The 1,153,433-nt window shown below is 38.5% G+C and overlaps 2 protein-coding genes, 1 long non-coding RNA gene and 2 pseudogenes across 4 annotated transcripts; 2 read left to right on the top strand and 3 right to left on the bottom strand.

Annotated features, from left to right (window-relative positions):
- Window positions 1–103,665: 103,665 nt before the first annotated feature.
- Window positions 103,666–110,226, bottom strand: TMEM200C (transmembrane protein 200C). 2 transcript variants are annotated; one of them, XM_043975974.1, is made up of 3 exons: window positions 110,087–110,226; window positions 109,789–109,865; window positions 103,666–107,320 (listed from the first exon to the last, which is right to left on the bottom strand). In XM_043975974.1, exon 3 carries the CDS (start codon window positions 107,242–107,244, stop codon window positions 105,241–105,243), a length of 2,004 nt encoding a protein of 667 aa, XP_043831909.1. In that variant the 5' UTR covers window positions 107,245–107,320; window positions 109,789–109,865; window positions 110,087–110,226; the 3' UTR covers window positions 103,666–105,240. The 2 variants fall into 2 exon arrangements, with proteins under 2 accessions (XP_043831909.1, XP_043831907.1); XM_043975972.1 differs by lacking the exon at window positions 109,789–109,865 and having other exon boundaries at window positions 110,087–110,225.
- Window positions 110,227–110,747: 521 nt separating this feature from the next.
- On the top strand, window positions 110,748–111,671 carry LOC122734855. Its single transcript, XR_006354083.1, has 3 exons — window positions 110,748–110,961; window positions 111,349–111,420; window positions 111,531–111,671. It is a non-coding gene; the product is annotated as an uncharacterized LOC122734855 (long non-coding RNA).
- A 96,587-nt stretch (window positions 111,672–208,258) lies between these two features.
- Window positions 208,259–744,748, bottom strand: L3MBTL4 (L3MBTL histone methyl-lysine binding protein 4). Its single transcript, XM_043991609.1, has 19 exons — window positions 744,639–744,748; window positions 618,785–618,864; window positions 618,182–618,284; window positions 608,516–608,570; window positions 572,998–573,089; window positions 555,838–555,942; window positions 553,597–553,732; window positions 551,366–551,457; window positions 546,202–546,356; window positions 545,040–545,116; window positions 539,761–539,846; window positions 530,187–530,297; window positions 490,966–491,080; window positions 451,239–451,341; window positions 398,291–398,464; window positions 372,643–372,713; window positions 233,086–233,255; window positions 210,469–210,531; window positions 208,259–208,498 (listed from the first exon to the last, which is right to left on the bottom strand). The coding sequence occupies exons 3-19, from the start codon at window positions 618,251–618,253 to the stop codon at window positions 208,331–208,333; spliced, it is 1,845 nt and encodes a 614-aa protein (XP_043847544.1). The 5' UTR covers window positions 618,254–618,284; window positions 618,785–618,864; window positions 744,639–744,748; the 3' UTR covers window positions 208,259–208,330.
- On the bottom strand, window positions 619,615–621,027 carry LOC122747577 (annotated as a pseudogene).
- Window positions 744,749–857,416: 112,668 nt separating the features above from the next.
- LOC122737245 lies at window positions 857,417–858,488 on the top strand (annotated as a pseudogene).
- Window positions 858,489–1,153,433: the final 294,945 nt, after the last annotated feature.

Genomic DNA, 1,153,433 nt, shown 5'->3' with positions numbered 1-1,153,433 from the left:
TTTTTGCCTTAGAGGATTTGTTGTTGTTGCTCAGTCATATTCAGTTGTGTCCTACTCTTTTTGACCCCCTTCTGAGGCTAGATTTGAACTCAAGTCTTCCTGACTCCAGGCCTGGAACTCTTTCTACTATACCACCCAGTTGCCAAAACAAAATAGGTATGCCTAGGTTGTTGTTCAGTCATGTCTGTCTTTTCATGAGCCCATTTGCTGTTTTCTTGGTAAGGATACTGGAATAGTTTACCATTTCCTTCCCTGGCTCATTTTACAGATGAAGAACAAAGGCAAACAGGGTTAAGCCCAGAGTCACACAGTTAGTAAGTGCCTGAGGCCAGATTTGAACTCAAGAAGATGAGTCTTCCTGACTACAGGCCTGACATGCTATCCACTGTGCCACCTAGTAGCTTATATATGTATATAATTGTAAAGAAGAAGCAAGGATCACAGCATTAGAGATTAGAGATGATTGGAGGTCCTCTAATTCTAATTCCTATAATTGTTGGCTAGGTGGTACAGTGGATAGTGTTGAAACAAGGAAGACCTGCGTTTGAATTCTGCCTTAGCCACTAGCTGTGTGAGTTTGGGCAAGTCACTTAGCCTGTATTTGAATATTTCTTTCAATTATATGTAAAAAAACATTTTAATATATATTTGTTTAATTTTTAATTTCAAATTCTCTCCCTTTCTCCTTCCTTCCCTGCCCTCCTTCCTGATACTGCAAGTAATTTGATATAGGTTATACACATGCAAAACACATTTATTTTTAACCTCTGTTTGTCTCAGTTTCCTCATCTATAGAACGGGGATAATAATAGCACCTACCTCCCAGGGTCATTGTGAGGATCAAATAAGATAACATATGTAAAACACCTGCAAGCTAAAGTTTTTGCTTTAAGAAACCCCATTAAATGCTAGCCATCTAGCTCAACCCCTCATTTTTATAGATGAGGAAGATGAGACCCAAAGGGGCTAAGAGACTAGGCCCAAGGTCGTACAAGAGCAAGGGGCAGAGCTGAGATGAAGACTCAAACCCCTCCCCTTCAAGTTCAACATTATATGATCTAGACACAGGCTCATAGATATTGAACAGGAAGGGGCCTCAGAGGCCATCATTCTCATTTTATGGATGAGGAAACTGAGGCTCAGGGAAGTTAAATAACTTCCCCAAGGTCATGATGTAACAAAGTAGAATTTTAACTCAAGTCCCCTGCCTCTGAAGCCAGAGTATTTTCCACCATACCATCAGTAAATAGTCAAGGGACAAGTGGGCCTTCAAAGTCACCAGATTTCATTGTTACATACTCTTGATAAAACCCATCCTGGGGAGGGGGTGGGGAGAAATATTGCTGTGTATGACTATAGACATTCCTTCCCAAACTGCAAAGGAGAAACACCTCTACATTGGCCCCCAACGCCCTTTGGCAAGCATGCAGAATGCTCTTCCTCCCCCCACCCCCGCTCCCCCCTAACTTCAAGGTACTTAGCTAATGGAATCTTTTAGCCAGTGAGGCTTTCCCCTCTTGTGAGAATGTCTGCATGATGTACTATTGGTTGGAGAAATACCAAGCAATGCCACTGCAGGAGGTACAATTTCCAGACAAGAACAATTGCATCCTTTACTCTGTTGCTCTAGGGAGTCCAATGGCTTCAGAGGAGGCCCTTCCAATTACTCTGCAGTTGTCAAGTCCCTCTAGGAGTGGGATTTATTTTGCAATTGATTAACATGCCAATGTATGACCTAGATCCATAGGGACAATAGAGGTAGAGTGGAGTTTCTTGATTCTCCCAATGGCAGAAAGGGCATTTTTGGGAACGCATTGGTAGTTCCATTCAGTATGACATTGCTCTTGAATTGAAAGCAATAGGTTGTTCTTCTCTCTCTCTCCCTCTCTCCCTCTCTCCCTCCCTCTCTCTCTCTCTCTCTCTCTCTCTTTGGCTAAACCCCAGTTCTGTGAGATCACATTTCAGTGATAAGATAAAACAGTGATTCATCATAACAGGAAAGCACAGACTCTGAAGGTCTCCATCTCCTTACCCACTGGAAGATGTCTCTGCTCTCAGGCCCTCTCTCCTGATTGGTGAGTCCCTACACTGGACCATCATTTCATGAGTCATTTAGGTCATGCCCATTTCACTTCTGGCTCTGCTCCTCACTCTTAGGACTTTTCTATCTCCTCACTATCACCCTTTCCTCTAATTTCCCCCATTCCACTGCCCTGCTCGTCAGTTCCTTTTATATTATCTTTCCCCATTCAAATATAAGTTTCTTGAGGATAGACACTCTTCTTTGTTCATATTTGTATTCCTAATATATAGCACAGTACCTGAAATATACAGTAAGTGCTCAATAAATGCTTTATCTATCAAGTCAATGATCGCTAAGTACTCCAGAATGACCACATCCTAATGTTGTCAAGTCCAAAGTCATGGACTACCTTTTTCTAATAGCCAATGAAATGGCTTATCAATGGTCATAATATTGTAGAAACTGAACATTCCCAAGTAGGTTTGAATGGCTTTTTCCTGTAGAGTAGTATGGGAAAACCCCACTGTATCTACAATTTATAATGCATTGAATGGATCCCATTGGTAGAGAGATTACCACCAGCACTGATAGTGAAACTAGAAGCTTTGTTTTCACATTTTTTTGTCTACTTAGATATCTGATGTGTTCAAACAATGTAAGACTTCCTGGCATCTTTCTGTTGATCTATGTCTGTATATCCCATGATCAGGATTACTTTTAAATATGTACCACTCATGAGATCCTAGAAATAGGGTCTCCATGAATGAATGAAAAAGCATTTATGAAGTACTCTCTATGTACCAGGTACTATGTAAAACACTGGAAATCGAGAAACAAGCAAGACAGTTCCTGCCCTCAGTGATGTTATATTCTAATAGAGGAAGACAACACAACAGCAGTAGAGATGGGAGAGACAGGAGTACACGTCACATTTGGAAATAGCCTGGAAGTGTGTGGCAACTTTAGCTCTTCAGGAAAGAGGAGACAAAGACATTAAGCATTGGAAAGTTCCAGGTTTAGAGAGTATCTTAATGGACAAAACTAAGCTTGGGGTTACCTAGATGGAGAATTATTTGGAAAGTTTGTGGCCACCTAGGTTTTCTTTTATGTTATACCTTGTACTCATATTTTATATAATAATTTCCCCTTGTAAAAAAATACACCCTTAAAATACATTCTTATGGTCTAGAGTTTGTAGTTGCAAGGAATACAAGGGAAAGATGAATCAGAAGCTAGGATTAGATGTTCAGTTATTATGGCAGAAGCAAGGGGAGCTAAGTAGGCTTTAGGACCAAGTAGGTCCTGGTGTCTTTAGTTGATATAGGTGAAAGCTGAGGAAGTTGAAAAAGACAAAAAGTAATGGTCACTTGTATTGGTTTTGGGAAGGAGCAGGGATCTAACTAAAGTAGGTGAGAATCATTAGAGATGGGATTTGAACCCTGGTCTTCTGACTTCAGGACCGATGCTTTCTCCACTACTGCCTCCCTATCAGTAATCACTCAAATTCATCATATGTCTTAGGTGAAAGCATGGACGGTAAGGGATCATGTCATGACATGCCATCATTCTTGTCAGATTTTCTCTGACCATTTCTCTTCTATGCTCCAAAAAATTCTCAGTGATTTCCTATTGGATCCATAATAAAATACAAACTCTTTCCCCCGCCACGGAAAGCCATCCACAATCTGCTTCCAATCCCAGTTCATTCATCTTCACTTTTCCTAAGTCCCTAACATCCCAGTTGTTTTTCTACACTTGATATGCCATCTCTCCTCTCCATGCATTTGTTCATGATGTCCTCCTTGCAGTTAGGTGGTATAGTGGATAGAACACTGAGACTGGAGTCAGGAAGACCTGACTTCAAATCCTGCCTCAGATACTTACTGGCTGTGTGACCCTAGACTTGTCATTTAACCTCCACCTGCCTCAGTTTACTTAACTGTAAAATAGAACTCCAAGTGGGACAAAGCAAGAACTCACAAGGAATAAGAACCATGTTCTACAATAGTTCCCCCTGGCACAAGAATGTAACAAGGAATCACAGACAAGTACATGGAGTAAAAGTAAAGAGGAAGGGCATTTTGAGCAATGGGGTCAAAGGTGGGAAGCATTTCATTTATTAAAAAGATAAGACTAATAAAAGGGGGGATAAAAATAACACCTACCTCCCAGGGTTGTTGTGAGGATCAATTGAAACAATAGTTGTGAAGTGCTAAGCACAGTTCCTGGCTCATAAAAGGCACTTTAATAAGTGTTTATTTCCTTCCTTCCTTCCTTCCTTCCTTCCTTCCTTCCTTCCTTCCTTCCTTCCTTCCTTCCTTCCTTCCTTCCTTCCTTCCTTCCTTCCTGTGCTTAGAATGCATTCCTTCTTCATCTCTACCTTTCAGAATCCTTCTCTTTCCTCAAGGCTTAGCTCAGATGCCAACATCTCCACATAGCATTCTTTGATCTATCTTCTCCCACCTCAAATAGTCATCAACCATTTTTTTTTTTGGCTCTCTCCTTTGCCCCTCACTCTCTACTTTGTAATATACTCATTCGTGTTCATGTGACTTTCCCAAACCCCTGAGTTCAGATTGCTTGAAGTCAGAGACTTTGATTTCTATCTTTGAACCTCCAGCACCTACCATAGTGCTTTGCACATAGTAATTCTTGTTGGATATGAATATATTTGAGGCCCACAGTTTGTCGAGAACATATGACACTCCTGTTAGGAATCTTTTATCCTATTTGCTTGAAGGGGTATTTCAGTTTCTCTTGATGCTCTTGTCACATTAATTCTAGTTAGTTAGCTGAGTAAATCACAAAATCCAGTGCTGGAAAGGACCTCAGGAGGCATCTAGTCCAATCCGTTACTGAAGTAATATTTTTCTTACCTCTAATGTTTTTTCATCTGTAAAAATGGAAGCAGGTGAATTGGATGGTTTCTAACATTCCCTCTGGTGCCACATCTCTGTGACACTGATATTCTATGATCCCTCTCTAACATCCCAGATTGAGTAGACAGTCAGCTTCCACTTGATGAGGAACTCTCTACCTACCATGATTTCCCATTCAGCTTTTGGACAGCTCTGACACCAACTCTTCAAAGCAGCCATTTCAAAACAAGGAGAAAGCTCACAGTCCAGTGTAGACACTTTATTCAGCTATTTACCAGAATACTTGAGATGGGGCTTGCATGACTTATCTGAATCCAACAAAATTCCATTCTTTTTGTCATACAGAGTATTTATTGTGTTGGTTATTTGTAAACAGGCATGATCCAAGCAGGCCTTCAGAATGACTGACTTGATTGCTCTGAACTACTCTGGACAAAAGCTTTATTCAAAATAAAATATTGGGGCCTTTTTACGGAAACTCCAAGTGGGACAAAACAAGAACTCATAAGGAATAAGGACCATATTCTATAACAGCTTTCCCTGGTACAAAGAATGTAACAAGGAATAATCACAGGCAGGTGCAAGGACTAAAAGTATAAAGGAAGAACTTGAGTAATGGTGACAAAAGGGGGAAGCACTTCTATTACTAAAAAGATCTGATAATAGGTTTAAAGGTGGGAAGATGAGTAAAAGAGAGGAAATAAATACTATCATAGCTGTACATGATATTATGAGCTATAACTGTGGTGAGACAATCAGGACTTTGTCCCAGGAAGTAAATAGCACTTGCAGTTCTTCAGAAACGTAGAAATAACTGAGTTTAGCTCTGAGAAAGAATGATTATTTAATATAGAAAACTATCAGGAAAAGAGTGCATGCCATCACTTTCCTTTCCCTTCATTCCCTTCTCCCCATTCCCCTCCTCCCCTAGGTTTAGAAGCAGTAGCCTTCCCAGCAAGAGCATTGGAGTGTTCCCAGGGTCTCTGCCCATAGAGTTTAACTCATCCTCTTCCCCACCACAGCAAAGGACATTTTGTCTTAGAATATTTAGGATGCTGTTTCAGCAGAAAATCATGTGGCAACTGAGATTATAGGGCAAACATTGCAGATAAGCATTATGATAATGAGTAAAGGAAATTGAAGCTTGGAACTCGGTCTTAAATGATCAGAGTTCAATCACAGCAAGATTTCTGGTTCCAATACTGTATGACCCAGACAAATCACTTCTCTGTGCCTCAGTTTCCCCACCTCTAAGTTGGAGAGAATAATACATGATGTTGCACTACCTATGACACAAGTTAAAAGGTAAGCACTATAGAAATATGGCTCATGGATATTACAATGAAAGCCTCTTAAAGAGTTCACAGATGGAGATAGCTTCCATATTTCAGAGTGATAATTTTAGGTTCAAAAGCTTTTCTTCCCCTCCTCTAAAAATAAAAAGCAAAAATGTTAAAGGTTATTTCTACTAGCCTCCAATTCTAATTCCAACTCCCCCAACATCCTACCTCTTCTTTACCTGGAATCATGCACTGGGGAAGTTGGAAGGGAAGATTATTTAGGAGCTTGAGGCAGTCAGGTGGGACAGTGGATAGAATATTAGAGTCAGACCTGAGTTCAAATCTAGCTTCAGATACTTAGTAGTTAGATGACACTGGGCAAGTCATTTAAGCTCTACCTACCTTATTTTCTTCAACTGTAACATGGAGACAATAACTTCACCTACCTTCCAGGATTGTTGTAAGGATCAAATGTAATAATATTTGTAAAATGCATTATTCAGTATCCAGCACATAGTAAGCTCTTTATGAAATGCTTCCCCACCTCTCCCTCTTCCACATGTGATTAAGACAGATCCCAAGGTTTAACATTACCAGCTTAATTTAACAAAACCTTTTAACTTCTCTGAATTTCCTATTCATTTGTGTAATAGGAGAGTCTGCCCATACCATTTTAAGGTATTTGAATTCTAGAGGGAATAGTAGTTGTAGAGTTATTTAATCTTAGAAGATCACAGTTATAAATTGCATCCTGCCCTCCTCCTCCTCTTCTGCATAGTTCTTCATTTTGAAGGTTTTTTTTTATGTAGTAGGTGTTTGACACATATCATTGCAACCTAATCCTAAAAGTATAGTTGTATTTGATGCCTTTTGGAAGGGTGGGGTGGTTGGTGCAAAATTTAATCTAATGGATGAATGTATTAAATCTCAAGAGGTCAGTTCAATATTCTTTAAAGAGAACTGGCCTCTAGCCTAAGTGAAAATGCTTAGCCATCCTTGAGTGAGGAAGGCTTGTACTGGAAATGTTGTAATGTTATGTGATTATTCCAGGATGTCCTATTTATTGCTGCTCACTCATCTGCCATATCCATTGTAATGTTTTAAACAAATTTTGCATCTTGGGTAATGGAAAAGGCTATGTGTGGGGAATTTAAATTTAATTTTCTTGATTGAATAGAGTAGTTAATGGCTTAATCCTGAGCCCTGTTCACTAAATTGAATGGCACAAGGCCATCCAAATTTATGGAAAAGACCTCTGGGTTTGGAAGAACACTGAGTTTTTGACCTGAAGGAGTAATTGAAGACTTTAGTTTCATAGGTGACTTGAATGAGAATTGGAGAAGATTTAGTCAAAGTTTCATCAGTGAGATATAGTGGCTAGAATGTTAGACTTGAAGTCAAGAATAACTTGATTCAATTCCTCCCTCTGAGACTTACTAATTGTGCAACTCTGGGAAAGTCACATAATTTCTATAACTTTCAAGCAATGTCCTTAAATATCTATAAAGCCATAGGTGGGTTGTGATCTGCTTCAGTGGGAGTTCCTCACATGGACAAAATTCCAGAATCTTCCTTCACATATTCAACTGAGAATGTTGGAATGCGGAGGCCAATGGATTTATGAACCTTTGAAAGCATGCAAACAAGTCTCCTCACTTCTGATGCAGTATTCTCAGTCTTTTATTTGCTACTTTGGAAAAAAAATGGCAGTCATGGATCTCTAAGCTAGCTTTCAGCTTTTAGAATTCTAATGTTTTCCTTTTAAAAATGAAAAAAAAAACCTGACAGTCAGACTTTGAATAATTTTCCCAAGGACACAAGGAGTTAGTGTCAGAGCCAGGGACTAGAATTGCCACTCTTGTTTTTTCTACCTTACTAGACCACACTGGTGGAGTTTGGATCTCATGAGAATTTTCATTTCCAACCTTGAATCTGAGCAGTCTTAATATCCCCCTTGCTCATCCCAATCGTCCAACTGGTATTGTCCAAACAAGGCAAGGACATGATATGAAAAATACTAGTTACAACGGACTTTTGGTTAAGATGACAGCCTAAAGAAGGGGGGGGGGGCGGGCTAAGCTGCCTTGTTTTCACATACATACTTTAGCAAAAACCTAAAAATAGCATGAGACTGAATAATGGTCAAGAAATCCAAAGAGACACTGTAATAAGTGACGTAATCCAGCCCAGAATTATGCAAAAAGTCATTCAGAAGCCCATAGGTAATGAGAAAAAGGGACCCATTAAAAGTGAGCATCAACACTGACAAACAAAAAGAAAGCCTCCCAATATGGGCCAGAGATAGTTCAAGGTCATCTGAATTATGTCACACTCTATGTGAATAAGAACAGAGGACTCAGAAGGAAACCTTCTTTGGAAACTGGGAAACATCTGGAATATCAAGGATCAGTTTGGGAAAGTAGAGCTCAGACTGGGACATGCCAGGGCTAGGGGCACTAGAAGTCTAAGGCAATATAACTTGAGATGCCATAGAAGACCCTAAAGATCCAACATTTTGAACCTCAAAGATACAGGGTGTACCAAAATATACCAGCCCTCTGAGCACAGATACATCCCAGGGTTTAGAGGTCAATTCAGGAATCTAGGTGACTCCTAGTGACCAATCATGGTAACCCACCCAACCAAAAAGTGCAGGATGGGTATGGAATCTGTATCTGGCACAAAGTCCTAATTCAGAAATGAAGCCTGGAGATATGCAAAAATGGAATATATTGGCCACACTAAAGAATTATTATAGACTCAGAGACATTAAAATATCCATTCCAAAAGAAGTAACTTCACAACACCTGTAGACACTCAAGAGAGAAAAAAAAGTTGAGTCAAATTTTCTATTCAACTCAGGTCTTTTCATCAAGAATTCCTGAAAGTCCTCTCTTTCATTGAATTACCATTTTTCCCTTGAAAGATTATAATCAGTTTTGCTGGGTAGGTGATTCCTGGTTGTAATCCCAGTTCCTTTGCCCTCTGGAATATCATATTCCATACCCTCCGGTCCTTTAATGTAGAAGCTGCTAGATCTTGTATTATCCTGACTGTGGCTCCACCATACTTGAATTGTTTCTTTATGGCTACTTGCAATATTTTCTCCTTGACCTGGGAGTTCTAGAATTTGACTATAATATTCCTGCAGGTTTTCATCTTGGAATCCCTTTTGGGAGGTGATCAGTGGATTCTTCAATTTCTATTTTACCTTCTGCTTCTAGAATATCAGGGTAATTTTCCCTGACAATTTCTTGGAAGATAATATCTAAGCTCTTCTTTTGATCATGGCTCTCAGGTAGTCCAATAATTTTCAAATGATCTCTCCTGGATCTATTTTCCAGGTCAGATATTTTTCCAAGGATATATTTCACATTGCCCTCTATTTTTTCATTCTTTTGGTTTTGCTTTATTCTGTCTTGATTTCTCATAAAGTTATTAGCTTCTATTTGCTCGATCCTAATTCTCAAGCAATTATTTTCTTAAGAGAGCTTTTGTATCTCCTTTCCCATTTGGCTTATCAAACTGTTGACTTTTTTTCATGACCCTCCTGCATCACTCTCATTTCTCTTTCCATTTTTTCCTCTGCCTCTCTTACCTTATCTTCAAAGTCCTTTTTGAGCACTTCCATGACCTGAGACCAATTCACATTTTTTTTGGAAGCTTTGACTTTGGTATCTTCTTCTGAGGATGTATTTTGATCTTTCTTGTCACCAAAGAAATTTTCTAAGGTCTGCATTTTTTTCCTGTCTTCTCATTTTTGTAAGCCTATTTCTTGACTTTTAACTCCTTCTTAAAGTGGGGCACTGCTTCCAGGGTACACTGTTCCAAGCTTCAGGGGGTCCCAGGTGGTACGATTTAAGGAGAGGCATGTTCTATAATCCCCTGGCCTGTGCTCTGGTTTGTGAGTAACCACAGGCCTGCTCGCTCTTTAACCCAGGAACAGAATTCTGTTTCACTGTGGTTGCAAGTTTGTGCATGCCTGTGCCCCTCCCCAACTTGGGCCCACCACTCAAGGCTGCTTTCTGGTTCTGAGCATGAGCAACACAACAAAGTTCTTCCTTGGCACCAGCAGAGACCCCTGTAATCTCCACTTGGCCAACCACTCAACCCCCTCACTGGTCCATGAGCTGAGTTCTAGAAGTAGCTGCTGCCTCAACTGATTCCAAAGTTCCAGAAGCCTGATTCTCTGGGGCTGGGGCTGGGTCTGCATGGCGCAGCCCAGATCTGCACTCCACTCTTACCCCAGTACAATAGACCATTCCTGCTGACCTTCTAAGACATCTTTGGCTGGAAAATGATCTCACCCCACCATTTTGTGGGTTCTGCTGCTCCAGGAATTGTCTTATGGTGTTATATGAAGGGATTTAGAGGGATTTGAGGGAGAGCTCTGAGGAGTCACTGCCTTTCTTCCACCATCTTGGCTTCACCCAGGAAGTGGAAATACACCAAAGTGAACAGGGAAACATACAGTGACAGGAAGTAGAGGAAGAGAGTTAGGAAGGACAATAATATGGAGAAAGCAATAGTAATATAAGAAAACAAATTTAAACTGCAGAGAGTGGATCCTGATGGAAGAAAAAAGAGTAAGAACTATCAGAATATGGATAAAAGGAAAAGAGTAGAGGTAATGAAACTAAAAATAGCTACAATTCTGATAGTTGCATTGAACATATTTTGCATTCAACACTAGCTTCTTCCTTATAGAGTAGAAAGCAGGGAGCAAAGAAAGGAAAAGAATGAGAAGAAATGACAAATTAAAATGCCCAATTAACCATCAATGAAAAATGTGAAGTTTGAACTCACCCATAAAATAAAAAAGGCTAACAGAATAAATTAGCAAAATCCAACATTTTGTTGTTTATAAGAAATACTCTTCAAGCATAAATATTCACATAGTTGAAATAAGGAAATAAAGCAAAATTTATTATACTTCAAATGAATTTTAAAAAGCATGGCTAGAAATCATGATTCTAGACAGGCAATGGTAAAAATAAACATGGTTAAAATAAAGAAATTGCATTATGCTGAAAGGCATCCTAAGCAATGAAATAACACATGCATACTTAATATACATGTGCTAAATGCAATTGCACCTAAATACTTTTTTTAAAAATTAAATTACAGTGGGAAATAACAACATTATAATACATGTGGGACCTCAATGTGCACTTTTTGACACCAGATAAATATATCAATAAATAGACTAAGGAATTGAATAAAATTTTAAACATAATAGATATTCTAGATCATTTGCAATAACTAAATAGGAATAGAAGAGAATATACATGACCTTTAGATATGTGTTGTACCTTTCCAAAAATCAAGCAACATAAATTGAAAGTAATTTCATTGAAGTTATATTATCAAATCATTGAAGCTAAAACTAAAAAGGAAAAAGAGATGGGAAATAAGTCTGTGATTTTATTGGTACAGGGAAAAAAAGAAGCATTAATACAGTATCTACTAAGTGCCAAGCACCATGATAACATCTAATTTGATCTTTCCAACAACCCTGGGGAAATAGGTGCTGTTATTATCTCCATTTTACAGTTGAAGAAACCTGAGGCAAAGAGAGGTTAAGTGACTTGCCCAGGGTCACAAAGCAAGTGGCTGAAGTTATATTTGAACTCAGGTCTTCCTGACTCCAGGGCTAGTACTCTATTGACTGTGCCACCTAGCTTCCAGGTGAGGGGACTCCATTTATTAATCCAGGTTATTACTTTCTCTGTAACTTATATCCTTAGTTACCCAGAGCACTTAGAGTTTCTACCTCATATCCAGCATATTGACAAAGATGACAGAAGAAAATGACAGTTTCTGGAGATGTTGGAGGACAGGAACAGTTATATGATTGGTAGGTCTGTAAATACGTCAAGTAATTTGGAGCTTTACCTAAAAATTCACTAAACCACGTATACACTTTGAGCCAATAATATCACTGCTGGGCACATACATGGATGAAATTTTAAAAAGAAAAAAAATGTATCAATCTTTTTATAGTAGCACTTGTTGAAGCAAAGACCTAGAAATGAAGAGAAAGTCCAAAAATTAAGGTATAAGAATACAATGGTATATTATTGCACTGTAAGAAATTATTAAAGGGACAATTTCAGAGAAACATTAGAAGATGTAAATGAACTGACACAGTAAGAAAGCAGAACCTAGAGAACAATTTATATAATAAACAGCAGCATTGTCAAGGAAAACATTCATCTCTATCTCTCCGTAAATTTGCAAACAGGACAGATCCTAAGCAACATTCTGAAGTAGCTGGAATTGTTTTTTCTTTCCATAGCCTCTATTATTTCTTCTTCTCCTCCTCCTCCTTCTCCTTCTTCTCCTCCTTCTTCTCCTTCTCCTTCTCCTCCTGCTCTTCCTCCTCTTCCTCCTTCTCCTCTGACGGTTAAGTGACTTGTCCAGGGTCACACAGCTAGTAAGTGTCAAGTCTCTGAGGCCAGATTTGAACTCAGGTCCTCCTGAATACAAAGCCACTGCTCTATCCACTGTGCCATCTAGCTGCCCCTTACACCCGCTTCTTTTAAAAGTTGGCCCCTTCTATACTGCTCTCCACAGCACCCCACTGATGTTTCCCCACCCAGAATCAGGCATTAATCTGAGTTCTGGAATCCACATTCATAGTTTCCCTACACTCTAATTTGTCCTGGATCCAGTGATATAGTCTTGTTGTTTTAGCTTTCCAAGATGTAAATGAACAAAGTTGATAAACTAATGTGTAAACCTGTTAATAGGTGCTAGATATTATATAGGGCTAGTTCTTGACTCTCCTGTCCATGGTATTATGACTACATTATAGAAGTGGCCTTCTGGAGACAAATTCTTCAGTTTTGTTGTCCAACATTCATGGTAAAGATTGCACATCAGGCTGAAGGAGACAGTGGCTTCAGACTGGTCTACAATATAAACTTTTAGGTCAGGTAAGACCATACATCACATCCTATAGGTAAGCACGTTTTCTGTCTCTCCAATGTTGTGGATACTTATGCATTCCAAAGAAGGTTCTCTGACCAGAATCATCACTAATTGCATCAGGAGGTCAAAACAGACACTCTCATCCTATCAGTGGCAATAACAGTAACTGGTACCACAATAGGCAGCCTGGAGTTAAAAGTTCTTTATTGATCGGAGCCTGGAAGATTGCTTGTTGAATATATTTTAGTGGGAATTCTTTAAGTAGAGATGGCTAGGACCAGATGAATGCTGAGTTCCCTTCCAAATCTCCAATACTGTGATTCTGCAAGTAGTGGAGAGAATAGCAGCTTTTAGAGTTAAAGGGCATGGGTTTAATCCTAATTAGGCCATTTACCCCTTTATTACCTGAGAAAAGTAATTTACATTCTCTGTTCCTCAGTTGCCTCATCTGCAAAATGAAGAAATTGGATTGAATGATTTCAAGAGTCTCTTATCTCTCTAGATATTATGATGCTGTTTTGAGTAGGCTACTGCTCATAATACTGCCCTTCTCCACATCTACTCACAAGTTCACTCTTTGGACAACTGGCTTACTTTTTGGTTCTCTGTCTCTCTGTCTCTCTCTCTCTCTCTCTCTCTCTCTCTCTCTCTCTGTCTCTCTCTCTCTCTCTCTCTCTCTCTCTGTTTCTCTGTCTCTCTGTCTCTCTCTCTTTCTCTCTCAGCAGATTAATCCCTTTTGACTGCCTTCCTTCCTTAATAGGATTTTTGTGTCTATTCTACCTCCAATTGTGTAAATCACTGCCTCTATGATCTGTCCAGCACTGAGGAATTAGGCCATTGGCTCAAGGCATAGTTGCCTTGTCAGTGGTGACTGGGGGTGGACAGATGGCTCAGGGTTTCTTCCTGGGGCCTTGATAGTCCTTTTGCAATAGAAAGACAGGTAGGTTAATTTTATAGGAGAATATTTAATTGCAGACAAATTTCCATGACGATGCCAGTCTTTCCATGTTTTGCCTGAGACAGCAGATCCTACCTAACTCTTGATATTTAGACTGAGACTAAGAAGTAACTCACGTTCACTTCACTCTGACAGGATTATTAGTTCACATTTATGTAGCACTTTGTTCACAACAACCTTGAAAGGTAGGTATTGCAAATATTAACCTCATTTTTTTAAAACAGGAAACTGAAGCACAGAGATCACATAATTTGTCCAGAGGCACTCAGTTGTATGTGTCCAGATTAGAACTCAGACTCAGGATCTTGGCATTGGAATTCATATATAAACAAAAAACCCACTCTACAGTCTCACAAGTAGTCCCCCAACTTCTGCTTGGAGTTCTCCAGGGAGGAGACCACTAATTCCTAAAGATGCTCATTCCACTCTTGAAATCACTTTCATTATGGGAAGTTGTATTCCTTACATTTATACTATAGATGCCTCTCTTGAAACTTCTACCCATTACTCCTAGTTCTGGTCTCTGGGTTCAAACTGAAAGAGATGATTTTTTTTTCACTTTCAAATGCTTAAAGAGTGTCATCATATCCCTTCAGCCAAACCTTCTCTAGAATAAACACCTTCTATTTCTTTGACTAGTCCTTATATAGCATGATCTCAAGGCTCTTCACTATGCTGATTGCCATCCTCTGGATGCTCTATAGCTAACAGTATTATTCCTAAAATATGGAGCCCAGAACTAAACAGAACACATTCCAATTGTTATCTGACCAGGGCAGAGCAACAGAATCGTTAGTCCCTGTTTTCTGAACACTAGTTGTTTATCACTGTATCACAGGATCACTTCAGCTTTTTAGGTTTCCTTATCCATTTCTACTATGTATATTTCATGTTGCTGTTCAAGTTGTTTTCAGTTGTGTCTAACTCTTTGTGATCCCATTTGTAGTTTTCTTGGCAAAGATACTAGAGTTATTTGTCATTTCCTTCTCCAGATCATTTTCTAGATAAGAAAACTGAGGCAAGCAAGGTTAACAGATTTGCTCAGGGTCACATAGCTAGTAAGTGTCTGAGGCAGATTTGAACTCCCTAAAATAAATTGTTCCTGTCTCCTAGCCCTGAATTCTCTCCACAGAGCCACCTAACGTCCCTATGTATGTATATGCATAGTTATCTGGATGTTGTTCCCCCATTACAATGTGAAATCCTTGAAGACAAGGACAGTGGTTTTGCCTTTCTTCTTATCCCCAGCACTTAGCAAAGGGGGTGGTATATAGTAAGTGATTAATAAGTGCTTGGTAACTGAGATAGGTATTTCTGATTAATTCCTTGTATAAACTATTGACTCCCAGAACTCACAATGCACTAAACCAACTCCACCCACTCAACCCCCCTCTCCAACCTTAGGATGAATTCAGGTCTACTGATACCAGCAACAATGCTCTTCCTATCCCACCGCACGCCTCTCGAAGGTTTACAGCATATGATGCTGTAAAAATTAACCAAACTTGATTATAATTGTCATTGGTTATTCCACTTCAGGAATTGTCTTGAGTTGCTAAGTGAAAAGGTTGAGTGAATCTGACCACATAGGTCATTTTTCTATACCAAACAGCTTCACCTTCTTCAGGTTATTAAAAACCTGACTCAAAATAACACTTCTAAATTTCTTGCCTTCTTATTCTCCATGTGCCAGGAGTTCTAGGGAGTGAGTAATTAATGCAACTGGCTAAAGATTGACCATGGAACCATACTGTTTTGATTGCTTAAACCTCACAAGATGTCTTGGGGTTTAAGGCCCAGATTTTTTTTTTTTGGTGGGACAATAAGGGTTAAGTGACTTGCCCAGGGTCACACAGCTAATGTCGTGTCTGAGGATGGATTTGAACTCAGGTCCTCCTGAATCCAAGGCCAGTGCTTTATCCACTGCGCCACCTAGCTGCCCCGCATGGAACCATACTGAATTGTCTGAGAAAATGATTTCATCCACTGCTTTCAGTTTTTTTTGAAGACCCATCAGTTTCACTATATCAAATTTGTAATTGGAAAATGGCAAGAGATTAATTATGGAAATGGTGTTCAATTTTTGTAGTCAATTAGCAGGCAACTGCACAAAGACCCCATTAATAATTTCATTGTACTGTAAACATTGCTCTAAGCCTTAATTTTGTATATTTAGACTTTTAAAGAGAATTTGATTAACATTGTCTTTCAAATGAATTTGACATTCAAGGAGAGGATAGATTTACTTTGGATTTTACATTAATGTTTATCAAATTATTATTGATTTTCTATCCAAGACCAATCTAGGCAATATGGTGTCCCTTAGAAGATTCCTCCAAGGTACTTATCATTAAATTCAGGTTTTATGGTATCAGGAATAGTCATAGCTCTTTCACAGTCTATGGCCCCTCTTACAAAGACCTTTCCTTAGAATCCATACAAGCTGTCTTTAAATCCCAAAGATTTGTTTATGTCCTCCACTGGGGGCTTTGCCACTTTTTTTTGACTCATCTGTCTAATATTAGAAAAGGGAGACTTAATATGAGATCTCATCATTGGATGCAGGTAGGGTTAGAATTTTTTGCAAAGCTGTCAGAATGTCCTTTTCTGCCCTTCTAATGTCTTTCCCTCCCTCCCATAGATGTTCTCTCCTCTCCCTGTCCCTTTCAATACCCACGACCTGGCTTTGTAGGGGAGGCAGGGCAGTATGCTCCAGGATCACAAAGGGAACAGCTACTGGCCCCTACCCCTAAGAACAACACCATTTACTCTTCTACACTGTCCTCTTGAATCCAGCCTATGAAATATAAGAGAAGCTGGAGCACTGCCAGAGTAAGCAAACTCAAACTGAATTATATAGTACTGCTATTTCAGAGAGAACTTTAATAAGAGAGCTTCAAGAGCAGGGGCCAGGTAGAACCACTCCACTTGTGCAAGTGATACAACAATTGTGGTTTGGTACTCCAGAACATTCAGCCATTTTGTCTTTTTGTGTGAGCTACTGATCACCAGTCCTCTGGGAGGAGCAACCAAGAGCATGAGTGATCTGTGTCCCTGGCATTTTCTGTATGGGTCTTTACCTGTTTATCCATGCTTTAAATATGCTGGTCCACATTATTCATCACCTGTTAAATACTTAGATGTAAAATACAGGGCAAAAATGTTAGGTTAAATTTGTTATTACTCCCAGCCCCTGCTTCAGGGGATTGAGGAGATGGAGTGTCCTTTTTCTACCTTTCTAATAGTAGTCCCTGCCCCTATGTCTAGGCATCAAGTGTTCTCTTTCTGATTCTTTTGGGGCCCAGGGCCACCTTACTTTATTTTTTCTTCATGGTGCCTCATATTGAGACCTTTCCTCTTTTCCTTTCTCTATCAAAAGTTACCATCCAAATGCTCCTCTCCCATCCCCTCAGGGCTTATTTGTGTGTGGGGGGGGCAATTGGGGTTAAGTGACTTGCCCAGGGCCACACAGCTAGTAAGTGTTAAGTGTCTGAGGTCGGATTTGAACTCAGATCCTCCTGACTCCAGGGCTGGTGTTCTATCCACTGTGTCACCTAGCTGCCCCTCTCAGGGCTTATTTTTCAAGGTGATAACTAGTTAATCTGGTTTGTTGCATTTAACCAGAGACCTTTTGGAGATACTATGAAGCAACCCAATGGCGATAGTCCAGATGAGCATTTCAAACCAGTGAGAGAGAGGTTTAATAGGCAGGAAAGCTTGTCTTTGGGCCACCTCTAAATCATTCCATCTATAGCTGCTTACTCTACCCATGTGCATGGTGGACTCTACACTTTCTTGAATGTAGGACTCCTGTCTCATTTATCCTTGTATCTCCCCCTAGCACAGTCGGTGATTAATGCTTGTGGAAAGAATTAATCACAGAACACACGGTCATGGATCTAGAGCAAAAAGAGACTTTAGAGGTCATCTAGTTCAACCTACTCAACACTGCTGCTAAATTCATCTTCCTAAAATTTACATAAGCAGAGCTAGATGACCACACTCATAACTTCCTACCTGAACTATTACAATGGTCTTCTCCCCAATCTTTCAGCTTCTGCGCTGTTCTATCGGCCCACAGATCTTCCTACTCACTGTTGCCAAAATAATCTTCCTAAAATGCAGCTCATTTTTACTAATTCCTCTTAAATCTATGGTCATTAGAGAATCTGAAGGTATTTATGTCCAAAGTCCATAGTCTGGCATTCAGTACCCTTCTTGATCTGGCCCCAACGTAATTTTCCAATTTTATTTCCCAGTTCTCCCCTTCACAAATCCTATGCAGTGCCCAACCTAGAGTGTTTGTCATTCCTGAAATATCATCTTTGCCTCTGTGACTTTTTACTTAAAACATTCCCTTTGACTTAAACACCCTTCCTGCCATCTCTAATCCTATCAGTTCCTGAAGGACTAGCTCAAATGCCACCTCTTCCAGGAAAGCTTCTCTATCACTCCCATCTGCAATTAATCTTTCTTCTGAAACCGGCACTTCATACCTCTTTTATTGCACATCTATATTCTACCTGTTATTACGGTTATCTGTGTTCGTGTGTTATCTCCCCCCTTCTAGAATGTAAGCTCCGTGAGGGCAGAAACCAGGTCTTATTCACCCTGGTCTTCTCAGTTGTATCTTGCAGATAGAAAATACTCGGTCAATCATGTAGAATAGGCTTGAATTGAATAGACTTGTAGAATAGACTTGAATTGACAATGTATGGTATAATGTGTGAATGAAACAAAACATGTCTTTCTTTTCACGTGTGACATTGTAGATTCTGGACAAAATTGAAGATGTGCAGGAGTTCATTTACAGTAAGGAGCCCGAACTGCTGAAAGCTCTGATCCCTGTCCAGACCATGCATATCACCATTATTGTAGCTCATCTCAGGACTGAGCAAGATGTGCAAAAGTAAGAAGCTGTTAGCTTGTCTACAGAGTTGATTTTATTCATATGGTGTTTATTTCTTTCCCGAATCTCACTCCATTTAAATAAGATATTTAAAGAAATGTTTTTACATATAACACAAATATCCTTTCCCACTCTTAAAAATGTCATTTAGTATTTGTAATTTGCTAGATTTTTAGCATTAGAATATGTATAAAACACATATGGACCTTTGGTAGGGTGCTGGACACTGTACTTAATTGAGCTAATGGGAAAGATCTTTAAATAAAGGGCAACAAGAATTTATTAAGCACCTACTGTTTTCCAGGCACCGTACTAAGCTCTTTACAAATATCTTATCTGATCCTCACAATAACCCTGGGAGGTAAATGCAATTATTATCCCCATTTTTTAATAGCTGAAAAAACTGAAAGTGACAGAGGTTAAATAGCTTGCCCAGAGTCATCTAGCTGGTCAGTGCCTGGAGCTGCATTTGAACCTGGTTTTTCCTGCCTTCAGATTCAGCATTCTATCCACTGTGTCTACTAGCCACCTCTTTAAATATACAAATCCAAGTTAAAGTGAATCTGTCATCCAGGTTACCATGTAATACAAAACAGTATTAATGAGATAATGACTTAGGAAGTTTCTGTATAGAAAGTACAAAATCAAATATTTTGACCAAAGTAATCTCCTTAATAAGCCCATCTGCACATAAGTTTTGAAAGATAAATGTGGGTGGCTATTACATTAGGATAAAAGTGATTAATTCAGTGATCCAAGTTTCTTGAGGTGAAGAAGCTGGGGGAATAACGGAGAACAGGACATTTAATCTTGGGTATTTAGCACAAACACAAGGTTTCCATGATCATCAGTCTAGTTTATAAAGAGCTTCCCTAGTGGGATTTGCATGCTATTTGGATGGGCATGCCTATCCCTCATTCACTGCTGTTAGCCAATCAGGTTAGAAGCACAGAAAGCCTAGGGGGCAGGAGATAAAAACAAAAGGCAAACCAGCTTGGCAGTCTTAACATGATGGAATCTTCTATTTTTAGTTTGGGAATGGGGGTTGGAGGGAGGGAATTAAAGGTACTTAGTAAATTGGGTGATGGCTGAAATTGAATGCTTTGGGCATTAGTGACCACAGAGTCATCCATTTCACTGTTTTCTTTAAAACCTTTTGGGGGTCATTATGTAGGAATATTCTTAGATGCCCCTTACACAGAGATCTGGGGAATTAAATTAATTTTCCTCACAAGTGCCCAGAGCTTCATATTGCTTTACATCTATATAGCATTTCATTTCATTTCCAACAGCCATGTGATATAGGTAATGCCAGCATTCTTGTCCCCATTTCATAGATTAGAACACTGAAAGTTAGGGACAATAAGTTAATTTCCCAGAGTCCCACAATTAATAAGTGAGGGAGCAAAGATTTAACTTAATTTGTCATGACCAGACTAAAGAATGAGAAGAGGATTTCAAGCTACAGTCCCCATCTGGCTGGAAAGAGGCAACATGTGGCAGTAGAATGAGAGCTAAACTTTAAGTGAAAGGATATGAGTTTTAATCCTAGCTTTCCCTAGACCATGGGCAAGTCACTTACCCCATCTGGGCCACCGTTTTCTTATTTGTAAAATAAGGAGGTTAGAATCAAAGATTTCCACGACCCCCCGCCCCCTTCAACATTTAGATTCAGCCTTACAGGGACTACAAGAGATTTTGACGTTGTTTCTCAGATGGGTTCAACTCTTCATGACCCCATTTGGGGTTTTCCTTGACAAAGGTTTGCCATCTCTCCATTTTACAGATAAAGGGACTGGGGAAAGCACAGTTAAAATACCTTCCCAGGGTCACACAGCTAGTAACTGTCTGAGGCCAGATTTGAATTCACATCTTCCTGACTCCAGGCCTGATGCTCTATCCACTGCACCACCTAGTTGTTCTCTAGAAGAAACAACACTACATTAATTCTGACTAGCCCCTTAAGAATAAATTCAGAAAGCCTTTCTTTACCTTGGGATGCCTTACCCATCCCCCATCCTATAGTTGTTGTTGTAGTTGTTGTTATTGTTGTTGTTAATGATGATGATGTTTGTCCTTCATTCTTTTTTTTTTTTGTGGGGCAATGGGGGTTAAGTGACTTGCCCAAGGTCACACAGCTAGTAAGTGTCAAGTGTCTGGAGCCGGATTTGAACTCAGGAACTCCTGAATCCAGGGCCGGTGCTCTATCCACTGCGCCACCTAGCTGCCCCTGTCCTTCATTCTTGAAGAGGATGTGACATTGGGGGTGATGTCATGACTTTCAGTGAATTGGATTTAAGTGAGGAAGGGTTGTGCAAGGTCACCAACCTCACTCTCTCCTCCAGAGCCATTTGGGTCCAGTGGCAAGATATATATCAGAATGACTGGAGATGGCCCAAGATGTTTAAGGTGATTGGGATTGCCCAGGGTGACACAGCTAGTAAGTGTCTGAGGTGAAATTTGAACTCAGATCCTCTTGACTCCAGGGCCATCACTGTATCCACTGGTATATCAGTGATACTGATGGACCAAGTCTAAATTACCTGAGTACTCAGGTAATTGCATATAGTTATAATTATATATATATACACATATATGTGTGTGTGTGTGTGTGTGTGTGTGTACATTGCATGTAACAAAAACAGATATTTGGAGCTCAAGTGAGAAGTTCCAAGAAGCAACCAAACCTGAACTGAGATATTACCTCATTCAAACCAATATTCTTGACCAGAATTTAGTTCACAAAGAGATATAATGGAGTGAGAAGGGAATGATGGAAATTGCAAGCAACACAAAAGCTCTTTATTTGCCCAAGGATCCTCTGGGTCCTACATCCTTATTTTCCAAGTCTCTCTCCTTATTATAAGACTAATGGGTCTCAACTGGTACTCACAGAACCCAAGTCTTCTTAGTCTTAAGGCAGTGTTTTTTCCCACTGCCCCACCTCTCATGAGCAGGATAAGAATGACTTCTTCAAGGTTCCAACCATTCTGCTTACCAACTTGCACTGTAATGTTTCAGCAACTTAGAGTATGCTTATTGAAAGTTGCATGGGATGAGAAATCCATCACCTCTGCACCCAAACCAGGTTGGGAGTAGAGATGAGCTTCTCCCAACTTAGTCAGGATGGTGTTTGGGTGACAAGGTACAATCAATCACAAGGCTCTTTGTCAATAAGACTCATCAGAGCTTCACAGACATATTATCTGGTAAGCCAATATTACAGGGCAACTAAGAGGCTCAGAGGATAGAATGCTAGTCCTGGAGTCAGGAACACTCATCTACCTGAGTTCAAATCTGGCCTCAGATACTTACTGGTTGTGTGACCCTTGGCAAGTCACTTAACCCTGTTTGCCTCGGTTTCTTCATCTGGAAAATGAGCTGGAAAAAGAAAGAGCATACCAATCCAGTATCTTTGCCAAGAAACACAAAGAGTGAGACACAACTGAAAATGGATTAACCACCAAAAAGCCAGAATTTACCTCCATTCTATGACGAAGCATTAGACTGGGATTTTAGTGGAGGACTGGAGACATTTGAGAGCTGAGTTGTTTTAAGTTTATATACCATAGTCTCTAGTTTTGTCTTATTTCCCTTTTCATGTCTTTGTTATTAAGTAGGAAAAATACAGTTTGATGGGTTACCTTGCAGGAAAAAAAAAAAAAACAAACTATGGCAATGATAACCACTTCCACCCGAAATAATCAATATTAGCGTCTAATACATTTGATAAATGTTATCAAGTCACTATTATCCCATTTTCACAGTCACTTAGAAGTGTCACAGTGGATAGAGCACAGGCCTGGAGTTAGGAACACCTAAGTTCAAATTCTACTTCAGACACTAGTTATGTGACACTAGGTAAGTCAATTAGACCTCTGTCTGCCTCAATTTCCTCACCTGTGAAATGGGTGTCATAATAACAGCCACCTCCCAGGGTCATTATGAGTATCAAATGAGATCATATTTTAAAGTGCTTAAAGCACAGTGCCTGGCACAGAGTTGGCACTTAATAAATGTCCGTCCCCTCCACCTTCCTAAATAAACTGTGGGCTGATCTGGATTAGATCACTTAAAGAGTTAAACTTTTCAGGCAAGGCAAACAGTGACGACCTATGTTTTTTGTTGTTTTTTTTTTTTTTTTTTAGTTCTGAGATGTCCAAATCTTTGCAGGACCCATTATGGAAGATAAATGGGAAGCACTTTCCATTTATCTGTCCTTGGTTTCCAGGGAGTAAACTTTAAATCAAATTTTTAGCTTTGTGTCATGGCAGTGGGGAGTGTGAATGCCTTTCAGGTGGAATGAGAAGTTATGATTAAAGTCTGTGAAGGGCTGAGAACAGATATGTGGCAAAATGTTTTTGTCAAGAGCAGTCTTTGGAATGTAGAGTGGGCACCATGAGCCAAGCAGAGACTGAAACAGGAAATAGGACAAGTTTAGGCAATGAATGGAGACGTGTTGGGTAAAAGAACTACCCACTAATGGGTTTGTAGAGGCCAGACCTTTTCTGCCTTGTGAGTAGCAGAGAAGGGCAGTCACTGGAGCTGGATTTCAGAGTTCTTTTCATCTGTCAACTAGAAAATAACAGATCTCAACCTGGGGACTTTCATGCTTAGGGCAGTTCTCTGCACCTGTGTTCTCACCCTCTGCCTCCTTTACTACGATTAGTATTTGGATCTTGTAAATACTGTGGGACAAAATCTGGAGCTACCTTCTACTCCTCCAAGGTGGTAGAAGACAGGGCCTTGGACAGGCCCTCAGTCAGATATCCAAGACTCAGATACTGACTAGCTATATGACTGAGAAAGTAACTTCAACACTCTGTGCCTCAATTTCCTCACTGGCAAAATAGAAGAATTAGACTTGATGTTCTTCAAGGTCTCTTCCAACTCTGAAGTCTATGACCCCACAATCCAGTGCAGAGAAGGTTCCATGAAAATAAAGAACATGTTAACAGCAGAAAAATGTTGAGCTAACTAGGCTTTGTCTTAAAAAGACTGAGATACTTAACTGAGCAAACCCTATAGTATTTAGGCAAAATTACCTTCCCTCATTTAGCAAACCTGAAATGAGTGACCCTTCCAGCTCAACTATATACTCCTGAACTTTACTGAAAAGGAGATCTTTGGGCTAACATTCCCTCATCCAGGTCCTAACATAATCATGAAAAAGCGAATGCTTCCTAGGGCCTAATTATGCTAATGCCCCAAACACTTTAATTGGAAACACCCCCAAGTCCATTCCTATACCATCTATTGCCTTTGGGCATGTATATCTAAGGAGATGTGATTTGTGAAAGTGCAATGAACTGAGTAAAATTTAATATGCTTCTACCCTGTTGATGCCTATCCCAAGGGTTTTCATTCCTGCCATGTGTGCCAGGTATCTTAATTTGGAATATTTTAAATTCATCTTTGTTTCCAAAGACATGAGTCAAAAGTCTTAGTTCTGGGAAAGGGATGTGCATTGACTTCGATACAGCCAAATGCAGAGTCACACTCACTTTATAAGGAAAGTCATCTGGAGAACAGAAAAAAAAAAAACAGCTATTAAAAGAGAAATGGGTGTGGAGAGAAGGAGGGAAAGGAGTGAATGTAAAGAAGAGCTTATCATCCAGATTGCCAATATCAATCAATCACTCATCAGGTCACTTTGCCTGTCCTCCGTGGCCAAAGTTCAGATTCCCGACAGGATTATAATTCACATGGCCTTGGTGGGCACATATCAATTTCCTCCACATTCGGGGCTATAACCAGGCTAAAGCATTTGGAGGCCTTTGCTATTTGGAAGCACCTAAGCCTCAACTGGAAGTTTCTACCTATGCTGAAATTAATTTTTTTTTTAATCTGTCATTTCACTATTTCTGTTACCTCTTACCACAGGATCAGTCCTAGGGCAGAGACCTCACTCCCTGCCCCTAGATATATGAGGAACCTTTATGGAAATATCTCATTGGACCACCACTAATTGTTGCTATATTTCTGAAAAGAGACCACCCATAGGTCCCAGGTCTCAGCTTAAACATGGAGGGAAATGATAAAACCGAGGCAAGGCAGTTCGGGATGTGGGGTGGGGTTAGGGAGAGAAAAACTGCCTTTAGAGTCACAAAGCTAATTAAGTACTTATGTCAGCTTACATAGATTCAATTCTAAGAATCATAGCACCGTGGAATGTTAAATCTGGAAGGTTCCTGGGAGAGCATCTAATCCAATCCCCTCATTTTATAGGTGAAGAAACTGAGGCTCTGCCCAAGCAGCATAGCCAAAGTAACAGATTCTGAATCCAAGCTCAAGTCTCCCGACTCCCCAGTTCTATGCTTTTTCATTAGGAAATTGTCATACAGCTTTGTTCCATCCAGGACCACAGAAACCTGTCACACAATTTCTCTGAAATATTATTAAACCAACAACAACTATAGGTCAGTGCCATAAATGCATATTCCAGAGAGGCGCCCTTTTGCCTCTCTTAATTGAAAATAAGCCTCTCTCTTGAAGAGGAATTGTTTTCTTTTTGTTAGCCCTCTGGCTGCTTAAGAGAATTACATTTATGCTGAGGGAGTATAGTGAACCAGGCAATATAATGAAAAGTCAAAGTCTCTTTTCAGGGCCTCTTCAACCCTTCTCTGGCTGCCTACTGTCTTGCTGTCTTTCCTGGCCTAGCTGGCCGGTGGCTCCACGTCTGGACCATCACATTTCTGGCAAGACTTAACTATCATGTGTCTTCTTCCCTCAGAGCCCTGATGGGTGACTGACTAGGTCATCTGATAGACAAATCCAGGTAACTTTGCTTTTCTGCGAAGCCCCCAGTGCTTAGCACAGTGTCTGATACAAAGTAAATGTTTAATAAATACTTGTTGACTGACTGACTGACTATAACTTTGGGCTAAGACTGTTAACAGGGGCTCATTACCGTGGATAAGATTTGAGGCACCATGGCAGACCGTAGGGAGAGATTTCACGAGGCTGACTGAAATTTCCAGAGACTCCGATATTGGCAGATGGGCAGCTGCCTACTCTGACTAATCACGGGGCCGGCCTTGGTGATGCTATCTGTCAAATGAAGTTATAAAAAGTTTATCCAAAATCAGGGTGGGGGGAAAGGTTGATTTCAAATCCCATCTCCCATACCTTCATTAGCATAGTTTTTGATTTCTCAAAAGAATTAGTAAGAGAGCCTTTGATGTATCAAATATTAAGTCTTTGATGTTTTACATAGTATGTGCCTAGAGGGATTAATTCTGATTAGAAAAGTCTAGTGCATGGTCTATCTGGGTGCCATTGACTACTTGTGCATTTTTATATTAATATGCTAATAGAAACTGACATCCGGGTTATGGAGACATACCATGTGAATGCTGTGGTACTGCAACATGCCCCAACCATCTCGGACCAATTAACCAGAATTTTACTAAAGGAATACGAGAGGGGAAGGACTGAAAGGGGGAGACTTCCCAATATAGGAATTGAAAAATGACTTTTTTTCTCAGTTCACAGGACTTCGGTAATCTACCATATTCTACTATTTAAAAAAAAAAAAAGACAGTAATATAAGACCCCCCTCAATGACTAGTGGTTCTCTCTCTCTTGTGTGTTCTTTTGACAGGGCCATTTCAGCTCTGGAACAGAGCAAAGTTCACGTGGTAGAGCTTTTGGAAGGCAAACGTCTTAATATGACATTTCATGGGATTGGCCAGTTTAGCAATCAAGTGATATACGTGAAAATGTCTGGAGAGCAGGAGCAGCAACTACTGGGCAGAATTGCAGGTTAAGTACCTAACTGTGTGTAGAGTAAAATCAGTCATGGTTGTTGGTCTGAAATGTTAGGTTTATTGAAATCGTTTTTGACATTTTATGCCCGTCTAGACCTTTTATTCTGAAAATGAAAGAAAAAAATGTACTCTTGAAAGGGAAAAACATCCATTTTTGTCCATCAATCATATTAAGGAAATATTATTTGGAGACACTTGTGCTTATGAGCTCCTAGGCTTTATTTCCTTCAATCTCTTTTAACCTCTAGGCTTCTTTTTCTCCATTTTGGATGACTCTTGTTGGGGAAGAAATACTTTGCACAGTGCCTGGCACATAGTAGGTGTTTAATGAGTGCTTATTGACTTGATTCAAAGGGAGAAAACCAAAGAAATCTAACAGAGGGGGAAGATCTGGGATGATTTTCAGTCAGCAAAGGCCTTCTGATCAACAGGACTGCCTATGGCCTCACAGTTAGATGGGAGGATCATCATCATTATTCCCCAGTGATTTAGCTTTTACCCACCCAGGGCCATAGTCTATTTTGAGAATGAGTAATTAAGCAATGATTTGGGGTATAAGTCTTTTGCATGAGCGTTGATTCCAGAAATTTAACCCCGTCATCACCATTATTCAGGCCTCTAACCAAGCACGAGCTCTCTTTTTAAGCACTACTCTTATGTTTGGGGGGCTGTGAAGAAATGGCAGTATTGATTTGGGCCTTCAAGAGAAGTGTCAGTAAGGCCCCACTTCCTCCTTCCCAGATAGTTCAAGCATTGCATGGCACTGAGGAAGAGGGCCTCTATATAGCTTCCCACCCCCCGCAGGATGTGTCTGCTCTTGCCTCTCTGTTTAGCTGCTCACCGTCATAGTGTGAGTCAGGCCCCACATTTGTTTCTGCAAAATGAGTTTTCAGAGCTGCTTTCCAGGACTTTCCCTCTATCCATTTTCAATTTTTTTTTTTACTTTGAGGACAATGGCTCCTTTGAAAAAGCAGCTCTGTCTTGTAGTTTTTTGTTTTTTTGTAGGGCAGTGAGAGTTAAGTGACTTGCCCAGGGTCACAAGCTAGTGTCAAGTGTCTGAGGCTGAATTTGAACTCAGGTCCTCCTGAATCCAAGGCCAGTGCTTTATCCACTGCGTCACCTAGCTGCCCCTCTGTCTTTTAGTTTTAATTGTCTTTCTTTTCTTCACTATGCAAACCAAAGTCTTTTTCTCAGAGTAGGGGAATATGCACAACCCCCTACAGGCCTGCAGCCTGGTACCTCAGAACATGTTTTCCCAGAGTGACCAAGATGGCTCCCTTCTACTCCTGTGCCTTTCCATAACCTTTGCAAAGTGCTTGTTAAAATAGATCAGCGAGGGGCAGCTAGGTGGCACAGTGGATAGAGCACCGGCCCTGAAGTCAGGAGTACCTGAGTTCAAATCCAGCCTCAGACACTTAACACTTACTAGCTGTATGACCCTAGGCAAGTCACTTAACCCCAATTGCCTCAAAAAAATAGAATAAAATAAAATAAATAGATCAGTGAGGCCTTTGCCAAAATATCCAAGTATTTCCCTCAACTTGGTCCATTTGGATTTTTTGGTCAAAATTGACTGCTTTAAAATGATGAATTTTTTTACCATATGTGGAGATTTATAATGAAGTTGTCTCCTGTCATGATAGCCCTCTTGTCTGTATATCCCTTAGAATAGGACAAAAGTAACAATCCCACTGTATGTGAGACCCTTGAGAGGAGGCTCAGAGACAAATAAAGAAATTACTTTTCTTCCCAAGCTGAACTAGGATAGAAACAGTTACTGGAGTGGAAGACATATTCACTCCATATGTTACTAAGCTAGCATGAAGAATAAAGGAGAAAATGTTGACCGCAGGGCCAATGCTATACCAGGGCGTCATGGGCAAATGGTCAGTGGCTGGTATGATTACCTCTACCTTATCAGAAGGAAAAGGAGCAGCAGCTATTCCCCCACTTCAAACTCTGCCTAGTGCCCTAGCATGCAAGGAATTTGCCCAGTTCATTTGGTGAAGGTTGTCCACCTGTTCAAGATCCCTAGATCCCAGTTATGGCTTTAACATTCAGTGCCTATGTGACCTCAGCCAAGGGGACTTCACCCCTCCACCAGATCTTGATGTAGTTTTCCACATTAAAAATATTGAACAAGAGTGAATGTGACATAGAAAGCATTTTGAAGTGCTTTGGGAGAAAAATATTAAAGGCATTTTATTTTTCATTATTTTTTATTATAAAATGCCTTTGTATAAAATGGGTTGCTTTTCAAACTCCTGTTGTTGGAGCTCATTTATCACTTTATGCTGTAAGTCAAGACAATACCGATTTATGAAGCTTCCTACTATGTGCTGACATTTTCCCTGTACTTAGCTTCATTTTTTCAGAAACTCAGAAAAAGGTTCTTTAGGGTCACAAACCAGCTAAGTCATTTCCTGATTGTGAATTAGGCATCTTTTGAAGAAGGATCAACTATTTGGGCCCCGAAGGTCTCTGATATTCCAGTGACTAATGACTAATGCATTAGGTCCTTGAAAGGGTTAATGCCACTGGGAAATGGGCTTTCATTTACAGTCAGTAAGTACGTGAGTCATTACAGCACTCTGCCCACTTTCATCATCCTAAAATTAAGAAGAGTCACCATGATTTATTTCTCAAGGGGATGTATTTATTTAAAAAAATTTTTAAAAAGTCAGGCTCTGGGCCTGTGTGAGCAGATATCACCAAGTAAAGCTAGGTCTACATACAATTAAAGTGAAGCAGGTGATTGCTCTCTATTTGTGAACTGGATTATCCAGCCATAGCAATGCTGTTGAGCAGGGAATAAGGCAAAAAATAATTGTCACATCTGGATCTTGGCCAAAATATTGAGCCATGGCCACCCATCCCTTTTATAGGCAAGGCATCAGGGAATGAATTCCTGTAATATCTCTACCTTGAACTTGAACTGTGAGCACACCACCAGTAAGATGTCTGTCTCATTGACAGCAGGCAAGGGCTTGCTTGGTTTAAAGGGTTTAATTTAATATCTTGTGGGAAGAGGGCTGGCCTTGATTGCATTTAATGGGTCTTGAATAAGTAGAGACCTCATCGATTTGCCTGTGTTACTTCAAAACTGCCTGAAAGACAATGGCACATTTACACAGGTGTATTTTGTTTCCCATTATCTCATTCCTCCCAACATATAGGGTTTTCGCATAATAGTTTTATTCCCTGTAATATTTTTATTTCATTTATTGTCTGGAATCTCAAAGATCTGGCACCTTAAACAGTCCTTAGGACAAAAGATCTTCCTTCCATGTCCGAAATACTTTAAGGGGAAAAAGGAAATTCGCCCTTTGTCACAAGGTCACTTTTTTTTATCTTTTTTTTTTTTTGAGGCAATTGGGGTTAAGTGACTTGCCCAGAGTAACACAGCTAGTAAGTGTTAAGTGTCTGAGGCCAAATTTGAACTCAGGTCCTCCTGACTCCAGGGCCAGTGCTCTATCCACTGCGCCACCTAGCTGTAAATTAGTCTTCAGGTGTTCACTCTTTCTTTCTCACATACACATGTCTATGTATCTATTCATATCACTTGTCTATATAGGTAAATATGGTCTTCACAATAATAGCTCAGGTGATGTGGTAGTGGATAGAAGGGGTAATGGGGTAGTAGGTAGAAGGCCTGCCTCACAATCAGAGAGATTTGGGTCCATGTCCTAACTCTAATACATATCAGTTATGTGACATTGGACAGGTCAATTAACTAAAGGTTACAGAATAATACAATTGACAATCCAAATTTGATTGCAATTTCCTCACTGGAATATCTTTGAACCAATGAAATTACAGGTTGATTCCTCTTCCCAACCTCATTCTCTTCTCCCTAAGAAACGTCTCACATTTAGATAGTGCTTAAAAGTTTGTAAACAATTTTACATATAGTATCATCTTTGGTTCTCAAAATAATTTGGTGACTAATGCTATTGTTTAGCTCCATTTTGCAGATTATTAAACTGAAGTTCTGAAAGATTAAGTGAATTGCCTATGGTCACACAGCTAATAAATGTTTAAAAATAGGATTCTAAATCAACTCCTTTTGACTAATAGGTGTAACATTTTGTGTTTCAGGGTTGTTAAGGGAGGAATCATACCTTCAGACTTCAAACTATATTATGAAATAATAGTCATCAAAAACCATTTGGAATTGGGAAAAAATAGAGAAGCGCATCAATGGAGCAGAGTAGACAAGGGAGAGTCAGACATAATGGGATATATATATATATATATAATATTCCTATTTATGATATAGAATATATTCTATTTCTATGTGTAATATAATATAAATGATAATTCTATAAATCAGAAAACATAAATTACTTAGAAAAGGATTCCTAGTTGATAAGAACTGTTGGAAAAACTAGAAAGTAGTCTGATAGAAATTAGATTTAGACCAACACCTTGTGCCATGTTTCATAATAAATTCAAAATGGATACATCACCTGAATATAAAAGCTCACTCCATTAAAATAAAATAGAATCAGATCATATGCCTCTCACAGTGGGGAAGAGATGTATTTTAATCAAACAAAACATAGATACAATCATAAAAGACTAAATAGATCTTTTTGATTATACAAAATGGAAAAACTATACACAAAGTTAATGCATCTAATATAAGAGAGCAAGCAATTAAATGGGAAAAAAATAATTGAATCAAATTTCTCAGAGAAGGATTTGGTATCTAAGTTATAAGACAGCAGATAATACAAGACCTAAAGCCATTCCCCAATGGATTAGTGGTCAAAGAATATGAACAATGACAACAGTTCTCAAAAGAAAAATTGCCAACTATGAGCAACCATATGAAAGATGCTCCAAATCACCAATAATAAGAAAAAAGCAGATCAGACTTAGTTAGAAAGAAACTTGGAGATAATCAATACTATGCCTTGCCCACCAGATCACCCACTGCTTTTACCCTGCTAACAAGTCTTCTGCTTGCTTTCCCTAGGAAACCTGCAGTGAAGAGGAATTTATTACCCATTCATTCCATATTTGGGCAATTCTTATTTTAAGAAGTTTCTTCTTGTATTGATGCCAAAGTATTCTTTCCTATAGCTTCTAACCATTGTTTCAATTTCTTTATGGATTCAAACAGAGTATACCTAATTCTTCTTCTGAATGACAACCCATAGTCTTTTCCTCTTTGTTGCCCTCCCTTGATAAGCCAAACAATCCTTGTTTTCTCATTCAAGTCCTATATGGCATAGCTCTGAATCCCCTTCATCATCCCAATGATCTTCCACTAGCTATGATCCTTTTTGGCAATTTTCCCCTCACAAACATCGGATCCAGAACTAATATTGATGCTTCACATCTTCCCTGAACAGTACGGAATACCATAGGCCTTTCTGGAATGTTGTCGGTTGTTGTTCAGTCATTTTTTAGTTGTATCTAACTCTTCATGACCCCACTTGGGGTTTTATTGACAAAGATACTGGAGTGGTTTGCCATTTCCTTCTCTAGTTCATTTTACAGATGAAGAAACTGAGGCAAACAGGATTAAGTGACTTGCACAGGGTCATACAGCTAGTGACAGAGACTAGATTTGAACTCAGGAAGATGAGTCTACTCCACCTATCTGTCTCTATCCAGAATATCTAACAATGATAATTATAACTATTAACTAGCATTTACATAGCACTACTATGTACCAGGAACTATGCTAAGTGCTTTGGAAATATGATCTCATTTGATCCTCACAACAATCTTAGGAGGTAGGTGCTATTACCCCTGTTTTACAGATGAGGAAACTGAGGCAAAAAGAAGTTAAGTGACTTGTCAAAGGTCACATAGCTAGGGAGTGTCTGAGGTCAGATTTTAATTCAGATCTTACTGACTCCAGGCCAAGCCCTCTTTCTACGATGCCACCTGCCTGTCTAACATCTCTCATATTCTAGATGTTATATTTCTATTTATGTAACCTCAGATTGAAATAGCATTTTTGATAGTTAAGTAACACTGTTGAGCTTATGGATAACTAAGCCTTGGGGCGGGGTCTTTTTCACACAATTTGCTATCTACATCCCCCTCAATCCTCAACTTACACAGTTCCATTTTCAAACCTAAATATAAGATTTTGTGCTTCTCCTCATTAAATTTCATATTGTTAGATTTGGCCCATTCTTACAGTGTGAAATACTTTGGGATTGCAGTTTTGCCATCTAGTGTATTATTGATCCCAGCTGTGGCACTGATTATATATGAAAAGGACAGCTGAATTAAAGGTGGCACTCATTATATATGAATAGGACAGCTGAATTAAAGGTGACTATCTCTAATGCAGGGCAACATTCCTGACTTAAAGCTATCCACATCCAGAAACCTTAAGTTTCAAGATATTGCACCCACCAAGTAGCCAATGTGGCAAAACATGTGTTGTCCTCCTTAGTAATCTGCACCTTCCTAGAAAAATAGGAATATTCTTTTGATGCTCAATGTGGCTTTCAGAACTCATAATACAGTTCAAACAATTTGTTTCTTTCCAATTAAATAACAGAATCATAAGATAAGGAAACCGAGGTCCAGAAATGTTGCATAGGTTGTCCGAGATGACAAATGAAATAAGTAACAGAACCAGGATTTGAATTCGGGTTCTGTGACATTGAATCAAGTTCTATTTCCACCATGCCACAATGCCTCTCACAACTTAAGCTCTATAGTGTAGGTAGATCCACTATCCTTCTTGTTTTGGCCAAAGACCAAGTGGAGGTGTAACTTATGGCTCTATTATATCACACAGAGTGCACTAATCTGTAGAGTAAGTGTGTATTGTGGGGTTTTCTTCCATGCAGATGTCAAAACAAGGAAACTAGGTGGCACAGTGGATAGTGCTGATCCTGGAATCAAGAAGACTAATCTTTTTTTTTTCCAGGTCAATGGGGGTTAAGTGACTTGCCCAGGGTCACACAGCTAGTAAGTGTCAAGTGTCTGAAGCCGGATTTGAACTCAGGTACTCCTGAATCCAGGGCCGGTGCTTTATCCACTGTGCTATCTAGCCGCCCCCAAGAAGACTAATCTTGATGAGTTCCAATCCAGTTTCAGACATGTACCAGCTTTGTGACCCTGGGCAAGTCACTTTACCCTGTTTGTTTCAGTTCCTTCATCTGTAAAATGAGCTGGAGAAGGAAATGGCAAACCACTGCAGTATCTTTGCCAAGAAAACTCCAGAGGGACCACAAAAAGTCAGACATGATCAAACAACAACAGATGTAAGAATATAGCAAAACTTAAGGGAAGAAGCTTCATTCCTCTTTGTACCAAGAGGACCTATGATTGTCTAAGCATTCAGTCAATAAACATTGATTAAATGCCCCTCCCACCCACTGTGGGTCAGGCATTGTTCTAAACAGTGGAAATACAAGGACAATAGAGTCTCTGCTCAAAGAGAGTTATCTGAAAGAATCCAGCTTCTAGAAAGGAGCATTAGGCCCATAGATTTAGAATAGGAAAGGACTCTAGATGTCATCTAGCCCCACACATCCTTCCCCCATTTTGTAGATGGAGACACTGAGGACCAGAGACATGAAGTGATTTGTCCAAAGTCACAGAGGAAGTCTAGAGACAGTATGTTGATAACTAACTCTTTCCACTGTTGATTATTCTAGAAAACAAAATGTCATTCGACATACAGGTCGCTATCTTCTCCTGTCAGTTTTTAACCAAGTTCTGCTGGATTACCAAGACTTCAGTCATCCAAAACTCTATTAATCTTTCTTCCATATAAGAATGTAACTGTTTCTACTTTCCAATCACTCTCACTAGCTCATTTTCCCCGGCTAAGGCCAAGAGAATACAGATCTTTGCTTCAGGCATTTTCCCTCAGTGCTCCATAATGCTCTGACTAATAGAGCCTATGAGTTCTATTTGAAACCTTCATACCCCTTGCAGGGAAAGGAGTAAGAGGCAAAGGAATGCTGAATGGTAAGGTAGGCCTTTGGTGAGATTGTGCAATAGGTGGAGTATGTCTATAGCCCCCTTCTGCTGCTTTTATCCACATTCCCTCCTAGGAACCCTATGCCTCTCCCTGTAGACCTAAGGCCCATGGGCCGTAATCCTCTCCTCTGGGTCCTCCTGACGCTCATCAAAACTTGTCCCCTCCTGTGCCACATGTTTTCAGGGATGTAACCCTTATACACTGGGAAATTAGCTTGTAGCTTATTTTACAGATGAGGGAGTCCCATTGCCCTTCCCAAGGTTACTATGCAATGGTGACTGGTGACTTGAATAAGATAAACTCATCCAAAGTGTTACCCTTCCTAAATGCCATGATCTTTGATGCAAAGAAAATTCCAAATGCTAAATTAAGTCCCATAAGTAGGAATGATACCATTCATATATGATTCCTTTGTTGTCAAAACCAATGGCCTTTTCACAATTCTCCTTTTATTTTATTTTATTTATTTATTTTTTGCGGGGCAATGAGGGTTAAGTGAGCTAGGGTCACAGAGCTAGTAGGTGTCAAGTGTCTGAGGTCATATTTGAACTCAGGTCCTCCTGAATCCAGGGCCAGTGCTTTATCTACTGTGCCACCTAGCTGCCCCCTGAGTTTTGTTTTGTTTTTTTAATAATAAACATTTTTATTATTCACAATTCTTATCCTCTCTGCAGCCTAGGGCACCATTCCTCAGTCTCTCCTCCTTGATACTCTCTTCCTTCTAGGCTTTTTGGACACCACTCTCTCCCACTTCTCCTCTTACCTATCCAACCACTCCTATGTCTCCTTTGCTGGATCATCCTCCAGATCACACCCGCTAACCTATAGGTGTCCCTCAGGGCTCTGTCCTAGGCTCTCTTCTCTTTTTCCTTTATACTACTTCACTTGGTGATCTCATCAATCAAATCCCATGGAACTGGATGACTACCCTGACAATTCTCAAATCTACCTATCCTGTCCTAACCTCTCTGCTGACCTCCAGTTTCCCATCTCCAACTACCTTTAAGGCATCTCAAGCTGTATTCCAGTAGACATTTTAAATTCAGTATGTTCAAAAATGAACTCATCATCTTTCTTCCTAAACCTTATCACCACTGAGGGCGATGTTGCCCTCATTGCCCCCTCCCAGCTCCTCAGCTTGCAACCTAGGAGTCCTCCTGGACTTCTCACTGCCCAAATCCAATCTGTTGCCAAGGCCTATCTATCTTACCTTTGCATTATCTCTCAAATATACCCCCCTTCTCTCCTCAGACACTGCTACCCCTCTGGTGCAGGCCCTCATCACCTCACACCTTGATTATTGCAATAGCTGCTGATGGGTCTCAAGTCTCTCCCCACTGCAATCTTGACTTCATTCTGTCACTAAAGTGATTTTCCTAAAGTGCATATCCCATCATGTCACCTTCCACAACTCAAATCCCAATGGCTCTCTACTGCCTCTAGCATCAGATATAAAACACTATCATTCAAAAGCCTTTCATGATCTAACTCCATCTGCTTTCTAGACTTCTTACACCTTACTTCCCGACACCAGCCTCCTAGCTGTTCCACAAACTGGACGCTCCATCTCTTGACTCAACATTTTCTCTGGTTCTTTCCCAATGCCAAGAATGGAATATTCTCCCTCTTCTGTTCTAATTACTGACCTCCTTGGATTCCTTTAAGTTCCAATTATAGTCTCCCCTCCTACAGGAAGTCTTCCCATCTCTTGACTCAACATTTTCTCTGGTTCTTTCCCAATGCCAAGAATGGAATATTCTCCCTCTTCTGTTCTAATTACTGACCTCCTTGGATTCCTTTAAGTTCCAATTATAGTCTCCCCTCCTACAGGAAGTCTTCCCTAAGCCTTTTTGATTCTAGTGCTTTCCCTCTTTTAATTATTTCCTATTTATGCAACATACAGCTCATTTGTATGTATTTGTTTGCATGTTGTCTCCCCAGTTAGATTGTGAGCTCTTTAAGGGCAGGACCATCTTTTGCCTCTTTTTGTATCCTCAGTTTTGGTTTTGTTTTGGGATTTTTTTGTGGGGCAATGAGAGTTAAGTGACTTGCCCAGAGTCACACAGCTAGTGTCAAGTGTCTAAGGTCAGGTTTGAACTCAGGTCCTCCTGAATCCAAGGCCAGTGCTTTATCCACTGCGCCTCCTAGCTGCCGCTATCCCCAGTTGTTGTTTTTTTTAGCACAGTGCCTGGCGCACAGTTGGCACTTAATAGATGTTGATTGTTATAAACCTTATAGGTAATATATGTTATATACATTATGTGTAATAGGATCACAGGTTCAGATCTGGAAGAAACCTTAAAAAATCATGTCACCCAGGGTCCCTCTTTTATAGATAAAGAAACTGAGGCCCAGAAAGAGGAGGTGACCCACCCAAGCTTAGTGGAGTCAACAAATATTTATTAAGCTCCTTGTATTTGCCAGGCACTCTCCTAAGTGCTAGAGACACAAAGAAAGAAGAAAAATATAAGAATATATATAAGAATATATATAAGAAGTTCACAGTCTAACATGCTAAGAATCATGTACAGACAAGATAGATCTAAGAGGACTTGGAGATAATGGAAAAAGGGAAGGAATTAAGCATGAAGGGGGATCAGGAAAGGTAGGATTTTAGCTGGCACGTGAAAGAACCCAGGACAGTCTGTGACAGAAATGAGACTTAGGTAGTGATAGATCCACTCTTTGAGTTCAGGTGCTCCAATCCGTTTTTGCATATATATGTATATGTGCAATGTGTATGCCTGCATGTGTACACATGTGTATGCACATATTGGCATATACACTAATATCTATATAGAGATGCATGCGTGCATAGTCATAATATACATATATAGTATATATATATGTACATGTGCATACATGGCTACACAGAGCTATGTATACATATCTAAAACATGTATATTTTATGCCATATATTGTAGTGGGGAGGGCATCTTGATCTGTGATTTCATAAGTGTTTGAGACCTAGTCTGTAAACTCCTTCCACTGATGCAAATCAGTAATTTGCATATAGTTTCTACTCTTGAAGAGTTGTCTTTGGACATGAAGTTTTACCAACCAATCAATAAACATTAATTAAGCAACTACTATGTACCAGGCACTGTGCCAAGTGCTACAGATACAAAAAGAGGCAAAAGACAGTCCTTGCCCATAAGGAGCTTACAGTCTAATGGGAGATATATCTGATTGCTTACCATCTCAGGGAGGGGGGAGGGGAGGAAGAGAGGGAGGGATAGAATTTGGAACTCAAAACTTATAAAAAAATTTTTTATTGTTTTAATGTAATTGGGGGGAAATAGTATGTATTAGAAAAAAACAATCTAATGGGAGAGACAACATGCAAACAAATATATACAAAATAAGTTCTATATAGTATAAATTTGAAAGTAATCTGGAGGGAAGCCACTGGAGTTCATTGAGTAGAAGGATGACATGGTTGGACCTTTACTTTAGGAAAATCATTTTAGTGGCTGAATGGAGAATGGATTGGAGGGAAGAGATTTGAGGCAGGCAGGCCCAAATCACTCAGTCTGTGTGTTAGATCAAAGCTTCGTAAACTTCGGGTCACAACCCCATATAGGGTCACATCACTGAATGTGGGGGTTGCCAAAAATTTAGCAGCAGTAAAAGGTTATATACACCTATTTTATAGACCTATAAACCCAGGGTCACATAAAAATTTCTCACACGAAAAAGGGTCACTAGTAGAAAAATTTTAAGAAGCCCTGTGTTAAAGGCAGGCCTTGACCCCAGGTCTTTCTGAATCAAACATGGTGGTTTACTATTCCATTCTGCTTCTTGTATTTTTGTTGTTGTTAAGTCATTTTTCAGTGGTGTCTGACTCTTTGTGACCCCATTTGGAGTTTTCTTGGCAAAGATACTGGAGTGGTTTGCCATTTCCTCCCCCAGCTCATTTTGCAGATGAGGAAACTGAGGCAAACAGGATCAAGTGACTTGCCTAGGGTCACACAGATAGTGTCTGAGGTCATGTTTGAAGTCATGTCTTCTTGACTCCAGGCCTAGTGTTCTATCCACTGTACCACCCGGCTTCTTGTATACATTACAGATAATACTTATATATAATATAAATCTGTAGACTGATGGGCTAAGCTTCTAATAATGAGTCTCTCCCAACTCAGCTAGGCTCATCCTCAAATGACAAAACTAGAGTATTCATCACAAGGCACAAACTCAAAGTCTTTCTAGCTTTTTTAGTGCCCAATAGAACTTCTTAGTTGCTAACAGAGCCTTCAAGAACCCAGGGTCACCTCTGAACCACAAGAGAAATGAAAGGGAATAGGACTTTAAGGAAAGATGTGAGCTATTGACAGAAAGAATGTCATAATGGATAGTAAGCCTACTTCAGAGTCAGGAAGATCTAAGTTCAAGTCATAATTACATATTGGCTGTATGACCCTGGGCAAGCCACCTAATGTCTCAAGGCCCAGGGAATTCTCTAAACTCTTCAATGCCAAAGCAGAGGGAGTTTTTCCATTAGGTGTTCCCTATGCTGATGAAATCACAAGTCCTGACTGAGCCTCTCAAATGATTAATAGAATATTTTATATGAATAAAAATTTGGTCCCAGGCTATATCTACTAAGTTATTCTGTGATTTGGGAGCATAACCTTTCTCATATTTGGATTGGGTTTTGCTCCTGAAAAGGGTGTTCACTCTCTAACATTGTAGGGGCAAAAGGCAGGTCTCACTCCTACTCTGGGATGGAGGCAACAAGTAAGGGTGTACTAAAAAAAAACAACCCTTAGTCCTGGAGAAATTCTAATTCATCACCAGTCAGTTATTGTTGTTTTTGTTCATCCTTCATTCTCCAGGAGGACAGATGACATCAGGAGAGTTATGTCTTGACTTGCAAATGAAAGTGAGGCAGAGCTATGCAAAGTCATGAGGTCCAGTGGCATAGGTCAGGATGACTGGTGATGATGCAGTATGACACCTGAGCCTTTTGAAGCTAAGGTCTTTCCCAATCTTAGTTTTTATGAGCCAATATTCATTCAGTAATTAAAGTCTAGGTAAGAATTGAGGCAAAAGATGGTCTAATTTGCCTTCACAAGAGAATCAATCTAGAAAGGGAAGACCCTCAGTTTCTGGACTGAACAGAAACAATTGTTATTTACACTCACTCTGAACCATCAAAACTCAACCAATGAGCAAGGTTTAAAGGCAAAGTCCAGTAGCTCCATTTGAATCACAATGGGTTTTATCAAAGCCTGGTTTTCCAGAATGTAGTAGCAGGAACAGATAGTAGAAAATCATGGACAGGGAAGTTTAGTGGATTGTGAGGGAGACTGATCCTGGTAGCATTTGAATAGTGAGTGCCCCAAATCTCAGCAGCATCCAACAGTAATAGCACCAAGAAGGCGAGAGTATAGTAAACATCTCACAAAAATGAAATGAGATGAAGCCAGATTTTTTTTCTTTTTCTTTTTCTTTTTTTTTTTTGTGGGCTTGCTAGATTGTCAGCTTGGACACATGCTAGGATAAGCTGTCCCTCTGAGTGGAAACCCAGCCAAGCTGCTGAAATACTTGGAAAACTAGAATCTCTTTGCTTGGGGATCTTTAACAGTAGCAGATACACCCATCTGGCAGAAATAAGGGTAAACCAGCCTCAATGCAGGACAATAGATTTAATAGCCTCTTAATATTCTTTTGGGGTCTCTAATTTTATGGCCACTGGACTGAATATTTTTCCCTCAGAAGTGTGCTTGACTAATATGTCCAGTAGATATAAGTACTCTCAAAGTGCTGTCCAAATAAGTGCCACTATGAGAGGAACAGCAGTTACCCTCTCCTTATTTTCCCAGTATGCCTGAACTTTTATTTGCTCATCCTCTGAATCAGAGAATTGCACTATGGATGAGTCATTGGTCTCTGTGGGGCTGCCAGCTGCAATAGGGGTGGTTTGACTACATAGCAGGCATAAAGTGAACTGGCTATCAGACAATCAATGTGCTGGGGTGAATGTCTCTTTTCTTCCTTTTCAAACCAGGTAGAATCTTCTAGTCCATTTTCATAACCCCCAAGTGCTTGGGAATCTCTTACTTTTCATTCATTTGGTTCTTTCCTCTGGTTCTTAACATGCCCTCACTTTCTAAAACAAGTGTCTCTTCTTTCAAATGCTATTTTTTTCACCATTTAGGCTTTAAATAACTTCAGAGATTATGGAAATGGGAGAAAAGACAAATCTTAGAGACTATTCCCAACCCTCCTTGTGGACAGCTAAGTGGTGAAGTGGATAGAATGCTGAGCCTGGAATGAGGAAGACCTGAGTTTAAATCCAACCTCAGATACCTACTACTAGCACTTAACCCTGTTTGCCTCAGTTTCCTCATCTATAACATGAGAAGTAAAAGGAAATGGCAAACTACTCCAGTATCTTTGCCAAGAAAACCCCAAATGGGGTCACAAAGAGGGTCATGACTAGACAACAACCTCTTTGTGTTCCCAGGTCATATCCCAGCCCTCAAGAAACTGAGTCCCAGGGAGGTGATGTAGACTTGCCTGAGTTACAATGTCAACAGTGAATCAGGGACTAGAATTGGGGTCTTGGAATTCCCATGCCAGTGTTCTTTTTTCACCCGCCATACTTCCTCCTTGGGGAGCACGGTCAACTTGATGTCTAGCTGTTTTGGAGGGTTTTTTTCCAAGCATTTTGAAACAAAGGATAATAAAAATTTAATTGCAATAGGTGATAAATTACTAAATAAGGTCCACCTCTGTAGGTGAGGCTTAAATGCCTCACATTTCTATGTATCAGGTTACCACTTTTCTTCTGAATCAGAGGTACCTGTTAGACCCTTCCTGCTCAGTCAATCAACAAGTATTTTTTGATCACCCACTATAGGCCTATAGCTATGCTAGGCCTATAGCTTTTTTTTAAAGTGCTACATAATTGTGCTTTATTGTGATTTTCTTTTTTCCCCATTTATTTAGAATTTTTCCCAAATAACATGTAAAAACAATTTTTAACATCGATTTTTAAAACTTTGTGTTCCAAATTCTCTTCCTCACTCCTTCCCCACACCCCTTAAAAACTCAAGCAATTCAATATAAGTTATACATGTGTAATAATGGAAAACATTTCCATATTAGTCAGGTTGTGAAAGAAAACAAAAAAAAAACTTTAAAAGGAACTAAAAAAATATGCTTCAATCTGTATTCAGACACCATCAGTTCTTTCTCTGGAGATGGATTGCATTTTCATAAGTCCTTCAGAGTTGTCATGGATCATTGTATTTTTGAAAATAGCTAAGTCATTCACAGATGATCATCTTACAATATTGCTGTTACTTTGTATACAGTACATTTCCCTTTGCATCAACTCACGTAGGTCTTTCCAGGTTTTTCTGATAGCATCCTGCTCATCATTTCTTATGGCACAATAGCGTTCCATCATAATCTCATCCCACAATTTGTTCAGCCATTCCCCAATTGATGGGCATCTCCTTAATTTCATATTCAACTTTTTGTTTTTTATCTCTTTTTGGATACTGACTTAGTAGTGGTATTGCTAGGTCAGAGTATGCATGGTTTCATAGCCCTTTGGCCATAATTCCAAATTGCCTTACAAAGTGTCTGAACTAGTTAACAACTTCACCAAGAGTGCATTAATGTCTCATTTTCCCCATAACCCCTACATTTGTCATTTTCCTCTGTTGTCCTATTATCCAATCCAAGAGATATGAGATTGTACCCCAGAATTGTTGTCACCTGTATCTCTCCAATCAATAGTGAGTTAGAGAATGTTTTTCATATAGTTATAGGTAGCTTTGATTATTTCTTTTAGAACTTCATGTCTTTTGATCTTCTATAAATTGGGGAATGTCTCTTATTTTAACAAATTTGACTGGGGCTGGGGCTGCGCTAGGCTACACTCCTCTCTCACCCTGGTACCACAGACCTTTCCTGCTGACCTTCTAAGTTGTCTTTGGCTGGAAAATGATTTCACCCTGTCCTTTTGTGGGCTCTGCTACTCCAGGAATTATCTTATGGCATTATCTGAAGGTATTTGGAGGGGTCTTGGGGAGAGCTCAGGCAAGTCACTTCCTTTCCCCCACCATCTCCTCCACCCCTTAGGGCCTATAGCTTTAAGGTACAATCCTTTCATTCAGTAAGCTTAAAGACAATACCAACATTGGTCTAAAGCAGGCCCATAACACTCCCAAGTGTGTGGAACCAGATTAAAATGTATTGGGAAATATTTACCAAATAAATAAAAATCTAAAAGAACATAGATAGTGTTAATATGTTTTCTAAGTCAACATGTACATGCAGGCAGTGCTCCCCTTTGTCTTTGAGTTTGACACCCAAAACTCTAAAGAATCCTTCACTGGCTAAGGTCACTTTGTCCAACCAAAAGAACCTGGTCATTGGATGACAACCATGGCCATCTAAGGTCTTAGCACATTTATCTCTTAATGTTAGCATGTTCCTCTGTTCCATATGTGAAAAGGAGAAAATTACTCCTATAATTTATGTCATCACTAAATTTTCCATCTGTAGTTGCAAACCACTATGTAATCCAACCTTCTGCATTGAATCCAACTGAAGCAGAATCATGGTGGTAGGGACCAGGGGAGACCTTATGGACCACAGCTCCAACCCTATCCATATGCCAATTATATCATGGCACAATTCATGGATTCCATGTCATTCCCATCATCAGAACTCACCAACTTTCCAACAGTTAATTTTTTTTGATGAATACAAATGTTGTGCATTTCACGTTTCGAATTTTTATTTTGAATATGTGACAGCTGTGAAAACGTAAACTTTGGCTGCTTAATCAGTCACAACCATATGCTGCAACTAACGAGATATTTTGATAAAGACAATGATACAGTCCTTGCCCCCCTCCCTGAATGCCCCCAACAATAACTACAAATTGCTTGTTTATCAGAGGCTGTGGAAAGATCTTTTCAGGAAATGAACATAGACATCACAGGTACCAAAATCTTCAGACCCCATCTGACTTTCCTGAAGCTATCCAAAGCACCTGCCCTGAGGAGAAAGGTAATTAAATTGATTCAAACCTTTCTACAAAATATTATTTTTTCACCTTTCATGCTATTTTCCTTTTTTTAGGTATAAAAAAGATTTTTCAAGATATGTTGTTCTTGGTGTGTGTGTATATGTATTTGTAAATACACATATACACATATATGTATATGTGTATGAATATATAAGTATATGCGTGTGTTTAATTTTTTTGGGGGGGGGAGGAGATTGTCTCCTCTCACTCTAGTTAGAATTGTAAGAGTCACTCAAGGGCCTAAATCCACCCACTGCTGTTCTACTGGCAACCTGAGCTGATTCACACTTCCTTAGGCAGACAACCTAGTGCCCACCTCCCTTTACCCCTCCTCATGGGGCTTACAATATTCATGTAAAATTTACTGTAGACACTAAATCTGTTCTAGGCCTACTCAGAACTCCCCAATTCTAGGGATCCACCAACCTCAGTCTCCCCAGTAGCAAGGACTACAGGTGTGGATCATAACATCTGACTTATCCTTGATATATTGAAGATGATGTTCACTGAGCCATCAGCAACAGAACATGTTTTGAGCTGGTGTTCTAATAGTGGTAATGGAGTACCCTGAGTTGTCTACCATCTTAAACTCAATCCACATCATGACCTTATAATTATAGAAGCAGATGCTCAGGTTCTGAGATGAAGTTTGTGAAGAGAGTTGGTCTCAGCTAGAAATTAGCTGCTCCATGTGGGAAATGAACCTGTGACCCTGAAATTATTGATGTCATACCCAAACCAACAACACCAACAGGACCCTTTGCAGCAACTGGCAATATATTTAACATACTAACCTTGGGATGGCTTCTTCTTATAGAATGAAAGTGAAAATGTTTCACTTATGGGATCTTCAGATATGAGAGGCACAAAGCATGTCCTTAATGTGTGTGGCTACAGCCTACTGGGACCTAATGTGATTTTATATTTGCTTTTGTGGTGAAGATTTCCTGTTATATCAGGATTGTGAGATCATTTACTCCCATTATCAGATGGGGCTGGGGAAGCATTTATCTTGAAAGAGGGGGAAGGGAGTAAGAAAGAGGAGGGGGAGACTAATATCATGTTAGAATCCAGACTGCAGTTTCTTTTACAATTATAAATATTATATGAAGTGCTGATGTAACCTTTACTGCAGTATGACATGAGATTTGGCTGTTTTTATGACTTAAAGTAAGAAACAAGTCTCTGATTAGATTAATCTTCTCCCCAGCAGACTATTGTCCTTCACATTTGCAAGAACACTCTTTTATTTATTGGATCAATCTAATACAAACCCAACCGCCAAAATAACATCCATCCAAACCAGAAAATGTGGTGCAATAAGAAAATTCCCTTATATTCTTCAACCATAAATGCCTTTAATCTTGGATATTAGCTTAGCTAAACAATATACAAAATGCAAAGTGTTGAGGCCCATATACTCGGTGCTATTGTCTTTACATGAGGAATTAGATTTAAGGTCTGTTCATGTTGCATAGAAAGGAGAAAGTAATGGGATTTTAATGACTTAAGTAGTTTGTTGGGATTGCAGATAGCTGAATACAGTAAACTAAAAGGCAAATTTAGCTCTAAGGAACAGAATTAGACTTTTTTCTTTCTGTTTTCTATTCAGTAACATAATTATTCGTGAAACTTTTCAATTCAGTGATTTACAGGGAATTGATCTAAGTTGGGAGGTGGGGATTGGTATATCACTGTCACCCTTTTTTCTCTCCTGTTCTGTTGGTGAGCAGCTTTGAAGACTGCAATCAATCAAAGTGAATTAACTCTCTATTTGAGTGCTTACACCTACCTTTTAAAAATTAATATCTTTCAATGGCATTCATTTAGAAATTAAAGAATGCCAATTTGCTTTTTAATGACTCATAAAAGAACCACTCAATAGCTGGATTGTGAGGTTTAACCTTTAAAAAAAATTAGTAACATCTGTCAGGTGAAAATTAAAAAGTAAAGCATAAATAAGTAGGGCTGAAAATGAGAATGGCCCATTACTAAGAATCTAGGAGAGAGAGTCCATATACTACAGGAGATATGATGGAAAGGAAATAAGGTACCAAAATATTGTTCTAGCTATTATGATGCCATCTACTGGCTATAATTACATTTTTATACACTGAACCATCATTTCAATTCAGTATTAGGGAGGATATGTAATTCACCCACAGGTAAAGTTCTAATAGCTTGTTTCATTTTCAAGCCTGTATTCTTGGGGTTCCATGGTAAATATCAGTCTTTGGAAGGGCACAGCTGCATTCTCTACTTTAGCCCACATTTTAAAAACCTGCCATGAATATAAAGACTTTTCTTTAGATTTTATGTGTATTTGCAGGCCCAAACTGCTACTCACCAAAGACTCTGTGTGGTAGGTGGAGATGAGGGTTATTGCTTCAAAAAGTCCAATCCTTTCCAGATGTGCCACAGTGTATTGACATCTGGATATGGTTCCTTTGTGATTGTAGCTTAATACATTTTGCAAAAGCAGTCAGATTCCAGCTGCTCACCACATAGGATATGGGCAGTATGCCAAATGGCATGCTTCATATGCTATTGAGTAACATACAGACAGTCTCCATCTGCATTTCTGTGTTTAAGAATAATCAGAACTGGTGTCCAGCATAAATAGAACCCTCAGTGTTGAAACAGGATTCATTTCAGCAGAAGGGCCCTTTGAAGCAAAACTGTGTTAGTTGCTTGTGTAAGTAGTGGGGAAGGACATTATGGCTTAAAGTAATAAAAATAATAACAACAATAACAAGCCTTTGGATTTTATGATTGTGGGAAAATTGATGTCTATGGACAGTTACCCTAAAGTGTCAGAGCTAAAAATCTATCCTAAAGGTTTACTTTTAATTGGAATATTAGGTTAGCAGCCAATGTGGTTCTCTTAAGTTTGGCATAAGCAATATGCCAAAGCTTCCTGCTTCTTTTTCAAAACTAGAGTCCAACAAAGGAGCAGAAAACCAAAGTGGCCCCTGTCTCAAGATTACAGGGAGGGGACTCTGGTTAGCTGATTCACACCAGATTTCCTGCTTCAGGACTGTTAATATGTCCAAGGGTAGCCTTCTAGGACACAAGAAAATAAGGAGTCATTTCTTGTAAGTCAGGAAAATAGGTCCTAGTCAAACAGTCTAGCAAAGGGTATCTCTCATGTTGAAAAACAAAGGAAAGGATGCCTTTCAGTGGTGAGAGATCAGGTGGTAGTGAGGGTGAGAGTTTGCCACTTGGGAAAACACTGACAAGATAGCACTCGGAACCTATGTAAAGGCCATTTGATTACTTGTCATAACTGTTTTGCTTGTCCTTATGCGATATCCTCACAAATAGTATATAAAAATATAAGAATCAATCCTCTTCAAATTGAGAAGGAATAAGAGAGAGAGAAAACATGCTTCCATCCTAAAAAAATCCAGACTACCAAGTGTAAGCTGTGACATTGCATGGTTTTAATTAAAATAAACCAACTAAAAATAGATAGATAGATAAATATTTTGGAAGTAGCCTTTGCATTCTGTATCACAAAGGGGATATCTCAGACTTGGGAAAGTGACTATTCAGAGTGCAGGTAAAGCCAATTTTTAAAGTACTATATTTATTGACATAAAGACCAAGTTCCAACTCAGTCTTACTGCAGCTAATAACAAACTACTTTGGTGGTAATAACAAAACCTTGGATTTTATAACTTTCTTACAAAGCATTTTCATAGGATCAATGAGATTTTATATCTATATCTATATATGTATGTATATACACACCCACATTTATGCATACTATGTGTGTATATATATATATATGTATGCACATATGTATACACATATGACTATATATACAAGTGTATTATACATGTAGGTATATAAGTATACACACAAATATATGTGTGTGCATATATACATATATTCATATGACTATACACATACATGTAGATATATGTATATACTCATATACATATATACATATTCTCATTGACCCTATGAAAGTGCTTTGTAAGAAAGCTATAAAAACCAAGGTTTTGTTATAGCCACCAAAGTAGATTGTTATTAGCTGCAGTAAGTCTGAGTTGAAGTTTGGTATTTATGTCAATAAGTACAGTACTTTAAAATTTGGCTTTACCTATCTACACACACATGTGCGTGCGTGCCACCAATTCTCTGAGATAAGGAAGGATAGTGTTGTTAGGAATAGAAGGTTTCTATTATAGGGGGTTAGGGTCTTTGATTTTCCTCACCCATTGGGTATAAATTGATTGGCTTGGGCTGTCGTGGATCAACCAGGAGGTAAATTGGTTGCCTTGGACAATAGTGGATCACAGCCACCCTTTTGTGTTTGCCCATAGAAAGAACAATCAGTTGCAGAGTTCCAATGTTCTTCTATAAGTTAAAACTCTATTATTCCCCTTGTTCTACTGGTCTTCATTTAAATTCCAACCAAAGATCTCTAGCTGATAGTATTACTCTGCCTTATGAATTTAGACCTAGAAGAAACCTTAAAGGAGATCTAGTTCAACTGACTCATTTTATCGATGAGGAAACTGAGACACTAGATAGTTTAGTGACTTACACAAGGCCCTGCAAGTGGTAAGTGACAAAAGTAGATTTTGAACCTGTGCTTTCTGGTTCCAAATCTATTTTTCTTCCCACTACAGCATGGTTTAAGAGAGACTAGGACTTCCTAATGAAAAGGAAAAATTCATGATTCCTTATAATCATTACTACTTAGTCACTTTCAATCATACCAATGTAATTTCTCATCAACCTTGGCCTTACCTTCACAAAATAAGCTATAAATTCTCCTGAGAAAGCAAAGCATAGAACTGTTTACTACAATTAGAAAGCACCAGGTTCCTTTCTCCCCCTTCTGGAAAAGTACAAGAAGAGCAGATCGTGCCACACTGGGAGGCAGATGCTCTGTCACTGGACAGTCAGAACTTCCTGCAAAACCATGAGCTTTCCTTCAGTGATTGGGCCAGAGGAGAGTAACACAGTAAATTAATGATCAGCAGTCAAAGTTTTACAAGAAAAGAAGCCGCATACAATGGTCAACAATTTAAATGATCCAGATTTTTGTGATTTTTTTCCCTCTTCTGGATCACCTAGCAATTTTTACATTTTTGTTTTGGGTGAGCCTTTCCCAGTTAATCAAGACATTCCCAAAGCAGATTTCTAACTGCCTAGTATCCTGCATGTGATAAGAACCTATTTTCTCATTGAAAGGCTCTCTAGCATATTTCCTTTCATATAGTTTGACTGTAATATAATTTAGTTTCAGAATCACCAAGTACTAAATAATACCTTTGGATGTTATAACTGAGATTTCCTCTTTTCCCCTTTTCTCCTCAGTTGAATTCAGCAAACATTTAGTAAGCATCTACGATATCATTGTGCCTAGGTACTTGGATTACAAAGACAAAACTGATAGACAGTCTTTGCCCTTGTATTCTACTGGGGAGTGGGGACACAGGCACAGTGGAGAGGAAGAAAGGGGAATATGACATGTTCACAGATAGATCAATAAAAAGTAAGTGGAAAGCAAATTGAGAAGGGGTAGAGAGCGAATGTGTTCTCTTGACAATTCACCTGGTTTGAATCTAATTTCCAGAGGGCTGATTATGTTATGGCTCAATATATGCCAACTTCTAAGAACTTCATAAAGAGTTTTACTGTGCAGTTGGCCATTGTGTTTCATGGGGAGGAACTGTGGGAGTTTGCAGAAACAAAAAGGCACACACAACTGGACAGTGAATATATGATAGGGTTTATTTGACAGGTGACAAATTAATGGGAGGACACAAAATTGGGATAATGGACAATGACTTTTATCAGTTAATAAATGCAGAGCTTTCTGATATATCTCTCTACATTTATTAACTGATAAAAGTCATTAGCATGTCCCCTGGCTTCCACTAGCCCCAAATTAATCAATCAAGCAATATATTTTAAAAGGGAGATGCAATTTTATTTCTTATTTTAAATGGATGGACTTTATAACCCTTGGATTGGGGAACAGGACCATCCCTATATTTATAAAATAGCTATATATATATTTTTTTCCTTTACTGGATCTGTGATTTCACTAGCATAGGAATCTTCTGGAAAAGAATCCCTTCTGTCAAGTCAGATTGACATCTTTAATGCAAATTCTGTTCAGAGCAGCGCTCCTAAACATTTTTGTGTCTCTTCAACCTCTTTGGCAATTTGTGGAAGCTTTTGAACCCCTTTTCATGACTCTACATGAGAATTTACATTCTGTATAGAACATATAGTAGATAGATGGCTAGATGGATGGATGCATATATAACATCTATTATATATAGTATAAATCCAGGTGTTAGTAGACCTTATTCCAGTAAAATTCTACAGGCTGTGTTAATTTGTCCCTAAATTTTAAAAAATGAATCCCAAATTAAAGAGGTTATATAATCCTGTGAGGCCTATAATGGCTTTGACTCAAGACTCACAATTGATCCAGAAACTCAAGCTATCTTGAGATGTAGCTGGAAGGACCCCTGTAGCATCAGAGTTCCTAAACCCAGACAATGTTTGACAATGAAGTCTTAAAGGACAAGATGATGGCAAGTTTAGATGCCCTTTAGGGACAGGGTTGAGGAGGAACTAGCATTCAAACAACCCCATTCAGAATTAACATTCTCCCAACACCATGGAACACATTGATAATGAGTTTTAAGTCTATTGTTAATCTCTTCTAGTCATAGACCACCTAAATCCACCCAACCCCATTGTGGAATCTGCACAAACTCTCACCACTATGAAAGGTGCTCCCCTCTTCTCCTGACCTTGTTCAACGGGTATATCTTACTGTGTGGATAACAGCAGTTTGTGTGTATGCATAAATATATGTATATATTTCTGTTTGTGTATATTAGGACATCTCTTTCTCTAAACTCTACCATTCCCAAGTAAAGGGCTTATCTCCTGTCCTTTGGAATATTGTATAGTAGTAGTAGTAGTAGCAGTAGTAGGCTTCCACCAGTCACGGACGACCATGGATCGGTGCCTTGAAGAGCCACAGGCCACAGTGTGGCTGTGCAGTCCGATACGGGAGCCGAAGCTCCTGCTGCAACAAGGACATCAGAAAACTGCGCTCTCTGTTGCCCGTCGGTTCCTGTGTCTCATTCGTTTTTCTTCCTCCTGAGCTTGAAGCCCCATCTCAGCTGCACGCAAGCTGCTCCTGAGTACTGAACTCCATCGGGCATGGTCCTTGGCTATCTCCTCCCAGCTGCCGATGTCTATTCCCAGAGCCCTCAAGTCTCTCTTGCATACATCTCTGTAGCGAAGCTGGGGGTGTCCAGCCGGTCTTTGGCCTGAGGCTAACTCACCATAGAGTAGGTCTTTAGGAATGTACCCGTCTTGCATGCAGTGCACATAACCGAGCCAGCGCAGCTGTCTTTGTTTCAGTAGCGTGTAGATACATGGAAGTTGCGCACGTTAGAACACTTCTGTGTTGGTGATCCTATCTGACCAAGATATGCCAAGGATGCGCCAAAGGTAGCACATGTGGAAGCTGTTAAGCTTCTTCTCTTGCCTAGTATATGTAGTCCATGTTTCGCTGCCATACAGTAAGGTACTCAGGACGCATGCTCTATAGACAGCAAATTTGGTTCGTCTTGTCAGTTTACTGTTTGCCCAGACACACTTGGCAAGCTTAGCCATGGTTGAAGTAGCTTTCCCAATCCTCTGATTGGTCTCAGAATCAAGTATCAAATTGTCACTGACAATAGAGTCAAGATATGAGAATTGGCTTACAATATCCAACTGGTAACTACCGATGTGTATCAATGGAGGTGACATAGCACTCTGACACATGACTTTCATCTTGAGAGACTGCTCACACTTCGTCTGAACACAATCGAAGGCCCTGTGAACCTTATCAGCGTATATGTATACGCTCCAACATTAACAGCTTCACAACAGACCAAAGATGACTTCTACGATAAGTTGAAAGCAACGCTAGGAGCTATCCCCAGATATGAATTCATCATTCTTCTGGGTTATTTTAATGCAAGAGTTGGCTCTGACCATGTGTCCTGGCCAACATGCCTCGGGTCATATGGCATTGGAAAGATTAATGAAAATGGGCAAAGACTGTTGGAATTTTGCACTTAACACGATTTGTGTGTATACGACTCATTTTATAAGTCCAAGCCACAGCACAAAGTATCATAGAGACATCCTAGATCACAACATTGGCACCAATTGGACTTAATAATAACCAGGCGGTCTGTTCTCAAGTACATTCTTAACACGTGGTCATTCCACTGTGACACTGATCACTCATTAGTTTGTTGTAAAGTGCGGCTCTGGCCCAAAACATTGCATCACCTTAAACCAACAGGGTGATCTCATATTGACACTAGCAAAACCATGAATCTCAGCAAGGTGGATCAATTTTTGAGATCTCTCAAGAATGCATTGATTGTGTCTTCTTCTGCTACATCAGCTGCTGAAAAATGGAAACAGATACATGAGAGTGTCTACAGACTTGCTCTTGATGTCTTTGGGAAGAGGACCAGCAAAACGAATGACTGGTTTGAAGCCAAGTGCAGTGAAATGAATCCCACCATTGAGGCCAAGCGCAGTGCACTCATTGAATACAAACGCTCCCCGAATGAAAGTGCTCTTCAGAAACTACATGCTGCCAGAAGAAATGCTCAGCGAATCGCAAGGCGGTGTGTGAACAAATATTGGGTTGAATTCAGTGATGGAATACAGGTTGCTGCTAACATGGGAAACATCAGAGGAATATACAAAGGCATCAAGAAAGCTTGTGGACCAACTCAGAGCAAGACAGCTCCCCTCAAGGCCAGCACTGGAGAGTACATTATGGACAGAGTTAAGCAAATGGAAAGATGGGTAGAGCACTTTTCTGAGTTGTACACAGTCAGAAATTCTATCACAGAATCAGCTTTAAACATCATGGAGTCCTTCCCTGTACTACAGGAGTTGGACAATGTACCCACACTTGAGGAACTTGAGAATGCAATTAGCTCCCTAAGATGTGGAAAAGCTCCTGGTGTAGACGGTATCACAGCTGAATTGATAAAATGCTCTAAAAATGTCCTATTAAAGCCCCTGCATGAATTGTTGTGCCTGTGTTGGAAAGAAGGTGAAGTGCCACAGGATATGCATGATGCCTGTATAGTTACTCTTTATAAGAACAGTGGAGACAGGAGTGACTGTAACAACTACAGAGGAATTTCACTTCTCAGTGTCATTGGGAAGATGTTTGCCAAGGTCATCTTGCTAAGACTGTGTAAACTTGCCGACTGTGTTTACCCTGAATTGCAATGTGGCTTTTGAGCAGGGAGGTCAACTATCAACATGATTTTTTCACTTCACCAACTGCAAGAAAAGTGCAGAAAACAAAGAAAACCCCTCTTCATTGCCTTCATACACCTGACCAAAGCGTTTGATATGGTTAACAGAGAAGGTCTTTTTGAAATTCTCTCGAGAACTGATTGCCCTCCTAAACTCCATAGCCTCATTCGCTCCTTTCATTTCAACATGCAGGGTGCTGTACAGTTCAAAGGCAACACCTCTGAAGCATTCAGAATAAACAGCAGTGTCAAGCAAGGATGTGTGCTTGCTCCCACACTGTTCGGAATTTTCTTCTCCATGCTGTTGCGTCATGCTTTTGGTCCATCAACTGATGGCATCTATCTGCATTCCCGGTTGGATGGAGGCCTGTTCAATGTTTCACATCTGAGATCCATAACCAGAGTGAGAGGTAGCACCCTTAGAGACCTGCTTTTCGCTGATGATGCCACACTTGCCTGCCACTCAGAGCGTGAATTGTAGACCTTGATGGATTGCTTCTCCCAAGCTTGCACGGACTTTGGCCTAACCATAAATCTTAAAAAGATGGAATATTGTATAGTCCCTATTATTATGCTCAGCACTGAAGGGAGTTTGGAAAATTCCATTAATTCACTAATTGATTTTATTAGCTCCTCAGAATCCCAGAATGGGGTCAAGCCTCAAAATCCAATTCCTAGGGGGCAGCTGGGTGGCGCAGTGGATAAAGCACTGACCCTAGATTCAGGAGGACCTGAGTTCAAATCTGGCCTCAGACACTTGACACTTACTAGCTGTGTGACCCTGGGCAAGTCACTTAATCCTCATTGCCCTGCAAAAAAACAAAAAACAAAAACAATTCCTGGACAAGAATTTCCACTCGAAGATACATGATAGGTAGTCATCTAGCCTTTTCTTGAAGAGTTCCAGGAAAAGGGGAAACCTACTAGCTTCAGGGACAGCATGCTCCTTCTCCTTTGGCATGACTCCAATCATTAGAAAGTTGTTTCTTACATCAAAACTCAACTTGGCCCATTGTAACTTTCACCCAATCGCTGCTCCTGGTTCAACCTTTCATAGCCAAGGAGAACAAGTATAATCCTTCTTCCACCCAATAGCACTTAAAATACTTCTAGACAGCTTTCATGTTTTCCATAATTTTTCTCTAAGCTAAATGTCTGCAGTTCCTCATGATTTCAAAGCCCAACCTAGTTGCCCTCAGTCAGTGAATGACTAAATCAACAAACATTAAGTACTTACTCTGTGGTAGTCACTGTCCTAAGTTCTGAAAACCCAGCAGAAAAGGCAGTTCTTATTCTAACAGGGGAGACAATATTCCAACAACTGCATTCACAGAAAATACATACAGAATTATGAGACATGATTTCAGAGGGGAAGCACTAGCTGTGGGAAGAACTGGTCAAAGTCTCCTGCAGAAGATGGCATTTAAAGGAAGCCAGGCAACTAGGAGGTAGAGCTGAGTAGGGAGAGTGTTCCCTGCATGGGGAGCAGACAGTGAAAAGGTCATGGAGCCAGAGATCAACTACTGTGTGCAAGAAACAGCAAGTTGGCCAGTGTAGCTAGATCATACAGTGCATGGAGGGGAATAAGATGTGAGAGCAATGGGAAGCTAGGAAGCACCCAGGTTGTGAAGGGCTTTAAAAATCAAGTAGAGAATTTTATATTTGCTCTTGGAAGTAATGGGGAGACACTGGAGTTGAGTCAGGATAAGGTGGTAACATATTCACACTATATACTATACTGAGATTCTGTGAAGCTAATAAAATCAATTAGAGAATTAATGAAATTTACCAAACTCCTCACTGTGCTGAACATTATAATAGTGACTATACAACAGTCCAAAGGAGAGAAGATAAGTTCTTTCCTTGGGGACTCCGGAGTTTAGAGTAAGAGATGTACTAATATACACAAACAGAAATACATACATAGTTTCATAGAAAGTTTTGGCAGCTGAATGTAGGAGTGGGGAAAAAGGAGAGGCAGAAAGACCAATAAAAGGTTAATGTAACAGCACAGACAAAAGGACCTGTACCAACATAGTAGCTGTGTAAGTAGAGAAGAGGAAACATGTACAAGAGATGCTGTTGTAAAGATATAAATGACAAGATCTGACAACACTAGATTATTGAGTGAAGAGTCAAGGATGACCCAAAGGTTGTGAGCCTGAGTGAATGAGATAATCTTGGTGCCCCCATCACTGATAGGAAAATTGGGAATGGGGAGGATTTGGGAGAAAGAGAGTGCCATTTTTGACATGTTGAGTTTGAGGTGCATACATCCAATTTGAGATGCATAAAAGGCTGCTGGTGATGCAGGATTGGAGCTCAGGAGAGAAATTAGGACTGGGTGTATAGCTCTGAGGATCATCTAGAGACGGTAGTTAAACCTATGGTAGGTGATGCTAACTCCAAGAAAGATAGTATAGAGGGAGAAGATGAGGGCCCAGGACACACACAGTCAGCCACGGAGATAAGGAGTGCTTACAGGTGGAGGAGAACCAATGGAGAACAGTGTTACTAAAAACCAAGAGAGATGATATCCAGGAAGAGGAGGTGATTAGCTGTGATCAAAGACCACAGGTCAAAATGGTCGAGATCAAGAACAGGCAAATAAGAGATGATTGGTAACTTTGGAAAGAACAGTTTAAGCTAAATAAGGACCCTTGAAGCCAGATTTCAGAAGGTTTAGGAGAGGAAAGGAAGTAAAAGCAAGCTCTGTGGTTTGTGCAGATCTTAAACTTCTGTGTTTTCACTGTTTGACGAGCCTTTGCCCAGCAAAAGAAGGCTGAAAACCATGTTTGCGTGATTCAGGAAGCTGTTGCAACTGCTGCAGTCTCCCAAGTAGGTTGGTGCAGCAAGCAGGGGCAGGGGCAGCTGAGGGGCTGAAAGTGTCTGAGGCAGAGAGCCGCTTGAGCAGTCCTCAACTATTCTAGACAGCCTCTCCCTGTAGGTGTTTCTGAAGGGTAATTATCTTGCGCACTGAGCATCTGTTAAGTGTCAGTTTAAAAATGTAGCTCTCAAAATTGAAAACAAGGTTGCTTATGTGGTCTGATCACAGCAGGGTAGAGCAGGACACTGACCCCCTTTATCCTGAATACTATGCCTCTTTTAGTTTAGCCTAAGATCTCGTTAATTTTTTGGACTGTCATATCACACCACAGCCTCATATTGAGCTATCAGCCCACTAAAAACCTAGGTTTTTATTAGATAAATGGCTGTCTGGCCAAACTTACTTTATTTTCTACTAGTGAAGTGAAGTCTCAGCATATAAGCATAGGACTTCACATTTTGTCTCTATTCAAGTTATCACTGTGAACATACAATTTCTGTTGCTCCTGGGAGCACAGATGAGGACCAGAAACTACCCATAGAGAAAGAGTATTTGGAAGAATTGTGTGCCCACGTCTCTCCTGACCCTTGCCCGGAAGCCAAAACCACTGAATGTTGCCATTGTATCTCTTGCATAGCTGAAGATGACAAAAAACCCACTGAACATATAACCTCAAGTTACACGTTTTTATATTCAGCTAAACATTCTAGATTATCAAGGTCTTTCGGCATTCTCATTGTGTCATCTTAAAATCTGATAAGCATGACATACCTTGCTTTAATGTAAAATCATCAACAAAAATGTTGACCAGCACAATACCAAGGATAGATCTTTGGTTCACTTCAATGAGGACCTCCTTCAATGAAGACATCAATAATTAAATTGTCATGGGTCCAGCAATTCAATCAATTCTAGTTCTACTTATTAATAACTAATCCATATCTCCCCTTTCCTACAAGAATAATTACAACTACTGCATTACCCTGATCTGCTAGTATAATAAGACCGTCCAAAAAAGAAAATCTTCAGTCAAACATAACCTGTTTTCACTAAAGCTATGCTGGCTTTTTGTAAGCACCACTTCCTTTTCTAAATGTCCACTAACCAAGCCATGAATAATATGTTCTAGGATTTTGCCATGAACTCATCAAACTCAGTGGCCTATAGTTTACAGACTACATTCCCTCCCCCCTTTTTTAAACAAAATGGGATATTTGTCCTCCAGAAATCCTGTAGTAAGTGACCTCTTCGCTACCTTTCTTCAGAAATCACTGATAATGGCTCTGAAATCACATGTGCCAGTTTTCAGTACCTTAGCATGTATCTGATATGGGTCGATTCATTTGAACTTGCCAAGAGCAGCTAAATTCTCTCTTATTATCTCCCTCCTTTCCTTGGATATCAACTCCCCATTAACCATTGTGGATCGAAGCTTTCCTCTCCAAAGTTTCTCCTTTCTGGCAGAGAAAACTGAGTGTAAGTAGCTCTGCTTTCTTTGTTAACAGTTATCATCATCCCATCCATCCTGAGCGGTGGTCTTATCCCTTCTTTGATCTGCCTCTTTTTCCCAACATGACTTAAAAGAATTTTATTATTGTTCTCTCTTAGCTTGCTTTGCCAAACTCAATACATTCTGAACTTCAGCACTTCTGATGTTCTAAAAGGACTGTGACACTTGAGAATTTATCTTCTGTTATCTGCTCTTGCTTTTATCTTCTCAGTATGCCTTTTAAACTTTGACAAGTTGGTTAATAAGTTTACTTTTTGCTCACATGGGTTTCTTTAGCCTCCTTTTCTTTCTCATTGGAATTGTTTCTCTTTAGAACTTCTCATCCTTCTTGGATTGAATTCCCCTGCAAAATTGTATTTCGTGTCCCAAGTTATTTACCCTCATTCATTGGGATACCATGTACAAAATAACTAACCTCATCAGGCCTGGGCATCCTCCCAGCCCAGTACTTCTTTTGAACAACAGTGTTTCACTTTATGTGTGATAGTAATTGCTTTGTTTTGGCTGGGTGGGAGAGGGACAATTGGTTAATTATGATTTTTTTAAATGTAAGATTAAATATAATCTTTCTAATGTTATTTGTCTTCTGAAACAACAATGGGACAGTTAAAGTCATATACACTCAATTTACTTCCTAGAAATATAATGCTAATTGTCTTTCTGCTTTTAGGGTTTTAGAAAGATCTATTCCAAATTATATAAAGACTATGAAGACTGCCTGTTTGGGACTGAAGTCTTTAGTCAAATTGATCTTTGTTCCATGCATAAAAAGAAGCAAGAATCTGGATACTATCACTGTGAACATACAATTTCTGTTGCTCCTGGGAGCACAGATGAGGACCATAAACTACCCATAGAGAAAGAGTGTTTGGAAGAATTGTGTGCTCACATCTCTCCTGACCCTTGCCCGGAAGCCAAAACCACTGAATGTTGCCATTGTATCTCTTGCATAGCTGAAGATGACGAAAAACCCACTGAACATATAACCTCAACTGGGGCTCCGTGTGAGACAGCAGGCCATAAGACAGGTGTGTTAGCTTTAGATGAGATCCCTGTTATATAGATGGAAAGGTCTTGCTTTCAGCCAGTTCCTGAGATGTTGCCAGTACAGCCAGATGCCATGAAGAACATAGATGAGGGATCAGAAAAAGAAAAAAAGAAACGAAGCTGACAGATGGCAATTTGTAACGAGGTGAATCAACAGAAATTGTAGCTGATCAGCCTGCTTGCCCAGGATAAGGTAGAACTTGTTCCAATGCTCGGCTAAATACAGGGAAAGCCATAGTGCCAAGAGGTTCTGTAAACTAACCCACAGGGTGCCCCCTGGACTAGAAATTGAGTTGTGTCACTTCTTTTGAATGCCATCTGGAGAGCAAATGACTTTGTAAGCCACATCAGAAATCATTTGTAAATGAGGGAGCAAAAACAAAAGTGAAACCCATCCAGGAATGCGGAGGGTCTCAACCAAAAACCAAGGAAACCCAGATGAGAGAACACTGCTTTTGGCAACTTCAAAAGACAAAGCTGTCTAACTATCATCATCTATTAACTTCCTGTATATTTTTGTGGACTGATTTCATGTCATTTTTTTTTAATCCAGGGCTTATTTTCTGATTTTGGAACAGCTGAATTTAAATCTTTTGGAATTGTATTTTATTCCAACAATTGAAATATCTTATTTCAGGAAGCCTTGGGATGAGCTCCCCAAAGCTGAGTGCCTCTGACCATTTAAGAGGATGAAATGCTGCTATTGGTGTCTCAAAGTGCTGTAACTGCAATGAAAAGTATAATTCTTTAAATATTTGACTTGAGTTGTTGAGAGTAATTGTAATCTTTCTTGGGTAAGGAAGGTGTTCACCATTCCACTTGGAATAAAAATGCATTCAAAAATTAAGCTGTAAAGACTTTTTGTCATTTTTAATGCTGGTTTTTAATTTTTTTGTCTCTTTCTCAGCAAAGAAAATGAAAGAATATTGAAACCAGTAGATGGTGCTAGTGAATACCAACTGTCCCTGAGATTTAGCCAATGATGGAAATTATGGAAGGATAGACTTTCAGGCTAAAGATGGTGTGTGTGTGTGTGTGTGTGTGTGTGTGTGTGTGTGTGTGTGTGTGTGTGTGTGTTGAAATCTATTACAATTAAGAAGCAGGGAAATGGATTTTAGAGAGCATTAAAATCAGATCTCCAAAATATCCTCTTTTCTCTATCTTTTGAATATTGAACATTAGATTATATGCTGGTCTTTATGAACCTGGAGAATTAGTATCCCATTATCAATAAGTGCATTGGAGACCAAGTTTTCATTAAAGTATTTTTTTTTCAGAGATATTCCCATAAAACTTGCTTATCCATATTGGGAAGACAGCAGGTTAGTGGGATATTCATCAGGCACCGGTAGAGCACGGGTGGGCTGACAGCTTTGCGGTTCATGCAAATCTTTATTAAACTTATGTGTTTTCACTGTTTGACGAGCCTTTGCCTGGCAGGCGCTGAAGTAGGCTGAAAACCATGTTTGCACATTTCAGGAAGCCGACTCGTCCGCTGCAGTCGCCAAGTGGGTTATGCTGCGAGCAGGGGAGGGTGCTGCTTGGTGAGGTGGAGGAGTGTCTGAGACACAGCAGCCAGAACAGTCCTCAGCTATTCTAGACACAGCCTCTCCCTGTAGGTGTCTCTGAAGGATAATTACCTAGTGCACGCAGAATGGGAACAAAACGGGAAATTTTTGCCTTTGTACAAAAGTGCAAGAGATTGCCTTCGCTATTGGTGGGAGTCTGGAACTTTTTGCTTGAGCTCTAGCTTTGCTTATCCTGTGTAGTCTCTCAGTCGTTTTCTTTCCCCACCAGATGAGTTCTATATTAGATACAAGTAACTGTGGAACGATGATGGAGTGTTTAATAATTCATATCTGAGAGGGGTAAAAAATAGACAGGCACATCTTATTGTGATGAATACATCAAATTGATGATGTATCCTAACACCCAGTACACACTATAAAATTATTCTAGTACTAGGGGAAAAAAGAAAATGTGTGTTTTCCCACATCGGTGGCTTTGGAGAGAGCCAAAAGCAAACATGGGCCTCTGGGAGCCCCTTCCACCCTAGAGGGGATCGTGAATTTAGTAGCTTAAATTTAAGGTTTGAACTTGAATGGGGGAGGGGGGGGGGAAGTCAGGTCGGGGGAGCAGAGAGGCTCTTTTTCCTTTTTTATCTGAAACCAATGGGCACTCATTGGAACTTAAGCTAATGGAATGGAGAGATTTTCCCTGGGGAAAGTGAGCTTCAGTATGTAGCATCAGCTGTGAAGCAGAAGACTGTATCCTCAGTGGCATTTCAATGTGAAATGGTGGTTTTCAAAACAAGTTTGCATAATTCAGGCCCCCTATCCCCTTGGTGAAAATGTGCTGAGTCTGAAACTTGCTCTTTGAGGTTTTTGCAAGAGGAGATATGTCTCTTCAATCTCAGGATTACTAGAAAGAGTGTTGGCCTGGGAGTCTCAAGATCTGGGTTCCAGTCCCAGCCCTGCTGTTCTGTACCTTTGTGAATATAGGCAAGTCACCAGAATGTTCCTAAGCCTCAGTTTGTCTGTCTGTAAAATGAGCAGAATATTTTTAATGCTTAACTTTTAATGTTATAAATCATAAAACACTACATAAATGTGACACATAATTACTACAATCTCTATTCATTATCCCCAGCTGAGCCATTTTATATATTAACATATATTCATATATATATACATATATAGATATTTATATGTGTGTGCATATATGTATATGTTTGGTTAAAAAAACAGTCATTGATTCTGAAATGACAAACCTGGGGCACTGATTCTTTCCTGCATAGGTGAAATATCACAAAACTTGATTATCTATAAAGAGATGGTAGCTAAGATTTCTGTAGCAACTTTGAGGTTTAAAAAGTGCTATACACACACACACACACACACACACACACACACTGTTAGAGTGTTATCCCTTTGTTATATATGAGGAAACAAAGTCAGACCACAGGCACCCAGTCAATCAGTTACAAAGGGGGGAGTCTAGAATAGGTCTTCAGACTGGGAAGAATCTACTCCTGTTTATTCTTTTTTTCCCCCAGGGTAATGAGGGTTTAGTGACTTGCCCAAGGTCACACAGCCAGTAAGTGTCAAGTGTCTGAGACCAGATTTGTTGCTTTTGGGGGGGCAATGAGGGTTAAGTGACTTGCCCAGAGTCACACAGCTAGTGTCAAGTGTCTGAGGCGGGATTTGAACTCAGGTCCTCCTGAATCCAGGGCCGGTGCTTTATTCACTGTGTCACCTAGCTGCCCCCTGCTTATTTTTTTATATTTAGAGTCAGATGGGAACTCAGAAGGACTTCAGTGACCATCTTGTCCAAACCCCTTCACTCTCCCTTACCCGTTTACCCAACCAGTTGCCAAGTCTTGTTAATTCTAGTTTTAAAAACTAACAACAGCAGCAGCAGCAGCAGCAGCAGCAGCCAATCCAGGCAGGGTAGATAGGTGATACAGTGGATAGAGTGCTGGGCCTGGACTCAGGAAGACTCATCTTCTTAAGTGCAAATCCAGCCCCAGGCATTTACTAGCTGTGTGACCCTGAGCAAGTCACTTCACCCTGTTGGCCTCAGTTTCCTCATGGGTAAAATGAGCTAGAGAAGGAAATGTCAAACCACTACAAGTACCTAGGCTCTAGGGGTACATCTGGAGATACATCTCTCCTTCTTTACACTTCTCCAGCCACCAGTCTAGCTCAGGTCCTTATTGCCTCTCTGCTTAAACTCTAGCCTCCAGGCTTTCACCTCCTCCACACAAGATGTCAAAGTCATATTCCTAATACATGTGTCAGATAATGGCATCCCTCTGCTCAAGAAGGCCAAGCAGCTCTGAATTGCCCATAGGATCCAATACAAGCTCCCCTGTTTGCCATTTAAAGTCCTCTACAACTTGGCTTCAATCAACATTTCCAACTTTTTTTATTTGTTACTACCTTTCACTCTTTGGTCCAGACAAAGTAATTCTCCAACTGTTTCTTAGACTCCACTCCCGTCTCCTAACTCTGTGCAAATCCATCGACTGTTCCCCATCCCTGGAATGCCCTCGCTCCTTCCGTCTGCCTCTTAGAATCCCTAGTTTAACTCTCGGCTCCCACCTGAGGCCTTTCCCCATTTCCCCAGCTGCCAGTGCCCCCGTAAAATTAGTCTGTATTTACTTTGTGTAAATGTTGCGCATACTTACATTTGTTCACACTCTCTCACTTAATAAGGCAGACTCTAGGGTCTGGGAGGGCAAAAACTGTTTCAGTGTTTCTTTTGCATCCCTGACACTGTATCTGGAACATAGGGGCTTACCATGGACTTGTTGAAGGACTGATGGACCTCATCTGAACTTTGTATCTTCCCCAGCACCTAGTGCCCACCACCCAGTGGTGTCTAAATGGAATCAAACCAAAAATTAGTATAGGGGTACAACCTACTGTTTCCCTTCTCCTGTTAAAGCTGCAGGAGTAGAATATTAATCTTCCCTTCAATTGTTCTGAGGGCTGGGCAGCTAGGTGGCACAGTGGATAGAGCACCGGCCCTGGAGTCAGGAGTACCTGAGTTCAAATCCAGCCTCAGACACTTAACACTTACTAGCTGTGTGACCCTGGGCAAGTCACTTAACCCTCATTGCTCGCCCCCCCCCAAAAAAAAATTGTTCTGAGGGCCACATCTACAGTGAGCAAGAAAATAGGAGAAATGCCCTTTAAAAAAATTAAGTTAGCATTTTGCCTTCACCTACATATGTTAAAAGCATTATTCATATCCTGTGGGTTGTTTTTCCTGGGATTTTTTTTTTATTATTCCTTCTCTCCCATTCTCTTTATTTGATACAGACCCCTCTGTTAGAAAGGATGATGTACCAGAAATGAGGGAGATCCATAAGTGAAGAGATAAGAGGTGAATGAGCAGTTGGCCTTCTGAGGGCCTTTTCAAAGCTATTTTTTTTTTGATGCTATGTTATTATGATAGTAAGGCCCAGGAAGAGCTTGATTTCTGGTCACAAGATAGTGTTGTGTAATGGGCAGCGCACTGTGTTTAAGTGAAGAAGATCAGAGTTTGAATATTGCCTCAAATATTTACTATCTGAGTGACCCTGTTGCTTAACCCCTTTTAGCCTCGGTTACCTTACCTGTAAAACATGGATAATAATAACATCTCAGAATTTGGTTTTTTGTAAGTAAGCATCAAATAAAGGGCAGCTATGCAGTGCAGTGTTTAGGGTGTTGGGCCTGGAATCAAGAAGACTCATCTTCCTGAGTTCAAATCTAGCCTCAGATACTTACTAGCAGTGTGACCCTGGGATGGTCACTTAAATTAGCCTGTATTTACTAGGCAGAGTCTCAGTTTCCTCATCTGTAAAATGAGCGGGAGAAGAAAATGGCAAACGAATCCAGTATCTGCCAAGAAAGCTCCAAATGGGGTCATGTAGAGTCGGACGTGACTAAAATCAACCAAAAGCATTAAATGAGATAATATACGTATTGCACTTTGTGAGCCTTAAAGTGTTATATAATTGTTAACTATTATCATCAAGAGATATTTCTACTAAGTCATCTGTAGTAGGGTCCTAGCAGAGAAGTAAAGCCTGCTTCTCACCTCTGCTGATGGAATATAGAGTTCCCAGCCCACTTATTCTTCAGACTTCACTGACTCCCCCAGCAGCCTTTTCTCCATGTGAGTACCCCAATATCCCTGCTTTCCAATTCCCCTTTCTGTGTTGTCTTCCACAATTAAAATGTAAATTCCTTGAGAGGAGGGACTGTCTTTTTTCTTGAATTTCTATCCCTAGATTTAGCCCAGCTCCTGGCATGTAGCAAGTACTTAATAAGTTATTTTTGTATATCTATGTCATCTATATCTATATCTGATTTGGAGCCAGAAGGCACCATGGAAATGATTTGGTCCAAGCTCCTCCCTTTACATATGAGGAAAATAAGGCCCAGAGAAGGAAGTGATATTCCTTCAACCTAGGAATACTAGATAGAGGGGTTAAAGTAAAGAACTTTTTCCCTTTGCAGAACATTTACAGGGAGCCTCCTTTACTCCAGTTAGAATAAACTCCACCATCTCCAAGAAAAGAGCTGCCCCAGAAAGCCGTTGATGGGGCCATAGTTTAGGCATGGAAGTATTCTCTAACCACACCATTACCCATCATGGCCTAGTAGATGGAATAGCCTCAGAGTCTGGAATACCCATGTTTGAGTCCCACTTCTGACACATACAGGTCACACAGTGACCTCTCAGTGTCTTGGGCAACTCTCTGGAAGACCGGAAGACTTCAGAGTCTGCAGAGTAGGTGCTAATTTGCATTGATAGAAGGACTTGCACACTAGGAGTTATTTACATTAATGAAATCACAGGTCTAGTAAAAAAAAAATCTTTAAATTTTTTTTCCCACCACTTAAGTAAAAAAAGGCAAGGTATAATGGCAGGGGAGGCTTTCTGCCCTTAGGGATTCTGTTAAGTGATTAAACAGAATTGCTTACTCTGCCTAGATTTTCTTGTAGTTAGTCTCAACCTTCCCTAAATACCAGCCTGCTGAGTAATTATGATTGATAGACCAATTAATAGGGAGTCTTAGCATGTTCAGTCCCCAGGAGTTTCCTGGCTTGCATTTGGTGGGTAGGACTCCTTGCTCGAAGAGCTTCATTTCTTCCACCTCCTAACAGCTATTTGGCATGATAATAATCTTGGCTGAAAGGTGTTGCTGACACTATTCCTTCTTCAAAGAGACTGAAGGACCAGAATCTCACTGTATTCAGGAAGTGTCCCATTTTGTTGTCTCTGTCCTTTCCTGTTGCTAGGAATCTGTGAACTGCTGAGGACAGAGAGGAGAGTCACAATCCACTGACAATATTATTCCTTTCCATAGAAGATGCCCTTGTTGCCAAGGTAGAATGTGCTGCCTGTAAATAGGCCTGGAGAGGGTGGCAGACAGTAAAGCCATCTTAAAGGATCTGCAGGTACCAGTCCTTTCACTACTCATGACAGAAATTGAGGCTTAAAATACTTGTTTCTTATGAGAGAAGTGACTGGATTTTGCCAGCAAGGGCCAGTTTGTCTGATCAGCCTGTGCCAAATAACATATTTACAATATTTCCCTCACAGACTTGATTAGGGAGGACCAGATTTTCATTTGGATCAACACACAAAAGATAGGAAATGTCCCCTGATGGTGAATAATCATTTCAACACAAAGAGGAAATGGAGCAATTTACAGAAGTAGTGGCAGCAAATATGTAGACAGCCTTTAAAATCTGCTCTGTCTCCATTTCTTCCATCGGTTTTTGCCTTTCCTCTTCCAAAAGCCTTGAGTCTTATACTTCACTCTGCATGGAAAGGACACTGCACTAGGAGCATGGGCTGTGACAGTCATAGCCTGGGTGACACTGGCAAAGTAAATTTATCTCTCTCAGCCTTGATGCCAGCCTCTGGGAAATGGTGATGGGGTGGTGTAATTGATAAGGAGCTGGACATGAAGTCAGGAAAACCTGGGTTCAAGTCCTGCCTCTGGTACTAATTGTGTAACTGCTAGACCACTCCGAGCCTGTTTTCTCATTTTTAAAAATGAGAGGATTGAAGTCAATGCCCTTTAATGCCCCTTCCAGACTGAAATCTATAATCCCATGAGATCATAATACTTGGTCTACCTACTTTGTGGGGTTATTGGCAGGAAACCAATTTTTAAACTGAAGCACTATAAAAATTATCATCATTGACACCAGCATTGATAATAATACTTCAAGAAGCTCTAACTCTGGGGCAGCTAGGTGGCACAGTGGATAAAGCACCAGCCCTAGATTCAGGAGGACCTGAGTTTGAATTTGGCCTCAGACACTTTATACTTACTAGCTTGTGACTTTGGGCAAATCACTTAACCCTCATTGCCCTACAAAAATAAAATAAAATAAAATAAAAAGCTCTAACTTCAACTGTATGAATACTCCTGCACTGATACAGATAGCAACCCTTCTATAACTTAGGGGTTAATTTTTCCAAGTCACCGTAGCTGAAAAAATTGATTAAGAATTCACTTAATGAGCCTCTCCAAATTTAACTAGTCGGTTCTTCAGATGACAGTCATACAACTAGTCTATCACTGGGAATCATACTAAAGTCTTCCTATCTTGGCTTCCCTAAGGAGGGGTGGGGCTCAGAGAAAACATGAAAGATTTTAAATAAATGTTTTAAATAAAATCAATTTGTTATATTTTAGATTTTGTTATCATTTGTTGAGTTGTGTCTGTCTCTTCCTTACCGTATTTGGAGTTTTCTTGGCAAAAATACAAGAATGGTTTGCTATTTCCTTCTCCAGCTCATTTTACAGATGAGGAAACTGAGGAAATAGAGTTAAGTGACTTGCCCAATGTCACATAGCTAGAAAGTGTCTGAAGCCAGATTTTGAACTCAGAAAGAGTTCTGACTTATTCATTCATTCATTCATTCATTCATTCATTCATTCATTTGTTTGTTAATTTATTCATCCATTCATCCATTTATTCATTCACTCATTCATTCATTTGTTTATTTAGTTAGTTAGTTAGTTAGTTTTGCAGAGCAATGAGGGTTAAGTGACTTGCCCAGGCTCACATAGCTAGTAAGTATCAAAAGTGTCTGAGGCCAGATTTGAACTCAGATACTCCTGAATCCAGAGCCGGTGCTTTATCCACTGCACCTAGCTGCCCCTGACTCCAGGCCTGTCACTCTATCCATGGAGTCACCTCATAGATCTAAATAGAATGTGAACTCTGCAATACTCAAGGGTCATGGCAATGAGGCATAGTCTACTCTTAGGTAGTCTGAATAGCCTGGTGAGAGCAATGGGAGATACCGAAGCCTTTGAGAATAGCCCAAGCATGGGCAATGAACACTCCCTGAAGAAGTCCTGGGGCTGGTGACCTGAGGATGCCACCACCTGGTGGCCAAAATATGTAATATACTCCTTAGCCAGAGGTTGAATTAATACACAGCCTTCCTCTCTGTAGATTGCCACAAGCAAGGGAATGGGGTGGCTACAGCTTCTGTGTACATCTTCTCCATTTTGTTCATCACTGAAGGATTAGAGAATCATCAATTTAGAAGGGAACTTAGAGATCATCTTGTCCAACCCTTTCATTTTTTGTTTTGTTTTTGTTTTTGGAGGCAACTGGGGTTGTGACTTGCCATGGGTCACACAGCTAGGAAGTGTCTGAGGTTAAACTTGATTGAACTCAGATTTTCCCAACTCCATGTCCAACACGCTGTCCATGATGCCAGCCAGCTGCTTCTAATCAGGAAAGTAATGATAGCTCACTGTTCTTTAAAGTTAACAAAGTGGGGGGCATGAGTGTGTTTGTGTGTGTGTGTGTGTGTGTGTGAGTGTGTGTGTGTGTGATTGCACTTGACCCTCACAACAAGAAGACAGGTGCTATTATTATTCCCATTTTATAGATGAGGATATCGAGGTGGTAAACCTCCTGGGATTTGCATAGCTAATAAATATCTGAGGTAAGATCTAAACCCCAGTCTTTATGGTGCCAAATCTTACACCCCACCCACTCTGTTTTATTACCTCATCAGTATTTGTGTTTAGAGACAGAATTGTCCCTAGAGGACTGAGGACCATCAGGTGGATCTCCTGTAATATGTTTTATAGGTGATAACAAAAACAGCCTGAAACCTGGTGGCAAGGAGACTGCCATTTAATATAACTTTTTATCAATGTATCTGTTGTGATGCATAGATGCTGATTTATGGCAAGTCAGATGACTATGAAGTCCCACTTGGAGATAAGTGGAGCCAAGAGGACAATTTGAAAACTCTGACTGGGGCCTAACTACCTTGTCTTGGCTCTACCCTTATCTAAACAGAGGACATTCTAAACCTATCACATCCATATGTTTGCTTCTGTAAGGTGAACAAGTGCCAAAAATGCTATTTGAGTTGGGTCTATTTTTGTCTTTCTCCTTATGCGTCAGCAGAGTCCTGCTAACCCAGTAGGGAGATGGGGGGAAGTAAGCGGCTTATCCTGATGTACTGTATGAATTTGCAGGTTGATTAATAGGCTCATGGCAAATTTTTCTATAGGATCTGTATCCCTCAAGGTCAAAAGAACTTTAGATATATTGGCCCTAACCATAAAATAGCCAATGGCTCCCTGTCACCTCCAGGATCAAACCCAAAATATTCTGTTTGGCATTCAAAGCCCTTTATAACCTCTCCCCCTCTTACCCTTACAGGTTTTTTATACCTTACATCCCAATTAATACTCTTTGATTCAATGAGACTGGCCTCCTGGCAGTTTTATGATCAAGACATTCCATTCATCCACTCCAGACATTTTCTCTGACTGGTCCCCATACCTGGAATGCTCTTCTTCCTGCATTCTGCCTACTGATTTCCCTGGATTCCTTTAAGTCTCAGCTAAAACCCCATGTTTTATAGGAATGCCTTCCCTCTCTTACTTATTTCCTATTCATCCTGCATATATCTTGCTTTGTATGTATTTGTTTGCATGTTGTCTCTCCCATTAGATTATAATCTCTTTGAGGCTAGTATCTGTCTTTTGCCTCTTTTGTATATCCCCAGCACTTGACACAGTGCCTGCACAAAATAGGCACTTAATTAATGTTCATTGATTGAAAGAAGGAAGTAATAGGACAGAGTTCTATCCTGTTGCAGTAATGCTAAGGGACTAAGTAAATCCTTTTGTTATACTGGAATTTTGTTATATAAAATTTTATCTAAAATCAGTCATTTTCTGAGGCTTGAAAATATATTATTTTTAATTTGTAGAGAGTTTGACTGTACAACCAAAGCTTTGTTATCTAGCACAATGGGAGATAGGGGGGAGAGTGGCAATTAGTCTAATATTCTGATTAATTAGAAGTTAAATCATAGTGGTCTCCCCTTTCATTTATTCCCTTTCTTCCTTTCCCAAGACTAATCAAAGGATAATGAGAACCAGATACCCTGCGATTATTCATTCAACAAGGATTTATTGAAGATTTACTCTATTAATTATTTAATTGCTGTAGTAAGATTTAATAACTTAAAACTATACTAAGACTTTTGGGATATCTTATATGTCATCCCACTAAGGGGGTTACAAAAGAAATATAAAATATGATTCCCTTCCTCTCAGAGTTTCCCATCCAATTGGCCAGATAATATATCCTCCCACAAAACCATTAAGTAGTAAAATAGATTCTCATAAAATTAACTGCTCTCAGAGTACTATAGGTGGCTGCTCTATACTCAAGCCAAATTGGACTGCTTTCTAGCTCTTGAATATAACCAGTGTTTTCTGGCCTTCATGCCTTTGCTTATTCTATTCTCTGTACTTCTTTTTACCTGTTTAATCTCATATCCCCCTACTAGAATGTAAAATTCGTAAAGGTGGGGCACCTGTGTTATCTAAAATTTATATCTTCTTTTAGCACATAGTTCCTGAACATAATAGATACTTAACAAGTTTATTCAATTGAACAAGAGATTATTTCCCATTAATTCAGTGGGAAAAGACCTCCTAGAATATGTAGGATTAGAGTTGGGCCTTGGATAAATAGAGAGACCATTTTACGGAAGGAAAATGATGGGAATGAGGCCATAGGGAGAGGAATGGGCAGAATATGGTCCATGTAGAGTGAGAAAACTGGTCTAATAGTGTTGGGGTTCATAAGCCATGGAATGACTTGAAAAAACGAGTGTTTTAGATGCCTAAGTGGTCTCTGAATGGGGTTGTATGAGAAGAATCTAATGGTGGGCAGACCAGCCTGGACACTGTCGTTGAAATTGGGAGAAACTGAAATCGAGAGAGACTGACATGTGTATTGGGAAATCATGGCTAAAGGGGAAAGTTCTTTCTCTATCTGGGAAGGATAATGAATAAGTAAAGAAAGCTTCCAAGGTTAGAATGTCATATTACAGACTTAGAGCTGCAAGGGATTTAATAACCAAATACTCTTCTTTGAGGCCCAGTTCCTGTGGAAGGTCAGCCTCTGAAAGACATGGGTGATTGAATTAACCCTAACCCTCAGGGAACATTCTCTTGGCCTAGATCCCACCCAACTACCCAAGGAGGGGGCCTTACTTCTGTTTAAAGTATAAATAGAATTCATTCTAGGCAAGTTCTTACCCTGAAAAAAATGAGCTCCTGTCTTTGTAACCCTCCATTAAAGTTTAGGGTTCCTCAACATGAAGGAGAAAACCAACTAGAGTGATCTGTATGAAAATTAATTCCCCTATCCAGATTGCTGGACTTGGCTGAGTCTGATGATCAAGCCACCTTCTCGGCAGGAGGAGCTGAAGACTTCTAACCCACCTCCTCATTAAATGCCCACCAGTCGAGGTTGATTTTCACTTGTCTGGGGAGTTCCCTTTTACAAAGGTATGTAAGGGGGCAGCTAGGTGGCGCAGTGGATAAAGCACCGGCCCTGAATTCAGGAGTACCTGAGTTCAAATCCGGCCTCAGACACTTAACACTTACTAGCTGTGTGACCCTGGGCAAGTCACTTAACCCCAATTGCCTCACTAAAACAAAAAACAAAAACAAAGGTATGTAAGGCATTCAATGACTCCATCGTGGGTCTTGGGTTGCCTAGAGAAACCACAGATCATCAATTTATTGATTAGCTAGCCTAATTAATAAACTTATTATTAATTACCCAGAAACTGTCTCTCAGCACTTCTTATTCATTACAACTGAAACTACTGAACAACAACAACTACCACAAGAGGTAAGTGATTTGCCCAAGATTACATCTTAGAAAAGCACTAACATACAACAGAAGCTACTTGATATTCTAACATGAATTGTTAAACCCTAACAATTCTAAGATATAGATGGGGGGAGGGGAAGCTTTGTAGCAAAAACACCCCCAAAACTTTGTGAGTATGAAAAATGAACCTCTGGGACTTGAGATGCTTTTAAAAATAAGACAAGGCAACAATTATGCCTATAATGGTATCAAATCGTAGTGGGGATGGATTTGATTGATCAAATTGATCATGAGGCATCCCAAAGAATTACAAGACTCAGTGATTCTGTTTCCCAAGTTCTATTAAAAGACTGTGAGGCCACAGGGAGAATCACCCAAAGGAGATAGGTGTCTCCATTTGGGAGATGGAAAATGGTTATATTTATAGTGAGAAAAAGTAGGTTATCTCTTAATCTCCTCCTTAAGGAGGTACATGGGAGGGCTTATCCTAATTTGACTTCCTGAGGTTCTAAGATGTCCTCCAAGGTGGGTACCTTTCTCCCTAAGGGTGTGTTTTGGGGGTTTAAATGTCATAAGGTGAACCTAAGAACACATTTAGTCTTCTCTGAGCATATTAATAAAGACATGCTTAGACTTGTCAGACCCAGAGGCTCTCTCTGTTTATGATATCTCTTTACTTTAAGATCTGGTTTCTAGGTGTCCTGTCCCTAGTTACTGTCAAAGCTTCTGTTGATAGTATTGTTAGTAAGGACTTGAACCCTCAGGTTGATAAGAACACAAACCTTAGTTTCTCCATTAACCCTTTAAGGTACTATTGATAAGAACCCAAGTCTTAGGTAATCTGCTAGCCCCTTTTAGAGCTTGTTTCTTAGTTAGAGCTCAGATCTTAGGTTGTCTGTTAGCACTTTTTAGCCTCCTCCATCAGAATTAGCCATTAGTTTCCTTGAGAAGAGTGAGATTTTCATCACCAAAAATAGCATTTATAGGTGCTAAATAGCAATGAATCCATCAACAGGCATTTATTCATCCCCTAAAGCACTGGGGGATACAAAGGCAAAACGAAATCATTCCTGCTCTCAAGAAGCTTACATTCTATCCACAAGAAAACAAGTATGTGTGTTTATACAAAAAATATACATGATACTACAAATACAAAATATATACAAAAATTTTTTAAAGTACAGGGCAGGGGCAGCTAGGTGGCGCAGTGGATAGAGTGCTGGGCCTGGAGTCAGGAGTACCTGAGTTCAAATCCGGCCTCAGACACTTAATACTTACTAGCTGTGTGACCCTGGGCAAGTCACTTAACCCCAATTGCCTCACCAAAAAAAAAAAAAAAAAAAAGTACAGGGCAGATACAGAGTAATTTTAAGGGTACTAAGAGCTGGGGAATTCAGGAAAAGTCACATGGGAGATAGCCCTTGAGTTGAACTGAGATGGGAGGGAGGAAGGGAGAGAATTTCAGACATGAGGCACATCATGTGCAAGACCCATAGATGGGAGAGGAGATGTTGTGAAAGAGACAAACCAGCAAGTGATGGCTTGGTTAGTATATTGATTGTGTAAAAGGAATAAATGTGGGCTAAATCTAAAAAAGTAGGCTGGAAACTGGTTGTAAAGATCATTAAATGCCAAACAGAAGAGTTAGGGTTTAAACCTGAAGGTAATACAGCTCCACCAGTGGTTGGTGAGCAAGTGAACAATACCATCAGACCTGGGATTTGGCAATATCATTTTGACATCTAGGTTCCTTCACAACAGTTCTATGTAATGGATAACACAAATAGGGCTAACTCCATTTGGGGGGGGGGGCAGGGCAATGAGGGTTCATTGACTTGCCCAGGGTCACACAGCTGGTGTCAAGTGTCTGAGGTCAGATTTGAATTCAGGTCCTCCTGAATCCAAGGCCAGTGCTTTATCCAGGGCTAACTCCATTTTATTAAAAAGGATACATTGAGCTCTGATGTTCTAGAAGCAGAAGCTAAAATAGAAATTGAAAGAATCCACCGATCACCTCCTGAAAGATATCCCAAAAGGAAAACCTCCAGGAATATTATAGCCAAATTCCAGAACTCCCAGGTCAAGGAGAAAATACTGCAAGCAGCTAGAAAAAAGGAATTGAAATACTGTGGAGCTCCAATAAGGATAAAGCAAGATCTAGCAGCTTCTACATTAAAGGACCGAAGGGCATGGAATATGATATTCCAGAGGGCAAAGGAACTGGGACTTCAGCCAAAAATCATGTACCCAGCAAAATTGAGTATCATTTTTCAGAGGCAAAAATGGGATTTCAATGAGAAAGAGGTCTTTCCAGCATTTGTGATGAAAAGACCTGAACTGAATAGAAAATTTGACTTTCAAATACAAGATCCTAGAGAAGTACAAAAAGGTAAACAGGAAAAAGACTTCATGAGGGATATTAAAAGATCAAACTGTTTACATTTCTACATGGGAAGATAATACTTTGAAATCATAAGAACTATCTCAGTAAGAAATTCAGGGGCAGCTGTGTAGTGCAGTGGATGGAGTGCCGGCCTTGGACTCAGGAGAACCTGAGTTCGGGTGTGACCTCAGACACTTGACAATTAACAGCTGTGTGACCCTGGGCAGGTCGCTTGGCCCCAGTTGCCTCACCAAAAAACAAAACAAAACAAAACAAAAATTCTTCACGAGAAATTCACAGAAGACAGGGCTAAACCGAATATGAAGGGATTATATCTGTAAAGCATTTATGTTTTGTTCTTTGTGGGGCAGACAGGGAGGGGTGTCTTATGTTTGGGGCTGGATTTGAGCTTGGGGGGCCTCCTGGGTCCAGGGCTGGTGCTTTGTCCACTGTGCCACCTAGCTAATCCATGACGATGTCATTAAAATAGGGTTGAGGTGTAGGAGGCACAAACTGGGGGAGGGAGAAAGGGAGAGATGGTCTGGGGAGAGGTATTTCACATGAAGGAAACAAGAAGAAAGCTTATGGAGGAGAGTAGAATAGGGGGAAGGAACTGGGGAGTGAGTGAACCTTAATATCATCAGAATTAGCCCAAAGAAGGACTAACATACATATTCAAATAGGTATAGTAATATACTTTTGCCCTGGAGGGAGGGAGAAAAGGGGGGGGGAGAGAAGGGAAGGAGGAAAGGGCAGATTGGGGGAGAGAGCAGTAAAAAGCAAAACACTATCAAGGAAGATGAAGATGTTCTGCATGACTGCACCAGTATGACATGTTGAATTGCTTGATCTCATAGGGAGGGTTGAGGAGGGAGGGAGGAAGAAAAATTTAGAACACAGAATTAGCTCAGGGACCCTGATCTCATTGGAGTGGGCTCATGGAGGGAACAGCTTTCATACCCAATTGGGAGGAGCAGTCTATTTGACCCTGCAGGAAAATAGCAGGGGAAGAGGACAAAGAAGGAAGGGTGAAAAAAGAGAGTGCAGAGCGAGAGAGAGGATAGTCAGAAGTAAGGCACCTCTGAGGAGGAATAGGTAAAAAGAAGATAGAGTAAATGTCATGGGAAGGGAGTGGGATGGAAGGAAATAGTTATGATGATTGATTATAATGGCAAAACGTATGGTACCTACTTTGCTGGGCTTTTGTGAAGAAGATTCTCTGTCAAGCTTAAGGTTGATATAGAGGTTGTGATGAACAGGATGCTATGGGGAAAACCTGGAGAGACCTACATGAGCTGAAGCAGAGTGAAATGTACTGTATACAAAATAACAGCAATAGTGGGTGATGATCTGCTGGGAAGCATGTGGTTGTTTTCAGCAAGGCAATGATCCCATGTAACCCTCAGGGACTTATGAAGATTGCAGCCCATCTGCAGAGAAAGAACTGATAGTATCTGAAAACAGATGGAAACACATGTTAAAATTTTTTTTTTCATTTCCTCTTTGACAATTCCTTAATCTGAAGTTCTGGGTTTTTTGACTGTTTTCTCTCACAACTAGCTAATATGGGAATGTTTCCATGACTACTCATGTATAACTTGTTTTGAATTGATTGAGTTCTTGTGGGTAGGGGATGGAAATGGAGGGAGGAAGAGAAGTTGGAACACAAAGTTTTTTAAAAATTGATGTTAAAATTTTGTTTTTATATATATTTTGGAAAATAAAATTCTATTCAGATTTTTTTTAAAAAAAGGATACATTGAGTAAGTAGCAGAGCTTGAATGTGAACCCAGGTACTTTTGTCGATCAAAATGCATTAATCCATTGGATCTTGGAGATGATATTTTGGGAGCAGGTAAGGAGATTTCCCTGTGTCATTAAAGTAGTAATTTTTGTAAATAAAATAATTATTTAATGATTATTAGGATGGTTTCAGTAATAATTTTACATTTCATTCTAAGGTTCACAAGGTACAAACATCCCATTTGATTCTTACAACTCTTTGAGATAGGTACTACAGACATTATAATCCCTATTTTATAGATGGGGAAACTGAGGTATTAAGTGACTTACCCATGATTACCCAGCTTAAGTATTAGAGACCAGATTTGAAACCAGGTTTTCTCCTTACTCTAAGATCAACACTCTCTCCACTTTACCACAATGCTTCCTGGCCTAGGTGTGAAAGCAATGTATGTGAACACCAAGCTTGGCATTCAAAGACCATGGAATGAAAAATGAATTTAAAAGCATTTATTAAGTGCTTACTATATGACAAGTGCTCTGCTAACTGCTGGGGATACACATGGAAAACCTGCTCTTGAGGAGCTTATAGTCTAACGGAAGTTCAGCTGGAGGGCAGATGGTAAGACTGATGTGGGCTAGAATTTGGGGTCAAATTGATTGTCCCAAAAGAATTACAAGACTCAGTGACTCAGTTTCCCAAGTTGTATTGCAATACTGTGGGTGACCACAGGGAGAGAACCAGAATATTGGAAAGGTATCTCTCAAATAAGGAAAGGAAAGACAGTTATAGTTATAGTATGGATAAATTGATTATCAGTCTCATTATAATAGTCTCCACCTTGGGGAGGTACAAGGGAGGGCCTGTCCTATTCATTATAATATTCTCCACCTTGGTGTGTTTCAGGGGAGGGCTTATCCTAATTTGGAGTTCCTGGGGTCCTAAGCCAACCCCCAAGGCAGGTACCTTTTTCAGTGGAGGTGTGTTTTGGGGGTTTCCATGTCATAAGGTGAATCTGGGGACAAATTTGGCCTTTTCTGCGCATGTCTCTTTCTGATTCCCATGGCTAGTTTCACAATATAATCATTTTCATTAGAATTTCTATAGGTTGTCTTTTTCCTTTATTGTTATTTTGACCTGACCCATTCTGGTCCGTTATGGATGTTGATCACTATGGGTACGAGAACCTAACATAAGTTATCCATTAACTGGGATCTGACTCCCTTTTAGAGCTAATATCTGTATTAGAGCTTGGGTCTTAGGTTTTTCTATTAACCCTTTTTTGCCTCCTACATCATTTGGAAATCAAGGAGCTCGGACTTTCAGCATTTAATGTCAAATTAATGGGGGTAAAACCATTATTTTGAAAAACTTCCCACTCAAGCTAGCACAAGAAATTTTTGTAAGAAGTTGCTTGGTTAGAGAGAAGCATTTTTGCTGGCAGCTGGGATTATTGTTTATGAGAGTTTATGCCAAGATTCACTTTCTCACAGCAAAACAGGAGACAAATGGGGACCCTAAAACATCCTTCTGGTATGGCTGTGCATTGCTCTGTTTTAGGGTCCTAGAGATGGAAAGCACATCATATACATATATGTGTTTCTGTGTGTGTATACATGTATATTTATCTATATAAAATATATTTGCATTCATGGCTACCTGAGAATCTGCCTAATAGGGTAGGATCTTGGACATGAATGATGAAAAATGATAACAGTTTACATTTACATAGTGCTTTGACATGGCGGGGGGGCTGGCAATGAGGGTTAATCGACTTGCCTAGGGTCACACAGCTAGTAAGTGTCCAGTGTCCAAGTCCAGATTTGAACTTGGGTCCTCCTGAATCCAGGGCCAGTGCTTCATCCACTGTGCCACCTAGCTGCCCCCAGTGCTTTGACATTTGAAAAAATTATTTATATGTTACACCATTTGAACTAATCATAAAAGAAATAATGAACACATCGATGGAAATAATGTTGCCTTTGGATTAGAGAAAATGAAAAGAAAAAGTCACAATGCTAAAGGCCTCAGGATTTGTCTTTGTTTTCCTTTAAGACAAAGGCCTCTGCTTTCACACTGAAAAAGAAGGCTATAAGATGGACTGAGCCAAGAGGAAGAATTTTCACCTACAGGAGCACACATATCTATTTAGCAGTAGAGGGAGCAAGATGTAGGCAAATCTCAAGGCTCAGGACACAGAACACAAAAGCTTAAAAATATATGTGAGTTATCTAGAGTTGAAGCCATGCCAACATGTCCAGAACCAAACCCATTATCTTTCTTCCCAAACTCTCTCCTTGTCCTAGGTTCCCATTTACTGCTGAGGGTACCACCATCCACCCAATCTCTCATATATGTGATTCCCAGCTCCTCATTCAAACTCACGTCACATATCCAATCTGTTGCCAAGTCCCATCATTTCTACTTTCATTTCTTGTATATGTCCCCAGATCTCCTCTGATACCGCCACCACCCTGGTGTGTCTGAAATATTGCAGTAGTCTTCTCGTTGTCTCCCTGCCTCAAGTCTCTCCCTACTATAGTCCATCTTCCACTCAGCTGTCAAATATTTCTCCCTAAAGTGCAGTTCTAACCATGTAACCTCTCCTGTCCTTTCAATAAACAGGATCAAATATGAAATCCTCTATCTTTGAAAGACCTTCATCATCTGGCTCCTTCCTACCTTTCTAGTCTTCTCACATGTTATTCCCCTCCATGTACTCTCCAATCCATTGACATGGGCTTCTCTGCCTTGAACTACAGTCACATCTCACACACACACACACACATGTGCCTGGTCATTTTCACTCACTCTCCCCATGCCTGAAATTTTCTCCTTCTTTGCCTCCTGGTTTCTCTCCCATCAAATCTCAGCCAAAATCCCACCTTCTGCTTGAAATCTTTCCCAGTCCTTTTTAATCTTTGTACCTTCTCTCTGAGAGTATGTCCAGTTTCTCCAGGCTATATCTTGTTGGTAAATACCCTCAATTGCCTCTTTTCTTTTGTAAAATGAGCTAGAGAGGAAAATGGCAAACCACTCCAGTATTTTTGCCAAGAAAACCTCAAATGGGGTCATGAAGAGTCAGACACAATTGAAAAATGACTGAACAACAATAAATCATTTTGAAACCAAATTCTCAATTGGTTACCAGACATTTTGAATGATTCTACTTACTTCCTTATCAGAGATCTTTGCAAATCTCAGTAAGCCCTAGGCAAAGCTCAGTTATTTTACAAATAACCAGTATGCCACTGATGTTCAGTAAATATACTCAAGATGAGAGCTGAGCTCGACTGAGGACTGTCTGGGAAGTTTATCGATGGGCCTTTTCCATCAGCTTTACAATGTCAGAGCTGAGCTTGTGGCAGTCTATATGATCTGACAGTATCACATGCTATATAGAAGTGATGTCTGACAGACAATATGCTGTGGTAGAGATAGTTCTGGATTAGAAATTTGAAGCCTTGGTCCTTAGTTTCAGCTTCACTAAGTGTGTGACTTTGGACAAGTTACTTCACCTTCCACATCACAACTTTCCCTATCATGATTTTAAGCAGGGGGCAGCTAGGTGGTGCAGTGGATAAAGCACGGGCCCTGGATTCAGGAGTTCCTGAGTTCAAATCCAGCCTCAGACACTTGACACTTACTAGCTGTGTGACCCTGGGCAAGGCACTCAGCATAAGAAATTAAATGAGAATTTGGGGTGTGATCTTTAAAATCTAATGTGGGTCCTTACCTGCCCCACCCTAGTTTTTTTTTGGGGGGGGGGGAACTAGCTAAGATTTACTGATAAATTCAGCAAGAGTTAAGCCTCTTAGGTATTTATTAAAGTGTATCAGAAGTTAGTGAAGAGAGATAGGATAAAAGCATATATCTTAAAGAATGGAAAACCCTAGCTTAGATCTATTCCATATAGCCAGAGAGAAACCTTGTCTTTCCCTAGCAGCCCATGTGAAGTTCTGCCACCAAGCTGATGTCCTGGACAAAAAGAGGCCCTCTCTTTTTCTCTGTCTCCAGCCAAGCTGAAATCTCAGACGAAAAGAAACCGATCCAGCCAGCCACCCTCACCTTCCTACTTTCTGTCTCCCTCCCCAAAAGGGGAGGTCCTTCAAGCTGATTGGTTGAGGGTGGTCTGTTGATGTCGTAGTCCACAGCCTCTGAAAACCCCACTCAGGGCCAGCCAGGCAAGATCTGGATTTTATCTATCTTAAGTAGGTTCTCAGTCAATTTCTCAGTCTCACCCAATTCAATCAATTCCAAATCAATCTTCATGTGGGGCCTCTAGGCATTTGCCAAATCCCACTATTTTATCACAGGAGGAAGTTTTGCAAAAGCCTCAAATGACATTCAAAGGCTAACAGATGACACAGAAAAAGTTGAGAAACTCAGAAATGTACTATATATATAGATATGTATATATATATATGTGTGTGTATATATATGTATATATAGTATTATATAAGATAGACCCAAATTTTACAATAAGGTACTGTAAATACCCCATAAAAGAAAAGTGAAAAAATCAGACTTCTCTGGTTTGAAGGGAATTAAAAAAAAATTAAATGGATTTTCCAAATTGTGGGGGTACATGCCCCTAAACCCCATAATATGGAAGGGATAACTGTAGTTGTTTTGACTGTGCCTTTGTAGCCCCAGTCCCTTGATACATAGAAGTTTAATAAATGTTTTTGATTGATTGCCAACCTACTGGTATGTGTGACACCCTTATCTTATCTGCATTAGGTGGGTATTTTTACATATAACAGAATTCTTCTGAAAAATCTGTGATTTCATCAGATCAGGAACCTCTCTATGCCAAGGCAAATGGCAACCCATCAATGATTTAAATAAATCCTAGGGAATTGCCTGAGGCCCTTAGAGGATAAGTGACTTATCAAGGGTCACACATCAGGGACAGAATTTGAGTCTTCCTGACTCCAAGCCCAACATTTTATCCTCTATACCACTCTGTCTCTAAATATGTTTATTTGTTCCCAAATGATTTGTGTGTGTCTTACCAGTATGTATTTACAGAGTATGCAGTAAGGTAGACCGAGGAAGGAAATTGAGCATGCAGTGAAGTGGGCATGAGGAAGGAAATAATATGCACTCTCTGTCCCTTTTACAAACAAGAAGAATCATAGGATTTAGAACTGGAAGTAGTCTTCATATCTATCCTTTGGATTTAACAGTTGAGGAAACTGAGAGATTAAGTGACTTGTCCAATGTTGCCTTGCTAGTAAAAGAGTAGGAATTCAAATCTAGGTCCTCTGATTCCCAAACCAGTCTTCTTTCCATTATTCCTAGCTGTACTGTGAAACCCAAACAATAGGAGATCCCACAAACAAAAAACTGTCAACCAGCAAAATTTCAACAAGCAAAAATCAGATGGGTTGAAGAAGCAGGGCATTTCAGGCAGAGGGTAGAACATGAATCATGGTCAGTTGCTTCAGGTGTAACTTAATGATTTTAGAATTAGTACTCAGTTTTTATTTTCCCTAGGTTTTTGGCTGACCAAATTAACCCCTAATTGCCTCTGTAACTTTTAGCAGTTAAAATCGGGGTTGTCTAACAACCCAGAGCCTGCTTTTTGGATTGTAACTTATACATAGGTATGTTTAGCACTTCCAGATTCACTTACGTTTGACTCAGCTCATCCTCCTTATTTCCTTGTCTTTCTCACATCCTCAGTTTCCCCTAGGTTACCCATCTTTTCCATTTTAGTTTTGAACTCCCATGTGAACAACTGGCCAAAAACCTCAATACTGACTCATTGCTATTCCTCTGATTTAGTGATATGCTCCCCATTCATTATGTTCTGCTTCCCTAATGCATTTGGCTTCTGTTGACAACCCTTCTCAGACTACTTTGACTATTCTAAACCTTCTTATACCTTGTCAAGCCTCCTGTGCCACCTTTACCCTCTCAGCTAGGGACTTCACTTTATATGTCACTGAAAAAACTGAGGCTATTCACAAAAGGCTCTGTCTTCTCTCCTCCTAATCTCACATCATTCAAAAGTCTTCCTTCCACTATCTCCTCCTTCATATCTCTCTCATATGAAGAGGTAGTCCTTCTCTTTGCCAAGATAAATCCCTCTTTGTGTACCCCTGATCCCTTTCATCCCTTTCTATCTTGTCTTCTCCAGGAGATTGCCTTGTCTGCCATTTTGATTCTCTTAATAATCTTCTATTTCTCTGTATCTACTGGCTGGCCTCCCTTCCACCTACAAGCAAACCCAATGACTCCCCAATCTTAAAAACCTTCACTTGACCAAAATATGACTACTAGATATTGTCTTTCATCTCTCCTCTTAGTCCCAGCTAAACTCCTTGAGGGAACCCTCTACAATGAGTGCTTCCACTTTCTCTCCTCTCACTTCCTCCTAAACATTTGGCACTCTGTCTTCCAAACTCATCTTTTGACTGAAATTGTTCTCTCCAAAGTTACCAGCAATCACTTAATTGCCAAATCTAATGGCTTCTTTCCCCAATCCTTATCCTTCTTAACTTTTCTGCAGCCTTGAACACTGTTGATCACCCTCTTCTTCCAAATTTCTCTCTCTGGGTTTTCATGATGCTCTTCTCTCGTCATCTCCAATCTCTGTGACTACTCCTTTTCAGTTTCCTTTGCTGAATCTTCATTTAGGTCATGTACACCAATCATCTGTCTCTCACAAGGATCTATCCATGTCCCTCTTCTCTTCTTCCTTTATCCTAACTTGCTTTGTGATCTCATCACATACCATGGGTTCAATTATGTCTGCATATAATTCTCAGATCTATTTATCCAGTCCTAACTTCTTTCCTGAGCTCTAATCTCCTATCACCAACTGTCTATTGAACACCTCAAACTGGATGACCCATAGATATCTCAAACTCAACACATATAACAGAATTCAGCACCTTCACATACCTCTTCTCACGAATTTCCTCTTATGAATTTTTCACTAAATTTAATACTTTATTTTTCCCTAATTACATGTAAAAACAATTTTTAACATTTATTGTTTGAAATGTTTGAGTTCCAAATTCTCTCCTTCCCTTTCTTTCGCCTTCGGATTCATTGAGAAGGCAAGCTATTTGATATAGATTATACATGCACAGTCATGCAACATATATTTCTTTGTTAGCCATGTTGTGAAAGAAAACAAGAAAACAAGAAAAACAATGAAAATATGCTTCAATCTGCATTCAGACTCCATTTGTTCTTTCTTTGCAGGATAGCATTTTTCATCACAAGTCCTTTCAGAATTGTCTTGGTTCATTGTATTGTTGAGAATAGCTAAAGTGATTCACAGTTAATTATCATTCAATATTGCTATTCCTATATACAATGTTCTGATTCTGCTTATTTCACTTTGCATCAGTTCATGTAAATCTTTCCAGGTTTTTCTGAGAGCATCCTGCTGATATTTTCTTATGGCACAATATTATTCCATCACAATCACATTCAACAGTTTGTTCAGCCATTCCCCAATGGATGGACATCCCCTCAATTTCCAATTATTTACCACCATGAAAAGAGCTGCTATAAATACTTTAGTACATATAGGACTTTTTCCTTTTTATTTATCTCTCTGGAATATAGACTTAGTAGTGATATTGGTTGGTCAAAGGGTATGCATGGTTTTATAGTCCTTTGGACATAGTTCCAAATTGCTTTACAGAATGTTTGAATCAGAATCAGTCAACAGTGCATTAGCACCTCAATTTCCCCATATGCCCTCCAACATTTGTCATTTTCCTTTTTTTTTGTCATATTATCCAATCTGATACATGTGGAGTAGTAGCTAAGAGTTGTTTTAATTTGCATTTCTCTAAGCAATAGTGATTTAGAGCATTTTTTAATATGACTAGAGATAGTGTTGATTACTTCTTCTGAAAACTTCTTCTGAAAATTATTTCATATCTTTTGACCATTTGTCATTTGAGTAATGGCTCTTATTTACATAAATCTAAGTCAATTCTCAGTATAGTTGAGAAATAAGATCTTTACAGAGAAGCTTGCTATATATTTTTTCACAGTTATGATTACTATACATTTCCCTCCATCCTATTTTCCCTGTTTATCCTATTCTCTCTCTCCTTTTACCCTGTCCATTCTCAAGTGTTTTTCTTCTGGCTATTGCTTCCCCCAATCCACCTTCCCTTCTATTATCCTCACCCTCTTCTCTTATCCCTTTTTCTTCCTACTTTCCTATAGGATAAGATGGATTTCTATACCCAATTCAATGTGTACATTATTCCCTCTTTGAAACAATTCCAATGAGAATAAGGTTCACACACTCCCCACCTCCCCCATTTTCCCCTCCACTATAAAAGCTCTTTCACACCTCTTTTATGTCAAATAATTTACCCCATTCTATCACCTCTCCTTTTCCCCTTAGACCAATGCATTTCTCTTTCTCACCCATTAATTGTATTTTTAATATAATCATCCCATCATTTCAACTTACACCAATGCCTTCTGTCGATGTATACTTCTTCGAACTGCCTTAATAATGAGAAAGATTTTAGGAGTTACCAGTATCATCTTCCCATATAGGAATTAAACAGTTTAACTTTATTGACTTCCTTATGATTTCTCTCTCTGGTTTAGCTTTTTATGCTTCTGGTCTTTTCATCAGGGATACTTTAAAGTCCTCTATTTCATTGAATACCCATTTTTATCCCCTGAAGGATTGTAATCGGTTTTTCTGGGTAAGTGATTCCTGAGAATATCATAGTCCAAGCTATCAGATCCTTTAAGGTAGAAGCCACTAAATCTTGTGTTATACTGATTGTAGTTCCACAGCATTTGAATTATTCCTTTTTGGCTGCTTGAAATATTTTCTTCTTGACATGGGAGTTCTAGAATTTGGCTATAATATTCCTGGCACTTTTCATTTTGGGATCTCTTTTAGGAGGTGATTGGTAGATTCTTTCAATTCATATTTTACTCTCTGGTTCTAGAATATCAGAACAATTTTCCTTGATAATTTCTTGAGAGATAATGTTTAGGCACTTTTTTGATCATGGCTTTCAGATAATCCAATAATTCTTCAATTACCTCTTCTGGGTCTGTTTTCCAGGTCAGTTGTTTCTCCAATGAGATATTTCACACTTTCTTCTGTTTTTTCATCATTTTGATTTTGCTTTTTTGTTTCTTAATGTCTCATAAAGTCCACTTGCCCAGTTCTAATTTTTAAGGAATTATTTTCTTCAGTGAGCTTTTGTATTTCATTTTCCAGTTGGCCAATTCTACATTTTAAGGAGTTCTCTTCAGCGAATTTTTCATTTGGCCAATTCTGCTTTCCAAGATATTCTCTTCACTGGATTTTTGTCCCTCTTTTACCATTTGGCCTACTCTATTTTTAAGGGGCTGTTTTCTTCAGTATTTTTTTTGTGCCTCCTTTACCAAGTTGTTGACTCTTTTTTCATGATTTTCTTGCATTACTCTCATTTTTCTTCCCAATTTTCCCTCTAACTCTTCCACTTGATTTTTAAAATCCTTTTTGAGCTGTGCCATGGCCTGATACCAATTCATATTTTTTTGAGGCTCTGGATATAATAGTTTAGACTTTGTTGTCTTCTTCTGAGTTTGTGTTTTTAATCTTCCCTGTCACCATAGTAATTTTCCATAGTCAGGATCTTTTTCTTCTGTTTATTTATCTTTCTAGCCTATTTCTTTGTTTTGTTTTAGTAGTATTTAATTTTTTCCCCAATTAGAAGTCAAGACAATTTTTAGTATTCTTTTTTTTTAAATAAACATTTATTTAAAGTTCTGAGTTCCAAATCCTATCCCTCCTTCCCTCCCCTCTCCCTAAGGTGATAAGCAATCCTATATAAGTTATATATGTGTAATTATGTAAAACATTGCCATATTGGTAATTTCATATAAGAAAACTTTAATAAAAGAAAAACATGAAATAAAGAAAGTGAAAATGGCATATTTTAGTCTATGTTCAGTCAATATCAATTCTTTCTTTGGAAGTGGATAGTATGCTTCATCATTAGTCCTCTGGGATTGTTTTGGATAATAGTATTGTTGAGAATAGTTAAGTCATTCACAATCTTTCGTCAAACAATATTTTTGCCAATCATTTTCACAAGACTTTGATTTCCAAATTTTCCTCCCTCCCCCTTCACTCTTCTGAAAATGATAGGCAATTTGATAAAGGTTATACATATGCTATCATGTAAAACATATCTCCATATTAGGCACAGTTGTGAAAGAAGAAACAGATCAAAAGGGTGGAAAACACACAAAAAGGAATAAAGTTAAGTGAAAATATTTTGCTTCAGTCTGCATTCAGAGTCCAACAATTCTTTATCTGGCTGTGGATAACATTTTCCTTCATGAGTTCTTTGTACTAGTTTTAGATCATTCTATGACTGAGAAGAGCTGAGTCATTCATAATTGATCATCACACAATGTTGCTAATACTGTATACAGTGTTTTCCTGGTTCTGCTTACTTCAATTTGCATTAGTTCACACAAGTCTTTCCAGGTTTTTCTGAGAGCATACTGCTCATTATTTCTTATTGCACAAGAGTATTCCATTACATTCATATACTACAGCTTGTTCAACCATTCCCCAATTGGTGGGCGTCCCCTAAATTTCCATTATTTTGCCACCACAAAAAGGGCTGCTACAAATCTTCTTGTACATATAGGCCCTTTCCCTTTTTTATGATCCAATCTATTTCTTGACTTTTAACTCTATGCTTAAGTGGGGCTCTGCTTCTGGAGTGGAGAGGGCACTGCTATATAGCTGTTTTCAGAGATAATTCTGGGGAGCTGTAAATTTTCAGTTCTTCCAATGTGGAATGATCTAGGGAGAAGTGTGTTTACTACTTTCCTGGCATGTGTTCTGGCATGTGAATGACCACAAGCACTCTTTTCCAGTCTGGAACTGTCATTAGGATCCCAACTCCTCTGTGGCCACAAGCTCTGGTGTGCTAGTGCTCCTTCTTGCCCTAGGACTGAGACCCAGGACTACAACATAGATCCAAGTATGAGTGATGCAACAGAGTCCTTCCCCCAGTGCCAACAAAGAGAACACTATAATCTCCTTCTGACCCATTGTCTGATTCCCTTACTGGACTGAGAGGCCCAGAACCCAATACTGCTATCGCTTATTCAGACACCACCAATGCCTACCTGGTTTATTGGTGTGTGGTCAAGCACTGGACTGTGCTCCACTCTTGCCCCAGTGCAGCAGACCTTTCTGCTGCCTTTCTAAGTTGTCTTGAACTGGAAAACTGTTTCAATGCATCCTTTTGTGGGTTCTGTGGTTCCAGAATTTATTTTGAGGCATTACATCAAGTATTTTGGAGAGGCTTGGGTTGGGGGAGAGCTCAGGCAAGTCCCTGCCTTTTCTCTGCCATCTTGACTCTGCCCTCCTTTCTTATGAATTTTCCTGTTACTGCCATAGCACCACTTTCCTTCTAGTTCCCCAAGTTCACAACCTAGGGATTAAGTGACTTATCCAAGGTCACATAGCCAATATGAATCAGAAGAGGTTCATAGTCTCAGGTCTTCCAGACTCAAGAGACTGACACCCTACTAATGAACTACACCTTCCATACAGTAGTCACTTAATAAATGTTTATTCATTTGGTGTGGACCAAATTCCCTGCCCCTATTTAAAGTTGTTTGGTGTGGGGGTTTCCTCCCCAGGAGTAATGAGGGTTAAGTGACTTGCCCAGCGTCACACAGCTAGTAAGTGTCAAGTCTCTGAGACTGGATTTGAACTCAGGTCCTACTGAATCCAGGGCCAGTGCTTTATTCACTGCACCACCTAGCTGCCCCGGGTTGTTGTTTTTTTTTTTTTAGATAGATTTTCATTTCTTTTTTTTTTTTTTTTTGGTGAGGCAATTGGGGTTAAGTGACTTGCCCAGGGTCACACAGCTAGTAAGTATTAAGTGTCTGAGGCCAGATTTGAACTCAGGTACTCCTGACTCCAGGGCTGGTGCTCTATCCACTGCACCATCTAGCTGCCCCAGATTTTAATTTCTGATCTTTAGAACTAACCTTACGTAGAGACTGCCAGAGCCACAATGTCAACAGCTAAAGGCTTCAGCAAAGTCAAAAAGAAAGAATATTGAGAAAAGATTATTAGATCTGGTCATTAAGAGATCACTGGTAATTTTGGAGAAAGTAATTTCAGGTGAAAGATAAGGTTTGAAGACAGGCTGCAGAATGTTGGGGGGAAATGAAAAGAGAGGAAGCAGAGGCACCCATTTGGCATATAGCCTGGGCTTCTTCAAGGAGTTTAGTTCAGAAAAGGAGGAAAAATATATTACAATTACTAGTGAATATGGTCTGATCAAGTGAAAGTTTTTAAGGATCAAAGATCAACTGGTTGGAATCTGCAGGCAAAGGTCTTCAGTGCAACTGTTTGGAGGCATAGTGCATTGCTCAAAGGACAGAAAAGCTAAACATTTATCAAGCACCTACTATTTGCCAAGCACTGTGCTCATTGTTTGTCCTTTATTCCCAAACAGGACCATGAAATCGGGGAGGTGATGTCATGACTTGCACTAAATTGGATTTAAATGAGGGAAGGCTGTGCAAGGTCACTAACCTCACTCTCTGCTCCAGAGACATCTGTGTCCAATAACAAGATATATTATGTTATAGGGTAAATAAGTGGGAGTTCTTAGGAATTCCTCTTTAAAGAATTACACCCTCTTACACACAAAACCAATTAGAATAAAATAATAGTTTATTTAGGGTGCTAGGGAAAGGAAACCAAGAGAGAAATCCTTGGACTTCTTCTCATGGGGAGAAGGCATGGCACAGAGGCGTGGCTCTCTGAGATACCTATCTCCTCAAGCAGAAGACAGGGAAATCCTTTTATACTTTCTTTCTTTCTTTCTTTCTTTCTTTCTTTCTTTCTTTCTTTCTTTCTTTCTTTCTTTCTTTCTTTCTTTTGGGGGGGCAGGGCAATGAGGGTTAAGTGACTTGCCCAGGGTCACACAGCTAGTAAGTGTCAAGTGTCTGAGACCGGATTTGAACTCAAGGCCTCCTGAATCCATGGCCAGTGCTTTACGTACTGCTCCACCTAGCTGCCCCCTAACTTGGTAGGGAAATCCTTTTATAGAGGACTGATGGGGGTGATTATCTGACTGTGGAATGTTCTCCTATTGGGAGAGGATCATCCCCCACTGGTGGTAGCTGGGGAAGTTGGGTGAGGGGCAGCTCTGGATCTCTCAAGCCATCTCTGTCCTCCTTATGCCACAAAGGCAGCAGCCATACCTAATCTTATCTTCCTGAAGGGTGGGGGAGACTGGAATGAGGGGTGGGGGTCCTGGAGCTAACTCAGTCCCAATCCAGTGCCACTTATCTCTTTAGGTATGTCTGTCCTTTGGTTTAGTTTCTCAAGGAGAAGGTTCTTTTGATTTACTCCAGTAAACTTCTGAGGTACCCTGGGCCCATGACATATATCAAGATGAGTGGAGTTGGCAGTTTAAGGCAATAGGGGTTAAGTAATTTTTTCCATGGTCATACAGCTAGTAAGTTTCTGATTTGAACTCAGGTCCTCCCAACTTTAGGGCCAGTATTCTATCCACTGTGCCACCTACCCGCCCCCAGACACTGTGCTAAGAGCTTTACCAAATATCATCTTGTTTGATCCTCACAACTACCCTGGAAAATAGGTACTATCATGATCCTCATTTTTCAGATGAGGAAACTGAGGCAAACAAAGGTTAAATGACTTGCCAAAGATCATACAACTAGTAAGTATCTGAGACTGGGTTTGAACCCAGGTCTTCCCGACTCCAGGTCCAGGGTTCTATTCACTGAGCCACCTACATGCCTCCAACAGGAGTAACTGAATAAATATTTGTGCAATGGAAATGAGTTGTTTTCTTTAAATAATCTATTCTTTTGCTGCCATTGCTCAGAAACTGTAACCTTGGGACTACAATTCATAAATGATTGTATAGATGTCTCAAATGAGACTCATTTGTCTCAGACATTGTAGGAAGTAGCTTAATTAATATTCCTCAGGAATCTCTCACTTTCACATGATAATGCAAATGAATGAAAAGGTACTTATTAAGCACTTACTATTGCTAAACACTGAGTTACAGAATCCTGACTGTAGATGACCTCAAGGAACTTAAATTCATTATAATAGAAGTCAATACTCAGAGAGACATTTCTTACCATGTGAACTTCAGTTCCAATTTGGATCACATTTGCTTATTGTCTTTGTAATATCTGAAAGGAGGCCTCTTCTCCTTATCACACCTGTTTGTATTATCTGTCTTTTCCCATGATCTAAAGCTTCCATTAAAGACAAATCATCCTGTCCCATTTAGCCAGGTGGCTCTGTTTGATTTATTTTTAATTATTATATTTAATTGCCATTGACTTAATCACAGCTCAAAACTGGCATTTGTTCAGACAGAGATAGCATGGCCAGAGCACCTTTTCATTCACCTTACATTAAGAGAAACCCTGGAAAGCATTCACAGCAATATTAGCGACTTTGTCAAGAGACAGTCTGTAAGTTTAAGGATGTTTCCATTGTTTGGCATTCTTATAATTTGGGAATTCAAGAGGCTCCAGACACGGACTTAAATTGAATTGAAATTTTTCAGCTACATGTGTTTCCAGGAGATACCATCCAATTTATTATCTATTGGGTGGGAGGTGCATTTAAAAAGGGAGAAGTTTAGGAAATAAGTAATGACCACATTATTAGTAAAATTTTTAAATGACTTTTTCTCCTTTAGTACCTCAGAGTTGTTGATGTTGTTGTTTTAAATAGAAATGCATTTATTTTCTCCTAAAGTAGTCATAATGAATGGGGCTAATAAAATCTCAAGTATAAAGCTGAAATGAAATTAGGAATGTAAATGGGAAAAACTGTACAATCGAGGTCTCGAGACTCTAAGGCACTGGAGTCTTCTCCTGTGCTCCAAACAGTACTTTCCTGAGACGTGTGGTTACATAAACTCTGAAGGATTAGCATTTAGGTCACTGAATTAGCCTTTTCAATTCTCTTGCTTTTTTCAAGTGTTCTATTTGCCTTCCCGAAATGCCAGATTTACCAGGGAACTTTATCATCCTAACATTTTCAATTTTAAAGCTTCTTACCAATAAATATATCTTCATGGAGGATTTACTTAGTGATTCTGGCAATAACATCTGCAATAAATAATGTCTTTTGGATTTAATCTATAGGGGCACATTGGGATATTTTTTTTCCTTCAAAAATTTCACTTTAATTAAAGAAAAATTGGTTAAACTCTTTGTAGGCCTCTGTCAACATACCCAAGATAAAGTGGAGAATATAGACAAATATCTGAGTATTTAATGACTTTTCTTATAATTTAACTGGAGGGAACAGACAGGTTTGTGGAGAAAAGATTTTTGGCCCAATTTTTCCAGATAAGTAATTCAACTACCTTCCGGGCCACCACCAACATCACCCTCTTCTCTGCCACAATTCCCCACCCCTCCTGTAGATTAGGCTATTTTTTCTTTAAAAGGTATTAAGGGGGCAGCTAGGTAGAACAGCGGCTAAAGTATTGGCCCTGGATTCAGGAGGACCTGAGTTCAAATCTGGCCTCAGACACTTGACACTTACTAGCTGTGTGACCCTGGGCAAGTCACTAAACCCTCATTGCCCTGCCCCCCCCCCAAAAAAAAGGGTATCAAGATATTCCTGGAGACTTAGTTGGCTCAGGGGACTGAGGGGTCAGATTGTTGACATGTGATTCACTTCTTCATTGCCTGATTACAAAAGCAGCCTGGGTAAGGTGAAGGAGGTGGCTAGGTGGCTATGAGGAGGTATGGAGGTTTGGCCAATGGATCACTTTGGCCAACACTGAATCAACTCTAGGTATCCTCAATGCCTTGTTGAAATCCTTGTTAAATAGCCTTGTCCTGTTATGGCTAAGTAAATGCCTTTTTGTTAACAAGAGGATAACCTAAAGACTGTCTCATTTTCTTCCAAGGTCTAACATACTGAGGGAACTGGCCTGACTCAGGCCCAGCTAAGAACAGAGGTCAAAGAGACTAATTAACTTGGTTAAAGTCACATACAGAAGTAGTGGCAGAATCAAAACCAGAACCTTTATCTCCTGATATCCTTTCTAATGGACTTTCCACTCAGTGCCTTTTATAGTTCAGTTGGTTATCATCAGTAAATTTCTGAAATGCCTTGTTCAGTGGTCATAAGGCTGCCTCATTTCTCCTGTTTTACTTTATAAAAGACAGATTTCAATATCAAAGGAAGGTATGGGCCTCAAATTGCCTTTCTTTTTGATACAAAAAATGTGGAAAACAAAACAAGATCAGAATACTGATGAGGAAAGATGAGGTTGAGTCCTAATTTGAATTACGTTTCTGAGTATTGAAATCCGTGAACATATCTGTAAAATGGACCAGAGCCAGGAAAAATCATTCCTGAAATTCACCCTTCCAGTTTTTCCAATCTTTGGGTGTTACCACAGAATTATCAAGGAGGTGATTCATCCTTCTTTCCCTGTTCTAGTCCTCCTCAAGGGCCCCTCTGCATGATGTTGTTGTTCAGTCCTTTCAGTGGTATCCAACTCTTGGTGATTTCATTTGGGGTTTTCTTGGTAGAGATACTGTAGTGATTTGCTATTTCCTTCTCATTTTACAGATGAGGAAATTGAAGCAAACAGGGTTAAGTGACTTGCACAGGGTCACACAGCAACTAAGTGTCTGAAGCCAGATTTGAACTCATGAAGATGAGTCTTCTTGATTCCAAGCCCAGTGCTCTACGCACTGCATCACCTAGCTGCCCCTCTGGGGGTTGGTGTTACCACAGCATTATTAAACATGTTCCAACCTTCTTTTCATGTTCTAGTCCTCCTCACCTGCCCCTCTGCATGATATAGATGTTAGAAAATTGAAGTTAACACCTGAGTATTGTAGCAATCAAACATGTATTACGTACCTTTAGAGGCAAAGATCACACCCAGGCTCTTGGTGAAATACAAAGTTTTAAATTAGGCTTGGTCTTTGTTTTTGTTGGGAAATTTCTCAGTCTGTGTCCCTTGAGAGCCCAGGGATAATCATAGGACCAAAGAAAGACTATTGGTAAAATAAAGGGAGTAGCCGAGTTGAAAGGGAAAGCAATGTATTCACACGATAAGGAAGACTTTTTGCTTGGAAGCATCTTCTGCTTCCTAGGTCACAGACAGGGTATGGAGTCCACAAACAATCAGTAGCATTCTGTGGCAATTTAAGATAGATAAATTTTTTAAAAGATAGCAAAAAGATAGATAAAAAAAGAAATATCAGTAGAGCAAGAGACACTTATTCAAGGGAGAAAAGGGGTTAGGTTCTGGGAAGTATTTGGAACGCAGCAGACAAGATCTGTTGTCAGGATGAGAAAACAGGGTAGGCAAGAAGAGAAGGCAACTGAATACTTTTAAAACTTAAGGAAATCCATTTGATTTATGGTATCAGGCATGATGTAACCATTAAGTGGCATCTCTTATCTAAGGATAACACATAGTTTTTTCTCAGCTTTCCCATATCCTTGTATAATTTGTTGCATTTTATTTCCCCATCAGTGTGGCATTAATTTATTTACATTTTGTTTCTCCTATTGGAATGTAAGCTCCTAAACTCTTTTAGCCTTGCTTTGTTTCTCCAGTACTTAGCACAGTAACAGGCATGTGGCAAGGGCATAAAAAGTACTCACTGACACAGTCAAATAGAAAAATATGACGTACACAGATAACTACCATCTACCATATTATGTGATCAGCAATGAGGTGATTGTAAAACAAAGTGTTATTTGAAATCTGAGATCATTACCATGGAAAAAGGGGTTCGGAGACAATTTCATGGAAGAAGTGGCATTTAAATTGTTTGGGGTTTTGGGGGGGTATTTTTGTTTATTTGTTTGTTTTGCAGGCACAGGGGTTAAGTGACTTGCTCAGGGTCACACAGCTGGTGTCAAGTGTCTGAGGCCAAATTTGAACTCAAGTATTCCTGAATCCAGGGCCGGTGCTTTAACCACTGTGCCACCTAGCTGCCCCCTAAATTGGGTTTTAAAGGATGAGGAAGAATTTAACAGATGAACACATTTTCCAGAAGGCAAAAGGACAGAATATTTCTTTGGGTTGGGTGGAGAAAGGGGGAAATATGGAGGGGAAGGAGAGTAAAAGCGAAAAGGTGCCTAGTTTAACTATCCTATAGTATATATACAGAGGAAAGCTATATTAGATGAGATCAGATTACAAAGGTACTTGAACAATAAGCAAAAGAATTTTTAATTTATTTTGTAGGCAGTAGGAAGCCATGGAAGATTCTTGAGTAGAAGAGTGATGTGATTTGATTCATATGTAAGAAAGACTATTCTGGAAGTGGCATAAAAGATGGATTATGGGGTTGGAAGGAGAAACATGTAAATATGTAAAGTCTTTAAATAACTTTACTTCTCCTTTCTGACCAAAAGGTAGCTTAAATTTAATGAACATATATCACAAATTTTTGTTGTTTCAAGTGCTCTGAATTCCTCATTATGAAGGTAACCAGTGTTCTGTGACAACACTACACCACATGTGTACACAGTTAATGAAGGACATGTTGTGGGTGAACCACAATCTTAATACATACTTTGCTTCAACTTTTAAAAAATTTTACATTTCAAATGTGTTTCTGCACACATTAAAAGGAATTTTTAAAATCCAAACTGTCCACAAGTCAAATTTCTACCACGTTTTATATTTAGCACATTCTCTATTCCCATCTGGTGCAGATGGGATCTGGGAAAACATAAATATTTTGAGGTCAAAGTTTGGAATTTCTTGTTTTGTATGTATGTATATATGTATCTATGAGCTATATTAAGCTTTTAAACAGCCTATGTTGAACAATTCCAATGGATATGAAAAAGGATTTTGTGGCCAAACACTAAAAGGAGGTTATTAAAGACCTTCAGGTGTTGTAGGAGTGATTCCTGAACCAGATGAATAAAATCAGGTGACCTCTGAAGTCCTTTCCCCCTGAGATTCTATTAGTGTTGTGTCCATTTAACCTGAAGTGCAATTAAGCTACTCCACCACTAGGTGGAATTGTAAGTCACTGAAAGTGAATCAAGAATGTGAGCTAAGTTCTAGTTGGGACTGATTCCTTTTCTTTATATGCACAAGCCTACCCACCCAGGAATCAGAAGGTGTCCACAGTGGCAAAGTGTTACTGGATGATTATGACCTTCCACCAGGCGCCAATCTGATCCGAATTGCAATTTTGAAAGCAATCTATGCCAAGATTTGGTAGGAATGAAGAAATGCAGAACTACATTTTAGCATCCCCAAGGAAAACCCCAGCTAGAATCTTTCAATTGTACCCAGTTATATATGTAGGGAACACTGAGGCAAAAGAAGAAGGATCCTGCATGTGACCTTGACAGCACCTGCTTGCAATATTGCCAGTAATAATGCCACAGGATTTCTGCTGATATTTGTCACTGTTTCAGTGAATGCTCTAGCTGTCCATGGGCCAGTTCTTTGAAATGTTGGAAGATAGCTCAGATAAGAAGTTCCCCATCGATGTGTCCCTAGACTGGGAGAATGACTGAGAAAATTCTACTTTGGGGGTTATGGCCTCATCATAAAACACTGAGAGAAGCTCTAGCAAGTAGAGAGTGCTGTGTTAAACAATCTTGTCACAGGAAAACAATTTGAAGACTTGGGTTAATTATATGACTAATTCAGGCAAAACCACAGCAATCGCTAGAGCCCTCCTCCATTTAAGCAAAAGTATGTCATGGCTTGAAATGTCTAGATTAATCAGATTTATTTGCCATTTGCTAGCCATGTGACCCTTGGCCAAGTCATTTAACCACTATGAGCCTCAGTTTAGTGGTCTACAAAACAGGAATAATTATTATACACTAATATCTGCTTTACATATTCCATAGAGCTGTGGAACAAATGAGAGAATGTATGGGAAACAACTTTGTACATGTCACCTTAGAGTGGTGGTATATGACATAATGTTTGTAAAGTGCTTTGCAAACTAAGTATTATCAAAACACAGTTGTTGCTGTTATATCATTCTTCTCATCTTCGATGGCATTCAGACAGAGTCCTCGGAAATGTCTCTATTTTGCTATTATTCTTTTATATTTAATGTTCTGCAAGCTACTGAGCAAGTGAATAAAATGATTACTTTTTTAGTATCATAGGACCCCTGCCCCTCTCCCTATTCCCCCCCCCATGCTCAGTCAGCATTTTTGTCAAGTTCAAGGAAATTGGGCATATATGCATGTTGGAGAGGCCTTTGCCCACCAATCACTTCAGAGATATCCTCTGACTGCTTCCTATTGGCCATGATGGCTAAGGGATTAATATGAAGTGAGACTCTCTATGGGTATAAAAAGGGACGTGTGCATGAAATACATCCCTAAGAACTTTTCTTCCTGCTAGCCTTTAAGTTTAAGAATGGTTCTCGGGACAGCTAGGTGGCACAGTGGATAGAGCACTGGCCCTGGAGTCAGGAGGACCTGAGTTCAAATCCAGCCTCAGACACTTGACACTTACTAGCTGTGTGACCATGGGCAAGTCACTTAATCCCAATTGCCTCACCAAAAAACAAAACAAAACAAAAATGGTTCTCTAATTTGCAGATGGTCAGGTTGGGTGAGGGGAAGAGAAATGTCCTTTCCCCCAGTCGCCCATGAGAACTTCAATTTTCTAACATCTGTATCAGAGGGGCAGGTGAGGAGGATTGGAACATGGGAAAGAAGGATGGATCATGTTTAGTAATACTGTGGTATACCCAGAGGGACAGCTAGGTGGTGCAGTGGATAGAGCACTCCGCTTGGAATCAGGAAGACTCATCTTCAGGAGTTGAAATATGGCCTTTATTACTTAACATCCCCTTTAGTCCATGGAAATAAAACTGACTCTTCCAATCTAATTCATATTTGTATTCTGGGGATCTTTTTTACTTCTTTTTTACTAACTATTGAATCATTTCAGTTCTGTCTGACTCTTTTACTCTATTTTGGGTTTTCTTTGAAAAGATATTGGAGTGTTTTGCTATTTCCTTCTCTAGGTCATTTTACAGATGAGAACAGTAAGGCAAAGAGGGTTCAGTGACATGCCCAGGGTTACACAGCTAGTAAGTGTCCAAGGTCAGATTTGAATTCAGGTCCTCTTGATTCTAGGGCCAGCACTCTATACACTGTACCACCCAGGTTCCCTGGGACTAGTTTCTACTTAAACTAGAGCCAAAAATAGAATTGTTCCTCGAGAATCTGAGTTGGGTGGTACAATTGAATAATAATAATAATTACTATTATTTTTTTTTGCGGGGCGATGGGGGTTAAGTGACTTGCCCAGGGTCACACAGCTAGTAAGTGTCAAGTGTCTGAGGCCAGATTTGAACTCAGGTACTCCTGAATCCAGGGCCGGTGCCCTATCCACTACGCCACCTAGCTGCCCCAATCATTACTATTATTGTTGTTGTTATTGTTGTTATTCTCATAGGTCGCATTAATATACCTTTGTAAGATTTGCAAAGTACTTTACAATATTATCTCACTTGATCCTCACAAAACCTTGGAGGTAGGTGCTATTATTATCATCCCCGTTTTAAAGATGGAGAAACTAAGGCTGACAGACATTAGGTGTCTTACCTAGGGGTCACATAACTAGCAAATGTTTGTGGCAAGATTTGAACTCAGGTTTTTTTGACTCCAGGTCCAGTGCTCTATTTATTGTGCCACTCAGCTGCCTTTAGTTGGAGCACTGGGAAGACTAGTTACCCTACTAAGAAGATGAATAACCCCAAAGCAATGAAGCTAGGGCAAAGTAAGAGAGCAGCTAAAGAGCAAGGAGTGGTGAAGGTCTCTGGCTCCTTTGGCCTCAGGCTAGTGATACCTGGCTAACCACTGTACTGATGATCATCATTGTTGCCATTATCATTGTTCCTATTGTCATACAGTTATAATATATCGTTATCATGTCTCCTTTTCCCTAGTACACAGACTGAAGCTTCTTAAATTTCTCATTATACAGATAACTCTCAAATCAATACCAATATATTCTTTATACTAGTGAGATGCCTTAAATATTTCACAACAGATTATCATCAAATGAATTTGTTTTGTCAATAGCGCAATATTATTGTTGAATTTCTTCATCGTGTAAAAGTTTAGAGTAAATTCTTTACTAGTCATGTGTTGACTGAAAGATTTTTTTTCCAAATTAACAGAATTCACTGTTGTTTTTTAGTTTTAAAAAATCAATACCAAATGGTCTGCATTGAAAGAAAAACAATATAAGGATTTAAAAACATATAGGGATTTGGGGCATTGAGGTAGTAGGACTTTTGGCACCTGCTGTGTCATCCTTCCTTACCTAAGTTCTTTACCTGGAATACCCTGACCTTGTCACTTCTCACCTTTCTGCCAGGTTTCATTACTCTCCTTTGTTATTCATACATTTTATTTTCCTTTCTGTTCTTCAATCTTCCCTCTCGATTCATGGATTTGGGACACAAAATGGCAATTAGAAGTAGTAGCTTCAGTGATCATCACTTATTCTCAATCAACAACTGACATATTTGGGGCAGCTAGGTGGCGCAGTGGATAGAGCACTGGCCCTGGATACAGGAGGATCTGAGTTCAAATGCGGCTTTAGACACTTGACACTCACTAGCTGTGTGAGTCTCGACAAGGCACTTAACCCTTATTGCCCCGCCCCCCCCCCCAAAAAAAGAACAAACATATTTTTTAAAAAGAGATGCATAGGGGGCGGCTAGGTGGCCAGTGGATAAAGCACCGGCCCTGGATTCAGGAGTTCCTGAGTTCAAATCCGGCCTCAGACACTTGACACTTACTGGCTGTGTGACCCTGGGCAAGTCACTTAACCCCATTGCCCCATAAAAAAAAAAGAGATGCATAAGCATCCTGGCTAGTGTATGTCTATAGACTTTTTAACACTCCAAATATATACTTTAGTCTTTTGATCTGTAGTCTCTAGAAGAAGAAAGAAAATACCATCTTATCTTAACATGATGATAAATCATCATCAACAACAATGACAGAAATCATGATTCAAGACCATTACCAAGCAGGATGATGCCACAGGCTAAATTGCCATGGAGGAAGGAGATTAGAGGATTTGAAAGTATGACTAAGGATTTGTTCCCAGATGTTAGTTAAGCTTTCACACAATGTACACGAACAATTCCAATGAAAATGAAATAGATTCACTCTGCTTCACTGCTGTAACTAAGAGTGAGATGTTACACTCTCCATTCAAACCGACCTACAGTTATGTAATGCCCCCTGTAATGCGCAGAATTGTTTGTCTTTGCAGATGGGGACTATGCCTGGCCTCTTGGGAAATGGCTTAAACGGTCTATGGAGTACCATATGGTGATCAGGAATAAAGTCCTGCTACAAGCTCAAGTCCATAGAACCCACGTGATTTTTATATTCATTTCCTCTGATAGATGGATGAGAGCTGCAAATTTTAAAAGTCACTGGGCTTTTTTCGAAAGTGGCGTGCAACTGTTTTTAACTTGACCTATTAATATAGATTGGAACTTCAGCTGGAGTCAGTGGGATAGAACATGCTTCTTTCAAATATGTAAAACAGCTCTCCTCTCTCCTGCCCAAATACTCATTCAAGATTATTTTATTTAAAAGGAAAAAAAAATTAAACAAGTCTAGGAAAGACTTCCTGAGTTCTTCATCCAAAAAGACACTTACAAACTATAGACCAAATAAACCATGGCGCTGGGCTACAGCAAAGAACCTCTGAATCTGATCTGTTCTTCATCTATTTATCTGTTCTACATCTTAAAAAGCCAACAGGGGGGAAAAAAGCCTTACAAGAGAAGATTTGAATTACAAATTACTCAGCTTTAATATGCTCTTCACATTTTGACCAAATGAAAAAAGGAAAATGCTAATTCTCTTAGGATAGCATTAATACTTTTTAAAATGATAATCTGTAATTGGTGGGGGAAGGGGAGAGCAGATTAATTTTTTTTTGACTTGGCAATGAGGGTTAAGTTACTTGCCCAGGGTCACACAGCTAGTAAGTGGGTTTTCTTTTTAAGTAAACATCCCACTTGTCTGAAAAGGAGAAGAGTAGAAGAGTCCTTCATTTTGATGACTTAAATAAATTAAAATGGAACCCATTTTCACTTCCAGGAATGTCATTTACATTTTATCTGGTCCATTTCTGGGAGAATAAGGAACTGCACAATCTCAAGCTTGTTGTTAAATTGCTTTTCAGTCCTGTCTTGGTGACCCCATTTTCTTGGCAAAGATACTGGAGTTGTTTGCCATTGTCTTCTCCAGCTCATTTTACATATGAGGAAACTGAGGCAAACAGGGTTAAGTGACTCGCCCAGAGTCACACAGCTAGTAAGTGTCTGAGGACAAATTTGAACTCAAGAAGACAAGCCTCCAAGTTGGCCACTCTAGCCACTGTGCCACCTAGCTGCCTTTACTGATACAGTAAACCTCAGTAAATGGAACCTCAAACAATCAAATTGGAGTAAAAACTATTTGTAGAATAATTCATTGCAATGAAATACTATGCTGTGTTATAACACCTATCTATACCTGTCCCTGGTTATTTTTCCTCTATATAAATGCCTTACCAACATGAAGGGCTGATCATTTTATCTCTGTGACTGAAGAAGAAAATTAAAATCTAATTATGTCCCTCATATATCTAATTGCAAATACCTTGCGGCCCTGCAGCAAGTTTATAGTTGTCCCCATTAATTGAGCAATAAATATAACCTGCTAATAAGCTCCTTGAATTTTTGCCTTGAATTCAATTTTATTTAGCCCAAAATATGGGTACTTTGGGCACAGGAAAGATCCTATTTTTAAAAAATCTATATCAGCAGTGTGTACTATCTCAATGCTTATCAAGTATTGGTATAGATTTTTTTTAATTGAATCTCTGGTGCTATTTGCTGCAATGTAACCCATACTAAGTCTCCCAGGGGCATCACAAGGTAAAACTCTGTAGGCTTGAAGGCCGTAGGAAACTTGAGGTTTTCTACTTCAGAGCCCTCTAGAATTAAGCCTAGTGATAAGTTTGAGGACAGAATTTCTCTTACCACTCTAGCTTTTGACCTACAGTCACAAGTTCATTAGGGCAGCTAGGTGGTGCAGTGGATAGAGTCCTGGTCCTAGAATCAGGAAGACCTGAATTCAAATCTGGTCTCAGACATTTACTAGCTGTGTGACCCTGAGTGAATCATTTAACTCTGTTTGCCTCAGTTTCCTCTCTGGAAAATAAGATGGAGAAGAAAACAGCAAACCATTCTGGTGTCTCTGCCAAGAAAACCCCAGATGGAGTCACAAAAACTCCAGCACGGGTGAAATGACAGAACAATGCTACACCAGTTCATTGGATCATAGACTTAAAGCTGCAAAGGACCTCATTGATCATATAGCCCAATTCCCCCATAGTTTACAGTTGAGGAAACTGAGGCCAAAGAGATTTAAGTGCCTGGCTCAAGGTCACACACCAATCAGTGGCAGAGCCAGGATTTGAACCCAAGTCCTCTGACTCTAAATCTAGTATGCTTTCTATTGCAAGACACTTCCTCTGCTAACATGTCTCTCAGATATAGGCAAAGAAGTCATACAACAGGAAGTTAGGGCCCAGTGCTTTATTTCTTAGAGATGCTCATCTCAGCTTGCATCCATGCTCTGCCAACATGCTCCGCTAGGCCTATGTACCTTTAGGGAAGTGAGCAGCACATGCACAGCTGTTATGTTGACATATAGGAAAGGGCTATGCATTAGACAGTCTTGAAACAACCTACAAAAGGCTCCCCAGAGAAGGTTACTAAAAGCACAAATCCCCAACCCCTGAAGAGTAACGGTAAGCTTAACTTCAGCTTGGTAGTCAAGGAATTGCCCAGTCAAACAACTCAAGTGGAAATCAGATGATGGTTGATGCTTAGGTGGGCAAATAAGTAGTCATTCTCATATCATCCCAATGTGACCGTGTCTACACAGAACAGTGTGAGCTGGAATTTGGTAACATATGCATGCATACATGAGTGTATGTATGCATATACGTATGCATAGGTAGGTGTGCATTCATACATGAATGCATGCATGCGCACATGTATACGTACACAAATGTGTGTACATTTAAATGCATATACATGTGTGAATATATGTACACATGTGCATGTGTGTGTAAATAATCTGTGCAGATAGCCAACCTGGGGAATTCTAATGATGTTAAAGATATTAGATTTCCAAATTTAAATTTCTAAAATGTTCAGGGGGGAAATATCATTTCAACTTTTTCAGACATGGAACACACGATTAGTTCCAGGTTGTACAAGTTGTCTGTTGAATAGGAATTGAACCAAACCTTTTATTTAGTCTCTGAGAGTACTGTTCTATCTACTAGACTATGTTTTTCTTTAAAAGTGAGTCATCAGACTCTTTGGTGCCTAAATTATTCTAGGGGGAAAAAATACCAGTGCAAATTGAAGGTCTTTAGAAGTGAGTTAAACCAATTTGGATTGTTGAGATTTACCACAATATGTTGGTATCATTAGTGTTTGTAGCTCACTTTTGCTATAATGAACACAACCAAACAAATAACTGAGCAACCCCAAAGTGACTCCTTATCCTATATATGCCTGGTCTGGAATAATGTCAGCATCATTAAGGCCATTATTTAAAGAGATAGGGGCTAGACTTATGATTTCCTTGGAGTAGGAAGTTCCAGGAGGAGGAAACACCTTCTAGCAGTGCAGGCCAAACACCTTTGCTACAAATTATAGCCTTAGAATTGCCTAGAGCACCATCAAACAGCCAGTGGGTATCAGAGGCCCCACTCTTATAAGCCCTAGTCTTCCTGTCCTGGGCCACCAGGCTACCCACTATACTATGCTACCTCTCTCAATTATTCTTGTAATACAACCAAAGGAACACTTTCAAGGAATGATTCTCTCTTTTCAAGCCTGTAAAGCTTTACCTATATACAAAAAAAATATGTGTTTTTCTGAATTCATTTGCTGGGCAGAAGCAGGGGAAGGGAAACTGAATTCACTCAAACCACTTATTTTGGTCTATATGACAAGTATTCATTCAGTGCCTACTGTGTCTAAGGCAATGTATTGAGTGCAATGTGATTTTATAGAACGTTAGACCTGGAAACTCAGGCTTAACATTTACGTTTGTAAATGTGACGGAGATTGAGGCTGGTTAAAGCAAACTGACCAAGGGATCACTTCTCCAACCAGATATTCTGAGTGGCAGTACTTCCTTCTCTCCACTGTACCATATAGCTCTCACAGATATATCCCAAATTTTCCAGATGACCTAGAGAAAGCTATGAAACCACTCAGATTCCCAGGGAAGCTCACTTTGAGAGATATGACTTAGTTGTAAATTGGTTATATTGTATTTGGAAATTCCAAATACAATTAATTCCAAATGTTTTAATAAATAAAAACAACCAGATCACTAAATTACTTTCAGCCTTACCAGTTGACCCTATTATGATGTATAAAATCACAATGATAAGAATCAGAAAGTCTTGCAGCTGACATGTACTAGTTGTATGATACTGAATAAAAGTTATGGATAAGTTTCTGGTCTCCATCTGTGAAGGGAAGGGAGCTTCCATGCCAGGAGTGACCCATACTGAGATAAATACACAGGTCCACTCCCAGCCCTCAACCAAAACAAAGGTAGAATAGAAGCTCTTTGAGGGCGGGAACTATTTCCTATTTGTCTTTGGATCTGCACACAAAGCACAGTCCTGGTATATGATAGATGGACTTACTAAATGCTCTTTGAATGAAGTCACTTCTGCCTTCCCTACTCAGGTAACTTATCAAAATTATGATTTACAGTTGCCTATCTGCATTTAAACCCTTGGCATGATTAAATCACAAGGCAATACAAAAAAACAGAATAGTGATAAAGTGTATCCAAATCATGGCCTAAGAAAATAAAAACTAAATGATAAACCTAATAAAGGGGAAAAAAAGAAGTTTGTTTTTCTATGACAAAAATTGATGTTTAACTGGAACTTATGTCTTAATTATCGTTTTCCATGGTTAAGATGAGGGGAACTTCCAAATGGTCTCTATTGTCCACTATTTTGTTGTGTACTGTGAGAATAATTTTGGTAACCCCATTCAGTTTAATCAAAAGGTAACAAATATGGATAGAGGCCGCATGTCACAGAGAGAAAAGGACTTTCTGTAGCCCCATCCACCATGGATTCAAATACTGACTCTGAAGGTTACTGTGGGACCCTGGGCAAATAGTTTTTGCTCCTGGGCCTCAGTTTCTTAATCTGTAACATGAAACCTTTGGATTGGATGAACTTTTTTTTTTTCGGGACAATGAGGGTTAAGTGACTTGCCCAGGGTCACACAGCTAGTAAGTGCCAAGTGTCTGAGGCCAGATTTTAATTCAGGTCCTCCTGAATACAGGACGAGTACTTTATCCACTGTGCCACCTAGCTGCCCCCCTGAACTAGATGAACTTTGATGTCAAACCTATGATCCTAGGTTAAACTGATTTAGTACTATATTTCTAGAATCTTGGAAAACTAGATAACAATGATCAAAGCAAGATCAAGAAGACCTTTAGACTTCTTGTTCAGTTGTCTTACAGTCGTGTCTAAATCTTTGTGACACCATTTGGGGTTTTTGTGGCAAAGATCCTGGAATGGTTTGCTTCCTTTTCTCCAGTTCATTCTACAGATGAGGAAACTGAGGCAAATAGGGTTAAGTGACTTGCTCAGGGTCACACAGCTAGTGATCTTCTAAGATCAGATTAGAACTCAAGAAGATGAGTCTTCCTGACTCCAGGCCCAGGACCCTATCCACTGTGCCACCTAGCCGGCCTATCTGGACTACCAGAAGAGAATAATTAAGAAGTAAGTTCCAGTTAAGTAGCACTTTTTGTCATAGAAAAGCAAACTTTTCTTTTTTCCCCTATTAGATTTCACTTAATTTTAAATTTCTGAAACCATGATTTGACTGCATCGATATTATTTTTTTATACTGTCTTGTGAGTTAATCATTACAGATGGTTGTGTTTCACTAAGGTCCACTAATTCAAAGGCAAAATTAAGTAACTTTTGTTAACCCTCTTTTGTGTATAAACTTTTATTTAAGGTTGTTTAAGATTAATGTTATTGTCAATACATGTGTAATAATACTCAATAAATCATCTTGTACTTGATATCTTGAATGTAACAAATCCAATCAGACCCCAGCTTTGACCAAACCTCTCTCTCTACAGCATAACACTGTAGGGGGAAAATCAAATACTTTTTTTAATTTTTAATTTTTTTTAAGGGAGGAATGGGAAGGAAAGGGGAGAAGTTAAATGGGTGAGATTGGAGGGATGGGGGCAATGTTATTTTTCCTAATTGATTTTACTGAAGTGCTTGCTGATGCTTTTGGCCCTGAAAACATGTTAGCAAGATCAGTTTTGAGAGAACTGAGGAAAAAACCCTTGCTACTCTCGTGCAAGAAAGGAGGAAAGAACTTGTCATTTTCAAGTAACTTTTGACAAAACCAGGGGTGGAGTAAACAGGTTAGGCAACTGAGGGACTTAAAAGCTGAATAAAGTGCACAGTTGTTGTCAAAAATATATTAATTTGATCCTAAGAAAATTAGGAATATTACTAATTACTAGATTGCTGATGTTTTAATACATTTTGGTTTTCATGGAACATACAATCACAATCGGACATAGAGGATTGTTTGCATTTTTTTTTTAAAAATTGCTTGGAGCTATCTACAGAAATTCTGTGAACTCGATTCAAGGAAAACTGCCCTGCAGCTCTTTGGATTTGGACTAGTTCCCTCGGTTAAATCCACAGAGAAAAAGGGAAATGGAGATTCAATGACTCGAGTGGGTGGCTCCCTCTTTCTTTTGGTCTCTCTTCTTGTCTCTATAAAGCATTTTTTTTTTCCTAAAGGCCTGTATTTTCCAATTCTCCATCCTCCATCCCTATGGCATGAGACCGGGAGATCATGATGAGTTTCTCTTTTTTTGTAAACTGCCTCTGAACTGGCCGAGGTTGCTCGACTGTCTGTTGCTCTTTGCTGGTACCCTCCTGGGGGCTCTCCTCCCGGGTCGGGTCCTCCGCACAGTCCTGGGGTTTTCTGGCTGGTGTGTCAATGATAGACTCCAAGGAGGTGCCCGCCTCCTCCAGTGGGGTGTAGCCCTTATTGCTGCTGGATTGATCCGACTGGGAGCTCGGAGAGTCTCTCCTGGTCGCCTGCTCCAAGGCGGGGGGAGAGGCTCCCCGGGGAAAGGAGGTTGCGGCGGAGGCTTCCGCCAAAACGTCCACGTCCACGTCCACGTCCTTCGCGCTGGGGTTGGGTGAGGGGTCTGGGGATGCGGCTCTCCTGCAGTCGAGGAGACCGCTTGTGCTCTGGCGCCTCAAGGCCGAGTATTTGCCGGTCCTGGGCAGACGGCCGCCCTGCCCCCTGGCGGTAACCGTGAGCGCTGCAGCCGCCACTGCCGCGGCTTCCTCGTCCTCAGACTCTCTGGGTTCCCGGCGCCTGCGGCCACAGCGGCCGCCCCCCGCGCTCAGATCCGTCAAACTCAACTCAAACTCCCCCCGCGGGATCTCTTGGGAGCCCCTCTCTCCGGGAGGTCGCTGCCAACTGCAGCTGGCGCCCTCCCCGTCCCCGTCTCCGTCCCCGTCCCCGTCCCCAACCCGGTCTCGGTTCCCTTGCAAAGGCAGCAGGGCGAAGGCGCTGAGGGACGAGCCCACAATGGAGCTGGCTGTGCTCTGCCGCCCCCAGCTCTCCGGGGGGCTGCACGGCGGGGGGCTGCTGCTGCTGGCTGCCGCGGCAGCGGCGGCAGCGGCCACTGCGGCAGCGGCCGCGGCGGCTGCCCGTCGGCGACCCGCCAGGACCGAGCGCTCCCGATAGATGCTGTACACAGCCTCGGCCAGGCTGGGGGGCTCCCGCGGACAGCGCGGGGACGAAGCCAAGTCCGGCGGGGACAGGGAGCCCCGGGCTCCGCAGCCTCCACCAGCAGCCCCGCCTCCCAGCGCCGGGGGGTGCCAGGAGCCTTTGGCCAGCATAGCGGCCGCCCCGTAGGCATCTCCCGGGCTGCTGCCGCCGGGCTTGAGCTCCAGACCCCGGGACTGCACGTAGCTGATGAAACCATTAAGGGGGGATGCAGCTGGGGGGCCCGAGGTGGCGGCCGAAGAGGACGAGGCGGCCGCGGCCGCAGCCGCTGCAGCCGCCGCCAGGTCTTTGGCTCGGAGGCTGTGCACGTCGATGACCGTGGAATAGAGGTCCCGCAAGTTGATGATCTTGGTCTTCTTGTCTCGGTTTTCGTGGAGCACGGCGTTGGCGCAGATGAAGAGAAAGATGCCTATGCCCATGATGAGGGGCCCGAAGACTTTGAGCTTGTCAGAATGCAAGTAACCAGAGAAGAGTTGGAAGAGGAAACCTACCGAAGTGGACGAAGAGGAGGAGGAGGAGGAGGAGGAGGAGGAGGAGGGGGCGGCCGCCCGGGTGGGAGGCGTGCTCTTAGTTGCAAAGACGGAGCTCGAGTTGGATTCTGAGTTGGCTACACTGGGAGCCCCCAAGTGGTCCCTCGACGGGTATTTGTTGCTACTGTTGTTGCTGCTGGCTCTGGCACCGCTGCTAGCAGTGGCCAGGGCCCGATGGCCACTCCCCCCAGGGGACAGCTGCTTAGCGCCCTCCCGGTGGGTCCCGCTGGCTTTGGGCCAGTAGCCCACCACGGCCATGGCTATGCCTACTAGCAGTACCAGGATCCCGCAGAGGGCGATCAGGCCCGAGATAGAGCAGAGTTTCAACTTGCCCTTCACTACCACCACGTCGTTCTTGCGTTTCTTTTTGGCTTTCCTCTTACGCTTGGGGACCTGGCTTTGCGGGCGGAGGGGATCTTGCTTTCTGGCGGAGATCCTTAGGAGGCCCCCGGTGGCGATCATCGCGGGCCCCTGAACTGCGGGGCGGTTGCAGGGGGGAGGTGTGCGTACCGGGGGGAGCTAGCTTCTCCACCACTGCCTGCAGCAAAGAGAAAGACGGTCAAAGACCTCCAAGGTTGGAACTGTAACACTTGTTATTTTGCAAAAACCCTCTCTCCCCTTCCCCATACCCCCAGTCCACTTGACCTGGGAGTGATCTTAGAGGTGCAAATTAAATAGGAGGCATGTTTTGTATGGAGGCAAGTGGTGGTGGTATGGCATTGGGGGAGAGGTAATTGAAGGCACTAATATTAGAAAAGGATAAATCTATGTAGGAGAATCCACCACCAACTCCCATAGCCAAAGGTATCTCACTTAGAAATCCTGCCTTACTCCTTTCCAACAAATTAAGAGTAAGTTCCGCGTTTCCAAAACTTGCCAAGGACTTTGCCAGCATAAGCCCTTTATCAGGGATAGGGAGACACAGAAGCTCTGAGCCTTCCCAAGGACTTTCATCTGAAGGATCTGAGGAGCTTCGGAACCCTAAATGACTATGGGTATTGACTTAAAACCCCTGGAACAAGTGCAACGTTTGTTTCACTAATTCAAATGGTTGGAATTTAAAGTGGATATGCAGCAGAAATCATCAGGCCAAGAGTATTTACTTTAGATAGATAATTAGTTGCTGGGGAAACAGCAAGGTTTACTTAGTTGGTACATCCCTTTTAAAAGTTTGTCCCCCACTCATTTTATCTACAAAGAAAATCGAGCAGATTTTCCTCACAATCACCCCCCCTTCCTTTGCGATGAAACATCTGGACAGCTGCCTCATTTGGAATATGTAGTTTTAGGTAATGGGTTACGTAACTGAGCCCTTCCTTCTCTCTCTCTCCCCTCCCCGAAAAAGGAGGTACCTTGAAAATAAGTGTCAAGCTTTATTAGTGGATGAGAGTACTCATCTGGACTTAAGGGAAAAGATCCTTTTGTTGTGTAAGGAAAAAATGACAATCCTTTTTTTTTTTTAAATGTCATTAGAAACAGCTATTCATCCCCTTATTACTGTGCCATCAACATTCATGATCCCAGGATTCAAATGAGTGGGCGATTAGCTATGTAAGGAGCAGTCCACACAAGAATGATGGCTTGTGGAATCAGCCATACATATTGCTGATGGAGGATGTTTTTCTCATCTCTTCCCCTTACCTCATTTCCCAAGGTTCAGGGGGTCATTTATAGAAAAAGAACACAATAGAAATCAATAGTCCACTCCAGTATAATACTATACAAAGTTCGATTATTTACTTCAAAGTTAAGTTAAGTAACCACATAGATGCACGTTCGGGGTCATTGGTTCCTGGAAAATTGCACACCTGCTGGCCCTACAGAGTGAATAATTTGTTGTTCAATGTGCTGTAGGCATGTTTCCATATAAAATGGGGAAGCTAGAATGTAGGGTATTTTATGGAGCTGAGAAAGATAAGAACCACTGGTGGACCTTTTAGATTTTATCCTGTTTAAGAAATAATTCTTTATTTTGAAATGATTTAGTATGTTTTGTCAGAGTAGAATTTTGCTCTTGATGGGTTGATCAAGCAAAGAGCTTTTGCTCTTAATTCCCTCCATTATATCAATATCAAAACCATTCTTTCTCCAAAGGAAAGGAAAAGCTGGTGGTAATCAGACTTATAAAATGTTTGCAAATCAATGTCTCCTTGGTACTTAGTCAGTTTTCAATAAAAAGAAACCTGAGGTAGGTTACAGAGGGATTAGTAAGGGGACAGAAGACTAATCTTTAAGCCCTTTACAGTATTGTTTTAGAAAGGGAGAGGTCAGAATCGATCCATGAGTTAAAAAAAAAAAAAAAACAGGTTGCAGAACACTACTTAGCTTATTACAGGTACGTAGTTGTATAGTTTTGTAAGTATACCTATTATCTTCTTGTAACATATTGAGGACTCTTTAAGTAACCTCCAGAGGATCTTTAATGTAGTAACCAGGAGATTAATGGCTCTTTTAAGATTTGGGGAATCCGATTTTTTTTTTTAAGGAGCTACTTTAATTGGACGCTGAAGGATGTATTTCTAGGATGGAAGAGGGAGTAAACACATTTGGTTTACTAGAGGTTATCAGTGGGCAATAAGATATAGGAAGAAGGGATATGAATTTCTCTTCAAGAATATACCTCTTCAGCTCTGTGTTTGATGTATGAAGTGTAATAAAATAGATACCATGTAATTTATTTTATAAGCTCTGACAATTCTTTTAATTTTGTAGGATTTTTTTTTGTATTGCAGTTTTTGCTGCACGGAGTCGATTCTGAGATGGGGGAGGGTGCTGGTCGAGGAAAGGCAGAAGTGTCTAAAAATACAACTGCCTCCAAGTGAGACATTCAGCTTTTCCCCTCTTGATGGATTAGGTCCCACAATGTGCTCTATGACTCTCTAGAGCTTAAGATCTAGGAGATTCACGTCTTGCCCGAGATCCAACACAAGCCATCATCCATATTCTTAAATCTTTACTTAGCGTTAGTGAGAAGTGAACCTGCACCCCCCCCCCCATTACCCCTACCCTCTCCGAGCGCTCCTTTTAATTGAATCTTTCTTTATGTTGGAGTCACATGAGTGCAGCAGATGTTTTGTCCGCCTCTGGAAAGAAGCAAGAGAACCGAATCTCTCTTAAGCATTCCCCCCCCTCCCCCCCTTGGTAGACACAAGGGAACTGCCCTCCCCCCACGAAATGCCAGGGAAAGAAAGGGGTTGGGGTGGGGGGAGGATGGGGAGACGAGGGAGGCAAAGCTTTAGGGCTGAGAAGTGAACTACTTGTTCAAAATGGCAGCACTATAAGCCAGCACTAGAGTCTCACTCACCGAGGAGGACTGGGGGAGTCTAAGGTTGCAGGAAAGGGGCTCCGACGACGACACAAAGGAACCATGGAGAAACTTTTCAGCCCTAGTGGACAGTTGCGCGAAGATGCAGCCTCCCCGCATCCTTCATCTCTCCGCCGCTCAGAATCCCGGGACAGCCCGTCGGAGAGGTCGCCCCAATGATCTCAGACCCCCGCCGCCGAGCCTGTGGCAGGAGCCATGGCGAGGAGTTTCCAAGAAGTGTTATGCCCTCCCCATCCTTCATCCTTCCTCCCTTTCCCCCTTCTTCCTTCTCTTTCTCTTCTCTTCTCGCCTCCCGGCCCCCTCGTTCTCTCTCTTTGCTCCTCTGGGTCCCTGCCTTCGCGGGCGGGACGCGGGCGGTGGTCTCAGGTCTTTGCCTGCTCTTGTGTTTGTTGTCGCCGCCGCCGCCGCCGCCGCCGCTGCTGCGGGCTTGCGCCGCTCGGGCTCTGGCTCCGGGGAGTGGAGTTGAGCCCGCGGCGGCGGCGGCTGCTGCTGCTCCTCTCAATGGGGTTGGCTGCTGCTGCTGCTGCTGCTGCTGCTGCCGCTGCCGCCGCCGCCGCCGCTCTGCTGGCCGGACTCAGTGCTGTTGCTAAGATACCGGAGCCATGACACAGGGAAATTGCTGCAGGATGGCAATCATTACCCTTCCTAACTCTCCTCTTTAGGAGCGTACCCATCCCCCGCTCATTACTTCCCCCCTCCTCCTCCACCCCCTTGCAGCACCCTTCCTCCTCCCCTTCCACCCTTCCTCTTGTCTTCCTCAGTCCTGCTCCTCCTTCTCTTTCTCCTCCTCCTCCTACCCCACTTCCTTTTCTGCCAGCTGGCGGGTCCCTCCAGTCGACCCCTAGAGCAACAAGGTGAGGAAGAGGAGAAAAAGGGGAAGGAGAGAGCTTGACACCTCTAGTTCCCTGTCCAAGGTGGGGGCTAGGGTGGGGAGGGGAGGCACGAAGGAAGAAGGAGAATGGGGGGAAAGAGAGGGCGAATGGAAAGGGGATAAAACTGAATGGAGGGTGGCATCTTGGCATTGCCTACCCCAGCCTCCTAGCGTGGCAGAACCGCTTCCTTTCCTTGTTTGGGCGCTTTGCTCTTTTCCTACAAACTACCTGTCTGATCCGTAGGGCTGGAGAGGGTAAGAAGAAAGCCAAGGAAGACGTACCTAAGGGTCTCTGTCTGTCTCTGTCTCTGTCTCTGTCTCTTTCTCGGTTTCTCTCCCTTCCTTTCTCTATCTCTTTCTCTCCTTGTAGGATCGACCCTCTGATATACACACTTCCCCCCCGCCCCCTTTCCCAACTGTGTTTGAGCTGTGGATGAACACGGTAAGTTTTTCTTAAACAAACCCAAACCTCAGTCTCTGCAGAGCAGCAATCTTGTAGTTAAGCTTCTCTGCCTCACTCTGAATGGATGCCTCTTTCTGATGTTATCGCAGGGGTTCAGCGAAGCAGGGCATTATGACCCGCTTTTATCGAGAGTGCAGCGTCTCCCTCGGACACAGGCTGCTGTTCATCATAGCTTAGAACCGCCTCTGAGGAGTCTCTTGGGGAGTCCCTCCTCTTCTGACCAACGGAGTAATAATCATCAGATCACCATAAACCAAAACAAAGAAACAAAAAACCTCTTCAGTTTCCCACGATGGGGAGTTAGGGAAGGAGAAGATTCAAACTCATTATGTCACAAATGAGAGGCTTGTTTCCTAATTTGTGCCCTGTTCTGCAAGCGAGTACCAATAAAAGGGCAAAGAGATTCCAGAGTGGAATTTTCCCCCTCCCTCCACGAAGTGCTGAGAGAGTAAAAAATATTTCAATTATAAAATTAAGAAAATAAATTAAAGGGGGGGGGAAGGTACAGAGAAAGCAGCAAAGATGAAATTAAAGCGTTGTGTCCAAGATTTGCAAATCCATCTGAAATGTCATGTGCTTTGTTTGGGGCTCAATGGTAAAATACGTACAAGTGACTTTTCCCTGTAATATTGCGGACTTTACTCAAGAGATGCAAAGGGTAAGTTGAGGAATGGGGTAGAAAGGAAAAGGTGACATTTGTTATTGGTTTGGTGATGAGTGTGTGGAGGGGGAAGGAGAAGATGAGGAAGCACACAGTTCCTGAAGAGAGGCACCGCACCTGCCTTGTTGAAAGGTGGCCTCGGTCTTCTAGTCAAGCAGATTATGAAATTGGACTCTGATCAAATCGTGTTGTTTCCACCTCCTTCCCCCTCAGCCTCATCTATTGTGGTGCAGGTCGAGAGACTGCTAGGAACTGTGGCATAATAAAATGAAGTTTTAGGTGTCGTAATTGGATTGGTTTTCTTTAAAATAAAGAAATCACCCAGAGCAGCAGCTACTCCAGGGCTCATTGTCATTTCCTGCAGATTTGGGTCTTGGATTTTAGATTTCTCCAATTCCAGTCATGGCCTGGCAGTGCCTGGTACAAAGATTGGACCGGAATACTAACATACATTTCACAACTGGCTTTCTGAAGAACTCTGAACCACTCCTTTCATGGGTCTCTGTTTGCTCAGCTGTAAAAAGCAGAAAAGAATGCTTTACTTCATAAGGGTATTAGGTGGATTAAGTAGTTAATAGTTTCAGATTGCTGCATAAATGTCAGTTATCATCATTATAATGTGTTCATTTGAAATACATTTGAGAATTTGGGGGTGGGAGGGTGGAGAAGAATTCTGTGTGGACAACAAGCCTTGAAAAATAACTAAGAATTTCTTATGAAGATGACTGCAAACACAGTTAAGGCATTTTATTAAAATGCTGCTGTTTGGGACTTTTCCATTAAACCTGAGCATTGAGATGCTTCGTAATTTGTGTTGTTTTCAGTCCAGAAGTCAGAAGAAACCAAACATATAATATCTGTTTCCATCAGAGACCTTTTCCATATCAATAATGCAGCATCTGACCAGGCGTCCCCAGGACTCCAGAGTTGGAGGGAGATTTTTGAAGGACAATGGTACTCTCTCCCCTTTTCTGAAGCTCCTTTCCTCCTAGATTTCATCAGCCCAACAAACCATTACTTTAACAATGATTTCTTGGCTTTCTTGCAATGCCTATTGACCCGAAGATGAGTGGAGGGGCTAAGGCCGGTAGACTATTTTTCATTGCTATCTCCAAGATTCAGAGTTCAGCCCTACATTGGCCACGGAATTGAAAACAAATGTTAAAACTAGGGGAATAATGAAGCTCTTGGGACAAAAAAAAAATAATGGGAGAGTGGAAGGATCCCTGGCTTAGTTGAATTAAACTCTAACCTACAACCTCTCACTCCACTAATACTAGTTTTCTAAAAGAGAATATTTATTTAATTTGTTCATTTTTCATAATTTGTTCACAGCCCATTTACTGGGCCAATCCCCTCCCCCCATTCATTTCATTTGGCAACCTAGCAAAGTTTATATAAATAAAGTCTATATTAGCAGAGTTTATATAAATAAAGTCTTAGGTTTGCCTACTCATTATGCTAGAGCTATTCAGGAGGAGATATTAGTGACCTGACAAAGCTCTACTTTGCCCCCTCTGTGGGTAATAGTGGATTAAGACCTTCCTAGAACCTTCAGGGACCCAGATCCTGCCCTGTCTTCTCTTTCTATTTGGTTGAATCAGCTTTCAACAGGCTGGAAATGAAAAGTCCTAATTCCTAGAAAGTTACCAGAAATGTCCCATGAGGATTGAAGAAACTGGGTATATCTACTGCCCTGCTCTCTTATAATAATCTGCCTTCCTCCCTTATTTTCCACCTAGTCCTGAATCTTGTGATTTTTCAGAGGATCTCTGTTCCCCCTTAACCCTGACCTATCGTAGATTTTTGGTCTTCAGTTATCCCCCTCTCCTATATTTTAGGTAAGTGGACAAGTGGACTAAAGCTCCAAGCTGAGGTTAGACAACAGTCTTCACTCTGACTTCCAAACTTTGGTCTTGGAAGAACCTCATCCATAAAAGGGAATATTGTCTGCTGAAGAAGGGAGGGATCTAGGTGAATTCCTTCACTTTCAGGTATACCTAGGGACAAGGCTGGGGACTACTTTGGTTGACTCAGCTTGGTTGGTGGAAGTATTCAGTCAGAAAAGTAGAACTCATTTATTCTGATTACTGTCTCACTCCAAATTCCTCAATCAGTTTTGGTAAATTATTCTAGTCCCAAGATCATCTACTTCTAGTCTCCAGAAATTTCCTTTTTTCCCTCCATTAGTAACACTCTCCTCTCTCAAGCTATCAAGTTCTTTTCTTTCCCTCTTCTCTCTTCCTCTCTTGAACTTCCCCTTCCTACTGTTTACTGGGAAGTTTCAGATATTCAGACATGAACTTTTTCAACTCTTGTTCTCTGAGCTTTACCTCCTCAACTCTATTTCTTCTAGTGGCAATTAGGTTTTGCAATAGGTACAGCAGTAGACCTAGAGTCAGGAAGACCTTAGTTCAAATCCAGACTAACACTATTAGCCTACCTGTGTGACACTGGGCAAATCACTTAATCTGTTTGCCTCAGTTTCCTTAACTGTAAAATGGGGATAATTACAACTCCCAGGTAGTTGTGAGGATCAAATGGAATCACATTTGCAAAGTGCTTAGCACATAGCAAACATTAGATTAATCCTTATTATTCCTTTCCTCCTGCACCTCTTTTATAGTCCTTAACTGTACTATCCAGTCTCAAAAGAAATTGAATAGCACTTTCTGTATGCTCCATCCCATTTCCTACAATCCCATATGCCTTCATGAATTTGTTTAAGTCTCTCCCTTTTTTGAAAGCAAGGGATTTTCTCCTTCATCTTCAGTCTCCACCTTTCTGTGACTCCTTCCTCTCAGCCTGTGAAGATGCTCAAACAATCTCCTACCTTAAAAACGAAAAAACTTGCCTCAACCCTACTATGTCCTCTATCCTGAACCATTGATAAAGAAAGAAAGAAAGAAAAAAAGAGTAGTCTACATCCTCTGGCTTCACCTCCTCCTCATCCCCTTGCAACATCACTTCCTTACCCATCACTCTACTGAAAGAGCTCTCCAAGGTCACCAATGATTTTATTGCTTAATTCAATGATCTTTTTTTTCTCCCCCAACCCTCGTCCATTTCTCTTTAACATTTGACACTGTTGACTCTTCCTTCCTTCTGGCCTTTTTCATCTTCTGCCAGAACAACAAAAACAACAAACATATATTAAGCACTTATTCTGAGTCAGGCACAGTACTAAAGTGTTGGTTACTCAGCACTAATGTTTCTCCAACCTCTTTGATTGTTTCTTGTCTAATTCTTTTAATTTTTAATTTTTTTTTATTTTTGTGGGGTAGTTAGGGTTAAGTGACTTGCCCAAGGTCACACAGCTAGTAATTCTCTATCTCTTTTGTGTGCTTACCCTGTTCTCACTCCTTACGTTTCATTTAATGTTAAGCTAGCATAAATTTAAAGCTACAAGGGACCTTAGACATCATATTCTTTATGACACTCATTTTATAGATGAGGAAACTAAGACCCACATTAGGGACTTGCCCAGTGTCCCAAACCTATCAGGTATCAATAGTGCTGATTTCCTTTGTCTACATTCTCTTCTTTGGTAAGCCCATCCACTCCCATAGCTTCAATAATCACTTTTATTCAGATCATTCCTGACTATATAAATCATATGCAACGGTTCTCCAGAGTGACATTTCTAGATTTCAAATTATTTGCTAAATATGTCTCCCAGCACCTCAAGCACATGTTCAAAACTAAGTTTCTTGTCTTTAATCTAAAACATTCCCTTCCCCCTCACATCTTTATTTCAGTCCATTCAGTCAGTTTTTTCTGATGCTCCCAACTCTATTATCCCCTTTCCCCCATCCAGTTAACTATGAAGTCCAGTCATTTCTATCTCTGCAATATCCCATATGTTTTTGTCTTCCTTTTCATATCCATTGTAGCCACCCTGGTTTGGACTTTTATCTCTTCTAGGTGGTACAGTGGATAGAGTGATGGGCCTGTAGCCAGGAAGTTCTGAGCTCAGATCCAGCCTCAGACACTCACTAGTTGTGTGATCAGTTAACCTCTATTTACCTCACTTTCCTCAACTGTAAAATGAGGATCATAATAATTCTTAATGTCCAGGATTGTTTTGAGGATCAAATGAAATATGCAAAGTGCTTAGCACAGCACCTTGCACCTAGCAGGTACTTCATAATTTCTTGTTCCCCTTCCTTCTTTCCCTTCCCTTGTCGCCCAGACTATTGTCATTACCTCCTAACATATCTTCCTATTCTAATCTAGCCCTTCTTCAATCCATCCTTCACACCCCTGTGCAAGTAACATTCCTAATGTGCCACTCTGGTCTCATCTCTGCTCTTCTCAAAACCATTCAGTGGCTCTTCCCTGTGTACTAAGTAAAGTAGAGATGTCTGATGCTGACATTCAAAACCCTCCACAATTTGGCACCAACCTTCCTTTCCAGCCATAGCTTATACTACTTCCATTCACATAATTCAAATTTCAAGCCAAATTGCAAAGAACTGGAAAATAGGGGGGTACCCATCAACTAGGGAGTGCCTGAGCAAAATAAGGCATGGGAATGTAATGGAATCCTGTTGTACTAGAAGAAATGATGAAAAGGCTGTTTTTAGAGAAGCCTAGGAAAACTTTTATGAACTGATTCTGAGTGGTGAGCAGAATCAAATGAAGAAATTATAAATTAACAAAACACTGTAAAAACAGACGACTTTGAAAGACTAAGAACTCTGATCAATGTGATGCCTGGCCATGATTCCAAAGGACTGATGATGAAAAATGCTACCCCTCTCCTGACAAAGAGTTGATGGATTCAAGATACAAAATGAGACATTCATTTTTGGGACATGACCAGTGTGGGACTTTGTTTTGCTGGATAATGCATAGTCTTTTTCCTCCCCCACCAGGGGGAGAAGAAAGAGGGAGATCAAATTAATTCTTGTTTAAAAAAAATTTCAGCCCGAACTGACCAATTTGGACTCTCATTTTCATTCTATTCTATCATCCCTTAATCTCTATCTATTAAAGTCCTTCCCTTTAAGACCCAATTGGAGTAACACCTCCATGAAGCACTCCCTGAGCCATCTTCCATTTGAAAGTGATCTCTGTAGCCTTCCATATCTCAGTACACAACACGAAACTGTCTCCCTCTTATTTGTAAGCTATTTGTGCACATTTCTTATCCTCTTGCATTAGAAGGATTCAGAGTGCAAACAAGGCCTTGAAGGCAAGGGAGGGGAAGGCTCACCAGAGGAAAGGATTTGGAGAGTAATGGTCCTCTATCCACCAGCTACTTTTGTGTATTCATTATCCTAGAACTATTCCTAGTGTCAGTCACAGTGTAGATCACAGGCACGTAGTAGATCCTTAGTAATTGTTTAATTGAATTGCTTTTAGTCTATGCCTACCTACATGGTGCTAACCCATGGACTATTGAGACTGAATTGTCTGCTGTCTGTCAGTTGACACATAGGTATAGATATCACCCAAATAGCTCTTGAATTATAGGAAGAAAATGCTTTCCTTTCGCCAAAACTTCATTTATTTTGTAATGAATAATATATTACTTTTTGAAAGATTTCCTTGGGCATTGAATATAAACAGGCAGGAGACAAAGAGACTTGAGTTAAAATACCACTTACTAACTGGGTGACCTTGGCCAATTCACCTCTCTTCTGAGCCTCTTTTTCCTTATCTGTTAAAGTGAGGAAATTAGACTAGATTATCTTTAATATCTCTTCGACTTTAAAGTTCATGATCTTTTGAGAACGGTCTAGCAGAAATTTAATTACAGAAATGGCCCACAAAACCATGGAATGGAAAGTGTTATTGAAATTGGTTTATAAACTGAAAGTGCGATTTTCCCAAAGTTAAGATTAGAATGTGTATTTCCTTCTATTTCAGTCTTTATCTCTGTCTCCTCTTTTCTTTTCACTCCCCACACCCTCTTCCACCACCACCCCCAAACCTCTCCCTAAGTCACTTTCTAGATATCATCTTCTTTGGTCTCCACTTCCCAGGTTTATTTCTTTATATATGTAAGGGACAGAAAAAGTTGGTAACAAGAGAAAGGATAAAAACAGAGAAGGATATTGAAATTGTGTCAGATTTCATTTGGAAAGGGTAGAGAGTAGTAAAAGAAAACACTTCGCAAAACTTTGACCAAGGTAGCAGAGCTGTGGTTTTGTTATCTTTAGAGAGCCTTGGGGCTTCACATAGTTAGATGGTTGGCTATGTAGTCACTGCTTCTATTTTTCCCAATAGAATAGTACAATACTGAAGGGACATAGCTCCAACAGCATTCCCCAGGGTCCCATAAACAAACCTCTTAAAAGATAGAGCTCAGCATCTCTTTTAAGAGCCAGAGTTTTGAAACCAAGACTGTACTAAGAGAAGTGTTAGGGTCACAGAAAAGCCCATGTTCTCTAATCTTGGAGGAGTCAAAGAGCTTCAGCAGGGACCCTTTTACTATAAAGTTCAGTAAAAGAAAATGAGATAGAGGCTCAAGAGAATACTTAGAACTCAGATCTCAGAGAGTCCTGCTCTTTTTAGAATGGGTTTCTGCCTCTTTCCAAATTGAACTGCATCTGTAAGAGGGAGCTTTCTTTTCTGCCTTCAGACACACTCATTTTAAAAGATTTTTTTTTAAGCAACCTGGTCCTTAATTAGAGAACTACCAACTGTTATTTTCTTGATAAGTAGGGTTTTTAAATGCAATTTTCTTTTAGTCAGAATTCTCTTCTATTTTCTATGCATACTATCAAAGCCAGATTGTATGCCTTCCAAGACAATTGGCCAGGCTCTGATAGATGCAACATTCATAAATTAGGGATGGGTTGGTGTGCCTGAAAACAGAGCAAAGCTCGTGGTGGTGAATGCTGTGTAGGAACATCTCTCCATCATGAAAATAACAGCCAACAGCATCCCAGCCAATGTTGCCCCATGTTCCAAAAACATATCCAAGATTTCCCAGATTTGTGTCGTTGATGTTATTTCTCACAATTTACAAGCACTGCAAAGAGATGATTTGTCCCACTGAGAGCTAGTAGTAACTCCCATGTCTGATCTCATTTCAGAATTAATTGTGGTGTGGGCTGCTGCGAGGGCTCAGTTGGAAAGAGGAAACACAGAGACACAAAACAGGCTTTTCAAAGTGGAAAAAAAATACCATAAGATTTGAAGAGCATGAGGGCAACAGAAATGATGGTACTTCTGACTTGTTCAACAAATATCAACAGATCACTTGTCGTGTGCCCAGCACCATACTGATACCATACAGCTTCCAAAAGAATGATTACATTTGGGCTTCTTGAGGTCTTTACCTCTACTCACTGATATTTAGCTGTAATTACATGTAGAAGTTAATAGAAGGTGCACCGTGTATATGTGTTTAGTCATTTCTCAGTCATGTTTGACTCTTCGTGACCCCTTTTGGGTTGGGTTGGGTTTGGTTTTTTCAAAGATACTGGGGTAGTTTGCCATTTCCTTCTCCAAGTCATTTTACAGATGAGGAAACTGAGGCAAACAGGGTTAAGTGACTTGCCCAGGGTCACACAGCTAGTGAGTGTCTGAGGCCAGATTTTAACTTGGGAAGAGAAGCCTTCCTGACCCCAGGTCCATGCTTCATTCACTGAGCCACCCAGCTGCCCAGACCTAAAGAGAGACATATCTATAGCTATACATAGAAATATAAGAAAAGTAAAAAAGTGTTATAGTGAATCAGAGAAAGAAAAACTAACTATGATCTGTATTAATCTGAGCAGGTGGTTGTATGGAGGCCAGTCCCTTAAACGGCTCCCTATTGCCTAGCAAATAACGTAGATTTATTTGCTTGGCATTCAAGGACTTTCACAATCTAAACTTAGCCCAATGATATTTTTTCTGATGCTCAGTATACATCCTACAATTTCCCACCTGGGTTCATACTATTTAGAATACCCAATTAGAATGTAGGCACCTTGAGGGCAGAGAATGATTTATTTTTGTCTTTACACCCCCAGGATCTAGGTTATTGCCTTGTAAAGTAGGTTCCTGGTAAATATTTGGCTAAATTGAATTGATTTGAATTAAAATGCCCTCCCTCTTTTTCCTTGTCTCTCCACATTGCACCTCTTCCCCCCCCCACACAAAGATCCCCAATGAATTTACCTGTCCATAAAATCATAGACTATTAGAAATTAAAGGGACATTAGAGGTAGTCTTGTCTAATCCCCTCATTTTTAAATGAAGAAACAGAGACTAGGGACATCAAGTAGTTTGTCCAAGTCACACAAATAGTGAAAAACATATCTGGAATGAAAGTCTTGTTCTTCTGACTTCCTTAAAACCTATTCCAAATGCTACCTCCTCTGGGAAGCTTTATTTCCTACTCCCCACACCCACTGGTAGTGTGACTTTTCTTCTTTTGGACCTTACCCACCCCTTTGTACTTCCTTTATGTCCTTCTCATGTACTATTCTGTATTATAATTATTATCTCCCTTATAATAGAAGGTCCATAACCAGATTAGTATGAGTCAGGAGAGGAACGGTAAGGAGCCTGGCCAGACAGGCATAGAGCATCCTGGTTGCAGAGATATAGGAAATAAGGTTGGTTAGTTAAGATGAGATCAGTTTTTGGAGAGCCAAGGATATCATTTGCTCCATTGTTTTAGGTTTCTGGGCTTTGTGATTTATGTGTGTATGTGCATGTGTCCACGTATAGGTTCCTGGTTGTACACGTATTTGTGTCTGGTGTGTAAAAGAGATTATGTTTTTAAATGTATATTACAAATAACAATCCAGAAAATTAATTGGTATGTTTCCTATTTTAAAAATACAAAGTTTAGTGGACAGTTAACAATTATTAGATAAATATGGCAAGTAGAGATAGATAATTTAAAAATTAATCCTTAAATAGACTTTTTTTTTGAGTGGGGAAGGGAGTAGGGAAGGAGGCGGAATTCTCCATTTATTTACAGAGCTCAAGTTCACTAGATCATTCCTCTATTTTTGCTTTGTTTTTCTATATAGTTACATGGAAGCTACAAAGTATGAATTATCTATGAGTGACAGGAAAAAAATTTTACATCTTCCTGAAGCCCTTAATGAGGCCCTGGCTATCTGTAAGAACTGCCAGCCTCCAGAAGCTCTGGTCCTGTCTTATTTTTTTACACAGATCACTGTGCAGGTCCTTTTCATCCTCCTGAAGCAGTGGTGAATTGAAATATGTTCTAGTAGTTAGGTGGTACAGTGGATAGAGCGGTGAGCCTGAATTCAGGAAGACTTATCTTCTTGAGTTCAAATCTGGTCTCAGACACTTACTAGCTGTGTGACCCTGGACAAGTCACTTAACCCTATTTGCCTCAGTTTCCTCATTTGTAAAATGAGCTGGAGAAGGAAATGGCAACCCATTCTGGTATTTCTGCCAAGAAAATGCCAAATGGGGGGGCGGGTAGGTGGCATAGTGGATAAAGCACCAGCCTTGGATTAAGGAGGACCTGAGTTCAAATCTGGCCTCAGACACTTGACACTTACTATCTGTGTGACCTTGGGCAAGTCACTTAACCCTCATTGACCTGCAAAAAAAAATGCCAAATGGGGTAAAGAAGAGTTGGACTGAAAATGACTTAACAACATCATTCAGGTCCATGCCCATATCTCTGGGATGCCCCTAGTGCAGCTCTCTCATTTGGACTGTTAGGTAGTCTGTCATCTAGTCTACTGCATATGTCTTAGTAGCACCCATGGATGACTGCACATATTACTTGCTATGGAGGACTCAAATGGATCTAGATATGGAAGGGATATAATATGGAAGTGGTTTCCACAGTTTGTGTGGGTAACATATACATGGTGGTCTAACCAAAGTTTATTTTTTTCTTTTTCTTTCTTTTCTCTCTCTCTCTCTCTCTCTCTCTCTCTCTCTCTCTCTCTCTCTCTCTCTCTCTCTCTCTCTCTCTTTTGGTGGGGCAATGAGGGTTAAGTGACTTTGACTTGCCCAGGGTCACAAAGCTAGTAAGTGTCAAATGTCTGAGGTTGGATTTGAACTCAGGTCCTCCTGAATCCAGGGCTGGTGCTTTATCCACTGTGCCACCTAGCTACCCCCACCAAAGTTTCTAAGAATATAAGGCATAAGGGATCCTCCACATAGTTACATTTTTTATCTCAAGTTCTTCCTGGTTTGTAAGGGTGTGTGTGTGTGTGTGTGTGTGTGTGTGTGTGTGTGTGTGTGTGTGTGTTTTAGTGTCAGCCAGCCCATTGTTTGGGGAATGGCTATAGAGGCATGTGGATGTAAAGGGATATCATTATGCTATAAGAAAAGATGATCATGATGAATTCAGAGAAGTACAGGGAGATTTACATTAATTGATGCAATGAGAAGTAAGCAAAACCAGCAAAACAATAGACATAATTATGACGACATGGAAAATAAAAAGAACAACAACGAAACAATCAGAGCTTAATATTATGAAATTATAAAGGCCAACCTCGGACCCAATGAAGAGATACAATACGATGCTTTCCTCTTCCTCCATTCCTTTGCAGTGGCTGGGTCTATGAGTATAAAGTATTTCATATAAATTAGCCTTTTTTCAAATGTGTTGATCAGCCTGACTGAATTCTTTTCTTCCTCTTTTTCTTATTTAGAAAAAAAATGTTTTAAGGGATACCACTCTTGGAGGGAGGGAAGAAGGAGAAAGACATAAGGGGAAATCTTGATGATAGAAAAACAAAATATAGGGATAAAAATCTACATTAAAAATGTCAGCTGGAGTCCACAAAAATCTCAAAATGATACATTGGTATATATTTTGCTCTTTCTGTTCTTTGTGACTGGTCTTTGCTCTAACCTTTTGAGGTAGTGAACTCCTTCTCCCTCGAAGTGTTCAAGCAGATGTTAGATGTCTTATGCTTTCATTAAAGGGATCAACTAGATTACTTTGAGGGCCCTTTCAATTCCAAGATTCTAAGTCTCTCTACAAATATATAGTGCCAATGAATCACAAACTGCCTTCCCCAACTCATTATTCACACATAAACATGCTGATAAATCAATAAAGCATCCCTAAATGCTTTCATTTTTTGTCAGAAATCATTTTGATTTTGGCAATGAAACAAAGAGCATCTTAAATGGTCTGACAACATTTTGAGAAACTGCACAGTAGTGTGGAGGACCTTCATCCAAAACCTGTCATGGACACTTAATGGTTGTGTTCCCTGGGCAAGTTTTTCAGGGTCTAAATTTCCTCATCTGTGAAATGGGGTGGGGGTCGACCCCAAGGCCCCTTTCAACTCCAAATCTATACTCCTGTGAATGTGGACATGGGGAGGGCTGTATTTCTTTAAACTGCTCTTGAAGGGAGGAAAAGAAGTATAATGCTTCTCATTGCTTATTGAATTTCTATAAAGTCCAGTAATTGAAAATCTAAAGACATAGGAAGATGCCATTATAACAAACAAACAAAAAAATCCCCCACACACAACATGTCCCAGATGCTTCTTTCCTATTATGGAAGACAGCAGCACTTTCTTAGAGAGGCAAAGATACAATTATGAGGATCTTTTCTCCAGAAGTAGTGGAATATTTGGCCAAGTAGACAACCTGCATGGTGAGAAATACTGTGCTGTCCTTTGCCCATATAGAAAGGTGATGAATCGACATTCAGAAATATACTGATTTTGATTTCTAAAACATTTTATAGCCACTTTCACTGGAGATCTGTATTTGGCTAGGGAATGGGCTAAAGGAAAACCGCTGGACACTTAAGGCAAATCCCCTACCAGCTCAAAGTGTTCACTTTTGGAAAAGATGAGCCATGGTCTCTGATTTTCCTCCAAGGGCCTCAGAATCACTGATACCCTCAGGCTTTTGATGAGATCAATATTAATTCTCTGATAAAAATTAGACTTAATGGAAATGTGATGCCAATCAGTGGATAGCTCCAGGAGATCTTTTTTTCTCAAAAGAGATGATTTTCCTCATTTGCAGAGATAAATACATGTATGATTGAGATTGGAAAGCTAGCATCCAAGAGAGGAAGCTTAGAAAAAATGGTAATTGGCATGGTTGTTTTAAGATCATATTCACTTGTGTGTATACAGGTGTCTAAGGCCCCATTTGACTCATTTGAGAAGTGAAAGAGAGGTTTCATCCTAGGCTCCCAGGGCATAACTCAACAACAGAAGCATCTGCAGGGATGGCCTTGCTTATCAGAAGCTGGAGTCCAATGCCCTGCCAAGGCTCATGGGTGTATTTGACAGGGAGCCTGTGACTGCTCTGTGGCTTGGCAAATGAAATCAATTCTAAACCCTTAAAGACATAAAGCTTCATATGGCTTTATGAGTATAACAAGTACCCTCTACATCTTCCTTTTTTCTTGTCCTGATTAAATGAGTATGAGCAGAGAATTGCAATGTGACGTTGAGACCTTGAGAGGTCACCTATATCACAATGTCTGCAGGGAGAGTGGGACAGCTCCAGGAAGGTGTGACTCCCTCTCCTCCTCCTAGACCATGTCTTCAGCACATCAGCTAAAGTGGTACCCATCCCCTTCTATCCACTCATGGAGGTATTTACTTAGTTCGGGTTCTCATCACTGCTTGTGCACTTGTGTGACCTATTGCTACAGTCTCCCAAATGTTCTCTCTGATTCTAATCTTTCTGCTCTCTAGTTTGTCACCATGAAGCTTCCAAATTCATATTGCCATGATATAAGCTTGACCATGGCACACCATTTAAAAAGTTTTAATGGTCCCTTCTTGTTTCTTGTAGAAAATACAAACTTCTCAGCCTGGCATTCAAATCCTTCTAAAATATGATTCCCCCAGCTAGTTTCACATTACTTCCTTCCATTCACTCTATGTCATAGCCAAAGTGGTCCACTAATGTTTGAACTTGACATTCCACCTTCCTTTGCCTATTTCTTCCCTATTCCTAGAATGAACTCACTCACACCTGGGTTTTGTCTTAGAACTCCTGTCATCTTGCCCCAGTGTGGGTGCCCTATCCTCCTTTTCTTCTCATCTATATGTGCTGTCTTCTTCCATTAGAATGTAGACTCCTTGAGGTGAGGAACTATCTTGTTTCCTTATATTTGTGTCACTTGTGCCTGGCACATAAACTTACCTCCTACACAGAGTAGCACCTGGAGTAGGATAACTGGAACTTTGCACTAGGGCACCAAAATTTAGAAGGCACTTGAAGCACCATCGCAGAAGCTCACTTTCTCCTTCCCACAGCGGCTCTATCTCCAGACCCTAGAATCTCTTTAACCACACCTCTCTAGCAGGAGCCATTACTTCTACCACCCTTGATAAACCTCATAATATCCCAGAGAATGATGTCTCCTCCCAGGAGCTGTGCCCCAGATAAGCTTCTTATCTTCCTTTTGCTTTCCTCTCCCCTTTCCCCCAAGTCTATATATTCCTAGTCATGACTCTGCTCCTATGCAAAACCTTTCATTTAGCACCTCCCCCCAAAAGAAAGCAATTGTTGATCTTCCTTCTTCCTAAAATGATTTTGTGCATACATAATAAAATAAATATTATTTATAGTTTGATAAAATAAATTATATAATTATGTAGTATAATTTATTTATTCAGAATTTTATTTATAATGTATTCCCTAAAATAAAATTTAAAATTATACTTACATAAGAAAATAAACATTATTTATAATTTGAAAATATAAATTATATAATTATGTAGTATAGTTTAGCTATAATTTTATGATATAAATATTATTTAAATAAAATTTAAAATTGTACCTACATAATCAGATATGCATTATTTATAAAGTATATTTATTTACAATTTAATAATATAAAATATGTACTATATAATAAATAGTATAACTCATTTATTTATTATTTCTGTTTATAATATTAATATTATTTATAATATAATAAAATAAAAATTATTTGATACTTCCTAAAGTTATTTTGTACTTATCTATGAGTCAAACCCTGACAAAAATAGAATGTAAGATTCTTGAAGGCATAAACTGCTTAGTTTTTTGTTTTGGGGTGTTATTTTTAGGCAATGGGGGTTAAGTGACTTGCCCACGGTCACACAGCTAGTAAATGTCAAGTGTCTGAGGCCGGATTTGAACTCAGGTACTCCTGAATCCAGGGCTGGTGCTTTAACCACTGCGCCATATAGCTGCCTCAACTGCTTAGTTTTTATCTTTGGATCTATAGTACCTAACACAGGACCTTTCACATAATAAATGTAGTTACTTAATAAATATTTCCTAAAATGAGTTTATAGCTTAGGAAACCAAGGTCCAGAGGGTGAGTTGGATTTGTCTGTCCTTCAGTGAAAGGAAGTAGATAACTTATTGAAGTTCCTGGTAGTCCTATGTGCCCGTAACAGGGCACATTTGAGGTTAGAGAAATAGAGAAATTTTAATATTCAAAAGATTACCTGGTATTCTAACTTTCATATTATCATACAGATGAGTTCCTTCAAGTTCAAGACATAATCACAGCCAGAAAGCACAATCCAGGATGCACTGGGAAGGCACTGCACTTAGGGTTATTACATTCCAATGGTGGCTGCCTTGCTGTTTCCCGGCCCTGAGATTTTCAGAGCTAAGCATCTCTCTTTGTGAGGCATAACTACTGCATTTGCAACCTAAACTCATCCTGACCTATAAACTCCTATCTCATTTGTTGCTCACTCTCCCTTCTGGTCTCTTCTGGCAGTGCTGCTTTTCAGGTTTCCCTCTTGTTAATTACCTTGTTTCTGTGGCCTTTCCCCAAGAGGAGTTAGGAAGAACTTTTTCCAATCTGAGTTGCATTTTCTTTTCATGTCCGTCTTCTTCAGCCAGAAAAGCCTTTAGTGCAATTTATCCATCCTTTTAAGTGTCTGTGATACCTTTTAATTTAGTATTCCCATTAATGTGCTGTTTACTCCTTCTTCAAGATCATTAGGAACCTTGCAGTACCCTGGGGACCATAGTGGGAATTTCTCATCTAATCATGTGTATTTAAGATCTTACTGCATTTTGGGTTACTTTGCTGCTTACACCTCTCCTTTTGAATCTTTTTTCTCTAAGGTATAACCCTCTCTGCAAGCTTTTACTCTTCATAAGATTTCTGGAGAGCTCATTCATTCATCTATGCACTGAGTAGAGATTTATTGAGCAACTGTGGTTTGCAAGACACCATGCTAAGTATTAAGGAAGGTCACAAGGGCAACTAGGTGGTGCAGTGGATAAAGCCCCGGCCCTGGATTTACAAGGACCTGAATTCAAATTTTACCTCAGACACTTGATACTTACTAGTTGTGTGATCCTGGGCAAGTCACTTAACCTTCATTGCCCTGGAAAAAAAAAAGTGGAAGGTCCAAGGATATAGTTCCTGCCCTTAGGGAATTTACAATGCCAGGGTAAAATCAAAAGCACTTCCTGATCAAGAATGAGATCAGGACATCTGAGGTAGAGTTTTTAAAAATTAGAACCTAAAAATAATTGCAAATAGTGGTCCAGTACTCTACACTCTGAGTATACATGAACAGAATCCAATCTTCAGGACTATTCCTCCCAAACCACCCTTTCTTTAACTCATTTTGCCTCAAGTTTATTCTGGAAGGATCTCTGAATATTTCTGATAATTCACAGATGTGAGTAAAAGGGCCTCCCAATCCTATGCAAGTATTCAAGATAACAATGGAAACATTAAGGACAGGACAACCCTGATTCCACTCCACACAATATGCAAAACATATAAAAGACCTCAGAGCAGTCCATCAGCAAAATATAAAATATATCAAAGTGTTCATGATAGTCCATGAACAATAACTATAATTTATAATTTGCCTCCCTATCTGGTGAATTATAATTTCAGCCAGGGATTCTGCAGTCTTTTAACCCTGTAGCACAATGCTGTGGTTTGGATTTCCCTCAGAAAGGAAATGAAATAGGGGTTGCTAGACAGGCAATGGGCAGGCGAATGGTGTAGTGGATAGAACAGTGGCCTTGGAATCCAGGAGTTCAAATCTGGCCTCAGACACTTACTAGTTGCACACAGATCGTGGCTGAGGCTGAATTTAAACTCAGGTCCTCCTAACTCCAGGGCCTCTACTCTGTCCACTCTTCCACCTTGCTGCCCTCTATGTTACTTAATAAATGTGTACTAAATTAAATGGAAAGGTCATATTCCTTACTAAAGAAATAGCAAAATAATAGTTGAATAGTTTTGTGTTCTCCCAGAAAGAACGCTGAGCTTGGAAGGCCCAAATTCAAATCCAACCTCAGAAACTTACGAGCTATGTAAGTTTCCAGTGTGACCCTGGACAAGTCATTTAACTTCAGTTTTCTTAATTCTAAAATGGAAGTTATAACAGCACCTACCTCACAAGGCTGTTGTGAGAATAAAATGAGATATTAGCGAAGTTCTTAGCACAGTACCTAGCATATAGTAGGCACTATATAAATACTAGCTATTATTAGTATTATTCTGTCATCTACTATTTACTCTGAGCAATGGACTCATCCATTGATTTGTTAGATCTTTCCCTTACTCCAATATAACTTAAAAAAAATTTTTAAAAAGTAAAACTATTGGGGGCAGCTAGGTGGCACAGTGGATAAAGCACAGGCCCTGGATTCAGGAGGACCTGAGTTCAAATCCGAGTTCAGACACTTGACACTAGCTGTGTGACCCTGGGCAAGTCACTTAACCCTCATTGCCCCACCAAAAAAAAAAAAAAAGAAGAAGAAAAAAAACTATTTTTGTTGTCCTTAGCATTCATCTCTACTCTTTCTGTACCTTTGTACTCCAAACAATTGTTCTCATAGAATATCACCCTATTTATTCATGTTTCTATTCACATTTCTTTTCTTTCTTTTTTTTTTTTTTAGTGAGGCAATTGGGGTTGACTTGCCCAGGGTCACACAGCTAGTAAGTGTGTGTTAAGTGTCTGAGGCCGGATTTGAACTCGGGTACTCCTGACTCCAGGGCTGGTGCTCTATCCACTGCGCCACCTAGCTGCCCCTTCTATTCACATTTCAAAGGTACTTTCCTTACATCCCACCTAGGTCAGAGAAATGCTTGAAGATCATCTACTAAGTCAAAGAGTGCTCATGGTCCACCTTGGTAGAGACAATACTCATACCAAGGAAATCATGGATCTTTGAATTATTAATGTACCCATGAAGCACTGCACTGATCGGCAGTCTGGTATATTGGAAAGAGCACTGGACTAGAAGTCAGGCAAGACCTGTGTTCAAATTCTGTCTCTAGCTTGCTACTGTGGGACCATGTCATTAAACCTCTCTAAGCTTCAGTTTCCTTCTATGTAAAATGGAGGTGCTGATACTTATATTGCCGACCTCCGATGACAGTGAAGATCAAATGAGATAATGTACATAAAACACTGTTTTAAACCTTTGACTACTATCTGAGTGTCAGCTAGTCTAATTATAAATTCCAAAGATATACAAATAAATTGAATACAGGTGCCACTCTCTGGGATCTGATGATATAATGGAAAAAAGGAAAAGAGTAATTGTACAAAGATAGCAAAGAATCTTAGGAATCAGAAGGGTCTTCAGATGCTCTTTTATCCAATTCATATCTGATGACAAATCCCCTCTTCAACATCCCGGCCAAGTGGTTATCCAGCTTTTGCTCAAAGACCTCAAGTAAAGAGGAACTACAATGTCCCAAGATTGCCCATTCCACTTTTTGAATTCCTCTAGATGTGATAAAGTTTTTCCTTATATCAAGTCTTTATTTATCTCTTTGCAACTTCTAAAATTTCTCCTCCTTCTGAAGCAAAATAACTGTGGGTACCTCAAGGTGCTATCTTGGGATCCCTTCTCTTCTTATTCTATGCTCTCTCTTGGTGATTTCATCTGTTCCAATGATTATCATATCTATCCTGATGACTCCCCAAACTCTATATGCAACTCTGATCCCAACTGTGAGCTCCACTTCTATATCTGTTGTTCAGTTGTCCAGTCATGTCTGACTTTTCATGATCCTATGTACCACCAAGTCCTTCTATTCCCCGCTGTCTCTAGAAGTCTGTCCAAGTTCATGTTTGTTATTTCTTTGACACTGTCTATCCATCTCATCCTCCGTGATCCCCTTTTCCTTTTGCCTTTGATCTTTGTCAATATCAGGGTCTCCACCTATGGGACATTCTGAACTAGATTCCTGTAGGGGTCTCAAACTCAACATGTACAAAATAGAGTTCATTATCTCTCTCATAGACCTACCCTTCTTTCCAGATTAATTTTCATATTTGTGTCCAGGGCACCACCATCCTTACAGTCTTTCAGGTTTGAAATCTCAGTCATACCTAACTACCCTTGGCCTCATTTCACATGGCCAGTTGGTTCCCATTCTTGTTCATTCTTCTTCCAGAACATCTTTCATATCTGTCCACTTCTCTCTACATACATAATTATTCTACTACAAGCACTTGTGGCCTCTAATATGGACTATTTCAGTAGGCTCCTAATTACTCTCATTGTTTTAAGCTTCTATCCTCTCTAATCCCCCCCACAACTGTCAAATGATATTCCTAAAGTGTAGGTTTGAGAACTCCATTCTCCAACTCAGTAAACTCTAATAACTTAATGTGACTTCTAGCATCAAATGTAAATTCCTATTTGGCATTTAAAGACTTTCCCAATTTCTTTTCAAACTACCTTTCTAGTATTATACATTATTCCCCTTTATTCATTCTTTGTGTTATCCACTGCATTACCCAGTAACATGCTTACCTAGTGGTCCTGAACAGTGTATTTCCTTCTTAATGAAGATTAAGATTGCCTTAGCTTTCTCGGCTGCCATGAAGTCCACTAAAACCTCCAGTTCTTGTGCCAGGCTCTCTTCATATTGTGCTTTTAGAGTTGTTGAGGTTTTTAAGATCCCGCTGGAAGACTTTCTATTTATCCCTATCAAATTTCACCTTGTTAGATTCAGCCCAACATTCAAACCTGTGAAGATATTTTTGGATCCTGACTCTGCTATTCAAAGTATTGGCTATCTTTCCCAGCTTTGTCACTTGAAAATTTGATGAACACACCATCTTGCCATTGTCCAAGTCACTAATAAAGATGTTAAACAGCATAGACCCAACACAGATCCCTAGGAGTCTTCCACTAGAGACTTCCCAAGTTGATGCTGTACTGTTAATGACAACTCTATGAGTTGTCAGCCACTTCTGACTCTACCTGACTGTACTATTATCTCACATACACTGTCCACAAAAATGGCATTAAAACCTTTGTTAAATGTTTATGCTGAAATCTAGGTAAACTTATTGCTGTTCAGTTGTTTTCAGTCATGTCCAATTCATTATGACCCCATTTAGGGTTTTCTTGGCAAAGATACTGGAGTGATCTGCCATTTCCTTCTCCAGCTCATTTTACAGTCGAGAAAACTGAGGCAAACAGGATTAAGTGACTTCCCCAGGGTCACACAGCTAGTAAGTGTCTGAGGTCAGATTTGAACTCAGGAAGATAAGTCTTTCTGACTCCAATCCCAACACTCTATCCTCTAAACTTCCAGTTTAAAATCTCTGTCAAAAAAAGAAATGGTATCTGGCATGACTCATTCGTGAAAAAAATAAACTAGTTCTTTGTGCTCACCTCTTCCTTTTCTTGATGTTCACTAACCATCCCTTTAACAACACATCTAGCATTTTTCCAGGAATTGAGGGTAAGCTCATTGGCTTATAGTCTTCAGGTTCCATTATCTACCCTTTTTTGAATGTTGGGATATTTCTCCAGTCCTGAAGTACCTCTAATTTTCCAAAATCTTTCTTTTCAAAAAAACAGATTTTTGTTTATAACCATTATTTTTACCTGTATCCTCTCTTCCCTTCTTAGAGAGCCATCTGTAAGTACAAAGAATTTTTGGGAAAAAAAGAAAGAAAAGAAAAAGTAAAAAAAAAAAAACTTCAGCAAAACCAGTTAAAATATGACTTTATATCCAATGTATAACAAGACCTATCGACTCTCCTACCTCTATAAGAGACTGAAGGGTCTTCTCATATCCCTTCTGTCTGGCAAAGCTTGTTCTTTGTAAATTTTCAATATTAATTTTCAATAGTTTTGTGGTAATTGTTCTTCCCATTTGCATTGTTGTAATTATTGTGTATATTTGCTTTCTTGACTCTACTTACTTAATTTTGCATCAGCTCATATAAATATTTCCATCCTTCTCTATCTGTATCATCTTTATCATTTCTCACAGAATAGTAATATTACATAAATGTATGACAATTTGTTTATCCATTCCTAAATTTATGAGCATCTACTTTGGCTTACAATTTTTTTTTTTTTTGCGGGGCGATAGGGGTTAAGTGACTTGCCCAGGGTCACACAGTTAGTACGTGTCAAGGGTCTGAGGCCAGATTTGAACTCAGGTCCTCCTGAATCCAGGGCCGGTGCTTTATCCATTGCACCACCTAGCTGCCCCTGGTTTACAATTCTTGATCTGGCTATAACAACAACAAAAAAAGGCTGTTATAAATTTTTTTTGTGTACATAGATCCTTTCTTTGTGTTAATGATTTCCTTGGGATGTATGCCCAGCAATGAAATCTCTGAGTCAAACGGGATGGACACTTCAGCCACCTTATTTACATAATTCCAAATCGCTTTCTAGAATGGAGGTTCTAATTCACAGCTTCACTGCCAATGTATTCCTGTGTTTCTATTTTCACCACCCCAACAAAATTGACCGTCCCAATATTTTGTCATCTTTGCCTATTAGCTAGGCATAAGGCAGAAACCTCAGGTTTGTTTAAATTTTCATTTATTTTATGATGAATTATTTAGAGCATTCTTTCATAAGGTTGTTGATAGTTTGTAATTCCTTTGAGAATGATTTGTTTATATTTTTGACCACTTTTCCATTGGGCATTGGCTTTTGTTATTATCTATTTCTGTTGTTTAGACATCATCAATATCCATACCTTGTTTGACATATTTGAGCCAGGAGGTTCCAGGCACTGGAGATACAAGGAAAAGCACATTGAGTTTCTGCTCTCAAGAAACTCATGGTCTAATGGGAGAGACAATATAGAGACAATTATGTACAAATATGATACATACAGGCTACATTGGAGGTAGTCTCCAAAGGTACTAAGATTGGGAAAATCTGGGGAAAGCTTGAAGAAAGCCAAGGGAACCAGGTGGCAGAGATGAGAAAGGAGAAACAAAACTATTTTTTTCACACTCAATACATCCCTTATTATTCTTCCTGTTTAAATTTGATTGTACAATGGTATTTCAATTTCATGTGATCAAAATTATCTATTTTTGGCAATTGCCTCTAGCCTTTGTTTGGTAAAGAACACATCTCCTTCCCATTGCTCTGTAAAGAATATGCTCTGCTTCTCTTCTAATTTGTTTTTTAATGTTACGACTTTTAGTTTCAGTTCAAGTATACATTTAGACTGCATTGTGGACTATGGTATAACTGTTGATCTAAACTTAATTTCTGCCAGACTACTTTCTAGTTTTCCCAGTAGTTCTTATCAAATAGGGAATTATTTCCTAGGTGATTTATGTTTTCAGGTTGATGGAACGATGGGTTATTGAGTTTCCTTATTTATAATTGTCCTTTGTATTAGTCTGTCCTATTGATCTACTTTTCAATTTTTAACCAATAATAAATGATACAAATGTGTTAACAAATATCAAAGGTATAGAAATGCTATTTTTCCTTCATCCTTCCTTTTTATTGTTTCCCTTTATATTTTGGATCTTTTTCCTATCCAAATTAATTTTATTATTTTATCTACCTCTTATCTTTATCTACCTTTCATCTATCTCCAAAGTGTAACTTAACTTTGGCAGTATTCTCACTTATATTATAGTGGCTTAGCATCACCATGAATATTGACTATTTCTCTGGTGACTTAAATTGTTCTTTACATTTTATTTGGAATTAAATACACACACACACACACACACACACACATATATATATATATATATATATATATATATATATATATATACACTTGTGTGTATGCATGTAAGCATTCATGTGCTGTGGTGGATTGACTCCCAAATATTTTATGCTTTTCATAGTTATTTTGAATGAGATTTCCTACTCTTTTATTGCCTCATGGACTTTATAGTTGTCAATATATAGAAAAGTTGTTGATTTTTGTGGATTTATTCTGTAGTCTACAACTTTGCTGAAGCTATCATCTTAATTAGTTTCTTAGCTAAGTTCCTATGATTCTCTAAGTAAAATATCATGTCATTAGTGAATAGGTATAGGTTTGTCTCATCTCTGTCTATCCTTGTGCCTTTAATTTTTCTCTTCAGTATCATTGCTTTAGCTAGCATTTCTAGAACCAGATCAAATAAGGGTGAAAGTGAGCATCTTTGCTTTACTCCTGTATTTATTGTGAAAGCTTTTAGTATATCCCCAGTGTATAATGTTTTCTTTTTCTATCAAAAACATGTTTTTATGATTTTTTTAAAAATCCCTCTATTCCTGTAATTATTAGTATTTTCAGTATAAATGAGCATTGTACACCATAGGCTTTTTATGCATCTATAAGAGATAATGTGGTGGTTTGCAATGTTTTTATTTTTATTATGATGGAGTTGATTGCTTTCCTAATTGTGAAACATCCTTGTATCCCTGGTATGAATACTATTTGGTTATAACTAATAGCTTCTTTGATGTTCAGCAGGATTTTATTAAAATTTTTTTGAATTTCATATTCGTTAATGCTATTGATCTCTAGTCATCCTCCTGTGCTTTTATCTGCTTCTAGTTTAGGTATTAAGATTATATTTTTCGGGGCAGCTAGGTGGCGCAGTGGATAAAGCACCGGCCCTGGATTCAGGAGTTCCTGAGTTCAAATCTGGCGTCAGACACTTGACACTTACTAGCTGTGTGACCCTGGGCAAGTCACTTAACCCCATTGCCCCGTAAAAAAAAAAAAAAACAACAAAGATTATATTTTTCTCTTATAAGGAGTTTGATAGAGTGCTTTATTTATTACTTTTCAGAATAATTTATGTTGCATTTATATTAGTTGTTTTTTATAGGTTTAATAGTATTATCCTGTAAATCCATTGGGAAGAAGAGCTTTTTTCCCCCTCTAATCATTCTTTCATAACTAGTCCTCTTTTTATTTCTCAAATTGGATTTTTTCAGATCTCTATGTGGTATTATGTAAGTTGGGTGTTTTTATATTTTTAAAGGAAAATTTCCATTTTTTTATATTTTCAGGGTTTTTTGTCATCTAGCTATTTTTTCTAATAATTCTTTTTATTTCTTTTATTGACATCTCACCTTTTTACATTTGCTATTGTGTTGATATGATTTTCTATGCTCATTTTTATCAAGTGAGCTAAAGTTTATCAATTTTGTTAGTATTAAAAATAACTTGAAGTTGTATCTGTTTTATAGTTTTGTTTCAAATTTATCTATTCTCATCTAATTTTCAATTATCCCTTTTTTGCCTATTTTGAATGTGTGTTTGTTGAGTTTCTGATCTCCCATTACAGAATCTCTCTCTCTCTCTCTCTCTCTCTCTCTCTCTCTCTCTCTCTCTCTCTCTCTCTGTACTATATCTATATATATGTGTGTATACATATATATATGTGTGTAGTATATATATAGATGTATATGTATGTATTGTGTGTATATATATGCATATATGCAATGTGTATATGTATGTGTGTGTATCTGTGTAATATCAGAAGTCTTTGCAACAGGAGGGAAATTCTTGAGGTAGCCCCAAAGCACAAGATCATGGGCAGGTTAGCGTGCCCAGCTGGAGTTTGGAGGCTAGTGGAGAAGGGGAGCTGAGTAAGAGATTTATGAATTAGTGATCTCACCATTTTAAAAGTGATCTCCCCCCTCTAACAATCCTAAGATTGACATCTTGTTGGCATCTTGCTTTCTTGTCCTGTGGTTTTAGTTATAACTGCTCTACTTCTGGTATAAAAGTCCTCCTTTGCAGGAGTTTTTGAATGATAATAAGGACTGGAGAAAATGTCTAGTTCTCTAGCTTTATGGTCACATGACCTGGAAGTCTCTTCTATATAATCTTTCAAAAATCACTAATAGAGGGGGAAGCTAGGTGACACAGTGGATAAAAGCACCAGCCCTGGATTCAGGAGGACCTGAGTTCAAATCTGGCCTCAGACACTTGACCAGTACTAGCTATGTAACCCTGGGCGAGTCACTTAACCATCATTGCCCCACAAAAAAAAAAAATCACTGATGGTGGTTTATTAATCACATGGCCTGTCAATACCTTGGAGTTCATCTGGGTCTGTTGTCTCAAACTCATCAAGGGCAAGTAGGTACTCTTTTACCATCTCTCTCAATAACTTGGGTATCAAGAAGAGAATGTTGTAATAAACACTGGATTTGGAGTCATAGCACTTTAGTTTGAACCCAGACTTTGCCACTTAGTGACCCTGAGCAGGTCACACCAACTCTCTTTGTCTTCGTTTTTTCAGGTGTAAAATGAAGGGGTTGGACATGATGACCTGCAAGATTCCTTTCAGCTCTTAATATGTGATCCTATGAACTAGCCACTAGCCATTTTTATTCTATTCTTTCCAGTCCAAACACCAACCTCCTGGCCAGAGAAGACAGAAACAAAATAGAGTTGAACCATTCCACTTCTTCACTGTCACCCATTATTGTGCTCTCCACCCTGAGCAGCAATCCTGTCCTTTCTTTGATCTTCCTCTTTTTCCCAATATAGCTTAAAAAAATCTTTAACTTTCTCTACCAAGCTCAGCTCATTCGGAGCTTGAGCACTCCTGACACTCTTCTTAGAAGGCTGTGCCAAGTTTCATATTCATCCTCTGTTAACTGCCCTTACTCTCATTTTCTGTACATGTATTTTTAAAATTTAAGTTGGTCAGTGAGTTCTCTGTATATCTACATTGGTCTCATTAGAAAACTCCCTCCTTTCCTCTTCACTGGGAGTTTTTTCTTTGTGTCTTCAGAATTTCACTCTTCTGATCCTTCATGGGCTGATTTGCTTTGGAGAATTTTAATCCATGGAATCTCTACTTTCTCAGAACCCTTTGAAATCTTCTCTCCCCAAACCTAGGACACATGTCAGGCTGTCTGGATTTCTTTTCCTTTATTACAAGTCCCAAAATGGAGCAACCACTTCCTCCTTATCGTGCCTATCATTTCCATCTCAACATGTTTCTCTTTGTTAGTGAGCCTCGGATTTAGAATTGACATTCCCTTTGTTGATTACTCCATATTTTGAAAGATGAAATTATTATTAAAGCAAGTCAAGAAATGATTAGCTGCTCTGATTTTGGCAGAAGGAAAGTTCTTAAGGAGGCACAAATCATTCATTGAAAAAACCCAACCTCTGTCACTACAGCGTCATGCCCCCATGATGGTCTTGTAGTATATTTACTGAATTCTTCCTGTATTTCCTCTTTATGTCCCAGTCAGTCAGCCTGTCAATTAGCATTTATGAAGCACTTACTCCTACATCAGGAACTGCACTAAGTACTAGGAATATAGAGGAAGGTAAAAAACATTGTATCTGTTCTTAAGGATTTCATATTCTAATGGAGGAGACAACATGCAAACTAGTATGTATATACAAGATTTATACAGTATAGATAGAAGGCAATCTCAAAGGGAAGGCACTATTAGTGGAGAGGGACCAGCAAAGGCCTCTTCCAAAAGTTGAGATATGAACTGAGTCCTGAAGGAAACTGGGAGGCAGAGGCAAGGTGGGAGAGCATTTCAGGTATGGGAAACAGTGAGAAGGCATGGAGTTCGAAGACGGAATGCCGTGAGCAAAGGAGAGAACTAGGTCAGTGTCACTGGAGTGTAGAGGAGTAAAATATAAGACTGGAAAGGTAGGCAGGGACCAGGTTATAAGGGGGTTTAAGAGCCAAACAGAGGATTTTATGTTTTATCCTAGAGACAACAAAAGTGATAGGAGTTTATTGAGTAGGGGGAATGACGCTTTGACAACTAACTGAGTGGAAGATAGGCTGGAATGAGAAAAACCTTGAGGCAGGGAGATGAAACAGCAAGTTAATGCAGTCATCCAGGCATGATGTGATGAGGGCCTGCACCAGAATGGTGGCAGTGTCAGAGGACAGAAAGAGATTTGTATGAAAGTTATTGAGAAGATAGGAACTACAACATTTGTCAACAGATTGGATGTGGGGGGTGAGTGCAAGAAGGAAGTCAAAGATGACACCTAGGTTGAAATCCTGGCTAACTGGAAGAATGGCAGTGCCCTAAACAGCAATACAGAAACTGGGCAGAAAAAAAGGGATGGGAGCAAAGATAATGAGTTTTGGACATATTGAATTTTAAATATCTATGAGACATGAAGTTTGACATGTTCAATAGGCACTTGGCAATTTGAGAGTGGAAGTCAGAAGAGAAGTTAAGAGTTAGATAAATAGATCCAAGAATCATCTGCATAGAGGTAATATACTTTTAACCTTTTAAAATACATTTATTTACATTTACATGTATTTATAATCTAACCCTCCAACAGATGCCCCCAACTGAACAAAAAAAAGAAAGAAAAAGAAAATCTTCTTCATAAATATAGTTAAGCAAAACAAATTCCCTTAATGGGTTTGCCTGAAAATACATTTCTTTCTTTGCATTTTTAAGTTCATCGGGTTTTTTTGGCAGGAGTTGAGGAGAATATACTGTCTTCTTTCATTTTAATTTTATTTTTTAATTAACAGAAATCTATTTTCTTTCTTTCCCACACCCCGCTCCACTGGAAAAAAAACCAACAACACAAAACCTTCATAAAATATGCCTATTCAAGGAAAACAAATTCCCTTATTGGTTATGCGCAAATGTCTATGTCTCATTCTGCACCTTGAGTCCCTGACCTCTCTGTCAGGAGGTTGATAGCAGTCCTCTAGAATCATGGATGCTCATTGTGTTGATCAGCTTTTAAAAGTTGCTTGTTTTTAGTGTTGCTATTATATAAATTGTTCTCCTGGTCCTGATGATTTCATTCTTCATTAGTTTATATGTCTTCAAAATTATCCATTTTTATAGTCTTGATGTTATAGTATAAATTGCTCTTCTAGTTGTGTTCAGTTTATTCTGCATCAGTTCATACAAGTCTATCCATGTCTTTTTTTTTTGTAAGGCAATTGGGGTTAAGTGACTTGCCAGGGTCACACAGCTAGTAAGTGTCAAGTGTCTGAGGCTGGATTGAACTCAGGTCCTCCTGAATTCAGGGCCCTTGCTCTATCCACTGCACCACCTAGCTGCCCCCATCCATGTCTTTTTGAAATATTCTTTTTCCTCATTTTTTACAAAAATAATATTTCATTATATTCCTATGCCACAATTTGTTCAGCTATTACTCAGTTGATGGGCATTCCTTAGTTTCTTTCCAGTTTGTTATCATTGCAAAAAGAACTACAAATATTTTTGATATCTGTATCATTTGCTCTCTTTAGGGCATAGGCCTAGCAGTGATACAACTGGGTCAAAGAGCACACACTTATTAATAATTTTTTAAGTATAATTCCAAATTGCTTTTCAGAATGGTTGGACCCATTCACAGCTCCACCAAAAATTCACCAATGTGCCCATTATACCATAGGTCCTCCAATATTTGTAATCTTTTTTTTCATCTTTGCCAATCTGATAGCTGTGCAGTGAAATTTCAGGATTATTTTAATTTATATGTCTTTAAATATTTGTACTTTGGTGCATTTTTCATATACCCATAGATAGCCTAAGTTTCATCTCTTGATAACTGCCTATAATCCTTAAACCAGTTATCAAATTGGGAATGACTTTAATTATTATACATTTGACTCAGTTACTTCTATATCTTGGAAATGAGACCAAGGGAAGTAATGAGATCACCAAGTGAGATAATGTAAAAGGAGAAGATAATAGGTATCAGGATTATCTTTGGGGGGGGTGGCAATGAGGATTAAGTGACTTGCCCAGGGTCACACAGCTAATATTTGTCAAGTATCTGAGGCTGGATTTAAACTCAGGTCCTCCTGAATCCAGGACTAGTGCTTTATCCACTGAGCCGCCTAGCTGCGCCCCCCCCTCCCCCACCTGCCCCCTAGGATAGAGTCTTAAGGGATACCTATAGTTAGTAGTTGTGACTTGAAAGAAGATCCAGCAAAGGATAATGAGGAGTGGTCAGATAGGCAGAAGGAGAACCAAGAGAGAGCTTTTTGGATTTTTGTGACCCTCATGATTAATACAGATTCTGTTTCTGTCTTTATTTTTCTTCACCCAAATGCTCCCCATCAAGCTCCTTTCCTTATGATTTCTGAATTTTCTCAATGAATATATCTTCTCAACATATAATAATAATTCTTTTCAATTTAAAACCCTTTTGATAAAATAATAATTTAAGACCAAAGCCAATTATTTTGGCAAGTCATTTTTAAAAATTGATATAAAATATTTTTAAACTCTATATATTCCATTTTGCTGGATATCAAAGCAAATGTTCTTTTAATGTAAGCTATGTTAATAAGGTTTTTCCTAAGGCAGTTGGATAGACCCTTTGTAGGTCTAAAATTATAATTTCAACTAATAAATATAATTTCCTTTTATTCCTAAAAAAAAAAAATCCATTGTACTTAGATTTGCGAGGCTGCAGGTAAGTATATTCTTTTTTTTTTTTTTTAGTGAGGCAATTGGGGTTAAGTGACTTGCCCAGGGTCACACAGCTAGTAAGTGTTAAGTGTCTGACGCCGGATTTGAACTCAGGTACTCCTGACTCCAGGGCCAGTGTTTTTTCCACTGCGCCACCTAGCTGCCCCCAGGTAAGTATATTCTTACCAAAATCTTATATAAACTATGTTCTATCTCTTTTCAGGATCTTCACATTGCTATATTTCTAAGGCATGATTCCAAATAGGCCCCAAGATAAGGATAAAGGAGAGACCAAGGAAAGTTGTATGAGAAATTTTTGGAAAGAGAATTTTTATTTGACAGTATTCAAGGAGGAAGTGGCACTTTGAAGGCCTTGAAGGAAGGGAAGGATTTGTCAACAGGCAAACAGACTTCAATAGATAGAAAAACATATATTGGGAGGTGGGGGAGTGTTGGACCTGGAGGAAGGCTTCATTCCACGTATGGCCAATACTCTAAACAAAGATGCAGAGAAAGGAGAATGCAATAAGAGAGTAGGGGGTAGAGATTATTCGTTTGATTGGAAAAAACTGAATGCAAAGAGAAAATTCTGTAACTTGGAGTCAGATCAGGACGGAGCTTGAATGACAATGTTAGCGATTTTTTTTTTTAATGCAGTAAGTGAGGGAGAATGAAAGGGTTGGGATTTTTTAATCAGAATAGACAACTGGGAAGATTATTCTGGCAATATTGGCTCTAATGTCCATGTGGAAAGCCAAGGAAAGATGGGACCTTGGCAGACTAATAGACAAGAGATTTTGGAAGTGTGTGTGGGGAAGGTGGGGGGAGAGATGACCTTTAAGGAATTCTTAGGCCTTACATTTTCTACTCCGGCGGTAAGGACAATCCCTGCTTGGTGTAGATGTTTTCCAAGGCAATGATAATTATAGTTTCAGTTCAATCTACAAAGTGTTTTCATGCATATTAACCTTAATCCTCCTGATAAAGAAATTATTATCCTTAATTTATAGATGGGGAAGCCATACCTCAGAGAAGTTGAGGGCTTACCCAAGGCTCATACACCTGGTAAGTAAGGATAAAAGACATCAGTAACTAGTTTTTAAACTAAAATCCCTGACTCTACACCTAGAGATCTTTCCATTACACCGCATAGCTCAAGGCTTTGAGATAATTGGGTGGTGCAGTGGATAGAGCATTAGGCATGGCATTAAATATGTGGTCCTGGGCAAGTCACTTAACCTCTGTTTGGCTCAGTTTCCTCTTCTGTACAATGGGGGTAATAACCACACCTACCTCCCAGGGCTGTTGTGAGGATCTAATGAGATAATATCAGTAAAGTGTCCAACACATAGTAGGCACTTGATAAATGCTTGTTTCCTTCCTTCAAAGCTGTATCTTTGTTCTCTATTTCATGTCTAACATGCCATTATATGGATTTCAGGAGATATATTTGATTTTTAATGAATAATTCAGTACTCCTGAAAGGTGACAGATGGACAATGAAGATCTGTTTACCCACAGGAAATAGCGTACATGAATAATGACTTCTCACTTTTTTTCCATCAGGCCAGCCTTTGTCTTCTCAGTTGGCTGGAACAATCATTCCAGATAAAAAAATCTCTGCATTTTTCTGCTCCAGCTACTTTTAAAAGCCATTTCTCAATGTATCCCTAGAGTCAAAGTTTAATTTATCTTCTCTCAATATGCAAGTGGGGAAACCGAGGCAGGGCTAAGTGAAATACAGTATGTGTGGGAGGAGGCAATAAACCCTAAGACCTTAAATATGACCTTTTTTCCTCTCTGGAGGGAGACTGCCACATTGCTTCTGCACGTGCATTTTGCCAAAGTGATCATAGAAATAGTCATCAGCTAAAAACAATATGTTTAAGGTTCATTCTCTTTCCAGCACACTTACTAGGTGAGCCAATCTCAGAGCACTGGAAGCTAATCCTGAGAGAAGCCTCAGCAAAAAACAAACAATCAAACAACAACAACAAAAAAACCCAACCCCCTTCTGAATACCATTCTTTTAAGTAACACACATAAGCAGCTATACCATACTTCCTAAATCATCTGCCTGATTCAAAACCCTATTATTCCCCATACACATTCTCTCTCTCTCTCTCTCTCTCTCTCTCTCTCTCTCTCTCTCTCTCTCTCTCCCCCTTTCCCCCCTCTCTTCCCTCTTTTTCTGTCTTTCTTTCTTTCTCTCTTTGTCTCTCCCTCTCTGTCTCTGTCTCTGTCTCTCTCCTTTCCTCTCTCTTCCCTCTTTTTCTGTCTTTCTTTCTATTTCTTTCTCTCTTTGTCTCTTCCTCTCTGCCTCTCTGTCTCTCTCTGTCTCTCTGTCTCTTTCTGTCTCTCTGTCTGTCTGTCTCTGTCTCTGTCTCTGTCTCTGTCTCTCTCTCAGAGGATAGGGTAGCACTCAGTAAAATTTCAAAGTAAGTGAACCTTGCCTAGGAATTCAGAGTCCTTATGGCATCCCAAACACCCAACTTCTATCCCCTACCCAGGCTTTCTAGCCTACCCAGAAAGAATGCTACAGTGACCTACCATTTCCTTCTCTCCTCCTTAAAACTCCCATTGCCTCCCTGCTAGGAATCAGAAAAACAATCTGATTATATGGGAATCTGTTAGAAATTGTAGATGTGAGTTAATTTCAAACATTCTCTGCATAAGCATCATCTCCTTTTTATATCCAGGAAAGTCTTGAATGTTTCATGATCATGGTACTTTTTTATGCTTGATTATTTCCAAGTGTAGAGAGAAAGAAATGCTTCTTGCTATCTAAAATGCATCACAAAAACCAAAGTTTTGTTGTTGTTGTTCTTGTTGTTTTTCTAGTTGCTGTTGTCATTCTTTGTTTTTATTGCTGATAGATATGTATCACAAAGACAAAAATATGGGCTGGATGGGTAGAATACAATGACCTGTTTCTCTTTGGCTGGTTTTTATGTTTGCTTGGACTTGTTTACATACTAATCTGGGTAGGATTTGGGTATAAAGTAGACTTTGTAGCCCCAGCTTCCATACAACTTTTATGAGATTCCTTTGGCATAAGCTTCGGAAATGTTTTTGAGGATATGGGATACCCAAAAGAGTTTAAATGGCAGTTATAAGGAATTTCTAACTCCAAGTCAGATAGCAATCTGGGACAAAGGAACTTGATTCAACACCAGCTGCAAGAAATTTAAAGACTAGACTTACTCTTAGCTTAGGAGCACTCTGCTTGGTTTGTATTTGACTATCCTTCGCTTGATATACTGGCTCACAGTCTAAGCTATGACTAAAGGGCTGTCAGCCTAACACTATCAGAGAGAAACTTTCTAGTTATTCAATCTTAGAAGATCTAGTCATCGTACCTGAGTACATACAACAGAAATGGTCATCATGGGATCCTGAAGAGATATAGCCCAAGCAAAGAGAAGGTTCACAATCACAAGATAAGCAGAGATTCACAGAAGAAGTGATATGATACCCTTCCCAGCTGTGCTTCTGACTTCCCAGATGCAACACCTTCCCACCAGCCCCACACAGACTTTTCAGCTTCTTTTTGTGAATTGCCTCACTCCATTAATAATGTAAGCTCCCTGAGGTCAGGAATATGTTCTTTGCTTTGTTTTATCCCCAGCCCATTGCACAGAGCCCAGCATATGGTAAGCACTTAATAAATGCTTGTTGCCTGTCTGCCTGCCCAGCAGAGGGCAAAGACACAATGCCCAGCAGAGGCAATGTGCCCGAAACAGAGACAACAAAGCCAGGAGAACAGAGAGCAGAGATGAAACACCTAGCAAGGAATAGTAGAGAGCAATAATATGACATTACCGGGAAGATCAGTAGCCCTGCAGCACCAGACCATACTCATGGGTATCCTCTACTCATGGATTCTTCTCATATGCCCTGGTCAGTCAGGTTCCTGTTATGTGACTATCCATTTTCCCTATCCAAGTGTTCCTTATATACATGCCAGTCAAACATGTTCCTTATAAGGATGTCCTCTGGATGTGGTGTTAATTACATATATTCTCTGAATCTGTGCCCTTTTCCATGGTGATGAGGTAACGTGGGAGAATGTATCCCATCTGTACATGGGAGATGAGTGGTAATCATTCCTTTAGTCTTTATTTGCTATGCTGATTGATTAAATATCTTTTTTTTAAATGAATTTGTCCTCTGACTGGTTATTAAAGTAAACACATTGATGGGTATTCATGAGCTAGGGTTTTGAGGAGGGGGCTGACCCAAAGAGGGTCTCAAGTCTGTGACAGCTTCTGAGCTCACATGTGAGAGGGGGTCCTGGAGGGGATGCAAGATCTCCCTGATGTGGGTAGTTCCTCCAAAGGTATCCTTACCCACCCATATCTTTTTGTCCTATATGACTTTTGTTCATGTCCTCTCTTCTGTGATCTAAAACCATTGTTTTAAATATGGAACTACAAAAGTGGTTATATTTGTGTCTGGCAGCTTGCCAAACTGGTAAGCTATATGAGGGCAAGAACCAGTATCTTATCTAAAATTTGAATGTTCCCTTATGTTTTTCATATAGCGTGTCTTAATAAGTGTTTCTTTTAAAAAACAACTCTAGTAGTTTCTAGGTGCTAAGAAGCACTTACAGATAGATTTGGATGTTGTTTCTCTTAGGTCAAATTTACTTTTCCTACGATGGCCAAAAAATTCACTGTTCATTGCTTTGCTGCGCATTTTAGAACCTTCTGGCTACTGATTATCTTATATTTCTATAGCACCTTAGGGTTTTTAAAATACCATTTTCTTCATAACAACACTGTTTAATAGGTAGTAAAAGTATTGTCAACTCCATTTTATAGATTAAAAAACCTGAAGCTCAGACAGGTTAAGTTTCTTGACCAAGATCACAAAGATCACAGAGTTAATAAATGTCTCACATCCCAGTATTTATATATATATATATATATATATATATATAATTTTTTTTTGAGGGACAATGAGGGTTAAGTGACTTGCCCAGTGTCACACAGCTAGTGTCAAGTGCCTGAGGTCAGATTTGAACTCAGGTCCTCCTGAATCCAGGGCCAATGCTTTATCCACTGCGCCACCTAGCTGCCCCCCCCATCCAAGTATTTTAAATCTTAAACTAATACTCTTTCCATGACATCCTTAGCACCCTCTGCCCCTCTGAGGAGAACAGAATAAAGAATTATTCCTAAAGCCTCTATTTGAAAAAGGCTCCCAAACCAGCCAACTCTTCATTTCCCACCAGTTGAACTTCTTGAATTGTCCTCCACCATCCCCCTGCACATAGTACCTTCCCCCCTGCACCTCTGCTTTTCATCTTCTATTTGTGTGTCATCTTCTACCATTAGATTGTAAGCTCCTTGAGGGCATGGACGGTCTTTCTTTTTCTTATTTGTATCCCCTTCACTAGTAGGTGGCACATAGTTTAATAAATGTTTTTTTCTTTTTCTTTTTTCCAGGCAATGAGGGTTAAGTGACTTGTCCAGGGTCACACAGCTAGTAAGTGTCAAGTGTCTTGAGACTGGATTTGAACTCAGGTACTCCTGACTTCAGGGCTAGTGCTCTATCCACTGCTCCACCTAGCTGCCCCTTTAATAAATGTTTATTGACTGATTACACTGTTGTAAGATTTACTTTTCCTACTGTTATCTATTCATTCAAAAAACTTCTTATTATGTGCAAAACATTATGTTCGGCATTGGAGGCAATGCAAATATACTTGACATGGTCCTTGCCCTCATGGTGGGAAGGGTACTAAACACACATGTAAATATGAAATAACTATTCCTATAAATATTTACCTTTCATAATAGATTATAAAAGATGCATGAAAGAAATCCAAAGACTAAACAAGAAAAGACCATCACCCATTAATTAAGTGGAAGATGACCATACCCTCCAAGTCTTATGGCAAAAGCTTTGCCACTTTCCCATTTAGAAATTTTGGACTCCATTCATAACTAATCTCTATAAATACATTCTGTCATCTGACCTTAACCCTCCCTAAGGGTAGGTGCTTGTTTATTACATTGAATTAATCTTTAATTGGTAGAATTTCAGGCAATTAGGGGAGAGAGATTTCAGAATGGGGGCCTTCCCCTTAAACCTTAACACACTAAGCTTGTTTCAGTTCAGGGTGGGGGGCAGGGAGAAAGAAAGGAATACATTGTATGTGGCTCCCAACCTATTCACCCCAACAAAAGGAGGAGGCAAAGCAGGAAGGACTCGGTGTACTAGCTAAAGCTGAATATTACTCTGAGGCCCTTATGAAGACCCTTGGATCTTTAACCCGGAAAGATTCAAACATCCAAGCCTTTCCAGTTCTCTGAAAGTGCACTCCCAAGCCAGGTATCCTAGGAAGAGCTTCCTTCTCCTCCAACCCCAAATGACGGGATGATAGGTCTATCTAACCCTTGGTACCAGGAGCAGGCATAGGAGGGAAGGGTAACCATGGGGCTAACTTGGCTTCAAGTGGAACTCCAGTCTGACCTAATTACAGACTGGAACAGCTAGAGTTGAAGACTGAAGGCAGGAAGCTGGAGATTTTAGGATCAGAGCAGTGGCATTTTGGTCAGGATACCATGCTTCTGAAAAGAAATTTGGATTGTGTGAATAGAAAGGGGTAGGGAGGCACTCTCCTCCTCTCTCTCTCTCCTCTAAGAACAATCCCTTTCTTTAGTTGGTTCCAGAAATATTTAGTTTGGTGATATAAAAGCAATCCTAATTGTAGTCATTAACATGAACTACTTACCATTTATCCCTAAAAAACATCCTGCATAATAACTATGCTTTCATATTTTCACACTTTGATGGATCTGACATCTTATTGATGTGGGGCATCCTTCCAATGTCCTCTTGGTCTGTTTGACTCTAATCCATATTCTCCCATAAATCCTTTACATGGGGTCCATCCAAAGTTTTGGGGCCTATCCTCAGCATCTTTTTTCCAGACCTTTTAATTTTTTATTTTTTAAATCATAAAAGTATTTTATTATTTTCCAGTGACATGTAAAGATAGTTTTCAACATTTGTTTTCATAAGATTTTCAGTTCCAAATTTTTCTCTCTCCCTCCTTTCCCTCCCCCCTCCCCAAGACAGAAAGCAATCTGATATAGGTTATATATGTACAATCACATTACACATGTTTCTGCATTAGTCATGTTGTGAAAGAAGATTCAAAACAAAAGGAAAAACCCTCAAAAATAAAAAATAAAAACAAAAACAAAAGTAGAAACAGTATGATTCAATCTCTCAGCATCTCTTGATGTTGCTTGGATACCAGTAGAGCATTAGGGCTTTCCATCTTTTCTCACTCTTTTTTCACCTCTTTTCCTGTCCTGCATCTCTAATGACATCCTCTATGCTGTGTTGCTTGCAATTCATTAATAATAATTCTTTATTAATTTTAAAAATAATGTGTATTTGTTGCCCGTGTAGGGTATTGCAAGGGTGTACGAGTAAATGTTTAACAACCAGCTTCCCCTCCCATAAATGTAGTCATCACTCTTTTAAGATTAATATGCATCATTAATATTTTCTCCACTTTTTTTAGTCAAACAGAAACAAGGGCCACTAATCCATAATAAGGATCTCTATGGGCCACATATTGATAGTAGTTTTCAAATGTGATATTATATGTCTTATAGGTTTTGTATTTCAAAAATATTCTCAGTGGCGCAGTGGATAAAGCACTGGCCCTGGATTCAGAAGACCTAAGTTCAAATCCGGCCTCAGACACGACACTAGCTGTGTGATTCTGGGCAAGTCACTTAACCCCAATTACCTCACCAAAATGTGTGTGTGTGTGTGTGTGTGTGTGTGTGTGTGTGTGTATTCTCAATTATATTTTTAAGCTAATTCAGGCTGTGAGTGGTCTAGATAATCAACAAAACCACAAATCAAGCTTTGATTTGTAGCACTTGATGATTTCTGAAGTATAAATGCTCATGTTGGAAGAGTTGATTGGCTCTTACTAGCTGATGTGCACCCTATTCATCTGTGTCCACATGGTTCTGTCTAGGTGTTGCTCACAGGGAGGCATGCATATATAGATCTACGTATATATACATATACGTAGATCTATATCTATATGTATGTGTATATGTATATTTCTATATCTATATCCACATCTCTCTCTCTCTCTCTCTCTCTCTCTCTCTCTCTCTCTCTCTCTCTCTCTATCTATCTCTTTCTCTCTCTATCATCGATCTATATTCTTCTCTATTCACCCTTCTCCAAGGGAGACTTTCATTCCTGCCAGGAAGGGAAACAGGAGATTGAGGCTATGAGGCAGACCCTTAGAGAGAGGAACTGAGCTAGAATGATATCTATCCACCACTGGAAATATTCTTAGCCCGGGGATGGGGGGGGCGGGGGAGTAATTTTAAATTCAGATTGTGCTCCTGGTCACTATCCCTTAATGGAGAAGTGCCCCAAGGTATATATCCCAAGGCTTGACTCTCTAGCATAAAGACCACAAATCAAGAAAAGGAAATAAATCCATTAATCCAAGCTAATAGCAAGCAGAAATCAGAGCGCTTATACAAATGAAAATGTAACAGTTAATACACAGAGTGAATGAGTTCTCCCACTGGGTGTGAGGTATCTCAGTCCAACTAAAAGAGAATACTAGATCTTACCCACAGGGAAACTATATCAAGTTTCTAATGTGCTAAACTGGGGAGAGAGACATGATCAAGGCACCAGATCCCCTTCAATGTTCTCTTCTTTCCAGAGTCTCTATTTCCCTTTAGGGATGTCTCCTGAAACTGAAAGCCAGAAGACCAGAATCTCTTCTCTCCTAAGCTCTTCTTGTCAGGTCTGGAAGCAATCTCTACCAATGAGGAGAATCTGATTCAAACAGGTTTTGAGCCTCCGTTTACAATCAAATAGGCTTTGAGCTTCTGATTATAAATACAATGAAGCCTATTCATAACCATTAGTCATCTCTCCATTACAGTTTTTTTTTTTTTTTTTTTTTAGTGAGGCAATTGGGGTTAAGTGACTTGCCCAGGGTCACACAGCTAGTAAGTGTTAAGTGTCTGAGGCCAGATTTGAACTCAGGTAGTCCTGAATCCAGGGCCGGTGCTCTATCCGCTGCGCCACCTAGCTGCCCCTCTCCATTACATTTTAAATATCATCCTGATCAACTTGGTTATACGTTTTATTTTATTCCAGCACTAAACTCTGTTCACCTATGTTTGGTCTTTGTGGCTTGTTTCACATGTAGTTTGGTTGTTCACTTCAAACTTAAAAAAAACATCAGAGAGAATTCTGATCTTGACTCTTCAGCATCTGTTTCTGAAAAGGAGAGGGTCTTGAGATAGAATGGAATCTGTGGAAAGAAGCCCCTTCCTTTGAGTGATCAACATCATTGTTTCTGGTTGGAATTTTTGGTGGGTCAGTCTTTGACTTGCCTTTTTCATAGGCGAAGAAGCCCTGGACTTGGAGTAAGAAAATCTGGGTTCAAATCTCAGCTCTGTCTCTTAATGGTTATGTGATCTTGAGGAAATCATAGAGCAATAAAAATATACCACCTACCCTAATATAAGGGGTAGAAAGTTGCTGTGAGGAAAGAACTTTATAGACTTTGAAGGTTACATATATGTGAGTTATTATTATTATTATTCACAGAATATTCAAAAGTCCCTGAAAAGCAGAGAGAGACAGAGAGATGTCCACTAGATAATGGGCCCTAACTCTAAAAGTTGAAAAGATAGCTCTGGTCTTCAAAAATATTTCTTAAACATCTACTTTGTGCTAGGAATTGTGATGGGTGCTGTAAGCAAGGAAGGTTTTAAAAAATACAAAACCTGGTCCCTACTCATGAATGAATGAATGAAAAAGCATTTATTAATGTTTACTAGGTACCAAGGACTGGAGATACAAATAGAAAAGTATGTTCTAATAAGGAATACATATAGGAGATAGGTAGTCCTATTAATAGAACTGGAGCCAATCCAATTTAGTAAGCATTCATTAAGTATCTCCTGTGTGCAGAGTGTTGTTGTCAGTCATTTTACAGTTGCAACTCACTGTGACTCTTTTGAAGGTTTTCTTGGCAAAGATACTGTAGAGTCACTTACCATTTCCTTCTCCAGTTCATTTAACAAATGAGGAAACTGAGGCAAACAGGGTTAAGTGACTTGCCCAGGGTCACACAGCTAGTAAGTGTCTGAGGCCAGATCTTCCTGACTTCAGGCCTGGCACTCTATCCACTGTGCCCCCAAGTGCAGAGTACCATATCACTAAACCTAAAACTCTCTGGGAATAGGTTCTTATTTATTACATGGGATTAATCTTTAATTGGTAGGACTTTAGGTAGCTGAGGGGGAGAGATTTCTGGAGATGGGGCCTTCCCCTTAAATACTTAACCTTTTCTAGTCCTGGAGGGGTGGGGTGGTGGAGAGAAAAGTAAACACAGAATGTGACTCTCTTCCAGCAGGGGAAAGAGACAAAGCAGGGAGGAGGTGAGGGATTGGTGACACAGGATATTACTCTGAGGCCCCTATGAAGACCCCTGGATCTCTAACCCAGAAGGACTCAAACATGCAAACTTTCCTAATTCTCTGATGGGGATACTTCAAAGTCAAATATCCTGGGAAGAGCTCCTTCCTCCCCCAACCCCCAGATGACAAGTTTGCCTATCCCTTGGTACCAGGGGTAGAGACAGAGCTCTGGAATGGGCCCTGCAGCTGCGGCTGCTGTTGGCCAGAGGCCAACCCTGGCTATTGGCCCAACTCAGAGGAAGGCTGTGTTCTGGTTAGCACACCATGAGCTTCTCTTGTTCCAGTGCCACCAGCTGCGGAGGACAACCCTAAGAGAGAGGAATAGCTTGCTGTCTCTCCCCCAGTGGTCATCCTCATAATTACTGTACACTGCAGTTACCAGATTTCACATGGCAGCAAGATAGGCCATTTTCTCCCACTAACGAAATGGCTTTTCCTCTCCGTGGTGTTCTGACCCAAATACAGCAGCTAGTGAATTCTGGGGAAAAAAAAAAACAATGCAACAATGCAACACATACAGAAAGGCATTCAGGTGCTCTGGTTACAGAGCAATTAATTAAAGGACAATAATGAAAATGTTCCAGATAATACACATCAAGCAGCTCCTCATGATTCCTTTTGCATCCAGGATATAAAATCACAATTATCAGTTAATTTGTTTTTAATATGACCATACAGGATTAGGCAATTCTTTGGTAATTGAACAGCAGCTAAATGCCCAGGTGTTTTAAAATACTTTTTATTCAATTAACCAACTTTTAGAAGACGCAAGTTATGCAATCAGCTCAGATTTTTCACACACAGATGCACACCCTTAATCGCTGCAGTAATAATAATGACAATTACATTTATTTACACACAGCACTTTCTCCTCAACATCACTTCGAATGTGTTAATTGTCACCATTTTGCTGATGAAAAAACTGATCTCTGAGGGCTCTTCTTGAGTCCATGGTTCTATGATCACTAAGTGGTCTATCCACATGGCAGAGTAGAGAAAAGTGCTTGTCTTTTAGACAGGAAGACTTGGGTTCAAATCCTGACTCTGACATTTCCTAGCCAAGTGACCATGGGCAAGTCATCCTAACATCTCTGAATCTCAACTTCTTCATTTGCAAAATGAGATTAATACCAGTAGTATCTACTTCTTAAGACTGTTGTGTGACTGAGATGATTCAATGTATACAAAGTCTTTGCTGACATTAAGGACCTATATACATGTCAGTTAAAAATAACAAAAATAATAAATGATGTTCTTTGTTATTGATTTGTTTCAGTCGTGTCCAACTCTCCATGACCATTTTGAGGGCTGGGGGGATTCTTGGCAAAGATATTAGAGTGATTTGCTTTTTCCTTATCCAGCTCATTTTACAGATGAGGAAACTGAGGCAAACAGGATTCAGTGACTTGCACAGGGACACACAAAGTGTCTGAGACCAGAATCAAACTCAGGTCTTCCTGACTCTAGGCCCAACACTCTATCCACTACACCATTTAGCTGCCTTTAAATGATGTTCAGCAATGTTAAATGTCTTCCTATACCTCAAAGGTGGCAAAGGTAGATGCCCCCAACCCAAATCCTCTGGTTCTGAGTCTAGCAGCCTTTCTCTGATGTCTCTCTACTTTGGAATGAGGCATAAGCACAAATCTGTCAGATTTGTATTATATATCTTGTCATTGTATGCATTGTATTCATATAATTTGCCATTGTATGTTGGAAATCATATTTTAATCTCTGCTTTGTTCAGTATTGCTCTGTGTGTGTGTATAGACCACAATACTCATCATATGCATTTGCAGTTATTATCAGAGATGAGGGAGTCCTTACATGGTTCTTCAAAAATATTTCTTAAGCATCTACTTTGTGCTAGGAATCGTGATGGGTGCTGTAATCAAGGAAGATTTAAAAAAATACAAAACCCGGTCCCTACTCTTTTTTAAAAATTTTTTTCCTGATTCCTACTCTCAAGGAGTGTGTCATATATTTAATTTTAATAGCTATGCACAGAAAAATCATTGACAAAAGACTTTAGGGTTAGCATGGTAAAGTAAACCAAGGTCCTAGATTCAGGACCTGTCTCTGATGTTTTCTCCACAACCTCCCTTGGACCTCAGCTTTCTCATCTATGAAATGATGGCCTGGGAAATGCCTCTGAGGGATATTCCAGGGCTAGTCTTATGATCTTATGATTTATGATTTCATTGGTGCAAGTCTCCCTACCTTGATGTAGATTGAAAGTCCTCCATGCCTTAGTAGACAGTCATGAGTTGCTTTAGCAGTGTGTCTGTAATATATTTAGTCTATGCTTATACATACATATATGAAGTGTCCTTAAAGTCTTAATGCCATTTTGAAATTTAAATGTTAAATTAAAATAAATTAAAATTTACAATTAACATGGCACCAAGACTTTAAGGACACCCTGTATCTATTCTATAGTCTTGTTTGTTTGGGGATTTTTGGTGAAATGTAAGCTACCAGAAGGTTGGAATGAAATGCTTTCCAAGTGACATAATTGGAACAAAGCTCCACACCCATGGGCTGAGAAGGCATAAGTGATATTGGTGGTGATTGATGGCTCCCCAAGTAGAATCCTAAAGATACCTCTCTTAATTGCAACATTAACCCTAGATGACCTGGTGGAGGGGAACAGAGAAACTGGTTCCAGGCTCCAAGTGTGTGTGTGTGTGTGTGTGTGTGTGTGTGTGTGTATTCTGAGAAGGTGGGGCTTCCAGAAGCTTTATTATGAACAGGAGGGATGGTGGCAATCCCACACTGTGCCTATATTTTCTCCTGTATCACCCTGGTGTTCTGAGGTCAGATTTCCAGGTTTGTGGTCCTTCTGGGCCACAAAAATGTAGCTGCCAAGTCCCTTCTCCTTCACCCTTCGAAATTTCTAGCTCTCTTCAAGGTTCACCTCAGGGCTCCCTCCCATACCTGGTATAAGAAGCTAGCCTTCATCTCCATATGGCTTGCCAAAAAATTGTTTACGCTCTATATATATATATATATGTGTGTGTGTGTGTGTGTGTGTGTATATATATATATTTACTTACCTGTGTACATGTTTTATTCTACACACTCTCTCCCCTCTCTTTTCCACCTGCCACCTCCCTCTCTCCCCCCACCCCAGCTATAATTCTCCTTAGAGCAGAGATTGTTTTATTTTTGTCTTTGTCTTTCCAACACGCAATACAGTGTCTTGCACATAGGGGATGAAGATAGTGACTAGGCCTATAATTTTGTTGCCCTACAGAATTAGTAGATGGGAAAATCCTGCTTCCAATGTAGCTCAGCACGTTTTCTGCAGCTTGTGGTCTTAGAGAGATGTCAAGGGTACTGAGAGTTTAGTGAATTGCCCAGGATCACACAGCTGATATGTGTCAGAGGCAGGCCTTGAACCCAGATCTTCTTGGCTCTGATGCCTGCTTTCTCTCCACTACCCCATTATGTCTCTCGGTCACTCGTATTAGAGACTTTTTTTTTTGGTGAGGCAATTGGGGTTAAGTGATTTGCCCAGCTATTAAGTGTTAAGTGTCTGAGGCCAGATTTGAACTCAGGTCCTCCTGACTCCAGGGCCAGTGCTCTATCCACTGTGCCACCTAGCTGCCTCCATATTAGAGACTTAATAAATATTTGTTTTATTGAGTTCACAATAGTTCCTATGTGCTCCAGGAGGCAGTTAGGAGAGATACTCTCTCTCTTTTGACTCTTAGTTAACCCAGGACTCTTTTAGTCCCTGTGCCAGCTCCCACCCTCTGGAGGTTATTTCTGAAAAGGTCCTGAGGACCATGGGGCTCTCTCTGCAGGTGGACATTAAAATTACATGAGAAGACATTGGCTGCTCAGACAGAGGTCATCTTACAGTGAGATGTGGCTATAGTTAGTGATTTAATAAAAGGGGACATGGAGAAAGATAAAAAACACCAAAAAGAAGACAGCAACATTGTCCCTCTCACTTTTCTGTTTTTAGTTGGCTAACACTGACCCATAGGAGGAAAAACCCAAACTGGAAACTTTCCATCCAGAATGATGAGGCCCCTCACCAGCCCAGAGCAGGGATTTCTCTACTTCTTTTCACTCAAACTTTTCATTTCTTTCCACTATCAACTTCAGCTTGGACCTGATTTGGAACTCTTTCTTGTCCTTCTGTTCTCTTTAAAATCTGCTGTCCCTACCTTTGGTGATGTTTTTATATGACTTATACTTCCACTTCTCTTGAATTTCCTCCCTCTCATTTTCTCTCCCATCATGTTGGCTTGCTCAGCTCTTTTCTCTGTTGCCTTTCAGAGTTCTAGTGCTCTGGGTTCTGGCATCTGGATTGTCCAGCCTGTGTCCAGCCTCATGAACCTGAGGACCTCCTCTTTTTTTTAAGGATCCAGTGCAAAATACATCAACCCCAGCAGCTGGGGTGTCAGCTCATTTACTGAATGGCCCCTGAAGGGACCCGAACTAGTCAACAGGGCTCCCTAGTACCTGAATTTCTAGTAAGGAGTCGCTTCCACACTCTTATTGGTCTTTTCAAACACTAATCTTGAGGTAAGAAGAAATTGCTTGTGGTCTCACAATTAACATGGCACCAAGACTTTAAGGACACCCTGTATCTATTCTATAGTCTTGTTTGTTTGGGGATTTTTGGTGAAATGTAAGCTACCAGAAGGTTGGAATGAAATGCTTTCCAAATGACATAATTGGAACAAAGCTCCACACCCATGGGCTGAGAAGGCATAATAAAGCTTCTGGAAGCCCCACCTTCTCAGAATACACACACACACACACACACACACACTTGGAGCCTGGAACCAGTTTCTCTGTTCCCCTCCACCAGGTCATCTAGGGTTAATGTTGCAATTAAGAGAGGTATCTTTAGGATTCTACTTGGGGAGCCATCAATCACCACCAATATCACTTATGCCTTCTCAGCCCATGGGTGTGGAGCTTTATTATGAACTGGAGGGATGGTGGCAATCCGACACTGTGCCTATATTTTCTCCTGTATCACTAGGGTGATCATAGAGTGCTGGGTCTGGAGTCAGGCAGAGCAGAGTCAAAATTTTACCTCAGATACTTACTAGTTATATGACCCTAGCCAAGTTACTTAATCTCTGCTTGCCTCAGTTTCCTCAATTGTAAAATGGGGATAATAATAGCACCTACCTTCCAGGGTTGTTATGAGCATCAAATAAGATAATATTTATAAAAAAATCACTTAACACAGTGCTTACCACATAGTAGGTGCTATGTAAATGTTTATTCTCTTTTCTTCCCACCTTCTCACCTACTCTCTTGTCACTGCCTTCAATTCCTCCCATATAGAGAGATTTCTCTGTGCATTTTCTTGAGGGGAAGAGAAAAGCAAAAAAGAAGGCAGAATCACCCATCAGCATAGCATCCTCCCAGAGAGCAATGGTAATTAATTCATTTTCACTTAAGGGCAAAAGTCTCCCATCCACTTTAGATACTTTGGGATGTTTAACAAAATTAATAAAGCAGGACCATTTTCTCTCATGTTGCTCTTGAGTCCCTAGTGCATATCCAGATTTAGTAATCATTCACCTTACCTTGTATTCCAGGACCATTTGCTGTTCCCTTCTTTCACAACCCCCCAGTCCCAAATGATAAGGCATTCACATCAAAAGTAGTCATAGTAAAGGGAAAAGGACCCACATGTACAAAAATATTTATAGCTGTTCTTTATGTGGTGGCAAGGAATTGGAAGTTATGGGGATGTCCATCAATTGGGGAATGGCTGGACAAGTTGTGGTATGTGAATACAATGGAATACTATTGTGCTGTAAGAAACAATGAGCAAGAGGAGTTCAGAGAAACCTGGAGGGTCTTGCATGGGTAGATGATGAGTGAGATGAGCAGAACCAGAAGAACATTGTACACAGTATCATCAACATTGTGTGTTGATCTACTGTGATGGACTAGATTCTTCTCACCAATGCAATGGTACAGAAGAGTTCCAGGGGACTCATGATGGAAGAAGATCTCCAAATCCAGGAAAAAAAAAGAACTGTGGAGTATAGATGCTGATTGAACCATACTATTTCTTTTGGTTTTGGTGCTGTTGTTTTTCTATTTTGAGGTTTTTCCTCATTGCTCTGATTTTTCTCTTATAACATGACTAATACAGAAATATGTCTAATGTTATTATATATATACATATATGCACACACACACACATATATAACCTATATCAGTTTACCTGCTGTCTAGGGGAGGGGGGAGGGAGGGGAGGGAGGGAGAAAAATCTGAAATTGGAAAGCTTGTATAAACAAATGTTGAGAACTATCTTTACATGTAACTGGAAAAAAATACTTTTATCAGAAAAAAAAAGTATTCATAGTCCATCCAAAAAAAGAGAAAAAGACCTATTTGTACAAAAATATTTATAACAGCTCTTTGTCACGGCTAAGAATTGGAAATCAAAGGAATGTCCATCAGTTGGGGAATGGCTAAACAAGCTGTGGTATATGATTGTGATGGAATATTTTTGTACTATAAGAAATGACAAGCAGGATGATTTCAGAAAGGCCTAAAAAGACTCACATGAACTGATGCATTATGAAGTGAACAGAACCAGGAGAATGTTGTGCCCAGTGACAGCAATATTGTTTGAAGATCTGTGAATGACTGAACTATTCTTAGCAATTCAAGACAATTCCAAAGGACTAATGATGAAGCATACTCTCCACCTCCAAAGAAAGAACTGCTATTGATGGAACACAGACTGAAGCATGCTATTTTTCACTTTCTTTCATCTTTTTCCTTTTATTCAAGTCTTCTTATACAAAATGACTGATGTGGTAATGGTTTATATAATTGCGCATATATAACCTATACCTGTTTGCTTGCTACTTACAGGAGGGAGTATAGGAGGAAGAGGAAGAGGGAGAAAATTTGGAACTCAAAACTTTAAATAAAAATGTTTATTAGAAAAGAAGTCATAGTCAATCATATTTTTACCTAGAATAAGCCAGTTTTTTTAATACTATTTATTTGGTTTTTGGTTTGTTTGTTTGGGGTTTTTTGCGGGGCAATGGGAGTTAAGTGACTTACCCAGGGTCACACAGCTAGTAAGTGTCAAGTGTCTGAGGCCGGATTTGAACTCAGGTACTCCTGAATCCAGGGCCGGTGCTTTATCCACTGTACCACCTAGCTTCCCCTTAAATATTATTTAAGTAAGGAATATTGAACAAATTCAAAGAACAGAAAACCATTGGGATTCATATTTTCTATCTCAGGCAGATAGAACATGGGGAGAAGACTGAATGATGCCTATTCTCCCAGTGCCTTCAACTCTCCTGTTCTGCTCAAGGAAAGCAGAGGTGAATGTAGGACAGAGAAGGGCATCAAGACAGCCATTCTGACCCAATGTTTAGCTGTCTAGTTTCTAGACCAAGAGTTCTTCACGTGGGGTCCATTAACTAGTCAAAAATATTTAATAGTTTTATTTCAGTATTATTTGTTTCCTTTTCAATCATAAGTATTTTATTTTCTGCTTTTTAAACATTGTTCTGAGGAGAACTTGGGCTTTGCCAGACTGCTCGAGAAGCCATGACAAATAAAAGGTCTACAACCCCTCCTTTAGGTTCACATGCCACACCACCTGCTTGAGCTCATCTCTTGAATCATGTGCCCCACAGTAATATCAACACATCTAGTCTCAGTCTCTCTCCAGGATAGGAGAAAACAACGTGACTATATCTCCAAGAACCCAGCTTCCATCCACAAAGTCTCCTCATAGTTTGCTATACTTATCCACATAAACTAATTAAAATCTACCAGATGTCTACATAAAATTATTACTATCTTTATTTTGTATATGAATACTCAGATATAGAAACTGCTCATGTGATGTTTCCAAGGCAGTGGCGGCCAAAATGAGAATATCGGGTGGTTGGGACTAATATATCTGCAGCAGAAACATACCCAAGTCTCCTCTTGGGGGTCTCAAAGAAGGGAGATATTGACTTGAGCCCTTATAGGGACCTTTGGTCTTCTAAAGGTACTTGGGCCCTTAGTAGCAAGAGAGTCCAAGAAGAAAAGCCAATAGTCATTACATGTATAAAAAAGTTTTTAAAAAACCAAACACTGGCATAAAAATGGTTGGAGACAGAGATGGCAAACTACTCCAGTATCTTTGCCAAGAAAACCCCCGATTGGTATCATGAAGAATCAGACACAATTGAAAAGACTGAACAACGAGTAAAAATGGTAGGATAGAGGATATGGACCTTGTTATTTTACTGGTATAATGAACTCCCAGATAAGGAAATTCCCACTAGTAATGGAGGTTGGCAATTGCTCTGTAACTTATAGTCTTAAGAGTTTCCTGGGGGCATTGAAGGATTGCAGATTTGTACATTGTCATACAGCCAGTATGTGTACAATATGTATAATACAGGACTTGACCTGGCTCTTCAGGCTAGCTCTTTATCTATTGTTGCTGTTGAGTCATTTGAATCTTATTTGACTCTTCATGACCTCATTTGGGGTTTTCTTGACAAAGATACTAGAATGGTTTGCCATCTCCTTCTCCAGCCCTTTTTCGAGGTCTTCCAATAGTATAGTTTTGCTGTCTATATTTTCCTGTAACTCACTTAACTTCTCTAAGAATTTGGATGCTATTTTTTGCTTTTGCTTAGTCTGAGATAAGGATTGACAACCCCTGATTTTTTTTAACTTCAGCTGAAGCATAATATATTCTGCTCCAGCCTTGTACCTGTGCTCTTTGTATATCTTTCTGATTCAAATGTGTTTCTTGTAAACAACATATTGTAGGATTCTGGTTTTTAATTCACTCTACTATGTGCTTCCATTTTATGGGACAGTTCATCCCATTCACATTCACAGTTATGATTACTAACTGTGTATTTCCCTCCATCCTATTTTCCCCCTTGTTTATATTTTTCTCTCTCCTTTCACCCTATTCCTCCTCTCTAGTGTTTTGCTTCTGACCACCACATTCCTCAATTTGACCTCCCTTCTATCAGCCTCCCTCCCTTTTCTTTTCCCTTTCCCCTCCTACTTCTGCCCTCACTTCTATCAGAGTCCAGCTTTCTTTTTCCTTTCCCCTTCTATTAATCTATAGGGTAAGATAAATTTCTATGCCCAAATGGGTGTGTATGTTATTCCCTCTTTGAGTCAAATCCCATGAGAGTAAGGTTCAAACAATCCTCACCCCCCTCTCTTTCCCTCTACTGTAATAGGTCTTTTGTGCCTCTTCATGTGTTATAATTTACCCCATTCTGTCTCCCCTTTCCTCTTCTCCTAGTACAATCCCTTTTGTCAGCCCTTAAGGTTTTTATGTTATCAAATCAAAATCAACTCATACCCACACTCTCTGTTTATGTATATTCCTTCTATCTGCCCTAATAGAGATACATTTCTCAAGAATTACAAGTATCATCTTCCCATGTAGGAATTGTAAACCTTTTTACATGATTGAATAGCATGTCCCCTCCCCCTTTTTCCTCTTTTGTGCTGCACTTGAGTCTTGTCTTTAAAGATTGAATTTTCTTTTCAGTTCTGGTCTTTTCATCAATAAAGTTTTAAAATCCCCTATTTTATTGAATGCCCATCTTTCCCCCTGAAAGATTATGCTCAATTATGTTGGGTAGTTGATTCTTTGTTGCATTCCAAGCTCCTTTGCCTTCCAGAATATCATATTCTGATCTGTTAATGTTGAAGCTGCCAGGTCTTGTGTAATCCTGACTGGCTCCAGCCCATTTTACAGATGAGGAACTAAGGAGAACAGTGTTTGGTGATTTGCCCAGGGTCACACAGTAAGTAAATATCTGAGGCCAGATTTGAACTCATGTTCTTCTGACCCCAGGTCTGGTGGTCTTTCCACTGTGCCATGTAGCTGCCCAACTCCCCACCCCTACTTTAAAAAAAAATCTGTTGCTATCTCCATAAGGGATGAAATTGTGTACATTCTGACTATATCACAGTTCCTAGTGAAGTCATGGCCACTTTCCATAAAATCATCACTGATAGCCATGTTTTCCTCTAGCACTTCTTAAGTGACTGCAAAATTCTCCTTTAATCAACAGAAATAAAAATGAACTCAGAGTTGTAAAATCAGGGGCTTCGAGAAAGTTCTGATCAGACTTTACCAGCCAATTTAGGAGAGTGTTTATCATTCTCCAGAATTTCTATTTTGAGAGCAAATAGTCTTGTTTTAGCTAACAGACATAGCACAGTATAATACAACGTGTCAGGATAATGTAAGAAACTGAAACCCTGAATGTTAGATAAATATTTAGTGGTTTCTAATAAATAGTGGGGGGAAATCAAGCATTTGCTGAAATGTGATATAGGAGAGCAGAAACAAAAGGGGGAAAATCTAGTGACTTTTGAATTTCTGCCAGTGAGTTTATTCATTTATTCAAATGAAGTATGCTAAGCTCTGGGAATACAAAGGCAAACACGGAAACAGCAATACCCTCAAAAGGCTTACATTCTACTTGTATGCTGCAATATATAGTTTTTTTGTTTGGTTTGGTTTGGTTTGGTAAGGCAATTGGGGTTAAGTGACTTGCCCAAGGGTCACACAGCTAGTAAGTGTTATGTGTCTGAGGTTGCATTTGAACTCAGATCCTCCTGAATCCAGGGCCGGTACTCTATCCACTGCACCACCTAGCTGCCTCCTCTTCCTTTTTTTTTAATCAAGAAACTGAAATTTTGAGAGGTAAAATTATTTAACCTGGACTATTACAACAACTGCTTAATGGAAATCCCAATTTTCTTGTCTCTTCTCTTTCTAATCTGTCCTCCAAACAGCTTCTAAGGAATGGGAGCAATATAAAAGGGCATTTTTTTTTTTGCAGGGCAATTGGGGGTAAGTGACTTGCCCAGGGTCACACAGCTAGTAAGTATCAAGTATCTGAGGCTGAATTTGAACTCAGGTCCTCCTGAATCCAGGGCAGGTGCTTTATCCACTGTGCCACCTAACTGCCCCCAACTTATACTTTAAAAGCAAGTAGAAGAGAATATGTGGAAGAAAAGAACATTGATTCCTGAGGGTACAGAGGGTGGCAGAGGAAAGCAAGATAATTTGAAGAGAGAACACTAACTTCTGAGGTGGAAGAAAAAAGGAAAGAAAGGAAGGCTTCATGGAAGAGGTGAGATCTGAACGGAGCCTTGAAGGAAGCTAGCCATTGTAAATGGCTGAAGAGAAGGGGAGTCCATTCTAATCACAGATTACAGCCTAACAAAGGTAGGGAGATAGACACAGAATGCAAAGTTCGAGGAAGAACATGAAGGTCATTTTGGCTGCCATGTTCGTTCAATCATTTCAGTCGTGTCTGAAGCTTCATGGCCCCATTTGGGGTTTTCTTGGCAAAGATACTGGAGTGGTTTGCCCTTTCCTTCTCCAGCTCATTTTATAAATGAGGAAACTGAAACAAAGAGAGATCAGTGACTTTGCCCAGAGTCACACAGCTAGTCAGTTTCTGAGGGCAGATCTGAACTCAGGTCTTCACGACTCCAGGCTTGGCACTCTACCCACTTGTGATGCCTAGTCGCCCCTTGGCTGAAATGTAAAGAACATGAAAGGTGATAGGGAAAGGGACTGTGATTTCATTGATACAGTAGGGAATTCCTGGGTGAGGACACTCTGTCCACCAGTGCAGCCAAGATCACCTGGCTATTTGTCTATCAAAGGCAGCACACTGGTCTTCCTGCCTTCAAGGTCAGCTCTATCCAATAGGCCATGCTGAAATAAGATTGAAAGGGTAGGTAGGAGTCAGAGCTCATTGCTTAGGCTGAGGGTAACTTTTAACTGGGAAGCCGTGAATTTTTTTCTCCCTGTAACAGCTGTTTTTATTTGGTCGTTTTCCTCGAATACGGCTATTTTTAGTGCTGTATACCCATAACAGTACACAACTCATTATAGCTTTATACTCATTTTACCTGTGCTCATGTTTTGAAACAATAGGGCAAAGAAGTTTAAATTCTCTGCAGAGGATTTCCTGAGATGGTGCTGGAGAAAGACTCTGCAAACATCTGGGGAAAATCAGAAAGGGCTGTGCAGAGACAACCTTAGTCTGTAGAAAATAAATTATTTGAAAGTGCTGTGTGGGCCCCATCTCAAAGTTTCATAAAGCAGGAATGAAACACGGATCCATTCCTTGTATTTTCAAATTTGATGCTATTTATTCCATCCGACACATTTGATTTAAAGGAAGAAATTGGTTTCTGAAGTAATCTGGTTGAGGATTGTTCCCCAGGGCATCACCTGTAAGTACTGGAATTCAGAAATGGGTGGTGGGTTTCATTCCAGTCAGGAATTCCACAATAAGCTAGTTATGCATGTTCTTTCCTAAGCTGTTCCAATAGCTCAAGGCTTCAACTATTTCCAGGCCTCTTTTACCTCATTTCCCATACAGTGGAATATATTTTATAAATTTATACGTGTCATTTGCCCACAGTATTATGAAATGTTACACCAGGAATGTGTCAATCTCCAGCTAAAGAGAAAAGAAGGTTTCAGGTGTATGTACATGGGATCAGTGACTAAGTACCTGAAGAGAGCTCCACAGAGCAAACAAAGAAAGAGAGTTATGGAAGAGGCAGACATGCAATTATATCTTTTTTCCTCCATGCAGTGACTATGACACTTCCTGAAGTAAAAAATGATGATGAAACCAATCTCTGTAGCTCATATTCAAGGCCTAGTTATCAAAGGGGCCCAGCCATTTGGTACCAGGGAAGAGCCAACAGGGAAGTGGTTAGAGTCAGCAAACAGCAAGAATTCCAAGAGCCAAAGGTTGGTTCTGGGAGGTCTCATGTTCTAACCCTTCCCTGAAGGGTAGTGTCCACTGAAGGGATGAAATGGATCCATACGGCCCACATACTAATTGATGGCCAGGAATAATGTTTTCCGTGTAAGGAAGAAGCCTCTCTGTGAGGGTTTCATAATCTTCCTCTGGAGAGGAGTAAAGGGGCTATGGGTTATATAGAATTATCCTTTGATTCAAAAAAAATTATTAAGTCCCTACAGTCTGCCAACCAATATGCTAGGTTCTGGGGTTTCAAAGACGGAAATGAAACCATCCCTAATCCTCAAAGAGCTTCTATTTGACTAGGGAGATACAACCTGTACAAAGTATATTCAAAGTAATATGCATTACCCAGAACTTAGCATGGTCTCTGGGAGATAGTAGGCATTTAATAAATGTTTATTAATTGATTTAAAAATTATTTCAAGAGGGTAGTGAGTGCTAATTCCTGAAGGTGGAAGTAGGAAGCAGGAAAGGCAGCATGCAAGATATGGCACCTGAGCTATGCTTTGAGAAGAGCTAGGGATTCCAAGAGGTAGAAGTGAGGAAGGATTACTTTCCAGACAAGGGGCACCACTTATCTCAAGGTAGGGAAGGAAGGGAATAAGCATTTGTTAAGTGCCTACTATATACCAGGCACTGTGCTAAGCACTTTGCAAATATTATCTCATTGGATCCTCACAACAACCCTCTAAGATAGATAGATTCTTATTTACAGATGAAGAAACTGAGGCAGATTGAGATTAATTGATTTGCCCAGTCACACAGATGGTAAGAATCTGAGGTAGGAGGTTGTGTGAGTATAGAGAACTAGTTAGATTTAAGAGACATTATGGAAGTAGAATTGATAAAATGACATTTGTTTAGATATTTGGGTTGAGGGAGAAGGAAAGGGTAAGGGATTATCACAAAGTTATAAACCTGAGTTAATGGATTGGTAATAGAGCTGTTAACAGAAATAGGAAAGTTTGGAGGAAGGGTGGGTTTGGGAGGAAATACAAGTCCTGTTTCAGAAATATGGTATTTAAGATACATATGGGACATCCAGGTGGAGAAATCATGATGTTAAGAGGGAGGGGAAGAGAGAGAGAAGATCATCCTGAATTTTTGGAGGCAGAAGCCTTGAATTTAACTCCTGGCTTGGCCAACTAAAAATCTATGTGACCTTAAGGAAACTATGTACCCTGTCTAGGCCTCAATTTCCTCACTTGTAAAATGATAGCTAATGATCTACAAGGTCCTTTCCAGATCTAATATTCTATGAGGTTAGGATCCAATGGAAAACTAACCCAAAATGGTTAGAGTAGTCAGTGGAACATATGATTGTTTTTTTCAGGGACAGATTTACATTTGAACCGAAGGTCTGCACACCAGGTCTCAGCCTTTGATGCAGATAACTTGAATCAACAATTTTTAGCCATACAGTTTAGAGGTAAAATCACCAAAGTGTCAAAATCCTGGAATTGCAAACCCATAGAGCATTATTCTCCACGGGAGACTTCATCATCATTCAACCAGAGATGGGTAGACTTTGAATCCTAAATTTGTTTTAAAAGAGTTCATAATCACTTCATGGCATGTTATTTCTTATTGAGGAAAATAAAACCTGTTTGTTGGAGGGCGAAATGAGCCATTACCATCCATCGATATTGAAAATGAGGCTGTGTAACTGCTTTATTGAACATGACGGGGCTGGGGGGGAGGGGCGGGAAGAGAGGAAAAAATCTGAAAAGGAGCAAATAATTCACATCACTGGAGTATCTTTAACACACACATACAGGTTCCTAATAGCTCACATCCTATGATGCTTTAAGGTTTACAAAGTAATTTCCTCAAAACAACCCTTTGAGAGAAGTAGATAAAATTATTACACCCATTTTCTTTTTATGTTATCAAGAAACTGAGGTTTTGAGAGGTAAAGTGATTTAACCTGGACTATTACAACAACTGCTTAATGGAAACCCCAGTTCCTAGTCTCTTTTCTTTCTGATCTGTCCTCCAAACAGCTTCTTAAAAAATTCTTCCTAAACCATGAGACCATGTCACTGTTCTGCATATACTCTGCATTCCAGTGTAAGTGCTGTTGTTCAGTCCAACTCTTCATGACCCCATATGGGATTTTCTTGACAGAGATCCTGGAGTGGTTTGCCACTTCATTCTCCAGTTCAATTTACAGATGAAGAAACTGAGGCAAACAGGGTTAAGTGATTTGCCCAGGGTCACACAGGTAATAGGTATCTGAGGCCAGATTTGAACTCAAGAAGATGAGTCTTCCTGATTCCAAGTCCAGTGCTCCATCCACTGTGCCACCTAGCTGCCTCCATTATGGAATATTGCATGTGCTATCACACATGAGTCTATATATTGGTTGGTTTGGCTGAACTGCTTTATCCCCTCATTTTTTAATCTTCATTACAAGTGATGTCTCTCCATGGAGGTGGGATGAGGTGGGGGATATATAGAAAGAAATGTGATGCAATATTAAAGGGAATCAGTAATTTTTAAAAACAGAATATAAGTTCCTTGAAGACATGGACTGTTTTTGTTGTTGTTGTTGCTGTTTTCATTTTGTAACCCCCAGCACCTAACTCAGTGTTTTAGTAGGTCCCTAATAATAATTAGATTGTGCACTGTCACATAACTAGTAAGTATTAGAGATGAGATGTGAGCCAGGACTCCTAAATGAAAAGCTGGTATCATTTCTCTACATCATGCCCAGTAGCATCATGCCCATTGGCAGTAGATGCAGTGTGCCTCTGGACCCTGATAACTGTGTGATGGACTGATGAATATGTAAAATGATTAAATGTGGTTGTGCTTGCTTTAGTGAATCCAAGAAATATTTTATTTCCATCTGTTCACCTCCTTTTACAAATATGTGACAAGAAATGGGCCAAGTAGTTTAGAAAAAAGATCTTAACGTATCCTAGCATGACATTGAATCATAGCTGAATCCTTTGCTAAGTTATTGGCTCCTTTTGTTTCTTTCTCATTAGTCAGTCGGTAAGTCAACTGATTATTATATGATAAGTGGCCGGCAAGGTGTTGCAGTGGACAGAGTGCCAGGCCTAGATTCAGGAAGACTCATCTTCCTGAGTTCAAATCTTGCCTCATTTTCCTCATCTGTAAAATGAGCTGGAGAAGGAAATGGCAAACCACTCCAGTATCTCTACCAAGAAAATCTCAAATGGACTCACAGAGTCAGACACAACCGAAATGACTTAACAACAACATAGCCATGATAACACATCTCTTCCATTAAGAGAGGAAGGTACAGTCTCTCTCAACTCTTCTCTGGGATCAACCTTGGTCATTGTAATTAACCACTGTTGAATTTTGTTTTATTTTTCTTTCCCTTTAATTTAGTATCTTTTGCCAAAAAAAAACCCAAATGGGCTCCTGAAGAATCAGACACAACTGAAAATGACTGAAGGACAGCAAATATGAGAGGCACATAATAAATATGACCTTCTCTTAATTCTTCCTAGTAAAATAACACTGAGCAGAACTTCCATATTTGGCCAGCTAATATAATATGTAGTTACATGTAGGAACATTGAAAACATTCATTATAATCTGTCAAGAAAAAGCCAAATAGGGAAATCATGCTTTTATCAAGCTCCTTGTCCAGTGACATATAAACATTGTTATGAGGCTACTCAGCATAATGGTAAGAACATTAGTCTTGAAGTCAGACGATGAGGATGTCATTTGCTAGGAGTACAGCCATGGGCAAGTCTGAGTCTCAATTTTGTTTTGTTTTTAATCAATACAATGAGTACTCATTCTTGCACTGCCTATCTCAAGATCGTTGTGAGCAAGGTGCTTTTGTAATCCATAACATGCCACATACCCATGAATGATTACTACCAGTATTTTTTGAGGGGATGTAGGCCAGATGAAACCAGGAGACAGAAGTTGGAAGAAACAAACAAAACCTTTGATATACTGGTAAAGCAAAGTCTTAAAAAATTGAGTAATCAAGGATTTGAGAGAAATGCTTATGTTTTGTTTTGAAGAGAACTGCCTTAAAAACAGGACACAAGACAAAGGGGAAACAGGCACTTCTCTGAATGGAAGGTTATTAAATATAAAAATATTGAACATTTTCATAATGATCTGCATGAGAGTGAGCACAATGAAATCTACAGCACTGCAGATGGGTAGTGAAATGCCAAGCTGACAGGGATAAACTGAAGCGAGATCTCTCAAGGTCTTGTGAGTGGGCAGAAAATGGCAAATGAGCTTTAGCGTGGGCAAATGTAAGGTAATAGATTCCGAGAGGAATAATCCTAAAGTATACTTACAACAAATCTCTGTCCTATCCCAGGGAAGGGATCTTGGAGTCATGGAAATGGTTCCTTGCATTTATTACCTTCCTTCTATTTTTCAACGCAATTTCTTGTCTCTTTTGATCCCTAAAACAACAACCTCGTGAGGTAGGCAGGAAGTAATTATTCCTACCTCCCAGTGTTGTTGTGAGTCTCAAATGAGATAATAATTATAAAGCACTTAGCACAGTGCCTGGCTCATAGTAAATGCTATGTAAATGTAATCGTCATTATCATCATTCTTATTTTATGTTAAGTGACTTACTCAAGGCTAATTAACAGCAGTCAAAACTGGAACTCAGGTGTTTTGACTTTTCGCTCTTTCCACTATTTTCCACTGCCTCTCTGACATAAACTAGTATGTCAATGGTTGGTTCTATAGTCCCCTAGAATGCCATCCATCTTCAAGAAACATTCATTTTACTTTTTTTTTTAAAAAAACAAGTATCTATTTTCTCCCCCTGCTGCCTTCCTCCCATGGTGGGGTGGGGAGAAAGGACAAGAAAAAAAAAGAAAAGAAAAACCCTGTAACACATGTGCATAGTCAAGAAAAACAAATTTTCTTATTGGCCATGTCCAAAATTACTTGCCTTATTCTGCATCTTGAGTCCATCACCCCTCTGTCAGGAGACAGGTAATATTCATCATCCTTGGTTTTCTGAAATGTGGTTGGTCATTGCATTGATCAGAATCCTAAAGTCTTTCAAAGTTGTTGGTTTTAACAATGTTATTGTTAATATAGAAATTGTTCTTCTGGTGACGTTCACTTTACTCTGCATGGATTATTAGGCACTGAAGTTGCGGAGTAGGTAGAGTCATGAAAACCTGAGTTCAAATCCTGCTTCAGACACTTAGCAGCTTTGTGACCTCGTGCAGGTAACTGAGCTCCTCTCAGCCTTAACTTCCTCATCAGTAGCACTGGGATAATAATAGTGCCTACTTCATGGAGCAGGTTGAATGATCAAATGAGATAACTGTGTTTTGCAAACATGGCATTCATAGAGAAACAGTAGCTATTTGTTATTATTGTTCTTTTTTTTTGTTCGTTTGTTTTTGGGTTTTTTTGTTTTTTGGTGAGGCAATTGGGGTTAAGTGACTTGCCTAGGGTCACACAGCTAGTAAGTATAAAGTGTCTGAGGCTGAATTTGAACTCAGTTCCTTCTGAATCCAGGGCCGGTGCTCTATCCACTGAACCACCTAGCTGCCCCTTATTATTGTTCTTAGCATTATTTAGTGGTTTGCAGAAGGAATCCTTCATGTCCTGAGTTCATCACACCTTGAGTAATAATACATCCGAGTCGCAAAAACCTCTGGAAAGAGGGCATTGAAATGATCACGAAGATGGAAGGGCTTCTTCTATGTGGGCGGAATTTTAAAATGAGGACTTTTCCATCTGAAAATATGACAATGGTAAAGAGATACTCTCAAAGCTTATATAATCAGGAAGACTAAGAACAGAAGAGGAATGGACTTGTCTACCAAATCCCAGAATACATGAAATTAAGGGAGAACTTTAAATTTAAAGGAGGCTTTTAAAGTAATAACTCACATTTCTCTGGGGCTTTCAAGTTTACAAAGGACTTCCCCACCCCACCCCCTCCCCCACCCCGCCCCCAGTAGCCCTGTGAGGTTGGTAGGGAAAGTATCCATAAGCCTATTTTACAGATGAGAAGACTGACTCATGTTAAGTGGCTTGTTAATATGGGGTCATTAAGCTAGTAAATGTGAAAGGTAGGATTGGAATCTAAGTCTTCTGCCTCCAAGTCCAGGCTCTAGTGTACATGCGGAAAATTTCTGGAACCAGAGTCCCTGGATTGAAATTTAGGTTATCTGTTAATTTATGATATCTGTGAATCCTTGGAAAAGTCACTTAACTTCTTCAGAACTCAGAACTTTATCCACAAAATGACGTTGTTGCACTAAGTGACTTGTAAGGTCATCCCCAGCTCTAAAGGATGGCCTTATTATGTTCCTATAATCTTTCTACTAGTACACTCAACCTAGGAAATTTATTGCTCTAATGAATCTGTACCAGGTGATATAACTAGGTTCAAGAAGGATTTAGGTAATGTTAGATAGATACATCATAGGAAGCAGTGAATGGTAGTGGACAGAAAGATCCAGGAAGACCTGGATCCAAGTCCTGCATTAGGACCTGGTGGTGTGGCCTGAGGCTAATTGTTTTACCTTGCAGTGGCCCAGGCAACTCTTTAAGATTATAAATTGCAGAGTAGAGTCTAATCTTCATTGGTAAGAGGAAGTTCCTTACTAGGATCTTCCCCTAAAACAGATCAAACTTGCTACTAGCAAAATGAATAAAAACACAATTCAACATAGATAATGTTATTTTTTTGTTACCTATGTTGTTTCAATATTGCATATCTAGTCTGCTCAGTGGATAGAGTGCTGAGCCTAGAGTCAGGAAGACTCATCTTCCTGAGTTCAAATCTAGCCTTAGACACTTACTAGCTGAGTGACCCATAGCAGGTCACTTAACCCTGCTTGTCTCAGTTTCCTCATCTCTAAAATGAGCTGGAGAAGGAAATGGCAAACCACTCCAGTATCTTTGCATAGAAAATTCCACATAGGGGTCACAAAGAGTGAGACACAACTGAAAAAATGATTGAACAACAACAAGAAGAAAGTAAATATTTGAATGTAATACCTTTGCCCTAAACCATAAAATCACAAGTCTGGTAAAAAACAAATAAAGGGAAGTTGGGGGTATTTGAGGTGCAGTTATACAAATTATATAGGACAAGTAATAACTTTATGTAATTTCATTTTGTGATAGTAATGATAATGTAGGTATGCTTTTATTAAAACTAGGCAAATTTTAATCTCTGACTTTTACCAAAAAAGTCAGGTTGATTTGGTTTTTCCAACTTTTATTAGTTATTTTATTAGTTGAGTGTTAGGTTTCATGCCACGTATGTTTCATTGTTCTCTGTTGTTGTGTATTTAATTTTGTGGTTTTTTAGAATGGATTTATCAAGTCCAAGTTATAGCTCTTAAAGAGTACAGGTCAATGACTGTGAGAGATGTTGTAGCTGCTACCGGTATAGGGAAGTTAAATATTTCAAGGACCATTCAAGCCCATGATGAAACAGGAGCTGCCTCCTCCATGCACAAAAGAAGGTGCTATCAAAGTTGAAATCCAAGTACTAACAAATTACTGAGGCAAAATGGCTTGATTCATCCTCAGAAAAGAGGAAAAGAACTTCAGAGGGACCTGGCAACTGGAAGGACTTTATTATATCCCTCTACAGTATAGTAGAGGCTTCCTGAAGTTAGAAAAACAGCATGAAAACCAGTAACAATAAACAAACAAATAAAATCCTCCTAACTGTTGCTATGAAAAAAACAAAAACATTTGTACAGGTGAAATAATAAAGAAACTGCAGTACTGAAGATTGGAAAAATATAATTTTTAATCATGAAACTAATCTTCATTTAAGGCCAAATGAAAATTATTGTCAGAATAAGTCCAGGTGAACTTGTAAGATCTGGTCATATTCATTACACTGCAAAATGTTTGGGTAATTTTTACTTCCATGGGGGTATAGAAGTCTTGTATTCATTGAGGTAATAATGGGCTCTGATAAATATGTTGCTATACTGAGAAACAGAATTGTTCCAGAAGAACAGAAATCCTCGAATTGAAATGGAATATAACAATCTCACCTTGTACCATACTAAGTAGGACACAAAAAGTTAAGAATTGTATCCAAAAAGTGTAGATAAACATGTTTCTTTAGCCTGGGAATTCACCTGATTTCAACTCTTTTAAAAACCTATATGCTGGCCAGCTAGGTGGCGCAGTGGATAAAGCACTGGCCTTGGATTCAGGAGGACCTGAGTTCAAATCCAGCCTCAGACACTTGACACTTAACTAGCTGTGTGACCCTGGGCAAGTCACTTAACCCTCATTGCCCTGCAAAAAAAAAAAAAGGAAAAAAAAAAGCAATAAACAAAACAAAACAAAACAAACCTATGTGCTATAATCCAGGCTAGACTTGGACATGTTTGTCAAAGCAATGCTGAGTATCCAATGTGAAAAAAGTGTTATCATGAAGAATGAACTCAACACAAAACTGTGGTAAACAAATCACTGCAGCAAAAAGGCAGGCACATTGCATGTTAAAAGTTGCTTGAAGATGTGAAAAGTTGTAAGCTTTATTATAGCCAATAAATTGAATTTTACTTTGCCCCAAGTAATTTGCACGGCACTGTATCTATTGCTAATTCTTTAGTGATTGGAAATTGGGATGGAAATCATGCCTTCCCACAAAACATATATTGGCTCCACTGTTATGGAGAGAATCTTGAACTCTCAAGCACACTGGTGTGGCATATTTATGTTCCTGCATTGAATATTTTTTTCCTGAATTTCACAAGTCTGACTTTGCTGCTTCTGATCATTCTGAAAACCTAACAAATTTCTCCTCAAATCACTTTATATTAGACTCAGATGTACTCATGTTGTACTGTCCCAAAAAATGTAAGCTCCCTGAGGGTGAGGATTGTTGTATTTCTTTTGATTTTGTATTCTATAATACTTGGAACATAGTAGCTACTGAAAAAGTGTTTGTTAAGTTAAATTGGGGAGACTATTATATGGTCTACCTGAGGCATACTTATAATAAAAATTGATTCTTGAATTTAAAGTAACCCCTCCTTTCCCCCTAATTGATTTCTGGCATTTAAATCATACCCTCTCCATTCTACCTAGCATCTTTTGAGATCCCTAGGACTACCACTCCTCTTCAAGGTGTCTCCCTAAAAGGAGTTTCTGCCTCAGTGATTCAGAGCCTAAGAGCAGGGGCCAATTCTACAGTGGCAGGTAAAACTTTATGAGCCTTTGTTGATTTAGGTCCCTAGGAAACACTGGGCTATTTGTATCAGAGTAACTTCTTGGTCATATTTATGGTGGTCCTGAATTTTTTCAGGCTCTGCAAATAGGCTTATTTGTATACCTATACTAGGATTATTTCAAAACAGTCCATAAAAGAAACACAAATTAGTATTGCTGTATCTTAGGAGATGATAGGAACTATTCAAATAAGCAGAGTAAGACCTTGTATACAAATACAAAGTCACTGGAACCAGGAAAACAGCATCTAGAAAAAAGTATAAATGGAAAGAATGGGTGGGGGGGGGGGAGTCAAAACTGAATACTATGTCATTATTATAACCAAGATTGACCTTGAAAAAGAGAGAAGAGAAAAAACATCTCCCTCCCTTTTTTAGAGAAGTGGGGGATTATGAGTATGGAATGGTACACATTCTGTCAGTTTTAATTAATGTGTTGGTGAGTTTTGCTGAACTGTTTTAAAAAAAAAATTATTTGGCTCCTTGAGTGGAAGGATGTATCTATACATGATGGTAACAAAAGATATTTTTTTTTTTTGCAGGGCAATGGGGGTTAAGTGACTTTCCCAGGGTCACACAGCTAGTAAGTGTCAAGTGTCTGAGGCCGGATTTGAACTCAGGTCCTCCTGAATCCAGGGCCAGTGCTTTATCTACTGCGCCACCTAGCCGCCCCCCAAGACATTAATTTTTAAAGGAATGCAAAGGTGGAGTAAGAGGAAGTTTAGTGTAGTTAGTCATAAGAGCACTAATTTTAGAGTCAAATATAATAATAATATCTTGCATTTATATAGCACCTTAAGGTTTGCAAAGCACTTTACAAACATTATCTTTGCGGGGGGCTGGAGGGGAGTTTAATGCAATTGCGGTTAAGTGACTTGCACAGAGTCACACAGCTAATAAGTGTCTAAGGCTAGAATTGAACTCAGGTCCTCCTGCCTCCAGGGCCAGTGCTCTGTCCACTGCACCATCTAGCTGCCCCACAATTTTATTCTTTATCTTCACAATAACCCTAGAAGGTAGATGCTATTATTATCCTTATTTTACAGAGGATAAAACTGAGGCAGACAGAGGTTAAATAACTTGTCCAGGGTCACACAGCCAAGAAGTGTCTAAGGTCAAATTTGAACTCAGTTCTTTCTGGGTGCACATTCATGTGCCATCTAGTTGCCCACATTTGGGTTTGAGTCCTGACTGCCATTTAATAGCTATGTCTCTGGAGAAGTTACTTAACCTTTCTGAGCCTTAGGCTTTTCATCAGTAAAATGGGAATAATATTTCCTTTACCTATTTCACAAGATTATGAGGAAAATATATTGTAAACCTCAAAGTGCCACATAAAATGTGAATTCTTACTATGGGGTCCAAGAATCAGAAAAACCTTTAAAAGGCTTACATGGATTCAGATGTTTCTAATTTTCCCCATTCCACTGTAACTAAGAATGAAACTTTATAGGCCTTTATGACTCAGGACATGCCAGAGGTGGTCCAGGAAACCAAAATATGTTACAGGAATACAATACAAAATGGCTGTGTTTTTTGTGGTTACTGTTGGCTTCATTTTCTGTGTACCCTTTGCAATACTGAGAGATAGACAGTCAGAGAGAGACAGACAGAGAAAGAGAGATAGAGTTATAAAAAAGACAAAGAGGAACAGAGACAGAGGAAGAGAGAAGAGAAAGAGGGAGAGGGAGAGGGAAAGGGAGAGGGAGAGGGAGAGGGAGAGAGAGAGGGAGAGGGAGAGGGAGAGGGGGAGGGAGAGAGAGAGAGAGAGAGAGAGAGAGAGAGAGAGAGAGAGAGAGAGAGAGAGAGAGAGAGAGAGAGAGAGAGAGAGAATCTTCCACATTATTTGGCTTATGTTTTCCATAGAAGAAAAAGAAAGAATACTGCCATTCACTTCCTGACTTCTGTAACTGAGGAGGAAGAGACAGCTTTAATCATCCTCAGTACAACCAGCTTGGGGCAATGTCGTTCTTACTCCTGGAAGCAAGAGCTCTGACACCCCTAAATCTCATAGATTGAATAGCAACTCCAATAGCCTGACATGTATATGATGGTTCAAGGTTTGCAAAACTTTTAGACATACATTATCTCATTTGACTCTCACAAGCGCCTTATGAAGTAGGCACTATTATTAGTATTCCCATTTTATAGATGAGAAAATTAAGGTTCAGAAAGGATGACATGATTTGCCTAGGGTTAGACACAACTAACTAGATGTCTTCTTGACTCTAAGTCCAGCATGCTGGCCACAATGCCTCAACTGTCATTTCATATCTATGTTTACCTCCAAAGAATTTAATCTGATTCACAGTAAATAAAGCCAGGCTTATCAGTCTTACCCCTTATTCTCCCAAGTCCTATAGTAAAACCTCCAGGATATAAGTAGATTGTGAGAGGCTCGGGTTTGTTATAGTGATGTCTCTGAGGTCTTGCAAATATCCGTTGAATTGAATACCACACTCTTGTAATGGAGATGGAAAGAGAAACCAGGGATCCTAAATCCTAGATAGGGTTGGCCCCATAAATGTTTTCCAAAGCACTTTTTGTTTTTGGCAGGGAAATGGGGGTCAAGTGACTTGCCCAGGGTCACACAGCCAGTATGTGTCTAAGGCCGGATTTGAACTCAGGAATTCCTGAATCCAGGCCCAGTGCTTTATCCACTGCGCCACCTAGCCGCCCCTCCAAAGCACTTTTGATATGAAAATGCTTCCAAAAATATAGAAGCCAGGATCCCTCCTGGTCCTTTGCATCTTTAAGAAATGAAATCCAGAACAAACCAGAGAACAGCCCTTGCTTGATCCTTCAGGTGGCGGATAGTGGCGAGTCATTTTGTGCAGCATCTTTCATCTTTATTGGTGTCAATCAACTAGGAAAACTCTCATTGCAGTTTCTCACTATTATTGTTTAAGGTGTCTCAGATGACTTTGATGGGAAGCAGCAGCTCTGCAATAAAGGTTGTAGTCAGCAGCTTTGCAAAGTTCTTGGCTTGGCTTTTCAAGCTAACAACCTTCTCCTCCATCCTGGTGGCGGGGCTCAAAAATAGCCACCCAGCCCAACCGAGGCTAGCCAATATTACCAAGAAGCAAAACATTGGCCAGATGGGCTCATTCTTCTCAGAGGGACAAGACCTTTTGTCTCTGTGGCAGGTTTGCTGGCATTGGCTGCCAGTTTTTCCCTTCCTCCTCTCATGTTCCTAATCCTTTTTAAGGCTCCTATGCTCAGTGTAATTTGCATAGTCTGGCACAAATTAAGGAGTGGGATAAAGTAAATGGTGGGAGTAAGAAAGGTAAGGAATATTAAGGGGTTTAAGTGTGTTTCCTCAGCCTGAAAAAAAAAGACTTAGGAAGAAGTACTGTTAACCATATTGGGGGGCATTGCTTGGATGCTCTAGTCAGGTAAAAGGTCAATGGAATTCAATTGTGGAAGTGAGGGTTTGAAACTTGTTGCTTAGGGTAGGTAAGGCACAAGATCTCCCCATCTGCCCGAGGGGCCCTTTTGTGTGCCATCTGGCTAGGGTACAAGGGCCTGACTAACAAAAGAGAATGCAAGCTTCTTGAACATAGGGATTGTTTTATTTTTGCCTTTTTTATCCCCAGAGTCTTTCACAGTACTTTGTTGGCTAAGATATTCCTATTTTATTCTGGGGAGCCTTTGAAGATTCTTGAATATGTGGGTGTTATGGTTAGATCTGAGTTTTAGGAATATCAATTCGGTGGCTGAGTGGAAGATGGATTACAGAGAGGATAGACAGAAAGCAAGTAGGCTACTGCAGTTGTCTACTATTCATCTAGGTGTCCTCAGTTCCCTTGCAAGGATGATTCTAATGGTTTGCACAAAAAGGCCTGGTACCTGAGTCCATTTCCAATCAAAGAACTTTCCCTCTGGTGAGCCCCACTTTTACCAGGTAGCTCTGCGGTTCCTCTGACTGTAAATGCCCCTCTGGGCTTAAGACCCCTTTGATCTCCCATGCAGAAAAAGAGCTCAGGGTTGTTAAGGGGTCCAGCATTCCTTTGTCTTTGGTGAGCCTTACTCGCAGGGACATATATAGTAGCTCCAGAGCATCTTAGGGTTGAGTCTTTCCCAAGTTGGGGGGAAAAAATCAGGGTCATTTGAAAGTTGACCTTTTCCTTCCACATTTGCATGGTCCACATGACTGTCAAAGGGAAGGTCAAAGTTTCAGGTTTCTTTCTCTTCTGTACCTTATTGTTCTTTGGTTCCAACTCCTCCTTGGGCTCTTGAATCACAGTGTGGCATCCTTCTGAGAGTTACCGCCCCAATTCACACTCACAGTTTGGATCCCCAGAGCAATGACTCTCCAGGTCAAGGTATTTTGTGGTCTTCAGTGCTAAAATTATATCTCAGGAGCCCCAGCCAGTATGTTTCCCTTAATAGTTAGCCAGAGGACACAACTCAAGTGTGTTTAGTGAGATGTCATACTAAGGGCAGTAGCTATAAAACATTCTATCCATAAATCTGGGATACATTCTCCCACAAATAACATCTAGTGCAAGTGGAAAGATTGGATATACACATTGTCTGGACTAGTAGAGAGAAACATATGGGGGAATCACACATGCCCCCTACAGTGCAAGGCTCCAACACCCTTTCTCTTTTCACAGTTTCCTCATTCTATCAGGACAAAGATTTGAACCCAGGTCTTTCTTGATTTCAAATCTAGCATTCTTCTGACCATATCATGCTGACTCCACACTGTAATTCAACACTGACTATGAGAAATATGGAAACAAAGAGTTCTGGAACTAGAAAGGATCTTAGGGGGCAGCTAGGTGGTACAATGGATAAAGCACCAGCCCTGGATTCAGGAGGACCTGAGTTCAAATCTGGCCTCAGACACTTGACCTTTACTAGCTGGGTGACCCTGGGCAAGTCACTTAACCCTCATTCCCGCCCCCTAAAAAAAGAAAGGACCTTAACTGTTATTAGTGGCAGAGGCAGTTAGTCAGGAAGACCTGCGTTCAAATCCATCATCCATACTGTGTGACTCTGGGTAAGTCATATCACTTCTATTTGTAAAGCCCTTCACACAGTGGTTGACACTTAGTAGGTGCTTAATAAATGTTCATCTGTGAAATGAAGATAATAATATCACAGGGTTATTGTGAGGAAATAAATAAGACAATAATTGTAAAGCAGTTCGCAAACATTGAAGCATCATTTAAAGCCTAGCAATTGTTATTTTGAAATGGAATACAGTTCAAACTCAAGGGGTATAAAAAGATAAAGCAAAAATTGGGTATGTATGTCATATAAGGCAAAAGAACACTAGAGAGAAGGATTCTAGAACCTGTGGGCACAATCTGGTCATGGAACAAGGGTCACAAAAGGGTGGAACAGGGGAGCTACATGATGACACTTGAGTAGTCTTCACTAGAACATTGAAGTCTGATGAGTTTATTAGTTTGCAGCTTTACCATCATCCCACAGCTAAAACTGTGATCCCAACTTTTCACCCAAAGTCCCGGGCATTGACTACTATGTAGAATTTTATTCAATAAACATTTATTAAGCACCTACTATATTCAAGGTACTGTGCTAGGCAATGGGGACAAAAACAAAAACAAAAACAAAAAAAAAAAGAAAGAAAAGAAAACAGTCCCTTGCCCTCAAGGATCTTACAAAATGAGATTGTAGGATGCATGATATTAAAAAGAAAAATAAAGGCCAGCAATTTTAGACTCAACTGGTAAAGTCAGACCAAGCAGGATTTCTGTGTCAGTTTCAGGAGAATTCCATCATAAGGATACCTGCCAGTGTTATAAACCAAGCCGTGGCCTCTGGCCAATTATTCCCACAGAGAGCCCACAGCAGAAACTCATCATGAGCTTTGACTCACTAACAGCCTGCGGCCAAATGAAGCCCGCCTGGATGATGAGTGAGGATACCATATTGACAAAGTCAGGGGCAGGCGAGCAGATGGAGGCTCAACACAGCTCCAACAGTATCAGGCTTCAGACTCTACTGACAAGCGCTAAAACTGTCTACCAGGCTGCTTGGCCACACATCTCAGCCCTGCTGCTGATGGCATATTCTATTCTCAGAAGAGATGCCCAGGTGCCCTTTGCTTGCCATGTCTAATGTGGAATGGCAGGAGAAAGCCTGCAGGCAGGACAGTCTGCAGTGCAGGTTCAAAGTCAGACTCCAAGCAGCTCAGCCACGTTGGGCTTGTCACAGGGAGAGCAGAGATGACAATGAGGTGCCAGGGCAGTTGCTCCAGAGAACAACAAGGAGACACAATGGTTCATGAGGACTAAAGAACAAGACCTTTGAGTGGCTGATGCCCAGCTGGAGAAAATGAGATGATGTCTAAAAAATGACTTTGAAAAAAAACCTTGATTATTTTTCTTTCTGTTTTATAAAAAATCTATTTGTTGATACCTTTTGTCTGTAGTCTTTTCAGGAGACATTCCTTCCTCCCTGCAAATGAACCCTTCCTTGTGTGTGTGTGTGTGTGTGTGTGTGTGTGTGTGTGTGTGTGTGTGTGTGTATAATTTAAAGTTTAATTTTATTGATATAATTTGCTTTTGTGTCAGTTTATTTCCAATTATATTCCTCCCCCTCCTCCCAGCCATTTCATGTGTATGAGAGAGAGAGAGACAGAGAAAGAAAAAGACAGACAGATAAAGACAGAGAGAGACAGAGATAGAGAGACAAAGAGGGAGGGAGAGAAAGAGGGAAGGAGAGTGAAGAGGAAGGGAATAGGAGACAGAGGGAGAGGGGAATGGAGAGGGAAGAAAGGAGAAAAGAAGAGAGACAGAGACAGACAGACAGACAGAGAAAAAGAGAGAAAGAGACAGAGAGTGCAATTGCATTGTCAGTAAAACTAACCAAACTCATTAAGAACAAAGACAGTCACCTCTCACAGTGTATGCCCCGTGGCCTCCCAGCTCTTTTCTAAGGTGTTTCATTATCTGTTTTCTGGTACCAAGGGTGGTTACTATAATCACAAATAGCTCACCTTTCTTTTCTGTTCCTTTCATTTCCTTTATTGTCCACATTGAGTGTCCTGTTATCCTGGTTCTGCTTACTTCACCCTGCTTCAATTCCTATGAATATTTCCCTCTTTCTCTGAATTCCTCATATGCTGCACTTCTTTCTGTACAAGAACATTTCATTGCATTAACGCATTGCAATTTGCTTAGCAATTCCCAGCGCATCCATCCATCTTGTTTCCAGCCCTTGGCTACCACAAAGAGTGCTGCTATCAATATATTTGTTTATCTGGAGCTTTTCTTTCTGTCTTTGATCTTCTTGGGCTGGATGCCCAGTGGTGGGATGCTTGGGTCGAAGAACATGAACAGTTTTGTCACTTTTCTCATATAATTCTTTGACAGAAGTCTTGGCCAGGATGAATATTCAGAGGAGACTGACTTATTTTGAAATAAAACCATCCTATTTCCCCAAGACACCAAGGAAAATGGTTGCTAACAGTCCTTGATCACATACATAGTGGCAGGTGTGATCATTCAGAGCATACCAGCTCTGAGAAAGTACTTGAAAAAACAGATGTTGAATCAGTGAATAAATTAAAATGACCCGCTGACATATGAAGATGATGCACTATTACTAGGATATGAACCTTGAATTGTATTTTTTTCCTGCTCATGGCAGTGGATTTGAGTTCTAACACCTACCCTGGTTCCCTGTTCCACTTTTGACCAGTAATGATTATCTGAGAGTTGCCTGGTTGAATCTAGTGGATTAGGACTTTTAAACAGTTTTTCACTTTGCGGGGCTAACTGCCTTGGCAGGGGAATCCATGAACTTTAATGTACAAAATTACATCTTTATATTCACTTATCTCTAAATTGAAATTTCGCATTTCCTTCAGTTATGGATTTTTAAAATATATATTCTGAGAAGGGATCTGTAGGCTTCACCAGAATTCCCAAGGGGTCCTTCACACACACACACACACACACACACAAATAAATAATCCCTCCTCTAGCTGGTAAACTACTCTGTTTAGTATTTAAAATTCTTCACTTCCTGGGGCAGCTAGGTGGTGAAGTGGATAAAACACTGGCCCTGGATTCAGGAGGACCTGAGTTCAAATCCAACCTCAGACGCTTGACATTTACTAGCTGTGTGGCTCTGGGCAAGTCACTTAACCCTCATTGCCCCACCAAAAAAAAAAAAGCATAAAGTTCTTCACATCCTGATACCAACCTACCTTTCCAGTTTTGTTGTATATTTCTGCCCTTCACATAAACTGGGGTCCAGGAAAACTGATCTTGCTATTTCTTACAGATGACATTTCATCTCCCCTCTCCTGCATCATCCCACATTCCTGAAAGTCACTTCCTTCTTATTTTTTAGAAGAAAGGAAGCAGCCAGGTGGCACAGTGGATAGTATTCCAAGCCTGGAGTCAGGAAGACTATTTACCGCAGTTTCTAAATTGCCTCTGTAAAATGAAGCTTGAGAAGGAAATGGCAAACCATTCTAGTATCTCTCTCAAGAAAATCCCAGGGGCAGCTAGGTGGCGCAGTGGATGGAGAACTGGCCCTGGATTCAGGAGGACCTGAGTTCAAATCCGATCTCAGACACTTAACACTTACTAGCTGTGTGACCCTGGGCAAGTCACTTAAACCCAATTGCCTCACACCCCCTTCCCAAAAAAAAGAGAAAATCCCAGAAGGGGCCATTAAGAGATGGACGTGACTACTAAATGATTAAACAACAACAAAAGGGGGGGGAAAGCATTTATTGAGTTCCTACTGTGTGCCAGACCCTGTGCTAAGTATTTTTACAAGTATAATCTCATTTAATCCCCACAACAGAGGCTAGGGCTATCTTAATCCCCATTTCACAGTTGAGGAAACTGAGGTAGACAGAAGTTAAGTGACTTGCTCAGGGTCACTGCAGACACTGTACCAGCTGTACTAAGATTCTGCTAGGATTAGAACACTCATGTAAAAGGTATCCCCCAGCACTAGGACTAGGCTCTGGATCTTTAAAGTCCATGAGATACTTCTCTGGCCAAATGGGACAGGGATAGGGGGTGGGAAAAGGGAAAGAGAACAAGGACATGGCATTTTCCTTCTTCCCAAATGACTGCTCAGGGTTTTGACTGGAATACCCTCTTTTGGCCAGCTACTCCCTCCTCACTTGGCCAAGTCCCTCTGATAGGCCAAAGAGATTTCCTATCATGTTCAGTCCTTGTTTATACCTACTAAATAACTGTTATGTATTCTCATTTGATAAATGTATCTAGGCTAGCACTTTGATTTTTTTTATTTGATTGATATACTCAATCAGCCTTCACCTTTACTCTCCCTCACCCCTGCCCATTCCAGTTTTAATATTTGCTGTCCTCAACAAATCTATTGGAGTGTGTTTGGCAAAGTGCATGGTCCCAAATCCTAGATAGCTCTTTAGAGACTTAGAGAGGTTCTTCATTATTCTTTTTCAATGTTTGCCCCAGAGCTTTGCACTAAACAGTCACAGAAAAAGTTTGTGTGGCCTAGTTTGTAATCAACTCTGGAAATTAATATTCTTCCATTCTTCCAAATACATAGGGACACAATTTAACAAATAGCATTTTATAAAATTTTAATAAGTTAATAATTTCTATCTTGCTGGCTCCAAAAGGACCTTCCTCAACCCAAAACAATAAAGAAAAAAAGAAAAGGAACAGAAAATGAAGCCTTCTTCACGGGGTATGAGGTGTGTGTAGTAATCCTTGGCCTTTGAGCCTGCAGGCCCTTTCTTGCAGGGATGCAGGACCTATGGTCAAGTGAAAGTTACCCCTTCACTCTCAGGGGAGAAAGCAAACCGATATGATTTTTGGCGATTGTAAACCTGCTCTGGGGTTTGTTGGGGAGTTAGGAAACTTCACCCTTTCCCTCTTATATTAAATGCCCTCCCCCATCCTGTATGTATGTGTATATATATATGTGTGTGTGTGTGTGTGTGTGTATGTATGTATATATAGGTTTATAAGTATATTATAGGTATATGTAATATACAAATTCTGTGAGTACTCTACATATTTATGAATATGTATATACATATATACACATATACATATACATACTATATATGTATATATTTTCTCTTCCAATAAAAGGTTAGAAATTTGAGGGCATGGACACTTTCATTTTTGTCTTTGTGTACTCAGTACTCAACATAGGACCTGATACATAATAGATATTTAATAAATGGCTGTTCATTCATTGATTGATTAATAAATTTGTAAACATTTGTATACTTTGGGGCAGTTAGGTGGCACAGTGGATAGAGTGCAAGGCTGGAAGTCAGGAAGACTCAACTCTGTGTTCAAATCAGGCCTCAGATACTTACCAGTTGTGTGACCCTGGGCCAGTCATTTAACTCTGTCTGCTTCAGTTTCCTCATCTATAAAATAAGCTGGAAAAGAAAATGGCAAACCACGCCACTATCTTTGCCAAGAAAACCCCAAATGGGGCCACAAAGAAGTGGACACAACTGAAAATAGCTCAACAACAACAAGGTAGCATTGCCAGGTTACACTTTTCAATTCTATTTCTATGCAGTATCTTGAGCTACAAAATTTCATGATCCATAGAGAAGCCTCCGGAAGAGAAGGCAAAGATAAGTCAGTGCCACATTCTAGGAAGCTATCTACTCTTGAACCATCTCCCAGGAAGTCACTGTGCCTACTAGAAGCTCAACCAGAAAATAAAGATTTATTACTATTATTATTCCCCCTCCCCAAGCTATCCTTTCTTCCACAAAACTTCCATGTGTGCTACTTCCAGGAGCACAGACCCAGAAAGTGGTAACCCCATGCCCATCCCTTCCCAGTGAGGAGGCAGATGGCGGATGCGCTCTGTAGATGAACCGAGACTTGCACACTTTGGCGTTGTCCTGAAGGGACAAGGTGCCTTACATCAGGCATAGTTCTTGCTGCAATGCAGCAGCCAATGTTCTAGGCTAGAAGGAGAAAGAGAACTGGAGGCTGAGCAAATGAGTTCATCGTTCAGAAGGGGAATGAGTTGGTTGTATCCTTGCCAACTCTTGTCTTTTGATGGGAAGTGGGGGGAGTGAGAGAGTGAGGAGGAGGTGGGACTCATCCTACCTGGCTTGATCCCCTCCACAGTTGGCCTGCTTAGCTATAGCCTGCCAGGCTTGCAGTTCTTGTCAGTGAGGGGCCCTATTTCCCCTTCCATCTTCTTGTTTTAAAGGAGAGGATCGAGTCAGGACCAAGGTGTCTTTGTACTTATTCCACTGGTCCCTGCCCTCCTCTGCTCTCCTTGTGGGGATTTTGAAATGAGTTTTTATAGTGTGGAGGAGGGGGAGAGAAAAGTTGCTGTGCTCAGGTCTGCATTCACATAAAAGGAAAGGAAATGATTTTCTTTTATGTTTCAAGTCAAAAGCATAGAAGAAACTCAGAATGCAAGGTCCATACCTCAGCAATGGGTTTGTACAAGGAATTTCAACTTGAAAATAATCCTCATTATTTGCAAAATAACGTTTGTTAGGGTTAACTTCTTCCTTTCCAAGGCTTCGTAGTGGAGACCTCATTTGGATTACAATATTTAGAGTTAGGGGTATGGGGCAACTCATATGACCGAGACTGGGCATATGGGGTCATCAGGGCATCTGCTTCATTCTATTTCATTTTCAAAAACTTAAGCCAAGACAAATGACTTACCCAAGGTCACATAGCTAAAAAGCATCAGAGTCAAGATTCAAACCCAGATTCCTTATCCATCCTCCTCCATGCTGCTTTCTCCCTATATGATGTCTTTCCAAGGGAGAGTCATTGCTGAAAAAGAGAGTAAGGGTTTCATCAAAGATCAGCCTGTGTTGGCTCTCTCCATTGGGATTGTGCGGGGGCCTTTGGTCCTAAGAGAAAAATGATAGTGCAAAGGTGGGGTAAGGCTAGACTCATCTAATGATTTCTTGGCAGTGACATCAAACAAGTATTAACTTTGTAGTTCTAGATTAAGCACCATTGAATTCAAATTCGCCTCCATATTAGTTTAGACTGAATTATCCTTTGAGAGGCAGCACAGTGAAGTGGAGAGAGAACTAGCCTTACAGACAAGCAAACTTGCGTTCACTTACTGACTAGCTTTGGGACTTAGGCCAGTCTTTTATCCTGTCATTGCTTCCAGCAAACCTCTAAGACTATAAATTGAAGAGCAGTTGTCAATCTGATGAGTGGAGGAAAATTCTTTCCTGGGAGTTCCTTATACCAAGGAAACCAGAGATATGGTCTCCCCCCCCCCAAAAAAAAAGTTTGCCTGTTTTGTGTTGAACAAACACATTAAAGGAAGGAGAAAGTACCTACTACGTGACAGACACTGTGCTAATTGCATCACAAATATCATCTCTTGACACTGAGGTAACAGTGTTGGGCACATAGTAGGGATGGTCACAAGAGGTTGGTTCTGCTCTGGTTAACATAAAATCACTACTTCACATACAATAAGAGAAAGAAACCTAACACAGTTACCAATTGACTCAAATATTCAGTGAATCTATGCAGCAACATCAAGAAGTCAAGCAGTCAGCAAGTATAGTTTGAGTACTTGCTCTATACTGGTAGAACATAAGTTTTTTGAAGGAAGAGACTATTTTCATTTTTGTCTTTGCAGCTCCAGTGTAGAGCCCAACACAAAGCAAAAAGTTAATAAAGGATTACCAAACTGAATTGAACTGAATTCCTACTAATGTATTAACTGGATGTTAGAGGGGAGGAAGATATAGAAGAGATGTAAGATAGGATCTCTGCTTTAAAGAATTTATGGTCTAGATGGGAATCTAGAAGTATCTGGCAGGAACCAATGATAGAACAGTTAAATGGCAAAATACGTGATGGGGATGTATCAATGTAGTAGTTTTTGCTCAGGGCAAGAGGAAAAGGAAGAGAGGGAGGGAGACAGGGACAGGAGATCAGGAGAGTCAGAGAAGGATGCAGAGCAAAGAGCTCAAAATACAGGAATTTCTCATTCAAGGCATTTCCCATTGGCTCTCCAAATGGAGGGATTGGTTCAGGCTTTCACACTTGAAAACTGTCTTCTGTTTTGACTAATGCCTCATTATTACATTAAGGCTTTATTTTGAATACTCATTTTACAAACCACTTAAAAATAAAAGGAAAGTTCATTGGGCCCCTGGGAGCTCCCTTTTAGTTTGCAAAGCCCAGGTATCCTTATTCTGATTATTCGATTCTGCATGCAGAGAATAGCTTTCCAGGGTGTTTCCACATCATGTCACACGGATAGCACCTTTTATGATATTTGACATAGTTAGAGAGTGAATATATCTACAGCATCATTAACTTTTAGCAGAATTGGTCTGGAGGTCATGGTGATAACAGTCTATCTACTCCTTAACAGGCTATTCAGGGATAATGAGGAGACTTTATTTCAGAGTAAGTAGCTAGGGGGGCAAGAAGAGAAGGAGATAAAAGAAATTAAAGGAACATTAGCTACAAAAAGTGGATGAAAATGTCACAAAGCCAAAATTCTGGAGACAGGCTAAAGGAAATGAGATCTATTCTAAAGAAGAAAAGGCTGAGGAATAACTTCTTGAGTCCCTAAAATAGGTGTTTGTTGTTTCAACTAAGTCACTAAATAACTATCTACATGGAGTTGGGCATGGAAAAGGGCAGCTAGAGAGCAAAGTGGATAGAGCACCGGCTCCAGAGTCAGGAGGACCTGAGTTTGAATTTGGTCTCAGATACTTATGGGCAAGTCACTTAACCCTGTTTGCCTCAGTTTCCTCATCTGTAAAATGACCTGGGATCTTTGCCAAGAAAACCCCAAATGGGGTCAAGAGATTCAGACAAGACTGAAACTATTGAACAACAACATATGGATTTGGGCAAGTTGTCTTGCTTCTCTAGGCATAGATTCCTTAACTATAAAATAAAGCACTTATTTGTATGTTATTTGTACAAATACTTACGGTTTGTGAAAAGCTTTATCTGTAAGAGAAGTTCCTCAATGCTTTTCTATTTGAGCCTTGAATAACCTGAAATTGTGACTAAAAGCTTAATCCTACTCTCCCTAACATGGACTGAAAAAGCAAGGAAAGGCTGCAGAAGACAGCCACTGAGGGATGTTCATAAGAAGTCAGAGGGAGTAGGCAACATGGTAGCCACTATGGCATATGGAGGCAAAGGGGGCGGTAGGGGTGGGGGAGATGCCAGCTTTTGCCACTTTGTTACTGCTTCCATGCTAAGTGGGTTCAACCACGAATATACTGGAGGCTGAGATACAAAAGAAATTCCTGGAACCAGGGTTACCCCATCATTCAGTCAGTTAATGAGTATTTATTAAGTCTTCTTACATGTGTTAAGCACTGGGTATACAAAGAAAGGCAAAAACACAGTCCTTTGCTCTCAAGTATCTCACATTCTGTATGATTGCAATAGTCTGCTGGTGAATCTGCCTGCCTCAAGTCTCTCTTCACTCCAATCCATTCTCCATTCAGCCACTAAAATGATTTTCCTAAAACACAGGTCTGATCATGTCAAACACCCACTCTCCCCATATAAACTCCAGTGGCTCCCTATTGCCTCCAGGAGCAAATACAAAATGTTCTGTTTGGCGCTCAAAGTCCTTCATAACCTAGCCCCCTTCTCCCTTTCCACTCTTACTTACCTTACTCTCCAACAGATCCACTTTGGTCCAGTGATATTGGCCTCCTGGCTACTCATGATCAAGACATCTCAGTTCTCAGTTGTTACTCAGCATTTTCTCTGGCTGTCCTCCATTCCTGGAATGCTCTGCCTCCTCTACTTGAACCACTGAACTCCCTGGCTTCCTTTAAATCCCAACTAAAATGCCACCTTCTACAGGAAGCCTTCCCAAACCCCCTTTTTTTTTTTTTGGTGAGGCAGTTGGAGTTAAGTGACTTACTCAGGGTCACACAGCTAGTAAGTGTCAACAAGTTTCTGAGGCCGGATTTGAACTCAGGTCCTCCTGAATTCAGGGCCAGTGTTCTATCCACTGGGCCACCTAGCTGCCCCCCAACCCTTCTTAATGCCAGTGCTTTCACCCTCTCATTTTTCTATTTATCCTGTATATAGCTTGCATTGTGTGTGTGTGTGTATATGTGTGTGTGTGTGTGTGTGTATGCATGTTGTTGTCACCCTCATTAGACTGTAAACTCCTTGAGGACAGAGACTGTCTTTTGCCTCTTTGTATCCCCAGCACTTAGCACAGTGACTGGCACACAGTAGGCACTTAATAAATATTTATTGAATTGCACTGAAAATTCTAATGGTGGAGACCACATGCAAATTACTATGTACATACAAGATATATACAGAGTAGCTGGAAGGTAATATCAGAGGGAAGGTGTTAGCAGAACAGGGAAAGGTCTCTGGAAGAGGGTGGATTAGGATGGGAAGAGATGTAGTTATCCCTGTTTGGCAAGAGCTACAAAAGGGGAAGTTGCTTACTTCTCTATCTCTAACCTTGCTCTGGCTCTCCCTGAGCCTATTTGTGCCTATATTCCACATCTCTTTAAAGTGTCTGTTCCTATTCAGAATTTACTAAATGTTATCTCCCAAAAGCTTATTTCAGAAAGACAGAGAGGATATTGTCTTCCCACTTCCGTCTTTCTACTAGATGAAGGTTTGGAACAAACAAAGAAACTTTATTGTAGAATTCTATCTCCCTAGGCAGCTAGGTGGCACAGCAGATAAAGCGCTGGGCCTAGAGTCAGGAAGACCCATCTTTATAAGTTCAAATCTAGCCTCAGACACTTAGTAGCCCTGTGACTCTGGGCAAGTCACTTAACCTTGTTGGCTTCAGTTTCCTTATCTGTAAAATGAGCTGGAGAAGGAAATGGCAAAACACTCCAGGATCTTTGCTAAGAAAACCCCAAATAGGGTCACAAAGAAACAGACACAACTGAAAAAATGACTGCACAATGATATTTTATCTCTTCCACAAAAGCATAGAAAACATTAAATAAATCTGGACTGAAACCTAGATGCAAAATGGGCCAACATGCATTGGGGGAAGATTATAAAGTTGTTTATTGTTGTTGCTTGTCCTTTGTTTTTGAAGAGGACCAATGACATCATGGGTGATGTCTTGACTTATGAGTGAATTGGATTTAAGTGAGGCAGGGTTTCACAAAGTTCTCAACCTCATTCTCTCTTCCAGAGTCATCAAAGTCCAGTGGGAGGACAAAAGTCGGAACAAATGATGGATTTGTGATGATCTCTGTGTCTTTGATGTCTGACCCAAACTCTATGCACTCCCCAGCTGTCTCCATAACTGTTGGGGGCAAATTGTTCCAATCCACCCATTCTGCTTGGGGTAGACATTCCCCTAACTCACCAATGGACTCGTGGCCTGTCACTTACCCTCAATCTGGTTTAGCCTGAGATGGTTTACCAGGATGTGGCTGCTGGTCATGCTACAGCTTCTTGGAGCCACGGGTCAGAGTTGTTTAACAGGTGGACACCAAAGCGGGACGAGCAGCAGTGAAAAGGTCTGGACAAGGCCTCATACCACAGGTGCTAATCCTCCTGCAGCAAGCCATAAACCCCAGATTATAAAGTAGAAGTAGAAAGAAGGATATGTCTCTCTCTTTCTCCCTCTGTCTCTAACAGTGGCCTTGGACAAACACTTTCTGGGGAGGCTTAGAGACTGCTACTCACCCTATCCTGAGGGCTAGAGTGAGGGAACTCACTAATGGAAATATCACAACCATCAGGGTTCTTGAAGAGAGCAGTAGGGAAAGAGCAATTCTATTCACATGAGAGCGGGAGTCAGAGAGACGTTGTGTGCCACCTCCACTGTTTGACATTATTTAATTGGACTTCAAACATCCCTGGGAGGAGGTGGCACAGGTATTATCCCCCCCCCTTTTTTTTTTGCAGGGCAATGGGGGTTAAGTGACTTGCCCAGGGTCACACAGCTAGTTAAGTGTCAAGTGTCTGAGGCCGGATTTGAACTCAGGTCCTCCTGAATCCAGGGCCGGTGCTTTATCCACTGCGCCACCTAGCCGCCCCAGTATTGTCCCTTTTTGACATAGCGGTAGTAACCTTTCCATGGTCACAGAACTAGCAAATGTCAGACAGGATTTAAAAATCAGTTTCTCCTTTAGTATTCTTTCTACTATATCACACAGAGGGAATTGGACTAGATTGAGGGTTCCTGACATGGCTCTCTTGGGGTCTATGGTTAGATTTCAAGGGGTCAGTGAGCTTGGATGAGAAAAAAATTCATCTTTATTTCAATATAATTGTTTATTTGTTTTTTGTGATCCCGTGTATTTTATTTTATGCAATACAGTGGATAAAATGATGGGCCTGTCAGGAAGATTTGAGTTCAAATTTGGCCTCAGACACTTGCTGGCTATGTGAACCTGGGCAAGTCACTGAACCTGTTTGCCTCAGTTTCCTCAGCTGTAAAAGTGGGGATGATTATAGTACCCATCTTGTAAGCTAATTGTAAAGATCAAATAGGAAATGTTTGTATATAATATTAGCATAGAGCATGATACAAATAGGTGCTATATTGATACTTGCTTCCTCCCCAGCTCCTTCTTCTCTCATTTATGCTTTGACAAACATGATTATGAGAAGGGGTCTAACGTCTTCACCAGATTGCCAAAGGTCTCCATGACATACAAAAGGTTAAGAACTCCTAGAATAGATATTCTAACTCTCATATTTACAGGTAAGTGAGAGCATGATCTAGTAGGACAAGATGGGGATTAAGCCTCAGGATACTTGGGTTCTAGACTTGATTCTGTCAATTATTTGCTGAAGGACCTTTGGCAAGTCAACTGACCTCTTGGATGCTTGATTTTTCACATCTGCAAAATAAAACAGTTGAATAGATAAGGTACAACATCCTTCCTACTGCTAAATGTATAAGATATCAACTCTGGAAGTACAAGAGAAATCAATTAGTGGCTGACTGAAGAAGAGCTAAAAGATGATTAGTTTAACCTGCAGCATGAAGGATCTGATAAAAAAATACTATATTAACTGATGAGGGTTGATAAACATGCAAAGGGAGTATTGAGGGAGGTTGTGATTGAAAATAGTATAATCCAAGTGCTTACACTTGGATTGAAATATGAAACAATATATATTATATATAATATATTTGATTATATATAATAAATTTTATGTATTGTATAACATACAACACATTTTATAATATATATCTGTCATATATCTGTGGCTTACTGTCACATTTTTATACCTTACTTAGTTCTCTTCTTGATCTAGTCTTATGAATGCCTAACACTGTAATGATGGTCTGGCTTGAGTAAAGTGAGATCCAAAGGCCAAATAAGATTTCGGAAACTCCTAACTTTCACTAGCTTAGAAGTGGTGAGAAATTGAGTGCATAACTTTGACCTTACAAAAGGTTAACATCAACTGACCCTTTAATTTTTTTCTCCTGGGTGACTGAATATAGATAGACTGCTTGCCCGCCTGCACAAATCGCAAAATAATTTCCTGTCAACTGGAGACTCAAAAGAATGGCTTCAAGGTCACAAATAGATTCTACAAGAACCACTGGAGGAACAAATGAAATTGTTAAGTTGAAGAGACATCTGGGAAAAATTTTTTTTGAAAAATCGTGAATCTCCAAAGTAGCTCTCCTCCACATAGAGGCATGCCTTATGGACTTTTTAAATATAAGAGGAAGCATTTCAGGCAAAACTGCTTTCCCTGAAATTGTAAAATCTTTAATGTCGACTGGAATCTATCTATATCTTCAAAAGCCTTCAGATAGATCGATTCACTTCACTTCAATTCAGCAAACAATTATTAAGTGCCTACTACTTTCTCATTCTATTCTGCATCTACTGCTCTGTTTGATTTCAATTCCAGGGAATAAGATGCCCCCTCCCCCCACCTCTGCTCTGATTTTCTCTCTCCTTTTGTGTGTTGTCTCTACACCCTCCCCCCCCATTAGATTGTAAGCTCCTTGGAAGCAGTGATTTTCTTTCTTTTTATTAATTGTGTTCCTTGTACTTACCACAGTGCCTGACACATAGTAGGTGCTTAATAAATGTTTATTGGAAGTGTTAAGGACACAAAGATAAAAAACAGACAATTTTTTAAAAGTCACTATCCTCAAGGAGTTCCCATTCTTCTAGTTATTTTGACAGTGGATTTCAAGTAGTGGCTGTCAAAACATTTGGAAAAGAGGCCCCAGACATAGCAGTTAGTGATACTCATAGCTGTTATTTGTGGTGGAGTGGTGAGTAGAGTTGTCCAGTCAGTCAGATTTGTACTTTCCTCCCCATCCTATTATTGAATCATTGCCTAGGTATAAGTAGTCCTTCTCTGGTCTAGGATGTTCTATCAAGGGATATGTAATTCTGTCTCTATTTTTTTTTTTTTTTAGCCCTGAGCCCCATGCCAGAGATGATGTTCTGGCAAAACCCCTCATTGTCAGATCAAGGAAATACAGGATTACTGCCACTGGGTGGATAGTGGGTGCCAATGTTGGGGGTGGAGGAGGTTTTAGCAACACAGCATCTGTCCAGATAGTCCTTGTTCCCAGTAGGCCCAAATCACCAGTCCCCGTTTCTTTCTTTATTGTGGCTGCCTCTGCCCACATGTCTGTTCTCTTAACTCCATATGGTTTCTCAAGGTTCTGACTGTTTCTTCAGGGCCCTGGTTCCTGTTAGAGTTTCTCCTTTGCTTCTAATGAATGAAATGACTTGTTGAAGGTCATCTGGGAGTACAGCCGTCCAATTTTTGCTCTATGGTGTTGTTCCCTTTCTGATTCACTCAAGGTATTTGTTCATACTTACCTTTCCTTGTGGGCCCCACTTGATCCCTTTTCTGTTACTGGCTACCATGCTTCCTAGGACTCTCCTTTACATTTACAAATGGCTTAAATCTCATTTGGGCTACACAACAACTTTGTGAGACAAGGTGCTATAGGTATTATTATCCCCATTTTACAGATGAGAAAACTGAGGTTTACAGAATGTATGTTACCCACTTGTGGTCACATACCCAGTAAGTGTTAGGGGTAGGACTTCAATTCAAGTCTGTCCTGACTTCAGGTCTAATGTCCTTTGAAGTATACCACACTGTCTCTGAATAGAGGACACATGCTGGGTGTCAAAGCTCATTGATTCCTTAGTAAAGTCTGTTCCTCGCTCATTGACTGACTTTCAGGAGATTGGTTTCCACTGTTGCTCAGTTTTCTCATTTCTATATTAGAATAATAACCTTATATTATCCCCACTGGGGGATTAGGAAGAAGGCTGAGAGAATTAGTATTGGATAAATTTCTGAAGTTGTTAAGGTGGAAAGTTTATTTGAGCAGCAGAGTGAGATGAAAATATATGCACACTACAGATTCATAGGTATGCCTCATAAACATCAGCTTACCACTGAGCTAAAATGAATGCGCTTGGATGTAAAGCGTTGCAGAACAAAATATATTCCTGATGACAATTTTACCTAATCACATTAGAAGTATCTCTGATTACTCCTTCTTAATTGCTACTTACAGTCTGAAGAACTCTGATGGAAATTTCCAGGTAATAGTTTACATAATTTAAAAAATAAAAGTAATGTTCACCGTGTCATAAAAAATATTATGGCAACCAATCACCAACATGTGCCAAATACCCACTGGGTGCCCTGTTGGAGGGGCCATTGAGCCATGAACACACACACAACCACAAACACACATTTACAATTTGATAAGGACAAAAAACTATTAAGAACTCCTAAAAGCTTTTATTTACATTCCCAATGCTTAGCACAGTGACTGGCACATGGTAAGCACTAAATCAAAGACATGAAGTCCACAATACCCTTAGTGTGGCCTGAACCAGCTTAAAATGTAATTGGAAAATATTTAACAGGTTAAATAAATATACAGTAATACATAGATAACATTACATTTTTAAACTAAATTAATCTGTGTTCCATAGGGATCCTTCTGTAGAGATTAGTGGCTCCTGTTTCTATTTGAGTTTGATACAACTGCACTAAAAAATGCTCTGTCTCTGTCTCTTTCTCTCTGTCTCTGTCTCTCTGTCTGTCTCTCTCTTTCTCTGTCTCTCTGTCTCTAGTACAGATCATTGTTGTTGAACACATTCCTTTCTTATGACTTTCTTTTTCTGGATAAGGGGACGTTTATATCTGAAAACACTTTCATCAACAAAAGAAAGATGAGATCAATGATTTGGTCATACAGTTAAAAAACTAATAGAGCAACAAATCAACACCCCCACCCCCACCACTAAACACTAAAATAGAAATTCTAAAAGTCAAGTAAGAGATTGACAAAATCGAAAGCAAAAAAATAAAACATTAAATTGATAAATAAAAATAAAAAGAAACAAATAAATAAATGATAAAAGAATATAAAATACAAGTGAATTTTAGCAACACTTAAAGAACAATTAATTCTAACATTATATAAACTGTAAAAATGCCAAAAAAGAAAGGGATCCTATTAAATTTCTTCTGTAGTACAAATATAGATTTAATACCTAAAACAGTGAAAGACAAAAAAGAGGAAGAAAACTATAGACTACCCTAAATTTTGCAGTGGATAAAGCTCTGGATCTGTTGTCAAGAACACCTGAATTTAAATCTAACACTTACTAGCTATGTGACCCTGGGCAAGTCACTTGACCTCTGTTTGCTTCAGTTTCTTCAACTATAAAATAGAGATCATTATAGCACCTACCTCACAAGGTTGTTGTGAGGATCAAATAAGATAATATTTGTAAAGTGATTAGCACAGTATCTGGAATATAATAGGTACTTAATAAATATAACTTGTTCCCCACTCACCTGTGAATATTGATGTGGAAAATTTAAATAAAATAGCATCATTGGTAGCAAACTCAGATAGAACAGGGACCAATTATCCTTACCAAAGTATGCCTGCTGTCTACATATCAACTTAATTTTACGATGCAATATGATCTATTTTGTTGTATTTTTATTTATTTTGAGAAATATTTTCCATTTATGTTTTAATCTTGTCCAAGATCAATATAAATACAATACATAATATGTTTGCATCATATAATTAAGAAAAATATGAATCGCATTATTCAATACATGTAGGAAAAGATTTTGATAAAGTGTCTCATGTATTCATGTTAAAAACACTAAAAAACATAGGAATAAATGGACTTTTCCTGAATATGCTAAGTAGTGGCTATCTAAAACCAAAGGCTACCTTTATATTTAATGGGGATAAACTAGAGGCCTTTCCAATAAGATGAGATGTAAAGCAAGGATGTTCATTATTACCATATGCTTTTTAAAAATATAGTGCTGGAAATGATAATGAGAGCAAAAGGTATGGGGTAGTCAGAAAAGAAACAAAATTATTTTTTCAGGTGATTTGATGCTCTACTTAGAGAACCCTAAAGAGCCAAATAAAAAATAATTGAAACAATAACTTAATCAAAACAGCAGGATATAAAATCAATATAAACCATTAGAATTTCTGTATATATATATATATATATATATATATATATATACATATATACATACACACACACACACACACACATATATATATATATATATATATATATATATATATATATATTTGTGAGGCAATGGGGGTTAAGTGACTTGCCCAGGGTTACACAGCTAGTAAGTTATCAAGTGGGCCGGTGCTTTATCCACTATGTCACCTAGCTGCAGCAAATTTCTGCATATTTTCAACAAAACTAAAAAAGGAACAGACAAAAAGAGGTGTATTCAAAAGCCTTTAGAATGTATAAAATATTTGGAAGTTTACCTACCAAGGGAAGCATAAGAACTATATGAATTCAGCTACAAAAAATTGTTTAAAGAAATAAAGACAGACCTGAATAATTAGAGAGACATTAATTGCTCATCATTGGATTTTGCTAAAATTTTTTAAAAAGCAATACTATCTAATTTAATTTACTTCTATGGTGCTATACTAATCAAATTACCATAGGATTAATTTACAGAGCTAGAAAAATAATAATGATATTCACATGCAGGAGAAAAGGACACTAATATTAAGGGAAATAATTTTTAAAAGTGGAATGTAAGGAAGCTTAGCTATACTAGACCTCAAACTCATTACTCAAAAAGTAGTCATCATCAGAATTATTTGAAACTGGTAAAAGACTAAGGAAGTCAATCAGTGGAATAGGTTATTTGCACCTCATATAAAAGCAAATAAACATAGTAGTATGGTTTTGATAAACCCAAAGTAAGGAATGTGACACTGGAAATTAATATGGCAGAACTTAGATTTAGACCAACATCTCACATGATATACACAGATTAGTTTCCAAAAAATACATATATATGGCAGGGCACATCATAAAAGAGAGAAAGACAGAGAGAAAGGAGCAAGGAAGTATCTTTTACAACTATAGATAAGGGGCCAAACAAGGGATGCAGAAGATAAGTGGACAATTTTGATATGTAAGTTTTTTTAAAATAATGCAGTTAAAATTAGAGGGTAAAAGTTAACTAGAAAATAATATTTGCAGCAAATTTCTCTGAAAAGGATTTTTATGGAAAATTTATAAGTAAGTGATTCAAATATGTAAGAGCAAGAACCAATCTCCAATAGATAAATGATCTAAGGATATGAACAAGGATGTTCACAAAGAAAGAAAGCTATCAACAGACATATTAAAAATGTTTCAAACTACTAATAATTAGAGAAATGAAAATTAAAACAACACAGTTTATTTCTCACTCCCATCAGATTAGGAAAATGACCAAAAAATGACAATTGTTGAATGGGATACACAAAAACAAACACACCAATAATATGCGGTTGGTAGAGCTATGAACAAATGGAGAGTGAAGTGAGCAGAACATGGAGAAATAAAGCAAGGTCAACATGAAAGCAAATCTAAACAAGAAGAATTCAGAACACATTAAATACAGCCTTATAAGAGGGAAACTGAATGAGCATGAATGCACAAGGAATCCCACTGGGGACTTAGAGAAAGCACCTGGAAAATTGTTATACTTTGTACATTGAAATTTATTTAAATGTGGTTAGGCTGCAAGTTTGTTCGTTTGTTTCATATTGATGTTCAATGTTTTAAATAATGTTTTTAACTTAAAAAGAGTTCCTCCTCCTTCCTAGAAAAAAAAGGAAGAGCATTTAAAGCCAGATGTAGACAAGAACAGATTGCTGTAGTATAACCTGAGAGCACTGGTTATAAGGATTCTTAGTTGAATGGGAAAAAGAGACCACATTGCCAATAGTATATGTGAAGATGTGAGCTCATATTTTATGTGCACTGAAAGTCTTGGGGGCAGCTAGGTGGCACAGTGGATAAAGCACTGGTCCTGGATTCAGGCGGACCTGAGTTCAAATCCAGCTTCAGACACTTGACACTCACTAGCTGTGTGACCCTGGGCAAGTCACTTAACCCTCATTGCCTCACAAACAAACAACAAAAAAAAACCCCACCAACCAAACAAAAAAATAATAATGATGATGATAATAGCTAGCATTTTTATATAGTGCTTTGAGGTCTGCACAATGCTTTGCATGTTGACTCATTTAATCTTCACAGCAACCCTGTAAGATAGGTATAATTATTACAGTTAAGGAAACTGAGGCATATAGAGATTTGAGTGACTTGCACAAAGTGTCTGAAGTAGGATTTGAATTTGGGTTTTCCTGACTCCAAGTCTCATGCTCTATTCAATAGTTGCAGGAGAATAAGTACGTTCAGAAAGGGTAAGTAATTAGTCCACAGTCATATAGCTAATAAATGGTAGTATTGGGATTGGGACTTAAAAAATCCACATCTATTTCCATACCCTAAGGGTCCTGTCTGTTACGGAAATGAAACTCTAAGGTCTAAAACAGATGATGATGAGGACCATTGATACCAAGAAGACAAATACCATTCTTCTTGAAAGGGAAGTTCCTGGAAGTTCTTCAGAAGTAAGCTACATAAAATCAGACTTAGATGTTGCTAAAACATATATTGGAAAAGTGGAGAAATCCAATTGATTAGGGTCTCACCTCCAAAGCTCCACTGCCCATATTTTCCAAAATATGTGATCAGAACCCTGTTTGGTATGATATGAATAAAGATACTTCCAGATGGACTAGTATCTCTGATATCACAATGGGGAGGGAAAAAAATGAGCAAAACGCATTTACTCTTTGGAGGCAAACAAAGAGAACTAAGACATCAACATCAAATTATAAAACAATTCCAAAAAATATGGCTGCCCCACAGGGAGGATTCTGTCTAAACATATAGTTGCACAGCCTCAACATTAGCCATCTAATAGACACACGGATTTTCTCTGCTCCACTGAACAGACACCTGCATCCTTTGGTGCCAGTTAGTTATATGTGAAAACAAGCGTTTAGCTTATTCAGAAATAGCAGAGTTAATTTCAAAGTATTTCTCACCCATCAACTTCTGCAGTGAAGCTGAGCCAATACAGTCAAGAGTTCCTGGCATCTTCTCCTATAAAAAAAGCCTTTGAGGCCCCAGCAATTCACGACAAAATACACAGTCTTCCATCCCCATTCAAACAGTCCATCTGGGTATTTAAAAGAATTGCTATCTGCAGCAGCTCAATGATCACAGAAAATCCCTTTTAGGAACATCTGGGCTTAACCTGGGATTTTCAGCACTTTCTGTTCTTCATATATCACTTTCTCTTGGGGCCTAATTTCTGAAATCATAGGAACACAGTCTAATTTCAAATGGAAGGTAACAAAGAATTTAGCAAAAGGTTCTCTGTGGGCAAATAAAAGCCCATTGAAGTATGGTCCCATGATGCTGTTAGCCATTTGGATTTTTTTTTTTTTTGGTGGGGCAATGAGGATTAAGTGACTTGCCCAGGGTCACACAGCTAGTAAGTGTCAAGTGTCTGAAACTGGATTTGAACTCAGGTCCTGCTGATTCCAGGGCTGGTGCTTTATCCACTGCGCCACCTAGCTGCCCCCAATTTGGATTTTTTAAAAGACATGTCAAGATTTATTTTATACCTTTTAGAAGTTTACAGGTTAAGTTCTTCCTGCTCTCAGCTCTTCATAAAGCAGTGCTTTGTTCCTTTAACCATTATTTCTTGATCTTTTTATTCCATGAAAGTCATGAAGGATTTCTATCTGACTTGCAACTGAAACCTCCCATATATGTATGGTTACTCCCATTAAAACGTGAGCTCCTTGACAAGAAGGGGTCTGTGGTAGATGATGAAGAACCAGTGGACTTGGATTGGGAAAATATTTCATCTTTATTTCATAGTAATTGGTTTTGTTTGTAATCCTATGTATTTTGTTTTAGGCACTTAAGAAAATCATTCTGAGAAGGGAGCTATAAAGCTTGTGACCAAACTGCGGTGGAGCCTTTCAAACTTGAATTGGTTTGATCAGCCACAGTCAGAGACATTGTACGTTGACTTTGACATGATGGTGTCACTTTGGTCCTCTTCAGTTACAAAGGACAACAGTGGATCAGACTTCCAAAGGTTCTCAGTGATTAAAAAAAATGAATAAGAAATCCCCATATTCCTAAATTATAAGGAGTATCATAGTTGTTTTGGGGGGCACCTCTACCAGATGTGTGTTGGGAATACTGTGGTTCTGGTCTCTCTGCGGGCATCAGTGTAACATACGTATCATGAGAGTCAGAAGGGACCTCATAAGTCATCTAGAGCAAGCCACACTGAAGAGGAATCCTTTGTACACCATACAGACAAGTAATTATCTAGGTCCTACCTAAAGACCCCAGGGGATGGGGAATTCACTGATTTCTCAGGCAGTTTTCAGCTCTAAAGGTTTTCCCTACAGGGAGCCAAAATAGAAAGCCCTCAGCAACTTCCATGCACTGCTCCTAGTTTTTCCCCCTCTGGGGCAAAGAGAAATAAACCCAATCCCTTTTCCATGAGATAGCCTTTCAAATCTTGAAGAGAGCTATTCCCCCTCTCATCTTCACTTCTTCAGGACAAAAATCTTTAGTTCCTTTAACCCATCCCCACACGGTTTGGTTTCTCATCCCCTAACAATCTTAGTTCTCCTCTGGATGCACCCCAATCTGTTAATGCCCTTCCCAAAGTGAGCTGTCCCAAGTTCAACACAACAATCTAGGGGTGGTCCGACCGAGGCCAACTATGGCAGGATTCTCCCTTCCCTTCTACTGAAAATAAACTATACTTCTCCTAAGGCAGCCCAAGATTGCATTTATTTTTGGGAGGCTGCCATGGCACATTGTCGACTTATTTAGTTTGTAGGTCACTAGAAGCTCCAGAGGTTTTTCACAGGTTTTTCATTGTCTGTAGTCATATTGCTTTCCCCTCCTTCCATCCTGTACTCATGCAGTTAATTTTCTGAAACTATGTAGAGAAACTTAACATTTATCATTCTTAAAATTCACCTCATTAGATGTAGAAGATTGGTAATACAGTAGAGTGCTGGGCCTGGAGTAAAAAATATCTTAGTTCAAATCCTACCTCAGATACTTTTTAGCTGTGTGACCCTGGGCAAATCAGTTAACCTGTGCCTCAGTTTCCTCAACTGTGAAATGGGGATAAAAATAGTACCTACCTCCCAGGGTTATGGTGAAGATCATGTGAAATAATATTTGTAAAGCACTTATCACAGTGCCTGAAACATATTTTGCATTATTGTTCATTGTTATCATATAGCCCATTATTCTTACTTGTTGAGATATTTTTGGATTCTGTTATCCAAGTTGCTGACAATTCTTCCCAGTTTTGTGTCATTTCTGATTTGATAAATAATCCTTCTGTGGTTTCTTCCAAGTCATTGATCAAGATATTGAACTGAATAGGGCCAGGAACAAATCCTTGGGATATTCTACTAGTCATTGCCTGAGATACTGAACAGAACGGGGCCAAGAACAGATCCCTGGGATATTCCACTAGAGACTACATTCCCATTTGATAACAATTTATGAATCACTGCTCCTCAGGTCTGGTTCTATGAGCAGGTCTGAATCCATCCAACTCTACTATTCTCTAGCCCATCTCTATCTTGTTTACAAAGCATGGGGAGACTTGGGGTAGCTCAGACTTTCAGAATGTACGCTTCTTGAGAAAAGGGAATTTTATTCTTTCTCTTTGTAATCCCAGTGCTCAGCATAGTATGTAATGCATAGTGCTCAGCATATTGTAGGTCCTTAATAAATACTTAGTGGTTGACTAATTGGCTCATGTAAGTTCCAGTTTGCTTCTTTCACTACCAAATAATTATTGTCCCCATGGCTTCTTTATGCTTTATCACGATCCCTTAAGGAACCCTAACTTCCGGCTCTGTAAACATCATCACATAATTAAGATCAAATGGCTTTTTTGACTGTGATCATTTTGGATGTGAACATTATACATTGTGAGAATTAATACCCTCTGAAAATGAGTAATGGAACTTGATCCCAAATCAAAGCAGAAGACAATTTTATTAATAGTAGGAAAGCCAAGGTAATTCAGGGCTAGCCAGGGGAAGAGAAGAGATGGAAGGTAGGAAGGAAGCAGCAATTGTTTTTCAGTCGTTTCAGTTATGTTGGACTCTTTGTGACCCCATTTGAGATTTTCTTGGCAAAGATACTAGAGTAATTTGCCATTTCCTTCATTTTACAGATGAGTAAATTGAGGCATATAGAATTAAGTGACTTGCACAGGGTCACACAGCTAGTAAGTATCTGAGGCTGGATTTGAACTCAGAAATATGAGTCTACCTGACTCCAGGCCCAGCACTCTATACACTGCACCACCTAGCTATCTGCATATTAGAGAGGCAGCATGCATGCTAAATAGAGACCTAGCTTGGAGTAAGATTCTGTGAGGCAAAGGTTTTGCTATGTTGTTTAATCTGTATAAGGATTCAGGGACAGAGGAAATCTGTTGTTGTTCAGTTGTTTCAGTTGTGTCCAACTCTTAGTGACCCCATTTGGGATTTTCTTGGCAAAGATGCTGGGATGATTTGCCTTTGACTTCTCCAGCTCATTTTACAGATGAGGGAACTGAAGCAAACAGGGTTAAGTGACTTATCCAAGGTCACACAGTTAGTAAGTGTCTGAGGCCAGATTTGAACTCAGGAAGATGAGGCTTCCTGACTGCAGACCCGGCACTCTATCCACTGTGCCACCTAAGCTGCCCATTGCTCAGCAGGTCACTAGTCAAATTTGAAGATGAGAATGCAACCTAAGGTTGAATGATTTTGGTTCCTCTATTTTTCGGGCCCTCAAAATCTTCCTCCCATATTGCCACTGTTGTAAATATATTATAGTTTCAGTAGCCTAAAGAAACATGCTGCTAGAGTTATTGGTAAATTTGCAAATATTTAATCAGTGAGTCTTTTGGTATTTCAATTTTAACATCCAGTAATTAATTGCTTTCTATGGTAGCTCTTAAGCCATTTATTAGAGGTAGCCACGTGTTGTTCAGTCATGTCCAATTCTCTGTGACCCTGTGGACCATATCATGCCAATACTGTCCATAGGGTTTTCATGGAAAAGATACTGGAGTGGTTTACCATTTCCTTCTCCAGTTCATTTTACAGATGAGGAAACTGAGGCAAACAGGATTAAGGGACATGTCCAAGGTCATACAGCTGGTAGGTTTCTGAGGATAGATTTGAACTCAGGAAGATTCATCTTCCTGACTCAAGGCCCAGTGCTCTATTCACTGCATCACCTAGCTGCCTCAGAAGTAGCCCTGTCTGTGTCCAGTTTCAGCAGGTCAAAGAATACTGCTGGTGCTTAGAGATGCCACTAGGGGCTAGCATTCAAGGCTTAATATTTTATTCTTTGTTTCTTTAACTTCCCACTTTCTCCAAAAGTTAAGTGTACATATAGTATCATTCAATGATACCGTTGGGTGACTGTAGTCTCATATGTGGATTTAGCTCAACCAGGAATTTCCAGGTTCATTTGAAACTGTACCCAGCATGCTGAAGGTGCCAACCCATTATTCACAAAAGTATGTTAACATTGATTCTTGATTCCAGAGGCCCAAGGAAACATGTTACCCACTGGCAGAGTGGTGATAGACTCAATATACAAAATTATATATATATATATATATATATATATACATACATATATATACACACACATACATATACACATACATATACCCCCATATATATATATATATATATATATATATATATATATATATATATATATATATATATGAACACAGCCAATACAGGAATCTAGTTTTGCTTGACTATTACTTTCCTATTTTTAGAAGGGTTTTTGTTTTTCTTTTATTCAATAAGGGTAGAAGAGCTGGGGAAAGAAAGTTTATTAAATAAAAAATAAAATTTAATTAAAAAAGGAAAACAAGACAAAAACCAATGAGTTGATCTTCTTCTTTGCTACTCTATCATTTCTTTCATGTATGGAATACTTAAGGTTGTGGAGGGTCTTCCCTAGGTCTCCCACTGCATCTGGGGCCATTTCTAGTCATCCTGACTTGTCTTGCCACTGGACTCAGATGACTCTGGAGGAGCGAGTGATGACTGTACAGCCCTGACTCACTTAAATCCAATTCACTTGTAAGTCAAGGCATCACACTCCTGATGTCATTGGTCCTCTTTGAGAATGAAGGATGAATAACTCAAGGTTTTGGTTTCAAACCAAAAAAGGCAAGATGTGGTATAAGGAAATTAGCATCTTCAGTGTCTGAAGAATGGTCAGATTCCTTTTGTAAACTTTGCCAGATATACTAGGAGTCTAATCAAAGGAATGATAGATTAATTTAGGATTTCTGCCAGATGCTGATGGCCCTCAATACCCTGCCGCATTAATTATATTTCTCAGGGATTGGCAACATTTTCTTTCATAGGGGCTTTCTCCGTATGATTGTATAACTCTAACTGGATAGAATTAATGATTAGGAAAATTTTCCTTATAGCAAGTCAAATATCAGCATGCTATATCATTCTCCCTTCTAGCTTATAAGCTCCCTGAGGACAGTGACAGTCTAATTTATCTTTGGATTCCTCTCTACCAAGCACCTAGGATAGAGGTCTGCCTATCATAAATGCTGAATTGAATGGAACTTTGGAATCTTTTTGCACCATTGCTTAATCTTTGAAGTCTTTTCCCTTTACTCAAACCACATTCAAAGTGGGGTAGAATAGGGATAGGAAAGGAAAGGACCTATGATTTTGTTGGTATAGACAAAGTTCCTCTACTATTAGAGGTTGGTAACTTTGTAACTGATAGTATTAGTTGTCTGGTACATGGGAATATTAAGTGATTTGCCTGGGGTCACAACTTCGATGTGGAGGAGGTGGGAATTCTGTCTCTCACTGGTTCTTTCTCTCTCTCTGTCTCTGTATCTCTGTCTCTGTCTCTCTCTCTCTCACACAGACACACACACACAGAGCTGTGAAAAATGAAGATCAGATGATGGGACCTATGTATCACCAGGACCTGGAGATAGAAAGCTGATAGCTTTCCATGGGAAACTATTTATCCTTCCCTTGTTGACATGTGGCATCAGAAGAAAGAATGCAAACTAGAGGATAGTCTCTCTAGTATCTTTCTTGGAAGGCTAATTTTAAAGTATTATCAGTCATTTGCACTTTACTGGGAATAAATCTAAAATCTCTATTCCTCCCCCTTTCTTTTGAGATCAAGCTTTGTTCAGAGAAAGCATAAAGACTGATGCTTAAATTGGGATGATTGGGGATCCATTAAGGAGGAAGAAATGGGAGGCTGGGGGATAAAGGGAAGTTTTGCCTACTTCACAATTTCGTTCAGGGTGGATGACAATCTTCAATAAAAAGCACCCTAGCCTCTCAGGTTCATGTCATTTCCCAGGCTGAACTGGTTCTTTTCTAGGGGCTTTTATATCAACATCGATAATAAGGATATTAAGCCCAACTCAATGAGAGCCTGTTACTTTCCCCTGGAGGTTAGTCTCCTTCTGTTACTTTCCCCTGAAGGTTAGTCTCCTTCCTTCAAGTCTCTCTCCTTTTCAGTTCATCCTATACATAGATGAGAGATTGGTCTTCTTGGGATACACATCTAACAATGTCACTTCCTTGCTCAAGAATTTTCACAGGCTCCTTATTGCTTACAAGATAAAATTAAAATTCCTCAAAATAGAATTTAAAGCACATAATGATCTAGTTCAGTCTATCTTTTCAGACATATTTCACACTTTTCTTCATGAACTGTATATTCTCATCAAACACCTATCTACAGCTTTCTAACCTTGCTGTTCCATCTTTTGTTTCCCTATCTTTGCACAGATGACTCCAATGTGTGTGGAATTGATTTTTCCCCTCCACCATCTAGAATTTACTCCCCCCTCATCTCTGAACCTTAGAATCCTTAGCTTCCTTAAATCTTGTGCTCAGCTGTCACCTAACACAAACTTTTTCTCATCTCCCATTGTTATTACTCTCTCCCTTCTCAATGCCTTTCCTAAAAAATATTGATGCCTTTTGTTTTTATATCACACTCATTTTCAAATATATCCTTCTCTCCCCTATCCAGAGGATAATCCATTATAACAAAGACTTTAAAAGTCAGAGGCAAAAAACACTTGGCAAAACTGGTCTTACTCTTGGTTTTATGTATTTGCGTTAGATCCCTAAATATCTTGAATATCAGAACATTATCAGAGATATTTGATGTAATCATTTTCCCCAAACGAAAGGTTTATCTTAGCTACATTTATTTAGTTTGTATGATTTCATATAATCTCTGTTATCTTTTTTATTTTTGTGATCTTTTTATTTCATTTAGTTAGGAATTCTCCCCCTGGCCATTAGCTGTGAAATGTACCTGATGGTATTCTCTTTTAATTTTGAGTTTATTGTTATTATTCCCCTCCTGTAATTACTGAGTTTAGAGTTTATTGTATATGGTATAAGATGTTGATCCAAATGTAATTGCTGCCAACTTGCTTTCCAGTTTTCTTTATAATTCTTGTTAAACAAACAACAACAACAACAACAAAACTCATAAAATTATCTTGCACTTACTGAGATAAGCACAAATGTTGTATCTCCCCATGTAGAATGAGTAGAGAAGAGATAGGGTGGGTATCATAGGAGTAGAATTGATGACTTGGCAACTGATTGGTAAGAGTAAAGGCACACTTTCAGGGATACCACTTTTATCACCACTGGCACAGCCCTAGGTTCAATGAACAGCTGCCTATCTGGAGACCTGGACTGCTATTTAAGTGGGAATGGGGGAAGCCCTTCCAAGGACTGTCTTGGAGCCTACTAAGTAGACCTAAGGGACTTAAAATACTCAAACCATGGCCAATAAGAAGAGAGGCAGATTGAGTAAAACCTAACCCAAAACACAAGGGGTTGTTAGCAGGATATGGGGCACACAAAAAGTGTTCAATATATTACTGTCAAATTTAACTTAATTGAAGTGGTTGGTCTAGAACCAAAACAACTGTAATGCAAGACTCCATAGTCTATTTAACTTGTTGCATTTTATCTTTAAGTATCTTCTAAGTGCTTAATTTTTGTAATTGTTGTTGAATTACTTTTTATTGGTCCCTACTCTTCAAACCATATTAGAACTATGAATTTCCAAAGAAAATCTACTCCCAGATATGCAGCTCTCAAAGTGGGCTATATTTTTTGCTTTCTAATGCACAAGATGACACTGTGATTTTGTTTTGATGTCAAATGTAAGGGAAAGAGTTTCAAAGCTTAGATACAGCGTGTCATGTTAGTGAAGGCAAGGGGATATGACTATATCACGTATATCAATCTTTATTAGCATTTAAAATATATTAAAATATGAATATGGTAAAAGCAGGGGTTTCATTTACCCATAGAAAGATTTGGTAAAATCACAGAAATGGAAATTTACATCAACCAATAATATATTAAATTCTATCTAAATCAAAGACCCCAAGAAAACATAACAAATACATTTGCTTTAGAGATGATATTTTTCCTCAAGTAACTGGTATTGGTGACACTTCTATCCAAATAGATATAATATTAGAAAAACATAATGACTAGTTGCAAGTTGAGGGGTGATAGTAGAATTGTATCTTCTTTCCCCTGGTTGCTCTGTCATCTCCCTCCTGTAAATATGCCGAAATTACTAATGTGAGTACATTCTCCATTCCCTTGTGGATATGCCCATCAGAAAAGAAGTGCCAGTTCTGGAGGATCTCACGGGTTTTTGGCTTCAGTTATAATTACTTGTAGGAAAACATGAGCTTACAAAACACTTGAATCTGGGAGACAAATCTTTTCAAGTCTCCTCCTTCTGATCATTCTTTTATGATGATATAGCTCTAGCTTTAAAAAACACAATAGGCTTATCGTCCATTATTATAACACAGCTCTTGATTGCACAGATTCCATGTACAGCAGGACAAGTCCTGTCCCCTGAACGTGATAGATTACACAGAGCAGAAGTCTGACATAATGCAGTTCATCTATAAAGGCAGATTGTCAGCCAAAAGCAGCGTTATAAACAGATCCCAATGCTATAGCATTTAAAACACTAGGGGAATGGATGCTTGTCAGAGCCAGGCAGATGACTGTTTCATTTTAAAATGCCTAGGCCTGATTTTTATCACATTACACCATCACACTCCCCTTTTAAGGTCCTAAGAAGTCTTTAGAGAGCAACCAAGAAATGGTTACTTATACAAAAAAAGAGAATTAATGAATCATGAAAACATGTGCTTTTCTTTTTTTTTTTAAAAAGCATTCACACTTTCCTGAGTAAAGTACACAAAAATCTCACAAGACATCTTTTTAAAGCACCAGGTCTTTGTCTCTCCCCTCCGTGTATCTTTTGCAGACTCATTACAGTCCAGATGGCAAATCTGAGCCAAGCTCGGATGTTCTGGTGAAAACATTAACAGTGTATTTATGAACACTGTTTTTCTAATATTTCACCACTTGAGGGTTTTATGCCTGGGAGATGGGAAATGGCTTCTTTAATGGAATCTAGGGAAAGAATAAAAATATATGTATGTATGGATGTCTTTGGGCTGTCTAATATGACAAGATTTTGCCAAAGAATAACAATGTTGACGGATGTTTGTGCCTAAAACTTTCTGAATTCTCACACTTCATCACCAAAATCTTTTCAATGTATAAAACTTAGACACATAACATTTTTTTTCAGTATGGATATGACCAGGTAAACATGAAAAATCAAATTAACATATTCCAGATTTTATTGCTTGAATAACCTAAGTTCAAGGTGTCCAGAAGAGTGTGGTGCATCTATTCCCTGATGACTTTGCTAGAGGCAGAATCTGTTTCTCCGAGGTCCTGGGCATTCCTGAACATCAGGATGGAATTATAAATCTTCAATGCTGGGCCAAGTTTAATGCGCATCACTTTGACTATATCTGATTGTGTCAGAAGCAGGAAGGCTTTGCCATCAATCTGCTGCAAATCAAAACAAATAAATAAATAAGTAGAGAGATAAGGGGGGAGGGCGGGAGAGAGAGAGAGAGAGAGAGAGAGAGAGAGAGAGAGAGAGAGAGAGAGAGAGAGAGAGAGATAGATAGGAGGGAGGAGGGAGGGAGGAGAGGGAGAGAGAAAGGAGGGAAGGGAGGAAGAAGGAAGGAAGGGCCTTGTTTTTATTCTTCTCCAGGCTGTAATTCTGACTGTCTCAGATTTTCTCTACAATGCCATTGAGCCAGATGAAGACAGGGGTCTACTCTCCATTCCCCTACTTTCAGCTTCTTTTTATGTGCTGTCTTCTCCCAATAAGTATATAAGTTCTGTTCCCCCCTCCCCCCATTTATATTTCCAGTGCTTAGCACTGTCCTGGCACATAGTAGGCCCTTAATCATTTGCTTGTTGACTTGACCTTGCTTTACCCTTTTCTGGATTCACACCCATTTGTCCACAACAAAGAAAGGCATTATCACATACCGAACAGAAAAAAAATGGCTTTGGAGCCAAGAAAACAGGGATTATAGAATGTGTGACCAAAGTCATTTGACTTCTCAATGACCCAGGCAACTAAGACTACAAATTGTGGATGAGTTGCCGCTATCTACATAAGTGGAGGGAGCTTCCATAGCAGGAATTTCCTACCCTCGTGAAATCATAGGGCTGGACTGCCCAGCTCAATATCATCACCACCACCCACACTACCACTACCACCAACTCTTTTGAGGTCAAATATGTACAGGCTCAAACACTCACATAGGTCACTTAACCAGTCATGACCAGATTTAGGAGATATAGGGCTGTGAGAAATGGGTAGTTTTCTCCTCTCAATGTGGATATAACAAGTCGGTCATACTCCCCTGACCTGTTTGTAGGACAAAGTGAGACCTTTGTCTCACTTTGAGACAGATCCCCTCCTCCCCCTCAGGTTAGCAAGGTCACATGGTTCAAGGATCCCTGGTCTCAATTAGGTCCTCTCCAGAGTTCTGTCCATATAAGGAAGTATAAGGTCCACTCCTGAGTTATGCCCATACAAGGAAGAGGGGTGGGAATACTGCGTTCGATTAGCTAGTTTTTGTGCATACAAATTGTGAGGGAAAAATCCATCCTCTTCTCAATAATTCTCAGGAACTCAGCAGCGAGGTGACAAAGGCTTTATTTTCTTCTCATGAGAAGGAGGCACCCTAGTGTGAAGCTAGTAGGTGCCCAGAAAGGGGGCTCGAAGGCCCTGTTTTATACCCTAGTCCCTAACGTGAATGGACCTTCCCCTTTTTCATCACTGGTTGGGGTTACAATCTATGTGCAAAAACAAGCTAATCGGAACTCAGTATTCCCACCCCTCTTCCTTGTATGGGCATAACTCAGGAGTGGACCTTATACTTCCTTATATGGACAGAACTCTGGAGAGGACCTAATTGAGACCAGGGCTCCTTGAACCATGTGACCTTACTAACCTGAGGGGGAGGAGGGGATCTGAGACCTTTGTCCTACAAACAGGTCAGGGGGAGTATGACTGACTTGTTATATCCACATTGAGAGGAGACAATTACCCATTTCTCACAAGGGCCAAGAAGGATAATGATTTCTCTGAGCTAGTCAGTCAGAATTAATCTTCCCCATTTTTAATTTTATTTTTGGTGGTGATGGGGATTATTTGAAGATACCCTTAACAGTAGACCATTCATATGCTATTAAATCACAACAGAGGATGCACACTAATTGCACAACCCATGAGGTGAGGGTGGGAATTCCTTTGGCTGTTCAAATGGATCTGGACTAAAATTCAGCTAGTATCTTGGGGAAGGGGGACAAGGGGCCCTTGGAAATGCATGGGGCTATATATGATGGGGAAAAAGACAACAACAGAAATCAAAATAAATGCTTTTAAAATGACCAAGCTAGACCCTGAAAACAAGAGGTAGGGAGGTTATTAAAATACCTTTGCTGACATTTCTTACCTCTTTCTTGAAGTATCTGGAATGATCTTCACAGCCTGGAAGGCTTTGCACAAAATTTGCCACCTATGATACAAAATGAAAAACCTAATTAAAAAAAAATTTGCAGGACAATGAGGGTTAAGTGACTTGCCCTGGGTCACACAGCCAGTAAGTGTCAAGTGTCTGAGGTTAGATTTGAACTCAGGTCCTCCTGAATTCAGGGCCGGTGCTTTATCCACTGCACCACCTAGCTGCCCCCCAAAAACCTAATTTTAAACATGTGCATAGTAGGTGCTTCAAAGTTTAAATTTTATCTGTTCAAAGGTGTAAAGTACAGATGCTTAAGAGCTTGTCCTTTGTGCCACATAGGACCCTGACCCAATGCAATTATTTTATCTCCTGTACAAAGAAAGTAGACTTTACTTAAGATGTCAGGAGAATATTTTCATAAGGAAATGCATGAAAAACCCTGAGAGACAGAGTTTCTGGGTAATTTATAGTCAATTTCTTAATCAGGCTAACTGGCAATCAATAAACTGATGGTCAGAGGTTTCCCTAGGCAACCAAAGACACAAAGGGAGCCTCTGAATCACCTTAAATCCCTTCTGAAAGGGAACTCCCTGACAAGTGAAACTCAACCATATTTAATGAGGAGGTGGGGTAAAAGTCCTCAGCTCCTGCTGAGAATGGGGCTTGATTATGAGACTCAGCCAAATCCAGTATTCTGGAGAGGGGAATCCATCTCCATCCAGAGCACTCTGGTTGGCTTTCTCCTTCATGAGCTGGGTCACCCTAAACTCCGATGGAGGGGTACAAGAACAGACACTCTTTTCTCTAGGTTAAGAATTTGCCCAGACTGGATTCTGTTTACACTCTAAACAGAACTTAGATCTCCTGGTTGAGTGGCATCCCCTCCAAGACTGAATCGGGGTAATCTCAATCTGTTATGTCCTTCAGAAACAGACTTTACAGGAGCTAGGCCTTAATGAGGAAATTGAAGAAAAAAGCCTGGATCCCAATTTAATCATCAGTTATTAATATAATAGTAAAATAATAATTTATCTTAATAGGTAGAAACAGATTTTGGGGAATGTAGGCCCTGGCAGACTATAAGAATCAGTGACTCCTCTGGTGATCTGCCCAGTTCAAGTTATAATCTTCCTGAGTTTGATTCCTGAGAGCTGGATGTAAATCCTAGTCATGAGGGAGCATGCCCCTTAGGAGAAAAATAAATTTCAGTTTTAAGCAGGTTTTTTCTCCTAGAAAAATTAAACAGCAACAGAACTATAGTCTTTTTCTGCCCTCATCAAATGCCTGATAAATCTCCAGAAAGGGCTACTAGCCTTTCTTTCTTTTTTTTTAAATTTGCTACTAGCCTTTCTGTGGAAGTGCCTTGCACATAGTTGGTGCTTTTTGTTACTGAACTGAAACAAAACAAAACTTGGTAACTACTCACATTCCGCGTGTGTGTGTGTGTGTGTGTGTGTGTGTGTTTTAAGCCAAAGTTTTTCAGAGAATATTTATTAATACATGCAAATTTCTGTGTTAATGTCAGTGCACTTTTGGTGGAATATCTTCCAGAAACTTCTTATCCAGGAGGGTTACCCTATCCCTGGGCTTTTTCTCAGCTTGGAAGTGCCCTCTATCACGTGACCTGTTGGCTGGTTTCTCTGAGGTCATCCATCCATTTGAAAGAGGAGGCTCAGGCTGTCTTTATTCCTCTCCAAGTTATACTCTTGTCTCCCTACAGGACAGAACTATGTCTACAACATCCCCTTCACCCCCCCAAACTAGGCACCTTCTTCCTGACTCCACTTTTCAATTCCCTTTTCTGTATTATCTTCCCCTATTAGAACAAGTTCCTTGAGGCTGGGACTTGCTGCTTGTATTTGTATTCCTAGTGCCTAGCACAGCTCCTGGCCTACTGCAAGGGCTAAAAAATGCTGGGTGACTTGACTTGAAATCACTCATTCCCTCTTTAACTGCTCCCATTTAAATCTGGTCGAAGGTCACTAAAGACAGGACACATGTTCTCCAACAATCTTAGTTTGTTAGTTTCAGGAATCACAATCTTTCCCTGAAATTGATTGTCTTCTATTCAAAGAAGACTGATTAGGTCCAAGCGACTCAAAGGACTTTACACTAGGACCCTGTCATAATATTTTTCAAGGCTACAACACAACTGATGCCTTGGTGCAATATACTTTCACATTCTCCCATTTTCGTTGGGGGAACAAAATAATCTCAGGCATGAGCCATGCTTCTAGGATAACATTTTGCACTCGCTCTTTTCATTCTTCAGGCTGCATATAATCAGCAGCAAGATACATTATTCGAGTTGGTTCATTATAAATCTGGAGCTCTCTGCTTTTTACTTCAATACAGCAGATGCAGCGAAACAATGAAATAAAGAGAACTATTCCAGATGCTCAGGGAGCATATTATGTGTCATTTAGGGTGGAAGCATTGCCTAGCACGATTCACTTTCATTTTTATCCAACCCTATTCAGTTCAACAAACATTTATCTATTAGGCATCTAGTCCATTCAGGGGGACAGGCAGTGACAGCAAGGGCAGTAACTGGAGGAAACTCTGGGTTCCTCGGGAGGTTACTAGCTAAGTGACTATGGACAAGTCACTGTCCCAGGCAGCTCTCAATCTGTATGTTGTAAATATCAGTGGAGGGAACTAAGCAGCTCAGTGGATAGAGCACTGGGCCTGGAGTCAAGAAGACCAGAGTTCAGATCTGACTTCAGAAACTTACCAGCAGTGGCCTCATACAAGTCGCTTAATCTCTTTGCCTCAGTTTTCTAATTTGTAAGATGGGGATAATAATAGCACCTACCTCAGAGGGTTGTCCTGAGGCTCAAATAGATAATACTTATTAAGTACCTGGTACGTTGTAGGTACTCTTTAAATATTAGCTTTTATCATTATTATTTCTACAACAGGAGCTCCCTATAAGGATGAAATCACAGGTCCTAATCATCCCACTATTCCACCAAAAAACTAACCAACAAACTCATGGAAGCATTATTCAATAGTCCTAGCCCTTGAGGAATTTATACTGTAGTGATTCATAGAGGGGACATGATCTGATATTAGCTTGGTTTCAGGGCTACCTCACTGGAAGCTCTGGCTTTTTCAGTGTATACAAAAATCATTTTGATTCACCAACCACTCCTGATCTCTCTCTTTTTAAAAAAAATTTCACTGACATACACACAATTATAAGCTATAGGATCTACCAATCAAACTACCAAAGTGATAATTTGCAGAGTTAGACAAAATAACAACAAAATTAATTTGGAAGAATAAAAAATCTAGATTATCAAAAGAAATAATGAAAGAGTAATGGAGGGAGAATAGTACTTCAAGACCTCAAACAATATTATAAAGCAGTAATTGAAAAGGACCCATGATATCAGGAAGATGATGTCATAACTTGCAAGTGAATTGGATTTAAGTGAGGCAGGGCTATGCAGAGTCACTATCCTCACTCTCTCCTTGGGAGCCATGTGGATCCAGTGGCAAGATATACATCAGGACAACTGGAGATGGCCCAGTTCCAGTTGGGCAATGCTCCCTCCCCGCATCCCTCCTTTCTACCCTCCCTCCCTCCCTCCCTCCCTCCCTCCCTCCCTTCCTTCCTTCCTTCTTTCCTTCCTCTGTCAGTCCCTCCCTCTCTTCCTCCCTTTTCTCTCTATCCACATAAGAAATCATACCCTATCTGAAGGTGCTCTGCCCAAAAAACCCCATAAATGTTGATGGGTGAAACCTCACAAGAGGACATCTTGGGGTTTATTGGCTAGATTTTTTTTTAAAGGATCATGCCTTAAATCCAAATCATTCTGGCTCTCACTGATTGGCCAACAATAAATCCCAGCCCAAGCCTCACTTAGTCACTGTTTGGGATTCTGATGGCTCAGAGTGAATGGAAATAGCAATTGTTTCTTTTTTGGTTAGAGGGTTTTTCCCTCCCAGATTGTTGGGGGTTTGTTGTTGTTGTTTTTTTGTTTGTTTGTTTTTTTCAGCTAGGTAAAAGAAGTCATTCTTTGCTTCATTTCTCACTTAGACTTAATCACTGAATGGGTGTTGCCTCAGACAGACTGAGACCTGGTAAACCCCTTAGCTTAAAAAGGCCAAGGTCTCCTATTGCATCCTGGGCCATCTCTAGTCATCCTGATCTGTATCTTACCACTGCACCCAGATGGCTCCTGAGGAAAGAGTGAGGCTGGTGACTTTGCATAGCCCTGCCTGACTTAAATTCAATTCACTTGCAAGTCATGACATCATTGCCCTGATGTCATTGGTCAACATTGGACAAACCACAAAGCAGTAATCATCAAGACCATTTGGTATTATTTTTTTTAAGTATATCAATAGAACATACTAGACAAGGAAAAATAAAAAAAAATTGCACTCAATAGTTTAGTGTTTAATAAACGTCAAAACAAATTACCTAGGAGAGATATGCGACAAGAATTGCTGGTAAACCTGGAAAACAGTGTGGTAAAACACCATCTTACACCACATACATACAACCATCAACGGAAAATGTGATTTGAATATTAAAGATTCATACCTAAAAAAATCAGAAGATTACAATAGAAGATACTTTTCACAGTTATGGGCAGGGGATGAATTTTAAAGTAAACAAGGAATAAAACTGATCACAAATGACAAAATAGAACATTTTAATTACATGAAAACGAAAGGTTCTGCATGAACAAAATTAGTACAATTAGAATTAAAAAGGGAAATGATTAACTGGGGGAAAACTTTTATTAATTATCACTGATAAGGCTCTGATATCCATGATATTTAGGAAACTAACAGAAATACAGAATAACAAAAGTTGTTGCTATACATAAGTAGTTAAAGAATATGAACAAATGATTCTCAAAAGAGTTGCAAATTATTAACATATGTAAAAATGTTCCAAATTACTTGATAATAAGAGAAATGAAATTCAAAAGAAATCTGAGATTTTACCTCAGACTTAACAAATAGGCAAAGATAACGAAAGATGGCAAGAATCAACGAAGGAAAGGCTGTAGGAATATGGAGGCAACAATGCACTGTTGTGGAGCTGTGAATTGGTCAATCCTTCTGGATAATAATTTGGAATTATGTAAAGAACGTGACTAAAACATCCATATCCTTCGACCTAGAGATTCTACCAGAAGGCACACACCCTAAGCATGTCAACGACAAAAAGAAAGATCTCATATATGACAAAATATTTATAGCAGCATTTTCTGTAGTAGCAAAGAATGGAAAACAAAATAGATGTTCATCAACCAGAGAATGGCTAAACAAATTATGGTGCAAGACTATAGCGGAATGTGCTGTAAGAAATGATGAATATAATGAATACTGAAAAGCATGATAAGCCGTATGAACAGATGCAGAGCAAAGTAAGGCAAATACACACTGATTACAACAATGGGAAATGATCCTATTTACTGAGTATAATAAGAATTTTTTTCCCTTCCAGGTGAACAAGAAGCAAAGAATTGTCTTTTTGTAACCTATATTTCATCGATCAATGGGGCAGCCAGGTGGCACATTGGATATAATAACAGGCCGAAAGTCAGGAAGATTCATCTTCCTGAGTTCAAATCTGGTCTTAGACACTTACTAGCTATGTGAGCCTGGGCAAGTCACTTGATTCTGTTTGTCTCAGTTTACTCATCTGTAAAGTGAACCAGAGAAGGAAATGGCAAACCACTCTAGTATTTTTGTCAAGAAAATCCCAATTGGGGTCATGATGAGTCAGACCAACTGAAAGACTGAACGATGACAAAATTTAGCTCATCCATACCTCTTTCTTAGAACTACTGGCCTGTCCCTTGGATCCAGGCTGCAAAGGGATATTATTGGAAATCTAGATGTTCTCCAGGGTAAAGAAGAACCAGAAAATTAAAACAGTGCTGCCAAATTATAATGATCATGTTTGGCCCCAAAGGAAAAAAATACCCTTTTCTTGCATAAGATGGAAATTATGCATGTGGAACAATTGCCTATGATGTCAGACTTTTCTGATATGTTGTTAGTCTTGCTGAATTCTGACCTCCATCCCCACCTTTGTTTTTATTGTTATAATGGATGGCTCTCTGGGATGAGAAAATACTGGGAAATGTAGATTATATAAAAACAAGATGACAATAAAAATATTTAAAGAAAACATTTTTTTAAAGTAGCACCTTAGCTGGTTGGTTTTCTCAAGGCCACTTAACAGTCAGAGTGAGCTCCACAGAAGAATTTAGCACCTGTGTGCACACCTTGAGCTGCTCACTCACCCTGATATCTCTTCCCTATACTTAGTCAGACTCAGTTTTATACCCAGTATGAAAGCCTCAGAATATTTTGTTTTTAGAAATCATCAGTATGCTGATGTCTGCTTTGGTCAGCACTGACTCCACAAGTATAATTTTATCTTGAGTCCTTGAACCATTTTTAAAATGATCTTTAAAAAAAATACTGGATGAGGACAAAAACACCCCACAAATAGCCAGCCATCAAGCTGATAGGAAACAAAATGTTCTTGCCAGTATAGCATCATGGAAAGAGGGCTAGTCTCCCAAGGAAGAGTCCTGGTTATTTGCCACACTAATCAAGCTGTATGACCTTGGTACAATTTGACCTCTCTGGGTTTTGGTTTCCTCATTTGTAAATGAGTCAGAGTAGATGAACTCTAAGAGCCTAAGAATTTTACGTGTGATGTTCATTAAGAAAGAGATGAAAGCTTCACTGATTTACACCTGGAAGGGAAATTAGGGGCAAAAGGGTCCAAACCCTAATGTTATCTGTAAGGAAAAAGAGAACCAGACAGAGAAAACATGAGACAGAGTCAGAATTTGAACACAGGCCTTCTGACTTGACATCCTGCATTCTTTCTACTATGGCATACTAAGGTATTTGAAAAAGGGGCAGTTTACATATACACTGGCTGTATATATTATCTGCTGAATTCTTTCACTTATTAGCTAGTATAAACTGTGTTAGCTATGAAGACCAATTTTCTGTTAATTCTTTGGGTAAGGATATATTATGTTATGTTTATATATATATATATATATGTATATATATAGAGAGAGAGTCCCATGTTATGTCATCATATATCAATAAGAATTTATTAAAAATCTATGATATGCCAGGCATTGTCCTAATCACTTTAAAAATATTATGTAATTTGATCCTTACAATAACTCTGGGAGGGAGGTAATGTTATTATCCCCTTTTTATAGTTGTGAAGAAATTGAGGCTGATAGAAGTTAAATGACTTGCCCAGGGTCTCTATAGCTAGGAAGTGTCTCAGGCTAGATTTGATCTCAGGTCTTTCTGACTCCAGGCCCAGTGCTCTCATCCACCTATATTATGGATGACATAGTCGAACACTAAGGAAACTGATCCTATTTACTAAGTGAATAAGAATTTTTTTCTCTTTCAGGTGAACAAGAAACAATGAACTCTCTTTTTGTAATCCGTATTTAGCTTATCAATACTTCTTTCTTTGGACCTGTTGGGCTGCCCCTCGGGTCTAGGCTGCAAAGAGACGTGATTGAACATCTAGATGTTCTTCAAGCTAATGAATAAAATGAAATTTCTGAGGCAGAGTCCTCCTGGGGGATAGTGGATTGTACTTTCCCCAGGTGATCTTTATGGGTAGTGAATGATCCTATTGATATTTCGATATACATCATCTGTTCAGGAGAAGTGAGGGCCAAAGAAATAATTCTTCATCTCTGAGGAAAATTTTTTTACCAGCTGAGTTCTGGGTAAAGTGCCCAGCATTTTTGCCTATTTGTAAGAGAAATGATTTTGTATGGCAAAAGGGTATCCCTACTGGGAATTTGAAGACTTGAGTTCTGGTTCCAGATTTGTAGCCATAGAGTGACTTCCTATCCCTGAGACTCAGTTTCTTCCACTGTAAAAAAAAGGGCAATGGAAAAGACACTTTGTAAGGTCTGTTCCAGCTCTAACATTCTCTACTTATAGGAATTTCATCTTCAGAAAAGCAGAGAAGGAAGCAGTTCTGTTCCGCAGTAACGGTCCAGTGCTTTAAATTGCCTTTATTTGTCTGCATGTAGGTTTAATTCTTCTTTTCTAAGGCAGCAAAGGTTCAAAATTATGCTTTTTTTCTTGCTCCCTGAAACCAGGAATTCTTAATCATTATCATAGACGGGATAAATTGGAGATAATCAATGGAGGGAAGGCACCAGCATTAAGGAGGGTCCATAAAGTTTTTCTGTAGAAAGTGGGATTTTAGCTGAGATTTGAAGGCTCAGAAGCCAAGAGGCAGAGATGAGGAGGCAGAGAGTCCCAGGCTTTGGGGGACAGTCAGTGAAGATCCCTGGAGTCTGGAGATGGGTATCTTTTTGGAGGAATAGTAAGGAAACCAATGCCACTGGATCACGGAGTATATGGTGGGATGGTGAGTGTGAGAAGACTGGCAGGCACATGGGGTGGGGAACAGATTAGGAAAGTCTTTGAAGGCCCAACAGGAGATGATGGTAGAAATTAATAAAAAGCAATGTAGTGCACTGGAAAAGGCACTGGATCTAGGTTCAAATTCTGCCTGTTATTTACTACCTGCGTAACTTCAGACAAATTGCTACCCCTCTTTGGATCTGTTTTCTCAGGTCTAAAATGAGGGCTTTGGATTAGATGGCCTGTAAGGGCAGCGAGGTGGGGCAGTGGATAGAGCAGCAGGCCTGGAGTCAGGAAGACTCATCTTCCAGAATTCAAATCTGGCTTCAGACACTTGCTATCTGTGTGACTCTGGACAAGTCACTTAACCCTGTTTGCTTCAGTTTCCTCATCTGTAAAATGAGTTGGAGAAGGAAATGACAAACCACTCCAGTATCTCCGCCAAGAAAATCCCAAATGGGGTCATGAAGAATCAGATACAACTGAAAACAACTAAACAATGAGGTCCCTTCTATGTAAATCAAACTATAAAGAGACCTATTCGATGAATGCATACCAGTAGCACAGTAATCAAATTCTGTGGCCAATGATCAGCATATGTATCCATCTGGACCTGACATTTTCATGGCTTAACCACTGGATTTCCCAGCCCCTCCAAAAATAGCAGTCTGAATCCCAGCTGGGTCTATCTTCCATGTTTTGATGTCAATAGTTAAGTTCCATCAAATTTAACCATGAGGGATTCTTGATCAAAAACTTACACCAATATAGGACTTTTACATATAATAATATGAGGAGGAAGCATGGTCTCATGGAGAGAGGGCTGCTTTGGAAGTCAGTGGTCTTGGGATCGAATCAGCCAGAATGACCGTCATCACTGACTCAGGGAGATGTCCTTCTCTTGGAGGGTGGGTAGAATAGCTTCTCCTGGTCCTTACCCAGGAATGTGTTTTACAGTGTGGTTAAAGCCTGTCACTGCTTTGGGAGAACATTGAACATTAAGGATGACACAGCAATTTGGACAGTCAAAGCCTTACCTATCTAGGCCCTGAAAACTTACCTCACTCCTTTGCTTATAACCTACTTTTGTTGACATCCATCTCTGGATCTCATCAGGCCTGGTTTTCTCCAGTGGGCTCGCTATTTCCTCCAAATCCCTCCAAATGCCAATGTTCTCTGTTTTGCTGAGCCTGTTTGTAGTGTGCCCAACTGTACCACCTTACAGGACATTTGGGATCATGTTCCTAGCCTGTCTCATTTTTTTAAACAGCAGAGTTTGTCATTTGCCTGTTTTATCCCCCCAAGGTCCAACTGCAGAACGTTCCTATCAGCTTAGCGGTGCCCTGGATTCTTTGAACTGTGCTCCCCTGTGTAAAGCTTGCTTTGAAAATGACTGCCATCTTTTAGCGTTAATGAACATTTGGGGAGTGCTTGGCTGGGGATGGGGCAATTTATATACAGTGCTTTCAAAGTTTTTTTGAATATAGGAAATAAAATGACCTGTTCTTATGCCAAGAATGCTTACCGAGCCCTCTCTGCAGCAGCTGGTGAGAGAGATGCATACAGTCTGCCCATCCTATCCCTATCATGTATGTGTATGTGTACACACACACACACACACACTATATAGAAGGACAGTGTGTAGGTAAGTGTGTGTGTATGTATATATATATATATGGGCTCATACATGCCATCAATATGCTCTGTGAAATTCATTTCCTTGGAAAAAAATACATCCATGTGTAGAAACTATTCTAGGCTGAGGGGAAGAGAAAGACAAAGAGTTGGAAAAGATAGAGGCCTGAAGCAGAAACACTCTTGGAAAAGCGAAATAAAAAGAGTTCCATTACTTTCAATTAGAAGAGGAGGGAATTGAGGTACAATAACAGACTGATATCGTAGTAGACTCTTCTTTGAGAAAAGCATGCCCATATAAAGAAGAGCAAGGTAATATTATCTAGTAAATTATGTCAACCTAAGAAAGAAAGAAAAGTAAGCTTTTGAGGGTTAGAGGGAGAAGTGATAAAAAAACAGTTTGAGCGGGCTTTTGCTGGGGTTCTAGTAAAAGTAGGTAAAGGTTCAACCCTAGTTGCCACTGTGCTTGCTTAATAGGTTTATTAATGTTAACTTCTCTGCCCCTGCCTAAAATCTCCACCCAATTTTTGATCATGGGGGTCATATGAAGGTGAATGTGGATGGGAGAGGTAACATATCAAGGAGAATTTAGTTAGCACTCTTCTGGGAAGATGGTGAACCTGAGCCTAGCAACCTATAGTGGCTCAGGGGAGGGACTTATCATGGCAGGGCATAGGATAAATATAGGCTGAGCACTTTCAGCAATTGTACTCACCTACTGTCTTTTCTGTGGGTGCCCATCCTCGAGAGAGTACAATAAAAGCAAAAAGCTTATCAAGGTTGCCTCTGAAAGAACTGATTTTGAGCTATTTTTCACCCATTCCTTGCAATAACTCACAGAATTATTGGGAAGAGCAAAGGAGCTAGTGAAAACCAATTCCATTGAAAACTTTAAGGTGCTCTATCCAATCAACTCCTTTTATTATAAGCTGCTTAAAAGTGGGGGTTTTGTCTTGCTCATTTTTTGTGTGCCTTTTAGCTCTCATTGTGCTTTGCACACAGTAGAAACAAAAAATAAATACTTGTTGAATAATAAAAAAATATATACAGGCCCTGTCCACAGGGAGCTTACAATCTAGTAGTAATGTATATCAGTAGAGTTCAAAGGACAAATGAAACTCTGCTAGTGGAATAGTATTGCTCAACTCAATCACCCTCACCCTTTGTGAATGGAAAAAAGAGATGCCTGTTTTTTTCTAACCAAATGTGATTAAAAATAACCAAATTTGATTAGGACCAAATTTCTAACAATATGGAATAGGCCCTTCTCTGCAACTAGGCAAAAGGGAATGTCCTTTCATCATTTCATTTTCTTTGTCATCTGAATGGAATGGTACTTAACCCACAGGGTGCGGTTCATTTGGTACATTCTGTTGCAAGATTCTGCTCCATCACTTTCACTACTGAGGAAGCACAGAAGTCATTTTTCTTAATCCAGCCATCCTAGAACTGCTCTCTCAAATGACTTCTTTCCTGAACACCACTGTTAATCAGAACTCCATACCAGATTCAAGCTGTTTTAAAATTGTGAGCCGTGGAAATATCTCCTACACTTAACTTCCCTCTTCAACATCCCTTATTTGTATGTGTCCAACTCCATGCTAGGTGCAATTGTAGATATAAGACACAGTCCCAAATCTCAAGGAGATCAAAATCTAGATGGAGAGACAAGCTTAACATATGTGGAACCATTAGGTGCTAAACTATATGATGTTGATGTTCAGTTTTGGGTTTTTTTTTCAGTCACACGACATCCTTCATGACCCCATTTGGGGTTTTTGTGGCTAAGATACTGGAGTAGTTTGCCATTTCAGAGGAAACTGAGGGAAGCAGGGTCAAGAGACTTGCCAATGGTCACACAGCCAGGAAGTGTCTGAAGCTGGATTTGAACTCAGGAAGATTAGTCTTCCTGACTCTAGGTCTGGTACTCTATCCACTGTGCTACAAGCTATATGATATGAACTGCAAAAGATATTTGATTTAGCACTAAAAGGTCATCATCTAGTCCAGGCCTTTTATTTTACAGGTGAGGAAACTAAGACCAAGAAATGTATCTCCCAAGGTCACACAGGTCAGAGCTGGGACTTGAACCCAAGTTCTATATACCCTTTTAAATCTAAGCATTTTTCTCCCTTTTGTATGATGCTGCCTTCTAGTGGGGGAGCAGTTCACAGAAAGGAGAGATGAGCATGGGCTAGATTTATCTGGGAAGGCTTCAGAGAGCAGGAAGCATCTGAGCTGAAATCTGAAGGGCGAGCAGAATTTAGACTTGGTGGTTGGCAAATCTATTGTTCAACAAACATTCATTAAACACTCGTGATGGGAGCTCCACAGAAAGTTAGCAGAACTACACAAGTCTTAACTTTGTTTCTGTTTTCTCTACCTGAGAGCGTGATCTTTGGGCTTGGAAAAAAAGAACATCTAGGAAAAAAGAAAACTAGTGGGGAAAAAAAATCTCTCCTTTTTCTTGGCCCATATGATGGTAGCATGGGTATGTAAAGGGGGTTTTAAAAGATCCCCCTGGTTCGTTAAGCCCCATAAGGGCCACCAATGTGTAAGGGCCAGATTTAATATAGGAACAGGTAATTGGGAGGCTGGCTGCAATATTGGGACTCAGAAAACAACGGGGGACCTCTAGGTCCTGAGCCTCCCCTCTCTTCCACACTGCCCCCTCCCCAACTGTTTCTCCTGATGAGAAATGAGATTAAAAAGCCTCTTTTCAGAAAAAAACAACAACACAGGGTTTATTGTTGTGGAACAAATGTAGAAATAAGGACAAAGAAAAGTAGGAAAGACAACCTGTAAACTCGCCCACCGGACTCAGCTGTGTCCATGTTTAACTTTCTCTGTCTCCTGTGTGTCTGCATTTAACTCTCTCGCCTGCCACTGTGAACTCTTCTCTCTCTCTCCCTTCTTCTCAACTCCTTCCCCCCAGAATAAAAAACCCTTCTTTCACAGGAAACCCAGGCTGACCACCCACACACCCCAAGCTAATTCATTGGCACCCCTAGGGGCGGCGCAAGGCTGGCTGGGGCATGGGGTTTCCTTGTGTACCCCCGCTTGGCAGAGGCAGCTGGGACATGCCTGGGTTTTGGGTGCATACCCCTGCTGGGCAGAGGGAGCTATGTGGGGCGCACCCAGGGTGGAAGAAGTCGTGCAGGGCATGTCCGAGGCTTCCTAATTTTAGCCAAAGATGGAGTCCCCCAAATCGCAATCGATTCTTACATTCCCCCCTTTGCTTCGACAAGAAACACGGGGTGTTTCCTTGATGAAGCGGGTAACTGCTGTGGTCTTCCTATCTGGAGGAGCAATGCACTCAAAAGGGATTGTCATGGAAAAATTGGGTGTGGAAGCCAAACATACCAATCCTGCTATCAAGAAGTGTGTGAGATGTACAAAAATATTTATAGCTGCTCTTTTTGTGGTGGCAAGGAATTGGAAATTGAAGGGTTGCCCATTAATTGGGAAATGGCTGAACAAGATGTGGTATATGAATGTAATGGAATTCTATTGTGCTGTAAGAAACGATGAGCAGGAGGAGTTCAGAGAAACCTGGAAGGACTTGCATGAACTGATGATGAGTGAGATGAGCAGAACCAGGAGAACATTGTACACAGTATCATCAACATTGTGTGTTGATCCTCTGTGATGGACTAGATTCTTTTCAGCCATACAATGGTACAAGAAAGTTCCAAAGGACTCATGATGGAAAAGACTCTCCAAATCCAGAAAAAAAAAAAAAAAGGAACTGTGGAATATGGATGCTGATTGGTTCATACTATTTCTTTTGTTTTTGGTGGTGGTGTTTTTCTTTTTTGCTCTGATTCTTCTCATATAATGCGACTAATGCAGAAATGTGTTTGATGTTATTGTATATATATATATATATATATATATATAAAACCTATATCAGATTACCTGCTGTTTAGGAGGGGGGGGAGAAAAATTTAAAATGGGAAATTTTATATAAACAAATGTTGAAAACTCTCTATACATGTAACTGGAAAATAATAAAATATTTTTATTTAAAAAAAAAAAAGAAGTGTGTGAGAGTCTAGCTAATTAAGAATAGCCAAAAAAAAAAAAATCACTGCCTTTATTTCCATTGCTGGCTGGGAAATTATGAAATTCTGGTTGCTGGATTTGGTCAGAAAGGCCACACTGTTGGTGATATTCCTGGAATCTGCTTCAAGGTTGTAAAAAAGCCACAAATGTTTCTCTTCTGGTCTTGTACAAAGGCAAGAAGGAAAGACCAAGGTCACAATTGTATGATGCCTTTATTAAAGTAAAAAATATTCATGTAATAAAAGAGTTAACAAAACATTGAAACCCAACATAGGATAGGTGGTAAAGGAGTATCTAGCTCTTCCCAAAGTCTTCAAGTCGCTAAGCCAAGAAAAAGCACAGTCTTGAGTACTCCTGGAAGAACTTTGTGTATTGCCTTTGGTGACCTTTAGAAAACTAGACGGGAGAGATGCCACAGATCTGGAGATGGGCAGATAACCTGGTATTCAAAAAAGGGAAGAGATTGGAATTCATAGACAAGTCTGGGGAATCTGAATTCTGTGCTGGTCAACCCTATAGACTATATTATTAAAGAGCTGGTTTAGGGTATTGAATTAAGAAAGCTTTTTTAAACCCTAAGAGCCAAGATGACTTCATTCAGACTAAGTTGTGCCACAACAGCCTCCTTTTTTGGGGTCAGAGTTCAGCTAATTATGGGAATGCCATTAGACACAGAAAATCTGGGCATCAACAAAGTGTCTGACAAAATCTCTCATGTTGTCCTTGTCAACAAGGTGGGGAGATCTGGGTTAGAACAGATAGATGCTTTTTTTCAGAACCGGCTGAATTGCAAGACTCAAAGAATAATGAATCACAAATGGGTCAATATCAACTTGGAAGAAGTTCTCTAGTGGAATGTCCCCAGGAGATGTCATTAGTTCTGGTCTATTCAACTTTCAGCAAAAACTTGGGTAAAATCATAGATGGTGTTTATCAAATTTTCAGCTAACACAAAGTTGGGAAGGATTGTTAACATGTGGGTTGACAGAATCAGGACCCAAAAAGATCTTAACAGGCTGGAAAAATGAGCTGAAGTAAATTAAGAAGACTGATTTGAGATAAATGTAAAGCCTCTTTTTTTGTTTGTTTAAATGTTCCAGAATAAGCACAAGATTAGAGAGCTCTGACTACATGTTGGTAGCTGGTGGGGTTGGGAGGGTTAGCAGTCTCTAAACTCAATGTGCATCAATAGCAATAATGTGAATCAACTCAGACATCTGGGAGATCCATGATCTCACCAATGTGGACATTTCCTGTATAGATTACAATCAGCTGTAACTTCATATCTTAGGCATCTTTATCCATGATCTTCCACAAATCCTCCATAGTGGATCGGTAAAGCCTGTTGGAGACTTTCTTTTAAATATTTCAAGGATACTAATGCCACATTTGGGCTATGTTTTATCCCTTGCTCTAAAATTAGTCTACTTCTTCTTCTGCTCATACATTTTAAATGTATTTTTTAAAATGATAACTTTTCTCCACTTAATGCATGTGAGCCATTATTGTTGATTATATGCTGCAGACTACTTGCATCTACCATGTATTTCCATTGTATTTAGGGTCAACTGGAATTTTATTTTTTGACATCAGTGTTCCACGTATTTTCACTGGAAGAGTATTTGTATTAAGATGGCAGACTTCCTTAAAAGGAGGCAGCCTCAGATCAACAGAAATAATGTGCAATTTCTGAAACACAATCTACCTACTCTCCTCCTCCTATTCAATCTTGGGTTCAAGCTCAGGGTTTCTTTCTCGTATGGGCCTTTAGTTTCATTGGTATGGAGAATTCTAAGAAAACTTCTGCAATGTATACTCTTAGGATAGATACAAGCCATTTCCTAACTGATAAACAGTCAAAGTCTATGAACGGGCAGTTTTCAGATGAAGAAGTCAAAGCTATCTATAGTCATATGAAAAAATGCTTAGAGAAATGCAAATTAAAACAACTCTGATGTACTGTCTCACAACTATCAGAGTGGCCAATGACAGAAAAGGAAAATTATAAATGTTGGAGGAGATGTGGGAAAATTGGGACACTAATACACAGTTGGTGCAGTTGTGAACTAATCCAACCATTATGGAGAGCAGTTTGGAACCATGCCTAAAGGGCAATCAAACTGTGCATACTCTTTGATTCTGCAATACCACTACTAGGTCTGTATCCTAAAGAGATTTTTTTTTTAAAGGGAAAAGGACCTACTCTTACAAAAATATTTATAGCAGGGGGCAGCTAGGTGGCACAGTGGATAAAGCACCAGCCCTGGATTCAGGAGGACCTGAGTTCAAATCCAGCCTCAGACACTTGACACTAACTAGCTATGTGACACTGGGCAAGTCACTTAACCTTCACTGTCCCACACAAATTCAAACAAAAAAACAAACCAAAACAAATTTATAGCAGCTGTTTCTGTGGTGGCAAAGAGTTGGAAATTGAAGGGATGCCCATCAAATGGGGAATGGCCAAACAAGTTGTGGCATATGAATGTAAGGAATGCTATTGTGCTGTAACAAGTAATGAGCAGGAAGATTTCAGAAAAACATGGAATTAAATGAACTGATTTAAAGTGAAATGAACAGAACAAGAACACTGTGCACAGTAATAGCAACATTGTACAATGATCTACTACAAATGATTTAGCTATTCTCAGCAAAACAATGATCCAAGACAATTCCAAAGGACTGATGATAATAAAAGCTATTCACATCTAGAGAAAGAACCGATGGAGTCTGAGTGCCAATCTAAGCATACTATTTTCACTTTATATTTTGTCTGATTCTTCTTCTACAACATGACTAATATGGATATGTATTTTACATGACTGCATATATGTATATATATGTATATATATATATAAAACCCATATCAAATTGCTTACTGTCTTAAGGGAGGGAGAAAAAGAGGGAGAAATGGAGAAAATTTGGAACTTAAAATTAAAAAAAAGAATGTTAAAATTTATTTTTACATGTAATTAAATATTATTTTATGTTTGAAGATTTATAATCATACATGAAACTCATTAGTGTTCATGTTAGTAAGCTAAACTCTTTTGAAAAAAAATCAATAAAACAATCATATTACTATTCAACTAGTCGCTTATTTATTTATTTTGGTGGGGCAATGGGGGTTAAGTGACTTGCCCAGGGTCACACAGCTAGGAAGTATCAAGTGACTGAGATGGGATTTGAACTCAGGTCCTCCTGAATCCAGGGCCTGTGCTTTATCCACTGCACCACCTAGCTGCCCCATGTCACTTATTTTTTTTTTTATTTTTTTTTTTTTGCTGGGCAATGGGGGTTAAGTGACTTGCCCAGGGTCACACAGCTAGTAAGTCAAGTGTCTGAGGCCGGATTTGAACTCAGGTCCTCCTGAATCCAAGGCCAGTTCTTTATCCACTGCGCCACCTAGCCGCCCCCATGTCACTTATTTTTAATAGCAAAACCAATTCAAGATAGGGTATTATTAAGTGTCCCAGAGACTGTGCTAATCACCAGGAATACAAGCAAATGAAATGGTCTCTACCCTCAAGGTGTTTACATTCTAACTGAGGAAGACAATCCATAAGGTGGGAGGTCAAGGAACAATACCCTAAAGGGGTGAAGGCAGTTGGTAAACAGGTGAAATACAGAGTGAGGTTAGTTGGGAGTGCTGTGAGCACGGCTAGGGCCACTTAAGAAATGGTTGTTTCTATGAGGGAGCCTCAGTCAGAAGAACAGACCATCAGGTTAGAGTTTTCTCTAGGAGGGGAAATGACCAACTAGCAAGTAGAGAAATACAGAGAGTGAGCCAAATTGAGAAAGAAGATAGTGTGGCTCCTCAAGAAATTATGGTCTAAAGTAGGGAGTTACCAATCAGGAGAAAGGGCTCCAAGGAGGAAGAAAGCAAAGATCTGTGGTGATACAGATCATCTATTATTCAGATAGTTATTTTTAATTTACTATATTTTTATAAAACAATGCTTAAGAATGCAATTATCATCACTATTTTCTTAAGTCTCATACAGTATCTATAGCTGCCATTCTCGTCAGAAATTAAGAGAATTCTCCAGCTGAAAGCAACCATGAATATAATCTAGTTAAATCTTCACATTTTACAGATGAGGAAAACAAAGCCAGGCATATGAAATGAAGCGACTTGTCCAAGGTCATACAGCTAATTGGTAGCAGATCCTAGACTTGAAGCCAGGCCTTTTGATTCTGGGTCTAGGGGCAGCTAGGTGATGTATGAGATGGTGTTGGAATCAAGAACACCTGAGTGCAAATCCTGTCTCAGACACTTACTACTATATATCTCTGGGCAAGTCACTTAACTTCTGTTTACCTCAGTTTCCTCATCTGTAGAATGGGAAAAAAATAGCCCCTACCTTACAGAGTTACTGTGAGGACCAAATGAGATAACATATAAGGCATTCTGCAAACTTCTTTCTTCATCACTACCACCACCACTACTAATTCTACTACATCAAACAGTGGCATCTCTGATGGCTGAATACCAAGTTACTGTAATAGACCTGAAGCCACAGTGAGTTTCACAAACCTGGGAAAACAATACAAACCAAAACGAATAGTAACTTATAAATCAGGAATGGTCCAATAAATACTTAACTAACTTCCATGCTTACTGTTGTTCAGTCATGTCCAACTCTTTGTGATCTCATTTGGGGTTTTCTTGGCAAATACACTAGAGTGGCTTGCCAGCTTATTTTAGAGATGAGGAAACTAAGGCAAACTGGGTTATGTTACTTTCCCAGGGTCACCTAGTTAAGAACTGTCTGAGTCCAGATTTGAATTCAGGAAGATGTCTTTCTGATTCTAAGCCCAGTGTTCCTTCCAATGCACCGCCAAGTTGCCCCAACTTCTTTGCTAGATCTCATTATTTCAAATATAAAAGAAAAAGCAAAGGGGTGAACAGAAGAGTATGGATTTGATCAGTCTGGTCACACAGCAGACTTATAAAACACTGGACCAGGTGAAGCAAATATTCCCATTCTCAGGGGCCACTTGAGGATAAGTGTCTGAAGACACAATCAATTAAAATGTAAGGGACTTGGTAGCAGCTTTCCATGTCCCCTGTGCAATGACCTTAGTAAGTTCTCCAAGTTGTTTGGTGACTGATTAAGCGATTTGCTTCTACACTTTTCTTGCAATATTGGGTTATGCTCAGTAACAAGAAAAAAAAATACATTCTCTGATCTCCAAGGAGAAATACCAGGAGAATAAGAGACTATTTTCAGTAGAGTTCCCATACTGCTCAGAGGAAAATGAGGAGCAATGTTTTGTTTAACTGATCCTGATTAAACTCAGAATTTAAAGGCAAACTTACGTGAAGTGTTTATTTTCTGTTTTACACTTGGAGTTATCATTTTTTACCACAATATCTCTTGCATGTCTCCCTTTTTGGGGGGAATTCCCATCATGCTGCTCACTTCACTCCTTGCTTAATTTACCCTCTGTGGCCTGCTCTACCTTCCTACCAATGGCTTTGCCCTAGGGTGGTAACTCTCCTTCCCCTAAATCTTCATTTTTAGAACAGCTGGCTTCCTTTAAGATCCAGTTCAAATATTACCTCCTGCAGAAGGTTCCTCTCCTCACATCCAACCCACCTGTGTGTCTCCCTACTGTGCTAATGCCTTTACCTTTATGATTATTTAGCAAAGAAGATAGATGGCTGGCCCTAGAGTCAGAAAGTTCAAATCTGACCTCATACACAAAGAGTGTGACCCTGGGCAAATCAATGAAACCCTTTTTGCCTCAGTTTCCTCAACTGTAAAAGAGCAATACAAAATAGCAACTGCCTCCCAGGGCTGTTGTGACAATCAAATGAGATATTTGTAAAGCACTTAGCACAGTGTGTGGCACATAGTGGGTGCTAAATAAATGCTAGTTTCCTTACTTCTTATTCTATATGTATCTAGTTGGTGCATATATGCATAGTCTCTCCAGTTAGAAGGCCCTCCTTGAGTAAAAGGAAGGTTTTTGCTTTTTCTTTGAATCATCACTGTTTAATACAGCACATGATAACTTAAGCCAAATAACTGGCATTGCCACTTGGGAAAAGCTAATGCTAATGCATATTAGCAATAATCCTAAAGTTGGGCTTGATCTTTGGCAGTGCAGGATGTAAAAAGAACTCTGAATCTGTTGTCAGAGGAAGCCGACTGAAACCCTACCTCTGATATGATCACCTCCCCTAAGACTCTGTTACCTCTCTAAGCTTATGTCTCCTCTTCTGTATAATGAGAGGGTTGGATGGAGTGATCTCTGCAAATCCCTTTTAGTCCTAATCCCATAATTCTGCAAAGTCAAGGTGAATGAATTACTCTCTGGGAGAAAGGAATTCAGTTGAGAGGAAATGAATAAATTCCATTGGGGGTACCAAGTGGCCCTGGGCAAAAAGCTACTCTCAGAGAATAACATGTTTGCCTTGATCCAGGAAAAGAGTCACATGTGGTAGCAAACAAGGCTCTGAGAAAGGAAGAAAGTGAAAACCTGAAGTCCTCCTGTGTATTTTCATATTTGTGTTGGGAGGGAGCCTAGGGCAGGGGAAAGAATACTCTATTTGGAGCCAGAAAAGTGTTTTAAAATATAGGCTTCCAATACACTTATTAGCTGGGTGATAACAGGCAGGTCACTTAAGCTTGGAGATGCATAGAGAAGGAGAATGGTTTGGCAAATAGAGAATTGGCTTCAAAGTCAGAAAGATCTGTGTTCAAGTTACACTTCTGACACATAACTCTTGGTTGAATGACCCTGGATAAGTCATTTAACCTCAGAATGCTCCAGGTAACCCTTGAAGATGATAAGTTTCAGAGAAGGTGCTGTCTCGAAATGGTAGGAGTTTCCTCACCTTGGGACCCCTATAGAAGTCAAATCATGGTACTGCTAATCCACTACCAACCTCTTGGGTTCCTTTAAGAATTAAATCAGAAAATGTACAAGAAAGCAATTTGGAAACCATGAAATGACACAAAAAACAAGTTTTGATGTTGTTTCACAATTATACAGGAAGTTTTGAGTGCATGGTGATGCACTGTTGTGAAAGTTTTGGCTCTTATGATTAAATTATTCCAGCTGCAAGCAAAATAGAGAGGATTAAGATGAAGACAGGAAACTGAGGCAGAAGACCCCAAACAAACCAATTAACTTTAAATGGCTTTCATGATTTCTTCACAATCTTCACTTCCCTTTCCCTTTCAAACTTACATAATAACCTACGTGTCATCAGAGTATTTGTTCTGACAAATGGAGAGGGGGTGCAATTTTGATAGGATTTTCACAGATCTCTATCATACTCATAACTAAGGAAAACTTGGAAACTTCAGTGTCTTTCTCAATTAGCTTCCCCCAAAGGGCTTTCTATCCCCTGTAAGCACTCAGACTAACAAAAACATTGAACATTAAAAATATTTCATTCACACAAAAACAAATAAAGGAACTAGTACCTAAGGCAATAGACAATTATGAAAAGTTCTCAATCTCCAAAGGAGAGCTTCTAATTCCATCCCTGTGTGGTTTGGGGTTGTTGAGCTCTCCAGTCCCAAAGCTTCATTAACCACTAATGATTCATGTTTAATCTGGTGGGTAGAATCAATTCATGGATGCAAAATTACTTCTGCAGATTCTCTGAAGGAAGTACTCTGGTAGCTGCCTACATTTATTACCCCGGCTACATTTATTTATTTATTTATTGGGGGGGGGGGGAATAGGAGTTAAGTGACTTGCCCAGGGTCACACAGCTAGTAAGTGTCAAGTGTCTGAGGCCACATTTGAACTCAGGTCCTCCTGAATCCAGGGCCGGTGCTTTATCCACTGCACCACCTAGCTGCCCCTACATTTATTTTTCTGTGTTTGTTAGAGGCCCTTCCTGTTTTTGTGCCATGAATCAGACTGCATGCATGGGGATCACCATGGTTTTCTGACTCACCATGCCCTTAGAATAGGCCACCTACATTCATTTTGGTTCTCCCTGGTTGCCGATACATGTTGGACTTATGGTTGGCTAGGGTTGTTATCTCTGGATGGAAGCATCTAATTTAGTCCTCACCAGAAATATAAGTGGAGGTATTGTTGCTTGTCTAGAACCAAAATGGAAGTCCATGTACACAATTCCACAACTTTACAATAATAGACAACTTCGCCATTTTGAGGTAAGAACTTCAAATCTTAAGATGAGGTACTGGCATCTAGATCATGACTGGCACATGCCATAGGTTTCCGCTAGTCAGCCATCAGGAAAGGGATCTTACCTGACTTATCTTGGTTTATGTCTGATATACTCAGATCTTATAAAGCGACCATAGACTCCCTTTCACACTCAACCAAGGAATTAATGCATGTTTTAAAAAAATCTCATTTGGAGGAGAAGAAAACACATGCTTAGCAAAAATCATTTTATCAGGCAAAAAGGGTCACCAACAAGAAGGGCATTTAAATGTCATCCTTCCAATTTAGCCATTCTCCCTGCAAAAGCTGCAAAACAAAGAAAGGAAGGAGAGCTCTCACCTCATCAACAGTCCATTTGGCTACTTCGCTTGCCTCGATATCAGCCACACCTGGAAGAAGTTTGCAATGCTGTTCCCTGCAGAGGGGAAGGTCCCGGGAGGGGTGGATTGACATGGCAGACAGGAAGACTGACTGGTGGAGGGCCTGTTGTGTACTTTCAGTAGAGTATTCTGGGGGGGAAAAAAGTACAGCTATATGGAACCACTTTATTCAACCTAACTTAACAAATCTTAATAATACTAATAGCTAACGTTTACAATGTGCCAGGCATTGTGCTAAGTGCTTTACAATTATTATCTCATTTAATCTTCACAACAACCCTGGGAGGTAGGTGTTATTATTAGTCCTATTTTATAGATTAAAAAAAAAATAACTGAGGAATAAAGAAGTTCAGTGACTTGCCTGGGGTCACACAGTTAGAAAGTATCTAAGGCCAGATTTGAACTCAGGTTCTCTTGACTCTATGTCCAGAGTTCTATCCACTGAGCTACCCAGCTGACCACTGTCTACAGGGCTCACTGTGCTATGTGCAGTGGAAGATTAATGAAGTTTAGAAAAGCAAGGTCCACGCATTCCTGGAAGGTATCATTCAGGCCAAGTCTAATGTGATGAATGACCATTATATTTAATCATGTTATCATAATGAATAATAATAGTAATAACAATCCTCCAATAAGGCCCTTGGAAGTGATCCTGGACGTTCAGAAGCTATCATCACCTGTGTGTCACTGGAACACGGGCTCAAGCAGGAGCAAGGACAGGCCATGCATTGAAGTGACTGCATGTTGTTCTTTGGTCTATTTCATTAGGATCAGGCAGGGGCAACACTAGGACATCAGGAGAAGATTTTTTTAACTACAGCAACTCATTAAATGGTCTGTTCTGGTATGGATCCAAATTTGCAGGTCCTCTTCTCCAGCAGTGGTTAAAAAAATCCATATTTTTGTTCTCCTTAGCTTTCCTCTGATGTATGCTATAGTTCTGAGATCACAGACTCTCAGAAGACATTTATTTCAACCTTTACCTGCTGAATAATAATAATATTAACTAGCATTTATATAATACTTTAATCTTTGCAAAGTGCTTTACATTTATTAACACATTTGAACCTCACACAACACTTTGAGCCCTATCAGGCAGGGTCTTCCCTAGGGTCCCACAGCTAGTAAGTGAGAGGCAGGAAGTGAGGACCCCCAGTACTTTACTCTATACGCTGTATCATGTAGTTGACAAAAAGATCACCTAATTTTTGTTTAAAGAACTTCAGTGAGGGGGAATTGCCCTCTACCTTCTCCTGCCCATTCCATCTTTGGATAGTTCTATAGCCAGTCTACATTTCACTCTTCATAATCTCTGATCATTGCTCCTTGTTCCACCCTCCAAGCCCAAGTTACTGTTTGTCCTTTGTTTTATTTTTCTTTTTTTCCAGGGCAATGAGGGTTAAGTGACTTGCCCAGTGTCACACAGCTAGTAAGTGTCAAGTGTCTGAGGTCAGATTTGAACTCAGGTCCTCCTAAATCCAGAGCCGGTGCTTTATCCACTGCACCCCCCCAGCTGCCCCCTGTCCTTTGTTTTCAAAGAAGACCAGTGCATCACAGGGTTATGGCTTGACTCATGGGTGAATGGGATTTAAGTGAGGCAGAGTTTTATAATGTGGTCAGCCTCACTCTCTTTATTCCAGTCATGGAAGTCCAGTGGCAGGACAAAAGTCAAGATGACTGGCAATGACTTGGGATGCAACAGATGACCTTGGCATCATCCTCGTCTGACCAAGCTTTAAGGGCTTTACAGCATCTGCTTCAGCCACCTTGGAACAAATTGGAATAAATGGAACAAATTGTTCTCATTCGCCCATTTTGCCAGGGGAAGCTTGGGGTAGACACCGAAGGGTCTGAGGCCTATCAGTTACCCTCAGCCTGCTTTAGCCTGTCTGCCTAGATGTTTTAGTGGGGTGTGGCTGCTGCTCATGCTATAGCTTCTTGGAGCCATAGGTGAGGGTTGGGTGACAGGTGGACACCAAAGCTGCCTGAGCTGCTCTGAAAAGGGCTCGGCAAGCCCTCACACCAGAGATGCTCATCCTCCCTGAACACCCCATGCACCAAGGCCAAGTAGACCATAGCTGATCTCTCCTCCACATTATAACATTTCAAACACTTGGATATAGGAATGTCACCACTAAGTCTTGTCTTCTCTTCTCCAGACTAAATGTAATCCTCATATGGCACAATCTCAAAGCCCTTTATTAGCCTAACTGTCCTTTGAATACTATTAGATATCCTTTTTAAAATATGAGCTGAAAACATTTCTGTTTTCAAATACAGCATAACAAGAGCAGAGCATTGTGAGAACATCACCTTTCTAGTCCTGGATATCTGGGTATCTGAATGTAGTCTGTGGTTTCTTTCTTTTTTAAAGTTGTACTGTTGTGCACTGTTTTTACATTACTACATTGGCAGATTGCTCCCACTTTGTAAGAGGTTTCTTGTAACAAAGCAAATAGTTAAGTCAAACTAATAATACAGTGACCATCTGAAAGTGCATACATTTTATATCTGTAGCACTGCCCTACTTCCAGCTCTATGTTTTTGTTTTTTTTTTATGAACTTCTTTCTTCTTCCTCCATTCCCCATGATATGGGGGAAAAAGAATAGAAAATCTTTTTTTTGGTAACAAATAGGCAGAGACAAGAAAAACAAATTTCCTCAGTGGCTAAGTACAAAAATACAAATATACATACATATATAGGCATATACAAAATTTTGCACCTGAAATTCATCATCTCTCTGTCATGGAGAACATGTTTCATGCTCTGAAATGCTGAATCATGTCTTCTGGAATCATGAACAGTCACTGTACTGATCATAGTTCTTACGTTTTTACAATGTTATTAATACTACAAGTTGTACTCCTAGTTCTGCTTGTTTCATTCTTTATCATTTTATAAACATCCTCAAGATGATTCATTTCTATTGTTCTCCTGGTTCTGCTCACTTCAGTCTGCATCAGTTCATAATAGCCTTTTCATAGCTCTTTGAAATCACTTATTTCCTCATTCCTTATAGCACAATAATACTCCACATTCATTTAACACAACTTAGTCAGTCATTCCTCAACTGACAAAAATCCTCTTAGCTTCCATTTTCTTCTTGCCACCACAAAAAGAGCTGCAATATTTTTGTATGGATGGGGCCTTTTCTTCTTTCTTTAATCTCTCTGATATAGCCTAAAAGTGCATTAGTTTTCTAAACTATCTTATTGCATTGGTGATTCATAATGAGCTTGCAGTCTACTAAAACCCCTAGATCTTGTTTTCACATGAACTGCTGCCTGGCCAATCATCTTTATCATTGTACTTTTAAAAATTCACATGCAAGACTTTACGTATATTTCTCAAATTCCCCCTTATTAGAATTGGTCACACAATAAATGTTTAGGGATATTTCTTCTCTTTCCCATGTGTTATACTCTCCTAATACAGAACTCCCTTCTGCCCCTTTTTCTTTATTTTTACAGTGAAGTCCTTCTTTGAGTTTTGAAGGCAATGCTTTGTTACTAGAGTGAAGGAATTCCTCTTTCATAACATCATGGTGGCCTAATGTTGAAGTAATGAAAAAAATGACTGGCATTTATATAAAGCTTTAAGGTTTACAAATATGATTTCATTTGATCCTCACAACAGCACTGTGATATAGGTAGGGTAAATATTACTATAGTCATTTCAAAGATAAGAAAACTTAGGGAGATTAGACGGCTCCCAACTTTGCACAGTAAATGACAGAGTCAGAATTTAAGCCTACATCTTCTGATTTTAAGTTTTGTTTTCTCTTCAATGGACTATGCCACTTTCATACCATTACAAGTTCTCATACATATACAAATACAAAAATAATCATAACACAAAATAGCATGTGCATTAGAGAGGTTCCAAACAAAGTGCTATGTGAGAGGCATGGGGAAAGGAAAGCGTTATAGCATCATAGGCTATAGACCCAATAAGAACTTTTAAAGATCATCTAATCCAACCCTCCCACTTTCTAGAAGAGGAAACAGGCTAAAAGGATTAAGCATTCTGGTATAATATTAGAAACTCAGGTACACCAGGGGTTTTCAATGGATTAGGGAAGGGAATTGATGAGCAGCATTAACTAATTGTCAAGAAGGAAGATTGGTCTTATCATAGGGAAGTGCCATTCATTGATTGGCTGGAAATTCTACTTCTGAAGAGTTGGATCAGTAAAGATAGCTGGGTGTGAAGACGCTAAGCCGGGTAAATAGGATTAGAGACAGATGAGGAAAGAAGGTTGTACAAGTTTCATAAGGAAACCTTTTAAGAACTTTCTAAAATAGGGGATTTCCACCTGCAGGGAGGTTTGTGCATAGGCTAGTAGTTAATTATGAAGGGTCAGGAGAGTAAAGGTTAAATGATGGGAAATGAAGATGTCACAGAGGAAAAAATGTGAGGATATACTTATTTGTGCTTGGGAATCATGTTCAGTGTCATCTACAACCTGACAGATGACTAATGTTCAGTTGGGCATGGACTTTGTCACCTCATCCTGTCAGTGGGCTATAAAATAAATACTAAATGAAGCTGTGTAAAATGTTTGCATTATGAAGTATCCAAGTTATTATGAATTCTTGGGTCACCCTCCAAGAGGAGGTAGAACTAATAAAGTGATTTTTCCAAAGGCACATAGTAAATAGGAGAGTTGCAGTGGGATCAAAGGAAGTTTCATAAAGGAGTATGATTTATGTGTAGCTTTAAAGGATGAGTAAGAAATATGGTGTGTGTGTGAGCCAGAGAGAGAGAGAGACAGAGACAGAGACAGAGAGACAGAGTCAGAGAGGTAGAGATGGAGACAGGACAGACAGACAGTCATTCTACCATAGGAAATAATGTTAAAAGCATGGGAGGTAGGAAAGCATAGTGCAAGGATGGAAAGTAGCTACTCTTAGATGTAGTATTAAGTGTGTGGATAAAGTTATTAAGGCAGGTTAAGTCTATAGAATGGAAGGCTTTTAAAAATACTAAGCAGGGGCAGCTAGGTGGTGCAGTGGATAGAGTACCGGCCCTGGAGTCAGGAGTACCTGAGTTCAAATCCACTTAACACTTTCTATCTGTATGACCCTGGGCAAGTCACTTAACCCCAATTGCCTCATTAAAAAAAATACTAAGCAAAGTTAAAGCCAAGTTAACGTAAGTCAGTCAACAAGAATTGATTAAGTTCCTACTATGTGCCAGGTAAAGACAGTCCTTGCTAATGAGAGATAAAACATGTAAACAATTCTCTATAAACAAGATAAGTTAGAAATAATCAACAGAAGGAAGGCACTAGCATAAAGTGGATTGGGATAGGTTTCTTGCAAAAGGTAGGATTTTTAGCTGCTACTTGATCTTGTAGCAGTGTGAAGGATGGATGTAAAAGGAGGGTGGGTGGAAATGTAATAGTCCAGGTGGGTAGTAATAAGTGTTTATATTATTGTGACAGCTGGGGTAACAGAGAAGATGGAGCAGATAAAGTAAAGTTAACAAGTTAATAAGTGCTTACTATGTACATGTAAGCCATAACTTGGAGGAGCTTCTATTTTAATTGGGGCAGACAATACATAAAAGGGACCTGAAATGTGGGTGGGTGGGAGCATTACCTATACAGGAGCATGGTGGAAAAGTTCATTCAGTAAATGAAGGATGGATGGCCTGAACCACTCTTCAAAACTGAGGTTTTGGGCAGTTAGGTAGTGCAGTGGATAAAGCACTGGCCCTGAATTCAGGAGGACCTGAGTTCAAATCCCATCTCAGTCACTTGATACTTACTAGCTGTGTGACCCTGGGCAAGTCACTTAACCCCAATTGCCTCACCAAACACAAAAAACAAAAAACAAACAAACAAAAAAAACCCCTGAGGTTTCAAGAGGAACTCCCTAGTAGGAGAAGGGCGCTGCGTGAGTGGAGGAATCTTCCAGGGTAAGAAGACCACAGGGTAGAAGGGAAATTCAAGGGCTAGAAGGAAATTGAGTCATAAAGGCAAAGTCCAGAGAGACAGAAGCAAAGCTGGGAGAGGAATCTTTGGGAGAGTTTTTCCTTTTTTATATACCCTCTCCCACAAACATCTCAATCTCTACCCTCAGTTGGAATATTACTCCTATACTTACAGAAGTATATATTCTTTTTCCCTAATATAAACCTATGGACAGATACCTATACCTATATGTATATATACATAAATATATATATATTACATATATATATATATGCATGCACATGCACATATCTACATCTACATATACACGCATACCCACACAGCTTGCCTGGACTGCCCATTCAAACCCCATATGTATTATCTCTTCATGTCTATGGGAAAACTACACCTGGATGTTCCTCTGTAACAACATGTCAAAAACTGAGATGTGGGGATAGAAGGAATAGGACTAGATAAACCATGGATATGAGAGAAGAATGGGGAAGAGTCCCTTTCAAGATTTTGAAAACAGAAAACCTGCTCAGTAGTGGTGGCAATATTGACTGAAAGAGTGAGGCAGAAGAAAGAACAGGGTTGGGGATTAAGTTTAAGGGGAGAGGAGTTCAATTTCTGACCTGTTCAATTTGTTCCAGAGGGACATCTTAGCATAGCTGTCAAAATGTAGGCAGGGAGAGGTGTGTATCTGGGGTTTGGAAGGACAGCCCAGGCTAGAGATAATATAGGATTCAGCTGGATATTCTAGCTGTAAGAGTGGGTGAGATGTATATGAGAGAGGGTGAAGAGGAGAGACTCTCAGAAGATAATACTTCAATGCTCCTGGATCTGGCAGACAACCAAATCACCTGGAGATTACACGGGATACTGGCCAGTGGATGTGTTAGAACATCTGGATTTGTAGCTGCGGCTGGTATGTTTCCTCCCAGGGAGGACGCACTAAGCAAAGTTTCACTGATGGGAATTGTCAATCCAGTTCCTCAGATGGTACGTTTGATTTTTTGTGTAGTTTCATCTAAATCCCTTGTGAACCAAACAGCATCACAGGCAAAACAAGATCACTCTTCAGCTGAAAGTGCTCCCCCACTCCTCAAAGATGCCTAGAACACTTGGAGCCTCTCCTTAGCCCCCTATTTGTATTATACTTGTTTATGTATATGCTCTATCCCCCCCTCTCCTCCAATACTAGTGACAAGCTCTTGGAGGGCAGAGACTAGTCTTGGTTTATCTTTACATCCCCAGGGACAAGCACAAGCCCTTGTATATAGCAGAAGCTTATTAAATGTTTGTTGCATTGACGCAAAACAAGAGAGCTTGGTCCTGGAATAAGGTCGTGTCTGCTTTCACCTTGGATGCAGTGGTACCCCATGTACAGTGGCTTCCTATTACTGCCAGGATCAAATATAGTATCTACTTTTTGGTAATCAAAGCCCTTTATATCCCGGCTCCTCCCTGCATTTTTTGTTGTTGCTGTTGAGTTGTTCAGTCATGTCTGACTCTTCATTACCCCCATAGGCTATACTGTCCAAAGATACTGGAGTGGTTTGCCATTTGCCTCTCCAGTGGATTAAGGCAAGCAGAGGTTAATTAACTTGCCCAGGGTTATACAACTAGTAAGTGTCTAATGCTGGAAGTGTCAGGTCTTCCTGACTCTGGGTCCAGTGCTCTAACCACTGAGCCATGTAGCTTTCTCCAAGGCAGAGGTTAAATGACTTGTCCAGGAGCCCATAGCTAGTAAGTGTCTGAGGTTGCATTTGAACTCAGGTCTTTCTGACTTCAGGCTCAGTGTTCTCTATCCACTGAGCCATCTAACTGTCTCTAAGGCAATGGAGGTTAAGTGACTTGCCCAAAGTGACACAGCTATTAAGTGTCTGATTCTGGATTTGAACTCAGGTCTTTATGACTCCAAGCCTAGTGCTTGATCCACTGAGCCACCTAGTGACCTCCTCCTCCCTGCATGTCTAGGCTAACTGCACAATTCTATGATACACAACACTGACTTCCAGGCTGTTTCTTACACACAACACTTTCTCCTGACTCCATGCACATTCACTGGCCGTCTTTCACTCTGGAATATTCCTTCTCATCTCCACTTCATGGCTTCCTTGACTACTTTCAAGCTTCATTTAAAATCCCACCATTTCTGAGAAGTCTCTCTTGAAGTGCCACCCATCCCCCCTCCCCCTTCCTGTTAAGATTATCTCCAATTCATTATATATATATATGTATGTATGTATGTATGTATATATGTATATATTGTTTGTACAGTCATCTGCATGCTATCCCCCCCCCATTAGAATAGAAACACCATAAGAGCAGGGATTGTTTTCTGCCTCTCTTTATATCCCTGGCACTTAGAACATTGTCTGGCACAGTGCTTCACAAATGCTTATTGACTTGATTGGTTTTGCCGTGCAAAAACAGAAGTGGAAGTAAGGCACGGCACTGAGAGATAGGGGTTGTTCTTTTTGGACCAAAGGATTCCAGTTTATGACAAATCTAAGAGAAACTGCTGTATATGGTGACGACTGTTTACATGGAGAAGGCTGGACACTACCACTGCTCTGAAGACCTTTGCTTTGACCTGGTGAGCTTGATGTACTGTCCAAAGGGCACATTAGCTTTCTACCTTCAAACATTCAGTCTGGCTTTAAAGATCTTTGGATTTTACTCACGTTTCCTCCTATCTACTCCGAAGTCTAAGAGTCTGAGTTATATGGCGATGACTGAGTCAGATAGTGAGACCAGATAAAGGAAAAAAAAAAGATTATGCAGGTGCCAGGAAAACCGGTGTACTTATGCTAAAAAAGAATTATTTTAAGGTACTTTCATCATGCATTAGTAAAATTGTTGATGCTTTAAAGACTTTTAAGAGAAAGATGACAAAAGAAGTATTTTAAGCAATCTAAAAATCTACTTTTGCTAATGCAAATGACAAGTTAAGTAAGCAGTAACCACATAATTTAAAATCTATTAAAATGGTCTGTATTTTCCTAACTGGTCCTGAAAATATGAAGCATCTATTATGCAAATATTACACCCTTAAATTAATCACCATTTTTAGTTTATGAGCCTGACCCACAGTTTACATAACGCCTTCCATCGCCAATACCCATTAGTAATTAGAAAGGTTTGAAACTATAAATGAACCTGTCAATCACCCAGCCTCTCTATAAAGCACTCTAGGTACAGCATGGCCAAGATGTCTTAGGAATATTTACTAATGCTCCCTGTCTATGCAGATAACAAGACAGGAAAATTGCCGGCTGTACATGAATTCTCATGCTTCAGTTGCAGCAGCAGCAGCAAATTCATCTTTAAATGCTGATTTGTCCAACACTGACCTTTTTAGTATGTAAATAGGTTATATCTCTCGGTGTAGTTCAACTAACAGAATGTAAGGCTGCAGGTTCTGAAGGAAAACTTCTGATTTCCTTCCAAAAGCCAAGATGTTTACAGATGTGAGTGCTCACTAATGAAGTTGTCAGGTTGGGCCATGAGTATGTAGAAAAAAACTTATTTTCACCCTACCCCAGGTTCAACCTGCAAAAGAGTCTGTGGGGGGCCAGAGGAAGACAGGAACCACAGAGGGTTACAGCTAGGGAGATAGGAATTTAAGCCGTATACTATGAGAGATTAAGCCCAGGACAAAGCCCATCTTTAGCTTGGCAAGAAAGACAAAACAAAACAACATAGTTTGTCAATCAATTGCCTGTTCCTGCATAAGTAATAGGGCCTTTAAAAGGAAAATAAACATTTTTTTAAAAATTATATCTCCCTCCCTAACTTCCACAGACCCACTTTAGCCATGAATAGGTTTAAAATTCTTATGAATTTTAGAATCTATGATAACTGGATAAACTTCTACAGGCATGAAGTTATTCAGAATTCAATGTTATGAGAGTATGTAGAAGTGGTCACAGGCAGAGTACCTGGCAACTACCTGCATTTCAGTAACAGCCAGACCTTGCCCAATTATCATTAGATTCAGAAGAGTTATGAATACAAGGAAGGTTGATGGTACAGGTTAAAATGTATTAAAACAAAATTAAATAAAACGCTGTGTTCCCCAATGAACAGCTCTCCCAAGCCATGGTTTTCTTGAGAGCCAATGTACTGCTTTGGGTTATGGGGCATATATTCAGAAATATGTCCCTATCATCACCAATGGATGGAATTGGGTCTTTTCACATCAGTGTATGGTAAAGTACCCACTGATTTGGTTACCCAAGATTTCGGGAGAGGCACTTAAGGTAATCTTGGTGGTTAAAAAGGTCCTTTTTATAGTTTATAGTTCTTGCTTCACTCTATTTTTTGGCTGGCGTCCATATTATTTATGCCACGCTAATGTGTTGCTAAAGGGACAAGAAAGTCCCTTACTAAATCAAACTATTTGTTTGAAGGGAAGTATCATCTAGATTTCTCAAAGACTGAAAAAAAAAGCTTCCTAATCGTATGGGAGTACACAAGCTCTATGGTAAATAGACTATCAGCTGTTAGGACACTGCAGTGGGTGGTAGGGAGAAAGAAACACTACTAAAAGAAAAGAGGTTTTATTTGTTCAACTAAAAAGACATGACCTAGGGTTGGGGGTATGGGGTGTGGGAAAAGAGAAGGCCCAAATCAGTTCTATCTTAGAACAACATATTAAAAGCTCAATCGGGGTTTTTTTATCTTTTTTTTTTTTGGCCGGGGGGGGGGGGGGGGGAGTCAGGGCAATGAGGGTTAAGTGACTTGCCCAGGGTCACACAGCTAGTTAAGTGTCAAGTGTCTGAGGCTGGATTTGAACTCAGGTCCTCCTGAATCCAAGGCCAGTGCTTTATCCACTGTACCACCTAGCTGCCCCACTCAATCAGTTTTAATATCAGAAACTGAAAAGTTTGAAAGTTTTGTTTGTTGTACATGTGACATGGATATAGGCCACAGGTCCGGTTTATGGGAGCACAGTTTAATAGATTTAGTACTGGAAGGGATGTCAGAGACCAACGAATTCAATTTTTTTATTTACAGATGAGGAAACTGAGACCCAGCCTTATCATACATAATTAGGGAGAGAGGAACACACTTATTTCCATTGTGTTTACATTTTCTTGATGAAGGACCAGTACACTCTGCTCTGTACTCCAATTGTTGGTATTCCCTTTCAAGTACCACATGATCCAGTTAAATAGGCCTTTGATTGCCCTTCATAGGTGGCCCTCCATTTCTTATCTCTGCCTGATCACTTGCTGCATCCCCCCCACACCCCACCCCGGGGCCCCTTGGAATCTCTAGTTTTTTCAAGACTCACTTCATGAACCACCTCTTCCATGAAACATATCTTGAATGTCCCTAGTTGTTAATGTCCTTATACCCTCAAATCACCCTGTATCTGCTTTCTAGATACCTTGAGTTTGCCTGTATATGTTGTCTTCCCTCAAAGAATGGAATCTTTCTGAAGGCTAAGCCTGTTTTCACTCTTCTTTTTGGATTTCTAGGGCTCAGTATTGCCTTGGCACATTTCCTGTTGACTAATTGACTGACATTCTCTAGTTCACACAGAGAGCTGGGAAACTGATTTCCAAACTTGTTCTCTTTCCCTTACTGTACATTGCCTTTAGAGGGATGTGCATACCATTCTCGGGAAGCCAGTTACTGAGGCAAGAGTTTAAAACAACTTAAAAGCCTCTCGCTTAAACTATAAACTCTGTGAGGTTATGAACAAATTATGTCTTATGTGGTGCTCTGAGCTCCACACGACCTAGCACAATAAAAATAATATTGATAATAATACAGAGCTTTAAAGTCTACAAAGTACTCAAACATATGTGAGCTCATTTTTTAAAATCACAATAACTCTGTGGGTATTATTATTCTCATTTTGCAAATGGGGAAATTAAAGATCAGCACTTGCCCATGGTCACCCAACACACAAAGGGGCTGATCCAGTGGACAGAGTCATTGGACCTGAAGTCAGAAAGTGAGTTAAAATTTGCCCTCAGTTACTTCCTAGCTGTGTGACCCTGGGTAAATCACTTGATTTCTGTTTGCTTTAGTTTCCTGAAATGGAACAGCACCTGTATTTCAAGGTTGTTCTAAGGATCAAATGAGATATTTGTAAAATGCTTTGCAAAACTTAAAGTGTCATACCAATGTTAATTATTGTGATTATGATGACTAAGAAGTCAATGACTAAATGTAAGAGTTAGAACCTGAACTCATGTCTCTTTTTCTTTTTCTTTTTTTTTTTTGGTGAGGCAATTGGGGTTAAGTGACTTGCCTAGGGTCACACAGCTAGTAAGTGTTAAGTGTCTGAGGCCGGATTTGAACTCAGGTCCTCCTGAATCCAAGGCCAGTGCTCTATCCACGGTACCACCTAGCTGCCCCTGAACTCATGTCTCTTAATACACATCTAGCCCGCTTCCACTATACCATGAATGCATTCGGATCTCATTATAGATACCACTGTTGGACTGATAACAGAAGCACAGGTGCCGACATCCGGCTTTGGCTAGTGCTCTAGGCATCTAGTCTCACCAAACCGAGAGGCTTGGATTGAATGAAGCCCACCAAGGGACTGGAGAAGGCGTCATGTTGGAAATCCATCTCAGCCGTGTAATGAGAGGTAGAACGTTATGGAGAACACAATTAGGCACTTCACCCACGAGGTTACAGACCCTTCAGAAAACAGCCAAGAACAATTTAGTACTTTAGGAATACCTCTCCTTTTGAGAGGGCTGATTGTTTTAATTAACAAAAATGTTCTTTGGATTGGGGGAAAAATGATCAGGAAACATTTATTTAAGCCAGACTTTGCTTCTTTTACCAGCATATAGGATGACAAGGAATAAAGATAATTCTGTTTCTACACAGACTCCCTTCATGTCCCCCTCAAAAAAAATCCAGGCACAGAATTACATTGAATCAGTTGAATATCCTTTGAGAATTCATGTGGTTGGGAGGATTCTCCCCCAACACCATTTCCCTGACACTAGGAATTTCTTCATAGGCATCTTGCCTTTGTTTATTATAATTAAGTTTTTAATGATTTCTGTCAAGGGGCCCAGAGGCTTCCAGGCAGGGGGACCTATCAAGTTTCTGTTGCCAGCATGGCTAGGCCTTTGCAAAAACACATCACTTAAGGCCTTGGGACAGAGCTCCAAAAGAGTGTCTGGGCTGGTGAGAGTACAAAGAGCCATGGCCATATACCCCGCATCTCTAAAGAGACACTCTGAATGTTGTGGGGAGGGTGGGGAAGAGTTGTCTTCAAACACATTTTTAAGTCATTAACTTTCTTGCTGAGCCAATTACATGTTGAAATCTGTCTGTGGGTCCCTGATGAGAGTGAGAAATAATTAATCAAGCTTCAATTGCAAGTGAGGTTACAAAGGTGCTAAGGCAAAAAGTTGGCTCTCTTTAATGGTGAAAATAATATAACCTAGCTAAAGGGGGTCTCTTTTCAGCTGTAAACCAAAATTGTCAAAAAAAGAAAGAAAGAAAGAAAAGAAAAAAGAAGAAAAATTATCATAGGGAGCAGGGGAGCAAGTAAACCAACTAACCCTAAATCCTTCTCTTTGGATTTCTCTCCCTATTGCCCAGTTTCATTGTAAAGAAATTCCTTAAATATTCTTAAAAAACAAAACCAAACCTGACTGTTTCCTATGAGGCACTCTTGAAATCATATGGGTGATATGTCAAGGACTTCAAGTATTTTCAATCCCACCAAAAAAGAGATACATTTTGCAGCACAAATAACATTTCTTCCCTTCTGTTGCCTCCTTCGTCTCCTCTATAAGACAGGGAAATAATAGAAATGTGACCACAATGTCTCTCTCATCTGATCCTAACCATTCTCTCTTCTCACACATCTGCTATTTTACTTCAGGACCTTATTACTTCTCCCCTAGAATACTGCAATGGCCTCCTCACTAAAATCTCTCTTTACCCTGGTCTATCATCCATACAGCTGCCAAATGCACTTTCCTTAAAGTCCAATCCCACAGTCTCGCTCACTTACCCAATCAACTCCAGTGACTGCATATTGCCTTTAGGATAAAATGGAAACTCACTCTGTTTCACTTTAAAGACCTTAAAACCTGGCCTCCAACCTACCTTTCTAGCATCACTGGACTTTACTCCCCCACCGGCAGCCTGAAATCCAGCCAAATGGGCCTCTTCTGTTTCTCGCACACAAAACTTTCATTTCTGGTCTCCATGTCTTTGCACGGGTTGCCTTCTATTCTGGGAATGTACTCCTTCCTTCAAAGAATGCACTCCTTTTACCTCACAGAATCCCTCTTCTTCCTTCAAGATGCAGCCCAAACACCACACTCTCCATGAAGCCTTCTCCTGACAACTCCCACATTCCCCATGCTAGTACCCTCCTGTTTAGGATACCTTGAACTCAACAACTTCGCATTTATTTGTCAATACATTTCTTGTCTTAGAATGTCATCTTGTGAATAAGGATGGTTTCCATTTTTATATGGGTATTCCCATCACTTAGTAAAGTGTCTGGCGCCCATTAAGCACTTAATAAATGCTTGCTGATTGACTGATTGTTCATGGGGTTGTAGATTTAGAGGGGGAAGGGACCTTCATATCATGTAATCTACTCCTTTATTTTATAGATGAGACACTAAGGACTCAAGATAGAAAGTCACCACAATAAACTCCATCTTTGCCCATCTGGGGCTGTCTCTGCTACTACCATGGTTTCCACGCTTTCCAATTAAATTCACAGTTCTTTGGCTTCTTCCAATTCCTCCTGGTGCCCACCACCCTCCCGGTTCTTTTCCAATGCTTCTCTTCAAACAAAGAGGAAATGAGAAGCACAGGGGAGCTATCCAGGATGTTGGAGGAACTTTGTCTGCTTCCCTTTATGAGCCTGTTTTCTCTAGCTTGGAAATCTGAGCTCCTCCAGGGTAATAATTTATTTTTCTATGTTAAGTGCTCGGCACATCATGGACACTTCCTAAATGCCAAGTAATACCATTACCAAAATACAGTGCACCATTTGTTTGCTGTACTCACCCAACATCTATTTTCTCACATTTATTTTGCATTCATACATTTATATCTGCCGAGTGCTTTATAATCATCTCTATTAGTCATTCCTCACAACAAGCCTTTCTCCTCTTAGTCCCTTCTATTCAAATGTGGGAAATGAAAACACAGAGAAGCAGGAGATTTGTCCAAGTCTATCCTGTCAACTGGTACAAGGGGAAGAAAAAGAATGAGAAGAACTTTGCTTTGTTGGTTGATTGCTTGGCGCTGACTCTGTCTCAAGTCAAGTTCTGAGCTCTTTTATGCAGGGAGAAGACAGGTTACATGTGAGAAGCAGCCACATTCTGGTATATCTACCCTCCCTAGAAGTGCCAGGAGAGCTGTCAGGGATGAAAACTCACTGTTATTATTCCTGGGAAAGATATCCATGTAATAGCTCTTGTTTTCTAAATGTTGTCTCCCTGGGGAGGAAGCCCAGTGCCCACTCCATTTTATGTTTTGTTTTTGTTGTTGTTTTTTTTTTCCATTTGTGGGGGGCAATGAGGGTTAAGTGACTTGTCCAGGGTCACACGGCTAGTATGTTTCAAGTGTCTGTGGTCAGATTTGAACTCAGGCCCTCTTGAATCCAGGGCTTGTGCTTTATCCACTGTGCCACCTAGCTGCCCTGCCCACTCCATTTAAAATGACAAATGGGTCATGTGCTCAAACTGAGTTGAGCAGACTAGAATCAGAGCTAGTATAAGAACTCAAGCCATCAGAAGGTAAGCTCACTGAAGGCAGAGATCAGTTCATTTTTTTCTTTGTTTTCTCAGTGCCTGGAACATGTTGCTGTTTAGTGATTTCAGTTGAGTCCAACTCTCTGTGACCCCATTTGGGGTTTTCTTGGCAAAGATACTGGAGTGGTTTGCCATCTCCTTCTCTATTTTAAAGATAAGTAAACCAGGTTAAGTGACATGTCCTGGTCACATAGCTAGTAAGTGTCTAAAGCCAGATTTGAACTCAAGTGTTTCTGACTCCAGGCCCAGAACTCTTATCATTTGGCACCTAGATGCACTTAATACATTTGTGATGATTGACTCAAACAACAGAAATCTTCACCCGTGTCAAGCTCCATTAGGTAAAAGGGGAACATTTAAGTGCTCACTAGGTGCCAAGCACTTTACACATATGATGTCATTTAATCTTCACAGAGATAGATGCTATTATTATCTTCATTTTATAATTGAGGAAATTGAGGCAGAGAGAAGTTAAGTGATTTCTTCAGGGTCACATAGCTAGTAAGTGTCTGAGGTCAGAATTGAACCTGGGTCTTTTCTGACTCCTTGCTTTATCCATGGCACTACCTAGCTGTCTCTAGGAATGCTGTGATTTTAGAAGTCTGGTGAAAATGTCAAGGAATGAGCCAATAGGGAAAAACAAGGCCAGATGGCAACTAGTCATCTGACTGGTCCTTTCTCTCACTCTCCTTCATCAAGCCTCCTCTATCTGGGTTTACCTCAGAGCTCTGTCTGGGGTTCTTTCTTTTCTCTACGTGCCCTCAGTCATTTCTTCAGCTACTATGGATTTAACTCTCAACCCAATGCAACCCATCTATATCTTAGCCCTCTTCTCTCTCCTGAGTTCCAGTCCTCTATCCTCCAATTGTGGGGGCACCCAGGTGGTACGGTGGGTAGAGTTCCAGGTAGAGTCATGAAGATTCCTCTTCCTGAGTTCAAATCCAGTCCCAGACACTAACTAGCTGTGTGGCTGTGGGCAAGTCAGTTAACCTCAGTTAACCACTGGAGAAGGAAACGGTAACCACTCCAATATCTTTGTCAAGAAAACCCCAAGGACAGGATAGTCCACTAGCATCATGAAAAGTCAGACACGACTGAACAACAACCTATTTTATATTTACACATCTCTGCACTCTTCAGCCTACTTACACCCACAAAATATAAACTCCTTGAGGGAAGGTTCTATTTCAAGAGGCTGTGAAATCCCTATCCCTATCCCCTGTGCCTAGCATAGTATTTGGTACCCAGAACAATGTCAGGTCCTGGAGGCCAGGGACAGTTTCACCTTTTTCTGTGTCCTTGACTGAATAAAACTGGATTCTGTCTCCTAAGGCTCTGGCTTTACAAAGCACAATGTACCAGGCAGTACAAAGTTTTTTGCATATTTTTGAATTTCTAAGATTTCTAATGACATAGCAGACACCACTTGGAATCAGAACTCCTCTCTGCAAATTACCTCTCCTGAACCTACTTAATTCATGAATTACTAATAGAGCTTGATGAGTGGTTGTGGTAAGCTCCCTAACTGGAGCAAATGACTTAGTCACACAAATACTACCTCAGTTTTAGGATCAGATAGAAACTCCTCTTAAGCATTTTAAACTTCTTTATAACCTGGCCCCAACCCACATTTCCACCCACTCAAGTCCAGTCAAATCTGCCCTCTTACGGCTTTTTTTTTTTTAATCTCTTATCTCTCTGAGAAGGTGAAGACTATTCTCACAAAGCCTCACCTCCATCTTCACCTCCCAATTCCTTCCTCAAATCCCTTGCTTTTTTCAAGTATCTGCTCATATACCACCTTCTACAGGAAGTATTTTCTAACTCTTATCCACCAGTTACTAGTCCCTGCCATGCCTCCTTCCTCCCAGACTCCAATAGAATATAGAATATAACCTCCTTGAGGGCAGGTTTTGCTTCTCTTTTTGTTTTTGCATCCTGTGGGCCTAGCGCCAACCTGGCACATAGTAAATGCTTATTGACTGGCAAAAGCAGAGAGTGTCTATCTTGCATTCTTCACTGGAAGAGATCTGGGGTTGTTTTTGAACCCGAGAGTATCCACTTGGGAGTCAGACACTCCTTGTTAGAACTAGGCAGCAAGCAACAATCCACTCGAAATCAGTTATCAGCCTCCCAACCAAAGACTCGTGCACAACATAGTTTCGGTTCCCTAAAGAAGGATCGCCTTATGCTATTAAGAGCTGCTCCACACAGTAGGGGATGCCATTAATTACCCTTTTTTGATTGAATACTGCAACAGTCACCCAGCATGTCTCTTTCATGCTCTGCAAGGCTATTTCCTTTCATTTGCAAAGGTGACACTATAATTTAATGAATACTCACATCAACTTGACTAGAGTGAGCAAGAGTCCCTCTTCACAAAGATGTTTTTCCTCCAATGAATGAGCACTAGTCTTTCAGGAGGCAGATTGGAGCAACTTTAGATGAGAAAAGAAGGAAAACAGAAAGCAGAAACATCTGCTGCTCTGTATGAATCAGCAAGCCCCTGAACTTTGGAAGTGCCCTCTAATACCCCCTGCAAACCTAGTCAAAGAAAGCTGGGGCAAAGGGTGAGCACAGGAAACATCCCTCTTTTGCCAAAAACATGTGAGCTTTATGAGCCCAGGGCTGTGATCTGTGACTGGTGTGATTGGATTTAGGATTTTCTCATTATGAAAAGCTTATATATACAGGGTTTATTTGCTTTTCTTAAGAGTCCCCAGCACCAGTGCCTCGTTTGGAGTAAGCATTTAAAAAATACTTAATTGACTGATCACACCATCATTTAAATATATTAGGTAACAATAAATAAATAGCCTGTCAGACTTAGATGGGACAGCTGAAATGAAAATGGATGTAAGCCTCATTGTTAAATTGACAGATTAATGATGGCTAATAACAGGTAGCGTTTTAAAGTTTGCAAAGCACTTTACCTGTTACTCCATTTCACTTGATGAGCTCTTCGGCTCTGATACATTCAATTCTCAGATCTATTTGTCCAGCCCTAACTTGACCTCCAATCTCATATCTCCAGCTACCTTGAACTGGATGTGTTTTAATTGTTGCTAGGTTATTTTTCAGTGTCCAGCTCTCACTTCGTTGACCCCATTTGGTTTTTCTTGGCAGAGATCCTGGAGTGGTTTGCCATTTCCTTTTCCAGTTCATTTTCCAGATGAGGAAATTGAGGTAAACAGGGTTAAGTGACTTGCCCAGGGTCACATAGCTAGTAACTATATGAGACTAGATTTGACTGCATGAAGGTAAGTTTTCCTGATTACAATCCACTGTGCACCTAACTCAGATACCTCGTAGATGTCTTAAAATCAACATGTCCAAAATTGACTTCATTATTTCCCCTCCCTCCAATCCTTCCATTATTGTTGAGGGCAAGACCATCTTCAATCTGGGTGTCACCCTCAGTTCCTCACTTTCTCTCAAACCTATATCCAATCAGTTATCAAGTTCTGTAGTTCCTACATTACCACCTTTTGAATACTCCTTTTCTCCTCTGACTCTACCACCATACTGGTGCAGGCCCTCATTACTTCACTCCTGGACCACTACAATAGTCTGTTGGTTGGTTTCCTGGCCTCGTCTCTTTCCAATTCAGTCCATTCTCCACTCATGTCAGTCCTGTATTAAATAAGTTCAACTCCGGAATTATTACCTCCAGAATCAAAGATAAAATCCTGTGTGGCTTTTAAAGCCCTTCATAACCTGGCCGCTACCTACTACTTCAGTCTTCTCATACCTATCTTGCTTTATCAACTCTGAGACCCAATGACTGTCATCCTTGTTGTTCGTCACACAAAATCTCCCAATTCTAAGAATTTTCATTGGCTGTCTCCCAAGACTATCTCTCTCCTTCGTCATCTCTACCTCCTGGCTTCCTGTGAGTTTCAGCTAAAACCCCACCTTCTGCTTGTCAATTTTATTACCTTACCTCTAAGATTACCCCTAATTTATTTTGTATATATCTTGGTTGTACATATTTGTTTTCATGTCTTCTCCATGTTATTAGACTGTGAGCTCCTTGCTCACAGGCACTTCTTTTTGCCTTTCTTTGTATCCCCTGCTCTTAACACAATGCTTGCTACATAGTAGGTACTTAATAAATACTTGTTGATTGATTGACTAGCTCTGTATCCCTGGGCAACTCACTTAACCTCTTTCAATCTCAGTTTTATCATCAGTGAAGGGAGGTAATATAATAATACCATCTACCAACCAAATAAAAAGAAAGAAGAAAGGAAGGGAGAGAGAAAGAAAGAAAAACAAAGAAGAATGTGTTTTGACAGGATTAAAACTCAAGTCTTTCTAAGTCTAACACTTTATTTGCTGTAGCATTTAGCAACCTCTTTCAAATTAAAAAGTGAAAAATCTTTTGAGTTTTCATAAGTTCACGGGGTTTTTCCTCAGAGGAAGCATCTTGTAGTACAAAGCAAAAGTAGAAAGGTTTAAAGATGCCAAGTTTTCATCTCCTCACCATCATTAATCAGCTGTGTAAATTTGGATAAGTCACATAGGTCTCAACATCTGTTTTCTCCTCCATAAAATAAGGATAATACTTAGGTCTTCCAGTGCTCTATTCACTGCGCCACCTAGCTGCCTCCTATAAGCAACCCTGGAGACCATCTATTCTAATTCCCTTATTTTACAAGTGAGGAGCTATGATCCAGAGACTAAGTGCCTCATTTTACAGATGAGGGCACTGAGGCCCAGAAGGGAAGAGTGACATGCTAAAGGTCATGGAGGTAATAAGAAGCAAAATCAGCAACTGAACCGGTTCCTCTGACTCCAGATCCAGTGCTCTTCCTACTTTCCCACTTCGACCCAAATGAACTGGTCAGGCAATCAATCAATCAGCATTTATTAAGTGCTGTGTGCTAAGTGCTAAGTGCTAGGGATACAAAAAGAGACAAAAGACATACCTGCTCTCAAGGAGCTTACAATCTACTAGAGGCAGAATGGGAAATTTTGGGGTAGATATAGATGAATTCTCACTAGGAAAACACATGCTGCTAGAAGGGGATGGGGCCAAAATATTTTGTGGGTGGCAGATCTTTTTACTGATTTCCAAAAGTGAAATATTTGGAAATTAGGGAGAGGGAAAACTAAGTGAAGACTGAAACTTGGCGTAGGTAGGTAACGTCTGGGATCAGGGATTTCATTTAGATAAGACTTAACTATGCTTCTGGTTGCTTTCCTGAACCTCTGGACCTCCCAAAGATTTGTCCAATTTACCTTAGAATCATGTGCCCTGTGGTATTCTACCTGGAAGCCTGGATATTGTTGATTTCAAAACAAAACAAAGCAACTCTAAACTGCAGAAATGACAGCACTAGCAACAAACCCTGGCATCCCTCCTGGCAGGCAGTAGAAGGCATCTGCATCCACAGAGCTCCCAGCGCCAAGCTCAGCATCTGTGCTGCTTCTGGTGGCCCGGCTCTTCAGCTGATGAGGACGTGTACAAATGCTCATCTTTGGCATGGAGATCTGCCTCTTGCCTTGGCAAGGAGAGACAGCACAGAAGTCAACTCTGCAGAGGTGCCAGGGTAAGCCCTCTCCGAGGTGCTGACATTTTCACAGATATAAATTAAAAAACAGCTGGAGTTTTCAGGGCCTCCAGGAAACCAAGCATTGTGAGTGTCTTCTTTCCATGTCTCATAAATCACTGGCCCTCGTCCCCAGGATGATCTGGTTATATCAGACTATCCCAAATGGTTTCTCTGTTATGGTGGTTGTTTTGTATTTTAAAGTGGAGTTCAGTAAAAGAGAACCAAGGATATTCCAAGGATGCTTGGGAAGGAACATCTTCTTTGAGTCCCCATTCCTAGATGATGCTGTATTTCCTTATTTCTGAAACATAAGTCTGTACTAGGGGAGGTTCCTTCACAAATACTATGGCGCTTCTTCCTCTAGAACCTGCAAAATCCCAGGCTGACTCCTATTTACACATTGGCTGTTATTCCTAATTTGGGACCAATTCAATCAAGAAGCCAATAGAAGAGAGTTCCTCTGTTAGGGGTTACATAAATTTCAACTACTTCTCCTGCTTTTCAGTTAGAAAGGAAAATAAAAAGAACCCTACAAAGCCTCACTGTTAAAAAGATTTTAAGTGTACTGGCTCTTTTCTACCATTCTGTCCCTAACTCTAAAACTGTGGGGACAAACCAGGCTGCCAGGGCCCAGACCTGTTCAGGGACCCGTTCCCAGACTTAGCCACCCTGGCCAAGTTTCACTCTTCACTTAGCGGTCTCCTATGTTACCTCTCCCTGATTTCCAAATATTTCTCTTTTGGAAATCAGTAAAATCATGTGCCACCCACAGGATGTTTTGGCTTTGGTGACCCTTTTCAGTCACCCTTAAGTTGTTCCCCTGGTTTCACATGTTTGCTAATGAGAGGGAACCTGGTAGGCTATGCTCATTGTACATTATACAAGGAGAGAATTGAAACAAAAAGTTAGGTAAGTTTTTTTTTTTCCTGGTTCAATTTATCAGAGGACAAATTAATGCTCTACAGGATTTGTTCTTGAATTAGACAAATTTCCCTCGGAGACTCATGTCTCATAAACAAAACAACACTGAACCATACAAAAGGTAGCATGCTCAATGACTTATCTCTCCACTTAAAAGAGATATCCTATATTGTCTATATGCATAGGCAATATACATTTAATCTATTCTAATTCATCAGCTAGGGCAGCAGGTACAGTGGATAGAATGCCAGGCCGGGAGTCAGGAAGACTCATCTTCTTGAATTCAAATCTGGCCTCCGATGCTTATTAGCTATGTGACCCTGGGCAAATCACTTCACCCTCTTTGCCTCAGTTTCATCATCTATAAAATGAGCTGGAGAAGAAAATAGCAAGAAAACTCCAATGGGGTCATAAAAAGTCAGACATGACTGAAAACAACTGAACAACAACAATTCATCAACATTCTAGGAGATAGAGGCATTTCACTTTTTTTTTTTTTGCGGGGTTAAGTAACTTGCCCAGGGTCACACAGCTAGTAAGTGTCAAGTGTCTGAGGCTGGATTTGAACTCATGTCCTCCTGAATCCAGGGTCGGTGCTTTATCCACTGAGCCATCTAGCTGCCCCTGTCGCTTTTTTTCTCTTAGAGGAGAAAAATTTGAATTAAAAGAATTTTAGGAAGCCGATGCTATCTATACACACACACATACATAGATACATATGTACACATACATCCATAACAGACACCTAAAGAACTAGGTCAGCCAATTACTAGTTTTCATTTTTTTTAAAGAAATGATTTTAGCAGGTAGAAAGTAAAATAAGCCCCGAGCATAACTTATCCGACCTCGACTCTTGTTCAGGCCATGTACATTTTTTGTCCATACAACCTATGTAGGCCACCTTACCCTTTTCATATTTTTTTCTGACAAATTCCTTGATAGATTGCCTCCAGCACTGAATTGTCTTCAATTAGCCTGGTCAGGTTCTTGACACATTACAGAGAAGCTTCCTCTTTTAATCTTTTTTTTTTAATTTAAAGGTTTGCTGAACAGCTGATGTGGGCAGAGGCTACTCTGGGAGTATTTTTTGGTATGTTATTGATAAATAAAAAAATTAGTCTGAGATAGAGTATATGCTATGTAGAATTTACTTAAATTCTCTGTTAAATTCTACGGTGCTAGAGGGAGTTGGGGAGAGGCACAGTGAAGGTAAGGGTGATTGATACTGGGGCTTTTAAAAGAAAGAACTAATATTGTCTTTCACTTATTTTCATTCTTTTTTAAATTTGAGTCTTCTGCAAAATGACTAATATGGAAATGTTTTACATGACTGTACATGTATAACCTATATTTGATTGCTTACTGTCTCAGGGAGTAGGGAGACGAGAGAGGGAGAGAAGCATAGAATTTGGAACTCAAGACTTAAAAAAACCCAACAATATTAAAAATGTTTTAACATGTAATTGGGGGGAAATAAAATATTATATATTAAAATTATACAACTTTTAAAAAGTATAATCAAGGGATTGTGAAATGTCTAGAAGAAAGCCTACTGAAACTCATCAAAGCATGAGAAACTCAATCAAAGAAACAGTTACTGTCTCTGCCACTGATGTTCATGAGGTGGATATGTGGGTATGAAGAAATAAATGGGGTTATTGATCTAGGAGCTATTACTAGTTATCACATCATACAAACCTATCAAGGAAGGACAAGGATTTGGAGCCTGCAGATTTCAGGGCATCATTTATTGCATACCATGTTCTTAACCTTCAAGTAACTAGATCAAATCCAACCTATGAGAATTATAAGTAACTGCTGGAGACATCTGAGAAAAAGAAAACAATGGCATTCATCCATTTCTTAATAGATATCTGCTTGGATTTCCTGGAACAGAGGTCACAGTTTAAATGGAACACAGTTTCAATGCCCCTAGAACTGGACAGTAATGGAAAAGACAATCTTGAAATCAGAAAAGATCCCCCTTTAAAAAAATAAATAAAGGTCTTCCAAGCACTCTGTGACATGGAATCCTTTCAAAACCTCCACTTGAGAAAGAGGAACAGAGCACTGCTAGAGTAAATGAGAGCTGCTATAGGAAGAACTGCTTGAACTGCCTGAGAAAATAATGTGTTCAGGCCCAGTAACTCCTTGGAAAGGCCTATTCTTTAAAGGCAGCTAGGTGGCACAGTGGATAGAGCACCAGCCCTGGAGTCAGGAAGATCTGAGTTCAAATCGAGTATCAGACACTTCCTAGCTGTGTGACCCTGGGCAAATCACTTAACCTTGTTTGTCCCAGTTTCCTCATCTGTAAAATGAGCTGGAGAAGGAAATGGCAAACCACTCCGGTATCTCTGCCAAGCAAACCCCCTACGGGGTTTCAAAGAGTCAGATATGACTGAAACATTCTTGACTAGGGGAATTTTTGAAGGGGTACAACTAGAGAGGATTTATGCTTTAAAGATTATATTAGGAAGTCAGAAAAAAGGATGACTGTCAGCACACAATTCAAGACCTGAGGTGGTTCCATCAACATTTTTATTTCAATGTTTTTATTAATTATCAACAGAAAAAATACTTATGTGCATGCTTGCATGTATATGTGATAGATATGGAAGAGAACAAAACAGATGTCAGAAAATAAAAGCTGTTTTTGGAAAGAGATTCATTCAGATTGACTGTTGCCACAGACTCAAAAATCTTATTTCTTGTAATGCATATAGCTTGGAATCTTTCCAAAGTGTGTGGTGTTTTTTTTTTTTTAAACAAGCAATTTAAAAGAAAATACATTCATTTAGCTAAAAAAACCAATCAGGAGTGGCTTGTTTTCCAGGTCAATTGATGACTACAATCTCAAAAGACCTCATGTATCTTTACAGGAAAACAAAACAGAAACTACACACACAGAGACAGACAGACAGACAGACACACGCATACAAGCTGACCCTCATTTTCTCTGAATACAGGATTATAGGATCAAAGATTTAGAGTTGGAAGGGACCTCAGAAGCCATCTAGCCCAACACCTTAATTTTTGTTTTTTGTTTTGTGGGGCAATGAAGGTTAAGTGACTTGCCCAGGGTCACACAGCTAAGTAAGAGTCAAGTGTCTGAGGCCGCATTTGAACTCAGGTCCTCCTGAATTGAGGGCCGGTGCTTTATCCACTGTGCCGCTTAGCTACCTATTTTTTTTTTCCCCCAACACCTTAATTTTTATATATGAAAAAACTAAGGCCCATGAAGGTTAATCGACTTGTCCAAGGTCACAGAGGTAACAATCATCAGGGGTAGGATATGAACCCATATCCTCTGATCTCAGAACCAGTGCCCTTTTCTTCATATTTTCTTGCTTTAACTTTCTTTCTTGAGCTTAACATCTTCATGCTGAGTGCTTCTCTGCCTTAGTTCTACAAAGTGCCTTCTCTAAGAAGTATTTTATTTTAACATTTCAATAGTCCTGCCACATTGAACTGTTGAAAATGTCATGGAAATATATCAGACCTTTTTTGCTAGAATGCTTTAGAGAATCCAGGGATAAAGGATTTCAGGTCAGTATTTCTAAGATTAAATCCTTTTCCTCAATCCCATTACAGGCTAACTCTTCTTTTTATAATGTTTGCCTCAATTCCTCCCTTCATTGCAGAGAAAGGAGGCCTATGGGTATGGAATGCAGAATCCATACATATCAATGATGATTAATGCGCTGGTTGGCTTTGCTATACTATTCCTTGCCCTTCTGCCCATTTTCTTAGAAAGGATGGCTCACTAAGTGATGGATTTATTAAGAAGTAAATGTGATAACAGAAAACACAAATACAACTTTAAAATAAATAAAAAAGTAGCACATTTGCTCCTATAATCCATAGTTATGATGGTGAATAAGACTGCTTTATCTTCACGACTGTTTATGGCTAATCCTTTGCAGGAGTTGTTATTGTACCTCTGAAAACTGAAGATGGTGATTAATGTAAGTAAATTCAGGTAAAATACTGCAAAAATAATTATTCATGAGACTAGCAAGATTAACAAAACTTTTAAAATAAACTACCATTCAAAAACAATCAGAACTCTTTAGAAAAATTCTTGAATTCTATTCAGCTTCTGATTTGGAAGCTGACTAGGCAGACTATAGGGTTTTTTCTCCCCTTCAAATTACAATATATCATGTTATCAAAGATGGCTATTTCTGCTTGGTTCCCATTTCCCTTTTGGTGAGATAATTAACTGATATGCCAGACCAATTTGTATTCAAAGTACCTACTGAAGACTTATTTAATGTGATAATAGATTTTGGGAATCACCAAGTAGTGGCTTGAGTACCTTTTGGGGAAGATGTTTGCAGGGGGAAAAATGGTAGCAGTTTGCATATTTGCTATATAAAATAATGTCAGGGTTGATAAGGACCACAGAAACATCTTATTTCACCTGTCTCTTAGCAAGATTCCCCTCTATAATATCCCTGTAAAGGGGTAATATAGCCTCTTTTTAAAGATTTCCAGTTATGGAAAACTCAGTAGTTTTTGAGGCTGTCTACTTCATTTTTATTTAAAAAAAACTATTTTAATTTTTCCAATTACATGTAAAGACAATTTTCAATATTCATATTGAGTTATGGGGCAGCTAGGTGGCGCAGTGGATAGAGCACCAGCCCTGGATTCAGGAGGACCTGAGTTCAAATCTGAGCTCAGACACTTAACACTTAGTAGCTGTGTGACCCTGGGCAAGTCACTTAACCCCAATTGCCTCACAAAAAAACCCCCCCAAAAAACCCAATATAACAACAACAACAAAAATAAAACAGATGGAAAAAAAAGATTTTGAGTTCTGATTTTCTCCCTCTCCCCGCCCCAAGATGGCAAGCAATCTAATATAAGTTATATATGTGCAATCATGTAAAACATTTCTATATTAGTCATGTTGTAAAAGAAGATATAGACAAGAAACCCCTCAAAAAAACAAACTATGAAAAAAACCAAAGACTAGTATGCTTCAATCTGCATTCAGACACCATCAGTTATTTCTCTGGATGTGTCCACTTCATTTTTAGACAGTTTTAATGCTCAGAATTCTTCCTTCTATTGAGCTGGGATCTGCTTTTGCACTGTCATCTATTTTTCCTGGTTCTGTCCTCTGTGGCCAAGGTGACCAAGTCTAATATTTTTTCCACATGAGAGCCCTTTCAATATTGGAAGACATTGAACATATCCTCCCCTGAATGACTTCTCCAAGACAAATATCCATAGTTTGTTTAATTAATTAAAGTATCCAGTCCTTACTCAGCTTGGTCATCCTTCTTTGGATTCTCTCTAACTTATCAATGTCCATCCTGAAATGTGCCAGGAAGAAATGAACACAACATTCTAGATGTGGTCTGAGAAGAGTAGGTCAATTGCATCTCCTGTCACAAACATTATGTTTCTTAATGCCATCCAGGGCCACATTAGGGTTTTTGGTTGTTATGTTATATTGGTGACTCATACCAAGCTTACCACCAAGTCTTTTTTTGGATATACTGACATGGTCTAACTATGCTTCTCATTTTTCCTACTTGTGAAGTTGGCTTTTTCAACCCAAGCATAGGGTTTTACATCTCTATCTATTAAATTTCTGGACATCACTCTAGTCTGTTGAAATAATTTCGTATTCAGACTCTTGTTCATTGTACTAGCCAGTTCTCTTGGATTTTGATCATCTGTTGTCTTTCATTTCAAAGTGGATTGATGACATCACAAGGTGATGTCTTCACTCGAGCGTGAATTTGGATTTAAGTGAGGCAGAGTGGTACAAAGTTGTCAGTTTCACTCTCTCTTCCTGAGTCAGTGAAGTTCAGTAGCAGGACAAAAGTCAAGATGATTGGCAATGTCCCAGGATGCAGTGGACGGCCATGACATCTTCCATGTGTGAGCAAGTTCTAAGGGCTCCACAGTGCCTACTTCATGTGTCTTCATGGCTGTTGGAATAAATCATTCTCCTCCACCCATTCTGTCAGGGGAAGCCTTCACATGCTTGGGGTAGACACCCTTATAATTCACTGATGGCTGTGAAGCCTCTTGGTTTCCTCAGCCTGGCTTAGCCTGTTTGCCAAGAGATTTAACAGCATGTGGCCATTGCATATACTATAGTTTCTTAGATACATAGATGAGAGTTGGATAAAGGTGGACACCAAAGGTAAATGAGCAGCCAGTGCTAGTCCTTCCCTGCTTTCATCCAAGTCACTGATAAAAGTGTCAAATGTTATTGATCAACATTTTCTTCGTCAGTTTTATGTTCTAGGGTGCATAAAAACAGCTGCTTGGCCATGACTAACCTGGCCATCAAATTGTGTTTTCTTAGAAATTTTCATAATGAATTTTCAGTGATGCAGAAGCCTTTGTTGTCCCACTAGTCCTGAATACTATGAGAAAGGTAGAATAATTCAGAAAGAGGCTTTTACCCATCTTCCTACCTAACTATAACAGCATAGGCTATTTAAAGGTAGCTTGAATATTTGTTAAGCAAAAAGCTTTTACCCACTCGAAGTTCAAATGAGAGAGTGAGGCAAAAAGTAAGACGACAAAAGAGAGAACATTAGATTAATGAAATAGATTCCATGAAAAGGAAATAATATGAAATACTGTAGAAACAGGACAAGAAAAATCACATATGAACACTGGCCACACACAGCTCTAGCAGTGGAAAAACAAAATTTACATTTTATTATCTAAGATTTATACAACAGTACCCTAGGTACTAGGTGGGAAAAAATTTTATTTTTCTCTTCTTTATTTTTATTATATTTATTAATTAATAAGTATTGCAGTGTTTTGCTTATGGGTCAGTCCCCTCCTCCAAAAACTGTGATTCTCCCCACCCCCTTGTCTCTGCCTATCCTATTCCAAACCATCTTTCAAAGCTCAGCACAATCAATTAACAGTTATTTATTAAACACTGACCAGGTGCTAGGTGTCATGGCAGATATAGGAAAATATATATAAAATGATTCCTGACTTCATGGTACTGACATGTGAGTTGTAAAACACAAGAAATTAATCAGAGAACAAATAAGGCTTAAATTACATTAGAAGAATAAGAGAGTTAAAATCCAGGATGAGTCAAGTAAGGAAAAAGGTTGGGGCAACCTAGAATACCTTGGAAGAGGTATTGGGAAAATATGAGAAGGGAGGTTGACAATAATAATCACAAGAATATGAATAGTTAGCATTTACATAGTACTTTGTTTGCAAAAGCACTTAAAACATTATCTCATTCTGAACAATAAGCAAGAGAGAGGATAGGGTAGGTAGAGGAAAAAGCATGAGCAAAGGAATAGAAATGGGTATGAGTCTGAATGATTGGGAGACCCGTGTGATCAGAGTAGAAGATGTATGTTGAGAAGCAGTAGAAAAGGATGCATAAGTAGAGTGTAATTAAACTGGAGGAACTTTGAAAGCAAGGGTGTGCTAGGACCAAAGCTTAAACCCAACTGATTGTTAAATGTTCAGTGTGAGCATTTTCACTTTGAAAATCAGCAAACAGGGCTTGACTTCTATCTTAACTGTCTAGCCTTAAAAAAAAAAAAAAAAAAAAAACCTAAAAAACCTAGAAAAACCCCAAGTAATGGAGAAAATGTTAATAATGGGGATTGAACTTTAAAAAGTGTAACTTGCTCTTTGCTGGTTGTTAAACATATATTAGTACACTCTTGCTTTAAATACCATACTAAGATGTGGGGATTTGGTATAGTAGGCTGTACAAAGCCACAGGAGGTTTTTGAGAAGGTGAGTGGCATGATGAAAATGGCAGCTAAAGGATATTAATCTTTTAAGTATATAATAAATGATTTGGAGAAGGGAGGAAGATGATGGTAAGGTCTTCAGTCTGGGAGATTAGAAGACTGGTCTGCTGCGGATAGAAACAGGATAGCTGAGAAGGGGAGGCTGTTTGGGGAGGAAGAAGATGAATTTAGTTTTTTATTTGAGGCAACTGGGGGTTTGGTGACTTGCCCAGGGTCACACAGCCACTAAGTGTCTAACTGGAGAAGATGAGTTTTCCTGACTCTAGACCTGGTTTTCTATTCACTGTGCCACCTGGGTGCCCCTTTTGCAAAGCAACCTTGCTTAAATTCTAGAACCACAGAGTAATGCTATGGGCAAGTTAAGTATGCCAGCTTTCTTGGGGAATCAGGAAGGTTCAAAGATCTCACTAAGTGACAGTGAAGGTCATTTCTTCCGGGACAAGAATCACTTGGAGAGGTGCCTTCTGGCAATAGATTTTTCCTCATCTAAGTTACATGGTGACACATGAAAATGACCATAAGGCAGTCATCAGATCACATAACACACAGGAGAGTCATCTGAAGAAATTGTTTTTACAGCAATACAATGCAATGATGTGAACAGGACTGAATAAGCCTATTTAACATTAAAATATCCCTTCTATGCTACCCTTATCCACAATTATTTCATTCAATATGGCAGCTTTCCAAACCTTATCCTCTCTCTTCTGGCCCTCAATTGCACCCCAAACTCCCATATGACAGCAGATGATTTATATTCCCACTTCTCTTTGTCAAAACTTCTTGGCATCATTATCCACTCTCTCATCAAAGAAGTGCTTTTGCATCCCTACTCTTCACAGTCTACCCACACTCTTGATCCTATTCCCTCCCATTCTCTTAGAACCCTTCCCTCTGGGCATTTTCATTTCTTTCCCCTCTGCCTCCATCTTCCCACAAAACTTAGTCAGATCTCTTTCCCTTTCCCACCCAACACACACCTTGCCACACATAAGTTTCTAACCTATTTAGCTACTATTTTTTCTTTTAAAAGCTTTTTTTATTTTTCATTTTTATTAAAAGTGGTATTTAGCTACTCTCTCTCTCCTTCACAGATTTCTTGGGAAATGTATTTAAGCACAATGCCTCTAATCCTTCAACATCCACTCTCTTGATCCCTTGTAATCTGATTTCTGCCCCACCACTTGACTGAAATTGATCTCTCCAAGTTTGCCAACAGACTTCTCATCTTCACATTCAATGGCCTTTCCCCACCTGTTATCAGCTTTTGACACTGAGGACCACCACCTCCTACTGGTTATCTTTTCTTGGCTTCAGAAACTCTGCTCTCCTTATTCTCTTACTGTCTCATTAATTGTTCCCACTCTCTTCTCCTAACTTCTCATACTCTTCTTAGTTCCTGAACATGGTTGTTATACAATTTTCTATCTTTCCCCACTTTGTTCTTTATATAATTGCTCCCATTCACTCCCAAAGGCTTCAACTATCACCTCTAAGCAGTAATTTGACAATCTTTTTTCAACCATCTTCTCTTTTCTAAGTTCCAGTTCTGCATCTCCCAACAGGCACCTCCCACTCAACACATCCCAAACTAAGCTGATTATTTTTCCTCCTGAGCCTGTATCTCCTTCTGCTTTCATGATTTTTGTCACTGGTACCAACATGGCTTAGGATGCCATGACTGAAACCATGGTGTTATTGTTAACACTTTCCTCTCCCTCATCTTTCACATAATCAGTTACCAAATCCTATTGGTTCTCCTGAACATTTTTCTCTTTTCCATCACAATTTCCATTTCCATTGCTACCACCCTAGTATAGGTCGTCATTTATGACCTGCTGAGATTATTTCAGTAGCTTCCCAAGATATCTTCCAAATCTCTTTACCTTCTAATCAATATGTTATACCATTGTCAGATTTATCTTCCTTACATATTGATCTAAGCTCCTCTACTCAATAGTTAGTAGTTTGAGGTTTACAAGGTGCTTTACAACATCCGTTGTAAGTAGATGCTGTTATTATCTCCTGATAATGAAATTACTGAAAATACTCAAATTGAGGTTAAATGACTTTCCCAGAGTCATACAAGTAGGAAGAATCTGAGACTAAATTTGAACTCAGGTGTTCTTGCCTCTAGGCCCGGTGCTCTATCCACTGTACCAACTAGCTATTTCATGTCTTTCTACTACTAGCCTAATAAACAAAATTTAATTTCCATAGTTTATCATTTAAAGTCATATACAACTTGATAACACCCTACATTCAAACTTGACTTCTCATTATTGTCTTCTTTCCACATCTCTGAAAGGCAACGTGGTGTGGTGGATACACAGTCAGATTCAAAGTCAGAAGTCCTGGGTTCAAGTATTGCTTTTGACCCATGACAACTCTGTGACCTAGGGCAAATCCCTTAATACGTCGATGCCCACAAACATATCTCTAAAGGAGTTTCCACACTCTACCTAACCTAACACACTGATGAAAGCACAGGTCCAAACCAAGCCCCCAATCATTTTGTAGCAGTCAAACCAAACTCCTCTTTGCCCTATGCTTTTCACCTCTGAGTCTTTCCCCAAACTATTCTCTATTTCTAGAATGTCTACCCTCTCTCTGTCAATTCCTAGGTATTATTCAAAATAATTCAAGTTCATCCTTCTGCGCAACCCACCATCTGTAACCATATTCCCCCACGGACCTCACCTAGAAATTGGTTTTGTACTTTTGTCATGCACAATTATATTTTATGCTTTATAGTTATATTCACACAATACTTTATATGCACTACCTCATTTGATTCTCACAACAGTCCTGTGAAGCAGATACTTTGCAAACCTTTAAGTGCTGTATAAATGTGCTGCTTCTTCCTCTTCCATCTCTTCCTCTCTTTTCTCCTTTTTTTGTCCTTATCTTCTCCTTCCTTCTCCTCCCTCTTTTACTCTTCCATCATCTCCACCCCACCATTACTACTAGTATTGTTACTACAACTACTGCTGCTGCTATTACTATTACTGTTATTGCTACTACTGCTATTGCTACTACTTTACTACTATGATGATGACTACTACTACAATAATAAACAAGCAACCACATGTGGTAAGATTATTGGAATTTGGCTGACTGATTGGGATGAGCCACACCTGGCCTGCCCTGAGTGATGTGTGCTGCTGATGTCAGCAGGAGAAATCAATCTCCACAGGCAGTTATGAAGGACCTCCCCTTTTGGGGGAGGAAGAGTAAATGCTCTTTGAGGGGAGTGAAGTCTCTTCTGAAGTGACTTTCTTTTCTGGTGGTAAGAGCAGCAGGAGCAGATGAGTCCTTTGGGCCCTAGCCCGAAAAAGCTGTTTTTCCATTGAAGCTACAGACCCCAGGGGGTGAGTTAACATACGAACTCTGCTCTTTTGAATTAGCTGAACTGGAAGCAAGTTTGGGGATTGTATAGACTTAGGTCAGAGTTAGGAGGATTATCCGTATTTCTTTTTCCTATTCCCTTGTCTTTGATTTTATTAATTTCACCTTTGTTGTTGATTTCATTCCCATTAATAAAACCTGATTTGTTTGTGGAGAAGAGGCTGTTAGGCTCCTTTCTTATTGGTCTGGGAGAAGCTTTAGACCTAGAGGTCCCTCATTATTTCCGGGACCCCAATATAACAGTGAGCCACTCAATTAACTCTCCATATATTAAATTTGGCCCTCACACACAAAAAGGTTGGAAGTAGAAGATGAAAAATATGTAAACTTTCTCTTTTTTAAATTATAAAAATATTTTATTATTTTCCAGTAACATGTAGAGATAGTTTTCAACATTTGTTTTTATAAGATTTCTAGTTTCAAATTTTTTCCCTCCCTTCGCCCCTCCCCAAGACAGCAAGTAATCTGATATAGGTTATATATGTACGATAACATTAAACATAATTCTGCACTAGTCATGTTATAAGAGAAGAATCATAGCAAACAGGAAAAACCTCAAAAAAGAAAAACACCAGCACCAAAACAAAAAAAAATAGCATGGTTCCATCTGCATCCATATTTCACAGTTCCTTTTTTTTTTCTGGATTTGGAGAGCATTTTCTATCACGAGTCCTTTGGAACTATCTTGTATTGCTGAGAAGAATCAAGTCTATCACAGTTGATCAACACATAATGTTGATGATACTGTCTATAATGTTCTCCTGGTTCTGTTCATCTCAGTCATCATCAGTTCATGCAAGTCTTTCCAGGTTTCTCTGAAATCTGCCTGCTCATCGTTTCTTACAGAACAATAGAATTCCATTACGTTCATATACCACAACTTATTTAACAATTCCCCAATTGATGGGCAGCCCCTCACTTTCCAATTCCTTGCTACCACAAAAAGAGCAGCTATAAATATTTTTCTACATGTGGGTCCTTTTCCCTTTTTTATGATCTCTTTGGGGAAAAAAACCCAATAGTGGTATTGCTGGGTCAAAGGGTATGCACAGCTTTATAGCCCTTTGGGCATAGTTCCAAATTGCTCTCCAGAATGGAGCTGTGAACTGATCCAACCATTCTGGAGAGCAATTTGGAACTATGCCCAAAGGGCTATAAAGCTACATTAGTGTTCCAATTTTCCCACAGCTTCTCCAACATTTATTATTTTCCTTTTCTGTCATATTAGCCAATCTGATAGGTGTAAGGTGGTACCTCAGAGTTGTTTTAATTTGCATTTCTCTAATCAACAGTGATTTAGAGCATTTTTTCATATGGCAATAGATAGCTTTGATTTCTTCATCAGAAAACTGCCTGGTCATATCCTTTGACCATTTCTCAATTGGGGAATGACTTGGATTCTTATAAATTTGATTTAGTTCCCTGTATATTTTAGAAATAAGGCCTTTATCAGAAGTACTGGCCATAAAAATTGTTTCCCAGCTTTCTGCCTCCATTCTAATTTTGGATGCATTGCTTCTGTTTGTACAAAACATTTTTAATTTAATGTAATCAAAATCATCCATTTTGCATTTCATAACATTCTCTATCTCTTGTTTGGTCATAAACTTTCCTTCTTTGTTTCTCTTTCTTCCTTTCTTTTTTCTCTCTCTTTCCTTCTTTCCTTCCTATCTGAAAGACACTGTGCCAAGTAAGCTCTAGTTTTGTAAAGATAGAAAAAAGAAAATAATCTTTATCCTCGAGGAATTTACAATCTGACAACCATAATACCAGGCAGAGAGCTAAAAGTGTAAACAAGGGGTCCAAAGCACTTGAAGAAATGTGAGAAGTTAGCTTGGGGAGGAGGGGAGAAAGAGGCTAGAGATGTCATGGAGAAGAGGACACCTAAGCTAGGCTTAGAAAAAGGAGATACAAATAAGCAGTTTGGGAAAGAAGTCCATTTTAGCAATGTAGGATGCCATGAACAAAGGCACCAAGATAGGAGAAAGTAAGACAGAAATGGCAAATGACGACATAAGTCGTCTATGTAGTAGACATAGTAATGAGAAAAAATATGAAGAATTTATAAAGCTATATTAGAGTCAAATTGTAGGAGGTGTAGACTTCTAGGACAAGCTATTTATAATTTATTTGGTAGGCAATAGGGAACCACTATAAGGTTTTATAAAGGCAAATACCATTATACTGGTGCATTAGGAAGATTAAGTGGATGATGCTGTGAAGGCTGGGCTAGTAATGGGAAAAAAATGAAGATGTGAAGACCAATTTGGAGGCTATCACAATCATCTATCTTAGAGAAAGGGGTAATAGTGGGAATGAAAAAAAAGAGATGAATGGGAGAAAGATTATAGATGTTGAATTGATAGGATGTGGCAACTGATTGGACATGGGGAGAATGAATGAGAAGGAATGGTCAAATATGATTTCATGTTTGTAAGTCTGTGTAAGTAGTAGTATGATGGTGATATCAACATTAGAAAAGGGGGAAAAGAAGGTTCTGGAGGGTGGCTTTAGGTATGTTGATTTTTAGGTACCAGTGGCTCACCTAAAAGGTTATGTCCAGCAGCCAAGTGGAAATACGGAACTGGAGCTGTGGTGAGAGGTTGGGTCGAGATGTAGATGTAAGATCCATCTGAATAGATGTGATATCTGATGGCATAGTAAAGGGAAAGATCACCACTGAGTATATAGAGAGGGGATTATAGGACCATGGACACTGCCACCCTGGGGAAAGCTTTGAATCTGAGGTCTAAGGAGTATGATGAAATAGGAAAGGAGGCAGGGAAGGAGCAGTCAGAAAGGTAGGAAGATAACCTAGAGAGTGCATAGTCAGAGACATAAAAGGATGATCGAACATGGGAAAAAGGGGGTAGTCAATAGTATTAAATGCCAGAGGGAGAGAGGAAGGAGCATATAGACTGAAAAGAAAGGCCTACATTTTCATTCGGGCAGTGAGGTGGCACAGTAGATAGAATGCTGGGCCTGGAGTCAGGAAGCCTCATCTTCCTGAGTTCAAATCCAGCCTCAGACACTTCGTAGTTGTGTGACCCTGGGAAAGTCACTTAACCCTATCTGCCCCAGTTCCTGTTCTGTAAAATGAGCTGGAAAAGGAAATGGAAAACCTCTCCAGTATCTTTGCCAGGAAAAACCCCAAATGGGGCCACAGAGTCAGACATAACTGAAATGACTGAGTAGCAACAATTCTTATTTGGTGATAAGGATGTCATCAGTGACATTAGAAAATATAATGGGGATGAAGCAGATAGCAAGAGGGCTGAAAAGTAACTAAGTAAATAAGTAGGTAAGTGATGAAGTAGAGACAAAAAAATGGAGACTATTCTTTTTTACTATTTGGGAATGAAGGGGAAGGACAAGTAAACAGCTTGAGGGTATAAAGAGGTTCAAAGGAAGTTTGCTGTTGTGTTGTTTGTTTAAAAGAGAAGATGAGGGAGCAGAGCCAAGGTGGGGAGGAAAGGCAATAACCTCTCAAAGCTCCTGACACAATCACTCCAAAAAACTCCAAATAGTGCTATGGGACAATTCCTGGAGCAGCAGATCCCACAGGGGGATGGGCTGAGATATTTTCCAGTCAGAGACGACTTAGAAGATTGGCAGGAGGGGGCTGCTGTGCTGGGGTGGGAGCAGAGCACAACTGCACAGTCCCATCAACACAGATCCAGCCCCAGGCAGGTTGCGCCAGAAGAATTTACCCCCAGAGCCTCTGAATCTGCTTCAGTGTCTTCTGAAACTAACCTCATGGTCTGGTGAGAAGGTTGAGTGGCTGGCCAGGGAGAGATTGCAGGGGTCTCTGCTGGAGTGAAGGCAGAATTTGGTTGTTATACCCCAGCTGAGAACCAGGAAGCCTGGTGGGGGAGGGGTACAGGCTCACCAGAGCTACCAACCAAAGCAAACAAAATTTTGTTGCCTGGTTGAAATAGTAAGTAGACTTGAGGTTATTTATAGGCCAGAGCACAGGCCAGGGGAGTGAAGAACCTGGCCGTCCTTATATCATACCACCTTGGATCCCCTGAAGCTTGGGACAGTGCGTCCCAGAGGCAGTACCTCACTTTAAGAGGAAGTTAAAAGTCAGGAAATAGGGGGGGAAATGAGCAGACAAAGATGTGGGCCATGGAAAGTTTCTTTAGTGACAAGGAAGATCGAGGTACACCCTCAGAAGAGGATAGCAACATCCAAAGCTTCCAAGAAAAATGTGAATTGGTCTCAGGCCATGGAAGTGCTCAAAAAGGACTTTGAAGATAAAGTAAGAGAGGCAGAGGAAAAAGTAAGTGATGCAGGAAAGTCATGAAAAAAAGTCAACAGCTTGAAAAGCCAAATGGAAAAGCTCTCTGAAACAAATTGCCTAAGAATTAGGATTGAACAAATGGAAGCTAGTGACTTTATGAGAAACCAACACACAATAAAGCAAATCCAAATGAATAAAAAATAGAGGGCAATTTGAAATATCTTCTTGGAAAAACAGCTGCCTTGGAAAATAGACGCAGGAGAGATAATTTGAAAATTATTGGACTACTTGAAAACCATCATCAAAACAAGAGCTTATACATCATCTTCCAAGAGATTATCAGGGAAAATTGCCTTAATATTCTAGAAACAGAAGGTAAAACAGAAATTGAAAGAATCCACTAGGAATACTTATAGCCAAATTCCAGAGCTCCCAGGTCAAGGAGAAAATATTGCAAGCCGCCAGAAAGAAACAATTCAAGTACTGTGGAGCCATAGTCAGGATAGCACAAGATCTAGCAGCTCCTACATTAAAGGATCAGAGGGCATAGAATATGATATTTTGGAGGGCAAAGGAACTGAGATTACAGCCAAGAATGACCTATCCAGCAAAACTAAGTGTAATCTTCCAGGGGAAAAATAGGACTTCAATGAAAAAGAGGACTTTCAGGTATTCATGATGAAAAGACCTGAACTGAATAGAAAATCTGACTTTAAAATACAAGACCCTAGAGAAGCATAAAAAGGTAAATAGGAAAAAGATATCATGATGGATGTTAAAAGTTTAAACTGTTTATATTCCTAAATGGGAAGATGATATGTCTAACTCAAAAGAACTTTCTCAGTATTAGGGCAGATGGTAGGAATAAATGGGAATTGATTATGAAGAGATGATATCTGTAAAGCATTTGTTTTTGTTTATTTTTTTTTGTGGGGTGATCAGGGCTGAGTGGCATGCCTGAGGTTGTGGAATTGGTGAGTGTCTTGTGTCTGAGAATGGATTTGGGATCGGGTCCTCCTGGGTCTAGGGTGGGTGCTCTGTCCACTGTGTCACCTAGCTGCTCCATGATGACATCATTAGGGTAAAATTGAGGGGGGATAGGATTTCACTGAGGGAGGGGAAGGATAGATGTAGAATGGGGTGAAATCTCACATGGAAGAAGCAGGAAAAGGCTTATGGAGTGCTGGGAGAGATGGGAGAGGATTGAGACTTTGAAGATAAAGTAAGAGAGGCAGAAGAAAAAATGAGTGATGCAGGAAAGTCATAAAAAAAGTCAACAGCTTGAAAAGCCAAATGGAAAAGCTCTCTGAAAAAAATTGCCTAAGAATTAGGATTGAACAAATGGAAGCTAGTGACTTTATGAGAAACCAACACACAATAAAGCAAATCCAAATGAATTGGCTCAAAGGCCTTTCTCTCATCAGAGTTGGATCAAGGGGGGAACAATATACACACTCAACTGGGTGGACTAATCTATCCAATCCTGCAGGAAAGTAGGAGGGGAAGGGGATAAGGAGGGAGGGATGAAAGAAGGGAGGGCAGAATGGGGGAGAAGCAGTGAGAAGCAAAATATTTTTGAGGAGCTGTAGGGCAAAAGAAGATAGAAAATAGAGTAAATATCATGGGGAGGGAATAGGATGGAGGGAAACAGTTAACAATTGATTGATGATACTTGGATGAAGATGGGGACTGATTGAGGAAGATGATGGGGACTGATTGAGGAAGATGATGGGGACTGATTGAGGAAGATGATGGGGACTGATTGAGGAAGATGATGGGGACTGATTGAGGAAGATGATGGGGACTGATTGAGGAAGATGATGGGGACTGATTGAGGAAGATGATGGGGACTGATTGAGGAAGATGATGGGGACTGATTGAGGAAGATGATGGGGACTGATTGAGGAAGATGATGGGGACTGATTGAGGAAGATGATGGGGACTGATTGAGGAAGATGATGGGGACTGATTGAGGAAGATGATGGGGACTGATTGAGGAAGATGATGGGGACTGATTGAGGAAGATGATGGGGACTGATTGAGGAAGATGATGGGGACTGATTGAGGAAGATGATGGGGACTGATTGAGGAAGATGATGGGGACTGATTGAGGAAGATGATGGGGACTGATTGAGGAAGATGATGGGGACTGATTGAGGAAGATGATGGGGACTGATTGAGGAAGATGATGGGGACTGATTGAGGAAGATGATGGGGACTGATTGAGGAAGATGATGGGGACTGATTGAGGAAGATGATGGGGACTGATTGAGGAAGATGATGGGGACTGATTGAGGAAGATGATGGGGACTGATTGAGGAAGATGATGGGGACTGATTGAGGAAGATGATGGGGACTGATTGAGGAAGATGATGGGGACTGATTGAGGAAGATGATGGGGACTGATTGAGGAAGATGATGGGGACTGATTGAGGAAGATGATGGGGACTGATTGAGGAAGATGATGGGGACTGATTGAGGAAGATGATGGGGACTGATTGAGGAAGATGATGGGGACTGATTGAGGAAGATGATGGGGACTGATTGAGGAAGATGATGGGGACTGATTGAGGAAGATGATGGGGACTGATTGAGGAAGATGATGGGGACTGATTGAGGAAGATGATGGGGACTGATTGAGGAAGATGATGGGGACTGATTGAGGAAGATGATGGGGACTGATTGAGGAAGATGATGGGGACTGATTGAGGAAGATGATGGGGACTGATTGAGGAAGATGATGGGTATTGGTTGGTTGATGATGATGATGATGGGCAAAATATGTAGTGCTTACTTTGCTGGGCTATTGTAGAGAAAATTCTTTGTCAGGTATAAGGTACTATATAAATGTTATCTATTACTGTTGTTTTAAGAATAAACCTCATGGCTTTATTGTAAGGAAATCTCTCTTTAAAGCACTATATAAATGTAGTTTACTATAAAAAATAATGAGCAGGATGCAATCAGAAAAACCTAGAAAGACCTACATGAGCTGATGCAAAGTGAAATGTACTGTCTATAAAATAATAGCAATATTGTAAGATGATCTGTTGCGAATGACTGGGTTATTTTCAGCAATGCAATGATCCAAGAAAACTCTGAAGGTCTGATGAAAAATGTAATCCATCTACAGAGAGAGAACTGATGGTATCTGAATACAGATTGAAGCATAATTTTTTTGTTAGTTCCTTTATCTTAAGTTTTGTTTTTGTTTGTTTTCTTTCACAACCTGGTTAATGTGGAAATGTTTTGCATGACTACTCATATATAGCTTATATTGAATTGCTTTAGTTATTGGGGGGTAGGGTGGGGAGGGAGGGAAGAAGAGAATTTGGAACACAAAATTTTTAAAAACTGATGTCAAAATTTGTATTTTACATGTAATCTGGGAAAATAAAAATTCTAAATATTGAAAAAAGAGAAGAGACAAGTGTATTTGTAAGTATGCCATAGAAATAAAGACATTGAATATACTTGATAGAGAAAGAAGATGATCAGTGACTCAAGGAGACAAATGTGGAATGGGTATAAGGAAATAGAATGACATAGTGCTTCCTTTCTGATCCTAGGATAAAGAGGCTTCACAATGATGATGGAGAGGAAGGGGTATAGATGGAGGAAATGAACTACTTTGAATATTCTGAGGAAATACTCAAGACCCTCCTACTCCAAAAAAGAGAAACTGAATGTACTTAGGATCATAGATACAGAGCTGGAAGGTCTCAAAGGCAATTTAATCAATGATGAGGAACCTGACTCTCCCAAGGAGGGATTGGAACCCAGGTCCTCTGATTCTATAGCTAGTGTTCCTTCCTCTATACTAATACTCTTCCTGTGTGCTATTATCTTATGCCAATGCCATCTGAGGCTGAGACACAGGTCTAGAGATGATCACCTAGAGAGAATTTCCATAATAAAAATGAATTACCCACCAGTATGGAAGACTAGAAGCCTCAGAATAGTGACCACCTTGGGTTTTGGGATGCAAGAGGACTGGAATCCTCCTCTTCTTTTCTCACTTCCCAAGAAAAGAGGAAAGTTAGAGAAGAGATGTAGAGAAAAGAGGAGATGGGGCAGCTAGGTTGCACAGTGGATAGAGCACCGGCCCTGGAGTCAGGAGGACCTGAGTTCAATTTCGGCCTCAGACACTTAACACTTACTAGCTGTGTGACCCTGGGCATGTCACTTAACCCCAATTGCCTCACTAAAAAAAAAAAAAAAGAGAGAGAAAAGAGGAGATGACAGAGCAATATAAATAAGTAAGTTGTCTGTTTCAAAGAGGACTGATAACATCACAGAGTGATGTATTGTTTTAAGTGAGGCAGAGTTACACAAAGTTGTCAGTCTCTCTCTTCCAGAGTCAAAGTCCAGAGGCAGGACAAAAGTCTGAGCAGGTTCTAAGTCCTGCTTCATGTACCTTCATGGCCATAGGAACAAATTATTCTCCCCCACTCATTCCACAGTGGGAAGTCTTCACATGCTTGGGGTAGAAACCCTCATAATTCACTCATGGGTTTGAGGCCTCAGTTCCCACAACCTGGTTTAGCCTGGTTGCCAAGAGATTTAACAGGATGTGGCCATTGCATACACTATAGTTTCTTGGATCCACAGGTGAGAGTTGGGTGAAGGTGGTTACCAAAGGTGGATGAGCAGCCCTGAAAAGGCTCAGCAAGCCCTCATTGTAGAGGTGCTATTTCTCACTGAAGACCCCATAGACCCCCAAAATAGGCATCCACGGTAAGAAAGAAGTTTGCAAGAAGATGCTCTGAACATTTCCAAACTACCTCTTCATCCTGAAATGTAACATTTCAAGGAATTCTTCCTGGGTGTCAAATGGCAAATAAACATTTATTAAGTACATACTATATGCCAGGCACTGTGCTAAGCTGGAGATGCAAAGAGAGGCAAAAGACAGCCCTTGCTTTCAACAAGTTCACAGTCCACATGTTACCTGAAATGTATGATTTAGCACTAAGTGGATATTATAATGGGGAAAACATCATTTTGGTTCAGATTATTGGCATTTACTTTTATGTAGTGTCAGCCCTCAGTAATGCTGCACACATGAAATCTCAAAATCTCACTGGAGTTTCCACTTCTTTTCCAACACAAGTATGAAGTAATTTTGTAAGATTCAGTGAGGAGGGGCAGCTAGATGGCGCAGTGGATGGAGCACCGGCCCTGGAGTCAGGAGGACCTGAGTTCAAATCCGGCCTCAGACACTTAACACTTACTAGCTGTGTGACCCTGGGCAAGTCGCTTGACCCCAATTGCCACAATAAAAAAAAAAAAAAAAAAAAAAAAAAAAGATTCAGTGAGGAAACAGAGACCCACTGAGGTTAAATGACTTGCTTAAGTCACAAATGCAGCAGAAACAGAGCTGAGATGCATATTCCCATCTTCTGACTCTAAATTCAGTGTTTTTTTTGATGGCTGATAAGTAACATTTTAAATATATTTCCAGCTCTGCCCCTTACCTGATTCACATTCTGGGTGGTGAGAAGTGTTCAAAGCAAAGAAGTACCTAAAAGTAGGTTGGCTGATGGTGGGAAAGAGAACTTCTTAAATAGTTCCACATTAGCATATGATTTGGGGATTACTCAATTGACCTAATAAACTAGGCCATTCAGATGTATCCCATCAATATTTTCCCTGGCAAGAGACTGCCTGTGTGATTGACATTCAACTTCATATCAGCATTTAATTCCTTGCTTCTGAAAAATTGTAGGAAAATTCCCATTGTTAGATGTCCTTTTCTCGGATCTAGATACAAAGCATAGCCACTGTTTTTGTATTATATAATTATGTATAATTATATTAAAATATTAAACACTCTGTAGGCAATTAAAAAGTAATGTAATTCATTGGTTCAGAGTTGTTGCATGAATTAAGTGACTGTCAGAACCCTGATCAGGAAAATATGGCAGAATCTGCTAAGACAATGCACTGAAGTATTTTAATTTATCAAAGAATCAGATGCCTTTCAAAAGAAAAAAATCCTTAAAAAGCTTACACAACCTCAAGAGTTAGAAAGGAGTTCAGACATCCTTTAGTCCAAACTATATTTGAAATGGAATATCCTCAATGAGGAGTCCATCCGTCTAGCTATTTCCTGAGCAACTCTAGCGATGAGAGAATCCACTGCCCTTTGAGGCAAACCCATTTCACTTTTGGCAAGGTATGGGTCTGCCCAAGCCACCTCTCTGCTCAATAAAATCCATGAGGATTTGGCATTGAGTCCTTTACCACCTGGCTCCAATCTACCTTTCCAATTTTATTATGCATCTCCTCCCCTTCACATGATGCCAATGATGTCACAAAAGATTGGACATGACTGAACAACAATGGGATATATATTAATATATAATATTACACATAAATATATAAATAATATAGAACAACGGGGCATCCGATGTAATATGTATAATATATAACAATGGAATAGATACATATTGATATATGTAACATATTAATCATGCACACATGTATATGCATATGCAGCATGATGAACACATACATATACATACATAAGTACGGATGTACATACATACATACATACACATACATGCCAGCTAGGGCCTTCCCTCCCTTACTACCTCATATTTATTTGTATTTTTCTGTCTATCCTCATATATGCCCTTGTTCTCTCTTCTATTAGAATACAAGCTTCTTGGGAGTTGGAATTATTTTGCTTGTATTTTATCCCCAGTATCTAGCACATTGAAGGCCTGGAAAAAACAAAGTCTAGAGGGCAGCTAGGTGGCCCAGTGGATGAAGCACTGGCCCTGGATTCAGGAGGACCTGAGTTCAAATCTGGCCTCAGACACTTGACACTTACTAGCTGTGTGACCTTGTGCAAGTCACTTAACCCTCATTGCCCCATAAAAAACAAAACAAAACAAAACAAAAACACCCCCCATACCAAAGTTTATTGGCTGACTGATAAGGTAATAAATATATATTAAATGTCAAATGAGGGGACAGGCTGTACATGCTACAGGAGTAGAGAGGCAGAAGAGATCAATCCCTGTGGTCAGGAAAAATTCATAGTGGAGAGGGGATTTGAGATGTCTCATGCAAGATGGCTAAGATTCAGATACATGGAGAAGATGATACTCCCCTTCCTCTCCTATCACTATTCTAAATCCTCTGCACTTTTGTCTGTGACCTCTTCATTCATCTTGAAACTGCTCTCTCCAAAGATACCAATGATCTCACTCTTCATCCTCTGTTGTAGTCCTTCAGTCAGTCAATAAACATTTATTAAGCACCTACCATGTGCCAGGCAATGGGCTAAGCCCTGGATATAAAAAGAGGCAAAGGACAGTCTCTGCTCTCCAGAAGCTCACAATCTAATGGGGGAAACAACATACAAAGAACTATATAGAAATAAGATACATTAGGGATAGGGAACTAGATACATAGGGAAGGCACTAGAATTAAGGGGGGCGGGGAGAGGCTTCCTGTTACCTTCTTCTCCTGGCTAACCTCCTCTCTCTCTAGGTTTCTGTGATATCAATCCCTCCTTGTTCTCCTTCTGTCTCTCTGACCATTGCATCTCATTTTCTTCATTTTCTTACCATCCACACCCACTAAATGACAAGCAACTCCCAAATGTCTCTTCTTCACCTTCTTCCCTTTGTACTACTTTACTTGGTAATAGCATCATCTCCCATAGATTCAATTATCATCTCCATGGAGTTGATTCTCGCATCTATTTATCCAGCTCTCTTCACAACACCAACTGCCTATTAGACATCTCAAACTCAACATATCCAAAACCAGAACTCATTACCTTTCCCCTCAAACCCCTCCCCTCTCCCAAACTTCTTCATGACTATCTAAGGCACTAGTATCCCACCAGTCACCTGGGCTTGCAATTTCAGCGTCATCCTTATCTTCTCACTTGCATTCACCTTGCACATCCAACATGATGCCAACTCTTTTTGTTTCTACCTTTACAATATTTCTTTTACACTCTCCCATTTCTCTTCTCTACAACCACCATCCTTATGCAGGCCCCCATTACCCCATACCCCGGCTACTGTAATAACACACCACTTGGGGGTCCCTGATGCAAGACTCCCTCCACTCCAGTCCATCTTCCAATCAGCTACCAACGTGGTCTTCCTAAAGCAAACATCTGATCACATCATGCGGCTACTCAATAACTTCCAACGGTTCCCTCTTATGTCTGGGATCAAATAGAAAATATTCTGTTTGGTTTTTAAAACCCTTCACAACCTGGTACCCCCCTAGTTTCCCAGTTTTCTTAAACTTTACTCCCCTCCACTAGATGACTCAGTAACACTGGCCTTTTTGCTATTCCTTGCGCAAGATAGCCTGTCTCCTGACTTCTCCTGCATCTTTTCATTGTCTTCCGTTCTTTCTATGTTTCTCCTTGCTCACCCCTGCCTCCTGGCTTTCCTAAAGTCTCACCTTTCTATATATAAGATGCCTTTCATGATTCTCCTTAATGTTAGTGCCTTCCTTGTGCGATTACCTCTAAATTATCTTATACACATCTTGTTTCTACAGAGTTACTTGCACATCATCTCCCCATCAGAATGAGAGCAAGGACTAATTCCTCTCACCCCCTCCATTCTTTATCTCCCCAGAGTTTAGCACAGTGCCTGGCACATAGTATAGATGTTTCTTGTTGAGCTTAATGATGATGATGAAAATACAAGTTGGGTTCATGAGACAATGGTTCCCAAATTAGTATCATTAGAGCAGAGGATTCCTTCAGGGGAAGAAATGATTGGAAATATAATTTGGGCCCATGAATGGGAGAAAGAATAGTATTATCTTTCTATCATTGTGTTGGCAATAGGGAGAATGACATCATCAAGGTGTTTTTTTGGAAAGATTAATCTAATAGGTGTGTGGGATACATGGCAAGGGACAAACACTGTTTTTGTCCCTGGTACTGACTTTCTTTTTATTTATTTTTGGAGTCAATCAGAATTACATGATTTGCCTAGGATCACACAGCTAGTAAATGTCAGGCCAAATTTGAACTCCTACTTTCTTTTTTAAAAATTAAGCTCATACTACTGAAGCAATGAAGAAAGGTTACTTGTAGAGGTACTCTATCAATTCCCCGTTACAGCTAAGGACACAAGATAATGGGAAACAGGGCACGCTTGAAATTTCTGATCTTGCTTAGGTGCTAAGGTATCAATATCTGAGAACCTCACTTACACAATATTGAGGTTCCCTTATGCAGCATCTGGAAAAAAAGGAAATACCCAACAACTCTTAGTAAGTCACCCCAGAGAGTTTGGGGACATGCTGAAACTGACCTAAAATAGCTACTAAAGCAGAAATGAACAAGCCTCAACATTAGTAAAATTGAACAATTTTCTCTCCCAACAAAATGTAATTTAGCCACTAATCTAACAATATCTGCTAACCATTAAAAGGAGAACCAGACTACATTTTGCTTGGTGTTAATAATCATTGCTAGTGTATTTGGATCTTCCCCCCCCCCATCAAATTTATTTAGGAAAAATGTGCCACAGCAGAGTTAAAACACAATATAGTCCAGGCTCCTTGCTCCTCACTGCCTGGCAACACATTCTCAGAATCTTAGCCTTTGGGAGCTAAAGGAATCTTAGTTTTGCCATATAGAAAATGGGGCAGGGGGAGAGAAAGTTGATGATCTCTAAGATTTAGAAAGGCGAAGGGAATTATCTAAGGATGTACACTATGCAGCACTGGAGCTAGAACTTGAAGCCAATCTCTTGACTCATAGTTGTATTCTTTCTACTTAATCAGAACACCAGCAGATGGTAATGGTGGTGGTGGTGATGATAATGAAACTAACTAGCATTTAAGTAATGCTTTAAGGTTTACAGAAGTTTATGTACGGAGCAGCTAGGTGGCGCAGTGGATAGAGCACCGGCCCTGGATTCAGAAGGACCTGAGTTCAAATCCGACCTCAGACACTTAACACTTACTAGCTGTGTGACCCTAGGCAAGTCACTTAACCCCAATTGCCTCACTTAAAAAAAATTTTTTTTTAAAAAAAAGAAGTTTATGTACATATATATCTATGTATACATACACACAGACATACACAGGCACACACACATGTAGATACTCATAGTCTCTTTAGTAGGGGTCTGGGCCATGGGGAGCCCTGTCCTTAGGAGCATGCATAGCAGACTCTGCCTGAAGAAATCCCCTGGAATCTTCAGTGTGCTCAAGTATTACTTGAGGTCTGCTTACTGTGTGAAGAAGAGAAGCTTTTGATGATTTGGTCCCTCTCTTTTCCTGGCTGTTTGTGTGTGGAATGGTGTCAGCGTCCAAGTGGGCAGATAGGCCCCTGAGCCTTTATCTCCCCACCCAGGCTGCTGCTATGTGATCTAGAAGCATGTGGTCCTGCTTTTGCTTCTGTCTCTGTGATATCTAATTTCTCCCTCTCTTAGGTGATGCAGTATCAGATTAGCTTGGGATCTCCAGACCTTCAAGATGTCTGGAAAACAAGCTGCCATAGGTCTAGGAGCTAGTGTCCATGACAGATTTTTGTGAACAGCCAAGCCAAATAAGGGATAAATTACTTAATCACTGACTTAATCCAGCACAGAAGTTGATCAAAGTCATCCAAGAGGGAAAGCCACCAACTCTTCTACTGTCTGGGCTGCATTTGGAAGTGAACTTTATGGGGGCAAATGTCATGAAGAATTTCCTTTAAGTTGGAACCCACTCTCCCCAGGGGTATTAAAATGCTAACAACCGGAGGGGATTGATGAGATAAAGGTTGTTACAAACTGGAACTGGTATCTAACACTGGAGAGAGCCAAAACAAATAGAAGCTTTAGCTAACAACATTGGTGAATTACCCCAACCTTTGAGGGGTACCCACAGAAAGCTGTAGAGGAAGATGTGGCTTGCCTTGTTTTATGGGACTTATATTTCAATATAAGTGTGAGCTAGGATAAGGATATCCAAAGTTTATAAAGGCTATGTCACATGATCCTTGCAACAACCCTATGAAGTATGTGCTATTATTAATTCAGTAAATGATTCTTATAGGAATAATGAACTATAAATAAACCGAATGAAGAACATAGTTCTTCGTGTGTGAAGTATCTTGAAGAAAACTTACATCTGGCTGAGCTGGGGCGGGGCGGGGTTAAGAGGAAAGAGCATAAGAAACCCATATGGTTCTTACCTTTATATAATGCTTACCTTGATAACAACAATAACAAAATTTCAATTGATCAGCTTTGGCTACACTGGAAATTTTGGGAAATTACTGTTGTATTTTACTTTTATGCTCAGTTAAAAAATGCCAATAGCATCTAAAAAATTCAACAAGTACAATCAAGTTTGTGTTACTAAATCTGCTGGAACACAAAACAAGACAAAGCATAAGGAAAATGAAGCAGGTGTAGGTGACGCTCAAGTGTCCTCCTGCCTTGCCTTGCCTCCAAGCACCCAAATACAGACACTGTGATGCCCTAGTGGCTCAAGGATGTCCAGGATAGTACCCTGAGACCTACATTTCTGCCAAAAGCTCTCCATCACCTCCTTTATAACCATGAGGTGCACTGTAGGCAGGAGAAAACATAACAAGTACACTCTTTACAGAGCATGGCTGAAAACTGCAGGCAGAGGAGGCTACTGTGACTTGAATATAACTCTCATTTTTCTATCAAAGCCAGAAGACTTGATTCGAATCCCCTCTATGACACATACTGGCTCTGTGACCCTGGGCAAGTGCCCCTTCAGTGTCCTAGGTAACTAAGATAACTATCTAATACTTAATCTTTCAGTGTTCTAGGTAACTCTCTAATATTCTAAGATGCAAGGAAGATAACAACCTTCATTGATAGAGGAGGTTTCCTGAGCCAAGATTTCCCCATACTCTTAACAATAAAGAACATACGAAGAAAGATGATATCTGAATCCAGAGAAAGAATTGGTAAATAGAAGCATATAGAGAATAATTTTATAAACACACACACACATACATACACGCATATGCCCACACATGCACCTCTATTTGTTTCTAATGGTAGCCATCTCTAGGCTGAGGGATGAGAAAATAGGAAAAGAAAAAGAAACATGATAATTCTACTATGTATTTAAAAGGAATAGCAAGTTTTACATAATAGATTTACAGTTTTATGTATTATCATCTTTATTATGTTGTCATAGAGATATGCTTGTTTTGTTCCATAAATTAAAAATAAAGAAAACTTTAAAAAAGATTCCCCCATATCAAGAATATGATAGATCTAGTTTCTCTCCCTCTTTTCTCTCTGTTCTCACAATGAGTACTGGAGTGCTACTGCACACACAAGATATACTTTATACAGGAAAAAAATGACTTCATGAGGAGCTCAAACCCAGAGCTTCTAGTAAATATAATGTTCATGTTTAAAAAATGATGTGTCTAGTTTAGGCAAATTTTGAGACCCTGTACCATTCTGGGAAGGAGACAGGTTATGGGCAAAGGGGCATTTTGAGTATACTTGAATTTTATTGAAGAAACATTCCAAAGCTAACAAAAAAGAAAAATTTAAATGGAAATATATTTTCTTTAGATCATTTTTCTTTCTTCTGTTTTGAAGAAGCTAAATAGTCTTTCTTCACTATTGGCTACCATGCTTCAGGTATTTTCATGGTACATTTTTGGTATTTTCATAGTTTTAGGGCAATATTCAGAAATATTTCCTCATATCAGATGAGCTTAAACCTGATTCTAACTCATTTAAGGAAAGAATTCCCCAAAATAAAGTTAAGGTACCCAGGCCTGCTAGTATCTATATAGGTTTCTCTGTATTCCTCAAGCAAAAATCTGACATAAGTACATACTATAACAACTGCCACAACATAAAAACACTTTTTCAATTAAAATGTACTATATGATAGTGAATCTGTACAAAATTAAAACTATGCCAGTACATTTTCCCCTTTCTAGTGTATCTAATATAAACACTGTTTTCCTAGAGTAAAGCTTGATTAATCTGGTTTCCGTGAATTTGGAGTTTATATTGAGTCAAACAAAGAATATATTATTTTTCTTATTAAACAAAATGTTCAAAACATTTTCCCTAATATTTCAGGGCCCTTAAATACAAGTAAAAGTAGTCAAGGCTTTAAGATTTTTATATTATACTTTCAGTAACACAGTACAGTGGCAAGAGTTCAGAGAACTGGTACTTTGTTAACAAGTATCCACTACTACCTTGGTACTCAGTAAATACCACTAACAAGTCTTATATAATAGCTAGCATTGGGCAGCAAGGTGGTGCAGTGGATAAAGCACTGGCCCTGGATTCAGGAGGACCTGAGTTCAAAACCAGCCTCAGATACTTAACACTTACTAGCTGTGTGACCCTGGGCAAGTCTCTTAACCCCCATTGCCCCATGCAAAAAAAAAATAGCTAGCATTTAATAGCTAGTATTATATATAGCTCATATGACGCCTAAAGATTTACAAAGAGCTTTACAAATATTATCCAATTGTATCCTCACAACGGCCATGGGCAGTAGGTGCTATTATCATCCCAGGAAAATATTATTATTTTACAGAAAAGGAAACTGAAGCAGACAAAGTTTAAATGACTTTCCCAGAGTCACGTAGCTGGTAAGTATTCTAGACTGGATTTGAATTCAGGTCTTCCCGACTGCAGGTCAGGCTTTTTACCCACTGTGTCACCTAATTGTACAAGTTATTTAATTTTTCAGGACTCTGGCTTCTCTCTCCTAGAAAAATAAAGAAATGGGACAAGATGATTTCTAAGGTCCTTATCAGCATCAAAGATTCTACTACTAGTTCTGGGGGCATCAATGAATTCTTGGAAGTGAATTAAAGGTGGCACAGTGAATAGAATGCTGGATCTGGAGTCAGGAAGACTCATTTTCCTGAGTTCAAATCTGGCTTCTGACACTGAGTGACCCTGGGAAATTCACTTAATCCTTTGCCTCAGTTTCCTCATCTATAAAATGTACTGGAGAAGAAAATGGCAAACCACTCCAGAATCTTTACCGAGAACTCCTCAAATGGGGTCATGAAGAGTTGGACATGACTGATGTGAATGAACAACAGGATTGAAAAGGAATCAGTATCAACTAGTCCAATCCCCTCATTAGTCAGATAATGAAGCTAAACCTCAGAATTCTAATGCATTATGAAATAATGTAAATACTACCAATTATGACATTTTGGCTTAACATAGCTTAGTTTATTTAGACTCTTTTGTTGGAAGTTTTATTTAACCCAATTAAATTAAATAACTATTTAACCCAATATGCTGACCATTTTGCCACTCTGGTCAAAAATCTTTAAGCCTAACTTAGTGTGCAGTATAATGAATGTATTAACATTGGAATGTTCGAATTGAATGAAACTTTATGAATTATAACCCCTTCACTTTACATAGGTAGGTTGCTCATCCATGGTAATACTGATGGCCAATGCCAAAGCTGGGATTCTAATTCCAAATCCATTTCCCCCCAACCATATCTTAGTGGCCCTCTCTGGCAAAACCTGAGATAGAACACCATTTTCTAAATTATTTCTTTACTGATTCTTTCAGCATTAATTTAAAAAAAATTGACTTCTTTATTTTCTCCTCCCTTGTCCTCTTCTCCTATCCACTGGGAAGGCAGGGCTGGTTGGTTGACTGTTGTCCTTCCTTCTTGAAGAGGACCAAAATGACATCATTATGTTGGAGTCAAGGGATAGTGTGTCTGTGGTTGATCAGACCAATATGATTTTGGAAAGCTCTATCACAGATTGGCACAAATAAACCCACATGGACATTTTGAGTGGAGTTGTCTCTAAATTTGTGCCTCTCGCATTTCTTTTGAGCCACTGTGATTCTGCTTTGCTCACAGAGCACAGCACCTTCTTTCATGTGGGTACCCCATGCTGGGCGACCTTTTGCTAGTGTCTACCATGTCACACAATCGATTCCAAAGTTCTTCAGAGGAGACTTTGGTATTATACACCATACCATTAAGAAAAAAAAAATCCAGTTCAGTGCATTTCTAGAAGAGTATGTGTCTACAAAATTAGCATTTTCCAAAAGTACATTTAAGGATCCCAGCCTGATTTTCAAAATGGTTGGGAAATCGTTACAATTAGAACACTAGCTAAAGGCAAAACTCTTATAACCAGGGGGGCCATAGGTTTGCTGCATGCAGCTGACAGGTACCATCTGTGTGCTCTTCAGCCGTGATCATGCCACACAGTGACACTGCAAGGTAAGGATGCAATCAAGGATTTAAAAAAATAAAACAGCAGTAGGCCCCGGCTGGATTTGATTAAATCTGAATCTTATTGTCATAGCACCTTACCTCAGTCTAACATTGTTCCCAAACTGTTACTGTCATGCCGAAGCAGGGTGGGAACAACGGAAGCTGAAACTATTAAAAAAAGAAAAACACCCAAAATCCAACATCTCAGAGACAGGCTACTTTAACATTATTTGGTGGGTAGCCTTTTTCAGATTTATGAAAATAAGGAAAATGGAAATTTGGGAACTTGGCTAAAGTTAGAAATAAATGAAAAACTTTTTTTTTTTTAATAATAGAAAAACAGAGTAATTCCTGGCTCTGTTCCTTGCTTTCTTCTTCACTAGCTTAGATAATAATTTTAACCAGGTTCAAGAAAAAATTATTTTCTTTCGTTCTTTATGCAAGATTGTCTAAAGAAGATTATCTAAATATTGTATTGTTAAGGCATGATTTAGAGATTCAGAAATATACAATAAAAAGAAACAAGATGGCTAGAAACTTATCTGTCTATCTAGTTTAATGTCTTTCAAATTTAGACAGCCTCATTTGTCTGAAAACATCTGAGAAATACCAACCAAAAAATGTTCACGAAAAAGAAGCAGCCAAAACAAACATACAGCTAGAACCCAATTAGTGTGAATAGTGAATCCCTTGAAGTAATCACATGTATCCAAATTCACACTATTTGAAGTTATAATTATGTAAAATATGGCCATTGGTTCTGCTGCAATGGAAATATGCAGTGTGAATCGTAATAATGTAACCTTGGGGAGGTTACTTATTCGAAATAATCTGGACCTAGCTATACATAGGCCCTCCCCCCCCACTACACACACACACACACACACACACACACCCTCGCAGAAGCTCTATAGTCTGAAGCTACAGGGAGGCTTTCAGAAAACTACAGTGACTGATAGATATTGACAGATGATGGTGATGCTTAGCTTGGTTTTCTCATTCAAAATCTGAATCAGTTGTTTCCAAAACATTTAACCTTCACTTTCTCATCTTTAAAATGCATAATCAAAAAGAAACCCTTCATATATGGCGGTTGAAGGCTGGGTTTAGAAACCACATCCATTAGGCACCAACTCATAAGAGACAGATGCAGTGATTATAAAAAACAGTAAAAATGCTCAATTATATTTCATTATTAATGCTTAGGCTACAGGGGAAAACTCTGGGAGATTGACTGAAGAGAACAATTTCATAAGAGTAGGAGGTCTTTTAAATGGATAGGATCCCACTAATCAACCAATCTATCAATCAATAAGCATTTTTTAAGAGCTTACTCTTTGCCTGACACTGTGCTAAGCTCTAGAGATAGAAACACAAAAATGGACCAGTTCCTGTGCTCAACACTCTCCATTGCACGCAATGGGAAAGACAACATGTACAAATACAAGTATTTACAGAATAAATAAAAAACAAATTACAAGTTCACTTGCAGAGGAGGGTACGTTAGTAGCTATGAGCATCAGGAAGGGAGGGCTTCATATAGAAGGTGGTCATTGAGTTGAGTCTTAAGTAACACCAGGGATTCTAAAGAGGTTGAGGTCAGGAAGGAGTACATTCCTGGCATGGAAGAGAGTCTGTGTAAACATGCTGAGACGGGAGATGCAGACTCATGTGCACAGAATAACTAGAAGACCAGTTTGGCTGTACTGCAGAATATATGGAGAAGGGGAAATATACACACACACACACACACATATACATATATATACACATATATACACACACACACACACACATATATATATATACACATATATACACACACACACACATATATATATATATACACATATATACACACACACACACACACACATATATATATATATACACATATATACACACACACACACATATATATATACACATATATACACACACACACACATATACATATATATACACATATATACACACACACACATATATATATATATATACACATATATACACACACACACACATATACATATATATACACATATATACACACACACACACACACACACATATATATATATATACACATATATACACACACACACACACACACACATATATATATATACACATATATACACACACACACACACACATATATATATATATACACATATACACACACACACACACACACATATATATATATACACATATATACACACACACACACACATATATATATATATACACATATATACACACACACACACATATACATATATATACACATATATACACACACACACACATATACATATATATACACATATATACACACACACACACACACACACACACACACATATATATATATATATATATATATATATATATATAAAAATATATAAATAAGAAAGGTGGAAAGGGGTCAGTCTGTGGAGAATGTTAAAAGCCAAACAGAGGAGTTTCTATTTAATCCTAGAAATAATAGGGCCAACTCATTGCCCCAATAGGGAGCCACTAGGCACTAAGTCTACATCATTGATTCTAATGATCCTATATGAAACGGATGAATGTGGAACCATGATATAGAACAAAGAGCTTTGGATTTGGGAGTTGTCTAATTTCTGACTCTTGCCATTTATGTAGCCCTAGGCTCGTAATTTCATATCTCTGGGCCCAGTTCTCTCATCTGTAAAATGGAGTTAGACCAGATGACTTCTCAGGTTCCTTCTAGCTCTAACATTCTGTAATTATGTGAATCTAAGACTAAAAGTTTTAACTCTCCAAGATTTCCTTTATAATTTCACTCTAATTTTCGGATTTTTGTTTTTTTCAGTCCTCTTAACAGGGAGTGAGGAGAGGGTTATGTTTGTGCTAGGAGAGTCAGCAGGTAGAGACTTAAAATAGAATTATAAGGGAAAGAGATTTATGGCACAATTAACATTTTCAAGGAACAATTTTACCTATGGTTCCTAAAAGATGTTTCACTTGTTTCTTTTTTAATAAATTAAAAGGGGAAAAACCCTCACAGTCTAGTTATGTGCCAACAGGTCAAAACAAATGCTAACGGTTACAATTTATGTTTTAGTTCTATTGCTTAATTACAGGACTTTGGAAAATTGGCTCTTTCTTGATCTATTTTTTTAAGTGAGGCAATCGGGGTTAAGTGACTTGCCCAGGGTCACACAGCTAGTAAGTGTTAAGTGTCTGAGGCCAGATTTGAACTCAGGTACTCCTGACTCCAGGGCCAGTGCTCTATCCACTGCGCCACCTACCTGCCCCGATCTATTTTAAAAAATACAAAAAAAAAAAGCATCTTTTCCAATCTCTTGGGATATGTGCTCATTGTCAGTCAATAATAATTTATTAAGTACCCAGTGAGCTGGAAAGGGGAAGGTGTACTTCATGGGGGCCATGGTACAGAAAATCTGGACTAAAGATTGGAGAAGAATGAAGATATGGCTGGCCTGGGTGTCTTCCTTCTATGGAGGTTCTGCAAGGACCCATCCAATTAGAGGTAGAAGCCACATGGGTATAGAGGCTACTTCCATTGTGTGAATTCAGGACTGGAGTGAGATTCCGGGATGAAGATATCTCTAGGGAAGTGGTCTAGAAAATCCACACTGTCCTGATTGGTGAGTATATAAATGCAAACTTGCATGGTCCACTATATAAAGCCATGCTTCCCATTACACCCATGTCATTTTCCTGGCAATCACCTTGTCAATCCATCATATATTAATATTCCTTGCCCCATTGGACCACATCCTCTTAGAACTGATATCAAATAAATGAATACTAATAGAAAGGGCATGGCAATCATCTTATCAGGTTACTACCCCCTTATGTGTGTTATGTTTCCCATAAGGATGTAAGCTTCCTGTGGTCAAGGACTTTTTTTTTTTTTGGTGAGGCAATTGGGGTTAAGTGACTTGCCCAGGATCACAGAGCTAGTAAGTGTCAAGTGCCTGAGGCCAGATTTGAACTCAGGTCCCCCTGAATCCAGGGCTGATACTCTAGCCACTGCGCCACCTAGCTACCCCAAGGATTTTTTTTTCCTTATTCCCCATAGCTTAGCCCAGTGCTTAGCATATAGTAAATACTTTATGGTGGTTTTTTTTCATTCATTCAGAAATCTACTACAGTTATTTTTACTTAAAAACTTTCCAGATAAGACTCCTTCCTAATTTTAAATACCTTCCCTAGGAATGTATTTCGCTGTTGAACATCTGTTAGGAAACTATATATTACACAAGATATACTCGATAGATGATATCATTATCACATGTATCACATTTTAGTGATACTATGATAGGAACCACATGTATTGCTGGATCATTGGTAGAAGGATGAGATGTATAAAGCCGAAGTCACATTGGTAGAACAGCATCAAAGGTAGGTATGGGAATTGACTGGATCCAAGGGAATGCTCAGATACCACAGGCCAAAGTGTAGCAGGGGGTCAAGAATCAGATGAATCATTTGGAGTCATGGTGCACACATATGCCATAGATGAGAGCAAGACAATGGTATAAAACCAGATCACCCGTAGGTCCCATATAACTCTGGGTCCTATAAGAACTCTGGGAGGTAGTCAGGTAAAGAGACCACAGTGGTACAAGCCAAAAGGAATCCATGATATTGTACCAGCCTTTTGCCCCAGCTTCTAGGGCATCTCCCACATGCTTGTAGGCACGAAGCCACTGCATCTCACTGGAATAGATTAGGCAGAAGGAGACTCTGTCGGAGTTTCATTAATATTAAATATATATTGCAGCAAAATGTGAGGTCTAAATATAATTAACTCTCCCATATTATAATGTTTGTTCACATGACCAAGATCACCATATGTGCCACTGTTCACATGAGCTATTTCCAGCATAGGTGTTCTAGGACCTTTGGCTCTGCTCTGTTTCTAATCTGAATCCTTCATGCTTAAACCTGGATGATTTTGTTTTAGTCTTAATGAATAATGAGGACACAGTTGATCTCCATCTCCTTTGTAAGAGTCCTTCGTAGACTTCAAAATCATTATTAACCTGCCCCCCTGAATTTTCCCTTCTCTAGAATGAATGATACCAGGGCTCTCATTTCCTGATGGGTCTTATTTTCAACCCTTTAATCATATTTCTTACCCTCCCTTGATGCCCCTTTTAAATGGCACATGATTGATTATTCTGCAGGGTTCTTTTAAATGCTAAATTACAAGCATGTCCTATCCCCAGTCCTCATTCTGACATAGAGATGAACTTGTATGCTTGAAGGCTATATCAGTGAAGGGTAAATTCTAAGTTGGAAAGTCTCCATTTTGTTGATTGATATGTCTGCTAGCTGCGGGCCAACTTAGTTAAGTTTAGAGAGGCTCATCTCTAAAAATTTGACCAGCACATGATGAATTTTTTTTGCTCATGAAACAGACAAAAAATAAAACACGCATATGGGGGGGGAGGGGAGAAAATGAGAGAGGAAAGAAATCATATGGTTTCAAATTATAAGTCCTTTCTTCTTTTCCTTCCTTTTTATGATAGGAACTAAGTAAAAGTCAAATCATAAAATGTAACACTTATTTCAAAACTCCAAGAGTTAATTACCTTTTGGACATGGGTTCTTCTTTTTCTGATGTAGATCACAACCCTTCTTCTTTAATTTAGTGACTGGTCATTATGAGTTGCCATGACAAAATGAAAGTTATTAATCTGTAGCCAACCTGGCAATGTCTTTCCAGACTTAGTTAGCTGGTCCATCTTTGGGTTTTTCCATGTTGGTACAGGCTATCAGAACTTGCACCCTACTGGTATATAGCTGGCAATAGCCCATGGATATGAGAGGAGAACTTCAGTGGAAGATGAAATAAAAATGCTAATAAAATTAACCCCAAGTTAGAGTTTCCATTTAAAAAAATTGTTGCTGATTTAGTATGAAATGTAGCAGCAAAGATATGGTCTTTGCCCCACTTTTGAAGTGCCTGGCTCCAATTTCATAGAACAAATACTTATTTGTAATATATTTTGAGTGGTATAGGCTTTTTCTTGGGCCTTTGGCTTCAGCTTCTCACAAAGGAGAGCACCCTACTCCTAACTCTTTGCTCAAAGAGCAACAACTCTTTGGTTCTATAAAGGAGCTTCGAGTTGCTGAGCAGGGACCAACTGTATTCTCTACAATCACATAGTGAAAAGGCTATGAAAGCTGTAGTGGGGAAAAGGGTGGTGAGTATTTAAGGAAGAGGCTTTCTTGTGGTCTCCTTGAAATAGGCTAAACCTGAGATCTTCTTTTCCACAGCCCCACTTCAAAAGCTGGGTTAACTGGGGAAAGACCAAGACGAGGCTGACCTCTCCAAGCTTCTGAAAAGGAGAGAGCTCTAGACCCAGACTCTTGTCCTGTTTTCACATATGATTCCATTTTGTTCTCTAACTTGGTCTCTGCTCTTACTCTGCCTGAGGTGGTAGGAGGGAGATCTATATTGAAGGGGGAGCAGGAGAGGGCTGGAGGTAAGACTTCCTGGTATGAATATTTGGATTACTGAGGGACAGAGGCTATGGTTCCCAACAGGGCAAAGATTCCCCATATGGTTTAAAAAAAGAGGAGGGGAAGAGTTTTCCTTGAAGTATTGGTCCTTCTGCTTCCCCTTCCTCCTGACCAATCTTTCCCCTTTTGGCTAAAGCCTTGCTATCAGAAACTTTCTCCATCCTTAGGCCACGAAAGCCAGTTAGCCCCAAGGAGGTTCAGGATATTTGTGTTCTTTAAGAAAGATAAAGAAAAAGGGATGATAGAGAATGAAGAGTTTAGACTGGACTTAGATCCCTCAGGTATTAGGGCTATTTGAAATAGGACATGGAAAACACACACACACACACACACACACACACACGCAAATCTCTAAGACTATAAATTATAGAGAAGGTGACAATCTACATTGGTAGAGGGAGTTTCTTTATCAAGGAGTTCACTATACCAATGAAAGTATCAGTACTATATACTTATCCCAGTCCCTATACTTATCCTTTGATCAATAAAATTTCAAAAGATCAAACAAACCTTTCCAATTTGAAAGCAACAGCTTTGTAAACCATCCTTTAATCCATACCACTTATATACTGAGATTTAATACTACAGAAGCTTTCATTTAAGCTAGAATTGTTTCAATCTGTAGTCTTTCAATTAAAAAAAAAACTAACTGCAGCCTACATATCCAGAACAATAATAAAAATAATTTTCCCCTTTAATTTCTTCATCTCCTTTTATTTATGTAATACAACCCCATCTTTAAATTACTCTTGTGAGATTATAGATAAATACACACAAATAGACTATATAATCTGACATTATTTTAGGCCAAGCAAGGATAAGGTTTGAACCCAAAATAAGAACACAAAGAAAAATTACTTTCTTTTATGTGTTTTTTTTTTGTGTGTGTGTGTGTGAGAGCACATACACATATATATATAATTCCTGGTTTTTGTGTGTGAGCATTTACAGGGTGAACCAAAAGTCATGAAAGGGGTTCAATATTTAACAATTCCTTTATTTTTGTTTTTAATTTACAATATCATAGTATCATTTACAGTATATATAGGAAATACATTTATAATACGTGTGAAAAATCAAATCTTGTAAATGTCAAAAAATAAAGAAAAATAATTGTCAAAAAGTTATTCAAAACATCATGACTTTTGGCCCACCTTGTATATATTTATATTTATATGTACATATAATTTTGGGGGGGGGATTGTATACACACACACACAGAATAAGAAGTATAAGAAAGTAGTGGCAAAGAACTGGAAATTGCGGAGATACCCATCGATTGGGGAATGTCTAAACAAGTTGTAGTATATTATTGTGATCGAATACTACCATGCTGTAAGAAATGATGAGCAAGTTGCTTTTAGAAAAACAACAACACAGAAAGATTTGCATGAAATAATGAAGAGTAAAATGAACAGAACCAAGAAAAGTATACAGTATTACAGTATACAGTAATAGCAATACTGTTTAAAGAATAACTGTGAATAACTAAGTTATTCTGAGTATTATAAATAAACACATCAATAACAAAGGACCTATGAAAGAAGATGCTATTCACCTCCAGGGAATGAATAATAGAATGATAAATAGAAGTATGCATAGTATGGTTTTACCTATCTATCTCAAATGGTGGGGAGGAAGTGAGAAAAATTACAACTTAAAATTTTACAAAAAATAAATTAAATTAAATTAAAAAAAGAAGTATAAGAAAGTAGAAAGTTAGAAATATTTTTCTTATTTTTAGGTTTAAATCTCAACCTGGCTTGGCCTAAAATAATGTCAGACTTATAGTATGAATGGAATACAAACAGATACAAGTGTGCCAGTCTGGACAATTTACATCTATTTTTTTTTTTCCATAAGGGTTGTTAGGCTGATTTATCTTAAGGAATCATGGATGTCCTTAAGAACCTTATATCCATAAACAGGGACACCTGGAAGACCTTACCATCTGTAGGGACTCCCTCTCCTTTCTGGATCCTATAATGAACCTCCTCCATGTCACCCTTTGTATTATGTCTCATTTGGCATAATCAGAGTGATCTCTGAACAGTTATTATTAGGTTGCTTTTGTCAAAGATTCTCGTAAGACTGTGATATTTTCATAGGATTTTATTAAGGAGTCTTTAAGGCTGCGTCTCACTCCTCCTAGTCAAATGAACAATAAACACCAAGGGATCTTGAAAAACAATGAAAACAAAATAATGTAGTCAAATTTATTTTATAAGATCCCAGATACAAACCAGCCCTGTTCCTCTGGCTTTGTCTCTCTCTGAATGTGATTTGGATTTAGTGACTCTTTATGAAAGTCTGAAAATTAGAAAAACACTGAAATTACCCTGATACCCAGTAACATTGGCACCATTATTCCAAAGTGAGGACATCAGTGTGGTTATCAACATGGGAAATATTTACAATTAAGCAACTTTGGTTATTGTTACTGCTGCCAGTGCAATAATTTATCAAGTCATGGTGTCTTATTGACAAGATTGAAAAGTGCATTAGCAGTGAGAAATGATTGCTAGGGAAGACTTAATTACTACCCTATGTGTATTTAATATTGGTTGAAAATATACAAGAGGGTAAGCTAAAGCTGAATGTGACAAGTGCCTATTTAGTTTGTCTATCAATTTGAAAGAAATTAAAAAAAACAGGAATAGCATTGAATGATGAGCCTGTGGCTTTTAGTTATAGCTACCTAACAATAAAGGTTTGTGTCTCTGTGAGAGTTGGCAGGGAGTAAGTGGGGTTGGCGCAGGAAGGGGAGTCAAATAATAACTTCCAAGTTATTGTTTAAAAGGCACTTTGTATAAATTCATTTGAACCTTACTATGGGGATAGGTCCTACATCTGTGAGGTCGGCACTACAGCTATTATCTCCATTTTACAGATGAGGAAACTGAGGCTTAGAGACATGACCTGTAAAAGGTCCCAGGTGTAGTCACTGTCAGAGCCTATATTTGAATGCCAGTCCTCCAGACTCCATGTCTAGTGCCATGCCCACTGCTCCATGCTGGCTTTGAAATAGCAGGTATACGTACAAAATATTGCTTCCTTTCATGTTGAAATGGGCCTGTATACTGTTGCCTATTCCTTCTTTCCATATTATGGCTGAAGCTAATTATTCTTCCTGCTCAATCCATTCAAAATAAAACATCTCTGTGACTATACAGTACCAGTCTTTATGGCCATTCTACACTCAAGAGCAGTAATGCCTTGTAAGGGAGAGAAGAACACTGTGTATATGAAGTCAGAGAATCCAGCTGTCTTTTACTCCTTTCCCAATTGTGGCTTCATGACAATGGGCATTGCCATTTGATCTCTTGGGGACTCAGTCTCCCCATCTTCTTTTTTTTTGGCTGGGTAGTGAGGGTTAAGTGACTTGCCCAGGGTCACACAGCTAGTGTCAGGTGTCTGAGGCCGGATTTGAACTCAGGTACTCCTGAATCCAGGGCCGGTGCTTATTCCTCTGTGCCACCTAGCCGCCCCTTCCCCTTCTTTAAAATGGAGACAGAGACAGGGAGGAAGGGGAACAAGCATTAAGCACTTATTATGTGTCAGGCACTATCCTAAGCCCTTTACAAATATCTCATTTGATTGGATGATAGTATCAAGTGATTTAGAGCTAGAACAGACCTGGGGGGTTATCTAGTTTAACACCCTTGTTTTACAGGTAAGATGACTTATCACACTAGTAATAAGGAACAGAGTTGGGATTTGAACATAGGTATTCTGACTCTCTAAATAAGGGCTCTTTCTGCTGGTCTCTTCTTCTGCTGGTCTACCAGATTGGATATAAAATTTAGGTGGAATAAACACTAGAAGCATGGCCAGGTGTCTCAAAGACACTGAAAGGGAATTCTTGTTATGAATCTCATGAATCCAGGAAGGGAGTTTCACAAACAGGAATAAGCGCCTGACTCTGGTGAAAGTTTTACATGAAATGAACAATATTAGCAAATTCCTTCTTGTGCATGTGACCCACAAAGTATACTTTGTAAATTGTATATAAATGGGCACTAGGTGGCAGAGTGGATAGAGTGCTGAGCTTGGATTCAAGAGGACCTGAGTTCAAATGTGACCTCAGACACTTACTAGTTGAGTGACCCTGAGCAAATCACTTAACCCCATTTGCATCTCAGTTTCCTCATCTGTAAAATGAGCTGGAGAAGGAAATGTCAAATCACTCCAGTATCTTTGCCCATAATACCTCAAATGTGGTCACGAAGAGTCTGATGTGACTGAATGACTAAACAAACAATACAAATGGAAACTGTTATTATCATTAACAGTCATAAACATTACAAGTTGTAGCTGGAGTACATCACCAGCCCAAGACGAAACATGACATGTTCAGACACTTAAACCAACTGAACAAATAGTTTTCTTTTTAAGGTGTTTTAGTGATGCTTTTAAAAAACATTGCTGTGTAATACCACTACTAAGTCTGTATCCCAAAGAGATCATAGAAAAGGGAAAAGGACCCAACATGTAGAAAAATATTTATAGCAGCTCTCTTTATGCTGGCAAAGAATTGGAAATTGAAGGAATGTCCATCAATTGGGGAATGGCTGAACAAATTGTAGTATATGAATGTAATGGAATACTATTGTGCTGTAAGAAATGATGAGCAAGGGACAGCTAGGTGGCACAGTGAATAGGGCACTGGCCCTGGATTCAGGAAGACCTGAGTTCAAATTCGACCTCAGACACTTGACACTTACTAGCTGTGTGACCCTGGGCAAGTTACTTAACCCTCAGTGCCCCATAAAAAAAAAGAAAGAAAAGGAAGGAAGGAAGGAAGGAAGGAAGGAAGGAAGGAAGGAAGGAAGGAAGGAAGGAAGGAAGGAAGGAAGGAAGGAAGGAAGGAAGGAAGAGAGAAAGGAAGAGAGAAAGAGAGAAAGGAAGAGAGAAAGAGAGAAAGAGAGAGAGAAAGAGAGAAAGAGAGAAAGAGAGAAAGAGAGAAAGAGAGAAAGAGAGAAAGAGAGAAAGAGAGAAAGAGAGAAAGAGAGAAAGAGAGAAAGAGAGAAAGAGAGAAAGAGAGAAAGAGAGAAAGAGAGAAAGAGAGAAAGAGAGAAAGAAAGAAAGAAAGAAAGAAAGAAAGAAAGAAAGAAAGAAAGAAAGAAAGAAAGAAAGAAAGAAAATGATGAGCAGGCAGATTTCAGAAAAACCTTGAAAGACTTAAGTGGACTGATGCTGAGTGAAGTGAGCAGAGCCAGGAGAACACTGTACACAGTAACAGTAACACTGTACACAGTAACAGTAAGCTCTTCTCAGCAGTGCAAATGATCCAATACAGTTTCAAAGATCTCATGATGAAAAATGTTCTCCACATCCAGAAAAAAAGAACTGTGGATTCTGAATGCATATTGAACCATACTGTTTCTAATTTTTTGTTGTTGCTTTTTTCTCTTTTTCAAGGTTTTCCCCTTTTGTTCTGATTCTTTCACAACATGACTAATGCAGAAATAGGTTTAATGTGATTGTACATATATAGCTTATATCAGATTGCTTTATGTCTTGGGGAGGGGAAGGGAAGGGAGGACAGGAGAAAAATTTGGAACTAAAAATGTTATGAAAACAAATGTTGAAAACTATTTTTACATGTAACTGGAAAATAAAAAATGCTTTTATGATTAAAAAATCATAAAAAATAAAATATAAACATTGTTGTGTTCCCTCTAATAGAACTTTGTCTTATAACTGAGAAGTATGGTCAAGAAAAAATGTACACTTATACATTGATCATGATTGATGCCTCATTCCATATCTGGCCTCCACTACCTCTCTGTTGATAGCAGGGAGGCATGTTTCACCAGCAGTCCTATGGAATCAAGCTTGGCTATTGTGCTGAACTGAATTCTGATGTGATTTCATTTAGAGAAGGGGTAAATGTTTCCCATTACATTAATATGTATAGTGTTCTCTTAGCTCAGATTATTTTGTTCTCCATCAGTTCATACAAATTTTCCCAAGATTCTCGATGTCTTCATTTTATATTTCATTATGGTAAAAATATTTTTTTACCACATTCATATACCTCATTTTGTTCAATTATTCCTTAAATGATGGGCACCCAACTTGTTTTCAGTTCCAAGCTATTTCCCCCAGATATACAATAAGATTCTAAAAATCTCTTTAATGATGGTCTTCTACTTTACACATTTTAGTACAAAATGATACTATTGACTAAGTAACTGCTGTGAAAGGAACATTTTTAGGTAAAAGGAAAAACTATACCCACTGGCTTAAAAATGGCCCCAAAGGGCTGGGTTTTTTTCCCTTTTCTTGATGGAAGTAATCTTGCTTCTGGGCTGAAACCTTTTATTTTGAAAATCAGCCTGCAGCATGGTAAGACCAAGTTTCCCTTAAAAAATAGGATTTGTAATAGAAGTGCTGACAGAGACTTAACAACAGCAACGTGTGGCCAGCATCAGGGTAATAACAGCAAGTAGAGACATTTCAAGCCTCACTTTAAACCCCAGCACTACAGCACAGTGAAAATGACATCAATAAAACATAGATTTGAGGGAGGAAGGAGGGAACAAGATATAAAGTCATAACAATAAAGATGAAGAATTAAGGAGTACTTAGCATGAATGGTTGTCTGAAAGGGATTCTGTGAATATAATGAAAGATTTAACACTGTGCACCAAACTTAATGGTGGAGGACAAAACGGAAATCAAGATATCTGAAGCGTGGCCATGTGTCTCGAAGAAGAGAAAAGGTCATCATAACTTTCAATCCTATGAATATTCAGGCAGTAAGTCTCTAAAGCAAAAATAAATGCTTGATTTTAATGATGGTATCATGTGAAATCAACAGGATCAATACATTCCTTTTTATACATGGTGACCTTCAGAATATATAACCAAATGATAACCATTCAAAGCCCAGGCATTTTGCATCAGGGGAATGAGGGAGAGCAAGAGCCCCTGGGTGGTATGTAAAATTTATTATGGCCTGTTTTACTTAGTCACCCCATGTCTTCTATAAGCAAATGTCTCTACTGATTGGAATCTCTAACTCACTTCACCATTCATTTTCCTCTCTTCTTTTTCTGATCATCTATATACTGCTTTTCCTACCTTTTCCATTCCACACCTGTGCTCATTACAGTGGAAAGAATGCTTTAACACACTGTGTACTCCATAGTCTCTTGGCCTTCCTTTCTTGATCTCAATGATCAATGACCAAATGGGAAACACAAATCTGTATTGATTTTTCTATAAGCACACACCCATACAACCCCCCCCCCAATAATGAACAAACCAACATTCTCCTACCAGAGTGCCTGTGGGTTCATTTCTGTTGTCAAGAATAAATGCCCTAATTTTGTCTGATTTTCAAGGACTACCTGGAGGCATGTACTAGTAGGAAGGCAGATATTTGCCCACAGGCAGTGAGAAGAGAGCTTCTCTAATTTTGAGTCCAACAGTTAAGAAGGAAAACCTCCCCTCTTACTTTCCTGTATTCATTTTCTCCCCTCTTGGCTTCTTATACTATTCATTGCTCTTTTTTCTATTTTTTTCCAACTCTAATTGGTCTGGTACTAAGCCCCTCTGCTGACTCAGAGTAGAATGTGCTATTCAAAAACTACATGTAACTTCTGTAAAAAAATTAAGTTTAAAAATTCATCTACAATATTCCCCCATCATGAAGAAAATCCCCGTCCCTCCTATGCTTTTTAAATTCTTGAAGGACCTGTCTTCATCAAGGGGATTAATCTGATATTTGTTCATGTTCCCATTTTTGATGATTCATTTCTAAACCAATTCTTTTTTATCTAGAGTTTTATTGGCAAAAAATATGGGCATACTAAGTTTTCTATTACCTAGGTTATAGGAAAGAAAGGCTTGGGAAAATAGAATCTTGTTTTCTGAGCCTATGATGAACAAGTGGAAAAAATCCCAGGCTGGATCTTAAAAGACTTTGGTTCTGATACCAGACCTGCCAGACCTCTTCTCTCTGTACCTCGACTGTAAAATGTAGATGATGATACCTGCCCTCTGACCTTATGGGTGTTGTGAGGGTACTTCCCAGTCATTACCAAATCATGCTGCATGCACTAAAGCCATTCTCCTCATCTCCTTTTCACCACTACCTTGCTTTGAGCTCCTAGCACCCTGTTTCAGTAGGTGAGCTTTTGCCCTATCTTCCTTGGGACCAGGCCTCCACCTACCTCCCCAGTTTTTTTTGGGGGGGGGGGCAGGACAATGAGAGTTAAGTGACTTGCCCAAGGTCACACAGCTAGTGTCAAGTGTCTGAGGTTGGATTTGAACTTAGGTCCTCCTGAATCTAGGGCCAGTGCTCTATCCACTGTACCACCTAGCTGCCCCAATACCCTCTTCTTTACCATGACCTCTCCTGCCCTGTCCACAAGTTTTCCTTGATCACCCCAGCCAGAAGTGAGCATTATCAGGAACCATCATTTACTGAATGAGTACTAAATCCAGGGCAAAGCAATGGGGCACCACCCCTGTCCTCAAGGGGTTTAAAATCTAATTGTAAATCTACACATATATGTACATATATGTGCACATGCTATCTCTTTATGTATACATACAGGTATACAAAATTCTGCTAAATGAGTGGTACAGGCAAACAATACAGAAGGAATTCAGAGGACAGAGTAAATACCAACCAGGTTGGTTGGTGCAGTCAATCTGCTGACTCAAGTCATCAGAAGGATAAGGGAATGGCACAGGTAAAAAGTCCTTCCTATAGCAGAAAGGACATGGTATCTGAAAGTGACCCTTATATAATCTTATAAGAAAAAATGTTGTAAGCCAAGACTCTGGTTAGCACAATTTAAGAAAGAAAAGAAGCAATGATTCGATCCAAAGTTCAATTAAGCTTAGGCAAAGTAATTAATGATTTGCCAGTGCCTAAGGAGAAGAAAATCAACTGCAATCAACTTTCTGGACTTGTGAAAATGATGCTTTTGCCAGGGTAGGTAAAGGAAATTTCAGGATGGTTTAGCTTTAAATTCCATACACTGATGCTTTACATCCTTATCATTATTATATATTTTTGACATGGCCATGATAATTATATTATACCCAGAAAGAATAAAAATTTAAATTTATATAGTTTTTAGTAGCTTACAAAGAGCATTTTGCTATGTATTTCAGTTAATAGGAAAGGTAAATCAGAGATGAAGAAATTGGGGTTTAAGCTAGTTCAGGAATTTGCAGAAGAAGGGAGGAAAGGAAGAAGGGAAGGCAAAAGGGAGAAAGAAAGGGAAGACTTATTTTTATTTATTTATTTATTTTGGGTGAGGCAATTGGGGTTAAGTGACTTGCCCAGGGTCACACAGCTAGTAAGTGTCAAGTGTCTGAAGTCATATTTGAACTCAGTCCTCCTGAATCCAGGGCCGGTGCTCTATTCACTGCGCCACCTAACTGCCCCAAAGGGAAGACTTATTAAGCACCTACTATGTGCTAAGTGCTTTACAATAATTATCTCATTTGAGCTTCACAAAAATCCTAGGAGGTAGGAGCTAAGATCATTTTCATTTTACATATAAGGAAACCGAGGCAGGCAGAGAAGTTAAGTGACTGAGATCAGCACTCCAAGTGCCAACACTATATCCACTTCCCTCACCTAGCTGCCTCCAACTTAATAGACTAAATAAGTGGTAAAGCCTTTATTGGAACTTAGGTCCTCAGACACTTAGTCCAATTCTCTTTCCCCCACAGGAGGGCATTTTTGGTTTGATATGCTAAATAAAGTGTCCCTGAACCTTTTTGGAGACTTTCATTTCAATCAATCCATATCAATTTAAGTTAGAATTATGCATTTTAAACTCTTTTTTTGCAGGGCAATAAGGGTTAAGTGACTTGCCCAGGGTCACATGGCTAGTAAGTGTCAAGTATCTGAGGCTGGATTTGAACTCCAGTCCTCCTGAATCCAGGTCTGGTGCTTTATCCACTGTGTCACCTAGCTGCCCCAGAATTATGCATTTTATAAGTGGAATATACCTTCAAGAACTTCCTCCTGTCAAAATGATAGCTAGAACCTCTACTTTTAAATTATTTCATGTTCTTATCCATGGAAGCCAGCCTGTCTTCTGACAAGGCCGACTGCCAACTCGCTGATGTCTTGTTATCTTGTGTAGCTCTTGTCCGTGTCATCTTCTCTTTGATGATATCTTTTATAGCTAATCAGGCATTTCTTTGATGATATCTTTTATTATGCCTCCCATGTACCTCTACTTTGCCCTTTGAGTGAACTGCAATTTTGATTCCTCAGATTCACACCCATATAACATCACTGGAAAAAAATATTGGTGTTTTAAACATGGGGTTTTGTTTCAAGAAACAGGCTGGGGTCACTGAAAAGCACTACAAAATTTCCCAAATGCAGCATAACCTACTTTTTTCCTCCTATTTCAATTCTGGGTCCATAATTTTAAATTAGACTGGCCTAAAGGCTTGGCAGGTAGGGCTGAGAACTGAGGGAATGGATGACATTAGGTAAGATTATGCAGAAACACAGTGATGGAGAAAGGAGGTGAACAGATCCTTCTAAACCAGTTAGTGCTTCAACAGAAATAAAGGATTTCTTTGGAACTAAGGAATAAACCAATGCATAATCATGAAGGCAAAAGGATATCATTGTCATGGGGCATAATGAAGGAAATTTTCCAGACAAAAATCAACATCTGTAAGTCAAATTCTCAGCCTGATTTTTCGACAATAAAAATAATGCAGTGATAGCAGTCAGGCAAGGAAGGGGTAAAGTTAGATAGTGTTAAACTGTAGTCAAGTATAGGCCCAGATTAAATTTATTGATTTCTATTATGCTAAGAAAACAAATATTTCTTATATTTTGACCCTAGGTAAATTCATTCTGGTAGCCAGGTGGCACAGTGGATAGAACACTGAGCTTGGAGTCAGGAAGACTCATCTTTCTGAGTTCAAATCTGGCTTTACTAGCTGTGTGACCCTGGACAGGTCAGTTAGTTCTCTTTGCCTCAGTTTCCTCATCTGTAAAATAAGTTGGTGAAGGAAATGACAAACCACCCCAGGATCTCTGTCACAAAAGTCCCAAATGGGGTCATGAAGAGTTGGACATGACTGAAAATGACTAAACAACAACAAAATTCATTCACTCATTCCATATCAATTTACTTCATTAAATAATTTAATCTGAACATTTATTAAGTATGTATTATATTCAAGGCATGACAGTAAGGCTCTAGAGACATAAAGGGAAAGAACAGCAAATCACCCATCTTCAAGGAACTTGCATGGTATTTGAAAGCTGCAACATGTATGCATACAAGTAAATACAAAGTAATTTAAATAGGGAGAGAATACTAATCACCGAGAGAGAACAGGAAAGGCAAAGACAACAAACATTAATTTGTTGATTTACAATTTTACAATAGTCAAATGAGAGCTACTAAGACTAGGAACTGCTCTGGATATAAATAGACATAAAAACCTAAGTCATCTAAGCCAAACTTCTTTTATAAAGGAGGAAATTGGTAATTCGGGAAGTAAAATAATTTGCCCCTTGTTAAATATATATTTAGTGACTGATCTGGGACTTCATGCAGGTATTCTCACTCCCAATCTACATATTAATCCTTTGATTTTTCGAAGTGTCTACATGGAAAAATACACAGTGAACTATCTTATTGATCACATTCAATAGACAGTACATAGAGGTATTCACGTAGGAAAAAAAAGGCTGGTGTTATTGGGACCAAGGAAAGGATTCCTTTTTTGCTGTAATACATAAACTATTTGAAAGAATACTACCATCACTGCATTATGAAATCTTAGATACAGAAATGGATGTGACCATAGCATTCTTTCTTTCTTTCTTTTCTCTTTCTTTTGCTTTTTTTGCAGGACAGTGAGGGTTAAGTGACTTACCCAGTGTCACACAGCTAGTGTCAAGTGTCTGAGGCTGGATTTGAACTCAGATCCTCCTAAATTCAGGGCCAGTGCATTATCATCCACTGTACCACCTAGCTGCCCCTGTATTCCTTTTTTTTTTTTTATTCCAATGCTTTATAGATAAAGGAAATGAGGGCAAAGAGATTGTCACTTGTTGAGAGTCACAGAGACAGTAAGTAGCAGAGTTAGGATTTTAACTCAGAGCCTCTGATAATACACCTGGACCTCTTTCCAGTGCCTCAATTTTAACTATTGAGCTCTTAAGTAAAATCTTTAAGGACAAACTCCTTCCCTTTTGTAAAATGCAATGTCAATGGACTATTATGACTTTCTGAAATGACAGGTCAGCTTGTGGCCTTAAATAAAACCTTATATATTACTGAATGATACAAATATAAAATAGGTCCATTTTCTAGCATCATTTCACTCTTCCGATGTGTTTATCAACATTAGCCAAGCTTTGATAAAGGCACAGAAAAGTGATGCCTCTGAGAATCAGTGTAGTGGGAAGAATAAGGGACTGAAAGCTGAAAGGGCAGACTTTTGGCTTTGGCGTTTGTCACTAATGAGGTATGGCACCCTGAGCAACTTCCCCAAATGCAAAATAAAGAGGGTTGGACAAGAAAGTGTCTGAGGTCCTTTCCAACTTTAACTTTTTATGATTTGAATTCTCTCATATTGTTCTGGGAACAATGAGGTTGGCCATATAACATGCATTATTTCTCACATCTTAACTGCTCATTGGACATCTTGAACCAGGTGTTCTGTAGACAACAGAAACTCCCTATGTCCCAAAATGAACTAATTCTTCCCCAAAGCCTCTCCTTTTTTCCAAGCTTCTTTATTATTGTTGAGGGTACCATTATCTTTCCAATCACCTGGATTTGCAATTTAGGTGTCATCCTTGATTCCTTACTCTCTCCCCTTCCCCCTCTTCAATCTGTTGCTAAATCCTAATAATTCCACCTTTTCAACCCCTCTGGTTGAGAAGGATAAGCCTCTTATCATCTCTGACACTTCTACCCCCCTGATGCAGGTCCTCATCACCTCATACCTAAACTACTGCATTAGCTGTCTAGCTTCTTTCCCTGTCTCAATTCTCTCCCCATTTCAGTTCTTTTTCTGTTCCACTATCAAAGTGATCGTCCTAAAATGCAGTTCTGTGACCACATCACCCCCGGTGCCTTTTCCAATAAATTCTGGTGTGGCCCTATTACCTACAGGATCATGTCTAAAATCTTCTCTTTGGCTTTTAATATCCTTTATTATTTTGTCTCTTCTTCCCTTCCACACAACTCTATGTATTTTTACTTACTGTTTCCCATGCCTTGAATTTTCTCATTCTTTGCCCCCCCCCCCCTCTTGGCTTCCTTTAAGTCTCAGCTAAAATCCCACCTTCTGCAAGAAACAGTTCCTATGCCCCTTAATGCTAGTGCTCTTCCTCTGAGATTATCTACAATTTATCTTGTGTATGTATGTATGTATGTATGTATATATACCCATATCTACGTATCTATATCTATATTCTTTTTTTGGCAGGGCAATGAGGGTTAAGTGACTTGCCCAGGGTCACACAGCTAGTATATGTCAAGTACAAGTCTGAAGCTGGATTTGAACTCAGGTCCTCCAGAATCCAGGGCCGGTGCCTTATCTACTGTGCCATATAGCTGCCCCCTATCTTGTATATATCTTGTTCGTATATAGTTGTTTGCATGTTGCCTACCTCATTACATTGTACAAATAACTTAGAAAGCTGATCATGTGTAGGAAACATACTTCAAAGAAGTAATTCCCTTAAATATACTGTCTATCCCTATTTGCTAGAAAGCATTCTCTTATTTGACTTAATGTGACTTTTCCCATTGTCTTCTCCTCCTTCCCTCTGTACCAATATTCCCTTTGTTCTAGGGTTTCCCTGTCCCTGATGTCTTTATACAGTTAGTTGTTTCTTGGTCCTTTTGGAACACCTCCATCACTTTTTAGCTACCACTTGCTTCTCTCCCATTGTTTTTTGGTCTTTCCCAAATATACTCCTATCTGTACTTTGAAACTTTAATTTCTCATACCCTTGTTTTCCATCATGTCCTCCTCATATCTAAAACTATCTTCCAGTCTCTTCATCTTTTCTAGTGCCTGCTTCGAATCTTACGACATTAAAGACACTATGCAAGTCAAAGCTTTCCTCCTTGTCCTTTTGAAATAAAGGTCATGTGATTACTTTCTTCCTGAAATACAAGTTCTTTTTTTAAAATTAAAAAAGTATTGTTTTTAATTTATGAATTAAAACAAGCATTTCCATAACAAAGTATAATAAAAAGACGATTGCATATGAAACTGCAAATCTACTATGTATAATTTACAATTCCTTTTAAAGATAATACTTATCATGTACATTTCTTTTTTTTTCTTCTCTCCTCCCCTCCCCTACCTTTAGACAAATACACACACAGTTATGTATACTTGTATTATATATATATATATATATATATATATATATAAACATACATATATATATATATAAAACTATTCTACACATACTTCTATTTATCAGTTCTTTCTCTGGTGTTTTCTTCATATGTTCTTTATAGTTAATTTGGATATTTATAATAGTCAAAATAACTTATTCTCTCAAAGTCGTTCTTCAAACAACATTGCTATTACTGTATACAATGTTCTCTTGGGTCTACTCATTTTACTTCTCATCATTTTGGGTAAATCTTTCCATGGTTTTCTATAATCAATATACTCTTCATTTCTTCCAGCACAGTAGTATTCTATCATAGTCACATACTACAATTTGTTCAGCCATTCTTCAATTGATGGACATCCCTGCAATTTCCAGTTCTTTGCCACCACAAAGAGAGCCGCTATAAACATTTTAGAAAATACAGGTTCTTTTTCTTTTCCCCAATTGTCTTTAGAAATAGACCTAGTAGTGGGATTGCTGGGTCAAAGGGTATAGGCAGTTTAAGAAATACAGGTTCTTGATAGTAGTATATAGTCTAAAATCTTTATGAGGACATTCAGCCATATATACAACTAGGACAATTTAAAAGAGGGTATTCTCTAGGGAAGATGCTCTGAAAATATTTTTGAAATGTTAATAAAACACACCAATCAAGAATTATAAGCTCCAATTGTGTCTTTAAGTACTTCGGTTCTCTTTCCCCGCTTTTCTCTCCTCTGCTGAGTCAATACCAAACTGTAAAAACGACCTATTTGACATTAAAAGCATGAGGTGATTTTAAAACACAAGGAAATGAGACAAACTGTTCACACTGGTGAAGGGTTCTAAAACTACAGGCCAGCATCAAAAAACAAATTAGGAAATGAAGAGCTGTTCATTCTCCTGGAGAAACATGTGCCCTAAGAAATATACTGAGCTATGGAAATGGATAACAACAATAAAGACAAATAAGTTACTGCACTGGAGTGGTGCATATTCAAAAAGTCACTCACTGTACTGACAATGGAATTACAGCCAGGTATTACTGCCCAAAGTTTTATTTATTTTTCTTTTTGGTCAGTCATCATGAATTTATACCTTCTATGTGTTCTGCACTTTGCTAGTGTCCTTTATCAAAAATGTTCCTTTATAAGGTGGAAGTTTGTCCAAATTGGCAATGATGATAAAATATGTAAATAATCAATGTTGGAGAGGCTGCAGAAAAACAGTCACATTAATAAACTGTTGATGGACATATGATTTAGTTCAAGCACTTTGGATAGCCATTTGGAATTATGCCTAAAAGTGATTAAAATAGCCATATACTTTGACCCAAATATTCCACTGATTGAAATATACCCTAAGGAGATTCAAGACAGAAGTTTCCAAATACCAAAATATTAATAACAGCACTTTTGTGGTAGCAAAGCACTGGAGACAAAATTAATGCTTATTGAATATGGAATGGCTAAATAAATCATGGTAGATGAATATAATAGAATATCATCAAGTCAAAAGAAATGATTAATATGAAGAATTCAGAGAAGTATGGGAAGGCTTATATGAACTGATACAGAGTAAAGTAAGTAGAATAAGGAAAACAACATACAGTTATTACAGCAATGTAAATAGAAATGCAAAAGAAGAGAGAGAGAAAGAAAACAGAAAGGAAAAAGAGAAAGTAAAAGAAAGGAGGGGCAGCTAAGTGGCATAGTGGATAGAGCACCTGTCCTGGAGTCAGGAGGACCTTAGTTCAAATCTGACCTCAGACACTTGATACTTACTAGCTGTGTGACCCTGGGCAAGTCACTTAACCCCAATTGCCTCACCAAAAACAAATAAACAAATAAATAAATAAATGAATGAATGAAAATTTTTTAAAAAAAGGAAGAAAGGAAAAAAGAAAGGAAGGAAGGAAGAAAAAGAAGAAAGTGAATTCTGTGTAAATATAATGACTAAGCCTGGCCCTGGAGAACAGTTGAGAAAATAAAGCTACTTCCATCCTTCCTTTGAAGAAGTGTAGAACTATAGGCATGGAATATTGCAAATACTTTTAACCTGGTTGATAGAGTGGGTAGTTTTAGCAGGGTCTCTCTTGTTCTCTCGCTTTCTCTCAACTTGATTATGAAAGTCTGTGACAAAGAGGGAGGGAAGGAAATATTTGGTAATGAAAAGGATATAAAAACAAATGGTTTCAATAGGAATAAAGTTTTTTTTTTAAATAAGAAAGCATGAATTTGCACTGACAGAAGAATGGCTGAACAAACTGTGGTATATGAATGTAATCAAATGTAACTGCAATAAGAAATGACAAATTTAAGGATCCAAGGAAATAAAAGAAGATATATGATCTGATACACAGTAAAATAAGCATTAATAGAAGAAGAGTATCTACAATGGCTACAATAATGTAAATGAAAAGAACACTAAAGGATAGCTCATTCCTATTAGATTAATTGCAATGCCCAATGCTAGAATATCTTCCAAAACAGATAATAAATAATACCTTCTTTCCTTATATCAAGAGTCTTAGTTTGGGGTGTGTCAACTTGTTCTTAAAAATCTTTTTATAATTTTGATAATTGCATTTGGTTTTCTTCATAGTCCTATGTATTTTATGTGTTTTAAAACACCTTTCTGAGAAGGAGTCCATAGGTTTCACATTGACAAAGGCATCCACGATGTAAAGAAGAAAGAAGAAAGAAGAAAGAAGGAAGAAGGAAGAAGGAAGAAGGAAGAAGGAAGAAGAAGAAGAAGAAGAAGAAGAAGAAGAAGAAGAAGAAGAAGAAGAAGAAGAAGAAGAAGAAGAAGAAGAAAGTTTGAGTATCCTGTCTTAAGTAGAGAGGTAGGGAGATTACAAAGTTATAAATGCTGTCAACATTCTCTAATTATAGTGTGGCCAGGGTAAATAGGTGGTGCAGCAGATAGAGCAGTGGGCTTAAAATCAGGAAGACTCATCATGAGTTCAAATCCAGCCTGAGACACTTACTAGCTGTGACCTGAGGCAAGTGACTTAACCCTGTTTGTCTCAGTTCCTCATGTGTAAAAAATGAATTGGAGAAGGAAATGGTATCTTTACCAAGAATGGGGTCATGAAGTGTTGGACACAACTGAAAAAAACCTGAAAAATGTGGCCCCTGGGGTAAGGTTATTTTGCTTATTTTTCTTTGTTATAAAGGAGAATTCTATTGAGAATGGGATAGAAGGGTATATCATGAAATAGCTGTGGAAAAAGAAAAAGGCATCAATAAAAATGTAAAATAAAAAAAAGCAAGCTTTTCTCATTTTCATTCATTTGCCTTCTTTGACACTAATACAGTTGTGGCTCTATAGTGAAGATTTACATCAATAATTTACAAGTCTAAGTGGCTGTGGTAGCAAACAGAAGGGGATCTGTTGTTCTCATAAGACTCAGAAACAGCAATCCATATTGGGAAAGAAGGGAAAGGGAACAAAGACCCCTTCTTATACTAATCCAGTTGACTACAAAGATCCTGAGTTGTTAGGTGAAGGAAAGATAAAAGGAAACTTTGCTCTCAGCAGCAAAGAAAACTTCAGCTCAAATACATGGAACTGAAGTTTTGGGCTGTAATTTCCTTTTTTTCTTTTATACTATAATGTAGAAGATGGGATGGATCAAGGATGGAAGAGCCAAGCTAAATTTCTTTCCAAGAATCTAGCTTTTGTTTTCAAAAGAATAAGGAAATAAAATTCAATTAAAATTAATTTATTACATAGAACAAGCATTTGTTAAGAACTTGGTATCTGTCAATCAATAGGCATAATACTGTGAAGAATACAAAAGAAGCCCTGTTGTTCAAACAGAGGGAAGGACATTCAGAGACTCAGGAAAAGCTAGAAGAGGAATGAAGCAGACTTTTCCCTCATTCTCTAGTTACTTCTGTACTCAAATTTGTTAATTTTATTGTAAAGTGTCCTATGTCAGTAATTATCATAGTTTCTTAAGTCTCAATCTCATTGTGAAAACCTACCAAGATTATTAGGGTAATTCTGGCCATACTCAAAGTACACCACTGAACAGCTCACTTAAAGCAAGGCATATACAACAAAAATGTTATCCTTACACTATGCTTTTAGAGATGTTTTACCTTTCTATCTGGAGTGTCCATGCCTTCCCCAGTATTTAAAGAGATCTTCTAGAAGGGTCAGAGATTCTTTTCCTAATATGAGTGAATGCACCTGATTAAATGACTTCATAAGTTTGGGCTCTGAAGAGATTAGGCTTAAAAATTAAAAGAATAAAAAAGAGCCATATTTGCCTATTTTTTACGTATAGGCCTAGTGAACTAAAGGGTCTCACAGGAGTCCCCTAAAAGAGAAATTTGATATCTCGTACCACAATCTTATGAAAAATGGTTGAGGAATTTGAATCACTTCACCATTCTTATATTTCAAACACAACATTTATATTCATGGAAATGGCTTTTCAGAGAGAAAATACTAAATGAATCTGTCACTGTAATTTCCTAACATATTCCAAGATGATATTATCATGCTAAATCATGGTCTCTAAAGATCACAGAGATTCAATCATAAAAAGTGCCCACTTTTCCACTCTAATGAATACTAGAGATGGCCATGAAAGCTGCCATTCACTACAGAAGTACTGGTGCGATCATATCCTGACTAGCCCCTAGGCTAATACTAAATAACCATGCCAGTCAAATTCATTTGGAAAGCAACAGTACAAAACAATGTAGTTGGATGTATTTACCATAACCTAGTTAAGAACTAAAAGACTGGGGCAGCTAGGTGGCACAGTGGATAGAGCACCGGCCCTGGATTCAGGAGAACCTGAGTTCAAATCCGGCCTCAGACACTTGACACTTACTAGCTGTGTGACCCTGGGCAAGTCACTTAACCCTCATTGCCCAGCCAAAAAAAAAAAAAAAAAAGAACTAAAAGACCTCAAAAAGACTCTGACTTAAGAAAAGTTTTGCCAACAGCTTAGAAATCTTTTTCTAAAGGGAAACAAGTCTAATATGGAAAGAATATTGGGCTTTCAGTAATATAGAGCTAGATTTTTCATCTTACCCACTATCTGTGTGGCCATGGGTCAGGTATAGTATACAATCATAGATCTTGAGTTAGAAAGGTCCTCAGAAGACATCTAATCCAAATCCCTAAAACAAGATATGTGCAAAGCCCTTAGCATACCCTCTGACATATATTAGGTGCTTAATAAATGCTTATTCCAATTCATTTCCTTATTTTACACAGATAAGGAATTGAGGGCCCAGACAGTTAAGTGACTTTCCCAGGGTCATTACGCTAGTAGTTACCTGAGCCTCAGTTTCCTCATCTGTAAAAGGAGGATAATAATCACTGCAGTATCTACCTCCCAGGGTTGTGGTGAGGTTAAATTCAATTCAATGAGCATTTTTATTAAGGGCTTACCATGTTCAAAGTTCAAATGAGATACTCTGTCTAAGCTCTTTGCAAACTTGAAATCATTATATAAACTTTTGCTACTATTATAATTATTATTACTATTCCAGTCACTCAAATCACTGGGTAGTTTAAAAAAATCTCACATTTTGTTTGGGAGTAAAGCTTTTAGAAGATGGCATGGTTAATTAGCACAACTACACATTCAGGAATTTAGTTTATGATTATGAAAAGGTCACACACTTGAAAATAAAGCTTAGTACGCCTACCACATTTAGCTAAATAATCACAGAGGATGTTTAAAAATAAATTCTAATATTCTCTCTTCCAAGAGGCTTCTTTTTATCTGGGCTATTTCTCACTGTTTCCCTTCTCAGTGAAAGCCAAGGTTTTCTTCTATATTGCTAGGGGTAACCACATTTCTAGTTTTTTTCTTCAATTATTTAGTAATATCACAATTTTCAAGATGATGCTGGTAGAAGTGGGGCTCTTATTGTGTCACTGCTGAAATGAGGTCTTTAACAATAACCATCCAGAACTTTTGCTCTTTACCAACCACCCTAGGGAGGGTATATGATACAGTGGAAAGATTTGCAGTCAAAGGATGGGGATTTGAATTGCAACGCTTCCATTTACAGCATATGTGAGATGAAGTGAGGCATTTAACCTGACCTCTAGGTGTTGGTTTCCTAATTTAAAAAAAATGAAGGGATTGAATTACATGATCTGTAAATTCCCTTTTGGTTCTAGATTAACTAAGCCATGATTAACCTGCATAAGCCAGGCAAATATGACAAAGAAATCTGTTTTATATAAAGATCACTGGTCATTCATCATTTTTTCAATCAATATTTATCAACTTCCTATGATATTTAAGGTATTCTAAGAGATTCTGAAGGAATTAAATATGATAAAAAAAGATGATCCCTACCTACATGGAAACCTATAGCGAAGAGGAAAAGATTAGCTTATTAGCTATATTTTTCTAACACAATTCAAATTCAAACAGCATACATTCCCATTCCCCATCCTTTAACCTGCTTAAGCCTAATTTTTTTTTGCTGGTCATTTTTAACAAATTAAGAGTGCCTTGAGTGAAAGTCTGATTACCCAATTAATGGCTGCATTTACTCAGCTAAGAACACTCTGGTTTTCATTTTCTAAAATCATTCTCTTAGTTTCCAATTTCTAATGTATATAGGTTCATGATGTCCATTAACTTGATTAGAATACTCTTTCCACTGCATCTTTTAAAAGTATTAATGGATATTCTAATGAGTTCCCCCAAGCATTCCTTAAAAGTTTTCTTTCATGTTTAGACAACACCTCAATGACAGCTTATATAACAGTTGCTGGCTCCACAGGAGAATACATGCTACAAATATTGCAGAGACACACAACTCAGTATTCAGTGGCACATTCCATGCATTCATAGCCTTCCTGGGTCTGTATTACGGCTGTGTATCTGCTACTAAAATATTTTGTGTATGATACAGAGGTGGGGTGTGTGTGTGAAGACATGGAAGTGCCATAAGTATTACAGAAAGGGCTAGTGAGCAGTGTTACCCAGGAAGGAAAATAGTCTTGATGGAAATCTTGGCTGCTCTCAAATATCCCTTCCAACAGTTTATACTACTTGGATCAAATACTTTTTCCTCAAGTCTTTATAGTACTTTACAATTTTAATTGCATTCATATTGGATATGAAATAGTTATTCATTTATTTATATGGAAGGTTGATTCGTATTTGTAAGATTTGACACTTGAAACTTCATAGGATGATCCAATCCTATGAAGCTTACACATGGAACAGACCTTGGTTGCCACTACCCCAATCTCTTCATTTAAGAGATGAAGAAAAACAAGGCCTTGAAAACATGTAGTGCTAAGGATTTCTTTCTATTTTATTAGCAAGGAAATGAGAGACAACCTCCTTGAAGGGTAGGTGGATCACCAATTAATAGCACTGCAGGGAGGCAGCTTCTCTCCCACCCCTAACATCTGGGAAGGCTATAGGAATATGGTAGAGCAGAAGGTTAAAAGAGGATCCAACTCTGCATAATCCCTCTCAGAAAGTAAATGCAAAAGTATCAAAAGGAAACACCATTACTATGAAGTCACACCAAAAAGGACAATAAGAGAGTTGAAGAGCTGCAGTTTAAAAATATATATGCATAACATGTATGATATATGCATATATACATATGAACATGTACATGTATCAATATATGTGAACATGTACACATGAATACTATATATACATATGAATAAGTCTTCTGCAGCAGAATGTTCCCTCCAATCATTCCATTATATATCCTTCTGTAAACTGGCTGTTTCCTGGATGCTTGCACAAACCCAGATCTCACCCTCATCCTCAAAAATTCTCATTTAAGCCAACTGTCCATCCCCACTACTGATCATCCCATATCTTTCCTCCTTTGAGAAAACTGTCTACAAATCATTGGCCCTCTCTTCTTTTCCTCCCAGTCTCTTCTAAACCCTTTGAAGATCTTCTTCCAACCTCATCCTCAAAAGAAAATTACTCTTTCCAAATACTCACTTATAACTTGCTCTTCGGGCTCTTCAAAGGCAAGCCAATCCAATCCAACGTGCGTTCTTTTTTTCCCCTTTTTTCTTACCCCCTCTGCCCTCTCTTAGAGGTAGCTATTGTCAGACACAAATATGTGGGTATGTAAAATAATCCTATATATATATCTATTTATCAGTTCTTTCTCTGGATGCAGATAGTATCTTCCTTCTCAAATAATTTGTAGTTAATTTGGGTATTTATAACAGACAAAATTACTTAGTCATGCAAAGTTATTAAAACAATATTGCTGTTACTGTACACAACATTATCTTAGATGCCCTCATTTCTCTCTTCATTATTTTATACAAATCTATCCATGTTTTTCTAAGACTATTGAGCTCATTATTTATTTTTTTTTAAGTGAGGCAATTGGGGTTAAGTGACTTGCCCAGGGCCACACAGCCAGTAAGTGTTAAGTGTCTGACCCTGGCTTTGAACTCAGGTACTCCTGAATCCAGGGTCAGTGCTCTATTCACCGTGCCACCTAGCTGCCCCAAGCTCATTATTTTTTAAAACACAGTAGTATTCCATCACAATCATATTGACCATGTTCATCACTTGTTCAGCCAAAATTTCTAGTTCTTTGCCACCACAAAGAGCTGCTACAAATATTTTCTCTAATCATCTTGGGAATCAGACCTAGAAGTGGTATTTCTGGATCAAAGGTTAGTTTAATAACTCTTTGGGCATAATTCCTAATTGTTCTCCAAAATGCCTGGTTTAGTTCAGTTCCATCAACAGTGAATTAATGTCCCAATTTTCCCACATTCCCTCAAATGTTTGTTGCTTTCCCCTTTAATCATTTTAGCCAATCTGGTAGGTGTAAAATGGTATCTCAAGGTTGTTTTAATTTAAATTTCCTTAATCAATAATGATTTAGAGTTTATTAGGCACTTACTATATGCCAGTCACTGTGCCAATCACTAGGGATATAAAGAAAGTGGAAAAAACCCATACAAACAAATAAAAAACAGACCCTACTTTCCAGGAGTTAACAGAGTAATGTAGGGTAAACAAGAGGCAAACAACTATCACAAATAAAATATACCTAAAATGAAGTGGAGATAATCTTAGGCATTGGGAAAGGCTTCTGGAACAAGGTAGCCTTTCAGCTGAGGCCTGAAAGAAACCACGGAAGGGGGTGGCCAGGTGGCACAGTGGATAAAGCACTGGCCCTGGATTCAGGAGTACCTGAGTTCAAATCCGGCCTCAGACACTTGACGCTAGCTGTGTGACCCTGGGCAAGTCACTTAACCCCCATTGCCCCTCAAAAAAAAAAAAGAAAGAAACCACGGAAGGGGGAGGTGGGGGGGGGGAGGCAAAGATAAGGAGGGAGAGGATGCCAGGCATGGGGAATATTTTAATATAATGTATATCTCTAAATAAACACCCAAATGATGTCCCTACACATTTAATTCACCCCAAACAATTAAGCAAATGTAGTGATTGTGATAGATAATTGGGGGTACTTTTGTTTACTAATTACTGAGTACAATTTAATGAGTATTAAGAAAAGGGAGGAAGTGTATTGTTATACAGAATAGTTTAACAATGTTAGAAGATAAGTTAATTCTAATGATTACTAATTTAATTGCAAATGGACTGAATTATAATAAAAAACTCCTTAACATATAGACTCAAACAACATACTATCTACAGAAAACATATGAAGCAAGATCTACAAAACTGCAAATCCAAACAGTTAAAGCTTTTTAACCGTGTAGCTAAAGAAAAAAAGGGAATGTCATTGATGGTAGCTGACAAAGCTGAATTAAAACCAGAAAATATTATTGAGAGAAAACCAAGGAAGTTTCTTTTGCTCAAAGGTATCATTCAAAATGAGAACAAATCAATTTTCATTATGTATGGCATTAGATTGTAAGCTCAGCAAGGGTGGCAGGGGGTGGGGGGGTGTCTTTTGCCTCTTTTTTAATCTCCAGTGTTTAGCACAGTGCCTGACACACAGTTGGTACTAATAAGTGTTTACTGACTAATTGACTCATCTGAACATAAGTTACTCCATCTCCTGATGTCCTCCTGCTTCTGTTTCCAAATCTTTGAATTAACTGTCTTCCTGCTCGGAATGCTCTCATGCCTTACCTCTTAGAACCACTGACTTCCTTGGAGACTCAGCTTAAACACCATCTTCTGTCCAGGGTCTTCCTGGTTTCTTCTTCCTCCATCTACTCTAACATTACTTGCTATCTACCCTGTATCTTGCATATCTTGCATATCCAGACATTCCCCCCTCCAATAGATGCCAGTATCCCCCACTCTCACCCCCAAACCTTCTTTCATATTGTAAACTCTTTGAGATCAAAGACTTTCAGGAACTAATTATGCTTTTTCTTTGTATCTCTGGGGCTTGTTACTATGTCTAGCACATAGTAACTGCTCAATAAATGCTTGTTGATTGATGAATTGATGTATTATATGACAATCAAATGTATAAAGGGGATTTATTAAACAGCAACAGGACAAATAAAATAACACATTCATACAACAGGGTGAAGAATAATAATAACATATATATTAATAATAATATCAACTTGATGATTTACAAAGTACTTTATAAACATTATATTTTATACACACACACACACACACACAAACATATCTGTAACAAAATAATGGGCTTTGACAATGCCCAAAGGCCCCAGCTCTAGGGCATTGATTTGGACTGATTGGATTGACTGAGATTGACTGATTTAACTGATTAACTCACCTAAAGTTAATTCAAATGAAGCCACACCTGCCTGGCCCTCTGAGGATGTATTCTCAGAGACTAAGGACTCAGAACTCAACACGGGACCACTCTCAAGTCCAGCGAACCAATAGATTTGGGTGATGCTAACCAATCAGCTTGAAGCAGTGTGGAAGGACCACCTCTCCTTGGGATGCAGAGAAAGCTTCCATGCTCAGTTGTCTCTCTCTCTCTCTTTTTTTTTTTTTTTTTGTGGTAGGGCAATGAGGGTTAAGTGACTTGCCCAGGGTCACACAGCTAGTAAGTGTCAAGTGTCTGAGGCTGGATTTGAACTCAGGTCCTCCTGAATTCAGGGCTGGTGCTTTATCCACTGCGCCATCTAGCTGCCCCTCAGTTGTCTCTTGAACAGGCTGGTGATGGAGAAATTGAGGAAGAACCAGGTGAGGCTGGAATGCTAGGCTAAATAGGCCTTTTCTTAAATTTCTGACCCAGGTGTTCTCTTTTTTCTAATAAAAGCTTAATGCCTAAAAACTGGTGCTGAAGCTTCTAATTTATAAGTAAACCCTAGCTAGCTTTCCCTACTCTTGGGACAGGAATAGGTGACCACGCATTAAATTTTACATGTCACATATCATTCTGTATCAGGTGAGTAAACATATATAAAACACCTTTTAAATCTTAAAGCACTGGGTAAGTGTCAGCTATGATGATTATGACTCATCAGAATCTATGGGAAATAGTCAAAACAGTACTCAGAGCCAAATTTAAAGTGCTAAATGGTTCTATTAACAAGAGAAGCACTTTACATAGATTATCTGGGTTGAGGATACATTTAAAGAACTCAGAAAAGGAACAAAACAATATATCAAAGGGAAACAGAAAGAAAAGAAAAAACAACAAGATTTGGGAAAGATTTTAATAAAATGGAAAATTCTCCTATTTATTTCAAGGATCTTTATTGTGGTGAGCCTTTCCTTCACTTGAGTAGATTATATATCATGTAGAACTCTGTAAATATAATTAGAGATGTGATGTGGCTGAGAAATTCAACAACCAGATGTCAAAATGGTGAATCTCTCTAAAATTAGCTCATTTTGTCCTCAGACAACGTGTGTGTGTGTGTGTGTGTGTGTGTGTGTGTATGTACACACACACACAATCCATTAATGTAGGTGTTGGTGAAACTTTTCCAGTTTGGTAGGATCTACTAGAAGAGCATGTGATATACTGGAATAACTTTTGAGAGCACAGGACCACTGTCACAGGATGTCAAAAAATGCCAGGGTCTATTTTCTAGATAGAGAAAATAAAACCACTGAAATGATCAACAAAATCAATGTTTTGTTGTTAAAATAAGACAAAAAAAATGGACAAGTAATTGTGAAATTAAAATTTTTAAAGAATTTAAGTAATTTGGTGCCCAAAGTTAGAAATGAAAAAGGGGAGATTACAAAAATGTGAAAGAATGTAGGCAAATGTAGACCCATGTAACTCTTTATATTATTTTTTGTTTGTTTGTTTTTGTGGGGCAATGAGGGTTAAGTGACTTGCCCAGGGTCACACAGCTAGTGTCAAGTGTCTGAGGTTGCATTTGAACTCAGGTCCTCCTGAATCCAGGGCTGGTGCTTTATCCACTACACCACCTAGCTGCTCCCTCTTTATACTATTTTTAATCAGAAATGAAAAGAAATGGATAATTATCTATAAAAATGGAAGATATCCAAACTTAAAACAGGAAACAGCATACACACATATGTATATATGTGTATGTATGTGTGTATATAGATATATATAGAGAGAGAAAGAGGGTCTAATCTCAGAAAGCAGAATTAGACCAGTTATAAAAAGCATTATAATGAGCTGCTCCATAAAACAGAACCAGAAAGATTCACAAAATTATTCTAAACCATTAAAAAAATTAATCCACAGATAATATAGTCTGTTTCAAAGTATGGAAATAGACATTATATTATCTACATCTTTTTTTAGAAGTACATATGGTTTAATTGCTAAACCTAGCAAAGATAAGGCCGAAAAGGACAATTACAGTTTAAGAGAATGGAAGATGTATTATAAAACTGAAGAAGGGCAAAGGTCCCAAATTAGATATCTATGACAAGGGAGAAGAAGCTAGTCTATAAACTAAAAGCTAGTGATTTTGCCTTTTACTCCTGGAAAATTCTGAAACACGTTATTAAAGGGATGGTTGTGAGCATTTACAAAGGGTTGTAGTGATCTCTAAAAACCAGCATGACTTTATTAAGAATTGATCATGCTGGATTTTACCCTGCAGAGATTTAGAAACAGATTTCAGATGGTCTTAGGAGCAACTAAGGGTTTCTAAATCACTTTGCAGGGTAAAATCCAGCATGATCAATTCTTTTTTTTTTTTTTAAGTGAGGCAATTGGGGTTAAGGGACTTGCCCAGGGTCACACAACTAGTAAGTGTTAAGTGTCTGAGGCCGGATTTGAACTCAGGTACTCCTGACTCCAGGGCCGGTGCTTTATCCACTGCGCCACCTAGCCGCCCCCAAGCATAATCAATTCTTAATAAAGTCATGCTAGTTTTCTGATGTCACAAAGGTAGTTGCAAGGCTGGCAGTGGGGAAGGACCTCTGACTCCAAATTCATCACTCCAGTACCTCTGTGACCTCAGAAAACTACTTAACCTTGATTACAAACTGAGGGGGTTGGTTCTGATGAGTTTTAAGATGCCTTGTAGCTCTAGGTCTATACTCCCATGAAAGAATAACTGGCCTGCTAGTTTGTAGCAATGTTAAAGACATAGACTAATGTCTGTAACCTCTGTTTCAAAAAAGCCTTTCCTACAAGTTTTAAAAGGGCAGCTAGGTGATGCAGTGGATAGAGCATTGGGCTTAGAATCACGAAGATTCATTTTCATGAGTTCGTCTGGCCTTAGACACTTATTATGTGTGTGACCCTGGGCAAATCACTTAACCCTGTTTGCCTCAGATTCTCCATCTGTAAAATGAGCTGGAGAAGGAAATGGCAAATTAGTCCTGTATCTTTGCTGAGAAAACCACTGAATAACAACACCATAAGGTTTTAAAAACTGGTACTGGTTTTTTTTGGTTTTTGTTTTTTTTTAGGAGCAAAGAAAGTTTTTACAGTTATAACTATTGTTCTATGAGGTGCTTCTCTCATTGCAGTCAGGGAGAATGTGTGCTTTTATTACTGCTCTATGAGAGTTTATGGAGAAGGTGGAGAAAAAGAACTTAAGAATAAACTTCTTTCTTATGAGAAACTGTGCTTATTCCCTTCTTCTTTCCTCCTAAAAAGAAAGGACTGGATTAGATGAGTAGTAAAGAGCCTTCCAGCTTTAAATCTAGGAGTTTTTGATCTGATTAGCAATAGGAGATAGGGGGGCAGCTAGGTGGCACAGTGGATAAATTACCAGCCCTGGATTCAGAAGGACCTGAGTTCAAATCCGGCCTCAGACACTTGATACATACTAGCTGTGTGACCCTGGGCAAGTCATTGCCCCACAAAAACAAGCGAACAAAAAACCCAATATAATGAGATATAAAATCAAAAGATCATAGATTTAGAGCTGGAAGGGCCCTTGGTGATTATTCAGTCTGGCCCTCTCATTTTACAGATGAGGAAACTGAGACCCAGAGAGGCTGAGTTACTTGACCAGGGTCATATAGCTAGTAGAGCATGAAAAAGGATTTGAACCCAACTTGCTCAAGGTCATTCAGCTATTAAATGTCTGAGGCAGGGTTTCAACCTCATTTCCAACACATTCTGTACTGCACCATGTTGCCTCTCCAAAATCTACATTTCTACAATCACCAATGAAATCTGCCAAAACTAATAGAAAACATGTCATTTACAATTTAACAAAATACATCAATTTGGTCATTAACTTATCAAGATACACAAGAGACATATATATATATATATATATATATATATATATAAACACTTTTAAATGATTTTCTTAGAAAGTACTGTTGAGGTGGCGCAGTGGATAGAGCACTGGCCCTGGAGTCAGGAGGACCTGAGTTCAAATCCAGCCTCAGACACTTAACACGTACTAGCTGTGTGACCTGGGCAAGTCACTTAACCCCAATTGCCTCACTAAAAAAAAAAAAAAAAGTAAGTACTGTTGAGATGTTAGCTATACACAGGGTAATCAATCAACAAATATTTATTTATAAAACCTACTATGTACCAGGCACTGTGCTAAGCACTGGGGATGCAAAAAGAAGAAAAAGATAGTCCCTGTGTTCAAGGAACTTACAACCTAATGCAGGAGAAAACATGCAAACAAATCTGTACACAGGGTAATCAATCAACAAATATTTATTTATAAAACCTACTATGTACCAGGCACTGTGCTAAGCACTGGGGATGCAAAAAGAAGAAAAAGATAGTCCCTGTGTTCAAGGAACTTACAACCTAATGCAGGAGAAAACATGCTAACAAATCTGTACAAAGTGAGAATTTTACGGGATAAATAGGAAATAATTAAAAGCACAGGAATTAAGAGGGATTAGAGAAGGCTTCACGTAGAAGGTGGAATTTTAATTAGGACTTAAAGGAAACCAGGGAGGTCAGTAGGCAGAGTTGAAGAAGGAATGTGTTCAAAGCATGGGAGACAGAAAACATTTGGAGCAGAGAGATGGATGAAGTAAAATGTTAAAACTTATCACTTTAATGAAATATCCATTATAATGTGAATGGATTACTTTATAGTATTAAAGTTATAATAAAATTAATGTAGAAAAACCAGACAAGACCAACATGAGGGACTAGGACAAAAATACCTAATGGAGGGAGCAGCTAGGTGGTGCAGTGAATAAAGCACTGGCCCTGGATTCAGGAGTACCTGAGTTCAAACATGGCCTCAGACACTTGACACTTACTAGCTGTGCGACTTAACCCTCATTGCCCCACCAAAAAAAAAAAAAGAAAGAAAGAAAGAAAGAAAAGAAAAAAAAAGTACATGACTGAGCAGTAACTATGAAAATTGTAAGGTGGAAGGATAAAAGATATTTTTAAAAATCAAGGTGACAGTAGCAAAGAATAGGAAACAAAGTAGATGCCCATCAACTGCACAACGGCTAATAAATTGTGGTACATGAATGAATGGAATGGAATATTACCACGTTGTAAGAAGCAATGAAAATGATGAATATGGAGAAGCACAGAACAACTAACATGAGTTGGTACAAAGTTATGAAAACATACACAATAAGTATAACAATGTAAAGGAAAAAATAAGTATAAGCAATAAAAAGTGAATGTTGCAAAATTATAAATAACAAGCATCATCTAAAAGAAGAGAAAGGTACTCCCAGCCCATCCCTTTCAAATATCATCAGAGGGTCACGAGTATTGCACATTTTCAGACGTTTTCAATGTATTAATCAGTTATGCTTATTTCTCTTCTATTTTTTCTTTTCTCTTAAAAATGTCATTTGTTATCTTAGATGGATCTTTTTCAAGGGAATGGGGAAGAATAATCGGGAAAACCGGGATGAAGAAAAAAAGATATCAACAAAAACTTATTTAAAAATCAAGACAATAGCATGGAGAATTAAAAAATAAGACCTACATACGCAAAACCAATTAATTAATTTTTTTGGCAGGGAGATTAATAGCATGTTAGCAAATAATTAGTTTATATCTACCCCTCATGCCATATCCATTAATTCCATTTGGTTCGAGGACCTGAATATTTTAAGTAATAATTTTAAAATGTAAAGAGTTAATATTTATCCAAGATGAAATATTTTTCCTATTATTTTTCATAGACAAAACTGATGTATCCTTTGTATAAAAATAAAAAGATTCTGCACAACACAAAATAATGTTCTTAAAATAAAATTAAGAAAAGCAAAAGGGAGGGGTTAAGTATGTGCTAAATATAACTGATAAAAATCTGACATACAGAATAACTAAGACAAATTTATCAGAGTCCAGGCACCCATTCTCTAGTACCCAAATGATCAAAGGATGTGTGTGAAAAGGCAGTTTTCAAAGGAAGAAGGATACATTGCTAATAATCACTGAGAAATATGTTCAAATGCTAAGCGCTAGAGAAAAGTGGATTAAAACAAATTAAAGCTACCGTTGTTTTTCATTCAATTGGCAAAGATGTTTAAAAACATTAAATTTCAATCCTAGGAAGTCTGTAAAGAAGCAGGAAGTTGATTACCTTCATAGTGGGATTATAAATTGGTAGAAACCATTAATACACAGTAAGAACAAAAGAACTAACAATGAATGCCCTTTTGCTTGGATCATCTAGCATCATAAATTTTAACCTTAAATAAACCCTAAACATCATCTAGTCCATTTTACAGATGAAGAAGCTGAGGCCCAGAGAGGCTGTAGTCATTTGCTGCATTATACCGGAAGTAGCTGAGCCAGGATTTAAATCCAGGTTCTTAGACTTCAATTCAGAATTCAGAATTTCTTACATGACACTTCCCAAGGCTTATTAAGGATAGTATTAAAATGGAGGAAATAGCTAATTTATCTAAAAATATGTCTAGTAGCTTTATTTCTAATAGGAAAAGTTAGGAATAATCTCTTTTTATCAACATCTATATAGCAAGTTTTTGGTTTGTTTTTATTTGGGCTTCAAGTATCCCTTGTCTTTATTATTAGTATTTGTTAAGTATCATTAAATTTGTACTAAAATTATTTTTAAATGGGGAAAAGGAATTCTAATAAAGTTGCTTATAATATCAACTTAATATAGAGGGTTCCATTGAAGCATAATAATTATGATTATAAAAATCTTCATGAGTATAAAGTACTTTAGAAATATCCAATATTTCCATTTATACAATGCAAAATCAAAGAGCTTGAATTAATGTCTCATCTACATATCAGTATTTGAGCTAATGTCGTAATTTCTATTTCTTTCCTTTAACTCTCCTCACCCTATGATTAATTTACAATAGTTATTTGGTAGCAGAGTATGGCTTTTCCAGGCATTCTAACAACCAGACATATCTTTATTAACCAATATTTACTTTACCAATACTTAATACTTAATCAATACTTTACTCAATGAAATAACATTAAAAAGAACTAATACTCATAATGATGAACATGAAATATTACATTTAAATGCCTTCTGAATCGATAATGAGAGTGAATAAAGCCACAAACCGTATGTCTTTAGCAGTGAGCACAGATTGCCATATGATAATTCTTTAAAAACCGGTGCTACTGGGCAGCTAGATGGTGCAGTGGACAGAGCACCGGCCCTGGATTCAGGAGTACCTGAGTTCAAATCCGGCCTCAGACACTAAACACTTACTAGCTGTGTGACCCTGGGCAAGTCACTTAACCCCAACTGCCTTACTAAAAAAAAACAAAACAAAAAACCTGGTGCTACATGAAAACTGCACAGGGCAATTATCAATTAAACAGATCTTTTTTTTTTTTTTTTGGTCGAGGCAATGGGGGTTAAGTGACTTGCCCAGGGTCACACAGCTAGTAAGTGTCAAGTGTCTGAGGCTGAATTTGAACGCAGGAGTTTCTGAATTCAAGGCCAGTGCTTTATCTACTGCGCCACCTAGCTGCCCCTAAACAGATCTTTTCAATAATCAGAATTAACCTTTGACCATGTTGGATATAAGAATTTATTGCATAATGATTTATAACATTGTAAATATGTTTAATCTTTGTTTAACTTCATTCTATTTTGTACTTAAAACTTCTTTATGTCAGTGCACTTTATGAAAGAAGTAGCAAAATGAAGCTTTTAACTCATTAATTTGGATAACACTGTCTCTGAGGAATTCACGCAGAAAGGAAAAGAACTTTTGAACAAATTTTCCCCCCAAAAAAAGAGAACAAATAGAATTCTGCAGCAAAACCTTGAGCTGTCATTGGGGACTGAAGAATTCTATAAGAAAGACAGTGCTCAGGAACTGAGGACGTCTGGTAGAAGAGAAAAATACAGGTCTTAGACAGACACTATTGTTATACCACATTACTTGAGAGTATAAGTTACAACAACAACAAAAAAGTCTAACAGATAAATAGTCAGGGCCTACTGCTTTGTCTCAGAGCACTCTGAGGGTACAGAGAACCATTCCACTTTCTTCTGTTTGGGGTATTCTATGGGTGACAATTCCCACTCTTACCCGCTGGGAATCTGTGAAGGGCTTTTTCTGAATATAATATAAACCTAGGAACCTGAGTCTTCCACAGTATATAGAAACAGACACGACATGTAGGCTCAGACGAACTTAATTATTTTTTAATATCCAAAAGGACAGTCAATATTAACACAATTCAGTAACAGTAGGTGAGTTTCAAAACACAACTCTGACAGGAGGCACCTGGGATGTGGATTTGGAGAAACGGTCTGTCACTCTTCATATAAACAGCTGAACTAGCTTTGCTCTAAAAGAAAATGCAACCTTACTGCTAAGCACTGGTAAGTCTCCTTATTCTATCAACCATGCCTGAAAAATTAGATAAGAAGGGAATTAGTTATTATAGAAAAATTAAATGACTGGAGAAGAAAAGAATACTCACTAAATATCATGATTTTAAAGACATTTATTTTGCAGATTTAAAAATTGCTTTGAGCTAATTAAAAATTTGGGAGCAGCTAGATGGTGCCGTGGATAGAAATGTAGGCTTAGAATCAGGAAGACTCATCTTTGTGAACTCAAATCTGGCCTCAGACACTTACTAGCTGTGTGACCCTGGGCAATTCACTAAACCTTCTTCCTTAGTTTCTTCATCTGTAAAAATGAGCTGGAGAAGGAAATGCCAAACCACTTCATTATCTTTGCCAGGAAAACCCCAAAATGGGGTCACAAAGAATAACTTAAGATCAACAATGAAAAGTTTGGTGTTCCTAGTTACAAGGAAAAGACCCTGACACACTTAAGAAAGGACTGTAGTACAGAAGAGCATCAGTCTCCAGATATGGCATGGAAGAAATATCTCAGACCTAGCCATTTAAGTCATAGAGACCATTATAAAACATCTGGACTTCAATGTTCTTGAACAATTCTGCACTCACTTGGCAAAGGAGAAAAATAACTAAAGATGAGGAAAACAAAGAGCTGTGCACACTCGATTACAAATAGCATTTCCAGGAACTGCCAAAACATTAAGGACATCTAAAATCAGGAGAGGAGCATCGTAATCGAGTGAAAGAATATGTATGAAATCTATGGGTTTTCCCAGAAACTGGATTTATCATTAAGCTGAGGTGCTATTGGGCAAAACAGCCTCAACCTACTGAGAGGGAGGATGAATATGATGAAATTAGAGATGAGTTAAACAAGGTGATTGTTCAAATGGTGTGAAAGTACAGCTAGATATCCCATGAAAGCTCTAAGCAGAGACTTACTCAGCAGATTTATTGGTCAGAGTAATAGGGTACTCCCCTCTGTTAAGGGCTAAAATATCTAATGAGTGGTTGCCAATCAATTACAAGCTTTAGCAAGAGTTAGACTTTTAAGCATTTATTAAGGAGAATAAGAATTTGGTAAAGAGAGAGAGAAAGGCCTAGATTCCTATCTATTAAAGGGAGAGCACATTTCTAGCTCCCTTCTCCGCCAGCGTCCTCAGGAAAGAGCCCCAGAGTCAGCGCCCGTCTCTTCCTTCCTCCTCCCACTAGTCCGCGTCACTTCCTCCCGCCAAAGAAAAGACTCCTGGTCTTGCCCTCAAAGACCTTCGCTTCATGGGCAGAACTCTTCTACAGTAAATATCCAGCAGGTGGCGTCATTCCAATCGTTACACCTAGAATAGCATCTTTATGTGGAAGAGCATAATATTTATAACAAAGCTGTCAATTAGACAGAGAAGCTTGGCTCTGGAAGAGACTTGCAGAGATCATTAATCCATCTCTTGTTTCTAGGTAGTGCTGCATTGAAGCCACCATAGAAAGGCAACCTTCAATCAACTGTTTGATAATTCTAAGCATTATTCTTACTTACATGATTCTATCATCATGGGTGTCCTTTCCTACCCTGCCTTAAGGTCTTTTGGGGTTACTATGACATGCTTCTGGTGATATACCTCTTTAAAATCAGTAGGTGGATTCTCAGATGACAAATCTGATATTTAGCTGTTCAGTCCTGTATGACTCTTCATGACCTCATTTGGTATTTCAATGGCAGATCCTGGAGTGGTTTCCTATTTCCTTCTCCAGCTCACATTACAGATGAGGAAACTGAGGCAAAGCAAATGAGGTTAAGTGGCTTGTCCAAGCTCACACAACTAGTAAGTGCCTAGGGCCAGATTTGAACTCAGAAAGATGAGTCTTCCTGATTCTAGGCCTGGCACTCCATCCACTGTCATTCACAGATGACAAATATACAGTTTATAATCAAGTCATATTTGAAGGCCTTACACCTTGGTACGACTTTTCTGAGCTTGCTCTCTATAGAACACTGCCTTTGTGAAAGAACTCAGCATCACCTCCACACTATAAGGAGGCATTAGAGGAAGTTTTTAGTGGCAACTCCTACACTAAAACTAAATTTATTAAGACTGTGTGTATTGGGGCAGCTAGATGGTGAAGTGGTTAAAGCACCGGCTCTGGATTCAGGAGTACCTGAGTTCAAATCCGGCCTCAGACACTTGACATTTGCTAGCTATGTGACCTTGGGCAAGTCACTTAAACCCCATTGCCTGCAAAAAAAAAAAAAAAAAAGACTGTGTGTATTACATGTTGCACTGCTCTAGATGCTGTAGGTTATACTAATAATTATGAGATGATTTCTTTCTTTAGGTAGCTTATATTCTAGTAGTAGATTTAGGAGAATGCAAATAATAATTTCGCTGTTCAGTTGTGTCCAACTCTTTATAATTCCTTTTTAGGGTTTTCTTTTTAAAAAAACAATAAACATTTTTATTTATAGTTTTGAGTTCCAAATTTTATCCCTCCTTCCTTCCCTCCCTGAGGTGGTAAGTAATCAGATATGGGTTATACATGTGCAGTTATATAAAACATTATCATATTAGTCATTTTGTACAAGAAAACTTGAAAAAAAGAAAAAAATGAAAGTGAAAAATAACATGCTTCAGTCTGTGTTCAGTCTGCTTCATCATTAATCCTTTGGGATTGTCTTGGATCATTGTATTGTTGAAAATAGTTAAGTCATTCACAGTTCTTCATCAAACAATATTGTTGTCACTGTGCACAACATTCTCTAGGTTCTGCTCACTTTACTATACATCAATATATATATAAGTCTTTCCAGGCCTATCTGAAATCATCCCACTTGTCATTTTTTATAGCACAATAATATTTCATCACCATCATATACCACAGCTTGTTTAGCCATTCCCCAGTTGATGGACATTCCTTTGATTTCCAATTCTTAGCCACCACAAAAAGAGCTGCTATAAATATTTGTGTACAAATAGGCATTTTTCTCTTTTGGGGGGGATGTCTTTGGAATATAAACCTAGCAGTGGTATTGCTGAATCAAAGGGTATGCACATTCTATAGCCCTTTTGGCATTGTTCCAAATTGCTCTCCAGAACAGTTGGATCTTTTCAAAACTCTACCAACAGTGGATTAGCATCCCAGTTTTCCTGCATCTTTTTGGCGTTATTTTAGCAAAGATATTGGAATGGTTTGCCGTTTTCTTCTCCAGCTTATTTTACAGATGAGGAACTCAGGCAAACAGGGTTAAGTGACTTGCCCAGGGTCACACAACTAGTAAATGTCCAAGACTGGATTTGAACTCAGGAAGATAAGTCTTCCTGATTCCAAGCCCAATGCTCTATCCTACTGTTCTACTATAGATGATTAATTGCTAAAGAAATGGTACAGAGTACTTACTATAAAAGAATCTCCAGAGGATGTAATTGAGCAAACACTTATCAAGCATTTAATATAGGCCAGACATTGTGCTGGGCACTGGGGATTCAAAGACACAACAGAAATAGTCCCTTCCCTCAAGGAGCTTGTACTTTGAGAAAACTCCATAAGCTTCCTTGGGTATCTCACAATACTTACAGTAAGAGATAATTTTATTTGGTTTTTAAGCTTTACAAAGCAATCAATCAACAAATATTTATTATTACCTACTATGTGTCAGGCATTATGCTTGATGTTGGGGATAAGGAAAGGGAATAGGCTCCAAACTTGTAATTGCATTAGTATGGGGAATTAGTAGGTGAGGAAATTCTCTACACCAATGCAGAGTTGCATCTTTCCTGCAACTCATTGATTTAGAGTTGCAGGAAGCATTGATGTTAGAGGACTTGAGAATACAAATAAACAACAACAACAAAACATTCCCTGCTCCCACAACCTCACTTCTGAGGTAGGCAGCACAAGTACTATCATCTTTACCTTAGGCTCCAAGAGTTAAGTGATTCGTCCAGGTTCGCTGCTAGGAAGAGCCAGTGTTGGGTCTTGAAACCAGACCACTTTCTACAGTAATACAGTACCTCTCTCTCCTCTGAATGCCTATTTTGTAAATTTCCTCCTTCGACGGAAGTCTATTCCATATTGCCCTGTCATTTGTAGACATGGAGAAGAAATATCCACTGCCACTTATGCTGAAACACTTTAAAATTTTCTTCGTCTGTAGTTTCCCTTCCAGACACACCAGCCCAAGTCCTTTAGTCCTTCCTCACAACATATGTTTGCCAAACCTTTAATTGCTTCTATTGTTCTCCTCTGCATCCTCTTTGTAGGCTCAGTATCTTCTCAAAACCAGCTTCACCTTCATGATGTCCCCAAACTAAAATTACTGTCCCAGTGAAGGCTTGTCCAATGCTGTGAGCACTGAGAAAGGATGACTAGGTTATATTAGACATTGTAGACTACCCACATTTATTCCTTTCCTACAGAATTATATTGGTGATTTGCTATTTATGGATCTTCAGATCTTGTTTTCTGCTTTACTTAGAATAAAACTAAAGGAGAGATCTGGAATACAAATTAGAGCAGGGATTCTTAAGCATTTTTGTGTCACAGACTACTTTGGAAGACTGGTAAAGCATGTGGATGCTTTTTTTTTTTTTTAAGTGAGGCAATTGGGGTTAAGTGACTTGCCCAGGGTCACACAGCTAGTAAGTGTCAAGTGTCTGAGGCTGGATTTGAACTCGGGTCCTCCTGATTCCAGGGCCGGTGCTCTATCCACTGCGCCATCTAGCTGCCCCTGATCCCTTCTAAGAATAATGCTTTTAGGGTGGTAGTTAGGGGGGTAGCTAGGTAGATAGAACACCGGCCCTGGATTCAGGAGGACCCGAGTTCAAATTCAGCCTAGACACTTGACACTTACTAGCTGTGTGACCCTGGGCAAGTTACTTAACCCTCATTGCCCCATAAAAAAAAAAATTTAAAAAAAGAATAATGCTTTTAAATATATAAAATAAAATATATAGTATTACCAAGGAAACCAATTATAGTGAAATGCACTTATATTTTTAGAAAGTCCACAGACTTCTGGTTAAGAGTTCCTGCCCTAGAAAATCCCTAAGTCAAATTCTTCATTTTGTAGATAAGGAAAACTGAATGAATGGCTTGGAAAGACTGAGGTGACTCATTTTCAAGCACTGGGGACAGAATCAGGATGAGAATTTAGATTTTCTAACTCCTGTTGTTGTTTAGTCACTTTTCAGTAGTTTCCAACTCTTTATGACTCCATTTGGCGTTTTCTTGGCAAAGATACTAGAATGAATGGTCTGCCATTTCCTTTTCCAACTCATGAGGAAACTGAGGCAAACACGCTTAAGTGACTTGCCCAGTGTCACCCAGCTATTAAGGCCAAATTTGAACTTCAGCAGACGAGTCTTCCTGACTCCAGGCAGGGCACTTTATCCACTGTACCTCTAGATGCCCCTTCTAATTCCTAATCGAATGCCAATTCCACAATACATTGTCTTCTGGTACCTTAAATAAACCTAGCTTCTGCCTAGGGATAATCAAAGGGATAATCAACACTTTCACCTGAAATTATCTCCTAACAAGTTTGTTGGAAAAGTAAGGAGAGGACTGAAACCTTCCAAAGCCTAATTCTATACTACCTATCCTATTTCTGACTTATTTAAACTGAATTCTTGAAAAATTGTAATGTTGACAGTTTTTTAGATGTAAAAAATAAAGAAGTCATAGAAAGATCCTTATCACAAGGCCTTTAGTTTGCCTCTGCTGCTTATGTATTATAGAATTATGCTGGACCACAGCTCCTGAGGCAGTGTTGTGTGGTGGAAAGAGCTCTGGGATGAGGTCACAGGGAATGGGTTTGAATCTCAGCTCTTCTACTTACTCTCAGTGAGAACATCAGAAATTCACCTAACCTTGTGGACTTCAGTTTCCTCACTTATAAAATGAGAGGTTTGGCCTAAGTGATCTTTAAGGTCCCTTTAGTTTTAAATCTATGATCTATGAATACAGAGATTCAGATATGTTGTTGTTATTGTTGTTTAGTCATTTCAGTTGTATCCAACTCTTTGTGACTTTGTGTGTGTGTGTGTGTGTGTGTGGGGGTGTTATTGGCAGAAATAACTGGAATGGTTTGTTAGATCCCTCTCCAGCTCATTTTACAGATGAAGAAATAGTTAACAACGAACAAAGTTAAGTGACTTGGACAGGTATGTGAAGCCAAGGAAGATGGGTCTTCCTGACTTCAGACCTGGCACACTATCCACTGTGGCACCTACCTGCCCTCAGATATATTAGACTGTAATCATATGCCACTTGCATATAGTAAAATCAAGGTTTAAACCTGTTAGCTTACAAGACATTCTTTTCCTTATCTTTTTTAAAAAAATTAAAAAAAATTTTTTTTTAAATTTTTAGTGAGGCAATTGGGGTTAAGTGACTTGCCCAGGGTCACACAGCTAGTAAGTGTTAAATGTCTGAGGCCGGATTTGAACTCAGGTACTCCTGACTCCAGGGCCAGTGCTCTGTCCACTGCGCCACCTAGCTGCCCCCTTCCTTATCTTTTAGGAAGAAACATTTCCTCAACTCTTCACAAAAAGTACACTTTCTTCAGGGGTAAAATACAGATGTGACTACTGAAGTGCAGATTAACAGATGGGCTCATATAATACATTCCAAATGCTTGTTGTAGGCTAATATTTAAATTTTGCTCTTTTAATATGGCAACATCTCTTTGATCAGAGCACAAAATTGGGTATCCTGCAGACCTGGCTAGGTTCTATATCTGGGCATACTGTTTAATTCTCTGCTTCTCGTTCTTTCAAAAATATTTCATTGAGATGTCTTGTTATTTACATTACAGAATTTTCAAAACATACCATCTGTGCCACAATGATCCCTCCTCTCATTACAAAGAAATATAGGTAAGCAGAACCAAAAGCATCTGAGCATATGCAATAGTCTTCCTCTCAACAATTAGAGTTAAGAAGAAGGAAGAGTATTTAGTCACCCACTTTTCCCCAGTTTCTGAGGAAGTTAATTGTACTCACCTTTGAAACAACCACCCTGGGGCTGAATTGCCCTGATTGTTGAGCATGTCAGTTAACAAGGAAAGAAGGAAGGAAACAAGCATTTATTAAGTGCCCACTATGTTCCAGGCAACTGTGCTATGTGATTTACAAATATTATCTCATATTATCTTCACAACAATCTTGGGAGGTAGGTGATATTATTATACCCCTTTTAAAGTTGAGGAAACTGAGGCAGATAGAAGTTATAAGTGACTTGCACAGAGTCACACAGACACTTAAGTGTTTGAGGCTGGATCTGACTCCTGGCCCAGCACTCTATGCACTGGGCTACCTAGGTGGACCCTTAAAATTTTGTCATTAAGAGCTTTATTATAAGTTGGGTTTCTCCTGAATCAACTCAGCATCCCAGTGACTGACTGCCCAGACCAACACTCCCTTTCCTGGATGCCACTTCCATATATGTAAAGTATGCCCCTATTAGAATAAGCTCTTAGGGGCAGACACTGCAGCACATTTGTTTAGCAGAATGTCCTGCACATAGTTAAGTGGTTAATAAATGCTCATTCATTTATTCTCTAGGACAGAGATAGGCCATTACAATTGATGCGAGGACAGCTGTTTTTTAGTGTAAATTTCACTTACGTAATTAATAAATGCTTGTCGATAAATCAATTAGCAAGCATTTATTACCTGCCTGATGTAAGCCATGCACTGAGCTAGGCACTAGGGGTATTTGCTGTGTATAATCTTCTCCTGCTTCTGCTGTGCTTATCTTTCTACTTGAAAATGTGGACAATACCTGTTCTACATCACTCTGATATAAGAAGAAATTAAGTAATTCTTCTGAACTATTTAGAGGAGGCAGGCACTAACGCCCTTATCTGAGCTATTTGCATTTCTAATATTAACATCAGAAAAATTCTACTATCATCTTCAATGAATATAAATTAAGTGTCTACAGAATGCCTGGGACTACAAAAGGCTATATGTGGCACTGTATAATCTCCTCAACGTTGAAATATTCATTTATTATAAAGACTCCACATATGTGTGAGATGGGGTGGAGGGGTAGAGAGGAAGACAGGGAATCTTCAAACTTATTCAAATAAGCATGAGGGATATGATAGCAACTTTTATAAAGTCTGGCAAAATTGGGCACCTGTAAGAACCTTGCAGAGACATCTGTCGCATGGTTTTTAAAGTCTCTTCAAATGTCCACAAGGAAATATCAAAAAGAAGTGTCCATTCTTAATAATTGAGAACTGAAAAATGTTATGAAGTTACAGCACTGTATTATTTGAAAAAAACTGAGGTATACAGGGATAAAGGGACTTGTCTACAGCCCCCCATGTAATAAATACATAAAAGAATATGGATTCAAATCCAGGTCCTCTAAGTGCCCCCGAGAAACACACATACACACACACACATATAAACACAAACATATCTCCCTTTACTAAGCACAAACTTGTGCAAATATCTTTTTTTCTCTCTTCACCCAAATAGGTGGATATGTCATAATGGACTCACGTTATTAATATATTGATGGACTGAACTGAAGAAGCCAGAGCAAATACTTAAGGATTTAACTTAATTATTTCACAGGCTATGGCAGGCAGTATAGAATTATGGAAAGAGCATTGAACGAGTAGTCAAGAAAATTCAGTTCTAGACGCAGCTTTACAAATTATTAGAGATGGAGCGGTGGGCCTGCAGCCAGGAAGACTTATTCTCATGAGTTCAAATCTGGCTCAGATACTTACAGCTGTGTGATCCCGGACAAGCCACTTAATCAGTGTTTGCCTCTGTTTCCTCATTTGTACAATGGGGATAAAAGTAGCATCTACCTGCTAGGGTGGTTGTGAGAATCCAATGTGAGATAACGATTATAAAGCTTTTAGCACAGTGCTTGATGCATAGTAAGCACTATATAAGTGTTAGCTATTTATTATTATTATTATTAATTTTAGATACATGATTTAACCTAACCATCAGGATTTTACTTTTGATTTTAATCTAGGCCTGTGATTTTGTCAGAGGGTCTTAAAGAATTGCCCAGAGCACCAAGGGGTAAGATGACTTGCCCATGGTAATACTGTTACTATATGTCAGAGGCAGTCTTGAAACTAGGTCTTTGAGACCCTGAGGCCATCCTATCTATCATGGGTGTTTCCAGAAGCTGAGGTTTGCTAATCAGGAAAATGAAGAGAAAAAGACATATGATAGTGGATAGAGAGCCAGGCTTAGAGTCAGGAAGTCCAAGATTCAAGTCCTATCTCTGAAGTGTCTCCCTGGGCAAGTCACTCAGTGGTCCAATGCAACTTTCTAAGATTAGAAATTAAAGATGAGGTGCTAACCTACATTTGCTTTTTTTTTTTAGTGAGGCAATTGGGGTTAAGTGACTTGCCCAGGGTCACACAGCTAGTAAGTGTTAAGTGTCTGAGGCTGGATTTGAACTCAGGTACTCCTGACTCCAGGGCTGGTGCTCTATCCCCTGCGCCACCTAGCTGCCCCCTGCTGACCTACATTTGTACAGAGGTGGCTTCTACACTGGGATTCCCTGATCTGAGGAAATCACAGGTCTAAATATTCCCAAAGATGAAACCAACTACCTCACAGGGTCTGTTGTGAGGAAAATTCTTTGTTAAATTAAATATTTGTATTTAATTATAAAGTTCTATAGAAACACGAGCTATTTTAATAATAGAAATGTTGTTTGTCCTTTGCTTGCATGTGACTTGGATTTCAGTGAGGCAGAGCAGCACAAAGTCATCATCCAGAGTCACTGAAGTCCAGTGGCAAGGCAAAAGCAATGGTTCTGGGATACAAAGGTTGGCCTTTGCATCTTCAATGTCTGATCAGGCTCTAAGCACTCCACAGCACCTGCTTCAGGTGCCTTCATGGCTATTGGAACAAATCATTCTCATCCACCCATTCTACCAGGGGAAGTCTTTAAATGCTTGGGGCAGATATCCCTCTTATTCACCAATGTTTGAGACCTATCAGTTACTCTTTGGGGGGTGGGGAGATTTAGGGTTAAGTGACTTACCTAGGGTCACACAGCTAGTAAGTGTTAAGTGTCTGAGACTGGATTTGAACTCAGGTCCTCCTGAATCCAGGGCTGGTGCTTTATCTACTGCTATCAGTTACTCGACCTAGTGTAGCCTGTCTAATAGTTTACTAGAGTGTGGCTTGCTGAGCATGCTACAACTTGGAGCCACACGTGAGAAGTGACAGGTGGCTGAGCAGCCCTGAAAAGGGCTCAGCAAGGCCTCATATCGGACATGCTATTCCTCCCTGAACACCCCCTACACTCCAATGTTTAGTGTGTGTGTGTGTGTGTGTGTGTGTGTGTGTGTGTATCCAGAGCCTCACTTGTTGGAAAAATAAATCAGAGATTAAAAAACAACAACCCCCAAACCCTTCCCCAAACTCTTTCCCCTCCCACCAATCTGTTGTTCTGCCCTTACTTCAAGTTCCCAATATACTTCCCCCTTATAAAAATCCGTGTAGCTCATGAACACCACCATCTCACAGGTGAAAACTCCAAAACAGTTACCCCAGCGTCAAAGTCCTCTGTGTTCACATCTACTCAAAAGCATAATTCATAAGCCCCCACCAATCGACTTACACACAATTAGTCCAAGGAAAAGGCCTTTAATGAAATAGCGTATGAAGAACTCAAGAATGCTCCATTCTCGCAGTATATCCATGATCTCGCCAGCATGGAACCCCCTTTCAGTGGCATAAAGCATGCCTCCACCAGACCTTCCCGGCCTCTGTGATTCATGTTCTTACCTCCCATAAAACCCCAACTCCTTCTGTAGAATCACCCTTATGCCCAACTTCTTGGTATCTTTCATTTCCTTACCTATAAATTGGGGATTGAAAAATTGATCAACTCCACAATTAATTAAGAAAGGCCTGCAGTGGAAAGAGCACAGGACTTGAAGTCAGAAGGGACCTAGATTTAATTACCACCTCCAATACTTCCTAGCTGTGTGACTGTGAGTCAGTCATTTTACCTCATCACCCTGGTTACTTCATCTGCAAAACAGGAATAAGGATACATGTAACACCTACCCTAGAAGCCTTGGGTGAAGAGAAATCAGATAATTTTTAAAATTTTCTTTTGTGGGGGAGGCAATCAGAACCAAGTGACTGGCCCAGAGTCAGACAGCTAGTAAGTGTCTGAGGCTGGATTTGAACTCAGGTCCTCCTGAAACCAAGGCTCAGTGTTTTGTCCACTGTGCCACCAAATTAAACAATGTACATAAATTTAAATAAAACACTTTGTGAGCCTTAAAGTACAACATCAACATCCAATAGTATTATAATGTCTATAATAGCTTGTTACGGTTTCCAAATGTTTTCATATGCGCTAATGCCTGTTAAAAGAAAATCCTGGTTTGGGTCTCACTCTGGTCAACTGAAGGCAAACTTAGGAAATAAGACAAATAGAAATAGTACTGATCCAGCAGAAGAGCTGTGTTCTGGTCCTGGTTCTACCACTTTCTAGGCACAGCTAGGTGGCACAGTAGATAGCGCACTAGCCCTTGAGTCAGGGGGACCTGAATTCAAATCTGCCCTCAGACACTTGGCACTTACTAGCTGTGCGACCCCGGGCAAGTCACTTAACCCCAATTGCCTTAAACATTTGGGCCCATCTCCAGTCATCCTCATGTATATCCTGCCACTGAACCCAGATGACTCTGGAGGAGAGAGTGAGGTTGGTGACTTTAAATCCAATTCAGTTCAAGTCATGATATCACCTCTTGATGCTATGATCCTCTTGGAGAATGAAGAACAAACAACCACCACTACTTCAAAGCTATGTTATCCTAGGCAAACAGCTCTACTTTCTGCAGGAGGCCACTCCATGTTCTCCTGGCTGCTTGTGCGTTCCCCTCTAATGCGACTTTCTCTCTACTTTGGATGTATCTTGCAAACACCTATTTATACATATGGCGTCTCAAGAACAGACCATGGTTTTTGCCATGGGTTTAAAGCACTGGGGCATGTAGCCTAAAGAAGAGAAAGCAGGGGTAGATGGACTGGTTTTCAAGTTTTCAAAAAGTTGTTATGTGGAAGAGAAGTGTTAGACTTGTTTTGCTTGGCCCCAGATGGCAGAATTACAACCAAAGGGTGGAAACTACAGTGAGGAACATAGAGGTTTGATGTCAGAAAAAAGCTATTAGAACTGTTCAGACACAGAAGAGGAGTCTACCTGGGATAGAGTGAGGTTTACTTTACAGGTTCTTCAAGTCTTCACACCATGAAAGTCACTGTAAATATCTTGCAGCAGGGAAATTATTAGATGATGACTTTTTGCATGCCCAGTCTAAATGCAGTTGTGTTCCTGCAATGCACCAAGCTGGGGTAACAATTTTCTGATTTTCCACTACACTTGGATTTGGTGTGATTTTAAATTATGTTTGGAATGCAAAGTGCTGCAATAAGCGTGCTTTAGGAAAGATCCCTAAAAGGATTCATCAAAAGAACATTAATATTGACATATGGCACGGGCTTTCTAAAACAGAATAAAAAGACTCCAACAATCCATTACCTTCTCATAGAAATATATTTCTCTTTCTTACTTATGTCTGCATGAACAACAGATGCCTGTGGTGAGCGGCCAACTCATCTATCTTTCATTGTCCTCTTAATTCTGTCTTCCTCCCGCACTAGAAAAGGTGTTTCTCATGCAGAACTAACATATGTTGAAGTCCCTTTGCTGCTGCCACTCATTCTGAGCACCACCCAAACTTTTACGAGCCCACTTTAATCCTGCTGCTCAACATTAAAGAGTCCACAGGGCAATTTATTGGCAAAGTCTATAAAGGTTCAGGTTTTTGGGTTTGTTTGTTTTTTTCATTCACCTAATTTCTGATATTCAACAAGGACTCAGTAATCATCTACTACCATGCAAGGAGCTAGATAAAATGAAATAGAAAAATGTAACAGTCACCTGCCTTCCAAGAGCTTATATAGTTAAGCCCTTCCAAATCGCATTTTTCCCCATCCCAGTTTCAAAATATCATGACTTGATATAAGAAATTAAATGGGATTTTTTGAGAGTTTTGAGGAAGGAGAAGATGACATGCAAAGGCCAGAAAATGATACAGAAAAAGTTTCAAAACTCAGAAATACATAAAATAAGTGTATAGTATTGCATAATATAGCCTATTACCAAATACTTAACCCAAATTTTACAATAACTTACTGTAAACAGTCCAAAAAAGAAAAAGAAAAAAAATCAAACTTCTTTTCTGGTACAAAGGGAGGGCCAAACAATTTGATGTGGATTTTCCAGATAAGAGGGGTGCCACACCCCTAATACAAATGATGCGGAAAGGATAACTATTCTATGGATGGTGGGGGTAGAGGGCAACAATGTAAACACACATATAAGACATATTTTTTAAAAGTGGGCCTGTGATTTCTTTGATGTAGGGATGAAATTACCACCACCTTGTATTTCAAAAACTTTTCTGTATAAGACATATAAAGTACTTATAAAGGTGGGGAACACCAACAAACTGTGAGGGTCAAGAAAGGCCACAGATAAGGAAGGGGCAGCACCTGAATTGCTACCCAAGGGAGCTGCAAAAGGCAGAGGTGATGAGGGAGAGCATTATGGGTATATCATTCATACTGTATAAAGATATGAAGTTGGAAGATGGGAACCACCAGGAACCCAATTTGGAGGGACTGTATAATGCATAAAGGGGGTATTCTGAAATTAGTCTGGAAAGATCACTAGTCCTAGAATCTGAAGACCTCAGTTCAACCCTCTCCTTTATCACTTTGATGTGACTTTGGACAAGTCACCCAAACTCTCTCTGAGCCTTTGTTTTCTTGTCTACAAAGTAGGGAACATGATACCATCCTGAACTACCTCAAAGGGTTGGCATGAAGATCAAATGAGTTAACAATAGAGTCCCATAGGCCACTATAAGAAGACTACCTTGTATTTCTATAACTTGTTACAATTTACAAAGCCCTTTTTTTTTTTTTTTTGGTGAGGCAATGGGGGTTAAGTGACTTGCCCAGGGTCACACAGCTAGTAAGTGTTAAGTGTCTGAGGCTGGATTTGATCTCAGGTCCTCCTGACTCCAGGGTCGGTGCTCTATCCACTACCCCACCTAGCTGCCCCTACAAAGCACTTTTTACAAATTCTGAAACCAAACGTGGGTGGTTCAGTCGAATACTCTTCCTAGGGCAGCATGCTGACTTCTGCACATCTCAGGGTGCCATTATCTGCCACGAACTTGCTCTTGGGCTCGGCTCTCATGTCCTAGAAACTGGCACCACATAGGTTGTTAATGAGCTTCCTATGCACCTACTGATCTACAACATGTCTGGCTGACAACCAGAATGGCTACTCAGCAAGCCTTGTGCTTTACTTTTAAGCATTATTCTGATTATCCCTTTGGGAATGTGTAGAGAAAAAACAGTGCATTCTTTCCAACCTATGTTGTAAAGGGCAGGTATAGAGTGAGGACTCTGCAAAACAAGTCCATGCTAATCCATCACTGGCCCAGGAGGTCATTTCATTTAACTGTTTGACCAGTCAGTGTATGTATTCCCAATATACGCTGTGATAACCCAGAAGGGAGCTCAAAAAGGCTGGCCTGCACATTGCTCTGGAGTGAAGTCCAGGGTCACAGTCATGAAGAACTTGTTATGGGATAAATGGGGAAAAGGAAAACAAAATGGCCAAATAGACCATTTTAACATGCTTTTGCAGGTCAGGTTTCTACACTCAGGGAACCATTAGGAGGCAGGAAGATGAAAAGGAGTATTCCCAGTTAACGTTCCCTATGCCCTTTTAAGAATGGACTGAAGGACTGAGTCTTAAACCTGTAGTCAGAAGGACATCAACATAGACACTGAGAAGCAATACAAGCCTAAGAAAATCACTTAAACTTCCGGGATTGCACTTTCCTCTTTGTACCATGGGGATAATAAAACCTACAGAACTGGCCATAAAAGGCTCTTGTAAGGCTTGATAGAGATAACATACACAAACTATAAGGCACTATATAAACACAAACTACTATTATTATTGAAAGGCAGCAGCATGAAGTAACAGAGTCTTAGAGTTGGGAAGACCCGAGTTCATATCCTGTTGCTCACTTATCCTGGCAATATGACTGCAAGACATTCGACCTTCCTGTGACCTCAGGATGATATTACAGGTAAGACTATATATTATACATAACAATTATATAATAATAATAATATACATAATCATATATGACTATATATTTGCAGGTAAATTACAGGTCTACACAAGTGATGGACATGTTTTACATTGGGAATTTCCCTCATAAACGAAATTGTAGGGGCAGCTAGGTGACGCAGTGGATAAAGCACCGGCCCTGGATTCGGGAGGACCTGAGTTCAAATCCGACCTCAGACACTTGACACTTCCTAGCTGTGTGACCCTGGGCAAGTCACTTAACCCTCACTGCCCCACAAAAAATAAATAAAATAAAACTGTAGATCCAAGCTACCCTTTCATTTTCTAATATTAGAATATATATATTCCCTAATGTTGTTATTTTTTGTTGTTGCTATTTAGATGAAGAGGCTGGCAGAACTTTGTCCTTTCTCCATGATTCCTTTTTCCTAAGTGCTCCTGAATTGACTGTTATACAGACATACTTTTTCGGGGCCATGTAAAATTCCTATTTAATAAAATTTCCCATCATCTGAAAAATAGAATCATGTGAAAATTTGCTACTGGATGCAGTCTTACAATTCTGAAAAGCAATTAACCTTGTAGTCTTCACAGTGATAAAAATATTAATAACTTCAACTCTAATTTCTACAATTTAAGAACAAATTTCCTAGGTCCTTTACAAGCTGTGTTACCCTCTATTATTAACACCTGTGCACATAAATTTTGAAGTATTTAATTTTAGATACCTCAATAAAATCAATACCTGACAGTATTTTTTAAAAATGCAAATACAGCTTGACTCAACATGAACAATTGTTCTGAGCATTTAGATTTGACAAAAAAAAAACCCCTACTTTCTCCCCTGTAGCTCCACAGGGCTGTTTTTAAGTACAGGGCTTCTGTTTTTTAATGGTGTTCTTCTCCCAGGGCAGTAACACAGGGCTGCAAATGAGCTCTGGAGAGAAAGATATGAATTTTTCTCCCTCTAGCTGATTTACACAAAACTGTGAAAAATTAAAAACTATAGCTTGCTGTGGTAAATACATTGAACTTATGCTTTTATTTTTATGCTTTCCTTGTGTATCAAAGGACAAAGCCACAACAATGTATACTAACCAATATTCAGAAAGACTTGGTTTCTTGGATGCCTTCTATATTGGTTTTTGGGGGAAAACTGATAAGAAGGTGATGATGTCAGATGCTTTTATACATGGAGTAAATGAACAAACCATCTAGGCATTGTAACTTTTCCTTGTGCATTAAAAAAAAAAAAATCTGTCATTTATTAAAGATATCCAGGCAATTGTGCATTGTAGTTTTTTCTTTTTTCTTTTCTTTTTTTTTTTTGTCTTTGTCTCCTTAGGAGTTAGCAAAGTGCCAGGCACTTAGGCAGGGCTTCTGACATTGAATTAAGTAGGCAATTCTAGTAATAAACAACATATTGTAAGGGGGCGGCTAGGTGGTGTAGTGGATAAATCACTGGCCCTGGATTCAGGAGGACCTGAGTTCAAATCCGGCCTCAGACACTTGACACTTACTAGCTGTGTGACCCTGGGCAAGTCACTTAACCCCCATTGCCTCACAAAAACAAAAACAAAAAACAAAAACAACATATTGTAGATAGCAAACATGTCATTTGGCCTGTAATGGAGACCAGTGGAATGCCCATATAGCTCCCCCGTCAAGTCTGATCACTTTGAATTCAGCAAATAGGTATTAGGCACTCACTAAGTGCTAGGTACAAGGCATAGAAAAAATTTGATATGGTACAGACTGCACTCTTAAGGAGTTCATAATATAAACTGGGACAGGGATATAATAACTTATGATACCAGGGAAGATAAGGTAAATGCAAAATATAGATCCAAACTAAGTGCTGGGAGAAATTTGAAGAGAGAATGATCTTTTCATCTGTGGATGGAGAAAGTTTGAGTGGAGGGTAGGGAAGTCCATTATAGGTGGGTGGATGGCATGTTGAAAGGCATGGAGATGAGAATGTGGACATTTAATAGTTTAGAAGAATGAATGAATTAAAAAAAAACATTCAGAGTGCTTAATATGCAACAGGCACTGTACTGAGTGCTGAAAAGAGAAATATAAAAGCAGCCCAATCCCTGACCTCAAGGAGTTTATATTCTAATAAGGGGAGACAACACCGGGGGGGGGGGGGGGGGGGGGGGGGGGGGGGGGGGATGGGGGGGGTGGTTAGGAAATGTATTTTGGTCTACAGTCACAAAAATAGTGAGTGGAAATCAATTGAAATACCTTTTCCAAAAGAAATGGCCGGGTATTTTTAAAATTATAGAGCAAGAATAGAAAGTGTATGTGGTGTGTGTGTGTGTGTGTGTGTGTGTGTGTGTCTGCTTGCGCACGCACAATGGCAGACTGGAGACTGGAAGATGGCCAGAGTGAAGACTGTGGTCTTACAGAATTCGAAGCTGAGTGATTTAGATCTTTCCAGAGTACTGAAAGATGGGAATAGGGAGAGGGAAAGCCAGATGGAAATTGGGGCCAGACTGTACATGGGTTCAGGTTCAGGTCCAGGTCCAGGTTCAATGGGGAGGCAATGGGGAGTTATTGAAGGCTCCTCTCCCTCCCCCGACTCCCCCCCCCTTTGCCCCCAGGAATGACATGATCAGAAAAGCTCATTAGGACTACTACCTGAGAATGGATTGTACAGGTGATATATTGGAAGCAAGAAAACCAACATTGAAGCCAGGATTTTAGTAGTCTAGGCAAGCAGAGATAAGGATCAGACCTTAGGAGTTGAGAAGGCAGAGATCAGAGAAAACACTGAGGAGTTGACAAGACTTGCAAACTAAAGAGATATAGAGAGTGAGGAAGAGGTAAGAATTTAAGAAAACCCTAATGATGGTATCATTAATGGAAACTTTATTATTCTCTTAGACTCTGAAGAAAAGTTCCCAAAGGCAACTTTGCCACTTATCCCTCCTTTGACAAGGTCAGCAGGAAGACCATAATTAACAGGGATTTTAAAATACACATTCCTTCATTTGGAATGTTTTAACTACATATTAGAGAGAGGCTAACATTCTTGTACCCTGATTGTATCCATATTACAGAGTTTCTTAAGTCTTCTTATTTGTGTCAGGCATCCCTTCGACAGTTTGCCTATGGAATCCTTTTCAGAATAATACATTTAAACGCATGAAATAAAATAAATAGGTACAAAGGAAAATCAATTCTATTGAAATATTCTATCAAAATATCTTTTTTAAAAAGTTCAGAGAGTCCAGGTTAAGAACCCCTGCCATGCCACACCTGTGATGAAGAACAGCTCTATTAAGAAATTGACTTCATGTACTCTGGTGCTGTCAGTGTGCCATATATCGGTAATGAACTTTACTAAATTGTATTAAAAGTTTCTGGATTTAGAGGATGGATATTAGAAGTAGGAAAAATTGGCAGTGGCAGCCTTGGCTGGCAGAATAGCTACTGTGCAGAACTGGAGGGGTCCTGTAATATCCTCAATCACCTGGCTATTTATGGTTTATATTTGGCCACTGTGCTTTGTACTTGATGACTGACAGGTTTCTCTCATGGAATCTCTATGATGGTGGCATCTGAATGTTGCTGGACTGTTTAAATATAAAGTGTTTATTTTGAAGTTCTTTGGGCTAGGAGGCATAATTCTAAGGGGCTTTTTCTGGGGGTATGTAGTGGGATGGAATTTACAGAAATATTAAGTTATGAAAGTAACCTTAAGATAAATTTAAGAGGAGGTGGTATTTGCTATTTACTTCTGTGAAATGATCTTTATAAGAAGCAGATACTGTATGACAAAGATTACAAAATATCTATTGCCAAGAAATCTCTAACTGGAATTTCCTGTCACTATGGTGATAATTGTTGATTGTCCTTCATTATTGAAGAGGATGGAGGTAATCACAATGATAGGGTCAGGGTAAAGTATAATTAATGTTCATATGATGACCCTGACATTTGCCACTCTCCAAGCATTTCTCAAGTCAACAAAGATTAAATTATATTCAGGATAGTTTTCATGTCAAACCCATTTGAATGACTCTCTGACAACCAGAACATTTGATTGATCAAGTAATTTTTAAAATTCCTACTATATAAAATGCATAGTATGAATTCATACTGAATTCCTCACATATTGAATTACCTTACTGGACAGAACTGAAAAGTAAATTGAACTTCAAACTTTATTTAAGCAGAAGGCATTAAGAACCCACATATTCTTCAACTTGACCTTTGTAAAACAAGAGGCAGCAGGTTATAGAAATTATTGTTTTCCCTCCAGCCTCCTAAGGTTAAAGGAAATGAAAATCTCAGTTGAAGTTTTGCAAGCAGCCAACTCTACTTTGCTCATACTAAAGGATTTTCTGTTTCAAGATCCAGTGAGTAAGTAGGCTAATGGATATAGAGAATTCTGTCATTGTTAGTTTGCCGGGAAAGCACAAGTCAACAAACTGGAAAATGTACAGCAATAGCATGAAATTGTGTTATGTAAATGCGAATCTGAACGCTACAAATCTCAAACTACAGCCAGCACACACCAGCAGACATGGAGAAAGCCACTGAGGCTGAAAGGAATCTTGTTAGAAAGTTTATGGCTTCCCACTTAAAGTTTTTCTTTCTATGCAAAAAGTCAACATATATGCATATTAGCATCATTTAGCTGCATTTTGCATATTCCTGGTACTTGGAAAGCACTATTGTGAGGCCAATTAATTTGTAATCTAGAAGCATTTATCAATAACTCACTTATTTATTTCAGTATCCTCACAAATAAAAATCAGGTCCTAAACTGCAGGGCAGAGATTAGTAAGAGAGCTAAGGGACATAAATGTTATGATAGGTTTGATTAAAGGAGCAAAGGCATCAGAAGTAGCAGTAACTTGATTGGTGATACTGGTTTGCTGTTTGGCCTCTTCCTACTTTTTGTGGGCATTGCCTGTTTTTGCCACTGGCTCTAAATGGACAAAATAATTTTGGCACGATAAACCTGTTATGACAGAAATTAACCAATAAAAAAAACCCCATTTATTAAACACCTTCTTATGTTTCAAGCATTATGCTGAAAACTCTTTTTGGACAAAAATCAAAACCATTCCTGGTAGAGTTTGTTTATCTGGAATTTTCCTATACCAATGAAATCATAGGTCTATTTGCTATTCTTTTGGCTATATACTATTACACATGCACACATATATAAATGTATATAGTTATTTTAGAAACACTTTATACACATGCACGTATATAATAAATGTGTATTTATAACATATGCACGTATAACATGTAACACCTATATAAACACATGTGCAGTACAAATGTATGATGTAGGTATGCATGTATTATACATGTGTGTAGATATGTGTATACTGTTATAATTAATGCAATTATTAATTAACCCATGTGTAAGGCGAGGCAGGAAAGGACCAAATTGAGGAGAGTTTTAAGTGTCAAATAGATGGGTTTATATTTGATCCTAGAATAGGGACCAAATGGAGATTGTTGAATTGGGGGGTAGAAGTGTCCTCAGGATGAGTCATGAAAAGTAACTCTGAAGGAACCAATAACATAAAAGATGGAAAATGGAAAAGCAGGATTAGGAGAGTTTGAAACATCTGTGACTTGTGATCTCTTCAGGCTGGGGCTTTTCCTTCACAAACTTCTGCCTCAAACACCTAGGGACCTCTTATCTGTTTATGTCAAAGTGGCTAAAATGTATCATCTTTCCTCTCATGCTATTGGCTCATCACTCAAGCACTTGAGTTTTCTTAATTCTGGCCTGACTATTTTGGTACAGGGTTCCTTGATTCTTTCACTTATCTGCCTACTCTTGGCAAAGACATCTCTCCCTCTGAAGTGCCCTTTAAAGTCCCAAGCTTTCAATTTCATCTTCACGGTTAGCACTGGATGGACCTCAAGAGATAAGCTGAACTAGCCAGCCTTACCCTCAGCCCCTTTTCTTATAGCAAATGTTGATCCAGAGAGAGTCCACAATTTGAAACATTTTCTACTTTTCCCTCTACAACTCAATCAACCTAAATCCACAATCTAAGCAGGGGAGAAATACTGTACTCCAAATTTATTGGTCCTTTTAAATACACGTTAAGAGAACTGTTATACATCTGATCAGAGGAGGAATGGGTTTGGCCTTGCATAACGTACATAATTATTAATCTAACTTTCCCCATAAAACATAGGGAGAATGGATAATGGAAAAAAATAACCTCAATATTTTTCAGAATGAATCTTATGAGATAAGGGAGGTAGTTTATTCTTGCCACCAATTTTAAAGAAACAGTTTTGCCCCTGAACATGGAAGTCAGTGAATAGCAGAAATTTAAGCACGTTTTCAAAATACCTTTTTTCAGAGACACGAATAAAAATGTACTTTATTTTATGTCCCAGAGACTGAGTAATTTGTATTTAGATACAGTGTGCTACAATAACGCCTATAGGTAAATAATATCTATAAAAGTCACTTTTCACCAATGACTACCATACGTGCATATGTTAATATAACTTGTCACTTAGGCTGAATTAAAGCACTATCTGGCTTTAAGTTAGTCAAAAGAAGCTGTAGTATGAAGGCATTTTCATCGAGGATTTTCATTTGGGGAAGATAAACCCCTTAAAGTCCTCTACTATTCATTTGATACAGATCGAGAATATCCCTTTACTTTAGCCCCCACTAGCTCTTAGATCCCTGGCTGCTAAGTGATTTCACAAGCTAACTCACATACTATGAATCTAGATTCCAGTGCCTTCCCTCTGTCTGTTATCTCCTTTTTAGCCAGTATATAGCTTGCTTTGTAGATACTTGTTTGCATGTTGTCTCCCCCATTAGATTGTGAGTTCCTTGAGGACAATGATTCTCTTTTGTCTCTTTTTGTATCCCTGACACTTAGCATACTGCCTGGTACATAGGAGACACTTAGTAAATGTTTATTTATTTATTGACTGGCATTTAAGCTCAATGTAAACCCCAAACCCCTGTTTCTGTCTACTCCTCACCCCAATTATAATTGCCTCTATTCTTCTTTGGCCCATTTTAGCCCAATTTATCTATGATAGCCCATTCCATTATACCTTTTGGAGCCTCCACACCTCTCAATAAACTTACCTAAAAAGTGAGACATTTTAGCTAACATTACTTCCACCTACTCATTTTACTTGAAACCTTGTTCTCTCCTGGGGATACCAAATGCCTTCTAACCCTTACCACTGGGAGCCATCATCTTTTATCACTCTCTGAGATAGACTCCCAGGAGCAAAAAAGAAGCAGTACTAAATCCCCTCCCTCTCAAATGCCATTTCCAGACCATTTCCCTATCTATTCTTCACTAATCTTTCCTATTTTGAAGTCCATGTACCACAACCCTATCATCTATGGATTCCCAGGTCACTGTACCAACTCTCTCAAGGAAATGAGTGACTATTCACAGTGTAGTTTCTACTATATACCCAGGCACCGTTCATGACTGACGCTTATATTGACAATCTTACCATACAAATTTCCAACATCCCCAACTCCAATGGTCTTTACCACAAGTCAGCCACATAGCAACAAGATCATAATTCTTTGATTTCAATATGTAAGAAGCACAGTTTCCAGGGCAGCTAGGTGGCGCAGTGGATAAAGCACCAGCCCTGGAGTCAGGAGTACCTGAGTTCAAATCAGGCCTCAGACACTTAACACTTACTAGCTGTGTGACCCTGGGCAAGTCACTTAACCCCAATTGCCTCACTAAAAAAAAAAGAAGCACAGTTTCCAACATACTAAATGATGAAATTCCATTCTGTGAACCCAACTTCCAAAGTTTCTGCCTCTCTCACTCTTTTGCTAAAATAAAATCTAGTTTTCCTTCCCTCTGTTTACAGAAGAGGAGCAATCTATTCCTCACTAAAGCAAATCCTGCTAACTGGGCCCTTGACTACATTTCTCCCTATCTGCCCCAGAACCTTGCTCCAGCAATTGTCCTCTTGTTCTCATTCATCTTCAGTCTCTCCCTATCTACTGACTCCTTTCTGTCTATCTACTAAAAAACCAAAACAAAACAAACATTCTCTTAATCCTTCTGATTCACATGTCTATGATCTGGGTGTGTTGCCTTTCTTTGATAGTCAAACTCTATGGTCAGGTATGGGTTGGCCCATATGTCCTCAGTGTGACTTTCCCACAATAAGATTCTGGGATATTTTTCAATGTTATATGACTCAATTCTCCCACCACATTTTTACTCAAGTTGGCTTTGTTTCTCTTCTTAAATGGTTTTGACTATATGGGCCAATACGTTAATATTTATTTAGCCACTACCCTAGAATCCTTAGTTTCCCCGAATTTAAATTGTTCCCCACCCGTTAATGCTCAATTCTGGAAAAGATCCCACAATCTTATTTCTCTGCATCAACTCTTAGGCCTGTTAAACATGACTGGGAAAATCACATACTCAAGCTAATTTTACTGACAACATACTTATGGCACAACCCTCAGTTGAGTCCTTGCTAATACTTAATCTTTCTACTTTACACTTAAAGACTCCCACTATACCTCTATACCCTGGATTTGTAGTAGATGACAGCTTGTGAAATCATTTAAAAGACAGGCCATTTAACAGGATCTCATGAGATGAGATATCAGTCCCCAATTTTTCTATTTCTCAAAAATTTTCAGTACCTTTATTCAATTTCTGTTTCTTCCCATATAGAAGGAAAGATATTCCTACTTTAGAATGCACACAGCTATTTATATCTTTGATATCATTCCCTCCTGCTTTTTCCAGGACTGGTTCACCAGACCCTCTACATTTTTCAATCTTACTAGGTACCACTCTCTGCTGTGAATGCTACACTCCACCCAAAATGGACTCCTGAGGTACCACACCTAAAGGAAGTCTTTATGAAGCCAGCACACCTTAAAGGGTGACTTGGATGGTTGAGAGAATGAAAACCAACCTTGTAATGATTAGTTGAAGTAATAGAGGATAATAAGAAAGAGAAGACTTGGGGGAGGGGCATTATGGCCATACTGAAGGGTCTGAAGGACTGTGAGAAGGCAGAGGGATTAGACTTGTCCTGCTTGGCTTCAGAAGTAAGAGTAATGGGGCAGCTAGGTGGCGCAGTGGATAGAGCACTGGCTCTGGAGTCAGGAGTACCTGAGTTCAAATCCAGCCTCAGACACTTAACACGTACTAGCTGTGTGACCCTGGGCAAGTCACTTAACCCCAATTGCCTCACTAAAAAAAAAAAAAAAAAAGAAGTAAGAGCAATGGGTGAAAATTTCAGGGAGGCAAATTTAGGCTTAAATAAAAAGAAACACTTACTAAAAGGAAAAGTTGTCTAAAAATGGAATTATCGGCTTTGAAAGTAATGAGTCCACTTTCATTAAAGGTCTTCAAGTTGAATGTGGATTCCCATTTATTTGGTCAGGGATGTTGAAGAGAAGATTCCTGCTCGGGCTTAGATTGATCTCTCATGTCCTTATAAACTCTGAGATTCTGTGATAGTCCCTCTTTCCTCATGGCAGGAATAATTTCATTTTTGTCTCTGTGAAGGCCTAGCACCTAGCATAGTACCTTGTACATAGTCAAATACTCATTCTATATGTTCTATATTGGACGTTGGGTGGTCCCAATATACAACCAAGGAATTAGTTACATTTAGAAAACTCTCCTTGTGAAACTCAACACCATTAGAAAACCCCCCCACAGCATGTATTCAACTGATGACAGGTTTATAGAATCATCTCTGAATATTTAGAACCCTAGAGCTATGAAGGATTTTATAAATCAAGTCTAGACTCCTCATATTACACATAAGAAACCTGAAGCTCAGAAAAGATTTAGTGACTCACAAAAAGTCATACAGTGTGTTATTAACAGAGATGGAATTAAAACCCAGCTCTCCACATTCCTAATGCAGTGATCTTTCCACTATACGATATCTTTACTTTATGTTACAGAGTAAATACACTTTAAGTTAAGGCCACCTTTTCAGCAATTTGGCATTTTGCTGCAATGTATATTTAATATTGATGAGACTCTGAAAGGGTGGTCTTGGCTTTACGATGTGTTTATAACATCAATGTAGATTTAATTGTTACCACTCTGGAAGACCCCAGTGAACTAAAGCAAATAAAAACGAGGGAATGATATAAACAAAGGTTGTACATGTACTTTGAATCTTGTTTATAATATCTGAATAAGTAGTATATAATCATTCCTAAGAGACCTCTACTGTTAGGGAAATTTAACACCCTCCTCACCCCACTGAGACAGCCCATTTGGGGCAGCTCTAATTGGTAAAAATCTTTTTCCTTATATTGAGCTGAAATCGGTCTTTCTATATTTTGCACCCTCTGGTAACAGGTGTCATAAGGAAATGAAGGGGGTTTGGGATAGGGGTTCTTAGGAATTCCTCTTTAAAGAATTATACCCTCTTGCACACAAATCCAATTAGAATAAAATAATAGTTTTTTTAGGTGCTAGGGAAAGGAAACCAAGAGGGAAATCCCTAGACTTCTTCTCATGGGGAGAAGGCATGGCACAGAGGCATGGCTCTCTGAGATACCTTTCTCCCTGAGCAGGAGGCAGGCAGATACTTTTTATAGAGGACCGATGGTGGTGGTCCGATGGGGTGATCATCTGACTGTGGAAAGTTCCCTTATTGGGGGAGGGCCATTCCCCACTGGTGGTAGCTGGGAGAAGTTGGGTGAGGGGCAGCTCTCAAGCCATCCTCTCCCCATCACATCGCAAAGGCAGCAGCCATACCTAATCTTATCTCCCCAGGGGTAGGGGAGACTGGAATGAAGGGTGGTGGTCCTGGACCTAACTCAGTCCTGATCTGGTGCCGCTTATCTCTTTAGGTGTGTCTGTCCTTTGATTTAATTTCTCAAGAAGGTTCTTTTGATTTACCCCAGAAAACTTCTGAGGTACCTTGGGCCCATGACACAGAGGATTATGGTTGAGCCTGTCAGTTTCACACAAAGAAAACTTCCTGAGTCACAGACTGTGCCTCAACTCGGAATCTGTGAGAAAACGGTTGATGTCTCTGTGCAAAATTATAACCACTGTTGGAGAACAACTCAAATTGTCTAAATGACTTACAGTGAATACATTCCTGACCCCTTCTGCCAGAGGCAAGAGTGGAGAGAGGCAGTCAAACAGCTACAATAAATCCAGAGGTACAATCCCCTGACACAAAAATAATTTTATCAACCATGTCTAGCCAATTTATGTGGATTCAAAGGTACCTGGAGTTTAGTTTGGTAGATTTATAAAAGTCTATAGGGGCCCTCCGTCTAATAAACAGACCCTAATGCACTAAGGCCTCTCCAAACTGGTCTAAAGTTCTTGACCAACTGAATTTTCTGGCTTTTGACAATGTACAGTTTCATTTCCAAGAATCAGAACATGAGTGGAATTCAAAGGGTGGAAGTGAGAGCAGAAGCACATGATTACTAGTATCCTTGTTCATGAATGAGTTCAGTCAGTGGTTTGTAGCCTATTAGTCAGTCCTTTAGCTAGCTTAGGTTGAGTTTGTGTTCCTAGATGTGAGAAACCTCATTTAAAAATTTCTGGGAGTCAGTGTTGGAGAAGTATCAAAGGTCTTTATTTACATTCTCAAGAGAATGGGCCCATTCCCATATGGAATGGCAGCAAAATGTGGGCCCCTGAGCCCTTTTATCCTTTAACATGGCTGGCCCCTCCCTTCTTCCCCAGTTACAATCTGTGCACCAAGATACTGGCGCCAAAAACTAGCCAATCAGAATGCAGTGTAGCCAATGTGGGGAAGCAACACAGAGACAGCCCTCTAAACTTCTCCCCCATGTGACCAGCCTTGGGTCTCACTCATCCTGTGATTCCTTTCCCTGGGAAAGGGGAGAGGAGACAGCCCTTTCTTAGACTTGGAGGAACCAGGCCCTTTTCTGGACATTAGCATTTTCAACTTTTGAGGGGAGGCCCTACATTTTCCCGCTAGAGATAGGTGGACTAATTCAATTCAGTTACATGAGTCTCTATTAAGCACCTACTATATGCTAAATGCTGGAGATATAAAATAAAACAAAACAAAAAAAGAGATATTTTGCCCTCAAAAAACTTACCCTCTGTACTAAGGACATTCAATATGTTCAAATAGAATTAAATATATACAAAGGAAACATAGTAATTTGGGGGCAGGAGATGTATAAACAAGCCCTGTGAATGGGAGTAGGAGTTCCAAAAAGGCATAAATGAGAAGGAATAACATTCCAAGATAAAGAGCTGGGGGGGAGGGGGGAGAGAGGGGAAGGCATGGGAGGACAGTAGCCTGTGAAAAAGCTTAGAGGTAGAAGATAGAATATTATGCATAGGGGAACATCAAAGAAACCAGTTTGGCTAGACACAAAGGTATAAGAGAGAGGACTGTGCAGATCAACATGGAAAGACATGCTAAAGCAAAATTGTGGCTCTAGCTGTAGAGAAATATATGTTTTATCTCAAAGGCAATACGCCTTCTTTAAGTAAGGGAGTGACAAGTTCAGACCTGAGCTTTAGGAATATGAAATATAACAGCTGTGTGAAAGATGAACTGGAGAAGGGAGAGGATAGATGTAGGGAGATGAATTAGGAAGTTTTTGCTTCAAAACTGTAGGAACAGCTTGGTGGGCCTGGGTCCTGTTAGGGATGCTCTGGCCCTGACGGGGACACTATGACCATGGAGAAAAGTGGTTGACCAGCTTGCTGGGGTCAGAGATTACTCTCTCCTTGGATAAGCAAAGAAGTTGATTAACCAGGTAGTGGTTGGTCAAACAGATAATAAAACAGCTCCCCAGAAAGCTGGGCTTCTTGAATTTACTACATGAGCTTAGTTGGGAGCCAGTCATGTTCGCTATGTGATTAGAATAAGGTAATGACAATAATCTCAAGTTAGAAATGTGGAATTTTTATTATTCATATGTCCAAATAGCTAACATCATTTTCAAACTGCTGTAACTTTTCAGTCTTAGGTCTCAACCCCCACTCTCTTCTTGACTCTGTAAAATTGTCATCTTCTCCTTTGTTCAGGGAGTTGAAGTTAGGCTTCTTCCCCCAGCCATATCTCTAAGGCTGTCTGAGTAAACCTACCCAGGAGTTGAAATTAAACTTCTTCTCCCAGCCATACCTGTATGTGCTGTCTGATTAAGGAACATGCCATAAACCTGTGCCTCCCTGGGAGCTGAAGCCTAGGCTTCTTCTCCCGGCCACACCTCTGTGTGCCAAATAATAAAAACTTTTACTTAAATTTTGATTGGATTGGGTGGGAGAGTCATTCATTCTTTGAAAGAGGAATGTTTTCAAGAACCCATTTAGTGGTAACATAACCAAGAAGGAATAAAGACCTCATCTAGAGTAGCTGTGGGATGACTCCACAGAAGGGGGCATATATGAGAGATCTTATAGAGTTAGAATCAAAAGGGCATGGAAAGTAATTAGATATAGGGGATGGTGAGTAAGAGTAAAGAGGGCCTAAAGAACAATTAGGGACTATGCCCAAAGGGCTAGAGAACTGTGCATACCCTTTGACCCAGCAATACTACTGTTAGGTCTATATCCCAAATGAATTTTTTGAAAAAGGCTGGGGGGCGGGGAGGGGAACCTATTTGTACAAAAATATTTATAGCAGCTTTTTGTGTGTGTGTGTTGGCAAAGAACTGGAAATTGAAGGGATGCCCATCAACTGGGGAATGGAGGAACAAGTTATGGTATATAATTAATATGGAATATTAGTGTGCTATAAGAAATGATAAGCAAGATCTCACAGAAAAGAAAAAAAAACAACTGGAAAAACACACGAACTGATGCAAAGTGAAGTGAGCAGAACCAAGACAAAAATATACACAGTAAAAAGTAATTCTGTATGTATTTTATGATGACCAACTGTGAATGATTTAGTTATTCTCAGAAATAAAAAAATCCAAGAAAATTCTGAAGGACTTATGATGTGCACATGTATAAACTATATCAAATTGTTTGCCATGTTAGGGAATGGGGAAGAGGCAGGAGGGAAGGAGGAAAGGGAATCGGGAACTCAAGATTTTAAAAATGAATGTCAAAAATTGTTTTTACATATAATTGGAAAAAATAAAATATTTTTTAACAAGAGTAAAGAGGAGAAGATGACTCTTAGGTTGGGAACCTAAGTGACTGTCAGAATGGTTGGCAATTGATAGTGTAGTAGATAGAATGGTGGGTCTGGAGTCAAGAATCCTAAATTCAAATCTGGCTTCAGATACTAGCTGTGTGACCCTGGGTAAGTACCTTAACCTCTATTTCCTTCAGTCTCCTAAACTGTAAAATATGTACATAATAACAGTACTTACTTTGCAGGATCCTTTTGATGACTAAATAAATTAATATTTGTAAAAAAGGTACTTATAGAAAGAACTGATAAATAGATATAAGGAATAATTTTACATACACACACCTATTTGGGTTAATGGTAGCCATGGGGAGGAGAAGGAAGGGAAAAAAAGAAATTTACATGAAAATTTTGTTGTATATTTGAAAGGAACAGCAAGTGCATAGTAGATTGGCACTTTCATGTGAAATAATATTTTTATTTTAGTATGTTATAGAAATACTTGTTTTATTTTTTTTTCTTTTTTTTTTTTAGTGAGGCAATTGGGGTTAAGTGACTTGCCCAAGGTCACACAGCTAGTAAGTGTTAAGTGTCTGAGGCCGGATTTGAACTCAGGTACTCCTGAATCCAGGGCCGGTGCTCTATCCACTGCGCCACCTAGCTGCCCCAATACTTGTTTTATTAAAATTAAAAAATTAAAAGGAACTTAGCACATAGTAAGTTCTATACAATGTTTATTCCTTTCTCCTTTTGGGGGGGGGAAGATAATGAGTTGTTATGGATATGTGAATTTGGGGTGCACATGGGATATTCAGATTGAAATGTTCATTGGACAGTAGGAGCCAAAGGTCTGGAGTTTGGGAGAGAGATGAGGACTATGGAGATTTGAAAGTTTCCTGCACTGAGGTTTAGGTGAACCCATGGGTTCTGATGAGATCAGCAAAAGAGAATATAGACAGAAAAGAAAAATAGCCTTAGGGAAGAGCCCTGGGGGGCATAAGAGACAAAGGAGGCAGGGCAGGGATGATGATCCTGCAAAGGCACCTGAGAAAGAATGGTCAGATAAATATAAATGGATGAATGAGAAAAACAACCATTAAGTGTTTATTATATGTCAGGCACCATTTTAAGCACTGGACATCTGAACAGAAAAATGATATGGCCCTTTGTATGAAGAAGTTCACAATCTAACTGGGGAAGACACCAAGTAGGAGGAGAATCCAACTTAAGTACAACATGGATGTAACAAAGGGGGAAGAAAAGTATTCAGAGGCAAGAGGTAGTCGATGGTGTCAAATGCCACAGAGGCTAAATGGATTACTAGTAACATCTTTATATCGGAGGGACAGATAGCACATTTAATCCAACCCAAATTCCCTGCAGTTTTCTGGTCTTTTTTTTCCCTTTTTTTGTGAGCAATGGGGGTTGCCCAGGTCACACCACTGGGTAATGACACTTTTTAACGCAGAGATCCTAATCTCTGACAACATAAAGACCTCAAGACAAAAGATTCAAATTATTTCTAGCAGTCTTCTCAAAAGGGTAAGAATTCTCTTTGCTATTTGATTTTACTTGGGAAATTATATATTCAAGTTCATTTTGTTTATTGAACCCTGGGTATTGTCATATGCACATCACTCATCTGCCATTATCCCTTAAATCAGCAGCTTAAGGGTTGCTAAGCATCAGAGGGAGATAGAGGAGCCCAAGCATCTCAATCCTGGCTGCCCTTGCATAAACTGAGAAATTTCCTTAAAACTTCATAAGAGGGGCAGCTAGATGGTGCAGTGGATAGAGCACCGGCCCTGGAGTCAGGAGTACCTGAGTTCAAATACGGCCTCAGACACTTAACACTTACTAGCTGTGTGACCCTGGGCAAGTCACTTAACTCCAATTGCCTCACTAAAAAAAACCAAAAAAACCCCCCCAAAAAACAACAAAAAAAAAACTTCATAAGAAATAGATCATTCACTTGGAAAACACTGCAGATACAATTTTTTATTTAGATTCTGTCCTTGGTATCCTTAATTGTAAGACTGAATAAAAATAAATGGAAGAGAGAATTTCATGAATTATTATTTTCATCATGTGTCCATTATGGCTCCATAAATATGGGTTCTCAAAGGCTATGCCTGTGAAACCCACACTCCAGCAGGTTTTAGAAAGCTGTAAAAAGTTTTGACTAGAAGCCCAGAAAAGTGCTTGTATGTGTGTTTTGTGAGCATCATCTGAACTAAGGTCAGAGTCTCATTGTCAAAAGTTTGACCACTAAATGATGAATTTTAAAAGTCCTAGTAACTTTGGATCCTTTGCTGAGACCCAAAGGGACTGTGATCATCAGTGGGACATGGAGCACCCATACTGAAGAAATCACAAGTCCTTCAAATATTATATCATATTATGTTTACTTGATGTAAGAAGTGGTCGTAGTCTGATTCATTGGAAATCCTCTCTCCCACCAATCAGTATTATACATACAACCTCATACATAATGGCTCGAAGTCAATTATTTGAAGGTGTTCATGCCAAGAGAGCTGAAAATGTGTTAGTCCTTCAGGTTTCTTTCCTTCTCTCTTGTAAAGTATTGGTTTTGTGTAGATATGTCCGAATTTCTATAAAATGAAAAGGACCAGAATTACAAAATTCATTAGCAGAAAGGCAACAATAGTGTCGCTTCAAGGACAAATTTCAGGTCAAGCAGAAAGGGATTCAACTTAAGAAAAGAAAGACTGTCATTGAGAGTGTCAGAGATGCTGAAATGGTTTTTTGACTGCAAGCTTCACTGCCAATATGATCAACACAAAGCAACGTTCCAGAGAAGAGATAAAAGTCAAGCCTTTGGATATATTTTCCACTGAGCCTAAGGGACTTAGGGTTTTCTGTTAACCACTTCGGGTCTTTTAAAGGAGAGGTTCAATTCTAGATGTCTAGTTAAAGAGTTTAGGGAGGGTGACTATAAATGAAAGGAATGTAACATGGGCCACTTGGCATAACGAATACTGTACTGCACTTGGGAGTCAGGAAGACCTGAATTCTGATCTTGCCTCAGACACTAGTGGTATGATCCTAGTCAAGCCACTTAACTGCTTTGTCTTTTTCCTCTTCTATATAACGGGAATAATAGCACCTACCTCACAGTGTTATTGTGAGGATAGATAAAATAATATATGTAAAGTGGTTGCAAACCTTAATGAAATGCCAATCAAAGCCAAGCAACACTAGTCTCAAGAATCACAGAATCTGATAATTGGCAAGGAAAGAAGATCCTTAGTCTGACTCATTATCATATAATAATCCCTTCTCAATAATAAGCAAGCAAGTGATCCCACCAATTGATGCCATCTCCTCTTGAAGACTCCTAGGGAGAGGGAAATGAACTCTCTTATGAAGTTCATTCGCCTTTTAGAAAGCTCTATTATTAAGTTTTTCTTTACATTGAACTAAACTCTGCATCCCTGAAAACTCACTGCTTCTAGTCGTGTTTTCTGTGGCCAGAAAAACAAGTCTAATCTTTTCATCTTTTCAAATACTTGACAGTTATCATGCTGCCACTAAGTTTTCTCTTAACAAGGTTAAACTGATCCTCACATGGTGAAAATGATCTTAGGGTCCGTCATCATCTTCATTGTCTTCTGAACACTCCCCAGCTTGTGAGTGACCTTCCTTATAGGTTACAACTCAAATAGAAGACAGTATTTCAGATGCCATCAGGCTAGAAAACTGTTGGACTCTAGGACCCAGACTCCTCAGCCCTGAATGTTATATTTCTCTTGAGGAAGGCTAATTTATAATAGCTTTTTGTGGTTCTTGTATCACATTGCTGGCTCTGAGCTGGCACTTTAAAAAGATCACCAAAAACAAAAACAAAAACAAAACCCCTCTAAAACTTATTCAAATGAAATGCTATCTAGCCACAACTTTTCTATCTTGTCCTTTGTGCAGGTGATATTTTAAACCAAAATGTAAAATTTTACATTTTCCCCCCAAAATGTCATCTTATTAGACCTGTTGAGATCATTTTGCATCCTGATTTGGTCATCTATGTTAGATATCACTCTTTTGTGTCACCTGCAAAGCTGGTAAGTATGATATCTATGTCTTCTTCTGAGTTGTTGATAAAAATGTTAAACAGCCCAGAGCAAAGAACAATTTCCTTTAAATATTCTCTTGGGGCTCTTTCCATTGCCCCTGGCTGCTCTGACACTAGGTTGTTTGGCTCTATTGATAACCATTTTAAGGTACATTAAAGAGTGGATATCTTTCAGGTATGTGTTGGACTAGATGGTCACTGAGGTTTTTATCTATCAAATTATGTGATTCTGTCATTATGACATAATAAGCATTAGTTTAATGAGACCAAGGCTATCATGTGACGGTCTGGTTGACAATTTCGTGTTGAGAAAAATTATCTTTGAAGGTTAGCATCTAAAAAAAGATTCTTGGTACCCCCTCAACAGCACTGGAAAACCTCATCATACCGAATGTGGTGATAAAAGTCTGGCAGATCTTTGTACATTTGACAAATACCCCCTTCCCTTTAAGACATGAAATAAATAATATACTGGTGGTCATATTTAGCAAGAATGAATCCTCCCCCTTCTTAGCTCCACTGTCCTAACTTATTTATCAGTTTTCTTAATTCCTTTGCTTAGTGTTATTTCGATTTAAACGATGATATTCCAAGGGCTGAAAAAAAAAAGCTTCTACCACAGTAAATAAATCTTATTTGAGATGGGTAGCTAGTATAGATGCTATAATATGATTTTCCTTTGTACAATGTAGCTACCAAAGCCTTATCAGCCAATTTCTGAAGGATAAATAACGTTGCATCTTTATGCTGTAAGTGCCTTCTGAAATTAGACAAATCTCTTCTTCAAAGGGGAAAAAAACAAGGCAGGAGAGCAAGGTAAAATAGTGAATGAGAAAGAACAATGTAAATAATAGATGAAACTGCAGTCTTTCCTAGTAAATAAAGTACAACACATAAGTGATACACAATGTAGCCCACAAGGCAATGGTAACTATAGCAACAACAAGAGGTGCAATGAATTCACTGTGACTCAACAGAATCTCTGACTGATGTGTGGTCTGTAGAGTCCAAGCGATGTTAGGACACATTTATTGTCACACTATACAGAAATATTTCATGTTCCATATTTATAGAAACTTAATTATTCGTAAAGCTATTTACCTAATTTTTTAAAAAGTGCTTTAGCTCCCTCAACTTACCAAAGAAAACAGGCTGAATGCTAACAAAGCTCCCTGACTATATTGGGGACAGCTGTTCTCAAACTCCTCTTCTCAGGAATATGATTTTTAGGTCTGACACACTGTTGTTTAGAAATCTGACCTGCTGACTGTCCAAGAATCAGAATGACGTACTTGTTGGCATCACTAACACAGTTTTAAGGCACCCTACCAGACTGAATTCAGCTTATATATGAGATGTGAGCATTTTAGAGGCTTGTCCCCCTCTAAATCGTTTAATCTCAGCATGAGGTAAGATGGGCCTAAGAAGGCTCAGTGGGAATCCATGTGATGTTGAATAGCCTTTGGGGATGCTACAATTTGTCTCACTAACATGCTTTAAATCCTTCCATTAAGAAGTCCTCTCCTTTTTTAACCTAATGTCTTTTTGCAGCAGGCTCAGTGCACCTCCTAAGGCTGATTCCACCATTTATATTTTTTGAATGTTTCTTATAAATCTCAAAGCTAAGAGAATCATTTCTTAAAGTAAGAGTCTTCTGATTAGTGAGCAATTCTTGTTCAGTTGTTTTTAGTCATGTTTGATTTTTTGTGGCGCCACTTGGGGTTTTCTTGACAAAGAAACTGGAATGGTTTGTCTTTTTTTTTTTTTCAGGTCATTTTACAGATGAGGAAACTGACTTGCCCAGGGTCACTAAGTTAGTAAATGTCTGAGGCCAGATTTCAACTCAGCAAGATGAGTCTTCCCGACTCAAAGCCTAGCACTCTATCTATTGTACCATCTAGCGGCCCTTAGTAAGCTTCTACACTAGGCCAATCTTCTAGAAACTTATAAACTCTATCTCCAGTGAAGGAGGGGCAAATTGTCTACCATTTCTAGTCCATCAGATGAGCAGGGCTATTTTTTTCCTTCTGGGTCTCTAACATATTTGTTCTACAATTAGCATTAGTTGCAGCCTTGTTTCTAGCAGCAAAATTAGTGGCAGAATTGAAAGGAAACTTTTTTAATAGCACCAGGAGGAACAATGAACAAGGGGATACGGAGTCTTTACTGTGGCCTTCTATACCATCCTTTAAGAGTTTTCAACGGCTAAGTAAAGACATGTTTCCTCCTTTCATATCTACACATGTCAGAAGGGAATGGAATGTGAAAGGAGACCATCATGACCATGGTTTTGGATCACTCTATCTGATATAACACAGCGGACCTTTACTTCTGCCTCCTGGTATCACACATTAACTCTGAAGAAAGATGGAAGTGGGACTAGCATTCTGTTGGAAAGATGGAGGATAATTACACCAAATTAAGACATCTTTCCATGGTTTAGAAGGTTTGACAAACACCTGACACGAAGACTTAATATCTGATTACAATTAAATTAAGCCTCAGGGCAGCTAGGTGGCACAGTGGATAAATCACTGGCCTTCGATTCAAGAGGACCTGAGTTCAAATCCAGCCTCAGACACTTGACACTTACTAGCTGTGTGACCCTGAGCAAGTCACTTAACCCTCATTGCCCCCCCCCAAAAAAAAATTAAGCCTCAGAGGGAACAAATACCTGATAACTGGTGACAGTAAAGGACCAAGTCTCAGGTACCAGGTACACATCTCATTGAGGATGATTGGCAAAGGTGACAATGGGTATACAAGGTAACCAAGTAGAAGTTGTATTGGTTTGGAGAGGAGGATGTGGCAGAGAAGGAGAGTTAAGAATATTTTTAGAACACTTTGATAAAGCTTGTGCTGTTGGCTGCCCACATCACACCAAATTCAGCAGTGCAGAATTTAGTTTCCAGAGTTGACAGTACCTCAAACCTCATAACCCAAAAATATGTTATCTACTTATTAAGCAAGTTTATTTTTACCCAGATATTCTTTATCTTCCACCAATCTTGTTTCCATATTAGAGTTTCAATAATATTTTGTTGGTAATGTTTACATTTTTAAAAACCTGTAACTCAAGGATAGAGTTTAATAGGAGAAACCAAAATCCTTCTTTTTTTTTTTTTAGTCAATTCCTGAAATTCTACAGAAATATATTTTTCACTTAGAAAAAGGATATAGACATATAACTGGGCAGTGCCCTCTGAAAAATAATGTAAGGAAGCTAGATGGCTCAGTAGATAGAGCCCTGGGCCTAGAGTCAGGAAGACCTGAGTTCAAATCCAGCTTCAGACACTTACTAGCTGTGTGACCCTGGGCAAGTCACAACCCTTGATGTCATAAAATTGGAGAAGAAAATGGCAAACCACTGTCTTTGCCAAGAAAACCCCATAGACAGTTGGTCCACGGGTCACAAAGAGTCAGATACAATTGAAGGTCTGAACAACAATAGCTGAGAAAATGATCCTACTTGCTTTCAGATTTGTATGAGAGAGGCTAAAGGCAGAGAGGCATCATTACTACAGCTACTACTACTACAGCTACTACAGCTACTACTACTACTACTACTACGGAAAAGACAACTTTATTTTCTAAGCTATCACCCTTTTAAAAGCTGTAACAATATTTGTAACATTTATTTATAGCTCATTTATATGTAATTTTATTTATGTATAAAAATGCGACAATAATTCCGAGGGCAATTATGATCTGTCATTAAATAAGAATGAGGGGGCAACAATGGAAATGAGTCATTGAATTAAGCTGAAGATACTATGAAATAAAGCAACTGTTTCAAATAAAATAATGATTTTACTAAACAAAGATAGTAATTAGCATCTATCCATTGAAAACACATATACTCTTGGTAATTTCCCACATTTTGGCTTGAAGTTTTCTTAATTGTATTAGACTAATGCTCTGCCCCAGCCCAACAATAGCAAGGCCTGAAAACAGAAGAACCCTAGCAGTTACTCTGGCAGGTAAACATGGGCCTTACTGACACTTGTCTCAGTTCACTAACAGACATCTAGAGGGACCAGCATGAACTGGCCTTAGTGAAACTTTCCCCACCCCCAACTTAATCCCAAATATCCAGTTCCCAAGCTTCTACCAGGCAACAGATATTCACTTTCAGCTGGATTCTAACCTGCCTCTACTTCGCCCTCATCCCCATCTTGATTGGAGACACTCCACTTTAATCCTTGGGCCCACTCAACTACCCCCTTCCCAACAATCATTGGTTGAGGACTGTCTGCAGGGACATGATTAGTGGTGATATTGGACAGCTAAGAGAAGCAGAAATCTTATATAAAAATGAAATATCATTCAGCTCAATTCAAATATGTAAGAACCTACTATGTTCAATGCATTAGAGAGGAAAATCAGAAAAGCAAATCATTCCTTGCATTCAAGGAGCTCACAAAATATAAAAATTAGGTATTTTCTCTGTGTGTGTGTGTGTGTGTGTGTGTGTGTGTGTATGTATACACAACGGTAATTTCACTGATATAGACAACTCCTAGGAAATCCCCATACCAATTAAGAGTCCTCCTGGTTCATGCTGTACATCTGCTGTCTTGCCCCAGGATGACTCTACTCCAGGCCAACTTGATACCTGTCCATAACGCCATATTATCAGAAGTCTCAGACATGCTTTTCATTTCTCTCCTCACTGCCAACTTCCTGTAGTGTACCCCTTCCTACTTTTCACTTTCTACTTCCCCTTTATTTGCTCCCCCCACCCCCCCTTAGAATGTAAGCTTCGCTAGAACAGAGACCATCTTGTTTTCTTGGTTTTATATCCCCAGTGTTTAGCACAATACACAGCACCTAGTAAGTGTTTTTAATAAATGCACTATTTATCACCAACTATTCTGTAATTTATAATCATAGAGAACTACTTGGGAGTTTAATGGTTAATTAAGGGGTTAATTAATGGCTAATGGGAGCTTAAAGGTTAAATGACTTGTCCAGGGACACACAACCATCATATACTAGAAGATCTGCTCTCAGGTTTTCTCAACTTTCAAACTGGTTCTCTCCACTATACCAGAGGTGTCACATACATGGTCCACAGGTTGTATGCAGCCCCTAACTTTCCCAACTGCAGCAGTCTGAACTATATTAAAATATAATTGGATTAAATAAAAATACAATAAAACATATTTAATGTTAATGCATGGTTTTCTAAGTCAATATGTTGCCCAAAGGGATCCTTATGTACATTTTAGTGGTGCCCACTCCACTGATGTTTGACAACATTGCCCTATATACCACCACTGCCTCTACCAAGTATACAGGAAAGGTCACAGAGAAGCATGAGAGGCTTTGAGAAGGGAGGATTCACTTTGAGCTTCAGGGACAGAGGTGGAGGTCAAGGAAATATGGGAAGGGTGATATTTAAAATGGTTCTTGACGGAAGAGAGACAGGTTTCAATGGGCATACATCTGAAAGGTGTTTATTCCAAGCACTGCCACTTGGGGGTAGTTTGGGGTGAAGAGGGCAGGAAATATGGAGAAAGAAAGGAAGGAAATATAGAGAAGAAATGATCTGGGAATTGATGCTAACAATGATATGAAAGGGAGTACTTTGAAATAAGCTTGGAAGAGTTAAGTGGAAAGCTGAATGGAGAAGTCTTTAAAAGGGTAGACTAAGTGGTTTGTATTTTATTCACTAGACCATGGGAAGTATCTGAAGGTTTTGGGGAAAGAAAGTAATGTGTGAAGATTTTCTTACTGAACTTCTATACATTTTTTAAACAAGTATCTTTCAACTCTTTTTTGGAAAGTTCTTAGAATCTACATTAATCTCTAAAGAAGATGAAATGCTTTCTTCTAGAGGGTAGTGTTGGGGAAAGATTAAATACATATTTGCCATAATAAAATAATAATACCATACCTGCCACTGTACATCAATTATGTACTTTACAGCACCTCAGTGTTTTGTAATCATCACTGACATTTTTCTATTAACATTTAGAATATACATTATGTATTCTAAGGTTAGTTCCTCTTGATTGTCTTTCCTTAATACTGTAGAAAAACATAACTTAATTGTAGATGTCATCAAAGTACCTTTACGACCTTCCATTTGCTTTTTAATTTATCTATACCAACACATGAAATGCTACCTACTAAATTTCATTTTTTGCTGTAACATTTGGATGCAAATTTCTATATGACAAAGATCCCAAGTATTGAAAAGTTGCCTTTTATTTTACTGATAATTAGTTTGAAAGCCTCTCCATGAACTGTCTTATCCCCTACCTCCCATTAAAAAGTATATTCCTTGAAAAGAGAAGCTTCAATTCATTGTCGTTATATCTCTAGCTCCTAACAAAGTGCCTATCCCATTGCAGGTACTTAAGAAATGCTGCCTTATTGACTGACTGGATAAATCAAGAATAGTGCTCTGTAGAGAACACTAATCTCTCTGTAGAGATTTGGAAAACACAATCCTCAAGTTTATAACACCTGGTAAGCCCTGAAAATTCTGCAAGTTACCACAGAGCATAGGTCAATCATTTTGCTTAAGTGGGATTATCGTAAGTACTGTGACCAAATGGTGGTGAAATATGGAATACCACCATCTCAGAAGAAGTGGAAGTACAAGAAATGAAAAGGACAAGGGAAAGCCTCGTGGTGGGTACTGGTAGATGACAGCATCTTACCAATCAATGTCTTGTGAGTGAGGAGGACCATGAAAGCACTCCCCTCACTCTACAAATAACCTCATGTTGCTCATGCTATACTTATGTGTTGTAACCCATCCCCCCCCTACTACCCTCCAGAGAAAGTCAACTCCTCAAGTGCTGGAACATTTTCATCTTTTTATTTGTATTCTAAGTGAATTGCACACGGAAGGCACGTACTAAATCTTGGCTGAATTGAATTATATGGCTAGAAAAGGAGGTGAGATACTAACAGAGGGAGAATGAGACAAGAGATTGGACAGCTGGAAGAGTATTCTACCAAAGGAGGGCTCACAGTTCTTTGGGTATATCCTTGATGCAGGATTTGCAAAAACCAAAACCAAAATCAAAAACGAAAAACAAAAAACAAAAAAACAAAACCCCCCACTATTTTCAGATGTAGCTATGCATTGATTCATTTTGCTTGATGAACTGTGTCTGTCTCATCCAGGCTGGAAGTACAGTAGCCACTCACAGGTTTGATCTCTCTCCTGACTGGCTCTGAAGTTTTGACCTGTTCTGTTTCCAACATGGTTTGGTTTGCTTCTCAGTCATCCTGTTGGCCCTCTACTCTTAGGGTGTCCCTCTTTTGGTGGCAGAATTAGTATGGACACCAATCAGCTTAGCCCTATGGCAACTCAGAACTTCTGCCTCAGCCTCCCCAGCAGCAAGGATTGAAGGTAAAGGTGACCATGTCCAGACTGACTATACATGTTTGTTACAAGGAATGGTTACCTCTGTGTGTGTGTGTGTGTGTGTGTGTGTGTGTGTGTGTGTATGTATAGGGGAGTTGTTAGTGGAAAGTGAGAGGAAAGAAGGAATTAAAAAGTTTTATTCCATTATTTTACTTTTAAAAGTTTATGCTTTTATGTATATCTTATTGCTGTTGTTGCTGTTGCTGTTCTTTTAGTATTGGAACGTTTTCCTTAATCAAAAACTCTGATATTCCTCTATCTGACTGTAAGCTCTTATCATTCCATCTCTCCTTGTACTTCAATCCTCCTAAATCTATCCTTTGTTCTCATGAGACCTCTAATCCCTCAACATTTTCTCATGGTATTACCTTCTGCTTAACTCACTTTTCTCCCTTGCCAATCTCAACCATATGAGTTCACCAATTCAATTCTATACTTTCTTCAGTCGCTGAATCCCTTATCCTTTTAGCCGATCACCCCCTGCCATACCTCAGCCCTGGATTACTCCTACCATCTATCCACTTCCTTAACTCCCACCCATGTGTTGCTGAATGGAGCTGGAAAACTTCTGACTACATATATTATAAATTCATGTTAGCCAACTTCTAGTGGGGCCTCGCCAAAGCCTACCAATCCTCCCCCCTCTAATTGATTTTTTGAGTTTCTCCCCAGAAACTGCTTCAAACCTTCTCTTCTCAACTCTACCATCATGCCCTCCCTCCATCCCTTCTTTCTATCTCCCTTTCTCTTGTACCCCTCCATGGACTCCCATGGGTTTAATCTCTTTTGATGACTCATACATCTATCTATAGCTATATACATATCCATATTTACATATCCAGCCCATCTTTGCCCTGACCTTTGGAGTTGCATTATCTCCATCACCCTCAAGGGTTCGATCTAAGATTCAACTGCTTCTCATCTCCCTCAGACCATCAAGGCTCCCAGTTTAATTCATCCCTCTCCACTGTCCTCTGCTACCATGTTCCTCCTTTATGTGATATTCCCTCTCCACTCCCTACCTTCCCCTCCTGGGCCAGGCTGTACTCCTAACATGTAAATGTCATCAACTAATAAAGGAAAAAAAAAGATTCAAAAAATGCCTATTGGATATTATAAACTGGATGGCCCAGAGCCATCTCAAAATACACCATATCCAAAACATAATTTATTATCCTCTCAACCCACCTGTCTTTTTATTCACTTTTATATAGTCTATAGTTGTATATAGTCCTATGGTAGGTAAATGGATAGATATGTGTATATATATAATATATACATTAATTACATATACATATGTGTATATGTGAGTAACAGAATCTTTCATTGAATTGTTTTTATCCACAGTACTCAGATCATTGCTCAACACACCTAAGTATTGCTTATTGACTAAAGGTGAAAAATAAAATGAGAAATGATGACAACAATAATAAAAAATATAACAATATTAAATAATAAAAGGACAACAATAATTCATTCATGTAAAATTATACACAGTTATGGAAAGGCAGTTTGTTAGAATGAGGGGAGATGCCACATGGATGAAATAAAAATCAGTTGTGACAAAACTTATTATTATTAGCAATAAATAAAATTTTTGATGCTTCTCTTTATAGTCCACCCAATAATTCCAATATTCTCCAAGTAAGTGGAAATTTTAGGAGTGTTAATATCATTCTACCAGAATCCCACAGTCATAAATAACAGAAACTCCAAAATTACAGACTCTATTTCCTTTCTCCCAATGCTCATTTTCTGTGCATTTCTGAAAGTTAGTTTTCATGACTGGTGGTATAGGTAGGGAACTCAAGAAGCTATGACAGTAAACTAGCAGGCAAATGATTCAGTGGCATTAGTTAGGCAGGTCATATGACAGACATCATACATTTTAATACCCCCACCCCCAGACATATACACCCAAACACAAACCATTTCTAGGCTATTAATATTTCAAATAAATTATCTTATTTGTGCATTATTCAAATTAGGAGAGATGGATACACGCACTGAAATACTATTTATGAATTACCAAGAACTAAATGATCATAACTTTCTGTTTGGTCACTAACAAAAAGCAACAATGGAAAGAATGATGTAACCTATTTCTTGTTGCTGGTACTAAGGAGCTAAGTAACCTGTAGTAGCAATATTGCCATTATTGGAAGAGTGGGAGGGGATTTCTAGTTGACCAGAACCCCAAAGATTCATGGCTTTTTTTATAGTCACTCAATTTCTATAATAAATAGATAATTATAATATTATTCACTTTGGAGCAGTTTTGGAACAAATCTAAGAAACCGAAAGAAGAATGTAATAAACTTCCAACTATATGCCAAAGATTTGTTTTATGCAGTGATATGGCCCAATGTAGCTGGTATGTGAATGATATAATACAATCCCCCAAGTAAGATACTGAAATCCTTCCAAATCTTTTGGCAAAGGAAATAAGGAACAGCTATCATGAGCATCCCTTCAGCTTATCTGTGGCTATCAGGTCTTGCTGATATGTTTACCTTAGATAAACCTCTCAATTACTTTAGATATTACCTTCTGGCAGGAAGAGTGGGTGGCACTTCTTTATTTTTAAATTTCAAATTACTTCTGTCCATTTTGCTACCAAAACTCCCTTCTGAAAACCCTGCTTTCTTAATTAATTCCTTACAATCCTGAACCTAATTAAAATGTTCATGTATCCAAAGCTATTTTTATACATTATTGTGAGAAATGAAGGAACACTGATTCTGATTTTCTTAGAACTATACCTGGCTGAAAATCTGGTAGCATTTCAGCAATTTTTTTTTAATATCTGCCAAGTCCAGATACTGTAGTGAATGAACTGCTTTAGGAATAAAAATGTGTAACTCAAAATCTAAAATATGCCTAAAATGAAAAAAAAATGCTAGATGAAAAAAAGTATTTCAAGGAAAAGAATAAACACTATTAATTCCACCTACTTTGGGAGGGGGAGAATAAACTATTATTTAAATTTTTTAAAAAGAATTAATGGGGGGCAGCTAGGTGGCGCAGTGGATAGAGCACCGGCCCTGGAGTCAGGAGGACCTGAGTTCAAATTCGGCCTCAGACACTTAACACTTACTAGCTGTGTGACCCTGGGCAAGTCACTTAACCCCAATTGCCTCACTAAAAAAAAAAAAAAAAAGAATTAATGACATGTAAAGGAATAATCAGGATGGAGCTGATAGAGAGCCAGCCATAGACCAGGGAGATGTTGGCTGAAGTCCTACCTTTTAACACATGGCTATGTGACCTCAGGCAAGGTTTTTAACCTCTGGGCTCTAGGTGATTGCCTGAGATTGTATGGTGAAGATAAGATGCTGAAACACACATTACTGGAGGAAGTCTTCTTACCCAAGGGTTTTCTATACCAATAAAATAACAGGATTGTTTTTTTTTTTAATCCAAAAAGCTCCCAAAGCAACAAAACAACTTCATTTGATTATAAAAACTTGCGTTCAGAAGAGCAGAAATTATATCCCTCTTCACAATTTGATACAAGGGAAAAGGAGTAGTCTAAGAACTAGGGAAGGCAGTATCATTTTCTTTCATGTTTGAGGGGAAGGGGAAAAATTATAAGAAATGAAATTAAGCTGAACTAAAAGGCATTTAGGTTAGCCAAAGAAAGGCTTGCTAGCATGACCATACATAGATAATACAATGCTAAATTACTTCTATCCCTGAATACCATTAGTCTCTACTTTATGTAGATTTGAGCCAAGAGCATAACAAATTTAGTCCTGGAAGAAACCTTAGAAGCCATTTAGTTCAATCCCTTCATTTTAAAAGATGAGAAGCTGATACCCAGGGAGGTTATGAGACTTGCCCAAGGTCACATAAGTATTAAGGAACAAAGCAGTGACATTAAGTCCAATGTTCTCATGAACCCATCAAAGGAACCCATCAAATGATTTTTAATTCTTAGCCATAGAGCTGTGGATCCAGCATCTTAAAATATTCAAACCAAAGAAAATAGTAAATGCCTGGAGAAAAGAAAAACATATGGCCAAGAATTTATTTTTTTTAAAGTGATGAAGAGAACGAGTATGTACTGAATGATTAAAATAGATTTCATTTTTTCACATTATGCAAATATATTTTTCTATTTATAAGGATTATCCTCATTACTACATTTACTATATGAATTGTAAAAAAGATTTGGGTGTTTGTGTGCATGTGACCACGTGTTTGTGTGTTTTAATAAATACATATAATTACTTTGTCAAGATGTTCCAAACCTTGTGGAAAACTGATTTAGAATTTTTTTTAAACATCTCTTATATTATTTTCAGAAATGGTACTTTTTAAAGATAAGGATGTCAAGATTTTATCAAGGGACCATGCTCTTTTTTTTTTAACAGTTCCTTTTTAAAACAAGGTTTCGGCCTCCACTCGGCTATATAGACAGTGTGTGTGTGTGTGTGTGTGTGTGTGTGTGAGAGAGAGAGAGAGAGAGAGAGAGAAAGAGAGAGAGAGAGAGAGAGAGAGAGAGAGAGAGAGAGAGAGAGAGAGAGAATGAGCAGTGAGCGAGAGCGAGCGCGCATAATAGAGCCACAGTATTTTATCAGCCCTCCATTTTCTTCTTTGTGGTTGGGATGCAATCAAGAGCTGTTCCTTGGACCACAAGCTGTGCTTCACTCCCTACTGTGATGAGCAGAAATAGGCTAGCATGCTCGCAGGAATCCCAGCCCTCTCGTTCAATGACTGCCAAGTATACTTTCTTTTTCTCCTCAGAAAAGTCTAATGGGTATTACCTTCCTGAAAGGGAAATGCTGAACCACACAGCTGTGTTAATTTCAATGCACTCTAGGTTAAGCCAGTAGAAAACTTTGCATCTCATTTTCATCTACAATAGCAGAGAAAGGTTTCCTATGGAGCTCTAGGAGATACACATAGGGTAGAAAGCCACTTCAGCCAGAGGGGTAAAAGTGTTGATTAATTAATGATGATACAAAAAAAATGGCTTAAAGTAACCAGCATCTCAGAGTGGATTGAGTGGTAGATTTGGAATGAGGAGAGACCTAGGTAGGGCTCCCTTGTCTAAGGCTTTCTTGCTGTGTGACTTTAGGCAAGTTATTGAGCTTCTCCAGGTCTCCATTTCCTCTCTAAAATGGAGATAATAATGCTTGTAACACTTCACAGTGTTGCTGTGAGGCTCAGATGAGTAATAAATGCACAAGTATTTTGCAATCCTTACTACTGAAATATCAACCTATGACATTTTCCATTCTGATTTGAATTAAAGCTACATAAAGAGAAACTGATTTGTTATGCTGATATGATAAGTGATACACAAAAAGATATCTTTATTGAGCCCTGACTGGAAAGAGAACCAACAAAAATGTCTTCTGGATATAGCTATAAACACATCCTCCAGCATTTAAGAGTTTATTTATTTTTTTAAGGCAAGTCTATTCTTTTCTGCATTTCTAAGCTAGCATCACAGCATCAGGGAATTTTAGCATTGTAAGGTATCTTAGAAGTCACCCAATAGATGAGATTATATGTACAGATGCTTTCGTCCTGACCTATTGCAATAACATCAGAGATACTTTGGTTATCATGCTCTATATACAGAAGGCAAAGGTAGATGTTACCATGAATTACTTTACTCTGATGGTCCTCTTTAATAGAGTATGTAGTCTGACACTCCTTTCAGTGTGGGCAATTATAGAACTGCCGAATTTTGTAGTTGAAAGGGGCCTTAGAGATCATCTAAAGATTAAAAACCAATATGCTTATTTTATTGATGATGAAACTGAAACTCTAACATGACTTGCTTACTAAGAAGATGAAGTGGAACTGAAGCTAGGTCTTCCTATTCCCCATCTAATGGCTCTTTCCACCACAGAGCTCAGTAAGGCAGTTGAACAAACAAACAAACAAAAAAAACCTCCAAGAAATTCCCCATAAAAAAGCATATTTTTTTGTTTTTACCTCTGAACAAATTATCCAAGTCAATATCTTCTTTTCCTTTGATTTTCAGACACTTTGCCTGCTGTACAAGTCTGGGCAAAGAACAGAAATAAAATCTAGGTTCATTATCCTGTGAGGTGGGAATACATCATGGTAGCAGCATGAATCTAAATAAACACCACAGGGTAAACAGCAGTGAATTAGAAGATATTTTGCTGCATTAATTTTTTTTCTTGATTTTTTTTTTCCCAGGCCAAGAAAAAAAGTTTTATTCAGGGACTAGGCTGAAATGTTGAAAAGCTTGCATTGTCACAGGTAAAAGTCACTTAAAGTTCGGGAACTATGTTTTTTATTAGAACCTAAGGAAAAGCTATTTGGGTAAAAACCAATTGTTACTAATGGCTTTAGAATATGTTGTTGCAATAAGATGATTAATAAACATGGTGCTAGAACAACTAGAAAATGGAGACTTGAGTTAAGTTACTGAATGACAGGGAATGCAGTACTTTTACAGCATTGCAGGGTCTAATTTTGCAACTCTGATGATGGAATGCTATGACAACTTGGCTTAGTACACTTTAAAAGCTGTAAAGTATAAGGAAACGAGGTAGTTAAATGTGTAGTATTGTTTCTAAGTAAGCAGGAAGCTGACCCATTTTAATTGATTTGCAAATTGAAGTTGCTTACCAAAGTCATAAATTCATTTTCCTTATGTTGTTACAGCACTTCGAAACTATTAACTTAATATTACCCCTATTGTCTCATTTTGTTATCAGAGCATCACAGAATCCCCAAGGTGGGTCCTCAGAGGCCACCTAGTCCAACCCAAACCATAACAAGTGTCCAACAAATGGTCATCAAAGCATTGGTTCAAAACATTCAGTGATGGGGAACTCACCACCTCCAGAAGCAACACATGATATTTCTAGAGAGCTCTTACTTGTTTAGGAAGATTTTTTTCTTACATTAAATTTAAATTTAAGCCTCGCTGTATCTTTCACCCCTTGTTCCTGGCTTATCCTTTAAGACAAAGAAGGCTCGAGCCCGAAGAAGATAACTCAAATTCCTTTTCCATTGGATAGCACTTCAAATATTTGAACCTAGCTATCAAGGTTCCTTGTACATCCTCTATTTTCCAGGCTGGGCACCCCTATTTCCTTCACCCATTCCTCATATAACATTATCCCGAGTCACCATCCTAGTTGTCCTCTTCTGGAGACTTTCCAGTTTATAATATAGTCTTCTTGAAATGAGGCAACCAGAACTGAACTTATTGCAATCAGATAATTATAAAGATGGTGCTAGAACAATTAGGAAATGGGAACTTTAGTTAAGTCATCGAATGTCAGGGAATCCATTAACTTTTTTTTTTTTTTTGCGGGGCAATGGGGGTTAAGTGACTTGCCCAGGGTCACACAGCTAGTAAGTGTCAAGTGTCTGAGGCCGGATTTGAACTCAGGTACTCCTGAATCCAGGGCCGGTGCTTTATCCACTGCGCCACCTAGCTGCCCCCCAATCCATTAACTTTTGTTAATGTGTTCCAGATATACTCTGACCAGGGCAAAATTCAGTGGGACCCTCACCTCCCTAGTCCTCAAGGCAACTTTTTGTGCCAATTAAGGTTATCTCAGTTTCATAAAGGAGGAAAACTGAGGAAGAGGTGAGATTACCCTAAAGTGAGGATATGAACAGTTTAGGTAGATGTATTTTAGAGGACATGCAAAAATTTAAAATAATTTAAGAAGGTATTATACATAACTATGGATAAGTTTCGTATGCAGACATATTTGTGTAAAAAAGTCTCTATGTTATAGAATACACAGTCTGTGAGTTTAGCATCTATTATAGACATTTTTCTTTGCAAATAAGATATTGAAAATATAATTTCTATTAAAATTCAATTTTGGCACCTTCATAATGGGACAATCCCATGTACCTATTAAAAATTGAATGCAGTCACAGAAAACATCAAACATATTTTATGTACTTATTGTAAGGCAAGATGGAAACATAAGAAGAACACTAAAATTGAAAGACAGGTATGGTTAATATTTTATAAGGAGAAGGACAGCAAAGCATAATAGAAAAGATCTGACGTCAGGAGAGACTTGGGTATGGAACCCACCTCTGACACTTTGCTAGCAAAATGAGAATGAGCAAATCACTTGACTTTTCTGATCTATAGTTTCCTCATCCATAAAAATGGAGATAGTTACACCTGTGGCTCCTATCTCAAAGGGCTATAGTGAGGATCCAGAAAGAAGCAGGTATGAATCATGGTTCTATCATTTACTAGCTCTGTGACCTCAGATAAATCACTTAATCTCCCTGGACACCCCATGTTCCTTAGCTATAAAATGAGGAGTTATATTATCTATTATATTAGGGTCTCTAAACACCCTTCCAGCTCTAAATCTATTTAAAAAGTGCTGTCTGTCTATCTGTCTATCTATCCATCCATCCATCCATCTAGCCATAGATACATATCTGCTATCATATTTTAGAAGTAATTTTTCAGAATTAAGTTTTTTTTAAATAAAGAATGGCTTTCTGAGACAGGAGAAGGAAAGAGATACAGGAAGAAATCCCAGTGACGTAAAAACAAAAGATTGAAATAAAATCTATTAAAAACAAATTAAAAAGACTAAAAGCTTACAAAGCAGCCTTCCTCAATTCACCCTGTATGAATAAAAAAATTCCTGAATAAAATAAATGAGAGGAGAAGGAGAGAAAAGAGAGAGAGTGCATCCAAAGAGCCTCAAAAGAGTATATTTTTTTGGATAAGGAAAAGGAAATAATAATGGAGTCAGTAAACAGTGGGGGTGGGGAGTGGGGGAAATGGTGGTAGTGGTGGTAATAACTACCTCCAACACAATGAACAAATATATGGATAAAAAGATTCACAAGAAAAGACACTATAAACAGGGGGGGGGAAAGATTAATTTCCACAATGACCCAATAAATGAAAACTTTGAATAAAGGAACAGAATCAATGAGAAATCAAATCCTCAGGCTGAAAGGCCAATTTGTAGCAGAAGCAAAAAAAAAAAAAAGAAGTAACAAAGCAATAACATAGGACAATGTGACTGTGGGGCAGGGGAGGGGAGAGACATTTTACAAGCAAAGATGACAAAGTGAGAAGAGAGGTCAGGAATGTATCTAAAAATGGGGAGATTACCTGGGGGGGGGGGATGAAGATAAAGAATTTAACCATGATATTTTCAAGAAATTGCTCAATTCCCCGACCCCCTCCCAGAATTAGTAAGATCAGGAGACATGGTGCAAATCTATTGGATTCACTAGGCACCCTCAAAGAGAAACATCAGATTCTACTCATCTGGGTAAAATAACACTGAACTCAAGAGCTACAGGGATAAAAAGAAATAGCCTTACAGTGGCTAAGAAAATATCCTCACATATCTTAGTGATCCAATTCAGATTTCACTGGACAATGTTATCTATAATGATAGAAGAGAGAAAAATACTATTATGTGACAGTAAAACAAGAGTTGGGGAAGTTATGATCTGGAATTATTGCAAGAAAAGAACAGAGTATAGAAAATATGAATGTTTTTCAGAGTAAACAAATTCAATGGGACTGTTAGAATTTGTGGCAATATCAAGTGATAAGGGAAGAGGGAAAGTGGTATGTGTATCATTGAAATTCATTATTTATACTATTACAGACTACAGCATTTATAATTAAACCAGGTAATGCTTGATAAATGAGGCAGAATGTACTATATAGATGAATTAAGAGAGTTTGAAATATACTTAGCACTTATTCTACCTATTTAGCTGCTGCATTTACAATATTCAAATATTCAACACAGAGAAGAGGAAATGAGTAATCTTAAAAGGGACACTCCTGCTTAGGGGAGGTGAGAAGAAAGAAAAAGCGTCAACACTAAAAACCAAGAAAAAACAGTCTATAGAATTAATGGGATCAATCAGGTCACTGGGATGAGCACTGTATTTCATTGAATTAAACTCATTTCTAATTAAAGTAGGAATCTGAATAAATTGTTAAGTAGTTAAAGGAAAATTTTGTGATAACTGAGTTGATCTAGAAAACTGGGTTCTAGGAGTGTGCTGGGAACGAATGTTAAAAAAAAATTAAAATGGCTTTGAAAGCTGGGTCTGCTCTCTACACACCTATAATCCCTACTACTGAGGAAGGCAAGACTGGTGGATGGTGTGAATTCAGATGTTCTAAGTTAAGTAGGACTAAGCTGATGGGGTGCCCTCACTGTCTGGCACTGATATGGGAAGCCCCAAGAGCAGGGGGCCACCAGGTTGCCTAAGAAAAGGCAAACTGGTTCAGGTTGGAAAAGAGGCAGGTCAAATTTTCTGTGCTGATTAGTAGTGGGGTCAGCCTATGACTAGCTGCTACACTTCCAACCTGGGGCAGATAAAGAAGTCAAGTCTTGAAAAAAAAAAATCAAACAACAAAAAATTAACTTAATGGTTATAGGTGGATTCCACCCTCTGCAAGAAGCCTAGGTGGCACAAAATTGATATAGTACTTGGCCTAGGGTTTGGAAAATCTGAGTTCAAATTTGGCCTCAGACCCTTCCTTAGTAAAATAATCCTGGCTAAATCTCTTAACTTTTCTGTCTCAGTTTCCTTATCAGTAAAGTGAGAATAATGATAGAACCTACCGTCCAGGGTCGTTGTGAGGCTCAAATGAGATATTTACAAAGCATTTGTCATAATGCCTGGTACACAGATGTTGCTTAATAAATGCTTGTTTTCTTCCTTCCTTCCTCAATCCTCTTTAATCTTAATGTCTTCCCTCTGAGTTCATACCAAATTTATCCTGCATATATTTGTTTCCATATTGTCTCCCCCATTACACTATGAACTCTTGGAGAGCAGGAACTGCCTTTTGCCTTTCTTTGTATCTCTTTTACTTAGCACAGTGCTTGGTTTATAGTATGTACTTAAAAATGCTAGTTGAGTGATGGGGTGTTATAGCAAATATCTGTGTGTAACAGTAAAATGTATTAGACTAAAGAAAGGGAAGTAAGAAAGATCTCATATTTTATTATTAAGAAAAAAATTAGAACTTAGTATGAACAATTATGAATTTCAATGTAAATGGATTAAACATAAAAAGAAAATGATAACAAAATGGAAAAAAGGACAAGCTCCAATAAGTCTACAGTTTACTATAGGTGAGTGTATACCATACCTATGACTGAAAGACCACTGGGGATTCTAAATGAGAGGCTGGAAAATATTTTATTGTGCATTAACAGTGCCTAGAAAATCAGGGCATGCGATCCTCATTTTGGATAGTTAATTTCAAATTAAAATAAAGAGAGAACAGTGGAAACTCTATCATTATTAAATAAACCACTGGCAGAAAAAGTACATCAATATTTTTTTTTTGCAGGGCAATGAGGGTTAAATGACTTGCCCAGGGTCACATAACTAGTAAGTGTTGTGTCTGAGGCTGGATTTGAACTCAGGTCCTCCTGAATCCAGAGCCGGTGCTTTATTTACTGCGCCACCTAGCTGCCCCCAAAAGTACATCAATATTAAATATATACATACCTAATGGCCCAATAATTAAAATTTTAAGGAAAGGATTAATGATTTGCAATTGCAAAAGGATCTAGATACCAACAGTAGGAGATTTCAACATCACATTTTCAGTATATGATAAATTAAACAGAAACATAAATAAGAAGTTATATAATTGAACAGTATACTAGAAAAATAATGATATATATATACATACATATATACATATGGAACTAAGTGAGTTTACTAAAACAATTTAATTGAAATTCAAATAAGTATGGGACTGATAACTTAGAGCATAAAGAGCTTATGAATAAATGCAGAAAATGCACATACTTAAATACTACTTCTATAGAATGTTAATTAATTTAATAATAATAAATGGAAATGTGATAAAATTCAGGCCTTATGATGGCTTATTTAGAAAACCTGAGAGAATCAATAACCAAAAAACATTAACTGAAATATAATCATAAATTTGGAGTTGGAAGGGACATTAGCGATTACTAAATCCAACCCCCTAATTTTATAGATAAGATCAAAATAGATGAAGTGATTTGCCCAAGTTTACACAACTAACAGGGAATATATATTCAATTATAGAATACTTTTGAGGAAAAAGTTATGAATTAAAAAAGGGAAAGATATTCAGAGTTCATGACTAAGTTGAGATAAGTTTTAACAATATATCTAAAATAAATCTTAAGATCTAATGCTTTACTAATCACACCACCAATGATATAATTTATAGAATGAGAAAAATAAAATTGATATGTAAGTCTAAAAGGTAAAAAAGACTCAGAGAAATAATGAAAAAGAAAAAAAGAAAGATGCAAGTATTATACTTCCAGATTTTGAATTATACTAAATAGTAGTAATTATCAAAATTATCTAGTTGTGAATTAAAAGAATAGGAAAAAAAAGATCCAGGTACAGGTTAGATAATAATGGTTTAGAACTAAATGCATACAAGAACCTGTTGTTCATAAACTTAAGACATATTCTCTCATTTGAGTCTCATAACTTTTTGAGGCAAGTAGCAGAATAAGTATTCTTCCCAATTCTACAGATGAAGAAACCGACACTCAAAGTCCTAGTCACATAGTTAAAAAGAGTTGGAGAAAGAATTAATAGTCTGATAATTTATAAAAGAGTTGGAGAAAAGATCTTGTTTATCGGTTTGTTTTTAAGTCAGTCATTTTCCCCCATAAAATCCTCCTTTGTACCAAAGAAAAAGACTTAAGAAAAAACTGACAAAGGGACTGTGTCTGAGGACTTATGCAAAGATTTGTCATTGTATTAAATCTGATGAAGCTGCTTTTTAAAGTTACCTTTATTCATTCCATTCTATTCATCATTCATATATTTCTATTGGCTCTGCTTTCTTCATCCAATTTTCCTTCATGTAAATCTTCCTCTATTTCTTTCAGTTCCTCATATCTGTCACTCGTACAATGTGATAATACACTATTATGTTAATATTTCAAATTTTCTTCATCACTCTCCTAATCAATAGCTATCACATTTGTTCCTGGTTTGTTTGTTTGCTTTTCTATCAAAAATATAACAAGTTTTCTCAAACTGCTTCATGTGTCTAGAGTGTACCCTCCCCCCATATTTGACTACTGAAATACTTCAAACACCTTTAAAGCCTACTTCAAATGCTACCTCTTGCCAAGGTACCTAACCTTTTTTGTGTCTAAGGACAGTCTAGTAAAGCTTATGGATCCCTTACTGGAAGAATGTTTTTAGTGTAGAAAAGAAATACAAAGGAAAGCAATTATGTTGAAGCACAGTTATAAATATATTTTACAAGTTCAGAAACTCTAAGAAGGCCTTTCCAAGAATTCTCATGTCCTCTTATTTCAAAGTATTCTTTCCCTCATCACCTACTTAGAAATCAAATCATTTTTACAACAGAGATTTGCAATATCCACACAGGTATCCATATAGAATACTATGTTATACACGTAGTCTGTTTCTGATGGTGAAATCAGCCATGTGTCAGCAAGGGTTCCTGCCATTCTTTGTCATCAATTTAATTCAATGAATTTTATTAAGCTTCTGTCATGTGCAAAGCACTATGGTAAGTACTGGGGAGGGGGGGGTGGTGGCAGAAAGGAAGGAAATTGTATAAAATAAAATCCATAGAATTACAAAAGAAACTGATCATATTGAAATACAGTGATCAAAATATTTTGTTTAAAAGTTCACAGATGCCAATTTAAGATCTCCTGCTTAAAAATATATGATTTCATTAATATGGATATTCTCATCATTTAAGTATATTACAACTCTTTGGAAATTCAAAAGAAGGTCATTATGACTTACTACTCTGCCCATAAGAATCATCACCTGGTAGCTGATCTCTGAACTCAGCCAGGCAGGTTATAAAATAGCAGATGCAAAAATCCCTTGCTGGGTTTGTATCTGAAAATCTTCCCTTGCCGCAGTTTGGGCTCCAAGGGCATAATCTTTGAAAACCCAGAATCTCTTGAAGCCCATAATGGGGGGCTGGAGGGTGGGGGAGCAGTGCTATGCTCGAGTCAGCTCAAACTAGCTTGTGAGATTCAATTGTTAATTTTTCATTGTGAACATTTACACCTCAGAAATCCTCAAAGCTATATAAATCAGGCCTTGATTTATTGGTTTGTTGGGTGTCTATACTTAAGAAAGCGATGGAGAAAATGTTAATAATGGACTTTAACCTTAAAAGTGCGTCACATACATGCTTTGATTTTTCCACAAAGGTGGCTATTAAACATTTACCACCACCCTCTTGGGTGGGGTGGGGAGAGTAGGGAAAAGGAAGAAAGTGTACTGAACTATGTACTGAAAAAAAACCAAAGACTCAACAATTCAAGCCTATTTTTGTCTGAGAAGCAAAGGAAATGTTTTTCTGACATAAGGAAGGCAGCAGTAACATCCTGTTTTGGCCTTTTATTTATTTGTATTTCTTTAAAGGCTGACTGTGATACTTTTTGCATTTAGCAGAAATGATGAAATGGAATTGTGTTCAACAGAACTGCTATTGTTATATGTCTTCTTGTAGCATAAAAAGGGAAGCTTAAGGGTTTAAAAAAACAGCATATGACTATTTTATATGTGCAAATGCCTATTTCCAAAATGTCTTTCTCTAACTCTGTGATGGTATTTAGTGATTTGTCTGCACTGTCATATGATTTTTTTGTTTTCCCAAATGTATCTCCTCCCTCCAAGCTCTAATCCCCAGGCCCTGTCCCACATTCCCACTGAAAACAGAAATATCAGGTCTAAGATCCTGGAAGATTTTGCTCATTTTTTGTTATGCTTTAAACAGTTTTTGGTTTGTTTTGTTTTTTGGTATATAACACATTTACATTTGGTATTGGAAAAAAAAGTGCCTTGCATGAGAACATATTTTGGAAAGCATAAGGCACCATATAAATGTGAGGAGTTGGTAGCAGAATTAGCCAAAAGAATTACAGAAGTGAGATAGATTTCAGAAATCACCTCATTCAAACCTTCTTTGCAGATGAGATAAATGATGTCCGGAAAAGTCTAGGGCCTCAGCCAAGGTCATACAGCTAGTTAACATCAGAAGCTGACTTCAGTATTCCTTCTTCTACTTCATTAGGGGACCTCCATCAGTTACCTCCTGACAGAACCATGATTAGACATGGATGGTTTTTGGAAACAGTTAAATGTTTTCTAAATGTCTATTCATATTAAGTGTTTGAAAATACCACATGATAAAAAATAACTAGTTAAAGGTCACATAAAATATGAAGTGAAAAGTCAGTGTAAGCTGTATGTGTGAAGCTTTGTTTCCATGTAGCATATATAAATAGATGATCTGTTTCTATCTACTATCTATCATCTATTTACTTTCTATCACCATCATCATTATTATCTATCATCTATCACCTATCTACTTTCTATCTACCAATCACCATCATCATTATTTTCTACCATCTATCACCATCATCATCATTATTATTATCTATCATCTATCTGTTTGTGTATGTATATACGTATAAATATCAATGTCTCCTCTACATATGGAATGATAGACAGTTTTAATACAGGTGCTTGGCTTGGTCATTTAGTTGATCCAAGCTGCTAAATCCTTTAAAGTTGCTTGTGTTTACTTTTTCTTTTCTTTTCTTTTCTTTTTTTTTGGTGAGGCAATTGGGGTTAAGTGACTTGCCCAGGGTCACACAGCTAGTAAGTGTTAAGTGTCTGAGGCTGAATTTGAACTCAGGTCCTCCTGACTTCAGGGCTGGTGCTCTATCCTGCTTATGTTTACAATGTGGATAAACTTAAGGTGGAGAATGAGTCATTTTTTTTTTTTGGACATGGTCAATGTGGGGATTTGTTTTACTTGACTATGCATATTTAGTATAAGGATTTAGTTTTTCTTTTTTTTTTCCAGTGGGGGAGGGAAGGAAGAGAAAATAGATTTTTATTTTATATACACACATATAATAGCAAAAATCTATTTTCACACACACACACACACACACACATATATTTTTTCCCTTTTCTTTTCCAGTGCGGGAGGGTAATAGGAATATATACATATACATATATACACACATACACACATACTTCCCCCCACCTCTTCATTCCCTTTACTGGCTACATCCTGGAACCAAAGAATATACTTAGAAATTTACAGATTTATAGACTTGCAAAAGAATATTTCCTGAAAATCAGAGCAAGAAAAAAAAACTGCCTAAAAGCTTAGCAAAAATAAAATGTTTTGAGAAGCATCTGATATGTACTACAATTTAAAAGACCTCCTAAACAAGATGGTATGCTTAAAATTCCAGATACTGGCACAATCATTTTTTAAGCATCCATGTTTTTTTTCCTTGTCTAGTAACTTCATAATACAAAGTATTCTTACGTATACAGATAATAAATCAGTACCTCATTCTAAGTTACCAATTTTGTTTCCATGATTATAAATTTGTGTATATGTCTGTATTTACATGTACTTCAACATTTTAAGGTTCTGTAATTTTAATGGTGTGGGCAGTTTTTTCATAAGTAGAGACTACAACCGCCTTAAAACTTAGTAAAGAGTATTCAAGAGTTTCCTGTACATATAGTCAGTAACCAGGTTTGAGCTTGAATCTTGTCCTGTTCCATAGAATGTTCCTGAAATTGTGCTCTTTTACCTACCACAGCTTTTGATAACCAAGGGAAACCTCCAGTTGAACCCATACACCTTGTCTCCCCATGAATTTAATTACTTCAAATAGTATATAATTTATTTATCCTCCACACTGGGGCTAAGTACATCACAAATAGGTAGGTAGACAGAAAGAGGAGAGAGACATGGAGAGGGGAATAGATAAATAATAATAATAATAGTAATAATAATAGCTAACATTTATGTTGTACCTACTATGTGCTAGGCACTGTGCTAAGTGCTTTACAAATACTATTTCATTTTATCTTTACAACAATCCTGGGTAACAGGTGCTATTATTATCTCCACTTCACAGCTGGGGAAATTGAGATTAAACAGAAGTAAAATGATTTACACAGGGACACACAGCCAGCTTCTAGGTTTTTGGTAGGTGATCAGAGCACTTTTTATAGAATTTTCTATTACTAAAAATGCTCTCTATTAAAAGTATGAAAACAGTAAATTAAAGGTTATTTCAGAGTTCATGGTTCTATGGCTCCAGTTCTAAAAATTAAATTGAACTAACACTTATTAATCATTGTCTTTGTGTGTGAGGAGCTGTGTTAAGCTGTAGATTGACAGATCAATAAGAGAGCCTACTCTCAAGGAACCCACAATGTAATGGGGCAAGTGGGAGAAGGACCACCACTCCTTCTCTGCACACACAAACATAACACAAGAGAGAACATAATAAAAATAGAAGCCCAGGTAAAACATTATGAGAAATGTGAGAGGACAGAGTTCATTTTTACCTAGGGAAAAGTGGGCAATTTCAGGAAACAGCTTCATGAAGGTGGTGACACCTAAATTGGGACTTGAAAGAGGGAAAGGATGAAGAAGAGAAAAAGAGAATTTAGGATGAGGTTACTCCAATTTGAGTGGAAGAAAGAGAACTGGTAAGAGATAAGGTTGGATATGTAAATTGCAGTAAAATGGCAGAAATCCTTGAATTCTAGAATTCAGCAGGCAATGCGAAGCAGTTGAGGGGTTTTGAGTCAGAACAGTGATATAATCAGTTAGAGATGTGAAAAACTGATTGAAGAGAGAGGCTAGAATCAAGAAAACCCATTAGGAGAATAATCTAGGGAAAGGGACAGGACCTGGAATTATGGGATTACAGTGCAAGTAGAAGGAAGATAAGAGAAGGAAGAGATAGAAATCATAGGTCTTATAAACTGCGTGCATGAATGGGATGGGGGAGACTGAAAAGTAACAGATGACTTCAAAGTTGTGTGTGTGAGTGAAGAATAGTAGTGCCACAACAAATGGCAAAACTGGAAGTAGGAACAGGATTAAGGGATGAGGAATTCAGTATTAGACAACAAATCTAAGGTAGCAATAGGGCATCTGACTGATCCAGCAGAAAGCTGGAAATGTAGAAGTGTAACTCTGGGGGGAGGTTACAGATTTGGAGGCAAGTTAACACAGAAAAAAACTTTGAAGGAGAAGGAAGTTGTTATTTGGAGTGATGTTTAAAGTAAGTAAATTTTATAATAAAATAAGTGATATTAATTAGTTAACATTTAAAATAAGACCATGGGTCATTCACAGAATCACAGAATTTGAGAAATAAAAGGGAACTCAATAGGCATCCAAGCTTGTATATAAAAGGAATCTTCAAGAAAACACACCTAACAATTATATTGTTAAATTAGAGAGCAAGAGTTATGCCATATCTTTGTATCTCTAGAGCTTCCATGAGGGGGATCCATTCCACTCTTGGATAGCTCTAATCATTGGATAGTTTTTTGTGTCATTTAGAGTACCTTTTACTCTATGAAACTTCTGCTCATTACCTCAGGCTAAATGATATATTTAATCCCTTTTCCACATAACCAGGTTCATATCAGATAATACATGTAAAGTTCTTTGCAAACCTTAAAAGTGCTATGCAAATGCTAGCAATAATAATAACAATTAGTATAATAAAAATATTATCTACAATATATTGTATAAAATACATTTTATTATTATTGTTATTATTATTATTTCTCCTGGTTCCTGTCTCCAATGGTTCTTTCAACCAACCTTCATATGCCATGGACTCAAGGCCCTTCCCTATCTTGGCTGCCCATGTACTTTTTTCTTTCTTTCTTTTTTCAGGACAACGAGGGTTAAGTGACTTCCCAGGGTCACACAGCTAGTAAGTGTCAAGTGTCTGAGGCTGGATTTGAACTCAGGTCCTCCTGAATCCAGGGCCAGTGCTTTATCCACTGTGTCACCTAGCTGCCCTGCCCATATACTTCTTAAGCCATGGTGCCGACAACTAAAAACAAGATTCCACAGGAGGTCTGACGAAAGCAGAGAACACTGGATCTCTCACCTACCTAATTCCTGGAATTTTTACGCCATTTAATTCAGCTATTCTTTTTCCCTTGGTGTGATTAGTGAGATCAGTATTAGTCATGAGTATTTATCATGGGGTTTTGTTTTTGTTTTTTTGTGAGGCAATTGGGGTTAAGTGACTTGCCCAGGGTCACAGAGCTAGTAAGTGTCAAGTGTCTGAGGTCGGATTTGAACTCAGGTCCTCCTGACTCCAGGGCCAGGGCTCTACCCACTGTGTCACCTAGCTGCCCCATGGTTATATATCATGGAACTGAAAAATAGTTCCTATGATTGGACTTCAATGAATGTAGATATCAACTACCCTTTAGAAAAGCAGATACAATGTCCAGAACTCTGACATTTTCTGACTTGTGAAGAATACAGACAGATACAGAAGAGTTTGGGTTTGTTTTGTTTTTGCCCCATAATTTGCCCCCCAATGCTTATTCTGGATGGATTACAATGTTTTGCAAAAAAAAATTATCAGAGCTTATTTAAACCACATGTACATTTTGCCTTAGTTTAAAAATGTTTCCTAAGTGTTGTGTAGTAGTTAACCTTACGTTATAGTGACAAAAAAGAACAGTAAGCAAGATACTCCAAAGCAAGAGAACAATGAAAAAATAACCACTGAAAGCTGTTTTGTGTGTGCGCTATATCACCTTTGGCAGAACTGCCTTTTTATTTGTGCAAGGTTCAGGCTGTTAAAAATATATATTTATATTATCCAATACTTGCTATCTGGCTGTAAGTGAGACAGCCCAGAAGCATGCCCCAGGGTAAAGGGGGAACCAACTTTGGGCTGGAACTTTATCCTGGTTAAGGGAAAAATGCCTGGATTATGCTGCCAGCATTGTATCATGGTATTATATTTAAAACCTTAGGTCAGCTATAGCTGAATAATAGTTGATGCTATTATGGTTTGTTGTTTTTTAATGGTGTTGAATTATAGCATCTCAATACTGAAAGGAACCTCAATGATCATCAAGGGCAGGCATGATAATCCTTTGTTACACCATGGACCTCCTGAGCAGTCTGTTCAAGCCTCTGGACCTCCTTTCTCAGAATAATGTTTTTAAATAATTGAAGGAAAAGCTAAATTTTCCTTAGAGGTCAGTAAAAACATGTATTTTTTTTCCTCATTCAAGTTCACAGAACCCTTGAAATCGATCCATGGAACCTCTTGGGTTTGCTGATGGCAGTGTAAAGTTCATCCTTAACCCTTAATTTAATCAAGAATAGTCTCTATCTGGGACAGTTAGGTGATATAGTAGATAGAACACCGGCCCTGGAGTCAAGAGGAGTGAGTTCCAAACCAGTCTCAGACACTTGTTAACCGTGTGACCTTGGACAAGTCACTTAATTCTGATTGCCTAAAACAAACAGACGATAACAACAAAACCTTTCTGCTTCAAAGGCAGAACAAGAAAGAACATGTTAACTAAAATGGAAATTAATCCAGCAAACCTTCAGACAGGTCCAGTCTATCCCATACCTCTTGGTTTCTAGGGTAGAGGCAGTATGAAAAGTGGTAACTCTACATACTGGGAGTTAGGACACCTGGGTTCTAGTGTAATTCTGGCCCTACTGTTAACTGGTGGTGTGACCATGGGCGGGTTACTTAAGAATACTAGGCCTCAGGGGGCGGCTAGGTGGCGCAGTGGATAAAGCACCGGCCCTGGATTCAGGAGTACCTGAGTTCAAATCCGGCCTCAGACACTTGACACTTAACTAGCTGTGTGACCCTGGGCAAGTCACTTAACCCCCATTGCCCCGCAAAAAAAAAAAAAGAAAAAAGAAAAAAAAAGAATACTAGGCCTCTGTTTTCTCATCCATAAAGGAAGTGGTTGAACCAGATAAACTGTAGGATTCTTTTTCATCTCTCAGGCTTTATAATCTGAGGACCAAAATGGACAGGCACTCTCTTCAGGTCAGGGTTCTGGGTTGAGAAGATTCTTTCAGTTTATACCTCAATATAGAGCCAGCATGCTTTTTATTGTTCAATATTTTTTCAGTTGTGTCCAACTCTTCATGACCCCATGTGGGGTTTTCTCAGTAAAGATACTGGAATGGTTTGTCATTTTCTTCTCCAACTCATTTTATAGATGAGGAGACTGAGGCAAACAAACAGGGTAAAGTGACTTGTCCAGGGTCACACAGCTAGTGTGTGAGGACAAATTTGAACTCAGGAAGAGGTGTCTTCCTGATTCCAGTCTGCCCACTGCGCCACCTGGCTGCCCCTAAACCAATATACTAATAGTCCCTAATTGCTTCTGAGTTTCTGTAGGCATTTGAATTAGTCTTCAGTTAACAGGAAATTCAATTCAGTCATCATGGGATCCAATTAGTTCAGGAACCCCCAACTCATCCAAATCCAATAAACAAGTACTTAAATTCCTGAGATTTTTGTACATGCACATGGCAGAGGGTGAACATACATAGGCTTGATACAATTTCCTAGTTTCTTCAAGTCAAGATTTTCCTAGTGGCATTCTAATTACCTTATTTTTTTTCTTTTAATAGCAACAAATAGCTCTATGGGATACTCTCAACATGGGGCCAATGGGCTTCATATTCAGTAATACAGTGAGTTGAATATTTTCACCACATTTGTCCTGCTGTGACCTTATGAGCAGATAAACTTTCTGATTCAAGACAGTCAGATGTGACACAAAAAGCAATTTCTCATAGTGAATAGGGTATTGGACGTAGGATGAGAAACCCCAGAATTTAAATCCCACCCTGAAACTCACTAGTCAGCCAATAAGCAAGTTACTGATCCTTGGTTTCTTCACTGTTAAAATGAGAATAATGCTGCCTGGAGATTGTATCTCCCAAAAGGTCATTGGGAGCTTCAAACCAGATGAAGCCTGAAAAGCACTTGGTAAATCTTGAAGAACTATATAAAAGTAGCATATTATCGTGCTGTTAACTACTTAACAGTATTCATTAAGTGCCCACTAGATGTCCAGAAGTATGAGCATACTAAGTACTGTAAGATAGAGAGCTTTCCCCCAAGAGCTCAAAGGTTGGTTTGGTAAACAAGAAATATAAGTAGAAAATAAGTAAAGACAGTAAAAAATAAGGTTCTATGGCACATAAAGAGCCTAAAAGGAATCAGAGAAAGACAGATTGGCATGAGTTGTTTCTCCAGGAAGAGTTAAAGGACATAAGGCTCCGTAAAATATAGAAAGGTACAAATTAAAAGAAAGTTGGGGAAGAAAGCCGCAGGGAAGGAATAGAAATGAACCTAGTTTGGGAAGCAGGGGCCTGTGTGTGGACAACAAGACGACTGCCTTGGAAAGAGCTAGAGAGAAGGGGAAATACAGTTGGATTAATTAATGAACCAGCTACACAGAGACTTAGTTTGGTAAGTAGAACAACAAACTTATGTCCTTAGAATTCTGAAAATCAATCTTATTGTTGCTAATTTGGGGAATGAAAACAAGCTGGGTTGGCCTATGGCAGTGCAATTTATTATCAAGATTGTTAAGGAAGTTTTCCACTATACCATTATCTCTAATTACCACAGTTCTTTTCTAGCCATTTTTATTACCAGTGTATACCTAGAGAAGTACATAAGATTTACAAAAGAATGTTACATGGAAACTGAGAAAACACTGTGACCTTCAGTCATTATTAGCATTGAGTGAAGTGGGGAGACTTCTTGGTTTTTGACAGTAATAACAATCTTATCATGAGTGGAAATGAGGAAATCCTGGACACGGATTCTGAAGCAGAGGATAAGATCAGAGATTTGGAGTTAGAAGGGACCTTAGAGGTCATCTAGTCTAACTCTTCATATCCAGATGAAGAAACTGAGGTTTGTCCTTTTCTATAAGGAATTACAATTCTATGATTCTATAAAATGCCATGACTTTGTTGTTGTTGTTGTTGGGTTTTTTGTTTGTTTGTTTGTTTCTGCGGGGCAATGAGGGTTAAGTGACTTGCCCAGGGTCACACAGCTAGTAAGTGTCAAGTGTTTGAGGTCGGATTTGAACTCAGGTCCTCCTGAATCCAGGGCCGGTGCTTTATCTACTGCGCCACCTAGCTGCCCTCAATGCCAAAACAATTTTTAAAAAGTCTGTTGCGTGACTTGCCAAAAGTCAAAAAGGAGTAGTAAATGATCCAGGATTCAAAAACCTAGGTCCTCTGAGTAAATCCAGAATTCTTTATAATGCACTATGCTATTGAGTGAAAAATTAAGAAGAATAACCTAGTCAGGTATTTGGTACCTTGCTGCATCTAAAGTGGAATGACTGTATCCCATAATTATTTTATTTATGAATAAACTAATTACAATTTCCCACTACAGATAATAGCTTTTAACAATAATTACAATTAGAATTTCCAGCTACAGATAATAGCTTTTAACACACCAACATAAAAAGCATGTGATTATAGGAATGTGTGTTATTTTAGTGACTTCATAAACCTATGCTGTCTCAGAGGACAAGGTGACCCTTTTGCCTCACCAAACTTAACCATTCTCTGAATCCCAAATATTTGCATCTTCTTCTCCAAGACACTATTTTATCAATTATCCACATTTTCACTTGTATATTTAAGATCCTCCTCCCCCTATTGGCTCCTTCTTTTCCTTCTGTCTAAAAATACGCTATATTTCTCAAATCCTAGGTCAAGTAAACTAGTACTTACTAAAGCACCTATTAAACTATGCACTGTGCTAAGCACTAGGTACCTATCCAAAGAAATGAAAAAATAATCCCGTGTTCATAAGGAGCTCACATTCTAATAAAGAAGAAGACATGCTAACAACTCTGGACAAACAAGATACAGACGGGGTAAAGTAGAGATAATCTCAGAGGTAAGGAACTAACATTAAGGAACAAACAGACAAACAAAAAAACCCCCAAACAACCCAACTTTTCTATGCATTCTGTTCCCTATGATTCCCAAACATCTAGAGTCGTCTACATTCATTATTTCTACTTTATTATCAATTCGAGGCATAGTCTACTCATTATTTGCTGTATTTGTCCAAGATATACATACTGATAGATTAAGTCAGTGATCTCTCCAACTCAACTGGCAAAACTTGATCTGCTTGCCATGGCAACCAAAGGCTATGCCAATGCACAGTAAAAACTCATTAACAAAGACGACAGAAGAAGATGATGGAAGATTACAGGTAGGGCTACCTCAAAAAAGAATGAAAAACAGAAAGGAAGATGAGTTACAAAATGAATGTTGTGAAACACAATTAAATCAGAACATTTGTAAATGAAACTGGAATAAAGAGAACAAATTTGTATGACAGGGCAGCTAGGTGGTGCAGTGGATAGAGCACCGGCCCTGGAGTCAGGAGTACCTGAGTTCAAATCTGACCTCAGACACTTGACACTTACTAGCTGTGTGACCCTGGGCAAGTCACTTAACCCCAATTGCCTAACCAAAAAAAAAAAAAAAAAAGAATAAGTAAGAGGGCTTGATGGTGTGTGAGTGGAGAAAAGGATATAGAAAAAACTTGTTGTAAAAGTAGAAATTATAAGATTTGACAACAGACTGGATATGTGGGGTGAGTGTAACAAGTAGAGGATGATACCATACCTGAGGAAGCTGGAAGATGACAGTGCCTCAGTCAGAGTAAGAGCAAATTTGGAAATAGGGGAGGGTTTGGAGTAGAAAGATAATGAGTTCTATTTCCGACATGGGAATTTGAGATGTCTTTAAGACATCCAGTTCAAGGTGCCCCAGACAGTTAGTAATGCAGTCCTGGAGCTAAGGAGAGTGACTAAATCTTGAATATATGGCTCTGGCAATCACCTGCATAGAAATGATCATTATATATCCATGGGAATTGCTGAGATCAGCAAGTCAAAGAATATAGAAGGAGAAGAGGTAGCCCAAGAAAGAGTCATGGGAAATACTCATGTGTTTAGTGATGATGACCAAGACAGAAATCTAGGAAATGAGATTAAGAAGATGCAGGCAGACAGGTAGGAGGAGAGCCTGGAGAGAACAATATCATAAAATCCTACGGAGATTATCCAGGAATAGATGATGATTTACAGAGTCAAAGGCTGCAGAGAGACGAAGAAAATACCAAGATCAAGAAGGCTGGAGAAAAGGCAACTAGATCTGGCAGTTAAGAGGTCACTGATAACTTTAGACATATCAGTATCAGGTGAATGATGAAGTCAGAAGCCAGAAAGAATGAAGAGGGTTTAGAAATCACTGATGGAAGTGGAAGCACCCAGTGTAGCTGACATTCTCGAAGAATTTAGCCAAGAAAGAGGAAGAGAGATATAGGGTTACAGCTATTGGGGATGGTCAGATCAAGCGAGATTTTTTTTTTTCCAGAATGGAGAAAACATAAGTGTGTTTGCTGGCAGCTGGTGAGGATTCAGAAAAGGTGGAAAAGTTGAAGATTTTAGAGACACTATGGATGACAGGATATGGATGTTAATACCCAACATGCCATATGAGGAAGTAAAATAAAAATGAGAAGAGCTACTGAACCAAATTAAGTACACCCAAAAGAAATCCATGCAGGAGGTAACACTTTTGGAAGGACTGAGGGACTGATTGTCAAACATGTCAAAGAAGGGAATATAGCAAATGATCAGGGAAAAGTTACAGATAGTATTAATATCCCCAAACTTCACATGAGATGATTTTAGCAACTTCTCACCTATATGCCTACTTTGTTACCCCTATAAAAGTCTTATGGGGGCAGTTAGGTGACACAGTGGATAGAGCACTGGCCCTGGATTCAGGAGGACCTGAGTTCAAATCCAGCCTCAGACACAACACTTACTAGCTGTGTGACCCTGGGCAAGTCAATTAACCTTTGTTGCCCTGCAAAACAAAACAAAACAAACAAAAAGTCTTATGAGAATGACCTAGATATACATTGAGAGCCAGTTTGGTTGAAGTAGATGTGGAGCAAGAGTTGCAGAGAGATTGTGAGGTGGGGAAGGGGTTGAGTCTAACAGAAGAACAAACCCAACTACAATGTGGATTCTTTTGTGGAGGGCCCATATTTGTACTCTTTGATATAGTACTAATTCAAGGCTGTGTACTCCTGTGTTGAGATCAACACTCAGGAGAATAAAAACCATTGTGATCAACCCAAATTTAGGTTTAGGCATGGGTCAAGGGGGAAATATGATGCTTTTCTCTTAAAGACCCTTTCATCCTTCTGAACTGCGAATTTTGTTAACCCAACAGGATTGTGATGCCACTGAGGAGAGAGATTATTTCTTCAGGGGTTCATAAAACTTGGAGCAGAAGGCACCCAAAGGGATAATCTAGTCAGAAATTCATATTTTACAGTAAAGGGAACTGAAGTACAAAAATGTTAAGTAACTTCCCTAAGATAGTGTTTTTATTAGTTTACTAGACAGTGTTATAGAGACCTTTTAATAAGAGCACCCTCTTCCAGTGAGATCTATAGGCTTTTTACCCTTCCACCCTGGCCTTGTCTCATTCCCCAAAACCAAGAAGGGTGAGAAAAATGAGAAAAGAAAGCAATCCTTTTTTTAAAGCAATAACTAACTAAAAGACTTATTTAAAGGGTCTTCGAAATTCTGTGGACATTAGTTTTCTCATATGCAAAATGGGTCTATAAAATTAACAGTTCTAAAAGATTAATCTATTAACTGTTCTTTCTAAAAGGCAAAAAAAAATAAAACTACAAACCATTTTAACACAGGAAACTCAGAAACATTACAGACAGCAACAAACTGTTACTGTAATTATACCAGCATGATTAGGAATAGGGATATAATGTGTATAGCGAATCATTTTTTTAAGGTAACAACTTCTAAATGTCTTTGGTGCAGCACATTTTAATATTACTTGAAATATTACCCTATACAAAGAAATTAGAAAACTCACTATTTGGGAAAGCAAATATTACATTGGTGACTATCCTTAAGCATTTGGTAATAAGGTCCCTAGACATAAAGGCTTGTTAATATTTAATATCAGAGACCTCCTCCACAAAGGATAGGGTATAATTCAATAAGTATTTATAGGAGCAAAGGTATTTAATATCAATACCATACATTTGTATATGTGAAAAGAATTAAAAAATCAGCATCATGCTCCCTTTTCTTCCCTCCATCACTTCTCAGTTTTCTTTTCTGTATCATCTTCTCCCATTAGATTGTAGGCTCTGAGAGGGCAGGGATTTCCTTCTTTCCTTTCTTTCTTTCCTTCCTTCTTTCCTATTTTTTATTTCAGTTATAATAAAATACGAATATTTAAATTAGTTTATGATTTATTGAGAAATTACATAAGACCTATCTAGTGTATTTAGTCATTTATAATTTTCATCAGTTCAATGCCACTAAAAAGTATTTTGAAAGTTATCAAGAAGCATTTATTAAGCACCTACTATGTTGTCGGCATTGTGCTAAGTACTGGTAATAATGAGTCAAAGAATATTAACTTTTAGAAGAGAATATATGGAATTCTAATAATCTCTATCAATTCTTAGAAGCAATAAATACCTGCTCTTCTTTCATTTCTGGCTTTGAATAAATGATAAGCTATTGGACAGCCCTTGTTTGCCAGAGATGTGAATAATTATGGGGGATGAGAGGAAGGTTGCTATCTTTTCTCCTTTCATATTCTCCTTATCTAACGTCCTTTTTTTTTTCAGTTTCCTTTCTCCTGCTTGTGTTTCTTTTTTCTAATTAGAGAGAAGGGGGAATAAAAAGTTAGGTGTGAGCAGAAGTAAGGTCTGCTACTGCTACCTATTCAGTGATGTACCTTCCCCTTTAATGTACAAATACATGAGAAAAGAAGAAGAGGAGGGAGGGGGGAAGGAGTCACTCAGCCTGCAAGAAAAGGAGCAACAGCTTTGGCCCTGAAATTTGAAAGAGAAGGGAGACAGAGATGCTCCAAGGATGCATGTAAAACTTTTCATGAGGGTTCTATATGGTTTTTAGGAAATGTAAGGAATATAATAGAAAAAGATGGTGCTTGATTTTATATTCAGTTACCAATTTGAATAATGCATCACTTTCACTTTTTAATCTGAGACATTTTGTTCATTCAAAAATGTTCTTTTGGTGCAAAAGCTTTCTGAAATTATAAACACAGAAAAGAAAATTGTGATAGAGATAAACAAGAATATATCAAAACAATACATGGGAAACTGTAAATTCCTGAGAGAAGCTCAAAAGGGAAAAGAAAACAACTGCACTCAATGAAAAAAAAATTTTTTTGGAGCTATAACATGATATAGATGTGCAAAACATTTTCTTTCTTCTTTTTCTGAGATTTTGGACTCTGATAATGAACATCTAGAATTCCTGGAATGAAAAGAAAGACTCCCTGGAATTTTATTCTAAAAGAATATATAGCACAAAAAAGGAAAAAGAACAAATGGATGCAATGGTCTTCATGACTCTAGAAACAGGAAGTCAGAAATGTTCATCAGAAAATGAGAGAAAAGGACTCTCCTGGATTAGGAAATGGAGAAGATATTAGAGGCAAGTGTGCTTTCAACTACTTTAAGTCGTAAATAATGTGGGTGTGAAAAAATCACTAGAGAACAACTAGACCCTGTGAAGTTTCAACAAGAGAAGTGGGTGTAGAACAAACAAAATCCAAGAGACGGCTACAAAAATAGAGAAACATGTGCATGCACAAGAAATAGATCATGTAATACAAAAAAGGAGAAAAGTCAGGCCTCAGGATCATCCAAATAAATACAAGATACTCTACAATTATGAAATGTGACATTAATGCTAAATAACCTCAGTGTGAAGGATGAACACTTTTAAGAAATTTGGATATAAAAATCTATTTATGCATTCATTAACTGCTTGATTCAACTTCTCCCATGATATATAAACTGCTCCTCAGGGACAAAATAGGTATTTGGAGAAGCTACATTAATTACACCTGCTGGTGCTAAAGTGGAAAGTGGCAATAGGCTGGTGCTCCAGGCCTTGAGTCAGGAAAACCTGAGTTCAAATCTAGCCTCAGATACTTTCTAGAGGAATGACACTGGCCAAGTCACTTAAACTCTATGCCTTGGTTTCTTCAATGGTAAATGGGAATAATAATAGTACCTACCTCCCTGGGATGTTGTGAGGATCAAATGAGATAATAATTGTGAAGCATTTGGTGCAGTGCCTGGCACCAAAAGCCATTTTAAAAAAAGTTTATTCCCTTCTCCAATACAGTAAAATGAAAAAGTTCATGATTTGTTGTCACTAAAAACTGGAAATTAACAGGGTACCTACTGAATGGGAAATGTCTGAACAAAATGGGATATATTAACATACTGTGCTGTAAGAGATTGCATTTCTGGGCAATTCAAAGAAACAGAGGACTATTTTGTGTAAACTGATGCAGAGTAAAGTAAGCAAAAACAGGAAAGGAAACAAAAGAAGACTAACCCTAAAACAAATGCAGTGTGAGTATAACAACCACTCTTGGCCCATTGAGAAGGGATGAAAAAATGTACCTCCCTCCCTTTCTAGCTGTGGTGGGGAGCTAACGGTGCATACTGTTGTATAAGTTGTTAAGGATGAACACTGTGTTTTCTGGTTTGGCTGAACTGGTTTTTCCTTGTTAAAGGGTTTTCTTGATTACAATGCTCACAGCATAGGTAGGCAGATTATAGCTGGAAATCACTATGGTATCAAAAGAAATAAAACAAAACAATCATTTGTGAAGGACCCTCCAGTTCCTACCCCTACATGTTACTGGAAAATATAAGAATACTGGGGTTTAGGTTGGGGCAATACCCCCTTCACCAGCATCAGATGATCCTATGATTCTAGGTTAAACAAGGGAGTTTCTATTTTGTTAGAGAGAACTGGAGATATAGGTCAAAGGGAAAAGTATTGGACTGAAAGTCAGGTTGCCCAAGTTCTAGTTCAAGTCAACTAAAAGATGGTGGTGACCATGCTGCTGCTGCTGCTGATTATAGCCCTAACAATCTCGAGCAGCCCAATTGATGAACTATTCTTTAGACCCTTAGTTTTCTCATCTATAAATTAGAAATGTTGACTTAGCAGAAATGACTCTAAGGTTGTTTTCAGTTTCACTATTCTATGATTATGAAATTGCTGTATTTGTGGGCTGGGGCCTGGGTTCAAATGGGGTTTTATAACTTAACTGTTAACTACATACCCTTTAGCCAATTGCTTAAATTTTCTGGGCCTCAAATGAGTTTCCTCATTTGTAAAATGAGAGAACTGGTCTAGATGACTTCCAAGGTCCATTCTAGTTCTAAATTCACTGATCCTGTGGTTATTGTCTACCAATCTCCTACATGGGATTTGATTATTCCTTGACAACTTTTTGTTTTATCTATTCCTGATGGTTATTTTATTGTTTGCCTGTTCTGTTCACTGCAGCCATCTATTTATCTATACAGCTATTACCGATCCATCCATTCATTTAGAATTGAAAGTATAGCACATACTGAACAGAGGATTGGTTACAAAGCTCAATTCACAAGCTGACCTTGAAACATATTAGCAAGGGACAAGTCACAATCTGTCAGTGACACCAAGAAATGCTCAGACCATATATATCACAGATGAGTTATTAATCTATATTAAGCGAATGAAGTATCTAAATTGTTGTTCTCTACACAAAGGAAATCATAAGTCTAAACACAAGATTATTATACTAATTCACATTTATATAGAACTTTAAGATTGACAAATTGCTTTCGCCTCAACAACCCAGTGAGGTGAGAAGGTCAAGTGTTATTAAACCACTTTACAGATAAGGAAAAAGTCTTAGATTAGTGACTTGTCATGGTCATATAGCTATAAAGTATGAGAGCTGGTATTTGAACTAAAATTTGAACTAAAATTTCTCGAGTCCAAACCCACTAAATCAAAATGCATCTCTGAAGTTATGTGATTTTTATTTACAATTCTCAGCATAGAACCTTGAGAGCTCTTTGTACAAAATATTCTATAGCAATTTTTTGAGTGGATAGATAAAAAAGGCCAAACAAATGATGTTCTGAACAGCTATGAGCATGCTTCCATCATTCTATTGAATGATTATATATAAGTATAAATTGAAAGCTGAATCTTTTCTGGGTGAATCATATGTTTAGACTCAGAAAAATAAGAAATAAGAAAATAAAATTCCAAGAATGAAAGAAAGTAGGAAACATTTAAAAATATCTGTAAAGTAGATGTTAGCACTGTTTAGGAGGAAGAAAAAAGAAAATTAAAGTCCAGCAAATGGGAAAAAAAATGTAGACAAAACTAATCAAAGAGACAAACATTGTAACTGAGTAAAAAAGAGACTGATGATAGTAATATATAAAATAACTGTTCTGAGGGGAGGGGTTAGAGAGGGTTATTAGGGAAACAAAAGACATAGTTTTAGAGAAGAAAGTATGATTTCTCATTGCTTAATTGGACCCTCAGCACTGACTGAAAGAAATATGAACAATTTTTGAAGATGAAGTTAATAGTCAAAAATTTTCAAAGGAAAAAAGACTTGGTTGGGAATTATGCCACAGTGAATGTAACAGTTTTATGAGCTATGAAAGAAGGATTAGAGTGAAAAATCAAGTGAAAAATATGTAAGGAACTGTCAAGCCTGAGTGATCTGAAAATGAAAAATCATTTTTCATGCTCTTACATTCTGAATAGTATTCCAAAAAAAGTTTCTTACCTTAGTTTACTGTTCAACTTTTCATGTTTTCCATTGAAGTTCACACTACAAAGACCTTTCAATTTTGAATGTGAAGGGTCGGCCACGAAATTTGCCTGTGTTTCTTTTCCCAAACGATGATGAAGCATTGCCTCCTTTTTCAAGTTTATGTCTGAATAGGGGCAGCCATAAGCACTGTTTTGTATTTAAAAAAAAAAAAGGGAAAAAAACCCACAATTGTCAGTATGTAATGATAAACCTGCAATCTACTGTGGTCAGAATAGATTGGGAGCAGCATTTAAAATTGAGAAGATACATCCTACTTGCACCAAATGCACTGAATCTGTTTTTCCTTATCTGGAACTCTTTTGTCTGATAAAATGTCAGATTCCAGATGTATATATATTGGTCAGCAGAAATGGTTTTCTGGAATATTTTTCATAAATAAAACATAAGGAAATGTTTTCCATATGGTGATATAATGCATATGTAATATAATAGTTAACATCCCCAGTTGATGTCAATCTGAGAGTTGGATTTCATTAGGTAAAGCATATGTCATAAAATAAAGCTTATGGACAACTGGACAATTTTATCAATATTACAAACCCTTATAATATAATTTATTTTTATATCAATAATCTGGGAATGCCATTTTGCTTTTTTAAAAAATGGATGAAAAGGTCTGCTTTTCTGAAATGCCTGCTTAGTTTAAACAACCTTGCTCGATTTCATCAGTATTGGCATCCCCTACTTAGAGACATCTAGGTGGTACAGTGGATATGGTGAGAGTTTTAAGGTCAGGAAGACCTACATTCAAATCCTACATCACATACTTCCTAGCTATGTCACCCTAGGCAAATTGCTTAAAATCCCTGCCTCAGTTTACCCATCTATAAGATGGGAGATAAGATTGCCCACTTCACAGGGTTTTGGGGAAGATAAAATGAGATAGCAATATGTTAAAAATGCTTTAAAAACTTTAATTAATATTGTTGTTCTATCCATATAGATCACAATTCCTTTTCCCATAGCAAATGGTCTTTATTATTGGCTGAGACTGAAAAAATTATAGCCTGATGACCCCCCATCTGGTGATAAGCCTTTCCCAACCTAGCTAGTCTCAAATTCAGGAGGGAGACCTATTACCTGTTTCCAGGCCCATACTTGAATCCTTTCCACCTTCTGAAAAATCTACCAGAGCTTATGCTTTATTGGTCTCCAAGAACCCAGGTAAAGATGAAGAAATCTCATTTAAACCGATGAAGAATTCTGGTTGATATTACAAGTATCACAGAGTCACACACAAATACTTGGCTTGTTTTTATGACAAGGGTTTGCCAAAGACAATGACTAGATATTTGGTTGCTCCAAAAGTCTTGAATGGGTTTGATTACTGCCATTAGATATCAAGGAACATATCCCAAATGAGAAAGCAGTCTTTCAAGATGCCAGGGTTAGACAGGAGTGTCAGGTGCAGTGAATTAGTATTTACCAAGAGGTTTTTCCTATATTTAGAATTTCCAGTTGATAAAATCTAATCAGGTGATTTAGTTTCAGATTCCCATCTTTCCACTCTTTTTGCTACTCTTCTTCCTCTAGGTGCTAGTTAATTACTATTCACTCCCCCTCCACCATAAAGAGAGCTGGGAAGATCTGCAACCAACTATTTTAATCATTGAAAGCTGGGACTCCTATTATCAATCTATAATCAAAGTAGACACCTCCTCAAGAGGTTGGGAGTGGGAATGAGATGCCATCAAACTGACCCAACATTCCTGATGTATGTATTAAGGAACATTTATTTGAGGCTTGAGGGACACCCTTTTTACTTATACCAAATGATTGATTTGTTCATTTGTTCACGTACTCAAAAATTTGAGTGTTTACTATATGCAAGGCATTCTGAAAGACAAGAAGTTTCAGGGTGTTCATACAATTTAGTAGGAGATAGATCAATCATATTCAGAAAAATAAAAAGGGTAAAAGTACCAATACAGTTAGAAACTCTTGGGAGATCTTTATAATTTTCTTTAACTTGCTACAAAGATTCCCCCCCTCCCATTATGTGTTTCTCTTTTAATTTAGCTGAATTGATTTTGTTTCTACAAAAACTAAAAGGTATACAATCAAAATTGTCTATTTTATATACTATAAGTCTTTCTCTTCCTTATTTGGTCATAAGCTCTTCTCCTATCCATAGAGACACAAAAGATGATTTCTTCCTTGGTCTTCTGACTTGTTTATGGCTATAAACTTTTTTTTTTTTTTAAGTGAGGCAATTGGGGTTAAGTGACTTGCCCAGGGTCACACAGCTAGTAAATGTTAAGTGTCAGAGGCCGGATTTGAACTCAGGTCCTCCTGAGTCCAGGGCCGGTGTTTTATCCACTGAGCCACCTAGCCACCCCTGCTATAAACTTTTTTTTTTTTTTTTTTAGTGAGGCAATTGGGATTAAGTGACTTGCCCAGGGTCGCACAGCTAGTAAGTGTTAAGTGTCTGAGGCCGGATTTGAACTCAGGTACTCCTGACTCCAGGGCCAGTGCTCTATCCACTGCTCCACCTAGCTGCCCCTAAACTTTTATATTTAAGTTATATATCCATTTAGAGCTTACTTTTATATGTGGTGCGAGGTATTTGATTTAATTTGTCAGATTATTTCCCAGTTTCCTCAAGAGTTTTTATCAACTAGTTGACTTCTTTGTGTGATTGTTATCTGTGAAGTCTGGACCTATAGTTTTTTGGTAGAGGGAATACCTGAAAAAGAAAATCCGTCCGCCAATGCAGATCAGCAACTGTTCTGTAATTTACAGTCTCAGAGAGTTGTCCAAGGTAGTGTTAAGTATTTTGGTTATTTAAGTTAAGTAACTTAAATTACTTAAGATTAAGTAATTTGCATATGTTCACACAGCCACAAAGTGCCAGAGAAAGGATGTGAACCTAGATTGTCCTGATGCCAAGACCAGCTCTCCACTCTCTATGCCATCCTGTCTTCACTGAAATACAATCGATGAAATACTGTCTGTGGACCCAAGTGGTTCAGTAGTTAAGGCTGGCTGATAGTGTCATTAAGGAGGACACCCAGAGTCAAGGATTAGCAAAAGAAAACCATCCTTTGGAAGCCTCTAGTGGTTCAGTTGTAATCTTTCCTCAACAGGAAAAAGTTGAAGGAAGACATAAAAGCATACGTAGAGCTAGGTATCCTCTTGGTAATGATAACATCTCTCATTTCCCTTATATCAATCACAAGAAAGGAAGGACTCTGTTTAACTGTAGAATGAGAGCTTTAGATAAGAAATAGAAGATGGGAGAAGGGAATCAGTATTTATTAAACACCTACTATGTGCCAGGCACTGTGCTGATCAGTTTACAAATATTATTTCATTTGTTCCTTCCATCACCCATGGGAGAAAATTGCTACTATTAGTGCCATTTGACAGGTGAAGAAACTGAGGCAGGGTCTAGAATGGACATGCCCCAGGTCACACGGTTAGTAAGTATGTGAGGCCAAATTTGAACTCAGATCTTCCTGATTCCAGGCCCAATGTTCTATCCACTGTGCCACCCAGCTGTATTTTAGGACTCAAGGATAGCCAAGAGAAGGATAGAATTTTAAAAATATTTTTATTCTGGTAGAGAGTTCCCCCCAAAGCATAAGATGATACTATTGTTGGAAGGATCTAACAATCTAACATCATTTTCTGTTACAAGATTTTTATTAGAATTATTTGTTTGAAATTTTCTTTTTTTCTCTGAATTGTATCATATAACTCTCACTTCAATCAGTCTGTGCAACACTAAAGCTTTCTCCTCTGAAATCTGAATTCCCCTGCATTATGCCCTTGCTTGCTGCAGCTTTGAATTATGTTTTATTTCCTTTAATCTATAGTATATATCAGTTCCTCCAGTCATTTAATTGCACTCATTCATTTTTCCCCAAAATTCCTCCAGCTAGACTTTATCTCTTTGGCAATAAGGTTGAACAATGTAATATAAATTTACCTCACTAGGGTAGAATATTCTCTGAATTCTGTGGGGCAAATATTCTGAGGACACATCCTCAAATCACAAAGATGTGAGCAAAACCTGAAGTTCAATTTAACATTTTTAAAAGATAAAGGCAAAAACTGCGTATGAAGAGAAGACAATAGAGGAAATTTCTGAAGGAAATCTTAACATAAAAACAAAAATTCATAGGAGCATTGATTTAGAGTTGAAAGGGACCTCAGAGGTCATTAAATTCAACTCCTTTCATTTTACAAATGAAGAAACTAAGTCTAAGAAGTTAAGTGATTTGCCCAGTGTCACACACTGATAAGTGTCTGAGGTAGGATTTGAATACATGAATTCCTGACTCCAAGCCCAGTATTCTGTCCAGATACCTTTTGTTGTTGTTGTTATTGTTTAGTCACTTTTAGTCATGTCCAATTCATCGTGAACCCTTTTGGGGACTTTCTTATCAAAGATACTGAAATTATTTGCCATTTCCTTCTCCAGTTTATTTTACAGATGAGGAAAAAGAGGCAAGAAGGGCTAAATGACTTGCCCAGGGTCACACAACTAGGAAGTGTCTGAGACCTTTGATTTGAACTCAGGTCTTCCCGACTATCGGCACTGCACAACCCTCAACTGCCACCTAGATGGTGATAAAAATCTTAAAGATGAAAATAAGATTGCAAACATCTTAAAGCCCACATTCTTTTGTTCTTTTAATGAGGTAAATTTTAAAAATCTAGAGTTCCCCATTTTTTGTGTTGTTTTGCTTATGGCTTTTTGAAAACAAAACATAAACATAATGTACTTTGCAAAACTTTAAACTTATGCAATATTAACTATTATTACTTTTTATTATGTGTTTGTTTCTCATCTATATTAAATTTAATTTTATTGATAACAAGTTTCAGTACTAAAGAAATAAATGCAATATTTTCATACATGAAAAGATTGGGGGTATCTCATTATCATCTTTAAAAAAAGAAGAACAAGGTACCTAGGTAACACCTAAAGAGTGAGAAAGGTTCCCTTTGCTGACCCGGGTCTGTGTTATATAACTGGAATCTTGCTGTTGCTATTTGCAGGGAGAGAAGCAAGGGAGGGAAATGAACAAGTAAGGTTTCGTTCTTCAACTACATGCAGAACAAACAGATTGCTTGTGTCTAAGGAATGAAAGGCTTCTAAAAAATGGAAACAAACTGCCAAAGAGGCATTCTGATGCCAAGATGGCCTATCTTCAAACAGATTTGGACAGAAGATAAAGATTCACAGTAGGTCTGTAAGAAGCACTATCATCAAATCTGAGAACAAAATCGGGGTAATAAGTTAAAGATGGATGATAGGGGTATCAAAGTGGACCTTATCCTTTCTTTACTTGCTTGCCTTATATGTGTATCTACTTTAAAACTGTCATTTAATACTTTGATAAAGAGTTCTACATTTTTAAGGAAGAAAGGGATCATGAACAACTCACTTGGAAAGTTACTCAGCATCAGTGGGTCTCAATTTCTTCAGATGCAAAATGAGGTGGTTGGGTTATATGATCTCTAAAACCACTTGCAGACTATTTTTATTCATTCATTCATTCATTTATTTATTTTGGCAAGGCAATTGGCGTTAAGTGACTTGCCCAAGATCACACAGCTAGTAAGTGTCAAGTGACTTGAACTCAGGTCCTTCCGAATCCAGGGCCAGTGGTCTATCCATTGTGCCACCTAGCTGCCCTGCAGACTATATTTTTAAAGAAAAGTTCACTAATCTCTTTCAGAAGATTCTACCACACAGTTATAGCAATATGGTACAATGATCAACTTTGATGGACTTAGCTCTTCTCAGCAATACAATGATCCAAGACAATTCCAAAAGACTCATGACAGAAGATGCTTACCACATCCAGAGAACTGATGCAGTCCGAATACAGATTGGGGTTTTTTGTGTGTGTGCTGGGCCATGAAGGTAGAGTGACTTGCCCAGGGTCACCCAGCTAAGAAAGTATCAAGTGTCTGAGGCCAGATTTAAACTCAAGTCCTCTTGAATTCAGGGCCGGTGTTCTATCCACTGTGCCACCTAGCTGCCCCCTCGAATGCAGATTGAAGCATACTATTTTCACTTTCTTTTTTTTAAGTGTTTTTCCCCTTTCTGTTCTGTTTCTTCTTTCACAACATGAATAATGTGGAAATATGTTTAACATAATGGCATATGTGTAACCTATATCAGACTGCTTGCTCTCTTGGGGAGGGGGAAGCGAAAAAATTTGGAACTCAAAATCTTATAAAATGAATGTTAAAAAATAAAGAGACATCTAAAAAAAAAAAAAAAGAAAGGGGGCAACTAGGTGGTGCAGTGGATAGAGCACCGGCCCTGGAATCAGGAGTACCTGAGTTCAAATCTGGCTTCAGACACTTAACACTTACTAGCTGTGTGAACTTGGGCAAGTCACTTAACCCCAACTGCCTCACTAAAAAAACATAAAATAAAATAACATAAAATAAAATAAAGAGGCAGTGTTTACATAGCAAAAAAAAAAAAGAGAAGGAAGGAAGGAAGGGAGGGAGGGAGGGAGGGAGGAAGGAAGAAAGGAAGGAAAGAGAAAGAAAGAAGAAAGAAAGAAAGAAACGCTGGACAAGGAAGATGCTACATACATAACATTATTCAAATTTTGGCAGCTCTATAGTTAAGCCTTTAATAAGCCTTTTGAGTAATGAATGTGCAGATTTAACTCTACAGCACAAGGGGCTGATTTCAGAAATGGTATGCTGAGAAGTGAGGTAGACTGGTATACCCTCCATAAGAATCATATACATCATAAACTAGAAATACATTTCAGTCAGCGTACTCTTTTTTCCCCTTGTAGTAAACATTTTTATTTATAGTTTTGAGTTCCAATTTTTATCAGGAATACTCCTCTCTGTATGTGTGTGTAATGGTGGGGTAGGGCTAACCTTCCAGCTATTTAGTATGTATTAAGGATAATCAAAGGGAGTTTTTCTTAGAACATCATAACTCACCTTGGTAAAGGCCCCCCCCCCCCCGCCCCATTTTCAGACTGGCAGCATCAGAAGTGAAATTTGAACCTAGGTCCTTTTGTTCCAAAGGCAGTATTCTCTCCCCTGCACTACAATGAATTCACCAGAGTCAATGACAGTGTGGTGTAGTGGAAAATGACCTGGATATCAAATCTCTGAAACTCTGAGGCTTTCTCTCTGGGTCATTCTGGCATTTGAGTCATTATCAAAGAGCCCCCAGAAAAATGAAGGAGTTCACTCAAATTCTCCTGCCTTACACTTTTTCTACTCAAATACATTTTGCTAATAACAATCAAATTCGTCCATTTACTTTTCGGTGCAATGTTTAACAAAAATTAATGTTCTAAAAGCAAGAAAAACAGAAAAGTTAAAAACAAGCATTTTCTCAAGTGATATTATTAAAGGAACCCTACAGCTACAGCATGAAAACAAAAAAAATATTTTACATTAAACGTATTGGTTAGATTGGATGGGATGGAGCCAGCTCTGGAAAGACATCTGTCGGAACTCCTAGGGGAATTCTGTGAGTGAAATCTCCTTAGATGGTTGGAACACACTGGGGTGACTATTAAGAACTGGGCCTTTCTGTGGAACATCAATCATGATCAATGGTTCCTTTAAAGATCAATGACCTCTGTGCAAAGGCTGTTTATAGGAAGCTGTCTCGTCTTTTTGCTTTAAAAAAGATGAAACATCATATACTCCCTACTCTCTAACTATATCTAATGCATGCTTGGCATGGGGTGGACACTCAAAAGTGACTCTGGTAGCTATCCACCACAAGGATTCTCTTTTTCATGTCATCTACATTTCAGGAAAGTGATGATGTGGATTTCTTTCTCTGTGACATGACATGTATGTCTCCAGATATGCAAGATGTGAACTAGATAGGAATAACAGAGTGTTAGAGTTGGGAGGGACCTTAGAGATCCTCTAATACAAAAGCATATAAATATGTTTTGTGTCATGGACCCAGTGGGTAATCTGGTGATGCGTTTGGACTACTTCTCAGAATAATATTTTAAAAGGATAGAATAAAATACATAGGATAATGAAGGAAATCAATTATGTTTAAATAAAAATGTTTTTTTTTTTTTTAACATTTAAGGTCATCGATATTCCTGAATTCTGTGCATGGACCCTAGATGAAGAACCATGATTTAGTCCAATTCCTTCATTTATGAGGAAGAAGTAAACCTTTCTAAAATCACCAAGCAGAGAATGTGGGGCCTAGAGCCCAAGTCCATTTACTTTTTTAACTGAGGTTTGTTCCTTAAAAAAAATTTAATGCTTTTTCATATCATGGTAATTTCCTGATACATGCTATTCCTTCCTTCATTCTGTCATGGGGTGCAGAGCACCCCAGAAGTTCTCTGGGGCACACCAAGGAATCTTCTCCTTGAGAAACTAAACCAGAGAGATAAACTGAACCAAATGGGACTGAGCTAGCTTGGGATTCCTACCCTTCATTCTGGTCTCCCTTACCCTGGGGAGATAAGTTTGGGTGTGGCTTCAGCCTTTGTGTTCTGAAGAGGGATCTGTAGCCACCCCTCACCCAATTCCCCCAGCTACCACCAGTGGGGGATGGTCCTCTCTCACTAAAGGAACTTTTCACGGGCAGATGGTCCACCCCCATCAGTCCTCTATAAAAGTACCTTCCAGTCTCCTGTTCGAGGAGATTTGGTACTTCTGAGCCATGTGCTTTATGCCAAATCTCCCCATGAAAAGTCCAAGGATTTCTTTCATGGTTTCCCTCCCCCCCACCCTTCCCTTCCCTTGCTCCTAAATAAACTATCACCTTATTCTAACTACGTTTTGTGTGGAAGAGGGTGTAATTCTTTAAAGAGGAATTCCCAAGAACCCCAATCCCTAACCCAACCTGTACCCCATTTCCCACCATATCAATTCCATTAAATTTATCCTTGTAGCAAAGGAAGACATTGAAGAAAAAACAGGTAATCTTTCTACTGCATTGGATGGAAAAAAAAAATCCTGAAAGCTTTTCATTCTGATGGACTACACAGGAAACAGAAGGTCACATATAAGGATATTTGTATCCTTTTATTCTTCCTTCACAAAGCTACTCTTTGTAATTTAATTATTTCAAATGATATGTAAATATTCTTTCTAATAGTATAAAAGCCAAAGGGAGAATGTCACACTTAGTTCACATGCATTAAAAGTGATCTTTTAAGGATTGTATGCACAAAAATGTTCTGAGTTGTTTTGCTGTTGTAATACTTTGAATAATGAGGACAGAATGAGGAAAAATCATTAAAAATGTAGGTAAGAAAGGAAGGAGACAAGCAATTATTAAGCACCTACTATGTGCCAAGGACTATACTACGTGCTTTACAAATATTATCTCATCTGATCCTTACAATAACCTTGGGAGGTAGGTGCTATTATGACCCCAATTTTACAATTGAGAAAACTGAGATAGTCAGAGAGGCTGTAGGGTTACCCAGCTAGTAAGTATCAGAGGTTGGATTTGACACAGATCTTTCTTTCTCTAGGCCCAGCATTCTCTCCACTGGGCCAACTAGTTGATAAAGTCCCTTTCTCCTAAAGTACTTTAATTAATAGTCCCTAGACCCTCTTAATTTGTAAACTATAGTAAAAAAGTACATCATCTCAATAAATATCATGTTAATGGCCTTAAATAATTACTATCTAATGCCTAATGTACCCTGTGAGTAATTGTGCAGGAAATGCATCTGGCTTGCATAGTTCTGAAATTTCTAACAGCTACTACCTGCATTGTTAACATCCCACAGTCAATTAAACAGATGGAGTGATGATTAGGCTGCAATACTGATTCAATGAAAGCTAATAAAAACAGCTATGAATATGTGTTTCCACTACAATAATAACAATTACCTACTTTATAAATTTTTTTTTCTTACAAGTTCATTCTTTGCATAATATGCTTAAGTTGTGGGAACACATCAAAAATTTTCCAGAGTGATTTTCCAGGAATTACCACAAAAAGAAATCTAATTGTTACCTGAAAGCATCTGTTTCCATTACATTTATTTTTGGCAAAGGTGATTTTAAAATAAAGAGATATTTAGTGTATGCGTATATCTACATACCTCTGCGTGTGTATACACATTCCTACATACACTATACTATACTATACACACACACATTAAACATACATACTAAAACTACTTATATACTTACTATATACATACACATGCATATATATTGTTGTTTAATTGTGTTCAACTCTGTGACCCCAAGGATCAAAGCATGTAGGGCACTTCTATGCTCCTCTACCTCCATATACACATAAACATATGTAGACACACACACATCTATTTCAAAATCACACAAGCCTATCTTATGCAATAGCTTGCTGAAGTTGTGGTATATGAATGTAATGCAATACTATTGTGCTATAAGAAATGATAAGCAGATGGATTTCAGAAAAACCTGGAAAGACTTATATGAACTGATGCTGAGTGAAATGAATAGAACCCAGAGAACATTGTACACAGTATCAACAACATTGTGTGATGATCATCTGTGATAGACTTAACTCTTCTCAGCAAGACAATGGTCCAAGACAATGCCAAAAGACTCATGGTGGAAAATGCTCTCCACATTCAGAAAAAAAACCATGGAGTCTGAATGCAGATTGAAGCATGCTATTTTCACTTTTGCTGTTGCTTTGTTGTTGTTTATTCTTTCTTGTGGTTTTTTTTTCCTTTTGTTCTGATTCTTCTCTTACAAAATGACTAATGTGGAAATATGTTTAACATGATTGTAATGTATAATCTATATTAGATTGCTTGTTGGCTTTGGGTGAGGGGAGGGAAGGGAGAGTGGGAGAAAAATTTGGAACTCAAAAAATAATTTTACATGTAATTTGAAAATTTTAAAAATAGCTTGATGAGACAAGTAGTCACAAACCATTTTTTAAAGAACAGAACACATGACTGTAAAATTATATATTTAATTGCCCAGAAATACTTCTAAGTTCTGATTATAGTATGTAGTGAAATATCGACTCACTGATTCATGCAGCAAATACCTATCAAGTGTCTACCATGTACATGGGACCAAATGGTATACATAATACCTGTCTTCAAGGAGCTTTTGATGTAATAGTGGATATAAAATCTATAAACAAATAACTAGGATAAATAGTAGAATATTAAAGGATAATAAGGGACATAACAAGAGATGGTAGACTGGAGGGAAAAAAGCTTACTTCTAGCAGTAGTGCCAGGGAAAGCTTAATAGGTGAGTTGTTATACAAATTAAGAATTAAAAATGAGTAAGTCATGACCAATTGGGATGGGAGAAAGACAGAAGAAACAGTATAACTGAAGTCAAGGCTGCTAGATGTGGGGAACCCTCACCAGTCAGGGGTACAGGGAAGAAAGGTGGGAGGAGCACCCAGTTAGAAGTGCTCCATCCAAAGAGTGTAGATGTGGTAAGAAGATGGAAGATGACTTTAGACAGATTATTAGAAGGATGTAGGCATATTGTCAAGGAATTATTTAGGTAGAGAGAGTGCTGGGCCTGAAGTCAGGGCCACCTGAGTTCAAATCTGGCCTAAGATACTTACTAGCTATATAACCCTAGACAAGTCACTTTACCCTGTTTGCCTCTGTTTCCTCATCTGTAAAATGAGGTGAAGAAGAAAATGGCAAAACCATTCCAGTTGCATTGCCATGAAAACCCAAAAGGGGTCACAAAGAGTCAGAAAGCACTAAAACAAGTACCACCACCATATTGTCAAACATAATGTTTCTCTCTTGTGGTCCTACCCATTTTGCAAAGAAGCAGGGGGTAGGTATCTTCTCATATCTCTTCTTTGGAGCTAAGCTTTATCATTATCATTTCACAGCTCTCAGTTTAAGTTTTATACTTATTTCCATTTTCTGTGAGGCAGACAGAGGTTAAGTAAATTCCTGGTTCTGCTTACTTCACTAGATGGTATGGTGCATAGAGTGCTAAACCTGGAGTCTTCCTGAGTCTCAATCCAGCCTCAAACACTTACTAGCTGTGTGACCCTGGGCAAGTCACTTAACCCTTTTTGCCTCAGTTTCCTCATCTGTAAAGTGAGCTGCAGAAGAAAATGTCAAATCAATCCAGTATCTTTATCACGAAAACTCCAAAGGGAGCCATGAAGAATCAGACACCACTGAAAATGACAAAAGAGGTGGAGAAAATGAGGCAGACAGAAGTGAAGTGACTTGTCCATGATCATACAACTATGAAATAACTGAGGCTATATTTAAACTTAGGTCTTCCTTACTCCACATGATTCAAAAATCAACTTTATTAGTTCAAGACGGAGAGACATAGCTGAGTAATAGTTTGTCTGCCTAGATATGGGAGTTTCAGTAGGCTGCAAGTCACTACAGATTGAGAATGTGGTACAATAGCCAAGAAAGCCAATTTGGTCTAGAGGCAAAGCTTCCAGGAAATAAGGAGGCTTTATAAAATCTTACTGCAGAAAGCTTAGTCTACTTAATCTCTCCTGGCCAGAGTAATTTGAAAAACTATGCTCCGTTCCGGCTGTCACATTTTAGGAAGGATAGATGGATATCGGGAAGCTGGGAAGTATCCAACAAATGACAACCTGGATGGTGAAGAGCCTCAAATCCTAGCAGGTGAAGATCACCTGGAGGAAGCGGGCGTGTTTAGCTTGGAGAACAGGACTTAGCAGGTAACATGCCAGTTATCACCAAGCATTTGAGAGGCTATTCCATGGAAGATGGATTTAACTTGTTCTTGCATGGCCCCAGAGAGCAGAACTTCTATACAATACAAAGAAGTCAATGCAGGCTCGATATAAAAACACTACATGAAACAAACAAACAAACAAAAAAACCCCACCCCCACCAAAACCTGGCGGTGATAGCTGCCCAGTGGTAGACCATGCTGCCTTGAGAGATAGTAGGTTCCCCCTACCTGGAAGAAGCTATACATTACAATGGAAATGGTGTGAGATTTGAAGTCAGAGGACTCAGGTGCAAGCCCCAGGTAAGTCACAAGCACTATGAGGATCACTTTTCTCTTCTGTAAAATGAGAAGGGACTAGATGACTTCTAAAGTTCCTTCTAGATCTAATCTATGATGCCATGATCCTTCCCTGTAATTCTTTTAGTAAAGGTGAATGTTTGTTAGATATAGGTTAAAGTATATGAGGTCCCTCATTCCCTTCTCAAGTAGTTGTTATTCCATAATTTAAGCTGTATCTAACTCTCCATGATCCCATTTGGGGTTTTCTTGGCAAAGATATTCAGGTGGTTTGCCATTTCCTTCTCCAGCTCATTTTCTAGATGAGTAAACTGAGGCAAACAGGTGAAGTGACTCGCCCAAGGTCACACAGCTAGTAAATGTCTGAGAACAGATTTCACTCAGGAAGATGAGTCTTCCTTACTCTAGGCCACTTTATCCACTGTGCCAAGTAGCTGTCCCCTTCTCTAGTAGACCCTGTCGTAACTCCAATTTAGAAATGTCTTCTCAGTCACTCTTGTCCCACTCATATAATCAAAGGTTTTCAGAACCAGGATAGACATATAATTTGCATTTTGTAGGCATTAACTTTTGAATATTCTTCAGTCTTTAAAGGTAAAAAACACTCATTGTTTAGATAAACAGTTCTGCATGGTTGACTGTTAATCTAATTTTAACTAAATGAGTTGAGGAAAAAAAACAGTGGTATGGTTGTACTGCAATTCTGTGTGTAGGTGCATGTATGCATATCTAGGTGGCAGCGTGGATAGAGCAGAGGACCTATAGTCAGGATGACCTGAGTTTGAACCCTGCCTCAGATATTTGGTGACTGTGTGACCTTGCAAAGTCACTTAACTGGTCTGTACCTGTTTCCTCAAATGTAAAATGGGAGTAATAATAATAATAATACCACAGGGTTGTTATGCAGATCAAATGAGTTTAATATATGTAAAGAACATTGTATACCTTAAAGTACTATATGAAAGCTATATAGTATTATATGAAGTAATGTTATTATAATAAAAAGATGAAGTTTGTATAGTATTTTAATTTGTAAAAAATGCTTTATATACATTATCTCATTTGATATTCACAGCAACCCAATGAGGTAAGTAGAATAGCTATTATTCCTTTTGAGAAAGGGAGAGACGGGTATCAACAATAGGAATTCTTCATTATAATTCTGAAGCTTTTTTTCCATAGTTTTCAATTTGTAGAGACTAAAAAATCCTTTTTTTCTTCCTCTCTATTTTTTAATAATAAACATTTTTATTTATAGCCCTGAGTTCCAAATTTTATCCTTCCTTCCCTCCCTCACCTTCCCCCTCCCTAAGGTGGTAAGAAATCAGATATGGGTTATTCATCACATAGCTATTCTGACCCTGACTAAATAAGAATAGATTTTCATTTTTTTCCTCAAAAAAAAAATCCCCAAATATAGTTTCTCTTTTGAAATCTTTCTCATATAACAAATAAAGCTTATACTCTAGTTATTAACTACAGGGAGTCAAATATACATGCATTTTTAATTCATACCATATGACAAACCAAGTCTTGCCCCATGATGTTTCGATTCAAAACAAAAATAATTTAGGGAAGAAAATAACTTTAATCAAAAATTAATTTCCATCTAGGTTTAGACTTTTCCTCTTAAATACTTGGGAATAATGATAATGCTATTTTACAATTGTATGGGATAGGGGCAGCTAGGTGGCGCAGTAGATAAAGCACTGGCCCTGGATTCAGGAGGACCTGAGTTCAAATCCAGCCTCAGACATTTGACACTTACTAGCTGTGTGACCCTGGGCAAGTCACTTAACCCCAACTGCCTCACAAAAAACAAAAAAAACAAAACAAAAAAACCCCAGTTGTATGGGATAAGGAAAGGGGGAACTATGATTTCATTTAGGGATTTTTCCTGGTAAGGAAACTCCATCTACAAATGCATCTCTGACGGCAGCTAGATGGCACAGTAGATAAAACATTGGCCCATAGATTCAGAAGGATCTGAGTTCAAATTTGGCCTCGGACACTTGACACTTACTAGCTGTGTGACCCTGGGCAAGTCACTTAACCCTCATTGCCCTGCCCCCAAGAAAACAAAACAAACAAAAAAACATATCTTTGGACCTTTCAGTCTTAGAGAACTATCTAGAGCACCAAAGGTTTAAGTGAATTGCCAGGCGTCATAAAGCCAGCGAGTGGCAGTGGCAGGCCTTGAACCTAGCCCTTCTAAGCATCTAAGTTGGCTTTCACTCCACATTGGCTATGACATGCCAACTCCCAGATATTTGTATAGCACATTCCATCTCTGTACTAGTTATATAATATGTCCCTTGAAATTTTATAAGCCTATTTGACCCCTTATCTCAGGGCCTAATCATCCATAGGGAACAGCGAGTCGTCCAGGTTTGTCAGAATGAAGAGTGTGTGATGAAGGGGCTTTTGTTATCAAATAAGGCTTGGAAGGTCTGCTGGAATCAGTTCACAAAGGGTTTTTAAATTCTAGGACAAGAAGAGTTAGATTGTATCCTAGAGGAAGTAAGAGAGGCAGTGTGGAATGGCACATAGACAGACTTGGAATTAGAAAATCCTAAATTCAAATTCTGCCTCAGATATTATTAATCTGTGTGACTCTGAGAGTCACTTATTGTTGTCACTGGGGGGTCACTTAGGCTCTCAAGGTCTCGAGTTTCCTTATCTGTAAAATGAGGGAACTGAGAGTCCTGGTCTTGAAGCTCCCTTCCAGCTCCAGTACTATGAGCCTATGAGTCTAAGGTTGTCAAGCGGGGGTGCCTGTGTCTTGGGAAGATTGTTTTGGAAACTATGTGATGGATGGGCTAGAGGGTGGAGAGTCTGGGGACAGGGAAACCTGCCAAGAGCTTATTACAAAAGTTCAGGTGAAAGGTTAGTTCTCTCCCTTCTTTTCGTTTCACATGTCTTCCATACCCCATATTCCTTGCAACCTTCCCTGAGTCCTTAAGCTGAAAGTGTTTCTTATCTTCTCAAATTTCCCTACAATATTTTTTTGCTGCTTTTGCACTTGACATTGCAGGATAGGGTTTTATGTATAACAGGTGATTTCCTTCCAACTGGACTACAAGACAATGTTTTATTTTCCATAGCCCAGTACCTTAGCACAATGCACCATATACATTTTTTCTTGTTGTTGTTCAGTCCTTTAGATGCATCTGACACTTTGTGACTCTGTGGACCATAGCACACCTATAAAGTACATAGGGTTTTTTTGGCAAAAATACTGGATTACCATTTCCTTCTCCACTGGATTAAACCAAACAGAGGTTAATTTCTTGCACAGAGTTACACAGCTAGTATATATCTGACGTTGCATTTGAACTCAGTTCTTCCTGACTCCACAACCAGCGTTCTACCTACTGAATCACCTAGTTCCCTCATTATAAAGTAGACCATTAATAATTGTTTGTTGAATTGAAATCAATATCCCTAGAAAGGATATAGGCACAATTATCCTCACTTTACTCATGGAGAAACAAACTCAAGGTATAGAAGGTAAAAGACTGAAGAAGGCCAGAGACTTAACTCGAACCCTGGGCTTTGAAATCTCTGTTCAGTGTTCTGTCCACTCACCTGTGCTATTCCTCCGATAATAAAAATGACAATGATCATAATAACACATTCTTATAAAGTAATAGATACTGGATGATTGTGTATGCAAAAGGATAAATGAAAACACCTTTGGGAAATGAAGATGTCTACTAGTTTTATTCTATTCGATCCTAAATTTATTGAACTAGCACAAGACAATATTTGGTAAGAAAGGGAAAAAATTCTGGAGAAACAAAGGTATACTCTCTGCATATAATGAAATGTGATGTGAAGAATTGGCCATCTGGATAATTTTATACTGGGACAAGCTGTATTTTACAAAGCCTTTGGAAAGAGAAAGAAAAACAAAGATGAATGAGGAGTCCTGAATTTCTGCTGGAAAAAGATTTAACAACTCAACACTACTATATTTTTAAAGCAGAACATGTATGTATGCATACACATATGCATACATACATGTTCTGCTTTAAAAATATATATACACACACACAATATATATACATTCACTGACACAATATAACTACATCTACACTGATAAATATGTTTGGTCATTTTAACAATTGTTTGGATGTTTTCTATATCCTGATTATGCTAGTGGGAAACTGACTTAAATAAAGTAGTAATACATCAACCTAAAATGTCCCAATGTTTTAAGTGAAGCATAAAGCAGAAAACCAAAACCAAATTATACCATGGAGGCGGAGGGGCAGGGCAATGAGGGTTAAATGACTTGCCCAGGGTCACACAGCTAGTAAGTGTTGAGTGTCTGAGGCCAGACTTGAACTCAGGTCCTCCTGAATCCAGGGCTGGTGCTTTATCCACTGCACCACCTAGCTGCCCCCAAACTATACTATTTTACTGAAATAACAAGCATCAATGAAATGGCCGCTGAGTGCTTACTACTGTTATTGGGACTGTGAGGACATAAAATAAACAGAAGGCACGAACCCTGTCAACTAATTTGAAAATTAGCAAAAAATTGAGAGTACATATGTGTACTCATGCATGTAATGCTCTACATTTGGGGGTAGAAAGTGACAAGATAAAAGTGAAAAAGGATGTCTAAAGAATATCTAAAGATTATTATCTTGGCAACTTTGTACAGAATAAAATAAAACAAAGGATACTAGAGGCATGAGCCCCCATCTAAGAGAGTATGCAAACAATTCAGATACGGTATGTTGTGGGTATGGATAAGAGTAGGAACTCTAAAAATTAGAAAGAAATGAATGTAGGACATAGCAGAGAACAAATAAGCAGGACTTGGTGATACCCTCATCACTGAGTATGCAAGCTGTTAAGGAGGAAGAAATTAAAAAAAAATAATTCTAAGATTGTGGCTTTAGGGAAATGAAGACAGGAAGATTATAGTACCATGGATAACCAAGAGGGGAGTCAGAAAGGGGTGTTTATTTGCAAGAAAGATAGCAATTTCAATTTTAAAAATTTCGGCAGCATATTTAATGTTTTTTTTGGTGAGGCAATTGGGGTTAAGTGACTTGTCTAGGGTCACACAGCTAGTAAGTGTTAAATGTCTGAGGCCGGATTTGAACTCAGGTCCTCCTGACTTCAGGGCCGGTGCTCTAACCACTGCTCCACCTAACTGCCCCAGCACATTTATTTTAAATTAAAATCTTACATGAGCAACCAAAAGTAGAAGGCTGTGGGAGATTTACAATATCAAGAACAGACGTTTCAGGAGTTATCAACTTAGCAACCATAGTTGAGGCCAAAAGTCCACAAGCTTTTCAATCTGTATTTTCAAACCTAAAATGGCTATAGTTATAGCCCCTGTGCATTTAGTATATTTATGTGGGCCTTCACTCTAACATACTCATAGATCTGTGATTACATCAAAGTGGCTACTTGCTACACTGATGCTGGTCATAATCCATCCATGTCTGCCTTTCTTATCTGCGCTTGTCCATGTCCTCACATAGATTCAACACAGGAAATCCATCCAAACTCCTGGGGGCTATTCTTTCTTCATCTTGACATTATAGGGTTGTGAATGGAACAACATGACTACTGATAGTTCTTCCTTGATCTTACTATGTGACCAAAACATCTTTTTTTGCTCACATGATTCTTTCAATAGACATCCTTACTTTGCTATTTCTTAAAGTTCCTTGTGTTTTATAGATTGTAGTTATTTCATATCTACCGCAAATTTAATTCTTCAGAGACTGCCATGTCTCATGGCTCACGATCATACCTCATATTCTATCTCCTCTGGTCCATAGGCACTCACAGATCTGCCTCTCCTGTGTTTAGTGCTGCCCTCTGTGCTTTGACCCAAGTTGTGGCTTAAATGGCTCATTCAGTACAGATATGAGAAGGCAGCAGAAGTAAAGGAGAAGGGGAAAAAAAGGAGGAAAAATACTGATTTATTTATTGTATTGTCCAGGCATTGCCTTGTGCTCAGTCCTGTGATGGATGTCAAAGAAATCTAATATACCATTCCTAGCCTCAAGGAATTCTTTACAATCATAGCTAGGGAAACAAGATAAGTAAGCATCTACAGAAATTTTTAAATTATATTAGGGAACAGATATGCTAAATGAGAGGTACAGACAGTAAATGTTATATAATAGTAAAGGGAAGGAACAACTCACTAAAAGGGAAAGGGAAGGCTTCAAGGAATACATGGAATTTGACTTGGTCCTTGAAAGATGAGAAGGATAGAGCTAGGTAGAGGAGGTGCTTTTTTAAATCTAGTTTTCTTATATATACATATATATATATAATTATTATTATTATTATTATTTTCCAGTTACATTTAGAGATAGTTTTCAACATTTGTTTTTATAAGATTTCTAGTTTCAAATTTTACTTCCTCCCTCCCTTCCCACTCCCCTCCCCCAAACAGCAAGTAATCTGTGAATCTAGTTTTCTTTACGAAAATTTATTTAAAATCTCTATCTACCCACCCTAAATACTTAGAACTAGGTTATTATTTGGGGGCAGCTGGGTGGTGCGGTGGATAGTTAGCTCCAGGACTAAAGTCAGGAAGACTCATCTTCCTGAGTTTAAATATGGTTTCAGACACTTAGTAGCTGTGTGACCCTAGGCGAATCATTCCATCCTGTGTGCCTCAAATTCCTCAACTGTAAAATGAGTTGGAGAAGGAAATGTCAAACTTCTCCAGTATCTTTACCAAGAAACCCCCAAATGGGGTTGTGAAGAGTTAGACATGACTGAACAACAGGTTATTATTTATTGATAAACAATTTAACTGGTATTTCTATTTACATAAATTTGTTTTTTAAGCTTTTCAACTTGTTACCATTTCAATCTAATAAAATGAGAAACAGTCTAAAGTTACAATTGTGTATCCCACTGACACACCACAAGGTGAAAATACTATTATTTTATAGAATTGGATTTCACAGTTAGAGTCACTAATTGGGAGTATACCCTCCAAGAGATTTAAGGCAGATTTAGTGACTTGAAACAGATGCCTCCATGAACTTGAGGAGCACAGCTGTGCTGCTCTGATTTTCCTCTGAATAAGGAATTTCCTGTGTTGTTATTGTTTCCTGCCTCACTGCTCTTCCTCCTTAATACCAGGGATTTAAAGGAGAATGGGGAAAGGAAAATGAGGAATAAATGAGAAACATGTAGAAAAAATTAGTTCCATTAGATTGTTTTAAGAAAACAGCTCCACTGAAGCTCTTGTCTCTTTGTCTCATCATGCCCCCAAATGAAAAGAATTGATTATTACCAGTATAGGGGATAGGCACTAAATTTTTTATTTCATTGGTATAGGGAATTTTTGGAAGAGAAAACTTTCTATAAATACAGCAACATCTAGTCTCAGAGAATTTCCAGGAGTACTGAGATATCAAGTGATTTGCTTAGAGTCATACAGCTGGTGCATCAAAAGTAACACTTGAACTCAGGTTTTCTCCACTTCCAGGTGAGGTTTCTATTTACTATATTACTCTGCCTTTCAAATATATTGTTTCTTTTGCTCAAGGAGCAGCCTAGCTAAGTTCAAAACCAGCTTGTTGGCCACCAATCATTAATATTTGTTCATTTACTCTAGGCGGTGGGTCTCAACAAGCTAGGTGTCGCAGTGGATAGAGCACCGGCCCTGGAGTCAGGAGTACCTGAGTTCAAATCTGGCCTCAGACACTTAATATTTACTAGCTCTGTGACCCTGGGCAAGTCACCTAACCCCAATTGCCTCACTAAAAAAGAAAAAAAATTTCTCTACCTCTTCAGCCTCTATAGAAGATGATGGTCTATAAATTGTACTGCAAATGCAATGCTCTTCCTGAATACAAGCATGAAATAATGGTTCTTATTGCCTTTGGAAATGTGATAAAATTGATTCCTTTATGGGCCTCTCCTAGGAGAATATATAAAAAATTTTTACCACTTAGCTATAATTTCCTTCTTGTCTTCTGGTTTAATTTATAGTTTGAATTGAGCAAACAAATATTTATATTAATATGATTCCATCTTTCCACTGCTATGACAAATCTAGTAATTGGAGGACAAGGATCTTACATTTAGAACATTAACACTTAAGTGAATATTTGATTATAGTTATAGGATCACAATAACAATTTTTTTTATAAACACAGGAATTTAGCCTCAGCAAAATGACTTATTGAATTTAATTTTGGAATGGTAAGTTTATCCCACCAATAAGATAATCTTAGAAGGGAATAGCATATTTTTACAGAGCTAAATATTTGCCTTTGTTTATAAAGAAAGCAAGATTTGAGACATAATTATATCATACTTTCTTTATTAAAAATTTTTTTTAATTGATATATTTTTTTTTACCTTACCTATATTTCTCAATGTAGCTCTTCCCTTTCCCTTCCTAGAGAGCCATTCCTTATAACAAAGAGAAGAAAAACAGTTCAGAAAGATCCACCTACCAAAAGGGTTGACATAATATGCAATATCCCACACTCAAGAGTCCTGCACCTCCGCCAAGAAGCTGGAAAAAGTGCCTTCTCATATTTCATTTATGGGATAAAGCTCAGCAATTATGAATTTGCAATAATCAATTTTGATTGTTTTATTGTTATTTTTCAATTTATACTGTTGCATTCATTGTACAAATTGTTTTTATTTTTGGTTCTGCTTACTTTACTTTGGATCAGTTCATATAAGCTTTCTCATGCTTCTCTGTATTCATCTTATTCATTACATCTTACAATATAGTAATAGCATTTATGTGCCACAATTTATTCAGCCATTTCACAATTAATGTAGTCTATACTTTCAAAAAGAGAAGTTTTAATTATTATTTTTGAGACTATAGGCACAGTTATATTTTTACTTTACTTGACCTTTTTATCAACTGTCAATTCCCTTGTTTATGAGGCCATGCAATTTCATCAATCCTATGGTGAAAGATTTGTCATTCATCTCTTACTCCTTAAATACTACAATTTCAAATCCCATGCTTTCTGCCTATGGCTTTATTTATAGACTATTGAATTGTCTAGTATGTAAAAAATTATTAAGAATTTTTATGTTATCCATTTGTAATATGAACATAGTTATCCTTGCCTTTGCTTTAGTTTGGGAAATAAATAGAAAAATTTGAATTTGCATTACTAGAAAAATTCAAATTATTCATAAAAAATCATTAACATAAATTAGCAATGTAGCCTCAATCACCTCCCTGTTTGTTTTTTTTTCCTTTTTCTTGGGTTTATGGTTGGGCATTCCAACCACTGATACTACTGATATTCTCCTTGGGCTCATTTCTAAACGTATAGCATACTTTTCAACCCCTCATCCTCTCCTGATCCCAGTGATTCTGTTGTCCATCCCTAAATGATTGCTTCATCATATCCATTTTCTTCCTCTCCCCACCATGTTTGACTCCATATCTACATGTGCTTTCCATTGTACTACCTTGGATTAGAAGCCAAAATTAATAAACTTGCTTTTATCTTAAGCCCATTCCTTTTTCACTTCTTCCATCTTGTAGCCTTGTAGCATTGGCTCCCTGCCAATGACACTGTAAACGTAGACATCCTTTCTAATACTGATTGCCACTTTTACTTACACCCCTCCATCAATTCAATTAGTAATGGGGGTGGGAGGCAGCTGGAATACTTCTTGCTCCTCATTTTCCCGTTTCCTCCTCAAATTGGAAGCTCTTTCTGCCCTTAAACAGGGGGATTTAAACATACATCTTGATGCTTCTCCATGTACCCTAATTTCCCACATCTGCAGTCTACTCAATTCTTACAACCTATCTTCTCTATTCCACCTGCACTACAAGGAGAGAGAATCACAGGCTTTATTTTTTCATCAACCACAAGTATTCCACTTCCATGTTTATGGCAAACTCATCAGCTCAGATAAATTTAATTATTATTATTTCTATGAAGATAATGTCCAGATCTATATCCAGCCCCAGACTCTGTTCTGAGCTTCAATCACTGCCTACTGGACATTTAAAATGGAATGTTTGGGGCAGCTATATATATAGCTGTATGACCCTGGGCAAGTCACTTAACCCCCATTGCCCCCCCCCCCAAATTGTATGTGTTAATGTAAAATGGAATGTTCGGGGCAGCTAGGTGGCGCAGTGGATAGAGCACCAGTCCTGGAATCAGGAGTACCTGAGTTCAAATGCGGCCTCAGACACATAACACTTACTAGCTGTGTGACCCTGGGCAAGTCACTTAACCCCAATTGCCTCACTTTAAAAAATTAAATTAAAATAAAATGGAATGTTCTAGAGGCATCTCAAATTTAACATATCCAAGCCCCATTCCTCTACTAATCTTCTTTATTTCTGTTGAAGGCATTACCATTCTTACAGACTTCTCAGTTGGTAACCTTGGCTGTTATCCTTGACTCTTAACTCTGCCTCACCCCATGTTTCCACTGTGGTGCCAAATCTTGTTTGTTTCTACCTTCATAACATTACTTGCATCCTATCCTTCTCCCTATTTACACAGCTACCACTTTAGTTCAGTCCCTCATCACCTCTCTCCTAGATTATTGCAATGCCCTCCTAATTAGCTTCTCTGCCTAAAGTCTCTCCCTACCTCACTCCATCCTCTACCTTCCTGCCAAAGTAATTTTCCCTAAGCTCAGATCTGACCACTTCACTCCCATATTCAATTAATTCCAATGGCTTCCTATTGCTCCTACAATCAAATATAAATTTTATTTTGCCTTGAAAGTCCTTTAAAACCTGGCCTTAACCAATCCTTCTAACCTCATTGGTCATTAATCCCCATCCTGTATTCTGGTCTTCTCTTTGTCCCTGACGTACACTACTCAATGTCCTATCTCCATTCTTATACACTAGCCAGCCTACTCTAGTAGCCTTGCCAAGAAAACCAAAAATGGGCTCATAAAGGGTCAGACACAACGGAAATGAACAACAACAACAAACCTCTTTACAGCTATTTGCATTTTTTCTCTTTGTATTTACATTGTATTTACTTACATATGTCTCAGAATATTAGTTCATTTTTAGTAGTCTAGCAGTACCTGGCACTTAACAGGTATTTAACATATACTTAATTACTATATACCTTATTGATAGATGGTCACCAGTGAACTTAAAGTTCTAAAGAACCTCTAACAGAGAAAAGAAAAATATAGCCAAGCAAGCTGCTTTCCTCTCCACAACATTCATTCCTTTATTCCAGTGGTTTCATTATTGGTAACAGAGAATGTGCCTGTACAAGGGCAAAGCTCTTAATGAACATTCAAACTCCTGTGTTATGAAGTGTAGTGACCCTTTTCAGCTTGAGTCTTCAGAGTTGAGGAGACTGTTTCATAAATATTAATGACCAATGCAAAAGATAATTTACAATCAATAATTCGAAGTCCTATAATTACTTAGGGCATACTAATTCCTTTGTAATGCTAGTGTCTTTCTTTGTTGATTATTAATCTCCAGTTGATCCTGTGTATATCTTGTTTGCACATAGTTATTTGCATGATGTGTTCTTTATTAGACCACAAACTCCTTGAAGGTAGGGAGGAAGGGATTGCCTTTCACCTTTTTTACATTCCCAGTGCTTAGCACATAGCAAACACTTAATAAATATTTGTTAACTTGATGGCTGATCTCATTTGCAGTGGCAAAAAAATATTTTTATACCATTTATACTTAATAATTCTGCAAAGTTTCCAAAGTTAACCTTCTAGTAATAATAGAATAAAAACATATGACATCAACTATTATTTCCTGGGATGTACTATCATGGAAATAGAACTATATCTTAGAGTCAGAGAAGCAGGATCAAAATTATGGCTCTGCTAATTACAATCTAAATGCCTACTATGATTAACCTTTTGGGGTCTCAATCATAAAATATATAAAATGAAAGGGTTGGACTAAAAAATCTCTAAGGTCCTTCCTAACTCATCTCTCACTCTCTTCCCCTTTTCCCTCTCCTTCCTTCTCTCTTTCCCTCCATTCCCTTCCTCCTCCTCTTCTTCTTCCTCCTCCTCCTCTTCCTGCCCTCTCCCCCAGCCCACTATGGCTTGGCAATGTTGATATTAGCAATATAACACTGATATTGGATGGAATGAATCTGACAAATATCAATATTTTTTTTTAAAGTGAAGCAAATGGGGTTAAGTGACTTGCCCAGGGTCACACAGCTAGTAAGTGTGTGTTAAGTGTCTGAGGCCGGATTTGAACTCAGGTACTCCTGACTCCAGGGCTAGTGCTCTATCCACTGCGCCACCTAGCTGCCCCTCAAATATCAATATTTAAGAGAAGAAAAAACCAGAAAACAGAAACCTGCTATTCTACTAAAGGAGGCATAGTTAAATTTCCAATAAAAACTCAGACTAATGAAATCATTAAGAAATAATTGGGGGGGCAGCTAGATGGCGCAGTGGATAGAGCACCGGCCCTGGAGTCAGGAGTACCTGAGTTCAAATCTGACCTCAGACACTTAACACTTACTAGCTGTGTGACCCTGGGCAAGTCACTTAACCCCAATTGCCTCACTAAAAAAAAAAAAAAAAAAGAAAAAGAAATAATTGGGAAGAAAGGCCTAAGAGGAACTAGGTTCTGGTTCCTTAATGTCCCATTCTAGTTCCCAGATTACTGGTGATTTTTGTTTCTAAGAGGCTCACTCCATTAGGGACACCCAGGGAATGAAGAAAGAGGAGACTAAGAAGAAAAGGAGAAGAGAAGAAAGAAAGGAAAGAAAGAAAAGGAAAAAGAGAAAGAGGGATAGAAAGATTGGAGAAAAGAAGTGAGAACCAGGAAGGTAGGGAAAAGAATCACAATGGTGCAGTGGATGAAATGAAGAGATGATAAGGGGATTAATTTGATGGAAGATTTTATAATTCATTATTATGCATAATGGCATGGCAGTGACTGAGCAAACTCTGTACATATCAAAGATCCTAAAGATTCCTGGGAAAATTGTGCCACTGAGAACAGCATCTCCTCCCAACGGCTTCACCTGAATATTAGAGTCACATTATCGATGGATTTGTTCTTAGTGACTAGAACCAGAGTACACACACAAAATGTAACATGTAGTAGAGGGCTATCAAGTTCAATCTTGTGTCCTTTAACTAAATTCCCAAGGCCTTTATTAATTGAGGGAGAAACTGCAATGGAATAGGCAGAAAAATCCACAGCTCAGATCTTTATTTTTTATAACTCACATTATTCTCTGTGTGTTCTTTAGCTAATACACAGATATACTCAAATAGCAACCCGTGCACACAGCTTTATTAGACATGTGATAACATAGTCCAGTCAAGTAACAAACATTCATAAAGCTCCTAGTTTGTGTCAGGAACTCCGTTATGCTCTGAGGATACAAAGACAAAAATCAAACAGTGCTTACTCTCAAGAAGCTTACATTCTATTGAGAAAAACGAAACTATGTACATATATAAGTGCTTACAAAACACATTTTAAAATAAACCCACAGAGTATTTGCCGGGAGAGGAGACACTAACAGCTGAGAGGATGAGGAAAAGCTTCATGTAGGAGATGAAATCTGAGCTGAGCTTTGAAGAAAGTTAAGGGTTTTAAGAGTCAAAAGGCTGGGTCATAGTGGATAGGCCCCAGAGTCAGGAGGTTCTGAGTTCAGATCTGACCTCAGACACTTACTAGTTCTGTGACCCTGAGTAAGTCACTGAACTCTGATCATATTCTCCAAATAATGAGTCAAAAGGTGCATTCCAGGAGGAAGTACATTCCAAGAATGAAGAATAAATGGTAGAAAGGTACAAAAACTACAGATGAAATATTGTGCATGAAGAAAAACAAGAAGGCTGGTTTGGACTAGAGTGTATGACAAATTCAAAATGAAAAAACATTTATGATGTTCAATGTATGATGGTTTATGATGATAATAATTTGGGGAGCATAAAGGATGGATATGTGCCTGGCACATAGTAGGCATTTAATAAGTGTTTTTTGATTGACCAATTGATAGTTGGGGGGTAATATAGCTATACAACTATACTGTTAATTCATATTGATCATAGCATCACATGATTTGGAATGAACTCTCATTTTAAATGTGGGGGAAAAAAGCTTCAGAAAGAAAGTAACTGACCCAAGGTCAAATACTAAGAAGAGGAGTGAGGATTTAAATACCAATATCCAAATCCAGTGATCTTCTCACCATATAATCTTGGGGTATGTATTACAATGAAAGTGCTGTGAGAATTCAAAGGAAGAAGATATTATTTCTGGCTGAGAGGATCAGGAAGGACTTTAGAAATTGGAGAGAGGGCGGATAGGTTAAACATTCCAGACACAAGGATTGGCCTCCATAAGCTCTGAGAATCACATCAACTGTGGGATTCTAAAAGAATCAAGGCAAGATCTCTTCCCTCTCCAGGTCATTCTCCACTAAACTATCAAAATGATATTCCTAAAGCACAGGTATGATGACCATGTCTCTTCTGGTTAAAATATCCTGTGGCTCCCTATTGCCACTAAAATAAAATACAAACTCTTCTGCTTGGCGTGTAAAACCCTTCAAAATGTGGCTCCAACTTACCTCAGCAAAGGGCCTGACCCATTCTAAGCATTTGCTAAGTGTATGTTGACTTTCCAGGCTCATTTCACTTTAATTTTCTCTTCATGTACTTTACATTTCAGGCAAACTGGCCAACTTGTTCTTTCCCTGTGATATTCTATTTCCCATTTTGGCACTTGATCAGTAGAGCCTGAATCCCCATGCCTCAGGTACAGCCCCTCAGCTCACTTGGACCTCTGAGAATCCTTATTTGCTTTCAAAATTCAGCTCATGTCATCTTGTACAACAATAATAACAATGGGCATTTATTAAATACTTGTTCTGTGCCACAACCAGGACTAGGGGCTGGGGACTCAAAGTTAAGCAAAAGTCTTTGATTTCAAGGTTGGTAGAGGATGGGGAACATGGGCCTTCTCTCTGAGCACAGAGAGTCAAGCACTGTTCCCTATATCAGGATTTCTTAAATTTTTTCCACTTGTGACCCCTTTTAACCAGAGAAATTTTTACATGACCCCCGGATACAAAGGTATAGAAATAGGAATACGTAACATTTTACTGTTGCCAAATTTTTTGCAACCTCCACATTCAGTTACATGACCCCATATGAAGTCACAATTCACAGTTTAAGAAGCCCCAAGTAAAGTATTCCTAGTATTATCTCTCATTTGTGTACTAATTGATTTCATGTAAATGTAATATCTCATTTACATAGATTGTTAGTAAATGAGATATACCATAAATGATCTTTTCCCCAAATAACTGCAATTCACTCCTTTCAATTTTAAACAAATTTCAAAAACTCTTAAAATAAAGGAAATATACTTAAAAACACCATGCAATTCCTTGTTGTTTTTTTAAATACAGTATATTGAAACTGACTGGCTTCTTCTGAATGACTCATAACTATCATTTTGAAAATGAACAAACATTCTTTAGGGTAACAGTGATACTTCTTCAGGGGTATAGGGCTCTTGGCCCCTATACTAAATAGCCCTAAACTGCTATGCTCATAAACTCTTTTCCTTGAATTAATATTTTTTGTCTTCAATTTGGCTATGATCACCTCTTACTGCTGACAGTATGCCTACCGCTAACCACCTGATCTCCCCTTTTTTTGTTGTTGTTGAGTAGTTTCAGTTGTGTCCACCTCTTCATGAGCCCATTAGGGATTTTCTTGGCAAAGATAGTGGAATGGTTTGCCATTTCCGTCTCCAGCTCAGGAAACTTGAGACAAACAGGGTTAAGTGACTTGTCAGGGGCACACAAGCTAGTAAGTGTGTGAGGCCACTTTTGACCTCAGATCTTCCTGACTCCAGTCCCAAAACTCTAACCCTGGTACCACCAAATGGTCACTCCCTAAATGACATCATGTAATCTGCTACAGGGAGGGAAATGTGGATGTCCATGGTTCGTTCTTTCTTTTTTTTTTTTGGTGGGGCAATGAAGGTTGTGACTTGCCCAAGGTCAAACAGCTAGTAAGTGTCAAGTGTCTGAGGCTAGATTTGAACTCAGGTCCTCCTGAATTCAGGGCTGGTGCTCTATCCACTGCGCCATCTAGCTGCCTTGTCCATGATTCTTAAAACTACTTGTTTAGCGGGGCAGCTAGGTGGCGCAGTGGATAGAGCACCGGCCCTGGAATCAGGAGGACCTGAGTTCAATATCCGGCCTCAGACACTTCACACTTACTAGCTGTGTGACTCTGGGCAAATCACTTAACCCCAATTGCCACACAAAAAAAAAAAAAAAAAAGAATAGAAAACTACTCGTTTAGCAAATAGGATCAAAGTAAAAATCCAATGAAGTCTGTTAGAAATACAGAAATTTTGTTTCTCATCTTCTTCTTCTCCTCATAGGTGTATCTCACCCGTCTTTTTTTCTTCCCTGTATGCTCTAATCTTTGAAAATCACATCGAATCCCAAGGCTTCAACTACCGACTTTATATCTTTACTAATTTATAAATCTAGCTCTAAGCTCTCTCTTGAATTTCAGAGATGTAACTCCAAACCCCTATTTGACAACTATACACAGCTGTCTCACTGCACCTAAATGTCAACATATCCAAACCAAGACTGTGAATTTTTCTCTAAATCTTTATCAGGGTATCTTTCATTTCTTCAGTCAGTGACAATACCATTTATACAAGTCTGGTTTTGTAACTCTCTAGGCTTCTGTCTAATTTAATGTAGCATAGCTATTTGTATCAATGTCTCATTCCCCTATTAGACTAAACATTTGAAGGCAAGAGTCTAATTTGATCTACCCTTAGTATCTTCCCTAAAGCACAGTAGGGTGCTTTATAAATACTAGGCATTTAACAAATGTTTATTGTTTTGGTATTTTATTTTCTCTTGGGGGAAGTTAAGGGAGGAAAGGGATTTTTGCTTTGGCTTCTCATCTATATATCAGAGAACAGAAGTTGTCAGATATGCGACCTCCAAGAAGTGAGGGGCTCCTGTACTTGGAAATGTCTTCATGGTAGAATCAAAATGAGAGTGAGAGAATCTGGAGCTTCACATCCCAACTCTGTCATTTTACTACTTTGGGCATAACTTCACCTTGGTGTGACCTTGGGAAAAAACACTTGCTTCTCATTGTTTTGTGAATCTTATTACTTGTAGTCTTCTGCTATGGTCTCCATAATATTTTATAAATGTATGTGTATTAAAAACTCAATGTTCCTTTTGTTGTTATACCAAAATGTTGGATTTCAAAAATCTGAGTTTTACTATATTTTTTTAAAGTAATGCTGCATGGGGGGCAGCTAGGTGGCACAGTGGATAAAGCACTGGCCTTGGATTCAGGAGGACCTGAATTCAAATCTGACCTCAGACCCTTGACACTTATTAGCTGTGTGACCCTGTGCAAGTCCACTTAAACCCTCATTACCCTGCAAAAAACAAACAAAACAAACAACAACAACAACAAACTAAGCCAAGAAGATATTAAAATGAAACCAAAAATGAAGCAAGTTTGTCAACTGTTCTATAGTAGTCTACTCTTGTCATCATTGGGAGAAGAATCAGCACACCTGGTCCTTCAGTTCATAATGGGTGCATGTGAAGAAGGGCCCCCAATTTAATGGGGAAACATGCAAAAAGACCATAGAGGATCACAGAATCCTCTACCATGGGTGGGTAGCAACTTTCACAGCTGAAGGGCCCAAATCACTAAGTCTATGGATCCTCTTAAGTACAAAAATGTAAACTGCATGAAATCAGGTGTAGTCATCTAAATCCCATTCATTCCAGTGAGAATTATGGAAAGGAATCTCCTTCTGGACAGGTCTTAGGTACGTTTATGATAGTTCTTTTACTAAACAGGATCGACTTTTTTCAATGGACATATATAGTTCCAAACCACATTAATGAAATGCATGATTTGCAATACATAATTGAGAAAACAGCACTTCTTTTGGTTTATAGTATAGCTGGAGTAATCAAGTTATACAGCAAATAAGGCAGAGGGTAGAAAAGGAATGCTACTAAGTTGTTTAGGCTTGTACATGCTAATAATGAATTTTCCCATTAGTGCTAATGAGTTGTGTGCCTCTTTAACTGTAGCACCTCTGTGAAAGAAAAGATCCCAATATTGTAATTGCTTTTCATATTTAATTCAATTTGCTTGTATATTGGCATCTTTCAAATGCTGTCTACCAAAAGCAATATCAGGAAAGATATCATAATGAGAAAGTGCTTTACAGAACTGAGTATACAGAACCAAAACAAAAGGAGATAGATAGGGGTCTTTGGAGAAATAAAAATTGCTTCCTCCCGTCTTGTGATGTGTGAGTATTAACTGATTAGAATTAGAGGCTAATATATTCATAGATCATGAAGTAAATTGCTTTCTGTGTTTTCAGAATACTTTATAAGAGAAGAGAACAAAGACCTGGGGGGGAAAGTATTCAAAATAAATATGATATAAACACCTCATTAGGTTACAACCAGATACTGCAAAATTTCATTTCTACTAGAGTAACAAAATGAAAATACGAATCTGGGGGCAGTGGAGCATTTTTAATTGGGAGAGTGAAAAATAGCAACTAAAAAGCAAAAAGACGACAACAGGAGGAATAAAAACAAAAACAAGGCTGTAGAACAACCTGGACTGAGGCAGCATGGTACTGTAGAAAGTGTACTCAAGGAGACAATGGGAGTTTGAATGATCTCTCTGGTATTTACTAGCTCTGTGACTATAGCATATTCTTTACTTCTCTCTGAACTTTAGGCAACTCTTAGACTACTAGTTAAAGACAGGTTATTTGCAAATGGTGCCTTTAGACAGCTACTGTCTACTCCTATTGTCTCCCCTCTACTTTCATTCTTTTCTCAATCCTCAATTCCTTAATTTTTCTTCTGACTTTATAATTTACTGAAATTGCTCTCTACAAAGTTACCACTGATTTCTAAATGGCTAAAATGTGGTGAATGGGTTTTCAGTAGAGCTAGCATCTCTGGTGTGTGAGGGCTTGCCAAGGCCTTTTGAGAAAGCTGTTCATGTACCTTTGGTGTCCACTTGATTCACTCAATTCTGACTTGTGGCTCCAAGAAGCTATCAGCATATACAGAGGCCAACACCCTGGCTAAACCAGGTTAAGGGGACCAATAGGTCTCAAATGGATCAGTGAGATAGGGGGATATCTACTCCAAGCATGTGAAGACATTCCCCAGCAGAATGGGCAGATGAGAACAATTTGTTCCAAATGCTTTAGAGCTTGATCAGACATCAAAGATGCCAAGGTCATTCACTGCATTCTGGGCCATCACCAGTAAGAAAAGACTTTTGCCCTGCCACTGGACTTAGATGACTCTGAAAGAGAAAGTGAGGGTGATGACTTTTGGCAGGTCTACCTCATTTAAATCCAATTCACTCATTACTCAGACATCACCCACAATGTCATTGGTCCTCTTCAAAAATGAGGAACAACAACAACACAACAATTGCTAAAGAGCCTTATCTTAGTCCTCATCCTTGCTGACTCCTCTGCAGACTTTGATGCTGTTTACTGCTCTATCCTACTGGATGTTATTATCTCCAAGTTTTTGTTGCATATTTCTCTTGGTTTCTCTCCTACCTGTCTGGTCATTCCTATTTAGTCTCCTTTATTCATCATGTAAGTACATCCTACACCTTGTATGTTTCCCAAAATTCTATCCTGAGTTCTCTCTTTTTTTTTTCTACATCCTCTCTTGGTGATTTCAACAATGGGACAAATATGTGTAGATGACTTCCAGGTCTAGGCCCTAGTCTTTCTTCCTAGCTGCAGACCAAATCATCAAGTGGGTATTGAATATTTAGAGCTGCATATCCCACATGCATCTCAACTCAACAGGTCCTAATCTGAATTCACTCTTATTCCCATTTCACCATGTACCTACTTTTCTAATGCTCCTATATCTGATAAGGGCATACCACCATCCTTCTAGTTCCTGAGCTGCTCATCTCAGCCCCCTTGACTTTTCACTATTTACCACTCCCATATGCAATCAGTTTTTGGTGATTTCATCAGCTCCCACAGGTTCAATTATCTAGCCTTTCTCCTGAGCTACCATCATACAACACTGATGTCCCATAGGCATCTCATGAACAACATGTCATAACAAAACTCATTATCTTTCTCCCCCTCATACTCTTCCCTCTTCAGAAATGGACCTCAAGGGCAGCTAGGTGGTGCAGTGGATAAAGCACCGGCCCTGGATTCAGGAGGAGCTGAGTTCAAATCCGGCCTCAGACACTTGACACTTACTAGCTATGTGACCCTGGGCAAAGTCACTTAAACCCCCATTGCTCCACAAAAAAAAAAAAAGAAAAAGAAAAAGAAATTACCCTCAAACACCCAGGCTCACAATTTCTAGCAAGCGGTTGTTGTAGGCCTTCATCACCTCATTCTTGGACTATTACAATAGTTTTCTGTTTGTTCTCATTGCCTCACTCCAATCCTATACTTGATTGTCAAAATGATTTTCCTAAAATAAACCCCAGTAGTTCCCTATTATTTCCAGAATCAAAAATAAAATCCTATGTTAGTCTTTTCAAGCCTTCCACAAACTGTCTCCCCACCACATACCCTGCATTCCAGAGACCTAATGGCCTTTCGTGATGTCCTCAAACACAACACTCATCTCTTAATTTGTGCATTGGCTGTCTTCCCTCCCATCCCTCAGGCCTGCCTGGATGGGAAGGACTTCCCCTTACCATCAGCTTCTCAGCCTGCCCTCCCTCAAGACTCAATTCAAATTCTTCCTTCTGCAGGAGGCCTTCCCTAGTCCTTCTTCTCTTCCCTTCATTCCCTCCCCATATAGTTTTCCCTCTGAGACTGCTTCCCACTTATACTGTGTAGAGCTTGTATGTACATAGTTATTTGCATGTTATTTCCACCATTCAATGTGAGCTCCTTGGGCACAAAAATTTATGTTTCTACCTTTATTTGCAGCCCTAGTGCTTAGCACAGGGCCCAGCCATAGTAAGCACTTATTAAATACTTGTTGGACTGATTCTACTTAGATAATATCTCTTGCATTTGTACCCTTCATTCACTAACTAACACTTTACATTTAATCCCTAATCACATCTTTCTTAGCAATAGTCCTTTAACTGATCTCCTGGCCTCCAGTCTCTCCATCTTCAATTCATTACCAAATAGCTATTAAATTTGTATTCCTACAGAGCAAATCTTACCATATCAGTCCTCCACTGAAGAAACTCTAGTGTTCTCTCATCAGCCATTGAATAAAACACAAACCGCTCTGCTGATTCCCTGGTCGCTAGTGCCCTCCAATTACGTTGTACAGAACTTGTATTTGTGTGTGTGTGTGTGTGTGTGTGTGTGTGTGTGTGTGTATGTGTATATATATATATGTGCACACACACGTAAATATGCTGATTCCTCCAATAGAGCACAAGTTTCTTGAGGACAAGGGCTATATCTTATGGCACAGCTGGCACTCAATAAATGCTCACCACATAAATGAAGTGTGCAGAGAAGACAAGAATTCATATTAAATATCTGAATTTGTGCTTTTGTTGCAACTGTAATTTTACTGGCCCTGAATTTCCCACAATACTTTTTTCACGAGGACAGTCAGATTACCAGCTGTTCTGTTCAGAAGTCACATAAAATTTTATAGGCAGCTTCTGTGACCTTATTTCAAATACTGGTTAAATTGACTTTAGTACTGATTGATTAAATGAACATCAAAATATTCAATTTTTAATGAGCTTGCAATTTGTATGTATTATGGAAGAATGGTGCATCAATCACGCAGTATGAATGTTTAGATAAAGATGCAATTACACATTTTAATTTACTTAGTGCCTTGTAACGAATTTGGTGGTATTCATTCTGCCCTAGGAATGATCTTTTCCTTCAAAGAGCTTTTTAAAAAAACTGACTAAGTACCCCCATCCATACTAGTTTTCAACTTTTTTTTTCATTAAACAATGCGAACTCTGATAGTTTTCTGCTTAAGAATCATTAGTTAACAATGAGCATTTTAGAAATATGATAACTCAAGGAATAATTCAAGAACTTGTTAGCATGAACAAGAGTAGAAAGGCACCTTGGATGGACTGTCAAGGGCAATGATGTAGTGGTGCCTCTTTGGAATCACAGAGTTGATCAGTCACAGAGGGGACATAAGTTGAAGTTAAAGGTTTCATTAAGCTCATAATGACATTTTGCTGGCAAATACAAAATAACTGCAGGAATCTTTAACAGCCGTCTAAGTTTGACACGGAATTCTGATGAGGAGCAGTCAAAGTAAACCATTTTGCCAGGTGGTATACATAAATAACATGGTTATTATGCAAGCAAGCATGCACACACATATTAACACTGTCTCTTCTCTTTCTATCTCTCTCTGTCTTTGAGTCTATGCATCTCTGTGTTCCTCTCTCACTCACTCACCTCAGTCTCCCTACCTTAAGACTACAATTTTAAAGATTTCTGGACAACTTCATTAATCCAAGGGATATGTTAACATAACAAATTAGCCATTTGAATGTTAGAAACATAAGGCAATGTCAAAGTCCATAATCCTAGTATCTCCTTCAGTGAGAGTTGTTTCATTGGGGGAAGAAATATAACTAAACTAAAAAAAAAGATGTAAAGAGGTTATGTAATTTCACAATTTGTGGTCAATAAGGACAAAAATACCAAGTATAATTAGATATGGATCTCAGATTTATAAGAACAGAATTCATAACTCAAGATCAGGATGGGTAGGACCTCAAGGCCCTGAGACTCTAAAAAGGAATTCACCTACAGTTTGGAGGCTCTCAAGAACAAGAAATTCTTGTGATTAAATAATAATTCTTATCAGAAAATGGAGAAATGTCTAAAAAGAAGGATGTCTGAATAGAGAATTCATCAAACACACTGAGATTTAAAAGGATACATACATATAAGAGATGGGAAACAAGGCAAATATCTGAAGACATACAAAGTAGCATGATCCTATAAGAAAAGCATCAGAATAGTTATAGTATAAGCTGATTTCTCTAATAACGTGTATGGACAGAGAAAGAGATGGATGGATGGGCAGCAACTTATTTTTGTTTTAAATAGGTTTTTATTTATGTCTTTTTGTTTTACACCATCTATGTTTCCACAGAAGACCACCTCCCTCATTTGAACTAGTTGTAAAAGAACTACCAAAGTGGGTGGTTTGGAAGGATTTAGTTTATTATTTTTTCTTTCTTTCTTTTTTTTTTTAGAGGCAATTGGGGTTAAGTGACTTGCCAGCAGTCACACAGCTAGCAAGTGTTAAGTGTCTGAGGCCGGATTTGAACACAGGTACTCCTGACTCTAGGGCCGGTGCTCTATCCACTGCGCCACCTAGCCGCCCAGGATTTACTTTAAAAGAACAATTAAGACCAAGATTTTACAAATTATTCCGCAAAACTTGAGCAACTCCTTTCAAAAGATAAATATAGTTCCTGCTTGGAAAGACTTTGTGATAATTAGAATTGTCCAGGAGTAAAATGGGATGCCTTATGAAACAGTCAGCTCCCTTTCAATGGAGGTAATCAGGCAAGATCTAAATAGGAAGTGGTCTAGATTGTGTTTTGAAGACCCTTTCAATTCTAAAGATATGGTTTTATAAATGGTTAAGACCAACAACTCAGTATCCTGACACAGAAGAAAAAAAGCTCACTGATTGAAAAGTTGTATTCTCTTAATTTCTGGAAATCTATACATGAAAAACCCTGTGACTTCTTTCATAAACCACAGGAAAGAACACAACATATAACATAAATCTATATTAAAATTTTGACTTTATTGCTTATGTGTGACTTACTGGCCATCCCTGGTTTCCTTTATTGATAAATGGAACAGAAGTAGATAACTTCTAAGAATCTTTTTCTAACTTAAAAATCCTAATATTAGAACTGGAAGGAACATTAGCAATCACTTAGTTTAATCCACTCACTTATCAAATGAGGAAACTGAGGCCCAGAAACATTAAGGTGACTTGGACAAAGATATAAATAGGTTATAACTGAACTAGAAAGAACGAGAAAGAATCCAAGTCTTTTGGACACCTATCTCAGTAATCTCTGCTATATAACACTAAGATGAAATTCTATAAAACAGAACCAACTGGTTTTTTCAATATTATTAATTTGGAATGCAGAATGAGTCATTTTGGACATGATAAGTATGCAAATTTGTTTAACTTGACTAAGCTTATCTGTTATAAGGCTTTGTTTTAATTTTATTTTCTCTTCCTGGGAAGTGGGATTGGTAGGTCTATAGAAAGGGATGAGGGGGAAAATAAATGATAATTGGGGGTGGGAGGGAAGTAATTACCTTGCATTGCAACATGTCAGAGAGAGAATGGGAGAAGTAATATACCAGTATGTTCATTATTACCAAGGCTCTGCAATACCTTTCCCTTTCACATTTTTAGAACTGTGCAGTTGGCCAATCTTTCTTGAATCCGCCAACATTCCAGGGAGCCAGAGTACACAGTCACTGGCAACTCTCAGAATGGGAGGAAGGAAACGGGGGATTTCTTTGAGGCTGGCCAACATTTCATTTGGATTGTTCCCAGATCCACCTAATGCACAGCCAATGATGAAAGCCTCCCTGCAAGTCTAAAATTCTTTTGGATATAGTAAGAAAGAAAAATCAACTCTGAACATCATAAATGACCTCAAGAAAATCCAATTTGATGACTTCCGTTCACCACGGGCAATATAATACTCCTAAAATGAAAGGAGATCCTTTTGGGATAAACAGAAGTCTCTTTTCATGTATTTGTTTGTAGCAGAATCTTCTGAATTGTTTGTTATTCTAAATGAAGTCAATGCCACAATGACTACTTTTGTCATCTGTCATCATTTGACAATATATTGCAATGCACTATTTATTTTAGATCATGTCTGTGACATTCCTTTATGAATTCCAAATCCTCATTGCTCAGCTATTATTTCAGAGGATCTGAAAAATTTAGTAAACACCACTTGCTTCTTATAAATAGGCAATGCATCTCTTCCATCTGGCACCACACTCACACACATTAAAACTGCTATGTACAGGCATTTAGTTACATTGACAGCAACTGAAGTATAATTCTGCGTTCACTCAACAGAGTTGAGGCCGATACTGTTTTTTTTTTAAGATAATATACCAAATTGTACCTGCCTTGATTTACTTTTTAATAACTAAAAATTATTATTAACATTTTTCAACCATTAAGCATCTTTCTTATGCATATATAAGCATTATGAGAATGATTCAACAGCCAGACATTATGGAAAGGTCAGAGGGAACATTCACACAGCTTGGATTCATGTGACTCTGTTCCAAATTTTGAAGACTGATCAATGGCTGGCTTGACAGTGCTGTTTTTGTTTTGCTGGGGGGAGGGGGAGTGAGGAGCAAAGAAATTATCCAAAATCACAAGAAGCATAGAGATGACCTAGTGTCCCTTCCCTACTTTCCCACCTCCACATCTAGTACCAGAATTTCTTCTTCAGCATATCTGGTGGATAGTCATCTTGTCTACTTGAATACGGCATCATTCTCACTGAGACTTAACACTGACCTTTCTATTCTATGAATAGGTACCCTGACTATAAGTATCATCCCAAGCTACTTACACAGAGACAGCCAGTCCATACCAACATTAAAAGAGGCTAAATGAAAATAGAATCAATCTACTGGTTCTCCAAAAGGTCCAAACAATTATTTTTACCTAGTTTTTCTCTTCTCTTTCTTTCTTTTCATTTTTTTGAAGAATAGGTCTCCCTATTTGGATCTCACTTTCCACATAGGATTTCCAATATGATTCATGGACCCATCCCACTCTGATTGGTATGAGAGATTTGATATGCTCTGTTTCTGTCCTGGGCCAGTTTGCCCCTTTTTAGACAGCCTGGTGGACTACCTCCCTGGAGATGGGGGGGGAATCATGATATAAATACTAAATTTAGTGTAGACACCTAACCAACACAGTCCAACTAGAGCTCAGAACCCCTGAGCTCAAGAGATCCCTCAGCCTCAGCCCTTTCTTGTGGCTGGGATTACATTGGTGTAGCTTATACATATTGTGTCTATTTCCCCCATGAGCTCCCATCTCCTTGAGCCAGTCATGAACTGTGTGACCTCACAAAATATTCTAGTATAATATAAATACGGACACAAGGAGCTGTTTCCTAGTGAACTTTTGGAAGTCACAACTTTTTGGTCAGCAGAATGTCTAAAGCAGTATCTCCAAATGCTCAGTTGACAATCAAGGAACAATTTGGACTCATGGAAAACCAGACTCACTATATCTCTCACGTACTCATATGAGATCACGGGACCATATAAATCAAAGATCTGGAGCTAGAAGGCAATTTGGAAGTCATGTAGTCCACTCCCCACATTCACAAATCAGGAATTAAGACTCCCCCCCCAAAAGCAGTGACCTACCCAATGTCACACAGGTTATCAAGTGGCATAACCTAGGTCCTCTATCTCTAAATACAACATTCTTTTCTCTATACCATATGATCTTGAAGACTCTGGAACCCTTAAGCACTATACAACATCATTTATTGTTTTGGTTATCATTACAGGTCAATACTCATCTCCTTAAAGAAGTCCATTCTATTCAGCCATGCTTGAATTTCCACACAGAACTTACTCCCCCACATCAGCTACAATCCAACACTGCAAACATATTTTAAAAGTAATTATTACTATCAAAATTTTTCATCAATTTGTAATTCTGACTTCATTAATAATCTCTTTTCCCACTGTAGAAATCTCACGTTTTGGCAATATCATATAAGTAAATTAATAGGACAGAATGTATAAGAATCCTGTGGGTTTTTTTGGTTTTTTCCATTTAGCAAATGACTGCTATCTTAGGGTTTAGCAATCTTATTTATGACCACTCCTGACTCCTATTCCCAGACTTTTTGCATCATAACTTTTATAATGGGAGCAAAAACCCCACAAACCAAAATAACCACCCCTTTTCCATCTTACACCAGGAAAGGAAATCCTTGCATCTTCCTTGTATCAGGCAAGGCTTTATTTTTTAAAAACATTTAATTCTTCAAGTCTTTAATGATGCACATAGATGGGGGAACTCCAAAAATGCTATTGTTGATCATTCTGTTTGATGATGATTGTATCTGGGAATCATCTTTCAATCTTTAGTGTTTATTATACTGACTTCAAAGATCAACAAGCTTGTAACAAAAGAATGTGATCTTCCCAAGGACCTTGCAGGCATTCCACCAAAGGATATTCTTCAAATGACTTACATTTTAAAAGTATGCGATTTTTTGCTACTATAATGTGGCCTGGTACATTCAAACGCAAAGGGATGGAATAAAAATATGGTGAAGCGGAGTGGTTGCCTACAAGTCCGAACAACTGCTCTGAAATTATTATTACTCCCCACGTCCCCACTCCTGCACTCCTATCCAGTGCCGAACCTGTGCAATCTACTAGTTATTTTATATCACATAGACACAACAACATGAGCTATTTTCCAGTAGACTTTAGTAAAATAGACTTTGGGGGGACCAAAAGGGATAACTAACAAAATGTTCCCCAAATGCCTTACTTACAATTGAGGAAAGAGAGTGAATCCCATCAAAAGCGGCTTGCCACCATTCAATGTCAAGTGGTTCATTATCACATAAATATGGCTCTCACTGCAATGGTTAGTGGAGAACATTCACTTTCATATCCTTGCACCAATCTTTGCCAATGTCTTTCTACACAAATCTAATAGGGCTCTACTGAACACACAGCGGGCCTTCTTATAAGCTTTGGATAACTTGTGGTAATGAGTAAAAGATGTGGGCTGCCTGCACATTAAAGCTCCATTTTACCATGGGCTCAATCATATCAATGAACATCAGATGAAAAATAAACACACTCTAAACCTAATTGGATAAGTAGATATAACCTGTGCCCACATTCTAATTTAATCATGGATTTAATAGGTTACATAAACGTAGCCAGAACTCCAATCCTTTCTTGCATTTTCATTTTATTAATTTTTTTTTCCCATTTTTTTGGTGGTGAATAGAGGATCTGACTGAGTTCTTACGGACTATTTCATTCGATGTGGAATCTATAGTTGCATATACTTTAAGCATGTGGACCTTTGCAGCCCTTTTTGCTTTAAACTTCTGGCATTCCATTTGTACTTCCATACCATTAAAAACATGTCAAAATTCACTTTTCTCATATCGGCATTTTCCTGTCCAGTCAAACACGTCCTATCTGTTCATACTATCAAGCATTTTACGTACTACCGCCGAAAGGTTCATATATTCATAACAGATTTTTTTCTTAATGATTTTTACATAAATTGTAATCACTCCTGTCATATACGATCTAAAAATGCTTTTAGAAGTCAACCTTTTCCACCGTTTTAAAACAGAAAAAGTATCAGGATTGGCTTTGTATAAATGGGCACGTCACTTAACATCTGTCTGCCTCAGTTCCTCACCATACAAAATGGGTATGACAATAGCATAGGTTGTTGTTGAGGATCAAATGAGATGATAGGTGTAAGGCACTTGGCAAATAGTAGGTGCTTAATAAATGCTTGTTTCCTTCCTTCTTTTGTATAGTATAGCATAGGCTTCTTAAAGTTGGCAGAGCAGGAAAAAATAGTGAAAATACAGGAGTTAACCACTTCTATAAAGAAAAGAAAAACACAAAAATATGTGTCCGTGTCATGACAATATAAAGAATGAAATACTGAAGCTTGAAAACAGACTAATTATTATGGCCAAATTCAATTTTCTAGTCAAAGCTACTCCAAGACCATTGTCAGAAGTCCAGCAGTACCTATAAAATCTGGACATCTTCATCAGAATGAAAAACAGTCACACTCTCCATTCCCAGTACTGTTTTACTATTACTCAATAGCTTTTTGTTAGAACCAAGTTACCTGCTAGCTTCTTTTCGCTTTTTTAAAACAGTTTACAAAAACACCAACACTGAACATTCTAACATGATAGGAAGCACTTGATAAATGTTTCATGAGCTGATTCATAGAGAGCTTTAAGGTGTTTTATAAGTATTAACTAACTTGGTCCTCATAATAATCCTTTGAGGGAGGTGTCACAAATATTATCTCCATTTTACAGATAAGAAGAGGGACATTCATGCAGATTAAGTGACTTCCTCACCATGGCACAATCATTGTCAGAGATAGGGTTCTAACTCTGGTGTTTCTGACTCCAAACTGCTTTTAAACCTTTTTCTCTCTGTGCCAATGAGAAAGTGTACAACAATAATCCTCAAGTTGCCCTATAGATAAGTGAAGTCATATACTTTCCCATCCTAAATCTTGAGAAAGAGAATTTGAGTTTTAAAGAAACTCATTATTATAGATAGAAAAGCATGTTTAAATGGCATATGTGATTCTGATAGTAGCTATAAAATAACACATTTATTCATTTCACCAAACCTAAAGCCTTAAGCTTAAGAAATTTTCAGGTTTGATTACATGACAATAGAAGTGGGGAAGGATACTGCAGTTTGATTACATTAAGCTGAGATATTTACATACAAGGGGAAAATTCCTATGGCTTGGGAAGGCCATGTAAATGGTTTGGGGAATTCAACGTGGGGAGTTCAATGAAGAAACTTCAAGGGGTGTGATGCTCAGAATGCCACAGTGCTACTAACAATCTATATCTCTTCCTAACTAAAGGTTTAAAGTAAGCCTTTTTGAAGATTATTTTTCCCTCAATGATGAATAGCTCCAGTTTTGTAAAGAACAACCAATGCAACAAAATTAGTTTCATGAAAATAGAACAAATCACCAAATTGTCTACAACATATCTGCTTCTATAAATCAGAGGTTACCTCGATTATGAAAAGAAGACTAACTGGTTATAATTTCAGGTAGTTACTGAGATCCACATTGTAAATTAGAGAATAATGTGTAAACTTACTTGGTACTTCTGTTCTCTTTATTATGCATAAAATGTTTGGTTTTAAAAGACCAGATGGAAAGAAGTTAACTGTAATACTCAAAGGAATGCATTTTTAAAATAATATTTTTGTAAGTGTATAAAAGTATTAATTTTTAAATTAATAAAATGTGTAAGATGGTATTTAATCACCTATTAACGTCCATTAATTTCTATTATGTTATTCCTTTTATTAGGTAGCAGGTTTTTCCCCTTAATCACCTGAACAGTATTATCAAATGAAACTTAAAACCTTTCCACAATGCTTAAATCAAAATCTGAATTTATTCTTGAACATACAAAGGCAAAGAAGTCCATTAATTTCAAGATATTCCCTGGCAATTAGAATTTTCGGGAGTTTTAAATTAAATATCAAACTGTATTAATAGAATAAGGTTTTCTTTGTTTCTAACCAGAAAAATCAGTTCTTAGTCTTAGATCTATTATCCATAATTGAAAATAGGGTAGAAAATTTGATAGTTTTGTCTTTCTGTTACCTCAAGGAACACAAAATTTCCAAGTAATGCGAGTCCTAAATCTTTCCTTTTAGTGGTTAAAGGAGCTCTAGATAAATTCTTGGTGATAAAGCCATTTACTATCTCCCAAGACAGTTGCTAGCATAGTGCATTTTCACAAGGTCATGAATTAAGCAGAAAAGAGAACTTTAATAGGTAGACTAAAAGAGCAATGAGGTCCCCAACCACTGACAAGCACTTCAGTGCTGCTAACTTGGGTGTCTAAATACAGAAGTCCTCCCAATCTGTCTAAACATATGCTAGGCAAGGTGAACATCTACTTACTAGAAACACTTCAGTTTGTCCCTAGAGGGATTCAAGCAGAAGCTGAATTCCTTTCTTTGTCCTCCCTATATTCAATCAGTTGCCAAATCCTAAAAATTCTTCCTTGAAATCTGGCTGTACTTCTCTCCTCTCATTAATACTAAGATTATTCAGGCCTTCAGCTCATCTCAATTTAGATTACTGCAAATGGCCACCTGACTCGTTTCCTTGTGTCTACTCTTTACTTTCTGAGTAATTTTCATCATCAGGTGACGATTTGATCATATGAATACTCTCCTTGAAAAAAAGTGCTATGGTTCTCCATTGCCAAATAGATTCAAGGATATAAATCTGGTCCTGATATTCAAGGCTGTCTACTACATAGCCTTCATTTTAAGCCTTAAACTTTTCTACTGCCCTTCACGACCTGTATATGTTCTGGCAACACTGGGCTTAGCTAAATTCCTTAAGCAACTCAAAGAATATAGTGCTAGTGCTGGTCTTGGAGTTAGAAAGACTTAAGGTCAAACATGGCCTCAGAAATTTACTAGTTGCATGACGCCTTGGCAAATTACTTAACCTGTTTGTACCTGTTTCCTTGTCTCTAAAATTAGGATAACAATGGCACCTACCTCCCAGGATTACTGCGAAAACAAAATGATAAAATGATATTTGGAAAAAAAAAAAACAACAAAAAAAGGGGGGGGGGAGCTGGTAGTGCAATGGATAGAGCACTGGCCCGGGATTCAGAAGGACCTGAGTTCAAATCCGGCCTCAGACACTTAACACTTACTAGCTGTGTGACCCTGGACAAGTCACTTAACTCCAACTGCCTCACCCCCCCAAAAATGATATTTACAAAGTGCTTTTTTGTAAAGCATGATATAACAGCCAACATTTATATAACATTTACTATGTGCCAGGCACTGGATTTTATAGTTATTATCTCATTGGATTCTCACAACAACCCTCAAAGGTAGGTGCTATTATTACTCCGATTTTATAGATAAGGATATTGAGGCAAACAGAAGTTAAGTGACTTGCCCAGAGTCACACTGCCAGTAAGTGTGGGAGGCCAGATTTGAACTCAGGTTTGCCTGACTCTGAGTTTAGTACTCTTGTTTCTGCTACCTATCTACCTACTAGCATGCCTTTGCCTTTGTCAGATAAGATCCAATTCTATCAATCAACAGGCTTCATTAAGTACCTACTATGTGGTAGACACTACTCTAGTCACTGGGGATACAAACACAAAGAAGAGTAACTACTAAGAAGCTTACATTTGAAAACAGTGTCAGTGTTTCATCTATCACTGTAACCCCTGTATTAAACTGTTCCTGGCTGATTGCTGGGTTTCTAGACAAAATATTAAGAGATGCTGTGGGCACAGCTCCATGTTACCCTATAAAAGCAATTACAACAGTGGTTATGTTTTTATTTGACATCTCCACCTCCAATTAATACAAGTCCTTTTTCTACTAGTATCCTCTGAAGATAGACATGTATCAGCTATGTCTGGGTTGCACTGAGGTGACAGAATACACATATAAAATCCCTAGCTTTACCAGCAGATACTGTAATTGCTAGTTATAAAGCAAATCAATTCTTTATACTCTCATAGATCAGTTTTTACTATAAATGTAGAAGAAATAGTTCTAATTTTAATCATGGGTCTTCATTTAAAAATAAATTTGTATTTTGTAGTCCTAATATTTCCATTTCATTAAAATTTTTCTATGTTCACAAATACACCTACTTCATTTTCATCACTGTGTAAATGCTTTCAAATAAAATGTAAATTGTTTGATAATTGTGTGCCAAATGTCTTAGTTTCATACAGATAATAACTGACCTAATTCCATTCAAATAATGATTTATGCAGATCCTACAGTTAACTCCTCGATTACTTAAATCAAGGTTAAAAAGAAACTTGTCTGAAATACATCAATAAAGGACATGCAAGAAGGCATTTGATGTAAATGAATGATGCCTCTAATACCAAGGTCGTCAGTCATGTCAATATCTTAACTATCCTATTAGTTGTGTGAAATAAGAAACTGACAAATAACCTCTTTTCCCCAATCATTTCTTTTCTATTGTTAATTTGTACCATCAGGATTCCTAATGCTTACTGGCCTCTGACTATGCCTTTTATGCCTTAAAAAAACCCCGACAACACCTCATCCTATGTTTCTTGAAAACAAAATAGACTTTATTGATAACTTATGTGCATTATTTCAACACCCCTCCTAGGACATGGTGGGAAGAAGATTCCACACATAGGACTTAAAAGGCTCTGGAGGAGACAAGTGCAACTTCAATGGATGATGACTGGGAGCTGGGTCATTAGCCCAGAAAAGAAGAATCAGAGCGTCCAAACCCACCTGAAGGAGAGAAGAGGTATTAGCAGCACTAAGGTTCCAGTTAGACCTGTAAGTCCAGACAGGGGAAAATGGTCGGTTCCCCAAGGAATCCCCCAAGTAGAGTCCAAAACAATTGGTGGATTGTACTAAAACGTCCCCCCTGTATATAATTTGCAGGTTTGCCTTCATTTCCCACACTGCTGTGCTATTTTGGACTTTTCCATCATGCCCCAGACCCCACCTCATCCTGCAAGATCACTTCAGCCCTTGGGGCAACTAGGTGGCACAGTGGATAGAACACTGGCCCTGGATTCAGGAGGACCTGAGTTCAAATCCGGCCTCAGACCCTTGACACTTACTAGCTGTGTGACCCTGGGCAAGTCACTTAACCCCAATTGCCTCACCAAAAAAAAAAAAAATCACTTCAGCCCTGGAACTCACCGTATCCTTCTGTCCAGGGATTACTCTCCTGCCTCTGACTGGAGTGTGGTCCTCCATCCAGGACCCGCACTTTAAGGAGGGGGCCCAGGTAAGCTCTCTCTTCATTGTCCACCTGGATCCTCTGGACATCTCCATCATGACACACCTTTGCCTTACTCCCCTCTTTTTTTCAGCTTCCTTCTGTGTGCTGTCTTCCCAATTAGGTTGTAAGTTCTTCCTTGAGGCCAGGGGCTGTCATTTGTCTTTCTTTGTACCCCCCAAAACTTCATATAGTATTCTACCCTAACCTCTCTACTGCTTTCCAATCTTGCATCTCTAACTTTCTTTCAGGAATCGCAAACTGGATGTCCAGTAGACATATTAAACTAAGTACATCCAAAATAGAACTCATTATCTTTCCCCCTAAACTCTCCCCTCCTCCTGCCTTCCCTATTACTGTAGAGGACATCACCATTCTCCCAGAACCTCCACCTCACAACCTAGGAGTCACCCTGTACTCTTTCACTATCTCTCTTCCCTCATATCCAATCTGTTGCCAAGGCCTGTCAATTCGACATCCTTTATCTCCTCTGACACTGCCACACTCTAGTGCAGGCTCTCATCATCACCTCATGCCTCCATTACTGTAATAGCCTGCTAGTAGGTCGGCCTGCCCCAAGTCTCTCCCCATCTTCCATTAAGCCACTAAAATGATTTTCCTAAAGCACAGGTCTGACCATGTCACCCTCCTACTGAAAAAACACTATCACCTCCCGGATCAAATAGAAAATCCTCTGTTTGACATTCAAGGACCTTCATAATCTAGCCCTCTCCTACCTTCTACCGACTCCTATACCTTACCCCCACCACTTACTCCTTGATCCAGTGACAATAGCCGCTTAGTTTTTCCACAGACAAGACACTCCATCTCTAAGATCCTGGTATTTTCTCTGGCTGTTCCCTAAGCCTGGAATGAGCTCATTCTTTATCTCTGCCTCTTGCCTTCCCTGGATTCCTTTAAGTCCCAATTAAAATTCCATCTCCACAGGAAGCCTTTCCCAACCTTTCTCAATTCTAGTGCCTTCTCTCTCTTAATTATTTCCTATTTATCCTATTTTTTGTATGTAATCAACTGACTGGTACATAGTAGGCACTTAAATGTTTATTAAATGACATGCAACAAAGAAAAAAACAGAAAAAAAAAACCATCTGATATTGTGACTACATCCGATGATACATAAAATACCCTGCGTTAATAGGACCCTTCCTTTCTGCCATGAAGAGGGGGATTTTTCATCACCTGTTCTCTTAGACCTTCATTGGTTTTTCAAAATTTGGTTTTTTGATTATTGTTTAACTTCATTTTAGTGATATTTTCATTTATATTGCTGTAGTCAGCGTAGACATTATTCATTTGTTTGTTTATTTTGTTCTCTCAGTTAATATAAATCTTCCTATGATTCTCTGAACCTCTCATTTCATCATTTCTTATTAGATAATAATATTCCATTACATTCATATACCATAGGTGTTTTTTTTTTTCCAGTCATTTGTCAACAATCACCTACTTTTGTTTCTGGTTCTTTTCTACCAAAGAGTATAGCTATGAATAGTTTGACATACATTAAACTTTCATTTCAGTCTTTAAGATCTTTGGAGCATATACGCAGGAGTGGGGTAAGCTGGAGAAATGAGCATAGACACTTTGTCTAATCATTTTTATTACATACTTCCAAACTGATATCCAGAACAGTTGGACAAATTCACAGATCCACTAACAGACAGCATATCAATGTGTGGGTGTTCTCCTGGTCCTTCTAACATTAACTTGCTCCATCTTTCATTATTTTTGTTAATTTGCACGATGGGAGGTAACACTTTTCAGACTTGTTTTAATTTGCATTTTTCTTACTCTTAGTGATTTGCAACATGGTTTCACAAAATCATTTATAATTTATAATTTTTTGAAAAATGTTTGCTTATAATTTCTTAACATTCTACTGGGTAATAGCTCTTAGTGTTATATGTGTGTGTCTGAGGTCAGATTTGAACTCAGGTCCTCCTGATTCCTGATTCCTGGGCCACTGCTCTATTCACTGTGTCACCTAGCTGCTCCAGATATTTTTAATGATATGACTTTTTTATATTAAAGTTGAATATCCATTTTGAACTTGTTGGGTTTATGGTGTAAAATATTAGTATATACCTAATTTCTACCAGACTGTCTTCTAGTTTTCTTTACAATTCTTATTAAAAAGAGACCCTTTATCCAATAATTTATATTTTTGACTGATCAAACACTGGGCAACTATAATACAATTCATTGTTCTACTTCTCTATTTCTCTAACCAGTACCTAAATAATTGTAATGACTATTGCTAGCTAGTGCAGTGAACAGAGCAAGTACTGGATCTAAAATCACGACAACCTCAGTTCAAATTTAACCACGGATACTTACTAACTGTTGTTATTTGTCTTTCATTCCTGAAGAGGACCATGACATCAAGGTGAGGTCATGGCTTGCACTGAATTGGATTTAAGTGAAGGAGGGCTGGGTAAAGTCACCAACCTCACTCTCTCCTACAGAGCTATCTGGGTCCAGTGGCAAGATATACATCAGGATGACTGGAAATAGCGCTGGATGTTGTTTTTTGGTTTTTGGTTGTTTTTCTTTTCTTTTCTTTTTTGGTGGGGCAATGAGGGTTAAGTGACTTGCCCAGGGTCACACAGCTAGTAAGTGTCAAGTGTCTGAGGTCAGATTTGAACTCAAGTACTCCTGAATCCAGGGCCGGTGCTCTATCCACTGCACCACCTAGCTCCCGGTTTTTGTTTGTTTTTAAAGGCAATTGGAGTTAGTGATTTGCACAGGGTCACACAGCTACTAAGTGTCTGAGGCCAGATTTGAACTCAGGAAGATGAGTCTTACTGACTCCAGACCTAGTACTCTATCCACCATGCCACCTAGCTGCCACTATCCCTTCTCCTCCTCTATTGCTTTATAATATAGTTTGAGCTCTGACAATGCTATGTACCCTGCATTCTTACATCTCATCATTTCCCCTAAAATTCTAGGTCTTTTTTTCTTCCAAAGATATTTTAATATTATGTCTACTTCTATATACTACCTGCTTGGTAATATGATTTGCATAACATTAAATAAATTTTAGTAGTATTGTCATTTCATTTTCTTAGCACCACCTAACCAGAAGTGGTGAGTATTTCTCCAATTATTCAGATACCTTCTTTTTAAGAAGCACTGCTTACTTTATTTCCAAGCAGAAACATTCAATGTGGAATCACTATGGCATTAAATGGTTTTTTTAAAAATTACATTCTTTACTTTCAAACATCTCACTCCCTAAGAATATTTTATAGAAATGAATTTTAAACATTTCAAATATGTTATGATTTTCAAAATGCAAGAATGTGCTGTACAGGACTAGAGGTGACAGAAAACCATCAGGGAGACTTCAGTTAGAAACACTAAAAACTACAGTTATCCCTTCCACATAGTGGTGGTCAGGGGCAAGGTACCCCAGTGATCTGGAAAATCTGTGCAAAATTTTCTCTCTCCTTTTGTGCCAGAGAAGAAGTCTGATTTTTTTCTTTCTCTTTTATGGGGCATTGACTTTACCTTATTGTAAAAATTGGGTTGTTATTATACAATACTATACATATATTCTATACATTTCTGAGTTTCTAAACTTTTTCTGTGTCATCTGCTGGTCTTCCTGTGTCATCTGTGGCGTCTGCAAAACTCCTCTAAAATTCCCATTTAGTTTCTTATGCCAACCCATAATATATTGAAATCACAATGGGGAAAGTCACCAGATGGAATGGGGTAACTGTATTGTAATAGTTTTTCTTGCGGGTCTGGGGATGAGGGTAAACTGAACTTCTAATTTCACTGATACAAGGACCCTGGTGAAAAAATACTCTTTACCAGTTCAAATAAGTAACTCTCCTGCAATTCATAACTGGTATTGCCTGGGGCAATGTGATTTTAAAGGAATGTTCAGGCTCATTTAGCCTTTGTATGTCAGAGGTGGGAAGCCAGGTCTTTTTTCAAGGGTGGCTAACTACTAAAACCTGCTGACTTGAAAGCAATTTTGAATTTCTTGTTTCCTTGTTTCCTGTCTCCTTCTCCCTGCTGCCTACACTTGCTACCATTGATTGAAAATAAACTCTGACAATATGGCACATTTCCAAATAAAACACATATAACATTTACAACACAAAAATTAATATGGATTTCAAACTGACACATCAAAAAATGAATATGTTAAATTGATATTTTTGTTCCTTTGGGATGCACAAAATTATAACTAAAATAATCAAAAGTAATATGAAAACAAAAGGCCAGAGATTACAGACACAAAATGAAATATTCTTAATCCTGATAATCATAATGGTATTATATAATAGGTTCATTTAGTTTTGGTTTTTAATTATACAAGTAAGGTGCTTAGTTTACTGACTGACATTGGGGGGGGGGGTAATGACTTACAGTGAACATAAATAGAACTTGTGGTTTTCAAAAAAGTAATACATAAAAAAATATTTAAATACCATACCTATGGGGCAGATAATTACAGGTAACTCCAGGAGTGCAAAACTCTGAACTTCACTGTAAATACCACTGACTGCTACTTGAAATGAGTGAATGATTAAAACAAGGGAAATGAAGGCAGTCTTCCAGAAGTAATTTAAAATTTCCCCCATCTCCTACTCCATAGTAAGCAGACTTGCAATTAACAGGAACTCACAAGAAATTCTTTCCCCTACTTTAGCTGTATAACATTATTAGAAATTATGAATGTGTTCAATGTCCCACTCCCTTAATAATAAACATTTGTAGCCTTCCCCTCTCTTAATTTCCCTTCAATATTAAAAACAACAACAATCCATAATCTCCTAAGCATATACACTCCTTTTACCTCACAAATTGCACTCTCTCTACAATTAGCTGCCTTAGTTCAATTCTTCACCTGATGCCCTACTTTCTGAAGATGAACCTCCCAAAAGGAGAATGGTAAATATTATAAGATCCCATAGGTCATCTAGGCTGTCCTCAAAGCCTTTTCAGGTTGACAAAACCAACCAGAGAACATACTCTACAAGTATAATCTTCAAGATTCCAAAGTCACCTTCATGCCACTAAGAAGCATCAGAACTAGAAGTTAGTAGAGGTCCACTACATTAAATAAATGATTTATTGTTGTGGCATCTTGGGCATTGCCAGACTTCGCTAATGCCTGTGAATGTGGGCTGCAGATATCTTCCCTTTAAATCCTATGTTTTCCATCATAAACAATGGAGCCAGACTCATAACCAATTACACAGTGATAACCTCCCCTAGGATGAGGATCTGATGATTTATTTAAGCAGCCTTTCTCCTGTTTCAGGCATTTGTAACAACTTCTATGTAAGTTAATCAACTTCATATCTAGGAGCCTAGAGCTTATTTAAAATAGTATGTCTGAATCACCTCTGTGAATAGTCTGACATTTCCTTTCCCAATTTACAGAATTCCCAGGAGCAGGAAGAAAGAGGGGGATTGGAATTGTTTCAATTATTTGCATATTCATTTCCATATTCTTCTGGAACACAGAGAGTGGCAATATTTTTGTGGTTGATTCTTTTCCAGCAATTCTCTTACTACCATCCACACACCTGAGAGACAGAGAAATACAGCTAAGAGAGAGAGAGAGAGAGACAGAAATAGAAACAGAAATAAGAGGGGAAGAGGGCAATAAAGCTTTGTAGAATTTCCTGGAAGGAGACAACAGTGGTATCAAAGGGAGGAGGAGGATCTGAAGGCAGAACAACAGGCTGTGAGCATAGTCCAGTTACTATGAAGCCTTTCAGGAAACAGTTACAAGGGCAGAGAGCTATGTGGAATCCTGGAAAGGATAAAGACCCAAAGAAAAAAAAATCTGAGGAAGGGCGGAGAATTCTAGGAGGCCAAGGGAAGGAGAGAGAAACAGAAGGAAAGCCATCTAAATAAATTGGATTGAGGAGCACAAAGTTTCCTATAATCAGTGCAATGGTTTCCATGGGAGTACAAGATTTGATGAAGAACAGGGAGTTCAAATATACCTGATATCTGAGTGGCTTTAGAGCTTTCTAAATTTATCAAGCCATAAGTTGGTGTTGATCTGTACAGATGACTGAACCTATAAATGAACTAGTGAAAACTATTTTTTTTTTTAAAAAGGTACAGGGGGTAGGTAGGTGGTGCATTGTTTCGAAAGAGCACCAGCCCTCGATTCAGGAGGACCTGAGTTCAAACCCAGAATCAGACACTTAACACTTACTAGCTGTGTGACCCTGGGCAAGTCACTTAACCCTCACTGCCCCACAAAAAACAAAACAAAAACAAAAACAAAAACAAAAAACAAAAAAAGCTACCTGTGATGTCCCATGTAGCTTGGACCTCTGATATGGCCTACTCCCCTGCATCCTGGAGTGGGACAAACAGCTTGGCCTGGAGCAATTTTCTCATCTTTTTCTCCTTTGAAAATAAAAAACAAAACAAAACATGCATACATATTTTAAAAAACCAACAAACTCTTGAGTAAAGAAAATAGGAAAGACTAAAATAGGCAAATGACTTCAACAATTCAGATTTTATCTTCTAACATCACCATTACAAGGCTCTTATTAATGACTGATTTGCATATGTTTCAGTATAGAATGGCTGGAGTGATCTTTGCCAAAAGGGTTATACAGTCTAAAAGACAAGACCCCTATGAACTTAGCTGGAAGACACATTAGTAACTGAATAATAGGCATTAATGAAATACATAAATTTATCCTTCAAAAAGCTGCCTAAATAATGTTCCTGAGTCACAGAAAAGGCCATGGTGATTTTCCTACTCAAAAAGTTTCAGTGGCTCCCCATTGCCCTAGGCCCCAAAGGCCAAATCCAGCCTTCTCTGGCTGTTTTGGTCCAGCCCACAAGCTAAGAATGGTTTCTACATTTTGAAAAGAAAGTTTTATTGTATTCAAAAATGTAAAAAAAACATTCTAAGGTGGCAGGCCATACAAATACAGGTAAAATGCTACATTTAGCCAACTCCCAGCCTATAGGATAAAATACAAACTCATCATCCTGGCATTTAAGGACTCCACAATCTGGATCCAACCTACCTATCCAGAATTTTATGCCAAATTATTCAGTTTCATTCATCCTACATTCAGCCAAGCTAGAATACAATTAAGCAGACCATTTTTCATGCCTGAAATGAACCCCCTCCTCATATGCAGCTTTCAGAATCCTTATCTTCCTTCAAAGTTTAGCTCAGGCATCATCTCCTCCAGGTAGCCTTCTCAGATACCTCTACTTGACAGTGTTCTTTTTGTTTGTTTGTTTGTTTTGGTTTTTTGCGGGGCAATGGAGGTTAAGTGACTTGCCCAGGGTCACACAGCTAGTAAGTGTCAAGTGTCTGGGGCCAGATTTGAACTCAGGTACTCCTGAATCCAGGGCTGGTGCTTTATCCACTGCGCCACCTAGCCGCCCCCGACAATGTTCTTTCAATCAATCCTTAAATATTCCTAGAGATTTTTATTTGTGTTCATATCATTCACTATCTTGTAATTTATCTGAGTAGATGTCACAGCATCCCCCCCACAGGAGAATGTGGCCATTCTAGAGGCCAGGAACCATTATTCTGTTCTTGCCTTTGGATAGTTAACCCAGCCCAGTACCATTCATACAGTAGGTGCTAATAATGTGTATTGAATTGGACTGAAATACATAATACAATAGGCCTATGCAGTTGGCTCATGCTGGTCATTTCTGCTACCTGAGAGGCTGAGGCTGGTGAACCTTGAGCTCAGGAGTTCTGAGATGCAGTAGGCTAAGACGACAGAGAGCTCTCACTAAGTCCAGCATCAATATGGTGGGCCCTGGAAGCAGAGGGTCACCAGGTTGCCTAAGGAGGGGAGAACTAGCCCAGGTCACATATGGAGCAGCTCAACTTCTCAGGCCAATCAGTAGCATAACTGGATCAGTGAGGAGTCATTGCATGTCTGACCTAAGCAAGACAGGGTGACCATCGTAAAACAAATACATGAACAAATAAGCAAATACATTGAATTTGAGAAAGGAACATATTTACTTTATCCCTTTCACGGACTAATCTCAGCAAGAACCAATCTATTAACTAAGTAGGTAACTTAACTGGGATGGTTTTGAACATATAAATTAATTTAGGCATAGTTGTCACTTTTATTACATTGGCCTAACTATAAAGGTCATATGAAGAAAGACGCTATCTGCATCCAGAGAAAGAACTAATAAATACAAGTATGTGTAGAATAATTGTACACCTATTTGTGTCTAATGGTAGCCATCTTTAGGGTGAGGGGAGGGAGACAGGGAAGAAACAAAAGGAAAAAAAGAAATTTACATGATAACTTTATTATATATTTAAAAGATATAGCAAGTTTTCATAACAGATTTGCAGTTTTATGTGCAATCATCTTTTTTATTATACTATGCTATGGAAATGCTTGTTTTATTCCATAAATTAAAAATAAATTTGAAAACAGAAAAAAAATTAATTAAGTAGGTTATATTGTTGTTCAATCATAATTGACTCTTCATCACACTGAATGGTGTTTTCTTGGCAAAGATACTGGAGTGATTTTTCATTTCCTCCTCTACTGGATTAAGGCAAGTATAAGTTAATGGATTTGCCCAGAGTTACACAGATAGTGAGTGTCTAAGACCAGATTTTGAACTCGGTTCTTTCTGAGTCTAGGCCCAGCATTCTTTCTTCTGAGTCACCTAGCTACCTAGGGTCTAGCAACTGTAAAATAGCAAGACAGTTAGGTGGTGCAGGACATAAAACATTGGGCCTGGAATCAGAAAGACCTAAATTCAAATCTGACGGCAGATACTAGCTGTGCAAACCTGGGCACATTACTTAACCACTATTTGCCTCAGTTTCCTCAAAAGCAAAGCGGGCGGGCGGGGGGGGGGGGGGGGGGGGCAGCTAGGTGACACAGTGGATAAAGCACTGGCCCTGGATTCAGGAGTACCTGAGTTCAAATCTGGTCTCAGGCACTTGATACTTACTAGCTGTGTGACCCTGGGAAAATCACTTAATCCCCACTGCCAGGAAAAAAAAAAAAAAAGCAAAACAGGGATAATAATAGCACAAGATTGTTGCGAGGATCAAATGAGATTATTTGTAAAGTACTTAGCACAGAGTAGGCACTATATATTTGGCAGTAGGGGAGAGGATGCATTAGTAACTAGATTCGGAGAGATTCATTAAGAGCCCATTGCATGATTCAAGACAATTCTAAAGAACTCATGATGGAAAATGTTCTCCATATCCAGAAAAAAGAACTGTGGATTCTGAATGCTGATTGAACCATACTGTTTCTCCTTTTTTGTTTTTTTTTTCCTTTTTTTAGGTTTTTCCTTTTTGTTCTCATTCTTCTTTCACAGCATGACTAATGCAAAAATATGTTTAATGTGATTGCGCATATATAACCTATATCAGATTGCTTTCTGTTTTGGGAGAGGGGAGGGAAGGGAAGGAGGGAGAAAAACTTGGAACTAAAAATCTTATGAAAACAAATGTTGAAAACTATTTTTACATGTAATTAGAAAATAATAAAGTACTTTTATGATTACAAAAAAAAAGAGCCTATTGCAATGGACGAAAGATGGCAAGGCCCATGTCAAGTTGTACGAGTGGAAAAAAAAGAGAGAGCTTCGCTGGGTCTGCTGCTAAGCTTTCTTTAACCATGTTTTTTCCCAGGACCTATATATACAAAAGATATTTCCAGCAGCTCTTTTTGTGGTGACAAAGACTTGGAAATCAAGATGATGTCCATTAATTGAAGAATGGCTGAATAAGTTGTGGTTTGTGATTACGCTTTATGAACTGACCATGTTTGCTGTCTTGGGAAGAGGGTAGGGAAGGAAAAGTGGGAGGGAGAAAAATTTGGGACTCAAAATCTTACAAAAATGAATGTTGAAAATTATCTTTAAATGTAATTGGAAAAATAAAATAAAGTACTATCAGGGAAAAAAAAAGAAATGACAAAACATGATTTCAGAATAACCTGGAAACACTCATACGAACTAGTACAAAGTGAAGTAAGCAGAGCCAGGAGAACGTTGTATATAGTAACAATTTTGTAAGGATGAAGAACTGAGAAAGATCTCACTACTCTGATTAATACAATGATCCAAAACAATTCCAAAGGATTCCCAATGAAAAATGCTATCCACCGCCAGAGAGAGAACTGATGAACTGAATTCAAATTAAAATAAAACTTCTTACTTGCTTTTTGTTTGCTTTGAAACAAGGATAATATGGAAATGTTTTGCATGATTTCAGAAGTATAATTGATATCGTGTTGTTTGCCTTGTCAATGGGAAGGGGAAGGGCTGGAGGGAGGAAGAGAAACTGGAACTGAATTTTTTTTTAAAAGGAATGCCAAACACAAATAAATAATGAATTTGGTAAAAAGAAAAAAAATTGTTTCTTTCTTTCCTTTCATATTTGGTGTTTTATGAAAGGATATTCCTCATAACCTCCTATTTTTCTCTGCATGATTTTACAAATGAGTTTATATTCTAAACTGGTGCTACCCTTGGCTGCCATCCCTCTCCAATTGGCAAGGAATTCGAGCATTTTCTGGATGAGACGGTTTTTAGATTCTTTTGAGGAAGCCCTTCTCCTTGCCAAAGGCCAACTGATCTACATGCATTCTTGATCTCATCCTTTTCCATCTTGCCAGCAGATTGCCCCCAGGATCATTCCTACTTTCTCTAATATCTTCAATCTTTCCTTATTTATTGGCCCCCTTCTTTGCTTCCTATATAAACAACATCTCTCATTTGACAAGTCCTCTTCTCTCCCATTTACCCAGCCGCCAACCTGCATCACCTCAGGCACTCATCACCTTTTGCTTGAATTATTAAACTTGATGCTAGCAACCTGGCTAGCTATCATCCTGTATCTTTTCCTCGACTTGGTTGCTAAACTCTTTGAGAGAGTAGTCTACACAGTGCTTCCTCTTTCTCTCCTCTCACTTTCTTCTGAACCCTCTGCAATCTTGCTCCTGACCTCATTCAATGCTCCCTCATCAGTGATCTCAATTGCCAAATCTAACGGTGTTTTCTCAACCCTCATCCTCTTTGACCTTTCTGCAGCATCTGACACTGCTGATCACATCTCTTGAATAGTGTTTCTTCTTTAAGTTTTTGTGACATTGCTCTCTCCTAGCTCTCCTCTGTCTAACCATTTTTCAAGTTCCTTTTACTGGCTCTCCAACCATGTCACACACACACTAACCAAACTGCCCAAGCCTCTGTCTGGACCCTCTACACGATCTCATTTTGATGAACACATCATCGTTCATGGGTTCAATAATCATGTCTTTGCTGATGATTTATATACCCAGCTTATCTTTTCCTTGAACTACAGTAAAAAATGTTTAGCTGCCTTTTGGGCATCTCAAACTCAACATGTCCAAAACAGAACTCATTATCTTCCCCTCTAAGCAACTTCCCTATGACTGTCAAGGGAACTACCATCCTCCCAGTCATCCATGCCCACAACCTCAATGTCATACCTGACTCATTATTCTCACATTATCGAGTCCGCTCCCAAATCTTGTCATTTCTGCCTTCACAGCATCTCTCATCTGACATGTCCTCTTCTGTCCATTTACAAAGCCACCAACCTGTATCACCTCAGGTGTTGATCACCTCTTGCTTGGATTATTAAAATAGCCTTCTAATTTTTTTTCCTCCTGAAGTCTCTCCTAATTTCTCTATTCCAAAGCATCCTCCACTCAACCATCAAAGTGATTTTCCTACAGCAAAGATATGACCATGTCACCAACTACTCAATAAACTACAGCAGCTTCAATTATGTCCATAACCAAATACAACTACAATGACATACTTGCAATTCCTCACACATGACATTCCATCTTCTGTCTTTGTACCTTTGCACTGGCTGTCTCACACGCCCAGACTGCTTTACCTCATCACCTCTGCCTCTTAGTTTCCATGTATTCCTGTAATACTCAGCTTTTGGGGGACCTTTCTCAGTTCTGGCCTTGCCCCTAGCTGCTAGTATCTTCTCCACTGAGATGACCTTTCATCTACTCTCTGTATATATTGTATGTTCCTACTTATTTACATGTTGACTTCCCACTAGAATATGGACTAATTGAAGATAAGTTCTGAGGTGATTTTTTTTTTTACTTTTGCCTTTCTTTGTGTTCCCCAGTGCTTAGCACAGTGCTTGGAATGTAGTTTTTTGTTGAGTCATTTTTCAGTTTTGTCTAACTCTTCATGACCCTGTTTGGGGGTTTTCTTGGAAGTGATACTGGAGTGGTTTCCTATTTCCTTCTTTAGCTCATTTTGCATATGAGGAACTGAGGCAAATAGGGTAAACTGACTTGTCCAGAATCATGCAGCTAGTGTTTGAGACTGGTTTTGAACTCAGGAAGAGCAGTCTTCCGGAATCCAGGCCTGACATTTTACCCACTGAACCACCTAGTTGTCCCACAAAGTTATCTTCAGAATTAAAATACCAACTGAGCAATGTCTTATAAAATGAAGTTGTTTTTGAATATACATATGTGTGTGTGTATATAAACTAACTGTACCCACTCTTTTATTGTCATTCCAACTGAGCCACTATTAGCTGTAACATCTTTCTTTCATGTGGTTTTATTTTGAATGAGGTCAAGATTGATCCAAGTTATTTTGCCTAAGGTTATAGTCACCGATTAGTCACAGGACAAGAATCTCATATTTGAGTACCTATAATAGGGCAGATAGGTGGCGCAGTGGATAGAGTGCTGGGTTTGAAGTCAGGAATACTCATGTTCATGAGTTCAAATCCTGCCTCAGACACTTATTAGCTGTGTAAATCTGGGCAAGTCACTTAACCCTGTTTGCTTCTGCCTCTGTAAAATGAGCTAGAGAAGGAAACAGCTGACACTTCCATATCTTTCCCAAGAAAACCCCAAACAGGGACACAAAGAGTCAGACACAACTGAATAACAACATAATAGTTTAAATAAATATTTATAAATTATCAAAAAACTAAGTGATGGGCGGCTAGGTGGCGCAGTGGATAGAGCACCAGCCCTGGAGTCAGGAGTACCTGAGTTCAAATCTGGCCTCAGACACTTAACACATACCAGCTGTGTGACCCTGGGCAAGTCACTTAACCCCATTTGCCTCACTTTAAAAAAATGTTCTTTGGGGTGGCTAGGTGACGCAGTGGATAAAGCAATTGCCTCACTAAAAAACAAACAAACAAACAAAACTAAGTGATTCTTAGAATACTCTGCCCCCTTTTTCACTAATTAATTGACTTCTGTTACTACAGAGGTGGAAAACGTTTCTAGAGGACTGAGTACCATTTTGTATTTATTTTTCTTTCTTTGATGGTATGTCATAGGGAAGTGGTCGGATTATCAGCGATGAGGTTTTGCATGTGTAGTTAGGGTGATCCTTCAAAAAATAGACAGTCTGATTCTCAGATTCTATTCAAAGCTACCAAACCCACCCCTTTTCCTGTTTTCTCTTTCTGTTCAGTGCACACTATCTCCCTAGTCACAATCAATAAAACTTCATTCTACACTCTTCCTCAATCCACAGATCCAATCAATTGCTAAATCCTATCAATTCTATCTCCATAGCTCATATATTCCTCCTTCCTCTCCAGCACAAAACCATCATCCAAATTCAAGCTCCGATCACCACTCTACTAAATTATTGCGATAGCTTCTCAATTGTTTCCCCTGCCTCTAGCCTGCCCCTGTTACAATCTTCCTACACTATAGCTGACAAACTTATATTCATTCCTAAAGGGCAAATCTGAATATGTCCCTCTCCTTAAGAAACCTGAGAGGTTCTCTATTTTCTCTAGATCTGGAGTTCTTAACCTGGGTTCTGTGAACTTTTAAAACAACTGTATTTCAACATAATTGGTTTCCTTTGTAACCTTGTAGCTTTTAATTTATGCATGTAAAAATGTTCTTCTGGGAAGGGGTCCACTGGATTTACCAGACCACCCAAGTAACCTGCAACACAAAAAAGGTAAGAACCACCACTGTAGATAAAACACAAATTCCTCTGCTTGGCATTTAAAGTCCTTCACAATTTGGATTCAGGCTCTTTTCCCATCATGTTGCCTATGTAGCCTTCCCTAACTGAGATTTCCTGTATAAAATAGGTCATCTTCATCCCTATGCCTTTTTTTTTTACACCCTCTCCCTGACACCTAGAATGAACTCCCTCCTCATGTCTGCCTCCTGGAAACCTAAATTTGCTATTTGCTTCAAAGCACAGCTCAGATATTCTCTCTTACAGAAAGCCTGTCTTGATTTCCCCTCACCTCAGTTGTTAGTCTCTCTTCCAATCTGCTGTTGTTGTTCAGGAGTTTTCAGTCATGTCCCACTCTCCCTGACCCATTCTGGGGTTTTCTTGTCAAAGATAATGGAGTGGTTTGCCATTTCTTTCTCCAGTTCATTTTACAGATGAGGAAACTGAGGCAAATAGGGTTAAATGACTTGTCCAGGGTCACACAACTAATGTGTCTGAGGCCAGAACTGAACTTATGAACATGAGTCTTCCTGACTCCAGCCAGCACTCTACCCATTGAGTGACATAGGTGCCAACCCCCCCCAATTATGCTGCATTTATTTTGTATTTACTTATCTGTATACATGTTGCTTTATCCCTCCCCCACATTCTCAGCCCCTAAGGAACCTCAGAGGACATCTAGTCCAATCCCTTCACTTTACAAATGAGGAAACTGTCATACTACTAGTAAATATGAGGCAAAATTGGAACCCAGGTCTTCCTGACTCCAAGGCCAGTCCCCTATAAAGAATGCCATGCTCCTTGAAGGCTTGGAATATATGCATTTTGTCTTTTCTTTCTCAGGGCTTAAATTTCTTAGTGCTTACTAAAAACTTGTTGAATTGCATTCCCAGCATGGTAGAACCTGGGGAAACTAGATGGTGTGGAGGATAAATCTGATCTTAGACATTTGCTGTGTGACCCTGGGCATGTCACTTAACCATGTTGTCTCAGTTTCTCATCTGTAAAATGAGCTGGGGAAGGAAATGGCAAAAAAACTCCACTATCTTTACCAAGAAAATCCCAAATGAGCTCATGAAGAGTCAAAAACAACGGAGATGGCTTACTAACAGCAACAACAACAGAACCCGCTGGATCCAAAGTTGAGCTGCCAGGCCACATGTAGGCATCAGACTTTGTAAATAATAAGTTATCAGTTGAAAAAATTATCTCTGTAGGAGAACCAGATATTACTGTGGAATCATAAATATCTTACGTTATTCCTTTGCATGAAAATATTTTCTTCTTTAAAATGTTTTTCCTCCATTTTTTCCCTTGATTTTTTTTTAACTTTTCCTGAGTAGGTCACTAGGAAAAACTATTATAAATAAAGCTAACTTCAATGCTAAGCCATATGGCTTTGTCCTTTGCCAGCTATATGATCTTAAGTACATCTATTAATCTCTTTGGGCCTATGTTTCCTCCACAGTAAAATAAGGGGGATGGCCAAATGCTCCTCCTGGTAGTTCTAACTCCTAGAAATATATCTGTGGAAGTGCTTACTTAAAGCATGATTGAATTTTCCATCAAAGTTTCCTTTACTCTTTGACAGGAAGAACAGAAGGAGAGATACCCTTGAAAACTCAAAAATGTTTGAATAATGGAAAAAAGTATAATATTAATGTCAACATTAATTCATGGCTGCAATTATAAGCAGGGCATATGGTACACTACCTCTCCAAGCAGCTGAGTACATCAAATCAATGAGTGCATATGATGGTGTTATTTGATGTGCCCTTTTTAGAAGTAAGCAATGTTACTTTGAAAGGCAGAAAGAAGCACAAAATGTACCAGCCCTCCAGGTCATATGAAGCTATCCTACATAATGTATGAGCATGAGAAAACCTTATAAACCAGTGTAGACTCAACACATAGGTGATTTCTTTGTCTCCAGAAAACGACTGAGGAAATTTTCCTCTCATCTCATTCAGAACTGACCAGAGGTGGCAACCCTGACAGACGTAAATGGAGTTTATTACAATCTCCAGACTGGGTTAGCAGCTGAGGCCATCTCTTATCTATTCCCATCTATTCTCTCCCTTCCTTGGAGAATGGAAGAGTTCCCTCTTTTGTTTTCCAGCTGGAATCATCTGATCCAAAGCAAAATGAGAAAACTGACATTGATTGAATCAAATGAAGATGCCTTAATGGATCTGATGCAAGAGGATCTCTTTTGTTAAAAGTTTCAGATAAAAATTGGCCAGTGACAAGAAATAGGAGAGGAGAAAGAAGGATGATTTTAATTATGTCAAGGCTAATTTCCCACTGCTAACAAAGTATTCAATTTGGCTTGATTCTATTAGAAAATTTTTCTGCAGAGAAAATAATATTAGCGTTGGGTAGCAGTATCAGTAGAGGTGACATTAAGCTTGCAATGTCATTTTATCAAATAATTACACTAGCTTTGAGTGAAAAAATTTAAATGTACTTAAAGGTCATAGACTACAAAGCCATCTACAGACTTAGAATTATAAAATGTCAGGCCCTCATTCGTTTTTGTCCCCAGAAATTATTTATTCATCCAATTTAAAATTTTCAAACAATTAAAACCCACCTATGTTTTGTTTTCAATGAGTCAGGCATGTTGTGGGTGTTCTGCCTTTGGGTTTGGAAATGTTTTTTCATTGGGAAATTTAGATATATAGTAGGTTGTTCAGAAAATTTAATGAAATTGTTCCCTTTAACTATGGAGAAACGCAAATACACATCTTTAAAACCAAGCTTATCAGTTAATTATAAACATTCTAAGTCTCTCCAAAAATTGGGCTTAATAAATATCTTTGTCCTAGAGTAATGAGTTTCCACAAGGTTAAATAATGAAATTCAGTGGTTGTTTCACTCCAGGTATTCAAAGTGTTGTGGAATTATATGAAAAAGGGAAATTAAAAAAAAAAAAAAAGACAATTCAAAGAACTTCATGAAATGGATAAATCATTAGAAGAATTCAAGAAATCAGTTCCCTGAACAACATAAATGTTCCATTTATGAAATGCTACAGAGAATCACTGAATTATAAAAGCAGTCAACAGAAAATTGTAGTCCTAACAATGTCTTAAGGATTAGGAGCCTTATGATCTTTTAGGTGTCAAGCTACATTCCTTCCGACAGCTAGGGATGAAACAGAAAGATGGTATGTCATCTAATCAATGGTAAGAACACAAAGAAGGAGTCAGTAGTAGAATCAAATAAAGAGATTAGATGAAAATGACCTAAGGTTGTACGTATAATGTTGGCCAAAATTAGGTAAAGAGTAAAAGGAAAATACAAGGTGAAGAGTCAATCAATGATAAAGTTGTTCTGAAAGGTCTTTAAACATACCTGGCATAAATGTTATAGTGGGGAACCAGAAAGACAAACTCTGCCAACAGAAAACAGTTTAGGAGGAAGAGGGTCTTCTGGCTAAGGAAGAATGGGATAGCATGAAGAGGTATCTGTTGGACTGAATGTGGAATGCCTGAGACTAAAATATCTGAAATGAGTTGTAGATCAATATAGGCTGACTCTGTATTAAGGTGAACTAGGCTTGTCTGAGGCAAAGGTTTTACTATGTTGTGTAATTTTTACAAGGATGGGGGAACAGAGGCAACCTGTTGTTGTTCAGTCATTTCAGTCCTGTCCAACTCTTTGTGACCTCTTCTGGGGTTTTCTTGGCAAAGATACTTGAGTGGTTTGTCACCTCCTTCTCTGGCTCATTTTATGGGTAAAGAAACTGAGACACACAGGGTTAAATGACTTGCCCAGGGTCACACAGCTAGTGAGTATCTGACACCACATTTGAACTCAAGAAGATAAGTCTTCTTGACTCCAGACCCAGCACTCTATCCACTGTGCCAACCAGCTTATAACTTTCAAAAACAAACAAACAAAAACCAATGGAACTAACCTCTCCTAATGCCATGCAATAAATAAATAAATAAACAAGCATATAAATAAATGGGTAGGTGGATAGATGGATGAATGAATAAATATAATTGGCTATGATTGAGAAAAAATGGGCTCAAGCTCACAAATGGCATTACATAATCTTAAGAGTTAAAGGTCACCCAGTCCAACCTCTTTCTCTCCTTGTACAACATCCCCAAGAGGTAGCCTTAGTAGAACAAAGGTCATAAGATAAAACAAAGCCTTGTTACATCATGGTTTCAGTTACACCATGGATCACCTACATTTGGATGGGGTCCCAGATATCACTTAGTTGACCCCCTTCATTTTATGTATGAAGGAACTAAGGCCCCTGATTTGCATTTGTAATCCCAAGTGACTTGCCCAAAGTCACATAGGTGATTAGAGGTAAATCTGAAAATTGAACTCAGGTCCCCAGACACCAATTCCAAAGCTCTTTCAAGTGTGTGAACATGCGTAACTAATTCCCAAGATTCACAAGATGCATTACATTAAGCAATTGTTTTTTGAGCCACACATAAGTCACTATGGTCAAAGCAGATGCTATTGGCTTTCTAAAACCCATCCTCTAAACAAATGATCTGATTTTTCATTCAGATATATATATATATATATATATATATATATATATATATATATAAAAAGTTCAGCTTACAATAAAAAGCGCTGTATTGGGCAGAAACCTGTGGCACTGACCTCTAGTCTGCATGTCTGCGTGCTTCAGGATATCCAAATGCAGCTGACTGAGCCATCTCACCCATTCCTAGTTTTTCCTCTTCTTTCCCCCACCTATTTTAGATGTCTGCCTCTTAAAACATCTGGTTCAATATTAAGCAAAAGTCACATCTCTTCCTATCCTATTCTATCCTCTAAATAACTACCAAGGTGGTCCACGGCATCCCCCCTCCTCCTCCTACTCAATAAAGAGCAGTGGCTCCTTAGTATGCATTTGATCAAATATAAACCCCCTCTGGCATTTTAATCTCTTTAAACCCTAGTCCTATCTGCCTTTTTAATGCATTACTTCCCTCCACATATCCTATGGTTCAATAAAGCTGGACTTCTTGCTGTTATTCCCAAGGGACACTTCACCATCTATCTCCATGTCCTTGTCCTTCACGCCTGCATTTTTTCTCACTTCCATCTCTTCTAACCCCTGTCTTTTTGAGTCTGCTCAAGTACCAATTTCTGCATGGGGTCCTTCCTGGTCCCCCAGTTGCTAGTGTCCCACATGCCTCCCCCCAGATTGCCTTGTATTTATTTGTCTATATGTATATGTACTGTTCATGTTGTATTAACCTCCCATTAGAATATAAGCTCTTTGAGGGAAAGAACTATTTTGCATTTGTACTTGTAACCCTAGTGACTAGCACAGTGAATAATACATAGGAGGCACTTTTAAAATTCTCATTAAAGTAAAAAATTAACAGCTTCCTGTCCCCTCATCTTTCTGGAATGTATTTTGGGAAGAGATGTAAACTTTGGAATGCTTTCTATCCATTCGTGTTTTATCTTTTCCCCAGGTAAGCTAAGCGTTTTTTTCCCTATGCTAAGGGAAGTTATTTTTTTTGTGTGTTTTTTACTAATATGCCAAACATCATCTGATGACTGAAAACCAAACTAGCTTCCTATTGACAGAGACTTCTTCACTTGTTCTCATAAACAAAATATGCTAAACCTTCAAATGAAATCTGAACAACCAAACAGTACATTTTCAATATTCAGCTAATGTAGAGTAAGTCTTCATCACAGCGATGACCCAGTACAGGGAAACTATAACAAGATCCTTCCAATTACATAAAAATGAATTCAAAGCAGTGAATTTTTTCATGAAAAAATAGTGGGGGTCCAAGGATGTCAAACACATAAACAGACATCCAATATAGACCAAAATATTCAAAGCAGAATTCTTTGTTGCAGCAAAGAACTGGAAACAAAGTGAGTATTCAGTGACTAGGGAATGAAAGAAAATAAAAACTGGCATATGGATATAATGGAATATTATTGTGTAATAAGAAATGATAAGGATTACAGCAAAACATGGGAGGATTTTTACCAACTAATCAACTGAGAAAAATTTATTAAAGATGTACTATGTACAAAGCACTATGCTGGACACTGGACACACAAAGACAAGGATGAAAGCATACTTGTCCTCAGGGAGAATATATTCTGTTGAGGAAGATAGCATGTACATACATAAGTATATACAAGTAAGTATAAACTGACTGATGCAGAGTGAAATCAACAAAACTAAGAGAAAACATAATCAGTACAACAATGTAGTTTTTAAGAATATTTTTATAGTGGTATGCTAAGCATTTTACAAATATTAAAAGATTATAAATTAGTAATACTAAAAGATCCCTAAAAGGAAGATGAATTCTGATCTCCTCACAGATTAATGAAGGTTGGGGAGGGGTGGACTACTTGGGCTTAGTGCTAAGCAGCCAGATCAGGAATTTTTGCTTAATTGCTTATCTTTGTTACAAGGGATAATTCAATCTAGAAGGAGGTGGAGAGAACATCCCCACTTCCCAACTAGAAATGACTGAAATAGAGACAGAATATATTTTTCTTTAAAGAAATCAAAAGAAAAGACAACAGAAGGGATCTGCCACATTGGGTCTAACCCAAAACATCTTTCTTCAAATTAAACCAAATGATATGTATAAATAGCCAAAAAGCATTAGTAGTGAACTACGTTTCTAGACATTTCTCACAGAAAATACTCTACACAACTCAATTACTGAGAAATTCCTTTTTTTTTCATTCCAATTATATTTTGTCCCTATGGCCTTTGCTTTAACCCCAACTCTGCACCTAACAACACTCCCTTCTTTAATTGCCTGGAAATGAGCTGACAAGAGATGGTACATTTACAGTAAGTAAATTCTCCATAGTGCTAGTTATAATAAGTGGTTATGTGTGATGGATGAAACCAGTTAGTTACCTTCCCTCTTAGATTTGTGGACTGCTTACTCATCTCTTAGCCTTTTAATTAGTCTAGATTCAGGGACCACAGCAAAGAGAGAGAATACATGAAACAACTCCTTCAGGGAGTTTAAAGTGTGACTGTTGTCCCAGAGGAAACTCTCTGGTAACAGATAGAACAGAAGAGTCCCTAGCTGACAGAATGCCTATTCAAAAGCAAATAACAATAATGTCCTTGAATTGTAGTTTCTGAAGTCAACCAGACAAAATAAAGTACCTATGACAAAGGATTATATGTTAAGCTTCTGAATTATTATGGCTTGGGGATTGGGGGAGGGGACAGGGAAGGGAAGGAAAGGAGGGAAGGACAGAGGGAGGGAGGAAGAGAGGGAGAGAGAGTGGGAATGATTTCCTAAGTCTCTACTCTGTGCCAGGCACTGTGCTAAATTCTTTACAGATATTATCTCATTTGATCCTCACAACAACCCTAGGAGGTAGGTGCTATTATGATCACCATATTATAGTTGAGAAAATGGATGCCTTTCTTCTGACTGTTGTATAATCTGCTTTCTAATTAGTAAATCAACAATCATTTATTAAGTACTTACTACACACCAAGTATTATGTAATGTCAACAGACCCAAAGCTTCATGATTTACAAGGAAGACTGTGATAGATCTTATCAAATATATGCATTTAAGCCATGGTTTAAACACAGTCAAGGTCTGATTCCTCTGAAAGGGAGATTTTTGAAAGTCACCCAATAATGTGACTGTGCTAATTTATGTCCCCATAAAACTAAAACCAGGAAGTTTATAACTGGTATTAAGGGAAATCATCAAATCATCACAAAACCTCAGAGGTAAAGGGGCCTCAAAGGTTATCTTGTTCAATTTGTAGTTCCCTCTTCAACGTCTGTCAGAAGTAGTCATATATGAAGACATTTAGTGAGGAGGAAACCACTATTTCAGGAGCAGCCTACTCCACTTTTGGACAGCTCTAAAAACAATTATATTAAGCATAAATTATATTTCCATTATATTAAGCATAAATCCGTCTCTCTGTAACTTCCACCCATTGCTCCTACTTCTTCTGTTCTCTGATGACAAAGAGAATGAATGAGACTTTATTAAGCAGTTAGTAAGTGCCAAGCCCTTTGCTAAAAGTTAATGTGTTTACAAAATAATAATTATAATAATAATAATAATAATTAGTAGTAGTAGTAGTAGTCATTGTGTAGTAGTAGTAGTATACAGTGTCCCAAAAGTCTTAGAGAACTTTCAATGCTAACCATAATTAGTAATAACTACTATAATTATAAATAGTAGTGATTAATAACTGTTACTATATTAGATAAATTATCTCATATTCATTTGTTCAGTCATTTTTTAGTCACATCCAGCTTTTCATGACCCCTAATTGGGGGTTTTCTTGGCAAAGATACTGGAGTGATTTGCCATTTCGTTCTCCAGCTCACTTTACAAATGAAGAAACTGAGGCAAAGAGGGTTAAGTGAATTGCTCAGCATCACACATCTAGTAGTGGCTGAGCCTGGATTTGAACTCAGATTTTCCTGATTCCAGGCCCCCTCCTCTATCCACTGTGCCATGTAGCTCTATTATAATCTAAAACTGCACTGAAACTTTTGGGCCACTGTTCATTAGTTCTATATCATTACCAGATTATTAATATAGCATATTAATTACTACATGTGTACATTACAGATATATATATGTGTTAAAGCTAGTAGTTCTCTAGTAATAGAATACAAGTTGAATCACTCTTCTATTTATTTGTTTCTTTGGTGAGGCAACTGGGGTTAAGTGACTTGCCCAAGGTCACACAGCTAGTAAGTGTCAAGTGTCTGAGGCCGGATTTGAACTCAGGTCCTCCTGAATCCAAGGCCGGTGCTCTATCTATCCACTGTGCCACCTAGCTGCCCCTCACTCTTTTATTTAAAATTTCTATTGCATAGGGTTATCACATCTCAAATGTAAGCTATCCTTATAGCAAAGACACTTAAAAAAAAAAGGCTATCAGATCATCCAAAGCTGGAAACAGTTCTGGCTTAGTATAAGCTTCCTTCAGTATCTCAAACTGTATTGTACTGACTGAAAGGAAGGTAAACTGAAACACAAAGTTCCAAGCACGTTCAATTTATTGGTAAGGCTAGCAATAACCAATAAAAAGTGATTCAGCATCTTAGCAAGCAAAAAGACCTCAAATGAGGACCGACAAAAGGAGAAGCATCCAAAAGCTAGAAAGCAGCATCATAGATGGGAGAACAATACGACTGGCTGGAAATCTGGAACATAGAGCTTGCAACAACCCCTCCTTCCATCTTGTTGCTATGGAAAGCTCATCGGTGGTGTCCACCTGCATGGCTAGTTAGTGTTCCAGTCATAGCAGACAGGCCTTTCTTCAAGAACAGCCAATATAGCAGAGGTAACACACTAGACTTCCTGACAAAAACCTGCCTCTTTCAAGGATAAAAGATTCCCTTGACACAAGAATAGAACACCAATTAGCAGGAAAACTGAACTTCTAAACTTAATTAACTGCAAAAGGAAAGCTGAACTTCTGAACTTAACTCAGAGACAAAGAAATGTGACTTAAGCAGTATACAAAATGTTGGCAATAATTCAGAATAGAATCAATTACAAAATAGAGTCAATTTGAGTTTTTTTTTTTAATTCAATAGGAGACATGTCTCTACATGAGCTTAATAGTCCTTTTATTGATAATTGCTACCCATATCAATAAGCTGAACATGCTCAGAACTTTGTGCCTCTGTTTATCTTAATTGACAGTATAAACTAATTTACTAATTATCATGACCATTAGTGATTACTATTGTTGCTGTTATTGTTAGTAAGAATATAATTATTACCATTAGTCATAATAAGCACAACCCCAAAATGCATTTATGGAATACTTTATAGAACATTTTTCTTAAAATTCTATGAATGCCAGCCCAACACCAACATTTTTCAAGTGAGTAAAATGAGCTGCAGGACTGGTTAGTGGAAGAGCCAGACTTTGAGCAGAGGTATTCCATTTCCCAGTTGCATGACTCTCCCAGCCTACTACACTGGTCACAAAGTTCACATGATCAAATCTTATATATATATATATATATATATATATATATATATATATATATATACACATATATATACATATATACATATATACATATATACATATATATATACACACACACATACATACATACACACATATATACATATATATGTATGTGTATATATATGTATATGTATGTATATATATATATGCTTGTTTGTAAAGCTTTCCTCATTCCTGCGTGTGTGTGTGTGTGTGTGTGTGTGTGTGTGTGTATTATCGTTCCAATTTTTCCACAGCTTCTCCAATGTTTATTATTTTCCTTTTTTGGGGGTCATATTAGCCAATCTGACAGGTATGAGTGGTACCTCAGAGTTGTTTTAATTTGCATTTCTCTAATCAATGGTGATTTGGAGCATTTTTTTCATATGGCCACAGAATGCTTTTATTTCTTCATCTGAAAACTGCCTGTTCATATCTTTTTACCATTTCTCAATTAGGGAATGAGTTGTATACATTTGATTTAGTTCTCTATATATTTTAGAAATGAGGCCTTTATCAGAAATATTGGTTGTAAAAATTGTTTCCCAGCTTTCTGTTTTCCTTCTAATTTTGGCTGCATTGCTTCTGTTTGTACAAAACCTTTTTAATTAAATGTAATCAAAATGATCCATTTTGTATTTCATGATATTCTCTATCACTTGTTTGGTCATAAATTCTTCTCCTCTCTAAGACCAGAGAGGAAAACTATGCCTTCCTGTCCTAATTTGCCTATAGTATCACCCTTTATGTCTAAATTATGTACCCATTTTGAGCTTATTTTGGTATACAATATAAGATGTTGGTCTATGCCTAGTTTCTGACATACTATCTTCCAGTTTTCCCAACCGTTTTTGTCAAAGAGTGAGTTCTTATCCCAGAAGTTGGAGTCTTTGGGTTTATAAAACAGTAAATTACTATAGTACTTTACAACTGTATCTAACTGTGCCTAACCTATTCTTGCTGATCCACCGCTCTATTTTTAGCCAGTACCAAATAGGTTTTGTTTGTTTGTTTGTTTTTGCAGGGCAATGAGGGTTAAGTGACTTGCCCAGGATCACACACCTAGTAAGTGTCAAGTATCTGAGGCTGGATTTGAACTCAGGTCCTCCTGAATCCAGGGTCAGTGCTTTATCGACTGTACCACCTAGTTGCGCCCCCAGTACCAAATAGTTTTAATGACTGCCACTTTATAGTATAGCTTTAGATTTGGTACAGCTAGCCCAACTTCCTGTGCATTTTTTTTTCATTAGTTCCCTTGATATTCTTGAACTTTTGTTCTTCCAGATGAATTTTGCTATTATTTTTTCTAGCTCTATAAAATAATTTTAGGTATTCTGATTGGTATGGCACTGAATAAGTAAATTAATTTGGGCAGAATTGTCATTTTTATCATATTAGCACAGCCTATCCATAAGCAATTGATATTCTTCCAATATGTGTGTGTGTGTGTATTAAAAAAAAAGTCCTATGTACCTAGGTGCTCTATCATCTTCAATGAATATGTATGCCACCCACTTGGCTCTGGGGAAAACCATTTGTCAATAATACTCTGTATTTACATTGTAATAGTGACATGATGGTAAGAACTGAAAAGAAACATGGAAATAAGGCAAATACAAATACATGATAGATAGACTTCCTGTCAAACTTGAAAGGCAAAATGTGCAACTTTTTAGTCAAAATTTTTCATAATTATATTTTTCTGATCACTAATGGTCCCTTAGAAATTTAAGTGATGTATATAGACACAGAAATCAGATGAGTAGAGAAATAAAGATCAGAGGTAGAAAAGTGAGTAGACAGGAAGAAAGGAATTAAAAAAAGGTGTGTAATCAATGATGATCTAGCAATGACAATACATTCTCACTGTTTATTTTACCAATTGATGATCCTGGCAACAATGTAAGTGCTTAGGAAAATGGCTGGCACATAGTTAACACTAGATAGCTGTTAGCAATGATGATGATGGTGGTGGTGGTGGTGGTGGTGGTGGTGATGACAACTTAAGTTGTAGTCAACAAGAAAAAATATTTTTTTTCTGGACTTTTAAATTTATGTGTAAGGAATTCCTCCTGTAGAAGCCCCTCCCACCAATATAGGCTGCAATACTCTATAACTTGTAGTCTTAAAGAGTTAGCTAAATCACCAATAAGTTAAGTGTTTTGTCCATGGCTACAGAGATAACCCTAATAAAAGGCAAGACTCTAACTAAGGTGTCCATGATGCTAAGAATGGCTCCTATTTTATGCCTTGATACCACTAGAGGGAAAAGCCATTAGCAAGGAGAAAGTACTAGAGGGAATAATCATGAGCTAACATTTATATAGGGCTTTTTAATGATTGCACAATACTTTACATACATTATCTCATTTGATCTTCACTGTGCTAATGGATATAATTACTCCAAATTTATAGATGATGAAACCAAGACAAGGAAATTAGATGATTTATGACAGTCACACAATGAGTATCAGAGGTAAAATTTGAAACCACATCCATCCTGTCTCCAGATCCAGTTACCTTCTTACTACATCATTCTGCTTCTTCAAAATGGAGTAAGGAGAAACCAAAAATTAAGCTGCCAAAGGCAAGCATCTTGACACGGGAATGGACTATAGTCAGCATCTTCTGAGGCAGGAACTTTACAGTCAAGAAATTCCAAGTCAATGAGCTCAAAGATTCATCTGAATATCTGAATATAGTTCAGAAAAATTAGGGAAAGCACTTGATAGATAAAAGATTTCAAGATTTCCCTACTGGTGTATCTGGAATGATGGATAAGTAATCAGAACTATCCTGAAACCGACAGCTACCAGTCAGGCCTAAGAGCATGGGCATAAGAAAGGTGAAGAAAATGGACACAGTAATGGATTCCAGATTCTCAAAGCTACCAGACTAAAAGTTATTTTTTAAAATTCCATCATCTACTACCCACTATAGTATCTACATTTTTGTGAGATGGGAAATGTCACTTCAATATGAGAGAGAAAAAAAATCAGGCTGTTTGAAATTATTATCATAACATATCTGAAAAACCATTTATAAGCAAAAATATTCTTGGCCAACATTTGCTCTACAGGTTTTAATTTCTTGAGATTTATGTCTTTCCTGTTACTCATTGAATTTTAGTTTTGTCTATGTTCTCTAACTTATTGATTTTGGGGTGCTTAAGAATGCATGGTAAAAAAAGAAAAGAATGCAATTTTCCAGAGCTCTCTTTCTAATGAAAAAAAAAAAACCACAATAGCTCTACTTAAAATGTGGACTTTTTTATTCACTAAAGAGTCAATTACAGATATATCTATTCATCTTTTTAAAAAGGATATATTATGTTAAGTTTGGTCATTTCAGCCATGTCCCCATTTAGGGTTTTCTTGGCAGAAATACTGTAATGCTTGGCCATTTCCTTTTCCAGTTCATTTAACAGATGAGGAACTGAGGAAAACAGGGTTAAGTGACTTGTCCAGGGTCACATCACCAATATCTTGGGCAGATTGGTTAACTTCCCTTATGCTTTCCTTTCCTCAAAAGTAAGAAATGGAAAAAAAATTTTTTTTAAATAAGTAAGAAAATATGAGGAGAAGGAAATGTAGATAATCCTTGAGGTCCCTTTCCAATTCTAAAATGTAACAGAAATCTATGGTTTTAAATTGATTAGCATGGTCTTTTATATAGCAATTAGATATGGGAGTAGTTTGCCACTTCCTTCTCCAGCTCATTTTACATATGAGGAGCTCAGGCAGAGTTAAGTGACTTGCCCAGAGCCACACACCTAGTAATAAGCAGCTGAAGTCAGATTTGACTCCAGGCTTGGCATTCCATCCACTATACCACCTAGCTGCCTACTTCACTACTGAATAGTAAAGTCTACCAAACTGCATTGTCACCATAAATACTGAATGCCTTTTGTGTATTCAGAGTGACATTGTAATAACTGCCTATAAGTTAAACCAACTGTAATAGAAAAGGCACAGGATTTGAACTGACAGAACTTGGGTTATAACCCTGCCTTTACCAATTACTCCTTTGCAAAGTTTTCAGCCTCAGTTTACTCATTTGTAAAATGAGAAGGTGGGAGATGATGATCTTTAAGGTTCTTTAAATAGCCTAGAACAAAAGCACTTGAAGGCAGGTCATTTTCCCCAAAAGAAATGTCCTGATAATAGCAAGTTGGCTCTTTACAACTAGAGATTTGCATACTCTTTTAAAAAATCATTTATTTATTTATTTATTTTTGCAGGGCAATGAGGTTTAAGTGACTTGCCCAGGGTCACACAGCTAGTAAGTGTCAAGTGAGGCCAGATTTGAACTCAGGTCCTCCTGAATCCAAGGCCAGTGCTCTATCCACTGTGCCACCTAGCTGCCCCCATTTGCATACTCTTAATAATAAACACTAATATAGACTATATACAAACCAAATCTTTGTAATAGCAACAGCATCTGAAGTAGAAATTAGGTTTTAATTTGATTATCTGATATATAGTGCTATTACTTTGGGGCAGGAGTCATACTGTAAAGTGGAACACTTTACAATCATTTTTCTCCAAAAAATTTTTGATATTTTTCTTCTGAGTAGATTAAATATCATTATGCAAGTCCCACAGTTCATTACCTTATCATTAACATTTCTGTATTGGTTTTGACGGGCAGTTAGGTGGTGTAGTGGAGTATCAGTCCTGGAGTCAGGAAAACTCATCTTCCTGAGTTCAAATCCAGTCTCAGACAGTTAATAGTTGTGTGACCTTGGGGAAGTCACTGAACCCTGTTTGCCTCAGTTTCCTCATCTATAAAATTAGCTGAATAAGGAAATGGCAAACCATTCCAATACCTTTGCCAAGAAAAGCCCACGTGAGGTCACAAAGAGTCAGACACAACAGAAAATGCCTGAACAACAACAAACTGGTTTTGGTAAAAATCTACATTTAAATACAGGGAGAGTTGATGTTGGAGACACAAAAATGAATGGTCACATTTAATTAAAGAAAATCAGGAATAAGTTAGAAGCATTTTACAGAGACTAAGAGATGGAAAGGGAGAAGAGTCTTATTTGCAAGGGTATTAAAAATTTTAAAGTTAGTTGACGGAGTAGCTAGGTGGTGCAGTGGATAAAGCACCGGCCCTGGATTCAGAAGGACCTGAGTTAAAATCCGGCCTCAGACACTTGACACTTACTATCTGTGTGACCCTAGGCAAGTCACTTGACCCCCACTGTCCCATTAAAAAAAAAAAGGCAAAAAAAAAAAGTTAGTTGGCAATGCTGTCATTGACTACAAAGTAATTTTATTAGTTTTAGATATCAGTTTTATTTTAAATTCATACAAATATACAAAAGATGGAAATGTTTTGCATGACTGTACATGTATAATCTATATCAAATTGCTTGCCTTTTCGATGGGGAGAGGGGAGAGAGACAGGCAGATAATTTGGAAATCAAAATTTTTTTTAAATTAAAACTGTTTTTATATGTAATTGGGAAAAATAAAATATTAAATAAAAACCACAAACATATGTATTGCTTGCCTTGTTTAGAGACTGAGTAATACATTATAAACTAAAATAGCCAATGACCATTTGGTTAGACTATTTATAAAAAAAGGCCAAGGACTAAAGAAAATTTCTATCCAAATGAGTGACTGATCTTTAAAACTGCTCTGTGCTGATATTTGAAATACAAAGGCCAGATTTTAGAGAAAACTTAGATTTTGTTCTTAGAACTCAGAAAGAATCCACAAGACAGAGTATGTAGGATAAATGCTTTAACTAGAAATACTTAAAGCATGTGATATCATTAAGAGAAGACTGTAAGTACATTTTGAAATGTATTATTTTCTTGATAAGTCTATCATGTAAATCTGTAATTAGGGACTTTTAAAATAGCTGACTTTTTCTCTTCTTTTTCTTTCGTTCTATTTTTTTTTAAACACAATACACTGTAATTGTCTATTAAGTCAATGAGTACTTAGGGACTCTTAAACCTGCAGATTGCAAAAAAATCCTTATGAAATTTCCTTTGAAACAGAGTACAACTGAGAATCCCTACTCACATAGTTAAATTAGCAATTCTCTTTGGTCTGAATGACACAAGTACTCTATCATAGTTAGAGGTCAAGATTTAAACTTGAAATCTATCATCCAAATCCATTATTTTGCAACTTAAATGAGATTTCCTATCTCTGTTGGATTGAAGATTCCCAGATTCTTTATTTCTGCAGTTTTTATCAAAAACACTCCTTTATCTCTTTGTATAGTCTCAACTCTATCTACATTATATAGAATGTAAGCTCCTTGAGAGCAGGGGCTATTGCATTTTTTTATGTATCACATCTTCCACAACACTCATAACATCATAGGTGCAATGAATGTCTGTTGGTTGATCAATTAGAGAACTGGGGAAGAGGCATCTTACTGAACAAGACGTTATTTTCACAGTAAGTGTAGCATATACCACTTTGCAAGTCCAAGTGCTGTATTTATAGGTTGGCTATAATCTTCAAGTTCCACTTCTGCTATAGTTTGTTTATTCATTAACTTATTTGTTCCCTCTAAATATCTATTTATTTCTCTACTCACCTATTTATTTATTTGTCCATTCATCCACACGTTTATTTATTTGTTTGTTTGCTTGCTTGTTTATTTATTATTTATTTATCTATCTATATGTCTATTTGCTTATGAGCAAAAGTTAGGAGTATACCACAGTCTGTTCCTCTTTTATATGCATTAGAAAAAAAGACCTTATAATCACTGTACATGAATGTTTCATTTCATTTACTCAGTAAGCATCATAATCAATTTAAACGTAAGCAAAACAGGCACCCAAAGTACAATGGCAATATTATTCAGACCTGAAAACTAATTATAAAGCTATCTTTGTTCAGCCTGTCAGCTTTACTTATAAAAACTCCTTTGGTTGGCAGTGGGTATTATTTTAGAGATCCTTGATGCTCTATGCAGTTGGAGCTGGAAATGCTTCCCTCTGGGATCTCTGACCAAGTGTGCTGTGTGGTGCAATGGAAAGAGTACTGAGTCTGGAGGCAGAAGATGGCTGTTTGAATCCCAGCTCTGTCACAGACAACATGAGGGGAACCTGGACAAATCACCTGATCTATTGTGCCTTAATTGTCTCTCATGTATGACTAGGGCGTTAGACGATGATCCCCAAGGTCCCTTTTAGCTTTGTCTGTGATCTCTCATGATTGTCAATATTGAGTATTTCCAGGTCTACCAGGCAATCACCAGCATTTAGGCATGGCAACTCAGAGACTCAAGGCACTTTAAGAGACCAATCATGAATTTGCATAAGTGATTACCTAAGTGGGAATGTGAGGCATAATTGGGACCTGAAAGGCTCTGGAAGGGTGACAAAAAAAACATCAATTGTGTTTGATAGTCCAGGAGAATTAAGATATTTGGATGCCCTTCAAATGCTTCAAGTACACCAAGCTTACGTGATTAACAGAGTTCATGTCTCTCGGTCCATATTCCTTGTCTATTGAAGTTGGGAATAAGAAACCAAGCTTCTATCTTGCTCCATCAGGGATATGAAGGTATAAACTAAAGAATTTCACATAGTTCTATTTCCCAAGTATTCTATTTTCTGGGAATTCCCCTTGCCCTAGGGACACCAGTAACAACAACAAATAAGAATAAGAATGATAACATTTTCATAGGGCTTTAAGGATTACAAAGTGCTTTACAAATATTATCTCATTTTATAAATGTATAGTAAACTCAGGCTATTGCCAGAGTGGTGGAGCTAGGTGGCACAGTGGATAGAATGCTGGGTCTAGAGTCAGGAAGATTCATCTTCCTGAATTCAAATCTGGCCTCAGACACTTACTAGCTGTGAGACCCTGGGCAAGTCACTTAAGCATCTTTGCCTCAGTTTCCTCATCTGTAAAATGAACTGGAGAAGGAAATGGCAAACAACTCCACTATCTTTGCCAAGAAAACCATAAATGGGGTCATGAAGAGTCAGACACAAACAAATGAACAACAATTGCTACAGTGAAGCCATTTCTGCTCTGGGCATCTCCTTTTTCCCCATGATGATGATGATGGTAATGGTGGTGATAATGATGATGACTCTCCCTCTTCCCCTCATACCCAGGTGTATTACTCATGTTTTGTAATATGACTTCTGAAGACCCAATCTTTACAAATTAAGTTCCAACATAAATCCTTCCCTGGAGTCTAAATTATACTCCAATGTCCCTGTCCACCATTTTAAGGTCTGAGGAATAAATCTGAAATTATTTTACTGATTACTTCTAAATCATTAGCAAACTACAGGGGCCAAGAGATCCATAAAATTGCTGTCTATTTCCCATTGCCATCACCACTGCTGAATCTAAAGAGTGAAAAACAACCTTCTAAGGTCTGCTCCTATTTCTGGGTATATTTGGAATATCTCTCTTGGTTTATACTTATTCTTATATGTGAGTTGAGAGAACAGCTCCCTGTTTCCCTCAAGTTTAGGGTGCAATGTGTTCACTTCAAAAACATTTCAGCTTACCAATGTTGATATCATAGTCACAGTGTGCTGGAGATTGCTCAAGCTGTGGCTGTACTCCCTGCATCTACAACAGACTGTTGGGCTCTTTGGCACTTAAGAATAAACACTTTTTTATACGTCTTATGAAGAGAGTCCTATTAGGTATCAAGAACAGTAACCAGAACTGCCTTTAATTAAGACAGTAAACGATTCTATTGCTCCTAGTGATGTGTCAATTATAGAGAGCGTTGGAAGTATAAAGTTGAAAGAGACCCCAGAAGCCATCATCAAACTAAATCTGATGTATGAATTCCCTTTGTAACATTCCTAACATGGAGCCATCCAGGCCCAAATGGAAGACCTCTAGATTGGGGGCCTCTTCTAAATATAAGAAAGTTTCCCCACCCATTGAATTTGCCACAGTGCCCATCTGCAAAATAAGTTCCTCGTAAATATTTGTTGAATTAAATGAATGGAGGTCCAAAGTAGACTCCCTTTAATATCTGCCCCACTGGTCCTATTTCTTCGGGGGCTAGGCCAAAGTGGTCTAATCTTCCATGAAACATGGAGTATCTTCCATACTAACATTCCCCAAAATATATTTTGCAGTGTTAAATGTATTAAGCTGCATTTCTCTACCAGATCTGAGTAACAGGATAGCTTTCACAGAAAAAAATACAATAAGTATAAATGAACAATATAAAGTTATGAGGAATAAATAAGGAAAGACATTTTGGCCCATAGATAAAAACTGTCTCCTGTTAACTTTAGAAAAACAAAACAAAACATTAACAAGTAAATAAAATATATACTGTAGAGAGACCAGGCTGTTATTTGTTGAGAAAAGGGAAATGGATCACCATCCTTTTCGGTCTTCTCCCCTATAATTTGCATAAAGAAGAAGAGCATGATGGGAAGGAGACGTGGGGTGGGGAAGGTAAAGAAATTTATTCTCAACAGAGTTTCCCTGAGCTCCTTTTTCCATTTGTAGAAGTCAGGTAACAGGAACACTTACCCTAGTAAGGGGGTTATGCTAAGAAATAAAAACTAAAATAGGTTTCTGATCATAAGATAGCAGAGGAGTGAGACTAAGGGACTCAGAAGATGTTGGAGAGAGTTCAGCTAGCACATTCTGGTACAACCTGGCTAAGAGGAAGCCTTTCAGAGCTACTGACTGAAAGAGCTACATTCTTCCATGGTCAAAGAGAAAAGCTAGCCACAGCATCCTCTGAGAAGTGGAAAGAGTAGCAGTAGCACTTTCTAAGACATGAGCTGCCCCTCTATGCACATGTTCTTGTGGGTTGGGTATGTGGAAGAGTGAGGTTCAGATTTATGTGGTTCATATACTCTTTCTCTCTTTATATCTATCTTTCATCTATCTATCCAGATATAGTTGTATATAGATATAGATAGATAGATGTGTGTATACACATATACATATATACACAAATATATACATATATATATATGTATAAATATAATTCAATGTTATTTTTTAAAATGCCTTCCTTTGACCTGAGAATTGCCTCTGGCTAACTAGTAAGAGGAGGTCATCAATGGGGGTTTGTGAGCTATAGTTTAGAGAGGGTTCTGACATACTACTCTGGGTAGTTTTCTGGGGGCCGTGGGTGAGGGAGTCTCATTTTCTACAATACTCTGAGACTTCTTATCAAATTCAAGTTTTCTAAAATGGCCAAAAGCACAACTGGGCATAATAAAAACACTTGATGAGTATCAGAACACAAGTAGGCAGGAATCCTGACGTCCTAGGGTAAGATGTAGTGCTTCAGATATATGTAGAAAGCCAGTTCCTAAAGCAAGCACTGAAGAAAAACTGCTGACAGGAAGGAATCTTAGGGATCCTACAGTCTGCTCCCAAGAAAATAACTGGTGTTAATAAAACCCACACACAAGAACTCATTGCTATCATTAAATATTGATGTTACAGACCCACTAGGGAAAACTGGCCCACTTACAGAGATTCTATCTATCAGAGAATGGGCCAATCATCATTCCCCAAATGCAGGTAAACATTAAAGGCTACTCATTCCAACCAGAAATGTCAACTCACTTGAAAAGCGGTCTATCTGCAATGCAAATGTAAGGTTACCTGCACTAGGGATAAACTTCACAAAACACTGAGATCCCTAGAACTAATTTATGAGACACTTAGGCTTTGATGGTTTAGAAAATCACAAAGAAAAAGCCAAAACTGAAATACTTTGCCAAAGAACTTTAAGGAAAGTCAAAGCCAATAATTTTAATGGAGTTGAATGAACCTAAAGATTTTTCTACATTTACACTGCACCCATAAGCACATACACAGATAGGACAATTATAGTAAAGGATCCAGGGAATAATGCAGTGGTTGTTTAAATTTTAGCAGTCAACTCGCAATTATCCTGCCAAGGAAAGGAAGCAATGGATGGAACTGACCATAAAAATTCATGGTTAACCTTTCTTGGCTTCTGATTCCTCTGGGGAAATCAAACCTCACAAAAGCAAGTTTCTGCCTAGTAAGGCAACCAGGAAAATAATCAGAATTGAGAAAAAGGTTATGACGTATAATTGAATAGATAACTCACAGAACTCATCCATCAGTACACAGAACTATTCTGGCATGTAGTATCAGGCTATATACATTACAACTGAGGAATTATGTAGGAGAAAGATGACATTAGACTAATGTGTGACTGGAAAATAAAATGGGTCAGTCATGCAATAAAAGAGAAAGATAAGCACCATTCATGTGATGTCATTCATTAGTGTCTACGAGGTTCCTCAAAATGAGCTGGAGAAGGAAATGGCAAACCACACCAGTACCTTTACCAAGAAAACCCCAAATGGGGTCACAAAGAGTCAGATACAACTAAAACACTGAACATCATCATCAGTCTCAACTGGGCCCCATAAAGTGGGCCTTTCTACTCCCTAATTGTTTCCCTATCCCACTCATCAGAGCAAGTGTTCCAAACTTTTTATGCCCTCATCAATTTTCCTTTTCCCTAGAAAACCAACTTTACCTTAATAGGCAATTCAACAAATACTCCAACTTCTCCCTTTAAATTAAATCCTTCTGACTTCATCCTCTACTATTTCCTGCTTCACTATGGTCTCTAACAAAGCCTTCCAAAGCCAATATCTCCACCTGGGTGTTTTGAGGTTCCCTAAGCAGCTTCCAATATAGTCAGGCAATTTCTGACACCAGTGGTGTCAAACTCAATAGAAATGATCCCTCCAGGTTGCAAACTGACTTTAAAAACCACAAAGTAATAGTATCTATATTGTATTTTATTGTTATTTATTTGGTAAAATATTTTCCAATTACATTCTAATCTGGTTCTGGATATACTGTTTGGCTGTCTGTAGCCATTTAGATATCTTTGCTCTACTCTATGTAGCTTTCACTCTGGAGAACGGATACAATTTGGACAGAGATGGCCTTGGAGAGAGAGCATTCCAAGCAATAACAATGACATGACATTTTGGGGGACAGTAGGGTAAAATAGACAGATAAAAGCAGGGTCAGATTATGGAAGACCAAAATGAAAGCTAGGCAGAAGGGTTCAGATTTGATGAAACAGAAAAAAAATTTAAATGGTTTGAGCAGGATACCGAAGAGAATGGTATTAAAGGATAATTATATAGGCAGCACAATATGAAGAAGTATCCCAGGGGAAAAAGCTAGTTCAAGAAGGCCAGGTAGAAGCCAGATGAAATAATTCTAGCAAGAGCAGATAGGAAGTTGACTAAGAATTTAATGATACCCTTCTAAAGGGAGCTCTTTACAGATATCTTTTTTTTTTTTTTCTGGGCAGATGAACTTAATAGATTAGATCTAAGGGACTGAAAGTCATCTATCTTAGCTAAAATATATCACTTGGGAATTTTTGCTAAGATGCTAACTACTGTATTTTAGAGCAATAGAAGGAAAAAATTCAGCAAAAGATACATTCTGTGATTTAAAAAAGGCTTATTCTATGGGGCAAGAAACTGAAAAAAAAAATAAAGTGGTTGACTTATGAAAAACAAGGTCCAATGATAATAAAAGACATAGTAACATTTTTTTAACCAGAAAACAGAAGGGGATGATGCTCACCCCACAAATGCTTCTCCCATAGAGTTGTGGCCTTCCTAACACTACCAAAACATGGACCAGGAAATCTTCCACAGAACTATTCCATGCTGTACTGCGATAGAATTCTGCAGGAGTAGTCCTAGCCACTAGATTCCCACCGAGGGAGGAGTTGGAATGACGGGACTAGTTGTACAAAAGTTGCAGTCAGCTGTCAAGGGCTCAGAATACTGAGCTGAGTTTGGACAAAGGAGGAAGGTAGTACCTGGATCAGAAGCAAGAGCCTATACTGGCAGAATCAAAACAATTTGAGGAGTGAAGAGAGAAATATGATCTATATGTCGGTCTGAAGCATTGAACAACAGGACAACTGAGTATGAGCTCTACAAAGAGTTCATTAAATTAGCCACACTGTGTTTTGTGCCAGGACGTGTATTTTTATCCACAATTATGTGAGGCTGGTCCAGCTTTCCAGTCTTCTAAATCACTAGCAGATGGATAGTTCCTGACAATCTAAGGCTATAGACATCCATACGCAAGTGCTCTCCAAACGGTTTTCATCACACATTCCCAACAGTTACAAAAACGTAAATTGACAATGGTTACATCACACTAAATATGTGTATATTACATGTATACATATGTGTATGTATTAATTAAATTGTATATAAGTACTAGAGCAAAAATATATTATGTACATTGTAAAACATTAAAAAGAAATTTAAAGGGTCAAAATGAAGATGAAACAATATATTCCAAATAATTTTCATTCATCTATTTATTCATTTATTTGTTTATTTATTTATTTGGTATAGCTTTTATTTATTAAATGATACAAAATAACGTTTTGCTCTCAGTAGAATATATTAACATTTACAACATTTTAGTGAAATGAACGTGACTGAATAGTTTTCATTATTTTTAAAAATCTTGGTTTGACAATGATTCTAATTTGGGTTTGTAAATTGTTTGTTTTGTATCAAAACATTTAAAAATATTTAAAAATATTATTCCATTTTCATTTCATTCTCTTTAGTATCTTTTTTGTGTGTATGTTTTTTAAAAAACATCACAAAAGAAGTTAGGTGGCACAGTGGATATAACACAAAGATTTGAATCCAGATCTTTCTTCAGATGCTTAACTTACTGTGTGACCCTAAACATTTTGCCTATCTGTGCATCTGTTTCCTGATTTGTAAAATGATGATAATAACAGCACTTAGCTGACAGGGTTGTTGTATGAATAAAATAAAGTAACATGTAAAGAACTTTGCAAATCTTAAAGTGTTGTACAAATGCTATCATCATCATCATCATTATACATAGATGGATGTGCTTACTAAACAATCGTTCAATTCTATTCACCAATCATGCAAAGGTTTTCAACCCTTATGACATTAAACTACTCTTTAAAAGCAGATGGATATACTGAATATATTTAAAAGAAATAGCAAGTTGTACATAATAGACTTGCAGCTCATGTACAATCTCTTTTTTATTATGCTTGTTTCATTCCATAAATTACAAATAAAATAATATTTTAAAAGCAACTGGAACAAATGCATTTTTATATTCTTTAACAAAATCCACCAAAACTTTTCATTTGGAAAATTTTTAAAACACCAGAAAATGATATTTATGAGTCTTTTAGATGAATGCAAGTTTTTAGACATAACATTAACATTTCTGGAAAACTAAAAATTTAGCTTTAAATATTTTTTCTACTTATGATAGACTTTTGCTTTCATCTCAAGGCACAAGATGTATTTAGGCAGAAGTTTAAAATGAACAGTAATGGATATAAAAGTTTATTTCAAATAATATTCTTGATAATTTGAAATTTTCCTGCATGGCTTTTTGTTAGATCTGATTAGCTCTTCATTGGCTCATAGCAGAAGTAGTAGATGTGTCAGCTCTGTCATGTCCTGGATGCCTTCTTGTGCTTTTTATCGTTAGTATTATTTTCAGTTTCTTTGAAGGAAGCTTTTCAAGCTATTTCATGAGGGTTAGTTTAGTTAAAACTAAATAATGTAATCTGTAAATCCACTTAAGTAGGCAAACACAGACAGCAATATTCAGAAGACAAATAATCAAGTGTGGGGATCACTGTCAACTTCTCCATTTTGTGGAAGTTACACTCAGCCCTCAGGATATCTCCTATACCATATGTCACATGTGACTATCTATGGACCAAGCAAGGGCAATAATGTTTATATATCGGAGTAAAGCTTAAATTCTTTTATAAAACTATTTAGCCTGTATATAACTTATATGTTTGTTTGCCTCTTGTATCTCCCATTAGATTGAAAGTTCCTTGAGGACAAGGACCATCTTTTGCCTTCTTTGTATCCTCAGCACTTAGAACAGTGCATGGAACATAGTAGATACTGATTGGTTGATAAAAATAATAAAAATACAAGTTTTAAGTTTCTTTCTGCACCTCAATGGAACCCTTTTCTTAATTTCTTCCCCCCCCCCACCCAGGGCAATGAGGGTGAAGTGACTTGCCCTGGGTCACACAGCTAGTAAGTGGGTTTTCTTTTTAAGTAAACATCCCACTTGTCTGAAAAGGAGAAGAGTAGAAGAGTCCTTCATTTAGATGACTTAAATAAATTAAAATGGAACCCAATGATTTGAACTCAGGTCCTCTTGAATCCAGGGCTGGTGCTCTATCTACTGTGCCACCTAGCACTCAACTCCTATGGTGTGTGCATCCCATCTGAAAGAGACTTCTTACTCTAAGATACTGTGGACACTCTGAGACTTTATTCCAATTCGCTCATCTGAAAATTTCCCTTAATTTATGCCTATACTCTAGGCATAACTGAAAACTTAGCTCCTTTGAGCATTCTTCCTGACAAAGACTATTAATTTTGATTACTCCTTTATTTCAAGAGCCGTCAGCATTGTCATAGGTAGTCTTTCATCTGCAAAAGGAGTAATGCAGCTCTTCTCTCTGTGCAGTCCCAAGGCTAAAATCAGTAGGACAAATAAAGTCCTAATTTTAACAATTACTCTGTGGAACAAAGGGGTCACTAGAAGCAAATTCTGAGTCATATCTCTGTGGTACAAGTAAAATTCTCATAAGGGGTCAGAGGAGGGGGAGGAAGGAACGTGACTGAAAACCTAGGGTTGGAATTTGAAGCTATCTCAGATTCAAAAAAGAGAGAACGAAAGAGTCCAAGGGACCCTAGAGATCATTTGTCCTGCTCCTCTCACAAAAGGGTCTGTTATATACTGTAAAATGTCCCATTTAGTCAGACATTTCTATTTACTGAAATGCTATTTCTATTCTGTGACCATCTAAAACATGACATTTTGTTCCTTACCATTTCAGAATTGCTTCCATCATACTTCAACCCACCAAAGACCTGTGATTTCACTCAGATAGCGAGCTCCCTTCAGGGTTATAAATCCTAACCCTTCTGTGCTATTGTGGAGAGTTGCTGTGGCCTGGAGAAATTCCCACCCAGTCAGCGTCCATCTGTTGGGGGATGAGCCTCTCTGAACTCACCCAGGGGGATTGTTCTGACATCATCAGCCCTGTCAGAATCTGTGCTCAACAAGCAAAGCCTTCAAAAGCTCCGTATCAGCTCCACACCATGAGGAAGCAGTAGAGGAGGCCTTTAGTGGATTATTTGTATTTATATGTGTACAGAAAACCATATACCCAACAAATATAAAAACAACATTCCCCAAGGGAGAAAAAAACAATTGGATAAATATGCCAGGTAAAGAGCATAAAATCCAGAATTGGAAGGGACCTCAGTGCACCTCTCCTGAATTTTACAGATAAGGAAACTAAGGCCCCAGGAGGTAAAGTGACTTGCTTACACCTCCTGGTGGTGGTGTAAGTTATCAGAGACAGGTAGTATCAGAGACAGCATTTGAACCTAGGTCTTCTGACTCTTTCTATGGTACAAAGTTGCTAAAGATACCACATTCAATCAGAACTATGGAAGACCATCTGAAGCAACAGAAGTTTTAATTATTTTCTTTATAAAATAACGTTTTAATTAATAAGCATTTATTTTCTCTCCTTCCTATGCCCCAAGGGAAGGAGAAAAGGAAGAGGAAAGGCAAGGGAAAAGGGAAAGAAATTAAAAAGGGGCTAGGGAAAGGGGATAAGGGAAGGACAGGGAAGAAGATAAGGGAAGGATACTGGAGAAGGGGATAGGAGAAGGGGAAAAGGGAAGGAGAGAGGGGAAGGGAAAAGGGAAGGAAACAGGGGAAGGGCATAAGAAGAGGAAGGGGGTAAATAAATTCCACCCCACTTCTTTGTAAAGGTGGGGGCTTTGGTTGTGGGATTTGACATATGATGTCAAACTTTTTCAACAAATGGTTAGTTTCACTGAATTCCTTTTCTTTCTTTTTATTCTTTGTCAAAAGAGATGATTCACTAGTAGGAAGTAAAGGGAAAGCTACACTGGGAAATAAAACTGATATAAAAACCAAAGATAATAAAATTCATTTGTTAACGTGAGTTGCAGTGATGATGCTAGGGGCTACTTAGGGTAGAGACAGATGCCGCGGCTATGACAGTATTGGCTACTCTATATTCCCAGCTGGCACCACACCAAATACATTGTGGTCCTACATATTCTGCAGTAACAACAGTAGAAAGCAATTATACCATATGAGGATAAAACCTGTCAGGAGTTAAAGGCCTCATTTGAGGCCAAGCACCATGACTTCAAGAAGTCTCTGCATACTATCTCAGAGTTGTTGGACCATAAGAACCTAACATATCCCCAACACACCTGAAAGCCCAAATAGTGAGAGAGATGATAGATGCTCCTATCAGAGAATTCCACTGGGCAGGAAATTTTCCTCTTTCTGAAAAATTTCAATTCCTGAAAACCGCAGGGCCACCTGAACACTATGAAAGAGAGAAATGTAACTGGGATCTATCGTAATACCATTTTACCACCAAAATGGCAAAACTCCTGCTAAGAGGAGGCTCCCTCCATTACTCTCCTAAGAATACAAAGGGTAATAGTGTCAGGTAGAGAGACTCAAGCCTTACTGGACAGTACGAAAACACACAAGTAGCCACAGGAGACTCAGTGCACCAATTTATACAAACTGTTTTTGCAAATAGGATCCTCCCTGCTAACTAGGTAACACATTTTGTAACCTGACCCCTGGACTGTGTTTCTTGGCTACCTTAATAAATTCTGTTTGGTGAAAAAATGGAATCCTTGTATAGCATTTTTATCAGTGGCTTGGATGAAGGCCCAATCACCACACTCCTCATATCAACACAAGATGCATATTTATGAGGAATAATAAATGCATTTGATGTCAGGGCCCCCAAAAGAACAGCACAGGCTAGAACACTGGGGCCACATCTATTTAGATGACATTGAATAGAGTTGAATGCAAAATCTTACCTGGCTTTTAAAAAATCAGTATCCCTTGGGGCAGCTAGGTGGTGCAGTAGATAAAGCACTGGCCCTGGAGTCAGGAGGACCTGAGTTCAAATCCGGCCTCAGACACTTGACACTTACTAGCTGTGTGACCCTGGGCAAGTCACTTAACCCCCATTGCCCCGCCCCCTCCCCAAATCAGTATCCCAAATGGGAGGAGGATGGGTAGAGAGAGCAGTAGAAAAAAGATCTAGGGGCTTTAGTGGACCACAAAATTCATGAATTGACAACAGGACCCAGTAGTTGGAAAAGTTCATATCACCTGAGACTACCTAATGAACATGGTGACCTAGATAAGGAAGATAATAAGTCCACTGTATCCTTTTCTCGTCAGACCACATTAGAAGTACTGTGTTCAGTTTTGGGTGCCAAATGTTCGAAGGGACAATAAGTTGGAGATCTGAGTCCAGAGAAGGGAAACTAGAATGGTGAAGGCCATAATATCATGCTATATCAGTCAGCATCAGTTGAAGAAAATGAGGGTGCTGAACTCTGAGAAAATATTTAGAGGAAGGGATGATAGCTATCTTCAAGAATCTGAAAAAAAGGTTAAGAGAGGGATGTTGTTGTTGTTCAATCGTTTCAGCCATATACAACTTCGTGACCCCATTTAGGGTTTTCTTGGCAAAGATACTGGAGTAATTTGCCATTTCCTTCTCCAGCTCATTTTAGAGATGAGTAAACTGAGGTAAACGAGGTTCAGTGACTTGTCCAGGATCACAGAGCTAGTAAGTGTCTGAGACCAGATTTGAACTCAGGAAGATGAGTCATCCTGACTCCAGGCCCTGCACTTTATCACGGCACCACTAAGCTGTTCTTACAAGAGAGATGAAATGTATTCTAATGGATAAAAGTTGCAGAGACAAATTTTGGCTCAATGTAACGAAAAATTCAGTAAGAATTAGAGGTATCCAAAAGCAAAATGGGCTCCCTTGGGAGTCATTGGGTTCTCCATAACTAGCTGTATCATGCAGAAGCTCAATGATAATTTGTTGAGAGAGAGAGAGAGAGAGAAAGGGAGAGAATGTGTATGTGTTAGATGCCTTTGGTACTCAGGTGAAGCCCTAGACCCTTTCTCAAAGAAACATTTTAAAATATGTTAACATTACAAAAGAAACCAGTTACAGTGAAGTTCATTTACAAATACCATGTTAAGAACCCTTGCTGAATAGGGATTCTGAAAGAGTTATGGGGGTTGGATCTAAAGGAAAATATTATATCCATTCTTAGCGGCAGATTCTATGATCTCTGTTTGTCATCCAGGTAGCACCTCCTACCTTCAGTTCTCCATGTAAACCCTAACTCTATGACCACAGCCTCTAAACTCTGCAGAACCACCCACACACTTCTCCCCTTGCACAACAGTCTGTAAATTAAAGTCTGCCCCACCCCATCTCCTTGGTCAAAAACAAAAACAAAAACGAAAAAAACCTTCCACCCACCCCATGGAAAACTTTCAATCTAAGTGTGAGTTAAATTAAGATGCAGGACTCAGTCACACAGGGGTCAAGAGGAACAATACACTGCTGTGCATTGTCTCATGTCAGCCAACAACCACAGCTGAGGTCTACTCATCATGGACTATCTCTTGCAAGGCCAGCTCCCCTCCTCCTATTGGTGGATTCCTCCTGGACCTCCCTTTTGTGGAAGGGCTCAGCTTTTCAGCTATGTTATCTTCCCTTATTAGAATGTAAGCTCCTTGAGGGTAGGGACTGTTGCTCTTCCAGCTTGTATTTGTATTCCTAGCACTTAGCACAATGCCTAGCAAATAGAAAGAACTTAATAAATGCTTGTTTTCTTCCTTTCTTTTTTCATGTGAGGGACCCTCACTTTTAGTATTACAGGAATTCTCTCCAACCTGATAAATCTACCAGGCTTTCTCTGTGGCCCCACATGCCAAAGGCACTCTGAAGTGACATGATGGCATGCATTATGATCATGTGTGCTGTGAAATGTAATGAAAAATAGTAAGAGGTGACATTCATATAGTACTTTATAATTTACAAAGCATTTTACACAAGTGATTTTACTGTACCCACACAACAATCCTGTGATGTAGAAAACGTGATCGTCACTCTCCCCCATTTTGCAGTAACAGCAGTAATTCCCATTAATGTGAAGTAATGTAAAGCCCACAAAGTGCTGTCCTTTAACTACCCTACTAGACAGTATTTCAATGATTAGGGAATTGAGACAGAGAGTTTAAGCACCTACTCTAAGATCACTCAGCTAATCCCTCATCTAAAGTTAAAGTATGGCCTCAAAACCAGGTATTCTGAGTCCTTATGACCTAGATCTCTTCAGTTTTTTTAAAAAAGGTACTAAGTCATAGGTAAAGGGAATTAAAACCAATCAAGTTTTTCAGCATTTTAGTTAAAATTACAGTCTCTGTTGCCCAAAACCTTAGTTTCTAATAGTAGCCCATTCTTTTTTTTTTTTTTTTTTAGTGAGGCAATTGGGGTTAAGTGACTTGCCTAGGGTCACACAGCTAGCAAGTGTTAAGTGTCCGAGGCCGGACTTGAACTCAGGCACTCCTGACTCCAGGGCCAGTGCTTTATCCACTGCGCCACCTAGCTGCCCCCCATTCTTTCTTAAAAGACTTTGATGTCCTATAGTAAAATTTTACGCCCTGATAAATGTCACTTTCTGCTTTTTTCTTGCTACATATTTATATATTGAAATGACTACAAAGCTACCTGGTCATATATTTCCTTCCATTCCAGCCTTTACCACTTATATTTGGTAAGGATGCTAGTGGAATATGTCTCACTATAAAAGACACCTTTGAAGAAAGACTAGGGGATTCTCTGAAAGACATAGCTGTTTGCAATAGGTGTTGAACCTAAGAAAGTCTCTCTGGTTTAGGTTTAATAGAAGACAATCTAACGCCAAACAAAAACCAACATTTCATCTAGCAAATGAGCATAGTAAAGATCTGGAACAATGAGCAAAAAATGCTTGTGTGTATCTGAAACAAATTATTAGTTACAACAGTTCAATCAAATCAAAGGAATCACTCACATAAAATGTTAGACCCTTTGGTTACAAGGTTCAAAGATAAAAGGTTCAGATGGTTTTCTCCTGAATTTTTGGTAGGAAGAAACACACAGACACAGACACACAGACACACACACAGACACACACACAGACACACACACACACACACACACACACACACACACGTCTCTCAGTACCAATAGATTTTATAGGGGGCGGCTAGGTGGCGCAGTGGATAAAGCACCAGCCCTGGATTCAAGAGGACCTACTTCAAATCCTGCTTCAGACACCTGACACTTACTAGCCGTGTGACCCTGGGCAAGTCACTTAACCCTCACTTCCCCGCAAATAAAAAAAAAAGAAAAGAAAAGAAAGATTTTATAATTGCTCACACATCACGAAGCAAATACTGTAAGCCATTCTATTTCTACACAAAAAAATGATTTTGCCACCAACCTACTGAAATAAAATCCTCTAATGCAATAGGCAGTTAATATAGTATACACGAACTACCTGAGGACTAAACATGGTTCATTCATGCATTTGTTCATTTTTATTCAGATATTTATTAAGTATTTGCTATATGAGAGGCATAGTGCTAGTCAATGGGCTAGATAGAAAACAATGAATACCCAATTCTTTCCTCTAAACCTTACACACTCCAGTAAATGATGATTCATGTACAGAGAGACGTGCTGTAAAAACATAATACATTACAATATATTGACAAAGAAAAAATCTATACATGGATATTGATTTGCTTAGCTTAGTTTCCATTCTTAAAATGGACAATACTATCAATTTTAGTTAACAGTAACAGAAATCCATTCTGATTATCATACCCAATTTGTTATAAATTTGTGATTATCATACCTAATTTGTTATAAATTTGTGACAAATCATTGATGATTATTGCTTTTCTATGTGTTTTTACCTATTAAATACTTGGATATTTGAAATATGAATGAAGTTAACAACCCTAAGGCTCAAATGCATGCAAGGCAATTAAAAAAAACCTCAATGAAAAAGAGTGTACTTACGATATGGCACTTCCAGTGGGTGACCTGTCATATTGCACCATCCTATTGGGTGAATGTCAGGGCTGTCAACATCCATCCAATAGTCATATTTGTGACTCCAGCCATCAAAGTGGATCTGTAAAAATGTATACTTTGAATAATCGGCATTTTAATAGTCATCCATCCAAATATATGTCAAAAAATTGTTTTAACAAGAAATCAGCATGCCAGGAATATAAAAGTATTAAAAATATTAGCTGCAACCATAGGGAATAATATTAAAGTAAAATTTAGAGTTCAAGACACACACACACACACACACATATTCTCTCAAAGAAATAGCAAAACTATTGAATTTTTTTTCCTATGACCATTAGTAGATTCAGAGGTGAGTAAGAATTCTCATAGAAATCAAATGCCATTGTCACACTATTTCACCAGCTATTGACCTCTCATATCATCCTTTCTCATACAATTAGAAACACTGATAAAACAAACCAAAACATTTTTTTGATTCTTTTCCAGGGCTTTATCATCCCCAAGGATGTTTTTTATTTTCATTCTGGTCTCATCTTTTCCCATAATGTTTATCTTCAGAAATGGACATGGGCTTCCAGGTATGGCAAACCTTAGGAGACTTAAAAAAAAAATCATATCCTGAATATGTGCATCCAAAAGAAAGTATGACTCCTAATTTCTCACATCAGGTTGACATATGGCATTGTTGCCTCTATAGGTAGAAAAAATAGGGGGTAAATTAAAATACTATATTTCCCCAAGTTTAAAAAATTAGTATAAAACATATACCCATAAAATATAGGAGAAAAATGATTAGACAACATTCCATATGAAAGCTCTCAGCATAAGTCAAAAGTGTGAGGCCATAGGCAAAAAAAAAATTCAAATGACACCATGGGCTGAATTTACAGAAGTAAAATATCAATAACAAAGAGAAGGCTATTCTGCTCTACTATACTGTGATAAGAACACACCTGAAGTGTTCTGTCTGGTTCTGGGCCCCAGCTCTGAGGGAAGACCTTACTTTGGGGAAAATAAGATAGCTGTCTTCAAACACATGAAACCTTGTCCTGAGATGTGGAAAAAGGATAAGACTTGAATAGAATCAGGATTGAGGACAGCTAGGTGGCCCAGTGGATAGAGTAATGGGCTTGGAATCAGGAAGATTCATCTTCGGGAGTTCAAATCTGGCCTCTGACACGTATTACCTGTGTGACCCTGGGTAAATCAACAATGGATAGAATTTGCAGAATGTACGATTTAAACTTAATATCTGAGACATGTTAGGAGAAGTTGGGGAGGTATGGATAGGGGAAACTTTCAAATAATTAGAGTTTCCCGAAAGGTGGAATGGGTTCCCCGAGGAAGTTGAAAGGGACCTTAGAAATCATCTGTACAACTTTCATAAGAAAAGAATCCTCATTCTAACATACCTAGTAAGTGTCTATCCAGCTTCTGCTTTAAAACCCTCAAAGCCAGAAAAACTCATCATTGCTTAATGTAGCCCATTCCATGATTTCATAGCTTTAATTGTTTTGTGGGTTTTCCTGATATCAAGTCTAAATTTGCCTCTTTGCAATGTCTACCTATTGCTACTTATTCTGCCCTCTGGGGCCAAACAGAACAAATTTAATCCCTTTCTTATATGACAGGCCTTGAAACATCAGAAGAAAGCTATCATGTCTCCCCTGAGTATTCTTTTTTCCAGGCTAAATAAACATCTCCAGTACCTTCAATACATCTTCCTATGCAGTGGACTAAAAACCTTTGAACATCCTCAATATTCTTATTCTCATCTTAATACTTTCCTCTTAATACTATCAAGGAACTTCATAAACTGTTGCCCAGAACTGAACACAATACTTCAGATAAGAGTAGAGTGTGGCTATCACTTCCCCATTCTTGAAAGATATTCCTGTCTTAATGTAGGCATAGATTGATTAGCTTTTTTACTTGGGTCATGCTGACGAATCACATTGTACTTATCATCCACTAAAACCCATTGATCTTTGTCAGAAAAATTTCTAACCAAGCATAAGATTCACATTTATCCCTATTGAATTTAAGCTTATTAGATTTCTCTCAGCGTTTTGTAATGCCAAGAACCCTATGGATCATGACTCTGTTATTCACTTTATTAGTTGTCCCTCTCAGCTCAGTGCCATCTTTAAATCTGGTGAGCTGGCCATCTAGCAAGTCATTTATAAAAATGTTAAACAACATAGGGCCAAACACAAGTCTCTGAGCCATTATATAGGATATCCCAGCTATGCTGATATTGAAGTATTGGCAACTATGCTTTGCTAGTCAAGCCATCCAAACATTCAGAGACCTCCAAACATAGATTGGAGAGCCACTTATTTAAGATGTCATAGAGGGACAGCTAGGTGGCACAGTGATAGAGCACTGGCCCTAGATTCAGGAGGACCTGAGTTCAAATCCAGCCTCAGACACTTGACACTTACTAGCTGTGTGACCTTGGGTGAGTCACTTAACCCCCATTGCCTCACCAAAAAAAAAAAAGATGTCATAGGATTCTTTCTCAGGCATTATTTAAATTAGATGATTTCTGAGTTTCCCTTTAACTCTGAGATTCTATGCATAAATTTCCAAAGTTAAAGTTGAAATTAGTTGAAGGCTACTGTCAGTATAATATAGTAGGGAAAAGAAGTGTTGTGGGCCTCAGAAATAGAAGAGAGGACAGGTGGTATTTCACATAGAATTTAGAAGATTCCTCAGAAATTATGACAGCACCTGGGAGTCAATGTGAGAACTGAATTAATTAGCTGATGGTAGCAAATATACTTCCATAAGAGCCATGGGTCTTAAGCTAGAATTGTGTTTGTGGGGACTGAACGTCTTCCTTTTTGTTTGTTTTTGGGTTTGTTTTTGGGGGTTTTTTGGTGAGGCAATTGGGGTTAAAGTACTATATGGATGTAGTTTACTATTTTAAAAAATGATGAGCAGGATACTATCAGAAAGACCTGGAAGGACCTGCATGAGCTGATGCAAAATTAAATCTACTGTATACAAAATAACAGTAATATTGTGAGATGTTCTGCTGTGAATGACTTGGTTATTTTCAGCAATACAATGATACAAGACAACTCCGAAGGTCTTATAAAAAATGCAATCCATCTACAGAGAGAGAACTGATATTTGAATACATATTGAAACGTAATTATTTTTGTTAGTTATTTTATTAGGAAAAAAAATGATGAGCAGGATGCTATCAGAAAAACCTGGAAAGACCTACATGAACTGATGCAGAGTGAAATGTACTGTAGATAAAACAACAGCAATAGTGTAAGATGATCTGCTGTGAATAACTTATTTTCAGCAATGCGATGATCCAAGATAACTCTGATAGACTTATGAAAATTGCAATCCATCTACAGAGAAAGAATTGATGGTATCTGAAAAGAGATTAAAGCATAATTTTTTTGATAATTCCTTAATCTGAAGTTTTGTTTTTGTCTGTTTTCATTCACAACCTGACTAATGTTGAGGTGTTTTGCATGACTACTCATCTATAACTTACATTGAATTGCTTTAGTTCTTGGGTGGTAGGGAGGAAGAAAAGTTAGAACACAAAGTTTAAAAAAAATTGATATCAAAATTTGTTTTTCATGTAATTTGGAAAAAATAAAATTCTAAAGAAAAAAGAAAAAAAGAATTCCAGCACTAGAAGGGAAGGAAATTGGTGTATTTTTGAATGTTCTTTTTTATTATGAATTTGACAGACATCAACAAATGTGAACATTTCCTTGTGCAAAAAACAGAAAGAGTATTATAGATGATACTATGTATATCTATTATATATAAAGTACATATTACACTTAAATAGTAGCACCAATATGTCTCTGGCCATCTGGGACTCTTTTTAAACTCCCTTCTGTTCTCTTCTGTATAGATTTCAAAAATTTTGCTGATATTCTTTTCTTTGTTTCTTTGTTTCTTTCTTTCTTGGTGGGGAACCTTTCCATTACCCTCCTCTAAAAAGAAAAAAAAAAGCTTTCCTCCAAAAACAAAGATAGTAAAATAAAACAAATTAATACATTGGGCACATTTGAAAATGTATGTATCCTGTACATATGATGCATTATGGTTGTAGGGATTGAAATTTGACAAAAAGGTGAACTGAGGCAAGTTTCTCCAAGCAAGACATTTATTAACAGGGACATGGCACTTGATAATAAAGGACCAATGTCTTGCCACCATTTATGCCAAGGACCCCAAAAAGGACAGGTCCCCCTTAATAGGTTTTGGGGGATATAGAACAAAGAAAAGAAGAGAGTAGATGGCATCATGGGATTGAAGACAACATGACTGATTACAGAGGTGAGTTGAGGGGAACAACATAACTGGTCAGAAGTTTGGTAATGCATGACTAGCAAGAACTCTCTCCTTAGCTCCTGAGACTAAGAAGTGCTTATTGTTTGAGGCCAGGTGCAAGCTAGTGGGCCAGACTTTTAGACAGCAAACCAGAGAGCCTTGAAAAATAGTTTGGTGGTGTAAAATACTAGACCAGACTCCCTGGTGACCATGCATTCCTCAAGGATAGAAAAATTCTTTGAGGCAAAAATAGTACAGCGAAATAGCAGGGGAGCTAGATTTTTAAACTTAATCCATTAGAGGCCAGCTAAATTATGAACTAAGTTCAGAGACAAAGAAATATGAGTTAATAATTACAGTCAATTCTAAATAGGATTAATTTTTTTTTAAAAGATACAATTCATTGTAATATAGGGGAAAGACCACTCTTGCTTTGTTGGAGATAATGCTTGCTACTTCTGTCTCTTTTGTCATTTATGTTTAACTGTGGTTTGTTGTTGTTGTTGTTGTTATCAGTTGGTTTAGTTGGAAGTGTATTAAAAAATTACTATATTATGCAATTAACAAAAGGGCATCCATAGTATTTAAAAAAAAACAAAACAGGCCATCAGAAGACTTTCATTTACACTTCAGCCCACTATTAATCTTTGTTGTATAGCCTTGAGTCAAGTGTTCTTCTCGAGAACTTAGTTTCCTCACCTTTAAAATAAAGGGTTTGGTCAACTAAGTCTCAGCTCAAATATCCTGTCATTCTGTGATTTATATCTTTAGTCTTCTTTTGGCCTTGATTTGCTACATGTTGGCCAGATCATTTAACCTTTTATTGGATCAGTTTCATCACTTTTGATAGATTGTACTTTTAGGTATTATATTGATTTTGCATATTAATATTTGAAGAATCATTTGAAAATATAAAGTACAGTTTAAGTACCAGAACTAAAAGTAATCATTACCATTTGTAGTTCATTTGTGTTGCTAGAAGCAATAAAAAAGTTGTTTAAATTTTAAAAGGGGCTATAGAGCATTTAAATTGCTCTAAATTTAATTAATTTTAATTAAATTGACTTAGACTTAAAATTTCCTTCCAAAAATAAGTAGAATTTAATTTAACATGGTCATTATGACACCTGCTGGATCCAAATCCTTTATGTAGATCAGATTCAAATCAGCTCTTTTCCTATGACTTAGCAGTCAAAACATGGATGATCAATCAGTGTTATACTGATAGGATCAGAGGAAGAATATTTGTATCTTTATGAATTACCAACCATACTTGATTGATCAACATTAATTCACTGGAAGAGTGTAGAACAGGCAAGCAGGAAGAGAATACCAGAAAATAGTTATCAGACAATGGATAGAAAACAGAAAATATGGAACAGTGTGGCAGAAGCGAGCCATGCTCAGGTCTGAGGCTAGACAAGGTCCCTTCCAACTCAGAGATTTTGAGTGTAGGAAACAGCTTCTTGAAGTGTTCTATTTTGATGGATCTGTGATATCAAGAGAGGGGATCCTGTACACTATTGGAAACTGGGACTGCCCTGGGCTTTCTGATCATATGTCACTCTTCCCTCTTCTGTCAGATCAAAGTTTAATCTTTCTTGAAGCTTATTTGTTAACCCAAAGCATCTAGCAATAGTGTCCCATGGAACAGTGATTGTCCGTCCTCTTACCTTCACATTACTCTTAATAAATCCCTCATTCCTTTTCGTTTTGTGCCTTACTCCCTGACAATTCTATTTCCCTAGCTTGCCCCATGCTGGTATGCCTGTTCTCAAATACCTCTATTCCATTCAAAGCATAAAGCGTCACCTTGTCACCTGTCAACAACTTCATGAAACTTGTGTGAAAACTAGGTTTATTACAAGAAAAATAAACATACAAGTGGAGCCCAGAGTCACAACAAAAGGTTCACAGTCCTCACAGAGGGTTGTATATTTATGACAGCAAGACAAAGAAAGGAAGTGATAGAAGAATCTCCACCTACAGGAGTGTGATGTGGGAGGGAGGAGCAAGGCAGACTGCAAAAGCCACATTCTTTTCCTTTGGAAAGTGCCAGACTATGAAGATATGATGGTTTCCTTATCTACAAGGGTCTAAGCTGCCTACTGCAGAATGTCTGGCACTCTATATCAAATACACTAAGCAGTCTATCATAGGGTCTTGGTCATAATTAATATTATACAGTATCTAAACTGAACCTTTCTTCAAAAAATAAAACTGAAATTCTAGATTATTCCAGAATTCTAGAAATGTTAATTTTCTAATAAGCTTTGTAGATTTTTGTTTCTTTCTATGATGTCTTTAAATGTTTCCTAGTTCAGGCATTGTAAATCATTACAATTTTGCTCACACAATGAACATTCTTCAGGGAATACATTCTAATGACTGATATTCTATAAGAAAGGAAAATATAAAATCTCAAAATTGGTTTACACCTATAAATGTTTCCATAGTATTTGTGAACATTACAACATTTCAAACTGAAGCATCCCAATAAACAATTAGAACAGAGGCCACAAATTTCAATCTAAATAAGCTTCTGGGGCTATGTCAAGGGCACCAACCTCTTCTGGGACAAAAAAAACCTTTTCCTTCAGCCATCACTTCGGTAGAAACTTTCAGTCTATCTCATTACTGAGAGCAATATCTCAATTTATTACAAGAACTTGGACTTTCCTCTCTTGCTTCAACCCTTTATTAAATCACTAAGGATTTTATGCTAAATCACACACAGGAGAATTTCTGTCACTAAGTTTTGCAAAAGCTACAGAGGCCATATCCACAACAAAATGGATGACTATTTTACATCTATCCTTGGAATACTTAACAACTGTTCTCATCACAACAATTGTGAATACTAAATATGAATTTACCTGAAGGTATGGATTAGTCACCTTTATTTAAGAAGTAATTTAAAATCTGTATGTACTCCTGGCATGGAACTGGTTAGGATAATACAATATTTCTGGATACTAAATTCTTAATTGGCTATAAAATTAAAGTTTATCTTTACTCCAGTGCATTTTTAAATGCCTTGACTCAATCTCTAAACGCAATTCAGCAACTTGATCCTTTCTGAATCCTTTAAATTGATACTTAATAATACAATATAGGTAACTAAATTGCAAATAGCAGAGTAGTCTTTTTTTTAACCTTTAGATGTATCTTTCTCCTCATCAAAACATACAACACTAAATATGAACTTTCCAATGACATTCTACTTTTACCTCCTCACCTATCCATTTATGTTTCTTGTCCCAACAGCTTAATAACCTATTAATCTATCCTAGGGTTTCTCCCCCCCCCCCCAGAGAAATGACTATCTGAAAATGTTTTTATAGCCAATAAATTTGTCTGTATACCCCTTATCCTGTAAAAAAAAAACACATTTGATTTGAACATTCCTTAAAGCAATCATTGTATCTCTCTCCTCCCTGAAATGGCTAAACTCCTTGAAAAAGCTATCTACACTGGCTACCCTACACTTCACTTCTCACTTTCTTATAAATTCCCCACAATATGGCTTCTGACATCATCATTCAACTGATGCTGTTCTCTCCAAAGGTACAAACGGTACATCAGATGCCAAATCTAAAGGCCTTTTTTCAATCTTGATCCTCCTTGACTTGACGCTCAATCGCATTCTCCTGAATACTCACTCTACTCAAGAATTTTATAACACTGCCTCTGATATTCCTCCTACCAGTCTAACTACTGCTCTTTTCAATCTCCTTTGCTGGTTCTTCCTCCAAGTCATACCTATTTACCTTGTTGTTGTTTAGTCCTTTCAGTTGTATCTGACTCTCTGTGACCCTATTTGGGGTTTTCTAGGTAGAGATACTGGAATAGTTTGCCATTCCCTTCTCCATCTCATTGTACAGATGAGGAAACTGAGACAAATATAGGGTAAAGTGACTTACCCAGGGTCACACAGCTAGTAAGTGTCTGAGGTCAGATTTGAATTCCTGTCTTCCTGATTCCTGGCCTAACACCCCTAGCTACCCCCCTCTTTGTCCCCCAAATCTTTATCCTAGGCCCACTTTTCTTTTCATTCTATACTATCTCACTTGGTGATATTATTTCCTTCCATGGGTTCAATTATTATCTATTTGTAGATGATTCCCAGATCTATAAATCTAGTTATAGTCTCTGTGCTGAGTGACAGTCGTGTCTCTCCAACTGTCTTGAATACATCTGGAACTGAATTAGATATCTCAAATTCAACATGCCCAAAACAGAATTCATTGTCTTTCACCTGAAAGTCTCCTCTCTTCCAAACATCTCAATTACTGTCCAGAGTATCCCCATCCCCATCCTCCCAGTCATGCAGGCCCACAACATTGATTCTTATTTTCATTTGCCTCCTATAGCCAAACCATTACCAAATCATATTGTTTCTACCTACATAACACCACTTCTCACTTGGTCTATTGGAATAGCTTTCTAATTGGCTTCTCAGCCTCAAGGTACTTCCTTTTATAATACCCTTATCTATATTCTGTGTGTTTATGTAAATATTAAAGATTTGTACTTCCTTGTTTACAGGTTGTTCTCCCTACTATAAAGTATACCTCTGAAGGAAGAGGTCATTTTTTTGTCTTTATATTAGGAAAGGAATGAGCTTTTGAACTTAGGAAAATTACTAGCACATAGTAAGTACTTAATAATGCTTACTGAATGACTAACAATTCAATTGAGCGACTTAGAATTATTTGGGAAATAACAAATATGGTAATGTTTTACATAATCATACATGTATAACCCATATCTGATTGTTTGCTGCCTCAGGGAGGTGGGAGGGTAGGGGGAGAGAGAGGGATAAAAATTGAAACCCCAAACTATAAATGTTTATTAGAATTATTTGGGGGATTAAAAGTTCAAAGAGTAAAGAAGTTCCCATTCATGATCTGTCCTCACTTCAAAAGAATAATAAGAAAAGGGCTTAAGAACATCTCTAGCTTTGGTGTCAATGCAGAAGGTTGGGGGCTGGATATACAGCATCCTAGAACCACTTAGGTTAAAAGATTACAACCACAACGTCAGATTTCTTTTAAAATAATTTACTATTTTATGACACAGAAGTTGTCACATTTTCCTCTGCTACATAGTAGTATGATGCACAAGAAATAGCAATTGGTGTGGTTGAAGATATAACTTGATTCAGATATATTACTATCAGTGATCAAAACAAGTGTGTGCGAGACAAAGTTTAATGTTTTAAAATTTCAAATATTTCCCTTTTAAATAAAAGTTTCTTTCAAAAAATGAACCATTTCATTCTGACATAACACAAAAAGAAAACTTTAAATATCAAGATCTAAACATAACCTTCAGCTCTTGTCTGTATTTTTTTTCAGTTCAACGATAATGCCAATTTCAATAGTTTACATTTAAATCCCAATAGTTTTCTTCTTGTACAATATAGATCAAAACTTGAAAAGAAATGCAGGCTGAGAGATCTATGTGGCTAATAAGCAGCAAATAAGGTGACCTTAAAATGGGGACCTGAAGAGCCTGTTAGATTTTTGTTTCTGTATCAGTTTCTGGTGTTTACTTAGACTGGCTCTTTTGCTCTGAACCATGTAATTTATCCAAGTGACTGCAGGAACTCTCTATTTGCCTTTCTTGTGTAAGTGAATAATTACCTGAGCCACAGCAATGACTCCTGAAGATTAATTAAAACGCTAATGATTTCAAAGAATTGTAGAAAACACTGAATAACTTTCAGGTTACTGAAAATGAATGACTGTTTACACATAACAAATTGGCTTGGGTTTTTGTTTTTTGGTGTTTTTTTTGTGTTTGTTTCCTACATTCACAATTCATTAAGGAGGCAACACACTGTACATTTATCTCAAAACAGATGTAATTTTGAGGAAGATTTAGAGCTTGAAGGGACATAAGAGGAGATATATCAATAGTCCTCACTGGCACAGATAGTAATCCCCAGAGTCTGGCCTTAAGCCAAGGTTCTCTGACTCTATTATTCCACAAGAAAATCCCTGGCTTAGGAATCCAAAGCACTCCATCCAGACAAATACTTAACCAGTGACTAGGGGAAGATGGGAAATAATAATACTCTTTTATCAGAGCCTTATTCTTTTTCTTTTTCTTTTTTTTTTGGTGAGGCAATTGGGGTTAAGTGACTTGCCCAGGGTCACACAGCTAGTAAGTGTTAAGTGTCTGAGGATTTGAAGTCAGATCCTCCTGAATCCAGGGCCGGTGCTCTATCCACTGCACCACCTAGCTGCCCCATCACAGCCTTATTCTAAAGAAAGTGCTTTTGTAAATCATAACTACCTATAGAATTGTGAACTATTAATCCAAGTCTGTTCCTTTATTTATGAATATGTACTCAGTGAAGTACATTAAATCTAGCTACCATAATCTGCATTAAGGTTAGTTATTTACTTTCCTTTTATTTTTTAATTCAATTGTTTTCTAGAAGCTTCTTCCATTTACTAGTCTGGGAGATAAATTAAGAGAAAGGTTAAGTAGGATAGATTTATGATCTAATATCCAATTTTAATCTCACAAGTTCCAAATTCTCTCCCACCCACTCACAGAGAAAGCAAGAAGACAAAACATGTTACTGATATGAATAGTCAAGCAAAACAAATTTATGCATTTGAGACGTCCAAATAAAAATACATATTTCAATGGGCATCACCTCCTTATCTGGAAGTAGATGGTATGTTTCATCATGAGTCTTCTGGAAATGTGGTTGGATCCACTGGGTTGATCAGAGGTCCTAAGTCTTTCAAAGTTACCTTTATAGTATTGATATTGTATAAATTTATTCTCCGGGTTCTGTCCACCTCACTTTGCATCAGTTCATATAAATCTCCCCAGGTTTCCCTGAAACCTCCCCTTCATCTTTCTTACAGCACGATAATATTCTATTACATTTATATACCATAACTTGTTCAGCTATTTTCCAATTAAGGGAAACCCCCTCAGTTTCCAATTCTTTATTATCATGAAAAAAGTTTCTGTAAATATCTTTGTATATATGAATCCTTTACCTCTTTCTTTGGGGCATAGATCTATAAATGGTATTACTGGGTCAAAGGCTATGCACTGTTTAGCCGTTTTCTGGGCTTTGGCTATTTACTTTTCAACAAAACCTCTAGAAATTGGATTTTTTCTTCTCTTTCTATCTCTTCAAACAATTAAGATCTAAAGATGGTCTCTTGTCAAATCCACAAAGAAAAGGAAACCTTAAGAGAAGGCCATTGTCTTTCATATTTTGTTGTAACCTTTAGGCCAGAGATATATTATGTTACCTTTCAGGGTATGGACAAAGACTCCTTAAAAAACAACAACAACCAAATATATATTTTTTTATTGGATGCTGGAGGGGCTGTGGGAAAACTGGGACAATGTTCCACTGTTGGTGGAATTGTGAAAAGATCTAACCATTCTGGAGATCAATTTAGAACTATGCCCCAAATGCTATAGAACTGTGCATATCCTTTGATCCAGCAATATCACTGCTACGTTTCTATCCCAAAGACATCCCCAAAAGAGAAAAAGACCTATTTGTACAAAAATATTTATAGCAGCTCTTTTTGTGGTGGCTAAGAATTAGAAATCAAAGGAATGCCCATCAATTGGGGAATGGCTAAACAACTATGGGATATGATGGTGATGTGCTATAAAACTGTGCTATAAAAAATGACAAGCAGGATGATTTCATCATTAGTCTTTTGGGATTGTCTTGGATTGTATTGCTGAGTCACTCACAATTCTTCATCAAACAATATTCCTGTCTCTGTACAAAACATTCTCTTGGTTCTGCTCACTTCACTACACATCAGTTCATACAAGTCTTTCTGAAATCATCCTGTTTGTCATTTCTAATAGCACTTGATTGATTTAGGAGTGTTTGAATTGGGTGTGAATGAGAAACTACTAAGTACCCACTTAAAGATGATTAGATGTGAGCCACACCTGGCCCACCCTGTTAGACTTAGCTTAACTTGGCCAACCCTGAGAAGGAGTATCCTCAGAGGCTGTGGACTGCATCATCAATAGGGAACCAGTCTCAGCCACACTACCTGAAGGACCTCCCCTTTGGGGGAGGGAGAAAAAGGTAGAAAAAGGGACCGCAACAGGAAGTAGGTTTCTGTGTGTCTCTCTCTGGCCTTGGAGGAGCATTCGGAGCGACTAAAGACTGGCTGCTGACTCCCATAGAAATTACAGACCCCCTGGTGGTGAGTTAAATACAGCTCTTTGAATTAGCTGAGCTGAAAGCGATTTGGGGTTTGAGACAGTCCTTGCTAGAGCCAGGGAGATTATCCATTTTCCTTTTTCCCTGTTCCCTTGTCCTTGACTTTTGATAAAACCTGATTTGTTTGTGGAAAAGAGGCTGTCAAGCTCCTTTCTAATTGGCCTGGGAGAAATAACTAAAAAAGACAATTCGAAGGGGAGGAAGCTTTGGACCTAGAGGGCCCTCATTATTTTCTGAACCCCAATATTACAGTGAGTCACCCAATTAACTCTCCCCATATTAAATTTGTCTCCTATAGTAGTAAGGCTGTAAATTTCAGAAAAAGTATCATCCTGAATTAGTAGAAGGAATTTCCTTAACACAGTTCCTCCCTATACCAAGGAAATCATACATCTAGTCCCTATCCCTATCCCTATGTGTTCACATATTCAACATATTTTGATAAGTCCTTCCTTTGTCAGTTATATTGTAATGAATTATATACATCCACACTGCCTGAAGGGGCAGCTAGGTGGCGCAGTGGATAGAGCCCCGGCCCTGGAGTCAGGAAGACCTGATATAGTTAACACTTACTAGCTGTGTGACCCTAGGCAAGTCACTTAACCCCAATTGCCTCACACACACCCCCCCAAAAAAAAGAAAAGAAAAGAAGGCCTGAAAAAGAATACTGAGGTATTACAGCAGCTCACATTCATTAACAAGACTTACCTCAAAACATCATCATCACTTTTTCTGGATGAAGACTAGGGTGTTAATTGACTTGACCAAGGTCACACAGCTATTAAGAATTATTAAGAATCTAAGCTGAGTTTCCAAACCAGATGTCCTAGCTCTGATGCCAGCATCCTTCCCCCTACCTGGTGCTGCCATGCTAGCCAAGAAAACCTCCTTTGTCTGAAATGTGCCCTGTCTTACAGACTCTCTGCTTCTATTCAATTTGCATTCCAGAACACCCACTCCTACCCTCCCTACTTCCTAACTCCTGTTTTTGTACTTCTGGCTCATCTCACTACTCTCATTTTCCTTCACAGACAAGACTAATGCTATTTAATAGTTAAAACAGGAATGCATTTGAGGATTCTGAAACCAATGATAACACTCATGATAATGAGACTAGCAACTACCTTAGAAATTAGGTTAATGCCACAAATGTAAAATTAATGAGATTTCAAATGAGTTTTAAATTATTTGCTATCAACTGGAAGTTTAGTACATACATCTAATGCCTGCTGGAAAGGTATGAGACCAATGGCAGATGTGGAAAGAACAGGAAGGGATAAGTCATCATTTGGCATGCAACATCCTCACCTCTGCTTCCAGCTTGGCCACCTTCCCCATAGTCAACGTCAAGAAGAGCTATGGCTACCACTTGCAACTGGCAAAAAGAAAGGCAGAAAAGCCCAGGACCCAGGAACAGTACCTCACCTTGCCCCCCAATACCACCAGTCCTGCTTCCAACCTTCCCCTACAGGTAGCCACTGTGCAGAAAAGCAAACCTTGTGGAACTCTGACCTGGTGACTCCTTTTGAGAGTGTTGCAGCTCCTGCCTCCTCAGGAGCCACAGCTTTTGAACATCCAGAAAAGAGAGGTAATGATGCCACATTTCTTGGCACCATTAAACGGTTTAGCATCAGAAAAAGAAATGGTTTCATTAACACAAATGACACTAAAGAAAGTGAATTATTATTCGCCTTGCTATTGCACTCTAAGAACCACGGTGCCTTTTTATCTACCCTGCATCTGAAACCTATTTTATATATTCTATCCCACTGTTAGACTGTGCACTCATTGAGCACAAGAAGTACTCATTTACTTTTTTTTTAAATTTGTATACCTAGCACTTAGGACAGGTCTTTATACTTAGTGTTTAAGAAGAACTTTTTCATTCACTCATTTATTCATTTATAAAGTGCCTACTAAGTACTTGGTATTGTGCTATCTACTACGATACAAAGGGAAAAAAAGATTATTGCCTTAAAAGAGCTTCCATTCTTTTGGAAAATTCAGGTCTTTTCAGATTAATATATAATACAATTCATACATGCCTTGTATCACTGCAGTATTACCTGTAACTGAGAGGAGTTGAAGGACATTCCACTGAATTCACCCTAGTTAGGTTTTTCACAATCACTGAGAAATTCATTTTTTTAAATCTATCCAAGTTCTTCCCTACTAAGGACTTAACCAATTATCAAGTATCTGTGTTTGAAGATTTTTGTCTAATAACAACATCACCAATGTGGTCAGGTGTTTAATGGGGCAGACATCCTACCTGCATAAAAATTGTGACAAGATATCTGCAGGAAGAATGAAACATTTCATCACTGAAATATAAAAAGTCACTCAGTATTGGTATTAGAATGCACCCTTCCCCTCACCAACACATACAGCTCAAAAGGGAAATGTTGTAGACAATGTAAGAGGAAGGTTGTACTTTATAAAAGGAGCAAAAGAGAGAATATGATTTAACAAGAGTGATTAGTCTGTCATTGAAAACTTGCCCTGTTGACTCTTTGGGTCAACTGAAGGAGACTGCCACCTCCCTTACAGAACAATCATGTCTACTTTATCACTCATTTATTTTTAATAGTTTCAAAATGAACTTGAGAATTTGGACACCATTGTTATATGTCAATGATTTGAAACTAAGCATAGTGGGAAATGTCTGATTATAGTTCATTATTTGTGCAGTCTAGAAGATAATTCACAACTTTCCAAACACAATGAACAAATTTAATGGCTGTCAAATTGTTTTTTTTCCACTTTAGGACATTAGTTTCCCATGTCTGGAATATGATTTCTTCTCACCTTTGACTTTCTATGGTCCTTTTCTTTCTTTTAAGTTCTAGTTCAGGGGTCAACTCAACAAAGTGTTTGTTCCCTGACCTCTGTTAGCTGAGAGTGATCTCTCTTTTTTCAGAATGTCCTCAAGTAGTGCTATCAAATAGTAACAGGGATCTCTAAATCGTAGTGCAAAAGAATATGAAGGATGCACATTGACTTAGAAAACAATATTTTAACATCATCTATATGCTGTTGTATTTTTATTTATTTTGTTAAACATTTCCTAATTTCAGTTTAATCTGATTTGGGCTGTACTGAAGGTTGGGACTGGCATGCAGCCCACAGGCTGCATGTTTATACCTCTATCCTAGAGCATATGACTTGCATTTCTAATTCCTCCATATAACATATTACCCAGTTATTTATATTCAAAAAGTACTCTCCCCCTTAGCATTGTAAGATTCATGAAAAGAGGGACTATATTATCTTCATTTCATCATCCTCATGTTAATAAAGTACTCTGCACAAAGTAGAAGACAATCCATAAATAGCCCTATGTAAAAATAAGACATCACAATGAAGGGAAGTATTGGAAACAAAATAGAAACCACCATCCTAAATTTGGTATAAAAGCATGGTCTACCCATCCTTGAAACAGAAATTTTTATGGACTCACGAAGCTAGAGAAGAGAAATTAAATGGCAAAAAGGACAGGGGATCCACTGTGAGAAAAGACTAAAAAGATTAGGAGCTTTCAAACTAAAAAGAAACCTAAAAGAGAATGCAAATGAATGAAATAAATGAAAATCTACTAAATGGTGAAGGGTTGGCTTATTTTTTTTAAAAAAGAGAATAATTATTGGATTATATTCCACAAGGTAACAGGGAAACTAGAACTGTCTGGACTATAACTTTAGAGGGTTGACTTCATTATGTCCTTCTATAATATATCTCAGTGTTGCTGTCAGAGGCAAAAGAATGTGTTGGATGGAGTAGGAGGCAGTTATTTCTATAGGAACAATGTTATGATTTGTGGTTGAGGAAGTCTGCTTTTAAAAAAGAGAGAAACGACAGTGGGATTTCATAATGTTATATTGTGGAACTGTAGAATTTGGCTAACTTGGGAAAAGGAGATTATTACTCCATCTAATCAGAAATCTAAGGAAGATAGTATAGCATTATGGTAAGATCACATAATTTAGAGTTAGAAGGCTTAGGTTGGAATCACATTTTTGCTATTTACTGTGTAAAATCAAACATTCTGGGACTCAATTTCTATGTTTAGAAAATGGGGAGGGGAAGGTTGATTAAGCGATTTCTAAGGTCCCTTTAAATCTGTAATTCTATGATTTTAAGTATTTTAAGGGTTATCATGCAGAATGAGTATATATTTCTTCTGATTCACTCCAGAAGGCAAAACTAGGAATGATCACAGAATGAGTTAGCCGAGCCCTTAGGAAATGTCTAATCTAAACTATACATGAAAGGAACCTACTTTTTAACATACTCCCAAAATGGTCAGGAGACAGTACAGTGGGGCTATCAATTCCCCAATCCTTGAAGCAATGCCCCTCAGTGCAGCCCAAGATTGTGTTAGCTTTTTTTTTGGGGGGGCCAAAACATCAAACTACTGATTTAAAGAATCTCCAAATCTCCTTTAGAACAGGTGCTGTCTAAATGTCTTCCTTTGTCTTGCAAATTTCCCCGTGAACTTGTTTTTTTTACACAAATGAATAGCTTTAATAAGTGTAAGTTGCAGAGACAACAATTTTGACTTAATGAAAAAAAAGCTTCCTAATAATTACAGTTAGCCAAAAATGAAACGGGCTACCTGAGAAAGTGGTAAATTGGCCAGCCCTAGATCAATCAATCAATCATCAACAAGTATTTAAGTGCCCACTAGCTACCTGGCACTGAATTGAGTACCAGGGATAAAAAGACAAAGAAGAAATACTTTCTGCTTTCAAGGAGCCCTTTTCTACCACAAAAGAAAACAAAAGCATAGTATATATGTATATACATGTACATACAAAATTGATACACTTCCTTGAGATGAATAAAGCTCCATAAATAATAAACCTTTGTAAAACTTCAAACTGAGGATGATATGATGAGTGGTACTCATTTATAAAGTATTAATTATGGTCTTTGAAGATTTGTTGGGTTTTGCTTTTTTCTCTGACATTAACTCCATAACATAAGCAAAAGCAGAAAGCAAAGATTATTCGAGATGACTCTAATTTGATCTCATTTTAGAGAATAGGATATTGGGGCCTAGAAGGGGGAATGGAACGGAGGTTCCTAACCTAGGGACATATGGTCAGTGGGCATTAGCAGCATCTGATTTTCAACTCAAGTTCTTTAACTATGAAGTATGAGGAAGTGCGCTACTCAAACACATTTATTTGGTTTCACATGGTTAACTTTGGTCTAGCTCAGCTCTTAGGTGTTTTTCACTTTGTTTCTGATTCTGCTCCCTAACCCAATTTCACCCTCTCTTAAATCTGCGTGTGTCTTTGATTTTCACTCTGTCTCTCATGTCACTGTGATCTCTCAAGTTATTCTAAATGCTGCTTTCATCTTCTCTTCTGTGTTCCTTGCAGCTCCAATTCTGTGGCTGTTGTAAAATTACATCATTCTTAGGAGACATGTTTTCACAGAAGCCATAAGGAATTTCACATTGAAAACAACACAAACCAGGCACAAGAATTTATCTGAGGGCTAAAAGCCACTCATGAGCACTCTTCACATCCCTATTTAGATATTTACATTTGTTTCAATTCCTCTCATGCTGACCTGATTTATACTCTATTCTTGACATGATTCACATTAATGGAAAGATGAGTTATACCTTGGACTAGCTATTTTATATTGTTCTGAATACATTTTAATCTTTCCCAGTATATTAAGCTCAACTCCTCTAAGTACATGTTTTGCCCTAATTCTGTACCTTGTGAAACACCCACAATGCTCTGGGACCATAATAAATAATTCAAATAAAATGAATAATCTTTTGCCTAAAAATATCTGTTTTCCTATTGTATTTTTTCATAGTTCCCTGTGTCCCTTTCTTCCTTTTTCTAGACTGACTGTTCTAAATTTCTGTAAATCTCCATTCAAATGAAAATTACATTCTAAAAGAATTTTAAAACAAGTATACCATCAACCCAAGATAAAACAGTAATAGGGGCTCATATTTCTATAGAGCCATTAGAGCGTCTATGAGGTAGGAAATACAAAGAGGACTATCTCCATTTTATGGATGAGAAGACTCAATCTTAGAGAGAGAAAAATGACTTGCCCAAGGACACACAGGTAATAAAGTACAGAGAAGGGATTTTGCCAAGAAGGCAGATGAGTAGGAGTACCATACATTTGAGGGAATATCTTCTCCCCAGATAGAGTCACCTCTGAGGTCAAGGAAAGAGAAATATGTAGTTTGTTCCTCTCACCTTAATGGCAACAAGAAGATGAGAAAAGAATGATTTTATTTTGAAGAGGACCTCCGCTATTTTCGAGATTCCATGATGACACAGGGAATTCTGATAAGACTAATCACAGAAAAAAACATTTCCCAAAGTGAATAAACTTGACTTTTAGCAACTCATATGACCTCAGACCTTTCACACTTGCCCCATATCTGTTCTGTCACAGAATGCCACTGATTGAAGCTATGTTTTCTAATTGAGCCTAAATAGCTATAAAATACAATCTGAGGCCATTAGAAGGTGAAGATGCTGTCAGGAAGCAGTATGTATTAGTGTACTAAGAGGTTTCTTTTCCCTTCTGGATACTTATAGACCTAATGGTAAGCGAGATTTTCACTCTTCTCTGAGAACCCAGGCTGGGAAACTCCCATACCAACTTAAACCTATAAGTCCTCTGTCTCCAAATCAGGCTCTCTCTCTCTCAAAAGTAGGAAGTAATGCATTGTAATAAGCATTTATTTAAGACAGGAGAACAAACAACTTTTCTAGGCTTTTTCATAATGAATTGGCATATACTGTGGACTGAAGAGGAATTTTAATGTGAATTAAAATGGCTCTAAGGTTGGGTGGTCACACTAAACTTCTCAAAAACTACTGAAAAGGAGTGTTCTTTAATTAAAAAACAGAAGGGTCTCAACAAATCACCTGAATTCCAATATTGGAACAATTCTTAATTGTTTTTTAAAAAGTGGATATAATTCACTAACCTCAAGGAACTTCCATTTATTTATAGACCATGGGCCAGAGATTTAGAGTTTAATGGGGCAGCTATGTGGTGAAGCAGAGAGAGTACCAAGGCCTGGAGTCAGGAAGACTCATCTTCCTGAGTTCAAATCTGGCCTCAGATACTTACTAGCTGTGGGATACTGGGCAAGTCATTTAACCCTATTTGCCTCAATTTCCTCATTTGTAAAATAAACTAGAAAAGGAAATGACAAACCACTCCAGGATCTTTCTCAAGAAAACCCTGAACAAGAATAACAATGGGATTTACTGGCCTGAGCCCTATCTCCTCATTTTATAGATACTAAGAGAAATTAAGTGATCACACAGCCAGGGACTATCTGAGTCAGGATATGAACTCAAGTCCTGAGTCCACACCTTAAACTACATCCTCTAGTCCACCTACTATCCTTTAATATAAAGTTACAATATTTATACAAATAAATAAATGAGAGGTAGTTTTCTTACTGGACAGCTCATCACAGAATCAGGATGACCTTGCTTCATACTACCTCTGACACAGACTGGCTATGTGACCCATGGACCACTGACTTAGATTTTCAGCACCCCAGGTACCTTTCCAACACTATAAATTACAGAACAGTTTTTGGTCTGCATGGGTAAAGGGAAATTCCTCTCACCGAAGAAATCATTGTCCTAAACAAACAAAAAGTAAATATAATTTGAGGAAGGAGAGATTAACATATAGATAGATCAGAAAAAGGCTTCCACAAGAGAACACGTGGTCCACTTTGAGCAAGCAGAAATTACTAAGAGGAAGGGATAGTCAGAAAAAGGATTGGTGTGCCCTAAATTCTGAGTATGTGATGTTTGGTTTGTTTGAATCAGACATTTTATTAGTAGGGAAAACTCCCCTTGAGAAAAAACACCCACAACTAATGCAGGTCAACCCTTTCTCTGCAACTCAGTTTTACAGAATTGCCTAGGCACAGAGAGAGATGAAAAGGTTAAGGGACTTTCCAAGGATCATACAGCCAGTTTTTGGCAAAGGAAACACTTGAACTCAGGCCTTTCTGACTCTGGGGCAGGCTTTTTATTCACTAAGCCACTGCTGACTCTGTGGTTTTAGGTTTAACAAACAAAACAAAACATTTATTTGTTTTAATATATGGTATAATAGAAAGAGGGCAACTAAGTGGCGCAGTGGATGGAGCTGTTAAGGGGTAAAATTCTAGCTAGTCTGTCTAAAATATCTAATGAGTGGTCGCCAATAAATTATAAGCTTTAGCAAGAGTTAGACTTTTAAGCATTTATTAAGGAGAATAAGAATTTGGTAAAGAGAGAGAAAGGCCTAGATTCCTATCTATTAAAGGGAGAGCACATTTCTAGCTCCGCTCTCCACCAGAATCCCAAGGAAAGAGCGGGAGACCGAGCGCCAGTCTATTCCTTCCTCCTCCCACTAGCCTGCGTCACTTCCTGATGCCAAAGAAAAGACTCCTGGTCTTGCCCTCAAAGACCTTCGCTTCATGGGCAGAACTCTTCTACAGTAAGTGTCCAGCAGGTGGCGTCATTCCAATCGTTACAGTCCCCCTTGTTGTTCCTCAAGAAACAAAATGTTTCCTTGACGGAACAGTAAAAACAATATAATAACTATTGCTAACTAATAATATGTGAACAACAATATAGAAAAGGAAGAGAGGAAAGTTTTGTCCAGAGGGGCGATTTTTTTTGTCCTCATGAACCGACGCTTTGACATTAGTCTTGCAAAGGGAGGGCCTCTGCAGAGAATACATGTTACAGATGGTGTATATTATAACAGAAAGAGAAAAAAAACAACAAAAACAACAAATCAAAACTGTTCATTTAAAGTCTCTGAAAGTCTTTTCTCAGATGTCCTCTAGGTGTAGTCGTGGAATGGAAGTCTTTTCAGGGGTTGATGTGTGGATGCTGGTAAATAGCTTTGTCAATAATCAAATCAAACAATGAAAGTTCTCAAAAACATGTCTAAGGGAATTCAGAATCTCAGTTGTTACACATGAAACATATAATAAAACAAAAATTGAAACATTCTTTAAAATTATAATTATAATATTACTATAGTCCCCCCTTATGGAGGGTAATTGAGAAGACAATTGCTGCAATATTAATTAATAAAAATAATTTTTATCTTTGTTTTATCACTTTTTGCATCATCTGCCTAATTATCCTCATGCCATTATGAGAAATTTAAAAAATCTAATATAATTGGTAACAGGTGTCAAGGCCAAATTCAACACTGTATTTATCATGACACCTGAGAAAATTATGGGGGTTACCATAAAAGAAGAGAAATGATGGGATATGAGCATTCCCACACGAGCAATATTTACTACCCATACAGTATGCCAGGCTTAAAATAGGTGGATGGAATATATGTCCATGCCACCGAACATATTGGAGGAAACTGAGTCAGACTTAATCTGATGCATGGAATTGAGATGTCCATGGCATCAGGCATATAAGAGGGAGTATAGAAGCCAGGTGTAGAAGTGAGATGGGTGGGATGAATACTTCCAGCCATCTGTACAATATTGTGGGGAAAAATAAAATAAAATATTAAACCAAGAGAATCCAACCTCAACATTAGTCAAAAGCCGTTCCCTCGGCCATACCTTGACTTCATGCATGTCTCCCCTCATGTGACAGTTCAGTGTCTGCTCTTGCATGTATTCCTCTTGTGATTGGATGGCATCTTGGCCAACTGGCATCTGATAACTCAGAATAAAGGCAATTAATGTCTTAAATGATAAGTTCCCATAATCCAAGTCTCATATGGATTTAAAAATTGAGGATAATAAATGATTGCAAAAAATGTGAATACATCTTGACTCAGAACACAATATATAATTATGCAACAATTTCAAATAATATCTTTTTTTTTACTTAGTATACAATTACTTTTGTGAAAAATTGAAACATTTAAATACAAGTTAAAGCACAACACAATCTCAAAGAAAACTTTTTTTTTTTGAAAATTGAAAACTTTTACAAATGTTCCTCTCTCTCTCTTTTTTTTTTTTTTTGGAATATGCTTATCAAAAATAATACTTCTTTACACTTGCCATGGCAACCAATTTGCCAGGGAAATGCTTTAAAGAGTTTGATCAAATAATCAGCTGAGAAAAAAAAAAATAACAAAAACAAATAACTCAGAATATGGGAGCACAATACTCCTAGAATTAACATTGTATAATAAAATCAAAACCATCTTGCAATGTTTCAAAATTAGATAGACAAATGAATAGAAGAAAATACACATGGAACAATAAAAGACATTGAAATTCAAACTAAGGAAATCTAAATGAATATGAACTTAATATTAACAAGAGTATTATAAAATATAAACCTGATCACATGACTATAAAAAGCTTTTACAAATATTTTCCTTGTTTTAAAAACTAAGTATAAAACACAATCTCAAAAGCAGGAAAATCTCTACGAAAATAAACCCATACAATTAATTTCAAAATGTATATGTAATAGCATAGAAATCCTATGTAACCTCTGAACTGACATTAATACTCTGAGTGAATTCAGAACACTTTTGATTCTGATATCTAAAATCCCCAATACTCATATCAATACCTTGCTGCTTGCTTCTACATTTCTGTACAATATATACCCTTCCATGCCAAAAGAAGCAGAGTCTTGAACTATGTTGATTGTCATTCTTATTCAGCTTAAGTTTTTCTTCTTTAACCCCTCTATATTGTCTGTCGGGCTTTTCACCATACAAATGCTTTATAAGATTACTAATTAAAGACAAAAGCAGGTTAGCAAAATTATGAACAAAACGAGCATATCTGGAATTTAAAGAGTTTTCTAAGATTGTCTCAAAAGCACAGCCAGGCCGGGGAAGGGCTGAGCCTGAAGCTGCAAATGCAGGTAGAAAAAGTTGAGCATGCACATCAGATCTCTGGACTTCCCAGGCAGGGGAAGCTATGGGCTTGGCCATAGGAGGAGTAGAGGGTGGGGTCTGGAGAGGAGGGGAGGGACCAGAGCAATTTGAATCAGACTTGATTTTGAACTCAGGCCTGGATTCCTCTTCCCCCACTTTGCCTCCAGGTGCTAGGGGATTAAAAGTTTCTAGAGGGTGGGTCATTGCCTCCAGGCATGCAAAATTAGAGCAACAATTACTGTTAGAACTGGGAAAAGCTGCGGGAATCTCTTCAGGTTTCTCTGAAAAAGCATGGTTGGGAGAGGGAGAGATATTTCCTTGTGTGAGTAAGTTGCTGGCTCTTTTAACAAAAATAAAAAGAAAAATAGAAAATCCACAAAAACAAAGCATTAACATGATCTTATCTCCCATTTGTCTGGTTAAACAGACTAAAATCAAAAATAGGGTAATTAGGGAGTTTAAAAGGTCCATTCGAAAAAATTTAAAGGGAAAACACAGCCAGTACACCAGTACTTAGCAATTTAAAGGGAGAGGGAGGGGAAATTTCTTACCCAACCAGCAGATCAGAAGAAGACTGAGGGTTAGCTTTCCTTTTCGTGGTCAGCCATCTGTTAAGGGTTAAAATTCTAGCTAGTCTGTCTAAAATATCTAATGAGTGGTCGCCAATAAATTATAAGCTTTAGCAAGAGTTAGACTTTTAAGCATTTATTAAGGAGAATAAGAATTTGGTAAAGAGAGAGAAAGGCCTAGATTCCTATCTATTAAAGGGAGAGCACATTTCTAGCTCCGCTCTCCACCAGAGTCCCCCGGAAAGAGCTCGAGACCGAGCGCCAGTCTCTTCCTTCCTCCTCCCACTAGCCTGCGTCACTTCCTGATGCCAAAGAAAAGACTCCTGGTCTTGCCCTCAAAGACCTTCGCTTCATGGGCAGAACTCTTCTACAGTAAGTGTCCAGCAGGTGGCGTCATTCCAATCGTTACAGAGCTCTTCCTGAGCTGAAATCTGGCCTCAGACATTTACTAGCTTTGTGACCCTGGGCAAGTCATTTAACTCTGGCTGCTTGAAACACCTAGTGTTATCTCTAGTTTTCCTGATCTATATCCTATTAACTGGATCCAGATGGGTCTGGAGGAGAGAGAAGAGGCTGGTGACTTTGCACAGTCCTCTCTCACTTAAATCCAATTCACTGCAAGTCATGTCATCACTTCCCGATGTCCTCTTCAAGAATGAAGGACAGGGGCAGCTAGGTGGCGCAGTGGATAAAGCACCAGCCCTGGATTCAGGAGTACCTGAGTTCAAATCCAGCCTCCGACACTTAACACTTACTAGCTGTGCGACCCTGGGCAAGTCACTTAACCCCAATTGCCTCACTTAAAAAAAAAAAAATGAAGGACAAACGAAAAACAAACAAACAAAAAAGATCCTGGGCAAGTCACTTAACCTTGTTTGCCTCAGTTTCTTCATCTGTAAAATGAGCTGAAGAAAAAAAATGGCAAATCATTCCAGTATCTTTGTCAAGAAAACCCCAAATGGGGTCATGAAGAGTCAGACATGACTGAAAAATGACCTAACAAAAGGGTAGAATTATTTTATATTTGTGATTTTTATCAAAAATAAAATCTGTTCATGAATATATACTTCCTGAGGGATGTGATACAGGTAAAATGACCAGAGAAATCTGAAAATAACAGCCCAATTCCTAACCAGAAAGAAAAAAAAAACCACAACAGTCCATGCATAATGCTTATTGCCACTGAAATACAGGGTCCTCTTGAATAGATCACTCATTCACCCTGAGCACTGTGTTTGGTAAAATGCAACATAAAAATGAAGGTTCAGTGACTGACTGAGACTAAAGTGTAATGCATTTTTTTAGTTAGTTTTAAAAGAAGGTTGCCATTAATGACGGAAAACCACTAGCAACCATCACCACTGTCAATGATTTCTGACCATTGACTAGCCATTATGCATCCACCGCTCCCTACATTTCCACTCTTTTTCATATAATATTAGTATAATGGCCCTACGATATGCTATTTGACGACACTGTTGTAACTTGACTATGATTCACTGTGACGACGATGTTCCAAGAAGAAATAGAACCATATGCAATGAAATGATGTATCACTTCAATTATCCAAACACGACATAATCTTCTTTGAGCCCTGCTTACAGGAAGCACTTTGGTTCATCAAGGAACATTAGTAATACAAAAGCATTGATTAATCAGAGTTCCCATACAGCATTACTAATGGCCTCTTCTTTATGAGGCAATGCTAACTGCAGAAGAGCATCCAGTTATTAATAAATGCCAGGAGCCATTTCATGGTTGTTATGCCTAAGGAATAAGTCACCACTTTCAAATAACCTGTGTCAGTAAAACCCACACACTAGAACTCATTACCATCATTACATATTTATGTTACAGCCCACAGGCAGAAACTTTTGGAGAGGGCTCCTATCTGAGAATGGACCAATCACTGAACCACAAATAGGGGAAAATATAATGAACCATTCAAAACCAATTGAAATATCAACACATCTCGAAAGAAGTCCATCTGCAATGAAAATAGGATGTTGCCTGCACTTAAGAAAAATATGAGGTATAATTTAGTGAGGTCTATTAGGTTTTAAGATACTTAGACTTTGATAAATTAAAAAAGAGAATTCTAGAATTCTAATAGTTTTGAATTCTGCTTATCAGTATTCTGAATCCTTATGGTTATGAATATTCTAAAATATCCCTATATATTTAGACCAGACTTATTGACTATTTACAGAGATGGCATGTCTATGTGGAAATAGGACAGCTTCTGAATTTTGGCTGAAACTTATTTGGGGATGGGGACAGGGTACAGATGAGACCCAAGAATGCAATTTTATCCCTGTGGGGAACTCTTCCTTCCCCCTTCCACTAATGTGGCTTGGTCATCCTTATAATTTATAGTCTTAGATAATGGCCTGTGGAACTGAGAGGTTAAATTACTATTATTTATGATCCTGTGCACCTGGTATTTGCCCACAACCATATAGCTAATAGGTATGGAGAGGTCCTCCTATCAACAAATGAAATAAGTAAAAGAGGAAGCAGTGGTATACAAAGGACAAGTGATTTCTTTCAGATCAGAATTATGGAAAACAGTATAAAATTCTATCTACTCATATTTTATTAAACAGAGGGTTGGTTGGCATCCTAAAGTACATGAAGGCAATTCAGGCATGATGGAGGTCTGAGTGTGAGGGCATCTTCGTGGAACTCTTCAACAGGTGTGCTAGATGCATAAGTAGCATCCCTTTAGGGCTAAGTTTCTAATCTACGGTTAGTAAACTTTGAAAAAAAATCTTTTCAGTAACTAATTGTATTTCAACATAATTGGTTTCCTTTGTAATTCTTAATATTTTATTTCATGCATTTAAAAACATTTTTTCTGAGAAAGGGTCCATAGTGCTCACCATACTGCCAAAGGGCTCCATGACCCCAAAAATGTTAAAAACCCCATCCTAAAGTATATAGACCTCTCTCTCGGCTCCACTGAGAAAGTTTGAACACCTGAGGCTCTACCGCACCATGGGCATGTATCCTGATTGCCCTTATTTATTTATCCTGAAAAGACACTTAAAATGAGGGCATGCAGCAGTATTTTTCTATTATCAACAGTCCTATCTTCAGCGTACTATCATGTCTACTGTCCTTGGACATATCTACCCTTAATGGAACCTGTAGTTATGGAAGAAGAACCAACTAGACATGACAAGTGACTGCATGTAGGGAGTGAGGAAAGAGTCAGAGATAAGCTCAAGGCTTCCATACCTGAAAATAATAATCCTTCCCCTGAATCTGCCATAGTATTATCTCTATATCTAGAACTCAGTCAACTGCTCCTTGAATTTGAACAGCTATTCTGCCTTTATCCTCCTGTCTATCTCCATGGTCTTGGTTTCTGCCTTCCTAACCAGTCCTTACCCTATCCTCCACAGGGACATGCTTCTTTTTATTAGGTCATCTTCTCCAGGGAAATGAGAGGTGGAATCCAAAATAGGATCCAAGTGAGTGTAAATCAAAGGCCAGCATGAGTCAGGACCAGACTTTCTTAGAAATGCCCAAAATGGCAAAGCTGAAAGAGAACTGGGAAACCTGGGATTGACAGTCAGTCAGTGACTGTCAATCTATTAAGTGTCTACAAAGGACCAGGCACTAAGTGCTGGGGATAAAAAGAAAGGGAAAAGACTCAGGCTCTGCCCTGAGGGATCTTACAATCTAATGGGAGAGAAAACACGCAAAAGGACTCAGAATTTGCAGAGCAGGGGTTTGAAATGGGGACACGATAGAGAACCTTAGAGGAGCACACTGAGGTGGTAAGTGAAGCCTTGGCTGACCTGGGATCCCTACTTAAAAGGAAATTCTGGGAGGAATGGTCTCCATCCTCCAGTAAGAGGGAAGGGCTCCAAGGGCAAAGGAAATGAAGAGATGTTGAGGTCCAGGACTGATACGATCTTACAGGATGAAGACATTTAAGGATAAAGAAGGTGGGGGCAGCTAGGTGGCGCAGTGGATAGAGCACCGGCCCTGGAGTCAGGAGGACCTGAGTTCAAATCCAGCCTCAGACACTTAACACTTACTAGCTATGTGACCCTGGGCAAGTCACTTAACCCCCACTGCCTCACAAAAAAAAAAAAAAAAAAAAAAAGGATAAAGAAGGGAATAAGAACTACCTAGATAGACTAAGCACTTCCCCAAAGGTTCGGCCTTTTAGGGAAACCATCAGTATATAGTCTTTTCAGAGACCTACTCTGTGTCAAGTGAGGTCACAGACCAGATCCATCATTCTCAACCTCTCAGCATTGCAGATGAAACTATGGGCTAAAACAGTGGAACCTCACTGACACTAATCCTGGCTTGCCTGATTAGAATCTGCCCCATTTATACAAAGACCACAGCTTTGCTCTATGGATTCATCGTGCCTACTCAATGTCCCCCAAATTGTGATCTCTTGCTCATATACCACAGTAACTGCTGCTTACCACCATTCTGGCCTCATGATCCCAGATATCTAATTATTGCCACCCACAATATTAATGCAGATAAGGGGGTGGGAATAATTGCACACAAGTCCAATAGCTGCTATCAAAATTGAGTTGAATTTTTCAAAAATATATTTCCAAAATCTGCCAAAAATGCATTCTCCTTCTTCAAATTTTCCTGGAACACTTTTTTTTTTTTTTTTTTTTTAGTGAGGCAATTGGGGGTTAAGTGACTTTGCCCAGGGTCACACGGCTAGTAAGTGTTAAGTGTCTGAGGCTGGATTTGAACTCAGGTACTCCTGACTCCAGGGCAGGTGCTCTATCCACTGTGCCACCTAGCTGCCCCTGGAACACTTTTTTTAAAAAAAATCATCTCTCTTTTGCACCCTATATCTGTACTGTTCTCATACTGTATTTATTTTCCTTCTAAGTTCAAATCAGATTCTGCCTCATACATCTAGCCTTTTCAGTTTTCTTCCTCTCTTCCTACCCACCCCCAAAATCCCACACCCCAGTTACTGTTGTCTTATTGTATATCTCAATTTACCTCTTCACATACCTCTATATCCTCAATGTGTATCTCCCTAGTCCAAGGATTTCATAACCTTTTGTTGCATAAAGGACCACTCTGATAGTCTGGTGAAGCCTTCCCAGAATAATGTTTTGTAAGCATAAAATTAAATATATAGGATTAGAAATGAAACCAATTATATCAAAATATTGAGATCAAAATACATATACTTTAAAAAAAAGTTAATTAACGCCAGGATAAGAACCTTTGCCCTAAAAAAAGAATGTTTCATTTGTCACTTTATATACTCTGAATCAAGTGCAGTGTCTTGCATGTGGTAGGTGCTTAATAAATATGTTAGATTGAGGTAATAAAGTCCTAAATCAGGGTGGTATCTATGAAAGGCTAAAAGGCAATGAATGAAAGAGATTTTTGTCTTTGCATCTATAGCAGATTGTTGTTAAGGGCTAAAATTCTAGCTAGTCTGTCTAAAATATTTAATGAGTGGTCGCCAATAAATTATAAGCTTTAGCAAGAGTTAGACTTTTAAGCATTTATTAAGGAGAATAAGAATTTGGTAAAGAGAGAGAGAAAGGTCTAGATTCCTATCTATTAAAGGGAGAGCGCATTTCTAGCTCCCTTCTCCGCCAGAGTCCAGAGGAAAGAGAGCCCCAGAGTCAGCGCCAGTCTCTTCCTTCCTCCTCCCACTAGTCTGCGTCACTTCCTCCTGCCAAGAACTCTTCTACAGTAAGTATCCAGCAGGTGGCGTCATTCCAATCGTTACAGTCCCCCCTGTTGTTCCTCAAGAAACAAAATGTTTCCTTGAAGGAACAGTAAAAACAATATAATAACTATTGCTAACTAATAATATGTGAACAACAGTATAGAAAAGGAAGAGAGGAAAGTTTTGTCCAGAGGGGCGATTTTTTTTGTCCTCATGAACCGACGCTTTGACATTAGTCTTGCAAAGGGAGGGCCTCTGCAGAGAATACATGTTACAGATGGTGTATATTATAACAGAAAGAGAAAAAAAAAACAACAAAAACAACAAATCAAAACTGTTCATTTAAAGTCTCTGAAAGTCTTTTCTCAGATGTCCTCTAGGTGTAGTCGTGGAATGGAAGTCTTTTCAGGGGTTGATGTGTGGATGCTGGTAATCAGCCAGGAAAATTTCCTACAAAATTGAGCTTAACACAACTTTAAAATAGCTTTGTCAATAATCAAATCAAACAATGAAAGTTCTCAAAAACATGTCTAAGGGAATTCAGAATCTTAGTTGTTACACATGAAACATATAATAAAACAAAAATTGAACCATTCTTTAAAATTATAATATTACTATAGTCCCCCCCTTATGGAGGGTAATTGAGAAGACAATTGCTACGATATTAATTATTAAAAATAATTTTTATCTTTGTTTCATCACTTTTTGCATCATCTGCCTAATTATCCTCATGCCACTATGAGAAATTAAAAAATCTAATATAATTGGTAACAGGTGTCAAGGCCAAATTCAACACTGTATTTATCATGACACCTGAGATAATTATGGGGGTTACCATAAAAGAACAGAGAAATGATGGGATATGAGCATTCCCACACTTGAGCAATATGTACTGCCCATACAGTATGCCAGGCTTAAAATAGGTGGATGGAATATACGTCCATGCCACCGAACATATTGGAGGAAACTGAGTCAGACTTAATCAGATCCATGGGATTCAGATGTCCATGGCATCAGGCATATAGGAGGGAGCATAGAAGCCAGGTGTAGAAGTGAGATGGGTGGGATGAATACTTCCAGCCATCTGTACAATATTGTGGGGAAAAATAAAATAAAATATTAAACCAAGAGAATCCAACCTCAACATTTGTCAAAAGCCGTTCTCTCGGCCATACCTTGACTTCATGCATGTCTCCCCTCATGTGACAGTTCAGTGTCTGCTCTTGCATGTATTCCTCTTGTGATTGGATGGCACCTTGGCCAACTGGCATCTGATAACTCAGAATAAAGGTAATTAGTGTCTTAAATGATAAGTTCCCATAATCCAAGTCTCATATGGATTTAAAAATTGAGGATAATAAATGATTGCAAAAAATGTGAATACATCTTGACTCAGAACACAATATATAATTATGCAACAATTTCAAATAATACCCCTTTTTTTAACTTAGTATACAATTACTTTTTTGAAAAATCTGAACATATTTAAATACAAGTTAAAGCACAACAGAATCTCAAAGAAAACTTTTTTTTGAAAAAAGAAAACTTTTACAAATGTTCCCCTCTTTTTTTTTTTTTGAATGTGCTTATCAAAAATAATACTTCTAGAATCAATTTACACTTGCCATGGCAACCAATTTGCCAAGGAAATGCTTTAAAGAGTTTGATCAAATAATCAGTTGAGAAAAACAAAAACAAACAACTCAGAATATGGGAGCACAATACTCCTAGAATTAACATTGTATTATGAAATCAAAACCATCTTGCAATTTTTCAAAATTAGATAGATAAACGAATAGAAGAAAATACACATGGAACAATAAAAAACAATGAAATTCAAACTAGGACTAAATGAATGTGAACTTAATATTAATAAGAGTATTATAAAATATAAACCTGATCACATGACTATAAAAAGCTTTTACAAATATTCTCCTTGTTTTAAAAACTAAGTATAAGACACAATCTCAAAAGCATGAAAATCTCTATGAAAATAAACCCATACCATTAATTTCAAAATGTATATGTAATAGCATAGAAATCCTATGTAACCTCTGAACTGATATTAATACTCTGAGTGAATTCAGAACACCTTTGATTCCGATATCTAAAATCCCCAATACTCATATCAATACCTTGCTGCTTACTTCTACATTTCTGTAAAATATATACCCTTCCATGGCAAAAGAGGCAGAGTCTTGAACTATGTTGATTGTCATTCTTATTCAGCTTAAGTTTTTCTTCTTTAACCCCTCTATATTGTCTGTCAGTCTTTTCACCATACAAATGCTTTATAAGATTACTAATTAAAGACAAAAGCAGGTTAGCAAAATTATGAACAAAACGAGCATATCTGGAATTTAAAGAGTTTTCTAAGATTGTCTCAAAAGCACAGCCAGGCCGGGGAAGGGCTGAGCCTGAAGCTGCAAATGCAGGTAGAAAAAGTTGAGCATGCGCATCAGATCTCTGGACTTCCCAGGCAGGGGAAGCAATGGGCTTGGCCATGGGAGGAGTAGAGGGTGGGGTCTGGGGAGGAGGGGAGGGACCAGAGCAATTTGAATCAGACTTGATTTTGAACTCAGGCCTGGATTCCTCTTCCCCCACTTTGCCTCCAGGTGCTAGGGGATTAAAAGCTTCTAGAGGGTGGGTCATTGCCTCCAGGCATGCAAAATTAGAGCAACAATTAGTGTTAGAACTGGGAAAGGCTGCAGGAATCTCTTCAGATTTCTCTGAAAAAGCATGGTTGGGAGAGGGAGAGATATTTCCTTGTGTGAGTAAGTTGCTGGCTCTTTTAACAAAAATAAAAAGAAAAATAGAAAATCCACAAAAACAAAGCATTAACATGATCTTATCTCCCATTTGTCTGGTTAAACAGACCAAAATCAAAAATAGGATAATTAGGGAGTTTAAAAGGTCCATTCGAAAAAATTCAAAGGAAAAACACAGCCAGTACACCAGTACTTAGCAGTTAAAGGGAGAGGGAGGGGAAATTTCTTACCCAACCAGCAGATCAGAAGAAGACTGAGGGTTAGCTTGTCCCTTCGTGGTCGCCATCTGTTAAGGGCTAAAATTCTAGCTAGTCTGTCTAAAATATTTAATGAGTGGTCGCCAATAAATTATAAGCTTTAGCAAGAGTTAGACTTTTAAGCATTTATTAAGGAGAATAAGAATTTGGTAAAGAGAGAGAGAAAGGTCTAGATTCCTATCTATTAAAGGGAGAGCGCATTTCTAGCTCCCTTCTCCGCCAGAGTCCAGAGGAAAGAGAGCCCCAGAGTCAGCGCCAGTCTCTTCCTTCCTCCTCCCACTAGTCTGCGTCACTTCCTCCTGCCAAGAACTCTTCTACAGTAAGTATCCAGCAGGTGGCGTCATTCCAATCGTTACATTGTCTTTCCCATGATAGAGACTAAATTAATGCTTAGTGTACCAAATGGAAAGTTGTGGAAGCAGAACCAACTGAACATGGCAAATGACTGCTTGCAGGGAACAAGGGAAGAATGAGAGATGAACTGGAGGCTTCTAGACTTGATAATCATCATCACCATTCTCCTCTATCTACCACAGCACTTTACAACCCACAAAATTCGTTATCTATAGCTTCCTGTTTGGTTTTTATGACTACCCTGTGAGGTAAAAAGTGTATTACTGTCCCCCTTTTCCGGATGAAAAAAAAAATTAAGGTTCAGAGAGGTTAATTGATTTGCCCAAGGTCGTGTGGAACTCAAATCCTTTGATTCCTGATCTTGTATCCTCTCAACTGTACTAAATCGTCTACTATTGGGAGTCTGGAGTTGGCTAATATATCAAAAGAAGTGCCAGCAATGGCGCAGTGGGTGGCAATCTAATTACAAAAGCAATGAATCACCATAATAAAATATTAGAGGACAAAATGCATTTATTGTAGGAGGCACCAATTTTAATATAAAATATTAGTGAAGTGCTATCTGTCCACTTCTAGATATTTAAAGATGTTAGTTCTCCTAACTACAAAAACAGCTATATGTAGGAAAGAACACACTTTTTTTTCCTGTGTAATCTATGTTCAGTTAAAATTCTGAATGAAAAAAAATACAGGAAAACAAAAAAATGAAATTCTAGACTACTTTGAAATAATTTAGAAAGTTTTAGGAAAAAGTTTATTAAAAGAGTTCATTATCTAGATTTACAAGCTGTATAGAGAAAATAGGGAGAAAATAGTTTTTATTGATATAAAACGCAGTCAAGTAACTATATTACAAGTAAAAAGTGTGTATAAATGTATGAGTGAGTACATACAGATTACAAGGTATGGTAAAAAAAAATAAGGCATTTTAACAACAACTTCACTCAGGATGAATATTCTTTATGCATAATGATTAAAAGAAATGAATGCTACTTCTTTAAATAACCTGGTTCAATCTTAGTAAAAATAATACCTGTTTCCACTTTGGTCTTTTTTTCCTATTTTTAAATTTTTGTGCTGCAATCTCTATTAAAACTTTTAAAATCACCATTTTCAAAATCATCTGAACTGAAAAGAAATCAGCAATAATTATTTGACAACATTATAATCAGTAATTAGAAGGTCAAGTCTTAAGAGAACAGTGCAACTAGTTAATACTATTTTATTATATCCCTAATTTTCAAAACACTTTCTTAACTTTTTCCAGTGAGAAATTTTGACAAGTTCAAAGATGCATGAATCTGTCTCCTTTTTTGATATCTAATTAAACTAAGACTCACCAAGGTCTATGTCTTCCCCAAGGCAGAGCACAACCCCTAATTTCAATGGGTATCAGCTATCTTACATTTGCACTAACACCTCCATGCAATTTCCCCCTAGGCTTTAAAACAGAAACTTCTAAACTTATTAACCTGACCTAAAATTCAGAGCTGTCTTTAGTCTAAGTTGACAATATGCCACACTAATGTCTTCTGGCCATAATGTTCTTATTTCCTTTTAGAAATGCTATAAATACAGCCTGTTAATGCATTAAATATGAAAAGACTAACTGAAAGAACTCAATTTATTAATGATTCAATAGACCTTATGCTGAAAAGCATCTATTTGGAATTCATCTATTATTCATTTCACAGCTTAGCTGCCATTCCCATAGGGCAAATATTTATTAAATATTACTATTTTAAGTCATCGCTATATGTTTATTTGTAAAAGTACATATTTTCCTAAATAAAGGCTAAATTTCCTAAAAACATCCATCATTCAATGGTAATTTAACATGTATTTTCTGAGACAGTAGCAGGAATGGGCTTTCAGACACAAAGGATATTCATGCAACCAAACAAAAGAATAATTATTAAACAGAATAACTTGACTATAAATTGAACAAGACACACTAATGGAAAGACATCATAAATATTTATAAGTGTAGTAATTAATAAACACAACAATGAACAACAGGAGGAAGCCAGCACTTTTGAGACCCTATCCAGTCTTAAAAAAATGTAATAATTCACTCACCAATGGGTAAAGTAAGAGGTGGGCCGCATTGAGCATACAGTGGCTCGTATTTGCTGAATTTTCTGATTTATAGATATATTACGTAGAAATAGCTACTTCCCCCATTTCTTTGTGGGGACATTATCTGGATGCACTAAAAAGTGCATCAAGACAATTACACACCTATGATGAGAAAAAAGAAACCCCCAAAGACCACTCTTGTCTTTGCATGGATTTCTCTAGTAAACAAATACATAAACAGCTATTAAGAACCATAGCTATGAAAAGGAGAATTAGTTTAATGAGTAAAATTACCCTTTTAGAAGAACCAGCTAAATACCTGAGAGGGGTGTGTGTGTGTGTGTGTGTGTGTGTGTGTGTGTGTGTGTGTGTGTGTGTGTGTGTGTGTGTGTGTGTGTGTGTGTGTAACTTTGGAAAGGACATTAATGAGGATACAGGTCTGGGGAGCATGGAAGAAAATAAGATTCATCTCCTTTGAACCCAGAGTTCACAGATCCACAGAATTAGAATCACCTCTAAGACAATGGCAACAAATGGTCACCAATAATAGGCTTTTGCTTGAAGATTTCTAGTGAGAAGGAACAATTTTCCCCCCCTCAAGATACTGTGTCCAAATTTTGGAAAGGAATAAGTTTTAGGAAGTTCCTCTTAACACTAATATATGATCTTATTAATGTGTCTACTCCTTCTAATGAGGCAGATTACAAGCAATTTATGACCTCCTATTATATTTATTGATAATATCTGGTCTCTTATAAACATAAATAAACTATATATAAGTTTCATTAGAATCTGTTAATTGGGGGCAGTTAGGTGGCACAGTGGATAAAGCACAGGCCCTGGATTCAGGAGGACCCGAGTTCAAATCCAGCCTCAAACACTTGACACTTAACTAGCTCTCTGACCCTGGGAAAGTCACTTAACCCTCATTGCCCTGCCAAAAAAAAAAAAAATTAATCTCTGTTAATTACCCCACACTCTTTCTCTATGACCAGCCTATGTTTTTTTCATGGTCGAAAATCCTTTCTACTGACAACTTTTACACTGTTTTTCTTCTGTAATTTTTCATTAATAATGTGTTGTAGGATACTTAGAACTACCATGCTTCTTTGCCCTTTGAATGTTGATTCTTCAAAGACTGATATTCCATGCCTCATGGACATAGAGTATAACTGTTTTTTCCCAACTTCTACCCACCGACCTTAGTTCTAACCCCTGGAGATGAGCAGAACAAGTCTAATTCTTTTATAACTCCTTAAATATGTGGCATCTAAATATTTGCAGTTCCTTTGGAGTCTCTCCTTATGTAATGGTCTCTTGTTCTCCCACTATGTTTCAGCCTCATTAAAAGACCACAGAAAGAATATAGAATAACTTTCACTGACCTCCCTGGGATACTATCAATTTGAATGTGAACAGGGATAGAATTAGCTTTTCTTGGCTGACACATCACATTGTTAATTTGTATTGAGTTTGCAATCCACCATGACTCCCTTATCTTTGTCTCATGCATTTTAGGGTGGTATTTTAATTAGAGTTCAAATGTATATTTTTGTCTTGACTAGGATTTTTTTAAACATTCTTTTACTGCCATCCTGAAATAATTTGACAAGCATTTCAATAGGAAAGTAGTTTTTCAATAAGAATACAACAATTGGAGTCAATACAAAAGTTTAATTCAATTTCTAAAAATTCATTTATAACCAATTTTCTGGAACAGATTGAATATGTAAAATGTTGCTTATCTCTATGTTAAACAAAAAAGTTTCAATAGCTTAAAAAAAAAGTCCAAGAAAATCCCATTCAAAATTGAGTGAAATAAATGTTGTATGATCAAAAAACAAAATATACTTATAGCTGCTCTTTACGTGGTGGCAAGGAATTGGAAGTTGAGGGGGTGCCCATCAATTGGGGAATGGCTGGACAAGTTGTGGTATATGAATACAATGGAATACTATTGTGCTGTAAGAAATGGTGAGCAGGAGGAGTTCAGAGAAACCTGGAGGGTCTTGCGTGAGCTGATGATGAGTGAGATGAGCAGAACCAGAAGAACATTGTACACAGTATCATCAACATTGAGTGTTGATCTACTGTGATGGACTATATTCTTCTCACCAATGCAATGGCACAGAAGAGTTCCAGGGAACTTGTGATGGAAGAGGATCTCCAAATCCAAGAGAAAAAACAAAAAAAAGAACTGTGGAGTATAGATGCTGAATGAACCATACTATTTCTTTTGTTTTTGATGCTGTTGTTTTTTTCTATTTTGAGGTTTTTCATCATTGCTCTGATTTTTTCTCTTATAACATGACTAATGCAGAAATATGTTTAATGTTATTATGTGTGTGTGTGTATATATATATAGATATAGATATATAGATATATACACAACCTATATCATATTACCTGCTGTCGAGGGGAGGAAGGGGAGGGAGGGAGAAAAATCTGAAATTGTAAAGCTTGTATAAACGAAAGTTGAGAACTATCTTTACATGTAATGGAAAAAAAATACTTTATTAATTAAAAAAACACAAAACCAAAATATACAATAAGAACATGTTCAAAGCAGTCGTGAAAATTAATGTTAAAAATGTAAGTAAAAGCTAAGTACTAAACCAGTCATTCTCTCTTTCTATAGATCACACCTTGATTGTAAGATTAAGATTCTTGCTAGAATTTTCCTGAGCACCAGGATCTAAAGCCAATTAAGACATCATTGGTATAACACCTACTACCAACTACTCTGTCATACTGGAGTAATTCACATTGACTAGGTTCTTAGGCCATAGTTTCTTCATTTGTAAAATAAGAAATTTTTACTAGAGCATTTTTAAGACTCCTTCTACTTTTAAAGCCCAACAAACTGCTACCTTCACTTGGCAGTGTGACAGAGAAGGAAGACTTAATTGGAAATCACATCAGAGTTGGGTTTAAATCTTGGCCCTGCCACTTAACTAACTCTTCTTATCTGGGCCTCATTTTCTTCATCTGAAAAGTGGAAGGGCTGGACTACATGACCTAAAAAAGAACACTTCAAGTTATGAGTCTCCATTGCTCTTAGAATGTATGTCTAACACCTTATATTGATTAATATCTCATTAGATAATTCTCTATAAGATGCATCTCAAATAACTTAAATCACTTGCGTATCACAACTTTTATGAAACAATGCATCAAAAGGTCATTTCTTTGGAGTGCCCATGTGCATATCAATTCTAAATCAAAACTTCTTTCTGCATAGCATCTATTAAAATTATGTTGGTTCCTTTTCTTTTTTATTATTATGAAAATTAACTGTGCCTGGGTGAAAGATGATTTCTGAACCAAAGTCACCTGAGTTCTATGATTTAATGAACTGCACTGAAGCTGTACATGCTAAGCATAAAAAAAATTAAGAGCTTTTGAATCACTGATTTTTTTAAATATTTATCATCTTGAGGAAATTCAGAGATGTGATTATTAATCAAAATGTTACCTCAAAACCTAATCTCTTCTTTTAGCTATAGCATTGGGATTTCATTTCTATTCTGCACAGTGTGATTGAGATAAGAGAAAAAGGCAAAACTGTGTTGGTGTTGTCAAGGACTGCAATGGCACAGCTGCTTTCGGAGGAGAGAAAAAAAAACAATGATGTTATCAGCATGTGAGAAACTCTAGTGATGGCCTAAATGGAAAATGTATTAGCATCTTTCTAAAGCTTGTGAGTCACTTCTAGCCTGCATAGCCTACCCACTCTTAAATAAATGAGAGTGCAGGGACTAATCATACTCAGCAAAGCTTGTGTTGGTAAATGAGGTCAGTCTCATTTTGCTTGATTTCTCAATAAATCAGGCACATTTTATCATTGGAATTCTTTAGAGGAAAGAGCTTACAGTGCCTATTATTACTACCTCCATTACAGACAAGGCCGAACTGTATCTATTAGGCTTTACGTTCACAGAAGCAGGTTGATATTCCTCCCTGTAAGATGTCAAATGTGATGACATCCTGGAAATGGAAGGAGGTTGGGAGATAGAGCAGAGAGAATTAATAACCTGGAAACATTACCTTTATTCTTTGGTCATCTACATCTACGATGGTGGCAACACGAATTAAACTGGGATTACGTTTATCTACTGCTTCAAGTTTCATATTCACCAGGAATCCATGAGGCTTTCGCTGCAACAGAAACGAGAAAGATGAGTCACAACCAACAGGGCAATCCGAAGTAAAAAATACAGGAGAAAAATGAACTCAATATACTCTTTACATAAATATAGAAATAGAGGAAATTAGATACAGATATGCCACCCTGGTAAAGTAAACCTGGTAAAGGAACCATGTTTAACATTGTTAGTGACTTTGAAGGCACTTAAAAGGTTATCTAGTCTAACCTATTTATTTTAGAGCTGAGGAAATTAAGATCTAGGAGTTAGGTGATTTACTTGCATCAAGTAATACAATAGCTAATAACCTGGAGAATCTGGATTTGCATCCAGGTACCCTGACCCCAAATCTAGCACTCCTTCCAGTGACCTGGAAGGACCTCAACTAATGAAAGCCAATGCCTTTTTGTTCAAAGGTGCTTAAAGTATATTGTTATTTTAGCAAACCAACCTGTTAACTATCTATTAGTGGTTATTTGAAATACTGAGAATATTCAAAGATACAGGATGTTTGAGTCACAAATTTAATGAATGAGATAGTCCACCAGAACTTTTTGATCTCTCCAAAGTTTATCTGATTTTTTTTTTTTCTGTGTGGGTTTTGGTTTTCTTCTTATAAACACTTTGCAATTCAAATAAACATTGGCTGTTTTCACTTTTCAGTTTTATAACGAGCAACAAACAATAAGGCAAATGCACAAACAGAAATTCTTACAAAAATTAAAGAACTTAGATGAAAGCAGTAACATTACAATTAACAGAATGCACAATCTATAAAGACATGCATATTTATGTATTTATCAGTATATATGCATGTAGATGTATCATGTATGTTTATCTATTTATTTAAAAGGGTAATAATTAAGATATTTCCCAGATAAAACCACCCTTTCCTGGACACTATTCTCATGTTTTTTCTTCTCCTATTAGAATGTCATATTGGTTAAGAATTCTTAACTAAACAAGAGATAGATGCATTCAAAAAAGATAAAACAGGTCATTTTAATTCCATGAAGTTTAAAAAGTTTTTTCATGAAGAAAATTAATACAACTACATTAGTAAGGGAAGGAACTGAAAAAAATAATCTTTCAATCAAATATTTCTGAGATTTAACTGATATCCAAGATATAGAGACAAGAAAACAGAAATATATAAGGCCAAAATCCATTCACCAATAGATAAGCAGTCAAAGGATATAGATAGTTATCTAAAGAATTTAAAACTATTAACAACCACAGGAAAAAAATGATCCAAATTATTAAGAATAAGAGAAATGCAAAAGCAAATAACTCTGAGGTTTTATCAGCAAATTAGAAAGAATGACAAACAAGGAATTTAGTCAATGTTGGAGAAATTTTTTTTTTAAAGGGAGGCATAAAAATGTACTGTTGGTGGAGTCCTAAATTGGTTCAACCAATCTGAAAAGCAATTTGGAATTAAGTAAAGAAATTGACTAAAATATCCATTACCATTGACCCAGACCTTCTATTGCCGGGCATATCCTCTAAGGAGATGAATGACAAAAATAAAGGTCTCAAATACTACGAAATATTTATAGTAGCACTTTTCTAGTAGCAAAGAACTGAGGAAGAAAGTGAGGAAGGAAAAAAATGAAAGAACAGATTAAAGAGATGGAAGGGAAGGAGGGAAAAAGAGGGAATGAAGGAGGATATGTAGATCCCTATAACTTGAAGAATGGCTAAACAAAATGTAGTCATGGGTATAATGAAATATTATCATGCAGTGTAAAGATGTATGGAAGATATATGGGAACTGATGCAGACTGAAATAAGCAGAGCCAGCAAAACAATATATACAATGACCACATTGTTGTGAATGCTATTTTCAATTGACATTGTTGTAAATGGAAAGAACACTAACGACAAGATAATAGAAACTGAATGCTGTGAAATGATAATGTCTAAGATTAGCCCTCAAAAAAGAGTCATGAGAAGGCACCTCCTTTTCAATACCTTTCTGGAGTGGGGGACTATGGGTGTGGAGTACAACATATAAAGTTCAGTATGATGGTCAATAATACCAAAGTCTTCCCCCATCCTCTTCCCATTTTGTTTATAGTTTGTTATAAAGGCTTATTCTCTGAAAGGAGAAGAAAGGAGGAATATATCAGAACATACAAATGATTCAAGAATAAAGGTATCAAAAATGTATTTTTAAAGAAGAGAGGGGCAGCTATGTGGGGCAGTGGATAGAGCACTAGCCCTGGAGTCAGGAGGACCTGAATTCAAATTTGGCCTCAGACACTTAACACTTACTAGCTGTGTGACCCTGGGCAAGTCACTTAATCCCAACTGCCTCCAAAAAAGTAAAATAAAATAAAGGAAAGAACAAGTGTTTCAAGTGTAACTTATCAGTTGTCCAATGAAACAGAAATGAGAAATGGAAGAAGCTTCTGGCTTAGAGGATGGAAAAGCTAAATGATTTGCCCAGTGTCACAAGGCTAGTGTGTCAGGGGCAAGACTTGAAGTCAGGTCTCCATCCACTACATCACATTGCCCCTTCACAACTTTTACAATATGGAATATCTGGAGCATTGTGTGTTGTTGTTTTTTAAAGTGCTGGAGTGATGAAACTAGGAGATGAAAATGTATATACTGAATTACCCATTATTATAAGTAACAGAATGATAGAGTGGATAAAATGCTGGTTGTTGCATTGGGAAAAGCTCAGTTCAAATTCTACCTGTAAATCTTCCTCTAGCTATGTGATCATGCCCAGATCACTTAAACTTAACTGAATCTGTTTTATTCATTTGTAGAATGGAAGCGGCACACTCTATGACCTCTGAGGTCTCTTTCAGCTCCAAATCTATTATTTAAATCCTAACTATTCTGTTTAATAGATCTGTTACACTGGGCAAGTCACAATCTCTCTTGCTCTCAGTTTCTTCATTGGTATCTATTCCATCCACTTTCCTTTAATTTCTAAGATCACCTTAATTCACCAACATATGACCTATGTGACCTCAGAAAAGCCAATTAATGATTCAAGCCTCAATTTCTTAATCCTTGAAATAAGATTGGGGGGGGGCAGCTAGGTGGCGCAGTGGATAAAGCACTGGTCCTGGATTCAAGAAGATCTGAGTTCAAATCTGACCTCAGATGCTTGACACTTACTAGCTGTGTAACCCTAGGCAAGTCACTTAACCCTCATTGCCCTGTAATAAAAAAAAGAAAGAAAGAAGATTGGTTGTACTATGTAATCTCTAAGGTCCTTTAAAATTCCATGCTATGAGCTAAACACCAATGTCTGACCAATTCCTCAAATTCAACATGTACAAAAGTGAACCAATCGTTTTTATCCTCAAAGACTGCCTGTCTGTGGTAGTACTACCATCTTCTAGCCACCTGGTCTAGAAATGTTTGAATTATCTTTGAAATTATCCAATATACAGTCCGTCCCTTCTTTTCTACTCTCACTGAAATCACTCTTTAGTTGATCATAACCTCAAAAATAGTTTATCACAAGAACCCCCTAACTGTATGTCTATCCTACAGCCAATCTCTCCACTTTGCCATTTTCTCTCCAATCGATTAATCAGTTATCTGAGTAATCTTAATGTACTGCTAGGATAATATCACTCCTCTATTCAAAATGTTTTAATGAATCTTTGTTGTGTTGAGGATAGAATAGTCTTTAGACTGATATTTTATATACTACACTTTCTGTGGATGTATTTTATTTACACTCCCTAACCCATAATGTGGTTCCTATCCCTATTTCTAGCTCTCTCTCATACAATTCTCCTTGATGTATTTTATATGACAGCCACTAATCACTATTCTTGTCCTGTTCTCTTTCTTCTTTGTTCTTCTGCACTGCCTGGTAAAGATTCCCTACACCAAGCATCTGACCTTTTAAATCTTTCCCTTTCTTCTAAACCTAACTCACATCATCTCTTCCATGAAGCCATCTCTGACTCTGCCCACAAGTACCTGGCCTCCTCCTCCACAACATAGTGTAACAACAAAAGTTCTCGAAAAATAATCTACAAAACTCTGGAGGTCCTTGAGACCCTTTGAGGGAGACTGAGATAATAATGCTAAGACATAAGCATCAAAATTCTGTTACTGCTGTTGCTGTTGTTCAGCCATTTTAGCCATGTCTGACTCTTCTTGACCCCATTTGGGGTTTTCTTGGCAGATACTGGAGTGGTTTGCCATTTCTTTTTCCAGCTCATTTTACAGATGAAGAAACAGAGGTAAGCAGAGTTAAGTGACATGTCCAGGGTCACACAGCTAGTAAATGTCTTAAGCCAGATATGAATGCAGGTCACCCTGACTCTAGGCCTGACACTCTACCCATTGCGCCACCTAACTGTTCATTAAAATATTAATGCTTATGAAAATTTTCTCCTCTTTTCCAACCACATATGTATGAGGCCAAATTTTTTTTCATAGACTTGAACCAAAACAACCTATCACAACAAACTGAATGTAGAAGCAGATCATGAGAATCCATCTGTCTTTTATAAGCCAGACATTAGATTTGCAAAAATATGTAACATAATGCCACTCATCTCTCTATTTTTGTTTTGAAAAATATACTTACTTTCATCAAAAAATTATTTATGTTAACATATAATGTGTTTATTATTCTTTGTAAATGAATTAGTAAATATTTTAAAATTTTAAATGTTTTAGTTTCTAAGGGAGTAAATATCTAGAGATAAAACGCATGTAAATAAAAGTCCCAGGCCCACAACAATTTGTAAAAGTGTAAAGAGGTCGGGCAGTTAGGTGGAACAGTGGATAAATCACCAGCCCTGGATTCAGGAGGACTTGAGTTCAAATCCTACCTCAGACACTTGATACTTACCAGCTGTGTGACCTTGGGCAAGTCACTTAACCCTCATTGCCCCGCCTCCCCCCTCCCAAAGTGTAAAGAGGTCCTTAGACCAAAAAAAAAACTGAGCACTGCTTGAGTGGTGAATGTAGCACTGGACTTGGGCTCAGGAAGACCAGGGTTCAAATCTCAGCCCAAACCAATACTAGTTGTGCAACCTCTGACAAGTTATTTTAAATTTTCTTACCTCAGTTTCTTCATCTATAAAATGAGGAAGTCAGACTCAATAGCCTCTAGAAACCCATCTAGCTCAAAATCTATGATTCTATGATTTTCTTCCTAAATTTTGCATAGCATTCTATTTAGACCACTTTTTTTTGCCCTTAGCACATTCTTTTAGATCATAATAATTATGCAGAGTCCTTATTCAACTGTTAGCAGTTGAAGGGCTTTGTATTGCCAGGGCTTTTAACTTAGTAGCTGCTTAGATGTTCACTGAATTGGATCCTCTTTATAATTTTTTTTTGGGGGGGGTGAGGCAATTGGGGTTAAGTGACTTGCCCAGGGTCACACAGCTAGTAAGTGTCAAGTGTCTGAGGTCAGATTTGAACTCAGGTCCTCCTGGAATCCAGGGCTGGTGCCCTATCCACTGTACCACCTAGCTGTCCCCTCATTATAACTCTTTCAAAAAGGCAACTAAGTAGAGCTATCTCTGTTCAAAGATTATGTTCTGGAGTAATCTAAGTCATTATTATAAACACCAATTATTTTACAACATAGGTTATATTATTTACATCCTTTGTCCGTTATCCTGTGTTCATATATGGGCACTATATTTTATGATGGACTTTGACAAATTGAAAAATATGAAAGGGGAGAGCAAATAGAATGATGACATTCCTTGAGTACTGGTTGAACAAACTTGAGATATTTAGGAGGACAAAACAAAGATCCAGGAGGGACATGAGAGTTGTCTTCAAATAACTGAAGGGCTGGCAAAGGGAAAAAGAATTAGAATTGCCTTGCTTGACCCCAAAGGGTAGAACTAAATGAATGAAAGTTGCAAAAGAGAAAACACTTAGGTCTGATATAAGGAAAATGTTCCTGAAAATAACAGCTATCCAAGAGTGGAATGGGATGTCGAGTTAAAGTGTTTGGTCTCACTAGAGGTATTCACGAAAAGGCTACTTGTTGGGCAGTTATGTAGCAGATTGTTGTTCAAGTAGATGTTGCACTAGATGATCTAAGTCTAAAATTTTGTGATTGAGGCGAATCTATCATCACTGCAGATCTACTCGCTAAATATGTCTTAATCACATACCATGTACACAGCACTGGGGACAGAAATAATAAATAGCTAAGACATTGAGAAAAATAATTTTCATATTAATAACTAGTTTTACATATGGAACCCAAAGAACCTCTTTTAAACTATTTATTATTAGCAGGTTAGTTATACATAGGGTTATTTCTCTTTCTCTTTATACTTGCTTATTCAAAGCCCAGTCATTGTGAATGACAGGGCTGACAATGAGACATTCTCATCAATCTTGGGCAGGACCCCACCCAACTGGGAAAGCTTATTACTGATTAAAGGGTAAAGAAAATCTAATCTAGGTGAATTCCAGACCTCTGTTCAACACAGGTAGGAGTAGGTGGAGAATAGATTTTTTTTTTTATAGATTTCTGGATGTAGAATGATCTGGGAAAGTGCTCAAATGATCAAAGTCAAGTTCCCCAGCCCCTCATTAGAAAAAGCCCACCTCTCATTATAATAGTTATTCTCTCATTAATTGCTAACCAATCAGAAATGATTTTCACCTCAGGTATTTAAACATTAAGAGAGCTCCATGGGGGGGGGGGGAGTCTCTTACAAGAGGGACCACAGACCTCAATTTATTATTTGCTAGCTTAATTAATAAACTGAATAAGAAAATAAGAAATTATGTCCCTTGGACTTTTCATTCATCTCACAATTCTGGCCATGAAAGAACTTACAGTACATAGTGTTCCAAAAGCCTTAGGCTAAGTTTAAATTCCCTGTACAATGAGGGTATTAGACGCATGCATAAGGCACTATGATACAAGGAATAATGTGGTCGATATATGAGAGAAGTCCAGACAAAGTTCTATGAGGGAACGAAGGGAGGGAGGGAAGGCGAGAGGGAGGGGGAGAGAGGGAGAGATCACATCCAATTGACCAGGAATTAGCAAAACCATTGTAGCGACAGTGGTAACTGGCAATGAGAAAGAAGCAAGGGCAAGAAATGGTAAAGGAAGGGGTACTCTGGAGTAGGCACAGTCATAAAAGTGACAAAGAATGAGAATAAAGGACAATCTAGTTTAGCTGGAATATAGAATATATAAACAAGAATAGAATGACATATGTATGGATATGTAGAAAGGATCCAGATTGCAGAGGGTCTTGAATACCAGGATAAGGGATTTCTAATGTAATTCAAAGACGCTGAAAGCCTTTGAATAAGATGAGTGATGAAACTGGAGCAACAAATTAGAAAAATCTTAATTGGCCCACTGTAAAGAATGAATTAGACATGCATCAGATTAGAAGAATATAGCCTGGAAGGTACTTTTTTGGATAAAAGTAAAAACTAATCATTTTCCATTATATGGTTGTTTTTCTTAAAAGATAAATGCAAAGAAAAAGAAATGGAATTAAGGAATCCTTTACATTGATTTTCCAGGTGATTCAATCTTCCTCTCCCATCCCAACATTTAATGTTGAAATTTTGGCTATCTTTTTAGTAGTCCAAGACTTTAAATCCCAAATATTCTCTCCTCCCTTGGATACTATGACATGATGATCCCTAGATTCTATTCCTATCAGCATGACCATTCTAGCATAGTGTCCCTTGCCAGATCATTCATTATCCACCATCTGACCACTAAACGGGACCATCCCACAAGGCTCTCTCCTGGACATATTTCATCTTCTCTCAGTCTACTCTCTAACTTGGGGACTTCATCTGTTTCCTTGTATTTAATTATCAGGACTCTCAAAGGTGCATATCCAACAATAATGTATCTCCTAACTCATTATAGATTGTCGACTACCTGCTGGATATCTTCACTTGGATGGAATTCATTTTCTTACTGGAAAACCCACATTTCTTCAACAAATTTGCCAATTTCTGTTGAAGGCATTTCATCTTTGTAGCCATAAAGAATCAGAAATTCGGAGTCATTCTTCTCCCTCATTATTCCTCATATTTATTCAGTCAGTCATCAAGTCTTGTCAATTCTACATAAAAAATGCCCACTACATCTATGACCCCCTTTCCCCTCTTACACAGTCACCACTCTAGTTCAAACACTCATTTTTTGGTTTAGTCATTTTTCAGTCATGTCCAACTCTTCACGATCCCATTTGGGGTTTTCTAGGCAGAGATTTTGGCAGAATGGTTTGCCATTTCCTTCTTCAACTCATTTTACAGATGAGGAAACTGAGGCATACAGGGTTAAGTGACTTGCCCAGGGTCTCAAAACTAATAAATGTCTGAAGCTAGATTTGAACTCAGAGAGATGAGTCTTCCTAACTCCAAGCCTGGTGCTTTAGTCACTGAACCACTCAGCTGTCCCAAACCCTCATTAACTCTCACTTGAATGACTGTCAGCACTTCCTAGAGTCTCTTAGAGACTCCCTGAACCTAATATCTCCTTGCTCTGAATCCATCATGCACACCGCTCAATATCTAAAGCAAAGATCTAACCATGTCATTCCTCTTATCCTAGAGATTTTAGCAACTTCCTATTTATCCTCTAAGATAAAATACAAAACTTTCAGCCTAGCATTTAAAGAGCACGGATTTCTAACTGCCATGTACTTTTCCAGGCCTATCTCATATTATTCCCCTTCAGACATTTTCTAGTCTAAGCAAACCTTCCTGCTAACTCTTCCTTACTGAACAACACTGTAGGGTTCATCTCTGTGGCTTGGGCCCCCATGTTGGAAATGTACTCATTCCGTACCCTTACCTAATTAAACTCTATAATGTCCTTCAAAGGCCAGCTAAGCACCAATTGCTCTGTAAGGTTTTTCTTGACCCCATCTTAGTATTTTTTCCTTTTTAAAATTGTTGTTGTTGTTTAGTCGTTTTTCAGTCATGTTTGACTTTATGACCCATTTGGGATTTTCTTGGCAAAGATACTGGAGTGGTTTGCCATTTCTTTTTCCAACTCATTTGACAGATGAAGAAACTGAGGCAAACATGGTAAGGTGACTTTCACTGGCTCACATAGCTAGTAAGTGTCTGAGGTCACATTTGAACTCAGTTCTTCCTTACTCCAGATCCAGTGCTCTCTCCACAATGATTCAATACAATATAAGCTCCTTCAGGGTGAGGACTTTTTAATTACGGCTTGTATCCTTAACAGTCAACACAGCACATAGAAGGCAAACTTGTCAGGAGAGATTCAATAACTAAGATAAATAATCAGGTTTAGTTTCTTTGGGGTATTTTTTTTTTGAGGGGGAGGGCTGGGTTTTGGTCAGAACCTGTGATTTATCAGTGTAGGGAACTCCCAGTATGGATATGCACTCTACTGAAGCACATCAGCAACTCCTCTGTAATTTAAAAATTTGCCAGGGGTGTACATGCAAACACACATACACACATAGATATGCACACACCTGTACATACACACTAACCATTTTAAAAGCTTTGACTGGTACTGCAGAAGACTGTGTAGCTTCCAAATAGTCTGTCCAAGAAAAATTTTCCGGATCAGGATGACCTGAGAGAGAGAGAGAGAGAGAGAGAACAATGATCACAAGACCATTAAGACATCAACCTTTCTTACATGTACTACATAATATTTAAAACAACAGTAGCTAATAATGATATAAGTATTCTTTTACCAAAATAACAGTGCTATAGGGGCAGCTGGTAGAGCAGCAGATGGACTACTTACTGGGCCTAGAAGTCAGAAAGACCTGAACTTTAATCTGGCCTCAGAAACTAGCTGCGTGACCCTGGGGAAGTCACTAAACCCCTTTCTGCCTTCATTCTGCCTTGAGCGGTAAAACAGAAATAATAACAAAACCTACCTCATATGGCTGTTTTGAGAATCAAATGAGATAATATTTTTTTTTAAAGTACTTAGAACAAAGGTGCTCAGAACATTCCCCATTCACGCATCTTGTAACTAAAGGAAGTTTTAGAAAGGTAAGCAGCCCACGTAGTCAATAATATTTTCCTCCCCAAACTATGAGTAAGACCTTTGCTACTAGAGGTTAATCTGATTTTAGTTCCATTTCTTATAAAGGAATTCAAACCTCTTAAGCAAATTGTTCCCTAGAGATCAGAAAGATTCCTATCAGATTTGTGAAAGTCTTTTCACTAAAAGATTTTAGAGAATACCAGTGATATGAATTTATGAACATGTGAAACTTATTTTTTTCTGTGATTTAAGTTCTTTAAATCTGACCTATTTTTTCCTTAAGTTATTTTATTTCAAATCTAAAAGAACTGAAATAGTCACTAGGGGAAACCACAAGCTGTTCTACTTTCAAATTCTGTAATTGCTCTCAGAAGAGCAATTAGCTATAAGCTGTGACTGATAAAGCAAATACATTTTTCTGACAACAATGTAATTGCAACCATAAAATATAATTTGATATAAAAAATCTATAGGCTTAAAATTATGACAGAAAAACTCATTGACTTTTAGGAAAATGACTATAGTTAGCAAATCATTCATCCAAAGGTTGTAAGAAGAAAATCACTAATGTGGACAATGCGTAATCTTTCTTATGAGTTACACTTAAATCAACAGACACAAAAAGGGAAATTCAAGCAGTCCTACTCTGAGTAATGACTTAGAAGACAGAGGCTGAATGATAATATGATAGAAAAAAATAAGACAGGAAAGCTTTAAAATAACTTTAGAAAAAAGTCCTCTTTCAATAATTTGAGATGCTTTTTTGCTATTTCAAAAGTAAAGTTTTATAATTTTCTATAAATTCATCCAGATCATATGAGGTTTTTTTATTCAATTCCATTCAATTCAACAAACATGTTTTAAGAATCTACTTATAAAGAAGATGAAAAAAAAATGCCTATTGGTTTTAATTCTTTCATGACATCAAGGGTCTAAAAAACATTAAAAATAATTTGCATCTGAACAATAAGAAGTTTTGCTATAAACTATTGCCTAATCTTTGGAACTGAAATGGATTTTAGTATTAAATTAGGAAACCAGAGACCTGTGTTTAAAACCCAGCTCTGCCTCTAGCTACCTGTGTGACCCTGGGCAAATTCAATTCCTTTCTCTCTGATCCTCAACTTTCTCACCTGCAAAATAAAGAGGTTGAACTAGATGAGCATCTAAAATTATGATGCTTAATTAAAGGAGGATTTTGTGCAAATGTCAGGAACCAGATTTCAATGAAATCAGCCAAGTGGATAAATGTGTCCAACTGCCTTCAACACACATAGGGATCTTCAGATGATCCTAGCTGTCAACTCTCCAATTCCTTTAAACTGAAGAGAAGAGCTCAAATGCCCATTACATGGAAGAGCTTATTTGTGAAGACTGAATTGGACACTGGCTGGAGATAACCTTCTTCCTTGTGTAGTCCTGACTAGAATGTGACATGACAAATGGAGATGATGTTCTCACCAAAGTATCAAATGATCAAATGCATGTTCTTTGCATCAAAAAGTACTCTTCTGCGGAGTAAATTAAAACTTAAGGACACCAACCCTAGGCCTTATCCTCAGGCAAAAAGAATCCAAGATCAAAGTTGATAAAGCTGGTTGCTATGGAATGAACTCCCAAAGGCTCTTAAGACCAAAAACACAGTAGGCATTTTCTTCAACATAGCCTAACTGCTGAGAAAGAGAAGTAATAAGAAATATGAAATAGAAAAGGCTGGAGAAACATAGAAATTATTTGTTGCCAGTCATCAAGTTATTAAACATTTATTAAGCTCCTAGTATATGCCTGAACTCAGGAAGACTACTCTTCTTGAGTTCAAATCTGGTCTCAGGCATTTACTGACATGTGACCCTGGACAAGTCACTTCACCGTGTTTGTGTCAGGAAATGGCCAACCACTCCAACCTCTGGCAAGAAAACCCCAAATGAAGTCAAAGAGAGTGGAATGTGACTGAAAAAAGACTTAGCAAATATGCAAGTCACCATGCTAAGCACTAAAGATAGGAAGAAAGGAAAATAAAAAACAGTCTCTGCTCTCCAAAGAGCTCAGAGTCTAAAGGGGGAGACGACATGCAAACTATACACAAACAGGATGATAAATCGGAGATAGACACAAAGAAGGCAGTAGTAGCATTATGGGGGAATTTCACATTATCTTCTCTGTATGCAAAACCAATTAGCTGATTTCAGCATCACATGTAGCCTCTAAGATAGGTCAGCAGGATGCTGGGGAGGCAGAAAGAGCATTGTCTCTGGAGTTCTGAATGGGACATTAAGGGACATGAGTTTGCATCCTGGCTCTGCCACTGTGAGACCACCTGTATGACCACAATAAATAAACATTTACTAAGCACCTACTGAATCCCAAAGCATGTTTCTTTTGCACTACTGTGATTTTTGTTGATATCGATAGATTTGATATTCTTTTGCCTTGATATGAGGAGGAAATCTTTTATTTCTTCAATCTTGCAGGATATAACAATGTCCAGAGCCAATGAACAATGCACTGAAATTGTCCAGTAGCCACTGAAGATAGAAAACAGCAAACTTGATAGGTTTTTTTTCTTTTTTTAAACCTAACATTTTGTGGAATCTTAGTGGAAAGTTACCAGCCTATTTGAAACCAACCTATGATATGGTAGAGGAAGGCACCAATATCCTCCCCCTCAATGGCATAAAACTGAGTTGAACTCAATAATTTATTCATTTTCACAAACTAACTGATCCTTTTTATTACTCCCATCCCTCCAGGGCTCTAGAGTCTCTGCAATATCAGGATTGTTTCCCCCCCATCATTCTGCTTTTAGCTCGTGACAACAATGGTGGTGACTTTGCTTCTATTTCCTTAATGGGTTGTCTGAGGTATTTCTAGATTTTCTCAGTGCCAAGCGATGAGGGTAATGTACTTCAACTCAAGTACTGAATTTCATCCCCTAAGGACAATAAGAGCAATGTGAAATGAGCAGGAAGGGTAGTCATCAGTACAGAAATTGGAAGGAATATCTTGCTAACTCCAAGTAGAAAAACTATGTATATTTTGAGATCTGACAAAATCGTCAGCTCATCTTAAAGTGGATTATACTAAAGTTAGCTTTAGCCATTTTTTTTTCAGAGATACAGGACAAGTGACTCAATATAAGCTCAATTTATCTAAATCAGATTGAACAAATAATTACTTGTCTTGGGAGATCCTTCCTGACACATGTAACAGGCTTAAATATCTTCAATTTCTTAGTGAATAGCCATTTTTCATAAACTCCTTAGAATTACAAAGTCAACTTCTAGATGTATTCTGGATATTTTTAGAACAGTATGTCCACCAGAGAACAGTCGATACAGGATCTGTATTTAAATTAAAAGTTAGATTTTTTCCCCGTGAACCATTATTTAAATACCATGCTAAGATTAAATAGACAGCTACCATACACAACTCATTTTTTTGGTTGTATGCCAGATGCACAAATGGCAAAGGTATTAATGGATCATTTCTTCGAGGGATTTTGATAATGCTATAATGAATGATGTGTCACCTCTTTGATCAACTTTGTGGCCTTTTAAAGGTCCTTTGAAAGAGTTCTCATTAATTTAACTAAACCATTAAGAGGCTTCTAAATTAGCTTGGTGAATTGAGTCTGAGCTTTTACATACATGTTCACTGGGTCACAGATTTAGAATTCAAAGGGATATCAGAGGTCATCTAGTACAAACCCTTCCTTTTACAAGTGAGGAAACTGAGGACCAGAGAGTTTAGGTAAGTTGTTCATGGTCACACAAGGAGCAAGTATTAAAGGCAAGACTTGAAGCTAGGTCTCATGATACCAAAGTCAATGGTATTGTATCACTTGGCTCCTCGTGTTCTAGATTTCCATACCTTACAATGTACTCAACATCACTACTAAAATTGACTTGGATAGACTGATGTGTGTGAAAATACAATCAATGATAAATTTGGTTGTTATAAGTTGTAACTACCTAGATAAAATATCACGGTCACTATTTAATTTGCAAAATAATAATAATCCACCAAAATCACTTAAGATTTTCATCACAATAACCTTACTATATAGGTGATATTCCTCTCTCCCTCTTTCATTGTTATTGTTCAGTTGTTTCAGTCATGTCTGACTCTTTGTGACCCCATTCTGTGTTTTCTTGACAAAGATACTGGAGTGGTTTGCCATTTCCTTCTCCAACTCATTTTATGGATGAGGAAACTGAGGCAGACAAGGTGAAGTTACTTGCCCAGGGTCACACAGCCAGTAAATGTGTGATGCTAGATTTGAACTCAGGAATATGAATCTTCCTGACTCCTGGCCTGGTGGCTCTTTCCCCTGCACCACCTTGGGGCCTATCATTTTAGAGATATGTAAACTAAGTGTTAGAAAGGCTTGTCAAGATGTGCTAATTTGTTTAAGTGTCAAAGATAAGATTCAAACCTTTGGTCTTCTGATGCCAAAGCCACCTTCATCTTTCACTATGTCATCCAGTGGATCTCACAGAATTTCACAATCAACATGGTCAATAATTGAAGCACTGTTTGTTTTAGACGACTTTCTACTCTGTCCTTGCGATCTCATAACTGGGCTGGGGGTCTGGGGGGAAGTGAGCAGATTTCAACCACTTGCTGCTGAAAAGAGTTGATACCGTTTCATTTTGTTCTATACTTGTTGCTGCTAAAATTCACTTGGCCTATTCCAAAACATACACTGGAGTTTGCCATTCATACTATGCCTATGGTACAGATAAAAGAGAGGAAGGACCCACTCACCTTGGGGTGCTATCAGAGTTCTTCCATTTTTCTGACACCATCCAACTGGTTGAATAAAAGGACTATAAATATCACACCTGCCCAAAAATATACATATATAATTTTACTCTAAATACAGGATTCTTCTAATTAAAGCTAGATAAAGAGTTCAAGATTGATGATGGATATCTAGAGTAATTATCTTGAAATGAGAGATGACCAAATATTATTAATAGCTTTATGTATGTCACTTTGTATTAAACATTTTGTAAGCTGAATAACTGTCTTAGTATTCCATAACTTATCTGAAGTCTCACGAATCCTTATATAACACAAACCACGAACAATGCCCACCCTGCCTCAAACCTATACTTTGCATGATATTTTCATTCCATTTTGCATTCATTGTGCAATCAAAATTTGTACAGGTTCACTCATTTTCTGAAGAAGCAGCTCTTTTACTTATATAGTACATTCTGGGAAAGAGTGCTAGAAAATTATTTTAATGACAACTTCTTCCTTATTTAGGGTTATAGCTCAGAAATACCATCCCTCCTTTCTAATGCTGGGTTAGCTTAATGTCATTATATGATCTGTGTTCTCTGCTTTCTTTCAGCTTCTGAAGAACTCACTACAATTTATTTTTGATCTTCCCTGACAAGTAGCAAAACTATTTCTCAAATTTCTGGGGGAAAATAAAATTAAATTCTAACGTAGTCCATAAAAATGTCCCCTTTACTTACTAGACAAAATGTCACAATATGACCTACACTATACACATTAATTCAAATATGACACTATTACATAGTCTATAACATAACATAGGTGAAAAATAAGCTCTATAATTCAACTGTGTGTCAAGAGGGAAAAGAGAGAAAGAGTTGAAAAAAGGCAGCCAACTTCTCCCATGCTTCTATCATCTCTGAATATTCAACTTTATTTGAACATGAATCACACTTTATTATCTTTACCAGTAAATTGTAGTACTGGTATACCCCCTGAAAACCTTACAGCATCTATCCAGAGGGCTTCATGAATTGGCTAAACATTCAGAAGGACAGGTGACCTGGCCACTGTAAACCGCTCCCAAATTGGTGGGAGGAATCCATCATTCCCCTCTATCAGTGCCTAGGTAAGTGGGAAGTCACAACATTTTAGATCAACAAGGACACATGTTCCTCACCAATAATCATAGCTGTCAGCCCAGTTGTCAAAGTGCACAAGTAGGCGATCTCCAACAATATCTGCGATGGTGGCCACACACACCAAGGAAGGGTTCTTCCTGTCCACTGCTTCAAGCTTCATTCCCACCTGAAATTCTTCTGCTGGGGTTCCAATCTAGCAAAGCATCCCCATGGAAATGAATTTAAAAGAAAGCATGGAAGAGAACTAAACTAATATATATTTTTTTTAAATCTCCACAATTTCTGCTGCATTTCACCCCTTACCCTCTGGCATAGGACTAAGAGTGTTCCAGTAACGACTGTGCAAATAGGCTAGTATATCATATAGAGTTGCTACAGAGTCATGTGAAACTAGCTTTTATCATATGACTCCCTTCTGTTAATCATAGCTGGAATTTTTACAGCACTTTAAGGTTGCAAAGCACTTTGAAAATATTATATCATTTTATCCCCACAAAAATCTTGGGAGGTAGGTGTTATTATTACACCCATTTTACAGATAAGGAAACTGAAGAGATCATGTGACTTGCTCAGGGTAACTAAAGTCTGAGGCTAAATTTAAAGTCTTCCTGACTCCAGGTCCAGCATTATATCCACTGTACCATCTATCTGGTGGGTTATTTTTTCCTTCACTTAATTCTCTTTCCTTACAGTTCTTACTCAAATTAGATTAAAAAAAAACCCCAATCTTATGATTATTGAAAGCAGTAGTGGTTTTAAAAAATGAATAGATTTTTAACTAAAAAAACATATCAAAATATGTAAAGCATACACTTCAGTAACTTCAAAAAACAAAAGTTAAATGATCTGATCGCTTGTATGGACTCCCTCAAGATTTAAACTGCATATCTAAAAATTAGTGGGAAAGTTTCAAGCATTTTCTCATGATTAGAATTCATTTTCAGGTTTCAGCAGGGAAGACTTAACCTGCATACAAGTTTTATGCCCAGATTTGAAATTGCAACATAATTTCCAAAAATGGCTTTAACAACATAAATGCCAATTCTGGATTTGGAGGTCCATGGAAGACAGTGGGCATTGTAAAGGAAGCTGTTTGCCCCTGAAGGATTCCTGGATGCTTTCACACATGATCACCAAATCCTCATAAAAGTCCTATGAGGTACATAGGCTAGACATTAATATCTTCATGCCAAACAAAGGGAAACTGATACACAAAGAACTGAGATGCCTACAACCAAAGACATTCAACTAGTTGGAGGTGGAACCAGGAGAGAACCTTGTTTTTCTCATTTCCAAACATGTGCCATTTAGCCTTTAAAGCATGGGAGCCACTGGTAAAGTGAATGTCACCAGATTAGAAGGTTGGCATTGTACCCTGCCATTTCCGTTCTCATCATGTATGGCAGTATGAAAGGAGTGATGGCACAATGAAAATTCTACCTATTCAATTCAAAAGCAGATTTTTCTCCATTTCAAATGCCTGTCCAAAATGTATGTATTAATAGATTCAATGGGCTACCCATTCAACTTCATTTCAGAATCTGGGTAATATGCATTCTCTTTAAGATTTTGTTGTTAAGTTGTTCAGTTGTTTTCAAGTCAGATATGACTCTTCATGACCCTCCTTGGGGTTTTCTTGGCAAAGATAATGCATTAGTTCACCATTTCCTTCTACAATTCATTTTACAGATGAGGGAACTGATGTCAATGGGGTGAAGTGACTTGTCCAGGGTCCCACTGCTAGTAAATGTCTGAGACCAGATCTGAACTCAAGAAGATGAGTCTTCCTGACTCCAGGCCTGGCACTCTATTTTCTGTATCACCTAGCTGCCCTTTCTGTAGGATCCTAAGGGATTTCTCACAAGGAAGATAGTATTATTTAAGAGACATAACTAGAAGTTCTCTCCATTGGTAGTGAAATTTCTTCCATTTATGATATGCTCAGGACACCCCACATGACACTACCTTGATCAAGAACCTATTTCCCTACCTTCTACCTTGTTTGTTAATGATCACTCAAGCATCACAATTGTTATTCTGATTCCATCTGTCTAGAAATCTTGTTTGATCTTGATATAGGCATTGGAGGCACAAAGGTGGAGGGGAGAGTGCTTAAGGCTGTGATTTGCTATTCTAGAAAGTCAATTTACTTTTTAACCAACAAACAATTCATATATATTATATTGATCTTATATTGTCTACCCCTCTCAGTCAAGTTTAAGCAAATTATATATGAGATGCAATTGGCTGTGGAAAATCATTTGCTGTATTCTGGCATTTTCCTTCTTGCATTTTAACAAGTATTTCTTCAATATGCTCATGGGCCTATCAACTGGCTAACTGACAGATAATTCTCATATGGATCAGTAGTTAGTAACACCTTCCACATCACCATTTTTGAGTAACAAAGTAATCCATGATCTTTTACATATTTTAACACCCCGCCCCCAGATATCTTTTTTTTTTAATTTTTTAAAAACTATTATTTTATTCTTTTTTTTTTTTTTTTGCAGGGCAGTGGGGGTTAAGTGACTTGCCCAGGGTCACACAGCTAGTAAATGTCAAGTGTCTGGGGCCGGATTTGAACTCAGGTACTCCTGAACCCAGGGCCAGTGCTTTATCCACTGCACCACCTAGCTGCTGCCCCCCCCCCCGGCCCCAGATATCTTAAAAATCAATTTATTTATTTCCTAACTATGTCATCTTCAACACAAACTGCACATATTCAACACATACTTCATCAGGACTACATATTATTCCTGACTTTACCTATTTAATGTCCATTTTTAAGAAATTACATCCTATACCAATAGCCTCAATGTGGGGTTTCCACTATAACTGATGATGATAACACACTGCCATTTCATTAAAGATTCATTTTTTCCCTTTATGATTATGCTCAACCTATCAATTTGGGAATAGTTGAACAAAGTATGGTATCTGAATATAATGGAATACTATTGTCCTAAAATGGTAAAGTGGATAATTTCAAAGAAATTTTGGAAGACTTGTTATGAATTGATGCAAAAGAGAAATAAAAATCCAGAGAATAATTTATATTACAACAACAATGTAAAAGCAAACAAACAACAAATAACTTAAGAACTTAAGCTGTTCATTGCAATCCCCGATAACAACTTCAAAGAACCAATGATGAAGCATGCTCCCCACCTCCTGACACAAAGATGATTAACTCAGCTTAGAGAAGAAGACACCCTTTTTTGGATATGCCTAATGTGGGAATTTATTTTGTTTGCCTATGCATACTTGTTAAAAGGCATACTTTGTTTTATTTTTAAAGTGGGAAGGGGCAACAGAGAAAATAAATACTTGCTAATTAAGAAAAATATAGACCAGAAATACTGAAAAATGTGTTCCATCTTCAACTTATTTGATTGCATTAAACTTCTGAGTCTTCCAAAAGTCATATGGCTTTCTCCCCCCAATGAAAGAAATATTTACTTGAATTGGAATGTTGTACAAAGACTTTTCATACTGTTTAAAACTTACAAATCAATAAAATTAATAATTTTATATTAATTATGAATTACTCAAAAATACTTACAAAAATCCAAACTTTAAGGCACAAAATATTAACAAAAAAAGGCCTTTCCTCTCTTAATCTTGAATCTTTTCTTTTCCTTTCTCTTTTTTTTTTGGTGACAGGGAGGGAGGGAAGCCTGGGCTTCCTTGTGCTGCCTAATGTTTATCTTTCCCATAGACTCACCAGGTATCAAGAAGCAAAATATAAGCTGACCTTATCTAGTGTTCTTTTCTATTTCTTTATAAAATTACTCAATTCCTTCAACCTTTGCTACAAATTTTGATGCTTAATCTCCACAGGAGTTATTTTGAGTACTACAAGGCAAGAGAATCAAATATTCTATGCAATGATATTCTTGATGCCTTTGGGGTGATGATTCTCCTGGAATCACAGACTTAGTTGGAAGGAAACTTAACAGTCACCTGGTTCAAAGTTTGTCTTACAGAAGAGGAACTGAGGCACAGAGATCAAACATCTTATCCCAAGTCAAAGTAAATGGGAGGGACACAATATAAACATAGGTTCTTTAACTCTAAAACCATCCCTCATACTTCAAAAATCCAAAGAAAGCTTCTAAGCTAACTTCTTTATTCGCGTCTGCAAGGAAAATCTGTGACCCATTTTTCCATGTTGCAAGTTATTTGTCTTCTGTTTCATTTATTATTCTGATTTCATTTAACATTGATGAATTAGTAACACATCCTCTTTGTCATTGAAAACAGATCTTGCATTGAGAGGTCTAGGAGTCAAATTAATGTTTGGAGGCAGTCTACATAAACTAAGTGATTCTAATTGTCCTCTGAATCCTTTTTCATTACTCTAGCACTACTACAGACCAGGGGAAAGGGACACTTTCTGCTTTTCAGTTTCATGGATTCATTTCATTACCTAGCATTTAGACTGCTGAAGAGTCTGGAGACTCTTCTGGCAATGATGGTCCTTGGGGAAAAGGAACAGACAGAGGCACAATGGCATCTGCAACTTGTCCACCCCAAGGGGAGAAAACCACCTTAGTTTTTATGATATTAAGCACGACTTTTCTAGATACGTTCAGGACTACCTAGAAAATCTGCACTGGTTTGAAAAACACACATCCTCATAAATAGGTCAATTTGCAGTATCAGCTATTGGGAATGAAAGCATTTTGAAATGAGGTCTTTAATTTTTAAGTATCCTCAAATGTAATGACTTTTACCTATGACACATTTACTTTCCATATTTAAATTATTCTTTTAAGAAAAACTGGTATCTGCCCAGAGAAATGGTTGGTTTTTAAGTTGGAGAGAAAAAAATGAAAGTCAGAAAAATTAATTCTTAAAGAATCATCAAGAGGCAGTATGGTACCAGGGAAAGAACAACACTGAACTTGGAGATCAAGATAGACCTAGGTTTGAATCCAGCCTATGAACACTTACTAGTTGTATGTGTATACTGTTTGTATGCTAGTTTGTGACCCAAAAAAACTTTCTGAATTTGTGAGCCTTGACTTTATCTGCAAAACGGGCATAAGAATACCCATAGATATACTAATGAATGAAAAGTGCTTTGTATACATTATAAGCTATATATTCGCTATTATGGTGACCATCAATGTAGCAAATTTGGAAAAATGAGATCCAAAAAAAAGTAATCTGATTTATACTGAAATAGATACTTACAATACTTCTGCTTAGGAACAGTTTCTTGGGAGCATTTTGTAATTTGGAGGTCTTTAAGTTGTCCATACAAGTAACCTTGTCCTTTCTGTAACCTAATGGAAATGAAAATTCCTATGAGTACTTACATATATATGGTTAATGGATTAATGACTGATATTTTTATTCCAGTTTTTAAAATCATTTTGCCTTCATTTCTCCGACAAATGAAACCTATGGATTTATCTATTAGGCATCTCAAGTCATCAATTCATTCAAATTTACATTCATGAAATGTAAAACTAGTCACTCAAATTTCCTTCATCTACTTTCCTGTAAGTCCTGGGTCCTTAAGACATCTAAATCAATCATTAAATAGTTCTCAAGGAGAGAGAGAAGACTATGATCACCAGGGAGGTTTTCCAAAATGCTCAGAGATCCTGTCAAGCAGTTGAACTCAGTTGTTTCCAGTCACTCAGAGAATTAATGTTGCCCCCATACCATGGCCCCATTTCATGCCCACCACGACCACCCAATCATCATATCAGGAACAGTATGAATTGTATTCGTTTAACTGGTTAATTAATTTCCATTTCTCTATCAAGTAGCATGATAAACTCTAGTCCCTGTGTTCTACAGACCATTCCTAAGAGTCTAAGGGATAGCTGGGGCGGGAGGGGCGGGAACCACAAGGATCCGTCTCCACCAGAAGTTATTTTTAGGGATGTTTTCAGTTAACTCCAAGGGAAATGAGTCTCATCCAGGGGCTTCTAGAAATTACAGACTCCATTGAATTACCTAGTAAAAGGAGAGCCTGTCCAATAATTTACTGACCAAAATAGTAGGGCTCTAATGAGTTTATATCCACCTGGAATTTGCCTTAATCACTAGTAAAGACAGTCTAAATATAATGGAAACTATACTAGACTCAGGAGACTTCTGGCTCTGACATTAACTAGCCGTGTGACTGCTTAAGAAAGTTAACTTTGCCGAGTCTCAGTTTCCTCATCTGTAAAATAAGAGTAGCAATATTGCAATAAGCACTTTAAGGCTTCAGTGTGAACAAAGTTCTTTGTAAATCAAAAGGCATTATATAAGTGTTTGCTTCTATTTTCATGAGAACAAATCTGAGCCCAAGAGGGGCCCAATTATATTTAGCTATCTATTCATTGCATCTCTTTCATTACACCTTTCTTGCATTATGAAGATGTATAACACAACCCTGTAACTTATTCAATTTAAAAGAATATGGCTGATGGAAATTTTTTCTATTTCTTTGATGGTTTGTTAGATGTGTGTTTCTTTTTTTCCTAGATATACATTTTTTCAAACAAATGGTTAATCCTTATCAAACAACTTCCCAATAATGAAAGCGAAATTTGGGAGCATGAGATGGAGGATTTTAAGCTGGAAGGGGCTTTCAATCTAGCTCCTTTCCTTTTCCAGATGAATTAAGCAAGACCCAGAATGACAAGGAAGTAATTTAGCTACTAAACTGAAGAGCTGAAATAAAAATCCAGGTCTTCTAACTCTAAATTCACCATTTTTCCATGGCATCACACTGCCATTTGACTGTAATCTTACTGAGGGCAGGGACTGTCTTTTGCCTCTTTTTGTATCCCCAGTGCTTAACACAGTGCCTGGAACATGACAGATGCTTAACAGATGTTGATTCATTGACTGCCTTTTTTTTCAACACCTTAAGGGTCACAGAAGACTTTATTTTCAACAACCTTGTAGAATAAGCAAAGAAAAGGTGATTATTATTCCTGTTTTACAAAACAAGGAAATTTCTTCTGAGAGAGATGAGTTTGCCTGGCTGTGATTAGAGTTAGTAAATGTCAGAGCAAGCATCTGACAGTCTCAACTCTTGAGTCCAATTCTCTTTGTATGACACCAGAATTCATTTAGGTCCTGGTGTTTCTGCTTCACAAATCAATGATAAAATTGAGTGCTTAAATCAAATGCACTCCTTTCATTACCCAAAGTGCTTGCTTGCTTTGTCCTAGGTCACATCATGACAACATTTCAAGTGAAAATGTGTTGACATATTTGATGTTGTTATGCATGTGTCTCTTAAGTAATTTATAATGGTAATAACTGCTGGACACTGAGTCTCCTTCTTATATGGACTTCTCATCTTAGAAAATGTGTTATGCTGGACTCTCCTGTTCATGGTTTGTGAAATGTTGTGGAAAGGAAAATTGAAAGAGCAGTTGACCACCTTTCCAGTGGGTAAACATTTTCCCACTTACCCTTAGCAATGTGCAATTCATGTTTAGTCTTTTCACACCACCCCACTGGGTGAATATCACAGGAACCTGCATTGGTCCAAAAATCATAGCAGCTTAAATAGCCGTCAAAGTGAAGTCTTAGGCGATAACCACATACCTAGAAAATGGGATGTGAGGAAATACCTATAATTTTGTTTGCTTTATTTATTTAAGACAGATGCAAAATTTACCAAGTACTAAATATGTTTACCTTAAATCAACAAGTTAAAGTATTAGTGATAAGATTAAGGCCTATTCCCTTCTTAAAAATAATAATCTGATTTTTTAAAAAATATCTCTAGAACATATAACTATGATCTAGCAGAATGGGAGCTTCTCAAAAGCATGGACTATTTCCTTTTTGTACTTGTAGTCCCAGTGACCAGTAGAATTTCTTTCACAGAGTAGTGGTTTATTAAACATCTGTGGAATTGAAAGTGGTGTACAAAGCAAGCACATACAAGAACTGCATTTATGAGGCCAACTCAAGCATTCACACGCAGAAAGTAGAACTTTTCTCATAAATTTATAGAGTTGGGGCTTTTCTACCAAAAGCCATCAACTTAAACATACCAAGTTCCATCTTGTCAGCTACACTGCCTCTAGTTCTTCTATGGTATAGCTAATATAGAAAGCCCAGGATTACATAAGCTAAGGTACCTAAAACTCTCATGTATAGACCTAACATTTCAAACACTGTGTTTAAAAGGGGGGGCGGTGATGCATACCCTCAGAAACACACTATTTCTTCTTTATACAAGCACTCTGTATTTGTTAATTTGACAAATAAATCCAGTTAGTAAAACAAACATGTTCTCTATATTTAATACTATCAAAAATCAACAAGCACAGAAAATAAATAAAAATGGAAAGCTATGCAGAAGTGAAAACCACAGAATTAGCCAAATAACACACACTGACTATGATTACTAAAAAGTAATATACAAATGTAAAGAAACCAAGGCAGTACCGATTCACCAACTGCTAAAGTATGGGAAGTGTTGTTTTTTTTAAATTGTAGTTTTACATCCATGTTCATGTTGCTTACTATGCCACTAATGGAATTTTTTAAAATTAAAATAAGTTTCTTTACTTTTAACAGTAAGTCGTTTTTGTAATTTTTTTTTACAAATCATTTACTTCATCATACATTTTTTATATTTCAATAACATAAGTACCTCTCACACAATTCTCATGAATTGAGCTTAAAGACTTAAAGGTAGCAGATAGATGAAATCCTTAATATCAGTAGTCTGGGATTCACTTATGACTGTCACATCTTTAAGTGAAAAATACTCCCTAATGAGGATAATATAGGTATAAGCAAATATAGAAGTGTTTACATGGTAACATATGTCCAGAGATTATTCATTTTGAATTAGGAAGCAGTATGACATATCTGTCCTTGAGGCCAGGGGGACCTGGGTTCTGTTACATGCTAAGCCTTCCAGGGGTACAAACCTACACTGGTAAAGGGACATTTCTACCCAGGACATCACAATCCCAATGAAATCACAGATTCTAATCTTATCCTTCCATACTATAAAACATACATTTACCTATCCCTGACTAAAATAAAATTTTAAAATATGCAACAGCAACCTAATAAAATCCATTTCAACTCTAATCTGGCACTATACAATAATAATTACAAAACTGATCACATCCATGGACTCAATGATGTAATTTGAGTCTACTAAAAAAAAAAAAAAGAAAAGTCTGAGTAGTATAAAAATATTCACAACCAATTTACTTCTAACCATGGAAAAACTAATAAACAATCTCTGGATCAGTAGTTAGGAAATAGCTAAGCAAACTGATATGTTGATGTAATATAATACAAATGAACCACTAATAATAATATAATGAGAACTATAAAGAAATATGGAAATACATATGACCTAATGAAAGAAAAAATAAACAATCTAAACTAAATAAAAACTAAACATTTTTTTATGTATACTGAAAGAAGGTATCAGGAGAAGCAATAGAATTGCTATTGTCACATTAATGTATTCTTTTAGAATACAACTAATGTTAATTCTAAGGTTTCACTGGGTTCTATTTAGGGTATCTTTGTTGAGATACTTTTTAATGATATAAAATTAATTTTAAAACGCATTGGAATATTGCTCCAGTACTGAAACCCAATCTGTTATTCTCTAGGAGTTTTATTTTAACTATTATAGAACAGTCAATGAAACTATAATAGACTTCTCTTACCTCAGCTACAGAGAGCACAAAGAATTTAGATGGATCCTGGGGGTCAATGCCTTCTAATCTCATTCCAATTTGAAAACCATTTTCATGCTCAGGAAAGGATTGATCCTAGGGAATATTCAAAATACAGATAATTAAACCCTAGCATTAAAATAGTAATATACCAATACCCTGTATTTATCATGCATATTAGCAAATGGGAACCCTCTATACTACTTGTAAAATCAATCAGTTTGTATCTCTAAAAAGTAGTTTCTTGAAATGACTTAGCAAATATGAACAGTACACTAACTTTAAAGTACTTTGAATCATTTCAGATTATAATCATTTTACTTTCTATGCCACAAGCCCTAGAGCAGGCACTCCTCAGTCATTCTTTTGTAAAGGAATATTTCTTATTTATTATTCCTGTGAAACATTAAAAGCAATGAGTTGGAGTTTAGAATTGGGAATAGACTCAATCTATCCATACCAGAAGCTAGATGACACAATGGAGAGAGTGCTGGGCCTGAAGTCAGAAGACTCACCTTTCTGAGTTCAAATCTGGCCTCAGAAACTATCTGTGTGATCCTGGGCAAGTCACCTCACCCTGTTTGCCTCAGTTTCCACATCTGTAAAATGAGCTGAAGGAAATGGCAAACGACTTCAGTGTGTCTGCCAAGAAAACCCCAAATGGAGTCACAAAGAGTCAGACACAACTGAAATGACTAAACAACAACAAATGCATAATGGACAAGTTTTGAGCAACATTTTGCTAGACAAATGTTACCATATAGTATAGATGATCCACCAAAAAAAACCCCCAACAATTTTTTAATAGCATAAAGGCTCATATGTAATTATAAATAAATATACATATATTTCTTATCCCATCCTTCAACCCTGGGTATCCAACAAGGCCCCTTTTCTCTTCTCTGCAACCTCCCCTTGATCTCATTAGCCTCCAAGGGTTCCATCATCATCTCTACACAACTGACTCTCAAATCTACATATCTAACACCAATATTTCTTCTGTGCTTCAGTCTCACATCAACAACTGCCTTAAGGACACCTCCAGTTAAATGTCCTTTGGGCACTGCAAATTCAACATGTCGAATATAGAATTATCTTTTTCCATAAACCTGCACCCAATCTACTAACTTCTCAACATCTCTAGGGATACCTCTCTCATCGTAGAACAAGCTGGAAAGCTCTTAATCATCCTCACCTCTTCACATTTCTTCTCTCCTGTATCCAATTAGTTTCCAAGTCTTGTCATCCCCACACTCCCTCCCATCTTCCTGTTTCTCTATACTCACATGGAAAAGACACAAATTCACATTTTCATCATTTCTCACATGGACTACTGCAATACTCTAACTGATCTCCAGGATTCAATATCTCTGTTCTCCAATCCATCCTTTGCACAGCTGCCAAAATAATCTTCCGTTTTTAAACCACAGGTCTGACAAAGTCTCTCCCTTGTTCAAGAATCTCAGTGGTTCCCTACTGTCCTTAGGATAAAAATCAAATTCCTCAGCTAGTCATTCTGGTTCTAGCATTTTCCAGATATATAAAATTTCTCCTCATGAATACAACCTACATTCTAATCAAAATAGCCTATTTTCTGTTTTCCAAACCCAGAGTTCCATTTCCTCTCTGAGCCTATACATGAAATGTACTCCTCAATCTCACATCCTAGATTCCTTAGCATCCCTCAAAGCTCAATAGAGGCATCGAAGGAAAGCCTTTCCAGATTGCCCTAGTTATCAATCCTTTTCAAATTATCTTGCACTTATATCTATGCACAGGTTCTATCCCCATAGGGCAACGTAAGCTCCATGAGGAGAGGCACATTGTTTTGTCTTTGTATCACCAATGCCTTACAAACATATACACTTAATGCATAATCAATTATATTTCTCTTTTCTAACTCCAGATATGAGACTAAGTGATACAAGAGCCTTTTGACATAACTACTGACAATAGGAATAAGAGCTAACCAAACCTCTTACTGGTCAAAATATTTGGTGGTGACTTGGAAAATTACTAGGCTTAAAAGTCTTTAAGAGTTTAAAAAGGAACACTTAAGTTCCTAGAAGAAAAAGATAACTTTAGGTAGAGGAAAGATGTTCAACCAAATTGATGAGCAGAGAGAAACCGGACAAGTTGTTGATAAAATTCTGAACTACCTTCCACCAACAAATGAATGTCAATAAAGAAGCAGGGGTTGATTCTCCTTACAAAGATTTAACAGTCTAAAAGTAGCAGCCTTGTTTATGTAGCATAGCGGGGTTGTGTGAGTGTTTAGAACCATAAAACCAGTGAAATTCAGACCTAAGAAGGGACGTTGGAATGCTAAGTTCAAATCTCATTTTACAGATGAGGAAATGAGGTTCAGAAAAATGCAACAGCACATTTCACAAAATAAAAAGCTATCCAACTAAAAGTTGTCATTTTTATAAAAGCCCTGATAGGGATGATATTTCAACATTAATACCAACAAATAAAAGATTATTTCCTGAAATGCTGATCTCTAGCTGATACAGCTGTCAACCACATTTTTTATAGACCGCCAAAAAGACTGGGAGGCAGGAGTGGATGGTAGGGGGTGTCTTGGCCTATACTTTAGGGGGAGGGAACTTCCAATGAGGAAACTCCTATCAATAAAGACAGCACCTAGGTAACAACTTGTAACTTCAGAAAGTTGCCTGGAATACTAAAAGATTAAGTAACGTGCCCAAGGTCACAAAGAGAGTATGTGACTGAGGCAGGGTCTACTTTACTGAGGTCAACTCTATCCACTCTTGCCATGAGAATGCCATGTAATCCTTTTTTCCTGAAGATTGAAAAAAAAAATGTATGGATATCATATTAGTCTTCAATATATTCTGGTAAAGAAGTAAGAAATGCCTATTTGTGGCCACATTAACAGATGAGGAAAATGAGATGGTATAATGCCCATTTCCCTCAAATATAAATTCAATTTGAGTGCAGGAGCCAAAATTGTAACCTGAAGTTATCTCACTTCCCATTTTAACTTGTTTCTCTGGGTACATAATTTCAAAAATCTAAGAGGAAGCATCTAGATTAAACATTGACCATCAATTTCTTTTATCAGAAATAAAATGATCAGTACATGGAAATCAGGCAATGATTAAAAGTCACACACAAAACATTTCGTCCGTCACTGTTATGTTAATAGAAAGTACAGCTTAGCATTTTAATTACAACTGGAACATGAAATATTTGTTCAGAATCTTAGGAAATGACCCAAAAAATATCCTGAACAGCTGCCCCATATGCTTGTATCATTTTAGATTTTTTTTTACCAAGAAAAACGTTGTTTAAAAGATGACAAAAAAGCTAAAATGAAATGCTAAGACTGAATGATTTCTGAAGCATTTTTTATTTGTACAAGAATAAAATGCCATGTGTGTGTTTAACTCTCCCAGGCTTCTTCTCACATCTACTCTGTTTTCCAGCAGATTTTATTTAACAAGTTTTATATGACTACCTCCTGTTCACTGCTTTGAAATTTCTCTGTGGTTTCTCCCCCTACATCCCCATCAAATGAAAACAAGGGGGAAAATGTGTATTGATAACATTGAAATGAAATTTAAGCAGTTGTAGGAACTGACAGAAGATGCTTTTGTAGAAATGTCAGTCACAAAATAAAAAGGGGGAAAACATGGCTTCCTGGGGAGTAGACTATGCCTTATTATAACACATGAATGATAGAGGCAAGACACTTGCAGAAATTCACAGCCAGAAGTTAAGATGATCAATGTTACTATTATCAGCATATCAAAACTGCTTCTCAATTGAACATTTGGGAGCTTTATATAATACTGTAACTAACACTGTATATATAACACAGAAGTGTCTTTCCTCTTTGGGTTTCCAATGAAAATAAAGCATACCATTTTCACAATTTTGAAGGACAGCATTCAGTGGGAAATATCAGCATTTTATAAGCTCTTTTCCAAATATTCTCCTTTAATGTTTCATTCACATGATACACTTAGGGAGGCAGGGAGGGAGAAAATAAGCATTTAATAAGTACCTACCCTGTATCAGGAACTATGTTAAGTGCTTATTGGGGGGGGGGGGCTTTTTTCATTGAAAAAATATCGCATGACCTGGTAATGAGATTCATAAAATGAGTTTCTACTATATCCTATGATGAATAAAGAACATTTTCCCCACCACCACCCCAAATCCTGGATCTTAACAAACTACCAATATTGAGCACAAGATTATCTACTGAACTAGATGCAACCACTTTGTCAATTAACCTCTAAAGAGATATATGCTAGATACTTGGGAGAAATTATTTCATTTCAAGTTACTAAAGCACCTGTCCCCAACTAGTGCTCGTAGTGACCTTAAAAAAAAAACAACCAACAAATCAGCATGTATTCTAATACTCCAAGACCAAAAATGTTCTTTCCTCCACAGCATATGATATTTAAGACTATGCATATCTGATAAAATACACGTTCTCTATCTTTAATAAAGCCGTTCATTCCAAACACATCAAGTTTCCTTCCCAAAGGAAGGAAACACATGACAGGTTTTCCATGAACTTCCATGAACTTCCATGACTGGATAAAAAAAATCAATTTTTAATTTCCTCATGACACAAATGACTCTTGATTATGCTATTGATTTGTTAGATTAATAGGAATTATTTTTAATTTCAAAGGGAAAAAACTAATTGAATTTTAGAGCTGAGGCTAATCTAGTAGTGAAGGATGATAGGTCTATTTTGCAGCTCTTGTTTTATGTGGTATTTTCTTATTATTTTAGGTGCCTTTAAATTCTGGTCAGATTTCTTAAACGGCTTCCAAATATCATACACACAAATCACATATACAACACGAATACAGACAGCAACACATCAATCAATTGGTACTTACTAAGAGCCCACTACATAACAGGTATGGAGGCATATAAGCACAAAAGTGAGGCAATCCTGGTTCTTAAAGAGTTTCTATCCCACTGAGGAACATACAACATTTTCACAAGTTATGTACAAAATGAAAGCAAAGTAAGGAAATGTCCCTTGTTAGAGCTGGAAAGGGAGATGAGCTTTGAAAGGAATGAAGGGTTCCAAGAAGTGAGGAGGTGAACAGAGAGGAGCATTCTAGGAATGCCGTATACAGACAGTGTGATAAAAGAGAGGTCAAAGATAGAAATGCATCCAGCGTGTAACAACAATACTGCTGTACAGATAGGTCAATCTATATTTTTCTGGTTTCTGGGAAGTAATAAACTCACCTTCCTCTACATTCAGTTCCAAACAATTTGCTTTCACTTTTAAAATGTAAGAGAATTAAAAGAAAAAATGTAAGAGAATTATGTTAACATGTCTGATCACACAATTACTGTCTGCCCTCAAAAAACACGCCAGACATCTCAGTAACTGGCTGAGTTAAATTCTCAGACACAAAACAAAATGTACAGTACATCTCTGTGAGAGAAATACTGAAATGCGCAAATCCTAATATGGCTAAAAAGTTCTCTATGAATAAAGTGTGTAAAAAACTCAAAATACTGCAGAGCATTTCAGTGCCCTTATCAAAGCTGTCCAAAAATTCCTCAAGTTTATGTCAAGAATCCCCCAGAAAACTCAAACAAACAAAGTCTTGGGGCCTTTTTTCAAAGGGTGAGCTGTTCCTGAGCAAAGAGTCAGCATCACTTTTAATATAAACTTCACATAAAGAACAGCCTTTGACTGGGACATGGGGAAGAGGGCACCACCATTTTCTTTCTTAAACTCCCTTCTTAAATGGTTATAAACTTGACATTCAACTTCCAGCTGTAAGTTCAGATAAGCATCTGTAGCATTTGTAGAAAATGAGAATACTATTCTTTAGAACAAATAAGCAGCACTTACCTAGCTCTCAAGTACCATTGCTTTGGATTTGCCACTGTATTTGGAATTAGATCTTTTTCAACTAATGGGCTGAGTATGGGTGGGGGTGGAGGGAAGTGGAGAGGATCTGAGTTTAGTGATTAGTTGGTGGGTTTTTTCCTACATTGTATCACTAAGCCACACACACACACACTCAAAAATAGAAATAGAGAGAAATTCAGAAAAACAATACTATTAGAAAGGTAAGAGCTCAAATGAAAATACCCTTTTTAAAATATAAGTAACAAACATTAGGTAGCCTGATTAATAACAACATTATGTGAAGGTGGATCCTGGTTTTCAAAAGGGCTTCTTCATATCACTTCAGACACAATAGTTCAACCCCTAGGTAATGCTGAAATACATAGGACTATCAAAATTCTGCATGTGTCAGAATTTTTCAATACATTGGTCAATTTTTCTGAAATTTTCCCCCTTTTATTATTAATTTCTAAGATATATCTCAGTAATATAATAAGGAAATGTTAGTAATGTAAATCATATAAATAAAATTTACTTAAATATGAATTGAAAGAATTATAAAATGGAGACAGAAATTAGGAACAAGGAAAACATAAAACAACCACATTAAGGTGAGAAGATTGTATGCTATATGTATGCATATATACATAATACATGCATACACACATATATGATGTGGGCACATAATGATTCCCAGCAGAGCCAAATACATAAAAACTAACAGAGTGTTTCACATCATGGAAAAAATCTAATAGGAGTAGGAAGAGTAGACGGTCACTAACATAATCCTTTAATTTATAGCTCCAATATTCTTATCATGTAATAATAGTGTATGCATGTATTTTCTGTGCTGTAATCCAAAGCTTTTTAAACTGTGGGTGACAACCGAATATGGGGTCATTTAACTGAATGTGGGAGTTGCAAAAAAAATTTGGCAACAATAAAAGGTTATGTATACCTACTTTATATACCTATATACCTGGGGTCTCGTAAAAAGTTCTTACGCAAAAAGGGGTCAAGAGTGGAAAAAGTTTAAGAAACTCTGATGTAATCTATTGGCGTACTAGACTGTAAGTTCTATCAAGTGTGTAAATAATTTCGTCATTGAGGTCAGGAACTATATTTCATCTAAAGTTTCTCTCTCTTCGATGTCTAACAAATTTCTACACAGACACAATAAATACTGACTTTTTAAAATTATAGTAGAAGTAATTATATTGAACAGTTTAAAAAAAATTTCATGATATTCATACCATTTGATTCTAAGATCAACTGCAATGTCAAAGTAATGGAAAACTTAAATCAACTCTCCCCAGGACTCCATCTTTCAATCTCAATCACACATAAAATATGAAGAAAAATGCTTAGATGAGTACTGTTAATCAATACTGTTTTGCAATAAGTAAACATTACATTATAAGCCCACTATTTGACAAAAGCCTAACTTCAATATTGTCTCATATCATTCATTAAGGATCATTTCATCTGTATGTATTTCATGTTTCATATTAATTAAAGCAAGTGGTACTCCCATGCTTCCTAAGATTTACAGAACAACTTATAAGGTAAAATAGTTCTAATAACACCTTTCATATAAATAGTATTATGTGATCTATAAAACCCTCTCCCAAAAATAGCAGTGTAAGGTGGAAAGAGGAGAAGGAAAAATTTTTCTTATTTTCATATGAAAATAAAAATGTTCCCCTCCCCTCTTCTCACCTTATAAGGCTATATGTATATATGCATGTATATATGTGAACATCACAGAGCTGGGCTACAGATTTAAAACCAAATTTCATTTGCCCATTTACTTTACCCCCCAACACATCTAGGAGTTTTTGAATTCCAGTTGACAGTGCAAAAATTCTGACTAGATGCTTAAAACAATTTCTAATAAGATATCATGAGCACATCTGCCTGTATAGAAAAAACACACGAAAAGAGTTTAAATGTCAAAGGGATGAGGGGGGAAATTTAAATCAACATGATAAAGTTTACTTCTATAGGCAGTCTATTTGGGGAGGCTAATATAGAATAGTTCTGAAGCCTTTTAATATGAAAAAGAAGCTGAAAAGGTAGTAACAACATGGCATCCATGAGATTTATTCAGTTCAATATCAAATTGCACAATTCACACAATGACATGTATCAAGCACCTATGTATTGACCTTGTGCTTAGCAGTGTGGCATTGTGGTAGACGGCCATAAAAGCAGAAAACATGTTCACAGTCACTAGGGAAGCCATTATCTAATTAAGGAAGCAAGAAAGCACACAAGTGAAACAAGAAAACCATTGGAGGGAAAATTAGTACTGTGAGAATTCAGACTAAGGCAAAGATGCTTAAAAGCTGAGGTCAAGGTTCTCAGAAACCCTGAGAGATCCAAGTCACTTCCAGTTTCATAGGTCTTTAACCATAATAAAATAATTATGATATCTGAATTTATATATATATGAGAATTTTTTAGTTTGAAATTGTATATTCTCTTTGTTTCTCTGAGAAAATACACTATGGGGGGGGGGGCGGAGAGAGGCAATTGGGGCTGTGACTGGCCCAGGGTCACACAGCTAGTCAGTGTCAAGTGTCTGAGGTCAGATTTGAACTCAGGTCCTCCTGACTCCAGGGCCGGTGCTCTATCCACTGTGTCACCTAGCTGCCCTTCAAATACACTAATTATTGAGGGAAGGTTATGCTTTGGTTCAGTGTCACAAGTGTCCTCTACCTCACAGGGCTGTTTTGAAGAAAGTACTTTGTAAACTGGGAAATGCTATAAAAGTAAGAATTGTTATTATCATTGTGCAAAGCATCAATCAGTCAGCATTTTTAAGCGTCTCTCACATGCTAGGTAAGAGGTAGGTTGGCATAATTGGTAGAGAGTTGACTTTGGAACCTGGGACACCTGGGTTCAACTCCTACCTGCCTGACACATTCTCTGTGATCCTGGGCCAGTTGCCTTAAACCCTCAATTTCTTTACTTGAAGTTCCTGACACTAATGAAATGGCAAATCCATTCCTATGTTCTGGGGGTGTATATACACAATCATATATGTATATATGTATTATAAATACTCTGTCCTTCTTCTCTCTGTACTAATGACTTATATAGCTATCTCTCATTGCAGAATCTCTCTCCCCGCTCTGAGTGTACCTATATCATATATGTTATATGAATGTGTGTATATATACATAATGTATATGTAAACATGTATATATTATACTGTGCATAAATACATAGACTATATATGATAAATATACATAGATCACTCTATAGCATATATATTTTATGTATGAGTATGTACACAATACGCATATGGGGAGAGGGGAGAGGGGAGAGAGGGAGGAGAGGGGGAGAGGAAAGAGAGGAGACAGGAGGAGAGAGAGGAGAGGAGAGAAAGGAGAGAGAGGAGAGAGGAGGAGAGGAGAGAGAGGAGAGGAGAGAGAGAGGAGAGAGAGAGGAGAGGAGAGAAAGGAGAGAGAGGGGAGAGGAGATAGGAGGAGATAGGAGGAGATAGGAGGAGAGAGAGGAGAGAGAGGAGAGAGAAGAGAGAGAAGAGAGAGAGAGGAGAGAGGAAAGAGAGGAGAGAAGAGAGAAACACTCCTCAATGAGAGCTATCTATATAAATCCTAAGTACGGTCCCTATCTAATCCATGATTTCTATTTTCCTATAGAATTGGCCTACTGGCTATTCTCTGAGATATTCCTCCTCTCAGTTTTGTGACTTTCTACAGGCTTTTGATGCTTAGAATTATCTCCCTATTTAATTCAACCTTATCAAATCTTCACCTTTCTTAAAAGTATTTCTAATGCCATGACCTACAAAAGGTCATTCCTCATCTCTCCATAGAGAAGCTCTTCCACTGCCCCCACATATAAAAATTACTTTGTGTTAACTCCATACTTATGTTGTAAATGTTCATCTGTGTATATGTTGTTGTCCCCCAATAGAATCTCATATTTTGTTCCCTGAGGGCAGAGAATGTTTTGGTTTTGCCTTTTTATCTCCAATACTTAGAACAATACCAGGTACACAGCAGACACTCAATAAATACTTGTTGCCTCTAATTGCAAATGAATTTGTTAATAATATTCTGCATTGGCATTTAGATATTGAGTTTTATTACTGTTCCTCTTTCCTAGAGTCTTTTAATTATTAAACCTCTCCACTAGTATTCTTCTTCCTAAAGCATGCCTTCTATAGTCTGTGGTATCTGCCTGAAAGATGTATTTGAACAGTTTCCTCCCTCTCCATCCATTGTAAATTTAAAATTATTTTGAAGACCTGCAAGTCTCCAGGAAAATATATTGACCACAGCTAACTATTTGCAGTTCCTGCCTGACCATTCATATATCTTAAACCCTAAGGGGGAAATTCAGATCTTATTCTTAATCACCTATTTACTTTGCAAATTTACCTCTCTCTTTTGAAGGAGCCATCTTGAATCAGAAGCTATTATGAAGACACTGTCTATGCTCCTAAGAGCTTTAATATTCTTTGCTCACAACTATATTGTCCATGCCCAAGAATTTATGGAAAATTAAATTTCTAATAAGAATTTGGGGGGGGGACATCACCTGAAGATTATCAGGGAAGGAAGGCTATGAGGGCACAAACAGGGCAGGATACAAGCATGTAAAACAAACCTTTTAAGGACACAGTTTTGCTAAATATTGCTCTGTGATTACAGGGAAGTAGACTAGGAATTCTCTATTTCTGTAAAGATTTCAGTTCAGTAGTAGTAAAGAAGGATAGGCATAAAGTATGGGGGGATGTTTTGAAAACTTGAAATTCAAAGAATTCCAGCATTTCAGATTTGGGACAGACTACAGTGGCTTTCTAGTCTAACTCATCCAAAAAGGAACCTAAACAGAACAAATGTAATCTCTCTTCCACGTAGCAGCCCTTCAGAATTGTAACTGGCACATAATAGGTGCTTATTACATGTTTGTTCAATTAAGTTAAAATACTTGAAGAAGCCCCACCCCACCCTGCATCTTTTTTATTTCCTCTAAGAGAAATATGTCCCTAGACGTGGTTCCCGATAGCAGTATCCTCCTTTAATAGCGCCATCACGATGTCTTTCTAAAATAGCATTATACGTGGTCAACAGTAGTTTACTCAAACTGCCCTAGGTCAGACAAAAATTAAAGATTAAAAAAGATAAAAAACAGTTAAAGATCAAAATTAAGGATTAAAAAATTAAAAATTTAAATGATTAAGATAAAAATCATCTTATAATGGCTGGATCAGATGGAACATATTTCAATAGTATTCAACAGCATATAAGAGTATTATTAAGTAGGAGAATTATAATTAGGAGAAAATAAGACGACATATGGTCAGGGAAATGGGTTCTGTAGAAGACTAGGGAGTGTTAAGGAGTTGAGGGTGCTTAGATTGAAAAAGTAAGATTAAAATAGTTGTCAATAGGTAGCAGTAATGGAGAAGTAAAGGAAGAGAGCAGAAAAGGCGACAATGGACAAACAAAAACGTATAAAGGTCTACCATGTGCCAGGCACTAAACAGATAAAAACAGGTTATGTTTCAAAAGAAGATTATGGCTGAAGAGCCATATGATAACATCTAGGATATGATCATATTTATGAGCTAGTCTTCAGAAAAGATTTAATGATTCATCTTTCACATATCCAAGAGAGTTCTGTTTAGTCTCTTCCATTCCAAATACTATACCAAAAATATCTTCTACTAAAATCACTGTGGAGATGAAATTGGAACAAACATACTGTGCTCAAGAAGCACCTGAAATGATGATAGGATTGAAAAGTTTTCATATCCAAAAATATTTCCAATGACACATCTGAAAAAAAATAGTTTTAAATGTTTAGGAATTTCACAATTTCTAAACAACAACAACAATAAAATAGCTAATACTTATATAGCACCTACTATGTACTAGGCATGCTTTAAAATGATCTCATTTAATCCTGTAACAACCCTGGAGCCAGGTGCTATTATAATCCCCATTTTTACAGATAAGGAAACTGAGGCAAACAAGGTTGAGTGATTTGCCCAGGTCACATAGATAGTGCCTAAGGTCTAATTTGAACTTAGGTATTTCTGACTTCAGGCCTTGCCATTCACGGTACCACTACTTACTCCCAATTCACATTATAAATGTTCTGTGGAAAGAGTGACTAGAGAAGTAAGGAGGGCAGGCCTATGATTTCATTGGTAAAGGAAAATTCCCGATTCGGAAACTCTTGCTACCAATGGAGATAAGCACCTACTCTGAGATAGATAAAGATAGATAGATAGATAGATAGATAGATAGATAGATAGATAGATAGATAGATAGATAGATAGACAGACAGACAGACAGATAGATCTGCACATGTGCATATCTATGTGTATACATGATGTATGCAACATATATATGAGTCTTCTGCACAGAGATGATATTTATTGCTTTTACATCTGTCACTGTATCAGTTAACCAAAAATACATTCTGAGGGGCAGCTAGGTGGCACGATAGATAAAGCACTGGCTCTGGATTCAAGAGGGCCTGAGTTCAAATCCAGCCTCAGACACTTGACACTTACTAGCTGTGTGACCCTGGGCAAGTCACTTAACCCCAATTGCCTCACCAAAAAAAAAAAAAAAACATTCTGGCTCTAAGGAATTTATAATTTCACCAGGAAACAGAATATGGACATAAGAAATGCCATAAGAAAGTAAAATAATGAGCAGCTAGATAGATAGAATTCTGGGCCTGGAGCAAGGAAGACTCATCTTCCTGGGTTCAAATCTGACCTCAGACACTTACTAGTTTTGTGACCCTGGGCAAGTCATTTAAGCCTGTTTGCCTCTGTTTCTTCATCTATAAAATGAGCTGGAGAAGGAAATGGCAAATCACTCCAGTATCTTTGCCAAGAAAACCCCAAATGGGGTCACGAGGAGAAAGACACCACTGAAACAACTGAACAAAACAATACATAACAGAATAAATATTGTCTTTCAGTTATTCAGTCATGGCCCATTCTTCATGACTTCATAGGAGGTTTTCTTGGCAAAGATACTGTAGTGGTTTGCAGTTTCTTTCTCCAGTAGATTAGGCAAACAGAGGTTAAGTGACTTACCCAGGGTCACACAGCTAGTGAGTATCTGAAGTAAAATTTTAACTCAGGTCTTCCTGATTCCACACCTAGCACTCTATCCACTGAGCTACATAACTGAATAAATATTAGTGTTTGCCAAATCTAGTGAGTCATTATCCTGAATCAACTTTTCAGCTCCAGTCCTTGGCCTCACAAGACTCTAGGAAGACGGCAATGAGATCCTATGACAACCCAATTTGATTATGTAAGTTTTCTCGCCTCAGTTCAAAATACCCTCATCTCTGATACTTTGTCTTTGATACATTTTTGTTCTCCTATTTTCCTGTCTTTTCACCATTGTCTTATTTCAACTGATGGTCTGTCTCTGTGTACTCCCAACTGACTGTCTTTTGCTTGCCTGGCCATGTCTTAAACATCATATCCTCTAATGAAGCCCTGAGTCCAGAGTTGGTAATATTACTTAGTGACACAATGTATGGGACAGACGAAAAGTGATCAGAGAAAAGAAAAACTGAAGGACTAGGAAAGAGTATCTTCAACTTCGGTATCCCTCACAGGATTGTACAGAGGTGACCATCAAATACTTGTGGAGCCGGACCATCAAGAAGAGATGCACACTCTTTGAAAAGAATAAGAGAAGGAGGGAAGCTATTATATAGACTAGGGAAGCAGCATGCCTGAAGGGAAAGAATTAGCATCATAAATTTTGAGCTTCTGAAGACATCTATTCCAATACTCTCATTTTATAGATAAGAAAACTGAAGCCCAGAGACATGACTTATCCAAGGTCATGGGTAATAAGTATCAGGGACAGGATTAGAACTCAGATCCTCAAGGGGCAGCTAGCTGGCGCAGTGGATAGAGCACCGGCCCGCAAGTCAGGAGGACCTGAGTTCAAATCCAGCCTCAGACACTTGACACTTACGAGCTGTGTGACCCTGGGCAAGTCACTTAACCCCAATTGCCTCACCAAAAAAAAATCCCCAAAAAACCTCAGATCCTCTAACATCAGATCCAGCACCACTGTGGGGGGGGGGGGGGTAATAATGAAAAACATAGGAAGCAATGGATGGGCACTGATCCTAACATCACTTTTTATTCAAGAAGCAACAGGGGGCCTATGAAGGGATTGTGTATGAAGAGATATCCAAGAAAGAAGAACATAACCATTCAAAGGATCACAGGTCAAGCAGATCAACAAGTCACAGGTCAGTTCCCAGTTGATCATCATTACAACCTTATGATTATTTTTAATATTATCTTAGAAGCAGTGTAAAAGATGAACCTGAAAAGTAGACACTGAAGAAAGGGTAGATACTGAGGAAGTTGTTGCAAAAAGGCATTGAAAAAGAGGAGACAACATGATACATGCAGTGGAAAGAATTTGGGGACTGGAGTCTGAAAAATTTGGCCTGAGTCTGGTCTCTCCAATTTTCCTACTTTTGTGGTCTTGGGCAAGGAGCCTAGCTACTATGGATCTCAGTTACCTCACCTGTCAAATGACAGGATTAGACTATCAGATCTTTAAGGTTCCTTCCAAATTGAAATCTATAATAAATATGAAGAACTAGCTTGCTGGCTAAGTGAGCATATAGAAACAGACGGGAAAGATTATGGAGGTAGAAATGGTAAATATGGGATACGAACTCATGATTATAAACTGAAATTGCAGTGGCACCTTGAACATAGAGAAGTTTGGAGGGAAAGTAGGAGTAAAAAGAGAGAACATAAGTTTTATTTTTAATATATTGAGATTTAGGTGACAATAGGACATGCAGGTGGAGAATGTCTAGCAATCAGGTTGTGATGAACAAACGGAAATCAGAAGAGAGATTGGATGGATGGATGGAAGGATGATAGATAAATAGACAGACAGACATTCTGTTATTTGGAGATGAAAACCGAAACTATGAGAGCCAATAAAATCACCAGAGAATATATAAAGAAAAAGGGAACCCAGAGAGAATGAGTCAAGGGGAATGTCCAGAATCTAGATACAAGAGATGGAGGATAATCATTCAGCAAAGGCTAAAATGTAGAAAGAGAATAAGGTTGAGGTCAAGGCAGACTTCTGAGGGGAGCAGGGCAGCAGAGGAAGACTCACATTTAAGAGGTGTTAGGGAAAAGATGGTCAAGCAAAGAAGAATGAGAAGGAATTATCACATAAATAGGAAAAACAGCTAAGAGCTCCTTTATTGGCCCTGTTGCCTTCCATGACTTGGAACTAATGGAAAGAGGTATGTGATAGATCTTTTGTATCTTTGTCAGTCAAAACCAAACCACTAATATGGTCTGAGAGCTTTCTAAGTCTTTATAGACCCGACAGAAAAAGAAATAGGTACCAGGTACACAGTATTCATTCCCAAGTCTTGTTATGAACAAAGTAAAAATGGCTTTTGCCCTTTGAGATCTTCAAACCTATGAAGTAAGTGACCTTAGCTCTACAGTAGGTGATTACTAATCAATCACTGGGCAGAGAATAAAACATGATCCTAGGGTCAACTACAAAGCATCACACTAATATGGGAACTTCTCTATCGTTGCTGTGGTGCGCCTGATCATCCTTTGATAACAGAATACACCTATAAAGCTGGTCCAGTGAAATCCAAACCGGTTAAACAAAACTCTATAAAGTACGTACTGTTTGCCAGGCCTTACAGCAAAGTCAGACTGAGAATACACAGACAAAAACAAAAAATCCCTTCCATCAAGGATCATACATTCTTCTACAGGCACTGAATTTTTAAATAGACTGTATCCTTTACCAAAATGCAAGCTGCTGCTTCTAGCACAAGGTTCAAAAATTCAAGTTAGCCATTACAAAAGTATGTATTAAGTATGTATCACATACTTAGCATTGTGCTAGCTACACAATGCAAAAATAGTATGGCATTAAGAAGACAAGCAATACATTTGAAACAATAGGGAACCAGATGGTATGTAACAAAGTGTTAATGCCTAAAAATACCAACAGTAGTTCAAAGAGGAGATGATATTACCTAGCTAGCATCTACATAGTACTTTTAGGTTTGCAAAGCACTTTGGAAATATTATCTCAATTGATCCTTATAACAACCCTGAAAAGTAGGCAGTGTTCTTCTGTACATTTTACAAATAAGGAAACTGAAGCAGACAGAGGTTTAAGTGACTTGCCCAGGATCACAAAACGAATAAGTCTCTACAGCCAAATTTGAACTCAGATCTTCCTGACTCTAGGATCAGAGCTCTTTTCACTGTGCCACCTGTCTGAGAGGCAAGGCTTCATGGATAAGGTATGCTCAGAGCTGAGTCTCAGAGGATGAGCAGGATTTGGGTAAATGTTGCAGGTGAAAAAAAATGTAAGCAAAAGAATGACATAGGAAAGCATGGCATTTTCAGACAACAGCGAAGAGGCTGGCTTAAAGTGAGAGGTTAAATGTTGGGAAGTAACATGAAATAAATTTAAATTGGAAGCCGTGTATTTTATGTAACAGTAACAAGTAGAGGGGAGTTGTTAATATATCAGATGCCAGTTTAGAATAATCAGTGATTCAATTATGAAGCTAGTAGGAGAGTGAGATGCGGAGGAAATGGTCAAAGAACCATTGGTGACTTTAGGGATGGGTAATATCTCTGAACTTCAAATCAGTAAGAGAAAATACAAATTGGTCTATGAAAATACACTTAAGTTGTGTGCACTCTAAATTAGCAGTTGCTGAGGTCATATATGACATATAAATCAGACACTTTATTCAGTGTCTCTCTGGACATCTGACCTTGTCCACCAATTTCTATTATCCCATTCACAAAGATGAAACTGCATTTGAATGGGAGAGGCACAAAGCAGAATGAAGACAAACAAAACAAGGGTATCCTTTCCTATTAGGGATGATTCTTTTTGCCCCCACCCACCCCACCTCTCATAATCACAATTAACAAGCCTTCCAACCTCTACTTCTTCTGTGAGAAGAGGATGAAAACTTGTTCAGTTAGGAGCAAGTCACTTAAACCTCAGTTTCCATTCAGTCTATATAGGGTGAATTTGCTTAAAGGGTTCCTCCATGGGGGGCAGCAGGGTGGTGCAATGGATGATGCAGTGGATAGAGCAGCGGACCTGGAGTCAGGAGGACCTCAGTTCAAATCCCACCTCAGACACTTGGCACTTACTAGCTGTGTGACCCTGGGCAAGTCACTTAACCCTCATTGCCCCACACATGGAACCACTTACCCTAGAAAAAAGTTGAGCAGGGGCTGCTACAGCATTCTGTTCCTTTAAGTACTGATCCCAAGACCAAGTCTCCAGTCCAGCAGCTAAACTTACTAGAAGAGAAAGAACAAGAAATGTTTCCATAAGCAACAAGTTTATTTTACTGGCTAGAAACCTATGAAGTATATTAATTAACAAAATAACAAGCTAGAAAGAAAACATGTAGTTCTTTCTGATTAGTCATAAGGAATTAGGTAACTTATAGCCTCCCCATTCTCCAATTCTCTCCTTTTATAACAGGAGGGAAATATATTTCTACCTTTCAGTGATTTTTATTTGAAAAACTTTTTCAATGTCTGTGTCGATTCGAAATTTTAATCATTTCTCCTGTTGGAAACAGAATGCTCTCTAAGAAGTCAGTAGAGACAGTTTCCTATGAATAAAGTGTTCAACTCCCTCTCCCACCCCATAATGTAAACTGCTGGATGCCACTCATCTCTGCCCTCTTCTGCAGCTGCTGGAGCTGGAACAGAAGCAGCCACCAGAGGAAGCTATTGTGCTCAAAGCCTCAGTCTCCTCCCATGCTTGCAAGATGCTGCCTCAGTGAAAGGCAGAGATCACCTTTTCTCTCCTTTGCCCCCATTCCCATTAGATCAAATGTGACCAGTTGTTAAAAAATTGATTTCCTACTTTAGTGTTGTCACATTGCACCTAGTTAAAGGGATGTCTGATAAAGGAAGAGGAGAGGGATATAGCAGGAAATGTAAGCAAGGCAAGAACCAAACATACCAATATTTTTTTTAAAAATGAGGAGAACCTGAACTTCACATTCTGTTTTAAAATGGATAGTGTTCCATTTAGATTAATTTGACATAACAAATAATTGTAAAATTTTTATTTAACCTAAGAAATGATAACCCTCAGGATCTAATTTTTCAGAATTCAGGGCGAGAAGAAACAGATTATTTAGTCCAGGCTGCTCACTTGATAGGTAATAAAACTAAATTCCAGGAAAGTACATACTATAAAATAGGAATTTTCTCTAAAATTACAATTTGAGGGCTATATGAATGAACATATTTCTCATTGTTAAATACCTAGCAACATAAAGTTATGACACACAGTAGTTGCTTTTTTCTTCGATATTTCAGTTTTATTTCTGAAGTTGCCTTATGCACAGCTTCATTTCAGTTAGATTCTTGTAAAATAACTGTCATTAGCTGCCTAACATCTGAGCATGCTGCGTTGGCTAATGCCTCTTCTCAGGGAACCAATTGCAAATGAAGTAATTTCCCTCATGTTATCAAGGCATCACTCCAACGTAATGAACTCTTTAAGTAGTCTGTCATTGAAATTATGGTATCTCTTAAACCCCTTACTTTGTAATGACCTGGCAGTGCTGTTGTAGCAACAGCCTTCTTTCCCAGCCTTAACTTAAAATCATTTTCCTTTGCACTGTCATGTTGTTTTTCCTAAAATTCACTGACCCCAGGGTCTCCATAAGTTTGTCCTAACAGAATCAATGAAGCTGCTATTACCATTCCAATCATAGAACAAATCATCCAAGTTTACAAGTGCTGAAACAAGATGCCAACATTCCCTTCATATAATGATTAACTACAACTGTATTTCTAGGACATAAGCTAAACAATCAGCTACTATAATCCATCACATTGATGAATTGAGCTGATTCTATTAGTCAGAATTCTGACTTACAGCCTAAACAAGAAATCTCCTTCCTCTTGGGTCTCAAAGAGAGGAATAATATAACTAAAATATTATTTAAGGTTATTCTCCCCATGATCTTTACAGTGTATGAAAGAAAAACCACTTCAAGTTCTTTGCAGAATTACATCCTAAATTCATAAATTCCTGACCTTTCAAAATTCTAGCTGTAAATTACACTACAGGTAACTATACACAAATTTGGGGATTTGAAAGGTACATTAAATCTCAGACCCCTGTTGGCTGAGCCCAGAAGAGCACTTTTACTAGAAAAGAAATCAATTCTGTTTAGAGTAAAAAACTAAAACTTCTCCCTCCAAAGTCACCAAAGATCTCTTAACTGCCCAATCTAACGGACTTTTCCCTCAATCTTTATCCTTCTTGACCTCTCTGAAACATCTGACACAGTTGGTCACTCTCTTTTGAACTTTTGCTCTCTAGGTTTTCATGACACTGCTCAATCCAAGATCTCATCCTGTTGGACTGCTCCTCATCCATCTGTCTCCTCCTTGAGGCATGAATCCAAGACATAACAGAGAACTTCCCAAGCCTTATCCAAATGGATGACAATTACCCACTTCTGGTGGATCATTTGGGCACAGTCAACACTTCCAGAGGGAAATCAAGTGGTACTGCCAACAGTTATGAACTCTCAAGCAAAAACTAAAGACCACCAGGACACAGGTGTGTTTTCTTTACTTTGTGCCCACTGAAGCAACGGATACAAAAGAGAAAAATTAATTTGTAAAATAAACAATTAGATAATAAGATGATGTCTAAAAATAGGATCTTTAATATGGGGACTACAGCTTAGAATACAGGGCCAACAGATTCCTGGGACAAAGACAAAGTATATATGACAAAGGCTGGTGGTAGGTAAATTGAAGACTCTCAAGACAAAAAGCATCTCACGTTCCCCACAAGCACTCCATCTACTAAAACACAGAAATCACCTCAAGACTCTCCAACACAGCCATAGTCTACTACAGGGAATAACTTTGGGGAGTTTTAGGAAGGGTCTTCCAGAGGTCTGAGCCTAACTTGGTGAGAGTAGGCTCTAAGTAAAAATACAGCCTTAATATTGCTTATAGCAAGAACCTAGCCCAGAAGCAGTGAAGAAGGACTCCAGGCAGAGGTGATTTACTAATGAAAGGTTCTGCAGCTGTGACTAGAGGGAGGCCCCAGGCAGAGTCCAACTCTAGAGCCTAGCTTCTTAAACTATGGGTGGTGACCCCATGTGGGATTGCATAACTGAATGTGGGGGTTGTGAAAAATTTGGCAACAGTAAAAGATTATGTATTCCTATTTTATATACCTGTATATCCAGGATCAAGTAAAAATTTCTCAGGTGAAAAAACTGTTGCAGGTGGAAAAAAGTCCTGGTCCACAGGAGCACCAGAAGCTTTTAAAGGAGGGGCCCAGTCTGGCTAACTATACTGAATAATGGGCATGCCTTGCCCGTACCATTCAGTGGAAGAGCTTTAACCCAAACAACCCTTCACACCCCACCCCACAAAGACATGCAAACCAAGAAAAACTCTGAACCTTGATGAAATAACTTGGTATTTGAGATGCCCAAAGGGTGAATCTCAAAATCAAAGGACACTATAACAAGTTCTGATAAAGTCTTAGAGAAAAAATAAATGACTTGGCCACAGGGGGCACAGGAATACCTGAGGAAAGAAAAACAAGAAATACAGAATGGAAGATTTAGAGAGTCAAGAATGACAAGCAAAATGGAAAACTGACACCTTAGAACAGAAGATAGAAAACCTCACTCAAACAGAATGCCCCAAAATTAAAATGGGCCAGGCAGGAAAAAAAAAATTTTAAAAGACAAGGACATAAGAAATATCAACACAAAACCCAAAGATTGGGGAAAAAACAAAAAACAAAAAATCTAAGGCATACCAAAAACAAACTACCTGGAAAATAGATCAAGAGATAATTTAAGAATTGTCAGAATGGTCTGAAAACTGTGATCAGGGGAGAAAAGTCTATATTGATAAACAGAAAAGAGAAGAGATAATAAGATAATATAGTCATGGAGAAAGAGGTGAGAGATGATCAATTTCTGGTATTTATTGAATAGGAATGGAAAGAAATACTTTTTTTTTTTAACATAACCCCTTTACAAAAACTGATCACATCCTGAGGCGTAAAGAAATCACCCAAAAATGAAGAAAAGTCGAAATGTTTAAGACATCATTTATTGATCATTAATTTTATTTAAAAAAAAAAAAACATTCCAGGGGCAGCTATGTGGCACAGTGGATAGAGTACCAGCCCTGGAGTCAGGAGGACCTGAGTTTAAATCTGACCTCAGACGCCTAAAAATTACTAGCTGTGTGACCTTGGGCAAGTCACTTAACCCCAATTGCCTCACCCAAAAAAACAAACATACAAAATTAAAAAAACATTTCACGGGGGTGGCTAGGTGGCGCAGTGGATAAAGCACCGGCCCTGGATTCAGGAGTACCTGAGTTCGAATCCAGCCTCAGACACTTGACACTTACTAGCTGTGTGACCTTGGGCAAGTCACTTAACCCCCATTGCCCTGCAAAAAAAAAATTTTTTTTTCATAAAGGACACCTAAAGAAATAATGTTAAAGTAATTAGGGGACTAAAATATAAAAACCTAATTCTAAAGAACTGATAGGCCAAAGAAACAACTTTAGAAACAGAATATTTCAAAGAATATTGCAATTAAGAAACAACATAGCAGGGGCAGCTAGGTGGCACAGTGGATAGAGCACCGGCCCTGAAGTCAGGAGTACCTGAGTTCAAATCCGGCCTCAGACACTTAACACTTACTAGCTGTGCGACCCTGGGCAAGTCGCTTAACCCCAATTGCCTCACTTAAAAAAAAAAAAAAAAAAGAAAGAAACAACATAGCAAAACTTATGAGCTACAGCTAAAGTAGTTCTGAGAGGAAATTTTTTTTTTCTTGTGGGGCAATGGGGGTTAAGTGACTTGCCCAGGGTCACACAGCTAGTAAGTGTCAAGTGTCTGAGGCCAGATTTGAACTCAGGTCCTTCTGACTCCAGGGCCAGTGCTTTATCTACTGTGCCACCTAGCTGCCCCCAAGGAAATTTTTAATTTCTAAATATTTTCATCAACAAAACAGAGAAAGCATAAATTAAAGAACTGAACATACAATTTTAGAAAAATCATTAAATCCAACTAAATAAAAAGTAGAAATTAGGAAAATTAAAAGTAAAAAGATCATCTAAATGAAAAAACAGAGTAGGGTTTTAAAAATAAAACAATAAAATAGATTAATAACTAATTAATAGGTGTGGTGTTGGTAACCTCCGGGAGGTTACAGATGGGTCAAGAAGTTAGGGTAGTTTGGAGTGCATTTTGACAAATTGGGAAAAGAGAGAAAGGAGAATTAAGGTACAAATTGGGACAAGTCTGATAGCACTAACCTGGAAAAGAAAATGGGTAGTGTTTTATTGCAATACTGTCTGGCCACAGCAACCCCCTCATTTGGCTCTTGGGTTCCCTGGGACAGAGTATGCATTGTGTTTTTCTCTTCTGTTGCCTCAGAAACCTCAGTCACATTGGGTGGGCCCCCAAGGTCTGAGGTAGGATTTTTCTCAGGTGGGGTCTTAGCCCAACCCACCTTAAAGGGACAAGGAGAGAAAACATTCTGCATGATCCCTCGGGTGGATCCTTACAAATTTGGAAAAGGAAAAAAAAAAAATGGACATGGGTGAAAAGAGACGATTAACTTATTTACAAAAGAAAGATTTAAGGTAACAGACCTGATTAGCCCCTACCAGAGTGGGCTGGTCAGGAAGAAGGAATATCTTATAGCTGTTTGTTTGCTTGTCTGTGCTGCTGCTTGTCTGCTTGTCTTGTGCATTTATGTCTGTCAAATGTTGTAATTGTGTTGTACAATCTTTGGGGGATTTTTGGTTGTACCCCTGTAGCCTTTCAGAACAATGGCCAGGCTCTGAAAGTAGGGGGAAGGGAAGTCTCTGACTTCTGGATATCTTTACAGGTGTGTGTCTACTTAAGAGTTTAAATTTGAAATTGGGATGTTAATTCTTTGCTAGGCATTCATAGCCTTAGATGAACATTGTAAAAGCTGGTTTGAAAATGCTGCTACTTTGAAATCTTTTGTAGTGCAATGGTTAAAAATCAGGAATTATTTATAATGTGTAAAAGTTTTAAAGAAAAATGATCTCTAGTCAAGCATGACTTGTGGTTGAGCCGCTGCTTTTTTTTGACCCCAAATTCCAACCCACATCAGTACTATATAAATGTTATGATGAACAGGATGCTATCAGAAAAATGTGGAAAGGTCTACATGAACTGAAGCAGAGTGAAATGTACTGTATATAAAATAACATAAATAGTTTAAGATGATCTCCTGGGAAGGACTGGGTTATTTTCAGCAATACAATGATCCAATATAACTCTAAAGGACTTATGAAAATTGCAATCCATCTACAGAGAAAGAACTGATAGTATCTGAACACAGACTGAAGCATAATTTTTTTGACATTTCCTTAATCTGAAGTTTTGTTTTCATCTGTTTTCTCTCACAACCTAGCTAATGTGGAGATGTTTTCCATGACTACTCATGTATAACTTATATTGAATTGTTCGAGTTCTTAGAGTTGGGGGGTGGGAAAGGAGAGAGGAAGAGAAGTTTTAAAAAATTGGTGTCAAAATTTGTTTTTACATGTAATTGTGTGGGTCACACAGCTAGTAAGTGTCAAGTGTCTGAAGTCATATTTGAACTCAGGTCCTCCTGAATCTAGGGCCGGTGCTTTATCCACTGAGCCAGCTAGCTGCCCCCTTTACATGTAATTTTGAAAATAAAATTCTAAACAAACAAATAAACAAAAAGGTAGGACCTTAACTGGGGGAAGCTAGGTGATGCAATAGATAGAGCACCGGCCATGGAGTCAGGAGTACCTGAGTTCAAATCCGGCCTCAGACACTTAACACTTACTAGCTGTGCGACCCTGGACAAGTCACTTAACCCCAATTGCCTTAAACATCCAGGGCCATCTCCAGTCATCCTGATATTTATCTTGCCACTGGACCCAGATGGCTCTGGAGGAGAGAGTAAGGTTGGTAACCTTGCACAGCCTTCCTTCACTTAAATCCAATTCACTGAAAGTCATGACATCATCCTGATATCATGGTCCTCTTTGAGAACAAAGGACAAACAACAATGGGGCCTTAACTTCTTTTTTTAAAGGAAGCTAGGGAAGCTAGGAGGCAGACATGAGGAAGAAGAACATTTGCAACTTGGAAAAGTAGAAAGGGGCCAAGCTATGAAGGCACATAAGAAAAACTAAAACTAAAATATCAAAAAATATAAATATAATTATATTACTAAATATAATGTAGTAATATGATATAAATAATAAAACATTACTTCAATAGATGCTAAAAATACTTTTGACAAAATTAAGCACTCATTTTAACCCAAAACTCTAGAAATCATAGAAATGAATCCTTAATATAGTGAAAAGTATTTATCTAACACTAAGAGCAAACATCATATGTAATGTTAAAAAGTTGGAGACCCAACAATAAGACCAGGAGAAAAGCAAGAATGCCCTTTATCACTACTACCAATTAGTATTGTGCTAGAAATATTAGCTGTAGAAATATAAGGGAATAAACATAGACAAATTAAAATAAATATCACTTTTTACAGATGATAAGATATTTAGAAAATTCTAGAAAGCCAACTAAAAAGTAATTAAAATAATAACTTCAGCAAAGAAGTAGACCATAAGGTACATTCACATATAACAAAAAAAAAAAAAAAACAATCCAGCAGATACTGCTAGACAGGAAAATTCAAATATTTGGTAGTGTATATACCAAGATTCACTCAGGTATTCTACGATTCACTCAGGTATTCTTTACAGTACCTTGTACAATGCTTCCAACATAGTAAACACTTAATAAAGCTATCTATCCATCTACCTAAGTGTGCAGAGTAGGTTCTGATAATGTTTACTACTTCTATTTTGTTGTGATTGCTCCTTGTTGATATCTTATTTTGTGGATTTTCTTTTCTCCTCCCTTTTTAATTAGATTTGCTAAACAGTTATGAATTTTGTTATTCTTTTCAAAGGATTGGTGAACTAGTAATTATTTGGTTTTGTTGTTGTTGTTATTATTGTTGTTTTTTAATCAGTTAATATAATCTTTTTAGTTTCCAATTTACCTATTTCTTATTTGGGGTTTTCTAGCTTCCCAGTTTTTTAAATGCAAACTCCATTCACTAATCATCTTCATTTCTAATTTGCAAATGTATGTTTTTAGGGATATCATTTTTCCTCTGAGGACTGCTTTAAACGAAATCCCATTAGTTTTACTAGACTGTTTTACTCCTTGTCTTTCACATAATTATGAATTGTTTCTATGATTTGTTAGAATTTAATTAATTCTCCATTTAGGTCTATGTCTCTTATTTATGCTTCCTGAAAGGATGTTTATTTCTAACTTCTCAATTTCTCTAAAAGTACTATATGTTGTGGAGAAATATTTATCTTCTTTACTGACCTGATTCAGAAGGATATCATTTAGCTCTAATTTCTCCCCCAAAATAGTTATTATTTACTGATCTTTCTACTGGATTTACCCATATCAGAGAGAAGCATGAAAGTCTTATTATATTACAATTTGTGTTTTTGTAATTCAGTTACATTTCCTTTATGAACTGACACTATGCCATTTGGAATATATGAAATTGATTTGATATTAATATTGATTATCTGCGCCTCCTTTCAGTATAATGCAATTTAAAAATTTGTTTATATTGTGAATTTTTGTTATTGTTGTTTCTTTGTGTGGTGGCATGATTCCAACTCTAGCTTTTCTGGGTCAACTTAAAATTTGGTCATTCAGAATTAACAGATACAGGTTTCCATCATTCTTCCATTTGTCAAACTTTGTCTAGTTTTGGAGTTTTATTTCATTTATCAATTATCTTTCTTCCATTTATTTATCTAATTCCTTCTGCCTTCCTCTCCCCCTGCTTTTCCTGCTCTCATTTACAGGGGAAATTTGAAATCCTCTCTCCTTTCCCTCTTTCCCAATTTCTTTCATTTATTAGAATTCTTTTTCCCCCTATTCCCTTTTCTTTTTTTTCATAAAAGTATTTTATTATTTTCCAGTTACATGTAGAGATAGTCTTCAACATTTGTTTTTATAAGATTTATAGTTTCAAATTTTTCTCCCTCCCTCCCTTCCCTCCCCCTCCGCAAGACAGCAAGAAATCTGATATAGTTTATATATGTACAATCATATTAAACATATTTCTGCATTAGTCATGCTGTGAAAGAAGAATCAGAGCAAAAAGGAAAAATCTCAAAAAAGAAAAACAAACAAAAAAAAATAGATAGTATCGTTCAATCTGCATCCATATTCCACAGTTCTTTTTTTTCTGCATTTGGAAAGCATTTTCCCTCATGAGTCCTTTGAAACTATCTTGGATCACTGTATTGCTGAGAAGATTCAAGTCTATCACAGTTGATCAATACACAATGTTGTTGATACTGTGTAGAATGTTCTCCTGGTTCTGCTCATCTCATCATCAGTTCATGTAAGTTCTCTGAACTTCGCCTGCTCATCATTTCTTACAGCACAATAGTATTCCATTACATTCATATACCACAACTTGTTCAGCCATTCCTCTTGCCACCACAAAAAGAGCAGCTATAAATATTTTTGTACATGTGGGTCCTTTTCCCTTTTTTATGATCTCTTTGGAAAAAAGACCTAATAGTGGTATTGCTGGGTCAAAGGGTATGCACAACTTTATGGGCATAATTCCAAATTGCTCTCCAGAATGGTTGGATCAGTTCAAAGCTCCACCAGCAATGAACTGGTGTTCCAATTTTTCCACAGCTTCTCCAACATTTATTATTTTCTTTTTTTGTCATATTAGCCAATTTGATAGGTGTCAGGTGATACCTCAGAGTTGTTTTAGTTTTCATTTCTCTACTCAATAGTGATTTAGAGCATTTTTTCATATGAGAATAGATAGCTTTGATTTCTTCATCAGAAAATTGCCTGTTCATATCCTCTGACCATTTCTCAAATAGGGAATGACTCGGATTCTTATAAATTTGATTTACTTCCCGATATATTTTAGAAATGATGCCTTTATCAGAAATACTGGCTGTAAAAATTGTTTCCCAGCTTTCTGTCTCCTTTCTAATTTTTTTTTTTTGGTTTGTTTTTGTTTTGCAGGGTCACACAGCTACTAAGTGTCAAGTGGCTGAGGTTGGATTTGAACTCAGGTCCTCCTGAATCCAGGGCTGGTGCTTTATCCACTGTGCCCCCTAGCTGACCCCTCCTTTCTAATTTTTGGTGCATTTCTTCTGTTTGTAAAAAAAACTTTTTAATTTAATGTAATCAAAATCATCCATTTTGCATTTCATAACATCCTCTATCTCTTGTTTGGTCATAAACTGTTTTTCTTTCCATAAATCTGGGAGGTAAACTATTCCTTCCTCTCCTAATTTACATATTAATTTACTCCTTTTTTTCACCCCTTAATTTTTTTTATATAATTACATCAAAGACAATTTATATTTATACCCTCTATGTATACTCCTTCTGTCTGCCCAAATAGACATACAGTTCTCAAGAGTTACAAGTATTATCTTCCTGCGTAGGGATGTAAACAGTTTAACCTTATTGAATAACTTTTTCCCCATTTACCTTTTTAAACTTCTCTTACGTCTTGTATGTTAAGATCAAATTTTCTATTCAGTTCTGGTCTTTTCATCAGGAAACCTTGAGAGTCCCCTATTTCATTGAATATCCATCTTTTCCCCTGAAAGAGAATGATAAGTTTTGCTGGGTAATAGATTCTTGGCTGCAATCCAAGCTTCTTTGCCTTTCAGACTATCATATTCCATGCCTTGTGATCCTTTAATGTTGAAGCTGCCAGGTCCTGTGCAAGCCTGATTGTGGCTCCATGATATTTAAATTTCTTCTTTCTGGCTGCTTGGAGTATTTTCTCCTTTACCTGATAATTCTGGAATTTGGCTACAATATTTCTTGGAGTTTTCCTTTTGAGGTCTCAGGAAGTGGTCGGTAGATTCTTTCAATGATGATTTTATCCTCTGATTCTATAATATCAGGGCAGTTCTCCTCGATAATTTCCTAGAATATGGTATCTAGACTCTTTTTCTGATCATGGCTTTCAGCCAGTCCAATAATTCTCAAATTGTCTCTCCTAGATCTATTTTCCAGGTCAGTTGTCTTTCCAATGAGGTTTTTCACATTTTCTTCTATTTTTTCATTCTTTTGATTCCACTTTACTGATTTGTGGTATCTCAGAGTCATTAGCTTCTATCTGTCCAATTCGAATTTTTAAAGCATTGTTTTCTTCAGTAAGCTTTTGCACATCCTTTTCCATTTGGCCAAATGAATTTTTTAAGGCACTGCTTTCTTCAGTCAATCTTTGTGCTTCTTCCAAGCTGTTGATTCTTTTTTCATATTTTTTGTGTGTTTCTTTCATTTCTCTCCACATTTTTCTTCTACCTCTCTCAATTGATTTTTAAAATCCTTTTTGAGCTCTTCCAAGAAGGCTTTTTGATCTTGAGACTAATTCATCTTCCCTCTTGAAGCTTCACATGTGGGAAATTTGAGAGTATCATCCTCATCTGAGTTTGTGTTTAGATCTTCTCTGTTAACACAGAAGCTCTTAACGGCAAGAGCCCTCTTCTGTTTCTTATTCATATTATAGCTTTTTTTTTTTTTTAAAGTTGAAGTCTGCACTTGAGGCACAAGGGTCACTGTGCCAAGCTTCTTGTGCTGGGGGATAGCAGCTGTGTCACTGGTTTTCTACTCTGAGGCCTCTATGGCTTGTGGATTTCTCAACGCCCTGGGCTTCCTCCCTGTACTTGCTCCAGGTGCTGGGATAGCCAAGTCCAGTTGTGCATGTCCCATGGGTGGCCCTCCAGCTGGCAGCCTGCCCTCTCAGCCGGTGCTAGCAGATCTCACAACTGGCCCACTGAGCCATCAGCTTGCTGATCCAGGATCAAGGTGCCTCAGTTGCTCCACTGTGGCCAAGAGCTTCCTGCTGACTTGCCCAGACCCTCTCCGTGGTGCGCTGCACTCACCTTTTGCCCAAGTGAGACCAACCTTTCCTAAAGTCTTCTAAATTATCTCAAGTTGGAAGATTATGTTTCTCTGTCTTTTTGTAGGTTCTGTAGTTTCAGAATCTGTTTAGAGGCTTGATTTAATGTTGTTTTTGAGGGAAACTTGGGAGAGCTCAGGCAACTTCCTGGCTTTTCTCTGCCACCTTGGCTCTACCCCTGGGGACTGTGACTTGTATTCCCCCTGTTCGCTTTTCTAAGAAGGATTTCATTACATTGTTACTTCAATTAATTCTGTTCACTTTCTGTATTTTTAAACTATTATTCTTGGATTCATGGTCTGTATGTTAATTTATTCCTTCTGGAGCCTTTTTGTGCTCCTTGTAGGGAAGACTCACATGACTTAATACAAAGTAAAGTAATCTCAGAAAAAGAAAAAAGAAAACTATATGCGGTTATCCCTTCCACATCATGACTTTCCCTATTACTGTTTGCTGTATCATGGGTGGGAATAAGAAATTAAGTAAGAATTTGGGGGGCTTTGTGGAAGACACAGATGGTACTCAAAGGCCAGTAGATTACACAGAAAAAAGTTTAGAAAGTCAGAAATGCATAAAATATATGTATAGTATTGTATAATATCAACATAGTTTATCTTTTAATACCATAATGATTGAGACTTCTCTGGTACAATGGAACGACCAAAAATTTTTACATGGATTTTTCAGATTGTGGGGATGCTGTACCCCTAACACCCAAGACATGATAGGAATAACTATATACAATGATTACAATTGTGTAAATGGAAAGAAAAAAATGAATGTTGCAAAATTACAAGGAATAAACTTGACGCCAAAGAAGAGAGATAGAAGAAGATATCTCCCTCACTCCTTTGTTATGGTAAGGGTTCCACCAGAGTGGAACACTGCAATATAATGTCAGATTTGTTTAATTTATTGTTATTATTACTGATATTCCTCTTCTTCATGTCTTTATTTTTTTCTTTAAAAAGTTCTGTTATAGGGGCAGCTAGGTGGCACTGTGGATAAAGCACTGTCCCTGGATTCAGGAAGACCTGAGTTTAAATCTATATCAGACACTTGATAGTTACTAGCTGTGTGACCCTGGGCAAGCCACTTAACCCTCATTGCCTCAAGCCTCCCCCCTCAAAAAAAGAATGTACTGGTTCAGGGACTAAATCTTTAAAAAGTTCTGTTATAACCAATGATTCTGGGAGGGAAAAGGAAGGGGAGATAAAGCCAATATGATATCAAAAATCTCTATGTAATCATCCAAAAAGTATACATATAATATATACATACACACACACACATACATATATATATATATATATACACACACACACATACACACACACACACACACACACATACACACACGAGATTAAATAGAACTTTAACTCAAGTTACTGACTCCAAGATTGACCCATATACATAATCCCCACTGCCTCTCTCTAGAAAAATTAACTCCATGGAATTGCAAGCTGAGTTATTCAGTAACTACCACCATTAAATAAGCCATCTCTGTACCTAGCCTCATGTCTTGTACACATAGAGGTATCATTAGATAAAAGCTTGTTGAATGTAATTGCTTTTGAATTGAACTCTTTGTGACTAAGATACTATTAGTACTGAACTGAATTATAAAGTTTTTAAATGCCAAGACAGATTCCCAGAACTGTTATAACTAAGAACCAAAACAGTTGAAACAATATACTAAAGTAAATCAATAATCATACCGTTCCCTTACTAACAGGGATAGAAGCACCTCACTGGCAATGAAACAGTTAATACAAGGAATAAATTCTGCTAAATTAGAGACCTCACTATCACCCAAGAGCCACTGCTCCTTATTTTCATAAATTTCTCAATAAACACTCAAATCCCCTGCTTCCACCAAGTAATAATAATTTACAAGATAATTCAAAAATAATAAGTTGATCATAATTAGAATTCACTGTATGAAATAAATGTAGCAACTAAGAAAATGAATGTGTAGCTAACAGAGTTTTCTAATGTTTAAAGGTGATGCTCCTTAAGGTGATCACATACAGATAATGCTAATCTATCACATACAGATAAAGCAAAAAGCCAGATCCTTGACCTAAATACATTAATGCAGAGCTTATAATGTTATCTTCCACAAGCAGTTGCAACCATAAGTGTCTCCCCACCTTTTTAGGAAATAATGTTCCAATTTCCTTAATATTGCATATGCCTTATATCTTTAACTACAAAGACCAATTTTTCCAAACATCCCTTGTATATTAAAAAGAGAATCTGGATGACTGAGTTCAAATTAGTTAAAATCACAAATAATTTACCGAGAGTAAGTATTCCTAAAATTCTGTTATTCAAGAAAAATCATATAGTATTTAAAGATATAATGAGAGTGGCAAACTTTAAGTTTATTCACTAGGTACTAAAGACTTGATTTATATTTATCAACACACATCAGAAATTATCATAATAATAACATTCCTGAAATATACTGAACTATAACTATATTTATTTACAGGCATGTTTCTACTTTGAAATTAAAATATAGAAATAGCCATGGAGAAGTTATTGAATGACTTCTACTTCAACAGCATCCGAGTCAAGGGACTCACACTACTTTTGCCAGCATCAAATCATTTTCACAATTACCTTTTTGAGATAAGTAAAATTGGTGGAAAGAAATGTAGAACCAACCATAAACAGTAAAAGTTAGGTGCAAGAATAGTTTATAGGCATCAAAGAGCTCTAGCTTGGATACTGAAGCAGTTGGGTGTACATAAAGTGGCTTGGGAACTCTGGGACAGAAGATTTGAGTTTGACCTCCACCTATTAGACACGAGACCTTGAGCAATTAACCTCTCCCAGCCTCAATCTCTTCTCTAAAAAATGAGAATAAAAATTCTTATACAATTTATGATGCTGTTGGCAGTATCATTGTCTTCCACTGACTCTAAATTCATTGTTTTTTCCACTGTATCATGTGGTTTCTCATAATTTGTTGAAGAATAGCTGGAAAAAATTGAACTCCATGGATACTTATTAGGATGAACAGGATTGGGATTACTTTCATATAAAAGTAAGGAAATGAGAAATAAAATTAAAACTAAGGCTCAGGCTCAAGAAATAAAGGAAACCAAAGGCTTAGCTTCTTCTAAGAAGCCTCAGACTTTTAACTCATGTCTAGATTCATAAAGAAAATATAAAATATGAAGAATATTTAATTCTCAAAAGTACAAAATCCTACAAAACTGTTTTGGTCTTCTTTCCAGGGCTGTCAATACTTGTCTATCTTAGTGATTTCATACATTCCCATAGCTTCAGTGATCATTTCTATGCAGACGACTCCCAAATTTGCAAATCCTTTCCAAGCTCCCGTCACATATCTCCAACTACCTAATGAATATCTCAAGATGAATGACCTAACAACAATACCTCCAACTCAAAATAAAAGTCTATTCACTGAGATTATCAATGACAGAAATATTAAAAGGAAATAATCCTTCAAAATTATTTTCTAAAGCAGAGTACATGTTTGCAATCATTCAACTAATATAAAGAAGATTGTGTTCTATTTTGGTGTTTTAAAAAACTTTTGACTCCATAGCAAAACAGAGCTTTGAAGGTTCTACTTAAGACTTCTCCTACAGGGGGTAGCTAGGTGGTACAGTGGATAAAGCACCAGCCCTGGATTCAGGAGGACCTGAGTTCAAATCGGACCTCTGACACTTGACACTGCTGTGTGACCCTGGGCAAGTCACTTAACCCTCATTGCCCCACAAAAAAAAAAAAAAGAGAGAGAGAGAAAGAAAAAAAAAGACCTCCTACATATTCATTAAAGTCAATCAAGATTCTGTGATATGTGACTACAGAAATAAATACCTAAGGAGAAAGGTCCCAAGGCTTGAACAGTATAAGTGGTGGACAGAGGCAGCAGATTGTCAATAAATCAGTAAATAGATTTCCAGTGGACAGTGACAGCAATATTATTTGATGAAGAACTGTGAATGGCTTGGCTATTCTCAGCAATACAATGATCCAAGACAGTCCCAAAGGACTAATGATAAAGCATCCACCTCCAAAGAAAGAACTGATATTGACTGAACACAGGATGAAGCATTGCTATTTTCCACTTTCGTTCTGTCATTTATTTTTTCTTCCATTTGAGTTTTCTTATACAAAATGACTAATTTGTGCTTTACAAATCTTATCTCATTTGATTTTCACAACCTAATTCTCTGGGCAGCAGAGGTCTAGGGGACTTTTGCTTCCATGGACCGAGAATCCAGGCATATCCACAGTAACTTCTGAGAGTACCTCATCCTCTACTATTTTGGAATGAGGCTATATAGAGACAACTGCCTCTACGCTTGAGTGTTTAGACCAGTCAGAAAGGTGTCAAATTCTACATTTATTATTTGATATTGCTGGGCTTCCAAACTGTGAGACAGCTTAAGCATCAGTTAGCCAGATGTAGAATACATGTGTGGGGTTGGGGTGGGGGCACTCTCATGTGTATCTTTCATATTGAACAAATCCATTGTAAATCTTGAAGTATAATAGGGTAGAAAAAGTATTAGTGCTTCTGGTCCCTCTGAAATGAGGGCCAGTGCTTATTTCATGTGCCTGGTTTCTTCTGGGGGTTTCTTCTCTGCTGTTTTAGGATGACTCAGCAGGTCTGGTGCTGACTGTTAATTTGATTTGGTGCTGATTATTTACTGATTTATTTTTCGTTTTGGGGTTTTTTTTTTTGGTTTTTTTTTGGTTTTTGCAGGGCAATGAGGGTTAAGTGACTTGCCCAGGGTCACACAGCTAGTTAAGTGTCAAGTGTCTGAGGCTGGATTTGAACTCAGATTCTCCTGAATCCAAGGCCAGTGCTTTATCCACTTCACCACCTAGCTGCCCCCAATTTATTTTTTTAATAAAAATTTTTATTTAGAGTTTTGAGTTCCAAATTCTATCCCTCCCTCCTTCCTCCTTCTCTCTTCCCCCCTCCCCAGGTGGTAAATAATCAGATATAGGTTATATATGTGCAATTATATAAAACATTACCAGTACCTGGCACATAAAGTGCTATACAAATGTTAGCCATTATAATTATTGTTATTCTAATCCCCTCAGTTGCTGTCGTCCTCAACCCCCCCAGAAAATGGTATTTACTTAACTGTGCAGATGATATCGCCCCTCCAAATAGGATGTAAATTCTTTGAAGACAGGGTGCTATTTCTTCCTACTTAAGTCCAAATGGCCCATTATAATACTCTATACATACACTTCATAAAAGTTAATAGGTCACCCATAATTTAACATTTCTTCTTCCATGGAATTTCTATGCTGGGGCATGCTTGTGAAAAGATGTTTTCTGTTCTCTGACAAAGTAAACACAAACTAAAGGCCGAGTCATGGTAGCATTTATATAGATAGAAAGCTAATATTTATATAATACTTACTAAGTGCCTGCACAGTGCTAAACACTTTACAATCATCTCATTTGATCCTCACAAACACCCAGGCAGCATTTGTGCATATTCATATTTTATACTTGAGACATTCTGACTTCTTCCTTTTCAGTACTTACCAATTTGAGAGAAAATTAAAAGGAAGCAAGACCACAGGCATTCTGCTCATTAAGGGTTAGAATTAATAAAGTCTTAAATTCAGTATACCCTCACTTTTTTTTTAATATATTTTGGTTCTTCACAATTAATTGAGTTAATATTGCTAGTCTTTGTTTCACCCTGGCCTCAAGGGCCAGAAAAGGTCAGCTGAGCCGAGCTAAATGAAACAAAAAGAACAGAAAATTAACAGAAAAAAATGGAAAGCTAGAAAAACTCCTTTAGCTCTTTAAAATATCCAAGTGACTGACTTTGTAGTGAAAAATTATTGCAAAAATATTTACTGGTATTTCAAAATAGCACAAATCATGATAAAATTAAAAGATATTTCTTTTTATTTGATAATAATCATAACATGTGTATGTAGCACTTCCAAATTTACAAAGCACTTTACATTCCTTATCTTGTTTGAGCATCTCATCTATCCTATGGGGCAGACAATATAGGCATTATTACCTCATTTAACAAGAAGAAATTTAGCAGTGGGAAGTTAAGCGACTTGCCTCGATCATACAGCTAGTTAAGTGTCAGAAGTGGGATTTGAACAAAGGTTCAAGTTTAGCATCCTATCCAAGGCACAAGGAACAGTCTGAGGATTCACTGATAAACCAAAAAATTTTAACTAGAATCTGCATGTAAAACACCTCCCCCTCCTCTACAAGATGAACATAGAGAGAGATCATGGGGACAATGTGGAATTTAGTTCTTAACATCTGAAAAAATACCCAATTAAATTTGTCATTTTACATATAGAATGTAACAGGAAATGTAGATTATTACGCTTAGGAGATAGAAAATTGAGGAAGATGTAGTTAATGCACATCTTCATCACTAGCCTTTGTCTTCAAGAGAAAGCTCCAAGAATAAAAGAATTATCTTGGGAATATAAGGGGAGTCAGAATATCACAATATATTGTGGAATCCAATGATGATGCAAAGGACCAGTTTTAGCTACTGTAGCTAACAGTTTAGTGAATTACTAGTGGTGGTTGTTTTAATTCCTTATGGATGGAATTCCGGTATAAATATAAAAAGAAGTCTGATAATAATAAGTACATGTTCTTAGCTGTGGGACTTAAAGGAACTTGGTAAATTTTTATGAGCATAGATTTCTCATCTATAAAATGGATATAATGCAATCCTTTCCCTTATGTTACCAGGATAAAAGATACTGTAAGCACTGAAAAGTTCAAAGTGCTCTTTAAATGCAAAGGAGAATTATTATTGTTCTTATGTTTAGTTCCGTTCACAAAATAGATATTGGTATCTAAGATGAGCAAAATATTTACTGGACAGAAAGAAAATAATTCCATCCTTTATCCTCCTGGAAACAACTTAGAGGATTGATGACTTTAGAGCCAAAACAGACCCTATCAGTCCTGCAGTAAAATTCCCATCATATCTTTAGATTAGCAAACTAAGCCACAGGGAGGTTAAGTGAGTGACCCAAGATCACACAGTCAGGATGTGAATCCAGGGCATCAGGTTCTAGCTCTAGCATTCTTTTGACTGTACAATGTTCTGTATCAATGGTGTCAAACTCAAATAGAAAGGGATCCTTGTGGGCGGCATTTTGACTTACAAAAGCACAAATTAACATGATTTGTGTTGTATTAAATATTTATTTATTTTGTTTAACATTTCTTAATAATATTTTGATCTGGTTCAGAGCTATACTCAGGAGTTGTGACCCATTTTGACAACTTTATTCTTCATGATTAGAGAGGGTAAGAATAACACCTTCAAGAAATTCAAGCAACTGCAACTGGTAAACAAGCAACGGCTCTGGTAAAAACAAACAAACAAATTGAAGGGGGGCAGGGGGACAGAGTTAAGGGCTTTCCCTGGCCTTCATTAAGTCCCAACCAAAAGAACAGTTTCCCCAGTTCCTCTTAATTCCAGTGTAAATCCTCTCAATTATTTCCTGTTTATCCTGTATACAACTTGCTTTGTATATATTTATTTGCTTAGTTTCCCCTAAGGGATTGTAAACTCCTTGAGGGCAATGCCTGCTTCTTTGTCTCTTTTTGCATTCCCAGTACTTAGCACAGTTCCCGGGGCCTGGTAGGTATATAACAAATGTTTATTGATTGAAGTAAAATATAAAGATCTGTAGTGAAAAGTGAGTAATGAGTTGTTGGGGGTTCTTTAGTAAAAGAAGACCACCTGTATCATAAAATAGTTGGGTCACACATAATAATGATCATCAAGGTAGAGAGAATAGTTATGCACTTTAATAGGCTATCAAGGGAGATTATTATATTTAATCTCTTCTTTGGGCAAGAGAGACTTTCATCTATCTGTCATGATTTGGTTATTTAATCTATAATGACTGATATAAATCTAAAACTTTATACCAAGAAACTGTTTCAATGTACATTTTTATAGATTGGAGGGTTTTTGTTTGTTTTGTAAATAAATTGACTGCACTACCATCACCTTCCACCTAAACATCCTTCCCTGCCCCCCAAAGTAAAAATACATAATCCTGCATACATTCTTTTGATATACTGGTGGATTCTGTGGAGTTTTTTTTCTTTCTTTTTTTAATTCTTTAACAGATAGAACCCTGGAAAGTTTTAAGGAAGTCATAAAATGGAAAATATAAGTGATGGAAAAACAAAATATATCAATAAAATTATCTTTTAAAAAAGCAAATTGATTTAGCAAATAAGTGCAAAGATTTTTAAAAATCTTCCTAGAATTCTAAAGCAGGAACTTTGCCTATTCCTTGAGCCACCCCAAGTCATTATCATCAAGTCAAGAACATAAAGTCCCCAACTAGGCCTTAGTAATAATCCTCTTTTTATTTAAAATGCTCTCCCACAAAATTATTTTGTACATCTCCCTGGGTGACTATCTGGGAAATATTTGAGGAAAAATATATTGTGCTCCTTTCACTTATGCGAGAAAAGAAAATGATTATAAACCAAATGAGTTTTAAAGATTAAAAGTTCATATCTGGCTACTCCTATAGGAAAAATAACTTCTTCCTTAAGTATTAGGAAAGCTAAATACTGGCACAATTGCAGACCTACTTCGCTTAAAGGAAACTCATTAGGGGAAATATTAAATGTTGTTAATGAACTTTTAGCTATTTCTCCATGCAAAAATGGAAGCTAAGCCTCCAAGTTCATCATAAAGAGCTTAGAGACAAAAACTGATATAGACAAATCAGTATCCTGCTGAAGAGACTCCAACCAGCCTAAGACTTCATGCAAGACAAAATGCTTTAAAACCTCCAACCTGTAGGTCTTCCTGGTGATAATGTAACCAACAATAGAAATAAGGGTACAGGGTATAATTCTAAAAGCCATATTCGACATTCAGAAGACTTGCCTTTCTATCCCATGAATCCCCAGGCTGAAAGGAATGCACAGTTTGGAGTCATTTGCAAATATTCAAGTGGATCTATGCCTTCATCAATTCAGAAATCCGTGCCTTTTATTCAGGTCATAAATGGACCCAAGCCCGTCCTATATGATTCTCTTCCATGTCCACCCCAAAGTTCACCACAGGGCTCTATCTACCTCATGTGCTGGGAACCTTCTCCACTTTCTCTTGACATCTCACAATTGCCAATGAAGAAATCCAGCCATATCACTATCGCCCCCAACACTGCAGACATCATTGGTCCATCTACTCTTTCTCTCTTACAATTCCTTGACGACATCATCCATTCCTGTTGTTTGGATTTACTCATCAGCTGTGTATTGCAACCACCTCACACCCAAAATGCTCCTCTCCATTTCCCTCTGTGTAATGAGAACAGGGACAAAATGTTTGTATGGAAAATAAGGGTCTTTGCTTCGATAGGCAACACTGGGCAAATAAAGGAGCTTTGTGGTTTCTCGAAAGTAATCCAGTCTGCTCTTTTCCTTTTTTGGAATTCTGGCCCCACTCATTGTCCTTAGTCACTATTTTGCCTAAGAGATATAAGCTATGATGCAAGCTCCCTGGGTTGTCCATTCAAATGCAACTTGATAGCAGAGGAATGATCATTTTTTTTTCCTTCATTTGGTCTTTCTTCTGTGGATAGACAGATCAAACTCATTTGAGCTATTACAGACTTCTTCCAGAATATTCTTCTTAAAGATTTGATACAGTCAAAACAATGTCATTCCCAAACAGGAATATCTGGAGGACCCCACATAATCTTCTTCCACTTCGATCTGTTCTATCACAGTATTATATACTTTTGATAAGCATGCATCTCTTTCTTTTATACCTTGGCTGAATAATTATTTTTTATAATGATATATTTGATATTGATAGATGTATTATTGGGGGAGGGATGTGCTGGAACTAGCTTATGCTAGCTCAAGGGAGATAGGTGACTGTTAAATTTTAAGTGTAAGCTTTTACACCTTGAAAATGGGCAAATGTTATAAACCAGGACTCCATTTACTGCTTCATTGACTGTCTAAGCTTAAGGAAGTGATGGAGAAAATGTGTATAATGGAGATTAAGCTTAAAAGTATACTAATATTACCCCCATTTTATAGATGAGGAAACTGAGGCTGAGAGAGGTTAATTGACTTGCCCAGGGTCACACAGCTAAAGTAAACATCTGAGAACACATTTGAACTCAGATCTTCCTGACTCTAAGTCGGGGTTCTGCCTAGATGAATGATCCCAACAGCTAATACTATAAGGGGATTGACCTAGACAATCTCTAAAACTCTTAATGATCATTTCTATTCGCCCTATTTAAGAATGACACTATCAGGAGGGTCTTAGCATCACTAACTTTATACAAATTACATACCACTCTTAGTAAGTGGTTAAAGCCTGAGACAAGGAAGTCGAGACCTTCCAAGGCAGTCAATTTAATTTTTTGGCATCCTCCTTAGGAAATTTTCTCTATATTTAGCAGGACTCTGGACCCCCAGAACTACCATGAAACATGATTCTTGTTAAATCTGGCTATACCACGACACCAATTCTGCTACCTGCTTTACTCACCACTCCAAGGAGAGCACCATAACTATCTTTCCATTGCATTATCTTTTGGTTTCATGTATAATGACAATATCAATATAAATATGGTTCAGTTTTGCCAGTAGTGTTTCAATTTTCTCATCATTAGACCAAGATACTCAAAGCTAAATTTACATAATGATATAATAACCATGTGATTCTTTAGCACCCTCTGTTATCCTTTTCTGTCCCTATCACTGAAGAATTGTAAAGGGAGTGATTTTATACTTTTGTCCTTTACATGGGTTGCCATGGTCAAAAATAACCGATACCTGGTTGCCAACTTTCTAATAGTCACCTTCTCTCTTTGGTGAGATTTGTTCTTAGATAAGAGATAAATAATTTATAGCTGGACCCATTTTCAGATTCTGTCCAGTTTGGTAGAACCTACAAAAAAGTTGTTCTTAACCACAGGTCTTTGAATTTGTTTTTTGAATATTTTGATAATTTCATTTCAATATCCTTGTAATCTTACATATTATATTTTATGCATTTGAAAACATTATTCTCAGAGGAAGTCTGTAGACTACACCAAACTGACAATAGGATCAACACATGCAAAAACAAGATTAAGAATCCCTGTTATAGTTTTCATTCTACTAAAACTCCCCTTGGATAAACTCAGGATAAACCTCTACACTATGATAGGGCATCAGACCTTAGCAGAAAATGAATGATAAGATAGCACGTATAACACATATTCCTACTTCATGTATTTTTATTCACTAATAACCCCTACATTTGGACTCTATTAAGGGACAACTAGGTGGCACAGTGGATAAAGCACCAACCTTGGATTCAGGAGGACCTGAGTTCAAATCCGGCCTCATACGCTTGACACTTATTAGCTGTATGACCTTGAGCAAGTCACTTAACCCTCATTGCCCCACAAATTAAATAAATAAATAAATGATTTGAAATAGACTGTATTAAAACACCATGTTTGTTTGTTTATTTTCCCCATTTCTTTTATCTTATTTGATGAAATATATTCTTAGGGTAGCTGAGAAAATGAAGTTATATTTGGCAACACTAGTTGATTTCAAAGGGAGATTGTATTAAAGTTTAGAAATTCACATATATGGGGCAGCTAGATGGCACAGTGGACAGAGCACTGGCCCTGGATTCAGGAGGACCTGAGTTCAAATCCGACCTCAGACATTTAACACTTACTAGCTGTGTGACCCTGGGCAAGTCACTTAACCCCAACTGCCTCACCAAAAAAAAAAAAAGAAGAAGAAGAAGAAAGAAAGAAAGAAATTCACATATATACTAAAACAAATAATATGAAAATACATTGGATCTTCACTCTAATTTTGTTGTTGTTCAGTTGTTTTTCAGTCATGTCTGACTCTTCATGATAGCATTTGGGGCTTTCTTGGTATAGATGGTTTACCATTTCCTTCTCCAGCTCATTTTATTGATAAGAAAACTGAGGCAAACAGGGTTAAGTGACTTGCCCAGGGTCACACAGCTAGTAAGCGTCAGATGCTAGATTTGAGCTCAGGAAGAGGAGTCTTTCCTTCTTTAGGCCTGGCACTCTGCCCACAGCACAACCTAGCTGTCTCTGATACTTTTCACTAAAGAATATGAAATTCAATATGATTTAGTTACTGAGGTAAAACAGAGCCTTTTTATAAGCAGGAAGGAAAGGGTCTCCCTTATTTTGGTGATTCCACAAAATGGATTCTAAGACTAGGGCTATAAAAAGCATACGCTGTCATTTAAATATCTAACAGTGCATGGAAAACACTATATGTGAATATTAAAAAAGGAAATCAATGTAAAAAGAAGTTTTGGAATTTAATATCCTTCTGTAGCTAAAATGTTAACCAGGATGAAAAGGCATCTATCTCATGGAGGAAAACACTGCAGACACTCAGTCTACCACCATCAGGCCTGAGACTAGAGGGGCCAAGTACTATGCCAACTAGATGACCTCAAATAGTGAGGAAACTGAGTAGGGCATAATGTGTCCACAGACATAAGGTAAGCTTTTTAATATTCTTTTTTTGGAAATGCAAGTAAAAGCCAGAAAATCCAACTCTCGATAGCATATAGCTACATAATTTGTAACCCATCCAGTCACGTTTTACAATGAAGGAGTCAGCAGCTGATAGACAGTAACACACAGGGGAAACAATTTTTAAACTCTGCCTAGGGCACACAAACGCTTTGTCCCAACTCTGATACACATTTATTTTCCAAAAATTTGCCATTGTCATTACCCAGGAAGTCACATGACGATTCTGACAAAAGACTCTAAGGATCATATTCAAAGGGCCTTCTTGGAAGGCTTTAAGAAGGCATTTAAATGAGCCCCATTTTCAAAGTCATTGTTTAAAACTAATCCCTAGAATTAAGTTAGGTACTTGGGAAAAATACATTATTTTTTCTTTAAAATTTAGCAAACTACTGCTTCAAAAGGTTATGCTACCTAATGGCTAAAAAGGGTTAATGTGACTTCCAAAGTTGCTTAAGTCAATGGGAGCACCTAAATACCTCTGTGTGTGTGGGTATATGTATATATTATATATAGCCAAAGCGGAGATGGAGAAAGGCAAGGGAAAGAAATAAGTATTTATTGAGCACCTACAATATGGTAGGCATTAAGTGCTTTGCAAATACTGTCTCATTAGAAATGAACAGGGGGCAGCTAGGTGGTGCAGTGGATGGAGCACCGGCCCTGGAGTCAGGAGGACCTGAGTTCAAATCCCAGCCTCAGACACTTTACACTTACTAGCTGTGTGACCCTGGGCAAGTCACTTAAACCCCAATTGCCTCACCAAAAAAAAAAAGAAAAAGAAAAGGAAATGAACAGGATGTAAACAGTTTTTGAAAGAACAACCCTATAAAAATTAATTACAAATTAATATAATACATAATTGTTTGCATGTTATTTTCCCCATTTTGTTATGACCTCCTTGAGAGCCTTTCTTTATAACCTAAATAGTTAACACAGTTTTTGGCACAAAGTAGGCACTTATTGTTTACTGACTAATTGAATGCAGTTGATATTTCACCTCATTCCCAGAAAACTGGGAAAGATGGCAAAATACAGAAACAGTCAAAGTTGCAACAGTTACTAGAAGACAGGCACATTGATGGATTAGTAGAGGAGCTTTGAATAGATTTAAGCATTTTGGAAAATAATTTGGAATTAAGTAAAAAATGTCCTTAAGATTATCTTGTTTTATCCTATAAATTTAAAAAGAAAAAAATTAACAAATAATAAAAGTGTCACTAAACAATTCCAACCCTTTGACTCAATTATTTCATTACTAGACATATACCCCAGAGAAGGCAAAGAGGTAGAGAAAGACCCCATATATTTCAAAATATTCATAGTAGCATTTCTTACAGTAACCACATACCTAGAAATAAATTTGCTGCTCAATGATTGGGTAGCAGAAAAACAAACTGTGTGTATAAAAACAATTGTATATTATATACACTGCATTCCAATAAATGATGAATATGAGAAATTCTAAGAATCATGAGAAGGTTACATGAATTGATGCAGAGTGAAGAAAGCAGAACTGAACAAACAGTATATTGGTGTGTGAAGCCTTTGTAATTGCTCACTGTCTCATCTCATAAATACAAAACACCTAAAAATGTGAAGGTGGATCAGTGGGTAGAGCGCCGGGCCTTGAATCAAAAAGATCTGAATCTAAATATGGCCTCAGACATAGTAGCTCTGTGACTAGGGCCAAGTCACTTCACCTTTGTCTACCTTAGTTTCTTCAAACCATAGAATGGTGAAAATAATAGCATCTACCTCTCAGGGTTGTTGTGAGGATTAAATGGGGTAAGATTTGTGAAGTGCTTAGCACAATTCCTGGCCCAGAGTAAGTGCTTAACAAAGTCTAATTGAAACTCCCTCCTTGCTGCCACCCCCCCACCAATGAGTTGATCTGATACTACAGATGCTTGCCTGGATAGCAAGATGAGCTCTAATTTGAGATTCAGATACTAAGAACCGTAGTACTACCTCCCCTCCCCTTATTTCTAGCCTTCCCAAGGCCTTGGATGGCTATAAAAAAGCCTTCTAAAAAACCTCATTAACATGTATTAGTTTTGTTCATGAGCTGCATTTTCTTCTCCAGTGTGTCCACTGACTTGCCATAAAATCACTTATTTGGAGAGCATTCACTATTAAATGAAGAGAAAATGGATAGGAGAGACTTAACACCCACCCCTTTCCAATTATGCATGTGAAACCCAGAGTAAGGCAGTTTCCTTGTTAATTCAGAAAGAGAAAAAAAGGTTATTAATAGAGGAAGGGAACAAATTCAATATTTCTATCGAGGGGATGCCAACTTCAAACAGTCTTAGGAGTGAGAATCAGGTGGTAACTTACAATATAAGTTCATTAAGTCATAGACTTTCTTCATTTAACATTTGGAAAAACTGGGGTCCACAGCAATTTTTTAAAGTAACTATGTGAGATGCCTGGAGAGAATTCTGCAGCCAGGAAATGAAGTTTCCTTTATAAAAGGCTAACTAGACCACTCAAGGAATGAACCCAGCAGAATGGCATCAACATAAAAATTAGGTAACCATCCCTAGTTCTTGCTGATGTCTCCATCAATTTAGTTGTCACTCCCCATCATTTCACAATGATTCTCAGAGAAAGAGTTCAAGCATCTTCCCCCAAATTTCCAAATCATTTTATTTAATACAAAATTACAAGAAGAATATAGTCAAGAACCCATCTTCTTATATTATAAATGAGAAATATTACAGTACATGAATATAATAGAATAGTGTGTTGTGTTTCACATGAATGAAGAATATGGAAATGATGAATATGATGAATACAGAGAAACATGGACAGATTATTATAATCTGGAACAGACTGAAGTGAGCAGAGACAAAATAACAACATATACGCTGACTACTGCAACTAGGTGGCACAACTGATTGAGCAATGGGGTTGGAGTCAGGAAGAACGGAGTTCAAATTCTCCCTCAAATACTTCATAGATATATGACTCTTAGCAAGTTTAACTGGTCTTCCTCAGTTTCCTAATCTGTAACATGGGGATAATAACACCCACTTCCTAGGATTGTTTTGAAGATAAATTGAAATAACATAGGTAAAGTGCTTTGAAAACCTCAGAATAATATGTATGTGTGTGTGTGTGTGTGTGTGTATGATATCTATTCTAGCTAGCAGCAGTAATATTACAGTCACAAGGGAAATGAAAAGAACTGCACAGTAATCAAAAAAGAATGTGGGGCAGCTAGGTGGTGCAGTGGATAGAGCACCGGCCCTGGATTCAGGAGGACCTGAGTTCAAATCCAGCCTCAGACACTTGACACTTATTAGCTGTGTGACCCTGGGCAAGTCACTTAACCCTCATTGCCCTGCCAAAAAAAAAAAAAAAAAGAATGTAATGAAATTACAATGAACAAGCATAGCTTCAAGAAATGTAAGACACTAGCACCTTTTCTGAAGAGCGGAAGGTTCACAGGGATGGTACATTACATATATTTTCCAATTTTTTCAATATGTCAATTAGTTTTGGTGATTTTTGTCTCTTCCTCTTTTCTTTTTCATTTAAAAATATCATTTGTTATATGAGATGGCTCTCAGGAAGGAGGAAAGATAATGGAAGAAATTGTAGTGATGTAAAAACAAAAGCTATAAATAAAAATTCATTTTTTAAAAAAAGTAAATCAGATATAACGGGCTTATCCTACATGAAAAAGGCACATCACCTGCCTCCTTAAAAAGGTCCTCAGTCAGAAAAGAGTTTCACATCAATTTAAGGTAGATCTCCATCCCAAAGAAACGTTACATTATTCTACCTTGTCAGATCATTTAAGGACAACTTCGATTTAAGGAATGATAGAAATTTGGCACTGAAAGAGGACTTAGAAGGAATTTGTCAAACTCTCCATTTTAAAGACTAGAAATTCATTTCAGAGAGGCTGTGACTTGCTTTAAAATCATACACCTGGTGAATGGGAGATACCAGATGAGAGCAAGGGTTGCATACCATCTAATCCAACTCTCTTCTTAGAGATGAAGGCTTTTTAAGGGGGAGTCAAAGCTTCAGAAGGCTTGAAGTTTCCCACAAAAGCAAACATTGTTTATCAAGAAATTTCATTCATCCAAAAAATATTTATTACAAATCTACTATATATGTATGTGCTCTGAACAGTGATTGTTTTGTTTTTGTCTCTGTATTCCTAGACCCTAACACAATATCTGCCACATGGTAATTTAATAAATGTCAATAAATGTCTATTGATCGAGTCACTGATTGATACTGAAACCAGGATGCTACTCGAACATCCTTTGGACATGGATGGGAAGGAAATAAATAGGCTCAATTTTATGTCATTTGTTTTAACAATAAATCCTTATGTCTTTATGGTACTTTTGACTTTCAAAATATGATTTTATCATTTGGGAAATTTATTTTATTTTCATATAAAAGCGCACAAAACAACAACAAACCCTGAAATAATCAAGCAAAGTATTATTATCTCCATTTTGCAAATGAAGAAACCTAGATTTCCAGTGCTAAATATATATGATCAGCAATGAATAAAACTGAAAAATGAGAAATACCCTCTCCAAGATGAATTGGTTACTCTTGCAAGCTACTTTAACCCCTTTAGATCAATATTGTCAAATTCGAGTAGAAACAGGAGCCACCAATCTATACATAATGATCTCTATGTGCTACATGTTGACTCAGTTTAAAAATCTAAAATGATCTGTTTTATTATATTTTATTTATTAAATATTTCCCAGTTATATCTTTATTTGGTTCAGTCACACTTGGAAGAGTTTAGGCCACATGCATCCCACAGGCCAGGTGTTTGACATCTCTGCTTTCTATTAATAGTCTAATTTAATCTTAAATGCCTATCTGCTGACTTTTTCTCATGATACATTCATCCTTCTATACCTCCCCACATTTAATAAATAAATAAAATATAATAAAACAGATCATTTTGTCTTTCCTTGGCTAGATCATCATCGACATGCTACCTTCTAAATTTAATGTCAGTGAAAATTTCCTTTCCTTTAATAATACCTTGTTGACTAACAAAAAAGTAAAAAGGAGTGTTGGGACTAAGAGCAGGCAAGGGACTGTCATCTACCATGAAAAATGCAGGCAAGGAGAAGGGAAGCAATGCAGGAAACCGTTAAAAATTTCAGTTTATCTAAACATATGTTTAATGCCAGAAAATTCCACTCTCTATGGCTTCTGGTCACTTTATGATAAGTCAAGTCAAATGTATTAAGGAATGTTCGTAAGGCCCTTTGACCATAACACACAGAAGGCAGGAAGACTTCCACCCAACTTGGGTCACAATTTTCAAACATTGTCAGAGGAACACAAATGCATTGTACTGGCTAAATAAATCCCAAAGGATTTCTGAAATAATCTAAATCACAATTTTTAAAAGTATATGACATCCTGAATGCAGACTGAAGCAGACTATTTTCACTTTTGTTGTTGATTTTTTGTTATTGTTCTTATTTATTCTTTCTTGCATTTTTTCCTTTTCTTCTGATTAATGTGGAAATATGTTTAACAGGATAGTAATGTATAACCTATATCAAACTGCTTTCTGGCCTTGGGAGTGGGGAGGGAAGGGAGGGTGAGAGAAAAGTTTGGAACTCAAAAAATATCTTTATATGTAATTGAGAAAAATTTAAAGTAAAATATATATAATATATACAAAACCAAAAAAGTACATAAGATATACAGATACAGACATAGATAGATATATAAATATCTATAGATATAGGTATATATCCATTTATCTATGTAGATATAGATATTTTGTCCTAAATTTCTTCTTTCCCTAAATATATAGGCATGCACCAATGCTAAGGGACAGATAGATAACAGGGGAATTATATCTTGCTTTGAAGGTCAGAAAAAGAGTATGTTGTAAATATAGTAGGTAAAGAAGTGGATTTGGGGCCAGACCACCTGAGCTCTGCTACCGATTAGCTGTGTCACCTTAGCCATGCTCCTACCCATTTCAGTTTAGACTTGTGCTAATCAAATATGTGAGGAGGCAGCTGGGTGTCAAATTGTGGAACTTGAAATGATTAAGACCCAACTTTCATTTCTGCCTCAAGATACTTACTAGTTATATGACTCCTCCCACAACCTACAAGAGCAAGTCACAACCTTTCTGAGCCTCAACTTCTTCAACTAAAATGGGGATAAAAATAACACTTACCCTCAGGGTTACCATATGAGGGGAAATTATGCATGTATGTGTGTATGTATATGCATATATTATATATGTGTGTATATGCATACATGAGTATATATCTATGTCTATGTGTGTGTTCATATATACATATACACATGCATAATGTATGTGTGTATATAGCTATATACACACACATTATAGCTATATACACACACACATACACACACACACACACACACACAGAAGACTTTGCTAACCTTAAAAGTTTTGTTGTTGTTCAGTTGTGTCTGACTCTCTATGACCATTTGGGGTTTTCTTGGCAAAGATACTGGAGTGGTTGGCCATTTCCTTCTCCAGCTTATTTTATAGATGAGGAAACTGAGGCAAACAGGATTAAGTGATTTGCCAGGTCACACAGCTACTAAGTATCTGAGGACACATTTGAACTCAGGAAGATGGGTCTTCCTGACTTCAGGGTCAGTGTTCTTGCCACCTAGCTCCCATAAAAAGCACTATATAAATATTAGTGATTTTTTAAAAAAATGTAACAGTAGGGCTTTTTGAGGGAAAAATATTGTTATTATATAAAACCATGCTTGGGCAGTATTCTTAAATATAATTGTGACCTCTCTATCAAGAACTGTCCACATTGCTATTGATCTAATTGTAATGTATAAAAAATTTTGCAACAACAGTTTCATTAAGTAGTAATGATCATATATCTAGTTAAATAGAAGTTTAAAGGATTTATAACTTGTAAATAAGATATTTTAAATGACAGTAAGTGAAAAAGAAGATACAGATTAAAAATCTAGTAGGGTCTACAGCACTGTGCAAGATTATTAATGACAATAATAAGTAATGTATTTCCTTCTGAAACAGAGTATAAATAATCAGACCTTGAAGAAACCAGATTTGAGGAAAAATTAAGTAAAGGATTGGAAATATGTGAAATAGTATGGACTTTAAGCTGCAACATATCAGGAAATACTGGGGTTTCACGTAGCTTTAAAAGTGGCAAAGACCATGATGAAGACCTTATGTAAGTAAACTACCTGCACAATTCAGCTATGGTTTGTTTCCAATGGTGACCAACATTTTCTTAGCGATATATCACTGAGGAAATGAAGGATGAAAAGAGGATGGGTTTGGTGCGTAGCAGTTCAATTCAAACATTTAGTAGGGGTCTACTAGGTCTACCAGGTACCAAACTAAGCACTGACTATAAAAAACAACAATGAAATAGCTCCTGCCCTCAAGTATCTTATATTTAAACTGGAAGACTAAAAGATCTGCAGTCCAACTCCTGAGAAAGAACTGATGATGTCTGAACACAGATTGAAGCATAATTTTTTTGTTAGTTCCTTTTTCTAAAGTTTTTTGTCTGTTTTTGTTCATAACCTGACTAATGTTCTGCATGACTACACATGTATAATTTATATTGAATTGCTTAAATTCTTAAGAGGGGAAGGGGAGGGAAGGTGGCAGGAAGGGAATTTGGAACCCAAAGTTTTAAAAATTGATGTTAAAATTTGTTTTTACATGTAATTTGGGGGTGGGGGAAATAAAATTCTAAATAAGACTTCAAGATCAAATGCATGCTGGGGGCAGCTAAGTGGCACAGTGGATAAAGCATCGGCCATGGATTCAGGAGGACCTGAGTTCAAATCCAGCACCAGACATTTGACACTAGCTGTGTGACCCTGGGCAAGTCACTTAACCCTCATTGCCCGGCCAAAAACAAACAAACAAACAAAAAAAGATCAAATGCATGCATAGGGTTATGCCTCCTGATCTATATAATACAAGGGCTGTAAGAAATGATGAGCAGGAGGAGTTCAGAGAAACCTGGAGGGTCTTGTGTGAGCTGATGATGAGTAAGATGAGCAGAACCAGAAGAACACTGTACACAGTATCATCAACATTGAATGTTGATCTACTGTGATGGACTATATTCTTCTCACCAATGCAATGGTACAAAAGAGTTCCAGGGAACTCATGATAGAAGAGGATCTCCAAATCCAAGAAAAAAAAAAAAAAAGAACTGCAGAATATAGATGCTGAATGAACCATACTATTTCTTTTGTTTTTGGTGCTGTTGTTTTTTTTCTATTTTGAGGTTTTTCATCAGTGCTGATTTTTTCTCTTACAACATGACTAATGCAGAAATAGGATTAATGTTATTATGTGTATGTGTGTATATATGTATATATATATATATAACCCATATCAGATTACCTGCTGTCTAGGGGAGGGGGGAGGGAGGGGAAAAAAATCTGAAATTGTAAAGCTTGTATAAACAAAAGATGAGAACTATCTTTACATGTAATGGAAAAAAAATACTTTATTAATTTAAAAAAAAAGAAAAAATATATATATAATACAAGGAATATGGAAGAAAAACATCTACACTTCAGGGTCAGAAGCAAAAATCACAAAAGAGTAGAAGAAGAGGTAGTTCCTGAGTTGAGCCTTGAAGAGACATGATGTATCAAGACCTGGAAAAGCCTGGCAGTCTACTCTGGTTGAGTCACAAAGTACATAAAGAAAACTACTATGAAATTGGAATGGAAAGGTAGGAGCTAGATTGGGGAGGGACAGGATGGTGCCAGACAAATGAATGACTCTATGTTTTATCCTACAGGCCACTAAGGTTTGATTTTTTTCTTATGTAGGTGGAAGGGGGTGACATGGTCAGATTTGCATGTTTAAAATATCAATTTGACAGCTGTGTGGAAGATGTAATGGAGACAGGAGACTAAAAGAAATGAGGAGACCCAATGATGAAGCCATTTGCTATTACGCTCAAGGACTGAGGACATAAACAGGAGGGACAAGTTTACTAAGTAAGACAAATGAGTCCATGACAAGAGTATGTTGGTAAATGCAAAGGGGAAAGGAGTAAGTATTTATTAAGCACCTACTAGGTGCCAGGCACTGTGTTAAGCACTTTATAAGTATTACTTCATTTGATTCTCAACAATAACCCTGGAAGGTAGGTGCTATTATCATATCCATTTTATAGTTGAGGGAACTAAGGCAAAAAGAAGTTACGTGACTTGCCCAGGAGCACAAAAATACTAGGAAGTATCTGATGCTTAATTTGAATTTGGGTCTTCCTGACTCTAAGCCCAGAGCTGTATTCATGGTGCCGCCTAGGTGCCTCTGAAGAATAACAGGACAACCTGAGTGCTCCACTGGGTCCCCCAAAATGTATCAGACTTGGAGGAATAGTGCATTGATGTGTTACGTCCTATATACTGCCCACTGCTCCATCTCATAAGTTAATGCTACCCCAATATCTGAAGTATCAAACAAAAAGCCATAAAAGAAAGTTAAGCTGTTTACTCTAATTATAGAATGATTTAGTGATTAGAACCTGACTCAAGAGAATTCAAAATAAAATCAGACATTCATGCCACAAACACAAATTTCATGGGGTGGGGGTGGAGGGGTGGTTTTGCCATAAAGCCCTTCATGAAGGAATGGACCCCTAGGATCACAGATTGAAGCAGCTAGGTGGCACAGTAGATATACCTCAAGGTTAGAGTCAGGGTGACCCGAGTTCAAATCCAACCTCAGATACTTCCTAGCTGTATAATCCTGAGCAAGTCACAACCTCTGTCTGCCTCAGTTCCCTCAACTATAAAATGAGGATAATAGCACCCACCTCACAAGATAGTTGTAAGGATCAAATAAGATAATAATTGTTAACAGGGATTAGCATCATACATGGCAAATGGAAGGCACTTAATAAATGCTTATTCCCTTCCTCTTTCCATTTTTTAGAGTTATAAGGAGTCTTAGAGGCTATCAAATAAAATCAACTAATTTTACCGTCAAGGAAAAGAGGGACAGAAAGTTGACATGACTTGCTAGGGTCACACAGCTAGCAAGTACCTAAAGTAGAATTTGGCTATAGAAGCATAAGGCCCTGGATTCTTGGAGATTTCTAGATCAGTGCTTCAAAGAATCCATCCAAGCTCATGAGAACCAGGCCTGAAGCTTATAAGAACTAACCTGATAACTGTTCAAAGTAATTCATGGAATAAATCAAAATCTCTTCCCTATACCCTTTTTTCTTTCCTTCCTTTACTCCCTCAACCAATTAAAATGCTCAAAGATCCCAAAGAACATATCTAAGAACAGAGGTAAAAGATGACACTTTTATATCTCTGCCAATCAATGCCTATGAACATCTGGGAAACGAGAGATGAGAGTAAAACACCTCTGAGACATGACAGAGATGAGACCTTGTTTTTACAAAAAGGGAAACCTGGAATGCCATTTGGGATACCGACCATGAACTGGCATGACACCATAACAGACCAATCTAGTGGAAACCCACGGAAAGACATAGAATGGAAAACTTGCAGCATCTCCCAATACTTCCCAAAGTCTTAGACAGATACAAAGAATACCCTTGAATAAATCTCACTTGGTTATGTTTCATATGGGATCTTGTTTAACTTTCCTGGTGCAAATGCTAACTTAGCTCAAAAATTGCTTAACTAGAAAGACATCTGCTATTAAATATAGGAAATAACATAGATATGATTAACTGACCACCCTTCTGTTTCCACATTTTATCTATAGATCTAAACAGGGATATTTCAAACGAGTGATTCCTCCATAGGGAAAATATGGAAGTTCAGGGTAAAGAATTACACCATACAAAAAAGCATGGATGAGTTGCAATTTATACCAATGGCAGGAATCCAGTGCATTCTTCCAAACATTGAAGAGATCAGGGATTTACTGAAGTATTGGAGCTATGCAATAATATTTTTCACTAAAAGCACCCATTTATATCCTGAATTTTGAAAGCTAAATATCAAAACTGCTATATTATTAAAACATTCCCTTTAGTTCCTGTGGAGTTAAACTTTGAAGAAGATAATTATAGTTACCAAGACAGGAAGTGGTCATGCCATTCTTCTGTTTCTTGTCATCTTTAGCTTGTTCCTACGAGACAGAAAACTTTCAGTTTAGAGAGAACTTTGATTCATTGTCAGAAAAATTAAACACCACATTTTCTATATAGTCCACGAAAGAGGAAGCACCAGTCCTCACATAGACACACTATACTACATGATCTGCCAATTAATTTTCTGGTTCAATATATTTGGCTAAAGTGGAAGCTCTAAATTACTCTAGTCTTTGTTCTTGAAATATTCAATAATCAATAGCAAGTTATAAATATATGATTACTGAGAGCTGATAAGATATAGTTGACAAGACAGGATGTCATGAAAATGTCATGAAAATGTCTTGAAAATAAATAAAATATTCCATGTAACCTATCTATTGATTTTCTTCTATTCCATAAGGTATTCTCAGCTACACAGCAGGTACATAAGGCAAGACCTGGGTTTAAGGCCTCCTGTGATAAACACTGATTGTAGAACTGAGAAATTAATTTAACTTTTCAGTTCTCCCAGGAAATCATTTAATATTATCAGTTACAGAATCATTATACCTGCATTGGTAGAGAGAATTTATTCTCTAGGAATGTCCTATGCCAATATAATTAGAGGTCCAAACCCATTTCCCTTTCTACTTATGTCCCCAACTCCAATTAAAAAAAAAAAAGATTTGAAAATCAAATTTTTAAAAAATCTTAAAGACAGCTCTGCCCTACTATGAGGATTTTATCTAACATGTTTATACAGACAAATTTATGCAGAAGACTTCCAGAAGGAAAATAAATAAGAGAGAAAAGTTAAGTGATTTAATAATGCAACCTGCTTGGCTTTTCCCCCATGGCAAATTCAACAGCATCCAGTACTGCCCAATAGTATGTGAAATGACGGTCCCATTTTCAAGGAAAGTCCTTTAACCTAATCCCTTTCCTCTCCACTCAATACAAATGAGTAAACCATTACAAACATACAGCTGATCTCTAATGAACATTTTAACCGAAGCTGAAAAGGTTATGAAAATCAGAGTTCAAAGTCATATTAGGAGCTCCCACTTACATAATTCTTCAACATTTGCAGGGTTCTATATGTACATTATTCCCTTTGAATTACATAAGAATCCTTTAAGTAGGTGCTATTATTATCATGCTTCCTCTACAGGAAACCAGGACTCAGAGATGTTATGAGATTTTTCCCACTGTCACACAGCTAGTTAAGTGCCAGACATGGATTTTAAACCCAGGATCTCCTGACTCCAAGCCCAATACTCTTTCTACCCCATTCTGCCTCTTGAGCCAGTGAAGATAACATAATGTCTACCTGGGTCACACCCAATTCTATACAATGCCAATATGTTACATGATTTTTTAAATAAGCACTGGAATACTTAAAACAAAGGAAATATGTGATGCTGCATCTACCTTTAAATAATAATAAATAGCTAGCATTTATATGGGCAATGGAGTGGCAAAATGGATAGACTACTGGGCCTGAAGGAAAGAATGCTCATCTTCCTTAGTTCAAATACAGCCTCTGACTCTTACTAGCTGTGTGACCCTGGGCAAGTCATTTAATCCTGTTTGCCTCGGTTTCTCGTTTGTAAAATGAACTGGAGAAGGAAATGGCAAACCACTCTAGTATCTTTACCAAGAAAACCCCAAGTGGGTAACACAGAACTAAACACAACTGAAATGACTAAACAACAACAAACAATAGGATTTATATGGAACTTTAAAGTTTTCAAAGTGCTTTACAAATTATTATCTTATTAGATCCTCTTAAAAGCCCTAGGAGGTAGGTGCTACTATTATCTTCATTTTATTGATGAGAAAACTGAGTCTGGCAGAAATTAAATGACTTGCCCAGAGTCACATAGCTATGGTCTGAGGCATGATTTGAACTCAAGTCTTCCTGACTCCAGGTCCTGCGCTCTATCCACTGTGTCAAATATCTGACTAGGTTGGTGAATTGGCAATGTCTGATTCGCATTAAAAAATATTTAGTCCATTCACATTCAATCAACAGATTTCACCACCTTGAAAAAAAATCCTCCTAAATTTTTCAAACTACAATACCCTTGGTCACTGGGATACAAAGATGAAAAACAACATAGTGCCTGGTCTTAAGGAGTTTAAAATCTAGTTATGAGGAGCAGAAACATATACAAAGGTATATACAAGGCAGAATAAGTGTAGAAGCAGAGGAAGGAGGGTTCACTTCTAGTTAGAGGACTGGAGCTGGGCTTTGAAGGAATGGTAAAGACTTTTACCAGGAAGGGGTGCTAGGAGAGTTTGATCCAGAGATGAGACAGAGCATGCACAGAACACAGAGGCAGGCAAGCACAGGACAAAATGAGGTGGTGACTATTTTTTCAGTTTGACTAAAATAAAGAATGTATGAAAAGTACCACTGTGAAATCAGGTTGGAAAAATAAGGAAGAGATCAATTGTGGTGAGTCGTGAATATTAGACTAAAAAAAAAATCTGCTTTTTCTTGTAGGAAATAGGCAGCAAAGGATTTTTTTTAGTAAGGAAAGGGACACAGGACTTAAGTCCACACCATGTTTTCAAGTTCTCAATTTGCAGACAAGAAAACCAGGACCCAGAAAGGTAGAGTGAGTGATATCCGTTAAGACAGCAAGTAGCTGAATGAGGATTTGAACTCAAGTTCTCTGACTTCAAATCCACTATTCTTTTATAAAATGCCATGCTACTCATTGCTGTACACTAGGAAAGCTGCTTCAGTACCAACATGAAGGAAGAATTTGAGAGGCTATTAAAAGAATCTCAGCAACTGATAAAAAGGGAATGGAATGTGGGCTATGGTGTGGGAGTAGGAAAGAAGAGATTTCATGAAGATAAAGTGGACAGGACTTCACAACTGGTAGGATGGGAGAGGATGAAGAAGAAGAAAGGGTCAAGAGGATGTCAAGCCTGGATAACTGGGAAAATGGGAGTGTTATTAAACACATCAACAAATACAATTAGGAAATTAAGATGTCGGACATATAGCTATTCACACCAACATTTTAAATTCAACAAGTCCAAAAAGTTTTCAGTCACCTTTTATACTTCCCCTTCTCCTTTATCCCAAACATCCAGTTAGCTGCCAAATCCTATTGATTCAGGGGCAGGTAGGTAGCATGGTGGGTAGAGTACTGGGCCTAGATTAAGGAAGACTCATCTTCCTGAATTCAAATCAGTCCTCAGACACTTACTAACTGTGTGACCCTGAGCAAGTTGCATAGCCCTGTTTGCCTTAGTGTCCTCATCTGTACAATGAGCTGGAGAAGGAGATGGCAAACCACTCTAGTATCTTTGCCAAGAAAACCCCAAATGGGGTCAAGAAGAGCAGGACACAACTGAAGTGACTCAACAACTTCTGTGTTTCCTTTCTGTGACCAATACCCAGCCCTAGCTCAATCTGTCATTACTTCTTGTCACAGAGTATTATATGGCACATTGAACACCCTGTTGTCTCTCACTACTGAAATCATTCTTGCTGATGCCTAATGAACAACAATGATCATATTGTTGCCCTATCCCAGAACATTCAGCAATTCCCAATTGTCTAATAAAATAGTACAACTCCTTAGCCTGGCAGTCAAGGCCCTTTGCAGCCTAGCTTCAAGCTATTTCTCCACATACTCCGTATCTGTCTGTCTGTCTGTCTCTGTCTCTCTCTCTCTCTATGTCTCTCTCTCTGTCTCTGTCTCTCCCTTTCTGTCTCTCTGACTCTTTCTCTCCCTCTCTGTCTCTGCCTCCCTCTCCCTCTTCTCTTCTCTCTCTGTTACAATCCACCCCTCCCTATGAAGTTCCAAACAGAAATGATCTCTTACCACCTCAAAATTTTCAAAGTATTTTATTTGGAACTCTCTTATCCATTTTTCATTTTCTAATTATATTTACATAAACAGCTACTTTACATAGCACTTGCAGGTTTACAAAGCACTTTATGAAAATAAACCAAAAAACCCTATCCAGTAAAGGAGACATGGCATTGGAAAGAAAACTTGATAGTAAAGTCCGAGGATTGTGCCTTAACCCATATCTGTATATCCACAGCTCCCACAGAATCCTTTGCACAAAGCAGGCTCTTTATAGATTTTTCTGGAACAAATGAATTTCATCTTCAGAGATGTAATGAGCTTCAAGCAAGCCAGAAAATGGAGCATAATTTTGAATTTCATAATACTTTGTACTCCTGTTATGATCAATTAATCCCACTTGTTGGATAATTTTATAAAATTTGAAAAGATAATTGCTTATTTCATACATCTACATGTCATAAATCCTAGCTGTAATTAATTTTTAAAAGAATCATTTTAAAAAGAGAAAAAAATGAGGATTCAGTCTTTTGCAAATCCTACCAAACAGGTATAACACTTAGAGGGTTAATAAGGAACAAACAGAACCAAATCACAAAGGATGAAAAAGTTAGATTTGAAAACTGAGACCAAATCTCAATGTTCCACTCTCTAAAAAAAATATGGAAAGAGTGAATATTATTTGCATAATAAAATACCAGAAAATAAATTCAAGATAAATAAAAATTCTCTGCATGAAAATTTCCATTCACTGATTTACAATCCAACTATTCGAGAGAGAGAGAGGATTAGCAGATAGGGGAAACAATCCAAAAGGTTTAATGTTCTCTTCCTTCAATTGCCTACACTTCATCATGTTCTTTTACTGTAACAGAATAATTTTTTCTAATTAATCAGCTTCTACATTTCACTGGTCATAAATTCAAATTGGATGAAAGAAAATAAAAGGGTTTAAAGCTTTTTATTCCTTCTTGCCAATTCCAAGTCACCATCTTGGAAATGAAAATTCCTTTGTGCCTTTACCTCCTGACAAAGAGAATCTTCCCAAAGATTAGAAGATTTCCCAATATCATGCTGGATTTTTGCCTTTCTTCATATGCTCAGAATTTAATATGATGTCTGGCATATAGTAAGTGCTTAATAAATGCTTATTGATCTGTTACCATGGTATCAGTGCTCCAGATAGTGTTATACACAGGCTTAATGAACATAAAAAAACCCCAATGAAACCTGATTCAATAATCCCCATAATAAATTGCAACTTGAAACTGAACTGTTAGATATGCTAATCTTCTTTTTTGAATTTTAATTCTTCATGATATATTTTTGTTTTTATGTTGTTTACATTTCCCAATATAACCTTCTTCCCTTTGCCTCCTAAAGAGTTCTATCTCTTATAACAAAAGGACAAAAATAGAGTGAGGAAAAATCAGTTCAGACAAAGTAATATCAAATCTGATATCAAATATAGTTTTCCACACGATCTCCTGACCTATATGAGAAGGGATTGAGATACATTCTCTTTTGTCTTTTGGGGAATCAAGCTGGGTCAATACAATTCCACAACATTCATGTTCAGTTACTTTATTGTTCTTTCCTCTCACAATGTTGGAATCTTTATTTATATTGTTTTCATGGTTCTTCTTACTTTATCCTGTATTTGTTCTTCTAAGTATTCACACGATTCTCTGTACTCCTCACATTCATCATTTCTTATAGCACATGAATAGTCCATGACATTAAGGGGTGGGCTGGAGCCAGCTCACATTGGAGAGTGGAATAATTAAATTTTCAACGAGAACATTTACAACTTATAAATCAGTAAATGTTACAAATTAAGGCCTGATTAATTATTTTGTTGATTGTCTAGACTTAATAAAGTGACAGAGAAAATATTAATAAAGCAGGTGACACTGAATAGTGTGCTACGTGGGGGAGAAGCAAAGTGAAGATGGAAATTTAGTCAATGAATAACCATTTTAAGTGTATACCATTTAACAGGCACTGAGCTAAGTGCTAAAGATACAAAGAAAGGCAAAAGGCAGTCCCCACCCTCCAAGAGTTTACAATCTGATGGGGGAATACAGCAAGCAAATATATACAAAAAGCTATATATGGACTAAACAGGGAATAATTAACAGAGGGAAGGCACTAAAATAAGAGAGACTGGGAAGAACAGCAAAAAGAAGTATGGTGTAGCTTCCCACCAAACCTATTAGTCAGCCCAGACTCCTCCTGAGTTCAAATCTAGCCTCAGACACTTATTAGCTGTGTGATCCTGGGCAAATCACTTAATCCTGTTTGCCTCAGTTTCCTCACCTGTAAAATGAGTTGGAGAAGGAAATGGCAAACCACTCCAAATATCTTTGCATTCAAAAACACACCATAGTCAAGATTGTGTAAATAAGAACACTACATTCAAGGTCAAATAAAATATACTTTGAAGTCTGCTAAAGCTGCATTTACAGACGGTTGTTGTTGTTGTTCATCCTTTGTTCTCAAAGAGGACCAATGACATCAGGAGGTGATGATGTCTTGACTCGCAAGTGAATTGGGACTTAAGGGATGCAGGGCTGTGTAAAGTCATCAGTCACACTCTCTCCTCCAGAGTCATAAGAATCCAGTGGCAAGACAGAGGTCAGGATGACTGACAATGGCCCAAGGATACAGGGAGACCTTACCTTATTAGTGATATAGTGTATTATTTTTTATATGAGTAATAGTTCCTAATTTTTCATTTGAGATATGTTGTTTCATATCCTTTAACCACCTACCTATCAAAGGCAGGTAGGTGCTACAGTAGATAGAAAGCTGTGATTGGAATCAAGAAGATACACATTCAAATACAACCTCAAACAAAAAAGCTTATGATGCTGGGCAAGTCACTTAACCTCTTTCTGACTCAGTTTCCTCAAGTATAAAAATGAGGATAATAATAGTGCCTACTTCCCGGGGTTGTTGTAAATATCAAATGATACAATATTTGTAAAGCATTCAGCATAGTGCCTGGCATATAGTAGGTGTTAATAAATGCTGATTTCCTTCCTTTCTTCCAGTACACTGATATGGATAACACAGACACATACATGTATATGTATGTATATAGTATATATGTGTATAAATGTATATTAATATACACTGTTGTCTATATATCTTTGAAACTTTATATTATATACTTGATCCAAAGTTTTTCTTCACAGTCAACAACTTCCATTATCCTGGATACATTAATTTAGTTGGAACAAAAGCTTTTTAATTTCATGTAATCAAAATCATCTATCTCATTTTTTGTAGCTGCCTCTCTTTTTTTTTTTTTTTAGGAATTCATCCTTATCCGTGAAAGATACATTATCTTCTCTTCTAAATGTCATGCTATGATCGATAATATTCAACTTGCCTATCAATTTTGAATGCACTATAAAATATGGAATAAGATGCTGACCTAACCCTAATTTCTGCCAGGCTTCACCTGTTTTCCTGGTACCTTAGATGCCAAATAGTGAAATCCCTTCCATTTTATGATGAAGAAACTGAGGCTCATGGCAGGTGACAACTTTGACTGATCCAGTTCTGAATTCCTGACCCCTCCCTCTTAGCAGTCAGCTCCAAACCCTATTTTATCAAGAGTTTATTAATGATCCAACAGTATACTTTCTCAATTCCTCTCCTTTTTACCTCAAACTTTTCTGCATCTTCATTTGGACTCTTCACTGCTTGTGGATGTCACTTGTTCTTGATCCAACTTCCTTGTACATCTTCCCAGACTTTGTTTCAATACTCACTTCCTCTGTCTCTGGCATTTTCAATCTCTCCCCCTTAATGGTTTCTTCCACTGACCACATACAATCATTTTCTTTTTCTTTTTCTTTTTTTTTTTCGCAACATAGCTAATATGGAAATTTTTTGCATGACTTCACATATATAATGAGTGGAGAAGGGGTGGGAGGGAGAGAATTTAGAACTCAAAATTTTAAAAAGAATGTTTAAAAAAATTAACAATAAACTCTCCAGTAGGAGGTGACAACAGCACATCCCTGATCCTCCATGTATTCTATTTTCCTGTCCCCAAATTATTTACTGCTCCCAAACATGGCCTGGTTTTGCTTACACTTTTCCCAATGCTTGTAATGTCCTCCTTTCCCAGCTTGGTCTGCAGAATTCCCATCTACTTTGTAAAAGCCCAAAGCCCAATTCAAATGCCACTTCTTCCACATTCTTCCCTAATTGTATAGTTGTTAATAACATTCCAGCTAGGATCTCACAGGAATTTATTTTGCAATACTTAGATATACCTATAGCATATTATTTAGCATTGTAATTACTTGTGTGTGTCTTATTCCCCAGCTAGAATATAAACTCTATGATGGTCAAAACTGTGTCTCATACATACAAACTTTCTATCTCCTCTAACACCAGTGTGCTCTATACAAAGCAAGCACTCAAAAAATAGTAAATAAATAGACAGAATGATACCTTGCATCTATGTCATGATTTAAGGTTTGCAAAGTACTTTACAAATAATAATAATAAAAACTAACATTTACATAGTTTTTACTATGTGCCAGACATTGTGCTAAGTGCTTTACAATTATTTCATTTGATCCTCACAATAAGCTTGGGAGGGAGCTGCTATTATGATCTCCATTTGGCAGATGAGCAAACTGAGGCAAAGGGGTTAAATGACTTGCCCAGGATTACACTGCTAGAGTCTGAGGCCACATGTGAACTCAGGTCTTCCTGATTCCATGTCTTGCTTTCTACCCACTGAGTCACCTAGTTGACTCTTTAATGTTTGTTGAATTTAAACTCATTGAGATGCAACAGGCCACGTTACCAAAAATATTTATCTTATGCAACTACCAAGCATGCCACAAGGGTATCTGAGGATCTACTCTAACTCTCAAGACTTTCAAGATCATCATTCCTCAAATCTGGTGTCAAATAATGAAATGGAAGCCAATAAGAGGACCCTCGAAAATGGTTCCCAGAATTGCCAGCAGCAGATATCACAAATGTCTACATTTGCATCTAAAGAAAAAAGAGGAATACAAGCAGGAGTCACAGAAACCATAACACTTGCTCCCTATTAGTCTATCCTCTAGTTGGTAAATCTGTTTTGCCAGCCTCTATTTCATATGAGGATATCCTCTATGTTTCCAGTAATATCAGCTATCATTCGCCCTACTCTTAAACTGTTGGTCCAAATGCTGCCCCTGAGCCATGGGAATCAAGATCTCCTAAGGATCCAGAAGATGTTCCAACAATTTTACCTTTTTATTCACTACTTAAAATAAGCCACTGCTACTATGTTTGTGAAGTAAAAAATATTTTTTTTTCCTTCTGAAATAAAATTTCCTCAAATACAGGAAGACCCGGGTTCAAGTTTCACCTTTAACTCATACTGGGTGTGTACCCTAGTGCTCAGTGCTCTAGGCAATTCTCTGATACTACAAGTTGCAGAGATGATGTGGAAGAGTTTCCTCACCTGGAAGAAACTGTCTGTACTGGAGATATCACAGGTCTAATCCCTATTCCTACTTCAACATTTTACTTTTAAAGACTGCTAATTTTCTGCATTCCAAAAAAACATACATAGTTTTACAGATTCCATCAGTATGTGAATTGGCCATAATTATAATTCTGTATACATAAAATATATATAGATATAGACAGAAAGACAAACAGAGAGACGAAACCTCAATCAAGTCCCAAAAATACAGTGTAGATGAGAAACCTGGTAGCAATGATTAGATAAGAAATGGACAACAATGTTATTCACTTTCCACAGAAAGTCAACATGTATACTGAGTGATCAGATGTTCAGGCCTTACCCTGCCTGTCTCCTGAGTCAGATGGTCCTTTGAATCTATGTTACGCTTCCTCTTTTTATGGAGCTGTTTCATTGTCCCTTTCTCAGTCCTCACCAGTGTTTCTCTACAAGAGATAGAACATGAGAAAAGAAGTATTTTTCTACAGTTCATTAAACATGCTTTAAATTATAAACCTTACAAATGGTGATTAGGGACAGCTTCCATAAACATATTACCAAAAATTACACAATAAATCTGCAATCCTCAATAAAAGAATGAAGCTATAAAATTTCAAAAAGAACCATACAATTTCAAGTAGAAGAAATATTCTCCAATGCATCTGGAATTTAATTCTAAGACAAATACTACTGCAACTGTTATGTCAGGTAATTTTTGTTTTGTTGCTTAGCTGATTTAAGTATCACACCTAATTCTCTAGAGTGAGGTAGGAAAATTAAATTATTATAAGAAATACAGTATACTATTTGTAGAACAAATTCACATTATGATGTCTATAATGCTTTTATCACTTTTAATATGCTTCCCTTCCCCTTAAATAATGATTTGCGGAAATGCATTACACAATCTTCCCTCTTTAGTCGGGCTGCCAATGTGGATACTCACATTTTCTGAATAACTAGAACCGTCCAGCCAAAGGTAATCTTCACCAAAGGTATGACTCATCAAAAGCATATCACAACTCTCTGAAACATAACAAATGAAAATAAAAGTTTCAACAATGAGACAGATATATACACACATGTGTATGTATATATTTATATGCATGAATGTATAGGACAAGCATATATGTGTATATCTATGTATATGTGTACATACAGCCTAGGAAAGTAACTTTTTTATCAGTTATTTGTTGTGTATTCAGTATTTGGGTTAGTATGACACTTGAGGAATTGGTTACATCGTTATATATAGTTTTTTTAATATAATATGGAAATCTACAACTATTGAGAAACACACACACACACAAAATCAGGTCTTCTGGAAAGGTGATACATGGGGCCATGCTGGAGAGCCCTAATGGAGGGGAGCACTAAGGTAATCAATGCATCAACATAGTATTACTACGGTATGGTGCTTTGTGTCCAGGAATATTATCTTCTGGACCTACAGGAACCTGTAGCACCTACAAGGCAAGCAGTTATATTGGGGGCAGAGGGCGCAGGCAGTCTCTGCTTAACAGCAACTACTTCAAGACTATACAAGCATCATCATGCAAACAACAGGGTTTAACAAATAGTAGTCATACTGTACTATTCTCCCATTTCTAAGTTTAGGAAGAGACTAGAATGTATGTTCATAGGTTTTATATATATTTCTGGTGTTCAATCACTAATCAGAGGAAAGAGTTGACCTACTTGAAAAGTGCATCATATATAATCCCTTAACCACTATCATGTACTCTAGACAGTAAGGTGGCAGTACATTAAAAGGCTTTAAAATTGCAGCTCCTTCTGGATTCCTCAAAGAGTAACTGCAACCTTCTTTAAAAGGGGCTCCTCCTCCGGATGCATCTGAAAAGTCATTCTGCCCCAAGACACATGGGACACTAAGGAAGACATCTTCATTAATACCATATAGGCCCTTAATCCTGGTGAAAGTTGGATGCACTCTCCTAAGATCCTTCATAATGCTTTCTACCAGATCTGCCACAGACAAGCCAATGGCCCAGGAATTGTAGCCCTTCAGCTTGATCAACTCATAAGCACTTTCAAACAACTGTTTATGAATATCTTTCCAATTTTTGGAATCAGCATCAGTTCCCAAAGCAGGATAAAGATTCTTCAGAGAGACAATGGCAACATTCACACCACTCCACACAGGAACATGGGAGTCTCCATGTTCCCCTAGGACCCATCCATGAGAACTTGAAGAATGGACACCAAGTCTCTCCCTCATTTAGGTAATAGAAATGGGCAGAATCCAGAATTGAAACCCCTTCCAATAATACAGTTTTTAGGAAAGCCACTTAGCTTCCAGGCCACATATGTCAAAACATCCACTGGATTAGAAACAATAAGGAGCTTGCGATTAGGGCTATATTTAACAATACTGGGAATGATGAATTTAAAGATATTCACATTATACTAGAACAAATTAAGATGACTTTCTCCCTCCCGTTCATGTGCCCCAGCAGTAACAACAACCAGCTTTGACTTTGCAGTTACACTGTAGTCTTTGCCAGAGACAATCTTTGGTGTTTTGAAGAAAAGGCCGCCATGTTGGAGATCCATTATCTCTCCCTTTTGTTTGTGTGAAAATTAGAGCACTACCAACCTGCTGAGAAAGATACTGCAGGGAAGCTCCACCATGAAAACAACATATGGGACTTAGTGTCCGGAAGGTCAGATTGGCGTCAGGAAGTGATGTCTGCCGCCTGTGGGTCATGTCAATCAGAGCTACCAGCCAATTAGCTTGGAGCTGTGTGTGTGGATGGCCCTGTTTCCTGTTTCACAGGAGGCTTCTGGGAGAAGCCAGGGGGAAGCAGAGGTCTTTTTGGTTTCTGGACTTCAACTTGGTGGCAGGGGCAGGCAGAATAGGGAGAACTTCGTGTGGGCTGTTAGGGAAAGACAAGTTTTTGTCTCTGGCTATACTGAATAGATCCAAACTAGGGTTTTCCTCTCTTACTCTCTTCACTAACTTCTAGTACACTTTAATAAATACTTAAAAGGTTAAACTCTTGCTAAATCTTCTAATTTAAGGCAACCACTCATTAGATCTTAGACATCACAGCTAGAATTTTAGACCTTACATTTGTCTTCTATGACATCAACTAGGGCAAGTTCATCAGCCAAATCCTTCATTAAGATACTTATGGCACATAACATGCCAACTACACCAACAAACATTTTCTCTCATAGATTTTTTGAATGTCTACCATCAGGTATGTGTATGAACATTTCTTTTTATTTGTAGATAGATGTGTGTATAGGCAGGTACATATACACATACTAACATGCCTACATGTCAGCATGTGTGCATCTGTGTATATATACATGTATATTTATATGCATCTGGGGGTAGACATTCAAAAAAATTATGAGAAAATGTTTGTTGTAAGAGTCACTATCTTAGGCTGTCCCCCATGCCCAAAACACTCTCCCTCCTTCCCTCTGCCTCTTAGTTTCCCCTGGATTCCTTCAAATCTCAGCTAAAATTATACCTTCTGCAACAAGTCTTTCCCAGTCTTTACTTCATCTTAGCATTTTCTGTTTGAGATTTTATCTTGTAGGCATCTTGTTTGTACAAAGTTATTTGTACCTAGATGTTTGCATGCTATCTCCCTCATCAGACTGAGCTCCTCGAGAACAGGGACTGCTTTTGCTTTTCTTTGTATACCCAATGTTAGGCACAAAAATGGCACTCAATCAATGCTGGTTGTCACTACTAGGCATATATCCCAAAGAGATCAAAGAAAGGGGGAAAGGACCTATTTCTACAAAAATATTTATAGCAGTTCTTTTTGAGTTGGCAAAGAAATGGAAATGTAGGGGATGCCCATGAATTGAGACATGGCTGAAAATTTGTGGTACAACATGATGGTGATGGAATGCTATTGTGCTATATGAAATGACTAACAGGATGGTTTCATAAAAACACGGTAAGACATCTAAACTAATACAAAGTGAAGTGAGCAGAATCAGAAGAACACTGCACACAATAATAGCACAATTTTAATGATGATCAACTGTGAAAGACTAAGCTACATCAAGACAATGATCCAAGATAATTCTAAAGTATACAAGAGGAAAAACCGTGTCCACCTTCAGAGAGGAAACTGATGAACTTTGAGTACAGACAAGATTTTTCTTGGAGTTTTTTGGGTGTTTTCTTTTACAACATGGCTAACGCGGAAATATGTTTTGCATGGAAAAACTGAATTAAATAAATGCTGGTTGACTTATTAACTGACTTTGGGCAAGTCACTTTCAACTCTCTGAGCATTGTCTCCTTTATGAAATTGGGGAGGTTAGGGCAGCTAGGTGGCGCAGTAAATATAAAGCACCAGCCCTGGATTCAGGAGGACCCGAGTTCAAATACAGCTTCAGACACTTGACACTTACTAGCTGTGTGACCCTGAGCAAGTCACTTAACCCTCATTGCCCTGCAAAAATTAAATTAAATTTAAATTAAATTTTTAAATTAGGGATGTTGTTTTTTTTAAAAAAATCATGGAATTTTTAAAACTGGAAGAAAATTCAGAGCTCATTTAGAAATGTCCCACTTCACTAATAAGAAAAACAAGGCCCAAAGTGGGGTGGTGGCAGCCTTTGCTAGGTCTGGGAGACAACCTGGGTCTTCTACCCCCCAGTTCAAAGAATTTCCACTTCATCACCCTAACTCCTGATGTTTTACATGCCCTCTAGCTCCAAAATCTGCATACCCATGAGTTCAAGTGATTTATAAAACAAAACATCAAAATAATGCTATGCCTCTTATTACAGATGAAAAGCAAAAGGCAGCCCTCTTAATCAGAACAACAATATGTCGCTCCTAATCAGACATACATTTGTGACCAATCTGTTAACTGGATTATGAGGGCCATTAACTGATCAGTTCTTGATTTGTAAATAAGATTCTCATCAGAATGCTGCTTGGCTTCCTGTACATAGTTACCAAGCTTACCAATCGCCTCATTTTTCTCTAATGTACAGAAGTCTGCTCTTCATGGCCAGTAACTATTTGCTTCAATTTAGAAGCTATTTATGTCCCTGAGAGATGTACTTGTCTGACTGAACTCAATAAAATAACATTCATTTCATGGACTATAAATAAAATTTATCATGACTAGCTCCTGGTGATATCTATTATGCACTTCTATGCAAATGAACTATTTAGATTTGATGCCTCTGGCAAAGTATGATTGCACAAGATACAAGCACCACCCAGTCTGGCTCACCTTCCATTATTAATAATGCCCCAGAACTTAGCAAATGAAAAGCAATCTGTCTGTTTACAGTCCATTCCCCACCCTCCCCAACTCCATCTCTTCCTCTGTCTCTCATCCATGTCATCCCTCTGACTTTTCCTTTCAATGGGAGTTTTTAAAAACACCATGGTTAAGGAAGAGGCTCAACTTTGGATCAGAAAGTCAACGACTCAAACCCACCTCGGACACTGAAATATGTGACCATGAGCAAGTCACTTACCCTTTATTTGCCTCAGTTTCTTCCTCTATAAAAAGGAGATAATAATAGTATCCACCTCACAAGGGTTGTGGTGGGCCTCAAATGAGATAACATGCAAAACACTTTGCAAATCTTAAGTGCCATCTGAATGCTAGTTACTTTCAGATAAACATGGGTTTTCCATGTTTCATAAGTGAAAAAAATATATGCCATACTATTTAGAATAGTTTTTTTAATTAAATCACATTATTTACCTGTTTGTGATATTTAACAGAATCTCTTTTCAGCCCACAAACAATAAAGCTAGACAAGAGTGCTGCCTAACCAGAGACAATTAAGCATTCAATGCCATAGAAAGGAATCCAACAATCAGCCAAAGCAGAAAATTAAATGAAATCTTTTAATCCCTTCAAATGCCAGTTAAGAATGTATACAGCCCGACTAACTAACATCTCAGTTGAAATAACTTGACTTGATTTTCTTGACAAAAACCTCAAAATTTCAATGCTAATACCTGGATTGTACTTGATAAACAGTATAACATAAACAGTCAAAAAATAATATCTGCAAGGGCTGGCTTCCCAAAAGAAGGTGGGGTTTAGAGACACACATTCAAAATAGTAGTGATTCAGAGGGAAAATACCCCCAGGGGACTGTGGCTTTCCCAAAATGACCCAGACATTGATCTTCAAGTCATGATTATAACAGTTAACATTTATATAGTCTTTTAAAATTGGTAAAACAGTTTACATATAATATCTCACGTGAGCCTGACAAACACAGGAAATAAAGAAGAAAATGAGATCCAAGGCACAGGAAGTATTCAAATCTGGGTCCTCTACCTCCAAATTCCCTTCACTCTTTCCAGGGCTGCCAAGACGACATCAAAAGATAGGCCAAAGTTTACTTCCCTAGAGAAACCCAAAGGTTTCATGAGGTGTTTACTTTTATTTACAAACCATTCTAACAAGTTGAGCTGGCTGTTTTTGAAAACCAAAGCAGCACATCTTATAATCAAATTCCAAAGCTGAAAAGGCGATCAGAAAGAATAAAAGGGCAGGAAAACACGACTGCTGGCCCAAGAGGTTAAACCAAAAGGACTATTAAAAAGTGGGAACAAGACCTAAAAAGCAGAGTGATTTAAAGACCATTTAGGGAAGAAACATATAACATACACACCATAATGGGCCCGAAAGGCATAAATATATTGTAATACACTACAATAATTCACATTCAAATAAATAACAATCATTTTTAACACGGGTTAAGTTCTGTTCACCCTTTAAAAAAATTTTTTTTATATTGTAATCCTTTGTGGATATAGGTCCTCATCCCACCTCACCCCCAAATGAACAAAGTAAAGCAAGTAAACAAAAACAACAAAAGTGACCATGTCAGACAATGTCCACAAAATCCTGCTCCTGTGGAGAGAATGGAGCAAGATATCATTGTCCAGTCTTTGGAACCAAGATCAGCTATTTATTACAACTATTTGTTACAATTAGTTCTTCCTTTAGAAGTTCTTGTCATTACTAACAACAACAATAACAATAATAATACCCAGCATTTAAAGAGCATCTACTATGGACCAGGCATTAGAGCTTCACAACAACACTATGAGATAGGTACTAGTATGATCTCCATTTTACAGATGAGGAAACTGGGGCAAACAGACATTAAGTGGCTTGCCCAGGGGTCAGCTGGTGACTGTCTGTGGCAGAATTTGAACTGACTTCTTCCTGACTCCAGACCCAATGCTCTGGGCACTATGTCACGACCTAGCTGCTTATATTACTAGAGTCATTGTGTCTATTGTTCTTTTGATTCTGTTTGTTTTACTCTGCATCAGTTTACACAAATTTTCTATTGTTTCTCCAAGTTCCTCATACTCATCATTCTATAATAATATTCCATGACATTAATTTACCACAGTTCAGAAAAATTTTCCAACCAGTAAGCACCTACCTACTTTATCTAGCTCTGCTGCCACAAAAAGCTAATCGTACATTTTAAATCATTGCTTCCTAATCTTCTGGTGTGTTATGGAGTCCTCTGGCAATCTGGGAAAGTCTATACCATTAATCTCAGATTAATGTTTTTAAGTGCACAAAGCTAGATACAAAGAATTATAAAGGAAATCCATTACACTGAAATACAATTATGGGGCAGCTAGGTGGCACAGTGGATAAAGCACCATCCCTGATTGAGGAGGATTTGAGTTCAATTCTGGCCTCAAATATGTCACACTTACTAGCTGTATGACCCTGGGCAAGTCACTTCACCCTCATTGCACTGCCAAAAAAAAAAATTATGTGTGTATGTGAATTTTAAGTTATGGAACTCATGTCAAGAACCTCTGTTTTAGAAAATCTTTTGCTAAGTTATTAAAGTATACATGTGAGTATGTGTGTAAACTTACAAATTTTATACTCATATTGATAAGCTTTGAACTATCCAGGATAACACATTCCTCAAGAGTTAGAAAGAGTTGAAAATCCGTACCACACACTGTATTATTATGCCAACATATAATCTTAATTAACAGTGACTACAGACAAATATAGTATATTTTGCTAACTTTTATTTAATTCCTTGATAATAAAAATATTACTCTAGTCATTCAGCTCAGTTCAAACCTTTATTAAGCAACTAATAGGGACAAAGTGCTACACTCAGTATTAAGGATACAAATTAAAAAATTCCATTTTAGTCCCTGCCTTCTAAGAACAGAATGCTTACTCTTTTGAATTTCAATTTTGCCTCCAATAACAAATTTAGGAATCTTCAAAATGGAAATCTTAAAATTAATTCTGTATTCATATGTGACCTATATAAGAATCTAGTAATTCAGTTTAAAACTCCAAATGTATTTTCCCATAAAACAATACTTTGAATAGTGGCTTAGGTTATTAGGCTGGCCCACAAAACTCCCCTTAACCCCTAACCCAAATTTATTATGTAAGGATACTGTCTTATGACTACAAGGTTGCCAAAAGTGACTATATGGTTTCCCTTCCATCCAGTTATTCAACAACCATTTTATTAAGTGCTTACTATACTCCAGACACTATGCTAAGCTCTATATAAGTAAAAAAAAAGGCAAAAATATTGTCTGTGCTCTCAAAAAGTTTTGTTCTAATGGGGGTGGGGGGAGATAACACATAAACAATGATAGCAAGAAAGCCAGTGTCACTGGAGAGTGTATGGCCAGGAGTCAAATATAAGAATGGAAAGGCAGAAAAGGAGCAGATTATGAAAACTTTACAACACCAGAGGACTTTCATTTGATCTTGCAGGTAATAGGGAGCCACTGAAGCAAAGCAAGGGAAAAATGCTATGGTCAGAATTGCACTTAAGAAAGATCCCCCCAAAAGAGAAAAAGACCTATTTGTAGAAAAACATAGCAGCTCTTTCTGTGGTGGCTAAGAAATGGACATCAAAGGAATGCCCATCAATTGGGGAATGGCTAAATAAGTTGTGATATATAAGAAATGAAGGATGATTTCAGAAAAACCTGGAAAGACTTAGAAGCAGAACCAGAAGAACATTGTACACAGTGACAACAATATTTTTTGATGAAGAACTGTGAATGACTTAACTATTCTCAGCTATACAATGATCCAAGACAATCCCAAGAGACTAATGATAAAGCACACTACCCACCTCCAAAGAAAGAACTGATATTGACTGAACACAGACTGAAGCATGCTATTTTTCACTTTATTTCATTTTTTTCTTTTATGCAAGTCTTATGCAAAATGACTAATATGGTAATGTTTTACATAATTGTACATGTATAACCTATATATGATTGCTTACCACCTCAGGAAAAGGGGACAGGAGGGAGGGAAGGAAGAATAGAATTTGGAACTCAAAACTTTAAATAAAAATGTTTATTATGGGTTTAAAAAAAAAGGAAGGCAGATTTGGAAAATGAGTTGGGTTGGACAGTAGTGGGGAGAGACAATATAGGAACACAAACCAAAAGTTGCAGTGGTTCGTCTATGAGGTGATTTATATATATAGATAGATATATAGATATATATGTTATGAAGGTAGAAGAGACAAGAATTAACACCATATTTGGATACATGGGATGAATGAAAGTCAAGTCAACAAGTATTTAAGTACCTACCATTTTCCAGGCACTGTGCTAAGCACTAAAACAAAAAAATAGTCCCAGCTCTCAAAGAGCTCACAGTCTGATAGGGGAGACAACACGAAAACAACTATGTGCAAACAAGATATAAGCAAGACAAATTGGAGATGATCCCAGAAGGAAGGCACCAAGATTAAGGACAGCCATGAAAGACTTCTTGTAGAAGGTGGGACTTTAGCTGAGACTTGAAAAACACCAGGAAAGCCAGGAGGAAGAGATGAGAGGAGACGAGGATAATACCAAGGTTACAGGGCTGGGTGACTGGGAGGGTGGTGGTACCCTCAACAGTAACAGGAAGGGTTTGGAGAGTATCCAGGAGAAGAGGGTAATAATCATCAGTGTCAAAGGCTGCAGAGGTGCAGAAAGGTTGAAAAGGATCCAGATTAAGAAAAGGCTATTAGATTTGGCAATTCAGAAACCACTGATAATTATAAAGCGAGTGATTTTAGTGGGAGGGTGAGGCCAGCAACCAAATTTCAGAGGATTTAGAATTAAGAGAGAACTGAGTAGATTGAAGGAATGGAGAGTTTGCAGGAAGGGACCAGGATAACTGAGTAAACAGTGGAAGATGGGAAACAAGATTTGTACAATGACAGCTGAGGGTTCAGAATCACAGGGACAGGGAGAGCATGAAGGGTTGGAAGTACTCCAGCCTTTGGAGAGATGCATTGAGAGAGGCAGCTTGGGCACCCATCAACTCAGGGTGGGTCTGATTTGAGAAAGGCCTCTAGAACAGAGGGGTCAGACACTTGACCTGCAAGGAGTGCTGCCTGACCCAGATTAATATGAAATTAGGGGGCAGCTAGGTGGCACAGTGGATAAAGCACCAGCCTGGATTCAGGAGTATCTTCAAATCCAGCCTCAGACACTTGATACTTACTAGCTGTGTGACCCTGGGCAAGTCACTTAACCCCCATTGCCCCACAAAAAAAAAATGAAATTGGAAATGTTTAACAAAATAAGTAAAAATACAACAGAACATAGGTAAAATTAATGTGGTTTTCTAAGACAATATGTGCTCCACAGGGAGCTTTATATACAATTTAGTGTTACCCCCACCCCAATCTCTATGAATTTGATATTACTGCTCTAAATCAGGGCTTCTCAACCTTTTTCCACCCTTTCTGCCCAAGAAATTTTTATGCAATCCTGGGTATAAAGGTTTATATAACAAGGGGAGCTAGGTAGCGCAGTGGATAAAGCACTGGCCCTGGATTCAGGAGTACCTGAGTTCAAATCTGGCCTCAGACACTTGATACTTAACTAGCTGTGTGACCCTGGGCAAGTCACTTAACCTTCATTGCCCTGCAAAAAAAAAAAAAGAAAAAAGAAAAAAAAAGGTATATAACAAAGCTTCTTAACCTTTTACTGTTGCCAAATTTTTTGTGATGTCCACATTCAGTTACAAGACCCCATATGGGGTTGTGACCTGAAACTTAAGAAGCTAGGCCCTAGAGCACTGGAATGCCCAGAACTTTGTTAGGCCAAAGACAAAGATACTATAGGCAAGTAGTTTGGATAGGGATTATAGCAGACCTCACTTGAAATTCCAATAAGGGCACCAAGGTAGTCAGGATTTGAACTCCCATTCTCTGACACCAAGACCTTCATTCTTTCTTCATAACACAAGTCTAAGGACTGGCTAGCATGCAAATCCATATCAGAGATCACCACTTGGGAGAATGACCTTCAGAAATCACTTCTGCACAAGGGACACCTCTACAAAAGCAGACAAGATGGTGCTCCAAAAAGTCCACCATCTAGAAACACAAGGTACCTGGATGCCCATAATTCAGACCATACAGAGTGCAGCAGCCAGAGATAAAGGGATTAAGTGGGTAGGAACCGTGGAAGCTGGGGTTATTTGTAGGTAGCAGCTATTCATAAGTCAGGGTCTCATAACTGAGCCTGCCAATCATCCTTTGGGAGATTTTTTAGGCATATATATTTCTTAGACTCCATTCAAGGGAATATAGTTAAGTGAAGTATAACAAAAACACTGTCACCTATAGAGTTTTCCTAGGAGAAAATGTTTATTTTACTTTTATATTTATTTCATGGTCCTTCATGTACTTTATATACTTTCCTGGAAAACAATTATTTTCTATTCCCCAAAAGCACAAGCTCAGTGAATTTATCCAGGCTGTCTCTGGTGCCAGGAATGCACTCCCTCTTCACCTCAAAATTGTATAATGCCTAGCAGCCTCCTTCAAGGCTCAGATCAAGTGCCAGGAGAAGATCTTGGTGATCTTTCTTTCCTCTCCCCCACTCTCCAACCCAGATGTATTGGGTCTCTCTCCCTTCTCAAATGATCATGAATTTTCTTAACTGTTTACATGTCACATCTCCCCAACAGAAAGTAAACTTTAGGTCAGGGACAGTTTTTTGTCTTTCCTTCACCGGCGCATAACAGCACCTTGGAGACACTCTGTATTTAATAAACAAAGTCTATTATGCCCCACTCCCCACAAAGAGATTAATCACAATTATTTCTATCATCAAATTAAGAAGGCACATTCTTCCTAAAAAATTCTGCTAGATATCCAAGAGACAATGAGTACTTAATACTAGAATACTTGAGAAAATGCTGCCACAATAAATGTATCCTACTGGTGATGATATTTTGAATACAGCCACTTTCTAAAAAGTGACACGTGAAAACATTGACAAAAGAAAATTTCCCCAACACCACGTATTTAAATGTTGTTCAAATAATTCTCCTCCCAGTTATTTCTTTAAAACATTGGCACTTGAATCATAACAAATGGTAGAGTTGACAGAGATGATTAAGCAAGTTAAAAGACATGAGGTTATCTTCATATTAAGGCAGCTAGGTGGCACAGTGCATAGAATGCTGGATTTAAGAGTTAGGAAGATGAGTTCAAATCCTGTCTCAAGATATCATATAGCTATTTAATCCCAGACAAGTCTAAATTTAAACTCTGTCAGCCTCACTTAGAGCAGTTAGGTACCACAGTGAATAGAGTGCTGGGCATGGAGTCAGGAAGACTCATCTTCTGAATTCAAATCCAGCCTCCAAAGCTTACTAGTTGTGGGACCCTGGGCACAAGTCACTTAACCCTATTTGCCTCAGTTTTCCCATCTGTAAAATGAGCCAGAGAAGAAAATAGCAAGCCACTTGGTATCTCTGCCAAGAAAACCCCACACATGGTCACAATGGGTCAGACAACTGGAACTGAACAGGAACAGCCTTAATTTCCTCATCTGTAAATCAAGATAAAAGTAGCACCTACCTCTTAGGTTTGTTGTGAAAACCAAATGAGATAATGCATACAGTCCTGCTATAATATGTGTTTTAAAAACACCAATTTGTTCCAACACAACTGTTACAAGGGATCGTTCTGAGGATACCTCAAATTTTAAGTTTGCTTCTGCCCAGTTTCTTCCACAAGAAAAGAAAAAACTCAGAAAACTAGCCCATTTCATGATAACTCACAAGCTACAGCCCTTTAGACTTACCGACTTGCACAAGCAAATGTTCAGGTCTTTATCAAAGTAAAGTGTCGTATTTATTGTGTATCTTCTGGTGCAGTAGTTGCTGTGAGGGGAGAAAAGCTGGTTTGCACCAGACCCTCACTTCCAGCTTCGTCCACTGAGGCCACATGGCCAATTTATCCAACCTGTGGGGCCCAGATATAGCCACTATACATATATAAAACTGTACTACCATTTTTATTAGGTTCCTATCTTTTTTTAATGTGTCACTGATGAAATTTCTAAGTGTTTGGCCCCTAACCCCATTTTCCCTAAAAAATTCTGCGTTTTTTTACTCTGTGATTTTGCATTGCAAGGTGTTTTCTAAGAATATATATGTCCACTAGAACAGAACTGCCCACATATCTTCAAGTACTATATACATGAGGAAGAGGAAGATGAGGAGAAGGAAAAGGGGATCAAGGCAATGTGTATCTGATGTACTTTTCAATTTAATGTATGTTGTTAATGTTCTCCATCGCTTTCTGAAGTCTAGACAGTTAACAAAACAATATATCAACCTCTGATAGCATTTCCTGATTTCCCAGGTGTGAATGTTTAAGCTGAAAATTTAACAATGGGCTCAAAGCCCTATGGAGCTTGCTACAGGACCCCGATCTCAGTTTATACTATTCTTGGTAGAAATAAATGATTTCTCTTAGTAGTTGGTTAGACTGCCACAAATGTGACCCTTTTTCATCAGCCTCAGGCAGCCGGTGCCCTGCTTGCCCTGTTATTTCTGTGAATCGTTAACTCTAGCCCAAAATGATTCACTGATACAGAGACTGACAAAGCGATTTTTGATGATCCTGCCACAGGAAGTTCATTACCCCTCATCTAGGAACACAATCAAAAGAGTACATGCTGGTTAAAGCAGACCAGGGGTTCCATAAGCAGATTTCAGGGAGCCTATGAATCTAGATTAGGAAAAAAAAAATTTACATCTTTATTTTCACTAATCTCTAACTAAAATTTAGCATTTTCTTTCATTGTGATTTTTAAAAAACTTGTTCTTAGAAGGGGCCCATAGGTTTCACCCAATTGCCAAAGAGGTTCAAGATACAAAAAAGGTTAAAAAAAAAAAAACCTCCTGGGATAAAAGGATGCTATCTGAATGTTGCAATACCTTCTTTTACTTCCTCCTTCTGCTCTTGTTATGTGAACTCTCCAAAGTGGGTTGGGAGCAGATGGAATGAACAGGGAGTAGAGGAGGAGATGAGGATACTATGATCATTCTACCAGAAGATATAGTGCTGGGGCAGCTAGGTGATGCAATGGATAGAGCACCGGCCCTGGAGTCAGGAGGACCTGAGTTCAAATCCAACCTCAGACATTTACCCCTTACTAGCTGTGTGACCCTGGGCAAGTCACTTAACCCTCATTGTCCCACACACAAAAAAAATAAAAATAAAAAAATAGACAGAGCCCCTTCACTGGCTTCTCAACTTTCCTGGGTTCAATTCTTTCTAGGTTTGGGTTTTTTGTTTTGTTTTGTTTTTCAAGTCCATTAAGTCTTAAGATAGTACACAACCCCTTCTACCATTTTCCCCCATAAATTGCATGTATCTAAGATTGGGAGTCTATGCAACTGCAGTCAAAGGTCTAGGAGGAAAATGGAAAAAATGACTTGTAGATAATCAGATGCAAACACTGGTGTTTGGTCTCTTTCCCTTTTTATTTTACTGTAATATACAATAAACTTGTGGTCACAGAATACTTGTCCTCTGAATGCACTGGGAAGTGACCTGAAAAGATGGAATTCACTATTGGATGGGGGCTGGGAGCTAGGTAAAGAGAGCAAAATTTACATTTTAATACTTTAACCAATATTTTATTCCAGTCTTTAGATTAATGTGAGATCTAGTCATCAAGAAAGGGGATACCACAGCTCTTTCACAGGGATCACAAGAGTTGGTCACTGAGGGCTTAGAATATTGCAATTTCTATTGCTATTCTCCATTCACCTCTCAATCCTTCAGAGAGATGGCTTAAGTAGACTCCACACAGTAAGTAATTCAGGTATGTACTGAGCTAATTAAACCACTTTTCTGGATAAGTAAAGAGACACAGTATATTTCTGAAGGCTTAAGGAAAGCAATTCAAACCATGTAACCAAAGGCTAGTGTCACCCTTGAGTGCAAAAGATTTTGAACCAGCCCCTCAGGTAAGAGAACAACCATCCTTGGATCCATTTTCAAACTTAATACTCTCATTCATTCAGGTAGGTGAGTTATGGCACACATAAATGGTTTTTAGCATTCTACAACTCCTAAGAAAAAAGGTTAATGATTTAGCACAACGCCTAGCACACAGCTAGCTATATAAACTATAGCCACCACACAGTGCTTTCATATTAATCCTGAAAAAGGAAAACAAGACATCTTCCTTATCCATTCTCTGCTTTTCCTATTGTCTATATGATCTTCTAAGTCATTTAACAACACTTATTAAGGACTTCTGTATACATAGAGCACCAGATACAAAGTCTAGATAAGTCCCTATCCTCAGGAAGTTTACATTCTAATAGGAGTCAGTATCCATGCACTTCAAATATATTGCATCATACGAACCTCATAACAATCTTGTGAGGTAGCTACTTTGATTATTTTATCTCCATTTTACATATGAGAAAGATGCAGTTCAGGGATGTTAAATGACTTATGTATCACAGAGGAAAATGTTGGCGGTAATCTTCAGCTAGACCCATATTCAATTCTTTGTAAAAAGCAGATGACAGAATTTAAGAAGTAGGCTCTGATTTTATGGCCAACATGTTATCACAGGGAAAATGGCCTAAGACCATCTCTCACTGCCACCACAAAAGGAGTCTCTGTCACTCTAATCCCTTCTTTATTGGGTTCAAAATCTGTCTTAAAAGTGACAAGACCCTCAAAAATCAATGGCACTTTGAGACAAAAAAATACCAAGTATCACAACACACTAATCGTGAAGGTATTACGGCTTCCTTGACTGTTTTGAAATCAATAGGACTTTGCAAGCTAAAAATAATACATATATATGCTCCTTTACAATAGCAATCTATGCCCTGTGGCTCCCTTAGAAAGTATGAGTTATTACTTGAAAGGTTTTTTTTTTCTCTCTTTTCTTTCTCTTATTGATCTTTAAAATTTCCCATGATATGCAGTTGGCTGGATTTTTTTTCCTCCAGGTTCAAATCTAACCCAATGGTACGTGAGAATCACAGGTCAAAATAATTATATCTTGTTGCTCTGGAGCCATATTATTTTCTATTTCAATAAACTGAACCTATATTTTTCAAATGATTACCCATTTTACCCCCAGACAACTCCTCTTTATTTGATCCCTATCAATTCCTCAGCAGGAACCACTTCGGTATCTAGATCACTTTAACATATACTGTATTTTTAAAAAATAACTGAGCTATGGAGACCCTCGAAACTCACCTACAGACTTATTAGCTTATCATTCCTGGATTTACTCAATTCCACATTTGGATATGGATAGCTGAGTACATGATTATATGTATACGTATATATGCATACTTATATATGTGCAGTTGAATAAACCTAGGAATGGAAAGCTTGTAAATTTAATAAATCTTTAGGTGAGTTTAGAGAGGCTACATAGCTCAATCAATCTTTTTTTACAAATATAGTATGTGTGAAAGTGATATTCAGGAAGTAGATTCTGCTGAGGAACTTACATGCCTTAATAAGCATGAGTAGCTGAGTACATGATTATATGTATGTATGTATGTATGTATGTATATGTGTGCATACTTATATACATACATGTGTATATATGATAAATATAAGATTCATATGTATACATATGCATAGCTATATAGGTGCAGTTGAATCCATATGTATGTATGTCTCAACTGTAAAAATGGAATAGTAACAGCACCTAGCCCCCAGGATTGTTATGAGGATCAAATGAAATCACTATTATAATGTTGGAGGTGCTTTGGGATAATGAATACACTAACACACTACTGGTAAAGCCATGAATTAGTCTAACTATTCTGGAAATTTGGAATTATGCAAGAAAAGACACAAATCCATTTATACCTGTTGTCCCAGAGATCCCACTAATGCCAAAAAGAAAGCAAAGTCTCATATACACCAAAACATGTAGAGCGGAACAAAACAAAACAAAAACAGAAACAAAGTAAGTATCCACCACTGATAGGAGAACGGCTAAACAAAGTGTTACATAAATGTTAATTTCTATAAATGGGATTTATTTTGTACCGTAAGAAATGATGAATATGAGCAACTCTGAAAAATTTAAGAGTCATATGAATTGATACAGAATTAGGAGAGCAAAGTCAGGAGAACAAAATATATGATAACTATAATAACATGAATGAAAACAGCATTAAAAGTCAGTGAACTCAGAAAAAAAGCTGTAAGGACCGATCTTGCACTAGAACAGATGATAAAACATATGAGGACTTAAGTTCCTGGGGTCACGGCCTATTTTATCTTGTATACCCAGTCTCTATCACAGTGCCTTTAACAAATCAGGAATCTAATGAGTGCTCACAGAATTTAATTGAATTTCCTTCCTGTAGGTAAAGGCTACAGGAATAGAATGTGACATTGAATCAGACACTGGCATTTTGAAGGTCAGTTTTGATTGACTATTTTTCTTTCTTAGAAGATTCAGGAGAGGGAACAGTGAGAAATGACTGATTTTGCTTAAAGGCATCAATAAAACATCAAATAAATTTTTAAAGAAGAAAAGTAACAGGATGGAAACATCTTTTTAAAATATGTTATAAGCATGATTACAACCTAAAATAGTTAATGCTATCACTTCTTAATTAAGCATGATCCAGTATTTACTGAACACCCATGTGGTTATAATACAAAACTAATAGAAAAAAAAAATCACTTCTTTGAAGGATGTGTTGAAATAATCAACACATAGGAAATAACTAGGAAACAACAATAAGATAAATTGTTTGGTGCTGCCCAAGTACAACAGGAGCACAAAACAGGAAGAAATCAGTTTAGATCATAATAAAGTATAAAAGGCTGCTGAAAAGACATGGGATTTGACCTGGATCAAGAAGTGAATGGGGAAAGAGAACATTCAAGATGGGGACAGGAAAATGAGCAAAGAAATGATGCAAAGAAAAAAAATCAAGTACATATTTTCTGAGAAATTACCATGTTGGCCAAAAAGGTTGCTGTTGCTGTTGTTGGTTTTGGGTTTTGGTTTTGGTTTTGGTGAGGCAATGAGGGTTAAGTGACTTGCCCAGGGTCACACGGCTAGTAAGTTTCAAGTGTCTGAGGCCAGATTTGAACTCAGGTCCTCATGAATCCAAGGCCAGTGTTTAATCCACTGAGCCACCTAGTTAGTTGCTCCCGGTTGTTGTTGTTGTTTTTAAAGGACATTTACCTTAAATAACTATGACCAAAAATGTAACAAAACCTAAATCAAATGTCATTATTTCCAAGAGAAGCATTCACAAAAACTGTAGGAATTCCATGTATCCCAAAAAATTATTTGAATCTTTCTTTCCCATCTTGTTCGATATAAAATTTTAAATCAAGCTGGTGACAAAAGGATGTGAGAGAAAACTTGAAAGGTAAAGCTAAAGTCAAATATCCCCAGAGAGCTGTGCTCAACTATCCACATAGGCTTAAAAAAACAATTTTCAATGAGATTTCTTTTTTTTAAACCAAACCTGTGGTTCATTGGCATAGGGAACTCTCAGTGAGAAACAACAACCATTTGGCAAATTATAATCTATAAGAGTTGCCCAGGACACTGAAAAGTTACATGACTATCCAGGGCAGGTCACAGGCTCAGGATATATGTCTGAGGCAGGAATCTGAACCTGGCACTTCCTGACACAGAAAATATCCAACCATCATGCAATATGGTCTCTCACAATTCAATTTATCTGAGGGAAATGTCCCTTTAAAATTTATTTTCGATTAAGACAAATTCTTGTCCTATTTATTAAAAAAAAAAATACACTAGTTATTTGTTCAAGAAAAGTGTTCTTCTTAAAAAAATGTTTTGTTTCTGAAAAAAAAAATCCGAAACAGTTGTTGTCAGCAAGAAATTTAACTGACAATTCTGAAGAGATTGGGAGACTTGTTGTGAAAGAATTATTAAGCTCTGTGAGCAACACAGAGATGAAGGGGTACAGGCAGAAACAAATGGTTGAGGAAGTAGACACAAGGATGAAAAACGCTATTCATCTCCAGAGAAAGAACTGATGAACTCTGAGTGTCGAAGTATAATTTTTTTCACATTATTTTTCTTGCCTTTTTTTTTGGTAACCAGGCTAACATGGAAATATGTTTTGCATGATTTCACATGTATAATTGATATCATATTGCTTGCCTTCTCAATGGGTGGCATAAGGGCTGGAGGGAGAGAATTCACAACTCAAAAAAAATTTTAAATGAATATTAAAAATAAAGAATAGGGGGCGGCTAGGTGGCGCAATGGATAAAGCACCGGCCCTGGATTCAGGAGTACCTGAGTTCAAATCCAGCCTCAGACATTTGACACTTACTAGCTGTGTGACCCTGGGCAAGTCACTTAACCCCCATTGTCCCACTAAAAAAAAAATAAAAAAATAAAAAAAATAAAGAATAAATTTGGAAGAAAAAAGGAACTGGACATAGGGAACTTCATACTTCATTTTCATGCTCAGTACTCTTCCTATTGTGGGAAAGATAGTATAGGGAAACTAATCAATAAGAGATGGGAGTGGGGGTCAAGGAGCCCAAAATGAGAGGCCAGAAACCCAGGCTCTGGTCCAAGCTTCCTTACTCAGTTACCATGTAACTCTGGATGAGGCCCATCCCTCCCTGGGTATAAGAGATGAGAAGCTGGACCAGTTCCTCCCTGACCTCTGCCTCCAAGCAGCCTCTTTTTATCTGATGTAAAGACAGGGAAGGGATTCCAAAGTCAAGTGGTTATGGAAAGATCAGGGATTGACTTTGGAATCCCTTCCCTGTCTTTACATCAGATAAAAAGAGGCTGCTTGGAGGCAGAGGTCAGGGAGGAACTGGTCCAGCTGGCTGAAAAAGAAAGCAGGTCCACTTACCCAACAGCCTGCAGAGTTCATAGCCAGGTCAGAGGAACATCTCACCATATAATATCCTGATTTTAGGCCTTGATCAGTGAGTTCATTTGCAGTGTCTCCTCCCCTCCCTCCAATGCCTCATTGCGGTGCAGAGGCGCCCCTGTACCCTCCAAGGCTCTCACAGTGTGCTGCAAGCCCAGGCAAGGTCTTCATGAGCTGGGAAGTTTTCTAGGGTGGGCCTGGGGATAGATTATGTGTGTCTTGTGTTTCAGGACTAGCCTCACTAAATTCAGAGAGCCCTTATAAAGGGCTCGTGTTCAATATATGTATAATAAGAGGCACTCTTTCAAATAATAAATGGTCAAAAGAAATGAACAGTTTTCAAAGGACGAAATCCAAGCTATCAGTAGCCATAAGAAAAGGATGCTCCAAATGACTAATAAGTAGAAACACAAATGAAGTGTCTCCACATTTCCATTCCATATTCATCAGCCTGGCAAAGATCACCAGAAAAGGGGAAATGGCAAATTCTGGAGATGCTCTATCTTTTGGCTCTGAGCATTTTCAGTGATTGTCCCCCGTGCCTGGAATCTTCTTCCTCCTCTCTGTCACCTACTTTCCCTAGCTTCTTTCAAGTCCTAGCTAAAATCCCATCTTCTACAGTGAGCCTTTCCCAATTCCTCTTAATTCTAGCACCTTCCCTCCATTGAGTATTTCCTATTTGTGCTGTATATAGCTTGTTTGAATGTAGTTGCTTGCATGCTGTCTCCCCCCATTAGATTGGGAGCTCCTTGAGGCCAAGGACAGTTTTCACCGTTATGTCCACAGAGCCTTGCACACAGTAGGCACTTAATAAATGCTTACACACTAACTTCTTTGGGAAAAGAGATATAATGATTCATTGCTGGTTAGAGCTGTGAATTGGCCCAGATGTTTGGAAAGCAATTTTGAATTACGTCCAGAAATTTATCAAACTATGTATGCTATTGCCCCAGTGATATCATGGCTAGGTCTATACTTTAAATTAAAAAAAGAAGAAAATGACTCATACGTACAAAAAATATTTATAACAGCTCTTTTATGATGGCAAAGAACTGAAAAATAATAAGGTGCCATAAATTGGGGAATATTTGAATAGATCATATTATATAAATTTATTGTGCTGCTAATAAATGATGAATGGTCAGACACTTGACACTTACTAGCTGTGTGACCCTGGGCAAGTCACTTAACCCTCATTGCCCCACCAAAAAAAAGATGATGATGAAATGATGAATGGGATAGTGACAGAGAAATCAGGGAACAGTCTTATAAAGTATTGCAGGGGGCAGCTAGGTGGCACAATGGATAGAGCACTGCCCTGGATTCAGAAGGACCTGATTTCAAATCCTGCCTCAGGCACTTGACACTTACTAGCTGTGTGACCCTGGGCAAGTCACTTAACCCTCTTTGCTCCACAAAAAAAAAAAAAAAGAAAAAAAAGAAAGAAAGAAAAAAGTATTGCAGAGTGAAATGAGCAGAAAACAGGAAAACAACTTGTACAATAACAAACATCACTATAAAGATAAACTGCTTTGAAAGATGTAAAAACTGATGAATGCAATCACCATCACAAATTCTAGACAACCAATGATGAAGTATACTACCTACTTCCTGATAGAGAGGTGAATAACTCATGTATGGGCTATGCACACCAGTCCGTCTCCTCCCCAAAAGGGTGATCCTTCAAAAACTGGCGTACTTTTTACCACAATACAAAATAAAACACAGTTTTTGGACACAGCCAATGGGAAGCAACGTGGTGCAATGGAGTCAGGAAGATTCATATCCTAAATTCAAATCAAGCTTCAGGCACTTAGCAGCTTTGGACCAAGGGCAAATCACTTAACCCTGTTTGCCTCAGTTTTTTTTCATCCATAAAAAAAAAAAAAAAAAGACTGGAAATGGAAACAGCAAACCACTCCAGTATCTTTGCTATGAAAACCGCAATGGAGTCACAGAGAGTCGGACACAAAAGAAATTACTGAACAACAACAATATCAGAACTATACATATTTGTGGTAAGGCTTTTAATTTCTGCCTCTTTCTCCAAATGGAAGATGGAAAATGGGTAGAGAAAATACTATTGTTAATTGAAATTTTAAAAACTATTGTTCAACAATTTCTGAATGAAAATGAAGCATCTGGCACAAAGAATCAACACGATGTCAGAAATAACAGGTCTTGCCAAATTATATTTCCTTTACTCACAAAGTTTCTCACCAAGAAAATGCTAGAGAGAGTTTACTTAGATCTCAGCAAAGCTTTTGATAAAGTTATATCATTATATTTTTGTAGAAAAGATGAGACACATGAGCTATATAATCAGGTGAAGCTGGATGAAAGATCAAACCAAAAGAGTAATTGTTAATTGCTTCATGTCAACTTGGAAGATTTCTACTGTACTGCAGAAGACATTTGTTTAACCTTAAGCTACCTAATATTTTTATAAATGACTTGGACAGACAGAGAAAGTATCTTTAAAGCCAATAGATAAAAGCATCTATGTCAGAGGCTTGCTGTGAAAAACCAAATGAGATAATGCATACAGTTGTATGTATTTTGAAAATACCAATTTGTTCCAACACAACTGATACATGGGAACTTACTGAGCATAACTCAAATTTTGAGTTTGCTTCTGCCCAGTTTTTTTTTTTCCCCTAAGAAATGAAAAGAACTCTGGGAACTACCCCACTTCATGGTAACTTATAAGTTACAACCCTTCAGACTTACCCACTTACACAATATAAGCCTACTTTCAGGTTTTTGTCAAAGAAAAGTACCACATTTATTGTACGTCTTTTGGTGCAATAGGAGCTGTGAGGGGAGAAGAGCTGGCTTGCACTACACCTTCACTCTCATTCTCATCCACCATGACCACATGGCCAAATTACCCAACCTGTGGAGCCTGGATACAGCCACTATACATGTATAAAATGATACTACCATTTTTATTAGGTTCCTATATTTTTTTATGTGTCACTGATGAAGTTTTTATGTTTGGTCCCTAAACCCATTCTCTTCATAAACTCTGGTTTTACTATATGATTTTCACATAGCCAGGTGCTTTCTAGTAGAACTGCCTATTGTGAGATTAAAATTGGATATTTTAATTTTTTAAGCTCGCACCCCGGAAGTCAGAAGGCGAGTGCTCAGCAGGCAATGCTGTTGGTCTCCTCCCCAAAAGGGTGGTCCTAAAAAAAACCCAAAACTGGCGTCTCTCCATTATCTAACCGACTGTTAAAACTTTTTACCACACTATCTTAAAGTGCTATATAAATGAGGAAGAGGAGAAGGAGTAGCTAACACGCTAGATGACAATCAGGATCCAATAGATCTTGAAAGGCCAGAACAATAGTCCAAACCTAATGTGAAATTTAACAGGGATAAATAAAAAGTCTTACGTTTAGGCCTGCTGAGACATGACCAAATGACAGTTTGTCTAAAAAGAGCTCTTGGGGTTTTTAAGTGTATTTCAAGCTTGACTGCATCAAGAGTACAATATAATGGTTGTTGGATCTACCAGAGGGCTACCTTAGGAAGCAAAGCTTCCAGCAGTAAGGTGGTGATAGTTAACAAAGTAAAGAACATCCAGAAGTATGGAAGCAGGATAATGCAATCCCTTAAGATCTTGGCATATGAGGACCATTTGAAGGAACTCAAGTTTTTTAGCCTGGAAAGGATCAGACTCAAAGGTATAAATAATAAGTGTGTTCAGGCATTTGAAGGCATTTATAAAAGAGAGATGCATTTGTTCCTAAAATAGAATCAGGAGGAATTGGTGGAATCTACGAGACAAAATAAAACCTGGCATAAAGAACAACTTCTTAGAACTACCCAAAGGAGGACCAGGCTGGTCCAGAGATCCTGCCTATTCACTTCCGAATAAACATTCATCAAGTAGAAGGTGAAAACCTTTTTCAGCAATAGGTGGGACTAGGTAGTCTCTGAAATCCCTTCCAACTCTGAAATTCTTCTAATGTGAATCTCTGTGCACAGAAGGCCAATAAGGCTATGCAGAGGGGCAAAGGGGCAAAGGGAGAGAAATAAATGCCCATTACAGTTTTAAAAACATCTATCATTAAGCGAGGATAGGAAGGCTGGGAGGGAAAGGTAGGCAGATCCCCAAAGTAACTGCCAGTACCCATTATAAATTTAAAAGACACTTGCTGGGGGAGTCTAACAGAGAACAAACACACAGGGAAGAAAAAATACAAGAGAGGCTTGACCCCGACTGCTGTGGCATGACCAGTCATGGTTAGACAGTAAATGCTCAAGTACCATCAAAAAAGAGATTAAAGATTGTTAACAACTAAGACTTAGACTCCTACCTAGATGCCTACAGCTTTCAGAAGCAGTCAGTAAACGCAGACAAAAGCTTTAGGGTCTTCCTGAAGACCAGCATGGCCAAACAGCTTCAGTGGGATTTCTGAGAAAGGAGTAAATCCAAGCGAGGAATACATTTTGTTAAAAGAAGAAGAAAAAGAAAGAAAAGTTTTGTCCCCAAGCTGAACAAAGCATCTGCTGTACCTATACACTGTATTATTTCTATTTTATCTCAAACAGAGATAGTTGATAAAATAATGGATATTCTTATCAGTTTACAAAGTCTTTTTTTTTTAATAAGAAGCCTGTGAGGTAACTAATACAAACAGTATTGCCTAGAGACTTGTCTACAATTATAAAGCTGGTAAGCATCTTCTTCCAGAGCTCTTTTCAGTATAACAAAATATAAACTGTAATGAATTCATATTCATTTTAATAACTATATTTTAAAATATAAAAGTAAAGACTAAGATACATTATATATGAATCATATACAGATGTCATATGTATTATAAAAATATAAAAAGTATAAAAATAGTTTACTGTTTGTCTAAGCCTTGTTTCTTCCCCCAAATAGCAAATTCTTTCCTAGGTAAATCATTTTGGGAAATTTGTTGAACACAAAGTTAATTGAGTTCAATTATTTCTGATTTTCCATTGTGCTAATCTACTTTTCTATTTTTTTAAACAAAACTAACTAGCTTTGATGATTAACATTTTATAATAGTTTGAAGTCTAAAATTGTTATTTACCCTTCATTCCTACTTTTCCCCAAAAAACATTCCCCTTGATATTCCAGATCTTTTGTTCTCCAAATTAATTTTATTATTTTCTCTAACTCTCCAAAGTATCTCTTTTCATAGGTAGGTTGGTATAGCATTAAATCACTAAATTAATTTCAGTAATACTGTTGTTCTTGTTGTATTGGCACTGCCTAGCCATGAGCAGTGGGCGTTTCTCCAGTGATATATGCAATTCTTTCTTTTTTAAGGAATATTTTGTAACTCTATACAGGTATTCAGTGTATTTTGGTAAACTGACTCCACTTTGTAGTTACATTGAATAAGACTTCCATTTCTAATATTTTCTGATGGGTTTTGTTATTGTTATATAGAAATGCTATTCATGTTTATAAATTTATTTTGTAGCCTAGAATTTTACTCAAATTATTGTCTCAATTAATTTCTGTTAATTCCTCATGTCATCAGCATAGAGTCATTTCCTCTCTGTCTCTTATTTTACCTTACATTTCTCTCTTGTGTTATAGGCATTCCCAGCATTTCTAGAACTACATCAAAGAGCAGCAAAGAAAGGAGTAATCTTTGCTTTACTCCTGTACTTACAAAGCAGTTTCTAATACTAATTTTTGGTCTGAAGTAAATGTTTTTTATCATATTTTTAAAAGATCCATCTACACTTATACCTTGTGGGGACTTTAGCATAAATAAGTGTCATACTTTATAAAAAAACTTTTTTCCCCCTTCATGACAATCATATGGTTTGGGATGTTTTTGCTTTTAATATGATTATCAATTATGTTAACTGTTTTTAAGTGTTGAACCATCCTTGCATGTAGACTATAAATCTAATTCCATCAGCTTCATCAATGCAAAATTTTGTTTGGATAAATCATGGAATGTTCTGTAAGGATTTTATTTTTGAATGGCTGTTCATTGATGATACTGGTTTAGAACTGTCTTTATTTTTTTTCTTTCCCCAGTTTAAGTATTAGGACTATATTTGTCTCATAACATGAGTTTGGTAGAGTACTTTCAGTTTTAATTTTTTTAAGATAAATTGTAGAGTATGAATTTAAAGTGTTCTTTTAAAATCTGATAGAATTTTCCTACAATTTGATGTACATCAAAAGGTTCCCCTCCTTGTTTTTGGTAGTTCCTTTAAAGTTAGTTCCATTTTCTTTTCTATGATTAGATTACTTAAGGTCTCTGCTTGGCATTTTGTTAATTTGAATATTGTCTATATTTGCAGGGAATCTTCAATTTCTTTTGAATTGTCACTTGTGTTGGCAAATATACTGGGTAAATAAGTTCTGGTAATTCTATCTCGTCTGTTATGATTTCACCTTGTACATTTTTGTTCAGTTCATTTTATTTTCTCCTTTCTTCTTTTTAATAAGGTTAGCTAAAGTTATTAATTTAGGTGATATTTTCAAAAACCTTGGTTGTATATTTATTAATTCTATAATTATTTTGGTTTCTGATTTACATACTTTCCCATAATTTTCAATATTTCCTCTTTTTTGCTTATTTATGGTTTATTTGTTGGTCTATTTTTAATTGCATATATAGCTCATTAATTTTCTATTTTTCTATTTCATTAAGATAAATCTTAGAGATATAAGATTTTTCTCAGAAGACTGCTTTAGCTATATAGCAGAAATTTTGACATATTGTCTCATTATTGTCATCACCTTTTGAAATATTATTTTTATGATTTGTTCTTTGACCCACTTACTGCTTTAGGATTTCATTAATAACTCCAATTTAGGTATAAGTCTTTTACCTGTGTTCCCAGGATTGAATACTATTTTTAATGCATTGTAGTTTATTTCTGCTTTTCTTACAGTTATTTGCAATCCTCTGTGCCTTATACAATCTCTTTTTGTAAAGACTCCACATGTTACTAAAAAAAAGATGCATATCTTTAATGTCCTCCATTCATCAGAAGCTGACCATATACCTTTCACAACTATGACAGGGGGATAAATTCTTAAGCAAGAAGGGAATAGAGGCAATTACAAAATACAAAATGATCAATTTTGATGTCATGAAGTCAAACTGATCAAATCGACTGATCACATGACAACATTAACAGAGCTAGGATAAGGAGGGAAGAAGACAACTAGGAAAAATCCCTTATCAAGATCTCCAATAAAGATTTGATATCTAAACAATAGAGATAACAGAAATACATAAGATCAAAAGTCATTCCCCAATACACAATTTGTCAAAGGATATGAACAAACAATTCTCAAAAGAATTGTGAAATATTAACAACCATATGAAATTGTTAAAAACCACATGCTCCTAATCATTAATAAGAGAAATACACATCAAAACAACCTTGATGTGTCACCTTACACCTAGACAAGGATGACAAAAGATGGAAATTAGAGGTGTTGTGGAAAAATAAGCAGGCTGATGGATGAATAGTTATTGGTGGAGTTATTAATTAGTCTCAACATTCTGGAAGACATTTTGAAATAATATGTAAAGAGTGGCTAAGATGACCATACTTTTAGATCCAGAGACTTCACCATCTCACAAGGAAGGCAATGACAACTAGGAAAGGCCCTATATATGCCCAAATATTTATGATAGCATTTTAAAATGAGAAGCAAAGTAGATACATTTCATTGACTGTGAAATGGATAAAAAGATTCTGACCATCAATCAAAGACACTTCTTAAGCCCCTACCATATACCAGGCATTGTGGTAAGCTCTGGGGATACAAAAAGTGGCAGAAGACAGTCCCTGCCCTCAAGGAGCTTACAAACTAATTGGGGAGCATATAAATGTAATGAAGTAAGAAACAATGAAGGTGCTAAATACTGAAATGCATCAACTGATGCAAAGTGAAGTAAACAGAGCAAGACAAACATTATACACAATGACAGCCACCACCAAATACTAAAAACTGAATGCTACAAAATTATAATAGTTGAGCTTGGTTTTCCACCAATCCTGAGAAGAGCACAGTATTTAGCTAGAATCAGTTCTGACCACCCAAATGTGAGTTAGGGTAGAAGTGGTATCTATGAATTCCTCTGTATGAGAGAAAACTGAGATGCTTTGAAATCCAGCCCCCAAGGAAACCATAATCAGAGGAAAAGGAGTCAGAAAGTGAGTGATAAGGAAAATAAGGGGAGGGGAAGAGATGGAAAGTACCAGAGATTTCAGGAAAAAAACATAAAGACCTTGAATATAAACAGATAAACCAACAGGAAAACCAGTATAATAGCAGAAGGAAATATGTCCTCTAGATATAGTAAATTAGGTCAGACATCTATGAATAATTCCTGCAAAAGAAGGATAATCATCCAACACTTGATGAGACAGAGGACCCTGTGGAATTTGAGGACACAGAACTACAACACAATGTTCCTAAGTGATATAAAAGAGAAATGAGAATTATGAGAGCAGAATTTTTGTCCTGGACAGCAAAAATAGTGAGCAGGAGAGAAAAACTTGAATCTGCAATGACAAGTCTCACCAAAGAAACAAGAGAGAACAATAGATTAGGAATGCAACTACTGTACAAAGAAGTGAAGGACAACTTGAAAAGGAGAGAAGTAAAAAACAATTGCATTAAAAGAATATTTGCTCATTATGCAAGCAAAACATACCGAACTCAAAGAAAGGATGTGCAGAGACAACCTAAAGAGGTTGTCCCAAAAGGACACAAAGAGACAAAAAATGTTAACACCATAAGGAACTGCCCAAAACTTCTAAACATGGAAAATGAAATTCCAATTGAAAGAATTCCCAAATCGCCTCTAGAAAAAAGAAAAAGACTCCAACTTCATTATACATTATTCCCTTTTATATGCTTTATGCTTCAGCCCAACTGACCTCACTGTTCTTGACACATGACATTCCATCTAACCATTTCTGTTCCTTTAACTAAGCTGCCTACCATGCCTGGAAGTCATTCTCTTTTCACCTCTGTCTTTCATAATCTATAGTTTCCTTCAAAATTCAATTCAAGCATCATTTTCTACATATAGCTCTTCTTTCTCCCCAAATGCTAGTTCCCCCATAATTATGCATGCATATGCTTTTCCCACCCCAAAAAATGTAATCTCTTTGAAGGCAAGGAGTACTTCGTTTTTATTTTTGTATCCCACATGCCTGGCACATAGATGGTAAAGCTGGATGGCTGACTGAATCATTCATAGCTTTAGATTAGGCTCACCCTCCACCCTCTTCTCAGCTCCAATGGCTGATACTAATAGCTAGCATTTATGTAGAGCTGTAAGATTTGCAAGGCACTATACAGACGTTCTCTAATTTGATCCTCCCAACAACCCTGAGAGATAGGTGTTTTTTTATCCCCACTTAAAAGATAAGGAAACTGAGGATTAGAAAGATTAAGTGGCCCAAGGTTACACAATTAATGAGTGTCTGAGGCAGGCTTTAAACTCTATGAACTGTAATGATTGGAATGATGCCACCTGCTGGAGACTTACTGTAGAAGCGTTCCGCCCATGAAGCAAAGGTCTTTGAGGGCAAGACCAGGAGTCTTTTCTTTGGCGTCAGGAAGTGACGGGCTAGTGGGAGGAGGAAGGAAGAGACTGGCGCTCGGTCTCACTCTCTTTCCTGGGGACTCTGGTGGAGAGGGGAGCTAGAAATGTGTTCTCCCTTTAATAGATAGGGATCTAGGCCTTTCTCTCTCTCTTTACCAAATTCTTATTCTCCTTAATAAATGCTTAAAAGTCTAACTCTTGCTAAAGCTTATAATTTATTGGCGACCATTCATTAGATATTTTAGACAGACTAGCTAGAATTTTAGCCCTTAACAGTTCCTAACTCCAAGTCTGGTACTTAGGCCTCTCCCACCATTGGTGAAAGAGAAGAAGCAATGGGAGAAACTGTCAGAAGTTTTTAAATCAGCTTCACAAGGAACATTTAAGTGATGAAAATGACAGAAACTTTTGAGAAGGAAAAAAAGAAAATCATGTCTTCAAATTCCTGGAAAGAAACTATGTCTCAAGGCATGAACTCTAGACAGCAAGAAATTAGATTTTTAAAGTATGCAGAGAAAGGAGAAGTATGATCCCATGACAGAAAATCTAAAAAGGAATTGAGCTGAGGGGGAATGAGAGGCTTTAAAAATTAAATTCCAACAATATATCCACATATAATATCCCTGAGGGGGAAAATGGGGAAATATCTACAGAAAAAATAGCAAGGAGTTTGCAGTGAGGTCTTCATTTTCAAAGGTCAAGTAAAAGTTTGGAAGGAAGGACACATAACTAGAGATGACATATAAAAGAACACAGAATTATAATAAGCAAGTCAGAGAGGCTAAAGGCCATGATGATCTGAGACTTGTGTGAAAATGTTACAGATATCAAAAACAGCCTTCACTTCACTTCCACAAACATCTATTAAGGATCTAACTGTGTTGACAAGGAAGGCTGTACTGGGCATGCCTGTCTTCCCCCTTCTCCATTTCTATCTCCTAAGGCTTGGGCCTATCCTTTCCAGAATAAGTTTACTGCAGACATAGTCCCCACCAAACTCTAGGAGGTTACATGATTGCAGGTACTGTGTCATAGCTAACAAGAGAGTAGGGAGAGAATTCTGACTCTGTCCTCTCCCTTCAGACGTTAACCAACAAGGAAATGAATCCCAAGATAGCTAAGTGAGAACCTATCTATCAGCACAGGCCCTATTCTTTCCTGAGTCTGTCCCTTGGATCCTCCCAACTAAAAGCATTTTCTCCTTCTCCTTAAATTTTCCTTGATGTCACCTTCTCCTCACTTCTTCACCCCAAACATCCTGGTGTCCATAACATCGCCAATTCATCCATTTCTCTGTACTCCCGCAGTCACCATCATAGTTTGGACCTTCTCTGGACTATTTACTGCCAAAGTCTACCAACTGCTCTGCTGGTCTGCCTCTCCAAACCATCCATCCTCCATCGAGATGTCAAAGCGTTTTTTCCTAAAGTAAAGAGGCTGGCTAATGTCATTCAATAAACTCCAGTGGCTATCACCTTCAGACTCAAATATAAACCCCTCTCCTTTTCAAAGCTAATTATCTCCAGTTCCAACTTACCTTTACAGCCTCATTACACATTACTCTTCCCATTGTCCACCCTCTATGAAAGTCACATGGCCTTCTCACTATTCCTTATATATTGCTCCACCCCCATCTTCCTATTTTTGAACTTACTGTTCACCACACCTATAATTCATTTTCATCTTTTTCCTTGGAATGGCTAGTTTTCTTCAAGACTCAATTAAAGTACCCTTTTCTAAAGGAAGCCCTTCATGATCCCACCTAGCTACTAGTGCCTCACTAGCCCCCTCTCCAATTATACTGTACCCACTGAGTATCTACTTCATATTGTAACAATTGGAATGACGCCACCTGCTAGAGACTTACTGTAGAAAAGCTCTGCCATGAGGAGAAGGCCTCTGAGGGAAGCCATGGGGTCAAGGTCCTTGGCGTCAGGAAGTGATGTTTGCTCGTGGGTACTGTCTATCAAGGCTACCAGCCAATCAACTTTAGGAGCCTCCCATTTCTGGGAGGAGAACACGAAGTAGGAAGCAGACGTGGGTGAAGGGGTTCTGTCTCTTTTAGTTCCTGACCTTGCCATGGTGGGTCGGATGATGGGGTCTCTTAGAAATAGTTAGATTTTTACCTTTCTCTCTGATCCTAATGCTCTTTAATAAATACTTAAATACTTAAATACTCTTGCTAAAGCTTATAATTTATTGGCAACAACTCATTAGATTTTAGATAGTACAGCTAGAATTTTAGCCCCTTACAGTACATACATACATGTACATATATAAATACACATCTGTATACACACATACATACATGTTTGTCTCCTTCTAATAGAATGTAAGCTTCTTGAGGGCAGGGACTGTTCCACTTTTGTATTTATATATACAGGACCTAACATAGAGTAAGCACTCATTGATTAATTTAGAAAGTTAGAGAAGGCACACCTATGAGATTCTAAGATGGAATAAACTTAAAAAGAGACAGCTTATATTTTGGAAAACAGGATTAGGATTCAAAACTTTCTCAAAAGGCCAAATCAAACAATTTAACAGAGATAAATGTAACGTCTTATATCTAGTTTAAAAATTCAATTTCCAAATATATGATAGAGAATGTGTGGCTTAACTGCCATTTCTATAGATAACACGTTTCTAAGATGGTTCAAAACTCCAAGTGAACCAAGACTGTGACAAAATATAGGCTAAAGACTGGACTGTGATTTTGTGAGTATAAGAAACTCCCAAGTGAAGAAAAGCCTTCTACCAATGCAAGTTGGCATGTTATCTGCAACTTATAGTATGTGAGTTTCCTCAAGCGCCAAAAGGTTAAGCTTTTTGCCCAGGGTCGGTTGTATAACTTGTACATGTCAGTGACTGCGCCTGAATACAAATTTTCCTGACTACAGTGTCATGGCTAGTCTTAATGTAGACTTAAGATAAATCAATAGAATAGAATCCAGGTTCAGGGAAGTAAACAGTCCATACTGTGCTCTGCTCTGGTTATGGATTCTAGTAAAAAAACACCATGTTTCATTCTTTAAGCTACATGGTAGGATGGACACTTGAAACTTAAGAGTCTGTCTAAGAGAGGATTGGGGGGGGGGGCCCTAGAGATCAGATCACATGAGGAAGAGTTGAAGGAAACAGTGATGTTTCACTTATAGGGAAGAAAAGCTTTAAGACCAATGAGTAGGAGTTACATGGAGGCAGACACTCTCTACACTAAAATACAAACAGCAGTTAGAGCTATCCAACAATGGAAATGATGTGAGATGGAATTTGGGGTCAAAATGATCGTGGGTCATCCCAAAAGAATTACAAGACTCGGTGACTCAGTTTCCCAAGTTTTATTGCAATACTGTGGGTGACCACAGGGAGAGAACCAGAATAGTAGAAAGGTATCTCTCAAATAAGAAAGGGAAATAGTTATATTTACAGTATGGATAAATTGATTATCAGTCTCATCATAATAATCTCCACCTTGGGGAGGTACAGGCAAAAGCCTGTTCTTCTCATTTTAATATTCTCCACCTTGGGGTGTTTCAGGGGAGGGCTTATCCTAATTTGGAGTTCCTGGGGTCCTAAGCCAACCCCCGAGGCGGGTACCTTTTTCAGTGGACGTGTGTTTTGGGGGTTTACATGTCATAAGGCGAATCTGGGGACAAATTTGGCCTTTTCTGAGCATGTCTCTTTCTGATTCTCATGGCTAGTTTCAAAATATCTCCATTTTTATTAGAATTTCTATACCCTTGTCATTTCCTTTGTTGTCTTCAGGTCTCCATGGCCTAGGTCCCTCTGCTCCCATTATGGGTACTGATTTATGTGGGTACGAGAACCTAGCATAAGTTATCCATTAACTGGGGTCTGACTCCCTTTTAGAGCTAATATCTAAATTAGAGCTTGGGTCTTAGGTTTTTCTATTAACCCCTTTTTGCCTCCTACATCAGAAAGAGTCACTATGTTAACTAGTGAATGGAAGTATTGAAGCAACAACAGGAAGACTATATATGAGGGATGTATAAGGCACTCTGTCCTTGATTAAGAGATGGAACCGGATGACCTCAAAGGTTCCTTCCAACTCAAATATTCTATGATAACTAGAAACTAACTTTAATTAGGTGTTATGGGGCATATTTAAAGCAGGAAAAATAACATTCCAAATATAATTTTTTTTTAAAAAGGCAACATAACAGGGCAACAATGTCCAGTGATGCACTGTCACCTCTCACATCTAGATCAAAACATAAACAGGACAATTATATCAAATATATATTTTCTTTCTCTAGTCAAACTAAATTGAAGCTGTCCCTGAAGTCAAGATATTACCCTAAGGTAATACAAATACCAGTTAAGGAAGTCATTAATGGTCAAGTGCTGTTTCTGAACTTGGGAATGAATCAAATGAATTAAACCATGGCAGTTCAACATATTAAACTGAAAGCAAGAGACAACAACCAGAGACTGCCATCTATCACTATTTACAATGGACATATTCAGTTCCATGGCCTCTCCCTCTCCTAAACACACATTTGAAAAATAGTGCTAATAAAGAAAACCATCCTGGCTTTCTGCCACTGATCTAGCTCATAACATGATAAGAAAACAAGAACCTAATTGACTGCGCATTAGGTGGTTCTAAAATATCAGATTTCAAAGGAAAATGATTAAAGCAGAAAGGGATATATGCATATGGGTTCAATGGTAATCATATGTGCATTCAATTCATTATTTGTGATAAGCATTCTTGTGACACTGAGTCAGTATCATGCCTGATGAAGCAAGAAGGCTTTAGTTTAGGCAGATGTGATTAAACAAAAGGCACAATAAATATTAGGAATATCTGGTGCCTGATTTCAGTATAAAGCATATGAATCAGGTACTCTGAGAGTTATTTAATAATTCATTTCCTTTTAGTCACTCAGAATGTCTTTCATAACACCATGATCAGGCATATTCTTTAAAAAATAAAAATGCATGCATGCATAAAGCCCTGACAGCCTTCCTTCCCATTTCTCTTTATAGAATGGGAAGAAGTCTAGGCAAAAGGGGAATGTGATTTTTTTAAGTAATAAAATTAGTTTTGGGATGGGATCATCAATACAGCAAAACCTCACAAATTAAGGGGAAAGTCCGCCTGTATTCGTGAAAAGGATGACAGCATATTTTAAATACAATTGAATTTTGTTACCAACAATTGCATGGAACTAAAACCAGGGTAATAGGAAGCTTTGTGTGAGTCCTTACACGTGACTTCTGCAAATAATCAATCAATAACCATTATATTGTTGTTGACTTGTTTCAGTCATGTCCAACTCTTTGTGACCACATTTGGGGTTTTCTTGGCAAAGTTCCTGGAATAGTTTGCCATTTCTTTCTCCAGCTCATTTTACAGATGAGGAAACTGAGGCAAACTGGGTTAAGTGACTTACCAGTGTCACACAGCTAATAAGTATCTGAGGCTAGATTTGAACTCATGAAATATGAGTGTTCCTGATTCAAAGCTCAGTACTCTATACCCAAAAGTGAAACAAGACATGTTTTTGCCTGGTGTAGAACCAGGGACATTTTTCCACCCATTTGGTGAAAATGTAACCATTAAAGAAACCCAACTCAATAGTCATTTAAGTGAAAACATTCAAAAAGGTGGGGCATGGGCAGACATGAGAGGAGGAAGGCGGCATGATGTAGTCTAGAGGTGGGCAGCCAGGTGGGAAATGATGAGATGGCTGGCCCAAGCACCCTCCTGAAATGGAGGATCTAGGAAGAGCTCTCTAGCATCTGTCTTCTCCAATTGGGGAGAGAAAGAAGGTGGCCTCAGGGCAAAAGGTACTAAGGAGGTGTGTGACTTTCAGGGTTTAAGTGTTCTTGAAGGGTGATAAGATTGCAAAGAACATGATAAAAGTTCAAAGGAGTGCAGCCAGTGGCATATGGTACAAAAGTATTCTTAATTAGCTTGTCAATTATATGTTAAGAGATGCTTCTAAAATACTTAAAAATAATCTCTTTCCGAGGATAGTTTAAATACTCCCTCTACAATCTTATAAAAACAAATTTGTAGAATCTGTTTTTTAAAAAATGGAAATGCTAAACAAAGGTAAACATCAGCTCCTACCTACTCTCACCTAAATCCCTTTCTTTTTTTCCTTTGTTTTTTTTTTTTTTTTGGTGGGGCAATGAGGGTTAAATGACTTGTCCAGGGTCACACAGCTAGTAAGTGTCAAGTGTCTGCGGTCAAATTTGAACTCAGGTCCTTCTGAATCCAGGGCCAGTGCTCTATCCACTGCGCCACCTAGCTGCCCCCTAAATTATTTTATTATAGCTAAGTGGAATGCAAAACACTGATTTTCCTCTATGTGAAACATTTCTATTAGTTAACTCTAGTACCTATGAGTTGGATTGGGTTAGTTATCCCCTTTTTTGAAGCTAGAAAAACAATACCACCCTATGATCAAATACAACTTCTTGACCTTTGCCACTGACTTACAGTATACAAAATAACTCTTACTAATTCTGGATGTGTTTTGTAACGTGATATAGATACTATTAACCTCTATTCTTTTAATTCCATCCTGATGATGCTTTCTTTATGCCCTACTTGCTAAGATAAGCCACCTGAATCATCTGGACTTCTTTTATAAGAAGGGGGTGAAAATGAGACCAAAAATAACTCTGCACTAGACTCCTCTGTGTGAGCAGGGATGCAAGCTCTGAATCACCCTCACCAATCCTTTAGACCCTAAGCCATTTCTACATGGTGTAAGTCACCATTTGAACTTCCAAGTCACCTCTTGGAAAAAGAAACAGTATAGGAAAAAAAAACATTATGAAAGAAGCCATGATCAAATTTTTTACCCTCTTTGGGAGGGAGGGAAGGAGAAAATTTGGAACTCAATTTTTTTAAATGAATGTTAAAAGTTGTCTCTACATGTAATTGGAAAAAAATACTATTTAAAAAAAATAAAAAGTCCTCACACATACACAAACCCCCCCTGCTTGTTATGTACCTAAAAGTATCCCTCTCTCCTTTCCCTTCACCTACTGAAGAACGTGAATCTCTCTATTTTAACTTACCCATACCCATCCTCATCCACAGCATCAATTGTGTATCCCAACATTTCCCATACATCACCCCTCTTCCATCATTCAGTGAACAAGCATTTATTAAGCACTTACTACATGCCAGGCACTGTGAGAGGCACTGAAAATATGAAAGCAAATTAAAAAAAAAAAATCCCTGCTTACAAAGAACTTGCATTCAAATAGAGAAGACAAGAATAATATATAAACATATACACAGTGTCAAGATAAAATAAAAACAATACAAAGTAGTTAAATACAAGGTTATTTGGAAGGGAGGGCACCAGTAGTTGGGCAGATAAAAAAGGCTTCCTGTAAAAGATGGTGCATCTTGAAAGAGATTATATTGGCAAGTGGGGTGAGGAGGATGTAGATTTTTGGCATGGGGTATAGCCATCGCAAAGCCACAGAGGTAGGCGATGGGGTGTTGCCCATGGGTAGCAAAATGTAGAAATGGGAAATAATTTCCCAGGTGGCTGGAAAGATACACTGGGGTACATGTGGTCAAGGGCTTCAAAAGCTAAACAGTTTATATTTTTATCCTAGAGACAATAGAGAATCATTGGAATGACTGAGAATAGGAGTGACATGGTCAAGTATGTGCTTTCTGGAAATCACTTTAGTGGCTGTGTGCAGGATGGACTTGAACAGGAGAGGCATGTAGATAGAGCAAACCAAAAATCCTGAGAAGCTAGGTAATAGGTATTACCTTGCTATCTGTACCTGATGAATTAAGCCAGAATTTATAATTCCTAGGTGTTCAAATTTTGGAGGATAGCTTTCCCCCCACTTTTATTATAAGTGTAGCAGTAATGCATGCAACTACTGATTGTCTGACTTGAAACTTCCCTTACTGAAATACTACAAAATTAAGAATTCCTTCAACTACTAGACCACTTATTACCATGAGAATTTATCAGAAAAGGTAGAGTCAAACTTAAAAAAAAAAAAGGTTCTTATTATTTGATCACTTGGTAATTAAATCAGTTACTTAAGCATTCCTGATAATGTAAGATACAGAATTACCTCCTTATGACCCAGACAATAAAATAGAAATAATCCCTCATCTATCCATTAATCTTTTATTTTTATTTATTTATTTTTCTTGGCAGGGCAATGGGGGTTAAGTGACTTGCCCAGGGTCACACAGCTAGTAAGTGTCAAGTGTCTGAGGCCGAATTTGAACTCAGGTATTCCTGAATCCAGGGCCAGTGCTTTATCCACTGGGCCACCTATCTGCCCCCATTAATCTTAAAACTAAACTTGTTTAATGCTTCAGAGTTCAGAATATAATCTTATTATTACACTCCAGGTGCACTTGAAAATATGAAACTTAAGGAGGAAAACTTGTGTGATGCCAAAGTACAAAGTATATATGAAAAGACAGACTTCATATTATAACCTATCTGCACTTTTTTTTTTTTTTTGCGGGGCAATGGGGATTAAGTGACTTGCCCAGGGTCACACAGCTAGTAAGTGTCAAGTGTCTGAGGCCGGGTTTGAACTCAGGTACTCCTGAATCCAGGGCCGGTGCTTTATCCACTGCGCCACCTAGCCGCCCCCACATTTTTTAATATATTCATTATTTCCTAGTGAGACTGAAAGGTGGGTGAAACTAAAAGTGGTTCACATTTATATAACCCCTTATAATTTACCAAGTACTTTCTTGAAAATAACCTAGAACATAAAGACAGAGGAGGCAGTTACCATTCTCATTTTATATATGTGAAAACTAAGATTTAATAACTTGCCCATGGTCACACAACTGAATTAGAACAATCAAATCAGAACCCAAGCCTTGTTACTCCAAGTCTAGCACGTATAAACATCACACAAAATAGTATCATTCTCAACTGTTAGGCATATCTTTTTTCCCTTTTAAGAGGACCCAGGGAACATTCCAAGAAAATAATCCCAAAGTATTATTTTTGCTATTTTATTTAATTTCCCAACTGCATTCCTCGAGTGACAAAAACATAGTCAATAAAGCTTTGGAATCCAGTTCCAACAAAGAGCTGACAAAAAGAAGGGGGAAGGTGATAGGAGTAAGAGGGGTTCAAGAAAAGAGAGCTAGAGCAGAAATCTGTGCCTTTGAGAGTGGAAAGAAAACATGTGGTGAAATAATACCTAACTCTATGGCAGAATAAGGTCAAAATTCCCAGTCTCATCTGATTATGTCCACCAAAAAGAAGCCACATCCCAAATCCATGCTGTTTGGGAGACAGCCTGGTACAATACAAAAAGAGATGAACTTGGAATCACGGGACCTGATTCTGAATCCTTGCTCTGCCATCTACATCCTGCATGACCCCCACTTAACTCTCTGGGCCTCAGTAAAGTGAAGAGGTTGGACTCATTGACCTCCAAGGTCCCTTTATATCTTAGATTTTTGATGCTATGATCCTAAATCTCAAATAATCTGTTCTAAGATACTGACCTTACAATTCCTTTTTTAACTTCAGAAAGCTTCACAACTTCACTCAACTCATATGATGATCACAGGAAAGGACCGGAAGACTAGAGAATAACTAACATTTTCCTGATTTTCAAGTCGGTACACTAATGACTCTGGAGCTTGACTTCAATTCCTAGAAAAATTCTACAACTTGCTTGATGAACATCTGCAAAAGAAAGTGATCACAAGAGCTAAAAATTAGATCATGCTACACTAAGTTCCTTTCCTTTTATTGACAGGTTTAGTAAACTGATAGGCAAGAAAATGTCTTAGCTATACCTTAGTGTTGTTATTATTCAATTGTGCCTGACTCTTCATGACCCCATTTGGGATTCTCTTGGCAAAGATACTAGAGTGATTTGCCATTTCCTTCTCCAGCTCATTTTACAAATGAGGAATTGAGGGGGCAGCTAGGTGGCACAGTGGATAAGGCACCAGCCTTGGATTCAGGAGGACCTGAGTTCAAACCCAGCCTCAGACACTTACTAGCTGTGTGACTCTGGGCAAGTCACTTAACCCCCATTGCCCTGCAAAAAAAAAAAAAAAAAAACAAATGAGGAATTGAGGCATACGGTCATTGATTTCAGGCCCAGCACAGTAACCACTGCACCTCCTCCTAGATTTCAAAAATTCATATAGCAAAGATGGAAAGATGTTGGATAGAAAACAGTTCATTTAAATAGCTTCAGAACAGTTCATTTAAATAGCATTCAGAATGAATTTCTAGATCCAAATGATAAATAATTAATGGTTCCACAACTTGGAAGATCACCAAAAGAGTGTCTCAGGTATCAATGCCTGCCCCTGGGCTTTACACATTCATATCAAAGATTTTGACAAAACCATAAATGCCATGCTTATGAAATATGCAAATGATACAAAACTCAAAAAGATAGCAAATGCTACATGACAGAGAACAAGATCCAAAAAGAAGTCACCAGGTAAGAATGTTGGACCATATATATTAAGAGAACTTTTAATACAAATAAAATCTCCAGCTTAGGTTTTTAAAAATCTAATTCTTTTTTTAATTAATTTTTTCAATTACAAGCATATATATTCTCTCCCTCCTAAACCCCCCACCCCCACCAAAAAGCAAAAACACAGAGGTAATTTCTTCTTCTTCTAATTTATTTATGATATCACTTTATAGATCTACAGCATATATCTATTTGGAGCTTATGCAGTGTGAAACGTTGGTTTATACCTAGTTTCTGCCAAACTGCTTTCCAATAATCCCATAAGTTTTTGTCAAAAAGTGAGTAATTTTACCCTACTAGCTTAAGTCTTTAGGTTTATCAAACATTAGGCCACTGTATGTCCTTGCTTCTGTTATATCGTATACCTAATCTGCTCCACTGATCAACCTGTTTCTTAACCAACACTACATTGTTTTAATGATTATTAGTTTGCTGTGTAGTCTGAAATCTGGAATTTCTAAACAGCCTTACCACTCTTTTTTTATTCTTGATCTTTTGATCCTCCAGATGATTTTTATTACTTTTTCTAACTATAAAGTAATTATTTGGTAGTTCAATTTGCATGGGGGCACTGAATAAGTTAATTTAGTAATATTCTCATTTTTAATGTTGGTTTGGCCTACCCATGAGTAATTAACCCATGAGTAATTACTATTTCTCCAATTATTTTAGATCTGTCTTTATTTGCATAAACAGTCCCCAATAACTTCCTCTCCTCCTTTTTCAGTTTTCTCTTCTGTGGTGTCTTCTTCCATTAGATTGAAAGTTCCTAGAGGACAAAGACGTTCATACATATTTATATTTGTATTCCCAGCCCTTAGCACAGTGCCTGGCACATGTAGATATTTTAATAAATATTTACGGACTACAGTTATATTCATATAGTTCATGTGTACATCATGACAGTCTGACTCTTAAGTATTTCATGTATTCTGTAGACATTTTAAATGGAATGTCTCTTTCTATCTCTTCCTGCTCAGTTTTGTTGATAATGCAGGACTAGAGACGAGGAAACTAAAAGCAGATATATAAAAATGGTAATCATCTGCAGAGATTACTGAACCCATGAGAGTATAGGGCAAAAAGAGAAGAGGGTCCTGGACAAAGCCTTGGAAGATATTTGTGTCTTAGTGGGTGTGACATGAATGAAGAACCAGCAAATGAGACTGTAGAGAAATCAAACTAATAGAGCAAGAAAACCTAAGGAAATATACAATTAGTAATCATAACCACAAGTGTGAATGTATTGAATTCACCCATAAAACATAAGAGGACAGCAGAAAGGATTACAAAGTAGAATGTTACATGTTGTTTAAAGCAAACACACTTGAAATAGATTCAAATAGCAGTAAAATAAAGGGCTAAAATAGAACCAATGCCTCAAATACACTAAAAAAAGCATGTGTAGAAATAATTTTTAGGCAAGACAAGAATAAAAGGAGACAAAATTAAATTAAATAAACATTAAAGTTAAAGCCACTAGAGACAATCAAATAATATTAATATTTAATAAATAATATTTATCAATTAATTTTAGTTGATGTTTTAGTTCTCTAGATACACTATCATATCACCTGCAAAAACCAGTCATTTTGTTTCGTTTTTGCCTATGCTCATGTCCTTTGTCTACTACATATGATATTGGCTGGGGGGAAGGGAGGGAGAGGGGAATAGATATTCTATTGACATAGAATCTATGTACAGTCAACCTAATCACAGGAAGAAATAGATAGCAAATCTAAAATATTGGGGACTTCTATGAACCCCTTTCGGGCCTAGATAAATCTAACAAAGATAAACAAGAATTCAATTAAAGACCTGAATAGAATTTTAGAAAAGCTAGACATAATAAAGAAATGGAAGGAATATGTATATTTTTCATTTATGTGTCGTACCTTCACAAAAACTGACTGTGAGCTTGGGGAATAAAAATCCCATCAACATATAGCAAGCGAAAATACTAAACACACCTTTTACTGACCACAATGCAATTTAAAATAAACAAACAATAGAAGAATGAATTAGGCATGCAACTAAAAAAAATACTAGAAAAGCAACAAATCTGAAATACCCCACTAAATGACAAAATAGAAATTCTCAAAATCAAAGAAGTCATTAACAAAATTGAAAAAAAAGATAAATATAATAAGGAGCTTTAAAAAAAGTACTGATTTTTTTGGGGGGGGGAGGGGTGAGGCAGTTGGGGTTAAGCTACTTGCCTAGGGTCACACAGCTAGTTAAGTGTCAAGTGTCTGAGGCTGTATTTGAACTCAGGTCCTCCTGACTCCAGGGCTGGTGCTTCCAAATGCCCAGCATATTTTGTCCAACAAGTGAAATAAGTGAAAATCTGTCCAAAATATCTATATTAATATGGGGGTTCCCATTTACATCAATAAATTACCAAAGGAAAAGACCTCCAAATCTAATGGATTTTAAAGTCCATGCTATCAAATATTCAAAAACAATAATTCCATATTATATCAATTATTTACAAAAACGGGAAAAGAATCTTTCCAGATGCTTTGCATGATGAAATATGGAGTTATTATCTAAACCAGGATGAGACAAAACAAAGAAAACTATACACAAACATGCATAATGAAAATCAAGGTAAAAAGTTTAAATAAAATGAGAAGAGGTTACAACATATAACAAAAAATATATATACTATGATCATATAGGTTTATGACAAGAATGAAGAGTTGAGGGGCAGCCAGATGGTGCAGTGGATAGAGTACCGGCCCTGGAATCAGGAGGACCTGAGTTCAAGTCCAGTCTCAGACACTTAACACTTACTAGCTGTGTGACCCTGGGCAAGTCACTTAACCCCCAATTGCTTCACCAAAAAAAAAAAAAAGAATGAAGGATTGATTCAATATAAAGAAAGCTAAAATTATATAAACTATATAAATAAAAATAATAAAACCCCACATAATTATATCATTAGATGATGAAAAAATTTGACAAAACGTGACACCTATTTCTGTTAAAAAGGCAGAAAGAATAAGAAAAAAATTGGCATTTACTTAATATAAGTAGCATCCTTGGAGATCAGAGAGGACCCTGCATATCTAATTTAACATTCTAAATCTTGGAGTTTCAGGAGTTGGAAATCTGAGCAAGAATCTAGGGTAAGACCAAGAAAGGCAGACAACTCCACTCAAATGCGTAAAGGGGGACATAGCCTGGCTCTAGCACAAAGATGGGACTAAATTTCAGAAACTAAAGCTAGAGAAAACCAAAGGCAGAAGCCTGCTGTTGCTAAATCTGCAACTCACTGTCCTTCTATGCTACAATACTACTTAGCCCAAGAACAGAGAAACAGAGGGAACTGGATAGGGCTAGAACCCAGCATGTGTGTGCATCCACCAGGCTAGCCAGAAGCACAGGGGAATGGAATGAAGTTGGGACCATTTTTCTCCCCACAAGAAGTCACTTTGGACAGAGATTACAGCAGGTAAAATGTAACTTGCCAAGCATAGAAGAAGGCTGAGATAGTTTTGGGGTCTAATCCCCAGGGAAACCATCATCTAAGAAGGAGGAGTCAGACAGTAAGCAATAGGTCAATATAAAGAAACGAAAAGAAAAATAAAAAGACTGACAACCAAAATTCTCAGCAGGAAGAAAACTCAGAAAATAAACCCAGAGGGAAGATATTCATAACAGAAGGGAATAAGTCAAAATGAGTCCAAATATCTATGAGTAAATATTGTAAGATAAAGGAAAATGAATCAACACCTGAAGAGGTAAAAGACCCCGTGGATTCCTTTAAAAAAAAAAAAGTATAAAACTACAGCAGAACATTCCTAAATTGTTCAAGAGAATAAAAACTATGAAAGCAGAATTTATGGACTGCAAAACAAAAATAATTGGCAAAACAGAAAAAAAAAATGGAGTCCACAGTGACAAAGCTCACAACAGAAACAAGAGATTTAAGAATGATTTAAGGATGCAAATACACAGCGAGGAAGGATAACCAGAAGGAAGAGAAGGAACAGAAAGATATTCAAAAGGAGACCCAGAAAAGTAGGACAGCTTTTAAACTAGCATGTTTAATCAACTATATTCTTTAAAGAAAAATCCAAGCTAAACGTAATTTTTTTTGGAAAGCCTTATCCCATTAAACATAAATCTGAAAATCGTATCTTTTATTCTCCTTTAGGTTTTTTATTTATTTTTATAATTTAATTTTTTACATTTAGGTTGTCTATCCACTTGTATTTACTGTGTTATCTGGTACAAGAGCCTGATCTAAATTAATACACTTTTCCAATAGTTCTTGTCCAACATAAAGTCTTTCTCTGGTAGTTTGTGGAACAAAGCTTACCTGAGGTCTTTATGTAAAGGATGCAATATTAGTGTTGGAAGATGGAAAAGAGAATGCATCTCTTAAGGATACTTTAATAAGAGGAAGATGACAATTTGGAGCAGATGAACTTATATTTCTCAAATTAGATACTCCACCTTGCCGGTGGATTCCCCTGGCGATTCTAAGAGGATTCCTGGTCAAAGACTGTCTCGAGTAGAAAAGCTTAGCTCGGCACTTTCCACTTTTATTAAATTTGAAAGACATACAAAGCTGCTGAGCATTAACATATTTTAATTACCTTTTAAAAAATAAAATAATTTAATCTATTTCAGTTTTTGAGACTGGCATCAATGAAATATCGTGACAAAATTATTTTATTTGTGATTTGGTTAAAATAAATCTTTTAAGTGGTTAAAAATAAATCTTTGCCAGAAAATCATACAGAAATTTTCTCTCTTGCTTGTATAATGTTCTTTATAAGAGAAGGCTTTAATAAGGACATTTACATTTCAAATAGGTAAATGCATTATTTTTTTTAAATCAATCCCCAAAAGTTCCTTATACCAAACAACTCTCCAGAAATTCTTTCACAATAAATCAATTTAATTCACTGTACAATTTAATTCCCAGCATTACACAGATTTAGAATCTAACCCTTTATGCTAAAGATGACCACAGTTATCACCTAGAAAAGTCTGGAGCTTGTGAATTGAGCATTTTACTATTTTTACATTCAAAGATGTTCTGCTCTCTTCACAAACAGGCAACTAAAACAGGTTTTTGTAATTGAGACCACTAAACCAAATTTAATCACACTCTATCATATTTTTATAGCACTCCAGAAATCTGGGGACCAAGAAAAAACTCAAAGGAATATAAAGATTTGTTCCTGTCTTTCCTTTTTTCCTCTTTCTGTTTAATAATTACTTAAGTTCAAATTGATAATTCAGAACTACTACATGACATACTAATAATGAGTTGGCAAGAAAAGGGTAATTCTCTGTCACATAAATACAATACCTAACACAAAAATAGACATTCTAATATAAGAATGTTTAAGGAAGATTAAATGATGGAGTAATTATTTCGCAATCATCTCTGTCCCCCAAAGGTTTGATGTTCATATAATTCTACTTTACAGAATTCTAGCTCTTTATATCAGAACTTCAATATATTTTACGTGTAAATTAAGTCTCAAATCAGTTTTATCAATTATATTAATTTTACAGATGGGTAAGCTCAAGTATTAGAAATGAATAACATAACCTTGTAACAAAGTGCAAAGACAATGTTGAACTAATTTTGGAATACCACGTATTCAGGCAGTCAATGACAAAACTTGAATTGCCAAATATAGTATTGTGATAAAGATAAACTTTTCAAGAGGCAGCTAGGTGGTATAATGGATAGAAAGCTAGATATGGAGTGATGAAGACCTGAGGTCAAAGCACTTACTAGCTGTGTAACGTTGGGCAATTCAATTGCTGTCTGCCTCCATTTCCTCAATTGTAAAATAGTGTTCATAACAGCATCTACCTCCCAAAGAGATTGTGAGTATAAAACGAGATGTTTTAAAGAGCTTTGTAAACTTTAAAGCATTCTACAAATACTACTATTATTATGAACTAAATTACAGTATTATTCCTCAAGACCTCTATGTTCAGGAATAATCTTGATTCCAAATATTACTTGTAGCTCTTCCATATCACTGGCACTAGATCTCTCCTGATTACCAATATATGGAGAAAGAAAAAGGAAAACAGTTAAAACTTGACATGAGCTCTCTAATAGCACTAAGTGATATTTGGCTGATAAACTTGAAAACTATAAGAAATCTATTATCCTAAGAACTAGACTTTAGTAACTTACTTCCATATAGCTTTCTTCTTCAGTATATTCTGGGAAAGGCTTGAAAAACAGTATAGACTAAATAAATACCAGATTTCAAGTTCATGAGGGCAAGAATGTTTTATTAAAACTTTGAATCCCCTCCCAGTGCTAGATTAGTGTTCACTCAAGAGATACTTAATAAGGAAATCAAAATGAACACATCAGGGGCCTTCCAACTAACCAATATACATGTTACTGGTCTGTGTGAAAATTCAGTTCTTTTAATAACCCACCCTTCATAAGGAAGCAAAGATTTTTAATACCAACATCCTGATAAAGTTGCTGAATAGCAGTGAGACTCAGAATATAATCATCTCTGAAAAATTAAAAATTAATAATAACACAGAGGGTGATGGTGAGGCATGGGATGAATGAATAGGCTGCCATACAGAAACAATAAAGAACTTGGAAGAATAGGAGTAAAGGATTGTATTTAAAGAAATATATGACAGGAAGAGAAGTTGGTCTGATTTCATGGCAAGAGATGACAGGTACGCAGCCAGATTATTCTACTGGTACCCTTGAGATTTTAGGAAAAATCAAGGAAGGCCTTCAGAAGTTTGGGTAATCCCACTCCAGCGAACTAATGGGAGAGTACAGACAAGAGTCAAGTAGAACTGGCAGGCTTTATTGGAAGGAACCAAGTAATGAGGGTGCTCATGTAAGAGTTAAATGTTTATCCTGACAAATAGATTTCTTTTTTTTTTTTTTTGTGAGGCAGTTGGGGTTAAGTGACTTGCCCAGGGTCACACAGCTAGTAAGTGTTAAGTGTCTGAGGCCGGATTTGAACTCGGGTACTCCTGACTCCAGGGCCAGTACTCTATCCACTGCGCTACCTAGCTGCCCCCGACAAATAGATTTCTACTGTGCTAAAAACAAATATGAAGAGTATAATCCATTTGAAATATTGTTGTCAAAGTTAAAGAACCAAGGAGAAAGTCTTTGGGCACCACTAAATTTAAGGGGAATGAAGATAAAGAAGAGCCAGTGTAGGAAACAAGAGAATGGCAATCAAAGAAGATAACTAGATGAGTGAAATAAGTAAGGGGGGAGAGAGAACCAAAATGAATGGTCCACATTGATATGGTGCCTTTTAACAGTGCTATGAGATAATACAGGTGGGAGTGCTTCCCCATTTTGCATCTAAGGAAACTAAGACCTGGAAAGAACGTGTATCTAAAGAGCAGGAGCGGCCAAGCAAGGCCATTTTGGTTTGCAAAATTACAGGAATGGTGAGTGGAGCCCAAAAGCAATATATTAAAAATACTTTCTAATAGCCAATAGATGGGAGTATCATTCTGATTATGTTTCCAGAAATGGTGAGCTGGGGGGAGGGGTCATGAGAAGATGACAGAGGTATAGGGTAAAGGATGACTGGAGCAGCTAACCTGATATAGTGGGCCAAAAGGGTTAAATGCTCCAGGTCATTGCCTGTAGACCAAGGGGCAAGAATATAACTATCAGAGTTGTGAACTAATCCAACCATTCTAGAGAGCATTTGAAACTACACTCAAAGTACTATAAAACTGTGCATACCCTTTGACCCAGCAATATCACTAATAGGTCTGTATCTCAAAAAGATCAAAGAAAAAGGAAAAGGGCCTATATGTAGAAAAATATTTATAGCAGCTCTTTTTGTAGTAGAAAAGAATGGGAAATTAAAGGTATGGCCATCAATTGGGGAATGGCTAAACAAGCTGTGATATATGATTGAAATGAATTATTACTGTGCTATAAAACGTAACAATCGAACAGATTTCAGAAAAATCTGGAAAGATTTATATGAGCTGATACAAAGTGAAGTGAGCAAAACCAGGAAAATATTGTACATAGTAATAACAATGCTGTATGAAGATTAACTGTGAATGACTTTGCTATTCTCAGCAATTCTATGATCTAAGACAATTCCAAAGAACTCATGATGAAAAATGATATCCACCTCCACAGAAAGAATTGATGGAGTCCAAACGCAGATCAAAACATACTGTTTTTTACTTTCTGCATTTTTTCCATTTTTTTCTTTTGGGATCTGTGTCTTCCTTCACACCATGACTAATATGGTAATATATAACCTATTTCAAATTGCTTACTATCTCAGAGTATGTGGGAAGGGAGAGAAAGAGAAAATGTGGAACTCAATATTTTTTAAATGAGTGTTAAAATTTGTCTTTACATGTAACTGTGGGGAAAAAAATAAGATTTTTTTAAAAAGATGAGCACTTATCTTAACCTATCGTTAGCCTAAACTTCTATATTTCTGTTACCTCAGATTCACTCTTAACTCCTCTCTGTCCCCAACTCCTATTATCTAATTCCTAGTTTTACTGAGTCTATCTCCATGACTTCTTTCAAATCCATCTCTTCTTCTATTTACAAAGACACTACCCTAATTCTGGTTCATATCATACCTTAGCTGAATTATTGTTCTAGCATCTTCACTGATCCTCCCTCTTTCCTGTCTCTCCACTCTCCAATACATTCTATACAAATCTGCCAAATTAATACACCTCTCATAGAGTACTATAATATGATATTACATATATGTCTTACAATGTGTTTGGAAATATCCCAACATGGATATCTACTTTAAGTTTTTTGCTACCACAAAAAATAATGCTATAAATATGTTTGGTGTGTAGAAGATGTTTTATTTTGTTCTTGGCCTCTTTGGCTTATATGCCTAGCAAGAGAATCTGAGTCAAAAGAACATGAACATTCTATTCAATCTCTTCACATAAATTACAGATTGCTTTCCACATTCACCAGCTGGGCCCATCTTTACACAACTCCCCCAACACTGACTACTCTCATCTTTTATCATTGTTGTCAATTTGCTAGGGGGGCCATCTCCAGTCATCCTGATCTGTATCTTGCCACTGGACCCAGATGGCTACAGAGGAGAAAGTGAGGCTGGTAACTTTGCACAGCCCTCCCTCACAGAAATCCAATTCACTTGCAAGTCATAACAGCACCCCGATGACATGGTCCTCTTCTAGAATGAGGGACAAACAATGAATGAACAATGAACAATTTGCTAGGTGTCAGAGGAAACCACAAGGTTTTTGGGGTTTGCATTTCTCTTATCATTAGTGATCTGGAGAACATGATAAATATAGAGGAGCATACATGAAATGATAGAAAAGAAAGTAAGCCAAGTTAAGAAAACAATAAACACAATTACTATAAAAATATAAATAGAAAGAAAAACAACAGAAACTGAATGCTATGAAATTATTACAACCAAGTTTGGTCCCAAAGAAAAATACCAGCATCCACAACCCATTCACGACTTCCTTGCAAAGGAGAGTGATTACGGGTATGGGACAATACATACAATATCAGAGTTTTTCAGTATGTCAGCAAGTTTTTGTAGAGGTCCCCAACCACTTTCCTCTTTTTTTTCTTCTTCATTATCAGGGTGGCTCTCTTGAGAGGGAGAGTTGGGAGAGATACAATAGGAAATAGAAGTAACATAACAAAAGATTTCAACAAAAACATTTTAATAAAGTAAATAGGAAAAAAATAAATGAACATACGACACATGGTTTACCCTGTCACTCTTCTGTTCACAAATCAGCAGTGGCTCCCTATTCTTCTAGAATAAAATGTAAAATCTTTGCCCTACTATTATTTAAAGCCCTTCACAATTTGGATGCCACCTACTTTTCCAGGAGTATTTTTCATGCTACTCAGGTTCATAGGACTGCTAGCTAAAAAGAAACTTAGAGATTCCTTAGAACAGTCTCCTCACTTGAAAGATATGTTAAGAGATTTGCCCAAAGTCACAAAGACAGTTTAGGAACAAAAGGCAGGTTTCAAACCCACATTCTCAGACCACAATCCCAATGCTTTATCTTTTTTTTTCTTTTCTTTCTTTATTTTTTTTGCAGGGCAATGGGGATTAAGTGACTTGCCCAGGGTCACACAGCTAGTAAGTGTCAAGCGTCTGAGGTCACATTTGAACTCAGGTCCTCCTGAATCCAGTGCCAGTGCTTTATCCACTGCGCCACCTAGCTACCTCTCCAATCCTTTATCAACAATACAACATGTTGCCTCCACATTATCAAGTTTCTCTCCAGCATGAATATCCCAAACAGGGTGTCTCTTCTGGATAAGGGCTTTTCCTCATTTATTACATCAACAAGAACGAATGAACGCAAAAGCATTTTACTAAGCTTACTAAATACAAAAGTCAGTCCCTGCCCTAAAGGAGCATGTTTTCTAATAGGAGAAGACAACACACATAAAGGAAAGGGTGAGGTCACAAGGATGGGGGCATCTGAATGATGAGCCCTCTGCAGAAGCAATGGAAGCATTGATTTAACTGCCATTTCCAGAACAGGAGGAGGGAGGCAGAGCATGGAAGCAGCTTGTATGAGACATCATGATGGGGAAGATGGAGATGCAGGGATGACTGGGGGCGGCTAAGCCAGATGACTAGATATAGCAAGTTCTCACCAATCAGCATGGCGCCAGGGTAGGAGCCGGAGATCTAGCTGGGAGGATGCACAGTAGAAACAGTAACCTGGAGGTGAATTTCTCTCCACCAGATAGTGTATGATATTAAATAATGACTGCATAGTAATGAGTGGCTTTTCTGTATTTATTATACTTACCCATTTTCTTCCTTGTTTTTTGTTATATTTAATTAGGTCAGATACTATTTGAAGCTATTTTCCTGTGTAACATATTTATAGGGACTCTCTCCTGTGGGGAGCAAGCAACTATTTAACAAGGGCTGACCTCAGACTAAAGCATCTCTCAAATACATTATACTTATAGGGTATGCAGCATTTTACTAGTTTCTCCATTATCTGCTTCCAATCTCTTTGTTGGCTCTATTGCTGCCTCTGCAATCTGCCACCACAATCATAGCACTGTCCCAAATTTGTGTTCCAGAGACAGCATCTTGTAAATTTTTCTTGGGATAATATATATTCCCATGGCAATGCTGTGTTTTAAGAATTGACTCTCAGGGGCAGCTAGGTGGTGCAGTGGATAGAGCACTGGCCCTGGATTCAGGAGGACCTGAGTTCTAATCTGGCCTCAGACACTTAACACTTACTAGCTGTGTGACCCTGGGCAAGTCACTTAACCCCAACTGCCTCACAAAAAAAAAAAAATTAAAAAAAAAAAAAACTGACTCTCAATCTCCCTGGCAAGCTCACCTACTGTGTAAAGGAGGTAATGTTGGGGTTTGAAAAGCCTAGAAAGAGTTTGGAACGGTCACTACAAGGAATGTAATAGAAAATCAGTAACAGATTAATGGAAAGTATTCATTGAGTTATCAGCAAGGGCCCAGCTAAAGTTATTCAGCTTGAATTTGTAGTGAAACTAATTGGACCAGCATTGAAATTTTCTCTAGTATAGCTTGCTAGCATGGGAACAGGAACAATAGGCAGGTATAAGGGAGGACCAAGAAATCAAAGGATTTGAAGGTACCAGGGTAGTCCACAAATACCTTTGATTTGAGGGAGTCTCTCTGAGATCCATAAGGTACATATGTGACAGGCTTTGTTCTAGACATACCTCCTCTACCTGCCTGGCATGCCCCTGGTCCCTTTTTGTTATTACTGTCTATCTCTAACAATCCAGAAACCCTAGTTTCCTCCTAGACTCAACTCAAGTACCACCTAGAGTGGGAAGACTTTCTTGGCCTTCTCCCACCTACCTAAGCCCCCAGTTCCCTTCTCAAAAGTTCTGTGCATTTGCTTTATGTCCATACTTATATCATGCACATTAGAATGTAAGTTTCTTGAAGTCAGACATAATTTTGTTTTCGTCTTTGTGCATACAGTAAGGGTTCAGCAAAGGCTAGTCAATTGACTGATTTACCCCATAATTCCATAATTTATTCCATAATTCTATACTCAATCAATCCCACTCAACAATCTTTAATATTAAATATAAAGCAAGGTGGTCTCTGATTGTGACAGAGGTAGGAAATTGAACAGACACCAGAGTAAGCCCCAATCCCTCCCTATAACACCTATCTCCTTCTATTTTACTGCTGACCCAGTAAGTAGGTTGTTCTAGATTGCACCAGCATGTGGAATATGTATGTGTCAACTGTAATTTAAAGTTTCCATAATGTATGAAAGACGCCCATCAAATTAGGAGTGACAAAATCTTAGCATAACCTAGAGGTATCACAGTTCCAGATGGTGACCTCTCAAAAGACAATCTTCTTCCTGTCAGAGACAAATAATCATTACACTCAAGATTTCAGGAACCTCCCTGCTGGTGTCCTTAACTCCCCCAACCTACCTGGAATACCCCTGTTCAACCCATGGCCATAGCCTTATATTTTCCCACATGTAAATTAAAACACTGCTATTGTAATAATGGCCTATTTTCATTTAGCTTTACTAGTTTGTCTGGCCCTTCTTGAAAGAGACCCCTAAGCTGTCAAAATAGCTGAATGGACTAGAAGAGGCACTAGCAAGAGCACAGCTATTAAAAAGATGGACCACCAGGACCAGCCTAGGTAGCTAGGAACATGAAACCAGAGAATTTCTGGGGCAAAGGATTGAAGGCCTTATTATGGCAAAGGGTAGGATATTAAACATGAAAAAGTGGTAATCCTGGGTAGATTGTAGACTTTAGCCAAAAAAGAGAAATCAGACATTTACCAAGGAAAATAATTCCACAAATTTATTAAGGTTTCCCAAACTTATAATTATTTTCACCTAATTATAGTCCAAGTGAATAGAAATATAATCTACTTTAACCATAATTTTAGCAGCCAAACTTAACGGCTATTACAACTTAAAGGTAAACATCAACTTTAGTAATTAAAATGTTGCCACCAGAAAACTACAAATGCAATCTAAAATTTTCAATTAATATCAATAAAGAAAATGTAGCTTTCCTAAAAATTAGTTACATTGAAAAGATTTTTCATTAATTTTTATTCTGATATCAAAAGTTAGCAACCCATCATAAGGTTCAGTCTGAAGGGAAGGACCATTTTGTTTTTCTTAGGAGCAAAAGAGCAAGGAGCATCATCCAAATAAAAGCATTTAATCTTTCTGCAACTACCAGGAGAGTGTCGTTCTCTTACTTCGATATACTTTGAACTTGCACATGTGCTGAAAATCAATATGCCCTCTGACCCAGAGATTCCACTGTTAAGAATAGCAAGGAGGCCAATAACTAAAATAACATTCACCAAAACATTTATAACAGGGTTTTGTGTAGTAGTTTGACAAAGCAGATGACCCCATCAATAGGGTAATGATACACAAATGCAGTGAAACATATTACTTGGTATAAGAAATGGTGAATATGATGATTACAGAGAAGCCCAGAAAGATATGAACTGAGAAAACGTAAAGGCGGAAGACACGTACAATGTGCACAGCCACCACAAAACAGTGGAAAATAATGTGAAATTATAAAAAACAAGACTGGGGGGGGCAGCTAGATGGCGCAGTGGATAGAGCACCGGCCCTGGATTCAGGAATACCTGAGTTCGAATCGGGCCTCAGACATTTAATACCAGCTGTGTGATCCTGGGCAAGTCACTTAACCCCAAGTGCCTCACCAAAAAAAAAAAAGACTGGAGCCAAAGAAGACAGGCAAGACGGACATCTCACCCTCTTCCAATGTTGCATATATACATTTTTTCCATGTATTATTACTTTTAAAAAAATTCTTTGTTATAAGGGATGGCTCTCTGAGAGGGTTGTTCAGTAGTTTTAGTCATGTCTGATTCTCCATGACCCCATCTGGGATTTTCTTGGCAAAGATCCCAGAGGGTTTACCTTTTCTCCAACTCATTTTACAGAGGAGGAAGCTGAGGCAAACAGGTTTAAGTAACTTGCTCACCATCACACAGCTAGTAAATGCCTGAGGCTAAATTTGAATTCAGGTCTTTGTACTTCTTGACTCCAAGCCTAGCACTCTATCCACTGCTCCACCTAGCTGCTAGAAAATGGGGAAGAAATAAAAAGGGAAATCTAGATATGATGAAAAAAAAATTGTGGAACAAGAGTATAATGGAGTATTGCTGTGTTATTAGAAAAAAAATTACAAATCCATTGAATACAGAGAAGTATAGAAAGTCTTATGTGAACTGATGCAAGGTAAAGTAAGCATGGGGCTGCTAGGTAGGTAGCACAGTGGACAGAGTGCCAGACTTGGAGTCAGGAAGAATCATCTTCCTGAATTCAAATCTGCCCTCAGGCACTTATTAGCTGTGTAATCCAAGGGAAGTTGCTTAACCCTGTTGCCTTCAGTTTCCTCATCTGTAAAATGAGCTGGAGAAGGAAATGACAAACTAGTGAAAATCCCAAATGAGATCACGAAGAGTCAGACTTAACTAAGAAACCAACTAAACAACAAAACAAAAAAGTAAACATAACCATACACAATGACTACAATCCATGTAAATGGAAGAAAGAACAACAAAATAGAGACTAAGTAAATGCTGAGAAATTATCAAAACCAAGCTTAGCCCCAATGAGAAGGCATTTCCGCCCACAAATCCAACCCCACCCCACCCCACCCCATCCCATCCCATCCCATCCCATCCCATCCCAGCTTCTTTGTAGAGTTATTGACTACTGGTGTGAAAGACTTAATGTAATGGCACTTTTTTATATATTGGTTTATTTTGCTGAGTTCCGTATCCTCTTTTTTTATATATTTTATTATAAAGGGTGGCTCTTTAAAGGTGATGGGAGGATTCACTAGGAAATATAAGGGATATAAAAGCAAACGATATAAAAAAAGATTTATTTTTTTAAAAGTAATCCTTATGAGTATCTTCATCATAAAAAACATGCAATAAATTCATAATTGGACATAATACTGTGGTAAATGGAATACAAAGGAGAATCATTCTGATATAAATTCACAAGATGCAGCAGACTAGTTCCCTTTCAGACAAGAAGTATTGAAAATAGAATAAAATGCAACACATACATTTTATAGAGACAAAAAGATAAATGAAATGTCCTTCTCAAGTTAAATGCAGAATGAACCCTGTTTTCACCTGGGGACTGTGAAATGAAGTATTTGAATTATAAATGCAAATGATGGTAACGATCTAGGCTACTTAGGCCTGGCCCCAAATTATTCAGTCGGCTTGCTCTTAGAAAAGGAATTAATTGGCTATTTCTTCTATCATCCCTTTGTTACTAGACAATATTAGACATCTTAGCAGTCTGAACAAAGGAAAGGAAGGAAATAATCTCCCAGGTCTCTCCTACCTCCCACATAAACTAGGCCTAAGAAACCTCTGACAAGAATAGAAATGGAAAAAATTTCATGGTAAATTCTCAAAGACCTGAAACACTACCCTAGGTTTATATAGCCAAGGGTTCTTGGATTTCTTGCCATGAGTCTTAACTTTTCTCCCTGCCCAATGATTGTTCAAGTTCAATTGGTGTTCCCAAGACACTCCACCCTGCTAAATAAAGCAGTAACTTTAAGCACAAAAAAAGCAATAGTGAGAGAAGGCCAATGTGGCCTTTCCTTAATCCATAGTTTTAGGAACAGGTATATAGGGCATTCAATAACAACAGCATGTGTGGAAGTGTGAAGAAGTCATATTTTCTTAAATACATCTGTGCTATGATTATGAAAAGGTTGATATCTCAGACCAATAACTCTATGTCACACTATCATATACAATTGAAACTGGAAACCTGCTCCTTCTAGACAAATCCTATGTAAACACAATGAATTAAGTACTTTAAGGATGCACTGTCACTGAAATGACTTTTTCTGACCACTGACTTATTTGTCAAGCATGCTCCATAATAGTAATAATAATAATAATAATATTTATGTATTTCTTTAAGGCTTGTACAGTATTTTACATATATTACCTCATTTGATACAATAATCCTGTAAGTTCTTGTCCCCATTTTACAGATGAGATGACTGTGGACTTGAACTTGGGTCTTCTTGATTCCAAGCCCAACATTCTAATCACTGAGCCGCCAAAACTGAACCAAGCATGCCAATATAAATCTTGGAATCTAAATGGAGGCAAACACACCACATCCCAAAAAATAGACCACAGACAAGACAAAAATACTCTCAGATGATAAAATGCTTTTACATCAGATAAATATTACGGAGGAAATAATTGAACAAATGCCATTTTAGAGTTATCTGGCCAAGCCCTCAAAAAGTTCACAAAATCATAAGATTTTAGAGCTGGAAGGGTTGAGTTGATGTTTCCAATGGTAATAATAAATTAGGAGGGAAACTCCTGAATCAAAAGAAACCTATAAATGAAAGGGGAAAAAAAAAGCTTGCACGTTTCTGCATAAAACACATATAATTCTGGGCATTCATCTTCAATAACGCAGAAAGCATAGCAATTAGTTTTTACAAGAATAGCTTATATGAGGGCAGCTAGTTGGCACAGTGAATAAAGTACTGGCCCTGAATTCGGCAGGACCTGTGTTCAAATCCCAGCATCAGACACTTGACACTTACTAGCTGTGTAACCCTAGGCAAGTCACTTAACCTTCACTGCCCCGCCCCCTAAAAAATAGCTTATATGTATAAATTTATAATTAAATAATTGAATTAATAACTAAAATATTATTTAAAAGGAGCTTTAACATAGTCAGGAAGCATTTATCAAACACTTACAATGGCCAGGAACTGTGCTAAATGTAAGGAGCACATATAAGAGTAGGAAAAAATTCAGGCGAGGCACTTCAGGAGATAACATTCAAATGCATGAAGACAACACATAAAACAGAGCTGAAAAGAAAAAGATGGAGATGCAGAGGCATAGTAAAGTGCCTTAGTATTGTCTTCAAAGTCTAGAGGAGAGCCTGGAAAAGAATAAAGATACATCTGACCTGGGGCGGCTAGGTGGTGCAGTGGATAGAGCACCAGCCCTGGATTCAGGAGGATCTGAGTTCAAATCTGGCCTCAGACACTTAACACTTACTGTGTGACCCTGGGCAAGTCACTTAACCCTAATTGCCTGACCAAAAAAACACAAAAAAACAAACAAACAAAAAGATATAGCTGACTTGGGCAGCCCCCTTAAAAAAAAGAGAGATTTAGGGGGAACCAGTCAATCAGAGGAGTATTTCCACTGTGAGAAGTCCTGTGGTGGTGTGCAGTTCCAGAATGAAGACCTTTCTGCCACATGGTGGAGAAAGCCAAGAAACTCAGAAGAGCATCCTCATTAGATCTTCAATCTTGTAATCCAAGTTGTTGTTCTCTCCAGTTTACAGATAAACTAAGGTTCAAAGGTTAAGTGACTTGTAGCAGTGGCAGGAAGGATTTAAATTTTTCAACAAGTCTGTCCAACTAGTTGTTGGACATCTCCAACTAGATAGCCTACAGGCATATCAAATTCAATATTTCTATAGCAAAACTCATAATTTGACCCCCCTAAAACCACCTCTCCTTTACGCTTCCCTAATTCTATCAAAGGCATCCCATTCTTCTAGTTATCCGTGACTGTAACCTAGATGTCATATTCAATTCTTCCGTCTTCCTCACCCTCCGTATCCACACAACTGCCAAGTCCTATACTAATTCAATATTTCTCACATTGGTCTCATTCTCTCCATTCATACAACTGCCACATTATTCATGCTTTCGTTACCTTTTGTCTGGACTACTGCCTTCCAATTTCTCCTTTCCATAATGATCTTCTACACAATTGCCAAGTTGATATTCCTAAAACTCAAGTCTAACCACATCATTCTCCTGTTAACAAACCTTTGATAGTTCCCAACTGCTTCTAAGTTAAAATACAAACTCCTACACTTGGCATTTAAATCCTTCACGATATGTCTCCAATCAACCTTTCAATATATATTGCATATTACCACCCCACCCCATTTTAGCCAGATCTACCTACAACTTCTATTTCTTAAACTTAACACTCTACCTCCTATCTCTAGGCTTTTGCACAGGCTTTCTCTCAAGCCTTCAGTGCACTTCCTTCTCACTACCAACTATTAAAAACCCTATCTATTTCCATGGTTAGCTCATGTGCCAGATCCAACAGGAAACCTTTCCTAATACTCTACCCATCATCTTTAAATTATGTACATTACTGGATTACATGTTGCATCCCCCAGTAAAATGTTAAACTCCCAAAGGCCTAGACATTTTCATTTTTTTTCTTATTTCCAGCACATAATAACATGCCTTGAATGTAATAGCCACATAATAAATACATGTTGAATTTAATAGGTCTATATCTCAAAGACATAAAAAGGGGGGAGGACCTATTTGTATAAAAATATTTATAGCAGCTCTTTTTGTTCTGGCTAAGAATTGGAAATCAAAGGGATGCCCATCAATTGGGAAACAGCTAAATAAACTGTAGTATATGATTGTAATGGAATATTATTGTGCTATAAGAAAGAACAAGCAGGATGATTTCAGAAAAACCTGGAATGATTGACATGAACTAATGATGTATAGCGATGTGAACAGAACCAGAATGTTGTACATGGCAATAACAATATTGTACAATGAAGAACTATGAATGACTTTGCTATTCTCAGCAACACAATAATCCAAGACAATACCAAAGGACTAATGATGAAGCATACTATCCACCTCCAGAGAAAGAAATGATATTGTTTGAATATAGACTGAAGCATGCTATTTTTCACTTTATTTCTTTCATTCTTATTCTTTTATCCATCTTCTTGTACAAAATGATTAATATGGAAAAGTTTTACATGATTATACATGTATAACCTATATCTGCTTGTTTATTATCTCAGGGATAATATCGAAGGGAGGGAGGGAGGACAGGAGAGAGGGATAGAATTTGGAACTCAGAACTTTTTTTTTAAATGTTTTTAAAGGATTTTAAACAGTTTTTTTTAACCCTATGTCAATATACAATGTAAATTATCACAGAGGGGAACTACTTTAAATGGGTGATGTATTGAAAAACACATGGTATGCTAGTCGGTGTAAACTTTTTTTTTCTTTTTCTATCACTCAGACGGGGAAGCTATTAAATTGCTAACATTTTCCCTAATAGTCAACTTGCCTTTTTTTGAAAAACTATAAAAATTGCTTCTTTTATAAGAAAGACTTGTATTTATAGTATTCCTTCAATTACATGTATATTTGTTGTTCTCTAAATAAAGAAACCAAATCTTGTGAAGTGTGTAACTGTGTTACTAATACAGAAGCAATAACGTTAATGGCTGTTATGGCTGACTGGTCCCCAAAGAAGCTATTAAATGCACTTCCTTCAAGAGGGATCCTAGGATCACAGATTTAGGGCTGGCAGGGACCTTAGAATTCATCTAGTCAAACCCCTTCATTTATAAAGGAAGAAACTGAGTCCCAGACAAGTTAAATGATTAGCCCATGGTCAAACATCTAGAAAGTAGAAGAGCTGGAATTTAAACTCAGGTTCTCTGATTCCAACATTCTTCTCACCACAAACAGGACCAGAACAATTTGTTGTTGTTGTTCGGTTCTTTCAAGTTATGTCCGACTCTTTGTGACCCCATTTGGAATTTTCTTGGCAGAGATACTGGAGTAGTTTACCATACCGATGCTGTGACCCCATTTGGAATTTTCTTGGCAGAGATACTGGAGTAGTTTACTATACTGAGGAAGTGAGGCAAACAGAGTTAAGTGACTTGCCCAGGATCACACAGCTATAATACTGACATTTAAATGGGAGCTTCTAAAGTGCTTCAAAACGTTTATCTCCTTTGAAGTTTTGTTTATATTAAGACTTTGTCGAGATAGCATAAAGGCCAGGGCAGCTAGATGGCGCAGTGGATAGAGCACCGGCCCTGGAGTCAGGAGTACCTGAGTTCAAATCCAGCCTCAGACACTTGATACTTACTAGCTGTGTGACCCAGGGCAAGTCACTTAACCCCAATTGCCTCACTAAAAAAAAAAAAAAATTAAAAAAAAAAAAAGATAGCATAAAGGTAACTTCATAAAACTACTCCCAATTACCAGGAATTCTGAATTTTTTTAAAAAATTCATTAAACTCTATTGTTCTGAATGATATAAAACTTCCTGTTTCTTTGCAATGGCAAGTCTTAATAAATGAGATTTTAATAGTCAAAATAGCATTATTTGGTATAGAGAAATCAACTGACTTGGGGAAGGGCCCAAACCATCCACCCCTCATTCTCCTGACTGCATCGCCATGCACCCTAGAGCAAAGGTTCTTAAACTGTGGCTCAAGACTCCATATGGGGTCATGTTATTGAATGTGGGGGTCATGAAAAATTTGGCAGTAAATGTTTGATTTGTCTACCTATTTTATATACCTACATACCTGGGTTGCATAAAAATTTTGGGGGGTGAAAAAGGGTTGCAGGTGGGAAAAGTTGAAGAAGCCCTGTCCTAGCGTACCTCCCCTCATCCCTTTTCAGCCCTCAGTTCACCTTTATATGTAGAATGTAAGATCTTTGAGGGCAAGGACTATCTTTTTCTTGTGTTCATATCCCTGGTACTTAGCATAGTACCTGGGACATAGCTGGTGTTTAATAAATGCTACTTGATTTGACTTAACTAGAGTATGATATTAAGCTAGTTAATTGTACAACAGGAAGGTAAAAATCCTGAGGTTTCACCATTAGGAAAATAACCAAAAACATAGTTGATGCTTTTGTAATGATTGGAATGATGCCACCTATTGGAGACTTACTATAGGAAAGCTCCACCAGGAGGAAAATGCCTCAGAGGGCAAGGCCATGTGGCTTTTCCTTGGCGTCAGGAAGTGACATTTGCTCATGGTGCTGTCTATCAAGGCTACCAGCCAATCAACTTGAGGAGCCTCCTATTTTCTGGGAGGAGACAGGAAGGAGGAAAGAGGGCCTGTGCGGAGAGCTCAGTCTCTTTGGGGGTTCCTAACTTGATGGTGGTGGTGGCGGCAGAGAACTTTGCAGGAAATTTGAGGAAAGATAGGAATGCCAGGCTGTTGGAATTCTGTTCTCAATCTTTCTCTATTTTTCAATAAACCCTTAAAAACCTAAACTCGTTTTATCATTGATTTTAGTCAGTTTCCCCCAAAACTGGGGGAACAGATTAGAATCCACATTTAGAATCTTAAATTACACACTTTCTTTCTGAAAATAATAGGAGAGTTGCTGTTCTGCTTAGCAGCTTATCCAGAAAACATACTTTTTTACAGTGTTTCAATTAAAGAGCAAAAAACTAATTTCTCCCAGGAAAGAAAACCACACTAATTATCTGCATAGTAGATTTTTTTTTAAGAACTCACAATAACATATTCCTTATGGACTAAAAATCTTCAACTCAAAACTCAAGAAAAGAGAAAAACTGGAGTTGGCAGTGGTTTCAAATAATAAAAACATGAGAAGGAAAAATGGGAGAAAAAATCTCCCCTGCTTTGTGCCAAGATTGTCTATGTTCAAATAATTACTATAGAATTAACACTCATTCACAGTTCCCCAGGAAAATCTTTTTTCTCTCTTAGATTGAGCCACAAAACTGTGTTTGCCTAACAGACAGATCTTATACTGTAGAACATTTTTCAACTTGGTGTAAAATATGCTTAATCATACTCTAAAGCTAGGATTCACCTATACATCTTTACAACTTAGGCAAGTCACATCAGTTCCAGTAGTTTTCCTCCCCAGTATTGTTGTTCTTCAGGCATTCAGTTTATGTGATCTCTTCATGACCCTGTGGACCATATCACAACAATTTTGTCCAGGAGGTTTTCCCAGCAAAGATACTGGAGTGGTGGGTATCTGTTTCCTTTTCCAGTAGATTAAGGCAAACAGAAGTTAAGTGACTAGTTCAAGCTCACATGGCTAGTAAGTGTCTGAGGATGGATCTGAACTTAGGTCTTCCTAAGTCCAACTATCCACTGAGCCACCTAGCTGCCTCCAAGGCAAGCAGGTTAAATGATTTGTCCAGGGTCACCCAGTTAATGTCTGAGGTCAATTTTGAACTCGGCTCTTCCCGACTGCAGGTCCAGTGTTCTATCCACTGAGTCACCCAGCTGCCTCTTAACCCAGTGTAGGATGTCATTTTAACTCAACAGCAAGTACAGCTCTCTCTGTAAATAATTATCAACTACCGGAAGTCTTCTGGGGCAGCATGTTACAGTGTTAAGACCACTGGAATTAGAGACAGAATCTTAAAGCCTTTTTCTTTTCTTTTTTTTTTTTCGGGGCAATGGGGGTTAAGGGATTTGCCCAGGGTCACACAGCTAGTGTCAAGTGTCTGATGCCGGATTTGAACTCGGGTCCTCCTGAATCCAGGACCGGTGCTTTATCCACTGCGCCACCTAGCCGCCCCCTTAAAGCCTTTTTCAATCCTCACTCCTCCTAACCCCTCTGGAACTTCTGACACTATTGATCATGCTCTTCTTCTTAATACTCTCTTTAGGTTTTTATCTTAAATTCTTTCCCAACCTGCAGTCGAGCATTTAGGTTTCTCAAACAAGATGTCCTATCAACACAACTTCAATTCAACAAATCCAAAACTGAACTCATCTTTCCCCTAAAACCTTCCTCTTTTCCTAACTTCCCTAATTACTTTTAAGGGTATTGCCAGCCTCCCAATCACCCAGGCTCACAACTTAGATGCCAACCTCACTGCAATCAGCTGTCAAGTCCCATCCATTTTATACCTCCTTAACATCTCTTGTGTGTGGCCCCTTCTCTCCTATGACTGCCATCACCCTGGTTTGAGCTCTCTTCACCTCACACCTCAACCATTGATTGCAATGGTGCTCAGGCTGATCTCCCTGCCTCAAGTCTCTCCCCACTCTAATCTATCATCCTCCGTTCAGACATCAAGTTGATCTTCCTAAAGCGTAGATCTTATGGTGTTTCTCCTTCTCTACAATTTCCAATGGTTTTCTATTAGTTCTATATAAAATGTTCTGCTTAGCTTTCAAAGCCCCTCATAACCTGACCCCTTCCTCCCTTTCCAGTCTACTTAGGCTTTATTCCCTTAGATGTCCTCTGTGTTCAGTGACACTGACTTCCTGGCTAATCCTCACACATAACACTCCACCTCATTTGCACTTACTGTCTCCCATGCCTGATCTCCCACTGGTCTTCTCTGTCTCCTACCTTCCCTGACTTCTCTAAGTCCCATCTTCTGTCAGAAGCCTTTCCCAGTCCTCCTTTATCGTTATACGTTCCCTCTGAGCCTATCCCTGATTTATCCTGTGTAAATCTTGCTTGCACATAGTTCTTTATGTGTTGTCTCTGCCATTAGAAATGTGCCACCTCCCATACTCAGTACCTTTTGTAACAAGGGAAGTCCTCTCTGAATCTAAGTTCTCTTGCCTATTTTGTTCGTTTGTTTTGGAGGCAACCGGGGTTAAGTGATATGCCCAGGGTCACAGAGCTTATAAATATCTGAGGTTGGATTTGAACTCGGGCCCTGCTGACTCCATGGCCAGTGGAGTTATACGCTGCACCAACCAGCTTGCCCCCTTGTCTATTTTTTTTGGGGGGGGGGGGGGGGTCAGGGCAATGAGAGTTAAGTGACTTGCCCAGAGTCACACAGCTAGCTAGTAAGTGTCAAGTGTCTGAGGCTGGATTTGAACTCAGGTCTTCCTGAATCCAGGGTCGGTGCTCTATCCACTGTGCCACCTAGCTGCCCCTGCCCCCTTGTCTATTAAATAATGTAGGTAAGGACAGCTGTACTACCTACCTCTTAAAGACTGTTGTGAAAGCCAAATGATATCATGTGTCAAGTATTTTGCAAACCATTAAGTGTGAACATTTATTATTATTGTTGTTGTTGTTATTTAAAAACAGATTCCTGTGGCACAAGGAGGAAGGAGGGATAGAATAAGCATTTATATACCCCCTATATGCCAGGCACCATGCTAACAAGAGATTTATAAATATTATCTCATTTGATCCTCATAACAACTCTGCAAGGTATGTAGGGGACGCCACTGCCATTTTACAGCTGAAACTGAGGCAACCAGAAGATAAATTACTTGCCCAGGGTCACACAGCTAGTAAGTGTCTGAGGCTGGATTTGAACTCTGACCTTCCTGACTCTTGGCCATCAATATACACCAGATTCAAATCCTGACTGTCACCTACAGCTTGTATGACCTGGGGCAAGTTGCCGATCCTTCTGAGTCCCAGCTCTTTATCTATAAAAGTAAAGAGTAGAGATCAGACCTCTAAAATCCCCTTTAGCCCAAATCTAAGATCCTTAAGCAAATGAGTGGAAACATCTTTGAGGGAGAGAAAGCCAGAATGACCCAAAACACACAGGATGGTAGGGATGTGACAAGAGGGGACAGGCAAGAGATCATCGAGTGACAGTTTGCCCAGCATATGAGGGGAGGAACAGGAGCTAAAGCTGGAAGGGTAAGATAGCACCAGATCATAAAGGACCTTATATCCAAGTAAAAAGAGCTTATGGGGGGGAAGCTAGGTGTCATAGTGGATAAAACATTGGCCTTGGATTCAGGAGGACCTGAGTTCAAATCCAGCTCAGACACCTGACACTTACTAGCTGTGTGACCCTGGGTTTAACCCCCATTGCCCTGCCGGAAAAAAAAAAAGTGCTTTAATGTGACTTGACGGACAACAAGGAGCCACGACAGATATTTCACACGAGAAGGATATGAAAAGATAAGGAGGATCGCTCCAGCACTGACCAGAAGGGGAGATTTGGGGAATGTGGGAAAGGAGCAGGAAGGTCTAACATAAAGGAAAGAAGACTTATTTAGGAGGCTGTTAGAGGTTATTTGGATACTCCAAGCTGGGGAGAGCAAAAGACTGTTGTAGAGAGATGGCCATGGGAAGAGAAAGGAGGAAATGGACGTGAGAGATGTTGTACACCACCCCACCTCAAATGTATGAGTTCTGACCTTCCTCACTCTGAGACAGGCACCTGCCCCTCAGGGCAGTTAGAACCTAACTTTTTCCCCAGCAGCCACAGCTACAGCTGTGTAGAAAAGCACCTTTGGGAAAAGCCAACTCCAGCCCCAGTATAGCCACTGCCTGTCCCCCAGATTATTTGGTAGTTCTAGTAAGGTGCTTCAGGGCAGCCAGGTAATGTGATAGACAGAGCACGTGCCTGGACTCCATAAGAACTAGTTTCAAATCTGGCCTCAGACACTCAGCTATGTGACCCTGGGCAAGTCACTTAACCTCTGTTTGCCTTAATCCACTGGAGAAGGAAACAGCAAATCACCGCAGTATCTTTGCCAAGAAAACCCCAAATGAAGTCACAAAGAGTTAGACCCAACTGAAACAAGAGAACAACATTAAGGTGTTCCAGAGCAATCATTAATTAGTTATAGAGCAATCATTAATTAATAAGAGCCCCATGCCTCCCATCCTCTTTTCATTTTGGTCGAAATAGAGGGACTCTCACAGGTTAGTAGGCATGCATAGTTTATGACTGCATCTCAAAACCCCTCTCTTTTTCCCTCAAACACATCCCTCAGGGCAGCTAGGTGGCACAGTGGATAAAACACCAGCCCTGGATTCAGGAGTACCTGAGTTCAAATCCAGCCTCAGACACTTGATACTTACTAGCTGTGTGACTCTGGGCAAGTCACTTAACCCCCATTGCCCTGCAAAAAGAAACAAACACAAACACATCCCTCTTAAAAAAATAAAAATAAATTTTTAAAAACTTCTCATTTCTCTGCAGGGTATCACCATACAACTAGTTTACAACCCCAGTATCACCTTTGACACTTCCCTCTTACTCAGCAATCAGCTACCAAATATGGTCATTTCTCCCTCCACAATATCCCTGTCCCCTTTTCTCTCCTCACACAACCACCATTCTGGTTCATGCTCCCCTTGTCTCTCCCCTGGACTACTACAATAGCCTCTGCTTGAAAAGTCTCCCTTCTCTAATCCATCCTTCACACAGGTGTCAAAATGACAAACCTAAAGTAAAAGTCTGACCATGTCCAAACTCCAGTGGCTCCCCACTCACTCTAGAGTCAAATATTATTTTAATTTTATCCCACCCTTTTACATTTCTCTTGTTTATACAATTTTTATAATGTACATCATTATTTTTATAGTAGTATGGGTATGCAATTCATATATAAGTAGGCTCAAATTTTTTTTTAATGATAGGGGAATGCAATCAAAAATGTTTGGAGAGTCCAATGCTGTAGAAAATTAGAGGTGCAAATTTGGAGCCCAAAAGGAAGGCTTTTAGGGAGAGTTACCTAGAGTTTGACATGAAGCCCTGGACCGATTAAGATTATCAATACAGTGAGAATAAAAGAAGAAGAACTATAGAAAGAATAGCTCTGAAATAGGGGCATCACAGGATGACAGGTTTAGAGCTAAAAGGGTAACAGAGCACCAGATTCTACAGATCAGTCATGGAGGATGAGGAATGAGAGGGGGTATAATATGACGGTAATACAATATGGTATGATACGATATGAAGTTTACTGGTGACTTTCTAGAGAAAGAGAGAGCAATTTCATTAGACAAAACTCAAATTGCAAGGGATTGAGGGGAAAAAAGAGTAGTGAAGAAATATAGACAGCAAGAGGAAAGAGAGATCACCCACATGGAGAAGGGTCAAATGAAATCGTTTTTGGTTTGGTTTGAGTTGTCTTTTTTCCCCATTGGGATTAGGAAGATTTTAGCATGTTTGGAGGCAGATGGGAAGGTGCCAGGGGAGATGTTTTACATTAAACCAATGCAAAATCCATACTTCCAACTCTCCCAGCCTGCAATTCAGATTGAAAGAAGAAAGGTGCCTCAGTGTTAAGCATCAATCACCCTTGGGCTCTCTCCCTACCTGAATTAAAACAAACACACTGAATCCCTCTCTTGAAACCCAGCTGCAAGATGGTCAGCTAACAGTCTCTTATCACACCCCTTTACTGAGTAACTGCAGTCAACCAAGCATGTTCAACAGAGACTCTCCAGCTACTGATCGCCTTGTAAAGGTACCTGACCTCAGGGCAGAATGTTCTCAAAGAAAGCACTTGAACAGCGGGGATACTGCCAGTATGACACACTCCAGTCCCCATACAGCTTCCCAAACAAATGCAAGATGCTGCTATTTACCCACACCATCATTCGGCATGAGACAAAGTACGATGTTCCCTAAAATATACCATAAAGGAGTCATACACTGTAGGAAATAGGCGATCTTTGAGCTGGATGAGGCAATCACTTTAGCAGAGACATGCTGGGTCTATAAAATGCCCTTGAGAATAGCTCTAAAAAGACCTGACTCATATTGATACCATATATGAGGCAAACGCTGCACCTTATATACAGGAAATTCCTTTGACTGTTTGCTGAATTGGAATAGTCACAATACATACACTCAATCAGTCCATAATTCCACCATCAGTCTTCCCCACTGCTAGAGCTTTACTTCTAAGATTACTTTCCACTTACACAACATAGATCCTGTATCTATAGTTACTTGCATGTGCAAAAGTACATAATGGTTTGAAAGAAGAAAAGTGAGGATGCTCCCAACCCACCCCTTCACAGGTTCCCAGGTGTTGTACACTGCACATGTTTCCAAGATTGGGTTATACTTATTTTTTTCCTTTTTTGCGGAGTGGGTGGGTCTTAAAATATATATGTCATATGGGATGACTTTCTGGGAAGGGGGCGGGGGTCAGGGGAAAGGATATAAATGCTGGGAAAATCATCTTGATGTAAAGAAACAAATGTCGTAAATAAAAACTCATTGTTTTAAAAAGAATACTTAACATTTGTTTAATTGAATTTAAAAAAAACCACAGAGATAATAAACCAGTGGGAGAAACATATACCAATTACATAGTACGTTTACCAAATATATCACCCACTATAATCAAGCAAATATGTTGAGGAACAGATCAGAGGAAGTAATTGAGGATGCAGGTGGGTGTACACCAAATAAGTATGGAAAGCTAGGAAATATGGCCTGTACTCCGTAAATACCCTGCCTTTACAAGCTGTTTTGTAAATATATTGCTTTATATGTTAGTTAATGGGCAAAACAGCTACAACCTGGAAAGGAATAATCTTCTGAGATGCAAAAATATTGAAAGGTTGTGGTTAACATTTCTCCTCATCTCAATATCCCTTTAGTAAGCAAACATCTAAACTCAAAGTAAGATCAAAACCACAAAGGAAGAATAAAAAAGCCAATCCAAGTTCATTCAAAGTAACTGAAAGCCAAACAAAGCTATACACTTAGTGAAAATGCCGGGTGAAAGATTCTAGTATCATTATTCTAATAGCTAAGACTTGAAGGGAACTAGAGATTTTAAGAAAAGGGAGTGCATTTCAAACGTGGAGATAGCTTGCACCCACCGACAGAAGGTGGAGCATTGTATATGAGGAACAGAGAGAAAACTAGTCTGTCTGCAAAATAAATGTCAGACTTAAGCACATCTGCTGATGATGCAAATTGTACCAGAGCGCTAACAAGTAGGATGATGGAATCAGTACTGAAAACTAACCAGTTTAGAACAATGGACCAAAGCTAATAATAGAGACACTTTGTTTAATAAGGATAAATGTAAAGTTCTGCACTCAGATTCAAAACATCAATGCCCAAGTACAAAATCAGGGGAGACGTGTGAATGTCTGCTAACTCAGGGAGGAGGGCTATGATCCTGCTGGCCCCTGCTCTGGTGAGACTGGGTCTAGGGTATGTTGTCCATTTCCGGGTATTACCTTGTGGGGAAATGCATTGTTGGTAAGCTGGAGCACACTGAGGGCAAAACAACCAGGATGGTAAAGAAGAGTCTAACCTAAATCTAATCCAAGGATAAGTTGAAGTTTCCCTAGAATCACAGATTTAGAGCCACAAGGAACCTTGATGTTATCTAGGCTGATCCCCTCATTTTACAGAAGAAGAAAGTGGAGATACCTTAAATAGGGACTATTTAACCTCCAGAGATTAAATAACTTGCCCAAAGTCACTTAGCTAACAGTGGCAGTGAGGATTTCACCACGTCCTGGTTCACTTTTGTCTTTGTATCACTTGGAGCATTCTATATGGTGCCTCAGACCACAGTATTTGCTTCACTGATTAAGCTGATTATTATTGTTGAGAAGTATACCTTTTTAGCACAATGGGGAGGGAGGGAGAGAATAAGCAATATTGTCCTCAGTGTTTTGCAAATATTATCTCTTTTGTCTTCACCACAGCTCTACAAGGTAGGTAGCGTTGCTGTCTCCATTTCATAGTTGAGGAAACTGAGGCAAGCAAAGACTAAATGACTTACCCATGGTCACACAGCTAGTATGTATCTGAGGCTGGATTTGAACTCAGATCTTTCTGACTCCTGGCCCAGCATTCTACTCAATAGATTTGCAACTGATTCCAAAGTTGGGCAGTCAGGTGGCATAGTGGATAGTGGAATCAGGAAGACTCACCTTCCTGAGTTCAAATCCAGTCTCAGACACTTATTGGACAAGTGACCCTGGGCAAGTCACTTAACCCTGTTTGCCTCAGTTTCCTCACCTGTAAAATGAAGTAGGCAAGGAAATGGCAAACCACTCCATACCTCTGCCAAGAAAATCTCAAAATGGGGTCACAAAAAGTTGGGCGTGCCTGAAACAATTAAACAGCAACCAAAGCCAGAGCTCTTTCTACAGTACTGCATGTTCAGCTTGGATAAGTAAAGACAAGAGCAATATTATATGACCACTGTCTCTGAGCATCTTGTTTAGAATTATTTTGACTGGTACCATGGGCAAGACAAGAAGCAAAGGATGTAAATTACAGGACTCTTAGGTCGATTTTTTTTTTTAAAAACCACCTAACAAATGGAGCTATTTAAAAGTGGAATGCCCTACTTTGGATGATGTTTCCTATTATCAAATTGTCTCAAACTGAAGCAGGAGAAACACTGATCAGGAATGTTGCCACTAAGATATGGGTAGGAGTAAATGACCTCTGAGGTCCCTTCTACTTCTAAAGCTATGGGATTAACAAGAATTGCTAACACTGATATAACACTTACTATGTGCCAGGCATTGCAAAAAGCCATTTACTAATATCTCATTCTCACAGAAGCCCCAGGAGATAGGTGCTATTATTATTCTCGTTTTACAGATGGGGAAATTGAGGCAAAGGTTAAGTGACTTGTCTGGAGTCATACAGCTATTCAATGGTAAGGCTGTATTTGAACTTGGGTCCTCCTGACCCCAGATGCAATATTCTATTCATTGCAGCATATGAACCAACAAGTTTTCCCATTATTGTGAAGAAAGAATTCCAACCTCAAATCCTATAGAAAGCCAACCACTTTGTCTCTATCATCTATACTTACATCTCTATTATTTATGCTTGCTACATGGAATTTTATGAGGTAAAGTGGGAAGGGGGAATCTCTGCACTGGCTTCTAAAAGTATAAAATGTGTAGCTCAATGTCTCCCCAAAGACAGGTACTCTTTTAATATTCTGACTCATTTCAGCAAAGCTAAGCTAGACCAAATATAAGAACTTTATTCAATGTACAATGCTATATCACCTTAAATAAAATAATGTACACTTGGTTGCTGCACTGTCCAATTTTATTTATATATATATATATACATATATACACACACACACACCAAGTTTAAAAGCTATATACTGTAAAGCATACTGGTATAACATGTATCTGATTGAATGTCAATTGTTCTCATTTCTATTTTTAAAACTGGACATCTGGTCCTTGGGAAAGAATCTAATTATAATTTCAACAAAAAAGAAACTATGTCTACTTTATTTAAAATGACCACACTTTTTCCATCTTAAATGCAGACTGCTGGTTATCCTAAAGTAGACATTACACAAGTTGAGTTTTATTGTCTCAGTTTTTTTTTAATACAAAGAAATGACTCATGAAATTCCATTTGCCTAAAGCATCACCATACTTCTCAGTACCTGTGTTATCGAGGGGTAGGGCATGCATTTTTCAGGTATTTATTTATTTCTGGCACAAGATTATATAAAGCATTTTCTAAAGCTGAGCATGATACAATGGTGCTATTTTCATTCCATTGCCCTTCTTAATTAATCATGCCTCCAACCAAAACATGATAACTGAAATACAATTATATGTTCATCATAAACATAATAATGACCACATAGCATTCTAAAAGGCAAATCTATTGAGTAGAATGCTGGGCCAGGAGTCAGGTGGCGCAGGGGATAGAGCGTCCTGCCTGGAGTCAGGAAGACTTATCTTCATGAGTTGAAATCTGGCCTCAGACACTTACTAACTGTGTGACCCTTGGCAAGTCACGTAACCTTGTTTGTCTCAGTTCCTCATCTGTAAAATGAGCTGGAGAAGGAAATGACTAAACCACTCCTGTATCTTTGCCTAGATAATGCCAAATGGGGTCAGGAAGAGCTGGACACGACTGAACAAAAGTATTATAAAACAAACAATGCAGAAGGGCAGCACCTGATCCACCTCCAACAAGAAAAATCAAAATCAAAAAAAGTTTTCATCTCATTTCTTTTGTGATTGTTGCCAGAAAATTGACAAAGATGGCAAATGATAAAAATAGTGTTGGAGGGGCTATGGAAAGATAGGCACACCAATGCATTGTTAGTGGAACTATGAATTAGGACAAACATTGTGGAAAGCAATTTGGATTAGGCAAACAAAATGGCTAAAATGTCTATATCCTTTGACCCACTAATTCACCTGTTATGCATGTGCCCTAAGGAAGTAGCTGACCAATAGAACCTGCATACATCAAAATATTTATAGCAGTACTTTTTATGGTAGCCAAGAACTGGAAATACAGTAGATATCTATTAGCTGTGAAATGATTAAACAAATTGTAGTACATGAATGTAATGGGATATTATTGTTCTGTGTGAAACAAATATAATACAGAGAAAAGTTTATGTGAACTAATGTTGTCAAGAAATCACAAATACACAATGACTACAACAGAATAAGTCAACAAGCATTTATTAATTAAGTACCTATGATGTGCCAGCCACTACCCTAAACACTGGCAATAAAAAGAAAAGCAAAAACAGTCCCTGCTCAAGGAGCTCACAGACTAATGGAGCAAACAACATTGAACATCTCATACACTGTCAGAATTCTTTGCTGATTTTTTTTTCTTTTCATCTTTTTCTTTCTTAAAAAAACCAAACTGTTATAGGGGCTGGTTGTCCGAAAGGAGGAAGGGGAGGGATACTGGGGAAAATTTATGTGATGAAAATCAATATAAATTTTTTTTAAGTCTGGAGAAGCTCCAAACATAAGGCTACAGAGGGAAAATGTCATATACAGCAGAAAAACGAATCAATTAAGCAAAGTACTGACCAAAATTTAAAAATAAAATCTGAATCAGTCATAATAAAGAAATTCATAGCTTCATTTTCTGTGCAGAGGTAACCAAACTTTTAAAATATGTCCTTAGGAAGGACCCACTAATTCCACTGTCATCAATCTCTTTAAAAGCAAATACCTGCAAGAAAGGGGACATATTTTAGAGTATACAAAAATCAGGATATTGCTTGTTACTAAATGTCTTAATTTATTAAATTTATTCCTTAAAAAAACTATAGAAGATATAGGCTCTTCATTTTGGAAGTGGCTTCTGATTTATAGAAATAGCAATAGAAGTTGAATTTTAAAGACAATGAGTAGACAAACTTGGCTAGAACTGAGGGTTTCAGGTAGTTGATCCATCAAATAACAGTAATGAGAGGTAGTAGGACAGGCAGGAAGACCACAAATCATAGAAGATATCAAAATTATGAAGCTTAGACTTTACCCCTATAAGCAATGAAAAAATAAAGGTTGAACACTACCACAGTTTCCAGCTGGCTCACAAATAAATTCACAGGGTCTCAAGTATCTTAAAAGTTCAACAAGACTTAAGAGGTCATCTAGTCCAATTTGCTCTAACATTCATCCCAAATAAGTGGCTTATTTATATCCAAAAAGTAAATAAAATATTGTAAATCTTCAGTGGGGTTAAAAAAACCAAAAACATATAAAGGCAATAACATTTTCTACTCAATCTAATCTCATCAAGACAACTTGGTGGTAGAATGGCTAGAACAGGGAACCTAGAGTCAGGGAAGACCCAAGTTCAAATTCAGCCTTAGAAACTTAGTTATGTGACCCTAGGAAAGACACTTAATTGCTCTCTGCCTTAGTTTCCTCCTCTGTAAAATCAAAACAACAGCACCTTCCTCCCAGAGTTGTTGTAAGAATAAAATGAGATATTTGCAAATCTTAGAATGCTATATAGAAGTTATTACTAATAACTATATTTTAGCAATTAGTAATAGCTATATGTTAGCTTTAAATACAATCAATTAACTAAAACCTGGCACACATACTGCAGTGCATTCATAAGGAAGCTACTTTTATTAATCTCTCTCCTCCCTCCCACCACTACTAACTACTACTATTCTACTACTACTACTACTACTACTACTACTACTACTACTACTACCACCACCACCACCACCACCACCACCTCCTTTCTCCTTTCTCCTCTCCTCTCTCTCTGTCTCTCCCTCCCTCCCTCCTCCCTCTCTCTGTCTCTCTCCCTCTCCCTCTCCCCCTCCCCATGGGACAGATCACATTTGTGATGGGAATGAAGGGAAGCGAGATAAGAGAGAAGTCCAAGAGGATTGATCACTGAGTAAGAAAAGACTTTAAAAGTAGAGACAACTTCCACTAACCATTCTCTTTTACATATGCAAAGCGTAACAGGACTCTCCAAAGTCTCCCTCAAACTTGCAGCAATGAGCCTGACTGGACATCAGGATGTCTTTTGCTGTCTCTTCTGCTCTGTGTTTCTTTTCCTGAGCATAAACAGCAATCATGAGATTGGGTTTTTCTAGCCTTGACAGCAATCTTTTGAGTGAGTTCAGGAGCTCCTGGATCTGAGTGAGCTCCGGCAGGAGGTGATCTCTGAAAAAACTTATCACTGGATAAGTCAACACCAGGAGGATGAGCCCAAGTCATGTTTGGAGTCTTGCTAGATGGTAAGGACCCTGAGTGAGTTACACTAAGGAGCCACTGTAAAGGCAAAATGTTTTTTAATGTCTCAACCCACCTGAAAGTGTAATATAGAATGAGGGGTCACTGTATCGTGTATTAGTTGTCAACATGTTTATGAGTCTTTGAGGAGAAAATAATCATTTGCCCTATAACTCATCTACTCTACAATAATGAACACAATTCTAGAAGGGACCCTATTAACCTCTTTTGGAAAGATCATAAGGACCAAACTGATGTTTTGTTCAAGGCTTTTTTAGGGGTGTCTTCACATGAGAACATATGGGGAGAAAAAACGGAGAGAAAACTTCTTCTACTGAGGAAGAAGCTTTTCCTGATAGTAGGCAGAGCTATAAGAGAATTAAGAGAGTCCAAAAAAAACACAAAAAAACCCCAGCAACTTACTGATATAAGAATGAGATTCTTGGTGCAGAAATAAGTGTGAAGGGAGGAAAATTGAGGAAAAAGTATAGATCAGGTCATGCACATATTTCCCTTCCCTTAAATAAGTTAGCAAGAGACAAAAGAAAAGGTGAGTCAGAAGCTTTCTGTTTCAAATACCAAGACAAGGAAAAAGCTTGGCTGTGAGACCAGTGTAAAAGTAGATACATACCTTGGAATAGATAAGGGAAGGGAACCATTTCTTCATAGAAGTTCATGAGTTATATGGATTGTAACTAGAGTTAATTCTTGTACTCTGGGTGTTTTTTTTTTTACCTTTTAGGAAACTGCCAGTATAAAGTAAAAGCAAAACTCATAGAGAAAGAGATTAGAAAGAAAAAAAAAAATCCCACTATCTTATTTACTTAATTTAGAATGGATGCTGCTTTGAAGACTTCCATTAAATGGAGGGGAATTTTTTTTTCTTAATCTGTCAAATGGAATTAAAATTAAAACTATTGTGTTTTCTTGGTGGAAAGCAACAGTTTTTCTCTGGATAAGTGATACTTTCCAGTTTTCAATATGGGAATAGTAAATTAATGTTTCTATGAAACTTTTTTCTTCTTTTGTTCCTTCCATTTAAAAATGAGTTCTTGGACTATGAAGACTCCTTGGCTTTTTTTTTATCTCTCTATTGTTTCTTCTCTTACTGTACTTATTCCCTTGTTGTATTCTTATTGTACTTTCTTTTTTTTTTTTTTTTTGAGGCAATGAGGGTTAAGTGACTTGCCCAGGGTCACATAGCTAGTAAATGTCAAGTGTCTGAAGTCCGGATTTGAACTCAGGTCCTCCTGAATCCAGGGCTGGTGCTTTATCCACTGCACCACCTAGCTGCCCCTCTCTTGTACTCTTAATGTGTATGCTACTATCTGCTCCAGTAGTTCACTGCATCTTTGCTTCAATGACAAATACTAACAAAAACCCTTGATCTACCCTCTACCTCAAATATTTTCTTTCCAAGATACAATTAACAATTCTTACTCATACCCAAATCCTCACAACCTACCTCATACACCCAATTTTTGACACCTCCTCTAATATCAATATTTGCTGAAAATACTTAATCAAGGAGACAAAATGAAATTTCTGAACAAGTGGGAAATATATGGGAAAATATTCAAAAGCAAGACTTTTGGTTAATTTGGTATTTAAATGAAATTCATTTGAAACCAAACTCAAGAAAGCACTAGGACACTAAACATGTAAATAGAAGATGCAGGTCCCCAAAAAGACTCTGATTAGTAGGTAAACCAGGGGAATCTGAGGTAGTCCTCTACTCATAGCTAGTTAAATACATTCAAAAAAAGTAAATGTGCTGTTAATGACCCACTCTGTCTCCTGATAGCAACATGTTGACACATTTCAGTTCTGGGTAGTCTCTTTAAATTCAAATAAAAGGGTACATTTAAAAAAAAAAAAAGGCAACAACTTTCTTTTGGTCTCCAGTGCACCGTTCAAGCCAAATCCTAATTCTCAGAATGTCTGTGACAATTGTGCAAACCTTTGCAAAAGGCAAAAAAGGGTCCTTGGAAAGGACACTGGCTGAAAAGTAGGATGGGATTCTTCTACGACACAAATACACGTGCTCACAGTGTGGGAGAAACTTGAGAATGTATATATGGCCTATTCTTTCTGTGTCCACATATCGGTAAGAACAGTAATTCTTAAAAGCCATCTGTCTGGCCAATTCTCAAAGGCATTGTATAACTTCATAATTAAAAGATTCCACCAAATGTCAAATTGGTATCACTCTAATTGAGCTAAAGTTCTTTTATTTTCTTATGAGGAAACAGAGTAACTATTCAACTCTGAATACAGTGGCTCATACAAAGTCAGTCCTAAATAAATGTTGAATGAATGAATTTTTTATAATATCCTTTCATTCATATTCAATGAGCATTTATTAAGAGCCAACTAAGTGCCAGGCATTAGAGATGCAAAGACAAACAACCAAGTAGTCATTTTTTACAAGGGAGGGTTTTGGAGGGGATAGGAGGTCAATGAAAGCTTGGGGAGAGAGAGAGAATGGCAGTGGGTAATAATAATGTAACCGCTCCAAAAAGAGAAGAAAGAAGAGTATCAATGAAATATTTTTTAAAATACACAGAAGAGAGGAGATGCTGATAAGTAGCTCAGTGTTGGTACTATTGTGTTAAATTTAATCTACTTTACAAAAACCCAGATTTATGGTTTCATAAACAATCCTGTTGATCTTTTCTTTGTATAGAGAAATGTTTACATTTGCTGATGTTTGTCAAATTCATAACAAATAAAAACAAGTGAAATGAGACAATCCACAAAGAGCTAGGGAAGGGATGAGAAGAAGAGTGAAGAATAACACATATGGATAAGGATTTACAAAGTGATTTGGAGTGGGATGGCAATAACAACTGGGAAGGACCCAGGGAAGGCCTAGGATAAGGACATTTGAGTTAGGAATTCCAAAAGGTAGAAGTAAGGAAGAACAGCATTCCAAGAACCAGGGACAGATAGGGCAAATTCATGGAGGTGAGAGGTACGCATGCCCTTGAAGGATGTTATCCCTAAGGCTTCCTAGAGTTCCTCTAATTAAGAGACTTGGTAAATCCAATTCCTTTACTTTCTTCCCTTGAGATCCATTTATTAAGTCTTCAATTACTTCCATTGATCTCTTCTGAAACAGCATTATTACATCTTATCAGAAAGTGAAAGGTAGACCTTGTGATCTAGTACTAAAGGAAGAATTACCATTTGCAGATAAGACAGAAAGACTTGAGATCGAGCCTCATCTTTGACATATACTGGTTACATGCCCCTGAGCAAGTCACTTAAACTGTTGGTAGCCATACAAAACTCTCAAAGACAAAAAATTACAGAGCTAATGCTGACCTGCATTGGCAAAAGGAATTTCCTTACAGACACACACACACACACACACCCCTTATAGGCTCTACTTAATGGAACTAACAGGGTAATGCACTGTTCTTACATCACTACATAAATATAAATTATAGTTATATAAATAGTTCTGGACCCAATACTAAAAAAGTAAAATAGCTATGAGTCATTAATTTTTAGAGGGTCAAAGGACCATAGATCTAGAACCAAAAATGAGTCTACCTGGTCCAATCCCACAGTTTTACAAATGAGGAAACTGAAATCCAAAAAGGTTAAATAACTTTCCTATGATGACATTGTCATTAAGTATTTTTTTTTCCCAGAGCAATGAGGGTTAAGTGACTTGTCCAGGGTCACACAGCTAGTGCATCTCAAGTGTGTGAGGCCAGATTTGAACTCAGGTCCTCCTGAATCCAGGGCTGGTGGTTTATCTACTGTACCACCTAGATGGCCCCTACCATTAAGTATTAAAGGCAGGATCTGAACCTAGCTTCCCTGATTTCAGTGCCAATGTTCTTTCCTCCATGCACTGCTTTCTCAAACTGGATTTAATAGCTTAAATATGCACTAAGACTTTTATTTATGCATTTACATATTTAGACTATATTACCCATAAATATAAAGTCTAGGGGGAGGGAGGGAGGGAAAGAGATGGAGAGACAGAAAGAGACAGAGAATTACAAGATCATGTACCTTTCATAGATATGGCTAGAAAGTCTTCTTAACCAAACAATGGATAGGAGATCACAAAATAGAGGGCAGCTAGGTGGCACAGTGTTGATAAAGCACCAGCCCTGGATTCAGGAGTACCTGAGTTCAAATCCGGCCTCAGACACTTGACACTTAGCTGTGTGACCCTCGGCAAGTCACTTAATTCCCATAGCCCCACCCCCCCAAAAAAAGGAGATAGGAGATCACAAAATATAAAGTAGCTCATCTTGAGCATAAAATTTAAATGTTTCTATAGACATAAGCAATACAACTAGGAATAAAAGGAAAGCTATTGATAGGCAAAAAGGGAATGAACAAAAATATATTCAAGATCAAGAGCCATTCCCCAATGGTCAAATGCTAAAAGAAAATCAACATAAGAATTATAAATTATTGACAATCATATGAAAAAGTTCCAAAAGTTCCTTGTAATAATACAAGAAATACAAATTTTAAAAATTTTAAACCTCTGGGATATCACATTTGCCAACCTAGCATATTTCTAAAGATGACAAAAACCAAAAATAGTCAATTTTTGAAGGAGTATGACAACATTAATATATACATGGTAGGATTTTTAATTGATCTAACCAATCTGGAAAGCAATTTGGAATTAATATAAAGAAAAGTGGCTAAAATGTCCATACCCTTTAGAGCTCGCTGCTTGGCACATATCTATAAGCAGGTCCAAAAAGTGTATGGTACCTTTCAACAAAATATTCATAGAATTACATTTTGTGGGGAAAAAAAATACTTTTTGTGAAGTACTTTTGTGAAAGAAAAAACAAACTCGTAAACAGAATAGATACTCATTAATTGGGGAATGGAAAAACAAATTATGACACAAGAATGTAATGAAATACTACACCATAAGAAATGATGAACAGAAAGTTCATATTCTAATGAGAGAACAAAAAAATCTGAATTTTATGACATTATAAATACTTTCTCCATTCTTTGCAGAAATAGGAGGCTATGGCTGTTGAACACAACATATATCATTGTAGCTGGTTGATGAATATTGGCTAGTTTTGTTAAACTGCTTTTAATTCCTGATTTGTGGTTTTAGGGGTGTTTTATTTTTGTTCTTTATTACAAAGGATGTTTTTGCTGGGGAAAAGAGGGAAGAGATATGTTTTAAAATGAAGCATATGTAAAAGCAAAGGATATTAATAAGCACACACATGAGTGTGTATTTAGGTATGTGTATTTGAGTATATGTATATATTTGAAGGTGCATAGTACAAAGAGTTAGCTAACCCCAAAATCTGGATGACTTCAAGTCCTGCCTCTGACATGAAAACATGCCTGGCTAAGTGATTTTCTTCTGTGCCTATATGTATGTGTGTGTGTGTGTGTGTGTGTGTGTATATGTATGTATATATGTGTGTAAATATGTGTATGTGTATATATTTTATATATCTATCTATTTTTTTTTTTTTGCGCAGAAGGTACAGATGATTCTTTGGTAGAAGTCATTCCCCTGTGGGGGCTTCCTGAACAAATCCAGAACCACTGGAATCCCTGGACAGATAGATGATCTTCATGACTGAATTCTAAGAGTACATCATGGTATTCATATACATATATAGAAAATGATACAAATTAGGAACAGTTTGAAAAAGGAAGGGAGGGAGGGAGGGAGAGAGGGAAGAAGGAAGGGAGGAAAAAAGGAAAGAAGGAAAAGGAGAGAGGGAAGGAGGAAAGAGGAAAGGAGGAGGGAGGGGGAGAAAGGGAGGAAGGAGAGAGGGGAGAAGGAAGTATGTACTTGATATATCCTATGTGGCAGGCACTGAGCTAAGAATTTTACAAATATCACATCATTTAATCTTCATGACAACCCTAAGAGTTAGGTGCTATTATTATCCCCATTTTACAACTGAGTAAACTGAAGCAGGCTGAGTTTAAGTGACTTGCCTAAGGTCACACAGCTAATATCTTAGGTGGGATTTGAAGTGAATTCCTGATTCCAGGCCTAGCCCTTTCTACACTCCACAAACCTCCTCTAAGATTACAACAAAATTTACCTAACTGATGCTGAGTTCCTGAAACTCATCTTCCCAGAGCCCACACAAATTTCTAACCAAAAAACAACAAACAACAAAAAAAAAAAAAACCCAGCAACAAAACCACCCTATATCTTATCTTTCACATCTTATTCTAGATCTTATCAGGGAGTCTCAGAGCACGTAAGATGACAAAGAAAAGAAATTTCTTTGACTTTCCTGGATTAGAAATGTTTGGAACTCAGGGATTTATATTCATTTTTCTCCATCCTGGTTTGAACATATTTCTTCCTAAACAAAGCTCAGAAATGGCAACTTCCAGAATAACACTACTCTTTCAAAAGCTCAAAGGTTTCTTTGCTTTGAACTTAAAATCATCTCCATTACATTTGGGGTTTTCCTTTGGGAACAAGGATAATCATAACTAAATTAGAAGAGCTACTTTCTGGAAAGAGATCTGACTAAAATGTGCCTCAATTACATTCTAAATTTTTATGGTTCCAACTGGGAAACAAGACAGAAAAAAATTAACATTACACAAGGGGCCATTTACTTTATATTTAAGGGCCACTCCTAATAGTACAATAGAGACAGGATTTGATCTAATTTTCTTCTCTTTGCTTCCCCATCAAGCACAAATGTACAGTAATGCCTTTTTTTATCTAACTTGGTCAGAGAATAAAAACCTTCCTATAAACCAATTATTAATCAAAATTGAAACATGCCTTTTTAGGCATCAATTTTTTTAAAAAATAAATTCATAATCATTTAAAGGAAATCAGACTAAAGTATGTTGTATAATTCTATGCTTTCTTAGCGAGTGTAGTGAATATAATTTAAGGGATTGATGACAGAGGATCATTACTATGCACTTCAATTATTATTGCTATGCTATAATCAGTGAAGACTGAAAGTATTATTTATAGGGCTGCATAGGACTCCTACATTAAATATTCCCAGATAACTAATCTTTGTGACTTCTCACCTTATATAGTTTCTGATTATCTCCTTCACTATGAGGCATTCCCTCCTAAATGAAAAGGGATAACAAGATGGCAGATTAGAAGGTTAATGTAGCTTAGTTCATCCCACCATTAACCACTGACTATCAGAAGACTCATCTCTTTAGACAAGAAGTATGTTCCAGATGCTGTAAGGCCACCGATTCTCAGACTTTTTTTGTTTGTTTGTTTGGTTTTGTTTTTTTGTGGGGCAATGAGGGTTAAATGACTTGCCCAGGGTCACACAGCTAGTGTCAAGTGTCTTGAGGCTGGATTTGAACTCAGGTCCTCCTGAATCCAAGGCCAGTGCTTTATCCACTGTACCACCTAGCTGACCCCCCATTCTCAGACTTTTTTATCTCAAGACCCCTTTATACTCTTAAATTATTGAGGCCTCTTTTATACTCTTAAAAACTGAGGATTCCCAAAACCTTCTGTTTATGTGTTTACATATTGTTTTGTATATTTTTGCAAATATCTTTCACATCTGGCTCAATAGAAGACAGCTGGATTCTCACATGATTATGCATTCAATTTACTTCTTTATGTTGTTTTGGTTGTAGTATATAAAGAAAATCTGGCCTCAAAAGGATATGTCTTCGGAAAAGAAGGAGTGTCTTAATAGGAAAATAATATCTTAGAATTATTATGAAAAAAATAGTTTTGACTTCCAGGACCCCTAGAAAAGGTCTCAGGGATACAGAGTAAAAGTGAAAGGCTTCAAAAGAACAAAATCTTCAGCCATAAGAAAACTCCCATAAAGGACAAAAGTAGAAGGGAAAGTCTTTGGCATTAAAGGGAAAGAGAAGGGAATAAGCATTTATTTAGCATCTACTACTTTCCAGGCATTGTGCTAAGCACTTTACACATATTTTCTCATTTGATCCTTAAAATCCTGAAAAGTAAATGATATTATTATCCCCCATATTTTACAGCTGAGGTAAATGAGGTGGGCAGAGGTTAAAAGGCTTGCCCAGGTTCACACAACTAGTAAGGCTGGATTTGAATCCAGGTCTTCCTGCCTCTAGGACCAGTGCACTACTTACTGCTTCCTCTATCTACCTAGCTGCCAAAGTAAGAAGAAAAAAAGTTAAAAAAAAAATAAATAAAAAGTCCCTCCCCCTCGTTCTTCTCTCCCTAACACAAAAGGCCTGACTCAGCTAGGTCTATTCACATAAAAGAAAGGCAACTTCAAATTTAACTAAGTTTTTAAAAAGTTTGTCAGTCCTCTCTCTCATCATCCAAAGGAAAGGGCTTCAACTAAGACCAATCACAAGAAAGGCTAATGTTAGTATGCCTGGTGAAGAAAAAGGCACTGTCCAACTCTTCCTGAGCCCATTTGAGATTTTCTTCCCAAAAATAATGATGTGGTTTTCCATTTTCTTCTCCAGTTCATTTTACATTTGAGGACACTGAGGCAAAGAGAGTGAAGTGATTTGCCCAGAGTCACACAGCTAGTAAATGTCTGAGGCCAAATTTTAACTTGGGTCCTCCTGACTCTAGGCCCAGCACTCTATCCATTGTGCCACCTAGCTGCCAAAGTAAAGGGTGAGTGTAGCCTAAAGAAAAACCCTTTCCAGCAAAAGAAATATCCTCAACTTTATTTGATCCTCATAGTAGGGGAGACCTAGAAACTCAACTCCTGAGGCATCAACAATAAAAATGAAGGGAGAGGGGATTGGATTTTTATGATGCCAGGGATGGCCAAGGCACAGATCTGGAAGAAACGACTCAAAAAAATGTACAAAAAACTGGCTGGTCCACAAGAACAATTAGAAATCATCCACAAAATTATGTAAGAGTTTTTAAAAGCTTACAAAAGTAATGTGAGTTATATGAGTGGCTGGGGGGGGGGGGGGGCACGGAGCTTAACAGAAGAGTAAATTATTTAGGGCTACCCTAATTAATAAAATCCCTAAAATCAAAATGGACCAATGGAAATTAATGATTCCAGGAAAAAATAAAACTTCTTTTTAAAAAAGTCAAAAGGATGAAAAAAATATAAAAACAAATGACCTAGAAAACAGATCACAGGGAGATAACTTACAAATCATAGGGTTACCTGAAATCCATGACCAAAAAAAATAAAAGGACATGAATATTGTATTTTAAGAAATGATTGGGGCAGCTAGGTGGCACAGTGGATAAAGCATCAGCCTTGGATTCAGGAGTACCTGAGTTCAAATCCAGCCTCAGACACTTGACACTTACTAGCTGTGTGACCCTGGGCAAGTCACTTAACCCCCATTGCCCTGCAAAAAAAAAAAAAAGAGAGAAATGATTAAGGGGGCAGCTAGGTGACACAGTGGATAGAGCACCAGCCCTGGAGTCAGGAGGACCTGAGTTCAAATCCAGCCTCAGACACTTGACACTTACTAGCTGCGTGACCTTGGGCAAGTCACTTAACCCTCATTGCCCAACAACAACAACTATATATATATACACACACATATATTTTTTTAAAAGAAATTATTAAAAAAACCTGTCCAGACATATAACAAGAGGACAAAGTAAAAATAGAAAGAATCCACTGATCATCTCCTAAAAAAAACCTCAAAATAAAACTCCCAGGGATGTCACTGCCAAAATCTAGAGTTTCCAAACAAAAGAAAAAAATATTACAAATATCCAAAAGGAAAGAATTCAAATATCAAGAAACCACATTCATGATTATACAAGCTTTAGCAGCTAACATAACAAAGAAATAGAGAATATGGAATGAGACATTCTAAAAGATGAAAAGGAAATAAAAAATCTTCAACCGAGAATAACTCATCCAACATAATGTGGTATAATTCTACAAGGAAAAATAAATGGAACTTCAAAGAAATAGAGGACTTTCAAACATACCTGATGAAAAAATTGGAAGCTGAAAGGGAAATCTGAAATCTAAATACAAGAATCAAGAGAAAAATAAAAAAATAAAGACAAGCTAATAAACACAATAGATGTCATAAAGATCAACTGTTTAGGGGCAGCTAGGTGGCACAGTAGATAGAGCACTGGCCTGGGAGTCAGGAGTACCTGAGTTCAAATCCGGCCTCAGACACTTAACACTTACTAGCCGTGTGACCCCGGGCAAGTCACTTAACCCCAATTGCCTCACTAAAAAAAAAAAAAAAAAATCAACTGTTTATATTCTAATGCGGTGGGGATTATGGGTATTGTAAGAATTGATTTGGGGACCCCCCCCCGACCTTTCCTAAGGTTAGAAAGCCTTGGGAGGCCGCAAGGCTCCCTCCATCCAAACACATAAGCCTCACACACCCACGTCCTGCTCAGCGGGGATGCGCACAGGAAGCCTCAGGCACGCCCCAGCTTCCTCTGACCAGCCCCCAGCTCCGGGCACACTAGGCACAGGGTTCTGTGTGGCCTGCGGGGCGCCAGCAAATTTTCTTGCCAGTCCGAGGCTCATGTGAGAAAGAAGGGTTTTATAGCCTGGGGAGTAGAGATGCAGGAGGGAAAGAAGAAGAGTGGGGGTGGCTGACAGTGAAAGGGAGGAGTAAGAAAAGGAAATGTGGAGAGACGTGGTGGAGCTACTGAGAGACAGAGGGGTCAGTAGGAGGGAGTGGAGAAGGAAAGAGCAGTAGTTGCAGAGGACTGAAGGAGAGACGTAGAGCAAGGTGTGACTGCAGTGGTGGCATACCCACAGGTGAGAGATGAGGGAGAAAATTTCACTATGTCAAAGAGAAAGTTAAAACGCAGTCAGGTCATATTTTTCTTTGTATTTACCTCTAAGTTTATTCTTATCAATAAACCCTGTTTTTGTGTTAAATTGAAAGGAGGCATTTTAATCTTTTTTCCTATCAGGCTGGGAGAGGCAGTGGAGGAGGGGGAGCCTCCCAAATGGCTCTTCCTATATTAAATTAATAGCCAACAGATAGCCAGCCAGCCAGCCAGGACTTTACAGATTAGGAAGCAGTTATAATATTTTTCACAGTATTAAAAGGGTTCTTTCAGAATTCTAATGTCACTAGGGATCACAGAGGTAGTCAACTGAGACAGAAGACTGATAGTTTTGTTATATTTTCTATATACTTTAAGAAAAAAGGGGGAGAGGAAAATACTTCAGGGGGAAATGGAAGGAAAAATGGGACAACTTGTTAACATAAATAATCAGGTTGCTCAAGTACAATTACATACATCCAAAAAAAAAGTGGGAAGAGCAAGTGTCATTTGAACTTCATTTTCATCTAAATTGATCAAAAGAGGGCAGAACACACACATAAATAGACAGAGTTTGATATAGGATATGTGTATATATAGCCCTCAATAAGGATACAGATAGGAAAAGAGAAAAGGAGTAGATTCAGAGGACTAGTCATAAGAAGAAAAAACTCTAAGCTTAGAGAAGAGATACTGAAAACTTTAGAAAAGGAAAATAAAAGTTAAAAGGGAGAAAAGCTAACAACTTGAAATAAACAAGGATTATAGAGAAGAAAAAGTATAAGAGAATATAATTAAGGGAAATAAAGAATTAACTATTATAAATGTGAATGGAATGAACTTACCCACAAAATGAAAGAGGTTCTCAGAATGGATTAGAAAGCAAAATCCAATATGTTGTTTCCAAGAAACACACTTGAAACATAAAGACTCATCCAGAGTGCAAATAAATGATTAGGACAAAATCTATTATGCTTCAGATAAACACAAAAATCCAGGGGTAGCAATTATAATTTCAAACAAATACACTAAATTAAAAGAGATAAACTACATTTTACAAAAAGGTAGCCTACACAATAGATTAATTTCAATATTTAACATGTGCACTGAATGCTATAACTTTTAAATACTGAAAGAAAAAAACAAATGAATTATAAAAAGAAAGAAATGGCAAATCAATAATGGTAGGGGACTTCAAATGACCTTTATTACCTCTATATAAAACTAATCAATTAATAAATAAGTTAGGAATAAATAAATAAGTTAGAACAGAATTTGAGAAAAATTAGATAGGCTAGACTTCTGGTAATTACTTAACAGAAACAGTAAGGAGCACACATTTCTCATGTCTAAAGACATAAACTTCAAAAGTAAATTCAGAAAATCAGAAATATCTTATGTATCCTTTAGTGACCAAAATACATAAAAATTATATTTTAAGTTCTGCTTTTAAAAAGTATTAAAACTAACTGAAGATTAAATAGGAAAATTGAATTACCATCATCAAAAAAGGGAAATTCACAACAAAGCAATAAAAGATATGTTAGAAATTATTTTGCCCTGACTTCTTGTTTTCTTATCAGTTGTATTTCCAGAAACCTGATAATCAAATGTATTAGTAGTCAAATAAAAGCAAATGCTAGCTTAAAGCGTTTTCCAAGGAATAACATACAAGAGCTTGAGTAAATACAATTGACTCATCTAATTTGGCTGCTAAGATCTCTCTGCTTCCTTCCTAGTTCTTGGCTGTGTTCCAGGTAGCTGATTAGTGAGGTGTTACTTGTAAAATATGAATTGTTTTGATGAAAAAATAAACGGTTTATCATTTTAAAAATAAAGGCATTGGGGCAGATAGGTGGTGCAGTGGACAGAGCACCGGCCCTGGATTCAGGAGGACCTGAGTTCAAATTTGACCTCAGACACTGGATATTTACTAGGTGTGTGACCCTGTGCAAGTCACTTAACCCCAACTGCCTCACCAAAAATAATAATAATAATAATAAAAATAAAGGCATTATCAGTGAATATTTTCAATGACCTAATATAAACATTAGTCAACAAAAATGAAGATAAATATTTTGGCAACAAATTTTCAAGCTGTCAACACTCCAAGATATTTGCAATTAACCTCTAGTACAACTTGTCCACTATTTCTTTAGCACAAAGTTTTAAGAGACAAAACATCATTTTAGGCACATAGTGCATAACAACATTTTGGAGGAAAATACTTAATATAGATTAGGGGATTCCTATTTCTTTCCAATGTTGTTTTGATGATCTGTAACTTTAATTTCTCAGAGATATTCTATGATTTCCATTCACATAGAGGTGCCATAAATATAATTAATCTTCCCCAAAAAAGTGCCTTTCTCTTCAGGGAAGAAAGCAGGGTCATTAGTAATACTACAGTTTCATAAATACAATACTGCTCACAACCCTGCTTCTTGATCTAAATCACTGTTCACTTACAATATCTGACTAAATATATGTACTGATGGTCTTGGTCTCTGGTCTACATAACACATGGGCTCCTACAGATGTCATAGAAGCAACATAAAGTTATCAGCAGAGACATGAATCACAGGAAAAATATGTTTAGCATCTACTATGCACCAGGCATTGTGCTAAGTGTGTGGGATACAAAGAAAGGCAAAAGACAGTCCCTGCTCCCAAGGAGCTCAGAGTCTAATGGGGAAAACAACACACAAACAATTATGTACAAACAAGATATATACAGGATAAATTGGAAATAATCAATAGTGGGAAAGCACCAGCATGAAAGAGAATCAGGGAAAAGTTTCTTATAGAAGGTGCATCAAGACCAAGACATAACAGAGAGATTGCATGATGGCAAATTGATACGCAATGTGAAAATATTAGAAAAATCCCAATACAATGGGTAGGCTACATCTGGAGGATTTGTGAAAGGACACAAACAAAAGCAGCAAAGGATAAAAAGATGAGAATGGGTTATGCATTATACCCACATGGATGAGATGAAAGATGTATCAAAGAAGCTTCCTGATGCCTACTGCATGGCTTCTGAAAATTATGAATGCATACCCTCCAGGTTCCTACAGAGAGAACTTGAACAGTCAAAGCAGAGTACAGTCAAGGACTCCCAGTATGGAAAGGTACTACACAATAAAACCCTGAGAATTGCTACCTGAAACAATTGAGGGTGGGGGACTGGAGAGGGTTGGATCTGTGATCTTATCCATGTGGGGAACTCCCAGAGAGTAGACTGTCCTAGGAAGCAGATCCACACATGCTCAGAGTTTCTCCAAAGTCCTGAAGTATTCATTGCCCCTGGGGAAATCAGAAATTGACTGGCCCTGGATCTGTGACACAGGCAGGCAGTATGAGTCAAAGGGAGGGATTTGAACCTACATCTTCCTGATGCTGAGGTGAGTTCTCTATACACTAGGCCATGCCTGCCTGTACCCACCACTATCTAGAAAATCTGTGTAAAAAGTAAGGAATAAAAGGAGTATCTATGTCATTTAAGTGATTTGGACATAGCAACTGGCCCCTGGCATGAAATCCCTTTGGATACATTAGAAAATACAAGAAATGGAGGTTTGGGGGAGTTGAGGGGAGGGGGATGTGAAGCTTTTTTACCTCCTGGAGAAGTAAACAGAGTAATAGCAATTTCCTTTCATCCAGATGCAGTTGGTGATACACTGGACCTGGAGCCAAGAAGACTCAAATCCTAGCTGTGTGATCTTTGCAAAATTACTTAACCTGTTTGCCAGTTGCCTCAATGGAAAGGAATCATAACACCATCTACTTCAAAGATTTCTTGCAAAAATCAAATGAGATAGCTGTAAAGCACTTAGCACAGCGCCTGGCATAGAGGAGGCATTAATATAAATGCTAGCTATTATTATCATAAACTCCTTCATCAACTTAAAACTTATACAATTAATTTTAAGTATCTCAGGAGAGTTCACTATTCTATATAAGTATACAAAAGGAAAACATTTTATAATAATTATTTTATACCAATCAAGCCCCTAATTGATATTCTTCTGTAATTGAGATTTCTCTCAGTAGCTAATATGATGAGAGCACAAACAACTATAACAAAGACACTTTCCTTAAAATGATGCTGATAAAGCAACAAAACGATTTTAACATTCCCTTCTGCAGATGGAAAAAACAGGCTTGCCCTTTTCATACACACACAGTCAGCAAGCATTTGAGGTGGGATTCATGCCTGACACCCTATCCAACCCTGCCTTCGCCTATGCTGCCCTGCTTTTCAATCACTGTTTGACAGAAAAAAATTTATAGGAGGAAAAATGTTTCAAATGCAGAAAAGTAACAAAGCAAGCTAGCTTTTTAGGTGGATGTGGATTTCTTTATTCCCTTTATTCACCTATCCTCTTTTCCTCCTTTTCTGCAAACATTGATGTGCCTTCTTGATCACTTAATCACAAATACCACCACCCACTTTAAAGTCTGCAAAGAATTTTACTCATAAAATCCTCATCAGGTGGCATAAGTATTCCTATACCCATGCAGAATAGGAGTGTCATAAATGCTTATTAATTTGACTTGATTTACACAAGAGGGAAATTGCGTGACTTACCCAAGGTCACTTTTATCTCTTGATTTTTTTTTTCTCATTCTATAGAGGCACAATTTCAGTTCTACCAAAGAAGAATCATGAAGCTCCAGGAACTCAAGAAGATAACTAATGTACTAGATCATCTGGCCCTGTGACATAAAACCGTTTTCTAAAATTTAGCCAGTCCAGTTATCTCACACAATAACATGTCTACTATTTCCTATGGAAAATGGTTCCCCAGTTCAACAGCACTAATAATAACTGGCATTTATATAGTACATTAAGGTCCGTAATGAGTTTTATGTATAATATCTAATATGATCATCACAATACCCTGGAAGGTAAATGGGGAAACCAAGGCTTTCCCACGGTTTGTGTCTGAGGTAGAATTCCAAGTCTTCCAGACGTCAAGTGCACTGACAATCAGAAATAAGCAGAAATACTAGCAGGCCCTCATCACCTCTGCCTAGACTATTTTAACTGTCTGCTGGTAGGTGTGCCTGCCTCAAGTCACTCCCTGCTCCAATCCATCCTCTGTTTAGCCACTAAAGTGATTTTTCCAGTTGGGCAGCTAGGTGGTGCAGTGGATAGAGCACTGACCCTGGGGTCAGGAAGAAGTGAGTTCAAAATCTCACCTCAGACACTTACTAGCTGTGTGACCCTGGGGAATTCACTTAATCCCAATTACCTTAAACATCCAGGGCCATCTCTAGTCGTCCTGATATATATTTTGCCACTGGACCCAGATGGCTCTGGAGGAGAGAGGGTGGTTGGTGACCTTGCACAGCCCTCCCTCACTTAAATCCAGTTCACTGCAAGTCATAACATCACCCGGATGTCATGGTCCTCTCCAAGAATGAAGGACAAACATATGTGCATATATGTATGTGTGTATGTGATGTTCTGAAAGCCATTCTAATCTAAACCAATAAATAAATAAATAAATAAATAAATATATATATATATATATATATATATATATATATATATATTAAACACTTGCTGTGTGCCAGACACTATACTAAGCACTAGGGATACAAAATGAGGTAAAATATAGTTCCTACCCATCTAATGGGAAAGATGAGATTCAAACAAATATATACAATGGAAACCATACACAAGATAAATAGGAAAAAACCGCAGAGGAAAGGCAATGGAATTAAAAAGGGGATGGGGAAGGCTTCCTATAGAAGCAGGGCAGCTAGGTGGCACAGTGGATGGTGTCGGACCTGGGGTCAGCAAGATCTGAGTTCAAATCCAGTTTCAGACACTTAGCTATGTGACCCTGGACAAGTCACTTAACCCTGTTTGCCTCAGTTTCCAAAATGAGCTGGAGGAGGAAATGGCAAACCACTCCAGTATCTATGCCAAGAAGAACCCAAATGGGCGACAAGACTGAAAAATGAGGGAACAATCAGGGAGGTCAATAGTCCATCCTCCTTTTAGCCACCAAAGTGACTTCCCTAAAGCACAGGTTTGATCCTATCCTCCCTCTCTCCCTCTCTCTCGCCCCTCTCCCTCTTTCTCTCTCTCTCCCTCTCCGTCTCCAATTCCAGTGGCTTCCTAGTATCAAATACAAAATGCTATTTGGCATTCAAAGCCCTTCATAACCTAGCCCCTCCTACCTTTCCATTCTTCTTATACCTTACTCCCCAACATGTACTATTCGATCCAGTAGAACAGGTCTCATGGCTATCCACAAGCAAAACACACCATCTCTGAGCTCTAGACATTCTGTCTGTCTGTCCCCCATCCCTGGAAGGCTCTCCCTCCTCCATTCCATCTACTGATCTCCCTGCCTTCCTTTAAGTCCCAACTAAAATCCCACTTTCTACAGAAAGCTTTCCCCAACCCCTCTTAATTCCAGTGCCTTCCCTCTAGTCATCATTTCCTATTTATCTTGTATACAGCTTGCCTTGTATATATTTGTTTGTATATAGTGTTTCCCATTAGATTGTAAGCTTCTTGGGGGCAGGGATTGTCTTTGCCCTCTTTTGTATCCCCAGCATTTAGTTTACAATGAAGGGGGAATGGATATAGTAAGTGATTAATATATCTTCATTGAAGGGGGCAGCTAGGTGGCGCAGTAGATAGAACACCAGCCCTGGATTCAGGAGTACCTCAGTTCAAATCTGACCTCAGACACTTGACACTTACTAGCTGTGTGACCCTGGGCAAGTCACTTAACCCCCATTGCCCCCCCCACAAAAACAAAAACAAAAACAAATATATATATGTTCATTAAGTGATTGATTGAACTATAATTCCTGGTCCTTGGTGTCCACACTTTTTGTTTGTTTTTTGTTTTTGTGTTTTTGTGTGTGTAAGACAACTGGGGTTAAGTGACTTGCCCAGGGTCACACAGCTAGTAAGTGTCAAGTGTCTGAGGCCGGATTTAAACTCAGGTCCTCCTGAATCCAGGGCCGGTGCTCTATCCACTGCGCCACCTAGCTGCCCTCAATGTCCACACTTTTGACCAGGTAAAAATTATCCTTCCATTACCCTTTTCTTAGCTTAAAGCTTTTCAGGTTCAGATCTCAATGATATCAATACAATTTTCAAAAGAATAAATTATTTTGTGTAAAAAAAAAACCCCGTGATATTTCCATTTGACAGATGTATAAACTAAGACTCAGACAAACAACTGGGTGTGAAGTTATAACACCAACAAGGTTCCACTGTTTGGGCAAGTCCCATCTCTCAAAATCTACAAAATGGGGGGCAGCTAGGTGGCACAGTGGATAAAAAACTGGCCCTGGATTCAGGAGGACTTGAGTTCAAATCCAGCCTCAGACACTTCACATTTACTAGCTGTGTGACCCTGAGCAAGTCACTTAACCCTCATTGCCCCTCTCCCCCACAAAATCTACAAAATGGGAATAAGACTAAACCCTAAAGAGCCTTATAAATGGGAGTTAAGTCTAGAACCCAGAGCTCCTTGTCTAGTACTCACTGCCTCAATCCCCTAATAATTTTGTTTCTCTTTTCACTTAGATCTAAGTATTCCCCAACAAACTGACAAATGAGGGTAACTGTCACCTCCAAAACCTCCAAAAAAGTATCCTGGTCCAAAAGCATATTCGCCTTTTACAGTTGTATTTTTAACACTAGCTTCTTAGCCCTACCATCCTTTTCATCCCTTCAAGTGCATGAGCTTGTCCACCAATAGACACCTTTACTTTTAACTGAATTGTTCTATTTTATTAGCGTGCATCTTTTCAAATACTGTTAGTTTACCTTCTGTAGGTTTTCTTCTAATAGATGCTCTATTTCTTTGTTCTCAAGGCTGCTGCCCAAAGCGTCCCATTTTGTGGCTTTACCTCATTGAGTCTTTAGCATAGGCCAGAGCTAGCCTACTCACCAAACTCTGTTCTAACACTGTTTAAAAACAAAAAACAAACTGTTCTGAAACCTAATAAAGGAAAACTTCATTGACTCCAAGGCATTAATTCAAAAAGCGTGAAAATTTCTTCCATTATTAAGCCAAAGTACATTATGAAGAAGAGGATAAATAGATAAGATTTCAGGGAATATAACCGCATGCATCCATTTACATACAAAATATTTGGCTGGCAATTAATAAGCAAGTGTTATTTAACTATTAGGAAAGCTCTATAAGGGGCAGCTAGGTGGCGCAGTGGATAGAGCACTGGGCCTGGAGTCAGGAGTACCCGAATTCAAATCCGGCCTCAGACACTTAACACTTAACTAGCTGTGTGACCCTGGGCAAGTCACTTAACCCCAATTGCCTCAATAAAGAATGAAAAAAAAAAGAAAAGAAAAAGAAAAGCCCTATAGACAACTAAAAAAAACCCCCAAAGGGGTAGCTAGGTGGCACAGTGGATAAAGCACTGGCCTTGGATGCAGGAGGACCTGAGTTCAAATCCAACTTCAGACTTGACAGTTACTAGCTCTGTGACCCTGGGTAAGTCACTTAGCCCTCATTGCCCAGCAAAAAAAAAACACCAAAAAGCAAAAAACAAACAAAAAAAACCCAACCAAATAACCTCACTAGGCTACCAGGCCAACTCTATCCTTCATATATGCCTGAGCAAATCATTTGCCATTTTATGAATGTCAGTGTCTTCTTTCAGTCATTTTCAGTTCTGTCCTATTCTTTGGGACCCCATTTGGAGTTTTCTTGGAAGATAATGGAGTGGTTTGCCATTTCCTTCTCCAGCTCATTTTTCATATGAGTAAACTGAAGCAAACAGAGTTGTGACTTGTCCAAGGTCCCACAGCTGGTAAGTGTCTAAGGCAGATTTGAACTCAGGAAAATGGGTCTTACTGACTTCAACCTGGCACCCTGTGCACTATGGCACCACCTAGCTGCCCCAACCTCTCAGTTTCTTCATCTGGCTATAAAATGACCCTTAATACCTATGTAAAGTAAAACAAATCCCTTAGTCTCTATTGGTCTCCATTTATTTCCTCAACTCACAAATGACGTGGTTGAACTGGAGGGCCTCTTGGATCCCTTCTATCTCTAGGATAATAATCCTATGACTGCATCCATTCTACTTGACTGCCTATGTGGAAGGCATAGAGCACGGCAAACTGATACCAAATTAATCTGTGATGGTGCTCTTGTAAAAGGTTAGGATATCAAATATGCAAAAGTATCACTGGAAGGCAAGCATATTCTACCGGAAATAAGGCGACTTGATTTGTCTTATTCCTACCATCAACCTACCCATTGATGGCGGATGGCCACCATTAATAATAATAGCGATTCCCATTTCTGTAAAAATTTAAGATTTATAAAGCACTTGGAGAGAACCAAAAATCACCTTCACCATTATTCACCTGCAACCTGTAAACTGCTGACCTCATGACCATCCTATTTCTAGTAATGGTACCACCATTCTGTATTATTCACTCTCTCTGTCATTTTTGGATATGATGCTGATGATGGATTAACTGCTCCCACTCTTCTACCATCAGCATCATATCTTCAAATACTGGCGACTCTCCCTTTGTAACATAACAATTATCAACCCATCCATTCTGATCCTGCCACCATCCCTTCATTATCTCTTCAATAGTCTCCTTCCCCCAAAATCCCTTTATCTGACTCTCACCATTCCAACCCATTCTATATACCACTACCCAAATAACCTCCCAAATGCACAAATTTGGTTTTTAACACTTCGGCTCAAAATCCTACAATGGCTCCGTCCCCTTGGTGACAGAACAAAGTCCAAACTGCTTATCCTGGAATTTAAAGTCGTTTACAATTTTGCCCATTCTCTTGTTTCTTTCAGATCCCGAGCCCTATTTACAGTCCCTGTCCAAAATATATATGCTATATGATACCAATACTATGAACTGAACATGAATGTCATAATCAGGAGAATAACAAACACATAATGGTGATTTATGTGCTACCATCATCTTTGCTGACATAATTCCAAAAAAACTGAATTATGCACCTTCCCAATACCTGGGAAAATTGAGCCCATTGCTAATAAAACTGATTTTACTGCACTTGTGTCACTTGCAGATTTATTTTCTTAATGCCTGCTCTATTACTCTATAAAATATTACTATGAGATTTAAGGACTGTCATTGCCAAGATCACTACCCCTATACTGATAAATTATCATTTGTCATGAGCTATACCTAATAAAATCATAGAATGTTAATGTTGTTAGGAATTTAAGAGGTCATCTGGTCAGTGTTTTTACTGATATGACAATAATATTATGCCTTCTGGCTCTTTCTTGGATACCTCCTCTTATTTTAAAGAAGGGGGCCTCAGAGATATGAAGGCCTAGTCAAATACTATTCCTGACACACTACAGGACCTTTGAGTCACTTAAATTCTCAGGGCCCTGATGCAATTCTCAAAAAACTGTAAGTTGCATAAGATTTGAGAGTTTCCTCAATGGGACCAAAAATTTAACCCCAAATTCTGAAACCCAATTCTAAGGACACTTTTTATATTAATATGGGAAAATACAGGGGATAACACTGAGGCCCGAGCTGAGACCCCAAAATAAAAGTAGAACATGCTGCTTGTTCCTCTGACAGACACCAGTATACCACTGGTAAATTGGTTCAACCATTCTGGAAAATGCAACTATGCCCAAGTCACTATACCATTCATACCTTCAACTCAGGAATACTATATAGGTCAATTTCCCAAAGAAATCAAAGAAGAAGGAAGAGGACTTATGTTCAAAAGTATTTATACAAGCTCTTTTGCAAAGAGCCTCTTTTGGTTGTTATTACATAGAACTGTAAAGTAAAAGGATACCAATCAATTGAAGAATGGCTAAATAAATTAGGGTATATGAATGTAATAGAATATTATTGTGACATAAAAAAGTTGGCAAAAGGGAAAATTTCAAGTAGACTTGAAAGGCTTTTATGAACTATTGCTAAATAAAGTGAGCAAGACCAGGAGAATAATATGTACAACAACACTGTAAAAAAAAAAAATTTGAAATTTTTATCAATTCCAGAGTATCAATGATAAGGCATACTAACTCCACAAACTGACAGAGAGGAGATGGATTCAAGATGCAAAATAAGGGTTATTTTCAGAAATGGCCAACGTGTGAATTTCTTTTGCTTAACTATGCATGTTACATGGTATTTCTTTTGCTTTTCGGAGGCCAGGGGGATTGGGGGATGGGAGGGAGGTTAAAAACAAGATAACCCAAAAAAAATGAAAGAAAAAAGTTCACTGAAACACTTCTTAAAATGCATAGAAGAGTATACTGAAAGAAGACCATTAGGAATCAAAGGCAAACACAACAATTTTGGAAGCCAACACTGTATTTACTACTTTTTAAATTTTATATATATATATTTAAAATTATATATATATATTTAAATATTTTTATATATTTAAATTTTATATTATTTAAAAGCAAACTGTTCCCAATAGATATGCAGATTCATATATAATCCTTTTCTTTCTGTTCAGCTATGTATATTGTGAGAAAATAATGGGATTTGGCAGATACTCAAAGGCCCACCAGGAGATTAATCTGAACTGATTGAATTAAGTGAGTGATTGACTTTGCTGATTAGCCTACTTAAAATTAGATTGTAACCACACCTGGCAAGCCCTTAAGAAGGTATTGTTCTCAGGAGCTAAGGACTTTGAACTCAACACAGACCACCTTCAAGTCCATTGAACCAATGGTTTGGGATGATGCTAACCAATCAGCTTGAAGCAGTGTGAAAGGACCACCTTTCCTCTGGACCTATAAAAGCTTCCACACTCAGTTTGCTCCAGGAGTTCGTGGTTGAAGCAAGCTTGTGGTGGAGGACTTGAGGAAGAACCAGACTAGGCGGGAACTCTAGGCTAGATAGGCCTTTTCTTAACTTTCTGAACTCCATGTGTTTTCCTTTTTACTGATACCTAGTACACTTTAATAAATGCTTAATGCCCAAAGACTGGTGCTAAAGCTTCTAATTTAAGGTGACCACACATTTAGATTTTAAACATCACATTATGCTAATGCTCACTTTATTTAGTATTTAAGTTAAGAATAAAAGTAATGCCTTCCCAGATATCCCAATCTATACTTGACAAAGGATTTCATTTTATATTTCTCTAATAAACATTAAATATTTGTGTATTATAGTTATCTACATTTGTATTACTTTATCCAAATCACTTATCCAAACTTATTTTCCTAAAGTGTAATTTTCTAATTCTAATGGCTTCCTATGAATTTGAGGATCAATTATGTAACCTGGATCTCAAGCCTCATATTTGCATAAGAATGTCTCCAACAGTAGAAAAAAATGATTACTTGATAGTATGGGCTGGCAAGAGGAGCCTAGTTATCAAAAGCTTGGAAGAAGGAGGAGGTTGGTTTTCTCCCTTCAGGCTTGGAGAAATAGGTTCATTTGGAATTCACTATGTGCGATGGTCTTTGTGTAAACTAGCGTCTAGTGAGAAAGGAATCAAGCCTTCAGATATAGCTTGGGGGCACCGCTTCTGTTAAGGGAGAGCAGACTGGAGAGCAGCCTGAATCCAAAAATTATTTTCCCTGGATTAACAATATTTGTAGTGGCAGATATAATTCAAGTCCAATTCCCCTCCGGCAGAGAAGAGCCGAGCAGCCATGCTAGTGACTCTTTCTCTGGCCCCCTCTAGGCAAGAATCACAATGTCCCTTGCAATGAGGGAGGAGAGACTCAAAATATCTATTCATTTTCCCCTGTGAATTACATCAAGGCAAAGGGACACTGAGACAGAGAGAGAGAATATAAATATATACATACATACATACATACACACACACATATACACATACATATAACCTATATGGATGATACATATTCCTTAAATATAAACTTTTGTCTCACAATTTACTGGATATGAGGGAAGAAATGAGGATGAAAGTCAAGGATGACACCAAGGTTGGGAACCTTGGTGCCTAGAAAGAAGATGGGGACCTCTGTGATAACAAGGAAACATAGAAGACAGATTAATTTGAGATATAAAGATAATGAACTGTTTGATTGAGATGTCTACAGGGCATCTAGTTCAAATTGTCTACCAGAGTCTAGCTGTACCAGATCTCAAACTGTATAATAAAGTAGTAAATAATAAAAACAATATGGTATTGGCTAAGAAACAGAGTGGTGGATCAGTGTAATAAAATGGGTACAAATTTCACTATAGTAAAGGACCACAGTAATCTAGCATATAATAAAACTAAAGGCCCAAGTTTTTGGAACAAAAACTCATTATTAAAAAAAACTGCTGGGAAAACAGTATGGCAAAATCTAGGTCTAAACCAACATCTCACACCATACACCAAAATAAGGTTAAAATGGGTGCATGATTTTATATATAAAGGTTAATATCATAAGTAAATTAAAAGCATGGAAGAGTTTATCTGTCACACTTATGAACAGGGGAAGAATTTAGGACCAAAGAAGATATAGAGAGCATTAAAAATGCAAAACAGATAATTCTTATTATATAAAATTTAAAAACTTTTGCACAAACGAAACCAATACAACCTAAATCATAAGGGAATTGGCAGAAAACTGGGAAAGAATTTTTGCAACAAGGATCTCAAATATATGGAAAACTGAGTCAAATTTATAAAAATACAAGTCACTCCCCAATGGACAAATGGTCAAAGGATATGAACTGGCAGTTTTCAGACAAAGAAATCAAAGCTATCTACAATCATATGAAAAAATGCTCCAAATCAGTATTGCTCAAAGAAATGCAAATTAAAACAACTAAGGTACTGCCTCACACCTATCAGAGTAGGTAATATAACAAAAAAGGAAAATGTTGGAAGCTGAAGGGGATGTGGGAAAACTGGGACACTAATTCACTGCTGGTGGAGTTGTGAACTGATCCAACCATTCTAAAAAGAAATTTGAAACTATGCCCAAAGGGCTATCAAACTGTGCATATGCTTAGATCCAGCAATTCTACAGCTAAGTTTATATCTGAAAGACATCCAAAAGAGAAAAGGACCTATTTATACAAAATTATTTATATAGCAGCTCTTTCTGTGATGAATAACAACTGGAAATCAAAGGGATGCTCATCAATTGGGAAATGGCTAAACAAGCTGTGGTATATGGTGAGGGAATATTATTGTTCCATAAGAAATGACAAGCTGGATGATTTCAGAAAGGGCTGGAAAGATTTAAATGAAATGATGTACAGTGAAGTGAGCAGACCCAGAAGGACGTTGTACACAGTAACAGTAATCTTGTTCTATGAAGAACTGTAAGTGACTTAACTATTCTCAGCAACACAATGATCCAAGACAATCCCAAATAACTAATGATGAAGTGTACTATCTGCCTCTGGAGAAAGAACTGATACTGACTGAACTCAAACTGAGACATGCTATTTTTCACTGTATTTTTTTCTTTTATTCAAGTCTTCCTATACAAAATGACTAATATGGAAATGGTTTACATAACCACACATGTATAACCTATATCTCATTTCTTACTGCCTCAGGAAGGAGGGAAGAGAAGATGGGAGGGATAGAAGCTGGAACTCAAGACTTTTTAAATAAAAAATGTTTACAATTCTTTTTTTAAATGTCTAACCGGGCAGTTGACATTGCCAGCCTGGACCTTGGAAAAGAGACTGAGGTTAGACAGAAAGATCTAGGAGGCATCTGCATAAAAAAAGTCATGTACATGGGAGCTGACTAGATCACCAAGAGAGACTGTAAAGAAAAAAGGAGAAACACTAGAACAGAGCCTTGGAAGACACAATCAGGGTATATGTGATATGAATGTCATTTGTTCAGTCATTTCCAACTCTTCCTGATCCCATTTGGGGTTTTCTTGGCAAAGACAGTAGAGTGGTTTGCCATTTTTCTTCTTCAGCTCATTTTACAGGTGGGGAAACTGAGGCAAAGGTTAAGTGACTTGTCCAAAGTCACACGGCTAGTAAGTGTTTGAGGCCAAATTTGAACTCAGGAAGATGAGTCTTCCTGATTCAAGATCTGGTGCTCTATCCATTGTATCACCTAGCTGCCCTGTGATATGAATGATGACCCAACAAATGTTCAATCATCACCATTATACAGCAATAAGTTCAGAGTTCAGCCCAAAAGCAAGAAAACAAAAACTATGTTCCAAAACTAAATCTAACACGATGCCCACACATAGTAAACACTTAATAAATACTTTAACTATGATTCTGTCAAGGTACATAGTCCCTCCACTGAACCCTTAGAAGAACATATTTGGCTACAATTAAAAGTTCATCATATTGAAGCCAACCTGGCAATAAGCCTCTCTGGTCTTCAGATAGCAGCCCCTGGGTTCCAGAAGCCTTGCCAACTCAGTAGAATCTGACAACTCTTGCTCCAACACAGTCTTCAAAAACAGAAGGTCACCTCTTCTACTACATCCATGTCCCATGGGGAGAGACATATGTCTTTTAATTTTAAGTCCACTATTAATTTTAAACTAATTTAATTTTAAATTAATTAATTTAAATTCTGCTATTTCTTTTAAATTATACTTTTAAATAGCATATGGATAACAAATTTTGTTATCCATATGCTTGAATTCACAACTGAATGTTGGTCCTGGTGCAAAAATATTCATTTTGCGGTATGCTTCATGTATTAATTGTGATCAGTCTCAAACATAATTGGCAATAGCAGCACTGAGGTAATGGACAATTCTAAAAATGAGTAAAATCATTCCTGAACTTTTCAAAATGAATCTTTTTAATTCTTTAGCAGTTAGAAACCAACAGATCATACTGAGATTTTATACTCATTGGGAGCAAGGTACTCTAAACTTAATGATTTTCCAAAGTTAATACTAAGATCCAAAACTAAATTCCTAAATTCTAGAACTACCACATATGTATCAAGCAATGTATTACTCTTCCAGTGTTTAAAATCTTTCATCCTCCTGCAAACCAGGGATCAATAAAGTAGTTTTGAGCCTTAAATGAAGATGGATTGTTTTGACTTCAAATGATTTACCTTTCAGTAATTAATCATTATGGGAAAGGGTTTTCCCAAAGACTATCTCATGAGAAGAACCTTGAAGCTTGGCAGAGACCTCTTTAAAAAAAAAAAAAAAGCAATTAAGGAAAAGATGAGGTCAGCAACATCCAACAGAAACAGAATACATCAATCCAGTGTTCAATAAACCCAAGACCAGAAAATTTCTTTGAGAAAGACCCCTTATCTGATAAGAAAAGCTAGGAAAACTGAAAGCAGTTTGGCAGAAATTAGCTTTAGGCCAGCATCTTATGCCCTACACCAGGGCTTCTTAAACTGTTTTCCACACGTGACCTGTTTTCCCCAAGAAATTTTTATATTCATGTGACCATGAGTATACAGGTATAACAAAGCTTCTTAAACCTTTTACCATTCCAAATTTTTCACAATTCCCACAGTTACATGACACATATGTTTAAGAAGCTTTGCCCTATACAAGAGGTGCCAAACACATAGTCCACAACACTCCCAAGTATAGTCTGAACCAAATTAAACTATAGTTCCTATCTGATTTTAATGTATTATTATATTGATTTTTAAAAAAAGAAATACATAAACATGTGTGGTTTTCTAAGTCACTGTTTAAAGGCCCCAAGGAGCCTTCAGTATGGTTTAGTGGCTTCCATTTCTATTTGAGTATCACAGTACTGCCCTACACCATAACAAGCTTCAAATGGATAGGCAAGCTAACTATAAAAGCTCACACAAAAAGCACTGTGTTAGACACAAGGGATACAAATAAGAAAGCAAAGACAGTTCCCGCCATGACAGTTTGGGGAGGGGAGGGAAGGGGGAGGGGAGAAAGGGTGGGCAGGGGAAAGATTGCATTAAGTTTACAGATAAGTAAATAATCTTTACAAAGTGATGAGGGCCAATAACAACTAGAGGAAATCAGGAAAGGCTTCTTGAAGGAGGTAGAATTTGAACTAAGCCTTGAAGGGAACCAGGAGTTCTAGAAATAGGAGATAAGGAGGTAAAACATTCCACAAATCCGGGACAGTCTGGACAACGGCAAGGAGATGAAAGATGGAATGGCTCAGAGTGATCAAGTTTGGCTGGAGCACCCAGTGCCCAAAAGAAAAAAATGTGTCATCAGCCTGGAAAGATAGCCTGGATCCAGGCTGTAGCATGCTTTAAATATCAAATAGCAGGGTTTAAATTTTCTCCTGCAGACAATGGCAAAGACTATTTTTAAAAAAGGAAGTAGTCAATGTTGGAAGAGCTGTGGGAAGACAGGCACATTAACACACTGTTTGGTAGAGCTGTGAATTGTACCACCTGTTCTGACAGACAATTTGGAATTCTGTGAGAAAAGTCACTAAACTATTCATACCTTTAAAAAAAAAAAAAGCTTCAGTTTCTCTTTCTCAGGCTGGGAGGGCAGGGGGCTTACTCATAGGCCCCTGATCCCACTAGTAACCAGCATGGAAGCTTTGGCCTGCTCCATTTCTGTCCTGGGCCAGTTCGCTCCTTCCTTAAGCAACCTGGTGGTCACTCACTCCCAGGGAGTGCTTTACTCATCAATAGTTTAGACAACTGATCAGCATAGTCCACTGCAGCTAAGAACTCCACCAACCTCAGCCTATTTCCCAGATAGTGGGGATTATAAACACTTGCTAACACGCCCAGCTAGCTATGCATAATTTTGAGGAAGAAACATATTTGTGTGTGTATGTATACACATATACACGTACACATATATATGCATATATACACATATTCATACACATATACATGTACATACACATACATTTTATATGTGTATTGTATATACATATGCATATGTATGGTATGGGCATGTGTATCCACACATGCATGTGTGTACATATATACACATAGCCACATACATATAGACATATGCATATATTAAATGTGTGTACACACATGTGCATATATACATACACATACATATCTCCCAGAGAGGTCTAAGACAGAAAAGCTAACAAAATATTCATAGCAAAGTAACTTGAAATAAAAAGTGTCACCATAGATTGAGAAATATCTCAACAAATTGTAATATATGAGTGGAATGAAATATTATTGAGGCAAATTCAGAGAAACAGAAGACTTGTATTATCAGCTAATGCAAGAAAGAAAAGCCAATATATAATACACAATGACAATTTATAGTATATTTTATATATATGTAGGGGTGAACTAAGAAATATTTAACAACCAGCTTGGGAGGGGGGAGGGCAGAATGTATATACATGACACATTTTTAAGATTAATCTGCATTATCATTTTGTCCACAACTTTTTTTTTTGGGGGGGGGGGGCGGGGAGAGCAGGGCAATGAAGTTTAAGTGACTTGCCCAGGGTCGTACAGCTAGTAAGCATCGAGTGTCTGAGGCCAAATTTGAACTCAGGTCCTTCCAGATTTGAACTCAGGTCCTTCCAGATTTGAACTCAGGCCCTCCTGAATCCAGGGCCAGTGCTTTTTATCCACTATGCCACCTAGCTGCGCCCCCCCCACACTTTTTAAAGTTTATACAATAAACAAATCATTCAAGTCGTGATATATAGCATTTCCCAATTTCCAAGGTGTAAATGCTCACACGGAAAATTTATCAATCTCCTGTTTGAACTGGCTCCAGCACAGTCCTAAATTCCATTGTATTGTTGATGCTACTTCCACAACCTCACACCTGTCCACAACTTGCTACTCCCAATTTAAACCAGTAGTTCAAGACCTCAATTCTTCTCATTACTGTTAAGAGACCACTCACTACAAGCATTATAAATGGTTTTCCTGCTTCCATTGTATCCCTTTTCCTTCACCCTGCTGCCTGAGTCATGTTTCTAATACACAGCTTTGATGTCTATGTCACTCACTCATCAAAGCAAAAATCTCCCATAGTTCCCCAGTGCTACCCAAACAAAATATAAACCGGATACTGGTATTCAAGGGCCCCCCTATAATCAATATCTCACCTACCTATCTAGGCTAAACTAACTCTACTCCCTTTCATGTAACTTACATGAAAGGCCTTGGGTTCAAATCCCATCTCTGAGGCTTAATATCTGTGTCATCTTGGGCAAGTCATTTAACCTCCTTCTGGGTTTTAAAATCCTCATCTGTAAAATGAGGGGCTAGACTAGTTGGCTTCCGAAGTGAGGTCCCTTTCAGCCCTCAATTATAATCCTGATTTACAGCCTATATTTCATATCCTATTCATGCCCTAATTCTCATTTTTCCTCTCCCATTCTCTGTGCCTACCTCTTGTAAGGAATCTCCTGTATTTACAATGGTTTTCTATCCCCTACATCCTTCTCCGATCTCTCTGTTCTTCCCTTCCTTCAAGTCCCAACTCAGATAGGCATCCTCTACAATGCCTTCCCTGGACCTTTTTCTCCCAGGTAAGAGTGAGCTCTTCCTTCTAAATTTCTCATAGGACCTTACATAAACCTCCTCTCTTTCTCACATTGCTCTCTCCCTTGCATCATAATTATAAGCTCTCAGAGAGCTGGGTGAATGTTTGTATCTCTGCACATAGTAGGCACTCAACAAGTGTTGACTGATTTTAACTGAACTTTGAAAGTAAAAACTTGACAAAAAGAAGCTTCCCCAATCAAAATCTAATCACACCACCCCCAGCTGTCAGGCAAGGACAGAATAACCATATGGAGGCAAGAAGTAATCTAGGTTTCTTCATTTTCCTTTTTGACTAGTTCCTTTGACCTGACTAAATCTGAAAGAACTAAACCTATTGTAACTTAAATAGGCTTAGTCAGAGCTTTGATAAGAAAAAGGGAACAGTGCCACCTAACTGTAGAAATGGCTTTGTTTTTAAGATTTTATTTAAAATTACCTTCATGGCAACTCCCTTAATCAATTATTTCTTATTCATTTTGATTCTTATTAGAAATCAATCCTAAGATATGAGGTACTTCTTGCCAGCTTTCCAAAAGCTATCAAGAAGCTAAAAGTCCATTTTTAATCAAATTAAATCTTATTTTAAAAGTTCTAAGTTTTTTATAACAACATGAGCTAAAAAATAGCTAGCAGGGTAGAGGGCATACACTTTTCATCTTATTACTACTAAATAGAATTTAAGAAAATCTCCTCATTCCTCTATGAAGTCCTGTGGTTGCTGCAAAGCACAGAAAGAAGAAAGAACGGCAGGTTTTAGAGGGAAGGAAGCATTTCACTCATGTGAGGAATATTTTCACAATCAATGATGCCTTGTGAGGTAGTGAGTGCTACATCACTGTTAGATGTTTAAGCAGAGTGGGAATGCCCACTTATCTATCCAAGATGTTGTAGAACAGCACCGCCCCCCCCCTCAGCATTTATTAAGCACCTACTAAGTGCCAGGCATGATTCTCATTGAAATTAAATTCCTTGCCAAGTATAAATCTATTTTTTCCCATTTTACACCCAAAATGTTGTGATGATTCTACAAATTTGAGTAGGTTATCTTACGAAATATCTGAAAATATTTTTTAAATTTCCTTTTAACTAAAAGTAAATGGAAACTCAGCTTCCTAGGAAGACAGAGCACTGGCACAGGAGTTGGAAGATCTAGTCTATCCTGGTTGACTTCCCATGTATGTGAACTTGAGCAAGTCACTGACAATGTGCCTGCCTTCCCAGCAGGGTAGAATAAAGAAAGCATCCCAAAATCTTTGAAGCCACAGATGAATGTGGATAGTGTACTAATGGATAGAACAATGCTTTGAAACTATTTTTAAAAAGGTACAAAAATGTGGAGTACTAGAATAAAAAAATACAGAAAGACTCTGGACACTAAAAAGCTGCTGACCTAACCTCTTTAAGCACATTGAAATATTTCATTCTCATCAGAGTAAAAAAAAATATTTTTCCGACACTCCACAGTGGTGGCAAAAGTTTGTCCTTTAATGTGGAGTTATTTGGAGCCCAGTTAAAAAGATGGCAGTTCAATTTAGGAAGGAACTTTTTTTTGTAATTAAAGTTGTCCAAAAATGGCGTGTGGTCAGGTCTTGAACTCCTAATCACTGTTAGTGTCCAAATATAGGATGTATGGACATCTGTCAGAGATACTTTAGGTGAGATTCCTGCATGAGATGGTAGAATAAACTAGCTGACCCCACCATCCCTTCCAATTCTGAGATTCTGTGACTCATACTTTGCAAAGTCTAAAGTGCTATATAAATGCTAGTTGTCATTATTATTTGGTGTAAAAGAAATACGTGACTCTAAACTGATTTTTTTTTGTATGTGATAAACTGGTTCTCAAAGCATTTCCAAAAGAGAAGCTGTACCTTATTCATTACAAAGAAGTGGCACCCCTCAGGATGTCACAAACCTTGATTGGTTTTTCTAGGAATGACATTAAATTTGTGCTGACATCAAGGATCAACAACAAAGATATTCTCTTTCCTGCAACCTAGGATATACATTTATTGAATGTAAGGACCAGACAGAATGAAGAGAGGTAAAGCCATTCAGCAACCCTGATCTCATTAGCATGGCATTCACAAATAAGTCCAAAGGGAAGCTAGGTGGCACAGTGGATAGAATGCCAGGCCTGAAATCAGGGAAACTCTTCTTCCCAAATTCAAATTTGGCTTCACACACTTACTAGCTATATTACCCTGGGCAAGTCACTTCACCCTGTTTGCCTCAGTTTCCTCATCTGTAAGCTGGAGAAGAAAAATGGCAAACTACACCAGTATCTTTGTCAAGATAATCCCAAATTGGGGTCACAGAGTCAAACACAACCACAAGTCCACAGTCCAATGTCAACCACAATAGTAATCAAGTATTCATCAGAAAATTCAAACTTATTTCTATTAATAATTCTGAGTGTAATACCTGACACTACCAAATTAAGCACATCTTTTAACAAGATAAACTCATAAATTATCTAATATACTATCCTAATTTTATTCCTAATTTTAGATCCTAATGTTATTCAAAGTTTTAATACTAAGAAATTAACATACATATGCCAATTTAGGAGCATTCTTCACAAATAATCACCTTGTATATACTAATTTGGAAAGACAGTTTAAAAAAATACAGTGCTTTAAAGAACAGAAGTATAGGTAGGCCAAATCAAATCATGTCCAACTGGAAAACTGCCAATCTGACAGAGGGTTTTCAACTGAGAATGAAAAGAAGAAAAAAGGGAAGAAAGAATAGGGAGGCTGTTGTGGTGTAGCAGGATAAGCTTGTGGTCTGGAATCAGAGGACTTACATGCAAAACTAAAACAAGAAGAGAGTGGGCCAGGTTTGATAGATGAATAACAGCAGTGTTGAGTAATTCACAGGAAGAAATAAGAAGGGAAGGAGGGAGGGATTCTACTTCTGGTCTGAGGCTACATAAACCAATGCATAATGCATATTTCAATGGGGAAAAAAAACGAACTTGAAATTTTAAATGTTCAGTCGTTTTTTCAGTCATGTGCAACTCTTCCTGGAAAACTTGCCCTGGCAAAGATACTGGAGTGGTTTGCCATTTCCTCCTTCAGCTCATTTTACAGATAAGGAAACTGAGGTAAACAGGGTTCAGAGACTTGCCTGGGGTCAGACAGCTGGTAAGTGTCTGAAGCCAGATTAGAACTCGAAGATGAGTCTTCCTGAATCCAGGCCAGGAACTTTATCCACTGCACCACATAGCAGATAGCTCAGATATCAAAGAGGCTTTCGGCTTTCTGGGAGTAGAGTCATAGTTAGAATATGATAATGAAAGAGCACACTTTGTTTAAAATTAATTTAAAACTTATAAAAAGCCATTTGAGGTAATATTATTCATCAACAAGTTATGTATCTATGTGGAAATACAAAAAGCTGGAGCAAGGGGGACCATGGTAGAAAGCATCTGAATGTGAATAAAACTGAGAACATTGTGAGAACAGTCTTCCCCAGGCCAGGTGGAAGCCATGCATTTCAAGTTCCTAATTTAAATCACCAAATTGGCAGAAAGGGAAGGAATGGGGAGGCCACTGTGATAAGCACTGAGATTGGAGGTGGAGGACCTATGTCTGCCCTGGCCCTGATTTACTAATTGTGTTACCTTGGACAAGTCTTTTTACTGCTTACAACCAGTTTCCTCACTTATGTAAGTAGGGATCATAAAACTTGCACTACCCACCTTACGGGATTGTTGTGACTTGCAAATAAGTAATTTATATAAAACACTTTATAAACCTTGGCGACCTCCATATACTCCAGTTATCACTATCACCATTATAGTGATGGGTGGAAGGGCTGTCTTATTTATGTTAGTGTCTCTCTCTCAGCACCTGGCCCAATGCACTGCTCAGAGCAGAAGCATAATTGTTTGTTAAATAAATGGGAGACTTACCCCAAACAATCCAAACATCTGCTATTACTCTCTCACTCCACTAAGTAGAGAATCTCATAAATTCCTGGCTTGTCCTGCTGACAGTTTCATCTCTCAGAAAGTTGATAAAGTGACAAGGGAACTGCTACCCTGGACTTAAGGAAAGTGACTATGTCATCTTAAGAGTTTCTAATAGCAAAGTAAGAACATGCTGAGCATAGACAAATGGGTGAACCTCAGGCTTTAGGATGGAGACTTCAAGAATGACAGGCACAACCCTAGGTTCTGAGGCTCTAAAAAGGGCAAAGATGTAAGTCAGAAGTGACAAATTCAGTGCCCACATATCAGTGTGGCTGAACCATGTTCATTTCAATTCAATAAACATTCACCAAGTGCTTAAGCACTGGGGATACACAAAAAGGCAACAGACAGTCTCTGCTCTCAAGGAGTTTACGATCTAATAGGGGGAACAACATGCAAACACATATACACAAAGCAAGCTATATACAGGATAAGTAGGAAATAATTAAAAGGAAAGCATTGAAATTAAGAATTAATTAACTGGAATTAATTAAGGCTCCCTGGAGAAGGTGGGATTTTAGTTGGGACTTAAAAGGAAGTCAGGGAAATAATTAAAATGTAATTGGGCAATATTTAACAAAATAAATAAAAAGACAATAAAACACATAATAGTAATAGGTGGGATTCAGGGGTATGCTAGAGCCAGTTTAAACAGATTACTGTTAAATTTTCAGTGTGAGCATTTACACTTCCAAAATCAGGATCCTTATTTAGTTTAGTGCCCCCTATACCGCTATTTGAATTTGATACCACTGATTTAAGGCATATAAGAAGCTCCTAAAAAAATGAAATGATGATGATATAATTGTAAATAACAGCCAATGTGGTATGATTTATAGCTAGTCTAAGACTATAGTTGGCAAAATTATTACTAATTTGCATCAGTAAAGAGAATTTCCATAATGGGAATTCCTTATACCAATGAAATCACAAACCCAGTTTAAAAAAAAAAATCTGTAAATGAGACCAACAGAGAAAGGAGGATACAAATCTAAAGAGACCAAGGTGGCTCTGATTTTAAAATTTTAAATGATTTGGGGCAACTTGGTGGTGCAGTGGATAGAGCAGCCCTTGAGTCAGGAGGACCTGAATTCAAATTTAACCTCATTTACTAGCTGTGTGACCCTGGGCAAGTCACTTAACCCCAATTGCTTCCAAAAATAACCTAAATGATGTGTACAAAGCGCGGAAGGGTGGGGGAAACAGAGAATATATAATCATTGACAAACTAAACCATAGCATGGACAATTAAGAATAGTGTCTCTTGCAATTACGCAAGACTGCATAATTATAAGAATTAAGTTTGGCCCACAAGGAAGAGATAAACTGCCTCCCTCCCCTCTATGCAAAAAAAAAAAAAAAAGGGGGAGGGAACTATGGCCACTTAACTGTCTGCCTCAGTTTCCTCATTTATATGGTGAAGATAATGATAGCACCTATGTCCCAGGGTTATGAGGATAAAATGAGAAAATATTTGTAAAGTGTTTTGCAAACCTTAAAGCTTTATATAAATGCTAACTATTGTTACTATTGTTATTTCTACAAGTGTGGAACATTGTTTATACTATCAGTTTCAGTTTTGGTAAACTATTTTTTTCCTCTTTTCCCCTTTTTTTGTTATATGGGGAAGATTCATTTGGCAAGGGAAGGTAGAATATACACATTTGGAAAAAATGATATAAAAACTGAATTGTTTTTAAAAGGGGGGGGTTGAAAAAAAAACAAAACAAAACAAAAATTAGGGCAGCTAGGTGGCACAGTGGATAGAGCACCAGCCCAGGAGTCAGGAGGACCTGAGTTCAAATTTGGCCTCAGACACTTGACACTTAAAGCTGTGTGACCCTGAGCAAGTCACTTAACCCCAATTACCTCACCAAAACAAAACAAAACAAAACAACAAAAGGGGGACAAACAGAAATTGAAGCTAGGAATGAGAAGGAACCGAAAAGAACCTCTTAGATATATTTGAAACAAAATGAGGACCAAGGATAGAATAATAATAGCTTGTACTGATAGAGCGCTTGCCTCTCCAAGTATCATCTCCTTTAATTCTCACAGCAAATCTAGGAGGTTGGTGCTATGATCCTCATTATTTGAGATAAGGAAACTGAGGCAGGATGCTAAATGATTTGCCCAGGGTAACACTGCTAAGCCAGTAAAAATCTGAGGATAACTCCAGGCACAGCAGCTCTATCCACTTCACTTCCTATTTCTGCATAGATAGAATTAAGCTAAAGGATATAAAATCTGAAATACTTGACGCTTATCTTTCCTCATGTGAGGAAAATGTTCTTCAGATTGATAAAAGCAGAACAAACACATTTAGAAGGAATTAAAGATCAAGAGAGCAAATCCCTCAATACTACAAATGAGACATTCCAGTCCCCTATGCCTCTTGAACAAATTTCTCAGACTACCAAAAAAACTTAGAGGATCTGTAAGTAATCTTTAAAGGACCATGGAGAAGGAGAAAGGTACCTGAAGACTGGAAACAAGTACATGTTCTGACTTTTGGGGGCAAATATAACATTCCTAAAATATTAACCAATTCAACAAACACTTGTCCAGGACCTATGTTCAGAACATGGTAATAGTTGCTACATGTGACATAAAATAAGATACCATCCGTGATCTCAAGACATTTGCTATCTAGAAGGGTTACATAACACAAACGTATAATAATGCAAAATAGAATACAAAAGGTTGATAAAGTACTCATTACACAGTACTATGCAAGGTCTAAGAAAAGGAATGCACTGCCATCCAAATCCCCCAAATCCCCATCAATACCACCTCAGGCAGGAAGCAGGGTGTTATTGAGTACCAACAAGTAAAGATCACATGTAGAATTCTCGTTTGGGAGGTAGAAGAGATATCAGAGGCCATCTAGTCCAATTACCTTATTTAACAGATGAGAAAACATAGGCCCAAGGAGCTTGAGTGATCTGCCCAAGTTCTCATAGGGAGTAATCATCAGAAAGCAGGGTATGAACCTCTGACTCTGCAGTAAGTAGTCAGTACTATTTCCTATATTCCATGATGACCAATGATTTGGGGCAATTAACTAGCCGAGAAGGAGAGGAAGCTCAGAATCTTGAAGCAAGCGTACCTGAAGTCCAAAGCAGGTGTTCACAAACACAACTAGTCCAGAAGGGCAATAAATCAGAGATTGAGTCTAAGAACAAATATTTGGTCCAAAGCTCAGCGGGACCAGATTTCAATCTGAAACAAGTTCAGGAAAATACCCATGGAAGGGGAAAAGCAGGAGCCACTAGCAAATGATAATTTACATATGAAGACTGTCAGTATCCAGAGAAAGAACTGATAAATAGATGTATAAAATGGTTTTACATACATACATTCTTATTTGTGTTTAATGGTAGCCATCTCCAGGGTAAGGAGCAGGGAGAAAACAACAAGAAATTTCCATGATATTTTTGTTGCACATTTGAAAGGAATAGCAGGTTGTGCATAGTAGATTCGCAGCTTCATGTGCAATCATCTTTTTTCATCGTACTGTTATTGAAATGCTTGTTTTATTCCATAAATTAAAAGTAAAAAAATTTTTTTTAAGAATTTGCCTGGCATTCTTTCAGGGCAATAGCATGATAACTATGGCCCCTCCTTGCTCAGCTCCCACCTCACAGCTTACAGGAAGATAAGAGAAGGCTTTGTGGAAGAGGTATCATGTGGTCTGGGTTCTCAAGGAAGGCAAATTTCACAACAGGATGAGGAGAGGAGGCATTCCAGGCATGAAGAACAGAAAAAAAAAACTGAGATGGGTAAGCACAGACTACATAAAGGGTAGCATGAAGTAAAGCTAGCAAGTCAGGGGCACCAATGACAGAGCATAGAATACAAAGCTAGAAGAAAACTTCCAGATCAGCTTGTTTAATTCTTTCAAGACTCAGTTCAGTCTTGTCTGACTCTTCATGACCCCACTGAGGGTTTTCTTGGCAAAGATACTGGAGTGGTTTCCCTTTTTCCTCTCCAGTTCAGTTTACAGATGAAGAAACTGAGGTAAACAGGGTTAAGTGACTTACCCAGGTTCACCCAGCTATTAAGCGTCTGAGGCCAGATTTGAACTCAGGAAGATGAGTCTTCTTGACTTCAGGCCCAATACTCTATCCACCATGCTACTTAAAAGGAGGGATTTTAGGTGGGGGACTATGAATGTTTTTCCTTAAAGCACAGATAGTATTATGTCACACACACCCCTACTCAATCTCCACTGGCGCCCTATCAAATACAAAATGCTCTGGGGCAGCTAGGTGGATTCAGGAGGACCTGAGTTGAAATCCTGCCTCAGACACTTAACATTTACTAGCTGTGTGACCCTGGGCAAGTCACTTAACCCCAATTGCCTCATCCCCCAAAAGAAATACAAAATGCTCTGCTTGGCATTCAAAAGCCTTCTTAACTACCACATTCCCCAGCCCTCTTTTCCAGTCTTCTTACACCTTACTCCCAGACACATTCTCTTCAATTCTGACACTGGACCTCTGATGATCCCACCAACAAGATGCTTTCTCTCAGCTCCAGACACTATCTCTGGCTGTCTCCCATGCCTGGAACAGTCTCCTTCCTCTGCTCTGGCTATTGACTTCCCTGGCTTCCTTTAAGTCTGAACTAAAATTCCCTCTTTTACAGGAAGACTTCCCTAACCCCTCAATTCTTTTTTTTTTTTTTTGCGGGGCAATGGGGGTTAAGTGACTTGCCCAGGGTCACACAGCTAGTAAGTGTCAAGTGTCTGAGGCCGGATTTGAACTCAGGTACTCCTGAATCCAGGGCCAGTGCTTTATCCGCTGCGCCACCTAGCCGCCCCCTAACCCCTCAATTCTTAATTACCTTTTATATAGCTTGCTTTGTATATACTTGTTGGCATGTTGTCTCCTTCATTAGGGCAGAGACTCTGTCTTTTTGCATCCCCAGCTTTTAGCAGTGCTTAATAAATGTCAATGATTGACTGATAGTGGAGCCAACATTTGAACCCAGGCCCTCAGCTCCAAATCCTGTAGTCTATTATGTCAGAGCCTTATATTCCAGGTTAAGAAGTTAGAATTTTATTACATAAAACAATAAGAAGATTTTGAGCAGCAATGCATCATGATAAGATGTCTATAAGGAAAATCAATCTAGCAGCTAGATGGAGAATATACTGAGTCAAGAGAATAGGAGTGAGAAAAAGTGATGAGTTTTTGGAATCATACAATCAATATTTACTAAGTACCTACTGTCTCAACATTTTCAAACTGTTGGGATCCTATAATCAATAAGTATCTACTGTTGTGACAATAGTTATGAACTGTTGGAATCATACATTCAACAAGTATTTATTAAGCACTTACTGTGTGCAAGTAGATAGCATTAAGAGTACGTCCTGGGGCAGTGGCACAGAGAACCAAAATTTGAGAGACAGAAAGAGAATTTTTGTAGGTAGAAATGAACAACTTGGTTAGACATTAGAGATGAGGAAGAAGAATCAAAGACAATAAAAGGTTTAAAATGTGGGTGAACCGTCATGCCAGTGACAGAAATAATTAAGGGGACTCTGGAGGTAAGACACTCAATGCAGTTTGGATAGGTTGAGTTTGAAGGGCCAGCTGACTTTAAGATGGAGAAATCCAGCTAACAGCTGAAAGAGAAAACACAGTTGATATTCATCTACATAGAAGTAAAAGTTGAAGACATCAGAGTAAATTAAATTGTCATGGACAGGAACTTAGAGAAAGAACAGAACAAGGTAAGGGACAGAACCCAGTAAGTTAAACCCACAAAGGAGGAAGAAAACTAGATGTGAAGGGAATGAGAGAGTGGAAGGAAAGGAAGCTGAGTTATAAGATCACTTTTTCAAGAATTCTGATGGTGAAAGAGAAGAGAAAAACTGGAAGGAGCTTGGGGGAGGTGGAGGCAGAAAACTTGCTTGTGTTTGGAGAGAATAACCAGAGACACCCAAGTAAAGAATAAACTAGTGAAGAAAAAAGAGATTGAATATGTATGAGAGGGAAAAGGAGATAATTAATGGATCAAGGCCACAGGTGAAGGGATTAGCCTTGGAAATAAAGGGGAATATAACAACCTCAACCAAAAAGGCAAGAGATTCTCAGAATCCCCGGCTTCAGTCCAAGCATAATCTCTTCCAAAAGGCCTTTCCCGCCCCTTCCCCCACAGTTGCTAATGTCTTCACTATATCCTTTTTTTAAATTTATGAAATAATACAAGCATTACCATAACATAGAATTTTTAAAAACATAATTGCACATGAAACTGCAAATCTATAATATACAACTTGCTATTCCTTTTAAATATATAATAAAGTTATCATATAACTTTTTTCTTTTCTTCATCATCTCCCCACCCCCATGTATATGTGTATAAAATCAGAGGTATATGATTTTTTTTTAAAAAATAGGTGTGGGGGCAGCTAGGTGGCGCAGTGGATAGAGCTCCTGCCCTGGAGTCAGGAGGACCTGAGTTCGGGTCCGGCCTCAGACACTTGACAATTACTAGCTGTGTGACCCTGGGCAAGTCACTTAACCCCAATTGCCTCATCCAAAAAAAAAAATAGGTGTGAATATGTGTGTATACACATACACACACCAATATGTAAATATGTGTATGTGTGTATATACATATATATACACACACACACATATATATATATTTAATGTGTGTGTGTGTGTGTAAAATCATTCTATACATATTCTATTTATCAGTTCTATCTCTGAATGCAAATAGCATCTACCTCCATGGAGCCTTTATGGTCAATTTGGGTATCTTTAATAATCAAAACAATTGAGACACTCAAAACTGTTTTTTAAACAATATCGTTGTTACTATATACAATGTTCCCGTGGTTCTGCTCATTTTGTTTTTCATTATTTCATGCAAGTCTTTCCACATTTTTCTACAGTCAATAATCTCATAATTTCTTATAGCATAGTAGTATTCCATCACAATCCCATACCACAATTTATTTAGCCATTCCCCAATTGACAGGCATTCTGGAAATTTCTAGTTCTTTGCCAACACAATGAGAACTGCTATAAATATTTTGGAACATTTATGTTCTTTTCCTTTTTCTCTAATCATCTTTGGAAACAGACCTAGTAGTATTGTGGGGTCAAAGGGTCCAGATCTGGCTCTAGATTGTTGTCCAAAATAATAACCAGGCACAGTGCACTTTACAAATAGTATCTCATTTGATTCTCATGGCAATCTTAAAGGTAAGTGCTATTATTATCCTCATTTTACAGTTGAGGAAACTGAGGCAAAAAAGTTAATTGATTTGCTTAGGGTCACAGGGAAAGTGTCTTGAGGCCAAATTTTAACTCAGACCCAGCACTCTATCCACAGCCACTTGATTTTCTAAACAAAAAGTTTTACAAGCAGGTTACAAGTGAGAAGAGTTGTCTCACAAGAGCCAAGTGCCTAAAGTATATGATTAAATGGGTATTACTGTGAAAGTAAAAAGCAGAGGGATTGATTGCCCCAAGGTAAAATCTTACCTGGGGAACTAGAATTTTAAATTATGATATTTCTCAGAAGGGGAAAAAAACTTCACGGGAATGACAGGCAGGAAGAATTTCTTTCTCCAGTGGATTAAGCAAACAAAGAGGTTAAGTGACTTGCCCTGGAGCTAGCAAAAGTCTGAGGTCTAATTTGAACTCAGGTCTTCCTGACTCCAGCGGTTAGGGGCGAAGTGGATAGAGTGCTAGGCCTGGAGCCAGGAAGGCTCATCTTCCTGAGTTCAAATCCAGCCTCAGACACTTACTAGCTGTGTGACCTGAACAACTCACTAAACCCTGTTTGTCTGTTTCTTCATCTGTAAAATGATCTGGAGAAGAAAACAGCAAACCACCTCTGCCAAGAAAACCCCAAACGGGATCTCAGAGAGTTGGACACAACTGAAAAACAACTTAACAACAAACTTCCTGACTCTGTGAGCCCAGGGCCCTAGCCGTCACTTTCACTTAAACCCATTATTTGATTATCCTTATGCACATAGACAGTGAAAAAAGGATTAGTCTCTCAGCCAATTTCCCACCCCACTACTAAGAAGAAACTAGGACAAAGCACTTTAAATACATTCTCTCATTTGATCTTGAAAACCACCAGGTGAAGCAAGCCCTTCAGAAAGACCAGGGACTGATAAGTGTTTTCCTTGACACTGGGAATTCCTGGACAAGAAAACTCCCTCTATCAAAACAGGCTAGCATCTTCTCAGCCATTTATAGTCTGAGGGAGTCACCTACAGCACTGACAGGTTGGGTGACCTACCCAGTCATTTAAGTGACTGAGGTAGGTATGTTACAGATCAGAAAAGATATTTTTTTTCTTTTTGTGGGGCAATGAGGGTTAAGTGACTTGCCCAGGGTCACACAGCTAGTAAGTGTCAAGTGTCCAAGGCCGGATTTGAACTCTGGTCCTCCTGAATCCAGGACTGGTGCTTTATCCACTGCGATACCTAGCTGCCCCCAGAAAGGAGATATTAACCCACATCTTTGAGCTAAAGAGCCAATTCTCTGTTCACTACACTACTTCTCCAGATGTAGGTGTGGCTTAGGATTTTGTTGTTTATCCTTCCTTCTGGAAGAGGACCAGTGACATCAAAAGGGTGATGTCTATACCACTGTAGAAGGAAAGGCTGTAAGTCATAAGATGACTGAAATCAAACCTAAAGCTTACATAAATAAAAACACTGCCAAGAGAATATCCTCCCAATGGGATATCTTAGTTTGCTTTTCTTAATGGAGTAAAATCACAAGTACTTAAAATCTGGTACTTTAAAATCTATCTGTCCCTACTTCATTAAGCATGGTGATAGATTTATGATTGGCTAATAATAATAACAGAGGCAGCTAGGTGGCTAAATGGATAGAGTGATGGGCCTAGAGTCAGGAAAACCTGAGTTCAAATCTAGCTGTGTAACCCTGGACAAGTCATTTAACCTGTTCAACCAAACCACTGCAGAAATGGCAAACCTCTCTAGTATCTTTGACAAGAATATTCCAGGGACAGTATGGTCCAGGGGATCATGAAGAGTAGGACACAACTGAACAACAACAGTAATAATAGTATTTATATTATATAATGCCTACTACATGCCAGCTGCCCAACCCCCTGCAATGAACATTTAAAAAATATTATCTTATTTAATCATCACAATGCACCTGGGAATGTTATTATAAGTGCTGTAATCTATGCCATTTTATAGTTGAAGAAACTGAAGCAAACAGGGTTAAGTGACTTGCCCAATGTCACATAGCAAAGTTGAACTCAGGTCTTCCTAACTCCAGGCCTAGAGCTCTATACACTGTACCACCCAGCTGCCTAAGTCTGTTTAGTCTTGGCAGGAGGTATCAAGCATAATTATTATATAAGGTGGTATCAAACTCAAATAGACATGGGGCCCACTAAGTTTTACAGAATAGCCCCTTCAAGATGCATACTGACTTAGAAGCCACATGTTAATATTAGCCATGTTTTATTTTATTTTTATCCATTATGTTAAGTATTTCCCACTTATATTCAAATTCAGTTCGGGCTGCACTTGGGAGTGTTGTGAGCTGCATGGCGCTGGCCCAGTATATGACACTTCTGAGATAAGGAACTTTCTGGCAAGGACTAAAAAACCATGTTTTTCAAAAACAGAAAATTTCTGATCACCAAGAAAAGCCTCTTAATGTGAAATACTTCACTTCTTTCATGAACTCACTATGTGGCCTTGAATAAGTTATTTTAACATTTCTGGGCTCCCATCTTCCTCCTCAGTGAAATGAAAAGGGGATGGGAATTGTATCAAGCCAAAGCCAGATAATGTCTAGTCTCTTTTAGCTCTAACATTCTGTGATTCTAAACATGGAGTAAAAATAAATCTAAATTCAATACCATCATGTTGTTTACTTTGGAAGAAAATATCAAGAAAAATAAAAACTCAAAAATAATAATATACATAAAGATCTTTGCAAATCTTTACATGCTATTATATAAATGTTAGCTCTTATTATTTAAGGGTCTCAGGCCCACAAACATGGCCAAAGTCAGGGTCAAAGTTTCCTTTGAACTAAAAAGCCTCTTGAAACATAAAAAAGAAATAACCCAACTGGAGGAAAACAACAAGCAAACACATTTCCACTAAACCATGCATTATTGACTCATTCAATCTTATGGGGAGACTAATGAATAACTACACTACACCTGCCAGGCTACCTTTATTTTTCTTCACTGGCCATAGCAAAGAGCATTGTTTATTTTGGGCGCCAAGGACTGGAATTCTTAAATAAGATTTCAGTGACATTCTCCTCGTCCTCACTCTGGTACAAAAAACAAACAAGACAAAAAACCTCAGCTCTCAAGATTGCCAGTGACTGATTGCAAGATAATGGATGGGCAGAGTCCCTCACACAAAGACAGCAACAGCTGGAAACAGACACACTTCCTTCAGTTTATACAGGATCCACAAGAGACAAGCCCGTTAACAGCTGCTGTTTTACATGGTTTACAGAATCCCACAACCTTGCTTACTGAAGTCTTTAGCAACCAGTAAAGTCTGCTCCACCGGCTTTGGCAATTAGCAGAAATCGAAGAAAGCCCCGTGTTTCCATTTAGTTCTGAGAACTTGGACAGGAGTTTCTTGCAACAGCTTTGCACAAATGGGAAACCAACCTTGTACATTAGCTTCAAACTTCCAGGCCTAATTGAAAGTTATGTCTTAAACTGCTGCCCAGAAAACACTGACAACATATTTTCTGGAAATAAAAAACACAGCTCTGAGGGGCAGAAGATGAGAGCTTTGTTCTCAACCATCTCCACATATCAGGTGTATAAAATGAGGATTTTGAAGCACAGTTAGCGTCATGAACAATTCAGGGCTAACATTTGGAAAGACTGAGGAATTTAAGGATAATAATAAGTGCCATGGGGTTATAGTATAGCTAGAGTTTTAAAGTCTACTAAACACTTTACATGTATTATTTTAATTGATGTTCACCCTAAATCTAGAATGTGGGTTAATCCCATTTCACAGATGAGGATATATATATATATATATATATATATATATACTAAGAATACAAATACAAGCTGAAAGACAGTCACTGCCCTTAATGAGATTTTATATATATATATATATATATATATATATTCATAAAAGCTGACTGCCTTGCTCTCCACTTTACAGATGAAGAAACTGGGACTTATCTGAAACTGAGGCAGTCATAGCTAATAAGTGGAATTTGAACTCAGGTCTTCCTGACTGGAATCCAACATTCTGACCACTGTGCCACCTAGCTATCTAAATTACAAAGGGTCCTTTCTAAACTCTAATCTAGCATAGTTTATAGATCTGATATGATGCTGTCTAAAGTTCCCTTTAGTTCTAAGAGTCTATAAAATATTCTATGAATTTGGTAAGTAGGTTGCATACCTATGTTTAAAAACTAACTTTTGTACATATGACAGAACAAAGTCTATTTCGGTGTATTGATAATTTACACAAAAGTAAAACAAAGCCTTCTTCAAACACATCTTAGAATATTGTATCACAAAGAACCAAATCTCATTTTTTTTTAACATCCTTCACGTCTTGCCTTTGCCTTAGGTGTTAGTTAACACCTAAACACCGTGGACATTTTCCGACTTTTCTAGTGAATATGGAACTCAGAATGAACCAAAGTTGTCCTCAATTGAATAAATAAATGCCTCATGCTATTGGCTGAGAGACCATAACAAAATTAGTTCCTAGGGGATGGGGAGGAAAATAGAAGGGGAAAGATTTAAAATAAGGAACCACTACCTATAGTATTTTTTTAATTGTTTTAAACAATCAATAATGCTAACTTCTCAAGATAGCTGGGTTTGGGTTTTTTTGGTTTTTTTGGTGAGGCAATTGGGGTTAAGTGACTTGCCCAGGGTCACACAGCTAGTAACTGTTAAATGTCTGAGGCCGGATTTCAACCCAGATCCTCCTGAATCCAGGGCTGGTGCTCTATCCACTGCACCACCTAGCTGCCCCAATAGCTGGGTTTTTTAAGGATCTGCTGTGCTTGCACTTAGAAAAACTCCATGAATATGCATAAATTCTTATATTTGCCAGAAGGTGCCACAAATGGCATTACTCTTGAGGTCTATTTGGAACTTCTAATAATCACTAAATCCACATGGAAAAGATACAAATTCTGTGTTAAAGTCAGTTGCCATGTTCCGATGTATATGTTGTTTTGGTCACATGCCCAATTGCCAATAGACTGTACTATTTGCAGATGTATTGTTTCAAATGACCATTCAAAACAATTGGAGCTATTAACTCTGACAAGAACTAAGAACAATAGTCCTGCCCCAAAACAAACCAATTCTCTCCAATCAACCCAAAGGCAGTACATGTAGCCTCTTAGGTTGTATTTGAGCCATTTAACTCATTTAACAAATCAATGATAAACTTAATATTTATATTGCCATAAGCCCCTTTTGTATATATGACAGTATTTAGTTACTACATCTCAAATGTGATTTCCCCCCCCCCCCCAGGGCTCAACTCTCTCCAGTAATAACAACAATAATGATAAGATTAGCTTTAAGGTTTATAAAGCACTTTACAAATATTAACTTCACAACAACCCTGGGAGGGATTCCCTATTTTACAGATGAAGAAAATGAGGGAAAAGTTAAGCATTCACACATCTAGTCTGCTTCTAAGGCTAGATCTGAACTCAAATCTCCCTAACTCCAGGTCTAGTGCTCTAACCACAGTTCCACCTCAGTAGTATGCAAGTTCCTTAAGACAAGGGACTGCTAAGTATCCCTCCTGCTTAAAAATTCTAGTTAAATCCCAAGGCCTTTGAACAGTGTTGCCATTAACACTGCTGAAAACTAGCTTCTTATTAAAAGTCTTCTCCCTAGATTTAACACTGTACTAACCTTAGTCACCTACCTTTCAAACTACTTCTTCACCATCACCCTTCCAGGGTGCTCTTCTTCCCGTTCCCTAATTGTGGCTATCCCCAATAGCTCATCCCCTTTTCCCAAGCACCTCCTAACTGTGAAGCCCAGCTGCAGTACATAGGAGGATAAAGAAAAAAATTGAATCCCCTCCCCAACCTACTACTTACCACCACTTTCAAGGAATCTATGGAGAGAAAAGAGCAGAACAAGATGGGGGAATAGAAAAAGGAATTTAAAAAGAGGAAAGGTCACTTCCAATTTCGGAGATTATAGAAGGCTAAACTGGAAAGGCAGCATTTGACATGAGCCTTAAAAATTGGTAGAATTCCTACAGGTAGATGTGGAAGAGAAGAGGCAAAGAGAGAGACCTTTCAGGTACAGGAAACAGTATGAACAAAGGCAAATAAAAAACTCAGGGCTCAGGCCCTTAGGCCCATCTTTTCACCTCAATTTCATATGTAGTCTTCCCCCATTAGACTATAATCTCATTAAGGGTAGTGACTGTCTTTCTTTCAGCTTGTATTTGTATTCTTAGTGCTTATTTCAGAGCGTATTTTACAAATGGACAAAGTGTGGCTCAAGGAGTTTGAAGAAATCTAGTTTGCCATAGCTAGTCTTTTTAGCACCGTAGGAGTGGGTAGATTATGAAGAATCCTGAGATATGTCATTGTGAATTGAAAATAACAACGAATTTTGAGTCAAAGGGCTTCTTCCTTGGAATCCTGGCTCGGCCACTTAAAAGTTATACAAAGTCCGAAAAGTCATTTAACCTCCCTGGGCCTCAGTTTCCCCAGTTGCAAAACAGAGGGAGCCACAGCACTAGATGACACCGAGATGCCTTCCGAGTCTAAATCTATTACCTTATTTTAAAAGGCTGGACTTTATCCCATAAACGACAGCGTGGCTTATGGATTCTGAGCAGGACACACCAACAATCAGAGTCGTGCTTCAGGAAAATTAATCTGGCAAAGGCATGTGTAGAAGAGTTTAGAGCAGTAGGGCTGGAGGCATGGCAACCAGTTAGGAGTCCACAGCAATAACCTTGTTCAGAGTTAGAGCCTAAACAGTGGCTAAAGGAATGGAAAGGAGGGGGCAGATGCCTGAGATATCGCAGACCAAATCCAATCAAAAGGACTGGGAGAGTAACTGAATGTGGGTGGAAGGGAGATGTCAGAAACAACCCCAAGGTCTCCAGCTTGAGTGACTGGGAGGAGAATGGTGTATTGTACCCCTCCAAGAAAATAGGAAACTCAGGACAAAGAAGCAATTAGAGGGAGAAGCAGGTGGGGGACGGGAGATAACAGAATTCAGTTTTGGACAAGCTGAGTTTTACATGCTTTCAACTGTAGTTGTCCAGTAGGTAGCTTGAAATAGGGATTAGAAGCTGAAGGAGAGAGTCTGGAGCTAGAGTTATATAAAATGCAAGGGAATGGCATACATAAGACCTACTTGAGAATGTAAAAAGAAAAAAGTTAGGACGTGAGTTTTGAGGAATACCTCTATTTAGCCATCAAGAGGTGGAAGAGGAGGAAAATTTCAGGAAAGGCAGTGAATTTAGACAGTAGGAAGAGAAGCAATAAATATCTGACTCCAATACCCTCTGAGGTCAGTTCTCCAGCAGGGCTGCCAAGGATTCAAACCCAAATGCAGAAAGCACAACTCAGACACGTTGGCCACATTGTTCAAATGCAAACATATGTTTGCCTAAAACACTAATTTTTGGAGAACTCACACAAGGCAAGCCCTCATAGAGAAGAAGAAATACAAGGACATTGTGAAGGTCTCTCTGAAGAACTTTAGTATCAATTGCATGACATGGGAGACAATGGTACAGGACCCCCCCCAGCGTGGTGTGCACCCATCGGAGAAGGTGCCGTACTCTATGAGCAAAGCAGAATTGGGGTAGCTCAAAGGAACGCAAGATTCAAAAATTTAGAGATATCATTTGGAGGAGACAAATGTTCATGTGGATTATTTGTACCCAATCTGTGATATCTTCCAATCTTCCAAGCTCATATTGGTCTGATCAGTACATTGATTCCAATATAGTGATATCATTTTGGTCCTCTTCGATTAAGAGGGACAGCAACCAATCGACCGATTTCAGAATCCCAAAGTCAAAGCAGTAACACAGTGAATCATTCTGAAATACTACATACAACCGTGTTGCCTGAAATTGGAACTCGCTAATTGTCACTGCTTAACTAACATTCTCAAGCTCTCGCTTGGCTTGCTAGCCAAATCAATCAAAAGCCTAATAGACAAACATCCACAATAGAACTGGATACAATCAATGTTACTTCACATTAAATATATCATAACCAAAACCCACCAGAATACCCCCAATCCCCATTTTGACATTCCCCCAAGATCAAAAGCCAAAGTACAGGGGCGGCTAGATGGCACAGTGGATAAAGCACCGGCCCTGGATTCAGGAGTACCTGAGTTCAAATCCGGCCTCAAACACTTGACACTTACTAGCTGTGTGACCCTGGGCAAGTCACTTAACCCCCATTGCCCTGGGAAAAAAAAAAAAGCCAAAGTACAACCAAGCTCATCCTTCCCATCCCAGTTTTTCTATCCCAATCCTACCACCAAGTCTCCACCTTTCTTCACTAAGCTTTGGTCCTATGAAAAAGTCCTGTTTGCACAGAAAAAAATAACTACCTTAGATAAGGTATGTATGCCTCTGTCCAAAACATTAGTGCCTTCTGTCTGTCCAAACACTCCTATAACCTCACAAATCCCACTTATCAGAAATCTTCCTCCTGCTTTAAGGATACTACGAATATGAATTTGTGAGGCATACAGAACATATCGGTACTCAAAGAGGGAGAAAGCATGTTGTTTAGTTGTTTCCAACTCTTTGTAACCTCATTTGGGGTTTTCTTTTTCTGTGTTGTTTTTGTTTTGGGGGGTTTTTTGTGGGGCAATGAGGGTTAAGTGACTTGCCCAGAGTCACACAGCTAGTAAGTGTCAAGTGTCTGAGGCTGGATTTGAACTCAGGTCCTCCTGACTCCAGGCCCAGCACTCTATCCAGTGCAGCACCTAGTTGCATATTATGAGAGTATTTGAACTGACTTCAAATCCTCAGATGCTTATTACCTACATGACCTTAGGTTGAAAACTCCTAGGCCTGGGCCTGTTTCCTCACCTGAAACATGTGGAAAGCTCTCTATGATCCTATCAACCCACTTCTAAATAGGAAGACTTCTGTGAATTAATACAGACTGAAAGAAATAAAGCCAGGAAAACAACATACAAGGTAACAACCATTTAAGTGGAATAAACCACCACAAAAAAACCTAAACGTTGTGGAACGACCAAGCTTGATCCTAGAAGTACTGAGAAAAACCTCTCCCTTCTTTGCAGGTGAGGGATTGTGGTGTTGGAATACTGCATATGCTGTCAGATATGATTAATGCTTTGGTTGGTTTTGAAGTGCTATTCTCCCTCTTTTTCTTTTTACTTTTAATAAGTTCTTTCAAGGGCTCCAACTCCATTGGGTAGGGGAGAGAGATATTCCGCAACGAAGACAATGTAAAAACAAACAATAGTGGGGAAATAATTTTTTAAAATTCATTTCGGGAGAAAAGTTGCTAAATAGACTCAAGGAAATCATATGATTAATCAAAAATAAGCCTTGTCAGTTTCAATTTGCATTTTATCCTGTTTAAATTATATTCCTTATAAAGCAGCTAGCATCTGAAAAAGAGCACAAGCTCAGAACTCTGGAAACCTGGATTCTAATCTTGGCTCTAAAACTTTAAAGACACTGTGCAAGTCACTTCTCTCTCAGCCTGTTTCCTTATCGGTAAAAGTAGAAATTTAGACTTTTGGTGAGTTAGAGCAACAAACTGGTTGGAAATTGAGCTTCTACAAACTGATCCTCGGCAAAGAATCTGACCATTATCTATGTTAAAATAAATGTGAAGATATGATCAAGGACCAAGGAGTCCTAAAAAGGACAGTACCTTTGCATTTAAATTATATGAGGCCAAGGGTAGGTCAAAACCAAACCCTTGATTATTGACTGAATGACCAGACACTGATCTCACCAAACTTTTGATTATTGACCGACTTCACCACATCTTGACCAGACACTGATTTCACCAAACTCTTGACACATATTATCATAAGAACAAGTGCTTTTCTTTTTTTTGGGGGGGGGGGTTAGAAGGAAAATGTGGGGGAATTTTTTCTTTGCCATATTTTATGAAGTGAAAGGTCAGCTTAGTCATAAAGAAAGGGGTGAGATGATCTCTAATGACAAAAAAAGGCCATGGGACTCATTGAGGGAAATTTTTCAGATATAGTAGACATTACAAGTGGTGGTTTCTGGCAAAACCTCCCGAGATATTCCTGTTTCTTCTAGAGTTGGACTTTACTTATCTCATCCTAGCCAACAATGGAAGAAGCCAAGGGTGATGGAGGAGATAACGAGTGTCCCCCTCAAAAAGGGTTTTCCCCCAAAGGAACAGAAAGTGAGAAATAATTTACAGAACATCTGTCCCTCCCGTAGGCTCAACCACCCAAAGAGGCCAAACTGAAGTTAGGGAAGAGGAGGACGACCTCGGAGTCCCTCCCGTAGACTCAACTAGCAAAGGAAGCCAAACCAAAGTTAGAAGAGGAAGAGGAGGGGGAGTCGAGGCGTGACCACAGGGTCTTCTCCGAAACTGAATGACCCCGGCCCAGCCCTAATGCCAGGAGGAGGAAGCAAAACAAAAGGCACGAGCGGCGCAAAGTACAAGGAGGATATGGTCAACCTAAGTCTGGGGAGGGTCCTCTCATGCCCCTCCCCCCGGAAAAAAGGTTGCTCCCCTCGTTTTCCCCAATACCCTACCCGCCCCGACAGGACATTGGAGCTGTATTGGCTCCTCCACACGCATGTGATCGCGGTAGCGTCAGCCTTCATCTGCCCCTGGCCCCCCCAAAGCTCCCCGTGCCCCGCGGGGAGTCAGCCACAGATGCTGCTGCCGCCGCCGCCGCCGCCGCTGTTGCGCCCCGTCCAAAGTGCAAGCAAAGTGGGGACAGCCAAGCGCCCCCGGCGTGCGTGCGGGGCGGCCACAGCACCACGTCCCGCGTCCTCCGAAAGAGAAAGAGAAAGAAAAAGAGCAAAGGGATTGGAATGAAATTAACTACTACCCCCGCCCGCCCCCCCCAGCCCTCCGGGCATGCGGAGCCACACGCCACGCACGCACCTCGCGGGGCACTCGCCTTCCTCCTCCTCCTCTTCCTCCCCGACCACCCCGGGTTCCCCCCCAGCGCCCCGGCTCTCGCACACGCGCCCTCGGGACCATCCCACATGGCTCTCTAGCTAACGTCCTCCTTACCCCCCGCAGCGCCGGGCTCCGTGACAGGCCGGGCGGGGCCGCGACCCGCGGACCAGCTGGGACTGCGCGAGCCAATGCAGCCAAACCAGAGTCCTGGGGTGGGGAAGGGGCGGAGGGGGAGGGGAGGGTGGGGAGCCGCCCCCTCGCCCGCTACTGGCGCGCATGCTCCCGCCTCCCTCTGCGGGAGGCCGAGGGAAAGCTTGCACCTGACTCCCTTCTCGCTTTCCCTTCTCCCTCTCGCAGCCCATGGCTTTTGCTGCCGCTCGTGGGTTGTCCACCGGGCAGGTGGGACGGAAAGGGGCCCCTTCTCTCAGCCCGGGGTGCTCTGCGCTCTCTCCGCGCTCCGCCTCCAACTCCGCTCGGCTGCGCTCACCCCCGGAGTGCGGTCCCGCCGCCCCTGGGCACTTTCTCCTCCGCTGACTTCTAGTCACCTTCGAGCTCTCGGGATGGGGCTCCGCTGCCCCCCACCCCCGGCCCTTCATCTCCCACCGGGGGACAGATCCCTGCCTGAGAGAGCGGAGGAAGGAAAGAGGGAAAGGGAGCGCGAGGAGAAGAGGACAAAGGACTAGGTGACTTTTAGAGTATTAGAGTTGGAAGGACCAAGAAGAGTAGGGACTGTGAGTTAAAGCAGGTGAAAGTGTCAAAAATAAGCTTTTTTTTTTCTTTTTTCTGGAGATAATGGAGACCCGCCCATGTTTGTATGAAGAGGGGAAGGGGCCAGTAGAAAAGAATATGTAGGAAGGGGAGATGATCAGTAACATAAGGCTTAAAAGAAATGGGAGGGAATACAATAATAATAGTTAACACTTATACTGAGCTTACAATATGCCAGATGCTGTGCTAAGCACTTTACAATTATTATCTCATTTGATCCTCACAACAACCTTGGGAGGTAATATTCCCATTTTATAGTTGAGGAAATCGGGACAGACACAGATTAAGTTGATAATAGCTAAAATTTATATAGCACTTTCTATGTGCCAGGCTAAGTGCTAAGTGCTTTACAATTATTATTTCATTGGATCCTCACAACCACTCTGGGAGGCAGATGCTATTAGTATTCCCATTTTACAAATGAGGGAACTAAGACAGAAGTGACTTGTCTAGGGTCATACAGGTAGGAAGTATGATGTGGGAAAGGAGATGATCAGTAAACCAAGTCTCAGAAGAAATGGGAGGAAAAAAGATAATAATTGCTGATACTTATGACAGGCATTTGACAATTATCTCATTTGATTCTCACAATAACCCTGGGAGGCATGTGCTATTATTATTCCCATTTTTAAATGAGGAAGATAACAAGTGACTGAGGCTAGATTTGAACTCACATCTTCTGACTCCAGGACCAGCACTCTATCTAGTGAACAAAAGGCTCAGGAACATAGGTCCAGTTGTTCTCAATCCAGTGCTCCATTATACTCCACTGACTTCCTATTTACATAATAATTTTCAAAAATGATCTCTTTTCCAATCCTCCTGCTCTATCCCAAAGGTAAGGATTTTTTCCCCCATAATGAACATAAGTGCTCTAATGGAAGTGAAAGAGGAAGCAGTGAAAGGATAGAAAGAGGAGGCACCCATGAAAAACCTTATAAAGTGTTTAGAAAAACAATTCAGCTTAATGATTTTTTTTATTAGAGAGATGTGGAATATTCCCAATCACCCAGTTTTAAATTAGAAACAACGTATTTAAGATCCTCCAGCATGTTGAGTGGACCTCCTTAGTAAACATACATGGACAAGAATAGTAACAGCTATGGAAGAACTATGATCTTTTGGCAGGGCACATCCAAGTCATTGACATAACAGATACATTTGAATACAAATAGGTCCCAATTAACGTGTTTGAACAATGTGAAAGTTGAATTAGTATGGGTTATAAAATGATAAATGGTCTCCTTTAAGTCAAGCTAAATTCAACTCACCTACAAACTAGTTGAAAGTTTTAACAGTGAAGTGTGGGTGTAATGCGCTGCTAGGTTCCATATTTGTGAGCGTGCTCATTTATTTAAAGAATCCTTAACAAAATGGACAAAAGGAAGAATACCTCAGACAGAAACACTACCAGCACAAAATAAGAAGAGTCTTGTTATTACATTAGAACAAAAATTTGATGAAATCATACTGCATGAAAGTGGTCATAGTAACTCTGAAATAAAAGTTTTCATGATGACTGGATCTATGGTGTGTGATACGATAAAACAGAATAAAGGAAAAAGGCAAAAATTGCATCAGCTTTTTATGGTTTGCAAACAACTACAGAGAACAGAAAGTGTGTTTCAGCTGTATGGATTAAAGATTGCCATCAAAAAGGCTTTTCTCTTAGCAGAGCAGCCATTCAGACAAAAACTCCAGGTTTATTTAAGGCAATCTTAAAAATGGGAATGAAATAACTAGTGATAAAACTTCTGTTGCAAGTATTAGTTGGTTCAATAGCTTTAAAAATCAGTTCAATTGCATAATATTAAAATTATCTGAAAGGCAGCCAGTGCAGATGAGGACACAGAAGCTAAATATCCTGATGTTTTGAAGGAAATAACAAAAGAAAGTAGATACATTGATCAATAAAGTTTTTAATGTGAATGAAACATGCTTATTCTGGGAAAAGATGCCTTCCAGAACTTGCATGTATCAGAAGGGAAAAAACTCAACCTGGGTTTAGTGTCTAAGGATCACCTAACTCTTTTTATTGGGAGGTCACTGAGAAGGAAGCAGTTAGGTGGCTTTAGTGGATATTGGAGTCAGGAGGTTCTAAGTTCAAATCCAACCTCAGATGCTTCTAGCTATGTGTGACCCTGGGCAAGTTATTTAACCCTATTTGCTTCAGTTTCCTCATCTGTTAAATTAGCTGTAGAAGGAAATGGCAAACCACTCTGGTATCTTTGCCAAGAAAACCCCATGAACAATATTGGTGTGATATGTTCCACAGGGTCATGAAGAGTCAGACAGGACTCAGAAGATTTTAAATTAAAACCAATGTTTGTTTATTACTATTCAAATCCTCAAGCTCTGAGAGGCTACAACCATCTATTGCTTCCATTTCTTTGATTTTCAGATTATTTTAGCTAGACTGTTAAAAATATTACAATGACCAACAATACAGTATTTAAAGCATTGCTGACTTTAAATAATACTCCAGGTCCTCCAAATACACTTGGTGAGAATGTGGGCATGCAAACTTATCGATATGTATAAAGATTTTTTAAAAAGAGAAAATAGGTTGAATAATAAGTTGGAATCAGAAATATGTTTTTCTTATCATTTGTCATTCTATTATATTAGTTAACAGATTAAAAACTTATTTAAAATATTTTTTTCATTGCATATATCCATTGACTGGAACCAATTACTATATTTTTTGTAATTTTATGCTATTTGAACAGTTCAAATTCAAATAATATGACCATGTGATTCATTATTTGTTCTAATCAGAACCTATCTATATATATAAAACTACTCAAATTGATATAAAATATCTTCAAACTTCATATAAATATTATGCCCAGTTAAGGGAAAAATACAGAAAACATTAGGGGAAAGATTTAAAAAATAGCAAGAAGGGTGCAGCTAGGTGGTGCAGTGGATAAAGCACCAGCCCGGGATTCAAGAGGACCTGAGTTCAAATTCAGCCTCAGACACTTGACCCTTACTGGCTGTGTGGTCCTGGGCAAGTCACTTAACCCTCATTGCCCCACAAAAAAAAAAAAAAAGCAAGAAAAGCATGTCAGACACACCAGTAGGAAAAGGTAGAGGCATACTTGCACAGAAATAATTTGTTTTTATATAAATTTTATTGATAAATTTTGTTTTTACATCATCTTCATTTTCCAATATATCCTTCTTACTCCCTATCCCCACCCCCATTCCCTTAACAAAGAATTAAAATGGGGGCAGGAACAATTCAGTAAAACTAACCAACACATGAATCAAGTCTCAGTGTCATCCTTGACTTTTCACTATCACTTCACTTATCCAATCTATTGCCATTTCTGCTTTCACAGCACCTCCATTCATATAACTGTAAAGCTCTCTTACCTAGACTACTAAAATAACCTTCTAACTAGTCTCTCTGCCTTAAGTCTCTCCCGACTCTTATCCATCCTGGCACTCAGGTGCCAAGACGATTTTTCTGAAGGGAAGTCTGACCATGTCACATTTCTCCTGTTCAAGAAATTTCAATGGCTCACTATCACCACCAATGTCAGATTAAAAACTCCTCAGTCTGACATTTAAAACTCTATAACCTGACCCCTTCTCTACCCTTCCAGCCTTCTTACCCCATGCTCCTCATCACACCCTCTACCATATATGTCCTATTTGATATTTCTCTTACTGCATCTCCCATCTCAGCTCCTTGGCACTGTCTCTCTCCCATTTTTGGAATGATTTTCTTTCTCCCATCTCCTTCATCTCCTCCTCTTAATTTTCCTGGCTTCCTTCAAGATTTTACTCAAATTCCATGTTCAATAGGAGGCCTTTTCCACTCACTGATTTCAGTATATTGAGAGTCAGCATAAGAAATTAAATGAGAATTTTGGGGAAGCCAAAGACAACATGAGAAGGCCAGCAGATGACAGAAAAAGTTCAGAAACTCAGAAATGCATAAAATATGCATATAGTACAATGTCAACCCAAATTTTACAAAAAGGTACTATAAACACCCCATAAAAGAAAAAGAAAAAAATTGAGGCCTACACCCTGCAATGTGGAAGGGATAACTATATGTTGTATGTGCCTAGATATTTGCATGTTCTCTACCCCATTAGAATGTATGCTCCTTGAAGGCAAGGACTATTAGAGCTTTTTGTTTGCTTGTTTTTATTTTTTGTCTTTCTTCCTATCCCTGGCACTTAGCACAGTGCCTGGCACATAACACCTGAGTAATGAATGACTCTTTGGCAGATATATATATATATATATATACATATATATTTTTTTTTCTGGCGGGGCTATGGGGATTAAGTGACTTGCCCAGGGTCATACAGCTAGTCAAGTGTCTGAGGCCGGATTTGAACTCAGGTACTCCTGAATCCAGGGCCAGTGCTTTATCCACTGTGCTACCTAGCTGCCCCGACAGATTGATATTTAATGTTCCACATTCCTAAATCTTCTAATCCTCAGAAATAGAATTTCAGAGTAAGACAGACTAAGTATGGACTTTTAGGACACTGCTGCTAACAGTTTGTTTTGGCAACAGGGGACATGTGTGAGGGTAGTAACACATCTTGATGCTTGCTCCATGAAACAATGAAATTTAGTTGGGGGCTCCATTCAACCTATAATGAGCTATAAAATTCCACTATCCTTGACATTCACCCACAGATTTGTTGATGGTGAAAATTAAAAGGGGCAATCAATTCAGTTCCTAATGTGCTGTGATCAGTTTTTTATAGTGTTATTTTATCTCCAATGATGCAGATGTTCAAGATGCCTTGAATCTAGAATTGCTGCCAGCAACGAAAAGGTTAAAAAAGGTTAAGGATGCAACTGGTCCTGCTGTGATACATTGTTATGGGGTTAGGACTATTAAAAGTTTAAACTGGCCAAGTGATATAGGTCTTCTCCTTGAGAAGACACATACCTTGAAGCAAGAGAGATAAGCCCATTAGGCATGGCTGCTACATGAGTGGCTCAGGGAGGGCTCCTCCACACACACACACCAATCACCAGTAGGGGATGTCCCACCCTCCAGTGACCACCCCATTGCTCCTTTCACCATTGGTTCTTTTTTTTTTAATGTTTTTTTATTTTATTTTATTTTTGAGGCAATTGGGGTTAAGTGACTTGCCCAGGGTCACACAGTTAGTTAAGTGTTAAGTGTCTGAGTTCATATTTGAACTCAGGTCCTCCTGAATCCAGGGCCAGTGCTCTATCCACTGTGCCACCTAGCTGCCCCCACCATTGGTTCTTTATAAAAGTATTTGCCTTTCTCCCACTTAAGCAGATTGATATCTCAGAGAACCACGTCTCTGTGCCACACCATCTCCCCATGAGAAAAAGTTCAAAGACTTTTCTCTTGGTTTCCTTTCTCTAGCGCCTAAATAAAATATTATTTTATTCTAATTGGATTTGTGTGCGAGAGGGTGTAATTCTTTAAAGAGGAATTCCTACGGACCCCTACCCGAGCATCTCCAAACCATTTCCCCTATAACACATGATCCATAGTGTAGATAACTTTTAAGGCCTATAAAGGTATAAAATGATTATGAACTTACAACACCTTTTTGTAGTTTTTTTTCTGTTTTCTTTAGAAATGTCATAACTTTGATACATTGCTTGAGTAAATTGGACTTAAGGATGTATAGGAACTAAAAGGTATCAGTTTAAATGAGAAAAAAGGATAGGCTAGTCAAACAGAGGAGATGGGAATGGAACCTTTTTCCAGGATTACTTTGTTCTTATTTTTGTGTGTGAATATTGCTGACAATTACATATGATTTTATTAGAAAAACATAATAGCTACTTTTAAGTTATAGTCTAATTCAAATTACGTGAAAGTGTAGGCAGGAATGCAGTAGCACAGTTTTTGCAGAATTTTAAGTGTAGTAGGAGTCAATCGTTTTTTGCTGAAGCAGCTGTATATTAGAATAAAATGAACTCATTGTTGACTGCTATAAAATTTTCATTGGTCTGTGAGCAATTGAGAGAGTAACATAGTATTGAATGTTGTTATTATTATTTCATTTTTATAATTCAGGTGAATCATATACATACAGGTAATGCTGACCAGTTAAATAACAGTAATTTACTTTTGGAATACAAATTCCCAGGTTATGGGAAGACTTACATGAATTGAAGCAGAGTGAAATGAGCAGGGCTAGAAGATCATTGTCCACAGTAACAGCAATATTGTATGGATGATCAGCTGTGAAAGACTTAGCCACTCTGATCCACACAATAATCCAAGACAGTTCTGAAGGACTCATGATGAACAATGCGATCCTCCTCCAGAGAACTGATGAACTCTGAGTATAAATTGAAGTATGATTTTTTTCACTTTATTGTTCTAGCTTTTCCCCCCTTTTTGCCACATGGCTAATATTGATGTGTGGGGGGTGGGTTTAATTGATCAAATTGATAGTGAGGCATCCCAAAGAATTACAAGATTTAGTGACTCAGTTTCCCAACTTTTACTGAAATACTATAAGTGACCACAGGGAGACCATCAGGGTGGTGTCTCCAATAGGGGGAAGAAGAATAGTTATATTTATAGTGAGAAAAAGTAGGTTATCTCCTCATTATCTTAATCTCCTCCTTGTGGGAGGTTCATGGGAGGGCTTATCCTAATTTGGACTTCCTGGGGTCCAAAAACAACCTCCAATGTGGGTACCTTTTCCTTGGAGGTGTATTTTTCAGTTTACAAGTCATAAAGTGACCCTAAGGACACATTTGGTCCTTTCTGTGCATGTTCCTAAAAACATGCTTAAACTTGTCAAAGCCAGAGGGTCTCTGTATTTATGATATCTCTTTACTTAAGATCTGGTTTCTAGGTGTCCTGTTAGCTAGTAATATTAATGGCTATTAATGATTATGGTCTGTAGTTAGAGTCTCTGTTGATGGTGAGGACTGATAGGGACAAACCCTTTCGGTTACTGTAAGAACACAAACCTTAGTTTCTCTGTTAACCCTTTTAGGTACTATTGATCACGACTCAAGCCTCAGTTTATCTGTTAACCCCTTTTTTGCCTCCTCCATCAATCTTAAAATGTTTTTCATGATTTCACATGTATAATTGATATATTGCTTGCCTTCCCAATGGGTAGGGGCTGGAAGATGGGAGAATTTGGAACTCAATTATTTTTTAAAAATGAATATTAAAAATAAATATATAATACATTTGGAAAAAATATTTTAAACCCCAGGTTATCTATTTGGTGCCTAAAAAAGTCACCTTCTAAATATTACCAAAACATGATAAATTCCTAATTTTATTGGTAAATCTGAAATCATCCTGGTTGCCAAGCATATTGGTGACTTTCCTTTTCATGTAGCTTGATTTAAACATTCAAATCCTCTACTAAACTTGCATATTTTTTCCTAAGTAGAATTGAATTTTTTCTCAAATTGCTATGTCAATAAATTCTATTACTTTATGCTATAAATCAATAGCACATATATTCATGTGTTATTATCTTTATCAGAGTATATCTCAAACCAGTTATTTTCCAAAAGATTCTTAGATTCATTACTAAATATATATAAAGTACTATATTTATTTGTTTATATGGCCCGGAGCAGCAATCCTTCTTTCCTCGTTTAGCTCTGCTTCTGACTCTCTGGAATTCACCATGGAATTTCCCTCAGTGCCTGTATCTCCTCATTCTGGAATATCCCTCTACCCCAGCAACTTTCTTCTCCCACTGGTATGTTCCTACAAGAGCCTTCATTTTGAGGTTGGGCCTAAGACAACCATTCTTCTTTCCTCTCCCAGCTCTGCTTTTGATTCTCAAGACTTAACCATCATCTCCCTTCTCCCCACTCTCTACCTCCCTTTTATAAGTCCTTTCCCCACTGAAATGTTAGCTTCCAAGGGGCAGCACCGGCCCTAGATGCAGGAGGACCTGAGTTCAAATCCGGCCTCAGACACTTGACACTAACTGTGTGACTCTGGGCAAGTCACTTAGCCCTCATTACCCTGCAAAAGAAACAAACAAACAGACAAATAAATGTAAGCTCCTTTGGTTGTTCTTTCTGTTTGTATTTGTCTTCCTTAATTAGTACTTGTTGACTTGTTGATAGTATACAACCTCAGTGCAAAGGATATGCAAGTTAACATTAATATAAGAATGTCCACATTAATTAGTCTCCATTTCATGATCCTTTCCCATTCTTTGCTTTGTATACATTGTAGATATGTTGCTATTATTGTTGTCTTGAATGCATGCTTTTCTTTTGCTTCTCTTTTCTCCACTGTACAACACCTCAGGTCTTCCCATGTTTTTCTGAATCAGTGAAGACAGAATGAATCCTTTTACTTAAAAGTATGTAAACTATTTGATGTCAGGGGCTGTCTTTTTGCTTGTATTTGGATCTCCAGCACTTACACAATGCCTAGCATGAAGTAAATGCTTAATAAATTCTTGTTAACTTAATAACTTACATTTTAAGGATGGTTGCTGGTATGTAATCTTAGCAGGATTGTGGGGTTTGGGGATTAAAAGCAAGCAGCCAAGATTTTTTATTTGTTGCAATACTTCTTCAGAAATTGTCATCGGGATTTCTTTGATATGTACCAATTACATGCCAATGTTGTTTGTATTTTCTTTTTCTGTTTTGGTGGCATTTTCCTGATTAGACTATTAACAAGATTGAGAGCAGGAAAGGTCTAGTCCAATGCCTCACTTTACAGATGAGGAAACCCAAAGCATGGAAGCAGTTGGATCAATGTCATACAGGGAATAAGTGCTAGGTTTTGAACCCAGGTTTTCCAACTTCAATCACTTCCCTTGTTCCATGCTACCACCCAGTGAAACAGGAAGCATCTTTTAATGTGGTAGCTTTGAGTGGGATTGGACCAGACAGTCAAATAACTCTTTCTACCAATGTAGTTCAGGATCAACTGTACATTAGTACTTTTTACTTATGAAGAGTTTTAATGGTAATGGACAGCTAGGTAGGAGAATGAAGAAAGTGCCAGATTTGGTGTCAAGAAGACCTGAGTTCAGATCCTGCCTCTGATACTAGTTGTGTGATGCTAGACGAGTCATTTACTCTTACAGCCTCAGTTTCCTTACCTATAAAATAGGGATATTAATAGCACCTTCTTCATATGGTGGGTGAGAGACTCAAACGAATATTCTATGTAAAGCTTTGCAAACCTTAATGTGCCATATAAAAGTTAGTGCTTTGCTATTACTCCTGTTAGTAATTTAAATTAAAAAAGTTATTTAAGATTACAACCATGTAAGAATTAAATTGAATAACCACAAAGTAATTATAAAGGAATAAAATCCAACTATAACACTTTTTAAAAAATTAAAATATGCACGTCTCATAGAAAACTCAATAGTCTTCTGAGGAATTGCCTCCTTTTCATTAAAACTAAAGTAACACTGACTACTCTGGCCCCCACTTCCTGAAGACCAGGTATGTTACATTTCACCCCTCCCCCACAGTTGCCTGGTACCCTTAAAGAGTATGGGGTAGGTGTCTAAGCTCTCTGCCAAGGGTTCCAGCCATGCCTGATGGCATTCTTCGAGTCTGAGGTACACCCCAGTTTCATTTAGCCACTAAGAGTCAGATTAGCTTTTACAAAAGAATATTTACTTTAAATGTATTTTAACAAACATACAAACCTACTATATGATACATGGGAGACATAATTTCCTTCTAATCCCCCAAACCTCCAAACCACCTCAGTCTTTGGAGATTATGTTCACAGTTTAGCTCAGTTCATATAGAGCACAGTCCCCAGTTTTAAACCCAGACCACACCTCCCCTTGGGCTCAAGTCCCAGGCACCCCCACTTCTCAGAGCTTCCCTGCTGGGTGGCCAGCTACAATACCCTTCCAGGAACCTGACTCCAAGGTCAACATGGCTTGATTCTGGTGTAGTGGGGATTTCCACTTGCTCATGAAAACGAGAAGGATAAATAAAGTAGAACAAAAACAAACTTCCCCAGGCCATGAGGCCTACAAGGACAGAAGGGAAAAGGTATCTTCCCCTCCTGGATTAATTCATGGCACCCACACTGTGAGTGAATTATGTGTGTTCTTCACACTCAGGAAAGAGCTGCCCTAGTCCAGCAGGGTCTTCCATGTTAGGTGAATTGGACATACTCCAAGGCCCCATTAGACTGTCCTAAGAGACTTAGGAATCTATGAAACAATTCGATTCAATGATAATTTTTTTTTTTTTGCAGGGCAATGAGGGTTAAATGACTTGCCCAGGGTCACACAGCTAGTTAAGTGTCAAGTATCTGAAGCTGGGTTTGAACTCAGGTCCTCTTGAATCCAGGGCCAGTGCTTTATCCACTGTGCCACCTAGCTGCCCCTCCACCTAGCTGCCCCTTCAGTGATCATTTTTTAAATGCTTACTATGTACAAGTCACTGTTCTAGTCATGAAAGATAGAAAGATTTTTTTAAAGACAACGTCACTTGCTTTCAGTGAGCTTACATTCTATTAGAGAAGATAGGAGCCCTACACAGATACAGTGTCCTAAAAGTCTTAGTGTCATTTTCAGCTAATATAATAGCTTTTGTTTTAAGCTATTTAAGATTTTAATGAATGGTTTTAAATAATACTAAGACTTTTTGGGACACCTTGAATCACAAATTAGTATAATGAGGGCAAAAAGAGCCTGACAAAGAACTCTGGGAAAATTTGGGGGTGGAGGGAGGATCTTCAGAGAAGGGAGGTAGGTTTTGTCATGATTTAAGTCTTTAAGGAAGAGAAGGATTGTGAAAGATAGAGATGAGAAGGAAATTTATTCCAGGCATGTATTCTTGTACAGATATGTAAAGGTGGAAGACAGGTTGTCAAGTTCGGGGAATAGCTAGTAGTTCACTTGAGTTGAAATGAAGAATATGTGAATGGGGAGTACTGTGAAATAAAGACAAAAAAGTCAGTAGACCTAAAATCTCAAAATAAGATTTTATTTTATCCTACTGCAATAGGGAGCCATAGCAAAGTTCTGAGTAGTAGAATGACACGGTCAGACCTGAACTTAAAGACAATTATTTTTGCAGCTATGTGAAGATAAAACCCTCACTGGATCCTTCCTTCCCTACTGTTATCCCGTATGTCTTCTGTTATTTGTAGCAAAAGACCTCCTTCTTAAGGTCATCCACACAAAGGTTTGAAAATTGAAGGGATGCCCATAAGTTGGGGAATGGCAGAACAAGTTGTGGGATAATTGTATAATGGAATACTATTGTGCTAAAGGAAATGATGAGCAAGATAATTTCAGAAAAATCTGGAAAGGCTTATACTGATTGCAAAGTGAAGTGAGCAGAACCAGGAGATCATTGTAGATAGTAATAGCAACATTGTACAGTGTTCAACTATGAATGGCTTAGCTATTCTCAGCAATATAATGATCTAAGATAATTCCAAAGGAATCATGATGAAAAATGCTATCTACATTTCAGAGAAAAAATTGATAGAGTTTAGATGCAGATCAAAGCATACTATTTTCACTTTCTTTATGTTTTTCAGCTAATAATTTTTTTCTTTTGATCTATGTTTTCTTTCACAACAGGATGAATATAGAAATATGATTTACATATCAAATTGCTTACCATTTGAGGGAAGGAGAGGTGAGGGAAGGAGAAATATTTAGAACTCCAAAAATTTTTTTAAATGACTTAAAATTTTTTTAACATGTAATTGGAAAAAATTAAGTACTATTTAGGAAAAAAAAAGAAAAAAAAAAGGTCATCCATGATAGGTACCTCTACTTTCTCTCCTCTCACCCTCTTAACTCTGCTATCTAGCTTTTACACTCAGCATTCAGCCAAAACAACTCTCTCCAGAATTAATTGCCATATGCAATGGCCTTTTCTCAGTCCTCCTTCTTGACCTCTCTGTAGCCTGTGACGCTGCCAATCACTGCTTCTCCTTGACACTTTGTTCTCTAGGTTTTTGGGGAAAGCACTCTCTCCTACTTCTCTTCCCACTTGTCTGACCACTCCTTCCCTGTCTCCTATGTTGAATTCTCCTCCAGGTCATGCCCACTAACCATAGATGTCCCACAGGGTTCCATTATGGGCCCTCTTCTTTTTTCCCTCTATACTTCTTCTCTTGGTGGCCTCATCAGCAACCAGGGATTTAATTAGCATCTCTATGCTGATGATTCTGAAATTTATTTGTCTAGTCCTAATCTCTCTTCTGACCTTCAGTCTTACATCTCCAACTGCCTTTCAGACAACTTGAATTGAACGTCAGGTAGACATCATAAACACAACATATCCAAAACTGAACTCTTTATCATTTCCCCCAAACTCTCCCCGATTCCAAACTTCCCTATTACTCTTGGGGCACCACCATCCTTGACTCCTATCTCTCACCCCATATAACCCATCTGTTGCCAAGGCCTGTCAATTTTGCCTGTGTGACATCTTTCAAATATACCTCCCTCTCTCCTCTTACACTGCCACCACCCTTTTGTCAACCCTCATCTCCTTATGTCTGCAATAGCCTGCTGGTTGGTCTGCCAGTCACAAGTCTCTCCCCACTTGCCACTCCAGAGATCCATTCCAAACATGTCATTCTCCTACTCACTAAATCCTACAAAATCAAATGCAAAATCTTCTCTTTGGTGTTCAGAGCCCTTCATAATAATCTCTCTCTCTCTCTCTCTCTCTCTCTCTCTCTCTCTCTCTCTCTCTCTCTCTCTCTCACACACACACACACACACACACACACACACACACACACACACACACACACACACCAATGACCTTTCCAGTCTCCTTACACATTAATCCCCCTCATATATTCTTTGATACAGTGACATTGGCCTCCTGACTGTTCCACAGACAAGATGCTCCATCTCTCTCTGCTCTGGGCATTTTCTCTGGCTGTCCCCCATGCCTGGAATTCACTCCCTGCTTCATTTCTACCTTCTGTCTTTCCTGGCTTTCTTCAAGTCCTAGCTAAAATCCCACCTTCTACAGAAAGCCTTTCCCAATCTCCCTTCATTCCAGGACCTTCCCTCTGTTATTTCCAATTCATCCTATATATGTTGTATCTGAACAAAATCGTTTGTATGTTGTCTCCTCCTAAACTATGAGCTCTTTGAGGGCAAACACTGTCTTTCGCCTTTCTTTGTATTCCCAGGGCTTAGCACAGTGCCTGACAATAACAGATCCTTAATAAATGTTGATTGACTGACTGACCTACTAATCATTGAGGAAGGTGATGTGAGGGAATACTAGATAGGGAAGGATTGAAGAGCAAAGGCAGGAAACAACAGATGGATCAAGTTCCAAAAGGAGACAGAAGGGATGAGATCAGGGGGACAAGGGGAAGGGCAGGCCTTGGTAAAAGAAAGGCTACTTCCATCCTTCAGGACTGGGGCAAAGAGAGTGAGGAGTAAAAATACAAAGAGACATTGAGGTATGGGGAAGGGGAGATGAATGAGATCACAGTGGATGACCTCTATCTCAGTAAAGTAGGAGGCTTAAAACCTTGGGATTAGGGATGGCATCGAAGGCTTTAGAGGAAAGGAGAAATCTTGAAACAGTGACTCCTGAAATGTAATTGATTTGTATTTTATTCCTGAAATTTTGGGATAAGTGGCTCAGGACTAGCATTAAAAAACATAAAAGCACTTCACTCAGGGTTACCCCTTCCCACCATTTAAACTTAATTTAAATCCAATCAATTCCATGAAACCTGGAAATACTCACTCACCCTCAGGTCATTTCCTTTCCTTCCTTGATGAGTTTAATGCCTGGATAGCAATTTTTCTCCCTTGCCCAACCCCTGCCCTCATACTAGGGGACTTCAACATATCTATTGATTCTCTCTCAAATACCATAATCACTCAGTTCCTCAATCTACTGACCTGCCATGAGCTACTCCTGTGCCCCCCCTCAGCCACACACAAAGATGGTCATAGTTTTGATATTGCCATTACCCACAGATGTACCACGTTTATGTTCAATAATTATGAAATCTCCTTATCTATAATCTTATAATCTATTGGCTTTTCACCTTTCCTTCTGCCTTCCCTTACAAAATCCTACTCTTCATCCATACCATGATCTCCAAGCCCTTGACCTCTCCATTCTCTCCTAGGCCACCTCCCCTGCACTAGACACTCTTTCCTCTTCTCCCCATCTTTATCCCTTGGTGAACCACTTCAACTCTACACCATCTTCCTCTCTTGAATCCCTAGCCTCCTTATCATATAGATGATTATGTCCAGTCCAGTTTCAGCCTTGTATTACTCTTACCATTTGTCACCTTCATTTCTACACACATGCTGCTGAAGAAAAGTTAAAGAAACTCACAACCATTCTGACTGAGTCCACTACAGATTTATGTTACATAATCTCAACTGGGTCTTCTATAGCTCCTTTATCAACTCACTACCCCACTCGCCAGAGCGATTCTTCCAAACCTCTTCATTCCTCCTCATACCTCCCATAGCTCTCTCTACTCCCACGCTCTCAGTCAAGGATCTTATCTCATATTTTACAGAAAAAAATTGAGTGCATTCCCCATGAACTCCCTCTTCTCCTCGCTTCCTCATCTCCTATCACTCAGGTGCTTTCTGCTACTTCTTCCTCCTTCACCCTTGTTTCACTTGATGAAATCACCTTACTCCTTACCAAGGCTAACCTCTCTACTTATTCAAACAGTCCCATTCCATTCCATCCAATCTCCTCTAGCATATTGTAGTCCCCACTCTCATTTATCTTTGCAGGCCCTCATCACCTCACATTTTGATTATTGCAACAGCCTGCTGGTGGGTCTGCCTCCTTCAAGATTTTCCTCTCTCCAATCCATCCTTCTTTTAGCCACTAAAGTTATTTTCCTAAAGCTTGGATCCAATCATGTCATCTCCTACTCAATAAATTCCAGTAGCTTCCTATTTCTTCCAGGCTCAAATACAATATGGCATAACCTAGTCCCCTCCTCCCTTTCCAGTCTCCTTACATCTTACTGCCTGACACATACTCTTAGATCCAGTGTCACTGGCCTACTGGATGTTCCATAAATGAGACGCTTCATGTCTTGGCTTCCAGCATTCTCTCTGTCAGCCATGGCTTGGAATGCCCTCATCTGCTCTGACTACTGACCTCACTGGCTTCTTTTAAGGCCCAACTAACATCCTACCTTTAATTCCAGCTCCTTCCCTCAAGTGTTAATTAATTCCTGTTTTTCCTTTCCTTAGATTGCCTCATATACATTTGTTTGCATGTTGTCTTCCCCATTAGACTGTAAGCTCCTTGAGAGCAGGAACTATCTTTTGTCTCATTTTCTTTCCTTGGTACTTAGCACAGTGCCTGGTACATAGTAGATGCTTAATAAATGTTAATGGATTGATTGATTGGAATAACACCTTCATGGAACATGGAGGAGAAAAATATGAAATCTCCAAAGGAAGATTTTACATGTGATTGTATATGTATGTGATATGTGGTTTTATGTGTGATTACATTATTTTATTTTATTTCTATGAATTATGATTGAGGGTTAAAGTGTATCAGCCCCATGGTGACAAGATCATGAAAATGAAAAGTGGAAAAAACATTTAATATTTCAGATGGAGATTGCTGGTCAAGGGAGACTTTTTTTTGGGGGGGGGTGCTTGAATAACAGTAGCTGTGCACATTATTTAAAATAGTAGATTTTGAGCTCCTAGATAGCAGGGACTGTCTTTTACCTCTTTTTTAATCCCCGATGCTTAATATAGTGACACATTTTTGTTTTTGTTTAGTCATTTTCAGTCATGTCTGATTCTTCATGACCCCTTTTTGGAGTTTTCTTGGCAAAGATACTAGAGCCGTTTGTCATTTCCTTCTCCAGCTCATTTTACAGATGAGGAAACTAAGGTAAAAAGAGTTAAGTGACTTGCCCAGTGTCATGCAGTAAGGGTCTGAGGACAGATTTGAACTCAGTCCTAACTCGAGACCCAGAACTCTATCCACTGTACCATCCAGCTGCCCTAATGGTGGCACATAGATGTTTAATAAGTTTACTCAGAAAGAACATTCAAAAGGGAAATAGTACTTTTAAGATTGAGCTTAAATATTTGTGTTGTATTGTGTTTTTTTACTCCCCCCACCCCAGTTCCTGTTTGTTGAGATAAGGTGTTAAAGATAAGGCAGGGTGGGAAATTAATATACTCACAATTTGTCAGGAAACTTTTGTCTGGAAAATTCCCTTGAAACATTAGGAAACAAAACCAAATGGCCTAAAGTTGGTTAAACTGGTTGCCAAAGTAATAATAGCTCACATTTATATAGTGCTTTAATATCTGAAAACCACTTTATCTTATTTGTTCCTTGTAAGGTATTATCCCTATTATATAGTTAAGGAAATTGAGGTTTGGAGATATTAAAAAACATGTCTAGGGTCACAATGTCTAGTGTCTAAGGAAGAATTTTAATTCAGATCATCCTTCTTCCAAGGTTTATCCCTCTAACCCCTACCTATATTGCCCCTGAAAACTAAATGCATTGATTTGGCCTTTATAAAAATGCTTGTTTTCTTAAAACAGGCAGAGCCACTAAATCCTACTCCTATCCCTCACTGTGGCATGGAGATGACCTGGTCTTCTCAAAGGCTTGGCCGAAAGTACATAAGATTTGGCAAATCCTTCTAAAGTTAAACACTTCGAGCACTGACCTGGTAATAGTGAATAAACCAGCCCAGCCAACTTGGTAGCCAGTTGCAAGGTGAGGTAATCATTTCTTTCTTTCTTTCTTTCTTTCTTTCTTTCTTTCTTTCTTTCTTTCTTTCTTTCTTTCTTTCTTTCTTTCTTTCTTTCTTTCTTTCCTTCTTTTTTTCTTCCTTCCTTCCTTTCTTCTTTCTTTCTCTTCCTTCCTTCTTTCCTTCTTTCTTTCTTTCTTTCTTTCTTTCTTTCTTTCTTTCTTTCTTTCTTTCTTTCTTTCTTTCTTTCTTTCTCTCCCTGTGGGGCAGTGAAGGTTAAGTGACTTGCCCAGGGTCACACAGCTAGTAAGTGTCAAGTGTCTGAGGTCAGATGCTTTATCCACTGTGCCACCTAGCTGCCCCCGAGGTGATCATTTCTTAAAATTCTGTAAGATTCTCCCAAGTTGTAGAAGGGTTGTAATCTGTATCATTGAAGGACAGTGCTACAGAAATGAAATCATGAGTGTTTGAAATACTGAAGAAAGAAAGATACATATTTGACACAGCTAAAAACTGACAAAGACCTACCAATATGCACTGACTGAAACACGGAATAAAGTATTTATAGAATCCAAGTGTCAAAATCATAATCTAGCCCTTTCCAAAGAGCCCAACTAGCATTATTTCTGTTCCTTATGCTAGTATGATTCATGCTGAAATGAATCTGTCACTGGAATGGCCCATCCATAAAAAAAATTTTACAGCTTTCTGGATTTCATCAACAAGTTCTCTCTTCTGTTTAGTTTTTATTTAATCAACTTAAACTCATTTGGACAGAGTCTCTTCCTAGGTAGCTCTGGCAGAATTACTGGGTTTTAAAATTTCATTTACATCAAGTTCCCTGAAAAAAAAAATCATCTTTCTTAATTTAATTACATTCTTCACATATTTGGAGGAGTTACTGTGTTGCTTAATTTTCCAGCCTTTAGCCAAAGAAAACAAGTGAGTATAACAAAAACAACAATAATAGCTCATCTGCTTTAAGATTTACAAAGTGCTTTACAGATATTATCTCATGAAATCCTTACAACAGCCTAGTGAGCTTATGTAGTAAAGGTATTAAGTACCACATCCATTTTTTTAAATTAGGAAGCAAAGGATGAGAAAGGCTAGCTATCTGCTTAAGGTCACAAAGTTAGTATGTGACAAGCTGGGGACTCAAGTTCACATCATGGCAAAAGATAGTTTTCAACCAGGACAACCAGTAAAAAGGAAATCAATAGAATCCCAGGGAGTAAGTGGCACCCGGGAGAGCATGGACATAGGGAAGAGATTTTGAGGCAAATATGGGTGGGGGGGATGGTAACCAGACGAAGGTATAGATCAGGTCTGGGCTACATAATCAAAGACATGAGCTGGGAAAGGCTCTGCTCTGGGGCAGTGTCCTCTCCCACACTTGCAATAACTGGCATTGTTCTGAGAATGAGACACAATGGAAAAGGGGAATCTTTGGGACAACTCCTGTGAGACAGTAGGAGACAGTGCCTAGAGGAGAGGGCTTACAATGGCTACCTTGGAAGTTTTGAGAAAAGAGAGAGACCAGATAATTGTAGAGTTCATGAGTCAGAGAATGAGGATATAAAGTAGACAGAAAGGATGGATAATGAAGAGAATGAGAAAAATTGCTTTTGGAAAGGAATGCAAAAAATGCAATTTTAAAATTTAATGAACAGAACTAGTTGAAGGAGAGGAGAAGGAAGGGAAATTTACTTCACTAAACTGAGGGGAAAAAATTGAGGGAAGAATTATATAACCAGATGAAAGCAGGAGAATAAAATTAATTAATTAAAAAAAAAACAAAGGGAAAAGGCAACAAATGAGAAGAGAAGTAATGAGGGGAAGAGAGCCAGGAAGAACATGGCCACTTAAAAAAAAAAAAAAGATTTAAGTAACTGAAGGACAGCAGAAGACGGGGAAAACATAACTTGAAAAAAAGCTCTATATTAGGGACAGATGGAAGAAAATATAAACAAAATTTTTATTACCTTATATGTGAATGGATTAAACAACCCCATAAAACAAAAGAATGACAGATTGGATAAGAAAACAAAATTCTACAATCTGTTGCTTATCAGAAATACAGTTAAAAAACAAATATATTCACAAAATAAAACTGAGGGTATAGGAAACAATTTACCATGCATTAAATGAATCCAGAAAAGTAGGAGTTGCAATCATCCTAACTGAAAAAGTAAAAAACATTAAAACAAAACAAAAACAAAAAAAAACAAGAGATAAACAAGGAAACTATACTTTGCTGAAAGGAATAATAGACAACAAACCAATATCGGTAATAAAGTTATGTACTGCAAATGCCTTAGTACACAAATTCATAAATGAAACATCTGAGTTTCAAGAAGACATAGTAACCTAATAGTTATTGGATACTTCAATATCCCTCTATCGGTTTTGGAGAATTCTAACAGAAAGGTAAACAAAAGGGTAAAATTTGGAACTGAACAAATTTCTGGAAAAACTAGAGTTAAAAGAGTTATGGTGTCTTTTAAATGGGAAAGCAAAAGAATGTACACATACAGATATGTACATAAAAATATATACATATACACACATATATTTGCACCACATGGAATTTTTAAAAAATTTGACCATAGGGACAGCTAGGTGGTACAGTGGATAAAGCACCGGCCTTGGATTCAGGAGTACCTGAGTTCAAATCCAGCCTCAGACACTTGACACTTACTAGCTGTGTGACCCTGGGCAAGTCACTTAATCCCCATAGCCCTGCAAAAAAAAAAAATTGACCATGTACTAGAACACAGAGATATTGCAAACAAATATAAAAAAACATAAATAATTAATACATCCTTTATATATACCGTAATACAGTAGAAATAGAAATTGACTTAGTTACCACGAACAAAAGATAGAGACCTAAACAGAGATTTAACAATGAAATCTTAAATAATGAGTAGGTTAAAGAACAAATCATAGTAATAATAACTATGTAGAAGAAAACAATAACAATAAAACAACATACCAACATTACTTAGGATGTTGCTAAAGCAGTTGTGAGGGCAAAAATCATATCTTTATAAATGTTCATTAACAAAACAGAAAAAAGAGTAGTGAACTGAATATGAATATGAAAAAAATTAGGAAACCCAAAAATAAAAAACCTAAAATAAGTACAAAAGAGGAGATATTAACATTTTAGAGGGGAAATATATAAATTGGAAACAAAAATTGTTAAATAAAACTAAAAGCTGGTTCTTTGAAAAGACATAAAATTGATAAACTCTTACTAATTAAAAAATCAAATCAACAAAATAGCAAATGAGCATGGTGAAATTACAGCAAACCAGAAGAAATAAAAAGAATAACCAGAACATTTTATACTTAGACAACCAAGAACACGAAAGAAATAGAGGAATAGCTTCAAAAAATATAAAGTACCCAAACTATCGGAAGACTATAGAGAGATCTTAAATAATCTAATCTCTCTCTCTCTCTCTCTCTTTTTTTTGGGGGGTGAGGCAATTGGGGTTAAGTGACTTGCCCAGGGTCACACAAAATAACTTAATCTCAAAAAAGGAAAGAGACCTAGCTGTAAAAGAACTATCAAAGAAAAAACTCCTGGTCCTGATGTATTCACATGAGAATTCTGTCAAACTTTTAAAGAACAGTTAATACCCATACCTCACAAATTATTCTCAAAAATTGAAAAAGAAAGCATCCTACCTGTATCCTTTTATGAGATATAGTCCTAATACCCAAACCAGGGAAAGAAAAAACACAGAAAGAAAACCATAGACCAATGTAATCAATGAATATTAACTCAAAAATATTTTAACAAAATCCTATCAGACTAGTGATTTATCCAAGAAGTCATTCATTATGATCATGTGCTATTTATGTCAGGGTTGCAAGGATGGTTCAATATTGGGAAAACAAGCAACATAATCATACCAAAAACCAAAACATCCCAAACCACATGGTCACTTCAATACATGCAGAAAAAGCCTTTAACAAAGTACTATACTCTTTTATGCTTAAAAAAAAGTTTGTGCTTTAAAAAATAGTGTAGGCATAGTGGGACCTTTTTTAATAGCTTAAAAAGCCTCTACCCCTGGAAAGATTTATATGAACTGATAAATAGTGAGTGAATGTTGTACACAGTGACAGCAATATTGTTCCATGAAGAACTGTGAATGACTTAACTATTCTCAGCAATACAATAATCCAAGACTATCCCAAAGTACTAATGACAAAGTATACTATCCACCTCCAAAGAAAGAACTGATATTGATTGAACCCAGACTGAAACAAGCCATTTTTTGCTTTTTTTCTTTCATTTTTTTCTTTTATTAGAGTTTTCTTGTACCAAATGACTAATATGGTCATGTTTTACATAATTGTACATGTATAACCTATATCTGATTGCTCACTGCCTCAGAGAAGTGTGAGAGGGGAGGGAGGTAAGTAGGGATAGAATCTGGAACTCAAAACTTTAAATAAAAATGTTTATTATGAAAAAGCCTCTATCTAAAACTAAAAGCAAGCAGCACATGTATTGGAGATGCACTAGAACTTCTTCCAATAAATATGGGACTGAAGCAATGATGCCCACTCTCCCCACTATTATTTAATATAGTTCTGGAAATGCTAACAATAGCAATAAGAGAGAGAAATTAAAGGAATAGTGATAGATAAAGAGGAAATAAAAGTCTGCTGATGATATGATGGTTTGCTTAAAAAATCCTAGGCAATCAGCAAGGACCAATTGAGACAATAGATTTAGCAAACAAAACAAATCTTCAAAAATTAATTGGATTTCTATATAATGATAACAAAACACATGAAGCTATAATAAAAAGAGAAATTCCATTCCAAATAACTACAAAATGCACAAAATAGCTGGGGCTTGACCTACCACATCACACACACACATTGATTCAATTTTTTTTTTTTAAGTGAGGCAATTGGGGTTAAGTGACTTGCCCAGGGTCACACAGCTAGTAAGTGTTAAGTGTCTGAGGCCAAATTTGAACTCAGGTCCTCCTGAATCCAGGGCCGGTGCTCTATCCACTGTGCCATCTAGCTGCCCTCATTGATTCAATTATAAAGTGTTCCTTAAAGGAAAAAAAAAAAAACCTCAAAGAACTAAAGGAATATTCATTCAGTATGTATAGAGGTGGGAGATCCACTGGTGTTACACATTGCATATATTTTGGAATTTTTCAATGTATCAATTAGTTGTGGTGACTTTTTCCCCTCTCTAAAAACTGTACGATTTGTTCTATGGGATGACCCTACTATGGCCACATATAAGACACAGATAATATAAATTAAAATTCCCCAAAGAGGAAATCCATCTTCTATATAATTTACAGAAGTTATACTATTCCCTTTTTTGAAAAAGTAGGACAACATTTTGCCTTCTACAGGTCTTTGGTACATCTCTTATTCTTTAGGATCTGCCAATGATCCCTTGGAAATTCTATCTGCCAATTCTTTCAGTATCTAATGATATAGCTCATCTAAGCCTGATGACTTGAACTTATTAAAAACTAAAAAAGTGTGCATCAATAAAATATCTTTTTTTTTGCTATGAGCCCCCAATTTTGCCAGGAATGTCTCCCAGCAATAATAAAATCTTTCTCCATGTGTATCTCACCACCCATTGCTTAGCTTTTAGATGCATTTTCCTAAGGCTATACATAAATCAGTAATGCAATGAGTGAACACATCTAAGAGAAACCGGTATCTTTCAAAATGAGTGGTGAAAGAGAAAGCAAAATAAACCCTTTAAAAAAACAAGGATTAGAGCATACCCTTAGCTGTTTCTTGAGAGAATGCAAGAGTAAACTTAAAGCAAGGGACAGGAAAGTAGGGAATCACCGGGAACAGTACTGACTCCAACTGCCCAGTGTCTATTCCATGTGGTTTCTCAGCATAACTTGGCTAGAGCCTGTATTCGAGTCTTAGCTTTGTTTCCTTATAGTTCACTTGTGGAGGGGTCATGGGGTAGCCTAAACCTCTGCCTCCTAGAAACTGTCACCCATTTTCTCTCACACCCATTCATTGCCTGGTTCAGGATATGAGAGATGCTTTTGCCCTTACCAGTAAGTATGGGTTTTTTTTGTTTTGTTTTTAGTTAGGCAATTGGGGTTAAGTGACTTGCCCAGGGTCACACAGCTAGTAAGTGTTAAGTGTCTGAGGCCGGATTTGAACTCAGGTACTCCTGACTCCAGGGCCGGTGCTCTATCCACTGTGCCACCTAGCTGCCCCACTTACCAGTAAGTATGGATCTCCAATGTCTATTCTAACTCCTTGGGGAGAGGAGGGAAGGAGGAAGCATTGATTAAATGCCTACTGTATGCCATAAGTATACATTCTCCAGATAAAGAAAAGAGCAATATCATTATCTTTATTTATGAGATGTAGGTGATGAACAGGAAAAAAGTGTTTTTGTGTTTTTTCAATGTCAGAGAAATCAGGGGTGTTTTACGTGTAATTGGAAAAAAATATTTACAATTTTTTTTAAAGACAGCCAGTGTTGCTAAACAAGAAGAACAAGAAGAAGAACAACAAGAACAAGAAGACTGGAAAGATAAGAAGGGGACAGATTGTAAAGGGCTTTAAAAGCTAAACAGAAGAGCTTAACGGCAGGTGTTGCCCCGCAACATACTTTTTAAACTTTATTACCCTTTTTTTGTCTGCATTTTCTTTTGCAACATGGCTAATATAGAAATGTTTTTACGTGACTGCACATGTATAATCTGTATTGAATTGCTTGCCTTCTAGGGCACCTAGGTGGTGCGGTGGATAAAGCACCAGCCCTGGATTCAAGAGGACCTGAGTTGAAATCTGGCCTCAGCCACTTGACACTTACTAGGTGTGTGACCCTGGGCAAGTCACTTAACCCTCATTGACCCAAAAACCAAACCAAAACCAAAATAAACAAACAAATTGCTTGCCTTCTCTAGGAGGAGAGAGGAAAGGGAGGGAGGGAGAGAATTTGGTTTTTGTTTGTTTGTTTTTTGGTGAGGCAATTGAGGTTAAGTGACTTGCCTAAGGTCAAACAGCTAGTAAGTGTTAAGTGTCTGAGGTCAAATTTGAACTCAGGTCCTCCTGACTCCAGGGCCGGTGCTCTATCCACTGCACCACCTAGCTGCCCCAGGGAGAGAATGCGGAACTCAAAATTTCTTTTTCTTTCTTTCTTTCTTTCCTTCTTTCTTTCTTTCCTTCTTTCTTTCTTTCTTTCTTTCTTTCTTTCTTTCTTTCTTTCTTTCTTTCTTTCTTTCTTTCTTTCTTTCTTTCTTTCTTTCTTTCTTTCTTTCTTTCTTTCTTTCTTTCTTTCTTCTTCTTCCTTCCTTCCTTCCTTCCTTCCTTCCTTCCTTCCTTCCTTCCTTCCTTCCTTCCTTCCTTCCTTCCTTCCTTCCTTCCTTCCTTCCTTTCTTTCTTTCTTTCTTTTTGGTGAGGCAATTGGGGTTAAGTGACTTGCCCAGGGTCACATAGCTAGTAAGTATTAAGTGTCTGAGGCCGGATTTGAACTCAGGTACTCCTGAATCCAGGGCCAGTGCTTTATCCACTGTGCTATCTAGCTGCCCCTGGAACTCAAAATTTAATAAAAACAAATGTTAAAAAATTTTGTTTACATGCAATTGAGACAAAATTAAATTTAAAAAGAGCAATGTTCATTTTTCCATTCTTTCCATTTAGCAAGTGTTTAGTGTGCCTGCTATGTGTGAGGCACTTCCGGTTTCCCAATTATCCTCAGATTTGAAGAATGAGACAAATTATCTGCAAACTGATCATTGTCCATAGAGAGAATTGATAAGGATTTGGTGAATCAGATAACATAGCCCTGGTCTACTTCTAGAAGCCAGGCATGATTTTGCTCCCAGCATCCTCTGATTTACAATTTCACCTCTTGTGTTGTTCTCATTCACACATTCATTTATAGCCCAATATTTTTAACTAAGCCAGATTGTTGGTGGGTTCTTTCTGCCTTTCTCGTTCTCATAAGTATTTTGATCACGTGGGGAGATTAGCATTAGCTAGCATACAGAACAGCTTAAACTGTGATTACATGAAGCATCATACATATTTGTAGCCTATGGCAAGGAGATAGTCGGACACTATTTAAAGTAGATATCATATGAATGAATATAACACTTCTGAGTAGAGCAGCTACATTAATTCCACCTATTCACACACATACACACAGAGCATCGAAGCCATTGGTGCTTTCTATTGTGAAACTTCTCTAACAGTGTAATAATACTGACGATGGAAATACTAATTATAATCCATGTGGTCATGAGGCTTACTTCTAAAAGCCTAAAACATGGAGGTGAAAGAGGGCCCTCCTAAGCACTCTAGTCGGGAGGCAGCCCTATGGTCTGAGAATCCCTTTCAGTATCTCATAGTATGACCCCTGGATAGAGCACTGGGCCTGGAGTTAGGAAGATTCATTTCCCTGAATTCAAATCTTGCCTCAGATACTAATTAGCAGTGTGACCCTGGGCAAGACATTTAACCCTGTTTGCCTCAGTTTCTTCATCTGTAAAATGAACTGGAGAAGGGAATGGCAAACCACTCCTGTATTCTTTTTTTTCCCCTCCTATTTTCCTGCAGGGTTAGAGAGATTACTCCACTCAATTGAGTGTGTACATTATTCCCTCCTTGAGCCAATGAGTTTAAGATCTTTGAGCCTTTTCTGATGAGTGTAAAATTCATTTACTGCCCTGCTCCTCTCCCATCTCTTCCCCCACTCCATAAGCCTTTTCCCGTTACTTTCATTTAGGATTTCACTTCTGCCCTTCCCCCTCCCCCAATGAATTCCCTTCACTCCTCAATTTAACCCTAAAGATGTTATCATCTAGCTAAGTGACACAGTGGATAAATCATCACCCCTGGACCCAGGGGGATCCCAGCCAAAACCTGGCCTCAGACACAAGACAGTCACCCAATGTATGGCCCCAGGTATGTCCCCTTTTCTCCCCTAATTGAGAAAAAAAATTCCTTATATGCAGAGTGAGTTTGAGATACAATAGGAACGTAAGGAATGAATGAAAATTTCTAGTGGTGTCAAACTCAAATTGAAATAGGGCACCAAGAGGCAGGTAGGTGGTACAGTGGATAAAGCACCAGCCATGGATCCAGGAGGACCTGAGTTCAAATCCAGCCTCAGACACTTGACTCTTACTAGCTGTGTGACCCTGGGCAAGTCACTTAACCCTCATTGCCCTGCCCCCCCCCAAAAAAAAAGAAAAGAAAGAAATAGGGCACCAAACTGTACATAAGGATTTGTAGGGGCCCAAAATTGACTTTTAGAAAACCTCACTAGTTAACATTATTTATGTTTTATTGTATTTTTATTTTGTTTTTAAAATAATTTCCAATTCCATTTTAATCTAGTTCAGGCTGCACTAGGGGATAGAGCACCGACCTCACGTTTGACACCTCTGAATGAAGCACTTATTTTAGACATCTTTTTGGCTTCTAGCAAGCACTGATCCATTGGCTTGTTATCCCCATGAAGGATCTTGTGATTTCCTCTGCTTGGAGAGCTCTTTCCCCCAAGAAGAATGGAAAGTCTTAGTAGGTAAGTCCTATAGTACTGTCTGAGGCTCAGTGAGTTTTAAGTGACTTGCCATTTGAAGCCAAGTCTTCCAAGCCCCTCAATGTATCCTCCATGCCTCAGCCTCTGCTATCTGGAGTCTAAAATCCATTTAACCCCTAACATTTAAGAGAGCAATGCTAACTCTGAAATTCTGAAATGCTCCATATGTTCTCTTTTTATCTTCTCCCTTCAGTCTTTAGTGAGACTCTAGGTAGGTAGTTTGTAAAAATTACTAAAACATAATACTCTTTTGTGACCTTTTGCTATCTTCCACCATTCTTTATGTATCTTCCTCTTTCTGCTATGTTAAAAAATGTCTCTATTTCCCCCTCAAACTAAATTTAACTCTCCATTTTGGAGAATCCTAAGGTACCTGTCATGTCTTCTAGAAGTAATGGTACTACAATATGTGATCCACTCTCCAATATTCAGCATTCTAATACTGATTATTTTTTGAAAAATGATAAAAACATCACATAGCTCAATCTAGTTATGTCCTTTATGCATAAGGAAAGTAGCAATCACATCTTACAAAAGTATATATTAAGGTATGAGATTTTGTTTCTATCATATGTTTTATAACTTAAAGGCTTACGGAGCGTGTCTTAGAAATGCTGAAGTCTGCATTTCTGAGGAATTTTGGGACTAGATGGAGGTCAGCACATCACATTCTGCCTAAAACAATTTAAGATATTTAACTCTGTCCTCATTTAAGTTTTTCTCATGTCTCTTGTCAAAAGATAATAGATTTATTCAGATGCATTTATTTACATCGCCACCACAGGAGTCATATCAAATATCTTGTTTATTGGTTACAACAATATATTACAAGAATCATATACTATGATCAGGTGGCATTTATACTAGAAATTCAGGGCTGGTTCAACATTAGGAAAACTATCAGCATAATTGACCATATCAGTAACAAAACCAACAGAAATCATATAATTATCTCAATAGATGCAGAAAAAGCCTTTGACAAAATACAGCATCCATTCCTAATAAAAACACTACAGAGCATAGGAATAAATGGAACTTACCTTAAAATGATAAGTAATAAATATTCTGCTAAAACCATCAACAAGCATTAGCTATAATGGCTATAAACTAGAAGTCTTCCTAGTACAATCAGGGATGAAGCAAGTATGCCCTTTATTACCTCTATTATTTAATATTGTACTAGAAATGTTAGCTACAGCAATAAGCAAAGAAAAAGACATTAAAGGAGTTAGAATAGGTAATGAGGAAACAAAACTATCACCCTTTGCAGATGATATGATGTTATACTTAGAAAATCCTAGAGAATCAACTAAAAAACTGCTTGAAATTTTTAACTTTAGCAGTTGCAGGATACAAAATAAACCCACATAAATCATCAGAATTTCTATATAAAACCAAAAAAGTCCAGCAGGAAGAGATAGAAAGAGAATTTCCATTTAAAATAACTGTAGGCAATATAAAATACTTGGGAGTCTATCTGCCAAGAAAAACCCAGGAGCTATATGAATACAACTACAAAACACTTTTCTCACACCAAGTCAGATCTAAACAATTGGAAAATATTAATTTCTCACGGGTAGGTTGAGCCAATATAATAAAAATGACAATTCTACCTGAATTAATCTATTGATTCAGTGCCATACAAATCAAAATATCAAAAATTATTTTATAGATATAGAAAAAATAATAACAAAATTCAAGTGGAATAACAAAAGCTCTTGGATACCAAGGGAATCAACGAAGAAAATTTTTGAAAGAAGGTGGTCTAGCTGTACCAGAAATCAACCTGTATTATAAAGTAGTAATTATCAAAACAATCTGGTACTGGCTAAGAAATAGAGTGATAGATCAGTGGAATAAAAGAGATGTGAATTATACTATAGTAAATTACCATAGTAATCCAGTGTTTGATAAACCCAAAGATCCAAGTCTTTGGAACAAAAACTCATTGTTTAACAAAAACTGTTGGGAAAACTGGAAAACAGTAAGGCCAAAACTATGTATAGACCAAATCTCACATCACAAAACAAAATAAAGTCAAAATGGGTAAATGATTTACGCATAAAGCATGATACCAACTGTTGCTGCTGCTGTTGTTTGTCCTACATACTCAAAGAGGACTATGATATCAGGGTGATGTCATGACTTTAAGTGAATTGGTTTTAAGTGAGGGAGGGTTTTGCAAAGTCACCAACCTCATACTCTCCTGAAGAGCCATTTGGGTATAATGGCAATATCTATATCAGGATGACTGGAGATGGCCCACAACAACCACCACCTTCACATTACATATTTGCTTATACCATAAGCAAATTAAGAGATCATGGAATAGCTTATCTGTCAGATTTATGGATAGCAGAAGAATTTAGGACAAAAGAATACACAGAGAACATCATAAAATGTAAAATAGATAATTTTGATTATATGAAATTAAAAAGGTTTTGTACAAGCAAAACCAAATGCAACCTAAATTATAAGAAAAACAGAAAACGGACAGAGTTTTTACAATTAGTATCTCTGATAAATGCCTCATTTCTCAAATATATGGAAAAGTAGTCAAATTTAAAATCAAAACTGATGGCATCTATCTGCATTCCCAGTCAGACAGAGGCCTGTACAATGTTTCACGTCTGAGATCCAAAACCAGAGTGAGAGGTAGCACCCTTAGAGACCTGCTTTTCGCCGATGATGCCGCACTTGCCTGTCACTCAGAGTGTGAATTGCAGACCTTGATGGATCGCTTCTCCCAAGCTTGCACAGACTTTGGCCTAACCATTAATCTTAAAAAGACAAAAGTCATGTGTCAGAGTGCTATGTCACCTCCATTGATACACATTGGTAGCTACAGGTTGGATGTCGTAAGCCAATTCTTGTATCTTAGCTCTATTGTCAGTGACAATTTGTCACTTGATTCTGAGATCAATCAGAGGATTGGAAAAGCTACTTCAACCATGGCTAAGCTTGCCAAGCATGTCTGGGCAAACAGTAAACTGACAAGACGAACCAAATTGGCTGTCTATAGAGCATGTGTCCTGAGTACCTTACTGTATGGCAGTAAAACATGGACTACATACACCAGACAAGAGAAGAAGTTTAACAGCTTCCACATGTGCTGCCTTCGGCACATCCTTGGCATATCTTGGTCATATAGGATCACCAACACAGAAGTGCTCCAACACGTGCAACTTCTGAGCATCTACACACTACTGAAACAAAGACAGCTATGCTGGCTCAGTCGTGTGCACCACATGCAAGACGGGTGCATTCCTAAAGACCTACTCTATGGTGAGTTAGCCTCAGGCCAAATACCTGCTGGACGCCCCTAGCTTCTACAAAGACGTATGCAAGCGAGACTTGAGGGCTCTAGGAATAGACATCAGCAGCTGGGAGGAGATGGCCAAGGACCGCGCCTGATAGAGTTCAGTACTCAGGAGCAGTTTGCTCGCAGCTGAGGTGGGCCTCCAAGCTCTGGAGGAAGAAAAACGAATGAGACACAGGAACCAACAGGCAACAGAGAGTGCAGTTTTCCAATGTCCTTGTTGCGGCAGGAGCTGCAGCTCCCGTATCAGACTGCATAGCCACACTGTGGCCTGTGGCTCTTTAAGGGGCTGATCCATGGTTGTCCGTGACTGGCGGAAGCCTACTAGTCAAATTTATAAAAATACAAGTCATTCCTCAATTGACAAATGGTCAAAGGATATGAACAGGCAGTTTTCAGATAAAGAAATCAAAGCTATCTATAGTCATATGAAAAAATGCTCCAAATTACTATTGATCAGAGGAATTCAAATTAAAACAACTCTGAGGTACCAGTTCACACCTATCAGAATGGCTAATATGACAAAAAAGGAAAATGTTGAATGTTAGAGGGATGTGGAAAAACTGGGACACTAATCCACTGTTGATGGAATTGTGACCTGATCCAACCATTCTGGAGAGCACTTTGAAACTATGCCCAAAGGGCTATCAAACTGGGCATTCCCTTTGATCCAGTAATACCACTGTCAGGTTTATATCCCAAAGACATCCAAAAAAGGGGGAAAGGGCGTATTTGTAAAAAAAATATTTATAGCAGCTCTTTTTGTGACTAAGAATTGGAAATCAAAGGGATGCCACTAAACAAGCGATGGTATGTGATTATAGTGGAATATTATTGTGCTATAGGAAATGACAAACAAGATGATTTCAGAAAATCCTGCAAAGACTTACAAGGAACTGATGCAAAGTGAAGTGACAAGAACCAGAAGAATGTTGTACACAGTAATGGCAATATTGTTTGATGAAGAATTGTAAATGACTTAGCTATTCTCAGCAATGCAATGATCCAAGATAATCCTAAAGGACTAATGATGAAGTGTACACCTCCAGAGAAAGAACTGATATTGACTGAATACATACTGAAGCATGCTATTTTTCACTTTCTTTTTTATTTTTTCTTTTATTTGAGTCTTCTTATATAAAATGACTAATATGGAAACGTCTTACACTTAACAAAGTACATTACAATAAATATTTAGTAAGCTCCTGCTATGTGCTAGGCATTGTGTTAAGAGCTGGGGATACAAATAGGTAAGAGAATGATTGTAAGCTCAAGGAGCTTACAATCTAATGGTGGAAGACAACACACAAAAGGAAGCTGAAAAAGGCAGGAGTGGGGAGTGGGGGTAGGTGAGTGGAGAAGAAGTGCCAGCTTGGGGGCACGATGATGGTGGAGTGAATACAAAAAGTGAAGTTGAACCAGTGGGAAATGAAGAGTTGACTGGATTCCTGGATCATCTTTAAAAAGAGGCTTTGGGGGCAGCTAGGTGGCACAGTGGATAAAGTTCCAACCCTGGATTCAGGAGAACCTGAGTTCAAATCTGGCCTCAGACACTTGACACTTACTAGCTGTGTGACCCTGGACAAGTCACTTAACCCTCATTGCCCCACCAAAAAAAAAAAAAAAGGAGGCTTTAAGAGTTTTTGCTCAGTACTGGGAATACAAATACAAAAGAGGTTCTTATCCTGGGGTCTATAAACTTTTTTTTAATATTGAAACAACAATTTTTCAATATATTTGGTTTCCTTTGTGACTTTATGCATTTTGTTATATGAATTTGAAACATTATTCAGATAACAAGACCACCAAAGGGGTCCATGACACACACAAAAAAAGATGAAGAATACCTGTACTGGGGAGAGACAACTCATTCAGAAATTAAATAAATGTAGTTTATACAGGGTGTCCCAAAAGTATTAATGCAGTTTTAATAATTTAAAGATTTGGGGGACAGCCTGTATACAAAGAGATACACAGTGATTGTTAGGGGAAGAGAGACTAAAAACGGGAGAGCAGGAAAGGTGTCAAAGGAGGTCACACTTGATCTGAGACTTTAAGGGATTAAAACAAAACAAAGCACTACTGTACAAGAAGAAAATAAAGATAACTTGTTTATTCATTGTAATTATTTCTTGCTTATAGAGATAGCAATGCATTTTTCTTTGTTGTGTATCATACCTAGCAGAGTATATATGCTTAATATGTGTTAGTCAACTAAATTCTTCCTCCTTACACATACATATTCCTCAAAAATTACTGTCATTAATATACTGAATGGACATTGTTTTATCCAGCTTAGGGTTTAATATGTTGCTCTGAGCTCCAAACAGTCATAGGATCCAGAGTTGGCTAGGACCCTGGAGATCACCTCATTCAACTCCCTATTTTTTATGGATGAAAAAATTGAGGCCCAAATAAAGTGAATAATTTGCCCAAAGTCATAGACTTAGTGGGCAGCTAGGTGGTGCAGTGGATAGAGTATCAGCCCTGAAGTCAGGAAGACTCAAATCTGGCTTCAGATAATTACTAGCTGGGTGACCCTGGGTAAGTCACTTAACCCTGTATTCCTCAATTTTTCATCTGTAAAAGGAACTGGACAACGAAATGTCAAACCACTCCAGTATCCTTGTCATGAAAACCTCAAATGGGGTCGCAGAAAGTCAGACTCGACTGAAAAAAGACTGAACAACAACAAAGCCTGGATGCCAGCTCAGGACTCAATTACAAATTTAACATTCTTTTTTTCTGCTATACCTTATGGCTTCATCCCAGATAGGAATGAAATAATGAAATTAATACCTTGCATGGGTATAGTGCTTTAAAATTTGAAATAAGGCCTATTAATAACAATGTAATTGTCATGGGAAAAAACACCCTGACACAACAGAGAAGAATTTGCACAAGCATCAAAATCAAACTAAAAGCTCAATACTCAGGCAAGTTACTTTATTTACCAGACCTAATTTGAGCCTTAAAATGCTAGGACCACAGTGACATTGCAGCTAAATCTCAGCTCAGAATTTTTTCAAAGGCTGGCAACATCTATGCTACAAAGAACCATCTCTCTCTGAACTGTTTTTGGTGTTAACAGTGACCAGAAGACTAATTTTTCTCTAATTATAAATTAATGAATTACATGGAGTTAGTTTTGAAGTACAATAATTTAATTTCCGATGTTGGGTTATCGGGGAAAAAAGGCCTGTCTAATATCCATAATTGCAGTTTGGGGATATGTTCCTCACTGATGACATGAAATGAAGATCACACACAATTGAAAGGAAGAATGTTTTCTGATTTAAATCAATCTAGGTGTGAAGTGGATTGTTTTAATTTTTTTTTAAAAAAGCTTTAAAATCAAAGAATAGAAATTTGCCAGTTTTAATTTTAATTTTTAAATTTATGTAACTAACTAACTTATCACCTTCATGATGAGCCATCACAGGACCCTGGACACTGTCTGATTAACTGGCTTCTTTCCTATCCAATGGCTTCTTGCTTTCCTTATCCTAGTGATTCTAAATTTCTATCTGTGGAGGTGAACATAATTTCTCTTGCAGCTTATCCAAATAATCATATCCCTGTACACCCCAACCTTACCTTTCCATAGGCCCTATGGTCTTCCGCCTCTGGAACTGCAGATCGATTTTTCTTCCTTTTCTTTTTTTTTAAAGAAAGTTTTATTTGCATACTTTGGGCTATAATGGATCTTGCAAATGGGGAAACTGAGGCCCAAATAGGTGACGTGATTTGTTTGCAAAGATAGTATGTAGTTGATCCAGGATTTGAACATAGGTCCTCTGCCTCCAAACCAATCATACCATGTTTCCTTAACTCTGATGGCTTTTTCTTTAAGTCATTCTTATTTCTGGACATATCTGCCTCCCTGCCCCTCATCCTATTGAGTTTTCTCTTTAGTCTGTCAATAGGCATTATTTGCTTACTATGAGCCAGGCACTGTGCTAAATGCTGGAGATAACAAATAAAAAGTGAAAACTGGTCCTGCCCTCAAGAAGGTTAAACTTTAATGGGGAAGATAAATACATGTATATAGACAAAATAGTCATTTTCACTAAGGGCTGAAGTTTCAAAAGACCCTTAAAGATATATTTCTTCCATGCTCTGGAAGAGAGGAAGTTAACATGAGAACAGGACTGGAGGGTACAGTTTTAAGTATCTCTGGAGAGAGGAGAGAGAACAAGTGGAGAGAAAGGGAGCTAGCAAGACTTCCTAGACTAACTCAGTAACAGCAGCAGCAGCAGCAGCAGCAGCAGCAGCAGCAGCAGCAGCAGCAGCAGCAGCAGCAGCAGCAGCAGCAGCAGCAGCAGCAGCAGCAGCAGCAGCGTGGCTATGGTATTAGCATCCATTTCCTATCCTAAACCTGTCTCTTCCAAATTTCCCTATTTCTTTCTTTCTTTTTTTGTAGGGCAATGAGGGTTAAGTGACTTGCCCAGGGTCACACAGCTAGTAAGTCCCAAGTGTCTGAGGTCGGATTTGAACTCAGGTCCTCCTGAATCCAGGACTGGTGCTTTACCGACTGCACCACCTAGCTGCCCCCAAATTTCCCTATTTCTATTGAGGATGCTGGCATTTTTTCTAGTGACTCATATTCAGGACCTTGCCCTCAACACTCATAATCCAATCAACTAAAAAGTCTTTATGATTCTATCCCCACACTATCTCTCCTTTTTTTCCCTTTTTTTCCTTTTTCTTTCTTTCTTTTGGGGCAGTGAAGGTTAAGTGACTTGCCCAGGGTCACACAGCTAGTAAGTGTCAAGTGTCTGAGGCCGGATTTGAACTCAGGTCCTCTTGAATCCAGGGCCGGTGCTTTATCCACTCTGCCACCTAGCTGCCCCGCCCCCCCCCACTATCTCTTACCTCAGTCCCCTTATCTCCATTCAAATGACTACTACCATAATTCAGGCTCCCATCACCTGTTAGCTCACCTATTGTAATAACCTCCTAATTGACCTTTCTGTTTCCAGTTTCTCCCCTCTTGAATCCAGTCTCTACATAGTTGACAGACTAATCTTCCCAAAGTATTTGCTAAGAAATCTTCAGTGGGTCTCTATTCCTTTTAGGATAACATATAAATTCCTTAGCCTGCCATTTAAAGACCCCCACAGTCTGGCTCCCACTTGCTTTTCTAACATTTAATTATTATCATTCTTCACACATTCTATGTTTCAGTCAAACTGACCTATTTGTTATTACCCAAATTTGACATTTTATTTTTGATTTTCATTTCCTTTTTAATGTTTTTTTAAATTTTATTTTTTTTAGCGAGGCAATTGGGGTTAAGTGACTTGCCCAGGGTCACACAGCTAGTAAGTGTTAAGTGTCTGAGGCCAGATTTGAACTCAGGTCCTCCTGACTCCAGGGCCGGTGCTCTATCCACTGCGCCACCTAGGTGCCCCTTTAATGTTTATTTTTTTTTAATTTTTTTTAATTATTCAAAGTCTATTCTTGTCACCCTCCCCCCAAACAACAACAAACAAACAAAACAATTGTAACAAATATTAATAGGAAAGCAAAACAAGTTCCTACATTGGCCATGTCCAAAAATATGTCTCAGGCTACACCCTGAGTCTGTCACATGCCTATCAGGAGGTGGGAAGCATATCTGTATGTCCTTGAACTGGCTGGACCCTATACCTAGAATGTAATCCCTCTTTACCATCTTTGAGGCTCAATTCAGGTGCCACCTCCTATGGGAATTCTTTCTTGTTCTCTTTAGCTGCTAGTAACCTCACTTAATTCCAGTTATCTTGTTTTTATGTATCTGTATCTGTGCTGTAGAGGGCCCCTACTCCTAATATAGGATGTAAGCTTCCTATAGCCAGAATCTTATTTTGTATTTGTCTTTTTATTTCTAGAACCCTGCAGAGTGTATTAAACATAGCTAGCCCTTTAAAAATAGTTTGAAGAATCATTGAATTGTCTGTGGCCTGCAAAGAAAGTTAAGAAATAAATACAATTAATATTTTATATTAATCACCTCGCATCAAAGTTGTTGCCAGAGTGGAGCAAATTGGGATCATCTGCCCTAGCACTATACTTTGCCCACTACTCCCCTTGATTAGTTTTTTTAAGGCTTCTTGGAGCACAAATAAAAAGAGATCTAAACAATTGGAGAAATAGTAATTGCTCATGGGTAGGCCAAGCCAACATAATAAAAATGACAATACAATCTAAATTTATTTAATTATTCAGTGCCATATCAATTAAACTACCAAAGTTTTTTTTATACAGCTAGAAAAAATAATCAAATTCACCTGGAGGAACAAAAGGTCAAGAATATCAAGTGGATCAATGAAAACAAAAATAAAGGAGGATACCTAAGCAGTCCCAGATCTCAAATTATACTAGAAAGCAATAATCATCAAAATAATCTGGTACTGGATAAGAAATAGAATAGTTGATAAATGAGAATATGAGAAACACAATATGACCATAGTAACCTAGTATTTGATAAACCCAATGATCCAAGTTACTGGGGCAAGAATTCGCTATTCAACAAAAACTATTGGGAAAACTGGAAAGCAGTCTGGCAGAAAGTAGATACAGACCAACATCTCTCACCATATGCCAAGATAAGCTCAAAATGTATATGATTTAAACATAAAGTATAATGTCATAAGCAAGTTAGAGGAACATGGAAAAAATACTTATTAGATCCATGGATAAGGGAAAAGGTCATGACCAAATAACAGATAGAAAGAATAACCGGAGGTAAAATTAGATAATTTTGATTACATTAAATCTAAAAAGGGTTGCAAAAAGAAAACCAATGCAGCCAAAATTAGAAGGAAATTAGGAAATTGGGGACAATTTTTTACAAGTTTCTCTGATAAAGATCTAATTTCTCACATATATAGGGAAGAGAGTCAATTACATAAAAAAAGAAGAGCCATTCTCTAATTGATAAGTGGACAAAGCTTATGAACAGGCATTTTTTTTTTTCAGAAGAAGAATCAAAGCTATCAATAATATGAAAAAATGTTCTAAATCACTAATAATTAAACAAATGCAGATTAAAACAACTGAAAGGTACCACCTCATATCAATCAGATTGGCTAAGATGACACAAAAGGAAAATGACAATATTGGAAGGGATATAGAAAAGCAAGGATGGGGCAGCTAGGTGGCACAGTAGACAGAGCACCGGCCCTGCAGTCAGGAGTACCTGACTTCAAATCCAGCCTCAGACATTTGACACTTACTAGCTGTGTGACCCTGGGCAAGTCGCTTAACCCCAATTGCCTCACAAAAAAAAAAGAAAGAAAGAAAAAGAAAAGCAGGGACACTAATGTACCTTTGATGGAGTTGTGAGCTCATCCAACCATTCTGGAGAACAATTTAGAACTATGCCCAAAGGGCTATAAAATTGTATATTGGGGGGGGGGGGACAGTGGATAAAGCACCAGCCCTGGATTGAGGAGGACATGAGTTCAAATCTGGCCTCAGACACTTGACACTAGCTGTGTGACCCTGGGCAAGTCACTTAACCTTCATTGCTCTACAAAAAAAAGAAAGAAAAAGAAACATGAGTATATTCTCACCAGTGACATGACAGATTTGTATATGTCTAAAAGTTCGCCATGTCACAAAACTGTATATACCCATTGATCCAGCAATACCACATCAAAGAGAAAGGAAAAAAATCTATTCCATACAAAAATGTGTATAGGAGCTCTTTTTGTGATAGCATACAATTGGAAACTGAAAGGATATCCATCAGTTGGGGAATGGCTGAACAAAATTCAGATCAAATTAGCAAACATTTATTAAGCCTCTACTGTGCATAAGACAAAAATACATTAGGGGCAGCTAGGTGGCGCAGTGGATAGAGCACCGGCTCTGGATTCAGGAGTACCTGAATTCAAATCCAACCTCAGACGCTTAACACTTACTAGCTGTGTGACCCTGGCCAAGTCACTTAACCCCAATTGCCTCACTTAAAAAAAAATACATTAAAAGATTAGAGGTATTTTAAAGTAAAGAATTTTTAAAAAAGGTTTTCTGGTACCCGTTGGAACCAATAATTTGGGTGTTTTCTTTGTAGTTTTTATTTAGAACACACATATACATACAAACTATCTGACAAATATTTCTGAAGGACTTTCTTTAAATATTACAACATTTTTAAAAAATGGAAAATGAGCTTTGTGATTCTATTTACTTTAAAATATCTCTAATTCTTTTAATGTATTTTTGTCTTATGCACAGTAGAGGCTTAATAAATGTTTGCTAATTTGATCTGAATTTTAAAATTAATTGTATCTCATTAGGGACAAGGAAATAGGAAGTAGTTGCTGGTACTTTTGTATCATTTTCCTACTAGTTTGGGTTCTGGTGAGGATTCCTATCCTGATCATAATCCCAGCTCACCTGCTGTCCCTGGTCAAATATTTCTTCTTTCTCCTCTTCCCCTACCATCCATCCTTTGCCCCCAAGCTATCCAATTCACTTCCATATGCTGCCCTAGAAACAGAACTAATTTACAATATAGGGCCTGGGTTCAAATTCTGCATCTGACCTTAGGTCAGTCACTTGACCTCTGGGGCACAACTTCCTCATTTGTAAAACGGGGAAGTTACTATAGAAGCAAGTCTGATCTGGTAAAAATTAGAAGGGAAACATAACTGGGGGAAATTTTTTTGCATCAAGTTTCTCTGATAAAGATCTCATTTCTAAGATCTAAATTTATGACTAAGAGCCATTTCTTAATAAATCAAAGGATATGAATAGGCAGGTTTCAAAGGAAGAAATCCAAGCTATCAACAATCTTATAAAGTACTTTAAATTAGCAATGATTAGAGAAATGCACATTAAAGCAACTCTGAGGTTCTACCTCACACCTATCAGACTGGCAAAAATGACAAAAGAGGAAAATGACAGATGTTAGAAGGCCTTCAGAAAAGAAGACACTAGTGTACTTCGAGGTAGCTTGGTGGTGCAGTAGATAGATTGTTGTTTGTCCTTCTTTCTCAAAGAGGACCGTGACATCGTGATGATGTCATGAGTTGCAGTAAATTGGATTTAAGTGAGGGAGGGCTGTGCAAGGTCACTAACCTCACTCTCTCCTCCAAAGCCATCTGGATCCAGTGGCAAGATATACATCAGGATGACTGGAAATGGTCCTGGATGTTTAAGGCAATTGGGGCTAAGTGACTTGCCCAGTGTCGCACAGCTAGCAAGTGTCTGAGGTGAGATTTGAACTCAGGTCCTCCCAACTTCGGGGCCTGTGTTCCATTCACTGCACCACTTGGCAGCCCACCGGGGCTGGAGTCAGGAAGACTTAAGTTCAAATGTAGCCTCAGATAATTCCTAGCTATGATCCTGGGCAAGTCATTTAACCTCTGCAAAATAGGGATAATAATAACTCCTACCTCCCAGGGTTATGATGAAGATCAAATGAGATATTTATAAGGAGCTTAGCACAGTCCCTAGTGCATGGTACACACTTAATAAATGCTTATTTCCTTCCTTACACCCCAAAGAGATCAAAGAAAAAGAAAAGAGTTCTATATGTGCAAAAATATTTGTAGCAGCATTTTGTGTGTGTGTGTGTGTGTGTGTGTGTGTGTGTGTGTGTCAGCCCAAACTTGGAAACTTAAAGCCATGGCCTTTTATTGGGAAATGGCTAAATAATTTGTAAATAATTCATCTACTAGATGAATGTAATAGAATATTACTGTGCCAGAAGAAATAATGAAATGGACAATTTCTGAGGGAACTGAGAAGGTCTTTACAAACCTATGCAGACTAAAGAGAACAGAACTAGAACAATTTATACAATGATGACAATAAAGAGAAAAACAACTTTGAAAGACTTTAGAACTCTGCTCTATGCATGGATCAACCAGGAGCCCAAAAGAATGAAGATGAAATATGCCACTCAGCTCCTGATAGCTCCTGAAAGAGGTAGCAAACTTCAAATGCAGAAAAAGATATACATTTTCAGACATAGCTATGTAGTCATTTGTTTTCCTAGACTATGCGGCTACATATTGAGTGTTTGGGTTTCTTTTTTTTTTCTTTTCTTTTCTTTTCAAAGTTGGTTCAATAAGGATTGGGGATGAGGAGAAAGAAAAAAAATTACACCTTATTACTTGTGCAACACTGACTACCATGACCCTCACTGACTGGAAGGCCAGGGAAGTTACATTTCCCCCCTCCTCTACCCTTTTTTAGGGAGGCAATCTGGGTTAAGTGACTTTCCCAGGGTCACACCACTAGTAAGTATCTGAGGCCATATTTGAATTCAGGTTCTCCTAACTCTATAGTCAGTTGCTCTATCCACTGTGTCACCTCGCTGTCCCTAAGTTACATTTCTATCCCATCCCCAGAGTTATCCTGGAATTCTTAAAGGGAATTAAGGAGTATCCAGGTTCTCTACAAATGGCTCCAGTGCCCCAAGTGTAAGGTAGATTCCCCTTTACCCGCAATTCTATCTAGCCCCTAAGAATCAGATTAGCTTTTACAAAGAAATATTTATGTCGAACTAAAAATACTGAGAAACTAAAAATCCTATGAAAACATATTTTGAAAACTATCCTTATATGTTACTAGAAAGTAATAAAATACTTAAAAAAAGAAATACGTCAAAAGGTATAATCACCAACACCCAAATTTTTCAACACATGAAAAGCACAATCTTCCTTGTCCCTTACTTCTCAATATCTGTGGAAGGGAAGAGGATTAGGTTCACAGTTCAGCTCAGTTCTAAAAGAGAGCACAATCCCAAATCCCAAACTCCCTTTGCACTTGTACCCCATCTTCTCTGGGCTGGCTGACTGGCATAGCTCCAATCCTGACTCTGGCTGGGATCACCTTCAACATCTGAAACTCAGAACAAACAACTCAAACCAGAACCATCCGGGTCCATTTCTCAGAGGTAGGGGAAAAGAGAAAGAGCACAGGGAAAGAAAGTCCTCCCCTTCGGGCCATTCCGTTCATTGTTCCTTTAATGTGAGTGAATTGTGATTTCTCTGGAGCAGCAGGAAAGATCATGAACCAAAAAGAGGGGCAGAAAAAAAGAAACTGGCTAAGTCTCCCCAGTTTTACTGAAGCTATGTAACCAATAAAAGGGGGCTACAGCCACCCACATAGTAGAGAAGGAGTACCTCACTCTTAGAAGATCTGGCCTTGTCCAGGCAGGGCCCTCATGATTTCCCCATGCTACATGATCTGGGAATGCTCTGAAAACAACATTTCAATTGAAAAATACATTTATAAACTATTTAAAAAAATAAAATGATGGGGTTGGAGTAGAAGATTTCTTCGATTCCCTTGTGGATTTAAATCTTATCAACTAAACCTCACAAGAGTCTCCCCTACCTTCACTAGTATTGAGCAGTGATTCGGTAAGTCAGCTAATGGAGGTGGCAGCTACATTAAATGGTGTGGTTTTTTTTTTAAACTAAGGTATGTATGTGCATGTATGTGTTTATATGTATGTGTGTATGAATAGATGCCATCAATTATAATGCCCACCACCAGTCCCCCAGACTGACCCTCTTCCTTTAACTTACTTTGCTCAGGTGGATTTTTAGATTTCACTTTCCCTTCATTTTAATCTGATCTCACAGATATCAGGGCACTGAGAGTGAGCCATAGTGTAATTTGCCACATAGCCTCAGCCTCTAGGGACAATAATCCTTCCTAGCACCTAAGGAGAAAAATAAATAGGAATTTTCTAGGTTGTAAATAGCATGATCACCTTTGAAATAGAGAGTTCAATTCACATGACAGCTCCACTAGAGTTTGTCAACACCTGTACTCTAGGTTATTTTTACCCATGAGACTGTGTTAACATTTAAGTAGAAGAAATGGTCCATTAGTCAAAAGCAAGCATAGCTCTTGGAAAAAGCATCAACACCTCTACACTAGTATCTTCTGAGTTGTTTTGAGTCAGATCACAGGAAAAATTAGCATCTTATCATCATCATCACCACAACCACCACCATCATCAACCCTGTGAGGTTGGTGCTATTATTATCTCTATTTTACAGATGAGGAAATAGAAGCAAACAGAGGTTAAGTGACTTGTCCAGGTTCACACAACTAGTAAGTTTCTGAAGCGGTATCTGAACTCAGGTCTTCTTGACTACAAGCCCTGCCTTCTGTCTGCTTTGGTGGATGCTCAGGATTGGCTATTATTGTAATGAAGTTGGGGTAGTTTCCCCAAGGACCTGTTTTCCTGATTATTCCAGTTTCTAAGATGTTCAAGTTGACTCATTTTCCCCCTATTCACTGGCAAATTTCCTCCACTTATATTCAGCTATTAATAAATCACTTGGACTTCAGCAAAACAAATTAAGGACTGGCCAAGCCTCTGGGTGGGAAGAAGCCACAGACCCTCCACTCCCAGCCAGCAAATATGCTTTACCTCTTTGAGATGGCTCTTTTGTGCTATTAGTTGGAGTATTAGGCCACCTGTGACCTTGTGAACTTTAAAAGGTAAGAAAAGGTAGCTGACAGATATCTGGGAACTGGAGTCTCTGCAAGATTGTTGTGGACAGCCTAACCCAGCAAATCTTGTGGACAGCCTAACCCAACAAGTATCAAAGTTCCAAGAGACTTGCTTGACCTAGCGAAACAGTGGATCAGAGGCAGCCAAGATGAAACAACGGTAACTCACCTGTTGGCGGTCAAATTTGAAAGTGGACTTGGTGGGGTGAATGCTTTGTAATAACTGCATTGAGGCTGAGCCCACAGTCTCTAGGGTTCAAGGTAGTATAATGGCAAAGGTGCCCACAAGTATCCCTTCCTGGATCACTACCTTGTTGTGTTGGAGGGGCTTGGGTGGTTCAGCCATGCAGGGTTACCCAAGACAGACAGATGATAGTGGAAAGTTCTGACAAAAGGTGTTTTAGTATCTTTGCCAAGAAAACCCCATGCAAATCTGGACAGCATGCTAAAAAGAAGAGACATCACCTTGCCAACAAAGATCTGTATAGTCAAAGCTATGTTTTTTTTCTCCAAAATAACAATGTATGGATGTGAGAGTTGGAAAATTGAGCACTGCAAAATTAACGCTTTTGGATTGTGGTGCTGGAGAAGACTTTTGAGATTCCCTTTGAGAGCAAAGAGATTATATCAGTCGGTATTTAAATTAATTCAGACTATTCATTTGGAGAGACAAATGCTGAAGCTCAAGCTTAAATACTTTGGCCACAGAGGAAGAAATAACCCATGGGAAAAGATGCTGAAGCTGTGAAAGATTGAAGATAATAGGAGAAGGGGATGGCAGAGGATGACATAAGTAGATAGTGTCATGGATGTAACCAACATGAGCTAGCATAGACTTTGGGAGACAGCAGAGGATGGAAGGGCTTGGTATGCTATGGCACATGGGGTCACAAACACAACTGAACGATTGCACGACAAAGCCCATAATTGTTGAGGGAAAGACTTTGTGACATTGATTCTTGATTTGTCTTACCACTAAACATAATTTTGTAACAGCTAATTGATGTTAAATTGTTATATGATACTAGAGGGAGCAGGGTATCATAGTGGATAGAATGCTGGCTCTGGAATCAGGAAGATGAGCTCAAATTCTGCCTCAGACACTAGCTGTGTGACCCCAAGAAAATCATTTAACCTTTCAGTGCCTCAGTTTCCTCATCTGTAACATGGGAATAATAATAGTGCCTACCCCCAGGATTCTTGTGAGGATAAAATGAGATAATATGTGTAAAGCACTTTGCAAGCTTTAAAGTTTTAAATAAATGCGAGCTATCAACTATTAAAGTTCTACTCACTGGAGATATCAATAACATGAAGGAAATACTAGCTATAGTTAGGAATTAGGATTAGGGGAATATAACAGAATAGGGGATAAAGTTGATAGTATTAAGGACTGCCCCAGTACTTCAGGGGTACTGCTAGGATACTAATGGGGGAAGTTGTAACTAGTCTTGAGTCCCTCTTGTCTTGTCAGTGTAAGGAAGAGTTGAGAAAATCATCCCAGTGTGTATGGGTTACATGTAGTAATACCAAACATGCAAGGTATCATCAAATACATGTAAGAGGTGGCTCAAAATTACATCAAAGCACCATAAATTTCCAAGATCAAAGTTTCCTTTACCTGCCCCCACAACCCAAGTCCAGTATCTCTGCTTATTCTCTTCATACGCCTGAGCAAGAGCCTCAAACACTTACAGCTGTGTGACCCTAGACAAGTCATTCGCCTCTATTTGTTTCCTCAACTGTAAATGTAACTGTAATATCAAATGGGGATATTAGCTGCACCTACCTTACCAGATTGTCATGATCATCAAATGAGAAAAATTTACAGAGTGCTTACCAAGTGCCTGGCACATGGTAGGTGCTTAATAAAGGTTTGTTCCCTTTCCTATATTGAAGTTTTTTTGTTTTGTTTTTTGTTTTGTTTTTGTTTTTGTTTTTTTGCTGGGCAATGGGGGTTAAGTGACTTTCCCAGGGTCACACATCTAGTAAGTGTCAAGTGTCTGAGGCTGGCTTTGAACTCAGGTCCTCCTGAATCCAGGGCCAGTGCTTTATCCACTGCGCCACTTAGCTGCCCCCCTATATTGAAGTATTAAAACACTGGTAAAATTTAGAAAGGTGTCTCCAGATAATGAAGAAAACTGGAATTACAAACATGACAGAGAAATTAGTAATGTAGGAATGCATTAAATACAATTAAGTATTTACTAATTTTCCAAACCATGATACCTGTTTGTACTTAGGTCATCATCCTCACACCTCCCTTCCTCTCAGATTCTGTCCCTGGGACAATGGGTTCTGATAGATGAACTTTCACATTATTTTATTTTTTTTAATAGTATTTTCCCCCAATTGCATGTAAAGATAGTTTTCAGCATTCATTTAAAAAAAATTTTTTTTTTGGTGAGGCAATTAGGGTTAAGTGACTTGCCAAGGGTCACACAGCTAGTAAGTGTCAAGTGTCCAAGGCTGGATTTGAACTCAGGTCGTCCTGACTCCAGGGCTGGTGCTCTATCCACTGGGCCACCTAGCTGCCCCCTCAGCATTAATTTTTGTAAGATTTTGGGTTCCAAATTTTTCTCCCTCTCTCCCTTCTCCCCCGACTCCCAAGACAACAAGCAATCTGATATAGGTTATACGGTACAATCATGTTAAACATATTTCCACATTAGTCATGTTGTGAAAGAAGAATTAGAACAAAAGGGGAAAACCACAAGAAAGAAGAAACAAACAAAAAAAATTACAAGAAAATAAGTGAATCTACAATTCTTTTTCTGGGTGTAGAGAGCATTTACCATCACGAGTCTTGGAATTGTGTTGGATGATTGTAATGTTCAATCACTGTTGATCATCACACAATATTCCTGTTACTGTGTACAATGTTCTGGTTCTGCTCGATTCACTCAGCCTCAGTTCATGTAAGTATTTCCAGTCTTTTTCTGAAATCTGCTTGTCCATCATTTCCTATAGCGCAATAGTATTCCATTACATCCATATACCACAACTTGTTCAGCCATTCCCGCATTGATGGGCATCCCCTCAATTTCCAATTTTTTTGCCAGCTTTTACCTTATTTTGCTAGGAATCTGTCCAACATGTCACTTCTAGCTATTTCCAAACCATTCTACCTTGAGAGTGTTTCCCCCTCTTCTTTTTGGATTCCTGTTGAATGTCTTCTTCCTTATTAGAATATAAGCTTCTTGAGGGTAGGGATTGCTGTGATTGCCCTAATTTGTTTTGACTGCACTTAGCATAGTGACTTGCACATTATAAATGCTCAATAAATGCCTTTTTAGTCATTCATTCAATCAAAAAACAATTAAGCATTTATTAATTGCCTCCTACATGCAAGGCTCGAGAAAGAAATCAAGTTTTGGGTCGGGGGACCTTATAATTCCATTTATTAAAAATTATTTTCGGGGGCAGCTAGGTGGCACAGTGGATAAAGCACTGGCCCTGGATTCAGGAAGACCTGAGTTCAAATTCAGCCTCAGACATGTGACACTTACTAGCTGTGTGACCCTGGGCAAGTCACTTCACCCCCATTGCCCTGCAAAAAAACAAAAAAAAAATTATTTTCTTGGGATGGCTATGATGTACACTATGTTGAACTATATTTCACATCAAGTAGGTTAGTAAGGACAAAGGAATTCAGTTAAAAATAAGAATAAATATATGAATTAGAGTTTCTAAGGGCTACAAGAAAGAGCTGAAATTTCTTGGGGGAAAATTGTAATGAATTTCATTCTTAGAAATGAAAGGATTGTTTTTGAAAGTTAATGCTCAGCATAAGCGATTGGCTTTTTTAGATGCTTCATTCCTCAGAGGGGACAGAGTGATAGATTACATTTAGTTATCCTCCATTAGAGTCTTCCCTTTGGGTTCTCTAAATTAATATCCACCAGTTGAAAGCTCTGGTAGGGGTGACTTGCCGAAGAGGGGCCAGAAGGTTGGTCCTGACTGCTCTTCACTCTACCAACTGCTAGGATTTAGGGAAGGCAGTGGTGGCCGGCTCTAGAACAATCCCTAAAGGGTAGGTACCAGGTTCTAGCTGCAGCATTGAAGAGAGGTTGAGGAAAGGTTCCTGGGCCAATGAAAGAGTTGAGAGGGACAGAATTGGAGGAGGCCATCTGGAGGATTGTTGTTGGGGATGCTTTTTAAGGGAGCTCTGCTTGGGGGAAGGCTATTTGAAAGGAAATGGAGGATGGCCCCACTGGACCCAGCAGCCACAAATGGAGCTGTGGGGAAATGCTTGAAACATGAGGCATGACAGCAGGACAGTTCTGGTCCCCCTGACCTGCTCCTGTAGGTCCTCAAGCTGCAATGTCACAGTCTAATCAATATAGGTTAAGGTTTTGATATTGAAGACAATATTTAAATTTTATCATTTGTTTCTATTTCTTAATGCGAACGAAAAAATTTGAGATTAGATTTTTATAGGGGTGTAGGGTCATATTGGGCAGCTATGTGGTACTGTGGATAGAGTGCAGGGCCTGGAGTCAGGAAGACATACGTTCAAATCTGAACTCAGATACTTACTAGCTGTGAGACCCTGGGCAAGTCACTTAATCCTGTTTTCCTCAGTTTCCTCATCTGTAAAAGGAGCTAGAGAAGGAAATGGCAAACTCCTCCAGTATCTTTGCCAAGAAAACCCCAAATGGGCTCACAGAAAGTCAGACATGACTGAAACAACTGAATAACTACAGAGTAAAAACAAAACAAAGCAGCAAACTCAACAAAAACCCAAGATCACATTACTCAACCATATTCAACTTGGACTTCACTTTGACCCCTTGTGTTTTAAAATTTGTTCTACTAGTTATTTGCTTTTGTCCTCATTGACCTTCAGGTTGGTTGTTCAATTTCTCAATGTCACTTTGAATTCTATTCCACTCTTTCATTGTATCAGAAATTCTGTCCAGCTGTCACGTGCAATTTTATAAAGCATGTTCTAAGTTTCTTCACTACAGCCCTTGATAAAATATTACTATGAATAAGAATGTTCTTACCCTAACCTTTATGTGATATATCACCTCACTTTCATCACGTCTCTTCTTCTTCCCCCAACCCCAGCAAACCAGATAACATCAGGCTATCAATCCCAACCCTTTGCTCATAATTTTCAAGTCAATCGTGTGCCTGCCTAACAGTGGTCAAAGTCAGAGCCCTGGGTCTATATCTAGCCTCTTAGTGAGCATAATATTATGTATATGTCAATGCAGAACCCTGAAGAACAGGTCTGGTCATGTAGCAACAATGAGAGCTAACAGGGGGAGGAGGGGGAACTGGTACCCTAGCAATTTCAGAAGAAAGTATCTAGCATATCGAGTTGATACCACATGGTAAACTAATGGGAGGACATGAACAAAATTCCTACCAGATGGTCAGATAAGGGATGGGTTGCAACCTGCATCATTGGAGGGAAATGAATGAATGAGCTTCTTGATCTGTTTTACTATGGGAGTGTGAGTTCTATCGATATTTGAACTGGTTTGTCTATATATCTCTATCTGTATAGATATATATATTACCATATAGGTTTCCAAGTCCCTCCCCTCACTATGTCCCCCACCCCCAAAAGTTGCTAAATAAGTTCTTGGGGAGTAGGAATGAAGCAAGAGAGCATGCTTGAGAAATTGATGTTTTGAAATTGGGGAATAAGGGAATAAATAGGAGAAGAAAACACCAGTGACAGACTGAGATAGGAGGAAAAATGAGAAAGGATGGTTTACAGATGTTTATAAGTCTCCAGTGGCTAAATTGATTGGCACCACTTCTAACCTATTTCTAGTTCCAGAGTTGCCAGGAATTGCTCAAGGAGTGCTTGAAGAAGTCCACTTTGCAATCTCTTTAGTGGCTGGCTCTGAATGCTCACCAACCAAATGGCCCTACTATAACTCAAATGGATCCATGGCTGGGACACCCTCAGAGAGAGGGTCTTCCCACCCTCCTTGAAGCAGCATCTTTCTAGCAGTCCTAGGTAAGAGGCATAAGAGTTGAAATGGCCCACGTTCTGTGCAATGACAGTACCTTGTTCAGTGAGACCCATGTCTGTGTATGTGAGCAGTGCTCATGCCTCCAAAGTTAAACAGAGTATAGCTGTTAGTGTCAGATGATGATTGATGGCTATAGTGAATGCTGGAGACAGCAGAAAGTGAAGAGTAAAGAATGATAAGAGTTATCAAAGGTTAAAAATTGATTTGTAAAAGAGCTCTCATGTCCTCTGCTCCACAAGTAGAGGTCAGTTATCTTTCTGCCAAGCCATACTCCACCAGAGTGTGGCAGGAATATTTCCTTGGGCTACATTTAGGATATCAGGAATGAATGTTAATGTCTCTGAAGGTGATGGGCATCTTGTCTTTCTGTTACCTGGTGCTTCTCTAAATAAGAAAATCTCCCATGTTGGTGTTATAGATCTCTCTGTCATTTATGTTGCCCCTACCTTATGCTGGGGAATTAAAAAAAAATCAAATTCCATTTATTTTCCATGAAGTGAAAATGTTTGCTCACTTAATCAACCCATTTTTATGAAGTTGCTTATTTATGCCAGGAAATGAAGCAGGGACAGACAAATTTATTATATACAATAAGGCAAAATACCAACACTGATGGTTCTTTTAATATGTCCCTTCATTTGATTTCATTGTTGGAAACAGGTGAGATACAGCTAGCTAACTAGGGCAAATTTCTCTCTCTAATCACCACATTTTATGTTTCTGAATTTTAATTACAGTCTTTCTTGTTCTCAGTTCAATTCAACAAGCATTTGTTCAGCATGTGCAAGGCATAAAGACAAACACAAAAAAATACTACACCTTTCCCAACAATTTCTTCACTCCAAATTGAATCCATCCAGTATTACTAAGTTAAAAATAATTTACAGGAATGTTGATATTCATGATCATAGACTTGATCCTGGAAGGAATCTTAGAGGTAACCTAGACAAAGCTTCCATTTTACATAGAGGGAAGTAAGGCTCAGAGACTTAAGTGACTTGCTCAAGGTATTTATTATACATGCTTCTAATCACAGATTTTGTTTTATTTTTTATCTAGCTGATGTTCTTCATTCTGCTTTTTTGGTCGATGGTAGATCTAACCCTTGAGGAAGAGAGAAAGAAAAAGTGAACTAAAGAAAGAGCAGAAAGAAAGATAAAGGAAAAGGAAAGAAAGAAGAAAGAAAAGAAGAAAAAAGAAGGGAAAGGAAGAAAAAGAAAGGAAGAGAAAGAGAAAGAAAGAGAAGTTAGAAAAAGGAAGAAGGAAGGAAAGAAAGAAAGAAAGAAAGAAAGAAAGAAAGAAAGAAAGAAAGAAAGAAAGAAAGAAAGAAAGAAAGAAAGAAAGAAAGAAGAAGGAAGGAAGGAAGGAAGAGAAGGAAAGTAGGAAACTGGATTTTTGTTCTTCCACTCGCAAAAATTTTGCAGCTATAATATTTTAATTTACCTTGGCCTGAGTGATATAGAAGCTAAATTATTGATAATCACTGCTTGTTAAACAAGAGGCAGACAGGATAGGTAAGGAAATTGGTGGTTGCTATATGCATCTTGGAAGCAAACAGAACCTATGGTCCTAGAACCTACATTTTCCTGAGACTACTGTGTATTTACTAGTGATATGAACAGCATTCTAAACTTGACCAAATTTATAATTAGAAAATCAGAATCACAAACTGTTAGAGTTGGAAGGGCTTTCAAATCTAGACCACCTAATTTTTTCCACTCTATCTTCCCTGCAGCTGTCTAACTGATATATTCCTAGTTCTCTCTCTCTCTCTCTCTCTCTCTCTCTCTCTCTCTCTCTCTCTCTCTCTCTCAATTTCAAGGGCTCCCTACCAACTATTGGACTATAGGATAAAATATTAAATCCTTTGTCATTTAAAGTCCTTCACAATCTGCCTCCAATTTATCCTTCCAGGCTAATTTCTCATAATTCTCCCTCATGCAATGTATGTTCTAGCCACACAGGCTTAAGTGCTATTTCCTGTACACAACATTCCATCTCCTACCTTTATACCTTGGGCACAGGCTTTTCTCCCGTGCCTGGAATGTTCATCCTCCTCATCTCTACCTCTTGGTACTACTGACTCACGGCAAATTTCAGTTCAAGTGTCATCTCCTTTAAGGGACTTTTCTTAATTTCCCCAAATTATTAGTTCCTTCCTGCCTCCAAAGTACCCTTTATTTGCTTTGTGCATATTTCATATATACTTATTTGTTTATGTAACACAGACAGTGGCCAATGAAGGCACAGCCCTTGGAGCATGCCCAGTGGTCTCTGTGGGATGTATACCCACAGCTTGGTGAGCTGGCTTCTGAAGACTCAATGATGATGCTCAATGGAAGGAATCTGTCTCCAATTCAGAGCATACATAAGCACTGGATAACTATCTCTTGTCAATTTATTCCATGCCCATGGAAAGCCTTTTCATTGGCTACAGAGACTAGAACTGAGTGTGCATAAAAAAGACCCCAATATCATTCAGCCTCTCTTTCTAGCAGCTTTGTGAGCGAGGGGAAAAGAAATGCTGTAAGTTTCCAAGTTGGAGAGGGACTTCCTCACCTGGTTGTCCTCGTGGCCTTTCTTCCTTCCATCTCTGTTGTGGTTATTCTTCCCTAATCCTGGTCAAAATTATATTGGAGTGCTGATTGTTGGTATGATGATATTGGGGAGATATTAATGGGTTGATCTATATTGGGAGGAATATACAGTGTGAGGGCTTATGAATAATAGTATTAAAGAACAATCCCACAGTCCCTTAGGGTGACTACTTAGTTTCCTGAAGGAGAAAACACGAGCTGAACTTTGGGGACTAACTTGACAGTGTGAGTGTGGATTGGGAGAGAAAACTCCAGGTGTTATATGTGGTACATATAATGGAGGTTGGCCATTGGGAGCCCAGTCCTTGGAGTATGGCCACTGGCCAGCCCTTTTGTTACATATACATGGTGTCCTCCCTCACTAGAATGTTAACCTAACAATGTAATCTGGAAAGCAAGGATTGTTTTTTGTTTTTTTTTTTTATCTTGGTATTCCCATACTGAACACTGTATCTAGCACAGAGTAGATACTAAATCAATTCAAGTTGATTTTTTGGGGGGAGGGGGGTTGTGGGGCAGTGAGGGTTAAATGACTTGCCCAGGGTCACACAGCTAGTAAGTGTCAAGTATCTGAGGCTGGATTTGAACTCAGGTCCTCCTGAATCCAGGGCCAGTGCTCTATCCACTGTGCCACCTAGCTGCCCCCAATTAAAGTTGATTTTAATTGAACTCCCACCTTTCTCCCACCCTTTTTGTGAGTTGTCTTCCTTTATTAGATTATAAGCTCTTTGCAGGCAAGGACTGTCTTATACCTTTCTTTGAATCCTCAGTACTTACCACAGTGCCTGGAACAATGTAGGTACTACATAAATGTTTATTGACTCTAACTGATTCATTGTAGAGATGGGAAAATTCCCACAGGATCCGTTAAAATGGTTTCTAATCTCCCAAAAACCCTGACCTAGCTCACTCAATCTGAATCCAGCAATTGCTCTGTTCTAAGAAATGTCCCAAGTATTAAAAATAAATGCTAGTTCAATAAAGGAAGCACAAGCAGGGCATCACCCCATCTCACTATGACATCTCTACCAGTCTGGCCCTTGACACCTGTTCTGACATTTCTAGTTTGTGACTATAACCAAGCCACATTGTGAGCCCTGACCCACCTTTCTTCCCTGTGGGGTCTCAAAGAGCTTCATGACAAAACACTATGACAGGATAGTCTGCCAAAAGATGCTGCTCCTGCCTGCTTGGCTGGCTGTAATCCCACTTTCAAAGCTATCACTCATTCATTCCCCAGGCAAAGTTTGAATGTGCTGGACAAAAATGTCAGAGCATATGTTAGGATAATTCTGGATGTTTACATAATGTCCTCATGTTCACAGGTTCTCCCCTTCACCCTGTAGATCTGCCCTCTACCTCACCCATTGTCCCAGGAAGTCATGGGTGAAATCTCTAATTTTCTACTTCATGAAGCAAGGTTGTTTTTTTGGGAGGGAGGGCGGGGCAGGGAGATGGTGGTGGGGGGAGTAAGGACTTGGAGGGTTTGCTTTCTTTCTAAAATGCATCTCGGCGGGGCAGCTAGGTGGCGCAGTGGATAGAGCACTGGCCCTGGATTCAGGAGTACCTGAGTTCAAATCCGGCCTCAGACACTTAACACTAGCTGTGTGACCCTGGGCAAGTCACTTAACCCCAATTGCCTCACTAAAAACTAAAAATAAATAAATAAATTTAAAAAATTAAAATGCATCTTGGCTCTTGTATATAGCATGTACAAAAACATAACAGCCTGACTGATTAGAAGAAGGAATTGAGAATTAGTGAGTTGAATTTTGGCTTTATTGCTTTAACACAACCCTCAAGCCTTTAATACTAAATTTCAATGAGGATGATCTAAGATCACTAAGCTGTTAATTCACAACTATCATATACTTTGTAAATAATGCTATAATAGCAAATAGAGCACCAGACATAGAGCCAGAAAGACCTGAATTCAAAACCAGTCTCAGATACTTAGTAGTTGTATGACCGTGGGCAAGTCACTTGACTTCTATTTGTCTCAGTTTTCCCATCTATAAAATAGATACTAATAGCATCTTCCTCCCAGACTTGTTGTGAGGATCAAATGAGATAATAATTGTAAAGTGCTTGACAGTGCCTAGGACATAGAAAGTATTATATAAATATTTGCTATTATTATTTTATGTGTGCAAAGGTTTTGTGAATCTAGAGCAGAAATTTTCATTGATGATTGTGTAACCCAATACTTTGTTCACCATGTGGGATTTAGGATTATTTTCAGGGACTAATGTGTTGAGACTATGTTTGATTTCTTAACTACCATCCTAATTAATTTTATTACTAAATCTTCACATAAGAACTAAGATAGATAGATGATAGATAGATAGATAGATAGATAGATATTTTAAAATGATCTTGCAGCTGCCCATGGTGCTTTCTTGTAGGACAGAAAGGGACCCTGAATTTTTATTTTTCATTGAAAGCAGAAAGTTATTAACAAAATTAATCAAAAGTAAGAACAATCTCTGGGTCACTATCAAGAATGATACATTTCATTCCCCTTTGGTAAAATACAGGAAAACAAGGAATTTCCTTGACATAGTTTCCAAATTTAAAAAATAAATTCTATTTTCTGGGTGTCAAGGGTATTTCCATGTATGTGTAACCTAGCTTTCACCCAAGCCTGGGGCATTTTTTACATTGCTGAACATAGTGAAGGAGACATGACTCTCTATTGCCAGAGAAAATAATAAGCTGCACACTGTACCTGTGTAAGGGACTTATTGAGTTAGTTCTAAAAACTTCTGGGAGAGAAACCTTTAGAGAAGACACTGTAGGGGAGGTAGTAGAGGAAGAATGTGGAATAGAGGACAAGCATAGGAAGGCAGTCCCATCATATCTCTAAACTTACTTGAAATTCTAGAGGTGGGAGTTTTTTCTCTCTCCTGCTTTGAACTGAGATTATCTCATTCGTAGATGAAAAGCTCATTGACTCTTGTATACTTACTTGGTATATTCTAATCCAGGTAATTTCTCTGATTTCTATTGCCGTTTGCTTGGATGGATAGGTTTGCTTCCTATCTACTAGTTGTCATGGACTTTGGTGTAACCAACATTTGGTGGGAAGGTGCTAAGCTGGTGAATGTAATTAGTTTACATTAGGCTACCCTTCCCCTCAAGAAAAACCAGAGAAGCAGCTTTCCTTTTGAACCCCAATTTGTATTCCTAGACTGGAGATATTTGAAGGGTGGCAGATACATATATTTCAGCCCAGTATCCCTCCTGGAGACTGGAGTAGGTACCAGCAGCAGAGATGTGATGTGTCTCTCCTTGGTTCTCATACTTTCCCTAAAGGCAGGTTAGATCTCAGATTATATCTACCCATGGCATGCAAAAACTTAGACATTTAGATAAATCTATGCATTTAGATAAGCCATGTACACATGTGTCTTACATATTGTGAGAAATGGGTAATTGTCTCCTCTCAATGTGGATATAACAGTCAGTCATACTCCCCTGACCTGTTTGTAGGACAAAGGTCACAGATCCCCTCCTCCCCTTCAGGTTAGCAAGGTCACATGGTTCAAGGAGCCCTGGTCTCAATTAGGTCCTCTCCAGAGTTCTGCCCATATAAGGAAGTATAAGGTCTACTCCTGAGTTATGCCCATACAAGGAAGAGGGGTGGGAATATTGCGTTCCGATTAGCTAGTTTTTGCACATAGATTGTAACCCCAACCAGTGATGAAAAAGGGGAAGGTCCGTTTGCATTAGGGACTAGGGTATAAAACAGGGCCTGGGAGCCCCCTTTCGGGGCACCCACTAGCTGCACACTAGGGTGCCTCCTTCTCATGAGAAGAAAATAAAGCCTTTGTCACCTCGCTGTTGAGTTCCTGAGAATTATTGAGAAGAGGATGGATTTTTCCCTCACACATATGGAGACAATATACATTGAGTATGTGTTTATAGAGTATAGCTCTGTTTGTATGTGTGTATATGTGTGTGTGGTTGCTTTTGTGTGAGGACATGTGTGAGAGATAGCATATGGCTTAGAATTAGAAATGAGTTATTCCAAACAGATGTTATTTTGTAAAGCATCTTGGAAACCTTAATGTGAACCATGGTCATTTTGAATACTAGAATTCGAAACTAGGTCAGAAGACCTGAGCTCACGACCTCATTTCAGTACTTACTGGCTATGAGACCACTGACAAATCACTCTCTGAATTCAACCCATTCCTTCATTTGATGTAATGAGATTGAATAGGGAACTTCCTGATGCACTTACCATATATATCAGCATACTTGCCAAGGTATTGGCTTCTGCTCTGGCTCCATGGGGATGGAGCCGGATATTGGCTTCTTACTGAAAGATAAGTGCTTCCCTCTGGAGCTGCTTATTGATCAACATGGCTATGGGCTGTGCAGAAGGTGATCAACAGCTGAGCCAAAGACAGCTGTCTCTTCAGTAGGCTCTAAGACCTATAGAGAAAGGCTAGTAGTGCCTTCTCTTTAAACTGTGTCACTTGGGACTTGGACAGTTCTCCAGAAAGGGGGTGGGCGGGGAAGGGCATTTCTCTTCTTTCAGTCCTTAGAAGCCTTGCCTGCTATAAATACATAGCAACAAGAGCCCATGCTCATTTCTCTCTGGTGAGTCATGATAATGAAAGAGCTGAGTAAGAAGATTTGAAATAAAAAAAATTCCTACAAATATACTTAGGGAGCGCTCATGAGAGAGTGTGAAGGGTTGATGAATGAAGAATACCTATGAAGGAACAAGTCACATCTCCTATGCTACAATATAGGGTGATGTCCTCTGGTGATGCTATCATAGTGGTCTCAGGAAACCTGCCCCTTAATGACTATGACATCTCTTTAGGAAACATTTCTCTGTTAGGCTTTCTGGGATGCCTCCTCCTAGCCAAGAATGATGAGCAAGCTATTTGCTAGTACTTTCAGCTCTCCAGGATATAATACCTAGAACCTGCCCAGATAAGGCTCTTTAGTCTTAAAGGCTAAACACCATTAACAAAAGCCAGGGAGAGTACCCCCAGGCTATAACTTGATCAGTCTTTTGCAACTTCTAAATCTGGACAGAGATGAAAGTTATAGATAACTTTGCCTATTGATAGGCATTTTCACCGACATCTTGTTTAGTTTAATTGCTAATGAAATAGTTGTTTAGGCATTTTTTTTGAGTCCTGTGACCCCCTTTTTTGGGGGGGTGGAGTTGGAGTTTCTTGGAAAAGATACTGGAATGGTTTGCAATTTCCTTCTCCAGCTTTTTTACATTTTACAGATGAGAAAACTGAGGCAAACAGGGTTAAGTGACTTGCCTAGGGTCACCCAGCTAATAAGTGTCTGAGGCCAGATTTGAAGTCAGGAAGATGAGTCTTTCTGACTGCAGGTCCAGCATTCTATCCATTGCACCACTTAACTTCCCACAAATGAAATTAAAACAGATTAAAAGGTAAACCAGGAAGTTAATTCTAGTTATTCTTTCACTACCCAGCCCACATTCCTGTCTTTGTTATGCATATCTATCTATAATAAAGTTAAATTGCTTTGGGACTGACTTTTGGCAGGTTAAAAAAGCCTGTCTCCCTAGATATAAAATAGAAAAAAATGCTTGCACTCCTATCCCACAGGCTTATTGTGAAGAAAGAGGTTTTTAAAATGTCAACCTTGTGCCCCTCTCCTGCCATCTTCATGCCATGTCCCCTGCCTCTATCCCAGCTCCCCAGCTCCTGCTAAAGGCTCTTTGTTCTGACTGGAAAGAATTCTCCATAACCAGCCAGACTCAGACCCTTCCATGCCACTGCTCTCCAGCCATCTTAATGTCATGCCACCTTCATACTGTGATGCTTTCTATAACTTTGGGAATGTGAATTAATTATAATCCAAATTATTCATTTGGATCTGTACTCTATTCCAATCAGTATTAATCAATTTGATATGATCCCATAGGGGTAGTGATTATAAGTGCTATATGTTAGGCCCCAGAGCTGTGAACTGCAGATTGTAAATTCCTTTGCTTAACCATAGGAAGCTAGCTAGAGGAGCTCCACCCTTGTTTTTTCTTGTCATGGTAACCAAGCCCAGTGTAGTGGAAGTGACTCAATTACGTGGAAAATCCTCCAACTTATTTTTGTACCTCCGGACCATTTTCTCTTGTCCAACATGAACAGGTGACCATCTTATGACAGCTGAGTCAGTGGAGATGCCCCATGTTTCACCCAACCTATGACCCCCTTGCTGATGTCATTTTTGGCCCTCAAGAGAAAGGTCTATCATGCAATGAGATTCTGTATTGCACCATGCCTCTTTTGCGTATTTGGGTATCAAACCTTATAAAGATAAAGCACTAGAAGAAGGGGCATCTCAGATCATGAGGAAGATCTGAGGTCCACTTCATTAAAGGAGACCATGGACCCTTTAATAAAGTGCCATTGGCTCAGAGCTCTGGCCCCAGTCTCTTTTATTGTAGGTTGGACAATTTTAATTCTCATAGCAATACTAATCAAATAAACAGTTTCATTTCTGCAAAGGTCATGTAGCTAAGTGGTGCAGTAGATTTGAGTACCAGTCCTGGAGCCAGGGAGACTCACTTTCCTGAGTTCAAATCTAGTCTCAGACACTTACTAGCTATGCGACCCTGGACAATTCACTTAACCCTGTTTGCCTCAGTTTCTTCATCTGTAAAATGATCTGGAGAAGGAAATGGCAAACCACTCCAGTATCTCTACCAAGGAAACCCCAAATGGGGTCATGAGGACTCAGACATGACTGAAATGACTGAGCACCAACATGTCTTTCAGTTCCTCAATGGCTTCACTTAATATTCCTGAAAAACACTGCTCCCTGGCCACCAATTCCTTATACATGTGTCTTTCTTCATTAGATGTCAGCTCCTTGAAGTCAGAGATTGCCTTTCTTGTTATATTTGAATCCCCAATATAGTACTGTACTTGGTACATAATAAACTGAATAGATGCTTTTTCATTCATAAAACACTTTAGAAATTTGAGCTAATGTTATTATTTTTAGTCTGCACTTGGGATTTCATCAATTTGGGAAACTCCCACTGTGGAAACTCCATCTACAGGGGTAGACTGGAAACTTAGCTATAATTTATAATATTAGAAAGTTATCTGAGGGAAACAGGTTGAGTGATTTGCCATTGGTCACATAGCTAGCTATATATTGGGGCAGGATTCAAATCAATGTATTCCTGACTCCAAAGTTGATCTTTTAATCACTACCTCTTCAGCAAGTATTATCCCCAACCCTGCTCCCAAAACAACAAAAACAACCCCAAAAAACCAACAACAAAAATCTCGAGTAGTTCCGAAAATAATTGCAGAACGTATAATTAAATCTTTAGACAAAACTGTTATGAAAAAGAAAATGTTTGGAAGTCTGCTATGCTTTTTCTTGTCATTTCTGAATCAAGATTTTTAGACTATGTTCTCCTTATCTCTCTACCTTCTTCCTACCTTAGCTCATAGTTTCCTTCACTTAACCCTTTCTCACCTTGCCATTTCTTTTTTATAAAACCTCTAAAGAGAATTTACTCAACACACTAGGGGAATTCCTTAAATTTTTTCACATATGTATATTATATATGTATACATACAAATATGGACAGTCTTAATTATAATTTTTTTAAATTAAATTAAATTAAATGAATATTAAAATAAAAAATTTAAGAATACAAGAAACTCCATTTATGTATATGTGTTTATGTATGTGCATATACATGTGTGTACATACATATGTGTTTACGTGTGTGTCTGTGTATGTATGGACAGCCTGAATGCTATCGGTCAATTGATAGTATTCAGGCTGTCCATCTTTTATTTCCCACTCTCATTACATATCAGCCTATCTCTTCTTCCAGTCACATCTTTTTATCCCTTTTTAAGGGTAAGGTATTTGGGGAAATATACTGCAACCTACATTTATGTCCACTATGCATCTTTCCATAGTCCTTTGGGTCATCTAGAATTTTAATTCTGATGAGGTTTTGTGTTCCATGACTGGATGCCACATAGCATTACTGGGAGTATGGATTTTTGCAACAGGAATCACTGAAAAGTGCTACACAAATTTCTTAAATGAGAGTTAGCCAGTAGTATGCTGGTAAATAGTTAACAACTGGGGGGGGGGAGGATGTATGTGGGGAATACTTTTAAGTTTAATCTTCATTATTAGCATTTTTCTCCATCACTTTCCCACATTTACACCAGAGGTGTCTCCAATAACATTCCAGAAGGGGGCTAAGACCAGTTTAAAATGTGATTGAGAAATATTTTACAAGATAAATTTAAAAACACAACAATAATATTAATATATGGTTTTTGAAGTCAATATGTGGCCCCCCGGGATCCTTAGGTTCAGTGGCCCCTATTCCTATTTGAGTTTTACACCAGTGATCAACAAAACAGTAAACCAAGCCCTGATTTGCAGTCAGTTTTGAAGGTGTAAATGAGCCGGCCCCAGCATACCCCTGGCTCTAGGCCAGTATGTTTCTCTTGTTTAACTCTATCCCAAGCTCATCATTCATTTGCAGGGCCTCTCCAAAGTTAATGTGCTGGTAGGCTAACCCAGTGGACTTTCCATTCAACTCCATGTCATGATCTGGACAACATATTTCCCTTCTCCTTTCTTTTTTTTTTAATGTGAGATTTGCAAAGATTGTCTCTTTTGAGCAATTACAGATCTCATTGAAGAGGCCCCATAGCGCTTGGGGACTTACCTGGACTTTTTGTAGAACTTCTTCTATGGCAATCACTAATGCCTTTGGCCACAATATAGCTTCTGCTTTTACTCTATCAAAACTCACCTTTTAAGGTCACCTTCTAGGCGCAGGGAGGTGGCACAGTGGATAAGGCACTGGCCATGGAGTCAGAAGGAGCTGAGTTCAAATCCAGCCCCAGACACTTACTAGATGTGTGATTCTGGGCAAGTCAGTTAATCCTAATTGCCTCAAAAAAAAAGTCACCTCCTGCAGGAGACCTTTCCTGATGCCTTAGTTTCCTCACCTGTAAAATGGGGATAATAATAGCACCTACTACTTCTCATGGTTGTTGTGAGGATAAAATGAGATCATATTTGTAAAACATCTGGCATACAGTTGGTCCTTGCTCTTGTTGTTCAGTTGTGTCTGACTCTCCATGGGTTTTTCTTGGCAAAGATACTTGAGTGGTTTTGCCATTTCCTTCTCCAGCTCATTTTACAGATGAGGAAACTGAGGCAAACAAGGTTAAGTGACTTGCCCAGGGTCACACAGCTAGTGTCTATGGCTGGATTTGAACTCAGATCTTCCTGACTACAGGCCTGGCACTCTATCCATCATGCCACCTAGCTGCTAGTAGGTGCTTGATAAATTATTATTACTTTATTGTTTCATTGTTGTTTGTCCTTCTTCTTTGAAGAGGACTAATGACATTAGGAGGGTAATTTTTTGACTTACAAGTGAATTGGATTTAAGTGAGGCAGGGTTGTGCAAAGTCATCAGCCTCACTCATTCCTAAGTAATCAAAGTTCAGTGGTAAGACATAGGTCAAAATGACTGGTGATTACCCAGGATACAGTGAGACACTTTGGCTTTTTTAAGGTTGCTCTTTACCAGGTCTTAGTTTATTTGAGGCAATGCCCATTCGGTAATTAAAGGCTAGGTAAGAATGGAGGCAAAAGATGGCCCAATTTGCTTTCACAGAAGAATCAGTCTGGGAGAGAAAGACCCTCAGAGTTTCTGGTCAGAATAGAAACAATTGTTAGGCAGTGTCATAAGCACAGGGAGATGCTAAGAAAGGCAAAAAGCCATGCTTGCCCTGAAGGAGGGTTCACTCTAAGGGAAAGACAACATGCAAATATCTGGATACAACATCGATTACATTGATTTTTGCCTCGAATTGGTTGTAGGATGTTTTCTTTGGGGGAGGTGGGAACAATGAGTTATATTTGTTAGAGATGGATTTGGGTTGTTTTGTTTTGTAGGGGGAGAGGGAGACTGGCTGAACATTCCGTGAAAGCAAACACTGTGGCTTTTGTCTATGATGATTTAGTAAAGATATTATTTTATAAGGAAAAAGAAAAGGAGACCAGAAAAGGCCTCCTATGGAAGATGGGATTTGAACTGGGTCTTGGCAGGAAGCCAACAAACCAAGAGGCAGAGGTGATGCAGCAGAGTGTTTGAAGGGGGGGACAGCCAAGTGCCAAGATCTGGGGACTAGAAACATGAAGTGTATTCGAGGAACACTAGTGAGCCAGTGCTGCTGGATCTAGACAGGGTGAAGGTGTCAGCAGGCTGCAGAGCCAGGATGGCGCCAAGTCATCAAGAGTTTTAAATGTCAAACAGGAGTTTCTGTCTGATCTTGAAGGTAACAAGGAACTGCTGTTTTAGATGAATCACTTTGGCCTCCAAGTGGAGGATGATCTGGAATGGGGAGAGACTCGAGGCAGAGACCATAGTTCAGGTGAGAGGTTATGGCATTAATCACTTAATCAACGAATAAATTAACTGCTTGAGCAGTTAGTTAGATGTTTATACTCTGAGGATCATTCAACAGTTTTCTCTCTATCTGCTCAACAAATTCTCAAGGAATGGCTAATGGTCCTTTTTTTTTTTTTTTTTTTTGGCAGGGCAATGGGGGTTAAGTGACTTGGCCAGGATCACAAGGTAGTGTCAAGTGTCTAAGGCTGGATTTGAACTCAGGTCCTCCTGAATCCAGGGCCAGTGCTCTATCCACTCTGCCACCTAGCTGCCCCTGTGCCACCTAGCTGCCCTGGCTAATGTCCTTAATATGAATATTAACAGGAGGCACCTGTTGGAAGAGAGTGCCCAAGTCAGTGCTTTGATCTGCTAAGATAAATGCTTTTTAAAAAATAATTGACCGTATAGGGAAATATCACTGACAAAGGCCTCATCTTTCAACTTTTCTTTTCCTTAGAAGTTTTTTGTTGTTGATTTTCTTATTAAATAACTGCTTTATGTTTTGCTTTAAATAGAAATAGATATTTGCATTTTCCCCCTTAACAAATTTTTGTGTTATGTTTTATTGGGGCACTAAAGGAAGACCTATAATGAGTTGAGTAGATATTCTACGGAGGATTTATTGGGAAAAATGGATAAGAATGAGAAGGTAGAGATGGCATAGCACAATTTGCATAGATCATTTTAAAAAATATTTGTTTTGGGGGCAGCTAGCTGGCGCAGTGGATAGAGCACTGGCCTTGGATTCAGGAGGACCTGAGTTCAAATCTGGCCTCAGACACTTGACACTTACTAGCTGTGTGACCCTGGGCAAGTCACTTAACCCCAATTGCCTCACCAAAAAAAAAAAGTATTTGTTTTGTTATGGGTATTTTTTGTTTTTAAACCATATTCATTTCTAAAAATATCCCTCTCGCTTCCTCTACACTGTAAACCTACCCTTTTTATAAAGACTCAAAAAGAAATTGAAATAAAAAGTTCTGCATTTCTCTTCGACTACATTTTTCTTCCTGGCTGTGCTTCTGATTGCACCAATGTCACCACTATGACTCAGTTTCTGACCCTGGAACTTCCCTCAGCATCTGAGGCCCTCTTACCCTGGAAGATCCCTCCACCATGTTCAGTCATTTTGAGTTGTATCTGACTGTCCATGACTCCATTTGGGGTTTTCTTGGCAAAGATACTGGAGTGGTTTGCCATTCCCTGCTCCAGCTCCTTTTACAGATGAGGAAACTGAGGCCAACAGTGCCTAGTGTCACATGGCTAGCAAGTGTCTGAAACCAGATTTGAACTCAGGAAGCTGAGTTTTCAGTGCTTTATCCAATGTACCACCTAGCTACCCCGCCATGTTGGTTGCTTTCTTCCACTGATTTCCTTCTAGAGGGTCTTCAGTTTCTAGTTCCATGGACTTTATGACCTCTACCTGTGGATACTTTCTCTCTCACCCCTCTATTCATCTTTTATGTGTTACCTTCCCTCCTTAGAAATGAAGTATTTAGGGGGCAGCTGGGTGGCACAGTGGATAAAGCACCAACCCTGGATTCAGGAGGACCTGAGTTCAAATGTGACCTCAGATACTTGACACTTACTAGCTGTGTGACCCTTGGCAAGTCACTTAACCCTCATTGCCCCACAAACATTAAAAAAATTTAAAAAAAGAAATGGGGGGCAGCTAGATGGCACAGTGGTTAAGCACCGGCCCTGGATTCAGGAGTACCTGAGTTCAAATCCGGCCTCAGACACTTGACACTTACTAGCTGTGTGACCCTTGGCAAGTCACTTAACCCCCGTTGCCTGCAAAAAAAAAAAAAAAGAAAGAAAGAAATGAAGCATCTTATCTTTCTTATTGCTTATATTTGCATCCCCAGTATTTAAGCACAGCACCTAGCATAAAGTAAGAGCCTAATCACTGCTTGTTGTTTTCCAAAACCAACCAATACACACTAATGACCTCGGTTATTTTTTTTCTTCTAATAGTACTTTAAAATATTTTTTCCTTTCTTTTGGAATATCATTCTTTAAGAAGTATATGATTTGTGTGTTTAAAAGTTCAAAAATATGTGATTTGCCCAGGGTCACACAGCTAGTAAAAATCTGAGTTTGGATTTTAACTCAGATCTTTCTTACTCAAGACCCAGCGTTCTATCCACTGTACCACGTAATGATGAAATTTCAGGTCTAATCCTGTCCTGAATTTTGTATAAACTTCTATGTACATGTCATTCCCTGCCTCCTCCCACTAGAATATGTTTCTTTTATCTTTGTCTTAATTTTTTATCTTTGTTCTTATCTATCTCATCAGTTAGCATGGTGCCGGGCATATAGTCAATATTTAAGCTTGTTGATTGATTAACTTGGCATTCAAGGCCCTCTTCACCATGGGAATAGGGACCTTCCCCAGCTTTATCTTTCTCTACTCCCCTATGTATTCTCTGTATTTCTGTCAAACTAGACTACTCATTTCCCCTGAGCATGTCTTCCATTCTCTTGCTTTTCATTTCTTATTCCTGGAATAACCCTTCCCCTAATCTCTTCCTCTTAAAATACCACCTATCCTTCAAAGCCCAGCTCAGTGCTAAGTCCTTCATGAAACCTTTCATTTACTCTTGCATTCTATTCTAGCATTTTGTTCATATGTATATCTTAAGCACTTACAACAATCTATTTTGTACTATGTTGATTTGTGTATGTATTGTATGGGGTGTTCAGAAAAGACCTGTTATGAGGGCTTGCTGAGCCATTCCAGGGATGCTCATCCACTTTGGTGTTCACTTTTCAACCAATTCTTACCTATGATTCCAAAAAGCTGGAGCATGCAGCAGTCACACCCTAGTAAAACCAACTTAGCACATAAATTAAACCTCTTCGAGGATAACCAACAGGCCTAGTACCTATCAGTGAGTGGGGGGATGTCTATCCCAGCCATGTGAAGACTTCCCCCTGCAGAATGGGCAGGTGAGAACAATTTGTTCCAATGGCCATTAAGGCTGCTGAAGCAGGTGCTGTGGAGTGCTTAGAGCTTGGTCAGACATAGAAGACACCAATGTCCCCACTGCATCCCAGACCATTGCTAGTCATCTTGACTTTTGTCCTGCCCCTGGATGACTCAGGAAGAGAGAGAATGAGGCTGATAACCTTGTGCAACTCTGTCTCACCTAAATCCAGTCACTTGTCATTTGTCCTCTTTGAAAATGAAGGATGAACAACAACAGTAGATTATTATTTTATTTTTTTGGTGGGTCAATGAGGGTTAAGTGACTTGCCCAGGGTCGCACAGCTAGTAAGTGTCAAACGTCTGAGTCCGAATTTGAACTCAGGTCCTCCTGAATCCAGGGCTGGTGCTTTATCCACTGCACCACCTAGCTGCCCTCAACAACAGCAGATTATAAGGCCCAAGAGGGCAGCTAGGTGGTGCAGTGGATAAAGCACCAGCCCTGGATTCAGGAGGACCTGAGTTCAAATTCGGACTCAGACGTTTGACACTTACTAGCTGTGCGACCCTGGGCAAGTCACTTAACCCTCATTGCCTTGCAAAAAACAAGATTATAAGACCCATAAGGACCATGTCTTCTATTTTTCTATCCTTCTGAGATGAATGTCTATTGAACTGAATTGCTTATTGAGAGATATGTGGGAGTCATTCATTGTTGGCTGAATAATGACCACTTCAACAATAAGGTGGTGGAGCTGAGGTGGAGGACCATTGTCATAGTCAGAAATTGTTGTAAGCCTTCCTGCCACAGGGGGCCCAGGTTGAATGAATGACTCCCTTCCTCTGTTATTCTGCTGTGAAGATTGCTGGTCCCTGTACTGCCAAACAATATCTAAGGTTTGTGGTCTTCCATCAATGGTGTGCTGTTTTTTTTTTTTTCCTGAATCTTAGAAAAAGATGATTAGCACAAGAAGAAAACAATGAAAGATGTTAGTCTGGTCTGAAACACATAAATCAGATACAAAATAGGACAAAACTTTTTCTTTTTTCTTGTTGAGTATTTACCCTGAAACAAAAACTTGAGGACAGAAATGACACAGATGATTTATAACCTTCTGCTAAATTAGTATGATATTATTGATTGTTTAGCCAGATAGATGGATGTGGGGGCTTCTTCTGGGCTTAGTAAGTCTGTGCACTGAATAATCTTTCATCCTAAACTATAAGAGGTTAGAGAGAGTTATTTTTCATTATTTTTATGCTACTCTTCTCTAAGATTTTTTTTCTCTCTCTCTTTTTTTTTTTTGGTGAGGCAATGAGGGTTAAGCGACTTGCCCAGGGTCACACAGCTAGTAAGTGTTAAGTGTCTGAGGCCCAATTTGAACCCAGGTCCTCCTGAATCCAGGGCCAGTGTTCTATCCACTGCGCCATCTAGCTGCCCCCTTCTCTGAGATTTTTCGAAAGCTTTACTGCTAGTAATGTTATTACATGGAAAATCCTTCATGGTAATTAAGACCATGCTTACAAAGCTCATAACAGAATGGAGAAGAATCAATTATATCCCCATGGTTTTCTGAGCACCCAAAAGTTTAGTTTTGAACCCAAAGAATGTTTTCCCATGAAGGGGAATTGACCAAATATTTGAAAAATGTCTTCTAGGTTTGCATGAATAAGTAATGATAAAAAACAATCTCATTACAACATAACCTGTCTATAACTGAAAGATTTTTTGTGCCTAGGTTTTTTTCAAGCAGCATTGAATAAAGTCATATTGTAGGACAATCAAAGAGTACATGCAGTTTCTTGGAACTTAATATAACAGCTGTGGTTAGTCAATGCTAAATTTAAAAAATTTTCTAGTGATGATCTATATGGTCATCTGTTCATTTTAGGTAAAGACACAGATACATGTTGTTCAGTTGTTTTCAGACATGTCCGACTCTTCATGACCCCATTTGGGGTTTTCTTGGCAAAGATACTGGAGTGGTTTGCCATTTCCTTCTCCAGCTCATTTTACAGATGAGGAAGTTGAGCCAAACAGGGTGAAGTGACTTGAGCAGGGTCACATAGCTAGTAAGTGTCTGAGGCCAGATTTGAACTTAGGAAGATGAGGCTTCTTGACTCCAAGGCTGGCAATCTATCCACTGTGCCACCTAGCTGCCCATGGACAAATACAAAGGCTATTTTTCTATTGGAAAAGAAAGAAATATTTTCTCTATAATACTATTTTAGGGAATTGTCATGTAGGCAAAACTACCTTATGATAAGGTTCTTTTAATACCATATCCCTTACATAGGTTTCAGAGAAACTTTCCTTACTGTGACTTTTGTTCTCTAGCATAATAGTATCCAACATGTGGATCCATTAGAGTAGGAAAAAAAAAAGTTAGAACTCATATATATATCTTAAAATATGCTGTATTTATATTTAATATTGAGATTTGCAGTAATTATTCTAGTTTCCCTCTCCTGGAGTGAGACTGGCTACAGGATTCTAGAGGTACTTCTGAGAGGTTGGGGGGCAGGGGTACGCCTCATCCAGAATCTATTTTAAACATTCATACCTCAGTAATTGGCAAACATAAAACCAGAGTTTTGTTTGTTGTTGTTGTTGTTGTTGATTGTCTAGATTTAAGAAGATGATGCAGAAAATGTTAATGATGCAGATTAAATTTAAGAGTATATAGCGATACATTTGTGTGTGTGGGGTCACTACTCTAATGCTATCAGATAAGACCCTTATTTTGATGCATTCCCCTACTGTTAATGCCAGTGATTAATGTACCAGTTCCACTTAATCAATTAACATCAATTAGCTTTTTAAATTTTTTATTTCTTTTATTTTTTGGAAAAAAACAAGCATTTCAATAACATAGTATGATAAAAAATGATTGCATATTAAACTGCAAATCTATTATGTACAACTTGCTATTCCTTTTAAATTTATTTAATAAAGTTAAGTAAATTTCTTTTTTTTCTTTTATCCCCCCCTCTTTTTTCTCCTCCTCCTCCCCCCACCCTAGAGATGGCTACCATTTGACACAAAGATGTAAATATATTTAAAACCATTCTATACACACATCAGTTCTTTCTCTGGATCCTGATAGCATCTTTCTTCATAGGTCCTTTGTAGTTAATTTGGGTATTTATAATAGTCAAAATGACTTATTCATTCCAAGTTGTTCTTAAAACAATATTGTTGGGGGCAGCTAAGTGGCGCAGTGGATAAAGCACCAGCCCTGGATTCAGGAGTACCTGAGTTCAAAGCCAGCCTCAGACACTTGACACTTACTAGCTGTGTGACCCTGGGTAAGTCACTTAACCCCCACTGCCCCGCAAAAACAAACAAACAAACAAACAAAACAATATTGTTGTTACTATATACAACATTCTCTTGGTTCTGCTCATTTTGCTCTTTATCATTTCATGCAAGTCTATCCATGTTTTTCTAAGATCATTGAGCTCATCGTTTCTTATAGCACCATAGTTTTTTAAAAAGGATATTTCCTTCAAAGCTATAACAATAACAGGAGTACAAACATTGTCCTCCTCTGTCACATTGGAAGTATACTCTCCCTTATACCACCCCAGTCTCTGGGGAGAGGGGACTAAGACAACATGACTTTTACATAGCAATGGTCCCATCAAATTCACATCCAAATGTGGCATTGATGCTGAATGAACCTTTTTTTCAGCTGCCTCCGGCCTGGGTGCCAAAGGTCATTCTTCTCTCAGAGGGGCCTCAAAACTAGACCGGCAGACTGTAAACTCTAGCACAGATTCTCCTCCTGGACCTCCAGGTGATTCACTCTCCTGACCTGAAATTTATAAAGCCATAGCCCCTAATATTCATCACTTAAAATAAAAGGACAAATGCTGAGGCAAAGAAGCCTGTTTTCATGAGCCACATTTCTGCTTTTGCTTTTTCTCTCATAGGAATGCCTCTAGACAGGAAGAAATGGTTCTTTGAATGGTTCCACTTTTAGCTATTGGCCAATATAAAGGCTCCTCTTCATCATGTGGTTAGATCAGAACCAGCTACAGAATGCCTACACCTGCTCCAAATCCATGTGGGGAATGCATTAGCTGAATAGCTCAGCATATGTTCATTATACATTGATATTGGCGCCCTCGTCTGGTCTTTCTACTAGAAGGTAAGGTATCCTGAGAGAAGAATGTGAGTTCCATAATGCAGACTGGTTGACAATGTGGCACTCACTCTTTTGTCCACTTTTTAGCCATTTGCAATATAATGTAGTTTCTATATGTCTGGTGAATTTATCAATTATATTGTATAGTTTTAACTAATTTAGTTAAATTTAGTATTAGATATAATATGCAATTATAATTTTATATAAATATATTTGTAATATATAACTATAATATAATAAATGAAAGAATAGAAAATAAACTCTACATATAATATAAAATAAAATAAAAGTATAAGTAATAAAATATAATAATAATATAAACATTATTATTAATTTAGAGGATTTAATTTAGTTCACAAAATGGACAATTGACTTAAAATGATTCCTATAAAGAAACTTCATATTGAAGATAATACTAATAACATGACCAGAAAAATTACAAGAAAATGGTGGCATTCATATTTCTGCTTATAGCATGAACTCTTCATCAGACATATTACAAAGTAAAAACAATAAGATCCAATCTGATCTAATCTAACAAATCAGCTAAAAAATTCATAATTATCAATAATATTATTTGAAATATGGATTCACATCCACTATCTTTTTTTTTTTTTTTAAGTGAGGCAACTAGGGTTAAGTGACTTGCCCAGGGTCACACAGATAGTAAATGTTAAGTGTCTGAGGCTGGATTTGAACTCAGGTACTCCTGACTCCAGGGCCAGTACTCTATCCACTGCGCCACCTAGCTGCCCCATCCACTATCTTTAATGATAACTTTTCCCTAAGTCTATATTGTGCCTTTTGATATTAGTTGATGACAGTATGCAACCATTAGGATTAGGAAGATATTTATCTTCCTAAAAAACTAAGTTTTTGTAGCTGAGAACTATGTAAGCATATTCCCTGTAAAAACTCCCAGACATGCATAATTAAAACAAAACAAAACATAGAAATAGAATTTTCTAACCTCTTTAAAAATCTTCCAAATTAAGAGTTTTTAGGATTTTGAACTCATTTGTTAAAAATATGAAAATGAATCACCTTCTGATTAGTTTGAAAGAACAACTGATTGACATCAAGTCAATTTACTGGCCTAATTTAAACAAACACTTCTGAATGACTTTAGATAGGATTGAAAAATGAGCATCATAATTTAGTAAACGTAGATAATGATTTGCTGTAAATCCTTGGATCTACGTATCTTGAAGGAACTTTACCAGCTATGATATCCATTAAAACCAAGTATTTAAATACATTTAGAAATGGACTTTTAAATTTCCGTATTACAGTGGCAAAACCAAAATTTTTTAAAAAATGAAGCATATTCAATTATATTTCTATTACGAAAATATTATTGTTAATAATAATATTTTGTCAGAACCAAAAGTTTCCTTCCTGTTAATAAACAAAAAAATTCAAAGTATTTTGAAACTATTACAGATTCCTTCATTATCTCATTCTTTTTAATGTTGATTTTAATTTTTGTTACATAATATAAACAGTACATTAGTTCAGTAATGTATATTATTTAGGCATTTATGTAATTTATGGTATATATGTATATAGTTTATGCATGTATATTATTTATATTATATATACTTTATATATAACCTATAGCATGCATTTATATAGTTTATACATGTATATAATTTATAGTATACACATATAGGTTATAAATAAACATATATATTAGGGGTATATGATTAAATATATAAAATATACATATATTATATTAGATATATATACATATATTAGGGGTACATGATCAAAAATATCATACTGATGGAGTCTGTGATTTAAAAATTTTTGAGACCACTTCTCTATCAAACAGTGGTCTATTGAGACGTATTTTTTCTTTTATTTATTTTATTCTGAACTTAAGAAGTGAAACAAGCTTTTCTATAACATAGTAGGATAAAAAAAAGATAATTTCACTTGAATCTGCAAATCTATTATAGACATCTTGCTATTCCTTTAAAATATATAATAGAATTATTATATAACTTTCTTTTTTCTTATTTTTTTCCTTTTCTTTCCACTCCCACACCCAACCCAACCTAGAGATGGAACTGTTAGACTCAAATATTTTTGTCCTCTGACAATTGCTATAATTTTATTTCTAAATTCAGTATTCTGGACTATTCCCTAATCTCTATCCCCTTATATAGGTACTTTTTCATATAATGAAGGTCCAATACCACTGGTGGATATTATTCACCATGAGTTTTATTTTCATGGTCCATGACCAGAACAACAATATATATGCTTAATGTAAAATCCAGATTAAAATCATGATTTCTACTTATCTAAAAGCTATAAGTATTAATGTAGATTAATTTAAAGCATATTACAAACCTCTATTTTTAGAGTGGATGTATGATTACCACTGCTTGGTTTATATCCCAAAGACATCCCCCCAAAAGAGTAAAAGACCTATTTATACAAAATATTTATAGCAGCTCTTTTTGTAGTGTCTTAGATTTGGAAATCAAAGGAATGTTCATCAATTGGGGAATGGCTAAACAAGCTATAGTATATGATGGTGATGGAATATTATTGTGCTATAAGAAATGATAGGCAGGATGATTTCAGAAAAGCCTGGAAAGAGTTGTATGAACTGATGTATAGTGAAGTGACCAGAACCAAGAAAACATTGTGCACAGTGACAGCAATACTGTTTAATGAAGAATTGTGAGTGACAACTATTTTTAGCAATATAATGATCCAAGACAGTCCCAAAGGATTAATGATGGAGCATATTATCCACTTCCAAAGAAAGAACTGATGTTGATTGAACACAGACTGAGGTGTGCTATTTTTCACTTTCTTTCATTTTTTCTTTTATTCAAGTTTTCTTATGCAAAATGACTAATATGGCAATGTTTTTTACATTATAGCACATATATAACCTATATCTGATTGCTTACCACCTCAGGAAGGAGGGAAGGAGTGATAAAATTTGGAACTCTCAATAAAGGAGTTTTTAGTCAGAAAAAAAAAGAAGCTAGGCATTCTACCATACAACCATTTCCCTACATAAATATTTTAAGTAATACATTTGTTAACTATGTCAAGAAATTCCCTTCATATATGTGTTCATGCTTTATCCCCATTAGAACATAATTCCCTTGAAAGCAGGGTAATTCTATGTATACACTAAACCTAGCACATTGTAGTTACTTAAAAACTGCTTATTGATCAATCTCCCCCCAATTTTTTTTAAAGTGGATTCATGTAGAACAATTTAAAAATATAATTAAATTTATGGGACAACCTGATACCTATTTTGCTAATGCTTCACTCTTACAATCCATATGCCTTTCCTTCCTTTCCTTTTACAACTTCACAGAGAGAATCGAAGCTTCATCTTGCCTTTACTTACTTCAGAATACCTTGGCTCACATAGTCCCAGGTTCTGCGGTTTCAAGTGGTTACAGAACTTTTCCATAATTTCTTCTTTCTCTGAAACTAGAGGCTTTACTTTCTCTGTTGATTAAAAGAAAGAGAATCCTTTGGACATATCCATTCATCCATTCATTCATTCATTTATCCAACAAATTTTAATTCAAAAAAATATTTATGACAAACTATGTGTAAAGGAGTGTATTGGGTGGTGGAAATTCAAAGGAGAAAAATGACAGAGGAAAGGAAGACCTCTGAACACTTGGAGCCAAGTCAGACTCTTGTCCAGAGGGAAGAGTTGGATCTTCTGAAGAGGAAGCAGTTACTTATTGCTTGATGATGTCTATGTAATTTCAGAAGTGAGACTGATAACTTAAAGCCAAAGGGAGAGGGTCTGAATGGTAGTTGTCAGTGACTACAGCACTTCTAAATAGAGTATCTTTTGACCTGACATAAACCACAGAAAGGTCTGCTGCTTCTTGAGGTATTTATATGGGTCTGATGGAGAGCCTCAGAAGACATGTCAAATTTAATAACCTCTGTTAGTGGTAATGATGACTACATACTCTTTTTGTATCATGTGAGAATAAATGAGGAATCTAGAAAGCATTGCTATGGATTATAAAGTTTGTGGAGAAGAAACAGTCTGGAGAAGAGAAAAATCAGGGGAGACAAGATAGCAGGCTTTAAATATCTGAAGGGCTATCAGGTAGAAGAGGAATTCTATTTGTTCTGTGCATCCCTAAGACAGATCAAGAAGCATTAATGGAGTGCAAGGTCCAAAGAGGAAAATGTAGGTGCGATGTCAGGAAAAACCTCCTAACAGGGCTGTCCAAACATGTAATAGATTGTCTGGAAATGTGGAAGGAGGAAACCTCTTCAAACTCTTCCTACTCCACCTGCCTGATATCATCAAGCAGAGGCTAGGGGACCATTTATTGGGTATGTTAAAGTTGGGATTCCTCTAGGGTGTAAGTTGGACCAGATGGTTTTCCTCACTTTATTTTCAGTCAGCAAGGTCTTGTGAAGGGCTAAAATTCTAGCTAAACTGTCTAAAATATCTAATGAGTGGTCGCCAATAAATTATAAGCTTTAGCAAGAGTTAGCCTTTTAAGCATTTATTAAGGAGAATAAGAGTTTGGTAAAGAGAGAAGAAAAGGCCTAGATTCTTATCTATTAAAGGGAGAGCACATTTCTAGCTCCACTCTCCACCCGAGTCCAGAGGAAAGAGCCTCAGAGTGAGCGCCAATCTCTTCCTTCCTCCTCCCACTAGTCCGCGTCACTTCCTGACGCCAAAGAAAAGACTCCTGGTCTTGCCCTCAAAGACCTTCGTTTCATGGGCGGAACTCTTCTACAGTAAGTCTCCAGCAGGTGGCGTCATTCCAATCAGTACAGTCTGACTCCGTCACCCCACTACTCAAACTTCAGTGACTCCTGATCACCTCTCAGATAGAATATAATACTCTCTTTTTGACATCCAAAGCCCTTCATAACCTAGCCCTTCTCTTCTTCTCAAGTTTTCTCACACTTTGCTACCCAACACTTAGTGTTTTCTCTAGTGACACTGGCTTCCTGACTATTCCAAAACAAAATGGTTCATTTCTCGGCTCTGGACATTTTCTCTGGCTGTCTCCCAAGCTTGGGGTGCTCTCCTTCCTCATTCTCAATCTACTGACCTCTCTGGCTTCCTTCAAGTCTCATCTAAAATCCCACCTTGTAGAGGGAGCCTTTCCCAACTTCTCAACCCTAAGTGTCTTCCCCTTGTCATTATTTCCTATTAACTTGCATATAGCTTGTTTGTACACAGCTTGTCATTTTCTCTATTAAATTATAAGCACTTAGGGGGCAGCTAGCGGCCCTGGATTCAGGAGGACCTGAGTTCAAATCCTGCCTCAGACACTTGACACTTTCTAGCTGTATGACCCTGGGCAAGTCACTTAACCCCAATTTCCTCACAATAAAACAAAAATAAACAAAAAAAATTATAAGCACTTAGAATGTAGAGTTTAACCTTTTGCCCCTTTTTATATTTGTAGTGCTTAACACAGTGCCTGGCATACAGCAGGTACTTACTAAATTCTTATTGACTGGGGCAGCTAGGTGGCACAGTGGATAAAGCACCAGCCCTGGAGTCAGGAGGACCTGAGTTCAAATCTGGCCTCAGACAATTAATATTTACTAGCTGTGTGACTCTAGGCAAGTCACTTAACCCCAAATGCCTCACCAAAAAAATAAAAAATTCTTATTGACTAACTGAGTTATATGTTGGAACCTACTCACACCCACTATGTGAACTCTATTGTCCTTTATATGAAACTCGTTTTCAGTTCTTCAGAGACTGTTATATCCCATGTCTCCATGTTGTATGGAAATAGTTCTGCTATAACCGTTGTTTTAAAAACACAGCTTTGTTCCAACATGATTGATATATTAGGGAAGAATTTGAGTATAAAGTGAACTTTGAGTTTGTTTATGCACAATCAAGAGAAACAGTGGAGAATGCAGAAAACTATATCAATTCACAATAACTCACAAGCTGCAAACCTTCTGATGCTCACTTGCATAAACTTCAGGTCCTTTAAAAGGTAAACTTTTGGGGCAGCTAGGTGGCGCAGGGGATAAAGCACTGGCCCTGGATTCAAATCTGGCCTCAGACATTTGACACTTACTAGCTGTGTGACCCTGGGCAAGTCACTCAACCCTCATTGCTCTGCAAAAAACAAACAAACAAAAACCCCCAAAAGGTAAAGTTTCATATTTATTGTATATTTTCTCGTTCAGCAGTTGCTGTGGTCAGAGAAGGACTGGTCAGCCCTCCCCTGCCCCCAACACACATCTAGCCTCATCTTTCACATTAGCCAAACTACCAGGATCACACAGCTTCTGGCCTCCTCCTCCTGTAGTTGAGGCCTGTAGAGGATGCACTTCCACCCACAGCTGTTGACTTTTCTAGCCTGGGCCCTGCGGGAACTGGGGTACAGGCCAAGCAGCAGACCAAGGAGGTGACTTCCCACCATTTATTGTAGGATTTTTGTATTTCTTAACCATGTAAGATGTATAAATCTGTGCTGCGATTTTTAAAAACTAGGTTCCTATCTTTTTTTATGTGTTGCTGATAAAGTTTGAATGTTGTGCCCCATAACCCACTTTTCCCACAAGTCCTGTGGTTTTTATTGCACAATTTTACATAGTGCAGTTATTTTTAGAAATACATATGTTGCATCTTAGAAAAACTGCCTGTTAAAAAAAAACTTGTTGGAATACTAATAATAAAAATATTGTCTTTTATGGGAGAAATTTCTAGGATTATTAAAGGAGCTTTGCAAGTTCTATAGTTACCCATCTACCTCTGTGTTATAATCTGAGCCACAGATGCTCTTTATCTAGTTGGTATTTCCTAGGTGAATAGTCAAACCAAACTTTTTTTTTTTTTTTTAGAAATTAAGGATCTTTACCAGGAGTTTCTGCATTGTTCCATGGCTTGATACAATCAGAGCAGGACAAGAATGTCTCTGTAAACAAAAACAGTTGGAGGACATAATTCCCCTTCTTCAAGCTGGTTTTTGAGATAGTTCTCCTCTGTTACAGTGACAGACACCTTTGGTGTGCATAAATCTCTTTGTCTTGCTTTATATTTAAAATCAGAGAGGCATTAAGCAAGTGGTTTTCATGTTTTATACACACACATATTTGTGTGTGTGTGTGTGTGTGTGTGTATCTATCTGGGAAATGTAAAAATAGACATTTGAAATACCCAATTCTTATTTTCCTTCTAGGATGAACCATTTTTTATTTGTCCTTTTTTTTTTTTCAGGAAGTACTGATTTTAAATTAGATAGGACAGAATAAAAACAGGAAGGACACAGCACTGTGGTTTGGAGGAGCCCCACAGACTGGTATCCGGCCCAGCTCAGACAAATCCATCATCAAGGGGTCCTGAAAACGAGATGCATCCACTGTGCTTATCACCTTGGCTCCTTCTGCCCCATGCTTGTCCTGACATTCTGTACTTCTTTATCAGCTGAAGATCAACTCATGATTCAACTCCTCATCTAGCCCACCTTCTGAATTAACTCCACCTGATTCCTCGAAACTGCCTTCTCTTCCCCTCCATGCTCTTGCTGTAATCTGCTTGTATTTATCCATGTATGTGTATTAAAGTGTTCTTCATAATTTTTAAAAAATGGGAATTGGGGCAGCTAGGCGGTGCAGTGGATAAAGCACCCAACCCTGGACTCAGGAGGACCTGGGTCCAAATCCAGCCTCAGACACTTGACTCTTACTAGCTGTGTGACCCTGGGCAAGTCACTTAGCTCTCATTACCCACCAAAAAAAAAGGGAATTAAAAATTAAAACCCAAGATAAGTATAGAGGTAGTACCTAGGTACCCTCAAACAGTTGAAGTTATAGGGCCCCAGATCAGTTATGTTCCATCATACTGAAATTACTGACGTATACGATTGTCAATGATCTTTGACAGATCATAGAGAAGAGAAAAGGCCCCATTGGGATTAAAGAAGGGCAAATGTTTCAATTTTCAAAAAAAGCAGAGAGTAGAATCAAGTAATCAATCAGTAAACATGTATTAAATGCCCAATATGTGCCAGGCTCTGTGCTAAGTGCTGGGGATAAAAAAAAAAGAGGCAAAAGACAGTCTCTGCCCTTGGGGAGACAACAAGGAAACACATATATAAAAAACTAACTAAAAGCAAGATAAGTAGAAAATAATTAAAAGAGGGAAAACTGCAATTAAGAGAAGTCTTCCTGTAGAAAGTGGGAAGCGAGGGAAGTCAGCAGTCAGACTGGAGGAGAAAGCATTGGCAAGAGATGGAGTGTCTGGTCTGTGGAACAGCCAGGGGGCCCGTGCTGACTGAATTGAAGTGTATACGTTGTGGGTAAGGGGTGAGAAGACTGCAAAGGTAGAATCCCGAAACTATAGGCCAGTATGCTTGACTCGGGTTCCTGCAAAATTTTGGAATTTCTTTTTGAAGGGATGGCTACTGAAATTCTAGAAAAGGAAGAAGTCCCCAAAATTCAGTTCATTTGGTTTCCTTTTTTTTTTTTTTGTGACCAGGATATAAGACCGGTAGATTGTTACAGGAATATTATAGATGAAGTTTGTCATTTAACACAGTATCTCATGCAATAATAATAATAAGCATATAAATAATGATTTAAAAATATGCAACTGTGGGGCAGCTAGGTGACGCAGTGGATAGAGCACCGGCCCTGGATTCAGAAGTACCTGAGTTCAAATCCGACCTTAGACACTTAACACTTACTAGCTGTGTGACCCTGGGCAAGTCACTTAACCCCAATTGCCCCACAAAAAAAATGCAACTGTTCTCTGTATATTATCTCACTTGAGCTTCACAATAATCCTGTGAAGTAGATGCTACAAGGTATTGACACAGTAGATAGAGGTCTGGATCTGGAGTCAGGAAACCCAGAGATCAAATCTAGCATCTTATGCTTACTAGCTAGGTGATCCTGGGCAAGTCACTTACCCTCTCAAGGCCTCAGTTTCCTCATCTGTAAAATGGAGATTGTAAAAGCACCTATCTCCCAAGATTGTTGTGAATATAAAATGAGGTAATCTGTGTAAAGCTCTTTGTAGACAAAGTGCTATATAAATGTTAGCTCTTATTATTATTGTTACACATGAGCAAATTGAGGCTCCAAAAAGTCATTCCTTTTTTTTAAATTATTTTTTTCTTTTTTTAAAAAAATTAATAAAGTATTTTATTTTTTTCCATTACATGTAAAGATAGTTCTCAACTTTTGTTTATACAAGCTTTACAATTTCAGATTTTTCTCCCTCCCTCCTCTCCCTCCCCCCTGATATAGGTTTTATATATATAAACTTAATAACATTAATCCTATTTCTGCATTAGTCATGTTATAAGAGAAAAAATCAGAGCAATGATGAAAAACCTCAAAATAGAAAAAAACAACAGCATCAAAAACAAAAGAAATAGTATGGTTCATTCAGCATCTATACTCCGCAGTTCTTTTTTTTTCTTGGATTTGGAGATCCTCTTCCATCACAAGTTCCCTGGAACTCTTCTGTGCCATTGCATTGGTGAGAAGAATATAGTCCATCACAGTAGATCAACACTCAATGTGGATGATACTGTGTACAATGTTCTTCTGGTTCTGCTCATCTCACTCATCATCAGCTCACGCAAGACCCTCCAGGTTTCTCTGAACTCCTCTTGCTCATCATTTCTTACCGCACAATAGTATTCCATTGTATTCATATACCACAACTTGTCCAGCCATTCCCCAATTGATGGGCACCCCCCTCAACTTCCAATTCCTTGCCACCACGTAAAGAGCAGCTATAAATATTTTTGTACATGTGGGTCCCTTTCCCCTTTCCATGATTTCTTTGGGAAAAAGACCCAAAAGTGGTATTGCTGGGTCAAAGGGTCTGCACAGCTTTATCGCCCTTTGGGCATAATTCCAAATTGCTCTCCAGAATGGTTGGATCAGTTCACAGCTCCACCAACAATGGATTAGTGTTCCAATTTTCCCACAGCTTCTCCAACATTTATTATTTTCCTTTTTTGTTATTTTAGCCAATCTGATAGGTGTCAGGTGGTACCTCAGAGTTGTTTTTATTTGCATCTCTCTAATCATTAGAGATTTAGAGCATTTTTTCATATGGGAATAGATAGCTTTGGTTTCTTCATCAGAAAACTGCCTGTTCATATCCTTTGACCATTTCTCAATTGGGGAATGACTTGAAATCCCTGGTTCTTAACAAGAGTGATCTGAGCTCATTGAAAGCAGCAAAATGCTGTTTCTCCTTAGTTATCCCGAACTTCCAGTCCTAGCTCCCAGTTGTTCTTTCTAATCCAGAAATCATTCTCCTCGGAAGAGAAAATAGAAGTAAAATGAAGAGTTGAGTAGTTTAGTCTTTTCATCACTGCCAGTTATTATAATCTCATCCACTCTGAGCAACACTTCTATTCCTTCTTTCTCATGATATAGCTTTAAAAAGACTTTCTTTTTCTTAGCATTTATTACTAGCCTCAAGCTGGCTAGACACAGAGAATGTGATCTGCCATGTCAATAAGAAATCTCTAGGCACTGGCACAGCTCTGGTAAGTCAAATGTCTACATGAAGCACATAGGGACGTTTGACGAAATGTAAAATCTGAGATTTTTACCAAGAAATATATTTTATCATTAATGGTGGAAATGGGTCACATTAATCAGAAAATGCTGTTGATTGTCAGGGGATTTGTCCAATATCTTAAAGGCAGCATGAAGGATGTGATTTCCGCAGTGTGAGCACTCAGTAATTAAGTCTTTGGGAGTTGCCTGAGGCCCACAGAAGTGAAATAGCTAACATAAGAGATAATTGAGTACTAGACGTGGAATCAAAAGGTTTTAAATCTCACTCCCAGTAGGACACTTCCAATGTGTTCTGACATATTCACTTCACCTATATGGACCCCAGGCAATTCCCTAGGACTTACTTTATCCTGAGGAAGTCATATCCTTCATGATACCATTGGGGGATCTGACCAATTCACTGATTGAGCAACAGCCTTTTTTTGGGTTTGATTTCCATCATTAATGATAAAATCTAAGAATTTACATGTCATCAAATGCCCCCATATAGATAGAATGTTGTTGGTGCTGAGTCATTTTCAGTCATGTCCAACTCTTTGTGACCCCATTTAGGCTTTTCTTGGCAAAGATATTGGCAAAGATATTGGAGTGGTTTACCATTTACTTCTTCAGTTCATTTTACAGAGGAGGAAACTGAGGCAAGCAGAGTTAAGTTATTATTTGCCCGGGTTCACACAGCTAATCATTGAGGCCATATTTGAACTCAGGTCTTTCTGACTCCAGGCCCAGCACTCTATCTACTTATCACCTAGCTGCTCCATATAGGTGGAGTATCATTGAACTTATCAGTTATATCAGAGGTGAGAGATTTCTGATTTTCTTGTAGAAATACCTGTTCTTACAATCTGTGCTTTACACACATTTCTATCAACATTATAGTTTATATTTCCCTATGTCCAGCTAGGCTTTGGGTTTTGAGGGGCGGGGGTTGAGGCAATTGGGGTTAAGTGACTTGCCCAGGGTCACACAGCTAATAAGTGTCAAGGGTCTGGGGCCAGATTTGAACTCAGGTCCTCCTGAATCCAGGCCCAGAGCTCTATCCACTGAGTCACCTAGCTGCCCCAAGACTATTTTATTCTAATCAGGTTGTGTGCAACAGTTGTAATTCTTTTTTTTTTTTTTGGTGAGGCAATTGGGGTTAAGTGACTTGCCCAGGGTCACACAGATAGTAAGTGTTAAGTGTCTGAGGTCGGATTTGAAATCAGGTCCTCCAGAATCCAGGGCCAGTGTTCTATCCACTGTGCCACCTAGCTGCCCCCCCCAGCTAGGCTTTGTAATCCATATTTCCATGTTCAGTCTGGCATGATTTGGTTCTAATGGGTGGATTTAATACTGGCTAAAATCCCCTCTTGTTCTGTTTGATACTCCCAATATGTTCAAGCCTAGCAAATCACTTTAAAAATAATAATCCAGGGGCAGCTAGGTGGTGCAGTGGATAGAGCACTGGCCCTGGATTCAGGAGGAGCTAAGTTCAAATCCAGCCTCAGACACTTGACACTTACTAGCTGTGTGACCCTAGGCACATCACTTAACCCCAATTGCCTCACCAAAAAAAAAAAAATAATTAAAAAAAATAATCCATGTTTTGGGAATAATGGAGTCTCTGGGGGAAAAACCAACTTGTGTGTACATGACTGTCCAGATCCATTCATAGTACAGAGCAACTAAGAAGCTTATGTGGATCCATCTTGGGTGATGTGTTTTCCTACATTTCATGAATTTGGATGAGAACTGGCCACCTGGAACATCTTGTGACAATTACTCAAGCTTCGCTTCTCATCATGAAGACATAAAATACTCATGCTGAAGGATGAGAACCCCTGACAGATTCCCTTAAAATTTATACCTAGTTGACAAGCCAAGTGAAAAGAATTTTGAAGTCTGTAGAAATCAAAAACCTCTTTGTTGATGAAAGTGAGTGGGCTGTATAATTCCTTGTGTATGTCTTCTGTGTGTGTGGAGGTATAGGTTATTAAAGTATATAGCTACACTTGGTGTCAGTCGGGCAGAAGTGAGTATTTGATCATGTGCTTGTGTGGAAATCACAATAAACTTTTTAAAGAAAAACTCAACTTTTGAGGATGGAGGAGGGGGAGAAAGGAGATATAACTATAATTCATCTTTGTATCTTTAGGGACTTTGATCTTTAATAGCAGCCTTTAAGTTACATCATGAGCTTTTAAAATGTATGTAAGGGGTTGATGAATAACTTATGTTCTTCACATCCTGGACCTCTTCTTGCTTGTTGCCCTACCATGACATCCCTCTAGATTAGAGAACATGTCCTGGAGGGCTCAACTCTTTTATGTCTGGAACTCTAGCTCTGGAGCCATCACTGTATTGATTGTTGATTACCTCATTTGGCCAACTATACCAAGTCAGTCTGAGCCATGCTTTATACCCTGACTGTCTTCTTGCTGATTGCAGGACACTATACACCAGCCTGCACTTTCAATCAGAGAACCGTAACCAAATCAATAACCATCATTGCAATCATAAAGAATGAATCAGTCTACTTCCCAAACTCTCCTTATGATTTTGAAACTACCCTCAGAGCAGTATTTGTTATCTTCCCCTATTAGAATGTAAGTTCCTTGAAGCTCAGAAATGTCTTACTTTTGGATTAGTATCATCAATGTTTAGATCAGTGATTGGTGTATAGTAAGCTTTTAATAAATGCTTTTTCATTTTATCCATTCATTCACAAAAAGTTAATGGTACTCATCCATGTAAGTTTCACTTGCATTTCTTTTACTATTAATGGATTTACTCTTTACTCTTAGCAATCCCCATTCATTCAATTGGATTCTCTCCTGAGCATTTATTTTTAAAAATATTTAGTTAGGTTGATCAAGAAAAGGGCAAAGGGCTATTTTTAAGAACCATATTTTTAAACTGTAAACATTGACATGAGTTGATACTCTAAATGTGAGATCTTTATTCAATGATCAATGAGTTGATATGCTACTTGAGGACCTGAACCTTACCAGTATTGGCACCCTCAATGTAAATTAAAACAGAAGATGTAAAGAAACTGAATCTATGTGGATGAATGACTTACAATTTCTCTTATTAAATAGATCTACAAAGGAATTGGAAGAGTTCATTTCATCAAACATTCAAAACCACCAAGAGATAATTTCATAGGACCCTGGGTCATCTTGCTTTTCTGTGTCCATGAGGCATTTAGACAAAGGAACCAATATAAAAATAATTGCCATTTTCCTGCCAATGTCATTTTCAAAAGATGAATAAATTAATAGATATGTGTTCACCAAGGTGCATACCAAATGGAATAGATATTCCCTTATCATCCCTATAGATGGTAAGGTTCTCTAGATGGTTCTATTTGCATGGTCTACCATGCAAATGTATGTACAGCGAGCTAGACCCAACATTGAATAGGGAGAAGAGAGTGAGATGGATATATTTGACAAACTGTGTAGCTCTTTTAAGGATAACATGTTCCCTGCACTCAAAGTCCATTTTCTCAATATGGAAACACTCATAATGATGTCATGTGGCTTTAAATCAAGGAGTACAAGAATTTCAAAATAATCATTTCCAAATAACACAAAGTGCAGTGGAAAGATGTAAAGTAGATTTGAACAGGTTTTGATGTGTTGGCAATGTAGGGGCCAAATTTTAATTGGAGAGTGTTAGGCGGCTCACCACAATATTGGGCCAAGGAAGGAGATTAACAGCCTCTTTCAAAAACAGAATAGGAAAAAAAAACCAAACAAACCAAACCAAACCAAACCAAACCAAAAAAGAACAAGTTTATTAACAAGAATGAACTTAAAAATGCAAGTAAGATAAGTACAATTAAGGGAAAGGGAAAAAAAGGAATGGGGGAAGGAAAACAATACAACCTGAATCCCACCAGTGCCCAGGGCTCAGCAGAACACACAGCTGCATCCTGTCTCTTTCCAGATCCATGCCAGAATGGAAAATCTTCTCCCTTCTCCTTACCAGCAACCCCCGGGCTCCCAGGAAACAGGGCAGACAGACACACAGCCCCTAGCTAATTGGCCACCAGCCCTGACTGACAGAATTAACAAGCCGCTCTACAACTGCCAGCCCCGCTTCAGCTTCCAGATGCTGGAGGTCACCTGACTGCCCTCACCTGGCTTCCAGTCATGGCCAGGCTGCCCTCATTATAATTTGGTCAAGCCCATACAGGCATGTGGGTGCATGCTGGCATGAGGTCAGAGTGCATGGGTGCATGGGTGTGCGCCGGGGTCAGGGTGTATAGGGTTTCTAATTTTAGGCAAGGATGGGGTCATAGAAACCTCAAATCACAATTAATTCTTTACAGAAATAATGTCTTCCACATAAAAAGTGATATAAATTGTATTATTGAGGACATGTATCACTAGATAAGAGTGCTTAGCATAGTTCCTGGTACATAGTAGGTGCTTAATAAATGTTTATTAATTGTTTGATTGGCATGGCCAATGTAGAGAGAGTAAGAATTAATAATTAAAGACCACATGTTCCACTAGAATCCATGACGTATTAAAAGCCCCAAGGGAAGTCTCTTCTACCATGTTGGGTGGAAAACTCCAAGGACTCAGAAAAAAAAAATTTCACACAATTAGATGATATGAGTGAACTGCAATCTGCAAAACAATAAGATCATAGATCCATATATGTATCAAAGTAGTACAGAAACTGGGCTAGTTAGTATCATGCCTCACCATGAAGTAGAAGAGGACCACATCCTTTGAATCAAATGGGTCTCCTCCATGTAATAAATCACATCAAATCTTAGTTAATTTAAACATTATTGATGACAACAACAAAAACAAACATACAAAACAACAACAACAACCAAACACAGAAATCAAGTACTTGGTTGTAAGTATAGACAAAGAAATGCTAAAGCTGAAAAAGTATCCAAAAATGAATGTTCAGGATAAGGTGGGTCAAAGGGAGATAAATAGCAGCCAACAAAGTAGACAAGACAGAATCAGAACAAGGCAAAACATGTATTAGGAAGGTAAATGAAAGTACAAGGTTTACATGGTCATTAAAAAGTAAAAGGTTGGTCTTTATGCCAGCACATGATCACCACACTTTATCTTATCAGGGATGATCTTACTTGGATTTGACTCCATTGATTAGGGGGCGATGGGGGATCAAATATATCAAAATGAATTACTAGCATGGTCAGTTGGCTTCACAACAAGCCATAAATTGTACCTTCATTTGCATCAATTGCACTGGCCGAGAGTCTTGTAATTATGTAACTCTTGTCATGAGACAGAACAGATTAGATATCATGGAAGGCTCACTGAATACCAATTACCTCTATAGAAACAAACTCAATATATGTACTTTAAGCATCTGAGATTCCATCAGAGTATAGCTACTCTCTTCATGGATACAGATCGTAGTTCCTTGACATCCTCTCCAAGGAGTTTGTCCTTATGTTTGCTACCACCAAAAACCTCATTAGCCTGTTATCCACATGATGATTAGCACCTCTGACCTTTGTTAGGTGAGTACTCAGACCTACAGGCTGACAAAAGGTCTGTGAGGGCTCCTTGATATAGGCTCCTTGAGGGCAGGGACTATTTTTATTTGTGTTTTTCTTTGCAGAGTGCCTGGCATATCATAAGCATTTAATAAAAGCTTGCTAAATGAAATCAGGAACGCCTGTATTTGAAACTTATTCAGTTTGGTGGGACCTTGAAGAGCTTGTATTCTCTATTGGCATAGTTTTCAAGAACCCAGGGTTCATATTCATGTCATAATAAAGCTTTGCCCAAAATTAGTTATCAGAATTATTATTTTTAAGAGTAATTTTTATTGATGCTTTGTTGTTACATGACCTAAATTTTTCCTGGCATCCCTCTCTCTCTCTGCTCATAGAGAATCTTGCCTTATAACAATTTTTTAAGAAAAGAAAAAGGCGGGGGGGAACTAGGTAGCACAGTGAATAAAACACTGGCCCTGGATTCAGGAGGACCCAAGTTAAAATCTGACCTCAGACACTTGACACTTACTAGCTGTGTGACCCTGGTCAAGTCACTTAACCCTCATTGTCCCACAAAAAAAAAAAAGAAAAAGAAAGAAAGAAAGAAAGAAAGAAAAAGTGGAAAGAAAATCAAAAGGAATCAATACATCAACAAAAATCTAATAATACATGCAATGTTTCATACCTATGGATCATTCACCTCTGCAAAGGAGTGGGAAGAGGTATTTTCTCATAACTTTTCCTTGGGATCACAATTAATCTCAGTAATTTTTTTTTTTTTAGTGAGGCAATTGGGGTTAAGTGACTTGCCCATGGTCACACAGTTAGTAAGTGTTAAGTGTCTGAGGCCGGATTTGAACTCCGGTACTCCTGACTCCAGGGCCGGTGCTCTATCCACTGTGCCACCTAGCTGCCCCCAGTGATTTTTCAATATTAATTTTTGTTTATGTTGTGGTGGTTATTATTTTGATTTACCTTGTTTCAAATGTGAATATGCAAATTATTGTTATATAACTGAAAAACTAGATTTTCTATTGAAGAGATAAAATTTATAGAATATTACACTAAAGATAGATGTCAGAGATTAGGAAGAAAATTGTGACTGTATTATGGGTAGTGGGTTAATCTATTTTAGGATATTAAGGAATGGAAATTCAGCCATGCTAACTTCTAATCCAACTATATGATTTATTAATATCATATAAATCACTGGCAGAACATTTATTTACAAAGAAAAAAAGGAGGATGCAAGGGGGCATGTGTTTTCTCCTCAGTGCCATTCTTGCGTCCCAGCCTCACAAAGTAACCACAATCCAGGAAACTGATTCTATCCAAACTACAGACTGATTTAGTGAGACTTGGGGCAGCCAGGGATTGTGGGGTTTTATACTGAGGTAAACACAACAAAGTTGGAGCCTTTACAAACAATAAACCTAGACTTAACAGACTGCAGGCACCTTTGAATATAGCAGTTATGAACAGGTCAGATAATGATAGACACAAGAATGGATAGAATTACTTTGTCATCAGGGTCTGCATCTCTGGAATCATCAGTAATTTTTGCTGTCTATGTCTACTTATCCCCTCCATCCCTCCAAAGGAAGGGGCCTTACCTAACCAACTTATATCAGATACCATTGCCAAGAGATATTATAAATTTCTCTGGAAATTTTTCAGACCAGTAAAGCATTTAATTGTTTGGGGATTGTTTTAGTTTAAGCTCTACCTATCAATAGGCAATTGAATTAAATGATACAGAATCATAGATTCTCAAAGTTGGAAGTGGTTCAGAGACCTTGACAAACCCATACCTGACCAAAAAATTGCTTCAAAAATATCCTTCCCAAGCAGTCATTCATCCTTTGCTTGGATACTTGAAGTCTGATGGAACAGAGTACCTCCTAATGCATCTCATTTTATTTTGGGATTCCTTTAAACGCTGAAAAGGTTTTCCTTCCATCAACTATTAATCTATCTTTCTCTAAATTCCACCCATTGCTTCTAGTTCTACTCTATGAGACCAAACTGAGCCAATCAAATTCCTCTTTCACATGATAGCCCTCTAAATATTGAAGACAGCTATTGTGTCTCCAACAAATCTCTTCCTGAGGCATCCCTAGTTTCTTTAAAATGTCACCTTATGGGGGCAGCTAGGTGGCGCAGTGGAGAAAGCACCAGCCCTGGATTCAGGAGGACCTGAGTTCAAATCTGACCTCAGACACTTGACACTTACTAGCTATGTGACCCTGGGCAAGTCACTTAACCCCCATTGCCCTACGAAAAACAAAAAACAAAAAATATCACCTTACGGAATCTTTCAAAGCTCCCTCATCATTATGGTGTCTGGCTCTGGATGCTCTTCAACTAGTTGCTTTTCTTTTTAAAATATGATTCCCGGAACTGAACACCATACTCCAGATCTGGTTTGAGAATTTATCATAATTTTTCTGGTCTTCTATAAAATGAAAGGATTAGATTAAATGATCACCGAGGTCCCTTTCATTCTATGAGCTTTCCTTGTTGTAGACATTATGCCCTCTCTTGATACAGCTTACAGTTGAATTAGCTTTGTTTTTTGACAGGAATGAATGAATGAAGCATTTATTAAGTGCCTACTATGTGCAATGGGCTGTACAAATAGAAAAGTAAAATAGTCCCCGATCTCAAAGAGCTCACATTTTTCTAATGGAAAAGACAACACAGTACATATGAAAGATTTCAGCAGCAAGTCAGATGGGAAGGTCCCATGGTCCTTAGGGTGCAGCAGCGAAGTAGATGTTAATGTCTCTTCTTTAAAGCCATTTCAACTGATAAAATCATAGTTTCTGATATTCAACCATTTGGTGGTGACAAGGACTTTGGTGGCAAAACCTTTTCTATCAGTGGTTGTAGCACCTGTAGAAGCAGTAGCCAGACTACATCTTTGTTGAGGCTACATCCTGCTTCCCGGGATGATGGCTGCACTCCTCTGGACTTTTCCATCATGAATCAGGAATCTTGTCATCCTGCAGGATCATTTCAGCCCTAAAACTATCACCTCATTCAGAATCCTGTGCCCTTGGAGCCCCTCCATCCCTCTGACTGAGGGAGGAGGAAATCCCTCCTCCTAGAACCTCCATTTCAGAAGGGAGCACAAGTCAGTATTTCTTTATTTACCACTGGCTACACTCCTGGGGACTTTTCCATAATTCTCTATGCAGGATACTTCCCTCCATACCTCTCCTCCTCTTTTCTGCTTACAAAATATGAACATATAATATACAAAAATGTATAGTCTTTTCTCATTGGATTGGAAGATTCTTGGGGACAAGGGCCATCTTTTGCCCAGTGCTTAACACAGTGCCTAGCACATAGTAGGCACTTAATAAATATTTATTGATTGATCGAACACACTGGGCTGGAGGTATTGTTATTCCCAAGGCTCTTGGTTTCAGGGTCCCAGGCTGTCTCCATCAGGATTTGGCACATGCTCCCTCCTATTTCTCCCTCAAGGTGCCCTTCTGTTTTGGCTAGGCTGACTTGCCTGCCCTTTAAATAGCAATTGATTGGCAGTTGATGGGGACGGGTGGCCCCTTCTCTATTGAAATTGCTTTCTCAGACAACGGCTGTCATGTCATCAACGAGTATTACATTAGGAGTCCCCTAAAACCTATGGGTACTTTTCAGACAAACTGTTGTCTCATCATATGTTTGTATCTTATAATCTTTAAGTTGATTTTTTTTAAAACCAGGGTATAAAGTTTTAGATTTACTTCTATCAAATTTTATCTTCTAAGACTCATTTATCCTTCTAGTCTATTGAGAATTTTTTGGATTCTGACTCCATCATGCTACATCTTGGTTTTTCTTTCTAGCCTTCTGCCATTTGCAAATTTGAAAAGTATCTCTATCTTCATCCAGGTTCTTACACAGCACTGAAACAAGGAGGGATCCCTGAGGAACTCCACTAGAAACCTCTCTCCAAGATAAAATCAGTCCATTAGTGACTACTTTGAGTCCAGTCATTCATACAATTCCCAATTTACATAATTAGCTAGATAATCAACTAACCCACATCTCCATCTTTTCCATTATGTGATATATTGAATTATGGACTCAAAATCAAGAAGACCAGGGGCATCTATCTAGGTGGTACATTGGATAAAGCACTGGCCCTGGATTCAGGAGGACCTGAGTTAAAATCTGGCCTCAGACACTTGACACTTACTAGCTGTGTGACCCTGGGCAAATCATTGCCCCTCAAAAAAAAAAAGTCAAGAAGACCTATGTTCAAATCTTATTTCTGATACTTAATAGATGCATGACTATGGGTAAGGAATGACTTTTTGAATGGATACACGATTTAGACATAAGAGGTGATATCATAGGTAAATTAGGAGAGAAAGGAATAGTCTACCTATCAGATCTTTGGAAAGGAAAACAGTTTTTGACCAAACAAGAGATAGAGTATATTATAAAATGCAAAATGGGTGATTTTGATTACATTAAATTAAAAAAAATTTTGTACAAACAGAAGCAATGCATCCAAAATTAGAAGGGAGGCAGAAAGCTGGGAAACAATTTTTGAGGCCAGTACTTCTGATAAAGGCCTCATCTCTAAAATATATAGGGAACTAAATCAAATTTATAAGAACCCAAGTCATTCCCCAATTGAGAAATGGTCAAAGGATATGAACAGGCAGTTTTCTGATGAAGAAACCAAAGCTATCTATTCCCATATGAAAAAATGCTCTAAATCTCTAATGATTAGAGAGATGCAAATAAAAACAACTCTGAGGTACCACCTGACACCTATCAGATTGGCTAAAATAACAAAAAAGGAAAATAATAAATGTTGGAGAAGCTGTGGGAAAATTGGAACACTAATCCATTGTTGGTGGAGCTGTGAACTGATCCAACCATTCTGGAGAGCAATTTGGAATTATGCCCAAAGGGCGATAAAGCTGTGCAGACCCTTTGACCCAGCAATACCACTTTTGGGTCTTTTTCCCAAAGAAATCATGGAAAGGGGAAAGGGACCCACATGTACAAAAATATTTATAGCTGCTCTTTACGTGGTGGCAAGGAATTGGAAGTTGAGGGGGTGCCCATCAATTGGGGAATGGCTGGACAAGTTGTGGTATATGAATACAATGGAATACTATTGTGCGGTAAGAAATGATGAGCAAGAGGAGTTCAGAGAAACCTGGAGGGTCTTGCGTGAGCTGATGATGAGTGAGATGAGCAGAACCAGAAGAACATTGTACACAGTATCATCCACATTGAGTGTTGATCTACTGTGATGGACTATATTCTTCTCACCAATGCAATGGCACAGAAGAGTTCCAGGGAACTTGTGATGGAAGAGGATCTCCAAATCCAAGAAAAAAAAAAAAAGAACTGCAGAGTATAGATGCTGAATGAACCATACTATTTCTTTTGTTTTTGATGCTGTTGTTTTTATTTTCTATTTTGAGGTTTTTCATCATTGCTCTGATTTTTTCTCTTATTACATGACTAATGCAGAAATAGGATTAATGTTATTAAGTGTATATATATATATAACCTATATCAGATTACCTGCTGTCTAGGGGAGAGGGGAGGGAGGGGAGGGAGGGAGAAAAATCTGAAATTGAAAAGCTTGTATAAACAAAAGTTGAGAACTATCTTTACATGTAATGGAAAAAAAATAAAATACTTTATTAATTAAAAAAAAAAAAGAACCAGGGATTTGAAGTTAGAAAACCTGTTTTCAAATCCTAGGTCAAATCTTTATTCCCTGTTAATTTTTGGCAAAGCACTTAAGTTCTCTGTACCTCAGTCATCAAGGTTCCTGATTTTTCTCCTTTAGGAACCACTTCCTTCTTATAGGTTGGAATTGAGTTCCAGAAGCAGGTCCTCTTGTTACTTCCTCCATCGTTTTTGTTTATTTGTTTGTTTGTTTGTTTTTGTTTTTTGTTTTTCGTAGGGCAATGAGGGTTAACTGACTTGCCCAGGTTCACACAGCTAGTAAGGGTCAAGTATCTGAGGCAGGATTTAGATGCAGGTCCTCCTAAATCCAAGCCCGGTGCTTTATCTACTACATCACCTAGCTGCCCCCCTCCATCTCTCTCTCTCTCTTTTTTTTTTGCAGGGCAATGAGGGTTAAGTGACTTGCTCAGGGTCACACAGCTAGTAAGTGTCAAGTGTCTGAGGCTGGATTTGAACTCTGGTACTCCTGAATCCAGGGCCAGTGCTTTATCCATTGTGCCACCTAGCTGCCCCCACCCCATCTTTTTAAAAATAAGATTATTATTAAAGCTATTCTGCTTTCCAGTATATTTCTCCACTTTCCTGAGAGAGTTCTAGTACATGTCTGTATAGTTTAACTCCTCCATCACTACAGTACCATGCCTTTCATGAGGGTTTGTGATCTATTTCCCAAGGTTCTTATCTAATTCTTCTCATGTTCAGATGGTGTATAGAACATCATTTCTTTTCCTCCTTACCCAATTGTTTTCCACTATATTTTCCCTTCAACTTTCCACACTTCCTCATGTGAATGTACATTTTAATATAAAACTATTCCCTTTTGTTTTTTAAAATTTCTTTTGAATAAGGTAGACCTTTCAGAGCCAAGAGCAATTCATCAATTCCATCTCTTCAAGTCTTGGTGATACCTATAAGGTTGCATTTTCTTCTTTGTATTAGGGTATCTAAATCATCCTGTTTATTACCCATATTTTGTGTATCCCATATATCATTTATCTGAAGCCATAAGCTTTGTTCACAGGCTTATGTGAAAATAGCTATAGAGTTGGAAAGGACCTTAGAGGTCATTTAGTCTGAATCTCTCATTTTATAAATAAAGACAATGAGACACAGAGATTAAGGAACTTGCACAAGGTCACACAGGTAGCAAGTGGTGAAGCTTGTATTGCTTGCTCTCTTCTTAGATATGTACCTATCTAGAAATGTCCGACTACAAAGATATAAACATATATATGTATATGTATATGTATTGTAAGGGCCTAAAATTCTAGCTATGATGTCTAAAATTTAATTAGTTGCCTTAAATTAGAAGCTTTCGCAAGAGTTTAGACTTTTAAATATTTATTAAAGTACATCAGAAGTTAGTGAAGAGAGAGAGAAAGAGAGAGAGAGAGAGAGAGAGAGAGAGAGAGAGAGAGAGAGAGAGAGAGAGAGGGAGAGAGGTAAAAAGCAAACTTCATCTAACTATCTAAGAGAGCCCAGCATCTGCCCTCCTGCCAAGCTGAGGTCCCAAAATGAAAGGCCTTGTTCCTCCCAGAAGCCTCCTGTGAAACAGGAAACAAGGCCATCCATACACACACAGCTCCAAGCTAATTGGTTGGTAGCACTGATTGACAGGACCCATGGGTGGTAAACATCACTTCCTGACACTGATCTGACCTTCAAAACCTCAGAAAAGGTCACTTCCGGACACTAACTCACATGTGGATGCCAAGTCACATGCTTTCTCTTCATGGTGGGGCTTCCCTGCAATATCATTCTCAACAGGTTGGTAGCGCTCTAATTCTCACAGTATGTATTTAAATAATTTCATAATGTCACTGCATGGACATGTCCCCTACATATATGTATATCTATCAATGACCCACCACATTGATATGTGTTTTGTAACATATATGTATATGAACAACCTCATAACTTCAATATATAGACATGTACCACTATATATCTGTGTATATACTAAGCTCCACTGCAATTTATACATATATGTGCACATGTATGTATATATAAATACCCACATAATGTCACTATGTAGACATTTGCTACTATATATGTATGTATGTATGTATGCATGTATATATATATGTATTTATAAACACCCTCATAATGACTATGTAGTAGAGCATGTCTCACAGACATGTCAAGACCCCACTCTTTTCTCTAGTTGCCTCACTTACTCCAACCTTTTCTTATGTTAGAAGGTCTGAGTTCTCAGGGATAGACAGAAAACAGATGATTACATTCAAAATTTCAGAGTCTTAAGGGTAACCAGACTGTTACATGTGGAGAGGGCTGTAAAGGGACAGTGTACCTTACTCAAGCTTCTTAGGCCGATGTAGGCAATTTTCTGTCTCCCCAGCCTCTTTTTATTTGTTCTTTGTTTTTTCAAAGAGGATCAATGACATCACAAGGTGATGTCTTGACTTGCTAGTAAATTGGATGTAAGTGAGGCAGAGTTGGCTGTACAGAGTTATCAGCCTTACTCTCTTTTCCAGAGTCTTGGAAATCCAATGGCAAGACAAAAGTCAAGATGACTGGTGATGGTTTGGGTCACAGTGGATAACCTTGTCATTTTTGCAACGTCTGGCCAAGCTTTAAGCACTCCACAGCATTTGCTTTAGTCGTCTCAATGGCCATTGGGACAAATTATTTTCATCTGTTCATTCTTCAGGGAGAAGTCTTCACATGCTTGGGGTAGACATCTCCCTAACTCACCAATGGGTTTGAGGCCCATTGGTTACCTCATTCTTGTTTACCTTGCTTGCAGAGATAGTTTTACCTGGGTATGGACACTGTATATGCTATAATTTTTTTGGAGCCATAGCCTCTACTGGTCCTTTGGGGGCAGCTAGGTGGCACAGTAGATGGAGCACTGGCCCTAGAGTCAGGAAGAAATGAGTTCAAATCCAGCATCAGACACTTGACACTAAGTATGAGACCCTGGGCAAGTCACTTAATCCCAATTGCTTCAAACATCCAGGGCCATCTCTGGTTGTCCTGATGTATATCTTGCCCCTGGACCAAGATGACTCTGAAGGAGAGAGTGAGGCAGGTGACTTTGCACAGCCCTCCCTCACTTAAATCCAGTTCACTGCAAATCATGATATTACCTCCTGATGTCATGGTCCTCTTCCAGAATGAAGGACAAACAACAACAACAACAACAACAACAACAACAACAACAACAACAACTGGTCCTTTTAAAGCCTTCTTGGGTACGTTTATAAAATTCGAAGTAGATACTTTTTTCTTGGCCATTGTTAAGTGCTTTCCATCTTTTGTTTAGAGTTCATTAATCCTCTATTTTGGACCATGAACAAGGAATTCAGATTCCATTCTCAGGTACCATCTTTTTAGCAGCTATTTGTTTTTCAAATTCCACCTTTCTCTTCTGAATCCCATACCTTTAATGGCCAATAGTGATAAAATTCCACTTATGTCTACATAGACTTCATTTTTCTTTAACCAGGACCTCATAATCCTTAACAGCATTTTCTAGGTCCCTTCTAGAAATATCATTTGTCACCAGACGAGTCATCAGAAGTGGGTAGTGGTCACTGGGTTCACCATTCTTGGGAGGCTTTCTGTCATATCCCTGAGAAGATAGCACATTAATATGTCACTATTTTAGAGCCCCTTGGCAAGGAGTCTTTAACTCTCACTATTCACCTTCTTCCCCTGGCTGTGATTTGATGACTTCTCACCCAATGGCATCGATGGAATCAAAGCATCACTCTTTGGAGCACAAGCAGATGCTTTCTTTAGAGATGGGCTGGCTCCTTCCCTCTTTTAAAAAGAGTCTCATATCTATTATATAACTTAAAATGTTCAAATGGTCCCTCTTGTTTTCTCTGCATCACATTCTACAACCTGCCGGCTTCCTGACAGTGATAAGAATTTTATGATGTCTTTTTACAAAATTGTTTTGTCACTTTCTGCTTGAGAGAAGAGCAATATAAGGGAAGGTTATGGTAGAAGCACTAACTACTATCTAGAGGTCTTACTCACTTCTAGGTTAGGCTTGGTCTTTCCCTAAAATACAAGGAAATTGTCCCCGAAATGATTGACTAAGAGGGGCCAAGGCTCAACTCACATCTCCATTGAAGCAGCTTCCTGATGGTCTCTGGCTGTATTGATGTGGTTTGCTGGTCACCTAAGGTCAGAAAAAGGCCCATTCAAATAGAGTCGTACAGTTGGGGCCCTTCAGACTTGGCAAATGTCCTGAAGTCTTTCGGGTTACCACACTGTTTATTGAACAGATCTATTTCCATTTGGAAGGCAGGGAGGGACTTTGTCAAAGGTAAATGCTGCAGTGGCCTTGTGGAATATCCTTTCTATGCCATAGTTAAGTAAGGCTTCTTTTGTTAACTGTTGAATGACCTTTGAGTATTCAACTTCATCCTGATGTCAAACCTGAATTAACACAATATTAGCCTGTATTGGGCCTACCCATTATCCAGATTCTTCCAGTGTGGCAAGCAGGAAGAATAAGGAGATGATTGTTTGCCTCATTTGAGTCTGAAGTGACTACTGACCTCACAGAGTTGTGAGGAAAGCACTTTGGAAATCTGAAAGCATTGAGGAAAGGGAAATTACTGTAATTATTATTATTATTATTATCATATGAAGCCACATGGCCTTGTCTGGGAATTTGTCAAGACTTGTCAGAACAGAGCCATCTTCAGGACATAAGTGTAATTCTTCAGTTATGTTGAGGGCAGCAGTGGGGAGATTGGAATAATGTAGTCATCCCTAGTCTCCTAGTAACTCTACAGCATCTTGGGTACAGGTTTTAAGTGACTCACTTTGTTCAATGATTCAATAGTCAGTGTCAGAGCTGGAAATAAAATCAAATTGTCAGCTCAGTCCCCTGTCAGAGAATACTACTTCAAAAGCATGCTATTGAATTATCATTAATTAAAAGAGTTTTAATAGTTTATGATTAAGCATTGTTTACAAAATGTGTATTTTCAAAAGAACTGTATCCCCTTGCAGAATATATTGGTCAAGATATCCAACTGAATTTTTCCTGTAACCTCTTGTCTTTTTGCTTAGCTAAGAAAGGACTTATTAATAAAAAAAAATTTTTTTTAGTCTCCTTGATCACTTATATCAGATAAGGAATTATTTTCCTCCTTTGGAATTTATTCAAGCCAGAAAGCAAATTTTACAAATAAAATGTTTTAAAAGGTGTTTTGAGAGGTAATGAAGCTAGGCAATTAGTCACTGTTTTTTTTTTTAATTGATGCATTCAGTCTGATTTCAAGATAGGCAAAACATTGATAAAGACAGAGCAAAGATCGATAATCTGTGCCCTAAACCTTTTAATAACTAAAGAGGAGCTTTTAAAAGAACAGGGCAAATGCACTAATCCTTGTCAGGTCTATTTGTGAATTCAATATTATTTATGCCAAATATATTGGCAGCCCCAGAGGTGGGTTTATATACTAAAAGACTCTATCATAAGAGCAATGTTCCATCTGGATGATTTTAAGACAGCAATCTAAAAGCCAACAGAGGTTCAATCTTGGCTCTTTTGTTTGGAGCAATCCATCACATATGTTATGAAAAAATGACAACTAATAAATTATTGTATGGCTGGTATCTAAAGTAATAGCCATTTTGGAAGTGGGAGGAGAGGTATAGAGGAAGAAGGAAGAAGGAAGAAATAGAGGAAGAAAGGAAAAGGAAGGTAGAATAAAAAGAGAGAAACGTAGGAGAGAAGGAAGAAAGAGGATAGAGGAAATGTGGAGTCAATGAATTAATTTACTCCATACATTTGGAGTGCACTTTCCCACAAAATCCTCTGCCTTCCTGAATAAGGATTCTTTTTTTTTTTCTTTTTTTTCTCTTTATTTATTTTATTTTCCAGTTACATGTAAAGGTACTTTTCAATATTCATCTTCATAAGACTTAGAGTTCCAAATTTTTCTCCCTCCCTCCCTCCCCTTCCTCCCCGCTCCACAAGATTGCAACCAGGTTATATATGTACAATCCATAAGTGCTCTTTTTTATCAATTCTTTCTATGGTGGTGGATAGTAAGCTTCCTCATTAGTTCACTGGGACCATCTTGGATCATTGCACTCCTGAGAGTAGTTAAGTCATTCACAATTGCTCATTGAACAATACTGCTGTCCCTATGCACAATGTCCTCCCAACTCTGCTCACTTCACTATACATCGATGTTCATTAGTCTTTCCAGGTTTTTCAGGGATCATACTGTTTGTTATTTCCTGTAGCACAAGACCATTCCACTACAATCATATAGCACAGCTTTTTCCATCTTTCCTCAATTGATGGATATTCCCTTGATTCTCAATTCTTAGCCTCCACCAAGAGTTGCTATAAATATTTTTTTGTACAATTTTCCCCCTTTTCTCTTTTTCATGATTATTATTATTAACTGTTTCCCTTCCATCCTATTCCCTTCCCCATGATATTTATTCTATTATCCATCTTCTTTCATCCTATCACTCTTCAAAAGGGATTTGCTTCTGTCTGTCCCCTCCCTGACTCTGCCCTTCCTTCTTTTGCCCCTCTCTCTTTATCCCCTTCCCCTCCTATTTTCCTGAAGGGTTAGAGAGATTACTCCATCCAATTGAGTGTGTACATCATTCCCTCCTTGAGCCAATTCTAATGAGATTGAGGTCTTTGAGCCAATTCTGATGAGTGTTAGGCTCATTTACTGCCCAGATTAAATAGATTACTCCACCCAGTTGGGTGTGTCTGTTAGTCCCAATTTGAGGCAGCTCTGATGAGTTTAAGGTCTTTGAGCCTTTTCTGATGAGTGTAAAATTCATTTACTGCCTTGATCCTCTGCCCTCTCTTCCCCCACTCCATAAGCCTTTTCCTGTTTCTTTCATGTAGGATTTCACCTCTGCCCTTCCCCCTCCCCCAGTGCATTCCCTTCACCCCTCAACTTAACCCTAAAGATGTCATCACCTACTGAATAAGGATTCTTGAAAGGGAACAGCAGGAAATAAAATTGAAAAGGTAAGTTAGAATCAAATCATGGAATGATGTGAATCTGATGGCTTTAGAAGGCAGAAAATGAAGTTTTTAATTCTGGTTACCACTTTGTAGTTTGTTCTCACCTCAGGTCAGAGCTAATGAATTTAGCAGCATGGAAAGGTCTTAATTCATTCTCTAAATGCAAGTAGTCAGGGTCCACCAGATTCAATTCTTCTTCTTCTTCTTCTTCTTCTTCTTTTTCTTTTTCTTCTTCTTCATCTTCATCGTCATCATCATCTTCACCTTCACCACCAGCAGTAGCAGCAGCAGCAGCAGCAATAATAATGCAATATAGACCATAGCCAAATCACCTCTGCTATTAGAGGACATTTCCAGTCCTTAATTGATTTGCTCATACCTCCCAATCTATCTGGTGCCAAAATGTAGGGTTAAAAGGCAGGCAGGCAGCATGAACTTGGGGAATGGTCTCAGGAGAGAAGAATAAAGTGGCAAAATTGGACAGGAAGCCAAGGGCTTGACTTGAGTTTTATTTCACTCCTGCCTCAGTTATCAAACATTTTCCCTAATTACATTAGGATTGACTTTTTAGGACATTGTTGTGGTTGTATGCTGTAGACACTAAGGTCTCCCCCCTTCCAGTTAGGACTGTGAGGTCAAGTTCTGAGGCCATGTCAGTCTCAAGCATTGAGATTTCAGCATTCACCTACTGAGCGAGTCCTTACAGTCATTCTGGATTCTTGCTAGGGAAAGACTGTTGGTCTGCTTTTCTAAATCTATAGCTTATGAGCTCTCAGCAGAGTGTTTTCCCTTAACTGTAGGCATGGTTAACTCAAAGCAAGAGTTCTTATTAAGATGGCATAATAAGAACAGTAGCTTTGAAATATGCTCCCCATAAATTTGAGTAGCACTTTCCCATAGAACACACACACACAGTATTGTGAGAAGAATGGGTACAAACTTAGAATACAATAATAGTGAGGCATGCTTGTAGGGAATTAGTGGGTCCAAGACAACTCATAACTCCAGAACTGAAGAGCCTTTCTCATCTCCTGGAGCTCTTCTTGGTTCCCAGAGATGGCTCTCTATCGAGCCCATAGTCAGCTCTCTTCTGGCTTCCAGGGACTCCTTGTGGGATTCAGTTGAGTATCACTAATTCAGTGTATCATGCCCAAGGTGGAGGTGGGGAGGGACATGAGAGAAATAACCCTCACTCCAGGAGTGAATTCCTCTGAGTTCTTGCTCAAACTGCCTTAAATTCCCTTAACCTCTCTAACCCAGGCTTAGCTATTTCAATGCTTATACTTTTCAGTGTAGCATTCCTGTTCCCAATTCAATCAGAAAAAAAAAAGTGTTCACACTTCAGAAGGTGACTAACAAATACATAAGGGTCCCTATCTTTAAGGAGCTAATATTGTATTAACATGAGGAGGGAGGAAAACAAGTCCACAGATAAACATGGTTGTTCTCTTTTGTTCTTGAAGTGGATCAAAATGATATGTTGGGGTCAAGTTACAGTGTGTTTGACTATGGCTGATCAGACCAGTGTGGGCTAGGATGGCTCTACCACAGGTCGGGCACAAATAGTCCATATGAACATTTGGAGTGTAGATGTCTAAATTTGTGCATCTCATATTTCCTTGGAGGTACTGCAATTGTGTTTGCTCATAGAGGACAGTGCCTTCTTTGATGTGGGCTCACCATGCTGGGTCAGTGTCTCCCATGTCTCACAATTGGTTCCAAAGTTCTTCAAAGTCTTTGAGAGTGTCCTTGCATTGCTTCTTCTGACCTCCCTGTGAGTGCTTGCCTTCTGTGAGTTCTCTATAAAATAGTCTTTTAGGCAAATGTCATTTGGCATCAGAACAACACAAAATATATACAAAGTAATTTGGGGGCCAGGGAGCAGTAACAAATGGTGGTCATGGTGAGGAAATGCCTCATATAAGAGGTGTCATTGGAACTGAGTCTTAAGAGGGGAATAGTGAATCTTAAAATATGTGAGAAGCAAGAGCATTTCAGGCACAGGCAGAGCCTATGCTATGGCATGACGGGGAAAGAGAGAGAATGCTGTATAAAGGAAGAAAGTTAGTCTGTGCAGACCATAAAATTCCTAAGAAAGATAGGAAGTTGTATATTTGAACCATATTGTGAAGGGCCTGAAATACCAAACCAGAGAGTTTGTATCTTTTCCCACAGATTGAAACTCCTTAAGAGAGGGAGAGATCTGATTTACTCAGTGTTTTAGGAATATATATGGAATATTACATATTATTATATTATATGAATTCATTTGATTATTATTCACTTATGTTAATATGTTGTTTTATATTTATTTATATTTTTATTATATGGTATATTTATATATCATATGTTAGGAGTATTATATATATACAATATTCCTAAAAAACTGGGATTATATATATATATACATATATATATATATACACACACACACATATATGTAAAAGTATTTTCCAAACTTTAAAAAAATATGTAATTGTCAGTTAACATCATTACTATGATTGTCCTCAGTGGCTAGTGCTCATGAGTAATCTCAGATCATTCTATAACTTGATTTTCCTCTGTAACCTGTTTGTCAGCCTAAGGGTTAAGCCATTTGGATCATCTTTGTCAATTCCAATATTACAGCAAATCCAAGGATGCCAAGTATGTGGCTGTTATGGATTGATTTATCTTGAGTCAAGCTTGGAGTGTGCTGCTTATTCATACATATATCTGAGAAAATGCTTAGGCAAGATTTTTTTTTTGACTCTAGCATTGCCAAGGTTTTCTCTGGTGTATAACACTTGATTACAGAACAGAGCACTAACCAAATGTCTTTAGCAGAGTTTCATAATATTTTGTTGATTTGTCTGCTATATAGAGCCATAGCGCTGTGAAGAAACTGCATCCCTCCCTCCCCTCTTCCTGTGTCCCTTGCATAAGTGAGGGAAATAATATGTTATCAGTCTCTTTATGCAATTTCTTAGTGGTTCAACAGTTCAAAATCATCTTATTTCAAACAGGCCTCAGGGAAGTCTGCCTAAAATCAAGGTTTTAGGAGGACGAGTAATACTACACTAAACAAACGCTGAAGCTCCTTATTTTATTTTTGCCCATTTCAGATCCCATATAGATACTTCTTTGAAGCCTGTTTGGAATCAAGCTGATGATCTGTGCCTTCTAGGATACTAAGCTAGGTACTTCCTTGAAGCAGAAAACTATATAGTCAAGCTAGAGAGGCCATAAATGATAACTGGTTAAGATATGGACACAAGGCTGTCTACCATTGAACACAGCCAGATAGTGCTTTTCAAAATGCAGAATTGCTCCCTATAGTTGTAGCTGTTTCTTGATCTGTGTTGCTAGAAATTAAGTTATAGTTGCAAAGTACTCATTACATGTCAAATCTTATTTAAGAGCTGTTCCACTTGTCTATGTTTCCTTTATGGTCTTTTTTTTTCCTCTCTGTATTTTTGTTTTGTTTTGTTTTTTTGGTGAGGCAATTGGGGTTAAGTGACTTGCCTAGGGTCACACAGCTAGTAAGTGTCAAGTGTCTGAGGCCAGATTTGAACTCAGGTCCTCCTGAATCCAGGGCTGGTGCTCTATCCACTCCTCTCTGTATTTTTGAAAAAGATTTCTCATTGACCTTTTTATTCTTTTTGCCTTCCCTTCCTTTCTCCCTCTCTCCTTTCCTTTTCTTCCTTCTTCCCTCCTTCTTCCCTCCCTTCCTCCCTCCTTCTGTCTCTTTCTGTCTCTTTTTTCTTTCTTTTTTCCTAGTGTAGAAGCTGTGTAAGCAGAAAAAGGGGGATGGATAGGCTGTGGAGGTAAAAACAACCAAGTTGGCAACTAATTGGATATTATGGTTGAGGGAAGGGAAAAAGTGAATTAAGGATGACTCTGAAGATGTGGACCCAGGTAACTGGAAGGATCAGAATTAATAAGGAGTTTTGGAGAAGGGGTGGGTTGGGAAGAAATTATGATGAATGGCATTTGGGGTATATTAAATTTGAGGTTCTGGCGCAGTGGATAGAGCACCAGCCCTGGATTCAGGAGGACCTGAGTTCAAATCTGACCTCAGTCACTTAACATTTACTAACTGTGTGACCCTGGGCAAGTCACTTAACCCCAATTGCCACACTAAAAAATAAATAAATAAATAAAAAGTTTGAGGTTCATGTGAGACATCCATGTAGAGGTGCCAACAGGCAGTTGGTTATGGATGACTAGATATGTAGTGATATGGGGCTTAGGACAGGACAGACATATTGAAGAATAAAGGGACCATTAAAGTTTAGCTTGGCCAACTAGATATCAGGACAGACACACCTAAGAAGTAAGGGGAGATAAAATTCTATAGCAGGAAAGTCAATTAAGCATGGCTACTACCTGAGCTAGGAGAAAGAGATAACTCCAGAGGTCAGGACTATCATTCCAAAAGAAAAATCCCCTGACTCTCAGGAATCTCCCCCCACCCCATCACTTTCTCTAGCTCCCAATAAAGGACCATTTTAATTCTAATTGGACTGTGTTAAGGACCCCCACACCCACACTCCCCCCCCCCTCCTCCTCCCCCACAGGTAGGGTATGGTCATAGGCAGAGAGATGATAATGAAACCCATGATTTCTGGTGAATCAGCCAGGGAGAGACTGTAATATAAAGAGAAGAGCAGAGGACCCATGTAGGACAAAGTCTTGGAAGACCCCTGTCCCTAATTGGAAACTGTAAAAGTTTATACAGAGATAAAGAATCATTGCAAGTACTCTGCTGCTGTGGCCTCTACCTTTCCCTCTCCCTCTAGTTCCTTAGAATCTCCATTTTAAGGAGGATTTACTTCCGGGCTATGTCTCCATTCTTCTCCAAGCTGCACTTCTGACCTGCCCCAATTTTCTTTATAATGCCTTCTTCTGGGTATCTTCATTTATCCTTCTCCAACCCTTCCCCACACCCTTTTCAGCTTTCTTTTAGAAGTTGTCTTCTTGGGAGCATCTGGGTGGCACAGTGGATAAAGCACTGGCCCTGAATTCGGCAGGACCTGTGTTCAAATCCCAGCATCAGACACTTGACACTTACTAGCTGTGTGACCCTGGGCAAGTCACTTAATTGCCTCACCAAAACAAACAACTACAAGAACAAAAAGTTGTCTTCTCCCAATAGAATAAAAGCTTCTTGAAAACAGTGATAGTCTCTCTTTAGGCTTGTATTTCTATTCCCAGCACTTAGCATAGTACCTGGCACATAATAATTGCTTAGTAAATGCCTATTCATTTACCTGAGGAGTGATGTTTGGAGCAGCTGTGTGTGCTGGTAAATTTTTAACAACTGGCTCCCTGGGTGGGGGGGAAAATGCACTACAAGACACACTTTTTTCCTTTTTTTTTTTTTTTTTTTGGTGAGGCAATGAGGGTTAAGTGACTTGCCCAGGGTCACATAACTAGTAAGTATTCTGAGGCAGGCTTTGAACTCAGGTCCTCCTGAATCCAGAGCCAGTGCTTTATCCACTGTGCCACCTAGCTGCCCTCAAAACATACTTCTAGGTTTTATCTGCACTATTAACATTTTCTCCATCACTTTCTTAAGTCTAGACAATTAACAAAACAATAGATCAAGCCTTGATTCCTAGTTTGCTGGTTTCTGAGGTGTAGATGCTCACCCTAAAAATGTAACAATTGGATTTCTTTTTTGTCATCGTTGTTGTTGTTGGGGCAGAGGCAATTGGGGTTAAGTGACTTGCCCAGGGTCACATAGCTAGTAGGTGTCTGAGGTTGGATTTAAACTCAGAAACAATTGGCTTTCATGAGCTAGTTCAAGCTTGCTGCAGCACAGCACTGGGTTGGAGGAAAGGGAGAGCATTGTTACACAGTTGTCATCAAAACCAAGGACAGAGTACAGCTGTGACAGTGGCAAAAGCTGAAGAGATGGATGTCTATTAGAATAAGGACTGAGAAAGGGCTACTGAATTTGGTACTTCAAGACAATCTTTTGATTTATCCTAGGGCTGAATGTCTCTGGTTACCTGGAGAAAAGAGGTGTGGCTACCCTTGAAGACTGATAAAGAATGGTCAGGATTCCCAGGGCCTTCTAAGTGGTAAAATCCTAAGGCTTTGTGGAAGCAACACCTTTAGAACTCATAATAGCTGTTTAGTGATTATATGCAGACCTACCAGGAATCAAGAGTTTGCTTCAAGGGCATTATGGGGATTTACAGAATTTCCAACATGGTTTGATAGTTGGAACATAAAACTGTGTTTCGAGGGTACCAAGCTTTGCTACGCTGCTTCTAGTCTTCCTCTTTCTCTGATACTCATGACCCTAAAATAAGGCTTTGGGTCAGAAGGAAGACAATAGAGAAGCTGCCCCTGACCACAGGAAGGAAGGGGGTGAAAAAGTAACTTCCTGAGTCTGGAAATTGTTTCCTATCTTATCTCCCCAGTTCATGGGCAGACAATATGTGCTCTTTGTCTCCCTAAGTACATCACCCCCTAGCTTCTGGATCACTTCTGACTTTCATCTTCACCTTCACCTTTATATGTAACAGGGGATGCACATGGCAACCAGGACAGCTTCTGGTCATTCACGTGTGCTAACTCGGGGCTTGGACCCTCTGGAGATGATGGACTCCCTGGCTGCTTCCAGCTGTGTGTAGGAAAGAATAACTGACCCCTCACTTACCTTTGTGATCCTGCACAAATCACACAATGATAATGGCTAGCATTTATATAGCATCTTAAGGTTTGCAAAGTGCTTTAGAACTATCATCTCATTTGATCCTCACAACCCCGTAAGGTAGGTGCTATTATTATCCCCCATTTACAGATGAGGAAATGGAGGCACAAAGAGGTTGTGAATTACCCAGGGTCACGCAGCTAGTAAGGATCTGAGGCTGTATTTGACCTCTAGTCTTCTTGATTACAAGACCAAGGCTCTATCCCTTGTTACACCTAGTTGCCCACTTCACCTTATTTGACCTCAGTTTCCTCTGTTAAAATAAGGAGGTTGGAGTAGAGGATTAATAATCTATGATCTTATGAAATAAATATCTAGAAACATGTTGAGGAATCACCCAAATTGCTGACTATTGGGTTGTTAGAAATATATATATATGAAATATCTATTACCTAGAAATGTATATATAAGAAATATATTAGCTATATATATATATATATTAGAAATACATATTAGCTATATATCATAGACATCTTTCATATTCAATTCAACAAACATGTACCTACTTTATATAAGGCACTGGCCTAGGTACTGGGGCTACAAAAACTTAAGAAAAAAACAATCTTTGTCCTCTGGAAATTTACTATGGAAGAATTAATTTGTTTTGGGCATTTTCTTGGTTTGGCCAAGGCATTTTTGTTCCTTTTGTAAACAAGGGAAGAATCAGACCGTGGACACACAAGCGAGTTTCACACCCATTTTTCCTCTCAAATGGAATATGGCCAGCCAATTTATAGTCTTGCAACTGGGTTCAGGAGACAAAGCAAAACTCTGCTATAGTACAGAGATGATAGATGAATAGGGTGGGGGTGGGAGGGGAGGCATGTAGCGCAAATGCAAATGCGAGGAGTGGGAAGTATAGAGTTAAGAAATTGATGGGGATATAGTTAGTGGGACACAACGTCCAAGTTGTGGTTGGAATAGGAAGTAGCACTGAGCCTTGAAGACTTTAGAAAGGCAGAGATAAGTAGGTCCAGGCTTAGGTACACTGTTAGTGTGAATGAATAGAGGTAGGAGACTGCATATAGAAGTTGGAAAATGACTAGTTTGGTTTGCTTAGAATCTTGTGTGTTGAGGAGATGAGAGAAATGATTACTAATAACTTATAATTTGGGAAGATCCAGAGTTCTCCCCTTCTTCTGAAGTGCTGATTTTTAAAAGTAAAAAGTTCAGTCTCTTGAAAGACATTACTGATTAATGAGATTGAATCAATTCTCGTCAATCTTGGTCAGACTCCACCCTATCTTACTAGGAATCTAATCTAAGGTGAGGAAGCCCATTGTGATCTACTCAGGTTGGGGTGGGGATAACTTCTTTGACTGGATTGCCCAAAGGAGTGTGGGTGGTCTGGGTACAGAAATAAGACACTCTCTCCAAGGGTGACATGATGTTACTCTCAGCCCCTCTTTTTAATATAGCCCACCTCCCATTATGTTAACCAATCAGAGTTGATTGACACTTCTCTTCCAAGGAGTGCTTATATAAGCCCTGAGCCCCCCTTGTCTGTCTTTGGTCTAAGAGAGAGAGACCACCAAATGATCACCCTTTTATTAATAATGTGCTGGCCTTATTAATAAAATGATTGAATTACCCAGAAACTATGTCTCTCCAATGTTTTAATTACCACAAGATTAATGTAAAGTAAGGCTGGAAAGGTAGTAGGAGCCATATTAGGAAGGCCTTAAATGCCGGACTAAGATACTATATTTTATCCTTCAGGCAATGGGGAACTACTGGAGGTGCCATTTTTTTTGGCAGGGGAGTAATCTGGTCAGACCTGTGCCTCACGAAGATGTATTTGGCAGCTACATGGAAGAGGGATTAGAGAGAAATGAGACTGGAGGAATGGAGACTAATTAGGAAGCTATATAGAATATTAAAAAAACTTCTACCCAAGATTTGAAACTTTCTGACTAGAACCAGTTCAGGCAAGACCCTGCTGAAGTAGCATTTCCTTTGTAAGGGTACATAAACTCTGTGATGAGATCATTAGAAAAGGGTAGATACTAAAACACAATCCCCTAAAGACTGGTGAATCTACCCAACATAACTAGGGAAACTAATCCAAGTGGTATAGAAATACCTGAACAAATTACCCAGAAATTGACTCTTCAGTGAAAACCAATTCAATCTCATCAGTGTTTAGCCTTCTTCACAAAGCTGACCTTTCCCTGAGGAAAGATAGTGAAAAGCAGTCTATTATGCCAGGTACAACAATCCAGCCACCAGAAGAAGTTATCCACAGGATGATCAGCTGAATGATGCCTAGACAGTTTACATATTTGGCAGAGGGGTGACAATTTCAATTGGCTTCTGGTGGGTAGTCAAATGAACAGCAACTGGAATTGTAGAGATTATGGTCTCAGAGGAAAAAAACAGAAGGCCGCAGGCAAGCATCCATTCACCCACCATTTTGATAAGCTACAGGATTATGGTTCCCAAACTGCCAATTCCATTCCTCCAGACCACTATCCTGCTTTGGGTCCCTTGTGTTTCTGTACAATTGGATTGGCTAGAACTGGGCAGACACAGGTGCTCTTCTCATTGCATGCAAGGGGAACAGTTGATCCTAGGCCTTTTGTCCTGATTATACAAACAAAACATCCTAGAATTAACATTGCATTTTAAATATTTCCCCCCCAAATTCCCCCATCTACCTCCCCAAACTGCTGTAGGCTACAAACTGGACTGTTCCAGTGACCCTCAAAGGAACCAGGAAGAGGCAGTTGAAGGCGATTCAATAACTGATCAATAAGACTTGGTGAGAATAGAAGTCCAATGAAAATCTGTTGCTCTCCTTTCTAACTAGGTTCTTAAATTAAAAAAAATTTAAAAACAAAATGAAACTATAAGTTTTATTCATTTCCTTAGGGATATGCATTTGTAGAACTCTCATTCTCTGTGGGGATTTTCTCATCTTGGTATTTTAACAGGAAAAATTTCCTTAGAATATGAGTTTTTAACCATTTTTGTGTGTTTAGTAAAGTCTATGAACCCCACCTCAGAATAATGTTTTTTAAATACTAAAAATAAAATACATAGGACTACCAAAAAAGCCAAACAAACCTAATTGTATTGAAATAGTTATCAAAATTTCAGGGGAGAAAGAACCCAAGCTCATGGACCCCTGTAGGAATCAAATACATTTATATGTACATGTATAGCCTTCTCAGTCAGATCAGGCACTGCCCACGTGGTATGATTTGAGAGCAACAAAAGGAAGTTTTTCTTCCCTCCCTCCCTCCCTCCCTCCTTCTTTCCTTCTTTCCTTCTCTCCTTCCCTCTTCCCCTCCCTCCCTCCCTCCCTCCTTCCTTCCTTCCTTCATTTTTTCCTTCCCTCCCTCTCCTTTTCTTATTTGCCAGGGTTCTCCAGTCTTTACTTCTTTAGTTTAGAGCATAGGAGCCCCTGTTAAAATACAAAATGTATTTTTCTCCAAACCAATATTACATGTTCACATTAAAGGGATGAGGCAGGGGTGATAATTCTAAAGGAGGAGGACACAAAGATTAATTACCTTTTGTCCAAGGATAGCTATGTGGGGCAGCGGTTAGAGTGGGAGAGTTGGATCCTAGATAGACCTAAATTCAAATTCTGCCTCAGACACTTACTTACTATGTGACCTTAGGCAAGTCTCTTAATCTCTGTCTGCCTAAAGTTTCCTCATCTGTAAAATTGGGATAATGATAGCACCTACCTCCCAGGGTTGTTGTAAGGATCAAATAAGATAACATTTTAAAGGGCTGAGCACAGTGCCTGGTGCATAGTAAGTGCTACATAAATGTTTATTATTTATTATTATTATTATTATTATTATTAGGAGGAGGAGGAGGAGGAGTTGTTCATTTGTTCAGTCACATCCCACTCTCTGTGACCCCGTGGACCATAGTACGCCAAGCCCTTCTATCTTCTACCATCTCCCAAAGTCTGTCCAAGCTCATGTTACCATCTCATCCTCTGCTGTCCCTTTCTCCTTTTGCCTTCAATGTTTCCCAGCATCAGGGTCTTTTCTGAGGAGTAGTAATAGTAGTATAAGCCAGTGGACATGCAGATCCAAGGTAAAGACTGAACTGAGGTTAACTTTTAGGCCACAGAGAATAGCTATTTTTCAAATCAGTCATTTAAAGTTCCTATTTGTAGTTCTATTACATAAAAGATAGTAATTTATGACCCCATGTCTTGTTGAGAACTGTGGTTCAATGAAAATATGGGCTGAGGGTAAGCCCTTGCTTGGAAAATATGACTCGTGTACTTCATGCATTTTTGAAATTCAAGTGAACAGTAGAATATTGGTAGGACCAATTAAGATTCACGTTGGAAGGAATTTTATTGTACATTAGGTAGTCCATCCCCCTCATTTTATACACGAGGAAACTGAGGCCAATATGTTAACTGACTCATCAAAAGTCATGGCTAATTATTGTTCACCTGATTCAACACAGAACTGATTGGAACAGACACTTTATTTTAAGCCAAGAGATAATTTTACTTGATAACAAAAGTCCAAGCATGACCCCCATTAATGAATAAGCTAATAATTTTTCCTGGTTATATAATTAGTCACAGTCTTTAGCCACTATTTATGTACACATACCATAGCATCACCTAGATTTGGGGCTGGAAGTAACCTTAAAGATCATCTAATTGAGCCATCTAATTTTATGGATGAGGAAACAGGGGCCCAGAGAGGTGGTGACTTGTCCAAGGTCACCCAGGGTAGTAAATAGCTGAGCTGACATGTGATCCTACATCCTCTGTCTCCAAATGCCACATTCTTCCCATTGCCACTTACCAATTAGAGCCAAGAAAGTGAGGTTACAGAAATACAAGTTTATGAAATATTTATCTGTCTGAGAAAATGATGTCTTTTTCTGTGATCTTTGCTTTCTCCTCTCCGATATGAATCGTTGGCATTTTATGACACTAAATTGACATTTTCAAATTTGTAGTTCAGTGAAGCCTCTTTGCACATTTTTGAAGAAATGCTTGGTTCTTAATGTTATGTGTGTTCAAGATGAATTTCTCCTAATGGCAAGAAGATCAAGAATCCCAGACACATAGGGCATTTCAAATAAGTTAATAATTAACAGCATCTTTTTTCCCCTTCAGAATGCATATATAAATAGAGGCAAAGTCATTTTCAAGTTTAAGTTGTTATAACCTTCAATGACATGAACTTGAATTTAGAATGCTTTCCTTTTGTTGCTATTATTGTTTTTAACTCTTTTTGGTATATTTAGAAGGAAGAATTTTTGCCATTCTCAACAGTGGTTATGATGTAAATTTACTTTCTAAAAATGATCACGTTTTAAAGGAAAATGTAGCTTTTTCAACTTATTATACCATTCTGCTACTTTTATCTGTATAGATAGGAACCATTTAGCTCAACCTGCTTGTGAAGAATAGTGCTATTTTATGATTTAGGAAATATGCAGTATATATCTAAAAGAATATAATGAAACACCCATATCCTAATGAGAAGGTGATTGTATATGAAAATACAGTTTTAGTAAACTAAATTATTCACATTTACACTGGTGGAATAATCTCAGGTTCCATTTCATTCGATGTTTTTGTTGTTGTTGTTGTTGTTTTGGGTTTTGGGGGGGTTTTTTTGGGCGAGGCAATTGGGGTTAAGTGACTTGCCCAGGGTCACACAGCTAGTAGTATCAAGTGTCTGAGGCTAGATTTGAACTCAGGTCCTCTTGACTCCAGGGCTGGTGCTCTATTTACTGTGCCACCTAGATGCCCCTACATTTCATTCAATGTTGATGTGTGAAGATGTGGATTTGGAAGTCAGGTAGATGGGTTCAAACCCCACTCAGATTCTTATTTGCTATGAAACCTTGGTTAAACAAGTCACTTAAACTTTCAGTACCTCAGTTTCTTCATCTGTGAAAAATGAGGAAGTTGGACTAGGTGGTTTCTAACATCCCTTCTAGCTCTAAATTTCTGTTCCTAAGATTCTCTCATTTCAAAAGGAATTCATAAAATGGCCTACCAATGCCTCAGTCCTCAGAAATGGGTAAAGAGGCAAAAGTTTGATTGGCAGTTCAGAGAGAACTTCCTTTGAACATTGTAGGGTTGTTTAAAGGCTTGTTGGTTATCATTTAGGATATGTAGAAGGACTGATAACTGTTTAGACAGCATGTTTTCCTTGCAAATTTGATGATTCTGACCCTATATTAGCAGAGCATATATGTTGAGCTATTTTTCCAATATGGTGATGAATATATGGTGAGCCACTTCCATAATGTTTTGCTCAATTACTCTTGTGATGAATCAGCATGAATTTACAAGATGGTTGGTTGTCTATCTGTGGCCTATGAGAGACACAAATAAGGGGAAACATGTACGACTACAGCTTCTTAAGCATTGTGCTTTCACCAACTGAATTCATTTGACTGAGCTGGGGCACTGTTATCCAGTGATGTAGGAGCAGAGGAGGGAGGGGGACAGTTGCCTTAGGCAACAGCACTGGGTACAAGGCAAATGGGTGGAGGAGAGCATAAGTTTTGGGGTATACCTTTTCTCTTTCCTCAAACATAGCCAAATGACCTTTCCTAAAGAATGAAGACTATTAACTCTAAATCTTATGAAAATGAATGTTGAAAACTACCTTTACATGTAACTGGAAAAAAAATAAAATAAATGGAAATTAAAAAGAAAAACCTAAATATTGATATGATGGCCTAATGCTTTTTGGTGTTTGGCACCAATAATATTGGACATGCTTCTGCCTGGTCCAGTTAACATGTGAGCATTCCTTCTTAGGATGATGACTTGATCAACAGCAAAGACTCAATCTGTACCATTTAGTGACCCTTTTCCCTCCCTCTTCTTGACTTTAGTCCTGAGGTATTCTAAAGACTAAAAATATCCATTACATTATTTGCCTTTCATGTAGATGGTTTTTAATAAATGTAGGTTGAATTGAATTGAATTACATTACTAAAATGAAATATCATGGAAGCAAAAGCCAAAACCATACATCAATAATGTTTTCCCCATTTAAGTGTAATCTGCATTATATTTTCTCCAGATCTTTCTCTTTTTTTGAATTTTTGAATTTTTATTTTCATTTCCAAATTTTTATCCTCTCTATCCCCTCTCCTCCACCTATTGAGAAGGCGAGTAATACAAACCCATTATATGTATGAAATTATGCAAAAACATTCCCACATTAATCATATTGGCGGGAAAAGGCAAGAAGAATCAAGAAAAAGGAAAAAATATGCTTCCATTTGCACTTATAGTCCACCAGTTTCCTATCTGGTAGTGGGTATCATTTTCCATCATGAGTCCTTTGGAATTGTCATTGATCATTGTATTGATCAGGGTAGCTAAGTCACAGTTCATTGTCATTAAAATATTGCTGTTACTGTATACATTGTTCTCCTAGTTTTGCTCACTTCACTTGCATCAGTTCATGTGAGTCTTGTTATGTTTTTCTTTTCTTTTTTTCCCCACATCTTCTCCAATGTTTATTATTTTCCCCAAAGAGTCCATTAAAAAGGGAAAAGGGGGACAGCTAGGTGGCACAGTGGATAAAGCACAGGCCCTGGATTCAGGAGGACCTGAGTTCAAATCCGGCCTCAGACACTTGACACTTACTAGCTGTGTGACCCTGGACAAGTCACTTAACCCTCATTGCCCCACAAAAAAAGGGGAGGGAAAGAACCTACAGGTACAAAAATATTTATAGCAGCTCTTTTAGCAGTGGCAAAGAATTGGAAATTGAGGGAATGCCCATCATTTGAGGAATAGCTAAAAAAGTTTGTGGTATATCAATGTAATGAAATACTATTGTGCTATAAGAAATGAGCAAGCAGATTTCAGAAAAACCTAGAAAGACTTAAATGGACTGAAGTGAGCAGAACCAAGAGAACATTGTATACAGTAACATTGTGTGAAGACCAACTATGATTTACTTAGCCCTTCTCAGAAATAGTGATTCAAGGCAATTCTAAAAGATTCATGATGAAAAATGCTAACCACATTCAGAGGAAGAACTATGGAGTACCTAATGCATATCAAAGAATACTATTTTCACTTTTTTTGGTTGCTTTGTTTTTTGATTTTCACTTTTGTTCTGATTTTTCTTTTACAACATGACTAATGTGAAAATATGTTTAACATGACTGCACATATATAATCTTTATCAGATTGCTTGCCATCTTGGGCAGGGGAAAGGGAAGGCAGAGAGGGAGAAAAATTTAGAACTCAAAATCTTATGAAAGTTGAATGTTGGAAGCAAACTATCTTTGCATGTAATTGGAAAAAATAAAATACTATTTACCAAAAAAAGGAAGAGATAATCATTAGAATTGTACAAGTGGAAATTAATGAGACACCAAAAAAAAAAAAGAAAAAGAAAAAAAGAAAAAGTGAAATATCTCATTAGAAAAACAACTGGGAGACAGGAACACCCCCGCCCCGGGAGAGAGCAGACCAAACAGACGGACGGAACACAAAAGATCATCATGAGACTGCCACCAGTGTTTGACAAGCCTAAGGTAGAACTTCATGTCCATCTAGATGGAACCATCAAGCCTGAGACCATCTTGCACCATGCCGAGAAGAGAGGAATCCCGCTTCCTGCCAACACAGTGGAGGGACTCTGGGACATCATTGGCATGGACAAGCCCCTAAGCCTCCCCAAGTTCTTGGCCAAGTTTGACTACTACATGCTGGCCATTGCGGGTGATGGGGAGGCCATCAATCAAATAGCCTATGAGTTTGTGGAGATGAAAGCCCAGGAAGGGGAGGTGAGGTATAGCCCCCACCACCTGGCCAACTCCAAGGTGGAGCCCATTCCGTGGAATCAGGCTGAAGGTGACCTCACTCCTGATGAAGTCGTGTTTCTCAACATCCAGGGCTTACAGGAGGGCAAGTGAGACTTTCCTGTCAAAGTTTATTCAATGCTGCATGTGCCACATGCCAACTTGGTTCCTGGAGGTGGTGGAACTCTGTAAGAAGTATTGCCAGCAGACAGTGGTGGCCATCGACCTGGCTGGAGATCAGATCATTGAGGATAGCACCCTCTTCCCTTGGCATGTCCAAGCTTATGAGGAGGCTGTGAAAAGTAGCATTCATCGGACAGTTCTTGTGGGAAAAGTGGGGCCTGCCAAGGTTGTACAACAGGCAGTGGGTATTCTCCATTCTGAAAGGATAGGCCATGGCTACCACACTGTGGAAGATACCACCTTGTATGAGAAGTTGCTGAATGAGAACATGCACTTTGAGGTTTGCCCCTGGTCCAGCTATCTCACAGGAGCCTGGAAACCGGGCACAGAGCATGCAGTCATACGGTTTAAAAATGATAAGGCTAACTACTCACTTAACACAGATGACCCCCTCGTCTTCAAGTCTACCATTGACACAGTATACCCCATGGTCAAAACACAAATGGACTTCACTGAGGATGAGTTTATAAGATTGAATATCAATGCAACCAAGTCCAGCTTCCTTCCAGAAAATGAGAAGAAGGAACTCCTTGACCAGCTGTACAAGGCCTATTAGATACCATAGCCAATCTCTGAAGGGTTGGAATGATGATATCTCCAACAGCAAAAGAAAAAAACTACTGACCCCAGAATGCATCAGGAGCCACCATATACTCAGGAACCAGAATAAGCTTCCTTCCCAGTAGAGTGGAACTAGAATAATCTTGTCTATTTTCTTTCATGGGACAATCTTGATTAGCAAATCAACTCTTTTCCTGTTGTACATACAGCTAGCTGTGTATCAATATACCTCAATGCTGAAACATTTACCTTGTATAGACAGCTCATGAACCACAAGACTCAGAGCTTGTGCTTATATAACATTTAAAAATAATTTTGCTGAGATTGACCTACTTGCAGGGGCTCAATCTGAGGCGCCTCTGAAGAAGTGATCCCAAGGGTCTGTTGGCTGCTGAGGGGGTGGCAGTGCTCAATCAATACACTAAGCAATCCAGAAAAAAAAGAAAAACAACTGACCTTCTAGTGTCTCTGGTTTTAAGCCTTCCCCTTCATTTGGAGCTCCAGGTCAGTTTCCTTCTCAAGTTTTTCTGAAACCATCCTGCTCATCATTTCTTACAGCACAATAGTATCCCATCACAATCATATACCACAACTTATTCAGCCATTCCCCAATTGATGGTCATCCCTTTAGTTCTCTAACAATTGGAATGATGCCACCTGCTGGAGACTTACTGTAGAAAAGCTCCGTTATGAGGTGAAGGTCTCTGAGGGCAAGACCATGTGTCTTTTCTTTGGTGTCAGGAAGTGACGTTGGCTTGTGGGAGGAGGAAGGGGGAGCCTGGTGCTCTGACTCGCTCTCTTTCTTGTGGACTCTGGTGGAGAGCAGAGCTAGGAATGCTCTCTCCCTTTAATATATAGTTGAAGCACATGGCCTGGTTTTCTGGCCCACCTCAATCTCCCCCACCCTTTCCCCTACCTGTACCTATCCTTTAATCCTGTCTTTTTTTTGTTTTGGCTTTTGAAAAGCCCTTTACAGTTCCCAATACTTTGTCACCACAAAAATTGTTGTTATAAATATTTTTGTATGTGTGCATCCTTTTCCTTTATCTTTGATCTCTCTGAGATACAGACCTAGTAGTAGTATTTCTGGTGAAAGGATATGCAATTTTATAGCTCTTTGGGAATAGTTCCAAATTATTCTCCAGAATGGTTGGACCAGGTCACAACTCCACCAAAAATGAATTAGTGCCCCAATTTTCCCACATCCTTCCCAATATTTGTCATTTTCATCTTCTGTCATGTTAGCCAATCTGACAGGTATGAGGTGACAACTCAGAGTCTCTTTATTTCTCTTCACTTTCTTCTACTGTCAAATGAGGGGTTAGACAAAATGATTTCAAAGGGTCCCTTTACTGAGCTTTGTGTCCTTTTAGTGATGTCTTCATTTATATTGTTTTAGATATTGTATAGCTTGATCTTTTAGTTTTGCTTTCTTTATCATGCATTATTTCATATAAGTCTTCCTATATATTAAAAACCACAATTTGTTCCTCTGTTCCACAAATACTGGGCACATAGTTGGTTTCTAGCTTTTTGCTATTGCGAATAATAATATCACTAATATTTTGGTACATGGGTTCTTTGTTTCTGTCATTGACCTCCTTGGGTTCAAACCTAGTAGTAGATCATCACCACCACCATCACCACAATCATCTTTCCTTGAATGGTTTAACCAATTTCATAGTTTTACCATCAACAAATTGCATACTTTTCTTTCCAGAGCCCCTCCAATATTGAATTCTTTCATCTTCTACTATCTCTGCTAATCTGATATAGAAAGTTTTCTAAGAACTCTTTTAATCTTACTTTCTCTGATTATTAGTGATTTGGAACTGTTTTTCAGATATTTTTTGGATATAATCTCTTTTTGAACTTGTAAGGAAAAAAGGGAGGCAGCTAGGTAGCACAGTGGATAAAACACTGGCCCTGGATTCAGAAGGACCTGAGTTCAAATCTAGACTCAGACACTTGACACTAACTGTGTGACCCTGGGCAAGTCACTTAACCCTCATTTCCCCACCAAAAACAACAACAACAACATGTAAGGAACTTCAGAATGAATCTTGCCCAAGTCTCACAATTTACTAATAAGGAATGGAAACTTAGAAAGGGGAAGGAAAGAGAATAAGCATTTGTTAGGCACTTACTATGTGCCAAATACTGTGCTAAGTGCTTTAGAAATACTATTTCATTTGGAAGCTAAACGACTTGTTCTGTGTCATTCTGTTCATTGATAACTATAGAAATTATGTGGCATGAAGATGTAATCTTACCAGGACAGTTAAGATTACATCTTCACTAAAACTGAATAAGTAGAAGATGGCCACATGCTCAGATGCAAAGAATCTCAGATTCCCTGCAAACACTCTATCTCGGCTTAGAGATCTACAAATCTACCAATCGATAAAAAGAATCACTGTGAGAGTATACCTTCAAGGAAGGAAGCCAAAGAGGGATTCTGGGAGTCCTACAGAGATAATATATCTGAAAAAAATTCTGTCCAACTTAAAAAAAATACATTCTTAATAGATGTTTTAAAAATACAAGTTAAAATAAATTTTTATTGAATTGAGGATTTCTAATTATTGTAGATAAAGAGATAAAAGTTTGGTGGATAATTTGAAATAGAATTGCAGGTACTAAGAGAAACATGGAAGGATACACATATCTTGGGATACATTGTTTATATCTTAATTTTTTACTGCATTAAATTAATTTGTATGAAAGTCCTTAAATTTTATAGAATTAAACTTATTTAATCTAAATTTTTAAAAAAGATGATATCTTCATGGCAGATGGTTTCTGTTGTTTTCTGATCTCCAGTACAGTATTCTTTTCAATGCCTGTCCTTTGGTTACTGACAAAATGGGGAAAAGACTTAGGACATTACAATATTAAATCTTCCCCTCTCACCTGTTCTCTTTCCCTTCTCCTTCCTACCCCCAATACATACTGTAAAAATCACATCATAAGGGGGCAGCTAGTTGGCACAGTGGATAAAGCTCCAGCCCTGGATTCAGGAGGACGTGAGTTCAAGTTCAGCCTCAGACGCTTGACACTAGCTGTGTGACCCTGGGCAAGTCATTTAACCCTCATTGTCCTGCAAAAAAAAAAAAAGAAAAGAAAAAAAATTATCATGCAGAAAGGTTTTTATGGGAAAAGGGGGAAAGGGAGGTGTTGCTAAGCAGATGATTGTTTTGAGAACATTAATAGTAATAACAATGATAGCTAGTACTTATATATTATTAATAGCTTAATGTTTACAAAACAATTTATGAATATCATCTCATTTTATCCTCCTAACAAACATGGGAGGTAGTTACTATTATTATCTCCATTTTACAGATGAGGAAGCTGAGGTAGACAGGTTAAATGACTTTCCCAGGGTCACACAGCTAGTGTCAGAAACAGGATTCAAATTAAGGTCTTCCTGACTCCAGGCCCAGTATACTATTCATGATACCACCTAGCTGCCTCATTAAAAAAAAAAAAATCACCTTTTTCCCTCCAACTCATAAACATACATACATCTGGAATATTTTCTTTCAGCATTTGAAGTGTAATTCATAACCCATGTAAAAGTTGTGCGTTCTGGACAGATTATATCTTTTTTTTTTTTTTTTGGTGAGGCAATTGGGATTAAGTGACTTGTCCAAGGTCACACAGCTAGTGTCAAGTGTCTGAGGCCGGATTTGAACTCAGGTACTCCTGACTCCAGGGCCAGTGCTCTATCCACTGTGCCACCTAGCTGCCCCCAGATTATATCTTCATGCCAGACAATTATACAATTATTCTCAAATAAGTCATCCAGAAAGAAGAGGTCTAAGGGCTATTGGGTTTCTTAGAGATGGGTAAGCATTAAAGGCTTTTATTAAAGAGAGAAATTATAAATCCATTTCCATTTTACAGAGTATTTTAAGATCTTCTGAGGATTATATCTATGGACAGTAGGCAGCCTTGAGAACAAACCATTTCACAGACCAGGCTGCATGCCATCTGTAATTGTTTGCAGTTATTCTTGGTCTGTGGAAATCTCTTTCTAAGACACATTACCTGTGGTTGTATCACTTTGCTACTAAATAATAGCTCCTTAAGCCTGGCAGCAAAATGCCTTTGAAAAGAAAAGGAAGCCAAATTCATTTTTAGCAGAGCCTGCCCCCTCTCAAAAAACGAACCACATGGATTGGGCTTCAGAGAGAAGTGAGAAAATGAAACAATCAATAATGCTGGAAAGAAAAATATGAATTTAGGCAAGAGAATTGTCTTACTGATTTGTGTACTGCAACAAAAAGAGAAGCCAATAACACCTTCTTATTGATTTTCAGAAGAGCTGTAATTGAAGTCACGGTTTGAAAAGTGTGGCTATGCACCAAAAAATGCACCCGGAGACATGAACTCACCTTGGTGTCAGAGAACCTGGCAGCTGTCAACACAAACACTGAACACCTCATTATTGGCTCATGAGTGCTTTTTGCTATTGTGTGAGCAGCAAGACATTTCTTAGTAAGTGACTATTAAATATCTTGCAAGAAACAACTTGTTTTGAAAGTCCAGGTTCACAAACTTAACAGCAGATTAGGAAATTTACTGATTAGGATTGATTTATATGTATGCTGAGCAAATCCTTGTAGATCTCAGGAAGGTTTCCATGGGCCAGAATTATTGATTTTTTTTCTATACTTTTATAATCCAATGGACTTGTGATTTCATAGTGAACACAGAATCACAGAATTTGAGAGGTGAAAGGGACTGCAGGGGACACCTAGTCCACCCCTTACATTAAGGGGATCCTAATAAGTAGATGTCCCATCTCTACCTGAAGACCTCCAAGGAGGGGAAACTCACTACCTCTTCTTCCTTCCTTCCTTCCTTCCTTCCTTCCTTCCTTCCTTCCTTCCTTCCTTCCTTCCTTCCTTCCTTCCTTCCTTCCTTCCTTCCTTCCTTCCTTCCTTCCTTCCTTCCTCCCTTCCTCCCTTCCTCCCTTCCTCCCTTCCTCCCTTCCTCCCTCCCTCCCTCCTTCCTTTCTTTTTTTCTCTTTCTTCCTTATTTTTTTTTGGTCTTTTGGAAGTATTTATTATTTAAAATCCGATTTTATTTCTAGGTCTGAATTCTCTTCTTCCTACCTCTCTTTCCCTATTGAGAAAGCAAGAAAAGCAGAACCCTTTAAAATATATATAGTCGAGCAAAAAAAATTCCATATAAGTCATGTCTGTGGGGACCAATTTTTAATTGGGGAGTGTTAGCTAAGCGGCTTGCCGCAATATTGGGGCAAGGAAGGAGACCGGCAGCCTCCCTCAAAACAGAACAAGATTTATTTTTAACAAGAACGAACTTAAAAAACAAAACAAAACAAACAGGATCAGTAGGATCAAAGGAAAGGAAATAAAATGGGGAAAGGGAAATTATAATACCTGAAAAAATACCACCGCCCAGTAATCAGCTGAAAATACGCAGAACACCTGTCGCTTTCCAGCTTCCACCTAGAATGCCCAATTCTCCTCCCCCAAATCTAGAAACATCCCACACAGTCCCAGCCAATGGGATGGCTGCTCTGACAGTCACATGACTGCCCTCACTAGGCTTCCAATCATTATAATTTTGCCAGGCCCATGTAGGCTGGGAGAGTGGTGATAACGTGAGGTGCCAGAGCCCTGGCAACGGCTACAACCAGTGGGTGGAGCACCGTGCAGTTTGTGGAGCCCCAGGCCAGTGCACGCTGAGGCATAAAAACCTCAAATAACAATTAATTCTTTACATGTCCAAATATATAGATGTCTCAATCTGCACTCTGAGTCCATTAAATCTCTATCTGGAGGTGGGCAGCATCTTTTATCGTGGGTCTTCTGGAATTGTGGTTGGTCATTGTGTTGATCTGAATTCCTAAGTGTATTGTAGTATTTTGCCTTTACAATATTGTTGTCATTGTATATAAACTGTTCACCTGGTTCTGCTCACTTCACTTTATATCAGTTCATACAAGTCTTTCTAGGTTCCTCTGAAACCATGGCTTTCATCATTTCTTATAGCATATTGACCTTCCATATAAAATTCAATCACATTCATATGCCATAACTTATTCAGCTGAATTGATGTTCCCCACCCAATTTCCAATTCTTTGCCACCACATAAATGAGCTGCTATAGTTTTGAATATATGGGTTCATTTCCTCTTTTTTTTTATCTCTCGGAGGTATGGGACTAATGGTGATTTTATCAGTTTACTAACTTTTTGGAATCTACCTCTTGAGGCAGCACATCCTACTTTTTCAAAACTTTAATTGTTATGAAGATTTTCCTGATATTAAATAAAGTTTACCCTTTTTGGGGATAATTTCTTGTTTTTCTATCAAGGGCTAATTCCTCCTCCACATGAAAGGCCTTAAGACATTGTTCAGTCATTTTTTTCAGTCATATTCAACCCTTCATGATCCCATTTGGGGTTTTCTTGGCATAGATAGTAAAGTGCTTTGCCATTTCCTTCTCCAGCTCATTTTATAGATGAGGAAACTGAGGTAAACAGAGGTTAAGTGACTTGCCCAGGATAACACAGCTAGTAAGTAGCTGAAGCCTGATTTGAACTCAGGAAGTTGAGTCTTCCTGACTCTAGGCCTGGCGCTCTATCCAATAAGCCATGTAGATGCACCAGCCTTTGAGATATTTGTAGACAACTTGAAGACAACTGTGCCTTTTGAGTCTCATTTTCCATGTTAACAATATTCCTTCATCTTATCCTCATTTGACATATACTCACCATACTGGTTACCTTCCTCTAAATTTCATATAGTTTATCAATATACTTCTTAAATAGTGGCACCTAGAACCTAAGAGAGGATAGCTAGGTGGTGCAGTGGATAGAGGGTAGGGGTCAGAGTCAGGAAGACTCATCTTTCTGAGTTCAAATGTGGCCCCAGAAACTTGCTGTATGATCCTAGGCAAGTCACTTAACCCTATTTGCCTCAGTTTCTTCATCTGTAAAATGAGCTGGAGAAGGAAATGGCAAACCACTCCAGTATCTTTGCCAAATGAGATCACAGAGTCAGAAACAACTGAAAAATGACCAAACAACAATAAAAGAACCTAAGAGAATTCTCCAGATAAGGTATGATAAGGGCAGTAGCCTTCCTACTCTTGGAAGTTGTCATGCTTTTCTTAATGCAGCCCAAGACTACAGTAGCTTTTTGGGGGGGGGGGGTGGCGCTACCACATGGCTGACTCATACTGAGATTGTAGTACACTAAAACCCAGAACTTTTTCAGAACAACTGCTCTCTATCCCAGTCACCCCCTTTTGGTCCTTGTGAAGTTGAGTTTTTGTACCCAGGTTAAGACTTTGCATTTATTCTATTGAATTTCATTCATATTATTAGAACCTGGTCAATGTTCTAGCCTGTGAAGATCACTTTGTATCTCAAACTGTCATCCAGTGTGTTAGCTATTACTTCCAGATTTAATGAGTAGGCTGTCTATGCACTTATCTAGGTTATTGAGAAAAGCAGTAAAGAGCACAAGGTTGACCATGATTTCCTTGTGGTATTCCAGTAGCGACCTCCTGCCACATTAGCATTGAAGCATTGATAATTATGCTTTTTAAAAGTTTTTTTGAAGTTTATTTAAAAATTTTTTCCCAATTACATGTAAAAACAATTTTTAACATCAATTTTTAAAACTTTGTATTCCAAATTCTCTTCCTCCCTCCCCTCTCCCTCCCTTAAGAAGGTGAGAATTTCAATATAAGTTATACATGTGTGGTCATGCAAAACATTTCCACATTAGTCAGGTTGTGAAAGAAAATAGACAAAAAAACTCAAGAAAAATAAAGTTTTTAAAAAATTATGCTTCGATCTGTATTCAGATACCATCAGTTTTTTCTCTGGGAATGGATAGCATTTTTCATGGTAAGTCCTTCAGAGTTGTCTTGGATCATTGTATTGCTGAAGATAGCCAAGTCATTTACAGCTGATCATCTAACAATATTGCTATTACTTTGTATACCATACATTTTACTTTGCATCAGCTCATGTAAGTCTTTCCCAGTTTTTCTGAGAGCATCCTGCTCATCATTTCTTTTTTTTTCTTTTTTTGACTTTTTATTTAGAATTTTATTTTTCCCCTAATTACATATAAAAACAATTCTAATGTTCATTTTAAAAACTTTGTGTTCCAAATTCTCTTCCTCCCTCCTTCCCCATCCTGCCTGGAGAATGCAAGCAATTCAATATAATTCATACATGTGTAGTCATGCAAAACATTTCCACAGATAATTATGCTTGGAACCTGGCCATCCAATCAGGTCTTAATCCATTTGATTATGTTCTTTCTAATGCATATCCCTGAACTTCATCACACAATTAGTAGGATACTTTATCCAAAGCTTTCATAAAATTTAGCTTTAGTCTAACCACAGCATTTCCCTCATCTATGGAAGTAGTAATTGTCTCAAAAAAAGGAAACAAGGCTAGTCTAACAAGATCTGCTCTTGATAAGGCTATGCTGGCTCTTTATAATTGTTGATGCCCTTCCATGATGTCCTTCAACCGTCTCTTTCTTATTTGTTCTTGAACAGCCCTAGAAATCAAAGCCAAAGTCATTGGTCTATAGTTTGCATGCTCTGTTCTCATCCCTTTTTTGAAAATCAGGACATTCACCTTTTTCAAGTCTTATTTTTCTCTGATCTGCCAATTAAAAAAAATTACTTATGTGAGATTAAAATTGGATATTAGATCATAAATCTACCCTACTTAACCTTTCCCTTAATTTATCTCCCAGACTAGTAAATGGAAGAAGCTTCTGGTTTTCTAGATAGAGCTTTTATTGTATGGTAGTCACAAGGTGATGTTGATTAGAAGGATAGGAAAGTAGAAATACAATACAAATCGTCTTAAGTCTAGGCTTAGTCTATATTCCCTATAAAACTCACCAAAAGCGGAAGGCCACCTTTGGGGCAAGAGACCGAGTCAAGCGTGTGCTGTTAACTGAGAGCCGGGCCGAGTCAAACTCCATTCCGCGTTTGTCTGTGCAGCGCAGCCAGGAGACCAGCGGAGCAGGAAAAAAGGCCCCACTTCCGTTCTCTCTTTGCCTTTTAAGCTCGCACCCCGGAAGTCGAGTGCTCAGGAGGCAATCTGGCACACGTTGCAGGCGGACTGGTGTGCATAGCTCATGCTGTTGGTCTCCTCCCCAAAAGGGTGGTCCTAAAAAAAACCTGGCGTCTCTCCATTATCTAACCGACTGTTAAAACTTTTTACCACACTTATGTTCAAAATTATTATTTGAACATTATAATTTATAATAATTATATTGTTATCATTTCAACATTATTGTTATTATTATTATTATTATTTGAGTTCCAAATCCTTTCCCCTCTCCTCCCACCCCTCCCACAGCCCACTGAAAAGGCAAGGAAAATTATATCAACCATCCATGTGAAATTTTGATGTTTTGCATGATCATACATGTATAACCCATATCAGATTGTTTGCCATCTTGGGGAGGGGGGAGGGGAGAGAGGGAAGGAGGGATAGAGATTGGAACCAAAAACTATAAATAAAATTTTTTAAAATAATAAATTTTGGGGCAGCTAGGTAGCGCAGTGGAAAGAGTACCGGCCCTAGAGTGAGGAGGACCCAAGTTCAAATCTGGCCTCAGACACTTAACGCTGACTAACTGTGTGACCCTGGGCAAGTCACTTAACCCCAATTGCCTCACCAAAAAAAAAAAAAAAGAAGAGAAAAGAAAGCAATTTTGCACACACCATTTCTACATAGTCATAAAACAAAAGAAAGAAAGGAACCAAGAAACCAAGAAAACTACACTTTAATTTGTACTTGGCATTTACTAGCTCTCTTTTTGGAGATAGACAGCACCTTCTCATCATGAATTCTTTGGAACTGTACTGATCCACTGCACTGACCAGAGTAGCCAAGTATTTCACAGTTGGTCATCATTATGACATTGTTTCTACTGTACACAATGATCTCCTGGTTATTCCCACCTTATACTGTATCAGTTCATACAGCTGATCTGCCAAATGTCACTGACAGTGACTAAACAGTAATACCAGTGAGTTCTTTCACTACCTGAGAATGTAGTTCATCTGTACTAGGTGATTTGAATTCATCCAGGGTAATTAAGTATTCTTTTACTATCTCCCTATTTGTCATGGGAAGTTAGGTGCCACAGTGGATAGATAGAGTGCTGGGTCTGAAGTCAGGAAGACCAATCTTCCTGAGTTCAAATGTGACCCCAGACTCTTACTAGTTGTGTGACCCTGGGAAAGTCACTTAAACCTGTTTGCTTCAGTTTTCTCATCTGTAAAATGAGCTGGATAAGAAAATGGCAAATCACTCCCATTTCTGAAAATCCCAAATGGAGTCATGAAGAGTTGGACAAAACTAATCAACATTTGTCATTGATGACACCTCTTTGTTACTCATTTTTATTCTATCATTTCTATTTCAAGAGCAATCTCTTTAGCAGAAAATAAAGAAAGAAAACAAGAAATGGGCAATTTTGTCTTCTATTTGTTGTTATTTAGCAGCCTCTCCCTCAGAGTAAAGGTGATAAATCCTTTTTTTCCCATCCTTTTTTCTCTAAATATAGTTAGTGACACTTTCCACCCTTTTTTGTTTTCCTGCACCTCTTGGCTCATTCTTTAGAATGACCTTTAGCGTCATAACTTTTCACAAGACAGTGCCACACTTTTAGATCCATCCTCTGTTAGCTAGTCTTGCTTTCATCTTCTGTACATATAAAAAAAAAAATCTAAGTCTGATATCCCTCTACATCCACATAGATCTATTCAGACAAATCTATTTTTTCTTCCTCATTGGAATGTTTTCCCTTTTATGTTTGCAGACTTTCCTTATTGAGCTTGTCTCAAGCAATCTGCATAGTGCTTTGCATATAGTTGGTGCTTAAATATTACTTTAAAAACATTTTTTTTTTTGGTGAAGCAATTGGGGTTAAGTGACTTGCCCTTAAATATTATTTGATTGATCCCTTCTGGGCTGACTTATTGTGTAATAAAAGATTGAACAGACCATACCCTATCCATGCCTGCTAATCCTGTTCAATGACCATGTCTTGCTTTAAGTTTGCTACAGGGTTGTTCAGTCAATGTTTCTCTTGACACACCAATAGAGCACAAAATCTATTTGTCATTTGATCTTTACTCTTACCATATGACCACCCCATCTTTTTTTTTAATCACACATTTCTTTGATGATATTGTTTTTTACCACTTCTCTTTCATAATTCCTTATTTAAAAGTAATTTCAGGGGCAGCTAGGTGGCACAGTGGATAAAGCACTGGCCCTGGATTCAGGAGGACCTGAGTTCAGATCTAGCCTCAGACACTTGACACTTACTAGCTGTGTGACCCTGGGCAAGTCACTTAACCTTCATTGCCCCACAAAAAAAAAATAAAAAAAATAAAAGGAATTTCAAATGTTGTAGGATGGCATAATGAATAGTGCACTGGTCCTGGAATCAGGAAATCTAAGTTCAAATCCAGCCTCAGAGGCTTACTAGCTGTGTGACCCTGGACAAGTCACTTAAACTTTTCCTGCTTCAGTTTCCTTGATTGTCAAATGTGAATAATAATAACATCTACTTCCCAGGATTGTCGTAAGGGTCAAATGAGATCATAATTGTAAACCAATAGTTGCGAAGATGGTATTATTTGTAAAATGAGGATAATAATAGTACCTACTTCCCATGGTTGTTGTTAGTATCAGAAGAGGGTGTGTTCTCAGAGACTGTGGACTTTGACCTCAACACAGGACCACCCTCAAGTTCAGTGGACCAATGGATTTGGGTGATGCTATCCAATTAGCTTGAAGCAGTGTGTAAGGACTGCCTCTCCAAGGGAGGCAGAGGAAGCTTGGACTCTCAGTTGTCTCTCTGGAACAGCCTCATGGTGGAGAAGTTGGGAGAAGAAGCAGGCCAGGCTGAACTCTTATCTCTCCCCTAGAGTAGATAGATTTTTCTTGGTTTTCTGACCCAGGTGTTCTCTTTTTCACTAATAAATGCTTAATGCCCAAAGCTGGTGCTAAAGCTTCTAATTTATAAGTAAATCCTAGTTAGTTTTCCCTACATTTGGGACAGGCAGGAATAAGATGACCACACATTAGATTTTAAACATCACAATACTTAGTGCAGAAGGGCAGCTAGATGGCATAATGAAGAGAGGGCCAGGCCTAGAGTCACAAAGACTCATCTTCCTGAGTTCAAATCTGGCCTCAAACATTTAATGTGTCTGTGACCCCGGGCACATATCTGGAAGTAATAGCTAATACACTGGATGACAAAGTTTGAGATCCTAAGAGATCTTGACAGTATAGAACATTGGTCTGGTTCTAATAAAATAAATGATATTCAGTAGAATAAATTTAACCCTGTTTGACTCAGTTTCCTCATCTGTAAAATGAGCTGAAGGAAATGGCAAAACACTCCAGTGTTTTTGCCAAGAAAGCCCTAAATGGGGTCACAGAGAGTTGGACATGACTAAAAAATGACTCGATAACAACACTTAGTGTACTGCCTGACAAGTAGTAGGCTCTTAATGTGTGTTTTTTCCTTCTTTCCTTTCTTCCTGCTTTCCTTTTCTGCAGTTCTCTTCCTTTCTTCCTTTTGTGTGTGTGTGTGTGTGGGGGGGGCAATGAGGGTTAAGTGACTTGCCCAGGGTCACACAGCTAGTAAGTGTCAAGTGTCTGGGGCCAGATTTGAACTCAGGTCCTCCTGAATCCAGGGCCGGTGTTTTATCCACTGAGACACCTAGCTGCTCCCCCCCCCCCAGTTCTCTTCCAATGATCCCCTATTTAAATTCTTTGGCAATCACAGTGTTGAATGAAACATTCTGCTGTTTCTACTTGATCTAGTATCTCTTTAGACATTTTAATTGATCACTGAGGTATAACCCTATAATCTCTCTCCTGAGGTGTACATGGCACCTACACACCACATTATCCTATGGGCTAAATTCTGTTTTGGCAAAGCTTCTTCACTTCATCACTATGTCAGCTGTAACTGAGTTTGCCTACCGTAGAGGTATAATACTAAACAACATTTGTCTTCTTTTCTTTGCCCTTTCTTAATGGACAATGAAAACATCCTACTCATGTAACCTTGGAACTCTCCCAACTCTAGGAAGAAAGAAATAAAAGACTTCCATGGCAATTGGGTTAAAATTACTTTTTATACATCACACAAAATTCACACAGGAGGTCATCAGACCTCAGAGGTGACATCCTTTTTTATTCTTTGTCATTATTTTCTCTAATCTGAACAACTAGCCTAAGTGATTATTTGAGGAGTCCCAGGTAACTTGGATGTTTAAAGATATTTTATTTCCTCCTTCCTATATTAATCCTAGATACAGCCAGCAGGAGCCAATCACCTAGTTCATCTTGTATACCACATTTCGTGAGACTTTACTAACCATGATACATTTTAAAACTCTCCCACATATCATGTTGCAAACAGTGTTTATCCCAAGATCTTTTCCTCTTTTATAGTAGCACTACAATGCCCAGTTGATAAACAATAGCAAGACAAGACAGGGCCAGGACCCAAGTTATTAATCCAGATTTCCAGTTCTGTGAGGACAGACCCCATTTGTCAGCACTATGAACTACATAAGGAGCAGAAGAAAAGGAAGAACTGAAAATTGATCATCTGGTTTGTGCCATTGTGGTCCAGTGCTTACCACAGTGCATGACACATAGTAGGTGCTTAATAAATGTTCATTGACTGATTGACTGGTCATGGTCTAAGGAAGGGGCAGAGGGATGAAACTAACACCCCCCTCTCCAATTAGACAATGTTGACTTGAGTAGTAAGTCTAGGGAAGAGGGTAAGAACTGAAGATTGGGAGAGAAGATTAGAGGGTGAATAAAGAGAGGGTTGTTGTTGTTGTTGTTTGTCCCTTATTCATGACAGATGTGGTGATGAATTGGATTTTTAAGTGAAGAAGGGCTGTGCAAGGTCAACAGCCTCACTTTCTCCTCCAGAGCCATCTGGGTCCAGCGGCAAGATATATTATCAGATCAACTTTAGATAGCCTCAGATGTTTAAGTCAACTGGGGTTAAGTGACTTGCCCAGGGTCACATAGCTACTAAGTGTCTGAAGTGAGATTTGAATTCAGGTCCTCCCAATTTCAAGGCCAGTGTTCTATCTACTGTGCCACCTAGCTGCCACAAAGAGAGGGGTAAAGAGCTCAGAAATCCACACAGATTCACTAGATAGGCAGGAGTGTCTGTTTTCTTTTAAGAAGAGTCCTATGTTAAAGCAGTCAAGAGTCTGTCCCCAGGTGGTAGGTTTCCAATGTGAATACAGTCAAGTGATAAGCTCTAGAAGCTTCACCAGGGATTTAAGAGCCTGGGAGTCCCTCAAAACCCTCTGAGTTTTCAAAGGGAACATTTTGAAATAAAGAAAGCTGCCTATCTTGTCTGTATAGAAATGTAAGCATGGGGGTCCCCACCCCAACAAATCAAAGAAGGCCCAGACAGCTGAATTGAAACAATCACTCAATCAGTACTATAAAGTAGGGTGGAAATCTAACATTTTTTTTTTTTTGCAGGGCAATGGGGGGTTAAGTGACTTGCCCAGGGTCACACAGCTAGTAAGTGTCAAAGTGTCTGAGGCCGGATTTGGAAATCTGACATTATGATCATTGAATGACACCACATAGGAAATGTCATATAATGGGCCAATACTTCTGGACCCATGTACAACACAGCAAGCCAATTCAGCACCTCAAATTCCAGTGGCAATGAGTCAAATGCTGTTTGAATCTAGTTGTGAAGGTCTCCTGAGTAGAAAATTATCTAAGACAATGGCAGGGTTGTGGGGAGGATCAAGGATTTTTTTTCCCCTCCCTTCACCTACCACCATTGACTGTGGAACTTGGGATGGTCAAAAGAGCTGGAAGTCCCATGCCAATAGCTGTGTCCCCTAACAGTGCTGACCAACTGCAACACCTACATTTGGAACTGAGAAACACATTGAGTATACACTATGCAAGGTATCTGCAAAGCTTCAGGAATCTACAAAGGCATTGACTCTGAGCCCAGAAGAAAGCTGCCCCTGAGAGGATCTTCATGAGGACCCTCAAAGGGAGAAAATTATATTGAGGAACCATGAGTTGTGACTTTATCTTTTGGCCACATGTGCTTTCTAAGTCTGATCCCACTTTGCCCAGGAATCTTGGCTGTACAAGGGGAAACTATATCCCTACCTTGTGAAGATAATTTGTTCTAGCTGTTATTCTTGGAATTCTCTTCCTCTTTGACGCAGCTTCCTAGCTTCTGGGCTTCTCTCGTGTCTCAGGTAAAATCCCATTTCCTGCAAGGAGCCTTTCTTGGTTGCTTGTGCCTTTTTTCCCCCCTGAGATCATCTCCAATGTATCATGTATATATCTTGTTTGCACATAATTCTTTTATATGTTGTCTCCCCCATTAGATTGTGACAACACAGCACAGTGACTGACACATAGTTGGAGCTTAATGAATTCTTGTTTACATTAGTCTATCACATTAGTAAATTCTTTTTCTCTAATTTAATTGTCTGCCTGGTACATCAGATGGGGGCTCATACAGGCAGTTCTAGAAAAATCCCTAACTCTTCAAGCTTGTCCCTAGAACAATGAAGGAAAGGATAACTATTTTCTTCTAAGGACCCAACCTGCCTATCCTTGTAGGGGTTGAGAAAATGTCTGTGGGGAGGAAAGGGGTGGAGTAGGGAGAGGGCAGTATGCTGCAAAGGCAAATGTCTCCTCATCGTTTATTTACTATTATTTATTTACTGAAGCAGTTTCCTAACATAGGGCCTTGCCCTTAGTAGGTGTTTAATACATCTGTAGAATTGAATTGAATTATGTTGCTATCACTATTAATTCTTCAGTATTTCCATCTGTGTTTTACCCATCTACTCAGATGTTTCTCTTGACATGAAATCATTTGAAATACATGGTAGCAAGAGCCATTGTCTAGCCTATGGTTTGGGTGAGGGCATGACCTACATTCAGTCTGACTTCTCGCTCTACTATAAACAACTGATCAAAGTGTGGTTGCCTCTGAGAGTCAAGGAAAGAGATAAAAGGAGTCCCTTCTCCCCTTAGTGACTCAAGAGGATATGTTTTTTTGTTCTCTGAGACTAGAAAAATAACATCTTTGACAGTAGTATTTAGTTATGCAGTACCCTTACAAGTTCCAAGTATTTTACAAATATTAACTCATTAATCACACTCACAGTACTATTATGCACATTTCTCCAGGTTTCCAATAAGCTGGTGGGCTGTTAGCCCACACATTGCTGGTTTCATCATTTTAAAAGATAGTTTTCTCATTTCCAAATGTATGGGGTATATGAAAACCCCTTGGATTCCAAAAGCTGAAATTGGTTTCTTTATTGCATTTTTGCCCTTCCATTTCCTGTGCACACTGGGGGGTTTTGGTGTTTATTTTCATAGCTTCCCCCCCCTTTGTGATATTGTGTATGAATGTTGACATTTTTAAAAAAGTAATAAAACAATTGAACAAAAGTCATACTGAGTTTGGAACTTCACAAACATCAACAATTTAAAGCTTTAGTCCAGATTTGTGTCTAGCTTAGACATTTGGTAGGACGAGAATTTGGGGTTTTTTTATTGCTCTGATTATGAATTTACATAAGACCAAATTAACATCTTGCTTTTCCTACCTACCTGACCTTCTTTAATGAAGAGTTCCTGCTTCCCTAATGGGAAATCTGGATGACTGAACACACTGTCATTTTCAGAACTAAGTTAAAGGATCAACTCAATCTTCATTTGAAAAGAGGAGGGTGTGGGAACTCAGTGGTATATAATTTAACAGTCACTGCATGCTGTGCAGACTGCTATGAATTATCACCTTTTCCCTTGGTTCTCAACAGCACATGGTGTTACCTCAGCTCTATGATACACTTGCCAATGCAGTCCCTGCCTTCCATTTTTCTCCTGTTGCGAAACATCCCATTTTTCTGCTTTGTGCTGAGTTCTGTCCTTTGTCGCCTTTCTTCTAATCGAGTCATCACACATCCCGTAGCAAAAATGGGAGAGCCCATCGCTGCATCCTTGCTGGCTATCTGATCAAATGAAATCTGGGAAAAGGCTGAACTGAGTAAAAGTTTTATTTTTGTTTGGTTGTTTTTTTTAACAGTAGTGTTAGTCACTGTCATAGTCTGGTGTTCAGAGCTGGAGAACAAAAATCCCCCAGGAAAAGCAGAGGAAGGTTAGCATGGGGCATGGAGCAAAGCATGTTCAGTGGTGCATTACCAAATTGTTTGAATTTTCAAAAACATGCCTTAGGCACACCTAGCTGAATTTTCTTTTGATGCATTCTTTTGTAGTATTTTGCCTACTCTTTCTTCACATGGACCCCCTGAAATCTAGCCAAGGCTTGAGGTATATTAGGAGGCAGTAGTTACTCAAACCCATAGCTCAGGAGTCCCCCTGGATGTGCTTTGTTTGCCAGTCAACCAAAGAATATGTTGATGATGTTCATTTGCTTCAGCTATATCTAACTCTTCATGAACCCATTTGGAGTTTTCTTGGCAAACGTACTAGATTGGTTTGCCATTTCCTTCTCCAGTTCATTTTATAGATAAGGAAACTGAGGCAAAGAAGATTCAAGTGATTTGCCTGGGGACACAATGTCTGAGGTCAGATTTGAACTTAATAAGAGGAGTCTTCCTGACTTCAGTCCTGGTGCTATATCCACTGTTCCACTTAGCTGCCCAAAAGAATGTCTTTTGTGGAGGGGGGCAGGTCAATGAGGGTTAAGTGACTTGTCCAGGGTCACACAGCTAGAACATGTCAAGTGTCTGAGGCCAGATTTTAATTTAGGTTCTCCTGAATCCAGGGCCAGTGCTTTGATTGTGTCTTTTAACGCAAAAGATATTTAAACATTAGAGCAAAATAAGTGACCAGAAAATTTTTCCCCACATACAAGGGTATATTCTTTGACCAGTTAGCACATACACACAGGGAACTCGAATGTCCAGGGAACACGGATAATCAGAGGATTCACATAAATGAACATATCTGCAGTTAAAGAACATACATGGAAAAGCATAGGGAATATGTGCTCAGGAAGTATTCATAGTTAGGACAACTGATGCTCCTTAGGTAGTGGTAGGGTACCCACTGCCACCACTCCATTACAGAACAATGATGGCGCCATTGGACTTTGAGCTTTGAACCATTGGATGTAGATACTCTGAGTCTCTTGCTTTTCTCCACTCTTGTCTGTGGGAGTCTTCACTGATCTCTCTTCTAACACCCTGCTGGGGTATCCTGTGATTTAAAGCTAGAGCTACAAGAATCTCATCTCTTTTAGTCATAGCCCAAGGGGTATTTCAGATCTTTTATGAATGAGACCCTAGTAATTACAAGACAGCTACTTAGAAAAGCTCTTAGGCCTTAAAGTTTGCCTTTGAACTGATCTCCTGTGGTCTCTGCCAGAATCTCTCCATTTTAAATCAGGGGTTTCTTAACCTGAGGCCCTTGAAATTATTTTAAACAATATTTTTGATAACTGTATTTCAATATAAGTGGGGTTTTAAAAAATAATTTTATATATTTTATTTTAGGGATTTAAAAAGAATTATTCTGAGAATGAGTCTGAGGATTTGGCCAGTCTGTCAAACGAGGTCCATGACACAAAAAAGGGTATGAACCTCTTAACTTTTATTTAAAGTATGGCAAGAATATCTCTTTTTTACTTTTTTTTCTCCTCCTGTTTGGAGCATTTGTCACTGCAAATCTTACACTTAGCAAAATTGTAAATAAAGGAGCTAGATGGGAAAATGAGGAGATTACTTTCAACTACCATTAAGTCCTATCCTAACCTGGTTCCATATAAATTACATCCATTCCCCCCTACAAACCAAGTTGCCAACTCCTTACACTTATTTTTTGTTTGTTTTTTAATTTTTTTGTTTTGTTTTTTAATTTTTTGAGGGGGAGGAGCAATGAGGGTCAAGTGACTTGCCCAGGGTCACACAGCTAATAAGTGTCAAGTGTCTGAGGCCAGCTTTGAACTCAGGTCCTCCTGAATCGAGGGCTGGTGCTTTATCTACTGTGTAACCTAGCTGCTCCAACTCTTTATATTTGTAACCACAGCGTAGGTTACACTATGCTACTCATAGTTTTGAAAAAATGTTTCTAAAAAACGAACTTTTCATGTGTTTGTTTCATTTTGTCAATCCACCAATTGCATTCTTTCCCAGACATACCCATTATACCATAACCAAAAGTGAGACACAATTGTTTTTGACAATAGTCTTCCTTTACCCATGTTACACAAAATAAATCATGGTACTTTGTTCATCTTCTCTGAGAACTGGTATTTCTTCCAGACATCCTGAGGCAATGAAGTACATATCAAACTTGTCCTCTCATTCACTCCTAGTATTGTGATGAGGATGCTATCAGTGAACCTACAGAAATTAACTTTATATTCCAATACCCTTAATTGACAGTTTTCTATTACCTACAATATTTAGAAATATATACATTGACATATATTTCTATAGACATATGTGTCTAGATATATGTAATTCTCATGAAATTGTTATCTTTGTGTCTTCATCTGTACTTTTTGTCTTTGGTGTATTTAAACAATTTGGGGGCAGCTAGGTGGTACGGTATTTAGAGCACCAGCCCTGGAATCAGGAGGAATCTGAGTTCACATCTGGACCTCAGACACTTACTAGCTGTGTGAATCATGTGCACATCACTTAACCCTATTAGCCTCAGTTCCTCATCTGTAAAATGTATTGGAGAAGGAAATGGCAAGCTCACTACTCAGTATCTTTGCCATGAAACCCCAAAAATGGGGTCACAAAAGAGTTAGACACAAACTGAAAAAACAACTGAACAACAACACTTTAACAATATTTTTTGGATGTTCTTTTTTCATTGTCCTATCACCTGCCCACTATCCCCATTTCCCTTCCCCATGGCCCCTGCAATAGATATCTTTCCTTATAATAAATTGTATGGTTAAGCATAAATTATCACATTGGACAGGCCTGAAAAGGCATGTGTTTCATTCTATCCTCTTGTCTGTCATCTCTCCTGCCAAGACGTGGAGTTGGGTTTCATTATCAGTCTTTGAAGTATGATAGTGGTGCCATTGGTCATAGTTCTGAGTCTTTAAAAGTGGCTTTCCCTTTATCATGGTCATTACATAAACTGTTCTTCTGATGTTTCCCATTTCACTCTGCATCAATTAATGTAATTCTTTCCATATTTCTCTGAATCCTTCCTATTCATTACCTCTTATTCAACAATGAAATCCTATTGCATTCTAATACCCTCAATTGTTCAAATCACTGCTTAATGGAGGGGTATCTGTTTACCTCCTTTACAATTACAGACTCCAGTGATTTATATCTAGCTATACAATAGTTCTTAGACATTAAATATAAGTTAAATTATCAATAATAAATTGCAAATAAAAGTTTAAACATAAAAGATCAATAGCGGGCTAATGACTTGTCCCAAGACCACTTCTATCTGAACGCCATCATGATAAATGAGAGTCAGAGGCACAATAATAAGAGTTTAAAAACAACTCATTTTGGGGTGGCTAGGTGGCTAGGTGGTGCAGTGGATAGAGCACTGGCCCTGGAGTCAGGAGTACCTGAGTTTCCAAATCTGCCTCAGGGACACTTAACACTTACTAGCTGTGTGACCCTGGGGCAAATCACTTAACCCCAATTGCCTCACTAAAAAAAAAAAAGAAGAAAAAACAAATCATTTACATCCTATAGAACTTTTTATAAAATCTGAGACTGAGAACTAGAAAGCATCTTAAAGGCCACTGAATTCACCCTCTCATTTTACAGGTGAGGACAACTGAGACTGAGAAAGATTAAATGACTTGCTCAGGGTTATACAGCTAGTATTCTGAGGCAGGATTCAAACTCAGATCTTCCTGCCTCTAAGTTTGTAATATCTATTGTTCCACCTTAAAAAAACAACCACCTGTGGAAAAGAGGTAATCAATAGGGTAAATGGTTTGGTGATGGTGGCTTGATAAGGAGTCATGATGGGTCCCTCCTGTGGGTTTGTCAGCAACACTTGGGAGTGGATCTAACTCAAGTTGAGTTAGGAAAAGTGGCAAATGTTTTTTTTTTTAATTTTTGTTTCATAATCTCCTATGGATTTACTTGAATCTGAATTCTCTGATTGACAACTGATTGACCAATTTGTCTCAACTGTTTTGATTTTGTAGCTATACCCTGGTAACCAACCTAGACTGCTTTTTTCTCTTCTCAAGGAATTTAGCCACCAAAAGGAGGTGAGATATGGGATAATAGCTTGGGGGATTGGATGGATGAAGTGAGGGATTTTTGGAGATGGAGAAGACATGGGCATATTTGTAGGCAGGACAAATTTTAGGCTGGGAGAGATTAAAGATTAATTAGAAAGCAGGGATGATAGAGGAGGCAATCTATTGGAGAATATAGGATAGAACAGAATCACTTTGTACATGTGGGAGGATTGCCCTTGGCAAGAAAAAAGGCCACCTCTTCATATGAAATCAGAATGAAAGAGCATACAGCAACAAATGGTATCTGAATGATGTGAGATGAGGAACAGGGGAGAAGAGGGTGCTCTCTGTGAATAGCCTCAATTTAAAAAATAAAATATGAGGCAAGGTTCTCAACTTAGAAAGTAGGGGGAAGGGGAGCCATGGGAAGTTTAAAGAGAAATGAAAAGGTTTGGAAGAACTTCTGCGGTGAGTGGGATAGTAAGTTGATTAGGAAGTTGTAAAAAAAAAAATTGCCTTGCAGCAGTGAGGGCCCAGTTGAGGTTAGAGAACCTAAATTTGTAGTGCACCCAGTCAGCATGGTTTTATTATTTTTTTCTAGCATTGCCCAGAAGTACCCATATAGGAGAGGATGCAGCAGATGGCAGCAATGAGCCAAGGATGAAATCTAGCAGGGCAAGATCATAAATATGATACGAGGACAAGGAATCTAGAGGAGAACGTGTAGAGTTGAATTGGTTTGCCAAGAGGTCTTTAGATGGGGAAGGGAGGAAAGTGGTAGCTAGATCCCGATCAGCTTCCTCAGTGCCTCTTTCTACTATTCTATATTGTGTCTCAGTCTATGTTAGCATCCGGATTTAACTATCTTTTCAATGACCCATATATCTTAATAACCAATGGGGCCTGGTTATCATTGTAATTCCAAAATCCCCAATGAATTTCTCTTTTAATTAGAAGAACACTTTTAGTTCTTTGTTAATTTTCAGAGCAGAGATGACCGATTGATGCTGAGCTAAGTATGACAATAATTTCTTCTTGAGCTCAGGTTATTGTCACTGTATCTATCTTCTTTAGCGACATCCTTTAGAACAAAGGTTCTTAACCTTTTTTTGTGTCATGGACTCCTTAGGGCAGCCCTGGTGAAAAGTATATGGACCTCTTTTTATATAATGCTTTGGAAATAATGGAAAGAAATACTAAATTTTAGTTGAAGGGTACTTAAAAATAGAGATGTATTTTTTTCCATCCAAGTTCATGTATCCCCTGAAATCTATATACAAGTCTCTTGGGAATCCCCTGGACCCCCCAGGTCAGAACACCTGCTTTTGAAGTTTCCTTAGAGGATTGTCTCTCAGAATTCTATTATTCCAATTACAGCAGACAAAAAATGCATTTACATCGAGAAATCACAAAATTTCTAACACATGAGAAGGAACATTCTTCATAAGCTCAGGTTAAAGAACTTAGGTTACATAGCTAGTAAATGGCAGTGACAGAATTGAAATTGATTCCAAATTCAATTTCTTTTCACTTTATCCCATGCCTCCCAATCTTGGTTCAGTTCCTGTTTGTAGGGCCAAGCCTGGTTAAGCATGTATAGTTTAACTAAGGACTTTTCTACTTGATGCTATATTTGGGAACTCTCCAAGATATTTTAGTATGAAATGGACCAATCACAGTTTCATAAAGGATGCTAGAGGTGCCAACTATCAATTAGTGAGGACCATAGGTTATCAATTCAGGAAGAGGAAAAGTGAATAAAGTCATAAATACAAGGCAATCTAGTAGAAAGAATGTCAGACTTCAAATCCAAGGGTCTTGGGTTTAAGTCTCAGCTCCACCACTTACTGGACCTGTGACCCTGGAACAAATCATTTTACTAACTCCTGGGCTGTTGTGAGGCAAGCATTTCCCAAACTGTAAAAGTACTAGACAAATATGAGCTATTATTAGAATAATTTCATTAGGAGATCCAGGGCTTGCAAAATTCAATTCAAATAACCTATTTACAAATATGAGCTTAGGACAGCAACATCTGATGGGCCCTGCTAACTCTGTAGGAAGCAGCAAAATCCTTCTGTGAGGGCTTACATTATTCCAAAACCATCAACATAAACATTTTATTCTTGGGATTTGGGTCAGTTCTTGTAGGCAAAAATCTTACCCAGCACTTTAGTAAAACCTTCCCAGTTCTTTGCACAAATAATGGCCAAATAAAGGTTACTGGGAATATAAACATTTGCCTGGAGTAGTTCTTTTTTGTCTACATGACTGGGACATTTTCTAGGTGATGACTTGCCTGAGAACAACTGGATAAAAACCTAGGCTCTTAAGAAATGAAGCTGTTTAGTTTATCTATTTATATGGGAACCTCCCCACTGAAAAAGTAGCCACTAGATGGGCAGTGGTTCAGCATGGCAGCAACATGGCTGCAAAGAGGCTCCTAATGCATTAAGAGATGTTTAACCCCTTCCTTTCCTCTAAATGCCCACATTGGCCTCTTAGGAATAAGGAGACTTCTTAACTTTTGAAGTAACTGGGGGCTTGGTGGGAGGAGGAGGAAGGTTGAATTGAAAAGCAGCTAGGTGGCGCAGGGGATAGAGCTTGGAATCAGGAAGACAGCTCCCTGAGTTCAAATCTTGAGCTGTGTGACCCTGGGCAAGTCACTTTACCCTGCTTGCCTCAATTTCCTCATCTATAAAATGAGCTGGAGGAAGGAAGTGGCAAACCACTCTACTATCTTTGCCAAGGAAAACCCCAAATGGGGCTACAAAAGAGTTGGATATAACTTAAATGACTGAAAAGCAGGCTGAAAGTCAGGACAAATGCCTTCTGGTAAGGTGTGGCTAAACAACCTCCTGGAAGCAAAGCCCCTCAAATCTTTTTTATATTTTCCCTCTTCTCCAGAGTTTGTTTATGCACAATCAAGAGAAACAGTGGAGAATGCAGAAAACTATATCAATTCACAGTAACTCACAAGCTGCAAACTTTCTGATGCCCATTTCCACAAACTTCAGGTCCTTTTAAAAGGTAAAAGATTTTGGGGCAGCTGGACAAGTCACTTAACCCTCATTGCCCCGCCAAAAAAAAAAAGGAGTGGGGGAAGGGAACAAGCACCTACTATGTGCCATGTTCTGTGCTAAGCACTTCACAAATATCTTGTGTGATACGCTTGGGAAGCCCCTGGCAAGTAGGTGCTTTGATTACCCCCATTTTGCAGTTGGAGAAACAGAGGCAGAGGTTAAGTGACTTAATCAGGGTTACACACCCTGTAAATAGCTGAGGCCAGATTAGAACCTAAGTCTTCCTGACTCCAGGCCCTGTACTCCATCTCTTGTTTACCTAGCTGCCTCTAAAAAGAAGTTATCAATTAAGTATTCAGTATATATAATTTTAAATCCCTATTTTTGATATGTTAATATGCAAAGTTTATTCCAATCATTTTAATTGTGCACACGGAATCTCCTGACTTGAGTTGTTAATTCCACTGGGAGTTTTCTCTTTCTTTGGTATTCTTCCCATGGTAGTCTTTCCATGGTCCACTGATTCCCATCAAGTTGATATGAAATAATGCCAAGTGACTTGGTTGGATGGCTGAATTACAAGGTTTTTGGTGAAGCAGATTCTTCATTAAGTGTGTAAGCTATTATCTGGGAATGCTGTATACATTTGGAAGCTATATTAATGTCTTCAGGACACCAGTACCTCTATTTTGGCAGTCATTCACTATGGAATCTCAGGGGCCTTAGAGATCCCAGCACAACCTTTTTTGATTTTACATATAATCCTAGAATTGAACAGGAGGACTAAGAACTGGATGCCTTTGGGAAATATTCCAGCTCTCTTAATGATTCCAACCAAGCTTCTCTTTGAAACAAAGACCTATCTTTTAAAATCAATATGATTCCAGTGATGCTATATGTCTGCAACTAATACAATACTACAGTCTCCAAAGACTGTTTCAGGTCACCAGAAGTTCAAAGGAGTGGTTCATGGTGGTTGGGAGTAGACCATAGCACATTATTAATGAAGAACTGCACAGAAGTAGCATAAAAGATGTTATCAGAGAGGTATGTGACTGAATGAGGAGATGACTTCTTTATGGAGTGAGAGTGAGTGACAATTGATGGACAGCTTCCATGTTTCATTTATATCCACAGAGCCAAATGGAAGGATTTCTCATAGATAATGTGGTTTTACAAATGTACCTGTTTACAGAGGACATATGCTCCTTGGATCAATCTTGAGGAAATTGTCAAGCTTCCTAAATGAAATCTATTATCACTCAAAAAAATGTGATCTAACTATCTACACAGGAAAAACTAATTGGAAGAAGAAGACCTATTGTTCCAATGATAACATTCAAATAGACAGCCCATAGAACTGTTCTATTAGTATATTATATATTCTGGATAGGGGCAGTTATAGAGTACTGGACTTGGAGTAGGGAAGATCTAAGTTCCAATATAGCCTTAAACACTTACTGGCTTTATGACCCTGGGCAAGTCACTTAAGCCTGTTTGCTTCAGTTCCTCATCTGTAAAAGGAGCAAGAGAAGGAAATAGCAAGCCACCAGGTATCTTTGCTAAAGAAACCCCAAATGGGGTCACAAAGAGTAGGACACAACTGAAATGACTGAAAAAACAGATATTTTGGATACACAATGAAATGGATCTAGAATTAAATACCTCTCTGGGCCTCAGTTTCCTCATCTGTGAAATACAGCATGGTGTAACAGAAAATATGATTCCATGACCAGAAAGCCTCTGAGGTCTTTTCCAACTCAAAAAACTATGATCCTATGAGTAGGAGGCATGAATAGACTGGATTACCTTTGCAAAATTGCACAGTTCTTTTAATGACCACAAGCTTCTCCCTTGAACAGAACTCCATCATTTTAGCAACAATATCCTTTGGGTGATACTACATGGTTATGAAGTGTAGATGACCACGATCTCTGAAAAATCAGAGTTGAAGATCACTCAAAGAACAACAGAGTGGTACATAGTTGGCAGTAGGAAGGTATAGCACATTATCAAAGAGGGAGAATCAGCATGAGAGATATTATCAAAGCCCTTTAGACCAAGAAGGAGATAAGCCAGTCATGGAAGAAGAGTGAGGAATAGCCAGTGGGCCTCCCTTGTGCTCTATTGGCATCCACTCAATATCTAGATATAACTCTAGGTTTCCATACTCCACCTCATTTAATGTGGTATAATGGGTACAGGGGCAGGTGATGAAGTTTTAGATGTGTGAACACAATCGTTTAGTTGGGGGAGCAAGGTGGTAGAGCTCCAGGACTAATGTCAAGAAGACCTGAATTCAAATCTGACCCAGACATGTACTAGTTATGGCACCCCAGGCAAGTCACTTAACCTCTGTTTGCTTCAATTTTCTCATCTGTAAAATGAACATATTAATACGATTCACCTTCCAGGGCAGCTAGGTGGTGGAGGGGATAGAGTGCCACACCTGGAGTCAGTAAGACTCATTTTCATGAATTCACATCTGGCTTCTGACACTTATTAGCTGTATAACCCTGGGCTAGTCACTTACCTCCGTTTGCCTTAGTTGCCTTACCTGTAAAATGAGCTGGAGAAGGAAATGGCAAACCACTCTAGTAGCTTTGCCAAGAAATTCCCAAACGGGGGGGGGGGGGGGGGGCAGTGGATAAGGCACTGGCCCTGGATTCAAGAGGATCTGAGTTCAAATCTGGCTTCAGACACTTGACACATACTAGCTGTGTGACCCCTGGGCAAGTCACTAAACCCCATTGCCCCACCAAAAAAAGAAAAAGAAAATCCAAAATGGAGTCACAAAGAGTTGGACATGACTGAAAAACGACTGAACAACACCTTCCAGATTATTGTGAAGATCAAATGAGAATAATGCCTGGTTTGCTTGGCATTATTAATGGCAATATTAACAATTATTATTATACCCTGTGATCTCTGAGGAATTGTGAATTACTTTGATTAGGTTAAAAAGGGTCTAGTGTGATGAATCAACCTAACAAGCTGACCTGGCCTTTGGTGACTGAAGATAGCATTAGAATTTTAGCATTTAATCTATTGGAAAAGGAGTTAAGCTTTGGGCATTTCAAAGCTCAGAAACACCTGAAGGATGTTCCCTAACAAAATGTAAGGAGGAGGGGAGTAAGCCCAGAGGGCTTATCTTCCTTATCCAATTGACCATTTCACCAAAGAGACAAGACTGCTATGAGAAAATACATTCAACTGGGAGGAGAGAGATACTTAGCAAGAACAAGCACTGATGCAGATGGATGCAGAAAAATAATCACTTGAGGGAGGAAGCAACTGCAAGGTATTTGACTCCTTAAACAGAAAAGAACACCAGCTAAGGATTAAAAATCTTCTTTGCTAAAAACTCATTGAGTTGATGATCAATAGGAAATACACTACTGGGAGTTCCTGAGCGGCAATAGTATCCTTTAGTGTTACACCAAAAACATGAAAGAGTAGTGGTAATTACCTTCAGGGGACCCAGTTCTCCAAAGTAGGAATTGGGGAAATAATCCCCACAGGGGACGCTACAAAAGAGATCTAGAGGAAGGATTCCAACATGAACTCCTTGAGGAGGATTTATGGAAAGGAGTGAATGACATGCAAAGGCATGAGTGGGTTGCAAACTTCACTGTTGGAGGGAATACCTACATTGATAAGATAATAGATATAACAAAGTATCAAAGTATAACTCAGGGTAACCTTATCCTCCTATGTTTTATGCACCTTTTGTCGTGTTCAGACATTTCAGGTATTGTTGTTGTTTATCCTTCATTCTAGAAGAGAGCCATGACATGAGGAGGTGATGTTATGACTTGCAGTGAATTGGATTTAAGTGAGAGAGGGCTGTGCAAAGTCACCAGCCTCACTCTCTCCTCCAGAGTCATCTGGATCCAGGGGTAAGATCTACATCAGATGACCCCTAGTAGTGGGAGACTTTGCCCTTTTAAAGCTGTCTTTCCCAGGTCTCAGTTTACCTGAGGCAATGCCCATTCAGTGATTAAGGCTAGGTAAGAAATGAGGCAAAGAATGGCCTCCTTTACCTAGTCAAAACAAATAAATGAATGAATGGATGGAAAGAGAGGGAGAAGGAGAAGGAGAAGGAGGAGAAGGAGAAGAAGAAGAAGGAGGAGAAGAAGGAGGAGGAGGAGGAGGAGGAGGAAGGAAGGCAAGAAGGAAGGAAGGAAGGAAAGAAAGAAAGAAAGAAAGGAAATGAAATGAAATGAAAGAAGGAAAGAAAGTTTAGGAGAGAAAGTCCCTCAGGGTTTCTGGCCAAAACAGAAGTAATCGCTTTTTATTCTCAGTCTGAGCCAACAAGAGGCCAAACAATGACCAATAAAGCTTGGGTTGGGAGCTATTGTCAGCCAATCCACGAGAGTCAAAGTGATTTGGGGTTTAGGTGTAGTCCTTTAAAAACCTAGGCCATAAATCCCCAGACATATTGTGACATCTAAGCAATAAAAACTTCTATTCCTTTGGGTAAGGGTATGATTCCCTATATGGACAGAAGAAGGAAAAGGAGAAAGAAGGAGCTGCATTGCTCAACTGGAGCTTGCCAATTGGGTCCCCACTGGGGCAACTCTTAACTTATAGAATTTTGGTTGTTGTTTGTCTTTCGTTTTCAAAGAGGACCATGACATTGGGAAGTGATGTTGTGAATTGCAGTGAATTGAAGTGAGGGGAGGGCTTCTGCAAGGTCACCAGCCTCACCCTCTCCTTCAGAGCCAGCTCTTTCAGGCATGTCCGACTCTTTGTGATTCCATGTGGGGTTGGTTTCCTTGGCAAAGATCCTGGAGTGGTTTGCCATTTCCTTCTCCAGTTTTGAGGAAACTGAGACAAATAGGGTTAAGTGACTTGCTCAGGGTAGAACAACTAGTAAAACAAAAACCAAAACAAACACACAGCTCCCCTCCCCCCAAAACCTAATTATGAACAGTAGTGGTAGATTGTACAACAAATTTATAAGAAAATTGTTCTCTTGGCAGGATGATTCTAAAAAGGCCTACGTAGTTACAGTAGCTGTCTGTACCTCTTCTGGATAGAACATAAGCTCTTGGAGCTCAGGGAATGATTGTCTTTGACTCCTCTGTGTTTAACTTGGCACACAGAAGGTGCTAAATAAATGCTTATTGATTGCTTGATTGATAAAGTAGAACAAAACTGGTTCAAGCAAATGCCTCATTATCAGCAATGATAATGCTAACATTTATATTGCACTTTTTAGTTTTAAAAGTGTTTTCCTGCTTGAGTCTCACAGTAGCCCTGTGAAATGGGCAGGGTGTGTGTCATGGGGCACAGAGCACCCCAGAATTTCTCTGGGGCACACCGAGGAATCTTCTCCTTGAGAAACTAAACCAGAGGACAGATGACGCCTAGAGAGATAAGATGAACCAAATCAGACTGAGCTAGCTTGGGATTCCTACTCTTCATTCTGCTCTCCCTTACCCTAGGGAGATAAGTTTGGGTGTGGCTGCGGCCTTTGTGTTCTGAAGAGGGATCTGTAGCCACCCCTCACCCAATTCCTTTAGTCACTACCAGTGGGGGATGGTCCTCCACTCCTCACCCAATTCCCCCAGCTACCACCAGGGGGGATGGTCCTCCTTCACTAAAGGAACTTTCCACAGGAAGATGGTCCACCCCCATCAGGCCTCTATAAAAGTACTTTCCAGTCTCCTGTTCGAGGAGATTTGGTACCTTTGAGCCATGTGCTTTATGCCAAATCTCCCCATGAAAAGTCCAAGGATTTCTTTCATGGTTTCCCTCCCCCCACCCTTCCCTTCCCTTGCTCCTAAATAAACTATCACCTTATTCTAACTACGTTTTGTGTGCAAGAGGGTGTAATTCTTTAAAGAGGAATTCATAAGAACCCCAACCCTAATCCAACCCGTGCCCCATTTTCCCACCATATCAGTGTGTATTATTATATTCAATTTATCAATGAAGAAACAGGCTCAGAGTGGCCAAGGGACCTATCCAAGGTCACATGTCTACCTGCTGTATACTTTCAGAAATAAACATAGGAACAATTATGGCAGGCAAGTCATCTCCTCCAAGGTTACCTTCCATTTACTCTCTATGCATCTGGATCTTGTATATACATATCTCCCTCATTCGAGTTGAGATAATTAGCAACATGCCTATCTTAGAAAGTTGTCAGATTTAGAGCTAAAACAGACCTTAGAGATTACCTATACATGCCCTAATTTTATGCATGCAGAAACTGAGGTCCAGAGAACCAGTGTGACTTGCCTGGCTCAGGTTGCTAATTAGTGACATTTGGATGAACAAGAGGCCTAGGACCGCAGGAGTCAAAGCTAGAAAAGGTCATTGGAATCCATCAATCCAAGCCCCTCATTCTGCACATGATTAAACTAAGGCTGAGAGAGATTGACCCTCTTGGCCAAGATAACACAGACAGAGTTGGGACAAGAACATAGATCTCCTGACTTTGGGCCAGGGTGCTTTTCACACTGCTTCCTGTGATATTTCATGTGAACATTCACTTAATGATGAAATGCCAGCTGGGCCCACTTGGTTCCACTCACTGCTTTTCCAAAGGACTCTCCACAATCTGGATAAATCTTTAAACTTTTTCATACTACTCTCACATAAACCGGGCAATGTAACACCAAGCCAATTATTTGGGCATATGGAAGAACTATTAAATGAAAGTTGGTCTGCCAAGTCTCTAAGGGGGACGGGCCGGGGGGGTGGGGGGGTGGGGGTGGGAGCAAATGTTTCAGAGAAGTTTCTGCTTTATAAACTTGATGGTATCCGAATGGCCACCTTTCAAGCACAGGAGGTTTGTCTGATTATAGCCAGCTATCCAGGGACGGATGAATCGACAACTTCCTTATATCTGCAGAAATTCAATAGCTACTCTTGGCTCTGGAAAGTTTGTTCATATCAGGGGATATATCTGTGTGATTTGGGTGATTAAAAATCATAGGCATTCTCACTCTAATTCTCAAGGAAAGTATGCCAATATTTGTATGCTCAGGTTTTATTGTGTTTTTGCAAAGCTACCGCAAAAGGTTACATTTTTTCACTCTTTTGAATGACCAATGTTAGGCCTCCAGCAGGAGTTTGGCTAGAGCAAAAACTTGTTTATCTTACTCTGACATTTCTAACTTGGTAAGAGTCCAAGTCTATAGTGTTCCACAAGTCTTGGCGTATTCAATTCTCTAGTTAGTTCCTGAGGATTTTTCTAAATGACCAGTTAAGGAGTCAGCCAACAGGCATACAGTTAACAATGAGTCAACAATGCCGTCATTGACTTTCCTGGTTGGATTAAGTTGATGGCTGCTTTAGTTTCTTATTTTCAAGACTGCTGCCTTCAAGATCCATCCATGGTCTTGTCACAGATTCACAGAATCACCTAATTAGATTTGGAAGAGACCTGGGGAATTCAAACCCTTATCTGAACAAGAATCACCTCCCCCACCCCCTGCCCCCTAGCAAACTTGACAAAGAATGAGCCAAACTCTTCATGAAGACCTCCTGTGAGGGAAGAATAATTAACTCCCCAACTGCCTGCCCTATGCCATAATGGCTTTAATAGTAAAAAATGTTTCTGTTTAAATTTGGTCTTAATTTACTTTATTTTAGCTTCTACTCAGTCCTTTTAATTTTTCCCTTTAGGGACAAGAAAAGAAAATCTAATTCCGCATTTATATAATAGCCTTTCAAAAACTTAAAGACAACTATTGAGGTCTCTCACCCCAAGTTCAATCGAGGCTAAAAATTCCCCCCAAATGTTCTTCAGTTGAAATCAAAGAACTTGGGTTTTCATCCTGACCTCACCATTTGCTTATGTTGTGTGACCTGAGATTATTTATTTAATTTCCTCGATTTGATTTCCTTATCTGTAAAATATGAGCAATACTTGCATTACCTATTTCCTAGTGCAGTTATGAAATGTAAGATAATTCAACCCAGTCTAACAAGATTTTAAGCACTTTTTTATAATCTGAGTTGTGGAAGGGAGAAGCACAGTACAGATAAGACATAGTCTTTTGCCTTCAGGAAAAAAAATTGAATTGTGAGAGAAGGCATGTGCTCAGATAATTATTATTGACTATAATATATGGAAAAAGCACGTGGGAGACATTATGATGTAGTGCAGGAGTTAGCCCACAAATTAAAAATGGGTTTTTCCCCATTTTTAAATATAGGCAGCAGGCCAGATTGGGCTACAGTGTGTCGACCTCTATAGTACATAAGGCTGGTCACCAAATCAAGAAGATCTAGATTTGAGGCCTGCCTCAGACATATACTGTTTAAATGACCCTGGGCAAGTCATTGACTAATCAGTGTCCTAGACAATGCTGAAAGATTGTAAACTGAAGAGAAGGTACTGACCTTCACTGGCAGAGGATCCAACAGTTCCCAGTCAAATCACAGATCCAATCTTTATCCTTTAAGCTCATTAGTGATGTACAAAACAAAGTGCCATTAAGGTCTTGGGAGAAAGGCCTTTCTTTCCTGGGACTGATTAGGAAGGGGAAGGGGAAAATCTGACCTGGCTTCATGAAAAAGGAGGCATAGATGATGCTAGATGCACGGCCGTTATTACTGTACAACAGTCTGTTGTCCATTGGCTCGAGGCAGCCAAGTCAAGGCTTAGTGTTACCTTTCGCTGCCCTGATTGATTTTAGTAATCCAATTTGGTGATGTCCCTACTAGCACAGTTATTACGTGAGTGTCCTGATAGCCTTGTCCTGCTTAGCCTCTGGCAGCGTGCCTCTTTCTTCTAAGGAGACAGATGTTGAGTCATGGCAATTATGGACTTAAATGGTCCCTAAGGCCTCACACATTCAAGGATTTCAAGGCTAGGAAGCTGGATTGGCCTCCCTTCCATGATAGGCACCATTGTATTCCCTTAGGTTTTTCCCTCTCTCATTCCCTGAGATGTAGGAGGTCTCTCTTTTGGGCCTTGCTCAGCCTGCTTAAGTTCCCCTTTGGCAAGGGGACTAGTTACTAGTTTTGAGGACTAGTTACTCTTGGGAGTGACTCCAAAATTCCACACGCCCTAGCACCCACAAAGTTCAGGCCAGGTTGAACGTATGAATAAAGAGCTTAAGAGTATGATTGGCAAATTATGTACTGAAACCCATTTGAAATGGCCTGATGTTCTACCCTTGGCATTATTCTATCTATGCAGTTGACCAAGAGGAGAACTTCATATATCCCCTTATGAAATGCTTTTTGGTCACCCTCCTATCCAAGCTAAAACTTTCCCCCCAGTTTATACATCACTGGTGGGAGGTGATACTTCTGTTGCCTCCTATATACAGGAATTACAGACTAGGCTACGTGAACTCCATGAGGCAGGAGCTGTGGTCCAGGCAGGACCTTTAGACTTTTCATTGCACAATAGAAATCCCATTATTTCATCACATTGCTAATACCCCAATGTGTCAAGGAGCCATAGGTTGTGTGGGTAGGACCTTCCTGAGAGTTATTCCCATAGAACTCTGGAGACATTGGCTGAAGATTAAAACTTCATCAGAGGGGGCAGCTAGGTGATTCAGTGGATAGAGTCGCCAGGCCCCTGAGTCAGGAAGACTCATCTTTGTTCAAATATGGCCTCAGACATTTACCTTGGTCAAGTCATTTAACCCTGTTTGCCTCAGTTTCCTCATCTGTAAAACAAGCTCTCCAGTGAGCTGACAAACCACTCTAATATCTTTGCCAAGAAAATCCCATACAGGGTCACAAAAAGTGTCGGACTGAACAACAACAACAAAAAGTTCATCAGATCATAGACCTGGATCTAGAAGGGACATCTAGGGCCAGCTAGTCCAAATCATTCATTTTACATTTGAGGAAACTGAGGCTCTGGGTGGTCTTTGGTTGCTTATTATGGTAGGCCAAAAAAGTTCTTTAATTTTTTGTGTGAAACCTTTCTTAAAAGATGAGGTTGGGGCAGCTAGGTGGCACAGTGGATAAAGCACTGGCCCTGGATTCAGGAGGACCTGAGTTCAAATCCAGCCTCAGACACTTGACACTTACTAGCTGTGTGACCCTGGGCAAGTCACCTAACCCCCATTGCCCTGCCAAAAAAAAAAAAAAGATGAGGTTGCCTCAGGTCTAGATGTACTGCCCCTTTTCTGAAACCTTTCTTATCTGACATTTTCCAGGTAGAAAATGATCATACCCCAACTGCACCCAACCTTGTTATTTGGTGGCTCCCTGCCTGTGACATCAAAAGTGGGAAACTTGTTAGATACACTGTAATCCTGGCCATAAAATTGCCTATTTTACTGCTGCTCCATTAGGTAGATGGCTTTAGTGTGGTGAATGAACAAACTTAAGAAACACACAGATTCAATGAGTCCTTCCTACACAGCAGAGGCCCACAAAACTCCCCAGTTCCCTTGGAACCAGATTAAAATGTAGTTGGAAATATTTTGTAAAACAAATAAAAATATAATACAACATAGGTAATGTTAATTTGTGGTTTTCTAAGTCAATATGTGTCTTGCACAGATTAGTTGCTATTTTAATTTAACATCACTATATGGGACATCCCATTTGCTGGTGGTGTATCTTTCCACAGGTGGTCCCCTTCTTCTGAGCATCCTATGCCACAGGGGATATATAAATGTAAGATATTTTTGCTGTATTAAAATATTTCCTAGTTATTTAAAATAGCTACTATCTTCAACAAAACCTTTTCTCCGTTTGTTCTAAATCTCTCCTGAGCTCCAATCCTGCATTACCAACTGCCAATTAAACATTTCGATCTACATATCTTGTAGGCATCTCAAATTCATCATGTCTGAAAGAGAACTCATTTTTTCCCCTCCTTCCTTCCTTCCTCCCTCCCTCTCCTTGTAAGCAGGGTTAAGTGACTTATCTAGGGTCACACAGCTAGTTAAGTCTGAGACCAGATTTGAACTCATGAAGAGGAGTGTTCCTGATTCCAAGCCAGGTGTTCTATCCAATGCACCACCTAGCTGCCCAGGACTCATATTCACACACACACACACACACACACACACACACACACACACACACACACACACTTACACACACACACCCTACCCATTCACCTTTTGTTTCTTCCCTCCCTCTTTGCCCCACCCTAGAGATGGTTATCATTAGACACAAATAGGTATATATGTACAAAATTATTCTATATACACTTCTATTTACCAGTTTTTTCTCTGGATACAGATAGCATCTCTCTTCATATGTCCTTTATTTTAAAATTTCTTTTTTTAGTGAGGCAATTGGGGTTAAGTGACTTGCCCAGGGTCACACAGCTAGTAAGTAAGTGTTAAGTGTCTGAGGCTGGATTTGAACTCAGGTACTCCTGACTCCAGGGCCGGTGCTCTATCCACTGCACCACCTAGCTGCCCCATGTCCCTTATTTTTAATTTGCGTTTTCATAATAGTCAAAATGACTTAGTCTCTCAAAGTCATTCTTAGAACAATTGCTATTCCTACATACAAAAGAAATTCAAAAATCAAATAAGAGAGATAGAGGAAAAATTAGGAAAAAATAAAAGCAATCCAAGAAAAGTATGAAAAGAAAGTTAACCAACTGGAAAAAAAGATATATAAAATCTTAAGGAAGACTACTCAGCTTTTGAGGAATTAAAATATTATAGGATGAATCATGTCAGAAAGCATCGGTGTATTTACTTTGTAGCCTGCAGGCTATCTACTTTTTTTTCTTGTCAGATTATTTGGGGGGGGGGCAGGGTTCATGGTAATGAGGGTAGGATGAGGTTCAAGTGGGTAGTATCAGTGCCCCAGAGGAAAAGGAAGGAGAAAACAGAAAACAGTGGGTAAGTTGCTGATCCTCACCTCTCCCTCTTCCTAAGTCCTTTTCCCTACAGACACCACACAGATTAAAACACCCATAGCTCACATTTATTGTGAACTTTAATATCTAAAATGTATTTTATGTACATTTGGTCCTTTACAACAAGTCTCTGAGGTTGGTGGTTTTATTATCTCTCTTTTAAGGAAGCATACCATGTCAGGGAAGGAAATCGATTGGCCCAGAGTCAAACTTGCTGCTTGCAAGTGTCTGGGATAAAATTCAAATCCAGGTCTCCCTGGTTCCAAGTCCAGTGCTCTACCCAAGATAAATTCCTCACTTCTTAAAATTCCGGGTCACTAGAAAACCAGGGCCAGAAAACCATATTCGTCGATCTGGAATTGTAGGCTTTAGCACAGTGCCTGGCACATAGTAGGCCCTTAATAAATGTTTATTGAGTTTTGGGCTGACTGCCAGTTTGTACTGTTCTCTGTTTTGAATCATTCTGGACACTAGCTAAGGTCTCATTCAATTAAAGAGTCTTAGCTTATTCGACTAGGGTAAGTAGGGAACTATCTCAGTTTTTATTGTTTTTGTTTGTTTTTTTGTTTTTGTGGGGCAATGGGGGTTAAGTGACTTGCCCAGGGTCACACAGCTAGTAAGTGTCAAGTGTCTGAGGTCAGATTTGAACTTAGGTCCTCCTGAATCCAGGGTTAGTGCTTTATCCACTGCGCCACCTAGCTGCTCCCTATCTCAGCTTTTAGACTGCTCTTCAATGCTAACTAAATAAAGTTAAACCATCCCAGAGGTTACTCACTAAGTGGGAATGAGAGACATGCTCTGTGAGTCTTTCAGGCAGGAGGTTTGGATGGATCACAAGTATGTGTGATGTATTAATGAAATGAAAGTATTCCCCCGTTGTGTTTTTAACATATTTTGGATAAACATCCAGGTAGAAGTCAGAACTCTTCTTTCCTCCTGGGTGAATTGGGTAGAGTAGAAATGCTCATCATTTCAGGGACTTGCCATTCAAAAGCTAGCCCAGGCCTTTGGTTCCGGGACTGAGCACTAGAAAAGGGTATAAGGGTAGTTTTTGCATCACCAAAATTTGCATGGTTGAAAATAGTTTTGTTTCAAGGGCAGAGCCAAGATGGCAGAGGAAAGACATTAAGCTCACAGGACTCCTGATACAATAACCCCAAAAATAGCAATAAAAGAACACTTGGGACAGAAAAACACACAAAAATACGGACTGAGAGTTTTCTCCAGCTATAGATAGATTTCAGGGGACCGTGCTGGGCCATGAATAAAGTCTAACCCCACAATCGGGCGGACACAACAGATACCCACCAGAGGAATTTGCCCCAGTGCCTCTGAATCGGCTGCAGCACTGGAATCTTCTGGAACCGAGCACCCGGTCGGACTGAACGGCTGGCCTGGGGGGGAGGGTAAGTGAAGGGGTCCCAGTGGATTGGGGGGAAGGATTCGACTGTCCCACCCCAGCAGGCAACCAGGAAGAAATCCTGAGCAGTGGGAGACCCAGATGGGGGAGAGGAGCAGGGGAGCAGTCTCATCGGAAGCTGAGAACCACACCACAGAAAGCTTTGCTGGTTGGTTTCTTAGTAAATAGGCCTGAGGTTATCTTTGGACCTGAGAACAGGCCAGGTGAGATTAAAGCCTGCCCCCCCCTCAACCCAAAACACCTGGGACCCTCTGAAGCTGAGAACAGGAGTGGAGCCAAGAAGCAGCCCCCCCCACCCCACAGTGGAGAGTTTAAAATCAAATGAAAGGGAGGCCAGGCAGACTGAGAAGAAGCCCAACCTACCCTAACCCTAACCCTAACCCTAATCCTAACCCTACCCTAACCCAAACCCAGGTCACGTTGTAGCTTGAACAGTGTGTCCTGGAAGCAGCACCACACTTAAAGAAGGAGTTAAAAGCCAAGAAATAGTAAGCCAGGATGAGCAGGCAGAGAAAGCAGAAGACCATCGAAAACTTCTTTGGGGGTAAGGTAGACCACAATACAACCTCAGAAGAAGAAGATAATAACAGGTTCAAAGCTCCAACATCCAAAGCTTCCAAGAAAAATATGAACTGGTCTCAGGCCATGGAAGCTCTCAAAAGGGACTTTGAAGAGAAAGTAGGAGAGATAGAAAGAAGATGTAGAGAAAAGGAGGAAAGAATGGAAAGGGAAATGAGAGCAATGAAGGAGAGTCATGAGAAAAAAGTCAACAGTTTGAAAAGCCAAATGGAAAAGGAGATTAAAAAACTGTCTGATGAAAATAACTGCCTAAGAATTAGGATTGAACAAATGGAAGCTAGTGACTTTATGAGAAACCAAGACACAGTAAAGCAAATCCAATTGAATGAAAAAATAGAGGGCAGTGTGAAATATCTTCTTGGAAAAACAGCTGACCTAGAAAATAAATCTAGGAGAGATAATTTGAAAATCACTGGACTACCTGAAAACCATGACCAAAACAAAAGCTTAGACACCATCCTCCAATTCCAGGGAAAATTGCCCTGATATTCTAGAAGCAGAAGCTAAAATAGAAATTGAAAGAATCCACCGATCACCTCCTGAAAGAGATCCCAAAAGGAAAACCTCCAGGAATATTATAGCCAAATTCCAGAACTCCCAGGTCAAGGAGAAAATACTGCAAGCAGCTAGAAAAAACCATGAATGTGAAAAATTTAGAGAGCAATGAGAAGCCCTGGATAAAGAGATATATTCTGAAGGAAGCAAAAATGGGCCATTACAACATTGTAAATGGAAAGAACAACAATGAAATCTGAGGGATGAGTAACTCTAATAGACAACCTTGGCCTCCCTGGAGTAGGGTTGGGAAAATTAACTTCTCCCCCCTTTGTTGCAAAAGTAGTAGACAATGGATGTCACTGTTTACTGTCAGGTACAATTCATGTGTTGGTAAATGTTGTTGATGAAATGCTTTTGTCTTTGGAGTAATACATCATAAACTTAGTCTATATCATAAACTAAGAGCCCATTTGGCCCAACTCCTTTGTATTACCATTGAGGATACTGGGGCCTGGGGAGGATAGGATATTTGTCCAAAGTCACACAAGTATTAGCTGTTACATGTGAACTAAGGTTCTCTCTTTGCAGGACCAATTCTCTTTCCAATTATGTCACAATGCCTCCCTTTAAAAATTTTTTCTTTTGAAATTTTGGTTTCAAAGGACAACTTGCTGAGGCAGGGGAGGGGGAGACAGATATATTTAGAAATGAATATGATATAAAAACAAAATGAATCAATAAAATTAGCTGAAATTTTTGAAAAAGAAAATAGCTTTGTTGACATATTTTCTTCATAATCTGCTGTTTTGTTATTAATGATTACTCCTGACAAATTCAGATTTTGATGACTTTTTATTTTATGTCTTTTTACGATAAAGAACTCCTCTCTCCCTGGAGTTGATACCCCATATATCCATTTCATCTTAAAACTCTTTGTTGTCTCTCTTTAGCTGGATGCTCTTTTCTGTGTGTGGAAAGAGAAGCCTCAGAACTCATTTGATTCCATCCTATGAGCCTCTCGGTGGATTTTATAGCACCTGGGTCAGACCTCCTATGATGGGAAAACTCCTTCACCATGGGAAGAGGTCCACCCCTAACTACATCAGAGACAACTAGAACTCACAAATCCTGATTTACCTTTCATTCTGAAACCGGAGCCCCAGAAAAAGACAAAGGGAAGCAATTCTTTGAAGCTAGAAGTAGCATTGGGTTTGGGATTTGTACCAAATTTTTCAAGATGAGTTAAATACTTTAGCCAATCTTATAAAGCCAATTAAGCTTATCTTTCACCAAAAAAAAAAAATACATCATCTATGGAAAATATTCAGAGATGTTGTAAGTAGAAGGATGGACTGTTTTTCACAAGGACAACCAATTGTCTTTGTAAGTATTTTTATCTTTTCTCAGATATTTACTTCAGGAAGCCTAACGAGGGAAGGCTCAGAAAAATCAGGGGCTTAGGAAAAAAGAACCATGGGACAATGGTAAGTCCTCACAGAAAAACATCCTGAAGTAAGAGAGCAGTTGGGTTATGCTCAGAATTTAGCTTAAAAGATAACTCACCCCAGGAAGAATTCAGCATCTTATTTTTCTAAATGCAATTCCTTTGTGCTAAAGACTAGCAAATATCAGACATCTAACCCTTTCTTCCTGAGATAATGACTGAAGTCCTCCATGTTCTGCCAACAACAATCTTCATTTTTCCATTTATAGCTGGAGCTACACTATCTGTAATTTGGGAAAACCATTATTCTGGTTGTCTCCTCTCCCCTCCTCCCCCGCCTTTTTCCTTTTTAATGATTGTGCTTTGGCATTTTTATGTTTATTGTGGTTTTCTCTGTATGGGAGTGGAGCAGGGATGCTACCAGTATTGATGGTAAAGAAATCTGCTCAAGCATGTGGGATCAAGGGAATACATGATACTCTTGTTACTTTTCTATCACCTTCGTCACTTCCAGGGTCTATAGATGTTCAATGAACCAGTAGCACTGGTTTTGCTTCCCAGATTTGCTCGACGCCATCATCAGACCACTCTTACTAGTTGTCATTAAAAAATACAAATCTCATCTTAAACCAGCTATTTGTTGGCTTTTACCTCTCTGAAGCCTTAACTGGATGAGAGAGATGTACAGCTCCCGGATCTACTGAGGATATGGATTGGTTTTCAATTTTTTTTTCTTTTTAAAAGTAGATAACAAGAAAATGGAAGTGGAGAGAAGGGAAGCCCTTTCTTTTAACATTTAAAATGTTAAAATCAAAAAGCCTTCCTGGTACTGATAACAGCCAAGATGTCCTTTGCCTTCTGTAGTTGCTGATTGCTGTTTCTTAGGGAGCAATTTGGAAATGGAAATCTTTTCAAATCATAGGGAAACAGGGCACATGGATACTGATTTCCGTAGATGTATTTCCAAGGACAGGAAAGTAAAAGAGAGCTCACAGTGTTTGCTCTCACGCTTTAAGAAAAAAAAAAAAGAATATTGGATGTGATGGAATACTACTGTGCTATAAGAAATGCTAAGCTGGTTGATTTTAGAAAAATATGGAAAGACTTGCATGAAATAAAGAATAGTGAAATGAGCAGAACCAAGAGAATGTTGTACACAGTAACAGCAATAGTGTTCAAAGAACAGTTGTGAACAGCTAAGTTATTTTGAGTATGACAAAGACCCCAATCAACCACAGACTTAAGAAGGAAGATGCTATCTACTCCAGAAAAAGAACTGATAAATAGAAGTATGTATAGTATGATTTTATATATATATACATATATATATATATATATATATGCATGCACACATACATATCTGTGTCTAATGGTGGCCTTCTCCAGTGGAGGGGAGGGAGGGAAGGAGAAAAAAAAGTGCACAGCAGAAAACACAAGAAAACTCAGAATGAAGCACAGAAAAGCAGGGTAGCTTTGAAAATGAAATGTAGTATTTATTACATAATTTAAAAAAATTAAACATTCTGAAATGGAAAAAATTTAATTATCCTTTCTGGTAAAGAAAAGAGAAATAGAGTGTGGATTGAGAAAATTATAATTCAGAAAGATTGAAGAATCATATGTAGCGGCGTTGTGCTTTCTTCTTTCTTTGCTAAGTCAATGGTATATGGTCTGCTCTTGCTAGCCAGAACCTCAAACTAAATGAAGCATTTTCATTTGTAATGAAATCTCCTTCCAAAGATACACTGCTTCAGGAAGATATCAGTATCTTATCATTTTCTTTTCTTTTCTTTTTTTGGGGGCAGGGTAATGAGGGTTAAGTGACTTACCCAGGGTCACACAGCTAGTGTCAAGTATCTGAGGTCACATTTGAACTCAGGTCCTCCTGAATTCAGGGCCAGTGCTTTATTCACTGCACCACCTAGCTGCCCCCTTATCTTTATAAAAGTAGTTTGTTTGCAATGAAATTTGATGAATATTTGACATCTATCAGTGATATGCTGGAGTTACAGACAATTGTTAAATTTTTAGTGTGAGCATTTACACCTTAGTAATATATAGATACTACAAATCAGGGATTGATTTATTATTTTGCTTATTGTTTACATAAAAAAAGTGAGGGAGAAAATGTTAATAATGCAGATCAAACTTAAAAGCATATATTAAGTTTTCTAAAAGTTGGATGTTAAACATTTACTAGCACACCCCTGCATTTAACCCTTTTCCATTTGAGTTCAAGTACAGCCTCTGACACAAACTGATTGTGGGACCCTGCGCAAGTTATTTAACCTCTTAGCACTCTAGGTAATTCTCAAGATTGTAAATGGCAGAAAAAGTGTCCATGTACACTGGTAGAGCATTTCCTTAATAGGGAATATTTAGCTATACCAGAAAAATCTATAATATACCAATAAATCTATACTATACAATAAATATACTATACCAATAAAATCATAGGTCCATTCCTTATGTCTTTCTCTAAACAACATCTTAGGGCAGCTAGGTAGTACAGTGGATAGAATGTAAGGCCTTGAGTTCAAATCTGACCTCAGATACCTACTAGCTCTCTGACTCTGGATAAGTCACTTACTTCTGCTTGCCTCAATTTCCTCATCTGTAAACTGAAAATGATTGAACAACAACAACTAAATAATGACTCTACCCTGTTCAAATCTGGCCTCAGACACTTACTGGCTGTGTGACCCTGGGCAAGGCATTTCCCCTGTTTGCCTCAATTTCCTCATCTGTAATATAATCTGGAGAAGGAAATGTCAACCCATTCTACTATCTTTGCCAAGAAAATCCTAAATGGGGTCACAAAGAGTTGGAAATGACTAAAAAATGACAACAACAACTTCCTGACTCTAGGTTCTTTCTAGTTTAGCAGACTCCTCATAGACGTGGCTCCTCAGATTGAAGTGTCTTGTCAAGCTAAAGGGAAGTCTCATTACTTCCTCCTTTCCACTCCCACTGTTTTGAGAATCAGACCAGGTGGGGTGAAGAATGTTCTGATCTTTCTCAGTGATCCATGAAGAGAACGTCAAAGCAATTTAGAAATCAGGATGCAACCCTCTTTTGTATTCCCCTGTAGCAAGTTTTATGTCTCTGCTATGCTAATGAGATTATGGCATCACAGATCCAGAGCAGAAAGGCATCTCAGAGTCCCCTGAGATCCAGAAAGCCCTCTTTAGCTTGCCTAGTGAAAAGGATGAGGAATAAAGAATGTGGATGGAAGGAGGTGGATTGGGGATGGTACTTTGGGAAGATGATGCACTTTTTGGCTGCCTGGGTTTGAAATGTTTATGCTTAGAGTTATTTGCTACTACCACTTGTAGTCATCATGCTTTTCCTGATCCAGCAGGACACTCTGAGGGAGAGACAGGATGCAAGTCAGACCACCACCTTGACCACAATCTCCACTCAGACCCTAAAGGAGGGAGGCATCCCAGGACTCTGAACCCAGTGCATCCAGCCCAATACCTGTAGCCAGCATCCTAGGAAGCAAGCTTGGTGAAATGGAGACTGTCAAGTGCTACTGCAGATACTACAGCTAGAATTTTTGAATACCCAGGAAAGAAATTTGAAAACCAAGACTCAGCTTTTGGCTACAAAATAGTCTTCAGGGGAAATATGATCAATGAATTACATCTTGTAGGAAATCTTTGTGTTTTGTTGGACTGTTTGTCTTTAAACTTTCCATTTTATAGGTAGTCTTTCTCTCTCTCTCTCTTTTTTTTTTTGTGGGGCAATTGGGGTTAAGTGACTTGCCCAGGGTCACACAGCTAGTAAGTGTTAAGTGTCTGAGGCTGGATCTGAACTCAGGTACTCCTGAATCCAGGGCCGGTGCTCTATCCACTGTGCCATCTAGCTGCCCCTGTAGGTAGTCTTTCTAATTACTGCTATCAGACAACACGGAGATATCAGACAGGAGGAGAAAAATGTTTACCTCTTAGTGCTGTCAATGTATCACGTCTTTAAAGCATTTCCTTCATCAAGGAGATGGGTGACAGGCCTACATTGTGTTTTGTGGAAATACTAAGTATCCACTGCTGTTGGAATATCTCTTTTTACAGAAGAGTCACACTTTTCCCCATGCTATTTTCACATTAGTAAGGGAAATTTTTAATAAAACCATAATTGAATATTTTTAAAAGGCATACGGAAGTGACAATAATAGTAGCTAGCATTTACATGGCACTTAAAGGTTAAAAAGATGATTTGCTAATATCTCATTTTAGCCTCATAACAGCCCTCAGAGGTAGGTGCTTGTTATTATCCTCCTTTTAGAAATGAGGAAACTGAGGTTCAGAGAAATTAGATGATTTAACTAGGGGAACACATCTAGTAAGTGCTGAGACAAGATTTGGACTTAGGTCTATCTATTACCTATGGGGCCATCTACCTTCTCCCAAATAGTCACTGCTGCATTGAATTTCAGGACTCATAGTTTCCATTTTAAAGAAATACTGCTTTCATAAAGATTTTAGAGAAGTCTTCTCATATTTCTCTAGCATTTTTTATAAGAAGCACCTAGGTGATCTAGCGGATAGGGTGCTGGGCCAAGAGTCAGGGAGACCAGTTCAAATCCAGACTCACACACTTACTAGTTATGTGATCTTGGGTAAGTTATTTAACCTCTGTTTGACTCAGTTTCCTCATCTATAAAATGGTTATTATAATAATAGCACCTACGTGAAGATCAAATGAAATAATACTTTTAAAGCACTTAGCACAGTGTCTGCCAAATAGTAGGTGCTATATAAATGTTAACAAATACTACTATTATTATTATTTATAAGAGTAATAGATTCTCCTTCTGCTTTGAGACAGTTTCTGGAGGTTCAAGACCTACATGGTGGGTAGAGCGCTGGGTTTGTACTCAGGAAGACTGGTTCAAATCCTGCTTCTGACACATAGATGTGTGACCATGGGCAAGTTGCCTAAATCCTATGATCTTCAATTTCCCTATCTTTAATGCAGTGATAACTGCATTGGAAACCCTCACAGGGTTGTTGTGAGCCTCAGATGGAAAAATGTATGAGAAACATTTTGAAAACCTTAAGGCATTTGATAAATAACAGCTCCTATTATTCTCTGGACTGGGACAGCCAGACCTATTTATGAAGTTTAATAACACCAATGATAACCAGCATTTATAAGACTTTCAAATGTAAGGGGATGACGAGGGAAGCTGCCAGTACAGAAATTGTTTCTGAAATGGGGTCAGGGAACTGTTGGTTCTCGAGTTTCTTTCCCCATTCTGAGGGTTGTCTTTATCCTGGTGACAGGGTAAGCATTCTTCCCCAGGCCCAGGCCCTGAGTCTGTTGGTGTTCCTAGTTATGGCCTGAGATATTCGAGGACAGTGCCATAAATGGGTTCAAGTGGCAAGAGGAGGAGCCAGATTCTGGAAAATGGGAGTCAAGGGTCCACACAGGCCCAGAGGGTTACTCAAAGGTCAGGTATCTGAACATGGGAACAAAGTTTGGAGCGGGTTAGTCTAGGGATGGACATTTGAGGGAATGATTCTGAAGAATATCCCAAACTGGGAGATTAGTCCATACAAAAAAAAGGACAGATGAGAAATGAGTTCCATTGGTCAAGACTCAAGTCAAGTCTGAGATCCTGAATGTCTTTGCAAGCAGGGGAAAGCTCAGAATCACTAGAAGTAGCAAAAAATCAGAGAAGGGGAAGGGAGGGACGTAAAGTACAGAGAAGTCAACTTAAAGGCTTTGGGTACATTAAAAACAAAGCAATAGCAACAGCCACAAAAAGAAAATAAATAGATTTTTGGATCTTATTGGGGGGAAGACAATGAAGTCTCTGGGTCTATGACCTCTGACACAGGCACACCTGAGAGAAGAGGCGAGGGTCCAGAGAAATTCATAAGGATATGGCTATCTATATCTTGATCGCAAATCATTATTGCCATGCCATTTGGTTTGCTCTGTGCCAAAGACCTCAAGCAGCTTGTAGTTCGAGTAGCTGGAGGCAGCTACCTGGCCCAGTGGAGAGAGCACTAGACCTGGAGTTGGTAAGACCTGAGTTCAAATGTGGTCTCAGACACTTATTAGCTGTGTGAGTCTGGGCAAGTCACTCAACCTTTGTTTGCCTTAATCCACTAGAGAAGGAAATGGCAAATGACTCCAGTATCTTTGCCAAGAAAACCCCATGGGCACAACTGAACAACAACAAAAGGTCTTCATGATGTCATTCTAGCATTTTCATAAGAACACAAGTGATACTGGTTAACAAGAACACAGCTCTCTAGATAAATGTACTCCCAGTGTAACACTACTATGCCATAAGGGCATCTCACATAGTTATCTTACCCTCTCATCTTCCAAAACCTATAGCTCTATCACCATATTAATACAGTCACACCTAAATACAAGCCGTGTCTCTTCTGAGTTTATCTGCTGTACAAAGATAGCGTTAGAATAGGAAAGATACTGGTGCTCTCATTCAGGTCGCTGGCTTCAGCTATTAAGCTCCACTAGTCTATTGCTCTGCCTTCTTAATTATGGCAACTCACGATGGTTGGCTCAATCTGACACTGAAGGTTCTGGGATGGGTAGGTTGGATAAGTTAGGAGACCCTTAGACAAAGCTGACAAACCCTTGGAAACACTGTCAAACAGGTATGTGTGCTGATGTCATAGTTTCACCTAGATGGGTAGAGGAAGGTTTATTGCAGATAGATGCCATTTGGTTTGTGTGTGTGTGTGTGTGTGTGTGTGTGTGTGTGTGTGTGTGTGTGTGTGGAGCAATGAGGGTTAAGTGACTCGCCCAGGGTCACACAAAGTGTTAACTATCTAAGGCCAGATTTGAACTCAGGTCCTCCTGAATCCAAGGCTGGTGCTCTATCTACTGTACCACCTAGCTGCCCCACCATTTGGTCTTTAAAGACAAGGTCATCCATTCTATTCGTTTGTTTACTGATCTATTATAGCATATTCTATTGTTGTTAAGTCGTTTCAGTTGTGGCTTGTGATCCTGATTGGGATTTTCTTGGCAAAGATATTGGAGTGGTTTGCCATTTCCCTATCCAGTTCATTTTACAGATGAAGAAACTGAGGCAAACATGGTTAAGCAACGTGCCCAGGATCACAGAACTAGTAAGTATCTGAGGCTGGATTTTAACTCAGGTCTTCCTGACTCCAGGCCCTGTCCACTGCACCACCTAGCTGACCCCAGCATACTTCATAGAACCATGTAAATCAAATGATTATTTTTTAAAAGAGATAAACACAATTTGATTGAAAACATATGATCCATATGCATAGAACTCTAAAATGGACCATCTCAGAAAAAAAACCCAACTTTATAAGAATCTGATGTGAGTTGAAACTCTAATTCATCACATAAGAAGCCTCAACTAGATAACAAAAGCCCTCTAAAATGTCAGCTCTAAACTTGTCTAAATAATACCTATTAATCCCCAATATGACCATTAGCTAATAGGACAAATTACATTTCTTCCTCATTGACATCTTGTGACCATTTTGTAATAAGCACTTTTTAATGATGAACTTTTCTACCAATAACTAATAAGTGATAGAAAAAATGCCAAGCTTATCATCTTTTTTGCCCACTAGAAATGTCAGCACAATTGAATCATACTTTCCTGCTTCATCTAAGTACTGCCAGTGTTCTGGAAGATTATGAAGATGAAATAGAATGGAGGGAAAATGGAAGTTGTGCTTAATGTATGTCCAGGATACTTTGGACTTAGGATAATGAATCCTTCCTTGAAAGAAGCAGAATAGAGACTATAAAGTAAAAACCTGAAAGGAAAAGGATAAGTGATGCAAAGAAACAACATCCATTTTCCTGCATCCAAAAGGCAGATGGGATTCTTACCCTCTCTTCTCTTTATTCATATATGTGTCATGGAGGACTGGCCTCTGAGTCCAATACTTAAAAATATGTTCACAGTGCAGCTGAAGCAATTATTTTTGTGGGAGAGGCTGGGATCCTGCTTCGAGGAGCATCATGGGAGAATCTTGGAGAGATTTGGAGCAGGGTAGCTGTTCAGTAACCTATTTAGGTCTGTTAACCACATTCTCTCTTTGTTTGGCCATATTGTTGTTGTTTGACCCTCATTTTGAAGAGGACTGATGACATCTTGACTTATACATGAATTGGATATAAATGAGGTAAAGCTGTACAAAGTCATCAGCCTCACTTTTTCTTCCAGAGTCATTAAATACAGTGGCAGGACAAAAGTCAGGACAACTAGTGATGGCCCAGAATGCAGTGGATGACCTTGGTGCATTTGATGGCTAACCAAGCTCTAAGTGCTCCATTGGCCGCCTTTAAGGCCGTTGGAACAAATTGTTCCCATCCACCCGTTTTGCCAAGGAAAGACTTCATATGCTTCGGGTAGACACACCCCTAACTTGCCAACGACTTTGAGGTCCATCGGTTACTCTTTTTTTTTTTTTTTTTTTTTTTAGTGAGGCAATTTGGGGTTAAGTGACTTGCCCAGGGTCACACAGCTAGTAAGTGTTAAGTGTCTGAGGCCGGATTTGAACTCAGGTACTCCTGACTCCAGGACCGGTGCTCTATTCACTGTGCCACCTAGCTGCCCCCATCGGTTACTCTTAACCTCATTTAGCCCATCTGCTGAGACAGTTTACTGGGGTGTGTCTGCTACTCATGCTACAGCTTCTTAGAGCCACAGGTTAAGGTTGGGTGGCAGGTGGACACCAAAGGTGGCTGAGCAGCCCTGAAAAGGGCTTGGCAATCCCTCACACCAGAAGTGCCAGTCCTCCTTGAATACCCCATACACCCTTCTGGCTATGGCTGTGTAGCTAGAGATGGAGCACTGAAAAGGGACCAGTTGCTAATTGACTTCTCTTTATTTGATTTCTTCCAGTCTAATAGAATTCTGAAGAGAGACAATTCTCCAAGGGGAGAGGCCTTGAGTCTTTCTTGATAAAGAACAACTGGTAGTATAAATCTTTATTTTCTTGCCTGCTTTAGTCTTTATTCTTTTGCTTTGGCTAAGGAAACTAGGCACCTAGGTGGCACAGTGGATAGAGAACCAGGCCTGGAGTCAGGGAGATTCACCTTCCCTAGTTCAAATCTGGCCTCAGATGCTTACTAGCTATGTGACCTTGGGCAAGTCACTCAACCCTGTTTGCCTCAGTTTCCTCATCTGTAAAATGAGCTGAAGAATGAAATGGTAAACTAATCAAGTCACAAAGAATCAGACAAGACTGAAAAGACTGAACAACAAGAAGAAGAACAACTATTAGACTGAAAATAAGTATTATCTTGTGATGCTTAAGGGATCAGGAGAGTGAGTCAGCTGAAGTCTGGGAGCTGAGTCTTTACCAGATCTTGAAACAAGTCAATCCAGCTTTGAGGTCCCAAGGAGTAAGGAGTGACCTTTGGGACCCAGCCCAGAAGAAGCTGAGATAAAGGGTTATCTAGCAAGAATGTTTTTGAACTTGAATTTGGTGTGACTAATGTCATCTAAGACTGGGAGCATAAGCCATCTGCTAAAATATACGGAAGGGAACATGTTTTGTGTTCAACCTTTATTAAATTTAAAACAACATGGTGATGAGGAAGAGCTTCCCCTGCCACCTCATTGGGAAGGTAGACATACTGTGCAATGGACAAAGATGAACTAGGACTTTGCCAGCCCAGAAGAAGCTGAGATAAAGGGTTATCTAGCAAGAATGTTTTTGAACTTGAATTTGGTGTGACTAATGCTACATTCAGTCTGAGTCCACTATCCCCAGAGAGTAAGGTGGTGTAAATAAGATTGTACCCCTAAGGATTCCAGGGCAGATGTTTGTACTTCTATATTCTTACAATATCTTCAAAGTAAATATTAATTATGTAAATTCATTAAATGGACCATGGGCATTAGTCATCAGTAGTTAACAGTTCAGTGAACATACCCACAGTGGCGGCTTGAGTCAATGGCATTAGAAAAAAACCTGTTGCCCCAGAATCCTGAAAGGGACATGTATCTGACCCAACTCTAGGTGAGGTAAGATAGTTCTCACTACATATGCTTTCTATACTGGAAGGACCATTTTCATATCCTCCCTAGAGGAATCTTGAACTCCATTCCCGTTTGCCTGGCTCTGATAGCTTTTGCCTCATCTTGTCAGAGCCTCAGCCTCCACATAACTTCCTCGCTAACTCCTCACCATGCCCTCATAGGATAGTCCTTCCTCCCTTGCTTTCTAGCATCCCTTTTATGTGTTGTCTTTCCTCATTAGGATCTAAGGTCCTGCAATGCAGGGACTATATGATTTGTTTGTTTTCTAACACTTGGGCATAGCACAGATCCTGGTACATGGTAAATGCTTAATAAATGCTCTAAGATCAATCACCCTTTCATCTATTCTTCTATTTATCAGAAATTTCTAAGATCAGTCACTTTTTATTCCAGGTAGCTAGATGACACACTGGTTAGATAGAGCACTGGATCTGGAGTCAGGAAGCCTGAGTTCAAATCTGGCCTAAGACACTTCCTAGTTGTGTGACCTTGGGCAAGTCACTTTACCTCTGTCTACCTTAGTTTCCTCAACTGAAAAATGGAGATGATAATAGCACCTCCCTCACAGGGTTGTTGTGAGGATCATATGAGAAAATATTTGTAAAGGGCTCAGTGCAGTGCCAGGCTTTCCTCTTCAAAAACACTGTGTCCTTCTTGTTAAATATAGTACCTATTGAAATAGGTTTCTTTTAGCTATTTATTCTTGTTTTGTTTTGTTTTGTTTTTGTGGGGCAATGGGGGTTAAGTGACTTGCCCAGGGTCACACAGCTAGTTAAGTGTCAAGTATCTAAGGCTGGATTTGAACTCAGGTACTCCTGAATCCAGGGCCAGCGCTTTAACCACTGCGCCATCTAGCTGCCCCTAGCTATTTATTCTTAAGTGTTTTGTAGGAGAAAAAAAATCAAAGGGCTCCGACTTTTTTTTGTAGCGAAGGTATTACCTCAACAAATTCAGAAACTGATATATAACTAGTTGGACCAGTTTCCCTTTGTCAAAGTGATACTCTATAGAGACTAGACTTTGTACAATGAAGTAAGTGAAGAGTTTTAGCATTTTTACGATATGTTGCTGGGTAGCCAACATAATTGGGTAGCCAGTATAATGGTACTTTCTCATGAAATCTCTGAGGTAGCTAAGTGGCTCAGTGGTTAGAGCACTAAACTTGGAATCAGGAAGACTCATCTTCATGAGTTCAAACCTAGTCTCAGACACTTAGCTGTGTGACCCTGGACAAGTCAGAGTTTCCTCATCCGTAAAATGAGCTGGAGCAGAAAATGGCATGCCGCTTCAGTATCTTTGTCAAGACAACCCTAAATAGGGTCATGAAGAGTTGGACATGACTGAAATGACTCAGCAACAACATGCAATCTCAGATTCAGAAAATTGAAAAACCATCTAAGACTGGGAGCATAAGCCATCTGCTCAAATATACAGAAGGGAACATGTTTTGTGTTCAACCTTTATTGAATTTAAAACAACATGGTGATGAGGAAGAGCTTCCCCTGCCACCTCATTGGGAAGGTAGACATACTGCACAATGGACAAAGATGGACTAGGACTTTGCTAAATAGTATATTACTCCATATTCCTGGTATCTTAGCATAAGAGTCATCAGACCAAAAGTAAGAAATAACAGATTGAACAAAACTCCTTGAGGGGCAGGAGCAGGAGGATACATCCTTCTAGATTTTTAAGGTGGTGTTACAAATTTTGAGAAAGTATCCTGACAAGCTATAGACCACTGACAGATCAGAAAGTTACAAATTGTTCAAAATAGAGATGAAAAAAAGGGGAGGCTTACTTGTGTCACCCAAAGATCTAATCACTATTTTCCAATTTTCTTGCAGTAGCCCAGGCCTTGTCACTCATTATAATAAGCCTCTAAATGATTTCTCTCCCTCCAGTTTCTTTCGTCTAAAAGAAATCTTCATAACACAAAAACGTTTGATCTTGTTATTCCCCTTCACAAACACCTTTACTGCATTCCTAGGGTACAATATTCACTCCTTAGCCTGGTATTGGTGGCCCTGAACAATCTAGTTCCAGCCTCTCTATCAGTCTTATTTCCTACAGGCAGTTGAAAATTCGAATTTCATCCAATGTGACTGATAGACTAGGGAACAATTTGAGCATAACTTGAATTTCAAGTTTGCTTATGCATGATTTCCTCCTTGGGAAACAATTAGGATGCTGAAAACAATTAGAATGCACTTTACAATCACTCAGAAGCTACAAACCCTTCTTAGAGCCACCTCCACATGTAAACTTCAGGTCTTAGCAGTGGGGGTGGGGTGGGGGGGGTGGGGAGAGGGAGGGAGGGAGAAGGGGAAAGAAGAGGAAAGGAAGGGAGGAGAGGGAAAGGAAGAGCAAGAGGGGGAGGGAAAAGAGAAGGGGACGAGATGAAGGAAAAGAAAAGAGGAGAAAGGAGGGGGGAGGAGAGAAAAGGGGAAGGTGGAGGAGAAGGGGAGGGAGGAGAGGAGAGAAAAGTAGGGGAAGGGAGGTGGGGGAGGAGAATGTCCTGTCTCCAACCACCTCTCAAACATGGATGACCCTTAAGATTGTATTGATAGTTCTCTTTATCAATGGCTTTATCTACCCCTATGATTTAATTATCCCTACATGAGGTTAGGGATGGGGTCTGAGTCTGTAATTTTGTAAGTATTGAGAACTATTGCTGAGAAAATCCACTCATACAAATAGCATTTTCACTCAAAGTCTTACCTAGGGCACTGAGAAGTTAAATGACTCACAAAGGGTAACATAGCCAGTACCAGTCAGAGAGAAGACTGAAACCCAGGTGTTTCTTTTTTTTTTCTTTTTTTTTTTTTTGGTGAGGTAATTGGGGTTAAGTGACTTGCCCAGGGTCACACAGCTAGTAAGTGTCAAGGATCTGAGGTCAAATTTGAACTCAGGTCCTCCTGAATCCAGGGCCGGTGCCTTATCCACTGCGCCACCTAGCTGCCCAACCCAGGTGTTTCTGACTCAGAGTCTGGCTCTTTATCCTCTACTCCAAAAGGCCTTTTCTGTACGAACGACTCCTAAATTCATGTCTCCATATCCCAGCCTCTTATCATGGCTTCAGGTTCATATTTCTAACTTCCTGTGGTCTGTCTCCACCAGGATTGCCCACTAGTACTTCAAACTCATCCAAAACTGAACCTATCTCCCTCCCCCAAATCCCAGTCTGTTTTCTTCCTAACTTTTACATTTCTGTTTTTTGGCACCAATCATTCTCTCCGTGTCCCAGTCTTATAACCTCACAGTAAGCTTTGACTTTTACCCTTCCCTCAGCTCCATACTCAATCAGATACTAAATCGTATTGATTCTAGGTATTCCTTCTTTCGATTTCCATTGGAACCGTCTGAGTTCAGGACCAGGGTTGTGCTGGAGTCAACTTACACTTATTGAAGAGCCATTGTTAAATTTTCAGTATAAGCATTCACACCTTGGAAATTAGGAATAGCTCTATGAATCAGGACTTGATTAATTGTTTCACTGATTATCTAGATTTAAGAAAGTGGTGGAGAAATGTTAATAGTAAGATTAAACTTAAAAGTGTATCATGTGGGGGCAGCTAGGTGGTGCAGTGGATGAAGCACTGGCCCTGGATTCAGGGGAACCTGAGTTCAAATCCACTTGAGACACTTGAAACTTACTAGCTGTATGACCCTGGGCAAGTCACTTAACCCTCATTGCCGGGCCAAAAAAAAAAGTGTATCATGCATAATTTTTTTTCAGAGAGCTGATTGTTAAACATTTGCCAGCATACTTCTAGTTCAGGGCCTTATCATTTCTTACCTATACTATTGTAATAACCTCCTTATTAATTTTTTTTCTTTGAGTTCTCCTTTCCAGTCAATGGCTCTGCCCAAATCCTTCAGTCTTTCCTCTTAGCCTACTCAGTAAATTTTCAGTCCTTTATTCTGGTATCAATTGAAAGTCCCCCCACCTTCACACACTTATTTCAAACCCTCTAAATTCTAGCCAAACTTCCTCCATTCTGTTCTCACTTATGTCTTGCCTTTTCTCTTCTCTATATCTGTGCTCATGTTGTCTATTCAGTCGTTTTTTCAGTTGTCTGACTGTGATTCCATCTGGGTTTTTTTTGGCAAAAACACTGGGGCGGTTTGCCATTTCCTTTTCCATCTCATTTTACAGGTGAGGAAACTGAGGCAAATAAGATTGAATGACTTGCCCAGGGTCACACAGCTAGTATCTGAGGTCAAATTTGAACTCAGGTCTTCCTCACTCCAGGCCTGCTGCTCTATCCACTATGATGCTTAACTGCCTCCTTCTTTTGATTCCTGAAATAGAGTTCCCTAACTCCTGGACCTTTATGGAGTTTCTCTCTTCTACTGCTTGACTCAACTCTGTCTCCTCCATTAGGCCTTCCTTGATCCATTCAACCAAACATGATTTCCAAAAGTGCTCTCCCTTGACCTTGCCTGTACATTTTTCACATTCTTCTTTCTATTCATTATTTGTGTGTGTCTTTTTTTTGGGGGGGGGGGTGGTGGTCAATGAGGGTTAAATGACTTGCCCAGGGTCACACAGCTAGTAAGTTTCAAGTGGATTTGAACTCAGGACCTCCTGAATCCAGGGCTGGTGCTTTATCTACTGTGCCACCTAGCTGCCCCCTGTGTGAGTGTTTTTTGCTCCTGTTAGATTCTAAGCTTCCTAAGATCAGGGGAATATATACCTTTACACCCCTGTTTTAGAACATATGGTAGGAGTTTAATAAATAGGCAGTATGGGACAGTGGAAAAATAATAGACTTTGGATTCAGAGGATCTGTCTTCAAATCTGATTTCTACTACTTATTAGCTGTGTGACCTCGGGCAAGTCATTTAACCCATATTGACTTCAATCTTTTCATCTATAGAATGAGGGTTTGGATTATATGGCCTCAGAAATTCTTTTAGTCCTGACCACATTACCCTCCCATGACTCCCTTCCCTGTCAAAATAAAAAATCCTGTTTGGTGTCCAAATCCTTTTGTAACTTAACTCCTTTACCCCCCCCCCCCGCCCCCGCCCTGACCTTTCTAGTCTTCTTACACCTTATGCCTTCCCCACATCCTCTTTGGTACAGTGACTCTTCCTTCCTTGCTATTCCATGAGTAAGACACTATCTCTTGGATACAGGCATTTTTTCTAACTTTCCCCCATGCCTGAAATGCTCTTCTTGCTCATTTCCACTTCCTATCTTCCCTTGGTTCCTTCAAGCTCCAACTAAAATTCTTTGTTCTATAGGAAGCCTTCCCCAAGGCTTCCTCCCAATTCCTCTTTCCCAATACCTTTCCTCCATTAATTATTCCCTATATATGTTTTGCATAGATTATTTTTACATAGTTGCTTGCTTGTGGTTTCCCTTATTAGATTGTGAGCTCCTTGAAGGCAGGGGCTGTCTTTTGTCTCCTTTTGCTTCCCCGGTGCTTTGCACAGTGCCTGACACTTCGCTTAATAAATGCTTATTAAGTGATTGATGGATTCCATGAATATAAAGTTAGCAGGGATAGGAGATTTCCTTAGGTAGGGGGTGTTTTATTTTATATTCATTACATTTGTAACATGCAGAAGGGCTGCTGGTCTCAGGAAGGTTGGGGCACTTGCCCCCCTCCCTCTCAAGGGGGCCCTGGCTCCAAGCCCACATCCACGCAGTTGCTGCTTCTGCCGGGGTGGGCACCTCCCCAAGTCTGCCCTTCACGAAGAATCTCAGAGAGAAGCCCCACATGGAGAGGGAGAAAGAAGACAGCTCCAGAAGGAGAAGTCACTCCTTTGAAGGTCTACTGAGTGTGTGGTTCTTTCTGCTTCAGGGACCACCCTGTTTTGATTCACCGCCCCCCTTCCCTGCTGCTGTTTATGGGGGCCATGGGAATATCTGACAGAACCCAGCTGCAAGGAGAACATACGTGTCACTGGAAGGGGCCCAGCTCTAGTCATCCTCCATGAGAGGGTACACTAGCCAGAGTTTGGGGGTGGGGTCCTTCCCCTGATTACATCCATTACACTTTCACAACTTGTTGGGGCAAAGTTTGCAGGGGGCATTCAAGATGAAAAATGACCTGGCATAACATGAGATGAGAAGTCGCGTTCAAAGGAAATCCTTTGACCTTGTATTTTTCACATATGATCCTGCTTTTGCATTGCTAGGTTCAACTGAGTACAAATGCATTTCTGCTCTTAGAAGATGAGTAAATCTAGCATTACTCATGGCACTGAAGCAGAGAGGGATATTTCCCCTCACAAAGTCTGAGAGGTTTTTTTTCAAGGAGGATCAAATGACCTTGGAGGGAGAGCCGAGATCTGTTGGGGGGCAATCAGGCTTTGTGGGTCTATATAGAGATTGTGGTGGTAGCTGTCAGCTAAACTTGGTCAGGAGGAACCATTCTTGGACCCCATCCAGTCTGTCAGGATTTGCCAGACTAGTGTCTGCCCTGATGGATGCATACCAACCCAAACCTCTTTGGCTAGGAGAACAATGAAAGGCTTTCCCACTCTCGTTTCTGAATCATGGGATCTTACATGCAGCCATGGTGTTGTGGCAAGAACTTTCAATTTGGAGTCTGTGGACCAGCTTTCAATCCTGTTTCTGCTGTTTACTATGCATGTGACTCATTTCCCATTCTGGGACTTAAGTTCCTCATCTGCTAAATGGGAGGAAGGAAGAGTGTATGTGTGTGCATGGGGTGGGTGGGGGGGGTGGAGTGGGATAACCTCTAAATCTCCTTATGCCTAAGCCTGAAGGCTTTATATTCATTTTGAAGGCCAGGAGGACTATATTTTAAATCATCAGATCACATTTATAATTGGAAGGGACCTTAAAGATCTAGAGATCCCCTCATGTTTGTATATCAGGAAACTGATGTTTAAAAAAAGAAATTATTTGGAGTAATAATGGTACAGTGGATAGAGGGCTAGGCCTGGACTCTAGAGTCTTCCTGAGTTCAAATCTGGCCTCAGACTCTTACTAGCTGTGTGATCCTGGGCAAGTCACTTAACCCAGTTTGTCTCAGTTACCTCATCTGTAAAATGAGCTGGAGAAAGAAATGGCAAACCACTCCAGGATCTTTGCCAAGAAGACCCCAAATGGAGTTACAAAGAGTCATATATGGGGCGGCTAGGTGGCGCAGTGGATAGAGTACCAGTCCTGGAGTCAGGAGGGCCTGAGTTCAAATACACCCTCAGACACTTGACACTTACTAGCTGTGTGACCCTGGGCAAGTCACTTAACTCCAATTGCCTCACCAACAAAACAAAACAAAAAGAGTTAGATATGACTGAACAACTAAACAACAAGAAAATGAGGGTATGAGTAGTGAATGGGAAAACCAGGATTTATAGGATCTTAGATTTAAAGCTGGAAAGGACCTTAGAAGGTATGGAGTCCAACCCCCTCTTTCACAGATGAGGCTCAGAGAAAAATGTTTTATCAGAGGCAGCTAGGTGACATAGTGGGTAGGAAGGCAGAGAGACAAATTCAAATCCAATTTAAATTTGCTATTAGAAATTTATCATCTTTGTGACTCTGGGTAATCTATTCACCTCTTTTCGCCTCAGCTTCTATATCCAAGAAACTAGACTTGATATTCTCAGAGACCCCCTTCTCCCTCTAAGATCCAAAGATTCCCTTACTTGCCAAGGTAGCAAGTATTAAAGGCAGGATTCAAACCTAGGTTCCCTAACTAAAGTATAATGCCAGCTACATCCAGGATGCTTCATATTGTCACAGTTTCTCTATCAAACCTCACAGAGGGAAATAAAGCCTGGGTTGGGAGAACTGACCGGCCGGTGTGTGCTGAAGACGCGGCAGTAGAGGGACTTTCTGGGGAGAAGTGAAATTGTCTTTTTTAGCTTTCTGTTTTGGCTTCCTTCACTGAAAGGGCATTTCAGATAACTTGTCAACAAGCTAGACTCCTCCAGAGAATATCCCTGGGCAGGTCATGGCCAAATGTCAAAAAGGCCTTGTGAGCTTTACAAGGAGCTCACCCAAGTCTGACTGGGGCAAAAAGAAACATCTCTCCTTTGTTTGAGGCCCAAATAGGGTCATCTGTACAAATACAAGCTTCACCCCTGCTCAATGGGCATCCGCATATTTTATAAAGCTTAGAGACTGTATACTAAGGAGAAATTCATCTCTTCCTGCTGCTTGGTTCCAACTCCTTAATAATATTTTGCTGATGATATCATATCATTGATATAAAGTTAGAAGGGACCAGAGGCCATTGAGTCTAACTCCCTTCATTTTTACAGATGAGGAAACTGAGGCTTGGAAAGATGAGGTGATCTGACCAAAGTCACACAACAAATTAATGTTAAGGTAGGGTCCAAATCCAGATCCTCCTGACTATATCAATGATCCAAAATGGAACTGTAATATAAGTTTTATGTGTTACCTCTGAAGGAAAGAATAACAATAACAATAATGGCTGATATTTTATAATTCTTTGAGATTTCTAAAGAAGTGTTGATGTGCTGGCATATACCTATAATCCCAGGTACTGGAAAGGCTGAGGCTCATAGATTTCTTTTTTTTAATTTAAAAAATATTAATTTTATTCTGAACTTAAGAAATAAAACAGGCATTTGCATAATGTAGTAGAATAAAAAAGATGATTCTATGTGAAATTGCACATCTATTATGTACAACTTGCTATTCCTTTTAAATATATAATAAAGTGTGACAGTTGAAAATCTCCAAGAGACAGAGTTTCTGGGTAAATTATAATCAATTTTATTAACTATGTTTAAAAAGCAGTCAATAAAATAGGCTCACTGTTCCCCTCCATGAACAAAGAGAGAGAGAGAGCCTTTTGAAAAAGGGGTGTACCTGAGGGTAGAAATCAACTCTGATTTGTTAAGTAATGAGAGAATTAATATCATAATGACAGGTGGGCTTATTCTAATAAGGGTCTTGGGATACGTGACACTGAGCACCCAGTCTCGGTCAGAGACATCAATATCCTTACCACACATCTCATAAAAGGGAGAATCCACATTTTCCCAAACCTGTCTGAGTAAACACATTGAGTTAGGAATCTACCAATTCACCTAAACTTAGAATTTCTTTACTCTCTCTGATTAGATTTTAGCCTTCCTAGCTGTTTAAGTATTGCCCAAGGTTTCTCACAATGGTTGATTTTTAGATAAGGAAGTAGAAAACCCTTTACTCTTAATTCAATAATTGGTTGTTAATATATGAAAGAAATAATCATCTCTCTCAAAAGATATCATGTAACTTTTTTTCTCCCCTCTTCCTCTTCCTCCCACTCTAGAGATGGCTATCATTACATACAAATATGTATGTGTATATATATATATATATATATATATATATATGTGTGTGTGTGTGTGTGTGTATATATATATATATATATATATATATCAAACCATTCTATATATATTTCTATTCATCAGTTCTTTCTCTGGATGCAGGTAGCATCTTCCTTCATATGTCCTTTGTAGTCAGTTTGGGTATTTATAATAGTTAAAATGACTTATTCACTCAAAGTTGTTCATATTTACTATTACTATATACTACATACTCTTGGCTCTGCTCATTTTGCTTTTCATTATTTTGTGCAAGTCTATCCACATATATAGCTGGTAGATTTCTTGAGTACAGGAGTTCTGAGCTACAAGGGTCTATGCCAGTGAAATGTCTAAACTCAAAAATGTGGTGAGCAGTTGTGTGTGGGGCAGATAGGTTGTTAAAAGAGGGATTAACCTTTACAAGTCCATTGATTGGTCAGTGGTGGGATCTGCCATTGGTAGTCCTTGTACCTCTCACCTGGGCAGAATGGGAAGAACAAGTGTTTAAAAAGAAAAAAAAATGGGCGCGGCTAGGTGGCAGAGTGGACAAAGCACTGGCCCTGGATTCAGGAGTTCCTGAGTTCAAATCCAGCCTCAGACACTTGACACTTACTAGCTGTGTGACCCTGGGCAAGCCACTTAACCCCCACTGCCCTACAAAAATTTAAAAAAAAAGAAAAAAAGAAGATTAAAAAATATAGTTTATATCCAGCATTTTTGCTGACTCTGGAAAGAATTGCAACAAAACTGGAGCAGGCAGTAAGACAAATTCAGTTTGAGGAATATAAAGGGGAAAGGACTGATCTTGAAAAGAGACCTTAGACCTTAGGACACAAGACTTCATGGGTATGGAGACCTGAGACATTGTGTGGAGAGAGAGAGAGGGAGGGGGGGGTGGTAAAGGGAGAGGGAGGGGGGATGGGAATCGGGATACCACCTCAGGACACTAAGGATACCATGGGGAGGGAGTAGGATGGGGCTAGTCCTTGAAGATCTCACCACCCTGTGGGAAGAACTAGGCCATCTGGTAACTTCCTACTTTATCTGATTCTTGTTAACTAGGTGCTAAACTCGTCCCTTTCCACCTGCTGAAGGAATACAAGTGTTAGCTGGATCCTGAAAATAGCCCTTTATTACACCTTCCTAGTCACACTCTGCCCATTTGACAGATGAGAAAATTAACTTCAGAGAAAGGATCTACATAAGCTTCTCAAAGTGTATATTCTTGTAAACTTGCTGCTTGTCAAAGAGTTAGTATCAGAGCTGAGATTCAAATTCAGATCTGACCACAAGTCCGGGACTCCATATCCCTTTCCACTATCCCATGCTGTTTTTATCAAGATTTCCTTTCTATTGGAATGTTTCTTAAAGGAAAATATGGAGAAGAAATGGAGACAGAGATTTCAAGATAGATTTGCCCCTTGAAAAATCCATAAAGCTTTGTGCTATGCAGTCTTAAAATATCCCTACTCAACAAATATCATTTCAACAGGATTCATCCTGTGTTTGAGATTTAATAGCTTGTTTTTAAATGAGGCTAGTATGAAATTCAATTTTTTAAAGATTTGGTTGGATGCAATTTTCTCCTTTTTTGTGTTTTTGTTTTGTACACTCAGATGAATGCATTCTTCCAAGCTTTTTTTTTTTAAATAAAGAGAACAAAAAGCATAGACCTTATAATGCTCAAACTTCATACACTCATGAATCCATGGGAAACAGGACTCAAAGGCCAACCATACATGGAAATGGGCTCCAAAATTGCATGCTGAATTGGTTTCCATTTGGTCAAGCCCTGTTGAACACAAATTGATGTTCCAAGAAAGCATTTGTCGACACCCCCTCATCCATGTTCACTGGGAAACTGGCAGCAAGTATCTTATAAATCATGCCTTTCCCTGAGTCATGAAAAAAAAGACATGCTGAACCACATGTCCAATATTCATACAAAGATGCAAAACCAAAGGCCAAGTTTCACTAGGGCTAGGTCAGCACAATAGGGAAAAATGGAAACCTTTTTACCCAAATTGGGCCAGATTTATTATTTTTCTTTCCACTAACAAGTAAGTGGATAAGTAGCCTCACTGTCCTAGGATGTGTCATGCTGAAGTAGTCCCTTATTCCCACTGGGAATGGAAGTAAAGCACACAGCTACGTAGTGAGAGGATAAGTCAAACATAGGAATGTGAGGCTGCAAAGCTTTTAATGTGAGGCAGAGGAATCCATGCTGCCCTCCAGACACTTGGAGAAAATCTGGTTACCAGTCCTTACTTTCTGATTTGTCTTCAGAAGGAAGGCAATCAAAATTAATGGCAGTGGTCTTCAGAAAATATACTACAAAATATGTGACTGGACCAATGGTGCAATGACTAATTAGTCATGACAGATAGTCATTTAACTGTTTTATTTTCATGTAACTCATGTAATATTGAATTTGTAGGTTGAAAGGACCCTAGAGATTATCTAAGGAATTTGTAAAAAATTTTATGTTGTGAGTCCCTTTAGCAGTGTGGCAAAGTCTAAGGATTGCTCAGAAAATGTTGTTGTTTATTTTTTGTTTTTTTTGTTTTTTAGTGAGGCAATTGGGGTTAAGTAACTTGCCCAGGGTCACACAGCTAGTAAGTGTTAAGTGTCTGAGGCAGGATTTGAACTCAGGTACTCCTGACTCCAGGGCCGGTGCTATATCCACTGCACCATCGGGCTGCCCCAGAAAATGTTTTTAAATATGTAAGATATACAGGATTACAAGGGAAAAAACAATTATATTGAAAAACATTTATCAAAATATTAAAATTTTCAAGTTGGTAGACCTGCTCAAATCTATCCCCAGACCTTTTAGAAGGTTCATGGACTCTAAGAACTTCCAACCTAGTTCATCTCTCTTAATTTTGCAACTAAGGAAATGAAGTCCATAGAAGTTTTAAATTCTTCAAGTCATACTAATAGTAACTAGAAGAATTGGAAACTGAATCTCTGTATTCTGATTCCAAATCCAGTGACCTTTTCCCTCCACCCCCAATTGAGTTATCTTTGAAAAAAATGAAAACACCTTTGTTGTATGATTTTATGATGAGTTCCAAGAATTTAGTAGACACATGTGCTTCCCATCCTCTCTCCTGGATAATGCTTTGAAACTTTTTCTGCCAACAGATCTGATTTTTATGATACAGTAGATTTATATGTCCAGTTACAGTTTGTTCAATCTGTCTTAGATAATAAAAAAGAGGATTGGGAGGCACTTTATATGGTCTTTCACAGTAAGCTGTTGCATTCTACTCAGTGGACTAAACATGATTATTAGAAAGATAGGACCATAAACAATACCATGGTGTTTTTGTTTGTTTGTTTGTTTGGTTGGTTGGTTTTTTTGTGGGGCAATGAGGGTTAAGTGACTTGCCCAGGGTCACAAAGCTAGTAAGTGTCAAGTGTCTGAGGTCAAATTTGAACTCAGGTCCTCCTGAATCCAAGGACGGAGCTTTATCCACTGTGCCACCTAGCTGCCCCCAACACGATGTTTTTAAAACAGATTTTTATTGCTATCTTTTATTTTTATACCTTCTAGATTTACCCCTGAGTCCCTCACCCTTCCCTTCTCTTTTATTAAATAATTTCTTCAAAAATAAAGAGAGGGAGAGAAAAATAGCCAAAGCCATCGATTCATTGGGAAAAAAAAACACTCCAAAAATCTCTGATGTTATATTCAACTCACCTTTGGATGCTTCCTCCCAACACTGGAAAGTGATGTGGTGAAATATCTTTTCATGTCTCTTGTCCCTTCTATTCCCCTCTCCCTTTCTAGTTACTCTTATTTGTCTTCCCCAGTTAGAATGTAAATTTCTTGAGTGTAGGGACTTTTCCCCTCAATATATTTTTATTTCATTAAATACTTCTTGGTTATATGTAAAATGTTAACATTTTTTAAAACATTGTGTTTCAAATTCTTTCCTTCCATCCCTGTTTTCCCCTCTCCCCTCCTTGAGAAGGCACACAATTTGATACAAATTATACATGAGCAGTAGTGTGAAACATAGGAAACACAGACTCCCCCTCAAAAAAAAAAAAACCCAAGAAAAATAAAGTTAAAAAAAGTATGCTTCAATCTGCATTCAGATTTCATTAGTTCTTTTTCTTACCTCAGATGTGGTTTTATTTGTATTTCTCTCTTTCTTTCTTTCTTTCTTTCTTTCTTTCTTTCTTTCTTTCTTTCTTTCTTTCTTTCTTTCTTTCTTTCTTTCTTTCTTTCTTTCTTTCTTTCTTTCTTTCTTTCTTTCTTTCTTTCTTTTTGCGGGGTAATGAGGGTTAAGTGACCTGCCCAGGATCACACAGCTAGTAATTGTCAAGTGTTTGACAGTCGAATTTGAACTCAGGTCCTCTTAAATCCAGGGCCAGTACTTTATCCACTGCGTCACCTAGCTGCCCCCTAATTTATAATTCTCTAAGCACCAGTGATTTTTTTGGGGGGGGGGGTGAGGCAATTGGGGTTAAGTAACTTGCCCATGGTCACACAGCTAGTAAGTGTTCAGTGTCTTAGGCTGGATTTGAACTCAGGTCCTCCTGACTCCAGGGCCAGTGCTCTATCCACTGTGCCACCTAGCTGCCCCCCACAATAGTGATTTTTTAGAGCATTTTTTCATATGACTATAGATAGCTTTGATTTCTTTGTCTAAAAAGTTCCTGTTCATATCCTCGGACCATTTATCAATTTAAAAATGACTTGTATTCTTACAAATTTGACCCTATTCTCTATATATTTGGTACCAACCTTTATTTTGACTTTCTTAGAATATGGTATGACATGTTGATCTTTGCATAGTTTCTGTCAAACTTTCTAGTTTTTCCAGCAATTTTTGTCAGATGTTAAGTTTTTATCCCTAAAACTCAGATCTTTGGATTTATCAAACACTAGTTAACTATGCTTATTTACTACTATGTATTATGTACTTTATCTATTCCACTGATTCACCACTCTGTTACTTATCCAGTAACAGATTGTTTTAATGATTACCACTTCATAATATAGTTTGAAATCTGGAATTGCTAGGCTGCCTTCACATTTTTTCATCAATTCCCTTGATATTCTTGATCTTTTTTTCTTCTAGATGAATTTTCTTCTTATTTTTTCTAGCTCTATAAAATTTTTTGGTAGTTTGATTGCTATGGCACTGAATAAGTAAATTAATTTAGGTAGACTTGTCATTTTTATAATACTTGCTTGGCCTATCCATGAGTGATTGATATTTTTTCCTTGTTTAGATTGACTTTATTTGTGTGAAAAGAGTTTTATAATTGTTTTCATATAGTTTCTGGGTTTTTCTTGACAGGTACACTACCAAGTATTTTAGATTGACTACAGTTATTTTGAATGGAATTTCTCCTTCTATTTCTTGCTGCTTGGATTTTTTGGTAATATGTAGAAATGCTGGTGATTTGTTTGGGTTTATTTTGTATCCTGCAACTTTGCTAAAGTTGTTAATTATTTCAAGTAGTTATTTAGTTGATTCTTATTTAGTTGTTTGGAGCAAGAACCTCTATTTCTTTTTCTTTTCTTTTCTTTTTTTTGAGACAATCAGAATTAAGTGACTTGCCCAAGGTCACTGTAAGAAATTGATTGTGATTTGGGGTTTCATAGCTCTATCTTTGCTTCATTATGGTCAGGCTGAAAAAATGTAAGCTTGAAAGGCCTAAGAGAGGATGGGTGTGTACTTTGGGAGATAATTGAACAAACAAGAGGAGCTCTGACCACAGGGAACATTAATTGAAACTAAGTAACTAGCCTTCCTCTAATAGCTTTCCCATGCCCATGTGGGTCTGGCCAGATTATACTGGGGACAGCCCATGTGGGTGTGCTGAGCCAATTGGAGACTCAGCATGACTAAGAACTGCCCCTCCGCTTCCTGTGAAAAAGTCAGTCAGATACAGTTGAGATTCGGTTAGGGGGAGTTAGAAAAAGTTAAAAGGCAGTTCTGAGGGAAACAGGGAAGGAAGGCAGACATTTAGAGGAGCTGCTGGTGTTTGACCTTCAGACAAAACAGAAGAGACTACACAGCTGATTCTCCTTAAAGCTGCAGATTTTGGGTGTGGTGAGTTTGTGTTTTTGAGGCAAAGCTCTCTCTGTGGAGCTAGCTGGGCTGGAGGCAGGTTTGGCTGCCTGGGGCCTTTTTACCCCAGAGATTTATATATTGTTTCTAGTTCTATTAATCTCACTTGTGTGATTCAGATCGTGTTTTAAACTTGTTCCCATTAATAAACCTGTTTTGTTTTTGAAAGAGGTTGTTTCTTTTCTTACCCAATATTAAGGTGAGCTTCCCAATTAACTTTTCCCATACTAAAGTTGGCCCTTACAGTCACACAACTAGTAAGTGTCTGAGGCTCCATTTGAACTCAGTTCCTCCTGACTCCAGGCCAGTGTTCTTCTATCCTCCTTCTATCCTCCAGCTTCTGTCCCCAAAAGCTCTCATTTTACCAACAAAACAGTTTTGGAGTTCTAATATATCTTCCATCTCAATTCAATTCAAACAAATATGTAGTAAGTCTACTAGGTATAAGGTACTATACTGGGGGATAGGGATGCAAGAACATTCTCTCTTTTAAAAAATATTTATTTATTCATTCATTCATTCATTAATAAACTTTTTTATTTATAGTTTTGTGTTCCAATTTTTATCCCTCTTTCCCTCTCTCCCCTCTCTCCTCCCTGACGTGGCAAATATTCTGATATGGGTTATACATGTATGATTATAAAGAACATTCCCTTAAAGAACTTAAAATAGGAGAGTCGGGGAGAAATAGACATAAAGAGCAAGGTGGTCTCATGGATATCATGTTGGGCTTGGGTTGAGGAAGACCTCACTTCAGATCCCACTTCTGCCACTTAAACATGTATCATACAGGCAAATGACTTAAGTTCTTTTAGCCTCTGTTTCTTTTTCTGTAAAATAAGAATGATAATATCTTGTAGCACTTACCTCCCAAGGTTATTATTAGAAACAATGTTATATAGTGGATTTGGAAGTTGTTTGCAGAGAGGCGATTATGGAAACTATAGAATTGGAGGAAATCACCAGGCAAAAGATTGTAGAGAGAGAAGAAAGGTAAGGACAGTGTATTAGGGAATATTCATATTTAGGAGCAAAAGAATGTTAGCAGCATATGGAAAGAGGGAGAAGACCTGAGTTCAAATCCTGCTTCTTTTACTTACTACCTATGTGAACCTGGGTAACCTTACTGGGTTTCAGTTCCTCATCTGTAAAAATGAGGGGGTTGGCTGCAATGGCCTCTGAGGTTCCTTCTGTCTCTGAATCTGTGCTTTGAGGAGGGAGTTAATTTGGGTGGCTTTGGTCTTTTCCCTCTCCTACCACAGATGCCTCAAGCATCTCCTCTACTCTTGTTAGAAATAAACCTTGTAGGGGGCAGCTAGGTGGTACAGTAGATAAAGCACCAGCCCTGAATTCAGGAGGACCTGAGTTCAAGTCTGGCCTCAGACACTTGATACCTACTAGCTTTGTGACCCTGGGCAAGTCACTTAACCCTCATTGCCCTGCCAAGAGAAAAAGAAAAGAAAAGAAAAGAAGAAAAAAAGAAAGAAACCTTGTAGTTCTCAACCAACCATAATAGCACTTGCATAATATGTAAACAAGGGTCAGGCAGTTTTAGAGCATGATTTATCCTAAAATGCCTGTAAGCACGAATTACAGATTATGACAATTAAACCAATGGTCCAAAAACTTTTCTCTTCTTGGGCATTCTATATAGACCTTTCAACTGACAAAAGGGAAAAAAGGTTTTGTAGATTTTGCAGGACCTGTGGCTTTTGGACATGTCCTGTTACGCTAATTTCAAATGCTTTCCTGGAGGCTTGTGAGTGATAGAAGTAGGTGACTAGGTGAATTTAGAGCTGGAAGGGAAATAGAAGTAATAGAACTGGAAAAATTAAATCAAATTGTTCCAGGTCTGCACCACAGAATCTGCTCACAACAGCCCCAGGTGGGTCTTGTGGGAATGGGAGGGTCAACTTGAGCTGTCCCCATTTTGCTATCATTCTGGCTTACAAGAAGTAGGGAATTTTGTTTTCGTTTTGGAAATCCAGGTAAAGGGTTGCCCAGCCAGTGAGGAAAAAGGAAGGCTGAATGAAGCATCTGTCTAAATGATGGAGACATTAAGAAATGCAGGGTGATATAATGCTTAGACTTAGATTTCCTGGGTCATAGTTTTTTCATCTGTAAAATGAGGAGGTTGGCCTAAAAAGAGGTTTTTAACCTTTTTTGTGACATGGACCCTTTTGCCAATATGGTAAAAACCCATGGACTCCATTTTGGAATAATAATAATAGTATTATTATTATTATCGTTATTATTTTGGTGAGGCAATTGGGGTTAAGTGACTTGCCCAGGGTCACATAGCTAGTAAGTGTCAAGTGTCTGAGGCCAACCTTGAACTCAGGTCCTCCTGACTCCAAGGCAGTGCTTTATCCACTGCACCACCTAGTTGCCCCAAAATAATTATTTTCAATGCAAAAAGTAAAATACATATAATTTCAAAGGAAATTAATTTTATTAGAAGTATACACATACACATACATATACATATACATATATTCCTGTTTAAGTCCATGTACCTCCCTGAATTCTATCCACAGAACTCCTTATTAATGATGGGGGTTGTAGATACTCGGTTGAGAATCTCTTCCCTAGGGGGGCAGCTAGGTGGTGCAGTGGATAGAAAACCGGCCCTGAAGTCAGGAGTACCTGAGTTCAAATGCAGCCTCACACACTTAACACTTACTAGCTGTGTGACCCTGGGCAAGTCACTTAACCCCAATTGCCTCACTAAAAAAAAAAAAAAAAAAAGAATCTCTGCCCTAAAGAATCTCTAAGATACTCTGAACCGCTAAGCCTGTGGCCAGGTGGAAAAATATTACTGATAACACAGCCTGAGACCCAGTTCTGTCTTCTAGCCCCTTGATGTTGTAAGGATAACTCCTCTTCAGAGTTGACTGAACAATTTCCCATGATTCCATACCCCTGAATGGAACCAAAAGGACCAGTAAGCCTGGAGTAAGGGAGATAGGAGTTCAGATCTGACCTCAGATACTTACTAGTGGTAGGATCCTGGGCAAATCACTTCACCCTATTTGCCTTGGTTTCCTCATTTGTAAAATGAACTGGAGAAGGAAATGGCCAACCACTCTAGTACCTTTGCCAAGAAAACCCCAAATAGGGTCACAAAGAGTCGGGCATGACTGAAACGACTCAACAACAACAACTAAGTCTAGACACTGCCCACAGCCTGGTGTTTACCTCTCAAGGTAGGCCTGGCTTGCTAGACAAGCAGGACCAAAGATAGGAGACAATGGAGGCAATAGGAGGAATGCCAGCCAAGTGTAACTGAGGCTACCAATGAGTCACCATGGAAACATCATTTTAGAGACTGTCCATCCCTCTGGCATCTTTCCATTATTGCTCCAGCCATTTCAGTTCCTATTTTTGAGAATCGCTATGCTATACCATTGAAAGTCATATAAAAGGAGAATATTAACAGACTTCCTCTCAGGAAGTCAGCATCAAAGGCAGCTCCTACCAAGCATATTGGACATCTCCCTGTGTTTTCAGCAGTGTCCATTAAAGCCGTCATCTTTATCTTCCTTTCAAGGGTTTTTCTGAGCTGAAGGCAAGCCAACTTGGACTTCAAATGATCCTGCCTGCCATGAGTTTTTCAGATCCCTAATACTATTTAGGGAGTCTTAAATACTAATAGAAAAGTCATTCATCAGCTTAGCTGCCACTCATTTCCCATGGTTTTCATGTCTTGCTGCAGTCTTTGTGCCTGGAGATTTGTTTGAGAGAATTGAGGAAATGAAATAAACAGATACATAGCAATACAATGCAGTGGTTCTTTCCTGTAAGAATTGGCAGGAGCTAGGAAGTTTTTTTTCTGTTGAAGCTTTAGGCCAAACTAAAAAAAAAAAAAAAAACCCTCAAAAAACTGTGCTACTTAAATCTAGCCAAGTCAGCCATCAATCAAGAAGAAACGACTGTTCTTTCTCCCTCTTTAGAGTTCTACATTGTCATTTTCTCCTGCATTCCTTTGAGGTTATGCCTTGAGGGCATAACAGACTCCACTTTTGTTTTCAAAGCCTCTCTATGTGTCAAAAGTCTCTGGAGTGTAGGAAGAAAGCACCATTGACACACAGAAAAGCCCCTTATCCTGAAGCTAAGTGGTTGTGTCAGCACACCGCTCTCTAATGGAACTAAACAGTGATGGAAGAGAAGGCTCTATTTTACCACCAAAGGATTGGACAGGTCCCTGCTACACTGACTCACATGTCAAAGTCACGTATTAGGGAACCAGCAATCCATAGGGATGCTCCCTTTTGTATCACACCACTTTAGCACAAACTGTTCCCTTTTCCTTTGTATTCCACTCCCATAACCCTGTCTATCAATCAACACGTATTATTAAACCTGTATTATGTGTGTGGTGCTATGGTAAGTGCTGGAGAGACAATGGCAAAAATGAAATAGCCCCTATCCTCAGGGGGCTTACTTTCTACAGGAAAGAACAACAGGTATCTACATAAGACAATTGAACATATATATCCAAAGTAGGGTCTGTTGCTGTGAAACTTAAACTAACCTTGGAAGGAAGCTCAAGGGATTCTTAGGTGGGTGGGGAAGGAAGGAGTACATTCCAGGCAATGGAGGCAACCTTGGGAAAAAAAGCTCATAGACAAGAGATGGACTATCATTTGTAAAGGGTCTCATGACTGGAAAACAGAATACACAAAGAATGTAATGTATACCAAAAATGGAAAATTAAGCTGGAGCAGGATCATGAGGAATTTGAAATGCTTAAAGAAGAATTTCTATTGGATCCTAGAGGCAATAAGGATTTTCAGAAAGTTAATTACCTGGGACACTTAGAAGTTGAATGACTTGCCCAGGGTCACACTACCAATCTGTGTCAGAGATAGGAATGGCACCATGGAATGGGAAACCACTGACGTGCTCTATGCCCCTCTCTGCTATGCCCTGCTGTCTCTTTCCTAATGTCGTTTCATACCCTGTTTCTTGGTGTTCTCTTTATCCCTACCTGTCTATTTCTCCTCATTAGACTGCTAACTTCTGGAAAGCTGAGATCCTCATGAGGTCTTAAGTCATCTTCCTATCTGCTCAAGCATACATCAAATTCAGTTTTGTTCAATGGATTTCTTAGGTTTAGTTTTCAGAGAGGAAATGTCATTAAGCAAATAATACAAGGGAAAAGCATGTGATGCAACATTGCCATTTTGACTCAAACCAGGAAACTGGCATTTGTTTACTAGGACCTTCCCTCCTTTAATGATTTCCTATTTATCCTGAATATAGCTTGTTGGTACATAGTTGTTTGTTGTGTCCCTCATTAGCTTGTGAGTTTCTTGAGATCAGAGATTATCTTTTGCCCTTTTTTGGTATCCCTAGCATTTAGCACAATACCTGGCACACAGTAGTCACTTAATACATGCTTATTGACAGACTGACTGACTACAGTTTTTATTCTTTGTTTTTTTCCTCTCTAGAAAAAATGTTGCCTTTGATAATTTTCTGTAGGTGTTTAAATCTTGAAACTCAATCATGAGTGTCTCAAAAAAGATTTCCAGGTCTCCAAGGGAGAAAAACAAAATTCCATCTGGAAATGTTCTAATTCATTTTTTAAGAGGACCAAGTACATAATTTATGATGCTTCTGTCATTGTTAGGACAAATCCTAAAAGGAGCTTATATGATCTTTTTTTGAACATTGACCTTCCCTTGATTGATACCACAAATGAGAACCTGTTATTCTTAGTTAAAGTAACACAATCAATACGGTAGCAAAAGCTTAGTTGGCACTGGAAACTTTTGCACCTAATACGGGGACAAATCATCACTGCCAGAATGAAGTCCCCATCAGAGAGGGCAATGAAGAACCAAGACAAAGCCTGAGTATATTCTACAAAGATAAAATTATTTGTAGTGATAAGTCAAAGCTATTAATTTACTTTAAATTATAATTAATTAGATTAAATAATACTGAAATATAGGACAAGAACAAAGTATTTATATCAAGTATTTCTAGTATAGATAGTGCACTTTAAAAAATTTTAAAATTTGACCTGCATCATGCTCTTGCCTCCCATTTCCCTGGCTCCATTCCCAAAGGAAAGGGGGGGGGGCAGGAATTAGCCTATTGGCTTCCTAACACCTGTAATCCTAAGGACTTCCTACTACCAACCAATCAACTTCTGAGAATGTTCCTGGAGGTTCAGGCAACCTCACTTTCTGGCAGTTCTTTGATGCAACAACTTGCTTCTCTCATAATTTACCAATATTCTCTAATAATCACATGCCCCATAATCTCCAAACTGGTCAGTTCCTCTCTTGCCTTTCCTTCCTCACCTTGGAACCCTCATGGAGGTAGACCACTACTAATCTACCTCTTGGACAGCACACATAGTGATCTATTCCATTTCTATTCTGAAAGAATGGTAGAGAAATGGATGGAGATGGGAAGAAATGAAGGGGTTGGACTGAAAGATCTTTAGTTCTCATCTGGGATCCTATAAGCCCATTTAAAAAAATTAGATTAAAAAAATAAACTTAATGATCAAAAACATCAACATTTAAGTATACAAAGAACAATTTTAAAAAAGTTTTTACAAATTGGATTAAAATCCTTATATAAATAGTTTTCTATTTTATATGAAACTGTGAACACATGCAAAGGTTTTTTATTTATTTTTATTTTTTATTTTTAGTGAGGCAATTGGGGTTAAGTGACTTGCCCAGGGTCACACAGCTAGTAAGTGTTAAGTGTCTGAGGCTGGATTTGAACTCAGGTACTCCTGACTCCAGGGCCGGTGCTCTATCCACTGCGCCACCTAGCTGCCCCTGTGTTTGTTTTTTAAAGTATAGAATACATTTAACACAGTAGTGATAAAATTGCCTTGTTTGTTTCTCCTTCTGACCTTTTTGTTTTTCTCTGAGTAGGGTTTAAGTGTTTTACTAATGTTCTTGCTTTCTTGCATCTCTATTGATAAATACATTCCCTCTACCCTAAATAACAAATAAGTATAGTCGAGCAAAACATATTGTCTCATTCTGTACCTCTACTCCCTCATCTTTCTGCCAAGAGTTGGTTGGCACTCAACCCAATGTTGAACTCTTGTTGAGTATGAAGCCCTGCTTGAGATTTGCCATCTACCTACATCCTGTTCTTGTTTCTTCTGGATTGGCCCTTTCTCTTTAGTATAGCTTCCCTAGCTTGTTTTGACCAGATCACTAGGCTACTACTCTAGGCTACTACTACTAGGCTAGTGCTCTTTCCAGATCTATTCTAATTACAATCCACTGCTCCCCTTCTGCAGAGAATACATGCTTACTGGGGTCATCTTAGCCAGTGAGGCCCTTGATTTCCAAGACAGTATAGCCTGTAATATTTGTACTTTATCCCATTTTTGGTTTTTTGCTATTTTTGTTGTTTTTTAAACCTGGATCTTCAAATTCCACTTATAACTTTAGGTTAATATTAATAGAATCAGAGAATTATGACAAATGGGAAAGAGTTATGTTTGGGATGATGGTGGCTTACACATGAGGAGTGACTTAGAAGACTTCATGACTACAAATGAGAAGGGGCAGTCACATAATGAGAATGAATGATAACAACAGACAGACAATCTGAGTGTTTCCCTGGTAACCATGAACTACTAAAAGACCTAGAGGAAGAGATCCAGCACATTGGGTAGATACTATATAAATGATTTATGGAGGGGAGTGAACAAGAATTGAATAGGATAGGAAGGTGTGGACAATTTGCCATCTGTATCATAGGGCTATTTGGTGCAATAGAGAGAGTGTCCAAATGGATAAAATTTTGAATCCATTGACATACAGAAGCATAATCTGTTGAATGCCAGTAAAGCTGTTGATCAGGAATGTCACTAGAAAATTTCTTGCTTAGAGTATCACAAACTCCAGTCTCCATATATATATACATACATATATATATATATATATATATATATATATATATATATATATGTATGTATGTATATGTATATATATGTATATATATACACACACACACACACATACATACATACATACACACACACACACACACACACACACACACATATATGGGGGAGGCCCGGGATGGGGCAATGGGGGTTAAATGACTTGCCCAGGGTCACACAGCTAATAAGTGTCAAGTGTCTGAGGCCGGATTTGAACTCAGGTCTTCCTGAATCCAGGGCTAGTGCTTTATCCACTGCGCCACCTAGCTGCCCCTCTTTTTGATATATTTTAAAGTATCCTTCTCCCAGCTGACTTCCCTTCTGTGGTGGTCTCTAAGGGAATACTTCCCTCCCTCTGGAACAATTCTTCCTTCTGTTTTTGTCCTTGGATTTATCTGAGATTTTCCCTTTTGTTGTTGAGATTTTTAGGATGATGTCACTTTGCTTCACCTAACTCCCACCAGACTCTTTGAGCTAAAGCTGGTGAATTATTTGTAAACTGTCTTTCTAAAGGGCTAGCTATACAAAGTCAATAATTAATTGACAAAAAAGCAAATTGCATTTCTTTACAATTCCTCATCTCTTTCTTCCAGTTTTGACATACTATGATCCTTTGGTGTTTAAAAATATTTAGAGATCATTGACATTCTTAAAATAAATCTATCCATCCAGGGTCAGAGTACCTCCTCAATGTACATGGGGCTGACAGAAGAAGCATTGTAGTGTTCCACATCTCACCTTACACAAAGTCAGGATGGTGTATGTCTCCTGCTGACAGATTATAATTGAATTCTGTTATGCTCTCCAAATATCCATCTATTTTTACGAAACAGTACTGGGACATGGATAGCTTGATTGATTTATTATTAGCTCAATCCTTAGTCTTCCAGGTGCAGGGAATAGCTGTCAAACTCAGCTGGAGCTGTGATCATACTGAGTGATTCATAGAGTAGGTCTGGAGACAGAAGTCACAAGGTCCTACTTCCAGTCTGGTTGATTGATCTATTCTGCCTCCAGCTTTGCCTGCACCCTCTTCTCTTACTTTTGCTGCATCATTCTCAGTCTCTAATATTACTATGTAGCTACTGAACAAAAACTAAGATGGTCTGGTTTAAAAAAAAAATAACAAAAGATAATAGTAGGGGCAGCTAGGTGGCGCAGTGGATAGAGCACCAGCCCTGGATTCAGGAGGACCTGAGTTCAAATCTGGCCTCAGACACGTAACACTTAACTAGCTGTGTGACCCTGGGAAAGTCACTTAACCCCAATTGCCTCACAAAGAAAAAAAAGATAATAGTAGTTGTCCATATGTCTTTGCCAGGTAGTGTTGTGACATAAAGTTACTGGTTTGTCAGATACCAGATGGAGAGATGGTTCCTGCCCTTGTACCTCAGGGAAAATACTGGAAATCATGGCAGAGAGCTCTAGCCAAGGGAAGAACTGGGAAAGAAGCCTCTCAATGCAAGGGGAAAATGCCCACATGCCTTATTTTTTTTCCTTTCAAAGTAGTAAATGGGCGTTATTTTTTGTGTTTATTTCTATTTCCTAAAAAAAAAGGAAAAGGAAATTGTTTTCTTAATAATAATGATAAATAATGTAATAGAGTGCCACATCATGGTTAAGAATGACAGATTTACATGAACAGTTCTCAAAAGAATTGTAAATTGTTTAAAAAAACATAAGAAAGTATGCTCCAAATAACTAATAATAAAAGAAATATAAAACAAAACAACCCTGAAGTTTCACCTCGCATGCAGCAATTGGTAAAGTTGACAAAAAATGGGAATGGTCAATGTTGGAGAGGTTATAGAAAGATAGGTATGCTAGGCTAATAATGGAGCTGTGAATTTGTGCAACCATTTTGGAAATTGACTAAAATATCCATACCCTTTGACCCAGAGATTCTACTACTAGCCATATATCCCAAGGAAATCACTGATAACAAGAAAGACCTCATGCATATCAAAATATTATAGCAGCACTTTTTATTGTAGCAAAGATTTGGAAATAAAGAATCAGCAGCTAGGTGGTACAGTGGATTGAGTATAGAGTGCGGAAGACCTGAGTTCAAACCTATCCTCAGACACTTACTAATTGTGCGACTTTGTCTAAGTCACTTAACCTCTGTCTACCTCAGTTTCCTCAAATCTAAAATGGGTATAATAATAATTCCCATCTCCTAGGGTTGTTGTGATTATCAAATGAGATATTTATAAAGTGATTAGCATAATGCCTGGCATACAGTAGGTACTATATAAATGTTAGCTATTATTATTAAGAAAGTAGATAGCCATTGATTGGGAAATGGCTAAAGAAATTGTGGCATGTGAATGTAATGAAATATTATTTTGCTGAAAGAAATGATGAAAATAATGAATTCAGAGAAGCATGAAATGACATATGAATTGATGAAGTAAGCAGAGGCAAGAAAACAGTATAAACAATGACTACAACCACGTAAATGGGAAGAAAAACCATGAAACAATCAAAAGTAAATGTTACAAAATTACAAAGAATAAGTATGGTCCCAAAGAAGAAATGTGAGAAGACCTCTGTACCATTCCTTTATAGAGGTGGGGTGTCCATGAATAAAGAACATTTATATATTTTCAAACTTTTTGTGTATTAGTCTGGTTTATTGATTTTCTCCCTCTTCCTTTTTTTTTTTTTTCCCTTCAGAAATATGGAATGGGTTCTTGGGAGGGAGGAGTAAGAGGGATCCTGGGAGAAACTGGTTTTATAAAAACAAAAGAGATGCAAAAAGTTATTCTAAAAAGTGATAGATTTGAAGAATATAAGAGAACAATATCTATATAAAATAACGAAACACCTCGTGCCATCCAGTTCAGAACTGAAGAAACTATATACACACTGACTACAACAATATAATTTTAAAAAATGTATACTTTTACTCATATATAAATGTAAAATCCTAGCCATCAGAAGGGAATTTAGAGGGACTTTGGATAAGTTGATATCATTGTATATGAGTTTAAGCACATTTTTATATTATTAGTATTTCTGATTTTAATCTGTTTGATATTCAAAGCAAGAGGCCCAGCCTTCCTCCCATTGTCTTATCTTAGATGACTTCCCATTTATCCTGACTATATCTTTTGTGTCCAGAGCCACTTGCATATTATCTCCTCCATTAAAATGGAAAGTCCTTGAAGGTAAGGACCATATTTTTGTCTTTTCTTTGCCTTTTCATTGTATAGTACAGTTCCTGGCACATTTTTTTTGTTCAGTCATTTCCAGCTCTTCATAACCTCATTTAGGAGTGGTTTGCCATTTCCTTCTCCAGCTCATTTTACAGATGATGAAACCAAGGCAAGCAGGGTTAAATGACTTGCCCGGGGTCACACGGCTAGGAAATGTCCTTGGACATGTTCTCAGTTCCTCCTAACTACAGGCCTGGTGCTCTTCTCTACCACTTAACTGGCACATACTAAATGCTTAATAAATGATTAAATTTTTTTGTAGGGAATTACTTTTTGTCCAGAGCTATGATTTCATTGGTGTTATGAACTCTCTTCACCAATGAAGAGAATTTATAATTAATAACCTAATGGCACTAAGAGTAGTACCTAGGGAACTGAGAAGTTAGGGGACTTACTCATGGTCACATAGCCATTATGTGTCAGATGCAGGATTTGAACCCAACTCTTCCTTCTACTAAACACAATGACTCTCTGAAAGGTTCTTAGGTTATTAGGGGCAGTTAGGTGGTACAGTGGATAGAGTTCTGGGCTTGGAGTCATGAAGACTCCTCTTCATGGCCTTATGCAATCATTATCTGTGCGTGACCATGGGCAAGTCACTTTATTTTATTTGCTCAGTTTCCTCATCTATAAAATGATCTGGAGAAGGAAATGGCAAAGAACTCCAGTATCTTTGTGAAAAAAGCCCCAAATAGGGTCAGGAAGAATTGTATACAACTAAAAAAATAGCTCAACGACAACAAAAAATATTTAAATAATAACAAATATTTGTGAACTTCTTACTTCTATGCTCCACAATTTCATTGGTATAGATCCTGCCTCTCTCAAGGCCTTATTAGACAGTCTTCAGAGGTTGCTATGGCTGCAAGTATTCTTCAGTTGTTGGCCCAGTTTCTGGAGAGCTCTTTCTAGCCAGGGGCTCTTGGCCACTGGCCTCATGATCTGTATGATTTTCAGGTGGAGTCAGTGACAAGACACTTCTGATATCATATGGTGAAGTTACCAGATATTTGGGGTGGAAAGAGATGAGACAGATGGGAGACATTCTGCCAAGTTCTCCTGGACATTTTTGTGTCATGTAAGAACCTTTGACACAAAGGTTCCATAAGAAAAAAATAATCACAGAAATCCTGGTTTCAATTACATTTTTTTTTCAATTTTTTTTTTTAATTTTTGCAGGGCAATGGGGGTTAAGTGACTTGCCCAGGGTCACACAGCTAGTAAGTGTCTGAGGCCGGATTTTGAACTCAGGTACTCCTGAATCCAGGGCCGGTGCTTTATCCACTGCGCCACCTAGCTGCCCCCTTCAATTACATTTTATGCATGCAAGGGTGGTGGTGGTGGTGGTGGTGGTGGTGGTGGTGGTGGTGGTGGTGGTGGGAATTAAATGAGCCTCCCTCTGAACTTAACAAAGCTGGCCTTCAGAGCACAGATATAACAGACCATTGCTAGAGCCTAACTTGAGGTTTTTCCAACTGGGAAGGACTTGTTTCCTCCATCATTCCATTGGCATTGACTTTGAGACAATAAAGTAGCCTCAAATCCACAGTGATTCTTTGGAATATGCTTTGAAGTTATGACGTGACTTACCTAGATTCTCTTATTTGAATCTCATAATCATCCAAACACTTGTAAGTGGTACAGGTATTTATCTTCACCTTACACAGGAGGAAGTTCAGGCTCAGAGATGCTGAATAATGGACTCACAGTTACATCACTGACACTCAATCTCAGGCTTTCTCGTTCAAAGTTCAGTTATGCAAATTTATAGCAAAGAATCTACAGATGTATTTAACCCACTGCTTTAGCTTGTTTAGCCTTGTTAAACATCTTTAATGGCCCAAATTTTTCAAAATTAGTGTCACTGATTCTGTGACTTTTTTTTTTTTTAAATCTTCTATTCATCTTGATACTTAGTAATGCTGAAGGGTGTTTGACTCCCCATATGCAGAATGCTGTAAGCAACATCTTTGGATAATTTCTTTTTCTTTTTCTTTTTTTTTTTTTTCATGGCAATGGGGGTTAAGTGACTTGCCCAGGGTCACACAGCTAGTAAGTGTCAAGTGTCTGAGGCTGGATCTGAACTCAGGTACTCCTGAATCCAGGGCCAGTGCTTTATCCATTATGCCACCTAGCTGCCCCCCTTTTTTTTCAATAATAAATCGATCTAATTAATTTTTCAACCAATAAGCACTTTGTGCCAGGCATTGAGCTAACTGATCAGGACAGAAAGAAAATTTAAAAATAAAAGGGTCCCTGTTCTTAAGGAGCTCACATTCTAATGAGGAGTTGTTGTTAAGTCATTTTTCAGTCATGTCCAACTCTCTGTGACCGTATTTAGGGTTTTCTTGGCAAAGATACTGGAGAAGTTTGCCATTTCCTTCTCCAGCTCATTTTACAGATGAGGAAACTGAAGGAAACAGGATTAAGTGATTTGCCCAGGGTCACACAGCTAGTAAGCACCTGAGGCCAGATTTGAACTCATGAAGTTGTTTTCCTAACTTCAGGCCCGGCATTCTAAGCACTGTGCCACCTAGCTGCCCCTAATGAGGGAGACACTATGCAAACCACTGTGTGCATAAAAAGGTGTGGTGTGTGTGTGTATGTGTGTTTGTGTATGGGTGTGGGTATTGTAAACGTGGGGTTATCACAGAGAGAAGACACTAGCAATGAGGGGAGGAAAGAGGGACCAGGAAAGGCCTCTTTCAGAAGGTGTCATTGGAACTGAGTCTTGAACAAAGCCAGAAAGCTGGGAGCTGCAGAGGAGGAGGAAGCATTCAAGACATGAGGGACAACCCTTGACAAGGTGCAGAATAGGAGATGAAGTGTCAAATTTGAGGAATAGCAAAAAGGTCAATGTTCCTGAATGTTAGAACCTCTGGAGAAGAGTAAAATGTAAAAAAGATTTGAGGGGCCGCTAGGTGGGGCAGTGGATAAAGCACTGGCCCTGGATTCAGGAGGACCTGAGTTCAAATCCGGCCTCAGACACTTGACACTTACTAGCTGTGTGATCCTGGGCAAGTCACTTAACCCCAATTGCCTCATAAAAAAAAAAAAAGATTTGAAAGGTTGAAAGAAGTCAGGTTAGGAAGGGCTCTGAAAGTCAGCTAGCATTGTATACAGCATTTGATCCTGGAAATAATAGAGAACCACTGGAGTTTATTGATTAGAGGAGTGAAATGGTTCAACTATTTAGGAACTGACCCTGCCCAATTAGCTGCAGAGGGTCTTGTAGACAGGAATACACATTTGGAAGGGGGAGGCATATTTGAGGCATTTGGCCAAGTTCCTATACTGATGGGCAGTACTGATCTGGACAAGAGACATACTTGATTAATGAGTTAATTAGATTGATTGATTATTCATCTTTGGAGAAGAGGGAACATTGTAGTGTGATTCACTCTCACAAGGCAGTGTCAATGAAGGAGGCTTATTTGAAGAGAAGAGGGACAGGTTTGAGTCCTCGGCTCCTAGGCAAAGTTCTTGTAAGAGGCTGTTGGGAACCACTGTGCAACAGCAAGGCTTCTGAAGAGAAGACCCTGATCTGGCCTGATTTTTGAGTTGTTTTGCTATCATGTGTACTGAAATGGAAGCTGTCACTTGCTGGGTGATGCATCATTCTGCAGGCATAGTCGATGGACAAAGAAGACTGGAGATAGAAGGCCTGGGTTCAGATTCTGACTCTGATGGCTTTGGGTTGCAATTTAAAGAGCAAACAGGGGAGAGAGGGTTTCATGTGTGTTGAAAGAGATCAAATATACTTGGATTAGGAAATATGTAATTCTTTGACATAGTTAATAATATTTTCCCTCAAAGAAGATACCTCTTGCGGGGCAGCTAGGTGGCGCAGTGGATAGAGCATCGGCCCTGGAGTCAGGAGGACCTGAGTTCAAATCCTGCCTCAGACACTTAACACTTACTAGCTGTGTGACCCTGGGCAAATCACTTAACCCCAATTGCCTCACTAAAAAAAAAAAAAAGAAAAGAAAAGAACAGATACCTCTTAACCCAGTTTCTTGCCCTAACCTTTTCTGCCTCATTTTAGCAGAGGAATCATTTAGCTTGACCTAGGAATTTGAACACCACTTAAAATCCTGGGACCTTGATTCAACACCTGCTAAATTATGAGGGTAGCCTCAATACCCTCTTAGATACTTCCAGTTCTAGAGCTTTAATCTTATGATCTAGTCAGACAGAAAAATTGCTCAGAGCTGCCTGGGATTTGTGGGAGGAACATGGAACACCTGCAGTGAGTTCAGAGATCTACAGGAGGCACTTTGTGTTAAGGAACTCTGAGGGACAGGGCCTGTAATCAGCCCTACCTAGGGCATTATTTGCATAGTGGTCATTGGAGTACAGCAGATGACTGGTGGACATTTTCATTTTCCAAGAACTTTTCTATAAGAAAGACATTTTACTTTCGTCAGTCTATACATAAGCTTTGTTCTTCTTTGAACTTTGAGATCTGTGGGCTTCCAAATGGGGTGAGTGGCAATATGTCGCTGGGCATCCTATAGTGAATTCCCAGATTTCCTCTGGAGGGGTGGGGAACAAGACCAAGATGTGAGAAATCCCCCTAAAGGGTACTTAGGCATTTTGTATCATGGGAAAGTCTCTAACACAAAGATTATGTAAGGAAAAAAAATCACAAAACTCCTCTCTTTGGTTATAGGTATTGTATGCAATGGGAGAAAGGAAATTATATTCATTAAAAGTCACTTTGTATTTTTTTAAAGAGATATAAAGATGTATCAAATGGAAACACTACAATTGCCTCCTACTTCCCTAAGGAGATATAGGAGAGGCAAAAGAAATTCAAAGGAAATACTATTCTTACAAAGAATTTAACTCTGATCATATAAAACACTTAAAAGAATAAACAAAAGAGGGTGGATTTCATGTGTGTTAAATAAGATTGAATTAGCTTTGATTATGAAATGTATAGTTATTTGGCATGGTTAATGATTTCCCCCCTCAAGACAGGTACTTCTTAACACCCTTTCTTCCCCTAACTTTCTGCCTACTTCTAGAAGAATAGCCAGGCTTTCCTAAGATAATGACTCTTAAGGAAAACATTTGTTTTTTTAAACAACAACAATGACTTGAAATAAGTTACTCAATAAAAATTTCTATTTCTATATGTTTTCTGATGAGTAGAAAAACACAATGATTATTAAGTAATGGTGAAAATAATTACTATAGACACAAGTTTTGGGTAAGCATATTATGAGTTTATCAATTTCTACCGGTAAGGAATTGATTAAGCATCTCCTCAGCTTATCGTGTTCCCCAGACAATGCATGTGGTCCCCCAGAGCAAGCATGTTATCCCAATCCAGGTTTTTTATTCCTTTTCTATAAGAGGCGGTCATTAGACATCAATCAAACCTAATTGGGTCATTATATGTCAGATAAATCTAATTGGTTAGCATTATTCAAATCTAATTGGTTGACTTGAAGATGGACTATATTGAAATGAAGTCCAGAGATGACATCAAAGAAAGGAATGCAAAACTCCCCACTCAAGCTGGTCCATTCATCTAGGTGCAGTTTAATTACATTAGTAAAGTAGACAAAAGAATTTGTCTCTCCCTTTTGTGAGTTTAGGGTAGGTTGGGTTTGACCTAGATAAGATGATGGAAAGCTGATCTTTTGAGTGGAGGGGGAGGAAGGACTAAAAAGAGAGATCTCTGGGTCCCCCAAGATATTGATTCTTAATTATTATTTCTCACAATGAAGAGATATTGACTGAAGAATAGAAGTGAAATTGTCTTTTAAAAATCCAGGAGGGGTACAAGGTCAGAGATTTTGAACCCAATTTCCATCATTGTAGCAGGAAGGAAGTCTGCAGTTTAACCCTGAATGAGAGAGGGCAGAGGGTTTTGTGTGAGTGTGTGTGTGTGTGTGTGTGTGTGTGTGTGTGTTTTTATTTGAGCTTTGGAGTCCAGATCAGGATGTGTTTGAGGGCAGGACTGAAAATATATAGATTTTTAAATATTTGGAGCCATTTTCCTAAAGATACTTTCATTATGCATCATCTAGAGAAGGATGAGGAACATTTTTGTTTCCCAAACTATTAGGGACTATTAAGATGATTTAACATGAAATAATGACATACTTAAATGAAATCTGGGAGAATCATTGCTAGAGAAAGCACATTACGATTAACAACATGAATGAATGAACAGCAGAGAAATACTTGAGAGAATATCAGTAACTTAGCCTGTTGGTATTTCCTAGTAATTATGTTTATATTTTTTAGTGTGTAAAAAGTTTAGGGTGGGGGGAAGAATAAAGGAACTACCCAGATTGGGTTCAAATTATTCAACATGAATCCAAAATTATTATCTTGCTTCTCTGAATGTTCTAATAAGTAAGACACTTCGCCTTGGAAAGTCTTTAAATAGAACTTGAAATAAAGAGTGATTTGTAGCAGAAACTTCCATATGTGCCTTTGTAATGGCCAGGTTGGAAGGATGGCTGTGTTTGTATGCTTATTATTCCTACACTTCAGAAACAAGTCTATTCAAAGGCACAAAAGCCAAGCATGTGTTCTGGTATCAGAAGGTTAAGAAGGAGTCAATATGAGGTTCCTTTAAACTTTCTGGCTAAATGTTTGCCTTTCAGCATACAAGGAGGCTTTCATAATATTTCCACAAGGAAGATCATACCAAGGATTCACTTTAAATAATGAAATCAGAGATTTCTCAAGTCCCCCCCCCCCTTAAATTAGGGAAGGCTGCCTACTTTCTTTACTCACATGGTATATTTGATTTGATTATTTCACTCACTTTATTTCATCTCTTAAGGCTGAAATCCCCTTCTCTAAATGTGAAAAGTATTTTTTTGTTTATTCAGGAGAAAGGATGCTTCTTTTGGACATGCAACTATATAAGCAAATTTGCTTTAGAGCAGTGATATTTGCCCCTCCTGATTTGCTTTCAAAGATTAGTGTGTGGTAACCTAAATAAAGGGCAGCTTTGTGGTGCAGTGGATAGGAGCCCTGGAGTCAGGAGGAATTATGACAAGAAAGTGTCTAAAATGTTCATATTCTTTAGCCTAGAGATCCCACTGCCAAGCATATATCCTAAGAAGGTCAAAGATAGGAAGGTTCAGTGTTTACCTCTTTAGAACATCACTTTTTTTTTTTTTGCAGGCAATGGGGGTTAAGTGACTTGCCCAGGGTCACACAGCTAGTAAGTGTCAAGTATCTGAGGCCGGATTTGAACTCAGGTCCTCCTGAATCCAGGGCCGGTGCTTAACCACTGCGCCATCTAGCTGCCCCAGAACATCACTTTTTTATTGTAGTAGATGCCCATTGACTGAGGAATGGTTAAACAAAGAATGGTACAGGAATGTGTTTTGGAATATTACTGGGCTCTAAGAAACTAAGAATATGAAGAATAATGAGGCATGGGAAGACTTATATGAACTGATAAAAGAATTAAGTAAGCAGAACCAAGAAGATAATATTTCTCACTGACTACAGTACTGTAGATGGAAAGAGTAATAAAACCCAACTGTATGTCACATAATTTTAAAAAATAGATATTTGTTGATATCTTTTGTTTTTACATCATCTAGATTCCAAGCCCCCATCCCAGAGAATCTTCTCATAAAACCAAGAATTATAAAAGAAAAAGAAAAGGAAAAGAGGGAAAAAGAAAACAATCTAGCAAACATTATACATTTTTAAAAGGCTGACATTAAATGCCACGTTTCATATTCAGGGATTCCCCACCTCCTTCCACATCTCACCTCTACAAAATTGTCAGTGAGGAATCTGCTTTATTTCTCTTCTTTGGGGCCGAGTTTGTTCTCTATAATTTTGTAATACTCATTTTTTACTGTTTTGTAATTCTTGCTTTTTAAAAATTTGTGTTGGGGCAGCTAGGTAGCACAGTGGATAAAGCACGGGCCCTGGATTCAGGAGGACCTGAGTTCAAATGTGGCCTCAGACACTTGACACTTACTAGCTGTGTGACCCTGGGCGAGTCACTTAACCCCAATTGCCTTACACACTCAAAAAAAATTTTGCGTTGTTGTTGTCATTGTGTGTATTCTTTTCCTGGATCTCTTACTTCACTCTGCACCAGTTCTTTCCATGCTTTTCTGTATTCATCACATTCATCATTTCATACAATACAGTAATTTTTCATTACATTCATGTATTACAATTTGTTTAGCCATTCCCCAATTGGTAGAAATGAACTTTGTTTCTAGTTCTTTGCTATCACAAAAAATGCTGCTTTAAATATTTTGTGGGCAGCTAGGTGGAGCAGTGGGTAGAGTGCTGGGCAAATCTGGACTCAGACACTTACTAGCTTTGTGACCCTGGGCAAGTCACTTTACCCTGTTTACCTCAGTTTCTTCATCTATAAAATGAGCTGGAGAAGGAATTGGCAAACCATTCCAGTATCTTTGCCAAGAAAACCCCAAATGGGGTCATGAAGAGTGGGATGTGACTGAAAATTGACTGAAAAACAAAAAAAATACTTTGGTGTATATGGGGCCTTTCTTTTTGTTGATGGCTTCCTTGGGGTTTATGCTTAACAGTGGAATCTCTAGGTTGAAGAAATAGTGCTTTGAGTGTGAAAAAAGAGGAAAGATGTAATAAGAAATGAAGGTGGTATGAAAATAATAGAGGTCATGTAACTTTTTTTTCCTTGGTATTCATCATATTTGTTATTTCTTACAGCAAATTAATATTCCATTACATTCACATATAACAATTTGTTCAGCCATTTCCTAACCAATGGGAATCTACTTTGTTTCTAGGTCTTTGCTATGACAAAAATTGTTGCTACAAATAATTTGGTGTATATTGGGCCTTTTTTCTGGGGCAATGATCTTTTTGGAATATATATGCCTTTATTTCAATGGGATAATTAATAATATGTTAATAATTAGTAATAATATAATATAATATAATAATCAATAAAATAGGAGATGAGGGATATATCAGGAAATGTAGGTGATGTTTTTAAAAAGTCAATAAATTTAGTATTTCAGATTTTTTATTTTTGCTGTTGCTATTTGCTATTGGTATTGCTGTTCTATTCCTATCCTCTCCTGTTACCCTTTCAATTCCTTTAGCTAGTGCCCTTCCCCATCAGTGACATTTCCCTTTCCTTAAACAAGCCCTGGCTGTTCTCTCAGTTGTTAGTCATTTACATGGACCATGGCACTCTGTCTTGAGCTTCCTGCTAGTATCTCTATACTCTTGATTCCTATTGCATCCCTGTTTTCTGTCTCATCAGAGGCCAAACCCTTGAGTTTCATATATATCCTGCCTTTCTGCTCCCTGCTGCTCCCCCAAGAGGCTTCCTTCCCACAGCTAATGTGAAAAAGCTTTTCCTAAGCATTTCTTCAGAAAAAAACTATACAGAAAATGCTAGAAAGTGGAAAGTGTATGTTAATAACAAATGACATTCCTTAGGGGAAATATCCTTTTCCTATTATTGGCAGCTTCTCATGTTGGACACCCTGGAGAGATGAGAAAGCATAAAGTTCTCCCAAAAGCTAAAAAAGAGATAGGCAACATTTGGCAAAATACAACATAAGCCTTTGAATTCCTTTTGAACTAATAACCATTAGCCATATTTCTCTCCCCATTATGCATATCATTGCCCTGTCTGAATTAATCGATGTTGAATGCAATTAAATCCCAAAGATTTAATAGGGGAAAGTTTCCTCTCCCACTTAGGAACAATTTGTTGTTTAATATTTGTTGTTACATTTCAGACTTTCAATGGTCATATTAGTGATAATAGCACTCAATTAAATAAAGAAAAAACTGCTAAATGGAAAACAAATTAATTTTGAAGATATATTTTCTTTTTTTTCTCCAGGGTGGCAATAATGACAAGTGTAAATTTGTTATTTTGCTAATACTTTATAAACATTTTAATGGATTCATGTTTTCAGCTGTGTGGGCTCTCCATCCATTGATGCAAATAATACCACCTCTAGGCCTTCTTGCCATCATTGTGCTGATCTATGTGTTCCTACAAATCTTCTCGGGAGCATCCACTAAATAAGTCAGGATCCTTTTTCTGGCTGTTTAAATATCTCACAGGAATCAGTGGTGAAGCTGAACCCTCCATCTTTTGTCTTTATTCTTGCTATATGACCAGTTTCTTTCCCAGTCAGTGATGCCTTGTATGCCATTTTTCACATCCAAGTCATCCTTGGTAATATTTTATAAGCCATTTATGTCCACTCTAATGCTTCATTATGGTGAGAAGATGACTCTGGGTTCTCAAAGGCTATAGTTGGGAATCATAAGCTGAGACAGGTTCTACCACACTGGAAAGGCTTGGAGTATTGGCTCCACAATCAGAGTCTGTTTCCCAAGGACTAGCCCAGATAAGTGCAAGGGAGGTTCATCACCAATAAGCTGGTCACTTGGTGGTGAATTCTTTGGCTATGGCAACTCACGCAGCAAATTTAGAGAGATGAGAATAAATAGATATTGTAAGTATCTCCAAAGTGCTTACTATGCATGCATCAGGCATTGTGCTAAACTCTGAGGACACAAATACAACCAAAACAGAAAGATAATCCCTGCCCTCAAGGAGTTTACATTCTAGTGGGGGAAGATAGCACACATAAAGGAGGTGAAAAGTGAGAACAAAGTAGAGAGGTGGCTTGGGCGATCATGAACTGGCCCAGGTTTAAAAAGAGCCTAACCAGCATTGTTGCTTTCTCAACTAAAGGTTAGGGGAGAAATCCAACAATTAGAGGAAGAGGCTGTAAGGCTGGTGGCCTTGATAGCTACTGGGAAGGAAATGTAAAGGTGGTTGGGGGAGTTATGGGCTGGTCCAAGTTTGAAGAGAGCATGGCTGGTGTGGGTGAAAAATACCATATGTGGCCCCCCTCCACTTCTGCAGACACTATGGCAGAGTAAGGAAGGGGTGAGAGAACAGGTGATGAGAATCATATGGTTTTTAGACCATTTATACATTTTAGCTTGGTTGTTAGCACTCTAAATGTGAGATCCTTGTTCAGTGAACCACTAGTTGATATGATACTAGAGGAACTGAATAATTAATCATTGTATTAATCTTGACATTCTGTCTATAAATGAAACCAGAAAAAAAGAAGGAAGTTGCAACTAAGAAAAGAATTCATAGAGTTGGTTTTATTGTGTGCCTAAAGGCAATGAGAAGCATCATTTCATGGATACTTGGTTACTTCAACTTACAAAGCTCATGACAACTTTTTGTCCACCATGACAAAGATATGACCACCATGAACCCAATTGCTGTTTATGTGCCATTAGTTATAAAAGTTGAAGGGATAGAGAAATTCTATGGAAAATGTGATGAGATGATCCAAATTAATCTGATGTATACTTAGAAACTTGGTGATTTTTTTCTTTTTCTTTTGCAGGGCAATGAGGGTTAAGTGACTTGCCCAGGGTCACACAACTAGTAAGTGTCAAGTGCCTGAGGCCGGATTTGAACTCAGGTCCTCCTGAATCCAGGGCTGGTGCTTTATCTACTGCTCCACCTAACTGTCCCCTGAAACTCTGTGATCTTCTTGCAAAGGTGGAAATAGGTGACAATGGTGAGACATATACTAGAAAGCCTGGATCAGGAATGAGAGAGTCCAAGGACTTGTAGAAAACACAGAAGCTTCCCACTTCTACATCACAAATACTTTTTTTTTTTGTGAGGCAGTTGGGGTTAAGTGACTCGCCCAGGGTCACACAGCTAGTAAGTGTCAAGTGTCTGAGGCCGGATTTGAACTCAGGTCTTTCTGAATCCAGGGCTGGTGCTCTATCCACTTTGCTACCTAGGTGGCGCACCTAGGTGCCCCCCAGGGCAATGAGAGTTAAGTAACTTGCCCAGGGTCACACAGCTAGTACACCTAGGTGGCGCAGTGGACAGAGCACCGGCCCTGGATTCAGGAAGACCTGAGTTCAAATCCGACCTCAGACACTTGACACTTACTAGCTGTGTGATCCTGGGCAAGTCGCTTAACTCTCATTGCCCTGTCAGGGGGAAGCTTTTGTAGATACTGGACATGTCAAACACTGACATACAAAATGGGATTGATTATATTTTAACTGACTAGAAAAACATCTATTGACATGGGAATCATCCTGGAATCAGTTGTCTATACAGTTAGACCATTAACTTATTAGAGCAAAGACTGGAATTAGGATAAAGCTAAAGGGAAAATGATAATAATGTGTGTGTATGTGTGAGTATACACACATATAAGCCCTGTCCCAAAGCCCATTGGTATGGGTCTTTCCTTATTGGTGGAGTTGAATACCCTGCCCTAAGTGAGAGGCAGGGCAGAGTGTTGAGAGATAGCTTAAGTTCTTAACAGCCCCCTTTGGAGATTCTTCAATTGGGAGTCCCCATTCAGGACTCTCCAAAAGAGTCTTATTTGAGTACTGAATTGTATTCTAGCTTTAGGAGAGAAGATGAAAGAGGTCAGTCCCATTTTAGGTTGCTGAAGGAAGAGACTTGGGAAGATACAAGAGGAGCAAGCAGTCTTTATCATGTCCCTATTCCTAGCGTGCTACTCTAAAGACTTTGGTAAGTTTTCCCCAAGATCCAAGATACCCTAGGTTGAACTGACTTACCACAAGTCATAATGGGAGAGCTCCTTCACTCTCTACTGTCTAGTATAATCTCCTATGTATGATTTCTGTCTCGCTATTATTTGAATAAATGGGATTCTTTGCTATTCTTGAAGTGCATTCATTTTGAAACTGGTATTAGGGGAATATGGAGTCGAGCCTTGGATAGAGAACTTGGGGTCTTCCTCCCCCCAGAAAAGACAAAATGATTAAAAAATGAGCTCAAATGTCATCATTTTCCCTATATGACCATATTTAAGGGAGCAGTTAGATATGTTTCTAGTCTGGTACCCCCTCTCCCTCTGAGGATAGCGGAGGGGCTTCTGTCCCCAATCTCCTGCTTCCCCAACCTACAGGAGTAAAAGTCTCCCTTAGAGAAAGGTGGGGGGAGAAGAGGCTAGAGATGTCTATTCTGCCTCCCTTGGAGCCACCCAAGGATAGTGTCCTCACTACAGGCATGGAGCCTTACTGTGCAAGTGGGGTTCACTACTCCCCTATTTTTTGTTACATGCATGCATATAGACACATACAGGCTTACACACACATATCTATCAGACAATTGCTACATTTTAATCTTGACCTAATTAAAGACATTATTGATAATGAAAATGGGGAATGGTAGAAATAACATTCTTAATCAGAGGAAGGGGCCACAGGAGTGTACATATTTTCTAGAATGAGAAGACTACTGGGGCATGGTGGTAGAGACATCATCTTGGGTGGAAGGCTGCTGGGGTGTTATGAAGAAAGAAGTCTGGAACAGAGTCAGGAGAAGAAGCCAAAGAGAAATAAAGGAGTAATCTAAAGAGGAAAAGATCTTTGGAAAAAATCTCAGGCCTAGTATTAATAAATACTAAGAAAAAAATGTCAATCTAGGGAATATCAACTATTGACCAACAACCTCTATCTTATCCAAACTAGTTTTTGCAACAAAAAAAAATAGCTGGTTCCTATCCAGTAGTTTGACCAAAATGGGCACCATTTTCTAAATTGCTGGCTTGAGTAAATTAAGCCATACAGACACAGCTGAATAGTTAATTTACATCATCATCAGTTCTTTGTTGGCATGGGGTTAGGTTAGGACTCTGAAGCTAATGTGACCCAGTCCCCTATGTGATTTGGCTCTCCTTTGGATATACTAATACTTTTTAGACTCCCAATAAGGAATAGTACTATCAGTCCTATATCCCTACTAAAGGTTAATGGTTTAATCATTCTTAGACTTTTTTGGAACCCTTATGTTCATGCAATTTATACAAATTTAGACTATTCTAAGTTTGGAAGATACTTTGTAATTCCTGGGAAGGTAGCGCTCACCAGAGTGAGCATGGTTAATTTGGTACTAACATTTAATCGTTCCTTACTTCTTTTTGTTGGTGAGGGTAGAGAAGGGAAATGAACGTGCATTTATTAATTTTTTTAAGTGAGGCGATTGGGGTTAAGTGACTTGCCCAGGGTCACACAGCTAGTAAGTGTTAAGTGTCTGAGGTCAGATTTGAACTCAGGTACTCCTGACTCCAGGGCTGGTGCTCTATCCACTGTGCCACCTAGCTGCCCCGAACATGCATTTATTAAGTGCTTACTATGTATGAGGCACTGTGCTAAGAGCTTTACAAATATTCTTTCATTCAATCTTCACAAAAACCCTGAAGGGTACATGCTATTATCCTCACTTGAGAGCTGAGAAAACTCAGCTTGACAGAAGCTAAGTGACCCAGTACTCTATCTACTGAGATACCTAGTTGGAGAGGAAGAGGAAGAAGAGGAGGAGGAGATTCAGTTACTAGGGTAGTAATAGTACTGGGAAAGGTAAAGTATTACTGAAGAATTGTCTGAACTATTATGGGTTCAAGAGTTAGCATACTATCTGTTTTGCATTTGGGGGGGGGATCAGATTAAATAAATCCTATCCTTAATTTGATATACAGTTAGCCCAAGTGATTGTGTGGGAGCTGAGAGTCCTTTTACTTTTTTATAAGGACTTAGAAGAAAATTGTATTTTGATGTTACCAAGGGAAACCTTGACTGGGGAAATAAGCCAAACAGAGTAATTTGTGAAAGCCCCCCCCCAAGCATAGAATATAGTTCATGAAACACCAAAGCTGGCATTTTAAACCATATGTCATAATGATATAATCACAGGTTTCAGTTACATTCTTTCTCCTCTTGTTTTATTCCCCATCCCCACTCCCACCTCCATCCATGTAATCTTTAAATCTGGGGCAATTTTGCAGCATAAATTTCAGCAACCTCAGTACTCATGAATTTGACAAGAAATCAGAAGGAACAAATCCCCAGACTGAGGGAAAAGGCATTAATAATCCATTAGTCACTTCCTGAGTATAAAGTTACTCCTGTAAATGCTCTTAATATTGGTGCCCTCCATATAGAATGTGCCTTAGAGCATGAGCAGAACTAGCCAAGAATACACATATAAAATTGTACAGTAAATCAGCAGTGTTTTCTGTAATATCAGAATTTATTACTGTAACTATATCCTGCAGCTTAACAACAAAGAAAAAGAAAGAAAAAATGATTAAAGAGAACACCCATCATCCAGAATAGGGGGAATGGAGAGAGAGGGAGGGGGAAAGAGGAGGCAGAGGGAGGAGAGAGAGAGAGAGAGAGAGAGAGAGAGACAGAGAGAGAGAGAGAGAGACAGAGAGACAGAGAGACAGAGAGAGAGAGACAGAGAGAGACAGAGAGAGACAGAGAGACAGAGACAGAGACAGAGACAGAGACAGAGACACAGAGACAGAGAGAAACTGTCATTGTAAAATAAACATGAAAGATATTCAAACTAGATGGCATTTTCCAGATGGTATCTCAGCTACTAATGTCTTTTCACAGTTGGATGGTAGTGTGTGAATTCTTTAATATTTAATGGAAAATCAATTTTTTAAAATGGAAGAAATTATATGTATTAAATAACATTAAAATACTTTTTACTATAAGAGATAATCCTTTGCACTGTACAAGATATAACATATAATTAAAGTTTTACAAAAGGAAAATAGTCCACATAGGCACAAACAGATAGCAAGCAGCACAGTATGTATTATGCTTTGTCTTTTTAGCCTACTGAGGTCTCACATTCCCCGCCAACTCTTGGGTTGAAGTGGTATTCCATGGGTAGTACAGATATTGACAAATTAAGTCTTCAAATTTTCTACCATTTAGCATTTTCTTTATTCTGTTCAAGACACAGTTCAGAATTGTGAGGATGCAATTGTAGTATAGAGGCAAAAACATTGTATTTGGAGACCCAGCTCTGCACTATCTGTGTAACCTTAGGAAAATACTGTTGCTTCTCTAAATCTCAGTCTCCTCAGGTGCTAGATGAGAGAAATGACACTTGTATTTCCTCCTTTGAGGAGTCATTGAAGTAATGATTGTTCCCAGAAAATCCTCACCATCACCCCTACACTTAGGTATTACTACATTCCCTCTGGCTTCCCAATCTTCATTTTTGAAAATGATCTCCCATGAACCTTGCATCAGGAGGGGGGGTGCTAAATAGAGAAGGGAAGAGAGGAAAGAAGAAAAGAAAAATAACTTGAAGCAAGTTGCTTTCACATCTGTAAGATGGGGTGATATTATTCCTATTACCTACATCTAATACCTGACATTTATATAGTGATTTAAGGTTTGCAAATAGCTTAACAAATACCATCTCATTTTATGCTCACAATAACCCTGGGAGGAAGATTCTATTATTATCTCCATTTTATAGGTGAGGAAAAGAAAGTTTAGAAAAGTCAAATGACTTGCCCAAGGTCACACAGCTATGTAAATATCTGAGGCAGGATTTAAACACATTTTCTTGAATCCAAGTCTAGCCTCTCAACTCACTGAACCACCTCACAATCCATATGAGAGATTTTGTGAGAATCAACAGAAATTATGTACTTTTTATAAAGTAAAAAAATAAACTCTATGTAAATATAGGCTATTGATTGGAATTTTATCTGTTCATTATGCTATGACATAAAGCATGTGAAATTAAAGTCATAGAAATAGAACCACGGGGTAGAATGGACTTAAAAAGCAATGAAGGGGCAGCTAGATGGTGCAGTAGTTAAAGCACCGGCCCTGGATTCAGGAGTACCTGAGTTCAATTCCAGCCTCAGACACTTGACACTAGCTGTGTGACCCTGGGCAAGTCACTTAACCCCCATTGCCTGCAAAAAAACCCCCAAAAACAACAACAACAAAAAGCAATGTAAACTAACTTCTCCTGAAAGCACAAATCTCACATATAACAGGATGTTACAGTAGTCAGAGGACCTGAGTTCAAATCCTGACTGCCAATTATTACCTCTGTGACCTTAGGTAAAAATTTAACCTCTCTGCCTTAGTGTCTTCATTTTTATAATTGAACGGTGTTTAACTAGAAAGCTATAGTTCTATAATCTCCAGCCTTTGCTTGAAGAATTTCAGTGATGGAGAATGAAGTAACCTCTTTAATTTTTGGACAACTCTGTTAGAACATATACATATATCTATATCTATGTCTATGTCTATGTCTATGATGTATATATTGATATATTTTCTTTCTTATGTTTGAACATAATTTGCCTTATGACTTCTATTCATTGATCCTAGTTCTTAGTCAAGAAAAACAAGTTTAATTTATCTTTCATATGATAACTACATATTTTAATATAACTTTATCTTACCCTAAGTCTTCTCTTCCCTGTGCTAAATACTCAGACACTTAATAGCTTTGTGACCCTGGGCAAGTCACTTAACCTCTGTTTTACTCATTCCTTATCTGTAAAATGGGTATAATTACACTTCCATCCTAGGATTTTTTGGAGGATTAAATGAAATAATATATATCAAGAACCATGCAAATCTTTAAGTACTATATTTAAATGGTAGTAGTAATTGTTGTTATTATTATAAATAAACTGGCATATTTTTTAAGGGCAGCCAGGAGGCACAGTGCATAGAGTATCAGGCCCCAAATCAGGAAGACTTAACTTCCTGATTTCAGATCTGGCCTCTCGCACTCACTAGCTGTGTGACCCTAGGCAAGTCACTTTATCCTGTTTGCCTCAGTTTCCTTATTTGTAAAATAGGCTGGAGAAGGAAATGGCAAATCACTGCTGTATCTCTGTGCCAAGAAAGCCTCAAAATGGGGTTATGAAGAGTCAGATAGGACGAACAACAGCATTTTCATCCCTTCTCCTTGTTGTCCTCTACTCTATGAGGTTCAGCTTTTTAATATTTCTTCTCAAGTGTAGCAACAGAAACAATTGTAGTATTCCAAATGTGGTCTGCTCAGGATAGAGAACAACAGAACTATCACCTCCTTTTCTCTGAACATTTCTATTAATGGCATCTAGGATTATGTTACCCTCTTTCAGCTGCCACATTACATTGTTGACTCATACTAAGCATTCAGTCATTAGAACTCCTGACTTATTTTTCACACAAATTGCTTGCTAACTATAGCTCCTTCATCCTATGATTTATAAATTGTAAAGCACTAGACAAATATAGGTGATTATTGTTTTTCCCATTGAACCTGTGATTTCTTTGGTACAGAGAGCAACTGATGTAGATTATCACCTTCTCTGCCACAAAGAGCTTGGCACAATGCCTGGCACATAGTAGGTGTTATTAAGTGCTTATTCTCTTCTCCCTGTCATTCATAGTCTCAGAGAGTTGCCTGGGACACTGAGAGGTTAAATTATTTTTCTTAAGGCCACACAGACCTCTGTCTACTGCACTGTGATTCTTCTTATGATTATTATGGTGAGCATATTCTAAAGAGATTTTAATTTTATATAGTCCTTGCTAAGAGTTGACCATGTTGTGTCCCCTGTTGTTCAGTCTCTGAGCTAATTGTCGAATCAGCAATGTCTGTGGGTATAGAAACAAGTATTCAAATGGAAATGGAGGTACCAATAGGCACTGACAACTACTACACATCTCTTTGTTGCTGTTCACTTGGTTCAGTCATGTCTGGCTCTTTGTGACCCCATTTGTAGGGTTTTGTTGGTTTTTTTGGCAAAGATACTGGAATGGTTTGCCATTTCCTTCTCCAGCTCATTTTATAGATGATGAAACTGAGGCAAACAGGGTTAAGTGACTTGCTCAGTCACACAGCTATTAAGTGTCTGAGGCCAGATTTGAACTCAAGAAGATAGTCTTCTTGACTCCAGACCAGGCACTCTCTCCACTGCATCACCTAGCTGTCCCACTGAACATCTCTTTGTTCTTGCTCGGTAGTATCTGACTCTTCTTGGATTTGGGGGTTCTCTTGGCCAAGATACTGGAGTAGTTTGACATTTCCTTCTTCAAGTCATTTTATATATGAGGAAACTGAGGCAAACAGGGTTAAGTGACTTGCCCAGGGTCACACAGCTAATAAGTGTCTGAGGTCAGGCTTGAACTCACGAAGATGAGTCTTCTTGACTCTAAGCCCAACGCTCTATCCACTGTGTCACCTAGCTGCCTTACTGCACATCTCTACTGGCTACCAATTCTTTTGGTGCTTTCAACTTTCCGTTGCTCAGCATTCTCATTCTTCAATGTCTAAGTAGAGACACTAAAGCTAATACCCACATCTCAGGTAGTTCATTCCCTACAGTTATTAATCTCGGTAAAAATCAAAGTGAGAAGATCAGGTTCCCACTGCTGAATACAGTAACTATTGATTACTATATCCTTCCAGATTCTCCATGAAAAGCAATTCATACAACTCAGTGAGCAGACCCTAATGGTGTCTCTTATGAAATACTTATTCATAGGCTCATAGTGTATCATTAGATCTGGAAGGGATCTGGAGACTATCTAGTCCAACCCCTAATAATTGAGGAAACCAAGGCCTCTGGAGGTTGAGTACCTTGTCCAGTGTCACACAATTGGTAACTTGCTTAGGCCACACAGCTAGACCTGAAAAGGTAATGGAATTATGATTCCACTCTAATAAGTAGCAGAAATGAGATTTGAACCCAGGTCTTCTAACTTCAAAACTGTTGAGTTTTTCTATTGTCTCACACTTCATTCTTCTAGTATGATTTTGGGTTAATGTAGCAGTATTAATGTAAACACAGAGGGTTTTAATACTACTTGTATTAACTCAGTGTGGTTCTCAGAACCATATAAACTCATGTCTTAAGAAAAAAAATGTATTTCCTTTAGAAAATGGTCATTGGAGAGGGGCCAAGATGGTAGAATAGAAGGAAGTAGTACATCTCAGCTCTCTTCCATCACTACACAACTCAACCCCAACAAACATGTGACTCCTTTCCCTTGGCAAGTGGTCACTATGATGCATATCAACTAAGGAGGAGGGACCTCAGAGTGAAGGGCTTTTACTCCTTCCTTCCTTCACTTTCCCCCTCCTAGGAAAAGTGTCACCCTCTAGGATAGATTTTAAGAGAAGGGGGAATCTTAATGTCTGTAGAGAAGGAAGAACTCCCAACTTACTCTGATTCCCCTAAGAAAGGGGGAAAAGGAAAAACCTCTTTGGTAAAGGATTGGGCTTTAACTTAGTCTAATCCCCAGAGGAGTGGGGACCTGGGGATTCACTTTTCCCATGAGGTAAAGGAATGATCCCCAGGACCCTCAGCAAGGTTGATCTTAGACTGGTCCCTGAATCAGAAGCAGAGCATCAGTACTAAAATCGAGTAAACAAACAACTATTTTGATTCCAGGCATGTTCAAGAATCAAAGTCAGATGAGAATAACTCAAAAACACCTACCAGCAAAATCACAAAGAAAAACAGCTTTACTGCAAGATCAATTAGAATTCCTAGATGAAATGATGTACAAGTTTTTAAAAGAATTAAAAATGACATTTAAATGAAATGATAATAGAGAAAAGAACTAGAAAAATTGGAATTGTAGAGAAGACTTAAAAAGAGAATTAATAGCTTAAAATAAGAAAGACACAACCTTACCCAAGTAACAGACATCATAAAATCAGAATAAATGAAATAGAAGTTAGCAATTCTAGGCAGTAACAAGAAACATTAAAACAGTTAGAAGACTAAAAGATATAGAAAAAAATTTAAAGTATCACATATTAAAAACAATTGACCTGAAAACAAATAAAGGAGAAATAAGTTAAGAATCACTGGACTACTTGAAATCTAGAAACAAACAAAAAAGAGTTTGGATATCATATTTCAAAAAGTTGTAAAAGGGGGCAGCTAGGTGGCACAATGGATAAAGCACCGGCCTTGGATTCAGGAGGAGCTGAGTTCAAATCAGGCCCCAGACACTTGACACTTACTAGCTGTATGACCCTCGGCAAGTCGCTTAACTCTCATTGCCCCCCCCCCCAAAAGTTACAAAAGGTAATTTCCCAGACATATTAAAACAAAAGGAAAAAATTAAAATAGAAAGAATCCATCAACCATCTCTTTAAAGAAACTTCAATACAAATATTTTCATCTGAACTGGTCAAAAGAGGGCAGAATATACAAAAAATGCACATAAAAATAATTTGGTGTAGAAATACAGTCAATTCAACAGTGAGACAGGAGGGAACAGGAAGAGGGGGAAACAGAATAAAAGGTGACATAGATTCAGAGAAGGATTAGATAAGCAAAATAATGCTTAAGTTTGAAGAGGGGATTATGAAGAGAGGATTAAAAGAACTTTTAAAAGGTAAGAATCTGTAACAAAGAGGGTAAGGAACAAAGAGAGGAAAAAGAATAAGAGTTTAGGATAAAGGGAAATACACAATTATCATAACTGAATGTGAATAGGATGAATTCACCCATGAAATGGAAAAGTATAGTAGAATAGATTTGAATATTGTATCCAGCAACATGCTATTTAACAAGAAACTTACTTGAAACTTATGATTCACAAAGTAAAACAAGGGGTTGGAGTAAAATCTATTATGCCTCAGCTGAACTAAAAAATGATTTCAAATAAAATAATAGTAGAAACAGACGTAATTAAAGGAGATAAACATGGAAACTACAATTTGCTGAAAAGTACCACAGACAATAAATGAACATTTAATATATATGACATAGATTAGATGTTCTTAACATATATGCACTGAACATAAAACTAAATACTTAAAGGAAAAGCAAAATGAGTTACAGAAAAAGACACTGAAACTACCATAGTATGGAACCTCAATATATCCCTTTCATAGCTACAAAACTCTAACCAAAAAAATCAACAAAGGACCTTAACAGAATTTTAGAAAAGTTGTAAATGATAGATCTTTGGTGATTTTTTTTGAATGGGAATAGAAGGGAGCTTACATATTTCTTAGTTTACCTATTTACATAGCTTACATATTTCTTGTTATCCTTACAAATATTGACCAAACACCAAATTATAAAAATGATATATAATATTATTAAAGATAATGACAATGAGAAAATATGTAAAAATTATTAATATCGTCAAAATAGCCCTTAAAGGAAAATTTACATCATGAAATGCTTTCATCAACCAGAGAGCAACAAATTGGGTCTGCAGCTAAAAACACTAGAAAATCAAGTTTAAAAAAGTAGATCTGAACTTCGAGCAAAATATATGCACAGACATACACATTTTAATGGAAGGTTTTTGTGCATATGTATGTATTGTGTGCATGTATGTGTGTATGTATATATGCATGTATACATATGTGTATGTGCCTAATGGAAGACAGTGACTTGGTTCCCAGCTTAGTTATTTACCTTATGTTTATGATTCCTAAGGAATGTGTTTTGGAAGAGAAAACATTACCATCCTGTCCATCAAAGTACAGAAATCATTGTTTAAGCCTTTCCCAAGGAGTTTCAGGAATTTCCATTATTTCCTGTGGGAATTAAAAAGTCCTTTACAAATAATCTAATTCAGGGTTCCTTTTATATCTTATTTAGCATCCATTCTGCGTGGATATACTTCTATCAAGGAAGGAATTTTTATTTTAAATGATATTTTTGGAAGGCAATGATAGTCATTTTTGGGTATATACTCCTATTCAGAATAATTATGACTAGAAAGAGATGAATGTTTCATCATTTCAACTCCAACTTCTGAATCATGGGACTTTAAATATATGATTAGTTTAAGGCTTGCTGAATATCCTACCTCTGCCAATTAAAGCACAGTTTCTGATTTTGTATAATTTAGGTTGCTGCAAGTACTAATCATATCTAGGTGTGATGAGGATGTACTGGCCCCAATTATACTTGTATCTTAGGTATAGTCCTTTTGCTGCTGAGATACCTTTGTATGTGATGCCAATGTGAGTTTGAAGAAATTTGGGAACACTGCTAATATTAAGATTTCCCTGACTGGAGATAGAACAATAGTGGGACAGATAATGTGGGGCCACATATGGCTGGAATACAGGGATATGTGAAAGACAAAAGAGGACTAAAAAACTTAGTACGAATGCATATCATATCAATGTAGATTCTCTAACAGAGAAAATCATATCCCATCTGAACCTTTTCATCTTGTGCAAGTCTAGCATATATCCACAGGTAGTTTACACAAAATACTGGAAACCTTCCTCTATGGCTCTTGCCATTGTCGGTTACAGTGAGACACAAGGACTGTCCATGGGTTATCCTTTATTTTCTTTCCATGATGCTTCCAATGGATTCATTCCAATGTTTCCAATCACTGACAATATCTTAAAAGTCAATTCTTTCTTGGTAATATGCTGCAGCAAATTTACACCTATCATGTATCTCTCTATTGCCCTTTGAGTGAAGTTCTTCAAAAAAATTCTGGAGTATGAAGTAGAATGAGTAAAAACTTGGACTAATGTGAAAGGAAGGAGAGAAATAGGAAAAAATAGAGAGAAATAGAAAGCCAGCTGAAGGAGGAGCAAAATCAAATGAAAGTTTTTTCAAGGTAAGGTTCATATTTATAAGGAGAGAAGGAGCCAATTGAAAGGGAGAGAATGAAGATGTTGGGGAGTGGAGTTGTTTTTCACAAAAGTTCCTTCTGCTTGACTTATTTTATTCATATGCAGAGTAGATTTGAGTGGCACAAGAGGCTTCTTGTTGCAAATATTTTCTTTCAACTTTGGGCTGGAAATGTCATGCCTAGTTCCCTGTGTTACTTAGTGCCTCCCTCATACATGAACACTCCAAAACAGAGACCCATAATTCAAGTATCCAATATTGAGCAGAATTTGTTTCAGTTCAATTGCCTTTCATCATGGTTTACTGTTTACAGAAATAATCTGTGAAGGGGCAAGGAGGAAAAGTGAGAGGCATAAGTACCCATACTCTAGTTTTCAATCTCTACTCCACACTTGGTCTCAGGGCATTCTCAATATTCTTAGACCAAGTGCCAAATTCTCTCAAATCCTGACATTGACTCACTCTTTAATCTTACTTGAACACACCATAATTGCTGTCTCTTTCCACAGTGTAATCACAACCCTTATACTCATCACCCAAACCACCAGTCTGGATCTTCCAGCTCTGAGCTGAATTCCTGATCATCCTACATACTCCATACAGAATTGTAGATAGTTGTTTCCCAGATAGTGGGAGACAGAGAGAAAATGCTTTGCTTCAGGGCATAACAATTTTCCTTTTCCTCCTTCATCACCACAATCCCAAACTTTTGACACAACCTGCAGCTGGGTAATATGATAAATATAGCATCTAGATGTAGAGAATGGAAAATTCGAGCTCAAATCCAGAATCAGAGATTTATTAGCTGTGTGACCACAGACAAGTCACTTAACTTCTGTCTGTCTCAGTTTCCTTATCTGTAAAATAGGGATAATAATGGCACCTTCCTCACAAGGTTGTTGTGAGGATCAAGTGAAATAATAACTATAAAGCACATAGGTCAGAGACTGAGTAAATGTTATGTAATAACATAGATAGTTACATAGTAAATGTTATATAAATGCTAACTGTTATTATTAGCTATTATTAAATTGCTACTATTTAAGATATTCCTGTGTTTTAATTCAATTTATTCCATTGTTCCTTCCCTATTTCTGTTGAGGGCACAATCATTCTTTCCAGTCACCCAGAGACACAACTTAGGAGTCACCCTCGACCCTTGTTTCTCCCTAAACACTCACATCTAATCAATTGCCAAGTCATTCTCTCACATTATCTTTTCCAACCTTCTTCTTCTCCCTACTTATAGGCTTCATCACAACTTCTTGAAAAAGTCTCCTTCCTGATTTCTGTCACTTTCATCTTTAATCCATCTTTTGCCCAGCTGCCAAACTGATGTTCCTAAAACACAGAGCTGACAATATTGCTTCCCCACTCAAAAACATTCAATGATGTCCTAGTTAGTGCCTCTAGGATAAAAGACAAAATTCTCAATTTGTCTTTTAAAGTCTTGCACATTGCAGCTGCTATCAAACTGGCAATCAGGGAAAGCAAAGTACAAATTCCTTTCATAATAGCCCCTAATAGGAAACTAAGGGGATGTCCTTCCATTGGGGAATAGCTCAACAAATTATGGTGTATGAATATAATGGAATATCATTCTGCCAGAAACCATGACAAAATTGACAGTTTTGGGGGAAACTGGCAAGACCTTTATGAATTTATGCAGTGAACAGAAGTAGAAGAACAATTTATACAAGGAGGACATTATAGAGAAAATTAATTTAAAAGACTTTAGAACTCTGATCAAGGCAATGATAAACCATGGGTTCAGGAAACTGAAGGTAAAACATGCCACTTACCTTCTGCCAGAATGCTAATAAACTTAAAATGCATTTTGGGGTATGACCAATGTGGGACTTTGTTTTGCTGAAGTATGTATGTTTTTGATGAGGGTTTCCTTTTTGTTTTTGTTGTTGCCGAATGGGGGTGCCACAGAAGAGACATATAATTTTTGTAAAAGTAAAGTTCAACTCTTGTCAGTATTTATCTGATATAAATATAGGGAATGTGAGGATGTGTTTGCTGGGGATTGAGGGAGAAAAGTCACCAATGCTGTTTAGTCTTTAACATCCATCCTTTATGATATACAGAGACTATGATTGTCATCATAGAGGTAGAAAGGTAGAAAGTCAAAGGAGTCAAACGAGGATTTAGACTTAGAGATTCCAAGTGACAACAGGAGGAAAAAAGTGCCAAAAACAAACTCCAAATACCTAAGGACTTCTCTAGCTATAGTCTGAGTGTGGCTGGCTAGGGTCTGCATCACAAAATAGCTAAAGATAGTCCCTTAGGCCTGTAAACTAAAGAGCTAGCGGATTCCTCTTTGAGAGGAAGAGGTCACATCGCAGCTAAAGACCAGCAGATGGCGGCAGAGAAGCGTAAGTTCAGCATAGATACCCATCAGATAGTAGCAAAATGATATGCACCAGAGGACACTGGAAGCTCTGCAGTGTTGGAGGTGTAAATTGTCTTGGTCATAGGTGTTCCCTGATCCCATGTGTTACCTACATGTTTGCCACTCTATATATGTTTCTTGGTCTTGTGGGTCCATATAAATGGTGATGGGAGGCAAAAATCTATGGGAAAATATTCCCTTCCTTGTGAATAAAGGAGGAATATTTTCCATTACTTATTTTGCTATGCTTGTTTAAGTAAGGTTTTCCACTGACTGGTCTGATAAGAGAAACTATGAGTTATGGTTTTGAGATGATGCTGACCCACAAAGTACCTTGAATCTGAGAGACCTTTCTGGGGGCCAGTATGTGTGGGTAGAGGAAAAAGAACACGCTTCACCCAATGATGAATCTATGTCAGAAGTAAATGAGTATAAAAAATTCAATTGGATTAAATTCTCTTCCATTTCTTGTATGCCAGTTAACTTTAATCCCTGTGCAAATTTATGAGTTAGCTATGCTCTGGAAGGCAGGCAACCTTTTTAACTTTCTAATGATGTCTTTTCAGATACCCTTTTCAGCTCTTTGTGAGCTGAAAGCCAAAAAAGGTGCCTGTGTAAAAGCCTAGAGGGTTATTTACCATCTAGCTGTCTCCTTTGGTTACTCCCTACCTTCAGGCTTCTTCTTGTGCCATTAGCCTGTCCACCACTGTCAGTATCAGTTTGCTGTGACTTTTAACCTTTGCTGTTGATTACAAAAACTCAGCTGGAAGCTGATGAACACAAACCTGCTGCTCAGCACAAAATTAAAAAAGAAAAGTCAGCCTGGAGGCAAGGTGAGCAGTTCAGAAAACTGGGAATGGATTTATACAATTTATGGATTTAAGCTCACTGTCAGGCTCATCCCTTCTGACAGGTTGGTGTCAGGCATCCTTGTCCCCACCCCACATATCCTTCCCCTAACCACCACTTAGCTATCCATTCCCAGTTCTGCAGTACTTAGCTACCCTCTTCAGGGACCAGGGACTTATTAAAATGCTTTCAACAGATGTTCAGATGAAATCTTTACACACATTTTGCTCCTCCTCCCTCCCCCATCCTCACCCCACCATCTAGCTTTTATATACTCTTAGTGTCACTCAAGGTCATATCCTGGGCACTTAAAGGTTCATAGACTTTTAGGCCCAAAAGGGATCATTTGACCAGGCCATCTCATTTTACAGATGAAAAAACTTGAGTCCCAGAAATTACTCCTTTGAGGTCACACAACAAATTACTGGCAGAGCTAGGCATTTGACCCAGGATTGTGACTTCTGCTCCAGAGCTCTTTCAGCTAAATCACACCATTTATGTTTAAAAATCTCAAAGTGTTGGTGGGGGGAGCTAGGTGGCATAATGGATAAAAACACTGGCCTTGGATTCAGGAAGACATGAGTTCAAAGCTGGCCTCAAACACTTAACGCTTACTAGCTGTGTGACCCTGGGCAAGTCACTTAACCCTCATTGCCCTGCAGAAAAAAATAAAATAATAATAAAAATCACAAAGTGATAAGCAAAGGATACTAGTCTTTCATTGAAAGCTTGGGTAAAGTCCTTGTGGAGGGTTGAATATAAGGAAAAAGGAAGTCCAGGATCATAGATTTAGAGTTGAAAAGGACCTTTATGGTCATCTAATTCAACTTTCTCATTTACAAAGAAACTGAGGTCCAAAGAGATTAAATGATTTGCCTAAATTCACTATCTACCACACAGATAGTGTCAGAGGCAGGATTTGAATTCATGTACTCTAACTCCCAGTCTAGCATTCTTTCCACTGTTCCCTGCTATCAAGAACCTTTGAAACTCATTCTATTAAAGCTATGTTTTCCTATGAAGAGAGAGAACAGTAAAGGAAATGTTTCACGCTTTGCTAAAGGTAAATTTGGTTTGCCTAGCAATCATTTGGAGAATGTTTCCTTTTAGATAATATGATGCCAATATTTTTCCCACCCAGAATTTTTAAAAAGGAATCAAAGTTGGCCTGCTAGATTAATTTATGACCCATTAGTACATATTCTAAAGTTGAAGCAATGTCCTTTTTCTAACTAGTGATATTTTAGGAATCTCAGTTGTTTGCTGTCTATTTTCTAATATTATGAACATTTGCTAAATAGTTTACTTTTGCCCCTGTTCTAAAATACTCTAGGCTAGAGGAGATAATGGACACTCATAACCTTCTTCCCATATTAATAGCATTTAAGATTAGTTCAACAAAACAAATGCTCTGTGACTTCATTTTTAATCTTGTACTCTCAATTAGTATGTTAATGAAGCATCCTTCTGCACCACACATCAAAGCTTTATGTGACAACTCTATTATCAGAATTTTATCTGATATGATGGAAAATTTATAACTCATATCTGTGGTGTGGCAGCTGAGAGCCCAGAGGGTATACGTCTCCAGCTGGGAAACACACTCAAGCTGAAATTCAGGGACGGAAAAGCCTGGAAGCTTTCAAATGTCAATTTGTCAGATTGAACTTAAAAAGAAAACTTTCCATTTTCCCCCAAAGTTTCTATTTGGAGGGATACTATTATATGCTAAGATATATTAGAGAATAAAGATAGTTCCTTTTTAATAGAATTAATATATTTCTCTAACACTTAAAATTTCCCAGAGCTTTAAGGGACTTCAGAGATCATCTAGTTCTATCTCATTTTACCAATGAACAAACTGAGACCTTCACTTAGGGGTGTGCTGGTGAATATTTAACAACCAGGCTCTCTGGGAAACAAATGTATGCTCATAGACTTTTAAGCTGAATCTGCATTATTAACACTTTCTTATGTCTAGACAATCAACAAAACCATAAATTGAGCCTTGACATGTAGCAATTGTCAATTTCTGAGGTGTAAATGTTCATACTGGAAATTTGTTTTTTTTGTTTTGTTTTGTTTTTGTTTTTTTAGTGAGGCAATTGGGGTTAAGTGACTTGCCCAGGGTCACACAGCTAGTAAGTGTTAAGTGTCTGAGGCTGGATTTGAACTCAGGTCCTCCTGACTCCAGGGCCGGTGCTCTATCCACTTCGCCACCTAGCTGCCCCCATACTGGAAATTTAACAATCAGGTCCACAAGCTGGTTAGAGCTTGCTCTAGCACACCTTCTCCTTCACCTCAGTGAAGTGACCTGGAGTGATCAAATAGGGAACAAGTGGCAAAGCTCCCCTTTGAAGTCCCCAAAATCCAATATTCTTTCCACCACAATACACATCAAAGTCACAACATAAAATAATACAATGCATGTGTAAACAAATAAAGCAATGGCATGTGTTTTCAGAATTTACAAAGAGCACATAAGATCTTCATGTATATTTACATAGTATGGTTGGAAGAACATTGCTCCTCTCATAAACAAAGTCCTTTTAATCTTCAATCTCTTCCTCTTATGCTTCTTCTACCTCATGACCTTAATTGAAATGTGGCTTTTTCATAGGTATAAGGGATCTTTGGAGTTCATCAAGGTTCATTTTACAGATGAGGAAACTGAGGTTCTTAGGAAAGTTAAGTGACTTTCTTAAAGTTACAGCGGTAGTAAGTGTTAAAGCTAGAAATTAGATTTCAGTCCACCGGACTCTAAAGCTAGAATGCTTTCCACTAGACTTGTCATATCTCTTTCTACTCTTCCCAATTCTTTTTTTTTTTTTTTGCAGGGCAATGAGGGTTAAGTGACTTGCCCAGAGTCACACAGCTAGTAAGTGTCCAGTGTCTGAGGCCAGATTTGAACTCAGGTCCTCCTGAATTCAGGGCCAGTGCTTTATTCACTATGCCATCTAGCTGCCCCCTACTCTTCCCAATTCTGACAACTTCCTCTCTGCACTTCAACTCCAGATCTTGGAGAAAGAATTAACATATTCTTTTCAACTCCCTAATACATGCAAACTCTTCAACATTCACGTGTAACCAGAGGAGCTTGTTAGTCTGTTTACATGTGGAAGCATGACTATATGACAAGAGCAGCATCTTGGAGAAAGAATTAACATATTCTTTTCAACTCCCTAATACATGCAAACTCTTCAACATTCACGTGTAACCAGAGGAGCTTGTTAGTCTGTTTACATGTGGAAGCATGACTATATGACAAGAGCAGCATCACTATACTAATTGCACATGCCCAGTTGATATCTACATTTCTCGTTATTATGCTTTTGGGGTCTCCTTGCTCCTTGCCACCCCCTCCCATCAGGGATTAATGTTCTTTTTCAGTCATTTCAGTTCTGTCAACTCTTTGTGACCCCATTTGGGGTTTTCTTGGCAAGGATACTTGGAATGGTCTACCATTTCCTTCTCTAGTTCATTTTACAGATGAGAAAACTGAGGCAAACAAGATTAAGTGTCTTGCCCAAGGTCACACAGTTAGAATCTAAGGCCAGATTTGAACTTAGCAACATGAGTCTTCCTGAACACAGGCCCAGCAGTCTACCCACTGTGCCACCTCAGAGATTAGATTTTCTTTAAAACGTACATGAGAGACATCTGTCTAAACACTCTCTATGATGGTTGTAGTTTTTCCCCCATACCCAGCACTATTTCTAGGTTCATATACATAAAGTAAATGAATTTAAGACTATCACAAACATATTTGCCTTATGAAAGTCTAATATTGTCATTCTTCTCCCTGATCCTCTTGTTTCTAGGCAGGTGGTGGTACAGTGGATAGAACACTGGGCCTGGAGTCAGGAAATCCTAAATTTAAATCTGGCTTCCAATACTTACCAGCTATCTAATGTTGGACAGGCCAATTAACCTCTATTTACCTCAGTTTCCTTGACTATAAAAATGGGATAATAATAGCACCTACCTCATCATTATGAGGATCAAATGAGATAATGTTGATGAAAATAAAACAAAAAACATAGCACAGTGCCCGGCATGGAGTTGTTATTGTAGTTCAGTCATTCCGTTGTGTCCAACTCTTAGTGAACCTGAGGACCATGTTGTCCATGGGGTTTTCTTGGTGAAAGTACAGCAGTAGTTTGCCATTTCCTTCTCCAGTGGATTAAGGCAAACAGAGGTTAAGTGACTTGCCCAGGTCTTCTTCCTCATCATTACGTTTTTGTTCTCAATCCATCAACGATTCCAGTACATTCTGGCTTCACTTCCTTCTCTTCAAAGTTTTGACCTCATCCTCAACCCATGCAATGGTTCTCTCTATTCCATCCTTGACTTTCTTGCCCCTTTCCTCTTCTGCTATTCCTCTGGCAGCCTAAGTTCCAACCTCAGTAGTAACTCCATTATATCTTTTTTGTTCTTGACTAATTGCCAAATATTACTGGAAAAGACCACAGAACCACAGTACCTGAGTTCACTACTAATTCATGGCATAAACTTTTGCACAGTATCTGGCACATAGTATACATGTTGTATCAAAATCATTTTATTAATCCATTACTTATTCCCTTGGATATAAAAGTTAAAGCCTTCTTCCCCTGTTGCTAGCCTCAGTTCTATCTCCTCTCAGTAAAAACAAAGTCCCTAGACTTTATTTAGAAGATTGATTTCATCCTCTAGGAAGACCTTTGATTCCCTTCATGCCTATTGTAAACCTTTTTTTCTTCCTTCTGCTCTCAGAGGTCAGTCAGTCAATAAACATTAGGTGCCTACTATATGCTGGACACTACACTAAAGGCTGGGGATGCAAAAAGAGGCAAAAGACAATCCCTTTGTCCAAGGAGCTTAAAGTCTAATGGGGGAGACAACATCTAGACAAGAGTGTACAAACAAGCTATGCACAGAATAAGGAGTAAATCATTAGAAGTGGGAGGGTGTTAGGAAAGGCTTCCTTGATTTCTTCATTGAAAAATTGCCTGTGGGATCAGTCAGGAGGGCTGTATCACTGAAATAAAGAGTGCATGCTGGGGAATAAGTGGTAAGAAGACTGGAAAGGTAGGGGGGAGGGCTAGATTATGAAGAGCTTTGAAGACCAAACAGCGGATTTTGTAGTAGAACCTGGAGATGATGGAGAACTACTAGAGTTTTTTGAATAGGGAGTGGTGGTGATATGGTTGGACCTGGGTTTTAGGAAGGTCACTTTGGGATAGCAAATGGATTAAAAATCTGAATTCGACAATACTTTACTTTCATGAAACACAATAAAAATGAGATAAATAAATGAGATTAAAATGAGATAAAATAAAGGGCTGGAGTAGAATCTATTATGTAAAAATGATGGGGTACTAGTCATGATCTCAGACAAACTTAGAGCTAAAATAGATTTAATTAAAAAAGAACAATAGGTAAATTATACTATGTGTCACCAATATCATTCAATATTGTTTTAGACCATTTAAAATAACTAGACAATAAAAAATAAGTCATAGCCCTATTGATGAATGGTTAAAGGATATGAACAGGCAATTTTTCAATGAAGAAATCAAAACTATTTAAAATCATGTGAGAAAATACTTAAGTCATTATTTATTAGAGAAATATAAATTAAAATAACTTTGAGATAACAGATCAGCTAAAGTGATAGATGCTCTTCAATTGGGGAATGACTAAACAAGCTATGGTATATGATTGTGATGGGACGCTGCTATGATATAAGAAAATATGAACTGGTTGACTTAGAAAAAGATGGAAAGACTTGGATCTATGAAGATAGATGCTATCCACCTCTAGAGAAAGAACTGACAAATGTAAATATGCATAGTATGGTCTTACATATGTATATGTGTGTGTATATTTAGAGATATGTATGTATATGAATAGGGTAGCTAGGTGGCAAAGGAACATTGAAGGCTGTGATAAAATAATGGAATTTGGCAGACGCCCAGGGGTCCCACCTGATTGATTTAGTATTGCTTGAATTGGGTGAGAATGAGAAACTGACTAAGTACCTACTTGGGGATGATTAGATATAGGCCACACCTGGCCTGCCCTGAGTGATGTGTTAGTGTACTACTGTTGTCACTAGGGGACCACTCTCATCTATCCAGCTTGAAGGACCTCCTCTTGGGGGGAGTAAGAGAAAAAAAAGGTAAAAAGGGGAACGCTCATGCTGAGGAGCATTTTTTTTTCCTTTTGGTGAGCTTTGAGAATGTAACAGAGAGGGACTGCACAGCTGACTCCCATTGAAACTACAGACCCCAGGTGGTGAGTTATTAGAAATAAGGCCAACTCTTTGAGCTATCTTAGCTGGAAGCAAGTTTAGGGTTTGAGTCAGTCTTTGCTAGAGCCAGGGAGCTTATTAGTTTTCTCTTCCTTTATTTCCTTGTCCCTGGCTTTACTAACTTCACCTTCATTGTAAATTTTATTCCCATTAATAAAACCAGGTTTGTTTGTGGAAAAGAGGCTGTTAATCTCCTTTCTTATTAGCCTGGGAGAAATAACTAAAAAAGGCAGTTTGGAAGGGAGGAAACTTTGGACCTAGAGGTCTCTCATTATTTTCTGAACCCCAATATTATAGTGAGCCACCCAATTAACTCTCCCCATAATAAATTTGGCCCCTACAAGGTCTTGGTAACAGCTTGGAGATGGGGGTGAGAGATAGTGAGGAGTCTGGGATGACTCCTAGGTTGCAAACTATGGGGCTGGGAAGATGGTGTTACCCTCTACAAATAATAGGGGAAGTGGTAGTGGTGGGGAAAGGTTTTGGAGGAAAGGGAATGGGTTCAGTTTGGGACTTGTTTGGTTTAAGATACCTACTGGACATCCATATTTATGTGTCTGAAAGGCATGGGATTGGAAGTGAGCAGAGAGTTTGTGTCAGGATGGGGAGATTTGAGAATCTAGACTAAGAAAAAGTTGTGAGGCAAACTTCTTTATAAAAAATAACCCTTCCACCAATTTTCCTAATGAATATCTATGCAAAAATCTTAAATAAAATATTAGCAAGGAGATTACAGCAAGTAATCACCAGGATAATGCACTATGACCAGGTGGGATTTATACCAGGAATGCAGGGCTGGTTCAACATTAGGAAAACTATCAACATAATCAACCACATCAATAAGAAAACCAACCAAAATCATATGATTATCTCAATAGATGCAGAGAAAGAATTTGACAAAATACACTAGTTCCTATTAAAAACACTAGAGAGCATAGGAATAGGTGGAGCTTTCCTTAAAATAATAAGCAGTACCCACCTAAAACCATCAGCAAACATTATATGTAATAGGGATAACTTAGAGGCATTCCCAATAAGATCAGGGGTGAAACAGGGATGTCCATTATCACCTCTATTATTTAATATCATACTAGAAATGTCAGCTTTAGCAATAAAAGAAGAAAAGGGAATTAAAGGAATTAGAATAGTCAAGGAGGAAACAAAACTTTCACTCTTTGCAGATGATATGGTGGTATGCCATAGAGTATCAACTAAAAAACTACTTGAACAATTAACAACTTTAGCAAAGTTACAGGATATAAAATAAACCCACATAAATCATCAGCATTTCTATACATGACCTACAAAGCTCAACAGCAAGAGATGGAAAGAGAAATTCAATTTAAAGTTACTGCATATAATATAAAATATGGGGGAGTCTACCCGCCAAGACAAACCCAGGAACTCTATGAACACAATTACAAAACACTTCTCCCACAAATAAAATCAGATCTAAATAATTGGAAAAATATCAATTGCTCATGGATAGGCCAAGCTAATATAAAAAATGACAGTTCTACCTAAATTAATTTACTTATTCAGTGCCATACCAATCAGACTACCTAAAAATTATTTTATAGAGTTAGAAAAAATAATGACAAAATTTATCTGGAAGAACAAAAGGTCGAGAATATCAAGGGAACTAATGAAAAAAATGCACAGGAAGGTGGGCTAGTCATACCAAATCTGAAGCTATACTATAAAGTGGCTGTCATCAAAACTATTTGGTACTGGCTAAGAAATAGAGTGGTGGATCAATGTAATAGGTTAGGCACAGGAGACACAGTAGTAAATGACTATAGTGATCTACTTTTTGATAAACCCAGACTCTAGCTTCTGGGATAGGAACTCAGTATTTGACAAAAACTGCTGGGAAAACTGGAAGATAGGATGGCAGAAACTAGGCTTAGACCAACAGCTTATACCATATACCAAAATAAGATCAAAATGGGTACATGATTTAGACATAAAGGATGATACCGTAGGTAAATTAGGAGAGGAAGGAGTAGTTTACCTCTCAGATCTATGAAGAGGAAAACAATTTATGTCCAAACAAGAGATATATTATGAAATGCAAATGAATGATTTTTATTACATTAAATTAAAAAGTTTTGTACAAACAGAAGCAATACAACCAAAATTAGAAGGGAGGCAGAAATCTGGGAAATAATTTTTACTGCCAGTATTTCTGATAAAGGCACCATTTCTAAAATATATAGGGAACTAAATCAAATTTATAAGAATACAAGTCATTCCCCAATTGAGAAATGGTCAAAGGATATGAACAGGCAATTTTCTGATGAAGAAATCAAAGCTATCTATTGCCATATGAAAAAATGTTATAAATCACTATTGATTAGATAAATGCAAATTAAAAATTAACCCTTCCACCTAACAGTGTAATGGTAAATGCTTAACAACTGATGTGTTTCCCCCACCAGCGGAGAAAAATATGCATGATATACTTTCTGAAGTCTAGACAATCAATAAAACAATAGCTCGAGCCATGATTTGTGACCTTTGCCCATTTCTAAGGTGTAAATGCTTCTTATATCATTTCATTTCTCCTAATATTTTCTTCTATTTTTCAATTTTTCAATTTTGTTCTAATATTTCTTGTTATCACATGGAGTTATTAATTTCTGTTTGGGTTTTCTCATTAGGGTTCTGCCTCATGCTTTTCAGTCACTGGTAATGCTATCAAAGCTGCCTTATTTTGTGCCCCCACAGTTTATCTGACAGGACTCTTATTCTGGTGTCCATAGCTTTTGGATGCATTTTTGTGAGGTTCTGGGCTAAATGAGGGGTTTGTTGGTATTTTGTATGGATTTCTTGGTCATTGTTCAGTCTGGTGTTGTTTCTGTATCACTGCTGGAGTTTAAAAGCAGAAGAGATGGGTTCCTATGTGATCCAAATAACCACCCTCTTTAAGATAATAAGTGGTTCCAAAACAGTGCTAAACACTAAAACTAAACTAAACTAAACAGTGCTAAATACTAAACTAAAATTGTTTCTACTTGTAAACTCCTTGAGGGCAGGTATTCGTCTTTGTACATACAGTAGCTAGCATAATACTTGCATATAGGACATACTAGATGTTTCAAGTGTTACCAAATGTCATCCAATAATTATCTTTGAATCAGACGCCTTAGGGTTATGCTGATTATTATTTGTGTTGACTTGGGGAAGTCATGCAGAATTATTTAGTCTTAGTCTTTTCACTTGAAAAATGGAGATAAAATATCTGCCCATCATAAGTTTATTGTAAAGATCAAATTATATATGATGATAAGTAGTAGAGCTTTAGAAATGACCATGCATCTTTGTCATTATCTGTCCAGCTGTTAGAATGGCAATCGTGATGGGTACAATGTTAGCAACTTATTTCTTCTATACATGACATTTTATTTCCTTTCTCATTAGAGAAAAGCTACCTGAATGATCTTTTGGGTATCAGCTTAAATGATGCCATACTTATCACTATCCCCAGGCTCAATGGAGGCCAAAAAGGATTCATTAATTATACTTCAAAGTATCATGTTCTCAGTTCTAGAAAACGGAGGAAGACATGGAGGTTTATTGTTTTCTTAAGAAATTGTCTGAGATTGCTAAGGACTTGGTAATTACCACAGCAAGAGTAATTCAGAAAATATGATGAGACATTAGGAACTGGGTGTAATTCACCACAGCTAAATATTTGAAATCCAAGAAGGCCCCTCTGGAATATGAGTTATCATGATGCATAGGTGCATAGACCTTAAGAGCTGGATGGGCCCATGGTCACACCATGACTGGACCAGATGGGTGAAAACACTGGAATAGCCAGGAAAGGGGAGGAGGGACAGAGGAAGGCAAAGCAGCCAGATTGGTAATTGTGGGAGAGAAACTGAAGACCTGAATCCTCATCTGTGCTTTACCCAAATGAACCATTCCTGTTGAGAAACATCCAAATGGTGTAGTTTCACTCCCCTACTTAACCTTTCCCTTAATTTATCTCCCAGACTAGTAAATGGAAGAAGCTTTTGGTTTTCTAGATAGACCTTTTATTGTTATGGTAGTCACAAGGTGATGTTGATTAGAAGGATAGGAAAGTAGAAACACAATACAAATCGTCTTAAATCTAAGCTTAGTCTATATTCCTTATAAAAACTCACCAAAACTGAAGGCCACCTTTGGAGAGAGAGAGACCGTCTGTGCAGCGCAGTCAGGAGACCAGCAGAGCAGGAAAAAAGCTCCACTTCCATTTACTAGTCTGGGAGATAAATTAAGGGAAAGGTTAAGTAGGGGAGATTTATGATCTAATATCCAATTTTAAATCACACACTGTAAAAATCTAGATTTGCTAGAGATTTCTTCCAAGAGTGACATATCTTTTCAAATTTCCAATAGGTAGGCAAGAAAGTAAGAACAAATCTATTTGCTTCTACTAATTATCTGTGTGACCTGGAGGAAGTCACTTTCTGGACTTCAGTAAAATGATTGAACTGAACCAGAGCTGGAAAGGCCTGAAGTGATTTATTCCTAATATATATATATATATATATATATATATATATATATATATATATATATACACACATACATTTGACCTTATCAATCCCTTGTTTAAAAAGTTGCAATGACTCCTTATGGCCTCCAGGAGAAAATCCAAAAATCTTCTGTTTGACATTTAAAATCTTTCACAATCTTTCACAAATTTTCATTTGTTTCAGTCCTTTATGACTCTTCATGACCCCATTTGGGGTTTTCTTCGCAAAGACACTGGTGTGATTTGCCATTTCCTTCTCTGGTTCAGGATCACATAACTAGTAAATATCTGGAGGTTGGATTTGAACTCAGGTCCTCCTGACTCCAGGGTGGGTTCTTTTTCCCACTGCACCATGTTATTACACATTACTCCCCTTCATACTCTCTATAGTCAAGCTAAACTAGCCAGTTGGCTGTTACTGGTATAAAATACCACATCTCATCTCTATACCCTTGCACAAACTGCCCCAAATGTCTAGAATGTACTCGCTCCTCACCTTAATTTCTTTGAATTCTTAGCTCGCTTCAGACCTCAGATCAGGTGACACCTCCTACATAAATCTCTTCCTGATCATCCTCCAGCTCTTAGTCCCTCCCCTTACAAAATTACCTTATATTTCCTTCATATTATATTTCATATTTACTTAAAAGTATACATGTCGCTTGCCTTATTATAGATAAGTTCCTTGAAGATAGGGACTTTCATGCTTATCTTTCTAACTCTAGGACTTAGCAAAATGCTTGGCACATAAAAGGCACTTTATTAATGCTTTTTGATAGATTGATCATATGGGTCAACTCCCTCTTTTTCTAGGTAAAGAAATTATGAACCCATACTCCTATAAAAATAGAAATTTGAAAAGTCTAAGATGTATAAATGTTGAAATCTTCAAATTAAAAAGCTGTGATTTTATGAGCATCATTCTCAAAATCCTTTTCTAAAATACCAGGTAGCTTAAAAATTATCATACAATATAAAGATTTTGTGCAACATTTTGGATAATCACAATTTTTTGGCAGCCAGCAAAGTGAAGAACCTTCTCCTTTAGTTATTTAGTGCCTTGTTAATCTGGATGCTGCTAAGATGTTAGATTCATCTGATAAGACTGGATTTTTAAAACACTAATAGAAAAAAGTTAGAATGACCAAAACATAAATACCCATGGAGAAGATGCATATGCCCATACATAAGAGGGGATAGAGAAAAGGTCTTAGAATCTAGCAGATTGGGTTACATACTGGCTGTGAAGTTGTGGGAAAATTGTTTTTAACTTCTTAATTCCCTGGACCGAAGACATGGGTTCATATCTGTGAGTGAGATTTTCCCTATCCCTTAGTTATAAGAGATTTAATATAGTTATATGATTTCATTAAGATAATAATATATTAACTAAAATTGTGATTTATTATATTTATCTATCTAATTTTCTAATTGTATTAATAGGTTAAGTCTCTCTTATGACTAACTTTCCAATGTCAAGCATTAAGTAATATCAGAAGATACAGTAGTCAGCAATATTATATTTTAGAAACCACGAGTGTTATGCTTGACTCAAGGGGACATGGAGCTCACCAGTGGCATGCTTGACTAATAGAAGGGGGTTGTGCAGCATAACTATGACCCTGTTGCCATAATAGGATAAAAGTATTGGAAAATGCTGACATTTGTCACGTAGGAAGTTTCTATATTTCTGAAGAATATGCTTTAATTTTAGAAATTACTAATTAAGATTAATATTAACTTCTGGAAGGGTATATAAACCCATTGATTTTGTAAATCAAGGTCTTTCAGGTCCAACCCCTGCATGACCGGCTTTATTGTGAGATTAAACCTCTCTCAATAAACCTATCGACGGGGCAGCTAGGTGGCACAGTGGATAAAGCACCAGCCATGGATTCAGGAAGACCTGAGTTCAAATCTGGCCTCAGACACTTGACACTTACTAGCTGTGTAATCCTGGGCAAGTCACTTAACTCTCATTGCCTCACCTCCCCCCCCCCACCTCAAAATAAACCTATTGGCTTTATTGTGAGGCCTTCTCTCAATAAACCTATTTGCCAGCCTTTAGACGTTGTTGTTTCTGTTCCTCCATCGGACTGAGAAATTTTCCCGACGTATCCTAATTCTGTCACTTAATACCTATGTGACTTTGTGTGTATGTATGTGTGTGTGTGTGTGTGTGTGTGTGTGTGTGTGTGTGAGAGAGAGAGAGAGAGAGAGAGAGAGAGAGAGAGAGAGAGAGAGAAGAGGGAAAGACGAGCCTGACTTACTCTCTACCATCTTTTATCTCTTGTCTTTTCTTTTCCCTTTATCACCTCACAGATAAATGTTTGAACTAGACCGATATGGCCATATTAATATGCCTGTAGCTTCAATGCTAAGAAATTCCTTTTTTGATGCATATTGAGGACCATACATCAAGATTGGCTGGTGTGCCAATGATGCCAACAATAAAGAACTCCTTTCCCAGACTTTGACATTATATGCAGTTGTGTGACTCAAGGGTATAGGGGATGCTAGAGCTCAAGAGAGCTGGTTGTTAAAATATAAGTATGAGCATTTGTGTCTCAGAAACTGGACAATGCTACAAATCATAGCTTGATATATTGGGTTTTTTTTTTTAACTATTTAGACTTAAGAAAGTGATTAAACTTAAAGTGTGTCATACTTTTCAAAGAACTGGTTGTTAGACATTTAACAGGACACCCCTAATTGGTTCAGGGACCAAAGATGGCAGATTCTAAGACTTAGTTATCTAGTAGCAGACAGCAATAGTGATCTAGTTATCAAATAAACTTTTTCTGTCCATTTAAGGCCATGAATCCACCTAGTTCCCATTTCTCTAGAATGGTGGTGACAGTGCTGATAACATCTGTGAGGTGGCAGGAACAGGCTAGACTCACAAACTTCCCTCTGTTAGGGGGTCTGAGAGGTGGTTTGGTTGGGACCACAGAATTTTCTGGCTCTTCCCCATGGTTGGGATGTTCTTCCTCAACTCAGTATTTTGTCTTCTCTGCCTTCCTTCAAGTCCTATCTAAAATCCCTTCTATAGGAAGCCTTTTTCAACCTCTCTAAGTTTTTGTATCTTGATATATAGCTTATTTGTCCATATTTGTTTACTTGAGGTTTCCCCTATTAGATTTTAAGTTCCTTGAGGGCAGGGAGTGTCTTTTTCCTCTTTTGGTATTCCCAGTGCTTAACACTGTGTCTGCCCTGTAGTAGGTGCCTAATAAATGTTTATTGACTGACTGATTTTATCTTTTATTTTAATATTAAAAGTAGCAGGGCTATTCTATTCATCATGCCCCTCCCTGGAGCATGCTGGTTCCAATCAGTGGAATGGGAACTTTGGAGATTGTTATGTAGTAGCCAAGTGCTGAAAGAACTTTGTATTTTAGAGTAACATGGAGAACCCCCAATAGTCCTCTGGTTCCATACCCACACTCCCACTCCCAAATTCATGATAAGGGACCTGGGTGCTGCATCTGTTAAGAGGAAAGACAACATCAAATTATTAGTCTCTGCTGTGACTCTCCAGGTAGCATAATCTAATTCCTGTGAGGGGTGAGGAAGGATGGATCCTTCTCCATTCCCATATTATGCCAACATTGACCATAACCATGAGATTAGGAAAGCTTTTGCCAGGGTCCAGGGTTACTCCACCCCTCTTTTGTGTTTGTTGTGTCCTGTTCTTAGAAAATCAGGCAACAATCTAAATTGGACACATCCAAGATATGACCTTGTGAGTTCAGAAAATCTGGAGGTCTTTGAATGTGGCCACAATGGACTGTGAAAGTGACTGGGCAAGAAGTTCAAAGGAGGCTCAGTTTTTTAGTACAATGAAAGCAAAGGCCTGAAAGGAAATGAAAACCAACTAATCAGCCATCCTACAAACTGCTTTATGTTCTGATGAAGCTTAAATATAACCCATTTATTAGACTGTACCAGTCATTTGAAGTTACCAAATCTGATTTTGTTAATGCAAGTCTGAATTGTTTTATGTTTAGTCTTTCTTGTGTATGCAGGAATAAATTACCTCTCCCATTCTTGATTCATATTGTACATTGAGTATATTTTTTATTCCCCATTTGGGGAAAATCAGACACAAACCATAACCTAAGCCTTAAGCATTTTTTCCTCAGGGCATCAGAGTAGGGGAATTATTGAGCTGAGGAATATGAGAAAGGGGAGTCTAATTAGATGCAGGTCACCCAGGACTGAATCTGGTCCAAACCACTCTATTGAGCACAGAACAGGGAGTGCTTAAATATCCCAGCCCTGCTGGTCTAACCCAATAGTCAATAAAAAAACTATACCCTTTTAACCATTACATTGAAATTAATCAGAAGAAATTCAGAGAGAAAGGGGAGCCCAGATCATTACTAGAAACCAGTTTCTAGGGACATGGAAGAAATGTGGCACTGTTACACATAAAATGGGGATAATATTAGGGCTATCTCTCTCACACAATTGTTAGGAGGAAAGGACTTTACCTTGAAGAACTGTAGAAATGTAATCTTTTATTATTATTGTAGGACATCTGGCTGGTCCCTCTGTAGGTATGTCTGTATTTGCAACCCATCTGTTAGTCATTTCCCAGGATTTTTTTGAGGCATTGTTTTTAACCTCAGAAGTTTTTCATTTGTTTGTTTTGTTTTTTTATATTCAGTCTAGGTTTATTTTGCTAGCTAGGGCAACTTGGGATTTACATTTCAATCACTAATTTCTTTAACAAGCACCCCTTTGTTGTTCAGAACCACCTCTAGCTTCTTCTTTCAGAATCAAACTTTACCTTTTTTTTTTTCATTCCAGGAATTTTTCATGGATTTGTGAAGCTGGTCTGGCTTCTCCTTGTGTGGAGTTGTAGAGAAATATTTCCCTTTTTTCCACTTTAGGTTTACTCTGTTTAGCAAAAGTCATAAGAGACAGCCATCATTTTGGATTTAGGATCATAGTTATCATATAGTTCAACCCTTTTGTTTCACAGATGAGGAAACTGAGACCCAGAAAGGAGGTTAAATAACTTGTCCAAGTTCACATAGGTGGTAAATTGCAGGGTCAGGATTCAAACTGAGATGCTGTGTCCCCGTTTAATGATCTTTCCACAGAACCATGGTATGTTGGTGTGTTGATCACTACATACCAAGATAAGCTTAAAATTGATACATGACCGGGGGCAGCTAGGTGGCGCAGTGGATAAAGCACTGGCCTTGGATTCAGGAGGACCTGAGTTCAAATCCAGCCTCAGACACTTGACACTTACTAGCTGTGTGACCCTGGGTGAGTCACTTAACCCTCATTACCCTGCAAAAACAAACAAACAAAAAATTGATACATGACCTAGATGTGAAAAGGTACATAAACAAATTAGGAAGATTACCTTTCAGAGCTATGGGTAGGAGAAGAGTTCATAATCAAATAAGCAAAAGATGACACAAGAAAAAACGGACTGATTATTTTATAAAATTAACAAAGTCTTTGTACAAACAATCTAATGTGGTAAAAATTAGAAGAGAATCAGGAAAGGGGGAAAATCTTTACAGGAAGTATCTCTGATAAAGGTCTCATATGCAAGATAAATAAAGAAGTATTTCAAATAGATAAGACTGAGTCATTTGCCAATAGATAAAAAATGTTCACAGGATATTAATAGACAATTTTTGAAGGTAAGAAATCTACCTTCTCAATAATCATATGAAAAATAATCTAAGTCATAATAACTGGAGAAATGCATCTTTTTGAGGTAGCCCCAGATTGGAAACTAAGGGAATTTCCTTTTTCTGATGAATGGCTAAACAAATTGTGGTACACAAAGGTAATGAAATATTATTGTTCCATAAGAAATAATGGACAGTTTCAGAAGAAGCTTGATAGACTGATTTGGAGCCAGGAATACAGAGGAGTAGGAAGACAATTTAGACAATGATAACATCATGGAGAAAATTAACTTTGAAGGACTTTGGAACTATGATCCATGCAATGATAAACCAGGAGTCTAAATTAATGAAGATGAAACACACCACTCACTTCCTCAGCGAGGTGATGAACTTAAAATAAAGAGATATATTTTTAAACATGACTAACATAGAATTTTGTTTTGGCAGACATTCAGCTATAAATTGATGGTCTTATTTTTGAGGTTTGCTTTTGTGGTAGTGGAAGGGGCAAATTAAATTTTTTTAAAAGCTTGTTACCTGGGGCAGTTAGGTGGTGCAGTGGATAGAGCACTGGCCCTGGATTCAGGAGGACCTGAGTTCAAATTTTACCTCAGACACTTGACACTTACTAGCTGTGTAACCCTGGCAAGTCACTTAACCCCAATTGCCTCACTAAAAAAAAAAAAAAAGCTTCTTAACTGGAAAACCAAAACCAAATAAATACATACATAAATAAAGGTGTGTTAGTATTGCAAATAATCCGCCTGCTGACTATTACTCACTCAGATTTATGATGGGAATAGCACAATATTTCTAGAGCAAAACTTTGGGCTCAGTATCCCAGAATAAGGCTGTTTACATCTCCCCTTCAGGGTTGTTGGGCACCCTTGAGATTAAGGGGTATTTTAATCATTTTGGCTGTACCATTTTGGTGTGTTCTTCCTACTGTTAGACTAACGCTCCAGTTTCAATTAGCTTTTATACAGGAATATTTACTGTGAAGACTTGCAACTTTCCTTCTTAATACCTGTGGTCACACTCTCCATGTTCTACCTTGATCCCAGAGGAGAGTGGGCTCAGATTTAAGCCAGGTCCTAAACGGTATTTATTCCAAATTCACTTCCAAATGTTGCTATGGGTCAGCACATATCTCCAGCCTCCTTCATCTAAAAACCAGAAAGAATACTAATAACAAAGATAGAAGCAACAGTGGAGCTATGTTTTCTCAGTTTCATGCCATGAGGGAGGACCAGAGGCCCCACTTGGAGACCTGCAGCAGCTCAGCCTTTTCTGATGCCCATCTGCAAAGATACAGGGCCAAGAGAGTTGGCCTGGCTGACCAGAGCTTGTTGAATGAACCCACGTTCTATCTCTGCAGCCAATCAACAGTCCATCTCTTCATCCTGTGGTTAGCAGGGCAAAACCAGCTACAGAACACCTGCATGTGTTCCAAGTTGGGGAGCAAGATATTTCCATTACATGTTATGCTTTTCTATATGGAACCTTCCATGTGGGAAATTGTGCCATTCCTTTATTACTTTTTAAAAGATATAGAGAGATAGAGAGATAGAGAGATAGAGACAGACAGACAGACAGACAGACATATGCATGCACACGCATACATACACATCCTTGCCTGGGTAGTGCCACTGACTAAATAGACCTTCCTTTTAGATGACTGGAAAAGTGAAATAACCAAAAGGCCCCAGGCTTCAATTGCTCCCTGTGAAGAGCAAGCCCAACTAAGCTGGCTCACTGGAGCCTTACTGTCCCCAAGACCAAAGGCATTAAGAGACTACTCAATAAACAGTCAGAGATTTATCTGGAGGTAATGAAAATCCTGAGTGTGTGAGTACAGTTTAAATAGAATCTGGTCCTGCAAGGACCCACTTTTCTCTGTAAGCCTGCTCCTCACTGATGCACATGCACAGAACAGTGGGATGCAGCAGGAGGTTCCCAGCAAGGCATCCTGCACAGTGGCCACATTGCCTCCTGACTGCTCAGTCTTTAACTAAGCACTGATTGATGTTCATTTTCACTCATATTCAGAGGCCACAAAACACCAGAATAGTCCTGTACCAAAAGAGAAATGACAAAATGGGAGAACAAGCACTGAAAATTTCCCAAGAAAGCTTATATAGTGGAAGTATGTATATAATGGAAGATCTCAGTGCTAGAGGCTTCAGCTTGGATTTGTGATAACAGGATTGCCCCATGAAGTCATATGTAAAGTTCTACCAACCTCCATTTTAACATTCCAGTAGAAAAAGGACTTGATTCTATTCCTTTGAGAGGAGTTTGCCTTTACCCAGATTTTTTACCCTATCCAGATCATGGTGGTTGTCACCTACCAGCCTCCAAGGTATTGTCTCTCACAACTAGCTAATATGGGAATTTTTCCATGACTACTCATGTATAATTTATTTTGAATTGCTTGAGTTCTTGTGGGTATGGGGTGTGAATGGAGGGAGGGGGAAGAGAAGTTGGAACACAAAGTTTTTAAAAAATTGATGTTAAAATTTTGTTTTTACATATATTTTGGAAAATAAAATTCTATTTAAAAAAAAGAAGTAGTACTTGGTTACAAGTCTCTTTCCACCTAAAACCTTGCTCTTATACTAGAGGACTTCAACCCAAACATGCCCCTCCCAAATTCCCCATCTCATCTTCAATTCCTCAATTTCCCCACCTCCCATGACCTACTCAGTCACACTCAGGGATGGTTATGCTTTAATCTGATATCACCCTCCAGTGCTAACCTTCCACAATCAAGAAATCTGAAATGCCTCTATTTAAAAATGGTCCCCTGGGGGCATCTAGGTGGCACAGTGGATAAAGCACTGGCCCTAGATTCAGGAGGAACTGAGTTCAAATCCAGCCTCAGACACTTGACACTAACTAGCTGTCCGGCCCTGGGCAAGTCACTTAATCCTTATTGCCCTGCAAACAAATAAATTGATAGATAGATAGATAGATAGATAGATAGATAGATAGATAGATAGATAGATAGATAGATAGATAGATAGATAGATGAATAAACAAATAAATGAATGAATGAATGAGTAAGCAAATAGTTAAATGGATTAATTCATTAATGATTTAATAAGTAAATTAATTAATAAATAAATGAGTGAATAAGTGAATAAATGAATAAACAAACAAATAAATGAATGAATAAATAGATAAATGAATAGATTAATGAGTAGATGAATGAATGAATGAATGAAAAATAAAAAAAATTAAAATGGCCTCCTACCATTTCATCTCTCCATATGCTTCACTCCTCCTATGCCTATACTTTGGCCCCACCATTATCATCAGTTCCTATACCATGTAGAGACGCAGCATGGTGTAGTGGATGGAGCTTTGAACTTGGAGTCAGGAATATTTGAGTTCAAATTGCACCTGACACTTATTAGGCATGTGACCCTGGGTAAGTCATTTAACCTCTCTTAATCTATAAAATGAATGGATTGAATTCAGTGCCCTCTAAGGTCTTTTCCAATTCTAAATCTAGGTTCCTATAAAAAGTGCTGTACCATGTAAATTAATTTTTTATTACCACTGTTAGTATTATTATGCACCTTGTTCTCATCTTTTGTGATGAGTTCAGAAAGATATTTGAGGTTCTAAAGACTCTTGTCCAGGTAGATAAAAATCACTGCTTCCTATAATTGTATAAAAGCAAAACATGTGCCCATCCATTGGTCAGTGGCAGAACAAATTGTAGTTATCTGAATGTAATGGATTTTATTGCTCCATAAGAGGTGATGAATAGTATGGCTTCAGAGAAATGTGTGAAGACTTGTATCAACTGATACAGAGTGAAATGAGCAAACCAGAATAATTTACATGAAGACCTTAGTGAGCCAAGAAGAGTTGTTAAAAAGAAAGTCTAAATTTCTGTTCTCCACCCTTCACCTCCTATCCAGGAAAGGCAAGTTTCACATGGAGGCACTAATGGGACAGAACCAGGGAGGCTTCTGCATGTATTTGGATGCGTCTCTCCTTCTGAAAAAGCTTAACAGATAGGGCAGCTAGGTGGCACAGTGGATAGAGCACTGGTCCTGGATTCAAGAGGACCTGAGTTCAAATCCTGCCTCAGACACTTAACACTTACTAGCTGTGTGACCCTGGGCAAGTCACTTAACCCCAATTGCCCTGCCCCCCCAAAAAAGCATAACAGCACCCCAGCCAAGGATTACAGCTGAGTCTAAAGCTGGAGTTGATAAAGACTGTAGCTGCCCACTGAAGGGCTGGGCTGATGCCTTCTCCTGCAAAGACACTAAACCCTGTGAGGAGTAAGTCCTGCTTAGCAGAGGAGTGATTGATTGTTCAACACAGATAGTCCTTTGGTGAACTTCTTGAGGATTATGCTACCTTGAGGGGAAAAACAAAACAAAAAACCTTCCAGTGCCAGGAATTGTGGGTTACCCTTTGCCACATCTATAGCTCTAAATAAGAGCACTAAATATTGCATTCTAGATTCTACTCATGTGACCAGTGGTGTTGGCCTCCTTGCTGTACTCCATTTCCCATCTCTGAGCATATTCATTGGCTATCCTCCATGCCTAGAATATTCTCCTTCCTCATCTCTGCATCTTAGCTTCCTTCAAGTCTTAGCTAAAGCTCCACTTTCTAGAAGAATACTTTCCCAATCCTCCTTAATCTTAATACCTCCCTCTGAAACCACACCCCACTTTATCCTGTATTTATCTTGTTTATACGTATGTTTACCTGTTGTCTCCCCCATTAGTCTGTGGACTCCTTGAGAAGAGGGTCTGTCTTTTGTCTTTTTTTTTTTAATCCTCAGAATTTAGCACGGCACCTGACATACAGAAAGCACTTAATAAATGCTAGTTGACTTTGATTATGGCTATGATTGGCATTTTCAAAGGGATTTATTTAATAGCTGGTTATTCTATACTGATACATTTTAACTCCATTCTAATTTCCTTTGTCTTCCTCAATATAAAACCATCCCATTCCTAATAGCTGCAGGCTATCAATTACAGAACTATTGCCCAGAAAGAGCCACTTTGGTTTTGGTTATGGTTATATATGTGACTTAATTAACTTAAATGAGGTCATAGTGGAGACTCAGGAAAGCATTATATGTTATATTTTTTCTTGTAGGAGGAATTATACCCATTAAATTGATTCATCTACTATCAATAAATTCTATAGTTAGATCAACCTAGTGTGAGGTTTTCTCTCTGCTCCTTGAAATCTTGGGCCCGACTAATACAAACAACTGGGGAACCATGACCTTGGTCTTTTACTCCTAACATTCTATGATATCAACTTTTCCCTTCCTTATCTTGTTCATGTGCCCCAAATATCAGTGAATTTTAGGTAATTTTGGGTGCCAAGTTAATATGCTTCCCCACTTTTTTTTTCTTTTCAGTAACAAGTACAGCACATTCAGTAATCTTAGTCAAAATATTCTTAATAGTATTGTACTTGGCAGCTATGCTATCATCATGGTGATATATTTGCTTTCCACAAAGGTAAATAATGACATGGAAACATTCTGAGCACAGCTGGTAGAAAAGTTTTTTAAATGTTCATCCTCAAGCAATTTTTTTTATAAGGAATTACATAACATGTGATTAGAGCCTTGGAAAGGAAATGAGAAAAAGTGATTTTTAGTATTCAGACCTAAAGGCATTGAGCTGTGGTTTGATTCTTCATTTTTCTTAAGAAGCTCTCAATCCATCTGTTAGGGAAGCTATGAGCAAGTACCCAAAGTAAGAAAAGACTATAAGATGAGAAAGAATCCCTTCCTGCTATGTCTCTATCTGATTTATAAGAGGTATATGTGTCCCAGGTATGGGACGTGGTTTTGAGGTATGCTTCCTACCCCCATTTAGAGTCATAGAATTTTGGGGTTAGAATAAACCTTGGAGATCATGTAATAAACTGAGTTCAATGTAATACAACAAATATTTATTAAGCACCTACTATATATAGAACGCTGTTATCGATGTTCAGAATACAAAGATGGTCATGAAAATTATCTAGCCTTCTTTTATAGATAAGGAAACTGAGGCCCCAATTCCTTCCTGAGTTCTCTTTAGGGTTCTTTGCAAGACAGCTTTTGTGAATTTTCTATATGTCACTGATTTTCTGAGTGGTTCCCCTTACCCCTGATGCCTATGACCTCTCAAAATATATAATTTACAATCCTTGGTATGGTTTCTCTATAGCTTTATCCTCCCAACCCCGACTGTGCATCAAATATATGCTCACATTCACCATCATACCAATTATATCTTTCATATATCCTTACTGATTACATGCTAATTTTAGATAAGAGGTCTATACTCAAGCCCTTTCCCCGGACATGATGGACAGTAACAGTTAAAATGGTTTGGGGAAGCAGGTGTACTGCAGCCATCTTCCTCAAGTCTACTTAATAATCTACCAGCCCTAAAGTCCTTTTCCCAAGTCTAAAACAAGTGTAGTTTGTGGCTCTAGGACCGTTCCCCAATCTTTCACTGATAATTCCAGGTTAGAGTCCCCAGAGGACAACTGACTATTCATTTTCCAGGGCTCCCTTGAGGGACTGACTACAGGTTTCTAGAATTGTAGCTAAGAAGCCCCCACTATTGTGGTCCCCATTAACAATTAGCCAGGCGGATTTAATTAGCTTTTCCAAAGGTAAAGCAAAAACAGTAAGCATAATAAATAGAAAATTTCCCTCAAAGGTCAGGATACATTCTCCCACAAATACACACAATATCCCTGGGAAGAATAGGCTTAAATTTATAGTAAAATGTTAGGGAAGCCATAGAGAACAAGTATGGCCAAAGGGTAAATTCATATTCTTGGTTACTGGAAGGTGTTTCCTTACTCCATGGCCAGCATTCATTCTTCTCTGACACAAGGGATAACACTCCTATCACTCTAGTGTGTTTTGGGGGGCAGTGTCTTCCTGGTATAGTCTCTACAATGGCACGATCATTTTCTCTTCCACCTACCCCACAAGAGTGATTCCCATTCACAGGCTTCAATCCAACTCCAGAACTGTAATCCTTAGCTCCAGAATTTAAAGTCCTCTAATGCTAGCCAGGTTCACCACTTGACAGCACCTGCTGATATTTCTCCAGCTATTCAAAGTCCTAAGGGGTATGGTTTATTTGTTTGGTTGCCAATCCCCTTGTTCAGTTCTTCACCCAACTAAAGAGCAGTTCACACCTGATAAAGGGATTATAGAGTATAGACAATCTTAAAAATCTAATTTTAGTTGTTGATTGACCTGATTCCTTACACTAGGTATGGGTAAGCCACATCCTGGAGCTTCACCTCAGCACAGAGGTTCTTTGTCTTTCATTGGTTTATAGAGTTGGAACTGGAAAAGACCTCATAGACCATCTAGTGAAAGCCTCTTATTTAAGAGATGAAGAAACTAAGTCCCAGGAAAGTTAATGACTTGTTCAAAGTCATATGGGCAATAAATATGGGAGAAAGATTTGAACCCAGGTCTTCTATTGCGTACCACAGAGAGTTGGGATATCTCCTGTGTTCAAAAGAATGAAAGCCATGCATAAGTCTGGGTATATGGGTTTGTAAAACAAACAGTAGCCCAAGTTTTTATTTATTTACTTATGTTTAGAGGCAGCTAAGTAGTGTGATTGATAGAGTGGCAGATTTGGAATCAGGATAGACCTCAGTTCAAATCTTACTTTAGACACTTACTACCTGTGTGAGCCTAGGCAAATCACTTCCTCATGGGAGTGTTGTGAGGATCAAATGACATAACACATGTAAAATGCTTTTTAGACCTTAAGATGCTGTATAAATGCTAGTGCTATAGCATACTGCTTTTATTTTATCATTGTTCTTTAAATATCATTGACACTTCCCAATGCCCTCCCCACAGAGGGACACTCTCTTAGATGCAAAACAAAATGACACATTGACCTTTTCTGACAACACACAGCTCATTCTCTAGCTCTATCCTATTTAAAATTTTAGACAAAGATAAATAGATGTACTGTTTTGGGTGTTTTTTTATCTACTTTAGGATCCTATCCAAAAGTGGAATAGGTTTCTTCTGGAATTGGAATGTTCCTCCTCCCTAGAGATGTTCAAGCAAAGACTGAATCACCCTTTAGCTGGGATGTTTTAAGAGGATTCTTGTTTGTAAAGGTTGGACTAGGTGACCTCTAAGGTCCCTCTCAGTAAATCAAACATTAGGAGCAGGAAATCCATCAAAGGAGGAACCTCCCCTACCCCCCCCCCCAATTGTGAGTTCCGTGAAGAGCAACTGAGAGACAGATGGTGGGCATAAATAGTTTGGAACACTTGATCAATGATGATCATCCATAGGACTTGGCCGAAATGATATCATCCAAGAGATGTAGGACTGGAAAAGAGTGTGGCACTGGTTATCTAGTAAGAGTGAGAGGAAGCAGATGAACAGCTTGAATGAGTGTTGTGTTGATACTCATGAAATGTCACATAATCTGGAGAAAACTCTCCCCCTACCCTAGTATGTTGGGTAAAACTCCTGAGGAGGATCTGCTGGGAGACCTGAGGCAAGAACCTCCTGGGATGAGGAAGCATAGATGGGTTGGTATCTGTGCAATGGAGAGAACACCCAAATTGGTCAAATCACAGATGCACTGATGTTTACAAGTATAAGAAAACCAACTTGTAATGCCTAAAGTCAAAATAATGACCCTCATTTGCACTGATAGAAATTAATTGGATAATTATCAGATTTTCCCTTTGAAAATAATACTTTCTATAAAATAACATAGAAACACTGTCTTCTTTTCAATATAGTTGGGATCTCTGCTATAATCCAGTAGAAGTTGTCTGTGGACAGTAGTTCCTGCATGGTACCTAGATAGGGGTTTTTTTCTGTCTTGTTTAGATGTTAAAGAATGAATCAGACTACTTCATCCATTGTTCCTTTCTCTACTTAAAATAGAAGTTACTCATGACTTAACATATAAGATTAATTGGCAACACTTGAACTATGGGACAATAAGGGTATATGTATTTTCAAAGGATCTGCTTGTATCCAAAGCTCGACATTAATCTTTAAAACAATGGGAGTCCTTGAACAGAAACAAGGCGAGCAATAAAATATTTCATGTTAGTTACACTCTCTCTCTCTCTCTCTTTCTCTCTCTCTCTCTCTCCCTCCCTCCTTCCCTCCCCACCCAATGTATCTCTGTCTCTCCCTCTTTTTTCCTTCTCTCCCTCTCTCCTCCCTCTGCTTGTCTTCTCCCTTTCTTTCCCTCTCTCTCCTCCCTCCTTTTCCTTCCCCACTGCCTCCTTTTTCCCTTTTGCCTCGCCCTCCCTTCCTTCTCCCTTCCCCCACCACAAATACCTGCTGTTTGAACATTTGGCATCATAAAGAAATGAGGTGTAAAACCATGAGGTTGATGGCCAGAGCAGGAGTCCAAGTGTAGCATAAAATTGCAGTATCTCAAGGCCAGAAGTGGCCTTTAATAGGACACCCAGGCCAGCTCCTCAGTCTCAGTAATAATCATACTTCAAACATCTGAGCCAATGTGCATTTATCATCTCTAAAGAAAAAGATCCCACCATTTCCAAATAACTTGTACCAATATTTCAAAATTTTTCCAAAAATATTTTTCTTTATTTTTAACCTAAATGCCTCTGGCTAAGTTTAGTCTCATGCTAAATATTCAGCAGCTGTTTAAGAAGGAAGAAAAGAAAGAAGGAAGGAGAGAAGGAAGAATGGAAGAAAGGAAGGGAGGGAACGAAGAAAGAAGGGAGGAAGGAGTGAGGGAAAGAAGGAAGCAAGGGAAGGAGGGAAGGAAGGGACAAAGGGGGGGAGGGAAAGAGGAAAGGAAAGAAGCATGGAAGGACATGAAGAGGGAAGGAAGGGAGGGAAGGAAGGAAGGGAGGATGGAGGGAGGGTAAGAAGGAAAGTAGAGGGAGGGAAGGGTGGGGAAAGGAAGGAAGAAAGGGAGGGAGGGAAGGGTGGAGGCAAAATCTCTAGGTCTCTTGGCTCCGAAATCAATTGCCTGTTACATAACATCTCTCCTAGGAGATTATCATTCAGTCCATTATCAGCTATTCATACCTAGTATGACTTAGTTGATCAGATTACCTAAAATGGTCATAAGTGAAAAAGACATAGGTCAGGAATGTTTTGGTAAAATGAACAAGAATAGAGAAAATTCTGGAACATAAAGTATAGTCAACTGAGGGTTGATTTAGATGCACATCACCATGGCAGGTCCTGTATCTGCAGTATGAGAAATGTGAAGAAAAAGAAGTGAGAAGTACTAAGATGCAATCAATTTTCTTCCCCATTTGACTGAGTTTCTCTTCCTGATCAATTGCAGTGGTAATAGAATGTGAGACAGTGTAGTATGGTGGTAAAAGCACACTATCTCTAGAATGAGAGGGTCTGAATTCAAGTCCTGTTTTGGACCATTCCTATGGGGTCACAGTGGTCATTTATTTTAAAAGTCAACAACAACAATAAACTATGCTCAGCTCTTTCTGCTGCTTTTTGGTTACTTTTTCTTCATATACTCTCCTCCCCTTTGCCCTTTCACCCACAGCTCAGTTACCATGAACTGAAAGTGTGAGAGGGGAAGGACTTCCTCCTTCTGCTCTCCCTCTTTTAACCTGCCTCTGAGAAATGGGACTAGGGATGTTTTTTTCTGTTCAGTGGTGTTTGTCCTTCTCAGTCTCAGGTGTAAGAAGAGCCAGGATGGCAGGCAGGATGGCATAATTAGCTAGCCTTACATGGAAACAGGGAGAAGCCAGGCTGCCTGGGGCTCAAGACTGAGGGAGTTTTGAACTTGAAACTTGGAGTTTTGACTGTGCTACATATAGGAACCAAGCAAAACTATGAACCTACTCCTGTTCCCTTTCCCGGAGACTGAGGTATTACAGAGTTTGGGTATGTATGAGTATGGGAGGGTGGGAGTGGGGAACTATGCCTATCATATGTTGTCCAAGGCATTGGACTAGGTCCTCGGAATACAAGGAAAAAAACGAACTAGACCTTGACCTCAAGCCACTTACAGAATAGAGAGGAGTACAGTATGCACACAGATAATTAAATACAAGGACATATGAAATCAATACAAAGTAATTTGAGGATGGGGAGAATATTAACTACTGGAGGGGGTGTTAAAGGAAAGTTCTGATGAAGAGTGTGGCATCTGAGCTAAGCCTTTTTGTAAAAAAATTTGAATTTTTAAAAATATTCAATTAAAAAAAATGTTGAGTTCCAAATTCTCTCCTTCTCTCCCTCCCTCCCTCCTACCCTTGGTGAGGGCAAGCAGTATGATATCAATTATGCATGTGAAGTCATGCAAAATATATTTCCATATTAGCCATGTTGCAAAAAATGGATAAAAAGCAAAAAAAAAAAATGAAGAAAGTGAAAAAATGCTTTAATCTGCTCTCAGAATTCAGTTCTTTCTAGAGGTGGATAGCATTTTTATAAATCATGAGTCCTTTGAAACTACCATGTATCATTGTATCAATGAGAGTAGTTAAATCTTTCACATTTGATCATTGTTATACGATTGCTGTTACTATGTTTTGTGGGGTTTTTTGGTGAGGCAATTGGGGTTAAGTGACTTGCCCAGGGTCACACAGCTAGTAAGTGTCAAGTGTCTGAGGTCAGATTTGAACTCAGGTCCTCCTGAATCCAGGGCTGGTGCTCTATCCACTGCGCCACCTAGCTGCCCCCGACCCCCAAGTTTTTTGAAGGAAAGAGATACTATGCTTTTGTCAGGCAGCCAAACTCTGGAGGCTCTGGGGAATGAGCAATGACATACAGAAATATAGACGCTGGCAGGGAAATCAGCCTCTCCTGAGCAGACTGCTCATGCCTGAATTAGAACACATAGGAGGTGAGAGTTAGATTTTATCACAACCTGTAATCACAACTCTACTTGATGTCTAGGGAAGTGGGTGTTAGCCTTGAATCATCCTGCCTCTCCAGTACTCTCTCTATCCACTGTGCCACCTAACTGCCCCTATTGCTGTTACTATGTACAGTCATCTCCTGGTTCTGTTCATTTCACTTTGCATCAGTTCATATAATTCTTCCCAGTTTGATATGAGCCTTGAATGAAGGAGTTAGGGGATTCCAAGAGGCAGAAGTGATGAAGTAGAGCATTCCAAACATGGGATGACTATTACTACAGTAATTTGGGTCAATTATTTTCATCCTTGGGACTCAAATTAGCCTGATCTCTTGATCTAAACACATTTACCTGACTTATGTAAGTGATCTTTCCTTGAATCCATTTCTTTTTCCACTCTCCAAACCCCTGCTGCTGCTTCTGTCCCTTGATTCTTGTATAGTTCTTGTAGAATGACTGAGGTTAACAAAAATATAAAATTAAAGGTCTTTGTCTTTTGAAAGTTTTATTATCAACTCCCCCTAACCCCCCTTCACTCCCCTGATGTCTACTGAGAGGCCAATAATTTCCTTTATCCTTTTATTATTTCTGATCAGACCATTTAAACATACAGAGATTTTGAAATCCAGGAGGCAGGTACAGATGTGGCCATATCTATGCAATGTGATTTTTCTTTAAGAATGTATCATGTGACAACTGCAACTAATAAAGGAAACTGTAATGACTTGAATGCCCCACAGACATATCAACAATGACACTTAGCCCAATGACAGAAAGGTTGCCTTTAAAAACTCATGACAGTATTAAAAGGTTTGCCTCATTTTTTGAACATGTCACAATTGTTATTCATCAAAATATACTGCACTATCCCGGGGATCTCTGGACTGTACATGAAAGCAAAGAAAACACTCAGAGGGCAATCTTTGGCCATGGTCTTGTGGTTTCATATTGGATGGGTTAGGGAGGGTGTTATATAATGAAATAGCAGAAGGATTAAGAGTGTTCAGGATAACCATATGTAGCAAAATCCCATAATAATTTTTTTACACAGTGGATTGGGATCAAGGTCATTCTATAAAGATAATTTTCCTTTAAGACCAAAATTGGACATTTAACTGAAGAAAAAGACACAGCCTCCAAAAAGAACCTTGAGAATACTTACATGTTCACTGTGGAACCAATTCAAGTTGATAGACATTTTCTAACCTAACTGCTTCCACTATACTGCAAGTTTTGTTCACCATTGCCTTTACCCTAAACTCCATCAGATGTCATCTCATCTCCACTGGCAAAGATTCTTTGGGAAAATAAATTCAACTTAATTCTATAAACATGTATTAAGTACTTACTATATCTATGAGAGACAACCTGATGGAGAGGACAAAAAGCCAGCCTTTAAGTCAGGAAGACTTGAGTCCAAGTCTCATCTCTAATGCAAACAAGCTACATGGTCCAGAGGAAATAATAACATTTCTCAGTGCCCTAAGCTACTTTCTTTCCTTCTTTCCTTCCTTCTTTCCCTTCCTTCCTTCTCTTCCCTTCCTTCCTTCTCTTCCCTTCCTTCCTTTCCTTCTTTCCTTCCTCCCCACTTCCTCCTTTCTTTTTTCTTTTACTTCTTTCCCTTCTTTGCCCTTCCTTCCTTCCTTATTTCCTTTCCCTTTCTTCTTTCCTCCCTCCCTCCTTTCTTTCTTTCTTTCTTTCTTTCTTTTCCATCCTTCCCCTTCCTTCCTCCCTTTTTTGTAAATTTTTAAAAGTCATTTTAAACTTAAATACAAAATGAGAAAATAAAAAGAACATGTCCATGTACACAGCAGAACATAGGAGAGGATTCAATATAAAACAATACATTTCTGTTTCAAGAACACCTATATAATAAATACTATACATTGTTTTCAAAGCTACCTGGCTTTTCCTTGCTTCCTTCTAGGTTTTCTCTAAGCAACTTTCTAAGACCATAAATTGCAGAGAAGGTAGGGGTCTGCATTGCTAAAAAGAAGTTTCTGGGCAGCTAGGTAGTGCAGTGGATAGAGCACTGGCCCTGGAGTCAGGAGCACCTGAGTTCAAATCTGGCCCCAGACACTTGACACTTACTAGCTGTGTGACCCTGGGCAAGTCACTTAACCCTCATTGCCCTGCAAAAAAAAAAAAAAAAAAGAAGTTTCCACTTCTGAGAGTAACCTATACCAGTGAAATCACAGGTCAAGTCCTTACCCCTCTTCTAATTATGTCTCATGCACTGTTTGTTTAAAGATGAAAAGCCATATACTCCCCCATTGTAAGATGCTTATCTTTTACTGGGGGAAAAGGGGACATGACATACAAATAGATGTGCATGTAGATTATATGGGGACAACAGAGTATATAAGATACAAAGTGATGGAGGTAAAGGACATACCAAGACAAAGCACTCTAGGAAAATTTAAAGAGGCTCCCTGAAATCTTCCCCTTTCCCTGGGGAGATCAGAGAAGACATCATGAAGAACTGGTGCCTGAGCTATGCCATGAAGCAAGATAGTGGAGATGAGGAGGCATTCGAGGCATGGATTTGGCCTAAATGAATTCATGGAGGTGAGAGATGGCACATCAAGTTTAGGAAACTGTTAGTAGTCCTGCTTTGCTGTAATGGAGAGTTCCCAAAAGCAAATAATGTGAATAAGCCTGGAAAGTTAGACTGAAGTCTAGTTATGGTGGCCTTTCATTAGGAAGTCTATTTTAGCAGCTTTGTGGAGAGAGAGATTGGAGATGTGGTACCAGAGAAGAGGCAAGCTTAAGTAAAAGGTGATGAGGGCTTGACTTGCAGTCACTATATGAATGGTAGAATGGAGTGGGGAAAGAAAGAGTCAAAGATTCCTGAGGTTTCAAGCCTGGATGGCTGGGAGGATGGAAATAGTCTTTATAAGGGAGAAAAGAAAAAGAAAAAGTCAGCAATAGGGGAAGGATTGGGAAAGATTAATTCAATTTTGAATATTTTGAGTATAACAATCTGGAGTCCAAATGGAAATGTGTCATAGTAGCTCAGAAGAGGGATTAGGACTCCAGTGTAGATTAGGGAGTCATCTGAATAGAGGTGACAATGAAGCCATGGAATGAATAAGGCTACCAGAGATTAGATGGTACAGAGAAAGGAGAATGCAGAATAGAGCTTTGGGGGATACTCACACTTAGGAGGTAGAAAGAAAAATGATGATGTAGCCAAAAAAATGGAGAAAAAAGTCATATAGGTAGGAGGAGAAGTAGGAGAGTATATTGTCATAGAAGCCACAGAAGAGGAGAAAGTCAACAACATAGATTGCTGCAGAAACGTCATCAGAAATGAAGACTAACAAAAAGGGGGGAATAAACATTTGCATATAGTGCCTGTTATGTGACAGGCACTTTGCTATGTACTTTTTATTAATATTATTTCATTTGATCCTCACAATAATTCTGCAGGGTGGTGGTATGTGGGCTATTATTATCTCTATTTTTACAGTTGAGAAAACTGAAGGCAAACAAAGAGTAAGGGACTTGCCCAGAGTCACACAGCTAATATGTGTTTGAGGCTAGATTTATGCTTAGGTCTTCCTGACTCCGGGCCCAGTGAACTCCACTGCTCTACCAGGTGCCTCTGAAAATTTACTACACTTACCAATGAAAAGGCCCTTTTGGTTACATTTTTGCAAGGAAGTTTTGGTATAATGGAGACAGAAGCCAGATTTCAAGGAGTCAAAGAGGAAATAGTTGGTGAGTTAGTAAAGGTCAAAACTATAGATTACTCTTTTGTTTTTTTGGTTCTTTTTGCAGGACAATGAGGGTTAAGTGACTTGCCTAGGGTCACACAGCTAGTAAGTTTCAAGTGTCTGAGGTTGGATTTGAACTCAGGTCCTCCTGAATCCAGGGCTAGTGCTTTATCCACTGCACCACCTAGCTGCCCCCTAGATTAATATTTTTAGAAATTTAGCAGTAAAATGGAGGTGAGATATAGAATTATAGATTGAGGGCATGGAAATGTCAAAAGAAAACTGCTTTAAGGATAGGAAAGGTCTGAGGCTATTTGTAGGCAGTTAGGAAGGCATCAGTAATAGGGCAACACTGAAATTTAGAGGAATCTAGTGATGAATGAGGATAAGGTGATTTCCAAGAGGTGATAGAAAAGGATGGTATAAAAAACACGAGTTCAACCAGGAGAATGACCACTTCATACTCTGAAACTAGAGGAAAAGGTGAGGAGAGGCAAAGATATGCAAAAGATTAGAGCTATAGAGGAAGGAGAGATGAAGAAGCTCATGATGGATGACCTCATTCTTAGTAATGTGGGAACCCAGATCATCCACTGAGAGAGCTCAGAGGGAAAATAGGGTGCTTAATGAGAGAGGAAAAGGTTTGGAATAGTTGCTGTGGGGAGTGTAATAGGGAGTATTTTAGTCATTATTTGTTCTTTCAGGCCTTGGACAGACTATGGGCTGACTTGGCTGCATAGCATTAGTGTTAAAGTGTATTTATTCACTCTTCTCCCTGAAGGAACTATTATCCAATAGCATCATCACAGAGTTCCTCAGTTTGTATGCACTGCCCATGCTGGTGGTTCAGGAGAAGAGTGGGGAGATCTAAATGCATGTAGTTTAGTAGACTTTGAACATGACATCTAATATGAGCTATTATACTGCGATATGAATTAAGGATGCCCTGGACTATTTGCTAGATAGTCGGTCACTTTTAATGCTGGACTCATGCAGTAGATACTATCAGAATACCATGACGGAAGAAAACAAGGAGAATTATCTTCCCAGCAGGAATCTATCAATTTAAGCATATACCACCTCCACCTCCACCCCAGGAGTCTCATTGGCGCTTGCCACTTTTCAGCAATTTATGGAATAGGTTGTTGGAAACATGAACTAGTGGAAAGTATTGGTCTAATTGGATGAGCTCATTGTCTTTGAGAAGATGTTATAAGAATATGATGAAGGCATTAGGTCTACTGCAAGATGCTGGTGTGAAATTGACAACTGACAAATGTTAGTTCTGCAGTCGCTGTCAAGTTTGTGAGTCACATAAAAGGGAATGTGTGCAGATTTAGAAAAGATAGAAGCACTTATCAGCTTCCCAAATCCAAAAATTCTATAAGAACTAAGGAGTTTGCCATAATTACGTGGCTGTCATTAAAACTTTGTGAAGAATTATGCTGTCATTAGTAATAAATAAATCAAGTATTTATTAATCCCTGTGTGTCAGTCACTGGGGACACAAATAAAAATAATGAAATATTTCCTACTCACAGGTAGTTTATTTTTTAATGGTAATGGCCAGTGCACAGAGACAAGAGATGAATGTGTGCGACATTATGCATTTCAGTGATCTTATTTGTAGTCATGACATTAAGATAGACAAGAAATAATAATAACAATAACAACTAACATTTATATAGCATCTACTCTGTACCAGATACGCTACTGAGCTCTTTACAAATATGATCTCAGATGATCCTCAAAACGACCCTGTGAGGTGTGTGCTATAATCCCCATTTGTTGCTGTTGTTGTTGAGTTGTTTCAGTTGTGTCCAACTCTCCATAGACTCCATTTGGGGTTGTGAGAAGATAATGGGGTTCTGTGAGACCCAGAGAGCCTTGCCTGATCTTTCTTGGGGCCAGCCCAGAGTCAGGAGAATTCTGGGGAAAATGTGGTTGGACCTTGGACTGGGAATAGAGACAACTGGAGATTGAAACCACACCTACCTGAAAGCCTTCCCCTCAGAGGGTCTGTCCTCTGTTCTCTGACCTCAGCACCTACTGCTCCGGACCACCCTCAAGTCCAGTAAACCAATATATTTGAATGATGCTGGCCAGTTAGGTTTGGGCAGCATGGAAGGGCCACCTCTCCTCCTGACCGCAGTGAGGTTACACTTACAGTCTCCCTCTTTGTCTGGGAATGCTGGAGGGAGCAGAGGCACTTTTACTAGCTCTCCTTTCTTAACTTTCTGAGCCACGTGTTATCTCTTTACTAATATTTAATATGCTTTAATAAATGCTTAATGCCCAAAACTGAAGCGAAAGCCTCTAATTTAGAAGTGGCAATATATTAGAAACCCCAGCTAAATTCCCTAACACTTGGGACATAGATAGGGCTCCCCATAAATTTTTAAAAAACACAGGGCTTTCTTGGCAAAGATACAGGAGTGGTTTGCCATTTCCTTCTTGAACTCATTTTACAAATGAGGAAACTGAGGCAAACAGGGTTAAGTGATTTGTCCAGTGTTACATAGCTAGGAAGTGTCTAAGGCTGAAATTAAACTTAGATCCTCCTGACTCCAGGGCTGATGCTCTATCCATTGTGCTACGTTGCTGCCCTATCCCAATTTTACAGATGAGGAAATGAAGGCAAACAGAGATTAAGTGATTTGCCCAGGGTCATGCAGCTAAGTAAGTGTATAAGACTGGATTTGAACTCAGGTCTTCCTCACTCTAAGGCCTGGCACTCTATCCACTATGCCACTTAGAAATATCAATTTGGTTCGACACCATTTGAAGATCTTTGGAACATATTGTGGGAATACAATTTCAAAGACATGGTCAATTGCTTTATAAAAACTCAGGCAAAAATCTTTGTCTTGCCCACTAACTAGTAGCCTGGAAGAGTTGGAAGCAGTTGAACCAAGTGAGTGATATTCACTAGAAAACTATTGAATTTTCTGGTGGAAAACATTGAAAATAGGGCTCATTATCTCATCTACAAACGGAAATTCCTTGAATTTGAAGTGGATAGTTACTGAGAAGTCCCAAGATGATTTTTATGGAGTTCAAGCGTGAACTGACAACAGTCCACTGACAAATTGTGACACAAAGTTGGATTCTCTTAACAGAGGTGGGTAGCAGCCCTAGCCAACTAGAGTTCAGACCAAAGAATAATAACATGCAGATGCTAAGTGACTCTGAAGCTATGGTGATACTCATAGAAGGAGTGAAGGCAATTAGTGACATGCAGAAAAGGATCTTTTCACATAAAGATACAGATGAAAGTTTGTGACTTCAACCTGAGAATGTGCTATAAATGATGCATTGAACAACCCCCCTCCTCCCCAGATATGGGGGTGACTCTGTAATGAAGGATTATGGGAAGCCATACTAGTCAAGAAATGAGAAAGTGGCCCTCTAAGAGCTTTATTCTCCCAAGGGGCATTGTTAAGACAGCGGCAGAAGTTGGATCCATGTAATGAATGGAGTGCCATGCTACACTTTAATAGATCCTGCAAATGTTCCCAGAAAACAGTTAATGCCACAATAAGGCACTTTACTCTAAGACCCAAAAGCACTGCATAATGACCACATTGGATAAGGGCCAAGAGAGGACAATTGAGTGAGTAAAAAACAGAATCCACTGACCCAAAATGGCATCATTGCCTTTAAGGGATGTGAGATTTGTGCTTTTTGTTTTCAGTAGAAAGTGCTACTAACTTGTGTACTTGGACAATATAAGTACCAGTAAGTATTTGAAATTTAGATATGTGTGTATGTGTGTATGTGTGTGTGTGTGTGTGTGTGTGTGTGTATGTGTATGTGTGCCCCTGGGACATAGGCCTGAGCAGGGCTTGGAATGGGGCCTGTACTTTGTGGGAACTGAGCTAAACTGAGAATTCATCTTGAGGCACCCAAGGTGATTCCCATGTGACCCTAATGTTCAAACCCCAACTTGTTTTATTTCTTGAAAAGTTATGAAAAATTAATTGATTGATAAAAAAAGAAAAAATTATATATGTTTTTGTAAGTTAACACAGCTCAGTTCTAGTAAGGTATGGACATTCTTGCCCAGAATAAGGTTAAGGCCTAGTGTCTCAATCTGATTGGTCGACTGGTGCCATCTGATTGGTCATTAATGGGGCAGTCTGATTGGTTGACTGATACAATTTGATTAGTCATTAACAATTACCATATATGGGAAGGGGGGGTTGGTAATGTATGCTGTGATTTGTTGTTTCTATAATGCCATATGTAAATGAGAACTACAATGTGATTGGTCAGGAGGGACCCTTGGTAGATATAAATAATGATGTGGGACCTCACTTCAGTGCACTCTCTGACACATTCAGAAGAGTACACATCTTCACAAAGATGAATAAAGAAACCTTCAACCACACTCTGCTAGCAACACTTGAATTGCTAACACTTGAGCTGTACAACAGTATTCGAGCTGTTAGCTGCATTTCTAACATATGTGTTTATATGTACATATACACACTCATACATGCATATATGAGGAAGAAAGAGAGTTTTATCCCTGGAAGACAGAAAAATATAAGCAAAACTTTCATGAGACACAATACCATTTTACCTACTATATACACACATACTCAAGCAGTAACCAATGAGCTTTTATGGTTGTTTAGATGTTGTGGAACAAATATTTCCATGCCAGAATGTACCCTGACCAAGGTAGAGGCTTTGAAAACAAACTACTCAGGAAAGTATTAGCTTTGGCAGGAATCAAAAAATATAGAACCACACATTGCCTCTCTCAGGGAGACCACAAACTAAGCATTTTAACCACACATTACTACATATGCTAGGGATCCTGAGACCTAAAAGAAGGCTCAGGGTAGTCAATGTGACTTTTTTTAGTACATGTTTAGATGCTATCAAGAATAATGTTACAGGCTTTACATCATGCCTACTGATGGCTCAGTGAGAACTACATTTTCCCAATTACTTGTGCTTTTGCATATTAGTAAATGGAAAAGAAATAGAAACTCAAAACTATTATGCCTTTCAGTAGGGAGACATCTATTGCCTAGCTATTGTCTCAGCCTTGAAAAGCTCTGATACAAATTAAAGATGGTATGACACTTAAATTCGTTGTTAGGGTCTTCGTCAAGGTGACATAGTTCTACTAAGAAATCTTGGTACACAGGGAACACATAAAAGAGTAGAGCTGTGGAAAGCCATCCCATCCCAAGTAGTTGAGACTTTGAACAACTTTCCTTTTCCAGAGAGTGGTAGGAATCCTGAAAAGTCAATATACTGCAACCACTTATTGTCTACTGGGGAGTTAGAGAAAAGCCCTAAAGACCAAACAAAATGACAGATGGGAGAATCAGCTAAGTGGACTCTAAGAAGCAGAGTCTACTAGTTGCAGAAAGGATCTCTAAGCTTGATGATAAATAACTCAGAAAACAGTGACTCAAATGATGAACAAATTGAATATTGGTAACATCCAGAGGATGAGGAAATCCATTGTGATTGTTCCAGACACAAGAAGTCCTCAGCTCTGACAGATACCTAGTATCCAATAGCTAATACTGTTTGAGAAGAAACTTATGGAGCAGAAGTAACCTAAAGAATTCAGAGACAGTGATAGGTAGCCTAGGCCATTGCCAAGTTCAGGAGATCTTGGTACAAGTTTCATTCCAATTAGGGCACTAACAAGACTTATTTGTGATTCACTAAGAACAAGGGGGAACTGAAGCTAGATTGTACCAGCTCATGAGAGCTGATTGTTAAATTTTAATTGTGAACATTTACATCTTGGAAATTGGCAAATTCTATAAATCAGGACTTGATCTATTACTTTTTTATTGTCTAGATTTAAGAAAGTGGAGACAAATGTCAATAATGCTGGTTAAACTTTATAATGTGTTGTGTGTACATTTCTTCCCCAGAGAGCTAGTTGTTAAACATTTACTGGCATATCCTTAATTGGGAGGAATTGGAGAAGTGTTTGACCATGGGGTCAAACTATGCCCCTTGTCAGAGGGCATGTAGTATGTACCTTGTATGTAGTTGCACACATATAATGTGCTTTACATGACCTAAAGTACATGTTCATTGTATAATACTTTATCATTTGTGCTAGTGTGCCATGATATGTGTATATTATTGTTGGATGTGCTTCTGACTGCACAGGACCCATAAATTTGTTTTTGCAACTCTGCCACACGATGCACACTATATAGACAATATCACATAGGATTTATTTTGTTGGTCAAACATATCATTGTTCTCATACCTGCAACTAATTAGGTACTGTGCAGTAGATTTATTGCATGTTCTAACACTAGTTGCATACAATTTGAATGTGAATTCCATATATATATATATATATATATATATATATATAATATGAGAAAAAATAGAGTTTTGGGAACACCCAAAGGCCCCCCCCCCCCATTGATTGGATTAAGATTGATTAGATTGGGGGCAGCTATGTGGTGCAGTGGATAAAGCACTGGCCCTGGATTAAGGAGAATCTGAGTTCAAATCTGGCCTTAGACTCTTGACACTTACTAGCGCTCTAACCTCAACATGGGATCACCCTCAAGTCCAGTAAACCAATAGATTTGCATGATGCTAGCCAATTAGCTTGAAACAGTATGTAAGTACCACCTCATCTCTGGACCCAGAAAAAGCTTCCACGTGCAGTTACTCTCTCTCTGAGGTGCTCTTGCTGGCAGAGGACTTGGAGGAAGAAGCAGGCCAGGCTGAGCTCTATTTTTCCTCTAGGCTAACAGGTCAGGCTGAGCTCTCTTCTCTCCTTCAAGCTAGCTAGGCTTTCCTAACTTTCAGAGCAATGTGCTCCATCTTTACTAATATTTAATATACTTTAATAAATGCTTAATGGCCCAAAACTGGTGCTAAAGCTTCTAATTTATAAGTAACAACTATATTAGGAACCCCAGCTAATTTTCCCCAAACTTGGGACAGAAATAAGGCAACCACATATAATTTTACCCACCACAATATACAGTATACACACACACACACACACACATACTGTATTAGGAAAATGGTTTTGCTATCTGTGATATTATATATGTATATATGTGTGTGTATGTGTATATATGTATATATACACATATATATCTATCATGCTGAATTATAAAACTTAGGGCATGTTCACTGATGCTCAAGTACATTCTACGATTTGTAGGAACTGTAAAATTTTTCATTGAAGGTGAAGATGTAATTAACCTGGACTTGTAGTGATTCTGTGGGACCTTCCAGAAAAGCTCTAGATCCTGAGTATGATAGAAAAAGTCAAGAGTAAGCATTTTAGAAGGGAAAGTAATCCAAATGTGAGGAGAGAGATAGGAGTTATAGCATCTGGGTAGGACTTGTGAATTTTTCCTCTTGCTGCTTGGATAGGACTAAGAGACATGGACAATTTCTGCCCTGTACTGGAAAAACAACTCTCCCTTCCCTGTCTTCATTGAGGAAACAGTGCCCCACCAGAGACATTAGTGCTTGAACCAGTCTGTTTGGTGCTGCCTTGCCTGCTTAAGCCATGTCCCACTCTGGCAGGAGGCAGAGACCAGCTGGGGCATGCTGAGTTAACTAACAGTCATTCCAAATGACTGGACCTTGACCTTCTAGGTATTTTTGTCATGGGTAAAATACCCCTGTGGTGGACACTGCTGGCTCCCTGAGGGAACAGCTGGGGTGGGGAACTGAGCTCTTGGGTTTTGACTTTCCTGCCAAAAGGGAGGGTGGCTGCCTCGTCTGGAAAGAATTCATGGGCTGGGAGGAGATACCCAGATTAAGTGCATTAATGTAATTTTTTTCATTCCTTTCTAATATTATGATTAAAGAGTTGTGAGTAAAAACAAATAATTGTTTTTATTCCTTTCCAATAGTTTGATTAAAGAGTTAGTCCTGTGTTGGTGAATAACCTCATTTGAAACAGCAGAAAAAGGATGCGGGACAAAGTTTTCCCAGAGTAAGCTAGAGCTGAAAAAGTCCAAAGGAATAAATCCACATCAGAGCCCTAGGTTAATGAGATGGGTATTGCCACCCACAGAGTGGTGTGGGGAGAGAGGCTGCCAGCTGTCTGACCACCCAAGGGCTCAGAACTTGCTCCAGATCACCCTTTGGGGTTACACAAAACTTCTGACCACTAAGGTAACCACTTGATTCACTTCACTTGGCTATCACTAGTACAACGGGGCAATATTGGATGACCCAGAAGGTAGACTACACATGATGGTAGAGTAATATGATAGAAAGTGAATGGCAGAAGTCCAGGTAGTCTTCATCATGAAGGACCTGTAGTCATCCTAGAATATGAGGAGACAGACAGAGAAAGAGAGACAGAGAAAGAGAGAGACAGAGAGACAGAGAGAGAAGGAGGGATGGAGGGAGGGAGAGGGAGAGGGAGAGGGAGAGGGAGAGGGAGAAGAAGAGGGAGAAGAGTATCAGGCATTCCTTTGAGATCTACTCTAAATAGGACAGTTGGCACCATGATCCAATAATGGGAATCAGTAGTGATTTCATCACAAGGACTGGGATTCAGAGACAGAAGGACTGAGAATGTTGCTAAAAGAACTGGAGTATCAGGTGATGAAGTAAAGTAGGGACTCACTGAGGAAATGTTCTCCTGGACAAATACATGGTTGTAAGAAATGATAATGGTAGTGGTGGTGGAGATAATATTCATTAGCTGTAAAAAGATAATTATTAATAGCATCATAAATAGTATTTTGTGGTTTGCAAAATACAAATATTATTTCATTTGATGCTTGCAGCAACCCTGGGAGACAAGTGCTATTATTTTCTCTATTTTAGAGATGAGGAAACTGAGGCTGAGATGGGTTAATTGACTTACCCAGGGTCACATAGCTAGTAAGCATCTGAGGTTGTATTTGAACTGAGGAATTCTTGACTTCAAGATCAATGTTCTGTCTAATGACCCACCTAGCTACTTCACAAAATGGAAGAGATTTCAAGCAGATAATAACCTGATTTTATGGAGCACTTCATGGTTTACAAAGTGCTTTATGTCTGTCATCTCACAATAACCCTGTGAGAAAAGTGATAGTATCATTCCAATTTTACAGATGAGAAAACTGAGGCTGAAACAGATTAAGTGACTTGACTGAGGGTCACACAGGTAACAAGTGTGTTTGGGAGAGGATTGAAACTCAGGTCTCCCTGACTCTACATCCACCTCTCTATCCACTGTACCACCCAGCTACCTAATATAAGAGCTCAGTTACTGCAACCTGGTTTCAAGGTCAAAGCAGAATTATCCCTAATGCTAACTTCAAGTCAAGTTGCTGAAGTTCTGACTCCAGGGGAGTGTATATATTTCTCCCGAACAGGGACTGGATGGGTTCCAGAGTCCAAAGAGGGGCTGCTAGCAGGTGTGGGTTAAATGAATGGGGTTTAGGACAGGGAGGCAGGCTGGCCATTACAGTATGACGTGCTCTTATATTTGAAAATATCTAAACTGAGCTGGCTGAAAGCTAGTGTGACACTGAAATTCACTGTCACCACCTGGGTACCAGGCATATTAGAAATTAAAGCACATTACAGGAACTTTAAATATAGGCATTTCCATTAACATGACACACCATACAAACTGGATTTTATTATAAAAGCAATCACAGGATGTCTCCTCGAGAAACACTGCTGATTCATCCAAATCTTCAGTATTTACACTCATTTAACATCTCTGATTTGGAAGGACCCTGGAGGGTCATTTAATCCAACATCACAATGCATTGTGATAATCTCCTCTATAACATTTCTGACAGGTGATCATTCAGATTCTACTTTCATTTCCAGTAACGGTATGTTCACTACCTAACAAAACAGTTTATTGTTTAGTCATTTTCAGTCATGTCCAATTCTTCATGACCCTGTTTGGAGTTTTTTGGCAAAGATCCACGAGTGGTTAGCCTTTTGCTTCTCCAAGTCATTTTTCAGATGAGAAAACCGAGGCAAACAGTGTTAAGTGACTCATCCAGGGTCACACAGCTGGTGTCTGAGGCCAGATTTGAATTCATGAAGATGAGTCTTCCTGATTCTGAGTTCAGTACTTTATTCACTGTGCCACCTAGCCACTGCAATTAGAAGCTGTATCCCCCAAATCACTAAACTCTGCATACCTATTGGTCCAGTGATTACACTTCAGGTCTGTACCTCAAAAATATCAAAGGAAAAGGACTCATACATACAAAAATATTTATGCAGTTATTTTTATAGTAGTAAAAATGGGGAAAAGGAAATGCTCATTAAATAGGGAATGACAGCACAAATTATAAATGCGCCACAAGAAATTATGAAAGGGATAGTTTCAAAGAAAATCTGGGAAGATTTTTATGAACTGATGCAGAATGAAGTGAGTAGATTATAGGGGAGGAAGTGTATACAACAACAACTTTTTTTTTTTTTTTTTGCGGGGCAATGGGGGTTAAGTGACTTGCCCAGGGTCACACAGCCAGTAAGTGTCAAGTGTCTGAGGCTGGATTTGAACTCAGGAACTCCTGAATCCAGGGCTGGTGCTCTATCCACTGCACCACCTAGCTGCCCCCAACATTATTTTTTTTAAATAACTTTTAAAGGCTAAAGAACTCAGATCAACATGATGACCAATCACAGTTCTCAGAGGATTGATGATGAAACATGATATCCACCTTGTGATAAAGAAAGAATGAATTCGAGGTAAACAGCAAGATATGTATTTTCAAACATGGCCTGTGTGGGAAATGGTTTTACTTGACTATGCATATTTGTTATAAGAGTTTTGTGTTTTCTTAATTTTTTCCAGTGGTGGGTGTTGAGGGGTAAGAAAGGAGTCTTACTTAACACTTACTAGCTGTGTGACCCTGGGCAAGTCACTTAACCCCAATTGCCTCACAAAAAAAAAAAAGAAAGGAGTCTTAAAGTACTTAAAGTATAGACTGAGATACACACTTATGGATTTTGCCAGTTTGAGTATTTGTTTTGTTGGTCTATGCATACTTGTAATGATGGTTTTATTTGTCCTTTTTATTGTTCAGTTGGGAACAAGAGATTCTTTCTCCTCCTCTCTTGGTCCTTTTTTTCCCTGGGCCCAAGACCAAAGGCTGAATTTTGAAATAAGTGAAGTTATTTTGGTCATTCTCTCCTTTCCTTTTTTTCATCCCTCTACCACTTTTTAGGATCATTTCCCCACTCATTTTATGCCTTGAGCTTCCCTGCTACCACATCCCACACTCCAAAGAACTGTAGGCCCCCAAACCTGCTTATCTCTCGTTTCCCTCATTTGTTGTTGTTTAGTAATGTCTAACTCTCTGGGATTTTCTTGGCAAATTTGGTTTGCCATTTCCTTCTTCAGCTCATTTTACTGATGAGGAAACTGAGGCAAACAAGGGTAAGTGACTTGCTCAGGCTCACATAGGTAATAAGTGTCTGAGGCCAGATCTGAACTCAGGTCTTCCTAACTCTAGGCCTGGCACTCTATCCACTGTGCCATCTAGCTATTCCAGTCTGAATTAGTGGTTAGGAGAAAAACTATAACTAACAGCTTAAGGTATTGATGATTGCGCTCTCCCATGGGTATCTGTATTTTACAATGAAGAAGGCTGTTAATTCAGGGAGATTTTCTTGGTTAATATTTTGTACTTCCTGTTCCAAACTGTTAATTATCTTTCCAAATCTTTCTTTCATAACTGTCATTTCTTTTCCTATTTTCCTTTCTAATGCTCTCATTTGGTTTTTAAAATCCCTTTTAGCTCTTTGTATTGTAACTCTTCCTTCACCTCTTCCAGGAATCCTAGTTGGCCTTTTGCCCAAGCTGGGCATTTCTTTGAGATGTTGGACTTGCAGATGTTTTGGAATCATTCTCTTCTTGATTTGTATATTGCACATCTGGGTTCTGTGCACATATGGGGTAATGTCTCAGGTGAACTTTTGTCCTCTTGGGCTCTTCTGCTACTTTCTTGAGGTGTTGACCTTTGTATTATTCTAGGGTTTTGGGAACAGTTCAGGCTGGGGACCTGTAAACTTTCAGTGCTCCCAAAGTAGCATGACCCAAGGCAAAGTCTGATCACTGCTGTCCAAGCTGAGTTCTGAAAGTTCCTGACCTGGGTTTGTGCCTGGATAACACTCCTATTGTCTTGGCCATGATTAGAAGTTCCAGTAGACTGTGGCAGCCACTGTCAGACAGCTGGGTTCAAGTTCAGAGTGACAGGACTTCAGGCTCGCCTTTGGTCTGAGAGTCCTGTCTTTCTTACTCCACTGCAGGCTTCAGATTTCACTAGAAGCTGGAACTGAGAATCTGTTCTTCTTTTGGCATCTCAGGCACACTCTGACTTCTAAATTTATTCCTCCTGAGTATATAGCCTAGGCCCAGAAAACCCCTCCTAGATGCAGGTCCCCTTCTGAATCTGCCCTGGATCTGTGACCCAGAGTTGGGTAGTGAGGGACAGAACTGCCTGTTTGCACCTGTTACTGCAACGTGCACAATATTACAGTGCTTCTTCTTAACCTTGGGTGTAGCCTTCGTCCTCTTTAAGTCCCTACATTCTGGAATTCTCTATGGGTATGCTCCAAGCAAGATTCCATTTCTAGTGTCCACACACTTCTCTGTCTGTCTCTCTATGCCAACCTGGTCTGGAAAAATCACTCACTGCCATTTTTTCCCTTGGATTTCCCAATCAGGACTTCTGGTACATTTTCTAGATCTTTGGAGAGGAGGAGTAAGAGCTCAATCATTTTTCCTGCTATTTTAACTATCTTGTCTCTGCTCTCCTTCCCAAACCAGAAATCCAATAAACTCCTAACTGGTAGTCTTTTGGGTAGAGTACCAAAGGGAAAATTATCAGGCTGTAAAGGGAAGCTATTTTTGGTCCAAGTGAGGTACCACTTAAAGACATCCCTGTCTGACAACTCATCCCTCAGAAAAGGGGATCAATACCTCTGTTTTCCACAACTTTTCCCCTTTCTCTGTTTAGAGTTCACAGATTTTATTTAAAATATTTTAGGCTTTATGTTTTTCTCCTCCCTTATCATAGGTGGGTTTGGGATAGAACCAACATGGTATAAAGGGAGGGAATGGCTTATTTGTTAATTGGGTGTTTGTCAAGTTGGAGACTGCCTGTACTCAGCACAAAGTACTCCAAGCTCTTTCAGAAGTATACTTTGAAACCATGAAACATTTTTGCAACTCAGTGTATTTTGAGGATAACTTAAGCTGCACCTGGAACCAATTTATAAAGAAGCATGAATCAAAGAGATGAATTCAGTCCTCAGGATAAGCTCCGATATTGAGCAGAACAGAAACGTTTGATTTTAAGGAATCAAAATATGATGATAATCGTTTTACTCCATCTAAGATGGTTAACTCAAAGGCAGCCCTTTGTCCTTTGCAGAGCCTCACCTAAAACTGCAAGGCTGGTTTAATTGGAGTCATTTGTAAATGGACTCTCTTTTAGATATAAAGGTTGCAGTGGTAACAGGTGTGAGGGTGGAACCCCCGTGTTACTCATAAGCAGCCAGTGTGTGACAATACAAGCATACTATGCTGATATTGATAATTGGATTGATAATGAGAGGAACAGTAGGCCTGGGAAGCACAGAGGAAGAACCATGTTCCATTGGAAGAACACAGACTAGAAGATCACAAATTTACATCAGGAAAGGATTATGGGATCATAGATTTATAGCTGAAAAAACCCCAAGAATTATCTATGAATAGGGAAAATGAGACCCAGTCAGGTTAAGGGACTTGCCACATGAGGTCACACAGGTGAAAAAGCTTAGATTTTAATAAAGGTCCTCTGAGTGAATTTAGGCCTCTCCTTACTGCAGTGCACACAGAGAAATAATCATTAGAATAAATCAAAGGTGATTTTTACCCTTAGTTTCCACAGAGGTCAAAAGAACAGTTCATATGCATATGTATGAACACACACACACACACACACACACACACACTTTTTGGGCCTGAGATTTCATCAGTGTAGAAACTCTAAGTGAGGAATCCCCCTCTACGAATTCAGATTGACATCTGTTCTGAAGCTTATAGAATTAGAGAGCCAAAAGGGAACCTGAGAGCTTAACTGATCTGTCCAGGGTAACACAGTTACTATGGGTCAGAAATGGGACTTGAACTGAGGGCTTCTAGACTCAAGTCAGTTTACTATCTACTATATCTGACTGACTCTCCTTACTGGATCATCAACAACAGCTGCTCTGCTTAATTTCCTTATCAATATTCTGAAATATTATAACGTTGTCATGTATACCCCTTCAACTCCCCTTTGTCTATTGAGGATTCATGGTGAAGCTAGCCAAACCAAATCCATATTTTAGATGTAATATATAAATTTAAAGAATACTTGATATGGAATCTTTAATTTTAAAAATGGTTGCTATTCCCCATCGTGGTTGTCTCATTTTTCTGACTATGAGCCTACTTGGCTTCAGTTTTCCTTTTCTAAAAAAGAAATTTATCAACCTTTCCCCTTCATCTTTCCTTTCTCTGTTGGGGGTATACATCCGGGCTAGCCAAAATAAATAGGAACAGAGCTGGTGGAGGCATTAACACTGTTGACAGCCTTCCTCTTAGGAATAACCCATGAATTCAACCTCCTCCCATAAGAGACAGAAACAAGAGAGAAAAAGTTTGGAGTGAATATTAAATTTCCAAGCTTATCAGATTTCCCTGGACAGAATGAGAGGAGGTGGTTCTGGAAGGAAGGAGTGCTCCAGTTGCATAATTGGCTAGTATGGTATCGGTATCATGGTATCATGATGCCAATAACCATCCTAGTGGAATACTATGTACACGTAGAAGGGAGAGAAAATAGATTTCTATTAATTAATTTTTTTAAAAAAAAAGAACAGTGCTGGAGGATATTACAGATGTGGAATGTTGCATATATTTTCATATATGGGAAGAAACAAACATTTATTAAGTACCTACTATGTGCTGGGCACTATGCTAAGTGCTTTACAAATATCTTATTTGACACTGAAAGGTAAGTGCTATTGTTATCCCAATTTTACAGACAAGGAAACTGAGGAAGACAGAGGTTAAATGATTTTCCAAGGGTCACAGAACTATTAAGTATCGGAGACTAGATTTGAACTCAGATCTTTCTGATTATAGCCCCAGCATTTTATCCAGTGTACCATCTAGGTCACTGCATTATTAGTTTTACTTAAGTGTTTTCCTTTGTGACAAGACCCCTCCCAGGAAATGGGAATAATGTGTAGATACTTGTAATGTAAAAACAAAACAAACCAATAAAACTTAAAAGATATAAAGGAAAAGGAAAAACAGAAAAAGCCCCAATCCTTAAAGACTTGTTTTTTGTTGTTGTTGTTTGTTTTTTTTTTAGTGAGGCAATTGGGGTTAAGTGACTTGCCCAGTGTCACACAGCTAGTAAGTGTTAAGTGTCTGAGGCCAAATTTGAACTCAGGTACTCCTGACTCCAGGGCCGATGCTCTATCCACTGTGCCACCTAGCTGCTCCTAAAGACTTTTAATTGATATAAAAAAGAAATGTTTTATATCACAATTACTTTTCTTATTATTCAGAACCCTTCTTTATAATTAAAAAAGTCAAGCAAAACCAGCGATACAATGATCAATCATAGCATTTTGAATGTGTCACATTCAGGATATGATCATCTAGCAAAGGAAAGTAACGCTAGTAATCATATGTGGCATACCTGAACAGATATGGTTGCTGTATTAACTTGTTTTGCCTGACTATTTTACTTAATTATAAGGAAAGGCTTAGAATGGAGTCAGAAGTGGATACTGGGAAAAGATTGTGATGCTAAAAGCATAGACATCAATAGGTCAATACAGGAATTTGAATATGCTACATTCAGCATGGGTAATTTCCCCATTTTTGCACTGAGGAGAGAAGAGACAGATATACTTTTTTTTTTTTTTTTTTTTGCTGGGCAATGGGGGTTAAGTGACTTGGCCAGGGTCACACAGCTAGTAAGTCAAGTGTCTGAGGCCGGATTTGAACTCAGGTACTCCTGAATCCAAGGCCGGTGCTTTATCCACTGTGCCACCTAGCCACCCCGAGACAGATATACTTTTAAGTTAACAATTATATAAATTCAATTCACTTCAATTGAACATACACTTATTAGTCACATGCTAGGAATCAGAGTATAGAAGGAAAAAAAAGAACCCATTCACATATAGCTAGCAAATATTCAGAAATAACACATTGTTTTGGAAAATAATTATAAAGACTCATAAAAATCACAATTTGAAATTTTTTTAGTTGTGCAAACTGTCTACTTTTTTGGAAGCACTCTTCTAGGAAAAAACAGAGGATTGGGGAGATACATCTTCAAATTTAATGGTTAGAATATGAAGGCCCATTGAGATTTTACAGTTTGATGTAGAATCTTGGAGCAAAAACTACTTGGTTTCTTGTTAAGTGCTTGGGTAAAGAAAATATTTTCCTTGGCAATAAGCATTTCACTTTTTCTTGGATAAAAAAAACCAGTAGAAAAAAATGGAATTGGTCCAGTTTATTTAAATAGGCAGAGGCCAAAAACAAAATAAATATTCTGGAGAAATCTTTTCTGGACTAAATGAAGCAGCACAGGAGAAACAAAGGAAAAGACAAGGAAAATAATTTTTGGCTAATATTATCTTACATTTTAAGACTCAGGCACAGTTTACAATCCTTTAACTTACTGTCAGAGAGAAACCAGAAACAGCCCTAACAAATCCCAGAGATACAACCTGGGTTAATAGAAGGAACACACATGAAATTTGACACTAGAATGATAAGATACCCAAATCTTAATCTGCTAAAATTCAGAGTTGGAGGAAGGTGGGACCAGCTGAAAAGCATTGCATCCTCAAGTCCAAAATCTCTTAACAATTGGCATGTAATAACGTTGACATTAATTATGTTGTAAATATGAAAAGAGAGACCTGCGTGCTTGCCTAGAAGATTCAAGCAATAAAACTTTTCTAAAGTATTCCTTAAGACAACCAAGAAAAACTCATAAGTACAACATATGTTTTCAGCCTTCCATTTGTTTTCCCCTCAAATAGAATTTCCCATGTTTTCCCTAAGTTTTTGATTCTTTTCAAGACCAAGAACCTGTTTGTCAAGTTCAGGCCAAGAGTTAATTTATAGAATGAAACTGCAAACCCAACAATAGAAGTTAATGACAGACACTGACAGAGCTATAAATGTCATGTTTGGAATCTGTAGTTCTTCTAAAGACAACAGATGGGCTTTCCATCTTTGTATCAAATTTAGGGCTGAGATTTTAATATACTCTAGGTAGGGAAGTGAACAGTCACAAGACCTTTCAGGAAAAAGAAGAATCTGTTTCCTAGTGGACAGGAGACTAAAAGAAGGGGTACAGAAAAAAGACTGAAGGGGCAAACTCCCAGAGCATATGGGAGGGGATGGAATGGAAGGAATATGTTGATGGACTGGCCTTGGCAAGGAGGAGGATCCCCTCCTCATCTGAGACTGGAGCACAGAATCAGGGATGATGATGAAGAAGGCTATTGAGATGTGCAACAGAAGGAAGGAGATCTAGACAGATGGCTTCTATTTACTCAGTAAAGTAGGAATTCCCTCTTTTGAGAGGGAAGTGGGGGGAAGTGGTAAAGAAATCTTGAGGAGAGAAGTTTTATTTCCTGTTGTCTAATAGGCTTCTTACAACAGGAAAATGTGTTTAATGTGAAACCTTGAGGAATGGTATGCTCAGAGAAGAGCTAAGGGATCACTTGAAAGCTTTTTTGATTAAATACTTCTTGCAAATCTATCAGAATAAAACCCTTTTACATATACTGAGTGGTCTGTTGGAACCCGTAAGATTCCATGAGAACCAGAAAATCTGACACTATGTATTAATTTTTTTTGGTGGGGCAATGAAGGTTAAGTGACTTGCCCAAGGTCATACAGCTAGTAAGTGTCAAGTGTCTGAGGTCACATTTGAACTCATGTCCTCCTGAATCCAGGGCCAGTACTTTATGCACTGTGCCCCCTAGCTTCCTCCTGTATATTAAATTTTTAAAAAGAGAAAAAAACAGACATTTTATAACATCTCTAAGATATTTTATAACTCTCAGTTCTAGTAAATCAATCGATAATGATTGTCAACCTCTCCTTTGAGGCCATCAGGCAGGAGCCAGACAAAGCTAACACAGGATGCATATAGCTGATAAGTAAGAGGCTGAAAGTTTGCTAAACCCTGGTGATGGCAGCAGGGACAGAGAGAAGGGCATGGTATGGTAGTAGCATCCAACCCATGGACCTTATTGCAGTTGTTCAGTCATTTCAATTATAGCTGACTCTGCCTCCCCATTTAGTTTTTTTTTGGCAAAGATACTGAATTGGTTTGCCGGTTTTTTCTCCAGCCCATTTTATAGATGAGGGAACTGAGGGAAACAGATTTAAATGACTTGTCCAGGATCACACAGCTAGTGTCTGAAGCCAGATTTGAACACAGGTCTTTCTGACTCCAAACCGGGCACTCTATCCACTGTGTCTTGTGCCAAAAACTGAATGAGGTGCTGGAATACAAAGACAAATACAAAACAGTTCTTCCCCTCAAGAAGCATACATTCTTGGAGGGGAATGGATGGGAGAAATAATGTGTGCACATAAAAGTAGGAATGGGAAGTAGAGAGAAATTTGCTTTCTCCCTTCTGATTCAGTTGTTGTAGTCACAGAATGTGACAACAAAGTATTCATTTGTTAACAAAGTATTAATACCCAGAAATCCTTTTACAAAGTGTGAATGCTATTTTGATGGAACTAAATGGAGCCTGGTCTTTGGATAAATTTAAAAAATATTTATTGACCATATTCCTGGAAGCTTTAAATGGTATTAGCTAAGAGTCAGGGAAAATTTCAGCTCTTTACCTTTGGGGGGTAGGGGTGGAGGGTAAGTAGGGATTATTATTCTTTCACCACTCACAATCACCCAGTATATCTAGAAGTCAAACTACTTAGCAAGAGAGGGACTTCATCCAGCAGTTGGAGTCAGTTCAAGAGAGTTTGAGACACATACTTCATACAGATGCAGATACAGAGAAACAGCCACTCAAGGCAGGAATCAGTTCCAAAGAGTGTGACCCCTGGAAGTTGAGAAGAGAAACTGCTTTGAACTCAGGAAGGTCATTGTTCCCAGCGAAGAGTAAACCCTGGGAGCCCAATGAGCAATTTTCCCATTGGAGAAATGAAGCCAAAGGGGAGCTTTGTGGAGCAGACTCTATAGGAGAAAGGACTTGAAACCCATTCAGAACCAGAGTTGTGACTTGCCTAGGCTAATGAAGGGCAAACTCAAAGCTTGTGAACACTTCCCACAGATGATGTTTTTGGGAAGAATATCTTGAAGGTACTACTTTTACTATCCTTTACTGGGACCTAGTTGTGCTTATTGGTTTATGGTTAAGTGGAAGTCTGCTGCTGGGGGCTCATGAGTTAATTAATTGTTTTAGGGTTGAATACCTCTAGGATACTACTTGCATGCCAATTTAGTAGCTGCCCTTTAAGAAATGGCATAGAGAATGCTACATGGAGTATATATACAACATATAGAAAGGGAAGGCATTAGCAAGTAAGATTAGGAAAGATCGAGGGGCAGCTAGGTGGTACAGTGGATAAAGCACCAGCCCTGGATTCAGGAGGACCTGAGTTCAAATCTGGCCTCAGACACTTGACACTTACTAGCTGTGTGACCCTGGGCTAGTCACTTAATCCTCATTGCCCTGGAAAAAAAGATTAGGAAATATCTCATGAATGAGGCAATATTTGAGCTGAGCTTTGAAGGAAATTAAGAATCTATTAAATACAGGTTAGTATGGCAAGTTTACCTTTTCTGGGCAATTCTAAATCCCAATATATCTACTATTTTATTTATGGGATTCTACAAATTTCAGTGATTCTCTGAGCTATAGCTCACCACGCCCACTTGGGGAGATATACAAGGTGAGTGATTTCACTATCATCAATCTATTCTCTCTCCCTTTTGCTTAATAAACAGACTTGAAGCCTTTTTATATACAGCAGAGTAAAGAATAGTCAGGAGTATGTGGGTGGCACAGTGGATAGAGTACCAGGCCTAAAGTCAGAAAGACCTGAGTTCAAATTAAAACTCAGACATTTATTAGCTGTGGGCAAGTCACTAAATCCTATTTGCCTCAGTTTCTTCATCTGTAAAATGAGCTGGAGAAAGAAAAGGCAAACCACTCCAGTATCTTTGCCAAGAAAATTCCAAACAGGGTCATGAAGAGTCAGAAATTACTAAACAACAACAACAAAGAACAGTCCACAGATGTGAACTCAGTCTATCTTTCTCGTTAAATACAATGAAATTGCAATTAACTGGACTCCAAATAACTTGTATCTTCAAATAACCACAACTTTTTCTCAATTTTTTTTGTTTACAGAAAAGAGATTGATAGCAAAAGAATAAGCTCCTAACAGTCTTTCGTGTATACGTTGTTCTCAGCATACATTTGTTCCAATTTTCTACACATTATTTCACCTACAGGAATATTCATTTCAATTATCAACCAAGATTTATTAAATACCTCCTCATCAGCAGAGTGGCCAGAGTGCTGGGCTTGGAGTGAGGAAGAATTGAGTTCAAATCCTATGTCAGATGTATGTTCCCCCAACAATTCCCTAAGGCTGATTCACTAAGTCATAGCTGGGTTACAATCTATATTGGTGAAAGAATGACCACACTGGGAGTTTCCCGCAATGATGAAATCATAGACCATTCACATATTCATATTCATAGATACAGGGCAGTGCTATACACTGAGGACACAAAGATGAAAAGCAACACAGTCTTTGTCCTTAAGGACCCTGGACTAATGAGGATTCAACATGGACACAGATAAGTATAAAGCAGGGTTTGTTGTTATTCAGTCATGTCTGACTCTTCAAAACTCCATTTGGGGTTTCCTTGGCAAAGAGACTGGAATGGTTTACCATTTCCTTCAGCTCTTTTTACTGGTGAGGAAACAGAGGCAAACAGGGTTAAGTCACTTGCCCAGGGCACACACAGCTAGTGTCTGAAGCCAGATTTGAACTCAGGAAGATGAGTCTTCCTGATTCCAAGCCCAGTACTCTTATCTACTGTGCCACTACCTGCCCCATAATATAGCTAATGGACATAAATAAGTCTAAAACAAGATAAAATGATAAGAAGCAAAGAAGAAATCTAGGGAAAGGACTCCAAAAAAATTTGAGAAGGGAAAGAACACTTCCATTTGGGGAATCATGGAAAGCTACTTGAAGGTCATTTGTGCTAGGCCTTGAAGGACCGAAAGACTTAGCCAATAGAAATGCAGAAGATACAGACAGGTGACCCAGCGCATAGAGTATTGGATGGGGAGTCAGGGAGGCCTGAGTTAGAATCCTGACTCAGAAACTTAATAACTTGTGTGACCTTAGCGAGACACTTAATCCTTCTGCCTCAGTTTTCTAATCTGTCAAATTAAAATAATAACACTCCCCAGAGTTTTTGAGAGGATAAAATAACGCATGTAAAATGCTTTGCAAACCACAAAGCACTATATAAATGTTAGATGTTATGATTATCATTGCCCATCTGGAGAATGTGGGCAACAATTTATGCAAATATGCAGAAATTGGAATGGAAAAGGTAAGACCTGGGGACATTGTGACCAGATTGTAGCATATATGGAGGGTTGTTGTTGATGTTTGTCCTTTGTTTTTAAATTTTTTTTCCAGGGCAATGAGGGTTAAGTGACTTGCCCAAGATCACACAGCTAGTAAGGGTCAAGTGTCTCAGGCTGGATTTGAACTCAGGTCCTCCTGAATCCAGGGCTGGTGCTCTATCCACTGAGCCACCTAGCCGCCCCCCTGTCCTTTGTTTTTGAAGAGGACCAGTGACATCACAGGGTGATGTCTTGACTCTTGCATTATTTGGACTTAAGTGAGGGAGCACTGCACAAAGTCATCACCCTCACTCCCTCTTCCAAAGTCATTGAAGTCCAGTGGCAGGACAAAAGTCAAGATGGCTGGTGATGGCCTGGGAGGCAGGGGCATGACCTTGGTATCTTCAATATCTAACCAAGCTCTAAGAGCTCTGCAGCACCTGCTTCAGCTGCCTTCGTGGCCATTGGAACAAATTGTTCTCTTCCACCCACTCCGCCAGGGGAAGTCTTCACATGTTTGGAGTAGACACCCCCATATCTCAGCGACAGATTTGAGAGGCCTGTTGGTTGCCATCATTGTGGAGGACAGGCTGTGAATTAAGGCTAGAATAAAAAGCCACTCTCAGAATGTGGAGTCATGCTTCAGGTATGGTTTAGCCTGGGTGATTGTAAAGCTCCTTCTAATTTAACAGTCTGGTTCTGTGACTGCTGATGCTGTAAGATAACCATCCACAAGACATTACAAGATCATTGATCATCACATAAAGATGATATATATATACACACTAGCGCAGGTGTTAAGACTTTGGGGAAAGGCTTTCAAAAAAGACTTTGAATAATACAAAACTGCTTTTTGGAGTTAACCCTTAGTTAACCAGAATGCCCCATTAATCTAGGTTTCACTGTAAAATAATTTACCCTCATTACAACCTGTTAGAAGGGGGCAAACAAGTCTTTCAGTAATGAAAACTGAAATATGTTCATGACAGATGTTTAAGTCCTATTACTTTAACACTGTTGCACTGTCATAGTTATTCACAAATATCCATTTGTCAAAAATCTTGTGTTCCATTTCCATGGTAATAAATGTGATACTATCTCCTATATGCTTAGAGTCCTTTAGTATGGCAGTGGTTCTTAAAAAGAAGGAAGTAGTCAAGGGAATGGACTTTTCTTATGAAGCCAGTTACATGGAATGCTGGAGTGGTTCAAAATACTGATGAGGAAATTAAAAAGGATGACCATCCTCAAAAATGGGTCAAAGTGGGGCAGCTAGGTGGTGCAGTGGATAGAGCACTGGCCCTGAAGTCAAGAGTACCTGAGTTCAAATCCGGCCTCAGACACTTAACACTTACTAGCTGTGTGACCCTGGGCAAGTCACTTAACCCGAATTGCCTCACTTTAAAAAAAAATGGGTCAAATTCTGTTGTATTGACTGCTCAATTGTTGTGTCAGAAACTTAAAGTCATAACTAGGGCAGGTCAATTAGAATTTTGTTCCAGGGCGTTTAAAATTAGGGGATTCTGGGGCAGCTAGGTGGTGCAGTGGATAGAGCACCGGCCCTGGAGTCAGGAGGACCTGAGTTCAAATCCGGCCTCAGACACTTAACACTTACTAGCTGTGTGACCCTGGGCATCTCACTTAACCCTAATTGCATCACTAAAAAAAAAAAAGTTAGAGGATGCTGGCACTATTTGAAGGCCTGAGCTCTTCCCCATTTGTGCTCCAGCAGCTGCCTTGTATATAGCACCCAGCTAGGTCAATAGAGTACTGAGTTTGAAGTCAGAAAGATCTGAGTTCAAATCCAGCCTCAGAAACTTCCTAGCTGTGTGACCTTGGACAAGTCACTTAACCTTTGTTTGCCACTGGAGAAGGAAATGGAAAACCATTCCAGTATCTTTTTTTTTAGTGAGGCAACTGGGGTTAAGTGACTTGCCCAGGGTCACAACAGCTAGTAAGTGTCAAGTGTCTAAGGCCGGATTTGAACTCAGGTACTCCTAACTCCAGGGGCAGTGCTCTATCCACTGCGCCACCTAGCTGCCCTGCTCTAGTATCTTTATCAAGAAAACCTCATGGACAGAGGTCCCCATGGTCAAAAAGAGTCAGACATGACTGGAAGGACAGAACAATGACAACTGTTGCCTTGCATCAACCTGAGGTTTTCCTCCCACCCAGATCAAAGTAAGTGCTTAATAAATGCTTATTGCATGACTGACTCATGGTTACCATTGAGTGATATCACAGAGTCCTTCTGCCTTCCCCATCAATTGAATTTATCTTAAAATTTTATTTGGTGGACGAGACACTTGATGCTCCCTGTCCCAGGCAACTCTCATAGTAGAAGTTCCAGAGAAGTTGCAGACCTGTTGTGTTAGAGGGAGTTTCCTCACTGTACCAATGAAATCACAGGCGTGGTCCAGGGGGGAAAAGAAGGGGGAAAAGTGGATTAGAGGGCCATTTGATTTCATTATATTGCCTGAAGGGAGAATTATGCTGCTTGCCCTTGGTTTAAACATTTCTAGTTGCAATCCTGCAGAAACCTGTCACCAAAAGAAATAATAGGAAGGTACATCCTATTAAATCCTAAGCAGAGCTCAGAAGCAATGGGTTGCCAGGTGATGCACATGGCAGAAAGAACAAAGGATGTTTCATGTTTTCAGTAGCATAGTGCTAAGAGCAAAGGAGAGAAACCAAAATAGACATAGGGCAAGAGCTGGCAAGGGCAAGCTATTCAACTCTAGTTAGGAGTGGCTGATGACTCGTGGGCTTTTTCCATGTGCTCTGTTCTAAGCCTCATCTGTCACAATTCTATAACTTCAAATGAAACATTTGGATATCTTTCACCTTTGAATATCTCCTCACTTCACCTTGAACAGGTAAATCTTCTGAAAGCTCCTAGCATGGTCCTTTGCCATTTCTTAATATTAGTATTAACTTCCCAATGCCTTATCATTTGGTAGCAATTTAGAGTTATTTTCTTTCTCTTTCTTAAAAAGTACAATAGGAACAAAAAAAAAGGTTCATCTAAGGAGATTGTGGAGAGATTGTTGGGGTTTTTAAATCGCATATTTAATTATTAATGTGCACTGACCTTGAAAACAGCTGCCTGTCACTGGTATGTTGGGAGGAACACACAAAGCATTTGTTGTCACTCCGGGCTGTTAGGAATGTCCTGTTCCAGAAAAGCATGTTGTGTGTGGGGATTGTGAAGAACCTGGGAGGTGCTGTTTGTTTGACCTATTGTGGAATGTAAAATGTGTGTGTGGTGGGGAAAGATGCGGGGTGGGGGGGGAGGTGGGGGCAAGGAGGGGCTTAGGATCTAAATGTGCGGGTAGACTTTTAAAGATCATTCAACTGGGCATGCTTAGTCCTTAGGTCAAATTGATTTGACTCTGTTGTTCTTTGCAATAAAGTGCCCTGAAAGCATAGCCTGACCAGCTACTTTGCTGAGCAGTTGTTTTTTCCACCTTGTCCATAAGAATATTGGCAATAGTTTATTTAAGTTTTTCTTCAAAGTGTTGAAAAAAGCAAACAAACTTAACATTGTGTCACTTTAGCCTCACACTGAGAGACAATATGGTGTGTCCTGGCTAGAAAACTGACCTTGGAATAAGGGAAATCTAGGTTCAAACCTGACCTCTGACCTATCTTGGCTTTCTCTAACATGCTCCGCAAGCTTTCCCTTCCTGGAAGATCACCCCAAGTCCGTAACCTCTTCTTCTGATTAGTAAGTACTTTGAGGAAGCTTTGTATTAAAGCAAGTGCCAGGGCTTCATTCCTTTCTGGTTTCCAATCCTGATTTGGATTCCAATCCAATATCTGTACTATTTTCTCTACCATGGCCCCCACTCATTTATTTTCTTCCCTTCCTCCTTGCCCTTGCCCATCCTTTTCAGGTTCTTTTTTTTTTTTTTTTTGGTGAGGCAATTGGGGTTAAGTGACTTGCCCAGGGTCACACAGCTAGTAAGTGTTAAGTATCTGAATCTGGATTTGAACTCAGGTCCTCCTGACTCCAGGGCCGGTACTCTATCCACTGCACCACCTAGCTGCCCCTCAGGTTCTTTTTTAATGACTGGTCTTCCCCTATCAGAAAATAAGCTCCTCGAGGGCAAGAACTCTTTCATTTTGCTTGTATTTGTATTCCCAGAGTTTAATGTAATGCCTAGTACATAGCAAGCTCTTAAAAAATGTTCACTTAATGACTCTGCCACAGTTACTAACTTAAGCTCTCATTGCCTCCAGGGGACAGCTAAATGGCACAGTGGATAGAGTTCCAGACCTGGAGTCAGGAAGACTTATTATCTTCCTAAGTTCAAATCTGATCTCAGAAACTAACTAGCTGTATGATCCTGGGCAAGTCATTTAACCCAGTTTGCCTCAGTTTCCTCATCTGTAAAATGAGTAGGAAAAGGAAATGACCAACCACTCACTCCAGTATCTTTGTCAAGAAACCCCCAAATGGGGTCATGAATAACAACAAACTCTCTATATAACACTATAAATTTCAGAGAAGGTACTGACCTGCATTGGTAATTGTCATCTAGGACTTCCCTATACCAAAGAAATCACAGGTCCATTCCCCATCTCTGTCTTTACACTAGACAAAACCACAAGTTTTGGCAACAAACAGAAACATTGGAGCACAGAGTTAAATGACCTAAGTGGCTTATTCTGATCTTAATTTGAATCTGACACAAGCTTGCTTCTAGGTGCTTGTGTTTAGACCAGCAACCTTCTTCATCCAAGGAATGAATCTTCACCTTCTCTTCCATTTAGTTTTTTATCTCAGTAGCTGGAACATGGGAAAAACCAAGAATCTGCACCTCATAATGCATATGTATGTGTGTATGTATGTATATATGCATGCATTTATGTGTTTATACAAGATGTCCCAAAAGTCTTAGGGCAATTTTACAGCAATATAGGTTCTTTTACACAAGAGGAAACTAAGGCACAGGTAGCCTAAAACTAGGCTCGTAAGGACTTTTGGAGTATACTAAAGTTTACAATTGCCCTAAGACTTTTGGGATACCCTGTTTTTGATCTTATGTTCTTCAGCAAAATCCTGGCTACTCTTGATGCCTACAATTCAACCCACATATCTTTTTGGTTAAAAGAAAAAAACACAACCCACTCTGCTCCAAACTTTCATTTTCTTCATATCTCCAAGCCTTCTCTTCACCCTTTTGTTTATAGAAATTATTTTGTGTGAATTACTGACCCCCACTGAATCAAATAAGAACATTCTCACTTACCTTAACATATCTACTTTCCTGTATATTATGGAGTCTCAGGTCATGAGATAGATAGACAGACTAAATGATAGATGAATAGATATATGACATACATAACATGAATAGATTATATAGATAGATGATAGATGATACAGATGGTACAGATAGATGATACAGTTAGATACATGATATAGTCAGATGACATAGATAGATGGATAGATAGATATTCCCAAAGAGGACCATGGCATTGGGAGGTGATGTCATGACTTGCAGTGAATTGGATTTAAGTGGGGGGTTAGAGCGCTGTGCAAAGTCACCTTGTCCTCCAGAACCATTTGGGTCCAGTGGCAAGATATACAACAGAACAACTGGAGATGGTCCTGGAAGTTTGAGGTAAGTGGTTTAAGTGACTTGCCCAGGGTCACACACCTAATAAGTGTCACATATCCGAGGTCAGACACTATCCACTTTATCCACTATGCTACATACAAGTAATAGATAATAGATGCATAGATGATATCGATAAATAGATGGTATAGATAGATCAGGTAGATAGATAGATAGATAGATAGATAGACAGACAGACAGACAGACAGACAGACAGACAGACAGACAGACAGACAGATAGATGGATGGATGGATGGATGGATGGATGGATGGATGGATGGATGGATGGATGGATGGATGGATGAGAGAGATCCCTCCCCCTTTTAAAACCTAACCCCTTCACCAGTGTTTTGGACCCCATCCTTTCTCATCTTCTTACAGATCTTTCTCTCACATATGTTGCCCTTCCTAATAGTTTTAACCTCTTTTTTTCCATCTACATCTGAACATGTACAAGTTTCCAATTTTCTGAGAAGACTATCCCTTGATTCAACATCCAGTCCTCACCTGATTTCTCTTTTTCTTTTCAGAACCCACCAACAATCTGACTGGAAGAGCCACTGGTCCTTCCAGCTATTGAGACGGGTGTGGTGTTGAGATGGGTGTGGGCAACCTGTCTCATCAAAAGGATTCCACAAATCATTCCACCTTGTTGCCAGGTGACTCATCTCCATAGGGGCAGATCTCTGTTTTTTCTTTGATATTGATCCAGGCTGCCTTTGGGTTCAGGCTCTCCCTTTCATCTTTTCCCACTCAAATTCACTCCTCTCAGCATCACACTGAGGCTGCCAGGGCTTAGACTCTGATATCTGGCTGTGCTTGTCTCCTTCAAGTATGACAACTTGGTTTTGTCTATTTTTTCCCAGTGCCTGGTCAGACTTTTATTTGCAACACCAAGTAAGAAACCTAGAATATTTTCAGTTTCAGCAGGTTCTATTTAACTTTGCTAATGACTGAAAGTGGACCTAGTTTCTCTGACAAACTGATTGTCAGTGAAATAATCTTTCTCTCCCACCAAGATCGGACAGAATACAACTCAGAATGAGAAGCCTATACTTTCACTTCTATATCCTCACAATTCACCCCTCCCTTTTACTTTGTAGACTTCTACATTTTTTTTTATTTGAAAAGGACCCTAACAACAATCTCAAACACTTTTTTTATAGAAAAGGAAACTGAGTCAAAGCATGCCTAAATGACTTGTATGAGATCATGGAATGAGCCAAAAGCAAGACTAGAATTAGAACCTGGGTATTTTGACTCCTCTTCTAACTGTCTTTCCAATACAGTGGATAGAGTACAGGATTTGGCATCTGGAAGATCTGAATTCAAATCCTGCCTCAAATACACTAGCTCTGTGACACTGGGCACTTAACCTTTGTCTGCCTCAGGGATTAGACCTCCTCAAATTAGCTGGATGCTTGTCCCTAAGTAGCAGGCTTTTGATTGGCTGCCTAACCTTTCCAGTTGGGGTAGAACTGGCCAGAGCTTCTGCTCTCCTAGCAAGGCCTTTGGGAAGCCAGAACCTGTTTCACAACATGAGGAGGCACAGAATGGGTTCTGACTGGAGAAAATGAAAAATAAACCTAGGAGACAAGTTTATGTTTATGTTACTAAATCATGGCATTTAAAAAGAAAAAAAGGAAATTTACATGATAGGTTTATTATATATTGAAAAGGAATAGCAAGTTGTACCTAATAGATTTTCATGTATAATCATAATTTTTGTTATACTATGTTATAAAGATGCTTATTTATTCCATAAATTAAAATAAAGAAAATTTTAAAAATGTTTTCCTCTCAAAAAAAATTTAAAAATCACCTTGACACTTAACACTGGATTAAGTACGCAGTGGATAGAGCACCGGCCCTGGAGTCAGGAGTACCTGAGTTCAAATCCGGCCTTAGACACTTAACACTTACTAGCTGTGTGACCCTGGGCAAGTCACTTAACCCTAATTGCCTCACTAAAAAAAACAAAAACAAAAACAAACACTGGATTAAGTGATATTTGGCAGGATTTAAGAATAATGACAACATCATAGACCCTGTTAAGAAAGATTCCATTAAAAGTCAAATTTTATACTTTAGGAAAATGGAATTTTGCCTAAGTTCTTTTTTTTTTTTAATTTTTTTTTTAGGGCAATGAGGGTTAAGTGACTTGCCCAGGGTCACACAGCTAGTAAGTGTTAAGTGTCTGAGACCAGATTTGAACTCAGGTCCTCCTGAATCCAGGGCCGGTGCTCTATCCACTGTGCCATCTAGCTGCCCCCCCTAAGTTCTTTCAGGAAACAGAATAAGAGACAACAGACAAGGACAGGGGCACTGAAGTTTTGGAATTCTTAGATTTTCTAATGACTTGTGTGTGGGGTGTCATAGGATTGATGAATCTAAGATGAAAAGGAACCACAGAAACCATTTAGTCCAACCTGTACCTGACTCAGATTCTGCTTGAAGATTTCCGGGGTGAGGGGGAACATACTACCTGGGGAGGCATCCATTATGTTTTTTGAGATAGCTCTAGTGAGGAAGTTTTCTTTTGATCAAGCCCACATCTGCCTCTATGCCATTTCCATTCTGCTCCTTGGACCCCAGAAGACCAAGAAGACCAAGTCCCTCCCTTCCACATGGGGAGCTCTTCAGATATCTGAATTCAGCTCTCATGTGTCTTTCCCCACATCCCATAATACCTTCTCTTCTTCCTCTTTACTAAATATCCTCATTGATCCTCACATAGTATGGCTTACACCCCTTTCCTAATCCTAGTTATTCTCTTCTAGAGCAGCTGGCCCTGGAGTGAGGACCTGAGTTCAAATGTCACTTCAGATACTTACTAGCTGTATGACTCTGGGCCAGTCACTTAACCCCAATTGCCTTAAACATCAGAGGCCATCTCTAGTTATCAGGATGTATCTTGCTACTGGACTCAGATGGCTCTGGAAAAGAGAATGAGGTTGGTGACCTCCCTCACTTAAATCAAATTCAGTGCTAGTCATGACTTCACCATGATGTCATGTTCTTCTTTGAGAACAAAGGACAAACAACAACAACAATAACAACAACAACAACAACAACATCCTCTTATAGACTCCTATTTGTCAATGATCTTTCTAAAATGCAGTACCCTGCATTGAACATAATACTCTGATATAGTCCGACCAGGGCAAAATATAGCTGAATTACACATATATACACATGTATACATATAATACATTTTACATACATATTGTATGTGTAATATATGTGTAATTCAGCCAGATAATATATTGCTAATATATTATATAGCAATATAATATATAGCTAATAATCACTAAAATGTATTTATGTATATGTATTATATACATACACACACATGTGTGTATATATTCAAGACATGATGCATTTCAATGTAGCCAAACATGGCCTTCATTTTTTTGGCTGCCTCCCCACACTATTGACTCAAATTGAGTTTGTAGTCAAGTCTTTTTCACAGGAACTTGCCACATCTTTCCCACCCTGTAATTAAGAAGTTGATTATTTGGGCAGCTAGGTAGTACAGTGGATAGAGCACTGGTCCTGGATTCAGGAGGACCTGAGTTCAAATATGGCCTCAGACACTTAACACTTACTAGCTGTGTGACCCTGGGCAAGTCACTTAACCCCAATTGCCTAAAAAAAAAAAAAAGAAGTTGATTATTTGAACCTAAGTCTAGGACTTTACATTTTTACATATTTAATTTTACCTTATCAAATTTGGTCCATTATTTTCATTTCTTGAGGTCTTTTTAAAAAAAATCTCAACTGTGTTTGGCTATTGCATTATAGCTTTGTGTCATTGGCAAGTTTAAGAAACATGATTCCTATTGCCTTATACAAATCATCATTTAAAAAAAGAAGTTGAATAGCAGAAAGCCAAGAATAGGTCCTTGAAACACTCTACTAGAGACCCACTTGAAGTTAACATCAAGTTATTAATTACTACTCTAGAATCTTGCCAGAAATTTGAATTTACTGACCTGTAGTGCGAAGTGTCCATTCTCTTCTCTTTCTACAAAACGAAAACATTTACTCCTTTCCCTAGGGTACTTTGCCCATTCTCTAAGATCTTCCAAAGATCACTGACAGAAGTTTAGCACTCATGGTTGCTAGTTCCTTCAGTACCCTAGAATGTAATCCATTTGGATTTACCTGGCAACATAAACTCATTGACATCAGCTGAGTGATCTCTATCCCTTGACTTATATTTAACTTAAATTCCCTGTTAAAATTTTTATTTTAGCCTTTTCACTCCAAAGATCACAATTCATGAAAGAGAAAATAGAATCAAAACCAACGCTGAATATTTTGACCTTGTCATCATCATACATTTTCATTGTCTTTTCCACTAAAAAATTCTTTTTCTATAAGATATAGTCCTTAAGATTTGGTCATGGTTAGTTATGTACTTTTGTAATCTCTTTCAGAACATAGAATTGGTATTTCAGTGGACCCATGATTTCATGGATATGAGATTGCCTCCATTGGTGTAGATTACAGCCAATGCATGCCTTCTCATCCTCTGTGTTCAATTCATGCCCTCTCTAAAATACAGTGTAGATCACCTATAAAGGTCTTCCTCTATTTCTTTTAACATTTTATTACTATCAGTGCCATGCCATACCAGTCTGTTTGTTACCCCCCATGACCAGCCTACTTCCTTTTCATATCATGCATTTCCTGGATGGCAATCCTTTACGCCACTTTTTGCACAGGAGGGTTCATTGCAGCCTACTAACACCTACCAAACATCTTTCCACTGCCTTGGTGGTCAGCCACAGTTTTGATTCTTTGAAGATTATACTGCTCAGTGATTTGCTACCATACAGCACCTCTGAGAGGATATGAGCGATTTTTTAAAAATAGGATTTTGTTTCTTAGAGTAGCTTGAGAGACTTGACAATGTACAATTTCTCAAATGCAATGCAATTTACCCTATCCTGGGTTTGCCTCATTTTCTTTAGACAGTGCCTCTACAAGATACATGCTCTGATTCGTTCACTCAATGGACTGACAATCCAACTGCATGTCATAATCTGGGCACTAGACATTCCTGATTGTTTAAAACTAAGAACAAAAATTTTAGTTTGGTTTCCTTTAAATGGATTCTCGTCCTCCTTCCCCAACTCACTTCTGAGCCAAGATTTCAACTCACCAAAAACAAGAAAGAAAGGTTGATCTTTATCAGATATGTCAAGAGTCTCTTATGGCAGGGAACTCAGGCTATCATATTGCAGTTGAAGGAAGGCAGAAGAGGCAAAGCCCACATGCTCAGAAACAAGTACCTCAGGGACCATGAAAATGAAATGTATTTATTAATATCAGGTTTACTTTTCACTGCTAAATCACTGCATTTGCTTTCTGTAATTCATTTGCCTTTGGAAATGACAAGACCATTCTTGGCTTACATGTCGTTTTGTTTCCTATTCACACATGTGAGTTACCAATACTCCAGGGATAGGTTTTCTTAAAACAAGAAATGTGTTTTAAATTCTTTTTTTTCTTGTTACAAAAATATTTCAAATCATGCTGGGTTCTGCTACAAGTTACTTCTAATTTTAAAATACATCTATAAATTTGGCAGAGGTAGCCTCACTGGAGTCTTCCTCTTTTTTCTTGGTCTCAAGTTGAAGTAAAGTAGTATAAATTTCTCATTTTGTAGAATCAGCAGTAAATGTAATGATGTTTACTTGAGTCTGCACAGAAAAACCAAAACCATCCATACGTTAATACATTTGAGTAAAATCCAGTTGATGGGATCACAAGTTTTGGTTTGGGAAATTACAGACATGATGTTAAGAGACTAGGAATCAGAATTTTTACCAGTTAATTCCCCATTTAGAAAATATGCTTCAGGGGCATCTAGATGGTGCAGTGGATAGAGCACTGGCCCTGGAGTCAGGAGTACCTGAGTTCAAATCTGGCCTCTGACACAACACTCACTAGCTGTGTGACCCTGGGCAAGTCACTTAACCCAATTGCCTCACTAAAAAAAAAAAAACACCAAAAACTGAAACAAAAGAAAATATGCTTCATCCACTTAAATATTCCTTAGCAGAGACCCTTTATAAGGCATTGTTGTGTATGAGTATAGTGTTCATGGGCAGTGGCTCGAGGTTTTCAAGGGGTGGGAACTTGGAGGAAGAGACGGGTCACAGTAGCCACAGTAGGACAATTTCATATTCTATTTTTTTTCGGTGCAATGAGGGTTCAGTAACTTGCCCAGGATCACACAGCTAGTAAGTGTCAAGTGTCTGAGGCCTGTTTGAACTCAGGTCCTCCTGAATCCAGGGCCTGTGCTTTATCCACTGAGCCACCTAGCTGCCTAATCTCATATTCTCTTAATTCTACAAGGGATAACTGGGGAATTGACAGTGCCAGAAGGGCAATTACTAATGACATCTTAGTCTCTTTAAGAAAAGACAATGAGTGCCCTGTATTGGGCCTTTCTCCTTTCTATTTAGGTGCAATGCCCATTTCAGCTCTAAAGTTCATTCTTAGGTTGTTAGAACTAAAAGGGACATTAGGGATCTTCAAGTCCAGGGGTTCTTAATCTGTGGCAGGAAACTTTTGGAAAATACTGTTATGATTGTAAGTCAATAACAATGGTTTCTTTTGTAATATTGTATTTTATTTTATGCATTAAAGACATTCTTCTTGGGGGGTGGTCCATGACATAAGAAAAGTTAAAAATTTCTGATCTATTTCATCCCCTCATTGTATGAGGATGACATTGAGAGACTCGTCAAAGGTCACAAAGTTAGTGGAAGAATCAGGAAACCAGGATTTGACCCCAAGTCCAGTGGTCTTTCTACTAAATCAGTCTACCTCCACTGAAATAGCAAGGAAATCTTAAAAGATCTATGATCCTAACAAGGCTTAACCTTAGAGTAGGTGAAATAGGTGTTATGATTTTGTGGAGAAGGGGTGGGGAGAGAAGGGAGGCTGATGACATTTCCTTCTCCTCCTAATTTTCTCCAACCCAAATCAATCATTATCTTTAAGTTTCTTTTTAATGAAAAAAAAAACAAACAAACAACCAGACAAAACAGGGAGAGGGAGCACCTTGATATGAATGAGTATATCACAAACTTTGCTGAGAACAGATTTAGATAAAAGGGAGATGGGAAGAGCCTTTGGACTTCAGGGCCAGAGAAGGTGAAAAGTAATACTCAGAAAGCTCTGGGGATGCCAGGGAGAGGCAGCCCTGGCCCCAAAATCTGTAATGGAAGCCTGGGATCTGGTTCTGCTAATTCAACAAAAGCTAATTACAGGCAGTTGTCAAAGATCTCCTTAGAAGGGCCATGTCAACTAAACCTTGAGGTTATGCTCCTATTTCTAAAGTTCAGCCTGTGGAAAAGGCACTCCTAAATTTATTTTCCCTGGTTTCCTTTTTAATTTAATCAGCCAGTTAAAAGAATCAAATTACTACTTCCCAAAGTGATGGAATTCACCATGGTAGAAAACTGAGCCTTTAAGAATGTCTATATGACAAGAAAACAACAAGATGAAAAGGAGGTAAGGAAGTCAACCAAGAAATTGTTTGTTTTGTCTATGTTATGTTTAAAAAAAACAAACCAAACCTTGTTTGACCATTTATTTCTCCAATAAATTGAGTGATTCTTTGTTTGGGACTGAATAGATTAGAGGTTTCAGTGTGTAGACAACACAACTCATGTCTCCATAGGCAAAGTCCATAGAATAGCTGAAATGAAAAAAGAGGGATTAGGTTCAAATTTTCCAAATTATCTGTTACAGCGATCAAATATTGGTAATTGCTCTCTTTTTCTCCTTGACAATATGACAACTAATGACAACTGATGAAGCAGCCCTGCTATATATAGATTCTGGTTGGATAAGTGCATGTTTTGAGATAGCTTTAACAAAGTTTTGAAAAGTATTCTGGAAGAAAGAGACTGAGAAGGAGGAAACAGGGAAGAAAAATAGAGAAGCATGACAGGTTCTGCTGAAGGGTTTGGGGACTTTCTCCTCCTCTCCTCCTAAAATTGGACATTGGATACCGGTGGAGTAATACTAATGTAGCACCCAGACATTTCACTGCACCATTTGATTCCTGGCTTGGGCACTTCATATTTTCTTCTCTCTTACAGCCTTTGGGCTAAGCTTTAGTCCAGAAAAGTCAATATATTTTCATCAAGCCAGTAATGGCTTCTAGATCCCAAGGATGAATGTTTCTGAGATGATGGGAAAGTGGTCCCAACATTTTTTACTTTTCCTGACAGAAGCATTCCTAGACATTTAACTTCCCACCCATTGGCAGTTGAGAGGAGATGAGGCAGTTTATTTGGAATCACAGGTATTAGAAGTAATTTGCTGTTGACACATTTTCTTTATATCAGAAGGCTTGCTGTTTTAAGTAATTTGGTTTTGTGTTGATCATAATCTGAAGTCTAAGTGATTTTTAATGACTGGTTCTAAATAAGAGAACATACTAGGTGGTGGGTCTGAGACAAGGGTAAGTTGTTGAACTTAAGTTCTAAGTAGATTTTTAGGGAATACACAAAGGCAATGCTAGGGAGATTACATGCAAACACACCACCTATTACATACATATTGTGAGATTAAAATTGGATATTAGATCATAAATCTACCCTACTTAACCTTTCCCTTAATTTATCTCCCAGACTAGTAAATCAAAGAAGCTTCTGGTTTTCTAGATAGAGCTTTTATTGTATGGTAGTCACAAGGTGATGTTGATTAGAAGGATAGGAAAGTAGAAATATAATACAAATCGTCTTAAGTCTAGGCTTAGTCTATATTCCCTATAAAACTCACCAAAAACCGAAGGCCACCTTTGAGGCGAGAGACCGAGTCAAGCGCGTGCTGTTAACTGAGAGCCGGGCCGAGTCAAACTCCAGTCCCCGTCTGTCTGTGCAGCGCAGCCAGGAGACCAGCGGAGCAGGAAAAAAGGCCCCACTTCCATTCTTTCCTTGCCTTTTAAGCTCGCACCCCGGAAGTCGAGTGCTCAGCAGGCAATCTGGCTTGTGTCGCAGGCAGACTGGTGTGCATAGCTCATGCTGTTGGTCTCCTCCCCAAAAGGGTGGTCCTAAAAAAAACTGGTGTCTCTCCATTATCTAACCGACTGTTAAAACTTTTTACCACAATATGGAACATTACATGGGGAATGAAGTTGTATACTATAGCTCTAACAATGTTGTCATTCAGTCATTTTTCAGGCATGTTTGACTCTCTATGACCCCATTTGAGGTTTTCTAGGCAAAGACACTGGAGTGGTTTGCCATTTCTTTCTCTAGCTCATTTTACAGATGAAGAAAGTAGGGTTCAGTGACTTGCCCAGGGTTACACAGTTAGTAAATGTCTGAAGCCAGATTTGAACTTGGAAACGTAAGTCTTTCAGCTTCCAGGCCCTTCACTCTGTCTACTGTGTAACCTAGCTGCCCTGCTATACCAATAATAAGGGGTTAAATGTACTTAACAAACTGAGTCTAAAAATATTTGTGTTTCAAAAGCATGTTTTAAAAGTTTTTTCTCCATATAGAAAAACACAATTTGATGTTGAAAGATTCCCATATAGACATTTTGAAAATGATTTGTTATCTGAATTCTACAAAGAGAGAATCATTTGTTTTGCTATTTCACCATATGTTCATTAGTGGTCACAGTTCAATGGAATTCATCCAATATTTTTAAATCAAATAAACAAAAAAAATAGGATGAGGTGAATAGAATTTTTAAAATTCAGGATAGATCTCTGGAGAAAACTGAATGGGAATAGAAAGGAATATACCTTTTCTCAGCAATATAAGGCACCTACATAAAAACTGACCATGTGTTAAAACTTCACAACCAAATGCAGAAAAACATAAATATTAAATGCATCCTTTTCAGATCATAAAGCAATAAAAATTACACTTAATAAAGGGTCCTGGAAATGGAGATTAAAAACTAATTGTAAACTATATAATCTAATCCTAAATAACAAGTGGATCAAAGAACAAACCATAAAATGAATCAATAATTTCATTAAAAAGAATAACAAGAAGACAACATACCAAAATTTTATGGGATGCTATCAAAGAAGTACCTAGGGGAAAGTGTATATCTCTAAATACTAATATCAATAGAGAAAGAACAGATTGATGAATTAGGCATGTAATTAAAAAAGTAAGAAAAAGAACAAATTCAAAATCCCCAATTAAATGCCAAATTAGAAATTCTGAAAATCAAAGGAGAGATTAACAAAACTGAAAGTAAGAAAACCATTAAACTAATAAATAAAACTAGGATCTGCTTTTATGAAAAAGAAACAATAAAATAGATAAACCATTGGTTAGTTTGATTTAAAAAAAGAAAACCAAATTACCAGTATCAAAAAGAAAAGGGTGAATTTACCACCAATTAAGATTAAATTAAAGTAATCATTGTCCAATTATATGCCAATAAATCTAACAATTGAAGTGAAATGGATGAATACAAAAATATAAATTGCCCAGATTAATAAAAGAAGAAATAGAATATTTAAATAACCCTGTCTTAGAAAAAGAAATTGAATGAGTCATCAATGAGTTAGTTCCCTATGAAAAAAATCCCCAAGACCAGATGGATTCACAAGTGAACTCTACCAAATATTTAAAGAACAATTAATTCCAATATTATATAAACTATTTGGAAAAACTGGCAAAGAAGGAGTCCTACCAAATTCCTTTCATGAAACAAATATGATGCTGATACCTAAACCAGGAAAAGCCAAAAGAAAAAAAAAACTATAGACCAATTTGCCTAATGAGGTAAAAATTTAATAAAATATTAGCAAGTGGGGTGGCTAGGTGGTGCAGTGGATAGAGTACAGGCCCTGGAGTCAGGAGTACCTGAGTTCAAGTCCAGCCTCAGACACTTGACACTTACTAGCTGTGTGACCCTGGGCAAGTCACTTAACCCCCATTGCCTCACCAAAAAAACAAACAAACAAACATTAGAAAGCATAGGAATAAATGGAACTTTTCTTAAAAGGATAAGTAATATATATCTAAAACCATTAGCAAGTATTATCTATAAGGTGGATAAGCTAGAAGCCTTCCCAGTAAGATCAGGATCACTCCAAGGATGCCATTATCACCACTATTATTCAACATTGCACTAGAAATGCTATCTAAAACAATAAGAGGAGAAAAAGAAATTAAAGGAATTAGAATAGACAATGAGGAAAAAAACTATCACTCTCTCAGGTGATGTGATGGTATACTTAAAGAATCCTAGAGAATCAACTAAAAGCTAGTTTAAATGATTATCAACTTTAGAAAAGTTGTAGGATATAAAATAAACCCACATCAACCACCACAATTTCTATGTTGCCCACAAAGCCCAGCAGTAAGAGATAAGGAAGAGAAATCCAATTTAAAATAACTGTAGACAGTATACAATACTTGGGAGTCTACCTGCCAAGACAAACCCAGGCTCTATATTAACACAATTGCTAAATACTTTTCACACAAACAAGGTGAGATCTAAACAACTGGAAAAAAAATTGCTCATAGATTGAGCAAATACAATAAAATGATAATTCTACCTATATAAATTTATTTATTCAGTTCTATAACAACTAAATTACAAAAAAAACTTCATAGAGCTAGAAAAATAATAACAAAATTCATCTTCAAGAACAAAAATTCAAGAATAAAAAAAAATACAAAGGAAGGTGGCCTAGCTGTCCCAGATCTTAAACTGTATTATAAAACAGTAGTCATTAGAACAATCTGGTACTGTCTAAGAAATAAAGTGGTGGATCAGTGGAATAGATAAGGTATACAATACACAATAATAAATCTGTTTTTGTTGCTATTATTGAATCATTTGTTTGTTGCTGTTGAGTCATTTTAGTCCTATCGACTGTGACCTCATTTGGTTTTTTTTTTGGCATAGATACTGGAGTGGTTTACAATTTTCTTCCCCAGCTCATTTTACAGATGAGGAAACTGAGATAAACAAGGTTAAGTGACCCAGATAGAAAGTGTCTGAAGCCAGATTTGAACTAAGGAAAATGAGTCTTCTTAATGCCTATCATTCTATCCACTGCACCACAAAATCCAAGCTTTTGGAACAAGAAAACACGATTTTAAAAAAACTGCTGGAAAAACTAGAAAGCAGTCTGACAAAAACTAGATATTGACAATCTCACACTGAATACCAAGATAAGGTCAAAAAGGACATAATTTAGACATAAAGGGTGATACCATAAGTGAATTAGGGCAGAATTGAACGGATAAAGGAAGAATGTATGATCAAACAAGAGATAGAGAAGACATCATGGAATCATTTTGATTACATTTGATTTGATTGCAGAGGGGCAGCTAGGTGGCGTGGTGTATAAAGCACCAACACTGGATTTAGGAGGACCTGAGTTCATTCTGGCATCAGACACTTGACAATTTTGACCCTGGGCAAGTCACTTAACCCTCATTGCCGAGGGGTGGGGGGAGGGGGTAGGTGAAGAAGTGGGATTAGACACGGAACCAGGCCATTGGACTTTGCAGTTCCAGTAGGAATGCATTAATTAGGTACCACTGGAGATTCTTTCTCCAGAGTCTGACATTATCCACTGCCCCAGGGTCTGGTGAGTCCTCTGCCCTTGTCCTTACTCCAATCTCTGAGTTCCACTTTGGTCGAGCTCTCCATTCTTTGTGAAGAAAACTTCCAGGACCTCTGGTTACCCATTTTGTCTCAGATCATTTGAGTAAAGATATCCTTTCTTAAACTGCACACCTCTGTTAATTGGCCCTTCTGCATGCCTCTGTGTTTTTAAACTGCACACCCCTGTAAAATTATAACTACTTGCCTCTATTGTTTTTTTTTAACTGCATGCCTCTGTAACTGTGTAACCAGCTATGGATTGTAACTGCATGTTTTGTTAGAATGGTTTGTATCTGTTTTTATCTGTCTTGTAGTTTTGTCTGTGTTTGTATCTTTGTAAAATTCAAAATGTCTGTCATGTTTGTGTTGTGAGCTAGATTCTGTTACCTTGAAAGATTTAAAATGCAGCCAGCCAGAAAAACTTCTAAGGGTTTTAGCCAAAATGTTTAGACTCTGGGAAAGATTAATTAACTTTCATACTTAAAGCAATTGTCCCAGTAAATAGGACTAACTTCCACTTTAGGCTTTCTACAAAAGATTAGGTTTTATGCAAAGAAAAGAAATCTGCAAGACACTTTTCCCCCTTGTCATCTCGGCTTTGGCTATATTGGAATTACAGAAATAAAATCAAATAATCAAAGTTTGTAGAACTACTAAAAACATCTTGATAGATTTTGGAGGTTTGGAGATCAATCATTAAGGAGTTTAAAATTTTATCATTTTTAAGATTGTAGGGGAGGGGCAGCTAGGTGGCGCAGTGGATAAAGCACCGGCTCTGGATTCAGGAGTACCTGAGTTCAAATCCGGCCTCAGACACTTGACACTTGCTAGCTGTGTGACTCTGGGCAAGTCACATAATCCCCATTGTCCCATTAAAAAAAAAAGATCGTAGGGGAAAACTCCTGAGACTTTGGGTAATTAAAGAAATTCACTTCCTTCTAAAAATATCTTAGTAAGTTTGGGGGCACTACTCTGTAGAATTTGTTTTAGGGGAAAATATGGATTACATTTTATAAAAGTTAAAAGTAAATGACAAGATTAATAGTTTCATTGTTCTAGGGCAATGAAGGAAGGCAGCTAGTTTGGAAATAATCCCAAAGTGAAGCTCAAATACAGGTGCTGAAAAAAATGCTGGGAAAATGTAAGGAAACTTGATTTATGTTCTAGTTGCAGAAATTTATTAGCTGTGAAATCTTAAGCAAGTTATATTATCTCTGCCCCAGTTTCCTGAGGTGTAAAGAGAAAAATAATAATGGTACTCACCTCCCACAGTTGTTGTGAAGATCAAAATAATATAAATGCTTAACAGTGACTGGCATAGGCTAAGCACTACATTCCATGCCTGATAACTCCAAAATGGGTTTAGAATACCAAAAGTAATAAGATTAATGATTTTTGTGTGGAATAATTTGGAAATGCAATTGATGTCATCTGAAACTTTGTTATATGATACTGTTTATGTTATTATTGTATTTCTAAATTCCCTTATATTGTGAAATTTGAGAAACCATGTAACAGAAATGCTGTTAGACAAAACAACTTTTTAATCGGGATGCTGTTGGATTGTGAATTGGGCTTTTAAAAGGATGAGATAAAAAGTGATACTTGAAAACTGTTAATTATTTAATAAGGTATATTTTGTTATAAACAAGTGTATATGGTAGTTCAAATATGTAACTTCAACATATTAATGATGAGTCAATTATCAGGCATTTTCTGTATGTCTGAAGGCCCAGAATAGGGGTAGTCTTGATTTATAAGTAAAGGATAAATGAAATTTTAACTGTTAGGGAAATATCAGAAAGATATTCAAGGTGTAAATTGTGGTTAGGGAATTTTTTCTATTTAAGGTAAAAATTCCTGGGACTGTAATTTACTATTGTTTAAGCTTTGATTACAGGGATAGTTGTCTGAATTGTCATGAAGCCAATAATAGAAAATGGCATGTGCTGCAGTCTGAGAACTACTAAAGGTAGATCTTTGTGCCTGGGAAAAGTCTTGGGGATGACTTTGGCATGGCCCAAGGTAAGATCCTCATGACTTTATTTCCCCATTGTGCTATTTCATTTCTGTAGAGGAAAATTCTCACCTAATTAATCCTAAACCTTGGTTTTAATACCCTGTGACTACACGATTGGCTGTCAGATATGACTCATGCTTGGAATCAAACAGACCTAAGGGAATTTCCCCCACTGTTATGATATATGACATTATTATCACTATGTCCTTCTTTTTCTTTTATAGCAAATTTCTATAACCAAAAAGTTTGGTAAGTACAATACTAAACCTATTAAATAATAGCTTAATACTAGAACATCTCTGAGTTGCTATAATAGAATGCTTGTAAGAACATCTTACAATTTTAACTTGTATTTGTGGTCAAATTATGATATAGGGATAGTATCTTCCTAAAGGGGGAATGATTAGACAAAGTTATGAGACAAAAATATAATGTAAATTTTTTTTGAATAATTGGAATAGTAAATTTTGAGAAAACAGCAGAATTAGATTGTTTTCTCTAAGAACTATATACATATGTATATGATTGGCTTCCAAATTTATCTATCATGAAAATTGAGGTTTTGAGTATGTTTTAATAATAAGTTCTCAAAATTGGATTAAGGATTCTACACATAAATTGTATTGGTAATGGTAAAGAAAGTGAAATTGTTTCCCCATTCTTAGAGTATCTGCTTGATAATTTTAATTGTCAGAAGAATTCATTTTACAGTTGTACCCTCATAAATTTCAAAAATATTTTTATGTTAGGTATAGTATTTAGGTAAAGATAGAAATAGCAGATGGTATATAAACAAATTTTCTAGAGTTTTAAGATTGGAGAACCAAATTTGCTAAATTATATTAAGTCAGAATTGCCTAGGGACCTTCTTCTTTTTAATAATAATAACCATTTTTATTTAAAGTTTTGAGTTCCAAATTCTATCCCTCCTTCCTTCCCTCCCCTTCTTCCCTCCCTGAGGTGGTAAGTAATCAGATAAGGGTTATACATGTGCAATTATATAAAACATTACAATATTAGTAATTTTGTACAAGAAAATTTGAATGAAAGAAAAAAATGAAAGTGAAAAATGGTATGCTTTAGTCTGTGTTTAATCAATATCAATTCTTTCTTTGGAGGTGGATACTCTGCTTTATCATTAGTCCTTTGGAACTGTCTTGGATCATTGTATTGCTGAGAATAGTTAAGTCATTCACAGATCTTCATCAAACAATATTGCTGTCACTCTGCACAATGTTCTCCTGGTTCTGCTCATTTCACTATACATCAGGTCATGTAAGTCTTTCCAGGTCTTTCTGAAATCATCCTGCTTGTCATTTCTTAGAGCACAAGAATATTCCATCACAATCATATACCACAGTTTATTTAGCCATTCTCCAATTGATGGGCAATCCTTAGGTATCTGATTCTTAGCTACCATAAAAAGAACTGCTATAAATATTTTTGTAGAAATAGATCTTTTTCTCTTTGGGAGATATCTAGGGACCTTTGGATTTGGAACCAGAGAAGCAAGCCCCCTTTCAAGCTGTCCTGAGAATAAAACCTATTGTCCAAGAAAAGACATCTAGGGACCAGAAAACTACACGAGACATTTGGTAATCAAAAATGTGCTGGTTAAATGGACATGGAGAATGGGTTACCAAGATACAAGGAGAATTGATATTAATTAACATTGATGATAATTATTATATAGCATTGGTCTTTTGTCTCTAGTCTTAGCGTTGAGACTCTGGTTTCTGATCTCAGTCTTTAAATCCTGGTTTATGTTGAAATTTTCTTGCTAACCTTGGTGATATAAATCTCTCTTCTCAAAACTAGCCAGTCCTTTGTGAGCTAACGAATTTATGAAAAACATTGTTGCATTGTTTGAACCTAGCCTTGCATGGCCAGGAAACTGGACCATCTCTATGTGCTGTTTAGAGATGGTCACCAGAAACTCAGATCCAAAGACTGATGCAAGGAATTTTCTCACAATTTTACATCTTAAGAAACCCATGTATATTATCTGAAAACCGGCAATCAATCATTGTTTCTAAGGGCCCCTACCAGATCCTTCTGACTACTCCCACAGCTGCCAAACTTCTGGGTGTGTACTCTTGGATCAGCTGAAGAAAGTGCCCCCATCCTGAGTGGATGGCTGAACCCTCCAGGGACCTCAAGGTTCATTTAGGATGGACCCAGAAGCATCTGACAAACAGATGAGACAGCAGTATCACAATTCCAGATGAAGGCTGAGTATACTGTCCTGTGTTTTTTTTTCCTCTTCTTCCCTTTTGTTATGTGCCCAACCACCAAGGCCCTGATTTAAGGGTGTGTTGGCATTTTCCCCTCTACATTCTTGGCTTGTTCTCTTTTCTGCTTGCAAGCAAACAAGATCTAAACGAGACTTATTCGACTCAACATCTTGTCCTAGACCATTTTGTGGCAAATTGGTTTATACCTGCTTCTTTTTATTGACCAGAAGGGAAGGGGTTCTTTCAGATCCCCTCTCTTTGGCCAAAAGGGGTAAATGTCAAGATAGTATTAAGAGATAGCCGGGGCAGCTGGGTGGTGCAGTGGATAGAGCACTGGCCCTGGAGTCAGGAGGACCTGAGTTTAAATCCAGTCTCAGACACTTGACACTTACTAGCTGTGTGACCATGGACAAGTCACTTAACCCTCATTGCCCAATCAAAACAAAAAAGAGAGAGAGAGAGAGAGAGAGAGAGAGAGACAGAGAGAGACAGAGAGAGAGACAGAGAGAGACAGAGAGACAGAGAGATAGCTTGTTTTTCAGAGCTAAGGCCCAGGAAATAAGTTGTGCCCTGAGCTTGGCATAACAACAATCTCTGACTATTGTAGCCACTAACAATCCCCTGTGCTTGTAAGTATCAAGTGAGCCAGACCAGGTACCCTGTTGTTGCTCCCAGCCATGTTAACCCTGGTTCTATGTCCCACTGAACAACCACAGGGCTCAATGACTCTAATGACTTGGAGACTGTTTGTTGTGGTCCAGCCGTGGACTTGGAGACTCAAGACCCAAGAATGCTATGTTGTGGTCCAGCCACTATTGCTCTGGAGAGCAATTTAGAACTATACCTAAAGGGTTATAAAACTACACACACCCTTTGAACCAACAATACCACTACTAGGTCTATATCCCAAAGAGATCCAAAAAAAAAAGGAAAAGGAAAAGGGTCTATATGTACAGAAATATTTAAAGCAACTTTTTATGGTAGCAAAGAATTATAAATCGAGGGGATGTCTATCAAGTGAGGAATGGCTAAACAAGATTATGATGGAATACTATGAGAAAAGATGAGAAGGATGCCTTCAGAAAAATATGGACTTACATGAACTAATGCAAAGTGAAGTAAGCAGAACCAGGAAAATATTGTAAAAAGTAACAGTAATGTTGTACAATGGTCAACTGTGAATGACTTGGCTATTCTCTGCAATACAATGATCTAAGACAATTCTGAAGGACATAATGATGAAAAATGCTATCTACCTCCAGAAAGAACTGGTGGAGGGGCAGCTAGGTGGGGCAGTGGATAAAGCACCGGTCCTAGATTCAGGAGGACCTGAGTTCAAAGCTGGCCTCAGACACTTGACACTTATTAGCTGTGTGACCCTGGGCAAGTCACTTAACCCTCATTGTCCTGCCAAAAAAACAAAACAAAACAAAAGAACTGGTGGAGTCTGAATGCAGATTGAAGTATACTTTTATTTACTTTCTTTTATTTTTCTTGGGTTTTTTGTTTTCTTTGGCATGTGTCTTTTTTTTTTTACAACGTGACTAATATGGAAACATGTTTTGCATGACTGCACATGTATAACCTGTTTCAAATTGCTTGCCTTTTTTTTTGCAGGGCAATGAGGGTTAAGTGACTTGCCTAGGGTCACACAGCTAGTAAGTGTCAAGTGTCTGAGGCCAGATTTGAACTCAGGACCTGCTGAATCTAGTGCTGGTGCTTTATCCACTGCACCACCTAGCTGACGCAGATTGCTTACCTTTTAAAAAAGGTGGGAACAGAGGAAAGGATGGAAAGAATTTGAAACTCAAAATTTTGTTGGAAAAAATAAAATATTTTACAATCAATTACTATGTAACATTAACTATGTTAGGTTTTAGGAGAGATATTAAAAACAGTAAGACATTGTTCTTGTCCTCATGTAGTTTATAATCTCACAGAGAAGATAAGACACATGGGCACACTCTTATACTACTAAATAGGATAAGGTAAATGAATAGGAGGTTTAAAGTGTTTCCGAGGTATGAGGAAGAAAAGATTGTTTCCAAAAGGTAAGAAAATGAAAAACATCTTGGGAGAGGGGAAATTTTAGTTGGATCTTGAAGGACAAGTGGGTGCTACAATATCTCTATTTTACAGATAAAGAAACTGAGGTATACAGAAGTTAAATTACTTACCTAGGGTCACCTAGCTAATAAGTGTCTGATGCTAGATTTAAATTCAGATCAACTTGATTCCAGATCCAGCACTTTATTCACTATATCACCTAAACTGGCTAACGAAGTCTTTAGATTGTGAACCATAAATAGTGCTGTGTAAATTTGATATTACTAAGTTTACTATAAGAACATCGATTTAAACCAATCTAATGCAAGAAAAATGAGGTTTAGAAAAGAGACAAATTAGGGGGTGATCACTGATTTTAGAACATGATTCTTTACTTTAAGAAAAATAAATTATCTTTTAAAGAAAAACAACTAGAGAAAGTAGTTTCCTGACAAGATGTCTACCTGAATGTTAGATAGGTCACACATATCAACTCCAGCAAAACCCTGAAGTTCACACTAAACTGACTGATGATCAAGAAATCCATTGAAACACTACCATGAGTGATACCATCTACCAAAAACCCATAAAGGGTTAACTTCCATCAAAAGGTCATCCAGGGGCAGCTAGGTGGCACAGTGGATAGAGAACCAGCCCTGGAGTCAGGAGAACCTGAGTTCAAACCCGACCTCAGACGCTTGACACTTAATAGCTGTGTGACCCTGGCAAGTCACTTAACCCTGACTGCCTCACCCCCCCAAAAAAAAGTCACCCAGATGTCCAGGAGTGATAGGTAAGCCCCTTCTCATCCCAACAAAACCAGCTCCAATGCTTCCCAGAATGACCAGAGATCGACCACATGGAGCGGGTAAGCCTCTGTGGTCAGAGGCAGTAAGAGACAAGTGTTCTTCTGAGAAAGCCTTAGAGTAGACAGAAATCTCCAGAGTAGGGGAGTTAGAGGTAGAATGTGGGCTTGGGGGAGAACAAGCATTTTTTTTATGCGGGGCAATGGGGGTTAAATGACTTGCCCAGGGTCACACAGCTAGTAAGTGTCAAGTGTCTGAAGCTGGATTTGAACCTGGGTACTCCTGAATCCAGGGCCAGTGCTTTACCCACTGTGCCACCTAGCCACCCCCACAAGCATTTCTTAAGTTGCTGCTATATACTAGGCACTGTGCTAAAAATAAGGACTAAGAAAAAGAGAGGAATGAGCATGTATATATAGTGCCTACTATGTGCAAAACTTTTCAAGATTGAGCTAAGCTTTTCTTCTCTTCCTTCTGTCCTTTCTTTCCTTCTTTCCTTTCTTTTTTCTTTTTCCACCTATAATTTCATTTAAATCTCACAATAACTCTGTGAAGTAGATTCTTGTATTATCACCATTTTTACAGTATAAAAAACCTGAGGCAAATAGAAATTAAGTGATTTCCCTAGGGTTGCACAGCTAGTAAATGTCTTCAGCTGGATTTGAATTCAGGTATGCCCAACTCCAGTTAGATAGAGCACAGTGCTCTATTGACTGTGCAACCTAAATTCATTAGAAGCCCAAAGGATTGGTAGCAAGTCAGGTAACCAGCCTCGGTGCTGACCAGTGCACTATGGAAGATGATGCTCTCCAACATAATTAGGCAGAATTGGACTAGACAGGATCATTCAGGATTCTGTTCTCTGAATTCCCAAACACTTTCACTGAATGCCAAAGAGGGCCCTGAAGAGTTAGTACCATGAACCTTGAAGATCTAGGAAAACCAAACCCTTGGAGGTGAAGGCCAGTGAAAGAACCTTGAGGTAATAAGAAAAAGAATTTCACCCTCTCTTCAAAGCTCAGATTCTCCTAGGGCTGAACCTAGGTCCATGCATATGAGCCCAAAGCTGGGGGCCCTCAATGGATGAGGACACCCCCAGACCTTCATCCCAGTGTGGGACTGTTGTTACATAAGTTAATATTTGTAGGGGGGGGCAGCTAGGTGGCGCAGTGGATAGAGCACTGGCCCTGGAGTCAGGAGTACCTGAGTTCAAATCCGGCCTCAGACACTTAACACTTACTAGCTGTGTGACCCTGGGCAAGTCACTTAACTCCAATTGCCTCACTAAAAAAAAAAATTGTAGATGGGGGTCTAAAAATCGTGTTATTCTTTAGTATAGCTAGAGTTACCTAGACTCGAATGACAATGAGTCATTGTAATAGGGCTTTTTAAGGGAAGGTGACAGAAGGAAGAATACAAGGGTTGTCATGAAGCAGTCACCTCATGAACATAGTCAACTTCAGCCTACATTTTCAGTGGCAAGAGTCTCGGTGTTCTCCCCTAGAGCCTCTGACCACATTCATCACCCAGGATTATGAGTGGAAGAGAGTGAGGATTGTTATGACTTTCTTTGGGTAGATAGTTAGCAAGATAGGATCAGCAGGAAGTGAAAGGAGCAAAGGATTGCCAAAAGATGGTGAAGATGGCATCATTGATGAAGCAGACTGGTGACTCCATATTTGCATACACACACACACACACACACCTTCTAAAGTTAGCAGCACTTGATGAACTTTTTGTTTCCATTTGGAAAAATCTTAGGCATCTTTTGACACCATAGTTGACTTTGCCTTGATGTAAAGCTACAAATAATTATGGCAACAATGGGGTCTAAGCCCTCTTTTCTCCAGGATAGGTTTCCTAGATTCTTCAAGGGTTTCAGAGTTCAGTGGAAAAGACATTTCTCATCTGAACTTAAATTCAAAATTCAAGGTATGTCATACAGTCAACTAGTATTTCTTAAGCACCTACTATGCACCAGACACTGCTAAGTGAAGAACTATGTACAAACAAGATAAATTAGAGATAATCAAAAGAGAAGGGTTGTTCTGAGAATCACATGAGATAGTAATTATAAAGTGTTTGGCACAATGTCTGGCATTTAGTAGATGCTATATAAATAAATGTTAGCTATTATTATTGTTTTCATTTATTTTACTCTTGGTTTTGGTGCAATGGATAGAATGTTGAACTTGAAGTAAAAAAAAACTCTGAATTCAGGGCATCTAGGTGGCGCAGTGGATAAAAGCACCAGCCCTGGCTTCAGGAGGATCTGAGTTCAAATCTGACCTCAGACACTTGACACTTACTGGCTGTGGGACCTTGGGTAAGTCACTTAACCCTCATTGCCCTGCAAAACAAAACAAAACAAAAAAACCTGAATTCAAATTCTGTATCTGACTTTTATTAAGTATGTGATCCTGGGCAAGTCACTTAGCCCTTTTCAACTTCAGTTTTTCTATTAGTAACATAAGATATAATAGCACCTACCTCTCAGGGTTGGTGTGATTCTATAATGGCAATGTATATAAAGTGTTTCGTAAACCTTACAATACTATGTGTATTAGCTATTTTTTTTTTGTGGGGTAATGAGGGTTAAGTGACTTGCCCAGGATCACACAGCTAGTAAGTGTGAAGTGTCTGAGGCTGGATTTGAACTCAGGTCCTCCTAAATCCAAGGCCAGTGCTTTATCTACTGTGCCACCTAGCTGTCCCCTTATTATTTTTAATAGTATTTTATTTTCCCAATTATATGTAAAGACAATTTTTAACATTCACTTTAACAAAATTTTGAGGTCTTATTGTTAGTATTATTTCTATACTACATATTTTAAAAATATAACTAAATAAAGCTTACTGATCAAACCTGTCAAGAATCCACAAGATGGAAAGACATACGAGATGGTGGCATCTTTTTTCAATATCTCAGAGTAGAACATCCCAATATTCCCATTGAATGCTTCATATCCTTTTGATTATACTGATCATGGAAGACAGATTGGCCTCATTGGCTTCTTTGCAAGGATGCTTTGCTGATGTGTATAATAATTGGGATACAAGAATTATGAGGGGGGGGGAGAATTCCTTTCTCTTTAGAAGCAGCCTTGCCTCCTTTTCTGAGTTTGCAGAGAAATACAAACTTTTCTTAAAGAGAACATCTGTCTTGAGACACATGCTGTATTTGTAAACTCTGCCACATCAGCCTACCATGCCTGGTTTCCATAGAGCTGCTTTTTCAAATGCCACTGTGGGTTTTAAAGTCTATTTTCATTCTTCTGGCTCATTTTCTTCTTTTGCTTTGTCTCCTCATCCTAAATATGAAGGAAACCAAACAACACACAAGGAGGAAAGAAGGCATGACCCAATTTATGGGAAGAATGGCTAGCATCATTCACTGTTCATTTATCTCCTAATTCCATGTGTTATTCTTGTTTTCCTGCTCTTTGTAGACTAGATTAGCCATGTCCTCTGAACTCAGATATTTCTCTCAGATGAACTACTTAATTAGTCCACGAGTGTAGAGGGCAGAACATTATGATTGATTAAATCATCCAAGAAATTCTTCTGGAAAACCCAGAAATCTTTTCAGCATCCTGAATTTAAGTCCTAAAATATTTAGATGATAAGTCACATGTGGGAATAATTAAAGCTGTAGCTGACCACACAAACCCTTCAAATTCCCACAAGCACCTTGGTCAGATGTAGAATCTAAATATGATCCATAGGGAAAACTGGAAATAGCTGAAAAGATCCTTTCAGGTGGTAGCCTGGCCTACCTTGGAGTCTTCCTCCCTTTCCAATGGCCATGTGCACATGTGAGGGCAGAGATTTATTTTTCTACAGTAAAATTCCAGCCTGGTCGATTTTTCTTTCAAGGCTTCCCCAGAGGTCTAAATAAAGCAGGGCATGTGAACTAGAGCGAACCCTTTGAGATTACCATTAAGCAAACACAGACACCAAAATCCCTACCTAGGTTCCAGTGAGAGCTCATTACAGAATTCCCCCAAAAGGATAGCAAACTCAAGGTGTCTTTTTCAATTCTCTCTCTCAACTTTGTACCACACCCCCTCTTGAGTTTCTTTCTACCATGAGCAAATTATTCCCCAAATGAAGACATTACCATTTTTCTCTTTTCTCTCCCACAGGCTGTTACAATCAACTGATTTGCTCAATTATTTAGTTAAAAAAGAGTACCTAATTAGAAAGCTTTCTTCTCCCAAAGACTGTTTTAGAATTGACTCTGAAACTGCAGCAGAGGGAGAAAATTTGTCAAAGAACCTCTAGGTGCTAATTATATAACTATGTAATTCATGTAGATTTATATCAAATTAACACATGCATTTTAATTTCTCTAAAATGTCCATAACATAAAGCATAAAGTATAAGTATTGTTGTATCTTACGGTTTTCCCTTGGGTTCCACCTAAGTACATAATTTATTGGTAAATGCATACCGGTTTGCACTCATGGAAAGAGCCCTAAATAGACATAGTTGTTATTCTTTGAAGTTACGATACTAAGTGGAATATGTTTTAATGGCATGAATTAATATTTTAGTGCCAGAAGAGGGCATGCACATTAACTATATTGCATATATAGCCTAAAACCCACAAAATAGAATATCTTAACTGAGTAAAACCTAAGTCCATCAGAGGCAAAATTATAAGCACTTCTTTAGGTAGACACTTTGAAAATCCCTTGATACGACTGGCAAAGAGCCCAACCTGCCATCTGTTGGTTTCTTAGTAGTTAATGATCCTGGAAAAGTATTCAAAAATCATATGGTCTTCTTAGGTATTTTAATTGATCAACAAGAAATGCTTCTCATTTTTGTTCTTCCAGGTATCCCAAATAGCTGCATATAATTGATATGAAAAAATGGCTATGCATACATACACTCACTGACTCTCAATACAGCAACAGTATTTCTGTACTTAAAGGAAGCCATATGCATATTTATCTACACACATATGAGTAGGTGTGTCTATGTTGGTACACGTACTTGTATATGAGCATATATACACAGGTATATAAGCATACATACATACACACACATACCCCTATATGGATAGGGACTGGATCTGTGATTTCATTGGCACAGGGGATTTCTAAGTGAGAAAACTCTATCAATGTAAGGTGACACTTTCTCTAAAACTTATAATTTTAGACACCTGGCATTGAGAAGTTAAGTGACTTGCCCTGGATCACACAGCCAGCATGCATCTCTCTCCAAATATACATGCATGTATGTATATATATATGTGTATCTCTCAGGACTGTGAGCCCATTGGTATTGGAAAATTCCGTGTGGGCATATGACAAGAGAAAAAGAGACAGAGACAGAGACAGAAGAACAGAGAGACAGAGGAGAGAGAGAGAGAGGGAGAGAGAGAGAGAGAGAGAGAGAGAGAGAGAGAGAGAGAGAGAGAGAGAGAGAGAGAGAGAGAGAGAAAGAGAGAGAGAGATATCACAGGGGGAAAAGGATAAAAACAGATCATGGAATTAGAATCTTAAGTACCATCTAGTCAGTGTTTAAATATCTAACATCATTGGTTATGTAACCAAAATAATCTATTGATATACCTGATCCTAGGAATAATAATTATAATATAATTTATGTAGACAAATGATGGCTAAAATGAATGTTCTTTTCCATTAGATTATTAAAAAATAATCACCACATGTCAGAGATAGAAATTAACTGAGAGGTCATCTGATCTAAGCCCACCATACCTGTATAAGAGTTTCCTCTACATCATATTCAATAAGCTATCATACAGCTTTTGTAAGAAGACCTTTAGCCAATAAAAACACACAAACTTCCTAGGCAGTCTGTTTCACATTTGGATAATTCTAATTGTTCAAATTTCTTTGCTTATATAGAGGTCTCATGTTCTTAAAGGAAATAGTATCTACCTCAAGACTGTGTATAGTCAAGTAGGATATGATGTGTCCCAGGTATGGCCTCTGGGCAGATGGAAGTGTTTCCAGAATGCTTAGTAGGCCAATGGCCATGAATTCTTAAGATGGATGAGAAGTAGGAAGCTTCAAAGCAGGGTATTAGAAGAGAGAGGGGAGAGCCCCTACTTATCTGACCACTCTTCAGTTTCCCTTTGCTAGTTCTTCATCCTTGTCATGCTTACTGTCTGTGGGCTTACTAAGATGGTATCCCACAGTGCTCTGAACTGAGCCCTCTTCTCTTTTTTCCTTATACTATCTGATTCAGTGATCTCATCATCAGTTCCCATGGATTCAATTATCTCTATGTAAATGATTTTCAGATAAATATAGGCACACCTTGGAGATATTTCAGATTCAATTGCAGACTGCCACAATAAAGCATGTATCTCAATAATTCGAATCACATAAATTTTATGGTCTCTAGAGCATATAGAAGTATAGATAGATAGATATAGATATAATATATATGTGTGTGTACACATACATATATACACACATACATATATGTATACATTGGGGTATATGTATATATGTATGTGTTTACATATGTATGTGTGTATTTTTAGTGACCTAAGTGATAAGAATGTGCTTTTTCTTAAAATGAATATAATTTTATCTTTCTATGTAACTGCACTTGGCAAGTCCTGGTTTATTCCCTAAATTTTAATTATATTAATCAATTATTAAAATAAACATGAAAATTTACATTATGAACTTTACCAAAAAATTCATTTAATATGTAAAGATTTAAGGGAGCTTTAAATGAATTAAAATGAGATGATCTTTAAAAAGTTGTATTTATACTACGCTATAGTTTTTGAGTATGCAATATTAGTATTATGTCTAAAAATTATACATACCTTAAATTAAAAATATTTTGTTGCTAAAAAAAATTTTTGACCATCATCTGAGCCATCAGCAAGTCATAATCTTTTTGCTGATGGAGGGTTAATGGCTGCTGACTGATCAGGATGGTAGTTGCTGAAGCTTGGGATGGCTGTAGTGATTTCTTAAAATTAAGCATTTAAGTTTACCGCATTAATTGACTCTTCCTTTCACTTGAACATTTAGAGGTTATTATAGGGTTACTAATTGGCTTTCAATATTGTTGTATCTCAGGGAATAGGATTCCTGGAGAAGAGGAGAGAAAAGAGGACTTCCTGTGAGTAGAGCAATCAGAACCCACACACATTTTATCAATTAAGTTCGCCATCTTATATGGAAGCTGTTCGTGGGACCTCAAAACAATTATAATGGTAGCATCAAAGATCATTGATCACAGATCACCATAACAGATATAATAGTAATGAAAAAGTTTGAAATATTATGAGAATTACCAAAATGTGACACATAGACACAATGTGAGCATGTGCTGTTGGAAAAATGGAGCCCACAGATTTGTTCAATTCAGGGTTGCCACAAACCTTTGATTGTAAAATAAATAAATAAATAAAATACAATATCTGCAAAGTGTAATAAAGCAAAGTACAATAAAATGAGATATGCCTGTATATTGAGCTCTAATATCTTCCCTAAACTATATATCTCTATCTCTATCTCTGTCTCTAGCTCTATCTCTAGCTCTGGCTCTAGCTCTATCTATCCACCCACATAGCCAACTACCTTTTGGACATCTCAAAATGTATGTCCTGTAGGTATCTCCAACTCAATGTGTCCAAAACAGAATTCATGATCTTTCCTTCTAAACACTAACTTTTTCTGAACTTCCCTATTACTGTTGAGGGTATCACCAACTTTCCATCACATAAGCTCTCAACCTCACACTCATCCTTTGCTCCTGACCCTGTATTGGTTCCACTTCTGGTACAATGGATTACTCAGAACCCAAGGAAAAGTTTCAAACAAACAAACCTTTTATTTTTAAAAATTCCAGTGCTTCTAATACCCAAACAGTTCCCAAGACAACTACAAGATGTTGGCAAGAAAGATAAAAGCAGTCTGCAAGGAAGTTGCCTGGGGTCTCAGGAATGTCTTGTGAAAATCTTCAAAACTGCTTTTCTGCTATTCTTTAGGTTTGCCCAAAGGGCCCAGAGTTGGGTCCCAAATTAATCTACTTGGGGCATAGTCAACCCAAACTCTCCTAGGTTGGCGCTAAAACTTCTTCGTGCGGTCCCTGATGGTGGAGTATGAGAGAGTAAAATTCTGCCTTCCTTATTTCCACCAGTTTCTTGACCAACAAGAACATTTCACATTCATTCATTCATCCTTCATATCCAATCTATTGATGGGTCTACCTTCACAACATTTCTCCTCTACATAACTTTCTCTTCACTCACATAAGTACTACCCATGTTTCACCCCCTTATTATTTCTCACCTGGACTATCGCAATAGCTTTCTGATTGCTCTTCCTGCATTGTCTGTCTTCATTCCCATCCATCTTTCACTTAATTCCTGAAGTGATTTTCTTAAAATGTAGGTCAAAATATGTCACCTCAACCCTCTACTTGGTGAGCTCCAGTGGTTTCCTATTACCTCCATTATCAAATATGAAGGCTTCTGTTTCACATGTAAAGTCTTTTATAGCTTACCCCCTTCCCACCTTCCCAGTCTTCTTATGCTTTACTCCGTTCCCCACAATTCTCCCCAGCTTTCCAAAATATGACACTCAGGACTGAACACAATACTTCAGATGGGTTCTGAGAGGGGTAAAGCATAGCAGGACTCTTTATCTCCTTGGTTCATGACACTGTAGTGTTGATGATTACATTGACTTTATTCTTATTTAGATGACAGTCCACTAAACCCCTTAGGTGTTTTTCAGATGAAATATTACCCAACCATTCCTCACCCATCTTATAAATGTGAAGTTAATTTTTTGTTTGTTTGTTTGTTTGTCTTTGTGGGGCAATAGGGGTTAAGTGACTTGCCCAGGGTCACACAGCTAGTAAGTGTCAAGTGTCCAATGCCGGATTAGAACTCAGGTCCTCCTGAATCCAGGGCCAGTGCTTTATCCACTGCACCACCTAGCTGCCCCCAAAGTAAATTTTTAAAATATAAGACCTTACATTTATCTCAGTAATCGAATTTGATTCAGTATAATGATCTATTCAGTCTATATTTTTTAAATATCCATCCAGTGTCTAGGCTATTTTTTTGTTTGTGTCCTCTGCAAATTTGGTGATGATACCATGTATATCTTTTTTTTTTGGTTTGTTTTTGTTTTTTGTTTTTGTTTTGTGGGGCAATGGGGGTTAAGTGACTTGCCCAGGGTCACACAGCTAGTAAGTGTCAAGTGTCTGAGGTCGGATTTGAACTCAGGTCCTCCTCAATCCAGGGCCGGTGCTCTATCCACTGGGCCACCTAGCTACTCCCCATGTATATCTTTTAAAAAGTCACTAATAGGGTCAGCTAGGTGGCACAATGGATAAAGCACTGGCCCTGGATTGAGGAGGACCTGAGTTCAAATCCGACCTCAGACATTTGACACTTACTAGCTGTGTGACTCTGGGCAAGTCACTTAACCCCCATTGCCCCACAAAAATGAACAAAATAAACAAACAAACAAAATAAAAGTCACTGATAAAAAATGTTCAATAGCACCATGACCAAGAACAGATATATGGGTTAATTCTTAAGAGGACTCCTTTTAATTTAACTTTTTTTTGGAGATTATTTCTCTATCCCAGGCTGGAAGTATAGTAACCATTCAAGGGCCCAATTACCCTATTGATTGACATGGGAGCTTTGACCTGTTCCACTTCTGACCTGGACCATTTTGCTTTTCTTAGGCAGCTTTGTCATGCCCCTTGCTCCCCTGATACCATGGGGGTACAAAGCCACGCAGACAACCAATTGCCTTAGCTCATCGGTGCTTAGAACTTCCAAACTGAAGTAATGCACCAGGCTCACCCTTTTCCAGTAGCAAGAACTATAGATACACACAAAACTACACCTTAAAAAGTTTATTTCAAATCATTGAGGGTTAAATTTTGGTTCTGGCTTTTCAACAAGTCCCAACCCATCTATCTAATCATAAAATGATATAGACCACATATAGCTATCTTTGCTACCAGAAAAATGTAAGAGGCTGTCAAATTTTTGCTAAATGCTAGATAAGCTATATCTATACCATACCCCTGCCTGATCTGATAATCTAGTAATACTGATAAAAAGGAAATAAAATCATTTTGCCCTGATCTATTCTTACTAAGGGTATGGTGATACTTTGTGAATGCTGCTACATTTTCAAGATGTTCACTAACTGTCCTCTTAATGCTAAGTTCTAGATTTTTTTCCAGGAATCAAAATCAAGCCTACTAGGTTATAGTTTGGAGACTCCCTTTTCTTCCCTTTTGTGAAAATTGGAACAATCTTTTCCCTTAGGTAATCCTATGGGATCTCTCTGGTTCTCCATAGCCTTTCAAAGATTACCAACAATGACTCTACCATCACATCTGCTAGTTCATTTGGGTCAGATATTTTGAACTTTTTAAAAGCATCTAAGGGTCCTCTTATTATATCCTTCCTTTTTTGGGGGTGTGTGGGGGTGTGGAGTGTCATCTCCCTATTAACTATTTATATTCTGTCCTTTCCAGTTCAAAAATCATTATCCTTGGCTCAGAAAACAGAAACTCAACTATAATGTTCTTCTGAATTTTCCTCTTGGGATCTCTTTCAGGTAGCAATGAGTGGGTTTTTTTCAACTTCTATTTTACCCTCTTGCTAAACAAACAAACAAACAAAAAACACCAGGGCAATTTTCCTTAACAATTTCTTGAAGTATAATGTCTAGACTTTTTTTGGTCATAACTTTCAGGTAGTTCAACAATATTTATACTGTCTCTCCTTGATCTGCTCTACAAGTCAGTTGTTTTTCTAATGAGATATTTCAGATTCCCTTCTATTATTTTCATTCTTTTGATTTTTTCTTATTATTTCTTGGTGTCTTACATCATTAGCTTCTCCTTTGCCCGATTCTAATTTTAAGGAGTTATTTTTTACATAAATTTTTGGATCTCTTTTTCTAATTGGTTGACTTTCTTTTCATAGTTTTCTTGATTTTCTTGCATTGCTCTTATTTTTTCCCCAATTTTTCATCAACGTTTTTTATTTGATTTTTAAAGTCTTTTTAAAAGCTGTTCCAAGAACTCTTTTTTGTGCTTATGGTCATTTTTCATTTTTCTTTGAACTGAAAATAGCTGTCTTAACTTCACTATCTTCTTCAGAGTATGAACCCAGATCTTCTTTATCACCATAGTAGCTATCTATGGTTGGGTTCTTTCTCTCTTCACTTTTAGTGGTTTATTTCTTAGATTTCAGGTTTTAGTCCTGAGGACTGAGGGATAATGTCTCAGGCTTCAGATTTTTCATACTGTTTTCTGAGTTCTATCTGGGGACCTGATCTCAGGTACTCCTCTCCACCTCTGAGCCAAGGTCAGGGTCAGCAATGCTGTCACCTCAAATGCTCTTACACTCTGTGGTCCCTCCTGTGGCTGCAAGCTTCAGATCACCCTTCTGCCCTAGGACCAAAACCATGGTATTCAGCTCTCCTGGCAGTGCCAGGAGGGCCCCAACCTCTGCAAGCTGAACTCACTGGCATGTGCTTGATTCTACTCTCCCACAGCCATAGTCCGGGACCCCATCTGGTCAGCACAACTGGGCCTAGAATCTCCAGCACCAGGTCTTTTAATCTTCCCCTGATCAGCCACTTGATCCCCACACTGTCCATGGGTTTAAGAGTTCCTGAAACTGAGGCTACAGCCTATGCACCTACCCCCAGGACTTGTTTATTGATTCAGCAGTATCTGCCTTGAAGGTATTTGTACTTCAATCAAACAAGGCCAGCACTGGGGAGGTCAGGCCCTTCTTAAGGCCCTCCCAGGTTGTTTTGGGCAGAAAACTGATTTACCCTGACTTTTAATTATTTCTGCTGCTTGAAGTTCACTTTGAGGCATTATTTTACCTTGTTTCTGGGGGAATTTGAAAGAGCCAGGTAATTTCCTGCCTTAGTCCACCATTTCCCACAAGTCATTTAGCCCTGTTTGCCTTATCTATAAAAATGAATTAGAGGGGCAGCTAGGTGGCTCAGTGCATAAAGCACCAACCCTGGATTCAGGAGGACCTGAGTTCAAATCCAGCCTCAGACACTTGAAACTTACTAGGTGTGTGACCTTGGGCAAGTCACTTAACCCTCATTGCCCTGCCCCCCCCTCCAAATGAATTGGAGAAGGAAATGGCAAAACACTCTAGTATCTTTGCCAAGAAAACCCCAAATGTGGTCATGAAAAGTCATTCACAACTGGACAACAACAACAATATGTAAGGTCCTATGTTATATACTGGTGATGCAAAGACAAAAACAAAATAATGCTTTATTTGAAAGAGCTTGTGTTATAATGAATGAATGAATGAAGCATTTATTAAGTGCTTGCTGTATACAAAGCATCTGCTAAGTGCTGAAGATACAAATAGAAAAGAAAGACAGCCCCTGCTCTCAAGCAGCTCAGGTTTTAAGGGAGAGACAACACATACAGAAGGTTTCAGCAGCAAGTCAGATGGAAGGGTCCCATGGTCCTTAGAGTTCAGGAAGAAAGCAGCTATTAATTCGTCTTTATCATTTCCACTGATAAAAAAAAATATCAGTTTCTGATGTTGAACCAGTTGACAATGCCATTTGGTGGTAAGATCTCTCTTTCCAGGCTCTTCTGGTTGCAGCCAGTGTAGGAACATTTGATAGTCATCATCTCCATAGGGGTTATTGCCAGGATGATAGCTGAGGGCACGGGACTGGAAGCATTGCTATTCTCAGTACTCATGGGTTCAGGGTCTTGACCTGTCTCCCTCAAGATTGGGCAAAGTAGTTCCTAATAATAGTTCTAATTTCCTCTTCATTGGTGGTGAATTCACCCTTTTCATTTTTGATACCGGAAATTTGGTTTTCTTCTTTCTTTTTTTAAATCAAATTAACCATTGGTTTATCTGTCTTATGGGTTTTTTTTTTCATAAAATCCGCTCCTACTTTTATTTACCAGTGGAGCTAAACTTTGAAGGATGATAGGAAGTCTTAAAGGTAGTGATGCAGAGAGACAATATTCTAGTCATATGGTATGGCATGTGCAAAGGCAGGAGATATAATTTCTTATATGGAAATATAATAAGGGAATTCTATTTCCTGGAATGCAGAATGTATAAGGAGAGGTAAGAAGCAATAAATCTGGAAGGATAGGTTGAAACCAAATTTTGAAAAGCTTTAAATGTCCAGCAGAGGATTTATATTTTATCCTAGAGTTAATGGAGAGTTATTGGAGTTTTTTGATTAGAGGAGTGAGTGATTTGATTGGACTTGTACTTAAGGAATATATAAATTTTGTAGCTGTGTGAAGAATGGATTAGAGAAGGGAGAGAATAAAAGCAGGGAGACCCATTAGGAATATATTGCCATAGTCCAGGTGAAAGGTGATGATCCTGTTCCCTTATGGGCCACCATTTTCAGATTCCACAGAAAAGACATCATAGATCTGAAATGACTCATTTGTGGGTCTCTGTTTAAGGTTAGATCAACACATCAGCTTAGTGTGGTAGTCCAGGGAGCTTTGTGAATATGGGAACTTTATTTGTAGTTCTCTTGTGCTATAGAAATAAAATTTCATTTTCAAATTCTGTAGTAAGCTTGGATGTGAGTATGTGAGCAAAGGTAAACTTTCATCATTCTTTCGGTATACTGCCCATCCATCTCTCCCTGTCATAGAAACTTATTCACCCTAGAATTTTACTCCACTCCTGGGCTACTTCTCATTTTGGATCTACTCTCAACCCCTGAAGCATCACTTTCTGGTTGGTCGATTTCTCCCAGTACCTCTTAATTTAAGGAGGATACCTAGGCCAAAGAAGTCTTCATCCCTCTCCAGGTTGCACTGCTGACTCCATCTCCATGAGACTTTCTCTCCTATGTCCCCATGTTAGATGTCTTTCCCATCTTCCTGCCTCTTTCATCTTCCTTTTATGTATCATCTCCCATTAGAATGTCAACTCCTTGAGGAGAGGAACTGTCTTTATACATGTATTTATATTCTTAACTTTTAGCACAGTGCCTGACACATATTAGGTGTTTAATAAATGCTTATTCAGGGGCAGCTAGGTGGCCCAGTGGATAAAGCACTGGCCCTGGATTCAGGAGTACCTGAGTTCAAATCCGGCCTCAGACACTTGACACTTACTAGCTGTGTGACCCTGGGCAAGTCACTTAACTCCCATTGCCCCGCAAAAAAAATAAATAAAAAATAAAAAACATAAATAAATAAATGCTTATTCACTGACTGACTGAATTCTTCTTGCCTAATCCTGTGGCCTATCTGAGCTTTGGGGGAATCAGAATGAAGTATCATCCATGAGTGTAGCCCTTTGAAAAACTGATTATCTCCTTAGCAATTTACATCTGTGGGCCCCAAATCAACACTGCCTGTGAAAAGCAGCACATCTGCTTTGATTTTCTAGATTCAAAGTTCATTTCTGAAATGTAGCTTTATTTACCATGACATTCTTAAGGCATTGCATGTGTGTGAAGGAATGACTTGGGTTAGAGTGTGCATGAGGCAGCTGCTTGCAGGGTGGATTTAGGTGCTTTGTCAACTTTAAAGTCTATCTAAATGTGACTTAGGGTTGTTGCGTTACTATTGTTGGAAAGACCCCTCATACCTCCTCCCCCAATATCCATAATATGGTTGTTATGAGCTGGAAAGCCAATAATTAGAGATTGATTCTTATGGATCTTCAAGTCTTTTTGGGGGTGGGGGAAGTAACCTGTAGGGGGAAAGTCTGGACTTAGGAGTTTGTTGATAGAGAGAATTCCAAGGGAGGAAATTCCTGTTACTACCTGTTACCAGCACCTGATCTGCAACTTAGAGTCTTAAAAAGTTTCCTGAGGCCCTCAGAAGTACAGTGATTGTTCCAGTGTCCTGGCTCTGCTTTTTACTAGTTATGAGACTTTGGGCATGCATCTTAACTTCTCTGTGCCACAATTTCCTCTTCCATAAAATGGGAATAATATTTACATTATAAACTTCATGGGGTATATGTGAAGATGAGATGATCTATATAAAGAAGTTTATAAACCTTAAAGCACTGTATAAATGTCCGTTGTCATCATCATTATCATAGTGCTATTGAGTATAAGAGATAATGGGAAGCCAAGAAAAATAGCAATGGCAACCCACCAGAGGGAAAAAATGAGTTTTAAAATCTCATCTCTTTGGCCATTCACAGTAAGACTTCAAAAGCTCTAGTTTAAATATCCCTGTAGCTTTGGAGAGCATTAAGATTAAAGTACAAAGAGCAGTCTGGTCACTGCTATAGTGTACCCTTCCCCAACAGCTCCAATAAAGTATCTGAAAAAAAGGAAGGAAAAGAGTCAATATGGTACTTTAAGAATTATTCTTTGCTTTATCCACAAGTTCCCATTATCCTTTCTTTTTTTTTCCTTTTTCTCCATTCAACCACTTCCCTTCTTCTTCTTCTTCTTCTTCTTCTTCTTCTTCTTCTTCTTCTTCTTCTTTTGCAGGGCAATGGGGATTAAGTGACTTGCCCAGGGTCACATAGCTAGTAAGTATCAAGTGTCTGAGGCCAGATTTGAACTCAGGTACTCCTGAATCCAGGGCCGGTGCTTTATCCACTGCACCACCTAGCTTCCCCCACCATTATCCTTTCAAATAGGATATGCTATTTGCATCATTCATAAGTGTGGTATTCTTATATCCATGAGTCCAAATATTGTCCAGTATAAAAATCACAGCTCCAATTTTTTCAATAGAAATTAACATTCATTTAACATAAATCTGTTTTATAGTATGAACCACATCCATTACATTGAATGAAGGCCACCTTTATAACAGAAGTTTGATGACTTCTTGTTACTTTTAAAGCTATGCTAAATCTTTACAGAGAGGCAACATGATAAGATGAAAAGTATATGAGATTTGCAGCCTATAGATCTGGGTTCGACTTTATTTTTTAACTTTGCTGGTGGGTGACTTTGGACTTATGTTACTTGTTCTCCCCATCCCAGTTCCCTCACTTGTGAGATGGGGATATTTGCACTAATTGAAAAAATGTTTTCACTATCTCCCTCATGAGCTTATTGTAAGTCTCAAATGAGATAATATGTGTGAAAATGTTTTGTAACCAAAAAAGTTCTCTGTAAATTTGAACTGTTTTTCCTCTTGGTCAGAACAAAGGACAAAGTTATCCTGAAGCTCTGCATAAAACCTTATTAAAACCTACAATTGTACTCTCAATGAAAAGATGGGGAAACAAAAAAATAATGTTAACATATTTTGATATTGCAAAAGATCTGTGATCTCATCATTGTAGGTACTTTCTCCATTGGTACATGACCTCTTACAAATCCACCATAGGGACCCACCCAATATCCATAGGGCCTTCCTCTAGATTGCTTGACTTTGTGTGAACACTAATGGAATCAGCAAGTTGTCCATCTGTTATTCCTTATTTTCTATATATGATCAATCTACATTTTTCCCAACTGTGGAATACTTATATGATATCCTTTGTCCTGTTTCTTCTGCACATTTCTTTGTTGGGGAGTAGTTGCAACCTACCCACTGGAGACTATTCTCTTATTTTTTTAATGTTTCAGAGTCCTGCCTTCAAACACCTTTCTTATCTTCCTATGACCTTCTGAAGTTGGCATTATTATACACATCTTAGAAAGAAACACTTTTTAAAAATTCTTTTTGTTTGGTAATTTTGGATAAGTTTTCTTTTAGTGAATGCCTTTATATTGCATTCCTCTCAAAGAAAACTCATTTTAGGTATATATTTGAGGGTGGCCTATATTCCAACCAATGTGGTATTCTCATTAATAAATAAAAAGGCTATTTCTATGGAGTCCTCTCCACTTTCCACTGGGCTCCTAAAATATTTCTTTGGGCCTGGGATATGAGTAACAGCGGGATCACTACTGATGGATTTTGCCATGGAATCAAAAACTTAAATAAGTAATTCATCTTCTGAAGAAAACTAGTGAAGCCCTAATAAAACAACAGAAGTCTTTCCAGATACAGATGGCTGGTGCCCAACAAAGATTCAAAAAGAAACCACACATCACTGGCCAAATTTTTAAAAGATCAGCTGGCACTGAAAACTATAGTCAAAAGGAAGGCTTTCGCCAAAAATATGTTTCTCCAAAGACAACAACAAAAAAAGATTCAATTCCACAAATGAGAACTTCAAAACTATTTAGTATTGTAAACAACAGGTGAGCTGAGAATGTTTTTCAGAGGGCATGGGAAATGTGATGGCAAGAGGGAGAAATGGACTTCCTCTTGCATAAGGATAGGTCCCAGTGGGGAAACTAAATTCCAATAAAGGAGATTGAGAAACAGTATGGTCTAGTGGGAAAAACCTGGGATTTGAGGACCCAAGTTTTCCCACTGACACTCATAGATTATCTGTGTGACTTTGGCAAGGGAGGTGGCATAGCAGGTAGAGAATTATATCTGGAGTCACAAAGTTTTGACTTTAAATCCTATCTTAGACATTTATCAAGATCTTTGACCCTAAGGCAAGTCATCTAATCTCGGTCATGCCGTGGTTTCCTGATCTATAAAATGAGAATAATAACACCTGTTGTGATGATCAAGTGTAATATACATATATATGTATATATACATGTGTACATGTGTTTATATATATATATATATATATAAAGTTTTTTTATAAACCCTAAAGTTCTATAGAAATGTTTGCTAGTAATACTATTGTTGCTGTTGTTGTTCATCCTTCATTTCAAAGAGGACCAATGATAAGCATAGGGTGATACCTTGATTCATTAGTCAATTGGATTTAAGTGAGGCAGTTGCACAAAGTCATCAGCCTTACTTTCTCTTCCAGTGTCCCTAAAGTCCAGCAACAAGACAAAAGTTAAGACAACTGGTAATGGCCCACGATGCAGTGGATTACTTTGGCATCTTCAATGTCTAACCAAACTCTAAGCTTGAAGCTTAGAGTATTATAGTTCACCCCTTTCTCTCTTGTGACTCTGTCACCACCCCCATGTAGGCCCTCATTACCTCACACCTGGACTATTGCAATAGCCTGCTGGTTGTTCTGCCTGCCACAAGTCTTCCCATTCCACTCCATCTTCCACTCAGTTGTCAAACTGATCTTCCTAAAGCATAGGTCTGACTGTGTCACTTCCCCATCCAATAAATTCCAGCAACTCTTTCTTATGTCCAGGATCAAATATAAAATTCTCGAGATTTAAAAGCCCTTTGTATAACCCACTGTCTTCCTACCTTTCCAGTCTTCCTATACTTTATTTCTTCCTATATACTGAGCCAGTGACCCTGGCCTCCTTGCTGTTCCTTGAACAGGAAACCCCATGTCCCAACTCCATGCACTATAATTGGCTATCACCCATGACTTTAATTTTTTCCCTCCTCCTCATCTGGACTGCCTGCCTTCTCTGACTCTCTTTAGGCCCCACCTAAAACCTTACTTTCTACAAGAAGCCTTTCTTGAGAACCCTTTAGTGTTGGTGACTTCCTTTTAATATTTTCTTCAATTTATTCTGTCTATATCTTATTTGTATATCATTATTTGCATATTGTCTCCTTCATTAAACTAGAAAGATCCTCCCAAGTGCCTTTTGTTGTATCCTAAATGCCTAGTGTATAGTAGGTAGCTAAGTAGCATAGTTGATAGAGGGCCAGGCCTAGAGTCAGAAAGATTTATCTTCTTGGCCTCAGACACTTACTAGCTGTGTGACCCTGGGCAAGTCACTTAACCCTGTTTGCCTTACTTTCTTCATCTATCAAATGAGCTAGAGAAGCAAATGGTAAACCAATCCAGTATCCAAATGGGGTCACATAGAGTTGGGCATGACTAAAACAACTCAACAACAACAACACATAATTTGGGGGGGGGCAGGGCATTGAGGGTTAAGTGACTTGCCCAGAGTCACTCAGCTAGTAAGTGTCAAGTGTCTGAGGCCAGATTTGAACTCAGGTCTTCCTGAATCCAGGGCCAATGCACCTAGCTGCCCCAAATAAATATTTATTGACTTAAGTGTATCAGGAATAAGGGGGTGGCGAATTGGTCTTCAATTACATTTTTTCCCTGTAAGATTACATTGTGGCAAGTTCTTTGCACTTTCTTCTTCTTTTCATTTCAGAAATGGTAGAAAAGGTGCAAGATTGGAAGCTAGATGGCCTGGGTGCCACTTACCATCCTAGAGATCTTGAGAAAATCACTTAATCTCACTGGGCCTCAGTTTCCTTATCTGTAGAATGAGAGGATTAGACTAGATGATCTCTAAGGTTCCTTCCAGATTTAAAACTATGATTCTAAGTTGGTTGTATTTTGGGGGTTCTTTAGTTGTTTATGAGTTCCTTTTACACTTCTCAATGTAGACATCACCAAAGCTTTTTCCTAATCCCCCCACCCTCTCTCTGTCTCTCTCTGTCTCCCTCTGTCTCTCTCCCTCTTCCTCCCTCCCCTGCTCCCTCTCTCTTTCTCACTTGCTCACTTTCCTGTCCTTTCTTTCTCTCCCCCTCAAATGTGGTATTTGAACCCACTACTATGGATTCAATATTCACTTTTATGCTGATGACTTCCAAATCTATAAATTGAGCCCTAGCTCTCTCTTGAACCATCGAGCTCATCTCCTACCTGCTGGCTATCTCTGTTTAGATGTCTTGGAAACTACACAAAGTCAAGTATAAAAGGATGGAATCATTCCCTCCACCTCCACACAAAAGCTCGTCTTTTCTCCCAATGTACCTATTGCTCCTAATGACATCCTCATTCTCCCAGTAACCCTGGCTTAAAACCTCTAATTCATTATTGGATTTTAAGAATTATTATTACTCTTCTTTTGACATCGCTGTCACTTCCCTAGGGGCAGCTAGGTGGCACAATGGATAAAGCACTAGCCCTGAAGTTGGGAGGACCTGTGTTCAAATTGGACCTCAGACACTAGCTGTGTGACAAGTCACTTAACCCAATTGCGTTAAACATCCAGGGACATCTCCAGTCATCCTGGTACATGTCTTGCCACTGGACCCAGATGGCTCTGGAGGAGACAGTGAGGTTGGGGACTTTGCACAGCCCTGCCTCACTTAAATCCAGTTCACTGCAAGTCATGACATCACCCCCATATCATACATGGTCCTCTTTGAGAACGAAGGACAAACAGCAACAACATTAGCTGTCACTCCCCTGGAAGCAACCCATTCTGCCCCAAACTCTCCATAGAAACAGTCAAACAAAACCTTCCAATACAATGTTTGAAGCTGACCGTTTTCATAACTTTCTCACCTTGGAACATCCTTCAGAGCTGGAGGCTAGCGTCTCTTACTGGAGAGTTCTGTCCAGGGCCTTCATCTTGAAGAGGGGCCCGGGCCAGCCACCTCCAGCTATGTGTTGCTGTCCCCCATTAGAACATAAGTGCCTGGGGGCAGGGGCTCTCATCTTTTTCTTTGTATTTGTATCCTCGTTGTTGTTGTTGCTGCTGCTGCTGCTGTTGTATCCTCAGTGCTTGGCACAGTACCTGACTCATAGAAAGAGCTTAATAAATGCTTTTTGACTGACTTTCCACTTTGTGGTTTAAACTTTATTAACTGAAAAAAAAGTTTGTGTGTCATTGAGTAAAATTTCTATCTTTTTTGGCGGGGGCAGGGCAATGAGGGTTAAGCGACTTACCCAGGGTCACATAGCTAGTAAATGGCAAGTGTCTGAGGCTGGATTTGAACTCAGGTCCTCCTTAATCCAGGGCTGGTGCTTTATCCACTACATCACCTAGCTTCCCCCCCCCCCCACCAAGTTACTTATCTTTCAAGGAGTCTTGTGCCATCATCTGAGCTCTTGGACTAACTTCCTTTCAGTCATGGTTGGTCAGTGTTGGATAATGATCTTTAGAAAGGCAGGCCACTTCTCCACAGATATTGCTCCCCTTAAGGATGGCCGTGGGGACTATGCTGAAATTAGAGTTGGTGGTCTGGTGGGGGCACAGCTATTGCAAAGACTCTTTGGTTCACAGTCCCTGGCTGTCTCCACTGGGTCTCCCTCAGAGTATGTCTACTTCTTGGTGGTTTAGGGAAGCAGGAAAGTTATTGCCGTTTTCTCACTTGGGGAATGGGAGGGCAGAGGAATAACAGGGTCTGTGATTTTTCCCCACAAATATTTGATCTCCTCCCCTTTCTCAGATATCTGGAGAATCAATTCCTCAAGGCCCTCCTCTGTGTACATTTGGTCTAGTCCAGCTGTTCTTCCCGTTTCTTTTTCTTTAGTGAAGTTTCCACCTCCTCTTGAAGCATATCAGGGTCTGGGATGTTGAATCTAACTACAGTATTCTTTTCATTTATAGAAAGAATAGTTTGCTATAATAATCTTTTTTTTTTTTTTAGTGAGGCAATTGGGGTTAAGTGACTTGCCCAGGGTCACACAGCTAGTAAGTGTGTGTTAAGTGTCTGAGGCCGGATTTGAACTCAGGTACTCCTGACTCCAGGGCCGGTGCTCTATCCACTGCGCCACCTAGCTGCCCCATGCTATAATAATCTTGACAGGTTTTCTATTGTCATTTTATTGCCTTCTTCCCAGTTTCATCTTTGATTGTTCTTGAAATCATCTGGTTTAATTATGTCAAACGTCAAACTTTATTTACACTTGCTTCTCAAACTTTAAGTAATGGTTTTCACTGTTTTATGAGATAATATCACTCATAATCTTCCCACCACTCTTCCCCATAAGACTGTACAAATGAGCATATATTCTGAACTGTTTCCTTTTCAGAGTGGAGTCATCCCTAACAGCTGTTTCACAGCTGTCTGTAATTGTGATTCCTTCAAAGGCTACGAGCCAGTGCTGTGCTGCTAATGGTAAATGTTTAACAACCAGCTCTCTGAAAATGCATCACACCCTTTTTTCTTTTGTTAATTTTCAACATTTTATTATTTATTTATTTTTAATATTCTGGGTTTTGTTTGAAGGTTTTTTTTTTTAGTGTGTCATTTGGGGTTAAGTGACTTGCCCAGGGTCACACAGCTAGTAAGTGTTAAGTGTCTGAGGCTGGCTTTGAACTCAGGTACTCCTGACTCCAGGGCTCTATGCACTGCACCACCTAGCTGCCCCTTGTTTGAGTTTTTAAAAAACATTCTGAGTTCCAAATTCTCTCCCTCCTTTTAGTCCCTCCCTTACCAACTGAGAAGGCAAGCAATATGCTATCAATGATACCATCATATGCTTTGAAGTTTAAGCTGTATTATAAATATTTTCTCTATTACTTTCTTAAGTCTAGACAGTCAAAACAATGAATCAAGCCATGATTTGTAGTGTTTGACATTTTCCAAGGTAGAAAGACTCACACTGAAAATGTAACAGTGAAGTTCTTAAGAGCCAGTTTGAACATGCTCCAACACCCATGAATGAGAATGTCCTGACATTCCTTGGATATTGGTATAGTAAACGAATGGAGGAGCAGTTATGGAAACTGGTCTCTTAGAAGCACTGGCAGCATCAAAGAATAGAGCAAAGTTTGAGTGTGTGAAGGATGGAGAGTTAGTGTTTGATCTGAGTGACTTTGGAAGCAGAGAGATTAATTTGCTCAGTCAGTCAGGACTAGATTATGAGGGACTCTGAGTGACAGAGGATTTTATATCTACTCCTAGAGGTGATATGAAACTATTAGAGTTTAATTGAAATGCATTAAGTGAGTGAGTGTGTCTGTGCATATGTGTGTGTATGTGTGTTTGTAAGAGAGAGACAGACAGAAACAGAGAGATAGAGACAGAGAGGCATAGAGAGATAGAGACAGAGAGTGAGAGAGACAGAGACAGACAGAGAGAGATATGAGAGAGACAGACAGAGAGGAGAGAGAGAGGGGAAGAGAACGAGGAGAGAGAGAGAGAGAGAGAGAGAGAGAGAGAGAGAGAGAGAGAGAGAGAGAAGCAGTCAGATTTGCACTCTAGGAATATCACATTGACAGCTGAGTGGAAGATTGAATGAAGTGGGAAAAGACTTGTGGCAGACAGACCAACAGATTATTTACAATAGTTCAAGAATAAGGAAATGGGACCCCGCAATGGAGTGGTGGCAATATCAGAGGAAAGAAGGGAGCATATTTGAGAGATGTTATATAGATGAAGCAGTAGGTAAGATGAGAACCAGGAAATAGTGGTGTCCTGGAAACCTAGAGAGAAGAGAATATCAAGTTGGAGATGGTAATCAAAAGTATCAAAGACTATAAGGAGTTCAAGAAGGATGAGGATTGAAAAAGGCGATTTGACAATTAAGATATCAGTGCTACATTTGGAGACAGACATTCCAGTTGAATGACAAGGTCAGAAGCAGATGGCCGAAAGGTAAGTAGAGAGTGAGAGGCAAGGAAGCGGAGGCACCTATTGTAGACAGCCTTCTGCTTGACTGCAATTCAGGGTCAAGCAGAGGCAGCTGTCCCCTGGCTGGAGAAGTCATGTGGCCATGAGTTCTCATCAGTCCTGGGGTCCTCAGGGAGCAATATCAGGATTGGGAGAGCTCAGGTCATGGTAGATGGGAGGTAGACAGTTGTCACAATTCTGAGCCTTCAAGTAGTCTTTGTACTGACAAAGAGACCATTGGGAAATAGGGTCAGAGGATGAGAGTGAACCAGTGCTTTATTCCCAACAGTTTAGGATGCTTCTTTTGCCTTTTTTTTCTTTTAATTTTCACTTTGAAGGACTTGTTTCATACTTTCAATGACCACTTTCATCTACCTGATAGTTTTGAGAGTAAAAAGCAGTGCCTTTGGACCATTCATCTTCTTTCTCTAACAGAGAAAATAGCCTATCTATTTTCTTATAGACTTAGCTTTCATATAGACTTAGCTCTGACAGACAAACAAATGTTCACTGCAATGTTCCCTTCACCCATAACGGTCAGATCCTCACATTCTTCCTAGTTCTCTTTTTTTTTTTTTTTTGCGGGGTAATGGGGGTTAAGTGACTTGCCCAGGGTCACACAGCTAGTAAGTATCAAGTGTCTGAGGCCGGATTTGAACTCAGGTACTCCTGAATCCAGGGCCGGTGCTTTACCCACTGCACCACCTAGCTGTGCCCCCTTCCTAGTTCTTTTGACTGTCATAGTTAACTTCAGTGGCAAACCATCTATCGCAGATAAAGTAGAGTCCAGGGCACAGCAGCAGGAACCATGGGATTGATTCACAGAACAGAGAATACCTCTCAGCCATCATCCTGGGAACACAACCTGACAGCTGCCTCTTCAGCCACTCACCTCTGCAGCAGCCGCAACTAGTGAAGACAAAAAAGTAAAGTTCTTGGCAGGGTCAAATAATTCAGCCTTACAAATATGGCTTTGTTGATGGAAATGACATTAAGTAAGGTGCTCTACCAGCTGCTTTGTAGTCTGAAGACCTGTGGGGCTTTTCCATCTAACTTGTGACTGAAGCCTCTGGTCTGTGTCCCCTGGTTAGAAGATGAGCTCCTTGAAAGTATGCACTGCATTGCTGTTCTCCTTGTATCCTCAGGACTTTGCACATGATTAGCATTCTGAGCCTTCTCAAATGTCAGGATAAGGAATCCGGACTTGGGAGGCTAGAGTAAGGCTTTTGAGCCGGTGGGGATGTTACAGAGGGCCTGTGATTTGTGTCAGTGATGAAGTACCCACACAAACAGAATCACAGATCCTTGAAATAGTTGATATTATTTTAGTGTCCATGTGGAGTAGAAAAAAAGGATCTGGAATCCAATGACCTGGGTTCAAATCCTTATGACCTGTGTGATTTTTGGCTACTCACTTAATGTCTCCAGGACTCAGTTTCTCCATCTGTAAATCGAAGGTGGTATACTAGGTGATTTCTCGTCACTTCTAGCTCTGAAGTCTGTGATGCTATGATGAGGTCTGTGACATTAACAATAGAAATCTTCAGCTAATAAGAAAGAATGGGGGCAGCTAGGTGGCGCAGTGGATAGAGCACCGGCCCTGGAATCAGGAGTGCCTGAGTTCAAATCCGGCCTCAGACACTTAACACTTACTAGCTGTGTGACCCTAGGCAAGTCACTTGACCCCAATTGCCTCACGAAAAAAAAAAAAAAAAAAAAAAAAAGAAAGAATGTTACCATAAGCCTTTTCTTTCCATGGGATATGTAATTTAAAGTCATATTGGAAGAAATATAAACACTTACAAATGACTAGTTAATTTACTCAGAAATGTTCAACTACTACTATTCTCTGCTTAGTCTAACCTTCATTTCTCTCTTGGACTTCTTTGGATCCTTACAATTAACTTTAAATGTTTCCTTTTGTCTGTGGCCTATGTTTCGGAAACTTCTGGAAAGTCTTTCTAATTTTAATTTTTTTCCACAGAGCTACTTGTTCTCTTCATTTCCCTATAGAAGTAAACAATAATTATTTACCAACCCTTCCTGCGATAAAGGAAGTTTGCTGCACTATTTTTTTTCTAACATAGTTTTTAAGCATTCAAAAGATAGCAAGCACTTTTGAGGTTTTTTTCACAATTCCCAAGGAGCAGTGTTGCCTTTATAGCAAGAAACCTTGCTTATTCCTCATTTACTAAGTAATTAATGAGTGCCTCCTATGAGGAAGGTCCTGTACTATGTGTTGTAGAAGATACAAAGAAAGGTAATAATCCTACTTTCCAAAAGTTTATAATCTGAAGAAAAGGCTGGTGCTTTGAACATGATTAAGCATAGGATACATATTTGGTTAGGGCAGACAGGTGCCACAGTGGATAGGGTGCTGAGCCTGAAATCAGAAAGACTCATCTTCCTGAGTTCAAATCCAGCCTCAGACACTTCCTAGGTGTGTGACCCTGGGTAAATAACTTAGCCCCATTTACCTCAGTTTCCTCATCAGTAAAATGAGCTGAAGAAGGAAATAATAAACTACTCCAGGATCTTTGCCAAGAAAACCCCCAAAGAGGGTCATGAAGAGTTGGACAGGACCGAAAAATGACTGAAATTTACTTGTTTAACTAAATTGAATGTGAAAATCCTCACTAGTCCTTTAGTGTTTTCTGCTTTTTCTCTGCCTCACAGTCAAGTGGAAAGAAAGGGTAAATTCATTGAGCTGTAGGCTACTGGTCTTTAAGAATACCCCTTGGTCCTGCCTTGTAGCTTCCCCCCAAGTATCCCCTATCCCATTAGGCATCTTGCTGCTAGGCATTTACTGATTGGTTTGCAAAGATATTTCCCTTGGCTGCTCTTCTTCTTATAGGATTAGATGCTAATCTGCTTTCTGATACAAACCATTTATGGTACGTTTGCTTTCAAATGAGTGCCTGGAGGTACACAAATAATCCTAGGTTATATCAGAACATAACTTTTTACATGCACCATAATAAGGGTTTTAAAGAGGGATTAATGTGATTTCTCCATAGCCTCATTTACAGGCCCATCCAAGAGCAGGTGGCCACATATGTCCTTATTTCAATTTTCTCATCCCTTTGCCTCTTAAAATCTTGTTTATGTTCAATGAGCAGCTGATCTTGTCCTTCTAAAGAAAGCATTTTCCCCCTATGCCTCCCATTACTTTGCTGCTAGAGAGGAGTAATCATTTATCATTTACCCTGGTAGCCTGATTGTATTACTGTGAAAGAATTGGTATGTTGTAAGGTGAGTTGTTTGCTGGTGGGGTCAGGGGACCCCAAAGCTACGTGATTTTGATATTGCCTTCCTTCTTCCCTTCAGTCATTTATCATTGCTGATTTCTGGATTTCTTGGGGAGGCAGTGGGAGGAGGGGAGCGAAAAGAACCCTTTTCTAGCTTTTGAAATACTTAAAATTTGATTTAACTGGTCTCAAAATGAAGAAAAAAACCACAACCAAACATCTATTCTAAGAGCAGTTCTTTTATTGGTTACTACTATTTCCTTTACCAAATCAGCGCTGAGTTTTTCTTTTTCTTTTCTTTTTTTTAATTCATAGGTCTTGGGTATAGGTTATTCTTATTCATAGAGAGAATAATAGCTGGGAGCCAATCCTGTGATGTGATATTTTGATACTTCAATATGATCTCATCAATGTAAATATTTCCAATGATACAGATTCTAATCTATTCACCCATATGGTATAATTCAGGAGAAATCACACAAGCAAATAAGTAATAATGGGGTTATGTGGTGCCAAAGGTTGTGATCTTGGACAAGTCATTTAACCCCTATGGGCCTCAGTTTCCTCCTCTGTAAAATGAGGGAGTTAAACTAAATGGACTCTAAGGTCATTTTCACCTCTTAAGTCTATGATTCCATGAGTCCCACTGACATCAGTAATCCCATCATGAATGTTTTTTTTCCTTAATGTTGGATAACACTCCTTGAAGTTCCTTCTTTCTGTCTTCATTTCTCTGTCTCTGTCTCTTCCTCTCTCTGCCTCTCTCATTCTCCCCCCCCCTCCCGCCATGTCTCTTTACCTCCCTGTCTCTCTCTGTTTCTCTCTGTCACGCTTTGTCTCCCCCACCTCTGTCTGTCTCTATCTGTCTCCCTCTCTGGCTGTATCTTTGTTTCTCTGTCTTAGTCTCTGTTTCTGTCTTTATGTCGCCATCTCTCTGTCTGCTCCCTCTGTCTTTATATCAGTCTTAGACTTTCTCTCTGTTTCTTTCTCCCCTGCATCTGTCTCTCCTCTAACGCTCATTCCTCTTCCTTCTCCTCCTCCTTCTTTCTTTTCCTTTTTCTTCTCCTCCTCCTCCTTCTTCTTTCTTCTCCTTTTCTTCTCCCTCTCCTTTTCCTCCTCCTCCTCCTCCATCTCCTTCTCCTCCTCCTTCATCTCTCCCTCCCTCCCTCCTCAAAACTAAGGGTGGGAGTTAAATAATAAGTGCCTAATGCTTTAGTGCTAATTAGTTTATTAGATATTTTCCTTTCTGACAGAAGAGAACTATAGTATAGGTCCACCCAGTGCCTATGGTGAGATTAGAAGGAGCTGGATCTGAGTTGAAAAGGACACACAGTAAAAACAAACATTCACTTCCTGATTTCTACTTCCCCTACAATTACTAAATGGTTATCTATTGTTATGGGGCAGGGAGAGTAGCCTTTCCCAAGAAGGTTTGCAGGGGTATAGTTAGAAGTCCCCCCTCCCAAAAAAAAACCAAACCCTCCAGTTGGAACATCTTTGGGTTTCAACTTCTAAGATAATTCCAGAGGTGTTTTGGTATTTGGTTTTCTCTTGGGTTCCTTTGCTCAGAAATTTAGCAACACCTGCTCATACAATAGGAACGTGGCTTTCCCATTATTTACATAACATGGGTTTTAAATATATATATATCCTGCAATACACATATAGGATTAGGTTAATTCCAGATGATTTCATTGCTTTGGATTCTGTTTGGGGGCACATTGGGGACTCCATCAGTTTTTGCTCTCCAAAGTCATTTTTCCTTGACAAGATAATCAAAAGCTCGCCTGTGCTGCTAACTAGGTGGTCTGTGCCTGGGTGGAGTCACAGATCATTACCCTCTCTCCAGAGGGTTCAGTGAACAATTTAATAAGGCACAGCCTTTTCAGAAATTTTCTCTTGGCAACTTGCTTCTTTATTCTTTTCTCTATCCCTGAGCACTGGATTTGAAATTGACTTTATGGATTATTGAGAAACTACTAGATACTGAATTTTATAGCTGGCTTGAGGTTTTGCTAGGATTGACCCAACTTATTTCTATATTTTGAAGTTAACATTTGTTTGATTTATAAGGTGTAAGTGTAACATTAAGGGTACCACTCCTGAGTCCAAGTAGCCAGATTTCTGTGCCCACACTCCCTTTCCCTATAGGGCCCTGATACTTTTCATGAGTTCAAATCTGGCCTCACTTACTAGCTGTATGACTCTGGACAAGTCACTTAAACCTGTTTGCCTGAGTTTCCTCATCTGTAAAATAAGCTGTAAAATGGCAAAACCACTCTACTATCTTTGCCAAGAAAACCCCAAATAGTGTTACAAAGAGACAGACGCAATTGAAACCACCAAACAACAAAAAACTCTAAGATTTGAGTGGATTCTCTCTTAGGAGAGCCAGGTTATGCTAAAGAGGGCTATGATCCTTTTTCTCACACTCCTTATTTCAGTAAGTCTCCCACCCCAGCCCATGGAATATTACTTAAGTCTTGAGTTTGGGGCTATGTCTAGGTCTCCCCAAAGTGGAGAGTGAGAAAGGCACAATGGATAACATAAATCAGTTATTTCCTTCCTATATACACACATACATATATACATACTCATACACATACAATGTTTCTAGACCCAAATAACTCATTGAGCACATTGACGGAATGATTTAAAACAGGATTCAGTAACTTAAACTATAATTCATATTATAGGGGGCAGCTAGGTGGTGCAGTGGATAGAGCACTGGCCCTAAAGTTGGGAGGACCTGAGTTCAAATCTTACCTCAGACACTTACTATCTGTGTGACCCTGGGCAAGTCACTTAACCCCATTTGTCTTAAACATCTGGGGTCATCTCCAGTCATCCTGGTGTATATCTTGCAACTGAACCCAGATGGTTCTGAAGGAGAGAGTGAGGCTGGTGACTTTACCCTCCCTCACTTAAATCCAATTCAGTGCAAGTCATGACGTCACACTGATGTCATGGTCCTGTTTGAGAATAAAGGACAAACTATAACAACATATCATGGTCTCTGGAAAAACAACTACTACTATTACAATGATGATAATTATGATACTTAAACCTCCTCAAGACACAAAGCTGTATGTGGGACCACCCAATAGACATGGCTACATTTCACCTTACTTCTATTATAGCCAAACAACTCCCAGTCATTCTCCTGTAAGTAGTCATTTTCTTCAATGGAGAAATAGAGAAACTCCCCTGGTGGCTGGTCAGCTCTTCTCATTGGACCTAGGAACCCTAGGCCTCCTAAAGTCACAAGTTCACCTCCAAACATGGATATATACAATTCAAGAATTAAGTTAGAACACCTACTAAAGGAAAAGAAATGCAAAGAGCAAAAGCCTACAAGAGGCTTCGGAAAAAACTTATCTCGTTGAGTCTTCTACTACAGCTTTGAGATGGGCATTTGTCATGATGTAAGGTTGGAGAAGAACTTGCCCTTTTCCATGTCTCACTGGAAGTTTCAGCACCACATAATGTCGCCTGGAGGTGGAAAGAAGACAGAGCCAGACAAAAGCTCTCTCTTCCTTTAAATGACAAAGCACCCTGCCCCTTGCCACAGTCATTGGGTAAGGGAAGAACAAGGGACTGCTCAAACTTTTCTGCATCATACCAAAGCAACAACTCCTTTCATTATTGAGTTACCACATGGCTGGAGGCAAGGAGGAAGTTCATCATTCCCCAAAGCCCCAAGATCTGTGTTACCATATCCCTAGAATCACCAGAAATTTCCAGGGGAGCTCTGGGTAAACACTAGAGTGTTCCTCTTAGATCAATTAACCCTTAGCTACAGAGGCATGATAATAGCTGACATTTATATAATTTACAAAGTGCCTCATATGTTATCTCATTCAAGTGTAGCAACAATGAGTCAGGACTTTTTCTTTTCTTGGGTGGGACCTGTGATTTCATTGGTTTAGGGAATACCCAATGAGGAAACTCCCTTGACCAAAGAAGATAGGACCTTACTCCGCAACTTGAGAAGTTAAATGACTTATCCAGAGTTATCCAGCCAGTATGTGTGAGCTAAGATTTGAATGAAAGTCTTCTTGATTCCAGGGTTGGTTCTCTATTAATTTATATCACTGCCTCTTCAGATAGCGTTGCAGGTATTGTTATGCCCATTTAAATGGCTTGTTCATGATCACATAGCAAGCAGCCTGGACTCAGACCCAGGTCTTTACTTATATTATAATGAGTTAAGAGATTACAATATGGACCCTAATATTGATATACAATTTGGGAAAGTAACTATCTGTACACTGAGACAACAATATTATTTGTTTTGTTTTGTTTTGTTTTGGTTTTTTTGCAGGGCAATGGGGGTTAAGTGACTTGCCCAGGGTCACACAGTTAGTAAGTGTCAAGTATCTCAAGCCAGATTTGAATTCAGGTACTCCTGAATCCAGGCTGGTGCTTTATCCACTGCACCACCTAGCCGCCCCTAGACAGCAATATTGTTTGATGAAGAACTCTGAATGACTTGACTATTCTTAACAATACAATGTTCCAAGACAAACCCAAGGACTATTGATGAAACATATTATCCATCTCCAAAGAAAGAACTGATATTGATGGAACAGACTAAAGCATGCTATTTTTTACTTTCATTTTTTCCTTTTAATCAAGTTTTCCTGTACAAAATGACAAATATGGTAATATTTTACATAATCATACATGTATAACCTATATATGATTGTTTGCCACCTCATTGGGAAATGACTGAACAAGCTGTGGTTTATGATTGTAATGGAATATTATTGTGCTATAAGGAATGACAAGCAGGATGATTTCAGAAAAATCTGAAAAAAACTCATATGAACTGATGTATAGTGGAGCGAGCAGAACCAGGAGAACATTGTACACCGTTACAGCATTATTACTCTATGAACAATTGTGAATGACTTAACTGCTCTCAGCAATACAATGATCCAAGACAATCCCATGGGACTAATGATGAAGCATACTATCCACCTCCAGAGAAAGAACTGATATTGACTGAACACAGATTGAAGCATGCTATTTTGTGCTTTCTCTTTTTTTTACTTGAATCTTTTTATGTAAAATGACTAATATGGTAATGTTTTGTTTTTGTTTTTGTTTTGTTTTTTTTGTGAGGCAATTGGGGTTAAGTGACTTGCCCAGGGTCACACAGCTAGTAAGTGTTAAGTGTCTGAGGCCGGATTTGAACTCAGGTACTCCTGACTCCAGGGCCGGTGCTCTATCCACTGCGCCACCTAGCTGCCCCATATGGTAATGTTTTACATAATTGCACAAAGATCAAGGACAAACATTCTACAGCCCAGGTATCTTATGAAGGCAGTCTACTAAGGCAGAATGGGTTTTGATTTGCTTGGTGGAAGAAATGATCACACTCAGGGAAGGGGGAGGGGAAAGGGGAAAAGATGGATAAAAATGGAACCCAAAACTATAAATAAAAAATGTTTATTATTTTTTAAAAATTTTCACAAAGTGAATGAAGATGGTTGGGGTAAGGGAAGTTATCTTTTCCAACTCAGAGAAATGCAGCCTCAAAAATCATAGCTCTCCTTGTATTCAACCATCAGCTTGGGGGATCTGACCGACCTGAATGTGTCAACAACTTTGTCCTTTGTCCTTCTGCCCTTTGGATCCGGTTTGAATTTTTCCTTTTTCCCATCATAGGTTTTGGGTTATGAATGGAAGTACTTTCAGTTCTAATTTTCTTCTCACTCAGGTTAGTCACTTGACATCAAAGGAGAAGCAAGCAATCCTACTTCCCCTTTTTTGAGGTACAATTATTTGCAGATCTCTCCCTGGCCCTTCACCGCAGACAAAACAGAGAGAAGAACACAAGTGGAGGCAGTTTGAAATAAGATAGTCGAGACCCTGAGGGAAAACAGAGAAGGAAGAGAGCACAGGGAAACTCTCATTGTCAATATCATCCCCCCCATCCCCTCGAAAACCAAATTTCACCAAATCACAGATTTTCAGAGTTAGAAAGGGACTCAGTTGCTACCCACCTAATCTAATCCATACTTGAATAAGAATCCCCACTACAGAACACTAGATAAGGGGTCCTCCAGTCTTTGCTTGAAAACCTCTACTGAAGATGAGCCCATTGTTGTCTTCCTGAGGCACCTATGCAATCTTTTGGATAACATTTAATTATCAGAAAGTTCTTCATTATGTAAATACCAAGGAGGACACTCAGAATCACTTCCTAGATAGTCTCAACTGGCCCTGGTGGTTTGTGCATGTCCCAAAGAAAGTAAAGGGACTCAGAAACTACAAGTCTCCCTCTGGTTACCAGAGACCTATGCCTTACCTCTGCCTCTCATCGTTGGACAGAACCATGTGTTTTTTAGGGGCATGTAAAATTGTGGATCTACTCTAATCCAAATTATCTCTAAGATAACCCCTCCTCTTTTTGAACATGGTGTGTTTCAGTAAGTGCTAAACATGTCACTTTGGCTTAATGGTATTGGTTTCTCATGAAAACTGGCATACGTACTGGAATAATGCTGACTACCCCATTTATTGTTGTTCAGTCATTTCAGTCATGTCCAATTCTTCATGACCCCATTTGGGGTTTTCTTGGTAAAGATACTGCAGTGGTTTGCCATTTCCTTCTCTAGTGAATTTTATAGATGAGGAAACTGAGGCAAACAGAATTAAGTGACTTGCCCAAGGTCACACAGCTAATATCTGAGTCTGGATTTGAATTCAGGTCTTCTTGACTCCAGGCCCAGCACTCTATCCACCATTCCACCTAAAAATACTGTGCCCTAAATAAGCAATACTCACCAACAATGAAACAACACATAATAATAAACAATACACCTTGGCAAAACTACTGGCTTGATCTGGACTCATATCTTAAGACCTCTTTTCAGTAGGTTAAAGAGTGTGGCAATGTAGTTTCCATTTTTCCTACAACTGGTCATCCATTGCCAATGCAGAAACTCCAGAGTCAGTCTCAGCTCAACCATGGTGTAAGAGTGTAGAACCCTTTGATCCAGCAATACCACTGCTAGGTTTATATTGCAAACACATCTCCAAAAAGAGAAAAAGACCTATTTGTACAAAAATATTTATAGCAGCTCTTTTTGTGGTGACTAAGAACTGGAAATCAAAGGAACACCCATCAATTAGGGAATGGCTAAACAAACTGTGGTATATTATGGTGATAGAATATTATTGTGCTATAAGAAATGACAAGAAGGATGATTTCAGAAAGGCCTAGAAAGACTTGTATGAACTGATGCATAGTAAAGAGAGCAGAACCAAGAGAACATTGTGTACAGAGACAGCACTATTTTTTGATGAAAAACTATGAATGACTTGACTACTTTCAAAAATACAATGATCCAAGACAATCCCAAAGGACTATTGATGAAACATACTATCCACCTCCAAAGAAAGAACTGATATTGATGGAACAGACTAAAGCATGCTATTTTTCACTTTCTTTCAATTTTTTTTCTTTTAATCAAGTTTGTACAAAATGACAAATATGGTAAAGTTTTACGTACTCATACATGTATAACCCATATCTGATTGTTTGCTGCCTTAGGGAGGGACAAGGGGAGGGAGGGAAAGAGGGATAAAAATTAGAACCCCAAACTACAAATAAAAATGTTTATTATTTAAAAAATGAGGGGCGGCTAAGTGGCACAGTGGATAGAGCACCGGCCCTGGAGTCAGGAGTACCTGAGTTCAAATCCGGCCTCAGACACTTAACACTTACTAGCTGTGTGACCCTGGGCAAGTCACTTAACCCCAATTGTCTCACTAAAAAAAAAAAATAATGAGAGTGTAGAACACAGAATCCATTGCAAACTACATTTTAAAAGGTTTGGCACTGCCCCAAACCTGGCAAGGCCCTCTGACCTTGACCAACCACAGAACAAAGCATGTAGGATATGCAGCCATCTCTGATAAGAAGTCATACTGTTACTGAGACATGCTCCACCCATGGCTAATCACCTGAAACCTCATCATGAAGCTTATTGACCCAGTTTTTGACACTCAACACTTTTTCAACTCCCTCAGTTCTCTCTCCCCTCTCATTGGAGGGCTGGAAGGTGGAGCATTAAATTCCTCCCAAAGTCTTCCTTTACAGAATGCTTTGAATCCTTCATTTTCCCACAGGAGCTCGGATTGGGTTTGACTCCATTAAACATCATCACCCCTTCATTCCCCTCCCTCCTTTCTCAGTTCCCTTTTGTATGTTTTGTAAGTTGTCTACCTCAATTTGATTGTAAGCTCCTTGAGGACATTGACTGTCTTTCTTATTTGTATGTGCTTTGCACATAGTAGGCACTTAATAAGTATTTATTGAATTGAAGTCTAATCCTGCTGCTATGTGTCAATTCACTCATTTTTTTAGTCACATCCAACGCTTTGTGAGTCATGTTTGGGGTTTTCTTGGCAAAGACACTGGAGTGGTTTGCCATTTCATTCTCCAGCTCATTTTACATATCAGGAAACTCAGGCAAACATGGTATAGTTGCTTGCCCAGGGTCACACAGATAGTAAGTGTCTGAGTCCAGATTTGAATTCAGGAAGATGAGTCATCTTGATTCCAGGACTGGCATTTTTTCTACTGTGCCACCTAGCTGCCCTAATATAGCTTTTCAAATACTTGAAGATGATTATCATATCTTCCCTGAGCCTTTTCTTCTCCAGGCTAAATATTCCCACTTCTTTCAATTGATCATCCTATGACAGTAGATACTGAAAAGATGTTTACTGAAATGAATTGAACTGAATTGAACCAAGATTATGACATTTATTTAGTTCCTGATGTGGGCAAGTCACAGAGAGCAAGGTTCCAGGCATACAAAGACAAAAATGAAATGGTACCTTACCTCAAAGAACTTACAGACACAAATATATGCGAAGGCCCAGATATGCTTTCAAGCCTTGGATTTTATTCTATAAGTTTCAAGACCACCATCCTGATGTCTTTTTTACCTACCATTTTAGTTTATTTTTTTAATGTCAAGGCTTTCAGTTCAAAGGGATAATTTTAGTTTGTGTACACTGAGTTGAATAATGGTGTCATAATTCCAAGGACCTAAAGTAAATTAAAGAAAACTACTATCACTATATTTAGACTCAGTACTTACAAAACATAACATGCTTGAATCACATTATGTATCTTTATATGTATCTGTAGTCACACACTGGACAGAGGAAGAGCTTTGGCTGCTCCTCTGTAGCTATGTATCTTACCTAGGCTATGGAATTTTCAGGGGCATGTTGATGACACAGTAGATACTGTACCAGGCTTGGAGTGAGGCAGACACCTCTTCATGAGTTCAAATCCAACCTCAGACACTTACTAGCTGTGTGACCCTGTTTACCTCAATTTCCTCATCTGTAAAATGAGCTGGAAAAGGAAATGGCAAACCACTCCATCATCTTTTCCAAGAAAACCCCCAAATGGGGTCATGAGAAGTAAAAAACGACTGAAAATGACTCAACAACAACAAATGGAATTTCTTGGACTTCCCAGTTCTGGACCAGCTTCTACCTGCATCTTTGAAAGACAATGCCCTTATTTACAACAACAACAACAACAACAACAACAACAACAACCAGTTGGTATGCAACCAGTGTCCACTAGAGGAACTTAGAAGCCAGAGAGTGGCTTCCAATGGAGACAGATCAAGTCAAATGCTTATGGACTCCAGTAGAGAAAATCTTTGATTTATTCCCATTATTGATGGGCTACCTGCAGGTTATCGAGATGTGACTGCTGAGATAACAAAAGGTTTAGAAGATATCCAACCAGGAAAGCACTTTAATTAACTGTTTCTTGTCTATCCTTTCATCATCAGTCTTCAACATCTTCTAGGAAATTTAAAGAAGTATTCTTACTTGGGGTGTAAAAGATTTCTGCTGCCCTCCTTAAAGCCCCCACTACTTCATGCCTATCCAGTGGCAATAAATTTCCAATAATCTCTCTGGGTCCTGCCTCATTGCCCTCTAATCTTTACTGCACTCTGTCACCAGATTAATCTCCTTTAATGACCACTTTGCTCACATCCCTCCTCTGTTCAAAATCTTTACTGATTTCCCAGTGCCCAACGAAGTCTAACATCTTTCACCTGACATCCAAAGCCCTCTTCAATCTTATCCCCATTGACCAGAGATCATTTCCTCTCTTTTTCTACATGAATTCTATTGAGTTTTTTAAATGAACCTCACAAGTGCAGGATGGGAGAGGAAGGCCAAACTAGGTTTATGTGAAACGATGGATTTTAGTAGTCAGTAGGTACAATTTAAGTAAAGAACATGAAGTGACATACAAATAAGCTAATTTTAACTGATGCCACTTTGAGAGGTAAACTGTCCAAAGCCAAGGAGATCAAAGGCATACTGTCTTCTATCACAGACAGGCCATTTACAGTTAAGGCCCCATATTTTATGATGACTTGGATGTATTGGAGAACATTCAGAAGAAAGTGACCAGTATGGTAGAGGGACTGGAAATCAGAGTATATGAAGTCATGTTGAAAGAACTGAGGATATTAATTTTGAAAAAGAAACATTAAGGAGGACATTTAAAGAGTTGTCATGTGGAAGAAAGGAGGGCAGCTAAGTGGCACAGAGGATAGAGTGTTGGGCCTAGAGTCAGGAAGATTCATCTTCCTGTGTTCAAATATAGCCTCAGATACTTACTACCTGTGTGACTTTGGGCAAGTCACTTAACCCTGTTTGCTTCAGTTTTCTTATCTGTAATATGAGCTGGAGAAGGAAATGGCAATAGACTCCAGTATCTTTGCCAAGAAAACCCCAAATGGGGTCATGAAGAGTCCAATGTGACTGAACAACACTTGCTCTGTTTAACCCCAGAGATTAGAATAATAAGCAAGGAATAGAATTTGCAATTATGCAGATTTAAATTAAGATCCATGTAAACAAACAACCAAAAAATCCTCCCTAACAAGAAGAGCTATCCAGAAGTGGAATCAGATGTCTGGGAATATGGTAGGTTCTCCTTTACTAGGAGTCTTCAAGCTAAGAATGAATGGCTATTTGTTGAGGCTGTCATAGAAGGGGCTCAGATTATTGATCAAACTAGAGGATCTTTGATGTGCCTTCTAATTGTGATATTCTGTGGAGTTATAGCCAAAGGACTCTCCTCAACAATTTTATAGTAAAGCAGGTGAAATACTATCTCAATTTTACATACTAGGCAAGATAAGTGGAAAGAAGTTAGGTAAATGGTTCAAAGTCACCCAGGTGGGAAGTGAAAAAAGGGGAAATCCAGGTCTCCTATCAACAAATGCCTTTTCAATTTCAATTCAAATTTGGTTCAACAAAGTTTTGGTATATACTTTCCATGAGTGAAGGACAATATAAGATGAATAAGTCATAACCATTCCCCACCCCACCAGGAGCTGTAATGTCAGGAATATATATGTTCTTAGAAAGTTACTTGTAAAACAAATTTCTATATATCAACGTCTATCTTCCCTTTGACTTTCATTATCAAATCGGAGATGTACATCTCCTTGTAAAAAACGATTGGTCTCAAGATATAACAAAATCACACTCAAGAACTTACCAAACAACAAAAACCATGCATTTGAGGGAATCATGGGATATTATGGCAAAATAACAAATCTCAGAGAAGACTGTAAAATATGACTATAATGTCACAGGGGTTATTTTTATGTTTTGCATGATAGATGAGCAGTTTAAAAGAAAAACAATCCTATCTTAACAAAACAAGGCACATTGGGCTAAGAAGTCACTCAGCCTCTGGCAAATTTCCTCCTCATTACTTCACAATCTGGTCGATGCAATGCTCTTTGGCTGCCTGAATATTGTTCCCTTGCACTTTGCTGCTGGCTTTTAGAACTGAGCGTGTTGATTTGGGCACCAGGGAGGAGGACACAGAAGAGGCAAAGACTTAAAATACAACAGGGAGCAAATTTCCCGAGACACATACAGTAGCCCATGAAGTGACAGGGGAGGATGTTAAACTCAGCCAAGAGGACAAGAAAGAATTCCCTGAAGTTAAGACTATGGCTAATACTTTCTCTGCCATCAAATCTCTGAGTTATGAATTCTATAAAAGCAAATTTCTTAGAATACTTTTGTGTTTAACAAAGCAAACCTATAAGTTGGATATAATTCTAATTAAATTAACAAGTATTGATTAGACACTGACTATGTGCAAGGCACTCTGTTAGGCATTGGGGATATGGAGACAAAAATAAAACAAAATAGTCTTTGCCCTTAAGGAGTTTATAATCCACTGGGTGGAGAAACAACACCTGAACAGAAAAAGACAAAACAGCAAAACTCATGAGTGGCCTCATAGTGCCTTGAAAACAGGAAGACCTAAGGTCAAGATTGTCTTGCAACTATCACATAAACTGTGAGACCCTAGACTAGTCATTTAACTCTTTAGCACCCCCCCCCACAAAGCCTACAAGTTAACCTCCTTTCCCTGTTGAAATTATACATCTTATAAAAAATTTAAAGCAAAAAATAAATAAACAAAGCAATTTCAAGGGAAGAATAAGAAAAAAACCTTCTTATTAGAGATGGTTTAGGCAAACTATGGATTCTAAAAGGAGTTGAGGCATACATGAGGAATAGCTTATGTAAAGGTGTGCTAACTGAAGATGGAATCAACCCAGTCAACACATATTTATTAAGTTCCTACTGGCTGCTAGGACTGCACTAGGCATAGAAATAGAATGAATGGAACAATCCCTACTCCTAAGGAGCTCACATTCCAATGGGAGAGACAAAAAGGATATATACAAGTACATACAGAATAAATAATAGAAGACAACATTTCTATGGCTGTGCAACTTAGCTGCCAATAAATATAAAAATTATAAATACAAAGTTATTTAAATTCAAGGTAGTTTGAGAGTAGGGCTATTAGCAGTTGATGGGGATGAGGAAGTTTCATGTTGAAGGTGCTGCTTGAGTTAAATCTCAAAGGGGATATTCTATAGGTTGGAGTCTAGTTGATAAGGTATTTCAAATGAGCTAAACAGAGTTTATTGTTGATTTTAGAGGTAATAAGGGCACACTGGAGTTTATTGAGTTAGGAAAGTGATATGGTCTTAGATAGGTGAGTAGAAAAAGGGAGGGATATGCCAAAGATATTACCAGATTTGGTACATGATTGGATATGTGAGATGAGGGAGAGTGAAGAGTTGAGGATAATACCAAAGAGTTGAGGATAACACCTGGGGTACTAGAAGAACAATAGAGCCCTTAATGAAAACAGAAAAGCTTGGGAGAGATGTAGGTTTGGAAGGGGAGGTCAAGAGTTCTCTTTTGGACATGTTAAGTTTGAGATATCTCTGAGACATATAGTTTTAAATGTCCAATAGGGAACGTAGGATTGACATCCAGGGAAGAGATTGGCCTGGATATACAGATCTAGGAGACATGGGTGTGTAGAGATGATAATTAAAACCTTGGCATCTGATGGGGTCACCAAGAGTATAGAGAAGGCAAGAGGGCCTAGAACAGAGTTCTGGGAACACCCATAGTAGCAACCCAGCAAAGGAGAATGAGGAATGAATCAGTTCACAACTCCACCAACAGTGTATTAGTGTCCCAGCTTTCCCACATCTTCTCTAACATTTATCATTTTCCTTTTTTGTCATATTAGCCAATCTGATAGGTATGACATGGTACCTAGGAGTTGTTTCAATGTGCATTTCTCTAATCAATAGTGATTTAGAGAATTTTTTCATATGATTATAGACATCTTTGCTTTCTTTGTCAGAAAATTGACTCTTCATATTCTTTGATCAGTTATCAATTAGGGAATGACTTGTATTCTTATAAATTTGACTCTGTTCTCTATATATTTAAGAAATGAGGCCTTTGTCAAAGATATGTGCTACAAAATTCCCCCCCAATTTTCTGCTTTCCTTCTAATTTTGGTTACATTTGTTTTGTTTGTGTAAAACCTTTAAAATTTTTTATAATCAAAACGATCTATTTTATATTTTGTAATGCTCTCTGTATCTCATTTGGTCCTAAATTCTCCCCTTATTCATAGATCTGAGAGGTAAACATAATTGCATGATTTGCTTATAGTGTCACTCTTTATGTGTAAATCATGTACCGATTTTGACCTTATCTTGGAATATGGTGTGAGATGTTGGTATAGATCTAGTTTCTGTTTTCTAGTCTTCCCAGAAGTTTTTGTCAAATGAGTTTTTGTCCCCAAAGCTTGGATCTTTGGGTTTATGGTAGACAAGATTACTATGGTCATTTACTACAATATATTGTGTACCTAATCTATTCCACTGATCCACCACTCTATTTCTTAGCCAGTACCAGATTGTTTTGATAATTACTACTTTTTTTTTTGGCAGGCAATGGGGGTCAAGTGACTTGCCCAGGGTCACACAGCTAGTAAGTGTCAAGAGTCTGAGGCCGGATTTGAACTCAGGTCCTCCTGAATCCAGGGCCGGTGCTTTGTCCACTGTCCCACCTAGCTTCCCCCTGGTATTTTTAATAGGAATGGGTGATGTATTTTGTCAAAGGCTTTTTCTGCATCTATTGAGAAAAGTATGATTTCTGTTGGTTTTGTTATTGGTGATCAGACAGGAAGGAGGAGAATCAAGAAGAGGTAGTATCACAAATGCCCAGAGAGATCATGCAGAAGACAAGGATAACTGGCAGTGTCAAAAGCAGCAAAAACGTCCAGAAGGATGAGGACTGGGACAAGGACATCAGATATGACAACTAAGAGATAATAGCTTTAATGAGAGCAGTGATAAGGTCAGAAGCCAGATTGTAAAGATTTGAGAAGTGAATAAAGGAAGAGGAAGTAGAGACAATGTGTAGACACAGCTTTTTCTAAGAGTTTGGCTGAGAAAGGGAGGAGTGATAGGGATGATAGAGTCTTCAGTATGGGGGAGATTTGGGCATGTTTAAAGGCAGTAGGGAAGAAACTAGTAGACAGGGATGAACCGACATTTTAAGAGTGACAGCTAGATCATGCAGTAGGTGGTGTGCTATACCCAGAGTTAGGAATATCTGAGTTCAAATTCTGCCTCAGACATTTACTTGATGTAGGATCTTGAGCAAGTAAATGAATTGCTGTCTTCAGTTTCTTCATCTGTAAAATGGAATAATAATAACACCTACCTCCCAGGGATGGTGTGAGGATAAAATGAGATAATATTTGTAAAGTGTTTTTCAAACCTTAAAGCACTATATAAATGCTAGCTATCATTACTATAGAAATGGAATAAAATAAAAGTCACCAAAAGTGATAAATAAAGTAATCTAAAGTTACTAGGGACCTGTTTCACACCCATTTCTAAACTGGGTTCTCTGGCTTGACTACTCTCCTTTTCTTCCTCCTGCATACCATGCTCCTGACTACTTCCATGACTTTGCTCATGCAATTCTTCCCACCTTCTTTCTACCATCCAAATTTTATGCTTTCTTCAAGATCCAGAGGGAGAGGACAGAGATTTGAACGTCTTGAGGAGAGAAAGGGAAGTCTGGGAAAACTTCTGTAAGGAGTGAGATAGTCAATCAATTAAGGCAGAACAAAACAATTTCCTCAATGAAATAAGGGTCCAGTTGAAATTGGAATGTCAATGGTAGGAATAGCAAATAGGCCAGTTTCAGTCAGTCAAGAAATATTTATTAAAGACCTATTATAGGGGCAGCAGTGGATAGAGCACCAGCCTTGGAGTCAGAAGGACCTGAGTTCAAATCTGGCCTCAGACACTTGACACTTACTAGCTGTGTGACACTGGGCAAGTCACTTAATACCAATTGCCTCACCAAAAAAAAAAAAAAATGACTTATTATGGGGCAGCTAGGTGGTACAATGGATAGAGCACCAGCCCTGGATTCAGGAGAACCTGAGTTCAAATCTGGCCTCAGACACTTAACACTTACTAGCTGTGTGACCCTGGGCAAGACACTTAACCCCAATTGCCTAACCAAAAAACAAAACAAAACAAAAAGACCTATTATGTTCCAACAGCTACTATCACAGCAGATGGAACAACAGGTTGGAGTCAGGAAGACTACTTCTCCTGAGTTCAAATCTGGATCCAGATACTGACTAGCCGTGTGACCGTGAGCAAATCACTTAACCCTGTTTGCCTCAGTTCCTCATCTGGAAAATGAGCTGGAGGAGGAAATAGCAAACCACTCCAGTACCTTTGCCAAGGAAACTCCAAATGGTGTCACAAAGAATTAGAAAGACTGAATAACAACCATGTGCTAGGCACCATGTTAAGTGTTGGTGATATTAAGAAAGGCAAATGATAATCTCTGCTCTCAAGGAGTTAGCAGCCATAGTTTGTCCTGAGCATAGAATGCATAAGGGTAAATAATGCCAAATAACTTTGGAAATAATAATTTTCATACTCAGTGACAGACATATAATGCTTAAAGTATGCCAAATAGCATGCACATTTTTATATCTACACACCCACAATACAATTTGAGCTTCACAAAATACCTAGTATTATTATCCCCATTCTACAGATAAGAAAATAGGTTCAGAGAGATTAAGTGACTTCAATCAGTAAACATCTATTAAGAACCTACTATGTGCCATGCACTATGCTAAGTGCTGGGGATATAAAAAGAGGCAAAAGACAATCCTGCTCTCAAAGAGGGATGATCTGATAGAGGAGACAACATGCAAACAAATATATGCAGAGAAGGCTATATTCAGGAAAGAAAGGAAATAATTAAAAGAAGGAAAGTGCTTGGGGCATCTAGGTGGTGCAGTGGATAGAGCACCGGCCCTGGAGTCGGGAGTACCTGAGTTCAAATCCGGCCTCAGACACTTAACACTTACTAGCTGTGTGACCCTGGACAAGTCACTTAACCCCAATTGCCTCACTAAAAAATAAAAAAATAAAAATTTTAAAAAAGAAGAAGGAAAGTGCTGGCATTAAGTGGTGTTAAGGAAGGGGGATTTAGGGGCAGCTAGGTGGCATAGTGGATAAAGCACCCGTCCTAGATTCAGGAGGACCTGAGTTCAAATCCGGCCTCAGACACTTGACGCTTACTAGCTGTGTGACCCTGGGCAAGTCACGTGACCCTCATTGCCCTGGGGGGGAAAAAGTAGGGATTTAATTGGAACCTAAAGGAAGCTAGGGAACTCAATAGGTGAAGATGAAGAAGGAGAGAAAATGCTGGAAGCCAAGAGATGCAGTCTTGTTTGTAGAACAGCCAGGAGGCCAGTGTCACTGGATCAAAGAATATGTGTCAGGGAGTAAGGTGCAAGAAGACTGGAAAGGTCGGAGGGGGATCTAGGTTTTGAAGGGTTTTGAATGCCAAATAGAGCATTTAAAAAATTTGCTCCTGGAGACATTAAGAAGCTACCAGAGTTTATCAAGTAGTGGGGTGATGTGATTAGACTTGGCATTTTAGGAAAATCACTTTGGTGGATGAGTAGAGAATGGATAGAGTGGGGAGATACTTGAGGCAGGCCGACCCACCAGCAGCTATTGCAGTAGTCCAGGCATGAGGTGATAAGGGTTTGCATCAGGGTGATGGCAATGTCAGAGGAGACATTGCAAAGGTAAGATTGACAGGCCCTGCCAAGAGCTTGGATATAGGAGGTGATAGTGTGGAGTCCAGGATGACTCCCAGGTTATGAGCCTGAGGGACTGAAACCCTCTAAAAGCAGTAGGGAAGGTGGGAATGGGGTTTATGGGGAAAGATAATAAGTTGTTTTGAGTTTGAGATGTCTGTCTACTGGACATCCAGTTTGAGATGTCCGAAAGGCAGTTAGAGATGTGAGATTGGAGCAGGAAAGATAGATTTGAGAACCATCAGCATAAAGATGGTAATTAAAATCCATGAGAGGGGGCAGCTAGGTGTTGCCGTGGATAAAATATCAGCCCTGGAGTCAAGAGGACCTGAGTTCAAATCTGGCCCCAGACACTTGACACTTACTAGCTGTGTGACCCTGGGCAAGTAACTTAACCTTCATTGCCCTGCACAAAACAAAACAACCCCCCCCAAAAAAAATCCGTGAGAGCTGATGAAATCACAGAGCGAAGTGATGTAGAGAGAGAAGAAAGGAGGACCCTAAGGGGCACCTCCAATTAAACAGTGTGATTTGGAGGAGGATCCAGCAAAGGAGACATAGAAGGATCAGTCTGATTGGTAGGAAGAGAATAATAGACAGTGGAATCCTGAAAACTCCAGAGAGAAGAGAGTATCAAAGAAGAGAGAGTGATCAACAGCCTCAAAGGCTGCAGGGAGATCAAGGAGAATGAGGATCAAGAAAAGATCATTGGATTTGGCAACAAAGAAATCATTAGTAATCATTAGTAATTTTGGAGAATTCAGTAGAATGACATGGTCCAAAGCCAGATTGTAAGGGGTTAAAAAGACAGTGAGAAGAAAGTGTCACAGAGCTAACAAGTGTCAGAAGGAGTTTGCATCATTGTGGTGGGGGAGCAGGAGGTGAGTCTTCCACTTCCTCTTTGGGCAGCTTCTGTTCTGCTATTCACTTTGGGATTTGCAAAGACTGCTTTTGGAGTGTCTACAGTTTCAATCTTATCCCAGCGCCTCCCTCATCCAGCCACCACCTCATAGCCGACTGCCAGACAGACTCCCCCAGGGGAAATAGCTCATAAGTTTCTCAGATGGAGAAATGAGAATTATGAGGACAGAGAGACATTAAATAGCCAGGCCAAGATGTAGGTAGAGAGAAAAACAGAGCCACACTCAGAGTCGGCCATGGAATGGACCGGAAGGCCAAACACTGAAGCTGGGACTACCCTTGTGACTATGAGTTAGAAGAGCAATACAGGGAAAAGGCTTGTTTAGCCTGCTCTTTAGTGGAAATATAAGGTAACCTTTGAGGCATTATTTCTACTTAGGAGCAGGCTAAAAAAGCCTTATACCTGTATTGCTCTTATGATTAATGATATATGATTACAAATGATTAATGACATAACTATACCTGTATTGCTTTATAAATGCTATATACATATATCAGTTATATATACACATATATGTATCAGTTTTATATATATGTGTATAAATGTGTGCTTACATGTACATGTGTATGTGTGTGCACATGTCTATGTATGTGTGTATCCAAAGACCTGAGTTCAAATCTGGCCTCAGATGCTCACTAGCCATATGACCCTAAGCAAATGACTTAACCTCTGTTTGCCTATCCACTGGAGAAGAAAATGGAAAACCACTCCAGTATCTTTACCAAGAAAACCCCATACAGGATCACAAAGAGTCTGACACAACTAAACAACTGAACAACACACATTGTCTCCCCCATTAGGAAGTCACTTTTGTCTGGAACACAACAAGAAATAAATAAATCTTATTGATTACTTGATTGTTGATAATTTTCATTTCTTTTAAAAAACTGTTCATTTCCTATAACCATTTATCCATTGTGGTATGATTCTTATTCTTATTTATTTGTATCTTATATATCAGACCTTTTTCAAAGGTTTTTAAAATCTATATTCATATATATGTATATATTTTTCTTGAATTGGTGGATTCCCTTCTTATCCTAACTTAATTTTTTTTTATGGGCAAAAGCTTTTTTATTCTGTGTTATTGTAATCATCTGTTTTGTTTTTTAGTATATCTTCTATCCCTTATTTGGTTAAGAATTCTCCTTCTAGAAAGAATTGCAAAAATGCCTACAATAATTTCCTCCATTTTAAAAAATGAAATAACCTTTCATATTTAAGTTCAGTATCCATTTGGAACTTTGGGAAGTGGTGTAAGATGCTCACACAAACCTATTATTTCACCAATCTTATTTTTTAGTGTTCCTAGCAGTTCTTGTCAAATGGGGAGTCATTCCCCAAATAATTTTGTGATTAATTTGAACATAGTGTTCAAATCTAGTATTTTAGAAACTAAAACCATGGAATAAAACTAGTCTCCTTTTAAAGTGCAGTACTTTAAGAAAACAATGGGCAAGTTGTGAGCAACTGTACATATAAATATATTATTAATATTTCCTTAGTATTATTTTTATACTTTATGTTAATGGATCCATGATTTCATTGATACTGATGTTTCTTTTGTTAGGGAAAATCAAAACCCATCCATGCTTTCTCTTAGTCTTTGTGAATATATTTCTTGTTCATTCATGAATTCTCTGTAAAGGATTCATCTAGTATTTTAGGGCAGAGTTCTCATACTGTGGTTCACTGATGCTTGGGGGTGTCTAAGACCCTTTCAAGGAGGTGACTTATTTTCATAATAATACTACAATGTTATTTGTCCCTTAAAATACTCTCTTTTCCAATTACTTTATCTGGGAGGCCAGATATTCTTCATAAACTTCAACTAAAAGAACATATTGCAGCAAATTGAATGCAGAAGCAGATATGAGAATCCAGCTGTCTTCTATTAAGCCAGATATTAGAGAGGTTTGCAAAAATATGTAAAACAAATAACTTTTTTCACTGTTTTTTTTTGTTTTGGAAAATATAGTTACCTTTCATAAAAAGTGTGTTATTTATATCAAACTTTAAAAGTTTATTACTGTAATTTAAAAATGAATTAATAAGCAAATATTTAAAATTATATTCGTTTGAGTTTCTAACATATAATTATATATTTATTATTTATTTTTTCCTATGTAGATATAATTATGTATGTTATATAATTGTATATAATATAAATTATATAAATATATAAATAATTTATAGCTAACATTTATATAGCACTTACTATGTGCCAGGCACTATTTTAAATGATTTATAATTATCTCATTGGATCCTTCCAACAACCCTGGAAGCTAGGTACTATTTTTATCCCCATCTTATAGATGAGGAAATGGAGGCAAAGAGCCTTAGGTGGTTTGCCCAGGATAACACAGCTAGTAAGTATCTGAGGTCAAATTTGAACTTAGGTCTTCTTCAATCCAGTCCTTGCACTTTATCTACTCTGCTACCTTGCTCTCATACATAAACAAAAGCTCACCCTCAAAAATAAATTAACAGTATAAAAGGGTTCTTAATTTTTTTTTTGTGGGAAAATGAGGGTTAAGTAACTTGCCCAGTAACTTACACAGCTAGTAAGTGTCAAGTGTTAAGTGTCCGAGGCTGGATTTGAACTCAGGTTCTTCTGAATCCAGGGCTGGTGCTTTATCCACTGCACCACCTAGCTGCCCCAGATTCTTAAATTTTAAGTGTAGATGATGGCATCCCAAGAAAAAAAAGGTTGGAGAATCACTGTTCCCTAGACTAGAATGTTTTCTAGGTCTTTGTACATTTCATCAGTACCAGTGAGTCACTCTAGCTGCCATCTGTTATCCTTGGCCCTTGCTAAATGACTGCCCCACCTCCTTTTCTGATCACACATTTCCCAGGGATATCCCTTGCTTCACTTAAGACAATGAACAGATAATGCACAGAAGAAGCTGGGTCATCTTTGGAAATATACTACCAACCCACCCTCTTCTTTCTACTTAAATTCTGGATCCAATTCTTTGTCCATCTGCAGTGCCTCTCCCAAATATCTGTCCTGATGGAATAACTCAGTGCACTAGCTCTCCAACTTATACCAACTATATAAATTGTGCAAAACTTGGCATTTTGCCACTTTTGTTCTCTCCTGCAAATTGCAGGGCCCCAGAGAGGCCCAGCTCTGCACGAACTATCTTTCATAAGCTATGACGAGGGCAGAACTCATGCTTCAGGCCTTTCTTCACTTGGCTTGGCTAGATCTCAGACTCATTCCCACATCCTCACTTCAATTCCACAAACATTTCAGACTTGCCAAGTACATGTGAGGCGCCAAGCTAGCAGTAGGGATTTGACATGGAAAGGTGACAGTCCTGCCCTTGTTGGCGTGTGACACACACTTGAATAGCTGATAGAAAACATGATAGGGTAAGTGAGACGGAGAGGTCCAGGAAAAATCGTTTTGAATCAAGTCCTTATTAGATGTCATGGACAATAATAAAATAACAATATGACATAATAGTAGCTTAGATTTTTGTAGTCCTTTAAATGGAAACTCAGCTTGCAAACATCAGATCCAAGATTCAAATGCAGAACCTGAGACTTTCCATTACACCAGATTATCCAGAAGTCCAGGAAGTAGTAAACACTAGTGCAAACTGAATGGGGCAACATGGGGTGGGGAACCTGGCTAGTCTACCACTAAGTGGCACCTTTCCATGTGATTGGAGGTAGGGCTGGAGCCATTCATAGAATGCTATAGCTGCAAGAGACTTCCCACTCCCTTATTTAACAGAAAAGAATACTCAGGGTTCTAGTGAGGGGGGTCATTCATTCTGATATAGTAGGAAAATGTTTCTAGTCATAATCTGGGTTTAAGTTCCAAGCTAAGGGGGCAGCTAGGTGGCATAGTGGATAGAGCACTGGCCCTGGATTCAGGAGGACCTGAGTTCAAATCCGACCTCAGATACTTGACACTTACTAGCTGTGTGACCCTGGGCAAGTCACTTAACCCTCACTGCCCTGCAAAAAAAAAAGTTCCAAGCTAAGCTGCTGCATGACTTTGGACAACTCACCTAACCCATCTGAAGCTCTCTTGTTTCATTTGGAAAACAGGGGTAATATTTTTTGCCCATCTGCTTCTCAGGGATGTCATAAAGGATGTCAAATGAGATAACAGATATAAAGCTCTATGCAAATGTAAGGTAATGTTTATTTTCAGGGATTTCTCCCAAGAATTAATGGTTAATTGCAAAAGAGAATCTGAGAAATATTAAGTATACAACTTTGCAGCTATACTAACATTAAGAGGCAGTTGAGTATATGGAATAGAGTGTCACCTTGGGCAATTCATTTACCCTCTCAGGGTCGTAAGCAACTTGATAACTAAGTGGCTGAACAGAAGCTGATCTTCATTGATAGAGGGAGTTTATTCACCTGGAGTAACCTATGCCAGTGAAAGGTCCCCCACAAAAATTGATATTAACCTACTCTCTCATAGTCTGGATGAAATGGTGGAAATAAGGAAGAATGTGAAAACAATTCTGGAACATTGGCTTGTCTATAAGGTTTTTCACTGGCCTTTCTCTAAAGGAGAATTTCTATTATTAAATAGAAATGCTTTGAAATAACTATGGAGACAAAAAGTTCAGAGAAAATGAGAGAGTAAAAGAAAACCTTGAATTGCAATCCTTGTGTATAGCATGAAAAGCCAAACGAAACATTTTAGCCTGATGATGCTTCAGCTTGGATGAGCATCCCCTGGCTTTCCCATCTATGTCCTTTAGCTCATACACTCCCCTAGGACTGGAATGTCCTGTCTCTGTTCCTAGACCTTCCATCAGTTTTTAAAGCCCATCCCCAAAACGATCTTCTCCATGAAGTGCTCCATGATTTCTTCCATTTAGCAATGGTCTTTTCCTTCAAATAGGCACTTGATTTGCTTCTCTTATATGTACTATTATGTCTTATTTTGTCTTATAGTTATATAATAGGGGTGAGGTAAAGGCAAGCTCATAACCCAGTGTGTTGGGTGGCAGACAGGAACCCATCCGATTAAAATTACATTTCCTATGAAGACACAGTCAGGATGGTGGGGATTGGGGAGGGGTGGCCTCAGTGGGGCCAAGATTTCCGTGTTTGTGAAACATTCCTGCAGGGCAGGGCATTTTTGATGTAGTGAGAAGACAGAGAACACTGGAGAACTTTGTGGAGAGAGTTGGTCATGGTCACTGTGGTGACAGTGTGAAAAAGGAACAATAGCCAGCACAGTCTAGTTTGGGGCTTCCAAGAGCAGGCTGGTCAAGAGACAGACAGACAGAAAAAGACAGAGAAACAAGTTCAGAGAGAGATGGACAGAGAAACAGAGACATACAGGCACAGTGACAGAGAGACAAGCATGAACAGAAATAAAAACAGAGAGAAACAGAAACAGAGAGAGATAGAGACAGAGTTAGAGAGGCAAGTTCTGAGAGAGACAGAGACACAGAGACATACAGAGACAAAGACAGAGATACAAACAAAGACAATGACAGAGACAGACAGACATGGGCAAAGATAAAGACAGAGAGATACAAAAACACAGAAAAAGATAGAGACAAAGGTAGACAGAGAGGGGGCAGCTAGGTAGCACAGTGGATAAAGCACCAGCCCTGGATTCAGGAGGATCTGAATTCAAATCCAGCATCAGACACTTGACACTTACTAGCTATGTGACCCTGGACAAGTCACTTAACCCTCATTGCCCCACAAAAACAAATAAATTTTTTTAAAAAGTAGAGAGAGAGAGACATAATGAAAGAGAGACAGAGATAGACAGAGACACAGAGACAACAACATAGAAAGGCAAGCAGAGACAGACAGGCAGAAAGAAACAAAGATAAAGATAGACAAGTACCAAGAGAAAGAGACATACAGAGACAAAGACAGGGGTAGAGAGGCAAAAACAATGACAGAGATAGAGACAAAGACAGACAGACAGACATGGACAGGGATAAAGACAGAGACAGAAACACAGGGACAGACACACAGAGACAAAGGCAGACAGAGACAGAGGCAGAACGATAGCAACAGAACAAAAGAAAGAGAGAGGACAAAGACAGAAACAAAAAGACAGACAGACAAAGAAAGAGGAAGACAGAGTGACAATAAATAGTGGACATCAGCAGCTGGTACAAAGTGAAGATTCTAATGCTGCATGTGTGGATCTTTCCAACCTTTGGTCCATCTGTGTCAGGCACATGGAGGGGCCATCTCTACTTGTCCTGATCTTGCCTACATCTTGCCACTGGACCCAGAAATGGCTCCAGAGGAGGAAAGAGTAAGGCTGGTGACTTTGCATAGTTCTGCCTCACTTAAATCCAATTCACTGCAAGCCAAGCTATAACTTTACTAATGTCATTGGTCCTCTTCGAGAATGAAGAACAGCTACATGTGCCATGATTGCTCAACACTGAGGCATGGCTACTAAACAAGACTGTTTTCCCACATGCTATTTACACTCAAATAAGGCTCTAGTTCTCACAGTGCTTATGTTGAAATGGATTTCCTATTCCTTCACTTTTTTCAGACCCACTGAAACACTTGCCTTTTTTCTGAAGTTTCTTCTCTAGATTGCTAAACTTTTGAGTTTCAATGATGCTGGGAGTTGAAGCCAAATGAGGTATGCAACCTCCAAATACAACCCATTGAATCAGGTATTCAATATGAATTTGGATTTGAGTGACATACAGTCTATAATTATTTGTGTATGTATCACATCCCCCTACTTGACGGAAGGTTCCATGAGGACTTGCATTATATCTAATTTTTTTTTCTGATTTTAATAGTATTTTATTTTTTCCATTTACATGTATATCAATGTTTGTTTTTATAACATTTTAAGTTCCAAATTTTTCTTCCTCCTTTTCTTCCATCCCATCTCTACCAAGACAGAAAGAAATCTGATACAGGTTATATATGTACACTCACATTAAACGTATTTCTGCATTAGTCATGTTGTGAAAGAAGAATCAGAACAAAAGGGGAAAACCTCAAAAAAAAAAAAGGTAGAAATTATATGGTTCAATCTACATTCAGATTCCACAGTTCTTTTTTCTGGATGTGGAGAGCATTTTCCATCATGAGTTCCTTGAAATTGTCTTTGATCACTGTTTTGCTGAGAAGAGCTAAGTCTATCACAGTTGATCATCACACAATATTGCTGTTACTGTGTGCAATGCTCTTTTGGTTCTGCTCACTTCACTCAGCATCAGTCCCCTTAAGTCTTTCCAGGTTTTTCTGAAATCTGCCTGCTCATAATTTCTTATAGCTCAATAGTATTCCATTACATTCGTATACCACAACTTTTTCAACCATTCCCCAATTGATGGGCATTCCCTTGATTTCCAATTCTTTGCCACCACAAAGTGAGCTGCTTTAAATATTTTTGTACAGGGGCAGCTAGGTGGCGCAGTGGATAAAGCACTGGCCTTGGATTCAAGAGGAGCTGAGACACTTGACACAACTAGCTGTGTGACCCTGGGCAAGTCACTTAACCCTCATTGCCCTGCAAAAAAAAAAAAAAATATATATATATATATATATTTGTACATGTGGGTCCTTTCCCCTTTTTTATGGGCTCTTTGGGATACAGACCTAGTAGTACTACTGTACTACTATTACTGTTATTATACTATATCTTATATTATATATATATATTAAATATTATATATATATATATTATTATACTGTACTAGTATTACTGGGTCAAAGGGTAAGCAGAGCCCCATAGCCCTTTGGGCATAGTTTCAAATTGCTCTCCAGAATAGTTGGATCGGTTCACAACTCCACCAACAATGCATTAGTGTCCCAATTGTTCCACATCTCCAACATTTATTATTTTCCTTTTTTGTCATATTAGCCAATCTGATAGGTGTGAGGAAGTACCTTAGAGTTGTTTAATTTGTATTTCTCTAATCAATAGTGATTTAGAGCATTTTTTTCATATGGCAATAGATAGCTTTGATTTCTTCATCTGAAAACTGCCTGTTCATATCATTTGACCATTTCTCAATTGGGGAAGATTATATCTAATTTAATTTTTATATTTCTCTCTTTGGCCTAGTCCTCTGCACGTAGTAGACATTTAATAAATACTTATTAAATTAAATTAAGGCAGAGAATCAAAGTCCCATAAAACTCAGATTTTCTGCCTTCATTTGGAAAGTTACAACCTACTCTGCAGAATTTTAAGAAAACATCTTGAGAGAATTAGTGTATAAAGAGGTAATTAATTCATTTAAGAAACATTTATTAAGCACCTACTATGTGCTCTGTACTAGACATGGGGGATAAATAGACAAAACTGGACCTGGTCTTTAAGGACTTCATTTTCTGCTAGAAGGCGATATTTACACAGATGAGTTAGTTAACTGTAATTTCAGGAAGGAGAGAGGCATATCAAAAAACCTTTTCTATAAGATGTTGTTCCTGAATTAAGACTTGAAGGAAGCTAAGGAATCTAATAAGGAGAGGTAAGGAAAATGCCTTTTCCCCGGTATGTGGAACAGTCTTAGCAAAGACAGAGACCTCAGGAAATGTAATACTGAGTTCAAGGACAGTTTAAACTAGCTGGAGCGTGTTGTTGTGAAGGGATATCAGTCAATAAACATTTATTAAGCACCTACGGTATGCCAAGCACTGAGCTAAACTCTGGGGATACAAAGAAAGTCAAAAGACAGCCCCTGCTCTCAATATGCTCACAGTCTAACAAAAGAGGCAATATGCAAATAATTGTGTAAAAAACAGCTAATACACATGATAAATCAGAGGTAATCAACATAGGGTAGGCACTGGAATTAAGGAGGGTGGAGAAAAGCTTTTTTTTAATGGAAGGTGGGATTTTAGGTGAAGGAAGGAGAGATGATGAGGAGTGAAAGCTCCCTTACCATAACACGGAAGTTAGAAAGAGGGGAAGCTTGGGGAGAAAGGTAATGAGTTCCATTTTGGACATATCATGCTTAAGATGTCTATAGGAGGGGACAGCTAGGCAGCGCAGTGGATAAAGCACTGGCCCTGGATTCAGGAGGACCTGAGTTCAAATCCAGCCTCAGACACTTAGTAGCTGTGTGACCCTGGGCAAGTCACTTAACCCTCATTGCCCCACAAAAAAAAAACAAATAAAAACAAAACAACAACAAAGATGTCTATAGGAAACATAATGGTTCATGATGTCCAATAGGCAGTGGGAGATACACAAACTGAAAGTCAAGAGAGAAATTAGGGCTGGATAAGTAGATTTGATCATCATCAATGTAGATATGATCATTGAATCCATGAAAGTTGATATGATCACCAAGTTAAAAAGTATAAAGGGAAAAGAGAAGTCCAGGACAGACATCTTTGGGACACCCATATTTAACAGGTATGACCTGGATGAAGATCCAACAAAGGAGACTGAGAAGGAGCAGTCAGGTAGGGGCACAACCAGGAGAGAGCAATGCCATGAAAACATGAGTATGGAGGAGGAGAAAGTGATCGACAGGGTCAAAGGTAGCATTGAGGTCAAGAAAGGTGAGACTAGAAAAAAGGCTGTTAGATTTGGCAATTAAAAGATCTCTTGCCCTTTTGGAGGGGACTCTTACATTTGAATGATGATGTCAGAAGCTAGACTATAAAGATTTAAGAAGAAAGTGAGAGGAGAGGAAGTGAAAGCACTTGTTGCGGAAGGCGTCTTAAGGAGTTTAGTTGCAGAAGGGAGAGGAGTTATGGGACAATAGCTAGTAGGAATGAACAGATGCAGTGAGGATGTTTTGAGGATGGAGGCATGTCTATAGGCAGTGGGGAGCGAGAGGTAGACAGAGAGATATTGGAGCTGAGTGAGAGAGTGGGGTTGATAGAGCAGACAACCTGCTAGAGAAGAGAGGATGGAATGGGATCATTTGTATACATAAATGGGTTTGCCTGGAGAAAGAGAAGGGCTACCTAAAGGAAGAGATAGTGGTAAAAGTCATCTGAGTGATGTGAAATGAGAAGGAGGGGAGAAGAATGAAATATGAGGTCTGATATCTAAGATATATAAGGAAGTGATACAAATATATAAGAACAAGAGCCATTCCCCCAATTAATAAATGCCAAGAGATATGAATAGGCAGTTCTCTTAAAAAATCTACGTGAGCCATGGCACACTTTTTAAATGCCCCAAATCACTAATACTTAGAGGAAATGCATAGTGAAACAAACCTAATATTCTATCTCACGTGCATCAGATTGGCAAAAAGGACAAAAAGAGGGAAATTACTATTGCCAGAATAGTTGTGGGAACAGAGGCCCACAAGTGTACTCTTGGTAAATCTGGGAATTGGTCTAGCCATTCTGGATAGCAATTCGGAACTATACCTAAACTGTTTACTCCCTTTGACTCAATGTTACCACTAATTGGCCTATACTCCAAAATGATCAAAAGAGGAAAAGAATCCATATTTTTAAAATGTATATATTTACAGCAGTTTGTTTTGTTATAGAAAAAACCTGGAATCTAAGGTGATGCTCATCAATCAAGGAATGGCTGAGAAAATGATGATAGACAAATGTAATAGAATATTATTTTTACTGTAAGATATAATGAAAGCAATGGTTTTGGAGAAATCTAGGAAGACTTGTAGGAAGTGATGCAGAATGAAGTGAGCAGAAACAGGAGAATTTATTTTAAAAAACCACCCAAATACATGAACAACTTTAAGAATTCTGGCCAGTGCAATAACAAAAAACAATGCCAAAAGACTGGTGATGAAGAATGCTACCCACTGCCCTACAGAGAGAGGTTGGACTAGATGTTCAGAACAAGTTTTATAGTTTTGGATACAGCCAATGTGGAGATGTGTTTTACTTGATCGTGCATATATGTTACTAACGTTTTGTTTGTCTGTTTTTTTTTTTCATTGGGGTTGGGAGAGAGGTGAGATAGAGAAAAAATGCATATTAATTGGAAAAAAGTTTTTGAAGAAAAAATTATGAAAGGGAAAGTTTTAGAGAAAGCTGAGGACATTTGTATGAACTTATATAGGGTGAAGTAGGCAGAGCTGGAAGAACAATTTTCACAACAACAATAGTGTAACAAAAAACAACTTTGAAAGATTTAAGAACTCTGACCATTGTAATAAACAACCACAATTCCAGATGATTTGTTATTACTATTAGCTAACATATATAAAACTCCTACTATGTGCCAGGAATTATGTAAGCAAGTTATCATATTTGATCCTCACAACAGTCCTGGGAAGTAGGTTCTGTTATTCCCATTTTACAGTTAAGAAAACTAAGGTAGACAGAAGTTAAATGACTTGCTCAGGGACACACAACTGGCAAATCATATCTGAACTCAGGTCTTCCTGACTCCAGGCCCATCTCTAAGCACACTATTCTTTTCCTAATAAAGAAGTTATGGACTCAATGTGCAAATTGAGAAAGAGTTTCACACATGGCCAATGGGGAAGTTCATTTTTGTGAGACTAGGCCTATTAGTTAAAAAGATTTTGGTTTTCTTTTCTTTTCCTGTGGTTTTTTTTTCCAGTTGGGAGGGGTTGTAGGGGAGAAGGGGATAGCACTGGGATTATTTAAAAAGAGAAAGAAAAGGAAAGAAATAATAATATCATTGAATCATTTTTGAAATGTACAGAAGAGAACAGAAGGAATAATAAATGAATAGGACAGCTTTGAAAGTTATACATTAAATTTACTACATGGATTTATATATAAATATATATGTACATAAATAAATTTACTATAAAGGAAGTTATATTAACAGATTTTCAGTTTCATGTACAATTCTATTTTACTTTATACATAAAAATGCTCATTTTACTTGGTGTTTAAGTTCAGAATAAAAATTATTTTTTAAAGAAAATATTTCTAGAAAAAGTTTATACTCACAATTGTCACAGTTCCTAAATAATTCAGAATATTTCTTCAGTATTTTTAAAAAATAGCTAATAACTATGGATTCCACAGAAAAAAGATATCCTCCAGACAGAGGCAGAGCCTTTTTCCAAGGTTCAAGAAAAACCCTGCACTGAGTACTTCTTCTGTGGTGCCTACCTTGAGCTAAGAAGATTCCTCTCTTATCCTGACAGCCTTCAAGTTCAGGACATAACCTATCATGGCAGAAGTGACTTAAGCTTCTTCCTGAAGCTGTGACCCTACGGATAACACGACTGCTTTCCCCAGAGGCAGCTATTTGATGCAATGGATAGAACACTGGACCCGGAGCCAGAAAGACCTAAATTAAAATTCAACTTCAGACACTTACTAGTTGTGTGACCCTCAGCAAATTACTTGACTTTTGCCTGCCTTGGTTTCCTCAACTGTAACATAAGACTAATAATAGCACCTACCTCCCTGTTGTGGGGATCAAATGGGAGCAGCTAGGTGGTGCAGTGGATAGAGCACTGGCCCTGGATTCAGGAGGACCTGAGTTCAAATCCGACCTCAGACACTTAACACTTACTAGCTGTGTGACCCTGGGCAAGTCACTTAACCCCAATTGCCTCACAAAACAAAAAAACCAAAGCAAAAACAAAAACAAAAACCACAGCACAATGCCTGGTATAGGTTGTTGTTATTCAGTTGTGTTTGACTCTTCCTGACCCCATTTGGAGTTTTATTACCAAAGATACTGGAATGGTTTTGCCATTTTCTTCTCCAGTTCATTTTATAGATGAGGAAACTTAGGCAAACAGGGTGAAGTGACTTGCCCAGGGTCACACAGCTAGCAAGTGTCTGAGGCCAAATTTGAATTCAGGAAGATGAGTCTTCCTGACTCCAAGCCTGACACTCTAGCCATTGCCCCACCTAGTAGTCACTATATAAAATGCTTGTTTCTTTCTTTCCCTCACCACCTGCTACCTGCTCCCCCAGTCATCCTCTGTAGAAAAGGTAAGGAGATCTGGTTTCTCTCCTCTCCTGCCTCACCTGGCCTCCAGTTCCATTGAATTACCCCTCTATCTAATCATCACCCAGATTCCCATGTGGGCAGTTTGGAAGTAAGAACATTATACCTAACATACATGGTTTGGCTCTTAATCCAAATTCCTTCTGTTAAAACTTAAATTCATTTCCTTTTGTTCTTTCCTCAGTAAAGATGGAAAACACCTGGTTCAGTATATTATAGCCCCGCTCATTCTTGAAAACAGCCATTTTATCCTTCAACTTCAAAAGTCTGAATTCCTTTTAACTGTCAATTACGCGGTGCGCACCTATGCCTTCTCGATAACATACGACATCACTATTATTAGGCCTTATTCATAGAAGTGAACTCAAAGAATAACTGGAGATTCAGACAAACAAGACTGAACTAAATGGAGATAACCTTACCTTGACCATAGAGTTTCTGTGACAGGCTAGGGAGGTAGTCCCTGCACTGTACCCAAGGTGTTCAAATAACACCTGGAGTATTAAGGCCAGTTCCGAGCATTACATTTTAGAAAACTCTGAGACAAGCCAGAGGACACCCAGAAGATGGAGGCCAGGATGTGAAGGTCTCACCATCATGCCATGTTCAAGTGAAGGAGCAAAGAATGTTTAACTTGAATAAGAGAAGACATAGAAGAGACCTGATAAATAGGCTACCATTAGAGGAAAAGATTAGATTTGTCCTACTTTTCTCCAAGAGGCAGAACTAAGAGCAATGGATGGAAGTGTTTGGAAGAAATATTTAGATTTGACTTAAGTTTAAAAAAAATCCTAGGGGCAGCTAGGTGGCATAGTGGATGGATGGAGCACCGGCCCTGGAGTCAGGAGGACCTGAGTTCAAATCTGGCCTCAGACACTTGACACTTACTAGCTGTGTGACCCTGGGCAAGTCACTTAACCCCAATTGCCTCACCAAAAAAAAAAAATCCTAACAATTAGAATTGTTTCATATTAGGATGGGCTATCAGGAAGTAGTGGGTTCTTCCTCAGAAGAGGTCTTGAAACAAAGGCCAGATGAACCAAGCCAGATGGATATGTTATAGAGTGAAGAATCTGCCTGCTAGGTTTCCCAAGGGATAAATATTTTTTCACTGAACATTTTTCAAATAGGGCCCTGTTCATCTTTTTTCACACAGCAATTCAATGAATAAATGTTGTATATCCCTTTCTAGTGGCTCAAATTATACCCAGTGAAATTTAGATGAACATCAGGGGCAGCTAGGTGGCGCAGTGGATAAAGCACTGGCCCTGGAGTCAGGAGGACTAGAGTTCAAATCCAGCCTCAGACACTTGACACTCACTAGCTGTGTGACCCTGGGCAAGTCACTTAACCCTCATTGCCCCACAAATATATATGTATGAGTGTGTGTGTGTGTGTGTGTGTATACATATATGTATATATATATGTATATATGTGTATATATATATATACATATGAACATCTTCAGCTCACCTGTGACCAGATAGAATTAAAGTTAAGCCAGAGTCCCTTAAAAAGTATACAAAACATGACCTGCTATTAGATATAAGTCAACACACATTCCATTTGTCTTGAAAAGAGGCTTAGTTACTAGAATTTCCAGAAGAAGCATTTTTGTTTGTTTTTAAAGGCAACCAGGATTAAGTTACTTCTCCAGGGTCACACAGCTAACTAGTAAGTATCTGAGGCCAAAATTGAACTCAGATCCTCCGGACTTCAGGGCCAGTGCTCTATCCATTGGGCCACCTAGCTATCCCAAGAAGGGGCATTTTTTTTGGTGAGGCAATTGGAGTTAAGTGACTTGCCCAGGGTCACACAGCTAGTAAGTGTTAAGTGTCTGAGGTTGGATTTGAACTCAGGTCCTTCTGAATCCAGGGCTGGTGCTATATCCATTGTGCCACCTAGCTGTCCCAAGAAGGGGCATTTTTAAAGGACAGTGAAAAGATACAAGATGGAGTCAGTAGACATGGGTTTGATTATAGCTGTGTCACTTAAGACCATAGCTTCAGAGGAGGAAGGACATGGATTTTAACCTTCTCTTTTTTTTTTTTTTTTTGGTGAGGCAATTGGGGTTAAGTGACTTGCCCAGGGTCACACAGCTAGTAAGTGTCAAGTGTCTGAGGCTGGATTTGAACTCAGGTCCTCCTGAATCCAGGGCCAGTGCTCTATTCACTGCACCATCTAGCTGCCCCAACCTTCTCTTTTTATAGATGAGGAAAATAAAGCTCAAGGAGGTTGTGACTTGCCCAGGGTAGTCACATGACTTATAAGCGTCTGAGGCATGATTTGAAACTTGGACTTTGTGATTTCAAGTCTGGCACCTTATCAATTCTGTCATGCACCAGGGGCCTCTTCATTCTGGAAGCTCACTCCATTTCTGGAATCCAGACATTGGAAGTACCCAGTACCCCTATGGCCTCTGATTGGATGGCTCCTCCCAGCACCTCCCTTTAAAGAGGTTGACCCAGGCTAGCCAAGTCTCATTTCCTTTACTGCTTCCTTCCTCATTAGAATGTAAGCTCCTTGAGGAGTTCTCCCTACTTATATAAGTATCTCAAGTAATCACCTGGCACATAGCAAACACTTAAATGCTAGCTGACAGATTTGTTGACTATCCACTCTATACCATGATATATGGTGCAGTGGATAGAGTGCCAGGCCTGGAGTCAGGAAGATAAAAATTCAAATCTAGCCTCAGACACTTACTAGCTGTGTGACCCTGGGCAAATAGCTTAAACCCATTTACCTCAGTTTCCTTATCTGTAAAAGGAGCTGGAGAAGGAAATGGCAAAGTGCTCCAGTATCTTTGCCAAGAAGACCCCAGATGGAGCCACCAAGAGTCAGACACAACTGAAACAACTGACCAAAACAACAATATCCAATGCCACTAACTGTGGGTTTGAGTAACTCACTAAACATATCTGAGCCCCAGTTTCTTCACTTGCAAAATCAATGAATGGAACCAAATGATGTCAGAAGGTCCTTTCCAGCTCTGAAATTCTGTGCTTTTTCCAATACATTTTTGACCTACAGATGATCCCATGGCATTGGGCCCCATGGATAGGGATATGTTAATAAGACTCTGGTGTGTAATCCTCTGGCACGTGATATACTTTCCAGACTACTGAGCATCTGAGCCACGAGTTGCAGCGCTTAAAGTATATTACTTCCCTTCCAACTCTGCATCTTGGTTTAATCCTCCCTAACTTCAAGTCTGATTTTTTGGAGCTGGGAATAGATAGAACAAATTGTCCCCTTCTAGCCAAGTTCCCAGGAAATGAGATCATAAGAACTCTGATCTTGTGAGATGTTTTAAATCAATTTTATATGTTAATACAACCCATAACTAGCATAAGAAAAAAAGCTTCACCATAGATTCCAGAGCAACAGGGTGATTACTATATTCTCTCCTCTTGAATCTTTAGTTATTTCCATAAATTGCTAAATCCTTAAAGACCCTCACACTTCTCCTTGCTTATACAGCACTTTTCAATAGGAGGAAACAGGATAAATGATTTTCTTAAGGGGGAAAAACCCTATCACTATAGTTACTTATTCACTGCTAGCTTAAGGCTTACATAAATCAGAATTTTAAATCTTCTAGATTTTCACCTTCACAGAGCCAATGAAACAAATAGTTCCAACTTGCAAATGGGTAGCCCAATAGGGTAGCAGGAAAATGTGAACCCTATTCTCATACAGAATTCAGGCTCCCAGAGAGAGCCACTTTATTGTCCTTCTCAGGTATGTGTTTCCTGGGATCCTAGGGGTGTATTAAGTGTCCACTGACAGATGGATTTTCCCATTATGTACTCTTCTCCATTTGGGAGGTTAAGGCACAGCTGTACTAAGCTCTTTGAGTAAAGGATTTGCTAAATGGAGTCATCTTCTTTCATCCACTCTTCAGCAGAGAGCTCCAACCAGGAAACAACAGGATTTAGAGCCCATTAAGAACTAAGTGCTTCCATTTTAATCCCTATCTCTTTTAGGGCACAGACTTTTTACTGGGCCTCGCAGCTGGTAAAATTCCCTCATGACTTCTCACCCCCATCATTTTCTATTTGGTGTCCACCAGCCTTGCTTTCCAAAGCAGGTTTCCATCTTTATCGATTGTGTCAATTTCAGACAATGTTCCACTCATGAATAAGAGTGTTTTTTTTCAGCATTGCACATAATTGTTCTTCCATTTGGATCCTTCAAAAAGTGGAATAAATACTTCAGGAGACAGTCAGTTTCTCCTCACAGATCTTCAGGTGAAAGCTGGTTAAGTTCTTCCTAGGAATATTACATAGGAGATTCCTAGTCAAAGTTGAGTTAGGGGTTTCTTCTATTGCTGTGATTCTGTTTCCATTCAGGAGACTGAGTTTTCTGATACGGCTGGAATATATAGCACGTGTAGAGGGAAGCAATGCAAGATAAGACCAGAAAAATAGAGTTGTGTCAGGAGGACCTTGAAGACCAAAAAAAAAAAAACCTGAACTTTCCTGGGTAATCAATAACAGACCACTGAAAAGTTTTGACCACAGGAGTTTATGACCAGACCATTAGAAAAGAAAATTATTCTGGGAGTAATAAAGGATAACAGAGTTTGAGAATTGAAAGGGACCTCAGTAATGTCCTTCCGTTTAGTCCAATCCATACACAAAAGGAATCCTTCCTATAGCATATACAATTTTAAGCCATCTAACCTCTGTTTGAAGACATCCAAGAAGAGGGAGTACAAAGAATCAAATGTTCTTTGAGAGTCCAGCCATTCAGTCAGTCCTGAATGTACCTAATTATATTATTTTCTAGTACATATTTCTTCATGTACTCCACAAGAATAGAAAGAGATATTTTATTAAAAGCTTTACCAAAATCTAAGTAAATCTTATCTATGATAACATTTTCCTTGTCTACTAATGTAGTAATTCCGTCAAAAAAAAGAAGATGTGGTTAGTTTGCTTTAACCTGTTCTAGATAAAGCAATGCAGGCTCTTTATAATTACTATTTCCTTTAGTAGATCTTTGTAAACTACCTCTCTAATGGGCTTTTCTAGAATTTTCCCAGGAATCAAAGTCAAGCTCACTGGCTTATAGTTTGAAGGCTCTGTTTTCTTCCTTAAAAAAAAATGGGACATTTGCCATTCTCTTGTCTTTTGGTATCTATCCCATTTTCCATGGTTTTTCAAATACCACTCATAGTGGCTTGACAAGCACATCTTACAAGTTCTTCTAGTACCCAATGTAGTTCATCTGGGTCAGATGACTTAAATTCATCAAGGGAAATTAGTTGCTCTCTTACTAATTCTTCACTTTTTTCTTAGGTATCAACTCCCCATTAGTCATTTTTGTTCTGTTGTTTCTGGTGCAAAGGTCATTCTCTTTAGTTTAGAAAATAAGAATTGCATGGTTCTCCCTTCCCTTTGTTGACAGTTATGGTCATCTCATATACCAAATGCAAGGATCCCATCCTTTCTTTGATCCTCCCTTTCCTTCTAATATAGCTTAAAAGAATCTCTTTTCATTTTCCTGAGCTTCTGTTGGCAGCCTCTACTCATTCTGAGCTTTAGCACCCCCTAAACTATTTTTAAAGGATCAAGCCACGTGTATATTCATCCTGTTACTTGGCCTTGCTCCCATATTCTTTACATTACTCTTTGAAATCTAAGTTGATTGGTGATTTCCAAATGTCTCTTCAGATGTCTCTTCAGAAAAATCCTAATTTTTTCCTCCTTGACTGTTTCATTTTCTGTAATCAGAATGTCATTCTTGAACATCCCCTATCCCTGCTAAACTGATTTCCCCAGGAATATTTTAGTCCATGGGATTCTCCATATCTTTCCTCTAAAGCCTTTAAAATCTGCTCTCCTTAGATATAAGATGCATTTTGGAATATGCCCAGATTCCTCTCCTCTTTTACAAACTCAAGGAAGGAGTGCTCACTATTCCCCCACTCCCTCCCCCAGAGTTCCAATAATTTCCACACTAGCAATTCCTTGCTTGTCAGTGAGAACTAGATCTGGAATAAACATTCCCTTTGCTAGTTCCACTGCTTTTTAAAAGATGAAATAGGTTGTATTGGAGACGTAAGACCCACCAAAAGGCTATTGTAATAATACAAAGCTGGTAATGAGGGCCTATATTAGAGTGTTAGCAGTTGGTACAGAAGAGGGGTGATGGGAAATTGGATTTAAGGGATGCTGTAGAGGTGATGAATCCACAAGACCTTGAAGCTAATTGTAGATGAGTAATCAGGGGGAAGAATGAGTCCAACATAACCCTAAAAGTTATAAGTGTGAGAAACTAAGAGAAGGTGGTGTTACAGACAGAATGATTGAGGTCCAAAGGAGTAGTTTTAATAGGAAAAGGATGGTCTTGATTTTGGGTATATTGAATCTGAGTTTCCAATAGGACATCCAGTTGGAAACATAATGGAGGTCTGAGGCTCAAAAGAGAAGGTATGAGTAGAGTTAAGGTCTGAGAGTCATGCATAAAAGTGGTATCTAAAGCCATGGGAGTATGGGGAAGCTAGGTGGTGCAGTGGATAAAGCACCATCTCTGGATTCAGGAGGACCTGAGTTCAAATCCGGACTCAGACACTTGACACTAGCTGTGTGACCTTGGGCAAGTCACTTAACCCTCATTGCCCTGCAAGAAAAAAAAAAAGGTGGTGAAATAAAGCCATGGGAGTGAATGATTGCTAAAGGAGAGGGAAAAGAGAGGCAAGGCCAAACTCTTAGGGAGGGCTGCTCTACTTGAGTCATCAATTGGACCTTCAAGATCAAAGATCATATCACAAAGGAAAAAAATTGTGTTGCCCTAGAATAAAAGGACTATGATATCACATGATCATATCACACATATATCATATTTACTGCCCTACTTCCCATTCCAGCTCCTATGTCTTTGTCAGGCTATTTTCCATGTCTTTAATGCTCCACCTCCTGAACCTCTCAGAATCCCTAACTCCATTCAAAGCTTAGCATAAGTGACACCTACCTGAGGCTTTTCCTGATCTTCCAAATTGTTAGCCTTCCCCACCCCCTCAACACCCCAAACCCCTCAATTACTTTGTTTTGCTTTGCATCTATTTCACATTTATTTATATGTTTACATATGGAATTTTTTTTCCCCAGTAGACTGTAAGCTTCCTGGGGGCAGGGACTTTCATTTTTGTTTCTGTATCTCCAGCACCCAGAACAGTGGCTGGGGGGCGGCTCGGTGGCGCAGTGGATAAAGCACCGGCCCTGGATTCAGGAGGACCTGAGTTCAAATCCGACCTCAGACACTTGACACTTACTAGCTGTGTGACCCTGGGCAAGTCACTTAACCCCCATTGCCCCGCAAAAAACAAACAAACAAACAAAAAAAAACAGAACAGTGGCTGGCACATAGTAGGCACTTAATATATGCTTGTGAATTGCACTGAAGTTTCTGCATTGTCTGTTGGACTTTTTAGTCTCATGAGTCCTATAAAATGAGGAAGAGGAAAATCCCCTTACATACACACAGTCCAAACTGGCTGAGCTTTCTCAGGTCATTATTAGGGCCTGTTCCCACCTTTCTGAGCTAATTTTTACTAATCAGAGATTGCTCATGCGAGTTTGTCCATGTTCGTTTGCTTGTAGATACTAGAACTAATGAAGCCTTATGACCAAGAAATGATCATGAGCTAAGAAGTTTAAAAATTCATAATTAGGTGCCTCTTACCTTGTCCTCATATTCTTCCTCTTCTGGTCCTCCATACTGAGTGGCCATAATTTGGGGACTTTGCTCATTTAATGAACACTCCTGCAGGACCGTATCCTTTGCACTGTGTGGAATTCCCCCTGAAAATGGGCCGTATGCATGAGTCTGTGTGTCTTCCTGTGTGTCAGAGCCATAGGCACTGGGGCAAGGAAGGCAGAGGAGGAAATGATGCATGAAGGATGGGACTGCTAGTCTGTGCCTAAATATGTGTGTTAGTAAAGAGTCAAGGCACAGATCTAATCTGGTCAGATTGCCAAGGGTACCACTGCTGACAAGAAAGGAGTCCCAGGTCATGTTCCTTAGACTCTTATCTGAGTGTGACTCAAGGCACCCATGTCTCTACTTTTAGGGAATGCAGTGGAAACAATGCCATGGACAAAAGAGCTTTCTTTCTTTTTTGTGGGGCAATGAGGCTTAAGTGATTTGCCCAGGGTCACACATCTAGTAAGTGTCAAGTGTCTGAGATTGGATTTGAACTCAGGTCCTCCTGAATCCAGGGCTAGTACTTTATCCACTGTGCCACCTAGCTGCCCCCAAAAGAAAATACTTTCTTAGACTTTTAGTTATACATAGATTTGTATATGGTGTTTCAATGTCTCTACCACTCCTTAGATTGATATGTATGTGTGTATATATATATATGTATATATATATGTATGTGTATGTATATGTATACATATATGTCTATGTATATGCATATAATATATGTCTTATAACCACAGTAAATAACTATACAAGTTCTCTGATTTTTATTAGCTAATTCTGTCATCAGTATTATGTTTTCCTTACTTTTCATCATTTTTTTTGCAAGATAGAAAATAATGCTAATTGTGAGAGACTAGGATTATACTTTAAAAAAAAAATACTACAGGAAGTAACCAGAGAAAGAAGGGGAAAAAACAAAGAGAGGATATGAAAGTAAGACAACAAATTGAGTTCAAACAAAGGTCCCTAAAACTATCCAGAAAGGGAATGAACTGCCTGGTGAGGTAGAGAGCTCCCTGTGATGAAAAGTATTTAAGCAAAGATTAGATGGCTGGTCATAATGGTGACACCATTTCAAGAGCTTTTGTATTGTGAGAAAGGTTAAACTATATGATCTCTAAGGTGTCACAATGACCAAGAACCCTAAATGTAACAAAGTTCCTCTCCCTCTCTTCTCTCCCAAATAGGCCACATTCTTCTTCTAAGCAAAAACCAGAAGGTGCTCGTCAGAATCCAATGATTTAAACATGCTCTATTAGATAGAATCTGATCCTACAGTCTTTCATCACAGCTCACTCTTTACTGGTATGTAGGGGTTGGGTGTGGAGAAGATCATTAGCAACTAGGCCACAGCTTCATGCCTAGGTGTGTTTGCTGTTCCACACTTATTTTAAGGCCATACTGTGGTTCTCATGCCAAGTTCCAAATGTTCCATATGAACTGCCCTAGTTCCGTACTGCTACAGTCTAATCAATCACTTTCTAATTTCACACAAATTCACTGTAGACATTAAATGTAACTTCCGCCCCATTGAAATCTCCTAAGTCAGTCTCTTAAAATTTCTATTTAATATATATTTGAAGCAACTATTTGACACAGTATATAGAATGCCAGGCCTAGAGTCAGGATAGACCTGAGTTCAAATCCTGCCTCAGAAACTTACTAGCTGTGTAACCCTAGAAAAGTCACTTAACTGTTTGCCTCAGTTTCCTCATTTGCAAAATGAGCCAGAGAAGGAAATAGTAAAGCACTCTCATATCTCTGCCAAGTAAGCCTCAAATGGGATCACCAAGATTCAGACACAACTGAAGTGACTGAACAACAACAAGAAACCCCATATAGTAACACTATTTATTACTGCTCCTACATTCTGGGTCCCTCACTCCATCCCCAGCTAGAAATTCTAGCATTTGCTTTCTTTTGCATCTTCAGGCAGAGAAATTCTTCCATGATGGGGGTATACTTGTTTCTCTTTCCCTTTTCTTAGTCCCTTAGCATTCCCAGTATAAGGCCCCTTCCAACTCGAAAATTCTATTTCTCAAATGCATAATTAAAGATCAAAGAATTATAGAGCTACAGGGAACCTCAGAGGTCATTGAATTTATTTATTCATTTGTTTGTTTGTTTTTTGCTGGGCAATGAGGGCTAAGTGACTTGCCCCAGGGTTACACAGCTAGTAAGTGTCTCAGGTCCTCCTGAATCCAGGGCTGGTGCTTTATCCACTGTACCACCTAGCTGTCCCCGAGGTCATGGAATTTAAAGATAGAATGGGACATAAAAGATCATCTAAACATAATCTTTCATTTTTCAAAGTAGGAATTGTTGCCCGAGGATGTCAAAAGCCTTGCCCCAAATGGAGGCAGACCTGACACTAGAGCCAAGGTCACCCAATTTGTCATCCAGAGTACTTCCCACTATACATTTCTCTTACCAACTGCTCTGCTTGGTTTCAATTCCACAAATATCATGCCTTCCCAAGGATAAGCTCATCAGCAGAAATCTCATCATCACTGAAAATGATCCAGTTCTGCCACTCAACAGTCCCTCCTTGGCAACCCCAGTTGCCTCTCCTCAGATTAGAGGACTAAGGAATTAACTCCTACTAAAGCTTCTCTTTATAGAAAGCTCAGAATTGTTCAGCTAACTTTATTTCCCATCAGCCCCTCTGCTTGGTTTGGACTCTGGGGAGATCATGCCCCCATGCCTATTAGTATCCTTTCCTCCTTTCAACTTCCTTTTGTGCATTGTCTTTGAGGGCAGGGGTTGTCTTTCTTTATCTTATCTGTATCCCCAGTGACTGGCACATAGTAGGTGCTAAATAAATGTTTACTGACTATTGACTACCATACTCTGAATGCAAGAATTAAGAGAAAAGCAGATCATGTCTTTTGGCTTTGTAAATATAGTGAGGAGAAAGGAAAGCAAGGCAGACATGGGAAGAAATCCTCAAAATAAAAAGAGATAGAAGAAAAATGAGGTAAGCATATGGAGTCCTAATACAAAAGAGAGAATTTAAGAGCAGTTGATGAACAGGAAGTGCTGGAAAGACTGAATTAAAGGAAACCCCTTGCTGAAATGACTCACTTTTTTTTTTTAAAGAAACTCTTTCTGTCAATGTCACTCAAACAGCCAGGCTTGAAATCAGGGTGGAAATTTTTGACTCCTCTCCTTTTCTCAACCTCCAATACAATTGGTCGCCAAGTTTTGTCAGTTCTGTTTTGGGAAATACCAAAATCAATTCTAGAAACCCAAGAATTCCTCCTCAAGTGGCAACTTCCTTTTGTTAAACCTATCTGTGCTCAGCAAGGCTGGACCTCAGAAACCACAGTCAGTCGGTGGCCAGATTAACATTTCCAGCGTGGGAGAGCACACTAGAGTTTGCACACTGATGGCCTAGCCTTCCACAGTCATAGCCCTGCTGGGATAGGGCATTGAAATAGCTGCCATTTCTATTGATTGTCTAATGGAAGATTCCTATATATTGGAAACATTCTTATACAAAGTTCCCCAAAAGTCTTCCTGCAATTTTAAGCTGTTTGTTTTAAGAGTTGTTTATAGAACAGCAAGGAGATCCATGTGATCAAAGAGAGGGGTAGAAGATATGAGAAGACAGGAAAGGTGAGGAGGAGGGCTAGGCTGGGAAGGACTTTGAATGCCAAACAGAAGATTTTGTATTTGATCCTGAAAGTGAATGGAACCACTGGAGTTTTTTTGAGGAAGGGGATGACATGGATGTACCTACCCTTGAGGAAAATCACTTTGGTGGCTGAGTAACGGATAGACTGGACTAAACAATGACATGTGGCAGGCAGACCAACGAGCGGTCTACTGCAATAGTAGGGACAGCTAGGTGGCACAGTGAATAGAGCCCTAGCCCTGAAGTCTGGAGGAATTGAGTTCAAATCTCACCTCAGGGGGGGCAGCTAGATGGTGCAGTGGCTAAAGCACCGGCCCTGGATTCAGGAGGACCTGAGTTCAAATCTGGCCTCAGACACTTGACACTTACTAGCTGTGTGACCCTGGGCAAGTCTCTTAACCCCAATTGTCTTAAACATCCGGGCCAGGGACAACTAGGTGGTGCAGTGGAGGGGCAGCTAGGTGGTGCAGTGGATAAAGCACCGGCCCTGGAGTCAGGAGGACCTGAGTTCAAATCCGGCCTCAGATACTTAACACTTACTAGCTGTTTGACCCTGGGCAAGTCACTTAACCCCAATTGCCTCACCAAAAAAATCCCCCCGAAAACCCATCTAGGCCATCTCCAGTCATCCTGATATACATCTTGCCACTGGACCCACATGGCTCTGGAAGAGAGAGTGAGGTTGGTGACCTTGAACAACTGTCCCTCACTTAAATCCAATTCAGTGCAAGTCATGTCATCACTTGATGTCATGGTCCTCTTTGGGATCAAAGGACAAACAACCAACCACATACCACATTGCAATAGTCCCCGTGTGTGGAGAAGAGGAACCTCTACAAGAGTGGTGACAATGTCAGAGGAGAGAAAGGAGCACATCTGAGAAATGTTACCAAGGGGAAATCAACAGGTTTAGGAACAGATTGGCTACTGGAGGGGCGAGAGATAATGAGGAATGCTGAATGACACCTAGGTTGTGAGCCTAAGGAGCTAGGAGGCTGGTGGTGCCCTTGACAATAATAGAAAAGTTTGGAAGAGGAAATGGTTTGGGGAGAAAGATAATGAGTTCAGTTTTGGATATGATGAGTTTAAGATATCTATGGGACATCCAGTCTGAGATGTATAAAGGGAGGATGGAGATGAAAGACTAGAGGTCAGCAAAGAGCTTAAGGTTGATTGAGTAGATCTGAGAATCATCAGTATGTTAACTACAGCATTAATGAAAAGAGTTTTGCTTAAGATACTTTAGTTTTTATTCATTCTCTAGCATTGTATCATGATAATTCATCCTCAAGAATAGAACGGAAGGGGCAGCTAGGTGGTACAGTGGTTAGAGCACCGGCCCTGGATTCAGGAGGACCTGAGTTCAAATCCGGCCTCAGACACTTAACACTTACTAGCTGTGTGACCCTGGGCAAGTCACTTAACCCCAATTGCCTCACCAAAAAAAAAAAAAAGCAAATGAAGAGAAAGTAAAAGAATAAACCAAGCTTACATTCAACAAACATTAAGTGCCTGTTGCTTTCAGAGTCCTTTGCTAAATGTTGTAAGAGATAGGAAGGTAAAGAAGAGGCATTCCCCGCCCTCAGGAACTGATAGACTAGTAGGGGAGCTAAGACTTTTATAGGATAACTTGTAATGTAAGCTAAATGGTCCTGAACTAGAGGATGCAGCTGAGATGTAGATTAAACGCACTGTGAGATTCCCAAGGAAGGAGATACCTCCCTAATGTGTCACTTCTCCCTTCTTTAATTTTTTTAATAAATTTTCCCTTCCCCCCACCTACAAGATGGCTAGCATTAAACATGAATGTGTGTATGTATGTATATATAAATGTATTCTATACATACTTCTGTTTATCACTTCTTTCTCTGGATGCAGATAGAATCTTTCTTTGTATGTCCTTTATTGTTAATTCGTATATTTCTAATAGACAAAGTGACTTAGTCACTCAAAGTTGTTCTTAAAACAATATAATTCTTATTGTATACAACATTCTCTTGGTTCTGCTCACTTTGCTCTTAAATTATCTTCAGTACAGTTTGTCCAGATTTTTCTTTTGCCCTCATTACCAGCTGTGTAACCCTGAGCAAATCACTTAAGCTCTCTGGGCTTCAGTTTCTTGATCTATGAAATAGGGATAATAATACTCTTCGTGACCCCATATGGGGTTTTCTTGGCAGAAATATTGGAGTGGTTTGCCATTTCTTCTCCCGCTCATTTCATAGATGAGGAAACTGAAGCAAATAGAATTAAGTGACTTGTGCAGAGTCACAGAGTTAGTAAGCGTCTGAGGTCACATTTGAACTTAAGTCTTCCCAACTCCAGGCCCAGCACTCTATCTACTGTTGTCACCTAGCTGTACCTATTATTGTTAATAGTAAAGATAATAACAACAATAAAAATGCTCTCATGAACTGATAAGATGTATAACTTAAGGACTGACTCCTTAGCTGATATCAAGGGTCCTAGCAGTTTCAGATGATATAAGGATAGGGAATAAACCTAGGATTTCATTGTTTCAAGGAACTTACTCTATCCGTGAAGGCCAACACATTCTCTACAATTTATAATCTTAGGGAGTTGACTGGAACACAGCCAGAATGTGTCAGAAATGGAACACAAACCTAGGTCTTCCTGGCTCCAAAAGTGGTTTTCTCTGCTATGTCATGTGGCTTCAATATTCTGTATATAGATGTGAACATGGAAGTCAGTTTGAAGGGAAATGTTTATTCACCATATTTCCCTACCCCAGTACACCTATAATCTCATCAGTATGGGTTCTCCCTCCACTGGTACTGATGACAACCTTTGTATCCCTTGTGATATTCTCATTTCTGTCCTCTAAATTCTTTTTTTTTTAAGGCAACTGGGGTTAAGTGACTTGCTCAGGGTCACACAGCTAGTAAGTACTAAGTGTCTGAGGCCAGATTTGAACTCAGGTCCTCCTGAATCCAGGGCCGGTGCTCTATCCACTGTGCCACCTACCTCCCCCTATCCTGTAACAATTGGAATGATGCCACCTGCTGGAGACTTACTGTAGAAGAGTTCTGCCCATGAAGCAAAGGTGTTTGAGGGCAAGACCAGGAGTCTTTTCTTTGGCGTCAGGAAGTGACAGGGGCTAGTGGGAGGAGGAAGGAAGGTCTCACTCTCTTTCCTTTGGACTCTGGTGGAGAGCGGAGCTAGAAGTGCGCTCTCCCTTTAATAGATAGGAATCTAGGCCTTTCTCTCTCTCTTTACCAAATTCTTATTTTCCTTAATAAATGCTTAAAAGTCTAACTCTTGCTAAAGCTTATAATTTATTGGCGACCACTCATTAAATATTTTAGACAGTTTAGCTAGAATTTTAGCCCTTAACAATCCTCTAAATTCTTGAAAGAGGATCTACCACATTCTAGAGTGCTTTATCTGGTGGGCAGCTAGGTGGTATGGTAGATGGAACACTGCTCTTAGAGTCAGGAGGATGAGTTCAAATCCCACCTCAGAGATTTACCAGCTATCTGACTTTGAGCAAATCAGTTATGACCTTTTGGCCTCCTTATCTTTAAGATGAAGAGTGTTGAACTTAATGGCCTTTAAGTTCTCTTCTCCCTCTGTCCTGATCTGTCTTTTAAAAAAATATATTTTGTGGATTCTTACTTAACCCTTAGATTGTCTATCAGCCACTTCTTTGTTCCATCTTACACATACAAAGTGGTATCTTTCAGGGCATTTTTCATATGCAAGTTATTGTTGGTAATGGTTACAGACTATTTCTTCCTGACATCTAGCTTTTCCATTTCTTCTTGGGTTAATTCTGTTCGTATCATGGTACTCCAAATTTTGACACTAAATAGCATCATGAGACCATTACCACTGAAGAGATGGCCTTTGGCAACGGTGAAGTAGTTTGGGATTTGAACATGCTACACAATTTCCTAAGTGTGAATCAACCAAATATCATCCTATTTAGGTCTGGACAAAACTCATTATCCTTCTGTAATGTCCATCGATCCAAGATGAATTCACATTGCCAGTTCAATAGTATGTCAAAATCTGGGCAACCATAGGCATTTTTGCCCATGTTTCTCCTATGCATACCCAGACTGATCTCTTTTGAGGGCCTGAGATGTCAGCGATGAGGCCCTCCAGTGTTGTGGGGCTAGATGCCATCAGCACAATGTCATCTACAAGATGGAGAAGACAGAAAGAAATATTCACTTTATTGCAGAACAATTAATTTAAGGAGGTTTCCAGAAGGCCTTCCATTGACTAAATCTCAAAACACAGTGACAGGCCTAATAAATCCCAGTATTGCAACATACCACTGTGTTCTGTTTCTCCAAATCTTGCTAGATATTCTAAGAACTGCCCCCACACAGTGTAATCAGTGGTTTTCTATCCACAAATCAATTTTCACTGAAATTTGCAAAAATTTACAGTTGGCAAACTCATCATTCAGAGGCTTCTATTAGCCATTTTTTTTCAGATGACAACAGAAACCACAAATCAAAGTTAAGGGGTTCCACAATATCAGTTAACATGTACCAAACTTAATTAAAGTGTCAACTTCTTTGAAAAAAAAAAACAAATGAAGGCAAAATGTCAAGCAGTTGAAATAGAGAGTTCACTTCTTTCAGTGAATAAGTCAGTCAATTAAGTTTATTAAGTGCCTACTGTAATGATTGGAATGACGCCACCTGCTGGAGACTTACTGTAGAAGAGTTCTGCCCATGAAGTGAAGGTGAGGGCAAGACCTCTTTTCTTTGGTGTCAGGAAGTGACGTTGGCTAGTGGAAGGAAGAAGGAAGAGACTGGCACTCAGTCTCGCTCTCTTTCCTGAGGACTCCAACGGATAGCGGAGCTAGAAATGTGCTCTCCCTTTAATAGATAGGAATCTAGGCCTTTTCTTCTCTCTTTACCAAATTCTTATTCTCCTTAATAAATGCTTAAAAGCCTAACTCTTTCTAAGGTTTATAATTTATTGGCGACCACTCATTAGATATTTTAGACAGTTTAGCTAGAATTTTAGCCCTTACTACTATGTGCCAAGCACTGCATTAGGTGCTGGAAGATAAAACAAAAAGTTAGACAGTCCCTGATCTCAGGAGCTCATAGTATGATGGTGGAGACAGCATGCATATAACTATGTAAGAACAAGAGACATACAAGATAACTGGAGGTCATCAACAGAAGGAAGAATTAGAATTCAAAGGGATCAGGAAAAGTTGGTTGATCTCATTTAATCCCAAGTAAGGCACCTAGTGAATAGAGCGTCAGGCCAGGAGTCAGGAAGACTCATCTTTCTGAGTTCAAATCCAGCCTCAGACACTTACTAGCCATAGGACCCTGAGCAAGTCACTTAACCCTGTTTGCCTCAGTTTCCTCATCTATAAAATGAGCTGGAGAAGGAAATTGCAAACCACTCCAGTATCTCTGCCAAGAAAACCCCAAATGGGGTCACGAAGAGTTGGACATGACTGAAAGGACTCAATAATGACAAAACAACAGGCACCTTTTCCTCAACAGTAGAGCCTTGTTTTCCTAGCAAGATAACACAGGAAAATCCATCATCTCCATTGCCGGTGGAGTAAGATCGTGAGCTGATGGACTTAATGGCTCCACATGCACATGGAATAACCTTGTGCAGGATATTAACCTTGCTTCTGACTCACAATAAAAGCTACCTGTGGCACCTGATAATGTCACCCTGTAGTAATGGCTGGTTTTAGTTTTCAACAGGGATTAAGGAAGGAAGCCAGAAATTGTGACATTTCAGGAAGATGACCAAATTAAAAGAAACAGGATGGCATATAGGGACATTAGATAGAAGGAAGAGCAACTATTAGAAAACATAATATGAATTAAATTTATCACAGGGTCCCCATGTCCTCTTTAAGACCTCAGGATTTCATGATTTCTAGCTGGAAGAAACCTTAAAGATAATAATCCAATACCGTCATATTACAGATGAATAAAATGATGCCATTACCTGGCACATAGTAGGTATTTAATAAATGCTTGATGACTGTCTGGTGTCTTTACCATCACAAGGATAGCAAAGAGCAGAATCTGGTAGTAAAACAAAAAAGCCATTAAGAGAGACAAGATAGAACAACTCTAGGGCTGCATTTTGAATACATTCCCAGTATGGTGAGTGAAATCCCCAAGGTTAGCATAGGATCAGATGCCAAAGGTAGCATAACCCAGAATAGCCCACCTCAGTGCAGTTCCTTTCCTCTCCCTCTGCCTATCTCTCTCTCTCTCTCTGTCTCCCTCTCTGTAGATATGTATACATACATGTATACATGCATCTGTGTGTATGTATGTGTACGTGTGTATATGTGTGTACATGTGTATATGTATGTGTATACATCCACATATAAAATATAAACTAATGAAGGTCCAACTAATAAATCACTCTGTTCATTAGTTTTCTCTCCTGCTTATCAAACCTTGGCTGGCTTATAAAGCAGTTGCAGCTGGCACCTTTCCAAGGGAGATGCTTGACTTCCTGCTAAAAGGGACATGGGAACTAAATATGTCTGTCTCCTTCTCTGGTTCCAGAATCCCAGGGTGCCAACTTCTTCTCCCAACTTCCATTGGTCTAAAAAAACCCAGCTCCAATATGGATTAACATGGTAAATTCTTTTACCTGTGTGTGTGGCAAGGGGGGGTGGGGGGTGGGGGTTCTGATATCTAAGAAGAAACAGACAGAAACAGCATATAGAAGGGAAGCAGGGAGCACTGGCCAGTCCAGTCCACTGGAAATGCCACAGCCAGCACTAACCTCTGACTGCAAGGGCAGGAAATGAGTTTCCTGTTAGACTCAAGAGAGGGGGTGGTTAATGCAGCAGATTCCACCATGGCTCACCATTGTAACGGGAAAGGAAAATGTTTCTGAAGAAGTGGTCTCGCTGAACGAGATCTATTCAGCATCTCGGTGATTTGCATTCCTCGCTATAATTTCTTTGAATGAGAGTGCTGAGGGAAAGAAGCCTATATGTCACCATCTACTACCCCCATGTTTCCAAGATGGAGGACATGCCTGCAAATTGGAGCTACTTCCTCCTCCTTTTCCTTCTTATTCCCTCCCCCTACCCAAGTCTCTGTAAAGAATCCCTGAAGTCTTTACTCACAGGTCATCACAGGGGATCCTGAGAAGTTCCTATAACTCCCTGGCTACCCTGACACAGGGACAGATTCAGAAGCAGGGTCACTGGAATCTAGTGGTCAGGGATTATTTTAATCTCAGGAGCCAATAAGAACATTGATACGTATCTTGTTAACTAAAGCCATATTGTTAAGGGTATTGTTCAGTTCAGGCAGAAGGGTCATAAGTTCAGAGCTGGAAGGGGCCTTAGTGGTCATCAAATTCAATCCCTTCATTTTACAGATGGGGAAACTGACACCCAGAGAGAAAGATAGCTATGAATAAAGGATAATTCCTTCTAAAAAATTAAATATATTTATTAACACACCTCTTTTGCCTGGAATTTTGAGTATATTTGTGTAAAGAGTTCCCTTCTACCAATGTAGATTGATAATTGCTGCAATTTGCCTGAGACATCGATAGGAAATCTCTAGGGTCAAGCAGCCAGTGTGTGTATCAGAGGTTTTAAATTAGATTGTCCTGACCCAGAGGCTAACACAATCTTCAGCCCTCTGTATGTTTGTATATACCCAAAAATACATGTAACAATTTTTTTTCATATAAAAATAGATTTAAATCCCTCTATTTTTGTTGAAAATTTTCCCCAACCTCCCTTTGTCCCTGGACTGGACTGGTGGTTCATCTTCAAATTCACTGAAAAATGTGTTCCATTGAGCCCCAAACTGTTGCATGGCCAAATTATTTTGTGACAAATTGACCTCCCATCCAGAACATTAATACAGGTTTGAACAGAATAGGGACATTTTTCTTTTACTATAGTATGAATTGATAACTTCTTCACATTTACCCTGGAATAGCAGAAGATGTCAAGAAATGAAAGAGTAAGAGGGAAAAGGGGGCAATCCATAAGAAATTCCCTCTTAAAAAATGCTTTAGGGGCAGCTAGGTGGCACAGTGGATTCAAGAGAACCTGAGTTCAAATCCGGCCTCAGACACTTACTAGCTGTGCGACCCTGGGGAAGTCACTTAACCCCAATTGCCTCACACACATACACAAAAACCTCAAAAAACAAACAAAAAATGCTTTATAATGAAAATTTGGGTGGTGGGGAGGATGATTTACAAATACCTGCTTAGAATGAGATGAACTGAGATATTATCATTTTACTTCACTAAGGTATTTCATGCAGGAATGCTTAAATTGTTGGGCTTTGGTTTATGTTTAACCACTGGGTCAGTTGAGCAAGAATGTCTAGGAATCATTTTTAGTCAAATAAAATCTGACAGTTCGGGGCGGGGGGGGGGGGGGGAATGTTAACGCCACTTTGTAGCTATGCACCCCTCAGAAGAAAGACTTTCTATAACACTAAGCTATGGTTGTAATATTATTTATGTTCATTACTGTTATATAAAACCATTTTCAATAACAAAAAAGCAGTTGTAATACTCTTGTGGGATGTTAGCCCAGACACATTGACTTGGGCTAGTTTGACATGAAATCTCTGGGTAAAAGACAATATTTTCAAGACCTCAAATACTTAAATATCTTGGGCCATAGGATTCCTGCTGACTTTTAGAAATTTCCAAAACAATTCTCCTAAAAAAAAAAAGGTTTGTATACTTAATGCCCACAGAGAATTCATTCCTAGTATTCCTAAAGGACCTTGGCTGCTCTGAAATCTTCTTGTCTTAGAAAACTTTCCTAGAGAAACAAGAGACTGAAAAATCAGGACTGCTGCTTTTTTTCTTTTATCCTGACTGCCAAAACAAGCAAAATTGTGCCAGTGGCAAGAAAAAAATATTATTTAAAATACTTTAAAATATTTTTTTTCAAAATCATTTAAAGTACTTTAAATACTTAATGTTATAAAACATATATTTCCAACTAGACTTATGCCCCTAAAATGACTTTAAACATCATAGTGGTTTTTAAAAAAATTTTTTTTGGTGAGGCAATTGGGGTTAAGTGACTTGCCCAGGGTCACACAGCTAGTGTTAAGTGTCTGAGGTCGGATTTGAACTCAGGTCCTCCTGACTCCAGGGCTGGTGCTCTACCCACTATGCCATCTAGCTGCCCCCATCATAGTGTTTTTAAGGCACGATTTTAAAATTATTTATCCATTTTCAAGACTGTTAGATTTAATACTTAAAGGTAAATGCTGAAGGCTGGAGATTTCCCCATTCTCATTCCTTTTTCCCTGTGAAGTTTCCCTCTCTTTTCTCTGCCTTTCCCACATACTCTACATCTTCCAATGATAATAGTCTGATCAATAAGAATGCCTCACATTAAACTTCTAGTTTTGTGTGGGCAAGTTTCAGGGGTTGGGAAAAAAGTTGTCTAAGAAATTAAAAATGAAGGAGATGGAGGCTGCATGTATAAAACCACATAGAATCTGTTTAGTCTTTCTCCAGACATTTGTTGATGTTACTCAAGGTCTGTGAAGTTTTGTATTTGTAAAGTTCGATTCGGTCACCCCAAGGAACACTAAATAATTACTCATCTTCTCCCAGAGTGATGGAGGTTGCTCATTGCATGCATTATTTTAGAAGCTGTTGCAGGGGAAAAAAACCTCAATATTGATAATATATTCATTTCCTACAAACAGAATTATCAATGCAATATGGCTTCACTGGGGACTCATAGAAATTCTAGCAAAATCCTGGATAATGCACCTTTAATTAGACTGCAACATCAGCCATGACACTAAAACTAGGACTTACATGTGTCATACAAAAAAAAAAAAGCAGAAAGGGTAAAATGTTACAGTGATTTTTTTGAAGTCGTCCCTACTTCTAGTGTATATTTTTGGACTATAATATCTGGAAAGTCCAAACTAAGGTTTCAGGTTTTTTTACCCTCCTATATTTTTGAGCTCCACTTACAAACTGGTAATGCAAAAATAATCTCCATCAATAGATCCTAATGCCATGATGACAAAAATATTAAAAGTATCTGAACTAGGGGGCAGCTAGGTGGTGCAGTGGATAAAGCACTGGCCCTGGATTCCGGAGGACCTGAGTTCAAATCCGGCCTCAGACACTTGACACTTACTAACTGTGTGACCCTGTGCAAGTCACTTAACCCTCATTGCCCTGCCCCTCCCTGCCCTAATTTTTTTTTTAAGTATCAGAGCTAAAACTTTAAGAACTGCTTACATGATATGCATTTGAGCCAATGGGCCAAGAGCAAAACTCCATACTTTCCTGTGAACATCCTCCTAAATAATGCTCCAATGCATCTATAACTTGTAATTTCATGATATGGCTATTCTTTTCAATGACCCATTCATGTTTGTCCATTCCATGTGATCTTATTCACCCCTACCTACAAATTCATCTCAAATATTTTACTCAACCTATCAGGGGACTTCTTTATATCCCCTGACATTGTATACATACCAGTGGAGTACGCAGGCTAGTCAATGGTCTTCCCTTCCCATCACTGCTAGACTTTGGGAGAAGCTTAGGGTCTTTAAAAGAACTATCCAGTGTTCCAATGGTAATCCAGCCCTCTCTCTTTTTTTTCACTTCAGACCCAGCTTATTGTCCATTTATTGTGTGGGTCATATATTAATGGATGACCTCAATGGACTGTCCATCCAATTTCATATCACAGTCATTTTTCATCCAATTGTTTTATCTTATATGGATAGTATAACTCAAATGGGTATAAATTTTTTTCTCGTTATTGTCATTAGGTAAAATCTGATCTTATAATTATAAATCACATTTAGGAGTCTCTGTAATGTTCTGTGATAGAAGCCATCCAAGGTGGGGGAATGAATTAATATATGGAGAGCACTTTGCAAGCCTTAAAACTCTATATAAATGCTAGATATCATATTTGATTACCATTTGACTATATACTAAAATTGCCCTCTTTCCAACTTAGCCCCATTCACCCCAGAATGTGCAGTTTATGAAGATTCTGCCTACGTACTAGATAGTAGCGTATATGTAACTGAAGTGATGGGGGCAGCTAGGTGGCACAGTGGGGAGTGTGGAGTCAGGAAGAATCATCTTCCTGAGTTCAAATCTGGACTCAGACACTAGCTGTGTGACCCTAGGCAAGTCACTTAAACCTGTTTACCTCAGTTTCATCTGTAAAACGAGTTGAAGAAGGAAATGACAAACCATTCCGGTATCTTTGCCAAGGAAATTCCAAATGGAATCACAAAGAGTTGGATATGACTGAAAATGACTGAACAACAACAATTGAAGTGATATCTATGTTTTTAGATTTTCTAAAGCACTTATTTCCATATATAATTTCTATGGCACTTATCACATTGTGTATCATTAAGAATCTAGGGCAGCTAGATGGCGCAGTGGATAGAGCACCAGCCCTAGATTCAGGAGGACCTGCGTTCAAATCCGCCCTCAGACACTTAACACTTACTAGCTGTGTGACCCTGGGCAAGTCACTTAACCCCAATTGCCTCACCAAAAAAAAAAAGAATCTAACAGTACCTTACCTTCCATAGAAAAGAGGCTCAAAAAAGGTTTGGTGGGTGCATTTGGAGAAATAAACAAATACTCTACTAAAGTTATTTCTGTCCTTACTTTACTTGACTGAAGTTCTATCCAAATGCCTCATTGTGATTTGGAGGTAACACTAGGTCCTCAAAGACTATCCCAATAGAACACAAGCCAGTCTGGTAAGTGCTACCAGGCTGGAGAGGTTTACAGTTTCTAGTACAAGTCCAGCAGTGGACTGCATTGTGTCATTGGAAAATCAACCCAACTAGGGGCAAAAAGGTTCACTGACAGAAGGTTGGCTCCCAGGGAATTTGTCAGCCATGGTAGCCCTGAAAAGACCCTTTATGGAGGGTTGATGGTAAAACATGGACAAAAATCATACAGGATTAGGAGTTTTGATCTGCATCAGGGAAGGGAATACACAATGAAGAAATCACAGATGATTCAAAATTATCAGTCTCTTTTTTCAGTTCTGAGCCTCATAGCTATAAGCCTCAGTTTCCTCATATATAAAATGGAAGTGATGCTTACACCAACAACTTCACAAGCTTGTTATGAAGAAAATGCCTCTTACTTTGTTTTGGTAAGCTATACATATTGGTTTAGAGAAAGAAGTGATTATATATAGTTAGGGATGGGGATAGAGGTGGTAATTATTACTAGGTAGTGATAGAGGAGCACAAAAAAAATCAATGAAACATTTTTAAATGTACAGAAGAAAATAAGAAAGAAGGGGGAAACAAATAGAATAATTTAGTTAAGATTGTGTTAAGTATATGTAAACTTATATATGTACATATAAATATATTTCTTTAAAGCACACTATATATAATAGAACTTTACAGTTTTTATACAAGCTTGTTGTGTTTTTTATTTTTGTATATTTAAATATTTGAGTTTGTGGAAGACTGGTAAATTCACAATAAAAAGATTTCATTTTTAAGAAGAAAAAACTTTCTAAACTATAAAGCACTATATGAATGTGAGCTACAGTGGTGTTATTCCTGACTCTTGGCTGTGTTTTGGAGAGTTGAGATCACCAAATATATGGTATTGAGATATGTAAAATGTTGCTATCTGTTTCTACTCTAAATGCATGCCAAATTCATCTTTGTGGCCAGAGAGGGTCTCTTTCCTCCATTTGAAAACACAACTCTTTCCAACTGAGTAAAGGTCCATAAGAAGAATATGACTAACCATGTTTTAAGTATACCAAGGCTGAGGCATTCTTCTATTCCATGAATTTCACTAAAATCCAAAAGCTTTCTCAATGAAAATGCCATGTCGATTTCTTTTCACTCCATCCAAATGATTATTAACTCATTTCCATAATTCAATACAGATCTCCTTGTATTAGACTATTGACACAAGAACATACAGTATTTCATTTTCCAACACATATGAACTTGATTTTAACTAGAAATGAAGCACATATTTTAAGCAAATGAACAGAACACTGAGGCAGGAGAACAAAAGAATACTCAAATTATCACTGGTCACTCAATCAGTTTGTGACTATGGCAAAAACATTTTTATTGGAAAACATTTGTTGAACACATGCTTGAAAATCTTCCAAAATAGTTTTCTAACAAGGCAAAGTAGACATAAACTTCAAATCACTCTTCACATTTTTAATGCTAAGTTGCTGGTGGACACAAGGCATACAAACAACAGTTAATTCAGAGAGTTAAAGTAATAACCATTTGCTCATTAAATGAGACATCAAGATGGCACAGTGTTGGGCCTGGAGTAATAAAGAACTGAGTTCAAATGTGACCTCAAACACTTGCTATGTATCTGACCCCGGGAACGTCACTTTTTTGCCTCAGTTCCTTCATCTGTAAAATGAGCTGGAAGAGGGGCGGAGCCAAGATGGCGGAGGAAAGACATTAAGCTCACAAGACTCCTGATACAATAACCCCCAAAATAGCAATAAAAGAACCCCTGGGGCAGAAAAACACACAAAAATATGGGCTGAGAGTTTTCTCCAGCTATAGATAGATTTCAGGGGGCTGTGCCGGGCCATGAATAAAGCCTAACCCCACAATCGGCCGACATGCCAGACACCTGCCAGAGGAATTTGCTCCAGTGCCTCTGAATTGGCTGCAGCACCAGCATCTTCTGGAACCGAGTGCGGGGTCGGACTGAATGGCTGGCCTGGGGTGGGGGGGGGTAAGTGCAGGGGTACCAGTGGATTGGGGGGAAGGATTCGACTGTCCCACCCCAGCAGGCAACCAGGAAGAAATCCTGAGTGGGGGAGACCCAAGTGGGGGAGGGGAGCAGGGGAGCAGTCTCATCGGAAGCTGAGAACCACACCACAGAAAGCTTTGCTGGTTGATTTCTTAGTAAATAGGCCTGAGGTTATCTCTGGACCTGAGAACAGGCCAGGTGAGATTAAAGCCTGCCCCCCCCCCCTCAACCCAAAACACCTGGGACCCTCTGAAGCTGAGAACAGGAGTAGATCTGAGAAGCAGCCCCCTGCTCCACCCCCGCAGTGGAGAGTTTAAAATCAAGTGAAAGTGAGGCCAGGCAGACTGAGAAGAAACCCAATCACCCCCAGGCCACACTGTAGCTTGAACAGTGTGTCCTGGAAGCAGCACCACACTTAAAGAAGTTAAAAGCCAAGAAATAGTAAGCCAGGATGAGCAGGAAGAGAAAGCAGAAGACCATCGAAAACTTCTTTGGGGGTAAGGTAGACCACAATACAACCTCAGAAGAAGAAGATAATAACAGGGTCAAAGCTCCAACATCCAAAGCTTCCAAGAAAAATATGAACTGGTCTCAGGCCATGGAAGCTCTCAAAAGGGACTTTGAAGAGAAAGTAGGAGAGATAGAAAGAAGATGTAGAGAAAAGGAGGAAAGAATGGAAAGGGAAATGAGAGCAATGAAGGAGAGTCATGAGAAAAAAGTCAACAGTTTGAAAAGCCAAATGGAAAAGGAGATTAAAAAACTGTCTGATGAAAATAACTGCCTAAGAATTAGGATTGAACAAATGGAAGCTAGTGACTTTATGAGAAACCAAGACACAGTAAAGCAAATCCAATTGAATGAAAAAATAGAGGGCAGTGTGAAATATCTTCTTGGAAAAACAGCTGACCTAGAAAATAAATCTAGGAGAGATAATTTGAAAATCACTGGACTACCTGAAAACCATGACCAAAACAAAAGCTTAGACACCATCCTCCAATTCCAGGGAAAATTGCCCTGATATTCTAGAATCAGAAGCTAAAATAGAAATTGAAAGAATCCACTGATCACCTCCTGAAAGAGATTCCAAAAGGAAAACCTCCAGGAATATTATAGTCAAATTCCAGAACTCCCAGGTCAAGGAGAAAATACTGCAAGCAGCTAGAAAAAAGGAATTCAAATACAGTGGACCTCCAATAAGGATAAAGCAAGATCTAGCAGCTTCTACATTAAAGGACCGAAGGGCATGGAATATGATATTCCAGAGGGCAAAGGAACTGGGACTTCAGCCAAAAATCACATACCCAGCAAAACTGAGTATAATATTTCAGAGGCAAAAATGGGATTTCAATGAGAAAGAGGTCTTTCAAGCATTTGTGATGAAAAGACCTGAACTGAATAGAAAATTTGACTTTCAAATATAAGATCCTAGAGAAGCATAAAAAGGTAAAAAGGAAAAAGACTTCATGAGGGACATTAAAAGATCAAATGGTTTACATTCCTACGTGGGAAGATAATACTTTGAAATCATAAGAACTATCTCAATAAGAAATTCAGGGTTGGGGCAGCTAGGTGGCACAGTGGATAGAGCACTGGCCCTGGAATCAGGAGTACCCGAGTTCAAATCCAGCCTCAGACACTTAACACTTACTAGCTGTGTGACCCTGGGCAAGTCGCTTAACCCCAATTGCCTCACTAAAAAAAAAAAAACACATAAAAAAAAGAAATTCAGGGGCTGCTGGGTGGTGTAGTGGATGGAGCACCGGCCCTAGACTCAGGAGAACCTGAGTTCAGGTGTGACCTCAGACACTTGACAATTAATAGCTATGTGACCCTGGGCAAGTCGCTTGGCCCCAGTTCCCTCACCAAAAAACAAAACAAAACAAAACAAAAATTCTTCACAAGAAATTCAAAGAAGACAGGGTTGAACTGAATATGAAGGGATGATATCTGTAAAGCATTTATGTTTTGTTCTTTGTAGGACAGACGGGGAGGGGTGTCTTATGTCTGGGGCTGGATTTGAGCTTGGGGGGCCTCCTGGGTCCAGGGCTGGTGCTTTGTCACTGTGCCACCTAGCTAATCCATGATGACATCATTAAAATAGGGTTGAGGTGTAGGAGGCATAAACTGGGGGAGGGAGAAGGGGAGAGATGATCTGGGGAGAGGTATTTCACATGAAGGAAACAAGAAGAAAGCTTATGGAGGAGAGTAGAAGAGGGGGGAAGGAGTTGGGGAGTGAGTGAACCTTAATATCATCAGAATTGGCTCAAAGAAGGACTAACATACATACTCAAGTAGGTATAGTAATATACTTTTTCCCTGGGGGGAGAGGGAGAAAAGAGAGGGGAGAAGGGAAGGAGGAAAGGACAGATTGGGGGAGAGAACAGTAAAAAGCAAAACACTTTCAAGGAAGATGAAGATGTTCTGAATTACTGCACCAGTATAACATATGGAATTGCTTGATCTCATAGAGAGGGTTGAGGAGGGAGGGAGGAAGAAAAATTTAGAACACAGAATTAGCTCAGGGACCCTGATCTCATTGGAGTGGGCTCATGGAGGGAATAGCTTTCATACCCAATTGGGAGGAGCAATCTATTTAACCCTGCAGGAAAATAGGAGGGGAAATAGACAAGGAAGGAAGGGTGAAAAAAGAGAGTGCAGAGCGAGGGAGAGGATAGACAGAAGTAAGGCACCTCTGAGGAGGAATAGGTAAAAAGAAGATAGAGTAAATGTCATGGGAAGGGAGTGGGATGGAGGGAAATAGTTATGGTGATTGATTATAATGGCAAAATGTATGATACCTACTTTGCTGGGCTTTTGTGAAGAAGATTCTCTGTCAAGCTTAAGGTACTATATAGAGGTTGTGATGAATAGGATGCTATCGGGAAAACCTGGAGAGACCTACATGAGCTGAAGCAGAGTGAAATGTACTGTATACAAAATAACAGCAATAGTGGGGGATGATCTGCTGGGAAGCATATGGTTGTTTTCAGCAAGGCAATGATCCAATGTAACCCTCAGGGACTTATGAAGATTGCAGCCCATCTGCAGAGAAAGAACTGATAGTATCTGAAAACAGATGGAAACACATTTAAAATTTTTTTTTCATTTCTTCTTTAACAATTCCTTAATCTGAAGTTTTGGTTTTTTTGACTGTTTTCTCTCACAACTAGCTAATATGGGAATTTTTCCATGACTACTCATGTATAACTTATTTTGAATTGATTGAGTTCTTGTGGGTGAGGGATGGAAATGGAGGGGGGAAGAGAAGTTGGAACACAAAGGGGTTTTTTTGGTTTTTTTTTAATAGAATTTTATTTTCCAAAATATATGTAAAAACAAATTTTAACATCAATTAAAAAAAAATTGTTCCAACTTCTCTTCCTCCTCTATTCCCACCCCTCACCCACTAGAACTCAAGCATTTCAAAATAAATTATACATGAGTAGTCATGGAAAACATTCCCACATTAGCTAGGTGGTGAGAAAAAAAACAGTCAAAAAACTCCCAAAACTTCAGACTGAGGAATTGTCAAAGAGAAAAAACATTTTTTAAAAAAATGTGTTTCCAGGGGCAGCTAGGTAGCGCAGCGGACAGAGCACTGGCCCTGGAACCAGGAGCACCCGAGCCCAAATCCGGCCCCAGACACCCAACACCCACCAGCCGCATGACCCCGGGCAAGCCACCCAACCCCAACTGCCTCACCAAAAAAGAAAAAAAAAAGAAAAGAAAAAAAATGTGTTTCCATCTATTTTCAGATACTATCACTTCTTTCTCTGTAGATGGGTTGCCATTTTCATAAGTCCTTCAGGGTTATATTGGACCATTGCCTTGCTGAAAATAACCACATGCTTCCCAGCAGATCATTTTACACTATTGCTGTTATTTTGTATACAGTGCATTTCACTCTGCTTCAGTTCATGTAGGTCTTTCCAGGTTTTTCTAATAGTATCCTGTTCATCATAACCTAAATAATGTACCTTAAACTTGACAAAGAATTTTCTTCATATTAGCCCAGCAAAGTCATCATAACTATTTCCCTCCATCCTATTCCCTTCCCATGATATTTACTCTATTTTCTATCTTCTTTTAAACTATTCCTCCTCAAAAGTATTTTACTTCTGACTGTCCCCTCCCCTACTCTGCACTCCCTTTTTTTCACCCTTCCTTCCTTATCCTCTTCCCCTCATACTTTCCTATAAGGTTAAATAGATTACTCCTCCCAACTGGGTGTGAATGTTATTCCCTCCATGAGCGAACTCTGATAAGTTTAAGGTCTTTGAGCTAATTCTATGTTCCAAATTTTCTTCCTCCCTCTCTCCTCAACCCTCCCTATGAAATCAAGCAATTCAATATTTCATACTTGTGCCGTTATGCAGAACATCTTCACCTTCCTTGAAAGTATTTTGCTTTTTACTACTCTCTCCCAGAATCTGCCCTTCCCTCCTTCCCCTCTTCCCCCCCCTTATCTCCCTCCCCTCCCTCAGGGCAAAATATATTACTATACCCACTTGAGTATGTATGTTAGTCCTTCTTTGAGTCAATTCTGATGATATTAAGGTTCAATCACTCCCCAATTCCTTCCCCCTCTTCCCCTCCCCTCCATAAGCTTTTTTCTTATTTCCTTCAGGTGAACAACCTCTCCCCAGACCATCTCTCCCCTTTCCCCTCCCCCAGTCTATTTCTCCTACACCTCAACCCTATTTTAAGGATGTCATTATGGGTTAGTTAGGTGGCACAGTGGACAATGCACCAGCCCTGGACCCAGGAGGCCCCAAGCCCAAATCCGGCCCCATACATAAGACACCCCACAAAGAACAAAACATAACATCCCTTCGTATTCAGTTCAGACCTGGAACACAAAGTTTTTTAAAAATTGATGTTAAAATTTTGTTTTTTCATATATTTTGGAAAATAAAATTCTATTCAGAATTTTTTTTAAAAATGAGCTGGAGAGGAAAATGACAAACTATTATCTTTGACAAGAAAACCCCAAATGGGGTCACAAAGAGTTGGACACAAATGAAATGACTGTACAGCAGCAACAACAATCTCCATTAAAGTGTTATTCGAAGCTGTGTGACCCTGGGGAAGTCACTTAACCCCCATTGCCCCATCAAAAAAAAAAAGAAAAAGAAAGAGAGTGTTATTCGAAGGCTAAATTGTAGACTGCAGGTCACTAAAAGTTTTTGAAAGGTATAACAAGGAAGCAAAAGATGTAGTAGGGTATAGACCAACATCTCACACTGTATACTAAAATAAGGTCAAAATGGATACATGATTTATATATAAAGGATGATACCATAAGCAAATTAAGAAAGTATGGAATTGTTTATCTGCCAGATTGATTGGCAGAGAAAGAATTTAGTACCAAAGAAGATATAGAGAGTAAAACAAAATGTAAAATAGATCATTTCGATTATATAAAATTTTTGCAAAAACAAAACTTAATGGAACCAAGATTACAAGGGAAGCAGAAAACTAGGAAAGAATGTTTGAAACAAATATCTCTCATAAAGACCTCATTTCTCAATTATATAGAGAAGTGAGTCAGATTTATAAAAATACAAGTCATTCCCCAATTGATAAATGGTCAAAGGAAATGAATAGGCAGTTTTCAGACAAAGAAATCAAAGCTATCTATAATCGCATGAAAAAATGTTCTAGATCACTATTGATCAGAGAAATGCAAATTAAAACAATTCTGAGGTATCACTTCACACCTATCAGAGTGGCAAATATAGCAAAAACAGAAAATGTTAGATGTTGGAAGGAATGTGGGAAAGCTGGGATGCTGATCCACTGTTGGTGGACTTGCAAAAAGATCCACCCATTCTGGAGAGCAATTTGGAACTATGCCCAAAGGGCTATAGAACTGTGCATACCCTTTGATCTAGAAATACCACTGCTAGGCTTATATACCAAAGACATCCCCCAAAAGAGAAAAAGACCTATTTGTACAAAAATATTTATAGCAGCTTTTTTTGTGATGGCTAAGAACTGGAAATCAGGGCAGCTAGGTGGCGCGGTGGATAGAACACCAGCCCTGGAGTCAGGAGTACCTGAGTTCAAATCTGGCCTCAGACACTTAACACTTCCTAGCTGTGTGACCCTGGGCAAGTCACTTAACCCCCAATTGCCTCACAAAAAAAAAAAAAAAAGAAAAGAAAAGAACAAGAACTGGAAATCAAAGGAATGCCCATCAATTGGGGAATGGCTAAACAAGCTGTGGTATATGATGGTGAGGGAATATTATTTTGCTATAAGAAATGAGAAGTAGGATGACCTCATAAAGGCCTGGAAAGACTTGTAGGAATTAATGTTTGGTGAAGTGAGCAGAACCAAGAGAACATTGTGCACAGAGATAGCAATATTGTTTGATGAAGAACTGTGAATGACAACAATTCTCAACAAGAGAATGATCCAAGACAATCCCAAAGGATTATTGATGAAACAAACTATCCACCTCCAAAGAAAGAACTGATATTGATGGAACACAGCATGAAACATACTATTTTCACTTTCATTTTTTCTTTTATTCAAGTTTTCTTGTACGAAATGACTAATACGGTAATGTTTTACATAATCAGACATGTGGAACCCATATCTGATTGCTTATTGCCTCAGGGAGGGGGAAGAAGAGGAAGGGAGGAGGGACAAAAATAGAAACTCAAAAGTTTAAATAAAAATGTTTATTACTCTAAAAACAAGATCCAGTAGGTCCTATCAAATAGTAGAGGCCTTGAGTATGTCTGTTGCAAAAAGGACCAGCCTGTGGTGCAGCTAGGTGGCGCAGTGGATAGAGCACTGGCCCTGGAGTCAGGAGGGCCTGAGTTCAAAGCTGGCCTCAGACACTTAACACTTACTAGCTGTGTGACCCTGGGCAAGTCACTTAACCTCAATTGCCTCACCAAAAAACAAAACAAAACAAAAAGGACCAACCTGGCTAAATTTGGAGATCATCACTATATTAGACACAAAGTAAGGAATGTTTTGCTTAAAACCACTTTCGATGACCAACTAAAGTCATAAAGAATTGTAAACTATATGTGGAGGTTGTCTGCACAATAATTAACTTGTAGGTATTGCCTTCATCCCCATGTGGACTAATTTTTGTCTTCAACTAGGTCTCAGAGTTTAGGACAGCACTTGATTTCTCCCCACTTGTCTTTCCATCTCTAATCTTCTCTTGGATCCTATGGGATGGCTTATTCAAATTATTCTAGCCACTTCTTTAAGAAAGGAGGATGACACCAGAGTCTTCCAGTGTGGATGTCTGGATATGGTGAAATTGTAGTCCTGGTTATGTCAGTTTTTAAAGGTATAGATCTATTTCTTGACAGAGATGTTCGTTTTGTTTTCCAGAACAGCTATTTATGAACTGAAAATCAACACATTAGTTGAGTCTCATATCACTGCTATTTCCCTTATGACCTACCTTATGAGCTTCCCTGTGGCAAGGAAATACTGGGTGTTGGAAGTTGCCAGGACTCTTTTTTTTTTTTTTTTGAGAATGAGCCAAGGGAGTAGTTAAGCAGAAAATTACCTCAAGCACCTTCTGCAGTGCAAGAAGAAGGACTCCGGGTTAATAAAAGCCATACTTCCTCCTGTAGAAGTTGTCCCTAAGTTATGGACCCTCACTTAGGGATAAAAGAATGTCTGCTACAAATCACAGGGATTCCCCAAGCAGACTAGGACAAGGTATATTCTGGATGAAATATAGCTTTTGAGTTATCACTGACCATTTCCTGCTTTATGGGAGTTTTTTCTTTCTTAATTTTCCACCATAGAGGCTAAAGACTAGTGCGTGGCTGAGGTCCTCTGCTCCCCCCAATACTGGAGACCTGCTTCAGTGCCTGATATTAGTTAGTCATAATGATTTGTCCAGGGCAGGTCTGGGAAAGCCTATAGTTTTACTTAAGCATGTGTCTCACACTCATTGGCTCATTACTACACTCTCTACCTCAAAGTCCCAAGGAAAATTGTAGAAATAATGATGGACTCAGTGTGAGGAAAATTACTCCAACAATAATTTTCTAGAACTCAGTGGTGGTGATGTGTCAAAGGCTCATTTATTGTCGTTCTCACAAGAATGGGCCACCCTATATGCAGCTGGTGGGTGACCAAAAATGGAAGCTTGCAGACCCCCTTTTTATCTCCTAATCCCTAAAGCAAAATGGCCTCTCCCCTTTTTCATCACTGGTCTGATCACTCAAGGGTTACAATCTATGTGCAAAAACTAGCTAATCAAAACACAGTATTTCTTAGCCAGTGGGGGAGGTGATACAGGGACAATTCTTCAATTCCTCCCTTATATGGACACAGCTCAGGAGTGGGCCTAATTGCGACTAGCTCAGGGTTTCCCTGAACCATGTGATTTTGTTTGCCAGAGTTGGGGGGGGGGGGTTGTGGAGAGGGGAGAAGGAGACCTTTTTTCTCAAACAGGTCCAGAGGAGTGTAATTTGAATGGTGACTATTACATTCTTTGTGTGTGTGTGTGGGGGGGGGCAATTGGGGTTAAGTGACATGCCCAGGGTCACACAGCTAGTAAGTGCCAAGTATCTGAGGCTGGATTTGAACTCAGTTCCTCCTGAATCCAGGGCCGTTGCTCTATCTACTGTACCACCTAGCTGCCCCATGACTATTATATTCTTATTGAGAAGAGACCAATCCCCATTTCCTCACACTCAGAAATCTACAAGGTTACTCCCCCCAAAAAGGGGAGAGAGCATAAGAGATACCCAACGCACAGTATGGCACAAATGCTGACTTCACACCCTTTGATGCCCACAGAGTTGGTGCTAAAGGAAGGAAACATAAAAAAAGCAAAATTAACCCTTGTATAAGTCTGGCTAATGTGGAGAATAGCAATCCCATTGTGTTGGGATAAAATCAGACTTTTCTATTCCTCTTAAGAATCCTTCCCTGATCTTCTTTACTTCCCCCTCCCCAGTGAAAGTGATCTCTGCCTCCTCAATTTTTCATAGCATCATGATTTAAAAAAACAAACAAAAACTTATTTTACTTTCCCTATTATCTTAGTTATCTATGTACTTGTCCTCCTCCTTTCCCCATTAGATTGTAAGCTTCCTGAGGGCGGGCATATTATCATAATTAACTTTGCATTTTCACCACCGAATACAGAGCCAGGGGGCAGCTAGGTGGCACAGTGGATGGAGCACCGGCACTGGAGTCAGGAGTGCCTGAGTTCAAATCAGACATTTGACACTTACTAGTTGTGTGACCCTGGGCAAGTCACTTAACCCCAATTGCCTCAAAAACAAAAACTAAAACTAATACAGAGCCAGACCTCAACTCACCGTATAAGCCTTTATGAAATGTTGAAAGAAGGAATATGAATCTTGATCTTTGAGAGAAGATGAAAGATCCATTTCCTTTGATCCTGATTAAATAATGGAAATGGCAGCTGTGAAGCATCTTTTATATGTAAAAGAAGAAAATCTGATACTAATCTGTCAACTGACAATGAGATGGCACTAGAAACTTTCAAAATACTTAAAATGTGTTAGCCAACTGGAACTTCCCAACAACCTAGAGGTAAAAATTACAGATATTTCTTATTCCCATTTTATAGCAGTGGAAACAGAGACTCACAGCTATTAAAGGATTTGCCCACAGTAATACATAGCAAATATATACATATTAGTCACACATAGTAAGTATCAGAGACAGGATTTGAACCCAGGACTTCATGAATCTAAGACTAGAATTCTATCCACTATTTGCTGCCTGTAAAAGACAAGAAGTTTAGTTTTTTTTTTTCAACAAAAATTACGATTTCAATCTTGCTCTAAAAATGGAATGAAGGCTTTTTTTCTGTGTCTAATTGTTCTGAAAAATCATCTTTACAAAAAAAAATAAAATCAAGCCTTTTCCTCAGATATCTGGATTGATATTTTTCTTCCCTGTGTGGCTTATGTTTGTTTATAAGAATAAAGACTTGACAAGAGGAACTACATGTTTCTGAGGTCATTGGGTCAATTTTAAGAGAAGAATGAATGCTTTATGCTATATGTAAGTGGGGATGATTATGCTGACTTGTTCAAAAAGCTCCAGGGGAGGAAAAGAAAGATTGTGCTGAGATGGATGTATAAAAGGTTGGAGGTCATTTGAAAATGCTAGAGACCAGGCACTGGGATCTGGCAGAATCAATAAGAAAAAATTCTGTCAACACAGGAGTAAAGTGCTGAGTGAGTAAGACATCTGAAATGGAGAACTAACTTTCAGTGAATTTCTAGGATTCACTGCCCAGTGACTTTTTTTTTTCCAATTAAAAACAGGGAAACTAGGGAAGAGGAAGCCACTCATATCCCTTAGATATGAGTAAGGCCTTGACACAGGAGGTGGTTAGAGGTTTTTTTATAGTAGTTTCCAAGGTTGTTATATTTCTTCTTCTAGGTCAACTTCATCTAGCTCCAAGGTAAAGGGAGAACTTTGATTTTCTTTAAATGTCAAGCACTGACTAAGAGATTTCAAGCAACCCAATCTTTGTAGCTATCTCTCATTTATTTCATTGGCAGGGACTAGGTTTTTTCCTCTTTTTGTAACCCTAGTACTTAGCAGAATGGCTGGCACATAGTAGGCTGCTTAATAAATGTTAATTGATTTGGTAATCTGTCTACACATATTTTATATATATATATATAAACCATACATATATATGCCTATGTACACCTACATATGTGTGTGATAAGGTTTCATGGCTGAGCAAGACTTTAAGATCTATTTAATCAAAACCCTCTGCTTGGGGCAACTAGGTGGTGAAGTGGATAGAGTACCAGCCTTTGATTCAGGAGGACCTGAGTTCAGGTCTGGCCCCAGACCCTTGACACTTACTAGCTGTGTGACCCTGGGCAAGTCACTTAACCTCCATTGTCCCGAAAAAACAAAAACAAAAACAAAACAAAAAACAAACAAACAAAAATAACCTCTGCTTTCAAGCAGGTAGCCAGGACAGAGAGTCGTGTGTGTGTGTGTGTGTGTGTGTGTGTGTGTGTGTGTGTGTGTGAGTATGTGAGTGTGTTTATGATTCATTCATTCTAAATGTTTTTTAGACATTTATTGAAGATGCTTTACTATATGAGGGCAGCTAGGTGGCACAGTGGATAAAGCACCAGCCCTTGATTCAGGAAGACCTGAGTTCAAATCTGTCCTTGACACTTACTAGCTGTGTGACCCTGGGCAACTCACTTAACCCTCATTGCCCCACCTAAAAAAAAAAAAGGTGCTTTACTATAATATGAGAAAGGGGGAGCTTTTAGTAGAGATAAGACAAAGTACAGATATCAATAGATTGGATTACATAGCAGGGGCATTAGAGGATTGAAGAACAAAGTGAGCTGTGAGAGCTGAGAGGGCAAGTCTGACTAAATAATAATTCAAACAGATTCATAATCATTTCGCTTTGAGATATATTTGGGTCAGAAAACATTAGTTTCAGTAAGAATCATGAACATTCATTTGTTGAGCACCTGAAATGTCCAGAACATCGTTCTATCAGACTAAATGGTTGTTTTATGAATGTTTTATTGAGCAATCATCAACCAGCAATCAATTAACCAGCATTTGTTAAATGCCTACTGCGTGCCAGATACTATACTAGGTACCAGAGATAAAAAGACAAAAGTGAAATTGTCCCCATCCTCAAAGAACGGAGATCTAGAGCCGGGAGGGCCCTCAGACGCCATTTAGTCTCATCCCTTCATGTTACATGTGAAACTGAGACCCAGGGAAGGAGCTTACAGTCTATTGGAGGATAAAACCATACGTGTCGGGCAGTTAGGTGGCACAGTGAATAAAGCACTAGCCCTGGATTCAGGAGGACCTGAGTTCAAATCCAGCCTCAGACACTTGACACTTACTAGCTATGTGACCTTGGGCAAATCACTTAACCCTCATTGCCCCACCAAAAAAACCCCCAAAAAAACCACAAACAATGCATGCATAATATAAGTATACACACAATATACATATGCACACATAACAAAGTACAAAGTAGTTTTGGGAAGGAAGGCACCAGAAACTAGGGGAGATCAGGGAGGCTCCCAGTTCATAGTGGTTTGTGAGCTGAGATCACTTGAGCAAGCACCTACTATGTGCCTGGTCCTGCTGTAGGCACTGTGATGGATACAGACATATAAGAGGTCTCCAACCTCCAGGTCAATCTATTTTGGGGAGGAAAGGCTAGGGCACATGAAAACAATTGACAAACTATGAAAGACAGGATATGATTAAGAATTAAATCGTGTGAGATGGAAGCAAGTCCTGGAGGAGTTCAGATAAGGGGAAAGTCAAAGAGGCCTTCAGTAATCAGGCAAGGCTTTGTGGAGGAAGTCAAGTTTGAAAGATGAAAAGTATTTGAAGAGGAAGAAGGGTGGGCATTCTAGGTGAGAAGAAAAGCACAAATGGGCATTGGAGGTAAAAATAAGTGTGCCCTCACCATGGATAGTGAGGAGACTGGACTCACTGATTATGTGTGTGTGTGTGTGTGTGTGTGTGTGTGTGTGTGTGTGTGTGTGTGTGTATCTCTGGCCCTAGTCTCTCTCTTGACCTCCAACCCTGAACCACCAACTCAACAAGTCCAAAATTGAAGTTCTTTTCTTTCCCCCAAACCATCCCCCCACCTCTTCTGAATTCCTTCTTTCTGTCAGGGGTGCCACCAGCCTTCTAGTCATCCAGGCTCACAACCCAGATATCTTCCTCAGGGCCTCACTCTCACTTACCTTGTCATTTCCATCTCCACAGAATTTCTACCATGTGACCCCTAAGTTCCCCTCACAAAAGCACCACTTCAGCTCAGGACCTCATCACTTTTCTCCTGGACTGTTGCAATAGCTTCTTAATTGGTCTCCTTGCTTTCAAGTCTCTTCCTCTCCATTCTTCAACTAGATGCCAAACTGATTTTCCTAAAGCAGAAGCATGACCATGTCACTCCTCTACCAATAAACTCTCTATTTAATTGTTCCCTATTACTTTCAGAATATTATGTGAACTGCCCTGTTTGGTTTTTAAAGCCCTTTACAAAATGGCCTCAACATACCTTTATATCGTTAGTGCACTTAGCACAATGCCTAGCACATAGTAGGTGTTCAATAAATGTTTATTCATTTGCTTGGGTTTATATATACATATATACACATATATAGATAAAAAGATATATGTATATACAAGTGTTATGTGTAATGTGTGTATGTGTATACATATCATATATACATAACTATATACTGCATGTGATATACTTTATATGCTATATATATTATGTATCCTATGTTATAATGTTCTTATATTGTATTATACCACATATGTCCTATATTATCTCTCCTATATTTTGTTATAGATAATGGTATATTGTTATCTATTATTCTATATCTTTTATATTATATAATATATTATGGTATATATATATGTATATCTATATCTATCTATATGTCATAGAGACTCATGGCTAAACAATTCCTTAACTTGATCTTTTTTTTTTTTTTTTGCTGGGCAATGAGAGCCAAGTGACTACCCAGGATCACACAGCTAGTCAAGTCTCTGAGGCTGGACTTGAACTCAGGTCCTCCTGAATCCAGGACCAGCGCCCCATCCACTGTGCCACCTAGCTGCCCCCAAGACTGATCTTACTAAATCCTTTCCACACACACTGTATACAGTTCAATCAGACTGGTCTTCTTGCATATACAGTGTTTTCCAAACCTAAAATGTATATAAAAATGTCAGGGGGGGAAAAAAGAGATTTGGGTTCTCAGCCAAATTCTTCTATTTAACTAGCTTTGTCAACGTCTCTTGGCCTTATTTTCTTCATCTGTCAGACAAAAGGGATTGCATTCATGTGACCTAAATACAAATCCAGCATAAGATTGTGGGTAGAGGAGCACATGATTAAAGCCATATGTAAGGAACATTGATCTAGCAGTGATTGTTAAGATAGTCAGGAATTCAATTCAGTAAACATTTATTAAGTGTTTCCTATGTGCAAGGCACTCTGTGAAGCACTGGAGACAAAAAGATAAGATACAATCTCTGTCCTCCTGCAGATTTCTGTTGTTGTTCAGTTGTTTCAGTCTTTTCCCATTCTTCATGACCTCATTGGGGGTTTTCTTGACAAAGATCCTGGAGTTTGCCATTTCCTTCTCCAGCCCATTTTACAGGTGAGGAAACGGAGGCAAACAGAGTGGAATGACTTGCCCAAGGTCACACAGCTAGGAAGTGTGTGAGGCCAGATTTGAACTCAGGAATAGGAGCCTTCGTGACTTCAGACCTAGCACTTTATCTCCTGCCCCACCTAGCTGAAAATTACAGCCTACAAAAATAATGATGATACAAAGGAGGATGGGAGAAGAATAAACAAGGGGCACTAGTGATGTGCTCTGAGAAATGTAAAGGCAATGATCGCTCTTCAGCTGAGGGGTATCACAGAATCACCAAATCTCTGGATTGCAAAAAACCCCGGGGACTTTCTACTCCAATTTTTACGTGACCAAAAATCCTTCCCAAAATATCCCCAAAAAGTCATCCAGCCTAAATCTCCAGGGAGGGAGAACCAAATACTTCCCAAGGCAACATATTCCATGTTTGGATAGCTCTAATTGTTAGGAAGTTTTTCCTTACATCAAGCCAAAACCTGTTTCCTTCTGATTTTTAGATTCTGGGAAGATAGGGCACCCAAGTGGAACCTTGAAAGAAGGGAGGGATTTCAACAGATAGATATGGGGGAATTGTCCATTCTAAGGACTGAGGACAGTAAGAGCAAAAAAAGGCACTGAGGCAAAAAAGAGAGAGCAGGATGATAGTGTGATAGGGGGAATCATGCCATTTGGCTAGAATGTCAAACAATGATGGCCAGCAGTGTGAAATAAGGCCCGCAAATGGGTAGGAATCCAATCGTAAAAGGCAGGAGGGGGAAGGTTGTTATTTTGAGTTGGCAGTGGGAGCTATTGAGGGTTTCTAAGCCAAATGGTGACCTGTTTGGGGCGGGCATAGGCTGGAGACAGGAAGTTCTGAGAAATATGTAGAAAGATTGTAAATTAAGCACCAAACATTTGAAAGGGGAAGGATGTAGAATCAAGGATACCAGTTAGGAAGTTGTTGCAGTCATGAAGTGGTCTGCTTTGAGAGTGCTAAGAATAGAGAAAAAAAGGAAAGATTAAAAAACATATTTGGAAGGAAGAATCAACTTGACTTGGTGACTGACCAGATAAAGGGACTAAAGGAAAAGAAGAAATCAAAATTATCTCTAGAGATCAGAGCCTGGAGACAGTGAAAATAATGCTGCTGCCATAAGGAAGGTTAGAAGAAAAATCAGGTTTGAGGGGACAAAGATTTCATTTTGGAGAATCTGTGTGACATAGTGGAAAAAAAACAACACTGGACCAGGGGCAGCTAGGTGGAGCAGTGGATAGAGCACTGGCCCTGGATTCAGGAGTACCTGAGTTGAAATCTGGCCTCAGACACTTGATACTTACTAGCTGTGTGACCCTGGGCAAGTCACTTAACCCCAATTGCCTCACCAAAACAAAACAAAAAAAAACAAAAACCCACAAACAAACAAAAAAACACCGGACCAACAAATCAGAAGACTTGAACTCTGGACCTGAGACATCATCGGCTATAATCTTGGTCGAATCCCTTAAATTAATCTGGGACTCAGTTTCTTTGTTAATCACATGAGGTTAGACTAAATCTCCAAGTTTCCTTCCAGATTAATGACCTGAGTTTGGAGGCATTCCAGGTCATCCAACTTTGAAATGTCTGTTGAGTGGTTAGAGATAGGACAAGAGGTGACAGGACAGGGCCGGAGATACGGATTTTGGAGTTGACATCCTATTAAAACACAATTTCCTGCAAAGAACAATCATTATGCAGTCAGGAGCACTGTTAAAGGGTCAGAAGATAAGAAGTTCAATTAGCAAACCATGGGTACGAATATCGCATTTCTACATATACAGGGCATTTCCATAATGAATCATAAAAACATTTGGTCTGTATATAGTGGCAATATTTGTCAGTCACGTATTAAGAGTTGTGCCCATTTGCTTAATGCATTGCATGTGGGGAATTACTCCATTAAAGAAAGGTGAAGAGGGGGCAGCTAGATGGCGCAGTGGATAGAGCACCGGGCCTGGATTCAGGAGTATCTGAGTTCAAATCTGGCCTCAGACACTTAACACTAACTAGCTGTGTGACCCTAGGCAAGTCACTTAACCCCAATTGCCCCGCAAAAAAAAAAAAAAAGGTGAAGAAATTATTTAAGGTAAATTGTTCTCAAAGGCTATACGGTTACCTTTAAAGGTTCCTTCTAATCCAATAGCTCACATACATAGTTGCAAAGGTCACAAAGCATTTAACATAAACTATCCTATTTGAACTTTACAAGAATCCTGTAAGCTAAGCTAGATGGTGCAGGGGATAGAGCGTAGGGCCTGAAATGAGGAAGACCTGAATTTAAATCTGGCCTCAGACACTAGCTGTGTGACCCTGAGTAAATCAGTTTGTGTCAGTTTCCTCATTTGTAAAAGGAGGTATAATAGCACCTACCTCCCATGATAGTTGTGAGGATCAAATGAGATACAAATTGTAGAGCACTTAGCAATGTGCCTGGCACTAGTATATTCTATGAAAATATTAGCTATTATTATTATTCCTGTTTTCAGATGAGAATTAAAGAGGGAAAGCAACTTGCTCAGGGTTACAGCGATATTAAGTGACTGATGTATATGATCCAATGATTCTACAATCATTGCTTAAGAATACAAAGGAAAAATGATTTGATTTTCCCCTGTGGATGTGGAGAGATTTTGAAATGAATCAATGGAAATGAAGTAATTAGTGTCTTTGAAAAAACTGGGTAAAAATGAGCTCTTGTTACTAAGTTAAAGGTTGGAATTGGAAAAAGGAAATAAAAAGTTGCTGAAGTAAATCAAGATGAAGCACTGTGATGAATAAAAAGGGTGGGTTACGAAGGAGTGTGTAGAGACTGAGCTCTGGAAACATAATTAGATTCCTTTGTGGAAGAGAATTGGGGGGGGATAAATTTTGGAAATAAAAGAAGAAATCAGGATTAAAGGAAATAAAAAAATAAAAAATAGAAGCCAGATGAGCCATTTCCTGTCCTTAGCGTTTCTTACTCTTGTCTAGTCCCTGAGACTATATTCTTGAAAAGTTACAGTTCTCTCTTGTGTTTTTCTTTCCATAACCATGATACCCATAGCTGGATGTTGTTCTCTGTTTTTCCTTGAATGTAAATTATCCTGACCTCAGCCAAAGGAAAATGGAATCATTCACTTCAAAGCTTCTAGAAAGCACTCACCATTGACTGTGAACTTGCAGGAGGTTTCAGTGGCACTCATCTGTTAGGTTTCAAGTCCAGCTTCCCAGATGAGGACAGCTCAAATCCTGTTACAATTAATTACAAATTCAGCTTCTTTTGCTGTACTAGAATTTCACTGTGTTAAAAATACGGGTCATTAACTGGGACTTGGAATTTTGTGCTAATGGTTTTTGAGAACCCTGCCAGGATATAGCAGTTCAATCATTTTGTCACCATTTTGTGCCTGGCACATAGTAGGTGCTTAATAAATGCTTGTTGACTTGATTTGCCTTGCCTGGAAGTCCTGGCATGGGCCTTAATAAGTGCTTGATAATGGAATATGCATCATTCATCCCATTTTACAAAAATATACCATCAAAATGATTAGTTCTGATCAAGAGATACCATTGTAATATGGGAAGGATGGCCCCCAAAATCTCAACCTCTTATAACTTTTTTCCAGAGAGGTTATCAAGTGCCATCTCAAATTCTTCTGATTCCCTATTGATTAATAAGATCTTCATTGGGGAATACAATTAAAACTCATGTGCAAATAAAAATGAGAAATAAAAAAGGTTTTTTAAATTTAAAAAAAAGTAACCTTAGTCAAAATCATTCTTAGGAATAACTTTTGGATTATTTAAGAAATTGCCTCTGATACTGACTCCAAACTTCTTTCATTCATTCATTTGCACAAAACAAAAAGAAGCTCAAAAGATTTGTATAGGGGTATACTGGTAAATATTTAACAACCAGCTTTCTGAGGAAAAAAGGGGAACTCACAATATATTTTTAAGTTTAATTTGCATTATTAAGTTTTTTCCCACCATTTTCTTAAGTCTAGATAGTCAAGAAAACAATAAATCAAGCCCTGGTTTATAGCATTTTCCAGTTTCTTAAGCTTCCATGCTCACAATGAAAATTGAAAATAAACTCTAATAAGCTGGTTTGAGGTGACTCCAACATTCCCTTGAATTTATTACAGAAAAGGAAAGAGTGTGTGTTTGTGTGTGTGTGTGTGTGATCAGATAAAAATCATTTACAGTTTCAGAAGAAAAAGTATGTATTAAATAATCTCTGTGGATAAAAAGATATGCCTATGCCTGGGTGTGTTTTGACTTTTATGAGCAATTGCAAATTACCATATAGAATATAAGTAAAACACCATCATTCACCTTTAATGCTAGATCATATAAGCTACTAGAATGAGTGATGTGGCCCATGAAATAGAAATGAGAGCTCTGGTTACAAAAAACAAACGTTATTTGATGACAGTAAGAACCTACTTCTGGAAGGAAATACTACTATTGATTCACATTTCTACAGAGCTTTAAGATGTACTGAGAGCTCTTCTCACAGCAAGCCTACAAGCTAGGTAATGGAAGTATTTTTATTTCCATTTTATAGATGCAGAACCTTAACCTCTAAAAGATTCCATGACTTCCCCATAGTCATTCAATCCATTTGGCAATCAAGAATGTATTAAGTGGCTTTTAAGGGCCAGGCATAGGACTACAAAGACAAAAACAAAACAGCTATGCCTTCAAGAAGCGTACTTTCTAATTAGGGAGACAACATGTACATATATAGGCACATATAAGACATAAACACATCAGACACAAAATAGCCTTGGAGGGGAAGGCACAGGAACATGGGGAAGAGGAGTATGAGGAAAAGCATCTTGCATAAGGCAGTGCTTGAGTTAATCTTGAAGGAATAGGAGGATTTCAAGAGGTGGATTGGTGCCTTTAAAAAAAAAAATCCCTGCATTTATCAGTGTCTGGCATACAGTAAATGCTTAACAAATGCTTATTGACTGACTTGGAGTTTCCTAAACCATTGAAATTATAAGTACAGTCTAAGTCCAGTCCCTATGGACTTATAATTTACAGAAAATTACAAGTCCAGTCACTATGCCTTGATACTGTTAATTAGAAGATCTTTAAACAAAAGTCTCTCTGTGTTTGCAGCTAATAATCAAATCTCAGAGGATCCAAACACATGCATGAGAGATGCTTTCAATCCAAATGTGTGTTTTCTCATCTCTACAAAGTCCTTCTGGGAATAATCTATGTGCCAGCAGAGGCCATATTTCATGAAAATGTGAGAAGATCGGCAGGCTTTCAGACACAATTATCAACAGCCGACCTCATCTTCACAGTTGCACAATTGGCTAAAAGGTGTAGAAAGCGCCAGCATTTTGTGCTTGTATTGTAAAATGAATGCGGCTTTAAAGGCTCTCCTCCAATTGCTGACTGTAGTACAGAGCAATACATGATAAGTGCATTGGAGAGAGATCAAAAAAAAAACCCTTTATTGGGGTCTGGAAAAGGTCGTTATACCAAATTAAGAAATATTGTCATTGATCTTGATGAACTTGTTGAAATTCTTTACTTACTGGGTTGAGACAGCAACAAACTATATTAGAGTTACTGTCATTGTTTTTCATTTCTATTTAAACCAAATGGTCTCCGAAGAAAATTGAATCACATTTGCTATGAAGTACAAAAAATATCAGAATAGGTAGAAATGAAGGAAATGCATTTCAAGGGCAAAAAAACTTGGCAAGACATGCATCCTTAATTATTGCTAGAGGGAGTGAAATGGCTTATATATAAATAATACACAGCGGGGCAGCTAGATGGCACAGTGGATAAAGCACCAGCCCTGGATTCAGGCATACCTGAGTTCCCTATATTTCTTCAAGTCTCAGCTAAATATTCATTTGCAAGAAATCTTGCCCAGTATTCCTTAAATATAGTGCCTTCCCTCTGTGGTCATCTCCAATTTATCCTCTATATATTGTAACGATTGAAATGACGCCACCTGCTGGAGACTTACTGTAGAAGAGTTCCACCCATGAAGGGAAGGTCTTTGAGGGCAAGACCAGGAGTCTTTTCTTTGGCATCAGGAAGTGACGGGGGCTAGTGGGAGGAGAAAGGAAGAGACTGGCGGCTCGGTCTCAGGCTTTTCCTCTGGACTCTGGTAGAGAGCAGAGCTAGAAATGTGCTCTCCCTTTAATAGATAGGAATCTAGGCCTTTCTTTCTCTCTTTATCAAATTCTTATTCTCCTTAATAAATGCTTAAAAGTCTAACTCTTGCTAAAGCTTATAATTTATTGGCGACCACTCACTAGATATTTTAGACAGTTTAGCTAGAATTTTAGCCCTTAACAATATCTTGTTTGTACAATATTGTTTGCATATTGTCTCCCCCATTTCACTATGAACTCCTTGAGAGCAGGATCATATTTTGCCTTTCTTTGTATTCCCATAGTAAATGCTTAATAAATACTCATTTGCTCGACTTGATTTGAGATATGAGAAGTTATCTCCCCTTCTTCTCCACAGCGGGTTGAGAGCAATGAGTATCGAATATTACAGAAGATGTCAGACTCTTTCAATATGTTAACTGTTTTTGATTAACTTTTTAAAACTCTCTAATCTTTGTTATAAGGGACAGTTCTCTGAGAGGGGGAGGGGTTATACTGGCAAAATGTTGGGGATGAAAATACAGAAGTTATCAATAAAAATTCATTGGAAAACAAAGATTACAATCTGTCCATGTTCTCCCTTCATGATTTAGCACGGTATCTGGCTCATTTGTCCCTTGGTCATGTTTTAGTCATGTCCAACCAACTTTTCTTTTCTTTTTTTTTTTTTTTCAATTTTTTGGTGAGGCGATTGGGGTTAAGTGACTTGCCCAGGGTCACACAGCTAGTAAGTCTAAGTGTCTGAGGCCGCATTTGAACTCAGGTCCTCCTGACTCCAGGGCTGGTGCTCTATCCACTGCGCCACCTAGCTGCCCCCCAACCAACTTTTCATGACCCCTTTGGGGGTTTTCTTGGCAAAGATAATGGAGTGGTTGTCCATTTCCTTTTCCAGATCATTTTACAGATGAAGAAACTGAAGCAGAGTTCAGTGACTAGCCCAGGGTCACATAGCTAGTGTCTGAAGCCAGATTTCAACTCAGGAAGATGAGTCTTCCTGACTCTAGGCCCAGCATTTTATCTTTTGTAGCACCTAGCTGCCCCATCTGACACATAGCAAGGGTTTAATAAATAAATGCTTGCTGTTTTATTTTATTTTATTGCAGGTAATGGGGGTTAAGTGACTTGCCCAGGGTCACACAACTAGTAAGTGTCAAGTGTCTGAGGCCAGATTTGAACTCAGGTCCTCCTGAATCCAGGGCCGGTAATCTATCCACTACACCATCTAACTGCCCCCTGCTGTTTTATTGATAATAGTCTTTGTAAATTGTAGTTGCAGCAGGAAAAACGTTATCAGCTTGTGCCAAACATATTAAGATGAGGATCTCAGAGCTTTACTTGTCTGGCCCTTTCATTGACAGGTATAGTCACATGGCCATGCCTATGTGGAAAAAAATGCATTTCATTCAAAAACAATGCAGATCCAGCAGTCCTTGCTATGAGAAACATGTGAAGTCTGTCCTTTGATGAGTGGCTACAGCCCCTTTTGCAGAGAACTGATTATTCTTTGTAGCACAGCTTCCAAGACTCAGGGTTGGTCCATGGCCTGTGCTCAAAAAGAGTAACTCCATCCTTCGTCTCACACACACACACACACACACACACATCAGCAGCATGCAAGATTGGGACTTTTGGCCACAGCTGTTTTCCAGCCATCCTCGTATTCCATGTTGCTTGTGGCTGCTCTTCAATGAATCCTAAAGTGTTTCTTGTGCTATACTATTTATGATCGCTCCCCTTCATCTCACTCTGCAACAGCTGTCTGTGCATCTTGAACGGAATAGAATATTAAATTCCACTTTACTAGAGGCAGCCCATCATTCTAGTCTGTTGAGATCTCTTTGGATTTGAACTCTGTCATCTGCTGTGTTATTATGGCTCCTGGCTTTGGGTCAACCCCAAACTGGTAAGTATGTTATCTATTGTTTCTCTGAGGCAGCTGGGTGGTAAAGGGCATGGAGCCCTGGATTTAAAATCAGGAAGACTCTCGATATTTAATAGCTATGTGGTCCTGAGTAGCTCACTTCATCTCTGTGCAACTCACCTGTAAAAGAAGCTCAATGGCCTTCCTTCCAGCTCTGAATCTATAGTCATATGATCCTATATTGAATAGCACAAGTCAAGGATGGACCCCTGGGACACTCCACTGGAGACCTCCCTTCAAAATGACATCACATCATTAAACACCTGTCTTTTAGCTAGTTATCCAACCAGCTCTAATCCATCTAATGATAGAATTCTATAGCCTATATTTTTCCCCACAAAGATGTTATAAAAGATTTTGTCAAGTGACTAGCAGAGATTCAGATAATTTATGTATATGATCAAGGTCACTAGGTGGCACAGTGGATAGAGTTCCAGGTTGGGAGTCAGGAAGGCCTGAGTGAAAATTGGCCACAGACACTAGTGGTGTGATCCTGGGCAAGTCACTTAACTCTGTTTGCCTCAGTTTCCTCATCTGTAAAATGAGCTGGAGAGGGAAATGGTAAACCACATCAGTATCTTTGCCAAGAAAACCCCAAATGAGGTTATGAAGAGTCAGACATGACTGAAAACAACTGAACTGAAATGTATGCAATCAATGAGTCTAGTATCCTTGTCAAGAGAGGAAACAAGGGTAGTCTGATAAGATTTATTTTTGTTGAACCCAGACTGATTTTAGAGATCATTCATCTTTTCCCTTGTTAAGTTTTTTTGTAATGCAGTCTAGAATTTTCCCAGGAATCACAGGACTACAATATTGAGAACTAGAAGAGACCTTAAATACCAAGAAGTTCAAATACTGCATTTTATAAATGAGAAGACTGAAGCCCAGAAATGTTTGAATCCAAGTTCATCAAGGAAGAGTTTGAAGAATTTGGCATTTCCCCCTTTGTAAAACTTGCCCATTTCTAGTTATCCAATATTGTTCAAAATCTACCCCCCAAAAAGTTTAGCATTTAAATCAAAAGTCATGGGCTCTAGAGCTGGAAGGATGCTCAAATCAGCTAATATAACCTTGTCATTTTACAGCTGAGGAAATAGAGGCCCAAAGAGTTGAACTGATTTGTCCAAGGTCACATAGAGTATAAACAGGAAATTCTTTTGGTATCCTTGGATGTAGTTCATCTGGGCCTAGTGACTTAAGCTCATTGTGGTCAGCAAGCTGCTCTCTTACAAACTCTTCACTAATCTTTTGTTCCCTGTTAGCCATTTTCTACTCTATACTGACCAGACTGAATATGGAGGGGGAAAAAAGCGAAACAGTGCTTGAATAGTTTTTCCTTTTTTTCATAATTCATTTTAATCATTGGTCCTATCTCTTCTTTGACCTTCCTTTTGCTTCTTGTAGAATTAAAATATGATGTGTGTGTGCGTGCATGCACATGTACACACACACACACACACACACACACACACACACATACCCTTAGGATTCACCACAAGCCTTAATTCATTCTCGGCTTTAATGATCCTGACACTGGATTGGACAACTCTTTCATATTCTCCTATTATTTAGCCTTACTTCAATCTTTTATGTTTGTCTTTAAAATTATATGAGTTGGTTGTGAAATCCCCTCTACATTTTTATTAACAAACGACTGCCCAGCCTTTGCTTGAACATTCTAAGTGATAGATGAATTAATCATTTCTTTTATTTTTTATTTAGTTTTTAAAGGATATTTTTGTTTTCATATCATTTTATTTCCCAATTTATCCCTCCCTAATCCTGTGCCCAAAGTTGTTGTTCAGTCATTTCAGTCATATTCTGCTCTTTATGACCACACTTTAGAGTTTTCTTGGCAAAGATACTAGAGTGGTAGGATGAGGTGAAATCCCACAAGAAAGAAACAGGAAAGGGCTTATGGAGTGGGGGGGGGGGATATGGGGGAGGAGCAGGGCAGTGAATGAGCCTTACACTCATCAGAATTGTCTCAAAGACCTTAATTTCATCAGAGTTGGGTCAAGGAGGGAATAACATACACACTGCATTGAGTGGAGTAATCAATCTAACCCTACAGAAAAGTAGGAGGAGAAGAGGATAAGGAGGGAGGGGTGAAAGAAGAGAGGGCAGATTGGGGGAGGGGGCAGTCAGAATCAAATCACTTTTGAGAAGGGATAGGGTGAAAGAAGAAAATAGAGTAAATATCATGGGGAAGGGAATAGGATGGAGGGAAACAGTTAACAATAATAATTGTGAAAAAAACAATAGTAACTGAAAAAAATTTAAAGCAGAGGCAAGTGTAAGGTAAAATGATGATGATTGATTGATGATTGGGTGAAGATGGGGATTGGTTGATGACAATGAGGATGGATTGATGATTATGATGAGAATTGATTGATGGTGATGATAAAATTTATGGTATTTACTTTAATGGGCTATTGTGAAGAAAATTCTTTGTCATGTATAAGGTACTATATAAATGTTATCTATTACTGTTGTTGCAAGAATCAACCTCATGGGTTTATTGTAAGGAAATCTCTCTTTAAAGTACTATATAAATGTAGTTTACTATAAAAAAAAATGTTGAGTAAGATACTATCAGAAAAACTCAGAAAGACCTAGATGAGCTGATGCAACAAGAAATATACTGTATACAAAATAATAGCAATACTGTAAGATGATCTGCTGTGAATGACTTGCTTATTTTCAGCAATGCCATGATCCAAGACAACTCTGACAGTATCTGAATACAGATTCTTTTATTAGTTCCTTTATCTGAAGTTTTGTTTTTGTCTGTTTTCTTTCACAACCTGGCTAATATGGAAATGTTTTGCATGACTGCTCATTTATAGTTTATATTGAATTCCTTAAGTTCTTGTGCGGAGTGGGGAGGAAGGGAGGAAGAGAATTTGGAACACAAAGTTTAAAAAAAAGATTGATTTCAAAATTTGTGTTTACATGTAATTTGAGAAATAAAATTTAATGGGAGAAAATAAATGAATGAATGAATGAATGAATAGGTAGGTAGATAGATAAATAGATGAATAAATACATAAATAAGTGGATAAATAAATGAAGAAATAAATAAATGGGTGAGTTGATAAATAAATAAATGGATAGATAAATAAGTAAATAAGTAATAGTTAAATGAGTGAATGAATGGATGAATGAATGAATAAATAAATGGACTGTGAAAATATTTTGACTTACTAGGACTAATTTGGGGGGACTGATCTATGGAGGACTAATCTATGGACTGTTGACTAACTGGCTATCTGACTGCTATTAACTTAGTAGTATGGGCCGTTTATAAAGTTCTACCACACTACTCCACTCCCAAATTAATAAGCAAAATATTAAGAAGCCTCTTAACTAAATAATCAAAGCAGAGTTTATTTATGAGATACTATTTAAAATTAAGAATACAGGGAAATAAAATGTACAACCTGACTGCGTTCCCATTCTGGTGCTTCCACCTGCTGCCCCTGGAACTTTTTTAATACAATAAGAGTCGTAGCCGCCTCTTGCCTTATCCTGTCAGCCCCACCTCTCTCTCTAACTCCCAGGTCTATATATATATCTTTTCTTCTCTCCACTCAAATCTCGGGGCTTCCTGTGTCCCCACAGACCAAGCCAATCAGCCAGCCAGGACTGCGGCTGTGGGGGGGTGGTGTGCACTCGAGCCTCACATGCCTCAGCACAGGCTACGCCAGAGCCTGGCCTAGACAAGCCCAGGATCTCTCGGATAGCTCCACTCAGGGTGGAGGGAGCTAGCACTCCCTCCCCCCAGCTGTCTGACCTGGCATCTTGTACAGCCCATGGGGCTTTTTGGCTCAGCTGAAGCAGAGGGGGAGGGGCACCAGCACCTCCCACACAGAAGAGACCCTGAGGGCCTAAGGCTTTCTAATCTCAGCCTAAAGGTAGGGTCTCCAAATCAAAATAAATTTCCACAGTATGAATAAGCAGACAGATAGATAGATAGATAGATAGATGGATGGATGGATGGATGGATGGATGGATGGATGGATGGATGGATGGATGGATGGATGGATGGATGGATGGATGGATGGATGGATGGAGAGACAGACAGACAGACAGATAGATAGATTCATAGATAAGTAAATAAGTAAATAATAGACATATAAATAAATTTAAAAAAAAGATACTGCAGTGGTTTGCCATTTCTTTCTCCAGATCATTTTTGTTGAGGAGAAAACTAAAGCAAACAAGGTTAAGTGATTGCCCAGGGTCATATAGCTAGTAAATGTCTGAGGCTGGATTTGCACTCATGAAGCTAAGTCTTCCTGATTCTAAGCCCAGTGCTCTATCCACTGCACCACCCAGCTGCCCCAACCTGTTCCCAAAGAGTAATCCTTTTTAACAAAGAATAAAAAAGAAAACGGGGGGGGGGGGGGGGGGGGGAAAGAAATTTAACAAAACTAACACAAATCAAATCCAATAATATGTGTAATATTCCATATCCATAGTCCCCTCCACCTCTGAAAAGAAAGGAGGGAAATATATTCTTCTAACTCTTCTTCGAGGTCAGGCTTAGTCATAATAATTACACAATATTCAGGAATTTGCCCTTTCACAAGACAACCCATTGCATTTTTGGACAGCTTTTATTCTTTAGAATTTTTTTTTCATATGAAGCCCAATCCTGTCTCCTGGTAATTCCCTGGGTGACACCAAGCATGCCTAATCTCTGTTCTATGCCAGTCTTCCACATATTTGAAAACAGCCATCATGTGTCTTGCTCAAAGGCTTTTCTTTTCCAGAGCAATCATTACCTGTACCTTTGATTTTATGTCACACCACATGGTTTTCCAGCCTTTCATCAGTCTTATTGCTCTTATTGGGACACACTCTTATACATCAACATTCCTCTTAAAATGGGGCTTAGAAGATGGAATGCAAGAATCTAGGCATGGAATGATCACTGTGGGGAAGAATTAAATGATTACTTCTTTTCATTCATGAGGTTATCCTAATAAATCCATCTCAGATTGACTCGGTTTCTTTAGAAGTCATTTTATACTCTTGCCTTACATTTATCTTCTAGTTAAACCAAACCCCAAGTTTAACCCCTCTTAAGCCAGTTTTCTGTCTTTCTGATTTTTTTAAATTAAAAGAAGGTCTGGGGCAGCTAGGTGGCATAATGGATAGAGCACTGGCCCTGGATTCAGGAGTACCTGAGTTCAAATCTGGTCTCAGACACTTAACATTTACTGGCTGTGTGACCTTGGGCAAGTCACTTAACTCCAATTGCCTCACCAAAAAAAAAAAAAAAGGTCTATCCTTCCCATATTTGTGTCATATTATATCAATACTGAATGACAGAGTCAAGATTCAAAAAGGCTAGAACATTTGGCCATGTCTATTAATATGGAATATAATAGGAATCCAATTAGTCTTAAACTTGTGCTAAACAAAATAATCTTCCCAAGTACAAAAAGTGGGAGTTATGATTCAATAGTAGACTAGAAAAGATCTGGGGGTTTTAATGGACTATGAATTCAGTAAGAGCCAATGGCGCCATACGACTGTCAACAAAACTATTGTTATCAAATAGTTGACTTAGAAGCAGCTTGCTAATGTGGAGGACAGAGCACTGAATTTGGAGTCAGGAAGACCTGAGTTCACACACTAGTTGTGTAGCCCTGTGCAAGTCATTCAACTTCTCTGTCTCCGTTTTCTTGTCTGTAAAATGAAAGGGTTGGATTCATTGGTGTTGATGATCTTATCTCTAGGACGGGAAGTGATGCCTTGCTGAACAATTCTCTGTTCACACCATAGCTGGGATATGATATTCAATTCAGCCCCATTTTAGGAAGAATATTGATGTTCCAGAGAGTATTCAAAGAAGGTCCTTGATATCATGCCATATAAACTAGCAGAGGCTGAAAAAAATTGAAGATGTTTAGCCTGAAAAGAAGGCTCAGATAGGATATGACAGGTGTCTTCAAGTATTTGAAGGGTTGTCTTGTGGAAGAGGACTTGTTCTTTGTTGCCTCAGAAGTCAGAGTCAAGGATTCATAAGTCTAAGCAACATGGGAAAGGTTTTAAAAGTTAGGTCTGATCTAAGAAAAAATTACTAACAATTAGAGCTATCCCAAAGTGAACTAGGTCACCACTGGCCATATCTGTTATGCAATGGTATGATAGTGAAGAGAGAGTGATATTCTTCTGCTGGCCAAAAACCAAGTGTGCTTTGGTGCTAAGAGATATGTATAATAAAGACAGAAATTCTGGCTGGGTAGATAGAAAATACTGGCCTTTACTCCTTAGTTTACCTTTTGTTCAGTCTCAAAATTATTTCCAACTAAAGCATAGAGCATGGATTCTTAACCTAGAGACAATGGACTTGTGATATATGATAGATAGACAAACAGACAGATAGATAGATAGATAGATAGATAGATAGATAGATAGATAGATAGATAGATAGATGAGTGAAAGAAAGAAGGAAAGAAAGAAAGATGACTGGTAGAGAGAAATGTATGGACAGATGATTACTAGAGACAGACAAAATGGATAGATAGATAATAGATGATTAATAGAGATAGAGAAAAGAATGGATAAATAGATACATGGATAGATAAATGATTGATATAGAGAAATGAATGGATAGATAGATAGATAGATAGATAGATAGATAGATAGATAGATAGATAGATAGATAGATAGATAGAATTTCATTATTATTGGTTTCTTTGGTAAATCCTATGCATTTGACATATTAGAAAGCATTCTTCTGAGAAAGCAGTCCATAGACTGCTAAAGGGGTCCAATGATGCAAAATGAGGTTAAGAATCCCTGCCATAAAGGATCTTCAAACCTAAATTAGGTAGTTATCTAAATGTTTTAATATCTGCCCAGATGTAGAGCCTGAAAAGAAAAGATCTAATATTAGCCTGGAGGCACTCTGCCTGGCTTTTATTAGGTAGTTTGGTAGCTATGACTAAAGTAGGCTATCTACCTATCTATCTATATGTTCATTCTCCCCAGTGATGGTTTGTATATTTGTAAGAAAGTGTGCCCTAGGTGGATGGGAGAGATGCATTTTCGTAAATCTTCTCACTGTCCTATTTCATTAATTCTGGCTTTGCTTTGAATAAAATGTACATATACAACTGGATTGCAAATTTAGAACTGAAAGAAGATAAAGACTCATCTTCCTGAGTTCAAATCTGCTGTGTGACCCTAGGCAAGTCACTTAACCCTGTTTGTCTCAGTTTCCTCATCTGTAAAATGAGCT

This window comes from Dromiciops gliroides, chromosome 1 (genome assembly GCF_019393635.1).
Source record: "Dromiciops gliroides isolate mDroGli1 chromosome 1, mDroGli1.pri, whole genome shotgun sequence".
Classification (NCBI taxonomy): Eukaryota; Metazoa; Chordata; class Mammalia; order Microbiotheria; family Microbiotheriidae; genus Dromiciops; species Dromiciops gliroides.
This window is presented reverse-complemented; position numbering and strand designations above follow the sequence as displayed.

Excerpts from the sequence above, each read along its gene's own strand:
- L3MBTL4 (XM_043991609.1), bottom strand. The coding sequence starts at position 618,253 with ATGAAACAGCTCCATAAAAAGAGGAAGCGTAACATAGATTCAAAGGAC. Across the intron at positions 551,458-553,596 it reads TGAATTGCACATTGCTAAGG|GTTACAGAAAGGACAAGGTT; the intron begins GTAAGTGGGAAA and ends CATTTCCATTAG. Across the intron at positions 233,256-372,642 it reads CTTGGATAATTTGTTCAGAG|AATACTCTACTGAAAGTACA; the intron begins GTAAAAACAAAA and ends TTTCCCCCCCAG.
- TMEM200C (XM_043975974.1), bottom strand. The coding sequence starts at position 107,244 with ATGATCGCCACCGGGGGCCTCCTAAGGATCTCCGCCAGAAAGCAAGAT.